This window comes from Ambystoma mexicanum, chromosome 12, assembly GCF_040938575.1.
Source record: "Ambystoma mexicanum isolate Mex_15411 chromosome 12, UKY_AmexF1_1, whole genome shotgun sequence".
Lineage (NCBI taxonomy): Eukaryota > Metazoa > Chordata > Amphibia > Caudata > Ambystomatidae > Ambystoma > Ambystoma mexicanum.
The window spans coordinates 11,496,649-12,568,105 of NC_090936.1; the positions used below are offsets into that span (position 1 = coordinate 11,496,649).

Sequence of the window (1,071,457 nt, forward strand, 5' to 3'; positions counted from 1 at the left end):
CACCAGCCAAGTCTAAATGTTAAAAGAGCGAAACAATGCTCTAGGAGGTACAGATAAAAAGGGATACTAATTAACCCTTTCCAGTACTCCATGGAAGATGGGGTGTACTGGATCTGTGGTAGATTGACTATGTCAAGTTAATGGTAACTTTACCCTTTTCTGGGGGACGGTAGTCGCCTCAGAAATGGAGTCGAGGGAAGTCTCAAAGACAACCCGGTGCCACGGCACTGAAGGTGCTGTGTGACACACAAAAAGAAGAGGGCTACTGAAGTGGTGTACTTCAGAGTCCATAATCACAAAAACAGGTAGAAACACATAGCAAAAACACAGTTAAGTGTGGGGAAAAGCTCTCACTCTTACCAAGTTGAGAAAATAAACTTCAGAAGTCCAGCAAAGCTGCTGGGGGACTCACTAGGTGAGGGAAATTAGCCATAAAATGAGAATTCTCCCTAACAGGAACTCATGGTAGCAACAGTAAAGCCAGACAAAAGTGATCACATTTCAAGGGTATTAATTGAACAATGTTTGCAGGGTGGAAAAACACTTAACCTAAATCTAAGAAGGGAGCAAGCGTCGACCAGCAAAAGAAAAATAAGGCCATCCTTGTGGTTATGTCACAATAAAAGGGCCTATACCTATTGCCAATTCCTTACATCTAATTACACAAAGAGCGTGGGATAAGGGTTCAATAAAGCACCATCATTCAGGATGCGATTGCCAGGGGTCTCCCTTGCCCTTCCCCATGTTTTCAGCATGGGACAAGGTGAGACCTTGGAGCACAGCACACACTCAAGCCTTCTCAGCACGTGCCAACAATTCTGTATCAGTAATCAGGTTCTGTGACGGTTTAGTCTCCACTCAATAAAAATTCTCTTGCCTTCAAGGGCCTGATGCTTTCAACAAACAAACTTTGGGTGACAATTTCACTGCTGCGTCCCCCTCTTGTGGGCACAGACCCCTCATCAAATGTTTTCCACAAAACACTAAACAGTTCCTTTTCTCAATGAAGTTTGGGTGATGACTTATTACTCCTGGATCTCCCTCGGCTAGGCTCAGACCCCAAATGACAAGGGGAACACTTCCCTTCCCATTGTCTTGCAATAGTTCCTGCTTTCACCAATCTTAATGTCTTTTGAAACAATGCAGTGTGACTGTCCCTCAATGTGGTTCACTTCTGTCAAGACACTGTTCATAGGGACTTCAGGCCTCGCCCCTTTCATTTGCATCCCTCTGCCGGGTTCACTCTTGCCAACTTTAAGAAACACAGTTCATTGGGCTTTGCCCTTGGTTGTTGGCTTCCCTCTGCCGGGTTCACTCTTGCTAATCTTCACCATGCGGGATTCCCTTCCCCTTCTTCACAATCATTTGTCGGCCAAAGACTTTTGACAGCACAGAGGATTTTACAAGACCACTTTGACTTCCCTTTGTGTCTTCCCAACGCCTTCTGGTTATGGTAGTCTCTTCCTATGGGTAATCGCCCAGAGTTTTCTGCATGAGAACCCACGTGGTGCCGGACGCCTCTCTTGCAGGCTTTTCCCCCACTTTCTCAATAGTTCCTTTAAGTTTTCCAAAGTTCAATTAGCCATTTGCTACTTTTCGTTCAACACAGTTTGGTTTCTTATCGACTCTCCCGTCGACTCACTGGCTGTGATGAACCGCTTGGCTTTATTCTCCTTCGAGTCAAAGTTGGTACCACTTAGACCAACGACTCTCCCCGGCCTTGTTATCAGCGGAGGAGGGTCTTGTGCACCATTGACATCTGCTGCAACAAACGCTGGCTATTGTTTGCGGTTTTATGTTTCCGCCCGCAGAGGTTTCACAGGCTTTGATAGGAAATGTGAGGTTACTTCTTTTCTTGTCACCCTCTCGTTATTTGCCATCTTTAGGTATCAGGTAATATTATCACCACCAAAAATATCGCTGTACATATGGTCGTTGGGAACGGCCATAGGCGATATTTTTGGTGGGGATAATTTACGGGGTAAATGGATGGGGGAGTTGCGGGGGTGTCGCCGCTCCCTTTTAAAATATATGGGGTTTCCGGGGGTGTCCCCGGCAGGTTCCATGGGGTAATATTGCCGCAAAAATATGGCAACATTTTTGTATGGCGATATTTTTGCGGCAATATTATCACATGGAACCGATCTTAAGCCTCCTTTTGAACTGTAATGCTGAGTTAGCTCTAATGTTGTGCGGTCTGCCGTGCTCGTCTTGTGCTCCACCTTTTATCCCTGTGGGGAAGCGGAAGGGCTGTCAGTTACGTGTGTGTGATTCTGGTCAATTGCCTTATTTTGCCTGACCCTTGAGTGTCAGAGTATTCTATGGGGTAGGATGGGGAAGACGTCCTGTAGGGAATTACAACCCTCTTATCAGGAGGGTTGGTGAACTTAGAAGGGTAGGGTTTGGGAAAGCAACTGGAATGACCGGATTTGTTATGATAAGATGAACTGAGGGGATTGTCGGAATGGTAGTGTTTTGTCTGAGCTGGTTGGGAATGCTGGAAATGATAATCAGAAGGATGGGAAAGAGAATAACTGGGAGTATTCAGTTAAGATAGCGAAATGCAGGGATTCTGAGAGAAATGGTTTCTGGATGTAACTGGGGTTAGGAATCCAGAAGATTTGTCATATTTATACAGCTGAGGTTTGCCGGGAGGAAGGGGGGTAGATGGAATATAGACTATAAAGGCCTTAGGTATCTCGCCATCCTCTCCTCCTTCGGTACAATACCGTGTCTTGCCTGGGTTATTTCCCCAAGCACAACCGCAGGTTCTCCTACCCAGTTGATCTTCCCTTGCTTGTCACCCCCAGGGTTGGGATCTGAGAGCTCCAGCCCTTCCCTGGCCACCTGAAAAGGGAGTCCCGAGGTCTACCTGGGAGAATACCCTCAGGTTTCTCACACCTCTCATCTCAATAATCTTTTCAACATGTCCTTCGAGTCTGCTACCTTTTCCTCTACTTTCAAAAAGGCCATGGTCATCCCCTCCTTAAACAGCAAGCTGCTGATCCAAACCTGCCGAACAACTGGCACTTCGTCCTCTCTGCTCTAAGCTGTTGGAAAGAGTTGTATAACCCGCTTTACTAACTTTCTTGACATGCACAACCCTCAGGATCCCCTGCAAACAGGGTTTTCGCTCTTGTCTGTGAGGAACCAGGAATGAGACGCGGACACAGGGTACTCATATTGATGGTACAAACCTGTATTGAGATAAAAGAGTTGGAAAACGCCCTACTCTGGGATTTATTTCCCTATCTCAACCCAAACTAAGGGTCTGTCGTGCACCAAGATGTCCAAAGCAAAATATCCTGTGTCCAAAATCCTTTGCCTGGTATACTCTCCTACCAGGGCTTTCTCATGTACTATAACTCGTTCACATGTGGGTTCAAGGTTTGGAACCTTTTTCTTATTACTTCACTTTTCCAATTGGTTTCTCTTTTCCCTAGATATTGGCTCCCTAACCCGTTCTCACAATCATCAGTTCTACACCTTTGCCGCATCATCCAAAATCACTGCTGTGGGCTTGCTTCCACTTGCTTGGTTTTCCTATGTGATACTCTGAGCGAAGCGCCCTGGTATTCCAGCTCCCTTCTACGGGCTCACCAGCTTTGTTCGGTTGCTCCATAGCACCTTTGCGACTTTTCTGCTCCTTCTTTCTAGTCATTGTGGGTGGCTGGCGTTTCTCCTGATATACGGTTCCCATGGCATCAGGGGGGCTTCTCCTCTTTCCTCGTTCCCGACGCTTAGGCAGGGCTTCTCTTACAGCAGGAATTCAACAAGTGCTGTCTCCTCGAGACGCTTCTTTCTGTGTGACCGGCTACTTCCTCCATGCTTCCCGACCCAAGTCAGAAGTCGTGACTCCCTTCCTCCATTCTCCAGGTGTAATCCTTTTAATTGTCCCGGCGCGTGTTAGAACCTACAACCAAGCGCATCTCCAGCTTCTCGGCATCAGTGATCTGTTTTGTTCCAGTCATTTTCCTCATCCCAGTCCTCCCATATACATGGGAACAATCAGCAGTTCTTGACATGCCATACTGAAGGAGGTCCTTAGTACGTTTTGTGGATGGTTGGTGAGAACTATCACAGTATCCCATAAAGGCATGGAGGAACATTCCTAAAAGGGAGAAGGATCTGTGTTTTCATCTGATGATGCCCTCTTACCCCCACGCTGGCGCCTCCCCCCATGTGGCCCCTATATAGCAGCCAGGGTCAGGATTAGGTAGCAGCTGCCATCCACTGGCTACATGGGGAGAGGCTACCTCCAGGAAAGGAGTGATGACCTTGTCAGATTCATCCCATGTCACTCAATGGAAACTGCTCTTATGAATTTGCCCAGCTTCATCGCCTCTGCTAAGCACTCCAACCTATCCCCTGTCATAATTTTTCATGACTTGTCTGCTGCCTTTGACACCGTCCATCCCTCTGATCGCCTTAAAAATGTCTTTCTTCTTGGGATTCAAGATCGAGCCCCTGCCTAGAATGAATCCTACCATGCACCTTGTCAATTCTCTGTTTCCTGGAACAGCAACACCTCCCAACTCACTCCTGGGACTGTTTGTCTCCCACAAGGCTCTGTCTTGGGTCCCCTCTGGTTCACACTGTAAACTTCTGCTCACTTATCGCCTGCTTTGTGTTCTCATACCAACTCTTCCCAAATGACATCCCACATTTTGTTCTCCTTTCCTGAACTCTCCACGGATGTTGCTACCAAAATCTCTGACTGTCTATCTGCTATTAAATACTGGATGGCCTCCCACTCTCATATGGTGAACTCCTCCAAAACAGAGGTGCTTTTCTTTCCTGCAAAATCTTCCCTCTTTTCCCCACCTCACTAGCAGGTAGTAGTTTGAGGTCACAGCTCATGCTTAGCTGGATTGATTGCCTAACCTCTGACACTTGTCCTAAAATTGTCCAACATATTGTTTCCGGAATCTGTCCAATATACGACTTTGCAAACCCGGTAAACGTGCCACTCAAACTATCCCCATTATAAGATGCTCACTGCCTCTCGTGTATCTGCTATATTAAATTTGATATATTCCTTTGTCACAAAAAGAGTTTTCTTCCCTGTATGTATGCATGCAAATAAATGAGGTTGCATTCACATGTCAATACTCTCTAAGGAATAGTGAACAAAAAGAGTGGGGAGGTGGGCACTCTGGGGCACTTGGGGAAGAGCAACCAATGGTGTGTTTCTTGTTTTTTGTTCTGACAAAGACTTTTCCTCCAACTGACACTCACCTGTGTATTTTTTCTCCCCGGCTGCGGTCCAATCTAGGGGGAAAGTCTGTTATCCTACAGATGTGATCTGTTTAAGACCTCAAAGACCAGCCAGAGGTGCATACATCTGGGGAGGAAGTCAACGCATTAGGAATGCATAAATCACGAATACCAAAACGAATGGTAAAACAAAATCTTCTAAAAAAGACCAAGAAACAATTAGTGACAGCGCAAAGCTATTAATATGGAAAGACACCTTCCAATTTTGAGGGTCTTGGTCAGCATTCCAGAATGTCAGTGGTTCAGCAGATGCAGCAGGAGGAAAAACAGTGTGGAAGATCCTCAGGTGGTGAAGCCGCATAAGCTATATGGTGGGAATTATATATTGAAAGGACCGCAGAACAGACGATGGCTTAGTGAAATGAGCCACACCGTAGAAATGGCAAAGCTTATGTGAGGAGTCAGGAATGATGCTCGGACACAAGATATTCATGGATTTGGTCAAAGACATTTATTAAAATAAAAGAGGGTGGGGAAATGCCTTTCTGTACCTGCACTAGAGGTGTTCCCTACCGAAAACCAAAACTAAAGGTCTGTTGATGTCAGAATGTCCAAAACAACTGTCCCATGTCCAAAGTACTATTCTGGCCCTCACACTCTAGTAACCTAAACTCTTAGGTGAAGAGGGTAATGTCTTTGGCTTTGAGTGATTTATATATGTTCTGAAAGGAAAATGTGTAACTCCAACACAAAAGGTCCAGAAGGAGAGAGTTCCTTGTTTCAGAGGGTGATTCCCTTCCCCTGGATTCCTCTTCCCTCTGTTGTATATTCAAAGATAACAGTTCCTCAAGTTTCTCTTTATCCACAACACTACCAATATAGAAAACAACGGCACTATTTGTCCTTATCTTGTTAGGATATGTGGTGCACTCCTCACACAGGTTTTCACTCCTCCTCTCATTGGTTTCACACAGCCTTTGCTTAGTCCTAATATATCCTTCTCAGCATCCTCTTCAGCAATGCACTTCACAGACATGGCTCAGTTTGTTCTTGTCTGGTGCATTTCCCTACCATGACTTTATTTTGTGCGCACACTTGTAGTTGCCTGGTATACTCTCCTGCCAGGACTTCCCTCATGTAGGTTCTGCACCCACGTGCAAATGCAATATCTTCTTGGCTCTGCTTTATCTAATTCTGTATCTGCCTGGTACACTATCCTGCGAGGGCTTTTCTTAACTGTGCTTGCATACACTAACATTCCTGAAAGTTTCTTCCTTTTTTTTTTGTTTTCTTTGAAATTTTCACAGGTTCCTTCAGTTTCAAATGCCTTATTTTCTTTCTTTAAAATTATCCACCTTTGGCATATCTGCCAATACGCCCTGGTGTTCCTTCTTCTCTTCAGTAGGGTCTTCATGGCATACTTTGTTCCTCTTGCAGTAAACCGGTGGTGAGAATTCAGCTTTTCTTCCCATCTCGCCACCTTTGTTCTTCAGCTTCTCTGTATTCTGCGGTTGCCCCCGGACTCATCTGCTTTGTTTCAGGCTCTTGCTAGGCAAACAATGCTGCTACACTTCTCTCATGCCCAGCTTTCCTATTCTTCCTACCTGAGCCGGACAGCTCCACGGAAAATCTATTGTAGCCCTGTGGTCTCCCAGTCCTCATCAAGGTAAGCAGCTCCCTCTCTCCAGCAGCTCACTCCATTCTGCTGTTGCTGCTTTTTAAATTCTCCAGCTCCTGGTACGTGCTCCCAACCACTAGCACGCAGTGTGAGTTCTTGGTCTTTTCCACTCTGCATCACTCGACTCATCTTCATCATCCCAGTATTCTTGCAGTTATGGAAATGCAAGTTCACTCAGGATGTTTTACATGGAAGGTCCAGGTGAGGGCGCTCAGAAGTCTAAGTTCAAGTTGGTTCTAAATAACTTGTAGGCAGAGTATGAGGAGATATGAGCATTCGTTTTGCAGGGTAAATCTGATCTTGATGGTTCACATACAGATCTTGTTAGAAGGTCTTCAGAATCTTTTCTAAGGAAATGAGGGTAGGTGGAACAAAATGCCATTAAGGCACTGGGTATGGATGCCATGCCTGGTCTGATGGTGCCCTACTACTTCCCGAGTTTGTCCCCCCCCCCAAGTGATTGTCTCTCATATAGCCGCCGACCCCAGGGTCAGGATCAGGTAGCAGCTGCCATCCCCTGCCTCATGGGGAGAGGTCACCGCTGGGAAAGTAGTGATGACACTATCAGATTCATCACACCTATTTGAAAGCATGCAGTAGAGAGAAGGGAAACCTGGCAGTAGCCTACTGGGGCTTAAGCCCAGATACTGCTGGTACCTGAAAACCCTCAAGAAAAACCTGAAGATGTTTGCATCTCTGAAGAAAGCATTGGCCTTGTGTCATAATTACCTAAGAGTTTGGGGGTGTGGGGGGATCCTGCACAGAGACAATCTTAGGCAAGAGGGGAAAGTAATCTACATGTGTCTGCTAAGGTACAGCATGGAAGAGCCCTGTAGGGAAAGAGTGGGCCACTTCGAGGACTTGCCCAGGTAAGGCACAGATGAGACCCTTGGGTACAACACTTTTCTTGGTAAAGCATACAGAGGCCCTTATTACAAGAGCAGTGACAGAGGAGTTATTGGCCAGTTGGAACTTTCCAATGCTGTAGAGTACCAAAGGTTTTCTCAACATTGTGACCATCTTTCAAGGCCCTGTCAAAAAGTGTGCAGGGGTACCTACAACATCCCTGATACTGAGTGTTTTAATATAATCTTTCTTAGGTGTGACCACACCAGAGCCTTGTGATATAGAACAGGAAATGTGCATCTTATGCAAGACCCTAGGTTCTCTGATCATGGGCCTTTCATAGGATTTGAGTTGACTCTTTACTGTGATTCTTTTCCCTGTGAAATCTCCCTGCATTTGTTGAACAATTACTCTTCTAGTAGGAATGCTCTTTGCCAAACCTGACCCTAGAAATCACAGGCTCCAAATATTGGGTTTTGGAAATTTGAGCCACAAATAACAGGTCTTGAAATAAGAACTAGAAAGAGGAGCAACTATTATCAAGATTGCAGATTTTCTATTCACACATTTCCACACATTTTACCAGTTTAATATTTCTTTTGAGTTTTAACATGTGATATCAATGCATAATAAAACCCTTTACAGAAATACATGAAGAAGAACACAGAAAACATATTGAACACTTGAAATATGAAGGTATGGATTTAGGAATTAGTGGTAGTATAAACAGGATCATGAAATAATCGGTTAATGAGAGAGGTTCTACAATATTGAAATCTGCAATCAAATTGTTGATCTAATGCCTTAGACAAACAAGGGAGACAGACAGGGGAACTGACAACAAACAAACACGAGATTGAGGGAGACATGGGTGGGGAGGGAAGGTGTCATTCACTATGTAAACATATGATAGTAAGATTATTTATGAAATAGAGCATTAAAAACAACACATACACAGGCATTGACCAGGCAATAGCCATTGCAAGGAGGGGGGATCAAGAACTAATGCTCACGTCCCATGCGAAGATGCCCTAATGCAGTCAAAGTAACGGGTAAAAAAAAAAAAAAAAAAACATTTTGCATTACATTTGGGGATGTTTTCCTCACAGGAGGCCACACATGACTCCATTCTATGCACTGGACAAATGTTATTCCACCACCCCTTGACAGAATGATTTTGGGAATCTTTCCAGTTGCAGGTTATATGCTTCAGGGCAAGGGCTATGAACAGGTCACATAATTTGGCAAATGAATGCAAATCAGTGTCAATGACTGCTGGGCTTCCAAGAACTATATTTAAAAAGGATAGTGGAATATCTACAAAACAAAATGTGTTTAAGGAATTTCCAAACCTCTTGCCAAAACCTAAATACATAAGGGCAGTCAAAGAACATATGTTTAGAAGAGGCAGGAGCATACCCGCAGGACCAACATTTATCATCAGTGTCATGATGGCTTGGCACTGCTCCCTCTCCTATTGGATGCAATTGGCTTTTAAGCCAATCAGAGCAACTGGGCGGTGGGAGCTGGCCACCACTACCTAAGGCCCACAACAAAGGCCCTGTCTACCCCTATCCACCACGGTACACCCCCGCTAGTGTGTCTGAGTCCCCCCGGCCCCTGTTGTGTGTCTGAGTCCCTGCTGCCCCCCGCTAGTGTGACTGAGTTCCCTGCTGCCCCCCGCTAGTGTCCGAGTCCCCCCTGCCTCCTGCTAGTGTGTCTGAGCGCCCCCTGCCCCCTGCTAGTGTGTCTGAGTCCCCCTGCCCCCTGCTAGTGTGTTTGAGTTCCCCCCTGCCCCTGCTAGTGTCTGAGTCCCCCCTGCCTCCTGCTAGTGTCTCTGAGTCCCCCCTGACCCCTGCTAGTGTGTCTGGGTCCCCCCTGCTAGTGTCTCTGAGCCCCCCTGCTAGTGTGTCTGAGTCCCCCCTGCTAGTGTCTCTGAGCCCCCTGCCCCCTGCTAGTGTCTCTGAGCCCCCCCGACCCCTGCTAGTGTGTCTGAGTCCCCCCTGCTAGTGTGTCTGAGTCCCCCTGCCCCCGCTAGTGTGTCTGAGTCCTCCTTCCCCCCGCTAGTGTGTCTGAGTCCCCCCTGGCCCCCGTTAGTGTGTCTGAGTCCCGTTGCACCCCGCAAGTTTGTCCGAGTCCCTGCTGCCCCCCGCTAGTGCCTGAGTCCCCCCTGACCCCTGCTAGTGTGTCTGAGTCCCCCTTGCTAGTGTCTCTTAGCCCCCCCTGCCCCCTGCTAGTGTGTCTGAGTCCCCCCTGCCCCCTGCTAGTGTGTCTGAGCGCCCCCTGGCCCCTGATTGTCTCCGAGTTCCCCCTGCTAGTGTCTCTGAGCTCCCCTAACCCCTGCTAGTGTGTCTGAGTCCCCCTGCTAGTGTGTCTGAGTCCCCCTGCCCCCTGCTAGTGTGTCTGAGTCCCCCCTGCCCCCTGCTAGTGTGTCTGAGCGCCCCCTGGCCCCTGCTAGTGTGTCTGAGTCCCCCCTGCTAGTGTGTCTGAGTCCCCCCTGCCCCCTGCTAGTGTGTCTAGGTCTTGCCCCTAGTACCACAGTTCTCCCCACCCCCTTTTTTGACTGAATTCCCCTAGGGCGCCCTCCTCTCCACTCCTCCCTTCTTCATAGCCCCCTCCTCACCACTTGCCCCCCCTCTTTTCTCAATGTCCACCTCCCACCCTCCCTCTTCCCCCCACGAGGTTCCCTCTCCCCCTTACCCCTTGCACCCTTACCCTCTCTCCTCCTCTCCACCCCTCCTTCTCCTCCCTGCCCTTCCTCCTGCAATTTCTCCGGCACTACCCCAATTGCCGTCAGGCATAGTAATTGTAGTCGCCTGCCTTTTTTGCAGCCTTTTCCCCTCCCCTCCTTCCTCTCCCTTCCCCGTCCTGTTGTAAGTTAGGCACTACCCCAATTGCCGTCAGGCATAGTAATTGTAGCGCCTGCCTCCTAGAGCTATCTTGTTCTCCCCTTCCCCTCTCTCACCTTTCCTTTATCGTGTCTTGACCTCTGTTGAAAGCTTGTCTGTCCCCCCTTTTTTGCCTCCTTGTCTTCTCCTCCCACTCCCTCCCCAGCACTACCTTGATCAGTCGCTGACCCTTTAAGATAGTGAATTGTTTTGTACCTCTCCTCTTCCCTTTCCCCTCCCCCAACCTCCCCTGCCCCTCCTCCCCCTCCTCTTGTCACTCTTGCACTGCAACAATTGTTGTCAGGCATAGTAATGTTACTGCTAGTATTGTTCTCCTTTGTTTTCCTCTCCTCTCCTTTATTGTTCCATGCACTTGTACTATCTGTTATGATTTGATAGTTTTTCTCACATTCTGATTTGTATCAAGGACCTGTAAGAATGTAACTGTATTTTCCCATGTTCCCTCCCTCCTTGAAGCGCTTTGAAGCACATTGTGCATAGGCGCTTTACAAATAAACAATCAATCAATCAATTCTTGGATTTGGATAATTTCACAGGAGTAATAAAAGGACGATGAGTGAAGAACAGATGTTGTGTTATGTTGGCCGACAAAGATATGCACCTGATCCTGTAGTACAGAAGGGACCGTGTTTGGTTGCCTTCCTCCCATTTTGAGCGAGTAGGCCAAGTAAGATAATTGGGAGACAAAACCTTGTAAAATTGTGAAGCCTTAAATTCGGAAACCATGGTTAATAGCAAAAGTCTTGAGGCATCAGGTGGGAAGACGGTATTTGAGAAATGATTGAGTGCATCTAGGCATGCATTAACTAAATTATTATAAAAATTAAAGTCCGAAATAGGGATGGAAAAGAGATTACTTATTTGTTGGAATGGGGGAATGGAGGATCCATTGACAATTTGCTGGATGAATCTGATGCCAGATTTTAACCAGGATTTGCGACACACTATTCTGTTGCTAATAGTGATATTTTTGTTGTGCCAGAGCAAACGGGAAAGATTCTTGACAGGGGAAATTGTGTGTGGAAAGAGAAATAATCGGAGAGCAGAGATCGTGGCTTTTACAGGGGCAGAGTGGAATGAAGAAAGATGGCTGCATTCTAGGGGTGCGTAAGGTGATTTTCTAAAACACACCAGGAGGGAATGTCATAGCCACACATTTTGTTTTTAATTATTTTTATTAGTTTTCAAAACATATAAATCCATAAAAACATAACAATATATAACAATTCATATTCCACACATTTTAGACTAAAGTCGGCTGGACGGGATCCTGCACTCTGATCACTGTACCACGCCTCTGTTACCCCATTTATAAACCCATTTTTATTTCACAACTAAAACAAAAATGGTCAACTGAATAACTTTTGAGTGTTCTGTTTCTCCCAAGTTGTGCCACCACGCCGAGTATGTTCACCTGTTGTTGAGGCAATGCAACGCATTATTTGTGCCACAAGCTGACCCGTACAGCTTCTCCATTTCTGTCCTGGGGAATATTGTGCCCATAAACCAGCTCACAAGCACTGTTTTTCAAGATGCTACTCTCTTTCCTAAAACTAAATCTGAAGCCCTGTAGATAGAACCATTGGTTTGGACTGCCTCAGAGGGAATTACACCAACACAGCATGAGTGTAACAAGAGAAAAAAAAAAAACAAGATTTCACATTTGGGCTGGTGAAAGTATTATAAAATCCTTTGAGCCAGTGTTGCCATAAGGTCAAGGTGACTGGTAGAGAATATGCCCACCTAGATGGTGGGTGCCTAGCACTTGGTGCAAAACAATGTTTCAGCCTCCAGTGATAGAATCCTCTGAGTCTCCTTGAAGTAATCTGTGGTCTCTGTTCTCTCACCTTTCTCCTTCTCTCCCATTAATGGTGGCACAAGGTGGGAGGTCCACTTGGCCCCCTTCCACTCCTCCAAGACCATCATTAATGTCTATCTGAATTGCGCCATCTTGTTTCAAGGCCCTCAGCCCAAACTCCTCCTTTTCGATAGGTGTTTCCCATGTCTTATCAACTTCCTTCCTTCTCCTTCAGCCACCTCTCTGGCAGCCTCATCTTCCTCCTCTGCCCACCCTCAGGCCCCTATACTACCTTGCCAGGGTGTACCTCAAGCCTGCACCCCTCCATGTTAGTCTTTCAAATGTGGCAACCTGCTCCACGTTGCTACTCTCAACTCTCATTCTGCTGGCAAACACTCCTCTGACATTTGTCACCTCCTCAAAGAACTCGACCTAGATGTCCTTGCTCTCAACAAAACATGGATTACAGCACTCTCCTACAGCACTCTCCTCCCTGTGGGCTACGAGATCCTCTCAGAACCCAGAACCAACCATCCTGGAGTTGGAGTAGCCCTGATCTTTCCCGAGTGTGTGTCATCGGTAGACCCTCGTGGAAGTTGCATGACAGTTGGAGCTAGAGGCGCCATTGATTGTGCCCGCACATTTCTCAGTAACGTGCTTACAGGTCTAGTCTTCTTGTCTGTCTTCTATTCTTATTCTGGAACTCCACACTCTTCCCGTGCGTTGCATCCCATCTTCTTGTTTTCCGGGTAAGACACTATTTTGTAGAGTACACTCTACATTGATTTTCTTACCCTCGTCCTCATGCCTTCTTGTTGCTCTCACCTTTTGGCTTCTCCGCTTCTTCTCTCACTACGGCTTTAGGCTAATTTGTCCCCCTGCTGCCAGCCTTACTGCTACGCTACGGCAGTCCTGCTCCTTTTTCTCTGCTTTTCGCCTTGCTCGCGTTGCTGGGAACCGTAGCTCTTCCGCATCCCAACATGCAGCGTCACATCTTACCTACAGCGCTCCTGAATCTCATTTGTGTACCTTCCAACTTCGCTATTGCTGTACTCTTCCTTATTTTTATTGCCATTTCATCCAACTTACACTGCTGGGAATCACGGCTCTTCCACATCCCTGCATGCAGTAAATGTGTTCAGTCCATGGTATCTGTTTACTCAGCTCAAGTGCTGAGACACCGCTTTTTGGAACCACAATACATCATCTTGGAATACAGTGCCTCCTTCTATTCAGCTGTAATGGCTCATTGCCCTATGTCCTGATACTAGCAAGGAACAGGCTATCGTCCTCCTCTTCACGTTGGACGCCAGCAGGCTTAAAGGGTTTTTTGCCTTCAGGATTTTTCCCTTTGATATGTTGATCTCGGGTGGGGCCGATAGCCTTGGCTGTGGGCTCAGCAGGCATAGTGGCTTCCTCTCAAGGTCATCCTTACCTCTCCAAGGATTGACAATCTATACGTAAGAAGGGAAGCACCCAATCACTAGACAAATCACCGGCTATGTCAAGTGGGGAGGACTCAGGTCAAGATATTCAGCCTATTGGTGACAGTGGGTCCCAGCCTCTGTCTTCCCTATGCAGGCTTAACTCCTCCTATGAATGACTGGTCTGCAGGCTCTCAATCTCTCCTGGCCTCTCTCTAACTGTGGCCATTATCTACAAGCCACCTGGCAAGGTCGCCCACTACCACTCAGAATGAGTCAACCCCTCTTCTTTTCTCCTTGCCTCTACTTCTCAACTTGACCCCCTCTGAGATCTCAACATCCACCTGGATGTTTCCAATCCCTCATCTGGGCTTTTCTGCAACCTCTGTGACACTCTCGCTCTTTCCATTCTGCCCTCTGGCCCAACAAGTTCTGCCGGACTTACTTTGGATGTTGTCATCACCTCAGACATCTCCCTCAATAAACCCTTTCAGCACTCCTCTCTCCTCTCTTGGACTGACCACTGTTTACTCTCCTCTCATCAGAAACTCTCTATCCCTCAGGCAAAGCCTCCCAGCACTGCCACTTACCTACTCGGGCATTCAGCCCATGAAGCATGTGTCGGTGGGTGCCTTTGCCTCTACTTTCTCTGCTCACTTTTGGCGTTACACATCAGGTGAGCGTGGTGCCATGGGACCCTCCTGGGCCTTACTTTGTTTTTTGTTGAACTTGCTGCTGCAGCGCTTTCAGCGCTATTGTCCTCTCTCCCTCCCTTCCCACCCCGGCATCCATTTCCTTGTCCTTGTTCACTCCCGCCTCCCAGCCCGCCCTCCTTCCATGATTGGTGGTTCTGCTGGTCATCACTGACCCTCCCAGGTCAGCCCTCTGCCCGTGCAGCCCTGTGGCTAAGGGCCACTAGAGAAAGGATGGCTCCTTCAGAGGCAGCTCCATCTTGCGTCTGCAGGTGTCAGCAGGGGAAGCCAGTGGCCAGCCAGCAGCGACTAAGTAAGGTAGGAGTGGCCCAGCTAAGAATAGAGCCTCATTCTAACCTGGAAAACCTGGCCACTTAGTAGACTCTCAGACTTAGGTGTGTCGTTCCTGTTATTAAAATTGCATTGAGAAAATATTTGACATTGAATTGTGAAACCTAGACCTTTTCCCCACTTTACAGGACTCTCAGACTTAGGTGTGTCTTTCCTCCGTTATTAAACTGCATTGTGTAGTAGCACCGTCCTGAAGTTTTGCCTCCTAGCACAGCATTCACCTAGCAAACTTCTCTACCTCCTGTCGTCTTGTCTAATTGTCTACTATTGTCTCATCTCTCTCTGTCACTTCTGCTTGTGTCCTTCCCTAGTTTTTCTCCCCTCCTCCTCCCACATCCTTCCTCTTCTCTCCTCTCCCTACCTACTCTATGGTGCTCTCTGTTTCTACTATCTTTTCTAATTGCTTTTGTAGCGACTATCCTGTTCTCCTCACTAAATCTGGTAGGACGAAGTTTAAAAAGTACATCCTGGTCTCCAACCCAGTCCTCCCTATCGCTGATACCTATACCACTGCTTCCTCCAGGCACACCATTACCAACATCCTCTTTGCCGTTCCCTCGCCAAACCTATGGACTCTTCATATGGTCTCTGTGCTTTCTCTTTTTTCCTCCTCTCCCATTAATGGGGACACCTGGTGGGAGGCCCTTCTGGCCCCCTTCCACTCCTCTAAGGTCATCATTAATGTCTACCTGAATGGTCCTGTGTTGCTCCAGAGCCCTCAGGCCAACCTTCGCCTCTTTGATAGACGCTTCCCACACCTCATTAATATCCTTTCCTCTCCTGCTGTTCCCTCTCTTCCTCCCACAGCTTCCTTGCCTCCTTCTGCTGTATCCTCCTCGGCTACCTTGCCCTCCCCTTCTCCCCCTTCTGCCCCCCCTCCTGCTTCTTCTACACCTCTGCAGGGTATAGCTCTGATATGCACCCCTCCCCGAATGTCTTTCAAAGATGGCAACCTTCTCCATATTGCAACTCTCAACTCTCGCTCTGCTGTCAAACACTCCTCTGACATCTGCTGTCTCCTGGAAGAGCTTGTCCTTGATGTCCTTGGTCTCACGGAGACATTGTTCAAGGCCAGCTCTGTAATGAGCTTTGACACTCTCCTCCCTGATGGCTACAAGATCCTCTCTGCGCCCAGATCCAACCAGTCCAGAGGGGGTGTAGCCCTGTTCTTCCCTAAGTAGATCCCTCCCTCCGTCATTCCTATGCAGGCCTTTTCCTCTTTCGAATGCCTCGTCTGCAGGCTCTCTCTCTCTCTCCTGGCCATTCCCTTACTGTGGCTAGCATCTATCAGCGACCTAGTCAGATCTCCTCCTTCCTCTCTGAGTGGGCGGACCTCTCCTCTTCCCTCCTGGTCTCGACCACTCAACTCCTCCTTCTTGGAGACTTTAACATCCACCTGGATGCTTCCTGTCCTTCCTCTGGACTCTTTTGCGGCCTCTGCGACTCTCTTTTACTCTCAATCCTCCCATCTGGCCCAACTCACTCTGCAGGGCACACTCTTGATCTTCTGATCTCTTCAGAGCTTCCCCTTTCTATCCCTCTCACCACTCCTCTTTTCTGAAGTGATCACTTTCTCCTTTCCTCCCAGCTCCCCCTCTCTACCCCTCAGGCCAACCCACATCCAGCACTGCCACCCACCTTCTCGGTTATCCGACCCATGAAGCGTGTGTCAGTTGAGGCTCTCGCCACTACTTTCTCACCCCCCATCCTCCTTTGGTTGAGTCCCACCCTGACACAGCCCTTTCCATGGTCCACTCTGCTATATCTGATACTTTCGATGTTCTTGACCCTGTCATGAGGATCCGCCTGAAGCCCAAATCTAAGTGCAACTGCTGGTACGACTCAGACCTCATCACCCTCAAACACAAATGCAGGGTGGCTGAGAGCAAATGGCGTGCTTCCGTTACATCCCTTGACAAACTGGCCTGCCGCCTGCTCCAAAGGGAATACTGGCTCTCTGTCCACACCAAGAAGAGAGCTCACATCCAAGCCTGCCTCTCGGCAGCATCTAACAACTCCGCCGAACTCTTTAAAATCTGCAAGGAACTGGCCAATCCATCGGCAGTCTCTACCTAGCCTGTCCTCTCCCAGGCCCTCTGCATTGCTGTGGCTTCTCATTTCATCTCTAAAACTGTCATTCCCTGGCTGGCCTCTCTTGGCCCTCTTTGTGCTTCCACCTGTGAGGCTAAAACATTGGGGTCATCTTCGACTCCACACTCTCCTTCTCTTCCCACATCTCTTACGTCTCTAATAAGTAATACTACCAGCTGCACGTCCTCAGAGGTATTCTTCCTTTCCTCTCCTACCCCCAGAAGCTCACTGTCTCCAGATCTCTGGTTCTCTCTAAGCTGGACTACTGCAACAGCCTCTTTCTAAATCTCCCTGCCTCGACTCTCCACCCTCTGCAACTCATCCAAAACAGGACTGCGAGACTTGTCCTTGGCCTCAAGCTCAGGCATCGTATCTCTCCAGGAATGAAATCTCTGTACTGGCTCCCAGTGGCTGCGAGGATTACGTTCAAAACCCTCTGCATTGTCCACTAGTTGTTCTGGGCCAGGGGCCTCAATAACTACAACTCTCTCTCCCTAAATATCTTCCTCCCCGAGCCCTTCACTCATCCGCCTCCAACTCCCTCAGGGTCAGTCGCTTCTCCAAGCAACAAGTTGGTGGTAGATCTCTTTCTTCGGCTGGCGACTCCCTCTGGAACAGCCTCCCCGCCTCTCTGAAAATTGAGGAGAATCATCTCTGGTTCCGGAAGCACCTCAAGACCTTCCTCTTTGTTCCTGCATTCTCTCCTCTCCCCTGCTGAACTCCTGGTTAAAACTGCCCTGGTTACCTGGCTACTCTCTGTTCTCAGGCCTAGGTCCCCTCCCTGCCAGTTGCACAGCTGCACAGCCCCCCTGGCAACCCGTGCACTTGGGGCTGTTTCTGTGTCCCTACAGCCCCCTACCAGCACTTGACACCTGATGTCAGCACTTACCCCTGCACCTGCCACCAGCTGCTGCACTTCTTATTATTGCTCTTATTGATTGTTTTATTTATTACTGTTATACTATGTACTGCACTTCCCCTCCCTCTTCCCCCTCACACCTTTCCCCTTCCCCTGCACTTGCACGATCTCATTGTCACCGGGCCTAGTAAGATAGTTGTCTCTGTCTTCTCTCCGTTCCCCTCCCTTGCCTCATCGTGCCTTGAAACAATTGTGTATAGGAGAATTATAAAGGCCATATCATATCATACCCCCCTACTCCTGTGGCTGACTCGCACCCTAACACTGCCCTTTCTATTCTGCATCTTTCCATTTCCAACACCCTTGACATCCTTGCCCCTGTCATGGAATCTGGCTGAAGTCTACCTCCTGAAAGGCAAGTGCAGGGTATCTGAGACGAAGTACAAGGCTTCGGGCACCTCCTCTTGCAAACTGGCCTGCCCCCTGCTACAAAGGCAGAACAGGCTCTCTCCTGTCAAAGAATAGAGCACACATTCAAGCCCATGTCTCTGCGACCTCTAACAACATGGCTGAACTTTTTAAAATCTGTAGCGAACTGGCCAATCCTGTTGCAGTCTTTACATCTACTGTTCCCTCCCAGGCTCTCTGTACAGCTCTGGTCTCTCACTTCTCTGCTAAAACTCAGGACATGCTGTGCTCCATCTCCTCTTCCTCTCCCTCTTACCCTCTCTGCCCCCCTTTGGCCATCTCTCCATCTCCTCCTCCTTTCTCCTCTTTCTCTCTGACAACACCTGACACGGTTTCTAGACAAGTCCGCTCTATGAAAGTTTCATCCGAACAGGTGCTCCCCTGCTCATCCAGAACCATCAAAGACCATATTGACACCCTTGCTCCAGCCTTGGCCAATATCTGTAATCAATCTTTCAACACTGGAATTTTCCCCTCTCTGCTCAAGCACTCCCTTGTGCACACCCTCATCAAAAAGCTGTCCATCCTAACTGTCCGGTAACTGTCACCAAATCTCCATCACCCCTTTCCTGGCCAAACTCTTGGAAAAGCTGGCCATCTCCCAGCATACTCTCCACACTGAATCTGTTGGTTGTCCCCATGACCATCAGTCTGGCTTCAGAGCTGCCAGAGGCACAGAAATTGCTCTCCTGAACACCTGTGAAGATCTGCTCTGTAACCTTGATTCCAGCATTCCTTTTGTCCTCATCCTCCTTGATCTTTCCTCTGCTTTCGATAAGGTCATCCACGCTATCCTTATCAATCGACTCTGTGAGAAGCTGGGTATCACGGATCAGGTCTTGGACTGCCTGACCTCCTTCCTCTTCTTCCTCTTAGACCACCTCTTCCAGGTCCAACTTGGTCACTTTCTCTCTGCCACCTCTCTCTCTACCTGTGGCATTCCCCAGGGCTCTATCTTTGAATCCTGGTTTTTCAACCTCTACTTGGCCCCTTTGGCCCACCTGATCTCTACCGTCTCCTCTAACTTTCAGTGTTATGCGGATGGCACGCAGCTTTCCTTCAGCCTCCTCTGCTGTCTTGCACATTCCCGAGTGTGTATCTGCGATTCAGGATTGGTGCACCTCCAACGATCTCTATCTTAATGCCAGTAAGACGGAGATCCTTCTCAATGGGACCCCTGCCCGTGCTTTCCCTCACTCGCTCTGTCCACCCACCTTGAGCCCTCTTCCTTCACCTTCCTGCAAAGCAAACAATCTTACTGTCACCTTCAACTCCACTCTCGCTTTCTCTCCTCACATCTTGGATGTAGCCAAGAAATCCCACTACCAGCTGCACCTCCTCAAAGGGACTCTGTTTTCTCACTTTCCCCCAGAAGCTCACTGTCTCCAGAGCCTTGCTTCTCTCTAGGCTGGACTACTGCAACAGCTTTTTTCTCAATCTGCTTTCCTCTATTCTCTGCCCTCTGCAACTAATCCAGAACAGGACTGCAAGACGTATCCTTGACATCAAGCCCAGGGACAGTATCTCTCCAGCCCTAAAATCCACTGGCTCCCGGTTCCTGCAATGATCAGGTTTAAGACCCTGTGCATTGTCCACAAGGCTTTCTGGCGCCAGGGATCGAACTACATCCAACGCTCTCTTCCAAAATAGCTTCCTTCCCGAGACCTTCATCCAGCTACCTCAAACTCTCTAAGGGTTAGACGGTTCTCCAGGCAGAGAGTGGGGTAGATCTCTCTCCTCTGCAGGTACCTCCCTCTGGAATGGCCTCCTTGCCCCTCTCAAACGTGAGCTGGACCACCTGAGGTTCCGAAAGCAGCTCAAAACCTTTCTCTTCTCCTCTGCTTTTTTCTCTCTCTCGCTCCCGCTCCCCTGCTGTCCTACCCGTCTGCTGTACTGACTGATTGCTAGGCTACCCTCAGAATCTCACTGGGTACCAGGCTCTTTCTAGATCAGTCACCCTTGCATTGCCCCCAGCCATACCATGTACTTGGCGGCTGTAGTTGTAACCCAACAGTCCCTTGTTCTCCTTGCACTACCCAGAGCCGCAGTGCCCTGGATGCACTTAGAGCATCGCTACCCTGTTTTCCCCTCCCCTCTCCCTTGCATATCCCCCTCCACTTCCCCTGGCACTTCTCGTTTTCGCACTTGCACGATCTGAATGACACAAGGCCTAGTAATATTGTTTGCCTTGTCCTCCTTCTGTCCTCCCTTCCTTTTGTACATGCGTGTTATAAATGACATTTTATATCATATCAAACTGGTTGATGAAAAGTGGGAACTTCGTCTTGATCTCCTTAAACTACAGGAACATTCTTTGGGCCAGCCCTTCACCCTGCAAAGTTAAAGTGAACCTCATCCCCAGATGTTGTGTTTGAACATCGTCACAGTGCCCTGTTATATTTCAGCAAAAAAGAAACAAACAAAAAAAGAGTAAAAAAATAAACCAAAACAGAGGTAAATAAATATAAAATAAACAAATAAAAATATCAAAAGCAAAACTTTAGTGGCTGCAGAATCGTTCCTAACAAGATGAAACAAAGTAAGACTTCCCCAAATAAACATAAGTACAAGAACCTGAAAAGAAAACCAATTTTTCCAAATTACGATAACCTACACACGAAGGGTCCCATAGCAACAAAATATCCCCAACTAGGAAAATAAAACTAATGATATCCCTAGACAGATTCCAAGCTAAACAAAACACTCCAGAATAAGTTTTCCAAAATAAAAAACAACAAATCTAACAAAAACGGTGTGTCGTAAACCCCCGCCTCTCCTTCCACAGCCAAATTCCCATAGAAAACATGAAAGTATTGAACTACTGATATGGACAGTCAAAACATTTACCGTTCGACTCGTCTGAATGTCTATATCTGTGCCTTCCGTAGCTCGCCCAAGCAGTCATTTCACATTCAGGCTTCTGCAAATTAACCAGAATGTGCTCAGTTTGCGGATAGAGGTTTTCAGGTCATAATTTGATATGTTTAACTGGGCTTCGTCTACAATATAAATACTCTTTACAACTCTGGCAGAAAATGATGTTATTCATATCACACAGTGATGATTCAAAAGGTGTCATCACTTCTCTCCAAGGCAGTCCTTTTCCATGAGGCGAGGGAGGTGCGGCCCAAACCCAATAGTCCCCCTAGGGGTGGTTTAATGTGGAAGAACCTCATGTGGAGGGACTCCCCTCTAGGGATAAGTTTTATCACCTGGGGAACAGCCCATTGAATGTTGTCACTCCCAGACATTCCCTAGCCCTCCCTTAGGTTCAGGACCACTACCTTGAAAGAAAACCTATGTATTGTTGTAACATAGGCCCTAATGACAAAAGTACTGGGATGAGGAAGAAAACAGGAGAAATGAATATCATTGACTGTGCTAACACTGGGAGGAGGTGGATGCAGAGTCGAGCACAGCCAAGAGAGGAATCAGGTTTAGCAGCTCTCCATTGCAGGAGATATAAATCCTGCTGGAGGAACAGCAGGAGGAAGACACAGAGAACACCAGCCAGCAGCTGTGGGAGTTCTCAATTGGCAGCCGGTACATACCCGAACACACAGAAGTAAGCTGAGCCGTGCAAGGATATACAGTGCTGCAGATTCTGACAAGGAGAGAAGGCCAGGACATAGCCAAGAGCAGTTCGCTCCCAGAGTCAAGAGGACTACAGGACTGCTTTGCTCAACAGCTTCCATACAGTAATGGGAGGCTGGCAGATAGTGACGTGAACGCAAGAGGCAGCGTCCATACTATTGCTCCGCCTCACCAGGCAGGAGATGCATGAGGTGGAGGCACTGAGACACAGAGATGGCCACACAGCACAAGGAGTGGGTGAGGGACCCCAGGAAGAATTGGCCACACATCCCTGGAATAGGCAAGGTAATGGAACAGGCGTGGGGACTGGTAGGGGCTAAAAGACACAGGAGGCAACACCCTGATACTGAGATAACGAGCAAAACTACCCCCGCTCATGTCAGTACATGGCAATAGAGGCAGCCAAGGGCACCTAAAAAGAAGCGGAGAGAAACCGTGTTCGTGGACCCAAACCAAGAGAGCGATGCGGGTCATCTTCTTCATGGCAGTACTTGGCAGGGAAGTGAACCGAGTGGGCCAAACCAAAGCACAGGTCATGACGGTCATTGACTGTGCTAACACTGTTATGAGGTAGCTCAGAGAGGGCTTTAGGATTAGTTGTTAACAGAGATAAAGGCTTTTTACAATCCACATGGGATAAACTGGATACAATGTAAAAAAAGGAACAAATGGCTATCAAATTTGTGAATCCCGGCTACAGAATTGAGCCGAGCCATGAGAAGAAGCAGGTGTAGCAGAACTCCAATGCAGGAGTTTCAAGTCCTTCTGGTGGACCAGTGGGAGGAAGACATGGAGAATGCCATTGGCCAACTGTGGGTTGTTCTTCATTGGGTCTGCCGGTACAGACCCGAGGACACGACCGAGAGAGGGAAGTAAGCTGAGCCATGTGGTGTGAGAAAACTGAGGGCAACCTCACATCTACTCCCCTTGGGGCCTCGTCTCAGATGACCAGGGAAAGGCAGCTACCCTTGGATCCTGACCCTGGGGTGGTCAAGCTAGGGGGATCAACGGAGTGGAGGGTCCTTGGGGATTGGGATGAGTTGTCCTCAGGTGAGACACAATTTCCAGCAGTTCCATTTCATGAGGAACCCTCTATCCCATTGACCAAGAATGTGCCAGGAGATATTACCAATCTATAAATACTAGAAAGAGGGTAAAGAAGAGAATGTTCAAGGGTAGGACAGGCAAGATATGGTATCCCCTTTTCCTTCTGAGAACCAGCCTAACCCCCTCCACCCCCGACCTTTATGGGCTACTGTAAACTAGTTCCCCTCAATCGTCCCCATGCACCCCACTACAATACTGGTATGAGGAAGTCAGTATTTTAACCACTCTAGTCCTGAGACGAAGAAGACGACTAAAGAAGAGCACCATTGCGGAAGTCAGGCATGTCCCACAAATAGGCTGCCTAGAGGTCAGGCAATTGAACATACTGACCCTCACCTGTGGACCTTTAACACTCGTAGGGAGTATAAGAGGTGGGCCTGCACACCGAAAGATGTGGCAAGCAGCTGGAAAGGAAATGGGCTGGAGAGAAGCAGGTAAGAGAACCCAGAGGGAGCCATGTGTGTGTCCGGTGAAGGATAGAAACAGCAAAGCCGAACACAGAGAATGAGGGGGTCTAATGGTCCGGCTGAGCTCTGGTTGACAAAACCACAGTGGTAAGCTGTACTCCACCAGAACCCCACAGCCCCCATGGAGAGTGGCAGAGCGAGGAATACTCTCGGTGGCAGTAGCGAGAGTGGTGAAGCTCATGGATGCAGGAGGATTGAACTGAGATCTGGCAAAGCAGTAGAGAGAGGCCGCGCACAGGCGGTGAATGCAATTAAGAGAACACTCTGTCGAGGGCACCCGCTAATACTGCCACATTTCTGAGAATGCTGAATGAACTGAAACAAGTAATCTGTGAATGCTCAGTGAACTGGAAGTAATTGGACACAGGCCTTAATAATCTTTTGAATACTTTTAAATATTGAATGGATCCTGACAATCACCTTTTGTAAGATTCAGCTGTAGCCGGCTGTATATCAGTAATGTCCAATTCCACCTCCCCTTCCTCCTCACCTGTTTCTTCGGGGGAGATCCCACGTTGATGGGGTCTTCTGTTGATCCTCTTATTTTTCGTGAAGAGGAACGGTCTTCTGCGGTAGGAAGCCACCCTGATTCCCTGAAAAAGAGGGAAGCCGGGTCCTCTCTTCCGCAGAAACCAAACGAAGAGAAAAAAAGCCAAAGCTTAAAAAAAAACTCTTCTCGCGGTGTGTAGCACCAATGTGTGGTTAGGTAAGATGTTCCAGGACCGAGAGAATCAGAGGCGTGGAATTGGTTGGATCAAGCCTCGGATTAAATGTCTGAAGAGAGCAGCTGACAAACGGAACCAGAACTGCAGCGGAGGAAACTCCAGTGAAGAAGGTAAGCCCCAGGAAGATGTCGGTAGCGATCCGAGGAGAGGAAACGCTAACAGCAGCGGAAGAAACTCCAGAGGAAAAGGTAAGCACCTGGAAGATGTCGGTAGCGATCCGAGGAGCAGAGACGCTAGCTGCAGCGGGGGAAACTCCAGAGGAATAGGTAAGCACCTGGAAGAAGCCGGTAGCGATCCGAGGAGCGGAGCCGCTACCGGAGAAAAAACAAAAAAAGGGCAGGAAAAACACAGAGAGGAGAGGGAAAATATCCTAGGAGGGAGAACGGGGCAGCCAGCAGGAAGAGAACGGGAAAGAGAGAGAGGGAGAAACAGAAAAGGAGAAAAAGGAAATAAGGGAAACAGGCGGAAAGAAAGCCGCCTAAAGAGATCACTAGAAGCGGAACGTAGCGAGAAAAGCTTAGCTCCAAAAAGCAGAGAGCGGGGATCCAGGAAGCAGGAAACAAAGTGGAGCACGGCGACAACAGGTAGCGAAGTTGCAACGCACCGAACCGGAAACAGGGGCGGGACTAAATAGAGAAGGAGACAGGACAAAGACTAGAGCGATAACCAGGAAGCAAAAGGTAGAATGGAACATTCTAATGCCGGTGCCAGCACCAGCCCTTCCAAAGCCGCCAATCTCGCCTGCGGATCGGCGGGGGTGTGACACCTTTTTGGAAATACAATTTAAAGCCAAGCAAGTAATGAATACATAAGAATGAGATGTGAAGCCAATATTGAATATCGAACTGGAAGAAAAACATTATGGGAAAACCTACGTCTGATGAAAGATAAATGGGAAAGTGCCCATTTGAAAATAGCATATGAATTAAGAGAGCAATTATGGAAGTGTGTGAAGGGGCATGAAAGAAAGGTGTAAAAAGAAGTAAAAACCCCACACCATGAATTCTATGCATGAATACAGTGTGGCAAAGCCAAGAGGCTAATCAGGAGAAGCCAAGGGAGTGTGAACTTGCATTTAAAGCCAAGAGGCCGAGAAGTGAGTGCAAATACAGAAGAACCTGTGTGGGCTGAAGAGCCTGGGGTTCCTGGTTGCGTGACCTCTGATGGGTGTACCGTGTGGTCTGACAACTGCTCCTAGAACAGGGAGCCCTGAATTGTGAAAGCCAAAGACATTGTGAAACAAACCAAGAAGCAGAACTTTAAGTGAACTGTTCATGCAATCCAGAAGGAGCGTCAAGTTGACCTGGAATTGTTTTGAACTTTCAAAGACTGAAACCAAGTATTAGTTGATACATTGAATTCTTGGGGATGGGAACCCTGAGACTTGATGAACTTTAATGCTGTCTTGAGAACAGAGCCTCAAGACCCTTTTTTTGGAAGTGAATAACTTTGAACTTGGGGAAGGGTACCCCAAGGGTTTGTGGAACTGTCTTGAACTCGGGAAAAGGAACCCTGCGGATTTGTGGAACTGTTTTGAACTTGAGAAAGGTAACGCAGAGACCTTTTTTTGGTTCTTTCTTGAACTTGGGGAAGGGGAGCAGAAAAGGAAGCTATAAGCTGAAAACAGCTCAGAACTTTGAACACCATTTCAGTTATTGTTGACATCCCTACACATTGTTTAGCTTTTTTTGTGAGGGCAAGGATAGGTCTGGGCACAGATAGACTTTCGCTTACCTTAGTTTCACTCATGTAGGGAAATCACACCTTAGCATAGGACAAGTTATGCCTTACTCAATCCTGGTTTTTAAGGCAATATACCATTTTATTTTGAACTTTGAATCTGTTGTCTGTGTCTTGCTCCATGATGCCTTCACAGTCGGAAGACGCTGCACTGCAGATCCTGACCAGGAGAGAAGCCCAAAGAGCAGGCAGAGCCAATCCCAGTCCCAGGAAGCCCCCAGTGATGTACCAAAACCACAGAGAAGATAAGGGGTGGTACGGAAGACCCAGAGGAGATGAGTCAAACGGCAAACATTTTGACTGTCCATATGAGTAGTTCAATACGTTCAGAGTGGGAGTGGACCAACTATTGGGGCTAGCCAGTGTCAGTTGTGCCTCCAGCATCATCTTCCTCGTGTCAGTGGCAGACAGAAAAGCACAGACTAACAGAAAATGGTCTGGGACCCAAAAACAGACCTGTAGAACATAAGAATAAATCTTCCTCTTCACAGTGGGAAAGAGAAAACCACTGACACCAGAGACGGGACGGGCGCCCTGACATGAGCAGGAGACAACCTATTAGAGCACAAACCAATACAAAGTGAACTACAGTGCAGAGGATAACTTCCAACGGATAGAAAGAAAGAGAAACATATTGCCCCACAGAGATTGATATGGGACGTTACTGAAACTGTGAGAAAGTGGAGAAGAACAGACTAGGGTTTTGAATGAATAGACTGTGCCTATTAATACTGTGAGAAGGGAGTAATTCTCCTGGTACAGAACCAAGAGTTGTGATACAGATGCCAGGGGGAGGGAGTTATTCCCCCTGGCCATGATGTGAACCTTTACATGCAATATCACTAGAAGGGATGCATTCTCCTGATACAGAATCAGGAGTCGTGATAAAGATTCCAATGGAAGGGAGTCATTACCCCTTGACTTGTTGTGAAATGTACCAAGCCATACCAGGGAAAGGGGGTCATTCTTCTGATAAACAAACAGGAGTTGTGTTAAAGACTGCAGGGGAATTTAGTCATTCACCCTGGCATTGCTGTGAACGGTACCAGGAGAAGGATGGCATTTTCTTAGTCCTGAGAGCAGCGTTGTCCAGGAGACAACAGGAGAAGGGAGTCACTGTCCTGGAGAAGGAACTTTCGGTACATGTATCTTTTGGTTGTAGTGTGAGGGATATAGGTAGGTTGTGACACAGGAGCAGGAGATACATTTAACAGGTCCTTTTATTATTAGTTTTGAGGCAGGAAATCCCTCTTGGCAGATAGGGATAGTGAGGACCTTTTCTTATTTACACAAATGAAAGTTCATGACCTAAACCTTGCCACCTTTGTGTCAGCTTCCTTCATACATACTTTCAGGAACCCATATGTGAAAAGATGCCTGCTTGACAATGAGGGAAATCATCCACTAAAAGAGGCGGTGAAGGGGCTTGCGGAATGACCACATGCGGTAATTCCATGTATCCCCAATGAGTTCTATGGGAATTGCATCAAGTTATGATTAAGCAAATGGACAGCACATTGTGGCAATGATAATGGTAATTGAGTTTGGCGGCAAGTGCAGTGCACAATCAGCCTTACTGGAGATAAGGGCAACGATGTGCCCACAGAATCACACAATTTTAAAGCCAGTAGCCCCACCAACATTCATACATGTTATCCTCTTAACGTCGAGATTCTGGAAAACACAAACATGGCCTGTTTACAGCTACACTGTTTAAAGCTACACTTCTGAAATAAATATTTTCTTTCATGCATTCTGTGGTTTACATAAATTTGAAGATGACTTTAAGAAAACATCAATTGCAACAGAGATATTTTAAATATTTATTTGTTAGACTGGCAGAACAGCCTTTATACAGCACATTTTGCATAAGTTCTCAAGATACATCCTGTGTACAATCACAAAACCATGACATGGATTTTAGTTTTTACATAAAGTGGAAACCGAGACAAATTTACAAGCATTTCTCTATACAATTCATAGACTTTTTTTGCTTAAAATTATACAACTTTTTAGAACTTTTTTCCCCAGAGGATTTAGAAGGAAAATAACCATAATCATAAAAATAAACAAAAGAAATGTCAACAAACCACCATCAATGCATGCAACATTCAGTGCGGAAACGTTACACTTCTTCAAGGACTGGCTATGATGTTCTATTTTTTCCTGATACACTGGCTTGTTTGGGTGATTGTACAACTTCTGATAGGATTACGGTCCACACACCATTCAGCCATTTTTGGTTGGACACCCGAGCACATCACTGAACAGATACAATTGAACAATGAGCTAGAAGATCCACATTCACATGCTGAACGCTGTATGGATGTATTCGGAATCACGGACACCTTTCTGAGACACAAACAATGGTATCTATGTACACAGTCATAAAAAACAAATAAAGCAATGTCCCTGCAACTTACTTATGAGAAGGAAATGAGTTCCCTACAAATTCTTATGTGATGTTTTTGGATTTATCTAGGTGTAATAAAAATGTAATTTACATAGTATATTGCAATGTAAAGTGAAAGTAGCCAATCTATGGCATGGCTTCAATGCGCCTTCATATCATTTTGATACGTCTTTCATGAGAAGGTCTTTTGATGTTTCCTCCAGTGCTCTCTGTTATTAATCTGTTAGGTGTTGAAGGGAGAGCCATACTGGGGAAAATAAACTCTTCCTCCCAAATCTTGTGTATAAATATGGTACATGAACAGAGTGCAATCAAATTCAACTGGAAGTCATTTTTGCTCATTCTAGTTTCTGAAACGATGAACGTGAATTTCATATGTAATTATTTTCAGGGTCACTATCAGTTCTGAGTGTACTTAAAACTAAATCAAAGATGTTCTGTTTTGTTTAAAATGGCAATATGATCAAGTAAGGACACTCACTCTGCCATAATATGTGCCAGAACACAACTATTCTATCCACGTCATTAAAGATGTATGCCCAACTACTAAAATAAGATATTTCCCAATGCTATATTAATAAATTCCATAGGGTCTGTTCAAACATGTGTCCATGCATAGATTCTGGGGTAAAAGAACAAAATCCAGCCATTCATTCGTTCATTAAGCACTTGTGGCACAGCAAAAATTCACATCATCGTGTGCACTATTACTTTTCCAAGATGGCTTCTTAAATAACATAAAAAAATAGGGGTATCTTTCCTCTACTATTTACATGTTTAAAATGAAGATTGTGTATCAGAATGTCCCAAAACCTTGAAGAAAAAAACACTCTTCTGAATGTGTACTTAGACCTTTGTTTCCCCTACCCTGTTTTATGAGCAAGTTTTCTGGGACAAACATTATGTTTATATGCAAGCACAAACTCAATGTAGAAGGGATACTGGCTCTTTAGCATGCGTTCATATTGATCAGATGATCACACTCACGCACAATGCGGTATGAATGACTATGCAGAATGTTACTGCTGCCTGCATAAAAATAATGTGCACATAATCAATGTTATGTATAAACACACACACAAATGTACGCTAGCTGTGCTTTTTCTTACATTTCAATTTGTTTCCACAGTACAATGCAGAGAAATAATAAAACGTCTTTTAATGTGTGTTGAAATGATAGAACAAAAGAAACAGGACTATACATGCATACAAATACATGTCACTAAATGAAACAGATTGTAACAATTGATATTTAAATCAAATTTAATGATGACAAAATCAGAGACAAAAAGCATACTCTTTTTTTGTCTCTGTTACGTCTAAGAAACATTAAAAAAATAACTGCAGGAATATTTACAAAACTAAAAAAAATACTGAGACAGTCCTTTCTTACAGAAAATACAATGTTTTTGTCACAGGACTGATTTGCTATTTTCCTTTGTGAGAAGTGCATTCACACATCAGTGGTGCATAGAATAATTCCAGTACAACCCACACATTTAGGTAAACATAAAAATAAAAAAAAGAGTCAAGGACATTAATTGTTGGCACATTTTGAAGTTTTGTACAACTCTGAAATGGTCACGTAGATTAGGGGAGATTTCATCCAGCACACTTGTCAGCTGTGCACATAAAATAAAAAGCTTTGACTTGTTGGGGGAAATCATCCACGGAAAGTCTTTTACTACAATTGATGCAAAACACGCCCCCTCTACAAATACGATTGTGTTCATAAAAATGTAGATTTTGCATTGTGCAATATGGTTTTGCATGTGTTTGTACCCTGATCAGAATTGTCTATGTGTACATTGTTGTAAGCTATGTTTCCAAAATTGTAATATGTAAAAATCAAGCAGGTTTTGAAGATAATCAAGCTGCCTCAGCGGCTTAAAATACATCAGTAAAGTTTGTGTAACTATGTAGTGTACAATATAACATATTATTCACTTCCAACACATGACTTCCATGTCAAATTATAACTTTTTCCAGCAAAAAATAACTGTTAGGTGCTTCTGTTGCCTCTGGAAATTCCGATAGCAACCATGCTATTTCCTCACAGTCTTTGAAATAAGTCATTAAAAAAAAGTACATGGAGGTGCTTAGACCTTTTCTAATTTTAAAATTGCACTTTTTTTAAAATGAGAAATACATGTGTACTCAGAGGTAACAACCGAGATGGGGCATAACATACAAGGGAAATTGTAGCAAGTAAGTATTTATAAGTTGTCCTTTTGTTCTTGGCTTTTTTCTTTGCTGTGGAGCTGTAACATCACATTAAGCACACAATCAGACAGCAAAAACGTACATCTTCTCAGAAGGAACAAGACATGTTTAAACACACTAATCTCACTCATTCACCTGAGTTTCTAAGAGGAAATGCAGAACCCTAGTTGAATGCATCAAGACACACATTATACATTTACTTGATAGGCTTTGGTGCCCCTTGCCGTAGAATGACCCAGATAATGTTTAGCCGATTCATATAGTTCTAGAGTTTAACAGAGTGGCAAGCTTTTAACTTGATGTGCCTGATTTGACCGGGCATTTAATAAATATTAAAAGGTTTTTGAGGATTGTGAGACGACTGCTCCATAAATTGGAATTGACAACAGCAATAGTGCCTTTTCGTCTTCATGCCAAACATTTTACGAACTTAGTGTACATGAGACAATGTTATGTTTAATGAGCAGAGGGCCACATCTGGACTGTTTTGGATCATTTGATAACATTTTAAAATGCATGTTTTCTTGTACTTAATGATGCAGCCAACACAGTTATGATTTTTATTTTGATTTTTTTTTACTGAGCACTGTGTGCATAAGCATTACATACAAAAACTATGACTGTGCTTTCTCTACTTCAATCACTGAATGTGTCACATGGCACAGAACTCTGTATGCTGCATGTTGTTGTATCTTGCAATTGACTAATGAAAGCGGTACACCAATGTCTTAGCACATTCGTTTACGGGATCTCACATGTCTCTTCAGTGACAGGTTAGCAAAGTCTTTGAAATATCACCTGGACGTTGCCCCAGAACAGAATGCTATCATCAGGAGCGACGCGCATGCCCGACGGCCCAGTGTTAGACCTTCCAAGTTTTAGAGATACCAAGGAACAGATGGCACTACCCTAATGGCTCCGCTGGCCTTGTCTTACCATTGCACTACTTCTGATGCTTCCAACAGTTCTCCTGCATGTTTCTTGCAAATAGTCTCTTTGCCAGACATCATCTTGAATTGGCGAGCACTTCCGGTGTAACACGTTGTCTCCACGTTTCACTTTGCTGCAGACAATTAGTGAAAGTTGAGTTTCAGACAACCATTTCCTTAAAGGGTTTGTGTTAAGACAAATGGTCTGACAACTTCAAGCACAGTGCACTATGCAATCTCTTCCTGCCTTGTCTTCAAATTCCCCTGAAAATCTCCCTACACGATGGTATAAAAGTGAAGTCTTTGATGGCGGACATTTGCAGCAGGCTTGGATAAGGTTTGTGCCATTAACCAATAACACTTTCAATGTGTTTGCGTGGTGCTGGCCAACAATTTGTGCCAGTTCACTATCCTTTTCCGAAGGTCCACTTTATCAAGACAGATATAAGCTTCTCCAATCAGTGTCTTTTTCATGAACTTCCCACCGTTGGATACAAGCAATATCTACAAGTGAAATAAAATAGTTAGTAGAAATGTCCACTTCTAACAATACAGCTGTTACAAAAAAGATACACTTTCCATACGCAATGTAAGACATGTAAATGGAAAGTAAAACATCTCTTCCTAGAGCATAATATAAATAATTATGAATGTTACCTGATGCCTCATGACATATGTACATTCATTAATTGTATTATATAATGAAAAACAGACTTGGCTAATAGCAGTTATTATTGTACGTGATGCAAGGTTTCTTTAACAATACATTTTGGGCTAGTTAACAAAGTTCCATAGTTTCAATTCTATGCATAATTAGAGAACATTGTGAAATGCTGAAAAAAAGAAACCGTTTGAAATATAAACATGTATGCTCTGTATTTACTGTAGCAAAACTTGTAATGGGGAAGTCTGGTGCAACAATATGTTACTCAAGTGAATGAATGAATATGCTTTTATTTGGCTATTTGATCTAGTAGCAATACCAGGCAAAGTCAATGCACATATAACAAAAACTTTATCCAAGAAATACATTGTAAAAAATAACAAAGTAAAACAAAATAACAACAATTGTAAAAAACAAAAAAAAACATTTAGGTAGAACAGGGAGCAAAAATAAATAAAAGGGACAAAGGTTACAAAAAACGGATCTGAAATGACATGGCTGATTAAATAGTCTTTTCTGATGTACAAAGCCTTCCTAAGAAATGTTTGAAGTGCCTAACACACGTCTGAACCCATTGACTGTAAAAGGCATAAACAATTTGGACAGCATTGTTTCAAGTTATATTTCCTAAAAAGTGGACACAGTAAAGCTCGTTTTAAGGATGTGTGTCCTTGGCAAAAACAAACAGTATATGAAACAGGCTCTTTCGTGTGTTGTGACAAAAGGAGCATATTTTACTTAATTCACAACTACACAATCGCCAAAATGGTTAATGTATTCAATGTGTTGCACCAGATGTATCCAGGGTACGTGTTTGGGTTGGGGTTGAGGTTAGTTCACTGGCCAGTTTCTCAAACACAGCGAATTGTACATTTGTCAACATTGCTGATCATTGTAAAAGCGATTCTTTGCTAAATGTATGGAGAGAAATATTGACAAGACATGAGGTGCATTTTGATATCAGCGAGTCAATAAAGACACAATGAACCAGCCTGGCAACACGTCACGGCTTCTCATCAGACAGATTCTTCTTACAGATGTGTGCATATTTGCTACACACCTGGGCATGCAGGTTTCATGTGTTCTTAACCACTGACTTTCTTTATTGTTGCTATTTTATTGGAGAATTGTCCCCAATTTTAAATGTTCAGCACGAGCTCAGAAAACCAGATTCCATCAAGAGATTTAGTTGCGCTCACTAGAGGGGTCAGCAATGCGCCAGCTACCACTGATTCACAGCACACTTCTATAAAGCTATTGATATCACTCGATACGCCTTTATATACTGGTAGGGTTTTCACTGGCTCATCCCAGGAATGCATTGTACTCGCACTCAGCCTTAAGTATTGGCAAACTTTCCCAAAAGTGAGGCTCGGACTCCTGCAAAGCGCCTAGTGAAATTGAGGCCATGTACCATTAGTTGTTTCTTTCAGCGCTAGTCTACTTTCACAGCCACACATTTCTTTGGAAGTTTGTGAGGAGTTCAGGCGGATTCATGGGGAAAATAATACACAAAGAAGTTACAAGGCTTTAGGAAGGGAGATAAAGCCTAAGGGGAAGGGAAGGGTCAACAAGGCTGGGTGGACTGGGGGTGGTAGAAAGCAGGACTAGAGTCCTGTGCATGTTATCCAAGATGGACAGCGCATTAGACTCTGATGCAAGATATCTTAGTAGGTTAATGCACCTAGTGCAAATATGTAACCTGGAAGTCTGAGGTGTGACTTGGCTAAGAACAACCCAGCCTTTCATCCTCCTGAATTTGAGTAAATTGTAAAGTTGAAGTGGGGAATTGTAAGTTTGCATGTCAGACCAGCAGGTACCGTCATATGGCTCACATGCCTGGGGGTCTCCTTTTCATCAGACATACGTTCACACTTTGTGTATTACTGAGGGATATAGTATCACACTATAGGAGATTCAGAGCAGACATGGACCTCTGAAAAGCCTACAAAGTTGGGGCAAGAGTGAGACAAGCATTCAGTGCGCATTAATGTCATCCACATGAGTGTGCTTCCATGAGGACCATTGAGGTTATTTATTTAATAATAGGGGGAGTTAATGGGCGTAGGTGAGTGATCTCAGAAATGCCGGCAGGGCTGAGGCGGAGTCACGTGTCAAGCATGCATGAAGAGGATTCCGAGGTTGCTTACAGGAATACCCTGTAGGCATGTGGGGTTGCAATGCGATGAGCACGCGCCTGGGGAAACACACGCAGCATATTAATGCCATGAGCTCCATACAGGCTCCAGTCCCAAAACTAATGTATGCAAGGGGGCTGGACAGTGCATCACGTGTGAGGCAGCACAACTCTCTACAATTGTGCAGGCCACCTGTGTGAACAATAGGGTAACCACTTCCCTTCTCAGAGTAACTGAAATAAAAGCACATCGTCTTTCAATTGTTTCTGCACTTCATTTCTTTAGGAAAGATTTGTTTTATTAGCAGTTAACAAAAGGTTACATTGGCTTCTGTGTTAAAGAAACAGCCAAGTGCAAGACGTCAGCACTTCTTGAGCATTCCTGTAAGGAAAGGTTCTAAACCTCTGACCTGTTCTCATAACTCGATCATGCGATGGCAGGGACCCGCCTGACCTTTTCAACCCAATGTTTACAGAAACTTTCCATCAGCAGGACTCATCAGGAGCTTAACCTGAACCTGCCCCCCTCCCCCCGAATCTCAAACATTCGGCTGAACCCGAATGCCCCAAATACATGAAACGTCGGGCGATTCAGAGTGTAGTCACCACGCCTCGCGCCTGCGGGAAGGTGTGGGAATCCCCACTCATTCATTATTTAATAGTAGGTTGCCGCTCTGGCATAGTAGAGGAGACATGCATGTATTATGCATAACAGGATGATCAACTTTGGCCAGTTCACTTACAGAGGTCTTCTTACCCCTGCAAACGCTTTTCTGGAAGCGGGCGAGACGCTTACAGTGCAACTTCAGTTCTTGCGTCTGGTTAGTTACATGCAGTGCCAATTTAGCGGTTGTATATAGCGTGGGCATATTAGGGACAATGCAAAAGGGTATGGCTGCAGGGCTGTCCTGACGTTATTGCTGCTGCCAAAATGCAGCACAAATACCCAGAATCTGGCTGGTAATATGGTCACTCACTAACACATACACAAACACTCAGCCACCTACCTCACTCAATTCACCCACTGACCTAGATACACTCAGCCACCTACCTCACTCAACTCACACACTGACCTAGATACACTCAGCCACCTACCTCACTCAACTCACCCACTGACCTAGATACACTCAGCCACCTACCTCACTCAACTCACCCACTGACCTAGATACACTCAGCCACCTACCTCACTCAACTCACCCACTGACCTAGATACACTCAGCCACCTACCTCACTCAACTCACCCACTGACCTAGATACACGCAGCCACCTACCTCACTCAACTCACTCACTGACCTAGATACACTCAGCCACCTACCTCACCCAACTCACCCACTGACCTAGATACACTCAGCCACCTACCTCACTCAACTCACCCACTGACCTAGATACACTCAGCCACCTACCTCACTCAACTCACACACTGACCTAGATACACTTAGCCACCTACCTCACTCAACTCACCCACTGACCTAGATACACTCAGCCACCTACCTCACTCAACTCACCCACTGACCTAGATACACTCAGCCACCTACCTCACTCAACTCACACACTGACCTAGATACACGCAGCCACCTACCTCACTCAACTCACACACTGACCTAGATACACGCAGCCACCTACCTCACTCAACTCACACACTGACCTAGATACACGCAGCCACCTACCTCACTCAACTCACTCACTGACCTAGATACACTCAGCCACCTATCTCACCCAACTCACCCACTGACCTAGATACACTCAGCCACCTACCTCACTCAACTCACCCACAGACCTAGATACACGCAGCCACCTACCTCACTCAACTCACTCACTGACCTAGATACACTCAGCCACCTACCTCACTCAACTCACCCACTGACCTAGATACACTCAGCCACCTACCTCACTCAATTCACCAACTGACCTAGATACACGCAGCCACCTACCTCACTCAACTCACCCACTGACCTAGATAAACGCAGCCACCTACCTCACTCAACTCACTCACTGACCTAGATACACTCAGCCACCTACCTCACTCAACTCACCCACTGACCTAGATACACGCAGCCACCTACCTCACTCAACTCACTCACTGACCTAGATACACTCAGCCACCTACCTCACTCAACTCACACACTGACCTAGATACACGCAGCCACCTACCTCACTCAACTCACTCACTGACCTAGATACACTCAGCCACCTACCTCACTCAACTCACCCACTGACCTAGATACACACAGCCACCTACCTCACTCAACTCACTCACTGACCTAGATACACTCAGCCACCTACCTCACTCAACTCACACACTGACCTAGATACACGCAGCCACCTACCTCACTCAACTCACCCACTGACCTAGATACACTCAGCCACCTACCTCACTCAACTCGACCACTGACCTAGATACACGCAGCCACCTACTTCACTCAACTCACTCACTGACCTAGATACACGCAGCCACCTACCTCACTCAATTCACCCACTGACCTAGATACACGCAGCCACCTACCTCACTCAACTCACTCACTGACCTAGATACACTCATCCACCTACCTCACTCAACTCACCCACTGACCTAGATACACGCAGCCACCTACCTCACTCAACTCACTCACTGACCTAGATACACTCAGCCACCTACCTCACCCAACTCACCCACTGACCTAGATACACTCAGCCACCTACCTCACTCAACTCACCCACTGACCTAGATACACGCAGCCACCTACCTCACTCAACTCACTCACTGACCTAGATACACTCAGCCACCTACCTCACTCAACTCACACACTGACCTAGATACACGCAGCCACCTACCTCACTCAACTCACTCACTGACCTAGATACACTCAGCCACCTACCTCACCCAACTCACCCACTGACCTAGATACACGCAGCCACCTACCTCACTCAACTCACCCACTGACCTAGATACACGCAGCCACCTACCTCACTCAACTCACTCACTGACCTAGATACACTCAGCCACCTACCTCACTCAACTCACTCACTGACCTAGATACACTCAGCCACCTACCTCACTCAACTCACCCACTGACCTAGATACACTCAGCCACCTACCTCACTCAATTCACTCACTGACCTAGATACACGCAGCCACCTACCTCACTCAACTCACCCACTGACCTAGATAAACGCAGCCACCTACCTCACTCAACTCACTCACTGACCTAGATACACTCAGCCACCTACCTCACTCAACTCACCCACTGACCTAGATACACTCAGCCACCTACCTCACTCAATTCACCAACTGACCTAGATACACACATGCAGCACCTATAAGCGAGCACACACACACATGCATATGCGCACACATCCAAATACACACACCCACCCACATACACATAATGCTACAAGCTTTGCATTCAAAACGCATTTTGTGATAGTGCATGCAGTATTTTTTCATTACATGCCTCTGGCAAATCTAGACGTAGATTTAAATGCAGAGTTTTGTTTTAATTATTATTTTTTATTATGTTTATTGGTTAAATAAACACTTTTACACATGCACACATTCAATGCAGAAATTATTCTTTGGCCAACTCATCAAATTAATATATTCCTTTTTTGCTGCTAAACTAGTATTTATTAAGTGTTGTACTATTTGACATACACATGCTTTCAGTAGACATAAAGGCTAACACTTAACTGGGGCATAACTAGTGAGGCAATATGCCCGTCAGTGGCGGGCCAGCCCTGTAAGTAATAGGCCACCACCCACGTTATGGGCCTGAGCACAGCAATCCTCCCTTAACGAAGGTGGGAGGTCTTTACCTACAGAACTATGCCCGGTATTAGAATACTTGATCACAGGTCAAATAGCCCTTTTCTATGTGACCGCAATGTTTTGATGGTTTTTGTTTGTTGAATTTTGGTCAAAATAAAATAAATATATATGTGGGGTGGGTTAAGGGAATAGGTTAAGGTGGGGGGGGGGAGTGGTGGGGAGGTTGTGGGGGGTCTCCCCACAGAATTTTGAACAAAAGAACGACCCCAAAAAAAATTGGTCAAATAGGAAAAGGTAAATTTGTTTCGGTCAAACAGACCTAAACTGCCAGTGCAGCACTGAGGGTATATCACCATTGGCACCCGTGTAGATTGCTACATGGGTGCTAGTGCTGTCTTTAAAAAAAAACAAAGACACGTACCTTGCTTGCGCATCCCAGTGCCGGCAGTGCTTCTGTTACTGAAGTCCCCTTTTCTTGTCCATGACTGTGTCATCATAAACATGAAAACAGACGTCGCAGATAGCAGCACTGAGAAGCACCGACCGTACAACAAAAGTAAGATTAATTTTTCTTCTTTAAATAACCAAAAACACACACCATTGGCACCCATGTAGGGATCTACATGGGTGCTAAGGTGAAGGGGGAGTGCGGAAGCGAAGTGCCCTACCCCCATGATAATGCTTGGAATGCAGCCTTTCCTTATTGTATACAGCCCGCTTTCTGAGCATTCTCATTGGTTGACATCGCCTCCCAGGGTGCATAGTAACTAATTTACAGGGCATCATAAAATAACAGAAATCACAATGTGTGTGCTGCATGCTTTAACTTACTGCCAGGAATCAACAATGTTTCCCTTTGACAATTTCAACAAATTCAGTATCAAGCATCACTACTGGCTGGAGCATATTCCCCCCAGATTACTTTGCTAGTATGTTTTCCACCTAAATATACAGAACCATCAAGCCTCATTTAAGCATTTAAGGAAGATGGCTTCCAGCAAAGCAATCTGGGAAAAGTGTTGCTCCGATGATGGTTTATTCTGCAGAGGACGCAAACAGACAGCGGCCAACTTTAGTCAAAGACTGAGCCGTGCCCAACTCTCACAGCAAGGGTGACTAAACCTCCCTATGTCCGTGAATTCTTACAGGTAGGCATGGCCTTGTCTTGAGGCTAATCCTAGAGGAATTAAACACAATTTGGTAAACACATACCTGACCTACATGTACATAAGTTGCTTTTAAATAAAAAAAACGTTCAAGGTTCCATTGGGACTGAAAGTTTGACCAAAGCAGAGTTGGACTGGGCCCATCGGCCAATCGGCCCGTGGCCGATACAAAATCACTTGGGAAGGAGGCGAGGGCCGGTTTCTGAAGCAGTCCTGGGCCTGTTTGTTACATTGGTTTTCTAAGGCCTGCTATTTTCATTTTTTTGTTGTTGTAACGCTTGCCTAAGAAACAATTACAATGATAGATGAGCAACGTTATCGTGATCACAAGGGATTTACTGTCCGGAGAGGTACAATTAGTGGAGTCTGAGTAGATAACACCATTAAAAAGACAGGAATTTCCTTTGTGTACGCTCGGCATTAAAGCAATGTTCACCTAGTATCCATGAAACCTTAAAACAATGACATATGCCCCTCCTCTGCTGCCTGGTTGGGAGGTTTGCAGACTCTTCTGTTTTTCCCCTAACGGTGCTTCTGTTAAATAACGCGCCTTCTTCTGCATTGCTCGGCAGAGACACCATGGCGCCAGCCTCCAGGTGAACCTAGACAGACAAGTGTTACTTTTTAACAAAACGCTCCCAGTGCATTGTAATATAGGTCCCGGGCCGTCCGCATTTGCAAGTTGCTTCATTTCCTCGGCCTGGGGGTGGGGGTGGACTGTCACTGGGTGGGCCGATAATGAGCCTGGGTGTGCACTGTGCTCAGACACTGCAAGGCTCAGCTAAAGAGGGACTAATGAGGAAGGGACGACTGTGTACTTTCAGCTTTTCCTCGAAAATGTGCATCACGAAGACTCCTGTGTTTGACTTTCTGCTATTCAAGGTAAGGGGGTTTTGAGAAGCTTCATCCCACACTTCCATAGGGTTTGTTGAGGTGCAGCTGCTTTTGAACCCCTACAATGTGGCACTGGGAGTAAATCTGGGTGACCTCAATCCCCCAAGAAACATGTTCTTAGCATTATGGCTGAGGTCCCCCGATGCCCCACTTGGCATTGTTCCTATGTAAGGCAGGGTGAGGCTTACTTTCAGAAGGAGTAATGGGACCGTGTGTTTTCATATCCCGTAGAGTACTTCTCTCAAACCCAAAAGAACGTGCCTCATAGAACCCTTAGCTCTTGGGAAGTAGGGACAGATCCCGATTCAGCTCAGTATTTTGGCTCGGTATATGCATTGTATGGGAAATGGCAGCACATCCAGAGCAGTTCTCTACGTCACCATTTCCTTGCTTTAAATAGGTTGCCTCAGTCAACAATTCATTTAAAAATAAGCATACCGAGGCAAGGCTCAGACGCAGCCAGTACCACACATACTGTACATACTTTCATGCCAGTAGCAGTCGAAAATGGGCAGACATCTTAAATGATGTGGTGTGGTCCATTACTTGTAACTTCTGGTAGATGCTTTCAGTGCACTCAAAAGTCAGCCCACTCTTCCGAAACGGAACAAGAGCAAAAAAGGTGCAAATCGATGTCGCACTTTGTTCAGCCTGCTGCTTTAGTAAAACGTAAGCGAGCACACAGATCTTGCATCAATTCACATGGAATAAAGATTGTTCGGTCACGGCAAACATTAAAACATGAAACCATTTAAACACATAACAAAAACGTCTTTTGATGTCATGTTTGCTCAGCAACTTAAGCGCCGCAAGTCTCCCATTCACTTGGCATCTCCTTGCTGCACACATAATGTGTATCTTCAGATGGAGAGAAAAGAGAGGGAGATAGAGTAAAAAGAGAAGAAAAGGTCAAAAGAAATGATTATTAAAATGGATATGTCTGCAGAGGACTGGTGGAGGGGTTTTCTGAGGGGGGTGGTAACGTAGAGCGGGCGCTGAAGTGCGTTGGCAAGGATGGGTAGTGAAATGGGAGAGAAGAGCAAGTACATCAATTTCCCCTGTGCCTCTCTCCTTGGCTCTGATGTGGCCATTTACACGAATAAGCCTCATACCTTGACCGCCACACACACCTTCCCCTACCAGGCACGGCAGGCGACTTTCACGGCTAGCACCTACCATCTGGGAGGATAGCCAAAGTACAACACCATCGGCTTGGGAACAGGATGCTGCTGTGTGAAATTCCTTCAATACCCTGACATTGTGGGGTTTGTGGGTTATCAGTTACCATGCACTCTGAAACTGTATGCCCAGTGATATCAGTGCCATGCAACACACCAGAATTAGTATTCCCATGTGCCACATCCATTACACTCAGTCTGACTTTGCCCACGATTATACTCCTGCAGGTCAAGACGCCACCTCTGGATACCATTTAACATGAAGCCACTTTACCACCCTGAGATTTTATCCTGCAACTTCTTCACACATGTTTTTATGTATGCTCATACGTTTACCAGGCATCGGGGTACAGTTCAATCTGAACTGCTGTGCATCACTGTTTTTGCAATGACAGCCTTCCTTTTCTCTTGCTACGTATTAACAATCCCATCCCCTCTCGCAGGACCCAAAGCGCCAAGAGGCTATGCAAATATCAGAACGTGCAAGATATAATACCCAATACCATAGCCTATAAATTCTGATGATACAACCTTGTCAAGGTGGCAGCACTGTGTAACCAAACCTCTTTTCTGCGTAAGGATTATACAGTTTTCACACGTTGTCATGCTTTTCAAACTAATTACTGTGTGCTTGCATACCAGATTAAAATGAGCAATCCTCGTGGAGTGATTAAAGACTGAAAGCCCCATGTTTGGTTTTGGCTATTAGGTAGCTCTTAAGCGTGAACTATAAACCAAATCTATTGCACTAAAGTACTGCTTGGAGTAATACCCAGCTTGTGTGTGTTTGGTTATTTGCCTATCTATTCGCTGCCCATGGCCATGCTAATCGCTATGGTCATTTCCACCCATCACCAGCCCCTCGCCACACAAAATACATCCTACTGGGATCTCTTCAAAATGGTTCTGCCAGACAGCAACATCTAACTTTGACCTGCCAGTGTTATTTCTAAGCAGTCTGCTGAGAGTTAATGGCATAGTTGCAGCTGTAAATGAGCTCATGGTATAAAAACAATGTTTAACCAGGTGTGCCTTCAGCCACTTGGTTTCTATCTGTCCTTGCACTAAAGTCCTGATAGGAACAAGCATGACAAAGCCAACAGTTGTGGCTTGCGTTTAGGTGTTCCTTAGGTATTTGCCACGTACTGGTAATTACACAATTTCCTAGCTGATACCATTTTATATGCCGGTAGAACTATTATGACATTGCCTGGCAAATATCACATGCCAACCCAAAATCCCAAACTGCTGGCTTTCCCAAGGAAGGTTAAATTATTGCATTGCACTGAATGTGTTTGGTAGGGGAATTGTTTGTGGTGTGCGGCTTTGATTGTTTGTAGTAGTTGGAAACATGCTTGAGGGTTGTTCTCAAAATAAATGTGATGTCTTGTTCTGGAAAAATACCCAATTGATGCAGCACTCGTGGCTACATTCACAGATTCCCACATGGGTGATAATCAAGTGTTTGTTTTAATTTTGTTGGATAATTTTCTACAGCATCACATCTTTATTTATTATAATTTGCTGTGGGTGAATTGTTAAAGCACACCCAACCATAATATCTCGGTTAAGATGAAAATCACTGCAGTTGGTGTTAAGGTGAATGACTTCATAGCAAACACATTTAGTTGGTTTATAACAACAGATACACACCTTTAGCTGCTTGGATGTCTCTAGGCATGGCATCCCTGGAGGCAGCAATATTCAGGAATAGAGGACCACGTTTTGAGGGATGGGCAGTACATGTGCCCGGGAGATGTGGTGTGTGGCCCATGGCTCGTCCTGGTGTCTTGTGGCAGGCTGCCACAACCAAGGGGCCAGAGAAGCTGAACTTATCCTGCCCGTCGACTCCGATGCTGCAGACAGTGCTCGGATAGCTCATTGCAGCAGCGCCCCTGGCCTTTCCTCCCTCCTCCCCATCACACACCAGCTTTTTTCCTCCTCCCCATCACTCAGTCCTCTCCTCCTCCCCATCGCTCACACTGGCACCTTATTTCCTCCTCCGCATCACACACCTACACCAGTTCCTTCTTCCCATCACACACCGGCTCCTTCTTTCCTCCTTCCCATCACACACCAGCCCCTTTTTTCCACCTCCCCCAGCTTCTACCAACCAAATGACACCTACAAGCTTTGTGTCCCTCCTCATTTACCATTCTCCCCATCTGTACTTTAATGCAATAGTTTGGGCTTAAAGTGGCACCTAAGAGCCAAAACAAAAAAACAAAAAAATACAGTGAGCAATGTATTCAGCCATTGTCTGCTAAATGGGGGGTAAATGGATTTGGGCAGGGCAGGCTATTGGGTCTTTATTACTGGCCCGAAGGCACAGGGGTACCAACAATTTGAAAGCAGAGCCATTCATGCAGCAGTGTTTGATATGTGCACTAATTGTAGCACTCGCTCCCTTGCAGCATTTGAAGAGCTACTATGACACATCGTGGCAGTGGCACAACACAATCGCAGGGGACAACAACAAGGGACACTCTGGGCGACAACTAACCTTAACTAAGTGCTGCACTACCTTATGTGTGTTTATTATGCTGCTGTGCCTTTGTATACTGAGATAGTGATATTGTATGTGTGTGTAGAGTCAGAAGTAGGGACGTATGTTTGTATGAGTGCTGTGCAACAGCTCACTGAAAGCATGCGCTATGGTCAAAACCTTACCCTAACATCCCCAACCTATCCATAATCTCTCCCTAAACCTCATTCCGGTATCCGTATTTCCCCCTTCGTATCCACCCATCGTCACCCTAACCCAACTTCCCTGCTGGGATTGCGGAGCCCTGTATAAGCATCGACTTGCAACAGGTCCCAAAACCGCAGTGGGGTTGTTTGGTTCATGCCACTCCTGTGCCTCGCAGCTGTGGACCCTGTCACAGAACTGTATGCAAAGTTATTTTATTTCATGAGTTGTGTTTTAATGTAACAGACACATAAACCCTCCATAAGTAGCATTTTCCGTAATGACGTGATTCACGGAGGATGGTTTGAGGGCCACTTTTTTTTGAGGTGTTGGCCAGTTTTTTGAAGCGAGGGGTGGGCCACTTTGTTTTGGGTGTCCAGGCCTATTTCTTGTCCCATTCTGACCTTGGACCAAAAGATTACAGCTGTGTTTCAGTTTGAAAATATGCTTCAGTTTCCAATTTCAGAATAATTTAGTGTGGCAACACTGTGCATACGTAACAGATGGTTTCATGCCTTTTCTCTTTTTTTCCTTTGCAACAAGGAGTTACATTTTTCATATTATAGAGGGGCTGGCACACTCAGGAAAGCCCAGACATGTAACATATTCAATCAAAGCACCAGTCCAGCAATTGCTCACCCACATAACTAGGGTTGCCCGGTCGCGTGCCACTTCCTCAAATGTATTACAATACCAGCTGCGCACCCATTTAGCAGCCAGCCGCACAACAGGCCAAGACACAACTGCGCTGAGTAATTAGGAACACACCATGTACAACCACCCATTTGCCCTCCAAACCATAGGGGAAGTTAGGAGCTGGCCAACGGAAGGCAGGACTGGCCGACGGACCACAACCAAGAATGTTGGACGGTACAATTGAGCGGCAAACAAACACGTACTTCTGAGGCACTGTCAAATTAACCAATGTACCAACAAATTCCCCCCTTTCCTGCTCCTCCACAAAAACCAACCCCACTATACATGAGTAGGGGCTAGCCATACTACACAAACACACATAGAATTAATTTAATTCTCACACTCAACCAACTCTCTGAGACTTGAAATAACCACAGTGGGAACACACCCGTGCACATGATTCATAAACCCAATGACACTAAAAAAGAACAGAACACAATTCAATAAAACACCTAAAAGTCATTCAGCACTCTGGACCCCTTATGGATGCAACTAACCAGTGAGCACGACTGCAACCCCTCTTACCTCATACGACCCACACAACCAACACAAACACTACCACACATCCATGGCACTGAGTCTTATCCTTTACGGCTACAACAAGTGGGGACTCTTGAACCAATGCCCACACGCAAGGCAAAGCACAAAGACGCCAGTTTCTCCTGGTTCTGAACCTATCCTATCATCTTATCCTCACTAACACACCCCGCCCTCTTCTCTTGCAGAACCACATGAGGACCTGGAGACTGCCCTTGGGTGGTAGCGATGCGTGGTATAAATCAACATAACAGAACATAACATTTCTCAATAGGGTCCTGGGCCCATGAGATGCACAGCCTGTCTTTTATGAGAAATTCTCGGAAGCAAAGTATGTTGAAATTCAGCAAATAGTAAACAAGCATCCTAAAGACAAACTTGGGATGATACATGAGAATAAAGACAAAACAAAAGTAACTATCTAGAGGAATTATCTGTCTCAGAAGTGAAAGCCAAGAAAAACTTTCAAAGCCAATTCCATAGAGATGTAGTTAAAATTAGCACCCGATCCAAGCCCACATTCCAAGCAACCTGATGGGTGCTCCCTCACAATGCCAACTTCCCCTCCACCCTCCTCTTCCCTCCATTAAGGGTAGTTAGGTAGTTATTTTATATAAATGAACAAAATACAGCAAGCGTGTCCCGTTCATTCATACACAATACATTGCTATTAGCACCCTGGGTTTCCAGATTAGAAACCCAGGGTGCTAATGGCAATAACACCCAATCTGGTCCACTGGATTGGTTGGTAACTGAGCTGAGGCCTATCATTAAGGCCCTCGCTGTGCTCATGGCTATCACTTGGGCCCCAGGCCATTACCAGCCGACCCGGCCCACCGGACCGGGTGTTATTGCCATAATAAATTCATCGAAAAAAAGAGCTTTAAAAAAAGGCTGGTGTAGGAATTTTTCTTTTTTAAAATGGCAAAACATAAAAAAGAAAGATGTATATGTATTTTATTTACCACCTGATTCATGTGAGAAACTCAGAGGTGTCTCCCAGAATAGTCCCAGAGGGTTGGTAATCCAGGTGCTCAGGATACGTCCATTGCCATTGGATCCAGTTCCTGGGGGTGGACCAGTGAGGGAGGATCACCTGGATGGGGGGCCCTCTAGGAGTGGAAGTGGGACACCGATGGGAGAGATGTGCTATCACCGTTCTTATGACAACTTTTACCCAACCTACCGCATAGGATACACAAACACTTTACCCCCTGCCTTTTCCGACGCAAACACTTTCGCATATTACAAAGGACAACGGAATAACACTCAAGCCATTTACCTCAAATGTCCCAACACCACGATCAGGCAAAGTCAGGCAATTGACCAGAACCACACACACCCGATGTGCCTTTCCCTTCGCCACAAGGATAAAAGGTGGAGCACAAGAGCACAATACGAGGAAGTTAGACCACACAACGTGAGAGTTAACTCAGCACGGCAGTTCAAGAAGAGGAGGAGAAAGACGGCGCATACCGAGAGAGTGACATGGAAAGAAGCGACTTTGCCCTTTCCAATCAAGACCTGTAAAACTTCAGCAGAAGGAATCGTAAGACTGCAAACAATAGCCAGCGTGTGTTGCAGCAGATGTCAATGGTACACGAGACCCTCCTCCGCTGATAACCAAGCCGGGGAGAGACACTTGTCCCCGCGGTACGAACCTTTTCTCCAAAGAGAAAGAAAGCCAATCGGTTCATCACAGCCAGTGAGTTGAGGGAAGAGTCAATAAGAAACCAAACCGTGTTGAACGATAAGTAGCAAATGGCTAATTTGAACTGTGAAAGGCTAAAAGAGCAATTGATGCAAAAGAGGGAAACCAGCAACAGAGAAGTCCGGCACCACGTGGGTGCTCACTCAGGAAACTGTGGCCGATTACCCAATTGTTGAAACTACCATAACTAGAAGCCCTTGGGAAAGGCGAGAAGGGGGTCAAAGTGGTCATACAGGGGTCTTGAAAAATCATCTGTACAGTTGAAAGTCTTTGAACACAGATGCTTGTGAAGATAAGGGAAATTAATTCCACATCATAAGGGTTGAATGAGAAAGGCACGATGACAAATTTGGCAAAAGTGACACAGGGGGTATATTCTAAAGTCCCAAAATACAGTGTGTTGACAAGAGTGATCCCGGTCGAGAGATTTCCACAGTGAACTGTTTCAAAAGACATTAAGATTTGTGAATGATACAAAGAAGATTGTGTTGACAGCCATATTGAACCCGGAAGAGGGAGACTAACAATTGAGGAGGGTCCGAGCCCAGAAGAGGGCAATCCAGGGGTGAAAAAGGCATCACCTAATGTATGTGTGAAAACTGAACACTTTGTCTATTATTTTGATAAATCAGGTCTACGGAGGCAAGAGACTTTTTGTAGAAAAGAGACTTAATCGCTCAAGGCCCTGATTGCTGAAAGCGGAACTGTTACCTCGCGCTGGTGCTGTGCTCCAAAGTCCTACTTTGGCATGTGTTGAAACGTTGGGCAGGTAGACCCTGACTACCGCATCCTGACTTATTATTTGTGAACACTTCCTTCTTTCTTATGAACATTGTCCCACACTTCTTTTGTATTTAGTGTAAGGATTGGCAATAGTTTTTTTTAGTATGGGCCCTTTTATTTGACAAAGTCAACACTAGGACTCCCTTATTATTATTTGATGGTCGTAGCTTGCTCCCATCTTAAATTAATGTTTAGATTAGGCGCTTTTCCAACCTGCCTATACAGTTTAATAAACACCCTGGAATTGTGATCACTTGTGTCTGTCTTTACTGTCGCCACCATGAGTTCCTTTCATTGCGCACATTTTGCTATTTGGTAACCTTGTAATTGACATGCTTTGCTATTAAAGTGAAATCTCCCTGTGTGATCAGCTTTGCCAGGATGAAAGGCAGAGATACCCTACTGGGATTTAACCCTGTGATTTTAACATGACACAGAGCTCTCAGCAGCATAATCTTGATGCAGAGACCTCTTCAACAAAGATTCCCGCTCGAAAAGATCAACATTTGTGAATACTCAAAAGCGACGCTTAAGCAAAATCACTTTCAGTTGCAAATAAAATGAGATGTGATGTCATGTGGTACAGCATATAACCGCACACGATGCAGCATTAAAAAAGTGCTACAGAGTTGTATTTTTAAGCAGGTAATTACAACTATTATTTAACCACTGCATTTTTATCAATTTGTATTGTTATTTTTTTTTTTATATTCTGCTTTATTGACATTTTTGTGAACATAACAAAAACAAGGCTACACAGCTTCATTGCAGATCTCATGAATTACTAAATACATCACAAAGGTAGCAATTTAACAATCCTACAAGATGTGTTGTAACTGGGGACTCCCCACCCCCTTGTTACTCTTTTTTCATTCCAAATATATCACACCCAAAAGCAGGGGTTCAATATTGTGCTGAGGATTTACCTGCAGAGAATGTCCAGCTGGATTCATACTAAACCTAAAGGTTTCATTGAAGGAAGGTTCTCGGTCATGTCTGCAGACCCGCGTCTTTTTCTTGATCACTCGCTTTTGAGTCGCAAGATTGATCACATAAAGCTTCACGTACAGATCTGTGAGAAGAGAAATAGACACATGGTAAAAAAAAGTCCCCTATTAGATAGTTACAACATAAAACAAGTGTTTTTGAAAGGCACTTGGCGTGGCGGCAACAAAGTTGAAATATGGTAATGGGAAGGAGGATCCTCTTCCTTGCCCTTATTCGGGGGAATTTAAAATTGGAAAAATAACATTAATGTAGCAATAACCCTCCCTTGGGGAGTTGGGGGGGGCTGTACAGGGCCGGTGACAGCCCGCCAGCCTGAGCAGAGGCGGGTTGGAATGGTGCAAGAACTTCATTGAGGGCTCAGCGACACCGACTGGTACGCCACCCTAAGTGGGGGGGATTTCTATTTACACCCTGGGGTTCATCCTGTTTGCGAATATATATTTTTTTTTTATTTTACAGGAGTTGGGTTCCACACGTATTGTGCAAGCAACGTTTCCAGTAAAAAAAAAAATATTAAAAGATGGCTGCCATGAGAGTAAAAAGAGTAGGGGCGGAGTCCCTTTTCTATTTCCATTTTGGTGGCCTCGGGTGGTAAGGAGCGCCAAGACTGGAGCACAAAGCTCCGGTCCAGCAGGTAAGTGGGGAAGGTGGGGTGAATGACGTTTCCGGTATTTCTTTGTGGTCGGGGGAGGGTGGGAGACTGTGGAGGCAACAGGGAGTGACTTCCTGTTGACTCCTTGCAATCAAAAGGGCGGCACCCAGGTGGCTGGAGAAACCCAGGAAGTACACTGGTTTTTCTCACCTGTGTTTCCAGCCATTTGATTGGCTGAGCGCTCTTCCCTGGCAGCGAATGTAGGAATTGTTCTCAGTCAAATGGGAACGGTAACAGGAAATCTACAATTGTTCAACAGTTTCACCCCTTATGTGCAAACATGTTGGGGTATTTTGTGTACAAGTCCCCCACCAAATCTGCATTTATTTCGTAAAGTTAGCTGGGCTACGCGTCTTTTTTCCAACATGATGCAGAGAGCACACAGGTATGATGGGATTTGTGATCTACTGTCAGATGGATTCAAAAACATTCAAAGTGATAACCAGTCATCTTTTAGACCATGTCAATACAATATTGGACAGAACAGTGTGATCTTTCTGTAAATTACCCCAGCAACATCTTTATAGCATTAAAAAGATATGCTTCCGTGCTTTTCAAAATAGATTGTGTTGGCATTTTATAATACACCACTATGTCATTTTATGATCAAAGTTAATCTCTTTCCATGTTGTGCAAGGTGCAACACGTGTAGGAAACAATACATTTAGACAAAATTCTAAATTCAGGAAGTGATTTGATTAGAAATAATTTCATTGACATCATTTTGAAAAATATCAAATATCCTATCTATGTTTATGTTGTAAAGCAATACATTGCTATGTTGCACTGACACCTATTTGTGTGTGTTTTTTTGTTGTAAAGGATGTCATGAAGATCCAGTGAATTTGTGCAATTTGCTTTTGGGAAACAGCGTAAGTCACTAACAACCAAGCAATCTTTGTGTTCCTGACTGGCGGGTCAAATTATGCCATTTGAAGCTGCTGGGGTTGTTGAAAAACTTCTGGGAGACTGATGGTGGCTATTGTCAGAGATGTGTATCATTTAGAATGTGCCAGCCCTCCTTAAGAGTCTTGATCACTGATGAGCTGTGGCCTTCAGGAGTCACAAAGGGATGTTCCCCTAAAGGGATTTAGCATCTACCATAGGGGTCTGCAACCTCCAGCTCTCTAGAAGTATTTGACTAAATCTCCCCTAAACCCTAGCCAGCAGAGTCAATGGTAAGGGATCATGGGATTTGCAGTCCAAAACATCTGGAGAGCCACAGGTGTCAGACCCTGTACTAGACAAAGCAGGACACCATTTTGGCCCGGAACAAAGACTGGGGCAAAGCTTCAATGGTATCTCTAGCTAATAATCAAGAAATCCAGGAATTAGTTGAGTTTTGAGGAGAGGAACTAGATTTTACAGATATTATTCAAACAGACACTCTTCAGCATATACGTGAATGTGGAACAAAGGTGAGTTTCCCTGCACCCTGAAAATGCAAGATGAATAATTGCACATTATGATCTTTTTCATTTTTTTCTGGTAAAAGAATCTCACATTCAGTTCAAATTGCTGTTTTGTATTTTGCATTCATTCACTTTTATTTTATTTTTGAGTTTGTAGAACGTAAACTGCAACTAGTAATTTTCCATATTTAGTCAAAATCAAACGATACTTGGTTGCTTGTAATGAGAAGCTGCAGAGCTGGCTACCTGCTGGGTTCTGCTGTGCCTCCATTATCTAGCATCTTCTAAGGGTTCTGCTGTGCCTCCATTATGTAGAATCGTCTAAGGGTTCTGTCGTGCCTCCATTATCTAGAATCTTCTAAGGGTTCTGACGTGCCTCCATTATCTAGAATCTTCTAAGGGTCCTGCCGTACATCCATTATCTAGAATCTTCTAAGGATTCTGCCGTGCTTCCATTATCTAGAATCTTCTAAGGGCCCTGCCGTACATGCATTATCTAGAATCTTCTAAGGGTTCTGCCGTGCCTCCATTATCTAGAATCGTCTAAGGGTTCTGCCGTTCCTCAATTATCTAGAATCTTTTAAGGGCCCTGCCGTACATCCATTATCTAGAATCTTCTAAGGGTTCTGTCGTGCCTCCATTATCTAGAATCTTGTAAGGGTTCTGCCGTGCCTCCATTATCTAGAATATTTTAAGGGCCCTGCCGTACATCCATTATCTAGAATCTTCTAAGGGTTCTACCGTGCCTCCATTATCTAGAATCTTCTAAGGGTTCTACCGTGCCTCCATTATCTAGAATCTTCTAAGGGTTCTGCTGTGCCTCCATTATGTAGAATCGTCTAAGGGTTCTGTCGTGCCTCCATTATCTAGAATCTTCTAAGGGTTCTGACGTGCCTCCATTATCTAGAATCTTCTAAGGGTCCTGCCGTACATCCATTATCTAGAATCTTCTAAGGATTCTGCCGTGCTTCCATTATCTAGAATCTTCTAAGGGCCCTGCCGTACATGCATTATCTAGAATCTTCTAAGGGTTCTGCCGTGCCTCCATTATCTAGAATCGTCTAAGGGTTCTGCCGTTCCTCAATTATCTAGAATCTTTTAAGGGCCCTGCCGTACATCCATTATCTAGAATCTTCTAAGGGTTCTGTCGTGCCTCCATTATCTAGAATCTTGTAAGGGTTCTGCCGTGCCTCCATTATCTAGAATATTTTAAGGGCCCTGCCGTACATCCATTATCTAGAATCTTCTAAGGGTTCTACCGTGCCTCCATTATCTAGAATCTTCTAAGGGTTCTGCCATGCCTCCATTATCTAGAATCTTCTAGGGCCCTGCTGTACCTGGTAAATGATCTGGAGATTTGAATTTGTAGGTGATATTTCTGCATTGAAGGATTTCCACCGTCAGCTGCTCCCCGTCCGTCTTCATTTCCTTTTTCAAGGCAACTTTCATTTCTCCCATCACCTGCGTTTTACCTTAAATGAGGACAAACACAGAGAATTTGAGTTTTAAAAAGATTTCACAGTAAACATCGATTAACAAGGATTCACTATTGTCACAAAAGAGGAAGTATTGTTTCCAGGAGGATATCACAGGGGCAATGTGTTTGTCTTGAAAGCAAGACAAACAGAGCAACACATGTTCAAAGCTCTCATGCTCTCCGGTGTTAAGAGATTAATGAAAGATTAATTCATTCATTTAAAGGACTTCCAACACTTGGCCTACAGTGTGCACCACTTCAAAATCAAAATTAAGTAGTTCCTTAGGGTTCAAGGCTACCGACAGAATAGATCAAAAAGCACGAGGAATATATGTTTCCATTAGTTTTAAATAAAGGTTCCTAACAGTTTCCCCCCCGACCCCAAACTAGAATCTATATTTTGTTTTATCGTCTTGTTGGTGTAAGGCATTATCTGCTTGAGGGCTGTGATGCACAACCCATCAGACAGTATAATCTCTACCTTTTATTTGGGATATTCTTTACTCACAAAGATCAATCCTTCCCAAGAGTGAGTCCTATGATTAATTCCTGAAATTCCTGTTCTGTATCCCTGAGATTCAAGGATGCATTGGACGCTGATGGAAGCTCTATTCTGGCACTGGCTTAGATAAGTTCCCAGCTGCTGTGTTATTTTCCAGATATTGGTAGACGTTGGTCTTTTACAGGTTGTGTATACATCATAACATAGAAGGCTTTTCTTCCTTGTTTACACGCCACAGCCATTTTCGATTCAGAACAGATTTTCTTTTGTTTCCATCATAGGTCAAGATGGGCGGATGTCCTCCTAGTCTGGAATTCCTTCGACTGCTTGGCTGAGACATGCAGAGCCCTAACAGTACTATATGTCAAGTGTGGCAAACATCCATGCTAAGCTGATTGACAGTCTGTATATTTCTTTCCATGACCAAAACATTGGGATTGAATGCGACTGAGGGATTTGGGCCTTAGTCAAACTAAGCATTGAAGGAAGGACTATAGGAGTGTCAGGAGGCTGGTGCATACAGGTGGCCAGCTTCAGCTCGAGTTTCCTGAGACGTTCGATCCAACATCGTCACATGCCACAACCCTTGGGCCTCTGAGTTAATCTTTTTCAGTGTTGATTACCTCCTTATCAAACGTGCATTTCCAATATCGCAAGGGGTGTGGCGGGTCTGAAGAAGGACACAGACACAGTGTTGAAATTTCCACTAATGGATTATTAAGTGATAAGAATAATGCCTGCCTGTCTATTGCTATGAGGGTGCTTCCTGCCCATATAAATAACACAAGGTGCTGGTTAGAATCTTAATAAAAAGAGTCTGCTGTCCAAAAACGAGTTCTACCTGACCGTACTATTATTCTAGCCAACTAAATGTAGTCAGCAGGATGTATCATATCCTTTGATCCAGTCTGCTACGCTCTTGGGATTCCTCTTGCATATATTTTCTTAGCGGGGATCGGGTTTCTTGGCGATTAATGTTCTCCCTCTTCTGAGTTGGCTTACTTGGCATTGCGACTTTATAGGCTCTGATGGCCTTCACTTCGTACTAAAAGGATTCTCTTTCTGATATTCTCCACTCTGCACTTCTTACTTTATGGTATATTTTCCCCTCTTACCAGGGTATGTGTATGTAATGTTTAAGGGGCTCTCTACTAGGTTTAATCATTATTTTCTTTCTTACATTGTTACAATTCCAGTGTATGATCTTCCTATTCCATATCTCATCAATTTCGTTTGGGACACATTTTCCCAAATGGATAACGATTCCCCGGTGGTATCCTGGTTCTCCTGGTCTCCCTGTTATCTCTGGGATGGTAGGGAAATGGTCCTGCGACCAACACTCGCTCGGGCTCTCCCCTTTGCTTCTGGTTTGTCTCTCGAGCTCTCCCGGCGTCCCGCTCTTGGTGGTCTTCTTCTCTGCGGCCAGGTGAGGCTGCGGGTAACCGGACACCTGGCTCTCACTCAGCGTGGTTTATTCGATGTTATTGGACCGGGAACACTGCTCATCCCAAATATGTTATGGTCACATCACCAACAATACTTGGATTTCAGACCCTCTGATCCCCGGTCCATGTGAATTCTGGTTCACCAGCGTTTCACACTCGCGCTCAGGCCACTTCTGAAAGTCATGGCTCTGTGGCTCTCCTTGGCTCCACCTCCCTCATCTGTCACGCTGTTGGGGGGCTTGCCCAGGATATGCTCACTCTCTCCTTCGCCTCTCCTCTGCGTGTCCTCTACGTCCAGTCTACCCATCTCAGTTAAGTGCTAAGTCTTTTTCTTGTGTGTGATGACATACTGTGGGCAAAGCACTGGATTTCATACTGTTCTTTTTTTCCGATAGTCCCCGATATGACATTAAGGGGAATGGCTCAGGGAGTTCCTCTCAGGAACGGGAGTCCTTGTCCCCAAGGTGGGAGTTTCCCCCGTGAAATGCCACTAGACTTGACCCCTAGCAAGCATGTTGTGGAGCAAGGTCACCTCCCTATCCTCACAATGGGGGGTCGGGGGGAAGCTCCCCTTTGGGGAGAAGGGACGATTTGCCTAGATTTGTCACAGGTGAAAACCAGTTGGTTGTTGATACACAAGAGTGATACACATCTGTGCAATTTTCCAGAGCACCTGAAAGCCAAACTGCAGCAAAAGAAACACTTAAGACCTGGCAAAGCACCTTCCATTCCCTCAGATGGCCTACTCTAAGCTAAGATGCGCCAAATGCACAACGTTCACTCCTTATCACTAGCACAATCAGTTTTACAGTCAGATCCCCTACCACAACAGAACTTTGCTCCCTCATCTGTCAAGGAGTACCCCCCTTCTCACCTGAGTTCGATATTTGCTGGATTTCTTGATCGATGCCTTCTTGCGGACGGATCGAGTCTTCAATAAGGCTGCACGAGTCTCTTCCGACTCCAGCGTGCGTTCAAAGTTCCGGGATGCTAAGATCCAGGAATCTGGGAAATTTACAGAGTGCGCTACTAGCACACGCGTCCAGGAATCAAGAAAGGAAGGAAAGGACTGGGAATGGGGTTGGCGGAAAGAAGCAAGGAAAACAATACCGCGAGCTATGGAGCACACGTCTGGTCGCTACATCGCAATAGCATTGAGACGCGCGAGCCTTGGGAGGCGTGGTCTATTAATAGAACACGCTACGTCCAAGGTGTAGAGCGAGGAAGGTGTTTCACAGTGGACGGCCATGTTGAGAGTACAAGGGAGTGTAAGCCCCGTTGAGACAAGGACCAGGAAGTCCAAAAGCGGCGTGTTCTGTAGTTCATGACAGCATGCCTCCTGCGAAGACCCGTGCCTCCGGGTTTGCCCGGGTGTATAAGGTGAAATCTTCTGAGCAGTCGAGGGGCCTTGAGATTAGAAAGTGGTTCCCAGGTTCTTTCACTAGGAGGATATCCTTTCCATTCAACCAGGTATTGAAGCTGACCCCGTTTATACCTGGAGTCACATATTCGGGATACTTCATATTCCAATTGGTTGTTGACCAGCAGAGGAGGAGGTCGGCAGGATTTCCGGGAGGACTGGGTGTAGGGTTTTAATAAATGTGCCAAATACTGGGTGAATTTTCGTCCAGGAGTCTGGTAGTCTGATCCGGTATGAAACTGGATTGATAATTTCCTTGATGGGAAATGGACCATAGTACCGAGGGGCCAACTTGTTTGGCCATAGATGTAGGGGTAGTAATTTCGAGGACAATCAGACTTGATCACCAATTGCATAAGGAGGACCTGGTCTTCTTTTGGAATCCGCATACCTCTTAGTCTGTGTTCTGGCCCTCTCTAAGTTTTCTTTGACCTCCTGGTGTACGTTGATGAGGGATTCTATCCAGGAGTCGACAGTAGGTACTGGTGTAGGATGAGGGAGAACAGAGGGTAGAACCGATGGATGGAAACCTTGGCTACAATAAAAGGGAATGGTCTTAAGTGCTGAATGATCGGAATTGTTGTAGGCGAATTCAGCCACGGGTATCAGGAGCGACCAGTCATCCTGAACCTTGGTGGCAAAACATCGAAGATACTGCTCCAGGGTCTGATTAGCACGTTCTGTGGCCCCGTTGGTTTGGGGATGATAACCAGATGAGAGGTCGCATTGGATTCCCAAAATGCGACAGAGATGTTTCCAGAATTGAGAGACGTATTGAAGTCCTCGATCAGATATGATCTTGGAAGGAAGTCCATGTAAACGGAATATGTGTTCCAGGAAGCTCGGATGAGGATGGTAGCTTACGCAGGGGTGTAAAATGAGCCATATGAGTGAACAAGTCTATGGTAACCATGATGGTTGTGTATCCTCGAGAAGGTGGTAATTCCACAATGAAGTCTGTAGCAATGAATTCCCATGGCCTTGTTGGCAGTGTAGGTTGCAGTAGAAGACACGCCGGTCTCTTGTTATCATGTTTATTTTGACTGCAGATAGTATAAGCTTTGATGTACTGTTGTACGTTGGTCTTCATTCCAGGCCACCAAAACTGTCTTTGTATGAGACGGAGGGTGTTGGTTATGCCATGATGTCCGGAGTGAAGGGTATCATGACAGAGGTTTATTATTCTTTGTTTTAATTTCTGTGCAGGAATGACCAGTGCATTGTCCTTGAATAAATATCCTTCCTTAACTCTTAGGTTCCATGGATTCTTCCTTGAAATATCCTTCCAGAGTTCAGAGGATTGGGTTTGCACTCAAATTTCTTCCAGGAGGTTGAATGACTGAGCTACAGAGATCGTTTGGGGAAACATCTTAGGATAGGCCCTGTCTTCAGTAGTTATATAGTCAGGATGTCAAGATAAGGCGTCAGCAATCAGTTTTTGTGATCCGGAAACATGAGTGAGTTGGAATTGGTACTGGGCAAAGAAGTAGGCCCAACGCGCCTGACTACTGTTCCTGCACTCCAACGACTCTAGAATTTGAAGATTCCAATGGTCCGTGCGGACCTGAACTGGATATCTAGCACCCAGAAGTAGATGTCGCCATTCAGTAAACGCTTGGCGGATGTCTAACAGTTCCTTTTCCAGGACGGAGTAATGTGTCTCACTGGGAGTCAGGGTTCGTGAGAGGTAAGCAATGTGGTGCTCCAGTTTATCCTCAAGTTCCTGCTTCAACACCGCTCCTATGGCGTAGTTAGAGGCATCCGTTTCCACTAGGAATGGCCGATTTATGTCGGGTTGGGCCTAGATGGGGGCTTGCGTGAACTCCGTCTTTAAACGTTGGAATGCCTTATCTTGCGGCGTAGACCAGATAAAGGGGGTGTCTTTCTTCAAGAGGGCAACGATCGCCTGAACGATCTCGGAAAAGGTAGAAATGAACTTCCGGTAGAAGTTGGCAAGCCCCAGGAAGGATTGAACTTGTTTCACGGACGTGGGAGCGGGCCATGCCAATATGGCCTTTACCTTTGAAGGGTCCATACCAGTTCCTTCTGGGCTAAGGATGAATCCTAGGTAGTGAACAGAAGTAACGTGAAACAAGCATTTTTCGGGTTTTGCTAAAAGTTTGTGTTCACGGAGTCATTGTAATACTGCCTTTACATGTTCTTCATGCTTTAGAGGATCCTTGGAAAAGATCAATATGTCGTCCAGATAGACAATGACGAAGAGGAATAACATGTCAGAGAACACCCCATCCATGAAACGCTGAAAGACTGCGGGAGCATTAGCTAGTCCAAAGGGCATGATTAGATATTCATAGTGACCAAAGGGTGTTCTAAAGGCTGTTTTCCATTTGTCTCCTTCCCGGACACGGATCAAATGATAAGCACCCGGAGATCCAACTTCGTGAATGTTACGGCGCCTCTCACAGCTTCCAGGATATCCGAGATCAGGGGCAGTGGGTACCGATCCTTGAGGGTGCATTGATTTAAGCCACGATAGTCAAGGCAAGGTCTGAGTTCCTTGGTGTCCTTCTTGGGAACAAAGAACAATGAAGCACCCGCTGGAGATTTTGAGGGTCTTATGGTGCCGTTTTCAAGGTAGGTATCCAGGTATTCGCGGAGGGCCTTTTTCTCTGGTTCGGAAAGGATGAACATTCTGCCAAAGGGAATCACAGCTGAGGGATCTGTATCTATGGCACATCTTCAGGTCTGTGAGGGGGTAAGGCCTGGACTATGGCAGTTGAAAATACATCAGCATAACCCTGATAGGCCTCTGGGACTTGTATGATATTGGAAACCATGAGTGGTGTTTGCTGCTCTCTTAGTGGTTCTTTAGGGGGTGTCGAGGACAGATCCAGGAATAGACAGTGGGACATACAAAACTCTGAGCCTAGGAATAGTGATCCTACTGTCCAATTGATATACGATTGTGATTCTGTAACCAGGGCGTAGTTAGAGGTATCCGTTTCCACTAGGAATGGCCGATTTATGTCGGGTTGGGCCTAGATGGGGGCTTGCGTGAACTCCGTCTTTAAACGTTGGAATGCCTTATCTTGCGGCGTAGACCAGATAAAGGGGGTGTCTTTCTTCAAGAGGGCAACGATCGCCTGAACGATCTCGGAAAAGGTAGAAATGAACTTCCGGTAGAAGTTGGCGAGCCCCAGGAAGGATTGAACTTGTTTCACGGACGTGGGAGCGGGCCATGCCAATATGGCCTTTACCTTTGAAGGGTCCATACCAGTTCCTTCTGGGCTAAGGATGAATCCTAGGTAGTGAACAGAAGTAACGTGAAACAAGCATTTTTCGGGTTTTGCTAAAAGTTTGTGTTCACGGAGTCGTTGTAATACTGCCTTTACATGTTCTTCATGCTTTAGAGGATCCTTGGAAAAGATCAATATGTCGTCCAGATAGACAATGACGAAGAGGAATAACATGTCAGAGAACACCCTATCCATGAAACGCTGAAAGACTGCGGGAGCATTAGCTAGTCCAAAGGGCATGATTAGATATTCATAGTGACCAAAGGGTGTTCTAAAGGCTGTTTTCCATTTGTCTCCTTCCCGGACACGGATCAAATGATAGGCACCCGGAGATCCAACTTCGTGAATGTTACGGCGACTCTCACAGCTTCCAGGATATCCGAGATCAGGGGCAGTGGGTACCGATCCTTGAGGGTGCATTGATTTAAGCCACGATAGTCAAGGCAAGGTCTGAGTTCCTTGGTGTCCTTCTTGGGAACAAAGAACAATGAAGCACCCGCTGGAGATTTTGAGGGTCTTATGGTGCCGTTTTCAAGGTAGGTATCCAGGTATTCGCGGAGGGCCTTTTTCTCTGGTTCGGAAAGGATGAACATTCTGCCAAAGGGAATCACAGCTGAGGGATCTGTATCTATGGCACATCTTCAGGTCTGTGAGGGGGTAAGGCCTGGACTATGGCAGTTGAAAATACATCAGCATAACCCTGATAGGCCTCTGGGACTTGTATGATATTGGAAACCATGAGTGGTGATTGCTGCTCTCTTAGTGGTTCTTTAGGGGGTGTCGAGGACAGATCCAGGAATAGACAGTGGGACATACAAAACTCTGAGCCTAGGAATAGTGATCCTACTGTCCAATTGATATACGATTGTGCTTCTGTAACCAGGGCATACCCAATACCATGGGGTAATGAGCTGACTTAATGATGTCGAATGTAATCCGCTCTTGGTGATGGTTTATGGAAAGCTGGATCTCTTTTGTCTGCAGGCTTATGGGTCCTGAAGTGAGGGGTCTTCTGTCGATTGCTTCCACCGGCTACATGGTGCTTCGTGTCTCGTAAGGAATATGATGACTAACAACCCAGTCTTGATCAATGAAAATTCCCATAGCTCTGCAGTCTACCAAGGCCAGAATGGGATAGGTCTTATTCTTGGAGGGCGACAGGAAGGCCTGTAGTATCACCAAATTGTTTTGTCCAGGAGAGTTCAAGGATGGAATTGATGTGGAGCAAACATCTCTCTCCCGAAGCTCTGCTCCATCTAGGATCGGGAGCTGGCGTTTCCCGAACGCCGAGGAGGGGCTAGAGGACACTCCCTAACCAAGTGTTTGTCTGAGGCACAACACATGCACAACCCTGTATGAATCCTTCTCATCCTTTCTTGCGGGGATATAGGTCCACGGAAGGCTCCTATCTGCATGGGTTCTGGTTCAGAGACTGAGCCTGGGTTTGTGTCCGTCTTGGTGGTACTCTCAAAGGACAGCTTTGGAGGATTACCACTGGATTTCATCTTCTCTGCCTTCCTTTCCTGGATACGGAAATCTATTTGCAAGGCAATGTTCATTAGTGCCTGAAATGAGTTTGGGCGAGCCACTCTGGCCAACTCATCCTTAAACTCCTCATTCAGTCCTCTCCTGAAAAGGGTAAAACTCGCCTCTGGGGACCAATCAGCTTCCTTGACTAATTGCTTGAATCGGGTAACATAGGTGAGCATATCCTGGGATCCTTGCTGAAAGTCTAACAGGCATTCCTGGGCACTATAGACCTGCTCTGGACGGTCAAACATGTTCTTAAGGGCTTGTATGAAGCCATCCTAGTCATCTAGGAAAGCAGCGCCGGAATTAACGAGGGACGTAGCTCAGGTTAAGGCGTTTCCTGAAAGGTGGGAAATTATGAACCCCACCTCAGCCCTGGGAGTTGAAAAGTAGTAGGGCTTAAAAGTAAAGTGGACCAAACATGAATCCAGAAATCTGCGAAGGGTTTTTGCTGACCCATCGTATTTGTCCACTATGCCGCCCAGCAACACACTTTCTGTTGTGGCAGAATCACGGGATAGGACTAATTGTTTGAGAGCAGCGTTTTCCGCCTTTAGATTCTGCACCTCGGTTGATAGCTCTTGCATGCCATGCATCAGGTCCTGAACGGCCGCTTCCATGTCCATATCGAGTTCGGTCAGGTGGCGTCTCAAACTGTCAAGGAGTTCCCCCCTTCTCACCTTGTCAAACTAGAAATTATATCCTGCCTCCTATTGCTATGAATATATGTATATTGGCCTACGCCAAGCTGCTAACAAGCTGCTTATAAACTACATGTGAATAAACTCGCATTGCAAGGTCCTGACCTTAGAAACCATGTAAACTGTCATTTTGGGTCAAGCCGCCATTTTAGGTTTTCTTGCTCTATAAAGTCACCATGTGAGCTAAAATGGTAGCCTATGTTATTCAGAACAGAACTTGATTGTCATGATGTCTGTACAGCTAATGTATAACTTGCCTGCAGGCCACTTGTTAGGGTCATGAGCTGAGACCTTGTCCTTCTGCTGACCTGTGTGCAATGGATTACCTGTATCACCGAAACTGATCTATAATTGAATGAGAACACCTGCTTAACTATATTGTATAAATTAAGTCCCGCATTGTAATGTTAGGCCTAGAGCATACATTATTACCATTTCTTCTTGTTAATGTATAAACCTAAGATGAACTAGATTTGACCTGGCAAGGGACCCTAGAGCAGTAACTTATTTATGGAATGGTTAACCCAAAGGAGGGCTGAACAGCAGGCTTGAAATGTATAAAAGCCTGACTGTTTCAATGAATATTTGCACTCACTGAGCACACCGAACCACGCCAGAGTTCGCTGTGTTGTACTGAGGGTCGATAGCTATCTGAATTTTGTTCTGTTCTTTTGTAACTGGATTCAGTATAAAATAAAGTACTTTGTATGTTCCTTTGTAACCTGTGTTTGGTGTGTTTCCTTTTTGGTTACCCTGCCTCATATTATTTCCTTGTTTTCACAGTTGGCGCCCGAATAGGGACCCTCAAGATTGATGCCGGATTATTGAAGGTTGACGCACGCTATCGGACCGGGATCGGACGATGTGACATAACGGGCCCGATTGAACGAGACGCGACAGCTCAACAGCGCTGCACGATCCGTTCCCTGGACGATAACCGTGTGGTCTGAGACGGCATCTTGACGAGGGTCAATTTTTTGAGGCGGGCAGATTTGCCGAAATCACCATACACAAGGTAAAATTCGTTAGGTAAGTCCTTTGTAAACCGATTGTTCCTCCTTAGGTTTGGTCAGGTGAGTCGTTACCCGACTCTTAATTCAACCATGACAATTTGAATTTGGCGCATTGTATCTGCAGACACAATTATTGACCAGGTAACACCGAGTATTTGAGAAATGCCTGGGAAATTGTCTAGCTGCTTTAGGGCATTATTCCGCAGTGATAGACAATCTTTGGAATTTAGCCGCCCGGCACCACAGGAGGGGTCGCCGGCATGTACTATGTACTGTAAGCATGGCATTGGAAGTGTAGTATTTAATAAAATTTGGCACAGACAAACCAGACATGCCTCCGAACTTCAGTGGCCAGTCAAGGGTAGTTTTGCGATCCCTCATATTGAATATTAAGAGTCAGTCTTGTTAAAAAAAGAAGGCCAGACCTGCAGCATTTGATGTTTTGCAAACTTGGAAAAGAGTAGCGTTGCAGCAGCTTAAAAGTAGGGAAAAACATGTGCGCCGTCATAAAACAAATGCTGAAAAGGCGTTGTTATATGATCAGGACAAACAGTCTGAGTCGGTTAGGAATATGGACAGGGCTTTCTCACTCGGTATTCAGAAAATCCTTCTAAAGATCTTCATGTTTCTGATGAGTTTATCGACAAATTGTTAAATGAACGAAGGCCTGGTGCCTCTGCACCACCTCCGTATGTTCCTCTTCTTCCTGCTGTACCTCTTCCTGCTGTTATTCCTGCTCTTCCTGCTCAACCTGTTGTTCAGATTCCTCCGGTTGTTGTTCCTCCACCTGCTCCTCTGCCTCTTCCCATTGCACCAGTAATAGTACCTCCATTGAATTTGCCTGCACCCTCACTCCCAAGTAGTTCTGTACCGCTTGTAGTTGATCAGGGTGCTGGGTCGAGGATTGTTACTCGTAATACTGTTCCTACAGAAAAGAAACAGGATTTGTTTGCATGGGCTAAGCATTGTATGGAGAGAGATGATCGAGCTAATGTTCTTGCCACACTTTCTAATATGGATAATTTTCCTGAGAAAAATGTTTTCATTGAAGGTTTAGGGATTCATTTATGTGTAATGTGGGGTAAATTAAATAATGCAGACCTCCCACAAGGGTTGAGGGACCTGAATACTTTAGCGTTTTCAAGAGACACTGTGGAGAAGGTACATGAGCATGTTGAGAGGATATTTGAGTATAGAAAGCAGTTGGAAAGGTTACAGAATGAGGATGACGAAGAAGAAAGTATGTAAGTACAGAAACGATTTCTTCCGTGTCGTAAATCTACATCTGAGGCGCGAATTTGTACAAAAGATGCGATTAGATGGATTTCAGACATATCGATAACTCCAGTTGAGGTATATCACACATACAGTCAACATACGCTAGAAATGCAGAGGAAAGTGATACAGTAATGGTAGAGTACCTGCAGGATGAATGTTTAAAGAGAAAGGTTAGTTGTCCCACAGAGTTATTGAGCATTTATAAGAGAGCTTTTTCACTTGACACTTCTTCAACTGCTTTAGCGCTCGACTTAGCTCTGTTGCTTAGTAAGCGTTCGGAGTTGCCTACATCTCAGTTGCCTATGAGAGAGGTTCCTCCGACATTTGTCACAAAGGTTGAGATTCCTGCTAATGCTGCAGCAGGTACACCTGCTGTGGACATTCCTGCACATTATGTATCACAGTTTGTTCACGTCCCGTTTTCACGACAGGAAATGAATACTATTAGACAAACTATTCCTGACATTAGGAAAAATCCAACAGGGTTCTATAAAGAGATAGAGTACGTTTTGCAGACCTCAGTGTTTACCCTAGGCGACATTGATTTGCTATTCCCTGTACTCCTGCCTGTAGATTTGTGGAAACAAGTTAGAACTATAGACGATGTACCAGGGTTGGGAGATACATGGGCTAACATAGTTAGGCTTGATGGGGAAAGGCCAGCTGGTGAGAGACCACCTCAGGTGATACTAACTTTGCCTGACAGAATCATTGCAAAACTGAAAACTATAATCCCCGAAAAGAGAATTATTTGGGACAAGCTTATGGCCTGTGTCCAAGGAAAATCTGAGGGTGCTACCGAGTTCTTTAATCGGTTCGAACAGGTATTCTCGGATTTCAGTGGACAAGACTTAGGCACAGAGTCTGGGAAAAGATTATTTGTGGACAAATTTGTACGTGGATTGCTGCCTGACATCCAGTCAAAAATGATGTCTTCTGAGAGCGCTTGGCAGGCGAAATCCCAATCAGAAGTACTGCACATGGCTCAGCACTACGAGAACCGTGTCAATAATGAAAAAGATAGAGTCGAGAAGAGAAAAGGTGATTTGAAGACTAATGTATTGTTACAGCAAATTGTTAGAGGCCCCAGAGGGGGTAGTTCGCAGATTAGAGGTCAGTATGTTCCGCAAGGGAATGTGCCCTTGGGTCCTGTGAATCTTAACCAGTGTGCCTATTGTCGCCAGGAGGGTCATTGGCGTGCACAATGCCCCGTCCTTCGACAGAGGTCGAATAACACATTTGGAAATATGGGTAGACGATCCAGAGGTCACCCGGGTGTAGGGGGCCCTGGTAGAGGCCAGTTTTCACAGGATCCCCAACAACCTTTTTCACAGGATAATCAGACTTCGAGTGTGGATACTAGAAGCATATTTGATCATCCTTCTGCTGCATATCTATCTGAAGAGCTTCCTTTTGATGATATTTTGTTTTGTTAGGGTTGCCCGAAGCAGAACACCTATTCCCGTTAATCCGAAAGGTCCCTACGTTGAAATGGTAGTTTCAAATAGGAAACATCAATTTTTGATAGACACTGGAGCACAGAAGTGCTCCATTGAACATTCTCGGGTTCCAAACATTCCACTGTCAGGACAAACCAATGTTTCTGTAGGGTTTTCTGGCACACCAGTTGTTTGTCCGGTTTCTTCACCGGTACCTATTTCTTTGGGTCCCTTTACGGACCACTGTCCATTTCTCTTGACTTCGAATTGTGGAGAGAATTTGCTGGGGTTGAATCTGTTGGAGGAATTAAATGTGGTAATTCATTGTTCTTCTGATGGAGTGCGTTTGACGATTTCACCACAGCAATGTTCTGTTTCGCAATTCTTGACTAGACCTTTGCCGCCAGAATTCAGTAATGTACCAGAGTGTTTGTGGGCAGTTGATGACAATGATGTCGGTGTTTTGCAGATTGAGCCTGTTAAAATAGTTTTGAAACATGGAATTAAGCTGCCCTGTATTCCACAGTATAAGATCTCAGTTGAAGTCGAGCGAGCTTTGAAAAGCATTGTTTCTGATTTTGTGCATCGTGGGGTGATTGAGGAGATTGCAGGAAGTTTGTGCAATAGTCCGATTTTACCCGTGTACAAAAAAGGTGATAATGCAATTCCATTTCGTTTTATAATTGCTTTACGTGCCATTAATAAAGTCGTCGCTCCGCAATTTCCAATTGTGCCTGATGTGACGACAATATTAACCATGATTCCAGCTACGGCTACTCACTTCAGTGTTGTGGACCTAAAGAATGCTTTCTTCAGTATTCCTATACATGAGGATAGTAGATACTTGTACGCCTTCACCTTAGGGGGGCGCTCATTCACATTTACTCTTGCACCTCAAGGTTATACTGAGAGTCCTAGTATTTATAGTAGGGCTTTGAAAGAGCAGCTTGATACCCTTGGATTGCCCCCTACTTGTACGTTGCTTCAATATGTTGATGATTTGCTTTTAGCCGCTGACTCGGAGCGCTCTTGTAAAGAGGGCACTGTGGTGTTGCTCATCCATCTAGCTAAGCATGGTCACAAAGCTTCGCTTAAAAAGTTTCAATATTGTTGCCAGGACGTCGCCTATTTAGGCTATCTCCTGTCAAAGGAGGGAAGAAGATTGACACCTGAAAGAATAAAACACATTTCTGGCATGTCTGTCCCAAATACACAAAAGGAAGTTAGAGCCTTGATAGGTATGGCTTCTTACTGTAGATTATGGATTCCAAACTTCTCACTAGTGATAAAACCAATGTTGGCCTTGACGAAGAAGGGTATTTCTTTGCCATTGCCATGGAATACGGAGCATCAACATTCATTCGAGTTGCTCAAGACTGCATTATGTTCGGCGCCAGTTTTGGGCACACCGAACTATAAGAAGGCCTTTGTGTTGTTTGTGCATGAATGTGATGGATGTGCTTTGGCTGTATTAACGCAGGAACATGGAGGGAAGAATAGGCCATGCGGTTACTACTCTTCCGCCCTTGATCCTGTTGCATGCGCTTTGCCAAGATGTTTGCGCGCTGTCGCTGCTGCTGCTGCGTCTGTAAAACAGAATGAGGGAATGGTCCTAGGCCATGATTTAACCCTGATGGTGCCTCACTCTGTAGATATTCTATTGAACAAAACCCAAACGCAACACCTCACTTCCGCACGACTGACAGGATATGAATTAATCTTGTTTGCTCCCCACATTCAAATTAGGAGGTGCTGCGTTCTTAATCCGGCTGAACTCCTATCTTTCCCGCAAAATACTGTTTGCGGTGACGAAGAGTCACATGACTGCCTGTATACTACTGAACAAGATACAAAAGGCAGAGTTGATTTGAGGGACACTCCTTTGGATAACCCACAAGGGGAGCTGTTTTGTGATGGCTCCTGCTTCAAACTACTGGATGGTACATCCACAGCTGCTTATGCAGTCACTACATTGAGTACGGTTGTGGAGACCAAGAGAATTATGCATAACTCTGCGCAGGCCGCAGAGATTATAGCATTGACTCGAGCTTGTGAGCTTTCCAAAGGGCTAACAGTAAACATATATACTGATAGCCAGTATGCCTTTGGGGTGGCTCACAACTTTGGGAGACTTTGGTCAGAGAGAGGGTTTTTAAGTTCGCATGGCACCAAGATCCAACATGGCTCCCTGATAGTACAATTGCTTTCAGCGCTTGCGCTCCCTAGTCAGTTAGCAATCATTAAGTGTGCAGCACATCGCAAGATTATAGATGATGTAGGGAAAGGGAATGCTTTCGCTGATCAAATAGCTTGACAAACTGCCTCTGATCTCTTCACGGAGATGTATGTTTCAAGGGAGACTGTAGATGCCTATGCAATGGATGAGGGTGTTGGGTCTGTACGGGATATCCAAGCCGATGCCACATTAGAAGAATCCAAGAGGTGGGCTCAGGGCTTGGGGAAACTCGATGATGATAGGTGTTGGGTGGACATGGTTGAAGGGAAATGGTTGCTTCCTAATGCCTATATAGTAATGATGGTTACCATGGCACATGGTCCCACACATGCGTGTGCTCAACAGATCACTAGAATGTTAGAGAAAGTCTGGGTAAATGATAAGATTTCAAAAACTGCTCAGCATTATGTCCAAAATTGCATGATTTGCCTACAACACAATGTGGGAAAGGGGACAGCAACTCCAAGAGGTAGCTTTGGGCCTCCTTCTGTCCCGTTTGAAGTGATTCACTTTGACTTTATTGAAATGGAGCGATGTAACAATCTAAAATATGTCCTTGTGGTCATTTGCGCCTTTAGTAAGTGGGTCGAGGCTTTCCCTGTTAAAGACGCTACAGCCATGACCACTGCAAAGACCATGTTAAAGGAATTCTTCCCACAGTTCGGTTTGCCGAGAGTTATCTGGTCGGATAATGGTCCGCATTTTATCGCTGCTGTAATTCTACAGATATGTACGGCATTGCAAATTGACAAACGATTCCATTCGGCCAGACATGCTCAGGGCGACGGATTAGTGGAAAGACACAATGGTATCATAAAAAACAAGCTTGCTAAGACGTGTGCCGGCACCAAACTAAAATGGCCGGACGCCTTACCGATCGTGTTACTTTCAATGTGGACAACCCCTCAAACTAAGACTGGGCTCTCTCCCTTTGAGGTGGTAATGGGGAGACCTGCTAATATTTGGGGTTTGCCTAAAAGCTGCGCATTGCGCGATGTAGAAAATGTACATCTCTCCGACTATTGTAACCAATTGACTAAAAACCTGTTTTCAATTTATCACCAGGTGCGAGAGGCATTGCCGGTGAGGTACGAGGGCCCCGGTCACAGTTTACGACCAGGGGATTGGATCCTCATTAAATCCTTCAATAGAGCGTCTTGCCTCGCACCACGTTGGAGGGGCCCCTACCAGGTGCTCCTGGTCACTCAGACTGCGGTGCGGGTAGGAGGATGTGGCCACTGGATCCACGGCAGCTACACCAAATGGATCCCACACCCAGTGCCATACAATACAGAAGACGCAGAACCCCTTTCCGACATTGAAACCAACGTACCCGAAACGGCAGACGGTGGAGAGAGAGTATCGGAGGCCGTTCCGGAAGTTGTAAGGCCCGACAAAATGGCCATCTTGCCTCCTTGCTCTCCCACTGCATTGTTTGTGGATCATCCATCTCCTGATCCAACTTCCGTTCACTCGCCACCTCCTGTGGGAAGTGACGACATCCTGTCTGCTGATTCTTTTGCACCGGGAACTGTGAAGTATAATCTCCGCCCAAGGAGATAGGTTTGCAATACGGCTCTTGCTGTACAATTGAAAGAATTTGAGGGCTTGCCTTTTTTTGGCCCAATTGGGTTCTGCTGGCTAAGGGTTGTGGGAAAAGACATTAAGAAGTCGCGTGACCGGAGTCGCCAGCAAACAACCAATTGGTGTTTCTCGATTGAAGACGACAATGCCCGCATCCGCTACCGTTCCTACTGAACTTTTGGACAAAAATGTGACTAGGAGAGACAATGAGCAGATATGTATGGGGGCCCCGAAAACGTTTTGTTGTCTACTGGTGATAATCACGGGACTTTTAGTAACTGTTGGTTGTGGGTTTTGGTATTGGGAGAGAATGTAACCTTTGAATGATTTCCTACCTGTTGAAAATATAACTGTTTTTCCCACTCCTTCTGTGCAACTACATACCTTGTCACCTAGAGATCTTTTGCACAGACGGAATTATCAAAATAACACTCTACTTCTAATTATGAATGCTACGCATGCAATCTTTAACAGAACCAATTGTTGGATCTGCTCGCATTTACCGCAACATGGGGATAAGGGGCTAGGTTGGTATATTCACCCTTTACCTTTGACAACTGCTTGTTATGCTTCACTTAGAGCACTGTTCTTTGGCCAATGGAATGATAGCATCTCGGGGAACTTTGATGGCACTAATTTGAATAGTTTTGAGAAACGTGTTCTGACTCCCCTGGGATGCTCGCTTTTCGCAAATAGGAGTAAGCTCAATATTGCTTCTATTAGGCCTTCTGATAGACTGTCTCGTCCTTTCCAATCTTTGATTTCCTTTAAAATGGCTCCGATAGGCAATAAGGATGCTAGAGAAGAATAAGGTTCAAAAGCAAGGGGGTCAACAAGGGAGTGGGAAATCAAACAACGAGCCAGTCTCTAAGAGCAGAACCAGGATTTGAAACGATGTTGCTCTGCGTATCTTGCTTCCAAGACAAACGTATTGCCCCTGACCTAGTGGATGGTGTATGGACCTAGGTGTTCGGTTCCTTGAAGAGGAACGTGAACAAGCAGCCATTCTTTAAAAGGGAACAGTGAGTAAGGCTCCAGTAGCCTTACTTCCTGTTCCCTTGCAGTCAGCCTCAAAGCCTCCCAATCTAGACCTCTTTATCCCTTTACGGAAATATGAACAGAGGCATGTCACCACCTAAGGCACTCCTTCCAATCAAATCCTGCCTCTTCTGACTGCTGAGTTGTCTCTCATTTAATAAGGAGGACCCCGTCCCTCAGACATTGCAGTCTGGTCTAACCTCAGTTTTCGCACATTCACACAGGCCAAACAGGTAGATCAAGTGACAGACAATGGTGATGGGCATGGCTGGACTAACTCAACTGCGTAATCAGACATTCTGTCTTGGTGCGTCTGGGGTCATAAATATTCTACTTTACCCTTTCATATGCCTTTATCCAGTCCTTCCTGTTTCATCTTCAGCCAATAATTTCTCTCAGATAAAGTCACACATTACATTTTTAGAGAATGAGCAACTTTCTGGACTCTAAGATGGTAGCATCAGACTTTCATCATGACTTTCTTGAACAGGTTGTTCATCCTTTAAATGCACATATGTTTGATAACCCAGTGTGTAGGACTTTCTTCTAGAGATATAATCCATCTTCGCTCATGACGGCCTCTATCCCAGTGAGCTCTGGCAGACACCTGATCCCATTTCAAGGTGACACCCATCACCCTAATACTTCCATTGTTGTCCTTCATGAGCACCCTATGAGAAGACAGAAAGGCAGCCCCTCACCATGAACACTCTAAGTCAGTGATCTTCCTATGAACATCGACAATGCCTACAGCCCAAGCCACATAGTCTGACAAAGTTCAGTGGTTCCAGTTCTTGAGCACTCAACACCCCAATATTGCCCCGTTGAAGATCTAGATAAAATATAATATAATCCAATGGAGCAGTAGCAGCTGGTTCTTACTACAAGGAACTGTGGCAATTGGAGCCTCCTTGAAAGTATGTGTTAGGAAGCGTGGGGGCGTTGGTGGGCCCCACGCTGTCACACACTCATGCGCTCCGCATTCACACAAGGAGACACGCCAGAGACGTGTTGCCATTCAGGTCCCCGGCGCGAACTGCCAGCGGGCCGTATTTATTTTCTCAGGCGCATGCGCGAGCCTCGTTCCCGCTCGCACATGCGCACACTGGCTTATTACTACGCAACATCCCTCCTTTTTCCCCCCAAACAGTAAACATGAACAAACATTAGAACTAACAGTGCTCTATTACAACTTTAACTGTCAATGCGGCACTGATTACGAGGCAGGGTCCATAATAAAGTCTTGGAACCTCTGCGGCGGCTTGTGCCCCGCCCTGCTCGGGTACCTGCGTGCTTCGGCCTGAGGCACATCGTGTGTCCCTTGAGTCTCTGGCGGTTCATCGTGTCTCAGTGGTGATCCTGCGTCCTGCTCTGGGTCTTGGGAGACGGTCTCTTCCGAGCTCGCAGCTCCGATGCGCTTGAAGAATGAAACGTTCCTGGTGACTGTTCCACGTGCATTGGCGGCGGTGACCACAGATCCTTTGACATATGTCACTCCCAGTGGCTGCGCTTCATATGGTAGCGACAACTTTCCTTCCGGTCTCCTGTTTCGCACCAGCACGGTGTCTCCCACGGCAATCTCCTTCTCTGGGAGTCCCCTCCGGGTGTTCTCTCTCTCATTCTGAGTGGCTCTCTCCGCTTGTACCTGTTCGTCATCGATTTCTCCTGGATGTCGACCTTCAATTTCCGGTAGCAACCCTCTTGGCAGAGCGCCTCCGCCGGAGCGACCCCAGTGGACCGATGCAGGGTCGAGCGGTACTCTCGAAGAAAGTCAAATAGGTTGCGTCGGAGATCTTCACCCCCATTCATTGATATGCGGAACACTTTGTTGAGCGTCCGCATAAAACGCTCTACTTCGCCATTTGCTCTTGGCCAGAGGGGGGTGACTTTTCAATGTTTTATCTCTCTTTCCTCACAATAGCACACAAATTGTTGCCCTTGGAACGGGGCACCATTGTCTGATGATATCTCCAGAGGAAACCCATGTGTGGCGAACATCTTCTCTAAAGCCATGATGGTGTGGTCACTGGCATTGGACTCAACTAGCTCCACTTCCGGATAATGTGACCACTGGTCTGTCACCACCAGAAAGTACATTCCATGGCCTGTGGACCCGAAGTCGGCATGTACCGTCCCCATGGCTGATCACTTCTTACCATGGTCTGGATCAGCGGGCCCCTCTCCACCGGACTTGCAGCTTGGCAGGGAACACAGTTTTTTACAAACTCCTCCACTCTGCTTTCCAACTCCGGGAACCAGACTTTCAATCTCAGACGTGCTTTCATCTTGGCCATCCCCTGGTGGCCATTATGGGTGAGATGTAAGACCTTGTCAACCAATGTTCTTGGAATCACAATCTGGTGACCCCTCAACAGGAGGCCGTCCTCAGCTACAGTCAACTCAAGACGCACTTTCCAGAGAGCTTGCAGGTCTTTTTGAGCCCCCATGTTCCTCCGGGAGTTGTCTTGAAGGACCTCACGCAACTCACCACTCGCTATCGCATGTCTGATCTTTATGAATGTCTCATCCATGTTGGATTCCTCCACGATTACCTGGCGGGCCAGGGCGACGGGCAGCGCCGATTCGACTGCCAGGTGTACGGCCTCCAAGCAGTCTGCCACCTCTAAAGAGTCTCTGGGCCTCCCAGCACCCGGGTGACGGGACAGATAGTCCACAGGGTTAAGTGTTCCTGGCCGATACAGTAGTTTGACACCGTACTCCATTAGCGAAAGCATCCATCTTTCTATGCGAGGTGGTGGTTTGGACGAGGTCCCCCATAAAATCGGGATGAGTGGTTTGTGATCCGTCACTACCACTACTGGTTTCCCCAGAACGTAAATCCGGAAGTGCTTGCACCCCCATAGTATGGCCAAGGCTTCTCGCTCAATCTGGGAGTATCGCCTCTTTGTCTCGGTGAGGGCTTTGCTTGCATAGACAATCGGTCTCATGGTCCCTTGATTGTCCGCCTGGATAAGGACCACTCCCAGGCCTACTGGGCTGGCGTCGACCACAATTTCTGACCCACGGTCAGGGTTAAAATATGCCATGGTCTCCTGTCCTGATAGGGCGTTCTTGATGTCGTCGAACGCCCTCTGCTCTTTTATGCTCCAGTTCCACGCAACATCGTTCCTGGTGAGCGCTGTTAAGGGTTCTGATACCAAAGCTAGGTCACGGATGAAGCGACCACAATAATTTACCATCCCCAGGAAGCTTCTAATTTCCGCTGGAGACGTTGGTGGGGCGGCCTCCCGGATGTCTTTCACTTTTTCTGGATCGGGAGAGATACCCCCAGCATGGAAAACAAATCCAAAAAATTCCAATCTGTCCTTCAGGAACTCACACTTTTCTTTGTGTATTGTTAGACAGAAAGGGTGCAGCCTTTCAAGGGTGTTCTCTAGGCGCTTTAAATGTTCAGCCTCCGATCTGGCAAAGACCAGGATGTCGTCCGACATGTTGATCACCCCCTTGAGTCCTGACAGGGCCCACCTGATGGCATTTTGGAAGACCTCTGCCGCGGATGAGACCCCAAAACTGAGCCTTTTGTAGTGCTATAACCCCTCATGAGTCGTAAAGGTCGTAATGTATCTTGACTCGGGGTGTAGCTCTAACTGGTGATATCCAGATCTCAAGTCCAGTTTCGAGAACACTTTCGCTTCCTGTAGTTCCCCAATAATATCATCCAAGGTGGGCGTGATGTGACGTTCCCTCTTAATTGCCACATTGGGTAGCCTCATGTCCACGCAGATACGTACTGCACCTGGCTGTTTAGGCTTTGGGGACACTACAATTGGAGAGACCCACGGGGTCGGGCCTTCCACCCTTTCAATGATGTCTCGGTCAATCAAAGACTGTAACTCTTTCTCCACCTGTGCTCTCAGATGGAACGGGATGCGGCGGTGTTTGAGCGCTTCGGTCTCACCGACCCGTCTATGTGAAGACGTATCGGATCAGCTTTCAGTTTTCCTATGCCTCTAAAGATGGTCTTGAACCGTTGCAGTAGACATTCCAGGTCAGTGCAGTAGACCGCAAGTGAGAAGTGCACGATGCTTAGCGCTTCAGCTGCGGCGCAACTTAGAAGGGAGTGCGGGCTCACGTCTGTGACGAAGAATCTTGCTTTAATTTTGTTCTGTCCATGAGTCACTGGGGCTACAAACACACCTTGGATGGGGAGAGGTGTGTGTCCTCCAAAACCGTATATACGTGCCGTGGATTCTGCCAATCCTGGTGGACCAGGCAGTGCATTGTTGTGTTCAGTCGCTAGCACGCAGACGGATGCTCCAGTGTCTATTAGGACTGGCGTGGGTGTTTCCCCAATGTTTACAGTGCACGTGGGCTGTTGTCTTTTCCCTGGGCCCTTGGCAATGCTGGAAATAAAGAAGATTTCGTCTTCCTCTTCTTCCGCGATGTTTAAATCTTGCATGCCTTGTTCGACGAACGACACTCCCCTTATTCTCCGAGTGTTACCTCTGCCTGCCAACGCTCTCAGGTCCTCTCGATGCTGCAACTGGTGTCGTTGCTTTACACACCCTAGCATAATGTCCCGGTGTGCCACACCGGCCACAGACTCTTGATTTGGCGGGACACTCGCCCACGTGAGGCAGGTCATACCCGCAGTACTGGCATGATGTAGCATTGCTAAGCACTGGAGGGTTTTCTCCACTTCTTGGCACCCATCTTGCCTTTCCTGTTGCAGAGCGTCCGACTGCGAAAGCCTCTTCCTCCTTTTTCACATGCATGGCCACGTCCATTTTCGCCCCCCTGCATTAGCCAGTTTGTATGCTCTCCCCGTGTCCAAGATTTGTTGCAGGGTCAGTCCAGGTTCTCTCAAGACCTGTCGCCGCAGTTTCCCGGAGCTACACCCTTGCAGCAACTGACAAGGCCTCTAAGAGACATCCACGGGGGAAAATTGAAAAGATAACCCAGACCCACGGGACATAAAAGTTCGCCCGGTTACTGTGACAATTGGCAAGCTGAGGGTTGGGCCCCCAAACCTTGGGGCGTGTGCCCTCCTCGATTACACTGGACATATTGCTTCAGCCAACCACATCGGTAGGTAGACCCCTCACACGCTTGGGGTGGACCTCACAGCGACGAGTCTTTCCTACTCCTGATAACCAGGCAACCCACTCATTACGCACAAAGTAACCGATGTAAGGAGCTACAAACCGTGCACCCAGAAAACCACACTGCGACATAGAGCTCCCTCCGCCACCCCTCTGGCGCACTGCAGACTCGTTCCAGCACTATTGGGACCCTGCCTAACGGATCACAGGCCTACTTTAGATCTATGGACTTTACACAGAAATTGGCCACATTTCGGTATAATCAGGTCCCTGAAGCACCGCCCCTGCGCGAACCCTCCACCATGGCCTCCAAAAATCCAGAGGCGGCACTGACCAGGGGTGACATCGCTGACCTCCTTTCGGAAATGAAAGGGATGAGAGAAGACATAGGCAATAAGATCGACAAGATCACAAGCAGAATCGACAAGATGGAGGAAAGAATTGAGGAGGTTGAGCATAACCAGACCTCCTCAGGCATCCTTGAAATGCAGGTCGACCACTGCCTTATGGAAATTGAGGGCAGAGAGGAGGAACTCCGGCTAAAAGTCGATGATTTAGAAAATAGAGAGCGTCGGAACAACATACGTGTCTTTGGTGTTCCTGAGGTGGACGGAGAATCAGAGATGCACCTCAAAAAAACCCTACATGACATTCTGAAACTCCTGTTTGAAGACGATGGAATAGATGCACCCAAAATTGACAGGATCCACAGAGCCGGAGGAAAACCGGGTAGCCCGAGGTCCATCCTGGCCCGGTTCCACAATTATGCAGACAGGGCCCTGATTCTAGATAAAGCCAGGCTTGCATCGCAGATTTCCCTGGAGGGGTCACGCATCACCATTTTCCAGGACCTGTCCTCCCTTACAATAGCTCTGCGAAGGAAATGCCAACCAATTACCAAGTTTCTCAAAGATAAAGGTGCCAGATATCGGTGGGGCTACCCATTCTCACTAGCGTTCGAATGGGATGGCACGAAGATGAAACTCACATCAGAAAGAGACATTTCCTACGCCATCACCGAATTACTAAGCCCCCAAACGGATGGAACTCCCATCCCGACAAAAAAGAATGCTGAAGAAACTTGGCAAACTAAAGGCCCTCGAAGACGGAGAATGCAGGGTTCCAGGAAATTTAGGAGAATGAACGCCTCATCAGACATGGAACATTGACTTCTCCACTATTTTGAACACCCACTATGAAGAGGCAACTCGAACGACAGAAGCGAATTGGGTGACACTTTTACTACGCTGACTCCCAAACTGGACCCAAGTAAGAGGTTGGCGGGCGGTGTCATGCGAACTGAGGTACAGGGTGGGATCGAAGGGGGGGAAATGATTAAGATCTCGAATAGACCTGGGCGAAGAGGGCCATCTTCGAGATTCTGTTAGCCGGTAATGGAGAAGGCCTCTTTTCCCTCAGGCATCGAATGACTCGATTGGGGGGGCTCGAAAGTTTAAGTTATGATGTGTTCTTATTGAGTACGGACCGATTGTTGTGCGGTTCACACTGGTGGTTCGATAACAGTTGGGTGATTCAAACCAACTGCATCGGATGCCGCGGGAGGGAATGTTTAGGGGTGTAAGCCCTGATGGCAGCCACACTTAACATGGATCATCTACGCATAGGCACACTGAACGTTAAAGGCCTAAACTCCCCTACGAAGCGTTCCTTGTTTGCAAGAGAATTTAAGCGCTCCAAGATTGACATCTTATTCATCCAAGAAACACATTACATGAGAGGGCAAGAGAGGGCAATCCCAGGTAGACCTATTGGCTATACCCTATGGAGCTCCGGTATAACAAAAAAGGCAGGAGTGGGGATAGTAATTCGTAAGAACCTACGCATGTCGGTCCAAAGCTCATGGGTGGACACAGAGGGAAGAATGGCAATCATTACAGGACTCATTCAGAACTAGTCTGTCATGCTGGCCATGGTATATGCTCCCAATCAGGGTCAAAAGAGGTTTCTCCACAAAGCAATTGAAAAAGTGTTTAATATGGCAAAGGGGCAAACGATACTTGGAGGAGACTTCAATATGTGGATGGACCCCGCCCTAGACAGACAAAGTGAGGCAAACACACCCAAACCACCACGCCCGGCTGAGGACACAGATATGAAAGTAGCGCTCTCGACATTTGGGCTAACTGACAGTTGGTGTCATCTCCACCCCACAGACAGCGGCTTCACCTTCCGCTCTATTCCCCATGGAACCCTCACACGAATTGATTACGTGTTCCTGTCTGAAAACCTACTACGAGAAACCTCTGCTGCAGAAATATGTCCGATCTCGTGGTCAGATCACGATATGGTATTGACAGAGATACGATCGGCGACACACATCCCCCAGAACACAAAATGGAGGTGCAACGATTCTCTGTGGAAGGACACAGTGTTCAGAGATGAATTTGAAAACGAAATTAAACAATTCTTCGTCTCCAATGACACTGGGGAGATTTCAAAGACTTCAGTATGGGAGGCAGCAAAAGCAACATGGAGACGTATTCTTATTAGAGAGGGGGCCAGCAAAAAGAGAGAGTGAACCTTGATCGAAGAACATATCAGGCAGAAATTGAGCACAGTAGAGAAACTGGCACAATCAAACCCACAAGAAAGAGGGAAATACATCAATGAAGCCAGGGAACTCAGAGAAGAACTAAAAATATTAGAAGTCGGCAAAATTACCCAAACCCTACAATATTTAAAGCAGAAATTTTACGAAAAAGGCGACAAGGCTGATGCTCTTCTAGCAGCAAGATTACGCGCACAGAGAGCTGAGAGGTGGGTAAATGTAATAGAAAGAAGGGACGGCATACTCCTAGACACCATCGAAACCTCACCCCAAGGAATTCAGGAGGCGTTCGCTTTTTCTACGAAGACCTATACACTTGTGACCCGCCATCTCCGCCGGGTGCCATAGAAGATTATCTCAAAGGAGTCAAACTACCATCGCTGTCACGTGCTGAATCGGAGGCGCTCGATGTCCCTGTTAGCGAAGAAGAAGTCGCCGATGCTATCAAGAGACTCAAAGCAGGGAAGTCTCCAGGAGACGATGGATTCACCCCTGGCTTCTATAAATCATTCACTGCGTAAGTTGTCCCCTTCTTAACAACGCTCTTTAACGAAATATTTGAAACAGGCAAAGCCCCCCCCTCCTTTGCGAAAGCACTGCTAACGGTTATTCCAAAAGAAGGCAGAGACCCGAAATTATGTGAATCATATCGTCCCATATCGCTTTTGAATATAGACGCCAAAATATATGCAAGGGTCATAGCAGCCCGAATGGAAGTCCACTTGCCGCGACTGGTGAATCCGGATCAGGTTGGCTTCGTGATCCAAAGACAAGGGGCAGACACCATGAGGAAAATACTCCACCTGATACACGAAGCACGCCGCATGCCAGGAGACCCCACCCTCTTGTCACTGGACGCCGAGAAGGCCTTTGACAGGATGGACTGGGACTTTCTAGAAAAGGTACTCATCGAGGTGGGACTTGGCCCGAAGCTCCGCCTTGCTATAAAAGCTTTGTATTCATCCCCGCAAACATCTGTCTCTGTCAATGGTGGCTATTCTAGATGGTTCCCTCTGGAAAGGGGAACGAGACAGGGTTGCCCATTGTCAGCCATCCTGTTTGTCCTCTCCCTCGAACCTTTGGCGCAATGGCTGAGACAAGACACCGGGGTCCGAGGGATCAGAGTCGGAGACAAGGAATATAAGCTGGGTCTCTATGCCGACGATATATTGCTTCATCTCACCTACCCGCTCGAATCTATCCCGGCAGCTCTAAATATTATTGAAGAATATGGACAGATGGCAGGCTTGAAAATCAACACTGGGAAATCTATCCTGCTCCCGCTTGACAAGAGCAGAGACGATGAAGTTGAAAGATTCGCCCCACTAGGAATGAAAGTGAGCCTGACCACCCTACGATACTTGGGCATCAACGTCACCCGAGATCTCGATACTTTGTACCAAGCTAACTTCCCGCCCATGTCACTAACATTACAAAACGATATGAAAAATTGGTCCAAACTCACAATCTCATGGATGGGACGCCTAAACGCCATTAAAATGATAATTCTCCCGAAGATCCTATACCTGTTTCAGATGCTGCCTATAAAAATGCCTAAAGAATTCTTCACTGAAGTGACGAAGTCCCTGTTGGCTTTTCTTTGGCAAGGTAAAAAACCGAGAGTCCCCAAATCCCTTCTGTATCTCAAGAAAGATGATGCGGGAGTGGGCCTCCCGAACTTAGAATCATACTACAGAGCGGCTCAGCTGCGAATATTGATCCCTCACCTGAGACAACAGACAGATTCACATTGGATAGCTTTGGACAATTTTCACCTTCGTCCGTATACTGTTGGCGAATGGATATGGGTTCCTGGACCACAACTGCGAAATAGTATCAGAAATCACCCGATACTCGGGACCATTTGGTCAATCCTGAAACCAAATAGGGACATGAAAGGGATTACAACCTGGCCCTCTCCCCTGGGACATCTTTGGGTCCCGGGAATATGTGATGACATATCCGAACCACTAAGCTACCAGTCTTGGTACGAAGCCGGCCTAGAGCGGGCAGGCCAATTATGGAGAAATAAGGCTTTCATAATCATACAAGAACTCGAGGAGGTGCTCAATATAGGTCCTCTATCAGTTTTCCAATATTTAAAACTAAAAGGGGTAATGTCTCGAGAAAAAGTGGAAAGACCAGCTGCAGAGGGACCTTACGCCCTTTAAAAAAATTCTGGACACCTGGACGGGCTCCAGAGGTTTGATAAGCGCCATGTATAACGCCCTGATAACAACCAATATAGCCCCCTCAACTAACCTGAGGAACAAATGGGAAACAGACCTATGCAGACCCCTACACGACGAGTTGTGGCTGCGCATGTGCAGGCAGACAGCCAAATCATCAATATCATGTCAATATAAACTTCACGCGCTCAAACTCCTCCACAGGTGGCAGTACGACCCGCTCAGACTTGCTAAAATGTTTCAAGGGGTCAACCCGCAATGCTGGAGGGGCTGTGGCCAAGACGCGAATTATTGGCACATGTGGTGGGGCTGTAGCAAGGTGCAGGCATATTGGGATGAAGTCCTCAGTTGGATAAAAGATCTAGATGATGAGGACAGAGAGAAACATCCCATACTGGTCCTCTTTGGCCTAATTGAAGAAGACGAAATGATCCTAAAGGCCCCTAAGATGATCCTGAGTTTGCTGATGACCGCAAGAGCTTGCCTCACAATGGCATGGAAAAGACCATCCCTCCCCACTAAGACGGAATGGGTGAATGTCGCACGAAACATCTTCAGAATGGAGTGTTTGACCGCCGCCCTACACGGACATAGTACCTCGGTGGAAACCGAATGGGCTGACTTCCGTGCACAATATATTACTTGAAAATTGGTGTGTGTAATGCCTTAGTATGATCTCATAGAATTATCTGATGCCTGTATGAATAACATGTTGTTCTCATTTCCCTCGGACACTCGTGCCTACTGTTGTCATCCGAACTCTGTAAAGAACTTTAATAAGTAACAGATGAAACGTCCCTGTTCGCATCTGGGACGCAAATGAAAGGGGGGGGGGTGATTGATGTTTGCGGTGTTCTCCTTTTGTTGTTACCAGCATATCATATGCCACACGCTTATATGGCTTCTTTTGTATTAAGATTATATGTTCTTTTTCCGCGCACATGCTTGCATTGAAGAGGTGTCACTGTTTTACCTGTAAAAACCAATAAAACTGAAATTTCAAAAAAAAAAAAAGACTAAAGAGAACCATATAAGAAGCACATGTCAGGAAAAGGGAGACATTCTCATGACCTTATTCGGTTTTTGGCTCAACTTATTGGTAGGGTCAGACAGCTTCAGTTTTTGGACGGTGGACTCATTCTCTTGGGACATCACAAGACAACTGACAAGCACCCTAGTTAGTGAAGTAGGTAGGGGGCACCCCATAGCGATAGGGAGAGTCGGGGTTTCACCATATCAAGTAATTCTAAAGATGCCCTCTAAGAGTCGACATCCTTCTGATCCGTCACATTATCTTTGATCTCCGGTGCTGTCATGCCTGCCAGCCCTTCTACTACCGACACCTCTGCTATCTCTCACAGACGCCCAGCGCTACCAACCCACACGGCCTTCAGAACTGCCAGGCCATTTTACACGCGCTGGAGGCTGTTTGGAAGATTACCTGGGAAGCGTCACTATTGAGAGTAAGAAGTACGTCCAAATACGCTTGTTACAGGTTCTTTTATTTACATGCGTATCTGCCTTGTTTATGTTCAGTATACACATGCCTCATATCACGTGATGTGTACCGGCCTGGCGCACGTGTTACGTTAGAATCAGGTGATGCTTCTAAAACACGTAATTTCCAGGCAATCGGCGCTTCTGATCGTTGTTCGTTCCTGCGGCTTCCGTCCTTTCCAGCGTTTTGTTGTTTAATTATCAAGTCTCGGAGCAGCTGTGCCTTCCGCCTTCCCTCGCGGTGCTTTTCAAGCTACAGCTGTTTCCAGAGCCGCTCGTATCAGCCAGCTAACTCCTGTCTCCTCGTTCTAACTTAACAGGAGCCACCAGCTGATTCTCTGCGGCATTGGATTTCCTGCTCGACTACTTTCGGAGCCTTCGCATATCTACAGGCGGCTGCCGAATTTCTCACCATCATTGTCGGAGCCATCACCTGTTCCCTAGGCGGCGTTTGGCTGCCTCTCCAGTGCATTCGGAGCCAGCTTCTTTCTTTGTGCGGCGTCCAATTTCCAGCACTAGTTCTGTCGGAGCCGTCAACTAATTCTCAGGTGGCTTCTTATTCCACTTAAGCTACCCTACCAATTAGGCTTCCCTACCTCTCATTTGGAGACTTCCTCATTAATAATAATTACTATCCTGCTCCTGTTTGCTAGTCCTAGTGTTGTAACTTGGCATTTATCATTTACCCATCAACCCATAACTGACACCTACTTCCTGCTTAAACTGGGCCTTCACATTGTTAAGTCAACTCTTGCAAATCACAATTAAGCATTCCTCACAAAAGGGGCTGTCCTTCCTACATCTGGACTATATCCACATCATTTCCGCCTCCTGAATGAACCAAGAGGAACTGTGAATTGGACTTTGGACGCTATCCTGTATGCACCAACCCGACTCTAGTGCGGCCCTCGTTCCGCCCGGGTTAGATCCCCATACTAACTTCCTTCCTTGCCGTTGTCCCTCTGGATTAATTGCTGACCTTGGAATCCTACTCGTGGCTGTCCTGATCAACAGGTTAGTGTACACTAGATGGGGGGTAATTCTTACTAAGGTATTAGGCTAGGTCCTAATGTGGTGTCTTCTGTATCAACATCCTGGTGATATAGTCCATACACGCCCTTTCCCCTTTCCACTAATAGCTCTCACTAACTGTCGATTTTACTAGTCAGGGGGTGACATTAGTTGGAAGGTTTCAATCAACGACGTCGTTCCCCTTTCTTTCCGGAAAACCTTGGAACGTCTCAAGTGTATCCTTTTCTGGTTCCAGACCCGTTTCCTTTATTGGTGTGTGCACTAGTGTGTTCTGATCCGTCACAGACCTGCATCCTTTTGTTGATATTACACTAGTGTATACTGATTCATAGCAGGTGCTCCTTCAGGAGTTCTTGTCTTCCAATTCAACCCCTCAGTGTGTCTTTCTCCCTCCTGGATATTCCTTTGAGAACCCCTTGTGGATTCATCAGCTTCACCCACTCAAAGTGCTTTTCTCTCCCTTGGGAATTTAGTAACCCCTTGTGGGTTGTTCAGCTCATTTTCATCTGCTCGGTGGGTTTATCTTTCTCTCTTGTGTTCGGTAACCCCTCATGGGATATAAGATTCAGCTTCACCCCCTGTGACGAAATGGTAGATGTTGTCCCTTCTCCCCCAGGGGAAGACCTTTCCCATGGGGCCCAGGGCTGTGCATCCACAGAACAATAGTCCCACTGGGAGTGGAGCACAGGGAGAGGAAGCCACCTATGGGATTATGCTCAACCATTCCCTGAGAATATAGTATACCTCAACTTTGCTACACCCTCTCTCTTTGCCGAAAGTCAAATCCTCCTTTTCTCGTTCCAACTAGTGCCAATATCTTTTATTGTAAAATCAGCCAACGTAATACAATGAACACGACTAAGGCACAAGATGATCAAACATGCCTTCGATACATTTTTAATGCAAGCACTGGGGAGATGACTAGGAGTAGGAAAGATTACTCCAGGAACTGTTGCGAGCAGTCTAGTTTTCTGCCATACCTGATTGGACCAAAGCAATACAAAATAGAGGAGGGAAACCAGGTGAAAGAGATCCACCCTCCTGAGATGAACTGCCAGGTACGCAGAAGAGACTACCGCAGAACACAAAGGGAGAACGCTGTGCAAGGAGATGGGAGAAGGACTGCGCATAGTCCAGGACATCAGTAGTACACGGCTCGCTGCCAGAACACCCCGATGGTCGTCCAAGGATCACCGGAGCTGCTGTACAGAGAAGAGACATCCAGAGAGTGTGTAGGAGCCTGCAAAACCATGACTGATGCGTTGAGTTCCCTGAACACTACAGGAGCCTTGTGCTGGTGTTCCACTGATTGGAAGACATGGATCAAGCAGAAAGGTACGCAGGCGAATCGAGAGGGAATAGAGGCGTGTGAAAGCTCAGAAACAAGTATGAAGAGCATAATGAGAGGGTCTGGGACCCTGAAAGAAAATGAGTCATCAAGAAAGAAACATTTGCTTGGCAGCAGGGTAAACCAAGCTATTGTGATAATGCATTGTGAATCTGGGACCCATACCCATATGAGAGCCAGAGGAGATGAGGGTCTGGAACCCTGAGAGGAAAAGAGACAGACAAGAAGAAAACACATGCTTGGCAGGAAAGTTCACACCCTGCTAGTATAATACATGAGTGTGAGTCTGGGAAGGTGAAGCTCATTCAAGAAAGCAAAGGGTCTGGGACCCAACGAGATAAAAAGAAGAGATTAACAAAGCCCATCAGTTATAATTTCCTGCAGTGTGTTTGGCAGGAGAGTGAACCAGACATAAGTCCTCATGAACAAAGAAGAGGTGTTTACATGAAACCTGGGAACTTTTGTTGTGCATCATTGGGACAGTTTGGAATGTCCAGGGAAATGGAGACAAGTCCCCTGTCTGAGTAAACATTGTTTTGTAACCTTTGAAGGTCTAGAAGTAGCCAGGGTTGAGAAATGCTTCCCCTGGCGTAAAGACGTTTCCTATTGTGTTAATTGGCAAATTCAAGGAAACCCCTGAGGAGACGAGCTCCTAACTTGTGAAGTAGAACAAGAAGGAATCCAGGGGAAAGTAGCTAATCCCGAGTCATTAGTATTGTGGAAAAGTAACATTTGTTTTGTTTATTCACAACCTGAGACCATGGCAACTTTCAGCTGGCAAAGAACTTTCATCATCACTTTAATTGAGAACCTAGAATCTTTGCACATTAGCTTGAAAATAATAGTGTTAGAATCAGAATCGGGGAGTTTGGACAAACCAGTGTCTGGTTATTGATTTGACATGCTGACGTGTTCCTTAGATTTCTTTGAGGCAGGGAAACCCCCCTTAGGTTTAGGGACAGGGAGTTTGTTTTTCCAACCCTTTTACTAGTTAATAAAGGTTTATGACCAAAACTATGCCACCTCCGTGTCCGAGACTTACCTCTGCACCCTTACAGCCTCATCAAGTTTTTTTTAATCTCTCTTTGGTAATTGGCAACCCCGCTTGTATTGTAGCTTTCCTACTCCCCTCTTGCTCTCGAATCTCTGGTACCCCCACTGGGGCTTTTGGTTGCTTTCATTGGCTTTATCCCACCCGTTTTCCCGTTTGGAGCGGTACAGTGCTTGGGCGCCCTCTCCTTGACGTGAACCGTTTGCCTGTGTCACAGCAGTGTTCTTCGAGGAAGGCATTCTGCACTTGTAAGGCTGTGTGTTTGTTGCAGCTCTTTCTCTCATTGGGCGATGTGCTTCAGGCATTTCGGGACACTGTGCTAGTGGCGGGTACGGTCCCCTTCCAACGGAGCCCTCAGGGCTTAGGACTCTTCAGCCCTCCTGCGCTTGGCAGTGTACCACAGGTCTCCTGCACAGCACATATGGGTCGTGGTCTCGCCTCCAGGTTCTACTGGCTCTAGGCTACAGCCAAGGCTCAGGTTTGCAAAGCATTGCTTGGGCAGGCCCTCTGCCAGCTGCAGCTTTGCAGCGGCTCCACCCATTTTGGTAGGGGTCTCGCCCCTTTTTGGTCTCTACCAGCACCAAATGATCAGTTGGTTCAGGCCTTCAGGAGAGGTCAGCAACACAGCCAAACTACAGTGAAAAAGCCACCCTGCATTAACATACCCTTCACCTGCCATATATGGGGAAATCACCTGGGACCCAGTGTCAAGGAAGATATCATCTGGTGCAACGGGGAGTCCTTGTTCCTAAAGAGGGGGGTGCCCACTTGAATGCCCACATGCCCTGAGCCCTAGGCTCACCTACCTAGTCTCAAAGGTGGTGGCTCCGTCTTGGGCAGATGTGACCAATTCCCTGGTCTCATTACAGCCGTCATTCAATATCGCATGAGCGTATCAGTGACTCTGGACATAGATTCACGCACCTTTTAAAAATGCCCAACACTTCCTTCAAATAACCGCAATCTTCGTTTAATGCAAATTTCAGTTTTCTCAAACTACGCCTGTGGCTGCAGCGCCAATATTTATGTCATGTCCCGTTGTTATATGACATAAACATGTTTATGATGAAAACATTCTGGAACAAATGTTAGCTTGTCTTCAAGATCCTGAGCCGCAGCAAGAAGCTAGCTCAAGCTGTGAAGCAATTGCTTGCCCCTCAACCCGCGTGTCAGCAAACCCAACTGTAAAGGTCAAGGAACGCAACGTGACATTCATCGCACGCAGAAGTGGCTGCTTTTCAACTACTGCATTCTGCATTCATCGAAGCGCACCGTTCCCACACGCAACACCGCTATCGCTGCAAGTCAATGAAAGCCACAGCAGGAATTAATCCCGTCTCAGGAACATTGCTTCAAAAGCCACAGGCATAAAAACTGGACAGCGAAAACAAACCTGGTAGCGAAAATGAAGCTGGACGCTTTCAAAGATCTAAGGGAGAAGAGACCGCAGGTGGTCCACGTCATCATAACGAAAGATCACTCTGTGGGCAGTGCAACATAGGTGACATAAAGCCTCATTAGTTAAAGTTTCCTAGGGAGTATACACAAGCAAATTGGTGGAGTAATTAAGGGCAAATGGCCTCACAGAGCCTCGATACTCTCTTAGAATGACATTGAAAGACAGGCGATCAAGTGCAGCTGAACCGTAAATTGCTCGCATTCAGTCTGGACGATCAGCAGGCGAGGAGGAGTGCTCCACCGCCTGGGAGATACACCCTCATGGGATTGGATCCTGCAACGTGGAAAGTATTTACATTGCCCAGGTCGAGGGGGAGCACTGAGTGGAAAGATCAAGTGCAGAAAAAGGAAGGGTTGTCCCAAGCCCTTACCAGGGGCACAGAGAGGCTCAGAGAGAAAGACTGACCAATCAAAAGAGAAGGGTTACAGGAGCCTGAGAAACCTCAGGAGGATGCATCTTCAGAAGGGTCACAAAAACCCACAAGCAGTAAAAGAACCACAAGATGACAGGGGTTACCGATATCCCAGAGAAGTACGTGAAGCTTTAAGACAGAGCATCCTAAGGGAACCAGAGGGCCCAATACGCTGAGTGAAGAACACATATAAGACAGTACAGAGTCTCCCAACATCCAAACCGAGAGTGGACAGAACCAAATAGGAAAGAGGACCACCAAAATACCAGAAGAAATATGCGAGAAATAAGAGGCCCGCGGCAGCCCGAGGGACCTAAACAGTATATTTACAACAAGTTAAAGGGACCTCTTACAACTAAGAGAATCGGGATGGAAGGAGGACACAACCTCATTCCAGAGAGATAAACACTGGAGATAGTGGGCCGGAGGAACCCACCAGAGCCACAGGGAACAATACGCAAAGTAAAGTGCCAATATGCTGTGAGGGGGCTGTATGGATTCGCCCCAGCTCAGATCAGAAGGGATAAAGCTAGATAAGAGAGACAGTGGAACCCAATAAGTCTCAGAACAGATATGAGGGGAACATGGAGAACCCCAATACCTGAACCTAGTGGTGGAGCTGGATCAGGGAAGCATCTCTCCATCTAAAGAAATTTGGTCATTAAGTTTTTTCTGGAATTTAAGACTTTTGTTGTTGTTGGACTTGGGAAACTTGAGGACTTTTGAGAAACTGCCAATAACTGAGAAAACAGGAGAACTGTTAAATTGCAGAATCCAGAGTGAGGAGAGAATCCTGGAACCCCTGGGAAATACTCTAGTTTACAACACCGAGTGCAGGACAGTCCACCACATTTTCGTGTTTGTCTGTCAAAGTGGTAGGACCTGTTTAATGGACAGGTTTGGACAGAGGACTATTTTTCTTTTGACTATTGACAAACACTTTAGTTTAGTTTGATGGGAAGGGAACACCACTTTAGCTACAGGGAAAGTGAGACGTTCTTCTTTTAAGTTGACTAAAGTTAATTTGAAAGTATGTCATCTGGTCTGTGTTCTCCTTCTGGCTTGCGTGGCTGTTCAACAGAAGGACAGAGATTCTTAGAGCACATTTTAAAGCTGTGTTTCTTAAAGAATAAAAATAAGGCCTTACTTTGCCTATTTTTATGGGGGTTTCTCGAATAGACGTAGCAAGGTGCTAGTCAGTCATATGTAAATGTCCAAAAGAATCTGTCCAAAGTGCAACCTAACCCTAACTGACCCTACCACTATTCTAACAACTAAAGGCGGGAGAATGACTACCTCCATCATGGATTTCTGCTGTAAAATATCAACTACTGAGGGTACAAGTAATTTAGATGCAATGAATTACTGGAGTAGTTATATGCGTCATCAGTACTCTCTTTTCTCCCCAGAAGTATACATCCTTTTTTATGATAAACAAATTTTCCAGTCATGGATGTAAAGTGTACATGGTCACAATTACCTAGAGAAGAACGTAGGTGTCACTTATGTAATGACTTGGAGACAACTGAATCACTTAGGCATGTGTTGACTTTGTCTAAATCCATGTTAAAATATTATATTAGGTACTGCCCTCATTTCACTGATGACATTGACAACATATGTGGTGAGATGTTTTGGCTGAATTGCCCGACAGGCTGTAACCCAGGCTTGTCCAACCTTTTTGAATGTGGGACCGAAGCATTAACTTTTTGTCTCCCGGTGGGCCGGCGAGCCAAAAGTCAACGCCATCACCAAAAGCAGTATATTCAAAATTGATGGTGTGTGACCTTTGACACAATAGCATCACAGGAAGTGATAGCCATGCAGTCCCAAAGATAGCTTTTGGCATCAGGGACAGTGATCAAGGGTTAGTTTCTTGTGATTTCTTCCAGTGTGTATGTGTTGATATTTTTCTGAAATAGTGGGGGCGACCTTGCGTAGCGAGGGAGCTATAACGATCTAGGGAGCCCCCCCCCCCCAAAATTTCGTTTTCAAATATAGGGCTGAAATGGTGCATTTTACAGCAGGAAAAGTGACCAAAAAGCCATAAGTTTACAACCAGTTCTAAAGGGGAACATGTACATTCCATGTCACTAACAGCAGACAAGAACATTGTAGAGCACAACACATTTTAATGATCAATGTGTCCACAGTGTAAGACAGCACTGTCACTGATGTAACACATCGTCATGCTGGTTGTGCCCAAAATATGCCTCTGTAGCAACATGTCTATGCTGGCTGTTCCCAATTTAGGCCAGCATTGTCCTGTACAAAGCATGATTGATGCTGCCTGAGCATGTGCAGTGTGCCAATACATATGCCAGCTTATCCCTGTAATACACATTCATTACTTCTGTGGTAATGATTGATGCTGCCTGTGCAGTGTGTCCAATACATATGGCAGCTTATCTCTGTAATACACATTCATTACTTCTGTGCTAATGAAAGAAGCATAATGCCATTCAACAGATAAAATGTGGAAACGCGATCACCCAAAGGTGAACCCAATTGAAGACCACTCCCATCTTAGTCATAGGGCAAAGTAGGAGTTTGTCCAACCCCAGAATTCTTCAATAAAGCTTTTTCATATTGTACCTATGTGTGTACGTGTTATACTTGTGATACCATGCCTCCCCTACACAACACGCCACACCACGTTGTTAGCAATGATTTTGTCATATAAATTAAGTAAAAAGACGCAGCGATGGGAAAAATGTGCCTAGTAATGCAAGCTTTCAATTTTCCATCAAACACCAAACTAAATTAATGGAAAACATTGATGAATGCTGGCCCTTATTCTCGTAGGATGAACGACAAGAAGAGGAAGGAATAGCAGAACAGGGTCAGAAGAGGAGAATCAAAATCCATCTTTCGGCTGAAAAGAATCTTGTATTGAACAATACACCCTGTGTATCTCAGGATGATTTCAGAGAAAGCACCTTTCCACATACTATGCCTGAAGAGGCATCGGCGTGTGCCAAATATCCTGAAGGAGCACAAAGCATTCCACAGCATAGAGAAGTTAAATGTAATGCTGAAAGCTGAAAGCACACACATCGCAGCAGTGAGCGCTCAACCCACTGAGCTATCATATTGGCTATCGTCAAATGAGCAATTATTCGGTAGTGGATACCATTAAACTGGTAACTGAGATTTAACAGCAGACCAGTTAAGTTCATATGCAGGTCTGGTGCAAAGTTGGCCGCATGTAAAACATGCATACATCTACTTTTCAGGGTTCAGAGGTTGGCAACATATGGAAAGCAGTGCACTCACAGGACATCCACACCCATACAAATTATTGTACCAGAGGCAGTAACAGTCCTCCGCCACGGCCCAGAATTCGGGTCCACAGACCCGATACAAAATTGAAAAAATAAATAAACCAGGCCATGGCCTGTTACTGCCTCTGGTGCCCCCTCCACAGTAGCTATTCATAGAATAACAGTCACAATCGCTATATGCACAGGGTATGGACACAAATAGATCCTGGACCTTAGCTTTTATTTTTCCACACATTGAATGAGGATGTCAATATGAATACATATCAATATTATGTACTTCATAAACTGTATGCCAGAAAGATTACTTAGCATGCATTCTACAGATAATGCCAGAGATGTTAACAAAGGGGGCAAACGCGGTCTGTAAGTCTGTGACCTCTGTAAGGAACTCACGGTGGCAACAGTAAAGACAGCCACAACTGATCACAATTCAAGAGTGTTTATTAAACTGCATATGCAGGTTGGAAAAACACCTAATCTAAACCCAAATCTAACATCGGGCCAACCTACGACCATCAAATAATAACAAGGCAGTCCTAGTGGCGTCTTGTCAAATAAAAAAGGACTATACTAAGAAAAAGGTATTGCCAGTCCTTACAACTAAGTACAAAAGCGTGTGGGATAAGATTCACAGGAAAGACATGTTCACAAATAATAAGTCAAGATGCGGTAGTCGGAGTCTCCTTTACCCATGTTTTGAGCACGGAACAAGGCGGGACTCCGGAGAACAGCACACTCTCGAGCTTTCCCAGCATGAGACTACAGTTCCACTGTCAGGAATGCGGACCATCGGCGGTTAAGTCTCTTTTCTACAGAAAGTCTCTTGCCCAGTGGTCGAAGTGTATGCAAAGAAGTAGTGGAACTATGTTCCCTACTTACCTGCCATTGCTACCCACAAACCCCATCACCACACCCCCTCCCACGCACAATACAAACTCCCAAACAAATGCGCCTGCTGGTTAAGGGAACGTTCAGTGCAGTGCAAGTTTCCACTGCTTCCTACACTTTGCTTTTAAAACGAAATCATTCCGAAACGGTTTCTTTTTAAAATAAAAGTATAGGAATAGTGAAGCTTAATAAAAAAAGGTAGAGGAGCACCACTCCCAAAGACTCCTGCTAACTTGAACCACTGTTCTTGACTTTGAGGACCTGTGTTCCAAAACTAAAAATAAAGTTCCTTTCTGCTTGTAAGTTGGGTGATGCCTTTTCACCCCTGGATCCCCCTCTTCCGTGCTCAGATCTCTTTCAATTGTCAACCTCCCTCTGTCGGGTTCACTATGGCTTTTCAAATCAATTCCACTTATAGCATTCACGAATCTCAATGTCCTTTTCTTTTTAAACAGTTCACTGTGGAAAACCCTCTGTTGTGTACACCTTTGTCAACACACTGTTCATTGGGACTTTAGGCTTCACCCCTTTCCATCGGCATCCCTACATCCACACTAGATATTAACCCGGGGTTTTGCAACTTTCATTCATCACAGTTGGGTTTCTAATCGGTTCTTCGCTCGACTCACTGGCTGTGATGAACTGCTTCTTTTCTTATCTCTGGAGTTAAGGAATGTACCACGGTAGCAAGCATCTCTCCCTGGCTTGGTTATCCGCGGAGGAGGGATCTGTGTGCCACTTACATCTGCTGCAACACACGTCGGCTATTGTTTGGGGTCTTACGATTTCTTCCACAGAGGTTTCGCAGGTCCTGGGTCAGAAAGGGAGGTCACTTCTCTCCTTGTCACCCTTTCGCTTGCTGCTACCTTTCTCCTCCTCTTGAACTGCAGTGCTTGGATAGCGCTCTTGTCATGCAGTCTGCCTTGCTCGTACTGTGCTCTTGTGCTCCACCTTTTATCCCTGTGGGGAAGGGAAAGGGCCATTAGGTGTGTGTGATTCTGGTTGATTACCTGACTTTGCCTGACCCTTTTGTTGGGACATGTCAGATAAATGGCTCTGGTTTTTGTCCGTCATCTTTTGTGGTGTGTGAAAGTGTTTGTGTTGGAAAATAGGCGGGGGGGGGCTGTTTGAGTATCTTACATGGTAGGATGAGGAAAAGGTGTTGCAAGAAGGGGGATACCGCATCTCACCTATCTGTGTCCCACTTGCACTCCCTGAGAACCCCCCATCCAGGTGATCCTCTCTCACTGGTCCACCCCCAGGAACTGGATTCAATAGCGATGGCCGTGTCCTGGCTACCTGGATGACATATCCCCGGGGACCAGTCAGGGAGACACCTTCAGGTTTCTCACATCTATAAGAGGTTGGACAAGTACTGGAAAGAATGTATGAATCTTAAACGACAAATCAAAGCAATCCCATTGTTTATTATTTTGTGACTTGTGGCAAGTCAGAATCACGAGGAGGACAAGATGGCAATAGAACTTCTTACAATATAACAAGTCTGCTTTGCATACATGTATTCTGGTCTGACTTCTGTCCCTACTACTTGATACAAAGAAAATAACCTAAATCTTAAAGGAACAATAAAAGCCATTGCCCAAACACAAGAATTGTGGCTGATTTCTGGCCCCACCTTAATATTTCTTTCTCAAATGGGCTCCTTGCCACATTGGAAAATTCCAGTCAGGACACCACATTTCTCTTATAGATCTTCCCTTGCTTCTCAGTCTCTGGTTCGTCTCTTTTCCTTGTGGCTCTCCTTGTGGATGGAATCTTGCTGGACTATCTTATACCTCCCTGAGGTCTCAGGTTTGTCACCCCATCTTGGCGGTCTGTCTCTCACCCCACCTTGGGGTCTGGTTTCTTTCACCCCATCTTGGGGTTTGTCTTTCACCCTGGTTGGTCTCTTACCCCACCTTGGGGTCTGGATTCCATCTCAGGTTGGGGTCTGGCTCACACCCCATCTTGTGGTTAGTCTTTCACCCCGCCTTGAGGTCAGTCTCTTACCTACCCTCCTTGGGGTCTGGTCTCTTTCACTCAACTGTGGGTTATGGCTCTCACCCCGTCTTGGGTATGGTTTTCACCCAGCCTTGGGGGACAGTTTCTTTCACCCCGCCTTGTTGTATGGTTTCTTTCCTCCTTGGGGTTTAGCTCTCTCTCCGCCTTTTGGTCTGGTCTCTTACACACCACATTATGGTCTTTCTCTCTCCTCGCCTTGGAGTCAGGTTTCCGGGGAGCGAGCACGTACCTTCTGTTTTCTGAGTGGTACTCCTCCAGGCGGGCGTGTTTCATGAGTGTGGCGGGGCTCCTCTATGATTTTTTCCTCTACTTCTCTGTGGTTTTAAACATGCAGCCAGAATTGTCTAACAAGTGGGGCCTGAAGCTAATATTGTTGGGGCTAACACAGTGACATTAACATCTGTAAATGACCATGCAGCGGTTCTGAGTGGGTATTTACAGATTCTGAGTGGGCCTTGTCCACTCAGGCCCTATCCTGTCTATGCCTTTCTGGGGTTTAGAGCATTGGCTCCCTCTCTATTGCAGTTCTGTGGGGGATCGCATGTTCTTTCCGACTCGGGTGCCTTCCTCAACTGGAGGAACTCCGGGATGGAGCATTTCCTGTCTGTCTCCCGGCCGCGTTAACGTGTGCTCTGCAGTCTTGTCTGCACCTTGGTTTGGCATGCTGGGCGTGTGCTTTTCTGGTCTTATGCCACACCTCCCATTAGGAGGTTTCCCTGGCCTCAGCTTCATCTGCTGCACGGGCAGCTCTCCACTTCTCCCTCAAAGCTGGTGGGAGCTTTATTTTCCGCACAACAAGGAGGCTGTGTCAGTTCTCTAGTATCTCTCTTTAGGTGTAGTTGGTGTCTTAAAGAGGTCAGAAATCACAATAGCCATTTATGAATACAGTTGTGAGTTATAACAGAATTTAACTGCCATATCTATCTTATTTTATCTCTCTCTCTCTCTCTCTCTCTCTCTCTCTCTCTCGATCTATCTATCTACTAGCATGTGTACCTGTGCTTTGCATGGTAATTCCTACTTCACTCTTAGTTTGAAGTTTATTTAATGAACTAAACCAATGCTTCTTTGCAGACAGTATTGCAATTCTATCCTGTAGGAGCTAGTGTGAACAAGTTGTATTTGTTTACAACTCTGGAGCATGCCACATAAAGCGGACCATGAGGAAAGCATGAAACCTGTGAATTGGGTCCAGCTACTTTGAATTGGAGTGTTGAAATTGCACAGCAACATTATTGGTGTCCCGATCTACAGCCGAGGCAGCAGCAACCACAAAATAAGTGCTGTACGTGTAGGGCTGAAGAGTGTAATCTTGAAGGGCTGTAAGCGTATGTGTACGGCCGAAGCGTGTAAGCTTCACACTGTTGAGATGGCATACATTCACCAACTTCCTCTCTAGGTATTGCCTGTCCTTTAAGGCGGTGTAGGGGCGGTTACACACATTGGGGACCTGCATGCCCTGTCCCCTGGGTGGTCTTATGCTTAGCAGGATCACCTCCCTAGTTCCAAAGGGGGTGCACCCCCACATGGAGACGGGATAAATAACCTATGCTAAAGTTGATTTCCGTAAAGCAGAAGTGTTTCCATAAGAACGTGATTGAGCTAGTTTCGAGCCCCAAACATTACACGATATTTTGATGGATTCTTACAAATACAGTAATGGCATTTGCTACAATATGTCAGAATGTAGAGAAAGAATGAATGTCTTCAATGCACAAGGCCAGACATGTTCTGAGCCACAGCGATGGATGCCGTTCCCCCTGCTTCAACTGGAATTTGATTACACTTGTCATGGCCAATCGGGCCAGTGTAACTGTGGTGCACCTCAAAGGAGTTTCTATCCCTTACAGGGCTGCTGCTGTGGATTTGGGTTTTAGAAACAAACTCCATCAGCCAATCTTTAATAGAAAGGCAGGGCGACAGATTATACCAGTGACCTAAACTCATTTTTCTGACAGTCTATTTTCAAGAGCCCGTACTCTTGGATAAAAATCAATTTCCAGCTTTCCCTATAATTGGTTCCATTGACGTCCTTGCTTGAAAAACCTTCACAAAAAGGAAAGACATCCTTGAGATGATGGCATTGAAAAGAGTGTTGGGAACACGGGCCAGGATAGAGGAGAGCGTGTAGTTTATTGGTGGACCGGAACCCCCGATTACCATCAATAGGAGACTTAGAGTATGAACATTTTCTCTATGAAAAAAAAAGCTCTTCTACAAGAAAAACACTTTTTCAGATAATGCTGTTTTCAGAATAGTGATTCTTTTATGTTCAGACTCTCAGGGAAGGGAGATCTATTTTCTGCAAAGCTTATCCAGGCCCCTGGCCTCAGGGCATAAAGACACAGGGCCTGATTTACACAAATGTTTTACTATGGAGCAGTCCCATTGAAAACAATTTTTGGAAATTGGACCCATAATGTCTTAAACATTGGAGAAAATCGTGTGGTATGCAATTGAAAAAAGAAGGATCTACTTTTCAACATAATTTGATAATAAATGCATTTGAAAGGAAAGGATAATAAATCACGTTGAAAAAAAAAACAATATATAAGAGGACCTGGTGTTCATAAATAATGAGGGGGTATCTTAGGAGGACAGAAGCACTGAGAGAGTGAGAGTGAGAGAGTGTGAGAGAGTGTGTGAGTGTGTGTGTGTGTGTGTATATATATATATATATATATATATATATATATATATATATATATATACATACATACATATGAAAACAATATATAAGAGGACCTGGTGTTCATAAATAATGAGGGGGTATCTTAGGAGGACAGAAGCACTGCTCAGATTCGGCTACAATCCCCATGATATCTCGCTATTGAGTATGCCGGTTAGGAAGAGTGTGAGAGAGTGTGAGAGAGTGTGTGAGAGAGTGAGAGAGTGTGAGAAAGTGTGTGTGAAAGTGTGAGAGTGAGTGAGAGTGAGAGAGTGTGAGTGTGTGTGTGTGTGTGTATGTATATATATATCTTTTTTGCACTTTGGGGGAGCCTTATGTTAATGGCTTTTTAATATGTTTGTGCCGTCCTGCAAGGCACCAATAAAGATGACTTTTTAATTGTGAAATTGGATGTCCGGATTAACCTTTTGGGCTAAATGAAGAGTGCTGCTCAGTTTTACCTGATTCCATCAGTGTGAAGAAAAAAAGATATATATATATATATATATATATATATATATATATATATAAACACTTAAGAGTGTGAGGGATTGACATTGGAACTTTTCTTTGGACATTGTGATACTAGTTATTTCAGTTGAGGCAGTGAAACCCCAGTTAGGGGGAGATGGAGTTTTCTTTTCCTTTTTTCACATGAATAAAAGTTGCTAATCATCACCATGACCCCTCCATGTCAGAGCCGTACTTCTGCGCCCTTACAATAGACATTGAGTGAACCCTTACCTCTGATGATTTTTTTTATGAGTATCGGAGGATAGCTCAGGGGCAATGTGCTCGCCTTGGAAGCAAGACGACACGTAGCATCACAGGTTCGATCCCCGGGTCCGCGCTTAGGAACCTCTGGGTATTAAGTGCGTTATAAATGACCCATCATATCATATCATACAATATCATATCATGTGACTTTGCTCCTTTAAAGTGATCTAGGACTGGGCAATGAATGCAGGGGTCAAGTCCACCGCATAATAAATGTTGGGTGACTTAATCCAGGGTTGCTGTCAGCATCACTGATGGCATCTTCCTCCTCAGCACTGTGTCTTTACCTGTCAGGGACATCAGACTCATGTTCCTTTTAGAGGGCTTCTTATTCTTAATAATCTGTAAGCCCGACACCTAGCTATGCACTGGCCCCCGGCAGCAGTGTTTATCAGGAGGTTGTGGTCAGCCCGGGCCACGTGGGTGCAAGCCCTGTAGTGCCAGCGCATGGCGCTAGTATTTTTATACATGTCTATCCCCATGGTTGCATGACCGTGTATATTTTGGCAACAGGAACATGGGCATGACTCTGAAAATGTCTGCACTGCTCTTTCCTCTGCACCTAATATGCAAAAGGACAGGTCACAAGCAGGGGAAAGAGCCCTGGTGTGGGCACATGTCTTTAGGAGTAACGAGCATGCTCCCAGGGGGTTCACCCCTCTTGCAGTACACTCACCACATTCAAGGTTAGGCAATTGCGGGAAAGTGTTTTGTGTGGAGGATCCACCTGCTGCAATTTGAGCTGATTGCAAAATCCTTAAGTGATACCAGACCTTAGAGCGCAAACTACACCGAGAAAGACTAAGCTAAAGGAACGCCCACTGGCCAAATGTTGAGAGGAAGGGAAGGTTTCCCATTAGCTGTTAGTTTTCATTTTTACAATATAGATTGCAGAGAAACCTCTTACAATATGTTATTAAAGATAAACCACAGTCACCCAAGTCAATAGCATTGATACCACTGGCTTGTGGTGGTTGACGGGTTGAGTCGGGGCACGCGCAGGTGGTTCAGAATATAATGATTTGATTATATTAAAGAACAAGGGAAAATTGCTCAATGAACAGTAATCGCTATTATATAGCAGAAAATCACGCTGATATGATTATCAATTGATTTGAAATCATAGCCTAGTTTTCATTTGACTTTTGGCAACATTTACAACAGCATAACCCTCACATTAACTGGATCCCGCACTTTATGAACTTCCATTTTGATTTTTCAGAAACTAAAATGGGATATTGAAGAGAAGGCTGGCTGGCTTAATTGAGAGGATGGAGGTCCAGGGTAATTGTAATTAATTATTTATAACGCGCTTAATACCCAGAGGTTTCTAAGCGCAGAGCCGGGGACTGAAGCTGTAATGCTATGCACCACATCTTCTCGCTTTCAAGGAGAGGGCATTGCCCCTGAGCTATCACACCCAGGTATTCACATAGAAACAAGGTTCCCGAAGCAGGGCTCGATGGGGCACAATGGGGTACACTACAGTTGTCGGGCTGGGAATGAACTCGGTTAACGAAGAGCATCTTTCAACCCAATCGAACTGGAGCAATTCCTGATGGTTCAGGATTGCAGACCACCAGTCGTTCCCGCTTTTACCCGGGGTCCAGCCTCTAGGGGCCAAATCAAAGTCACTACAGTCAAGAGAATTTTAGGAGTCACCGGAAGCTCTTTCATATCTTGGTTGGTTGTTTCCAATGTCGTCAAGATGTAGGTTGTCCTGTCCACCTGTTGGGTTCGAGGGGCATGGTCTGGTTTCAGGCGATGCCAGCCTCTGTCAGCCTATGGGTCAGGAACACTTGGAGTAAGCTCGGTATTATTGACGACTGATGCTGCCACTGGTGTTGCCGGCACAAGGTGTTTAGATGTCCCTTCCAATGGCCCTCCATTCACCCATGTTTAACCAACTGGTCTGGCAACACTCTTCCTTCTTCCCCTTTCTTCTTCCCATCGCTCTCCTTTTCGGTGACTCCTCCACCCCTCCTTCCACCTCACTCGCTCTTCTTCACAATCACCACCATGTTCCTTCCTCCAAGACCCACCTATGTCCTTGACTGAACCTGTTTTATAGCAGCATGGACCTGCCTTACACTCAGAAATAAGGTTGACATAAGTTGTGAGGGAAAAAGGACGGGAGAGAGACACGGAGGGAGAGAGGGAGACACACAGAGAGCAAAAGAGACTTTCCATTTCTTATCTAAAATAGGCTACATAGCTCTAGATAGAATGTTCTGGCCTGCTGGCACAGATAACCTTTTCATATCTTCCTGAAGCTCATTACAATTATGCAAGTGTATTGGACACAGACATGGCAGCATTACAGATTCTGTAAATACATCAGATTTATACAATTTCAAATTATGATTCAGCTGTTTAACATTTAATGAGTGGCCCGTCCATCTGTTGCAATTTATTTTTAACTAGTAAACTAACACAAACTATTAATAGAAAATGATTTGTGTAAGCGTAAAGGCGCAGAGACGTACAGTGAAGGGTTGCTCCTAAGAGATGGACCAGAACAAGTGCGGAAGCACTCCCCACAGTGTGCCCAAATGTCCAGTAGGTTAAAAAACATTGATGTGGCCAATACACATGCAGGGGTTACATTCTCAAGGCATTGGTTAAATGATTAAGGCATTGTTCTGCTGCTGTCCAGCTTGATAGAGCATTAGAAGTCCTCTGGCCCAGGGGGTCGTTCACAATGTCTATTCTGACGATGATCATGTCCTACGCTTTGTATCGAAGCGGTGACTCTGCAGAGTGAGCTGAAGCACTCAACAAACACCCATGAAGAACCAGGGAGCTTTTTGATCTCCTCTGAACTTCATATGGGAACATTGAAGGCAGGGGTTCCGCATGTCTGAGCTCCTGAGGAGGGGTCTTCATGGTCAGGCATATGCTGGTGGATACCGACCATAGGCCCCTGGTCTGATAGTACATGGGGCTTTCTGGGTCAGGCATATGATCATCTTGGGGGTCAACGTGTGAGCTGTGTGGTAGCCAGGGTGGGTATAGAGACTTCAAGGTCCTGGTGTTATGGGCAGTCATTCACAGCAATAATCTTCAAAAGTGTGTGTGTAAGTGTGTGTGTGTAAGTGTGTGTGTGTAAGTGTGTGTGTGTGTAAGTGTGTGTGTGTAAGTGTGTGTGTGTAAGTGTGTGTGTGTGTAAGTGTGTGTGTGTAAGTGTGTGTGCAGGACACCTCCACTAACCAATGCAGGACACCTCCACTAATCAATGCAGGACACCTCAGTTAACTAATGCAGGACACCTCCATTAACCAGTGCAGGACACCTCCATTAACCAGTGCAGGACACCTCTGTTCACCTATGCAGAGCACCTCTGTTAATCAGTGAAGGACACCTCCGTTAACCAATGCATGACACCTCTGTTCACCAATGCAGGGCACCTCTGTTAACCAATGCAGGACACCTCTGTTAACCAGTGCAGGACACCTCCATTAACCAATGCAGGACACCTCCATTAACCAATGCAGGACACCTCTGTTCACCAATGCAGGGCACCTCCCTTAACCAATGCAGGACACCTCTGTTCACCAATGCAGGACACCTCCGTTATACAGTGCAGGACACCTCTGTTAACCAGTGCAGGACACCTCCGTTAACCAATGCAGGACACCTCTGTTAACCAATTCAGGACACCTATGTTAACCAATGCAGGACACTTCTGTTCACCAATGCAGGACACCTCTGCTCACCAATGCCGGGCACATCTGTTCACCAATGCCGGGCACATCTGTTCACCAGTGCAGGGCACCTCCATTAACCACTGCAGGACACCTCCATTAACCAATGCAGGACACCTCCGTTCACCAATGCAGGGCACCTCTGTTAATCAGTGCAGGACACCTCCATTAATCAGTGCAGGGCACCTCCATTAACCAATGCAGGGCACCTCTGTTAACCAATGCAGGACACCTCTTTTAATCCGTGCAGGACACCTCTGTTAACCAATTCAGGACACCTCTGTTAACCAATGCAGGACACCTCTGCTCACCAATGCAGGACCCCTCTGCTCACCAATGCCGGGCACATCTGTTCACCAATGCCGGGCACATCTGTTCACCAATGCCGGGCACATCTGTTCACCAATGCCGGGCACATCTGTTCACCAGTGCAGGGCACCTCCATTAACCACAGCAGGACACCTCCATTAACAAATGCAGGACACCTCCGTTCACCAATGCAGGGCACCTCCATTAATCAGTGCAGGGCACCTCCATTAATCAGTGCAGGGCACCTCCATTAATCAGTGCAGGGCACCTCTGTTCACCAATGCAGGGCGCATCTATTGTGCTTGCATTTCCAGGCCACTCTACCAGACCTGGGGCCATGAATCAGTGCAGACATCTCCCGCGTACAATAATGGCGCTGCTATTGGAAATGGCGGAGTGGCTGAGCCCTGGACAGGAAGCATACGTCAGGACTGGCTATCGCAGAGCACGCTTAGGATTTAATAGGGCAAAGCAGTGAAGAGTGATGGCGGAAAAAGCTCTAAAGGACAAAGCTATTACTTTAATAACCACTTAAGAGAGATGGCAGGTGCTGTGTTGGTCCTTCCCAGCCTCGCTCCTGAGTCGACATCCAAATACAATCCATGCTTTCTAAAAAAGTAGTCATTTTGTTAATTTGATAAGAAACGTGTACTCTAACCTTTTATGAACAATAAAACATTGATTTCGGATTGAAAATTAACCAAGCTGGCTTGTGTTCTCTGGAAAACTGCAAATCAATATTAAGTCAAAAAAATCTATGGTTTCCCGGTCTCACTTGAAATAACTAGTGTCAGAATGTCCAAAGGAAGAGTCTGAGTATTCAGTGTAAGAAAGCTTTCTATGTCCCTCACATCTAAGTTGAACCTACAATAAATGCTCAGTGTTTCCAGCTCATAGGGAGGGGTACACTTCCCCTGAACAAAAGACAGTTTTGTAATCTTCGGACTTTGAAGAATTGGGGATAGCTCCCTTGCCCTGCCTTGTGCAGGCTTCTGGTAAAGTTCAACAACTGTTGGGGGTAGTTCCCTCCCCTGTTTGGCCCTTCCCAGGCTTCTTTTCTGTCCCTGACCCTGATTGGCACACCTGGTTTCTTTTCACCATGCACAGTTGCACACACAAAAGGAGTTTGGACGTGTTTTCTAACTGAAATGAGTCATCAACCGTTTTTGGAAGACCTGGCTTCCTGCCACCAGGTACTGCAACGAGCAACAAGAGCCTAGATGCACTTGCAAGCTGTGGTGGGTCCTTAGCCCTGGTTGGCAGACCTGGTTTCCTCCCACCAGGTAAAGCGATGAAGAAGAATAGCCTGGATGCAGTCCCCAAGCTGTGGTGGGTCACATACAGACTTGGTTTACTTGCCTGCCAAGTACTGCATGTGTCATCAGTTTCCAGTTCTCTTTATGTGGCTTCCAGTCCCCGAATCACACTTCTGACTTTAGTTTCCCACTTTGGAGTCTCTGTTCACTCTTCTGCCAAGCCTTAGTATGAGCCTATATCCGATTAACCATTTCTCTTATGGTTTCAGGGTCCCAGATCCTCTTTTCCCAGCCTCTAAGCTCATGCCACACCTCCTTAGGCCTCCACTGCCTCTCTGATCACCTGTATACCTTGCTGTGCGGTCTGTGCAGGTTTTGACTCCTCTGGGCCAGTGGTGTTCTGGGCCTCTCTCACTCTGTGGAAGCTCTGCAGTTTGCGTCTTCTTCCAGGCAACATATTTCCTTCCTTGCGCTCTCCCCAGTTTGCAGCACTTGCTCTGCGGCGGCTCCATAATCTTTCTGGTGTTCTCAGCAGTGCGGTTTCATCCCAGAGCACTCCCGGGTTTGAGTGATGGCCGGAATTTCAGCTGACCTTCTGGTCGCATGGTCCTCTTGTCCTGGACCGGCCTCTCCTTCTCTTTCTGTTCTCAGTGACCCGGTCATCTTCTGCCTTCCCTCCTGGTCCGTGCTTGCTCTAGCGGTTCCTCCTGGGAAGGCTTGACACTTTGTCAATATTGTGGCTTCTTCCAACCAGCTGTTGATAACCACTAGTATGCGCAAAGTTGTTCTGGTAATTATTCTGTACTGCTCTGTGCCTCCTCGTCCCAATACTGAGTGAGTTATGATGATGTAACTCATTAGAGATCTTCCTCGTCTCAGTACTCTCTACTTTTGCTGGGCTACAAAAGTACATGGAATAGGAGGGTGGAGGTGGAGGAGATGAAGGAGAGGTGGGCTTATTGTAGGCAGGGGGGTCTAGGGTCAGGTGATTGGCGGGGATACCGCGGTTCCATGTCTTTATAACAACACCCTAAATAACGACATACATTTTAAATGACACCTGAATCTTGAAAACCTTTTATTTTTCATTTGCGGGGGTCCCTCCCGAAGGCCCCCGATTGGACAGCATTTTTACCCTCTCCCAACTAACCCCACCCCTTTGAATCTCTTACCCCACCCCCATGTCTACTTTTACCCCAAAAATCGTTTAAAATGTGTGTTGTTATTAACACTGCATACCGGATACCACGTTCACCCGATATGGTCATCATTGGTCCTAAAGGGAGTTTCCCCTCCCATGAGATCCACCCTATTTGTACCACCCACAGGGGGACTATCGGGTAGTGTCTTCAGCATCCTGGCCTCATGGGAAGGGTTTCCCTCTACGGAGGCAGTGACGACATCCTGGGATTCGTCACTGACACACACTTCCTTTTTATGGTGGATCTGGGCTGAGTTGGTCAATAAGGAATGGCTGTGGAGCATACAGCTCCTTTCTCCTGCTTTGCGATAGGCAATTAAACTTGTCAGCATCTGCTGATGAGGAATGAATTCACAGGCACAACTCCTTTCTCCCACCTCTGAAAAGAGCAAAGCAATGAGCCGTAGATGCTGCAGCGCTTCCCGAAAGAGGATGGGGAATGTCTGAAACATACAGTGCTGATTGGCTAAGAGCAGCAAATAAAATAAACCAATGGCAAAACCGCTGCAGCATTATACAATCACAGACAGCTCACAGTACAGGATTATGTGTGCCACAGACGTGTCTCCTCACTCATAGCAAAAGAAGGGAATTGCTGATGGAGTCCCAGAGACTGAGCCATACACTTAGGAGGGCAGCTACAAACAGAGAACCGCTGCAGCTCCACCAAGAAATCGCTCAAGATTGGGGCTTCCCCACCTCAAAGCCTGTATCCTCAGCCTGTTACCTTCTGTATTCTTGGTACCCACCCAATTCATTGCATTTGCTAAAGAGACATTTTACCAATTTTATTGTAGCATTTCTAGGGAGGGAGGGGATCATTTTAATGGGACTTTACAATTGCTATAGGATGGGGGTACAGAAGGAGGATAAGGAAGAGCCCCTCGTGTACAAATGCTGCAAAATATGTGGAGAGATGACCCATGTGGTAAGTTGCCCCTGATCTCGATCACTTTATGCCGTGCCCCGTCAAGTCTACTCTTAATAGACTATTATTGTATCTTGTCAGACAGCATTGCATTGCTACATAGCAAGGTTTCCACTATTTAAGAGCTGTAAGGGTGCAGAAGCAGGAGACTGAAACAGGAATGTCATGTTTGTTGGCATAAACTTTTATTGAATGAAAGTACATTATCCCTCCCTAAAACTAAGAGGGGTTCCTCCGCCTCAAACAAAACTAAGGAAACTGTCAGAATGTCCAAGGAATAAAACATCCTTCATCCTGCGTCAAATCCCATTTCCCACCCTTACTCTTGTTATCAAACTTACTGATATGACAGTGTTCTTGGTCCTGGAGAATGTCTCACCTCTACTGGATGACGGCCCACAGTTCCTGGACTTTGAGGGATCTGTTCTTGCAGTTTTGGTTCTCTTGCCCAGGACATGGGTCTTTTTATCAAAATGTGCAAAGGAAATGTGCACGTTGGAAAACACAAAGTTCCAAACAAATGCAAAACAAAGTTCCAACTCCTGTCATTCACCACAGCTGAAGAGAATGTCTCCCTTCTCTTGATGCTAAATGGGACTCACAAGTACCAGGGGGAATAAGTCCCTTCGCCTGTCATCTCAAGTGTTCCGCAATGTTATGAGGATGATCTTCCTCTCTCGGTCTTTCACAAGGTTGCCAATGCAACATCAGGGCTAGCTTCTCCTCACTGGGCTACTCAAGTTTCACAATATTAAGAGGAACTATTAACTCTTGGCTTCTCTCCCAGTGTTCTGGCAAAACCCTGGGTTCACTCTCCTGCCAGGTCATTCTCTTCATAACACAACTTCAAGTAAACAGGTATGTGTCCCAGGCCCCAATTTCCCCCCTCTGTGAATCTGGCAGCCCTGGTGTACCTATCTCGCAGGTAGTGGCACGAGGTAGATGCCTCTGGATGCAACTCGGTTTCTCATGTGGGTCCGAGACCATTATTTCCTTTTTCTGGGAATATGGCAGATCTGGTGCAGTAACCTTCCAGGTACTGCCAAAGGAAGATCACTCTGGATGCACATTGATTTCACAGGTGGGTCCCAGACCCATGTTTCCCTTCTCTGGGAATGTGGCAGACCTGGCGCACTAACCTCCCAGGTACCGGCAATCAATTTCACATGTGGGTCCCAGATCCTTACTTTATCTCTCTGCCTTTCAGGAACCCAACAGCTTTTATGGTCTTCCAACCATCCTCTGGGTGCTCACCAGTCTCTTGCAGCTGTCCTTGGGGCCGTTCTCCTGTTCTCTGCGTTTCTCACAGGTTTCAGGGTCTGCGGCAGCTGTACAGCTGTTCCCTATCTTTCTGATAGTTGAAATGGTCGGCAACCGCTTCTTGCACAGCATTGCTTCCCTGTTCTTTGTTCCTTGAGAGATGGTCTGACCATGGTTCCACCAGTAAGGAACTTTCCAGCTTCTTCCTGCTCTCTGTACTTTGCCGGTACGAAAAAGGTTCTGTGTCTCTCTGGTAGACAAACCGGTCCACAGCCCCTTCTCTTCAGGACACAGTTTGCCTGATCCTTGCTCCTCCAGGTAGGGCTTGCCAACACTTTGTGGTTTCCGTCTTCTATTTCAACTATGGTTGGACCAATAGGAAGACAGTAACCACTATACTGTTCCTTGTGGGATCTTCATCCTTCTATGCTTCCTATTCATCACAGTACTTGTTCCAAATTGTCTAGAACCCTCATGTTGCTTCCGCGGTCCACTCTGCATTGCTTTGCGCATCCTCTTCATCCCAGTGCTGATCTTGAGGGCTGCCAGTCAGTCGTAGGTGTTCTTTTTCATCCCAGTCTTGTGGTGGAATTTACAAGTGTACTCCATACTCTTCCTTGTCTCAGTACCTGTTAAGGAGGTATAGGTGTCTACCTTACACAGGTACATGGAAGTGTAGGGGACTATGGGATCCGGTATAAGGAAAGTGGGTGAGGGAGGTTGTGAAGGGGTAGAGGTACATTGCGTTCTCCCCAGAATGTCGGCTCTCATCCCATAAGGGTTTTCCCTCCCCATGTTATCCTCCCTCTGTGCACCACTCCCAAGGGGACTATTCGACTGTGGCCGCACCACCCTGCCCCCTGATATGATATGGCATTTATAACACGCCTATACACAAGAGAAGGGACAATATCCACAAATTCTTCACAGAATACATAGCTACAAAGCCTGATCTTCATATTACTTAGAGAACCAGTGTGGAGTCTGTGCATTTGAACCTGAGAAAATGATGCTTTACAAGACCAAAAGATACAAACAAAGCACACTGCAGAATGCCAAAATTAACACAATCGTGTATAACAACGGAAAACACTCCTTCAGTCCTACCTTCTGGGTCGGTTATGGGGACACCAGGCTGCAGTATCGGATCTTGTCCATTTTGAGTCATCTTCCCTCTACGGGGAAAATAATATTTGTAAAGTCAGACACTTGGACTGAAGAAACAAAGGAAGGCTACGCCCTCAAATAAGAGAGTTCACCCTTGGATAAAAGGGCCCAAACTAGAACCCAAGGGAAGTTCCTAGGCTATATCAAAATACACAAATATGTATTTACATTGTTAAATTGTGAGGGACTAATGACAATATGAGACATTACACATTTTAATCAAGCACACCTAAAGATGAAAAACCACCATCAGCGTAAAAACCTTAACAATAGACTAACAATGTATCTCATGAAAACATGTACAGTAACAAACAATGATACCAACTAAACAATGTGTACACTTTGCACAGCTGTATCAAAAACATTCAGAACTAAACACACACAAACCTAACAATAAATTAAAAAACAATAAAAAAACACAAAGTGAATGAAAGTGAGATATGAGAAATGAACAATAAGAATGTGGTACTGATGCACGTTTTTGTTGGAAATCATCAAAGCAAAAACCTATCACGCTTGACTTTGAAAGTGCTAGAAGGCTAAACGCGCCTCATCCATAGACATGTTTCATTTCATCATGAGCATGAAGCAGGGATGTCCAGGTCCCAGGAGCCAGATCCGCTCCATGTTTTCAGGATAGTGACGCAGAAACATGCAGTCACAGTGAAATTTAAGGACATCTGAGAAGTCCTCGGTGGTCATCTTGAAAACCTGGTGTGGTCAGGGCTCTCGAGGACTGGATACAGAACCCTCTGGATTACAGATTGTTTATGATGTGGCCAAATCAGGTCTTGTTCCCCAAACCTACGGGCACTAAAGAGGTCTTGTAGTCAACATTTGACTGGGGGTTTCATATGTGTGATAATTCCTATATTTTAGCTCCGAGCCATCACCTTCTGCGATACAGACTTATGAGCCTGTCCCTCAAAGTACTTTAAAAAAACACGTTTAGTTTTTAAATGACAGATTATAGAGCTCTTCACAGTTCACATGTGTATCTTGCTGTCAGATGCCAGACACACAGCATAGTGGTGTACAATGCAGAAGGGCAGTCTCCCAACTCTGTTAATTAAAAAACTCATAAAACAAATATGTAAGAAACTATTGATCTGAACTTCAACAGAGAACATATTCTCAAGCTCTAGGTTCCCATTCAATTTGGGTGCCTTAAGCATAGGGGTGCCACTGTAGACGGCGGACACAGAATAACCATCATGTGAGGAGCAATATAATGGCATAAGGGGTCTTGCCAATGGGAGGGTGTCTGCATCAAATTACACAACTGCCAGCAAAATGCAGAGCTATAAAACAGTAAGTCTGACGATCTGATCCCTCCTTCTCACCTCAAGAACTTGCACTGGTTGTGGAGGAGCCTTTCCTTGGTACAGCTCGAGTGGTCTTTCTGCGTGTGTATCACAGGCCCTCGTGAAGATAGGATCTATTCCGAGAGGAAGCCACTATTCTCGTCTGTGGTAATCAGTGAGAGCACGGGACCCACCGGTTCATACATAGACCCTCATGGGGGGAAAGGTAGAGCTGGCAAAAAAACCTCTTCCAGAATGCAGTGCAGGTCTTCTAGATGTCAAGGAACAATAGGTAAAGGCTGAAGCCAAAGCGCGCAGGCGCAGAGAGTCTCCAAAAGGCAAGTAGCAAAAGAAATCCCCCGTTCGAAAATGCCGTGCAGGTGTTCTGGTTGATGAGCGGAGACCGACAGGCAGGAGCTGAAGCCCGGGAAAGCGGGCACAGAGTAAGTCCATACAGAGGCAACTCGGAGACAGAGTAAACAGAAATGCTTCCAAGGGTTAGCACTGAGCAAGAAAATAAATCTACCAGCGAAGCCTGACAGCAGGTGCAGTAGAGAAGGCAGATGAGGCTGTAGTAGAAAGCAGAGCGAGGAAGAGAAACACTATAGAGTATTACGCTGAAGCGAATCATGAGGGTTTCAATGCAGTGAACGGAGGTTCTGGACCAAATGTATACTGCTGTGCGGGTGCCGTGTTATAAAAGGCTAGACCAGCAAGAGCCCTTCGGGAGAAGTGTGGAGGGAAAATCAATGGCTGATATTCCAGGAGCGCCACAACTTCCAGGGGGACTGATTCATGACAGTATGCCCTCTCTTATATCTGGATCTACCGGCCTTGCAAGCTTGTAGCTGAGGAAACCATTGAATCAATAGGGGTGCCTTGATATGTGAGGAAGGCACCTATGAGTTCTCAGATGCTGGATACCCATTCCACTGTTCCAGATATTGTAATGTACCGTGAAAATATCTGGAGTCACAAATCCGAGAAACCTCATACTCCCAGGTAATTCTGGAGGTTAAGTTCTGTAGGGCAGCATCCTTCGAAAATAAGGATCTGGTAATTAGGTACATAGCAAGGATGAATGAAATACCGATGGATCCAGCAAAAAAGGCTTGGGCAACCCTCGTTTCCCTTCTTTGGGAATGTGGCAGGCCCGTGCACTAACCTCCCTGGTACTGCCAATCAATTTCACGTGTGGGTCTCAGACCCTTACTTTTTTATCTCTCTGCCTCTCGGGATCCCCAACAGCCTTTCTGGTCCTCCAACCCTCCTGTGTGTGCTCACTGGTCTCTCACAGCTGTCTGAATCTGAGAAACCTTGTACTTCCAGGTTCTTCTGGAGGTTGAGTTCTGTAGGGCAGATTCCTTAGAGCATAAGGATATGCTTTGTAGGTGAATAGCAAGGATGAATGAAATACCGGATGGATCCGGCCAAAAAGGCTTGGGCTTATGAAGTTTAAAAGCCATAGGATTTCTCTTGGCTAATATATTGAATGGCCCAATGTATCTAGATGATAGCTTGGTGCGTCTAACCCATCGAGGTAAATATTTCATAGACAGCCATACATTGGAACCCTCGTCCCAACATGGAATGTTCCTCCTGTGCTTGTTCGATTGTTCCTTATACCTTTGCTTGCTATTCTACAAATTGTTGTAGGCAGAGATGTCTGTAAATAGGTAATCAATAGAAGGTAGATGGGTGGATGGAAATGCCATGTAAGGTAGAGAACGCAGATGTATACCATAAGAGCCATAGAAGGGACTCACTTTGATAGCAGAGTGAACCGAATTATTATAAGAGAATTCAGCTGTGGGTAGGTCTACCCAGTTTTCTTGTTTGTAGTTGGTAAAACAGCAGGGATACTGCTCCATCGTTTGGTTAAGTCTCTCAGTCTGTCCTTTAGACTATGGGTGGTATCCCAAGGAAAGAGCCTGATCTATTCCCAGAGGTTTACATAAAGTCTTCCAAAACGAAGAAGTGAATTGGGACCTCTATCAGAGAGAATAGATTGCAGCAGTCCAAATAACCTAAATACCTCTGGGAAGAAGACCTTGACCATTTCTAGGGCCGATCAAACTCCAGGCAAAGGAACAAAATATGCCATCTTGCTGAAGGAATCGACAACCACCATGATAGCAGTGCGCCCTTGTGAGGGTGGTAAATCTACCACAGATTCTGTAGAAAGATGACTCTAAGGACGGGTGGGCATTTGGATTTTTTTCAATAAGCCCACTGGTCTAGCACTACTGTATTTTCCCTGGGCACAGTCTGAGCAGGTTCCCAAATACTCTTTAACGTCTTCATGGGCAGTAGGCCATCAGAATGACTGTTTTATGGCGTATAAAGTGGCTGCAAAACCCTTAACACCAGATATTTTGGAATCATGGCACAAGGCCATAACCCTCTCTTGAAATGTATAGGTTGGTACCAAAAGTCGATCTCTGAAAAAGAAAATATTGTTCTGAAAAGTCCTAAATTGACGTAATCTTCCGGATTCCAGAAGAGTATACACGGAAAATGTATTCTTAACCTCCTGCAAAAAAGAAGAGATCATGAAAACACATTTTTCCTCTTGAATAATCTGCTCCGTGGGAAAGTGATGGTCAGAGGCTTCCCCTGGGCATCTGGTGAGACAATCCGCTTCATCATTTTTGCTTCCTGGGATATATGAAATGCTGAAAGCGAACTGGGCAAAGAAGTATGCACAGCGGGCTTGTTGAGCATTATGGCAGCCCATTTGTTGAAGGACCTTGAAATTTCTATAGTCAGTCCAAACAAAAAAATTATGTGATGTCTCTTGTAAAAGATGACGCCATTCAGAGCAAGCTAGTTTCATGTTAAGTAACTCCTTTTCTATTGCAGAGTGGTGGGTATCACTCTGCAAGTGGGTGTTCCATGCCATCGATGCTCTGTTTGAGGAGAAGCTCTGATGGCACCAGCTGAAGCATCAGCCTTTACAATAAAGGGCAAAGTCTGATCGGGCTGTTTGAAGATGGCTGCTGTAAGGAACTCACGGTTGCAACAGTAAAGACAGACACAAGTGATAACAGTTCAACGGTGTTTATTGAACTGTATAATAAAGTTGGAAAAACACCTAAACTAAACCTACATCTAAGATAGGAGCAAGCTACGACCATCAATTAATAATAAGGCAGTCCTAGTGGCATCTTGTCAATTAAAGCGCCTATTCTAAGAAACCTATTGCCAGCCCTTCTGCTAAATACAAAAAAGAGTGTGAGATAATGATCACAAGAAAGAAAGAAGCATACACAAACAATAAATCAGGACACATTTTGAGATTGTGACATAGTAGGATTCCGCAACACAGCTCATGCTCAAGCTTTCCCAGCACGAGCCAACAGTTCTGCTCTCAGCTATCAGGGCCTTCGGTGGATAAGTCTCTTTTCTACAAACATTCTCTTGCCTACATGGGCCTGATATATCAAAAATAATAAATAAAAAGCTACTTTTTACATGTACGTTGGGTGATGCCATTTCACCTCTTGGTCCCCCTCTTCCGGGCTCAAAGCCTCTGCAATATCAGCCTCCCTCCATTGGGTTAACTATGGCTTCTCAAAACAATCTCTTCTGTGACATTCACAAATCTTAATGTCTTTTTAAACAGTTCACTATTAGCATTTCTCTGCCGGGTTTACTCTTGTAAACACACTATTCATTGGGACTTGAGGCTTCGCCCCCTTTACATCAGCATGCCTCTGTCGGGTTCACTCTTGACAACTTTGCTAATCAACCAATACTTTGAACATTTCTTCGATGCAGTATTAATTTTCCTTAGCTTTACAATCATTTGCCAGACAAAGACTTTCGACTGTACAGAGGATTTTACTAAACCCCTGTATGACCACTTTGACCCCTTTCTCACGCCTTTCCCAAGTCCTTCTGGTCATGGTAGTTTTAACAATAGGTTAATCACCCAGAGATTCCCTAGTGAGGACCCACGTGGTGCCCGACACCTCTGTAGCAGGTTTACCCCTCTCACATTAACAGTTCTTTGTAATTTCTTCAATTAGCCGCTCGCTACTTTTGCTAAACACAGTTCGGATTCTTATCGGCTCTCCCCTCAAATCACCGGCTGTGATTAACCGCTTGGCTTTTCTTGTCTCTGAAGTCAAGGCCGGTACCATGGTAGCAAGTGTCTCTCCCCGACTTGGTAATCAGCAGAGGAGGGCCCTGTGTACCGTTGACATCTGCTGCAACACACACTTGCTATTGTTTGCGGTCTTACAATTCCTTCCACGAGGGTTTCACGGGCCTGGGTCAGAAAGGCAAGGTTGATTCTGTCCTTGACACCCCCTTGGTACTCGCCAACTTTCTCCTCCGTTTGAACTGCAATGCTGGGTTATCTCTCTCGTTGTGGAGTCTTCCTTGCTTGTATTGTGCTCTCATGCTCCACCTTTTATCCCTGTGCGCAAGGGAAAGGGCTGTCAGGTCTGTATGATTCTGGTCAATTTCCTGACTTTGCCTGACCCTTGTATTGGAACATGTCAGGAAGACAGCTCTGGTGTTAGTCTGTCATTTTTCATGGTGCAAAAGTGTTCATGTCGGAAAAGGGGAGGGTGCAGTGTTTGAGTGTCCTACGTGGTAGGCTGGGGAAAAGGTGTTATAAGAAGGGGGGACACCGGGTCTCCCTGTCGGTGTCCCACCTCCACTCCCTGAGGACGCCCCCCCATCCAGGTGATCCTCCCACATTGGTCCACCCCCGGGAACTGGATCCAAAAGCGATGGCGGTGTCCTGGCCACCTGGATGACAGATCCCCGGGGACTAGTCAGGGAGACACCTTCAGGTTTCTCACAGTGCCGAGCAGAACATAGATCTGAGCTTCTTGAAGGCACCTTCCACTTCTTCACTCCAAAGAAAAGCTATATCTTTCATCAGTACTTCTGTTATGGGAAGTATGATCCTTGAAAATGTGTTGATGAATTTTCGATCAAAATTAGCCAGTCCAAGAAAGCGTTGGATCTCATTAGCACCGGATGGAGATGGCCATTGGAGGATAGCTGTGAACTAGCGCTTTTCCATCTTGACTCTTTTATCCGATAATACAAAGCCCAAGTATGGAACAGGATACCTAAAAGAGACATTTCTCAGGCTTTACCAGTAGTTGATGACTGGGGAGCCGGTTCAGTAATTCAGTGAGATGTCTTTTGTGTTGACCCTTTGAGGTGGAAAATACAAGGATGTCGTCGAGATAGATGATTGAATGGTACAGTAAATCAGAGAAGAGCCTGTCCATAAAGCACTGGAAAATGGCAGGGGCATTGACTAGACCGAAGGGCATCACCTGTTATTCACCTTGACGATACAGTGTTCTAAACGTGGTCTTCCATACGTCCCCTTGACAAATCCTAAAAAGATGATGAGCGCCTCTCAGATCCAGCTTGGTTAACAGGACGGCTACCTGAACTCCTGTCTGATACTGCACTGGCCACCTGGTTATCCTCTCAATTCGGACCCAGGTTCCTGCCCATCCAGTTGCACCCCTGCACTGCCTCCTGGCAACCCTTGCACTTTGGCCTGCATCTGCAACCCTACAGTACCCTTACCTGCACTTATTAGATACCTGCTGTCTGCACTTTAACCCTCGCACTTGCCACTTGCTGGCCGCACTACTTGTTGTTTTTATTCTCCCATTCTCCCCTCCCCCTGGTACTTTCCCCTACCCTCTCCGCTGCACTTGCGCAATCTCAATGTAACTAGTCCTAGTAAAATCGATGTCTTTTTCCTTCCTCTGTTCCCCTCCCATGCCTTGTCACGCCTTGAAACACTTGTGTATAGGTGCATTGTAAATGTCATATCATATGATAACCGCCTCCAGAATATCCTTGATGAGACCCATGTGGTGCCTAAACTGGATGGTAACCCTGTTAGTGCCCCGATAGTCTATACAAGGCCGTAGTTCTTTGGAATCCTCCTTCGTTATAAAAAACAAAGGTCCTCCTGTGGGAGACTTGGATGGTCTTATAAGGCAGTTCTGCAGGTTGCTATCAAGGTATTCCCTAAGTGCCTTCATCTATGGTAAGGGAAGGGAATACATGCAACCTAAGGGTACCATGGCATCCAGAAGCAAATCGATAGAGAGTCCTCAGGCCGATGAGGTGTTAAGTCCTTCGGTATCTTATCCAGAAAGACGTCAGAAGATTCCAGGTACTTAGTGGTGATGCAATGTATCCGAATAACAGGAGGCTGAAGAGTGGACAAGGACACAAGAAGGACCCCTTCCTCTTTTATGATGGATCCGAAATAATTAAGAACAACAGAACTTGTAGGTGAAATGGAGGGTATTCCTTGTCTAATCTATGGCAGGGTTGTGGAGAAGAAGCCAAGGTATCCCCAAAATGAGGGGAAAATGAGCTGCGTGGATGAGATCAAAACACAATTTCTCTTGGTGATAAAACATGGACAAGGATAGTGGTATAGAGGAATGGCCAATGGGTCCTGAACAGAACTGCTGGCCATCCACTTCCTCGACCACTTGGTCTTACTTTCGCACAAGTCATGGGATGCCTACCTTGTCAGCCCAGACTATATTCATGACATTTCCAGCGACCATGCTGTCCTCCAAGGCCAATACTTCAATGCTACTCTTTTCTGGTTATTACAGATGGACTTGCACAACTAACAATTGTGTATCAGAGGCCTGTAGTGTAGGCATAGAAACAACCCAGCTGGGGGTCCCAACTAGAAGTGGGGTCTATCGTGTCCCTGTGGTCTTTGTGGTACTTCTGGGCAGTTGTAGAGTAAATCAGCTCTGGATCCACAACACAGGCACAATCCAAACTCTTGTCTCCTCTTTCTTCTTTCTGCGGTTAAGGGACCCAGAGGAGCTCCGATCTGCATTGGTTCTACTTTTGCAGCCATTTGAAAAGAAGGAGTGGTTAACCGAGGAGGTTGAGTACCCGGTAAGCTCTTATGCTTCTCGCGTTCTTCCCTCCACTCTGACAGACGAAAGGTGATCTTCAGGACCAAGGAGATTAATTCTGACAAGGTCGCGGGTCGAGTGGTGTGGGCCAGCTCTTGCTTTATTTCCTCGTGTAATCCCCTCCTAAACACCATATACTGAGCTGCTTATGCCCACCCTACCTCAGCGGCCGTCCCTTTGATTGAGTTTATGTAGGACATGATGTCAGAATATCCCTGTCTAATGTCCAGCAAGGATTCAAAGGCTGAATAAACCACTTCAGGTGTCTCAAAGGTTTGCCTTAACAACGTGATGAATGTAGCGTAATCCTGCATCACAAAACTGGCAGAAGTAACCAGCGGGGTGGCCCATGTCAAGGCATTACCAACCTTGTTAGAAACCATAGACACAACTTGTGACTAATCAGAGGCATGTATCGTGGTCCGAAAGGTAAAATAGACCATGCAGGCATCTATGAATTCCTGAGTCTCTTAGAAGACCCATCAAACCTGCTTGAGGCCAATCCCAATAGAGGAAGTTCTGTTGGATGGATATCTCTTGCCATCACTAATTGCCTTAGGACTGACTTCTCAACTTTTAAGGCCTGGACTTCTAAAGAGAGACCCTGGACAGCAGAAACCAGTTCTTGATCTGTTCTGCGGCGGCCATGACTTCTTGGTGTTACAATCTCTCACAATCTTATCCCTCCCCCTCACCTGAAGAACTTGCAGTGGCTGCGGAGGAGCGTATCCTTGGTGCAGCTGCAGTGGTCTTTCTTCGCGTGGATAGCCAGCCCTTGTGAAGATAGGGTCTATTCTGAGATGAAGCCACTATGCTCGCTCGTGGTATTTTTGCAAGAGCACAAGACCCCCTTCAGGCATAGACCAGTAATGGGGGAAGGGGAGAGGCAGCAAAAAAAAACCTGTTTCAGAATGCAGTGTAGGTGTTCTAGATGTCGAGCTAAGAACAACAGGTAAATGCTGAAGCGAAAAAGGAGCGGGCACAGAGACAGTCAGCAAAAGGCAAGTAGCAAAAGAAATACCCTGTTTGGAAAATGCTGTGCAGGTCTTCTGGGTGTTGAGCGGAGACCGAGAGGCAGGAGCTGAAGCCAGGGAGAGCGGGCACAGAGAAATTCAATACAGAGGCAAGTCAGAGACAGAGTAAGCAGTAATGCTTTCAAGGCCAGGCAGCGAGCAAGAGACTAAAGCTACCTAACGGAAGCCTGAAAGCAGGTGCAGAGGGTTTTATAGTGATTGCTTCGAATGCTAAAGCATCGAATGCCTTAGCATCTAAAAAAAAGCAACGAAAAAAAAGCATTGAATTCATTTAAAAAAAAATAATAAAATATTTGAATGGGGGGGTCCCGCCAACCCCCATTTTTTTAACCCTTAATCCCCATTATAATTCAAATAAAACCTTTACCTTTGAAAAAATGCATTCAATGCTTTCTTTGCTGATGCATTTCTTTTCAATGCTTTGGCATTCGATGCAACCACTGGATACCTGCAGAGGGGCAATAGTGTAGGCAGAGCAGGCTGTAGTAGAAAGGAGAGCCAGGTAGAGAAACTCTAGCATCTTAACCTGAAGCGAACGGGCGGGTTGCAACGCAGTGAACTGAGGTTCCAGACTCAATGCCTACTGCTGTGTGGGCGCCATTTAAAAAAAAGTCTAGACCGGAAAAAGACGTTCAGGAGAAACATGGAGGCACAATTAATGGCAGATACTCCAGGAGCGCCACAACGTCCAGGGGGACGGATTCATGACAGTAAGGCAGCAAGAGCGGATGGCCCATTGCAAACGCGGCAGTCAGAGTAATAGGAAATCACGGGAACGGGACCATGTATCATCAATGAGAAGATCCCTCCACTGGTTGATGGTGGAGGACAGAATCAAATTCAAAATGGCCCGTTTAGTCTTTAAATGCCTGAAAGGGCTTGCACCCGATTACCTGGCTGATAAAATTATGATAAACCATCCAAGAAAGAGTCTGCGTTCGGAAGACAAATTCCTGCCCTGTATCCCACGGACTAAATGTGTTTCAAGAGGAGACAGAAGATTTGGAGCTTTCGGGCCTAAAGTATGGAATCAGCTTCCATTAGAGATCAGAATGTGTGAAACCCTAGATCTCTTCAGGAAGAGATTGAAAACGTTCCTATTTAAATAAAAAATGAAAGTCTGACCTAACTAGAACTCCTGCTGCCCCCTTTTTTGGATTCTTGTTTAGTGGTCATCTGCACCCGAATACGGTTTGCTCTGTCTGGTGCACGTAATAAATCAATCAAAATCAACGTATTGCCACTGTTAGGAGTCGGGATCTTGGGCCGTGTGTGTTTGTTTTTTTACCCTATTCTACAGACTACGTTTTTGTCATCTTTTGAAATATAATCAATAAACCAAATTAAATTTAAAAATGCATGTACATATTTCCCCTGTTTGCAGTCAATTAATAAATTCACCATGTCTACCCTAAAACATTTATCGAAATGGGTTACATTTTTACTCGAAATGTCGGTGGTTCAAATCCCACAAACTTGTCAAACCCTGCGATTCACCCAAGGGTAAAATAGTAGGGCACCGAGAGGGCACCCACCCCACACAAGACCCCTATAGCCCCTATAACAAGCTCCAGGAAACAATTAACCCATCTGCTGAACAGAAGCTTGTATGTGGGTATTTAAATACTGATACCCAGTTGGTTCTCTGAAGCATATATGTTTGCACAAACACACATTTTTGTTTGCCAATAGTTGTGAACTGTTTCCAATCCAATTAAAATTGATGGTTTCATATTGATGAGGAAAAGTTGCTTGGGAGTCAAACAGGACACAGCAGAGGTTGTTTCCACGGGGGCTCAAGGAAACAGTATCAATGTCATGATGGAGACATTGTAATTATTATGGTATTGACCGAGCTTTGAGAAGCAACAGAGTGTTTTACAGAGGTATACACCAATACAAATGCAGAACGCAGCACCTTTCAGTGGTAACAACAAAACAGATATACAGCGGGGTGTGGGATACAGAGGAGGCGTACAGCTGTACCGAGGGGAGGAGATTGGTTTAGCAGCTCATGTTTCACAGGTATTGAACTGCCTCAGGGAATACTTCCACCTGCAATAATTATGGAAGTTTTCTTCTTGACTAACATTTCAAAAAAGGTAGCAGGCACTCCTCTCCAGAAAGTACATGGCATGATAACCTGTTCTGAACATGGCATGATAACCTGTTCTGAGATGAGAGTTTGCAGCACATGCTTTTGCTCACTGTACCTTTCACAGATGGGAAATATCCATTTGCCTATCAGTCTTTGGGGGCAACCAGACGTGGACTCCCTGCTCACTGTGCTCAGAGAGGCACAGCTTCACCTCACTGATGAGGCCCAACAAGGCTGAAACACGTGTATGGGGTTGCTGTTGGTACTCTTGTTCGGAGAGGAATTGCCACAGCATTTCGGTGCTGGACTGCCTATGTGGGCGGGACAAAGACTGATATGCAAATGGGTATTTCCCATCTGTGAAAGGTACAGTGAGCAAAAAGTGTGTGCTGCAAACTCTCATCTCACAACAGGTCATCATTCCATGTTCTTTCCGGAGAGGAGCACCTGCTACCTTTTTTGTAATTCTTCACTAACATATTATAAATTAGATTGTAATAGCTGCATATTGAAAAATCATTCTATATTCCAAACGTCAGCATGTGCACATTGCGTGTTCAAACAAGATGAGAAAATATTAACAGGACAAATAAAAAGAACACAGAACCAAAGAATTGTCTATCCCTGATGAATTATAATGATTGTGAAACAGATCAGCCCGAACACAACTTGCCAGCAAATGCACAGGATTTCTTTCTCTTGCTCTCTTTGCTACCAGAACAAATTCTTCAGCCGAGCCTTGCACAACAAGTAAGGTATTTAACGTCAAGTGCAGCACCGCTCTGCAGCTGCAGCAAAACCAATCACTCCATGACATTTGTAACAGTGAACACATCAGTGGGCACTGAGGATTGGACAATGGATTCCTTACATTCTGGGAATAGGAATCTGGTTGCTTTCGCCAGCGGTGCTGCTTCCTTCACTGTCCACACTATATCCACTACCATAACTGCTGGCCGACGAAGTGGTGGAGACAGAGGATTCCGCAGCTTTCGGGGCATTTGCCTTTGATGCTAATCAAGAAAGAGAAGAAACACTATCAAAAACATATGCACTCTTGGTAAAAATACTACGCACACTAAATTGCAGCACTCTTGTTATGGAACAGTCAAGCGAAGAAGCACAGACATTAAATATCCAGGACATGAACATATATTATAAGACAGTAGTGGTGGGGTTTGCAAACAGTGATGTACTAAGACACATAAAGAGAGAGTGATGTGTAGGACTCTCGGAACATGAGATTTGAAGCCACCAGGAATAAACCTCTATAGACCGTTGGAAAGATTACAGAAATTGCACTACTGCCTGTCAATTTTGAACAACCACGTGCACTGGCAGAAAGACCAAAATCTCATCTGTGCAATTGTCTCTTGAAGCAAATTTCATTTTCAGCTGGATCATGCAGCACAAACGTTGCTCCAAAATGTCCTAAGACTGACACAAATTTACAAGACACTGCGGATAAAGTGTGGAGAAATTCACACCATATCCGAGTAAATTACAAATAATGGAATTCCTTTAAAAAAGCCAATTTCTTTTGTACTTAAATTACGGAAGCCAACAATATACCCTCTGTAAGTGTGAAGGCACAGTTTGGAGAGGCCACAAACTCCCGCAACCTCAAGCCTACTTCGAAGTACTGTGACATTTGGCAACACATCTCAACGGGATATAAACTCTGAATCTTGAATTAGAGAGTGGAGAAATAAGTGACTCCTCTTTACTGCACCGGGGAGAGACCACTGCTTAGGATGGCCCAACAAAGTTAGGAACTCAACACCCAGTAAGATGGCTCAGTGGGTTAAACGCTTGTTACTGTGATCTGTGTTTTATTTGCAGGTCACCGGTTTGAATCCCTGCAAGGCCAGCTCAACCTTTCATCCTCCAAGGTTGATAAATGAGTACCAATTTCGATTGGGTAGTAATGTATGTAAAGTGCTTTAGATTAAAGTGCTATATAAAAATGCATTATCATCATTATATGCACTGCAGGAAGTTAAGTTGCTCCATCTGTGCAACTCAAAAGGTTTTTTAAAACAAGCTATTTTTATTGTTTTGGCTGGAAATTTGAACCTTTCAAAAATAAAACAAAAGGAGGAAGAAAATACAATAAAATGTGTCCTATACAATTAAGAAATACAAATAAAATATATCCTAAACAATCATATACAATTCCTTCAAATACATTTCTAACATATGTAGGCTACATAGAGAAATCAAAATCAGTGAAAAGGAGAAAGTAGAAATGGGTGGAGTAATTGCCAGACAATCATTGCTAACATTTTAAAAACATTGTATTCATTCTTATTAATATTCACCTACATAAGTACTCGGTCACATTTTTTAAAACAGCAAATAATTTATCACCGCTAAATTTAGGGAGGCACATTGTCCACTAAAACTCATTATCCACAAATCATCCTGCGATAACAATTTAAAACCAGAGAAATACTTATGAAAGTAGGACCTTCACTGGTCTGCAAGGTTGGGACAATACACCATAATATGTTTTAATGTCTCTAGTTCATTCATATTAAGACAAAATCTACATGATTTCTCCTCTTGCGACCATTGAGATCAAGTCCCAGTACTTCCCTTGCCAACCATTGGTTGAAACAAAAATGTATGAATAAATTACAATAAGAGACAGAAATGTTGAGGTTGGCGAAAGGTAGGATTTGGAGGAAATGAGCAAGAACAGAATACACATTTCATTAGTCATATGTTATCACTTCTAATGTTACAACATCAACTTTAGAATTTGCTTTTTTTCGTTTCTGGTTGTTTCAAAAAATTGTTTCCTTTTTAACTATCAATTATGGGGGAAATGTATCTTCTTCACTCACACTGTTTTATGGGATCAGTACTCTACATGTGCAAGTGGTCTTTCATGATACTCACCAATCTTGCTGTGCCTTAATATTAATAACTTGGTTTTTTTTCCAGAGCATTCCAATTGTCTGGATTAGTTCCCCGTTTCTACACGGAAGTTGATTCATTTGGCTCATATAATGATATTGGTTTATTCTCATCTTTTGAAGGAGTCATGTTGGTTGTGGCTGAGTTCAACTCTCCTATATAGGGTCAGATGTCTTAGTATTTATCATTTACATTACCCATATTTTTAAGTTCTTAGGGCCTGAGCCCCGCCCCCACATAATAAACCCTTAGTGACATTTATTCTCTCAATAGCTGCACCTCAAATAATTTGATATATGGTTTTGGGAGTAAGAATAACTACTTGCAATAGTTCTGCTCACTTAGAGTACTAGGGGTGATGCCATTTATATACAGCATTATCAACACATAGACATACTTAAGGAAATGTTCCAAGTAACTCTACAATACAACACATTTATCTGTGATGCTAATCATTACCAACAGGCGAAAGGAGTTGCCTATTGGCACCAAATATGTGCCAGCCTTGGCGAAATTTATGGGCCTTTTTGTAGACACTGTAGTATACAGAAATCATGATTTTCAAAAATATGTCTCACTGTTGACCAGCTATATCGACAATATCCTACTAATCTGGAAAGGAAGCGCAAATAAATTAGATATGCTTATAACAGATTTGAATTCCAACACTTTTGGCATAACATTTACAGGAACCCACAATGAGAAAGAAATACACATTTTAGATTTGACGATCTAAGTATCAGGCGGAAGATTGTTAACCCGAACATATAGAAAACCAACAGAAGTAAATTCATCTTTATACGCAACCAGTTGCCATCTCCAGTCGGCAATTCAAAACATACCGGTCAGGGAATTCATAAGGACCTGATGAAAATGTGAAGATGAAACCATCTTTGAGCAAGAATGCAAATTTACTGCAGCCAAGATTTCAGCAAAGGGGCTACTGGATAGAAAGTTTCCACAAAACACAGAAGAAGGCAAAGGGAATCATCAGGAGTGAGACGTTGAAACAGAAAGAGAAAAGTTCAGATAAAGAAATAGTCAAAAGTAAGTTCATTACTAAAGTCTTGGGAGGATAGCTCAGCGGCAACGTGCTCGCCATAGAAGCAAGAAGACACGAGCAACACAGGTTCGATCCCTGGGTCAGCGTTTAGAAACCTCTGGGTATTAACCGCATTATAAATAACCTATCATATCATAACAGACTGATTATCAGCACAGAACGAACAGTGACATGGCTGCAACCCCTGAGAACAGGATTTTATATTGTGGAACATGCACGTTGTGCATGCTTGCACATAAGACCACGGATACATTCACAGACTTGAGCGGAAGAAAAGTGCAGATCAAGGATTAAATTAACTTTAAAACAACTATGCACACTGATATGTGTTTGTGCCAGAGTTTATATAGGCAGTACAATCACACATTTGAACACCAGAATAAGGGAACATATGTCTACTGTCGGCAGTCAAGATCCTAAGCTTCCTTTGACTCAACACTGGCAAACAAATCACCAGACGCAGAAAAAACATAACATGAGATTTATTAGTCTAAAAAAAATTCATTAAGAGAGGTGAGAATAAAGAACGTGTTTTAAGACAAATGGAGGGCAGAATGATATGCAGATTTCGGGCAACAGGGCTCAGCCTCAACTCAGACCACGAAATGGGTTCATTCTTGCAAAAAAATAAATTCGAAATTTAATAGTGAACTGATTAAATAAAAATCTGAAAAGCAGGATCTTTTCATAAATAAGTTATATATAATTCCCTGAAAGGAGTGTGCTATTCTAATCATGTGTTTGTGTAATTAAATTGTATTGCATAAAAGTAGCCGAAAGTGGTGTGTTAAGTAGAAATTAGTAAATATATGCCTATATTGTAAAAGGAACAGATGGGAATTTGGTATATTTACAATGTGTGTAACAAATTGATTTTTTCAAGGAACCATATGTAATATGGGACGAGGATGGAAATAATTAGTTCACTGAAATAAATATGCATAGAACAATGAAAACATTGTGGATTCAAAGAAAAAAAATGGACAGTTTGAAAACAGAGTTAATTAAAGATCTGAAAAGCATTAGCGTCGACAAAAAGGTTTGGGAAAGCATTTCCTTAAGTATCTGAACCTATGTTTGCATAACAACAATTGCAAGAGGTGAGGCGGCACGATGGTGAAGAAAGCCGCACAATAAAACAGGATGACAACAAACGCGTTAGTGGAGACATGCTTGGTAACATGCACCAATATTCAAACACTTCCAAAATGGTGACCGTGCCTCGCAACCAGACACGATCGCTAGTAGAAATGACTCCATGAACTAAGGCAAGTAAGGCTGTACATAAATGGTATAATCCCTAGTACTCTAAGTGAGCGGATCAATTACAAAAGGTTATTCTTACTCCCAAGACGATAATTCAAATTATATCATGTGCCGCCATTGAGACAAAAAATATGTCACTCAGAGTTTATTATGTGGGGGCGGGGCTTGGGCCCTAAGAACATAAAAATGAGGGTTATGTAATTGATAAATACCAAGAGATCTGACCCTTTATGGGAGAGTGGAACTCAACCACAACTGACATGACTCCTTCAATAGATAAGAATAAAAACAATATCTGTCACGTCTTTCCCCTTCTCACCTGCCTTTGTTGTTTGCTTGCGACCTTCTGAGACGTCTTCTTTCTCACAGTCCGGGATTTGTATAAACCCGAACGCTGGTCCTCAGATTCCAGCGTGAGGTTCGCTATCCAACTTCCGGGAGCATTCAGAAGTCCAGGGTGAATACCAGGAAGGAATGAAGTTTGCATTCGGAGGCACGGAACGCTGTGACCCAAGTTCGGAAAGAAATCAAGGAAGATCAGAGGTAAGGTAGAGGAATGGGAGGAAGGACGGGGGATTCAAGGAACCACGAACCAGGAATCAAAAGAGAGCCCCGAACGAACTCCGGCAACACACGTCCGACTACAGCAAGCGGTAGCATTGAGAGGCACAGAGCCGCGGGGGCGTGTCTGTTTTGTAGAGCATGCAGCGTGGAGCATAGAGACTGGCCACGAGCATTCCGTTTCAAGCGGCCATGTTGGAAGGATCACTGTATTCAATCCCATATGGGTCAGGGACCAGGAAGTCCAAAAGGGATGCAGACGACGGTTCATGACAGTATGCCTCCTCTGAAACCCAGCTCCTCTGGGTTTGCCCGGATGGATAAAATGGAATCTTCTAACCAGCCTGGGGGCATTCATGTTTGACATGGGTTCCCAGGTGCGCTCACTGGGAGGGTATCCCTTCCATTCGACCAAATATTGTAGTTGACCACGTCGGTACCTAGAGTCACAGATTCTGGAAACCTCGTATACGAGTTGGTCATTTACAATCACTGCGGTAGATTTTGGAGCAGTTCGAGAGGACTGAACATATGGTTTTAACAGTGAGGTGTGGAAGACTGGATGGATCCTTTTCCAGGATTCTGGTAGTCGGAGTCGAAAGGCCACTGGATTGACAATTTCTTGTATGGAAAAGGGTCCATAATACCTGGGAGCCAATTTATTTAGGTGCAGATGTCGAGGAAGGAGCTTTGAGGATAACCAGACTTTATCGCCTACTGAGTAGGAAGGTCCAGGTCTTCTTTTGGAGTCAGCATAATGTTGAACTTCTCTTCAGGCCTTTTCTAAGTGTTCCTTTGCTTCTTTGTGTACAGTAATAAGGGTTTCAATCCAGGAATCTACCGCAGGAACTGGGGTAGGGTGTGGGAGAACGGAGGGTACAACTGAAGGATGAAATCCTTGACTGCAGAAGAAGGCACTGGTTTTGATAGCTGAATGATCCAAATTGTTGTACGTAAATTCGGCCACAGGTATTAAGAGTGACCAGTCATCTTGGACCTTGGTAGTGAAGCAACAAAGGTATTGTTCCAGAGTTTGGTTTACACGTTCAGTGGCTCCATTGGTCTGTGGGTGATAGCCTGAAGACAAGGAATGTTGGATTCCCAGTATACGACATAATTGCTTCCAGAACTGAGATCTGTACCGGGGTCCTCGGTCAGAAATGATCTTGGAGGGTAGCCCATGAAGCCGGAATATGTGTTCTAGGAAGATTCCAGCAAGGTCAGATGAGGATGGCAGTTTGTATAAAGGTGTAAAGTGAGCCATATGAGTAAACAAATCAATAGTAACCATGATAGTTGTGTAGCCACTGGAGGATGGTAGTTCCACAATAAAATCTGTGGCAATTATTTCCCAGGGTCTTTTTAGTATTGCTGGTTGGAGCAGGAGGCCTGCCGGTTTCTTATTATCATGTTTGTTCTGATTGCAGACTGCACATGTATGGATATAGACCCTGATATCATCCTTCATCTTCGGCCACCAAAACTGTCTTTGTATTAGATGGAGGGTGTTGGTAATGCCACGGTGTCCTGAACGAAAGGTATCATGACATAAGCTTGTGATCTTTTGTCTCAGTCCAGGAGTGGGAATGACCAACCGATTGTCCTTGAATTGACCTGTCCTTTGTTTCGAGATTCCATCTATTGTTTCTCTTAAGCTCCTTCCAGGTTTCAGAGGATTGAGTTTGAATTTGAATATTCTCCAGGAGGGTGAGTGCTTGAGCAACAAATATTGTGTGGGGAAACATCTTTGGGAAGGTCCGATCTTCAAGGCTTTCATAATCAGGACGTCTGGATAAGACATCGACTATAATGTTATGTGTACCAGGACATGATGGATTTGAAACTGATATTGAGCAAAAAAGAAGGCCCAACGGGCTTGACAACTGTTTCTAAATTCTAGAGATTGTAGGACTTGAAGATTCTGATGGTCCGTGCAAACTTGTACTGGGTGTTTAGCTCCCAGGAGGAGATGCAGCCAGTCAGTGAAGTCTTGAACGATGGCTAGTAATTCCTTTTCCAAAACGGAGTAATGGGTTTCACCGGGAGTCAAGGTGCGAGAAAGATAGGCAATGGGGTGTTCTAACTTGTCATCCAACTCTTGCTTCAGGACTGCCCCAATGGTGTAGTCAGAAGCATCAGTTTCAACAAAAAAGGGTTGATCAATGTCGGGTTGAGCTAGGATGGGGGCTTGTGTGAACTCTGACTTCAACCGTTGGAACGCAGTATCTTGGGCTGAGGTCCACAGGAAGGGGGTGTCCTTCTTTAACAATGTAACAATAGGATGCACAATCTCTGAAAAGCTTGGTATACATTTCCGATAGAAGTTAGCAAGCCCCAGGAAGGATTGAATTTGTTTCACAGTAGTTGGAACGGGCCAGGATAAGATGGAGTCTACCTTCGAGGAGTCCATTCCAATTCCCTTTGGGCTGAGAACGAATCCGAGGTAGTGAACAGTTGATACATGGAAAAGGCACTTCTCGGGCTTGGCCAGGAGCTTATGTTCACGTAGACGTTGTATGACTGCCTTCACATGCTCTTTGTGTTTTAGATGGTCCTTGGAGTATATCAGTATATCGTCCAGATATACAATGACGAAGATGAACAGCATATCAGAGAACACTTGGTCCATAAAAAGTTGGAATATCGCTGGGGAATTAGCAAGTCCAAAGGGCATAACCAGGTATTCAAAATGGCCAAAGGGGGTTCTAAAGGCTGTTTTCCATTCATCACCTTCCTTTATACGAATTAGATGGTAGGCACCCCTTAGGTCTAGTTTTTTGAAGACCACTGCACCTCTGACTGCTTCCAGGATGTCCGAGATGAGAGGCAATGGGTAGCGGTCCTTGAGGGTGCACTGGTTAAGGCCAAAGTAGTCTAGACATGGTCTGAGCTCCTTGGTGTCTTTCTTGGGAACAAAGAACAATGAAGTACCTGCTGGGGACTTAGATAGTCGTATGGTGCCATTTCCCAGGTTAGTATCCAGGTATTCCCGGAGGGCCCTTTTTTCAGGTTCTGATAATATAAACATCCTGCCGAAAGGAATCACTGCTGAAGGTTCAGTATCAATGGCGCAATCCTCTGATCTGAGAGGAGGGAGAGCTTGAACTATAGCAGTCGAAAATACATCAGAAAAGGCTTGGTAGGCCCTGGGAATCCAGATGATGTTAGAGACGGTGACTGGATTTTGCTGACTCTCTTGCGAGTCTTCAGAAGACTTCAATAAGGAATCTAGGGATAAGCAGTGAGACATACAGTGTTCTGATCCAAGGGATAGGGAGCCTGCTGCCCAATTGATGTAGGGGTTATGCCTTTGTAGCCAGGGCATTCCAAGAACCATCGGATAATGGGCTGATTTTATAATGTCGATTTTGATCCTCTCTGGATGGTGGTTTATAGAGAGTAGAATCTCCATAGTCTGAAGAGTTATGGGTCCTGAAGATAGAGGTCTCCCATCAATAGCCTCTACCGGTTGCATTGTTCCTCAGCTTTCATGTGGAATGTTGTGAGCAGTGACCCAATCATGATCTAGGAATACGCCCATGGCTCTGCAATCCACTAACGCCAGGATGGGGTAGGATTATTTCTTGGAAGGCGATAGAAAGGCCTGTAGAACCACAAGATTATTTTGTCCAGGAGAGTTCAAGGATGGAATTGATGTGGAGCAAACATCTCACTCCCGAAACTGTGCCCCATCTAGGATCGGGAGCTGGCGTTTCCCGAACGCCGTGGAGGAGCAATAGGGCATTCTCTCACGAGGTGTTTATCGGAGGCGCAATACATGCACAGACCAGTGTGAATCCATCGAATCCTCTCTTGTGGGGTAATGGGTCCATGGAAGGCCCCCAGTTGCATGGGTTCTGGCTCCAGGGTTGCAGAAACTGTGGGCTCAGATCTAAGTGGGTGTTCTGTGGTGGCCTTTTGGAAAGCCGATTTAGACTTTTTTTTCCGCTCGTCTTTCTTGGATTCGGAAGTCTATTTGCAAGGAAAGGTCCATGAGAGCCTGGAAGGAGCTTGGGCGAGCTACACTAGCTAACTCATCTTTTATTTCTTCATTCAGACCTCTTCGGAAGAGAGTGAAGCTGGCTTCTTGAGACCAATCTGCTTCCTTCACAAGTTGTTTAAAATGGTTCAAATAAGTGAGCATATCCTGGGATCTTTGTCGAAATTCAAGAAGTCTTTCTTGGGCACTGTACACCTGTTCTGGGTCGATCAAAAATGGCCTTTAGAACATCCACAAACCCATCATAATCATCCAGGAGGGCGTCACCCAAATTGACTAGGGGGTTGCCCAGGTCAAGGAATTTCCAGTGAGGTGTGAGATCATAAAGCCCACCTTTTCTCTAGGAGTGGAGAAGTAGGTGGGCTTGAAGGTGAAGTGTACTAAACATGAATCAAGGAAAGCACGGAGAGTCTTGGAAGAACCATCATACTTATCCACTACTCCTCCCGATAACACGCTTTCTTTAGTTGCAGAGTCATGTGGCAAAACTAGCTGTTTTAATGCAGCATTCTCAGCCTTAAGGTTCTGTCCCTCCGTGGTTAGTTCCTGCATGCCTCGCATGTGGTCTTGAACAGCGGCTTCCATCTCTGTATCTGTATCTGTATCGTTTTTTAGGCGTCTCAATCTGTCACAAGTCTCTCCCCTTCTCACCTGCTTTTGTTGTTTGCTTGTGACCTTCTGTGATGTCTTCTTTCTCACGGTCCGGGATTTGTACAAACCCGAACGCTGGTCCTGGGATTCCAGCGTGAGGTTTGCTATCCAACTTCCGGGAGCGTTCAGAAGTCCAGGGTGGATACCAGGAAGGAATCAAGTTTGCACTCGGAGGCACGGAATGCCGTAACCCGATCGCGGAAGGAAATCCAGGAAGATCAGGGGTAAGGTAGAGGAATGGGAGGAAGGACGGGGGATTCAAGCAACCGGGAACCAGGAATCAAAAGAGAGTCCCAAACGAACTCCGGCAACACATGTCTGACTACAGCAAGCGGTAGCGTTGAGACGTGCAGAGCCGCGGGGGCATCTCTGTTTTGTAGAGCGTGGAGCATAGAGTCTGGCCAGGAGCATTCTGTTTCAAGGGGCCATGTTGGAAGGATCACTGTATTCAATCCCCTAAGGGTTAGGGACCAGGAAGTCCAAAAGGGACGCAGACGACGGTTCATGACAATATCATTATATGATAGGAGATCTGTGCCTAATGTGGGCCAATTTCATTGTAGAAACGGGGAACTAACCCAGACAATTGGAACACCCTGGAATAAAAAAAAAAAACAAGTGATTAATATTAACGCAGAGCAAGATTGCTGAGCATCATGCAAGACCAATACTGCAAGACGGATCCAATAAAACAGTGTGAGGGAAGAAGATACATTTCCACCATAATTGATAGTTAAATAAGAAAACTATATTTTTTTAAAAACCACAAAAGAAAAGAAAAAAAGCTAACATTAAAGTTGATGTTGTAACATGAGAAGTGATAACAAATGAATAATGAAATGTTTATTCTGTTCTCGCTCGTTTCCTCCAAGTACTACCTTTTGCCAACCCCCAAAATTTCTATCTATTATTGAAAATGATGGTTTGTGCATATAACTATAATTGGAAATGACTGTCTTATGATTTAGTCCTGTTTTGAGAAAGGCCCATAGGCCGAAACACGTGTTACCTAAAAGACATTTGAACCATTATTGAAAGGCAATAAGATACATGCCACACAGTTTGTACATACATAATAAAAACACTTCTGAGAAACAAACTATTGAGAATCTGATGTCGCGCTTTGCAGCCTGGCGCAACTGAAGAATACTTCAAATTCACTATTATACAGGAAGGAGTGGGCAATCCTTATTTGTATTCATAAGTGCGACAGGCACCAGTATCAAACTCAGAGTGTCCGAATCGCAAGGTGATAGTCTTTATACCCCAAATCGCAAGGTGATTAAATGTATAAAAGCCAAGTATACAGGGTGCCCCAGATGAGAATCCTGCTTTTTTATAGCAGATAATGCTAATACATTGGCCACCGTTCCTAAGCCTGACACAGAGCCTGATAGACAATTATCAAAGTGCTGATTCAACCTTATCAATTTCATAATTTGTTTTGATATCAGTAGCACACACAGCTTCCCCGGGGAGTCAAAGAGCGATATGGGGCAGTGTATTTTGAACTCTCTCTGTCCCCCTTTATAAATAGGATTGTCCCCTCTAAAATAACTTGATGAAAAATTTAAAAAAGTATTTTCGCCCACAATTCAGGATGTTCTTTTAACATCCAATTAGTCAGGTATTTAGGCCTGAGGCTCTAGAAGAGCTCAAATTCCTAATATCCATCTGGATATCATGCTGGCCAAATCGCAATCCCCTTCTCCGTCTAGTATTGTCAGTGTAGTTGGTTTATCCTTCGAAGCAAATATACCAGTAAAATAAGCCTTCCAAACCTCTTCCTGTATCGGGTTAATCGGAACAGGCGCAGACAGGTCTTTATGCCCACCTTTCAATAAACTCAGATGGTCTAGTGACACGTGTGGCAAACCAGGGGTGGTTTCTACTCTTCACACCATACTATTGAGTAGAGGACAAACGTCACACTGTGCACTCCCTTCCTCCCATGTAGGCTAGCAGGAAAATTAGCAAGGGAGAAACACAAGAGAACAGTACTGGAATGTGCACCTTCTTCCTATGGGGGAGCCACCCCCCTGTAGGACTCTTAAGGTGAGCCTGCTACGCAACAAACCCTCGCCTATGGGGTCAGGGCAAGCAGGTTCCCACTGGGGTGGTCCCCATCTGAGAACATGGTATGCCATGTTGATACTCCCAACTCACCTTCAATTCATTTAAACCTAGTGTGTGTTGGTTACCTAGGGCATCACATATCACCAACACTAACAGGCCTTTTAAGGGGTATGGCGGGAGACTTGACCTGGACACGTAACACTGCTGGAGTATAATGCTAACCAATGTAAGGGGACAGAGAATCCCCAGGTAGAGCCTTCACTACACTTTCCTTGAAATCAGAATGCCAAATGTGTGTTGGTTGAGTGGGCATTGAGTAGTATAATAATGCACAGGACCCTTTAAATGGGAACGGGTTGGTTACCGACCCCACTCTGTTGAACTCCATGACTGTAGAGCAAAACCAATGCTGTCTCCTCTCACATTCTAGTGAGGAACATAAGAAAGAGGAGGTCCATGCATTAGGAGGGAGAGCCAGCATGAGGGCGGAAAGCATAACACAGCGCTGCAGCGCTGCAGCGCAAAGGGGAAGTCTCATCCTGGAGGCAGTGCCGCTCGGACAGCGTATTGTGTGGAGAAAATCTGAAGACTGTGGATTGCTGCCAAGCCCAGGAAGACCGATAGCCTGAGAAGTTCCAAACCGGCGAGCAAACATGAGACCGGGCTGCCGCAGATGCGATGCATTGGTGTTCAGCAGCTCCAGCGCCTAAGTCCTGTCAGCCGCAGACAGGAGGAACTGAAGTGGTTAACCCGAGCATGAAGACCTCTGCACCACGGTTCCATAACAGACGTAGATGCCGCCCTCCCGCGACAAGCACCACCACTCATAAACAGCTACATGGCTGACAGAGAAGAGCGACGAGTCACGAAAATACCCCACGAGGGGGTCAGAGCAATACAAAAGTAAGATGACCTGAGAGGTCAGATAGCCCACACCAGGTTGAGAATCAAGGTAACCCACGCAGGGGTGCTATCAGTTTTAAGCTGAGACATTGTGAAGAGCAAGAAGGCACATGCCGGGCTAAGAGATCCAATAATTCAGGACAGACCTAGGACGGGTGAGCAAGAAACTAATTCTAAACTTAAGCCCAGAGTCTACTGTACGAAACAGGCTTATAGGACCAGTTACTGAGTTACTTAATTGAAGAACAAACTCTTTGAACTATTAAGGGCATTTGTGTAGGAGTCAGGAGTCTCCTATTCCAGAAAGATAGAAAGGATAAGGGATTTATTTTGAACTGTAGCAGCAGGTGAGAGGGAGAGGGGGAGAGAGAGGGACAGAGCGAGAGGGAGAGAGAAAGAGAGAAAGAGAGAGAGGGAGAGACTGCATTTCTGTTTCCTTTAGGGTCAGATTCTGGGGTAGATTAGGTTCAGCCAGAGGACGGAGCTTTGTAAGACATCCTGACGAGCACCAGTTTTTGATTATTTTTTATTTTTTTTTAAGGTTAGGAAAACCCATCGTAATTACAAGTATAGGTGGCTTTTCTTTCCTTTATTTAAAACGTCTGAGTGTGTCCATCTCTGTCTGACTCACCACACACCCCATGGATTAGGTAAGTAGATTGGCTAGGGAGAGCCAGCCAATAGTAGAAGGGGAGGGTCATTCAAGGAAGGAAAGGGCAGGGGTTAATGAATATTACAAGGGCGAGGTCAGAAGGTGGAAGAACGAGGACCAAGAGACCAACAGGAGAGTGTGGGGGCAAATGGACAGTGGGATCACTACCGAGTGGATGTGCGTGAGTGAGAGTAGAGCGTGAAGTGGTGGTAATAGGAGATACTAGTGAATGGTGGTAGTAGTAGAAGGTAGTAGTGTCCGTAAGAGGAGACGTAGTAGAAGCAGCGAGGCAGTAGTAGTGGAATAGAGAAGTGCCCGTGGAAGTGGAGAAGCAGTAGTAGAGGGTAAGAGATGGTAGTGAGGAGAGGAGTGGTAGAGGGTAAGAGATGGTAGTGAGGAGAGCAGTGGTAGAGGGTAAGAGATGGTAGTGAGGAGAGGAGTGGTAGAGGGTTAGAAGGAAGCAGAAGGGAGGAAAGTAAGAGGAGGACGAAGGTTAAAATATAAGGGTTTGGGGTAGGGAGGCAAAGTGAAACATCAGAGGAAAATAAGTGTAGTGGGGAGGAAAACGTAGGAAGAAAGCCAACGCAGAAGGGCAAGTGAGACTGTGCGTACATGGTGAGTGATAACAACGGGGTGAATGCAAGGCAATGGTGCTAACTCCCCCTACAACACTAGGAAAGGGTAAGAGAGGGACAGTTACACCCTAAGGTGTAGGGTGTGTGTGTGTGTGTGTGTATGTAGGTGTGTGTGTGTAGGGTGTGTGTGTGTGTGTGTAGGGTGTACGTGTGTGTGTACAGTGAATGTGTGTGTGTAGAGTGAATGTGTGTGTGTGTAGGGCGTGTGTGTGTAGGGCGTGTGTGAGGGCGTGCGTTTGTGTGTTTCATACTTCATGCCACCCCTGCATAAGTCAGTGCCCTACTTGGCCCACCCCGGTCAAAAGTGTCTGGACCCGTCACTGTCACCACCTTTCCCAAAAGTTAGGTGGCTCTCTGGCCAAAGTCCACTATGAGTTCTGCTGAACAATTAACACAAGCAAACAATGACTTTGTCTTGGGTTCTAGCGACTGCAGAAGTCCCCACTCATATTTGAGGTCTACATGCCATACAAAAATAGACGATCCATTCCCCGAGCAGTCTGATCACCACCATAAGATCAGGCCATCACGAAATACCACCAAAACAGAGGCCTATTAATAATCAACAAATAAGCAAATGTGGAGTAGAATTGGAACAGCAGATGCGTGCTTCTGCCCGGTTGGCCACCATCATCGAGGTTCACATTGCTCCCTGGGCACTAAGGGCAAGGTGACAGCGTATTTGATTACCGCTTGCCATGTGTGCCCGGCGATGTACGGGCACATCGTCATGCGCCCAGCGTTTATCTCCCACCCACATTCAGCAGGTTTCTTCGCAAGATAATAAATAAAGGGCATTACTCAGAGCTAATTGCTTCTCCTCGCATTGCGCCAAGTCGCTGTTTCGGATCTTCGTTAATTGAAATAGCAACGTTGAGCGCAAACCCAGACCCCCGGGAACGGAATCAAAGGGTCCAGTGGAGCGAGCGGGGGCCACGCAGAATGCAAAATGACGGGAGAGCCCTTTAGCATCGCAGGCACATCACGTAACCATGAGAACTATCCCTCAGGACATGCAGCCAAGTTGAAAAGATTTTCATGGAAGGATACACATCACTATCAGAAGGATTCTGGAGGTGTACGTTAAAAGGACCTTTAGATCAGGACACTGCACGGAAGATTTCTTTTGAGGTAGAAACAAAAGGGGTTTATAGAGATTCCATCGAAAAAAAAGCAACAAGAAACCAAAGCATCCAATAAAAAGCATTGACTAGCTCTCCTTTACATGTAAAAGTGCCTTTCCATCTAAACCAGTCCATCCAAAATATACATGGACTGGGTTCAATGGAAATGCACTTTTACATGTAAAAGATAGCATTTCAATGCATTTTTGTAACTTTAAAACGTTACATGGAGCTGTCCAGTGCTGAGATTTCGGCACTGACCAGCTCCTGGTAACATTTTAATGTTTTTTTGTATATTGGGGGCAGTTCCCCCCATGCCCCCCAACCCCCACACCCACCCCCTTAACCCTAACGTAACCCTTACTCTAACACTAGCCCCACCTCGAATCCTAATGTAACCCTTAATCTAACCCTAGCCCCAACCCTAACCCTAGCCCCAACCCTAACCCTAATGTAACCCTTAATCTTAACCCAAGCCCCAACCCTAACCCTAGCCCCAACCCTAACCTTAATGTAATCCTCAATCTAACCCACCCTAGCCCCAACCCTAACCCCCAACCCTATCCCTAACCTAATCTAACCCCTAATCTCACTAATTTCGATGGATACATCGAATAATATACAACGAAATGGCTATTTCATGCAATGGAATTTCGTTGCATATAATTCGTTGGTTTGAGATTAGATGCTTTGGTGTTCGATGGATTGACCAGATACCACAAAAGGAAATTGGCAACAATGTCAAATTGACCCAACCATAGATGCAAGAGAAGATTCCCGTTTTATGGAAATATATATTATGTCTTCAGTCCATTACATAAGAATGAGGCATTAAATGCCAGGGAGACAGGGCTTTAACATGTCTTATTGCCTACACTCTAGTTGCGGGTTTGAGGCGAGGCCGTGGCTGCTGTGTTGAATCCAGGGAATGTGTCCTCTCTCTCCAAGGGAGACACCCCCTTTGGCACTAGTGAGTTGAGCCCGCCAAGTTTAACAGAAGAGAAGAGTAGCCCTCAGAACTGCATAGGAGGAGAGACCTCTTCATGAAAGGCGTTGCAAGGAAAAGACAGTGCATACCGACGTGGTGAATGGAATAATGGTCAATCCAGAGGCATGCTTGGCAACCAAACCAAGACACTGAATGGAGACGCACAGGTCACAAGAACCCCAAGCATTAAAGGCGGCCTCACCAGCAAGCAAGCAGCGTACTGAGTAACAGATGCCGGAATCCCCGCGGAAGAGAGCGGGAAGGGAACGCCAGCTTCGTAAGACATGGAATGCCAGGAAACACCCCAAAGAGAATGGCTATGTCAGCCTACTGTAACTCCAGCCCGGAGGAGTCTGAAAGTACTCGGTCCCTCCAGAGACGTAGGAGGACGCAGAGGCTGAGTCCTCAAGGCAGCTTAGCAGAAAGTAAACCCAAGGCAGGGTAAGAGAGAGAGATCGAAGACATCAAGGTGCTGTAAGAGAAATGAAACCGCAAAGCGAGGTAAAAAAGAGAGTTACCCCGGACCACAAGGAGGGGTGACAGAAAGACCAAAGGCATCTGGAGAGGTAAAACCCAGGAGACAATTGGCTTGAGAGAGTCGCACAAAAATCCTTTGGGGTAAAACCATTGTGGATTTAGGAAACAGGCGGTTCCTAATGGTACAAGAAAACCAGAGACTGAGACAAAGTGACTGACCAAACCAAGGAGCTTGAGACTAATCCTGGACTGCCATGGACCCCAAGGAGGGAAAACTTAATGAGGCACTTGCTCTTCTGTTGCGAACTGCGCTACAGGTCAAGGAACCCCTCTGTTTTGATCTAAGACTGATACACAACCCCAAGGAGGGGAAGCTTGAATCAATGTTTGATATTTCCTTATCCCATGGCACAGCTCAACACAGAAGAACAAACTGGGGTCGAAAACCAGAGAGCATGCTTTCCTTTTGGGCAGGGGCACTTATTCTGCTTTTGTTAAGGTTAAGCGTTTTATGTAGTAATCAGGTTAAAACAGGTTTTCTGGATGGTGGACTTTATTTACTTTAAAGGACTGCTTGTCAGGATGTTTTAGAGACTGTTGTTTTCTTAGAAATAGGGTCAAGAAATTTAGTGACAGCATAGGGTTTGGGTGTTCTAATAAAGAACCGTTTGACTCAAAATGCCACCTGGTCCGTCTCCTGATGCTTTTACCATAGTGCATACCAAGGATAAGGGGGGAGAAAACTTGCCACACCCCTCAACCAAAGGGCTGTAAAAGACATGATATGTCATAAATCACACAAACGAAAGAAAACATTTGTGGAAAATGCTTGGAACATTGGAGTGAGTTTTGTGCGGGTGGAATGTTGGTTAAGAAAGACAGGCAGGCATTTATTCGGAACAGGGAGCGGGAAACACCAGCCTCTGTCACAGGGCTGGAGGCCCTCTGCTGATCCATTGTTTACAATAGGCCAACATTCCAGTCTTCTAATGAACCAATGTAGAACCATACCGAGGATAGTACCTGGCACTACAGGCCCAATGTCTAAGCTAAAGACCCAGCGTAGCAAGGGGGTTTAACGACCTCTAAGGGCCTATTACACCCAGTAACTGCCCAAGATCTTGGTCTTTAAAACTATTTTAAATCCTCCTTTCTAATTTCACAATCTAGCACGTTTGTTGCATTTGACAGTTTACTCCATATTACTCTTGAAACTTATACATCATACTTTCTTGCAGTCAATGTGCAATTTCCCTTGCACTTCTCCTGGTTGTTCCCCTTGAAACATTATGTATGCACTTTCCTTACGAAACGTGTGTCCTCTCTCTCGCTGTACTACTAATGCCCAGAAGCACCGACATCTCCAAACCTGAGCGTTCCTCTAGACTCTTCCCTGCACTAGCCTCTGGTAAGATGCAACTTTTCTGACTGAATTTGGATGGGGTGGTATTTACTCATTGCATTGCTGGCCTCCAGTGACTGATATTGAATATATCTCTGCTCCAGAGCATCATGGATCGCAATTACTCTGGTACCGGCAGATGACAACACAGGAGGAAGACGGACATGAAGGATCGTAGCCAGGTATGCAAACACCGCACCATGGAGAGGTATGTCTGGAAGCTCCGCTCGGCGAGAGGTCATTGGTGTAGGGGCCAAGGCTGCTTCTGTAAATTGCAGTGAGTGAACAGGAGATGAGGGAAGCAGTGGGCCGAAGAAAATGGCGGCACTCTTAGACAATGTGAGAGAGGGACGGCTCAACAAACCATCTGCAGGATTTACTGGGTCATACATCACGCAGACAACCCAATTCAGACATGTGCCAGGGGATTCCAAGGGTTATAATGATGGTTATGAAACATTTAGCTACACGCACACACCTTAAAATGCGAAATGTTAGCGGCTTAGTCTAGATTTACTGTCCGTGTATGCTGTGACAAATCTGTGTATGTCGTCCCTTCTCCCGTAGGGCGAGACCATTCCCATGGGGCCAGGGTGATGTGTCCACAGTACAATAGTCCCCCTGGGAGTGGTACACAAGGGGAGGATCAGATGGGAGAGAAATCCCCTTATATGATTAGGGACAACCCTTTCCAAACAACACACTATAAACCCACCTTACAAACTTCAGTTTACCATACCCAAACAAACAGATTGGTGGAAATATTTAACAGAACACTCACAATTATCCTAAGAATGTTGGTAGATAAGTATGGGGAGGACTGGGACCATATGATCCCCTGGGCCCTATTTGCAGTAAGGAAAACCCCGCAGGCATCCACTGGATTCTCTCCTTTTGAACTACTTTATGGTAGGGAGGTGAGAGATGTCCTGGACATGCTCTGGAAGCCCTGGAAGGAAAGTGAAGAGGCACACATTCCCCTTTCACAAACTGCTACCAGATTGCAAGATGTAGTCTATACTCATATCTCATATGGAAAAATCCCAAATCTAACACAAGTCCACCTATGACAAAAAGGTAAACTTGAGATTGTTTTCCGTAGGACAAAACATATTGGTCCTCTTGCCTACCTCAGAAGAAAACTTGTCTCTAAGTGGCATGGGCCATATGAAATACTGGAATGAACAGGAACCTGTACCTATAATGTAGCACAACCTGACAGGAAACAAAGGATCCATCTATATCACGTAAATATTTTAAAAGAGAGAAAGGAAAACCCGTCTGCCACCAATGCCACAATACTATCCTGTTTGGTACCAGAAGCAATATGGGCTACATTTGCAAAAGTATGGCCCTGCACAAATGCTGCATCAAGTTCTTTCCCTTTTGGGGTGCACATTGGAATTACTGAAGGGACAGACACACATTGAGAGGCTGACATTCTGTCATGTGCATGTGCTCTCCCTGTAAGGGGTAATGGAGTGTACACTAGGGCTCCCTGTTTCCTAATGGCAGTGTAGTCATAGTGCACCCTCACTGATGCAGACTAGGGAAGGCACATACAGCTGAGGCCCACTGCTCGGAGTGCCAGGCACACAGGCTGCTCTTTTGCCATCTTCTGTGGAGCACAGAGGTTGCATTCCTCTCCCAGCAGTGTTCTGACACCGTCTCAAAGGTGCCGGAGACTGAAATAGGAGCGACCACCAAAATCAGGGAACACTCAAAGACTTTTACAGAAGGACACTGCACTATTCTACAGGATCGCCAATACTGCATAGTGTATGCTCACAATACTGCTTGACAACATGCAACTCCTGTATTCTGAAGTAAAAACACACAACATATTTCTTTTTAAATCACCATCTTTTAAAGAACATTATAGTTAATCATTTGCTATGGACAGATGAAACAGATGCATGCTTAGTACTCAATTGCTAAGAGCAGACTATAGTCAGTTATATTCTTTGTATGTTCTCATTAAGGAGTGGTCAACTTTATCCACCACACACATGAGCTGCATTGCATCAGGTGCTTCATAAAACCGCTGTTGCCTCAATCATGAACTAGCAAAGAAACTGATGACATTGCCAATTTCCTTGCGACAGATGCAGGATTCACAGCGTCTTCTTACTCTCTTCCTCAAACACCTTTACTTAAGGGAAAGTGGAGCACAGAAATGATGTGTGCAGAACTTGCTACACTCTGTAACCATAACTACAACACATCATGCATTCGCACAAAATGATGTTGCCAAGGCAACACAGCATGTGTCATTTTCTTCTGCAGTTAGTGAGCATTATTCTTTTTTTATTTTGATTAAAAGACTGTATTATTGTTCTCTTGCATAGATCCCACTGCCACGCTACATGTTATCTGTCAACAAATGTCACACCATTTTCTGGCTCTCTTTTTGATAATAAGTTAATTTTGACAGGGCTTTTAAGAAACCTCTTCATTCAATTTACAGGTCAGAAAAAGAACAGGCAGGTATGAAGCGCTTTGAGACAATTCCTTGTAAGCAATCACTGATGTGAAATGTTTGGAAGAGCCTATTGAGGTGGGTGTGAGAACATATCATATGCCATGTTTCTATCATTCTCTAAAGCTGTCTGTACATTGGGGACTGGGAGAAGTGACATACTTTGCAGCCATTTCATCCTCACATTTAAATCCGGAGGTTGTCTGAATGAGTATATACGGTATATGTTTAAAATCTTTTTAATGCTGGGTAGATTGCTGTGAAGAATAAAATGGGCCCCAATCCCAATGTGTGATGTACTTAGTGATTCAAGCATACAACCATTTTTCTAAGATATATTTTTAAAGTGAAAAGATCTGTGATCATGCATGCTCTTTGATTTTTATGCAACCTGCAATTGTACTATTTGACCTCTTCCACTTTCTCAAAGATTTATTTCAAATGAGTGCAAAAAAAAGAGTTGAACAGACCATCAACCTTGGAATGATAAGCTTCCATGAAAAATAATGTTTTTGCTTATTATAGATTTTGATCATGTGCTTTGCTCAGTAAGGCAAACTTAATGTTCCTATAACTACAATATATACTGAATGTGGTTATTAGAAGCGAAGATTGTACAATTTTAAACAGTGCCAGTTTACAATGCTAGTAAAATTCAATGTTTCCCTTTTAAATAGAGCTTCTTTTGCCAAGAAAACAGAGCATTAACTTTCAATCTGTATTTCTTCCTAAAAATAAAAATTGAATCGATCTTTTTCATCTGTGAGCACAGAGGAAATGTTTAACTTTGAATGCTTGCCACTGATTGGTTGGTAGTGTTCAGAACTTGTACATTTGTCACATTACTTGTAGACAATAATAATTAGGCCAACATAGAGAATAACTCACAATTGTAGACCTTGCTGACTGGTCCACTAAAAGATCAGAACCGCAGCTCCCTGCAGAGACTATCCACGGCGCCTCAACTCCCCATGCAGTCAATTCACACTCAGGCCGAGTGTGCTCTACGTGCAGGGCAATCCCAAAGACAATGTGTGTCTCCAAACACCTCACCAGTTGTCACTTCAGGCAACAGCTCTTTCATGGCACAATAAAAGGCCACAAACACCCTCCTTCAAGATACCTCTTTTTTCACCACCGGAGAGAGAAAAAAAGAGAGAGGGAGATGGATTGACACCGAGAGAGATGGTATGCACAGAGAGAGTTCACTCGATCTGCATATAATCTGTCTGTTATGGCTCATATCTAGATATTTTGATATGCACATTTCGCCATGCCCTCATTATCAATGTAGTGCATGTGTTTTCATCCTTATATTGACATATTCTGCTCTAGCTTCACATGGCTCATTTATTATTCCAACTCTTGTGGACAAGAGTCATGTCAGAGTAAAAGAGTGTGTCAAAGTAATAGCTTTCAAGGCGGGTGGATAAAAAAATGCATCAAAATAAAGGTGAGATACCAAAAGATGAGTGCCTTTGTTTATTCATTTGTAGGTGTCTCTATAAGGGTGGCTAACAAATAGAAGACAAGGTGCCTGTGGGGTGCATTTAAAGGGCCCAAACAGAAGTCCCTTTCACATGAATGAATAGCAAGATTTTAAACACTGAAACTAAAAAAGGGCCTGGCCTACGTGTCATTACCAATGGACAAGCACCATTTTAATTTACAAAAGGAGGAGGAAGCAAAGATCCCAGTCAAATGGAAAACAGGATTTTTACACTTTGAAAACAAAAACGGCTTGCACCTGTGTGTGCAAATAAAAAAGGGCTGAAAAAGTAAAAGGGCTAAAAAAGTAAAAAGTCAGGAAAACAAAACATGATGTATGGGTTCAAAAAGAGCAATGTATATTATGTTTCACCCAAAAAACCCCAATGACATTTGAACAACCACTTTGTCTTCATTATAAAAATAAAAAAAACATCTCCCATCTAATGACCAACCACAATAAACATGTCCTGCTAAAGGTGTTGACATTCAGTGTTCTCCAGACCTGCTGGCTCTGAAAGCATGGACTTCAAGAAAAGTCACCCTTGGCTGCAGCACAACTAATATGTGTGAAAATGCGGGCACTCACTTCAAAGAGCAGGCTTCCAACACAAAGGAGACAGATAAAGGTACAGGCTGACCCAGGGAAAACACATGGCTGGCAGGCAGGCGGCAGGACCATTTGTACCACATGAAGATTCACAATTTATTTAAAGGACTAATATCATTTAGGCCTTTTTCTCAGCCATCATAAGGTGGATCTATTTCATCTATCTACCATGTTTAATGTAATCTCCAGGCAATTATTTTTCATGTGACTCTTGGAACTCTAATGGCCAGTTAAACTAGGTTTCTGGCTGATCTGAACATGTTCCAAATGTAAGAGTTGGTGAGCAGCTGGAAAATGAAATTAGGGATATGCTTAATAATGTACATATTCATAACTGTTGTGCTTTTTATGCAAACGGCAGAAAGGTGTCACATGGCTGTGCTACATGATACCGATTTGGTGGTCGGCTTATCTAATTCCCCATGATTAGCTGAAACAGAAAATATGTTTAGTTTGGCAGTTGCTAGCAAAATTATGAAGTTGTGATACATAACTAGTTTTTGCCAAAAAGTTGAAAGGAGAACAAAGGATGATGACAAATGGGAATTGCCATATGTTGCTCCAGACCCCTAAACCAATTCTGACTTGGAGGCTGGGTTTGGGAGGAGAGAGGAGGGTAACTGTTCAATCCTAGTGGCAGGGATTATTGTAGGGTACTTCCCCACAATTGTAAAATTGGTGGTGTCATCGCTGCTATATAAGGGGGACTGCACTTGGACAGGGGAGACAAAAAGAGGAGAAATACAGGAGGACAGAGGCAAGAGACAGACCACTAGGAAGTCTGCTAAAACGTACCATCTGACAGCTGTAAGGAGACACCAAAGGAGATTGCTGAGAGTGCATCTGAGTGGAGCTGTACAATTTCTTGGGAGGCTTCAAAGCTGACTGGGTCCTATGTTGGAGAGTGGGAGGCCATCTTTGAGAGTGGATTGGCCAGACCCCTGCCCTATCTTTCCAGAGTGTCCTGGGATGCAGCTGGCTTTCCTGAACCTTAAACAGAGCTTGCTATGTAAGTAGAACAGAGCCCTGGAAAACCAAAAGGTGGGGTAGTCGGCTTGCCTTGAATCATTTCCCTTTATAATGGGTCGGGGGGAGAAAACTGTGCAGATCCTTAGCATATATAACCAAAAATATTAATTTAATTCATTCCCCATTTGGCAGAACACTAGGGGGTGAATTTTGTTAAAATTCGAATTGAACAAAGCTCACTTCCCAGTGTGTGCTGTAAACTATATCCTATAAATTAATTGGGTAATCCTTGTTGTCCAGTTGACTCTGACATCTTTAAGGAAGAGAGGTGTCTTTGTTCTTAAATCAGTCCAACCTTTTTATCCATCTTCCCCAACACCAGCCTTTCAGTAAGGGGGGTCTGAAATCTAAAATTCCCCAAAGCATTCCGATTTCTATGTCTGACCAAAGGTGTGGGTGAAATTATAATTGCCATAAGCATTTTGACCAATCTTGAAATCCTACTGCTACCCTTTTAAGCCTGCAAGAAAATCAAAATAAAAACACAAATATTAAATAAGGGCTTTTGTTATTGATTAGTGTCATTATTTTGTGAAGTGACATTTGCAGAACGTTTCAGAATTGTGATTGTGTTCTTTTTAACTTACTTTTGTGATTTATTTATGCTGAGAGAAGTTGATTGTGTTGTGCCACGGATAAAGTGTTGTTTGAAATGTTTGTGCTAATTTCTATTACAAATACATACCAATATATTTCCCGTACACCGGCCTGGTTCTTGGCTCATTGTTAGCTCCTGGGAGAGGGATCCCAGGGGCATGATATGTGTCTGAGATAGGGCTAAAATAAGAATCTGTTAAACACTTAAGTGGGGAGGGAAAGAACTCCCTGTGTAGAGGGTGGCTTCTCAGTAAACGGTTACATGCCAATTACGTTGTTTATAGTTGTCAAAGCGGATGACATAGAATCTATCCACGTCTTTCATAAAGGACTCGTAATATTCACCTGATCGATTTTAATTCCCTAACAGACCGCAGCGTGTACAGTTTTGAATTTTCTCTGCAACGCCAACAGAACTTTTCACCATCAATAAGGTCAAATACAGAGTGTTGAAGTAGAGTAAGCCATAATTTTAAAGTGTAAACACTCCAGCCTCTTAACTCAACAAAAGGTACTTCTGTCATAATGAGAGCTTTGTTCATGTGGTGAGAAGGGGCAGCAATGGGCAAACAACTGCACAATTTCATAACATAATACAACACTATTCAATTTGAAGAACAGAGGTCATGGCAAGAGGTTCCTGACCCTCACCTCCTTCCGGCTTGACGGGTCCATCAGACATCACCTTCCGGAGGGCAAGCTGGCTTTGGTCTTTGCTGTCACTGGCTGGTGGAGGCAGATTGTCAGACTGAGTTCTTTGAATGGGGAAGACACCCGCTATGCTGTGTCTGTCCTGCTTCCTGCCATGATTTGCCTGACCGCCTCTGTGTGCTGCTGTGGCAGTGTAGGCGAAATGGAAACCCACAGTATGTATCCTCAGATGGAACCAGCTTAAATGTTAGGCATGCAAACAGAAGTCTTTCTTCTATTTCAGTGCGCCTACGTCATAACACCAGAGACACTACATGCACAGCACTAGAGGGTATTCAAAACTGGCTGTTTCCTTTCAATGATGCTTTCATTGTTTCCCCCCTCCCTGTCTGGTCTATACATCTCTGCGTGTATGTACGCCAGGTAAATCGAAAGGACAAACGCAACATCGACTCCACAGTTGCTGTACACAGTCATGTTGTTTTGTTGCAAAGCGATGACTAAATTCTCAACCAACCAATTGATATCAAACCAACCTATACTAATTAGGTAGTTCACAATTATCAAATATCAGTTTACATTGTGAATACCCCTTCATGGGGATGAGGCACAGTCAAGCACAGTCAGGGGCACATCAGGACCAAAATGCCATCACAACAGCTACATAATGCCCCCTGGTAAATGACAGAATTGGGTTCATTTCCCTCGGTGGCACTACCCCCTTAGCTATAGCTCCACGTTTCTGTTGGGCAATGGGTCATTACGGCTACATGCATGCCATGTGCATGTGACATGTGTGGCACCGGCATATGTTTGGCTTTACAGGTGATCAACAGGGTTCCTTCTGGGAACTGACGTTACAGGGCTTGGCCACGCCAAGGCATTTCTGGGTTTGCTTTTGCAAGAATTCTCATCGCTGAGGCCAAGTTGCCCCAAGTGGCATGGGTGCGCCCATAGAGGGCTGCCCCAAAGCTTGCACGTCGAGAATACCAGGCTCCACCCCACTGCTGATTCCCAATGAGGCTGAAACACGCCTGGGTTTCTTTCGGTGTCATGCAGAGGGGTTGGGTCCATGCAGTTCAGGTTGGTCTGTTGCTTTGGGGGCAGGAGGAGGGGTCCTCGTACATATTGTTTTTCTCCTTTAGTGACACAGCGGGCAAATAAATGATGGGATAATTGGCTGCCCAGGGCTATTTTTAGGGATTATGATCAAATCAAAGCGTTTCTATGGATCACTCTTCAATTTTGCACCTCCAAAGACTACAAGAGGTTTTGGGGTACAGCTACAAATAAAACACGTGGTGTAATTTAACATCAGAAACTTGGCATATATTAAGTAAGATTTTATAGAGATGATGAAGTATGCCTAGGAAGAAAGGCAAAAGTATCACCATGAGACACGAGTCAGGGTTTGTCCTCACCTACTACCCCACGGCGCCTCCACCTCCCAAACTTGGCGCATGCATGGCGGTGGGCCTGCTGAGTGGAGTTCTAAAATGGACATCTCCAAAGAAACGTGACGTCTGACACCATTATGGTTTGGATTCTTTTGATGGTTGAGAAATTTAGCATCACCGACTAAGCTCCGCACACAACATCGCCTCCACATGCAACACTGATCAGCATCACACACGGGGTTGAATGAAATCAACAGCGGCGGGCGCGCTCGACACTGTTACAGTTAAATGAGGGAGAAACAGCCAGTTTCCTTGCAGTCTGAGTACATGAAACAAGAATCCCAAAGAGGCACCATACACTGTTCCCGCGGAGCATTTACACAAAAAAGGGACGCCACAAAGAGTCAACGCAGTGTAACAGAAAACAAAGTCATTGGGTGGAGGACACAACGGGGACAGCAACGTATGAACATTAAGCCGCCATGCTGAGGAACTTATTTGCTTCTTTTACTTGGTTGAAGGCGGAGCTGTTGCACAGCTGCTTCGGCCGCCGCGATGGCGGCCCCAGCGTCTTCCAGGTGGGTCTGAGTGACGCTGGTTTTGCTTTGGCTACGGGATGGTCCATGAGAACGTAGGTGGCCTTCGGAGGAAGACTTGGAGCTGCCGGGACTACTATGGGATTTCTCAATGGTAGGTACCTGCATGTCTGAAAAGAAAAAAAAATATCATTTTCAGAAGAAATATATCTGCCACCTCTGATTTAAAGAATTTATTAGTACCGGGTGAACATATTTTTTTCATTTAAATGCCAGTTAATATGGAATGGCTTCTTTTCAAACATAATCCACTTCGTGAAACCACAATCTATTGCAGGATCAGACATGACAAAGATAACAGTTCCTGATTATTTGTCACAAAATGTTGACCATAGTTTGAATTTCATAACAATGAAACCTGCGTTTAGCTTTATCCCAAAATGCACAAGTGCAATCCTAGTGATTTGCTAACATCATCTTAACATGTTATGTTCTATGGTGATTTATACTGCGCCCCGCTGCCACCCAGGGGCAGTCTCCAGGTGCTCACGTGGCAATGCAATAAAAGAGGGCGGGGCATGTTAGTGAGGATAGGATGATAGGATAAATTCATACACTTTGTAATCCTTTGATTTGGTACATTTCTATCGAACATAAAACAGACTCAATTGCATCCTAGTGCAGGTGATACAAAAAAATAAATCAATAAGCAAAAATCACTAATCGTCCATGCCCTCTGACCTCCCAATGGAAAGGTTAAGAGAACAAATATGTCTTTAAGGCCTTGCGGCAGAGTATAAGGGGGGGGACGATGCTTCGAATGTTTAAGGCCAATAGATTCCAAACTCTAGGTGCGGAGTTCGAAAAGTACCTTTTGCCCCTATAAACAATGGAATAACTAAAAAGTGTGTCAGAAGATCGAAGGGGACGTCTAGGTACAAAACAAATCGCCTTACTTGACATATATCCTGGCGCAAGATTGTTTATGCATTTAAAAACCATACAGAGGATTTTACATTCTATCCTCTGCTTAGCAGGGAGTCAGTGAAGTGATCTGCAGAAAGGTGACCAATATGGTTTTAGAAGCTTTAGCAGCATTTGCCATCTGGAGCCGATTGATTTGTGTTTTAGGGGTGCTCGTAAGGGTAACATTCTCATAGTCCAATTTAGAATTAACCAACGCTTCCACGCTCCCACCACTATAGCGTGATCTTTCTGAGGGACGAACGAGAGCGTGTCACCGCAGCTGATTTGTCCTTGGCTCCTACTTGCTGCTCGCAAGCAAGATTAGACTGCCATAGGCATCCCATGAAGGTCAAAGAGACTGCAAGAACCCCAGGTGATGTGAGGTAAGGAGAGAAACACCAGACTGTGGAGAGATTGAGAGAACTCCAGGTGAGGTGAGGTAAGGAGAGACACAACAGACTGGAGAGAGATTGAGAGAACCCCAGAGTGAGGTGAGTTAAGGAGAGAAACACCAGACTGTGGAGAGAATGAGAGAACTCCAGGTGAGGTGAGGTAAGGAGAGAAACACCAGACTGTGGAGAGATTGAGATAACTCCAGGTGAGGTGAGGTAAGGAGAGAAACACCAGACTGGAGAGAGATTGATATGACCCCAGGTTAGGTAAGGTAAGGAGAGAAACACCAGACTGTGGAGAGATTGAGAGAACCCCAGAGTGAGGTGAGGTAAGGAGAGAAACACCAGACTGGGCAGAGATTGAGAGAACCCCAGAGGGAGGTGAAGTAAGGAGAGAAACACCAGGCTGGAGAGAGATTGAGAGAACCCCAGAGTGAGGTGAGTTAGGGAGAGAAACACCAGACTGTGGAGAGATTAAGAGAACTCCAGGTGAGGTGAGGTAAGGTAAGGAGAGAAACACCAGACTGTAGAGAGATTGAGATGACCCCAGGTGAGGTGAGGTAAGGAGAGAAACACCAGACTGTGGAGAGATTGAGATAACTCCATGTGAGGTGAGGTAAGGAGAGAAACACCAGACTGTGGAGAGATTGAGATAACTCCAGGTGAGGTGAGGTAAGGAGAGACACAACAGACTGGAGAGAGATTGAGAGAACCCCAGAGTGAGATGAGTTAAGGAGAGAAACACCAGACTGTGGAGAGAATGAGAGAACTCCAGGTGAGGTGAGGTAAGGAGAGAAACACCAGACTGTGGAGAGATTGAGATAACTCCAGGTGAGGTGAGGTAAGGAGAGAAACACCAGACTGGAGAGAGATTGATATGACCCCAGGTTAGGTAAGGTAAGGAGAGAAACACCAGACTGTGGAGAGATTAAGAGAACCCCAGAGTGAGGTGAGGTAAGGAGAGAAACACCAGACTGGGAAGAGATTGAGAGAACCCCAGAGGGAGGTGAAGTAAGGAGAGAAACACCAGGCTGGAGAGAGATTGAGAGAACCCCAGAGTGAGGTGAGTTAGGGAGAGAAACACCAGACTGTGGAGAGATTAAGAGAACTCCAGGTGAGGTGAGGTAAGGTAAGGAGAGAAACACCAGACTGTAGAGAGATTGAGATGACCCCAGGTGAGGTGAGGTAAGGAGAGAAACACCAGACTGTGGAGACATTGAGATAACTCCATGTGAGGTGAGGTAAGGGGAGAAACACCAGACTGTGGAGAGATTGAGATAACTCCAGGTGAGGTGAGGTAAGGAGAGACACAACAGACTGGAGAGAGATTGAGAGAACCCCAGAGTGAGATGAGTTAAGGAGAGAAACACCAGACTGTGGAGAGAATGAGAGAACTCCAGGTGAGGTGAGGTAAGGAGAGAAACACCAGACTGTGGAGAGATTGAGATAACTCCAGGTGAGGTGAGGTAAGGAGAGAAACACCAGACTGGAGAGAGATTGATATGACCCCAGGTTAGGTAAGGTAAGGAGAGAAACACCAGACTGTGGAGAGATTGAGAGAACCCCAGAGTGAGGTGAGGTAAGGAGAGAAACACCAGACTGGGCAGAGATTGAGAGAACCCCAGAGGGAGGTGAAGTAAGGAGAGAAACACCAGGCTGGAGAGAGATTGAGAGAACCCCAGAGTGAGGTGAGTTAGGGAGAGAAACACCAGACTGTGGAGAGATTAAGAGAACTCCAGGTGAGGTGAGGTAAGGTAAGGAGAGAAACACCAGACTGTAGAGAGATTGAGATGACCCCAGGTGAGGTGAGGTAAGGAGAGAAACACCAGACTGTGGAGAGATTGAGAGAACTCCATGTGAGGTGAGGTAAGGAGAGAAACACCAGACTGTGGAGAGATTGAGAGAACTCCAGGTGAGGTGAGGTAAGGAGAGACACAACAGACTGGAGAGAGATTGAGAGAACCCCAGAGTGAGATGAGTTAAGGAGAGAAACACCAGACTGTGGAGAGAATGAGAGAACTCCAGGTGAGGTGAGGTAAGGAGAGAAACACCAGACTGTGGAGAGATTGAGATAACTCCAGGTGAGGTGAGGTAAGGAGAGAAACACCAGACTGGAGAGAGATTGATATGACCCCAGGTTAGGTAAGGTAAGGAGAGAAACACCAGACTGTGGAGAGATTGAGAGAACCCCAGAGTGAGGTGAGGTAAGGAGAGAAACACCAGACTGGGCAGAGATTGAGAGAACCCCAGAGGGAGGTGAAGTAAGGAGAGAAACACCAGGCTGGAGAGAGATTGAGAGAACCCCAGAGTGAGGTGAGTTAGGGAGAGAAACACCAGACTGTGGAGAGATTAAGAGAACTCCAGGTGAGGTGAGGTAAGGTAAGGAGAGAAACACCAGACTGTAGAGAGATTGAGATGACCCCAGGTGAGGTGAGGTAAGGAGAGAAACACCAGACTGTGGAGAGATTGAGAGAACTCCATGTGAGGTGAGGTAAGGAGAGACACAACAGACTGGAGAGAGATTGAGAGAACCCCAGAGTGAGATGAGTTAAGGAGAGAAACACCAGACTGTGGAGAGAATGAGAGAACTCCAGGTGAGGTGAGGTAAGGAGAGAAACACCAGACTGTGGAGAGATTGAGATAACTCCAGGTGAGGTGAGGTAAGGAGAGAAACACCAGACTGGAGAGAGATTGATATGACCCCAGGTTAGGTAAGGTAAGGAGAGAAACACCAGACTGTGGAGAGATTGAGAGAACCCCAGAGTGAGGTGAGGTAAGGAGAGAAACACCAGACTGGGCAGAGATTGAGAGAACCCCAGAGGGAGGTGAAGTAAGGAGAGAAACACCAGGCTGGAGAGAGATTGAGAGAACCCCAGAGTGAGGTGAGTTAGGGAGAGAAACACCAGACTGTGGAGAGATTAAGAGAACTCCAGGTGAGGTGAGGTAAGGTAAGGAGAGACACACCAGACTGTAGAGAGATTGAGATGACCCCAGGTGAGGTGAGTTAAGGAGAGAAACACCAGACTGTGGAGAGATTGAGAGAACCCCAGAGTAAGGTGAGGTAAGGAGAGAAACACCAGGCTGGAGATAGATTGAGAGAACCCAAGGGGAGGGGAGGTAAGGCGAGAAACACCAGACTGGAGAGATATTGAAAGAACCCTAGAGTGAGGTGAGGTATGGAGAGAAACACCAGACTGGAGAGAGATTGAGAGAACCACAGTGTGAGGTGAGGTAAGGAGAGAAACACCAGACTGGAGAGAGATTGAGAGGACCCCATGTGAGGTGAGGTAAGGAGAGAAACACCAAACTGCAGAGAGATTGAGAGGACCCCAGAGTGGAGTGAAATAAGGAGAGAAACACCAGACTGGAGAGAGATTGAGAGAACCCCAGGTGAGGTGAGGTGAGGTGAGGTAAGGAGAGAAACACCAGACTGGAGAGATATTGAGAGGACCCCAGAGTGAGGAGAAATCAAGACGCAAAGTATCCCAGAGGAGAGAAAGTCTGAAAGAAACCAAGAGTGGGGAGAGACACAAAGATATGCTAGCCACATTACTTAGCCACCATTCCATCACGCCACAAACTGTAACAATGGAAGTGTGCACATAGGCAGGGGGCTACAATAAAGAAGAATAGGGCTGGCGGGGTAGAATTGGACTGGCCTATACGGCAAGAGGGCAATGCCCGCACCAAGAATACAAAATGCTAGTGTGGGCCATTTTTTTGGGTCAAAGTTGACCACTTTTTATTCCCAATGTGAGCCAGTTTGAGAAGTGACTTCACCATGCGGCTAATAGTTTTGTCCAGTGTTACTAAAAGAATATTCTTTCAAAAACACAATTTGCATCCCATCTTATCAAAAAACTCCCCCCTGGGTACTACTCAAACAGTTGTCATGTAAGGATTGAATTTCCATTGCAGCTGTTGGCCAGATTTTCATTGGTGCCCTAGACAATGTTATGCCCCAGTCTTACCCTGGTTGGGGTCAGAAGCCAGCAGACATCCCTTACCATTAACTTTCCCCAAAATCTGTCTTTGTTGTTTGATTTGTTGTTTTCGTTTTCTTCTTTTGTTGGACAGGGAGAGTGTTAGCTTAGAGGAGAATTACAGAAGGAAGACAATCATTTATTTCCTAACATCCTAGTAGGCCACCCTTTGGACTTGCTTCTGTTAGAGAATATGGATTGGATTTGTATATTTAGGGAAAGGGTCGTTCTTTTGAATTTCTAGAAATAAAAACCTAGGAACCATGCCTCTTTGTCTGCCTCCTGATTCTGACCTACCACAGTGGTGTGAATCACTATACCTGGAGCAGGGTGTAGATTCGTTTGATTATAGTGCAGAGTGAGTAACATGCATGACCCTTTCATTGTGCTCTTCATATAGGATTGTACCAGGCTGAAGTTTTCTATCTGCAGAGTCCAATTCAGTTTTAGTTCTTTGCATTCTGGAACTTGTGGTAACAGGCATGTTTTGTATTTATACCGCAGCAGTTACTCTTTAGTGGTCCCCCGGTGCTGAGACTTTTCTCAGTTGATGTTATTTGTTGCGCCCGGGCCTATGGGTTTATCTGAGGTGGAAAGATGAGGGGTGGTTTGAGTGGGAGTTGGACAAAGTGGAAGCAGGAAGCACATAGGAGGAGGAGGGTAAGGCAGTGTACCCATGTGGAGATGTGTTTACGGTTGTGTGCACGCTGACTCAACTTCTCTAGTTTGAGCAAGAAGTAGTACAGAAAAGTAAACCTGTGGGGCTGAAATGCTGATAAACATTAATGGTGCATTCTAGATGTGATGCTATTGGTTAGGTGTATTCAAAGGGAGTGTGATTGGTCGCATGATGTTCTTGAGATGTGCTCAAGCAAACCAATGCAGTTTGGAGCCCGGGTACTTGGATGTGCTTGAGCCTTGCCATCCATCCCCTTGGGATAGATTCACAGATTGCTGAGGCAAATGCAGCCTGACAAAGCCAGGTCCATGATTTCATCCTTAGGTCTGCAACGGGATCTGCATCACTGCAAATCTAGCATTCGAGCGCACTGACAGATGCGAGTTGCCTAGAGGCGATAAAGGGTTGGAGATGCAATGCCCCAGAGCCATACCCTGACCAGAGTGATCTCTGAACTAGGGGACTGAGGATACAGAACACAACCTTTTCTATATTGAGCTGGTTTGCTCCCTATTTCCTAAATATAGGTGAAAGAAACTAATATCGCATATAGGAATGCTATCGGCTTTGGAACGCGATTGCCTAGTGGGCCTGACCAGACCCCTTTAGAAGATATGAAGTGAGAGTAAATCCCACAGGACCTCGTATGGGAGAGGTTTCCCAGGTGCAAAGCGTGAAGCTGATTCAGAGAGCAGTGGGCGAGGGTCAAAGAAAACAAGGTGAGCACCTAAGGGCCAGGGATGGCCTCCCATGAGGTGTCACCATAAATCTACTAGTAACACAGAGTGCAGTGAATCTTGGACCACCACGAAGGCAGAGAGAGAGAATTCACAGGAAGCGGAGAAAAGCAGATCTGGCATCAGGGCAGACGTTGACTGAAACTAAGATGTCCCCCAGACTGTCTGAAAGCTCACAACACCACAGACCTGCAGAAAGGGCAAAGGGGAGATTTACCCTAATCACTCTGTGACAAAACTCCATAAAAAATACAACTGAGCCAAGCAAATCCACAAGAAGAAGGTAATGATGAGAAAGTGGCAAGACCTATAAAACACAACCAATGAGAGCTGTGTATACATGTGTGCATATGCACGTGTGTGTGTATTTGTGTTAGACCATATTAAAGAGGATTAGGCTAGAATCCACCTAGCCAAAATCAAGAAGCAGTCACATGGGAACCAACTGCATCAGAGACACCAAAAGGAGAGTCTGAGACTTGACACAACACTCCAGAAATGATAGGTGTTTGAGGTCAGACATCACCTGTGCAAGGACTGAGGCTTGCCCCTAGGAACTTGACCCACTTAGTTACCTGAAGAGAACACTGCTTACCAGTGGGAAGTGCACTGTATTCCTCCCTAATAGAGTGAGACTCAGGAAGAAGTGTGCCAGCCACCATCGTCCTGGCTGGGGTACAAGTAACAGACTGGATGCTATCTGTCTGTGGAGGGATATTGTGTAAAAGAAGTTGCTGAGCACTATAGCTATGTGACCACAACCTGATTAAAGAATTGGCTGGACACTTTATTCCTGTGGTAAATTTGAATAAGGAAGTAGATCGTTGCTATATCACCTTGTTGTATCTTGAGTAAATAAGAGGTTGTGCTCTATATCCCGATAACTGAATCCTGAGTAACGAGGAGGCTGAGTGATATTTCCCTGTGACTGTCAGTTTGATCTACGATGTGGTTGGGCGCAATATCCCGGGGACCACATTGAGTTTAGAGAACTTGGGGGACAGCAGAATTCCCACCTTAGAAACAAACCTGAAATAATATTATGTGCCCAACACCAACACCTGTTCACAAGGATCTATGCAGCCAATTCCGAAGGGAATGTATAAGTAAGGAGAATGTGGGGTAAGGGTGAGGGAGAAAATGTAATCCATTCAGTAGATTATTACGATCAGGTGATTTACACATTAACTACCCAATGATAGTCGACACTTCTGGACATTTTATTGAAATGGGGAAATGATATATTACTTACAGATTGCTATGAAAAACCAACTCATCGTTATGTTCTACTGCCTGCATTCAGTTGTTACCCTAAAAAAACTGTATCAAGACTTCCTTATAGCCAAATGTTAAAGGGTTAAATGAGTAGCTGATGAAAATATTGGGATAGAAATAATTTTGAAAATGTAATAACCAATTTGAAGAACAAGGTCCTAGCCAGCAAGATATTAACACTATTCTCAAGATAAATTTACCAACAAATCTAGACAAGACTTGTTACTAGTCACAGAGAAGAAAGTAAAACTAGAACTAATGTTGATTACATATTCCCATTAAATATCAAAATAGCGAAAGATCTTCACAAAGAATTGGGAATTGCTAAAAAGTGATCCAACTCTATCAACATTTTTTCCTTAACCTCCTGCAGTGACAGATGAAAAGAGTACATTTAAAAAAAAAAATCTAGTTCAACGAGCTGATGGGAGAGAAGTGTCAGATATGAATAAACACACAAAAGAGGCACATTTCAATGCCTGCAGTTTTAACACTGCAGTAATATCATTAAAGGGACATTGATTTGGCACCCACATACAGACAAAAGGGTTGTGATATATGCCATAAAATGTCATTGCAGACTTTACTATATAAATTAAACGAACAGAAAAGTCCTAATATAATGGACAGAACTCAAGTCAAATGTAAGAACTGTGAATCTGAAATCACTAATCACAAGGCATTTAGTAGAATATGAGCATACAATCTTTCAAATGAGATTTGTAACATTGAAAATAGAAAAAGGACATCCAAGAGGTGGCAGTTAGTATAGACTCTAACAATGGGAGTCATTTTGTATTGATACATTACACAAATAGCAAATCCTAAAGGATTAAAAGGGGAATTAAAATTGAATTGCTTTCTGTAAATGTATGAAGATGTTGGAAACAGTCAATTGAATAACAATACTTAAAGTGTCAGGTAAGTCAACCTCAATCTCTGATTCAAACGTCTCACACTCTTCCTCACCTGAGGATTCGGTCGAGGGTGAGTACCACTTCTTCCTTTCTCTCACAGTTGATTTCTTTTTATGCAGGTAGGGCTGACTGCAAAACGACGCCACAATGGTTACCGGAAAAATCTGGAAACAAGAGGACCCGGATCCGCAGCCGCCAGGAAGGGGAAAAAGCAGCGTAGGCAAATTACCCCAATGTACACTTCAGTAATGGGAGCGAGGATATTCCAGGGATGCAGGTAAGTGGTCAATCCTAAAAATAGGACTTCTCCGCTCCGTAGATGTAGAGGAAAGGTGTAGTAAGGAAGTGCATATACAGAGCGCCAAGGTAAATAAAGAGAGATCAAAGGACACGAGCAGGAACAGAAATCCAGGGAGCACAAGCAAGGTGAGAACCGGCGTAGACAAACGCACACGCCGGAAGAAGGAGAGTTGCGGAGGAAAGTGGGAGAGCAGAGGAGAAAAAGAGGAAGAAACTGGGGAGAGGGGCCGAGCGCCACAGAACAGCGTGGCTCAGCGGAGCCAAGGGAAGCTTCAAAAGAGCGATGGCAACAAAGTAGAAAGATACACAGTTGCAATGTGTCTGCCGCTGACTGAGAGCTGCTGAAAAGCCAGAGGCGGCCATGACAGAAAGGAAAACTAGACCGCTGCAAGCGGTGCAGACTAATGTAATGGAGTAATTCTATGGCGGCTGCGTCGCCATCGGTCCCATACTCTCACATAGAAGGGGCGCATGACAAAGAGACAGAAAATATATTTTTGAGTTTCACACTTACCAATTTTGCCATTTCAAAGAGGATTTTGAATAGGAACTAATTTATCTTTAAACATTAAACTTATAATTGTTGAAGACACTACATAACTGGCATTCCTAATTTGTTAAGTCTGCCTTGTGTGTTTGATATTAACGTTTCATCTATCCTAAATGTATCACTCATGTATGCATGAGAATCTTTCTACCCGCCATCTTAGCATGGGGTCAAATATCCCAGACGATTTACCAAAAATAACTTTCCCCGATTTATTTTGGGTACATAACTAAAGAGGATCTAAGTGAGACATGTTCTAATAACATTAAGGGTCTTAGATTACTCATCGTTTCATTTCTTTACTACACTTAATTTCACTTTCAGCTTGTAGCATAGTATTTAGTTTGAATCAACATTTTAAAATGGTAAATTCATAAACATTCAATATTCCTTTCAAAAATATCTGACCAAAGATGGGAAGTTTACAAATATACTTACCATCAATGGTAATGGTGTTAATTGCCAGAATAATGCAAACATGACAAAAGATTGTACAATAGATATCTGCAATTTTCCGTAGGATAGTTGTGTCTGGGAGGTATTTACATTAAGCCTATGCTCACAAATGTATGTTTGCTATTAGTATACAAAGATAAGTGAGGTGAATGTCTTAGAATGTCATAAAAAGTTAAGGGGGTTGATTTTATAAATGTGTAATAGACTCCGAGATTGGGATTGATGCAACTACATCAGTATATGTGTAAGGGGCCCCTAGGGGTCCCTCGTGATATGGAAACAAGGCAATAACCATACACGAAATGATGCGTCAGACACGAGGTTAAAATTCCCAATGCTAGGGTTTATTGCAAGCAAAAATAGTCCCAATTGGCCAATTCTGGTCTCACGCCCCGCGACGTGAGTTTCCTAGACCTCGAGGGACGCAAGAGAGTGAATTACGTACACCAGTTACATATATACAAAATGCATATCATACAATCAGCTATGTCATGTTTAACACCCTCCTTTATTAAGTTTCTTTGAACTCGGGATGTTGATGGACATTTCCGACGGGTATGACAATTATGACACTTTCGATGTCTATTCTAGTAACAATGTGCAATTTAGAAAGTGCGGAGGCATCTTTTAGTTGTTGAACAGAACACGGTGGTTCTGTTCTTGGAAGCAAGCTGCACACGGGGGAAGAGCCACATTCCATGCTTTGCTATCTATGAGGTACTATTCGTGTCCTGGGAGCCGACACGCTCTAAAGGGTTTTGCGAAGGGGGGCCATAGGAAGAGCATAATTCAAGCCTTTAGCTGTTTTATTCTAACATATTCTACCATCGTACGAGACTGGCTGGCAGCTGTGAAGTGATTAAATGCCCTGCAGCTCTCCCTCAAGGCTACAGAGAGGGAGCGTGGGCATTCCTTTCTGGGTTACTCATGAGGAGTTTTCAACGAACTCCTCAGTCCCGCGACCTTGCCCTTTCATATTCAGACAACAATGTTAACAGTTGAGCAGAGTAAGCAGAATCCGCAAGAATTGCAAGCTGCAAAGCAGTTTTAGACAGAAAGCAATGAGCAATGGTTAACAAGCAAAATGGCGATTCTGCTATGTTTAAAATGGCCGCTTGTTGGTCAAGCATAACAGTCTATATTTCTATAATTCGGTGCATAAGACGGTTGGCCTACGGCCATCAAGTTACGTCTGTCATTCAAATGAAGGGTATTCACTTTTCCAGATTGACAAATACCCAGAGGTTTCAAAGTGCAGTCCCAGGGATCAAACCTGTGTTGCTCTGTTTCGTCTTGCTTCCAAGGAGAGTGCATTGCTGCTGAGCTATCCTCCCGTACAAAAATGTAAATGGAGATTTGGATTGACGAATTAGGGGTTAACTACTATTTATGTATTTTTTACTAGATTGGTTTGCTTTATTTGTTTTTCAAACAACATCCTCAAGCGGTCTAAAACATAAAGTAACATCACACGAGTACAAATGTGAGCGCCGTAGCAGTACTTTGAGACAAGCAATATAGTGCAACTAACTTAAAGAACACTTTTTCTCTGCTCTATGTTTATATGTATAAATGTACTGTTTTACATATGAGGACATTGATGCCAACAGCTTTATGATTGAAAATCAATGTTGTGAAAAAAAAAATACCCTTTATCTAACCAAAAGTTAAAAATACCTTTGCGAAAATGATCGGCAAAACAATTTTGAAATAATATTCTTACAGCTGAAAAATGTGGGGTTTTCTCCTGAAGAAGGATCAATGTTATGTTAGGTGATATTTGTATAGTGTCTGCTGCCATTGTATGGCCTTGACGCGCTGTGGTGGATGAACGCCCTTTGGAAGACTGTAGTCTGTGTTGAACTGTAATGAAAGGAGTGTTAACATGCGTGTGTGCATTTATAGACAAATCGAAGTTCGGTAGTGTGGCTAGGTCTCTAACAGCAGCCGATATTGTAAAGGTGAGAGAAGGGTGCTGTGTCAAAGTGTTGAAAGTGATGAGAACAGCTAGATCGAATTTTTCATGGGACTCAGCTGTATTCTATGGGTCATAGCGTGCAGGAGGTCGAGAATGATGTAGGTCTAGAGCAAGGTATTAGTCAAATATCACATATCTGAACTAACCCATTGTTTGGTGGGGCATATTAGGAGGTCTGTGCTTGTTGATGTCTGATGCGTGTGGAGGCACCATGGGGGTATACAGTGGTTGTGTGTGGTGGGAAGGTTTTCAGACCTCTTAGAGACATTGGGGAAGGATTCATGGAAAAACAACGACAGATTCAGGCCTCGCCCCAATCACCTGACAGGCACTTGACATATGCTGTTCCTTGCTCAATGCGCAAACAGTTGTCTTATCTATGGCAGGGATTTCTCAGAATAAAAAGTTTATAATGAGCCTTTGCTTAGGATAATAGGCTGCATGCTAGGTCTGTCACCTCCCCTCAAACGTCAATTTCCTGATCTTTATTATACATGGATACAATGCATCCGAGATGGCGAATTGGAGAGAGAGAAACAGAGAGAAGTTAGTAGCGTTGGGAGAGAACCAGGTTGCATTACCTTGTTAGTACATGTTCATGCCTTATGTCATGCTATGATTTCCTATGATTGGCTTCAAGATGGTCGGTGCCTCTCATCAACTTGCTCACCATTATACTTCATCCTTTATACTATACTTCTTCCAAATGCCCCACTGCAGTTCTGCTTCTCAGTGTCCCACTGCAGTTCTGCTTCTCAGTGTCCCACTGCAGTTCTGCTTCTCGGTGTCCCACTGCAGTTCTGCTTCTCGGTGTCCCACTGCAGTTCCGCTTCTCGGTGTCCCACTGCAGTTCTGCTTCTCGGTGTCACACTGCAGTTCTGCTTCTCGGTCGGTGTCACACTGCAGTTCTGCTTCTCGGTCGGTGCCCGCTGCAGTTCTGCTTCTCATTGTCACACTGCTGTTCTGCTTCTCGGTGTCGCACTGCAGTTCTGCTTCTCGGTGTCACACTGCAGTTCTGCTTCTTCTGCTTCTCGGCGTCACACTCCAGTTCTGCTTCTTCTGCTTCTCGGCGTCACACTCCAGTTCTGCTTCTCGGTGTCACACTCCAGTTCTGCTTCTCGGTGTCCCACTACAGTTCTGCTTCTCGGTGTCCCACTACAGTTCTGCTTCTCGGTGTCCCACTACAGTTCTGCTTCTCGGTGTCCCACTACAGTTCTGCTTCTCGGTGTCCCACTACAGTCTGTTTCTCGGTGTCCACTACAGTTCTGCTTCTCGGTGTCCCACTACAGTTCTGCTTCTCAGTGATGCATTGCTGTTTTGTTTCTCTGTGTCCCACTGCAGTTCTGCTTCTCGTTGTTGCACTGCTGTTCTGATTCCCGGTGTTGCACTGCTGTTCTGATTCCCGGTGTTGCACTGCTGTTCTGCTTCTCAGTGTTGTACTGCTGGTATGCTTCACAGTGTCACACTGTAGTTCTGTCTGCTGGATTTTCTACAATGCACCCTCAGTCATTTTGTGTGTTTCCCCCACTGCAGTTTTGCTCCAAGTTGTCATGCAGAAGGTAGGTTTCAATGGAGGTTTGCTCACACTTTAATTGGGCCGATGTGTTTTTGGGGTCCATGTGTTAAAATCGCGGCAAAAATGGCAGTGGACACAAAATATCACAGCAAAAAGGCTGTGGTTTTGCCACCGCAATCCATGTAAAGGATGCAGAGGACAACCCTGCAACCCCCGCTAACCTTAAATGGTGTAATGGGGTACACCTTTAAGGGGTCGAACCACAGCATTTTTGCCATGATTTTGTGTACATTCGACATTTTTTCCACAATTTTATCACTGCATACCGTGTTTTTGCTCCCAGCTGCCCTACTACAATTTGCCTTCTAGGCGGCTCTACAATGACTTTCTCATGGACAAATATTCTGCCACTCTGCTGCTGGCATGGTGCCCACTGCTCGTTGCACCCCTTTTTCTTCCCCAACATGACTTAGGCACAGCAGGCTGTCTGCCGGAGTGCCTCAGGAATCTTACGGAAACTTTCCTAAACAGAGGTGTACCACTTCCAAGATATTGGCATGACCGCTCCAGATAGTTGCCCAAAATGCCCATCGAGGTTTCCACTGACTTCCCCCCTCACTCACATAGCTCACAGTCTAACTTGTAATACTCAATACCAACTGGGCCACTAAAGCATGCTGTTGAAAAATCCTCCCAACAGACCTCAAGCATCAGAAGGTTACGCCTCTCCAACGCAAATGATGTGGCTCAAGCTAATCCATTGCGTCCTTGAACCATGGGAACACAAGGCACACATCTGGACATAGGTACCCAAAGGGTTCTTAGTACTATCAACTACCTAGAAAGTCATACACAGTACCCATACAGAGGGACAGATGTACACACCATCTTTAGTGCCCACCCCTCACCTCTGTCCTGCTGGAATAGCAGCAAGAAAGCACGGTGTGACACCAGGTCCCAACACCGCATCAAAGATACGAGAGACGTTATGCACTCAGACACCCACACAAATTATACCCTCGCACTGACGTGGGGGAATGATGTCTGCATACACCATTGGACATCGAAGATCTGTAAATGAAATCAGATGAGGGCATAGGGACGTCATGAAAAAAGATACAAAGATGCACTGCAACATATACCCTAAGACTAAAGATGTAACTGAACTAACAAAAGAAACATGTAAATGAATATAGAGAAATCATGTGCACCAAAGAAATAAGGTGTGAAGAGCTGAAGTGAATCTACATGTACATACACAGAAACGCAAGGTCGATGAGACATGTAGAAGCTTGCTGTAGAAGAAAATATAAGGCGATTAAAGCAGCCATGATTAAAAGATGTCGGACTCGTGTTAAGAATGGCCAAACTACCTCAGAGACAGACCAGTGCTGCAGAGCTGAAGGGCGCTGGAAAAACAGCTTTTTCTGAGGAACAAAGAATATCTATTGGCCTGGGATCAAGGATGCAATATCAAGAAATAATTGCAAGGCACAGAAGGAGTCACAAACATAAGCTACATAGGCAGGACATATTTCTCTTAGATTTAGCAAAGAAGAAACCATCTGCAAATGCCAAGTATTGGACAATCAAGGATACAGAAAGCATATTTGAGGTACAGCAAGTCTCCAGAGGCCAAGAGGAGTAATGGCACCCAGCATACTTGAACTAAATAAAGGTCGAAATGGACAAAATCGTGGTCTCCTGCCACGTGATTCAGAACTTGAAAACAAGGCCTATTCATTAAGCTTCAGATGAAGATAGTGGTGTACCTACACTCCCTTAAAAGTCCTGCAGAAGACAACGGTCCACAAGGTCAACTACATAGAAGAAGCCTTGGCTTAGGGACTGACCTATGAGAGATGGTGGGCTAATTGGGCCAGTGGGTAGCAAGTGGTCTGACATTGTTCTCTGCACCTTAGTTTCGTTTTGCTTACGTGCTGCTAGCGAGCTGAAAGTCCAAGGTTGGGAGAGTATGCCAACACATCATGAGGGCCTACGTAGCAGTGTGCTACACAATGTTGCAGAAGCCAATCCGCTGCTGTTAGTCTACTATTAATCTGTATTATACGTATTTAGAGGTAGTTCAAGGCGTGTGTACTAGATAAGCAACATCCAATAATGATACCAACAGTTATATGAACTAAAGGTAGATCTGTTCCCTTAACCCATCCCTCCAGTCAAGAGGTTTTTAAAGTCTTCCACGTAGGATGACATCATAGCTGCCGAACATTGAAGTAAAGTCTTTGTATGATCAAATTATTGTTGAGAGTGAGTGAGCTGCAATCTGTTTGTTCGCCATGTTTCCCTACTTTATTGAACTGATAATAAAGCAGGACTTTGCCATATTCTTTGAGTCTGTCCGTTTTTTTGGGTCTGAGATCATTCTTGGTAATTCCGTCTGGCAGTTGGAAGGCTCAAGGTGCTACTGCACACACAGATACCTCAGAACTGCACAGATCAACAGGACATCAAGACCATCTTAAATGTCCCTAATTCCCCATGAGCCAAACCCAGCACCCTCTCTTAGGACCGTGCAACCAGCAGCAGACCACAGGAGAGCCCCCAACAGCAGAACCATAGATGCTCAGATGTCTTTGATGTGCTGTGCAGAAAGGATTATATTATATAATTATAAAAAGGTGAAGAAAATATAGAGAACTAGTGGCTTAACTAGTGCACTAGTTTGTTAATTCTACATAACCGGTCTGCATATAATGGTAATGAACAAAAGGCTTAAACATGTTTAAAAACGGAATCGTCCATTCTGGTAGCGGTGCCTATTTTAATCGTTTATGAAATGTGACTTTCCAGTCGCATCTCCTCCTTTAAGATTCTGACTATTGATCACTAGATTTCTGTTAGCTGAATCAACAAACACCAGTAAAGCATTGTTGTTATTTGACAAGGTATCGTTCAGGTTAACACTCCGTCCCCCTCCCCCTTCTAGGCCATGCTAGGGGAAAAGCAGCAGCTCTTTCTGGAGAGGGGCCGAGAATGCATTTTGCAATGTTAGGTCTGTATTTCATTTCCACTGTGTCTCTCTGCCACTACAAATGGCGTGCAATTAGAGACAGAATCTCCACCCAACGCACTGCCAGCCCCACACCCTGCCAGGAGATGGGTGCTGTTCCGCACTGACGCGCTTTACCCCGTGCATCTTGCAAGACCTTGCACGCTCCCCTAGTCTCTCTAAATCCGTCGATCTCCAGCCTGCCGAAGGTCATCTCGGGTCCAATGTCGGGGATTGCACAGCGCTCATCCAGGCTCGGGATCAATGCAGTCCCTTTAAATGCATGTGTACACGCCGTCCATTCTGCCTGAGCTGCGCGGGCTGATCTCCCCCACCCCCCCCATCACCCCACCCCCCAGCCCCGGGAAGTCTGGGCACTGAGACTGGAGCACGTGCTCATTGGTTGTTCTCCAAATAAGCTCAGTGATGCTTGATCGTCATTTAAATAACTAACATGGCTGACATTCGCATTCCATTAGCACCATTCACACTTACAAGCACCACTGTGCAGTGAAATAAGACTACTCAACACGTTATTTAATTTTTTCATGAAATGTAAATTATTTGTCATGAACCTTCTAACACCAATGTTTGACAGCTGAGGCGCCGGGCATGGTCGGGCAATGGGACCTGGATTCTCGTACTTGCTGGGCGTCCAGAATGTTCGACTGCAGAGAGAAAACCAACCGCAGGACAACCCAGTGGATTAACACTGCCAGGAACCCAGGGATCGACCCCCTGCACCTCGGTGCAGCTTCCCTGGATGTACGTGATACAGGAACAGCGATGGAAGCAGCACCGGGGAGCCGGGCTGCTGGGCGATGCTATTCTGGCAGAGGAAGGTGTATGGACAACAGCAGCACCACGCAGGCCAGGGACGCTGGGCCGGATTCCAAAGAGATGGTGCCCAAGGAGAGGAACTGGGAGACGGGCAGCGAGTGAAAGGTGAAGGCAGCCAGATGGCACAGGAGAAGGGAAGCAAGAGAAGTAGCCAGGAGAGACTGGGAAGAAGAGGAGGAACAGGGAGGTATCCAGATCAGAGGAGGAGGGATAATGGCAGGAGAACTGGCTGACAAGGTCCAGGAAGGAGCACAGGCAACCGCCACTGCAGAGTGCATTACCACGTGTCTGGCAATCATGAAGGCTTCAAGAAAGACTTAATTCCCCAGGTTCCTCTTAGGCTCTGTGTCAGGGTTTACTCAAGTTTGGGAATGGCCCCATTCCCGAAGCTTGGACTAGCCTGCCAAGTATGGTCTTGTTTTCACAATGTCACAGTGCCAGGGGGAATTGTTCCCTTCCCACGGCTCTTTCTCAGCTTTCACACAGTGCCCGGGAAAGGACTCCCCTCCCCTGGCTCTTCTCAGGTTTCCTGCATTGTTCAGAATTGGGGTTTTGTGTAGCCGCCCTGGTTCACTAGCCTGCCGGGTACTGAGATGAAAGAGGGGGTAGGTGATCTCCTGCTCCTTCGGTGGTGGGTCCCAGACCCCTCTTGATTCTTTACCGGTTGCCACTGATATACCTGGTTGACTATCCTGCCAGGTATTTTCTTGGCTAGCTTTACATAAGGCAGTCTCTGTATTTCTAACCAGGTCCCAGACCCTGATTCGTGGGCCTCCTGTATCCTTCTAGTTTCCCCCAACAACCCTGGTACCTCTAGGTTCATTGCTGGGTCTTCTCTGTCTGCCTGAAGTGCTCCTTCTGCTCCGTTTTGTCTCCCCCGTTCTCTGTTACTTGCGGGTTCCTCTCTGGATGCAGCGGTTCTGCAGTGGTGAAGACTGGGTGGCTGGAGGTTCTCTCCACGTCTGCACGGCTCCGTGAATTCCTACCACTTGGCTTCTCTGCCCGCATGGAGTGCTTGTGCTGCTCCGTTCAGTTTCCTGCATTCTCTCTCGCTTTGTCTCTCTGACGGGTTTCTCGCTGGCTACGGCGGCTCCACAGCAGTGAAGGCAGGGTGACTGGAAGCTCTCATCACGTGTGCACTGTTCAGTGGCTTCCTTCCACCTAGCTTCCGTTCTTTTCAGCCCTCTGTCCGGTCCGCTGATTGCAGACTGAAAAGGTATGCCACTTCAGCTGCTCTCGTGTCCCCGTCTTCAGTCCCCTCTTGTGTGGCACTGCTTCCTCACTCGCTGCTCTTTGAGGGAGGTTTACCCTTTGCTTCAGTCCTTCTCCACTTTTTATGTTACACTGATTTACAGATTGTCTGTATTGACTAAAATGTTCATCTTGGTTCTGCAGGGTATGCTCAATTACTCTGTGCCTCTTCTTTATCTCAGTATTGATGTTCTCAACTGGGTTACTTGAACTCCTAATTGTCCCAGTTTCTACATATGACTCACATAGGTAGTCCCTACTCTTCCTCATCCCAGACCTTTTTAGTGGGGGCAACATCATCTATCCTATACAAGCACAGGGACGTGCAAGGGATTATGGGACCCTATATAGGGTAGGAGGGTGAGGGAGATTGGGATATGTGTTAGGCATACCTCGTTGTTCCTGGACAGTCCCTATGAGATCCACCCGCTGAGTGCAACCCACAGGGGGACTATTGTGTAGCTGCTCGCCTCCCTGGAATCATAGGAAGAGCCTCCCATAGGGAAGAAGGGACGACATCCAAGGATTTGTCACAACATGCAACTGAAATGATGTGAAGAAATCAGAACCGGCATCTGAACATTCAGAAGCCCCTTTCACCCTCTCTGCTCAATTGTGCAAATTTACGGCATTTTTGTATGCCGTACTCACACACAGAATGCACTCTAAATTGCGCAGAAAACAAACATTCTCTTGCAACTGTCTACAAATGACACACAGGATTGCACAATGCATCACACAGACATGTCTATTTTTTTGCATTTGTTTTTTGGTGCTACAGCAGTGGTATGAACCACTTCTGTCCCACTTACATTTCTATCCCTCAAACAGGGTGTAAGGAACTGCCACAGTAAAGGAGCTCCCAGTAACTGTGTGAGTGCTGTGAGCTCATCACTCCTGACACTAAAGGATGCTACGCGGATGACCAGCACATCATTTCTGCTGCAGCTCAGCCCCTGGAACTGTTCTGGTCACATTTGTGGAGAAATTGACTTCCGTTGTTTGCAAAAAATGGGGCATTTCAAATAAGTGTGGCCTCTCTGCAGTTCTTAAGTGCACCAGTTTTTAGTTTCTAGCCCAATAATTTCAAGAAATGCATGAAAATAAACCAGCTATTCTGAACCTTTTGAATTAGCATTTCTATAAATATGTACAATAATGAACTGATAACCGGACAAGCTTGACATATTGAAACACAAGTAGATACATTGATGCAGTTACTATCTCCCCTTCCCTCAGCTTCTCTGTCTGGGCTGAGCATCAGTTTACAGTGCCCCAGACACAGGAACCTTAACTGCAGTTCTCGACGGGACAGACAACGCCTCCATCGCAAGCACTTTTGGGGCCCTGGGCACAGGCATCATTGGGGACTCCCTCCACCAAACCGAAGGAATTTAGTGATCAAGACTAGCTGGCCAACCCCCTCTCCCCCAAACCTCCCCCCACACCTGCCTTCATCGCGATCACAGCCTATAGGTTGATATGCTTGTCTCACAGCTTTAAAAATAAGCATGTTTACTCCATTTAAGTCCCCTCACCCTCTTCATTCTTCCTCTAATCAGACGGATAAACAAGTAGCATTTGAATGCCAACATTAACAGTCTACGAAGAGGTTACCTCTGTTCTAGTATAGCTACAGGACACTTTTTATCAATAGCATCCAGGCAGGTATGCAGTATTAATGCAGGACCATATGTAAAATGTACATGTAACCCAAAATAGACAGAGAACTGACATTAGCTGCCTCACAGAATGCAGGAGTGCTCAAGCATGGATAGAGGCACCAGCTGGTAGGAAGGAGAAAGCTACACATACCATAGCATTGGTAGTAAATGCAGATTAGAAGCTACCAGGAAGGTGTCTGTAGATTGAGACTGTTTATACAACAGACTGAGATTCGAAGTGGGACATGGTTTTCAAATAGTGTTGCAATTATAGAGAAAAGGAACAAGTGCCTGTGGTGTGCAGTATATCAATGCTCACCGTGGAAGCAACACTATAGCCAGTGTCACCATGAGTGAGGCTTTTTTGAAAATCATACCCTGAGAAGGAAATCACTCTGAAGGGCTGATCATTTTGGAAGGTTTAGGGACTGCCAATTTTCAGAGGATAGGCAATACAATATTAAATGATCACACACTGGTCAAGGGGTGAAGCTGGAATCTGTGCCAAATCTGCAATTTCTGCATTTGAACACATTCGTTTTGAGTTCTTACCATAAGATAAAATAATCATATTTTATAAAAACTGACTTGGAACGTACACAAATCACATGACCAAACATGATTATTTTTAAAAACAAACTATTTGTATGAACTCTATAAGTTGTATAAACTATAACACAGAAATAAAAAAGAAGGGTGTTATGCAACCTGGGAATGATTCTAGCTTCATTCTCTCCGTCATCAAGGGAAGTATGTAAGCACCAGCATAGCAATCAATGTGATTACAAGATTTAATCTGGGGTTGTCTTTTGCATTTCAAAGCTATAAATACTTTCAAAACACTGGTTTGTGAAATTGTCATTTATAAACATGCAGAAAAACCTTTGACTTTTACAAAAAAGCAGTTTTTTGTGTCCAATGAGCAGATTTTTAAAAATCTTTGCAGAGGCCTGCAAAATCTGGCACGCTTTCTTCTACCACTTCTTCCACTTAAAGGGCCTATATAAGAAGAAAGATCAAGTAATGGGCTAAACGATGCCAGCAGGATGAGAGGAGGCAAACATCACAGAAGACAGCACAGTAATGTTGGAGATATTAGATGATTTGACCAGGATCACTGTATCGTCTGCTGGCAAAGCAAGGGTACAAGCATGAACACTTTGGTTCCACTGTCTTTAATTTGGATACTTATTCACATCTTGGGCCAACAGTTTATGCTCATCATTGCAGGTGATTGCCTAGGATTTACCACACCCCATCTGTACAAACCAATTTCTAGACCGTTACCATATGGATGAAATGTTAGTTTTTATAGCAACCTTTATCTGATGCAGGTACATTGCTGATGATAGCACCTGTTGTGCTGCAAAACCAAGTACATATGCAGACAGGTTTATAAACCACATACATAGGAAAGGCTCAGCCAGCCTTGCTGGAATGTGATATTCTAATCTTGCAAAGACCGTACACATAGCAAGACAAAGACAGAAACACTAGGATGAATCATCAAGAGAACCATGTCCTTAAACTACAGACATTCCCAACAGACCTAAGGACAACAGATAGAGAGGGAAAGGAAGCATTACACAACGAGTCCCAATCCAGTGGGTGGGAAACAGAATGTTTCATCACTTCACACTGTCCATCAACTACACAGCGGGAAGCACTATGCCCCATCACACAATCTACAACTAAACAACAGCCCCAAGGATGCTCACCCCATAGAAACCAAACAACCAACTGAAAGACAGTCATGACAGGAGGAAACAAATGACCGAATACACAGGCTCACCAAGATGGAAGCACTAGAACGCCACATCAACACCACTCTGACCCTGAACCATTCAAATGCTCAACGGACCAGTCTTACACTAGATAACAAGAGAATAGATATTACCACCCCAGTCCCACACCCGAAGAAAATCAAATCTAAACAATACTCACTATGAAACAGTGGGGTCAGCGCAGCACCAACAAAGGGAATCTGCCCACGAGGAACCAGCATCATCCCAACCCACAGGGATACAACTAACGGAATCAGAAGGACCCGAATCAGGATAAAGACCCACTAACCCAACCCTCAATCTTCTGCATACTCAAACCACACAAAGCCACACAACCAACTCTCTCCCAGCAATCCGCACGCACTTTACTACACCGCATCAACAACACATAATCATCACCCACAGCACTCGAGGTCTCGCCCGATCCGAAACTAGCACCAAAGCCAGCACTCAGTGTATACCGAGCTGAAGCTGCCAACAGCATACCACCTCTCCCACTCTCCTGCTCCGCTCCTCCCAACTAACCCTATCCCATCCTTCCTGTTTACAGATCCGCCAGAGCGCCTGGGGACCAATTCCGTTGGTGACGGTGCACTATAGAAGTACATTTAACATAACATAACATATGAACACATATGTCTGCAAAGAGTGCTTAACACACCAAGCTAACTTCCGAACCATTGTGGCACTCAATTTATCAATATGCATGTCAACTTTGTCTATTGCACATGATCAGCGTAATTTCCATAGGAAGTAAAGAATGCTACAGGAGTTGTGCAGTAGGGAACACACACACTATGTATACCACAGTGAACACAGAATGCATTACATGATGAATTGAACATGGCAGAATGTACTTGTCAAAACAGACAGGCAAGAGGTTTAGAGCCTCAGCAGCACCCCATAAAATATCCTGACATGTGCTAATTAAGTCTGGTGACCAATGGAATCTTATTTTGTTTGATCAGGCTGTCTTGTGTGCCCCCCATGCAAGGTGGGGGTCTGCGGCAAGTGCCAATTTTGCCCTCCAATGAAAACATCTCTGCACATAATGCCTACCTTTCGATGGGTCTGGGAAGATGCCATGGCTTCTGCTCTTGATAACCGAGGGCTTCGGCACTTGCTGACTGCCTTGTCCAGAGTGAGACTTCACATGCTCAACATTTTCACTCTGTTCCTTCAGCGGGTACCATCGCGGAGTGTTGTCTAAATGCAAAGTGCTGGATAAATCAATCAAGACCTAAAATGGAGAACAAAAATGAAAGGGCACTCATTCATCATCAAGTGGTGCACGTGTGACAGTGTTTGCAATAGAAAACATATGTTTCATATTGAAAAATCCACTCTTTCTTCAATGTCTACAGTTTACAAAATGCCTAGTGGTAAATCTCCATTGCATTTCATCAAGAGCTAAAGTTGGTTTTATATTTTGATATCATAGTAATTACACTTGTCCTCATATTCCATGCTCTTATTTACGTCACAGGGATCATGGTTACGCCATTCCTCTTTTTCCAGACTTTCAGCTGCTCATCTATAGGTCACGAGGAGCAGAATCCTAATATTTCTCTAATTCCACAGCTTGAGCTGTCATGTTTGGGTTGTGAGGGTCGCAGTGCTCCCATTTCTCTCATCCCACGTCTTCAGATGGTCCTATTTAGGTCATGAGGATCACAGTCACAATCCTCCCGTTTCTCTCATGCCACGTCTTCAGCTGGTCAGCTGAAGGTGTCTCCCTAGCTAGTCCCGGGGAATCTGTCATCCAGGTGGCCAGGACACAGCCATCACTATTGGATCCAGTTCCTGTGGGTGGACAAGTGAGGGAGGATCACCCGGATGGGGGGGTCCTCAGGGAGTGTGAGTGGGACACTGACGGCTGAGACGTGGTATCCCCCATCTTCTAACACCTTTTCCCCATCCTACCACGTAGGGCATTCAAAACCACTGACCCCCCCTCTCAATACAAACACTTTTGAACTACACACCAGAGAACAGACTAACACCAGAGCCGTTTACCTTCCACGTCCCAATACAAGAGCCAGGTAAAGCCAGGCAACTGACCTTAATCGCACACCCCTGACAGTCCTTTCCTTTCCCCACAGGGATAAAAGGTGGAGCAAGAGAGCACACTACGAGCACGGCAGATAGTGTGACAAAATGGCTAGCCAAGCGTGGCAATTCAAGAGAAGGAGAAAGACGGTCGGAAACGAGAGGGTGGCCTTTTTCTCCCCGATGCATGGAACCTTCACGGATGAGAGCCTAAGACCACAAACAATATCTCAAGTGTCTTTCAGCAGATATAAACAGTACACAGAGAGTGTACTGTGTGTGTCGACGCTGATAAGTGGGAGCAAGGGAAACCTCTGCTACCGTGGTACCAGACTACTCCAGTAAAGCCAAAAGCTAACTGGTTCTGCACAGCCGGTGAGTCGATGGGAGAACTGATAAGAGCCGGGCTGTGTTGACTGAAGAATGCAAAGTGGCAAGTTTGAACCTACTTCAGTGAACTGTGAAAGAACTGTAAAAGTGTTGAGGGGAGACCAGCTGCAGAGGGAACCAGCACCAAGTTTGTGTTGCTCTGAGACACTCTGGTCGATCCCCGTCCGAGCAAAACTAGAGAGACCAGAGGGCCATAGGAGAGCCGCCAGAAGAGGTTAACGTGGCCATACTGAAGGTCTAGTAAAATCCTTGTACAATAGAAAGCCTTTGATCCGCAAACTTGAGCAAGGAAGGGAAATTAATCCTGCATGGTGAAAATAACAGGGAAGTGAATCCCGTGAACATTGAAAGTGAATGTGAAATTGGCAGGAGTGAACCCAGAAGGGGGTGCTAAAGAGAAGGGTGCAAAGTCGAAAGTCCAGAGAAAAGGTGTGTTGATAAAGTCAAGGGATGTCTACTTTGAACTGTTTGAGAAGACATTGAAAAGCCAAGGGAGGTGAACCCTGCTAAGGAGAGGACAGGAGAAGTACACTGTCCCCCCTGGTTGTTTGGAATCCGAGCCCCACCGAGGGAGAAACTAAGGGAACGGTAAGACAGGAGAAGTACACTGTTCTGCTTGTCACAGGAGGGTCAGCGCCCGGAAGAGGGGGACAAAGGGGTGAGCCATTATCACCCTGCTCACGTGAACTCGAGAAAGCCGGTTCACAGCGAACTGTTGAACAGATTTGTGAGAACCATAGCAAAAGACTGTTGAAAGTCATAGGGAACCTGTTGGAGGGAGGCCAACAGTCGAGACGGGTCTGAGCCCGAACAAGTAGATCTAGGGGTGAAAACATCACCGAAAAAAAAAATTTAAGAGAAGGAACTGTTTTCGAAGGCTCAGCCCCAGAAGAGGGGGGCCCAAGTGTGAAATCTTCACCTGACATTAACTGCAAAGAAGAGCTTTGTGTGCGTTTGTTTTGAGAATACATCAGGCCCTCAAAGGTAAGAGACTTTCAAGAGGAACAAGACTAGTCCATCGACGGTCCTGATTGCTACCATTGGAAGTTTTAACTCGTGCTGGGAAGGCTTGAGTGTGTGCTGTTCTCCAAGCACCCATCTTACCCCATATGCAATACATGGGGAAGGGAGTCCTAGGCTACCACAACCTGACATATTATTTATGAACACTGCTTTTTTTTCCCCTGAAAAACTATCCCCAACCCGTGTTTGTATTAGTTGTGAGGTTTGGCAATAGGTTTCTTAGTATAGGCCCTTATTATTTGACATAACGCCACTAGGACTGCCATATTTTTCATTTGATGGTTGACAATTGCTCCCATCTTAGATTTAGGTTTAGATTAGGAGTTTTTCCATCCTGCATAAAATGAAACACCCTTGGATCTGTGATCACTTGTGTCTGTTTTACTTGTTCCCACCACGAGTTCCTCACAGTACTGAGAGTCACAGTCCTCGTGCTTCTCTCATTCCACATCTTATGCCATCATGTTTAGATCATGAGGATCACACAGCTAATGTTTCTCTCATTCGTTGTCTTCAGCTGGTCACGTTTAGGTCATGAGGGGCACAAGCCTCATATTTCTCTCATTCCACATCTTCAGCTTGTCATGTTTAGATCCCGTGAGTCACAATCCTAATATTTCTCTCATTCCATGTCTTATGCTGTCATGTTTAGTTCCTGAGGATTACTGTCCTCATTTTTCTCTCATTCCACATCTTCAGCTGGTCATGAGGGGCCCACGCCTCATATTTCTCTCATTCTGCATCTTCCGCTTGTTATATTTAGGTTCTGTGTTAGTCACATTCCTCCCATTTTTCTTATTCCATGTCTTGAGCTGGTCAGGTTTAGGTCCTGTGGATCACAAAGCTAATATTTATCTCATTCCATTTCTACAGATGGTCATATTTTGGTCCTTAAGGTCATAGTCCTCATATTTATCTCTTTCCACATCTTCAGCTGGTCATGTTTAGTTCCTGAGGGTCACATTCCTCATATTTATCTCTTTCCACATCTTCAGCTGGTCATGTTTAGTTCCTGAGGGTCACATTCCTCATATTTATCTCTTTCCACATCTTCAGCTGGTCATGTTTAGTTCCTGAGGGTCACATTCCTCATATTTAACTCTTTCCACATCTTCAGCTGGTCATGTTTAGTTCCTGAGGGTCACATTCCTCATATTTATCTCTTTCCACATCTTCAGCTGGTCATGTTTAGTTCCTGAGGGTCACATTCCTCATATTTATCTCTTTCCACATCTTCAGCTGGTCATGTTTAGTTCCTGAGGGTCACATTCCTCATAATTATCTCTTTCCACATCTTCAGCTGGTCATGTTTAGTTCCTGAGGGTCACATTCCTCATATTTATCTCTTTCCACATCTTCAGCTGGTCATGTTTAGTTCCTGAGGGTCACATTCCTCATATTTAACTCTTTCCACATCTTCAGCTGGTCATGTTTAGTTCCTGAGGGTCACATTCCTCATATTTATCTCTTTCCACATCTTCAGCTGGTCATGTTTAGTTCCTGAGGGTCACATTCCTCATATTTATCTCTTTCCACATCTTCAGCTGGTCATGTTTAGTTCCTGAGGGTCACATTCCTCATATTTATCTCTTTCCACATCTTCAGCTGGTCATGTTTAGTTCCTGAGGGTCACATTCCTCATATTTATCTCTTTCCACATCTTCAGCTGGTCATGTTTAGTTCCTGAGGGTCACATTCCTCATATTCAGTGGGTTATGTTTAGGTCCTGTGAGTCACATTTATTTTATTCCATGTGTTCAGCTGGTCATGTTTACCTCATGAACTTTTTGAGCCCATCTTATCAAATAAAATGTACGATATAGTATTATTATTTAATTTTTTGTAGGTACAACCTGATATGGTTTTGCAAGTAGGGCATGGTTGGCTAAGCAGAACCCTTTGAGTTCCCAAAATATAAGTCAACACAAAATCAAAAGAAAATGTTCAAAAATGTCCCTAGCTCGACCCCTCCTACGGGACAAATGCAGATATGAGGCTCAAGCTGTTGGAGGGCAACATTAATTGGAATTCAGCCACCATCTGTCAATCAATTCTCCTTTACTCACTCTTTACTTTGGGAGAACTATCAGCCAAAATAATGAAACGTATTTCACTGTGGGCAACTCTACTTGTATACACAAATTCTTTGCAGGCACCTGGGTGTGTCTGTGAACTAACTACATATCTCCCGACACAAGTCCCACAGCAGTCTGGGCTTTGGTTTCCCTGCCAGTAGCACAGTGTAGCACAGATGTTTTGATTGGAATCTACACATTTTAGGACACATCCATTATGCCAATCTGATTGGCTCCTGTACAGTTACTCCACCAATCTCTTGATATTATTTCTGTCCAGCGCCCCTCATGGTAACTGAGGGCTAGTTGCTGTGGGAGAGTGGTAGTTGTTGAACACCAGCAAGCGCCGTAATGAATCTCTGCTGCCAGCCATACAGGTTTCTTTGCAATCTAGGCTGGATTCTGGGAAAGATCAGGGCTGTGGGGTCGATCCTAACAAACAATGTTTTTTCCATGGATAAAGGCGACTATACATTCACCGCAAGGGCATTTTTTTTGCCCGCTTCCTTTTTGTGTGGGTAACGTACCAGCTCTTCCCACTTAGAGCCATTTCATCATAAATAAACAGGTACCAGACAGTACACAGTATGCATTTAAAACTGTATGCACATGTCCGAGCTGGGCATGGTTGGAAGAGGGGAACTGGTTGAGTCACAGAAATGTCATCAATAGATTACATTCAACCATGTCCCTAGTTTGGTGCCTCCAAAATGACCAATGGTGATGTGGGTTTTATTTTGTCCAATAGCATAATTAAGCAACATGTGATATTTCTTTCTCTGTTCAGTTGCCTTTGGTCATCCAATGCTCTTTTAGCCGCTGTTGCTTTTGGGGAAGCAATCATCCAGAAACAAAATTACTTTGTGGTCAGTTGAGTCTGTAGATAGTTAGCTGTGGCTTATGTGTGGTTAGTGGCTAGTAATCTCACCACACTAATAGTGCATTAGTCTGGGCTTTCATTTCTCCGCCAAATGCATTAAGAACGTATAATTCCAGCTAACATCAATTGAATGCAAAAAAGCAGAGTCACATTAGTTCAGTGTGGGAATTCTCAAGCAATCTTCTCTTAATGGTGAAATGAAATTGTATAATACATCCCAAACTAAGATTCCGATAGTATGTTGTCACCAGTACCAAAAACAGATTGCAATGTTAAAATATTCAGCTGGATAAAGCAGCCATTGGCCATCGTGCTGATGTTTAGTTTGCTTTAGTGTTTGCTCTACAGACCGCAGCACCCATTGCAATGCAGCAGTGCATTTTAATTATATGTCTTTGTAGGGTGACAGCACAGTAATTAAGAAAGTAAATAGTTTAACATGCATTGGTTAAGATGAGAAACACAATGTTATACAATTGATTTTATTATTATTACTATTACTATTATTAGTGTGACAAATCCTGAGGTATCATCACTGCTTTAGATGGGGAAGCCTCTTTCCATGAGGCCAGGCTGGTGAGGCTGCTTTGCGATAATCCCGCTGTGGGTGGTACTCAGTGAGAGGATCTCATGGGGAGGGTGGACCCCATTGAGACCAGTGACCACTTTGGGAGAACACAGTATCCCCTTGACCCTCCCACCTTTCCTCAAGACCCCTCCTGTTGCCCATTGCCTGTTACTTCCATGTACTAGGGAAGCACATCCACTCTGGTAACCAGTGGGACGAGGAAGAGGCAACAAAGAATGGTGATCACTTGCCAGATCAAGTACGCATGTTCTAGTCTCCAGACACTCCTACTGGTGAAGCCTTCAGTTGAAGTAGGAGAGGGAATAGAATGATGGTGTCTTCAACTTTGGTTGAGCTTGGACCTAGAACTAGGCGAGGCATGCCCAGAGTGCAGAATGGCAGACAGTGTCCAAAAGGAAGTACACTTGCAGAGGTACACAATGCCAGAGGTAATCCAGAGGAGAAGCAGGACACTCTCCATGTGACTCGCACAGACTTAGGCAGGGGAATATACCAAGGCTCTGGGAGGAAGAGAGACTAAACAACGAGAACATTGTGAACAATGGGGTTCTGGTCCTATGCTGGGGAAGAGTACCCCAAGGGAAGCCCCTCTTAGTAGTAACGCAAGATAGGATTTCCCCCAACTCCCCACGCCCATTTTGGTTAATAAAAGTATATGCAAATAAACATACCACCTATGTGTCCATCTCTTACTACTAGACCCTCACATAGCTGGAGTTCATTACAGACCATTTTGGAAAATCAAAATCCACATTTAAAAAACACTGAAGGGTGGTTCAAAATTACCACCCATGGCTGCTCCCTTTTTTAAGTTGAATGTGCAAATGTCTACACTACCAATTCCTTGATCATGAAGAATGTTGTGAAGAATCCGATGGTGTCATCACTCCTTTCCTGGTGGTTCCCTTCCCCCATGTAGCCAGGGGACGGCAGCCGCTACCTGATCCTGACACTCGGGCTGCTATATGAGGGAGGATCACTTGAGGGGAACAATCTCAGGAGAGTGTCATGGCATCATCGGATGAGACAGGGTATCCCCCTTTTTATTTGGAAGATACCTGTCCATACCCACAGCCTTCATGGTATATTGTCATGCTTCTCCTTGTTCACCTATGAAGAGTACTGAACACCTCTTTATAAAATCTGAAGGCAAACCATCAAAATATAGTCTCCCTTTTAAAACTCAAGAAAACATTTTCTCAGACTCAACCTACAAGTCCTCCAGAATTGACTTACCCTTAAAAATCATTGAAGACATTGGCCTGGACGCTACATACAAATTGGCAGGAATTGACTTCTATTCCCATAAACACCAAAATACTGAGACGAGGAAGAGGAGTCGAGCAATGTGGAGCAATGAAGGCCACAAGCGCAAGCAGTGCTCTAGTTGTTGTGAGCATTAAACTAAGGCAACAGCTGAATGCAGCAAGCTGATGGCGAGAGAAGGCTGTCTCTCTCGAGATCTAAAGAGAGGCCATAAGATGAGAGTGGCCTCTGTGGAGTCAACTGGGTCATGTGTGACAAGGAGGAGAGCTGTCCAAAAACAACAACATGCAGCAAGGATGCCAGATGCCTGCAGAAGACTTCTCGGCCTTTGCAGGTGTTACGGGGAAGCCTCCACCATGCCGAAGCCAGAGAGGCTGATGACAAGCCCAGCGTGAACCGCAAGAGAAGCTAAGAAGCTGAGGCGGTGAACAAGAAGATGCTGTTCAAATGCTGCAGGCTTATCGTGGGAAACACAGAAAAAGCCACAAAGAATTTATGAGTCCTCTTAAGGAAAGAGGGGACATCACAGCAATTGGCATTTATGCCAAATGCAAGCATTTCTTGATATAACACAGGAAAGTGAACAAACTGATAAGAATCGCTTTAAAGGGGAAAACAAAACCACAATAAAAAACCTTCAATCCAGTGTGTAAATGTATACAAAATACAGATAAGAAAAGCCCTCCCAGAATAATATACTGGGCAAATGGAAGAGTAGAAAAAGTGAACTATCAAACTTGGAGGGGCAACAACGCCCACGTCAGAAAATCCCTGGCAGTAGAGAATACCAGGCAAATGTGTATCACGTAAGCATATATGAATGAAAAGCCCTGGCAGGAGAGTATACCAAGCAAAACACTTATTAGCCCATAAAGGAAAACCCTGGCAAGAGATTGTATCAGCTGGATACAATTATGAGCAAGTGTATAAGCAAAAGCCCTGGCAGGAAGGTGTACCAGGCATGATCAAGTTGAACAGTGTATAAGAGAAAGACAAGCCAAAAAGGTACTGATAAAACTACATCAGGAAAAGGTTTTGAAATTACAAGAGAGGCCAGGACAAATCTGTCAGGGGAGTACACCAGGGAGCCTAACAAGACGAAGATTAAAACCAAGATATTATGTTCTAGTTGTGTTATTGAGCAAGATAGACTAAAAGAACAGACATTCCTGAAAATAAACAAGAAAGAAGAGAAATCCTCTGGAACAGGAACTCTATCCTTTTTTTAACTTTTTGTGTTAAAGTTACACATTTGCTTTTTGAACATTTATTGACCACTAAAGGCCAAATACATTACCCCTTTTCAACTTAGAGTTATTTTATTAGAATGTGAGGGCTAGAATCTTATTTTGGACACATGCTGTTTTATTTTGGACATTCTGACCACTGACATATTGTTAGTTTTGGTTTTAGGTAGTGCAATACCTATAGAGCAGGGACAAAGAGGCCTTTACCTAACCCCTTTTATTTTAATGAGTCTTTGACCAAATCTATGAAACCCTGTGTCCAACTCGCATTCCTGGCTCCTCACAATGTACAAGTTTGCACTTGGGAACATCTTAGAGATGGTACTCATGGCTACTCCCCGATAGAAAAGATAATGTGACATGTTGGGTATGCAAAATTTTTGCCATGGGCAGTGTGGTTTATGTTTGGTAAAACACTTGTTGGGGTATTTCATAGTATAGTGGTGGGCCCTAATACCCAAGGCCGCCTTACATAGTTCTTATACTAGGACCATAAACAATAAGTCAAAACCAGGACTCGTAAGCTCTAACACATAATTTAATTTACCTGTAGTATTTTATTTACAATACCACATTATGCCCTTTTAGTGGTTTCTCAGAATACATTTACCAGGCAATCCGAATACTGAAATTCATATGAACAGCCCCTGAGAAGAACCAAATTCACAGTAACCAACTTTGTTATGTGCTTAACCACAAGCGGTAACATGAAGTTGCCACCTGTCGTACATTTCAACTATCACCTTTTATCCAAAGTTGTCTGCGTTACCACAAGAGACCAGAGCACATAATAAGTACTCTCGGATTAATTCACTGTTCTCTTTGGTTCTTTATAGAAAATTAGGATTATGCAAAATATCAACAAAACATGCAATGCACAGCATTGGCACATAATATATTCTGTGACTCTAAAATGAAAATGAAATATTTGCAAATACAATTCATCTGCAGTTGTTTTTCCTAGACAAAATTAGCTCTTACCACAGTGGGCATTAAGCACCTTTTGTGTGTTGTATTTCATAAATGTGGGTATGTATCCACCTCGAAGGACAGCATTCGGTTTGCACAGTTTACGTGGAATGAGCAACACCAGAAAATATCTGTCTACGTTTAAAATTGTGACCATAACTTTCTTGGCTGCAATTGTCTAAAATGCACTTATTCATAGCCCTTGAAAAGCAAACTACAAGCTCTTCAATTTTACTAGAACTTACCCAAAATCAATGCTTGATTATGTTTGCCTCCCGACTGCAAGCGCACTCAGTCTATCTGCATAAAGCCTGCACGGGAAGTTTCCTTATCTGCTTCACTCGCCTTGTCAGCCTTGAAGGAGTCCAAGAAGTCTTCTCCCCAGCCTGCCTGCCTGCCAGTAAATGCTGCACACACCTAGCGTCAGCCAGAGATCAAGAGTGACTTCCGACTGCAACAGTCTTCTGAGACAATGCAACAGTCCAACCAGCCTCCGAGAAACAACCCTTTAAAACCCACTGTTTATCAACTCCCATAATGTATGTCTCGCCTACATAACATATCAAGAAATAGCTCCCCCAAAATTGATTTCATGTGTCAATCAGAAAAACCTCCTGTTTAATCAATGACCTTTCAGAAATTTCCCGAGCAAGTGATTAGTGCAGCTGCTTGGAATGCAGCAACAGAGGAGAAATGTTACATTGCCCTGCTCGGTTTCCTCCTGTTCTGAAAATGAACAATTGCGCCAGTTTAAACAAATCAACTCGCATCTAAATCTTGCCACATATTCACTGCAAAACACATCTAATTCTGCATTTTCTTGCACTTCTAGTTAACCTTGCACAGCCCAAACGCCCTCACATTCAGTTTCACAATCTGCACCACAGTTTATACACAAGTCATGGACTGATCTGCCCTGAATGTTAATAGGGGACAGGTTAGAGGATGTTAGTATAACTTAGTACATGTTAGTCTTATGTTTTTCATTGCACTCAGCCCATAACTGTAGAGTGGTGCAAAATGACAACGTCATGTTGTGCAGTATTACCTTCAAATTCATTGTTTAGGTTGCATGTTTTTTGCGCATTCATAATAGTGACATATACTAGATTCAGCACAGTGTCTCACATCTGAGTCTCGCACCCTCGTTGACAAGAGGGGTCAATTTTCATCTATGTTAAAATCCAGAGCTTTAGTTAAAATTCAAAACCTTGGCTGACATTCGGAATCCTAGTTAAAATTTGGAGCCCTCTCATCCTACATACTGCAGAGAGATTGTAGAGGTGCAGTTAGCTTGTGCATCAGCAATGGGGAAAAACAATTCAACCAATTGGAGGCTACTCGTTGAGATACAAGGTCTTGTTTTTCTGCAAAAAGTGCATTGCGTGTGGTGCATTATTATGTTCAGGGATGCAGCTCAGTACAAAGCTGTAGCTACTTTCCCAGTCACTCGTACATGTATGTAATGCAGGCCACAGTCTATACATTGTGGAAAATTATATTTTCAACGTTATGTCTTCTTTGCACAGGGTCACACACGTGGCATTCCATTAACACATAGTAAAATAGTAGGGCTGTTTGAAAAAAAACACTTGTCTTCCATTGTTTCCTGTTCACTTTAGGCTTTTAGCAGTGCAGCACATGTCAACCGTACTGTGTAATATTGTAAGAAGAGTACAATGAACATTCTCATAAAAGCCAACGCAGATCTCCTAGCAGAAATGCATTTGTTCTTAAAACATAAAACCCTAATCTGAGATCTTCAGTATTCTCTTAGAACTAAAACGTGGAACAATTAGAATTGCTAATTATTTTGCTTATTGAAACAGACGAGTCTCATCAGCACGTTCTGTTCTTTTTGGGCCAACGTTCAGAAAGTTATATAACATTGCGGAGAAACAAAGCAAACATTGGGTACCTCGCCCAGGAAGTCGTTGGAGGAGAATCGATCGTAGTCCCAGACGGTCACCTCCAGGGTTTTCTTCTTGATCTGCAGTTGAAATCAGAACACAAAACATCACACATCGCATCACACGCTCCTCACCACATTAGTATATGAAAACATCCCCCATGGCCCCTTTCCTAACACAATAAGGAGGCTCAAAAGTTCCATTGTAACTGTAACCTCGCACATAGAACCGTGATTTCATAGCAAACTAAAACAGCATATGACTATTATCATTGCGTCCTGGGGGGTGTACCCCATCACGCTTAATACTCACTTCCACTGGAGGTCTGATCATTATAAATCCACAAAATAAAATGATTAATAGAATAGCATATTTTTTAAGCCCTGTGCCTGGTTCCTTCTGCTTTGAGCCCTGGATCAATAGGTGTAATTATTACCCAATTTAATGACATTCAACCTAACATACCCCAGCGGGGATTTGAACCAATGACTCCAGTCTGCAGATCCTTCTCTAAAGTGAACACTCATTTCACTGAGTGACTCACGACCCTGTTTCAGAGACCTGGGGAATTCCATGTACACAGAAGCCTTTCTGTACTAAACAGGACTTTTACTAAGGTTTCTTTTGCTACGGCAGGGACGAGTATTGGAGCATTCCAAGTTCTGGAGTAAAACAAAGAAAACATTAAAAAAAAATGTGTTTGTATTCTAGGCACAAAGGGCATCTATGATGGGGGTAATAGTCAGCAGAAGGGAATGGTAAGGCGTGAATAGGGTCAGACGTAGCCACCCATGTCATGCCTAGGCCAAGAATGGGAGAGCAGCGTGGCAGAGTTGCAAGAAGGGAAGTGTAAGCAAGCCAGAGGCTAACAGCATTTAGGGGAAATGGACAGGGCATTGAGGCATTGTAGCAGCATGGAAGGTGGTGGTGGCGGGTAATAGTTCCCTATGTATTCTTACATGGCTTTGTTTTTTAATATGTTGCCTTTAATTGAAATGAGTGATTTGTGGGTTTCAGCGGTAGGTCTTTTATTCATTTATTTCAGTTGAAAGAAGAAGTTACAAAATGTTTTCAGGAAAGGATCGGCAGAGAAGGATAAACAAGCGATAGCAGAAGAGGAGGGCAGGAATATGTGTTGGAAACTATGTTTTGAGGTTCTTTGTGAAAGTGTTGATGGAGGAGGCTGTGCGCGTGTGGAAAGGTGGGGTGTTCCATGCGCTTGGTGCCCAGTGGGTAAATATGTGTTTTTGTGTGCATATTAGTTTGCAGAGTGGAATGTGTAGAAGGCGTTGGCTGTCTTGGTAGGTATGATACTGTTTATTTATAAAGTGCCTATAAACAGGCAAGTGCTTCAAAGCGCTCAAGGCGGGTGGGAACACGGGGAAAAAACAACAGTCACTCAGAGCCCTTGAAATTCTGAGACGATAATAGTCTGCACAGGCAGAGTAAGTGCATAAAATACATTTAACAGTTAAGACACAACAAATAGGCCTGACAGCGATTCTGCTGTTTTTTGAAGTGCACATTAAGGGGTGAGACAAGGAAGGACAGAGTGATCTTCATGCAGAGCGTAGAGCAAGTGCAGGCAGGACCAGGGAGGGGCAGGGGACCAAGTGCACCCAGTCAGTAGAGACTGGGGAAGTGCGAAGAGAGAAGTTCTCAGGATTTATTGCAAGTGCAGTGAGCGGGTGGTGTGCAGGGCCCTGAGGCAAGTGCAGGCAGGACCAGGGAGGGGCAGGTGACCAAGTGCACCCAGTCAGTAGAGACTGGGGAATTGCAGAGAGAGAAGCTCTCAGGATTTATTTCAAGTGCAGTGAGTGAGTGCTGTGCATGGCCCCGAGGCAAGTGCAGGCAGAACCAGGGAGGGGCAGGTGACCAAGTGCACCCAGTCAGTAGAGACTGGGGAATTGCGGAGAGAGAAGCTCTCAGGATTTATTTCAAGTGCAGTGAGTGAGTGGTGTGCATGGCCCCGAGGCAAGTGCAGGCAGGACCAGGGAGGGGCAGGTGACCAAGTGCATCCAGTCAGTAGAGACTGGGGAGGCCCGGAGAGAGAAGCGCTCAGGATTTATTGCAAGTGCAGTGAGGGGGTGGTGTGTTTATTTGTGCGTCATATACATATTGGTGGAAATGCATATTGTGGTTTTAGGGGTGTGCCCGAGGGATTTAACATATCGGTTGAAGAGGGATGGGGAGGCACCTTGCGGGACCCCATACTTGACAGGGGTGGGGTCTGATCGACAAGGGGGCTTGGAGACGAAGTGTGTTCTGTCTGTAAGACATGAGGTGAACCAGTCTAGATTGGTGCCAAATAGATTCATCCTGCGGGCTCGGATGGCTAGTAGAATGGTGTGGTTGATGTTGTCGAGGCTGCAGAGACGTTGAGGAGTTCCCGTAGTGCTGGGTGTCCTTTGTCTGTGATTCTGTGGAGGCCATAGAGGATGTGAAGAGAAGTGGTCTTAGTGCTGTGACCAGGCCAAAAGCCAGATTGGAAGGGGTTGAGTAGGTTGTTAGTTGTGATGGGCTGTTGTAGTTGGGTAGTTACAAGGCATTTCATGATTCTGGCAAGGTATGGTAGGATAGTAATGGGGCGGTAGTTTTAAGGGAATATGAGGTAGAGAGATGGTATTTTGAGGAAGGGTCAGATTTGTGCCGTTTGAGTGCATAGCAGCATATAAGAAAAGGAGTTGATGTTGAGCCAGCGGGGATCGAGTGATCGAGGGAGATCATGTTTTAGCTGCAGCTAGAGGTGAGCATGCATCATCCAGGAAGTGTGCAGGTTTTGTTTGGCAGTGAGGGTGATGAGGGTGTCAATATCGATGGAGTGGAAGGTGTCCCACATGCCGGAATGTTTGGGAATGGGGGATGTGAGTGGGAGAGCTGAAGGGAGGGGTGTGCATTTTGGAGTTGCGGTAGTTCATGAGGGTGTTGCACACTGCAGTGCATGGGGCTGTGGGAGGTGGTTTACAGAGCGACTTGGCGATGTTGAATAGTTTCTGGGTACGACTGTTGGTGGTTTGGAGTTCTTGGATGTAATGGGTGGCTTTGGCATTGCCTGTGGCTGTTTTATATTTGTGCTGCAGTGTCTGAGGGTCTGCCAAGTCCGCCAGGGGAGAGAGATGTGCCAAGAAAGCTAAACTTCAACTTGGATCAAAATTCACATTTAAAAAAAATAATTACATGTTTGAGTTGTGAGAGGTCAGTTCAATGGATTGTTTCTGGCCCCAATTTATGAAAAGATGCATTTATTGTTAAGCTTCACAAACCTTTTATTAGAATGGTCTCTTTCTACACTGACATGAAGAGCATCTGCTCTTCTCCAGGTAAATGTGTACACACTCTGGGGGGCTTAACATGTAAGAGAAGCGGCAGATGCTTGTCACTTCAGCATGCACATCTGGCTACATTTCTGACTTAATAATAGTATTGTTTATGTATGCCGCACTTAATGCCAAAGTCCTTCAGCTTCAAAGCACATGATCAGGATGTGAACCGCTGGTGCACAGCGCCGTCTTGCTCTCCAGGCACGCACATGCTCTCATTGCTATCCTCCTGGCCCGAGTACACAATTAGACATTAAAGTCCAAACCTTTATTTCGGCAAGTATAGCGTTTGGTTGTAGGTAGGGTTCTGTGGTGTACTTGCCTTAGACGGAGTAAAAGAACCGCTGAGCCATATTAGACTGAGCTCACCAGACCCTTCTATATTTGGAGCCGACGTAACAACTCATCCCAAGATTAGGGGTCTAGCGATTATCGTGCACAACAGAATGGCACTGACACCCAAAGCAGAGGCACTGGTTAAGCCTCTAATTCCACCTGACCATATTAAAGTTCTTTGTACTACTAATGTAACTGAAATGTGGATCCGGTGTGCTAGTAACGAACTAACGCCCACTTACAAAATGGCAACACTGTGTATGCAACGGCTTTAAACAGGATGTGTGAGTCTAAAAAATGCCACCCTCCACCTCGTATGAATTTGACCCAGTATATTTTACATTTGGCATAGTCAAGGTCCCCAGAATAACACATGGTTTAACTATCAATGGTGGGAGAAAAGGATGACCATGAGGGAAGGGGGTAGGGAAGCTTTTCCCCTGGTGGGCATCTCTATCCCCAGGATGGGAGTCCCTCTCTATGAGGTTCTCCCGGATATTACCACACCTAGAGCAACTATTTGTTAGCAGGATCACTTCCCTAGCCTTATAGGAAAGAGCTCCCCTCTGGGGAGAAGTGACGAGACCTGGCGATTCGTCACAGCTGGCTCTGCCAATATATGCCAGCACACCTTTGTAAGAACATAGTCCTGTTGGTTTGCCCATTAAACGTGTCATGCTACAATATGAAAACATGTCCAAACTGCTTCCAATGTGGGCCAGCCTACACGTGTAAGAACACTTATTCTGTTTGCTTCATCATAGTAGCTAGTTAATAAAAAGTCGTGCTACAGTAAGAAATAGGTAGGTCGTTACACCAAAAGACCAGTGTAGCAATGTAATACCACTTATAATGCTTGCGTTATCAAAGATGACCAGTAATACATGTCATGACACAGTAAGCAATGGCTAGACTGGCTGAACCAAATTGTTAGTCTAGCCATGTACTTACAGACAAAGTTGGCTTTGCCCGGAAAATACCAGTAAAACATGCCATGTTAGATAAGGATGTCCCAAAAATGCTCTATAATCTATCTCCCATACACACTCATCTCCTTTCACCCACCAGTCACTCAGCCATACATCTCCACTCACATTCACTCACACTGCAAGCGCCACACAGGCACCCACTCAGCCAGAACATTCACACACACTCACATGCCAATCATATTCAAACCCATTCACCCACCAGACACTCACCTTCTCTCACATCCACGCAAATTACCTTCGCCGCACAGGAATTCGTCCGATCACCCAACACATTCAAACACACACACATTGTCTGAGGTGCATGCATTATCTGGGTCATGGGTTGCCTGAGATCAGGGAAGAGGTACGGTCTATCCATACAGGAAGCCACCTTGAACCCCGAAGTAACAGGGGCAGAAGGGGGCTATCCCTAAGAATCGAGCCACAGAGAGGGAAAACCGAAAAGGAAAACACACTCTCGCCGCACGGTGGTTAGAAGAAGCAGGATAACAGCAGCCGAGGCAGAGATGGAACACTGTAGATGTAGACGCTGCAGTTACAGATCTTCAGTAGTACGGCAGAAAACAATGCAAGCAAAGGCAACACAAGGAAAGACAAGGTAATTGAGCGAAACAGCAAGCGTTTGGTAAACATGCAAGTGTAGACAACACAAATTGCTGAAGGAGGAAAAAGCAAACAGGAGGAAAGGGCAGGAAGGATGCAGGTCCAGAAGTAGAGAGAGCAGAACAAAGGATAGGAAACTAGCATTGCTGCAACAAAGAGACAAGTTGAGACGCACTGGCTTACCAGTCTGGTGGTCTGATATCCAAGCAAGAACCGCTCCGATCGTAACTGCAGGGTGTCATGTTTTCTGTGTTGGAATGTCACAGCTGCCATCTTAGTATAGTCGCCAGTGTACACAAAAGGCACCATCTTGGTTGGGGCGCAAGGCTCCACTGTGTCCAGGCAGGTTTGCTGATCTGCCTCCTGACACATTCACACTCATTCACCCACCAGTCACTGACCCATACCACTTGACACGCACCTCCCACATGCAAAATACACCTACAAAATATGTTTTTTAAGCCATTTTACCTGTTTCCCACTGAAGCTTTGGTCCGCTGTATCACTCGAGGCCTCCCTCTCTTCTGTGCTGTTCAGAGTCTGGAACCAGGAAGCTGGGAAAACTTCCTGGTTCCTGTGTGACGCGGCACGAGGAGAAGGGGTAGGAGCTGAACATGACATGTGACACGTACCAAAGCAACAATATGTGCTCTAATCCATGCCATGGAGACGTGGCATGCTGTGACACCTGTCACATGTGATGTGTGGCTCCGACCCTACTAAGTTGGGGGCAGAGCTCATCCTTCCTGCACTGTGATCCCCAGCCCAGCCTTTGCGCTGATGGGTGAAGACTGGGCCGGGCTCCCAAAGACCTAGTGTGGCGGGGGCTGCTGCTCTGCAGGGGCTGGGGGGCCCCATGCTACGCCAGTGCCCGACTGTATGCTTAACCATGTGCACCATTTAATAAACGATGAGTCCTCATCTCTTTCCATGTCGCTGCGTGCCGATTGTTATTCATCCTCTTCGTTACTGTAGGAGGGTGACTGAGGTGATAACTCCGCCATTTTGATAGGTCCTGTAGGTCACCCTCATCTTCCACCGAGATGAAAAACAATTCTAATTCACACATACTCAAAAACGGAGTTTATCTCCACAGGAAAGCCACTTTCAAAAATGTGCTTAACATTATAAAGAATGAAGGTGAATGAAAATAACACTTTATTCTGGGTTTGTCTGCACGCAGTAGCTGGATGCCGTGCCCAGCAATGCCCCCCACCAGACGCTGGATACACGAAGCGTCAGTACCTTCCGCCTGAAAGTGATGTTACAATATGGACATGACCTGCTGCCTGTATTTCTAAGAGAAGCAGTCATACCTGAGCACTGATCAACATGCAAGCTGGGGGGTCCCTCTAAAAAGTTGATATTTCAGTTCATAATAGTATGTCAAGCTGGAGGGTGGAAGTGCGCGGATCCCCACAGGCCAGGATTCTCCCAAAAGTGATCAGCAGAATTGCCTTAGTTACTGACCCAAAGGTTTGGTCACCCCCAAAATGCTATGCGTCACTTTTGTGGGTGGGAACCAACCACCACAAACCCAACCCCCGATCTGTACACTACCCCATGGCCTTCCTTCGCAACCCCCAGCTCTGCAAGCATTTTTGACACAAGAGACGCGACTATACAAAAAATCTTTTCATGCCCCAATATACCGCAGGATGCCAGTAGGAACAAGGGACATGCCCCTGGGCTCTGTAGGGGTGGCAGGAGCCTGACGTTTTGCTCCCTTAGAGGAACATTCATGGAAGTCCAGAAGGTTTGTGAGACTAAACACCCCCACAGCCGAGGTGCTGGGACCAGTTCTCCAATCCCTGGTGCTTACCATACAAACGCATAATTGCACAGGAGCTATGAATTAGTGAGCAAGCTTCTGCAAGAGGAAGCGATCCAGAAAAATGCACCAATCTTACCATTTTCATTTTGTCTGCGACTTTTGTTTAATTTAACATTGACCTATCAAAGAATTTGATTTTCCAAAATAAATAGTGCATTGAAACTAACCAAAGCAGTGGATGCAAAACTTAACTTCAAGTTATTGAGAACCAGACCCCCTCTCTATCCACACGAACCTGCTCAGTGTTTCTCCAAAGAAGCGCTGCTGATTCAAATGCAAATGCCTGTTTGATGCCGTTCTTAATAGTATTTTTTTAGAACAAATGGCTGTTCTTTCTCGCAAACGCAAGTAACATCTCGCTTTAAAAGAAAAAAAAACGGTTCTGAAGGTAAAGTCCTGAGCCGCAGAAAGAATTCAATGATTCTTTACAGCAGAAGGCTCCTGATGGATGTGTTTTATGGTGTCACTGAAAAGGAGTTTTATCCCTGGCTCTCGGAAAAGCTGAGATGTGAGCAAATGGTTTTGGCAGGCGCTGGACCGTGACGTCCTTCATGGATATTTTATGGATGCCTTTAAACTCCATCTGCTGGCATCAGGTCTAAATGAGTTCCCAGCCCCCAGCACCCAGAAACCCCTCACATTCTCTTCTTTTGCTTATGATTCAAAACGCATTTCACATCAGTGCAAAAAAGCAACTATGGCGAGATAGTGCATAACGAGTAATATGTGACATATTGCACCAATATATCAGCACCGCGTCCGGCTTTTCAATTATCTCCGGATGCAGCACTGTACTTCTTGGCGTTATGTAATGACGTGTGCCTTTTAATGTTCCACTATCCCTTTTTTCGCAAAGGCTATTAAGCTAGATAGAGATCTGAAACCATTTTCTTCCTCAAGGGTGAAAAAGAAATAACATACAGAGTTTCTTCAAAAGATTATTATGGAACTAACCCATAGGATAAAATAAATAAATAAATAAAATAAAAAAATAAAAAACAACAGCCATCATTAAAAAGAGAATCTTACTGCAGTGAAAAGACCGATTGCAAAAGTTAAACTATACAAAATAAAATTGTAGAATTTACAATCTGGAATTTGCCAAAGTGTAAGGATAAAAAGACAACTGTTTACTTAGCATGAGACAAAAAAAGGGAACAGTTTAAAAGAAGCACACCGGGTGTAACTTAAACAAGTGAAAACAAATTGGGAATTAAGATCTGTTAACGTGGAAAAAAGATAGAATACAAGTGGAGGTACAGAGTTCAATGTAGCGCACCGCTGTTTCACAGCGAGCTAGGACGCCGCATTCCTGGACACGGGTGAGGGAGCTCCCTTCATTTTAACATGTCCGTTTACAACATCTTTTTCCCCTTTTTAAAAAAAAAACATATATTTGTAACAGAATGTAACTTAAAATTGAAACATTATGGCTAATTTTAGATTGCCTTCTTTCTCTGTACATTCTTCATTATTATCGATCAGATCACTTTTAATGTAACTAATATTTATATTTTTTCTGCTGAATTTTTAGATTTTTATTTTTGACCATGGACTATGTTTCATGGAATACTTTCACATAGCACTTTAGAAGCTTTGCACCTGGGCTTAGACAACGACTACCATCAACCAGCCACAGGCAGGGTTGGGCGAAATGATTACTAAGACGTCCTTGAGTAACGGGCTCGAACCTGTCTTTGCACAAAGTGCTGCATGATGGAGAAAACGCAAAATACATCACAAAGCAATTCAAGGGTGGTCTCATGCCTCATTCTTATTTTAGAACACTGACTTAACCATGAGTGGCAACTTGGAGAATTGCACTTGACTTCTGGTAAATACTCAAACTAGTCTGCACAGTGAATCCTGTGTCGAGCAGGGGTAGCTGTTATGGAGTGAAAATGTGCCTCTGTGCAGCAACTGTTGCAAAATGACAAGAATTGATTTATAAGTGGAAGCCTGACCTAGTTCAGGTGAGGCTGCAGCCAGGTCTGAAAGTAAACACAACCACATTGCATCACTGTAACACACCGTGGGCAATATGAGAGAAAGAATCAGATAATTAATTTTTAGTTCTACCACGGGTCAAATCCAGGATGATGGCTTTTTTTACACCAACCAATAAGAAAAAAGTAATACAAAGTTCCTGCTGTTTTAACGCCCATGCGTGCCACGTAAGAGGTGGAGATTGCAAATCTCTTTCAGAAATAAAAAGACAACTCAGATGCTATTAAAAATAGCCAGCCATAAAATGCAGCACATTTACCTACATAGAAACCTACACTATTCTACAAGCTAGATTACATGTAGTACACCGAAAGTGTCAAGGAGTGCAGGGTAGGAAGTGTTTTATTTATTGTGTGAAAGACATCATGGTAATGAACAAGAGGACGTTCTGGATGTTAGGAGATTCATCGGGTGAAGGTATATACAGAGCAAGAACAAAGTTATGGCAGAAAAAGTCACGAGTTCACAGGGCTTATACAGTGATTAAGAAAATAAACATCAAGGCTGCGGGTATCTGGGTGGTGTGGGTGTACTGCCAATACACATCCACAGGAATAGTTGAAGAAAAACAAAGATGTTCCCAGTCTCACTGCGCCAAGAAATTATAATTAGTTGTTTGTGCAAAGAAAAGCCTTTATTGTTTGTGTGAATAGAAGCCTGACATGTGTTTCAAGCTGTGTACAGCTTTTCATCAGAGGCTTAGGTTGCATCAATAAGAGCTCCACATTTGGAATAGGTCTATGCCAGATACAGTTCTCAAAATGCCTCGCAGTTGCGGAAAGCTCAATGACCGCTTGTTTCAGTCTACTCGTGTTACCATTGCACAAACAACTAATTATAATTTCTTGGCGCAGTGAGACTGGGAACATCTTTGTTTTTCTTCAAATATACAGAGCAATTTGGCATCTCTGAAAATCTTGGATTTGAAGGAGTGGAGGTGTCATGGTATGGAGTTTGTGGATTATACGGAGGTCATTATTACTCTTGGTGCATTTCAAACATTGAGATATAATTATATTACATTGTGGAGGCAAGAGTTTAGAGTATGTTACTGGAATATCCTTGCAGTTGTCTGTAGAATATATATTTAGAAGGCTAATGGAACAGTTCCCATCTACAAAGATTATTTGTTTTCACAGATCACTCATGGGCAAACGTGGAAAAGATCCAAATGGCATTTTTCTTTCCAATGTTCATAATGCTATGAAACAGTTTTTGTGAAAGAAATAAAAAAATAAGACTATGCAGAAAAGCATGTGTTAATAGTAGGAAAAAAAACACAACATGAAAAAGTTTGTAAAAGAAAAAAAAAGCTCTTTTAAGAGCCACCACTATTTTAAGGAAAAAAGTAGTAAAGTGAAGTTAAAATACCTCTTTTTTTTTAATACAGCGCTGTCCGTGGAGTATTATACTGTCCACAGACTGAATAGTGCAAGAAAATGAAGGATGTTGGGTGTTGTAATGTGTATGGAAGTGTAAACGCCCCGAGTATGGCTGAAACACTTCCCATGCATGTTAAACTTTATGTTTGTTTTTTGTATGACAGCAAAACATATTTGGGACAGAAAACGATTCCTGTGACTCTTTCTTTATCTCTACTGTACACAATCTTGATTATTTTCATTAGCATAGAATATAATGCTAAAATAATGTTGGAACATCTTATAGAGTCCAAATACTTTACAAACAAATGTAAAGATGATGGAGTCTATGAGATTACATTTTTTTAGTTGTATTTTTTAACTGTAAAAGGTGGTTCCCAATGGAACCTGCTATTTTATTTTTTCATATTTTTGTTTTTTATGTGCTTTTCCTGGGGGTAGGGAGAGGCAAGGAGGAAAGGTGTGGGTGGGAGGGAAGGTGCACCAACCGCTGATAGGGAGGGACAGGTGGACAGAGGAAGATGTTGGGCCTCATCTTAAGTCTAAGGTAGGGGCAGTGCTACTCATGCTCCTTGACAGCAGCCTGTAAGGCACTGTGAAGCTGGACCCCCTGCACAGGATTGTTTCACAGTACATACCGAGAACTGTTGTCCTTGAAAGGAAAGGACCGACATCCTCTTGTATGACCTGTGAGGCAATAGGAGGAATCATGTGCCCCACAACAGTAGATTGTGCGGCAGCAGAAACAGATGAGGAAGATGAGCCTACTACCTGAGAAAGGAACAGCCTTTTCAGAGCACCCGGGTGGAATGTGCAGGTGTGGCAGCGCATGGCGGTAGTACCAACAGAGTACTGCCCATTTTGTGTGTGACTGCATGTGGCTTTCATGCAGGCAGCAGCAGACTTTTGAACCCCTCCCATGGTGGTAAAAACAGCCACACCCATAATTCCTTGCAGGTACTTCTGGTAAGTGCATCCTCTACCTCATCTTCATCTTCCTCTTCCCTCCTCCTCTGCTCCAGTGTGCCTGTTCCCCTGACCAGGCGCTCCAGGTGGTGGTGCTGGTGGCGGCTCCTGGGAGGAGGGATGGCCATGGCCATGACATAAGCCATTTTGCAAGTGTTTGCTGCAGCTCTCCAAAAGAAGGTCCTCTCCGGATCTCTGCCAGATTGAGAATTAATAAAAGTAATAACTGTTTCCCTTCAGAAGAACCGTCTGCATAAGTTTCTCCTCTCTGTGGACTCTGGAGTTTAAAATAGGACTTGGAAAGTTGTGAAAAGTTGAGAAATCAACTAACAATGGCAGTAGGTGGTGTGGAAGTGTAAACATTCAATTTCAAACTTCCTAGATTGGCTGAAAATGCAGTTTCAAAATGTCCACGGAGTGCAGACTGTGGTCACGGACATGTCATCATGCCACACAGGTGCAGTGATGTTCATGAGCGTCCGCAATGCCAACAAACATCTGTGAATGTCTGAGATAAAAAACTGTGTAAAAAGTTTATAGAAGTAGTAAGAATGTTTCTAGCAGGTGGGGAATGGTGATGTTTAACTTCTAAACTTCCTAGATTGCCCAAAAATATGGTTTAAGTATATCTACTATACACGGACACCGTTTGCGGACACATCATTATGCTGCATGGGCGTGGTCACATGATAACGTTCACGACCATCCAGAGTGAAGGTGTGACATGCGTGGACCACGGTGCTGCATGCAGTGGAATACGTGAAGGGGGCAATGACATGTGCAGACTAATTAAAAGTGCATCAGATGGAAACGGACATATCCATGCTAGGCAGGACGCCCATGAACGTGATGTCTCAGTGACAGGTGCATGCTGACATGAACAAGTGCGGTGTCCACGGATTAAACATTTATTTTTACAATACATTAATTTAAGAAAGGGATGGGGTATTACAGTTGAAACATACATAGGGGTGTTTGGGGGTGTTAATCATGATCAGGCGAAGCAGGGAGAGAAGTTTCATCAAAATGTCTGTAATTTATACAGGTGATTGCTGGGGAAAAGGGAACATGTACATATAGGGCAGTGAAAAGCAATATTTCTAATTACATGATTTTAATCATATGTTCTTTAAATTGATTACTAAGTTCTCCTATTTGTAAAGACAAGTTGGTGATTTGATTTGGTACATTTGGTAATTGGGGTTCTCTTTGTAGTAGTACAGCTTCTTCATCTTCTACATTATGTAGTATAAAAACTATAAATTAATATGTAAATAAGTAATGTATGAGTTACATTATTTGTTTGTGTTTCTCACATATATTGTTCAACGTTAGTGATTTGGTCATCACTAGTTTCATCTTTGGGGACGTACTGCTCCAGCCCTTCGAGGTTGCATGCCATTTCTCTCAAAATATAGAATGTTCATATTTGTTTATGAATAATGTTTGTTTAACAAATGTTTACAATGGAAACTAAAATAAGGTGTACTTACCATTTTGTGAGAGATTATTTTGCACTGTGAGTGGTAGAGTTGCAGTGAACCGATGATATGAGGTGCACAGTTATGCTTTGTGTTTGGTATACTCTAATATCGTGTGCTGAATCACACATCACATTGTACATTTGTAAAGGTTTAATTGTATATAGATGTTTATTTGGGGTGTACTAAGTATTGGTAATGTTGGTTTATCTATATCAGGGGTCTCCAAACAGTCGATCACGAGCTACCAGTAGCTCGCCAGAGCCTCTGAAGTAGCTCGCGTTCGACTTTCAGAAAGAAAAAAAAAAAGATTCAAGGAAGTGCTCTGACCAATCACAGGCCTGCAAATCTGTAAAGCATATGCAATGCGTCCTGTGATTGGCCAGAGTAAGTTCCTTTGTGCTGTGTGAGAAAGTCCGGGCTTTCTCTTTTAAAAGCACCGTGGCGCAGGTATTTTTTTTTTTTTCTATTTTGGAGCTCTCCTGGCGTTTTGAAGTGTGGACTGGGGTAACAAGGCTGCCTGAAGTGGATTTTGAGGTGAGGTGAGGTCGGGTGGGTCGGGGGAGGTGAATTGAGATGTTTTTATTTTATTTACTTTGTGTCTGTGCACGCCGAACTGCGGCCCCTCCTCTCATGTGTGCACATGTTTGTGCTGTCGGAGGAGGGGTGGGCAGCTTGGCAGAAAGGAGCCCCGGGTGAAACAGAGTATTCAGCTATTTTGATTACTGTCTCCGCTCGCCCTGGGCTCCTTTCCAGTCATGTAAGTTATTTTTAGAAGGCAGGGCTCTGGCGAGCAAGCCCCCCTCGGGACTAACTCACCAGAACCCTGCGTTTCTAAACGCAACTCATATGACTGACACAGAGCCCAGGGCGAAATGGAGACTTTCATCATGCTAGCTGCATGTCTCCGCTCGCCCTGTGCTCCTTTCTAGTCATGTAAGTTATTGTTAGATGGCAGGGCTCTGGCGAGCAAGCCCCCTCGGGACTTCCTCACCAGAGCCCTGCCGTTTCTAATAGTACCTCGCACAACTGGCAGTCAGCCCAGGGCGAGCGGGGACATGCAGCATGATAGCTGCATGCCTCCGTTTCGACCCTGGGCTCATTTTGAGTACAGGGGTGGACTGGCCTATAGGAAACTCTGGAGATTTCCCGGTGGGCCTCTGCACCCTGGTCCTCTTTTGTGTGGCATTTCCTAATTTTCGTATAGGAAAAGCGTTGGGCTTGCTAAAAATGTGTCATGTGGCGCCACTTTGAAAATAATTTCCAGGGCCTATTTTGGTCCCAAGTAAGTATTTCCAGGGCCTCTTTTAGTTCTCAGTCCACCCCTGGCACTCTTTTCAGCTATTTTTCGAAGGCAGGGCCATGAGTGGACTGGCCTATAGGGAACTCTGGAGATTTACCGGTGGGCCTCTGCACCCTGGGCCTCTTTTGTGTGGCATTTCCTAATTTTCGCATAAGAAAAGCATTGTGCTTGCTGAAAATGTGTCATGTGGCGCCACTTTGAAAATAATTTCCAGGGCCTCTTTTGGTCCCAAGTAAGTATTTCCAGGGCCTCTATTAGTTCCCAGTCCACCCCTGGCACTCTTTTCAGCTATTTTTCGAAGGCAGGGCCATGGGTGGACTGGCCTATAGGGAACTCTGGAGATTAAGGGATCAATAGACAAACTCTACAGTAGAAGGTTACCAGGGTAGCTCAGCAGGTTGAGAGACTGTTGCCGAGATGTTAAATATAAAAAAAACTGCTTGTTATCGTATGACTTTTGCAATTCCTATAAAATGTTTGACCAAGGCATGGGTTGGGCTGGTCGCTTGCTTATATTCAGGGGAGAGGGAGGGTAGGGTATTCTGCCCCTGTAGTGAAAATCAAAAGTTGGCACCATGAACCCACAGTTTAATTTCCTAATAACTGCTGTCAGCACAACAGAAGCATTTATGTGATTAAGCAGTTTGTCACGCGTATACCATCTTTATAAATGTAACCTGTGATAAAACCCCAAGGAAGGGGCACAAAAATGACGTGGTATTTGTGTGGTAGTCTGACAAAAAAAGAAACCGTGAATGCAAGTTTAAGCAGCATTTTTGAGTTCAGAAATTATTTTTTTTCCTATGAAAGTGTTAGATGCAGATTTGGAAAACAATAGTGTGGCAACAAGCATTTTTCACCCAACCTGCAAAGAAAGCAAATGCTGCAACATAGGCATCCTTCAAAGTTGCACATTATTTGGCAAAACACAAATGCACTTTTACAGATGGTGCAGTTGTGAAAGGTGCGATGGCTCTCGTGGCTCTCGTGGCTGAGTCAGTTTTAAAAGATTTTAAAAACTGCCCTGACATTATGTCTGACATTTCAGATGTGCAGTTAGGTGCAAACACAATGGCAAGGAGGGTATCTGCACTATCTGCCAATGTGATGGGGCAATTAGAAAAAGATTTGAGCATATGCAGTTTTTTCTCCATTCAGTGTGATGAATCGGTTGATGCAAGTGATACTGCCCAGCTAGCACTGTTTGCTCGAATGGTGTTTGAAGACTTCACCAACAAAGAGGAATTCTTGACCTTGTTGCCTCTGAAATCCACAACCAGCGGTGTTGATATCTACAATGAGGTGAAGAATTATTTTGTCAAAACAAAAATTCCATTGAACAAGTTGGTGGCAATAACAACCGATGGTGCACCAGCAATGACCGGGCGTCATTCTGGCTTTGTTGCGTGCTGTAAAGCAGACCCTGATTTTCCTCCATTACTGCACTACCACTGCATCATCCACCACCAGGCAATTTGTGCCAAAGTGATGGGGTTTGATCACGTAATGGCACCTGTTGTGCGAATTATTAATTCAATTTGTGCAAAGGCCAAACAGCACAGAATGTTCAAAATATTCCTGGAAGAACTATCTGCCGCACATAGTAATCTGTTGCTACACACGGAAATCCGATGGCTTAGCAGGGGGAAAATACTACGTCGCTTTCTTTCACTTTTGCCAGAAATCAAAGATTTCATGAGGTCAAGAAATGAAGAGATCAGCCAATTATGCAGCATTTCTTGGCTACTTGATTTGGCATTTCTGGCAGATGTTACTGAGAGATTAAATACCCTGAACTGTGAACTACAAGGAAAGGGTAAAACCATTGCTGACATGATAAGCTCAGTAAAGACATTTAAGTCAAACCTTTTCACTGAACAAGTGGTGAAAAGGAAAATGCATCATTTCCCTTCTGTAATGCAAATGCTGACAGAGCATACAGCTAGTCCTGAACTCCTGAACATAGACAAATACAGCAGTCTCCTGAGCAGGCTTAAGGAAGAGTTCAGTGACCGGTTCAGGGATTTCGAAAGGATTGAACCGTGTGTGATGTTCATCGCAAACCCCTTCATAGAAGTCAATGTTTGTGAACTTACAGAACAAATGGGTGAGCTGTTTAACCTGAACAGTTGTGCTATGGAAATGGAGATTGTCAGCCTGCAAGGGGACATTCTGTTGAAAAGCAGACAATCTCACACCAATTTCTGGAGCCTTGTTGATCACAAGGAGCACAGTAACATTTGCACAGCAGCATTAAAAGTGACTTCTCTGTTTGGTTCCACCTATTTCTGTGAATCTGCATTTTCAGATATGAACTTCATCAAATCGAAATTTCGAACCCGCCTGACCGATGAGCATCTTAGTGACTCCATCCAAGTTGCTGTATCAAGTTATACCCCCGACTACAGAGCACTGGTGGATGGCATGCAGTGTCAACCTTCACAATGAATGTCTCATTTTCCTTCATTGTGAAAGTCTTTTTATGAGAACTTCTAATAAAAAAGAATGCAATAAAGAGATTTTTGAACTTAACATAAACATGAAGGGATATGTTATTCCCTATATTTATGAAGGGAAAATTACAGCTAAAAAAAAAAAGTTCCAATGTTTATGAACAACCCCGACCGCCGATATCGCCCGCAAGTAGCTCTCGCTGTTGGCCCCCAACTGAAAGTAGCTCACGCCAACATAAAGGTTGGAGACCCCTGATCTATATGTTTTTGTCATTAGACGGGCACAAAATATTGTGTTGTGCATTTGGGTAAGAATTGATGCTACCTGTTGTCAGGCAGGTCAGAGGACATGTCTACTGTTTGCTGACGGTAGAGCTGCTATAGTGGAGGGGAGAGTGATTTTTAGGTGTAACTGTTGTAAATATATACACAGAACTTTAACAAACTTAGGGTGCACTGGTAAAAACCTATGCAATGCAGTTAAAAAGCTTTTTAAAAGGGACATTATGGTTACAAGTAAAATGAAAACCCCCAGAAATTCACCAGTCATGGTGAGTTATGCAAACATAACGTGCACCACCGCCATGCACTGCTATGACTAACACACAAGACATTGAAAATGGCATCACAAATTACAGCATTGATGATATCACTGATGACATCACATCTCCAAAATGGTTATTTTTGTTTGGTGGCAGTATGATTTTAAGCAGAATATGTGATGTGCTCTACTGCATTAAAAGCATGATGCACATACTCTAAAGGTGCTGCATATGTATACCTTAACCTTGTGTTATGTTCTTAATGTACTTTCCTTTGGGTCTGGCCTGAATTCATGGTGCACATACATGGGACAATAAGCATGCCCCCGACAGACAATTCATGTTTTGTACATGATGATGAACTCTAATGTTAGTGACATTTTCTGGTCACGGTATTTGTTTCCTTTCTGAGGGATCAGATATAAGAGTCAGATACAAAGTTGTCATGTTTTCATTATCAGACATCTGTATTACAATGAAAAGGGCCAATAAGGGCCTCTTTGTCCCTATCCTAAAGAGAGCTTCCCTGCCTAGGAAACTAAAACTAAAGATCAGTCTGTTTGAAGTAATTAAACTTCAAACTGTCCTTGTGTCCAACACATACTACTCCGACCCTGGCAATAGAAATGATCTAAGGGTTCAAGGACATGTCTCTGACTTTTGTTTAGCCAAGAGTGTTCATAATTAAAGCAAATAATCCAACATAAACAGTCTTTTCCAAGGAGAAATCCTTAGATCCAGAGGGTTGATTCCTTCCCCTGGATGTTTAGATACGATGGCAAGAGTGGTTCTTTATACCGGATTCATGTCCAAACACTATATCCCATACCATTTAGCTCTTCCTAGTTTTCTTTGCACTGAGTTCACATAAACAATCTTATTCAGATGAGATGCTCAATATAAGGTTCTTTTTAATGTCTTTTGTATCTTGGCAGAGATCAGATGTTTGTTTCCATCAGGAATACTCCTGCGCGCTATTCAGGTCTCCTGGTATACCCCTCTGCCAGGTATTTTAGTACCAACATGAAAAGGTCTTTGTTCAATTTCATAATTTCAATTGACTGGTATATCTATCCACCAAGATCATGTTCATGTGTTATGCTAGAGTCTCTGGTATACTTTTCAACCATGTGTTTTGCAAAGTAAGTATGTTTCTTTCTGCGCGTTTAGTAGCTCTCCTGGTATACTCTCCTGCCAGGATATCCTTTAGTAGGTTCTTCAATTCCCCAGCTAAACTGTCCTGCCTGGTGTCTTCTCATGTTGTATTATACATTTGAGATACTTTGAGTGGATTGCCTGGTATACTCCCATGCCAGGAATCCCTTTCTGGGGTCTTGCAGATCCCCTGGTATACTTTTCAGACAGGTACCTTCCCCCCAATGTTCACTGCCTGACGTGTTTCTTTCGCCAAGACTTATTTTCGGTTTCACTGTCCTTTAGTATCACACAGTTGTATCACTTCACTGTGTTGATAATTCATTGGCTTGAGGTACTATTTGTCCCAACTTTCCCCACATTGACATCTCATACATGTGGAATTGTGCAAGTTCTGTCTTTGTACTTTATTTGGTCGGTATTCAAATATTCTTATATGGTTACATGCCATTCAGTACGCCCAGCTGTCCCCAATGGCTCTGGGCAGACTCACTAGTGTTTTGCAGCATTTCATACGCATGGCTCGTTGCTGCGATGGGACGGCCTCCCTCACACTGCAGTCCTTCCTCCAGCGCTCCCAGCAGCTCCACGCTCACCTGCCGGTTTCTCTCTGTGACTGAGACTGTAGACTGCTGCTTCTCGGCATGACCGTGTCTCTGGTAGCTGTGATGCTGCTCCCGGTACTCCAACGGTCCTCCAACGGTGCCGGCTGCATCTCTCCTGGCCTCACACCACACCGGTGTGTAACACTTGTAGCTGCGAGCAGCTGTCTGGAAGTGTGTGCCTTCTCTGGTCCTTTCCCATGCTGCTTTCTTCTCTGGCTCTGCCTGTATCTCAAGAGCAGATACCATTTTTAAATGTACTACACCCTCATGCTTCATCAAAACAATTAGTCCACATGTTCAACTTCTTTACTCCTCCTTCCTAGTCTTTGTACAAGAGACTTTATGGGAGTTGGAGCCCAAACAATTTCTAGGAATTCTAAAGTGATATTGTTTAGGACCCTTACTTTGAAAAAACATTAAAAACAGAAGATGTTAAGTGTGTGTTATGTGTGTATGAGGTATGAATTGTTTAGTTTAGTTTATTCATTTGCATTGCGCACCAGACCCGAGGGTATAGGGGCGCAGGAGCAACAAGGTTATTCGCAGCTTGGTTACAGGTTGCAATGCATTACAATGATTACAATGGAAGGCAAAGAAAGTTTACAAATGTACAAATAAACATATTTACATAGTATACAGTGGTGCAATGGGCTGGATGGTATTAGTGGTCATTGTTCTTTATCCAATGTATATAGTTGCGTCTAAAATGTGTGTAAGCTTGGGGTGTCCTTAGAGAGGGTGGTAAGGAATTCCAGTGTTGGGCTGCTTTCACCTGGAAGCTGTTGCCACCCATTTTGGAGCGTTTGAACCTGAGAACTGTGAGCAGGTTTGCGTTGGAGGTTCTGGTAGGTCTGTTAGAGGTGAGTTTGCTTATTCTATCGACTAAGAAGCGGGGGGCAGTGTTGTTAAGGCATTTGTGTGTTAGTGAGGCTACTTTGAGCAGGATTTGCCTAGGCAGGGGTTTCTGGGTTTTTTAAGGGGGGATTTGTAGAGTGACAACAAACCATCAAGGACTTAGGAATGATGAGGTCCTCTTCTCTAGAAGAGGAGAAATGCATCTCTCCTGATGGGGTCACCACATTCCCCCGGCAGCCGTCTCGTCCCTTGTGACCCTCCTCTATAGTACCACCCCCCAGAGGCAGGATCAGGTAGAGGCGCCGTCTCTTGGCCACATGGGAGGAGATCCTTGCTGGGGAATCAGTGATGACTCCACAGGATTCATTACAAATTCTTACTAGAGTTCTCCTGTCTGTGCCTCAAATGTGTATGCATTGATGCTCTTCCTATGGATTTATTTTTGTACGAACAGAGGTGTTCGTTCTGGCCAATATTCCCAGATTAAAAATATTCTACTTCAATGGTGCATAATGCAGCCATAGTTTATATGTATGTATTATTATATTGCTGTATTAACTGCATTACTTTAATTGAACGTTTAGGTTGCAATAAGTACATGTTGTGATACATGGAGTAGTTCATGAGATGTCTCATAATCACCCTTCATATGTTGCCAGCAACACCCTAAACAGAACCCTTTGCATAAACTTTCAAGTACAATTGGTGGCATATGTGATATCATCAGTGGTGTCATCAATGATGTCATCTTTGATGTCCTGGGTGTTAGTCTGCGGTGAGGAAGCACTGCTTGGATGAACCAACACTGTTTACTTGAGTCTGTGGTCTTGTTTCTGCCACTGTGATGAGGAAGCTCTTCTCGGATGCACAAACACTCTTTATTTGGGTCAATGGTCTTGTGATTGTTACTGTGATGAGGATACTCTCCTCGATGCAAACTATACTGTAGTACGTGGTCTTAAGACTACCACGGCAATGAGGATCCTCTCCTTGATCCCAGGATAAATTATAGATCTCCTCTGGTATGTCCCGATAACGCCCTTGTCCCTACCGGCCTGCCCGTGTTTTCCTGTTCGTCTGGACGGATTTGGGCACTCTTACGGTTCTTCCTGGTATGGGTGTTGGTCGTTCTTGGGCTCCCTGGTGTCTGGGTTTTAACCTTTGGCTCTGCAGCGGCTCAGTGGTCCTCCCTTGCCCTTCTCCTTGTATCTTCTTGGTGTACCAGCTTCTGTTGGAACCCACTAGGACTCCCACAGCTGTACGCTAGCATCCTCAGTCTTCTAGCTTTGCCAAATTCGACAGCTTCCGCATCTGCTGTTGGTCTGGGCCTGGACTGCCCAGCTTGACTGGCTTGACTTCCTGTTGAGTGTTTCTTTGCTTTTTTTCTTCCTCTTTTTGGGCTCGTCCTATGGAACACTGCACTGATTCTTCTGGTTCAGTGTTATAATCTTTACGCCTCCTCGGGTCCTACTAGCACGGTCAGTAATCTTCATGTCTCCTGTCCGCTTCTTCGTGCTAGTACTTTTCTCTTTAGCTTGATCCCATGTGTTACAACACTACATAGGTTTACTATCAATAACAGGGCTTTAAACAGAGGGGAGGGCTAGGGAATTTTGGGGAGTGACAACGCGCAATGGGTTGTACCCCAGGTGATCATCCTTTTCCCCAGAGGTCCTCCCGCATTAAACCACCCCTAGGGGGACTACTGGGTACTGACCGCACATCCCTAGCCTCATGGTAAAGGGCTCCCCCTTGGAGAGGAGTGAAGATACCTTGTGAATCGTCACAAAGCAGAGGTGGAATTTGAACTGTCTGCACCTCTGACCTAAATTCTGATGATTGTGTGATATAGAAAGCCCAGTGGCAGCAGTGGGTTTTGATACAGACCCCGCCTTCCGCTTTCTCATCCAAAATAAGAGACTGTCCAGTTAATGTTAGAAGCATGGTCATGCACTCATTTGGCAAGGTTCCACTGATTATTAGTTTCATGTTTAAAAAAAATGATATATGATATAATTCATGTATCCAAGTCGAACACCGTGTTTATTAATCTACTGAAATCCTACAAAGCCACAACCTAGATGTTTTTCTTCATACGCTCTGTGGTTATTAATGCATAAAAACAAACCATCGCTAAAAGGTAACAGTGAAAAAGATAGGCCACGCCCTTTTGCAAAGGAAAGGCTGCAGCGTGCATTATAAACATGGGTTTGCTTTAAAAGCAAGTCACTGTGAAAGCATGCTCACGTCTAGTGCTGATTTGGAGCAGCAATCAGTGCACTTAAGACTGATGTAAGGCCCTGTTTGCTGATTGCATGCAGCATCTCCTTCTTGCAAGCACTGTGCAGTGGCTGGTGTTATCTGAAAAGAACATCTGGGAACAGAACACGTGACCCCTTCGAGTTCTATTTATAGGCATTGTATGCATCCCTCTCACTCCTGCTTTTAACACATGTGTTACCCAATGGATCTGACAGGCACGTGGACGGCTGCAAAGAAGGTGGCACCGTGTTGGACAACACCACAGCTAAGGCAGACAAAGAGACATGAGATGTATCCGTGTAATACATTATCCCCCTGTCTACTCAGGTGGTTATACTGATGCTCAAGTTCATGTGTATTCAGATGTGCATGCTGAAACTGAACTGCCTCTAGGCGCTGGAAAGAGCTAGAGGAGGCAATACAATACTATTGCTTCATTATCTCAGGTTTGACAGTAAACAAAGATTCACCCACTGAATTCACCTCCTCCTCCGTTTCCTCACCTGTGGATTCGTCGCAGGATGAATCTTCCGAGGGGATTTGTCTTCTTTCACGCCAAGAGTCGTTAGGCTTTTCTTCGTCGGGTTTAGGATAAGATCCTCTGGAAGCCACACTGCCTAATGACAAGAAGTCGGCAGTAGGGGCTCCCAGGGAGACCACCCCACTTCAGGGAAAAAGCACAGCTGAAAAAACCCTGATGTTGGTCTTCTGTTCCAAGATGGTGTATTTCGGAATGAGGAAACTCCAAATCCCAGAATGCACTGGAAATAGCAGGATGGTGCACAGGAGGATCCAGCAAGGTAATTATGAAGGAACCGGGATTGGGGACGGATACCCAAGAACAAACGGAAGAAAAAATAGGGAGCGGGAAGGAACACAGGTAACAGGAAAAGCGGCACCAAAAGGCCAAATAATAGAAGGAAGCGTCACGGAAGGAGAAGGGGACAGGCCCTGTAGGATAAGCTTCGGAGGGGCAGCAAAGGTAAAACACAACGGAGGAAAGCACAGGCGAAAACACTCGAACAGCGCTTAGACCCAACCGGAAGAGCAGGGTTGCAACGCGCCGAGTGATAGAATTGACGCATATTTAAACACGTCATCGCGCACATCGCGAAGTCGGCCGCAACACTGGAACGTTACGCCGACATCGCGATGATCGCGAGTGGCTCATCTCCTTCTCCAATGCTCCCGCAGTCTCCATGGAGTCCTGATCGTGACACATTATCATGTAATGGTAAGTGCCCGTACATAACTCTATATTTCTTCCTCTTTAGGCTGCAACCCCTGAGGAGGGCGGGCATTACCTGTCAGGCAAAGGCCCTGCACCAGTAAGTCATATTTATTTCACTTTATTTATTTATTGTGCATTTGTAAGGTGCTTATACATCAAGAGATTGTGTTTCAAAGCACCCACAGGAAAAAGGGGTGGGATCAAGGGAGCAAATCAAGACAATGTAATAAAGTAACAATGATGAGAGAAAGGCAGAAGCCGGTCCTACTAGGCCTTGTGAAGATGCGGAGCGTGCAAATGCAGAGCAAAATGAGGGACAGGGGTGGTGGGAGTAAGTGCTAGAGGTTCCACAGAGGGGGAAGTGCCAGAGAGGGCAACTGGTAAGTGCAGGGCAGTGACCACATGGTAGGAGAATCATCACCTGTAAGTGCAATAAGTGCTGGCCTGAGAGACAACACAGGTTAGTGGGTGCCCCAAAGGCAAGTGTGTATGTGGGGGTTGGTGGAGGCTGTAGGCGGTTTCACAGAAGGCTAGGGCCCAGAAGGACACATAAGGGCCCAGCACATCAATTTGCCAGAGAGCAACAGTTCAACATAAAAAAGGGGGGAAAGAAATGTAGGCGCTGTAGGCGGAAAACAACAGATTTGGCATAAGTATGCAGCTGAGGCAAGCTATAAATGAGATGTACAGAGAGAAACAATGTAGAGTGGGAGGAGGGAGCAATTAGCAGTGAGGCTGTGAGATGGACGGGGGCAAGAGTCAATAGGCGACTAGATGGAGAGTTTTGGATCAAGGCCGGTGATCCAGCGTGATTTCCCATGCTGTGTGATGGCCCATTTTTCATGGTCTGGAGTCCAGGGATGCCGGTTGTGTGATCTGTGAGTAGTGTGGGCTGAGAAAAAGGTAGTAGGGGCATCGACAAGGAGACAGGCTTCCTCCAGCTCCAGACAGGGCCAGACACTGGTCTTAGGTGAGGGCTTTGGTCGGGGGGCTGGCTCTCTCGCCTGTTGGCTCACCAGTGGCTGATAAAGTGTTGCAGCTGGCCAATAGTGGGCTTCAGTGTGGAATGATGTTGTAGAGGAACTCAGGTGCCTGGAGCAACGTTGATTGAGGTGTCCATATTTAAAGATGGAGAGGGCCTCTGGAGAAATGGCCCCTACTGTGCACCACAAGGGCAATAATGAGTGCAGCAACAACCAATGTGGGACAGCATGTCAGGTGTTCCGTGTCCCTCAGGAACCAGCACGGGTGCAGAGTGTGTGCAAGTGCAGGGAGGGTAGTTATGAAAATAGGAAGATTGTGTAGTTAGGGGGAATAGTGAGAGTGAGCAGCGGGCCAGAGGCACTATGGAGCAAGGATTCTGTCATCACGAGTAAGTCGAGATGGTGGTCAGTGATGAGGTCATGGACTTCTATGGTGTGTGCTTCCAGGCAGTGTACATTGATGAGCATGCAATTGAGGGAAACATCCTGATTGGTCGGTGTGATTGACTCCAGACTAGCTGGTGGAGGGGTAGTAGAAAGGGGGCAGTAAAGGGGTAAGAGATGAGTAGTCTGTGAGGAGTCTGTGTCTTCTGCACTCAGCCACTACAGGTTAGGCAAGGCCTTGCAATTCTGTGTTGGGCAATTGCATTCTGGAGCACAAGTTAGATAATCTCTGGAGGTCCAGTAGGGGATAGGAGGGGTAAGGTGGGTTTTCAGGTGCTTGCGTGCATCTTAGAGCAAGAGGGGCAGCGTGTTTGGGGGAGGAGGATGGAGAGATGGGATGGGGGCAGGCGGAGTATAATGTTGTCCTGACTAAGAGTGCCATTGACTTTGGGGATGAATAAGGGAGGCTTCAGCAAGTGTCCCAAGTGTGAGGTGGGTATTAGTTTGGGGGTGCTAGGCGGGGAGAGGGCGCAAAGAATTGTGTAGGTGCGTTGAGCAGTGATGAGTAGTGGAAAGCAGGTAGCAGGAACAGGCTAGGCTTAGGTAGCGTGGTGAACGTGCAGGGATTGCATAGGTGAGGATAGGATTGGGGCTGATCAGGAGCGTAGCGGGGCAGAGGAAAGCAATTCGACATTGATCGTTCTGTTGTGTGCAGAACAGCAGCGGCTGGTGGCAGGAAGCGGGTGAGGGATATATGCAGAGCATAGCCGTTCGGAGGCAGAGAAGGCGCACTTGTAGTTAAGGCTTCAGAGCAGGTACTAAGTGGTATGGAGAAAATCGCAGGTGGCAGGACGGGGTGGGTGGTATGTATGTTCATACTTTATACTTGCCATTCAGACTGGGAACTCTCAGGGTTGCCACATTTACCAAAACATGGGTTAACAATAATGCCAGCACCTGTCCTCTCTGTGATTGGTATGAAGAATAATCGGTCTGTTTTGTTTGTTGTTCTGTGACACATAAATTACTCTGAGAAGAGCTTTCCTAAAACCACTGTTTCGTGCTAGGAACATTCACTGTGTTGCGGACGCTATGAAGCTCTGCATTTCTACAGCCAACAGAGGCGTGCGGCACTGGGGGGCAACAATATATCCACAGGGGACGGTTGAAGCTGAATACATTACTTGCAGGACCCTAAACTCATGTTTATTGTATACTATCAAACGCCCCACTTGATTCGTCCCGACGTTGTGTGATGTTTCCTATTATTGTTCTGCTTTTACGAGTGGTTTTAACTGTATTTATAGCCATGATGTTTTTAAGCTTTTTGAGGTTGTTTAGGTATTTATGTATGATGTTTCTTGTACATTGTATTGTTTACCGGTTGAATAATATGGCATAAAGGTCAGGAAGAAATGGAATGGATAAAAACATAATGTGTGTAATGTTTCCAAAATCAGATTCTACTTGTAATTGTGCTTTCTTTTCATTACAGACATATGGTACAGGGGCTGCAGTATGTCTGTGGAGTTTATAAGCATCAGGACCAGACAGAACCCGGTCTGCTGCTTCAAAATGCATGCAGGCAACATTCATTGCATCGTTAATGCCCGGAGAAAGTCAGCCCTGCGCCCACGAACTTCCGGCATTAGCTCATAATCAGTGCAGCTTCAGAAGGCACAAAGACTCCTATCACCATATCACCATTGCCAGACTGAAGTGTTCCCATAGTCACTGTGTCACCATTGCCATACAGAAGTGGCCCCATAGTCACTGTATCACCATTGCCAGGCAGAAGTGGCCCCATAGTCACTGTATCACCATTGCCAGGTAGAAGTGGCCCCAAAGTCACTGCATCACCATTGCCAGGTAGAAGTGGCCCCATAGTCACTGCATCACCATTGCCAGGTAGAAGTGGCCCCATAGTCACTGTATCACCATTGCCAGGTAGAAGTGGCCCCATAGTCACTGTATCACCATTGCCAGGCAGACGTTGCCCCATAGTCACTGTATCACCATTGCCAGGCAGAAGTGGCCCCATAGTCACTGTATCACCATTGCCAGGTAGAAGTGGCCCCATAGTCACTGTATCACCATTGCCAGGTAGAAGTGGCCCCATAGTCACTGTATCACCATTGCCAGGCAGAGGTGGCCCCATAGTCACTGTATCACCATTGCCAGGTAGAAGTGGCCCCATAGTCACTGTATCACCATTGCCAGGCAGAAGTTGCCCCATAGTCACTGTATAACCATTGCCAGGCAGACGTTGCCCCATAGTCACTGTATCACCATTGCCAGGCAGAAGTTGCCCCATAGTCACTGTATAACCATTGCCAGGCAGAAGTGGCCCCATAGCCTGAGCTGTACCAGGTCTTAGGACTACTTTTCAGATGGTCACAGGTGGCAATCGCTGCATCATCGGTGCCAGGGAAACGTGGTCCTGGGGCACACACACAGACGCCTTTACTAAACTAACACAAATAGTTCCCAGACAGTGGAACTGGGGCCTGGTCTGCCCCGGGCCCAAGTCCTACCTTTTTCAAATATTCACGAACAGATATCAGTGCATCACTGTTGCCATAGGAAAAATGGCGGTCTGGCCTGGGCATACTTTTCAAAGGTTCAGAGATAGTATAAACTGCAGCAACAGATCCGGGGACGAGTAGACTCAGGACCTCATATCAAAACCCACAGCAATCTTTGCAAAACTAGCACACTAAGTCCGCAGACAACAACTTCTCTTATCACTGGCTAGGCAGAAGTAATCCCAGATCCTTACAATGTTCACAGACAGCAATAACTGCTACAATACTGACAGAGAAGTCAAACGGAGCTTCACAATGTCCCCAGACAGCAATCACCACATCATTAGTCCAAGCGAAAGGTGCGTCCGAGAGGTTTATGCATTTCATCCCAATGTTCTGTACCCAACAAAATGAATCAAAATGTACACAAACCACTGGCTCATAAGTACAGACCAAAGTAGGCACAGAACCTCCAAAGTTTAGCAAACAAGAACCTTAGCATCATTAAAACACGTTTCATTGTGTCCAGAGGCCACTTCGCCCCACTTTACAAGGTGCTCCCCTGCGCCCCCCCCCCATATATTCAAAGGCAACAGCAGGTGCACAAGTGCCCAGGAAAAGTGGAGCCAGTCTACTTTTCAAATGTACACAAACACCAATGAATACATCATTGGTACCTGGAAGAAGTGGTGCACACAACTCAAACAGATCATTAGCATTGCCAAAATCATCATTACCCTGCGCCCACTTTACCCCATGTATGGGCAATGACAGTCCCTCAACATCTTTGCAAGCAACAACCACAGCATCATTAGTACCCACATCCTCACTGGTGGCCTGAGCCCACGCTACTGTGTCTACCACGGGACCAGAAGATGACCCCAGACCAGAGGAAAAGCCTGCATAATGCATACCTTGCTGCCCAGTATAGATCCATAGCAAGTGGCCCTCATCCTCCCAGACAGTAGAACACTTTGGAAGAGTGTCACGGCAATGCCATTGCCCCAATGCACACTGTGTGATGTCTGCAGCCTAGATACACAGCACGTGTATGCCGCCACAACATAGGCGTGTTCATTAGAGCCATTACAAACATGCTCACCACGGTACATAAACTCACTTCAGTATTACGTTTCTATAACTTTTCTCACTCTTATCCAACATGGCGTCGCTTTCATTTTTTGTATGTTCCTCATGTTCTTTAACTAACCAACCAAGCAGTATGCTTCCCTGATGTTCGTGAACATCGTACTGCTAAAGTAACCCTGATCGGTTTCAGGGGTGCACAACTAGTTTTGCTGGAGGGCCGAATATACCTTAAAAGCTGCCTACAGGGGGCTGGATTGTTCGTGCGGGGCAGCCGGGAGTGGCATGTCATGAATTTACGACCCCACAGACATTTTTAGTGAGCATGTGGGGGAATACACAGGCATTTTGAGGTGCACATCTTGTCGTTATTGCTATTTGTGCTTTCAATTCTGCATCACATTTATTAACCAAAACTGTTTTTCTAGTACCTATTAACATACTTCACAGCTCTGGTGTTAGTACACGTTATTACCATCCCAGAAGAAAAACGGAGTTGTTACTGAGCTTGAATATTTCATGCACAGTGTGAGCACAGACACTCCCTGGCACCCCAGCAGCATGCACATGACACAGAAAGCCAGTTGTCCCACACGTGAACAAGAGAGGTGCAGAGCGCAAGTCTGCGAGGGGAGGGGTGATGACGACGAGGCTCTGTATTTGGGCCTTCCAGCTTTTGCAAATGAAATGGACCCCACATATTGGGGGGTGCCCTCTATGACTTGGCCAAATACATATTTAAGTGTTCCTTTAGTTGTTGACTACTGTCTGCTTTTCTTTGCTCTGTTGTGCAGGGGCAAATGAACATGTTTGGCGATACTCTGCAGCTGTTAACCCCCTCTCCCCATTGCTTATCTAGACCAGATTGTTGCCAGTCTTAAGGTGGAGGTGGTGGTATATTAATGTATACAAATGTACAACCATCCGCCTCCTTCTCAACTCCTATGATGCTAAAATAAATGTGAGAATGGGGGCACTGTGCAGGACAGCCTGAGCTCTTGTCCCCACTCTCAACCCTCCAGTTTCAGCCTCAAGCTTACCTTAGGAGGTGAAGGCTGGTGACAATGGACAGGTGAGGGCAGTCAAGGCTAGTCATGATGGGGGCAAGGCGACACATGGGAGGGACTTCTGTTCCATCAAGTCAGGAGGAGCCCGTTTACCCAATCCCAGTAGTAGTTTTCACATTGCTGGCCCTCTTTAGGCTGAAGACAGACACTATGTAATTTATTAGACATCCACCCTTTAGAGCATACATGGTGTCAATAGAGTGTCAGCAATCAGTGGCATCACGAGAAATCAATATTAGGGTGGCAAACTGGGGGGCACAAATACTACATGGTGGGGTGGCTGATGGAACATCATATAAGGCTCAAAAGGCCAAACTGGTTTAAAAATACCTATACTTTACCAAGATATCTAAAAAAAAACATGGCATTAAGCATGTTCAGAGTAGGTTTAAAAAACGTTTTGCATCAAGTTAATGTCCTAAAAAGTCAACTCATGTTCAACAGTTGCAAAAATGCCTCATGCACTCAACAAGAGGCTACATTCCGTTTCTTCAAGCAGACATCCCTGCCAGCACAGCTTCAAATAATGTGTAGTTAGAGGTGGTAATTGGCAGAAGAGACATCACTTCCAGCTCAGCTTTAACTAAAAGCCTGCCAAAAAGAGTCAGATTAACAGATATCACTCATACCTCAATTTCAAATGAAAATCAAGGACAGTCTGTTTAAAGGAATAGTGTGCTCAAAAATATTATTGTCCCAACAGACGGGCAATAATGAAAAACATGCATTAAACATAATTTTAATGAAAGTTCCTATGTAAACTTTTGAGCAAACAAGGCTCAAAGCTTTTACATGGGAACATCCATTTTGACACTTCAGGCAGCCTCCTCAGCTCATGTTAAGGTCTGCCCTGGCGGCACTAAACAAGCAGCAAAAGCCCCCTAGTGGGAGCTTTTGCTTACTGCAGCCAGAGTAGAGCTGTACATGAGCTTGGGAGGCTTCCTTTACTTTCATTTTATGTTTTCTGGGCTCCCCAAGCCCAGGGAAGCACAGAAAACGTAAAATGAAAGGCAAAAAGCAAAGGCGCAGCAATTATAAATACAACATTGTTGTATTTGTGATTGGTGTGGTTGGAAAACCACGGCAATCACAAATACAACGCTGTAGTTCTGACTGTGAGGGATTTTGCTTTGAGTCTCCTGGGCTCCCCCGACCCATCAATCAGGGGATGGACAAAGCAGCCAATGGGGGGGGGGGCATTTGCCCCTCCATCAATGGATATCCATGGCAGCAATAATGTCTCAGGCTAGAAAGACTTCCCCAATGAAGTGTGGCCTGCTTTGTTTTCCATTGCGTGAAGTGGGGGTCACTTCATTATGAAAGTCATACCTACAGGGGCCGCAAAACAGAATTTCACTGCCCGCATATGGCCCATTGGTCGTATGTTGTGCACCCAGCTCAAAAGGGATCCACAGACACGGAATCAGGAAATGAATCCGTGGACCGAAATGAGAGAGTTCTCATTTTGTTTACCTACTTTTATGAGATATTTAAAGGAACCATCCTACAGATTAATACTAAAGTCTCAAAAGCAGGCTTTTGGGAGCAGGCTGGTGCTATTTGTGCAAGATTGGTAAAAAGCCGTCCGGCGCTTCCAGATGTAAGCGCAACAGATATTTTCTCCAATTCAAGTCAACAGGGATTTACAATGTTTTGGAAACCCCATATAAATGTGTGCCTCCCTTATCAAGACTGTACTAAACATTCCCAAATATATATATTTTTTTAAAAAAATTTTTTAAGGAATTAACTGAATATGGAGGCATATGATATTGTCAAAGTGGTTTCAAATCATGTTATGTTAAAGGTTAAAAAAAAACTTATCCAATCAAACATTAATAATAAAAAACAGAAAATGTAGAGTCACGTGTATACTTTTTTTGGGAGGTTTTGTGCAGATGTGAAATGCTGCCAAAGTTATAAGCCACCCAAAAAGTGCTCTTCCTCTGGGGAGCGCAACTTAACCATAACTACAGGGTCGCTATTGCCGTAATTTATAAAAGCAGCAGAAACAAAATCAATCTCTTGTCTACAAAATACATATCACGTGTTTTGGATAGGGTCCTTAAATAAGTGTTTCAGGTGAGAGCACTTTAAGAGACGAACCTGCTCCATGGAGATGTTCTTATAAATGACTGTTTGGTTCCACTCGGGGTTCAAGCTCTTCTGGACATGCTTGGTCCTGCGCTTGCACTCGGCACTGCATGTAGGAGAAGAAACAAGGCAAGGACATTCCATTAAACCAAAGCCAAGATTTCAGAACAGCTACTCCGGAAATACACTGTGATGCACCTGTGCCGACAGGCTGCCATTCAGGCACCAGCTGAAAGGGTGATGGGGTTCAGCAAATTTAGGAATTAAATCAAGCAACGAAATGTAGAAGCCTGTGTACAATTTGGGACAAAGTTGCATATGTAAATCGCACACATGCCCCATTATCTGAAAAAGATTGGTTAGTAGTTAGCAATATTTTCTTAGTGCCATGAGACTGTGAAAAAGAGAACAGTGTGCTTTATGAAATCCTCCAATGTTACCGAGGATGTGCGCAGAAACCGCCTACCACCTACCGTAGCAGGAGCCATTCCGATGGTCCCTTTATGGGCGCCACCATGTTGGGCTCAATGCGCATGCCCAAAGACTCAGCACTGGTCTCCTGTGCACGCACATGCCACACCGCGTCATTTGTTGCCACAGCAACGATGCCTACTGCTATGAACGCAGCGCGGGACTCGATGCGTTATTTAAGCTCTGTACTAACAAATACAGATGCGTCTTAACATGCGCCGTATGTTGGTAGTCTGCTTTTACCCAGTTTGCCCTCTGTGCTCTTTTTCCCTGCCTGCCTGGCTGCTCTAAATCAAGTCCAACAGATGGGCAGAGGGCTTTGGAGAGCCCCGAGAAACCAAGAGACACAAATATTCAGAGTTGGGAAAGCCACAGGGTTATGGGAGCCAGATGAACTCTAGTGGGCAGAAGCTTTACCGAAGCTATCAGAGGGGCAGAGGGCTTTTGGGAGCCCAGGAAACACGACGAATAACAAGCAGAACAGGAGAGGGAAAGAGCCTGGAGGTTCAGGCCCTCAAACATAAAACAAGAATATTGTCAAGCACCAAGTCAGAATTGGTCGAACTGTATGAAGAAAATGTTTTCTTCCTGGAATGAGTGAACCATATGGAATTAAGATTTGGCATACAAAAGCTGCAGAGAGATTGAGGACTGTACTGTGAGAAATTGACGAATCTTTAAATATCTAAACTTCCTGAGAAAGGAATTTAATTGATTGGGCCAGGAAATAGCCAAGGTCAGAACCTTTTGCTCTGGCTTCCTTTTAAAAGAAATTCAGTCTAAGCATCAGGGCCAGATAGCTAATAGGGTTTGGAATAAGCACCATTTCTTTCGGACTTTGAAAAGCACCCTTACTTTCAGTTTGTTAGGAACTGAACTTCCATCAGGAAGGCTAGACAGGCGATTTAATTATTATTTGAATAAAAACTTGTGAACATGTCACACCTTAGTCCGATTCCTCCTTCTGGTGCACCACTGCACTCAAAATGTGCCCCGCTGGGCTCCCCTCTTGAGATGTGACAAGACCACCTCCTTCCAACTCTCAGAAACTGGGCTTGCCAATATTTCCTTTACACCCTAGACAACCTACGATTGACCTTTTTCTCCCCCTCTTCAACCTCCTGCATTCCTCTCTATCTGCCTCGACCTTCACTCTTTCACCCTCTTCATTCTTCCCTCTCATTCGCACTCATCCTTCACCTTTGTCCCATATTTCATCCTCGACCTGCACCCCTCCTCTCGCCTCTTCCCCTTTCTTACCCTTCTTCCTGACTTCTCAAAACCCTGCTTCCCAGTCTTCACTCTCCTTTCTGCAACTTCTTCACCTCTCTTCTTCACTGCTCTTCTTCAGCAGTATTCTGCCCCCCTCTTTTTGACCCTCCTCTCTCTCATAGACACCACCTACTCCTTCTTTTCTACATTCTTACACTTGTTTCCACCTCTATCTCCCTTAGACTGTCCTCTCTATTCTTTTAAACATACTCTCTCACCCTACACCCTCCATGTATTTAGGTAGGGAGCATGCGGGTTGAAGACAGGCAACTGCTCTCTCCCTACCTGCATGCTCCACTCTACTTGCTTTCATCCAACTCCTCCTCCCTGCCTTTACCCAACTCCTTCTCTCGGCCTTCACCCAAATGCTTCTCTGCTGCGCATCGCTGCATTCCCCTCCTGGGTAGCCCCTGACATATGCAGCCCTGGAGGATTTCCTTGATGACATGCTTGCCTCGGTTGCAATTAGGTGGGCCTTCTGGGGCACGTGGTCATGGCCGGACTGTTCTTGATGGTCCCGGGCAGCCACCTCCACACTTCACATGCTTCAAATGTCTCTGGGGCAGTCCGGTCTGGCCGCCCTCTGGTAGCAAATAGCCCTGTCACTCAGTCTCTGGGCGGCTACCCATGCGCCACCCTGGGCTATTCAAAGGATTAAGGCCCCCCGTGGCAGCTCGAAGCAGCAACCCCACCAAGTGTCTATCTTTCTCTCTCTTCCCTTAACTGTCCTTTTTAACTGCTCTCATTTTTTAAATCCTCCTGAATTCTCTTCACTCCCCTGCCCAGCCCATTCTTGGACAGGGGTGATATTTTCTAGTGCTCCTTTTCTTTTTCTTGTCTCTTGATATTCTATGCAGTCCCATGGTGGGCTGAATGGATTCTCCCAAAAACAAACACAGACATGAATAAAAAGACATCACACATTCTAAATGAATCTTTATTACTCTGGTGCCTGCGTCTTTCTTTCTGGGTGTTCCCTCAGAAGGCCAGTATGTAGCCCCACTAGCCGGGCCCTGTAGGGCAACGGGTTACACAACTCCTCCCCTCTGCCTTCACCCAACTCCTCCCCTCAGCAGAGGTCTAAGTGGGCGGGAGCGGTGCTCCTATACTTTTTATTTTTAAGTTTACTGTTCCTGTACTTCTATTTTAAAAAGAAACCGTTCTGGAGCGGTTTCATTTTCAAATATAATTCTGGGAAGAAGTTGAAGGTTGCACTTCAGTGCACTGCACTGAACATTCCCTTAGAAACCGTTGTGTTTGTTTGGGGGTTTGGATTGTATGTGGGAGGGGTGCAGCAATGGGGTTGGAGGAGAGCACAGGCAGACCAGCAGGGGACAGAGTTCTACTACTTCCTTTTGTACACTTCCACCACTGCCCCTCAGCCTTCACCCAACTCCTCCTCTCTACCCTCACCCAACTACTTCTCTTTGCCTTCACCCTCCCCTCTCCCCGTCTTAACCCAGCCCTCTGCCCTGTCTTTGTTCTCCTCATTTTCCTACTTCCTGCTTAGTGGTCAATGTGTGCAATACAATTTGTGGGACATGTGTGTCTTGAGACTCAACTCTAGTTGCAACTGTTTGAGACAGTCAATAGGGACTTCATATTTGCTTAGGTTTATGGACATGTTTTTTGTAGTCCTACAGGAGTATATGCAAGGTGTGGAGAATAGCGTGCTGTGTGTACACTTAGAGCAGTGAGTATGGACATTCAACTGTGTTGCACTGACTCTTCAGGGTACTGTCTTGGGGTGGTTAATGGCTGTGGTGTACAGTTTGAGGTTATCCCATGCACAATGCAGAATAATCAACAAATCTTGGCTTGTAAATCCACGTCATTTTGCAATCTGGTATTTCTAGTCCGGCATTTGTGAACTGCATGGGAATGCAGGTTGGCGGGTGTGTGCATTATATGAGGGATCAGAAATGAGAGCCCGACACAAGGTTGTCATGTTTTTATCAAAGATATGTTTTCAAAGAAAAGGGGTTGAGAAATGATCCTCTGGCCCGATGCTAAAGGGGAGTTTCCCTGCCCATCAACCAAAAACTAAGGATCCGTCTATATCAGGATGTTAATAACTGAAAAACCATAAATGTGTCCAAAACATCCTATCCTGAGCCTCACACTAAAAACAAATGACAATGTGTACAGAACATATCTTTAACTGGTCAAAAAAGTGTTCACAACTGAAATAGGTATATTTTCAACAAAAATGTTCTCCAAGTTCCAGAGAGTGAATCCCTTCCCCTGGATTCTAAATTATAAAAAGTATAATCACTTTTGTAAACAGTTTCTTGGTGTCTTGTTTGTTCTTCAATGCAACTTTCTGTCAAATTCTCCATCTTCTTCCCCAGTTCCACTGAGCTCTCCCTCCTCAGCTGAGTCTGATGTCTCAGTGTCCAGTTCCTTCTTCAGTTATCTGCTCCGGGTGTTGAAGACTCGTTATTTTGTTGATAAGTGGTATAGCCCGGTAGGAAGCCACTGTTACTGTTCCCTTCAACAGCAACAACGGGGCCCACTTTCCGGGATAGCCGGAATGGGGAAAAACCCTACAAAGGCACAAAATAAATCCAAAGAGATGAATTGCAGAACAGTTGTAGTGATGTTGCAAGTTCGAATGAGACTGTGGCCTCAACCCGGAACTGGTGGAGAGAACAGTGAGATAAATCAGCTCTTTGGGAACGGCTGGAACAAAACAGTAGCTCAGTAGAGAGAGACATCCCTCAGCAAGGGTAGTCGGAGCACTCATGGTAAGCGTAGATCCTTAGAAGAGGAGACAGAGCTATGAAAGGAATACCAGAGAGCAACCAAGTGGTCCAACACAAAGGGAAGATGAGAGAGAGAGAAAAAGAGCCAGATAGAAGGCACAGCAGTGCAGACGGTAAGAAGCAGGAGCCGAGAGGCAAGCTGGAGTACGAGAGAGAGCTGCGTCCGAGAGTGGCGTGGAAAGAAAGGACAGCGTTCTGAGCTGGAACGAAGCAAGAAGCATGCAAAATGTACTAGCCTTGGGATAGCGGTGATAGAAGCACAATACCGCAGTTGCAACATGCTGGACCGCCAGGAGGAAAGTGAATAAGAACCTCCCGGTGGCCGCCATCTTGCAAAACAACTAGACCGCAAGATGAGATGTGGAGTAGCATGGTGGCACAATGAATGGCAAACCAGCTTCCACTGACTCCAAAGGCGCCATGCGCCCGGGCGCATGACACTTTCTCCTGGGTCTGGATAGCAATGTCTTTCTTTAACAACCACCAACTTTCCAAAGTTCAACAAAGAAATGCCAATCTTTCCGTTCACATTTCTTGGGGCTTGCAAATTGCCTGGTTTACTCTCCTGCCAGGTTTCTTTATGCAATGCCAACTGCCTGGTATACTCTCCTGCCAGGACTCTTTCTGCATATATATATATATATACATATATATATATATATATATATATCAACTGCTGACTGCCTTGCTTGTCAGGATTTCACATATGTTTCTCTCACCTGGTGTCTTTGGTTTACCAGGGCTTCTCATATGCATTCTCTGTACCATCAATATTGTAGGTATGGGTGTCATGACCACTGGGTTTCCCCTCACAAGGTCTACTAAAGTGTTTTGGCTAACTGCATATAGATCCTGGGCTCAGGGAAAGTAGGACCCTTGGCTATGTAGTTTTAACACTTCCTCATCCTTCAAACATGGCCCCCAGTGAAATTCCTGGTATTGGGCTGTGCAGCCTAGTTGTTGTCATGCCTTCAGTATTTAAGCCTCTCCCCGTTTACGTTCCGCGCTTCGCGTCTGTTTGTTTGCAAAGGACGCTTACCGCGGATCCTGTCAAGATTCACCTCAGAACCCTGTCCTTTCTTCATGGTTTTTAGTTCCTGGTCCAGTGCTTCCGTTATTCATAACATTCCTTACCTTGCCCCTTGCCATACTTGCCTTTGGTGTTCCGTTACACGTTTGGGCGAATTCTTCTAATTTGAAGTAAGTTAGCGGCAACGCTTTTCTGTGCTCGCGCTTTCCGCCAGTATAGTTTCGTGTATATTTATTGTGGTGGATTGTGTGCGTAGCGCCTTAAACTTACTATCAGTTCTAGTCAGGTGTCGAGTGTCGGGACTCCGGCACTCGAACGTGTGTGAGGAGTCTGTCAATTGTGACATGCAGGCTCTTGCCTTAGGTGCCCTGTCGCTATGTCTTCTCAGTGAAATACCTGTGACACTTCATTGAATACGCAATTGTTAAATAATTTCATTTTAGTCATTGTTATTTTTTGGAAAACGTCATTAGGAAATTCCATGGCATTCTAAATTGAGCCCCCTTTTTCAGTTCTCCTCAGGTTTGATTGTCATGCGTGCACCTCACTTCAGGGTCCCGTTTCAATCTAGTCCGAGGGTTTAGGAGTCATTCCAGTGTGATAGTTGGTTGGTGGTTATTATACAGTGGCTTATTGGTTCCATTTACTGTGCCTTATTGCCTTCACTCCAATCACCCTTCTACAGTAAGACCCTATTTGCCACCCCTTCCATCTTCAGGACTAGCACCCCTGCGCAGAAGCAGGATGGATAGCCCACCATATACCAATCAAAGGTAAGAGTAGTGATATTTGAAGGGGGAGATAGATAAGGAGAGTAGTTAGTGCCAAGTTACCTTGGGAAAGTTACATTTATCTGTGTTCCTGTGTTTACTCATAGTTTCCTAGTCTATTGAAGCTTGAGATTCCAGAAAAAAAACAAAGGGTGAGAACAACGCACTCTGAGAAGAAAGTGATATTATAGGGAGTGGTGTCCCCGCAGAGTCAGGTAAGCGTTACAATGGGTCTCAGTTTGATATACATATTCTTGGTAAGGTTTCTTTAAGTTTGGCACCACATTTACATTTCAGATATTCACAGTTCATTGGGGTTTGCCTTTTTGCCTTTCGGTAGTCAAACAAGGTTTTCGTCGTATTCACAAGGTTACAATGTTCAAAATGCTGATGGCATGGTTGCCAGAATGTCCCGAGGTCCTCAATGGCTTTGGGCAAACTCATTCACTTTCTCCAATGTCTCCTGCTTTGGAAAAACAACTAGACTGCACTTTGTAGTTCAAGTTCGTGGAACACGGTTCAAACACCTGCATCCTCCTTGTCTCAGTACTTGGGGAATTCTGGGAGTTGAAGATCATGGCATTTGAATAGTTATCTCAACTGCTTTTATTTCTTTTAGAAGGAAAAGTGGTATGCTCGAGTAGTGTTGATTGCGTTATGGCTGTGCATTTGGCCATGCCAGTCTGCCATGAGGGTCTGGGGCATTACAGGGTCTTCCTCATGAAAAAGGGTTTTGGGTATAAAGAATCATCCTCATGGGAATGGGGAAAATACAGTGTCTAGTGCAGTGAACCACTGAATCTCCCCGGTAGCTGTCTCCTCCCATGTGATCCTCCCTCATAAAGCCGACCTCAGGGTCAGGATCAGATAGTGGTGGCCGTCCCCGGCCACATCGGGAGAGGTCACCATTGGAGAATCCGTGATGACTCCACGGGATTCATCACAATAGCCAGGAAAAAAAAAAAAAGATGTGATGGCTAGAAGGTTTGGAATGAATCTTACTCCCTGGCATAAATGTGGGCAATCCTCCAGAGCATCATTCATCCTCCTGCTAACCCATTCCAGAAATGGGAAAGACATATGCAGATCTGGCTTGATGCCACCCCAAAAGAGTCAGTGAAGCCTAAACTGCTTGTTGGCATCCCTTCTGCACAAGACTACAAGCAGCCACAAGAATGTTTCAGCCTCATTGTGCATCATCAGTCAAGTGTAGCATCGGCAGGACTTGCAAAGCGTCATTTGTCTTCTCGGCTTCAGGATAAATAGGAGGAACTGGTATTTGAAGGAATGAAATGGAGGGGGCGGGGGCCCATGATTTCCCTGGATTGTTGGCATTGTGTCTGCTGGAGGAATAGAAAGAATGACCTAGTTATGGAAATGTTAAGAGCAGCCAATAATCAAGTGCTCTGGGGGAGGGTGGGATGAACACACAGATAGACAATGGTGGGAGATGAGACATGGGTGAGCGGGGGTGGAGCTGAGCTGCCTATACAAAACTAAATCCTGGCTTACTGATAGGCTCTAAAACCAGGGCGCATCAGTGCCGCTCATTGGCCAATGAATGGGATTATTTCTTATTTTAGTTACGTAATAATATTCATGTATAGTCGCTTAAGCACTTAAACACACCTTATTGTATGGACTTATTGTACTTCCTATTGCACTCTTGTATATGGCCTCAAAGGCAAATTTTGAGAACATCGCACATCTTTCGGGAATTAGCCCTTGGTCAGGTGATGTAGAAAGATCCATGTTTTTAGAGATTTTCCCTAATGGAGAATTGTGGGGGCATTCTAAGCCAACACCAGGATCGAGTTCCAGAGGGCGAGTCCATTACAAGAGAAGGATTGTTTGCATTTCCTCTCTTTGCGGATGAGCTGTGATTCAGGCTGGTTTTCGATCTGCTGCGCGAGGAGCGTGTGCCACCAGATAGGTGGAGCTTAGCCGCCGGTACGCTGGTGTGCTACTCATGACTGCTTTGTAGATGATACATGCCGTCTTGAACAGTGTCAGGGCTTGGAGTGGAAGCCAATGTAGTTTGCATATTCATTGAATCCCCTAAAGTGGCGGTCTGCAACCATTGGCACCCCGATGTTTTGGACTGCAACTCCTGGCCAACATAACCAATGGCAAGGGATCAGGGGCCTCGCAGTCCAGCACATGTGCAGAGCCACAGGGTGTTGACCTCTGTCCTAAACACTTTTGAATATTCGTTTTGGTCTGCTATTGTTCAGCTTATATGGTTTTCTACCTATTGTTTGCAAAAAAAACGTATTTTTTCAAACGTATTGATAGGCCGCTCATTGTCTGCAACTAATAGTATAGACGTGGCTACTTGGCTTGAGGAATACCTGGCATTGCCTCGCCATTTCTTTGCATGTTCCATTGGGGGCATCATGGAGCCTACAGTGATTTGGAACGACATCCATCTCTCCTTCTGCTGGGCTATCGCAGCCTCGGTTCTAGCCATAGTTCTCTCGCGCGACTCTACCATTTTGCCCTTCCTCTGGTCACCAGACTGAATCAACGTTTGTAGTCCCCTGAGTTATTTCATGGGCTCTTCCAGATTCAAAGGTTTTACGCCATGCTCTCTCTTGGATCTCAACTCTTTTCACATTACTTTGCAGTATTTGTAAACACACTCATAATTGTCACTTAGGACTTCAGAAAAACTGGATCATATTATAGGTGTACCTAAATATAATTTTATAATTAAGACGGGGGTTCCATTGGAGACTGGTTATAGTTTCTCAGGCTTCTTATGTTTTCTCAAAGTGCATTACAGTTCTAGTTCTGAACGTTGACCTGGGAGTGCTCACATATACAGGACAGAAACTCCAGGTTGACAGGTACACATACAAAGATCTTCTGGCTACACAGGCTGGAGAACACTAGAACAGGGTGAGCTCACTCTAGATCTTCAACAGATGTGACAAGGGCTATATATGAGGGATATTGAACCTTGTTGCGAGTATAGCGGTGCCTGAATAAATAGCAATAAAGTGGTGGTATAGAGCCAGAAACAGGAGACAGGTGAGAAAACATGGTTCAGCAAGTTTTATTTAGAAAAGAAGACCTCCACTGTCCCAATAGCTATGAGGGTAGGCTCCCCTAACTTAAAAGAAAACAACAAACTGGTTGGTGCTCATCAGGATTCTAGCCTATGCCCCATCCCCACCACCAATAAACTAAGCATACCCTTAGTCTAAGTAAGGCTTGCTCCCCCTCTACTTGGCTTCTACTGGCTTTTCTTCTGATCCCCATCCTATTGTGTCTTTGGTTCTCTCTCTCTTTCTCATGCTCTGGCCAGTTCTTACAGTTCAAAGTTGGGTCCTTAAGGTTTTCCTCTCCTCTTTAAAAGGTTGTTCAGTGCCGCCATGCAAGAGTTCCTATTAGCTGAAAATGTTTATCTCCACATTACGTTCTCCAAACCTGATCCTTGGCTGCAACCATAATATGGAGGATTCCTACTCATTCTGATTTTGTACACAGTCTCTTGTTCACCCCTACTTGGTCTTTTAACCTTCTCATGTGCTTTACGTCTTCTAACCTGGCGTGGACTATTTGACCCTTCAGATCAGGTGGGAATGGTATGACACTCACCTCCTTGTGATATATTCTCGGGGTCAGCCCCTCATGGGCTGTCTTGCATCTCAGGCAGTCCGTTTCTCTGGTCGCACTCACCCTCACATGGAGTATTCGCAGGGCATCCCTTCATGGGCAGTCTGGCCTCTCATGCCATCTGATTCTCAGGCTCAGCCACTGGTGAACTATTTGGGTGTGCCACTGCCCTACACCCACGTCTTCAGATCTGCCACCTACCTGTTCTCCTGCTGTGGTGCTCAATTGGGAAGGCAACATCTCCCTGTGTTGCTGAACAGAAACTCTACAGTTGGGTCTCTGTTTCCAGTTACTTCTACCTGCAACTGACATGATTTTGGCATCAGGACGTTGGGACGCTGGGAGGCTGGTGTGCTGCTCCATCTGTGACTTGCTTCTCTCTTCATTCGGTGTCTCTGCGCTCCAAAGGCTCTCTGACTTCCTGGACTTGGCAGCTCTCCGGGGCTTTGGATTTCCTCTGTTCACTGTGTTCTCTGTGTGTTCTTGCCTCCAGGCTCTATCCGAAGGGAGACATCCCATCCTCTGCACTGCAGCACAGGCATCTGTGTTTCACACTCAGCCTGGCTCTCTTCACTTCTGCAAGTGTAGAGGGGGTCCCGAATAAAGCCTGCACTCCCATCGCCCATTTTGAAGTACCAGGAACATTCTCACCAAAATATGTGACGTATGATGAGCAAATAAACCAGCAGAACGCCACAGTAGGGCTCTGCCCAGTACCCATCAGAAGAGCAACACCTATTGAAGTACCAATAACCAGACAACCATGGACAGTAAGGTATCCATTGAGACAACCCTACCAGCAAATGAAATGAAATGAAGATTACCTAAGTACCGTCCCGGAAGAAACCTAAAAGGCCTAAATGAAAGATGAATGGTGATGTCACGAGGGCCCAGACGGAATCACAGATAGAAGATATGACGACCCAAGGATGCAGTAAAGAGACAAAGTGCCATGAACAAAGATATTGTGAATCTAAAAATGATAGGAAGCTATCAAAACGAAAGAGTTAAGCTATAAACATGATTAAGATATTCAAACAAGTTTACACCTGTACATATTCTTGAAACCACAAGAAAGCTAAGAAAACAGTATGGCTTGGTATGCTAAGTAGAAGAATAGAGCGGCATGCGCCATGATACATAATCTACCTCGAAACGAAGCACAGTATTATAAGTGTGATTCCACTTTGCACTAAATGCAGAATCAACTCAGGTTACTGGAGGCCAAACCAGACAAGATTCATATTCCAGCTAAACGAGAAGAGATGGCTGAATTGAAACTTAGCAAGAGCAACTAGTGCCGGGGGAGCCAAGGTCATACCAATAGAAAAAGTGAACAGTAGCTACACATAATTGAAACTTAAGAACAGAGTTTCCTGTCCTGGGAAGATCGAGATAAGGAGGTGTAGGCAGGTGGCAAGCCGAATAAGAATTAAATGCACACAATTGAGAGAAACTAGGCAAGTTCACGGTGTGGGTAGCACGTGACCATCCAAGCAAGCAGGAGCCCGGGGTCACACCTACGCTTGGCACCCTCCCAGAAAGAGATGCCATAGCTTTTCCAGATAAGAAGATACAGTTTTGAGGCCAAACACAGTGAATTAATTGACACATAGCCACCATAGTAACAATTGATTGAAGGAAGGCCGTGTGAATCTTGGGGCACCCTGCACCTGGCTGACCATTCTGCGTGCTGCTAAGCAAAGTGGAAATATATGGATGGGGTTGGTGCCAACCCAATCACAATGGACCAAATAATCTAGGATCCTATAGTTAGTAGAACTAATGGGACATCCTACTTTTAGTGATGTCCACAGAAGTAATTTTTGAAGGAAGGTCTTAGACGCCCACCTGACAGTGTTTAGCCAATCCCTTCACTCTGTTACCATAAACAGATATAGTACCTATAGTAAAGTTTCCTTTTCCTAACCAATAGAAATGCATATTAGTTTTCAAGTGTTACATGTCAGCGATGACGAGTTTTGAGTATAAATGTTACAACTTGTATGAAGGTCATCGGAGTTGAAGTGAGAAGGACGATCGCATCACTGCTGATTTCCATGACTCCCTGTTTTTTGTACTTGTCATTAAACTGACTCCCTTTGCCAAACCATTGAGTTGTCCTTATTGATTGGTGTTGGAGTAATAAATCTGCACCCCCATCCATCTCAAGGATGCAGCTATCTCATCTTAAAGTACTTCTGAGCAAACCTCGGCTCTATGGGCCGGCCGGGGGTCTCCCCAGTACACATGGGTTCTGGTCCTTTTAAACTCCTTCCTGGAATGAGAGAGGAGACACCATTGGTGCCATTCTTCAAAGATGGGCCTAGAACCAAGCCAACCACCTTTACAGGGCCCTGCACATCATGGTACTGGTCCATTTGATATATCCAACAAATACTTTGAACTCTGAGTTAAGGGGGGGGTGGTGGTTACTTCACTTTGGGATTCCTGATCAACCCCAGTGAGATCCTGCTTGCTCCATCCCCGAGGGTGTTACATCTCCCTAAACTCAAAGGGGTGAAGGATATGAGAAGGGACACATTCTCCGTATTTATCACACACCGCACAACCTCTCCACCATACTATAAGTGTTGGTGGTAAGGTGGAAGATGTACCTCCAGCAAAAAGCTGGACGTCAATCTTGCACCATATTGCCAATACTCATCAGATTTAGCACGACCGGTAAAGCCACACAATATCTGCATGAAGACCCAGAGACTCCGAAAAAGGGGGGACTAATACCAATGTGCTGCCACGTATAATCCTGTGATCAATCCACTGAACTAAGTGGAGGTAGTTGTAAGTGATTCTTGCAGTAAACACGTGGATTTACTGACCTTTCAACGACAAACTCGTAATGAGTCCCATTGGGCTGGTAAGGCCTTAGGATGGAGTTATGTACTTCTTTCTGCAAGGGGCATGGGACATGGGACATAAGGGGGCAAAAATGAGTCTGAAAACAAGCAGTGGCATTACTATTCTGTAAAGATTGTCCACAGCAGGAAGCATAGAACATCCAATGAAAACATATCATGCACAATGCACTAACATTGCACTGCTCCCACAGCTCACATCACTGGATCTGCCCTCATGAAGATGACACGCTCGTATGGATACTGCAAGGTTGTCATAATTTCTCTTCCCTAACTTTCCTGGTGGTTCTTGGTATTCAACATTTTACAAAGCCAATTTCTGGCTCTGAGCTTCTGATAACTGTCTTGGAAGTCCTAGATTATATCCATGAGGTTTGCTGGGAATGGCCAGACAAATGCGTGCAACCATGTCTGGCCTTGACACGTCAAGGCGTTCTGTCATATCGGAATAACAGCAAGACAACACTATGTGTGACACCAGGTATCGTCCCAATACTGCATCGAAGATATGAGAGACGTTATGCACTCAGACAACCGTATCAAATGTACCCTCGCACTTATGTGGTGGAAGGATGTCTGCATACAACACTGGACAGGAGAGGTATTCGAGAAATGAGACTAGAGCACAGTGACATCATGAAGAGAAGATATGAAGAGAACTGAAACGATATGCGAATATTTGATGGATGAAGATGTAACTGAAGTAATAGGAGAAACATGTAAGCGAATATGAAGACAACATATCCATTAAGAAGATACGTGAGACTAAGATCAATAAATGTACATTCACAGAAACACAAGGTAGATAAGACATATAGGAGCTTGCTGCGGAAGAAAACATAACATGATTAAAGCCGCCATGTGGAAAAGATGGACGTCAGACTTGTGTTAAAACCAACCAAACTACCTCAGAGACAGGCCAAGGCTGCAGAGCTGGAAAACAGCTTTGTGTGAGGAACAAATAATATCTATTGGCCTGGGATCAAGGATGTCACTTCGAGAAATAATTGCAAGACACAAGGGGAGTCAAGGAGGATAAGCTCCATACGCAGGACATATTTCTCTTAGATTAAGTAAAGGCGTGAACATTTGCAAGTGCCAAGTATTGAACAATTAAAGACACAAAAAGTTTATGTGAGATGGAACGACCAAGTCTCCAGAGGTCAGGAAGAGTAATATCATCCAGCATAATTGAAATGAATAGCATCAAATAAAAGGTCGAACTGGACAAAATTGTGATCTCCTCACAAGTGATTAAAGACTCGAAAGAAAGGCCTATTCATTAGGCTGTAACAGAAGATAGTGATGCACCTACACTCCCTTAAAAGTCGCAGAGACGAGAACAGTCGGCAAGGTCAACTATAAAGTTGAAGCCTTGTCTCAGTGCTTAACTGATGAGAGATGGTAGGCTATTTGACCAAGTGGGTAGTAGTTCAAACAACGTCCCCACACCTGGGTTTCATTTTGCCCACGTGCTACAATCGAGCTGAAAGTCCATGGTTGGGAGAGAATGCCAACCAATCATGAGGAGCTATGCAGCAGTGTACTATACAATGTTGCAGAAGCCAATCCGTTGCTGTTATTCTGCTATTAATCTGTATTATATGTATTTAAAGGTAGTTCGAGGTGTGGCTACCAGATAAAGGACAGCCAATAATGTTACTAATACCCAAACAATATATAGGTATAGATGTTCCCTTAACCAATCCCTCTGTCCAATAGGTTTTACTATTTGCCACGTAGAATTACATCATAGCTGACGTACATCCAAGTTTAAAGCCTTTGTATAACCGAAAAATCACAGAGAGTGAGTGAGCTGCTATTTGTTTGTTCACCATATCTCCCTACTTTATTTGAGCTGATAATAAAGTAGTACTTTGCCATATTGTTTCAGTCTGTCCAGTTATTTGGGTCTGGGATCGTTTATTGGTTATTCCATCTGGCACTTGGAACGCTCCAGGTTCTACTGCACAACGTTTCCACTAATTTTACTTCCTCAAGGGGACCAAAATCACCATCACTGGAAAATGATGTCTTAGCGTCCCATTTCTACATGAGCATCTTGTCTGCTTGACTGCCTACCATTAAATATGCACCCCTAATTACACAATAGCGTTGTACATTTCCCCATCTTGTTTTTTCTTTGGGTCCCTTTTTCTATTTCTGCTCCTCCCTGCCCCTTCTCTCTTCTTTTTCCTACACAGATGGTGGTTTTGTGGGAGGGGGACGCCATATGCACATTTTTGTAGACACAGTACTAATGCCATAAGACCACTAAGATGCTGATTTGTGAAGAATTAAACCTTTATATAGCATAACTTATTTAATGGCAGACGTTAGAGATTTTTGATGAGCATTTCAAGTAACAAACTGCAGTAAGTCTCAAAAGGCATGAAGAAGTGTTAGTCACAATTTGCGTGAATGTGGGTGGGCATCATATTTTTGCACCCATGTAGGTGGTGACCAACTAAAGGGGGAATGCCTTTGCTCCGTCGAGCACCACCAGCTTGGAACAAAGACACTCAGTAAAGCCCCAGCAGCGAGAGGCTTATTGCTATTAGTACTCAAGCCCGTGAGACCGGGGTACTAATAGCATCTTTTTTTCAGTTGCGAGACGCTCTGGCATTTAGCAACCGAAAAAAAAAGGAAAAAAGATGGCCACCATGGAACGGGATACAAAGACTGTTTTCCCTTTCCATGGCTGCCATTTAAAAGAGTTAAAAAAAAAGTAACAAAAGAAGATGGCTCACATGAATCATGTGGACTCTTCTCCCTTTCCAAGGTGGCGATTGAAAAGAAAGAACAAAAAGTAAAACAAAGAAAATGGCCACCAAGGAAGGGGAGAAGGGATTACAAGTAGTCTGTTCTCCCTTTCCATGCTGATGACTCAGAGAAGGAACACCAAGATATGCAGCTTCGACCAGTGACTTGTCAGGTGGTAAGGACCCAGCGAGGGCCAATCAGAAAGTTTGTAACAATCTGTTTGTCCCTCGCCGGGTACTAATCACAGATGCTGGTGGTTTTTCACGTACCACCATGATTATGCCACCTTAGGGAACTATGATAAAGCTGTATGACATTAGGCTGTGGTGAGGTGACTGGAACATGAGCCATTGTGCATTAATCCAGAATGGGCACCACTTGCAGGAGATCACTAACATCACCCATACTAACAAGTAAGAGGTGGATCTATTGGGCAATGTAGATACTAATACACTAAACTAACAGCATCAGCGATTAGTTCTCGGCAAGGTACAGATAGGAAATGGACTTTAGCTCCATTAGAATGGATTGATCTTAGACTAGGGATGGACTCTGGGCATCTGTTGCTTTGGCGTAGAGTTATATGTCACCAGGGATGGGATCTGGACTGCAGATCCTTTAGAGTAGAGTGATATTAGAAGAGGGATGGACTTTGAAGTAGAGTTATATGTCACCAGGGATGGGATCTGGACTGCAGATCCTTTAGAGTAGAGTGATATTAGAAGAGGGATGGGACTGTGGAGTAGAGTGGCAGTATGCTAGTGATAGGATGTGAACCTCATGTGCTTTAGAGTAGAGCGATATTACAAGAGGGATGGACATTGGAGTAGAGTAATATGTCACACGCGATGCTATCTGGACTGCAGATCCTATAGAGTAGAGTGATATTAGAAGAGAGATGGGACTGTGAGTAGAGTGGCAGTATGTTAGTGATAGGATGTGAACCTTATGGCCTTTAGAGTAGAGTGATATTAGAAGAGGGGTGGACTTTGGAGTAGAGTGATATGTCCCCAGGGATGGGATCTGGACTGCAGATCCTTTAGAGTAGAGTGATATTAGAAGAGGGATGGGACTGTAGAGTAGAGTGGCAGTATGTTAGTGATAGGATGTGAACATCATTCAATTTAGAGTAGAGTGATGTTAGAAGAGGGATGGACTTTGGAGTAGAGTGGCCGTATGCTAGCGATAGGATGAGACCCTCATGTCCTTTAGAATAGAGTGATATTAGAAGAGGGATGGACATTGGAGTAGAGTGACAGTATGCTAGCAATAGGATGTGAACCGCATGTCCTTCAAAGTAGAGCGTTATTAGACTAGAAATGGGATTTGGACTTCAGGCCCTTATTTCTTGCTACCTCAGAGTGACCTTTGGGTTGAACCTCCTCCCCTGTCCTGTGTTCTAAAGAGTTGAGTTACACCCAATACTATAAGCCATCCTGCAGGCCCACATAAACCTTGTCCGAATCATGACCCAGGACAGGAATTCTGGGGCTTACGGGCGAAGGACTTTTTGGTGGGTTAGTATCTACCTGCGGTTTTGGAATACACCTTGGGCATTATCAAAGGCCATGCACTTATACCCCATCCTATGAAATTTTATTTACTTTCCTGCTTCTCTTTGGAACTGTGGAATACATCTACTTGTGGGGGCGGGGGGGGGGGCATTGTCTCTTGCTGTTGTATTCTCTTCGCTCTGCTCATGACGCCATCCGACTCAAGAACTGCAAGGTGTTCGGACAACAATTGCAAACATATAGTTTAATCTGTTTTTGCCATGATATATCCCCAAAGAGTATATTTTGGCTTCTGTCCACGTTGGTACATCACTGGAATATCAGGTGAACACAAACATTTAAAAACACAATCCGAAACAAGCAATGCACATAAACAGGCAGAAGACCCATTAAAGTTCAGGAATAGATAGAAACAGGTGTCGACATGCAAGAGGCAGCGCAGGCTGCCAAGGACAAGGAGAAAAATATAAACATGACAGACTATACCTTGCATTCTGGACAACCATGACTTGGCTGCACGCGCCCAGTGATGGGACAGACGAGTATTAAATAGAGATGGCAAAGCAGAGGAAGCAGCCAGGGAGAAAACAAGAGGAGACAAAGACGGAAGACACAACTTGTCAATAAGAAACTGACATTTTCGCAGCATCAGAGCTTCGAGTAACAGACATATTAACCGTGATATTAGTCAGGCACGGGCAGGGGGACTTTTGCACTGTAGAAATAACATGATCGATGTATGTTGGTAGCTTGTTTTGTTTTAAATTTACAGGAACATACATCAGGTTACTGAAACCCGGCAGTCCCCACTGCAAATAGTGTCCCTCATTTAATAAACCGACCACTCAGGGGTCGGCAACCTGCGGCTCGCCAAATGCTGTGAGGACCGATGAGAGATGCAGTCCAAAGCATCTGGCAACGAAAAGGTTACAGAAACAAGCAAATAATGTCAAATCTACAGAGTGCTGCATTTTTGCATTACAAAAGCACTTTAAAGTACATGGCACTGATATCTTGGTGTTACCTGGATCGTCCAATAGGACTCCATGAAATGGGAACCACTGAGGCACCGGCACCGCTGTCAATGGTTCAGGTAAATCTCTACCTTTAGGGCCTGAAGTACCAGCAGGTCAGGCCTGCCGGCGGTTCACTGCCCCTTCCAGCAGAGTATGCCGGTCTGGAAAATGTGCCAGAGTCGATATTACCAGCCATTTTAGCAGCTTTTTTTCTGGACGGTGTACTCATGAGACCCCATGTCTTCTAGATGATTCGAGATTCAATAACAGATTATTCAAAACATTTCAAGTTTAAGTTAAGTCACAATAAACATTCACACAGCTTTTCATGTGCCACAGAAGGAAGGAGATTATAAATGTTGGTAATAATTTAGAAAATAAACACTTTGACGGTGTTCATTGGACGCTACATCAACCCTAGGCATGTAATTCTGCTATCAACATCCAGGCAATGCAAAACTCCAAACAAATCGACAGTATTTTGCTCTATCACCTGTGCAACGCTTCTCTGCTCCTGAACTACGTTTCTATAATACAAATATCTTATAATATGAATAACTATGAGCCAGTTTACATGAAGGCATTCATTGTTAATTGCCCCATAAATCACCTGTATGGGGCTGCAAACAAACGCTCTAATGAGCTGTGACAAAATGACTACTGTTCTTCAGGAGTACAGCGATGACGTAAACCGCCCACTCAGCCCCACACTACTACTAAACCAGCAGTGATACCAATCACAAAGGTGAAACAGGCCCCCCATATGAATGGTACGCCTCCTTCGCCTCTTTAGGAAATGTGGCATAAGGGAAGGATATGTCTTCACGAGGGGTATGAGCTGAGAACAGTAGCAACGCGTACAATGGTTCCAAAATAAAAGATTGTCCAATCGAGACTCTATTCAAACACACTTTTAAACAAACAATAAATAATGCAAACAACTAACCAGAAAACACTAGAAAACCCCAGTTCTGTTAAACACAATACAGAGAAGGCAGACATTTCTGAAAGGGCACTCTGGGTGGGTGAGCAGGGGTCTTTAGACAACAATGACTATGTTCAATGTTTTTAGAAGAAACTAGAGAAGGCGGGCTTTAAAAGACACTGTGGTGCTAAAAGTGGGACAGGACCTCTTCAGCATTGAGGCCTTAGTCCGATAGTCAACCCCAGTGCTCCCTGGGGATGGAGCTCTCCTATACACAGGCTGCCTTCTGTCCTCCCCTCTTTAGCATTGGATATTGGAATAGACTGCACTCCCAAAAGAGGTCCAAAAGTATCCTCCTCCTCTTGAAGGCACAACAATGAATAAAAGAACAAGGTGGTGCCCCTCTCCTTTTATAAACAAAATGTCACAGTGAATTGGTCCAAAGAAAGCCAGTTAGATGTGAAATCCAGGCGGTAGTAATAAGTGCCCTTTGCCTGAGGTCATCACACCCTGAGTACCTTGTCTGCAGGAAATGAAGGGGCAGGAAGAGAGCCGTAACAGAAACCAAGATAATGGAACCCTTCTCTGAGCCCACCTCTTCTCTCTAGCTAATCCACCTCCCCTGCCTTCTGACTTCAAAGGGATTCTAGGATCAGGACCCTTCTCTGACAGTGGCTTTGTTATATCAGTGATGCCTTCAAAGCAAATGTTCACAGGCCTCGTCCTAGGGGAAGTTCATAATCCCTGTGAAAAGGTGCTACCCTTCCTGCATGATAATCAAAAAAGGCAACATCCTGGATATTTTTGCACATAGCAGTTGTGGGAAACATACATCAGTACTAATGTAGCTGGGTCTTGCTCACAGAGTTGATACAAATGTATTTCATTTGCTGTGGCTGTTTAATTGCGTGTTCTTTTCCAGCACCATGCCACTGCCAGGCTTGACTTACATTTAAAGATGTGTGTGCTGCCAGACTGATTAAAGCATACATTTATTATATTTAGAACAGAGGTGCGGAAGATTAAAAAGCCAACTCTGCATTCAGGAACTTTGAGTTACAGCAATAGTCAGGGATGCAGAGCTGGGGCCGTGCGGTGCCTGTAGGCAGTCTCAGCAAAGCCTCCACTTGCACTATCATTTTGGCATGTAGCATTAATGAAAGAATGGGTTTGATGAGCAGACCCCCACCCCCTTTCAGAAACTGAATTACGTTCATCTTTTAGTATTAAAAAAATGACTAATCTACGCTCACTAGATGGCCTTGTGTCACATGAGGCCTTCCCGTGTTTGTGATTCGTGTTGAGAAATGGTACAATTATAAGAAGGAAATCCACATGGTCTTCAGTTTCCCTGTAAGAGTGATACCATTGTCAAAACAGATCAATACTTCCACCTTCCAGTTCCAGGCACGGCTGGCGGCCTTTCCATGGATTCCAATGGAATCCGCCGGCTTTTCTGCAAGTGCAAAAACATGCGGACTACGTAGAGTGTTCGGCCTTCAGGCAGGGATGTGGATGGATTGGTTAGGCATGGTGGGTTTAAGCCGCCGCTGCGACTCACAAATCAAGGAAAAACCCAATGGAGGTAACAACAAAGGTCAATTCTTTTATGCGTTTATTACTCTCTGCCCACAACTGCCAATGAGGATTGCACAGTCCAAAGTGGACCCAAAAGGCACTGGTTCAGGGATGTTTGGCTTGTAGTCGGGTATGGCATACTCTGCACCAAAATACCAGGGCTAAAAATCATTTAAAAACAGCCACTTCTTGAGAATGTCGGCTTAAGTTGTGAGCCAGTGGTGCAACATGTCTGCTACCAGTAGGACTTCTCTGGCCAGCCAGTGCAGAGAGATACTCTGTTCATACAGCTTATATTAACACAATACAAGCAACGTTCCTCACACTTTTTTGAAGCCACCCTGAAATATAATGTACAAGAAAAAACAAATTCATTAATAGAAGGTTTAAGGAAAAGGTCCTGGCACAAAGCTTGTCATTGTATTTTCGATAAACACAAGGCTGTACCTCCATTGACAAAGGCCAGCAGCCAGACAGCATGGCTTGAGAAGTGGCAGACGTATGCGTACTTGTTCCATGCACTTACCCTCTTCCCGGGAGAAGGTAGACTTTCACGAAGGGGTCTGAGTAGCCGTTATTATCCCTGGGCACAAGGCTTCTTGCTTGAAGTATATGGATGATCAGGTTGCCAAGATGCTGGTCATAGTTGATTTGAAGCTGATGGACATAATTGGATTATTGTTAGACTTACATTTTTTGGTACAACACATCATCTATTTTATTTAAAAATTGTGCAAAGGAGACCTCTGTCATTTTTTGTTTAAAACCATAATTTTCGACAGTATTATAAGATAAATTAAAAGCCATAAATATATTGTTTATTTTGGACACAAAAAGTTCACAAAAAACGCTTTATAGAAAACAATTACATTGACTTACTTGTTTGCAACAAAAATCGTATCTTTATAGATATATATTCTCGCACTAAGCAGACAATCAACATGTCCAAACACGTGTATACAAGTATTTATTTCATCGTGTTAGTTTGTTTGGAGGTCATAAGGTCACATGAAAGCATGTTCAGCCGGGTGCAGACAGGTGTCTCAGCTTAGCACGCTATTGGTAATTGGGCAAACGTTGCTTTTCTGAATAAAAGGTATTCGATACGTGAATTTTTGTACTATGCCAATGTTTTCTCTAGTGTCAATGGGGCACAGATCTGAGGTAAACACTACCCTGGGAAAAGTGTGTTGTAAAAATAGGTTTCATACACTAGGGACATTTTTGTGCTGTGGCTAAAAACATGCAACATTTCACTACGACTCATGCAAAGCCTCTGTAATGAGACCCCATGTCGTGTGCCATGTCACTTTTCCCAGCAGGTGTTGGGGACAAATGACATATTCATTTCTGAATCAAAACTGCATATGGGGCAGGGAATGTTTAATGAGACAGGTGCCCCCAATGGCTACCCCCTATTTTCTTAGCCACCTATTCATTGGTAACAGTGCTGGCAACTCTTCCACTTGAAAAGACACCTTCATTCTTACATTAACCAATGGAATGGCAACACACTGAGCGCGCTCTCCTCACCTGAAGTTCACCAGTGATTGGATGAGAGGGGGCCTTTGTTACTTCAGTTGACTGCAGTACAATAAAAGACACAAAGAAAATTTAGTATTATGACCGTATATTGCAAAATCATCATGCACGTGTCACCGACCATGGGGTTCTCCTTCTGGACCTTCAGCGTCTCTGGTCCTGCCACCATCACAAATCTACCTTCAAGACAGTTGACTAAAGCCACCGTGGGAAGGGGGAGGTGTCCTTTGGTCTACGGCTGCACGTGTGGGTGCCTGGGAATGTGGGAGAGGGAGGGACTTGGCTAGGGCATGGAAGGCATTATATGTGAGATATGCCAAGTCAAACTCTCTCAATTTTCCAACTTAAATCAGAAGACCCAAACTGGGCGAACCCTGTCCATCTGCTAGAGACCTACCTCCACGCTGGACGTCTTGTTAGCTCCACCCCTAGAAATCCTGCTGCGTGCAGGCACCTGACGCGAGGCACTCAGGGAACTTTCTAGAGTAAGTGATCAGGGGATTTTGCCCCAGCAGCTGTCACCTGCCCAATACGGTTATTCACTTAATCTGGAGAAGGTCCAGGAAGCCGCTCTTGCGCCCGCATATGTGAAAGGTCGGGGAGGTGTGAGATCGCCCCAAGCCTGCTCCCTACACATCAACAAGTATACATAGGGGCGTGGCTCTGTATTTTCATACATGCTCAATCAGAAATGTCATGCCTCTCAGAGCCCCTAGAACCAGTCAGTCAGTGTGTGTGTGGGGGGGGGGTATGAGGGGCAGTCTACTCTCCCCACCTGCTTTTCCCTTTTCTTGTTGCACACTGTATACAATATTCTTATTTACTTGGAGAGGATGGGAAAGAAATAAGAGAGAGAGGGGCAGATAGACGGGGTCAGAGACAAAGATGGAGAGATGGCCAGAGGGAGAGGGGGTGAGAACAGGCGAGATGGAGAAACAGGGGTTATGATGGGGGAGGGAGAGATGGCGAGAGAAAAAGAGAAGAGCAGAGATAGAGGAGAGCGAGACAGAGAGGGGCGGAGAAAGGGACGGGTGGCAAGGAAATGAGAGAAGGGAGGGGTGGAGAGGGATGCAGAGAGAGAGAGAGAGAGAGAGAGAAGGGAGAGGGAGAGAGGGAGAGAGAGAGAGAGGGAGAGAGAGAGAGAGAGAGAGAAAGGGGGAGAAGAGAGAGGGGGAGAGAGAGAGAGAGAGAGAGGGAAAGGGAGAGAGGGGGAGAGGGAGAGAGAGAGAGAAAGGGGGGGAGAAAAGAGAGAGAGAGGGGAGAGAGAATGAGTCAATTTCAATAACCAGCTACATTTGAATCAAGACCCCTGATTACGAGTTGTTTTAAGTTTAAATTAAAGGACGTTCCCCCTTTTGCGTAGCTTTGAGAATAGACACGAGTTGAACCACAAGCACATTTTAAGTCTGTGATGGCTCTAATCAATACTCTCACAGCAAGCATGCCATCCTTACTAAAAGCCAGAAAAGTGCAATGGTTTCCGCCATCAGACTAGAGACACGACCACCCCATCTGACTGCAACAGAAGCCCATTTTTATAACTACTAATTACCAGTGCACTTTTTTTGTCCAAGCAGCCAAAATATTGCTTTTACTGAACAGTAATTGTATGCAGGAATTAACACATTAGGAATAATAACAGCCTCTGCTAATCAGTGTTTACCAAGGGCACATCATGAGACCAGAGCTGCAGTGGCAAGGTAATGACTAGTGCACATGCTTAATGCTCTGAGATGGAAAACAATGATCGCTGACTGACCATGCAATGCATGTTTACACGTGTGTCACTGGGGAACATGTCCGAGTCCCCCGTCTACATGCACTGCGCAGTACTTGCAGGCATTGCTCAACATGTTATGACAAAACATCTGAATATATAAACATTAGTGTGCATGGTCCTGACTAGCAGTTCTGCTAATGTGCCTGGTGTCCAGTGCACCACTACTCATTGATGTTACAGTGCTCACAACAGCTGGCAACTAAAGATATACATGGTAGGAACATGGTGTCACTTTGTTAGAGATCAAAAGATGAAACGCTCGCATTTTAGTAGCTCACATGTTTTAATTATATAAAATGTAATATTTTAAGAGGAGAAGGTTTTTGTAAAATGAAACTATGTCATTTTCATTGTATCTTATTTTTCCTAGTTGAAGGCATTTTTCTCACTCCGATTTTCCTCCATTCTGTGAACTGCCTGCAACTTTTAAAACAGGAAGTGATGTCAGAGGTGGAGAGGAAGGGTGGTCTGAAGATTCGATACAGCAGCAAAAATGTAATATACAATGTTGCATTTTCTATTATTTTCAACCAATACATGTACATATGTAGCAATATGTAGCAATCGAATACGATGATTGCTTCCATTATTAGTAGTACCATATGTACGAATACTTATACCAGTAGAAAAACTACCGGCACTACTACAAAAACTACCACTGCTTCTACTACTATTACACATCTACTAGTACTGCAAGTAACACTACTGCACTACCAATACAACAAGCACTACTAATACTGACAGTAAAACAAATATTGCAGAGATTACTGTGACTACTACTTCTACAACTACAACACCAGCCACTACAACTACTACAAAAACTACTGTTACTGCCCTTGCTCCAACTAGTACTACTAATACTACTATTACTGCTACTATTATTACTACTATTACTACAAAACTGCTCATACTTCTATTGCTACTACAAAAGATACTGGCACTGCTTCTACTCACACAACCAGTGTTATTACCAGTGCATACACTACTGTAACTACTATGTCTTCTTATGCAACTAGTATCATTACTGCAGCAAACACTACTGGTACTAGTACTAACACTACTGTGCTGCCAATACAATTACTACTATTACTGACAGTAAAACACCTACTACAATGACTACTGCCACTACTACTTCTACAATTACAACACCTACAACTACAATAACTACACAAGCAACTGGAATGGTGATTGCTGCGCCAACTACTATTACCAATACAACACTGTGTGTACTACCGCTACACAAGCTATTGGTACTACTAATCACACAACTAGTACTAATACTAGTACAAACACTACTGGTACTACTATTATAACTAGTTTCACCACTACTACAAACACTTACTGTGAATGACACTACTGTAATACCAGTAGGAGTACTACTATTACTGCCATTAAAACAAATACAGTGACTACTGCCACACTACTTCTACAACTACAACACCTGCAACTTATTGCCGCCTGCCCTGTGCAATGTATATATCCGCCCACTTTTTGACCTCCTGGATGAGCACGATATTAAATACACTGATTATGCCGATGACATATAGGTGGTCATCGAGTTGACAAGAGATTACAACAGGGATTCTGACACCATTGATATGGTATATGATGTCATCCAAAAATAGATGAATATTAATTTACTTGCTCTAAATGGCAACAAGACCGAGCTAATGTTAGTGGACTCTAGCCAGCCACTGTTCAAACTGTGTCCCAGATGTAGTCACTTTACCTTCTCAGGATCTACAACTAAAGCATGCCCCTGGGTAACAACTATGGGTGCATACATGGATTCTAATCTCAAATATGAAACAGCATATCACTCACATCAAATCTACATGTGGCCTACACCACCAAACTCATCCAGCAGATCAGACCGTATCTTTCTGAAAGTGATGTGGCAACTTTAGCAATGGCACTCATAAACCCCAAAACCGACTACTGCAATAGTCTCTTTTCTGGAACCACAAAGAACAATTTGAAGACTTCAGAGACTGCTCAAAATAATGCTGTGAGAGCAGTGTGTGCTCTTGCTCACAGGACCTGTGTCTCGCAGGCTCCACACACTTCGCACTGTCTTCCGGTGAGACATAGGATATCTCCCCCGCTGCTCTCTCTTACGCATAAATGCCTCCCCTGCCAGACCCCTGTAGATCTGATTACTAATATTCACAGGAATCCTGCTGTACGATCTCATCGCTCCAATGGACACAATAAGCTCCTTCAGCCTCGTCATAAGCTTCCGTCCTATGGAGGCACCAGCTTCGACGTATGTGCTTCCGGCTTCTGGAACTCATTGCCAGCAGAGTTAAGAACTATGCCAGATCTTTGTCTATTTAAAAGAGCTACAAGACCGATTGGTTTGACTCTGATTACTAAACTGGGACTTGCTCTCCTTGCCACTGAGGGCACCGTCTCTGCGAATGGCGATGCCGGACCGATGAACAACACGGAACAACCACGCGCCAATTCCAACAGAAAAACTCACGAGCCTAGTGGAGAAAAGCAAGAGAGCCGGCTTGCCCACAGATCCTCGCCCACCAGATATGTACAAGATCATGTTTCCCCAAAAAACACCTGCAGAATACTTTCGCAACCTCTTCAACCATTCACTAGCGACATCGAAATATGCCACAAGCCTTCAAATCGGTGTACATCAAGCCACTCCTTAAAGACTCATCAGGAAACACGGAAGAGCTAACCAACTGCCGACCAATTGCAAACATTGTGTATCCGGCAAAACACCTAGAAAGCAATGTTTATGAACAAATACTGGAACATGCAGAAAGCAATCTGATACTAGACCAGGCACTAGCCGGCTTCAGACTTATGAGAGGAACGGAAACCACATTGCTATATATATGAGATGATCTAAAAACAAATGTAGACTGCCACGCCATATTGCCACTAATACTACTAGATCTATCAGAAGCCTTCGGCAGAGTCCACCACAAAACACTCATCAAAAGACTTGAAGAAATAGGAATTGGCAACACTGTGTTTCTCTGGTTAGAATCCTCCTAGCAGAAAGAACAGAAACAACGTGCCTATTGCTAAACACATTTAACTCAGCACCAGTTCCATGAGGCTCACCACTGCTCTCCAACATCTACTTGACCCCTCTCACCAACCTCATTAAAAGACCTGGCCTCACTTGCTACAACTACCCAGACCACACACAACTCATCTACAAAATGAACACTAGTGGAGAACAAGACCCAACCCTTATCAACTGCCTCACAGAAATAAACCATTGGATGAGTGCCAACAGCGTTAAACTCAATCCAGACAAAGCAGATATCCTGTTCACGCTAAACAGCCCAACGGCCCGTAGAACAAACCCCACATTCCATGGCCTACCAATATGGGAAATTAACTGTAATCCTTCCAAAGTGGATAACAATTTCTCAATATTAATGTACAATGGCGTAACACTTGAACCACAAGTCAATCCAGTAGTAAAGAAGTACTTCTTCCACTTACACACAACCAATTGGATACTACCTTTCTTCATCTTCACAAACAGAACACTCAGCATCATATCCCTCATATTGTCAACAATAGACTATGCTAACAGCATTTATCTCAAAATGCCAGATTATTCTTACCAGAAAACTACAACAAATAAAGAACATATAGCAAGACTACTCCTCAGACTCACTAAGAGAGAACACATCACAACAGCACAGAGAACCCTCCACTGGCTACCAGTCAAACAAATAATGCTATTCAAAGCACTGCATAACAAATAGAGCAATCCATGGCCAAGCAGCAGAATGCATACAGGGAAAAATGTCCATCTGAAAACACTAAAGTCCAGTAATGACAATAGCCTCATACCTAAACAATACTCAAAGGGAAATTTGGTGGATCAGCATTCTCCTGCATCTCGAGAAAACTTTGGAACACACTCCCGAAGGAAACAGAATAATGCGGAAAATTGCTAAAAACATGGCTCTTTAACTCGGTGAGCTAAACAGGAAACACCATTGATGGGAAGCAGGCAACACAACACAAGTGAAAAACCCATAACCATGGAAAAACAGATGAAGCAAAACCTGGATGCCCAAATTAAATAATGCATTTGAACACAAATCACAATAGGGAAATATGAACCCTATCAGGCTAACATAAACAGTGCACAGAATTGAGAGCCTACTAACATCACAGACTCACCCTACTAAAAATGTTCCAATATCTTGCAAGCTCACTGCCAAACACCAAACAAAACACACACACACCTCTACCACAGCAGAAACCTACAAACATCACAAAACACATACACACAGCAACACCCAACTAAACACAACACACTACAGAAAACTAAACCAATTACACACAAACATCCACACAGACTCCTACAACAAACACCATCTAACCCTTACCAACTAAAAACGAACCCAGTGCACAGTGATCAGTTTTCACGAACTGAAACTATCAACAGCACATCAAAGCTTGTTAGCGCTTTCCCTACTTTTCTGACTAACTAAGCCCTCCCACCTGTCTTTTTCAGATCCACCAGAGCGCCTTGAGACTATGAAAGTGGCATTGGTGTGTGGTATAAACCACATTAAACTTAACAACAAACAGTGCAACAGTTACTGCCACTAATACATCTCCAATTAGAACACCTGTAACTACAACTGCTACACAACTATTGGTGTTGTTATTGCTGCCCATATACCACTACAAAACCACTCATACTACTACTGCTAGTACAAACACTACTGGTATTACTCATGCAACTAGTAGCATTCCTACTACAAACACTACTGGTACTAAAACTACTCGTACAGCTAGTAGCATTCCTAGTGCAAACAATAGAGGTTTAGAGCTTCTTCCAGCTCTTGGCTTATAAAGGGGTTTCCATACCCCAATGTTCAAAACACTTCAGGTTACAAAAAGGAGGGGTTCCCTTCCCCACACTTTCAAGTCTCTCAACTTTCCAAAACAATACAATTCCTTGGACTACTTCCCCACTCTGCTGGCTTGGTCACCTTTCACAAATTTCATGGAGTTCAGTTCCTTAATTTCAGATCCCACAGGTGTTCCTTTATCTTCAGTCGCAAGCTTGTGGGTCAGTTAAGAGGCTTTTCCTTAGGCGCAGTTGTCAGACCACACGGCCCACCCATTACAGGTCACGCAACCGACACACCTTACTTGCTTCTTCTCCATAGGCACCTTGCCCCCGTCCAGCTTCACGGGGTGCTAGACTTATTCCCATTTCACCCCCCCCTGATGCTTTGTTACCACACACGGCAATCCTCCACTGACGGGCCATTATCCTATGTCTAGTAAGGAATGGTTAAACAATGGACAGTGGAGGTGCTGCAAAAGGGTATGAAGTAAGAAGTGCCCAAGTGTAGTAGATGCAATGCCAGTAATGGGCTGAAGGTTGTAGTAAAGGTCACGGATGATGGGATGCTCAGAAGAGAGTAGGTTGGTGTACATACCCCTTGTACAAATGAGAAAGAAGCCCAAAGCACACTTTAGGAGAAGCTGAACATTTTTATTATAAAAAAGATAAAATGATTGAATTCCGCAAATACGAGCATCTTACACGGCACGTTATTACACAGAGAATATCATCTGGACTCACTCATGAAGAGATATGTCTTAAAGGGTTTATGTCATTGTTGGTGTTTTGTTCTTGATAAAAGTGTTGGCATGGTCCTTTCCCGTCTTCACTATATTGAGGCGTGTAGGTGGGTGTGTTATTGCCAGAGTTTATGTGAATGAGTCATGTGGTCTTGCGTGGACCTCACAATGAGTCCCTCACCTAGATTTGAAAGCGCAATGAGAACATTGGGTAAGACTAGGTCACCCTCCAAGGGCATAGTCAAGTCAAAGGTCCTTAAAGTCAGTTCATCCATTTGCTGGATTTTAGCAAGAATCCAGCCCAAAATCACACCAACACTGAAGTCATTGAGTTCAAGTGTTGTGTTTCATATTTCCAACAGTCATTTTAAAAGTCACTGACCATTCTATATTGCCAATAAAGTCTGGCTCACATTAGCAAACTCCAGGGCATTCACCAATACTCTCAGCCCTACTCTTCTCACTGCCACAATCTTACACATGCTGAGCATGACTTTGAAGATTCATAACTGATCTTATTGTTGAAAACCGTAAGTACAATTTCAAGAGATTTACAGAAATATGGGATCCCTCTAATGAAAACAAACATGGCTCAAATAGCCTGTTCTGTGGGACGGTTCTCACTCACAATGGTCTGTAGCCAGGCATTAGCTCACTGCACCCTTCCCAGAGCAGAAATATCAATTTGCATCAGTCTTTCTCCCAACCATCTGGGCAGTCCAGCAGCGAAATGCTAGGCAATTCCCTCTGAACAAGAGTACCAAGACCAACCACAGACACGTGTGTCCGGCCTAGTCGGGCCTCATCAGTGAGGTGGAGCTGAGCCTCCTGAAGGCACAGTGAGCAAGGGGTCCACGTCTGGATACCCTTTGGTGTGTGTCTGGAATACCCTTTGGTGTGTGTCTGGAATACCCTTCTGTGTGTGTGTGGAATACCCTTCGGTATGTGTCTGGAATGCCCTTCAGTGTGTGTCTGGAATGCCCTTCGGTGTGTGTCTGGAATGCCCTTCGGTGTGTGTCTGGAATACCCTTTGGTGTGTGTCTGGAATACCCTTCGGTGTGTGTCTGGAATACCCTTCGGTGTGTGTTTGGAATACCCTTCGGTATGTTTTTGGAAAACCCTTCGGTGTGTGTTTGGAATACCCTTCGGTGTGCGTTTGGAATACCCTTCAGTGTGTGCTTGGAATACCCATCGGTGTGCGTTTTGAATACCCATCGGTGTGCGTTTGGAATACCCATCGGTGTGCATTTGGAATACCCATTGGTGTGTGTCTAGAATACCCATCGGTGTGTGTTTGGAATACTCTTCGGTGTGTGTCTAGAATACCCTTCGGTGTGCGTTTGGAATGCCCATCGGTGTATGTCTAGAATACCCTTCGGTGTGTTTTTGGAATACCCATCGGTGTGCGTTTGGAATACCCCTTGGTGTGTGTTTGGAATACCCTTCGGTGTGTGTCTAGAATACCCTTTGGTGTGTGTTTGGAATACCCTTAGGTGTTTGGAATACCCTTCGGTGTGTGTCTGGAATACCCTTCGGTGTGTGTCTAGAATACCCTTCGGTGTACGTTTGGAATACCCATCGGTGTATGTCTAGATACCCTTCGGTATGTTTTTGGAATACCCATCGGTGTGCGTTTGGAATACCCTTCGGTGTGTGTCTAGAATACCCTTTGGTGTGTGTTTGGAATACCCTTAGGTGTTTGGAATACCCTTCGGTGTGTGTCTGGAATACCCTTCGGTGTGTGTCTAGAATACCCTTTGGTGTGTGTTTGGAATACCCTTAGGTGTTTGGAATACCCTTAGGTGTTTGGAATACCCTTCGGTGTGTGTCTAGAATACCCTTTGGTGTGCGTTTGGAATACCCTGAGGTGTAACACACATTTTAGGAGGGTCAACGGAGTAAATCACATGTGGATGGTGTGATGTATAGCAGGTGGATTTGATGAGCAAAGCCTGTGATTTTGTGCGGAAATGACATCACCGTAAGTTTATGCAAGGCACAGATGAATGTTCCATCTTCCCTGATACATGATCCCTTTCATTTGTGTAACGGAGCCTTTAGGGATAACAGATCAGCATTCTCGAAATACAGCACTGAGCATATTTAAAAATACCACACGTGTCTCTGCAATACCAAAGATTTGAAGATACAAAGGGTGCTCGGATTCCATCTTTGGTTCTCTCCCATCAGCGGGGAAGTATTTCTGGCATCACAAATAGATATAAGGGAGGATTGCGCAAATGTTTACCAAGGCCTGTGCCAAACACAACAATGTGCATTGATTTCTTCTTGAGCACAAGCCACATTCACAGAACAAGTTGCGTTTTCTTCCGGTTGAGGTTACTTAAGAAAACAAGTATTAAAGTATTATCTTTTTAGTCATAAGAATAGACAGGCCCTCATCACAAAACTGTCTGGCAGGAACTCCCATTCCTCTTCCCAGGGGCGTGGACCCCATGGAATAGACAGACTACTTGTGAACCTGATTAATGCTTCAGGCCATCTATTGGGCACCCGTCGTCACTAATCTGGCAGTCAATAATGGGTGTGTGTGACCATTGCCCCTCTGCTTTGCTGGGATTATTGTTTCGGCGAGTTGCCATGTGTATAAGCGCATAATGGGTCCCCTTTCTCTGTGAAGGAATGAATACGTGCAACGTGCATAACTGGAGAGGCCGGGCCCAGGCACGTGATCACTGCACTGAGGAAAGCTCTTGCATATGTATATGGGGAACATATTATTTTATCCACCCAACTGTCGCCTAAAGATCTCATCCTTGAATCGTTGGGTGGGGGTTCCTCTGGGCACCGATGTCTGCCATAGCGCCACAGTGGCAGTGCGGTCAAATGAGCAGGAGCTCCCACTTGGCATTGGAGGTCAGTGTCTTGGTTGAGAACAGTCAGAGTGTAAACCTCCCTCTCTTGGGGTGCGCTTTGGGTGATCCATACATTCCCATTGCTCTTCACGCTCAGCATTGGGCCTTTTGCCTACAGGGGAATAAGCAACATCAAAGCATGTGGGTCCCATTAGAAGGCATGCAGATGACATAGTCATTATTCTCTTAATACTGTGTCCCGGCCGATCCCTAGCATGCTGCATTGAGTTCAGGGGTTCAGGCTCTAACATATAATATCAACAAAATGATCCACATTTGTGGGCATGACACTTGGCAGTTGGCCAGTTCAGTTACATACATGGGGATCCCATGTTTGGTCTGTTCTCTTTATTGGCCAGTTCAGTTACATGCATACGGATCACATGTTTGGTCTGTTCTCTTTATTGGCCAGTTCATTTACATACATGGGATCACATGTTTGGTCTGTTCTCTTTATTGGCCAGTTCAGTTACATACTTGGGGATCACATGTTTGGTCTGTTTTCTTTATTGGCCAGTTCATTTACATACATGGGATCACACGTTTGGTCTGTTCTCTTTATTGGCCAGTTCAGTTACATACTTGGGGATCACATGTTTGGTCTGTTTTCTTTATTGGCCAGTTCAGTTACCTACATGGGATCACATTGTTGGTCTGTTCTCTTTATTGGCCAGTTCAGTTACATACTTGGGGATCACATGTTTGGTCTGTTCTCTTTATTGGCCAGTTCAGTTACATAAATGGGGATCACATGTTTTGTCTGTTCTCTTTATTGGCCAGTTCAGTTACATACATGGGGATCACATGTTTGGTCTGTTCTTTTTATTGGCCAGTTCAGTTACATACTTGGGGATCACATGTTTGGTCTGTTTTCTTTATTGGCCAGTTCAGTTACATACTTGGGGATCACATGTTTGGTCTGTTCTCTTTGTACTTCAGACAAACATGACTTACGAATGTATCCTCAGTCTGCCGCCTGCATGGCGTGATGTCTTACTAGTTCAATTACTACTCATGGGTGTGGGAAACCTTCGTAAAATATCAGGAAATTGCCCCTTTTTTCTGCCCAAGGTTAAGGGCCTATAATGAGGCCCTGCAACGTATTGCTCTACTGATATTTTTGACTACATCTCCCATGATCCAACACCATTGACTCGGTTGGCTTGTACTGTTGGTAGTTTTAGTTTAAAACATTTAGAGAGCCAAAGGTTCCGGCAACAGTTCACACTTGCCGGTTGGCCATACAATCAGCTGATAGAATTCTGCAGCAAGGCCTTTTCAATAACTAGTTGCATTGTTTTGTAGCGAGTATATGTACACTCTGTAATGTGGAAAGAAACGACTGCACCAATGGCGTCTCATAACGATTCCCATTTAACGTATCCAGAGGTTGCAAGTGCACACTAATTCTCCCCTTATCTCAGAAGCCAAGCACCGTGCCGACAGCGCCTGCCCAGAACACCAACAGCATTCCTCACCCCCAAATAGAAGTGCTCATCCTTTACATGAATGTTTCTAGTCACATGTTGACCTCTTTGCACTGGGATCCTTACTGCAAATGCACTCATGGAACGTGCATTAATAGGAAGAGGAAAACATCCCCCATCGAGGTGGGTTCGGTTACCCAATGAATATGTGGAGGCGTATAACACGCGGGGACACTTCGGTATGCCGGTCTCCTGTACCAGCAGACACTCCCGCCCCCTGCATATAAACTTCTTGTGCCTCAGGAATCTTTGTGCAGAATGAGAGGTAGACCTTGCACCCCACAGTTTGCATGCATCAATGGCCTTCATGAATTGCCCCCCCCCCCAACCTGCTTTGTCTAAATATCCATAGGTCGTGGCAACCACCTCTGAAAGGACTTCCCTGCTCCCCCCCCCCCATTATGCAATGTGTGGCCATTACCAAACCCGGGCCAAACCCCGAAATGTTTCAGTTCTGATACCTTGACACTGTGCCGCTTCTTGCTGACTGATGGGGACCCCGGCTGGCCGGGGCTGGGAGCAGCGCTAGAGCCAGCCGATGTGGCCCCCGACGGGCCGTGGGACGGTCCTTTGTCCCCTGTGGAGGAAGGCGCCTGCTGCAGCGACACCTTGTGGAGCTCTGCCGCCAATTGCTTGGGGTCCACGCCTGGAGACTTGCTCTTCTTCTCCACTGCAACAGAAATCAAAAAGATGTACATGTCTACATGTTTCTACAACAATCGAGATGGCAAGAATTCATCAGGCATGCTGCCAAACAACCTCACAATAAGAATGCATCTGTTCCAATTGCAGGGACATTATTTAAGTGGTAAAAATGAACAGAGGCGAAAGATTTAGATACACATTAATATTCAAAAATATGGTCACCTTGGTGTCTGTGAGTCATACACAAATGCAACGGTCATTAAAACAACATACCAGAAATGACAAATCAAACTAACGATAATCCGTGGTTGTGTGTCACAGCAGGAGTACGAAAACAATCGTTTGTACGAAAACTCGGTGAAAAAAGAATGCATTTGAAAACATTGGTGACCAATGTCATACATAGATGCTGAAACTATAAGCCCCCTCCCCGCAAAATCACCTGAAAACTCATCTCACGCTTTCTTGTCAATGATGCAAGACCCCGGACAAAGCCTTTACTTGGGTGCGTTGGATTGACAGAGGACACCCCAAACTGCCTTTGTGGCTGTAAACTTTCATAAGCGGCAGTTTCTTGTTGCCCACTGGCCTGACCCATCAATTGGATCTTGCGTGACGTAGTCTTTTGTCACGCCTGCGTTTGCCCTATCCCCTTTTTAACAGGTGACCCCCAGAACTATCTTATTTACTTCTGCCCCTATGGCCAAATACTCCATCACAATTTCCGACATTTGCGGCCGGCCCCCCGTTTTCTTCTCCCCATCCCTTTTCATTCTGCCATTCTGGTTTCGTCGATGTGTTCTCCATATAACACAGCAGAGTGACAAAGAATGAGCAGTCAATGCGGAAAGAGTGCGGTATAGAAGACAAGTTGCCACACAGAATTACCGAGATCCATTGCCTGGCCGGAATCAAGGGCGATGATATGGTCATTGGATGTGGTGAAAGGCAGGATGCTGGCAAAATACCAACATGTTTGAAAGATCCCAAAAGATTGCCGAGCCCTTCAGTGGAGTTTAAAGCTCTCAGTGGTTGAAGTCTACCTTCGCGCCTAAGAAGCAGTAACTTCTCGTTACTGAAGAGCTGGCAGAACTTCTGAGAAGGAAAAACAAGCTACCTCCTCATGGAGGACCATATTCAGGAGGAAGAGGCCAGATGCTCGATACTGAACTTGGCGCTAGTATCTGAAGCGGACTAAGATCATGGGAACATCCACAAAGAGTTTTGCGCTCCTTTCGCATGGGGCATTGTTTGGAGGCCTGCCGGTGGTTAGTACGGCTGAACGTTCTCCAGGCCTGTCGCTGGATAAGGGCAGGGGACTAAGCTGGAAAATCACCCATTGCTGTGTCCCACATTTATTCCAGAAGGATCAAGGCACATCACCCACACAAGGCGCCCTGTGGGTTATGGACATTCTAAATCGCTGGATGAGGCGTCCCCAGAAAGATGTCTTCAGATTTAGTCTTATTGGCGGCATCTAGACTTTAGAGCCAAGTCTTTCTTCCAGTGATTGAGGGTTCCAGTTACTCGAGGTGCTTATTTTCGTGTTTCTTCTCATCACGTTCAGCTTTGCTCCAACTGCCCCAAGCGAGAACAAACGCCCGATCCCACAAACTTGATTCTCCACTCTGAGCATACTTCCCATGCAACCAGGATCTAAACCAGAGTTGGCGCGACCTTCTGAAGGATTTGTAGAGGGAAGGCTCTCAGATCTTCCTGGTTTCTTCTTTCTGCAACCATGTGCCTTACGTCAACAACTATGAGTGTTCGGGGGCCACCGGACAGCCGGATTCCTAGCGTGCCGGCCCACAGGCAGAGTGACCTTAGGCTTAGGGCTTGCAAACGAACCTGTGTGAAAGGTGCCCACATTTATACACAACTGAATTATTTATGGGGAAAGCAAGCGGTGTAGGTTGCCCGTGGTGGCCCATTAGGTTTGGTTCAGGATACACAATAGTATTCTGTGCAGCGCTTCTCACCGGAGGGCTGCTGTGGCATGGAGGCCGGAAAAGGAGGCTCTTCTCTGTTGATAACTGACCAGAGGAAAAAAGGAAGAGGAGTCGAGACGAGAAGAGTGGTCCCATAAACTGGCCACTTGTATTGGGGACTGGAAAAGCTAGTTTGAAAAGTCAGGAAAGGCTGACTCTGCCTGAGAGGAGATCGCCAAACACGGGATCCACACCCTCAATTTGGACGGAAAGAAATGGGAGAAGGAAGTGGGTTCACTGAGAACCTATAACCTTTTCTACAATCCTAACCTCCCTGCACACACCCCCTATCTTTCTTCATAAGTCCCACAAGGGGTGCGGTATGAGCAGTAAGACCCATCCTATAGGGCACACCTCCCCTTTAGGCAATGATATCATATGACATGATAAGTCCTTTATAACGGGCCTGTACACAAGTGTTCCTAGGCTCTAAATAGTGTGGCCAGCCTGCCCTACCATGTACCTACCTTTTGTTTTAACATTTGAAGACTGTGAACGTATTCAGACAAATTACTGGAAAAGTTTTAAATGTTTGTTGGCCCTCAAACCACCTAAAATTTCGTTAGTTTAGCTAATCCCTGAATTCATTGGCCCAGACTTAATTCCAACATTGGAATGATGGATATATAATGTAGCAATCCAAATTTCAGAAGTTGGCCATGTGGCAGTCTAACTTCACTCGCAAAAAACAAAGCGTGTTGTGGACTACAGGGACCATAATCCCCTAAGGCACAGAGTGAGCTAATGCATCAATTGACCAGGGAATTAAAAGAGCAAACACCTCTTCATTTCTGTTTTAACCAATCTTTAGACCCTAATACCAGAGACAGTTAAAGCCACATCCCTCGTCCCTGCAGAGGGCCCTAGACCCATGCCCTGCAAACTCTGGCATCTTGAAGTCGGACATTCGAGGTATTTTCTCATGCCATGTACCTGGTTTTGCAGGATCCGGGAGTTCCAAATGCTGGGGGTATTCCGAGTCTGACAACATGTTGAGGTCCCTGCAGAAAGCAAAGAATCGCTTGAGATGAAAGCTACTATCAGCCGGCATTAACCGCATTAATCAAGCCGACAGATGAATAAGGGATGGTTAAGACTGCAACGAGGAACCAGAGCACAGCCAATTACAGTGAGGTGAAATATTTAATAAAGTTAAAACGTATATTTCAAATACTTCCAAAAACATATGAAGAGTTTTAGTGAGGTATTGTTTAACTAAAATGTGAAGGGGGTGGGGGTGGGGAATTTTCAAGTTTGTATTTTGGAAAATGGCAAAAAAAAATAATTTAAAATAAATAAATACAAAATAAACATGTTTCATTTAGTCAAAAGTCATGGGAAGGCAACACTTTCTTTAAATGTGATAATGAATTGTTCTTGCCATTTATGTATACATTCACTTAGCTTTCCAAAATAATAATTCTTAACATATGAAGTCATTATTTTTTGGTACAGCCTTAGCTGATATAGACCATGAAGAGGAGGGTGGGGAAGAACTCACAGTCTGACACAGAGCTCAGCTTCTCCGCTCGGCTGAGAGACGATGCTCTGGACCTCCTCATAGGTCTTCCCAGTGAGGGGGAGCCCGTTCCACTCCAACACCTGCATTCCTGGGGGCGACACAAAGCACAGCTTGAAACAATGAAGACAACTAGACCACTCATTGGACAAATACATGTGACTGAAGCTGAGGTGGGTTTCATGAAATGTGCATCACAAGTGTGTGATGTGCACATCGTCACTGATGATGCTATGCAAAACACACCAAGGTCACGGGGGCCTCGGCTGCTGTGCACACGCCCCCCAGAATCTGAAGAAACAATGGCCTTCTGCAGGTCGCGAAAACACTTCTTTTTTTAGGCAAAACATATATTACAATATGCACCTTTGCTGAGGTTTTGGCACCCCTCAGCAGTCAAGGAGGTAAAACCCTCACTGCATCTGTTCATCGTCGTGTGCCACCCCATGTCCTCTTCACATCCATGTAAGGGGTTCATCATGTCTGTCATTCCAAAAACCTGTGGCACATTCCTCCGAGAGACCGGGCAACCCAAAAGCCCACTGGCTACACTCTGAGAGGAGAAGAGTGGAGAGCAGTGCGGCACGCGTGCGTTCCCATCTATGGTGTACTCTCCTGTGTGCATCAGAACCTCACGGAGTCTTAAGGTCAACGTGTACAAACGAGAGACGAGGTCAAACTATGGACATTAAGGTCGACATGTATACACAGATAGACAGAATGAAGATGGGGGTGTGAAGGGGCATGGACATTAAGTAGGGGGGGGGGATTCCTCATTATAAAAGCAAGGCGATCGGAATTAAAGGGAAAAACATGGCTGTACGTGAGTGTTTCAGCATTTGTCTAGAATTGTATGAGAACAAGATGGGAAACGTCAGGCAAGGTTATTCTTTTAACCTGACAATGTTTCAGTATTGAACTAGACCCGTCTACCTCTGTAGCAAGTCCATCTTTTACTGTCTAGTATTTGACACAGATACATTTTGATGCACCTCAAAAGACTCACAATCCATGATAACAGAGTTGCAATCCTTACTTATCTTGGGCCCACACTATGTCTTCCCAAATTGCCAAGAGGACCTGTATTAAACAAACTTTACACGAGTGTAGTACTATCAAGAAATGTATTTGCGTCGGGATATAAATGCAAAACATTGGTAAGTACCGGAGGGCAATGCTTAGCCCGTTGCCAAGTGTCTTGCAGAACTGCACTTGCAAAAGTGCAACGGTTCTCAAATATGGCTGCAGAGAGCTGAATTGATGCATTTCAGGTTCATTCATCAGCTTAGAAAAGGCACACGAGCAGCAGGAAGGACGCCCTTCAGTGCAAAGTTCACATCACAAACAAAGGGTTTATAAGAAGGGAGAGTTAGGAGAAGATTCCAATTCCCTGGAAGCCTTTGAATGTTCCCCAAAGGCTGGAATCAAAATACGGCACTGCCCCTTCCAGAATCCACACTCTGGGGGAGGTCGGCACAACATACTAGGTCAACTAATGAAATGACTTCCACAAGCCCTGAAATTGGCAAAACACTTCCCTGTTTCGACTAACATACAGTCCTCCAAAGTTGTGTCCTCCCCTTTCCTCCCGTTGTCAGGGTAGACAAATTGTCAAACAAGCCTTTCACATGAAAATTCTGAAAAAAGGCACCGAACTATGGTTCGCCACAAAATGGATGCACGTCTTTGCATTGGTGCATAGACTGGGGGGGGGGCTCTCTGCAGCGGTGTTTGCATACTCAGTTTATGACTATTCCCATGCCATGCAGTTGAACGACCCTCTGATAGCGTGGAAGCTGCTCATTAAGGGGTAGACGCCCTCTGCAGAGGGGTGGCACATATATAGACAGCAGTAATGCACCCCCAGTAACAGAAGTAAGGAAAGAACCCACAAGAGGATTAGTAAGTAAGCAGCCGCACAGTATCCGGTCATTGCATCAAATCCAAAGCATCGACAGACCTTACCATTGAAAAAAAATGCATCAAAAAAATAAACATTGAATGCATGTTTTTAAGTGGCAAAGGATTTAGTTTAGTAAAAATTCATGTTTTTAATGTTTTAAAAAAGAGGGTAGGGGAGAACCCCCACATTTAAAAAAAAATGCATTCAATGTTTTTTTGTCCGATACTTGTTTTGTCAATGGTATGGTTGCAGATGGTTTGGCTGTCAATGGACTCACTAGGAACCCAGCAGGACACAACCAAAGCTGGACACCGAGTGCAGTTTCCCAGATTAGGCAGGCAAGGACACGTGTGACCTTGCTGGGAGGATCCAACGGACCTATGTGAAACATTTTGACAGAAGAAAAAACAGTGAATCCCAAAATACATTTTTATTGTTTCTTTCACCACATTTCACAGCATATTTATGCGGGTGGGGGGGGGAGACCCCCTGCAGCACCCCCACATCCCTCCACATTTTTTATTAACTTTACCCCAGCCATCAAACAAACATATGCGGTGAAATGGGTCATCCGACAGTTTGGGTTTTGCAGTGATTGTTTGCCATATGTCGGGGTGATACCGATCCAACCATCTATGAAGCAACGTCTTATACGTAGCTGTGTACACGACGGGGCAGTAGATATACACTCCCATTCCCTGACACCTTACCTCACCACTGCCATGGTAAGGATAGGCTCAGCATCAATTCTTCTGTATCATTAAGGTACCCGGAGCAGTGGCCAATATCTGACCCCTCTTGCATGGCGCGCGGCCTTTCAAAGGGTCGATTCTCAATTACTACAACATTGAATAGAGTTAATCGCGCAAGTTGTGTTAGCTAGTACTGCACATTGGTATGGGGAAACTAGAGACTTCTGCAGAATTACTCATCCCAGGGTTACCAAATCTGTGGGTGCAACTTGTTCTGGTTTAGCCAACACGGTTTCTTCGGGGAACCTAGCACTACCGGCGTGCATGAGACATGTTATGAGAATTGAAACATGTCACCGTCTCCTACATCACTACAGCTTTCCAATAATAGAGGTTCTCTAGTTAGTTCTGAGAGGGTCTCTGATGTTTGGGCCATAACACCTCAATATAGCTATGGCACGTATAGCTGAGCTATACGACACCCGACGTGCAGTTATAGGGTAAAGAAATAATTGTTATCAGTGAACAACTTGTGTCCTCCTCCATCTACTACAAGACAACTGACCACCATTCCACCCACAAAACAAGTTGAATCAATATGGCGGTACGGCAACCCGAGAAGAGCCGGTGTGTCAAAACATGCAGAACACAAGTCAACACACAGATTATTTTAGCAGAATAGAAGACCACACTCACAGCAATCCATCACAAACTTTTAATGCAACTTACAGAAATGACATTGGATCCTGGTCTGGACGCCCTGTGCAGAAATGCACAACAAAAGGAGACTCATGTAAACAGTGCAACATATATATATATATCAAATAAATGCATATAGTTTATAGCCGCAAAACGTCAAGGTACTTTTTTAGACCCCACACGGTTAGCATACGTCTGCAGTACACCTAGCAACAGAGAGCATCTTGGATCTTTGCTACTGTCAATAAGGGCTAGCGGCAAGAGCAGGCAAACGTCTCCCGTTACCCAAGGCAGATTTTCACTGTCCATTCCACTTTATTGAACTCTATGCCCGGTTGACCCGGCATAGCGCGCCCTGTGACCCTTGTGTTAGTGCTGCGCTATACAAGAATGTATTTAGGTAGTTAGTTTCACACCACACATTTGCAGAAGGCCCAGAACGACACTACCGGATCTTTGGCCGGATAAAGACTCGCCATATGTACCCTAGCGTAGCTGCCAATGGAACAACTCATTGATTGCAAGATGTCATGTGTGACCCACAGGAGGCCTCCATGAACCCCGGTGCTACCAAGCTACCAGCCATCCAGACCCCTAAATTTGTAGTCCTCATGATCTAGCAGTGCCAATGTGGACTTGCTTGCAGGAGTGTTGCTAGGTCTGTACAAGACCCGGGGCTACGCTAATGTGGGAACTGTCGGGACTGGGGGCTAGCTAGCCTTTTACTTGTTGCTCCTGAGATTCTATCTTGGGCTACAATCAAAAGACCAGGGCCTATAGCCCCCTTAGCCCCCACTAGTAACTCCTCTGCTTGCTTGTCTTCAGAGTCGATTCTCCATCATCAAGACTCTTCGTGACGAAACCGACTACCATGGCAGCGATGCCATGAACCTGACCATATGAGGTTCAGATGAACCCTGAGACCAGACCATTCCGTACAGCAGGGTTGTCCAACTCCAGGCCCCGAGTGACAGAAGCCAGATGGGTTTTCAGGATATGCCTCATCAATATTCATAAGCAAAAATGTGCATACCTTTAGTATCATTGTGTACAAATGTATATCATGAATATTAATGAGGGGTGTCCTGAAAATATGACATGGACCCGGCCCTCGAGGACCCTGCTTACAACATCCCCTTCTTGCCCACACCTCCTTCCATGTCTTCCCCCATGCCTTTTTTACCTTTTGCTACATAGGGCTTTAAAGGTATCTGTTGATTGTGTGCAACACTATCCAAAAATCACAAAATAATCAAGAAATAGCTCCCCTATGCTATCTCCAACGAATAGCTCCCCCTATGCTATCTCCAAGGAATAGCTCCCCTATGCTATCTCCAAGGAATAGCTCACCTATTCTGTCTCCAAGGAATAGCTCACCTATTCTATCTCCAAGGAATAGCTCCCCCCATGCTATCTCCAAGGAATCGGTCCCTTACGCTATCTCCAAGGAATAGCTCCCCCTATGCTATAACCAAGGAATATGCCCACTATGCCATTTCCAAGAAATAGGTCACCTATTCTATATCCAAGGGATAGGCCCACTATGGTATTTCCAAGGAATAGCTCCCCCTATGCTATGTCCAAGGAATAGCCCTCCTATGCTCTCTCCAAGGAATAGCTCACCTATTCTATCTCCAAGGAATAGCTCACGTATTCTATCTCCAAGGAATAGCTCCCCCCATGCTATCTCCAAGGAATAGCTCCCCCTATGCTATATCTAAGGAATAGGCCCACTATGCCATTTCCAAGGAATAGGTCACCTATGCTATTTCCAAGGAATAGCTCCCCCTATGCTATATCCAAGGAATAGGCCTACTATGCTATATCCAAGGAATAGGCCCACTATGCCATTTCCAAGGAATAGGTCACCTATGCTATATCCAAGGAATAGGCCCACTATGCTATTCCCAAGGAATAGGTCACCTATACTATTTCCAAGGAATAGCTCTCCTATGCAATCTCCAAGGAATAGCTCACCTATTCTATCTCCAAGGAATAGGTCCACTGTGCTATCTTCAAGGAATACACCCCCCATGCTATATCCAAGGAGTAGCTCCCCTATGCTATATCCAAGGAATAGCTCCAATATGTTATCTCCAATGAATAGATGCCCTGAGCTATCGCCAAGGAATTGTTCCACTATGCAATTTCTATCTTGTTGTTGCGGCAAACAACTAGATTTGTGGTACAGCTGTGTCCTCCTAGAAGACCGAGGGCTGTCTAGCTCCACATGAGGAATCTGTAAGGTGGTGGCAGCTATGTGCCACTCCCTTTATTTTGCAGTGCTCTGGTGCTTTCTAGGTTGGTTTGCTCTTTATAAATCTCGCACCCGAGATGCCAGTGTAAAAGAATGCTAGCTCCTGGTAGGTTGTGTTAGTACCCGGATGCTCGCCATCTTGTAATGGAATGAAGGGACCAGCTTTGCTTTGATGGACTGCTTGGAGTTGCACTGGTCGGTTGCATTTGAATCGGTCGCAGCCACCCCACCCCACCACACCACACCCCACCCCCCTGTAACCGCCCCTGATGGATACCCAGACCCTTTTCCAATGCTTCTCAGACACAAATACTCCAAAGGCAAATGTACAGCTGTGTGGGCAAATGTACAGCTGTGTGCCGGGACAGATGTTCAGGCTGCTGTAGACAAACTCGCCTAAATGCGATATATACCTTAATCGTCATAAGAGTTGTCCATTACTATAGGGGTATTTTATGGGCATGACTCCAAGACACAGTCTCAGAAGCGGGCAAAGCCTCGTAAAATGAAGTAGAAACCATGGCCGCGGTGCCCACTCTGAGTAGTACAGACGAGTGAAGGCCATTACTATACGCACGATTGCAAAGGCTCACGGGCATTTGCATTAATTAACAATGCAAACTGCTTCTCATTGGCTGGCCTTTGACGGCTGACATCAGAGAGTCTCCAGCGTGCCAGGTTCCTCCTATCCTCATCCTCCGCTGATTCTGGCGGCGTAGTGCCCTACTGGAGACATCCAAGGCAGTGTGATGGAGTTGCTCATTAATAACTTGACGGTGACTCTGCCTAGTTCTCAGTCCTTCCCTTCGGCGCGCTCGTTCACGTTCTCAATAACAGCTGCTATCACTCTATACATAGAGTTAGTTGCCTGACCTGGACCTCATTTCACAAGCGTCCCGCGCACACACAGAGCTTTATCTGGACAGTGTGTGCATTCAATTCATCGAATCCCCTCCTAATACAATTGTGGCAAATTTTGCAATTTTTGAAACTGGTGACACAAAAGGGGTAAACAGACACTAGGGAGCCAAATAAGTCCACTTAGCCAACCTATGGTGCCGACCCTTGATTCCGAGGTAGCGCCTTGACTAGATAGTGCATGCGTTTCAAGGTGCTGTCCACCAGATCTTCTACGAACGCATCACAATTTGCCCCGATGAAGTCTTCACAGACTCACGAGTAGAGGTCCCAGGCTTCTGCATAGACCTCACACACCTCCCTCACCCTGGAGGGCATGCTCTTGGCAGTGGGAAGATTCCCAAACCAGATCTACGTCTCCACTTCACGTGGTAAAATGGCTCCTGTTGACCAACAAAGCAGGTAGGTCCATCTAATCAAAACCTATTAAACTTCAAAACAATGTGCTCATTACAGTTTCATCTTTGGATAGCAGGCTTTGACAAATCCTAATAACTCAAGCTCCCAATAAACAAGCACATTGACCCCCCTCCCAACGTCTATTGGGATATTAGCACTGCGTTGGGCAACACAATAAAACGTGTGTTATTGATCTCGTTGCAAACATTCTGACACCTAACAGACACGGCATATACCGTGACTTGCAAGCCTTCTGATTGGTTTAGAAGAGGCAATTAATAGCGTCCACGTGTGAAGACAATATGTCAGCATCTTATTACATATATGTAAACCAGTACATGCATGCCAACATACATATATACAGGAGCATCCACTGATTTCTTAAGCTAAGGTCATGCTCAATAACTACCCCAAAGCAAACATTTAAAAAGTCAATAACAAAAAACAAAAGAATCCCTGTTGTGCCTGCAGGCCTTCATCCCAGGCACAGCAACATCCGCCCCTCGTCCCTTCGACAGCAGTACACTGAGTGCTAATAACACCCCTTATCCACAGCGCCTACAATCAAGAGGAATCTGGCCCGAGGCGCTGTATAATTAGAGTATATTTTTAGTCGACATGTGTACAGAGGGAAAAGTACAGACAGCCCAGGGCATCGCAGACGCACCTTTAACGTTGCAGGCAGCTTTGGCTGAAATCCACGTCTTGTCTTGGAAACGTTAGGTACTCTCATATGGTCGCCCTGACAGCCAGCAGTACTACACTCTGCGTGGCTTGCAAGCACAAAGTCGGGTGGATTAAGAGTTGGGAGTAAAAAGCAGGCCCTTACCTCCATCGAGGGTGACAAGAAGGCATGGCAATGGGTGGCAATTACACAGAGCACAGCAAAGCAGCTATTTTCTCTGACAGCTTTCACTGATGGGCGCAGGTTCCCAGGTCAGTGTATTCCCTGTTGCTTACTCACACACCGCACAAGAAGCCAGCTTGGATTTAAGCAATGGCATCACATTAGTACCAGTGAGGAAGCCAGGCGTCTCTCCTGTTATTGGCAGGTTCAGACCACACTATTTAAATTACTGTGTAGTTGGCTTTATCACAATCCATTTTCTTGTGTGTTTGTAGGAACCAACCAGATGGATCTGGCTCCAAATGTCATCCGTGAAAGAGCGCCGATGCAAAAGGCCGCGTGGTAAATGTCGCCCTCTGAAAGGTCGCCGTTTCACTTCCTCCCTTCTACTTCTCCATTTTGGGTTGGTGGGGTCACCCCTGCAACCTTCTTCCATATGTGCGGCTCCACAGCCCCCTTCCACTCTTCTAAGGCACTTCCTTACCTCACCGGCTCCCGCTCCTGGTTCATTCTGGTCTCCATGCTCCTGGAGCACAGAGCGACATACTGTGTGTTGGTCGCCATGCAGTGGCCTTTTGTGCACTAGGGACCACAATCGAAGCTGGGCACCGCCTTGAAAGGACAGTCCGCACCCCAAGGCCCAGTTGGCACCAATGAAGGAACTGTCCCCTAACCAACTGTCTCGGTTTTGTCCATGGTATTGAAAGACAAGCACGTGATGAAGCAAATATGGTAAACACATTGATAGGAGCAGTGCTTAATTTGTGGCGGGGCTTGCCAGGGCTCAGTCCCGGCACTTATTTCTGACCCCATCTTGATTATGAAGTGGTGATTTAGCAACTTTATTATTTTACCTGTCAGTCATAGTAACAAACATCAACAGCACTGTGCACTGGCCAGGGGTCTCATCGTTAATAACAAATCTCATGACCAAGGCTGGCAGGGCAGGACATGAAAAACATGGAGATGCAAGGTGACAATCCTGGGCACTGTAACTGGCCACGTCCACACACTGCTCCGCTCAGCCAGCCTGCGTGACACTGCTGCACATTCTCTAGTGTAAAAGTCACCAGGGTGCATTGCCAACAGGACAGTCGCTGGTCAGTGACAAGACCCATATGGAACAGGAGAGCCAGCCATGAGTGCCAACCTATGCAAGACGATCTTGCCACAGTGTCTGACAGGTAGATCATCAGTTCAGTCATGATTTTGCCTGCATTCCTCCATCAATTTACCATCGGAGGAAAGCACTTTGCTCTTTGTTCCTGTGGTTAGATGGTCAACATGCTCTACTCGACACTGATAGGATTAGAGCAAAATGTTAACGATTATATGTTTTAAAGAAACACTTAAACATTTATTTCATTTCAAGATACAGCTAATATTTTATGTTGATTTCACCCTCAATGAACCACTGGGAGTTTAACCCCAAATATGTAAACACCGTTTGGAGTAGCCGTGTGACACTGTATTGAGCAGCCGTGTGACACTGTATTTAGCAGCCGTGTGACACTGTATTTGGCAGCCGTGTGACACTGTATTTGGCAGCCGTGTGACACTGTATGGAGCAGCCGTGTGACACTGTATTTAGCAGCCGTGTGACACTATTTAGCAGCCGTGTGACACTGTATGAAGCAGCTGTGTGACACTGTATTTAGCAGCCGTGTGACACACTATTTAGTAGCCGTGTGACACTGTATGGAGCAGCTGTGTGACACTGTATTTAGCAGCCGTGTGACACTGTAGGGGGCAGCCGTGTGACACTGTATTTAGCAGCCGTGTGACACTGTATTTAGCAGCCGTGTGACACTGTATTTAGCAGCCGTGTGACACTGTATAGAGCAGCTGTGTGACACTGTATTTAGCAGCCGTGTGACACTGTATTTAGCAGCCGTGTGACACTGTGGGGGGCAGCCGTGTGACACTGTATTTAGCAGCCGTGTGACACTGTATATACGAGCAGTCAGCGGTGCCAACATTGGACAGGGAACTGCCCCTCCCCCATGAATAAAGTATTTGGAAGGGCCACTTATTTTCTTAAAAATTAAGCACTGCATGGGACGATGTACTCGCCCTAGCAGCATATGGCATCCCAGCTTCTATTCGCTTTCACTGATCGGCATCACGTTTCCCAGGTGGGCATTACCAGTTTCGAGATCTTAGAAAAGTAGATTCGCCAGTAGGGCCGGGAGAGGCGCTAAGAGCAAAACTCAAGCTGGCCACATCTTTACCACTTACCTGGAGATTCAGCCTGGAAGGTTTGACAGAGTGGGTTGGGGAGGGCGGGCGGGGGTTGCCATGTCTCAACAAACACTATAACATGTCTCCTGCACTCTCCAAAGGAACTGGCAGTTGGGGTACTGTGGGTGAAGGAGAGAGGTCAAGCAGGAAAATGTGGGGGTCTGGAGGGTAGCTGCACCTCCTTCAACAGTGTCCATTGGTATTCTGCTGGTCACAGCCTTTTGGAACAACCCAGTTTGGAAGATTGCTGTACCCTGATTGACCTTGAACTTCTCTGGACAATTCTCCAGGGAACTGGCAATTGATGGTAGCAGGTACAAAATGGCTCGAATACCGGGACATTGAATAGCTGTGCCCGGCCAATCGCAGTACCAACACCTACAAGCTGTGTGTCCCTCCTCTTATGCCATTTCTCCCTATCCCTGTGTGTACTCTTATCCAGAATTTACAGCTTGTAAGTGGTGATAAAGCGCCACCCAGTAGACCAAACTAAGTAGGACAGCTATCTCAGCTGAAGATCAACAGAGGTCTTCAGAGGCAATCCAAGGTTCAACCAAGAAGGTTTAGGTAGGAGGAATAACTAAGGACCCAAGGTGAGTAGAGAGTCTGATGGATGGACGTGCATTACTTGATGTGGGCAATCCTCAGAATGACTCGGCTCGATGCCCCGGTGGATGGCCTACCGATGTGGTGCTCAATAGAAATGCAAGGGGGGGTGGTGGGGGTCTGAACCCACACATGCAAGAAAAGGAGTCTTCCGAAGTATGAACCCATGTACAAGACTGATTGCCTGAAGTTAAACCCAGAAAGTGCTTTCCTAACTGTGTCCCATGACTACAGCAGCAATTGTGTCTCCTCCAAAGCAGTCTGGTGACTCCTACCAATACAGCACTAGCAAGTGTGTCTCCTCCAAAGCAGTCTGGTGACTCCTACCACTACAGCACTAGTAAGTGTGTCTTCTCCAAAGCAGTCTGGTGACCCCTACCACTACAGCACTAGTAAGTGTGTCTCCTCCAAAGCAGTCTGGTGACTCCTACCACTACAGCGCTAGTAAGTGTGTCTCCTCCAAAGCAGTCTGGTGACCCCTACCACTACAGCGCTGGTAAGTGTGTCTCCTCCAAAGCAGTCTGGTGACCCCTACCACTACAGCGCTGGTAAGTGTGTCTCCTCCAAAGCAGTCTGGTGACTCCTACCACTACAGCGCTAGTAATTGTGTCTCCTACAAAGCAGTCTGGTGACTCCTACCACTACATCGCTAGTACATGTTTCTCCTCCAAAGCAGTCTGGTGACTCCTACCACTACAGCGCTAGTAAATGTGTCTCCTCCAAAGCAGTCTGGTGATCCCGACCACTACAGCGCTAGTAAATGTGTCTCCTCCAAAGCAGTCTGGTGACTCCTACCACTACAGCGCTAGTAATTGCGTCTCCTCCAAAGCAGTCTGGTGACCCCGACCACTACAGCGCTAGTAATTGCGTCTCCTCCAAAGCAGTCTGGTGACTCCTACCACTACAGCGCTAGTAACTGCGTCTCCTCCAAAGCAGTCTGGTGACTCCTACCAGTACAGCACTAGTAAGTGTGTCTCCTCCAAAGCAGTCTGGTGACTCCTACCACTACAGCACTAGTAAATGTATCTCCTCCAAAGCAGTCTGGTGACTCCTACCACTACAGCGCTGGTAATCATGTCTCCTACAAAGCAGTCTGGTGACTCCTACCACTACATCGCTAGTACATGTTTCTCCTCCAAAGCAGTCTGGTGACTCCTACCTCTACAGCGCTAGTAAATGTGTCTCCTCCAAAGCAGTCTGGTGACTCCTACCACTACAGCTGTAGTAAATGTGTCTCCTCCAAAGCAGTCTGCTGACTCCTTCCACTACAGCGCTAGTAATTGTGTCTCCTCCAAAGCAGTCTGGTGACTCCTACCACTACAGCGCTAGTAATTGCGTCTCCTCCAAAGCAGTCTGGTGACCCCGACCACTACAGCGCTAGTAATTGCGTCTCCTCCAAAGCAGTCTGGTGACTCCTACCACTACAGCGCTAGTAACTGCGTCTCCTCCAAAGCAGTCTGGTGACTCCTACCAGTACAGCACTAGTAAGTGTGTCTCCTCCAAAGCAGTCTGGTGACTCCTACCACTACAGCACTAGTAAATGTATCTCCTCCAAAGCAGTCTGGTGACTCCTACCACTACAGCGCTGGTAATCATGTCTCCTACAAAGCAGTCTGGTGACTCCTACCACTACATCGCTAGTACATGTTTCTCCTCCAAAGCAGTCTGGTGACTCCTACCTCTACAGCGCTAGTAAATGTGTCTCCTCCAAAGCAGTCTGGTGACTCCTACCACTACAGCTGTAGTAAATGTGTCTCCTCCAAAGCAGTCTGCTGACTCCTTCCACTACAGCGCTAGTAATTGTGTCTCCTCCAAAGCAGTATGGTGACTCTTACCACTACAGCACTAGTAAGTGTGTGACATGCCCGCGCCATGGGCGCATACATTGGCAATCATTATGGACTAATTGTTATTCATTTATCTACAGAAAACTCCTGGAACAACCTCTATTCACTTTTTGGACCTTATTTCCCATTTGCGAGCCTTTGGTTTTTTTTTATTTTACCCAACTAACTACAAGTACCACAATGCACTTTGCCATAACTATCTATTTCTGGCCATTCCCATTTGTCATCATCGGAACTACAATCCCCAGAAGCCCTAGGGATCAGCTCTGCTTCCACCAGCTCAGGAACAGAGAGGGAGGAGGCAGATTGTATTCAGGTGTGCTGATCCCGGTGCGGCCAATTAGCCTGCCTCTGTACTGGGCAGGGCGTAATAAAAGCTGCTGCCTGCAGGGGCTCAGTCTCTTGCATTAAGAGTCCTTCCAGCACCCTTTTGCTTCGAGCTATGAATTTTTGTATGCTGTTCCTGCTTACCACTGCTTTTTATCCAGTGCCCTGCCGGGCTTTCTGCATTGCAGCCGATCTCGCTCTGCTGCCTTCTACCTTCCGCCCTGGCCCTTCTGGGCTCCCTGCCTCAGCCCTGCTCCTCTGGGCATCCTGCCTTGCAGCCTGCTACACCCTGCTGCCTACAGCCCCAGCCTTTTGGGCTCCCTGTCTCAGCCCTGCTCCTCTGGGCGTCCTGCCTTGCAGCCTGCTACACCCTGCTGCCTACAGCCCTAGCTTTTTGGGCTCCGTGCCTCAGCCCTGCTCCTCTGGGCGTCCTGCCTTGCAGCCTGCTACACCCTGCTGCCTACAGCCCTAGCCTTTTGGGCTCCCTGTCTCACAGACCTACTTCTCTGGGCGTCCTGCCTTGCAGCCTGCTACACCCTGCTGCCTACAGCCCTAGCCTTTTGGGCTCCCTGTCTCACAGCCCTACTTCTCTGGGTGTCCTGCCTTGCAGCCTGCTACACCCTGCTGCCTAAAGCCCTAGCCTTTTGGGCTCCCTGCCTTGCAGTCTGAATCTCTCTGCTGCTTACAGCCCTTGTCCTCTGGAACCCCTGTCTTGCAGCTTGCTACACCCCTCTGCCTTCAGCCCTTGTCTTTTGGGCTCCTTGCCTTGCAGCCTGCTTCACTCCGCTGCCTACAGCCCTTTTCCTCTGGGCTCCCTTCCTTACAGCCCTGCTCCTTTGGGCTTGCTCCTTGCTGACCTGCTCCTCTGATCTCTCTACCTTGCACCCTACAGTCCTCTACAATCCACACAGTTTACCTGCATTTATTACTTTCAGTTATTGCAGCCCCCTGTTCCTGACTGCTGCTCCCTTGCTTTCTTCCTCGTTTTCTACCCTCAGTTCTTTATTCCTGTCCAATTCAGTTATACTGCTTTCCTTTCATTTCCTTCTGCTAGTTTGCTCATCGACTTCCCTTTTCCTGGATTTGTCTGTTATTGTCTTTTATTGTATCGTTTGTAGACCCCTTTCTACAGGGCTTGTCTGTTGGTTTCCGACAGGCAACCCCTGCCCCTTCCCTTGTCTAGTTTCTGTGTTACAGACACCCACAGCTGTTGTTCCCAGCCATGAGCAAACAGCGTGGGCCTCTGTTATAGCAAACTGTGCAGAAGTCTAGAGTTTTTCATAAGGTCCATGGAACACTCTTCCCATTTCTGCATACACCCCAACAGGGAATCCATTCTGTTGTACCTTATTTCCTTGCTACACTTGCCTACTCTCTGTTCTCTTTTACTTTTCAGCTGTGTGTGTACTTATCTTTCCACCTTACTTTGGCACAACCACCCAAACCCTACCTGGGAGCCCTGTGCCACTCTTAACAGAGTGCCATCCGTGACAGTGTGTCTCCTCCAAAGCATTCTGGTGACCCCTACCACTACAGCACTAGTAAATGTTTCTCCTCCAAAGCAGTCTGGTGACTCCTACCACTACAGCACTAGTAAGTGTGTCTCCTCCAAAGCAGTCTTGTGACTCCTACCACTACAGCACTAGTAAGTGGGTCTCCTCCAAAGCAGTCTGGTGACTCCTACCACTACAGCACTAGTAAGTGTGTCTCCTCCAAAGCAGTCTGGTGACCCCTACCACTACAGCACTAGTAAGTGTGTATGCTCCAAAGCAGTCTGGTGACTCCTACCACTACAGCACTAGTAAGTGTGTCTCCTCCAAAGCAGTCTGGTGACTCCTACCACTACAGCACTAGTAAGTGTGTCTCCTCCAAAGCAGTCTGGTGACCCCTACCACTACAGCACTAGAAAGTGTGTCTCCTCTAAAGCAGTCTGGTGACCCCTACCACTACAGCACTAGTAAGTGTGTATGCTCCAAAGCAGTCTGGTGACTCCTACCACTACAGCACTAGTAAGTGTGTCTCCTCCAAAGCAGTCTGGTGACTCCTACCAATACAGCACTAGTAAATGTGTCTCCTCCCAAGCAGTCTGGTGACTCCTACCACTACATCACTAGTACATGTTTCTCCTCCAAAGCAGTCTGGTGACTCCTACCACTGCAGCACTAGTAAGTGTGTCAACTCCAAAGCAGTCTGGTGACCCCTACCACTACAGCACTAGTAAATGTTTCTTCTCCAAGGCAGACTCGATGACTCCTGTCACTACAGCACTACTAAGAGGTCAACTCAGACTTTCATCTTTCTGAGGTCGATAAAATGAGTACCACTATGTGGGATAATAATGTATTCTGTTATTTCAGTGCTCCTATACCTGTGGGTGTGCAGCTCTATATACTCAATAGATGTTATGATTATGGAACAGTGCGTCTATGGGTTACATAAATATCTGTGCTCGCTGTCCGTTGTGTTACGCTGCGCCAATGGAGAATGTTGACAGTGGCTACAGGAAGTCACGAGAATTTGTATTTAAGTTTGTTTTTAGAGCTGCCATTTTACATTATCGTAGCCACCTGACGCGGAGAAGACTAATGGGAAATGAGGTTTAGAGAAATTTAGGTGAGTCTAATAAGGAAAACCCTGACCCATATCAAATCTAATTCTTCTGTGAATCAGCGCTGCTAAAGAGATTCTTTGCTACAGCAATTTCAAATTACATGATCCAGGTAAATAACAGTTGACAGCTTCACTATAAAACTTGCAGTATCGTGCACAACCATAATTGCTTGGGACTGAATTTTCCAACTAAAGTGCAATATATATTCATTTGAGGAATTGAAGTGAAAATTGCCAGATTGCTGTTTTGCATCCGGCGGATGCGAAAAAACTGAATTGTGTTCTATTTGGCACTACATGACCTGTCAGTCACAGAAACAAAAGGCCCATTTGTCCCAATATAGGCAGGCCGTAGACTCCATGCGGACCCACAGACATCTCATATTCACTAGTCAGAGGAGTGTAGGTGGTCATCAAGCAGGTCCAGAGCGAAGAGAAAGCATTTCTAAGTATCCGCCTTTGTCAGGGCTCTGTGAGCTATGGCTCTCCAGACCTGTAGGACTATGACTCCCAGTATCCCTCACCATTGACACGGCTCGCTTAGGCTGATGGGAGTTGAAGTCCAAAACATCTGGAGAGTTAAAGATTGGCATTCCCGGTCTGGCGGTGACACCAGCAGACCACTTAGATCTGACCTTATTTAAGGGAGTGAAAAAGCTGAGATGACACATCACCAGTAGTGGAACTTGTTTTGTCAATGGGTTGCTGGCAAGTCCAGTGACTGGGCTTCAGGGCTTTCTGAAGAGAAGTATTCGCAATCCAGGTACTCTCACATCTGCTCTAGTGACAAAGACTTCTCTGGATTTCAAGCCTTGATCACTAACGCTGCTTAGTCCAGAATCTTTGGCCCGGCTGTGAAACACATCCTCAAGATCCTGCCGGTAAGGAGTGCATACAAAGCAACTCACTCGTTGAAAAGGCGAAAGGGGTCTTGGTCACATTAAGCTCTGAGACTGCCATGGGTACAGCCTTTGTGCGGAGGTTGTCCACCTCGAACAGTCATACTTGATTGCCTGCCACTAGCATTTACCCTCAGGAGAAATATCTTATATTGCCGTCTCCCTAACTATGATAGCTAAGTAGGGTCGCTGATGCTTCCTAACCACTGGCGATGCCCACAGGGAGCCTTCTGGTCAACTGTTTTTTGCCCGTCTCTGCTGTTAGCAAAGTGGTCCAACTCCACACGGAGAAGTCCGCTTGCCCACCAAGGAAGCAGTCCAGCTTGTACTTGCCTCTTATCTGGGCTACTGTGTTCCCATTAAGAGGGATGCTAAATAGAGCAATTCCCCTAAGGACTGGGAAGTGGCAGCCATGCAGGTTTACTTTGGATTCATATGGGCCTTTGTCGCTCTATCTAAAATATGTTCCCAAGTCACCTGGTTTATCAGGACCAAGGTTCCTGTGGAGGCGTGCCCATGCCTTGTCAATTCACATGCTGGTAATGAGCAGAGGCGTAATTAGCTCATCATTGCTTTCACTCAATTTTCTCAACTGGAAGTTGGAGCTCAAGCCATCGCCACCCCTTCTCCTTGCTTGTTTTGGAGGACACCGTCCTGGGCGGAGCGTGGACACCTTCCTGGGCAGAGCATAGACACCATCTTATAGCCGGCAATCGACACACATACTCGTTGAATGCAGCTATTTCCCACAATGTCTGCAAACATATGATAGCTAATATTTAATCACTAATATTTACAAAAGAACTACTAATTGATTTTTTTCCAAGGTTACATGTGAATATCGACTATATGTGTGAGCAACTACATGATCGTGTTCATGAAGCATATCACTTGCACCCCTTCCACCCAGACTTAATAGTAATAAATAATGATAATGTCTTTTTATAGAAAGGTTTGAGGCCACCGTTTTCAGTGTTGGTATAATGCAGGCAGCAGGGAATAAAACTGTTCAGCTCAATGACAACCAAGAGGAAAGACCTGACTCATGTCAGGAACTATGTCACGGTGCCTGCATAATTCCACTATTTCCCATGGGAAGTATGATGGCGGCAAATGATCCGTTACACGCTGTCTTTAGGGAATCCGTGACTGGGCGATACTGCACAACATCCACCCGAAGACCCCCGAGTCCAAAACCCAGATCTGTAAGTCAGTTGTGGTCACAGTGCACACTCACCCTTACTCCGGCAAAGGGAGTCAGATATCTAGGAGTAGATTAACAAACTTCTCTGGCTCGGGTTAACAATGTTGCCATTAAAACACACTTCTAACTGCTGCTTTTTAGCAAATGTTTAACAGTGGCTCTAAAAACCAGGATAAGTCAAAGTAACCAGGTCATTACATATACCTTGTATCAAATGCTGTAACAGTGTATATGGAAGGCTGGCCAAAGCTTAAGCCGCGCAATGGCACCACATCCAGAGCTTTGCAGGAATAACAAGTCTAACTTCTCCATCAACTTCACATTACTCTGCATCATCCACTGCACCATCACAAAAACTTACAATGACTTCAGAAGGACTACTAAGTCCCCTTAAAAGCATTGTGTATTATCCTCTACACCATCACAAAAACTTACAATTACTTCAGAAGGACTACAAAGTCCCCTTCAAAGCATTGTGTATTATCCTCTACACCATCACAAAACCTTACAATGACTTCAGAAGGACTACTAAATCCCCTTAACAGCATTGTGTATTATCCTCTACACCATCACAAAAACTTACAATGACTTCAGAAGGACTACAAAGTCCCCTTCAAAGCATTGAGTATTATCCTCTACACCATCACAAGAACTTACAATGACTTCGGAAGGACTACTAAGTCCCCTTCAAAGCATTGTGTATTATCCTCTACACCATCACAAAAACTTACAATGACTTCAGAAGGACTACTAAGTCCCCTTCAAAGCATTGTGTATTATCCACTACACCATCACACAAACTTACAATGACTTCAGAAGGACTACAAAGTCCCCTTCAAAGCATTGAGTATTATCCTCTACACCATCACAAAAACTTACAATGACTTCAGAAGGACTACTAAGTCCCCTTCAAAGCATTGTGTATTATCCTCTGCACATCACAAAAACTTACAATGGCTTCAGAAGGACTACTAAGTCCCCTCCAAAGCATTGTGTATTATCCTTTGCACATCACACAAACTTATAATGGCTTCAGACGGACTACTAAGTCCCCTTCAAAGCATTGAGTATTATCCTCTGCACATGACACACACTTACAATGACTTCAGAAGGACTACTAGGTCCCCTTCAAAGCATTGTGTATTATCCTCTGCACATCACAAAAACTTACAATGACTTCAGAAGGACTACTAAGTCCCCGCCAAAGCATTGTCTATTATCCTCTGCACATCACACAAACTTACAATGGCTTCAGACGGACTACTACAAAGTCCCCTTCAAAGCATTGTGTATTATCCTCTACACCATCACAAAAACTTACAATAACTTCAGTAGGACTACTAGGTCCCCTTCAAAGCATTGTGTATTTTCCTCTACACCATCACAAAAACTTACAATGACTTCAGAAGGACTACTAGGTCCCCTTCAAAGCATTGTGTATTATCCTCTGCACATCACAAAAACTTACAATGACTTCAGAAGGACTGCAAAGTCCCCTTCAAAGCATTGAGTATCAACCTCTACACCATCACAAAAACTTACAATGGCTTCAGAAGGACTACTAGGTCCCCTTCAAAGCATTGTGTATTATCCTCTACACCATCACAAAAACTTACAATGACTTCGGAAGGACTACTAAGTCCCCTTCAAAGCATTGTGTATTATCCTCTACAACATCACAAAAACTTACAATGACTTCAGAAGGACTACTAGGTCCCCTTCAAAGCATTGTGTATTATCCTCTACACCATCACAAAAACTTACAATGACTTCAGAAGGACTACTAGGTCCCCTTCAAGCATTGTGTATTATCCTCTACATCATCACAAAAACTTACAATGACTTCAGAAGGACTACTAGGTCCCCCTCATAGCACTGTGTATTATCCTCTACACCATCACAAAAACTTACAATGACTTCAGAAGGACTACAAAGTCCCCTTCAAAGCATTGAGTATTATCCTCTGCACATCACAAAAACTTACAATGACTTCAGAAGGACTACTAAGTCCCCTTCAAAGCATTGTGTATTATCCTCTACACCATCACAAAAACTTACAATGACTTCAAAAGGACAACAAAGTCCCCTTCAAAGCATTGTGTATTATCCTCTACACCATCACAAAACCTTACAATGACTTCAGAAGGACTACTAAGTCCCCTTCAAAGCATTGTGTATTATCCTCTACACCATCACAATAACTTACAATGACTTCAGAAGGACTACAAAGTCCCCTTCAAAGCATTGAGTATTATCCTCTACACCATCACAAGAACTTACAATGACTTCGGAAGGACTACTAAGTCCCCTTCAAAGCATTGTGTATTATCCTCTACACCATCACAAAAACTTACAATGACTTCAGAAGGACTACTAAGTCCCCTTCAAAGCATTGTGTATTATCCTCTACACCATCACACAAAATTACAATGACTTCAGAAGGACTACTAAGTCCCCTTCAAAGCATTGTGTATTATCCTCTACACCATCACACAAACTTACAATGACTTCAGAAGGACTACAAAGTCCCCTTCAAAGCATTGAGTATTATCCTCTACACCATCACAAAAACTTACAATGACTTCAGAAGGACTACTACGTCCCCTTCAAAGCATTGTGTATTATCCTCTGCACATCACAAAAACTTACAATGGCTTCTGAAGGACTACTAAGTCCTCTCCAAAGCATTGTGTATTATCCTTTGCACATCACACAAACTTATAATGGCTTCAGACGGACTACTAAGTCCCCTTCAAAGCATTGAGTATTATCCTCTGCACATGACACACACTTACAATGACTTCAGAAGGACTACTAGGTCCCCTTCAAAGCATTGTGTATTATCCTCTGCACATCACAAAAACTTACAATGACTTCAGAAGGACTACTAAGTCCCCGCCAAAGCATTGTCTATTATCCTCTGCACATCACACAAACTTACAATGGCTTCAGACGGACTACTACAAAGTCCCCTTCAAAGCATTGTGTATTATCCTCTACACCATCACAAAAACTTACAATGGCTTCAGAAGGACTACTAGGTCCCCTTCAAAGCATTGTGTATTATCCTCTACACCATCACAAAAACTTACAATGACTTCAGAAGGACTACTAGGTCCCCTTCAAAGCATTGTGTATTATCCTCTACACCATCACAAAAACTTACAATGACTTCAGAAGGACTACTAGGTCCCCTTCAAGCATTGTGTATTATCCTCTACATCATCACAAAAACTTACAATGACTTCAGAAGGACTACTAGGTCCCCTTCAAAGCACTGTGTATTATCCTCTACACCATCACAAAAACTTACAATGACTTCAGAAGGACTACAAAGTCCCCTTCAAAGCATTGAGTATTATCCTCTACACCATCACAAAAACTTACAATGACTTCAGAAGGACTACTAGGTCCCCTTCAAAGCATTGTGTATTATCCTCTACACCATCACAAAACCTTACAATGACTTCAGAAGGACTACTAGGTCCCCGCCAAAGCATTGTCTATTATCCTCTGCACCATCACAAAAACTTACAATGACTTCAGAAGGACTACAAAGTCCCCTTCAAAGCATTGAGTATTATCCTCTACACCATCACACAAACTTACAATGGCTTCAGACGGACTACTAAGTCCCCTTCAAAGCATTGTGTATTATCCTCTACACCATCACAAAAACTTACAATGACTTCAGAAGGACTACAAAATCCCCTTCAAAGCATTGAGTATTATCCTCTACACCATCACAAAAACTTATAATGACTTCAGAAGGACTACTAGGTCCCCTTCAAAGCATTGTGTATTATCCTCTACACCATCACAAAACCTTACAATGACTTCAGAAGGACTACTAGGTCCCCGCCAAAGCATTGTCTATTATCCTCTGCACATCACACAAACTTACAATGGCTTCAGACGGACTACTACAAAGTCCCCTTCAAAGCATTGTGTATTATCCTCTACACCATCACAAAAACTTATAATGACTTCAGAAGGACTACTAGGTCCCCTTCAAAGCATTGTGTATTATCCTCTGCACATCACAAAAACTTACAATGACTTCAGAAGGACTGCAAAGTCCCCTTCAAAGCATTGAGTATCAACCTCTACACCATCACAAAAACTTACAATGGCTTCAGAAGGACTACTAGGTCCCCTTCAAAGCATTGTGTATTATCCTCTACACCATCACAAAAACTTACAATGACTTCAGAAGGACTACTAGGTCCCCTTCAAAGCATTGTGTATTATCCTCTACACCATCACAAAAACTTACAATGACTTCAGAAGGACTACTAGGTCCCCTTCAAGCATTGTGTATTATCCTCTACATCATCACAAAAACTTACATTGACTTCAGAAGGACTACTAGGTCCCCTTCAAAGCACTGTGTATTATCCTCTACACCATCACAAAAACTTACAATGACTTCAGAAGGACTACAAAGTCCCCTTCAAAGCATTGAGTATTATCCTCTACACCATCACAAAAACGTACAATGACATCAGAAGGACTACTAGGTCCCCTTCAAAGCATTGTGTATTATCCTCTGCACATCACAAAAACTTACAATGACTTCAGAAGGACTACAAAGTCCCCTTCAAAGCATTGAGTATTATCCTCTACACCATCACACAAACTTACAATGGCTTCAGACGGACTACTAAGTCCCCTTCAAAGCATTGTGTATTATCCTCTACACCATCACAAAAACTTACAATGACTTCAGAAGGACTACAAAATCCCCTTCAAAGCATTGAGTATTATCCTCTACACCATCACAAAAACTTATAATGACTTCAGAAGGACTACTAGGTCCCCTTCAAAGCATTGTGTATTATCCTCTACACCATCACAAAACCTTACAATGACTTCAGAAGGACTACTAGGTCCCCTTCAAAGCATTGTGTATTATCCTCTACACCATCACAAAACCTTACAATGATTTCAGAAGGACTACAAAGTCCCCTTCAAAGCATTGTGTAGTATCCTCTGCACATCACAAAAACTTACAATGACTTCAGAAGGACTACAAAGTCCCCTTCAAAGCATTGTGTATTATCCTCTGCACATCACAAAAACTTACAATGACTTCAGAAGGACTACAAAGTCCCCTTCAAAGCATTGTGTATTATCCTCTACACCATCACAAAACCTTACAATGACTTCAGAAGGACTACTAGGTCCCCTTCAAAGCATTGTGTATTATCCTCTACACCATCACAAAAACCTTACAATGACTTCAGAAGGACTACTAGGTCCCCTTCAAAGCATTGTGTGTTATCCTCTACACCATCACAAAAACTTACAATGACTTCAGGAGGACTACTAGGTCCCCTTCAAAGCATTGTGTATTATCCTCTACACCATCACAAAAACGTACAATGACTTCAGAAGGACTACAAAGTCCCCTTCGAAGCATTGTACATTATCCTCTACACCATCAGAAAAACTTACAATAACTTCAGAAGGACTACTAGGTCCTCCTCAAAGCATTGTGTATTATCCTCTACACCATCACAAAAACTTACAATGACTTCAGAAGGACTACAAAGTCCCCTTCAAAGCATTGTGTATCAACCTCTACACCATCACAAAAACTTACAATGGCTTCAGAAGGACTACTAGGTCCCCTTCAAAGCATTGTGTATTATCCTCTACACCATCACAAAAACGTACAATTACCTCAGAAGGACTACTAAGTCCCCTTCAAAGCATCGAGTGTTATCCTCTGCACATCACAAAAACTTACAATGGCTTCAGACGGACTACTAAGTCCCCTTCGAAGCACTGTGTGTTATCCTCTGCAACATCTCAACATTCTCAATTGATTTAAGAAGGAATACAAAGTCACTTTCAAAGCATTGTATATCACCCAAATAGTCCTCTTGAAGGGACAACGTATATGTTTTCTTGAACATTAAGGAACTGGAGATTTTCTGGGGAGACACATGACCCTCGTTCTACCCAAAAAGTGCAACAATGTTCTGATTAAAATGGGAAGTCAGAAAAAGACCTGAAAAATTAAGCAATGACTGGCAGCCCTGTTCAAAAAAGCCTCTGAGGCTAATTTGATAAACTCTGGTGGTGCTTAATTCTCAACCACGCTTACTGTAGGCAGAATGTCTACATCAGCCTGGACGTATTCAGTGACTTAGAGCAACCGTGTCATTGTCCATCTAGGTTTTGTCCCCTTGACTCAACCCCATCTTTTCTTCCCTCTAAAGAGCCTCAAAGCAGCACATAATGAACTCCCGAAAATGCCAAAATGAATGTGCTTGTAAGGATTCTGCGTCAATCCAATTCCCACAAGTATGGCATGCTCTGTTTACACCAGAGGCATTTGCCTGCTACCCTTCCAAGAATCCATCACTAGGATGCTGGAAAGTGACACCTATGAAATAGTTTCATAATCCCAATTATTATTAGTAAAATGAAGCACACATTCACAAGCTGAAGGGCGTTCACGCCTGCATTAAATCAGTCGCAAGCAGATGGGCCGCTATAAATTGATAATTATAGTCATGTTTATTCCGTTCATCGCAAGTACAAATTGGCGGACTATCGGAGCGGGAGTTAACTGCATGTTTCCATAGATATCACACATCCCAAAATGGAAAAAACATTAGGAAACCTCTGAAGAGCAGAAACGGACTAACTCCTCCGCAAGTGAAGTAATTGCATGTAAAACTATATTCAGATGCTCAGAAATTCTTACATGTTTGTGATTGAATTGAATTCTGCCCTCCTGATCTGAAGCATTCTTCGAATCACATGGCTAAGCTTCAAATAACTATCAAAAAATGTATACATAATTATGGAGGGATCTGCAAAAGTTGTTTCTCCAAATGTTTGGACTACAACTCCTATCTCCTTGGCCAGCAGGTTCCAGATTGGGAGGGAGCATGGGAGTTGTAGTCAAATCACCTGGGAAGCTGCAGGTGGCAGTCCTATTCTGTAAACGAAGGCTAATAATTGCTTATAGAACACCAGATATTTTCTTGACTTTCCTTCGGGTGCTTTGTGCTGATGTGCAACTCTTATGGTGGAGGGCATTGAGTGGGTTCAGAATACATTTCCAAAACGGTGGACAAATTGCAACATTAAGGACAAAAATGTACACCCGGGATTTGAGTTCTGACCACTAAGAAACTACTTTAGTGCATTTTAGAAACATGACGAAATGCCCTGAAAAAAATCCTAAGTCATTTCATTGTGTTGGTACAATCATCAGTAGGCAGTGTGACGAATCTAAAGTATGTGTCCCTTCTCCCCAAGGGGGAGCCTCAGCCTTTGAGTCTAGGAAGGTGAGCCCACTCCACAAGACCCTCACCAGTGCTATGCACAAGTAGGACCTAACTTAGAGACACTCCACCTTAGGGGATAAGGGCTCCCATTCCTATGAGGAACTCCTTAAGCCACAGCATAGAAGCATGCATGGCACTATATGCTACAAAGATTAATCTAACATCTGCATATTTGGCTGAGGTTAATGCTAGAACCAACCAGCCCGCAAAAGGAAATGAGAATTTTTCTTTAAGAGAAGACGCACACTTAACTGGGTGGAGGAATATGGAGATGCAGAGAGTATATTGGACTGGGCAAGTCCCCTGACGTGAGCAGACCTTGGAGAGGCAGATCTGAGACCAGACGCACAGCCTGCAACATTCGAAGAGCTACAGAACAACAGAGTGAGATGCTGGAGGCCTGGCGTACCCAACAATGGAGGAGCTGTTGTGAAACAGGAAAGCAGGGGGGTCGTGTGTCAGCTGGTGACAAGACGACATCCATATCATGCTGGGCAGGATGCCTGATGAAGCATGCTGAGACCATCAGAGAAGGCAAGTGGGAGTTCAAAAAGTTTCCTAACATTAATCCCCACATTTTGCATAAGGGAAGCTGAGAACAGGAGACCCACCAAAACACAGAACGAGAAGGAAAGTGGGAACGCGAGCAGCTTCCTAATGTCAACCTCCATATACGCCAGAAAGGAAGCCGAGAACAGGAGTGTGATGAAACCCAGGAACCACAAAGCAGAATTTAAGAAGATCACCCTAGTGAATGCCATTGCCCACAACATTTCCCGGCCTCTGCCAAGCTGAGAAAGCCTGAATCAATGGATTACGAGCAGCGTAAAACCTCCACCTAGAAACTGAGAAAGTATCACGAGGAAGGTTGTCACAGATGCATCACTAAGTACAGTACAAAACCAATATGTTTGTAGAAGAGCTATAAGAATTAAATGACGGGATAGAGAGAGACTATTACCGAAGGCAGTGCTAGACAAGCAGCACCAGAAATAGAGACATTGACACAAAGACTGTCAGAAGATCATGGCACACCAGGAGACTCGAGCTAATCTCCTGGACGTGTTTAAGATAATTATCTTAGCAGTAGGGGAAAGTAGAATTAGATTGGGACTGAGGACTCTTCTTTCTTTGATACTTCCTGATGACAGACAAGCACCTTTAGTTCCTTTTGATAGGTGGGAAACTCCTCTAGAAATGGGGAAAGATTGGCCTTTTTCTTATAATTTGAATACAATTGAATGAGAATGTCCTTAAAGAGTCCGACTCACCACTGTAGGCAAAGTCACACCTGGAAATGTGTCGGGCTGATGAAGGCACAAGGGCAGGAGATAGCCGCCACCTGACTAGGAAAGGAATGGCCAAAACAATAGGGCAATGTTTAGGTACTTTTCAGTTCCTTGTGTTTGGCTAGTCATCAGTTGGCTGTTGGGGGTCAGACATAGGATCCTGGTGAGGTGCTGAAGTGTCCTGGGAAGATTAACAGCACGTTAAGGTACACTCTGTCATAAAAAAAATATCTTTAAGTACTAAACAACAACTGCCATACCTTGCTTATGTCAGAGTTTAGATGAGAAGACATGCCAAATGATTACTCCTGTGACCTATAAAGCTTCACCTCTAAATTGCTTGAATTTCTGGCATGCATTTGAGAAAGGTTCGAGAGCATGACCTTGTGCACTGTGTAGGGTAGTATGGTTACACGATTTTGGAAAGGTAGTATGGGTTGCAGCATGTGGACCTGACTACCCATCTTACACTCTGGCCTTTCCTTAATTTGCAATCTGTGGAATGCCTTCGGTGCTGGAATGGGGTGATCTTTGCCAGGGAGAACAGATGTCGGGCAGCATGGTTTTGACTGATCGGTGCATGGCAAGATTCTTGGTAGGAAGCCTTGCAAACATGGTGTCGCAGTAGTCCACTGGTGGGCAACCTGCAGCTCCCTGGATGTTTAGTCCTACAACTCCCACCAGCCCTATCCTGCATTGTCAATAGTGAGCGATCGTGGGGTTTGCAGTCTCAAACATATGGGCAACAATTCGCCCACCACAGCAGGATTCTAATCTGGACAAACTGCTTATTGACAGCCTACTATATGGGGCAGGTTTTGTCAGTCTTATATTAGCACTTCGCTTGTGGGAACGTGATGCCATCAGTAAAATGCAATGTGCTCTTGATGGAAATGGAGGCAAGCATCACACAAGGCAGAGGACTTGTCAGCTACAGAATGGAGTGAGCACAGTGTTAGGATTCAAAGCTAGCCAAGGCTTATGAATGCTTTTGTGAACTGTGTGACATGCACATTTTTATTGTATAGGGCCCCATTCTTTTCACCAATGATGTTCTTTTAAGTTTGCAGAGGTTTGACACTTGCAAATGTTTCCTCGTTTGGCCGCGTCATCGTTGAGCAATTTTCAAAAGAACCAAACCCTGTCACATGGGTGATCTTACAGAGTGTACCCATAGGATGTCTCTGCATTTGGTATGTTGGACCTTCAAGATACCATCACACCAGAAAATGAGCGTGCTATTGGAGAGGTCGAAGCACAGTAGAGGAGAGAGGGTAAGTGGGGCAAATAGGGATAAATAGGTCAAGACGCAAAGTGACAATAGGACATGACCAAAGCATTTCACGCGTCTGATTACATCGGCGCCCGGGAAGCCACTATGACTGTGAGACTGTTCCCTAATTCAAATTCCTGCACCTGATCGATCGTCACATCCAAAAAGAGTCTTTCATCGGTAAGATCCATTTGTGTCATACAATTGCTGCATTTCCGAAGCATGTCCTGGAGCACATAACTGCCAGGATATTATGCAAGTCTATGCAAAAAGGACAATCATACTCGTTCTTGGCACTTAAGGGGTTACGGTCTTGGTTTGTACTACAACCCCTTTTCTGCAGGTTTACATCTAGTTGCGTTGCCAAACATTTCTCAGACTGTTTTCCATTTTAGCAGTTTATTCTTTTTCAAGCACACCCATTAAGGTCACTCCCAATGTAATTCTCCAGTAGTATTTATACAGACCAATGTACCCTTCGTTCAGCTTCTGGATCCTTCGACCCTTAAAAGCTCAGATAGCTGCCGTGACCAATCAACCAGAATCTAATCGCGCAGCCCTAAAGCCAACCTTCTGCTCTTGTTCCTGGATCGGACAGTCTGGGTGAGTTGGTGGAAGTTTGGGTGATTCAGAAATCAGTTGAATGGTTTGCAAAGGTTTAGTCGAGACTTCTAGGTAAGGTGCAGAAATAATGGAGACGAGTGATCATGCCTTTTTTGGTAGATGCTGGTGAAGACCACACTGTTTGCAGAGTGGAGAAGGGATTGGATCTTTTCTTCTGTCCAGGCACACGAAGTATGGTTACAGTTGTCAGGTCTGAACAGCTGATTAATGATGCTTCAACACGAATCCGCAGACATTATCAAATGCAAAATAACCGAATGAGATAGGACTGCATTCTTTTGATCAAATTGGTTCGGTATGTTTGTACATTTTTATTAATATATAAAAGGGGGTGGGGTAAGGGAATAGGTGATGGTAGGGGAAATGTGGTGGGGTGTGGGGGATCTCCCCCCATTTATTATAAAAATAAATGCAATCATTTCACGGTGATCCGCTTAAACATGCCTCGGCTTTGCACAACATAGGTAGGGAAGCCTCACCTGTTTTTGGCCTGCCTTCCTGGGGCCTTAATCTGTTCAGGCCAGCAAGAGGGTCTTGCAAGAACTCAAGTTCATATTTCTAAAGCATGGATAATGCTGTCGATCATTATTGGCCTATTGTTGACGAGACGTTTAGGAGAGAATCTATGTTTCAACAATGACGTCAGTACGGCATTTTTACTTTAACCATTTAATTCACAAACGACTCGTGTTCCACATTTTCAGAAAGTAGCGCTGCGCTCAACATCGTAGTGCATAGACAATCATGATCATTCGCATAGCCAGCAATAATTAAGGACATCTTCCAGGTGTTCCCAATTTGCAGTGCTCATTCTGATTTTGTGAGATGTTGGATATCGATGAGGATTGTGTCATTAATATTTGATCCTTCGTGTTGCAGATGGAGCGACTGGTCACTTAAGTAATTGGTGCAACCATTTTCTGTAAAGAACTCAGTTTCTGAAAACTACTTGTTGTTGTTAAATGAAGCAGGAACCGTGCAGACCAACATTAGCCAAATCATGTTGCTTCTGGAAGCCCTACCCAACAAGCATGTAATATCTCATTGGCCGTTGTTAATCCTGGTTACACAGAAAGACCAATTTAGCTACTTAGAACAACTGTGTCGTATCCATCCATTATATCTCAACTTCGAACATGTTCAATAAAGAACACACATTCTTAAAATGACATTAAGTGTACACATTGAAATGATACGGGATTTTCCCTTTGCTACACTTGTCGTAGACTATTTGGTTGTGACAATTTTACCATCGCCATATTTCATGTAATGGGGTTTTTCTCTGCCAAAACTGCACTAGTCACTGACCCTACTCTCTGCTCCCCTTCATCTTATCTCTGCCTGTTTCTCGCCACTGTCATCTATGTGTGTCTTGTGTCATAGCAATCAAATTGCCACAACCAAACTGTCCACCATAAAGATTTTGGAGGTGAAACGCCGACGACAGATTATATGGTCTTCTCACCATGATCTCATATCTGTTCAAGTGTGAGCCAACTTGACACCAGCCATAAACACAAGGATATAAATACAAGCACAGCTGATAAGGACAAACAATGGATTATCCATTTGTGTGCCAAATAGTTGGTCAAATACATATTGGAAAAAAATGTATGCACATGCATTAATGAAATAAAAGAACATGTTTGTAAAACTTTGTGTAATGCAATATTTTCTTTCTGAAATTCGGGATCAGGTTCGAAGCCCTCCATCATCGGCATGCAAATGCATCTTCTGATTAGGAATTACTTATCGCAACCGCGTGGTGTTTGGTGGGAGGGGATATCAAGTCATGGTGGTGAATAGACGCGTAGCCAAGCAGCGTCCTACGCTTGACATCTGGTGTCCCCACATTAACCATCCTTCACTATCCCCGCCACCGTTCCACTCTATTATACTGTGACCTCAACCGTGCTAGACAGCCGAAGGTTTGATGAATCTCATTCCTTCATGACTGCAGGGCCAAACTGGGAAGTCCAAATATATTGCATTCTATCAGGCGTCCACACTGCTTAGGATCTACTTGGGAGCATCTCAAGCTCAGTACACAACCACTCACTTGCAAAGTATTAGAAAATGCTATGAGTCGGCCATGGAAGCACACGCTATATCAAAGTACACCACTGCCTCCTATCTCATTACTACCCGTGGTGTGGATTAGGAAATTGGAGTCAACACACATTTGCTTTCAAACAAATACTAATGAGATTTCTTCCTGTTTGATCTGGAAAACCAGGACTGGGTACAAAATGCTCTCCCAGGACAAGCCTTGGCACTGTGTGACCATCACCCACTACATTAAACGCTTATTACATCACACTATATATGGTCACCTTACCTTCAACGAGTCTGCCGGTCTGCTCCGCATTTCCCCCAGGAAGGATCTTTGCAATGTAAGCCCCAATTTCTCCATTGCCCGGGATCTCTTTTCCACCAATCACTCTGATTCCTAGACCGTTTCCTGAAAATCAAAGACATGTCATTGCAGTGAGTGGGGACAAAGGCTCGTAGTTGGAAATATATATATCTTGTGTTTCCTGTGTACAATGTTTATGTTTTCCCATTCTGGTGGGTTTTCAGGGATTTTCAAAAAATGTCAAGATCTGTGTTTATCAGTGTTTACCCACGGTTTCCCTTAACAAATTCACGGACAACTGTGTTTTCCAGTGTAGACAAAAATGTCTATGTTATTTTTATGTGCAAATTATACAGAATTCTTTTGAAGAAAAAAAAAACACGCAGATGGAGCTGATGCACACTTTGCTATCTATTTGAATTCTTAGACTTGTAGTCCTGAACTTGTAATGGAAAAGGAAAACCACATCAACAAAATGCAGAGAATCAAAGAAGGGCTTGACGGGCTCCAACCATGTGACATGCAGCAAGGTAAGAGCCCGCATTCATTTGACATTGCACCCCAAGACATACACTAGCCAAGATAGTATACATCATGGTGTTCAAAAGAGCAAGGGAACAGAAACAGGTTTATCGGAGCTGCAGGCAGGACAAAGACCTGAGCAACCATCTTTATTTAAAACATGTGGAGAACTGACCTTATGATCACATAGATTACAATTGAGCACTTGATACAAATATAAACTTTGCATGTTTACTAAGTGGGTGGTTAAATAGAGTATGGAACCATAAAAAGCAATGGATATTAATGTTGATGGGTATAAGGGATTACAAATCATAGAGATAAACCTCCTATTCTTTAACTAAAGTGTAATAGAAGTGACCTTTCCTCGCCCCATTTCATATAAAGTACTTGAAAGGACTACTGTTTGATAAAGGACCTTTGGAATAAAAGCACCATTTGGTCAAGTGCTCGGATCTGTGTGATTTGACTGTGGCAGAATTTTTTGTGGCGGAATTGACTGTAGTCAATTTTGCTGTGAATACAATTTCACAGTGGCCAAACCCCGCAAATATATGCCCCTGCCACTGTCCCAAAACATCCACCCAACCCCACCACTTACCTTTTGCACGTAGGCTGCCTCTCCTGACACTGCAGCATCAGTTCCGTCCCTCTAACGCGGGTGGGATCGGACACTGCATGGTCCCCTTTTCTCTTTTTTTTTCATCCCCCACCTCCAATTCTCAGGAAGCCAGGGACACGCCCGCAATCTCCCAAGGCCATCAATACCAACCATGGAGAGTGGGGGACACCCCCGTAATACCTGCTTCCCATGTTCGTTATTGATTACCCTTTTGATCGAATCAAATCGATCGAATGGTACTGGGCGAATTCGGTAAAATGTACGCTTCGATCAATTACATTTTATCAAATCGGGTAATACCCAAGTAGTCTATTTAAATCTTTTCTGACAAGTCGCAAACTGATTATTTTCAGCTGATGTATATGTGTCAGTGTGGAGGGGGTGGAAGGGAGGTTATCACTTTTATTTAAGTGATCTGGGGAGAAATATTCTACTATTAGCAAGTTGTATTAGGAAACTTGTTATTGGTATTAGAATCACAGGTACGGCAACCAAGTCAACAAGCTTTGTTAAAATGTGGACAGACACCTAGCCTCTCATGTTCATGGCATGAGCAATGTTTATTTATTTATTTATATAGAAGAGGAATAATGCTGTTTTGATCACTAAAGAACCTACAATAGATAAGGAATCTGATTTGACGGGAAGCAGTGTGTATGAGGGACATTCTGACCAGGTTGTTTAGGGGAGTAAATGGAACTGTAAACGGGGACAATACATGGGTGAACATAAATATATTAAGAACAGCCAAGATTGGACATTTTTTACTGCAGGTAGGTGGTACGGCCAGCTGTGCTTGGGATGTGACTATGTGACCATGATGGGTGAAGTGCTAGAGTGTAGGCAGAAGATGTGTGGGACAGAGGCAGGTTAGAGGAGAGGGAAAAATGTTAGCTAGCAGGTAGAGGAGAGGTGCTTAAGAGGTTAACTCGGAGGTGAGGAGGTAGGCTTTTAGTTTGGTTTCGAGCAAATCCATGTGGACTGTTTCTCGGATGTCCAGGAGAAGAGTAGTCCATGCAAGTGGAGCAAGAAGAGAGAAGGAGAGGAAGCTCAGGGAGGTTGAGAGCCACAAGAGTAGTTGAGGAGGCAGAGTGGAGATTGCGAGAAGATATACACAGTATATTCTACAGTGTCACATCCAACTGTTTTGGTTAGGGTTTTAGCACACTTTTCAAAGATTCAAAATACATGCCCTTCTTTAATAATTGAATTAAAAACAGCACAATAACTAACCTTGGAAAATTACCATTGATTAATTCACATACTCTCAGCATGAGCTGCGTGTGGCAACTCTTTTTGGCAATAGTTATACTATCGGGACATAGGATTAAATGGAGTCCCTTTCTATACAAAGAACCACTTCTGTATATATGGCCGCCCCTGTTTTCAAAAGTATCTTGCATTTGACAGCATCAGAATCACTTTGATCTTCAACACTTCAGAATGTAATGGCATCGTGATCAATACATACAACATATAAGTTGATAGATAGTTGTTCTGTGACTGGTCGAGCGTGTGCCCATTCCATAGGTGACAGACTCGTGGGCATGAGCCAACACTTGACCCACTTACTTGATATGGTAGGTTATTTATAACGCGCTTAATACCCAGAGGTTTCTAAGCGCGGACCCGGGGATCAAACCTGTGTTGCTCTGTGTCGTCTTGCTTCCAAGGCGAGCACTTTGCCCCTGAGCTATCCTACCGAGACTTTTCCAAACCTCCATGACTATCCATGACTGTGGTTAAAGGGAGCAGAAGACTAGAAGCCATGGGTGGAATATTGATTAATATAAATCAGGTGGGCTGGTGTGATTGAAAAGGGCTGTGTGCATTAATCACCAATAAAGTTCACAAAAATCCCAAGTGCCTGCGTGAATGGAAATCATTTTGAAAATGGTCTTATTCTGGAAAGGGCAATACCTGAACAATGAGGGGCAGCGGCGAAGCCAAGAGCCTACTTGCAAATTAGCATAAAATGGCAAACCGCTTGCTGAAAACAATGAGTCGCTAGAAACGGTTACGACCTGGTGATTAATGACTGATCGCTGGCACTGCTGCGGTCCCTCCAGGAAAATACATTCCTACATCTTGTGAATATTGCATCTTAATGTGTAAAATTAAAATGGGACAATTTAAGATTTTCAGACGGTAAAAAAAGAAATTATCTTTTTAGACGATGTTTTTACAAGCCACCCACCTTTTCATCATGCTCTGAATGTGGTAAAAGGTTTTGCATTTAAAAGGATTATATATTATATAATATAGTTGCATTGTTATGGGTTCAAATAGTTTGCGGGAATCCAGGGCAAACCTCTCTGTGTTCTTCTCCACCTTGAAGGTGGAGATGGTCACCGTTGAACAATATATGTGTCATTTTGTTTGTTTAGTGAATTAACAAGCCTACCATTACAAAAAATAAAAACTGAATTAAATCCAGACAGCCAAGACAACTCTCAACAAAAGTTATTGAAATGTATCTGTGAAATGACTACATAGCGCATCCCCCGCACCACAATCCTTACCAGAAACACTTGCTGCCTATCTCTTGTAAGCCAACTGGAATCCAACACACCCAACTCTCTTTAAAATGACCACCTCTGATAGACCTTTCTCTGAAGATGTTTCCCATACCACATATTAGCATTTGAGGACCGAGGGAGTCCATCAGCTCTATACGATGGACTCATCTGACTGTCCTCAACCAGAGGGTCTTAAAGAAGTAGGAGGGACCTGGCAGTGCACAAAGAGCCCAACTCCACCGCCAGACTCTTACTCAATTGATTGATAGATTGATTGTTTATTTATTATGCACTTATACACAAGTGTTTCAAAGTGCAACTATGCATGGGAGGGGAAGGCAAACAATCTTACTAGGCATGGTACATTCAGATTATGCAGGTGAACAGAAAGGGAAGTGTGTAGGGGCGGAATAGGGATAAGTGCGCCCATTCCCATCAGAACATGGGTTAAGTACAGAGAGATGCCACTCTCATGGGTCATAACCTAAGTGCAGCAGTGCTGAGGCAAGTGCAAGGCCCGGAGGCAAGTGCATGAGACTGGCGAGGAAAGCTTGGGACCGGTGAGGCTCTGAAGTACACCAGGCAGCCAGTCAGCGAAACTGAGCAGAAGTAGAGGAGAGAGAGCGAGAGAGCAGAAAGAGCAGGAATAGGTGGTTAGCAGGGAAGGGGGAGAGGAGGAGGAGGAGGCAAAGAAGAAAGTCTTGAGGAGTTTCTGGAATTTAAGGAGATCCGTTCAAGGTGGAGAGAGGTAGGGAGGCTGTTCCCAAGGTCGGCACATGCAGGGGATAAAGATCTCCCCCATCCCCCCCCAGTCTCTGCTTGCAGAAGCGGCTCACCCGCAGAGTTCGAGGAAGACGAGTGGAGGGATCGGGAAGACGAATATTTAGGAAGAGAGCATTGCAGATAAAATGGGCCCAGGCCCCAGAAAGCCTTGTGGACAATGCAAAGGGTCCTGAACTTAATCCTTGCAGCCACGGGGAGCCAGTGAAGGGATTTCAGCACCAGAAAGATCCAGTGCCTGGGCTTGAGTCCATGGATAAGCCTCACAGTTCTGTTCTGGGTGAGTTGAGGAGGACAGAGGGTAGGTTGAGAAAGAGGTTGTTGCAGTAGTCAAGCCTAGAGAGGAGCAGGGCTCTGGAGATGGTGAGCCTCTGGGGGAAGGTGAGAAAAGGTAGAATACCTCTGAGAAGGTGCAGTTGGTAATGACACTTTTTAGAGATGTCCGCGATGTGAGTCGAGAAGGAGAGAGTGGAGTCGAAGATGACCCCCAGGTTTTTTGCCTTGTTTGTAGGTGAGAGCGCAGGGCCAAGGGTGGCTGGCTAGTGAGAAAGAAGGAAGGTGGGAGCAGGGGTCCCGATGAGGACAATCTCTGTCTTGCTGACATTGAGGCAGAGGTTGTTTGCATTACACCACAACTGAATTGTAGACAGTCAGCTACGAGTGAGGAAAAGACCAAGGGTAGCCTGAAGGAGAGCTGCGAGTCATCCACGTAACAATGAACGTTGGAGATGAAGGTGGCTATCATACGGGCCAGACGGCCATGTAGCCATTGAAAAAGTAGGTGGACAGGTTAGATCCCTGGGGGACATTGCAAGTAGAGAGGGTGATAGGAGAGATGAAAGACCCCAATTCTACCTAGGATGGGTAGTTGGAGAGAAACGAGGTTAGCCATACTAGGGCCTGATCAGTGATGCCCAGGGTATCATGGAGATGTGCGATCATGGTGTTATGGTTCATCGTTTCGAAGGCAGAGGAGAGGTCGAGTAGAATGAGGACAGAGGGAGAGTTAGAGTCAAGATTTGAGAGCAGATCTTCACAGGTGTTCAGAAGAGGAGTTTCCATGCCTCTGGATGCTCTAAATCCAGACTATCTGCAGAACACAAGCACATTACTCACTCCCTGCCGCCTCACTGCTTGAATACGAATGTTCCTGTCACATTTGTGTGCATAATATTAACCCTGCTTGTGGTTTTGGACAACCTTGTCCCTCTGGGAGAATGTAATGGCCATTTTGATGTGTGTGTGTCTGATATAAATAACTAAATGCAGATATTGATGCCCTACAGCTTCCTCCTCAGGTGCCGAGCACTACTCATAGTATGTGGCATATTCTAGAGATTCTTTCCAGTGCTCCTCAAAAGGTTCAGAAAGCTTTGCAGAGTTGCAGTATCACAGAACTTAAAAATCACTTGCATGTAAAATGATTGTGACTGAGATAAGTTATTATTGCCTAATAATTGGTTAAACCCCTTTACAAAACTAAACATTCAGAAGACATAACATGTGATATAGAACATCAGTGTGGTCACTTTGGCCATGATTCAGTCCCTGAATTAGACTCTCAAATGCCACAATTTAGTATGAAAGTAGTGGGGAAAAGAACTGTGCCTAAAAAGAGGCAACAATTAAATGCATAGAATCATAAAAGCCTCTTGTGCTTACACTCGCCTCTTCCGGCTTACTGAAACTGTCTATGTTGTTTAGAACCGCGGCTTTGGAGTTGCTGTTAGAAGCAACCACTTAAGTTCTTTCTCAGATTATTTCAAATAAAACAGTAAATTAAGGTGGAAAGCCTAAGCAGGTACCTCTCACTCCCTGAAAGCAACTCACAGGCCTCACTATCAACAAGAATTAACACACACGTTTCTGGAACTCTTACATCGCGCAATTATCATCACCATTAATGTACAAAGTATGCAAGACGTAGGTCATTTTAGTGGAGCAGGAGGATTAAACAGTGAGCTGAGCCACCATTTATCTGTGGTAGACTCCTCAACTTGCTTAGAATAAGCAGAGTCAAAATCAATTCAAATTTCAGTGAGACGCCGCTCTTTCCCTAAAAGCAAGAAGCTGATATCCCACAATTTTAATGAGAAAGTCCATATTCGGATGGAGAATGAAGGCCCTCATTATAAGTTTGCCAATATGCCTGCCGGTAATTCTGGCTGGAAACCTACCTACCGTTTAAACTGCCTGGTAGCCTGGTATTACTGGGATATTACATGTGGCGGAATTGGCAGTAAATCCCCATTCCATGGACTCCATTGAGGGGGTTGCCGGTATTACCAGCATCGGTAATACCGGTGCAGTAATATCTGAATTTGTTTTCTGGTGGGGTCCTGATTTACCTCCACTTAGTGGCTGGAGGTAAATCAGTGACCCCAATGGCAAACCTGTGGTTTGATGGTGTGGTAAAACTGCCGGTAATGGATTTACCAGCACTATTACCGCATCGCCAAACCGATAATGACCCCTTAAGTATTTCTTAAGAAATTTGGTCCTAGAAGCAAACTCCTCAGCATAAATGAATGTTTTAATTAATGATGAAATATAGGTCATCAAAGTCTTTAAGCACTGTCTTAAAGCACTGTCAGTTGCAAATTAAAATAGGATACATTGACATGCAATTGACGTCAATCCATATATCAGCAAAAAAAAAGTAGTCTAGCAAGAGGACACTGTTCTAGAGCTTGGCAAGAGCTGCCCCCAAGACCACTTCAACCCTCGTCTGTGTTCAGACAAGAGTGCACAAGCACAAGTCAGGCCACAGAACTATTACACTTAATACCGCCAGAGAGAGCAAGCTTTCTAAAGAGCAGAGCTTTCTCAAGTATTTCATGTGAATGTAGGAAAGGCAAATAAGGAATATTAATGTCAGGTATTTCTATAGATGTTTATTTAAAGGAAGTAAGTGGGTGGGGACTGTGATAAATCAGTGATGCTTCCTCCCAGAAACCTGGTCTGGGAACCCTCTCATGTGGCCAGAAACAGGCAGAAACTTCATGATTTTGACCCTGCGGGAGGATCACATGGGGGGACAGACAAGGAAGACTGGGAAACCCCCCGGTTTAATGTTCATCGTAAAACCACACTTTCGATAACTATTTGCCAAACTGCAGAAGTTAAAAGAGCTAACTTTGCTGAATAGGACTACAAGTCCCATAATCCCAGGACTACTGGTATCAGGAAGAGGGCTGAAGAGGCATGCTGTAGCATTAGTCAGGCAATCAAGCCTAACAGCCCACACCTAAAGGAACCTGGGAGGCATGAAGGGCCCCTCAGGTGCAGGCGATTGGAAGGAGCTGGAACTATGACCGAATGCATGCTGTAGCAGTAGAACCATATGGAAGAAGGCACAAGGCTGGCAAATGAAGAAGAAGTGGGGCAATAGAATGGACGCTGGAACGTGGTGACATCAGATTTCACCTGCTTGTAATGACAGGGTTCTGTTCCCCCAAACTCTGAAGTTCAGAGGTTGTGCAGTGGAAGGCATGCAGGAGAGCTGTCTTTCCCCATCTGAGCCAGATTGCTGTGGTTGCTGCACAGAGAACGTGCTGGAGACCGAGGTGAGGAGCATATGTCAGGCTGTGGGTCTCAGGAGCGAGGGGGGCTCCAGAACATTGTGGCTGGACCAGAGACACCTGCACATAGGAAGGGTAACAGTCCCTAAGAAGCCAGAAACTGTAGAAGCTGTGTCAGAAGTTATCGAAGCAGTGCAACACAAACAGCAAGTGTTAAAGAAGCTGGTGATTGAAGCCTGGCCTTCTAATAGCGAGTAGAAGTTGTTTGTTGAAGCTGTGATACCTAAACAATGAAAATGTTCTCCCAAAGAAAACCTTCCCTTTATGGCAAAGATCCTACAGCAAATCTTGATATCTCAATTTCAACCCCATATTAGATCATCTTAGATTTTGCACCCCGTCAAGAGCAGCTTCAGGACTCAAATGGACTGAAAAGTCTTGCCAGTGTAGCACGCGTGTCTTCAAATACACTGTGGTCGCAATGTAGACATGATATAGACTGACCTACAGCATTCAATGTGATCAAGCCATAAGACTTTGGTCAGTGGCCATTGGCAGGTCAGGTACAGCCTCGAAACGCTGCTTGTCCACGCTCTCTGACACAATGTTGCCCATTTACGTGCCACAGTTAGAGGGTCCCTTTCACATCACGTCCCGTGGGGTGCCACAATGCTTTTCATAGTCACCACTAATCTTAAAGCACTGCCATCATGTATTAATCTTAGGAATTCCACTTTTAGGCTGAAACCTAAACTCCCGGATATAACTGAACGAGAGCGAATGTTCCCATCTCAGTGTTTATTTTACCGGCTTGGAAACCTATCTAGAAGTGATGCAACAGAAACGATCTAGGGTCCGGCGCAGTGAAGCAGACATGCTCCCGATAAGCGCTCGGCTAAGCTCCGAGGCAAACCTCGTTTGGACCCAGAACACTGGGGTTTTCTTTGTGTGGTACTGGTCTTGAGTGAACAGCACTTTGAAGGTTGTGAACTGTGGATCCCCATTTATCATTAAAATGTAAAAATACCATTGACATCAAACACATGCAGGGGCTTGATAATGGTACTTCTGCTGTCCTTAGGCTAGTTTCCATCCTGAGACATGCCAAGGGAGATTAGCACCCTGGCAGGGATCCAGCCAATCAGGTGGCTGGGAACGCAGGCGGACACTGTGCTCAATGTATGGGTTCTGTATTGCTGAAATGTAGAAAACAAAGTTTCAGTAAATTACGTTCATTCGATAGCTCTAGTCCACCATGCTTGTTATATTTCACTGATTTCTAGGGAGATGTTTTTGACACCTGAAGTATTTCAATGATGATTATGGCCCTTGATCTGTTCCTTTCTTGCCATTCTTGCTTGTTATCGTAAATGCAGAACTACAGGTACCAGAATTCCATGAACGCAGACGGACTGGGTGGGTCAGGACGAGGTCAGTCAATGTAGAGGCTCCATTTACTTCTCAGATGCTAAGTTAACCTCACTTCCGGTGCCTGGGGACCCAGAATTCACCATGTTGAGAGACTAGGCCTCCCACAGCACTTTGAGGTTGCAAATATTCTCTGTGTCGAAAGCATCATCTTTCCAGTCAATGTGGCAGGAGGCCGGTGCATTTGGCACTTTCAAAAGGTCAGATGAAGCAGAACGAACTTCCCTTCCTTAGATGGACATGCAGAAGGCTCGCCAACTTTCTGAGTCGTCGATAAGTAAATGAATGGAAGCGTGGTCTTCCTCTGCCTTGGGTCCCAAGCTCTGGAATCACACCCTAAGCTCCTCCCAGTTCTAGATCTCGTGCCATTAGGAATGAGCTTCAATTTGTACTGTTTGTGCATTGCATTTCTAAAGGGTGTAGGCACAGTAGTGGTTGAGAGAGACTGTGCACGCCCTGTCTGCAGTAATACAATCAGAATCTCTTGTACCCGCCGGAAGAACACGGTTATTTGCTATTTTTTAAAGGTCAGAAATGATGGAAACGCACCACTGGTAAGAACAGAACAAGACCTGGAAACAGAAACCTAATTAATCTCCGGCATGATTAGGTTTCCTTTTCAGCTGTGCCGCTATGCCACTTACACACCGCACAGTTAGACGCTTTATCTCCTGACTCATGGGGTTAATGATCCGAAGTTTGCTGATCAACTTAAGCCAAAGATTGCAGTTGATGTTTCCAGCCAATGCTCTAATCCGTGGAAGTCTTCCGTGTGGCCTTCTTGTTTTGGAATCTGTTGCAGCTGGCACCACAAAATCTGGGCTTTCTTCTGGACCAGCAGTCATTTATTTATTTATTTATTTATTTATTTATCACTGATTTATAAAGTGCTGAGTTTGAACACAGTCACTGTTCATTGTCTTGTCAGTTGCGACTACTTGGAGACACCTCGGAGGCTGCATTGTTTGATCTTTCCGCCTTGCTAGGTAACTGGGTTCCAATGGGTTAACACAGCTATCTCCAGGTCTGATTATGCAACCAAGGGCAACAAGCACGCCATGCCAACTATCTGGTCAGACATTTGCAAGAAGTGAAGAACGCTGCAGACCGCCTGTTAACTGGCAGCCACCATGTTCTTCCAACTTACCATGTGATGGACCGGTGTTCCTACCTGAATGGCGTTGCGCCTGGGCACTGCAGCTTTACTCACGGCTTCACTGGAGACTCGCCGACACTCCACGACGAGCGCGACTCCTACGCCACTGCAGGGGCATCGGTGCCCACAATCACGTGACGACTTAACCGCCATGCGATGACGCACGATCGGGAAACACTGGGCTAGTTAAACGCCTCTAGGCTACTGTTCATTGCTTCTCAGCTGTTTTGGTGAGTGGAGTGTTATGGATTTTGGCACTACGCCACTAATTGCTTTTTGGACCACTGGATTGCCCTTGGACTACACTTTTGGATTTGGACACTTGAATTCTTTGGAACTTGGACTTTGGATTTTGGCTTCTGGAACGTTTTTGGATTTCCTCTTTGGTATTGCCCCCCCCCCCCCCGATTCCTTTTCTTGTGTTCCTTGTACTTAACCGTGCCCTTGTGCCCCCTGGGAACAGCATTCTTTCCCTAGCTGTGTCCTCGTTCCGACCGGGCTTAGGTACTTCCTTCCCTTCCTTCCACCCACCCCATCGGCCTAACTTCTCTCCAGAGTGGCACAGGTAGAGCCAGGGATGGCGGGTCTTGTTCCTGGGTCTATTTTGTGCAAGTACCTTCTCCTCTATTGTCAGCTAGATACTGCCTGGTGGTGGCGTCCTTTGCCATAACTTTTGCCCCATTGGTTGGCCAGAGAGTTCAATTCTCATTGCTCTGGCGGACCCACGGGGAGGCAGGCCCCTTAGTTCACCTGGGACATCAGTCACGACAGCAGCCAATCTTGTTGACCGGCAGCTAACCTGGTGACCATGACACACCCGCTCTCTGCAGTGGCTGCCGGGGCAGTGTTTGGCATTGCTCAGAAGGCCATGTAGAATCTGCTGCTCCATTCTTTCTGTCAAGGTCATGTGACCATATCCATGCATGCCGTCTTAGGCTCTCCATCCTAGCACGCTTCCACACTGTCATGGGCAAAGTGAGCTGCATCGGTACTCAGTCCTTCCCCTGATTGCATCATGTTCTCAATAAGAAGCAGACACAGAATTTTAAATCATTTTAGACCTCAAATCTCTCAGGGGTCACCAAAAACTCTTCTGTGGCGGCACTTGGCAGTTTGCTGTTGGACCCTTACCAAACTGATGGTGGACGTCTGTGCAGAATAAGTAACAAAGTGAATGGCACTGGTGACGCTGGTGCGCGTCTGTTCCCACCACCACAGTCCTTAGGATCATCACGATTGCCGTCATCCTCACCTTCACCTACGCTGAAGTACCAGACCCTGGGCAGGCGACAGTGAGAACATAGGCAGGTGTAGAGCAGAACTGAACATGGAGAGCCGTGCAGTACACAGCACTTTGCAAGCCCTTACTAAGTCGTGGCCATGGTGCCTCATGCCATGCAGAGAGCCACATGAGATGAGATGCTCGTGTTACTACCGTTTTATTGTGGTCCTACTTCTGTGCCTATGGCCTGTTCTGTTTTTTATTTTTATTTAATCTGGTCACGCTAATCACAGGCAGTCCTGGTCACGACAGGTAAATTGCAGTGCACCTGGACTCCGATAGTATACACAATGGATGTACTTGAACTCTGTGTGCTGTGTGTGTACGTGTGCGGAGGCCCACATTAGTGGCGGGGCCCTGTCCCAAAGCCCTTTGCCTCGAAGCCCTCCGGGCCTCCGATGTGTAGGAATGAGGCTACTTCTCCCACCGGCTCACTTCAAGTAGGGTCGCACTTCCGGCTCCTACCGCTAAGACCTGCAGATGCTGCTTGACGTCATTTCCGCTCTTTCTCAGCTGATCAGCACGAAGGCTGGGTGCAGCCAGTTCATGTTTGCTGGGACTTGGCATTCATTTCATCGTCTGTACAGTGGAGAAATCCTTCAGCCACCTCAAGGACGAAAGTCAGGAAAACCGCAGTCCAAACTGATGGGATTTCGCTGCCGAAATAATAGCAAGGCTCATGCTCCCAAATGCAGGGGAAAAAACATCAATACGCCATTACACAAATTACAGCGACGTGCAGTGGAGTGTGGCGGTGCTCACGACTCCACTGCACACACGAGCACTTGTAAACACATTTTTCATTACCAAGCTCATTTGATGAGAAAACTGGAGGCCATTTCGTTTTGTTGTCCCTTTATTAGCTGCGGAAAGTCCAAAAGCATTTATTTCAATAGTATAAACAATAGCAAACCATACAAAATTGCTAAAACATGTATTTTATTGGTTTTAGTGCTCCCCCTTTCTCGTTCAGTGTTTTAGGTGGACTTGGTGCTAAACTGGGCGGTGTCCGGACATTTATTTTCGACGAAATGTCTGGCAACCAAGCTGGGCATAGTACAGAAGAAAAGAAAGGATCGGACCGGACGCATTCTCAGAGCGGTGGTGCGGCGGTGCGGCCCGAACCGTCTGCATTGTGGAGATTGCGGAACGACGCAAATCGGTGCGTCGCAAAGAGGATAGGAAAACACCTGGACGCATAGCCAAAGGTCCGCCCCATCGTAAAAGGCGAATACTCCAAATTATTAGCCACCATTTAAATGAAGGATTTGCAATTTTCAAATTATAAGTCTTCAGCTAGAACCCCACTCCCGTTGCTCACGAGAAATACCTGTTCATATTCTAAAATTCCATAATGGTCAACTCCTGAGCTTTACAGCTTTTTGTAATCTTACTGCTGTATATAGAAAACTTCAAGACTGTATTTCTAAGAAAATATGGGCACATTTAACACATATGCAGTTTTTCTGATGTATTATTTCTAAAAACCACAACACATTAAATCATACAAATTGTGTGCAAAAAGGGATTAGTAAACAGTGCTTAGTTTTGAATGATAAAACACCTACGTTTATAGCTTGCTGTGGCAAGTCTTCGTTGGGAGTATATTTTCAACTGTTAATTTTAAATATTTTTGTGTACATGAGGTAAATTAATTGTTGTAATGTTTCCAAAAAATTCCAAACACACTCATTGCATAGTCCAATTTCATATGTAACATCATATCTTACAACTTCCCATGAGATCGGTTATTCCATCATATCTCTATGTTCTTTCCTTAAAAAACATCAATCGGGTACAAAATTGTCAACACTCATGTGTTTCGGCCCTTCCTGGCAAAATCTGTTCATCCACCACGGTTTGGTTGATAGATAAATAGGTCAATCAGATCAATAGCTAATTTTATGAACATCATAAACCAATCATTCAGCCCCTTGGCTACTTCATTGGGTTTCTTCTTCTCTCATGCAGGGAGTACAGCTTAATCTTTGTCTTCTTAATCGCTGCAATTTCTTGCTTGTTTCGTTCGAGTGTTCCCCGGCATTGCTCGCACGTCGGCCAGCCATCTCCTCAAACGAAACAAGCAAGTGGTGATGCAGGAATAGGATGAGGAGGGGAAAAATCAGGTGGACTTCAAACATCTAGAGGTCGCTGAATAAGTATCAGCAGGAAAGAAAGTATCAAAAGATTCAACTGTGACATGCAAGAAGTTAAGCAGCAATTATGGTTAGGACAAAGATTACTCCATACTCCCTGCACGAGAGAAGAAGAAACCCAATGAAGTAGCTAACGGGCTTAATGATTCATTCAAGATGTTTATAAAATTAACTTTTGTCCTGATGAAGCCCTATTTATCTTTCAACAAAACCATGGTGGATGAACAGATTTTACTACGAAGAGTCGAAATGCCCAAGTGTCGACATTGTTTTATCAGATTAATGTTTTTTAAGGAAAGAAAATAAAGATTTGATAGAATAACCGATTTTGAGGGAAGTTGTATGATATGTTACAAATGAAATAGGACTATGCAATAAGGGTTTGAAAACATTTTTGAGACATTGCAACAAACAATGTAACTCATGTCCACAAAATTATGTAAAATGTACATTTGAAAATATACTCCCAACAAAGGCTTGCCACAGCAAGCTATAAACTTAGGTGTTGTATCATTCAAAATCAAGCACTGTTTAGCAACCCCTCCTTTGCACACAATTTGTATGATTGAATGCATTGTGGTTTTTAGAAATAATAAATCAGAAAAACTGTACATGTGTTGAAAATGATTAGATTTGAATATATTTTCTTATAAAAAAAAACAGTCCAGAGTTTTCTGTATACAGCAATAAGATTACAAAAAGCTGTAAAGTTCACGAGTTGACCATTATGGAATGTTATGATATGAACAGGAGGAGACGGTACTGTATGTTTTTTTAATAATTTTTCTGATATTACAAATCCCAGTTTGAACGCCCACCCCCCCCAAAAAAAATAGGATAGACAAGTAATTAAACTCATGAGAAATAAATCGACCATGATTCATGCAAGTGACCATTTCAAAGAAAAAAACGGAATTGAATAACAGAGAGCCACCATCTGTGTACATTTTGCAGAACTACCACCATGACTGTAACACAAATGTGACTCAGACAACACAGTGTGTCACTGTTCTGACAATACAGTGTGTGACATGGACTTTGTGTATTAGAAGTTGAAGACAATGCCTTTTCTCAACTTTAAAAAAACAACAAAAAAACGATTAGCACCCGGGTAAGAATGCCCTGCTGCTAATAGCAATAAACTCCTCAAGGAGGGGGAGAAAACAGGGTCTGATAATTTCCCAGGGCTCACATTAAGGCACTCACAAATTTGGTCCTAGGACATTACATGACCCGTAATGCCCGCATCCGTCAGGTGTACACCTTAATTATTATGCTAGTTCTGGATTGAGTTGTGAAGGCTGTATAGGGGGATCAAAACATCATTGAAAAGAGGCAAAGTTTACAAAGAATATTTAATTCCCCTGGAGAACATGGGAGTAACGATTCAGGCATATTAATGAGCAACCCCAGAAATTGAGTCCGCACTTATGAAAGTCGAGCATTTCCAAATGTGAGAAACCTGAAGGTGTGTCACCCACTAGCCCCGGGTATCTGTCATCCCGGTGGCCAGGGCACAGCCATCGTTACTGGATCCAGTTCCTGGGGGTGGACCAGTACAGGAGGATCACCTGGATGGGGGGTCTTTGGGGAGTGGAAGTGGGACACCGAAGGATGAGATGCTGTATCTGCTTCCTTATGACACCTTTTCCCCAGCCTACCCAGTAGGATACTTAGAAACTCTACCCCCCACCATTTCCAACATGAACACTTTCTCACAGCGTGTTCCAACATGAACACTTTCTCACAGCGTGAACGACAATGAACTAAAACCCGCGCCGTTTACCTGACATGTCCCAAAACAAGAGTCAGACAATTACTGACAAATACACACACCTGACTACCCTTTCCCTAAAAGGCAGAGCACAAGAGCACACTCCGAGCAATGGCAAACGCATGAGGAAGTAGCCATTCTAGGACGGCAGTTCAAATGGTGAAGAAAGGCAACAAGACCTGAAAGGACGTCAAGGAGGGAGTTGCCCTTGCCCTTTTCAACCCAGGCGCGCATAAACTCTGATGAAAGAAACTTAAGACCCGGAATTGCAGCTGCACATGGTGTGACGGATCGCAGCGGTACATGGCACCCTCCCACACTGATAGCCAGGACGGGGAGATGAGGTTGCCATCATGGTACTGTCCTTGGCTCCTGCCGGCAAAGGAATTGCCAATGACAGTAAGAAGAGAATTAGACAAGAGATCTTTTGTGAACACATTTGTACCAGAGATAATGTTGTACGGCAATACAAGGGCGTCCAGTCAAAGGTCTCCGGCTGGTACCCCTCTTTTGAATAAAGAGACTATCGAATATTAGGAAGAAAGAAACCAATGAGTACCAAGAGGCCATAGGGAAGGCCAGTATAGACAGTTTAGGGTGGAGCCAACTCCCTTGTACAATCGAAAGTCCTTAACCCATTGCCGAAGTTTTTGACATTGTGAAACAGGCGTTTGCGCCTGGCTGAAGGAAACACTGTGCGAACTGTGAATGTGTGAAACCTGACTGGGGGCTAAGAGAAGGCCTGACTGAGGGTTTAAGAGAAAGCCTGACTGGAGGCTTAAGTGAAAGCATGACTGGGGGCTGGAAAACCAAGGGAAGCGATTCCTGCATAGTGTTAAAACACCAATGAACATTGTGATGGTAAGTGTGAACCCGACTGAAGGATGTCCACAGTGAGTGGCTGGTCTGAACCCGACTGAGGGAGGCTGTCAATTGCGAGAAGGATCAGAGCCCGGCTGAGTGGAATTCAAGGGTGACAGGTAGCCACCCCACGTAAGGATTACCTGGAGGAACACTTTATTTTGTTGTTTTGCCGTATCAGGTTCTCTGAAGCAGGCGACTGCACGAGAAGAGACTTAAGCACAGAAGGCCCCGATACTGAGAAAAGGAACTGTAATCTTGTGCTGTAGTCGAGAGTCCCACCTTGTCCCGTGCTAAAAACGTGGGGAAGGGAGAGCACGGCCATAACATGCTGACTTATCATTTTGTGAACACTCATTTCTTTTCTGGTGACTATTACCCCACACTATTTTGTAGCATAGCGGTAAGGATTGGCAATAGGTTTATTAGTATAGGCCCTTTTATTTTAACAGACTCCACTAGGACTGCCTTATTATTATTTGCTAGTCATAGCTCCCTCCCATCCTTAGATATAGGTTTAGATTAGACGTTTATCTCACCCACTTTACAGTTTAATAAACACCCGTGAACTGTGATCATTTGTGTCTGTTTTACTTTGATGCCATGCCTTCCTCACACAAGCCATGTCCAAAGACTGACTTTCCGTGCCATACCTCAGGAAAACCCATAACAAGCACATGCAACAGAACATGGGCCAAGACCCACAACTAACCAAACTTATGGACTCCAGTCCACAAGTGGAACATGGTCAAAAAGCATCCCAGAATGCAACATAGCTCAAGGGCACCCGGGATGTCAGAGAGGTTACATGAAAATACAGGCACATGCCAAAAACCTACAAAAGAAACATGTTCTCTATGGACTGGAAGAGGTCTGATGTGACTCACCATAAGAGTCGAGCATCATATGAAACATCCACGCTTGACAAGGTGTCTGACGTGAGAGCATGGCAAGGGCTAATCGCACGCTATCTTTCCAATCTGATAATCAGCAAAGCAGACATTATTCCTAGAAGAACTGGTTTCACAGAACAGCAAGAAGGGCTCATTTAATCAATATAAAATTAAATAAGTGATACATATAGAATCGTGCAATATTCCTTCAACCTTCTGGTCATCCATGATTTACACATCAATTGGATGTGCCATGGTCGGTTATGTTAAGCTCCTGTTAAACCATGGAAGAAGCAGCAGAAATTCAGAATATAATCCAGCTGTATCTTATCAAGGCAAACCCTCGAAGAGTGGAACCCCAGCCAGTCTGCAAAGGGGCAAACCCAGGGCTTCCAATACTTGAACAGGAACTCCTTTCAACCATTAGTAATAGGAAAATATACCATACTCGTATAAAGCTAGAGAAAGCCACTCTTCTTTGTGAGATCGGAACAGGAACCAAAATGTGTTCTGAAGATCATACCGAGAACTGTTCTTGGAATCTTAGCTATTGGAGGGTCAATGCATCAACTCTTAGACATGAAAGACTCTGGCCAGAATCCATCTGTTAGGACGGGATCCCCAGACTCATATCGCGTGTTCCAACCAATGAGGCAGCTATCGCGAATGGCTACAAATGAATCCTATTGACTCACACCATCGAGACCTTGATGTCCCTGAAATCCTGTAAAGGAATTTGCTGACAAAGTACAGTCCATGCTCAGAGCAGACCTGATACATCTACAGGTGCAGCATTGCAGGGGAATGGGAGCACCGTTGTAGAAAGAACCAACAAATCCAGAGATGTAAATCCTGCCATGATGACGAAAAACGCATAGCCCAGATAGGAAATCAGTGTCACCGCTACACACATGATTAAATAACCTATAGCTTTGAACACAGGATTTCCATCAAGGAGATTATAGGCCGTGATATACAAGATATTGGTGCTTAAGCCCACACATACTTAAGGCAGATATGAAATCCTCCCACTAGTCTCCCATTGGCCCAAAGTAATTCAGCAGAAACGAGCCCATATCGATGAAGCAAATTAAACACAGGCAACAGCTACTGCCTAGGCCAAGTGAGTTGGAACATATGTAATATGTTAAGAAGGGATCTACTGTGTTGCAGACATCCTTACCATAACCCACGCATACCATCTGTGTATAACTAACAGCTTTTCATCTACCAGAGGCTATTTACAGAGATGGATGCTGTTTGGAGGCAGGTGGTTATGTCATCAATTGCCACTGCCCCTCCCCTGATCCAATAGCGTGCAAGTGAGTAACATTACTCACCAAGGCAACCATACCCTCCTTATCCCAGGCAGGTACACCAGAAGATGGACATGACCAAAGCTAGGGATGGCAACTATAAGCAAACAGACAACAAAACAATAAATGTGCATGCATTAGACACAAAGCAGTTGTTCACTCAACATGAAGAACACAAACACTAAGTAATATATGCATTCATGCATGAAGAATATGAATATGGCATCCATAAAACATACAGAATACTAACATAAGCAATGAATACGCTCAAGGAACTATATGGGAATAAAGCTCACTCACAGAGAAACGCAAGAGTAACAGGCAGCCATCTTTCCCAAATATTATTTGCAACCCGCTTCTAAGTAAACAAAAGGACTAAAGGCTTCACGAGAACTCAAAATGCGGAAATAACAAAATACAGATCCCTACATAGCCCAGACAGTAGCTAGAAACCCAAGCCAAGGTTGCCATGAAAAAGGGAGAATAGGCACATTGCAGTGGCAGCACAAGATAACAATTGTGATGTCTTTTTACATTTATCAATTTAGAGGTGATGTCAGGAGGAGCCACCAGACAAGTATAATCCAATCAGAACATTAACCCTCTTAGAATGTATGTGTGGTCAATCCCCTTAACCAATCCCCTTAACCGGTAGGTTTGGTTGACTAAGTTTACAGTATATCAGCTGTGATAATGTGTTGTCTTTGATAAGCACTCTGAGAGTATGGAGATTTGTATGCTGTTCCTGCTTTATCCAGATAAAGCTGGGTTTTGCCTTGCACCTTTTCTATTTCCATTCTTGAGTTTGGTTTGATCTGGCTCCAGAACCTCTGTGTAATTTTTGAACTTTCCAGGCCATCTTAACAATGCAACATCCCACTGCCTCTTCCCGGCACCTGCCCTACTTTCAGAAGCACCTGCGCTTAAATGCCTTGGTCGGAAGAAGCTGGATTCCTCTGGATACCCCCCACCCCCAATGGGAAAGGGATTCTCCACAGAATACCATAACAAGCCCTTCTAAAGAGCTAACGATAAAGCGATGGGCATGCCACCACAGCAACAGACCAAGCCACCCCCCACAACCACCAAAGATCCATTTTATTTCAAATACATTTACATATGCTTTTTCATCATGCACTAACTTATTATTTTCCTACAGAACCCAATCACCAAAGAACTTTGGGACATGTCCTTCCCCTCCTGTTTGCAGAATGATTGCCCACCTCATATGACTGACACGCACCTATGCTATCGCAAAACATTCTTCCCGATCTGCATCCCTCCCTCTCTGTATGTGTTTATAGCCACTATTTCCAGCCCACCCATCCTCTTATCTTCCCCCCACTCCTGTTCTTTCCTTCAGCAGACTAAGATCTGGATGCACCTGTTGGCAGCATAATACGCCACTCTATGGACCAGACCATGCATACACCACTCTACGACCAGACCATGCATATGCCACTCTATGGACCAGACCATACATACGCCACTCTATGGACCAGACCATGCATACACCACTCTACGACCAGACCATGCATATGCCACTCTATGGACCAGACCATGCATACACCACTCTATGGACCAGACCATGCATATGCCACTCTATGGACCAGACCATGCATACACCACTCTACGACCAGACCATGCATATGCCACTCTATGGACCAGACCATGCATACACCATTCTATGGACCAGACCATGCATACGCCACTCTATGACTAGACCATGCATATGCCACTCTATGGCCAGATCATGCATACACCACTCTACGACCAGACCATGCATATGCCACTCTATGGACCAGACCATACATACGCCACTCTATGGACCAGACCATGCATACACCACTCTACGACCAGACCATGCATATGCCACTCTATGAACCAGACCATACATACGCCACTCTATGGACCAGACCATGCATACGCCACTCTACGACCAGACCATGAATATGCCACTCTATGGACCAGACCATGCATACACCACTCTATGGACCAGACCATGCATATGCCACTCTATGGACCAGACCATGCATACGCCACTCTACGACCAGACCATGCATATGCCACTCTATGGACCAGACCATACATACGCCACTCTATGGACCAGACCATGCATACACCACTCTACGACCAGACCATGCATATGCCACTCTATGGACCGGACCATGCATACACCACTCTATGGACCAGACCATGCATATGCCACTCTATGGACCAGACCATACATACACCACTCTACGACCAGACCATGCATATGCCACTCTATGGACCAGACCATGCATACACCACTCTATGGACCAGACCATGCATACGCCACTCTATGACTAGACCATGCATATGCCACTCTATGGCCAGATCATGCATACACCACTCTATGGACCAGACCATGCATATGCCACTCTATGGACCAGACCAGGAATACGGCACTCTATGACCAGACCACACATATGCCATTCTATGACCAGACCATGCACATGCCACTGTATGGACCAGACCATGCACATGCCACTGTATGGACCAGACCATGCATATGCCACTCTATGGACCAGACCATGCATACGCCACTCTATGGACCAGACTATGCATACACCACTCTATGGCCAGACCATGCATACGCCACTCTATGGACCAGACCATGCAAATGCCACTCTATGGACCAGACCAGGCACACGGCACTCTATGGACCAGACCACGCATATGCCACTCTATGACCAGACCATGCACATGCCACTGTATGGACCAGACCATGCATACTCCATGGACCAGACCATGCATACACCACTCCATGGACCAGACCATGCATACACCACTCCATGGACCAGACCATGCATATGCCACTCCATGGACCAGACCATGCATATGCCACTCTATGGCCAGACCATGCATACACCACTCTATGGACCAGACCATGCATACACCACTCTATGGACGAGATCATGCATACGACACTCTATGGACCAGACTGTGCATATGCCACTCTATGGACCAGACTATGCATATGACACCCTATGAATAGAACATGCATACGTCACTCTATGGGCCAGACCAGGGATATGCCACTCTATGGGCCAGACCAGGGATGTGCCACTCTATGGGCCAGCCCATGCATACACCACTCTATGGCCCAGAGCATGCATTTGCCACTCTATGACCAGACCATGCATACGCCACTCTATGGACGAGATCATGCATATGCCACTCTCTGACCAGAGCATTACGCCGCTCTATGGCGCAGACTATGCATATGACACCCTATGACTAGAACATGCATACGTCACTCTATGGGCCAGACCAGGGATATGCCACTCTATGGGCCAGACCAGGGATGCGCCACTCTATGGGCCAGCCCATGCATACGCCACTCTATGGCCCAGAGCATGCATTTGCCACTCTATGACCAGACCATGCATACGCCACTCTATGGCCCAGACCATGCATATGCCACTCTATGGACGAGATCATGCATATGCCACTCTCTGACCAGAGCATTATGCCACTCTATGGCGCAGACTATGCATATGACACCCTATGACTAGAACATGCATACGTCACTCTATGGGCCAGACCAGGTATACACCACTCTATGGACCAGACCATGCATACACACTCTTTGGACCAGACCATGCATAAGCCACTCTATGGACCAGACGAGGCATAGACCACTCTATGGACCAGACCATGCATACACCACTCTATGGACCAGACCATGCATACACCACTCTATGGACCAGACCATGCATACACACTCTTTGGACCAGACCATGCATAAGCCACTCTATGGACCAGACGAGGCATACACCACTCTATGGACCAGACCATGCATACACCACTCTATGGACCAGACCATGCATACGACACTATGGACTATACTATGAACTCTCGAACTACTATGAAATAACATCAATAAATCAAGTAAACTTTCGTTTTCTTTGATATACACAATGAAAAACAAAAGCATTTACAGTATAAACATCCACAAGTGAGAAAGGAAAATAGACAGCACTTGGATGGATCATGCAGTAGCCCACTCTCTAGAGGTAAGCGGGTCTCACTTAGCGGTACTTAAATTAAAGGGGAAAGGATATTGCAAATGGAAGAGGTGCAACATGGTAAGAAACAAGAAAAAAGAGGTGGGAACAAAATTGTCTCTTTAACACTCCAGAAAGTCACCCCAAATCTTCCTGCATTTCTCCTCGAACTCATGCCACTGAACTCGCTCTTCATGTTGGAGAAAATGTTTTTCAGTTCCCCAACTTCATTCAGAGAGTCAGAGCAGTGGGTCAGTGGGTCACAGACCCATTCACGCATCACAAAGTAAACCCTGAGAGCAGGAGAAGCACTCCATTTTCCATAGTGGTTCACCCGAGTTATTTTAAGACTTGTACAACCGTCTGAAACCCAGACTAGTTTGTCATCATCCTCAGGTGAAACAGTTTGGAACCCATCCATTCTGAGTCCCCTCTGCTGTGCTGGTCTTAAGCCACCACTCTGAAACCGTTCCATGATTTACTAAAACATTCTTTCTGCCTGTGTTGCACAGATATTAAAGTGTTGCCTGTCTTTCTAGTGTCCCAGTTTAAAGAATTGATCCAGTCACAAGGCCAATAGCGCGGTACCTGAAGAACTGGCCAGTGTTGGGTGCACGTGTTGCCCAGCGGGACAGTTTCATGGGGCCAAGGACGGTTCCGCACTTACGTTTGGCCAATGTGACTGGGACAAAGTTTTATAAGCACGCAGCAATGGCCACACATTTTTTTTAAATTCTTTTAATGGATGCAAGTTCCGAATTCCTTAACAACAAATTCGTGGGGACTAATTTATTTGAGATAAAGACAATGTCAATTGTCCAGATTACTGATAGACCTGGTGTGCAGCTGTGTTGCAGCTGTGTTGCACCGCCGCTGTGATTCCTTGCTTCTGCATTCACATTATTTGACCAGCGCCAACAGAATGACCCTCTGCACCAGGCACTTAGGTCAGTGCCAAATTGCAATGCATTTGGCTCCTTGTGCTCACCCAAGCGATTCACCAATGCCAGGGCGTGAGCCCATGTGCCACTTCTTTGCTTCTCATGCCGTTTCACAGGTGTCTTAGAATCTGGAAGTAGCTGTCACTGTTGAAGAAAACAGTTCATTGACATTGGCTGAAGGAACCTGTGTTCCACTACAGAAATCCCTTTGATATTTCCAACAGGTTTCCCCGAGGAGTTACCAATTTCCGTGGACTTGTATTGTCATATTATCCAGAGGAATATGGGCTGGACCACTTAAAACTGGGTGAACAGCAGAGATATCAATGTATGAGGCTTGTGTCGTCTACATACATCTATGGTACGATGGCACCAGCAGGGGCAGGCTTCCTCTCTCCGCCCCTTACTGTAGTTGCACTGGAAGTGACTCACCGACACCTCGTCGCGCGGCTCTATTTTTAGTTGTACTGAATATACAGTAATTAGTTTCGATCTGTTCCCCAGCGATACGCCTCGCTCAGCTGATTCCACGTCTGCTGAATGTAGGGTTGCAAGACCCGCAGATCTGAAGAGCGGTGTATCTGGGATTCGGTGGCTTGCAGCAGAATGTAACTATTGGCACAATTTCCTACACAGGACTCTAGGAGGATGCCTTTCAGAGGAGCCTGTTGGCCCCACAACTGTGCGGCCAAGTACACAACACAACGGTTCCCAATGATACACCTTCTATAGCAATCTTCATTGCACATTCCTGCTCCTTCTAAGTTCTGCAACAGTGCATGTTATTAGGACCAAAGACAACAGTGCTGAGGAAGGAAGAAGGGTGGAGACAACCTGCCCTGATACAACCTGTGACTGCAGGCAAGAATGCATCCAACTAGCAGATACCAACGCAAGCAGGAAGTCCATCAAGAGAAAGGGTCCTCACTGGGTGTTATAATGGGGGGTGGGAGGAGACCACGAGAGAGAGTTTTGGAAAGGTACGTAGAATTGTAGACAGGTATCTTTTAACAAGAAGTAAATATTCCACCCAGGGGTACCGAGCAGATTCTGACACACGAGAGCAAAGCCAGGGATGAAAAGCACCTGGTTGCTCATAGTAACCCATCTGTGATGTTATGTTGAGCATGGCACCACCTGTACCGTCCGCGTCTCCCTGCGCTTCTCCCATGGGCATGTATCATTGTTAGAAGCTAAGGATCTTTAGAATACAAGGGTCTTCCATTTGAGTGCCCCCAGAGCTTCACAGCTTGTTGGCATGGACATACAACTGGGGCTCAATGTCCAGCACGGGTACTTGTGGAAATCGGCTTATCAAGAGCTAAGGACAGTGAATGTGTCCACACCTTTAGTGACAGGTTTTAGGTTTTTCAGGATAGTTGGTCAACCAATCTTGTGCTTGGCTCCAACAATGCTTGCCGGAGACAGATTGATATGAGTGGAAAGGTGATACCCGGTGAAATATCATGTTGGACGGGAGTGAATAATCCAAAGGGAATAGTGCATGCTGCTGAACAGAGTGAAGAGAATGGTGCATGCTGGAACTGGTAGTGAACATACAGCTGAACAGAGTGTAGAGAATAGTGCATGGTGAAACTGGTAGTGAACACACTGCTTACCAGACTAAAGAGAATAACAAATGCTGGAACTGGTAGTGAACATACTGCTGAACAGAGTGTAGAGAATAGTGCATGGTGGAACTGGTAGTGGACACACTGCTGAACAGAGTGAAGAGAATAGTGCATGCTGGAACTGGTAGTGAACACACTGCTGAACAGAATGAAGACAATAGTGCATGCTGGAAATGGTAGTGAAAACACTGCTGAACAGAATGAAGACAATAGTGCATGCTGGAAATGGTAGTGAACACACTGCTGCACAGATTGAAGAGAATAGTGCATGCTGGAACTGGTAGTGAACACTGCTGAACAGAGTGAAGACAATAGTGCATGCTGGAACTGGTAGTGAACACACTGATGAACAGAGTGAAGACAATAGTGCATGCTGCAAATGGTAGTGAACACACTGCTGAACAGAGTGAAGAGAATAGTGCATGCTGGAACTGGTAGTGAACACTGCTGAACAGAGTGAAGAGAATAGTGCATGCTGGACGAGCACTACTAGTAATTCAGAGATTAGTGTAGGTCAGGGATTGAGGGACAGCACGGACTTCACCCAGACCAGAGGTAATTTTTCATGCTGTTTCCTCTAGTTCTCACAGTGTCGTACTCTTAGTAACAGGCAATTTCAACAAACAAGAGTTTCTTCAATGCACCAATCTCCCCTTTACTCCTTTCTCGAAAATCCCCTTTTGCCCTTCACTTGCGTCTCTTCACTTCACCACTTCTACGCCACTTTCGCAGCCTTTTCTGGTTCCTCATAGGCTTATGCCCTTCCACATCCACCAACTGCCTTCTCTCGATGAAAATCCAGGCTTGTCTCGGGGGTGTGTGCCCCTTGCCTGGGTATTGGTGCTACGCATCATCCTGGTTGGACTGGCATTGGGGATTATCATGTGTCTGCCCTTGCCCTCAGGGACGCACACCTTGATCTATGGAAGTCTCTGGTGCCCTCACCAAACCACTGTGGCGATCCGTTTCAAGCCTCCTGGTGACCACGCTCCAGGCTTTTCATGTGAACTCCTCTACACACACAGAGGGCAAGACTTCCTTCGGGAAGCCAGACTCCTTCCTGAGGCACACACTCAGCTGGACCCTCTTCTCCCCTCCTCCCACCCGGCACGGGCTCTTAGACAGTCCAATGACCTGTCTGTGACGGCGTCATTTCAAGCTTCCCTCTCCCAATTGGTTCTTCAAAGTTTTCAGGACTCTTCCTGTGACTCCTACACTCCTCTGTCCCTACTCCTGGATCATAAGGTCTGCAGAAGAGAAAGCCCACCTTAGGCTTCCTGTATAAGACTAGGCGGACACAGCTTCACATCTGAAGCATTACTCATGTCTTCTTAATCTGAATTGTACAGCAAGGTGACCAGCCACCTATCCTTTTCACTATGATCAGGATTGACAGCTCCACAGGTGAAGCAGGAACACGAGTAGCGTGGTCCATCGGCCACTTCTGGTGGTCGCAGCTGGTAAAGCGATTGATCAAGGGATTGGGCATTGCTAGGTATGGCCTGCCATGAGGCCTGCACTTGCCGGTAGGCCAGAGTGGGCTGCTTCAGCCTGAAGGAGCCTGTACTGAGCGCCCCTGGTCTTTTCTAAATTGCTGAGGGGAACTGGAGGAAACTCCAGTTTGAGGGCCGGGGAGAAGATATTGAGCTGACATTGCTTGGTAACCATACCACCCTCAAGGCATAATGGGTATGTCCCATTAGTGTTACTCACCGGAATGGGGAGTGTGTAAAACAGACCGGTCCTCTTGTGCTGGAGAGTTGCTTGAAGGAGCTCGGGTTGGAGCCTCCACCCGAGCCTCCTCTCTGTGAGGGAACAAACTCTTTAAACTGATATGACCACCTGCTGAACTATACAGACATGGGGACCGATCAATCAAAAGAGCCGGAAGAACACATCGCCACGGACCCAGCTGTAAAGAAAAGACAAGAGATGAATATTCTGTCAGATTCAACCCTGGCTTTCCCCAAGACTATTACCCTTAAATAGAGTACCTGAGTGAGTTCCCCTTAAGCCATAAAAAAGGAGCTGGAGCAACCTATAAAGCAGAAGAGGCTTTAGATACTAGCTAAATGTGAAACCTATACTAGTTAAATGTGAAACTACCCAACATTGGTAATCAAGGAAATATACTTTACCACTGGTGGAAATAAGAGTAGTGTAAAGAATCCTGGGCAACAACGAAAGTATAAAACAAAAAAAGGAAGGTTAGTAGGGTAGCTATCCCCGGACGGAACGAGGGTCGCACTGGTTTGGGGATGGTGCACCACAGCAAAGCGTTTGAAAATGCACTTTAGAAATGAAGAAATGTTATCCAAAGATGAGGTAACAGTTCGATGAAGACAGGATTCCAAAATGAAGAATTGTTCCTACCAGTGTTATTCCCCAGGAGAACGGAAGCACTTTAACGAAGGATTTCAAGAGTCCGTGGCCAAATGAGATATGGTATTCAAACAGAAAGTAACGGTAGCAAAATCACAATCCAGGAGTCCAGGCAGCAGGCAAGGGGTCTGGTACACAGACGGTCAGCAAACAATACCAACGTAGAATCAAGAAGTAGGAGTCTGTGTGCAGGCAAGGTCGGTACACGGAAAAAACAGGAGACTTCCAGGATTAAGGTACAGAAGGAGCACTTCAGAAAACGGCGGTTGTAACTATAAACAGAAGTAGCGTTCTGAAAACCGCTGTGGTTTAAATACAACAAGGAGGCGGAACATATTTGAAAATGAGGCTCCCTTATTAACACCGGGAACTACAATCCTTGACAGGTTTTCTGGGAAATGTAGTTTGTTGCAGCTATTCTCCATGGCAGCTGCCAGCGTGAGAAAAAAGGTGCATGACGGCGCCGTAGCCCCTTATGAAGAGCAACCACTTTCTTGTCCCTCTTTCTGGCCTTACATAGAGCTCCCCAACTGTCCTTGTTAACGCAGGAGACTGAAGAGGCACGGGGCAGACCCCGGGGAGTGTGATGCGGCGAAGGTCGAGGTGTAACAATTAGTGACACAAGCACAGCCCATTGGACGCTTCCCCGTCATCACTGTCCACATTCCCTTATCACTGCGCGGAGCGATATATGATATGATTGGTTATTTATAACGTGCTTAATACCCAGAGGTTTCTAAGCGTGGACCTGGGGATTGAACCTGTGTTGCTCTGTGTCGTCTAGCTTCTAAGGTGAGCACATTGCTGCTGAGCTATCCTCCCAAGACTAAGGGATCAGAGATTCTGGACAGTGAAGTGGACCAGATGAAGTAGTGGAACACCATTCCTGACCATTCCTGCTCACTTCAACCACTGCCTGAGAAGTTACAGGCGCTGCTGCACCTGACTGGCAATTGCCATCACATAGGCGATTCGGTGGGATAAGGGGAGGCAATGAGAGGTATAAGGGGACCTAATGGCAACAGGGACCTTGTGGTGACCCCTTTGAGTTTCCTGTTAAATGGGATATCATATCGTGCCACCTTTATTGTATATATATTGGCCTAAACCCAGTCAATTTAGCTGCCATTTTAGGTCCGTCCGCCATTTTGATTTCTATTCTAAAGTAATTCTGTGTTCTAAAATGGTGGACAGTGTTTCCCGCATGTGTAAACTATCCGTTGGCCGAATGTTTGGGTTGGTTAAGAGACCTTGTCCCATGTCTGACTTGTAGACAGAGGATTGTCTGCGCCAACAAGACCGATCCGCGGACATACATCAACTACAATGTAGTGCCAATACTGAACGTGGACACTAGCTGAACTGCATTGTATAGGACATGTGTTAAGGCTTATTGTTAATCCCGTGAATACACTGTTGCCATTGTGACTTGTTTGTATGTGAATTTAGGATGATCCATGTGCATATAGTTGGACCAACTAGAAGTGAACTCGGCACGAACCCTAGACCGAGTATCATTAACCTGTAGAGGGGCTGGACATTATAATTGGAAATGTAGAAAATGTGCAACTGTTTAGACGTCCAGTTCCTCCCACTTCTCACACCGAAAGGGCTGGTATTCGCTGTGATGTTCTGAGGACCAGATAGCTATCTAATACTTTGTTTCTTTGTAAACTGTAAAGTCTTAGAATAAAGATCTGTGAATCTTTATAAGCCCGTGTTTGGTGAATTTCCGTTTGGGGTACTCAGCCTCGATATTTCTGCTTGCTTTTACACTCCGACAGCACGGCCAACAATGCTTCATAATGTTATCAATCTATTCCACACAGTCACAGTTCAACCCACATTCTAGGCTCTCTTCACCGGACCACAGCACACAGACTCCCACGCATCCATCACAGGACCCGTCTTGGGATATAGCAACCATGGCCATGCAGTGCCCCTGCGCTCACCCCCCTTCATCTCACTTGACGGACCGCCACACTGGGTCACAACCATTCAGTCACAATTAAAATAACCTTATCATCCTGCCCATTAAATGCAGTCCATCTTTTGTCCTCATGGGGGCACTGGTCAGATTCTACTTAAAATCATATTGGCTGCCTGCTACTGCCCCTTCTCCACCGCAAGCCAAAAAGTGCACACGAGTCGACAAAACTATCACAACTTCCATCAATGCAAATATGAAAACAACTCTGAGCTAATTCAATAAGATGAAAGCGTGGCCATGTTACATATGCCCGCAGGAAACTGGCGCTGCAATGCTCTCCCTGCATCTGCTTTCAGCTGCTTGCAAATGTAATGTGTGTCTTGATGGATAGCTCACAAGTTAAGCGCTCGGCTCAGATATGAGGCCAGCACGCACACCACAAGTCTGAGCTTCAAGGCAGGGCTAACTCTACCTTTCATCCTTCTGAGATCGACGTGAATCGGGTTAAATCAACTTCAGTTGTTTTAGTTCTTTAAAGGGAAGGAATCCATTCTGCTCTCTCCACTCTAAATATTATGTTGGTGACAGACATCTCTTTCCTGAGTGCTCTACCCGCCTCTAACCATCCACTATATGCCTTAAACCTTGCCTGGAGCACAGCTCTGCTTGGCTCCCCAAAGCCAGGTTTGTGCTCGATAACTACTCAAAATACAGTTAAAGAAAATGTGTGCTGTACCGCAACTCGCTGCAGTTTGTCAGCGTGGGCCAATATTGTGGGTCAAAAAGCCCCCTTATATCCTGTGTTTAGCTGGCCGTTTGAACACGTTAATACTTATGCAGTTGCCAGGAAAATGTTTGCCAAGGCGCCGCTACAATCGGTAATAATGTGAATCAGGACGCGTGTGTTTGGTGTTGGGGACATTATTGGTTTTCTCAATGGGATCTTGGTGTTTGCAATCGTGAAGGAGTCTCGTTGCACAAACCATTCAGTGTCTTCCCGCCACCTCCAGACAGTCCCCAGAGCACGCAATAGGCCATGGGAGGCTGACGAGACTACTCAGCACGGCTGGTTTCTTTTTAGTTTTGGCAGATGTGTTTCACATCACTGCACCAGCATGCGGTAGAAAGTACTGGCATGAGAGTGCGCATGGGTAGGAGGGGAGTATTCATGCTACGCCAACAGAGCAGAGCTGGGCATGACTGTTCTTAGCTAACTCGTATGGTATGGAAATCAGGCTTGCATAGGGCACCGCTCATCCACAACAAGGCATCAAGGCACTACGTTTTATTCTCTAACACCACCAGACACTGCTCTGCTGTCTGGGCCCAGTGGGGCTGCCACTGCTCTCCCCAGTGCACGTCCTTGGCAATGGTTTTAGCACCCGGAAATAGGACGCATTTCTGCTAAACCTTCGGTCTCGATGGTAACGCTTGGCAACACTCCTTGGGATTTTGACAGATACACGTTGGAATGAAGAGGATACTGTCACGGTATATTACACGGCACAAGCAAGTCAGGGATCTCCTTCCCCTACAATGAATGTGGCGCACAATACAAACGCTTTTATTTCTCCAACATAAATTCTTTCCTAAGGAGGCCTCCAACCCGTCTCGCACCCATCCTCCACAAGCACTGCATGCCACAGTAGACCAGGAACCAGGCCGGTGTGTTATCAAGGAATATTTTATTAATGAAGGATTTAGTGTTAAATTAGAATAACCAATTACAACAGCAACCAAGGTGTGGCAACACAAATCGCAGCGTCCTTTTTGGTCAAGCAGCACAGAGACAACTCAAATATATGTAGGACAAGGATTTACTTTACTTCTTTCACCACTACCAACAATGAACAGTTCAAAACACCAAGAAAATGGATGTAACAAACAGGAAAGTGCATGCGCACACACAATGATTCTCGTCTCCTAGCAACCGTCACCCCCCTACCCCTCGTACGTCCACTAGGCTTATCAGCTTTGGATGGAAGGCAGTGGCAAGGAGTGGGGACACAAGGTTGAAATCGGATTTTGAATCATGCTCACAGAAACAATATGGGGAGCCAGCAATTAATAGGACAATTTGTTTTTGCATCATGAAAAAAATGTTAATTATTAAGCACAACTGATATGGACCAGCACAGAAGACACTTTGTGCCGCTTATACTTAGAAGGCAGGCAGGGCTTTAGAGGATACTAGCCAGCACACCAGAGGAAAGTTGATTTTAGTATATGCAACACATGGACAATGGAAAACAAATGCAAATGGAATTTGTTTTTGCTGAGACTGCAATGACAGTCAAGCACTGTGCAGTTGGGCACTCACAATAGGAACATTGTTTTTTAGTTAAAATTACAGATGCAAAGAAAAGGTAGGCTCTGGGAAAAGGAATAGCTCACAAAAGGAAAAAAGGTTTTAGCATTAGGATGGTAGAGCCAGGGAAGATACAGTTGCAGATGGACTTTGTTCTGTATGCACAATTTAAACACGGGGACACTCACAATTTAACAATTCACAATGCACTGGGAGTAGATGATGGATTCCGAATGTCCGCGATACAAATCCCGTGAAATAAATGGGGAAATGAATGGATTTACTCGTAAAAATATACACTAAGGATCTACAAAGGCAACAGGGGATTCTTCCATGGGAAAATGACTTCAAGGCACAGACAAATAAAGGATTTTTCAATCAGATAATAGCTACAAGGCACAGACAAATACATGATTTTTCAATAGGAAAATTACTTAAATGCACAGACAATTGGATAGGAGGTTTTGAATCAGAGAATCTCTAGGCCAGTGCTGAAAAGGATAGGGCTTATGCAATCTATATCTTGGGGTATCTATACTAACAGGAGAGGGCTAGATGGACATCAGGGAGCACCAGACAACCACTGCTAGGACAGTCAAGGTGTCAGTCAAGGATCCCCTCTGTCCTCCAAGGGGCCCCAAGGCCGCTACTAGACCTCCTGGCTCCTCTGCAAGATTTAAGCCCCACTCTCCAGGGATGGTTTCAGAGTTTGGCAGCTGTACAACTCAGGATTTAGGAGTTAGAGTCCTGATTTGAGGCAGAGTGACTTATTTATAAGGCAAGTGACATTACGGGTGTGTCATAGTTCTTGCAGAATGGATTGAGCACTGTGCAAAAGTTCACTCCAATATGTGGGCTGATAGGTCCAGCACATATAGGGGTATTTTAGGAAACCAGGGGAGGAGACTCCTTCGTCATCTTACTATGACAGGAGGGCTTGGTCTGGCTCGGGACATAGACATCACACTGTTTGGCAAATGCCCTTAATCTTCATATTTTATCACATTTGACAGCATTTTTAACACTATATTTTCCAGTGAATCAAATGACCCTACTTAGAAGTTTGGAGGTTGTTCCATTACAGAGCTACATTTTTCCCTCCATTACTCCTAAACTATATCCGTGAACAATATGGTGCTCGGTGGGCAGAATATAAATCATATTTTGCAGGTTTTCTCCAATGTTCATATCTCACAACCACACCAAGAGTGCCCCATGATGTTTTCCTAAATAACTTGTGTCGTCTAGGCCACACCAAAATCGTTTTTGGTTGACCAGAAGCAGTCAACTTTCACCTTTTCAAAAATCCTTCCCTGATTATTGTGCAACCAATACTGCCAATGTTATACAATAAAAAGCATATCTCCTATTTTGAACAATAGGAGTGAAACCACTCATTAACCCTGGCCCCCACCCTTGGCATGGGTCTGTTTGTGGCTGTGACGTCAAAAGGGGGTCCTGCATTGAAATTACCTCAGTGTTTCAAGAGCTAATTGCCAGCAAAGGCTAGTGTTATTCCAGCCTAAGCCATACAACTGAAGAGCAGACCTGCCTTATCTTGGTTTCCAAGCCAACCAAGAGAAAGATTTCAGTTTCACATTTGAAGACCCAGCTGACAAACAAAACCAAGATTAGGCCTGCCCCCCACATGGGCAGTCCAGCATTTGATTTTTTCAAGGGCCTTAGGTTTAGTCCCAAGTGTCCTAGGGTCATCCAGACGTGGAGTCCCTGCTCACTGTGCTCAGAGAGGCACAGCTCCACCTCACTGATGATGCCCAACAAGGCTGAAACACATGTATGGGGTTGCTTTTGGTACTCTTGTTCAAAGAGGAATTGCCATAGCATTTCGGTGCTGGACTGCCCATGTGGGTGGGACAAAGACTGATATGTAAATGGATATTTCCCATCTGTGAAAGGCACAGTGAGCTAAAATGTGGCTGTGGACTCGAGAGTGGGTACCATCCCATAGAACAGGCCATTTTGCCATGTTCGTTCTCATAGAGGGGCGCCCATGACTAATTGTTTTACACATTTTCATGAGCATGTCTTTAATTTAAAAGGAAAAATGGATTTACACATTTCCTTTAATGTTCCTGCCAGAATGCAATCTGCTTCAGTGCAACTGTAGCTCGCAATGCTGGCATCCCATTTAGGGTTTTGAGGATTGTAACTTCTGAGAATATTACTTCAGCTCTCTAATAATGTGGCCATTCGTGGCTCATGTCTTTCCCTTACGCTGGGAAATTGACATGTGTATGCCTCTACACGTTTTGAGGCCCAAATTTACTCCTTTCTGCTTTGACGGTGCAGGGTCTCACTTCTGCAGTAGCTCAGTCAGACCGTTCCTTCTGGGGAGCCCTCATAACGGACTCTGTTCTTTAATTATGGCATCCAGGGGCTTAAAGTACACCTTGGGGAAAAGGGGGCACATTTTCAGGCGCACTAAATACCGAATGGTTAAAATAAGGGTGGGCGCCATTGGAACATGTCACGCGTCACTTTACCCGTAGCCTAAACAAATTACAGCTGGGAGCATGCGGTTCAGCGCGCCAGTTATGTTTAATTAACATATAATTAATGCAGGTTACAAATCCCATGTTTTTCCAGGTCACATCCTAAGTAACACTTTCTCTAGTGAGTAATTAGGCCAACTGGGGTTTCCAGAAAAGCAAACGAGGACACCCCCAGCCAACCTGCTGGCTTGCCGAAGATCACGCGTGCGCCACCTGGGAGGCGCCGCTGACTCCTGCCGTGTCAGTGCCGCTGCAGAGGCTGCGCTGGGAGTCTGGCCTAATGCATGCGACAGACTTATCAATACACGCAGACATGCATGTGCTAATGTCGCCGCGGCCCTAGCAGAAAGGCCAGCAATGACTTGAGATGGCGTCAATATGTGTTAGCACTGGGGCAGCGCGAGCTGATATTGCAAAACGAGTAAAATGCCTCGCTAACGGCGTCAGCGGTGCGCGGGCCCCCTCGGCCTGGGATATTAAAGTCTGGATGTGACACTTATTAGATTCGTCTCGCCCGTGCACGTGATTTACTGTATATTTAGCAATCCCGATTCATTAATATTACATAGAATGAGTCAGTGAGTAGCGGCGTGTGTTCGCCCAGTGCTAGGCCTGACTTTCTCCTCGGCAAACTCTTGAAAATAAAGCAATCATTTCAGGAGCTTTCAGAGGCAATTATGTAATCGATCGACGTCCATTTACTCTAAAGGGCATTGAATGGTGCTTTACAGAGTGTGCACAAAGGATTGGAAGCATGTGTTGAGTGCCCGGGAAGAGCAGTGCGGGGGAGGAAGGGCTCCACCAGCTCGCTGGACATGGACCCTTTGCTTACTCCTGTTCATAGAGAACACGCGTGATGTATGTGCTTTTTCATGACACACTTTCTTGACTGCCACCTAGTTCTGGGGTCTCCAGCCTTTGGGTCCTCGGCTATTTTACACTACAACTACCAGCAGGACCTGCCAACTTAGTTAATGTTGGGGCATGATGGGAGTCGTAGTCTAAAACATCTGCAGGGCCCCAGGTTGCGGACCCTTGACCTCGGCCATCTAGTGCCTTCTCTGCCTTTCTCACAATATGGGGCAGGACTTCATGTTCGATCAAGTTCGCAGACACACTGTATCACTTCTGGCCCGGAAAAAAATCCTAGAAGCTGAGTTTTTCGAAAGTTGAGGCAAAAAAAGGCCCAACTTTGGTCCTCTCTCTGCCCGTGTGCTCATCTTCTTGAACTAAAGGTTTGTGTTGAATTTGATCAACCTCTTTGCAATGAGTATTGCTTCGTTGTTGGAGAGTTTTTTTGCAGAGCTTCCCTGTAGGACCAAGTCACTATCATAGGTGGTCAGTGAGAAGAATGTTTCATCTTCAGCGAACCCTACTGACCTCAAACAGTGGCAGGGGTTTTGCTAGGCCAGGAAAAGATCCGGGGCTATGCGAATGTTGGGCCTGTTAGGACTCGGGGCTAGCTAGCCTTTTGGTTATCGTCCCTGAGCTTCTATCCAGGGCTACAGCCCCCTCAGCTCCCGCGCCGCCAGCAAGGCCTCTGAACAGTGGCAACCAGATCTGCTTCTTCCAGCAGAAGGTGTGGGAAGGTGATGGTCTCCGAGAGCCCCCGTTCCCGTTCTATCGTTATCATGCGTAGGAAAAACCCTACTGGGATAGGTCCTTTTTTGATTTTGAGGTACATATTTGAATCTACCCACCTCCAGCCCTTTGCTTGATTGGGGGCTGCAAGCTCTGGATCAACTTTCTCCATCGTGCCCACTTATCTGCGATCGCCGCCATGCAGTTTCATCTCCTGACCGGTGGCGCCTGATGTGCTGTGCGACGCACCAAAATTAATTACCATATATAAAAGCCATATATTAGCCGATATTGTCCAATTCAATTAAGCAGTTCCTACAGGATATTAAAGCAGGACATGGTGGCCTGCTGGCGGATCTTCAGCCTGCACTTTCTTACTTCTGAGTTGTCACTTCCGGTTCCGGGATTCAATGATGTTCTCAAAATGGAGGTTACTTTAACTAACAGCTGATAGCAGCATCTTCTCAACTGCATAAAATGGAGAGGGGTCTGGAAGAAAGATTTAGACTAAGCAGGAGCAGAGTTGAATCCTGCAAGAAGTCCAGGAGTCCTTCAAGTCAGAGTTAATTTACCATGTCAATTTGATCACATTGAGGACAGAAATTCAAGTGTACTCCTAAGTCAGAGGCACACAGGGGTGACTTGTGAGCATACATGAGGCCTCGAAATAACAACAGAAACCAGCCCACAACATGTGACAAAGGTATGAAAAAAATCCCTACAGTCTGCACGCGCCAAGTTCCATGTGGCAGATGGTAGTCTAGTTTTATTTAATGTGAAGTTCTGAACTTTTACATGCATATTACATGACATTATTTGTAGCCCTTGATACATAACGGGGAAGTCAGGGACTTCAATTCCTGGAATTCACAGTAAAATCCAGGATTGCCCTGCCATTACCAGAGTGGAATGGAGTTGTGTTGGCAGGTGTGATCTGTCACTCTATGTAAAGTGCAGAAGAGCAAAGGTTTTATCCGGCTCCCCCTTTAGTCTAGCAGACCCTAGAAGCGGGCACAGAGGGCCGCGTTCATCGCCAGTCTTCTGCTCACAGACAGTTCTTACGATATTAGATATGCTCTTTGGGGCTAATGAGCAAGGCTGGCCGCAGCCTTCTTCCTCTTACGAGGTCTCGGCAGGGACTCCCTCCCACCTGCGAAGCATGTCTGGCCGATTATCCATGGCTCGGCTGGGAAGCTGGAGCCTACGTGCCTCCCCCTCATGGCTTCAGAAATACTGCTCAGGCCTCTTACCTAGCACTCGAAGGGAGGACCTGCTCTCCATCACTCTCAGATGACTCTTACAGCTGCTCAGGGGTGTCTGCCACTGTGAGCTTTACTCACAGAAGCAAGCAGCGAACGCCAATAGGTGCGCCATGTTTGAAGGGTGGGCTTTGCCATTCATAGATGGACGTATTTGTGAGAGGGAGGATTTGAGGTTGTGACTATTTTGTATGTGTGGGAGTGATGTTTGCAGAGTTCTTTAAATGGGCACATCAGTGTTACAGTGTGTAACTACCAGAATATGCTCCGTTAGTTTTATAATGTGTCCAGATGCCATGGTTCAGAAATTCCAAGAACCCTCGCAATATTGTCATCACATGAGTGTGATATGACGTCAATACGAAGGTTGCGGCCATGCTCTGCACCAGTGCATGGCGCAGAGGGCCCGCTCAGAATCCCTCCATGCAGCCGCTTCGAGGCCGTGGGACATCATTAATTTGACATGGCGAGTGGATAGGACGGGCCGCATTTCATTTGCTAATTGGACGCGCAGGGATCAATGCTGGGCTGTCATTGCGACCTGGGCGCTCAAAGGGTTTCCCTCACCAGACATCACTCTGATGTCCTAACACACCTGACAAGCGTCTAAAGCCATTCAACAGTGGTGCCTCAGCAGCCAGCCCAGCCCCCTCTAATGCCCCGCCCACCCAACATTTGCACAAACACAGACTGCAATGGCAGATCATGAGGTGGATTTTACTAACTAAATATTACCCCCATCACCACTTCTTTCTCCTTCTCACACTCTTCCTCTCTCTGCAGTTATTTGTCTCTCTGACTGACACTTTCTATGTGTGTGAGAATCACAGAGTTAGTTGTACGTTTGTTAGAGCCTCCCCAGCTGTGGCTGACAGTTGCACGGAAAAAAGGGATATCTTGTGGAGAGGGTGGGGTGTGTAGCAAAAAAACGGACACCAGGATGTCCCGCCTTCCCAGTACAGGCAGTCCAGACCCATGACACTTGAAGAAAAGATGCAAGTTAATGAACCCTGCGTCTCTGTAACATTGTTTTGCTCTCCTTGTCCACTCATTTGATCACTACTCCCAAATGAGACCTTTTTTGCACCATTATGTGTCACTTTCTCTGGCGATTTCACCAGGAAAGCCGATGGACCTTCCTGGTCACACTCTCGAAGAGTTTCTTACTCTAGATTAAGTGGTTTAATACTGTAAATACATCCCACAGGGCAAGGAGACCCCCGGGGGGGAGGGATTCCAGAATTAATGCCTACTCGCTCTTTCCTTGTAGAGGAAACCCCTGGAGGCATGCCAGCATTCCTGCCTACTCACTCTTCCCATGTAGAGGAGACCCCTGGAGGCATGCCAGCATTCCTGCCTACTCACTCTTCCCATGTAGAGGAGACCCCTGGAGGCATGCCAGCATTCCTGCCTACTCACTCTTCTCATGTAGAGGAGACCCCAGGAGGCATGCCAGCATTCCTGCCTACTCACTCTTCTCATGTAGAGGAGACCCCTGCAGGCATGCCAGCATTCCTGCCTACTCACTCTTCCCATGTAGAGGAGACCCCTAGTGGCATGCCAGCATTCCTGCCTACTTACTCTTCCCTTGAAGGAGACCCCGGGAGGCATTCCAGCATTCCTGCCTACTCGCTCTTCCCATGTAGAGGAGATCACGGGAGGCATGCCAGCATTCCTGCCTACTCGCTCTTCCCTTGTAGAGGAGACCCCTGGAGGCGTGCCAGCATTCCTGCCTACTCGCTCTTCCCTTGTAGAGGAAACCCCGGGAGGCATGCCAGCATTCCTGCCTTCTCGCTCTTCCCATGTAGAGGAGACCCCGGGAGGCATGCCAGCATTCCTGCCTACTCGCTCTTCCCTTGTAGAGAGAGGAGACCCCTGGAGGCATGCCAGCAATCCTGCCTACCCGCTCTTCCCATGTAGAGGAGACCCCGGGGGCCATGCCAGCATTCCTGCCTACTCGCTCTTCCCTTGTAGAGGAGACCTCGGGAGACATTCCAGCATTCCTGCCTACTCGCTCTTCCCTTGTAGAGGGGACCCCGGGAGGCATGCCAGCATTCCTGCCTACTCGCTCTTCCCTTGTAGAGAGAGGAGACCCCTGGAGGCATGCCAGCAATCCTGCCTACCCGCTCTTCCCATGTAGAGGAGACCCCGGGGGCCATGCCAGCATTCCTGCCTACTCGCTCTTCCCTTGTAGAGGAGACCTCGGGAGACATTCCAGCATTCCTGCCTACTCGCTCTTCCCTTGTAGAGGGGACCCCGGGAGGCATGCCAGCATTCCTGCCTACTCGCTCTTCCCTTGTAGAGAGAGGAGACCCCTGGAGGCATGCCAGCAATCCTGCCTACCCGCTCTTCCCATGTAGAGGAGACCCCGGGGGCCATGCCAGCATTCCTGCCTACTCGCTCTTCCCTTGTAGAGGAGACCTCGGGAGACATTCCAGCATTCCTGCCTACTCGCTCTTCCCTTGTAGAGGGGACCCCGGGAGGCATGCCAGCATTCCTGCCTACTCGCTCTTCCCATGTAGAGGAGACCCCGGGAGGCATGCCAGCATTCCTGCCTACTCGCTCTTCCCTTGTAGAGAGAGGAGACCCCTGGAGGCATGCCAGCAATCCTGCCTACCCGCTCTTCCCATGTAGAGGAGACCCCGGGGGCCATGCCAGCATTCCTGCCTACTCGCTCTTCCCTTGTAGAGGAGACCTCGGGAGACATTCCAGCATTCCTGCCTACTCGCTCTTCCCTTGTAGAGGGGACCCCGGGAGGCATGCCAGCATTCCTCCCTACTCTCTCTTCCCTTGTAGAGGAGACCTCGGGAGACATTCCAGCATTCCTGCCTACTCGCTCTTCCCTTGTAGAGGGGACCCCGGGAGGCATGCCAGCATTCCTGCCTACTCGCTCTTACCAGGTAGAGGAGAGACCGGGAGGCATGCCAGCATTCCTGCCTACTCGCTCTTCCCTTGTAGAGGAGACCCCTGGAGGCATGCCAGCATTCCTGCCTAATCGCTCTTCCCTTGTAGAGGAGACCCCTGGAGGCATGCCAGCATTCCTGCTTACTCACTCTTCCCTTGTAGAGACGAACAAGGGAGGCATGCCAGCATTCCTGCCTACTCGCTCTTCCCATGTAGAGGAGACCCCGGGAGGCATGCCAGCATTCCTGCCTACTCGCTCTTCCCATGTAGAGGAGACCCCTGGAGGCAAGCCAGCATTCCTGCCTACTCGCTCTTCCCATGTAGAGGAGACCCCTGGAGGCAAGCCAGCATTCCTGCCTTCTCGCTCTTCCCTTGTAGAGGAGACCCCGGGAGGCATGCCAGCATTCCTGCCTACTCGCTCTTCCCTTGTAGAGGAGACCCCGGGAGGCATGCCAGCATTCCTGCCTACTCGCTCTTCCCTTGTAGAGGAGACCCCGGGAGGCATGCCAGCATTCCTGCCTACTCGCTCTTCCCTTGTAGAGGAGACCCCGGGAGGCATGCCAGCATTCCTGCCTATCCTCTCTTCCCTTGTAAAGGAGACCCCAGGAGGGATGCCAGCATTCCTGCCTACTCGCTCTTGCCATGGAGAGGATTCCCGGGAGGCATGCCAGCATTCCTGCCTACTCACTCTTCCCTTGAAGGAGACCCCTGGAGGCATTCCAACATTCCTGCCTACTCGCTCTTCCCTTGTAGAGGAGACCCCTGCAGGCATGCCAGCATTCCTGCCTACTCGCTCTTCCCTTGTAGAGGAGACCCCTGCAGGCATGCCAGCATTCCTGCCTACTCGCTCTTTCCTTGTAGAGGAGACCCCTGGAGGCATGCCAGCATTCCTGCACACTCGCTCTTCCCATGTAGAGGAGACCCCGGGAGGCATGCCAGCATTCCTGCCTACTCGCTCTTCCCATGTAGAGGAGACCCCGGGAGGCATGCCAGCATTCCTGCCTACTCGCTCTTCCCTTGTAGAGGAGACCCCTGCAGGCATGCCAGCATTCCTGCCTACTCGCTCTTCCCTTGTAGAGGAGACCCCTGCAGGCATGCCAGCATTCCTGCCCACTCGCTCTTCCCATGTAGAGGAGACCCCGGGAGGCATGCCAGCATTCCTGCCCATTCGCTCTTCCCATGTAGAGGAGACCCCGGGAGGCATGCCAGCATTCCTGCCTACTCGCTCTTCCCATGTAGAGGAGACCCCGGGAGGCATGCCAGCATTCTGGCCTACTCGCTCTTCCCTTGTAGAGACGACCACGGGAGGCATGCCAGCATTCCTGCCTACTCGCTCTTGCCTTGTAGAGGAGACCCCGGGAGGCATGCCAGCATTACTGCCTACTCGCTCTTCCCTTATAGGGGAGACCCTAGAGGCATTCCAGCATTTCTGCCTACTTGCTCTTCCCTTGTAGAGGGGACCCTGGAAGGCATGCCAGCATTCCTGCCTACTCACTCTTTCCTTGTAGAGGGGACCCTGGAAGGCATGCCAGCATTCCTGCCTACTCGCTCTTCCCATGTAGAGGAGACCCCTGGAGGCAAGCCAGCATTCCTGCCTACTCGCTCTTCCCTTGTAGAGGAGACCCCGGGAGGCATGCCAGCATTCCTGCCTACTCTCTCTTCCCTTGTAAAGGAGACCCCAGGAGGGATGCCAGCATTCCTGCCTACTCACTCTTCCCTTGAAGGAGACCCCGGGAGGCATGCCAGCATTCCTGCCTACTCGCTCTTCCCATGTAGAGGAGACCCCGGGAGGCATTCCAGCATTCCTGCTTACTCGCTCTTCCCTTGTAGAGACGACCACGGGAGGCATGCCAGCATTCCTGCCTACTCGCTCTTGCCTTGTAGAGGAGACCCCGGGAGGCATGCCAGCATTACTGCCTACTCGCTCTTCCCTTATAGGGGAGACCCTAGAGGCATTCCAGCATTTCTGCCTACTTGCTCTTCCCTTGTAGAGGGGACCCTGGAAGGCATGCCAGCATTCCTGCCTACTCACTCTTTCCTTGTAGAGGGGACCCTGGAAGGCATGCCAGCATTCCTGCCTACTCGCTCTTCCCATGTAGAGGAGACCCCTGGAGGAAAGCCAGCATTCCTGCCTACTCGCTCTTCCCTTGTAGAGGAGACCCCGGGAGGCATGCCAGCATTCCTGCCTACTCTCTCTTCCCTTGTAAAGGAGACCCCAGGAGGGATGCCAGCATTCCTGCCTACTCACTCTTCCCTTGAAGGAGACCCCGGGAGGCATTCCAACATTCCTGCCTACTCGCTCTTCCCTTGTAGAGGAGACCCCTGCAGGCATGCCAGCATTCCTGCCTACTCACTCTTCCCTTGTAGAGGAGACCCCTGCAGGTATGCCAGCATTCCTGCCTACTCGCTCTTCCCATGTAGAAGAGACCCCGGGAGGCATGCCAGCATTCCTGCCTACTTGCTCTTCCCTTGTAGAGGACACCCCTGGAGGCATGCCAGCATTCCTGCCTACTCGCTCTTCCCATGTAGAGGAGACCCCGGGAGGCATGCCAGCATTCATGCCTACTCGCTCTTCCGATGTAGAGACCCCGGGAGGCATGCCAGCATTCCTGCCTACTCGCTCTTCCCTTGTAGAGGAGACTCCTGCAGGCATGCCAGCATTCCTGCCTACTCGCTCTTCCCTTGTAGAGGAGACCCCTGCAGGCATGCCAGCATTCCTGCCCACTCGCTCTTCCCTTGTAGAGGAGACCCCTGGAGGCATGCCAGCATTCCTGCACACTCGCTCTTCCCATGTAGAGGAGACCCCGGGAGGCATGCCAGCATTCCTGCCTACTCGCTCTTCCCATGTAGAGGAGACCCCGAGAGGCATGCTAGCATTCCTGCACACTCGCTCTTCCCATGTAGAGGAGACCCCGGGAGGCATGCCAGCATTCCTGCCTACTCGCTCTTCCCATGTAGAGGAGACCCCGAGAGGCATGCCAGCATTCATACCTTCTCGCTCTTCCGATGTAGAGGAGACCCATGGAGGCATGCCAGCAGTCCTGCCTACTCGCTCTTCCCATGTAGAGGAGACCCCGGGAGGCATGCCAGCATTCCGGCCTACTCGCTCTTCCCATGTAGAGGAGACCCCGGGAGGCATGCCAGCATTCCTGCCTACTCGCTCTTCCCTGTTAAAGGGGACCCCGGGAGACATGCCAGCATTCCTATCTACTCGCTCTTCCCTTGTAGAGACTACCACGGGAGGCATGCCATCATTCCTGCCTACTCGCTCTTCCCTTGTAGAGGGGACCCTGGGAGGCATTCTAGATTTCTGCCTACTCGCTCTTCCCTTGTAGAGGGGACCCCGGGAGGCATTCTAGATTTCTGCCTACTTGCTAATCCCATGCAGAGGAGACCCCGGGAGGCATGCCAGCATTCCTACCTACTCGCTCTTCCCTTGTAGAGACTACCACGGGAGGCATGCCAGCATTCCTGCCTACTCGCTCTTCCCTTGTAGAGGGGACCCCGGGAGGCATTCTAGATTTCTGCCTACTCGCTCTTCCCTTGTAGAGGGGACCCCGGGAGGCATTCTAGATTCCTGCCTACTTGCTCTTCCCATGTAGAGGAGACCCCAGGAGGCATGCCAGCATTCCTGTCTACTCGCTCTTCCCTTGTAGAGGGGACCCCGGGAGGCATTCTAGATTTCTGCCTACTTGCTAATCCCATGCAGAGGAGACCCCGGGAGGCATGCCAGCATTCCTACCTACTCGCTCTTCCCTTGTAGAGACTACCACGGGAGGCATGCCAGCATTCCTGCCTACTCGCTCTTCCCTTGTAGAGGGGACCCCGGGAGGCATTCTAGATTTCTGCCTACTCGCTCTTCCCTTGTAGAGCGGACCCCGGGAGGCATTCTAGATTTCTGCCTACTCGCTCTTCCCTTGTAGAGGGGACCCCGGGAGGCATTCTAGATTCCTGCCTACTTGCTCTTCCCATGTAGAGGAGACCCCAGGAGGCATGCCAGCATTCCTGTCTACTCGCTCTTCCCTTGTAGAGGGGACCCCGGGAGGCATTCTAGATTTCTGCCTACTCGCTCTTCCCTTGTAGAGGGGACCCCGGGAGACATTCTAGATTCCTGCCTACTTGCTCTTCCCATGTAGAGGAACATGGGAACGTTCACTGCTCACACTCTACGGGAGGTTTCACAACACATGCAGAGAGTTAATTTGGGATGCGAGTCCCTGACCATAACTGAGCAGGAGGTCTTGGAGGGGCTTGGCCAGGCCCAGAAAAGAACCGACACAACATCATGTTTGGAGAGAGGGGGGTTTAGCTGGAGCCATCCACACTTAACTGATCTTTTGTCGTGTCCTCCTCTTTCTCTCCACAAAACAATAGAACAAGATGACTTCTAATACCTACCTCACAAACCACACCAATGGAATGTACACACTCAGCAGGCTCTGCTACCACGCCTCAGGAATCCTTTCACCTGTATTGCTCAGGTGAGTTAAGGACTAATGTCAATTCCGTAACACTAACACTTAACCCCAATTTTCATCTATGTATTAATTCTGAGCTTATGTGCTGTGAAGTGAACCAAATGTTCCAGACATGGCACGAGCATGCCAACCAATTGCAACGGGCCATATAGCGAAGGGCCTTCTCGTTTGAAGAGCAATGATAAACTGTGTTCTTAATAGTGTTAAAGATGACATGTTTTAAGAGGTAGGCATAAGTTGTCCATCTGATAGTGGCCAGCCAATCACATTCCTACTCCCTACAGAAAGTATATTTACATGTTTGCCTTAGCCAGTTCCAACCCTTGATATCTTTTCTATTATTTGTCACATAGTATGATGTCACTTCTGATGTATCTTTTGCATAGAAGGATGTTTTTCTGAGAAAATCGTTGAGAGCCCGAGCAAACGTCCGTTGAGGTCTGTTGTAGCCTCCCTGTTTTACATAATTGTTAATCAAACCGTTTCTTTGTCATCTTCCTGAGTTGGTTTGATTATTTGGACTCAGGGTTCTTCTGCAACCCCATCCATTGCATGCATGTTACTAAAGGGCCATACTCTCAAAAGGTATGGACTACACAACGGGTGCATATTTCTAGCTGTGTGGTACAGGTTGCCATCTTTTGAGGGTGAGAAAGCCCACCATTTTTTGATTTGTATTTATAAACTGATGTGGGTAATTCTGTTTCTGAGAAAGGAAGTCTGCTAATTACACCCTTGTGACGAATCAAGGGAATGTGTCCCTTCTCCCCAAGTGGGGGAGCTACCCTCTTTGAGACTAGGGAGGTGTGATGAATTGAATTTAGTCTGGCAGGAGTACAAAGATGAAAAGAGGCTTAAGAGTGCAATTAGCCCTCAAACAACCACAAACCAAGATGCAAAAGGTAAAATATTAACAGTTAAGAGATACGCCACGTTCGCTTTTTATAGTAACATGGGCCAAGGGAGAGGTGTGACTGTGGTTCAGTAGTGACCCAGTTGTGTGTGGAGGTGAGGAGAGAAGGAGGAGATCAAGTGTGCCAAGGGGGCAATGCAGATGTTACAGAGCCACAGCAATAGGATAGAGCCCTGAGGGACGCCGCAGGTGGAGAGTGCGATAGGGGAGAGAAAATGACCCAGTTATACCTGGGATAGTCAATTAGATGGGAAGATCAACCAATCCAGTGCCAGGTCTGTGATGCCAAGGGTATTTTAGCATTTCACTACAACGAACCACGCTGTTGTGTGCTGCCTGAGGCTGTTCAACTGCAGCAGTCATGGTGTCCTAGATGGGATGCAGCGTCAAACAAGAGTTGAACGGAGCTCATTGCAGTTCGAAGATGATGTGGGGAGACGAGCGGACCGTGAAGGCACCAGAGTCTGTTTGATGGTCAGTTCAGAGATGATGATGATGACTGGTGTGCGAAATCTGAGGGCGTTCTCACATTTGACCCACTGAAGACCCCCTTACCCCTTCGTAACCAACAGAAGGGTTGACTGCCAGATTCTGACCCAAAAGAGAGGCTGCTAAGGAGTATTACTGGGATGGAGGGTCTATGAAGAATGGAAGTGGGATGCCCAAAGATGAGATCCCCTCGACTGACATAGGATACAATCATGCATGTCCTACCCTACCACAAGATCTTCTGTCGAAAACTCACACTCGGAGGAAAGCAAGAGAATGTAAAAACATCTTTTCTAACTATAACCCAGACTTATCCTCTGGTCCCTCTAATATCATAAACTATTGTGAGAACCAATCTTTTCCTTGCCTGTTACTCTCATTTACTGAGGGTACCAAAGTGAGAGAACCAATACCAATGTCCTATTTTAAGAACACCTCTAGACCAGAGACATGGTATCCCTCCTTCCTTGACAGTGACCTACCCCCCATCCCCTTCAGTCTTCTTAGTATGTATTGAGACACACAATCTTCTCCTCCCCTACCCCCCAAATATCACTCAAGTACTGTGACGAAGAAGAGGAAATAAAAAAGAGTACAGATTTTCGATGAGAACCACCACTTTGGTACTAGGACAAAGAAGATGTAGAGGCACATCAACATCTTCATAGGCCATGTCCCACTAACAAGGCCAGGCAGGGTCAGGCATTTGAAATCAACCATGCTCACCTGCAGCCTATCAAGTCTTCAGGAGAGTAGAAAAGGAACACTAGCAATCAGCAACGAGAGCAAGTTAGGAGGAGAGCCGAGGAGCCTTGGCTGCCCAGGACCAGCTGGAAGAAAAAGGCATGCTGAGATACCGATGGACTCTGTAAGGAAGCACCTGGGAGAAGCGTGGCCACAGACCCCTGTTTCCAGCAAAGAAGAGAAGTCCAAAGAAAGGAGCCGAAAGGCGTGCTGATCCCTTGTTACACTGGGAAACTTATATGATTGTTCTTCTGGGCCAGGACAGAAACCCAGGAGAATCTGAGGTGCAGGTGGGGAGACTCTGACCTCAGTTAACAAAGACGTTAACCCAAGAACGAAAAAAACACCACCGGTGAGTGAAGCGCAGTGCGAGTCTGGTGTATTTAAGTAAGCGAGCAAGATACAACGTTTAAGACCGAAGACGCGTCTGGTGGAATTGTCAAATGGAATCACAAGGATACATAGTGGTAGATTGGTCGCGTGTACGATTACACGTTCTCGAATGACTGTGTCTAAAGAAAAGAAGTGTCTGCAAAGAGGGGAGCTATGCGCGGACACGAAAAGTGAGTGAAAAAGAGATCCTAAAAAGGGGGAGCTGTGCGAGAAATAAGACCTGGGAAATGGGAGCACAATTCACAAAACTGACAGCAAAAGTGTTGACAACAGGCAAAGTGTGTTGGAAAAACATTGGGGTGGCCACCAGGCAGTAGATTGATCCAGGCTGGCCCAGGGGTCAAGTTCTAAAAAATAAAGTGGAGGGACTCATCAACAAACACAATGGGATGCAATGTCACCAGAAATGAGCATATCAAGGTGAAATATGCACATTTCATTAAATTGGCTTTGCATAACCATCCAAATTGAACAGGACGAATGTCATGTGCCTTTCATTAAATCAACACACACACAAAACCAAGAGAGAATATTTTCTTCTAATAGTGTTTTTGAAAACTATAAAAAGGTGTGCATGTTTATACTCCAAGAACAAATACAAATGTTTTGCCTGGGACTTGCAGCACCAAAATGGGACATTTCACCTTTAGTTGTTTCTTAATTTTCATCAAGTTATATAGTGCAGTGGTGAAGTCTCCGGCCCACAAATCTGCTGACTGCAGTTTGATCCCGGAGGTCAGCTTTGATTCATAAATTCAACGAGGACATTTAATGTTTCTCATTTTAGCTAGGGGGACTGAGTACAGCCTCTGAATAAAGACGGTGGACTCCGTCCCCCCGCGTGTACCCTCGACTTGAGCGCTGGGCTGGCCAGAGAGACTCAGATTAAGCAAAGAGTGTTGGAAAAGGATTAGGGTGGCCACCAGGTGGGAGATTGATCCAGGCTGGCCACAGAGACCCCAGAATAAGCAAAGAGTGTTGGAAAAGCATTGGGGTGGCCACCAGGTGGGAGATTGATCCAGGTTGGCCGCAGAGACCCCAGTATATGGTAAAGAGAACTCTATTAAGGATAAGGCAACTGGTTGCGTGACCTGTAATGGGTAGACCGTTCTGTCTGACAACTGCGTCATGACCAGGCAAGGCCAATTGAAAGCAAGGAGCTGCATGATAGTGTGAACTACAGGGCTTCTGGGTTCACAGACACGAGACCCAGAGAAGCTTAAAGAACTTATTAGAAAAAGGTACAGTGAACTTTGTGCTAAGTGAACTTTGTGCTAAGTGAACTTTGTGCTAAGTTAACTTTGTGCTAAGTGAACTTTTCTTTGGCAAGTGAAACCTGAGAGTCTTGTGGATCTTTATAATCCCGAGTGCCTTAAACTTGGGGAAGGGAGCTGCAGTAAAGGCTTCATTGTCACATTAATGTTACTTTGAACACTATTTAATTGGCCAAATACGATTCATCCTATTATTCTGTAGAAATGAGGACAAGCATTGGTTTTGAAACAGACAGTATATTGTTTTGGACTGACAGACTAAGACTTGCTTAGTTTTTATTCCATTAGGGAAAATTGCCATCGAATAGTTAGGGCAAGTCAGACATTACACCATCCTGACCATTGAGAATAAAGGTTTTCAAACTGTGTATCACTTGTCTGTGTCATCTCTTAATCCCATGGATATATTGGTCTCCCAGAAGGGTTCAATAAATCGCTCGAGGTGATGCAGATTGCAAGGGTCACCATGGGCGATTCGATAGTCGAGTAGATGGCAAAGACACTAGAAACTGCGTGTGCAAGTTCGGAACAAGCGATGCAATGCAGCGCCTGATGATCGGGGCTTGAAGGTCTACCAGGGTCAGTTTAGCTGGTGATAATGATCAACAGCAAAGCTGCAAGATGCAGTTCGGCTGTTCGTCGGCGGCATATGCAGCAAAGTAGCTTGTAGTGCAAGCTGAGGCAAAGATGTGCTCAGCTATCAGTTGAAGTTCGAACAAGCAGTTTGAGTTCCAAAAGCTTGGCGAGGGCCAAAGGCAGTCCTGGAAGGTCCTGCTGTTTCAAAATGAGGAGACCCCAGCAAGGGAGGTTTTGTACACACCTTCAGGGGTTCTTCACCAAATTGGAGGTCCTGGTAGCAGTGTGGCAGGCAGAGAAGCAGGTCTAATTCAAGAAGCAGCTTCACCACCAATCTGTCCTGGGGGATGGGTAGGAAACAGACCTCACCTCGGCCTTGGATGCACCGTCTTAATCTCACTGATGTAGGGCTCTGAAAGTCAACTTTCCCAACAGAGGTTCAATGAAATCAACTTCCAGTATTGGAGTCCAAAGGTGGGAGACTGTAGGGGTTATGTGGGGGTTACAGACTCTGATCTTTAATTGGGGCACAATTTTATCAAAAACTCACACTCTTGAAAAAGAGGTATGCTTGTATGTGACACTATGGTGCGAGTCAGTGCTGTGAATTCATATAATCAAAGAAAAGGGGGGTTGGATTCAGCATTGCATAGTTGCATATACCATAGCACAATGCACCATGCCATGGTATATCATGGTCTGAGTTGAAATTAAATGTAGGAATAACAATTACTTGCTAATAACACCTTAAACCTACGAATGTCTAACTCATTATCAATAGTAGAGGCAACTCCATCCATAGCTCATTTGTGCAGATCACTGGTGCAAGCTGGGCTTCTTCATGGGACTCTAAGCACAGGCTCACCAAAGTTGCATGGAAAATAAATGAATGAAAAACTTCTTTTATGATGGAGACGTGAGCGAGGAATTTGTGAAGTCATTCTGTTTGAAACAGGTCCTTGTTTAAAGCTTCCAAGGCAGCAAGCTAAAGGAAAAGTTGTTGCAATTAGGTCCTCCACTCGCTGAGCTAAATTCTGTGTAAAAGGTGAAAGGAAAGGGCCACATAGTAGCACTTTGGAAGCTTGCAGAAGGTTTGACTATCCAGAGGAGGTGGCTGATTGATGGGAGACATCACTACAAGAGGCAGGGATATAGGAGAGTTGGGAGAGTTTACAAAGGTGTGATGAGAGAAGGGCTGGTAGGCTGGGTTGGTTCCTGCCGAAAGGAAGAGAAGGAAGATTGCAGAGTAGAAAGCATTTTCCATGTGCGAACGCAAACCAGGCTGACCATGGCTGGGAGGCCTTCCGTAGCATTGAAGGAGGGGGCCAGAGGGGGGATCCGAGTCCAGCAGCCCAGGGCACATAGAGCCTGTCTTTTGCTGGCTTTGCAAACCCTTCAGGCATTCATAGGTGAGCATTCCATTAACAAGTGCAGATGGTGTGTGTGTGCCATTGAACCAGTGTGATCATGTTCTGCATACGGGCAGTCTGTTACAACTCTAATTGGAAAGTATGCCAAAGGCTCATAAGAGAACACTATCTTTGTCTGTCAAGAACTACGTTGATCGTTAAAAGGTTATAGTGTGCGTCAGAACAGCCCTTTTTTCACTGCATTTTCCTTTGCAAAATTAGCTTTTGCTCTCAAAACCTAAGAGCAACAGGTATCTCAAGGTGCAGATATAAAAAGAAAAGAAAGTGTGTGTTCTGCAAAGGTGAGAGGAGGAGAGGGCTGCAGTATTTTCACTGGGCGGAAGCAGGGAAATATCACCTGGGTTGAGAGAGCAGAAAGTGTTCTAAAATTGCAACTAGCTCAAATGCGTTGCATTTTCGGACAGCTTATGAAACCAGCATGCGTCAATAAACGAGTGTACGTGTCTCTGCTTTCAGCTCGCCTACAATGTTCAATGTACAATGATGGCAAGTTGCATTTTCCTGTGTGCATTTTTTTTCTGATAAGCAGACATTTATAAAGTATTTTTTGATATAACGAAGGCTGTGTATGGCTATTTTATGCGTGACACATTATTGCTGTAAGCACAATCATGCTTTTCCCCATGTTATCAATGTATCATTTCTCAGGTAACCTGGTAAGTTTATTCTGAGTAATTACACCGAGCCACCAATTCAATACATACAAATAGGGTAGAGAAAGTGCGCTCCTAGTGAAATCCCAAGTCTTGATTTAGCTCCAACAAGTGATCACGAAGTGGGTCTAGCCTCACAAAAATACCCTAGTACCCAAAATGCCCTACCCTTCTTTTGAAATCAAAAGCCCATAGATGATTGGACTAAAGCTAGCCTGCTTTGGGTGGAAAATCCCTGCACTTGAAAGAAGTGGATTTTGCCCTTTTGACATCACATCCGAAGTGCTTTGCTCAAGAAGAAGTGGAGCGGGCAGGAAGGAGAGAGGGAGGCAGAGAGAAACAAGATGGTGGAAGGCTTCCCCACTGTACAGAGCTCCTCAGTCTGCAGTAACCCACAAGTCTTCCCTTCACACTAGGATCAAAGGCTCTTAGAAATGCAGCACATTGGCGTGAGGCTGCTCCATTTGAATGGGTTTGCTCAACTGAAGCCTGATCCGAGGACAGCTTCATGCATAATGGCTGTTTCTGACAGAGGGCATTACCTACCCTCACAAAGAAATCAAACAAGAAGCCTGGTCGTACAGCTTCCTGTCTTGCCATTTGGAAGAGCCCACCTGTCTGTCCAGAATACCCATCACCTTCCAGAGCTGAGCTGACCCTCACGAGCAGACATGCGTGATATGAAATTGTATGTGGCTGCAATGATCATGAGTAGTGCCATGCACCATGCCTTGACTCAGGCATAGCTTATACTTACAGTTTACCCTGCAACAATTATGGTGGCAGGGTAAACTTATGATCATCACAGTTTTGGTACACAGTGCATATCCTGACTGCAGCCCCTACGATACGGAGACTTGGTGTCATTGCAGCTGTCAGATGGGAATCTGTGACCTCTGAAACTACTCTGTGCCACTGGTAGGGCAGAGACTGATGCAGCAGGGCAGAAATACACACTATACTTTGGGCAGGAAGCTTATGAAAGGGAACTCTGATCAGCAAATGACCCTTTCATAGATTTCGTTATCTACATCATTGTATTTAATCTATATATATATATATATATATATATATATATATATATATATAAAAGTACAAATGTGTTGGTTTGATTGTGGCTTGGAGAAGTGTTGCTCCCTATACAATTCTACACCATTGCAACTATCTTCCCCAAATGTTGCATAGTTACCTGTTAGGACCCTCCGGACATTACTGGCTACTTGACATGTGGACACCCCACCCCTTCCTCTGGATATCAGCACAAGTCAAAATGTGTGCGTGTGGGTTTGTGGCTTGGCGAAGCATTGTTCATTTTATGATTCCACAATGTTTCACCAATCTGCACCAAATGTTGCATATGTAGCTGTTAGGGGCCTCCAGACACTTCTGGCTACATGACATTTGAACAACCCACCCTTTCCCATTGATTTCAGCACCTTCACACATGAGACCATTGCTTGAAATCGGCGAAACATTAATGTGGTCATTGAAGGATTGTTCCTCAACCCTAGAATGCACGGTTCCTGGGACATTAGCACTGCAATGCACCACAGTAAAGTGCACCACACGAGAGTGAGGCAAAAGGTGGGGGAGAGAGCCTAGAAGGTCCCAGTATGCAGCAGTACACCAACTCTCACCCCCCTTCCCCCCAAACATCTGCTCCAGGGTATACCAGCCAGCCACACACACCCATTATCAGTGCAGCTTACTTCAGAGCGCAAAACACAGCAAGCAACAAGCGAATCAGAACAGAAACCTACAGGATAATTGATTTTCAACAATAACAATTGATGAGCATGTTGTCATGTCTGTCCACAGAACCCGTTTGGAGAATGGGTACATTTTGTTAGCCGATCAATACAAATGAAAATCGCCATGGCTTTCACACAATTGCCAGATGGCAATTCCTCACAAGAGGTGAGCCCGCCAAGCAATACCGTCCCCTAGGTGACAGGGCAAGCGGCACCCCACTGATGGTGACCGCCCCATTATGGATTCCATCCCACCTCCCAGTACACTTCTAAATCTGCACTGCCTTTTTGTTACACGAGGATTGAACAGGATAAGAGAATAATATAAAGGGCCCCTTTAAGGTTTGATGCCTTGGTAATGGACCTGCATTTGTTACCACTTTCTTGTGAGCACCAGGACCAATGGCATGTTCCCTCTCCTCCCAGGGAGGATCCCAAATACACCTGGAGCTAGAAATGCCAGCCTAGTAGGAGGAGGGTTTGCAAAGTCCACAGTATGCAGCTGTTGGGTGTTAAGGAAAGAGCCTGTGGCCGCCAAACTGGGAGGAAGCAAAGCCACACCAGGAGCAGCAGGGAGATGTCCAATCGAAGCAATTTCTAGAGCATGGCCACCCCAAAGAGGAGAAAATTCAGAGAGAAACAAGACCGCGCAGACCGAAGCCAGGTCTAAGAAGCGGAACAGCACCGGCCAGAGACACTGAAGCCCTGGACAGTCCATGCTGGTGGAAGAGAGGTACACAACCCCAAAACAAAAGCTGGCAGAAGGTGGTGAGCAAGAGCAAAGCCTGCACTGGGTTAAGAGTCTGTATATGCCACAAAGGGGTTAAGAAACTGAAAGACGCAAGGCTGAGCAAGCCACAAGCCCACACAGAGACCCAACATCCCCTGAAGGTTTGAAGAAGCCGAGAGAAGAAAGGTGGAGAAAGCCACAAGCCCACGCAGAGACCCCACATCCCCTGAAGGTTTGAAGAAGCCGAGAGAAGAAAGGTGGAGAAAGCCACGAGCCCACACAGAGACCCCACATCCCCTGTAGGTTTGAAGAAGCCGAGAGAAGAAAGGTGGAGAAAGCCACGAGCCCACACTGGGCTGAGGACCAGAGTATCCCAGAAGTGGGTGAGAGAAACAAGCAACCAAGCAGGGATGTACTGGCCTGTAGTCCACACTGGGCAGAGTGTAGGAGAGCGTAGGTGTACCCCTGAATGGCGTATGTGAAGCAACTACCACAGTAGGGCCGAACAGGCCCATATAGCCCACCTGGGGCTTAAAACGTAGTTACCCCATGATGGGGCGAGCAAAAAGATAAAGCAGGCAGGGATGGCCAAGCCCGCGGGCTACATGGGGATAAGAAGGGGAGCAATTCAGAAAGAGTAAAGAGTGAACTTGGCTGCTTTTGGACCTACGCAGGTCCCGACGCGATTTCCTAGGAGGCAGCATTAAGCAAAGACTGTTTGTAGTATCTGACAGGGACCTTGCTGAAACCAAAACGAGAAGCTGAGCGAGATTTCTTTTTGTTGAACTTTGATACATAATGAAGAACTGGAAGAAACCAGGGCAACTTTTTTAGGGGGGTTCAGAAAAGAAGCCACCACCAAATTACCAAAAAGGAGAAGTTACCCTTTTTAAGCTCAAGCTTTGATTATTTTCATAGTGGTAGGATGTACATTAGGTCAGAAAAGATTTGGACAGTGTGTTTATTTGTGAGACGCCCTGATGAGCACCCGTTTTGTTATTTCCTAGATTAGGGACCCCTTCATAGAACAAGGGTTAGAGTAGGATTTCTTTAATTTCTTTAATAAAGTCAACTGTTGAACCATGTCCTCCTCTTATGTCTGACTGACCACACCCTTCTTTTACAAAGTTACGTGCCAAACGCATAGTGCGTACATTTGCCCTTGCTGCATCAGTCTCCCGACAAGGGCAGCACCTGCTCTTCAGTGGCAGCGCAGATTGGAAGGTCAATTTTGCATTCTTGACAGTTGCTGTGACCAAAGTCAATGCAGGCAGAAGCTGCTATTTATCTTCTGCACCTCTGATCCAATCTATAATAATTGCTGCCTTATTGGTCTGGTGGCAGGGTAATCTCTAAGAATAAGCTATTCCTGGATATGGCATGGTGACTGATAAGAGCAAACCATTATTAAAGCCATTTCCATTAGATATCATACAAGCAGGACCCCTGTGAGCCTAGGTCAGCAATCTCAAGTTGATGTACACCCATGGCTGACCCAGCTCCCAGTGAGAAAATAACCCGGATGCTGCCTTCCTTTGATTCCCTGGGAGAAAGGGTAAACACCTCCCGTGCATGGCTTCGGAACTCTCTTAATGAGACCTCATGGGTACCCTGCTTTAAAGGAACATTCACATAACATAGGCTATCCTCAAACTAGGTTGCCGCACACCAAAAGGCCTTTGAAGTTGCTGGCATGGGAAGGGGGCAGAGTTAAAGTAGCAGAGAGGGTAAAGTGCAGCTGAGAAAGGAATCCAAGATCTTGATTTTGTGTGGGACTTTATTACCTTCCTGTTGACACTATTTCATGCGAACAATGCACTCTGGGTATGATGCAAGAAGGCAAGGGTCACTTGTTATACGAACAAGGATTCGACCCCTCGCAGCAGGCTTGCTCTTGCCCCATCAACAGTGTCAATTTGCTTTTATAAGGAAGGGGCCTCCCATCTGCTTCACGGATTCCTTTTGGACTCTCAAGAAGAATTAATTTGGCCTCTATTGGGAGTGCACTCCATTCCAAAGAGCACCGACAGTGAGGTGAAGGCATCCAAGGAAGAGGAGGGGTCTGTGAATGAACCATCTCCAGGGTTGAATGGGGATTACTGCGGTTGGCATCAAGGTCTGCCTTCTGGCAGCTCCACTGAAACCAGGCTCCTCACTGGAGGTGAAGAATACCCAGGAGCTTACAGGCAAGCTCCCTGAGTGGGAGCACAGAATAAAAGCACCTACCCTGTCCTGGAACTCCTAGATGGTGACAGCCAGCAACCAGAAACTCGAAGAGCAGCTGAAATCCTGATCACACAGCTTCAAACCACCTTCAACGCTCTTGGAGCTGGTGACAGGAGCCACAATGCTGCTTTTGGCACACACACTTTGCATCTCGGGAGGATAGCTCATGGGCAATGCTCTGGCCTTGGAAGCAAGACGACGCGGAGCACCACAGGTTCAATCTACGGGTCCACGCTTAGAAACCTCCGGGTATTAAGCACGTTATAAATAACCTACCATAATCATCTTGGAACTGCTTGCCCGCATGTTTAAACTGGCTCAACGTTGCCTCGCTCCAGCGGTACTGTTCACGGCCTCTGCTCAAACACTGGCTTACTACTACGAAGACTTCATTTCGACATCTTCAAGCATGTCACGGAACCAACAGGACCTAATCTCGACCGGCCTTCGAGCCACACAGATCCCAGTCTCGAAACCAACTTGACGCCTAGATGAACCTTTGTTGGCTATTGGTGAACGCTGGAATCAGGGCTATGCAGTTTCACCTCGGCGTAATTACGACCGTGATCCTAAGGACTTTTGCAGTCTTGTGCATAGCTACACCACCTCATGCATGTTGAGAGAAGGGAGGGCATCCATGGATATCGTGTGAGGGCTGTCATCGCTAGCTGCTGCTACCCCAAGCTTTCCATTTGTCACCCCTGTCTCTATTCCCCATGAGGAGCAAGCAAGACACTGCTCTTAGCCTGTATGTATTTTATGGACCTGAGAGGGGGCATTTCAGAGGCCCCAGGTGCAGCGGGATTGGTTATGCAGGCCTGGCCCCTCCACAATTCTGCTGTTCCAGAGCAATGGGCAAAAAGAAATGATTGGTGCAAATTGGTGGATGGTGTAAAATGACATCATGTCTGTGCTTTGTGGAACATTTGTTGTCTCCAATCACGTGCAGCATTTGTTTGGTTAAAGCATTACTGGAACGACCCAATTTAAACTTAAGGAAGTGTAGGAACAATGAGGCCTACCAAATGATACTAAGAGTGCATGTGTTGATCAGTTTTGAAAATGTCACAAAGTTCTTTCGTCTCCAATTCAGTTTTGAACATCCCACAAGTATTTGGGAGCTGCTTGTTCAGACCGGCTTTTTTTGTTTGGTTGCATTGTCGTACTTGTAGTCCTTGATTTATATTGGGGAAAAGCAAAACTACAAATCCCAGAAATCTTAGGAAAAAAAATGACTGAGGATCTCCCAAATAACATGGGGCATGTTGGCATGTATGGGGTTATATGGAAGCAGAGCTGCGCCTTGCCCATGCCTGCCGGTCACTGCAAGGGGAGTGTCACACAGTGCTAACATAGTGTGGCAGGGTCTGGATGTGTAAGACTGTACCTTATTGCATTATATGAAGCACTGACAGACACTATATGGCAGCACTGTGGGATTTGAGGCTGCAGTTAGCATGTGATGCCAGCAAATAGGCATGCGAGGGTGTGGCCCACTGTCATGAACCGTCGCCTGCGTCCATTCTGGACTTTGTGGTCCCTGACCCATAGAGGACTGAATGCAGTAATCCTCCCAACATGGCCGCCTGATACGGAACGCAGCCTGCCAGTCTTTGCGCTCCACGCTTTGCACACTACTAAACAGACACGCCCCTGCGGCGCTCTGCGTCTCAACACTACTGCTCGCTGTAGTTGGACGTGTGTTGCCAGAGTTTTCTCAGTTTTCTCAGTTTTCTTTTTCCTCACTCCTGTTTTCCAGTTCCTTGAATCCCCCTCCTTCCTTCCTTCCCTCCCTCTAACTTACCTCTGAACTTCCTGGATTTTCACCTGTGCTCGAGTCACGGCCTTCCATGCCTCCGAGCCCAGACACTATTCCTTCCTGGTTCCGTCCTAGACTTCTGAACGTATCCTGGATTTGAAACATCTTTCTCACGCTGGAATCCGAAGACCATCACACAGGTTTATATAAATCCCGGACCGTGTGAAAGAAGTCACCAAAGAAGGTCACAAACAAACAAGAAAAAAAGGTGAGAAGGGGAGAGACTTGTGACACCCACATATGGAGACTATAGCTCTGTTCTTACCCACAGAACTGTAAGTGCACCACAACAAAGCAATATCCAGTGACTATACTTCATACAACATCCACCATTGTTTACAGAGCGGAACGCGTTGGAGCATGGCACCCGCTGAAACCCGCCTTCCAGGCTTCCGTCCAACAGCATTTCCAGTCCAGTGGAAACAGTCCAAAGCGCGCTACCAACCCGGACAGTTAATAAAAACGTACGCATATTAATTTTTGGCTACTAGATCATATGGACGCTCCAAACAAGCCCACTCCTGTACAATGGATCTAAGCCCCCTTAATATTGCACTGTCTGACCGAGCTGAGTAACATTACATTCAAGCATCAAGTATCAAACAACCATCTCACATGCTCTATATGTTATGTTGTATCCAGGTAGACTACTGCGCTTAGCTTATCCTGCTATTTCATGCTTTTTTAATATACTGCGCCTAGCACACGTATTCGCATTGCTGTATTCATGATAACATACTGCCTTAGTCCATTCTGCCCATCTGATCTGCCTACAATAACTTCTTACCTCTCAACCAACGATAGACCGATCGCTCTAGTGCGCATAGACATGTTGCTCCATTGACAGTATTTAAGCAATATGACCCTAGAGGGGGGGCATTACCAATGCAGGTAATGCCCCGGAGCCCATAGTTAACAAAGCTTAACATAGGCCCTGGGGCATTACCTGAGTTGGTAATACCCCCGCTGCGAGGGTCATATTGCTTTCAGTAGCCCCGCCCGCAAGATTTGCGTGACCGGGGCACAAAAAGCATTTTTTTCTGTCTTGAAACGTTTCGGAACAGAAAAAAAAAAAAGACAAAGAAAATGGCAGCCGGGAAAGGGAAAACAGAGTCCGTTTTCCCTTTCCATGGTGGCCATCGGGAGCATACGTGCTGGAAACAAGTGTTCCCAGTGTGTCCCGTCCCGTAAAAAAGGAGAAGAAGGTAAGTGGGGTTAGGAGGGAGGAAGGGAGGTCGAGAGAGAGGACAAACAAAAAAAGAAAAGAAAAAAAAAACATACATGTGTCCCCGGCGGGGGACGATGACGATGGAAGCCTCCAGCTGCATGGAGACTGCCACGTCCCCCGCCGGGGACGAAGGAGGCAGAAGGTAAGTGGGGTAGGGAGGAGGGAGGAAAGGGGGAAAGCCTTACCTGAGTCTCTGGCGGAGGGCAAAGGCAGCCTCTCATCTCATTGGCTGAGGGGCTGCCACGTCCCCCGCCGGGTACAATGCCCGTGGAATCCCGGCCGAGGGATTCCCAGCTGGGTAATTGCTCAGCGAGGGCCAATCAGAATGGTGGTTTCATTCTGACAGTGCCCTCGGCAGGTACTAAATTACATTATAGACTACCCTATTTTGTAACTGCCTTTTGGCAACCCCAATCTACTCGTCAGTAGCAGCATTACTGTATGTAGTTTATCACGACACACTTTGCCCCTGACAATCGCTTCTCGGCGCATTCCGCCATTTTTTTTGTGCTAGCGGTAACATATTTTCTTGTTGCTCATGTATAATGTATTACCAATTACCACAGATGTCTGTAACTGTAACCTCGCTGCGATAGCCCAAGTGATGGGCGTGTAACACATGTAATAAATATAATATAATAGAATAATAATATAGCAAGCAGGCCAGGCATGAGCTGGCATGAGATGGCACTCCAGGAGCATTTGAGAGGCCACTTTGCCATCAATATCATGCCATAGACATGGAAGGATGACCTTTGTACATGTGAGACTGCATGGGATGGCAGTACCCACGTAGCCTTATCAAGGCGTTGCCACAGATGTCTGCCAATTCTGCTTATTTAACTCTTTGCAGCATAGCATGGCATTGCTAGTAAAATAAGCTTGGTAACTATTGCTATTTGCGGTTTCCCAGCTTGTTTCTGATTGTATTAAGCTCAACCTTATTTTTGAAACTTCGGTGTCCCTTTGTGGACGCCATCAGGATCACATGTCCCGTGATGTCACTTTCGGTGACGTCATTCACTGATCTAACTTCTGCTACCCACGCACAAGTTGTCTTTGAGGCTTTACAGCCACTACTCTAATTCCATCCAAAATGGCGGCAGGGTCACGTTTCTGCCACTTGGCCCCAGCTTTACACGCAGAGTCACTGAGCCTACGTGGGTTCACAAGTGGAGAAAACCGCTCTTATAGGAATTTCAAGCGCCTTGATGCAGACGTCGTGGGAGATTTCACGGGTATTGCTCCGTATTTTGAGGCACCAGAAGAGCGCTTTTCAGAGGCTTGCTTGCAAACACTCACCTGTCAGTGAAAAGAACAGAGTCAACAACATTAGAAACGGGGGCCTTAATATGAACATAATGCCTTGGTTGCCACGGAGTGCTTTTTGCTCTCTGCTGTGATAATGGCCCTGAAAGCTGTACGCAGGGGGGCTCCTTCCTGGCAAATAGACCACCCGCTGTGAATGGGAATCACCACTTGTTCTATCAGGCGTTCAGCACATCAGCACAGGCAAAAGCAGGGGCCAGACACATGCTTTAACACTATTTTCCCACTCTGCATATTCATCTGTTCTAAATCGCCAAGGAGCATTTTTATTACAGTAAGAACTTTCAGTCCACCCAATTCTCCACCTGTCTTTCAGGGCAGTAACAAACAGGCACATGACAGGAATTATGGTAACATTTTGAAATGCACTCTGGCATTTGTCAAAAACATGTTTATCAGGAAGAACTCCTAGAACCTTCTACAGCTCCGATTTTAAATAGTCAATAATGGGTTTTATCTCCGACTCGATGCTATTGGCAGGTTGGATTGTCAAAAGACTCGTCATCTGACTTTCTTGTCATGCATCTTCGCCATAACTGACCAGTTTTAGCCTCACCTTCCGCACATAATAATTTGCATTTATATAGCGCTACAAACCCTCAGGCATCTGAGCGCTATACACGGTGTGTGGTGCTCATTTATCGACCTTGGAAGGATGAAAGGCTTAGTTTGGCACTGCCGGGATTCGAACCTGCGTCCAAAGCGAGCGCTCTACTCTCTGTGCTATCTGAGCAGCCCTGTATTCCTCATGTGCAAGCTTCACATGCACAGGCGCGGTAGACATAAGGTGAGTGCAACTTGAAGCACCCAAGCACTGCCATTTCTTTTCCAGTTAATGCCTCATACGTCTGCTATAGTCACCGCAAACATGCTACAGCCTAACAGGTCTGGGAGCTGCCATCTTATACCAAGTACTGCCATTTTATGCCAAGTGCACCCAGCAGTGACTTGGTATTCCGAGCTTGTGCCATGTCATGGGATTTAGTTGCAACATGTAGGAAACACACTCAAGTCCATGTGCTGCTATCGCGTCAAGTGCAGCCTCAAATCCACAGGTCAGGCCAACATTTAACAAGTAGCTGCTCCGATGCACTCAGGGCATCTGGGAGCTATTTAGCCTCTGCGTGTGGCCTAGAAGAGCCTGGTTAGCTCGACGCCAACAGCGCCCAGGAGCTGCTTTAAGCTCCCAGGCCAACTAAGCAGAACAAGCACACCTATGTGAATGTAACTCTGTGCATTTGGAAACATCTATAAATACGCATTATGACACATCTATGTCACATTTAAAGCATAAAGGATCATAAGTAATAGATAACAAGAGGCTTCCATTTTATGTGGAAATTCAATCTGGAGAAGACCATGCACTAGCTTCTCGTTCCCCAGATGTAGCGCCTGGTCAGTGCCGGATACCGAGGGGCTGCTTTTAGCTCCCCTTTTCCCAATTGATCCCAGTTCTGGGTGTGCTCATCTCAGGCAAGGCACTGGGATCATATTTCTAGGTGCCTTTCTAAAACCCTGCCACATGCTGCCCCTGTCCCGAATGCTTCTTTTCATTTTAACCAAAACAGCTCCCCCAGAGAGACATCCCCAAGCTGGCCCACTCGGCAGACTCCCCCAGAGAGACATCCCCATACTGGCCCACTCGGCAGACAATACCAGACTGCTGTGGAGCTGAGACCGGAAAGTAAACGGCTCCCCCAGAGAGAGATCCCCAAGCTGGCCCACTCGGCAGACTCCCCCAGAGAGACATCCCCAAGCTGGCCCACTCGGCAAACTCCCTCAGAGACACATCCCCATACTGGTCCACTCGGCAGACAATACCAGACTGCTGTGGAGCTGAGACCGGAAAGTGAACAGCTCCCCCAGAGAGACATCCCCAACCTGCCCCACTCGACAGACTCCCCCAGAGAGACATCCCCAAGCTGGTCCACTCGGCAGACTCCCCCAGAGAGACATCCCCAAGCTGGCCCACTCGGCAGACTCCCCCAGAGAGACATCCCCAAGCTGGCCCACTCGACAGACAATACCAGACTGCTGTGGAGCTAAGACCAGAAAGTGAACAGCTCCCCCAGAGAGACATCCCCAAGCTGGCCCACTCGGCAGACTCCCCCAGAGAGACATCCCCAAGCTGGTCCACTCGGCAGACTCCCCCAGAGAGACATCCCCAAGCTGGTCCACTCGGCAGACTCCCCCAGAGAGACATCCCCAAGCTGGCCCACTCGGCAGACTCCCCCAGAGAGACATCCCCAAGCTGGCCCACTCGACAGACAATACCAGACTGCTGTGGAGCTAAGACCAGAAAGTGAACAGCTCCCCCAGAGAGACATCCCCAAGCTGGCCCACTCGGCAGACTCCCCCAGAGAGACATCCCGATGCTGGCCCACTCGACAGACAATACCAGACTGCTGTGGAGCTGAGACCAGAAAGTAAACGGCTCCCCCAGAGAGAGATTCCCAAGCTGGCCCACTCGGCAGACTCCCCCAGAGAGACATCCCCAAGCTGGTCCACTCGGCAGACAATACCAGACTGCTGTGGAGGTGAGGTTGGAAAGCAGTGGCGGCTGGTGAGTTTGAAAGGTGGTGGGGCGTAAATTTCCCAGGGCGAATTTAGTAGCGAGCGCGTGCAGCGCGCGAGCCCAACCCCCCAAGGGAGTTGCGGGGGGGGGGGTTCTCCCCGTAGACATTTTTGGATAAATGGCCTACAAAATGTGCAATTTACTGTCCAAAAAACCCACCGAAATATGAAAAAAGCATATTAATGGTGGTACACTATTCTTACGTGTGCAAGTGTGATGGTGTATTTTACAGCAGCTTGTATTGAGAGTAGCTGGTACTATGGTGTATGCATAAAGAAATATCAGGAGAGCTTTGGTATTTGACTCAACACCATGATTAATTCAAAGGGACTCGATGTTGGGGTACAGAAGTCTCAAAACAACCTTGAATGTCATTGTGTCCTACCTCCTTATACCCGTTGATTCATTGACATTTGTTTAGGGGGAATAGCTCAGCAGCAACGTGCTCGCCATTGAAGCAGAATGACACAGAGCACCACAGGTTCGATTCCCAGGTCTGCGCTTAATACCTCTTGGTATTAAGCGCATTATAAATAACCTATCATATCATTTACATCTGTTAGACACGGGAATCATTCAGTGTAGCAGGGCCACTGGCCAGGTGTGGGATTTGTGAGGCCTTGGGCAACACTAGATGTGCAGAGTCACCGACATCCCCAAAAGTGAAAATACAGCAAAGGACATCACAGGGGGTGAGGACAGCCGTTGACACTCGTCTAGTGCATGCATCATAGTCGCATTACAGGCAATAGGCATAAGTAAGCCAAAGGCCAAGGAGCTTTGCTATATGCAAATGAATGGACATCATTATCATATATGTTATATGGTGAGTCTGGCTTTTTTGAGAAGCATACACTGTAGATCACTTACTTTTACAGAAGTGAAGTTTCAAGAACATGATTTGCCTAAGGGTACACACTTTAGTTAAGACCCGCAGGGCCGCAGCTGAGATTTGAGCCTAGTCTGGAATTCAGGCACTTGGCCCTATATCTTCTCAGCCCCGGTCTAACTGGTAAAAATGCATAACACAGCAACCTCACAAATATATAAATCCATATAGCAACATCTAGAGAACCTGCAGAATGTGACGAAGATGTGAAGTCCCTAGAGGGCAAAGGGACATCATGTGGGTGCGCGCAACAGTGCATAAATGGGGCAAGGGAGGTAATGGCCTTGAAAGAAGACACAGATTTCAGGAGCCACTGCTGACCCAGAGGTTTGTAAGCGCTGGTCCGTGTCATCTTGCTTCCAAGCCGAGCGTGTTGCTGCTGAGCTATCCTCCCGAGACGCAACTTCTAGACTTCCTCTTTCCTCCACATACAATTCTACTTGCCTCCACGTGCCTCAGTTTCCCTTTTTCATGGCTTTGAGTTTCTGTCAGATTCGACCTTCCCTGTCCTTAACATACACTCCTGGTTTACTCTACATCCTGTTCCCACTTTTCTGCGCTCATGGACCCCACTTTACTGGCCATAACACGCCAACTTTCCGCCATATGCTGTGCCCACCAGACGCCCCTAATGAGTGACAGGGCGGTAACCCACCATCACTTATGGAGCAGGCAAGCCAGCCCAGTTATAAATCCGTGAACACACCCTGAGCTGCCGCAGGCACCTGAGACAGTGTTCCTGGGCTGCCTTCATCTGTATGACATGTGGTTCCCCTGTGAAAGTCGAGTACCCTAGCATGCATGCCCAATGTGCCAGGCCAGGTTGAGGTTATTTTGCTTCGCCAGCCTTTCATGGCCCGTTGGAGATGCAGGCTGGGGTGCTACAGGGCACTCCCGTGCCTTCCCACACGTGTTGAGCCTGAGGCTGCAACATGGTGGCCATCTGTGCATGTAGAACAGCCAGTTAGTTCTTCCTGGTTCTTGCTCGCATGCTGCACCTGAGCCAGAGGGCCACCATGGCAGGTAGTGCGAGGCGGGGGTGGCACCCTGCCCCAACACATCAGTTAGTATGTTGGAGTGATACTATCACTCCAACATTCATGTAAACTTAGGGTGCACTCGCTGCATGAACTTTCCTCAAACATGGTGCCAGCCTGCTGTTTGCAATCCTGGCAGAGCAGACTTGTTAATCCAGCAAATATCAATACATGGAGCACTGTTCATTTTGATATCACCTATTACAGTATTTAGACGTGAGAGATATCAAAATGACGTGTTCTAATAGAACCGGTTTAACACAGGTTTGTGTCACTCAAACCTCACCCATCCATATTGCTCATAACAGTAGAATGCTGTAGCTTAATTTCTTAATTTTGATTTGATCAAATCATACAAAATGCAGATAAAAGTACAATTTTGGTTCTATGTGATGATGTTACTGCATTTTGTAAGGCTGAACACAAAAAATACAAATTTAGTTCAGCCGACTTTGTCTGGCTTTTAAAATGACGCAATATAGAATGTTGAACTCCCCCCCCCCCCCACGCTCCCTCCCTAAACCCACCCTTTCATGTTCTGCCGACCGGCCATCCCAGCCCCATGCATTCCCCCTCATCCTCCATCATTCACACCGGCAGAGAAGCAAACACACTTTAACCCATCCCCTCCCTTCACACACACACTACACATACACAACCGCCCCCCCCAAAAAAACTCCCCTTCCCTCAATTTCCCTTTGTGGGTATTCATATCAGTTTACAGTTCTGTGCTAGTGCCTCCCCACTGGCCAGTCTCTGTTCCAATGTAAATGTTGCATTGATCGCACAAGGGTAATAACTGCGGTCAACAGGGCCCAGCGTACCCCAATCTTCGGAGCAAGGCCCCCCTCTAATGAACACATTCCCCCTCAGTGTCTAGAGTCTTATGAACTCAATTTCTAAACGGATATATCCACGTTTGAGGCATTGACGGCCTCAGCAAATCTTAAAACAGCCTTTAGTAAAGCGTGTGGGATTCCTTAGAAATCCCAGAAAGACCTTACAGCCACTTCTGCTTCTCACCAGCTTAACTTGGACAAGAATAACATTGCAAGCCAGACACCCAGGGCTTCTAATGCAATTCGTTATTCATAAAAACAGCACTTCTGACGATTTAACCCATACTTTCCAAGGCATCCTGGCAGGCTTTCCATGGTTGGAGACAATGACGTCATGCAAACAGATGCTCAACCCTCAGCAGTCACTCCTGCACTACCCTGCGGGCCTCTTGCACTGCTGAATGGCCTGGTGTTATAGTGGGGCCAGCTGGCCTTCTAGTCACTCGTGGGTAGGGTCACAGGCGATGACCCATGAGAAGGGTAGGGGACATTAACTGGGGTTATTGTCTGGTCGGAGAGCCTATTAGCACATGCCAATGCAGCCATTGTCACAGAACCCTCCATCATATGCGTGCCCATCCCCCTCAGATCCCCTCCCAACAGTGCCCCCCTTCCTTTCTCACTTCGAATTCTGACCATCATTCCTTGGGAGGAAGGTTGAAAGGGTCAGAGGATGTGTAATGAGGTAGTCAGGGGCACTTCTAGAAATAAAATATACTATTTTTCTTCCATGAAAATACAGGAGTAGGAAGATACTACTGGCAAACCTTTAACAGCACACCCCGGAGGTACCACCTTCTACAGCACTCAGGACCTTCACCCCTTCTCACCTGCCATTGCCCATGCCACAGAGGGGTGCACCAAGCAGTGTGGAAGGAAGGGGTGGGAGGCAGTGAGGAATGGGCAAGTGGTAAGGGTGTGTGAGTAGAGAAGGAATGGGCGAGAGGTAAGGGGGTGTGAGCAGGGAGGGGATGGGTAAGAGGCACGGGGGTGTGAGCAGAAGTAAACGAGTAAGACAAACGCGGGTGTGTGCAGAGAGGGAATGGGTAGCAGGTAAGAGGGCCTCTCCCTGCCCCTGGTGACTTGTGCCGTTTTATATTTTCGGCATTTTTTTTCCTCGAAAAATGCCGAAAATGTAAAACGGCACAATTAGCATGCGGGAGTGGTCGTGGCTGCAGTATGGGCAGGAGCAGCGCACGCCTGCCTGCCCTGGGCCTTGCGTACCGTCCGGCGTGGCCCAAGGCAAGGCCCTTGGGCCACGGCACGGACCGGGGCTAGACAAAGTAGGTCCAGGCCAGGCGGCCCCCGCCTTGGTGGTAGTGGGCAGCCCGCTACCACCAAGGCTCGCCCGAGTCGCCCCAAGTTGAGGCAGTCAGCGAGTCGTCGTTCAGTGTTGACTGGGCCTGGGCCGCGTGGTGGACCACATAGTTTGGGCCCGGGGAGGGGGGTGTAAGTCAAGTGTAACACTCCTGAGTCTCCGGGCCCAAACAATGCAGATTTTAAACAAATACAATGCACAATGGGGGGTTACTTACCGCGCTGGTGCAGCAGCAGCACTGTTGTTGTTGACTGGTCGACCCGTCGGGCTGAAAGAAACAGACCTGTGAAGGCGGCACAGGCGCACGCACACAACCTGCACCGCCAGTCATAGATCCAGTAATGTCATTGGCTGTTTGCCAGCCAATGACATTACTGTATCCATGGCAGGGGGGGAAACAAGTGCGCTGTTTGCGCACATTTTACACTGGCGGGGCCACCCCTAAAGCGCCCCGCCAGGCTTCTAATTTAAGGGGCTATGTAGAGTACATGGACCTACGAGCTCCACGCACTCTATCTACTATACAAAAATATATACTAAATTGGGACGCGCCCCGCTGCCGGGCAGGCCTATACACTATTGTTTCCTTGCCACACCGCCCCCACGCTGTTGGCAAAGGAAATGCAGCATCTAAGCTAAAAGAGATTCAATCAGAGAACTTCTCTCTGATTGAATCTCTTTTAGCTTTCTCTTTTTTTCTGGGGGGGTGGCGCCCGGCCGCCCTATCATAGCAGCCGCCACTGTGAAAGTAAACAGCTCCCCCAGAGAGACATCCCTAAGCTGGCCCACTCGGCAGACAATACCAGACTGCTGTGGAGCTGAGGGTGGAAAGTAAACAGCTCCTCCAGAGAGACATCCCCAAGCTGGCCCACTCGGCAGACAATACCAGACTGATGTGGAGCTGAGGGTGGAAAGTAAACAGCTCCCCCAGAGAGACATCCCCAAGCTGGCCCACTCGGCAGACAATACCAGACTGCTGTGGAGCTGAGGATGGAAAGTAAACAACTCCCCCAGAGAGACATCCCCAGGCTGGCCCACTCGGCAGACAATACCAGACTGCTGTGGAGCTGAGGGTGGAAAGTAAACAGCTCCCCCAGAGAGACATCCCCAAGCTGGCCCACTCGGCAGACAATACCAGACTGCTGTGGAGGTGAGGGTGGAAAGTAAACAGCTCCCCCAGAGAGACATCCCTAAGCTGGCCCACTCATACCAGACCTCTGTGGAGGTGAGGGTGGAAAGTAAACAGCTCCCCCAGAGAGACATCCCCAAGCTGGCCCACTCGGCAGACAATACCAGACTGCTGTGGAGCTGAGGGTGGAAAGTAAACAGCTCCCACAGAGAGACATCCCCAAGCTGGCCCACTCGGCGGACAACACTAGACTGCTGTGGATGTGAGGGTGGAAAGTAAACAGCTCCCCCAGAGAGACATCCCCAAGATGGCCCACTCGGCAGACAATATCCGACTGCTGTGGAGGGACACATCCCCAAGCTGGCCCACTCGGCAGACAATACCCGACTGCTGTGGAGGGAGACATCCCCAAGCTGGCCCACTCGGCAGACAATACCAGACTGCTGTGGAGCTGAGGGTGGAAAGTAAACAGGTCTCTGAGAGAGTCATGCTTGCTCTCTGTTCCCATGATGCACTGCAACCTCCGATCCAGTGTTGGCAGGGTCTGTATCAGGCAAGGCACCCGTGTTGCCAGGGGTAGCAGCTTTTCTCCCTCATTACCCCCAAGACACTTGTGTGTAAGACAGCCAAAGTTGGCCCTTTAACAACACTTAAATAAAAAATGATTCTAGTGCCAAGTACGAGTCTGCTTGTCTTTTTTGCATACACTTACATTATGGCCTGGCACTTAAGGGGTTAAACAATAAGGCATTATGAATCGTCTTTTTCTGCCATCACTGTCGATGCATCTTTGCAAACACATCCTACCAGAATGTCATACAGCCCCCTTAACAGACCCACTTGCAGCCTCGAAGCGTTTCAAATAAAGACTCATATGGCCAGTTCATGCCATGTAATGCCGGTTACAGCCTCACATGGCACAAGTATTCATCATGTGCAAGGAGGAGCATCACGTGGTCGTAGACAGATGGCAAGTGCAGCTTATACAGCCTCATATACATGCTACAGCCTGACGTGTCTAGGTGCCGTCATCATAAACCAGCTGCAGCCTGAAAAGTCTCAGTGCTGCCCTCTTATAACAGCCAATGTCCTGTTATCCTGATAGAGCCGTCATTTGCAAAGGACATCCTCATGTGCAGGTGCTGCCATCATATGCCAAGTGCAGCGGGCAATGACTCAGGCCTTCCAGCTTGTGCCAGCTTATGCCATATCATGTGCTTCAGGTATGAGATGTCAGAAACAGACTCATAAATCCATGTGCTGCTATCGCGTAATGCACAGCCTCACATCCACAGGTCTGGCAAACATATGGCAAATAGCTCTCCAGGTGCCTGATGTGCTGATCTCAAGGCAGGCACTGGATAATCCTAGGTGCTCCTATGACACTCTAGAACATGCTGCCCTGCCCCAAATGCTTTTTACCAAAGCAGCTCTTCTGGAGACAGACATCCCCTTCCCTTGCCCCACACCTGGCCAATCCACATAAGAGGCAGCTGTGAGGTAAAGGGTGGGAAAAGGTCTTGAAATCACAGATAGTAAAAATGCCTCAGAGAGTCATGTTTGCTCCCTGTTCTGAGAAACCTGCAGGTGTTTCACACGCTAGTCCCCGGGTATCTCTCATCCAGGTGGCCAGTACATGGCCATCCCTTTTGGATCAAATTCCTGGGTTTTCACCAGTGTGGGAGAATCACTTGGATGAGTGCTCTTTGGGGAGTGGGAGTGGGACACTGGCTGGTGAGACACGATATCCCCTTCACTGTAAGACGTTTACCCCATCCTACCAGGTAGGATATTTAGGAACTGTACCCCCCCTTTTTACAACACAAACACTTTCACACAGACAGCCGCTATGAGAGAAAACAGACTAACACCCGAGCAGTATACCTGACGTGTCCCAATACAATGGTCAGGCAAGGACAGGCAATTACGGACCGTCACACACACCTGACTTCCATTAAGCTTCCCCACATGGATAAAAGGCAGAGCAAGAGAGCACACTCGAAGCACGGCAAAGCACACAAGGAACCAGCAGTTTCGAGGCGGTTGCTGAACGAGAGAGGAAAGACAGCAAAATTGAAGAGGATCTCAAGGAGGGAAGTTCCCTTGACCTTTTCAACAAGGGACAGTTACTTTCCAGAAACCTCGAGGATAGAAAGCGTAAAACCAGGAAACCAGGCTGAAGAATCCTGCATTGTCTGTAAGAGATACCCGGGGCCCTCCCACGTCAATAATCAAGGTGGGGAGAATCACCAGCCACTGTGGTACCATCCTTGGCTCCAAGCACAAAGCAGCGTCTGTGAAATCAACACAGCCGGTGAGTTGGGGAGACCAATGCAAGAATGGTCTGTGTTGAAGCCAAGGTTGCAAGCAGCAACATTGTAGGGTGAGCGCTGGAACAACCATTTTTAAAACACATCTGATAAGCGAGGCAAGTAAAGTTGAATTGCTGATGAGTGATTCAACTTTTAAAAGCAATATATAATACCTTTGACATAGTGGTCCGGCACTGTGTGGGTGCTCAATCAAAGGTCTCTGTAAGGTATCCAGCTGAGGAGTGGCAAAAGTTAACTGTGAGAAAAAGATTATATCAAGAAGAGAACAAGTCAGTCTGAATCAAGTGGCCCTGTGATGGGTCAAGCAAAGTTGAAAGTCTTCAATTTTGAAGTATAGAAGTTTGGAAATGTAGATAAATTTGGTCCGAGCCTAGCAGAGGGAGACCAATTGAAGGTTTTGTGTTGAGGTGGGTCTGAGCCCGGTGTAGAGGGACCTGGGGTGAACGGTAAATCACCCGAGAAGTTGTATATGTGAATTACTAAGAAAAAGGGAACTTTAATGTTTGTCATGTTGCATCAGGCCCTCTGAAATAAGAGAATGAATGGCAAAGAGACGTTGGCACCAAAGGCCATGATGTTAATGTTTGAACTGCATCCTCATGCTGGAGAAGCCAGAGACTGTGCTAAGCTCGAGTGTGCCACCTTGTCCCGTACTGAAAACGTGGGGAAGGGAAGGGGAAGGGAAGCCAACGGCTTGTATATCCTGACATGTCATTTCTTGAACACTTTTCTTTTGCATAACATAGTTTGCCACACTATTTGTATTTAGAGGTAAGGATTGGCAATAGGTTTATTACTATAGGCCCTTTTATTTTGAAAGACTCGACTAGGACTGCATTTCTATTATTTGATGGTCGTAGCTTGCTCCCATCTTTAGATTTAGGATTAGATAGGCGTTTTTGAAATCCGATTGAAGTTCAATGAACACCCTTGAACTGTGACCACTTGTGTACGTCTTACTGTCTGATACCATGCCTTCCTTACACTGTTCTTGTGATCCCCAGTGGTGGCCACGGAACCAAAAGAGGCCCTGCAAATGCTTTTCAAAGTGGCCCCATATTGCACAGTGTAAGCAAGTCCAACCTCTTTGTCATAAGAACATTTGGAAATAAAATAGACAATCACACAAAGGATGCCCATGATGCAGACCCCTGTAGGCCAGTCTGCCCTCAGAGTTCCTTCTAGACCAGTCTACCCCTGCCCAGGGTGAAGAGGCCCATTGGGAATGCTCCAGAGCTCACTGTAGGCCAGTCTACCCTTACCCAGCGTGGAGAGGCCTACCAGGAAATCTTAATATTTCCATGTAGTCCAGTGAATCCATTACCAGGGTGCAGAGGACCACCAGGAAAATATCCAGAGTTCCTTGTAGGCCAGTCTGCCCCTGCCCAGGGTGTAGAGGCCCACTGGTAAATCACCAGAGTTCCCTCAAAACCAGTGTACCCTTGCCCAGGGTGCAGACGCTCACTAGCCTGGGCATAGCCGTACCGGGAATTCTCCAGAGTTCCCTGAAGGCGAGTCTACCCTGGCCCATGGTGCATAGTTCCCAGGATGCCATGCAAAGGCCCATCAGGAAATCTCCAGACTTCCCTTTAGGCCAGTCCACTCCTTCCCAGGGTGCAGAGGCCCACCAGGAAATCTCCAGAATTTCCTGTAGGCCAGTCCACCCTTGGCTGCAACATCGGATTTAGGGTTTGCAAGGTCAGTATTAGGGGCAGTAAAATTGTTGTTCAGGGTAGTAGCAGCTTTTGCTTACTACCCCTGGCACACCCATGTGAGATATGCTTGTAAACATGAAGTTGGCCTTTAAGAACACTTAAATACAAATAAAACACTTCTATTACACAAAAAAGCATTTTGGTTATTAATGGAATTAAGAGATGTGAATTTCAGAAGAAAATATTTTGAAATCACCTTAAATATCAGTAGTATTATAATTACTGTTATTAGGGTATTTATTTAGTGCAGACCTAGTTTCGGGAAGCAACTGAGCGCTTAACTAGTTATGGGGGTATACACAGCGAGGGAAATAGATCGCAAGGGACACATACAAGAGTGAGGAGAGATACAAATTGGGAGGGTAAACCGTAAATGTGTAACTCGGGAAATGAATGGGACTTCAGCACTAAACCTCAGCTTACATTTTCTGCAGCTCAGACATTGATAAGTATTGTATTAATCTATATAACATTATAAAACTCTTTCGCCAAAGTTAAATAAACAGAAAATAAATCACGTGATAACAAAAGCCAACAAGATGACACAGATAATCATTTTGAGGAGGTGATACAATATCTGTTTTTTAAAGGAAGCAAGTATGAAGAACATGAAGGTGAGGTAGTTTAGGAGAAAGGGGAGAAAAGGGGCAGGCATATGAATATATGAATACGTAGAGTGAGGTGGCGAACAGTCAAAAGAAAAAGCGAAGAGGAGCGAAGCAAATGACTGGAAGAATATGCAGAGATAAGAGAAGAGAGATACAGAGGTTCAAGACCATGAAGACATGTAAAGGCACGACATGAAACAACAAAGCTGGAGCCAGGCTGGGAAAGAAAGCCCCTGAAGAGCCATGGGGGGAAAGGGGAGGAAGCAGTCCAAGAAGGCACTGCAAAGGTGAAGAGAGTCTGAAGAAGGGCCAGAGCATGGCTAGAAAGCCCCAAGAGAAGTGTGAAATAGCAACATGTGTAAGTAGTAGAGTGTGATCTGAAAAGGTGTCGGAAGGGCCTTTAACGACAAGATACCACACAGACAACGGAAAGGGCAGAACGTCAAGAGGCAAGAAGAGAAAACACGCACTGTACCTAAAATGGAATTATTTTCTTCAAAACTTTTTTTCTCTATGAACCCCATCCTATCTTCACAAATAATTAACAACATACGGTCCACACTAACACCAGACAAGCTAGCCGAAATCCACCACACACTCCACACAGCAAACTACATGCACAGAAAAACAAGCCTTTACCCAGTTGGCACCCGGAGCCTGGAGTACCTTACCACTTTGCATCTACACCAAACAATCGGTCCTCTAACTTTTATCATCTCCCATCCATCCTAATCTTCCTATCCTGTCCTGAATATGTTTTCACCTGCTCCCTTTTGAGCTTTGTAAGATGCTCTGAGACTCTGGGGTGTGTGAGAAACCTGAGGGTTTTACCACATCTATTCCCCCTGGATCCTCTAGGCAGGTGGCCTGGGAAAGGCCATCGCTTTTGGATCCTGGCCCTGGGGAGGACAAGTGAAGGCGGATCACCAGGACAGAAGGCCCTTGGGGACTTTGAGATGGGATGCCTATGGGTAAGGCACAGTATTGCACATACCTCTTGCCGAATGAAACCCCTATTCCAGAAGTAGTTATAGGATTTGGTTCATCAAGTTCCATTATGCCTGCGGAGTGCAGGAGACATTTTTATCCCAGATATGTGAGGCACAAAGGAGAAAATACATAAGATGAGATATCTTGGGGCAAAGTATGGTATCCCCCTTATCCTTGTAATCATCAGGCTAACCCTCCCCTGACCATTGTGGGTAATTATAAGACCTTTCCTCCGTATTCCACTCTTGGGATACATAACAGTCTTGAGAAGAGGAAGAAACACCCAAGGACTATGAACAGGAGACATTTTACACCAACTAATACTGAGACGAGGAAGAGCAGTAGCTGAGAGTAAAAGACAACAGGTACTCGCACCACTTTGGTACTGGGACGAAGAAGATGAGCGGTCAGGCACATCCTGGTAATGAGAGTCAGGCAGCCTTTAATGAAGAACACCTGCAGTCCATCACGGGACCACAGGTGTATAAGAGGTGGAACACTGCCGCAGGAAAGGGAAGACGGGCAAGAGAAAGACACAGCAGAAGCAGCCGTGTGGAAACGAAGGAAGCCAAGATGCTGGAACGCTGACAAAGATGCTGGGAGTCCTGCTGGAGTGACAGCTCGGGACGGAAAGCCCACGGAAGGAAAGGTAGGCAGCAGGCACTGCCGAAGAGTGAGGGCCCTGTAGGAAAAGAGGGCTCCACATTTCAACAAAAATGTAAACTGATCCCATTTGTCAGCAAGAGTGTGAGACTCAGGTGTGAGACATTGGACTGAATCTAGCGTATGTCAGTATTGTAAATGTGCAAAACACATATAAGCTAAACAGGGGGGGTGCCAATGCATAGCATGATGTTATTTTGCACCACACCACTGTCATGGACTGAGTGCAACGATGCATAAAGACTAAACATTATTAACCATTAACCCCTAACTATTAACATATCCCTGTACTATTATTCAAGGCAGATCAGTCCATGAATTCTGGGCACAAACCTTTTGCTGCAGATTGACAAAATGAATGTGAAGACATTGGGCTGTGCAATGTTTACTGGAAGTGCAAAAAAATAAACATGAAGAATTACATTTGTTTTGTGGTGAATACAATTTGGGCCTCATTATGAGTCAGGTGTTAAGGGCCGACCCTTAACGCCTGATTACAAGGTCCCTTAGCGCCATGGTGATTTTAACGCCTGCTTTTTGCAGGCGTTAAAATCCATGGCGCTAAGGGACCATGGTGCTAATTACGCCACCGTAATTTACGGTGGCGTAATTAGCGCCTTCCCCACTCCCATTATGCCCTGTGGGGCAAAAATGGGAATGGGGAAGGGTAAAATGGGAAATGGGGATTTACCGCCCCACTCACCTTGGAATGGGGCGGTAAATCGGCCAACCACCATGGCGTAAACATAGTTTACGCCATGGTGGTAAGGGTACGACCCAGGCGGTAACTTACCACCTGGGTCGTAATGAGGCCCTTTGTCTCAAAGTAGACACACTGCTCATTTATAGCAGGATGCAGTGCAGGAGAAAGGTAACACTTTGCTTTTGGTGCTGTATTCTAACGGTGCAGGATGGACACGTGCAACAAGAACCTTCGAGAGGTTTGGCTGATTATTAAAGGGAGGTGGTTTTGATGGGCACATGACATCACCTTAAGGGCAGTATTTTCTTACATGAAATGTAGGCAAACATAAATTTCATGGGCAGGTTACAAAAAAAGTTTAAAAAGGGCTATCGATGAGCAGGAGGGGACTCTCTGTCACTCTCTCCGTCAGCCTCTCTGGTTGTGGGTCGGGCTGCAATTTCAGATGGGGGAAAAACAGATGGGAAATATTTCCATGCGGATTTTGTCCAGGCAGCCTGTTTTGAGAGACATTTCTTAACAGATGAGCTGAGGCAGAGTGGCACTGCGGTACAAGGCATAAACTAAATAAGCATAAAAGTCCAGATTGGGGGGGGTGCGATCTGGTTGCTTGTGGGTGCACTTTACAGACAATCACAGGCTAAAGATGCTTGTATTTTTTACAAATGTAGGTAGTTATATATGTGTTTCCTGCCCTGTCCAAAACGCAGATTTCACATAAAAATCAAAAGCCAAATGTTCTGCTAAGGTAAATGCCATTGTTTCCTTATGTTTTTTCTCTGCCCAAGCAGCAAGCTGTAAATATAACTGAAGGCAGTGAGCTGACAGAGTAATTGCTCTCTTTCAAGGTCTGTAATAACCACATTTTGAACTGCAACACTAGAAGTGTAATTGAAGCTTATCGTGAGGAAGAGCTAATTTATCGCGGGGGAAGCAACTGCAAATGAGATGTATTTGGGGGATATTTCATTTTCATTTTTTGAATCATAGAACATGTCATGCGAAAACATTGTGCATTGCAGGTCTTGTTTTTCATATTTTGCATTACCCTAATCCTTTATAATAATAATAAAAAAAGAACGGTAAATAAGCCTCTGACTGCTTATTATGTATTATGGTTTCTTGTGATAACCCACACACATCTGTATAGCGGGTGTTAGTTGCATTTTACTGTGGGTGGTAACCTCATATTACCGCTTGTGGTAAACCACAGAACAAAACTGGTCACTGTGAATTGGGTCCTTCTCAAGGGCTGTTTATATGAATGACAGTATTCAGTTTACATGGTAAATGTGTTCTGAGATACCGCCAAAAGGGCATAATGTGGTATTGTAAATAAAATGCCACAGGAACATGAAATTATGAGTTAGAGCGTATCAGGTCCGGTCATGGCTTACCATTTTTGACCCCAGCATAACAAATATATAAGGCAATTCTGTATTTAAGGCTCACCACCGTACAATGAAATACCCCAACATGCTCATCAAAAGATATCACAAAATACCTCTGACAGCCCCACTGCACATGAGCACCCAAGCAGACTATTGGAATCGCCTGGCAATCAAGCTTTCCCGCAAAGGGTGAGAAGCCATTATGAGGCGCTGCAAAGTCTTTGTAAGTGTCTGACACATAAAAACACTGGTTGCTCCGAAAAACTGTACATTTGGTTGCGGTCTACGTAATGAAACAAAGATGTCTTTATTAAATATCAGAATGAATGAAAACAACAAAGTTACAACAATTAAATGCTGAACTGAAAGAAATTAGCATCGTTGCTTATAACAAATACCAAATTGAATGAAAGAAACCAAGTTGCTTATAGCGCAAATTGAATGGAATGAAAGGAACAAAGTTGGTTACATTGAATACCAAAATGAACGAAAGAAGCACACTTGTGTTTAAGCAACAACGTTAAATCCATTGAATACCGAACTGAATGAAAGTGAAAGGAAAGAATAACCGTATTGCACTGTAGCACAATGAACTGCAAGCCAATTAAAGATCTTGGGTGCAAAGTTGAAGGCAAGATTGAGAAACCATTGATATGTGCAAATGAACGAACTACATTTGAGAAAAGACTTGTTTGATTGAATATTGAAACACTCTAAGAAACCTGGAAGTTCTGGTTGCGTGATCTGTAATGGGTGGACCAGAGAACTACTATTCATTGAATCAAGAACTGGTGAAAGTGAATGATAGGTTCGTGGTTGCGTGAATTCTAATGGGTGGGCTGATGGTCTAAAACTGCACCAAGACCAGAGAACCCCTTATATGCTAACAATGAAGGTAGCTGTCGTGGAATAAAGAAACCCACCATTGATACACACAAGACTTGGGGAAGGGAACGCGAGTTGTAAAGAATTTTGAAATAGGATACCAGCGCTCTAGGATACTTATTTTTGGGTCATCTTGGTATGTTGATCTTGGGGAAGGGAGCCCCGAGACATGGTTTCCTGAAACTGCATTGAACTTGGGGAAGGGCGTTATGGTCTTTACAAAAGTGTGGAACATTATTGCTGCAAGTCCAAAAGAAGTTACCTTGAACATTGTAAAGAAAGTATTAACATTGGGATAAGAGAAGCTGAAGAGTAAGCCTGAGCAGGAAATAGCTTAGAACGTTACTTTTGGAACACTGTTTAGTTTATGGTTGACATCCCCACACATTGGTTTGTATTAGTTGTGAGGGTAGCATAGGTTTTGTGCACAGACAGACTTTTCAGTTGAACATATTGACACAGACATTCCTTAGTTTCTTTATGTAGGGGAAATCCAACCTTAGCACCGGGCAAGTTGGCCCTCACTCCATCCTGACATTTGCATTAATAAAAGCTTTTCGTTATATTGATTCTGTTCTCCGTTTCTCCTTCCATGATGCTAACCTCACAGTTGGGCCATCGCTGGACAACATTCAAACAAAATAAGGGATTGGTTAGATGAATGAAGCATAACCTTAGTAACCTTAGCCCCTTTCTGGGGTCTGGGACCCACCTATCTGCAATGATGCCTACTCAAATACTGTCCCTCCCTCCGCTCATCTACCTCCACCCTTCTGCGAGTGAGACGGTTCTCCAAGCAGAGATTTGGACGGAGAACTTTATCCTCAGCAGGGGCCTCCCTCTGGAATAGCCTCTCTGCAGCCCTCTGTCTTAGCCTGATCTCCTTAAGTCATTCCTTTTCTCCTCTTCCTTCTCTCTCCCTCTTCTCTGCTAACCTCTCTCTCTGCTCTATCCCTCTTCCCCTCCTTTTCCACACAGCCTGCTGACTGGCCGACTGGTGTACCTCAGAGTCTCATAGGTCCCCAGCACCCTTGCCTGTCCTCTCGCACTTGCCTCCGGGCCTGCACTTGCCTCATTGCTACTGCACTTGATCAATAACCCATGAGAATGGTCATTCTCTCTGCACTTACTCAGCACTTACCAACTTACTTGGATTCCCCCCTGCCCTCTCCTGTACCGTCCGTGCACTTGCATGATCTGAACATACCATGCCTCGAAGATCGTCTATCTTCCCTATCGCTCCTCCTTGCAGGGTAGCGCAACAATGCACTTGGAAAAACTGCAGAATCGTTGTCAGACCTATTTGCTGTTATCTGCACTCTTAACTGTACTATATGCACTTCCTCTGCCTGTGCAGACTTGTATCGTTCAGAAATTCAAGGGCTCTGAAGGACTGTTTTTTTCCCCTTGCTCCTTTCCTCCTTGAGCGCTTTGAAACACTGCCTTGTGTATAGGCGCTTTACAAATAAACATTACCATACCCTAAGCACCAGAACGCGTATAGTCCAAAATTCAGAATAATTGTATTTTTTGTATATTGCTGCAAATAGCATGAGGGTACCAAACACAAAGAATCTCTCTCTCCACAATTACAGAAGCAGTGCTTGGCTATTTGCTGCTTTAGGAAATGTCCCAGGTAGTCGCCTCCTTCCTGATTTACTGGGCCATGTGCTGCCAGTAGTTGGCTATTGTATAGCTAAATTGGCACTGTATCATATCTGGTCACAAGCCACAACCTTGTCGCACTTTTCCCTATGACTGGCCTCGATTTAAAGTCACACTGACCACAGCAGTATGAGCAGAAGGAAAAAAAACACAGCGCAGCAGTGATGTTCGCATTGTACAGCTATTGTTCCTCACAAAACAATAACATAACCTGTGCTATTTTTAAGCAATTGACAAATCACTTAATTTAGAGTTTTCAAATGAATCAAATCACAATCTATTTTGCGAGCAACATTGCTACACTGTTGCACTGTTCAAGGCATTCTGGCCTCAAAGATTGAGCACCGTGCCCTATAGCATTCTTAGGAATGTGCAAATGTGCAAACCCGCTCCTTACCTGACACCGTGTGGTCTTTGGCGTCTCTCAGCAGCTTGAGTCGAGCATGCGGAAAGAGGTAGTTGATTGGTTTGCCGTTGGTCTGAAAAAGAATAATTAAATAAGCATCACAGGAGGCAGGCCATTGACTCTGCTACACATGAAACAGACCTTAATATGAAACCTGGATTTTTTATGTGGTCACGTCCAACAAGTGTAACTTCTGAATGGGCCCACTGTAAGAAGCTCACTGCTTCCTGTCACATCCAGTGTCTTCTCTATTGTACGTTCTTTTATGATCACAAGAGCATAGTTAAAAAATGCATGGTTTATCATGTCCATTTTATTGAATTACTGATATATTGCCACATTTATTGAGTGCTGATCGGAAATGGTGGCCAAATTTAAGAGCCGAGGAGCAGGCAAGCCATCCTTGTAACATTGCGTGTATTTACCGCTCTGCAAATGCCGCATGGTCCTTTGCCACACCACATGCCGGCACCGGTTTCCACAGTGCAATGAGCATGTCCTGGGTGGAACATTTGACATGTGTGAGGGATGTAGAGCACATGCCCTGATGTTTGATTGTGAGCCATGGGCACAAAACATGTGTTCTAATAATCTACCATAGGAGGAACATGCAACATGCATGACAGACAAAGGTAGTGTGTCACTGATATTGGACAGGTGGTGGGAACACTTTTGCTGTGTCCCAGCTCTGAGGCAGCACGGTCCAGCTCCAGGCTTTGAGGCCCAGAATCCTGACATGTTTTCAAGATAACCCTTATTAATGTTCATGAGAAAGGAATTGCATACATTTAGAAGCATTGCATGCAAATTGATCTCATGAATATTAATGAGGGATATCCTGACAGCCCATCAGGATTCCGGCTCGCGAGACCTGGAGTTGGACACCGCTGCCTTAAGGCGTGTGCAGCATCTGCAGAGAGTGTGGAGAAGAATACACTTGATTGGGGATCCAAGATGTGACAGTATAAATAGAAACATAGCTTAATGTGCTGGGAACATTTGGTTTGCTTCCGGGACACTGTGCGGGCGGGTGGGTGTTGTTTACACGGGCGTGGGTCTAGTTGCCAGAGGTGGGTCGCTCACATAGAGGTGTTCTCATAGATACAGCTCATGTGTTTGGGACATGGAGTGCTTGTCACAGGGCCACAAAGAATGTCATTGGCAAGACACTGCATGAGTCAGTGACATGCATCTTCTCCTTTGGGTGAAGGCACAGCAGGACTCGTTTAGTTCCTACTTTTACCAGCCATCACTTTTCAATGATGCAGAACACTGATGTTCCCAAGTGTGGCGTCCAAGCTAGACCCTATAAATACCGCCCCACAGCGAATGATGTTTGGGCTTCTTTGTGGTCTCGAGCAGAAAGGGTGCAACCTACTACTTCCGGGTAGACTGTCCTTTTCAGGGTGAAACCAAGCCGGACTTGCAAGTGGTTTCTCCTCTTTTGTAAAAGGCACAGCAGGTTGTAAAATTATGATTTGTGAGGCTGTCCATATCAATTGCCATTGGCAAATATTAATTAAATGCGTTACCATCCATCACTCTTCAGTGTTGCATGAGTCACCGATAGTTGGCATGAGCCAGGAAAAGATAAGTGCTGTGGCCATGCGGAGACAGTCAACAATGTGGCTTGTGTGTCAATAAAAGGAGACCTCATTATTGCTCGCGGACTACGTGTGAAAGACATTGCCCTGTTCTACAGGACTGCACTAAATAGATACGACATGTTCCTGAGATAGAAGCATGTTTTGGCCAAAATGGGTGTGTTGATAACAAGAGCACGTTCCTTAAGCAATGCTTGCTTCTCAGAGAGACTGCTTCCCTCCACTCATAGAAGACCATTGCTGCCAATATGAGGAATGTGTCCTTTCTTTTCCTTTGGGGAGTTCCCTCAGCGAAACGCTCCCTAGGGGTTCAGGAAAGCAGGACCTCACTGGGAGTGACTGCCCTGTAGGGGATAAGGACTTCCAGTCCTATTCGGATCACCCTATATAGGATACTGGGTCTGCCTATATGGTAATAGAAACGACTAATGTTTCAGTTGATGCACATTGAAAACACACACACATTACTTCATTCAAGTTAATGTTGTAATCTTCACACTCTCAGCAGCAGGTGGAGAACAGTACACCCCTTTTAAGTACACCAGCAAGAATAACGAGACGAGGAACCTTGAATGCAGAGAGAAGAATCCCGCACAGAGGGGAGCCTCTGGCGTGAGAATGTCCAGGAGGGGCCGAGCCATGCTGCACGGCAGAGCTAGCGGTGGCATGGAAGGATCCAAGAGACAAGAGAAAGAGACTTCTGCCAAGACAGAGATGGAAGGATGACCATCTTACCGGGTGGCATGACCACTCTGCAGCCGTGGTGGCCCTGGGGCCTGCAAATAGATTCCGAGACCAGTGGGCAACGGAAGAAGGAATCCCCCACTCTCAGGGCAAGGAACACTGAGCGTGCCATGACGGGCAGAAGAGAAGAAGCAACCAGTTATGAAAAGAAGCTGGGAGGCCGGCATTGGAAAGGGCAATACTACCGAGACGCAGAAGGAAGAAGTCCGTCTTACCTGGTGGCATGACCACGCTATACCTATTGTGAGTCCTGGGCCAGTGAATGCACACAGAGACCAGTAGCCAATGGAGGAACACAGCCTTGGCTCTCAGGGTGAGGACTGCTGAGGGGGCCGCGGCAGGCAGGATACAGGAAGCTAACTCTTACACGAAAGCGACTCTGAAGAGAAGGGCCAAACAACCACTTCCCTGCTGAGATGTCACACAGCTGGAGCACACCTGACAACAATAAAGGTACCAAGGGTGCATAGGGCGGAGGGAGGCGAGCAGAGCAATGTGAGAAGAGAGAAAATGCCAAGAAGGTTTACGAGAGAACTAGAACTCTGAATGTTGAAGATTGGCCGAGGCCAAAGATACACTCATACAAGTTTAACAAGTGAGAGAGCTAAAGGAGGGGTCAAGAAAGCCGTAAACAATTAAGTGGTATTTTGCAACCTGCAAAAAGAGGGGAACTCGGAGGGATCAATCAGTCTGTCCAAGATATAAAACTAGTGGAAAGAAAGTGAGCAAAATGGGGAAGACATACCCAGGGAGTCATCCCTCCCCTTTAAAAAATGGAGACATTTGAGTTATACAATGACCTCCAAGACATACTAGTGGACAGAAAGCTACCAAGTTGGCAGAGCACGAAAGAGGTCATCCCTCCACTTAAAGGAACTTGAGACATTTGATTTGTATAATGATGTACAACTTTGTTTTGAAAATGATGTAAACCTCTCTTTGGTGAACTATGAAGAACGCTGTTTTTAACTGTGACCATTACCCTGAGAGAGATCCAAGTTGCAATGGCCAGATGAAGCCTGAATTTAGAGGCTATTCTTCTCGCTTATTGTTATGTTGCAATTTTTCCTGGAGTGATGGGGCCAGAAAGTGAATAGGCTTTTGGACTGAGGGCTCATTCTTGTTTTGACGTACGACAAGCACCTTTAGTTTCCTTCATAGGAAGGCAAATCCCTCTTAGCCATAGGGACAGGCAGGTATTTTTCCATTTTAATTTCAGTAAAGGCTCTTGACTAAAGTCCTCGAGTCTGACTCCATCTTCTAGTTCGCCGCAGCATGTACAGGGACAGGCGGTGAGGGCTGGTGGCATGGAGCAGGCGTCTCAGGGAGTGAGAATGTGGTTTTGTCAGGGCATAGGCCGTGTATCTCACAGGTCATGGGTTGGGGACAGATATTGTGGGTCAGAGTCTTGGGGAAGGAAATGGGGACATAGTGCGTGTGTCTGCTACATCAGGTCTGCGCTCCCGGAATTGAGGTACATTACTAGCAGTAGGGCCCGTTTCAGACACATGGACATTTGCCAGAGAAATGTGGCACGTGTCAGAGACACTGGGCAAGGGCATAGATGTGACAAACAGGAGTTACTCAAAAGCAATCATTGCTAAATGCTCTATAAAGGGGCATCGTTTCGCATGACAAGCAGATAATCACTGATTGTGCCAGTGGTCTACCATGAGCGAGATGGCATAGACAGGGTTAGTTATCTGAGAAAGTCGGTTCATTGGTAGGGAGTGCAACAGGGAGCTGTGGTATGGAAGCAATAGAAAAGTGGCACATGGCCCCCTGGAGCTCGGAAAATAAGTTTGAAGCAAACAGCTCATGTAGATACAAACATATAATGAGGCATGCACGCATGCATGCATTTGGAACAATGCACATCTAAACCAGCACTTTGCGTGCTTCATACCGCCAACCATTAATTCTAATGGCCTTTGGGAAGCCATCTAATTTGAGCATGTGCTTCTAATTCACAAGGGTTTGGGAGGTGCATACGAGTCATTTGCACGTTTTTATGCTTTTTTGTGAATCGGGTGTGTCGCATTTTTGCATAAATTACATACAGATCTTTGGTGGGTTGAAATGTTTCCATCTTTTGTGACTTGGCTCTATATGTTCCAAACCTGCGACCCCCATGCAAAATGCTGAATTGCTGGCCTCACTTTCATGCAAAAATCTGCATTGCTATATTGCAGGCCTCAGTCTCATGCAAAATGCTGTATTGCTATATTGCAGGCCTCAGTCTCATGCAAAATGCTGCATTGCAAGCCTCAGTCTCATGCAAAAATCTGCATTGCTATATTGCAGGCCTCAGTCTTATGCCAAATGCTGCATTGCTATATTGCATGCCTCAGTCTCATGCAAAATGCTGCATTGCTGTATTGCAGGCCTCACTTTCATGCAAAAATCTGCATTGCTATATTGCAGGCCTCAGTCTCATGCAAAATGCTGGATTGCTATGTTGCAGGCCTCACTCTCGTGCAAAATGCTGGATTGCTATGTTGCAGGCCTCACTCTCGTGACAAAATGCTGGATTGCTATGTTGCAGGCCTCACTCTCGTGCAAAATGCTGGATTGCTCTGTTGCAGGCCTCACTCTCGTGCAAAATGCTGGATTGCTCTGTTGCAGGCCTCACTCTCATGCAAAATGCTGGATTGCTATGTTGCAGGCCTCACTCTCATGCAAAATGCTGGATTGCTATGTTGCAGGCCTCAGTCTCATGCACAAGCACAATGTGGCATTGCTTTATCTCAAGCATCACTTTCCTGGCTTCATACTAATAGGATATAATTGAAAGCTGGCTTCTACTGGATGAATTCAGAGTTTCCCCTGTTATCCCTTCTCCTGTTTCTTATTCAGTCAGAAGTGATTAATGATTCACAAGGTAGCTCTCCCCACATGAACACTGACACTTCAAGTCACACTTTCTGAGCAGAAATGTAGCAGCTAGGCTAGGTGAGAGAGAATAATGTGGCAAATCTTTTTATAAGCACTCCGCGTGACTCAGACTTTCACAAGGAGAGCAACAGAACCAGAATCCGCTTGTCAAGTACTCGTTTTTGGTTGATGCTGAGAGGGAGCTCTTCCATAACAGAAAAGCAATGCCAGAGCAGCAAAGCTATATATACTATTGGCTGAAACAGGGTTACTGATTGTACTATGAGTTAGCCAGAAGGATCCTCAAGAGGGAAATCCACTCCCTGTTTTCCGATTACCCACACAAATTACATTTGCACACAGTGACTCTAAATGGGTGCGCTTTACAAAATCAGTGGTTACCTTGAAAACCCAGTGTGGTTGGGGGATCTTACACTAAATCAATGATGGCAGACTTGCTCACAAACAGTACAGCCGAAAAATGCTACACGGAGCCAATTGGAGCTGCTTTTCAATTAATTGCCATGATCTACCCACGACAAACAGGATTTCAGAACCTTCAGCTAATCAGATGTTTTTCCAAGCAGAGAGTGGGGGTGGGGGCAGATCTCTTTCTTCGGCAGGAGCCTCCCTCTGTAATGGCCCCTCTGCGCGTCTCACACTTGAGCTGGACCTTCTTAAGTTCCACCACCTATTCCCCCTGCCCCCCACCCTGCACTTCTTGTTTCTGCATTTGCACAATCTGCATGTCACAAGGCCTAGTAGGTCCGTGATTGTCGTTTCTACCCCCACTGCTCTCCACCCCTTTCTCACCTTGTGGCACCTGGAAGCACTTTTTGCTGAATAGTGCGCCGTATAAATATTCAATGAATAAAATAAAATACATGGTAGGTTGTTCATGTACTTGAGGTGTTTCTGCAAATAGTTTTTCTAAACAAATGGCAAATCAAAGATTATTAATAGGTTGGTAATAAATATCCTCTGGAGGGGTCCCCTGGCGCGCTGGCGGGTCTGTAATGAAGGAGCGGTGGGTTAGGTTAGGCGTGCTAGTAGGACCAAGTTTGGAAAAGAGCAAGGGCGTTGCAAAGTACTTTTGCCAGCTTCAGTTCGGTTAACACCGTGCGCTAAGCATTTTGGTGTGTTATTCGGTTCTGAGTCCATCGAGTGCTGTTGTTTGGGGGTCTGTGTTGTGCGGTTGTTGCGGTGTGTGGGGAAGTGCGTGCGGGTTGCTGCGGCTTTAAGAGGTGTGGCTGTGTTTGCTTAGAGTGTGAGAGATGTGTGAGGAATGGAGAGAATGGTAGTAGTTTTTTGGGTTGGTTAGTATCCTTGTTAGGAAAGATGCATCTTCCTGTTGCGTCTCCTTCGTGATTTCGAGAAGGTTGTTTCATTTTGCGGATTAAGTTTCAGCCTGATAAGGCTGTCTCATCTCTTTGTCATTATGCTAAGTTAGCTACTTTTGTGTTTCTGTCTTTGTATTAGGTTAGCCATTTTATCCCAGTTTGTCTTTGCTGTAGCCAAGGTTTGGACTGATTTACTTGTGAGCAACACCCGTGCCCTCTGTCCTTCTTGAGTGGGCGAGGTTGTTCAGTGGTTTATCTAAACACAGCAGTCCTAAATAGTTAACTGACAACAAACCAATATGAGCCGTGAAAGGCAAACACCTATGGATAGAAAAGGTGGCAGGTGCAACAAAGTCACACTGCAAAGAGTGCATCAAGTCCCTGGTCTGCCTGATAGTAGGACTTACATTACCGGCCCTGAACTATTCCCATACCGCTTGAGACAAAGTAGAAACAGGATATTCTGCACTACTTCTCCCAAGATGCATCTAGTTCAGAGATCCAAAACCAGGAGCAGATTCTGGAGTGTGTTTCAGGGTTGGGGTATAGATACAATTTGGGGAAACACACGCACATCCAGAGAAACCTCTTAGTCAACAGATGCTGATCCTTGAAGGGAAAAACCTATTTTATACACCAGCAGCAGTGAGTAGGATTGTTCTCCCCTCCACTGCAGCTGCATTTAAAGAGAGAAATACCTCTTTCCCCTCCCTAATAAAAACGATGAGTTCATAGGTGGGAATTTACGAGTTGTTTGCCTGTACATTGCAGTGGCGCTTTTTACATCAGAAACCCATAAAACAAAGTTTTGTGCAGGGGGAGAGTCGAGAGGCGAGGCAAAAGCAGAGCAGGAGACACACACCAGCCCCATCACTTGGAAGCCCACTAAAAGAAAAATCCAAGATGGTGGAAAGACGTTTAAAGACTTCCTTTGTCTGGCTTGGAACAGGAATTTCATGATCTAATCAATTCAAATGTTTGCCGCAGCCAATGGGAGACCAGGTAAACGCTTTATAACGGAGGCTTAGAAGCACAGTGTGTCTGTTTCAGCTGGGAGCTGAGGAGAGGAGTTCACTGAGAAAACCAGAGAACACAAGAGCAGGGGAGAGGTTTGAGCACAGAAGAAGGATGTGATCCAGTTAGGGGGGCAATCCCAAAAGTGGGGCCTGCTCCAGTGTGGGGGTGAAAGAGCACTCACTGAACCCAACAGTGAGGTATGTTCCAGGGAGGGGTGAAGCACGCCTATGTACACCCAAAGTGGAGGCTCTTCCAGTGATAGGGAGAGGAGTCCCCTGAACCCAGGAAGTGGACACTGATCTCCAGTGAAGTCCTGTGAAGCCCAGAAGAGGGTTCTGCTCGAGTGAGGGGTCTGGCATGCCAGAAATAGGACTCAGACTCTGCAACATCATGTTTATGGACTTTTAGTATCTTGTTTTACAGTTAGACTGTCCTTAGACAGCGTCAATGAAAAAAAACTCAAGATAATGAAAATGATCTCTAAGTGATCACTTATCTATTCTAAAACTCAAATGTTCAAGGAAAGGGTGTGTATTTTTGCCAGGATGAATCAAAACATATAGCTCCCCAAGCCCAAATCCTATCCTAGACTACTAATCTCATGTAAATAAAGCCCCTATCCTATACTAGCCTACTACTCTCAAATAAAGCCCCTAGCCCGATCCTATACTAGCCTACTACTCTCAAATAAAGCCCCTAGCCCGATCCTATATTAGCCTACTACACTCAAATAAAGCCCCTAGCCCAATCCTATACTAGCCTACTACTCTCAAATAAAGCCCCTAGCCCGATCCTATACTAGCCTACTACTCTCAAATAAAGCCCCTAGCCCGATCCTATACTAGCCTACTACTCTCAAATAAAGCCCCTATCCCCGATCCTATACTAGCCTACTACTCTCAAAGCCCCTAGCCCGATCCTATACTAGCCTACTACTCTCAAATAAAGCCCCTAGCCCGATCCTATACTAGCCTACTACTCTCAAATAAAGCCCCTAGCCCGATCCTATACTAGCCTACTACTCTCAAATAAAGCCCCTAGCTCAAATCCCACACTAGCATACTACTCTCCTATAGTAGCCTATTAATCTCATATATTTAAAAAAAGGTAGCAGGCACTCCTCTCCTATTAATCTCATATAAAGTTCCTACTCAAAATCCTATACTAGCTTACTACTCTCATATAAAGTCCCTACCCCAAATCCCGTACCAGGCTTTTACTCTCATATAAAGTTCCTACTCCAAATCCTATACTAACCTACCACTCTCATATATAGTCCTTAGCCCAAATCCTATACTATCATGCTACTCTCCTATAAAGGCCTGTACCCCAAATCCTATACTAGGCTACTACTCTCATATCAAGACCCAAGCCCAAATCCTATACTAGCCAATTACTCTCAAATAACACTTGCCTACGACTCTCATAAAATCCCCAGCCCAAATCCTATCCTTGCTTACTACTATCCTATAACGTCCCTAGCACAAATCCTATACTAGCCTACTACTCTCATATAAAGTCCCTAGCCCAAATCCTATACTAGCCTACATATCTCATATAACATCCCCTAGCACAAATCCTATGCTAGCCTACTACTCTGATATAAAGCCCCTAGCCAAAATCCTATACTAACCTACTACTCTCATATAATGTCCCTAGCCCAAATCCTATACTAGCTTACTACTCTCATATAAAGTCCCCAACCCAAATCCTATACTGGCCTATGACTCTCAAATAACACTTGCCTACTACTCTCACATACCCTAGCCCAAATCCTATACTAGCTTACTACTCTCATATAAAGTCCATACCCCAAATCCTATACCAAGCTATTACTCTCATATAAAGGTCCTACTCCAAATCCTATACTAGCCTTCTACTCTCCTATAAAGTCCCTACCCCAAATCCTATACTAGGCTACTACTCTTATATAAAGTCTGTAGCCCAAATCCTAAACTAGCCGATTACTCTCAAATACCACTTGCCTATGACTCTCATATAAAATCCCTAGCCCAAATCCTATACTAGGCTACTACTCTCATAAAGACTCAAGCCCAAATCCTATCCTAGCTTACTACTCTCATATAAAGTCCCTAGCCCAAATCCTATACTGGCTTATTACTTCCAAATAACACTTACCTACTACACTCACAAAGTCCCTAGCCCAAATCCTATACTAGACTACTACTCTCAAATAAAGCCCCTAGCCCGATCCTATACTAGCCTACTACTCTCAAATAAAGCCCCTAGCTCAAATCCCACACTAGCATACTACTCTCCTATAGTAGCCTATTAATCTCATATATTTAAAAAAAGGTAGCAGGCACTCCTCTCCTATTAATCTCATATAAAGTTCCTACTCAAAATCCTATACTAGCTTACTACTCTCATATAAAGTCCCTACCCCAAATCCCGTACCAGGCTTTTACTCTCATATAAAGTTCCTACTCCAAATCCTATACTAACCTACCACTCTCATATATAGTCCTTAGCCCAAATCCTATACTATCATGCTACTCTCCTATAAAGGCCTGTACCCCAAATCCTATACTAGGCTACTACTCTCATATCAAGACCCAAGCCCAAATCCTATACTAGCCAATTACTCTCAAATAACACTTGCCTACGACTCTCATAAAATCCCCAGCCCAAATCCTATCCTTGCTTACTACTATCCTATAACGTCCCTAGCACAAATCCTATACTAGCCTTACTCTCATATAAAGTCCCTAGCCCAAATCCTATACTAGCCTACATATCTCATATAACATCCCCTAGCACAAATCCTATGCTAGCCTACTACTCTGATATAAAGCCCCTAGCCAAAATCCTATACTAACCTACTACTCTCATATAATGTCCCTAGCCCAAATCCTATACTAGCTTACTACTCTCATATAAAGTCCCCAACCCAAATCCTATACTGGCCTATGACTCTCAAATAACACTTGCCTACTACTCTCACATACCCTAGCCCAAATCCTATACTAGCTTACTACTCTCATATAAAGTCCATACCCCAAATCCTATACCAAGCTATTACTCTCATATAAAGGTCCTACTCCAAATCCTATACTATCCTTCTACTCTCCTATAAAGTCCCTACCCCAAATCCTATACTAGGCTACTACTCTTATATAAAGTCTGTAGCCCAAATCCTAAACTAGCCGATTACTCTCAAATACCACTTGCCTATGATTCTCATATAAAATCCCTAGCCCAAATCCTATACTAGGCTACTACTCTCATAAAGACTCAAGCCCAAATCCTATCCTAGCTTACTACTCTCATATAAAGTCCCTAGCCCAAATCCTATACTGGCTTATTACTTCCAAATAACACTTACCTAGTACACTCACAAAGTCCCTAGCCCAAATCCTATACTAGCCTACTACTCTAACATACCCTTTCCCAATTCCTATACTAGACTACCGCTCTCAGATAAAGTCCCTAGCTGAAATGCTGTACTAGTCCACGACTCTCATATAAAGTCCCTTCCCCAAATCCTACACCAGGTTATTACTCTCATATAACGTCCCTACCTCAAATCCTACACTAGCCTACTACTCTGATATAAAGTCCCAAGCCCAAATCCTTTACTAGCCTAGTACTCTCAAATAACACTTGTCTACTATTCTCATATAAAGTCCCAATCTCAAATCCTATACTAGCCTATTACTCTCAATTAACATGCGTCTACCATAGCCAAAATCCAATACTAGCCCACTACTCTCATATACAGCCCCTAGCCCAAATCCTGTACTAGCCTAAAACTCTCATATAAAGTCCACAGCCCAAATCCTATACTAGCCTACCACTCTCATAGAAAGTCCCCTAGCCCGAATCCTACACTAGCCTGCTACCATCGTATAAAGTCCCCTAGTCCAAATCCTATACTATCCTACTACTCTCATATAGAGTCACCTAGCCCAAATCCTATACTAGCTAACCACTGCCATATAAAGTCATCAAGCCCAATTCCTATACCAGTCAACCACTCCCATATAAATTCCCTAGCCCAAATCCTGTACTAGCCTACCACTCATGTTATATCCCCAGTCCAAATCCTATAGTAGCCTACTACGCACATATACAGTCCCTAGTCCGAATCCTATACTAAACTACTACTCTCATATATGGTCCCAAGCCGAAATCCTATACTAGCATACTAGCCTCATTTAAAATCCCCCAGCCCAAATCTGATACTAGCCTACTACAATCAATAAAGCCCCCTAGCCCACATCCTATACTAGCCTACTACTCTCATATAAAGTCTCTATCCCAAATCCTATACTAGCCTACTACTCTCATATAAAGTCCCTATACCAAACACATACTAGCTTGCTACTCTCAGATAAAGTCCCTAGCCCAAATCCTATACTAGCCTATTACTCTCAAATAACGCTCGCCTACTACTCTCATATAAAGTCCCTAGAACCAAATCAATCTTATAATAGCTTACTACTCTCATATAAAGCCCCTAGCCCAAACCTATACTAACCTACTACTCTCAAATAATGTCCCTAGCCCAAATCCAATACCAGCCAACTACTCTCATATAACATTTGGCTACTACTCCAATATAAAGTCCCTAGCCCAAATCCTATCCTAGCTTACTACTCTCATATAAAGTCCCCAGCCCAAATCCTATACTGGCCTATGACTCTCAAATAACATGTGCCTACTACTCTCACATACCCTAGCCCAAATCCTATACTAGCTTACTACTCTCATATAAAGTCCCTACCCCAAATCCTATACTAGGCTACTACTTTCATATAAAGACCAGAGCCCAATTCCTAAACTAGCCCACTACTCTCATATGAAGTCCCTAGCCCAAATCCTAAACTAGCCGATTACTCTCAAATAACACTTGCCTATGACTCTCATATAAAATCCCTAGCCCAAATCCTATCCTAGCTTACTACTTTCCTATAAAGTCTCTAGCCCAAATCCTACACTAGGCTACTACTCTCATATAAACACCCAAGCCCAAATCCTATCCTAGCTTACTACTCTCATATAAAGTCCCCAACCCAAATCCTATACTAGGCTACTACTTTCATATAAAGACCAGAGCCCAATTCCTAAACTAGCCCACTACTCTCATATGAAGTCCCTAGCCCAAATCCTAAACTAGCCGATTACTCTCAAATAACACTTGCCTATGACTCTCATATAAAATCCCTAGCCCAAATCCTATCCTAGCTTACTACTTTCCTATAAAGTCTCTAGCCCAAATCCTACACTAGGCTACTACTCTCATATAAACACCCAAGCCCAAATCCTATCCTAGCTTACTACTCTCATATAAAGTCCCTAGCCCAAATCCTATCCTAGCTTACTACTTTCCTATAAAGTCTCTAGCCCAAATCCTACACTAGGCTACTACTCTCATATAAACACCCAAGCCCAAATCCTATCCTAGCTTACTACTCTCATATAAAATCCCTAGCCCAAATCCTATCCTAGCTTACTACTTTCCTATAAAGTCTCTAGCCCAAATCCTACACTAGGCTACTACTCTCATATAAACACCCAAGCCCAAATCCTATCCTAGCTTACTACTCTCATATAAAATCCCTAGCCCAAATCCTATCCTAGCTTACTACTTTCCTATAAAGTCTCTAGCCCAAATCCTACACTAGGCTACTACTCTCATATAAACACCCAAGCCCAAATCCTATCCTAGCTTACTACTTTCCTATAAAGTCTCTAGCCCAAATCCTACACTAGGCTACTACTCTCATATAAACACCCAAGCCCAAATCCTATCCTAGCTTACTACTCTCATATAAAGTCCCTAGCCCAAATCCTATACTAGCCTATTACTCTAACATACCCTTTCCCTAATCCTATACTAGCTTACTGCTCTCAGATACAGTCCCTAGCCGAAATGCTGTACCAGCCCACGACTCTCATATAAAGTCGCTACCCCAAATCCTGTACCAGGCTATTACTCTCATATGAAGTCCCTAGCCAAAATCATACACTAGCCAAGTACTCTCAAATAACACTTGTCTACTATCCTCATATTAAAGTCCCTAGCCCATCTCATATACCAGACGAATACTCTCATATAACGTCCATAGCCCAAATCCTATACTAGCCCACTACTCTCATATACAGCCACTAACCCAAATCCTATACTAGCCCACTTCTCTCATAAAATCCCTAGCCCAAATCCTATACTAGCCTACTACTCTCATATATAAACCCTAGCCCAAATCCTATACTAGCCTACTACTCTCATATAAAGACCCTAGCGCATATCCTATACTAGCCTCCTAGAATCATATAAGGTGCCTGGCCCAGATCATATACAAGCCTACTACATTTATAGAAACAAACACACATAAGAAAGGTGAACACATAAAACAGATGCTTGACGGCTACTGTTGTTCCAGGATTCCTCCCCTGGATACAAAGTTCTTCATGTACCACTGCAATGGTTCAACGTTCCAAAAAAGTGTTCAAACTGAAGTCTTACTTGGGATATGTCAGTCCCATCTCTCCCGACATGTCTGGGTGTCTTTTGCACTTTCTGTCCACTCTGCGGTGTTTTATTGCATACAGTGTTTCATACTCTCTTTCTCTTGACACAGTTTATGTTCTCATGTTTCCCACTTGCATCCCAGCTCAAGGGTATCCTCACACTCCACCACTCTTCTGTGGCCCCTTGACGCTCATTCTCCTCTCTCTGGGGATCCTCCCTCTCTTGAGGTATACATTTAATCTCAGCAAGGGGATGAGTCTCTTACATAACCTCTTTGAACTGGGCTCACCCCTTCTTGCCTCTTCACTTGGAACAAGGGAATACGTCTCTTACACAACTCCTTCACACTGGGTCTACCCCTTCTTGCTTCTACCCGTCCAAGAGTAGTCAGGCTGCCCTCTACTCTCATATAATGTCCCTAGCCCAAATCCTATACTAGCTTACTACTTGCATATATAAACCCTAGCCCAAATCCTATACAAGCCAACTATGTTCATGTAACGTCCCTAGCCCAAATCCTATCCTATCCACCCTCTCTCATATAAAGTCCCTAGCCCAAAACCTATACTAGCCTACTACTCTCATATAAAGACCCTTGCCCATATCCTATACTAGCCTACTAGTATCATATAAGGTCCCTAGCACAGATCATATACTAGCCTTATACATTTATACAAATTAAAACACATACGAAGGATGAACACATAAAACAGGTTCTTGAAGGCTTCTGTTGTTCCAGGATTCCTCCCCTGTATAGTAATGTCTTCAGGTACCACTGCAATGGTTCAATGTTCCAAAACACTCGCTGTTGCACTACTATAGGTTGCGGGGGATCCTGAGAGATAAATGGCCTGACTTCCCGCAAGCACCAGAACCACTTCCTGTGCAGTATCATTTGCTCAACTCCGACTCAGCTGTGAAATGGTGTCCACTACTTATCAATTGATTAGAGCTGGGAGGGGGTGGGAAATCATCCTCAAAGTCAAATGGGAGGTGGCACTGGGAATGGTACTGAGTGAAGCTCAATGGAAACTTGTTTGTATGCAAACTCGCCACATATCCATAAATTGTCGGTATAGGATGATACACTATAAGTTTGTATACCAGTCCTGTTATTCCCCACTTCCACTGCAAGGGGTAAATACCCAGATAGATCATCTGCTTGTAAGAGGTGTGGGGCAGAGCGTGCCGACTTCTATCATGTGGCCTGGCTGTGCCCCAGGATCCGGGCTTTTTGGGACTCCATAGAGGAGGCAATGACCAGTATGCTACCAAATGTGAGGAATGGTGGTCCTGAGCTATAGCTTCTGGCTTTGGTGGAGAATGGCACTCTTACTGAGAAAAAACTTAGAGGGATGGCCACGGTGATAGCCAGGTCCCTCGTGGCAAGGGTTTGGGCCAGGCCGGTTGCCCCTACGTTTTCACGTTGGTTGGACAGTATGCGCCTGTCCGAACAGAGAGAGGCTAGGTATGCAGCAACACTCCCTGCTTCCAGTTGTCCGGTTGACTATTGGGCCACCCTTAGGTTCTACCTGCTTGGAAAGGATCGGACTTGCAGGACATGGAGTTGCCCATGAGCTGATGCCCCTTGTTAGATCTGTGCTCGCAGATGCAGCTGAGAGGTACTCTGCTTGTGTTTAGGTATCCCTATGCGGTGCTGGACTTACCTTACCTGAACTGTATTGTTGGTGTTGTCAAATGTATCCATGAGGGGGAGAGTGGAGGGGTATGTTGGGTTGTATGCTAATGTGATGTTTGGTGTTACAAAACAATAAAGAAATTTTAAAACAAAAAAAGAAAAACGGTTCCAAAACATTGTTCAAAATAAAGTCTTACTTGGGATTTGTCAGCCCCACACTCTCCTGCCACGTCTCTGTGCCGTTTGCACTTTCCTCCCCACTCAGAGTGTTTTACTGCACACTGTGTTTCATACTCTCTTCCTCTTGACTCAAGGTATGATCTCATGTTGCTCTCTTGTATCCCTGCTCAAGGGTATCCTCACACCTATCCCCTCTATTGGGGTCTCTTAACTCTTGTTCTGCTCTCTTGGGCTATCCTCACTTCCCCTTTTCTGGGTTCTCTTGACTCTCATTCCCCTCTCTCTGAGGATACTCCCTCTCATGCCCTCTCTTGGGGTAAATCTTCACTCTCAGAAAGGGGATGAGTATCTTCTATGACTTATTCAAACTGGGCTCACCCCTTCATGCTTCTACCCTTCCAGGAGTAGTCACGCTGCCTACAGGCCCTCCCTTCCACTGGAGAACATTTGGTTGCCTATACCCTTCCGTAGGATAGCATGGCCTGCCTTTCTTCCAGTCCCTCTGGGCTTCTGGATCAGAGGGATACATGCCTCTTCACTCCCTCTGGGTTCTGCTGGGCTCACTCTAGTTTCCCTCTTTGGCACAGCAGGGTAGCTACCAGGCAGAGGACAGCTGTCCTTCCCCTGTGTCAGGCCACGTCTCCACTTCAGCAGAGCAGGGCAGTTGCTAGGCACTAGGCATCCTTCCTTCCTCTACTCTAGACTTCTTCTTCACTGCTTTTCATTAACAAGCAAGACACAGAACACGTCCCCAGCTGAGAAGACCTGACTGGCTTTTCTTTTATTCAATCCGTTCTCCTCCTCCTAGCTGACAACTGATTGGCTGAATGGTCAGGTTCACCATAGGTAGAAGGAATGCTTACATCATAGCCTCCCAGGGTAGGATATCCTCCACTGGTCGATTTGAATAACAGTTGGATCAATTAAGAGTGTGAATGAACTCACCAATATACAAGCCCTGCTCCAGTTTATCTGGTTTGCTCCTCCTGGGTAGATGGTTGGTAGGTATGGCTCTCTGGGTTCCTCTTGCTTTGTGAAATAAGGTTTTGTTTTATTTCCCCATGCTTTTGTGGTGTTGTAGATGCAATATCATTAATTTAGATTCTGTTTACCCATGGTCCTTAATGGGAAATTGAAACCGGGTCTTGTACATGGTAGGTACCAGTTCTACCACTGTGCTATTTCAGCCATGCTGCTTTTCAGTTGTGATGGAAGCTGAAGCCTTTTCCTTGCAGCTGATGAGTGATATTTGTGTGAGTCGAGGGAAAACCTTGATTCACCAAAGGGGGCAGGGTCTCCTGAACCCCCAGAAGAGGTGTGTGTTCCAGTGAGGGGGGGGGGGGCATTCTCCCATAACCTCAAAAGAAGGGACGGCACCAGTACGGGGAAGAGGAGTTACCTGAACCCCAGAAGAAGGATGTGGTTTGAGTGAGGGAGTGAATTAGCCCCATGAAGTCAAAGGTGGGGTCTGGTCTCCAGTGAGGCAGCGAGTAGTCCTCTGAACATCAGAAGAGGGGTGTATTCCACTGAGGGGGGAGAACCCCACCCTGAAGTCCAAAAGAGGGGTCAACTCCAGTTAGCAAGGCAATTTTCCTGGAACCCCAGATGGGCTGCCCCCCCCAAAAGGAGTGTGTGTTCCAGTGAGAGAGCTAAAAGCCCCCCGAATGCCAACTGTGAGTCTGCTCTCCATTGAGGGGGAGAGGAGTCCCCTGAACCTCATAAGAGCGGTGAGCTCCCATGAGGGGGTATGGGTTCCTTGAACCCCAGAAGAGGGATGTGCACAGTAAGGGGGAGAATAGCCCTCCTGAATCCCAAACATGTGGTCTATTCCAGTGAGAGGGTGAGGATCCCCCTCAACCACAGAACAGTTGTGTTCTTGTGTTAGATGGAGATGAGCCCCTTTAAACCAACATTGGAGTGTGCTCAAGTGTGGTGGAAAACAGCTCCCCTGAACCTCAAAAGAGGGGTATACCCCTCTGAGGAAGAGCTTAGTAGAGCGTTGGGCTCTGTGAGAAGAGGAGAACCCCTTGATACCGAAATGAAACTGCACATTAAAGGGGGAAGGGGTGAGATGTAGAGAGAGAGAGAGACAGACAAGGGCACAGTGAGCAGGGCACTATATCTCCGAGTACAAGAAAGAGAGAAGGGAGTCCCCAGTAAACAATAAAACTTTTGGCACACATAGCCAAGAGTGGAAGCTCTAAATCCTGTGAGAGAAAAGGAGGCCTTGCCTTGTAGTTCACAGAAGTGATAAAGACTAAATGATATGGCAACCTAAACAGAATGTCCTGTCCAAAACATTCTGAATGCCTTTTGTTTGCTGTCCTTCATTTATAATCACAAGTTAATTCTCCAAGAAACTTTATCACAGCCATCCCAAACCAATGTCCATGCACAATTCATATGCTTTACTTTAGTTTAATAAAACTATTTAAGCTTTTTCTAGTGTCAGCTGTTGTGTGCTCCCTCAGACATGTGACACATGATGGAGTTCATGTCCAAGGCTGCTTAAAGATTCCAGGATGATGGAGATTGTTGAAGGACAAGAGAATGTGCTCAGACTGCACAAATTACTGAAGGCATTTTTCACTTCTGAATGTCTGAGGGTAGTTTCTGGTGTGTAGGCCTTCACATGGGCAAACACCTTGATGGGCTTTATAAAAAATGTATCTACACCATTTATAGTTCAGAGTGTACTCCAAGCAGCTGATGGGTGGACAATGTATGCCTCTGTTGTCCCCACATGGTATTCTGGATATGCTGGAGTACAACTAAGAGCAAGCCGCTAAATGACTGAGCCCCTACTGGAGTGGTCCAAGATAGTGGCTGACGCAAGCTTGAGAGTAGACCACGGTACTCAGCAAGCTAGAGCATGTCCAAGACAGTGGCTGATGCAAGCTTGAGAGTGGACCACGGTACTCAGCAAGATAGACCATGTTAGCAGAGAGCAAGACACCGAACTGGGAAACCCTTATTGGATTCTCTCATCAGCAAAAGTGTTAAACTGTATTCGTATAATACCGCCTTGTTATGAATATTGGCCTAAGCCCATTCGCGTTACACAGAAAACCGAGTCTGAAATGTTGCGATTTTTGATCAACTTCACCACCATTTTAAGAATCATCCGCCATTTTGATTTCAACTCTGTTTTAAAATGGTGGACTGTGTTTTCAACATGCAGCTGAGCTGAACAACCTTTGAGCTTTGTCAGCATTTAGGCTGACCGAGAGCAGACTGTTTGTTCTATGCAAAGAACCTTGTGACTCGTATGAACAGCAATCCAAGTGTTCTCTGCGCTTACAAGACTCATCCTCATCTAAACAATGAGACAATGTAGAGCAAACTCAAACCGTGTGCTTTGGTTGTAATATATTGTGTTCTTTCTTGAAACTAGGTTTAATGTGGATAACAAAACCAATGTCACCATTGTAACTTCATGGACATGCAAACTCGTTAAATCCATTGTACAATATTTTAATATTCGTCATGTGAACTGGAAACAAACCATAGCATGTAACTTATTAGTTTGGGCTGGACAATGATTGGAAATTCTATAAAAGAGCCTGTGTTAAGATGTCCACCACTCTCACCCCTCACTGTGTCTGCTGGTACACACTGTGAGGTGTTGGAAGCCAGATAGCTATCAGTTTGCTTTGAATCTGTACAGAATATAAGATACTTGTATCTTTCCAACCCATGATTGCCGTATTTCATTTTGTGGCACTAAGCCTCGATATTTCTTTGGTCTTTCAAAAGAGTGCAGAGTCATTAGCATCGGAAAATGGAAAATCTACAGCTTGAAGCAATTAGTGCTTCATGGCATTGTAAGGCCCTTTTCTCAGGGCTTTGTTTCCTCGGTGCAGGATAAGACACAACCTGAGTGATGTGTGGTACTGGATGAAAAGAACATATGTCTGAAATGTCGTTCAACACCTGTCTTCACAATTAACAGGATAGGGCTGTGGAGGCAGAGGGCACCTATTGGGCCAAGGTGTCCAACTAAAAACTCAAGAGTAATAACTAAACACAAAGCGTGTATAATTGGTCCAAGGCCTTACATGAGGGAAATCCAACCTTTTCTAGATCCACTGTTCTAATGCAAGAGTCTGGCATATACTGCCTACCTCGCTTGAGACTGAAACATACAGCCTCTGGCCTATAAAGCATAGAACACTTGTTGGCTTCAAGGTCCTTGGGATGCCCAGCTTACTTCTTGGTAACCCCCTAAACTGCAAGTTTTTTCCTGACTTGCTTTGTATAAAGCATTGGTAGAGATTGTATCACCTTATAGCTGCAGGGCACCCCCTGCTGGGATGATTGTACCTTTGACACGCTCCTTCTAGAAGGCATTTCTTCCCCTCTTACTTTAGATTAGGTATGTCGGTCACCCCATGAGTTATTAACACTACCTTATGTCACATCAAGTATTTTTCTCCCTTACTCACAGTTTTCGTCATGCTAATATGTTAGCCCACATCCCATGGGTCTCCCTCCTGAGGCAAGGTTTCCTTTATTTCATCTTCCTCTGGATGTGGTCCTCTCACCTATGTCTGAGATCAGGGTTGCAGCTTTGTCTGTTCCTCAGATCTGTTATCTGCCAGTTTCTAGGATACAGCCATCAGCAGGCGTACAGCGTCCTATGTTCCTCAGATCTGTTATCTGCCAGTGTGGATTCCAGCTTCCTCCGTTCGTTGATCTGTTATCTGCCAGTGTCTGGGATGTAGCCATCAGCAAACACCCAGCTTCCTCTGTTCCTCAGTTCTGTTATATGCCAGTGTTTTGGGATATAGCCATCAGAAAGCTTCCATCTTTCACTGTACCTTTGGTGAGGTTTATTTCTTTGTCTGAGAAAAAGCCATCTGCAGGCTTACAGTTTCCTCGATTCCTCAGATCTGTTATATGCCAGTGTCTGGGATTTAGCCATCAGCAGGCTTCCAGTTTCCTCTGTTCCTCAGATCTGTTATCTGCCGGTGTTGAGGATATAGCCATCAGCAGGCTTGCAGCTTCCTCCATTCCTTGGATATTGTGTCTTCCAGGGTCTAGGATACAGCCATCAGCAGGCTTCCAGCTTCCTCTATTCCTCAGATCTGGTATCTGCCAGTCTGCAGGAAATAGCCATCAGCAGGCTTCTAGCTTCCTCTGTTCCTTGGATCTGTTATCTGCCAGTGTCAAGGATATATTTATAACTGGAGGGACAGCCCTAAAGTCGGACAGGATATAGTGGGCTCAGAGGTCAAAGTATGTGTACATTGGGTGGTCCTGTCCTCCTAAATTCAATGCTGCAAACAATTTTAAGCAGTAAATGATTTAACCTTCCCAGGTGCCCCATGCATTGGTAGAAAATCCATATCATGAGGTGAAGAAACAACCATCAGCTATGTTTGGTTTCATGGTAGCCCTTTTATTACTTTTGTGGCTATTCTTATGAGTTTTGCTTGAAAAGCATTGGGTTAAAAGAGAAAAGAGAAAACACATAAAAACATTATGATTTTAACATGACATAACTGGGTCAAGGACTGGTCAAAAAGCGGTGTATATAAACGAAAGAAGAAGTTAACAGTACTAAGATTCCATTTTTTCACAGGTCTGTATATACAATGCACAGTGACTTCTTATGTTTATAAGGGATGAACTAGAGGTATCCAGACTATTGCTTCATAATGATCACATCCTCATAGTGTCAATGCTGTAAGGTATTGTATTCAATTACTGTTTTTACATACAATTATAAAGACCAACAAAATTAACAAAACAGCAGGTCCTTTCAAAGTAGGGCACTGGTATTTAGCCTTAGAAGGGCTAATGTAGACAGTAGTTGTATCTGTCTGTATTGAAATGGTTGGAAATGATGGCCAGTAAAGGCTGATCCAAGACCAAGAGAGACTGGTCCGATCCAAGACCAAGAGAGACTGGTGTCAAGGATATAGCCATCAGCATGCTTTCAGTTTCCTCTATTACTCAGATCTGTTATATGCCAGTGTCTGAGATTTGGCCATCAGCAGGCTTCCAGTTTCCTCTGTTCCTCAGATCTGTTATCTGCCGGTGTTGGGGATATAGCCATCAGCAGGCTTGCAGCTTCCTCTGTTCCTTGGATATGTTGTTTTCCAGTGTCTAGGATATAGCCACCAGCAGGCTTCCAGTTTCCTCTATTCCCCAGATCTGTTACATGCCAGTGTCGAGGATATAGCCATCAGCAGGCTTGCAGCTTCCTCCATTCCTTGGATATGTTGTCTTCCAGTGTCTAGGATATTGCTGTCAGCAGGCTTCCAGCTTCCTCTGTTCCTCAGATCTGTTATCTGCCAGTGTCCAGGAAATAGCCATCAGAAGGCTTCCAGCTTCCTCTGTTCCTAGGATCTCTTATCTGCCAGTGTCTAGAATATAGTCATCAGCAGGCTTGCAGCTTCCTCTGCTCCTCGGATCTGTTATCTGCTGGTATCAACAGCAGGCTTCCAGCTTCCTCTATTCCCCAGATCTGTTACATGCCAGTGTCGAGGATATAGCCATCAGCAGGATTCCAGCTTCCTCCGTTCCTTGGATCTGTTATCTGCCAGTGTCTAGGATACAGCCATCAACAGGCTTCGAGCTTCCTCTGTTCCTCAGATCGGTTATCTGCCAGTAGGATATAGCCATCAGCAGGATTCCTCTGTCTACGATATAGACATCTGCAGGATTCAAGCTTCCTCCGTTCCTTGGATCTGTTATCTGCCAGTGTCTGGGATATAGCCATCAAAAAGTGTCATTCTTTCCCTGCACCTTTGGTTAGGTCTATTTCTTTGTCTGAGATATAGCCATCATCAGGCTTCCAGCTTTGTCTGTTCATCGGATCTGTTATCTGCCAGTGTCTAGCATATAGTCATCAGCAGGATTCCTCTGTCTAGGATATAGCCATCTGCAGTATTCAAGCTTGCCCCATTCCTTGGATATGTTATCTGCCAGTGTCTCGGGTATAGCCAAGAACAAGCTTCCACATTTCCCTGTACCTTTGGGGTGGTCTTTGTGAAGAGTCCTGCAGATCCCTCACTCAAACCCTGCCTAACGTCTCCTCCGAGGTGGCATGGGGAAGGCAGATACTTCCTGAGCCCAACCCTGGCGGTGGTGTACTGAGGGAAGATCACCTGGTTGCACACAGGGCCCAGGGTGGTGAGGAGATTCTATGGGGTGAGACACAGTATCTTTCCACTGCCTGGGAGATTCTCACCACTATGCCAGAAGAGGTTATGGCTTATTGCCATTTTAATATCTCTCAGCCTCCTGTTAAATCTAGGAGGTAAGACCTAAGGTTGTAATACCCAAACCTATTATACTAAAAGAAAGAATCCTTTTGGTCCCTAAAAGCAAATGTCTTCCTCAATCCCAAGGATACACTACAAGGACTAGCGAAAGAGTTGTCTTCTCTGCACCAGCTTCCTCTAATAAAGTTAAAACCTGTAGCCCCGCTGTTAAAAGGAGTAAGGGAACTAAATCTACCCTTACAAATACACCACAAGAAGTAGAACAACCTAACTTTGAGAAAGTAAACTACATGTCCCAGAATTCCATGGGGACTGAGACAAAAGATTGCAGAGGAGCATGTAGCTGTAGAAGTCAGGCAATAAGGCCGAACAGCCTTTGAAAGGGTCAGGCAATTGACATGTATGGCTTGCACCTGAAACCAATTGCCCCACCCAAGAGGTATAAAAGGCTGAAGCAGGAGAGGGGAGGAGCTGGAGCTGGCAGCAGCAGCAGCAGCAGAAGCAGAAGTGATCACTTAACTGACGCCGGGACGTGGACACAGCAGATTTCACCTGCATGTACTGAGAGGGTCCTGTGGCTCACACACCCTGCCTTGCTGTGGCTGCACTGAGCGAGATGTGCTGAGAGTGAAGGTCTTCCCAGGTGAGCCTACTGGCTGTAATAGCAAAGTCCTGCTGAAGCCTGAGGCCCGTAGCAAGAAGCAAGCCGAGAGACAGAGCACTGAAGAGATGCCCAGTTGGTGTGGCCAGAACTGAGACACCCGTGCTGCACGAGTGTGTGTCCCAAGTGTGTCCAAAGCCGTAGTAGAAGAAGTCGGGAAGGTAAAGCAGCCCAAAATCACAGAGTTCCTTGAGCCAGTGAGTGAAGCTCAGAATTCAGTTTCACTCTGAAAACCTTGCCAGTAACTGTTACCTGATCTAAATTGACTCACATAGGAGTAGAAGCGAGTCTAAACTGTTCATCGTTGTGAAGAGTCTTGCTAACAATGGAAATGTATCATGCACACTTCTAGTAAGAGTGCTTCCATAGGAAGAAAAGCAGATAATTTTGCATTGTTGAACTTTTAATGTTGACACAGTGGTCTTGTGTCTCTAATTAAAGGGGGAATGCTTGCTAAATCATTCCAAAAACCCTAACGTTCACTCTCACACTTGTTTCAAATGCTTACGGCATCGAAGGAAGGTTGTTTGTGGCCAATTGTGAATCACAACAGAAGTTAGACAGCATCTCTGTGTCAATACAGTTATTTATGGTTATATATCTACCTTAAAGAGTGGTTGAGTATGCCTAAATCTGTTTCTCCTTTGAAGACTGAACTTTGTAACATTAAAGGCATGGTCTAGTAAAAATTTTTATTGTACATACGGGTCGGCCATTTTTTTTTAAGCCTAAGTGGCTCGATTTTAGAAAACTTTCCTATGGACCTTACCCGAGTTTTCGTCCATTAAACGCACGCGAAAACAAGCACCAGGGAGCCGCCATTTTCTGATAATCCTATCTTTTCCCCGATCGCCCTGGCTGACCTGCTTTTGCGGCACTAAATCAATTCCCCCGCCCCTGAGCCTGACATTATCAAAACATTCATATTCCCCGCCTCTCCCCGTGACGTTACTGTGCTGCGTAGGCAAACGCGCCCAGTCGTCTTCTGCGCGACTCCACACAGAACCCGGAAACCAACACAGATCAACTCACAACACAGCGCGCCACAATTCGGAATATGAAACTGTACTTTAAAATGAAACAGCAACACGATACATTTGGTAAAGTACATTTATTTGACATTAAATGTTTAGAGAATATTCAGCAATTGACATATGAACTCCGGAAGCCATTTCTTTTCTTTTATCTGTATCCGCAATAACTGTTCCGTTTCATCTTGAGTCACGCGCTGTTCCTTTATGGTACACAGGGTTTTCATTTTCGTAAAAAGAATCACTTTGGAAGCACGGTGAACCGCAAGGCTGTTCCATCAACTAGGCACTAGTCCAGCCTAAAGGTTGATATGTTGCTTCTAGCCACTAGTACAGCGTAAGGGCATGTGGGCCCTTGGCGATCGTCCCATAATATGGTGATCCTGCTCCAGTTGTTGACACGAAGCTGCAGTGTCTGCTGAAGAATCCATCCGCCGGTGTCTCAAACAGATGGCAGTGGCAGTAAGGGATCAAATACCTGTTATGAAAACAAAAAAATGATAATTAGTCTCGCTAGCCGAACTTCATTAATATTACTCATTTTATTTATTACGGCCGATCAGAAACTATTTGCTTGCAAGGATAGTTCAATGGAGTATGTTCGTCTCTAAAATCAATGCGAAAAGTAACGAGATAAATCGAGGCCAACACACAATGATAAACGACAGTCTACATGCGTGAGGCTGATATGATATATGATATGGCATTTGTAACGCGCCTATACTCAAGTGTTTCTAGGCGTGACGAGGCAGGTGGGGAACAAGGGCAGACAGACAACGATCCTACTAGGCCAGGTGTCTTTCTGATCGCGCATGGGGAAGGGCTGTACATGGTTAGTTGAATACAAATTAAATAATAGGGCCAGCTGGTGGCAAGTGCAAGGTAAATGCCGGGAGAAGGGGCTGAAGGATACAGAGACAGTCCCGTAGTGCAGGGAAAAGTGGCTGGGCCAAGGACCGAGATCGGTGAGACCAGTGGACCTGCATGCCCATGTGCCCACTACGAACAGTTTTACTTGCTTTTCCTAGCTCTTCATTCATTCATTTATTCATGCATCCATTCATTAAATCTTCATTCCGGTATAAAAGCGTGTAAAAATGTACTTACATTATATTTGAAATTTCCATTGTGTCTCTTCGTAATGCAGTCTGTAAAACGGACCGTGCTCTTGACAATGATTTTTCGTATACTGACCTAAAACTGAAACTCGGTCTAGTTTCTGAATTTTCTGCCTTATTGTCTCTTACGTTATTGCACACTCCCTTCAAATGTAGTTCTTTCGGCATGGTCCCTGTCTCAAGGCCAAAAAACAATAGACCCTTATACTTCCAGTGTGACTTGTGGGCCTCATCTGGGTGCTGTCCTTCGCATTCTTTATTTGCAACATCACGTAGTATAGGCATCTGTGAGAACTTGAAGTTTAGAATACGTCTATGTAGTGCGCCTCAATGTGCAAATGCGAACTGGCTTCTCTCCCAAATGCCACGGCCCACTTGGCTGGCGCGTTCTAAGTGCCCCAATTTTGTCCCCGTTGTCTGCGAGCTTTGCAGCCCAAATTGAGACATTTAATTTTTGGCGGAAGGTCAGGGAAAGTATAAAGTACCACAGGAGTTGAGTGAGATTTATTGTTTGTTTGTTTTATTATTTGCAATACGCAAGCCTCCACTCCGTTAACAGTGCGCAGCATTTCCATTTACATGAGATTGGACATGAGAAAAATATATACATACACATATGTGAGGTGAATAGAGAGAATTCAAAGATGACACCCAGCTTGTTCGCCACCCATGATGGTGAAGGTAGGGGTTAGGTTTACAGGTACACTGTACAATAACATTTATTTACAAAAAGACAATCGTATTGAAATTATTTAAACCGGGATTTGTACTTCACAATCAGCTGTGCTTCGGGTGGGCATGGCACAGTCGCAATATTCGGTGGCAATGGATCACTGCTCTGCACAGAAACGTCCAAAATTCCATATCTGTGCTTCTCTAACACAGCAACAATAAGGCCTTTCACAAAGTCGAACTGCATTTCATCATAGACTGGTTTGATCACCCATTGCTTACTTCGTTTTGAAAAACACCTTAGTGTAGCGAGGCATCGTTACTTTACCCCTAGTCCTAGATTGTTCACGTCCGACATTGCTGTTATGGGCCAAGACCGCTAGTAGAGTGCGATGTTTCATGCCCCGAAAGCTAAAATGCAAGCGCTTTGGCCTGTACTTTAGGCACATATTGTGGAACACCTCCAAATCTCCTGTGTGACAGAATTCTGTCAGTCCTCTCAAATCTCTTGATAGAGTTTTGTCGAAAACAATCTTCTCAATGGCTTTGTGTGTCGGTGAAGATGGAATCAACCACTTCTTCTTCCGTGCCTCCTCTGGGGACAAAGGGCCATGTTCACATTGGTGGAAATGTTCATTTGCTGTCCAGCGGTGAACGTTGGTACAGTGGTGCATCAGTGACCGCCATTTTTCAAGTAGTATTTCCACTGACCCCTCAAGTTTTTTAGCTCCACCAAAGATGGTTGGTGATAGAATGTGACCACTGCAAAATACTTTCAAAACCTTTTTTTTCCCTGCAGCCGAGATTTTCTTATTGATTGATTTAGCAAGATGCCATACGTCAAATTGATGTTTAATATGTGGGAACTGCTCTCTCATTGTCTTGGCAATTGAAACGTGTCTATCCGTGGCTATGAGGTCGATGTGCATTCCCCTCGATTGTAGATATTCCACTGATTTTATAAAACCTAGTTTCTCCATGGCCACTAAGGATGTACATTGTGTTACCTGCACGACCACCGAACTCACAATTGTCTTACTATCCATGTCCTGAAAGTGGTAGGTGCAGTACTTGGCAGAAAATCCAGGGCTGTCGCACTGTCCATCGCCGGCTAGCCTGAATCGTTTGCCTTCGAATGTACTTGCTAGAGACAATTGTTCAATTTTCCAAGCATCACTAATGGCCGGAAACAGATAATCACGTTGGTATGTGTAGTACAGCCCTTTAGAAATGAAATGGAGTCCCACAAACTGAAAGAAAGCCTCTAACTTTCTAAAACTGGAGCCACTAAAAAGTGATGCAGCTGCACACAGTAGATTGCCTGCTGGCAGTTTCCCCAGCATCGGTTGTGCAGACCATGAGAACCTATGATTTAATCTACAGGCGGCATTTATTTTGACGTTACTGCCTTTTATTTGACGAGTCACATTAATCAATGGCTTCCCACCAACTTTCCCTCTAATGGAATGCACACATTTCAGCATACTTATAATTTCCATCAAACAACTGTCGAATACAATGTATTTGCTCTCTTTCATTAGACTGTCATCCTGCGTCAACGTTGTTTCGGCCTTTGACGTTGTGGAGATTTCAACACATTGGAAAGTAATATCGCTGATATCAAGTTCTGATGCGTCTATGGATGCTGCGGCTGGTTCATTCTCTGTCATTTCAACATCTATTACTTCAACATTGATGGGAGAACACAACAATGTCGACAGGTTTTTTGGTGGCAAATTTTTGGCGGGTGTAGATTGTGTAAATTGATCTGCAACTACTTCAGAGCTATCTTCAATACATTCAATAACATCTTCTTGTGGTTGTGCGGTCGCACTGTAGCTATGGTCCAATGCAACTTTGCTGTAGTCTCCAAACACAATTAATTCATGTTCTGGCCATTGGACATGAGCATCTCGAGCCTGAACACGCCTCGCCTCAATTAATAGTTCCTCCATAGTGTACACGGTCTGGCAAGCCACATCTCTCATTCGCTTCACTGTCTGTGTGTGTATAGTTCTGACACCCACAGGTAACTGGAAGAGAGATTGGAAAAGGGATGTTCAGTTTAAACACAAGATGGAGTGTAGTAGAATTGACTGGAAAAAAACATAAAATAGTCCCCAGCACAAACATTTTTTTAAAGTTATGAACTGTTTGTAACTAACCTTTTTTTGTTTTTTTTTCTGTGCAACTTTTTTGACTCGACCTTCAACATCTGCACGCTGTAGCTCCGATTCGTTTCCGCATGTCCTCCCTTCCTCTTGCGCTGCAACGACTATATTTTCTGTATCCGCATAGACAGCACGGATTGAGGCTCCATCGTCTCCCTGAAACACAGTACTTTCATTACTATGTATCAAAATATTGTTAGCATAAAACACACGTGAGGACGAACACACAGGTACATCTCAATAGCCAAATACGATTTAAACATTGTGTGCAACAATCAAACGACAAGTATTCGACCAGTGATGATCTATTTCGATGGAACTGTCAGTATCCATACCTCTGGCTCTGCATGGACTGCCATGAATGGTTGTATTGGAGAGGAGGCATCCGCATCTCCCTGAAACACAGTACTTGCATTAGTATGCTTTTCAATATTTGAAACACAACACACACTTGGGGTCGACGGCACAGGTACATATAAAGAGATAACCGCGAAAGATGCATTGTCCAAAAGAATCAAGGAAAATCCAAATATGATCACATTTCATCGACTTATTTCAACGATTCCTTTACATCTGCATCATCTAAATGAGGTGTTGTGATTGTGGTGGAAGCTCCGTCGTCTCCCTGAAACACAGTACTTGCTTTAATAGGGAAGAAAGTATAGCAAATGGAATCCATCAAGTGCAGGGGTTGACGCTCCGTCAACTGCCTGAAACATAGTACTTGCATTAGTGAGGATTACAATTGTGAAAACATAACACACACCTGGGGTCGACAGCACAGGTACATATCAACGGCTAACCACGAATGAAACATTGTGTAGAACAATCAAACGACAAGAATTCCAGCTCTGATGATGACGCTCGATGGAGCTGTCAGTATCCATACCTCCTGATGTTGAAAAACATCTAGAAATGTTGTAGATGTGGCGGACGCTTCAGCATCTCCCTGAAAGACAGTACTTGCATTAGTATGGATAACACTAATTATAACTGAAAACAAACACCAGTGGACGATAACTAAGGTGTATAACAATTGGAAAGCAGTAACCAAACATTTGGTAAAATAATTACACGATAGAATAAAACTATTACTTGACATGCATAAAACAAGTATGTAGCGGATTAGCCTAGTAAGATTACCTGATACGCGCTAGAAGTGGTTGATAACTGCGACCACGTCAAGGATGTAGAATGTTCTTGCTTCAGATTCAAGGGATAGTCAAGAAGTTGTAAAGGTCAATTAATGATTGATAATGAAATGCCAATATTAAAAATAGCCATGTAAGCCGACAGAATACTTGAAAAATGCTCAATACAGCACAGTTCCCTGTCCCCATATATATATATATATACATTGCGTTTGTGGGTTATGAAATCGAAAAAGAATATATTGATAAATGTCATTATTCAAAAAACTATACACTCATATCAATATCGAAATTATTACACGGGATAGAACGCCTACAATATCAATTAATCCATTCGGCTACACACTACCGCAAGGCCGAAAGCTAAATCCGGACACTTGACTCACCGGTGGCGGAATGTGGACGAATAGAGTGGGAATAGCGTTTTCGCGCAATTTCAGTGTCGTTCGCCGTTTATTCTTCTTTGTTACCCAAGAAGTTGTGTACATGTCCAAGGAAAAGTGCCGGCTGCAGATGCGGTATCGATCAACCCTCTTGTCCTCTAAGACTTGTTGGACTCTACTTTCCAGCTCATCCAGTGGATATCCGCAATGTCTGACCCATTCTCTTATTCGATCAACAGTTTTCGGGAATACATGCATTGTAGTTCCTTCAGATTTCGCATGGGCAACCGTTAATCGAACAGGCAGGCATTGTTGATAAATCTGAAAAGTAAATATCGACATTATTATACAATCTTCAAGAGTAAAGATTTGATACAAAAGTAAATGAATCATACAATGATCAATGCAAGGTTTGTTTTGGTCGCATGAACTATACCAGTTCATTATGTGCTGCTTAGTATTTGCATAAGTTGCAGAAATGTATAATTGATGTGACTGAAATCTGAACATGTGACTCGTCCCTTGGATGTTCTGTCTTGCATGAGAAGGAAACATGCTTACATTGTAGACTGGACCCCCGAAGGATGCAATTCAATGACAACAGACCCAGATGAAAATAAATAGATCTATTGATAGCATTGCAATGGAAACTCAAGTCAATACCAATGAGACCAATGAACATAGCACTATTGTGTACTCTACTCGAAAATAGATAGAAATTTAAAAATCTGCGAAATATGACCAGGATACATGGCCTTACCTTGACCAACAAACAGTTGGATTCAGCAAGCAGAGCAGTATGTTGCGGTAGAATAGGTGGATGGCCACAGGTAGCGCACTGATGGGTATGCTCGAAGCGGTCACAGAAGTTCACGGATAGCACGACGACGAGCAGATTAGCATAGATCTCAGTGGTTCCCAGGTAGCACGTTCAGGAGTTGACTTGCAAAGCACAAAGATGTTCTCATGAGACATATCGAGTGGTTTTTAAAGTATTAGAAACTGGGGTGTGTTTGTGAATGAATGACGTATGTATGTCGTGGTATTAGGGGGGCGGCCTGCTTGAAGGGGAGGCCTGCCTGGAGACACGGGGTCTGAGGAGGCCATGTGACCGATGGCCCCTGGGCGTGGGACACCTTTTGAAGTGTACATGTAGTTTGGCACCTTGGCCTTTCGCGCCCGTGACAGCCCCGCATACCAGCGCGCATCCACCGGCACGAACCGCCTTTGATAAAGGGGGGTGGGATGGATGGCCCTGGGGCGTGCAGATAAGGCACAGGAAGACTGCTGAATGGAGACACACTTATGTGGATTGCAGGGGGGCGGCCTTCTTCAAGGGGAGGCCTGGCTGGAGACACGGGGTCTGAGGAGACCATGTGAACAATGGCCCCTTGGCGTGGGACACCTTTTGAAGTGTACATGTAGTTTGGCACCTTGGCCTTTCGCGCCCCTGAAAGCCCCCCATGCCAGCGCGCATCCACCGGCGCGAACCGCCTTTATATCAATATACAGTATATCGCCTTTATATCAATGATAGTATATCGTTGCTTATCAATAACAAATGCCACATACCGGAGATTCTTGTGAGCACAGACCCAAACTTCAACCGGTGTATTATAGTGGTCAAGCCTGTATAATCCAATGGTAAATGTTAGTATAGATATATGTGTGACTTTTATAGAGACATAACCTACTGAAAGACTTTGAACAAGTGTGTTTTAGTGCATGCATTATCGAGAATATGTTATGTTAGCTTAGATAGATAGTGACCACCCTGCTTCACAGCAACCAGACCTTCACCCATTCGGAGCACAGATGTCTGACTTCCATCCTTGAATGGAGACACACTTGATTCATTTAAAAAATCGAGACAACCGTTGTTAAAATATATGTGGTATTTTATTTTGTATCTTATTTTCATGACACAAAAATACAAGACTTTAAAGATTATACAGGTCAGGTTGCAGCACAGCGAGAGAAAATCCCCTGTACTGACCGCTGTCACTCGGGAACGTTTCTCTAATGGCACGAACGGCACAGGCGGGTATCACTCTTCGAACGCGGTGTCCAAGCCTCCTGTGAAGCCACCATGTAAAGGAACGATAGGCACCAGCCTGTACCACCTGTGAAAAGGAATGAAACAAACTGTTTTTAAATGACCAAGATAAGTTTAATAAACGTTTGTTGTCAATGACAATTCTTGTAACTAATGGCATTTTACACGGACAAATGCTATCTAGACAATGCACATTATTCAATAACTTACATGCGTTACAATGATATGTAGATGTAATTTTGGATATAGTAGAAGACCATGAAATAGGAGTGGCATGACAAGCAGAGTATACTTACTCGTTACTCGGATTACGAGGACGAACAGTTGCTCGAAGTTCGTGCATAAGCACCATCATTATTCTCAACACGGCCCGTTTGAGGCAGGCTGCCCTGAAGTCTGGCAGCTCGGTGATGCATTGCGGTCGTGGCTCGCCTTTCGAAATGTAGGCCAGGCATCCCGAGTTTTCTCTGCAGCAGCAGTTCTCGTCCTCAGTTGGCATTAGCTTGCACCGATTGCATGTGCACCAGGTGGAGACGCCGTCCATTCGACTAGGCCCAGGATCTTCATCTGTTGATTCGTCCTGCCAACTGCCGTCCGAATCCCCATTGTTTTCGCGTGCTTCCCTTTCCAGTAGTTCCTCCTCGGTATACTCAGGCTCGTACATGTAGGGCATTATTGTAGCCATTGTGTGTTAAACAAACTAAAATAATTTATAGCGGTGGTACTGGTATCTGTTCACACGGGCTACAATCAACGAAGGTAGCTGACCAGAGCACTGAAACGAGTCACAGAATACTCAAAGTAACACAGAGAGAGCAATGGAATCGAAAATCGGCTGCTGTGTGTTGTGAAACGGTCTGTTTATACTTATTGAGGAGAGAGGCGTTCTGCCATTTCCATGGCGACACGTCATTAGCTGAAGCGCAGCGAATATTGACACGAGACGTGCTTTGGCGTTGGGAAATGGGCGGTACGAGTCTGCTGATGACAGGCTCAGGGGCGGGGGAATTGATTTAGTGCCGCAAAAGCAGGTCAGCCAGGGCGATCGGGGAAAAGATAGGATTATCAGAAAATGTCGGCTCCCTGGTGCTTGTTTTCGCGTGCGTTTAATGGACGAAAACTCGGGTAAGGTCCATAGGAAAGTTTTCTAAAATCGAGCCACTTAGCCTTAAAAAAACATGGCCGACCGGTAGGGACAATAACATTTTTTACTAGACCATGCCTTTAAGAGCAAGTATTCTTGAAACCTAGAAGTTGATGAACTGACAAGAAGAACAAGCTTTACCCAAGCCAATAGGCTAACCTTTTCTATAGTGAAGCAAGCCCTGTTTAAATCTATTCACCTGATTTATGCAGTTGTCCAAGGTCCAGTGTCCTCTGATGCAAGTGTGACATTGATTTCCGAAGCTGGAAGGGTGGAAATACAGCTTCAGGGTGGCTACTTGAACCACGAAGGTGTGAGTAAAGCTGGGGAAGGGAGCTGGGTGCTTAAGAAGATTGAGCCAAGATTCTGTAATGCCGAGACTGCTGGAGTGGAGATATCGTCAGTCTGGAAGCAGAGGCAGGTTATACTTGTGGCAGTAAGACAGACAGACTGCCCTTTTCTTAAAGAAAAGGAAAGAAGGGTACCTTGCCGTCCTATAGAGGTCATTGAGTCTTGTATTTAAATTGCCTAACAATCCTGAAGTACAAAGTTGAAGCAGAAATACCTGAACTGTGGTTGTGTAAAATGCAGTCAGTGGATGTTTCCTTGAGGTTGGTTGAAGTAGTGGCATACTGTGGAGCATAGGAATCTGTTCCCATGGTAACAGTATAGAAGGGTGGTTGTCAAGAGGAAATCAACAACCCAAGAAGAAGCATCCTGACAATTATATCAGATACACTGCAGAAGGCTTAACTACTTGTGAAGTTGTAGAAGGGGAAGTTGTTAATCTATTCTTTGAACTGTGGCAAAACCATCTTGCAAAGGCAATATCCAGAATTACCATTGGTACTACTCTATTGGCTGGAATTGGAAGAGTATCCTTTCAACTGAAAGCTGAAGAATTGTTACTAGTGGATTGCTGTTTAATTTTTGGTTTTACTTGGAACTTACAAGTACTGGTTCAAGACTTTATTTTTCCTTTTGAACATTTGGGGATTTTACTTTGAGCAATCCGCAGGAAGGGATTTACCTAGGAAAGGTGAAGGTCATCACTAATATTTGTTATTTTTTCTTCACTCTTCTATGTTCTTTATGGTTTACCTTCAATGTTTTGCTGTTAAGTGTGAGGGCCAGTTTGTTTATGTTAGCGTTTAGACTAGGTAGGGAATTCCCTGATTGAGCAGGATTAGCAAGGATTTATTTGAAACATTTTCTTTAATAAAATGTATGATTGTGAGAAAAACACAAGCAGTTGTCCGTCTCGCATTAGTGAACCCTCACATCTCTTTCTGTGTATGAGGTCTAGCGATCAGCAGGCTTCCAGGTTTCCTTGTCCCTTGGATCTGTTCTCTGCCTGTGTGTGAGATGTAGCCTTCAGTATACTGCGTGTCATCTTACTAGTGCTCGAGCACTCAACTACTGGCTACCTCTGGCTTTCTCCAGCATCCAGGTAGGCAGTCCAATCTGACACACTGCTGCCAGCAAAGTGGGTACTTCTATAATATTCCTGAGTAGCCTGGTGAACTCAAAATGTGTCAGACTGATGTATTTATAGACCCTCCCCCGCATGCATCTACTGATTGGCTATGCAATATTTCCATTCAAGCTTTATCAAGTGTATTGGCTGTGGAGCAGATTTAAAGTCCCACCCCTCACCTTGAAGTTTGGTTGGCTTTTCTGTTTCCAGGCTCCTATAGATTGACATGTTTGAGAGCAAGTAATCTGTGTGGGCATCAGGGGCTCTGGGGGGGGTGGCGGGGGTTACTGGAATCTCTATTGACTTGGGTGCTCCGACAAGTTAATTTCCCATATAGGTACTATGATCAAATCCTCTTTCCTGAACTAGATGCAGGTTGTGTAGCACCCACCTCTGTTCCTAGGACACATGAGGTTTGGGCCATAAGGTGGAGTTGTTTCTCTGCCGCTCTGCTGTCTTGGAGTCCTGGGATTCTCGACAGGGGGGCTGGTCGGTGGAGTGAGCGAAAGTCGCGATACCAGCTGGCAGTATCTATGCATTACTCTTTCACAAACTCCATGAAGGCTGAGATTCACCCAAGATGGTAACAGGAAACCTGTTGTCTTGGGGCATGTAGATAGGCTCTTAGGAATCCCAGTATACCACCAGAACACTTTACCATCAAAACTAGATCATGCCGTGTGAATTCACTGCATACACCCTCTCGCCTTCCCTTCTGGAAACCATTGCTGCTCTACATTGAAGGGGTGGTGGGTTGTTGGCCTATGCAGTTGATCTTCCACTTCTTTCCATTTTTAGGAAAACCCTTTACTTGGGAAACAGTTGGCTGGAGCAAAGGCATTTTATTGGCTGGGTCGACTGTTTTTAACCCAAGTTTGGCCCGAGTTTATGGATAGGGAATCTGTCATTTAGTGAATGAAAGTTCAGGGTCATTTTTTTTCAATTTCTTTTTAAAATGTATTTTTGCATTTGTTACAGCACACACAACCCTCAGGTATCTAGGCACTGGTTACATTAGGGTACAAAGTTGCATGCTACATTAGGTAAAAAAAAAAAAGAGAAAAAGGGTGTGGGTTGGGGAGATGCAATAGTGGGATGGATTGGTCTTAGGAGGAACACAGTTAGTTGAACAGCCACGTCTAAGTTTCTGCGGAAGGAAGGTGCAGTAGGCCTGTTCCTTTCCGAGTGCTGGTGGAAGATTATTCCAGAGTTTGGCAGCTATGACCGGAAAGCTCTTTTCCCATTCTGGAAGATCTGCTCTTACCTCAGTAGACCAATCCGGTAACTCTGCGTTGAATGTGTTACTTTGGTTTAAAGTGGACCTCGGTGCCCTGGGGCCTGCCCTGTTTATATTATTGGCTAGAATTGGGGATTGGTAGTCTTGGGCCGAGCCTTATGACATATTATAGTCAAATCATTTCTCTGTCAACCTCTTTGTCTATACTAGGAGTCTGGCCATGGTCACAGGCACAACTCTATAAGGAACAGGAGAGGGTTGTCCGTGATGCGAGACCAACAGAACACTTAAGATAACCAACAATGCATCACAGCTGGTAGGTTGAAGTTTGTACCAAAGGATAAAGGTTTTAGGGCTTTCAACTAAAAATAAATGGTGAACAACTGTACTATCATTCTGCCACAGTAATTAATTCCTTCAGAGTTCACTGTTAAAGTTGAGGATTTAACATCAGTATGATGCTGGAGGTAAATCCTCAACTTCAACGTTAAACTTGGAATTTGGTAGTGAGACAACAATGATAATGATTACCAAGTTTCAGGTGGTTACAGAATTACCACCACTGTTTTCCACAATGTCAAACCTGTAATGGGGTATAAAGTCTCAAGGATATTACTACATATGAATGAATACCGGAGACTGATCTGTAAGGGTGGCATCGGGTTTTGAACCTGTATTGCTTTGAGTTGTCTTGCTTCCAAGACAAATGCACCTCTCGGCCCAAGTGTGCTTCTTAGGTAAAGAATAGTTTCAGGAATGTAGCGACCAGCTTTTGCTCCTTTGCTTCAGACTGAATTTTTCTGGCACAGGCATTCTCACCCTCTGGCTACAGGTCGCCTTGCGAGGCTTCTTGACAAGACATGAGCACATGCCTACCAGCAAGTACTTGGTAGGAGTTTCCCTTACCAGCATGGAATTTGCCCCATTACCAGGCTATTACCTGTTAGCTTACCATATTTACTTTATACAGCTGGGTCTGCCCAGGTGTAGCATCAATGATTGTCGTCAAAGCCTTTGAGCTTATCTTCATGCCTCGTAGTGTCCACCGCAACAGAGTTCTTGGGTAATCCAGTCTACTGTTGTTCTGTATGTTTCTTTGGCTCTTCTTCATCTCAGTCCTAATCTGGTGTTATAGATGCAATAGTAGAGACTTCACAATAACATACAGTAGTAGTTTCATGATGGGAGGGAGTAGCAATGAACTGTGCCATCGTTTCTGGAAACAAGGGTTTAGGGAGGTCTTTCATGGGACGGGAGCCCTTATCATCATGAGGTGATTCTGTCCCTATGAGGTCCTCCCATGTTTTACCACCCCCTAGCAGCTTCACCTCCCTAGCCTCATAGGGAAGGGTTCCCTTCAGGGGAAAAGTGACACAATTCTGTGAATGGTTATAGAGGGTAACTCTGATAAAGTTCAATTTTTGTCCTGAATAAGTGGATGGTAGGGTCTGTGAGACAGGCATGGTGTCACAAATCAGACACGGATACAATGATTCACATCTCAACACCGCTATTTAAGTTCTGAATGGGGGTTGGAGACTCCCTAGCAAGCCCTATCTCTATAATGGGAGTAGTCTCGACCATCAAACTGAAATAAACGAGTCAATGTCAATTAGTCAAAATAAAATAAAAGGTCTATGTCACAAACCTATGGTTGCCCTCACGCTTTTGCAATAACTAAGTGTAGGGCAATGTATCAAAACAAAAAGAATGCATTAAAAGATAGTCAAAATGGCAATGGAGCCAAACTACAACTCCCTTCCCCAAGTCGATTCAATGGGGTTTTCACAAGTTCCTTTTGGCTGACCAGTTCACACAGTGCAGAAGAGTTCATACAAGACTTTCAGACTTCCCTTGTCTGATTCAGCTCAATTCAACACATCACAGTTCTTTCAGGCTTCCCTCACCTGATTTACCACAGTTTCCTCAGTCTTCCCTTGCCTGATTCAGTTTCAACATAACATAACACTGTTCTGGTACAACATGGTTTCAGGGTGAATCTTTCACTATTGTCCGCTCAGGCTTCCCTCACCCGAGTGTGGACCTTGACTTTAGACAAATTCACAACAGTTTCCACAAAAGGCCTCTCAGGCTTCCCTCACCGAATCTGGGCCTCAACTTCTTTCATTTCATTTTTCCAACTTTAGGATTCCCTTCCCCAACCTTCTTGGTTGTCATTTCACTTTCATGTTGAAGACTTTTGAAACTGCATGGATTTACTCAGGCCCATACATGACCACTTCAACACAATGCATCTTGGTTATCGCAGTTTCCATTCATCACAGTCACTCGTGCCCTCTTAGCACCTAGATTTCATACAGGCTTTCTTATGCATCTTGATTTAGTTAAATGTTCCCTTTATTCATAATCAAGCCCTTTCGGGATCATGACTTATTCCTTGTCAACCTCCCTGTCCGACTTGCTCTTCACAATCAGTTTCCGAAAACTTCTTTGGGCAGGCAGAGTCTTTTATAGTTCACAAAGACATTCGATAATGGGTCTTTTCCTTTTTTGCAGGACCACTCTGTGAATTTGTACCTCTGAACAATGGTATCTTTCCATCGTGCATCTGCCATCATACACATAAATTTGCTTGCAACATTGTTCGCACTCATGTCTTCACAAACCGGGCTATCCTTTCATTCAAGAGCTCACCGGCTGTGAGTGTTTACAATGCCTTTAACTGTTATAACGTGCGAGGTCAGCGTATCTCCCTTTTACCCCTCAGACCTTCCTGGATACTCTCGTCGCTCCAGGGAAACAAGAAACCTTCAACCACATCAATGAAAGGATTCCTCCAGTTTCTTGCCTTCCATCTTGGTACCTATTTGGCTTCTTGGAGATGCAATTCCCCCTCTCTTGCTCTCACTCGCAGTCAGTCCGCATCCTGGCTTTCCGATCTCTTCAGCCTGCTTTCCAGCCGTCTTTGCTCAGCTCTTCCTTCTTGTACCCTATCTCATTGGCTGTGTGCTTCTGGGCTCCACCTTTTATACTCTATTTGATTGTCAATGTGATTCAGGTGTGTGTGGCGGTGACAGAGTGCCTGACCCTGCCTGGCCTCATTAGTGGGACAGAGCCATTGTAGATCACTAGCAGTAATCTTCCGAGTCTCAGTCCTCCTCTTCCTTGTCTCAGTAGTTGGGTTGAAAAGGATAGGAGGGAATTATGGGTGTTGTAGTATCCCATAAAGGTAGAGGGAATGTGGGGTAAAAAAGCTGTCAGGAAATGCTAGATACCTTGTCTCACTTTGAGGCGCCCCCCCCCCCACTCCCAGAGGACCCCCTGACAAGGCGACCCTCCCTTGCTTGCACAACCCCAAGGTCGGGATCCAGTAGCGATGGCCCTTACCTGGCCACCTCAATAAGGGATCCACAGGGAATGAGTCGTGAAACACCCTCGAGTTTTTCACAAGTCCCAAAACATACACTGCATGGTAGGATAAAAGTCCAGACTCCTGCCCCTTTAAGAGAATTGAGACACAGCATTCCCATGGGGGTATCAGTGCTGGTACACTCAGCTCCCTTTGCACAGGTGCTCAAGCTGCTCCCGTACGTATGTAAACCAAGAGGAGGGGTTGAACTACACCACATGTCCCAAAGTCAGTCAAGAACACAAGGGAGTTAAGAGCTCCAATATGGCTGACATGGTTCTCAAATTGGCGGTGTAGATACATCCAGGAACATAGAACTATGATTCCCAGGTTCCCCATGTGAAACCACCACACTTGATCCCCATTTCACCAGAGAGCGGATGGAAGAAGGGGCCGTTTGTGGGTGATAGCGGTAGGAGGAAATGTTCTTTCAGTGCTGGCTGCAGAGAGGAAATGGAGAAGCTGGGAAAGGAGCTTTAGGCAGGAGGCTGGAGCAGATTCCCTGGAGCCTGGCAAGAGCACGGAGCAGGAGACTGCAAAAGAGACACAGAAAGATGGGGTAAGGAGGTGACAGGAGGTTGCGAGGAGTGCTTGCAAGGCTGGGCAAAGGCAGACCAAAAAGGCAAAGAGTTAAGAGACTAAGTGAGCTGGGAGGAGGAGAACCCAGGAGTCTAAAGAACGGAAGGTCCAGAAAGTAGCATAGTTGGTGCAGAAGCGGGAAACGGTTGTGGTTACGAGGACAAGGGAGAGTAATGAGTGAAATGGGCAACCAGAATTGTATTACTAGACGTGCCCAAAAGGTTGAATAAGTCAGTAGAGTTGGAAAATACCTCAAGTATCTTAAGTCTTGTGAGAGAGTGGCCCCAAAGGGCTGAAAAAGCTGAGAGAGGTGGACGATATTTGGGTTATCATAAGTAGTGTGAGAAGTCCAAATCCCTGAAGTAGAGGAGAATAAATAGCTATTTCAAGAAACTATTGATGATGGATGGGTAAGGAAAGTATGTGATATAGAGGAAAGTAGAGTATATGGGGCAGCGGAAGTATTGAAGGAGAAGAGAAACATCAGGAAGGCAGAAAAGGAAGTGGCAAAGAATTGAAGACAAGTGGGAATATTGGGTAAACTCCAGGAAATGAAGGAGGAGAAACTGGGATGGTGAGCGGAGAACTATAAAAGTACTAGGGAAAAGAGTATGAGAGGAAAGTGGAGAGCAGAGAATTGTTAAGATAAGAGGTGGTCGACCTGAAAATAAAAGGGTGGACACAAGACGACAAATAACAGAGGGCAAGCGTTTGTAGTGGCAAGACTTGTGCCAAGGAGTTGTGGGAAAGCGAGAGATTGGAGCGGGTGGCTGGAGGAGCTGAACCCAGACAGTGGGGAAGGAATTGAGGGACGTAAATTGAACTAAAGTTCCATCTGTGGCAAGAGTGCATTTTCATAAGAGACACATTTCAGAAATGAATGTCCTTCTGAATATTTAAAGAACATTCCCCTAGGGAGACAAAAACATAATATACCTACCGCAGTAGATCATTAAACATCCCTGGCAATAGTACATTTCCACACAACACAGTACGGTGATGCACGTGCAGGAAAGTAACAGATGCCAGCATTTCCAGTTTATAGAATATATTTGCAATTCAAGTAAAGAGAATCTATGACAGCCATTTTAGAAGTGGATAGCAGTATCTGCTTTTGGGCACCGTTGTGAGCATCTGCTGGGCTCAATTTCCAATGTGATGGCCTATGGGAAGACCGTCCCCCAAACAAAACTGGTGAAAATGGAAGAAATCTTCAGCAGTATCTTCTTACGGAGTTATATGGGAATAGTCCAAATGATTTATCCAACTTTGTGCAAGACAGTCATATTTAAAATGCGAATCACACCAGAAACAGATGGCAGAAGAGTTTGGCAAAGTTTCAATAGGCAAATAACTGACTGATGTTCCTTTTATGTATTTGGTCTATGTTATTTGTGAAACAAGCATGGTATCAAGAGAGACACAGACTCAAGTGTTATAGTTTCTAAATCTTGTTTTACTACAATGCTGGGGTTGGTGTAGTACATAACTGGCCCTAACTCTAAAGGGATGATTCCCTCAACTGATGTTTCTAAGATCCGTCGATGTCTGAAAGTCCAAAATCAAAATCCGTCTGTTTCAAAACCTATGCTTGCCCTCACTCTTTGATAAAATTTGTTAGGAAGTCTCTTTAAAGGAAAAATAGTGATTAAAAAAGAAATATATACAAAGGCTGGTTTCAGGTGGTCTTCTCACCTGTTGTGGTTCGGTTAGTATGATCAATGTTTAGCACAATCAAAAAGAAGTTGTTCATTAGCGCTTCTCCACAAAGTTGTTGCAGTCTCTTCAACAATTCCCAATGTCTTTAATTCCTAGGGATTCCCTACGCCAAGCTTCAATCCTTCCAAGTTTTAAAAAATAACACAAATATAACAGTTTCTTTCAGGCATCTTGGGGTTCCCTTCCCCAAGCAAGTGCCTCCTTGTTTCACCAAATAAAGTTCACCTGTGTTAGGCATCTTAGGGTTCCCTTCCCGAAGTTCAGGCCCCTTCAGTTTTAAGCAAATAGTTCAACTTGTCAAATATGTATTCACCTTGGTTAGGCCTCTTGGGGCTCCCTTCCAAAACACAATTCCAGTTTCAAACACAACATTTCAACTTGTCAAGATGTGTCTTTCTCTAATTTACAGTTTCTTTCACACACATCCTTCTCATGGGGTAATATCAGAGACTTTTGAAAACACTAGGTTCTTGGCTCACCTTAAGCGTGACCACACTGATCTTTGGCCCTTCTCTGTATTTCCTGTACTTGCATCTCTTGTATCCTTTCCTCTTTCAGGTGCTTCCTGCAACCCTTGGCTATCGTCCACACTTGCACATTCTTTGTCTTGCTTTCTCTCGGCTTGCCGTGCCCCCGGCCCCTTCCCTTTGGGTTCACTTTTTCTTCACTTTGCCTCTTGCACATTCCTTTCTTTGTTTTCATGCACCCTTGGACCTGTCATTTTCCTTTCCGTGCATCTTGCACACTTGTCTGTTCACTGGTGCTCACTTGACCTACACTTCACTTTCGTGCCACTCGCACCCTTCTCATTTATCTTCAAGCCTTTTTCTTCCTTTCTGCTCTCCAAGCACCTCCCTCTTGCTTTTGTTTAATTTTCCACTTTCCGTTTCGTGGCGCTGGCAAATTCTGTCTTTTCTCCCTTCCCGCTCCATCTATCTGCACTGTCCTGAGTTTCTCTCACCTTTCCCTGTAAAACCCACTTTGTAGCGTTGCGCTAGCGAGCGGTCCTCTCAGGGCATATGAGATCAAGGTCAGGGTCTCACCACCTGCCTCTAGACCCCCTTGGGACCGGCACATGTCCCAAGGGAACAAGCACTCCTCCACGCGCCATCAGCAAGACACAGGCTGCCTCATTCCGGCTCCTTGGAGACACGGCTCCCTAGCCACGCTACAGCCCCTCTCAGGCATCAGGTGCCAGTGTCACAGCACGCCACTCTCCTTTGGATCCTCCAAGCTCCTCTCCCTTCAACTTCCTGCTCCATGGAATCTTGGCTTCCTTCAAGATTCACAGCTCGCTCTCCTGATTGTGCAAAACCACACCTTTCATACTTCACATAAGAGTCAAGTGGAGTCAGGTGTGAGTATTCAGTGTGAAATGCCTGACCCTATTAATGGGACAACCTAATGGTAGTAGGTGGCAATTGTCCTTTTGTTTCTCAAGGTGTTGCATGCAGGTAATCCTCACTACTCTTGCTTGCCTCCTCTTCTTCCCAGTATTTGTCGGAAATGGGAGGGAGAGATGGAATGGGATTGTAAATATCCCCTGAAAGCTGAGGAAGATTTCAGATGGAAAATGGGGAGAGGGGGAACAGCACGTCTCTCCATCAGGTATTCTATGCCCAATCCCCCATGACCCTCCACTCAGGTGATACTCCCTCGCTTGTCCACCCCCCGGGTCTGGGTCCAAAAGCGATGGCCCTCCCCTGGCCACCGGAATGGAAGATCCTGGGTGAGTAGGTGGGAGAATAGCACCATGTTTCTCAGATATTGCAGACATTCGTTACCAGAAACTGACTGTATCCGTAATGTTACTGTTATGCACCTAAATATTCAAGATCATGGTCTAAGTTTTGGAATCATGTAAACAATAATCAGAAAAAAATAAGTAAGGCACAATCACCCATGTATAAAATGAACACAAGAAGTAGGCTGCAATGATTCACGGGATCTCGTCACTTCTCTCCAGACGGGAGCCCTTCCCTGTGAGGCTATGGAGGTGAGCCCGCCACTCAACATTCCCCATAGAAGTGGAGCCAAGCAGGACCTCACAAGGAGAGACTCCCCCTCCTGGGGTTAAGCTCCCTAAACCCCTCGATGAAACCCCCATAATACCTGAACTTCCTGAAAACCATCCCACGCAAGTCGCTGTTATTTTAACATCACAGAAAACCAACAACAGGAAGACAAACATACTGAGAAGAACAAGAGTATGAAAAACAAGAAAGGTACTCAATGATTGGAAGCCAACCATACTGAGACGAACACGATTGAGTGAATAATAACACACACTCAAAGGAGAGAAACAAAGGACTACAGGTCTATGCTGTGGTGGACTCAACACTTCCTCATAAAAAGAGTGGCAGGACCACCATGCAATGTTGCTGGAGCCAAGGAAGTTTTATCCTGGGAAGAGAGAGAAGCCAATAGAGTTCGGGAGTTTCTCGGTTGAGAGGATGCAAGCAAACAAGAAGAGAAAGAAGCACACAGCAGGCAGAAGGCCGAAAAGTGTCCCTGTGAAGCAGCTTGAGGCGTTGGCGTGATCCAAACTGGGTGGAATGGCTGGTCCTTGAACTACGCAAAGAACACAGGAGAATGGGCTCACAGAGCCAGGCAGAAAAGGAACAACGAAGCAAAACAGGCTGCGTTCTGTGAAGCAGAGCGAGCCCTGTTAGGCAAGAATTGATGTAATAACCCTGTGGGAGAATACACAACACTTGTCCTCTCGGTATTAGGTAACCCACCTTTTGGTATAGGCCTCTACTACACAAGCTGGCAGTGTGACTGAGCAGCCAGGACTATCTCAAGAGGGGTAAATGTGAGCTTTCGAGCTATAGCAATGAAATCCACAAATACAAGTAGCCAAGTCACACTTGCACTCAAGGTTTTAGTTATAAATATTTATTTAACATCAATTTTTAAATAAGCAGTCTTTAAAAAGGGCAATATATGTAACAATCAAATGAACTTTAATATACTTTTCCAGAATCAGCACAAAACTAGTAGATAGTCTTTTTTAAGATGCTTTTTACGCTCTTCCTACATCCACAGGTGACTTCACTAACAAGGACAGTAATGGCATTTATATATCACACTAGTTCACTTTGTAGATTCTGAGGTTTGCAGAAAGGAAAGGTTAGAGGAAGGAAAAAGGTTAAACAGGTTCTCAGGGCATGTGAGTATACATACATCTTCCAATGAAGTCAGGACAAAACCTTTTCCAGCAATAATAGTTAAAAAACAAGATATCAACTCTGAGGGACAGAACATTTCAAAGTCAAATGGACTAGAAGGGTCTGCAAGCAGCCAAGACAAGTCAATTGGAGCACAGTCTATGGAGATGAGACACTTCTTAGATAACACAGTTTTGCACAAAGTTAGAGAGTTTCTGAAAAGAACATCACGTGTAGGGTCACAAGCTGTTACACTTGTGGAAAGTAGAGTTGAAATCAACTCCAACAAAAATAGCCCGTGCAAGTCTCAACTGAGAAGAGCAAAGCTAAAGACACTGAGGTATGTACCCCAAGTCCGAACAGTACCTCTGGTTAGAAGAAGAGTGGTCCAACTGGCTTCTGTCTGGTTGCAGCAATGCAGATCCTGGGTTCCTGAGCCTCAGTCATGTGCACAAGAGGAAGGACGTCTGGAGGACTCATGCAGCAGCAATTTGGAGGTCAGCGGCAGCTAGCGGCTCTTTTCGGATCAGCGGCACTTCGCAGATTCAGCGCACGCTAAACAGCACCACCGTGGATCTTGGATACCAGTTGGGCTTCCTTCACTCCTTGGGTCCTGCACTCTGGTGAGGGGACTCGAGCTCTGGTGGTCCTGCTTCTGGAGGGTCCTTGGGAGACTCCTGGGGCTTCTGGCCGGATTTCAGATGTTGCACTCGACTATGGATTTCTCGAGCACTGGCACTCAGTTCCTGCAGCAGAAAAGTAGTACAGCCAGTCGAGGAAGATGGTCCAGTAGAGTTTGATTCGGTGTTAATTGGTCCCATTAACCCAAGGGAAGAAATCGTCCCTTTCGGAGCTTCTCTTTCTATCAGAAAAAGGTGTTGCAGCACAGCACCTTGGCTTCACTGGGCAGTTCAAAGGTCCAGGAGGAGGCAGCAAGCTTTGTTTACGGTTTCTTCGTCGGTGTTCTTCCCAGTGATTGACTCTGCCTCTAGTCCCAAAACCCTTGCCTTTTAAGCAGGTTTCTCCCATTCATGCACACCCTAGGCTGTCACTTAAACAGCAGGTAGGTTGTCCTGAAAGGACAGCCAGCCAGTCAGTCAGGGCTGGGTGCATTCATGCATTCCTAAAGACAAAGAACAGGGGAGATTCGGGAACCTCCCACACTTCCTGCCCTTCCAGACACACTGGAGCCAGAGGCAGGATTCAGTACTGAAGCCCGCCAAAGACAAAACAAACAAAGGGCTCAAACCTGGCTTGGCGCACAGAGCAAAACGTAATAAAGACCTCACAAACAGAAAATGGTGAAAAAAGAAGACCGGGGCTATTTTGACAAAATGTTCCCCCATGGGTGGTATGCTGCAGCTGAGGATTCAGCCTGCGGTAGAAAAGCACAATGGTAGGAACATAAAACCACTGCCTGCAGCCATTTAAAGTAGTGAGGGCAGCAAACATGTTTAAATGAGATATTAGGATAAGGGGTACTAGGTAACCCCTCAGCACTCCACATACGATGGTGTGTGCTGGACCTACAAAGAGAAAAGGTAAGTAAAGTCAATTTCACTTTAATATTCTTGGGAACAGTAGCTCTCTCAGGAAAAGCTTTTCAAACGTTATGAGAAATCTAAAGGATGTCTCTGTGACACTGCACCGAAGGTGCTCTGTGTCACCATACAACAAGTAGATGCCTATGGAGTTTTTCAGATTCCGAAAACAGAGGAGCCATTTAATCCAAATCAGATCAAAACACATGAGAGAGTAAGAAAAAGGTCTCACTCACTCCAGGGTTAAAATTCCTAAAGTCCAGCAAAGAGCTGGGGGTCTCTAAGGTTAAAGGGAATTAGCACAGAAATGAGAATTCTCCCTATCAAGCCTGACCCCACAGGAAGAACCGATTATGCCAACCGAACTAAGAAGAGGTAACAAGAATGAAGGGAGACCCAGAAGGGTAGAAGGGCTGGAGAAACATATGAAAGCTCGTAAAAAGTACACCGGCTCTCATCATACTCGTCTCAGCGGCTGTGATAACCTTAGAACAATTGAAGAGTACTAAGGAAGTCTTCATCCTCGTCCCAGTGATTGGGAGTACCGTAAAACAAGTAAAGAATACAAAATTGACTCCTCACACTCGTCCCAGTGGGTGTGTATACTCTAAAGAAAGTGGAGACTGCAGAGCTAAGAAGTATACTAGCCTCATCAAATGTGAAGGGCACAAGGAGTATAAAAGCCATTCTCCAGGACCTCTTTTCTTTGATGTTTTGTTAAATAGTGATAGGGTCAGCATATATGGTTGATTTCGACTATATTCCTGACGACGAGTACCCTAGTTAGTTTATGTTTGGTAGGGCACACCCTTTTTGTTATGGATAGACAGGCCTTTTCTTTATTATTTTTTAAATAAAACATTGTGAGAATGCAAACATTATGTCTGCCTCCTTCTTCTGACCTATGTGATGAATTCGATGGTGTCATCGCTCCTTTCCCAGCTGTGACCTCTCCCAATCTGGTATGGGAACGGCAGCTGCTACTTGATCCTGACCCTGGTGGGGGCTATATGAGGGAGTATCGTATGGGAGAGGCGACCCTCAAGTGAGTGACATCATCAGACGAGGCATGGTATTGCACCTTTCCTTTTGAGTATACCCCATCCATTCTCCATTCCTTAATGGCATGATGTCACACCTGGGAGGGATCAGAAATGAGAGATGGACACAAAGTTGTAATATTCTCATTGTCAGACATTTTTATTAAACAGAAATGGGTTGGTTTAACACCTCTTTAACCCTATCCTAAGAAGAGTTCCCCTGCCTAGAAAACTAAAAATCGGTCTGTATCAAGTCGTTAAAAACCTATAAACTGTCCTTGTGTCCAAAACATTCTAACCAGACCCTCACACTAGAAATAAACAAACAAGAGGGGAAGGAAATGCCTCTGACTTATGTTTAGTAAAAAGTGTTCACAATATAAATATAAATCCAACAGCAAGTGATCTCCAAGGAGAATCCCTTGGATCCAGAGGATGGGTCCCTTCCCCTGGAGGTTTAGTTAAGATGGCAAAAGTCTTTCTTTTGAAAAACAGTTTCCTGCTATCACAAACATGTCTCTTTACCAACAGTTCCTTTGGTTCTTTATACCAGGTTCAGAACGTTCTTGTGCAAACAATCCATTCTTCAACATCCAACACTTCCTTGGTTTCTTTGTACTGGATTCACAAAGTTCTTGTTCATATAATAAGTTCAACAGTAAGCTTTCTGTAACTACTCTTGTACTTCGGCGGATCGCCCGGTGTACTCCTTTACCAGGAATCCTCCTGTGAGATATTCAGACCTCCTGGTATATTCCGCTGACAGGTATCTCGTCACAGTGTTAAATGTCTTTGTACAATTCCAAGTGCCTGGTGCATCTGCCTACCTGGACTTCTTTTGTGTGCTTCTCAGATTCCCTGGTATAATCCCCTGCCAGGTATTTTACAACATGTTTAAACTTTACTCTGCAACTTTGGTGGATCTACAGGTATACTTCTCTGCCAGGGATCCTCGTATGGGTTCTTCAGATCGCCTGCTGTACTTCCCTAACAGGTATCTTCCCAACATTTTACAATGTGTATACAGTTTTGAAATGCTTGAGATATTTGGTTGTCAGGACTTCTTTTATGGGCTTCTTAGATCCCCTGGTATACTCCCCTGCCAGGAATCCTTCTCCGGGGTCCTGTAAATCCCCTGGTATACTTTCCTGATAGGTAACTTTCCCCAAATGTAAACTGCCTGGTGTATTCCTTTTACCTGGAACTTCTTATTGGTTTCAGTATCCTTTTCAATATCCCACAGCCGCATCAAATTTGTTGTGTTTCAACATGTTTTAGATGATACTTGCTCCAGCTTTCTCCCACATTGATATCTCATACATAGGTATTTGTTCAACTGTTGTTAATGCACTTTATGTTGTCGGTATTGTGAAAAACCTAAGGGTCTTTCCCAATCTACCCCTGGGCGATTTCCTATGCAGGTGACCAGAGGTGGACCATTGCTTTTTGTTCCCAACCCCAGGGGTGGACAAGCGAGGGAGGATCACCTGGGTAGAGTGTCCTCAGGGATTTTGGAGGAAATACTCAGGACATAGTGCCCCCACTTCTTGATAATGACCTTTCCAAACCCCCTTAGCTTTTATAGGGTACACTGAAGCACACACTCCTTCTTTCCCTAAACACTACTAAAATACTGAGACGAAAAAGAGGAATTCAAGAGGAGTACAGATTCCCCATGAGGAACACCACTCTGGTACTGGGACAAGAAAGATGAAGATCAAAGCACACCAACTTCCCCAATGGACATGTCACACTAACAGGGTCAGGCAATTGACTTCAACTATGCCAACCTGTTACATATTTAGATTAATATAAAAGGAAAACAGATGCTTGGCAAAGAGAGCAGGATGGAGAATGAGTTGGAACGCGAGATGGAGAGCGAGCATGAGGGTGGAACACAGCAGAACCAGGAATCAGGCCAAGGAGAATGGCATGCTGCCCAGTCCGTGCTCGTTCACCTGGGTAAAAGAATAAGAGCCCATGAGGGTCTGCGGGGCAAAGGGGAGACCCTGACCACAGACGCAAGGACCGTTAAGGACGGAAAGCTGAAGGAGGCTGTTAACTCCTTTGCCGGTAAAGAAAAAACAGTATAGATTATATCAGAGTGACTGCAAAAGCACTTGTTATTGAAAGTCTCCAGTAGCCAGTTTAACAAATGAGCAATGCGAAAAAGAAACCGATAAGAGGACAATGGTAAAAGCATTTTGGAAGGAAACAGTATCACAGTGTGGTCACGTATAAGAATACACGCATCCAAAAGTCCCTGTGAGAGTAAAGGAAAGCGCTGCAAGGGAGCTGTGTGCAGCTGAAAACTGAGCTAAATCCACACAGATTCTCGTTGGTGGATGGGGGGCGGGAAGATAATTGAACTAAAAGTGACACTCCTTTCTTCACGGCACACCAGTAAGTGTGACTTGCATTCGCAAGCTGCTGCATGTCGGTGCCTGCTTTCTTTCTCTCTCGACTTTCTCCGACACAGTTTTCTCCCTTTCTCCTACTGCGTTGAGTGCGGATGGTACTCTTAAATGTCCTGTGCACTTGTGGTTTAACCCAACAAAGAGTCTGCACATTAGATCTTGGGTTTCTCTCAATCTGCGTCAAATCCTTCCTCCTCTTCTTCGTCTCAGTACTTGAGGACTTATGGGAGGTGGAGTTCACAGATGTTATTGGAGTTCTAAAATGTTGTTGATCAAAAACCTTATATAGAGAAACACTAGAAACAGGAGATGTTTTAGGTGTGTTGTGAATGTTTGACGTATGAATGGTATTTTGTCTAAAGTGACAAAGGAAGGGTTTCTGGGTTTACAATAAGGTTGATTTATGGGATCATAGCAAGCCATCAAGAACTTGGATATTATAAGGTCTTCTTCAGACAGAAGGGAAGAAAAACCCATCATGTCTGATTGAGTCACCATCTCCCCATGACAGCTATCTCCTCCCATGTGATCCTCCCTCATCCATCCACCCCTAGGGTCAGGATCAGATAACGACTTCCATCCCCTGGCCACATGGAAGGAGGTCACTGACGGGGAACCAGTGATGACTCCACCAGATTCATCACATACCTCGTGTGAAAAACCAGAGGGTGTTTCACAATCTAGTCCCTAGGGATCCCGTACTCAGGCTGCCAGGGAAAGGCCATTGCTTTTGGATCCCGACCCTGGGTGTGGACAAGCAAGGGAGAATCACCTGGGTAGGGGGTCCTTGGGGAGCAGGGGAGAGGAACCCGATCGTGGGACATAGCATCCTCCTTTTCCCACAGCCCAACTAGCCCCTATCCCTACCTACTTTATGGGAAACTACATATCCCATAATTCCTCCTCACTTCACACTGACAACAGTACTGAGTAAAGGAATATGAGGAATGAAGCCAGGAAGATTACCTTCCATGACTTGTAATGGATCTGTCCATTTAATAAGATCAGGCAGAGTCAGGCACGTAATCCCAACTACACACACCTGCCACTTGTTAGCACTCCCTGCCAGAATAAAAGGTTGAGTACACAGGCACACTCTGAGGAAAGCAAGGTGTGAGGGGGAGAAGCTCTTCCAGGGCTAATGCAAACCAAGCAATCGAAGTTGGAAGGCCAAGGGACTGATCAACATTTGCAGTCAACGAGAGGGAGCCAGGCGAGAATTCCATACTTTCGGAAAGCCGTTAGCATTCCAAGACTGAAACCGAGTGAGTCAGAAGGCCTGCTCTCAACCTGGGTGAATTATGAAGTCAGGGACGAGCAGGGGAGGCATTGTAACAGACTTTACTGCTACATAAAAGGTGTTGAAGAAAGAAACCTAATTAACCTGACCAGTGACTTATCGAAGGCAACAAAGCCCCAGTTTTGTTAAAGGCAAGTGAAACTGTAGCAAGAGTTGAAGGCTGCACGTGTGCCGATAAACACGTAATGGAAAACACAATTGCTGAACTGTGATGAGAGTATACAAAGTAACAGAGTGGTCCTGCAAGGCAGAATCACACATTCACAAGTCTACGTAAAGTGTCTGTAGTTGTGATAAAGCAGGAAGGGAAGGCAAGAAAGTAATCAATCGCGATCCTGAATGAAAGTTGATTGAAAGGAAAATGGAAGTATATAAACTTCAATGTGACAAGAGGGCAAAGTATGAACTTTAAATATGCCAAGAGGGTAAAGTATGAACTTTAAATATGCCAAGAGGGCAAAGTATGAACTTTATACACACCGAGATGGCAAAGGAAAGAAAGGATAATTCCATGGAATTACAAGTACCAATAATCATTGGTACTGAGAGTTGATGAAGATCATTAAATTGGTTAAAGAGAGGTCAAAGTGGTCATGCAGAGGTCTATGTAAATCTGTGCAGTTTCAAAAGTCTTCGACAGTGAAAGTAAATTAAGGTAAAAGTTGTATGGAACTGTCTGGGGGTAGGGAACCCCCATGAAGAGAAGAGACAGGCTCGAGTGTGGTAAAGTACAAGTTATGAGTTGAACTGTGCATGTTTGGCAAGCGGATGAACCCTAAAGACGTTTTTGAACTGTCAAAAGCTTGAATCCCAAGCCTGAACTGTTGAACTGTGCAAGCAAGCCAAAGTGTGCAAGAGTCATAGAACTGTGCCACCCACCTATCCTGAGAAGAAACTCTTGAGACCATGCAATTTTGAATGGGGAAGAGAGTTGTTACCGTAGCCATTCTGACATTTCTTTTCAGACACTATTTTTCCTTTATACATTCCCTTTACACATGAGCCATTTACGAAGGAAGGCACAGTTAGGTTTTTGTTAGTACAGGACTTTTGACTAGACTGACTTGGACTTGATATTGGTTTAATGGTGGATACTAAACCCATTCTAGAGTTAGGACTTCTCCCAACCTTATTAAAATACAAAATAACAGTTTTGAAACTCACATCTATTGTGTCTGTGTCTGCTGGTGATACCATGCTTTCCTTACACTCGCCTCACACAGCTAGGAAGGTTACTGAAAACACTTTTTCATACTCTGTTCACAAGTCATCAAAACCTGATTTGCCTTTCAAAACTACTGAAAAAAATTTTCCACACTTTTCATACAAAACATCACGAACTGACTTCCTGTTTCCTAAATACAAAAATACTGAGATACGGAAGATGAGACAAGTAAGGAAGATCAGTGCAGGCAAAGAGCACAAGCTGTGCTCCACTTGTTGCAGGAAAAGCGAAGCTGATTGGAGATTTAAACCAGTGGACCAGCTAACAGAGAGTTGCTGACTGGAGAATTCTAGTCCTCTCTGTGTCAACCGAGGGACTACAGGGCTGGTGCGGGGCCCGTGGAGCCAACCGGCTCACCGAAAGAACAGAGGAGAGCTGACTGCAGTGAACTGTATACTGTGAGGATGCCAGAAGCAGAAGAGAAGCTTCAAAGTATTTGCATATACCAAAAGGTAGCCTCCACACCCCCTGAGCCTGGAGAGACACCAAACGGAAGAGTGCAGGCTGCGAAAGGCACAGAAGCTATGAAGCAGAGGTGGCGAGAGGAGATGGAATGCTAAAGAGATGCAGCATTCCTGTGGGCAAAACTATTCATACCATCAAGAACCGGTGAGCCCACCCAGAGATGCAGTGACACTGGCACATATTGGCAACCCTCCTGAAAAAAAAATAACATTTAACGAAGTATATGAGAAAGATCAAGAAAGTTGATATCACTTAAAGTGACAGAAGAAAGGAAAGTTAAACATCTGTGAAGTTTGCAAATGTATGCCATATACCTATAAGGAAAGCCCTGACAGGATAGTATACAAGGCAAAGTCAAGACAGAACTGAACGTTTTCGCAGTGCAGATATGAGGAAAGCCCTGGCAGGAGAGTATACCAGGCAGATTTAAGTCACAATCGAAAAGCCCTGGCACAATAGTATGCTAGGAAGATTCAAATCACAAGGACATACATATGAGTAAAGCACTGGCAGGAGAGTATACCAGGCAGGTGCACGTTGCAAGTGTATTTATATAGGAAAGCCCTAGCAGGGGAGTATACTAGGCAGATGCAAGCTACAAAAGGACTCATAAAACAGACCTGGTAAGGAAGTGTACCAGGCAAGATGAAGTTTAACAGTGTGTAAAATAGATCACCAAGGAAGTCCTGGTAGGGAGACCGCAGGACTTACTAAAGGCTGAGTTAAAACATATCAAAGAGGAGAGAAAACCTGGCAGGAGAGAGCACCAGGCATCCTACCAAGATACAGACTAACAGCCATGTTGTTTTGTATACTAATTGTGTTGTAGATCAAGAGAAATCTAAGGAATTGATATTCTTGTAAGTATAAAACCGTGTGAAGAGAAATCCACGGTAAGGAGACTACCTTCTAGTACAAGGAAATCTATCCATTTCAAACTTTTGTGTTGGAGTTTCCTTTTTGAACATTTGAACACTAAAGGCTCAGAACATTTTTCCTTTTCACCTTAGAGTTGATTTTCTTTAATGTGAGGGCTAGAATAGTTATTTGGATAGAGAATGGTTTGCTTAGGACCTCTTGACCCTTAATGTTCTTTTGGGTAGTGTAAGGAAGGCGTGTATCAAACAGTGAAGACAGACACAAGTGATCACAGTTCAAGGGTGTTTATTGAACTTCAAATGGGTTGGTTGAACCTCTATCTGAATCTAAGGATGGTGGCAAGCTATGACCATCAAATAATAATAACGCAGTCCTAGTCAAGTCTCTGTCAAATAAAAGGGCCTATACTAATAAACCTATTGCCAATCTTACTTCTAATTACAAAATGGTGTGGGCCACTGATGTATGCAAAAAGATAAGTGTTCAAGAAATAATATATCAGGATAGTTGAGCAGTTGGCTTCCCTTCCCCACCTTTTCAGCGCAGGGCAAGGCAGAACGTTTGAGCTTCACACACACTTGACTGCTCGGCCACAAGGATACACTTCAAAGCACAGACATCAAGGCCTTCTGCTAAAGCCTCTTTTCCAATAACAGTCTCTTACTGCAGAGGTTCTGTCGAAACAAGCAAAGTCTAAAAGATCTATTCCTATCAGGATTTTTACATGCACAAGTTCTTGCTTTCAATGTTCATTGTGGGTCTCCCTCTTCATGCTGAGACCTCCTTTTATCACAATGTTCACACTTGGTCTCCCTCGTTCCGGCTTGGACCATGTATCTCCCTCGTTCAGGCTCAGATCCTCTTGCTATCTCAAGGTTTACATTCAGTCTCCCTCATTCAGGCTCAGACTCTCCTGATATCTCAATGTTTACATTCCGTCTCCCTCATTCGGGCTTGGACCATGTACCTCCCGCGTTCGGGCTCAGATCCTCTTTTTACCAAAATCAAAGACTTTCTAATGTGCGATGGGTTTTGCTTAAAACGTCGCAGGATCACTTTGATTCACTTCACATGATTGTTTTCTTCAATCTTCTACTTTCATTTCTCTTGGCGGGATACCTTACAGAGACCTTCGATTGAACACATTCACAGTGCGGGACCACTCTGTCAATGGTATCGTATCTTGCCTTCTTAAGTTCAAACATTCATCAACAGTTTAGCTTTACTCGCGTCTTTCATCACACGTGTTCAACAATGATTGTTCCAGTGCTCGTTATACAATGTTGCTGCTCGCAAACTTGACTTCAACACAGACCAGTCTTGAATCGGTCTCCTCAACTCAACAGCTGTGTTGATCTCTCAGGCACTTCTTTGTTCCTGGAGCCAAGAATGATATCACGGCGGCACCTACTGCTCCTCCACGCCTTGGTTCGTTACACGGGAGGGCCCTCGGTATCTCAGCCACACAAGGCAGGATTCTTCTGTCTGGTTTCCTGGCCTATGCTTTCTGCCTTAAAGGTTTCTTGAAAGTAACAGCGTTAGGCCGAAAAGGTTAAAGGTATTTCCCTTCTTACGATCCCTTCTGGGTTTGCCGTTTTACTCCACTCGTTCAGCTGCAGACTCAAAACTGCTGTTCCTGCGTGTGCTTTTCCTCGCTCAGAGTGTGCTCTCATGCTCCACCTTTTATCCATGTGGGGAAGTTTAATGCAAGTCAGGTGTGAATGATTGTCAGTAATTGCCTGACTTCGCTGGACAAAGTAGAGGGACATGTGAGGTACACTGCTCGGGTGTGAGTCTGTTTTCTCCTAGAGCGGGCTGTCATTGTGAAAGTGCTGGAGAAGGGAAGGGGGGCAAGGTTCCCACATATCCTACCGGGTAGGCTTGGGTAGAGGTATTATAGGGAATGGGGGATACTGTGTCTCGCCTTCCGGTGTCTCGCTCCCACTCCCCAAAAACCCCTCACCCAGGTGATGCTCCCGCACTGTCCACCCCCAGGAACTGGATACAAAAGTGATGGCCATGTCCTGGCCACCTGGATGACATATCCCCAGGCACTAGTGGGTCAGACATCTTTTTGGTAACGAGGGAGACCATGCATAAGTACTGCCTTCAGTCATTTGAAAAGCTACCAGACGTGATGTATATGTACATATGTTACTTACATCAGAGGACCAATGGAAACAACGACCCATTAATGGAAGTTTCTCTTTCCTGTCAGTGGGGAATTGTACAATTCTTGGAGCTAGAGAAGTATCAATTATTGATTACATGTTCTTAACATCAGAAGAATGGTTTTGTGTTTCTGATAGGACTGTGAACCTGGGCCTGGATAATGGTGATGCACATATCTCAATTACTTTGGTACGCCCATGTGAAATGGGCCCAGTTGCAAAAACTAAAGACATGACACCAAACATTTTCCATGAAAAGACTCAAAGCCTGAAAGGTAAACGACGTGGAAATTGTACTGTTTCTTCATTGAAGCAGTTTGTGGTTCATGTTTCTGGGATGAATCTGATGATGTCATCACTGCTTTCCCGGAGGCAGCCTCTTCCTGTGTGGCCAGGGGACAGCAGTCGCAACCAGATCCTGACTCTGGGTACGGTTAAATGTGGGAGGACCTCAAGGGGGGAGGCAACCCTCATGAGGGGAGACAAGCATCCTCAGAAGAGACTGGGTATCCCCCTTTTCCATTTAGGGATATCCCCTCCATTTCTCATCCCTTAATGGCATATTGTGGTAACCCCCTTCAACAAGATGCAAGACTTGCTGCTGGCATCCCACAATATCCTCTTAGTAGAATTACAAGACTGTGAATCCCAGGTATATGAGTCCTATAAAAAGAACTGGGATCAGGAAGAGAGTTATGAAGATCACTAGAGCACGGAACCCCACAACACGCTCTAGTTGGTGGAAGGATGCATGCAATGCAGGTAGGTTTAAATCCCTGACAGCTGATGCAAACCAGAAGGAGATACCTGGCAGTGGCAGGTAGTTCCCGTTAGGACCAGAGACAACTCAGAGGAGACTGGGCTGCAGAGTAAACCAGGCGGGCTGTGAAACAAGCACAGGGCTTCAAGAGCTGGACGCGCTCTAGGAAACGTTGTTCTCCAAGAACTGAAGAATCTGAGGTCTTTCAAAGAGACGTCACGAATAGCGTGTGGCTGTCAGAGGATGCCAGAGACCAAACGGGACGGCAAGCAGAAGTGAGATGCTTCCTCAAATTGCCAGCAAGCAGCAACAGGACACTCTGAGGGATGGCAAAGCGATTTTTCCAAACCAGCAAGCCCAGTGGGAAGCGGTGGGACACCAGATCGCTTCACAGCAAATGCCACGAATACTGGGGAAAAGCTGACACAGGCTGTCTGAGTGGGCAGGGAGCCTTGTGACCAGAAAAAGACTGACACAGTATTAAATAGAGGGCCACTGACCCATTTGATGAAGAATCTTTGAAGACTGCAGTGGTCTATTGTTGTGTGTGTCTGGGACCCATATCCCAATTGAAAAATACTTGTGTTATATGAAAGCCCTGGCAGGAGAGTATACCAGGCAAAGGCAAATGTATAGAGAGAATCCTATGGAAAAGTCCCATGCCCTTGGGTTTGTGAAATGAGTGAACTGTCTAAGAAAGCCCCAACAGGAGGATATACTAGGCAAGCGAAGTATGACGTGAATTGGCCATACCCCTGGGTGGAAGTTGTCCTCTTGGGCTATAAAAAACGTGGTTATTGTTCTTGTTTTTGAAATGTTTAATATGGTGGAGATAATCCTGGGGCCTGTGAACATTATCTATCCGGAACCTTTTCGTTGGAGTTTTACTTTTATTTTGACCATTTGTGCACTTTTAAGGCAAAAAGACAATGGGCCTCATCACGACTTTGGTGGTAACCCTTAAATCCGGCAGTCGCGCTATTACCGCCGGATTTAAGGGTCCGCCAAATAAGGACTTCGGTGGATTTCGCCCAGCTCTTGGCTGGGGGGAAATCCGCCAAAAATTCACGCTATTACCGCCGGCGGGAAATCCGCCGGCGGTAAGAGTGTGAATTTTCCCCATTGAGCCCAATGGGGAATGTGGCATTCCCGAATGGGCTCAATGGGGAATGGGGAATTACATTACCGCCAAACACGTGATCCGGCGCTATTAGCGCTGGGGAGTTCGGCGGTAGGGCTAAAACTGCTGGCGGTAATACCGCCGGTGTTACTGCCAAAGTCGTGATCAGGCCCAATATCCTTAACACCTTATAGTTACTTTTAGAATGTGAGGGCCAGGATAGGATTTTGGACACATGACATTTTGTTTTGGACATCTTTACTCAGGACAGACCCTTTGTTTTGGTTAAAATAGGGAAAAACCTCCTAGAGCAGGTATAGTGAGACATTTTCGAACCCCTTTAATTTTGATTGACATTTTACAGCAATCGCTATAAGTCCTTCATGTCCACTCTGATTCCTGGCTCATCACACTTTTTAATAACTCTGTTCCTAGCCATGTGACATAAGAAATTCCTTGAAATATATGTACATATTGGGGGTTTTATAATATAGACCTATCTGGAAAGCAATAAAGTGCTGAACAACAGGAAAATACAGTTGTAAGATGCAGTTATATGCATATACAAAAGAGAAGCCCAGAATGTTCCAGTGCAAGGGATGTAAGATTGTGTGGACCCCTCTAGTGAGAACGAACATTGTTCAAATAACCTGTTCTCTGTAATGTATTGTGACGATACGCTAGGTCTCGTAACTTCTCCCCAGGGGGAGCCCTATCCTAGGAGGCTAGGGAGGTGAGGCTGCTACCGTATAGTCCCCCTAGGGATGGTTATATGCGGGAGGACCTCATAGTGAGGGACTCCCCACCTGGGGATAAGGACATCCACCTGGGGAAAATCCTCCACAAAAAAACCCTGTCCCGCCACCCCCCTACAGTCATGGTCACCCTTTCCTCCCACCATTGATAATGAAACCATGTGTTATTGTAAACCCATGACTTTGATATATGTAAAACATACTGGGACAAAGAAGAACATGAGAATGATGCAGGATAACCATATGCAGAGCCAGACAAATATTGTAACGAGGAGGCCAAATGGAGGCATGAGGAGTGCCAAAGAGACTTTAAAATATGATGTTGATGTTACGCCCGGGCAGAGTCAACAGTATAATGTATAAAGCAAGCACTGACTAAGGATATCTCGCGGCAGCAGGGAGCAGTACATGACCATCGGGGAGTGGGGGAGGAAAGCCAGATGGCGAGACATGGTATCACTCCTTTCCAAATACCTCTGTCCCATCATATTTTATAGGGTATTCCAACTTTCCAGATCCTCCCTGTCTTATAAGCTAAAAGGTGACCTGGGCTGGAGTGAGAGAAAGCAGAGAGGTCCAGCAGATAAACTAGTGACTTTTCGTGGAAGGACAAATGGGCCCTGGTCCACGAAACTGCATACTTGTGTTTGAAGCCAGAGTGTGTTGCAAGGTCCAAGTGTGCCACCTTACCCCGTGTTACAAAACGTGGGGAAGGGAGTTTGCTTGGTCATACTGACATTTCTTTTGAACACTGATTTTCCTTTTTGCATTACACATTCCCTTTACACATTTATTGTATTAGAAAGAGGGCAGGCATTAGGCTTATAACTATAGGACATTTTATTTTGACTAAGGACTGACTAGGACTGTATTTTATTTTTCCCTGATGGTCGAGAATACTCCCGTTTTAGTTATAGAGCAAGATAGGAGTTTTCCAACCCCTTTCAAACCATCAATAAAGGTTTTGAAATGTGCAGCTAGTGTCATTGTCTACATGTGATACCATGCCTCCTTCACATGGGATATTCAAGGAGTTACTTCTACTATGAGACTGAAGCAAGAAACCAGGAGAAGGGAGTCATTCTACTGGTGAGGAAACACACACTTCACTTTAGTTAAAAAACATATGTTTATAGTGTTAGGGTTAGATTAGTTGGTATATGACAGAGGACGGAGAACATTTAATTTTGATGGACAGTTTGACAGGTCTCCAAAGTTTTCCTAGGTTGAGGCAGGGCAAGCCCCTTAGAATTAGAGAGAGATAGGTTTTCTGGAGTTACACAATAAAAGTGCATAGCCCAACAAATGACCCCTCCTTATGAATGGGGGATAGCTCAGGGGCAATGTGTTTGTCTTGGAAGCAAGACAATGCAGCACAACATAGGTTTTAATCCCGATGCTGCGCTTAGAAACCAATCTCTGGTATTAAGCACATTATAAAATTCAGTCTCCTTCTTCAACTCCCTCACAGTATGCTGTGAGAAAACTGAAGGTGTCTCACCCGCTAGTCCCCTGGGATCTATCATCGAGGTAGCCATGACAAGGCCATCGCTTTTAGATCCAGTTCCTTGGGATGGACCAGTGTGGGAAGACCACCTGTGTGAGGGGTCCTCGGGTAGTGGAAATGGGACACCGGGTGGAGGGACGCGCTATACCCCCCTTTTCCAACACAAGCACTTTCTCACGGACAGCTCACTATGAGAGAATATGGACAAAAACAAGAGCTGTATACCTCACATGTCCCAATACAATGGTCATACAAAGTCAGGCAATCACTGACCATTACACACATCTGAATTCCATAAAACTTCCCCACATGGATAAAAGACAGAGTGCAAAAGCACACTCTGAGCAAGGCAAAGCACACAAGGAAGCAGCGGTTCCAAGGTAGCCGTTTAATACAAGGCGAAAAATGGCAAAACCAAAGAGGATTGCAAGGAGGCAAGTAATCTTGACCTTTTCAACGAAAGACTGTTAGACCGGGAATCGAGCCTGATGAACGCTGCATTGTGTGTTGGACTCTCCCACGTCGACAGTCAAGGAGGGGAGAATCTTTTGCCACTGTGGTACGGTCCTTGGTTCCGACAACAAAGCAGCACCAGTGAAGTGGGCACAGCCGGTGAGCTGGGAGACTGATACCAGACCGGTATGTGTTGAAGCCAAGGTTGCAAGCGGCAACATTGTATAATTGTATAATGAAAACTGAAGAGAAAAGTGTATGAAGCGTATGTGGCAAGCAATGCAAATAAAATTAATCAGCGGATGAGTGATTTAAATTTTAAACCAAGATACGATACCGTAGACAGAGTGGTCTGACACCACGTGGGTGCTCATTTGAAAGTCTCTGTTAGGTATCCAGCTGAAAGGTGGCACATGTGAAGAGTGATAGAGAATTGTGATTCGGAGTGGTGCTGCAACAGGTCAAGCGAAACCCCATGCTCATTTGAAGGTCTTCGAAAGTTGATACAATCACGTAGGAAGTTGGTCCAAGCCCGGCGGAGGGAGATCAGCTAAAAGCTTTTGGCTAAAGTAAGTTTGTGTAAAATTATGAACTTTGTGTGAAAAGTAATCTGAGCCAGACCGAGGAGGATTTGAGATCTGAGCCCGACCGAGGGGGATCCGAGATCTGAGCATGACTGAAGGGGGATCCGGGGTGAATTGTGAGTCACCCGAGAAAGAATACCCTACGAGGAATTAGATGCATAAATAATGCACAAACATTGTAATGAAAGGATCTGAGCCCGGCTGAGGGGGATCCGTGGTGAACAGCAAATTGCCTTAGAACTTGAGTATTTGTAATAATCTGAAAGAGGAAAATAACTAATTGTTTGTTTGTCACATCAGGCCCTCTGAATGAAGAGACTTTGAAAGGTAAAGAGACTTGGGCACACAAGGTCCTTATGCTGACTGAACTGTATCCTCGTGCTAGCGACGCCAGACACTGTGCTAAACTCGAGTGTACCACCTTGTCCCATGCTGAAAACGCAGGGAAGGGAGACCAACAGCATGAAGAACTTGACATATCATTTTGTGAACACTTCTTTCATGTTTGTATTACTATAGGCCCTTTTATTTTGACAAGGCACTACGAGGACTGTGTTATTATTTGATGGTTGTAGCTTGCTCCAATCTGTGTATTTAGGATTAGAAAGGCATTTTCTATACCCTTTTTGAAGTTCAATAAACACCCTTGAACTGTGGTCACTTGTGTCTCTGTCTTACTGTTGATACCCTGCCTTCCTTACAATGCAAAGGACTATGAGTGGTGAGACAACAGGCCGCTGTAGGGGGAAGCTCCCGATTTGCACCAATTTAAGGCTTTTGGCATAAGCTAGAAGGAACAGGAACAAATCTGGGATTCTCAGGGCCTCACATGGTCTGCTCCTGTGCAAATCTTTCTGAGTCGTGTTCCATAGATTTTTAAATGAGAACAGTACAGGATCACAATACTGAAGGACCCATTAACCAACACACAGCACGCATTTCATAGGTAATAACAGATGAGCCATGAAAAATAAGCAGTTTTCTTTTATTAATAAAAATCTGTGTCTCTCTTTGTAGAACGTTTGACTTAACCAAATTGACCAACAAAAGAACAACTTTGCTTCATTCAGGAATGCATGTGTCAGCTTTCTGCATACAATATTCTACTGAATGCTTATACAGCAAAATAATAAACTCAACATATTTAGGAGAATAAAAACATCCCACTCAGCACCACACATTTCGGTGTTATGTTTTAATGGTAGGTACATTTGCTGATTCCTGGAACTCTGGGAACCTCATCTGAGCCTCCAGCATTGGGTGGGCGCAGAACACAATAGTTCTTTTTATCAAAGCGTGTGTAAGAAATAGCAAGCTAAGTATCTAAGACTAGCCATTTGCTGAGTGATGGTGGAATAACACACTCTCTCAGCTCTGATATTGCCTTGCTGCTGAACACTTGTGGACCATATAGCCTTTGGTTCTCCAGATATGTTGGACTTTAACTCTCATGATGCCTCACCGCTGACTTTGCAGGTTAGGCCTGATAGTAGCTGTAGTTTAGAACATCTGGAGAGCCAATGGTTGCAGACCCATGCCGCACAGCATTTCTAAGCAGGCGTGCCCAGCAGATCCGATGATGGTCAAAGATGGAGCCAGCAAAGCAGAGGGCCTAGCGTTCAAGTAAATGGAAAGCTCTAGCTGCATGACTATGGTGAGCAACATGGCCCTTCCCTCTCATGAGGTCTAAGCTCTAGTCCAGGAGAAGAGAAGTAACTATTGGAAAGAAAATTCCCAGCACCTCAGTCACCAAAGCAATAGCAGGGTACCCTATGAGAGTACAGATTCCCGCCTGTGTCTCGTGGGTGACCATTTATTGCCCCTTCCCTGTGGTATAAATGGTTTATTCCTCTTCGGAGAGACCTCAGGGTTGGGGAGTAGAAATTCTGCATACATGATATGATGTGTTTTGAATAACTACAAAGTGACTTCCCTGTGAGCTGTGACTTCATTGAGAGAAAGACTCGGGAGGATAGTTCAGGGGCAACGTGCTCGCCTTGGAAGCAGGACGACGCAGAGCAACACAGGTTCGATCCCCGGGTCCACGCCTGAAACCTCTGGGTACTAAGCGTGTCATAAATAACCAATTACAATTTACAGTGTAGAGTAGGAGCCAAGTACCCCCACTCCACCTGCCCCACCTACATTACCTGAGAAGTATGAACCAAAGGATGTGACGTATACTACACCAATCAGAAAGCGGGAAGAAAAGCAACAACTCTGTGCAGTGCCCATTAGAATACCTATATCTAAGAGAATATGGGAAGTGAAGTACCCATTGAGGAAACCATACCTACACCCAAGACAATATGATGCCCATTTGAATACGATTCCTGATGAAACAAAGAAACTGAATGACCAGGATGAATGGTGACGTCATACGAAGCTGAATCGACTACATATAGAAGATAACCAGACCAGAGAGGCAGACAATGTTTATGAAGAATAAAGAAGTACCAAGGATGAGTGACATATTGATCAAGATAAAGAGAGATATGCCATAAGCATGATGAAGATACTTAGTTTAAACGTGTACAGATGCAATGAAACGCAAGCAGCAAAGCAATCATGAAGCTAGCCAAATGCTTATAGTAAATGGACAGCGGCAACGCCAACATATACAAATATACCTCATAGATACATATGGATTGAATAAAGAATGATGGTTCCACTATGTATATAGCAGTCTTGAGCAACGAGGAAGGCCTCAAGTCAGTGTTGCAGTTACAAAAGCAAATTAATTAAACAGAATATATTTCAGCTAAGGAGTTAGATGAGCCAAGAGAGCCAAGGTCTTATCAGAATTGGCTCACATTGGATACAATTAATGTGAAAGAACAGAAGCTCCTGTTCAAGAAGGTCACGTGAAAATAAAAGACGTCAGAGGACTATTCGAGAATAAAATCAAAAACACGAAAATGCTCAAATCGGTTGTGTCCAGTCACGTGATGGAAGAAAGTTGGACGGATGAGGAGATCACACCTACGCACGGAAGCCAGACAGTACCCATACTCCTCAAAAAATCCCAGAGAATAGTACAGACTCAAGGTCAACTTCAAACACTAATTGACACTGAACCATTGAGGTGATGATGGAGTGTACTTTTAATTGGTGGGGAGCGGATATCAAGACAAGCTCACCCGCACCTGGTTGTTCAGTTTGCCTGCTGCTCTCGTAGGTGGAAAGTTATTGACGGGGGTTAGTAGCCAAACAATTATAGAGGACCACGTATTTGGGGGTCCTATAGTTTTGTAGCCAATGGAACGTTGTACATTTAGTGACGTTCACAGTGGCCATTTTGAAGGGAGGGCTTAGTTGCCCCACCTGTTGTTGACTATCCAATTATTTCGCTCTGTTACTCTATACAGATATTACACCTATACTTAGTTCACTTAGAGCCAATCCCGCATCCCGATAGGTTTTAGAAGTTTGCCACGTAGGATAACGTTGGTAATGATGCAAGTCAACATGTCAGTGATGACCAATTTAGGCTTTAAGATCCCAGCCTTTTTATGAAATGATTGAGAGTTGAGTATCGAGCGATTGCTGATGTTCGTTGTACTTCCTGTTTTACTTACTTACATTAAAACAGACAAATATTTTGCCAAGCTATTTGTGTCGTCTGAATTATTGATGTTTGATTAAAATCTGCATCCATTTCCAGGGCATTGCTACTCATCTTAAAGGGCTGGAAGTCTCCAGTTCACTAATTACAAAGAGCTGAAGATTCCTCCGTAGGGGTAAGACAACTTAAGGGCATGATCTGCTGTTCTCCCCAACAATCCTCACCTGAGCTCTGGAATAACAGATGTATTAACAATAGTGTACATTATTTTCAATTGCCTCTTGTGACCGAGCACCACACAAGTGCCATTCTTCATGCTTATGATATATATAATTTATAACACACCTGTACACAAGTGTTTCTAGGCGCGCTAAGACAAGGGAGGGAAGACAGAGGGAGGACAAGACAAACCATCTTACTAGATCTTGTGTCATTCAGATTGTGCACGTGCAACAATGCAAAGTGCAGGGGGAAGTGGAAGGAGAGGGGAAAGTGCCAAGGAGAGGGAAGGGGGAAGTGCAATAAGGACAGCAATGCTCTGAGTAAGTGCAGCCAGGGCAGCGTGGCTGTGGGTAAGTGCAAGGCGGCAGGGGCCTGTAGAGGTTACAGTTACAGACCCTAAGTGCACGGTAGGCCCGGAGGCCACGCAGGGGAGACTGATCATGGAGGAGCCTGGTACCCAGTGAGGTAGCCATTCAATCCGTTTGCACCGCAGACAGGTAGGTCAGCAGGGGAAGGTGAGGTGAAAGAAGTGGAGAAAAGGAAGATCTTGAGCTGCTTCCGGAACTTCAAGTGGTCTGGCTCAAGGTTGAGAGGGGCAGGGAGGCCATTCCAGAGGGAGGCACTTGCATAGGAAAGAGATCTACCACCCTCTCTATGCCCGGAGAAGCGTCTTCCCTCCGAGATTTGGACATAGCTCAGTGAAGGGCTCGAAAAGGAAGGCATTTTGAAAGAGAGAGTTGGATGGAGTGCAGGCCTCAGCCCCAGAAAGCCTTGTGGACAATGCAGAGGGTCTTGAACTTGATAAGTGCAGCATCCGGAAGCCTGTGGAGAGATTTCAGAGCTGGAGAGGTATTATCCTTGGGTTCAGGGCAAGTCTTGCAGTCCTATTCTAGATGAGTTGCAGATTGCAATGAGTATAGGAAAGCAGATTGAGAAAGAGGCTGTTGCAGTAGTCCATCTTAGAGAGAACCTGGGCTCTAGAGACAGTGAGCTTCTGGGGGAAAGTGAGAAAAGGAAGAATACCTCTGAGGAGGTGCAGCTGGTAGTGGGCCTTCTTGGCAAGCTCTGTGTTCTGCGGAGAGAGGGAAAGGGTAGAGTCAAAGATGACAATTAGGTTTTTTGCCTCACAGGAAGGTGAAGTGCGAAGTACCAGGGTGGGCAGCCAGCGTGAGAGGGAAAGTGGGGGCAGGTGTCCGAATGAGAAGGCTCTCTGTCTTAGTGGCATTAAGGCAGAGGTCATTGGAGGTGCACCAATCCTGGCAGTGAGGAATGAGCGAGAGAGGACAGGAGGCTGAGGGGAGCCTGAAGGAGAGCTGAGTGTCATCTGCATAACACTGAAAGTTAGAGGACAAGGTAGAGATTGGGTGGGCCAAAGGGGCCAAGTAGACATTGAAGAGGCAGGGTGAGAGGTTACAACCCTGGAAACACCACAAGTGGAGAGAGAGGTGGTGTAGAGAAAGGAACCAAGTTGGACCTGGGATGGTCGGTCCAGGAGGAAGAAGCTCAACCACTCCAAGGCCTGAGCTGTGATGTCCAGGTTCTCACTGAGTCACTTGAGCAGGATGGCATGGTTGACCATGTCAAAAGCAGAGGAAAGGTCAAGGAGGACGAGGACAGAAAGAAGCCTGGAGTTAAAATTAGAGAGACAATCTTCACAGGTGTTCAGGAGAGGAGTTGCCATGCCACTGGCTGCTCTGAAGCCAGACTGATGGTCATGGAGACAACCAACAGATTCAGTGTGAAGCATAGCTTTTCTAGGAGTTTGGCCAGGAATGCAGTGATGGAGTTTGGGCGATAGTTTGCCCGACAGGTTGATCGTCAGAAAGCATTTTAAGGTGGGGGGCCCACAAGGGAGTGCTTGAGGAGATAGGCGAAAGAGCCATTGCAGAAATTGGCCAAGGCTGGAGAGAGGGTGTCAATGTGGTCCTTGATGGATCTGGGGGAGCAGGGTAGCACCTGTTTGGACAACACTTACATAGATCGGACTTGTCTAGAAACTTTGTCAGGTGTTGTCAGAAAGAAAGATGAGAAAGGAGGAGGAGAGGGGCCGTGAGAGGAAGAGGAGAACAAGGACAGGGTGTCCTGAGTTTTAGTGGTGAATTGAGAAGCCAGAGCCATACAGAAGGTCTGGGAGGGAACAGGATGGGTGGATCCTGCAGAAGGATTGGCCAACTCCTTGCAGATTTTAAAGAGTTCAGCCGTGTTGTTAGAGGCCGGACATATGCAGGCTTGGATGTGGGCTCTCTTCTTGGACAACACAGAGTCTGAATTGCCTCTGGATCAGGCAGTAGGCCAGTTTATCAGAGGATGCAACAAAGCCCTCAGCCACCCTGCACTTGGGTTTCAGGGCAGCCAAGTTGGAGTCATACAAAGAGTTGCACTTGGAGGTGGGCTTCATATGGTTTCTCATGGCAGGGCCAAGTATGTCCACAGTGTTGAAGATAGAAAGAAGCAGGTTGGAGAGAGCTGTGTCAGAGAGTCAGTCGAAGGAGTAGTAGGAGCAGAGAAAGTAAAGGAAAAGGTATCCACTTACACATGCTTCATGGGCTGAATGACTGAGAAGGTGGGTGGCAGTGCTGGGGTGAGCTTTGTCTGAAGGACAGAGAGTTTCAAGTGATGGGAAAGCAGAGAATGGTCAGTCCACGAGAGTGGAGTGGTGAGAGGGTTAGAGAGGGGGATGTCTGAGGAGATGAGAATATCCAAGGTGTGTCTGGCAGAGTGTGTCGGACCAGAGTGTAGAATGGAGAGAGAGAGTGTTGCAGAGGTTGCAGAAGAGCCGAGAGGAGTGATTAGATGCATCCAGGTGGATGTTGAGGTCTCAGAGGAGAAGTTGAGAGGTAGACGCAAGGAGAGAAGGAGAGAGGTCAGCCCACACTTAGAAGAAGAGGGCAACCTGGCTAGATGGCCTGTAGATGGTGGCCACAGTCAGAGAGAGGGCAGGCGTGATAGAGTCTGCAGACCATGAATTCATAATAATAATAATAATAATAATAATAATAATAATAATAATAATAATAAGAGGAGTAGGTCTGCGTAGGAATGACAGAAGCAGGGACCCAATCAGGAAATATCAGAGCTACTCCACCTCTGGGTCAGGTGGTTCTTGGCTCGGAGAGGATCTTGTAGACATCAGGGAGGAGAGTGTCAAAACATGTGACAGAGCTGGCCATGAACCATGTCTCAGTGAGAGTGAGGAAATCAAGGTCAAGTTCTTTGAGGAGGCGGCAGATGTCAGAGGAGTGTTTGACATCAGAGCGAGAGTCGAGGGTAGCAATGTGGAGCATGTTGACACATTTGAAAGACTTCCGTAGTGGGGTACAGCCATGAGGTACACCAAGCGAAAGTGGAGGAGGGGCCCGAGTGTGGGCAGAGGTGATAGCCGAATGTGGCATGGTGTCCAGAGAGGAGGAGGAAGGTGCCAGAGAGACGGCTGAAGAAGGAGATGGCGGAGGATCTAGAGAGGTGCTAGTAGGAATAGTGGGAGAATGAAGGAATTTGATAAGACACCAGAGATACCTATCAAAAAGGAGGAGATTGGGCTGAGGGCCCTGGACCAAGACGGTGCTATTTAGGTAGACATTAATGATAGTCTTGGAGGAGTGGAAGGAGACCAAGAGGACCTCCCACAACCACCATTAATGGAAGAGGAGGAGAGAGAGCCGAGACCACATGAGGGGTGCATAGGTCTGGCGGCGGAACAACAAAGAGGATGTCGGTGAGAGTCTGCCTGGAGGAAGCACTGATGTAGGTGTCAGCAATAGGGAGGCCTGTGTTGAAGACCAGGATGTCCCTCTTGAACTTCTTTCTTCCAAACTTAGTGAGAGGGATAGGAAAGGCGATAGAATAGCAGTTAGAGAAGATGGGAGAAACAGAAAGCACCATAGAGGGTGCGAGGAGAGGAGGGAGAGAAGGAGAGACACACAGCCCAGCACTGCACAACACTAGATGCACCAAGTGCGGTGTGGAGGTCACACAGTAGAGAACACACAGATGGAGCAGACAGGTGACACACAACAGTACAAGAGTATCTCGGGAGGATAGCTCAGGGGCAATGAGCTCACCTTGGAAGCAAAACAGGTTCAATCCCCAGATCCATGCTTAGAAACCTCTGGGTATAAATAACTAATTACAAAGGTACCCCCAGCGGGGTGGAGACCTAGAGAGTGGGAGAGAGCCTAATGGGTACCCCTCAACGGGGTGGGACCTAGAGAGTGGGAGAGAGCCTAATGGGACACAGTAAACAGTAGCCACATTTGAGGGAACCTGGAGAAGGGACCCAAAACACAAAGCACAGCTTGCCGCTAGAGGGGAGAGCCTAACAATGCACAGAGACAGAGTACGTTACATCAGACGGTTAGGTAAAAGTACAGGTAGTTTAGTAGGGAGCAATAGTGGCTGCTCCCCTGTCCCGAACCTTTCTTACCTTTCAGAAACTGGTGGTCGACGGATACGCAGCATGCTCGCTCTCTGCACCACAACCCTTAGTCGCTAAAAACACCTGCATCACAAAACATTGCGCCCTTAGCCTATGCAGGTTTTGTCCACGGGGGTCCATTCCTCACTACTTAAAGGGCATAGCACAACCTGCTAGGTCCGATCGGCCAGCGTCTCCTGCGGTCCGTTCCTCGCTTCTTACAGGATACGCTGTGTGGGCATAGTGCAACGTGCTACATTCCATCGCCCAGCGTCTTCTGCAGTGTTGCATCGCACAACACTGCGCACTTAGCCTAGGCAGGCTTTTCAAACAATCTTAAACAATCAACTGAATTTGTTAGCTGAGTGGTTATCTGTCTGTGACAAGTTGTGCTCTAGTTTGTCAAATCATTGTTGTTCATCTTAGTAATTATTACATACTTGTATTTCTTCGACCACAATTGTTTCATTATTTAAGGTGGACACTGAGACCGATCAGCCACAACACCTTCCCCTTCAGATTCTAACTCCTTTGAACTCATCTGGCCACAATTTATTTGAAAGTCCAAATCAACAATTTCATCCATTTGTTCTGGAGATGAAACTACAGTCCTGATAACCAAAGTCACTTCATCTTCTTCGAGCCGACAAGTTTGTGAGTACATTTTTCTGAACGATTTTTATGTGAGGCAATTACTACACATAAGATGTAGAAGAACAGGATGGGTTTTGATAAGGAAAGGAAATGCAAAATCTGCCCTGCCAGGAGGGTTCTTTACCGTCATTGAGGATTATGACACCAAATAGACACTAAAGCTTCTAAATCTACCTCGCAGGTACAACTCAAGTAGTACAATGATTAGTTCTTTCATTGAGGTGATTCCCACAATTTACCCTCAAAACCAGCATCTCCAGGCTTCTCAAAAGTGGGGATAAGAGACAACTCAATGAAACTGATTGAACTCGGCAAGCATCCAGATGGCTCAACTTCAGAAACGTCTACATTATTTCCACAACCCCACTGGATGTTATCAATTCATGACTCTATATATGTGTTTCTTTTGAACAATTGGTATGTTGCATCACGTTACACATTTTGTTGCGATCTCTTCCCTATTCACATGCAATTCTCATGTCGTTGATCTGTGAAATGTGACATTTTTGAATTAGGCACTGGAAGGTTTATTTTGTTAATTATTCCACATATACTATATTTTAATAAATGTATCTCTCTCTTACTTGTTCTGGTTGATGATGACTTGACCGAGTTTGTGCTAGTTTTTCTGATATCTTTCTGTCGAGGCCATGTCCATTTTCCAGACGGGCTTCCCTGGGCTTGTCAAACCAATCAGTTTCTTCACGTCGCAGGTGATAGGCTTTGAAAACCAATGACATGTCAAATGTCCTGACCCAAAAGAGGGTGGCAATGATACGGGTAGCAGCTGGCACACAGTAATCATGCAAAGAATTGACAGACTGGCCATGCAAATCAAGCAAGATAAAAGACGGACACATGCACAGGCATTAATTTAATAGCGCATGAAGCAGGAAGGGAAATGACATTTCATCATGCTCGTTATTTTCAAAGTGTATAGTGTATGAATGAAAGACGTGCCATTTCTATCCTAGCTACATATTTTTGATTCTTCAAGTGTCTTCCATGGTCCAGACACAGACATGTCAAATGTATATTTTGAAAGGTCAATTTAATCTCATATTACCAGAAATATCTACACTTTTTAGTAGGAGTAAATGCAATATTACTGAGAGGGGACTTTTTAACTGAAACATGCTGGTTATTGAAGCCTATAACAATAGACCTTCTTCAGGACACTGCACAGTGAAAAAACAGAGTAGTAAACCAACCAATGTTGAATACCATTTTTGTGACAAAGGAATGGGTTATGACACTTCTCGCCATTAAGTATCACATAGTACAACAGCTTATGATCTGTCTTTTGCCTTTAATTGAGATATGATCCTTTACAAGGAAATTGTGACCTGGCACTAAAAGGGTAGGGTCGGAATGGAGACGAGCATTTGGAAAGCTCTGCAACATAATGTTTGCTAAATGAATTCATGTCTGCACATCTTTGGTATAGCTTTATCCCAAAGTATTTCAACACTTTCAGAGAAACTCTGATGTGGTCACAATCATTTTGTACAGCCACCATTCCTGACCACTATTAACAAAATGGCACCAAATACACTAACAACATTGGTACCAAATTAACTCAGTTCACTGCGTTTAAGAAAAAAAGTTGCTGATCAACAATACGCAGTTGTGATGAAAGTTGATTTGACAGCATCTAAACAAATTCAAATTCTTATCATAAATGTTTACAATCATATAGTGGCAGGCACAAAAATAATGAAAGGCTCATCCATTCTCCCCATTTCCTGATTACTCCCTAAAAAATGCTGAGCAATATCCTTTTCTTTCTGTCTACTACTCCCCTCTTTTGCCTATCCCAGATTTGGTTTAATGTCACTGTTTTCGATTTGCCCCCTTCTGCTTGTGGGAATTCATTGGTATTTTCATGGCTGTGTATGCCCCAATGAAATGCCTAACCCTTTGTTAAATTGCAGTTATCCATATGTAAAATATGAGATATACATTTTCCAATCAAAAGAAACATGTGTCTGATGTTTCTACAGTCAAACGAATATTATAGATTTAATTAACTACATAGATCCACAAATATGCTGAAATCCAAAATCTGAGATTTCAGTGCCTTTTTTTCTGAAAAAGGATAAGAAAGGTATTGGTCATGTTTTCTTTATTAGTACTTCTGTTTTTTTTTTACTGTATAGTGGCTGGATCAAGCTATTGGTTTATGGAGTCAACTGACTGGGCATAGAGCTATGTTATGGATGAAATCATGAATGTACTTGTATTGAACAGGTATGTTTTGTCTATATATCATTTTGTCCATGTTTTATTGGCACAAAAGTCCCAGTTATTTTTTTTTTTTCTTTCATGTGTTACACGCCCAGACCCGGGGCTATCACGGCATGGTTACAGACAGCTTTAGAAAGAAATTGATCATACAATTGTACAGTTATGCATGAAATTATTACAGTAAGCAGAATAGTATGCAGTTCACTCAAAACATTATTTACAGTTGGATCAGGTGTGTTTTGTTCTAATATTGGTTAAATAACCATGTTTTTTGCAGTTTTTTTAAAGCCGGCGAGGGAGGTCTCTTTTTTTATAATGATAGGGAGGGAGTTCCAGTGATTGGGTGCTAAGACCTGGAAGCTGCTACCGCCGCTCTGGTGTTTTTATATTGAGGGGTCATTAAGAGTAAATTGTCATTAGATCTTAGAGTTCTGGTGGATTCTTTTTTCTGCAGGGCATTGTTGAGGTAGATCGGGGCTTTTTTAGCAAGACATTTGTGTGTGATGCAGAGAGTTTTAAAGATAATTCTGGCTTTGATAGGTAGCCAGTCAGCTTCCTTCCTTATCATGATAATATGCTCAAATTTGTTTATCCCTAGTGCTGCTCTTAAGGCCCTGTTTTGAATCAATTGCAGTCTGTTGATGTTGGTGTTGGTGTTTGAGATCCCTAACAATAAGACATTGCAGTAATCTAACTTGGACAGTAGCAAGGCCCTGGCCAGGGTGAGACAATTTGTCGGAGTCAGAAAGTGAGTCAGTGTATCAGTTTAGTCTACTGTAGCTTTTAGGAAGCAGAGAATCAGCTTGCATTGCAAAGACAAAACACGGCACAAACTGAAATATGAATCTGGTGAATACGTTTGAAATTAATAGGAATGACTGAAATCATCTCAAACCTGCTTGAAAAATGGCAAATTAAAAGCAAATGCAGGTTGACAGATTAGCTTGTGCAATGTAAAATGTTGTTATACGTAGTGGGAATATTTGTGCTTGCTATTTTTGTGGATTTATTCTCACAAATTCAAAAATATTGAAAACCCTCTTGATCTGCCTCAAACCATAGTTTATTGAATGAATTATTCTTTATAAGTTTTGCTATTCACATAAGTACTATTTGAAAAGGCACATTGTTACGATATTTAAGCTTGTTTGACTATATTGTTAGGTAGGAGGAATTCATTTTTATTTGTTTAATCAAATAATATCCACTTCAAACGTGTGGAATACAAGAACAAGTGGGGAGTGGCAATAAACTTTCAGTCAACTCTGTTTTCTTAATTTAAATTTAGCTTAAAATAATTTGAAACTTCTACTGTGATTCATGTATTATGCATCATACAACACAATCACATATTTTATGGAAACTATATTCATATAAAAAGGTAACATTTTCCCAAGATTTTGAGAAATTGAATTACTTTGATTAGTAGATCATTCAACAATAGAATTTTCAATACTAAATACATAACTGTGCACATCTTTATTCCATAAATATAGGAAATAGTGAGAGCATGTGGATGTATATTTCTGTGGGACATGGATACTGAAGTACATAGTCAACACATCAAGCAGAAGATATGGGCGGACCAAGATTCAAGTAGATGCAATACCTTAGGAAGCAACACTGATTTTTGGCAAAACATTGCACGTATTCCTTTTGAAACTATATTGGTGCATGGTTTCATTTCACCTTTCATTTACTAGAGGAATTTTATTTGGAGTGCAATGCCTAATGCTATATATTTAACCCAAATGTATTCAGTACTTTGTAACATTTGTTTTCTTATTGAACATTTGCTTTTTTTGTTGACTGAATAGAAATGTATGCCCAAACCATTAAGAGCAGCGTACATATACCAGCTAAGCATAATGACATGCAATTGATTCCTAAATTCAGAGAACAATGCTCTCAGCATGTGCTTCAGACAAACCAATTACACCCCTAGAGGTACCATTTGAATGGTTATACAGTGTCACATATGAAGATGCACACACGTTTTTAAAATGTTCACTACTTTTTAGAGAAAAGCCTAACATTCTGCACCAGACGTATTAAACATGGTACTAGAATAATGTTAAGAAGTGTTTAAACATTTCAAAGAGGCTCTCTGCATACCGGAGCAGCTTGAAGATGTAGAACTCATCTCAACCACATGCTAAACAGCCTTTCATCCTTCTAAGTTTGGTAAACTGTGCATCATTAAATCGAGTAATTGTAATACTTGCTTTTTAATTCACTTTGAAACATCATCATCTGAGGTAGTTAGTGTGACATATAGGATATTACTAATAATAATCTTCTTCAGTAGAACGACTGAGTAGCAGAAACTATGAACACAGTTTGATATTCAGTAATGCCTCACTGGATTACCTTTTCAGAAATGCAGAGGATACATTTTTCCGGATGTTAAGTGTGCTAAATTGTTTTAGTTTTTTGTTAGAGTTAAGTGTGTTTAGTAAAGAAGCTCCTTCCTGTGCTTTTTAATGAGCTAAATTGTGTATCTACCAGGAAACTGAACAAGTAAAAAATAGTTTGGTTACCTACAAGTTAAAATTTGTATTTTTTTTTGTTATCAACACTTTGTTTTAAGTGAATACACCTTTGAAAATCAAATGATATTACATTGATATTATTGAGAACGATTTTACTTTACAATTTTTGTATCCACAAAATACGTCTGTCAAATAAGCATGATTTTCTACTGCATGCTACGTCCCAGAGGAACAGTAGAGCAAGCAGAGTGGAATACAATACATGAAACTGCATCAGTATAACGTGCCACCTTTCAATCAGTGCCAATGTTCCAGAAATGGAACATGTACTGCACAAGTATTAATTTACCATTTTACCAATTTTTATGATAAGGAGTGGATACTTATTTTTCATGACACCAAGCTTTGGAAATGGAAACAAAACTGTGACTTGTTTTCATCAATGCACTAATATTAGGCATCAAAATTGCTTAGGGTTAAATCTTATGAAATACATATAAGAATTTAAAGAACTATTGAAAACATAATGCATATGTAGCTAATTTGTTATTTTTCCGGCTTTCTACTTAGCTTAATTTAAATATGGTTTTACAAAAAGTACCTTTTAAAATCTAAAACTAAAAAAAAGTAGCAACATAAATGTGCGAAACACAGTCTTACACACACACACGCTCAATGAGGGGAATTACAATTTAATGATGTTCACACACAGAAACATTTTGTATCATTCAGTTAAATTGTAATTAAAATGCATTTGTTTTGTCCTTTTAAGCAATGCTTTATGAGTGACACATAAAATGTGATCACCCACAAGGTCACAAGTTCTGTGAACGTTTGTAAAAATCAATTGCGGATTCTATAAATACAAACCTAATCAGTTCAGTTATCTTTGTAATATGTTATGTTTGTTTTATTTTGGAAGCATGTAAATGCTGGAACTTTAATTTACATGATTGTTCAAGAAGTTTGGAGCAGTCAAACATAAGTTAGAATATATGTCTATGACAAAAAGAAACAAGCCCCAATTCTGGTTTGTGTGCAGATTTTCAGTAGTAAATCAATGTTACCAGGAACCTTGTGCCCAGATGTGAATGCAAATTACCTTGATATTGTTTTTAAATGTACACTTTTAGGGGATATAGATGTTTCTTCATCATATTTGCAATTTAAAAGTGAACAATCTCATGGACAATTCAAGAAAGTCTAGCAAATACTTAATAAAGAACAAAACTTTCATGCAGTACATTAACACACACAGACTCTATACAAAACTTGCAACAGAAAACATTACTCCTACCATCATTAAAGGAATTGTCTGGCGAATTTTCCAAAATAAACAGAAAAACATTCATTGATCAACAAGCAATTTGATAACAAGGTGTTTTCTTTTATAATCAACAGTGGATTTTACTTACTTTAAAAATAAAAACATACCTATTCACACATGTTTGTGTGAGCAACATTTAGTGTTACCATAACAGACACATTCAGTGACTGTAAAAATGTACTTTGTGAGTGCACGATACGGTTACATTTGAACATCATTGTGTTTTCTGGGATGCATCAGTTGATCTTACAATGCATCAGTTGATGACTAAATGGTGATTCAAAATAAAATATGATCAAACATATGGAAATGGATCAGAATTAGCAACTGTATGGGGATTTTGAAGTTTATCCTACTTTTTTAATAATTTAAAAAGCAGCTAATAGTACATATGCGTGACATACTATTGAGAAGAATTATGTTAATAAATGCACATTTTTCATACATATACCTATATCTAGAAATGCATAAATATGCACCTAACTATGCAGTTACTTTCCCATGAAAGTGTTGCACTTTTATATTTGAAGGTAGTTGTTGATATCTAGCAGAGTAAAGAAGCATGAAAATGAAAAGAACTCAGTACTGTATATCATTACTAAGATGACATTATACAATGCTCAGGAAGAGAGTTAATGACCTATTTGATGTGAATATATGTAGACATTTCTCACTACTCGATAGTTTATTGTTTATTTTTTATTTTTATTTTGTTTGGCTGAATAAACAACCTTTCAAAACACAATGTACATAAAAGGATATAAGAAAAAATAATGTTTACAATTTACACAATTTTCTTACTTAAGTAAGCTTCTTCACTGACAATATTGGCAGTGTGGGGAATTAATCAAAAATGCATGTGATGGGAGATTTCTAAAATTCCACATATCTACATCATGTTGTTGTTGCTTGCAGTAACCTGTAAAGCAGAATCAGACACAGGCGGACAGTTCAAGAAACTGTTTTTCAGATAGTGTGTAAAGAAAGACTGGATATTTAGACTCGGGGAATAATATCAGTCGAGGACTGGGTGAGTTAGGGAAGTCATCTGAAATCATACAGACAACCTTTTGTGACACACTGGAGAAAAACATGAGAAAAGACAGGAGAATGGTTACTCCTGGGAAGAGAAGTTGTGCTTATTTTGATTGTTATTTAAATATTGACAACCACATGTAAAATCATTTGCTTAGACTGTAATTAGAATTTCCATGTGCTCCGTACTATCAAGGTATTTAGCTTTGGTTATAACAGATGAAACTCAGTACACTGTTTTCTAAGGTAACAGATTTCTATATATTTTTCTGCTGCATACAACTACCTTTTCAAAAACTAAATTAGCAAAAGGTGGATGGTAGGGTAGATCATGACATTTATGGCACAAGATTTTGAACTGCTTTGACAAATGTGGAAGACACATGCTGTCTGCATCAATGAAGAAAAGGAATAATCAAAGTTTGTAATTTAAGTATACATGTATTAAAAAGTTGCATCTTTAGATATTTAAAAAACAATGTTATGATGACTCTTCATGTTGGTACATTTCCCTAAACCATTAGAGGAAATACCATTAAAGCTTTCAAGCAGATTAATCTGAAAGTTCATTAAAAAAAGCAACACATTTATTGTCTTCCTCAAAAGAGTCCCGATATATAAAGAGATCACACATAGTGAATTAGTTGGAAATATTTGTTAATGGATGTGTGCACCACACAAACTGCACCAAGAATGGAATGACATGGCTGAAGGCCTGAGAGGAGGAGTTAAATGTTGGACATAGGGAAGCAGGAGTCTGAATTGGAGGGAGAATTAGGAGAGGGTAGCAAATTGGTTTAAAAGGGGGTAATAAACAGATCCACACTAGGAAGAGGTGCCATTGAATTCACCAAGAAAGAAGAAGGGGATTTTGTGCAATAATATCCAGTAATCCATTAAGTACTTTTACAGAATTGACCAATGCACCTGTTGCTGTTGTACTTCCATAGTTTCCTGAGTGCAAGCTAGTCGGAGTTCATCGAAACCAGATCCACAGGAACATAAACCTAAGGGTTACATAAACCTATAGGATTAATAATGGGATTGGGTCAGGGAGGACGCATCTCTTTTCGGATACTATAGAAATCATTCCCTTTACTGTTGTGTGCCAACCCCGGCGATTCATTGTGTATATAGTCAAGCCAATCCAATGAAACCATCCTGTTTTTTTTTAGCAGTCCCTTACATTCCTGTAGGCATTCATCTACTAAACTGGTAAATTGCAATAATGGTTTTGAACTTAATGTCCTGTCTCTCAAATGTACTTTTGATGTATCTGTGTCTCCATCTCAAGTCTGGCAATATTACATTCCCCAGTGCAAGAGCGGACTCAGTTAGGAGGCCAAACTTCTCTGACCCCATATCCCACCAAACGTCTGGCCAGTCATGGAACGGCATGCTGTATTTAAGTTCCTGCTGTTCTGGCTTCCCAGGTGCCAGTGTGTTCAAATTCAAAGGTCTAGAGACTTTGCACGAGGTGTAGGCACATTGCTTCTCGTTACAGGAAAGGTCTTGTTGGGTGCAAGGTACTGGCTTAACTGAGGACACCTCACCTTGGAATCAGGAAAACACTTCATGTAATTGGCCCCTGCCCAGAAATAGAATATTAGTGAAGATGGTCAGAGGATCCTCCCCATAAAATCCTTCTGGCCCATTATCCACTAGCTCGAGAAAAAAACTGGCCCTCAAATTCACCCCACTGGATGTCCACAGGGTCAGGCAGGGGACTTCTCCACCGACCCTCCAACAAGTCCTCTGTGACTACTACTATTAATATGATAGCAGTCCTTGCTAGCCTGGTACAAGCCGTGAAAGAGACTGCTTAAACTCAGGAAAGCCGGGCAGAGGGACGGCACTCAAAAACTCCTACATTGGGGGACATGGCATATAAGCATGTAGCCCCCCCCCAACTGGAGAAGATATAAACACAATCCTAAACTCATCTACATGTGTCCTCCAATCTAGGCTCCAGTTCCTGCATCAGTGGTCTTTTTCAAGGATCAAACAAATTAGACATATATTATCATACCTTTTACTTAACCTATCACAATAGGTACAACAAGATAGTCGCTTAAGGAGGTAGGAAGAGAATGACAACAACCAGACAAAGTATGTTTATACCTCGGTAAAAGTGGGCACTTAATCTGCAGTTTCACAAAGTGGGACACAGCGGCAAAGAGTCAGGGACATGAAATGACCCACATGTGAAGGATGCCTCTTTCGGCCAGGCAGCACGACAACCATGCAGAAACAGGATGTAGGGGGAGAAGTCTGCGACGTACCGACATGGAGAGCCAACAAAGAAACACTGTGTGCTAAACCTAAAGAGCACATTGAGAAGCGACCAAAAATAAAAATACTGCACGCTGGAACCTGATATAAAGATTCTGAACATGAAAGACACGGTATAAATGAATGAGTAGAATGGGGAGTCATATCATACTAAGTGATGCAAACCCTATATATTTTTTTTGTTCCTGTTTTATAACGTTTACCGTTATCAAACAAAACAGTTGACTTGTATTGCCTTAAACTGATTGATCTTTCATCCGATGCTAGTACATAGATTTTTGTTATAATTTCAAGCGATCAAGACCAAAGAAACATTTTGCAAGACACTGGGATTCAAGAAATAAAACTAGATGGATAGATTGAAATACAGCATTACAGAAAAGCCGAAAATTGTTAAGGCAGGCCATGTTTACGAATGGTCATCGAGAGCCAAATTGTATTCAGGAAATTTCTCTGATATGGAACGGGGAACAGGAAGAACAGTGCCAAACAGAAGAACATATTTAAGGAAGTGCAAAGTGCGGGAGAGGAGAGGTGACCACTTTTTGGAGGAAATGGACTGTTGTCGTGGTGCATGAGTTGTTTGTGTTGAAGAAAGATTGGCCCAACGTAGCGCCTGGTGGAGCAACTGTGACCAACATATTGAAACCGTACTGTCCCATTTTAATATTGAGGCCGTCCCGTTCCTACCTTTGGAATTACTCCCACAAGGGATCTTCTCTCCTGATTCACCACAATAAACTGTGAATTAACCTTTTTTTCTTTCAATGTACATAACAGCATTTTATATGTTTGCGAGAGCGTAGCTGCTCCCTATGCATAACTAATAATTATTATTCGTAAACTAGTCTCATCATTTATTCATGGGCACTAAACAAACCATTATCTTTTAAAATAATGGGAAAGTGGCCAGAGGGTCAAATGGGATGACACATTAACATGTTGTGTGACAATTCACAGCATACCTATAGGTGCCATATTAAAATTCACGCTATAATTCAGCAAACCAGCAATGGTTTACGGATGAATATCTGCTCTGCCGAAACATATAGGCGGGTGAGGTACTGATTGGCACGGTTGATGTGTGTCTTCTCCACTTGTGAGAAAAGAGCCTCCCTTCAAATAGCACCAACATTTGAATTGAATCTGTATTTCACAGAGAATGAGGTCACGGTCATGAGTTACAGACTGTAGGTCACAGATTTGCCAAACGTCCATCAATTAGAGTTGTTGAAATTGCTGCTGTTTGTTAAATTAGAGTAGGAAAACGTAAAATAAACATGTATGAAAAGAAACACATGCATAGTGCGTATATACATACATATATGTATAGCTATATTCATATGCATGCACACATTTTCATATGAATACACACACATCTATCTATGTACATACATAGCACATACATGGAGGGGTGAACTGCATTGTAATCATGACCGTTATTTTCATTTGCCATTTAACCCTGAGCTCATAATTCTATGAGATTGTTATCACACTAAGAAATAAAACACGTTTGGAGAACAAAAACATCAACACAACATTACTCATTACACTTACGCTTTGGGAACTTAAAATAGGAGTACATATATGCGTAAAGCATCCGCCTTGTGTATTTATGTGAATGGGGGACACACTTTTTTGTTGTAGTTTTGCACATAAAGGGGTTCAACAACAGTGCTATTTCGCAGTCATGCAGATTTCTTTTTCAAAGCATTTATTTAGGTACACACGAAAGAGCACATGCAACATGGTTCTATATTAGATACACACATTAGCAAAGGACATCAAATTAAAACACTAGCAAAATGAAAATTTGAACCTGAGCTATCAAAATTATAAAATGCCACTCTTTCAAAAGGAGCTTTTTGTTTTTTTAAATTATCTTTGAAGTAATATTTGAAAAAAAATATGCTACAATATTTTTCCAATGTGAAAAGTATTAATTTGGTAACAATATGAATTTAAGACGGTCACATTTGTGCATATTTAATTGTATGAACAGAAAACAATTTCATTTGGGGTGATGAAACATGTAAAACATGGTTTATATGTATTTCCTAAACTTGCAGAAAGGACAAGGGTTTAGGGAAATATATAACAGTTAAATATATTGCTATATGGTACATACATAGATAGTTTAAATTATTACTCAGTGAATACCTTCTAAGAAATTACACCTTTTTCAAAATATCAATTGTTTTATAAAAATATGCAATAGAATGATAATGAAATTGTTAACATAAAACAATCTATATTTGTTGATAGACTAAACTTTAAAACGACTGGACAGTGAAATGCAGATTGAATGTATGAATGTTCAAGCGGTGTCGTAGTATGTGGGTATGAACGCAGTCACTTGACTTGACAGAGCATACCCATCATCAGGGGTCTGCAACTTGCGACTCGGCAGATGTTTTGGACTACCACGCCCATGATGCCTCACTGTTGACTATGCTGGCTGGGATGAACGGGAGTTGTAGTCCAAACCATGTACCGAGCCAAAGGTTGCTATGAGTTGGGGGTGAGAAGGCAACATTACTTGCTTTATTGCAGGGTTTCTATCTAACTTCTGACAGATTCATTTCTGGAGGAACAAGAGTAGTATAGTACTCAAATAAATTACTTCTCACCAGTGCACTGAAGCAAAAAATAAACATACAATAGCAGTTAAAAGGGGAGAGAAGCATAGACATCAACTACACCAATAACACACATTTGAAAAAAAAGAGAGGCCAAAATAGCACAAAATAAATAATAAATCACGACAATAGGCAAATCCGGAATATGAAACAGATGCTGTGCATGCCCTTGAACTGCAATATCATCTAAACTCAGTTTAAAATGAAGTGAAAAGTAAAACACTCAAGATGCAAATAGGAAAAGAAAGGAAACAGTCTTTACAGAAAAAAAAAAGAATCAGACGCATGCGTAGAAAAAAGGGTTTGCAGTGTGATAGTGGCACAAGAGTCTAACACCGAGTTTACCTTCACTGTCCGACATGGCGTGCTGGAAGTCATCCATGATGTACGCTAGATCACGCTCATAGCCGCGTGTCCGGGATTCCTCCCGCATGTGCTGCTGGACCTCCGGAAGTGAATGGCTGGATCCAAACTGGTCCCTGGTATCCGCCGATATTGGCGGCAATGGCCCGGCCGCTGCGCGGGCCATTCCCATGGGCTGGCCGACCGGACTTAAAGGGCTTTCCTCCTCAGAGTTCTGCGCCACGATTGGAATCCTTCCTCGACTTTGGCTAATCGGTAGACTTGATGGTTTAGTCCTACCCGAAGGTGCTACATGGCTAAAAGATATATCCAAGGATTCTGCTTCTTGGGCCTTCAGCCTTAAAGAGGAGCTTGAGAGATCTCTCTTAATCGACAAATCAAGTCCATAGACGGATGAAGGCCTCGATGACGGCCTCGATCGGCTTCCACTGCTGTATGATTTGTCAGCGTCGTCCTGCAACGTAGACCTCATTGTCGGACTAAGGCTTGTCCCAAGGCATGCTCCGAGGGAGGTGGTCATTGTGGGACCTAAATACTTCTGCTGGTCTGTGATGTTCTTCCTGAGGCCAAAGGTGATGTCATCCTGTAGGAGTCTTGCCCGCGAGGAGATACCAGGGATTGAAGAAGTGCTAGAAGACAGGTAGCTTGAATATTCCGATTCAAGGTCACGGCTTTCCTGGATGGGAGAGAACTTGGACAGCTTGGGGTCCATCAAGGGCTTTTTGTGCTTTGTTTGCTTCTGATAAATGATGGCAGGAGGGAGCTGTTTTGCTGCTTGTTTCTCCAGTGTAAGTCTGCTTATGCTGTATTTCTCAGACTTGGGGAAATGCCGGGAAAGGCTGTCGGAATGATAATACTGTGAGAGCCCAGCGAGCGGATCCAGATTTTCCGTTCCCCTGCGGAATTCCTGTTTGATCTGGTGTTTCAGGAGCTTCAGTTCAAAGGGGTCCTCCATGGAGTCTTCCTCAGCTTTTCCATAGGAGTGCAGCCTGGATGAGGTCTGCAAGGGAGCAAGGAAGTCTGACACTTCTGGAGTCCTGTGCGACTCTGCCGTCCTAAGCAGGTGATCCGCTTTGGCAAGGTCTTTATCATGAAGGCCAAAAACAGAGGTCAGTCCAGAGGACCCCTTCGTGAGTTCCCCAATGTCATCGATTAGTACATAGTTTCGAGAAGCATGATGTTCCAAATCGGAATAGAAGGAATCTGCAGAAATGCTGGACATCGGACTGCTGGCCATGCTGCTCCTTTCGTCCAACCCCATCCTGAGGTCTAAGGTACTATATTTGCTACCCATCCCGGAGTACGAACTGTCATTGGATACTGGCGCAATTATAAGAGGCTGATTCCTGATCACCTCGTAGTTTGAGGTTATTTTTGGTTCCAGATCTAAAGCATTTTGCCTCGGCTTCTGCTGCATCATCATGAGCTGGGACGAATGTTGATATGAAGAAGGCTGGATCGCGGGAGGCGGAACTTGCGACGTGTAGGAAATGGTCGACACTGTTTGGAAGGTGGGCTGAGTCTGGTAGTGGGAAACATGCGGATGATACAAAGGTTGTTGATAAAGGGATTGCTGCGTGTACTGTGTCGGTGGTTGAGTCGGAAGCGGCGAAGACGTATATTGGTACTGGGTGTAGGGAGAGGTGGGTGGCACAAACTGAGCTTCTGGTTGTGTTTGCGGTGGCAAGAATTGACTGAAGTCAGTTTGCGGGGCTGTTCGTGGTCTTTCTAGGCCATGCTGACTGTCCAGTCTTGTTGGACGGACATTATGAACTTCACTGTCGGACATATAGTCGCGTTCTTCTGCAACCCCTTGTAGGTACGCCCTCTCCCGCTTTTCTCTCTCCTTAAGTAATGCCTCCTTCCGTCTATTTATCCCCATTTCCAAGTATCTCAATTTAGCATCAATCTCCTTTTCTTCCTCATCTAACTCTGCTTGTTTTTTTCTGAGCTTGGAGGACTCTCTTTCCACCAGATCCAGTTCTCGGTCGATATCTTGGAGAATCTTTGCTCTTGCCATAGTGTTGGTTCTGCCGATTCTTCTGCGGGAAAGTGAGCCTACGGTACTGTAGCCGGACTGTGTGCCGGCAGTAGCATCTTCAGGGGGAGGGTTGGGGAGAGTCCTTTTAACCTTCTTCTGAGATCCACCTGGTGCAGTCTTGGTCTAGTGCAAAGAAAAACATCAAAGATTACATCACACACTGTTCCAGATGGTCACAAAGTTAGACAGTAAAAAACACAGTACCGTTAATTGTGTGTATTCATGCTGTAGTACAGATTATAAAATAGAAATCCATGAGGACAATGTACAGGCTGCCCATCCATATAAACTGATTCCCATCCTTTTCATTCGCTAGAGTTCAGATATGGTGTTGAGCATAAAGGTGCGTCTCAGCTCCAAAGAGCCCTCTACTAAGTTCTTTCAAGTCTAAATATGCCTAGAGTTTGCTCAAAGGTTCCTCATCAACTGGCAGGCAGCAATGCTTTGACTTTTCCTAGAAAGTGAATGGCTTGTTAGCAAAGATTGAGTGGAGACGATGCACAGTTAGGGGTTGAGATAGAAAAATTCTACCTTCTTCTCGAATTTTAGGAGGTGCAGAGTCACACAGCCTTTGACATGGATCAGCACTTTCTTGATGGAGGATAAGAACGTGCTTTCTCAGCAGATTTGGGTATCATCAAATAATTGCTCTACCGTAATGACTATGCCATCCAAACATTACATCAGTGAGTTCATATTTTAAAAACAAAAGGAAAAAAAAACATTGGGAACAGTCGTCACTGCCTGAGTAGTGGAGCAGGCTTGGAGGAGTACCTATGGACTTGGGGATGGGCTGAGAACCAGTCCAGCATCCCCCCCATCCCCCTCTCCAAGCCCTTATATTTGCATAGCATGTACAATAGTGAGTCATGCATTATGCAACTGGCAAATGTTTGGGGGAAATTTCAGCCATCGTCTTGCATGTGCCACAAAGTCTCCACAGCTTGGGGGTGGCCCTGTCCAGCGTCAGGGGTCGAAGCCAGGCAGACTGAGATGGTTGTCATTGGGGGGGTGCCTTTCAAGGTTGGAAGGCAGACAGGCTTCTACCCAATACTGAAGCAGCCTTTACGCAGTTACTGCCCCGATCATCCCTTTGTTACTCAGTAGCGTAGTCCCTACCTTAGTGCCATCATGTTTTACATCCATTGTGTTCATATGGTGCATGCCTTGTAGACTACCCCCTCCTGTCCTACCTCATGAATGGGAGTATTTCCACCCTACCATACTCCACTTTCACTTGCTTTACCACTGACTGTCTACCTCACCAAATATGTACTCAAATAATTGTCAGGGGTTGCAGGCACTACTTTACACCCGAATCCATACCACCACCTGCTGTTATCGCCATTTGTAAATGGTTATGCAATATACTCCTGGATTTTCCCCCCCGCTCTTTCCACACAGCTCCCAGAGGAGTAACATCTTTAGAATAAAGATTAGCTGCTGTTCTGAGAATGAATCCTTTTGTTAAGATTCTGTGCCGGGCTCACAGCTGCAACCAACTGCTTTTGAATAGACAAAGGCGATAGCAACTACACCAGGGTTGGCCATCTCGGGGCCTCGAGTGGCGGAATTCTGACGGGTTTTCAGGACATCGCTCATCAATTTTAAAGAGGAAACATTTGAATACATTTAGAATCATTGCATGCAAATTTACCTCATGAATATTAATGAGGGGTATCCTGAAAACCTGGCATGGATCCGGCTCTCGAGGCCTGGAGCTGGACATCCCTGAACTACACAGTGCAAGAACAGACTGGCATGCGCTTCTGTCGGACTCTTCATGCCTCCTCTGTTGATAAGGTGCACATAGGCGAGCCCACTGTGGATCCCAACCAAGCGATCCACAGTGGATCCCAACCAAGCGATCCACAGTGGATCCCAACCAAGCGATCCACTGTGGATCCCAACCAAGCAATCCACAGTGGATCCCAACCAAGCGATCCACAGTGGATTCCAACCAAGCGATCCACTGTGGATTCCAACCAAGCGATCCACAGTGGATCCCAACCAAGCGGATAATACATGCCGTGAATGACCCTTCCAACTCGGCCAGTTCTTGCTTGCATGTGTGAGTGCAGTCCGTTTACTGTAACGCACGGCTCGTCTATGCATCTGTAGTATCGCACTCCTGTAGGCACAGCTCGTCCGACACTCACAGCACTCCAGGCCTTACCAATGGCACACACGTTCTCAACAAATGCCCCCTAACACGAGGGATCTGCTCCAATCTGGGGGTGGTGATTTTATACTGAGGTGATGTCCCCCTAGGTGACGACACTGTAGGTAACGGCCCGCCGCCCAAGTTAAGGGCCAGAGCGCAGAGTGCTAATGCAAAATCGCACCCAGAATTACGACACAGAATAGGGGGTTTGAACATTGGCTCTCTATAAAACTGCCCCCTGAACATACCAAGTATGTCAAGTACTGAGCAGTGTTGAAGAGAAGCAGGTACTTCACCCAGTTTAAAAAGTAAATACAAGCACTGATGGGTGAAGGGAGGCCCGCAGTAACATCAATTGAATCTCCCTGGAGCAAGCACACTTCTATTGACTTCTACCACATCTGGAAACATTTTGGAGTCATTGTTAAGGGTTCAGAGTTATAGGTTGAAATAAAGTGTTATACCCCACAAACAGAAATGATCGTAAAGTCGTGTACCGGAACATGTGTTCAGTAGTTTGATGTTGTGATTTGCACATACTAGCCAGAGCAACGTAAACAGTGGCAACCCCAAACGTTACAATGGCAGCTCTGTTTGCAGAACAGTGCAGTGACACCTCTTGGTCTAGTGACAGAGTGTCTAATGATTGTTCATTTGATGACAAATGCACAGGGTGTGCTGCAGGGGTGGGGGTGATGGAGGGATTCCCTGTGCAGAACCAGTATTGCAAATAAGAACCCCTTGAGATGTTTTCAGGTGAATCAACCACGCCACTTCTCCATCCCTGTCTGTTGACTTCTGACCTCCTGTAGGGCATCGACTCACATGTGAAACGTCTGGTCTTTGACCTTCAATCATGGAACTTGGGGGCCCCTCTTCCATCCAAAGTGGGACGAGTGCATGCATGTGGGCATAAAATGTATGTTTTAGATTTATATAAACCTTCTAAAGATAGTCACATGTTAATACATAAATGGACACGGCAGGTTGGCCAACAGGATCTAGTGGGTTTAAAGTGTTAAACTTGCCATGTTTGACATAGTCGGTCACGTGAAGCTCTCCTGCTCAGCCTTGGAAGATTGGTGTTCCATCTGTCTGATGATCAGCGCATTCTCTTGACAGGTGTGTGTACTGTGGGGGTCTGGGTGCGTATCACATCATTCTCTTTGCAGCTAGTGCACAGGGTGTGGGCTTCAGGCTGGGCGCTGCCCTTAGGGAGATTAGGAGAGGCTGAACATGCATTTACTCATGTTCTCTTCTGAAACATTAAAGACACAGGTCCTCGATAACACATTAACTCAAGAGATTCTCAAATAAAACGACTGCGATCAATATGGCAGATGTCAATTTCAAGACTTGGGTGGGTTTCAGACCCTCCACACGAATTGAATGAGCCAACCCTTAGGTCTGATGCACTTAGACTGTATTGCAACGCAGGCCCAGTGCTTTACTGTATTCCCAGAGTGCAATCTTGCATGCCAAGAACAGCACCCAGTGTTCCACTGTAAAGCTTCCAGCGGCGGCATGCCTCGTGCGTGTATAATGAACACTCTTCCCTCTCAGGCTGGGGGGGGGGCATGCAACTGAGGATTGTCTTTTAGTCAAAGCAACCCCTGAAGCAGGCATGTGCACAGGGCGGCTGCTTCTTCACAGGGATTGGTCTCAAGGAACAGCAATGCAGCACTCCGCACGGTTCACCATCTCTGCAAGCGCTTGATTAGTTGAGAATGGTGGAGAATCACATGTTATCCACATGTCAAATGTGTAAATAACTTAATCCCAACTGGATTTAATTCAATCGCATTAGCCACGGGGCTTTTTGAAACAAATGGCTAAAGAGACACTATTTAACAACACAGCTTTGCAACCATGTAGTTCTAAAGTGCAGTAGCAACTACTAATAACAGTTAATTTACCTTAGGAGGTGGAATTGCAAATAAAAAAGCAAAACTATCTGGGAAGGCCTGGTTAGCTCTACGGCGCCGGGGCTGGGGAGGAGGTCAGTCGCCACTTCTGGTTTCACATCAGCCACAGGAGGCTAGCTCAGCACACAGACCTGAACAACTGGAGGAGCAGAGCATAATCCTCTTTGCATGTGCTATCTGTGCAAATATCATAAGTAGACAGAAGGATCCTTTAACCCAAAAGGGCTCTGGCACCGAAAGGGCTCATTTCTATCCCAGGCGGCCATCTTCTCAGCTTGATCTCAGGTGTGGCGGCCATTTTGAGAACATGCTTGTATTTGGAAAACCATTTTCCTTGGCAAATCCTGGCTCGAGCTCGATCTGTCATCTCAGTCCTGGCCACTTCAATCATGACTCTAGCAGACACAGTGCTCCGGTGTTCTCTCGGTCTCCCAACGTGGGCTCCAGTCCATTCTTCTTTCAGCAATTAGGTTTCTTCAGATCAACAGGCTTTTCAATTCATCAAGCTCTGAAAATACACATCTTTTAATAAAATACCATACACTCGTTAGACCCTTACACCAGCATTAACGTGTGCCATAACGAAGGGCAAATTGTTGAAGGTGCTAAAACTCTTGCTAGATAAAATATTGGTGCTTTGAGTGCCTTTTCCCGAAAAGCTTTTATGTATTTTAAAGTGTTCTCGCTACTGCTTTTGCTCATCTCCCACTAACACAACTCATGGTCCAGGAAAGACTTTCTCCAGTTCCGGTTGGTTCTCCTTGTGCTGCGGAAGAACATCCATAAGGGGAAGTGTCCTCGTTTTTTAGTACCACACAGAGATCACTTCCCGTTGCATCATACGTTGCCATAGATCATGTGTGGTGGTTCCTAGTCGGTCCCTCTATTCCTTCCCTACCATGGCTACCAAATAGGGCATAGCTTCTGTGGAGGGTCCCCCTCTTCTGAGATGGTCCATGTACTCAACAACCCACGAGACCATCTTCCTTTACAGCCATTAGACATGTCACATATTTCAACAGGTGGGTCAACTAGGGTGTAGATTGTTTAGTTTCAGGTATCAGTGAACAGTAATTAATTCATCGGGTTGTGCTTACGACTCTTCTCAAGCCCCGTATATGTCTTCAAATGTTCTCCCTTCCAGTCTCTTAAAGAAAGCACGCCAATTTTTTGTAAGGGTTTTAAATTCACAGATGTATGTGCGCATTTTCGTGGGTCTAGTACTTAGGTGGCTGGCTAGGCTCTACTAAGCAGCCCAAAAAGGTCAAGCATGTGAGTGGGCGCTGTTGGTAGTTTGCGATAGGGTGCTATTGTTGAAGAGTTAATGTGTGGCCAGATATACCGAATTATTTTAGTTGGCAGTCGCTGTATGCTACTGGCAGAGGTATTGAGGTATGTCAGGTGTTTCGGTGTGGACGGCTATGTGTGCTGCTAGACCGGAAGGGCATAGCTGTAGCTGCATTCTATAGTGCATGGATGTTTGGTCGTGCCTGTGGCCTGTGTCCACAGACGTGGTGTAAGGTATACGTACCGTAGGGTTCGGTGTTGTTCGGCTGCAGCGATCTTTGTCCAGTGTGGAGGGCATGGTCTCATTATTCATGGTCTCTCTGGGGCGAGAGTCTGAGTGGTGAGGGAGAGTGAGTTTATTGTGGTGTGCCACAGCAAAAGCTGCTGGCTTGCCTGGTTTGTCAGGTAAGAATGTTGTTGTTCATGGGGTGCTAGTTTGTCAGGGTGAGCCGATGCAAATGTTGCCGTTCGTGTTGTAGTTGGAGAAGGATTAAGGTTTATTGTGGTATGCCTCAGTGAATGCTGCTGGCTTCCATGCAGTATTTATCGTGTAGGTGTGTTGTGCAAGGGGCAACAGTTTGTAAAGGTGAGCCGCTGCGAATGCTGCTGGCATCAGCGCTGTGATTGATGTATAGGAATGTGTTATTTGAGATAGGGGGATGTGTTCAGGATGAAGTTGGGAAGAGCCAGGTATTAAGGGCCTTTCTGAAATTCAGGTGATTTTACATGTTGCAAATGTGTAGGGGTATGGAATCCAGATAATTGGTGCTTGCACTGAGAACAAGGACCCACCCAGTCTGGAGGAGTTGTGAGGTGAGACCACTAGGCGGTATGCTGTGCGAGATCTGAGATTCCTTACGGGGCTGGTAGGGCCGGATTTTGTCTTGAAGGAATTCTAGGTTGGTGTTGTGAATGGCGCGGTGGGTGATGCAGCATGGCTTTAACGGTATTGCGTCGACCAATTGGGAGCGAATGGAGTACTTTTAGTGTAGGGCTGATGTGTTCTCTGGGGGGTAGGTTAATGAACAGCCATGCTGCTGTGTTTTGTACTCTTTGGAGTTCCCTTAGTTGCAACACTGATCACCTAGGTAGTGGCAGTTTGCGTAGTCTAGGCAGGATAGGATGATGGAGTTTATGGTTGAAAAACAGTGGGGGTAGTTTTTTACCACATTTGAAGTTTCCAGGGCTTGTCCTAGGGATTGCAGCCATGGAATTGATTAGGGAAGGAGGGCTGTTTTCCTGCAAACTAGGATTTCAGTTTTCCCAGTGTTGAGGATGAGATGGTTGGTCGTCATCCAGTGGTCAATATCTGAAAGGCATGACGACAGGTCCGGATTGCCGTAGCCTTGAGAATTTGGAATTTTAAGGATGATCTTGGTGTGCTCTGCTTAGTTTCTCAGACACCCGTGGGACACCTTTCCTTACTGGTCGTGAGGTGGATGTGAACTGGTGGAGCTGCGTGATTTGAGACGCAAGCTAAATTAACCACCACCTCGAAAAGGAGAATTCTGGATAATAAAGTCCCAAATGTGAGTATCAAAACTGCAACAGAAAGGATCGTGGCTATTAATCTGCCCTCAAGATACGCAAAGCACAAGCCAATCATGCTCTATTGTCTGCTTTTTTCTGCATTACTTAACACTTACGCGTAATCCTCTGAAATAAGGACAATCCATTTAACAGTATACATCTTGTTATTCGGCAACACCTTTTTCGGAATAGTGATGGATAACAAAGTTCTTACCGAACCAAAATCTATTATTTTTTTATCAAACTTTTGGTTCTCCCAAGCAGGGCAGTAAACATCAGTGCTGACCAGAGCGACTTTCTTCGATATCCACTTGTCATTGGACGGCAGAAGAAAGAGGGTACATTTTAAGTCAAGCATCCAACTGAAAATGGACAAGTGCCATCATTTTCTTTTTTGAACAGAAATTGTAATTCCGCTGTACGCCTGAATTTCTAAAGATGATGTTGACGTCTAGTCAACTATACATATTTGCTTAAAATGGCCTTAAGGTTTAAATGTGAAAAGTGCCTGCGTGGAAGGAACTAACATGCTGAATCGCTTAGAGCTCAACTTGCAGTAACATGTTCAATATTAATGTCACGATTCGCTCCCTTCGCTCCCGTTCCCGCCACTTGGGGGCAAGTTTTGGGGTTTATTCCCTACTGGACATTTCCTCCGAACCTAATGCTACAGTGCTGTGATGAATTGGGAGCGCTAAAACCTTATTTTTCAAGTTACTTCCGTTCCGGATCCATTCCAGGTTTTTGGCAGCCAGCATGCTACTTTGATCAAATGACTATGCTTCCCAGAATGCCTGGCTCACTGCTTCACCTTCTCACTTGCAGGACACGGTTGGGTGGAGGATAGGCAACACCTGTGGCTGCAGGTGCAGCAGGCAGCACACCTGAGGGGTGTGCTCGTTAAGCAGCTTTAAAAGCCTCAGTTTACTTCAGTCCAGCGCTGGTCATCGTTGCAGTGTTTCCTGTTGTGACTAGTCCCTTGTTCCTTGTTCTTAGCTTATGTACCTAGTTCCTACTTCCTGTTTTCTTGTTCCTCCGCCCTGGATTTCGGATTCATGCGCTAAATTGATTTCTGCTCCCTTGATTCCCTTTTTGTCTTCCTCTGTTTGCAGGCAGCATTTCTCAGTGCTTTCCCCTTTTAGATGCAGCCCAGTTTGTCTGTGTTCTATATTTCTTTGACTTTGTCCTTTGCTGCTGTAAACCCGTATGCCTTAGCCTTCCTCTTAGATTAGCTTCCTGTCTTTTCCTTGGAGGGGTAGGGGGAAGTTTGCCTTGGTTATTTCGTTTTTCCCTGCTCCTGATCCTTACTTTCTATTGGGATCCGTTCCATGTTTTCCATTGCACTTCTGCATTTATTTCCCATTTGATTATTAGGTGTGGTGTGCTGTTGTAGCTAGCTCCTGTGTGAATGCTTATGTTTTCCTCACTAATTTGTAATCACTATTCCAACTTAGGTATTTAGTTTTCCTCCCATTGCTGTTATAGCCTTTCTGGGTCCCAGTTTCATCAACAGGATTCATGGGCTAGCTGACATTCAAGAGGTTTATCTCGTCCTCGTGAGTACAGTTCTTTAGTTCCCTTATTTAATACCATCAAGAGTGTTAGTTCACAGATCCTGTCATTGCTTGCCCTCCACGTGGGTTTAGCGCTGTCAGTACCTGTAACAGCAATTGGGGGTAAAGCGCTTGCCGACTTTCCTCGCGGTCAGGTGCTTACCCCACATCCCTTTTCATATATTGGTTTTGATGTCACACTCTATTTGCACTCCTGGGTTCTAGCATACATGAGTCGTCGTTCCTGTGTGCACGTAGTTTAATTCGAAGCTATTCACTGTGTGATTTAGTGCACATTTCCCTTGCCATATTCGCTGCCTTTGTACTCGCCTGACTAATCCTGACAATTAATTTCAGTCCATGGCTCTATACAGTGGAACAGATTGGGGCGTGCAGGGCTCCACGCGGATGGTAGACTTCATTTGGCATCGCAGAGACCCTGGATTGATGGAGGAATTATGTAATTCGCCTCGTGCTGCATCTTACACCGTGGTGCATGCGGGGCCATGCTCTAAAAGCAGTGTCTGGAAGCCATTTTGTGGACCCGATTCACAGGGTAGGTTTATCCTCTGCAGCGCCTGCTCGCGTCCCACCATCCAGGCTGACGGCATTCATGTTTTTCTCAGAATAAACCGTCCTTCATTCGACATGCCACTCCAATTAACCAGTATAATGCCTGGTGCATACAAATACTTTACATGAAATGCAAATAATACACGTAAAATGCAAAAGAAAAGAACATTGTTGCATTTGTGATAGGCAAATATACAGCTGTAACCCAAGTGTGATGAAGTCACCTTATAAAGTCCTCTGTTGAGGGTCGCTGGGGAGCGTTGATGGCATTGGCTACATGTCTGATTCACCAGACTCTTTTCTTGGCCCTCATGCCTGCAAGTGGACAGGGTTCAGGGTCCGCACCTGTTCCCCCAGGTACCAGCGGCCGATCCCCACCCGAGCCCCCTGTGGTTCCATAGGCCCACAGTGAAAATGTGTAGGGGTCTCCCATGTGGAAGAGTATTAAGAGTGAGGACCGAGTCTCGTTCCCAACCACCTAAGCCCCCGCAACACCCCTGCAGTGGACTACTCTAACGTAAGGACTTTCCCAATGAACAGGACGGAAGAAACTGGCCAGTGGCGATGTAGTAATGAAAACTGGGCCACTCATCTTTTTAATGGGTCAGTCTCTCTGCCAGCACCAGCGGGAACCCATTACTGATACTACCAATAAGGCTGTAACAATCAGGTTAAACCAACCAGGGGGCGTGGGAGGGTAAGTGAACTGTAGAAAAAACACCTGAAGAGGAACGTTTGCCAATGGGGAGTAACCACTCACAGTCAGGGTGGCTCGGGGCAGGGAAACCAGAAACACTGAGTAATCACCTCAACCGGAAGGGGTATAGAAGCTATGGGTGCTTTCCGTCCATGGGCACAGGCCAGACAGCAATATGATATGATAGGTAATTTATAACGCGCTTAATACCCAGAGGTTTCTAAGGGCGGACCCGGGGATCGAACCTGTGCTGCTCCATGCCGTCTTGTTTCCAAGGCGAGCAAGTTGCCCCTGAGCTATCCTCCCGAGACTCAGTGGGAGGAAGGATGGCGTGACTCACATTGAATATTTATCTCTGACAGGTAGAGAGCAACCTCAGAAACCAAGCCCAGAGGTTCATGGAGGCCATATCCCAGACCATGGGAAGGACCCCTCCTTTCCAAAGACTATAACCAAGGTCTACAGAAAGAAAGAGCTGCTAGTGGTTTCAAGAGGGAGACCTGTGGCTTATCATTGACACTATCACATCCTAACACCCCCCCTAACCAGGGAATAATACTTGCTGCTATGAGGGAGTCTCCGGCCCTAGAAAGTGACCGACGGCTAGAGACTGTCAATATCTCAGACTGAGCGATCCCTTAGGGGAGAAGGGGGTGCTGGAAGAAAACAATCAAACAGGGCACCAGATCCACAAATCTAAGGTTGAGCAAAGTGTGCTTCTGGATGCCACTTCCTAGAGACAGCTGTGAAAGGGCCAATATCCTGTGCTTCTCTATACTGGGGAAGGTGGGAGCACGAGGGAGAGGACAGGAGAGGCCTTTCCCCCAGTGATTGACAACCCAGGCCGCTCCATGTGACAGTGTCCTGGACACGAACATGGACACAGGTCTTCCCAGGCTGTAGTCTCCAGTACACGGCAAGCCCTCACAGAAGAAGTGAGCGGGGCTTAACCCGCTTCTTGTGACTTTGCATCTTAGCCGGGGTGTGTGGGTAATAAGACAGAGCCAGACTGGCCAGGAAAAGAAAACCAATCCAGGACAGGAGAAGTGAAAACAAGCCTGGACAGGAAGCAGGAAGTGTGGGGGTTTTGCGTGAGGTCAGAGGTGGACATCGACTGACCAAGTGACGAGCAGAAGAAGGAAGAAGCAGCAGATTGTAGAGGCATTTTGTACTGGCGAGGGAGTGGAATTGGTACTGCATGTGTACAGAGAACTTAGTGTAAGGAGTGATTGTGAAGTGGATGAGTACTGGATGAAAGGAGGGTGTTTGAGTAGGGTGTGGGAGGGGGTACTAGTGTGGAGGAGGGCACAGTAGCCTGGAGAAGGTATTCAAAGTGTAAGGAGGTAAGAGTAGTGTGGAGGAGTATATAGTAGCTTAGAGAAGGAGATACAACACCTAGGAGTGGGGAGAACATCTAAGGGATGGAAGACTGACCAGCGCTAGGCAGGGTGGAGGAGAGACCTAGGAGTGGTGAGAACATCTAAGGGATGGAAGACTGACCAGCTCTAGGCAGGGTGGAGGAGAGACCTAGGAGTGGTGAGAACATCTAAGGGATGGAAGACTGACCAGCGCTAGGCAGGGTGGAGGAGAGACCTAGGAGTGGTGAGAACATCTAAGGGATGGAAGACTGACCAGCGCTAGGCAGGGTGGAGGCGAGACCTAGGAGTGGTGAGAACATATAAGGGATGGAAGACTGACCAGCGCTAGGCAGGGTGGAGGAGAGACCTAGGAGTGGTGAGAACATCTAAGGGATGGAAGACTGACCAGCGCTAGGCAGGGTGGAGGCGAGACCTAGGAGTGGTGAGAACATCTAAGGGATGGAAGACTGACCAGCGCTAGGCAGGGTGGAGGCGAGACCTAGGAGTGGTGAGAACATATAAGGGATGGAAGACTGACCAGCGCTAGGTAGGGTGGAGGAGAGACCTAGGAGTGGTGAGAACATCTAAGGGATGGAAGACTGACCAGCGCTAGGCAGGGTGGAGGCGAGACCTAGGAGTGGTGAGAACATCTAAGGGATGGAAGACTGACCAGCGCTAGGCAGGGTGGAGGCGAGACCTAGGAGTGGTGAGAACATATAAGGGATGGAAGACTGACCAGCGCTAGGCAGGGTGGAGGAGAGACCTAGGAGTGGTGAGAACATCTAAGGGATGGAAGACTGACCAGCGCTAGGCAGGGTGGAGGCGAGACTTAGGAGTGGTGAGAACATCTAAGGGATGGAAGACTGACCAGCGCTAGGCAGGGTGGAGGCGAGACCTAGGAGTGGTGAGAACATATAAGGAATGGAAGACTGACCAGCGCTAGGCAGGGTGGAGGAGAGACCTAGGAGTGGTGAGAACATCTAAGGGATGGAAGACTGACCAGCGCTAGGCAGGGTGGAGGAGAGACCTAGGAGTGGTGAGAACATCTAAGGGATGGAAGACTGACCAGCGCTAGGCAGGGTGGAGGCGAGACCTAGGAGTGGTGAGAACATCTAAGGGATGGAAGACTGACCAGCACTAGGCAGGGTGGAGGCGAGACCTAGGAGTGGTGAGAACATCTAAGGGATGGAAGACTGACCAGCGCTAGGCAGGGTGGAGGCGAGACCTAGGAGTGGTGAGAACATCTAAGGAATGGAAGACTGACCAGCGCTAGGTAGGGTGGAGGAGAGACCTAGGAGTGGTGAGAACATCTAAGGGATGGAAGACTGACCAGCGCTAGGCAGGGTGGAGGCGAGACCTAGGAGTGGTGAGAACATCTAAGGGATGGAAGACTGACCAGCGCTAGGCAGGGTGGAGGCGAGACCTAGGAGTGGTGAGAACATATAAGGGACGGAAGACTGACCAGCGCTAGGCAGGGTGGAGGAGAGACCTAGGAGTGGTGAGAACATCTAAGGGACGGAAGACTGACCAGCGCTAGGCAGGGTGGAGGCGAGACCTAGGAGTGGTGAGAACATCTAAGGGACGGAAGACTGACCAGCGCTAGGCAGGGTGGAGGCGAGACCTAGGAGTGGTGAGAACATATAAGGAATGGAAGACTGACCAGCGCTAGGCAGGGTGGAGGAGAGACCTAGGAGTGGTGAGAACATATAAGGAATGGAAGACTGACCAGCGCTAGGCAGGGTGGAGGAGAGACCTAGGAGTGGTGAGAACATCTAAGGGATGGAAGACTGACCAGCGCTAGGCAGGGTGGAGGCGAGACCTAGGAGTGGTGAGAACATCTAAGGGATGGAAGACTGACCAGCGCTAGGCAGGGTGGAGGAGAGACCTAGGAGTGGTGAGAACATATAAGGAATGGAAGACTCACCAGCGCTAGGCAGGGTGGAGGAGAGACCTAGGAGTGGTGAGAACATATAAGGAATGGAAGACTGGCCAGCGCTAGGCAGGGTGGAGGAGAGACCTAGGAGTGGTGAGAACATCTAAGGGATGGAAGACTGACCAGCGTTAGGCAGGGTGGAGGAGAGACCTAGGAGTGGTGAGAACATCTAAGGGATGGAAGACTGACCAGCTCTAAGCAGGGTGGAGGAGAGACCTAGGAGTGGTGAGAACATCTAAGGGATGGAAGACTGACCAGCGCTAGGCAGGGTGGAGGAGAGACCTAGGAGTGGTGAGAACATCTAAGGGATGGAAGACTGACCAGCGCTAGGCAGGGTGGAGGAGAGACCTAGGAGTGGTGAGAACATCTAAGGGATGGAAGACTGACCAGCGCTAGGCAGGGTGGAGGAGAGACCTAGGAGTGGTGAGAACATCTAAGGGATGGAAGAGTGACCAGCTCTAGGCAGGCTGGAGGAGAGACCTAGGAGTGGTGAGAACATCTAAGGGATGGAAGACTGACCAGCGCTAGGCAGGGTGGAGGAGAGACCTAGGAGTGGTGAGAACATCTAAGGGATGGAAGACTGACCAGAGCTAGGCAGGGTGGAGGCGAGACCTAGGAGTGGTGAGAACATCTAAGGGATGGAAGACTGACCAGCGCTAGGCAGGGTGGAGGAGAGACCTAGGAGTGGTGAGAACATCTAAGGGATGGAAGACTGACCAGCTCTAGGCAGGGTGGAGGAGAGACCTAGGAGTGGTGAGAACATCTAAGGGATGGAAGACTGACCAGCGCTAGGCAGGGTGGAGGAGAGACCTAGGAGTGGTGAGAACATCTAAGGGATGGAAGACTGACCAGCGCTAGGCAGGGTGGAGGAGAGACCTAGGAGTGGTGAGAACATCTAAGGGATGGAAGACTGACCAGCTCTAGGCAGGGTGGAGGAGAGACCTAGGAGTGGTGAGAACATCTAAGGGATGGAAGACTGACCAGCTCTAGGCAGGGTGGAGGAGAGACCTAGGAGTGGTGAGAACATCTAAGGGATGGAAGACGAACCAGCGCTAGGCAGATTGGAGGAGAGACCTAGGAGTGGTGAGAACATCTAAGGGATGGAAGACTGACCAGCGCTAGGCAGGGTGGAGGAGAGACCTAGGAGTGGTGAGAACATCTAAGGGATGGAAGACTGACCAGCTCTAGGCAGGGTGGAGGAGAGACCTAGGAGTGGTGAGAACATCTAAGGGGTGGAAGACTGACCAGCTCTAGGCAGGCTGGAGGAATAAGAGCAGGAAAGCTAAGAGCGAGCATGTCAGAAGGGCTCTAAATTAAATGTACTATCAAAGTTCCGCATTGGAAACGTTTGGATCGTATAGGGGGAGTTAGGAAGTCGCAGAGGGAGTCTGGGGAGATATGGCACTCAGCATTTAGGTTATTTACCTCCAGCTGAACCTGAAGTAGAAACTAGGAGTCAATCTTCTGAAGCTACTAACCTGGGATTAAAGACTTCTGGGTTAGGATGGAGGTTCAACATTAGACAAGACGAAGAGAGGGGTGGCCGTAAGCCCCCAGAAATCCTCAACAAAAACCCTGCAACCGCCACTCTGGTAGGGTGATTCTTCAGAGCTGCCCCTGGGGAAGATTAGTATTCACAACTATGCAATAGGCTTGTATAACCACCTAGACATTAGCCTTTCCTGTCATTTCTCTGATAGTAGCTCGTAGCTAATTCCCCTCAGACATACGGCATCACGCCACCTCCACACTGGCAAAGTCAGTAAAGGTTTGCTTGCACAGTACATTTCCTACCGGTGTCTTTCGTTTGGACCTTTGGTAAACATGCCAACAACAATAGCGATATGTCTATATATGTATCTCCTCCTCTCGATGATATGTATATTTTCTGTACAGGATTTCACTGTATTGTTTCTCTTTCTAGGATTTATTTTGCCAGACTCATGGATCTTGATACTGAGTCTGGACAAGGCTCAGGGTTTGCCTCGATTGATGGTAAGACACGCTAACATATACATGTGAATCTGTCTCAACCCGTCAGCCCCTGTATAGCTAACCTAGGCTGGGATTCATACCAAGATTTTAAATGCCAGATCGGCCTATGTGGCTCAAATCAATTTTAATCAGAAGCACTTGTGGCTTCAAATTAATTTCAAATGGATACAAAGTGAAATGTGACCTAATGTCAGGTTATCAAATGAAATCAACTAAGTGTCAATAAAGGAGATGTGCGCTAAGCACTGTGTGGGGCGCAGAACTAGAACTCTTGCACAGTGGTGGCATGGTGTCTGGCAGAGGCATTTATATGGAAAAAGAAAAGAAAACCCTATCTTACAATAACTCTAAGAGGGGTTTGCCTGACTCAACAAAAACTAAGGAATCTGTCAGAATGTCGAAGAGTTAAGAGAGTCCACCGTCTTGTGTCAAAACCGAATTCCAACCCTTACACTTACAACTAAACTAAAAGGGTTTGCTGTCCTCTTGGTCCAGAAGAATGACTCCCTTCTTCTGGACAGGCACAGCTCCATCTATCAGAGGAACCGGTTGGTTCCTGAAGGTATGGATCGTTCCCCAGGTTGCAATCCTTTTATCAGGCTTGTCAGAGTCTTTTAAGGCTTCCCTCCCTTCCTCCTCACCTGAGGTATCCGTAGGGTAGTCTTGTGCCACCGACCTTCTTCCTGGGCGTCGTCGAGCTGGATCCTTGCCGTCTTTCTTGCCTTCCTTTCTTTGACGTAAGTAGGGGCGAGCTTCCAGGGATGACACGCTGTCGGGTGATTGGGGAACCGAACAGCGGGAACTCCCGGAAGCCGGCTCCTGAGCAGGGAAAAAGCCTCAACGGCGGAAAAAACCCTGCGATGAGAGTCCAGAACAGGAAGATGCCCGAGGTGGTGTCTTGGGTTGTTGAGGATGATCGGAGTAACCAACTGTACTAGTATGTCAAGATGGTGAGAGTGACGGATGAACAATGGTGGAGAAATCCCAGGTAAGCAGAATCACCTCCGGAGAAGGCGAGGATGAGGAGAATACACCAGGAGAGAAAGCAGGGTTATCCAGAGGAATGAAGAGGAGCACCCAGGACCAAAGAATGGTCAAGCCAAGGCGCCAATGAGGGAGAGACCAAAGGAGCCAAGCTGAGAGGAGGGATCACAGAGAGACCGGTCAGGGAGCAAGCGGGAAATAACAAAAGAAAGTCCAGTGGAGGGGGGTCTTAGCCAGAATGAGGGGGTAAACAGCGTAACCTTCGAGCCGGCAGAAGCAGAGAAGGTGCAACGCGAAGAAACGCTGCTCGAGCCCGACACTAAATAACATCGGCGGCCATCTTGGAAAAACACTAGAGCGGTGCTTCCCAACGGCCGTCGAACGTAACGGCACCTGTCAATGGCGTCTCCACAAATCCCAGAAGCGCCGCCCGACTGGGATCATGACACCTTTTCCCAAAGCTTAAAGAGAAGTTCTAAAGTAGCAAAGGTTCTCTGGTTCAGAAAGAAACACAAGTTCCAGTTCTGGTATCAAGCAAATGTCTTCCTTCTCTTGGCTTTTCACAATGTTCACAGGCAGAGCAGGGGGAACGACTCCCTTCCACTGATCCTCCCAGCTCCGTATCCTGCCTGGATTCACAGCCAACCTGGTGGACTACCCGGCCAGGTACTGTGACTATGATGATCAAGGATGAGGCTTTTCTTCATATGGGTGCGAGTCCCAGACACGCCTTTCTCCTTCGGGTCTACTGATAGACTCAGTTTATTTTCCTGCCAAGAATTATGTGGCCTCATGCATATAATAGTCTCTTCACTCTGATGTTGGCGTCCCAGAACCTATATTTCAGGCTTTTGCTGCCCCTTTAAACTTGACACCAGCTTTCTCTGCTCCCAACACCTTTCTTGCAACCCGCGTACCTTATCTCATGGTCCGTGAGGGTTTCAGCTCGTTATGGGGCTCACTTGGACGTTCTTTGATCTGTGGTGGCTCTGCCATAATGATCTTCCTCGTGGTAGCGCACCCTGCACTTTGTGCTCTTTCCAGGCTTCTGGAATGCGTGGAGCCTCTGTACACCAGCTTGCCATCTCGCCAAGGGCCGGCTCCGGTCCTCTCGGTTCCCTTTTCAGCATCCCGGTCCTCTTCTGCCTCACACTCTTTTTTCCACTTGCTCTTGTGGTTTTTCCAGGGAGGACTTGACCAAAAACAAATGTGTTCTTCCCTTTTTATTGTAGGCTGGAATTAGGTTGGTTTGTCTAGTCGGTCACACGGGGTATTCCACCTTGCGCCATGTCTCGCCCTTTTCTCAGTGGTGATGCTCTCACTCTACACTGGGTTGTCAGTGTTCTTCATCCCAGTTTATGAGTCTGCCTTCCCTAAGTCGACCAGACTCTTCCTCGTCTCAGTATTCTAGATGGAGTGGTACCATCTACCCTAGAGAAATATATGGAAGTGTGTGGGGTAGTTGAAGTCTGCATAGGGTAAATGGATGAGATAGTGGTACTGTGTGGTGGACATATCGCATTCTCTCACAATAGTCGTCACAGGTCGCATAGAAGCACCCCCTCCCCATGAGATCCTCCCTCTGAGCTCTGCCCGCAGAAGGACCGTCGGGTAGGGCCTCACCCCTGTGGCCGCATGAGAAGGGGTCTCCCCATGGAAGCAGTGATGACATCCTGGAATTCGTCACAGCTGGTATAAAAGTACTAACTGGCCATAAGATCGTCACAGCTGAAAATGTGAGTGATTACGTGGGCATTTGATGCCAGTACCTGGCAAATGCCTATCTTATATCTTAAGCCATCCACTGCCTATGTCGTTCCTGGTTTTTTAAAGGACCTTGGAGTAAGATTCAGATGTACATCAAGCAGCTAAAGGCAAGCTTGCTTAAGACATTTTTATTACACCAGTAGACTATTACAGCTGTAATTAAGCCATTAACTCCCAGCAGACTGCTTAGAAAAGCACTGGAAGGCCAAAGCTCGATTTTACTACTTGCTAGAAGGAGCTCAAAGAGAAGCCAGCGGAGTGTGCTTTGGGAAGGGAGGGGCAAGGAGTGGGCGGCAATGGCCACAGGGATAAGCATGGCCATGGGAAGTCAATGGGTGGGCAAAGGACCAATCAAAATCCACAAGCACTGTGTCATCTCGCTGCTGCCTGTACTCCAATGCAATAGTTGTGGCTCACAAGTGGCGCTTAAACGCCACCTAATAGCCAAAACTAAACAGCAGTGTTATATGGCGCTGGATATGGAGGCGGAAACCAGAGCTTGGTCTGTAGAAAGAGTTCATTTTGAAGCACAAATTACAGATATGCTGGAAAAGGCTCTGTTCAGTAGCGCAAAAATGGAAGACCAAGCACTGGGCAAGTGGTGCATTCAACAACCCAGAGCATACACTGTGCAGTGTCGCTGTGAACACAAACACTGCCACTTTAAATCTCACTCGCGCATATATCGCTTTAGGGACTGAAAGGAAACTAGGCCATATAAAAAAAAAAATGAAAAAAAAAATCAAAGCACGAAAGCACTAAATCAGCAACAGCAGCTGTGCGAGCGGATCCCAAATTAAGCAGCAAAGCAGAGCATTACTACACGCCAATAATGTTACTGGCACATGATGCTGTGTTTACAAAAGAAAATGGGATCAAAAGGAGAAATTAAACATCTTTGAATGAGTATTTTCTCTCTAAAAAAATAGCACAGGTATATGTTGATATGTAGTGCTGGTACCTGTCAGGGAGCGTTATCAGTAAGGCTGGTTTCCTCAAGCGCCATCAAGGGATTAATATTACATTCGTTTCAAGTTGAATAGAACATATGGAGGGCACCTTGCTCCCAATCTCCGGTACAGACAGACACATAAAGGCGATGCCCTGAAAAAGCACTTGTGTGCGAAACACATTGCTGCTTGCAAGAATAAACTTTTACTTCGTATGTGAGGCGCCTCCTTCTCAAACATACATATGACATGATAGGTTATTTATAACACGCTTAATACCCGGAGGTTTCCAAGCGCGGACCCAGGAATCGAACCTCTCTGTCGCTCCATGTCGTCTTGCTTCCAAGGCGAGCGCGTTGCCCCTGAGCTATCCTACCGAGACATTGCTCAAGTAGGTTCACTAAACTGCACTTCATCAAAGTGGCGATCACAAAAGACTAGCAAATTAAACGTTGGGTTGTCACGCTGCTAAAATTGTGTTAACCAGTTCTGCTAAAACGTCATTGGTTTCCGAGAAGTTCTGGCTTCATGGAGTGTCTTTTTAAGTTGTATACTTTTCAAAAGTACTTCAAACATGCTCCTTAAATCGATAAACTGTTCAAAATGAAGGGCTGTTGTCTGAAAAAATACAGGGGTAAGCAGCAAAAGGGAAATACCTTTCATTTTGGCAACAGTGCCAATTTTATTGTGGAGAATTGGTTTCTGTATCAGATTGATTTGGAAAATGTTTAATGTGAACTAAATATTACAAAGGTTTATTTCACGTTAGGCAAATTTTACCTAATGCACTGATGACATAGTTACAACCCACTGAGCTTTGGAACTTTAACACCTGTCAATTGCAGGCCATGCAGATCTGTGCAGAAGTCAAGTTGGCCTGGAATTGCAACTTGGAATCTGCAAGTTACTCATAGAACTTTATACCAGCCATATTAACATTGTTATCTTACTCGGTGAAGGCGATTGGTTCATGTGACCTGCAGTTTAGAAATATATGTCTACAGTAAGCAAGTTAACCCACTGTGCTGCCTTAGGGCACTGGAATCTGTCACCTCGCTGCATGGATGGATGCACGGACGCGCACACACACACACACACACACACACACACACACACAGACACACACACACACGCGCCTACACAAATGGTGCAATAATTATGGATTTTGATAAGCAAATACAGTGCAGTGGAAGTGTTGGCAATTGAAGGCAAAGCAATCTGCTTTAGGTCACCATATGTTAGACATGCCAAGGTCACATGGCATCTCTTGATGGCCGTGGGACATGTTGCTCACCAACACATTTCCACTACACAATACTAGTCTCTGTGGGTGGCAATGGGACACGTGCCTGTACACATTTCTCACATATGAAATGTGAGATATTTTCTAAATGAGGGTGTAATGCAGCATCCATTCTCTATTCTGTGTTAATGATGCTTTGTGAGAAGATCCGTCCCAAGAGGACCTCACACCAGCCCGACATACCTGGTCCGTGCCGTCGGAGAAATGATGGCCACCTCACAACTGCAAGCCAATGTACAGGTAACACTCACCATCCTGTGCTGAAGAATGACCAATATCTACAGGAACATGTCCATCCACCAAGTCACCGGCATTCCCATCAGCACCCCGGTTCATCGTTCATTGCCACCGAATGCCTAGCCATCAAGTGAGGTGGCCACACAAGGTGTGCCGCGTATCTTCTCAACACACAGCCATTCCCATCAGCACCCCAGTGCATCCTTCACTGTCACCGAATGCCCAGCCATCTGCGAGGTGGCCACACAAGGTGTGCCGCGTATCTTCTCAACACACAGCCATTCCCATCAGCACCCCAGTGCATCCTTCACTGTCACCGAATGCCCAGCCATCAGCGAGGTGGCCACACAAGGTGTGCCGCGTATCTTCTCAACACACAGCCATTCCCATCAGCACCCCAGTGCATCCTTCACTGTCACCGAATGCCCAGCCATCAGCGAGGTGGCCACACAAGGTGTGCCGCGTATCTTCTCAACACACAGCCATTCCCATCAGCACCCCAGTGCATCCTTCACTGTCACCGAATGCCCAGCCATCAGCGAGGTGGCCACACAAGGTGTGCCGCGTATCTTCTCAACACACAGCCATTCCCATCAGCACCACAGTGCATCCTTCACTGTCACCGAATGCCCAGCCATCAGCGAGGTGGCCACACAAGGTGTGCCGCGTATCTTCTCAACACACAGCCATTCCCATCAGCACCCCAGTGCATCCTTCACTGTCACCGAATGCCCAGCCATCAGCGAGGTGGCCACACAAGGTGTGCCGCGTATCTTCTCAACACACAGCCATTCCCATCAGCACCCCAGTGCATCCTTCACTGTCACCGAATGCCCAGCCATCTGCGAGGTGGCCACACAAGGTGTGCCGCGTATCTTCTCAACACACAGCCATTCCCATCAGCACCCCAGTGCATCCTTCACTGTCACCGAATGCCCAGCCATCAGCGAGGTGGCCACACAAGGTGTGCCGCGTATCTTCTCAACACACAGCCATTCCCATCAGCACCCCAGTGCATCCTTCACTGTCACCGAATGCCCAGCCATCAGCGAGGTGGCCACACAAGGTGTGCCGCGTATCTTCTCAACACACAGCCATTCCCATCAGCACCCCAGTGCATCCTTCACTGTCACCGAATGCCCAGCCATCTGCGAGGTGGCCACACAAGGTGTGCCGCGTATCTTCTCAACACACAGCCATTCCCATCAGCACCCCAGTGCATCCTTCACTGTCACCGAATGCCCAGCCATCAGCGAGGTGGCCACACAAGGTGTGCCGCGTATCTTCTCAACACATCAGCGAGGTGGCCACACAATGCCCAGCCATCAGCGAGGTGTCCACACAAGGTGTGCCGCGTATCTTCTCAACACACAGCCATTCCCATCAGCACCACAGTGCATCCTTCACTGTCATCGAATGCCTAGCCATCAAGTGAGGTGGCCACACAAGGCGTGGCGCGTATCTCCTCAACACACAACACACAGCCATTTCAATCATTGACTTTGTACAGAATGGCAGCCCAACCGTCTCCGCCGTCCTCCCTTTGTCTGGCAGTGTTAACACCCACCTTCCATTGCTCATAATCCATTTTTATGTTGCTCTCACTTGTCCTTTTCCACCATAGCCCTGTATCCCCTTCCCATTTTGTGCCACTTCCCTTCTCTTCCTCTGTGGACCGACTGTCTTCCATATTCTTTCGATTCTTCTTAAACTCCCTCCCTAATCCTCTGTTCCATTTCTTCGCTTGTTTCCATCAACGCTTCTGTCTCCTGCCTTGTCTGGCTTCCCTCATTCATTGGGCTTCGCCATCATGGCGTCCTTGCTTCCCGTCTGTCTGGAGCTGTGCACATCTACCTCTGTCCCTCTGAACCTATATCTCTCTGTGTCCAGTGCCTTATGCATCGACCTCTGCCCACCCCCTACGTCTCCCAAGCTCTATGCCCACCTCTCTTTCTGCCAATGTCCCCCGCGCATGCCCTTCCGGTTTCCACGCCCATCTTTGTCTCTTTGCAAACCATGGCATGCCCACCTTGGTTCAGGGCTCTGTCTGCACCCATACCTGATGGCAAGTTTATATATCCGGTCACTCTCTGTCTAAACACACGTTTGTCTCACCGTGTTCAAGTCCCACGTTCAGCTCATCTCTTCCCCATGTCCACATGCCACAGTTTGTTCCTCTTCCTCTCTCTTATCAGGAGATAAGACCCATGGACTTGCCCCCACTCTCTGCATCCCCGTTCCTCCTCCTTTAAACTCTATCCGCTTCCTATAATGTTCTACCAATACTGCTCAGCCTTCGGCAGGCCACCCTATATAGGAGCTCTCCGCTGCTTGTGGTTGCTGTCTTGTACAGTATTACACATTAAGCTATGAACTTACCTTCTTTCCGAGCAACTCTCTATTCTGCCCTTGGTTACCATGGTGCAATTACTCTCCCAGGCTGCTTCTCAGGCCTGAGCTGTATCACCCACTTCAACTAACACTTACCTTTCCCCAGACCTCCACTCCTGACAGACAAGCACTTACCTCTCACGCCCGCGACTCCCGCCTTCCCCTACTTGGCCACACCCGTCAGCCCCTGTGCGTATCGTGTGCGCAGGGGCGGAGGCCCTTTAGACTACGCGAGAGGAGAGCTAAGGAAAACTGAACAATTCCAACACACCCACGCATGTGAGAATGTATATTTTTAAATTGGATGCTTTAATGAGGGCATATTCCCGGGAGGATAGCTCAGCGGCAACATGCTCGCCTTGGAAGCAAGACAACACAGAGCAACAATGGTTTGATCCCCGGGTCCGCGCTTAGAAACCTCTGGGTATTAAGCGTGTAATAAATAACCTATCATATCATACGTTTACACTCCTTACAGTCACTGAGCCGCTCAGAAATAGGCGCTTTGGGTGGTCCATTTCAAAGCTGGATCCCACATTCGCACCTATAAGAAGTATTTGGGGTCAGTCCTAAGTCAAAGACTCAGACTGCGGCAGTCCACAACACTCAAAGGGATCGCAAGCCCCCAGATATGATTGTAGACCAGAGTGTGAGTCCGAGGTGCAGTCAAATCCATTGGGGAGCAGCGAATGCAGGCAGCCAAAGTGCAGAAGCAAAAAGGCACGGGCAACAGGTGTTGACTTAAGAAACAAGATGCCCTGGAATACAGAAGGAGATGGCAGGTGTCCCAGCCAATCCCATCAGGACTACTACAATGCAAGACGTGGCTGGATTGGCAGACTGATTCGGTAAAAGGAAGAGCTTGACCATTGTTAGGAAGAGTCATCGCCCTTTGGGGCAGGAAGCTCTGTCCTGGAACCTGCATGTCCCCAGCTGAAGAGACGGCCAGGCAAGCACTTGCCAGAGGAAGCGCCGTGACAGAAGCTTAGTCTAGGAGGTCCAGAGGGGCACCAGCCCTAGGAAGTCCAGAGGGCACCAGAGTACTGAGAAGTCAAGGAGAGCAATTGCTGAAGACGTGTGCCATGAACACATACTGCAGAACACACAAGAGACAGAGAGATCCGTCTCAGTATCTTCATTGCTCACACTGGGGAGGGTGGATAAACGTCCATGACATTAGTGAATTGTTAGGCAGAAGTATATGCAGTGCCCTTTGGGAACACCACACACAATTAAGAGTACAAGTGACAGTACAAAGTCACCTTTGGTACAAGCCCATACTACACAGTAAAGTGGTAGCAGTGGCTGAGCAGCCAGACGACTTATCTCAAGAGTAAGTGAGCAGAATCAGATAGTTACACAAAGGACAGCAATTACCATGATTCAAACAAACACTGACTCAAGGTTTTCAAGTAAAAGAATATGCATTCATTTTACTATTCAGTTGTATAACATTTCACTATTCTAAGCAGTTTTAAAATCACACTCTTAATACACCACACAACCCCCAATATGTTCCAGACATGTTAAGCTCACAAAATGAAGTGGGAGCAAAATGGCACTCCAGCAATTTAAAAGGGAGGGAAAGACAAAGTTAATCGAAATTGAACCACACCAACAGGTAAGTACTCAGGGCAGTTGAGCAAGAGGAACTACAATGATAGAATCAGGTAAAAAAAAAAGGCTTAGGGCCAAAGTCAATAGGACAAAAGTCTTTTGCTCACGATCACACAGTTCAGGGTAGTTTGCGGTAAAGTACGTGCCACGGATTCCGGACGAGGTTGGTTGGCAGAAAAGTCAGCTCAAAGTGAAGAGAAGGACAAGCCCTCCGATTGGAGAAAGATTTCAAACACTTTCACTGCGGTTGAACAGAACGAACAACCAGATTTGCACAGTACCTTAAAACGGAGAAGAAGCTGTAGCTGAGGCGGACGTTCCTGGTGGTTCCTGCAGGCTCATGGTTCCTGAAGCGACTGTCAGACTGACAAGAAGTAGGAAGACTGGAGGGTCCTGCACTACCCACGGAAGAAACCAGCAGCAGAGCGAAACAACAAATAAAAGGTGCGCTCCTAATAACCTTCCTGGTTATCCGACCCACTGTAGCTCTGTACAGCAAATTCAACCAGAAGAAGGGTCCTGGCATGCAGTTTGGGCAAAATGATTGGTCCCACCAGCTCAAGGGAAGCAGTTTCCTGGAGGATCTTCTCTGTCATCGGATTCTGAAGATTCAGACCTGCAGCACGGCTTCACCGGGCGGTTCAGTCGTGGTAGGGGTCCTCTTCCATCAGCTCATTGGTTCTTTCACTCCAGTGGCGACTCTACCTTTCCAGTCCCAGAGACCTGTTTTTCTCAATCACACAGCAGGGTGGCTGTCCTGGCAAGGACAGTCACCCGGGCAATCAAACAGGAGTGCGACTTGGGTTACCAAGGGAACCCATGGCAGGGGTCCTAAGACCCCTCCCTCACATCCTGCCTACCTAGACTTTCAGGTGCCTTAAGGCGGGCTTCTGTGCAGAAGCCCGCGAAAAGACGGCAGACAAAGGGACCAAACCTGCTTTGGCGTGCAGAGTAAAACATGAGAAAGACATTTACAAAAAGAAATGGCGAATAAACCCAGCCGGAACTGTAATAAAATATATATGGTCAAGGGGGTTTATGTTTGAGGCTAATATAATAGCCTAAAACAATACCATGGTTATTTAAGATAATCACGGTTTAAAAAATAGGGTAGTTACCACTGCCACCAGCCAAGTCTTGATGTAAAGGGAGTGAAACAATGCTCCAAGAGACACAGAAAAAAAGGAATAAGAATTAACCCTTTCCAATACTCCATGTAAGATGGGGTGCACTGGATCTGTGGTTAAAGAGACTACAATAAAGTTAATGGCAACTTTATCTTTTTGGGGGGACAGTAGCGAGCCCCAGAAAATGGAGTCAGGGGGAAGTCTCAAAGACAACCCTGTGTCACTGCACTGAATGTGCTGTGTAACACACATGCAAAATATGATGCCATGGAGTAGGTGAGGCTCCATTACCCAAGATCATACACAATGTAGAAATACACACAGCAAAACACATGTAAGAGTGGGAAACAGGCTCACACTCTTACCAGGTGAAACAAATAAACCGTAGAAATCCAGCAAAGCTGCTGAGGGACTCATTAGGTAGTGGAAATCAGCCATTTATGGACATTCTCCCTGACATGGATCATAAACAAATGAGGTGGACTCCATTGCGGAGTCCTTCAAACATTGCATAGAGGCTATTATTCAAACCAATAGTACATGATATATTGTCTTTACTTCCTAGACTTCTTTGGGCTCTTGCTGTCATAGTTGCCAGTTTCCCCTTTGGCATTCATCTCACTCCAGGAAGGACTTGCTAGAATGCAGGGTAAGCTGTTTACTCCTGCAGGATCTGCAAGGCATCTGGCCTGAAAGAAACGCGAGGCCAGAGCCAGCGCTTGATCCTTTGGAAATGCAAGACCACACAATGCTCCAGCTTCTCCTCCTAAATCCCTAGGTTCTCCGTAGAGAATCGGGATGTGCCCATCCACAGGCTAAAAACATAACTCCTCAGCTTTGGTGGGCTTTGGGTATCACCAAGGTCTTAGCTGAAAGCCCAGCAGGCTAAGTGCCCGGGTCCGCACTTGCAGGGTCTTAAACGGAGCTCGACTACTCACTGGCCTCCTTCCCGCACCATTGCTTACCATCTGATCCGCCTCTTCTCCTTAGCAAACACAACAATCTCTGAAGCACCATCCTAACTGCCTCACTACTGGCTTCCGAATACATTTAGTAAAGTATCTCAAAGCTTATGATTGGCTACCCACTGTCTCCCTTTACAAACAGTCCCACCCCTTTCTCAGGTGTTGCTTCCTCCCCACTTTTCTTCCTGATGTGTTGTGGATCTTTAGCTATTCCAGGATCACTAATGCATTGAGTGCCATGGCATCCATAGCCTGAGGGCGTAAGGTGGCCAGACACCATCTTGAAGTCAGGCAAAGTGAATATAGCAGAGCAGGACTGGTCCATAGAGTGGTTAGCTGTCCTGGCTCTGAAGAACGCTTAACATACTCACTTCTCATAAACTTCTGCTCCTTTCTGCATTCCTGTTCATGTTTGCTCCTGCCAGGCTAAAAAAACACTCAGCGACATAAATAAATTCAAGCCGGCTTATTTCCCCGAATTCTGTATGCTTTCCACCCCAATTTATTTTAGCAACCGATGACTAATAATAATTTCAGGAAATATTCGTATTCATCAATGGTGTATGCGGTTCCCCAATCCCCCAGAGGATAGTGTAACAAGGCCCCGTGTTTCATGGGGATAAATGGGGATTAGGGAGCGCGGAGCAGTAGGGGTGGGGCGACAGCTCTGCGATGCAATCCCTGGAGGTGCTGCACAGTGCACTCCCTCTGGAGGGGGCCCTAGGAAAAAATGGGTGGAGAACAAAACTCAATTTCAGAGCATTCAGAGACTTCAGGCCTGGAGTCCACCAATCCTGCTGGTGGACTTGAGGGTCAAACGAAAGAGAATAATCGATCTCGATGGGAACGTTAGACTACAGCCGTACATCAACCCAACTCTGGAAGCAGAGAGAAGAGTCGATCCTAGTGGTGGCCATTCCTGAGCCACAAACCCCTGTTAACGTGTGCCCTGAAGTTTGAGTTTGAGACTATAGGCCAAGTCATTGGGAATCCAGCACCGAACCAGGGGATAGCCTGCTTGGGAATGGCTGATTCCACGTTGGAGGTGCCCCTACTCCTAGAGTCTTGATTGGAGAAAGAGGCCAAACCTACGAACAGCTAGAGGTAAATGGGAGGAAGTGGGCCTGCATCGGATTAACCAATCCTATATGATGTGTGGCGGGTCGGAAGAAGGAGTCGGACACATTAAGAACACGCTCCCTTTCTTTAATAAAAGTATAAGGGGAAATACTGATACCTCCCTATCACTCAAGAGATCACCCTGCCTTTCCAAATTAACTAAAGGTACTCGTCTGTCATCAGGAAGTCCAGAGGTTACTGTCCTCAGTCCCAAACCTTAATCTACCTGACCCTACCACTAACTTGAATAACTCAAAATGGGCCAAAGGAATGTCTCTCTTTTCTTGGCTGTCTCTTCTTCCTGCCTTCGTTCCAGCAGCTTTCTCTTTGTCTGCATGGTATGACCTTGTAATATTGATGCTCAGATGTCTCTGTTTAGAATTTAGACTTCTTTCGTTATCTTTTCTGATAGTCTCTTGACACTTCCTTCAGGAGCTCCTGTAGCTCTTCCCGTAATTGTGGGCCTTGTACTCTCTTTAGTGCCAGCTTTACGACAATTTTCCTTGGAATACGTTCTCACCCTCATGTCTTGAGTTGTACATCTCTTATATTCTTGAGACTTACTCTTCCGGAGCTTTTGTATGATTTTATGCCAATTTTCATTCCCCCTCTCATGGGTTATTGGTACTTGACTATCTCTTTGCTGATTTTGTTCTCTGAGCAATCTCTTTCACAACACTTGTTCCACTTATTTGCAGTGGGCGCTCTCCTCTCTTTAAGCCTCTGTACCTGGGGGTTTCTTCCTTCCTCCCAGGATATTCACTTCCACTCCGTTTCCTAAATAGCATTATTCATCAGGCGCTGTATAGATTGCCTATATCTACAATTCTGCTCATTTAATGTCCAACTTTCACACTTGCGACTCTGAGAAGATTCTCTTCTCCCAATACGTTACCCCAGTGGCCTCCCACCTTTCACGTTCTCCCCGGTACCTTTTATGAGTCGGGGGAACCTCGCAGGGCTCGGCGCGCACTTGGGTATTCGACTTCTCATTTGCTCTTCTCTGTGCCTGGCTCTGCTGGGGTCGCGTTCTTGGCTCCTCTGTAGTGGTATGCCGCCTACAGATGCAGCAGCAAGGAATTTGTAGTACTCCCTTCTCGGGTGGACCACTTACCCACCACAATGCAACTGTGGTCACGCCACCACCTTGCACAAATGTTAGGTACCTGTTCGGGCAATGGTTCTTCCATTGCAGCACTTGTCAGCTCTCCGGCATTTTACTGTGGCATTCCTTGCCTGCCCAAAAGTTGTGGGCTCCATGTCTTCACTCTGCTCTGCCTCTCCATGGCATAATCCTATCAAGGGGCTTCCCCTGCATACCATGCTCTTTCTCCTCAAAAGAGTTACTCGTCCCACTTATATACATGTCTCTTTTAAAAGAGACCTCTCCTTTTCCTTACTATGGCTGGTTTGTTCCCACATTGCCTGAAGTAAAATAATCTTGGCAGTTCATCAGAACAGGAGTCCTTGTCCCATTAAGGGGGAGTCACTCCTATCGAGATTCCTCCCACTTGCATGGACCTTTAGGGAGTGTCTTGCAGAGTGGGCTCACCTCCCTAGCCTCAAAGGGGGTGGCTCCCCCTTGGGGAGAAGGAACGAATAACCGGAAAATCGTCACATACAATACTTGCAAAGAAACTGGTCAAGCAATCAGAATCTGGCCAGAAAAATGTTTCCAATTTACCAAAGTGTATAAGCAGGGAAGAGGACTCTCCACGTGTGGGAGTTGAGCTGGGCGATAGGAAGGCAGTCCCTGAAGTTTTATCGGAGAGTACAGAAACATAGGAGGATGGAGAGAATTACTAATGTTCCCTATACAGGAAGTTAGGAAGAAACAGCAGAGTCTCCCTACCAAAATGGCCAAATTAAGATCATGTAGAGGGAAGGGGATCCACAGCTAGAGGGAGTTTAAGAGGCAGAGAGAGAAAGAGGCAACTCTCTGGCAGCTATAGTTCAGGCAATGTAGGGACAGCAAGGCCACAAGATAATTAAAGAAGGCTCCCTAAACAAGGAAATAGAGAGAGTTAAGGCCCAGATTGAGGGCATTTCAGTTTTACTTGGAATGACCCATGTGGGTGGAGGTGATACCGAACATGTGATAGACTAATGACCACACTAGAGGCAAGGCAGGGCCATGCCTAGTATCCTTCTAAAGGCAGTCACCTCAATCATCAGGATATATAGTCCCCATCATCATCACCTACATGGGCATGAAGCAGGGATACTCTCTGGTTTGCCACCTACCATGCCACCACATCAGGACATCTTGGAAAGAGGGGTGTTCCACACCCTGTGACCAGGCTGCACTGATTGGGTGCCTGTTGTGAGAAACAAGAAGGTGTCTCACCTGCTAATTCCCGGGGATCTGTCATCCAGGTGGACAGGACACAGCCATTGCTTTTAGATCCAGTTCCTGGGGGTCGACCAGTGCAGGAAGATCACTGGGGTGAGGGGTCTATGGGGAGTGTTAGTTGGACACCGGATGGCAAAATGCGGTATCCCTCTCCCTGCAACACTTTTACCCCATCCTACCAGGTAGGATAAGTGGGACCGTTACCCCACCTTTCCCTTTCCCAACACTTTCACACAGATAGCCTGCTCTGGGAGAAAACAGACTCACACCCGAGCAGAGTACCTGACATGTCCCGCTAATATAGTCAGTAAAAGTCAGGCAGTTACTGGCAATCACTCACACCTGACTTGCATTAGACTTCCCCACAGGGATAAAAAGACGGAGCATGAAAGCACACACTGAGCGAGGCAGACCCCACAAAGCTACAGCAGTTTCAAGTCAGCAGCTGAATGAGGAGAGAAAGACGGCAAACCAAGAAGGGTTAGTAAGAAAGGAATTACCCTTGACCTTTTCGGACAGATGCCGTTACTTTCAAGAAACCTTCAAGGCAGAAAGCGTAAGGTGAGGAATCCAGACTAAAGAATCCTGCATTGTGTTTCAGAGATACTGAAGGCCCTCCCGTATAGCTGACCAAGGCGGGGAGGAACAGCAGCAGCCGCTGTGGTATCGACTTTGGCTCCAGAAACAAAGAAGTACCAGAAAGAGCAGCACAACCGGTGAGTTGGGGAGACCGATGCAAGAGCAGTCTGTATTAAACTCAAGGTTGCAAGCAGAACATTGTATAACAAGTGTTGGAACGAACATTATTAAATGTGTGATGAAAGGCGCAAGTAAAGCTAAACTGCTGATGAATGTTTGGACTTGAGAAGGAAAGATAGAATTCCGTTGACAAAGTGGTCCGGCAACGTGGATGTGCTCAATCTAAAGTCTCTGTAAGGTATCCCGCCAGGAAGATTGATGAGGATATTTGTGTGAAGTTAATCAAAGTGGCTCTGCCATGGTTTAAGCAAAACCCATTGCACGTTTGAAAGACATTGATTTTGATATCAGGAGGATCCGAGCCCGAACAAAGGAGATCCACATCACAAGGATCCGGGTCCAAATGAGGAAGATCCATATCAAGGGGATCTGAGCCCTAATGAGGGAGATCCATGGTCGGAGCCCAAACGAGGGAGATCAAGTGTGAATATTGTCAGCCTGAAGAGGGAGACCCATGATGAACACTGAAAGCAAGAACTTGCGCATGTTAAAATCCTGATAGGAATGGAACCTTGACACTTTGTTATGACAGACCCTTTGCAGTAAGAGACTGTTATTGGAAGGAGGCTTTAGCAGGAGGCCCCAATGTCTGTGCTTTGAACTGTATCCTCATGGCCAAGAAGCCATAGTGTGTGAAAAGCTAGAACTTGCCACCTTGCCCCGTGCTGAAAACATAGGGAAGGGAAGCCAACTGCTCAACAGTCCTGACATATTATTTCTTGAGCAGTTTTCATTTTGCATACACTATTGTCCCACACCACTTTGTATTTAGAAGTAAGGATTGGCAATAGGTTTATTAGTATAGGCCCTTTTAGTTGACAGAGACTTGACTAGGAGTGCGTTATTATTATTTGATGGCCGTAGCTTGCTCCTATCCTTAGCTTTAGGGTTAGCTAGGCATTCAACCAGCCCATGTGAAGTTCAATAAACACCCTGGAACTGTGATCACTTGTGTCTGTCTTCACTATTGGATAACATGCCTTCCTTACACTACATACATGCAAACAAAAGCAATATGTAGCATAAATCTCAATAGCCTAACAAAACCTTGCCCTTCACTGACGCTTGAGAACCTTCTTTTGTTTGATAGATTAGGAACTGGTGTCAGATCGCCGGTATCTTAACATTAGATTTAGTTCATGCCTGGATGTTGACCCTCTGTTCCTTCAGAGTAGAATGCCATCACAGGATTTGCTTTTATCCCAGGACCTAGCAATGTTTTACTTAGGCCTTTTACTTCTTGAGTTAGCCATGTACCGTAGGACATCCTCCAACCCATCCTTGCAGCAAAAACGGAATAAAAGGTGTGATTAACAATTTTGGTGTGAGAACATGTTGTGAAGAGCACCCATGAAAATATCTATACACAGTTTTACAGCCCAGTCCATGGCTTTCTCATGTCAGTGTCCCTGTGCGGCATGGACCCATCAGTGTCTCACTTGAGGTTGTACCAATAGTTTGCAGTTGCGACAGCTGTTATGGAGGTGCCAGCAGCACAAGTCAGGAGTGATGGTGAAGAGGTTCAGAGGGCTTTGCTGATGGGCACAGTGTGAGGTTGTCATGATTATTAGCCTTCAGCCATATTGCTTCTAATCCTTAAATGTGTTCCGGCACACAGCTATGTGCTCATGTGCTGATATCTCCTATAGTAATTTCTAGAAAGAGTGCATTTTTCAGTGCCCTGTGGAGTGCACAATGTCATGATGTCCTTTGCATCTTGTTCTTTTCTGCATTGCAGGTTTTATTTGTTTGTCCTGGGATTGGAGGACCTTATAAGCCCTAGCGTTAGCACCCTTTTATCGCTATGTTTTTGTTTGCATACCTTTGTCTTCACCAGTGTGGCGTCCGGAAAGTTCCACTCTCAATGCGATTGTGCCGTGGTTGCTCAGTCCACCAGCTCTCCACATTGGTGTTGTGCTGTAGAACAGCAATGCGCACAATTTCTTCCATAGGGGAATGTGTGATGGTGCTAGATGTCATTTTGAGCATCACATCTCGGAATTAAAACTGTTGCCTAAAAAAGTGTTTAAATGTCTAGTTCTTCCAACTGCGGATACTCACAAGTGGCATGAGTTGCCTTATGTGGGCCCCAAGTTGTGCAGGATACTCATAGAAATTTAAATCATGTTGATGGTGTGAGGCAGGCAAGTTATCACAAGATACAAAACAGACAGCAGAATTCAAGTTTCAAAGAACTTTATAAAATGTCAGGATGGTGTAAGGCATAACTTGCCCTATACCTAAGGTAGGGATTTCACCTGCCTAAATAAAACTAAGGGAAGTCTGTGTCTAAGTCCAAATCAAAACGTCTGTCTGTATAAAAAACCTATGCTTGCCCTCACATCTAGAAATAAACAGGGACTCGGGTTTCTTCCTAACTAAAACTGTGTTCAAAAGTAAAGTCACAGCTGCTCTCAGCTTAAGTCCTTCTTGTGCTTTCCATCTCAGACGCAATGCAGTTCCAATAGCTGACTATCTCATCAATGCTCAACCAGACCTTGAGGTTCCCTTCCCCAAGTTCAATATAATAAAGTTCACACAAAAAGAAAATCTTGATATCCCCTTCCCCAAGTGGCACTTCTTGGTTCCTTCAACTCTCAGGGTTCTCGTCCCCAAGATTTCAATATAGTTTCCTAGTGGCTCACTCACAATGTCCTCTGCTGGTCATCATTTAGGGCTCCCTGGTCCAAGCGCAGTTATTAGACCACAGAGGCCACCCATCACAGGTCACGTAACCAGAAGCCCTGTTGTGAGTCTGCTTAGCTTGATTCAGAATGCCTGTGATCTTCACAGTAGAGAGCTCTTTGGTCGAAGCGCAGTTGTCAGACCGAATGGTTCACCCATTACAGGTTGTGCAACCATAAATCTCCCCCTTTGATTTGGTCATCAGCTCACAGGCTCTTCTGCTTTGGGCTTCCCACACTTGGCTTTCCCTTTAGCTAGCGCAACTCTTCTCTGCATCAGTGTTTTGCTTTATCACAAATTCATAAATCGTCCTCACATTTGTATTTCAAATACTTAAGTGTTTGTTCAATTTGCCCTTGCTTTCATTCCATTCACAATGTTGCTGATGCACAGTTTCGCATTAACTATGTAGTTTTAACTTCCAAATGTTTGTTTGGTATTCAATATCACTTGCTCTTAATCAAATAGCAGTTTCTATTCAGTTCGGTATTCAATACGGTTCGCTTTCACTTGTGCTTATGGAGCCTTACCGCCTGCGGTCCCATGGGAGAGCTCCAGTCTTGCAGTGTCCTCTGACAATCACCAGCTCTTCGTGTCGCCCCAGCAGCGGCTCCTGCTGCTCCTGTTCGTCTCATCCGAATACAGGAAGCAGACCTCATATCTGCTGCTTTCTCGCTGGGCACATCCTCGCACCCGCCGGCTTCCCAGTTCCTCGCAGAGATCGTGGACCGTGTTATCTTTGCTGTAAGCTTCTTTCTCCAGCTCAGCTACTTGGCAGCTCCGTCTGCTGCCTTCCACTCTGAAGGCAACAGTCCTGCGAACACCACGCAACCTGTTCTCCCCAGTTACTGCAGGTCCTCTGGGATCATTGCCGGTCGCCAGACTTACTAGTCTCGCTCCAACCCAGTGAATCTCCTTCTCCCTGCACATGGTTGCTGCTCCCTCTTTTATACACCTGAGCCCTATTAAGGGGCTTCGGGTGTGTTGTTGACTTGATTTGTCTGGCTATAATGAGCCCAATTAGTGGGACATGCCTGACCTTAACTACTACATGTTCTTACTGCTATCTTCTTCGTCTCAGTACTGGAGTGTTGTTTCGAGTAGGACGGATGTATTGCTCCTAGCTGCCTCTTCCTCTTCGCAGTAATTGGTGGGCTTTTACAAGGAAAGATAGGGCATGTATCAGCATAGCCCATGAAGGCTGAGGGAAGGAGGGGTGAGTCTATTTTAGGGAAGAGGGATGTCATGTCTGACCAGCCAGCACTCTCTCCCCAATCCCCAAGGACCCTCCATCCAGGTTATTTTACCTCACTTGTGCACCTCTAAGGTTGAGACACAAAAGTGATGGCCCCTACCTGGCAACCTGTGCAAAGGATCCCTGGGGAGTAGTTGTGAGAGTACTTTCTGGTTTCTCACAATGGGTAGAGTCAAAACCTAGACATAACAATTTCCATCTTGTCTATTTGATCAATACTTTAAAATAATGTCTTGTCCTATATTAGGTCTTATACTGATTATAGTAAACTATTAATCTAATCTCTCAAGAACAGTATCTGCTGCTTTCCAATCAGTTTTAGGCAAATAAATATGCTGGCCTCTGCTCTTTGAGTCCTTAGTAGGATATATTTTAACAATATCGAACTGAACTTTGTTAGCTGCCCTCAAACACATGAAACATTTGTGGGCATTTTTTAACGTGGGCCATGTCTCCATTATAATTAATGGCTGTGATACTTAGTCAATCATTTAATGAAGATAATCAAAAGCTATTTATACAACATCAGTGATGAAGCTAGCACTCCCATTCAAGGTGCAGCACCTTGCCGCCTTTTATTTTGTGATCAGCCTTTATACTTTGTTATGTTACATATGGTGGGTTTAGTCTCCATAGATACCACTTTATCATGTTTGGCTTCCAAAAGCTTTCCAGTTCCCCCGAAAACTGGAACTCTACTTCCCTCTTAAAATCTTGGGTAGAACAGTGCAACATTGAATTCCTTCCTCTTTGACGAACAGCTAAATCTTACTGCAAGAGTTCAAATACATACATCTTAAAGAAAATGCTATTTGCATGTATGTGACAGAATATGTCCATGGGGTGAGTGCAATATTTAAAAAAAAAAAATGATCAAGGAAAATCGAAAAAGATTTGACGTTTTAGAAGATTTCAGTAAAACCTGAAACTAGAAAATTCCTTCAGTTTCCTGAACCTAGAAAATTCCTTCAGTTTCCTGAACCTAGAAAATTCCTTCAGTTCCCAGAACCTAGAAAGTTCCTTCAGTTCCCAGAACCATACTTCCTGCTTTCTGGAATGTATCAAAGCATCTCAGCCACTTTTCTTCATCTTACAGAAACTAGAAACACCCACCACCCCCTGGCAAACTTTCTCAAAGACAACACATGGTGCCAACAAATGCAAGAATCTCTCATGAATAAAATCGCAACCCTCCAGGACAAAATCCACAAAAAACAAGAGCTTATCTGCACCAAAGCACAGGCATCTAACAATTCCACCAATACGCCCTCCCCGTCCCTTCCACTCCTTTCCACCAAAAATGTAATCACAAGATCATCTCAAGCCTCAAACTCTCCCTCTTTCAAGGTGACTCATGTTTAGTGCCAAGATGTCCTTGGGTGAATGTGTGCTCTATACATTTGTTTAACATAAAATGCTGTGCTCCCCCACCCCCTAATCACAGCCATCGTCAACTCCTCCTTTGCATCCAGTCTCATCCCCACTAACCTCAAAGAAGCCTGGATATCCACTTTCCTCAAAAAAAGCATCACTGGACCCCAGCATCCTGACCAACTACCACCCCATCACCACAGTCCTGTTCCTTTTCAAAATCTTAGATAGGGCCGCTTACCTTTAATTTCAACGACATTTGGAAAACCAAAACATCCTCAGCTCATGCCAATCTGGCTTCCGACCTGGCCCACGGCACAAAATTGGCCCTATTGGAACTGGATGACATCCGCGACTTTGGCAACCTCGCCCCCCTACTGCTTTTTAAACCTTTTGTCGCCTTCAATCTCATCAATCATGAGACCCTCAACAACCACCTTATACTGCGGCAAACTTATCAAGGAATGCTACAAAATGGGTCACTACATTCCTCACAGACAGAACGGCTTGCGTCTTTGCTGGCAATGCCACTGTACACCCCACCCCTGTACCCTGTGCTGTCCCACAAGAATCCTGCACTTCCCCTACTCTCTACAATATCTCTACCAAACTGCTCTTCAACCACCTGGATTCCCTCGGCTTATCTTACACCAATTATGCTGATGACAACCAAATCCTCCTTCCCCTCTCTGGTGACCATGCTCTTGACACCATTACCATCAACAAAATGTATGACACCATCCAAACCTGGATGGCATCCCACCAACTCTGCCTTAAAGATGACAAGAATGAAATCTTCATAGTTGGTCTGCAATCACCTCTCGCAAAGCTAGACCCGGCCATCAACGCTTTTACCATTGACATCTGCACTATTCCTGTATCCACTTCCATCAGAACATTGAAGTGTCTACCTGGACTCCACCTCACAATAGCCCATCAGGTCAAAGTAATTGCCTCGTCAGCAGCCCACACCACTACACTCATATACACCAGCGCGATACAAATAAAATATCATACCATAGCATATCATATCATATCACCAGCAAGCCATTCTTATCCAGACAAAACCTCCTTACCATAGCCAAAGCAATCATCAGCTCCCGTTTGGATTGCTGCAACTCCCACTTCACCATCACTTCCACATGTAAACTCTGCCACCCCCAAACTATTCAAAATAATGCTATCCAAGCTGCCCTATATGTCTCAGCCTCCAGAAGAAACGCTCAATGGCTACCCATACGTAAATGCATCGACTTCAAAATCCTCTCAAACTCGGTGCCCCCCTACCTATCACAAAGATTCTACAAGTCTACCTCTAGTAGGCTCATACGCACCAACTACCACCATCAGTTGGCCATGTCAAGCTTCGAACACAGTAGAGCATGAGGCTCCAGCTTCCTGGTTACAACTTCCCATCTTTGGAACACTATGCCGCTGTATTTGAGTGCCGAACCATCATACTGGCCTTTCAGGAAATACCTAAAAACATGGCTTGTCAACTGACTCTCCTCCTCCCCCTCCTATCCTTCAGTATTGATGGTGTTAACACTGTTACTGTGCTGAGGGAGATTACTCCCAAGATGTTCTTCACCCTCTATAACTTCTCTGTAATTACTGTGATGAGGGAGATTACTACTGAGATACTCTTCAGTTTTTCAAAAAACCCTACTGGGTCTCCTCCTTTCTCATGCGGCCACGTCACTGGTTCTTCCCAGGGTATTGGTCTTGTGTCTTCTTACTGAGAGCTGTCAGCGTCTCTGTCTTTGCTTCCTGCTGTACCACGTTGGCTCTGCTGCAAACTAGGCATTTCAGTGTCGGCCTAGTTGTAGGACTGTACGGTGTCCCTCCCCGAGGCCATACCACATTAGCCTGGTTCTAGCTTCTGACTAGGTCGGTTCTTTGCTCCATGACATGGAGTTCTTCTGAGCCTTTCACAACTTCCACACGGCCAAGAACCAATTTCTTCTGCTCGCTTCCTCGTTCCCAGGTTTGAACTTCCCAGGGTTGACAGGCTTCACACCAGGTTCTCCTTTCAGTAAGTCCATTCTTGCTTTTATGGTCTGTAGCTGGGTCCTCCCCAGAGGAGTGCCAGAGTCTCTCTCTTTTGTGCTTCCATGGGGCCACCTTTCTCAGTATTGTTGCAGATACTTAGAAAAGGAGTAGTTCACATCACTCCTTCAATCTTCCTCTTCTCAGTACATTTGAGAGATGTCTCATGATCACATTGTGTGTTCCTCCTTGTGTTGGTATTATCATGTTTTATATCAGGAAAAGAGGGAGCATTGACATAGACAGTAGTCTTCTCAGGTCGGTTCTTGGAAGACCTTGAGGAATGCATTTCCTGAAATGTAAGGGAGTTAGGGAGTTTAATCATCAAACGGGAGCTCTCGTCTCAATGAGGGGAGTCTCTCCCTGTGAGGTCCCACATTCTGCCATCCCTAGGGGGAATGTTGCATAATGGCTCACCACCCTAGCCTCACAGGGACACGTTCCCCCTCTGGGTTGAAGTCACGAGATCCCATGAATCATCACACTGAGCATATTATCAATCCGTGAGTTTCAAATTCAAACATTATATTAAGTACTTCAATTGTAGGTAAACATTGGTAATACTAACACCCATTTACCAGAGTGCACTGACACCCAATCCCCAGTATGCAGCGCTCTGCAAAGCACTCAATCACTCTCTAGTAGAATCGATCTGGAAACAGAGTTGTTATTTTTGTATGTCCCTAAATGTTAGCAAACTGATATTCTACTTACATGGTCCCAGAAAAGGGAACACATTTGTTTTTTTGTCTCCATTTTCTTTTTGTACCATTGAGATCAAAGTTCACAGTTCACATCCCTTTCAAAACCAGAATAGCTGAAAACATATCATGTTTGATAGTCGGTGCTTATTTTTCTTTGAAACGGCTCCTATCTTAAATGAGTCACTTCATCTATATCAGAGGAACAATGGGCCTCATTCCGAGTACGGCGCTAACCAATGGCGCTATTAACGCCTTGGTTGACGCCGTACCCGGACCGGCAGCGCCTTGGTGGATGGCGGAATTACCGCCCCATTCCAAGGTTGACGGGGCGGTAATTCCCCAATCCCCATTTACCCTTCCCCATTCCCATTCTTGCCCCATAGGGCATAATGGGAGTGGGGAAGGTGTTGATTACGCCACCGTAAATTACGGTGGCGTAATTAACATCAAGGTCCCTTAGCGCCATGGTTTTTAACACCTGCTAAAAGCAGGTGTTAAAACCTCCATGGCGCAAAGGGAACTCGGAGTATGGCGGTAAGGGATTACCGCCACCGCTCTCGTTAGCGGTGGCCGCTATCCCTTACCGCCATACTCGGAATGAGGCCCAATGACTGTTTTAGTCCTACAATGCAAGTGTGACACACTTCACATCCCTGCCCTCCCTTTCACCAAAATTCTTGACTTAACAATGCCATCACAACTGACTCAGTATCACTGTAGCCCAATCCTGACTTCACGTGAAATCATTTCCAATCCACAATCTTCGAAACAGCAGCTCTGTACAATGTGAACACACCGCTCCATTAAGAAACAGCAAACATGCCTTTAGTACATTGTGTTGAAATGTTGACCAACTTTGAAACTTTAAGACAGCAAAGCCGTCTCTATTTGCCTCACTACAGATTTGCAGACATGTTCTTTTTGGCATAAATTACAGCTTCACAAATCCCTGCCTGATCCTCACGGAACTTCCACTTCGACTCTATTTGCTTGGAAATGTTGTAGTACAGGGCAAGGTTTTTCGCTCATTATTACCTACCTTATAGTTTGAGTCCTACAACCTTGTCATGCATGTCATCATTCTAAAGAAGAGGTTTGCAACCAGCAGCACTCAAGCTGTTTTGCACTATAGCTCCCTTGATCCCTCAATATTGACTATGCTGGCTGTAACCAATGGGAGTTGTAGTCTGAAACATCTGCAGAGTCAAAGGCTGCAGACTCCCCATCCTTAACGCTAATGTTAATTCTCAAATTCTCAGATATGGTCTAGACTTCAAAGTGATTTCAATACTCACAACACTATACGCAGACTGTCACAGTCAATTCCTAACCAGATGTAAGAACTTTGAATTGTGGAAATAACATTTGAACAAATCATTTCATATGATTATTTTGTGAGTGTCAGAGTGGAACACAACACTGATTAGGAGTTCAGTATGCGAATAAGTCAGACACCATTGCTTCTTCAATGTAATATATTTACATCAACATTAAAAATACATTTTTTCTTTTTAATATACTCCGATTCCTCAAAGCCTAATGCAAACGTATTATAAGATAGTTTAAACATTACTTTGAATTGTCTAATCATGTTATGCAATATCTATCAAGGGGTCTTGTTCTAAATAACTGATAAGTTGGAAACCTTATTTCCAACAGGCAAAATTATTTGAAAGAACCCAAATCCAAATTCTACTGCTGTGAACAATCAGAGCAATGTGTCCCTTCGCGGAGGTGAACCGGCTCCACAATACACTGCTTAGGGTTCAAGGCAAGTGTGAGCTCACTGGGAGAGATTACACCCTAGGGGAGAAGGACTTCTGTTCCCATGAGGATTTCCCTAAAGCTGTGCACACTGTGGCCTACATGAGATGCTCTAAAATACCAGAGACATTTCAATACCAAGACTGAGATGAAGAAACACCTAATAGATGCCATTATCTTATGGAAAGAGAACATGTCCCTTTAAATCAAAATAGCTAACCCACTGGGTGAGTATGTTGATTACTGTGCACTCAAAGAGCCACAGAGAGAGCAAATGCATAGACAGGCCTGGGAAGGCCTCAATTTGCATAACACCTGGAGAAGGAAGAAGCTAGGAAACGTGCAAGTTTCAAACCCGTTCGATACCGAAGAACAGGATTCCAGAGCTACGGCGAACCCAGAGCGCGAGAAACGGACTGGGCATGAGCCCGTGAGAAGGTTGTGGTGATACCACGAATGAGAATCCATGGTGGACCGCTGGTCCACAAACCATCGCCGATACCACTGCCAATATAGAGCCACAGGGTGTCTCTAACGGAGAACCTGCACACCGTGAGGAAATCATAGACTGTGAAGAGGGAAACGCCAACAGAGATAAGGCAGCAGCGGTCCATGACTAGAGAGAAGGTCCCTGAGGAAGACGGCTCCCAGAGATGATGCTGTTCAAAAGCGAAGGTAACAGGGAGAACGGGAAGCACAGGAGGTGCAGAGGGAATCATTATACCGCAAAAGTCATGAGACAAAGTTAACCTTGAAACGTAATGAACTCTTAATGTTATGATACAAAAGAAAGAATTATTGAAAATCTGAAAGAAGAACAGTGGATAACAACACTCTGGGAAAAGTGGAACTCAACTCGATATTCTGTACAAGCAGATAATAATACCAGAGAGAACATTAGGAGCCAGAGTTTACAGAAACTAGACAATTGAGCCATAATCAAAGTCATGTAGAAGAAAAGCAGCTGAACTATAATTGCCTAGGAGGGAAAGCCTGCCAGCGTGATAGTACATTCCAAGTTTACGCTGAGATGAATAACCCCGAATGTAGATCTTATGAAAGATCTCCAAAAGGGATTCCCAAAGATGAGGAAAAACTCAATCACCCATTTTAAGAGCTACACAGACTGATCCAAGAAGTCACGCAAGACTATTTGAGGATTATGTATTAAACAAAAATCCTACAGACGGGTACCAGAAGTACCCTTTGCATCAGAGTGCTATTCTTCTGACCCAAGTTCGTTTTTATAATCGTAGGGTCAGTTAGGGCCGTTTTGGACAGCTAGCTTATTTCTTCGGGCTTTCACGACTGACAGACGAGCACTTTAGTAACATAGGCAGTGACAACCTATAGAACTAAGGAACATTAGGCCTTATAGTGTTACTTTAATAAAATAAATGGTGTTCCATGTCCTCATCGAGTCTGTGGTATTCTTCTGACTCACCACACTGCCCATGTATATGTTCTCCTTTCTCTAGACAACCTGGAGGTGTGCAAGGTCATTACCCATTCATCTTCTGACTCACCACACTGCCCATGTATATGTTCTCCTTTCTCTAGACAACCTGGAGGTGTGCAAGGTCATTACCCATTCATCTTCTGACTCACCACACTGCCCATGTATATGTTCTCCTTTCTCTAGACAACCTGGAGGTGTGCAAGGTCATTACCCATTCATCTTCTGACTCACCACACTGCCCATGTATATGTTCTCCTTTCTCTAGACAACCTGGAGGTGTGCAAGGTCATTACCCATTCATCTTCTGACTCACCACACTGCCCATGTATATGTTCTCCTTTCTCTAGACAACCTGGAGGTGTGCAAGGTCATTACCCATTCATCTTCTGACTCACCACACTGCCCATATATATGTTCTCCTTTCTCTAGACAACCTGGAGGTGTGCAAGGTCATTACCCATTACCGAAGCGCCACATTCTGCTCTATATTAACAAAGAATATATTTTCCTAAGAAAAACACCACATCTAAAATGGAATCGGAATGACCGGGGAAACTAAGGACATGGGCAAGATACACTAATGTAAGGGAAACAAGTATTTGGTAAAACAGCTTAAGTTTGGGCCAGTATATTTTATTTATACAAATGTATAAAGAAAATATGGAATGTAGAATAAGCCTGGGTAGTAAGAGTACTTTTAGGGATAGCATTTCAAAATGCTATGTTCAATAAGGCCTTCAATCAGTGATCTCTGGAGTACCCAAGAGCTGGGTTTGCTTGACACCATCCCCTCCAGACGATTATGCAAAGGAACAGCGGCACTACCACAGGATCAGTACTAAGCCAAGTCTGCCGTCCAGGCCACCGTGCAGTTCACCTCCTTGCATTCCCACAATGCCCCAGCAATGTTTCTGGTGTGGCTCTATAATGTTTTCGTATTGTTCAATATTTTTTTTACGTATTGCAGGATTTTAAAAAATCTAATTTAATACTATTAATGTATTAGGGTTGCATGCGCTGCAATGTCAGGTTTTGAGAAGACATCGCCATTATAGCATGTGTGGAGTTGTCTGTCTGAAAGATCATTAGGAGGTGAACAGACATGTGATATTTTCACTGCACATGTGAATGTTGTAAAGGTTACATGAAAAAACAAACCCTCTAAGAACTTCAACTGCACGTCAATGGGTAGGAACCAGGAAGTATAAAAACACATGAGGTTGCAAAGGAACAAGTAACGGTAAGAGGAAGGAGAGAAGGTCCCAAGAAAGGTGCTTACATTAAGGGGGGAAGGGGAGATCTGTTTGTCGAGTTAAAGTTAGGACATGTGAACTGTAGAATGCTCATCAACCTCTTTAGCTACATATGGCTGTGATGACATTTGCAAAATATCATAGACACAAGAGCTGGAAAGCGAATAGGCTGTGAACTACCCAATATTCTCCCGTAGTTCTCAGGAGGATAGCTCAGGGGCAACGTGCTCACCTTGGAAGCAAGACGACGCAGAGCAACACAGGTTCGATACCCGGGTACACGCTTACAAACTGTGTTATAAATAACCAATTGCACATTATATGAACATAGGAAAGTGTAACAAGGTGAGAGGTAATATTAATGTGAACAAATATTTAAAATTGTAGGGCATTGCAGGTGTTGTGTTATGAGAGGTGTTTTTCATATGTTTGCTTCAAACTGTTTAAAGTTCGATATAGTTGAGTGACACTGTTCTGTAGGACATTTATTCAATTTGAAACAGGACTGCAAGAAAACTACAATACAGATAAATGGCATTCACATTTCCAACAGCTGTCAGGAATTGAGTAGGACTCAAGGCTGAGAGTGAGTGATATAATGAAAGCAGCTCTTACCATGTAACCATCTGAATACTGGAAGCGGCTCTGGGCCTCCTCTTCGGCAGTCGGACTCAGTGGTTTTGGATCAGACATGGAACGCTGCATCACCTTGGCTGCCTTTGGACTGGGCGGGGGAAGTTGTATGATGTCATCCTGCAACAGCTTCTGAGGGCTGACATCGTCAACAAGGGTCTTCTCATATGGAACAAAGGCAGATTCCAAAACGGTGCTCGGTGAGACGGGTGAAATGGGCGAATAGAGCACTTTGGGAGATTTTGGCGGGGAAGGAACAACCTGCAAGGAGGAGTTGGCTCGGAGGTGAGACGGATAACCTATTTCTAAAGGGGTTGGACGTCTTTTGTCTTTCTGTGGTGACGTATCTGTCAAGAATGGAGGACTTTGCATTTCAGACTCTGTTCCTGTTTGACAGGCTAAACTCTTTCCACTGAAGGACTGTTCAGGAGCCGAGATGTGTTTTATGATCTCAACTTTCGAATCTAACTGTGCGCTAATTGAAGGTGCTCGTAGAACACCAAAGGGTTCTGTTTGCACGGACATCTCAGTCACTGTCTGCACAGCCATGTTGGATACTTTAGAGAACGGTTTCACCTTCTCTCCATCTGTGTTCCCATTACCGTATTTGCTGGAACGGGAGCGTCTTCTGGATCGTGTCTGAATATCCCAGTCATCCTGATCTTCGTCGTCAGTTTGAACACTTGAATCCACACTCTTCTTGGTCCTTTTTCTCCTTCCCGTGTAGCCTCTTTCTGTTGCGTCTTCGTCATCAGTTTGCACCCCACTGTCTACGATCATCTTATAAGATCTGGGCTCATCCTTCATATTTTGGTCATGTTCAACATATTGATCACGGAGGCGGGGCATGGAACTCCTCTTCTTGAGTTGCCTCTCCTCCCTCACATCCATATCTTTGAGGGACATTTCTGAAACTGAACTCATCATTCCAGGACGGGCAATATATTGGGCTGTTCCATCTGCCTGCATGGCATACCAACCTTGTGTTGGAGGTATTTCAGTAGTTAGAGCAATGGAGGCTGTTGTGGTTGTGCGGTCACCTGCCCAAAACTGGTTACTTTCCACTGTAGAGAATTGTCCTTCCGGCACGGTTTGCTCCGCAGATGTTTGTGGCGAGAGAATCCCAGAAGGATCATAGTTGTACTGATAGACCTGATGCAGTTTTTGTTCTTCCAGTTGTTGGTGCAGTTGTTGTTGGAGTTGCTGGATTTGTTCCAGATGCAGTTGCTGCTGAGCCATCGTCTCCTGCCTCATCATGAACTGGGCTTGCCGCTCTTCCTCCTGCTGCAATAGCAGATGTTGCTTCATTGACTGCAACTCTTCCAGTTTCCTCTGCACCATAAATGTTTCTTGTTCCCTGAACCGTTGAATTTCATGGCGCTCCCACTCCAGCTCCTCGGCAAAACGTTGCTGCTGAAGTTTCTCAAGCTCAAGGAGTTCACGCTGAAAGTGAAGCTCCTGCTGCTTTCCGTCCTCAGAAGCAGCCATAAGAGCCACTCCATCTGCAACGACTTCCGGGAATGTTTCCGAATCGGTCATCAAAGAAGAAGCAATGTCATCTTGCTGCGAAGAAATGGCTTCCATGGTAAGATCTTGCAGCCCTGCTTCGTTGTCACCACTCATGCCCTCATTGCCACTTGCAGCTGTTGTTAAGAAGCTATAGGCCCTAGGCTGAGGCTGGTTCTGGTGAAGAGGCGGCACAGGGGCTATTTCAGGTGCATTCAGACACGCCAAGTCACAGACTGTTGTGCTGAATATAGAGCCCGGTTGTGTGGTGATGGCAAAGGTTGATGGGATTGGAGTTGCAACCGATGAATACACAACACCGTTCGATGACCTTAAAACATTTCCCAAACCAAAGGGCGATCCTAGAGTCATTCGTGCCTGGGAATATTGTGGTGCACCGATCCCGATGCCAGAAATCACGTGCCGCGTCTCTGGGTAGGGACTGTTGGTCTTGCTTGAGTAGTTCATAAGCTCACCTGAAATTACAGGGCACAATTATTGTCCAGTTTCCAAAAATAATGTTGCTTTGTAGCCTGTGAAAGCCATCCCATCTTCATGGATTTTAATGGACACAACTGCATGCAAATCTTCAGGGTAATGATTTACTGAGATAAGAAGCAAAATCATTGTTGGGACATGCAGGCACATACATGAACCTGTGTGCAAAACACATATGTAAAATGGAAAAACGAAAATACACTTGTACTTCAAAAAAAAAACTTAGCTTTGCTACAATGTCCAAAGTAAATCATAACAACAGAAGGATAACAACAAAAATCATCCAGAAATGAGATGGCCGACACCACAAATATATTTGAAAGAAAGGTTTGCTGCCATGTCATACTGACCTGTTGTTACTCTCCCCGATGTTAAGTCTACAGCTGCATCTGTCAGGCCAGTTTGATAATCAAAGTGATTCCTGCTTTTGTACAGGAATAGACCAGCATCAGCCAAATTGGTGTCTGACATAGAGGGTTTCATGCCCCCCATTCCTTTATAGCCATAGGGCCCGGGTCGGTTGTACTGATAGTGGTCATCTCTATATCCAAAACGGTCCTCCGGCAGTGTGGTGGCGGGCTGCTGGGACATGCAGCTGCCTCCAAATGGCAACTTATAAACCACATCGCAGCAAACCGCTCTTCGGCCCGCGGTCAAGTCAACAGGTTTTTCATCGTCTACGACTATTTCCGTAACAACTCCGGACAACGTTTCATTTACAGCTACCATTGTTCTGCTCGTTTTTGTCGTGCTAAGGTCAACTGCCCCACTTTCTGTGGATGCGGAGATATCGGTCCATCCATTGGTGACACAGACATGAGATGCCGTGACAGGTTTGATAGTAGTCCTGGGCGCTGCTTGGACTGGAGTAACCAACGATAGGTTAATTGGCACTTCTACTCCACTGATGGCTGTTGCCGGACTGCTTGTTATTTTGTAAGCAGGCTCAAATTGCTTTGATGTTGTCAGCTTCAACGGCTCATCCATTGAAACACCCAGATCTGTAACAGTGCCTGAACTCAAGGAGTAACTAACGGTAGTCGTAGAAGGCATTGTTGCAACAGTTTCAGTTGCCAGTGCTTCAGAAGGAATCGTCATTGATGCGCTACTGAGATTGACAATGGCCGTCTGAACTGCACTAATTTGTCGGCCGGGAACAGGGGTGACAGTAGGTGGCCACCGACCATCTGATAGATCTACAGAAAGATCCATCCCTGATTCCGTCTCCTCAATGTCCACATTGGCCAAGGTGCGTAGGTCAATGACATCACCAGACAAATGAATCTTTCCATTCTCCTTGAATTTTCCTTTTCGTAAGGATGCTTCTGGAGGCATAATGATAGCAACATTATTAAAATCAAAAGCACGTTTTGCTACAGCCACTGTAGATTTAGTGACACCTGCTGTTGCCATGTCCATCAGTGCATATGGTAAAGTTTCCGATGGTGCAGAGTAGGTCACTATGGATGCTGCCATGTAGGCATTGGGGGCTCGCGTCCTTTGCTCTATCCTGTCTGGAGTTCTGAAAGCACTAGGGTATGGAGTCGTAGTACTTGATGCTGGCATAGTTGGTGGGTCCTGTTCAGCGGAGCTTGATTGAAGAGGCCAGCAGCTGGTCGTAAGTGGGGACCCGTTTTCAGTGGGAGTCCCGGGTTCAGACGGCAATGTAATTACCACAAAGGTCTCCAGTGATCTGCTTAACTTGGGTGACGATCTTGAATGGGGAGACATAGGGGATGTGGGAGATGTTAACTTGCAGTCAGTGATTGGGGCCAAAGTGAAGGTCATTTGTGTGGTCAGAGGCAAAGGTGCTACTTTGGGAAGCATCTCTTTTGGTCTTTGTGCTGGTAGCGGAGGCTGTGGCACTACTGGTTTTGGGGCAATTGGAGGCTTTCCCCCATCCTGCGTCCTGTGGGAGTACACAAGCCCTGTCGAAATTGAAGATGGCTTGGGCGGTACTGGTGGCGGTGGGCTATGTGTCTTCCAATCTGACATCGCTTCGCTCTTTGCATAACCGGTGACTGAAGCCACAGGAGTCACCGATGCTGGCTTCTTTTTTTGATAACTTACTGGTTTAGGTAAAGCAGGCAGTGGGGGAGGGGGTGGAGGAGGAGGGGGAGGGGGAGGGGGAGGGGGAGGAGGCGGCGGTGCTGGTATCTGTTGGGAAGAGTAATCCATGGGTGAGCTTCTAAAGAAGGAGAACACTTTAGAGGTAACAGAGGCTGCTGGAGAGGGCACAGAGGGTGATTTGGAACTCTTTGTGGGTCCAGTTGTAAGATCAGTGGCTGTCACCAAGGGTTTAGTAGCAACTGGGCCTTTAATGGGAACATACGTTGTATGTGTAGAATATGGAGAGGCCTTTTCAGAAACCAAGTCAACAGATCTTATTTCACAAGCTGATGAAGTAGTCGAAACCTCAGCCATACTCTTCACCACATTTGAGGTGACCATTGCTGTTGATGATGGAGGACCAGCAGTTGTCTCAAAAATATGTTTCTGCTCCTTTACTGTGCTGGACCCTCGGGAAGGGGCAGCATCTGGCACTGAGATTGCCACATGATCCATGCTCGTTCTCCCTTTGGTACCAAGGGCCATGTCTATTGGCACAACAGTGTTTGAAGATGGTGTTGCAGCCCTTTGCATGCTTGAGTGCAGCGCATCTGAACTCACATCACTCTCTCGAGAAGCAAAGGATTTGTTGAATTGGTCAAACGCATGGCTCTCTTTCAACTCTACGTTACAAGGGGTGGACACTTCTGCCTTGGTCATGTTGTCCACCGTAGTGTCCTGAGGGAGGGTTGAAGTATTATCCGCAGAATAACCAGTCTGAATGTCCGAAGACACCTGTGACCGAAGCATGGGCACAGAGCCTTCTGCACTTTCACTTGATTCAGAATATTCGATCATTGTTGGACCTTGCATTTCTCTAGCATAATCACTCACAAATTCTTCATCCGCATCTTCATCTCCACTGAAGTGCTGCGTTATCTTTACATCAGGGATTGACAGTGAGCTAGTGAATGGCAATACCGCCGTCGGAGCGTGGCTTGATGCTAAGGCTTTATCGCTACTCACATGTACGCCTGTGGTAGTACGTGGTGGTAGGTCTGGCGGTGGCATGAATTGATTTGATGAGCATGTCGGACTAGAGCCTGGGGTCAGCTGCATTTGTTGCCGCTTCATAAGCTCTTCATAGGCTGCGTCTGCATCCAATAAAGGCCTGTCCTCCACAGTAGACACAACAACATTGTCTAGCAGCACAATCTCGTGACTTTCTGGTATAATGTAGGAACTACAGACAATATCTTCTTGAGGTGCAAATGAGTGCAAAGATTCTAAGCTGTAATAATCACTGTTTACATCAGCAATATTCTGCTCATGGACATCCATTTGTTTCTGATCTTCTCTGTACTGAATATACCCAGTACTTCCATCGCGCCTCGGCAGAATGTTAGACTCAACGGTGGCATCTACAATTCCATCATAAGTGTCCTCCATCAAAGATTCGTAAATGTAATCTTCTATTAGCATTCCCCCATACAGGGGCTCTTTTTCAAAGGGCTCATCTCTTTCCTTTTCACCCTGAAGTGCAGTTTTGTGGATCATTTCTTCGTAGGCCTCATCTGCACTTTTTAATGCCTTTAGAACACTTTCTTTGTTCACTGCATCAACAGCATGCTCATCGGTTGGGGAGTATAAAGAGACAGCTACTGGTAATCTGTAACTCTTTTGCACTTCTAATATCTTTTCTGGGCATATTTCAAACCCTTCAGGTTCTGACTCAATGCTTGGAGAATATTCGGAACAGGATGATCTGTGCAGCTCCTCCATTTCGGCAGCTTGGCGCAATTCCTCTGTTGGCGACGCGTCTTCAATGGGAGAAAGATTACTAGGTGGTGTCTTTGGTCGTTCTCTTCTTCTCTGTGCTCGAAGCTCATCTTTGTCCTTCTTTGATTTCTTGCTAGAACTTTTTCTTTGTTGCTGTTCTATTTCACGTTGCTTTTCTTGTTCTTTCAATAACTCTTCTTCCTCCCTTAACTCCTCTTCTTCTGAAGAGTCTTCAATAGTGGGGAGAACAGGACCATGCGACCGATGCCTTGCTTTGCGTTGCTGCTTGCTTTCACTGGACATTTTGATGTGACTAGGGCTGCTGTCACTGTCTTCATCTAGAGAGGACACAGATGTTGGTGATGTGCCTGGGGTGAAACTTGAGGCATGGAGACTAGATGATCCTTCCCCTCGTGAGCGGTCTTCGGGAGAATCTGTGAGACTCTCCATTTCCAGCTCTGGTTCATCCTCATAGTATAAAACACTTATCTGCTTCTCAGATTCCTCTGTGTAAGTATTTGTGATTGTGCTGTTTAGTTCAATGGTTTTGAAACGACGAAGACCTCCCCCTCCAGTCACTGAAAGTTCTTCAGTTTCTTGACTTTTGGCTTCTCTGTATATTTGCTCTGGGCTTTTATCGTACGTTTCTTCATCATCATCATGCCACGAATGCCGTCTACCACCATCATCATCATAGCTTGTGCTACTTTTCTTGGTTAACCTTTTGTACTTCCCTGTTGTTGCTTTAGACTTGACATCCTTCTTCTGGTTTTCACTGGAAGTTTTTTCTTTGAGTTGAGACGTGAGGAATTCCTCATCTTCAGAACCCGAAGCTTCTTCATCAGCACTCATTTCTATAATCTGCTTACGGATGAAATCTTCATCGTCACCTGATCCTTGACTATCATCTCGTTTGTACTCATCGCTGCTTGATGAGCCAACACTAGTCCTCCTTTTCCTTTGTGGCACAGGCGAATTTTCACTTTCACTACTATCATCCAGAGAGTCATGGTGTTGCCGCCTTGCTAATTCATCCTCTACTAATTCCATTTTTTGCTTAAAACTCTTTCTAGAGGATATACCTCCCTGACCATCTTCGTCAAGACTTTCTTCATCTTCTTCTTGAATATCCTCAAGGTCTTCTTCATCGGAGCTACATGATTCAGGAGTAATGGGTAATGTCTTTGTTCTATGTCTATCCAGGGCTTGATCTGCATAAATTCCATAGAGATCATTGTTTTTCCCTGACTTTTCATCCACAATAGCATTCACCTGAGCTTCCAAAATTGAAAGAACAGTACTTTCTAATTTGGCTAGGTCAGAAGGGCTTGAAGGGCTGCTCTCTTGTGAAAAGGAGTCCTTTTTTGAGGGTTCGTTGAGTAAATCTTTATCATCGTTTGGGATAAGACTTGGAATCTCTCCAAGTGAACCTGATATTCCGTCAGAGGAGTAGCCTGTGTCGCTCAGACCTTGTGGACTTTTCTGCTGCTGGGAGCTTGAGGTGTCCGATTTGTCATCATCTTTCTCCTAGAAAACAAAAATAAAACCCAAGCTTACACAGATGTTTAACAAGGCAGCTTTTTCAATGAAGACAGACACAGTAATATTTGTATAAATAAAAACAGTTAACAGAAAGAAAAGCCAACAGATTATGTGCCATGATGGAAAGACTGATTCTGCATCCATTGACCAAATGTACCATCTATGCTTTCACAAAAATTAATACGTAAAGCTTAATTGGTGAATTTAAGAGTGCAACCTTCCATTTCACATTTGAACCTTTTCCTTTAACCACAGATTTTTTAAAACTTTTTATGGACCTCATTATTAACCACGGTTAGGTCTGGTTCAGGTGTGCAGGCCTGTGTGACCTTGGTTCAAATGTTAACCTCTATCACCATCCTGCTCTTATGGAAGTGAACATTGTCATTTCATTGTTTCAGTCCAAAACTCTTCATAGGCACACCATTATTGCTCAATCCCAGTGTCTACGTTCCTCCTCTCCTTTGCTTGACAACTGCCCTCCAGATAGCCGCACTAGATAGTCAACAGGTCTAAACCATCTGGCTGATCAATTCCAAGCTAGACAACTACCAGCACCTTGACGTTCAATCTCACTAAACACCAAAAATGCAAGACAAGCCCTGCACAATTTAAACATAACACTAACGTTGTCTTCTAAGAGGCTGCAGAGGGTGTTAATATTGCTCTGGCCAATAGATGACTTGTAGATAAATCTCATTACAAGAAATTGACAACGGTCCAACTAATAGAAGACTTGAAATGCCAAACTGAATATTGGCAAGATGAAGCCTTGCCCAATGCAGCTCAAAGTAAACACTCGAGATTCACCTATCTAAGGCTACTCTATTGCCAAAGATCCATTGGATTGGTCACCAATTAACTCCATGCAGGCCAACTATTAGTCTATGCATTCACCAAATGAAAGAATTGCTGAATGTATTGAGATTCCAATACCATCGTTTGTTAACCTTCTATCACAGATTATGATGGAACCTAGTAGTCTTATTAATCAGTTACATCATCTTTTTGGTGCTAAAAATATAGTTTGATGACCTTTGAAATGTCTGATTTTGGAGCACTTCTCATTCACCATTTGTTTATTTGATAACACATTATATTCTCAAAGCCAAGGTACAGGTATGGGGGACAATTTTGCCCCTGTTGCCTAATTGATTTATGGGACCTTTTGAGTAGCACAGTGTCTCTAATGTTCCAGTTTCCCTCAAATGTAATCCTAAATAAAATACAGATGGACATGTATCAAGTCATTTTGTGCATGTTAGATGGCACTGAATAAATATGGTCTATACAAACAGTTACCAATATAATTTGCAATTTACCAGCATTTTGTTTGGCCTGGACATCTATATTGTTCATAAAATTACTCATACCAAAATATTCCACACAAAAATAAAACTGACAGGAATTTGGTTCTTCATTCAACCAGAGCACATCCGCAAAGACTTAATTATATCAACCCCTTCAGAGAATTGTTGAGCTCTCAGAAGAATTACTGCAAAGATCAAGCCAAAAAAATAGATAATTTTTAACTTGTGAATCTAATGAGAATTCAAGATGCTATGCAAAAAGCATCCTTGACATATTGAAGCAATAATGATGCACATCAGAACCAGGCCCAATAAGAATTTGCTACTGGGCAGATTTCTGACCAGCATGACAAGACCACATATATAAATCACTTTAGAAAATATTGCACACTCTGAAATAACCTGTGCTCAAGTTTTCTGAAATGTGCAGCTATTGAGATCGCATGTTTATCTACTATGCCGGGGGATTTTTTATAAATGTGGTAATTGCAAAGTGTGCCCACTTGGCAAGCATAAAATCAAAATAATTTCAGTGCGACAATTCAGGACTGCAAAGCATTTGATATTTCACCAACTACTATGATTTCTTTTCTCTCAGGTAAACTGCCTGCCTCTGTAATAAAGTTGTTATGGTTTTATTAATCAACCCACAGACAATATGGATTGAACACCTTCTGGCACTCAAAAATCGTAATCTACAATATTGATTTGCTGCACATTAGTAGGACAAGCATGTTGGATAGAACTACAACCATTTTAGAGTTGTGAAAATGCCACCCTAAAGTGGGTCTAGACTTCGGCATTACATCAAAAAGAAGACGGATTCATACAACACTTTAGAGTGACAGAACTTAGATTAAATCAATACTCTGAAATGCGTGTTGTACTACAAAATAAAAATGAAGACAGTCTTCTTGTTTACAACATTCATAATGTCTACTAGCTTGATTGATCTATCACTTCCCTGCCTTTATACAGTCCAGTCTTGGGTACAGCTTGTATCAAGCATCCTCTTCATCAATCTGTTTCACACATTAGCTTATGATTATTCCAAGTGGGATATGATAAAACACCAAAGTCCAATGTTCTTGATGCACGGCGAGGTGTGTGTAATGTCCTTGCATGTATTGCCACATGTCACATGCCACCTTAATTTGTATCACTAAAATAATTCTGTAAATCAGAGAGCAATACCATTTTAATTTTGTTCATGCATTTCCAGAACACGCCCAAAAGGATCTTCACCTGTCATGGAGAACTGAAGGTAGAAATCACAGACTTTATAAATTGAAAAATGATATTTGTAGTGTATGGGGTGTTATGTGTGTGTAAAAAGGTGTACATAGGTAGCACTATTCGGGAGCTCAGAGTCAAGATCCGAGAACACCTAGCAAACTTGAATAGCCAAGTTCCAAAACTGCCATTGGCGCTTCATTGGCAAAGGTATCATCAAAAGGATAACAGTAATGACATCCGCTTCGTGGGACTACAGAGGAGGAGACCGCCAACTAAACCTGCGTCAGTTGGAAGCTCGGACCATTTGCAAACTTAGATTTCTAAAACTTGGACTTAATAAGGAGCACAAGCTTAATGTGTTCCTTTAACATGACTTACGCCCCATCCTATTATAACGAATGATCACATTTTCGGTGTATTTATCAATTGGTATCTATTAGGTCGATGTAACGAAAATGTATTGTCTTTGGAGTCAAATAAGAAGTTGTTCCCCTTAAGCAAGAATTCCATAGGATTAGAATATTGGGTCATACAAGGGGTCCGATGTGGAAAGGTGGTCCTGAATGTGATATGTCTAATACGCCTGAGAAACAATATATGTGTATATGGCAAAATGGGATCAAACCCGGTGAATCATATAATCTTATAGCCACTCCTAAACCCAACGGAGGGAGTACAATGGAGCCTCCGAGAATTATAAACCAAGTCATTTCAGTACGATCTATTCAGATACAAAACTTGTGTGAGATAAACTAATAGGAGGGAGTACAACAGAACGTTTGATAATAAAAAGGCATCAGAGAGTTACAAACCAAATTGTATTAACACCTATTAACTCATTTCTAACAGGAATTAAAATAAAAATGCCAGAAACTGTGAGATTAGCTCACTATAATGAAGATCACCAAAGCACAATATCAATACATCGAGTACGGAATACGTATTTATAACAAGACATGGGGAATAAAGCACCAAATGTATATTTATTCAGTGTCGTTATTTGTAACAAAATAAAATGCGAATGAATAAGGTGCGGTTGACATCTAATTAGATATAAAACTTACGTGCAACAAAGCGCCAATTATAAGTGGCGGGGGACACTGGTAACAATACAAGTTAAGCATCATGTGACTGGTCACATGATATTCTACCAAACGTGTAAAAAGAGCGTATTTACAACTGACAGGCCTTTGCCGGAGCAGTTTTCAGAGATCTCACAACTATGCGGAGGACCTTGTCTGTTTTCTAATCACAAATGGAATCATTGGTAAGCGCTGACACCCATAAACGTTTTTGTGAATGGTTGGAATAGAAATAGTGCAAAACTTTAACACAATAACATTGAGTAACTAGACTATCCTTGAACATGTTGCAGGAGTGAATTGGACAAATACTATCAGGCATACCACACAAGGTTCGGAATTTGGCAGTCAAGCATTGAATGCGCAGATGAATGTTCCAATCGTTATAGAAGCTAATCTCACAAATACTGGAATCATGGATTGGCCTAAAAATAGGTATGCAGTCTGTGGGATGTAATTTTCAGCCAAACATGTATAACAGTCAAACTGTAGATAGAACAACAGTATCACTTTATTTGGGACAGGGAAAAGAGCAGTTCGAGCAAGGTAACACCGAGCTGTAAAACCACACAAAATTGGAGAGATGACCAGTCCAAATTAGGGAACAACTAACACAGGAGGGACAGGTAAACATTCAGCCTACTCAATATGTACTAACCATATGTCTACATAACATAACAGTATTGAACATGGGTTATATTAGACACAATTGAAATCAAGGACTCTCACTTGACGACAAGAATACCTAAAATCTTTAGATTCTAACAAGACAGGATAGGAGGTGCATGGAGGCTCCATTATGTACATCTGGCTGGTGGCATGGTTTCCTCTATTGTTTTTTAATTCGTTTGTTATTACCTATGCAGATTAGACAATGGTCATGATGGTAAATAGTCTAAAGATTACAATTAGGAACTTGTCCAATGACAGTGTGGGATACAGAGACTACAGTGTTTGGGGTAGTTAAACAGCTAACAGACAATCATGATTAATGATCTCAGAAATTGAATTCATACAGTGGCCCTCATTACGACCCTGGCGGAAAGTGACTGACCGGACCGCCACAGCGTAAATAGCGTTTCCGCCATTGCACGATGGAGCAAAGTGCGGCTCATTCCGACCCATCGGGCACGAGCACCACGCCATGGCGGAAGTGCAAAGTCCGCGATGGTGGAAATGACCCCAAAACGGCCCACACCGCCGCCGTACGGCGCCCTAGGTGCAATACCGCCACCCATCTCAGCGGACACCGCAGTGAGCGCCAACCGGAAAGTACGGTGACCATAAATATACGGAAACGGAAGTAAAAGCATGGTCCCGGAACGGGAAACATCACGCCGTACACCTATAAAACCACTAAATCCACACAACCATTAAAAATACTACCCTGAGACACATCCCAACCCGTCATCCACCCTAGTGAAACCAAGAAAAATGGGAAAAGTAGCGAAGAAAGCGTGCGACCGCAAGCGGCAGGTCCACTTCTCCCGTGAGGAACTCACCATACTCACAGAGACCCTCCAGGAGAATGCAGCCGCCGTCTTCTCCACGCAAATGACCAGGACGGCACTTGCGAACAAGAAGGCCATATGGGCCCTGGTGGCACAGCGGGTAAGTGCGGTGGGGACCGCACCCCGCAACCCACAGCAATGCAGAAAGCGATGGGACGACCTGCGGATACGCGTCCGTAGCATACTGTCTGCCAACCGCAACATTGCCACAGCCACCGGGGGAGGATCGGAATCACCCATCAAGTTGACCCCCTGGGAAGAAATCTGTGCCTCCACCATAGGAATGGAGAGCATAGAGGGAGTCGGAGGGATGGAGAAAGGAGTGCAGACATCCGAAGAATCAGGTAGGTGGCCCAAATAAAACAATGCCAAAACCACAATGTCCAATCATGTGAAGTACCACGTGCCCACATAGTGCAACAGTAACACATGTCCAGGAGAACGTCCACATACATAGGCCTGATAGCACACATCAAAACTCACATCAAATACATAAATAATTAAAAATCCTAAAAACACCCTCTACACGTGCAGCAGGCACACCCTAACTGCAGGCTGCCAAACAACTGCACCCTCACACCACACACAAATGAAACCACCTCCAAGGCCCCGACCCAAATCACCCTCAGGTACCACCCCAATGCATGTGATACATCGCCATTCCAATTCCCACAGACCCATCAATAACGCTCGCCCTCCTTTACTCCACCACAGGGTCCGATCCAAACGACGAGCTCCAGGACACCCCTACCAGCACACCTGCAAAGAGGGCCAAGACCAACGGCCAAAGACCCTCCACCCCAGCTGCACGCATCAAGACACGGCAGCAGCACAAATCAAGTGGCAGCACAGAGGAGGGAACTCCAACAGGCACCCCAGCAGCCAGCATGCCCACACCACCACCACCACAGGTCCCCCCAATGGATGCCACAGTAGGCACTGCTTCTGGTGGCAGCAGCACCATAGGTGACACTGCATTAATGGCAGCATGCTCCGACACAGAAAACAGGGATGTCGAAGTCAGATCCATCCATGACCTGTCCCAATCCCCCTGTCTGTTCCATCCCGTACACCATGAGGATACCACGCAGGGGCACCCACAAGACGACGACTGGCCATCCCCCACAAGCCCTGTGGCAGGGCAACATGAGGCGAACAGCCACTCTGTGACACCACCGCAAATGGCCATGGCCCAGCAGAGGCAACAGTCCCTCGACCAGTTAATCGTGCAACAGCAGCAACTGGCCACGCTCCTCAAGGACCATGCCGATGAATGTGGGGGCACTAAGGCAGACATAGAAACATCAACTGAGACACTTAGGGCAGAAATGGAGAGAACTACAGAGACACTAAGGGCACAAATGGAGAGTAGCACCGAGTGCCTGAGCGTCCAAATGGAGAGTAGCACCGAGTGCCTGAGAGTCCAAATGGAGAGAAGCACCGAGAGCCTGAGGGGGGAACTGCATGCGACGTCCAAAGACGTATGTGCCGAACTTGCCGCAGTGCGCCGTGTGCTCACTGAGCTCTCACAAACCCTTAGGGACATGCATGGACGTGAGCAGGCAGAGACATCATCCGTTGCAAGTTCCGTCCAGGGCAGCCCCCAACGTAGATCTGGGAGGAACCTGCGCTCCACAGGCAGGGGTGCCCCTGATACCCGCAGAGGGGGCTTGCAATAGCGACTGCCCACTGGCAATGAGCATCTCTGGACACTGGTGTTCGGGGGGGAGGTAGGAGGGTGGAGGGGGTGTGTTGGGCTCACTTGGGTGGCGGGTCGATAGGGTGTTTAACATGATATCACATATGCCATAAACAATGCACGATCAACCAATGAGATGTGTGGACATTGATCTTTGTGTACGAGGCCATTATAGGCGTACAGTCCATATTGTGCATGTACCATACACACACAGTGCCACGAGTCCCGTGTCCATGTATCAGCCACCAGGCGTGAGTGCTAGAAGCATGCATCTATGAGATGCTGACGAATGTCACGGCCCTCCTGTGCCTCGCAGACTCCTTGAGGTGCTGCCACATCCCCACCCTCATCATGACCATCTTCAGGTGCTTGCAGTTCTGCGTCAGGGGGCATGGGCACATTTCTACATACGCACATGTTGTGTAGCATGACACATGCCATCACCATCTTCGCAACCTTCACATGGCGGTACAGGAGTGCCCCGCCAGACCTTCTGAGGCACCGGAAACGAGTCTTCAGTAGGCCGAATGCCTGTTCTATGACTACACGGGTACGTGAGTGGGCATGGTTGTAGTCCTCCTCATGCTGGTCCCGTGGGTTCCGGACTGGTGTGAGGAGCCATCTCTTCAGTGGATATCCGGCATCACCTGTATGTGGACGATAAACGAATCATGTGGAATGCCATTGCTACGTACGCACCCCCCCCCTTCCTGCCAGGTCATTGCCGCATCACATACCCCACATCATCATGCATGAAATGAGACTCACGGAGTAGCCAGGATCTGTTCCCTGCATGTCGCTCCATGTAGCGTGGTATTGTAGAGTTCCTCAAGATCATGGAATCATGGGTTGATCCAGGGAATCGGGCACAACAATGTGTAATGATCCTGTTGGAGTCACACACCATTTGTACATTCAGAGAATGAAATTGTTTCCGGTTGCGGTACTGGGCCTCCATGGCATGTGGGACGACCAATTCCACATGGGTGCAGTCGATGGCACCAATGCAACCCGGTATGCCGGCAAGTGCATGGAATCCCACTTTTGTGTTCGTAATTTCCTGCTCCGAGCGTGGTAGAGAGATGTAGTCGTCTGCGTGCTTCAGGAGGGCATCGAGCACTTGCAATAGTGTCCGTGAGAACAGTGGCTGTGAAATTCCATGCAACTGTCCGACTGTGTGCTGGTAGGTGCCTGTGGCCAGGAAGTGGAGTACAGACACCACCTTCAGTAGGGGTGGGATGGCGGTTGGGCTATCTATCATGCTGACAAGGTCAGCCTGTGTCATGTCCACAATGGCGGTTATGGTGTCCCGGTCCAAACGGTAGAGGGTGTGGATCTGCTCATCAGTGAGGTTGAACGGATGTGCTCGGAGGCGTGGGATTGCGGGCTGCCTGCGTGGTGGTAGTGGCTGTGCTGGCGGCCCTTGCTGGCCCTGCCTTGCCCTCCTCCTCCTCCTGTGTCTCCTCCGTGCGGCCGGTTGTAGTTGGTGTTCGTCTTCTTCTTGAAGTTGGAGTACCTGCAGTGCTATCAGGTCCCCCAGGGCCAACATAGCTAGTCCTGCCGGTAGCATTTCGGAGTGGTTGTGGGAGGAGACTGGGCGTGCAATTTATGTGTTTTCAGGCTGTATGGCCTCCACCTGTGGTGATTCATTCCACCTGTGCAAGCTGCTCTCCCCTTTGGGCGAGCACGTCCCGCACACAACGCTGCAATTCGACGAATGGCATCTTGCTATTACAATCATGTATTTGTACCTGATGGCAGTGTAACATTGGTTGATATGTTCATTCGGCTATGGTCCCATTGTTTCACATACTATCTTTGCAGTCGCAAACAGACTTGTGAAGGGTCAGTGGAACGTAGTACTCGAGTAACGGTGGACCCTCATGCATCACTGCACCGAGGTTCAACGACGGGCGGGGCGTCCCATTTGTGAGTGAAGGCAGTTGCCATTTTCACACACAGCCGCACTAGATGGATTAATTTGTGATTTCAAGCGGCCACAGATGCCTTTTCGACGTGATGTTGCAAATGAGGAATTCGAAGGGCGGCGCTTTCGGTTTTCAGCTAGCGGTGAGGAGATGCCCACAGGTCTGACTGCAAATATAACGTTCTATTGTTCAATGTCCTTGGGACAGGGGCCATGGCGAGGATGCAATGATTGATATGAATAGTTTGGGATGCGCAATGGCGAAGTGGACGATGAGGCCGGACGTTCCCAAATACATGTTACTTCACAACACTGGAATTACGGGCTGGGGCACAGTGGATTTTGCAGGCTGCATAACGCACAGACTCAATGGAAATTTCACATGTTATGTGAGTATGGAAACAGGCGTTCTCATTACGGGATGAGGGAATGATGAATGGATGCATGGACAGATGAATTGATACAGAGTTTGCCATGTACAGGGCTTCTTGGAATCTGTCCGCCTCCCCTGCGCTATGTGATGCAGGGCTGCCATAGTGGGACCATCGTCTATCTGGCCTTGTTGAGCCCTCCCTGTCTCGACGCGCCTTCAGACACTTGTGTCTATGCACGTTACCAATCCCATCTGATGGATTCTGTTTTGACAGACGCATGCACAGGTACACTCGTTTGTGATGGTGTTTTCACCTCGATATAGATAGTTATGATTCGCAAGTGGTTTTTGGGTGGTGATGATCCTTTGGAGTGGGCTAGCATGCATATGGCTGTGGATTTGGTGTGATCATTGAAGTGAGTAATTCAAATGTAGTTCTGATGGCCATACTGTTCTTTTTCATTTCATTTGGTTGACAGGTATCTCCTCCCCTTTTGCCACTGCCATCTGTATGCCACTCCTGCAGATGGATTTTACTCCCGACACCTGCTGCATCGTGTTAATCAGTGGAGCAGCATTACGATCTTATGGGACGATCGCCAATGGGCCACATGCCCTTACGCAGTACTAGTGGCTAGGAGCAACATTTCGGCCTTTCAGCTGGACTAGTGCCTCCCTATTGGGACGGCCCTGCGGTTCTAGGCGCTTCCATGTTGCCTTTTCGTACGAGAATGTAGCCCCTGTGTACCATGAAGGAACAGGGCGTCACACAAGAAGTAGCTGGTCATTTATTGCGGATGCAGCCCACAATGGTGAAATGTGTTTTGGAGTTCATGGCTTAATGGCTGTATGGGCTTGGTGAATTTGTTGTGCATTAAATTTCTATTCTGATATGGACCGTGTAGCGTTCTTCTTTGCAAGTGATGTGGCATATTCCTATTTGGGGAGCGATGTATTGTGAGGAGATCTGCATTGGGTTCCAGCTTCGGAGTATAGTTGCGTGGTACTGTGCTGGGCGCGTTTGCCTACGAAGCCCAGTGAGGTCAGGGATGAGGGCTGCCAATATGATTGTTTTAATGGTGTCCTGCTCATGGGCGGGGGATTTGCTTTTGTGTAACAGATGCCGGTCAGCCAGGTGGATTGGTGGAATGATGTGATTTTCGGAATATTGCTGGTCACAGGTGCCTGTGTTTGCGTGCGTTTCTTGGTGGGAGACTGAGGTCATGTCCATTGGGATGGCTTCTGTATTCGTGCCATCTGTGCCCTGCAGCTCCCATTGGCCCCTCTTGAGATTCATTTGTTCGTTGGCAGGCATGGATGACTAGTACATTTCACTGGTTGCATTGTGTGACTTCATTGCACCTACGGGGAGTTGTACAATGTGGCCAGGGAGCGGTGTACAGGCACTCAGTGGGGCCTTTTACGGTTGATTCGCGATGCCGTACTTCTCACCATGGCGGAATGGTACTTTCCGCCGTGCTTGATGGCGTTAGGTGCATGTCCGCTAGGGTCAGAATTCGCGTACCGTTGCGCCATGGTGGTAATTACGGTTTGGCATGGCACGCGCGCGCGTACTTGGTGCAGTTAGCGTTGGCGTTCACTACGGTGTCGCTAATGGCATCGTACTTTGCGGTGACGTGTCATAGTCGCACCGAGCGCTATTCGATGGCGGTATTGCATTTCCGCCATCGTTTTTCGGTTTCCGCCAGGGTCGTAATGAGGCCCAGTGACTTTAAAAATTCTAATACGTGTTTCTGCTCTGTCTTTTCTTCCCCTCTTTTCCCTCACAGTGATCTTATGTGGAACACCCACATCTGGATAACATGATTCATGTCGATAACGTGATTTATCTTAAGAGGATACATTTGATTTAAGGACTATATGGACAGTTAACAAATCAGACACAAGAATTGTATAAGTAGAGTGTGCCCTGACGAGGACCCAGTGGGTGGAAACACATGTTGGCAATTTGTATATTGGGAATCTGTATAGCAGGCAAACTGTACATAGCCAATATGAAGTGTAACAATGTCGATTATGGTTCAACTTTGAAACTGCTGTGAAGAGCTTAATTGATGATACTGGTATCAATGCCATAAATCATTTACTGCTCTCAGGCATATTCATTTTCAGTGACATATATTTTCTTTGAATATCTCAAACAGAGGAATGTTTAGCGCGGAGGAGCTAAATAACTGGATTATATGTTTTACAGGTAGCTACTAAAAAAAACATGCAACTTAAAAGTCAACTATAAATGTTGGAATTGTATTTCATAGCTTACAAAAAAATGTTAAGTGGTGGCCGGATGTTGTATCAACTCATATTTAGAAATTAAATTCTATTTGCATAGATACGTTTTGGGAATTTGCTGATCCCCCGCTAGGTTCTTGTTACCCTATTTATTGTGTGAAATTACTATTAAAGAATAGGTCTGTCCAACATGTAAACATGGGGCAATTATCAGTCATACCTGTACACTGCATTTAAACATGTTTGTAATACTCATTGTCTTCACCACACATCAAAGAACAATTTCAACTTTGCAACATGTAGATTTTATAAATCCTCTTGATTGAGTTCTCACAAGAAACAATGACAATTATTTCACTATATCCTCACCGAATAAAACTCCTACTCATAGTGTGACTGCTTACTCCAAAAAAAGCCTACTCTGTTTACACTTGAAGTACATTGACCAACAAGATTCATAACAGACAAACACATTTCCTCAAACTGTGAGTGCTCCCAATTGGCTTGCTAAGCCAAGTAGTGAAGATTGCAGAAGTGGCAGAGTGGACGGTCACAAGCAGAGATCACATGTTTGCAGCACGGCTTAGCGCCCGGCCCATGCTTCTCAGAGGTAGGTCTGTGTTCAATACATACCATAATAATCATAATCATAACAACACTAATGATAACAAATGTTGCCCAAGGACCACATGTTGAGGCTCTATGTCTGCTGCCATTTTAGATCAGTCTTCCCACCACACCAAGATTAGAGTTCCTACCATGAGCGTTCAGTAAGAAACCCTAAGACTGAGCAGGTAAAGGCCAGCGTGATCTGCATCCCATGGGGAACATAAAGTAATATTAGATGACATACCTAGTTTATAATTTAAAAGAAGCACTGCTATTTTATATGAGGCTGGTAACACTAGGGTGACCATGGGGTATTTTTAAAACAACCTTTTGGTTTAGGGTAATGAAACAAGTGGAACTTACAAAACATGTCTGCAAGTTTGTGCTTTACTGGCTACCAATGGAAGTCAAACATGGAGTGTGCGGTAGTATGTTCCGATCTACATGTTTACATTGTGTCAGAACATATGACTACATACTTCCTTGTCCTCTTCAGGTGGACATGATTTCGAGCTAAATTAGAATATCCAGCAAACGTTGGAGAACCTTTTGATCAACAAACCATGCTTGAGTAGGCTTTTCAGGACCAAGCCCCCAAAACAGGCTGAGGATGGGCTGGAGAGTACAAGAATGGGGTGCCTGGGAATAATGCAGAAGCAATAGTGGGTATGGGAAGGCCCGCCAGAGGTCTTTGTAGCAAAGCACTCAATCATGACTCAGGTGTAGCCATGCACTACTCATGGCACCAAATATGCACACAAACATAACTTGCACACAACAACATTTTACCTCAATTTCAGCAGTTAAAAAGTAAAGAAGCAATACTTATGTTTGTTTACTTATCATGTGAAAAATGTAAAAAATGAAGACACGATTTCCAAGCAGATGCGCCATTTTGGTAGAATTTATGAACACAGCCTGGCATGGATATTTGTTGTGGTGCAGTCATGGTTGCTTTAGAAACCATAACAGGTATTTTGTTGTTGTTCTCAACATTTTGCTCAGGGCACTTACATTAATGCTATCTGTGACAGGGTCAGAGACATGACCCTGTCAGGAAGAGCTGGAGAGGGAGGCCTACCACAGTGTTTACCAGAGCCAGTCCTGCCCTGGGCGCCTGGTGGGGGAGTACTCAGGGCTCAAACCCCTGTTTCTTTAACCTGTGCCTGCATTTTATTAAATGAGTACCACTGTTAATCTCCCCATGCCTGTAGGGTACACGCTGGGCAGTTTCTTTGGGTCTCCCAAAGGAATTCAAATACCACCATGGTTGGTGATAGGAGAGACAGGACGCAGAGCAAACTGCTCGGCAGCTGATAAAGTCGCTATGCAACTGACAGCAGAAAAAATGAATGACTCCAGTCTCAGCAAGGACATGCAGAGCTCCACTCTGCTTAGATGCGGGTTAGATGCACTTACTCACCAAGCCTATAGGCTTCCCTGTAAGGGGGCTGTACGGCGGTTTCCTTTCCAAACCTGCCGGAAAGCCCTCCCATGATCAGGCTCATTGCATTTGATTCATGGTCCAGACATTGTCTGGAACTGTCTGAACCATGTGCAAGAAAAGGGCGGGGCTGAAGGCCTGTTCGGTAGGTTTCCTCAGCTGTAACTCCTCCCCTGGAGAAACGAAAGATAGCACTTGGCCCGACTAAAGACGTGTGGGAGAGCGCTGATGGAAGGGGAAGGATGAAAAGGGTCACAGGAAACAGAGGGTATGGGTAATTCAGGTGAGGTCAAGGGAGGAGAAGGAGGACCAAGAGACCGAGCGGAGGAAGGTACATGCAGAGGAGCGTGAAGGGGAAATGCTGAAGGAGTGTGCAAGTATTGTTGGTATTGGTAGTGGTGGGAGAAAGTGGTACTTAAGTTTGAGTATGTGTGCATGTTGTGTGAGTGATAATATTAGGAGCAGAGTAGGGATTGCACAGCAAGGTAACTGAGGGAGTGAAAGGAGAGTGACTCTGGTAGATGATGTGGGTGGACTCCAGTGGAGTGTGGAGAGAGGAGAGTGTAGTGGTTGTATTCTGGAGAGGGTAGTGGGGGGAAGAGAGAGTAGCAGCAGTGTGGATATCAGAGTAGTAGTGAAGTGGAGGAGGGAGAGGGAATAGTCGAGAGTAAGACTGGACGTCTGAAGGTAGGTGGTAGAGAGAGGAACATTGGGGGATAGACAAAGGGGCGTGCGGGGGAGAGAGGAATGACGGGTGGAGTAGTAGGGAGGGGAGTAGGAGGAGGAAATGGAGGGACATAGGGAGAATACAAGAGCATGTAAGGAAGGGACCAAGTGGGACCTGAGTGTTTGAAAGGCACCAATCTCTGCATTGCAATGTATTAGGGAACTTGGAATGTACCGTGTGGGGGATAGAGAGAAAAGGCAATTGTCTGTAAGCCACCGCAGCCGGGTAGACAGTAACTTAGACAATGGGGTATACTGATGACTCGAGAGCATGCTGAGGATGAGGGATGCCTGGGCTAGTGGGGGGAGGGCCTGCACCAGATGACGGACGGCCCTTGATGAGCCCCTCCTCAAATCTTCAAATTAAAACCCTTGAACTGTTTGTGAGAGTTGGTGTATTCTTGAAGCAACAGATGACAAAGCACAAATATTTATTCATCCATTCAGTGGTGATGGCTAAACTGGACATTTTATAGGCAGAGTTCTGTTAGTGCGCAGCTCATATGTTTGACACAACTTGACAAATCGCCGCCACACTATACAATATAGACCTGAAAACATTCATGAAGATTAGTCAAGGCAGGCCCCATTACAGAAGGGGTCTACAACACAAGTTTCCCTTTAATCGTCCACAGACAAAATGGCGCTTTCCCCCTCAGCTCAAACTACTGTATAGATTTAAGCCTAACTTTCATGATGACCGTGTGTCTGCTCTGTCCAGCTTTCAGCAATACCTACCATTTATCCTGGACAATCCATATATCCACAAGGGCCATCTCATTGGATGCGTCAGTCAATGCTTGTGTGCCCTCTTGCTTGTGGACCAAGTGCACCCAGGCACGGCCTGCAGACCCATTACAGGGCAAACAGACAGGCTCATAAGGAGCTATTGTGCTTGGCTGCAATAGGGGACACATTTTTGAGGGGGTTGTGTTCTGGCAGGCACATTTGTTTGTGGGTGTAGCTTGACAATCTCATGTTGCTTTTTAAAATGCACATTCATTGTTCTCTGATGGCCGTTCATAAGGTAGGGAGAGCAAGAGGAACAAAAAAAGAGGATTCTAAAATGCCCATATAATGAGATGGTGGCCTTTTGGCTGTATTGGTCTATGGGACAATGGCAGGCTACTGACCACCACTAAGTCCACAGACGTCATTCATGTTTCAGCCTTGAGACATTGTGAGATAGCACCTTTAAGCATTTCATGTGCTGGATGGAATTACCAATCATCTCAGACCCCAATAACCGGACAGACTCAAAGAATATGGCAAAGTACTAAATCTGGCGAATACCAGGCAGTAATCCACACACTCACACCCAATTGTGATTATACAAAGGTTTTATACCTCGATATGCGTCATCTATGATGTCATCCTACGTGGCAAAATGTAAAACCTATTGAAGGCATGGGTTGGTTAAGAGAGCATATGTACCTATATTATGTATAAGTGTTAATAACTTCATTGGCTGCCCCTTGTCTGGTGGGCCACGCCTTGAACCCCCTCTAAATACGGATAATACTGATTATAGCGGGAAAAATGGCAGCAGGTTGGTCTTTGCAACACTGTATAGCATGTTGCTCCATAGACCCTCCGATTGGTTGACATGCTTTCCCAACCTTGGACTTTCAGCTCGTTAGCAGCACGTAAGCGAAACAAAACTCGGGTGCCAAAAGTCACGTCAGACTACTCCCAACTTTCCCAATTAGTCCATCGTCTCTCATCGGTCAGGCCCCAAGACAAGGCTTCTCCTTTGTAGTTGACCGCGAAGCCTGTGCTCTTTTCTGGGACATTCAAATGAGTGTAGGCACACCATTATGTTTGATTGGGCTTAATGATTAGCTCCTGTTTTCGACTTCTGAATCACGTGTGAGGAGACCACACATTTGTCTATCTCAACCTTCTATTTACTGATTGAGCTGCGTGGCATTACCCTTCTTGGCCTCTACAGGCTTGCTCAATCCATCTTGCAAAGGTTTTATGCATCTTTAATTGTCTAATACCTGGCTTTTGCAGATGTTTTCTTCTTTGCTTAATGTAAGAGAAACATATCTTATGTACATGGATTATCCTTTTAACTCCCCTTGTGCCTTGCAATTATTCCTTGAAGTTGAATCCTTGATCGCAGGTCAAATAGACTCCTCTTTACACCTCACACAAAGCTGTTTTTCCAGCATCCTCTGAGTCTGCAGCCCTGGTCTGTCTCTGGGGTAGCTTGATTGGTTTTAATAGACGTCTGCAGCAAGTTTGTATATGTCTAATCTACCTTGTATTTCTGCATATATACACTTACATATTGTTGCCCCTAAGTGCCGCTTTGGTATCTAAGTGTATAGAAGGATCCAAGTACCCCCACCTCAATCGACCTGCCCCTTTTACCTGTATGCTGGAAACCAGAGTATGAGATGTGTAGAGAACAGCTGAATCAACAAATAACAGAATAGTCCAGTAGCAATAAAAGGGCCAGTACCTAAGAGAATTTGAGAGCCAAGGTACCCATTGAGAAAACCTTATCTACATATAAAAAAATATAATGGCTATCTGAGAGATTCCTGAAGAAGCAGAGCCAATAAACAGCAAGGGTGAATGGTAATAGTACTAGCCATTGCCAAGTATATGTTATATGGAGCTGAAGATGAAGTACATAAAGGGATGCAGTGACCAGAGAGTGTGGATATTCTATAAGGCTTCAAGAAAGCAATAAGGATAAGTGACATCTTGGGCTCAAGGTGAAGAAACTTATGCTACAGAAACAGATGAAGATATTAAATCCTTTTCCACGCGTACAGATACAGAAGAAACGCAAGCAGCAAAGTAATCGTGAAGCTAGCACTACACTTATAGTAAAATAGATTGCGGCAAGCACCAACGTATACATACATAGGAATGAGAAAATTATGGATGTTTCCACTAAACGCATTAAAGCAGGTTGGACATTAGCAAAAAGGCCTCAATTCAGTGTGTCACCGTTCATCATGAATGACACATTTTGCTTATAAAAGTACAGTTTTTCTTAAATGCTTTGAGTTTGAAGATCGAGCGATTGCGTGGATGTTCGTTATGCTCCTTGTATTAGATAATTGACATGAAAACAGTCTTCCTTTTGCCAACTTCCCGAGTCGCCTCTATTATTGATGTACGAGTAAGATCCGCATCCCCATCCATCTCAAGGGCAATTGCTGCTCATCAAAGGAGCTGGACTATCCAGTTCATGAGGATATAGATAAATACACAGATATTATTTTCTATGTGTCCTCTGCAGGCTTGGTTCTCCAAGAATATCACCCTGACGCTGGAATTGTCTTGAAGTGATTGTTTACCTGTGCCTGACAGGCACCATTCACAAGTGAATCAGACTGGATTCAATCCCCACGTCTCCTCCCATAAATCATGATGTAGAACACATCGTTTGCTGCGTGTCATTCACTAATTGATCCCGTGTGCCGTGATGCAGGAACCCACGTCGGTGGAATCTCTAGTGGTAACTACACTGAGATTCATATGAGTGCCTTGTTGGTTGTTGGCATCTCTAAAACTAGTATGGCCCTATTGCGGAATTGATGTGAGAGTTAGGGGTCCCCCAGGCTGGGTGAAAGCAACCCATCACTTAAAAGAAATTGTATTCCCTATACTAGGATGGCCACGTTGAGCATTAATTGCCTGAATGATAACACTGTGGCACAGAGTGCGTTTTAGAATAATAATGTGTTCCTTTGTCTTTTTCAAGCTTCCAACATACACCATTGTAATACCGAGATTGTCATGAAGTCCTGACGATGGCTGGTGTATGTGGCGTAGAAAGATCACCCAGCAGAGACTAGCGTAGATGTGCTTGACACTTCCGTTGGACAATGAAGGCTGGCCAGCTTTGTAAAGATTTCAAAGTGTAGTGCATTCATGTTGATTATAGTACTTTGCACTTTAGGCCGATTCCTTCAACCTGTTTTTCTTAATACAAATTGTTTTTTTATCAATTTGCACAGTATTAATGAAATAGGGTGCACAGCGAATGATTGTTGGTTGGTTTGAGTGATTGGTGCTGAGGTTGCATGTGTGTATGCTCACTTTGTAGTGATTGTGGAGCCATTTTTGATTTATTTGTGAATACTTTTGTACATCTACTGTGTCTTCCGATGTCTGAATACAATTAAAAAATAAATGATTTTGAGTTAACAATTGGGACTTGTTATTATGTGTAGGAGATTGTAATGTTAGATTATTCGTCAAATGCTATGAGAGGTTGTATATACTTCTGTTTGTGTTCTATATACACTTGTTAGTCAGCAAGTAACTATCTTCTTTGCATATATGATTTCTTCATATTTGAATACATTTGTCTCTTGGTACTTCAGTTACATCTTTATTCTCCAAGTATTTGCAAATCTATTCAGTATGTCTGAGTATCTTTCCTCCATGATGTCACTTTGCCTTCGTCAGATTCTACTTATAGCTTTATGATATCTAATGGTGTTTGCTGACATCCTTCCACCACGTCAGTGCAAGGGTACTTTCGATACTGTTGTCTGAGTGCATATCACCTCTCATACACTCAATGCTGTGTTGGGATGTTACCTGGTGTCCCACATAGGGCTCTTCTCCTGCTGTTCCAGTATGAAGAAGGTGAGGGAGAAGGAGCTAGGGCTGGCATATCTATCTGCACCTCTACAACACGATGAACAGAAGAGGGTAGGAGAGTTGGGCAGTTAGGGGACAGTGAAACCAGATGGAAGCCCGCAGACCTCGAGAAAGGTCAGTATGGCACCACTGGGCCTGATAGAGGCCAGCCACACATCCCATTCAGAGGATTTTGGAGGTCACTGGTATAGCTGTAGACCAAGACACTGACCATTGCAGGGGTCAAAATGGCCACAGAGAATGGCTACAGCCAATCCCCTGTGCATTGGGGTCAGTGATCGTGGCTGCAGGCCATGCCTGGTAAGCACTTAAGGGGCCTGTATAAATTACTTTGGGGAGGTTGGGGTATGGCAAATAACATTCCCACTGGTTATGGGCATAGGACATGCCCAGTGGGTAAAGGTAGTTCAGGCTTTCTAGAATAGGGTCAGAGATCTGCCCCGGTAGCTCTTGGGCAAGGGCACATGCCATGTACAGTGAGCCAATTAACTTGCTCTGCGGTCCCTAGATAAAGGATGAAATCACTACCCTTTCAAAGTAACCACTGGGCATGCACACACATTTTATTCTTTCCACCCAAAAATGCTCATGTCTTGAAAACTGTAATACTGGATTTTGAAGCAGTGTTCGGTCATGGGATATGCCACATTTTTCGTTTCATTGTTCCAACAAGTTCTGATATTCGGTACTTAAGAAATCCGATTGTGCTCCCAATGCCATCCACAAATGCACCCTAGACTATAGGTAGCAAATGTTGTACAATCGGGATTGCATTGGATTTCAAGTTACGTGGTTGCAACATATTTTCAGGAATGTGTATTGCTTCGAGCTTGTGCACTGCACATCTATAGAAACATACGAAGGATATATTAAGCCAAGTCAAGAGTCTATTGTGTGTCATGTCGTGTAGTAGATATGGGGAATTTTTTTAATCCTCTAACTTGTTCAATTTTCAATATGAATGTGGGAAAGGAACTGCTGAATTTCACAATGCAATCACTGCAATGTCTATGCACACTGTACGCTCGTTTCATTATATATACTCTTGCTCCTAATGGTGTCACTGTTTTTAGTTATTGTTTCAAAGGAGTTTGACATCACTTTAATTGCAAAAATAAATTAATACCTTATTCCACTGTTTCTAAAGTATGGAGATCAGTACACACTCTGCTAATTTGTTACATTCTCCTTGTGGAAAACTAAGAATTTTCTGGGATGAAAACATAGCCTGCATAATAGAGAATTTGCAGCAGTTTCATTGTCCAATTATACAGTTAAACCAACTATGTAATCAACAATCTACTCTAATCAAATGCTATTTTGATATTTTCATTTTCACTAAATTGACTGATTAATTCTGGTAACATTTCTGACATGTTATTCCATTCCATCAAAATATCGTCTATGAAACACCACCAAAGACCTATATGTTATAATTCTTCTTGTCAGGGATTAAGTGCAGACACACTTCTCATTCCCCAAAACACATTTACGTATGCAGTGCATATTTGATGCCCCTTGTGATTTCCCGCGGTTGACAACAGATATTATTAAAGAGGAAATAAGTGTTCTTTGGGGTAACTACGGCATTTCCGTTAGCGCACTTTAAGGAAACACCTTACATCAGCCAAACCCAACTCATGATACATACATGCCTACATGCATGCTTATTAAGAGTCACCAGTGTTAACCCATTACTACATGTATGCACAAATAGGAAGTGGGAGAATGTTTGCATAAAAAAAATATTTCCTTTTTAGTCTATACATACAACAACTGGAACAGAGAGTTGTTCTTCAATGTTTTCACAACCAGAGTCCTATCTTAATTTTTGGGAAGTCAGTCCCATATAAGGAAACAATGTGAACACATTCACACATACCTGTACATCTGTAGCTGGGAATACACATCATGTTCATTTCCAGGCCAACATGGACGCCTGAGAAACCCAATGCACAGTGAAGATTAGTCCACAAAATCTGTGCGATTTTACGTTTTCTTTGTTAGGATTGAATGGGGAGTAATTGGAATATTTTTGTTTTAAACTGAAACACTAATGAACTGTCTTTTGTTCATATCACAAAGGTCAGTTTGAAATGTTTAATGCAAAATTCTGGTTACTCATAATCCACCTTCATCCAATTCCTTCTGCTCCTCAATATACCGACAGCAAATTCCCTCTTTACCAACAGATTTTAATTCTATCCCTGGCTAACTCTCTAACCCACAATGAAAGGCTATTTTCATAGTACCCCTTTCAGTGACATTGTAAAGCGGAATAAGGTGGTGGTGAGGAGAAATATTAGCTATAAAAAAAAAGAAAAGTGCATGAAACTTTTAGGCAAATTCTCAGCACATGCTTTAAGTGGATACTCCATATATAAAAGAGGAACGCACTAAAAAGGTAGCACAACCTCCCTGCATACTCTGTGATGTTAAAGAACGGATCTACAACCTTTGGCTCTCCACACGTTTTGGAATTCACCTCCCATGAGCCATTTCCAGCATAGTCAATGTTTAAGGATCATAGGAATTGTAGTCCAAAACATCTGCAGAGCCACAGGTTGCAGGCCACTGGTTTAAAGGAAGTCAACCTTTAGTACTATGCCTCTATAGAACACCCACACCCATCTCAGCACTTAAGAAATGGCTCTGCTGCGGCAGCATTTCTTGCGCCACCTCATACTGCCATCGCAAGAACAGCACCATCCCTTTTCCTGTTCTATGCCTAGAGGATTACTTCTTGCCCACATGTTGGAGCCTCCTCCCTTATGAACATCTCAAAGATACTCTCTATAATGTCTGTGCAGCTCATGTAGTCATCTGGGTGCTCGCTCACGGCCACCCATTCCAATGCCACCAGGATGTTGCTGGGTGCCTCCATGAGTCGCACTTTCACTTTCAGCAGTGACTGACGATGCTATCTCAAACTTCACATGAAGCATCACCAGAGTGGTCATGATTGCACTTTTTCCATAGGTGAAACAAGAGAGCTCGTAGGCAGGGGCGTTGATGGTAATTCTTGAGAAGTCTGGCTTCCCATATACATACACTATTCTGTTGAAGACAAAACCCCAGTTCTAGTGGGACCACCATGTTCACATCTCTACCTAAAACAGCCAAAAAGGACTGTTCATTAAATGTGTGGTTTTATAATGAGTACAATACATGTTTTTTAAAGAACTAAAATCAGCAGTAAACAAGGCACTGTAATAATATATGTTACCATTGGTCGAACACTACAAATGTATGTTTTGTTGCAGTAACGATCCACAGGACAACTGATGATGTTTAACAATTCAGCCAATCGGGGAGTATTTGTACCACAGCAACCATTGTCTCAGTGCATTAAAGCATTGAAACAATCATACTTTGCACCAGGGGAAGTTGTAGCTCCTGTGAAAACAATGAATTGCGAGATTACCAGTGCAATGTTTCTGTAATATGACTTCACCAGTATTCATGAAAGAATAACTCCTCGAAGACGTAGTATAATAACGTTCTAAATTACTTTAAATCATCAGATTATTGAACTTAATATTCAGACATATAATCACCATGAACAATCAAGCAAAGGCAGTGTTTACAATATTTCATGAATGTGTCGTGCAGGATTCTTCCTCACTGTTCAACACTTGTGACCATTATTAACTTGCACTAGAAGGCTTGTGCAAGAGGACACACTTCCATGGCTGCATTATTCTTTAATTAAGTGTCTCTACCTCGCTCCCACCTCGTATTTCATCCATATTTCTTCTAGCAAGGACACATTTGCCAGGTGAATAATCAGAATTTCATAATTATACCAACTGCCGATGCCCATTTTATTTTTTTCTAATGGCTAGACTATGAAATCTTACATCATTCTGCACAAACATGTAATGGATGGATTCACATATTTACAGTTAAAACAATGTACGTGCAAAACATTATTCTAACAAAACTATTTGGATCAGAGCTGGATTTAAATATAACAAAATATGACTTGGATAAATTAGAAGACAAAATATGAAAACCATTATGCAATTTTCCTAATTTGACCCTAAAATATTACCATTTTGGATAAAGCTCATTTAATGAAAACACTTTGATGATTCCACTCTATACTATGTTGAAAAGTGTTAACAACCCTTTTTGATTTAGATCCAATGCAAACTTTGAGATGTTTTTTAGATAATGGTGCTTCATACCCCTGATAGTTTAAATCAATCATCCTTTTTTGCAATCAAAAAGAGATTGATTAGTGAAGATGGGACAAACAATTTTACATATCTAGTAGTGACAGGAATGTTTGCCCACTTAGCCGCAATGTAGAGCTATTTAAAGCACTTTCATTGTTGGTCTATAACACAAACATATGTGTATTTCAGATTAAACTTATTACTTACAAATAAAACAAATTGGTACAGGATCCAAAATAAGAAGAAAAAGAATATGTATTTTGTTTAATAAAATATAGGAGTTTGTACAGAAACCTCGAAACACATATGTATACAATGAAATGCACTTTATAAGATTAGAATTTTACATTTTGGAACGCGTGTAAGGTAGAGATTTTAAACACTGAAACATTTAGTATTAGAATGTTATTAGGAAGACAGAATTCAAATAGTATTTTGTTGATATCAATTTGCAAAAAATGTTTACAACAAGTATTGAATGTTGTATAATATTTCTAGACAATTTTAAGTTTTACTAGATGTGTTCCAAAGTCTTGCCCTCAACTTTGTGTACAATCCTGTCTTAGTATGTGATGTGCTCATCTTCCCTTCCTCTTGCAGCTGAGTTGTGACATCATTTCTCCCAATGAAGCACTCAGTTTCCCAGCATGTGAACCTTCACACTTTACAGGAATACATATTTTTGCACTCAGTAGTATTTGGATAAGAAAACCCTCTACTCCTCACCCACTCAGTCCTGGGTTTGGTCACCTCTTTGATGCCTCAAGTTCCTCCTTCTTCCTTAATCTTGAGAAGGACCATGTTTACCATCTGTGCAGTGCAGACATTTTTTTTTTTAAATAATGTATGCATCTAAACCTTGCTGCCCAATATTTTGTTTCATAGACGTTGATCATTTATTCTGGACTGTGAAGCACTTTAACTCTTCAGTTTGCATTAAATATAATCCTTGATAATATCACTTGCACACTCTTTGCTCGCTTCTATCATTGCTTCTTTCTAATTGAAGGATCACTCAGTAGTGGCAAGAATATCGTGAATCCTTCATGACTTTTCATGCACACAGAATCACCTTGTTACACAGACTTTATTAACACATGTGACTACCTTGTGTTCATGAAGTAAGGCAAGTGTCCGAAAAATCTAAGAGGAAGTACTGAACAAGATCAATTTGAATTTGGAAGTCCTTAGGATTGTCTTTATGTACAGACACATTCAGCCACTGCAAAATGTTCATTTCTGCTGGCATATGTTCCTCTATGTGTTCTGCCACAATTCTCAATATGCTCTGCCTCTTGTGTAGAAGTGAGCCCAACTCAAACTAACTGAATTTTTCGTGCCTCGAGACCTCCAAACCTTTAAAAAGTTCCCAAAGGTCCGCCCTGTGGAGCTTGAAACCACCCTCTATGGAAATAATAGATGGTCATGCACACAGGTTCCCGTGACATGTACCACTGCGTTATGTTCCTCGCAGGCCCCGCGCAACACTGAGACATGTTAACTTTTTTCCAGCGTAATAGCAATAGCAATAGAACTAGAAATAAGTGTAAAATATTGTTGGTGTCCTAGGGGTGCTGAGGGTTGGAATAAGACCATGGGGGCACTGTGAGGTTAATGAGGTCTGTGTTGCACCCCAAAAAGTGACTTATGAAATATCATTGATCTGTGAAATTTGGGTGAGTGACCTGTAAAATTCCATGTGACACATTTGGGGGAATTGTCCCACCACTTTGTCTGTGCCTAATGGAACCAACCATCAACATTTATCATTGTGGGGTGAAATCCAAGGGATGAATACGTGTAAGACTCTTGAGAGTTGAGCAACATCTTTTATTAAGTGAAATGACACAAAACACAGCACTTGGGCTCTTCAGTCACAGAGATGGAGGGGACAAGGCTGCTTACAATCCTCACGCTGCTGGGAACACACAAAAAGCTAAGAATATCCAATATGTTTAGCTACCTTGCAACGGACACCATAAGCAATAGGATAGCCAGCCCCCCTCCTTGCCACCACCTTACAGGAGTCCCAGGTCTAACATAGGTACCTTGGCACTAAGTTTTCATTGGGGTACTAGTTCATTTCCTCTCTAATCTCGCATTGTTATATGGATTCCAGAGTATGCTACAGGATGTTAGCCCTTTAGGAGCTGTGTGTTTATACTTTCATAGGGAATCATTCATCGCCTGCCTAGCCCCACATGTTAATCTTCAAACAGTGTGCTTGGAATGATGTAAGAGGGTCCCCCCAGAAAAAGTGGATTCTGTAAAATGAAGGATTCTCCTTTCACTCTTTTCCAGTTATAATCAGGTGAAATAAGTTTGCCAGTGGGTCAACCCTACCGGTAACTACCCACCACCCAAGTTAAGGGTCAGAGCAAAGCAAGGGCCCTTTAACATGGGAAAGAGTGCTGTTGCGTTAAGCCAACACTGGCGGTTACATTGCCACTAGCAATGGTGTAGCTCATACTCAGGTGAAACAGTTGATTTTAATAATAAAAAACAGGCAGAAAATAAATGTTACCTTGCGGTTGGTGCCGTGCGGTATTTCAGAAGTCAGTTTTTCTTGTTGGTGACTAGGAAATAAGACACTGAAAATACACTGCGGTCTTGGCCACAGGTAAAGATGATTTTTTTTTATTTTATTGACACACACCCTTACCACTTGCGTGTCAAGTACACGGGTGCTATAGGTTGAGGGAGGAGCGAGGAAGGGAGCACAGGCCAGCAGAAATGTTGCTGCTTGGAAAGCAGACTTATACCAATGAATGCAGACTGCTTTCAAGCTTCCTGGTTCGCTAGCACCCCCACCCAGGATGCTAATCAAACGTAGCCTTGAACGCACTCCATCAACTCGGACATGTTCTCTTTGTTCACTAACCAGCCAGTTATGGGTCAAGCCTGTGAAAGACTGCCATCTGGCTGGTTGTAGAAGCCCTGGACTTTGATTATTACATCTGAAATGATGTGGGTAATCCATCTCAGAAAGGGTGGCCTGCTAACCAGAGTCCCTTTCATCAAACCCCATGCCAAAAGCATAAGCTACACCATAGCCCTGCAGCTAATTGATCTTCAGCTCCTGCGATTATGTGGCACAAAGCTGGTTCACAGGTCACTGATGCCCTATTTGATGGCAGATGTGACAGTAAGTTGCATTTATATCGAAACCTCTATCCCAAATCCTTCATACTCTTGATTAACACCCACATGGTGCCAAGATAATCTATAAATGTAAGTAATACCTATTATCATGGAAGCCATGTCTGATTTGCAGCATCCCACATCCCAGCGTCATCCCTGTTATCTGACAGCTAAGAGAGGTTTTGTGGATTACAAGCACCTCCTGTCTGCATTCCAGTGAATGACACAAGGGCAGGATGCAGGCCTCTATTGACTCTCTGGGAGGGAAGGTCACACATATGCCTTACCAGGCCTGGGACCTCCCAGGGGAGAAGTCCAAAGAGCCACATCCATAAGAAACGCCTACCACAAACTAGGAGGCAGCACACCACAAAGCCTTTGTAGCTGCAGGTTGGAAAGGGTTAGAGTTAGGATGTCAGGGAAGCAGGAGTGGGTTTGAGGAAGGATTGATCCACCTTATTTTTCTGTGCGCTTTTATCTCTTTCCTGTCCTCTCCACATCCCATCGAAGCAGGCACTCTGGGCATGTGATCAGAAGGCAAGGGGCACTGGTCACAACTCCTTAAAGCAGGCTTGTTTTCCTCCAATCATGTGTCATTTTGCCTATAGAAGAGTGTGTCTCCTACCCCTTCTTTGATTCACTTTTGGACCTTCAAGAGATTAAAGAAGAATTAATTAGGACTTCTTTTGGGAGATTTTATTTTTCCGAAGCCCTCAGGCATTGAGGTGAAGGAGTGTTACAAGGGTGAGGCAAAGTCAATCTCCCTAACATTGGAATCACATACTTTAAAGTGACCGTGACCCACTGCTCCATCCTTTGGGGCCCTAGAGACTGGTAAAGTCCCTTTTGCAGCTTTATTTGCCATTGTGAGGAATATGCAAGCATCCTCACTTCTTTCCCCAATATATCCTCCTCTCGGGTGGCCAGGCAAAGGCCATCTCTATCGGATCCTGACCCTAGGGGTGGATATGCGAAGGAGGATCACCTGGGTGAAGGAGACTTGGTGAGTGGGGATAAGGCACACTTAGGTGAGACACAGTATCTCCCATTTCCCTATTACCATGAGTACACTATCCCCCAAGCCTTAATGGGCTATTGTCAATCCCTTCCCTATTTTTCCCCTGAATCATTCCCCAATAGACACCAGTATGGTACTGGGACGAGGAAGAGACAAACTGGAGAAACACACTGTCTCTTTATTAAAACATACATATACAAACACCAGGCATATACTGGGATGAGGAGGAAGCCAGTACAATCAATTAAGGACTCCTGAGTCAGCAATGAACGGTCTAGTCCTTTTTGGACCAATCAAACTGGCGGGAGGTTTAAAAGCAGGATGAACTGCGAAAATATTATCTGCTGTGGAAGCAGGTCTATGGACTGCTGTGTGAGAGCAGACCTCTCCTGGATGGTGGGGTAGCAGATGGAGTGCTGGAGACACTCTGGAAGATGCAGAGTGTATGCAGTAGGAAGCAAGTCTGAAGGGAGCAGGAAGCTGCTGTCGGAATGCAGAAAGAGGACCTGCGTGACCAGGTGAAGCTGCAGGGTGAGGCCCGAGCTGTGAGAGACGCATCGGTGGGGTGAGCAAAGCCACAGACAGCTGCTGGGAGAAGGAGCGAGGCGCCACACGAGAGGCAGAGAGAGAGCTTGTGGCGGCAGCCAGTGTGAGAAATATGAAGGCGTCTCACCCGCTAGTCCCTGAGGATCTGTCATCCAGGTGGTCAGGACACTGTCATCGCTATTGTATCCAGTTCCTGGGGGAGGACCAGTGCGATAGGATCACCTGGATGGGGGTTCTTCGGGAATGGAAGTGGGACACTGAAGGATGAGACGCGGTAGCCCCTTCCTTATAACACTGCTTCCTCATCCTACCATGTAGTATTACCTAGAAACTCAAAATCCCCCCCTCCCTTTTTCCGACACAAACACTTTCTCACAGACAGATCATTGAGAGCAAAACTGACTAACCCCAGAGCCATATACCTGCTATGTCCCAACACAAGGGTCAGGTAGAGTCAGGCAATTACTGATAATTACAAACATCTGATTTCCATCACACTTCCCCACACAAATAAAAGGCAGTGTACGAAAGCACACTCTGAACAAGGCAAAAAGCACAATGAAGCAGCAATTCCGAGATGGCAGTTTAAACCGAGTAGAAAGGCGGAGAGACCAGAGAGGACGACATCAGGGAATTATCCTTGCTCCTTTCAACAAAGGACCACAACTTTCAAGATATCCTCTTCTCTGTCTCCTCACCAGACCTATGGACTCCTCATCTCATCGCATCTAATCTCTACTCTCTCCCCTGTCACATCCTCTGCCATTAGTGGTGGCACTAAGAGGGAAGTTCCCTTGGTGGGCTTCTTCTCTGCATGCTGCATCGTTAATGTCGATCACACTGGCACTATTCTGTTTCAAGGTCCACAGGCCAACCTCCTTCTCTTTGACCGGATCCTACCATCCCTCATTAACTTTATTTCTTCTCCTGCCTCTCCCCCTTCTTTCCCTTCTGTTCCTCGCCCTCTGGCTGAAGTATCACGCCGCTGTAATCCACATCAGAAAACGTTCAAAGGCAAAGTCCGCCTCCACCTGGCAACTCTTAACAGCCACGTTTGATTTTGAATTAATTGTGCAATGGTTGTTCCTGTTTTATGTTGAATCATTGTTTTGTAACGGTGACAGATTGGGCATATTAAAATCATTGTACGGCCCTGACAAAGGTTAAAATAACCAAAATGCATTGGCTAACGTACACAATATCAGAGCCAGTATCTTAAAGCCCATCCACATTGAATATGAGAATGAATATTGAGGAGTGATGAGAACATTAATAGATGCGCAATAAATATATTTTTGAGAAAATGACAGACTATGTCTAAATTGAATTTTTACGTAAATATAGTATTTACAGCACAGAATTTTTGGAAAGTCCCTACCATAAGGGAAAATTGAGAGCACCAGTCTTAATAGAGTCATTCCACATTTTTCTTTGTTCATATATTTTGGTCCTTATGCCATAGGACTTTCATCAGACTGGTTGCCCCAGGCTAAAACTTGATCAATGAATACAAAGCGAATTACGATTGATTAAAACTACAGCAACAGGACATGGTGCCCACCTTCAACTTCTTTGTGTTTGCATTTTTTCTCGGCATAACTCAAGGTGGAGGCACACATTGAACATTCTAACAAAACATGTAATTTGCAGACATTGAAGCAATAACCACAAAGAAAGCTGAGACTTTAGGCTTGTCAACGGAAGAGGCCACTATTATACTGGGTTTAATAAAAGATGCTGGATTCAACACAACCAGCACCAACAAAGAAGACCCAACATGCCAAATAAAACAATTGGAATACCTAATCCGTAAGGAAATTAACCGAAAACTGCATGCAATCACACTGGCAGATACTATAGAAACTAAAGAATTCTGAGGGGTTTGCGGATTCAATTGAGACCCATGTTGTGTAAAGAAAACAAAGAGTTTGTGAAGAAATGGGAAGCAATACTTAAGTGTTCTTTAGACCTGATCTTATCAACAATACAAGAACTGGCAAGCAACCTCCAGGATCTAAGTAAGGCAATTGAGGAGATTGAAAGCCAACTAGTAGCTACGTTAAATAGAGAAGAGGTGGATGCCATCCTCGAAGATATCAACAGCAACTTGTCAGAATATAAAACAGAGCTTGAAAATAAGAAAATCAGAAAATTTAAACGAGACACTTATGATTATCTAAAAGACGAGGTGTATAATTGGATGGACAAGTACAGACCACTGTTAAGGAAACCGAAGCCAAATAACAGAAGTGAAACATTCAGTTCAGAGACAGACAGAGAGAGAGAAGGTACAAACCAAGAAGAAGAAACAAGCACAAGTGCTACAGGAGCTACAGGTACAACAGAACCAGCAAGAGAGGATAGAATTCCTTTTTTAGACAGAGGAAGAAGAGAACTAGAAGGGGGAAGAGGAAAACAAAAAGCAAAACCGAACACAAGACTACAACAAAAGTAAACTTATCATACATTTATCCTCCAGGGTTCTCACTTCTACAGAGATACAAACCCTAGAGAAGGGACTAAGCTTTGTTCCCATACACAACAGTACCCTTTTTGACTCTAACATTGAATTGTATAAGCTGATTCGCAAAATGAAACTAAAGGTGTTCTTTAGTGAGCTGGAACAAGAAAACACATCTGAAGGAGATCCTCTAGACCTAAAAGAATTAAAGGGAAAGAGTAATTTCATTCCTCCAATTAGTGTACCATCGGTGGATATATTCCAAAAACAATCACCAGAGACTTGGAGAAAATAAAGTTTGGTTATTCAAAGAACAATAATATGAAACCTCATGAATTCAAATTGATTAGAGATCTTTATGGAGACAAATCATTAACAATAAGAGCTGCAGATATAGGAGGCAGTATAGTCCTCCTTAACAGTCAAGATTACGACCACAAATGTGTACCGCAACTGAATGATGTAAACACATATGCTCCATTGGACACAGATCCCACAGAAGAGATAAGAAAGAATCTGGAGATACTATTGTCTAAAGCAGAAGAATTGGAATGGATCTCACACAACACAAGGAAGTTCCTCACGAATCCACATCCCCGTATACCTCATTTTTACACACTACAAAAGTGCACAAGGATCCACAAAAACCACCAGGGAGGCCCATTGTGGCAGGTACCAACAGCATTCTAGAACCACTGGGAAAATATATTGACTATTTCCTACAACCCCTAATTAAAAAAACTAGCACATATATTAAGGACTCAACCCATTTTTTGCAACAATTGAGAACAATTCCATTCAATCCTAATCATATCTGTTTCACCGTAGATGTCAAGAGCCTCTACACCTCCATTCCTCATAACTTGGGCAGAGAGGCAGTAGATGGTTATTATTACAAGAAGGTGAGATACAGGCACAGAAGGAATTTATAATGGCACTCTTGGAATTTATCAGCGACAATTCTTACTTCCAAACAAGAGCACATATTTTTTGCAAGTTGCAGGCACATGTATGGGGGCCACCATGGCACCTTCTTATGCCAATGCATTTATGTACAAATTCGACTGAAACATGTCCTTCAAAATCCACAATGGCAAAAGAATCTGTTAATATGGATCAGATACATAGATGACATCTTCGGCATTTGGACAAGCACAGATTCTGAACTTTTTGCTTTCTTTGACTATCTCAATAATATAGACCCCCGGATCCAGTTTACTCACGAACATTCAAATAAAACCATACATTCTTTAGATGTGGAGATAAAGGTCACCGACTGTGAATACCCCACCACAATCGATCGTAAGAGCACCGATCGCAACAATTTATTACAAAGGTTAAGCTTCCATCAACCAAGTCTCATCAAGAATCTCCCTTACAGCCAGATGTTAAGGGTAAAGAGAACAGTCAGTGACCCTACAGAGTACCAAGAATCATTGAAAGAGATGGGGAACACGTTTCTGGAGAGAGGGTATTCTAGGGATGAAATAGACACAGCTGCTGTTCGCACTAGCACACAAAGTAGAGAAGAATTATTGAAACCCAAAACCAAGACAGAACCAGAGACGCCATTGGTCTTTGTATCAAAATATTCAAGGCATAGTAGTCGAATCAAATCGATAATTAAGAAAAATTGGAACACCATCACCTGTGACCAAAGAATAGAACTTCTTTTCAAAGAACTCCCCACCTTTTCATATCAAAGGAGCCAGAAACTTAAAAACAAATTGGTTCACACCAAACCCATACGGAAACAAACGTTAACAGATCGGATTGGCACTTTTCCATGTCTCAACTGCAGTAATTGCAATTATATAATCAAAGGAACAAGCATAAACCATCCACATTCTGGAACGAAGATCAAGGTGAAAGACTATGCCATGTGTGACACACAAAATATTGCTTATGCCATAAAATGCCCTTGTGGGCAATAATATGTTGGTGAGAAACAACGGACTGCAAAAATTCGATGGAATGAACATCGTTCATGCATAAGGAATAACAAAGCGACTTCAGCGGTGGCCAGACATTGGAAAGAAAAACACCACAATTTGGCACAGATCAGATTCATAATTTTGGAAGTGGTCCAGAAATACAACAAGTATGAAAATCTCCAAAAAAGACTCGACCAACGAGAAACATTTTGGATAGATCGTCTCAGCTCTCTGAGACCCAGGTGATTGAATGAAGAAATAAACTATATGTGCTTCTTATGAGTGAAACTACCTTTTGAAAATTGGAATTTAGAATTTTGATGTTGAATTTTTTCTTTTCTTTTTATTTTTTTTCTATTATTTTAGAATGTTTTTGGGATCCCTTAAGGTCGCTGCTACCTTGGGTGAGGGCCCTTACGCACGTAAAATCTACCCCAGTTGATTTATATATGCGACAACATAATGCACTCATTTATCTATACCACAGTTAAATGAGTATGTGCATGATAGTAACTACAGCACAGGTACCATGTTCCTTTTAAATAACAAGTTTCATTGCTCACCTATGAGAGATTCGAGTGCAACATGCACCCGTGTTTTCTAGTAGTGTACCTCTTTAAATACCTCGCACTCGCTTTCTACCCAGCATTGACTTTGGCTACAAATCACATAAATAATAGGCTTCATTGCCAACACAGGCGAGACAAACCTATACCATCCTCCATATACTTTGATTCATTTTACAGGTATTAGGCTTTCCCTTAACGTACAGAGCGTTTGTTCTTGCATAACCCTACACTACTTTAACAAGCATATAGTAGTCATGGTGACAGTCCCGCCTCCTGTGCTAGCACAGGGGCGGGACACAAGGCGAACGTGCATCCACGCAACGCCTTGGAATCACCATGGCAACCAATAAATACCGCTCTTGTCATTCGCACTCGCACTCCTGCGGCAGCGTCTGACATTGAAGGAGCGTTTCTGCTGAGTAACGGTAAACGGATTCTTCGCGCTCGAGATCAGAACATATTTAAAGATTGACTGCATTCTGATACCTTTCTCACATAACCTTAACAGGATTGATTACTCAGACTGGATTGGTCTATAACGAACATTAGTGTCCTATGGATTATAAGGTACACTTGATTGATTACCCATATTTTTAAACGCTACACTTAAGACAGCCAAAATAGTCCTATTGCATATCTTTGATTATGTTTCTTGTTTCTTTTTCTTTCAACTCTGACAACCACTAGTATATCGTTGGAACACTTAAACGCATCTTGGAATTGGTATGTGTGTCTATATACATTTGATTTTGAATTGATTGTGCAATGGTTGTTCCTGCATTATGTTGAATCATTGTTTTGTAACGGCGACAGATTGTGCATATTAAAATCATTTTACGGCTCTGACGAAGGTTAAAATAACCGAAATGCATTGGCTAACGTACACAATATTAGATCCAGTATCTTAAATCCCATCCACATTGAATATGAGAATGAATATTCAGGAGTGATGAGAACATTGATAAATGCGCAATAAATATTATATTTTTGAGAAAACAACGGACTATGTCTAAATTAAATTTTTACGTAAATACAGTATTTACAGCACAGAATTGGAAAGTCCCTTCCATAAGGGCAAACTGAGAGCACCAGTCTTAATAGAGTCATTACATTCTATTTTTCTTTGTTCATTTATTTTGGTCCTTATGCCATAGGACTTTCATCAGACTGGTTGCCCCAGGCTAAAACTTGATCAATGAATACAAAGCGAATTACGATTGATTAAAACTACAGCAACAGGACGTGGTGCCCACCTTCAACTTCGTTGAATTGGGCTAAGTGACCCACACCTGAGGACACTTGACAATCCTCGTGAGTGTAAGAGGACAGGCAGTTCAAGAAGTCGAGATGCAGAAACCTGCTGCCTGGAAGCAGGAGCTGTGGCGAACTGCGAGAAGGGAACTGGCATGCAACCTGGAGGCTGCTACATGAGGCAAAGCAGAGAGAGGGAGCAGCCAGCAAGATGGTAGGCCAGAACATAAGTGGCTGTGAGGGGACCGAAAGTGATGCAACTGCTTCACAGGATTAGGCCGTTCACCTGCCCACAGAGTGCTGCTCCACCACAAAGAGAAGGCTGGCAAGTGTGCGTGAAGCCATGTAACAGGTGGGAGAGACAGCTGGAACTACCAGGTGAGCAAGCAGCAGGACCTGCATTAAGAGGAGGGTCACATGCCTATAAAGGAACGCTGAAATACTGGTGAGCCTTCCAGACACTTGTGGGGAAAGCGGATGGTTTACAAAGGGCAGAGCTCTATGCTATGAGTCTAATATATGAAGGGGACATGCAGAAAGGCTGTTGATATGTCTTGAGAGACACAAAATGGAATGAAGCATAAGTGAAAGAGAGAACCTTGAGTTACATAACAGAGAATACATGGATTACTGAACAGCAAAGTGAGCGAGTAACGTGTGCGATTTCCAAATACATCCTTTTGAATACTGAACAAACTGAAATCATTAGTGAATACTGTACAAAATTAAAGCAACAGGAAAGTATGACTGAATAGGCATTTCTGAAAGCCGCACAAGATAAAGCAAACTACGAGAAGGTTCTGAAAGGAACAAAAGCAACCTGGTGCAGGTGGCAAATACCACCATGCAAGCTGAATGAAAGACAAGTGCTGTCAAAGCAAGTATAATCCTAAGAAGGGTGCGAGAAGAGACACAAGTACCAGCAGCATAAGCACGTGAAAGGTGAGCGTGCTTCTGCTACAAAAAGTATTTTTCATTGTGGACAATTGTTGAAAAAGTTGATGAGAAGGGATATCGGTTGGACTATGTGGTCCGTCAAATGCACCTAAACCGAGGTCCTTATATGGAAAGCAAATGAAAGAAGGAATCAAGTGTGTAAACCTTGCATTGGTGAATCAGCAAAACCACCCTTTGGCAAGAGGGTCGAGGAGGATCCCAATCCCTTGAAAATTGTTTTGTTTGAAAATTCTGTCTTGAACTTGGGAAAGGGAACGTCGAGAGGTTTTGTGGAACTGCCCTGAACTTGGAGAAGGGAACCCCAAATAGTTTGTCAAACTGTTTTGGACCTGGAAAGGGGAGCTGAAAGTAAACCAGGAGAAGGAAGAAGTTCAGAACTTTATTTGGAACACTATTTCTTGTATTTCTGACATCCCTACACATTGTTTAGCTTTAGTTGTGAGGGCAAGCGTAGGTTTTCTAACACAGACAGACTTTTAAGTTGAACTATTTAACGCAGACTGTCCTTAGTTTCTTTAGGTGGGGGAATCTCACCTTAGCATAGGGCAAGGTAGGCCTTCATCCTTCCTGGCATTTAAGTTAAATAAAGTGAGTTCTGTTAGAGTTTGAATCTGTTGTCGGTGTCTTGCTTCATGATGCCCTCCTAAATCCCTCCTAAATCCCTCACAGAAAAGCAAAACATGGGTAATTGATTCTTCGCTGGCCCCGTAGATCAGGCGTATATAGTGATCCTCGCCAATTCTGCATAAAGGATGCCACTTTTAGAGTATTGAGGTGGAACTATATATATATAGGGACAAGGCATATCGCAAATAGTGCAAACCTGTACTAAGAGTGGTACATTCCTCTTCTAACCTGCAGCGGGAGAGGGCACCACCCGCACATTTCATCTGTGGCTTCGAGTCATCCATTTATTTCATTATATAGTATTGCATCAATACACCACCAGGTTTCTGCTGTAGTATGCAGTGTGAGAGAGATAATTAGGTAGTGCTAGCTCTCCGAAGTTATCTTTATCTAAGCCCCTCCCTGCCCTTCGCTGCTCTGCTAATGATGGAATTTGATACCCTTATTTAATCCAATTTAGCCAAGTCTAGACAAATAGGTATTACCAATCATTTAATAATTCCAAATTGTGTGTTGACACTGGAGAAAATAGCACAATTTGATATCTAATTGTGTTAAATAGAGCCTGTGGCTGTCTAATGGCACCAACTGGACAAAATAAAAGGCAGGGTTTCTGCCAGTATTCAGAGGAAGGAAGGGCTAGGATCCTGTCATCCCAACCAGGCCAAACAGTGATTGGGCTGGTATGGAAGCAACACTGATACCGGTTTTGGATATGTTCCATAGTGTGAGAAACCAAGGGGTATTCTCCCAAGTAGACCCTCCATTCAGGTGGCCAGAGGAGGGCCTTTGCTTTCGGTTCCCAACCCTGGGGGTGGACGAGTGTGGGAGGATAACCTAGGTAGTGGAGTACGGAGTTGTGATCATGGAAATACCCCAGGAGAGATGTGGGATTCCAATGGAATAATAGGTGGAGAAATCCCAGAAGTCATTGTAGGTTATGCAGGCCCCATTATCCCTAACCCAGGAAAGAGACGAAATCAGAATCCTAATTCCAAAGTTTCTTTGTCTTTGCCCCATTCAGCTCATAGGAAGGATTATACCGACCCTTACTCACATATCCGGGCAGATAACATAGGGAATACTTTAATACAAAAGGGGTTCACCTTTTGTCTACCATATTAGGGTCAAGGAGTCTTCCCTTATTCATTACCCATCACCTTGTATAGCCTGTCAATGTCAAATCCAATCTAACCCCATCTCCCATCCGTATTCCAACAAATATTGAGACAAGGAAGAGGCAAATAAGATCAGTCCCATAGGAATACAATGGGGAAGAAAAGGGCAACCTACCATAGAAAGAATCCAAACTGTCCCACTAATAAATTCAGGCAGGGTCAGGCATTCACTAGTAACTATTGACACCTGACTCCACTTGACCGGTCTTTTTGCTATAAAAGGTGTCGTCTCTCACAAAATGATGAGCGAGTAGGAGAGCAAGCAAAGAGCCAGTAGGGAGGAAAGCCGAGACTCCAATGCTGCCCAGGACCAGAGGCCAGAGACCGGGATGCTGAGATGCTGAGGAGCTGCAGTTCGCAAGTGCAGAAGCCTGGCGAGGGAGCCGTGTCTCCAGGCAGCCCTGGAGAATCTGCCGATGGGAGCCGTGGGGCGCGCTGGTCTCCTGTAGCAACTGCAGATGTAAGTGCTCATTCCCCTGGGCTGGCGAGACTGCCCAGGAGTGTCCGAGGGGGCAGGCGGTGAAACCCTGACCTCAGAACGAAGAACCGTTGAGAAGTCGAAGTGTGGAAGTCAGACCGGTGAGTCTGAAAGCAATGCCGAGCCGGGCTGTGAAGAGCGCGATACACAGTGGCATGTTAAAAGCGTAAGAAAGAGGACCGCCTTTGTTACAATATTTGAGTGAAGTTAAAGGGAAAACTTCAAAGATATGAAAGTAACAGTGTTAGCGTGACACTGGAGGGACACGCCTGCAATGTAATAAGTGAACTAAAAGCGAACATCGAAGTGATAAGTGAAAAAGGGGCAAGAAGCCCACAGAAAAGGTGCAAGAGGCACACAAGTGTAAAGAGGGGCAAGAAGCCCAGGGAAAAGGTGCAAGAGGCACAAACGTGTAAAAAAGGGGCAAGAAGCCCAGGGAAAAGATGCAAGAGGCACACAAGTGAAAAAAGGGGCCAGAGGCCCATGGAAAAGGTGCAAGAGTCATGATAGTGTAAAAAGGGACAAGAAGCCCAAGGAAAATGTAGAAGGGGCACAGCCATGTAAAGAGGGGCAAGAAGCCCAGGGAAAAGGTGCAAGAGACGCGAACATCTAAAAAGGGGCCAGAAGCCCATGGAAAGGGTGCAAGAGGCAAAAACGCATGACGAAGTGGAAAAGGGTCCAGAAGCCAGTGGGGACACGTGCAAGAGGCACGGCCATGAGGAGGATAAAAAGGACAGCGCAAGTGTGCACAAGAAAAGGAAAGAGAGTCATGAAAGGGGTGTGGGAAGCACCAGAAGATAAAAAGTGTAAGAAGCAAGAAATCAAGAGAGGGGCAGAAGTGGTTGCACTGTAGAAAGGCAAAGAGCCTGGCGATTTAGAAAGCCTCGAATTCTACCCAATGACAAAGTGATGTTAAAAAGGGGCTACATGGAAAGTAAGAGCAGGTCCCGACCAGCTGAATTGATGTTTGGACCTAGAGGGGCCTAAGCTTGAGGAAAGGTACCCTGTGAAACCAACAAGGAACTGTTAAGTCATGTTTCGTTTTGAAAGATTTGCAGAGGCCTGAGTTTGGGGAAGGGATCCCTCAGAGGCTGATTAAGGAATCATCCTTGTGGCACTGACCAAATTGAACATGGTGAGAAGACCACCCAGAACCAACACTGGTTTTGCCAGTGTTTTGTTGAACCACCATTTTCCTTTTGAAAAGACTCCCTATCACATTTTGGTACAGCGTGAGGGCAAGCATAGGTTAGACACAGAATTTTATTTTGGACTTTTAGACAAAGACAGTCATTAGATTTGATGACGATTATAAAAAAAGCCAAACGTTCATTTAAAAAGATTCTTGTGGCTAGCTATAAACATAAACAAGGAGCAATGGTGAGGTTAATACAGGAATATATTTTAATGTCAAAAGGAAAGAAAAAAGTTAGTTTTGGAGAAATTATGGGGTACTCTTAAAGTGGCAACAAGCAATGATGATCAGCAAGCCTTCTGGATTATTGTAGCCAAAGTCAATGAAAGTGATAAACAGAGTATTACTTCTACAGTAATCTCATCTGAAGACTGGCAGAATCAATTAAAAAGTTTATATACTAAAACAAATATGCCTACGGAATAATGATTGATAACATAGCAATGTATATTAGTTTTAATTGTATGTGTGAATTCATTTTTTACAGAGGAAGTAGTGAGATTGGCATTAAATAAACAAAAATTAAGAAAAGTCCTTTGGCCGATATAATTCCACAGATTTCTCTCCGTATTAACCATGATTTGGATCCCCTTTTCGTACCCTCTATTTTAACTCAGTCAATAATATAAGAATTATTCTGGATGGATGGCGGACAGTGGAAATTGACAAATTTAATACTTTAAAATTTAAATATTTAAATGTAATATTTCACTTGGAAGGGGGCTTGAGAGAAGAGGTGGTCCATCACACACTACTTCCTCTGGAATGTACTAATAGAAAATGAATGCAATAAAAAAAAATATGGTTTAATAGTTAATATTTATACATTTTAAAACTGTGTTTAACAGAGTGGATAGGGAAACATTAGGGAGAGCGCTGGAACTTTTAAAAGTACCTACCCCGGTGAATGCTGCAATAAAGGTCCTTTATAGTAACAAACTGGCTACGGTGAGATTTGGCAAGGGCGGAATTGCACTGATATATTCAAGATAGTAATGGGAGTGAAAAGGGGATATGTTTAATTACCTTGAATGTTTTCTTTATATATTAATTTGTTATCTGAATTAATTATTACTCTGGAATGTGATGCCCCAAAATTACATTCAAGGAAACTCTGGATTCTTTTATATCCTGACGATCTAGTGTTAATCTGACAATCACCCCAGGGAATGCACAAACAGTTACAATGTTTTTTGACAATTGAGCTTAGGAAGTTAATTTAACAAAAACAGTAGCAATAGTATGTCACACAAAACATAGTAAAACACTGTAATTCTTATGTAAATTCACAACTGTCATATAGGTTAATCTCTTTGACTACCCAGGTGTGAGATCGCTGTGATTAATCTGATGGAGTCATCTCTGTTTTTCCGGCAGTGACCTCCACCCATGTGGCCAGGGGATGGCAGCCACTACCTGATCCTGACCCTGGGGGCGGCTCTATGGGGAGGATCACATGGGAGGAGATAGCCAGCGGGGAGATGTCATGGCTTCATTGGATGAACCACGTTATCCCCCACTTTCCCATGAGGAAAAGCCATGTTGCCCCATACCATGATGGCCTATCACCATGTTAATGTTCCAGCAGGTTAAACTGAATTTCCATATAAAACCCTTGGAAAACACCCTCCTCACATTTTGCAGCTAAAACCGTTAAAGGACTTCAAATCCCATAATCCCCTAAGTACTGAGACGGGAAGGATGAAGGAATTGACACAAAGCTGCAAGTGTATTGAGCATGCTAGTTGTTGGAGAAAGATACCTATGTGCGGGACCTTTAAAAATCTGAATCAAACAGTAAGAGGCAGCTCGGGAGAAGACGCAGTTGCTTCATGGAAACGGCAGACAGAGGCTGGAGATACGAGCAGGCATGCGGGAGAGAGAAACCCGACTCGGTGTGCGGAAGTTGTAAGCAGAAGCTGGCATGGCAGAGCGAGGGAGCTCACCAGCAGGTAGGGAGATAAATGCGTTATGTGCGAGGGGGGCTGTGGAGACGCCAGGAACCGTGAGAGGGACCCTGGCCACCCATCAACCAATAGAAGCAGCATTGTCCTTACCAGAGAAGCCTGTGAGTAGGAGCGAAGTCGCAAGGAAGCCTGGAGACACATCAGAGCCGCCCGGAATGCGAAGCCAGCAGTCAGTGCACACTGCGCAAGGGTGAGCAACCCTAAAATGCTACAGGAAACCGGTGAGCCTGCCAAAGCAGAGTGGGGAACTTGGAGCATTGTGGCAACTACACCAAAAAGGAATAGAACATTGCAAAGTTACAGAAAATGAATTGAAAGGAAGATCATGTTTTAATCAAGAAGACAACCGATTCTGAGCATGATGAAATAAATGTTTGTCAAGTAGATATACCCAAATAACCAGAAACGTATATCCTACTTGATGATAAAAAGAGGAACCATAAGACAAGAGAAGTCCGGACAGCATATACAAGGCAGGTGTGAAATACAAGAGAAGTCCTGGCAGGGGAGTATACCAGACAATTGTGAAGGGGATAGATGCCCTGGCAGGGGAGTACACCAGGAAATCGACAGTGCATCAAGAATCCTGGCAGGGGAGTACACCAGGAAAAGTTCAGTCATACAAAGAATGTCAAGCAGACACAGTGGGCCTCATTACACGGTAGGCGGTAGGGACATACCGTTACCGGTAAGGGATTACCGATATCGGTAAATCCCCTCCCCAATCACGACCCGGACATACCGCTATTAGCGGCACCGCAAAGTACGGTGGCACTATTAGCGGCAAGTCCGTGAGCGCGCGGCCCCTCAGACCGGAAATAGCGGCATAGCGCTAATATCACGGCATCGCGAGCCATGCGTACATGGCAATACCGGCATGTACTAGACCCAAAGAACCCTTACCGGCAAGGCGCTAATACCGGCATCGCGAACCACACGTTAAAAGAGCACAGCAGAGTTCCAACCTGCCACAGGTGGACAAAATCAGCACAGGTGGAGGCAATGGAGACTGGCAGCACAAAAGAGCACACCACACCCCTCCCCACACCCATTCCCACACCAAGATGGATGCAATACTAGCAGCATTACATGGGCTAGAGGACATGATTGCTGTGCAGCAGCTACAACAACAGGCAGCACAGAGGAGACGCAGGAGGAGGAGGAGGAGGGCAAGACAGGCGCAGCAAGCACCACCAGTGCACCTAGTGATACCACAGAGGCAGCCACCAATTCCCAGGATCAGAGCCAGTCCAGTCAACCTAACCCCTGAGCAGATACACACCCTGTACCGTCTGGACTGGGATACCATCACCACCATAGTAGACATGATATACAACGACATTGTGAGTCTCATTGACATCCGTACTGCCATCCCCCCTCTACTGAAGGTAGTAACAGTGCTCCACTTCTTGGCCACAGGCACCTACCAGCATACGGTAGGTCAGATGCATGGCATATCACAACCAGTATTCTCACGCACACTGAACCAGGTGCTCGATGCCCTCCTGCAGCACACAAGTCAACACATATACATGCCACGGACTGCCCAGGAGATCTCCAACACCAAAGTAGGCTTCCATACACTGGCAGGCATCCCAAGTTGCATTGGGGCCATCGACTGTACCCATGTAGAACTGGTGGTCCCACATGCCAATGAGGTAGTGTACCGTAACAGAAAGCAATACCACTCCATCAACGTCCAAATGGTATGTGACTCCAATAAGATCATCACACATTGCTGTGCCCGATATCCCGGTTCAACCCATGATGCAATGGTCCTGCGGAACTCGACAATACCACGATACATGGAGCGACATGCTGGACAACGTTCGTGGCTACTTGGTGAGTAGCAGGCTGACCACATGTCAGTGTGATGTGGATTGTGAGTGGGGGGGGGAGATGCATACCCCAACTGGGCGTGAATGGGGGGGGGGAGATGCATACTCCAACTGGGCGTGAATGGGGGGGGGGAGATGCATACTCCAACTGTGCGTGAACTTGTGTCATGAGAAGAATGGACATACATATTTGCATCACTGTACAGTGAGGCAGCCCACAATGGACCAGAGACAAAACCACATGCCGGAAGTGAGTGCCACGGCAAACATATCAATCCATTACGCCAAACAGGCCATTCCAAACAACATGCACACCGCACAACACACCATTCCCCCATTACACAAATCAGCAACATGCATATCAAAATCACAACTGAAATGTACGCTAAACTACATCAGAAATGGTCCGCGCACATGAGTGCATACAAATGGATCCCCTGTAGCCATTGTGGTGAGGCACACCCGTACCCCACCACAGAATTGCCATCAAACAGCATGGGGACATCAACTAAGGAATGGCAGTGTACTAGCAGTGTGGCACTAACGTTGCCAGGGCCAGGAAACACAAATCACTTAAACTCTGGCGGGACATGGCAATCCCTGCTGTATGCATGCATGGTGCATGTCCACTTGCAAGGACCACCTCACCTTCCCACATTGCAGTTACCCTGATTGCCATGCGTGCTTGGATCAGTGGATGTCGTTGAATATGCAATGTTTGTTTGTGTGACATGTGCACGCTCCACATTATGTAGACACTTACACATACCCATTGTTGCACCCATGCAGGTGATGCAGGTTATCCCCTGAAGAGGTGGCTCCTTACCCCTGTGCGGAACCCACAGAACAGGCACGAAGAGGACTACAATCATGCACACACCCGTACCCGCGTGGTGATCGAGCAGACATTCGGCCTATTGAAGGAACGCTTCCGGTGCCTCAGCAGGTCGGGCGGGGCACTCCTGTACGGGCATGAGAAGGTGGCCAAGATCACCATGGCATGTGTCATGCTTCACAATATGTGTATCAGACGGAATGTGCCAATGCCCCCTGACATAGAACTGCGACCACCGTCTGAGGATGATGACGGGGATGAGGATGGAGGAGAGGGGGCTGCAGGTCATGCAGGTGGCGATGCCCATGAGGGACGTGCTGTGCGGCAGCACATGATAGACCATTGTTTCTGATGCACATGGATTAGGAGGGTGCAATTGGTGTTCAGCTCAGGGCACGGGGTGTATGGAGGACATAATCACAGTGCACCCTTCAACAATAATACACACATACACAATTATCAATGTCCAGTCATGTGATTATCCATGCCATTACGTCTGTATTGAGCATTATGACATTCAAACGTGCATGTACCCTCCACCCAAAACACCCTCACCCCCCTCCCCCCACAACTCCCCCAAACACCCTCACCCCCCTCCCCCCACAACTCCCCCAAACACCCTCACCCCCCTCCCCCCACAACTCCCCCAAACACCCTCACCCCCCTCCCCCCACAACTCCCCCAAACACCCTCACCCCCCTTCCCCCACAACTCCACCGAACATGGTGTGCACATCAGTGCTGCATTAGTTCCCAAGTGTCAACAGGGACAGGCTGGCCCTACTTCCCTCCTCCACTACCACCATTGGGGGGTTGTGAGTCTGACCGCCGCAAGGACCGGCTGGACCTGCGCAGGATGGTTGTCTGGTCGGAGCTAGTAGACGAGGGCGTGGCTGGTTGATCTGCTCCCTGTGAGTGACGCATGCTCTCCATCGCCTCAGCAATGCGCGTTAGGACCTGCCTCACAGCGGCCATCTCCTCACATAGGCGCGTCGTGTTGCTGTCCATGGCAGCTTTCATGTCCCTTGACAACCCCCGGATCTCCTCCCTGGTCGAGGCAGCCTCGCTCACTTGCCGGGCAACCAGGGCATTGAGCTCCTCCTGGCGCTGGCGTATCAGGCTCATGGTGTCGTCTGCGGCCCTGCCCCTGTTACTCCTCGGCGCAGCTTGCTGCATGTGGCCGACATCAGGTGAGCTCGCCACGGGACTGAATGACCCATCCATTGCATCTCCGGCATGCACCTCATGGATGTTGCCATTGGATGTGTTGCATGGGCTGTGGAGTGGGGACAGCTGGGGGCTGGGTGTACGCTGCCCTTCCGGTGTCGGACATGGGTCGTCCACATCACTCATAGGTGCCGTGGCTGCTGCTTCCCCAACGGAGCTATTGGCTGCGGACGGCGTGCCTTCTGGCACTGGCTCCTGAGTGGTGGGGGTGGGTGGTGGGGGTGCTGCCACAGTGTCGGATGGCATTTCGACCCTTGGTGTGGTCGTTGCGTGGGTGGCTTTTGTGCGCTGGGCCACTCCAGATATCCCAGTGCCCCTCGATGTACTGGGCCTGGTGCCTGCATCCTTTCCCTTGGCCTGCTTTTTGGGTGGTGGGGCCTGCGTTGCAGCGTCCAGCTCCTCACTGTCAGATTGTGACCCTGTGGGGGAGCAAGACAGGGATAACATCAGTGATGGGTCAACGTGCATCATGCATATGTTGTTGTTGCTGCAGTTCTTTGCATTTGGACATCTACTTTGGGCCTGCAGGTTGTTGGCCAGATGGGTGGGTCATCCGGACATGTGTCAGGGTGACACGTGTGTGAGGTGCTGCATGCATGTGGTTGTGTGGGGATGTGCAGGGCATATATGCAGGGTTGTGTACATGTGTGTGTGATGACCCCATCCATTAGCTGATTCCCAATTCACATTTAGGGGAGGGACTCATGCTTGGCATTGCTGTGTCTTGCGTGGTCACTCACCTCCGTCTGACGTTGTTGCCACACCACACTCCATTCGGCCCACTCCCTCGATGGATTCTATGCCAATGGTGCTGGCACATGTCTCCTCCCACTCCTGCATCTTCATCGGGGATCCACCTCCGCCTCCTGTGCCCATGGCCAGATTCCTGTTGGCCGATAAAATGCTGCGTACACGGAGGCGCAGATCATCCCACCGCTTGCGCACGTCCTTTACGGTGCGGGGGGTGGAGCCCACCGCACTGACTTTCTGCGCCACCTCAGCCCAGATTTCCTTTTTTCTCAGGAGTGCCGGGCGCCGCATGTCGCTAGCGAACACTACCTCTGCATTTGCAGCCAGGGTGTCTGCCAGCATTTTCAATTCCTCATTTGAGAAGCGTTCTTTGCGCTGGCGCGCATCGGCTTTCTTTAGGGCCTTGGGCATTGTTTGTTCTTCTGGGATGTGGTTTTGCCAGTCGTGGTGTTGCTGCAGGTCCTGAGTGCAGGGGATGGCAATGGATTGTGTTTTTAAAGATGGCCGCCGGGCTCTTTCCCGTTCCGGTGCGATGACGCTATTTCCGGTTCCGGTGTTTTACGGTGACCGCTAATAGCAGTGACCGCTAATAGCAGTGACCGCTAACAGCGGTGGCCGCTAATAGCGTGCAGCATGAGGGCGGAGGTGCTATCAGCACTTTGGTCGGAGCCGGTAAGGTGCTTTTCCGCCATGGCGGTGGGGTCATTTACCGTCATGGCCCTATGCGCGTGTCCGCTGACTCGTGATGTGACGCTATTAGCGGTCTCCTACGATGGCGGACACGCTAATGGCGCCATGACGGTAAATCACATTTTTTAGCGCCTACCGTGTAATGAGGCCCAGTGTTTGTTAAACAAGGAAGGAACTTATAAGACTGATTAGTGTTCATCTAACAGGACTGTTGTGGGCCAAGAAAGACACAAACAAACTGTTCGACTGAGAGACATTTTGTAATAGCAGTATTATTTTGTATAGAAGAATCCAAGGGAAGAGAATCCCCCTCTGGAGTTAAGGTTTTTTCAATTCCTGAAGAACATTTATATTGGAGTATTCTACCTTTGTTTAAGAACACTTGTTGCAGATACTAGGTTACAAACATTTCCCTTATCACTTTTTTTTTTGTTTTAAATTGAGGGTCAGGCAAGATTGTTTGGACACAAGGACAGCTTTTGATTTACGACATCATGACAAAGATAAATCCTTTGTTTTGGTTGTTAGGTGGGATATCTCCTCTTTAGAATATGGTCATAGAAGCATTTTCCCAATCTAGGTAGGAAATATCCTCTTTAGAATATGCTCATAGAAGCATTTTCCCAATCCATTTACATTGAATAAAAGTTCATAACCAAAAAATGGCAACGTTGTGTCCGGCTTTCATTCCTGACCCCTCACACTGTACACCAACGTGGGAGAAATGTGACCATGGAAATGATGACCGTGTATAAATGCCAGGTGCACCCAGCTGTGCTTTATGGCACTGAGGAATGGGGACATATGAACCTATCAAAAGTCTAATTACGTGAAAACAGATGTTTGAAATCCCTCCTGTGTTTACCAACCGAGGAGTGCTCCCACAATCACTTTATATTGCGAGGTGGGCCTGTTACCAATCGAATATAAAATATGCATGAGAATATTACTTTTCTGGTATCGCCTAAATACGGAAGCAGAATTGACACGGTATATCAACACATTGCGTGAATTAAGAAAACAAAAGGAAGGGTGAAATTGGGAATGACTCCAGTTTATCCAATACCCATGGGAGGGGTTGGGTTTATCCCACCTATAGCCATCCACAAATCCCAATTTTAGCGAACCTTATACCTTGATTAAGAAGACATATGAGGAGTGTGCTTTCGGACATTTAATTTCTAATGCATTCCCATGGGCCGGTTGTCTGTCGAATATCTAGGATTGAAAATTGCCTGGCCCAGCCAATCATACCTTGAGTGCATCAGCTGCACAAGAACCTTGTATACACAATTTTGAATTAATCTTTTAATGTTAGCAGGAGCCGACGTAAAGTGGGACAAGTTAAAAACGGACATATTGTATTACTGTATTACTTGCAAAGAAACCTTGAGCCACTTCTTGTTTGTGCAGGATATGGACACACATTATTATCTTTGCTCTTAGTAGCTAAAGACCTACACAGTCTAAAGCAGTGATTGTGTTTTTTAAAGTATGAGGTAGGTTTAAGTGTGCATGGACACCATGTACTTATGCGATTGTCTTCATGAATCATTTTGAAATGCAGCATGTACTAAAGAATCAAAAATTAGAACATCAAAAATCTGTGGAAGTGATTCACTTATGATATTTTTATGAAATGGGGTGAAAAACTATTTATATGAATGGACCTTTTAATAGAATAAGGTTTATGCTTGAAATGTGCACAACAATATATTTGTCAGACGTTGAGCTTAAACAGTAAAGAGAAGAGGTCATCTCCTAATCAAGGATATACACACACTAAACTGATTTAAATAATACCCAGTCCTGGAGGCAAAGGGCTTTTATCTGCCATTGAGTATATGTTTGGTAACCAATGTCAGCTGCTGCATTTAAGACGACTTGTAAAATACCCAATCCAGGTCAGATCGGAAACTGCAACATCTAGGTCATTAATTTCAAGGCTTAGGGCTTCTCACAATCTGTAATAGACTCTGCACAAGTGAAAGCATCTACTAATTCTTGAAAGCATTTCCTATAAGTATCAGTAAAATCAGCTCATGAGTGTGATTACTATTTCAGAGTAGATTGCTAAATTAAAACAGATTGAGAGACACTTGTGCATTTTCCAATTTGCCCCTCTGTTGAAAAAACATTCAGTACTTTCAGTGAAGGAAGCAGCGCATATTTCCCTGATGACATTGTCTTCACTTTAACTATAGAAACACATGTTTCAATATAAATCACCTTGGAACAGGTAGTAAATATACCCATGTGGTTCCATGCGCCTTGTATAAGCTGTGTAATCCTCTGGAGGTGCACACAAGACACCAGAAAGCCAAATGTTTGTAGTGCTGAACCTTAGAACCAAGAACATTTAATATGCAATAGCACGGTGTGTTTTGGACAAAGAAATAAACATTACACAATGAAGGTTTGTCATTTTTTAAACTGAGAACGTTTTGAAGAGAAGGGGAATTTGAGATAATGTTTCCTTAAGTCTGAACAATTCTGGAACAACTGATTGTCAGGATTACACCCATTGGCTCTAACGGACTTGTCTGAAAGTTTTATGCTTCATTTAGCATGCACTTACCTTTATTACTGGAGAGTAAGACAGAAGCCAGCAAACAGCTACTTTGTGTTTTTTAACTATAGCCACATGCCAATAAAAATATGTATTTTAATAGACTCTTGCATAATGCTATTTTGGACCCAATATACTAACTTTTGCAATGGTTTTCTTTCTTGGTTTGACAGTGTATCTTTTGCAATATCTGCAGATTTGTTGGCATTAACTAGTTTAAGAGAATGTGGGGTTGGGAGATATGCACTACCTTTTGTTTCATGGAACTTTGTAGCAAGATGAACAAAGTGCACATTTTAGGCAGAAGATGGACACACCGGCATATGGTTTATAGTAATGTCCCATGTGTCCTGACTGCTGAGAGACATGAAGGAATCCTAGAATATGGAAGATAAGGGATCTGCTCTGTCTATTGAGGATTATTTCATACTGGACTGCAAATAATGCCTTATATAATGAGGAGATCCTGATAGATAGCTGAAGAGGTCGGTGTGCCAGGAATTGCTGATAACACAGATACAGTTTTACTTCGGGCACTGATGGTATAATGGCATCCTGAGTGATATACATTTTGTTTGAAGATGAACTCAGTTCAAATTGTATAAGGAGCTCATAAACGGAAGATATGCCAGTGTCTGAAAATGAGTGATATTTGTATTTTGAAATTGCTGTTGAACTTTACATGTGTCAAGAAGATGCACATTATAGAGTTTGATTGGAAACTACACTCGTCAATCACAAACAGCATTTGAAAACTAAACTAAAGGACCTGGCAAATAGACTTAAGGTATTGTTGCCCGATTTCAGAATAAGGTTTCTCAAGAGATTTCTTAGATTATGAAAATTCGACCCCCAACTTGTATGAAGTGGAATCTTGTTCCTAACCATTTGTCAGGGACATTAACGATGTGCACCAGGAGATGATACCAGTGAATGAATTAAAATATAAGACATGCATTTGAAAAAGAGTCAAAGTGGAGATTCTGACACGAGTCTACAGGAAGTATATGACCCAAAATTTAGTTTTTTCAAAATCATTACTGCACTTATATTCGCAACAATTTTACATCAGTGAAGTCCAGGCATAGGGTCTATTACATAAAATGGAGACTGCACACATAGAAAGTCAAGATAAAAAATATGCAGTGTTAACACTATCATTTTAATCTTAATGGCAATGCAAATATACTGAAATAACGATGTCCATGGACAAATAAAATCATCACTTTTTAGTTGTATGTGTGGACAAGGGGAAATAGAGCAGCTTAAAAACGCTTAATTCTCTGCTACATGGACACATTACGTACCTTTGTCTGAAATATAAAATTACACTGAAGGCAACTGTCGCATAATAAGAGACACTGCAGTGCACTCCATTAGTATTTGTAATTGGTTATTACTTAATACCCAGAGATTTCTCAGCATGGACCCGGAGATCGAACCTGTGTTGCACTGTGTCGTCTTACTTCCAAGGCAAGTGCGTTGCCTCTGAGCTATCCTCCCGAGACAACAGGTACATCTGAAATATGCATTTCGATGATATGTGGATAGAGGTTATGACAGGTCACTTTACAGACTGAGCGACTTTGGTGAAGAGACATGTGTTAACAAACGCTATAAGGCAGGCTTTGAAGCAATTCATGTTATCATAACTTTCCTACTGCACACACTTCAACATATTTAGCACTACCTTGACATCATTCCAGGTTGGAAACTGATGTACTGAAGACTTTGCAAGCAGAACCTCAAAATATGTTTGCATGTGCACTGAGTCAGGAGCATAGGACCAAACAACATAGTACTTTCCATGTTTGAACATGGTGGCCAAATTTAGAATCAGAGTGTTACACATCTAATGTGTAATGATACAATTGAGATGGTTATTTGTCTACAAAATTAATTGTTCTGTTTGATCATTATTTTACAGATTTTGTTGTTTTTACAATTGAGTACTCATGCTTCAAGATGCATTTTAGCAGCACAATCCATACCTTCTAAAAAGAGAATGTGATATTTTCCCATTATATAGAAAAACACATATGTGTACCTTTAGAGAAAACATGCTTACAAAAAGCATACTTTTTCAAGACTTCCCAACTCCGAAAAAAAGGAGGGATTACTGGCTGAACTGTTTATATTATTGAAAGTTTAATGTTGGTTCATATTTCCAAATCCAATGTTATGTTATTTCTTAAAAGAACCGGGAATCCCCCAATGTCTTCCTAATGATGCTATTTTGAGAGGTGTATTATAATTTGGCAGTTTAAGGTTTGCAAACAAACATTTATGGAAAAAAAAATCAATGTAAAAAGTTTATTTTGATGAATCAAGATCACTCTGGTATTTTCAATATTTTAATTAATTTTGAGGGCAGTGCATTTCATCTTGTAATCAAAGTTTTTGAGGCAAAGTCAAAGAAATTGTGCTCAATGTGCAGATAGTTTCGGTGGTTATTTGATGAAAGTAGAATTCAAATGATTGAAGTGTGCACTAGATGTTCTACAATTCGCAGCTAATAAAATAATCTTCCTGCTGCTTAATCGTTTGTCAATAGTTCCAGTTATTTAGTGGCTATTAATCTTTTGCATTGAAAAGTGTCTATTATTAAAACATTCTTCAGGGTGTATTGGCTTTGGATTAATATTATGGGAGTAGATGGTTGACATAGGCGAAAGAAAAACACTAACCATTTTGGGTTACAGCCATTGTACGACACTCACTTGCTGAGTCCCAGCATAAACACATTTGTTGAAATTGCATATTTGTTTTTGCAAAAAGATAACGTATTTGATGCTGCTACTGAGAAATCAATTTAAAGACTTTTTTTATTCTTTCATATGATGGTGAATGGTAAATATCCTGGACTCCTATATCTCGGTCCCTAGGTTCCTTCAGTTGCTTCAAGCTTTCAATAGACATTGGAGGACAAAGACACCATTGTTGTGCATTGTTTTGATCACATGCACATGTGCATGATCAATGCACCTCATAACAAATGCTTAATACCACTTTAAAATTATTGAGTTTTAATCAATGCAGGGTGACCTGTTTTTATCTCATGAAAGTAAATTATCAGACGGTCTGCCAAAGCTTGGAATGTTATCTTCCGGAAGCCCTCTGGATAAGGTCTAAAAAGAATCTTTCCAAGTAGGCTGACGTATTGTTTATGCGTAATTAAGTTGCTGGATATATTATATCATTTTTAATGTGATGACATGGTGCAAGTAATTTGATTTGTTGTTATGATTATACTACATGTGTTATGGGTATTTGATGAATTGATGGATTTCATTAAAAAAAAATCCCAATTTGTGTGAGGATTTTATGGATTGAAAAAACAGAACATTAATGCATTGATATAACAGAGAGAGGGTCAATCTCAGCACGTTCATAGGTGTGATTTTTGATAGAAAAGGAATATCTACTGGCACTATAGGTTAGATTTGAGGAACTCCAGAGTTTCCTGTGAGAGTAGGGGTTGTCAAATGTTCATGTAGAACTGCACTTTTTGGGAACATCATTAGCTTCATAGATGTGTATTGCAGATGCCAATCATGGATTCAGGTGTCATTGTGAATTGTATTTGTTTGCACATCTGTTTCACTTTTAATTGACTGAAAACTCACTGTTCATTTTCTACTTCTGCCTGTGCAGCTGGGGATTGGTTAGTTATACAAGAAAAATAAATGTTATGGTAAAGATTTATATGCAAAATGCTCTTTTCTTAAGAATGATTTGATTTGCCATAAATAACTCATTTTGAGTATCGTTGAATATATGTATATTGCAATAGCTACTTTGGTATTGTGATCCTAAAATGTAGTCCACTGCACATATTGCATTTATGACGCTCATGTGAGGATTCCGATCCATATAAGCATTGGTTGTATGGAATACGTCCCACTTCATTGAGGATGAACATATATTCCTAGTATGTTTTTCTCTGCTTATAACATTTTAGTTGCATTACAGCACATAGACCAAGCCTGGGATTGGCCACCTGTGACTTCAACACTGGACACAATTCAGAATCATGACAGATAATTATATAACACAAAATAAACATTTGGCAGAGTGAAAGATTAGTTTGGGGATGTTTAGAACTTTTAATAGTGTCTATATACAAGATACCAGCAGCCCATTGAATGAAATAACCATACGAAAAGTGTGTCTACTCTGTGCTAGCTACATTGTACTATATTTGAGTGTGCACATATGAAATCTGAGCACTCGACTTACTATGATTTTGTAACTTTTTTGTTGTTAGCCAAAATTAAATAGGTATTCAATATCAACCAGTGGAAACAGTCAATATTGACACAGTAGTTCTCTTAAAATAAAATATATTTTGTTTTATACACTTATTTGGTGATACCAATTTTTCGACGTTAGAAATGTGCTGTATGTTACGATTGACTGAAGGCCACAAACATTTAAAAGGACAAACCACATACAAAATCAAATACACCTTCTAAATATTCTATGGCAGACTTACTGTTTTTTCTTTCATGGTTTCTGTGGGCTGAGTTCCTGTTAGTTCTTTTGCTTCAGAAGGAAAGTCTTTGCTGCCATCAGTTCCATCCTCATTTTTTAGTGGATCTTTTGAAATCCTGCTGATCAAGTCCTCCTTTTTAGTGCTCAGCTCATGAGGTTCTTGTGCCCCAGAGGACTTCTCTTTGCTCAGCACAGCACCCATATCCCCAGTCTTATTAACATCATGCTTCTCTTCTGGTTGGGCTGCAGGTTTGTCACTCAGGGAGAGGGCAATGATGCTATCCTCTGCAGGTTTGACAAGCGCTTGCTTTCTCCCCAAACTCTCCAGCTGGTGCTCATCAATGGACATGGTCTTTTTTAGTTTCCCCGGTGGTCGCGGTGAACTGTCCTTCCTGTCTCCAGCTCCGTTAGTGTTTTGTCCCAATTGAGTGGGCACACTGGGACATTTTTGAATTTGTTTCTTCTCCGGTGTGACAGTCTGACTGTGAGGACCCACTGGTTGCTTTGCTGGTGAAAACGATGAGAGGGGCATTTGTGGTGGCATTTTGTTAAAATCCCCAAGTTGCCCACTCATAGCTCTGTGTGTCTGGCAGTTTAAGCACAGCCATTCATTGATCTGCAACAACATGTCAAACATAGTATTAGATAGTAAACATCATTACAAAGGTAGATTCTTATCTCAATAATTTCAACTCACAATAACTTAATTAGCTGTGCCTTGGATATAAAGAATCTATTACATGTACATGCAAACGACAGAGGTGTAGAGAATTTAAGAACGTAATACTTCTGAAAGTCAGTTAAGATGATCATTTATAGACAACAAAGCCATATACAGAATACTCTGACTGCACGCAATCGGTTAAAACATGACATATGCAAGTGTGAAATGTGCTCTATTTACATGCTAACATAGTTTTGTAAACAAAATCTTTTCCCAGCCTTGCAAACACAAGGGACCAGATTGCCCATGCTGATCAGCACCAATGAGGGTGACTATAACTATATATAAAATAGTACTGCCCTGTAAGAAGAGGACACTTTACTCACATGTAGCAAACACCCCTTCTTTTCAGCTAATTTGCATACCCATAATTCATTGCTATGTGGTTCTGAACTGGAGGGGGAACTTCCAGTGATTTCCATTAGTCAGCAATGTGGCATGTGTGCTTGTTAGTTAAAAGTGCCACGTTAGACACATTTGAGGCCTAAGGTTTTTTTGTCCCCTACATTTTCTAAACCTTGCATAACTTTGATAGTGTATGGAAAACAAAATAGTGCAAGAATCACAGTCTAAATTACTCTTATGCCTAGCCAGGATAGCCATGTAATGGGGCCCCAGGCCTTCTGGGTCCTGGGGCCCCAATACCTTCAACTATCTCTTCCTAAATATCTTCCTTCTCGAGCCCTTCGCTCATCCGCCTCCAACTCCCCTAGGTCAGTCGCTTCTCCAAGCAATGAGGTGGCGGTAGATCTCTTTCTCCAGCTGGGGCCTCCCTCTGGAACAGCCTCCCTCCCTCTCTGAACCATCTACGGTTCTGGAAGCACCCCAAGACCTTCATCTTTGCTTCTGCTTTCTCTCCTGACTGAAACTGCATTGGTCACCTGGCTACCCTCTGATCTCGAGCCCAGGTTCTCTCCCCCACCAGCTGCACACATGCACTGCCTCACAGGCAACCACTGCGCTTGGGGCTGTTATGTATCCCTACAGCTCCCACCAGTTCTCGACACTTGTCTGCACTTACCCTTGCACTTGCCACTAGCTGGCCACACTTTTACCTATTGTTTTATTTATTCTTCACTGTTGATCCTATGTATTGCACTGCCCCTTCTCCCTTCCCCCGCACTTATCCTCTTCCCTGCACTTGCGCAATCTCAATGTCACCTGGCATAGTAAGATCGTTGTCTTCGTCTTCCCTCTGATCCCCCTCCCTTGCCTCGTCGCGCCTTGAAACACTTCTGTATAGGCGCGTTATGAATGCCATATCATGTCATATATCATATGTAGGTAAACACATCAGGTGAGCCACGATTCGGATTGCAAAGTCCCTGGAAGGTCTGCCCTATGAATAGTAAATATATGACCAAGTGAAACACTTGCGTATAGGCGCGTTACAAATGCCATATCATATATATCAAGTAGAAACTCCTATCTCTTAGTCTCTACCGTCTTAGACAGGTGTCCAGCAGCATCCAATTAACCCCTGTGATGAATTGATGGATTCAGTCTCTTTCCCCAAGAGGTGATCGCCTTTCTGAGAGGCTGGGGAGGTGAGCATGCTACACAACAATCCCCCAAGAAGGTGGCAGTCAGCAGGACCTCACATGGAGAGACTCCACTCTTGGGGATAACAACACTCTTTCCCATGAGGAACACCCTTCACATTATCCAACAGAGTCCAACACTGCACTATGGACTCACAAATATCCAGACTCCTCTTACATGTACTATTGTAATGTTATACCAGAAGAAGAACTAAGTACTGTGATGAACATGAACATAGGAGGAATAAGGAGTGCTTTCCTATTAAGCACTGTGACAAGGGAGCTGGCAAGAGGTATGATGAACACGTCACCAACACCAAAGAATGACATTCATGAGAAGCTGGAGAAGCCCCAACGGTGCATCATAAAAAGAAGTGGGCTCAGAGAAGAAGGAAGTGAAGGCAGGGAGTTTCGAACTGGCTGGGTGGAGAACGCTGGGAAACCAAGGGAGATGCTGTTTCATCTGTTTGAAAACAGCTACAGAGAATAAGTGACTGCGGTTGGCTGCCTGACCAACTGAGAGGACACAGTAGGTAAAAGTCCCTGGAGGGACGTCCAAGAGGCGCCGAAGGAAAGTCCTACTCTCAGCATGCCAGAGAGCTGCACGCCAGGAACAGATCTGAGGTGGTCTGTACATGGATAAGGACGGCAATCAAAAAGCCAAAGAGAGAAGGTGGTGGCATAGAAGGGAAAACGGGAGAATACATTTTTTTCGCCGACACACAGGAAAGCTTGTCGGAAACAGCAAGGAAGCAAAATCAGAAAACCATCCTTACTGAATATGGGAAAGAATAAAAACGGTGATCCAGATCCCTGACACTGTAGGTAAAGGGGAGAGCGTGAGGCCGAGGCATAGAGAATCACTCAGGGTCCCTGCATACTGCTCCCAGTGAGTGACAAATATATCAGAAGAGTAAAAATCACTCTTAAACCTTGCATACTCGTCCCAGTGAGGGGCAAAGAAATATGAAGAGTGAAGTTCACTGAGGGAAACTGCATACTCGTCCCAGAAAGAGTACCAAGAGAGTGGGAGTCATTCAGGAGCTCATCATATTTGTTCTAGAGAAGATCAAGAGTACTGAATAAGCAAGGGTCAAACTGAGGCTTTATCAACATTTCTCAGTGTGAAGAGAAATAGAATGAAAAGTTCAGAGAACATGTTTACAAGGACCTGGGAAGGTCCTTGAAGGAACTGAACGGGCTTTTTAGAGGACTAGCCAGACACTATTTCAAGATACCTTAATAAAATGAACTGTCAAAAGCATCCTAGGAGTAGGGAGTCATTCTCCAGGTCTTTTGTTGTTTTGTCTTGATGATAGGGACAGAGTAGCTTAGCTTTTTGGATTGAGGACAGGCAACTTTCTTTGGAGTTTACGAGTTATGACTACCACTCTAGTTTAGTTACGTTAGGTACGAAAAACCCACAGCATAAGGAAAGGTAGGCATTTTCTTATCATTTAAATAAAATCATTGTGAAAATGGCACCCAAATGTCTGTCTCCATCTGGCTTACCACAACCAGCACTCAGATATTTGTGTGACATTCTCCCAATATTCATTGGACCCGTTTTGTTGCGCCCATTTTAGGGGTTTTGACAATAATGTATTCCTGTTGTAAAATAGAGCTGCTCCCCTGTTGCATGCTCTGCAGTTCTCTGGCATCAAGCAATTGTCATTTGTGGATTTGTTTTTTGCGCGACACAGTTTGCTGCAGGGGTAAGATTTGTGTTCTGGTCATACCTTGTGAGCTATAGAATAGATACTTTGTAATACTCATTCTTGAAGAATCCACAAAATTCATTATATAGCAATCTGAAAACACTCCCCAACTTTCCTTTTTTGAAAATAAGGATAATAATGTTTCCTTTTCATGACAGGGGAATATTGGGAGACACTACTTTGTAAAGTGCTTCAAGGAAAGAGGCCCGCTTGGTTGGATTTTGTTTAAGTATGTGGACTGAGCTTTAGCTGGAATTTGTGCCCGAAATGAAGTACTTGCTTCAACCAGTCACTGGCAGTAGCATGTTTCAGAGTTTCCTATACTAGTGACACATCTGACACCCTCGTCACTGATTCCCTGGAAGGAAGCTTCTCTTATGTGGCCAATGAAAGGCAGAAGCTACCTGACTCTGACCCCAGGGATGGCTATCTGTGGGAGGACCACATGGGAAAGGACAAGCTCCAGGGAGACACGCAAGGACTGAGTCAAGATAACCCTTCAGTGACAATCATATGCAATTGCAATATTCCTACATGGCTTATTGTAATACAGCGACTGACTTCTCAGTTTTTTCTAGCCGAGAACCTCATTTAACTCATCCCCTTTTCAGTACTGAGACGAGGAAGGAGGATAGAGTAATAAGGATGACTGGACATGGCAAGCCTACGCCACGTTCTAGTTATTGGAAACTGCATAGAAAGACTGGGACATTTAAAAAGGACTCAGGTGAACCAAATTGGGGAGAATGAGAGAGACAGATACTGGAGTGTCATAGGACAGATGCTGACACTGTGGAGGACGCCAAAGGCGAGCAGACTGCACAGCACAGTGCAGAGTCCAATGGCCACTGTGTGCAGAGGAGCAAGATCAGGAGAAGTTGACAGTTTGTCTGTTTCAGGCAGCCAGAGCTGATGAACACAGAGAAATGCAAAGGAGGACGCAAACAACTCACAAGGCACACCGCCAGTCAACGGACGGTGGCACGGGTGCTGGTGAAACACAAGGAATGCTTAAGATGCCAGACACAGCTGATAAGCCAAGGGAAAATGAGTGGGCTATTGGGGCACTTCTGGACGAAAGCTGTGCACCACAAACAACGCAAAAGAGCCCAAGTAAAGACAGTGAAATCATTACAAACATTATTGAGAGAAAGAGCTTCACTAAAGGCAGTGGAACTATTGCAGACACAAACAACGTTGAGAACAAGAACATAAATAAAGGCAGTGGAGTTAAAGAGAAAGGGTTGCTGACCCAATATTGGAGAAGCGTTGCGCTTTGGATAAAAGAGAAACTGAACAGAGTGGCGAAGCACTGGCAGGTTAGTGAACCAGGGAAACAGTGAGTCTTGGGACTCTCTCCCAGGTATGAAAGTGACGATACCCGGGCAGGCGAGTAAACCAGCAGTAGGAAGATAAAGGATCAAAAAGAAGGTTCATACCCCTTTTTCAGGAACAACAACCAATACCCTGGCAGGAGAGTCTACAAGGGAAATGAAGGAGGATTGAGAAAACTTTGGGGTAAAAGCATATATATAGTGGCTGTGTAGTTATGGTTAAGTTGCTGTTTGCATAGAAAGAGAAAGAGCACTTTTTGGGCAGCCTATAACTCCGCTCCCCCTGGACGAACCCTTAACAAACTTTACAAAAGAAGTATATATGGCTCTCTGAATTCGTCTGCAAAGTTTGGTGATGTTTGGTGCGGGGGGCAAAACTTATCGGGGGGTTCCAAAACGTCTTTTTTTTCTCATAGACTGAATGGGGGAAAAACTTTGTGCACGCCTACAGCCCAAACAGCTGGATGGATTTTCACCAAATTTGTGGCAGGGGCAGGGGCTTGGTCCCGAAAGCGTGCCTTTGTAAATTAGGTGACAATCTGTCCAGTAGTTTCCTTTAAAACGACCCAAACATATATTTAAAAAAATAGTGATAACTATGTCCGCTCCACGGTCACACTTCCCTGTTTGCTCCGCGGACAAGATACCGATTGGCCAGGGGGGTGGCATCATGACCGCGGGCACGCAACGTCTTCACCGATTGGCTGCAGCGAGCCATGATGTGCGTCAGAATGTGTGGATGCGCCTGACATCTGGGATACGAAGACCGCGCGGTCCCCACCAGAGGCGAAATGCTGTTTCAGAAACTGTTTTGGTCTCCTACAGTGCTTGGGGAGGTTCACAGACTAAGAGATGGGTTAAATACTGTACTTGTTTGGGTGGCAGGTGTTAATGAAGTAGTCTCCATACGAAATGCTGTTTCAGAAACTATTTTGATCTCCTACAGTGCTTGGGAAGGTTCAGAGAGTAAGAGATGGGTGAAATACTGTACTTATTTGGGGGGTATGTGTTAATGATGTATTCTCTATGCCTGCCTTGTTTGGGATGTTTGTACGTACAGAAAATGAGGGGTTTAATAAGGGTAGTATTTCAGTCCATGCTGTGAACAGGCACCTTGAAACTGTTCTAAGGACACGCGCGGTGTTAGCGAACATTGAAATTGAGTACATGTCCTTATTAGATCATTTTTTCCTATGGGTGTGCTATTGATTAGTACGCCGCCATGAGTGTGACATGCTGCAGTGGTTGTGGCCCGGGCCTAGTGTCTTGGATGCATGGCCGAAGGCTGAAGGCCATACTTTCAAGACTGTAGGCCCTGGTCACAACCACCGCAGTATTTCACAGCAATGGATACACCTGTAGTATTGATTATCGATTAGATGGTTGAGCGGAGTGTGTACAGTGTTGGGTGCATGGCCAAAGTCCATGCACCCAAGACCAAAGTTATAAGCACTGGAGGTATAAGGCACTGCACACGCACACATTGTAATATCTATGGACATACAGCTAGGAGTCTAGCCTCTGGCCAGAACAAGTGAAGCATACCACAACTATCGATACAACCGTACTACCTCACATCACTCAAGTTGTTGTGGGCAGGTGTCACGTCTCGGCTAAATTGGAAACTGCCTTGGCAATTGTCTGAGCGCTATCCGGCATGGAAAACCCTTTGAAACTACAACTCCCACAGCTCTTGCTATCATAGCCACGTGACATACACGCATGACGTTGCTGTGTTTTCATTCGTTTGTGAACTGCATTTAACTCCTGTCTATCCAGAGATCGGGTGCTCCTAAACTGTTGTTAGCTACGAGCTTCTGTTCCCGGACTCCTGTTTGAATCCTTGACTACCCGGCGCTCGAATCAAGTTGTTGTCTCTGCCTTGTCCTTGTCTGCCTCCCGACGCCTGCCTCCCTCGATTGTTCCCCTTATTATATGAACCGGGCTTGCTCATTATTGACCTCCCATTTCTGAATCCTAACGTTTTGGTGACCTGATAACCCCGAACATTTCCGTAAGGGAAATAGCGTGAGGTGAATGCCCGCTTCCCTGATCATTTCATTTCTTTTCCTTGTCCACTCCTGTTACTTTGAACACTTTTGGGACGCTCTGCTGTTTACACTTTGGATTGCTTTGGATTGCTTTGAACCTTTTTGGGACGCTCTGCTGTTTAAACTCCGGATTGCTTTGAACACTTTTTGGGACGCTCTGCTGCATTAACTCCGGATTGCTTTGAACACTTTTTGGGATGCTCTGCTGCTTTCACCGTGGTGTTCCTAGGATACTGGAACACCTTCCCTTCACCAGACATCCTCCTTGTTTCTGCATTTCGATACTAGTAGGTTACTGGTATATTGTTCCTACGGAGCAGGTAAGAGTGGGTGTTTGTGGGCGATGTTGGCTGTTTGTTCTCCGGCACTACTGGGCTGCATTTCCTGAACAACTGTTTTGTTCTTTGTCCCTCTAGCCCTGACGATTCTGCTCCGGCCTTTTCACTCAAGCCCCCGGCCTGCCAGGTGTATTGATCCCTGTAGGCTGAGCTCTTGGGAGGGAAGTCTTTGGCACATCACCATAAATATTTCAGATTCCTTGAGTGAAAGGAACTTCCCCAGAAGAGTGGGGAGGTATTATCTGCAACAACCAGAAAACAATCTCTGAGTTGTGACAGCAGGATGTAGACTCTAGGGTACATGCCGTACGCAATACTCCTAAAACTCTAGGCCCTGGCCAGAACCACCATGTCATATTACAGCAATGCATACACCAGTACTATAGCTTAGCAGTCTGATGGTTCTGGGGAGGGTGTACAGTCTCGGGTGAATGGCCGAAGGCCATGCACTCAGGAACGACCTTATAAGCAGTGGAGTTATAAGCCAATGAACACCCATACATTTAAATATCTATGGGCATATATCCAAATCTCTAGGTCCTGCCCACAACCACTGCAGCATATTAGACAGGCACTTTAGTGGCTGTGTTGGTATGGTGAAGTTGCCGTTTCCATAAGAAGAGCACTTTTTTGGGTGCCTTATAACTGTGCTCCCCTTAGACAAATCTTCACCAAAGTTTCCAAAAAAAATATATCGGACACTCTGAATTTCTTTGGCAAGTTTGGTGATGTTTGGTCCAGGGGGAGGAAAGTTATAAGGGTGGGGGAGTTCTCAAAACGTCTCTTTTCCACTTTGTCATGTCATCGTTGATGTTCTGGGTGTTAGTCTTAGCAATGCACGTAGGTGGCGGGAGTTATGGTTGCTTAGCTTACCATAATTAGCGAGTGTCAAGTATTTTTGGTTTTACTGTGAACCATAACGTCCCTTTAACAAAGTTTTCTTTACTGAATATACATATATATATAGCAGTTAACAAAAACAAAGGGGCTACACATGTGATATCAGCAGTGATGTCATCAATGACATGTGTGATACCGTCTTTTATGTTCTGGGTGTTAGTGCTAGCAGTGCACAGTGGTGTGGGCAGGTATGGGTGCTTAGCCTACCATAACTGGCGAATTTCAGGGGGTTTTCGGTTTTACTTTGAACCATAATGGCACGTTTGTAAAGTGTTTTTAGTGAATTGCACAGGTTTTTAGTAGTGCAACTTAACCATAATGTCCACTTAAAGTTTTTTTTTGGAGTGAATATATATATATAAGTGTGTAACAGAAAAGGCAAGACTCCTACCCCTTTAAGGATTCAAGAGAACTGTGTTTTGACTCAAGAGAATTTTTTACTTTTGAGAAGACAAACTCGAAGAGTTTTCCCCCTTGAGCAAATTGGAACTGTGACAAAATCATATTGAAACATACCGTCAGAAAAGAGAATATCAAATGTGAATCAGGAGGAAAGAGGAAAACACAACCCCCCCCCATCCCCGCCCCACTTTTTTGTGACTAGTAAGAGATCCATCAGCGTTGGACAAACTGAAGGAGTGAAAAGGGGAAGCGTCATTCTCCTTAAAGATTGTGACTTTATTTTGAAGAGTAATGGAAAATCTGAAATCTAGGCGTAGGGAAACCCACTTTCCTAGTGGAACTTTATTTCTTTTCTTTTCTGCACCTTTGAACTTTCATGTTTGAAACTTCAAGAGAAAGCTATTAGTCTGCCGCTCAGAGAAATCCCCATGTTCACCTTGTATTTAGATTAAAGTGTAAGGGTCAGTTTGGGATTTTGCACAGAGAATTGAAGAAACTTGTTAAACATCCTGACACGGATGTTCCTTAGTTTTGTTGAGGCAGGAAACCCCTCAGAGTTAAGGATAGGTAGGACTTCCCCACAACCCCTCTTATTATTTGCCAATAAATGTTTATAACCAAAACCTAACATGTCACTGGGCCCGAGTCTTAACCTTGTCCCCTTACAATATATATATATATATATTCATATTCCAAACCTTTTCAGAAATTTTGCCCGTCACAACTGATGTTATCTCACCTAAACCTTTTAAAATACAATGATCCATACATGTCTGGAACCCTCCTTCGGGGCTGTGAAAAGACCTGTCCAATTAGATTTGCTGTAATTGACTGTATCCATGTTCATCAAGTTTTTATAATCATTTTTTGACAATATTATAATGTTAAATATACACGTATTTTGGATTTGGAATGCTTTTGTGATTAACCTATACAGGAATTAACAAACTGGATATACCTTCTGGCTGGGCAATTACACCTTGCTACCAACGTGGACTAAGGAGAATTTATACTCTTGCTTGATTTAGTGATCAGCTCTTGCCAGACTTTTCCCATAAAGGTTTCAAGAAGTACTACTGAATCTATACTGGGCTCTTCCGATAGCTTCATCCTAGAATTCTCTAGATTGCAGTCTAGTTGCCAGTGGGGGCCCAAGTGGGGGCCACAGTGACCATGTCACTTGGTTTTTCCTCAAGACTGGTGCAAGCTAGGAGGGCACTAGTTCTAGCGCTTTTGTTGAATACATAATTCAGGTAACAGATGTATGTCTTGTTCACTACTACAAGTATTAGTTTGCACCTATACACATTTTATGTCAGGATAAACCAAAGGTCGAGGGTTCAGTAAATATAGCAGTTCACAAATAGCCTTAAATAGAATATCTCCAGGAACCCTCCCTTCAAACCACACGTGAAAACAGAAGGCCGTTTGCAAGACGTTCACCCCCCATTTCATACAATTGGGGTTTGTAATGTTTTTTTCTTGTGGTCAGAAGAGTTGGCCCAGTGCAATATTTTGAGAATCTAAATCAGGGGTGTCATAAGAAATGAGGAGAGTAATCATGAACCAAAGGAAAGAGAATGACCCCTCCCCTCAGCAGGGGGCCCTCGTTGGCAACCGGCAAGGTGGCACAATGTTGGGTTTAAAGGGGGTTCACGTTCCAGTCGACCTCATCCTGCTCAGTGATATACCGCACGCTCTGCAAGTGCCCCTGAAAGGGTTACTGCACCTGTCTTCTCTTGGTGGCCTCTCCTTGTATTTGTATTGTTTTGCATTTTTGTTTATTTATATAGTGCAACAGGCCCTAGGGCAACTGGGCGCATACCTTAAGGAGGCAAGGTTATGATTACATACATGGAAAAATGACAGACTCTACCAGCTTACAGTAACATACGGGTAGGACTACGGTATGACAACAATATATACAATATAAAGCAAAAAAGCATGTTACACGCAGGAGCGGTGTAGAAACAGTTCATACGGGTAGGACTACGGTATGACAACAATATATACAATATAAAGCAAAAAAGCATGTTACACGCAGGAGCGGTGTAGAAACAGTTCATCTAGCAATTAATAGTAAAAAGGAAATAGGAGGATCACACAAAAGTATAGGCACAAGAAGATAAGTTAACAACGTTAGTCCTTGGTTCCGAGTCTCAGGTTTAAGGGATTCCCAAACAATTACCCTCTGGTCTTCTTGTGGCCTCGTCCCTAAGTCCTCACTCTAGGGTCTAAGGGCTTCCAAAGCCTCCTTTTCTGGTCTACTTTGGTCTCTTCCTCTTGGCCTCAGTCCTAGATGTCAGTGCCTCCAGCTCACTGCTCTAGTTTTCTCTCATTGTCCTCCCCTTTTCTCTTCAACTCCTCTACTGAGGCGTCTGGGTGGGTTAGGTTCAGGGTGGGCTGGGGAGCGGTTTGTGCCAGAATATTTTTGTCTTACCGGGGAATTCCCTTTGTACTTTACTTAACCCTTTCAGTGGGCCTTGAAGAGGATATAGCATAACAAAACCCTTGATATTCCATGAAAAAACTGTAGTTAAGCAGCTTTAAGATCATCGTATGTAACACAACAAAACCCATGAAAGTCAAGATGTGTAGGAAGTGATGATCATCTTAGATGTATGCATCATGAAACAATTGTTTTCTAGTTTAACTTTCTATTGCGGTACTTCCTATTTCTGTTACTGAAATGAGACATTTCTACTTCACTTAACCCTTTCTCTGCCCTTAGGATTCTCACCCCACCTCAATACCTCATTTCTACCCAGTGTCTTTGCTTGGGTGCGCCACTTGCCCATTACTGCTTCACCCTCCACTTTGCCATATTTTCCTTTCTCCTCCACAGAATACCTTGGCCGGGGGCAACATATACCAATTTTTGAGCAAGGGCACTTTCAGACCACTACTATTGTGCTGGTGCTGTATAACAGCTTCATAACAAATACATGTCCTAATTCCCCTACGAAATAAAAGTCCCAGGAAAATATTGGGATAGCTTTGGTGTCCTGTGGCCCTCATTTGGAGGGTCCATCCTCCACCTTAAAGCCAGTTTGAACAAACAGATGAGCATGTCAGCAGACCCTGGTTACTATGTAGGGAGGTGGGGCGTTGTATGTATGTTGCATTATGCAATGTTGTGTGCATCAATTATTCTCCCACAGTCTGTCCTATCTTTCAGTGCAGTAAAAATCTTGTTATTCTGCATTGTCGAGACGTCAAAGATGCCAGATAAAAATATATTCTGAACAACTGAATGTTGGTTATCTGGGTGGCAGAGAGTCAGCTAAAATAGCAACAAGGCCAGATAACAAAGCTGCCAGGCTGTTATGCTCTATTTAACCACATGATATCATCCAGACATTTATCCTTGGCATGGAAAGTTTTTAAATCTGCATTTTATTTTAACCAGAAGGGTTCTACTACTGGCAATGTGAGTGATGAAATGACTACTGCCCTGGAGGAGGACAAGCATGAGTAGTAGCTAAACCGCCCACTGAGCACTCGCACTACTACAAGCAAAAAGTGCTTGTGATCATCAACCTGTAACAAGCATAGACAAGAGATAGACCTCCTTTGCCTTTTGTGGTAACGTGGGCCGAGGGAAGGCAACACTCTCAAGAAGGGGGGGGGGGTGAATGTGAGACAATGGCAACCCAAACAACAATAGTGCAACAGACCAAAATAAAGGAATGCCCAATAAAGATTCTATAAGAATATATGTTCATTAATTACACTCAACAACATGCAATAACCGCTGTACTAGAAAACACTAACAGAATCTCACCACTGTACACGTTGACAGAGAAATGCAGAATGCAATGATGCCACGCTCTGGATACTTGGCTAGGAGGAAACAGACATCAATCACTTCAATGCTATCAAAAGGGATGAAGCTTGGTGTGGTTCGATTAAGCTTGCGAAGGATGCAGATCAATGGAGCAACAGGGTTGGCTTGAGGATCAAATTTTGAGTGAATGACAAACATGCTGGTAGTTCCAGGTGCTGCTCAAGACAAGGTGGTTTGAAGGTTTCACCACAAGCAAGCTTTTTGTTCGAACCGGGGCAATTGAGGCACTCAGCTGGTGTGGTGTGGGTTCCGTTGCTAGCACTGGGAGTCCCAATCAAGGAGCTTGCTACATGATGAGTCCTTGGCCTCATTCTCCCAAAGTGGGGGAGGCGGACTCATGCCTGCACGAGTCCTTCACCTCCAGTGAAGTCCTGAGTATCGGTTTAGCTGCTGAAGACGCAGGTCTTGCTCCAACAGCAGTTCACCCCAGTGTGCTCTGGGAATTTAAAAGGATCAGATCTGGCCTCAACCACTGATCTCTCATTTACTTCAGTGGTGGAGGACTTTGGAAAGATCTTCTCTCCAAAAAGAGTTCCAAGTAAATATTTCTTGAAGCTCTGATGAATGCCCAGAGGTTGTCACTTCTCCCCTAGGGAAAGCCCCTTCCCATGAGGCCAGTGAGATAAGACTGCTACCCGACAGTTACCCGAGGGGGGTGGTACTCAGCGGGTGGATCTCATAGGGAGGGAAGCCCCCAATGAGATTAGTGCCGACCTGGGGTAAACATGGCATCCCCAGAGCCCACCTACTCCTCACACAACTTCCTACCCCTTGCCACCAACACTTCCCATAGTGTTCCTATATGTTTTTGCCATACCACCAATATAGGACATACTGGGACGAGGAAGAATGTGGACTTCTCAAGGGACATGTATGCCTTAAGTACTAAGACTAGGGAGAGACCAATTTACTCACTGGAAGACCTCAATATCAGCACTGGGATGAAGAAGAAGTGCAGAAGCATAAAGAGCACTCCCAGAAACTTGAATGAATGATCTAGTGTGAAAATCAAAAAAGGGAGGGCGTTTACACCCACACTAGAAATCAATTCCTCAGGGAAATGCCAGATAACAGAATGTACCAGTTAAAAAGTGCCAGATAGTGTTTAGACTGTATTTTGAATGGCACGTGACTGTTTTTATATATGTGCATAACAACTATTGATGGGTTCATATAGACCAAACTGTACGTGTTTAATTCAAGAGCAGGCTGATCTTGCAGAATCAGACTCTCTGCCTTTTTTTTTTTAGAGTGACACATTCCTGCCATAAGATCATTCACGGTACACTTATCCAAGACCGCATGACACCATCTTTATAGCCACCTTACGGCACAGCGGGGCCATAATTCAGAATTTACCTCCTGAACATGTGGATAACATTGCAGGTAATTATCATTTTTCTCCAAGTGCCTGATGGCAATGTGGTCATGTGACACCCTGTTGCCATGGCAGTATCCTCCCCTGTCCTCCAGTGCCGCTTCAAGATAAGCTGACCGTAACAATCTGCATTTGATGTTCACGCATGAAAAATGAACATAGACACCAAGGTTAATTACTATTTGACCGGACTTTCTTTTTTCATTTTTGAACCATTATTGATGTGTGTAACTAATCATATGATCACATTTTTAAAAATCACAGCGACCACATCTGATTTGCAAAGGTTAGAGCACATTATGTTATGTGATGGTTGGATATCGCCAACCTGCCTTTTTCATGGCTTCAGGTTTTCAGACCGTGTGACAAACAACTGTATGAATATGCAGGCTAGAAAGTGGAATGTGGGATATAGTACTCTTCTCACTATGCAGAGTAGCAGGCCCCCTGTGTAGTGAGAAGAATACTATATCCTGTAGAGTAGCAGGCCCCCTGTGTAGTGAGCAGAGTACTATATCCTGTACAGTAGCAGGTCCCCCTGTGTAGTGAGAAGAGCACTATATCCCTTAGAGTAGCAGGTCCCCTGTGTAGCGAGAAGAGTACTATATCCCTTAGAGTAGCAGGCCCCCTGTGTAGTGAGAAGAGTACTATATCCCTTAAAGTAGCAGGTCCCCTGTGTAGTGAGAAAAGTACTATATCCTGTACAGTAGCAGGCCCCCTGTGTAGTGAGAAGATTACTATATCCTGTAGAGTAGCAGGCCCCCTGTGTAGTGAGAAGAGTACTATATCCTGTACAGTAGCAGGTCCCCCTGTGTAGTGAGAAGAGTACTATATCCTGTACAGTAGCAGGTCCCCCTGTGTAGTGAGAAGAGTACTATATCCTGTAGAGTAGCAGGCCCCCTGTGTAGTGAGAAGAGTACTATATCCCTTAAAGTAGCAGGTCCCCTGTGTAGTGAGAAAAGTACTATATCCTGTACAGTAGCAGGCCCCCTGTGTAGTGAGAATATTACTATATCCTGTAGAGTAGCAGGCCCCCTGTGTAGTGAGAAGAGTACTATATCCTGTACAGTAGCAGGTCCCCCTGTGTAGTGAGAAGAGTACTATATCCTGTACAGTAGCAGGTCCCCCTGTGTAGTGAGAAGAGTACTATATCCTGTAGAGTAGCAGGCCCCCTGTGTAGTGAGAAGAGTACTATATCCTGTAGAGTAGCAGGCCCCCTGTGTAGTGGGAAGAGTACTATATCCTGTAGAGTAGCAGGCCCCCTGTGTAGTGAGAAGAGTACTATATCCTGTACAGTAGCAGGTCCCCCTGTGTAGTGAGAAGAGTACTATATCCTGTAGAGTAGCAGGCCCCCTGTGTAGTGGGAAGAGTACTATATCCTGTAGAGTAGCAGGCCCCCTGTGTAGTGAGAAGAGTACTATATCCTGTACAGTAGCAGGTCCCCCTGTGTAGTGAGAAGAGTACTATATCCTTTACAGTAGCAGGCCCCCCTGTGTAGTGAGAAGAGTACTATATCCCTTAGAGTAGCAGGCCCCCCTGTGTAGTGAGAAGAGTATTGTATCCCTTAGAGTAGCAGGCCCCCTGTTAGTGGGAAGAGTACTATATCCTGTAGAGTAGCAGGCCCCCTGTGTAGTGAGAAGAGTACTATATCCCTTAAAGTAGCAGGTCCCCTGTGTAGTGAGAAAAGTACTATATCCTGTACAGTAGCAGGCCCCCTGTGTAGTGAGAAGATTACTATATCCTGTAGAGTAGCAGGCCCCCTGTGTAGTGAGAAGAGTACTATATCCTGTACAGTAGCAGGTCCCCCTGTGTAGTGAGAAGAGTACTATATCCTGTACAGTAGCAGGTCCCCCTGTGTAGTGAGAAGAGTACTATATCCTGTAGAGTAGCAGGCCCCCTGTGTAGTGAGAAGAGTACTATATCCTGTAGAGTAGCAGACCCCCTGTGTAGTGAGAAGAGTACTATATCCTGTACAGTAGCAGGTCCCCCTGTGTAGTGAGAAGAGTACTATATCCTGTAGAGTAGCAGGCCCCCTGTGTAGTGGGAAGAGTACTATATCCTGTAGAGTAGCAGGCCCCCTGTGTAGTGAGAAGAGTACTATATCCTGTACAGTAGCAGGTCCCCCTGTGTAGTGAGAAGAGTACTATATCCTGTAGAGTAGCAGGCCCCCTGTGTAGTGGGAAGAGTACTATATCCTGTAGAGTAGCAGGCCCCCTGTGTAGTGAGAAGAGTACTATATCCTGTACAGTAGCAGGTCCCCCTGTGTAGTGAGAAGAGTACTATATCCTTTACAGTAGCAGGCCCCCCTGTGTAGTGAGAAGAGTACTATATCCCTTAGAGTAGCAGGCCCCCCTGTGTAGTGAGAAGAGTATTGTATCCCTTCGAGTAGCAGGCCCCCTGTTAGTGGGAAGAGTACTATATCCTGTAGAGTAGCAGGCCCCCTGTGTAGTGAGAAGAGTACTATATCCCTTAAAGTAGCAGGTCCCCTGTGTAGTGAGAAAAGTACTATATCCTGTACAGTAGCAGGCCCCCTGTGTAGTGAGAAGATTACTATATCCTGTAGAGTAGCAGGCCCCCTGTGTAGTGAGAAGAGTACTATATCCTGTACAGTAGCAGGCCCCCCTGTGTAGTGAGAAGAGTACTATATCCTGTACAGTAGCAGGTCCCCCTGTGTAGTGAGAAGAGTACTATATCCTGTAGAGTAGCAGGCCCCCTGTGTAGTGAGAAGAGTACTATATCCTGTAGAGTAGCAGGCCCCCTGTGTAGTGAGAAGAGTACTATATCCTGTAGAGTAGCAGGCCCCCTGTGTAGTGAGAAGAGTACTATATCCTGTACAGTAGCAGGTCCCCCTGTGTAGTGGGAAGAGTACTATATCCTGTAGAGTAGCAGGCCCCCTGTGTAGTGAGAAGAGTACTATATCCTGTACAGTAGCAGGCCCCCCTGTGTAGTGAGAAGAGTACTATATCCCTTAGAGTAGCAGGCCCCCCTGTGTAGTGAGAAGAGTATTGTATCCCTTAGAGTAGCAGGCCCCCTGTTAGTGGGAAGAGTACTATATCCTGTAGAGTAGCAGGCCCCCTGTGTAGTGGGAAGAGTACTATATCCTGTAGAGTAGCAGGCCCCCGGGTAGTGGGAAGAGTACTATATCCCTTAGAGTAGCAGGTCCCCCTGTGTAGTGGGAAGAGTACTACATCCCTTATAGCAAGTCCCCCTGTGTAGTGAGGAGAGTACTATATCCCTTAGAGTAACAGGTCCCCCTGTGTAGTGGGAAGAGTACTATATCCCTTAGAGTAACAGGTTCCCCCTGTGTAGTGGGAAGAGTACTACATCCTTATAGCAAGTCCCCCTGTGTAGTGAGAAGAGTACTATATATCTTATAGCAAGTCCCACTATGTAACAATAATTGGCTTGTCATTGGCCTCTGTACCTGTAAGCATTTCCCAGAAAGCCACACTGTCTCAACTTTCAAGAGCCATTGCAAGGCGCTCCCCTTCAGACTTTTGAAACTCTTTGTTCTTGCTTTTCATCATTCTTTTAAAATGTGCTCTACAGGACCTGGGACCGCAGGAGTGTTTTATTCACAGGAGGGCCAGAAGGAAGGCCATCACTGAAAGATTGCTTAGCCGGAATGCAATCCAAATCACCCAAGGTGTCTTGGTAATACCACGTTATTTTTACTGCTGCTCTAGAGGGGGCAGCAAAGGGGGGCGGGGGGCGAGATGCAAGTGATCCCATTTCCAAATTCCTTACGGATCTCATGGTCCCAGGTCCCCACCGCACATATTTTTGCAAAGCGCTTGAGGACTGCTTCGTAAAGTCCAAGTTTAATGTCTCACTCCAATATCTTCCATTTAACAGATCTACGTGAATGGCCCGTGGCTGTGAATCAGAAGTGGCCATTTCTCCTTGAGTTGGTAATGCAAATATAATCGACATAGGCCAGCGATCACTTTCATGTCTCTAAAACCGCAGATGCCGGGACATTTCTCCAATCCCTAGCTAAGATGAACTTCTTGCTCCAAAGAGCGTATTCCCTGCAGGTTGGCCAATAGGAAACCGCCTGTTGGAAGCTCTGAGTTGCAAGAAACCTCCAATGCAAGACATTGAGCCCTGTTCAGTCGGCGGCGGCAACTAGAGCAGGGATTCCCCAAGAGTCATCCCGATCCCCCATTGCCCTTCGAGATCCATCAGCGGTTCCATTTGGTTATTAAAGTCCCCTGCAACAACGACGTGGGTATTTGTGCACTCTAAATTTCCCCATGGAACAACACGCTCAGAGATTGTATTGACAATGGCCAGTGAATGTGTCCTGCTGTGCAGTGTCCATCGGGAGATGAGACCACAAGTCATGTCAGACCCAAGGAGCCCGCTTCCCATTATCTGCCAATAAAGGGTGGAATCAATCTTCCCAAACAAACACAACTGCAAAAAATCCTAGTATAATTCCCTTAAAAAATACATAGGGTCTGTTTCACTGAAGCGTTTTATAATGGCGCAATCCCATAGGAAAACGTTCTGTGAATCAGGCCCCTAGTTTTCCAGCAGCAGAATTCCTTTATTGCAAAATGATTTAAAATGCCACTTTGATAAATTGAATAAGTTACCATTATGACAACTTGCCAGAAAACATGATCAACGACCGATAAACACTCTATTAATCAACACCAGACCATATTAAACTTTCAGCAACAAAAATAGGCCTCATTAATCTATTGAATATAGTGTTAGTAGAAGGGGGATGGGAAGGGGAATTCACTTAAGAGGAAGGGACAGGTAGCTTTAGGGTTACAGGGTAAAAAGTAAAGGACAGGATTACAAATGGGAATAGGGGTCCAGGCAGGACTCAATGAGAGGTGTGGGTCTTCAGTAAAACCCTAAAACACCTGCATTTCCTGTGTTGTCAAGTGTAAATCCCCAAAAGCACAGCAGGGATTCAGACATTATCATTGCAATTTGGGAAGGGTTTGAAGAAAGAACATAACACATGCCTCATGTCCCTGTGGGTGCCAAGCATTAGCCTCAGAGGTAAACATGTGTGAACTTCCCCAAAAGCTTCCTGCACAAGTTCATTGGACCCAGGGACGCTTCTGGGAATGAAAACCAGTCCCCGGACTCTCCCAAAAACAACCCTATGCCTCTGCATGCCCCGCCACGGCTTCCCATGGCCCCCCAGAGCAGCCCAAGAACATTATAACGATTGTTTTGTATTTGCAACACATGACCACAGGAAATAGAAACAGAAATGAAACACCCTAATAACATGCCTGTGCCCACTAGGGCACAGAGGGGGCAGGGCATGTGAATAGGCAGAGGGTAGTAGCCTCACCGCCATCACCGGGCCACATTCATTATCCGGGAGGACCTCACATTCTCTGGTTTAATCTCAGGAAATGTTCATTAAGTTCACAGGATACCAACCACCCTAAATGTATGTGGTTTGAGTTTTGCTAGAACTAGTGTGCCACGCAACTCTGATGCTGCGGGGGGGGGAGGGTGGGGGGGTGTCTCCCTGTCGATGCAGATTAATATTTATTATAGCATTAATAACCGGCTCTGTGGGAGTCACGGGCCGGTTAGTTATAGCCCAGAGTAAAGCAAAGGCTTTAACACCACGAGCCAGCGGCACTATAGGCCCGGGAAGTCCGCAGGGGGACTCGTTACTGCTCTTAGTAGCCTTGATTCTGAAACCGGGGTGCTGATAGAAATTAGTTTGTTTGAATGAATGGGTCACGCACTCGCTGTGACCCCTTAATTGAAACAAACACTCATCTAAGATGCACAACATCAAAAGAGATCTGGGAACCCCTCTACTGAGAACAAACACAGTCACATAACCTGTTCTCTGGGAAGGTGCCCACTCAGGAGGGTCTACAACCACGTTTTAGCTCACTGTACCTTTCACAGAGGTGAAATATCCATTTGCATATCAGTCTGGTCCCATCCAGTTGGACAGTACAGCACTGAAATGCCCTGCAATTCTCCTCGGAACAAGGGTACCAACAGCAACTCCAGACACGAGCTTCAGCCTAGTCGGGCCTCATCAGTGAGGTGGAGCTGAGACTCTCTAAGGACAGTGAGCAAGGGGTCCACGTCTGGATTACGCTGGGTAACTTGGGGTGAATCCCCAAGTTCCTAAAAATTAAAGAAAGGGTCTGGGAGCCCCTCTACCAAGAACGAACACAGCCAATAACCTGTTCCATGGGAAGGTGCTTCCAGGCCTCTTGTACTCATCTAAGATGGCCGTCATGTAAATGGAAGGTGAGGTTCCATGCAGCAATCTCAATTAATTTCCAGGGCAGCACGGTATGCAGGAGTGGATCGATGGCCGCATCTGCCTCAATGAAAACGGGCACTTGGAAACGGTGGGGTCATGGGGCACGTGGAGGCAGACGGCAGCGGGGAAATGGCGAGCGCGTGGAAGCAGCTTGCTCAGAACGTGGGCTTGGTTCTTGAGATTTAGCTTGTGATCGGAGCAACTTGATTGGCTGCAGCACCAGCCCTTGGTGGAAATGTGGAATAGTGTATTTCCCCTTTAGACTCAAGGAAGCCACATTCCTGTATCACATAGAAGTAAAAAAAAAAAAGACTTTGCTTGTAGACGCACACACTCAATCAACTGAAAAAATAAGTCGGGAGGCAATGGTCCAGTTGGAAGTACATTAGGATTCCCTGAAAGCATAGCACGTATGTATGGTAATCATCCTTGGGTGCTGCGAGGCCTAAAATGGATTAACCAAACACTGAAAGAAAAAGCTCTCATTATGTCATTTAATATAACATGTGTTTTTCCTTAGTTGATTAACCATAACTGATCGGAAGAAGTTAACCTCTGTGACGAACCAAAAAGTGTGTCCCTTCCCCCCTAGGGGGTTCTGCAGCCCCCCTCCTCCCTTTGGGACTTGGGGAGTGAGAGCACTAAGCCAAACAACTCCCAGGGGATCACATTGGGAGTGATCCCTCCGCCCTTCATGGGAAAAGGAACCCCCAGTTGACAAGTCTATAACATCTGCCTTAACTCCAGAAACTTAATTCTTTATTGGGAATATGGGGTCTACTCACAATACAACTGCACAGGGCCCTTTACACATGCTTGGTTTGCTTGCTGACCATCCTGTGCTGACCAACACACTGGCACGGTGTCTCTCGTGACAGAAAGCGAGACAGAGATGTAAAAGGGACGAGAACCTGACCTGTGGAGGAGCCATATGGAGCAGACCAGCTATGGGATGTGAGCCAGCACAAGGATCGCCACGCTCAGCAGCAGCAGCAGACATGCAGTGGAGAGCCAGAACATTCTGGAGTCAGGATCTCATCGCATACATGTGTGCAGAGGGCCCCCTTAACACTGATGAGCCCAGGATGGCCGATAGCCTGAGGAGGCACTGAGTGCTCAGATGTCGAGAGACTGAACCGGCACCCGGACGAAGCGGCAAAACCAGGGAAGCGACGGCCCGAGAAGCATGGTCCCCCTGCTGCAGGAGTTGCATTGATGCCGATGAAGAGCACTGCAGACAGGAAGGTAAGCGGCCATGCCGCAGAGAGGGAGGAGGGCAGCCGAGCTCTGAAGCACGCCATATAGTCCAATGACCCATATACTCAGCGCCTCAATGCCCTTGGGCTGCTAGTGCGCTTTATAAATGCAACTAAGTGAACCCATAAAGGGCTACCAGACCATTGAGCGAGAGAAACACTCCAAGGTGGTGAACTGGAAAATAATAACCCACAAAGGGGCACCAGAAACCAGAGAGTAAACGGAAACCAAAGCAGAGTGAACCTGAATTGAAGTATCAGAGGAACAGACTTCCTACCTTGAAGAAGGTTATGCTGGCAGTGCACAGAAGTCCCCTTCTGTGGGGAAAACCAAAGAGCGCTTTTGAGGACTGCATGGACAGGCACAGACCTGCAAACCTGGAGAGAAACCCAGCGATATTTGAACTTTGTTTTTGAACTATGCGATAAGGACAAATCTTGAAAATCCAAGAAGAGCGAATTCGATTGAGGCATTTGGGGTGAAGGGGTGGGCACCAACCATCACACGCCAAGAAAGGGGAATAATATCACTTCTGTAGGTTACACCTTGTGTCTCCTTTGATAGTGGAAGGGGCAGCCTGCAGGGCAGCACAGGCGTGGATGGTGGACAAAGTTGATTTTTGCAAGACGTCCTGATGAGCACCCCGGAAACCTCAACTGAGACATAGCGCTAGGTAAGATGTTTTTCTTTATTTTAATAAAACTGAGAACCTGGGAAAAATGTACAGTTGTCCGCCTTTTGTGTCTGACCTACCACACATCAAACACAACAACGTTAAGGAATGAAATCTATTTGCAATTACAATATCATCCGTTTCAGTACTTTCTGTTGTAGGGTAAATGTTACCACGTCACTGCCTTATCTGGAACAATGTGTACACCACCATTCCACACGTAGGCAATTACCAAATCTCTCCGGGGAGGAGCCGGGGCGGGGGTGTAACCGATCCATACCCGTTTGGGGAGGGGGCATGTAATCTACGGTGCAGAAACCTTACTTCCGGGTCAGGTTTGCAATGGGCCAATGAACGATGCTGCTTCGGTTGTGGGCGGGGCCATTGCCTCTGTGTGGCTAGAGTGTGTAATTGATCACAACACACTAACGACTTTAGAAAACAGAACGTGAATCTGCATTTTCCTTCCCCAGAGAAAATGCTTTTTAAGAACAGGGAATTTGCTACCGACTTTAAAATGCAGCAGTTTAGTGTGCGGAAGGCACAGGTGCAGGGCACTGGCCACCAGTGCACATACTGTAGACCACAGCAAGCGCTGTAGCATCACTGGGCAAATCAGCTCTAGGAACTGGCCTAATAGCAGATTACAACGAAATGCTTATAATTAAGTGAAGAAAGACTAGGGTAGCCAGAGTTCACACTTCTTTCCAATAGACTATTGGGATTGCAATCTACTCTCCCACTGACATGGAGCAAAAAGGCAGCAGAGAACGGCGGAGCTTAGAAATCTAAGTGCATTCAAAATGTGTAGGCAAGAGAAACATGGCCCCTTAATACCGGGTCATTAACATAGACACCGAGGACCACAGGGACTCTGATTTCAAGTCTAAACCCCTAAAGACTGCCCCAAGACCCAATCCTCAGTTCCAGTAAGAGCAGAACGCAGACTAGAAGTCACATTTGCCTTATCCCAATAACTGCAGTGTCATCCGGACAGGTGTGTTCTGTACGGCTGAACACACGGAGGCGAATCAAGAAATGATTGTAGTTATCAAATATGAAGAACCAAGGGAGCACATAAAACTAACTGGACCCAATGTAGACATCCCAAGAGTAGAGACATATGATACATGTTGGCCACTGAAGCTGCTGTCCTTGGTCTGCAACAAGACGGAACAACGCGGTCACCGGTATTGCTCACATGTTATCTAGGTTTGGCGGGGATACCATTCTGTGCCAAACGCCTGGTCAATGGTGAAGAATGAAAATCACCAAAAGGAGTCACCATCATGGCCACACTTCTTGGCGTTTTAATGGTTAAAAGCCCTCATTGCCAGCAGCATTTGGTGAGATGTAAGTTGTGAGAAGTTGATTGCCAACATGGACTACGAGGAGGGGCGTTGCTAGGGGGGGGCTAAGGGGGCTATAGCCCCTGATCTTTTGGTTGTAGCCCCGGATAGAATCTCAGGAGCTACAGCCAAAAGACTAGCTAGCCCCCAGTCCCAACAGTTCCGACATCAGCGTAGCCCCGGGTCTTTTCCAGACCTAGCAACTCCCCTGCGGAGGACCATTCGACAAGCCACAGAAAATCTCTCCAACCCTCACTAAAAACAGCCTAAGGAAAGGGAAAGTGTATGGGGGAGCTATAGAAATCTAAAACAAGTACACATGCAATGTATTTACAAATTAACTCCGAGCAGACACACTACCACAGGAAAGTGCTATACTTGAAACTCTGGGACATGTTTCATAGTGAACAAGGCTTTAAGAAGTGCATTGAGGTTCTGCCTGCACAATGCACAGGCCAGTGCTCACTTTGGAAGGGATACGTGGGACGTGTACACACTGAGACACACAGTTCTCCCTGTATCCGCTCTGAAATATACCTGTAAAGAATGCAGATTGGATCTCGGGTTAAGACACTTGAAATAGGATATTTGCAAATAAACACCTTTGAAATAAATTATATACAAAGAAATGCACTTTTTTAAATGTTAAATTTAAATAAGTTGAGCGCAAACCCACTGTCACACTTCGCTTCTCCCTCTTCAGGTGAACACAAGCACATTCACAACACAATTTCAGAGCTGTGCAACTAAAAGGACCATTCACCGGAGATGGAACTTTATAACAAATCAAACTGAAAGAGTAGGAGCTCTTTCCAAAAACCTAATTAACTATTATACATCACATTACTGCTAGCGCTCAGCCAATCATCTGTTTGCATTATACACTTCAGAGAGATACAAGACACATGGCCACAGATGTTATTTCACTCGCGTTAATAATTATCGGGAATATTTGTCAAATGTGAGAGGCCCTCTGCTGATCCCCCCCGGAAGTGGCCCGCAAAGTTTCTCAAGTCTCGGATTCACAGGTTCGGGGGCCTGCACAATTTCATAGGTCACTCTTGGGGGGTATGAACTAGCACACCTTACCCCTACATTCCCCCCCTCAACCGCCCATGGCCTCTCTCGTGTACTCCAAAACCTCAAGAATGGTTCAAACCATTTCTTTCAGTGCTGGAAATAGAAAAGTTGAATAAGCCTGCGATGCAAAGGCCTGCCCCGGCCATGTAGGGCAGCCGATATGTCATAGGGGAGCACCCCACATCACTTTCAAAACAGACACATCATCATTCAAACATGCCCTTATATTCAATAATCTTATTCACGTATGACTGAACGCCAGGCAGTAGGAATATCTGATCCAGGACTATGGGTCCTTTGATGGCGTTTCGGTGTCATTCATGATATCCTTGTCCCTTTTCTTACTTAGCCACATCCCCTCCCTCCGGGCAAAAATCACTTCCCGCATACTGCTGGCACCCACTGTGAGAGTTTCTCTTTTCACTTTAAACTATAATCTCGCCGCCTGGCATCGTCACTAGATACTACGAATGAGCGTGAACTAGCTACGAAGATCAATGAAGGCCACCAAATTAGTTTGACTGGCCGGTAATTCTAGGCCTACTTTGACTTTTCTCACATTGCGGGAAAATCATAACTATGGGAAATATGTATCAGATTAAATACAACCCAAAATCTGTGAGACATTGGCAAACATCATTATTGTATATTATGTATTTTTAGAGTGACGGTGTGATCCGAGGTTGGGAGCAACGAAGCGTTGTACAGGTCAAAGATAAGAACATTGGTAGCAAGAATTTAACAAGTCATCAAGTACAGGTTAGTAATCAGTTGTGATTTGGTGAGGATAAATTACCCCATCCAATGCCTTTCAACTACATCTGAAAAGATAAGGAACATTTGACCTGAAGAAGGAAAGGGTTCAGTCAAGTTTTGCAATGCCGAAACATGCCTATTCGACACGTTCAATGCTTGGGGAAGGATAATGTAGACTCGTGAATGGGGCTGCTATTATCAACCCCCTCCCCCAAAATGTCATGTGCTAGTGTAGAGATGGAGGGTGTCACAGGGGCCCCTAGTCCAGTTTTGCAGCTGGTCCTATTCATTTTATGCCACTGATTATCGACCACCCAAAGGCTTTTGTGATCCTCAGAGAAATGTAGCTTTCCTGGCCAAGTGCATAGCAAATAGCTCCTTCACATAAAAGGTGCCCAGTGAAAGACTGACTTAACAGCAGGACAACCACACTAGCAGTACATCATTGCAGACGTGGGATGAGAATGCAATAGCCAACTCAGGAACAGGACGCAAGACATCAATTTACTGCTTCATTTCAAATTTGCATTTAGATCTTTAAATCCCTCTCAATTCCACTGAAAAGAAACATTGGTATACAAGAGTCACTGTGTGATCAACACATATCTTCTACCTTGTCAAGTTGAAAATACACAAAGCAACGTCTCGCACCTCCGTTTTTTCAATATGGCGTCGTCCTCTGTGCAATGCGCCTTGAAGGACTTTCACACTTCCCGTCACTTTGCAAAATTTAACTAACCAAAGAACACATTTTTATTTTACTAATTAGCAATGGGGATACAGGGTGCAGAGATCTATGTAAATGTTTACATGTTAGCATTTTTCCAGCGGAGACCATTGCATACGGTTTCATTAGATACAGTATGTGTGATTTAGAATGTACTTGGGATGATGAGAACAGTTATCCATGGGTCATCATCTGCCTATACAAACTTCTAGATAAAAAAAACAAAAAAAAAAAAACAATATATTGGTAAGCTCTTTTCTCCCTAGGTGCATATCTAAATGTGTAGCTTTAATAGCCTAGGAACTTTGAGATATTTCAGACAATGAAATGTGCTATGTGGGCCATTTGGGGTGAGGCGTCATATCACCCATTAGAAATGTAAAACCTACACCACAATATATTGGTTTACAAGAAACTCATACATGCAGTAAGCATGCATGTAATAGAGTTGGCAAGGTCAATAGCCTCCTCGTAGGGTGGGAATATCTCCTTTGTGAGGCTACTGCCTTGCTGATGGGGCAGCCCTGCCTACATCCTCCAAATGGAGGCACCGGAAGGCAGAAGCTGGCCATATCATCAAGGCCCATCCAGTAAGGCTTCTGTCTGTGCCTGCCCAATTCAGAGAGGGCTGGGAGGGTTTCCAGCCCTCTCCTCCCCGCACACACACTATGAAGCAGCCCTCAGATGTATCCGACTCTTGCATGACCCATAGCCCCTGCACCTCCACACTCTCTTCAGAACATCAAGTGAGTGATGGCTGCACTTTCCACTGCCTCCTCCTCTAACAAACTCTGAACCAGAAACAAACTGTGCCTATTTCATTCTGCCTCCTTTGTCTTACCTATTCAACCTCTTCTGCATTGCATTCTGTGACCTGTATTTGATTTTCTAATTTGGGTGTGCACGCTTTTAACATCTTGCACCCACTGCTGCATTGCATTCTGTTACCTGTATTTAATTTCCGAATTTGGGTTTGTGTGCTTTAACATCTTGCACCCCACTGCTGCACTGCTTTCTGTGTCCCTCTTGTAACTACTAGGCCACCTGGTGAGTTTGTGCTAGGACTGAGCAGTGCAACTACTCCTCTATCCTTATCTATCCTCTGCCACCATGATGGCACTCATCATCTCTATCTTCTCTAACTGCTCCACTACCACCTACTCTCCCTCTCTTATGAAAAAGACAAAAAACACAAACAAGACATCCTGATCGCCAACCCTGTCCTACCCAACACTGAAAACTATATCAGTGCAACTTTCAGAAAGTTCTTCACCAACACCCTCTTCTCTGTCCCCTCCTGAGATCTATAGACTCCTCATCTCCACTCTTTCTCCTTTCACATCCACTCACATTAATGGTGACACCAATGGGAAGTCCTCATGGCAGGCTTCTCATCATCAAGGTGTATCATTAATGTCTACCCCACTGGCACTATCTTGGTTCATAGTCCTCAGCCAAACCTCCTCCTCTTTGACTGGCACCTGCTGGCCCTCATCAACTTCCTTCCCCATCTGTTTCTCCATTGCCCACTCTCTGTCCCTCCCCCTCCGAATGGTCTATCATGCCCCTGTGCCGCTCCTCAGAAAACCCTCAAAGGCGGAGACTTCCGTCATCTAGCCACACGTTTGTTCAGCAAACAAACCCTCCGCCGACATCTGCCTCCTTCTTGAAGACTTGCACCTCGACTTCCTTGCTCTTAATGAGACATGGTTCAATGTGAGCTCAGTTACTGCTTTTGACTCCCTTCTCCCCGATGGCTACAAGATCATCTCCAAGTCCTGCCCTAACTGTGCTGGCGGTGGGGTTGCCTTGGATTTCCCTGAGTGGGTCCCTTCCTCCCTCATACTCGCACTGCCTTACTCTTCCTTTGAGAGCCTGGTCTGCAAATTGGTCAGCTCTCCCTCATCCTTCGGACCATTGCCACTATCCACAGGTCCCCTGGCTCCACCACCTTGTTCCTCTCTGAATGGGTTGACTTCTCTCCACCTATAAAATCCTCCTCATGGGCGATTTCAACATACATCTGGACTCTGCACTTCGCTATACTTCTCCATTCTGCATTCTGGTCCAGTCCAATAGGCTGGATGCCACCATCCACTCTGATCCCTCTCTTTCCTCACCACTGGTCACCACTCCCTCCTGGTCAGACCATTCTCTGATCTTCTCTTACCTGGGTCCCCTCTGCCCTTTGACTGCACTTCCTCAAGCCTTGCCAACCTTGTTCACGAGCATCCGCTCGATGAAACAAGTGTCATTTGCTGCCTTCCCATTCCACCTCCCTCCTTGATTCCCTCGTCCTCAGACCCCCCTTTGCCCCCTTGCCTCCCAGGTCCTCCCACCCACACTCCTCCTATCTCCTACTCCTCCTCCCCTGTCACACCTGATGAGGTCACTAGAGTTGTCTGTCCATGAAGGTCTCCTCCAAACCGGTTTCCCCCTGCTCTTCCAGAGCCATTTAGGACAACATTGGCTCTCTTGCCCCTGCACTTGCCGAATTCTGCAACCACTCCTTTGCCACTGAATCCTTCCCCTCCACCCCCAAGCACTCCCTTGTGCAACCCCACCTGCCCTGCCAACTACCGCTTTATCTCTTTCACCCCCTTCCTTGGGAAACTCTAGGAGAAATCGGCCTTCCCCCAACTCACTTCTCATACTGAACTTGTTGGCGGTCTCCAAAACCATGAATCTGGATTCTGAGCAGCCAGAGGCACAGAAACTGCGGAAACTGCTCTTCCAAACACTCATGAAGAACTGCTCACATCTATGGAGACTAACTATGCAGCTGTCCTCATTCTACTCGATCTCTCCTCTGCCTTTAACATGGTTAACCATTCCATCCTCATAAACCGGCTCCATGAAAGCCTGGGCATCTTGGAGTGGGCACTGGACTGGCTGAACTCCACCCCAAGTTATTCTGGGCACCTTATGCTCCCCTACCTCTTACTCCGCCTGTGGTGTGCCCCAGGTCTCTAACCTCTCCCTGTGGCATTTCAAGGCGTACCTTGCCCCACTGGCACTCCTCATTTCCACATTCTCTCCTTACTTCTGCTGCTACACAGATGACAAAGAACTTTTCTTCAAAATCCCTGCTGACCCTCTCAATTCTTCCATCATCCCGGACTGCCTATCTGCCATCAGGTCCTGGTGCACCTCCAACGATCTCTGCCTCAATGCCAGCAAGGCTGGCATCCTTCCTATCGGGACCCCTGCTCCGCTTTCTTCCCCTCTCCCGGGGCTCTCTCCCTTCACCTTCATCTGCAGCCAGAAACCTTGGAGTCATCTGTGAATCCTCTCCTTCCTCGCTCACATTCAGGACATTGCCAAGAAGACCCACTTTTAACTCTTCCTTCTCAAAGGAATTCTCTGTTTTCTCACTTTTCCCCAGAAGTTTAATGTTACTCGAGCCATGGTTCTTTCTAGGCTAGACTACTGCAATAGCCTTCTCTTGAATTTACCCTCTTCTTCTCTACAATCTCTTCAGCTAATCCAGAATAGGGCAGCAAGACTTAGCCTTGGCCTCAAGCCCAGGGACCGCATCTCTCCTGCCCTAAACACTATTACTGGCACCCGGTTGCTGCACGGATTAAATTCAAATCCCTCTGCTTCATCCACAAGGTTTACTGGGGCCGGGGCCCTCGCTATCTGCAACTTGCTCTTGGTAAATACTCTATATCTAGACTCTGCCCCCCTCAGGCGCCAACTCTCTGTGTGTAAAGCATTTTGCTAAACAGAGGGCTGGATGCCGGTCTCTTTCCTCGGCTGGCTCCCTCCTATGGAACTGTCTTCCCCTTCCTCTCCGTCTTGAGCCAGACCTCCTGAAATTCCTGAAGCTCCTCAAGACTTTCCTTTTCACCTTCTCCTTCCCTTCTTCACTCCTCTGCTAATCTCACAGTCCCTGTGATGGGGGCCCTGGCCTCCCACATCCGATCGCCTCAGGTTCTGCCTACACAGAGCACTTGCCTCGGCACCCACTGGCCTACGCCACTATAGGCCTGCACATTATACTGGACACTTATATAGGCTGCTCACCGATGAGCACGGACACTCCAGCACTTACCCCCACTCCCTCTCCCCCCCCTTCTTTCTCTGCACTTGCACGATCTGAATGCTCACAACGCCTAGCAGGCTAGTCTTTATCCTCCAGTGTATTTATTGTTTTCATCCCCATGTACCCTCCCTGTTGCCCTGTGGGTGCTTTGTAGCACAATTTACTTGTTGTATAAGCGCCTAACAAATGCACAATAAATAAATAAATATAACAGGTGAATCAAAGGGGTGCATTTGAAAAATGTTTATGAACCTTAGAAACACTGCCTCGTCCTTGGAGAATCACAGTGAGCAAATCCTTGAGACTCGCGGTCATCCTTTGAGAGGTCAGACTCATGGCAAAAATGAATGCAAATTTAGAGCTTACAAGAAGAACGCAAAACAAAAACCGTCCGTCTCACATATACCCTTTAGAACACGCATGCATCTTAGCGAGGAGAGATTTCTAGGTTTCTTCACTAAGTACAGAGAAAAGGAGAATGGAATGATGCCGCCATGACAGCTGGGGCCGCAGGCTCCAACGCAGTGTTCGGAGGGCTAGCCTGTGCCTTTTATCCTGGACAGAGCCTTCCATTGGCTTGCTCTTACATCTGGAGTCTGAAATTGCAGCTCTCACACTTTTTTGGCCTGCAAAACCCATGGACCCTCGCCATTAAGAATGCTGGTGAAGGCTGATTGCAATAGGTTATTTATAATGCGCTTAATACGACAGGTTTCTAAGCGTGCAGCCGGGGATCGAACCTGTGTTGCTCACCGTCGTCTTGCTTCCAAGGCGAGCGCGTTGCCCCTGAGCTATCCTCCCGGCCCACAGGTATAAACGCCTTGAGAGAGGGGATTTGCGTAGGCTTGCCTTGGATCACACCGCTGTCTAAACTTGCCACACAAATAGAAAACAATAAAGGTGCCATCTTTGAAACAGACGATATGCGGTATCTTGTGGACGGGCAGAATACACACAAAGCCTGGTACGCTTGAAATATGATATTTTATTTATAGCGCGCCTCTGCACAAGTTTTTCAAGGCTTTGCCTACTGAGCACAACATTCTGCTTAATGCTTCGCCTTTATCCATTTACCTTCTTGGTTGACCATGTGCATGTGACCGTCAGGCCATTTTGGATGCCTGTTTACTAGACATGCCAGGGCTAATAATTTGGCAGAGAAAGTCTGTGCCAGCAGGCAGTATTAGGCTCACCTTGGATGGTTCATGTTGGGTCTCATGTCACTGCCGAGGGTGGGAGGGTTAGTGATGTAATCACAGAATCCTTCCGGAAACAGCACGTCTTTACTATTCCCATGTGGAAATTGTCGACCTTTAAACTCACCATATGACCACATTGGCCACTTCCACAACTCCACCTGAGCTTGGGCAGCCCACACCTGTTTCTTCAGCGGTTTGCAGTGTCACTGCACTTCATCTCAGGCAGCTCTTCAAGTCTGCATGCTAAATTGTCTGCTTTGGAGCGCGCCAGCCATTATCCCTGCGCTCACTCCCGCTTTCAGGGGTACTCGATTGATTCCCAGGCTGGCGCTGGGTCTACGCAGAAGGAATATTAAGCGCCTGTTGTTTCTAAGGGCCGCATCTATCAAGATAGGAGAGATTAAGGCTTTAGGAGAATAATCGGCCACAGCGCATAGACGAGTCCTCCGTCTCCTTCAAGATGCTCTTAGATTCACACTAGGATCTTGCAAACCGATATTCCTACAAAAAGGTCCCAACGCAAAGCAAAAGCTCCCACTGGAAAGGAGGCGTGCACACATCTGGCGCCGGCGCGCGACATAAGCTCAACATACTACTGCAGCAGACTTGCACGTTAGGTCTGGAGTGGCAACTCTTGCAGCACAACTATTATTTTATTCTCCGATTAATCGTGTTTAGTAAAAACTACAGAAGGCACACAAAGCAATGAACATAGGCAGTTAAGACCAACAAATCGAAACAGGACCTTCTCCTCCCCGATGCAATGCCATCAAACAGTCAATGACTGATCTCAATGAGCTAGCACATGCATGCTGTTGCATTAAGGATACTCCAATACCAAGGAAGGCACCCTGCGGTCCAACAGATGTTTCAGCCTGAACTCCCATGATCCCTCGCCAGTAACAATGCTTGCAATAGCTGATGGGATTTGCAGACCAAATCATATGGAGGGAGGTAGGTTGACCTCCTCTGATCTAATGGCTTTGTCTAATCTTCAGTCGAAATATTTGAATCAAAACTGATGGAGTATTAAAGGGGTGAACGATGGGTGATGGAAAATCGTTTATTAACCTACGCACCCCATTCAATGACACAGAATTACGTCTGGATCCATTAATATGTGAATCGTACATTACCCGTCACGTACTTCATGTATATAGTTCTCAAAAGGTGTGCCTTTCAGCATCCGCCGGTTCTACTGCGATGCCAGCTTCCATTGAACGTCAGTGGTATCACCAGTTGGAGTGGTGCGGCTATGTCTGCGTGCGTGTGTGTGGCGGTTTGAGAAGGCACCAGAGAACACATCCATCATACACTGCCGAAGCTTCACTGGTTGCTCCTCCCTATCAGGAACATATTCAAAACTACATCAATACCAACAAATTAGTCTAGAACGGAACACTAACATCCCTGGTGGCTAAACTCCTTCAGTAGCAAAACCATCAGAATGTGGGAGTCTAAACTAGTCTGTAAAGTGAGGACCCACAAGCAGTCATCCTCCTACCCGACAATGTGGAGCTCAATCCCGGGAAAGGCACACAATTCCCACACCATCATTCAGACCACAAAATACTACAAATGTGGCTCTTTCAACAATACCTGCTGGACGAAGATATAATTACGTCTCTCTTTTCACTACCAGTACTGTGCTACCCTATAACATGCTAAGCCTGATCTTGGCATCCGCGTGTTGCAAAGTTCTCCTCTGCTCTCGAAATAGGTTACTGCCATAAGCAATAAATACAAATTAATAAATACTGCATGGTGATGGACTCACTTGGAGGTTTGTCTGAGCCCTCATTTTTTATATATTCAAGAAGCCTGAAGAAACAAGAGGCTTATCCAGGAGTCTTCTTCCTGAAACTGACCTGGGTAGCAGCATGAAATGACATATTTAGCAACCTGGCTGTTCCTGTGAAAAGTATCAAGTTCATTGGAGGATTACTTCAAGGGCTGCACCGCCCACCTCCTCATGCTGGGGCCACCCTGCATATTCCAGGGTAATGCGGACCACCATCTAAACAGCAGCAACCGGAAGTGTATCCATCTCAAACTGTGCTTCTCGTCCTCTGTGTCCTTTATCGAACTCACCAAGCAAATGTGAGGTGTGCAGTCAAGGGGTTAGGGAAACAGGAAGACATTGGCTCTATCACCACTGGCAGTTAAAAATAGGTGGATGGCAGCACAATTCAACATCTACCATAAATCATGGAAGACCCATGAACATGGACCTTTGTGGAATCATAAAAATACAATATTAAGGCTTTTACACCAAGCAAAGGAAAATACACCGACACGGGCTAGAAAAAGATTCCCAGAATCTTTATTACAAAACTGAACAGTTACCAAACAAAGTACACAAATAGCTATTTGGCCGTCAATACATCACAGAGACCACCAGCAGGGTTCAATGTGAGCAGTGAACAGGAATTGCTGGCTGGACATCGGCGTATTTATACATTTTCTTTATAACGATGTCCTGCCTCTTTCAGGTTAATTATGAACTGGGCTAGGGTAGCGCCAGGTTCGTTTCCTAATTTACATATCTCGTGCATGCAGTTTACTTTTCAACATATTTACTAACACACACTCTTATTCTCTAGTTTAACGTTACACTCTTTACACATTGCTTTAATACAGATCAAACAAATGTTTCACATGTCGTATTTGGATAGCGTTATTGTTCTTGTACACTTGTAGGTTAACATCGCCGATTCAAGTAATCCCCTGATCCCGAGGTCAACGAAGGACAAGGTCTACATGACCCTAACATGTAGCATGAAGGCAGGTTGGACATTAACTCTCCTACAGAGGTTGAAGAGGTTAAGGCAAGAACAAGAGCACATGAGACAGCCATTTTAGACTACAGGGTGACTTTATACAAAAAACTAAAATGGCAGCTTTAACCTTAAAATGGAGGCTTGATTTACTTGAGGTCACGACCTTGTAATACGAATTTCCTCGCAAAGCGACTGGGCATAGGCCAACATATACGATGAGGACGAAACAATATTATATCAGTTCTAACACCTTACTACATGCAATCATTGCAGTGCCCTGTATGCCCTGTGAAGAACATATGATATCAATTTAAAGTGAGCATTTAAAAAAAAGAAAAACATCTTTCCTCATAATTGTGCACACATTCCCTCATCATTGTGCACACATTCCCTTATCACTGTCCATACATTCCCTCATCATTGTGCACGCATTCCCTCACTGTGCATACATTCCCTCATCCTCATCACTGTGCACACATTCCCTCATCACTGTGCACACATTCCCTCATCACTGTGCACACATTCCCTCATCATCGTGCACACATTCCCTCATCACTGTGCACACATTCCCTCATCACTGTGCACACATTCCCTCATCACTGTGCACACATTCCCTCCCTCATCACTGTGCACACATTCCCTCATCCTCATCACTGTGCACACATTTCCTCCCTCATCACTGTGCACACATTCCCTCATCACTGTGCATACATTCCCTCATCACTGTGCACACATTCCCTCCCTCATCACTGTGCACACATTCCCTCCCTCATCACTGTGCACACATTCCCTCCCTCATCACTGTGCACACATTCCCTCATCACTGTGCACACATTCCCTCATCACTGTGCATACATCCCCCATCACTGTGCATACATCCCCCATCACTGTGCATACATTCCCTCATCACTGTGCACACATTCCCTCATCACTGTGCACACATTCCCTCATCACTGTGCACACATTCCCTCATCACTGTGCATACATTCCCTCATCATTGTGCATACATGCCCTCATCACTGTGCATACATTCCCTCATCACTGTGCACACATTCCCTCATCATTGTGCACACATTCCCTCCCTCATCACCGTGCATGCATTCCCTCATCATTGTGCACACATTCCCTCATCAATGTGCACACATTCCCTCCCTCATCACTGTGCACACATTCCCTTCCTCATCACTGTGCACACATTCCCTCATCATTGTGCACACATTCCCTCCCTCATCACCGTGCATGCATTCCCTCATCATTGTGCACACATTCCCTCATCAATGTGCACACATTCCCTCCCTCATCACCGTGCATGCATTCCCTCATCACTGTGCATACATTCCCTCATAACTGCACACACATTCCCTCATCACTGTGCACACATTCCCTCCTCGCTGTGCATACATTCCCTCCCTCATCACTGTGCATACATTCCCTCATCATTGTGCACACATTCCCTCATCAATGTGCACACATTCCCTCCCTCATCACTGTGCACACATTCCCTTCCTCATCACTGTGCACACATTCCCTCCCTCATCACTGTGCATACATTCCCTCCCTCATCACTGTGCATACTTTCCCTCATCACTGTGCATACATTTCCTCATCACTGTGCACACAAGCCCTCATCATTGTGAATACAAGCCCTCATCACTGTGCATACATTCCCTCCCTCATCACTGTGCACACATTCCCTGCCTCATCACTGTGCACACATTCCCTCCCTCATCACTGTGCATGCATTCCCTCATCACTGTGCATGCATTCCCTCATCACTGTGCATACATTCCCTCATCACTGTGCATACATTCCCTCATCACTGTGCATACATTCCCTCATCACTGTGCATACATTCCCTCCCTCATCACTGTGCATGCATTCCCTCATCACTGTGCACACATTCCCCCATCACTGCGCACACATTCCCTCATCACTGTGCATACATTCCCCCATCACTGCACACACATTCCCTCATCACTGCGCATACATTCCCTCATCATTGCGCACACATTCCCTCCCTCATCACTCTGCATACATTCCCTCATCACTGTGCATACATTCCCTCATCACTGTGTATACATTCCCTCATCACTGTGCACACATTCCCTCATCATTGTGCATACATTCCCTCATCACTGTACATACATTCCCTCATCATTGTGCATACATTCCCTCATCATTGTGCACACATTCCCTCCCTCATCACTGCGCACACATTCCCTCAATTTGCATACATTCCCTCATCATTGTGCACACATTCCCTCCCTCATCACTGTGCATACATTCCCTCATCATTGTGCATACATTCCCTCATCACTGTGCATGCTTTCCCTCATCATGGTGCACACATTCCCTCATCATGGTGCACGCATTCCCTCATCACTGTGCATACATTCCCTCATCACTGTGCACACATTCCCTCATCACTGTGCATACATTCCGTCATCACTGTGTATACATTCCCTCATCATTGTGCACACATTCCCTCATCTGCTGCTGTCTGGAAGTCATCATCCTATTTCCAGTGAACAGCAACACGTAGGGACATACGTGAATGTTGCGTGGCCTTGTAAATCTGTGCGGTTCCCCCACCAGCATCACGAAGGGCCGGAAACTGGTCCAAGAGGGGTATTCTAGGGGCTTCATCTGACACTTACTCTCCCACCACACCATCAGTGCACCTCCTAGGCTGCCTTACATTACACATGTAACATTGGGCATGTCTTATGCGTCTCCTCTCCAGTCATTTAAGCTCGGTAGTGTCATAGAACGATGGGGAAATCTCTGTCCCCTTGGTTACACATCTCACTTCCTACCAGCCAGAAATCAGAGCCAAGTCAGATAATTCCCAACCCACATCACAATGTCCCCACTTTAATGGACTTTCATCCTCTAACAAAGTGTGCCCCACTCGCAACCTCACCACGTGAACATGCCCAGTAAGGGGAGGCAATGTCTATTGCTAATCAAAACACAACAGACGCTGCAGCACAACCCGGGTTCCAGTGGTGTGTAGTTTAATGTCCTCTCATCCATGTTCCATGGACACATATGTTACAGTTATGCAACAACATATTACCTTTGTTAATCTGGGACCACCTGCCCTCCCTGTTCATAGGTTCTCGGCACAACAGGGGGAGGGGAGGTTGTGTGGGTGGTAGTATGCACTCCTAGAGGCTTGCAGGTCCAGCTTTCAGAATTAGGGGCTAGTACAGAAGATGAGCAGGGCAACATATCAGTGAGGGGTTTTTGAGTCATCTCCCTGAGTAATCTAGAAGGTGGTAGAGAGAGGTAGTGGTAGTAGGGAAGTGGGAAGTGGGAACAGTATTCGAGGTAGTAGCCGGAAAAGTGACAGTGAGTGAGCGAATGGGAGTAGCTATTGGTACAGAATTGAAGAGGAGTTAGTATTATAAGAATAGTAGGAGGATGTTTAGTGGAGTGAGAGGAAGGAGGGAGAAGAGGTAGAGGTGTAGTGGGAAAAATGAGTTGTAATGAGAACAGGAGTAAGAAAGGGAGTAAGATCGAAGGGTGGAGGTGGAAAGGCGGAGTGAGAGATTGGAAGGACAGTGACGTGGAGGGAGGAGAACAGTTGGGAGAGATTTGTATAACAAAGGGCCAGGAGTGAAAGGTTGTGGAAGGAGTGTAAGTGACGCTTGGTGAAAGAAGGCACTATTCCCTATTTCCCAGCAAGTAACCTACGATAGAAGAGGGAGAGTTAGAAGTTCCCTAGGGAGTAAGCTAGCCAGTGACTTAGGGAGAACTCCATGAGTGGTAGTAAGAAGAGAGGCAGATGGTGGTTACTGATCAGTAAAAGACTAACAGCCCAATAGGGACGTCTGGGGCTGGGAGGTGAATTCCAGGCCCGTGGAAGTCGAGAGCGGACAGGGATGGCCCCAGTGCCAATCCTCCCCAATCCAATAAATCCTCGAGATATAATAAGGAGAGATGTGCCATTCTGTCCATTCATTTTAAAAATCACCCTTGAACTTGCACTCAGGAGTCAGTATGGGTATTTGTGGTGGACTGCCCCGTCACATTAAACAATAGGGGGGATTGCCAAGCACCCACTTATTATCTCAAGTTCTAGAGTTATGTAAAGGTACTGTATGCCATATTGACCCGTATAAGAGCCTTCATGTGCAGGCCTCCAGTGAGGAAGCCTGCTCGTCACTCTCTGGCTTTTGGATATCAGGGGCATGCCAGATGCTTCAATAGCCATGCCATCATGGGGGAGACATCTCCGCACACCATAATCCCAGCAATAAAATCAACACATCGTAATTTCAACATGCCACGAAATAATCAAACCAACCATTAAACACGTTCATCCAAATCTGCTGTAAACTGGATATAGAATCCTAAATTAGCCAAGCCCTAGAACAGCTGCATGAGGCTGGACGGTGTTTTTGGCCAATTGTTCTCCTCCTGGTATTATGCGCTGTAGCTCCCTACCGCATGTTATTCCTGCAGAATGTGGGGATATTTGTGGCCCAAAGACCACCATGAGAAGAGACTGAAGGCTCCCCCACACTCCTGGCCGTTTTATTTCTGGAGTGTGACCAGATTTTAACTGTTTGCAGATCTTTCAAAGGAAGGACAGTAGCAGCGAATGGTGTGACCTGTTTGCAGAGGGCAATTCCATAAACAAGGGAGCGAGGCGGTGGGGATGTTTATGGGTCATACTCGCATCAACTGCTGCAAAATGGGGGAAACGTGCATTTCACGCGCTGCAAGCCCTTGGATAGGGGGCAGCATGAGCCTCTATACACAGACCCTGGATGCCAGTCCAGCAATGGGCCTCTGGCCAATTGTCAGCTCATTGCCACTGTAATTGCCCCAGCCAGAGTAATCCATTCAGAATACATCAAGGCGTTTTGCCTTAAGCCACAATGTACCTAATAGACTCTAAGGGAACACGACTAAGACTCGGACACAGTCCCATGTTAAGTGTTGTTTATAGACTTTTTTAATCGTAAAATAATAAGAGGGTTGGAGAAAATCCCTATCTATCCCTCCCAGGAGGGGTTTCCCTGCAACAACAAAACTACAGACCGTCTGTATCAGGATTCTAGACCAAAAAAATCGCCCTATGTCCTGTCTACAAAAACCCTAAACTGACCCATAGAGGCAAAACTCAATATTATGTGCAACTCAGGGAATTCTGTTAGTTCTACACTTTTAGCTTCCTTTCAAAGTTTCAATACAAAGTTCTAAGATGCAGTAAAGAACGGGAATAAAGTTCCAGCAGGAAAGGGGTCTTCTCTTCAACTAGATTTCTTCTGGTGGTTTGTATTTTACTTTCTCATAGTCCAAGTTTGTGCAAGGGGAAGACTGCTGCACTTGAGTCTCCTTTAAGCAGACTGTTCTTTTGAAGGTTGCCTTCTCTCACTCTCTGGATCTCAGTTATCTTTAAAGGGGTGTGGTTCTTTGCTTGTCCATTGATTGTCACTGTTCCAAAATTTCAAGGAGGGGTTTTGACCAATAACCTTCTTAATCCTTTTTCCATCCCTGGTGTACTCTCCTGCCAGGGTATTCACAATTGTGTTACTTAACCTTAACAGATGTAAGGTTCTTCCCTTTTTATGTTGGTTATCACTATTTCACAATTTTAGGACTGGCATTTTTACACCCAACTTTTTTCACTTCTCTTCTTACCGCTGGCTTACTCTCTTGTCAGGTTATCACACTTGGTTGTGGGCGGCAGACTAGCACACTGCCTGGTAGACTTTCCTGCCAGGGCTTTTATGTCCTCTGATGGGTGTGAGACCCAAAGCTTTCCCTTTCTCCATTCACTGTCTCTTGCATCCAGGAAATAATGCTTTTCAAGTACTGGGTGATCGACCCTTTCTTAACAATGTTTGTATTTGCATGAACTATTCCAGTTCCTTTAATTAGGCTCCCTAGCACAGCATTTGTCCTGAAGCGCCCCGAAGCCCCATTCGCTCTCACCGGGCTTACCGGTCTACTCCAGTGGCTCAGCGTTCCTCACGTTTCAACGCCTTCTTTGGTCTCGGACCCACTGACTGGGACTGCGTCCCATTAGCGACTTGGTTCCCGCTTCGCCTGCCTCTGCATTTTGCGGCTCCAGTTGTTTGTGGCAATAATGCAACAAACATCTCTCGGCTGGGTTTCTCTGCATGCTGTTCTCGTCAGCCTCTGTGCTGCCTCCTGCAGTCTGCCCGCCTCCGGTGTCCGAGCCAGCATCAGAACAAGTTTGATTCAGCAGCAGGCTCCATCTCTCTTTCTCATTGTGTTCAGCTGTGTCAGTTTTATTTGTCCTGGCATATGTTAGCATTTTCCAAAGACTAGAATGTGGCATTGATTTACCGCTTCTAGCCATCCTCATTACTCCATTCCTTTTCCTTGTCTCAGTACTATGCAGAGGGCGTGGGAGGTAAACAATGTTTTTGGCCATGAAGACCCAGACATTCTCTATCTACAGCACCATAAGCCATACAAGAATGTTGCAAAGGCTCATGGGTGCCATTAAGAATGGCAGCTGAAGGATTTTTTAGATTCACTATTCTTCTGTCTCCCTGGAGTTTTTCCTCCCCTATGGGGTCGTTCTGCAGATAGCCACCCCCAGGGTCAGAGTCACGTGGCTTCTGCCTTTCCCTGGCCACGTAGGAGAAGCTGCCCTCCAGGGAATCCACGCTGATGTTGCTGGAATCGTCCAAAACTTCAAATGGTATAAAAGAGAGGTTGAAGGAGAGGTGTAAAATGATGCCAGAAAGAGGGGGATACCCAGAGAGCAAGGTGACGAGCATTACACTATGACGACTTCTTTGAAATTTTGAACCCCTGCAACATCACTCAACCAGGAAACATTATGGTGCACAGATTAGACATCACCACTATTCATGTAGCTGTCCTCTTTGCATTGCATTCTGGGACGCATTCTCTAAAGTGATAACGAAATAAAATAACATGCGATAATATGACACCAATGTACGTGTTCAGATGCTCCCTACATGTACATTTTCCTGCTGAGCTTTCAAACCTTCACATTCATTGGCTCAGTGTCGGATGCACCTAAAATGCACTTGGCTGACTCCAAGAAAATGCTTCACATCCTTTGCGGAGTGTTGCGGGTGATGCAACTACTTCACATTGTAAGCTACCAGCCACACATGGGACCAGGTGAATGTTCATTGAAAGCTCACAACACCCGAGCCCAGATTACAGAAACTTGGCACCGGTGCAGGTGCACAGTGGCACAGTATTAGCACTATTTTGTTATTTTTTTTTCATTTGTATTATCGGCTGTTCTTTACCCAACCTTACACAATAAAATGAAGAAAGCAAATTACATAACTATTCCTAAAAATCATCATATACATTTCACATAAACAATCAATCAATGCAATTCCTTATTAAAAACGAACATATACAAGTAACAAGAAGAAAATACATACACAAATACTTCAATCAAATACACATACTAAAAGAGAAAGCCATTACATTTCTCAGACCCAAGGGAAGGGGGGAACTTTCCCTGCTATTCACCTGGGGACGTCATGGGGTACTTCAGATTAGCACTAGTTCTCCTAGTGCCAAATCTATTGAGGCCATATTAAAAATAAACGTTTGCACCATGGCAAGAGCAATTTCACATAGTATGAGCACTAGAACAAAAATGGCCCTGGTGCAAAACACATGAACCTTCAATGCATTTTTGGACCAGGGCAAACTTTGCCCTGGTGCAAAAGTGCATTGTTTCTACACAATCTTTGCCCCAGTGCCTATACCACGCAAGATTCCACTTGTAGTGGTGCAGATCTATTTATTTATTTATTTTTTAATATGGCCAGAATGTTTTTTGAAGTAGGACAAAGTTTGTCATAGTGCTAATACACATGCATGCAGTACAGATCAATAAGTCTTGGGTATAGTTTTATTTTTAAATAATAGATGTAGGACAACATATATATTCCTTTAAGATCTATTATTGCGCCTGTTTGGTCGTTTGCATCTGTTTGTAAAAATACCAGTGGCCTTTTATCTCAAAGCAATGCTCTGCAGTGTCTCGCTCTGTCAGCAAAACAAAGCAGTGATTCAACACCCCCGTGCCCCCTCCCTCAAGCAATCCATGAACTCCTCTCTAATTGCAAAGATGCTGATGAGAAACATGTCATCCGGTTGGTCTGATACAAGAAGTGCCACCGACATCCTTCTCCGATAATAAGAATTATCCATAACACGGAACATTACTAAAGAATTGGCACATGCGGCGCACGATTCTGAACAATGCGTGCGTGCAACGTAACTCTATTAATAAAATGCAATGGACATCCCAGGAGGCCTGCTACAAATGGTTTCTGCTGAATCCAGGTGGCTTATGGTTATTGGAACATTGCAGTATACATATGTGGCCATCGGAGACAGCAAGTAAAATTCTCCTGGTTAATTAACATGCCAACTGTGATGACGAACACTGGATATGCTGTGCCACCGTCATGTTCCCCATCTGGGCCTGGCCACATTTCATGTCCACAAGCTCTCACACCAAAAGCAAGGTTATGTTTGTCGCAGAGGTTCAAGTTATTGTCACATACCCTATACTAGACCAAATAGCCATTGTGGCGGACGAAGAGCCATGTCCGCCAACTATACTCACCGCTAAACTTGGATAACATTTCAGAGGAGCAGCCGAATGCCTCTACAGGAAGTCCTGCCGCACATGCTACCCGTATGCTGGAAACCAGAAGTCGTGACATGCACAACACCAGTGACTGTGACTATTCCGGGAAGAGTCTTCGAGACAAGGTATCCATTAAGAAAACCCTATCTAATGTATCCTCAGAGAACTGACAATCTCCTGGAAGAGATCCCTTAAGGAATCTGAAAATGAGAGAAAGGGAAGCTGGTGACATCACAAGAAATGAGCGTGACGCACTGAGAAGAGGCTGAAGAAGAGACTGCATAGACCTTATAGAATCTGATGACGAAATAAAATATCGAGAAGACTTTCATATGTGGATTGAAGATTCCACATGTGAAGAGCATTGCTGAAAATGCAAGCCATGTTACAACTGTACAGATGCAGAAACGCAAGTAGACCAAGTAATCATAAGGCCGGCTATACGTAGTGAAATAAACTGCATATAGGATCTGGAGGTTCAATGTCACAATTTTAGTAAGCTCAACCCATGGAGAAAGAAGGATGGATAGCTGTGCATGTGTCACAGCAAAGAAATAAACTGAAGCTCAAAGATAGACCAAGAAAGACTGTTTGGCCTGGTGTCAAAGGTTGAAGCAGCCAAACTGGTTGTCAGTCCATGAAGAACAGTGCATGTGAGAACGCCGAGGCATCCCTTGTTCAGTTGCAAAGGGAGAACACCACGAGTGCCAAGTTTCTTTATTCAAGACAATTAAATGCTATAACAGGGCCGTTTCACGGTCTCCTATCACGCGAGCTGAGGATGAAAATAGCAGTGGATAAGCAGACCTGAGCTACGATAAGGATGTGCCTACACTCCCTTATATTCCCAGAGAAGCTACTACAAGGCCAAGTTCAAAAGCAAATTGCATGGCAGAAGGCACAAGTGTTGAAAGATGTGGGCTAATTGGGTGGGGAGACAGGGTCAAGTCCACCCACCAGCACCTGGGGTACCAGCTTACGTGCTGCTAGTGAATAGAATGTTCCAGAAGGGTACAAGCGTGCCAAACGATTGTAGAAGGCCACATAACGTAGGGCCTTATAGTTGAAGAACCAGTAGTAGTCTGTGTGCTTAATAATTTTTGAAGATGACTTGCACTAGGAGTGGGCCTAAGTTATCCACCTGGCTGTAGAGACCCAATCACAACCCGTCCCTATTTAGAAAGTATACTTAGATATTCCCCTTGAGCCAATCACAAACCCACACAGGTTTTCTTAGTTTGCCACGTAGTATGACGTCACGTGTGACGAGTTTTTGCTATAGAAGAATGCTTTTTTATGAAATACGTTCAGAATATAGCTGTGCAATGTCCGTTGTAACTCCCTGTTTTAGACAATTGAAAAGAAAACAGTCGAGAGAGACATTTTGCCAACTTCTCGAGTCTGTCTTGTTATTTGGTGTAAGAGTTATTCTGTATCCCCTCCATCGTACAATGCGTTATCTCAATTAAAAGACCATATGCGTTCAACATGTCGCCATATAGTACCTTGTATTAAGGCTGTGGTTCCACAGCTACTCTACAAAGTCTTCATCAATAGGCTACTGCACGCTCTTACTGTTATGCTATTGGTTTAGGCCTCTGCCCCAAGAGCCCACACTGACCTGGGTCAATGCAAATAATATCCCACTACTGACAAGAATCCTGAGCATTCAAGAATTTCATTCAAGCAAAACAACAGAGGGGATGAAAATATTTGGCAGCCAGTCAAGGCAACCCAAGTTAAAAGCCGGTCAGATAGCACAGCGAGTTGAGCGCTAGTTCTGACATCGGTGCACACACTGCTTATGCAGGTTCTAATTCGGTAGGACCAACTCAGCCTTTCATCCTTCCGAGGTTGATAAATTGAGTACCATGAGGTGGGATAATAATACCAACTGTTATTGCAGCGGGTTTGTATTTCTATATATAAACGAATTATTATTATAAAGGGCTTTATTCTTATAATGTAAAAAATCAATGTAAACAAGTTATCTAAGATTATGATTGTTATCCACTGACAAATATTCAGTCACCACTTCACCATTATTTTAATATTCATATTATCCAAGAAGTGCCAAAAAACCCTGGTACATGGGCGAGGAAGAAACTGAAGAAGGGATATGAGACAGTAAGGCGATCGCTGCCGGAACAGGTATATATAGTCCGAGGTGTTGATACCGCGTAAGTTAAGCGGCAGGGGAAGGAGCTAGAATGCGAGCGGGGTTCTGGCGTGTCGGGCGAGCTGGTAAAGTGCCGGCACTTTGGTCAGGTAGTGGAACCTTTACTCTTGATTATTTTGTGGGGCAGTCACGCAATATTGAAATACATGTGTTGCATTAATGAAGGGACCCAAAGGTCCAAGTGATTCAATCCATAAACAAATTGACTATCGTACTTCTGGACCCGTTCAATTTATTCCACGTTTTGGCGGTGGAACACAGCGTTCTTGCCCATTACGGTAAGTTGACCACTCTTCTTCTCCCCCGTTATCGCCCGGCTCCCCTGCATTAGTCCTTTGCAATCTGCTTCCCTCGCGTCCCACCTTCCCATCACTTGTAAAGCGCTCCGAAAGCTAGGCCGGCACTCAATAAATACCATAATATTACTAATAATTATTATTATTCCCTGAAATGCAACTTAATCACTACGAGAAACAGGCCAATAATGTGTCTGTCTACAAACAGAGCAACATGAAAGAAGCTGTTCGCAATAAACACATTTCTGATTACCAGTGGTGAAAACATCTCTGTTCTTTTCCTTTACATTTCTATGCTGTGAAAGCGTAATGGTAATGTTTATTTATAAAGCACCTATACACAGGCAAGTGTTTGAAAGTGCTGGAGGAGGGCGGGAGCAGGGGGAAAACCAACAGTCGCTCAGAGCCCTTGAAATTCAGAGTCGATAATAATCTGCACAGGCAGAGTGAGTGCATAAAATACACATTGAGAGAGATATAGGTGAGAGAGTCAGGAGGTTACGGGGGCTCTGGTTAGCCTGGGTGCAAAGACTACTGCCCTCAGTGTGATACTGCCCCAGTGGTATGCACAGGATCCCCCTCATGTTCCACCCCATTCAGAACCTCGCCTGCAACATCCACCACAAGACCCTAAGCCTAGGAACCCCAAGGAAAAGCAGTTCTCCTCTTTCACCGAATCGAGGGTACTTACGGGGTCCAGGGAACAAACAGACGAGACGGAGTAGGAAATAGTTTGTGTGGTCCAAGAAGTGACCCCCACGGTGATCAAAAGTTATGAAGGCAGAACATGAGGAGAGTTTGTGGAAGGCCAGGCACAACTTAGGTGGGAGACAGAGACCGACCAGGGCGAGTCAGGCAGCTGCCATGACTGGCCCGCCTGACTCCAAGGTGGCAGCTTCCATTTCTCTTGACGCGCTCTCCAGAGCAGGTGCAGCTGAAGCACGGTCACGCAGCACGCCACCAACCAGGAAGTGTAAACAATATTCACACACAGGTGTACCCATGAAAGCCCTTAATTGCTGCACCCTGAGTCAGCAGGCCTATAACCGGGGAGGGTAACAGAGCTGTGCTGAGGGAATTATCGGGGGCTGGGTAGTGTGGTGCCAGAGAGAGGGGGAGTAGAGGGAATAGGTGCATGGAGACAAGTAGAAGGACAGGACAGCGTGGAAAAGGGTTGGAAAACTAGAAGGAAGTGGAGATAATGCGAGGGTACGGGAGAGGGCGATGGGGAGGGTAAAGGAGTGGGGAGAAAGAGGGAGAGGGATGGAAAGCGAGAGAGCAGCTGAAGAAAGAGTAAGGAATGCCAGAAGGAGAGTCAGGAGGAAGGTGGTATTTTGGAAAGCGAGGAAGAATGAGGGAGAAAAGGCAGGTGGGGTAACCACATATGGAAGAGGAGATGGGGACGGGGGCTGGCAACTGACAGGACACACCATGCAGCTCTGCACTTTGCAACCTGCAGCATTACCATGTGGTTAGGTAATGGTGAAGGATTCACTTCTACTGCCATCCCATAATATGCATGCTCTTCCTGCAATGATGCTGTGACGTGTTTACCAGGCTCTGCCACGCTGTCACTCTCTCGTCTGACTTTATCATCTTCACGTGGATACAGTCCAACATCCAGGAATTAAGGCTTTGGACAGCATATGGCTTGATATAAGCTGTTGTGATATCAGAGTATGGTGAACTGCTCACCAGGACAGCCCACAGAGCTACGAAGCTGCACCAATAACATGATATGATATGGCATTTATAAACACACCTATACACAAGTGTTTAAAGCGCGACGAGGCAAGGGAGGGGGAACAGAGGGAAGACAGACAATTTTACTAGGCGAGGTGACATTGAGATCGCGCAAGTGCAGGGGAGGGGGAAAGGGAAAGTGCGGGGGTGGGGTAGGGGGCAGTGCAGTATTTAGGATCAACAGACACAAATAAATCAAATAAATAAGATAAATAAAAACAGTAGGTAAAAGTGCAGCCAGCTGGTGGCAAGTGCAGGGGCAAGTGCCGACACCAACTGTCAAGAGCCGTTAGGAACAGTAGGGATACAGAAACAGCCACCAGGTGCAGGAGTTGTCCAGGAGTCTGTGCAGGAGTGCAGCTGACGGGGGAGGCAAACCTGGGCCCGAGAATCAGAGGGTAGCCGGGAGACCAGTGCAGTTTCGGTTAGGAAGGAATTCAGCAGGGGCGAGGAGGAGAAAAAGCAAAAGCAAAGAGGAAGGTCGTGAGGTGCTTCCGGAACCAGAGATAGTTGTCCTTAAGTTTCAGGGAGGCTGTCCCAGAGGGAGGCCCGAGCCGAGGAAAGAGATCTACCACCAACTCGTTACTTGGAGAAGCGACTGACCCAATTTAGGGCTCAATAAATGACACGCAACAGCAATATTTGCAAATCATCAGTCAGTTGTATAGCTGCAACATTAACAAGGTGCTGACGATACTTGCAAACAGCATCAACAAAACACGATCTGCACTTTTCCTCATTGCAGTCATTAATTACATGTCAGTGTTGTTAATCGGTTTAGAACAAAACATTGCAATATGTTCCGTAGAAAGATTTCATATCTCAACACAAACTCTCTATCCTTGCCACATTTTACAAATGACCATAGATGCAAAGTAATAACTTACATTGCCCAAAGTATTATGAATACTTTAGTAGCCTAACAATGTTTTCTGTAAACTCTACCTAAATTGAGGATGGCAATGCTGGGTGGGGCTGCTTACTTATAACTTAACTGTTCAGTAAGTTAAAACGAGTGCATCACCTGCCCAATGCACACATGCAAAGCTGGTTTGAAACTATAACTAGCCCAATCTCTGCCAGCAGATAGTAAATACAGGTGGGTCATCATTTTGCAAGATTGCATTTCCTTCCAGTGTAAACCTAGAACATTGATGTGAACTTTCATACGAAGGGGGATGAAATGTCAGATAAGACTAGGAAAATGATCAGAAAAAGCTGTTGTTCCTGAAAATCCCCCCCCCCCTTTTCTTTGCATTGCTTTATTTCTCTGTATGTCATTAGACAAGTCATAGAAGCTCATGGTACTCTGCTGTTAACAGCCCAGTTCCCAGGAAGTAAGGCCATTTTTCATTTCATAAGTGTATATGGTTTACAAAACAAAACCTTTTAGCAAAAGGTGAAAGCTATAGCAAATCTCAAGTGTTACGAAAAGTGTTAAAATTAGTAAGTAAAAGTAATTACAAAAATTGTAAAAAAAAACATTCATATCTACATTCTCGAGTAAAGGGACTTCGTAATAACGTGTCTCTATTTTGGTGTCAAGGATGTACTCAAAAACATCGTGAAACTGATGCTCATGGCAAAACCATACATGATAAGCAGCGTTAGAAAGAAGAATCGAGCTACCTGAATGTCCAAGTGGGGTCTGTTAGAATGTGCCTGTTATCATGTACACATTTAGCCTAACCTGCCACACATGCAACATTAAGTTTGGGGCACTGCGTCAACAAGTGGTGCTCAGATTCCAGCTCAAGATGGCATATTTCACGGGCCCTGTGCTCAAGCAGTAGGCTTTTCCATGATCCATTGATCACCAGCGACGGAAGTATGTTTAGTCGTAACGGTACAGGAAATCTTCCTAACTGTTGATCTTTGAATTTCACAACATATTTAAAAGGGACCAAACAAGGGAATCCTTGCCTAAAATAATCACTAATTATTTCTCAACAGTTAAATATTCAAATTTGTTAATACAATCCCATAATAAGGCATTTTCACTGTTTTTTTTCCCTAGCATTTCCATAGTCATTGGTTCTTCAAAAGCCCAATTTAGATATTTTTAAATCTTTTCACAAGAATCCACAAACTCAAATAGAGTGCTATAAGTTTTATGATCTCTTCTGATCAATTTAGCAACAAGGCATAAAATTATCATTACCATAGTCTGTCAAAATGTTCATATACAAGTTGCTTCTTTTGAACTTCCAAAGCGTAAACAACAAAGTTAAACCAAGTTCACAACTAATTGCTTCCATTGGTACAGAGCACTGTTACCCAAGCACTGATCGCCAGAGCTTCCCCTCCACTTTTAACAAGATCATTTGGCTCTTAGAGTAACTTTTAAGACCATTCAAAATTCCAGGATTAATGCTAGCTTTGTCAAGTTTGAGCAGCCCTTCAATTGAGAACCCTCCCTTTGTCTGGATAAAACTTTTAATACCCTACATTTCCTCACAGCCTTAGAGACAATGGGCCTCATTATGAGTGTGTTGGCTCCGGTTACAACAGTGCCGGTAAACTACCGGCACTGTTGTTACCGGAACGGTACACTCTCAGTTCTGCAGTTCTGCAGGCAGGTGTCCTCCCGCCTGCCAGGTCTGACCTGGCGAGTGGAACGGCACCTGACCGCAGACTTTGACAGACTTTCCTATGGGAATCAAGTGGGAATGGGGAATAATATTTTCTGGCGGGGCTGTAATGCCTCAGTTATTCCCTAAAGCCAGGCGGCAGAAAAAAATCACAACTCCGGCGGCAGCCTGGCGTTTTCACCAGCACGGCTACCGCCGGAGTTGTAATGAGGCCCATTGTAATTTTCTAGAAGATGTTGACCGAGTATTTTCCATACACATTTCTTATTCCTGGTGATACCAATGATCAGAATCTTGTTTCAATATGAAATAGCTGTAATATGACATTGGAGCTTATATAATGTGATTATTGGAACATGATAAGATGTGTTACAACGAAGTGGACAGTTATTGAGAATTGCTAATAAGTGGAACATGATTTGGAAGCATTCCAAATGCAAAAATAATTCTCAATTACTCATCACATGATACCAGCAGGTTCCAGAAAAGATGGTCGCTAGTCCCCTCTCTATGGCCACGCCCAATATGATGGCCTGATCAGTATTTAAAGGCCTAGCCCGTATCTAGCTCCTTCTCCAATAGCCCTTCATCTTCACTCCTGACGCCAAGAGCTCACGGCCATCATTTTTTTTAAAGATCCAGCACAGACGCCAACCAATACCCTGGCATTTCTCCGATCATTCCTCAGAATCTGCGCCAGGGTTGGCTGGTTCTCAACAGTGGGAGGCAAGCCTCTCTGGGCTGCTCACTGCTGCTAAAGTTGACTTTCTAGAAGGTGGAGACGCCGTTCTCATTATTTGAAGTATCAAGACTCTCGCCTATTGCAACTGTAAAGTAGCGCATCAACAGCAACGTTACTCAGCGGGCATGCATCAGTCCTTGTTATCAATGTGTTCCTGCATATTTTAATATCTTTTTTTTTTTATCAAAGTCAGTCTATCTTACAGGACTTTAGTTTCACACTCTGACCTTCACTACACAAACAAGCCTCCATTAAAAGAGGGTGTAGAGAGGGGGTGCAGAGAGGGTGGGCATGTTATGGACTGCCTGCGGTCCGTCCCTCGGTCTGTCCCTCGTAACGCCCACTTTCTGGCATGTTCTTCCCCATTTTGTGTGCAAGTTCACTTTTTTACGCACAAATGAATCCATGAATCGAGCCCAAAATGTTCAAAACCTGGGTGACAAACTGGAATCGGAGCTCACCTACTTCCTCTCTGATTGAAACAAACGTCGGAGCATCTAGACACAGGAAGACGGCCGAAGCTGAACCGGAGTGTCCATTATGGTACCATCGGGCTTCTGGCGCAAGCCAGGGATGGTCCTCCTCCAAACACACATCCGAAAAATGAAAAGAAAGAATACAAAGAGAGGCTGCTGGGAGGCACTCTACCTCCCGGATGAAGAACACCCACTCTGAAAATCCCTCCACTGGTTCCCAGTGTGACTTAGGATATTAAAAGCTATGCACACTGCACAAGGATTACTGGCACGCACGCATATCACACTTGTCTAGAAACTCAGCTCCCCACTCTGTACCCACACCAGATGTCTCTGGCTCACAAACACGAAGGCTGGAGGCAGAGCCCTCAGTGTGCACAGCACCTGCTCTTGACCGGTCGCTGGGAGCCCTATACAACAATGCACGTTTCCTAAAGAGCTGCAACTGCCTTGCTTTACACAAGATTGTACATATCAACACTCCCCTTTATTTTACTACAATAAAAAACTGGTGCACCTCATAAATGCTGCCTTGAAACACCATGTACTGTGTAGCTGCCTTAGCAATGTCCGACACATGAATAAATACATGAAAGAGACACAGGACATCCTGATGGTGACACCTGTCAACCACTCTACGACACCCAGAACAAGACTTAACATCACAGCCAGTCAACTTGCATGTCATCCTAACCGGCACTTCGAGCAGGGGTCTGCAATCCGAGCAGGGGTCTGCAATCTTTGGCTCTCCAGATGCCTTGACATGACCTTCCCATTGATAGCTCATTGCAAGCCAACTGACCTCACGCTCAACCCACTGCAAGCCAACACACCTCACGCTCAACCCACTGCAAGCCAACTGACCTCACGCTCAACCCACTGCAAGCCAACACACCTCACGCTCAACCCACTGCAAGCCAACTGACCTCACGCTCAACCCACTGCAAGCCAACACACCTCACACTCAACCAATTGCATGCCTATACACCTCACCCTCAACCCACTGCAAGCCAACACACCTTACGCTCAACCCACTGCAAGCCAACACACCTCACGCTCAACCCACTGCAACCCAACACACCTCACGCTCAGCCCACTGCAAGCCAACACACCTCACACTCAACCCACTGCAGGCAACACACCTCACGCTCAACCCACTGCAGGAAACACACCTCACGCTCAACCCACTGCAGGCAACACACCGCACGCTCAACCCACTGCAGGCAACACACCTCACACTCAACCCATGGCAAGCCAACACACCTCACACTCAACCCATTCCATGCGTACACACCTCACCCTCAACCCACTGCAGGCAACACACCTCACGCTCAACCCACTGCAGGAAACACACCTCACGCTCAACCCACTGCAGGCAACACACCTCACACTCAACCCACTGCAGGCCAACACACCTCACGCTCAACCCACTGCAAGCCAACTCACCTCACGCTCAACCCACTGCAAGCCAACACACCTCACGCTCAACCCACTGCAAGCCAACTCACCTCACGCTCAACCCACTGAAAGCCAACTCACCTCACACTCAACCCACTGCAGGCAACACACCTCACACTCAACCCATTGCAAGCCATAAACACCTCACACTCAACCCATTGCATGCCTACACACCTCACACTCAACCCATTGCATGCCTACACACCTCACCCTCAACCCACTGCAACCCAACACACCTCACGCTCAACCCACTGCAAGCCAACACACTTCACGCTCAACCCACTGCAGGCAACACACCTCACGCTCAACCCACTGCAGGCAACACACCTCACACTCAACCCACTGCAGGCAACACACCTCACACTCAACCCACTGCAGGCAACACACCTCACACTCAACCCATTGCATGCCTACACACCTCACCCTCAACCCACTGCAAGCCAACACAGCTTACGCTCAACCCACTGCAAGCCAACACACCTCACGCTCAACCAACTGTGAGCCAACACACCTCACGCTCAACCCACTGCAAGCCAACTCATCCCACGCTCAATGCACTGCAAGCCAACACACCTCACGCTCAACCCACTGCAAGCCAACACACCTCGTGCTCAACCCACTGCAAGCCAACTCATCCCACGCTCAATGCACTGCAAGCCAACTGACCTCACGCTCAACCCACTGCAGGCAACACACCTCACACTCAACCCATTGCAGGCAACACACCTCACACTCAACCAATTGCATGCCTATACACCTCACCCTCAACCCACTGCAAGCCAACACACCTTACGCTCAACCCACTGCAAGCCAACACACCTCACGCTCAACCCACTGCAACCCAACACACCTCACGCTCAGCCCACTGCAAGCCAACACACCTCACACTCAACCCACTGCAGGCAACACACCTCACGCTCAACCCACTGCAGGCAACACACCGCACGCTCAACCCACTGCAGGCAACACACCGCACGCTCAACCCACTGCAGGCAACACACCTCACACTCAACCCACGGCAAGCCAACACACCTCACACTCAACCCATTCCATGCGTACACACCTCACCCTCAACCCACTGCAAGCCAACACACCTCACACTCAACCCACTGCAGGCAACACACCTCACACTCAACCAATTGCATGCCTATACACCTCACCCTCAACCCACTGCAAGCCAACACACCTTACGCTCAACCCACTGCAAGCCAACACACCTCACGCTCAACCCACTGCAACCCAACACACCTCACGCTCAGCCCACTGCAAGCCAACACACCTCACACTCAACCCACTGCAGGCAACACACCTCACGCTCAACCCACTGCAGGCAACACACCGCACGCTCAACCCATTGCAGGCAACACACCGCACGCTCAACCCACTGCAGGCAACACACCTCACACTCAACCCACGGCAAGCCAACACACCTCACACTCAACCCATTCCATGCGTACACACCTCACCCTCAACCCACTGCAAGCCAACACACCTCACACTCAACCCACTGCAAGCCAACACACCTCCCGCTCAAGCCACTGCAAGCCAACACACCTCAGGCTCAACCCACTGCAAGCCAACACACCTCACGCTCAACCCACTGCAAGCCAACACACCTTACGCTCAACCCACTGCAAGCCAACACACCTTACGCTCAACCCACTGCAAGCCAACACACCTTACGCTCAACCCACTGCAACCCAACACACCTCACGCTCAGCCCACTGCAAGCCAACACACCTCACACTCAACCCACTGCAGGCAACACACCTCACGCTCAACCCACTGCAGGCAACACACCGCACGCTCAACCCACTGCAGGCAACACACCGCACGCTCAACCCACTGCAGGCAACACACCTCACACTCAACCCACTGCAAGCCAACACACCTCACACTCAACCCATTCCATGCGTACACACCTCACCCTCAACCCACTGCAAGCCAACACACCTCACACTCAACCCACTGCAAGTCAACACACCTCCCGCTCAAGCCACTGCAAGCCAACACACCTCAGGCTCAACCCACTGCAAGCCAACACACCTCAGGCTCAACCCACTGCAAGCCAACACACCTCACGCTCAACCCACTGCAAGCCAACACACCTTACGCTCAACCCACTGCAAGCCAACACACCTCACACTCAACCCACTGCAGGCAACACACCTCACGCTCAACCCACTGCAGGCAACACACCGCACGCTCAACCCACTGCAGGCAACACACCGCACGCTCAACCCACTGCAGGCAACACACCGCACGCTCAACCCACTGCAGGCAACACACCTCACACTCAACCCACTGCAAGCCAACACACCTCACACTCAACCCATTCCATGCGTACACACCTCACCCTCAACCCACTGCAAGCCAACACACCTCACACTCAACCCACTGCAAGTCAACACACCTCCCGCTCAAGCCACTGCAAGCCAACACACCTCAGGCTCAACCCACTGCAAGCCAACACACCTCAGGCTCAACCCACTGCAAGCCAACACACCTCACGCTCAACCCACTGCAAGCCAACACACCTTACGCTCAACCCACTGCAAGCCAACACACCTCATGCTCAACCCACTGCAAGCCAACACACCTTACGCTCAACCCACTGACAGCCAACACATCTTACGCTCAACCCACTGACAGCCAACTCACCCCACCCTCAACCCACTGCAAGCCAACACACCTCACGCTCAACCCACTGCAAGCCAACACACCTCACGCTCAACCCACTTCAAGCCAACACAACTCACACTCAACCCACTGCAAGAAAACTCACCCAACGCTCAACCCAACACACCTCACGCTCAGCCCACTGCAAGCCAACACACCCCACTCCCAACATATGGCAGCCATCTCATTGCAAGCCAACTCATCTCTCTGCCACCAGATGCCAACTCAATGACATTTCTTATTTTACCCATTGCACCTCATGGCAACACATCAAATTGTGTGGTTGATTTTTATGTTTTCCATTTAAGTTATTTGCTTCCATTCTTTACTGCAAAATGGAGGCAACCCCCTTACACCTACTCGACTCTCCCTCCTCTTGATTTCTCGTTTCACTTTTATTCATCGTGGATCCCTCTCATGTTACCCTGTCTTGTGATGCCCTTCTCTTCTGACTGTTTATCATTTTTTTTCTTTTTTTAAATGTGCTTTTAACCCCCCTGTTGCCTTCAAATGATGCCTTTTCCACTGAAACCAAAGGGTGCATTTTCAGATTGGTGGGACTTGCAAAGAGTGGACCTTTCTTCATGATGGACCTCTCTGAAATGGCTTTCATTGAGTGGGTTCAGGTGAAATAGGAACATTTTACTGCCAGAAGCCTAAGCCAATGTTGCCCATGGCGAGGGATCATGGGAGTTGTAGTCCAAAACATCTGGAGAGCCATCATTTTCAGAGTGATGTCCTGGAGGGACAACACATCATGGTTCATAACGCCCATGCTGCAAGAGTGCCCTCTAGGGGCCATCAGGTGATATGCAGTTACTCCATAATAGATGAACATTCAGAGGCAGTCATTTCACTTTGTAGAGGTAAGCGGTTGCAGGTAAATAGGACAGAGAGAGGATCAGTTTATTGTGTAAACTCCTTGGACTAGCAAAGCTTTGTCTTACACATTGTGACTCACTCGATTACTCCATTTTGGCAGGCAGGGTGCCATCTTGTTGCGGGCTATTGCATGGTTTTTCCTTTGAAGGTTTATGTATAGCCCTCGTATCTTCTTGTCCGATCACTTAACGTTTTCATTTTTGCAAAGTACATTATCATAAAACAAGCATATGCAACAGCAGTGACAGATAAAGTATAAAATATTCAGGCTCTTATCTAATATTAATGCCTTTTACCAGTACATGAATTGCCTCAAAACATGAATGTGCAAACGCAGGCCAGCGGCGTGTTTCTCTCATCCTCAGACAGATGAGCAAAGCGACTGTGATGCACGACTTGCGACACCCCCATGTGTTCTCAATTCTAGAACTCGGAGCCACAGCCAATGAGGCTTCCATTGCGAAATACAAGACCATGAAAGGCAGGCGTTAAGCACATCTCCACTGATATTTTATTTTCAGATGCTTATTTTATATATAGAAAGAGGATCCACGTCAACGCGCTACACCCCACTCACAGCGCAGCGACCTGGAATTGATGAGAAGGGAATTCATTGCATAACACAGACCCCTCATATGGAGCAAACACACACTAATAACCGGAAACGGCATATAGAGCCGGCTTTCTTCCTCCTAGAAACGGATGTCATAAGTCCATGCCCTAGGACTTCTGTACAGAAGACCACAGAAGTCACCAAACTGCTAAAATCCTGGGTATTTTCCAGGACGAGACCAACTGCATACCTACTCGCCTGAACTTCCATTAGAAGGCGCCCCTTAAAAGATCAAAAAAGTACATGGGAACCACATGCCAGCAGCAGATACAGATAATCAGATAATTGACTCACCTGGGCCACACCTATCAGAACAAGAAGAAAATCAAAGGAACACCCCCGCAAACAGTGAATGGTCCGTCCCAACCACTCATCTGGTTGTCACAGCGCCCATTGCTTTTGCCTTCTCACAATTCCCATACACTTCCATTTGTATGTTCCCCTCTTCTTCACCAACCAATTCTAAAAATCTCAATGTCAGCCATAGAATGCACACAGGCATACAGAAGGATGGTCCTTTTAGCCAGTACCCTTGGAGTGTGGAAGGGAGGACTGGGAGTAAGTGCTGTGGTACATGGGAAAGAGGGCATGGCGAGACACTCCCTCTCATAGAGGAAATACCTCTAAACTTACTTGGTGGTGAAGAACTAGTAGACATTGTCCTTGGAATCAGGACTCCATGTTTTGGAACGAGCAGCTTGCAGGAAGGCGTGTAGCGGCGTCTGGTCAACTAATGTACCGGCGGCTGTCGTGTGCTTGCGCCCTCAACCTGAATGAATGGGTCTCTACCACTGGCCATTCTCAGCACCTGCCATGTTGGGTACAGACGTCAGACTCGTTGCGGCCTTGTGAACGGGGGCACCCACGCGTCTTTGGCGTCTGTTTGACAAGGGGTCAGGATATCCCCCCCCATACCCGAGTACACTGTCTGAATCCCATATGTACTATAGTAAATTGGTAGCTGTTTAGGCAAGAGGGGATAGATTCTGCTGTGGCCTCTGAAAGTGATTTAATTCCAGTGATTAGTAATGGTCAACATGGCCTCGTGTGTCCAGTGGCCGGATACCTTGTCCTGGATAATGTGTCAGATTGACAGATTGACAAGACCCACACGCTGCTGAACGGAGTTCACTTGTGGTATTTCACGATACAGGATACCCATGGTCCGCTGTTAGGTTAACGTGAGCGACATTTGAAAAATAACCATATTCAGTGATTCACCCAAAAGTCTACTGTGTGAGATCTGAAGCCTAGGGTGAGGAAGGATAGCTCGGGGGCAACGCATTTGTCTTGAAAGCAAGACAACACGGCGCAACTCTCGAATCCCCATCCTGCACTTAGAAATCACAATTATAATTATAAATCCACTGACTCGCTAGTGCTCAAGCAAGGTGGCACGTCTTTGGTTCCACCGCCCCGTACAGAGCTGTGCTGATCCAGTTTAGGGAAACCGTGAATGGGTTATTTTTATGGCCAAGACAACGCCGAATCAGGCATCGAGCAAAGAGTACAGATTGGCCATCAGAGTTAATGACCCTTTGCAACATAGTTCCCCAAAAGCCGCCCTTGTAGTAATGATAATAATTTAATAAATTGAGGGTTAGAGTCATGACTCAGGAAGATTAGTCTTATATCGCTTTCTGCCCGGAGTCCGTGTGCTAAAAAGAGTAAACTAGGCCGGTAAGATAGCTCAGCGGGTTAAGCACTCAATGCTTTGATTGGTGTGTGATCTGCAGGTCGCAGGTACCAATCCCGGCAAGGCCAACTAAGCCTATGCTCTTTCCGAGGTCGATGAAAGAGTACCCTTTTCGGATGGGCGATGTTGTATGTACATATGTTCTATGTAAAGCACTCTGGCAAAAGCACTATATAAACAACTCATCATTAACTCTTCCAATGGGATAGGGCAGAGTGTAGCCCGCGTCTATGCATTCATTCTTTATGGCTTAAAATATTTATCCTGGCACATGCTCTTTGCATTCCACATCTGCTGCTGCATTGGTAAGCCTTAAGCTCGGCTGTGCTATCAAATGGGGAGCCTTTTAGAGTCTTTGGCTCCCCATGTTTTAGCAGTAGCTGGTTAACTTGTTGTGCAGACGCTTGGCGATAGCCCACAGAAGCCTGCATTTCACATTTCTATGACTTGTTCCACCTCTACAAGGCCAGTGACTTTCTAGCACAGGAGTACATTTAGAGCAGGGGATTGGAACCTGCGGCTCGCCAGATGTATTGGACTAGGGCTCGCCCGTGATCCCTCACCCTTGACTCTGCTGGATAGATCTGATGGGAGGTGTAGTCTGAAACATCTGGAGAGGCAAAGATTGCAAACCCCCGCTTTACTAGCTGCTCTACGTAAGGGCCATCGACTCTTTCTGCTCTTTGAACAGTGGTGCTATTGTTGAGTTGGAATTATGACGGATAAAGCTTCCGACATGACTATGCCATATCAATTTCTATGCAAATAGGACGAGCATACTCATCCTCCGCACTTGAAGGGTTAACGTGTGTAACACACACAATATCACAGCCATGAACTACACAAGACAATCTTTCTTCTCCAAAAACCTAAGGTAGTCCGAGAATAGCAGGCATCAGGAAGGAGCACCCTGAAATGTGCATTTAGTACACCAAGCTTGTCTGCTCACTATGGTTGGCGTGATTTTGGGAGGCGCCCAGAAATCCCTCCGGATAAGTGTGGCGTGTTCAGAACCGCCTGGTCCTTTCATTTGCGTGAGCGAGGCTGCCGACTGTGGCAGTTTAGGCAGTTAGGTGGCAGTGCTTGAGGAGGCAGAACATATGCCCGCCGGTGTTACCCAGATGGCCGCCTGTTTGAGGAAAGAAGAGACATTCCAGGACACGACGCGTCCTTGCGTGCACCGTGCAGGGCATTAACGAGGGATTAGGCGTATCACTGTGCATTAACAGTTTTAAACAGGCCTTGAGAGACAGATCTAAGTATTTATGTTTCCCCTGTCATGAGCAATAGAATGAAATATGGCAATTCATAAAAGCACAACACATCTGTGGACCATAGAAATGTAAATGTGTGAATGCAGGTAGCGAGGCATCATTAGCCCGTGAGTGCTAAGGAGGGGTGTGCTCCTCCTGAATTCCCATCAGGAACCCGTCTAGGCTCCGCCCAATCCCGCACTCCAACACTTTTCCACAAGTGGGATCTGAAAAGGCCATTTATCCAGACTTGAGGAGGGGTCTAGTTCTATGCCACTAATTCATGCCACACACGGACTCTTATGGCAGACAATCAGTTACAAAAAGGCATTTCTAGGTTTTACATTAGGTTCCAGAATAATTACAAGGAAGGGGGGCAAGAGGGACCAAGCCTGCACCTGCCACTAGAGACTGGATGCGCCCTGGACTTACAAGGTCCTGGCAAGGATGGCACATCTGATCCCGTCACAGGTGTAGCGCCTTGTGCCCTCCGCTGCCGACACAAAGACCTGGTGTGTGGGGCCCGTCAGAATTCAGAGGCACCAGAGAGTCAAAGATCCTTAGGAAGGCTCATGCGTAGAGCCATACAGATGTTTGGGAACTGAAAAACTGAGCCCTGTGGTGCCCGCTGAAAAGGAGTCCACAGTGTGTGTGTGATAGGAAGCAAAATAACACAACCGCCACCCTGACCTTTGGCTAGAGCATTGGTGGACGTTGGAGAGACTTGAATGAAGGTGCAGCGACCAGGAACACCACTAGGGAGGAGTGTGCATGCAGGGGTCTGCAACCCTTGACCCTCCAGATGGAATGGACTAGAACTCCCAGCAGCCCTAGGCAGCAGGGTCAAGTGGGTGCAGTATCCCACCCGTAGAAGAGCAAGAGCTACATGCACACACTGGCTTCCCCAACCCTCTTACCTCATAGGGAAATGGCACTCGCAACTGTATGAGAGTCAGCTCTCATTCTAATGCGCATGCCCCTTCATTGTGAAAAAGACAGTCTTGAAAGAGAGAGACTGGGGTGCCGTTTTCACTGCCGAGTTCTATTCGGGGCGAGGGGAGTAGCATTTAGTACTGAGCACTGTGGAACATCAAGGCATGGAAATTCTCTGTGTTGCCAGAATGTTTCTCTTCATTAAATGAGGACGAGGCGAGGTAGTTTAGGGTTTCCTACTGTGCAACCCCTCTCTTGCCAACACGACATGGACCGCAAGGGCTAGATCTTCCAGGTAACAGGGCAGGAAGATCCTATTGGCTAATGGTTGAGCCTGGTACCCCGTGTTTTCCCACACCTCCTTAAAAAAGGTTCAGAAGACAACACCCGAATCAAATGAGGGTGAGAAATGTGTAGAAGACCTTATCAAAGACCAAGTCAACGTCTCCTGGAGCCCTGTTTCACATAGTCATAAAGGAATAACTAACCACTATGTGGTGATTCTGTGACTGCTCACGGAGGGCCACCTTAACTGTTTCACCAAGAAGCTACTTGCTCTCAAGAATCGCTGACTAGTGCGAAGGAACCTGTGAAGAGTGTCGTTCTGGGACTCCGCGGTGGGGCTGCACCAGCGTCCATCAGGATGAGCGTCGCTTAGAGCCGAAACATAGAGCGACTTATCCATCTACTCTAATATAGGGCTGGTATCCACAGGTGAGTGCACAACGGATGTGCTATGCTCAGGACCTTATGAGGAGACATAGAGTGGTATTTCTCAGGCTAATGGGGTTCATGAACAGACACCCACACACTGGGAAAACAGCCTTTTTGAAGAATCGCGTAGGAAAAATTTCAACTGGTTGACCGTAAACAATGATTAAACCAGAAAGCAGGAGTGTCTGACTCAAGCTAGGGAAAACAGAAGGAAATGGAAACAGGAAAAGGCAGATGTGGGCTGGGGAGATGCACACCTTGGAGGAAAGGTGAGAAGGCATAGAGAGAAAGGGATCCCTGCAAACAAGACACACAGGAGACCCAGGATCCCCGATTGAGCTTTTGGAGAAAGATGCTTACTCTGACATGAGATGCCCTGCAAGCGGTACTGTGCTCTAGCACCTTGAAGCGTCTCTTGTGCTAGATGGGAATATCAATAATGATCTCGGACCCAAATAACCGGACAGATTCACAGAATATGACAAAGTACTACTTCATCATCGGCTCAAAAATAAAGTAAGCTAATCTAGCGAATAACTGCCAGTAATTCACACACTCACACCCAAATGTGATTTTCCAAAGGTTTTATACCTTGATATGCGTTATCTATGACATCATCCTGCATGGAAAACTAAAACCCATTGGTTGCAGGAACATATGTACCTATATAGCATATACATGTTAATAATTTCATTGGCTGCCCCTTGTCTGGTGGGCACACCTAGAACCACCTCTAAATACGTATAATACTGATTATAGCAGAAAAATGGCAGCGGGTTGGTCTTTGCAACATTGTATAGCATGTTGCTACATAAACCCTCTGATTGGTTGGCATACTTTTGCAATCTTTGACTTTCAGCTCGTTAGCAGCACATACAACAAAATGAAACTCAGGTGCCGCAAGCAATGTCAGACTACTCCCCACTTTCCCAATCATCTCTCATCAGTCAGGCCCCAAGGCAAGGCTGACCACGAGGCTTGCTCTCTGTTCTGGAACATTCAAGGGAGTGCAGGTACACTATTTTCTTCATTTTTGCTTAATGAATAGCCCTTGTTTTGAACTTCTGAATCACGTGTGAGACCACCACAGATTTGTCCATCTCAACCTTTTATTGACTGTTTTTTGATTCAATTGAGTTGGGTGTCATTACTCTTCTTGGCCCCTAGAGACTTGCTCACTCCCTCTTACATGGGTTTTCTGCATCTTTAATTGTCCAATACTTCGCTCTTGCAGATGTTTTCTCCTTCACTTAATATAAGAGAAGTATCCTTATGTACATGGCTTATTCTTTTGACTCCCCTTGTGCCTTGACGCAGTATCCTTGATCCCAGGCCAAATAGACTCCTATTTATTCCTCACACAAAGCTGTTTTTCCAGCGTCTCCTGACTCTGCAGCCCTGGCCAATCTCGAGGTAACTTGATTGGTTTCAATGAGAGTCCGAAGACCATCTTTCCATCATGGTCGCTCTTGCCATCTTATGTTTTCCTCTGTAGCAAGCTTCTAAATGTCTCATCTACCTTGCGTTTCTGCGTATATACATTTATTAGTCAGCATGTTTCTTTATCTTCTTTGCATATACAATTTCTTCATATTCGATTACATGTTTCTCTTGTTACTTCAGTGAAATCCTTATTCTTTGAGTATTTGCATATCATTTCAGTGTCTCTCAGTATTTTTCCTCCATCACGCCACTCTGCTCTTGTCTGATTTCACTCATAGCTCTATGATGTCCAATGGTGTGTGCAGACATCCTTCCACCCTCTCAGTGCGAGGGTACATTTTATGCGGTGGTCTGAGTGAATATCATCTCTCATACATTCGATGCAGCATTGGGATGATACCTGGTGTCCTACATAGGGCTCTTCTCCTACTGGTCCGGTATGACGGAGGTGGGGGGCAGAAGCTAGGGATGACATGTCCATCTGGTCCTCTACAGTATTCACCCCTGACCTGAAACACTTGAGGAGAGGTGATAACCCTGAAACAGGTAGAGATAGCGACCACTGTGAGGAGGCATGAATGACAGAGACTCAGACACACAAAAGCCATAGTTTTGGTCAAAGACTTATTTTTTTTAAAAGGGGTGGGGAAATGTGCTCTCTGTCCCTACTCCAAGATGTGTTTCCCTACCTAAAACCAAAACTCATTGTTTGTCGATGTCAGAATGTGTAAAGCAAAACTGCTCCATGTCAAAAGTACTATTCTGACCCTCACATTCTAACAAACTAAATCCTAAAATAAAAATGATAATGTCTTTGCCGTTAAGTGGTTCACACATGTTCAAAAAGGAACATTCGAAAGCTTCAACACAAACGTTTAACAGGATAGAGTTCCGTATTCCAGAGGGTGGTTCCCCTCCCTGGTATTTCTCCTCGCTTGGTTCCTTACTCAACATTGTCAGTTCCTTGGGTTTTCTCTTGAGTAATAACACAGTGTACAATACAACATGGCTCTTTGTCTTGTTAAGAAACCTGGTTTACTCTGCTGCCAGGTTTTCACTCCTCCTCTTTTGATCAGCACATCCTTTTGCCAATCCTGATTTGCTTTACTCAGGACCTCTCCGATTAATGTATTCCCTATACAATGTTCAACTTTTTCTTTCCTGGTGTACTTTCCTACAAGGGCTTCATTTTATGCACACACTTGCAACGGCATGTATACTCTCCTGCCAGGGCTTTCTCCTATATGCTTTTTACACTTTTAATTTGCCTGGTATGCTTCCCTGCCATGAGGTACTCAACGCTGACACTTGAGGAGAATCGCTGACCCTGGAATAGGGTACATGGCAAGAGACATTTACCCCCAATGTTCAACACTTGAGTAGAAGCACAGAGATGAATAAACAGATTTTAAAGAGAGGCATGACACTTACACATGATGGCACCAACTACTTGCACAGAGGTGCCAAGACCCAGGAAGGGCATATAAAATGAGCCAATGGCACCTGAAACATGGTGCAAGACCCTGAAAACGTGCTTGGAGAGGTGCCCTGCCCTGATCCAAGGCAGTTGAGAAGAGCGCCGGAGACCCTGAATGAGTGCTTTGGGGAAGGTGTGGAAACCCCAAATAACTGATGTCAGAGATCTGGCAAATACCAACGTGTGCTGAAGAAGAAGGTGCAGAAAGACAGGTGTTCACTGCTGAACATGCCGTAGCACTCAAGAGGGACTTGGAGCTCTGCCTATCACCAGCTGATCCACAGAGCCCTGAGCCCAGAGCTTGGATCTGATGATGCTCTGTTATCAGGCATCCCAAGGCCTTGCACTCACAATTTTGATGGAGACGCATTGGAGGTAGTTGGTGATGAAGAAGCTAGAATTACGAAACTCTGAAGTTCAGAAATGTGGGATCTTGACAGTGTTTGCAAACAAGTATAAGGCCATGAAAAGAAAGTCATGTTGATTATTCAAATCAGGAGAATATGGCATGAAACCCTTGTGTTGGGAATTATGGAGTGCTCAAATTCTTTCAAAACAAGTTCCAGACCTGGAAAATAAAGATCTGCATGAAACACGGTACGAGAAACCATCGGCAAGTGGAGAGAACAAGATCCCTGGCGTCGGTAATGCTGGAATGGAGAAGCACTATGGCTATTATGAAGAATCTGAAGAAAATGAACTGGGTGAAACTCTATTCTGATATAGAGCCCAGTGGAAGAGAAGAAGATATGCCTGGAAAAAACATCTAGAGACATTCCAGCTGACCAACTTGGGAGAAGACACTCTGAAATATGCCATAAATTCAAGTTGAGTGCATTGGGTCTCCAGTCATGAAAAAAAGACAATCTTAGGCCATTTATCCAACTAAAGAGTGAACGTCTAATTCCAATGAGTTTCTTAAAAAAAGAATATATATATATATATATTGTGGTGAGATGGAGTAAGGAGGCTGACAACTTGGTTTCATTTTTGGTTACATACTTCAATTAACTAAGGTGAAAAATAAACATCTTTCCCTACTTCTACAGGGGGCGGGGTGGTCTCTCTCTCAAACCTACATTAACGTAGGTGCTCGTCAGGATGTAAATCAACCAAAATCTTGTAAACCATTCTCTTTCCCAAACCGCCTACTCTATCCCTCCAACTACGAAAGTAAAGCATACAAGTGTGCAATAACTTTTCTCTTTGGACACTAGTAGAATGACTCCCGTCTCCAGGTGGTGTTTTCCAGTCTCTGGCTGCTTCTGCAGTAGCACCTTGAAATAGGGTCTGCTTTGCCTATTGTCGTCAAATATTCAATGAGGGTCCTTTCAATACACCAGGACAATGGCTCCCTTCTCCTGGTGAAGTATTCCTGTCTCTGATTATTTTAATACTAGCTTCTTGAAGTAAGGTTTGTTTCAACAATTGTTCCAAGGCAAGGAGAATGGCTCCCTAATCCTGGTCTGCTTATAAAAGTTCCATTAATTGGTTATTGCTGGTTCTTTTCATAAGCCTTACAACGTTTCTTTAGTTCTTTCCATTAACTTTTGAATAGCAATGTCCATTCTTTAAACCCACTCTTATCCCACTCTTTGCGGGTATCTCTGTTGTGATGAGGGAGGTTACTCCCCACGATTCCTTGACTCTTGTTTTTCTGGGTATCACTGCTGTGACAAGGGAGATCATTCCTGAGGCTCTCTTGAATCTTTGTTCTCAGCTGTCACTACTGTGAAGAGGGAGATAACTCCTGGAAGGGTGCAGAAGAAGGAGGCAGACAAAAGGTGGCATGTCTGCACCTAAGGACATTTATTTCAAAGAAAAAAGAGGAATGTGAACCTACCTTTCCCTGTCCCAAAGGGGTGGGGGGGGGGGGGGTTCCCTGCCTCAACTGACATGACTCCCTTCTCCTGACGTCCGGTTCCAGGTATCCTGGGGAAATGACTCCTTTACCGAGGCCCTTTTGGAGCCTGTCCAGGCTACCAGGAGAATGACTTCCTTCTCCTGCTATCTTGCTCGGAGTTCAACAGAACCAGCCAAATTACTCCATTCCCCTGGTCTCCCCTTCACTGGGCTTCACATCTACAGTATCTCATCATAGTTTCACCTCTTCTTTGAGTTGCTCCACTTGGTTTACTTGCTTGCCAAATACTGTCACAAGGACGAGTACTTGTAGCTCTAGTTTTTGGTCTCAGACCCTGCCTTCTCTTTCACCTCTTCTTTGAGTTGGTTCACTTGAATCACTTGCTAAGTACTGCCACAAGATGACTTGTGATGCAATTCTGATGTGGGTCCCAGACACTTCCTGGTAATCAGTGGCCGTCCCTTCTCCACCGACTCTCACAGCTTTCCCTCTCAGGTCCCAGCCTCCTCTCTGGTAGTCAATGCTTTTTGTTTCCTCACCGACTCTGGGCTTTCACTTTCAGGTCCCAGACCCTTCTCAGGTGTTTAGTGGTTTTGGTTATTCTACTGGTCGTGTAGGCATTCCTCAGATGCAATACCCTCTCATTGTCTGTCTCATGTTCATACCAGGCCTCCCAAGCTTGCCTGTACCTGTTATCGGGATCGGGTAGCACTCTGGTTCATCCTGTGATCGGGTGTGTTGATGGGAGCTCTGCAATCCTTATGCCTTGTTTTGGCGACTTCTCGGGTCAGCTCTCAGCTTCTCTGCTTCATGCACTTCACGCGGCTAACCGACTGTGTGGTCCTCCTGGCAACGGTTGCTTCACTGCTCAACTCATCAGGCCTGGAGGACAGGTCATTCCCAGCTAGAGCTCCTTAGTACTCCCACATCCGCTCGCCTGTGTCCACTGCTCTGTCTGGTTCTTCCCTGCACATGGTTCGAAGTTCCCGGGACCATTGCGGGCTGAAGACCAGTGGTCTGTCTTCGGTTTTCTTTTTATGGCATTTGCTCCGCCCTGGTGAAATATCAACACGTGTCACTGTAGCAATCATGTTACTCTTCATTCCTCCGGTGGGCCACCTCGTCTCAGTACTGTTATGTGGTATACAGTGTGAGAAACATTGAGGTACTCTCACATTTACTCCCCAGGAATCTTCTGTTCAGGTGGCGAGGGAAGGGCCATTGCTTTTGGATTCCGACCCCGGGCGTTGACTAGTGCGGAAGGATCAACTGGGCGGAGGGTCCTTGGGGATTAGGGAGTGGGTAACTGAAGGTGAGACACAGTATCCCCCATTTCTTGACAGTGAACCACTTTACCCTCCCTCAGCCGTTGTAGGATATTGCTGCCCAAATAATACTTTCCCCCTGAAGTCAGACCAAGTACCAAGAAGAAACTAACCCCAAGAGTAATGAAGATTACCTATAAGAGACACGACTATAATACTGGGACAAAGAAGAAGGAGAATTAAGGCTATAGATCTGAAGGTCAGGCATGTCCTGTTAATTGGACTAATTGTGGTCAGACAATTAAACCTGGGACTTCACACCTACAGCTTGTTGGAGACTGACACGTGTGTAACAGGTGGAGTCCACAAACAGCAAAGAAAGCGAGAAGCCTGTAGAGTGAGGTAGGAGCAGGAAGGCCTGCACAGCCCATGAGAAACCAGAGGGGAACGGAACGCCAACACGCTGGAGAAAGACACAGTATAAAAGAGTGTCACTGCGTGGCGAGGGAGTCGTGTCTCCAGGGAGCACGGGAGAACGAGAGAAGGGACCCATGGAAACGGGCTGTCCCTATGCTGTGGCTGATAGGTGCTTGTTCCCTGACTTTAAACAAAAGTATAACTGTGTCTAAGGGGCAGGCAGTGAGATCCTAACCGTACAAACTAAGAAACTGGGAAAGAACCATTAGGCGACCGTTGAGTGCCAATAAATTAGAGAAACCCGGTACGCGTTTGAAAAATACTGAAGAAACACTATCTGAGTGGTCGCGCGCAGGAAGCGCATTCTCAAATGCCTCCAATGAAAACTGAATTATGAAATAGACAAACGCAAGGCCAACAATGTGCTAATGAATAACAATGTTTCAGAGTGGGAACGTTTAAGAAAGTATATGTGTTCAAAAGACTCCGAACAGGTAAAAGACAATTCTAAAGCAACAAGAGCTATTGAAATTATGAAAAAATAGTTTTCTGAAAATAAGCAGCCTGGAGAGCAGTGAAGTGTGAGCAAAATGATGAATTGAAAGTTTAAGCTGCATTTGAATCGTCCAAGTGTGAATAACGCAGCAATCTTAAGTTACAGGGATAAAGTGCTTTGGTAAGGGCAACTGTCTGCGCAACCTGTAGTGGGTGGACCGTGCAGTGTGCCAACTGCACCTAAAACAGGGACCCGCAACAAAATGAAAAGGAATTCTACAAACGAGAAACCAGAAAGAGTGGAATATTGGTTTTGAATCAGTGCAACAAGCTTGGGGGAAATAACCCTACACTCCTACTGAACTGTAAACTTGGGGAAGGAAGGCCTAGGCTTCTTGGGAACATTGGGCCTCATTACGACCCTGGCGCTAATGGGTTAACGGCGCCGTAAAAGGCTGTGGTGCCGTTAACCCATTAGCGCCTGATTATGAGGTCCCTTTGCGGGACCCGACCTTAACAGCTGGTCTACACCAGCCGTTAAAGTAGGGACCCGCAAAGGGACCTTGGTGCTAAGTACGGTACCGCAATTTGCGGTACCGTACTTAGCGCCTTCCCCATACCCATTGAGCCTTATGGGGCAAAAATGGGAATGGGGAAGGGCCATGGAGGAAGGGGGAATTACCGCCCCGCCAACCTTGTAATGGGGTGGTAATTCCCTCTTTCTCCATGGCGGAGTCGGTAAGTTACCGGCATGGACCATGGTGCTATTAGCACCATGGTTTTCCGCCTGGGTCGTAATGAGGCCCATTATCTTTCAGAACGTTGTTTGTTGTGAACCAGCACCTGCGGCTTGGGGGAAGAGCCCTGAGCCTTTTTTGGAACATTGTGTTCTGAACTCATGCTTAAAGCCTGGGGAAGGGAATCCCAAGCTGTTTAGGAACTTTGTTCTGGTAAACCAGTACCTGCAGCTTGGGAGAAGTGTCCTGGGCTACTTTTGAACATTGTGCTGTGAATTAGTAGTTGAAACTTGGGGAAGGGGAGCCTGAGTTTCTGGAGAGCATTGTCTTTGGAACAGTATCCTGAACTGGGGAAGGGTGCAAGAGATTGATCCAGACTTTAATTTGGATTTTGCAGGCACTTTGGAGTTAGAATATCCCTGCATTATATTTAGGTATTAGACGTGAGGGAAAGCATATGTTTTGACACAGACCGAGTTTTTTTTTGGACTTCTGGACATAGATGTTTCTTAGTTTCTTTAGGTAGGGCAACCCCCCCCCCCATAGCTATAGGGTAAGTTAACTGTTACACCCATCCTGACATTTAAAGGTTTTCAAAACCGTTACATCTCTTGTCTGTGTTAGCTCGTGATTCCATGCCAGTCTCACAACAGCTAGTACTGCAATAATACATTGAATTGTCAAGAGGAGAGGTATGAGAAGGAGGTAGGGTTATGTGAAGGGTTGTTGTGATGACAGGTACCCTTGTGTTAATCCTTCTCCTCGCGGGGGGAGTTCCTCCCCATGAGATCCTCCCTTATTATACCACCCCCCAGGCGGGCTCTCGGGTAGTGGCCTCACTCCCGGGTCTCCTCGTAAGGAGCTCCCCCTCTAGGAGAAATGCCGACACCTATTGAATCATCACACGCCCGAGTACTTTTTGACACTTGGCTCTCTGGTTATCACTACTGTGACGAGGGACTGTTATCTCCTTTTCTTATATATTTGTGATTACTGGGACAAGTGTGAGCATCCTTGATGCTATGTCCGGGCCCCCCTTCCGGATCTCCCAGTATGCCCGTTACCTTTTTCTGGAGGCCGAGCGTCACCGGCTTTTCTGACGGGGTCCAGGTAGCTTCTATCATCCACATGGCTTCTGCAGATCGGTCTGCTTCTTCCTAGTGATGGGCCTTGTCCCTTTTTTTATTTATTTATTTAATATTTATATTGTGCCGGTAGCTCGCGAGCCTCGGGGCGCAGAAACAAGGACACGAGAACGGACGGAACAGATAGTGATTAGACAGAGCAGACGGGACAGTCACATAGAATTAAGCTAACTGAGGCATATGCCGTGATGGCCGTTTATTTGAAGATATGGGTTTTTACCTGTTTGCGAAAACGCGAGTAGTTGGTTTCCAGTCTAAGGTGGTCTGGTAGGTTGTTCCAAAGGTTGGCTGCAAGGGTTGGAAAGGCTCTACCTAAGCCACTTTTGAGTTTGTGAGGTGACGTAGCAATTTTAACAAGTTGGGATGATCTCAGTGTTCTATTAGGAACGTATGGTTTGATCCTAGTTTTTAAGTAGATTGGTGCCTTTCCGTAGATGCATCTGTGAACGATGGTTAAGGTTTTGAAATGCACCCTATCTTCGATTTTCAGCCAATGAAGCTCTCTTCTGGAGTTGCTGATATGTTCTGTTTTAGTTTTGAGCTTGACAATTCTTACCGCGTTGTTCTGTACAATTTGGTAGCTTTGTAGGCATTGCTTGGAGGCACCCAGGACTAGAGTGTTGCCATAGTCAAGGCGCGATAAGATGGTGGCTCTTGCTATGGTCGCACAATTTTCCTCGGATATGAAAGGTCTGATGGCTTTTATTAGACGGAGGTGGTAGGCACAGTTTTTTTTGATGAACTGTACTTGGGCGTCCGCACCCAACGATGCTTCTAGCAGCATACCTAGGGTTTTAACCTTGCTTAGGACCGGAATGGGGGTATCTTTAATGTGGAAGGATGTGTAGGATGAGGGTAGCTTAGCACGAGCAGAGGATGAGCCGAAAATCATGAGTTCCGTTTTTTTTCCGTTTAGGCACATCCAATTGGAGTCCATCCCTTGAGGTGTTGACAATATCGGTCCAGTTTGTGGACCAGCTGGTCCACTCTCCTTGGGTCGCACCACTGCCTGGAGTTCCTCTCCTTCTGTTGGGGTCAGCGGTTTGTCTCCCTTTTGCTTCCGTGGTCAGGCTGGGCCACTCTCCGTCTCGACCATAGTTCTCCCATTCCTTCCATCTGGCTTCATGGTTGCTTTGCGTTCAAATCTCCTGGGCTTCCTGAACCTTAAAGGTTAGTCCTTTCTCTCTTATTTTCATCCAGCTGGTGCCTCCCCAGCGTGAATGCATTGTCTTGTTTTTGTTTTTGTGGATTTCTCTCCATTCTTCTTTACCTCTTCTTCGTATCAGAATGGTTGGCTTCCAACCAACAAACACTCTTTATGGACGTTCCATTCTTCCTCGTCTCAGTACTTTTAAGGAGTGCATGTGTGAGTGGTGCAGCATGGCAGTAATAAACAGAGACTGGAGGGTCTGATACCATAGAAGGGTGAGAGGGTGTCGGAATTTTCTTTAGGAGGTATTCCTAAAGGAAAAGAGTCCATATCCGCCAGGGGGGAATCTCTCCCTATGATGTCCTCCAGCTTATTACCATCCTGAGGGAGACTAGTGGGTAGCACCCTCGCCTCCCCAGCCTAGTGCTCCCCTCTGGGGAGAAGTGACGACAACCTGTGAATTGTTATCATATGTACAAATATATATACATTATATATTTTACTGACAAAACATATATTGTAAAACATTACAAATCAAACAAATAATTGAATCAGTCACGAAAAGGCACCTACCTGCAAGGTTGCAGACTGCATTCACGAATGGAGTGCATTGGAATCTGCCTGCTTTCAGCAGTTGCTAAACAGAACTGCAATCCAGAGGCATCCAGGTGTTCTGCGCCTGCGTGGAAATTGCACGCAGGTTTAAAATAAAGTGTACAGATAAGGTGAAGGAAAGGATACCCAGCAGGGATGGAACCTCTGCTTCCAGGCCCTTCTACGACTTGTGAGCACCCAAGAAATGTCTCGACTGCTGACTGACACCTTGAAGGTGTGATGCTGTGTGTTTTATGGTTAAAAGTAGAGTGAAAGCAGCAGTGACAGAGGCATCCCCCAAGATGGGCGCCTAGTGGAGACAGATTGTCATCACATGAGTCTGCACCCATCACTCTGAGGACGCATGGTCCACACGGTGGGGGGTTAGGTCTAGAGGGATGCAGGGGGAACACGGATAACCTCGGCTGCGAGTTCTCGGGTTCTGACAGGTCTTATAAGGGACCAGAAGATCAGGCTGTGGGGTCTAGCACAGTTGTACTTGTTTCCTATGTCGCTAAATATTAGTGTGTGGGCATACAGTAACACAATCAACGGGCTAATCTACAGTGACCAGGATGTCAAATCAAACATTACCTTGCTGCTCACAGAGGGCATTGGGGGCAACCTTTGAGAGATATAACAATGCATAATCTCTGCAAAGAAATGGTTTTAAAAAAGGAAATTACTAAATTCTATTAACAATGCAAACTGGCTATTTTCAAATTGTACAATATTCATATTGTAGTTAAGTATCAAAACATATAACCATTTACAATATGTTCTGATAGGTTAACATTTCAATAAGGGCATTGTGATGTACTCCTTTTGAGCTCTTTAGAAATAGGATAAACCGCACAAATGAGGGTTCCCAGCTGCTTTGCAAAAACATCTAAGAGGATGTTGGGAATATAAGAATGACCATAGATCTTTATGGCTGACATATATGCCTGTGACAAAGTGTTTGTATGTTTGAGTCATCAATGGTATAATGCACACTGGGTTTGGGGCTTATTTTATTTTTTTTTCAACATCCATCCTAAAATTAAAGCGCTTGGAACCATGCACCACATAAACTCATTCGGCCTGACAGAAAGCGCTCCATGAAACACTAAAAATAAGATCAGACTCAAACTAGAAGCAATGATAACATGGCTGCCACATGTATCCCTCCCTTGGCAGCCAAAGGCCAAATCAAACATGCTTAGATGAAGTGGTGCAGCGAGGGGGATATGGTACCCCAGAGTTCTAAGCTAATTATATAAGTAGGATTTAATAACCTGTTCTTGCTAAATAATAACACATGTGTTGCCATATATGTTACAGTGCCTCATCCCTGTCCTTCCTACAGACGAGCACATATCCCAGGAGGGCCACAGAAAAGCCCTTTTAATGCACATGCCATAATCACTGGATCCACGAGAAACAGCAGATGGGCAAATCCAGCCTCTGGTTCCAACCCAAGGACATCCTGATGTGAAATGGGCCTTCACTTGTCAGTGTCCAGCCACATCCAGGCATCTGCAGGATGAGATAAGCTAATTTCTGCCAGGCACTCAGAGGAGACACAAAGCCAATACTTCTGATGGGGGCTGTGGAAAGTAAGCAGAAGAAAGGAAAGCACGCCCCCCCCGTCCCCCCAGGTCACCGTGGACTGCCTTTCTCCAGGCGCCGCCGCTTGAAAGCAAATGGGTCAAATGCGTTGCCATGGACATGGTGTGGACGCAATGTTAACATGGCTCTCAGGGTGGATGTTCGAAGACATTGCAGTGTTTCTAAGCTCCCACCCTCCTCCTGTCTCTCCACCCGTATGACTCTTGCAATGTGTCCAAGAGCATCATTTGGCATGAAGCATGATCCCCAAAAATTGTGATTTATTACTAGACGATACATTGAGTACTCTAAATGGGATGATTATTAATTACATTATAACAGCACTTAGGCGCTGAGGCAAGCTGGCTTATAGTACAACATACAAACCTGATCAGATCAAAATTGCAACCTTTTCTCATTAGAGCCATGTGGCTGTGTGTCAAATCAAATTCTGGGGCACCAGTGGTCCTGGGGTGAGTATCGGTTTCTAAACCATCAGTCAGCGCCACACCTCTAGTGCACCAGAAGGGATCTGAACAGATTGGAAACACAAGCAAATTATAAACCTCCTTTTCCAGGTTTGGTAACGTGGACAGAACGGCAGGCTTATATCCACAAGGTTGTGGATCGTTGGTTAGTTGCAACACAGCGAAAATACAATTATTTCCCAATGATATAAGGGACTGTCCAGTCAAGGTTGTGTACAACCTTATATACTGTATTATTATCACAACAGACATTTATAGCACACTACAAATTGTATTGTATATCTTCTTATATAGCGCCGGCAGCCCGCAGGCATCAGGACGCTTTAAGGGACAAACACAAAACAATAACACCACCTGTAACTGGCTAAGAAACTGAGACTGTAGTTGGGAAGCACCAGAGTTACCCGAACAAGTGAGTCTTCAGGAGTTTTCTAAACTTTACAAGATTACCTTCCAGCCTCGTAATCATCGGGAGAGAATTCCACTGCTGAGCTGCCAGCACTACAAAAGATCTACACATACCTGTCTTGAGCTTATATTTGGGTACTAATAGTAAGCTCTTTCCCTCGGAACGTAACAGTCTCTGCGGGGTATATAATACCAAACTGTTCTTGAGGTAGCTGGGGGCTTTTCCGTAGAGACATATATGAACGTGTCATGGCTTTGAACTTTATTCTCTCTTCCACCCTGAGCCAGTGTAGCGATCTTCTGGCCGAGGTAGCATGCTCCCTTCTCCTAAGATGCTTTACAAGCCTCACAGCATCATTTTGTATGACTTGGCATCTGGCTACATCTTTAACAGAAGCCCCAATGAGCAGGGCATTGCCATAGTCCAGCCTGGATAACACGATGGCCCTAGCAATAGTGGACATATTGCTTTAATTTAGGAAAGGGCTGATGGCCTTCATAAGTCGCAAGTAATAAGCTGTATTTGTGTGCAGATAATGAGCCTGTGCTTCTGAATTGATGGATGAATTAACCATCATGCCCAAGGTTTTAACCTAGTTGGAGACTTGGATGATGGCATCATTAATCTGGAATGTCTCGTACTCATTCCCCAACTTGGCTAGTGAGCGACTGGACCCGAACAACATAAGTTTGGTTTTAGTGTCATTGAGACAACCAGTTTAGCTGCATCCATTCATTGGTTTTGCTGTATATTTTTACAATCTTTTCACTATCCCCACTATAAGAGCCCACTAGTTCTAGAATGAGCTGTGTATCGTCTGCATAGTTGGTAAAGAACACACCGGTTTCCACCAGAATGTTACACAGACTTCACATATAGATGTTAAATAACATTGGTGAGAGACTTGCCCCCTGAGGGACTCCACATAGGATTGAGATTGGATCTGAGAAGTTTTTACCCCAGTGTACTTTGGCTTGGCGGTCTGTAAGGAAGGACACCAGCCAATCCAAAGTGGCATCAGAGCAGCCCACATTGTCTCTCAAAGCTTTCACCAAAGGTTGATGATCAAGCAGGTCAAAGGCCACACTGAGATCCAGCAGCATCAGAATCCCTATTTTACCCTTGTCCATCAATCCCAACATGTGATTTTGGAGGTCTAACATTGCCGTCTCAGTGCTATGTGAGGCCCTGAAACCAGACTGCTGTTGATGTAAGGAAGTATGTTTTTCCACATGGGCCTGCAGCTGCGATGTGGCTATTCTGTCCATAATTTAAGTATGAAGTTTGAATCGTTGATGGGGAAGAGGTTATCTGGGTCCTTGGGATTCAAACCCACTTTTTTTTTACTAATGGTGTAATGGCGACATTCTTTATCTCCTTTGGTACTGTTCCCTCCTTAAAAGAGGCGTTAACTATTCTCAACAGAATGGGAGCGAAGTGTTCCAGTCTACCTTGGATGGTGCGAACGGAGGAGTGAGATTTTTGGGTTTCTCTATACTTTTCAAAATTTCAAAAAGTTTACTAGTAGTGTTGGCTGCTGCTTCTATTTCTACGTTGAAGAATTTCACCTTGGCAATCCTTATCGTGTCTTTGTACTTCTTATTAGCTAATTTTCATTTCTCTCTATTTTCGGTTGACTTGTCTTGTTGCCACTTCCTTTCAAGGGCCCTTTTTTCCATTTTAATTGTATCTAGCTCGGTGTTATACCATTTCTGGTTATTGCTGTCTTTCCTGGTGAGCTTGGTTTTAAGTGGTGCCACCTTATCAATTAGCTCTTGAATTTCTGTTGTCTATTTATTTAGCAGCGTCTCACAGCTATCCTGCGTCTGAAAGGATTGTAATATTTTATCAAGACACGGCTGGAGCTGGTCTATTTTCAAATTTCTAAAATTTCTACTAGCAACGTTGATGCAGGGTTGTGTTCTTTAAGAGGCATCTGCAACTCTATGTTAAGGAAGACTAAGTGATGATCACTCCAGGTACAAGGTTCCACAGAACAGCTCTGAGTCAGAAGATAATGGGATAGGATCCAGTCAAATTGGTTCCCCTGCGGTGTTGTGGGCTCATCAACAAAATACAGCCCACCGTGTAAAGGAACACAGAGGACAACAGACAGTTTCAGGAAGGAACGGGATGCACTCTGGATACTGACAGTAGGGTAGTCAGTAAAGTAATCATTCTTAACTGTTCAAGATTATTTGGTTTCAACACCAAGCAAGCGGTCGTAAATGTCACTAGGGGCCTTAAGAGAAGGACCAGGGGGACAGAACCACAATGTACCGTGTGCTTGAGATGATCTTGATGCTCGACAGCATAGAGTCAGTTTTAGGACGCTTTGCAGCTCCTGCAACAGAGCTCAAGATGGGAGACAGCTGCAGGTATCAGGCGGCAGGCAGTTCAGCAAGGAAGGCTGGACGGATGGCTGCAGGCTGACCTACACGGTGGCTCTGGGTCAAGAATCATCGTCTCTGTGCTGGTTGGTGGATTTGGAACGCTGGTCGAGGCGTCTCGGACAGCTTTAGTGACTGTAGCGTGACAACATTCAGTGGTGCAGCTGGTCGCGGTTTGAGAGCTCGACTGCCTCGATAATGTCCTTAAAAGATGGATACTGGTTGATGCTTGTCATGGCACTCCTATTTTCTTCACTGGGCTTGTGTCATTCTTTAAGGTGGACGGGCCAAAGCTGAGGGGAGTGTTTGCAGGCAACAGGCTTGTACTTTGTTCAAAGACTCTCTGGCACTTCCCAACTAGGAAGCTTGCTGGCAGAACCTAGCAGGGCATGCTTTGTGTTGGCTGGGTACGAGTTCTGGAGCTGCTGGATGGGTCCTCTGAGGTCGATATCTCCCTCTATTCTTTGGGAGATGTTTAAGGGAGGGATCTTGCTTCCCTCTTGGAAATCCTGGCCTTCCTTCATTTGCAGAACCTGTAAGGCAGATTGTACCGTCAGCGGCGGTCTAAAGGAGTTCTTCTTGTCACTCTTTGCAAAGTCTTCAGATGATCTGCCAAAAGAGGTGCTCAACCCTCTTTTAAAGTCAAATGGGCCCCAGTGATTGGTGCAGGCTAAGCCTACCTTAATGACCCAATTTTGGGTCCCCACCAACAATCTTCTGTAATGCGTGAGGTCAGGACCAGAGTGCTTTGCAACAGGAAAGGAAAAGGGGTAAAAACATGTAATACTAAGTCCTACCCATCTTCCTGTCTGTTGTGGATCAAAGGTCCTCTCTTGTTAATCAGCTCTCTGAGGTCCCTGAACAAAGCGCAGTTCTCCCTTGAAGTTATGGCGAGAACAGACTTTCTATCTCCATCAATCCACATGCTTCTGCCCTCTGAAAGGGGGTCCCCCTGCAGAGGTTGCTTACTGTAAACAGTTGTTCCGGACATGACATTCACTGACCTTCATACTAAGGGGTGGGAGCTAACTTCAAGTTCACACAGATGCATATCAAAAGGATGTGGGGTTTCCTGCCCCCTTTGTTACTCCTTCGACCAGGCCTCCAGCAGGCCCGCTTCAATGAACTCTCCTAAGTATGTGCTTCCACCAGCATGCAGACAAAGGATAGGGTGGATCTATGGAGCCTTTGATATTTAATTAGGCTGGCCATGGCAGGAGGAAGGTGTTGCCCTCCTCCTCTTGCTGCTTTCATGTATTCATGGCTGTCATTTTCCAACTGAACATGAAAGGAGGACTGTACCTGTAGGCTGTGTCCACCCAGAGTACACGTGACTATGTGCTTATTGTGCAGCAAGCATAGGAAAATGTGTGCAGATTAGCCCCACACACACATTTTCCAAAGTTGATATCCCATCATTCAATTCCTTAAAAAATATCAAAACAGCCCAGGAGAGTGCACACCCGCTGTGCGGATGGTCGTAGTCCTCACAGGCTGGCAGTAAACTCCTGCTTTATGGCAACCAAAAGGTCCAGGGCTTCAATTGCAAAGTTTCCTGAGAACACACATCTGGCTCTTGCAGAGGTCTTTGCCTAACCTACGAAACAGTAGCAGACTAATCATCATGGACATTGCGCAGGCGTGGTTGTCTGGACCAGCCCGAGGTGTAGCGTGCCCTGTGCATTGTTAAGGAGCTTGGGTGGGCCGCCACAGCATGGCTTGCAGGTTGTGCTACGTCATTGGGCACCACTGGGTCTGACAAAGGGGTAGTGTGCAGTGCGCGCCTTGAAGTCTGCCAGTGACTCCCCGGGTGAGAAGCAATTTGTGGGTGTTTTCAATTTTATATAACTGCGTGGTGCTATGAATATATGTGTGCAGCAATGATATTACATTAAATGGTGTTTTTTTTTTTAAGTTCTCTGGCACCCATTATTACACTTAGATAATAAAAGCTATGGGGGTTCTTGGGTGTATTCAAAGAACCTTTCCCAGGTATTATACTCCAGTAAAGATAACATTATCAGGTGCACTCCCCTGTGTGCACGCAGACCAGTCTAATAGGTTTCTTCTATTGTAGTGTTAGCTGACTCATATATACATTTATAACCAGGGAATTTTGTTCATACTAAATACTACAGAGTTCGTGGCTGAGTTCAGTCTGCTTCCCTGCTTGAGAGTATCGTTTATTGTGGAGGAGCGCAACGACGTAGAGAATCTGCACCTTTAACTTGAAGCCCAGCCTTCATAAGAGAACTTCCCGCGCGGAGCGGAGTTCGTGGCTGAGTTCAGTCTGCTTCCCTGCTTGAGAGTATTGTGTATTGTGGAGGAGCTGCAGCGACGTAGAGAATCTGCACCTTTAACTTGAAGCCCAGCCTTCATAAGGGAACTTCCCTCGCGGAGCGCGGTGGGGAGTTAGTGACCGAGTTCAGTCTGCTTCAGTCCGCGGCTGGAGCAGCGTACCTACTCTCCATTTTCTCCCCCTTTCCAAAATGAAGCTTTCTGTATCGGGGGGCATGCATTCCTTGCAGGGCCCTCAAACACGCCATGAACTTTTACAACAACGGCGTAGACTGGAAATGCAAAATGACCTGACGCTGGAGGTAAGCACTCCTTTGTTTAACACCGATATTGACATTGACATTTAGAAGGGAAAACCAGGCCCTGTTAGAATTGATCGTCAGGTACCCTCATTAGCCTCCTTAGTATCTTTGCTTGTTAACCAGTACGATCAAAGTCGCACTCACACTGTCCCAGGACACCGTTTGAGAAGCGTGATAAGCGATCCGACTTACAGCAGTGCGCCTGCATTCACACCATCCCCTCAAACTCCTCAAGGTCCTCCTCCCTCCTCAGCCTATGTCGATGCGCAGGAGAAAGCTTTTGACTTCGATATTACTGACATCACAGATCGCAATCTGTTAGAGCTGCGCTTGCCGTCTGATGTGGAACCATCAATCAGAGCACCTTGTAATCCCTGCGTAAACCCTGTCCTACTGGGCCTCACTTCTGAGAAACGAGTTCGAAAGGTTGGGTGAAACAAGTAAAAATGCAACGATTGTAACAACTAGTGGAAACAATGCAGTGAAAGTGTCTTCAACACATACTCTTGCCTCATTTTCTAAAAACATGGTTGTATTCGATATTGCTGCACGAGAAGCACGACTCACAGATCGGCTAAAAGCGGATTTTTTGTGCATGTGTAGAGGAGGTCCCAGATATGGCCTGCACCCCTGCCCCCATTGCGAGTTGCCAGTAAGGTACTCGCCGTGGTACGTGACGTATGAGGAGCAAATGAACCAACAGAGAGCCGCACTGGGACTCTGCCCCTTGTACGTAAGGAGATCAATACCGGTTGAAGCAGCCATAACGCGACAACCCTGGGCAGCACGATACCCTATCAGACAGCCATACCAGCCACTGATACGAAATGAGGAATACCTGCACACGGTCCACGAGGAGACCCCTAAAGCCTTAATGGAAGGCCAATGAAAATAAACCAAGGGCCCTAGCAGCCCTGAGAACAAGTAGATTTGGCTACTGAAAGCACGAATGCCAGTACTAGTAACCGCAAGGATAATGATAATGGATGCAGGGGAGAGACACTGTTAAAACGTAAGAGAATGGTGCCATAAGACAAGATGTAAGCAACCGCTCTGTTGAATGTGTGTAAATAAGCTTGAAATGCAAGAGGCTAAGAAATCGATACTGCTTGCAATGCCTAGTAGAAGAGTAGAGCGGCAAGCGCCAACCATATGTCTACCTCAATACTGCACAATGTACACGTGCGACTCCATTTTGTGAAAGCAGAAATGTACCCAGGCGGCCAAAGGCCTGACAGGCCGAGTTTAGAAACCCAGCAAAGACCAGAGAAGGAGTGGAATCGAAACTCAACAAAGAGAGGCTTATGCCGGGGAGATCGAGGTCAACCAGAGAAGGGGAGGTGAGCATGAACTCACGAGACTCCAACTACAGAGAATACCAGCCCGCCCGTGAAGGTCAAGATAAGAGAGGCCCATGCAGGTGGCCAATTGCACACAGAATTAAATGCACAAAAGGTTGGAAACTGAAGCAGATTCACGGTGGACCAGCACGTGACCAGACAGGCGCAAAGATGTACCACCGCCTGATGTCATCCAGAACCAGAGGGTGCCATAACTTTTCCTGATAAGAGACTACAGATCTGAGGCCATATCCAGCCAACTAATTGACACATAGCCCTAAAACACTGATTGATGGAAGGGAGGAAGGGTGAATCTTGGGACACCAGGCACCTGGGTGTCTACTCTGCATGCTGCTAATTAAAATGGAGATTTATGTTTAGGGGTGTAACTTGCCCAATCACAAGGGACCATGTAATCTAGGGTCCTATTGACACTGTAACCAATGAGACGTCGTACTTGTAGTGACGTCAATCACGTGTGGTGTAGAGGGAAGGGCGTAGATGCCCACCCGATAAGAGTTATCCAATCCACTTGCGTTATTTCTATATACAGATATAGCACCTATACTTAAGTCACCTTTCCCAACCAATCGTATTGCATGATGATTTTTTGTAGAATTAGACGTCAATGATGACGGATTTTGCCCATAAAAGAGGCTGTTGTACTGAAGTTTGAGGAAGTCGGGGTGAGGCAGGTGTTCATGATGCTGCTGATTTGCATCTGCTGATGTATGTATCATTACATGGACTTGCCTTTGCCAATTTACTGAGTCCCGATTATTGAAGCTTGCTGGAGTATGTGTATCCTGCACTCTGTCCTCACATGGTGCAGCTATCATGCATTACTAGTTTTCGAGGGTGAGTACTGGCCAATGGGCCCATCAGTAATTTCCTCTCCTCGTCAACACATGCACGAACGCTTAGAAGCCAGTTCTACCCAGAAATATGCCAATACCCCACGGACCAAAGAGAGAACTGCTCGACAACATTGTCCACCATTGAGAGAACTTCTGATCCAAGGTCCGGCTTGAGAATCAATGCAGGGTCAAATCTCAGCAAATACAAACCCGAGACTACAGTATCTAAATCACACGTGACTCCTGAAGTTGAATCTCAATGAGGTTCTCAACACCCGAAACAAATAGAACTCCACCAGTCTGGTCGAAAACGCAGTCTCCGTCAAGCCAAATGGAAAAAGAGGCAAACACGAAGGAAATCTTGTCATCAGCTGCAAGTGTGCAGATTCATAACAACATACTTGCCGCAACTTCAATAGCCTTATTACCCTTAGTGAAGCTTCACGAGTCAATAAATGACTCGATCCAAGACCAAAGCTCCCTGTTAGTGACAGGCTGCTGTCCTTAGAAACATTTTCAGAAAACCTCACGCACCGATTGGACTACGGAACTCAAACATCCAGACAGTGGCAATCTTGAGTACACGAGCTAACAAAGCGTGACGCCTGCGAAAAGTCTGACAATTGATGCAGTGATTGAATGCACCAAGTGGCTTAGACACAATGGGCCTCATTACACGGAAGGCGGTAATCCAGGGTGCTATTAGCACCCTGGACCATGCCGGTAAATTACCGGCACCGCCTTGGCGGAAAGGGGATTTACCGCCCCATTCCAAGGTTGGAGGGGCGGTAAATCCCCCTTCCGCCATTGCCCTTCCCCATTCCCATTTCTGCCCCATAGGGCTCTATGGGAATGGGGAAGGCGCTAATTACGGCACCGCAATTTTGCGGTGCCGTAATTAGCTCCGAGGTCCCTTAGCGGGTTGGTACTTAACGCCTGCAAGAAGCAGGCGTTAATTCCTCCAACCCGCAAAGGGACCTCGTAGTACGGCGGTAAGGGTTAACGGTCACCGTTGCCATTAACGGTGACCGTTAACCCTTACCGCCGTCCGTGTAATGAGGCCCAATGTATCTACATGCCCATCGTGCAATGATTATATATGCAGTTGCCAAAGAGAGGTGGAGAAAACGAACCTACCACCAAGTGATACACCCTCAGTGGCCAAGAAGATGGTAGAAAAACCTTGCCAGACGCCAATGTCTAAAACTTCAAAGAAACCTATTACGCCCAACAAAAGAAACAAGTTCCGTTGAACCAGCGCGTCACAAAAGAACACGTAATTGCGACAGAGGGCTCTTATGTTGAGAACGCTGTAGCTGCCATCCACATAATTAGGTTGAAGCCAAGCAACGAAATTCAGAAAACCATAAGTCCAGCTGAAAATGAAAACACCAAACCTGGCACGTTGAATCAAGAGATCCAGATAACATTAAATAAAGCCTCATTTGAAATGTTCTCTGGAGATGCTCTATCGATATCAAAACCAGCTGAATCAAACTCTTCCGCAAAAGTCACACACAATGAGCCATCCCGAAAAACGAATAGAAAACCAGTGGCAAAAAGAGCCCGTACAAGTAACGCGAAAAAATTCATCAGGAATTTAACAAATCCTCTGAGGACTGGGCTATTTGACCGCAATGATAAAATAGGAAAAACAACCTTCAGGTTGTCTCAACCACAAACAGTGTCGTCTGTGTCCCAAGTGACCCAAAATTCCAGCAAAAGACAGACTTGAATCAGAATATCTAGATGCTGTTAGCGCTGATGTATCGATCGACCTATGCGAATACTCAACCTACTCCATAGATGAAGAAGTAGAAATTGTGGTGGAAACTGATACATCGAATGGCGAAAAACGAGGTTTACAAGGAATACAGCCGGAAGGTCCGACACCACAACAAATATCATCCAAGGAACGAGTTAAAGAAGTAGAACCCAACAAATCTGAGAGCCCAACGTCGATCTCCTCATCAAGGAGAGTAAACATGGAGCAAAACTAGTCCTGTCATCAAGAAACGACGTTAAACATAAGAACTCCCAGATACCCTCCAAATTAAATTCAAGACAAACAACAGGACAAATGCAAAAAGAAAGATACATAGCAAAAAGGTCGGAGACTAGACAAATTTCAAACACCAACAATGGATCTTGGAAAATACAACTGGAGTACATCCTGGAAGAAAAAAAGTGAGGGAAATTTAAATAGAAACAACATAATGAAGCTTCTTCACAGCATCCCAGCTCTACGGACTATAAGATCAGATGACATCGCGATTGTAGAATACAAAACTGAATGTCATTCGGATTAGGTGATCCTGCATATGAGATCCAAGTTTGTTGCAGAAACCATAATCAAAGCCAAGGAAGACCTGATATTCTTCGGCTTTGATGTTGAACAATACGAAGATCAAACTGAAATACTAACAGATAAACAGCAATTGCAGACCACTCACACCTCACATGAACAGAGACGACAAGAACTATGGAATTGTTTCAACAATCTCCCAGGATCCACCGAAAATTCGTACCAAAAGCGACCAAATTCTCAACATGCCCGTCATAACGGAGATTATCAATGTCAACATTAGCATAAAAAAAGAAGGATCCAATGTTGCTCACTTGTTGAAGTCCTGGTATACTCGCGGATTTACCCACTTGTTTCAAGACGAGTCTCCGATAAATAATGATCACTTCATAGTCTGTCTCCAAGAGACATGGCTGCGAGCACTTCCAATACGCGATGACTATGCCATTTACCAAAATGTGGCAAGAAAGAACTTATTCGGGCACCCATACTCAGGCTTAATTACCATGGTCAGACACAATAACAATTGGGAAGTGTTGAGCTCTTCTAATCCGAACTTATTCACACGAGTTACTATCTTGGAAGAAAGCAACTTGAATATACCAAAGCCAAAACATTTAATAATAATAAACTTGTATTGGAAGCCTGCAATGATTTCCCAAAATGAGTTCATTTCAACAGTAACTAATCAAATTGACAACGCATTACTGATCGTTGAAGATCCACTTATCATAATAATGCCGGCGACCTAAACTTCTCATGGTTTAAGGACACAAATTAACTGGTCACTACAAGAGATTATCATCAGTCAGCAAATCGGATAAACCATGGACAACGATGGTCTCAGATAAGATGGCCTTGCGACATTGCAAAATGCTGAATGGCCGCACCAGAGAAGATATCCCGGCCGCAAAAACATGGCACTGAGGCTCCTTCACTAAGATACTCGATTACACTTTGACTTCAAGAAATCTGTTAGACAAAATCATCAAACTAACAACAGTAAAAACAACCAAAAGTGACCACGATCCATTACTGTTATCCTGGTGGGGGCCAAATGGAAACAATCTTGCAAGATGCAACCATACATTGGCCATTAACAATGAAAATAACAGACTCTGAATAAATGCAAACCAAATCACAAACTTGACATCTAAAATGGTCAGCAGAAAATAAAACAGCTCCGGAGTGAATTATGAATCCTTATTACATCAATTTAAAACCAGAACCACTGGCAATAAAACAGAGATTTTACTTGTGAGCTCCGAATCTTAAAAAAATCCAAAATTAAGAATCGTAGAAAATTGGCAAGGAAGCGTAGTCATAGTTAGCGAAACTAGATCAAATCCTTCAACATGATTAGGGACCAAGATCAAGCCAAAAAAATGTTGCGACTGATTTTGCTGAAGGACAGTAGAAATATATGGGAAATAATAAATACAGGGCATCTAAAGCAAACATTTTCCATGTCAAATGGAGGATCGGCAGCAAATTGGATCAATCATTTCTCGACTGTCTTTGCATCAAAAGCACCAACTGAACTGCCACCTTACCATCAGACCACTTCAATCTGGTCCGTGTCAGAATCACAAGACTCCATAGAGAAGGCCAATCAAAAATTAAAAAATTCAAGAGCTCCAGGCCCTGATGGCATCTCCAATATGTTACTGAAACAAAATAAATTGCAATGGGCCTACTTCATTAAGTCACTGTTTGATAAGATTGCGAAGACGAAAACACTTCCAGACTCGTGGCGAAAAGCGGTGATAGTACCAATATTCAAAAAGGGCGATCGAGATGATCCCGCAAACTATCGTCCAATCGCCCTACTTGATACCATGGGGAAAGTGTTTGCAACTGTTTTGCAAGACAAATTGGCAAAATGGGCCGAAGATGGAGCAGTGAGAGACACCCGGCAAACCGGTTTCACTAAAGGAGTAGGAGTCGAGTTAGTCTGACGCTATTTAACATAGCCAAACTAGAAGCTCTAAAAAACAACAAACAACTATTTCTTGCATTCATCGACCTAAAACAGGCCTTTGATTGTATTAATAGGCAGACTTCATGGACTAAACTGAAGACATGGGGATGTCCTGAAAACATACTTCAGCCGATAATAGCCTTATACTCAAACACCTCGATAAGAGTAAAGCTAAACAACCAAGGAGATCTAACTGATGAAATACAAACCAAAAGGGGAGTCAAACAGGGATGCCCACTTGCGGCTCTCCTGTTTAAACTCTTCATCTCTGATCTACCAAAGGCCTTAATGCAACCCAGGACCTTCCCTCCAAAAATCAATGGAGAGCAAATCAGCTGGATGGACTACGCTGATGATATCGTGCTTTTAGACCAAACGCAAATAGGTTTACAAAGACTACTGACAGCGCTACAATGTTATCTTTCGGAAAACAACTTGGAAATAAATGTACGCAAATCAAAGATAATATCCGTTGGTCAAAAAGGACAACTACGAACTAAGAGGTTTACCTGGAAGGTGAATAATGAATCCTTGCAACAAACGGACAGAATACGCTACTTAGAAGTCATCTTTAACATCTCAATACGGGAATGGAGCTGGAAGCAAGACCTGCTGTCTAGAATGCAGATGTTTGCCCTACAAGGAGCTAAACTCTATGCTATGTTTGGGAAATGTACACTGTCTCCTGTATTGATATTCTACCTGCAAAAAAGTGGGCCCTGCAATAACATTTGGCAGCGAAGCAGGTTGGAACATCAACACACAATTCTGGGACCAACTTGAAGCAAGATTTTGGCGAAAAGTGTTAAAGCTACCACAAAACATATCAATAATCACCATCCGCCATCAGCTAAGCAATGAATCGCTATATGACCTTGTTCTATGGAAATCCATAATGATCTTGCACAAAATGCGACTTGAGTCCCCAGCGAAACCATATGAAATTCTAAAAGCGAAACCAATATACATCTTGCACAATCTCCTTAGAATCTGGGGAGAAAAGATACTAGAGATACTAAAGGAGGCAGCGATACCGTTTGAACAAGTGTTACACATGCCACAAATTGCAAATAAACGGTTTCGTAGATGGAACTACATTGTTAATGAAGAAAAACGTATAAAATTGAAGACAGGATGTGATTTCGGCCTATCACTGCACGAAATCGGTGTCCTTCCAAAATACCTGTGTAAATTTCCCTCTCGTTACCATCGCAATCAGTTCATCAGACTGCGACGGAACCTCTAGAAAACCAAAGAGATATTGACTCTGAAGTGTGAGTTACAGTAACACAACAGACAATCCATGCCACTTCTGCAATCACGCGGTAGAGTCTGTAAAACATCTGGTGATTTGCTGTTCTGCAATTGCTGCCCAACGCACGTTACACATTGGTCAAAAGGCGCCCAAGACAGCCAACATGGAGGAGTGGTGGAGTTATCATATCTCTGGTGTAAACCAGTAACTGACATGCAGTGTCAAACTTTATGGACAAAATCATGTTAGAAGGAACCAAATGACAATTTTATTAGTGGTCAAAGCAAAATTATGAAGAAAAGGAAAACAAAAAATGAGTAACCAGTGTAAGCTGTGTAAACTGTGTGATAAAAAGTTTGTTTTCTTTTTCAAAACGAAGTCACAATACAAAAATAAAAAAAATTCTGATCAATAATGTAATTTTCAGCCCTTGCTCGTGCAGCATTTTGCTCCTGGCTAAACCGCAGCACACGCCTCCCCAGGTCAGTGTTTTGTTTTGGCTTGTTTAACACAGCAACGCCACAGATAATACTTACTTTTGTGTCCATTGCTCTATAGATGTTTCATACACTAGCTGTAGCCTGCGTTACAGATTTCGGTTACCCTGTTAGAAATACTACATTATGTATGTTTTACATATAGACCCATTGTCGAATCTGGAAAATGGCATTCCCCAAATGTGTAATCGTGTAAAAATCATGCCTCCCTCTGTGCCTCGGCTGTTATATCTGGCTGAAATGAGAGTGCCTGGAAACACGGGTGCTAGATGCATCTAAAAAATCTGAAGGTCGTTTGCCATCACTTCCTGTGATGTCACTTTGTGGCGGGGTCAAATTACATCCCTTTCTGTGATGTCATCTGAGAGATCAAGGGTTGTGTGATTTCACTTCCGCTACACCTGGCATTTTGGTGAAATGACCTCCCTGCTTGACATCCAATCAGAAGACGTTTAGCAGATTCAAATGCACCTTCCTGCTTCGCTGTGGCCAGTTTGCTCGGCTTTTCTGAGCGGTGTCTGCAATGGCTAACATTATTTGACCAGTACTTGCAGGTGTCTTTTGGCATGCCACCAGTCGCCTTTCGCAATGACACCGAGAAATGATATTCAATATCACTATTAAAAAGCCTTCGTGCACATCCTGCCACCATCGTCATTACCTGCGGATGTTTGATTGCAAAGTTCAAATCATTGCGTCTGCTTCATGCAGAGCACTCGAGTGCCGGCTGCAGACGAGCAATCAAACGCATGACCTGCCTGGGCCACTCAGCAGAGGGCGATGCCAGCCCGGATCTTTCATATGTGCTTTTCTATTCTTCACCCCCAGTAACCAGGTGCACGGAGCTCAGTCATGCATCCTTCCACAGATAACACTGCATTTCCCTTTCCAGCATCAGCGCTGAGCAAGCAACATGGACAGCTTTTTCCCTTTCTGACCACATCTGTCCACCTCTGGCCCCATGTTATGCTCCGCAGACACTCGTAACCCCGCGTGCCTCTGGCCAGCTTTGACATCTGTCACCCCATTGTGCTTCTTCTATGAGGCCAGCATCCACAAAGCTTCCATGCACATTAGATTAGGGTATTTCTAAATACGGCTCCAACGTAGGACAAAAAGGGTTTGGGATCAGCATGGGGGGTCTTTCTACAGCTCAGTGTATTATTGGTGCAGAGCCAAAGATGCATCAGGCTATGATGAAATAAATGACTGCCCTCAACGTAGCCCAACAGCAGAAGGGGACTTTCTGCCAGCCAGCCCACCAGGGCCCTATGGACACTGGGGGAACTCACTCCGCATCCCAACAGCAGAGGAGGACTGAGGGGACCATGACAGCCAGCCCACCAGGGCCCTATGGAGACTGGGGGGGAACTCACTCCGCATCCCAACAGCAGAGGAGGACTGAGGGGGCCATGACAGCCAGCCCACCAGGGCCCTATGGACACTGGGGGAACTCACTCTACATCACAACAGCAGAGGAGGACTGAGGGGGCCATGACAGCCAGCACACCAGGGCCCTATGGAGACTGGGGGGGAACTCACTCCGCATCCCAACAGCAGAGGAGGACTGAGGGGGTCATGACAGCTAGCCTACCAGGGCCCTATGGAGACTAGGGGGAACTCACCACATATCCCAACAGCAGAGGAGGACTGAGGGGGCCATTACAGATAGCCTACCAGGGCCCTATGGAGACTGGGGGGAACTCACCACGTATCCCAACACCAGAGGAGGACTGAGGGGACCATGACAGCCAGCCTACCAGGGCCCTATGGAGACTGGGGGGAACTCACTCCGCATCCCAACAGCAGAGAAGGACTGAGGGGGTCATGACAGCCAGCCCACCAGGGCCCTATGGAAACTGGGGGGAACTCACCACATATCCCAACAGCAGAGGAGGACTGAGGGGACCATGACAGCCAGCCTACCAGGGCCCTATGGAGACTGGGGGGAACTCACTCCGCATCCCAACAGCAGAGGAGGACTGAGGGGGCCATTACAGATAGCCTACCAGGGCCCTATGGAGACTGGGGGGGAACTCACTCCGCATCCCAACAGCAGAGGAGGACTGAGGGGGTCATGACAGCCAGCCAACCAGGGCCCTATGGAGACTGGGGGGAACTCACTCCGCATCCCAACAGCAGAGGAGGACTGAGGGGACCATGACAGCCAGCCTACCAGGGCCCTATGGAGACTGGGGGGAACTCACTCCGCATCCCAAAAGCAGAGGACGACTGAGGGGGTCATGACAGCCAGCCCACCAGGGCCCTTGCGACAGTGTGGGGGTGAGGGGTAACTCGCTGCAGAAGATCAAGGTGGGGATTACTAGAGTTCTCCACTCAGGTGTCATGAAGGGAGCAGACAGAACACACAGCGGGATGGTAGGGTAGCCAACCCTCCACGAATGAGTGTCCCTCAGACCCAAAGTACCAGAAAGGCTAATACAACATTTTGCAGGAAATGAAAAGTTGGATTTCGAGAATTACTCCCTGAAGAACACAAAGCTATTACTACGGGGTGAGTGAACTCCATGTCAAGCATGGATTTAGCCATTTGATCGTGGTCGCCCCTTTCATTTCTTTTACCGACGCACAACATCTGCTTTAGCGCCCCAGTGCTTTTGGGCTTCACAGTCTCAGGTTGTAGCGCTGAGGCACTTGTGGCGCGCTCTACAAATGCTACGGTGTTGTCCCCGGGTTCTTATTTTACTTGCAAGCTACAGCACCCTGGCCAGTCTTTAGCTTCACCATTTAAGGGAAGTAGTGCCCAGCTCACTTCCTTCCTGATGCCGCAGATCAGCAAGTAATTCTCCCCGCCTTGCTTTAGGGCACATGACAGGCTCATACATGCTAACCCTTAAAGAACGTTGCTTCTGGGGGGAGGTTTGACCCTTTACAGACTTATAGCACCACGTGAGTTTTGGCCCTTTCTTAGAGTGTTTTTAGGATGCGATATTTTCACCCACTGGCCACGGGTCACCTGGGTGGAAGGAGGTCTCCTCTGATTGTCTTCCAGTGTCTAAAGTCCAGCCCTTAATAGTTTCTCAGATGTCTCCTTTGTGTCTTGCTCCTCAATGTCTAAGTATAGCCGTCAGGAGGCTGTTGGCCTTTTCTCTAAGGCTCTGCTACTCACACACTGGCTACTACTTTCTTACCCTTGTCTCCAGTTCAGTAAGCCAGACTTCATCTGCCCCTTTTGAAATCACATGTTAAACCAGACAAATAAGGCCCCGTGATTGGTGCTTCTGTAGCGCCCCATCCTTTTGTGAATGGCAATCCTCCTTTCCCTGTAAGCTTCCTTAGGTGTACCACCTCCCCATTAGGTCCCTAAACTGCGTATGCCCATTTCATATGTTTTGTAATGATGATTTTATCTGCCTGGTAACGACTGAGAGTTTGAAGCCCTCATCCGCCATTTTGAAGTCAGGCAGAAGTGCCAGTTCAGCTGTATTGTTCAGCTTTGCAGCAGAGCCAGTAAACGCCTGGTTTCACATCTGCAAGCAGGCTCTATGGTGTACACAAGGCCCCTGTGGGCCATGAGGATCAGGAAAGAGGATGCTCACTGCTTTAGGGTCTGTCTCCTGGCTGCAATGGATACGTGTATTTGCGAGCTCTGCCGGTGTGTTACTCTTGACACCTTGTTGACTTGTGATGCAGGGATCATGTAGACTCCAGCCAGGAAGGACGGTCCGTGCTGTGAGGCAAAGTCAATGTGCCAGAGACTGGCAGACATTATAACCACGTCATCTGTCTGGGTACAAGTTAGAGAGAAGGATGGGAAGGAAGGATGTGGCGAAGGCCCTCAGACCAATACTCACACTGAAATGAGGGTGTGAACCTCCCCACCAATCAGTGTGAGAGAGGAGGACCATACAGGTGTACAAGCATTGGCCGACCAGGCCAAGAGGGGCCACAGGCCTCTGACTGAGAAGCATTTGCATTGCATCAATGACAGGCAACACATTTCAAATTTAAATCATCATCTCTCGTTAAATGCCCTGTTATCAAAAGAAAAGACCTCTTGGGTCAGGTAAGGCCTCATAGTAGCACCCTTGGCGGGTGCGTCAGCCAATCAGCCAATCAGGTCGCGCCGAACCAGGGTTGAATCACACAAGCCAAGCCTAGTTTTGGAACAACCTTGATTCTGTCGCACCCAGAGCTAACTTACCTCCCGCACCCAGCTGCTTCCTTAGTCTCCCCATCTCTAACCCCACCAGCCCCACACTTAGCTAAAGCTCTCTTGTTTGCGGAACCATTCCTCACCTCGCCGCCTGCCCAGGATTGCCATTGAAATAAAAGAGGGACTCTGCACAGAGCCTCGGCTTCAATTTACGGCCATTTTAGGTGAGGATTCAATTGTTAGAAACCCTTGGTTGCATACTCTCCACCATCCCTTGTTCCTAATAAATACATGGCTCTTTACACCCCTGTGTGTTGCTCATATTGTGCTAATAGCAATACCCTAATCTGGTATTGACGGCGCAGCTGCTTGGCGTTATAACTTGGCCACCGACCGGGCTGTTGCCACCCAGTTCAGCACCACCGCAGCACACCCTGAATGAGTGTTTATTTGTTCATCCCAGGTAAGCTTGGCTAATAAACCGAAACGTATAACGACAACTGTTAACTTGTCCAAGTTAATTCTTTAAGACGATTCACAAAGGGAAACTGCCATGAAATCGACAAAAATCGTTGTTTGCTAAACCTAAGATACACGGGAGCAATGTATTCTAGCCAAAACACATTATTTCTCTTAATTCTCAAAAAATTCATCTCGGTATGCTATGTTCTTTCAATAAACGCAGCGCCACAAACAGAAGGCCAAGGTGTAGGATATTTATAAGAGATTCCCTACAAAAGGAAGTTTCCCAGCGTTCTTCCCCATGGATCATCTGAGGTATGTTTTTCAAACTCACTTAAGGCAATTAACTCAAAACATATTTTTGCTACTAAGTAGCCAAACTTAGCTTGTTCAAACATGTCTCAAGAGGTTCAAAGAAAGAAATTGTAAAGGCAAGAAATACCATTACCTTTTCATCTACCAATAACATCAGCAGAGCCATTAAAGTTGTACAAAAATAAACAATTACCCGGAGAGGCCATGATATAAGAGTGTCAGAAATGGCAGCCAATAGGAACTGACAGACTCAAATATTCAAATATGCCTTTGCTAATAATAACAATAAACTTGACATTTGGATGCAGTGTATTTTTATTTAAAGGGTTTTAATAAAACGGGACTGTACTTATATGCTTGCATGGATGGATGGATGGTTTATGTTTCGAGCTTACAGTATTAATCGTTTTTTCTCAGCCCCCTTTTGCACTCTATACTACAAACGTATCGCTCGCCCATGCAAGCCTTAAGCACAACGGAAAGGCATAAATATCGCCACCATCGAGTTAGCAATTAATGCAATAATACATTTTTACAAACCAAATGAAATGCAGGAGCTTACTAAGTCATTGCATTAGAACAGGTCTCATGTGGAACAGCATTGTTTTGATATGAGAACACACCCCATGTGTGTTGTCATTGGAGGTCTGCGTGTTTTGTGGTCAGCTCTTCTTCTGTTTGGAGGGGAAAGTCTCCCATAGTCCTTTTACTGTGCTCTCTGCCTGGTATACGAGTATCAGGATGGTTTCAATAAAGGTGAACACATACAAACATTTGATTTTCGTTATGATGCCCCATGCTATTCAGTAATAAAATACTGGTAATATGCCAATGTGGACGGATACAAGCTTAGTATTTAGATGGATCCAAAATGAGAGGGATCACCCATCACACTTCCACCCTTCATATCCACCCAACTTTTGTGTACACTTTGGTCCGCCCCCTAGATTAATTTGACCATAATTGAACAATTGACCTTCTCCGGCCTCACCTCACTGTAGGTGTTAGTCTGCGGCTTTCTCGCGATAACAAATTCCAATGTCTTTCTAGCAAGACTTAATTTCAGGCCCCTCAGCCTTTGCGTATTGCAACATGTGGCCCTCTAACATCAGATGGCGACCTTAGGGAGAAACATAGGTGACAGCCACGGAGCGATTTCCAGTTTTCACTCCCTGATTTCAATATCAAACATACTTTTCTGATCACTTGGTCAAATTTTAATATTGGTACAGATCTTCAATCATTTTCATAAATGTGCTGTCCTAACAAATTCCCATTGGACAAAACGCATTTTGTGGGTTCATGAATTATTTTAGCCCTATGCTATTAGGAATCTGACTTCTTGTGTAATTATGCGATGCCAGGGTCACGGGTTCTGACTTTTATCTGAAATTTAATATTGCTTGAACTAACTTATATTGGTCCATCACATGCTGAGAAGTAATCAAGGAGTATGACGAGTCGTTTACTCATCAGCCCGCACCGTCTTCATTTCTCATTCTCGCTGAGTACAATCAGCCAGTTATGAGGTGAATCAGATAAGTGCTGAGGGCCTGAGGATATAGAGTTGATCATTATATTTTATGATCAACTGTGTCAAAACCAGCAAAGAGAGCATGGACAAAAAAAGATAATGGTATGCCCTGGGGAGTAAGAAGTGATGTGCAAGAGTGATTCGGTTGGATTGAATGGACCAAAAGCGGGCATGTAGGCAGTGTCAGAGGATTTTAGAAGAACCGTAACAGTGACTTGGTTTCAGAGCAGTTCTCTCACAATTAAGGGCTGGGAGAAGAGAGACGGTGTGACACGAGGCAAGCAGATCATGGTCTGATGCAGGCTGTGAGAGGAAGGGGATGGCAAACCCTAAAGGTTTATAGCGCAAAAGGGTGTGGATGAGGAGAAGGGGGCTGAAGACTAAAACATCATGAAAGTAAAGTGTGTCAGTCACCCCAAGTTTCTTAGAGAAGCAGGCTCTCTCATTAGAGCACAGGGTATCCTGCCGACTACTTTTTCCGTCTATGGGAACCTACGGTGCCACATAGAACCACTCGTTCTCCTTTGCGATTGGTACTTTCTGGGTTCATACCTCTCTCCCGAAACCCTGTAGTAGCAGAAAACACTGATTTTGATCAGTTAAGCATTCAATTGCCCCAGAGGTACACGTCATGGTCCGGGTATGAATACTGCATATGAGGTGTGGCACTACCGAAGAGACTAAAAGGTGTACGTGCCATAAGGAATCACAACAAGATAAACTATATTTTATATTGGAAAGGGGCTTCTATGTCTGGGCAGAGCCAACATTGCCCCAGAGGCCAAGGAAGGTAAGCATCCGACACTTCACAGGTAAAAACCAAGAGAATAATAAAAAAAAGAATGTGTATAGAAGCTCAAGGCACACAATGACATATAGACCACCCCCATGTATATAGGTGTCTGTTGGCTTCCATTAGGACTGGGACATATGAGACAAGGAACATCCATTTACTCCTGGCCCCAGGAGAAATTATTCTTAATTGATAACTTGGCAAATTAAATCTCTCTGAGCCATTTCCCAGCATTTACCACAGTTCATGTGCATCCATGATGGCCAGCTTCCTCATTCTATGGTAATGTGATATCAGAATCTGTCTAATGCTGCCTAACCGGTGTCCAATATTCAGCAGACAGGGACTTGAATACATTTTCCGTTCAATGTTAAAAGGGTTATTGCACAAAGACGTTGCCAGGAGAAGTACCTCTAGGGTACTCGTGGAGAAAGAGTACTTGATCCACTAAGAAGTTGGTAGTAGTAACTCTAACATACTCCAGACCTAATCTTCTCCTACCAGGAGAAAATCAGTCTGACTTTCGATAACGTATCCACAAGTCGTCCCCTATACGTTCACTATAGTACAGTATATCAATACGCAAATTGGCAACGTTTTACAGATTTTGCTATAGGGTTCTCAATTAAATTCTTGTGATGAGACGTGTTATTACAATGTTTCGAGAATGGAACCACATCCAGGTTGTCCACTCTGTCTTCAATTGCATTTGAGTGATGGAAAGGTCCAACAGACAATTGCCATTTACCCCCTAGTTATCAAACAATTTGCCCGAGCTTACTTTTCGACTGAATCATAATTAAAAACTAGGTTTTGAAGCAATATGGAAATTCTGCACCAGTTAACCATTTCTGTTTAACTACACTTCACATTTTATTTAAAAAAAATACCAGTTTCAAATATATCTGAACTTTGGCAAAGAGTGTTTCCTTTAACCTTTTGCACAAGCCTACAACTGCGATAGGAGTAACACGATATTTTAGAGGAAAATGGGCTCCTGTGACTTATGTAACACACATTTAAAGAGCAACGTCAAACATTTACAATAAAAGATTAAATGTCACTCAGGAAAACCAGCAGAAATATAGACAGCCCTGTCATAAGCTACATTGTGAAAATACTATTCAGATGCAATAAAGCAACGGCAAACATATTTGGAAAGACTTCATCTTGGGGGAAAATGTGACATGTAATACAGAAAAGAATTGTAGAATACAATAGAATGGAACATTGCTAGCAACAAAATGAGGCTTTCGCTGGGCAATTCATTTTACAGATAGAAATAGAAGTGTTCCATGAAATGTGTTCACTATTAACGTGGCAGAAATCTGGAAGAAACACTTGCAACTATAATGCAAATAAGCTGAGGGCAATTTTCCAATCCTGGAGGGCTTACTAAAAAAGGATGGTTTTAACCTCTTTTATCAACTCGGGAATGCTCAAGTTTTCTGATAGGCAGATCGTTTTGAGGGATCAAACCTTAGGTGCCTGCAGCTCCTATCCACACAGTGGTTCAGAAGCAAATGGATAAATGGCAGCATGCACTTTTCCTGCTTGAGGGGCTGGAGAGGCGGGGAGAAGAGTGTATTGGATTCCTATGGAATCCACCAGGCAGATGAGGATTCCATAGGCATCTACCGTCAACTAAGCCTGCCATGGAGGCAAGTCTGGGACTAATGGGATCCACCTGCATTTTTGGTACTCTGGAGGGCAAACAACAACAATTTTACAGGGGGACAGGGCAACAGTGCATGTAAGTGCACACTTTGGGGCCCCCCTCTTTGCAAAGAGTATTGTTCAGAAATGGCCTCCAGTATGTTAAAGTGAGCTACTGTAGAACCCAAACTGGGCAAAAGAAGGGCTACGGAAAGTGTCAACTGTAAGGAATAATGCGGCTACACAAATGGCGGGAAAAGAGATAGATATTTTTAAATTATTTTGAGGTTAATTGACCATTTCTTCGGGCCTTACTATGTGTATAATAAGAATTGGTATAGTCAAGAGTTGTGGCTTTATCAGTAGTATCTGGTTGCAGCCCCCCTCCCGGGAGGTCCCTGGTAGAAAGACTCAGAAGGTGGTCAAGGTGACTGTGTGAGCCCAGCCACAGGACCATCACTCCAGACTCCCACCCGCTCCCACTCCCCACCTTATCCCACACGTGTGCTGCTTCCCTGGCTGCACTCTATCTTGCATGTCACATCCTTTATACGTGGCCATATCCTGGGCTTGCATGTTTGCTGCACACAGCTCTCCTAGATGCCAGAACTATGCCACCTGACAAGGGTGTATTGATATGCCACCTTGGGGCAAAAGCCAATGCTTCCATAAAGCCCCCAACCCCCAAGAGCACCGACCAAAAATGAATCCCTGGAATGACCCCGACGGACTGCACCCTGAAAGACAAAGGTACCTGCGTTTAACCACAACACATGGATCTCAGCAGTCAATTTACACCTTTTAGGCAACCATGAAATCACGTTTGAATTCAAAGGACAACATGTTAAGGAAACCAGGATTTAAGAATAAAATGAAAGAGGACTGTCAGAGCAAGGTAGTCAGTTGCAAGTGAGACGAATGCAGGCGAAGCCGCGGTGTCTATATACGGGGCTCAATCTAAAATCATTGTATGGATCAGTGGCGACCCTTATCCAAGACCCATCCAGATTAGGGCTCCATCGGTGGCTCCGCCACAGAGGGAAGCATTGTCCTCATCTTTATTCTGATCAGGGCACACACATCCTTTGCAGAGCTACTGCCGTTTACAGATTTGGGGACAGCACTTCACCTCAAGGATTTTGGACGAAGCCATTACCAGTCCCCTGTTGTCACATTTTGTAAATGAATAAGAGAATTTTTGGAAACTCTGATGCAGCACAAATAATTTGCGAGCTTGGTTCCAATAGGGTGACTGCTAATTTCTCTGATTAAAGATTTCGCTTTTAGGATGCTCGAAGAGTGAATTTCTGAGCTGGGATTCAGTCTGTCCTAGTTCTGCATATCTATATGCAGTCTGTGTTTGAAGTGGGACAGGGGGAGAAAGCGAATGAGAATTCACTGTTATCTAGGATATTTGTGTCACTCCGAATGTAACACCTTACACGTGGAATGATCAGACGACACAGTCACTCAGGGCACACAACCCTCTATGCATCCACAACTTATGATAATCACCTGGTTATGTGAATAATTCTGTACCAGGCCCACTTTGCAAAATTCCTCATGACTAGGCCTATAGCACACTGCTGCATTCTGATACTAACATGGAAGAAGGGGTGCAAGCCATCACACCGACCAGAAGAAATCATCTCCATGCTGCCCTACATGTAGAGAAAAGTAGACCCCCACCCCCAAACCTACGTTGGGGCAGGGGCCCTTAATCCCAAGATATTTGTGAATGTTAGCATATCCCACACTTAGAGCTGAGAACACTAGCCTGCGCCGTATCTAGACAGGACTGTGAATGTTAGCGAGTGCCACACCTAGATGGAATTATGAAGATTGGCAAGCACTACACTTAACTAATAACCAATATAAACTCTAACTCTCTGCATACCTAAAGAATTCACACAACCATCTCTCGCACAACGAGCTGCACGCACTTCACCACACTGCAACAACACATAAGCCGCACCAACAGCACACGCGGACTGACACCGATCCAATACTTGCACCAAAGCTCAGCACCCTTTGTCTACCGAGTTGAAGCTGCCAACAGTACACCACTCCTCTCGCTATCCTACACCCTCTTCACCTTAGTAACCCATCCCACCTTCTCATTTGCAGATCCTCCAGAGCGCCTGGGGACCAATTCCGTTGGTGACAGTGCGCTATATAAGTACCGTTAACATAACATAACATTTGCAAAGCGTTCTGTTAGGAATGTTAAGAAGAAATGCCATGCACAAAAAATCACAAGATTAAAAATGCACAATTTGACTGCAGCTTATCAAAAGATGCAGTGTTATTTTGCTTTTCTAGCCCTTAGGAGATGGTCTGTGATCCGGTCCCCGAGATCGTCTTCAATAAAGGTAATACACGTGTAATCGATTTAATTTGATAAGACTGCAGAGGTCAAAGATCACTAATAGTAAACATTTTTAAACAATCGCCTGTATTGTTTTTTTTCTGCTGAGAAAGAGCTCATTGTAACCTTTGTACTGCAGTTCAATAAAACTTCAGTTACAATCCTACATTTCAGCCACCCCACCCCATGCACACCCCACTCCACATCTCATTCAATCATGGCCGCACCATTACAGAACACCACAAACAAGACTTGCAAACGCTGACTTTAAATAAAGGCAAACAATGAATATGTCCTGGACGTACACAAAAGATGTCATCAGCGAGAGTCCCATTGCGCCAGTAGCTTCCCTCCGCCACACACTCCGCAACTCTCATGCATCAACACTGTGACGAAATACAGAGGCTCTGGCCGACCACACCACATCATGACAGTAGAATGTTCATCGTCTACTGATGCAAAATGCTGGGGTAGATGAATTTTCTCTCAATGGGAAGGAGAGGTTCACTTTGCGTTCACCAAATCAATGTTACAATGGCACACAAGCGGATGTAATATTGTTACACCCTTGCCATTTTGCATGTATCTAGAATAGTTAATTGAGGTTTGTTAAGGGTTACTTTTAGTGTTACTTTGTGTATAGTATGATATATTTAGATGCACATAGCAACATTCTATGGGATCACATTGTACAATTTAGCGCAATGAGAATTAAAGCAGAGCTTCATACAAAGTGGGAAAAGGCTCTTGAATGGGAAACCCATTATGAGGGCATGCAGTAGTATTGAACACACACATAAATATGAACAGGCACACATGGGACATATATGGGGAGATTGGAGGCCACAGATTTCAGCTGTGTAGTCCTGGGTTTGAGAAATAGATTCCTAGCTTGTTCGGAAGACTGACTGTCCAAGGGGGAAAGTATCTATTGGCAGAGGGACAGCTGCTACAACATGGGGCCTGCTATCTGGATCTGAAACAGAATGAAGAGCGATGGGCCCAGGGTTTGAGATTGGACATTGTTTTTCGAGTGGCCAAAGAAGCATCTGCCACCTGGCAGGGTCAATCTGGGGTTTATTTTTTTAATTTATTGAATATTTATAAGGCGCGTATACAGCAATGCCGTGTTTCAAAGCGCCACAAGGGAAGGGAACATGGGAGCAATAAGCAATGAAAAATGACAGTGAATAAATAGAAGATCGGCAGTCCTACGAGGCTTTGTGACATTCATAGGGTGCAAGTGCAGTGAAAAGAAAATCTGGGGGTGGGGTGCAGGTAAGTGCTACTAGGGAAATGCCAAAGGTACCTGTTGCGGAGGCAGCAGGTAAGTGCAATGGCAGAGACGTTCTAGGCGAAGAGGGAGGTCTACCGCCAAACAGGTAAGTGCAAGGTGGAGGCAACCTCACAGCAGGCAGGTATTGGCCCTGAGTGGGCAGTGTAGGGCGGATGTTGGTGGGGATTAGGCAGAAGGCAGACCCCTATTGGACTCTTGAGGGATCAGGCTGCCAATCTCAGTGACTGAGCGGATGTCTAGCACGGGAGGGGGAAAAGGAAGGAGGAGGAGAAGAGAAAGGTCTTACGTTTTTCAGAACTTGAGGTGGTCTGTTCAAGTCAGAGAGAAAGAGGGAGGCAGTTCGAGAAGAGGGAGCCAGCTGAGGAGAGAGATCTGCCAGCAGCTCTCTGCTTGCAAACACATTTGATCAGCAGAGAGTTGGAGGAAGAAGATCGAAGAGATCTGGAAGGAGAGTATTTAGTAGGAAAGAGTTGCAGGTAGCGTGGTCCCAGGCAGCTTTGTGATAATGCAAATGGTCTAAAATGTGATCCTTTCAGCCACGGGGAGCCAGTGGAGAGATTCTAGAGGTGAAGAGATACAGTCCCAGGGCTTGAGGTCAAGGATAAGTCTTGCAGCCCTATTCTGGATTAGTTGAAGAGGGCGGGGTGAAGAAAGGGACAGGTTGATGAAGAGGCTGTTGCAGTAATCTAGCCAGGATAGGACCAGAGCTCCAACGACATTGAGCTTCTGGGGGAAGGTGAGGAAAGGGAGAATGCCTCCAAGGAAGTGAAGTTGAAAGTGGGACTTCTTGGCAAGGTCCAGGATGTGAGGAGTAAAGGAGAGAGAGTAGTCGAAGATGACCCCAAGGTTTCTGGCTTCAGTGGAAGGAGAGGGAGGTGAGACCATAAAGAATGGCCAGAGTCCATGAGGGAAACAGGGAACAAGTGTCCCGATATGAAGGATCTCGGTCTTACTGGCATTAAGACAGAGATCATTGGAGGCACACCAAGACAAAATAGCAGGCAGGTAGTGACCCAGCCAAGTATGATAGAGGAGGAAGAGGGGAGCTTTAAAAAGTGGTTTGTGTCATCTGCGTAACACTGGAAATAAGGAGAGAAGGCAGATATCAGGTGAGTAAGAGGTGCAGCCAAGGCAGGAGGATGGAGCCCTGGGGAACACCACATGTAGAGAGAGTGCTGGATGAGGAGAAGGAGCCCAGGAGCACTTGGGACGGGTGGTCCATGAGAAAAGAGGTCAACAAGTCCAGTGCCCGGTCTGAGATACCAATACTATCTTGGAGCCACTTTATGAGGATAGAATGGTTGACCGTATAGAAATCCAAAGAGAGGTCAATGAGGATGAGAACAGCAGGAGAGTTAGAGTCTAGAGGTGCCAGCAGTTCTTCACGTGTGTTCAGGAGAGCAGTTTCCGAGCCTCTAGATGCTCAGACCCCAGATTGATGGTCATGAATACAACCGACAAGCTCAGTGTGTTGGGTCAATTGGAGGAAGTGCAAATTCTACAGGAGTTTCCGAAGGACGGGTGTAGTAGAGATAGGGCAGTAGTTGGCCAGACACGAGGGGTTGGCAGAAGGCTTTTTAAGGAAGAGGTACATAAGGGAGTGTTTGAGAGAGGAAGGGAAAGAGCCAGATACTAAGGAGTGGTTCCAGAGGTCAGCAAGAATGGTAGCAAGGGAGGAAATGGTGTCTTTAATTGTTTTGGAAGAACAAGGAGACACCTTTGAGACCTTGATAGAGCTGATTACTCTAGTGATCTCATCCGTTGTGATAGGTGAAAAGGAGGAGGGGTGGGGTAGAGGCCAGGGTGGTGGGATTAGAGGAAGGGGAAGAAGAGCGAGAGGTCAGAATGACCTGAGTTTTAGAGGTGAAATGGGTGGTCAGTGCAGTACAGAGGGCCTGCGAAGGAAGAGGTGGGGTGGAGAATGCATATGGATTGGCTAGTCCCTTGTAGATTTTGAAGACTTCAGATGTGTTGTTAGAGTCACAGGCCTGGAAGTTGGCCCCCTTCTTGGAGTGGATAGAGAGACAGTATTGCCTTTGGAGTAGACGACAGGCCCGTTTGTCAGAGGAGGAGACTGAGGTCTGCCACTCTGTTCAGCAGCTCTGCACTTGCGTTTTAGAGCATCGTGGTCAGAATAGTACCAACTGTTACGCTTGGAGGCAGGTTTCAGGCAGATCCTAATGACACGGGCAACAATTTCAAGAGTATTAGTGATAGCATGATGAAGGTTTTCAAGGACAGAATCAGTGGGAGAGTCAAGAGGAGAGGAGGCAGGAGGGTTAAAGGTGGAAGCAAACACAGCAGTGGACACTCGTTTCATCCGTCAGGTGACCACGAAGGAAGTTGGCAGTGGTGGCAGAGGCTCAGTCACAGGGGCAAGAGGTCCCAGATGGGAAGAGAGGAGAGAGTGGCTGGATCAGGAGAGGGGGGTAGTGAGAGGGTTGGAGAGTAGGAGATCAGCAGGGATGAAGGCATCATCAGTGTGTTCGGCAGAGTGGGTCGGGCCAGAGGGGAGAATAGTGAAGGGGGAGAGAGAGAGAGAAGCAGAGATTATGGACGAGTGAAGAGTCAAGAACAGTGGAGTCAAGGTGGATGTTGAAGTCTCCAAGGAGGAGGAGTTTAGAGGTAGAGGTCAGAAGAGAGTAGGCGAAGTCTAGCCATTCCAAGAGGAAGACAGACACAGGGACAGTGTGCTTGTAGATAGTGGCAAGGGTGAGAGAGAGAGTCAGAGAGAAGCCAAGCTTGCAGACCAGGCTTTCAAAGGAGGAGTTGGGTTGTGTGGGTATGAGAGAGGTAGGAACCCACTCAAGGAAGATCAGGGCTACTCCACCCCCAGGTTGGATGGGCCGGGGCTTGGAGAGGATCTTGTAGTCGTCAGGGAGAAGGGAGTCACAAGCAGTGACTGAGCTGGCATTGAACCACGTCTCAGTAAGAGCGAGGAAGTCGAGGTGCAAGTCTTTGAGAAAGAGGCTGATGTCTGAAGAATGCTCGACAGCAGAGCTAGTGTTCAGAGTGGCACAGTATGGCTGGTCAAGTGTTGAAGGTCGAATGTTTTCCGCAAAGGGGTACAGAGAGGTAGTACACCTGTCGAAGGTGGTCATGAAGGTGCAGAGAGAGAGGAGGAAGGAGTAGCAGAAGAGGGTAGGAAGTTGATGAGGTCCAGCAGGCGCTGGTCAAAAAGAAACAGATTGGGGTGGGGATCCTGGGCCATGCCATTGCAATTGTGATAGACATTAATGATGCACCTACAGGATGAGAAGTGTGCCAAGAGTACTTCCCATCTAGTGCCACCATTAATGGGTGAAGAGGAAAAAGGGGGAGGGGAGAGATTAGATGGGAGGTCCATAGATCCGTAGAGGGGACAGAGAAGAGGATATCAGTGATAGTCTATCTGGAAGTACTACAGACGTAGGCGTCAGCAATAGGTAAGCCAGGATTAGATGCCAATAAATCTTTTTAAACTTCTTTCTTCCAGAATTCTTGAGGAAGGAAAGATGATAGAATAACAGAGTGGATGTGTGAAATGGAGAGCACCATGGAGGTGGAAGAGAGAGAGACAGATGGAGAGGCAACATAGTGCACAAAGTCACCCGGCAGCCTAGCAGCCGAGAGAGACAGGTACAGAAAGGTGTTAGGCCGTTGGTAGGCTGTCCCACAGGACACAGCTAGGTGCTACTCTTATGCAAGTTACTCAAAGATGCAAAACACACCCACATTTGAAAATCAAGCAGGCACTGAAATGCAACAGATGCGAAGATGTAAAACGCACCCAAATTCGGAAGAAAAAAAAAAAACAAGCAGGCACTGAAAAATTGATTGATTTCAAGGCAGAGCATACACCAGGTAATCAAGGCAATGCAAGGCTAGGAGCATTAAGATAGAAGAGCAACGCATTTCAGAGGCAGCTTTTCGGAAATGGCAAATGAATGCAGGAACGGATAAAAGTGGACACGGCTGTGTGATCCAGTGGGAGTTAGCGTGGCCCAAGCAGTCACTAAAGCAGAGCAAAGGAAGTCAATTGGGCCCCAAGGTGAGTGGCACGAGATGTAGTTCTGCTAAGGGCATGTAGCACGGAGGTGAGGCAATACACCAGTAAAGTCAGGGGTGTGGGCAAGGAACATGAGAGCAGGCCTGGTAGCCGCTTAGGGGTGGTGATGAAAGCAGGTAGGCAGAGCATCAAAGGAAGGATACTGTTGTGGGGTGTGATGCTTACCCCTGGTGTACACGATGGTGTGCGGCAGAACGGGATAAGGTTAATTGTCCTCCGGGGCCCGGACAGGGGAAAAACAGGGCGTGAATCTGCCCTTAGATGTTGCCCTTTGGTGGGAGCCGACAATCACCTGCTGGCTCCCAACCAATTGGGCTTTTGATGAACCCGCCACCAATCCTGCAGCTAGATGGAGGCAGGTTGAGGACTCAGCTACACGCAGCAGCCTCAGCGGCTATGATGGAAGATCCAGGTATGGAAAGAAAGAAATGGATCCTGCAGTGGTGACGTCTGTCTTCCAGCGATACACTTGCCTGCAGGTCCAATGAGGGAATGAGGTTAGTGGCTAAAACTGTAGAAGGGTGACTGGAAGCGAAGATGACTATAGGCCTATGAGAAGGTCAAATGGATTAGTAAGAAAAAAAAAGAGTGTAATGGGACCGGAGGCAAAATGGATTGAAATGGTGTTCACATAATGAAAAGGCACGAGAGGACGCCAATAATAAGTAGCCAGGGTGTAAGAGTAATTGCAGAAATGAAGAATTAGTGCCCGATCAAAGGAGCCTTTTGTTATATCTTTGTAAACTCAAAGTGTACTGTACATACATAAAGCATGTGTTTAGGTGACCAAGTGAAATTGTACTAAAGCCGTATTGTATGCCCATGTTCGGGTTCTGTGTCCTGCAGGAAGGAAGCCAAGAAGATGGTTGTGCTTGTAATTGCAATGCCATGAAGTTGTATGCAGAAGGGTATGGTACCGCAGTGAAGGTAGCCAATGAGATTGTGGGGACTAGATTGCATTGCATAGGGCTAAACCATTTGTATTTTGGGTGATGACTTTGTAAGGGAACAGGGTGGAAATGTGATAGTGTGTTAACTGTTCTGGAAATGTATATATACTGTATCTGTTCTGTGTTTCTGGGAGACTCAGGTTAGTTCATTCACCAAGGAGTTGTCTAGTCTCTCTCCAACGGCTGTTGTGAAATAAACTTGCATTAAAGACAACATGCATTCCCTTCTTGAGAGGTGGGCTATTTTACAATGCAGAGATCCGAGGTCAGCCCTGACAAAAATAATCACAAACTGGTTCCCACTATGCACACAGAAGCATGCATTCAAGCACCAGTATGCATGGCAGAACCACATTGCACCTTGAGTACCCACCAGTGTAATAAAAGAACCTTCACTCTGCTGTGTCTATGTTGTCATCAAGTTGTGTATTGAGTCCCTACATTTAATGCTTGAGCCGGACCACACCAATGTTCAATAAATACAGGTATTATATTATGTGTTTAGTGTGTACACAATAGACAGATAACACTAACTCACTGTCCTGTTCATATGTAAAAATGCCTTAAAAATCACATGATGTAGGCTGCAGAAGAAGGGGTTTTTATCTACAAAGACAGGGACACATTTTAAAAATGGTGCCCAGAAAGCTGAGACAAAGGGTTTTTAAGACAATGAAAGGCATCTACTGCCCCCTTTCTCACAGGATGGCCATGCTCTTGACAAGTGGATTCAGATCACAGAGAGTTCAGAACGGGCAGCTTCGCAAGACCAGATCCCCCACATCCCCTCTCGCGCGGATCACGTGTCCATCTGATTGCTCTAGCCTTTGAAGTCGACTGACCAGTCTACTCAACGAGAATTGTGATGCGTGCAACCCCTGTCCAATTTTCTTTTGATGACTATTGAATGTGAAAAATGGAGGACAGCGCAAAGAAAGTCATTTCTTTGAATTTTGATAGACTTCATTTTAAAGTTTTTTAGAGGCTGATAAAATGACAATGCTCCCCTTTATTAAAAGAAAACGCATTATATGTATGTATGAAAATCTAGTGTCGCAGGTTGTAACAGTGGTGTAGATAGCAGGCTAATCTCAGGACAGCTGGTTCCCAATCGGCAAATGCATACAGTTGATGAAACTCTAAAGGATTAGCATTGAGTAGCCCAGGATACTCATAAGGTCAAGAAGTTGGCTCCCTTCACATTCTAGTGAAGCGTTGAGCTTGGAAGGGGATTCCATAGCTCTAGGAGTAGGTCTGTGGAGCACTCCGCTGGCTTGAACTGCAATTCTCCAGATGAGGCAGGGGGTTAAGACCTCCAATTTGATTGATCAACGCAGGCAAGGAGAGTCAATGATCTTGTTCAAAAACCTTACAGTTCGATGTAAAAAAATATTTGTTTTGGGCAATATTTGGTAATGGCACACATTTTAAGGAATACTTTTTGTGAAACTTCTCTGAAAGGGCAGAAAAGTGGTTAACAACTTCCTGCACTGCCTTCAAATGGTAAAGTTTGTTGTCTGAAAGATTATGTTCCCAAGGTCTCTTAGGACTCTCCTCTCCCCACAAACCAATTCATGGCTCCTACTTCTCAGATTGCTGACCTATTTGCTCCAGTGTTCGAAGAATGCCTGCGGCCTCTTTAATATCCGGGAGATCCACCTTGTGGAATACTATGGAGAATTACAGGTCCACAATTACACAAGGGCTCCATCACTTCTGCTGGAGGTACTTTCCAAAAAACATTTCAAATGTTACAGTTCCTATGGGTCGACACAGGATAGTCAACCATTTTGTTTCCGAGAACCATTGATTGACGCGGTCAGCGTGGCTGCTGCATGGATATATGTGTCATTGTGAGCAGCCAATACGTGCCTGCAGAGGCCTAACTGAGGGTGCGGGGGGGGGTGTGAGGAGGCTATAGCCCCAGGTCTTTTGGTTGTAGCCATGGATAGAAGCTAAGGGGCTACAACCTAAGGGCTAGCTAGCCCTGAAAGTCCTGACATTAGTGTAGCCCTGGAACTTTTCTGGACCTAGCAACCAACACCCCAGCTCACCTGTTTATTTTAACAACCAACTGGCGCAATCACCCAATTTATTAGGATTAGCGTAACCCCCTAGCAACCTCCTGTAAAGTGCATTTTGAGACAAGATGTCAGTTCAAATTGGGCCCTTCCAAAAGCTTCTGATGCTTTCCTTAACATAACTCTTACTCTAGTATAGATAAGGAATCCAGAAACTCCAATATGTATTAGTGACGCTCAAAAGTCAGAATAACTAACCAATAACGGGTGTTCATGATAGGTGGCCCAGACTTGCCCATGTGCGCTTCAGTAAGACCCAACTGAGACTGTCATGCGCACAAACTACAGCAAAAGAAAAGAGGTGATGGAGTGGAAGGTTGACCAGACTAGTGCCAGTGGTTTTGATTAATTCAAAACCTTCCACCCATCAACTATTTGGATTATCTGCACAAACTAAATATGCCATCATATGGAAGTTCCTTGAATTGTATAAAAACACAAGGATCCAAGTCATAACCTCTGGAAATTAAATGTATTTATGGTTGAATGACTCTTACAGATTGAGTCCTTTCTCGCTCTTCCAACTCTAGCTGAAGTCATTAAACCATTGGTCTGTTTCCTATTTAGTCTCAAGAGTCCATGCGTAATTGTATTAATTTTACCAAAGGACTAAGCTGGAGGTTGATATATTATGCATTCCCAGGACTTGACCCCAGCTGGTTTCTTTTAGTTTTGTGAAGGGAAGAACAGATTGTGTCAATTAAACCTGATCAGCAGGAACGCGGCATGAAGAGCGGCAAGGGAGGTGTGAGGCATCCAAATTCAGTATTAATGAGGCAACCTTTTCGGTGGTGATGACACTTTGCTGTGAGTGTAAAGCTTCACAATTCATTTTAATTCCCTTTCTGCATGAATGCAAATTAATTATCTGAGGCATCACTCCTGTGCTTGTGTAAGTCCCTAACAAGTTCAGGGAAGGGTGATTAGCTAAAGTTGCAGCAGTATGACCCAGCTGCATGTAAACAATAGGAGAAACCAACAGTGCCTGCCTTTCTACAGCACCCTGCTCACATGGTCTCCTTGCTCCCAGGAAGAAGGGGCAAAGGTAGCCTGCATGGCAGAAGGTGCATTGGCTCAAGAGAAGAGTGCACCATCCCTGTACTCTCCCACCCTCTGGTGCCAGCGACTCTGTGCCTTTTGCAAGACACATATATGATGCATGCTCAGTTTTAACCTTGGAACATATTGTCCCACATATATACAGGCCTGCACAGTGTGCAAAAAAAACGGATTAGAAAGCAGACTCCAAAAGTGCAGCTCCGATAAGGCTTGTGCAAGAGAATTGAGAATCTGGTGGGGTGGTTTCATGTGCAATTGAGGAATTGTCATCTGGCAAGGATGCAGAAAACCTGTTTTTTAAAATGGTTTTTATTAGATAATAAAACGATGTGGGTAATTCCATCCCTGAAAGGGAAATCTCTTTGCTCCTCTACCTCCAACTCAGTCGTTTTTCTAAGATCTGTCTTCGGCTGGGGCCTCCCACTGGAACAGCCTCCCTGTCACTCTAAAACTTGAGGCCATCTCCGGTTCCGAAAGCACCTCAAGACCTTCCTCTTTTCTTCAGCCTTCGCTCCCACTCTCCCCTGCTGATCTGTTCTCTCTTGGCACTGTGCACCTGGCCACGTGCCACCTGGCCACCCTCTGTCTTTTGGGCCCAGGTACCTGCTCATCCTGCCACCCTCCCGCACTGCCTCCGGGCCACCCCTTGCACTGGGGTCTGTATCTGTACCCATACAGCCCCCCCTTTTTCTTCCTGCACTATCAGACCTACCCTGTCCGCTGCCTTAAACCTAGCACTTGCAAATTGTTGGCTGCATTACCACTGTTTGTTGCCTTTATTATTTATTTATTGTTATGTATCTGTTTCTCCTCTGCTTCGCACTTTCCACCTCTCCCCCCTTCCATGCACTTTTCCCCTCCCCCCACTCCCCACTCTCCCATGCACTTGCGCGTTCTCAATGTCACTGGGCCTAGTAAGATCGCTGTTTTGTTCTCCCCTGTTCCCCTCCCTTTCAATTAATCAATTAATCTGCTAGTCCAACTCCCTTTCATAAGCTCAATGCCAAAAGCACAGTGTACACCTGTGCCCTGCTCAATCTATGCCCTTATCTGCAGCGCCTGCTCACAGGTGCCCTCTTGATTGACAGCTGCAGTAACAGTCTCCGTACCAAAACCCATATTTATGAGTCAACTGTCCTGGTGGGAAAATAATTTGTAAATATAAGCCATACCTGAGTTATGATATGGTAGATGGTAGCCTCATAAATAGGACAACCACTGCATTGTTGATATCACACATGCGTCAGCCCTGTGAGCACACCGCAGCTGTGGGAGGAATATATGAATTGCTCCCAGCCAATCATCCTCTGGACTTCAAACTTTCAAGAACATGTGGTTTGGACCTGTTGGGAAAGGAGTTCTTTCTAAAGGCTTCCAGTTGTGAGGTGAATGCAAGTGCTCTGGGGCAGAGGCAAACTATGACCGTAACCATCGCCAGGGACCACTGGGGGTGAATTGCTACTGGAACAAGACCTGCATCTCTGCCAACCACATCGCTGCCCAGGACGTCACCATGCTGAAGGACCCCTGAAGGTGTGTGCCAACATCCCGTGTTTGGGTGCCTGAGAAAAGGAGTCCTCTTCCCCTGGAAACACTGGAGCAGGACTCTCTGCTCCCGACAGTCAAGACAGCCAGGATTCTTGACATTTTGTTGTTGTATAAAGTTTGTTCAGAAAACAACGTTCTATGAAACTTGCAGTCACATAACAGCAAATGAAAACACAGAAAGGGCCATGATAAGAATGATACAACATGAAACAATTTTACCAATGAATTGAAAAATGGGCATCATCTAACATTCCAAAGAAAATTACAAAGCTTCTAAGATCTTAGCGTTCCATAATCGAAAACGTTCTAAAGTTAATTGAATAAGCAAATAAGACTTGCATTACAATAAATATAGCATTTACACAGGCATCAAACATTGTTATACAACCTTAAAACACCTCACATATTAATCTTCTTTCAACAAAGTGTCTCCTATTTTCAGCGATGGTTTAAGAAATGCCAATAGTATCCTATCTGCAAGTGGTGTCTCAGCTTCTAATAGAACGGTGAGGGCAGGTTTACATTGTCTAAAATTCAAATTTCTAAGGAGTGGGATTAAGAAGTGCTGACAGGGATTTACGTAAACCGAGCAAAAGAAGAATAGAAGCAACACATCATCTTTACCAGCCTTGCAGACCCCAGAGTTTTGGTTAAGTGGCGTACTCGCTGCCCATTTCACCGTACTCCCACGCAGCCAAATGTTGTTGAACCTTGCTCTAGTTATAAGGACACGGTTGACATGAGGAATAACCCAGCAACTGGCCCTCACAAATAATAATCTACCCCCTATTGGCGGGTTTTGTGAGTTCTAATCGTTCTCTTTCCGTATTGTGTCTTAGACGAAAGTCCAAAAATATCATTACCTGACAGCCCTTTTGCCAGTGCTGAGGTCTTACGAAAATAGGAGTTGAAATTCCCTACTTTAAAGGATTGCATAATACAAGCAATACAAGGGATGGTTAAAGCATTTTTCTCACTACTCATGAGGTATGACAAAAGCTTTTTGGTCAACAGGACTTCGGCATTTGTCCAAACCCTTAACTAAAGTCTAACCAGTTCGCATCTTAGATCAACAAAGGGGATCTAACTCCTTATGTATTGCATAATTTGATGTTGAGGGAGGTAAATCCAAATTGTGTTTCGTGCATGCATTTTCCAATGTAATTGAAGGAAAGACATTGTCATTGCCCCATATAAAGCAACTGATTTAAGTTTAGTCTTATATACATGCAGACTAATTGGTCAGTTGTGTCTTATCAAGTTACGTAAACCTCTTTATACCCCAAATAGCCTGTGTCATCCTAGAAACCTGCTTTTATATAAGTGCAGAGGGGAAGAATACCACAAAGTAATCATAAGCATCAACAGATTGTCGCTGTTTACAGTAAGGGTGTTGAAGAAGGAATCTGACGCAAAGGTGGCATGGTTGTGGTTATATACTTATTGTGTAGTGAAAAGGGTCCTTACTATCCCTAACGTCTAAGAGGGGTTGCCTTGCCTCAAAACTAATACTAAAAGGGTCTGTCAGAATATCTGTCAGAGTACATTCCAGCTTCCTGTGTCCCAGCCTTCTTCTGCCCCTCACACTACAACTAAAAAGGTAACTAACGAAGTTCCTTCTTTAGGAGAGTGGCTCTTTTCTCCTGCTTCTTGGATGCCATTTACATTTTTTGTTTTCATTCAAAATAAAAATAGCAGGTGGAATGACTCCCTTCCCTGGGGTGGCAGGTTTCAGGCAGTGTTTACACCATGTTCTCTTCAGGAGGACTTTAGATATTTTAAAAGATATATTGTTTTGGATCTTTGTTTAAATCATAGACATCAGAGACAGGAGATGTTAAGTGAGTATTATGTGTATGTGAGGTAGGAATAGTATTCTGCTCAGATTGTTTTGCAGGAGGTTTTGGATCTTACAATGAGAGGGATTTGTAAAATGACAAGCCATCAGGAATTTTGGAATGAAAGGGTCTTCTTCATTTGGCAGGGTAGAATACCACGTCTCTCGTACTGGGGTCACCACATCTCTCCGACAGCCATCTCCTCTCATGTGATCCTCCCTCATAATACCACCCCCAGATTTAGTACCAGTTAGTGGCTGCCATCCCATGGCCACATGGTAGGAGATGTTGGGGTGAGTATGAGGGATGACTAGACAGGATTCATCACATTTGGCACAGTCAAAACACAAAGCCAGGGGGCATGACTCCCTTCCCCTGGCATGTCTATCACAACTTCTGCGTTGGTACCAGGAGAATAACTCCCTTCTCCTGGTAAAGCTCAATAAAGTTCCTTCTTACCGCTTCTGGCTCAATTGTCACGTTGCATCCGTGACTTCTTTTCAACAATGTCCCAAATATTGTTAGGATCCCAGGGCCTTTTCTGGCTTCTAGTGGTTTCCTCTTGACCGATGTGATGAGTAAAAGTTCCTCTAGAGTTTTGCTCATTAACTTTTGGGTCTCAGACCCTTATAACTACTGCACCTATCTCTGCCACTAAAATGAGAAAGACTTCTTCTATGCTTTGGTTTACTTCTATTGGGGTCTAATATGGTAGGCAGGGTCCCAGACCCTTCCCTGGTGGCCAGTGGGCTCCTCTTCCCCACTGATATGGTGGTAAGGGTCCCAGACCCTTCCCTGGTGGCCAGTGGATTCCTCTTCCCCACTGTGATGATGGAGAGGGTCCCATACCCTTCCTTGGTGGGCAGTGGGCTCCTTATTCCCACTGTTACGAGTAGGAGGAGGTTGGATATACTCTCGATGTTTCAGGTTTTTGCCATCGGGTATGGTTCGTCTGTGTGCCTCTTGTCTGCGTCCTCCCATACCAGCCTCTACCTGCTAATGGGCTTTGGTACATCACCAAGGCTTCCTGGAATGGCAGTCAGTCTTTCCTAGTCTAACTCTGCAGCTCCGCGCCATCTACTGCTGCTTGTCCGCCCAACTCTTCTGCTTGGCGTCGTGCAGGGGTCTGCTCCAGCGGAACCCTGGGAGGACTCAAGCGTCCTCTGATCCTCTTCTTCTCAGGTCTGCAACCAGATTTTTGGTTTACCATACTGAACACTCTCTGTGTCTGTTACTCCTCCCAGCAGGCACTGCAGCTGACCTCCACGCTGGGGTTGACTATTTGACTAAGTCTGTTGTCAGTTTTTTTTAATAATGTAGTCTGTTCTTGAGGTGTGGGCTGTCAAAGTCCCTTGTTACTTTTGACAGGTTGATCTCTATGGCTCCTCTGGCTCTCCTCGTCTGAGTACCTGTACTGGGAGCAGTCCTTGTTTTTTTTATGTTTTTCCTCGTCTTGGTGTTTGAGGACTTCTCTTTCTTTTGCATCACAATTGTATATGGTTCTGCTTTCAAAATGAAGGTTGGGGATGGAAGGATGGGCTGGAGAATATGGAGATAGCCCCAAGGAGGGAGTCCCACCTCACGACATCCTCCCGCTGTGTACCACCAACAGGCAGGCAGAGTATCGGGTGGCGGCCTCACCTCCCTAGCCTCATGAGAAGGGGCTCCCCCTTGAGGAGAAGTGACAACACCATCTAGTTAAAGTATTGGGATTTTAGGTCTTTTGGATTTGCCTCCAAGGTTGCAAATTAAGACTACTAATTCACCAGCAGGCTGAGGTCCATTCATATATTCTGAATAGGCATCCTAAAGATTTTGTAACAAACGAGAAGACCGAGCCAACAAGACTGTCTCATTAGCACATGGTAGAACTGTTAAATGTTTCGTACCAAGCGACGGACAGTTATTTTGGGTGGGGGCGCTGACCCCCCATGGGCAAACAGCAGGCTGCAGAGTGCGGCACACAGCCAAGCAGTAGTGCACAGGCACTGATTCCGCAGTCAGACTCAGCATCGCATGCGCAGTGGTTCCAAATAAATAACTAATACTGACCAGAGTGGCCCTGGATAGAGCATGTTGCTTTGGTCACGGGGTGGGAATACGTGGCGTGTAAGGGTGCGTCCCATGCTACAAAAGTATTCTTTGTAGTGTGCACAGAGCTTTACAGCATTGTGTAGATCATGTACACATTTTCCATTAAGAGGCAGGCGCCAGAAGAGCACCCCCCCCCCAGTATGTTCTTGTGCGCAAACAGCGATGTTGGACACTTTACTTTTTAACCTTGACTGTCAGTCAAGAGGCAGCACCAAACTTCATTGGCTGGTCACTGCCAATTAGTTTGATATGGTACAGGGTGGGTGGACCAGGCCTCTGAGCAGTGTGTGTGAAATACAAAGCCGCGGGAGCCAGTGCGAGGTCAGGCAGTGCTTGTTGTCAATGGGAGCCTAGTTAAGTAAATCTTGTGAGCTACAGCGCCCAAGGGCAGTGGCAGCATAAACAGGAAAAGAGTAGCAGTCAAAGCAGTGAGTGACATTTTTAAAGTTACCGAACATCAAAATTTGTATTTGTAAACTGTGCTTAGAATAGAAGGCCCTTCCGGTCCTGCGATCTCTGAAGTGGGAAAGTGTTTTTGCCTAGTGCTTATCTTATCCGCACCCTTCACCCCCTGACAGTCCATGTGTGTTTGTGAATCTCCTCCGTTATGTTAATGTTAAAGTTCATTTATACCATGCACTATCACCACTGGAGTGGGCCGATGGCGCTCTCGTGCATCTGAAAGGCAAGAGTGTGGGAATGGTTACTAGGGCATAGCGGGAAGAGGTGGAGCGAGAGCCGTGATGAGCTGTTCAACACTTCAGTTTGGTTTGCAGCGCTCGCTGAGCTTGGGCGAGTTTTATGGCTTGGTGGACTCATGTGCTGTTGTCCGGTACTATGTGTAGCTTGTTTTGTTGTTGTAGTGTAGTGAAGTGCGTGCAGATTTCAGTAGGTTGAGTTTGTTTAGTCTGTAAGAGGTAGAACTTGACATTTTAAGGTTGGGTTAGTGGGCTTTTTTCTTACCGCGTTGCTTATTTCTGTACTCAGCTTCTCTGCCAGTGATGTGTACGGAGTGTTTTGTAGTGGTTCATTCGCCGGTGTCTGTGCACGGTGGTGGCTTTCCTCTATAGCTTTCTAGCAGTTTGTGGGCATAAGGTGGTGAATGCCTTCCCCTACCGAGGAGGAGTTGGGTATGGTTGAAGGGTTTGCTCTAAGGTTGCAAAAGGGTGTGCCTACCATTGCACCCAAGCTCCTTGGTCGGGATCCCAACTCTCCGAAAACCGGCCTTCTAGGGCCTATAGCGGTACCAGTTATTGGTTAATGCTCCCCTATCGGCAGCTATGGTGCCTGTCCCTGGGCTGATGTCTAAAGTGGGCGTATCGTTGGGAGTGGGTCTTTCCTCGGGTACCCTCCCTGGCTTCTTCCTTCCATGTATGCTTGTTGTGGTGTGTTCTGTTTCCAGTGGAGTCTTTGTTTTTCCTTAGTCGTTCCCGTTTGAATCGGAAGTGAATAGCCAGGTTTTAAGCAATTATCAGAATTTTAGGTGATCCTTCGTATTGCGTATCCCTCTCGATAGGGTGTTCAGGTTTTTGCTGCCAGGTGGGAGAATGACAATCCCCCAAGTTTTTTGTATTGTGTATGCTGAGCTCCGAGTCCGACCTCATGAGGATAACGGGGCTTGTCTGTGCTTTAAACTTCCAAGGAGTTCTGAAAAGAGCCGATTAGATTGCCTGATTGCAGGCGAATAGTCTGACTTGGGAAAGAAGCATTTTTCCAGAAGACCTGTTTTGTTAAGTGCAAACTCTTTGCCTGCTGGTTCTTCTATACTGCAGTAGTGTTCATTATTGAAACAGCAAAAAACAACCTTCATATGGCTTTCAGTGACGGCATAAAATCAACTTGCCCACTTTTAGTCCCATGTGTAGTCTGTAAGCATGATTACATTCTGGTGGAACGTAACACAAACCTGCATCGAAGAGGGTCCACTGTCGACCTGTTATTGCTGTCATTGGTACTGAGTAATCACGTTATGATATATTTTCAAGATTGTGGGTGCCATCCAGCCACTAGTTGCAGCAGTCTCGTAAGCAATTAAATGTTTGTTTAGTATTGCAAAGGGTTTGTGGGATCCGCAGATAAACACTAAAACAACTGAGCAACACCATGCTTGATTTTATTATATTAGAAAAACGGCCTACAAAAATATGTGGTCCGGTGAGTGCGCCTCTGATGGGTGAGGGGTGCTCACAGTGGACATGTTGTCTTAGACAACCATGGCACTTTTATTACCAATATTGGCAAAGCCATCATGACTAGTGTTGTTAGATGGGGGGTGCACATTGTTGCAGCCAGTATAGAAATGATTTCTTATAGGGGCATATCATTTTTACTGCCAGTATGAGCAAAACCAACCCAATGAGTCTTCTCCAGTGGGCATGCAGACCTAGATATGTGCCGTCAGCATAGACATGTTTCCTTACCACAGCATGGCACAGTTTACTGGCATTATATGCAAAGCCATCAGGGGTATGTTCTTAAGTGGGGATACCGGCATATATTGGCACCGCCAGCAAGGCCATGTTTGGGAGCAGCTGGCATGAACACTTGAATATTGTGGGAAAAGACCTCTTGAAAACGTGTTGGGAAATGTTCCTGTGCACTGTTGATGAACTGGCATCTTTGGGATTTTGTCATGTGTTATCCTACAAAACAGATTGTAATCCGTGTGGCTTTTTATTCAATTTTTCACAGAAAGTGTGCTTTTGAAAAAGAAAAAAAAACATTAAGTGTTATTTGTATCTTTTTCATGGGGGAACATCCAATACCCCCTGCCCCCCTCCCAAATCTGCCTTTATTGGTTGGGACTCCATCACTACACTAAGTTGCCTATACACTTTCATATGAAATGTTTACGCCCCTCCAATCAAACATTCACCAGCCGCCACTGATCATACCAAAATGGGGGACAAGAGCATTGTAGGATTTTAAACAATCGGCAAGTTACAGATAGAAGAGCAGGGGCACCAACGCACAACCTCGGTGAATCCCTAATTCAACTGGGAGCCAGGGAGTGCGATGCCCCGTGCCCCAGAGCGTATACACACCACGTTGTCTCTATGGAGGGAGGAAAAGATGTGGGGACGATCTATTGGGCAATTCATGTCACTGAGGCACTGCCATAACTTGGTTAATTTTGCCAAATGCGGTGCCAGGAGTGGATCTATCAATGCTAAAGAGATGGTCTTGTTATGCAGAGGGATTGGCTATAATACGGTACAAGCTGAAGGCCAGCTCGTTCATGCCCACTCTCTTTCAGAACCACCCCAGCTGAATGGCGATGCGGATGTGTTCCTCATTAACCCAGCCCTGAAATCGAGCCAGGACTGCCATAATGAAAATCTTAAACTGGGAGTCCAGGAGGGAGATGGGCCGATGTGCTGCTGGGAAGCCTTAGCTCCACCTTTTAAAAACTGCCACTATAATAGCTTTCCCCCAAGAAGCTGGATTCCTGCCATTTTGTTGCTGAACCACCGTGAGCCATGATTCAAGCATGTTCGACACAGTGCCAACAAACCGGACCTTCCAGAGCTACACCTTTGGAACTCCCCAAAGTTCGATCTGCAGTTCCTCCCATTTGAACCAGTTCCCTGCTGCACTGTCCAAGCAGAAGATTTGTGTTACCTTGGCTCGAACCGGGAAGCATTAGTGCACTTGCATTGCTCCAACCACCCCAGATCTGCACCCCGATGCAGTCAATTATCGAACCGGCCCTGGTGCCCTCTGCAAACCACATCCTTAGAACCATGCATCAACCAGCTTGCCTCCGGATTCCATCATCAATCCGTCTGCCATCGAACCTTGACCTTTTAACCGAAACTGGTGACCTCCACGATCCGCATCACTTGAGTAACTCTTCTTCAGTTCGACCTCACTTTGACGTCTGCTTGCTGCTGGACCACCGCAAGTGCTGCATCTTTGAAACAAATGTAACCACCAAGAAGCATGGTTCACAGTTGTGGCACTGCCAAGACACTTTGAAGGTACTGTTGCCTTTTCTCCCCTATCTTTCTGGAGTGTTGCATCTTAGTGTCTTGCACATTCTGTGTTTTTTCTACAGAAGTAGGTTTTTCTATTGTTTTCTATTCAGTTATTATTGAATACACAGTTTACTTAAAGTATATATATATTTGGATTTAACTTTGAACATTCCCTTTATTTTGGACTGCTATACTTCGCTGTTTCGGTCGCTACTGGATCACATTCCACCCCTCTTGAGATTATAGCCTTCCCTCAGCCCACGTTACCACAAAAGGCACTGTTTCTCCTCTACGGTTGAGTTGGCTCTTGGTTTGTAGAAGTGTGAGGGCTGAGTGGATGCTTTAGCCTCTACTCATCCATGTACTCCTGCAGCCAGAAGTCAATTTGTCATAGAAATGTCATAAAACAACTCACTTGAGTGACTCAGATCCACAACAAAATCAGAATGCAGGCTGGATTAGATGATTCCGTCGTCTGCGGTATTAGTGAATTCTCATTGGGACTCCCAATCCAAGATGGAGCCTTCATTATTTTAATTTTCAGAAAAGCTGTTCACACTCATCCCAAAAACACCTGCAACTCTGCAGGTTTTCAGGTTTGTCCTCGTTTTCCGGAGCGTGGCGCTAGCTATGCTGTGCAAGTATTGCAGTAGGCACAAGCTACTCTGCGCTCCAAACAACAGCCGACAGCTTAATTCCACCTACTGATGCCATGATAACTGATTTTTAAATAGAACAAATAAGCTTATTATCTCACATAATGGACGCCTTCAAAAGCAGTTTTAAATTCTTGGAAATTTTTGAATTATAGATGACAGCTTCTCTGCGGCGCATATTTAGTTCAGTCGCACTGGCTGCCCCTTGTCATAGGACTGGATGACTACATCGCAACCCAGGAGCACCTCGACCTCAAAACATCAAACTGAGTTAAGAAGAGGACTTGAGCTCCCTCACTTGATGAGTCAATTCATCTTCACAGCCAGCTGTATGCCAGCTGTATGCCAGCCGAGCCACTTGAACCTTCATTTCTTTTCAGACCAACCTCTTTTCTTTTTCTTGGCCACTCTTAAATAACGTGTCATTGAAGTGCACAGGGGAAGATCTCCTGAACCACTTCACAATGGGGCATAATGTGCAAGTCCGGTAGAATTATTGGACTGGTTATTAGAGGCCCTTCTGGAAGGTACGTTTGTCACGATAGCAGATGGGGGACACTACAAGGACATCTGTTAGCCAAAATGTGATGAAGAGGAAAATCCCTGAAAAGATATATTTTAAATGATTTTGTGCGTGAATGTGGCAGAGAGCAATCCTGCCTTCAGAAGCAAGCACAAAAGCACGGTCTAACATACATGCATGCATGTCAGGAAACAGCATGCTGCTCAGCATTCTATGCCTAGTACCTATCCTCTTCATTCCCTTGCAAGATGCGTTACAAATACAGGTACAGCGCCATTCCTCCTGCGTTGGAAATTACCTTGGAAAAGTTGGAAGCCGCTGCATACACAACGTCGTTTGCTCGCGTCTTTGGTTGCTAAGGGGAAGGCCGGCGCTCGCACCCACGTGAGACGGTGGACGCTGCACACACCGATTCTCCGGAAGTAAATGCTGCCTTTGCCCTGAAACTAGTGCTTCTGATTGAAGTTGTTTCCCGTTTGCTAATTGATCCCGTTGCTCTTGAATCCACGGTACTGACCTGTTTCTGCTTTCGGATCCCACCTCTGTCTCCTCCTTTTGTCCTGGTTTGACTCTGTTATACCATCGTGCTATGCTCACGTACCTTCCTTCCTGACGTCTTGTACTTCACCTGCCCACTCAACGCCGACCCTTCCACGTTTTCTGGATTCCCTTGCTTACTGTCTTCTTACCTCTGCAGGCCGCACGTTGACAACTACTTTTGCTTACCAGATTCCTCCCGGCTTGTTCACGTACTAGAGACGCTGTCCCGTTCATTGTGCACCTTCTCGTTCACTGAGGCGTCCTTGGGCCTTCGGGTTTATGTCCCACTAACACTCCTACCGTCTGTGCGCTTTTCATTTTTGTTGCCTGGATATTTGACCCTCCGACTCTCCGGAAACCCTGTTATCTACAATCCATGGTAAGGTTCTTTCTATACTGTAATACTCCGAACACATAGGCTCCCACAGGAATGTACTCTTTTCTCTTGTTGTTCTCAGTAATCCTATTCTACCTGGAACACATTTTGGGGACATCGCTTTTCCGATCACTACAGTGCCGCTAGCTCCATTCAGGGAACTCAATCCTCACTTGGAGGTTGGCTAGTGTCTCTCTCTCTCTCTCTCTCTCTCTCTCTCTCTCTCTCTCTCTCTATTGATGCTGAATCACAGATTCATGACACGAATTGCTGTTCTTTCTATTCACAGCTGGCGTTGTTTGTAGTGTGTTTACCCCACTCTTCTGATTAATTGATACCTCTGGATGTCAGTCTTGAACAACAGAGAGATACATTAATAGGAAGAACTTCTCGTGGAGCAGAGATCTGGTCATCACGGTCTGGGATCCAGCATCCGCGATCCCCTTGGACCTGGGTGGAGTCATCGGAAGCTCCTAGGTGGCGAGTCCCAACAATGCAAACATGAAGGCGCAATAACAGGCGGCTGAACTACTAAACATTCTTGCACTGGAGAAGTAGACAACATTCACAGGTTCCATCAGGCAGGTCAAAGTTACAAGAGAGCAAGCAGATAGTGTTGCCCTTTATTAAATGGTGTAAAGGGGCACATAAGAATGGTTTATAGCTTACAGATTGAGACTACACATGCAACGCTCCTGCTTACTTGGGAGTGCCTGAAAGTTAAGGTATCGTGTACCTAAACTTCACTAAAGTTAGGACACGGGAACTTCCGCCTCAGGTTGCTCTTGGCCGAATGACCTATTCCAAAGTTTGCAGCACATTCTTGCTGCAGCGGATGCATGGGTTTCTGATGGACTAGACGAGTTTCCCAGCTTGACTCCCGGGTCCTGGTGTGGTGTGTTCTGGCCCCCATACCCGGGAGACGGCTTAAGCTAATGAAGTTCTCAGATGCAGGGCAGATCATGGAGGACTCTATGTGCCGCTGAACCTTGGGATTTATGTGCTGTGTTGCCAGACTTCTTGCTGCAAGCAAATCACAGCATATAGTAGACCTGCATGAGATGTTAGGGGTCTGGGGTGTCGTGTCTGTACTATGATCACTGCTTAAAGATGCTGGGTTCATGCATCTTTTCCAGGAAAAAGAGAACGTATTGACATCTTGACGTCAATACCACAATCAGCACCTCAACTTCGAAGCAGCAACATAAACAATACATAGGAAACTCCAAGAAATGAAATGACAATACTCCCCATGAAATAATCCTATCCATTGACATTACTGATGCATTGAAAGAGGTCCAAGCTTTGGATCGTTCAAACGGATAACAGAAATGCACGTTTCTGGGTAAAGCCTTCACCCAATAAATTAAAAAGGAATATTGGGAATATAATTAAATACACTTGGGGCCTCATTACAAGTAAGTGGTAAATCTACTGACTTACCGCCAAAATGATTTACCATTACCGCCACTGGGTCCTGTGTTATTACGAGTGGTCGTATGGCGGTGTACATTGTTGGGAGTCCATAGGATTCAATTGGGACTTCTGGTGGGTTTATTGTAACAAGTCATAGTTCCCAGTAAATCTAGTTAAGTGGAGGATTCACATCCTTCATTTTACCTCTAAACTCAGAATTCAGTGGTGCCAATGCCATCACTGCTAAAAGAAAATGTAAAAAAGTATGGTTAATAGAAAGCCCATCACTTTCTACTGCAACACTGAACTCGTAATATGGCTCTTAGTGTTGGACAGACACAAAGAAAATGTAATCTCATGTATGTCAAGGCAACAGAGGCTGCAGGGATTACACCAACGCAAGAACCAGAAGACAGGTCTTCTCTGTCTATGATCCAAGAATCTGGAACCTCATCCCATCAACATCAGACTTGCCTCATTGCTTCTACAGTTTAGGAAAGAGCTTGAGAATCCCCTCGTCAAAGAATGGCTCCTCCACAACACCTCAGTGCACACACCCTGCACTCCCCACTCTAGGTGAGATTCACTGATCTGTTCCCCACTGTTTCCACCCCCACTGGTTGCCAGTCCCTTGATGCCAATTGCCCACTCACCCCCCTTAGCTCATAGCTCCCTTCCATCTGCTTCCCTCACGGTGTTCTTCCCCCATGTGTGTAAAGCGCACGTCGCTTTCTGAATGTAGGGCCGCACTCAATAAATACCCTCATAATAATGATATCATAATAATAATAACTGTAAAACAAGGGAACGCACAAACATAGCTAGTGATACCATGTGTGTTGCGGGAGCTCCATTTACCCAATAAAGCTAACATTAGTTTTGGACCGGGAGGTGGGGGGGTGCACGGAATGGTCTGAAATAGGGTTAGGTGTTCACCAGTGGTGTGTTCTGGCCCCCATACCTTTTATGCTATACATTAATAGGTTATTACAGGCCCTACTGAATACTGGTGTGGACTATCTGAAATTGGGGGGCAGGTCATTCCCGGTTTTGGGTTACGTCGATGATACAGTGTTGATGGCTAGAACCCAAAGGGTCTTCAGGCCTTGGTCGACGCATATGCCTCCTTCATGATTAGCCTGTGCTTCAAGATGAATACGGTCAAATCAGCAGCGATGGGCATTAGTGGAGGTAGGAAACTCATTAAAATGCGTCATATACTCTGTAATGGGGAAGTCAGCCCTAGGATGGCAGAATATGATTACCCGGGAGTCAGGTTTTCAGAGTTTTTATTGGGCAGCGCTCAAGTAAAAAAAACATTCCTTAAAAATGTGTCAGTATTTGGAGGGCCTATCATGTTTTCCAGTGAAATATAGGGGACAGCCCTTCCGATCGGCCCTCAAGGTTTACTCCATGCAAGTGAAGGCTGCCACCCTTTATGGAGCTGACCTATGGGGATTTTGCAAAATGGGTGATTTGCAGGTCAAGGAAAATCAATTCCTTAAAAAGCTTCTGGGTTTACCTGGCTCCTCGTCCTGCGCCTCATTTCACAGAGAGCTGGGGATGGCTTACTGCGAGAATGGTTAGATGGTCTCCCCGAGGGTGCTATGGCTGAGAATTTGGGGAAATGTAAATGCTACGCTTTGTCATTTCATAATAAGTGCCACGCTGAATGGGGAGCAGTGGGCCAAATTCCCATGGCTATGGTCAGTAAAGGTGCTTTTGGGTCAGTGCAATGTGTTGGTTGTCCCCCTCCCTCAGCACTGTTACCGCGGCAGCAAGTAAGATCCTCCAAGGAAGCTGTGACTTGGGAAACCGACGCTAAACGTATGATTGTAGCACGGGTGTCACAATCCGACAGCTGTCATACGCTCATAAGTGGGACGACAGGTTTACAGCTGTATCTTGTCTGGGCGAGAGAAAACCATCAAAGCTGGCTTATTACTGGGACACACTTTGATTGTTTACGGCTGAGGGCCGATACTGCGAAATGGGTGGGTTTCCCAGACGATCTGAGTTGCTCGGTGTGTGGTGTCGCAATTGAAAATTTAAGCCACTTCTTATTGTTTTGCCCGGGTTATGCGGCTATAACAAAACAGACTATTTTGCAAGTATTAAAATGTACAAATCTGCGCCAGTATAGGCCGGCCATGATCTTTTTACTTCCGGCAGGAGCCGAACCGATAGCGTGGCCACCCTGTCCTACCTGAAGGCTGCTATGTATCCATGAAAGGGGTTTTTATGAGGTTAAATTGCTGCAGTTTTAGCCTTTTGCAATTGTGTACCTTTTATTGCTATTTTGTCTTAGTATTTTTAAAATGCTTAGTGAATGAATTATTTCTAATGTATTAAGTTTATCTTTGTTATGTTCTGCACGTGTGTGATGGATATTTGTATTCTAATAAACATATTAGCACAACTATGATGAAGCTACTTTCACACATTAACACCAAAGAGGAATTAACTAGAGGCAACCAAGCCCAAACAATGTTTCAGCATGCAGAGATGACCAAAGGCGACTCTGCGGTGCTGTGTCATACATGGCCCCCTCACATTGCTCTTACTACTGTCTTAGCAGGTAATTTTTCATTCCATTAATGCCACAGGTAGTGGAGACAGAAAACTCTATATTACTTGCAAAGAACACATACGTTCTCTTTCTGGCTGTAAAAAGGTATCTAACCCTCTCCTGAGTAAATGGGTGCCTTCTTCAAAATGCATGATTTGTATTGCAGAGATGTCCGTCTCAGTCGGCTCCTTGAAGACCTCTGCCATCTCTGCATTTCACACGTGTCTGGGTCTGATTGCAGAGGTACTTGATCAGGCAAGGGTTAATGTTCATTCTGTAAGGCACTAACTACAGAGACTCAAGGCACTCGATTCTCTAGAAACACAAGAAGTGCTCCTGGACATTTACTGGATGAAACAGACGCAGTCAAACACCAAGTCCATTAGACTGGCACCAGCAACACCAAGTCCATTAGACTGGCACCAGCAACACCAAGTGCATTGGACTGGCACCAGCAACACCAAGTCCATTAGACTGCCACCAGCAACACCAAGTCCATTGGACTGGCACCAGCAACACCAAGTCCATTAGACTGACACCAGCAACACCAAGTCCATTGGACTGGCACCAGCAACACCAAGTCCATTAGACTGGCACCAGCAACACCAAGTCCATTACACTGGCACCAGCATGCCTATATTTTCAGATTTTCTTTGCAGTGCGTTATGTTTTCTGTGAAATAACCCAGCTGGGAAAAGTTGCCACCTATACAAATGCTTCCGTACGTGCCATGAAGAAAGTCAACTTCCAACTCTTGGTCTAGAACCAAGACGACCATTGACGGCCAACAATTCCATCTCCTATTGGATGACACGGAACACATCAGATGGTGAAACAGAGAGAATGCTTTGTGAAATGACAAAAGAATTTCCAGACTCCGTTCTGCAGTTGATGAGATGTTTGCGTATGAAGAAGAGAAGCAGTTCACTGTCCAAATGTATAGCAAATCACCGACCTTATGTGACCTTATGTGTGATTGTGGAGGACACGATGAACCATGTGATCATGACAATCACACTATATTGAACTAGTGAAGATGATTCCACTTAACATGAGGCTGATCAGAATCAGGGACCTACCAAATGTCACTAAATAATCATGTTATTTCAAGGTTATTAATTTCAACATTTCAATCTGAGTATTTAATACTATTTTGCAATTTACAATAAAATAATTTTTCAATTCGGTTTCATTTCCTGCGAAACGTGATTAAAAGTGCAAAAGAGGTTTGATCATACAAATATGGACATTTTGACATACCACTGCCTTTAAATATAAATGTTGCTTGGTCCACTTTTTTTTTTTATGTCGGACAATATCTTTAAAACGAAGCCTGTCCATAAATAACTGACCGAATAAAGATTTTATGAACTTAGTTGGTGGCAATTTTGATTACATCAATTCTACAGGGCACGCACGACAAGAGAGTGTCACCATGGAACGTATTCATCCATTGGTCCTTTGTGGTGACACTCTACGACGCGCTTACATATGCGTCCCTACTATGGGCAGTCAATGCACTCATCAGTCATGGAATAGCTTATTAAATGTATTTCCTAGTTTGTATAGCACTGATACCCAGACATGTTAAATACTTACGAAAAAACGACTGATGATAATATCTGGACCTACCAGACAAATGCTGATGGAAACTAAATGATAATGTCTCGAAATAGCATAAAAGCTACCATTGGGGATTGATATATAGAGAATTCGTAGGTGATGCCATGTCGTTCCTACTGCAGCAGAAGACTGTGTTTGCCTTTTATCCAATAGCCCTCTGATGCCCCAGGTCCTTTGAGGGCTTTTAACGAGTAGGGGGTGGGGGAGGGTTCTTCGAACATCATGAGCCAAAATGGTCTGATTCGGAAGGCAAGCCCCCTCCCCCAGTACAAAATGTGTTTGTTCCTACTTTTGTACACCAGAAATGCACTTTTCTTGTAATCAGTTCCATGACTCCGTTCTCTTGAGTCCTTCTCCCCCTCTATGAACCAAATCCGCCCTTCTATTCTATCCATACATACTTGTCAACATGACCCATTCCAATATTGCTTATTCAGTGCTAGTTTTTTCTTTGCATTCTGGGACTTGCAGTCCGAGTTTTATCATGGGAAAATTGGAACTACAAGTCCCAGAATGCAAAGAAAAAACAGGACTGGATAAGCACCTACACATAGGAATGCGTCATGTTGGCAAGTATGCCCATAACCCTAGTATTCCCCCTTTACTCCCTTCATAACTTTCCCTGCAGCTTCCTCACCACCCTATGTTTATTGCATGAGTTTTTGTTAATGTAAATTAACGGAAGTGTCATGAACACGTGACCTGAACATTGTTTCATGAAATAGACCGCATTCCCTGCACTTTCTAGCCCTGATCGTCCTTGCTTTTAAACAAGCATACAAACGGCGGCTTCTCTCGGAGGAAACAGCTTTGCAACTTAACCACTGAGTCCGCTTCATCCTGCTTGTCAAGAATGACTAGAATACAGCTAATTGATGACACCCCCAAAATGCAACTCACCATATTAAAGGTCAGGTAACCCACTAACCATATAACCCCAAACTCTGCATACTTATCTCACTCAAAAACTCACACAACCATCTCTCGCACCACAAGCCGCACGCACTTCACAACACTGCAACAACACATAAGCCGCACCAACAGCACACGCGGACTGACTCCGATCCAATACCCGCACCAAAGCTCAGCACCCGGTGTCTACCGAGTTCAAGCTGCCAAAAGTACACCACTCCTCTCACTATCCTACTCCCTCTTCACCTTACTAACCCTTCCCACCTTCTCATTTACAGATCCTCCAGAGCGCCTGGGGACCAACTCTGTTGGTGACAGTGCGCGGTACAAATACCTTTAACATTTAACATGACCTGCTGTGAAACCCCTCACTCGGACCACTGCGCCATTTTCTTATTGTGTTTTTTTTCAACTCCCAATCGGAAAATGGCTGACACTCGAGAGAACCCGACATGAAATAAACATGTTGTTTGCTGAAAGTTCGAATGTGTGATGAACTCGTTTGCATACACTCCTGATTGCGGATTTGACGTATGCGCGGGTCCTCATTAACAATCAAAGCCTTCATCAGGCCCCAATCCACTTAGGACTGCAAGAAAGGAAGTCAGCAGCGCAGCAGCCCTGAGCATTTAGTATGCGCCTGGCATCCTAACACACATTTCACAGCTAGAAAGTTAATTAATAAAAATGTGCTTTTCCCTTGGAATGGACGTTTGTCTAAATGATGTATGTTATTACGGCATACCAACCAACCAAGCAACCAAGCAAGCAACCAACCAACCAACCAAGCAACCAACCAACCAAGCAACCAAGCAAGCAACCAACCAACCAACCAAGCAACCAACCAACCAACCAACCAAGCAAGCAAGCAAGCAAGCAACCAACCAACCAACCAAGCAACCCATTGCAAGATCGTTACATGGGAGAACTGATGAATAATGTTAACAGACGTGAAAAACACCATTCGATCTCGTTGGTAAACACGAAATGAGTCATATCTTTAAAAAGCCTGCAACATGTATGTGTCGCCCTCGACAGTGCACGTATACAGCGACTTAGGACCACTCACTGTGTCCTGTAAAAGTACTGGGACCCCCTACAGTTATATAATTTATCATCAAGTACTTCTGTTCCAGAAGAGTTCTGAGAAGATGATATATATGAAAGGTGCAAACTTAGTACTTAATGTGGTTTTCACGTCCCTGCAAACCAAACAGCACTATTTGGAGGACAGGAAGCCATTTTAATGAATGGCAAGAGCTACCGGCCCAGGTTCACGAGAGCATGAAGCACGCAACTGGATTCCATGTTGTCATGCTTCCCACATTCATGTAGATAAGGCTCTGTTTTGGTTTTGGCTCATATGTTTCGCTATAGCATGACCTACTTGGGCAAAACTATTTGCAGGCTTATGGGTCCTGGACTCCACGACTGCAAGCCAAATGTAGAGGAAAACAACGCCTGCTTGCATTTCTCAGTCTGGACAGAAATGTTCATGCTCAGCATGAGCACTTGCAGAATGTAGTTGCATTGCTTTCCCTGGAACAGGAGTGGAAATGTACACATATGTCTGCTGTATAAAAGCTGTCAATGTGCAGCTGTCGCTCAGGTGAGCGGAGGGGGCCAATACATATGGGAGATTCAGGAGCACACCAAACACCCACACCGGTCTGGATAGGCTGGCTGTTCCCATCTCCACCGCTCCATTCAAGCATCCGAAGTGAATCGAGGTATGTGCACACAGGGAAGGTTTGCAATGCATTCTTAGACACTACCCTTCTGTTGTCTCCCTACAAACCTTCCATGAATTGGCTCCACAGTGTTCACTGAAGTCCTAACATGTAGAAGAGCAGGCAGGGACTTTGCAAAGGCACGTTGGTTTGGTCTGTCTTTTAAAGCATAGGTTGCCCATTAACATGTGAATCGCGTGCTTCCTGTGAAATATGGGGAATGCGAATGCATAGCTGGTTCTCCATCGGCCATGTTCATGAGCAATCGTGCTCTTTGGTGCTTTCTGGGTTACATGTTGGAGGTATTCCTTCATACTAGTGTCAAGAGTGCAAGAGGAGTATGGGCAGGTTGGAGGTTCTGGATTAGATGGGGTTTGGTTGGAAAGGCCCTGAGAAGGCTAAGGGACTAAGGGCTTCATTAGGTTCTGGGTAAGGTTTCCTATGAAACCAGTTACCAGTCAAAGATGGCCTCCCGATTGCAGATTTGGAAATTACAAAGACAAAGGACTAGCCATGCCAAGGGAGTTTTACTGAACAATAAATAACTGGGACATTGTTTAGAGGGTTGTTTGACAAAGTACTTCAGTGGCTCTTTCCTGTTCTTCTGTTCCAACTCCTGCACATTACTCCAACCAGTGTTTTCTGAATTTGTCCTGGCTCTCTGACCCTTCTCTCTGTTCCTCCTGTTGGGTCAGACCTTGGCCTCGTTTTGTTCTTGACCCTCACATTCACTCCCCTCACTCTGCCCATATCTGCCTTCCCATCTGGCACTAATCTTGGCTAATGAAGCTGAACCACCTTGTGTGGTTGCCCTCTTCCTCATGGCACTACCTCAGGCTTCCAACACTGCTCCGCTCTTCTGTCCCGTGGTGACCTAGTTCCACCCCAATGCTGTGCCTGACAAGCCTTTTCAACTCTTTCTTCACGTTATTATTTGGAAGTCAGCCAGCTCACCCGTTATGGGGCAATATTTACTTCTCTGTATTGACCCCACTATGAAATGTGACGAATCACAGATTCAGTCACTTCTCCCCAGGGGGAGCCTTTCCCAGTGAGGCTAAGGAGGCAAGCCCACTACAGAATACCCTCCCTTAGAGTAGAGGCAAGCGGGACCTCACTGGAAGAGACTCCCCCCTGCCACCTTGGGGACAAGGACTCCTAAACCTCTTACCTATAATCCATTGGTAACAACATCTGCTAGAAGAAAATGTGGAGATCAAGTGGACAATGTTATTATGACATAAAACCTGTGAGTAAACCTGAAAAAGAATACTACTGTGGTACTGAGACAAAGAAAACCACCGGAGTAATACAGACCACAAGTAGAACAAAGAAGGACGACTATCACGCTACGCCGGGGAAGTCCCATGCCCGCGTCATTAAGCTGGGAGGAGGTGTCCTGAAAGTGAGCGAAGCCCGGGAGCTTCAAATCAGATGGGCGAGTGAAGCAGGCTTCCGAGCTTGGAAGGGAGCCGGCATTCTAGTCCCCCCCTGTCGCAACCCGAAGTAAGAGAAGTCGAAGGACTGGAAGGTCCAAAGAACAATGGATGAAGAAGTGATGGCATGACCGAGAGTCGGTGGACTTGGGAGTACATGAATTATGCCGAGAGCAAATTATGCCGAGACCACTTATCAGAGAGCAGCAGGGAGCGTGCATAAAAAAGAAGAAACAGAGAACAGAGAAGCCAATGACAAAAACAGAAGAAGGCCGCGCCCTAACTACAGCCCCGGCGACACAATCCCTGAGGCAAAAACGTAATGGTGAGAGCGGGGGGACCCGGGAGCGAAAACGGAAATAACGAATGGAACAATCATACTCATCCCAGTGAGGAACGAGTTTTGAAGGTTACGGAGAAGAGTAAAAATCATTACTGGAATAAGCACACACATCCCAGAATGGACCGAGTAGGGAAGAAGATTAAGAATTAGTACTAGAATTCACCTACTCGTCCCAAAACCCAATCAGTGGGAAAAGGTAATAATCATTACTGCAACATGTATAATCATCCCAGCAAGGCCCGAGAAGATTAAGAACCACCACTGGAGTTCTCACTCCTTCCAGTAAAGGAAAAGAGTGGGAATTATAACTCAAACACTCATAGTCGTCCTAGTCAATACAGAAGAGATGGGAAGAGTAAGAATCGGTACTGGAGCTCTCATATTCATCCCTGTAAAGACCAAATAGTGAAAAATGCGAGAATCATTCCTGGGACACTCACGCTCATCCCAGTACCAGCCAAATATTGAAGAAGAGTGCAAATCATTAGTGGAACCCTCCTGTTAGTCCCAGAAAGACTCATATGGGAAAAGGGCTTCAGAAAAGCAAGGGTTATAATTGGAATATTCATAATTGTAAAACACAAGACCAACATAATTTATTTAAACAGTCTGATTAGTCCCAGTCAAGAAAAAGACTGGACATTAAACATGAAGGAAGTCACAAGGGTGATTAATAAAGGGAAAGCAAAATTGCCCCAAAGGGAAAGAGGAATAAAATCAAACAAGATCACATGAGAGAAGAATAAAGAGGAGAGGGAGAGCCAGTGTGTAAAGGAGACTAGTGAACACTTGAAGGACCCAATCTTGGAACTACGTAACTTAATAAAAGTAGTCACTAAGAAGACCCTATGACTACCATAGTAAACAGAACTTGATGAGAAACCAGCCCACAGGAGAAGGGACTCATCCTCCTATGCCTTAGTTCTTTTGATAGTGGCAGGAACAGGTTAGATTAGTTTGGACTGAGGACAGATCTTCCTTTTGGACTCATCAATGACTGACAAGCACCCTAGTTAGTTTTGGGTAGGTAGGGAAACCACATAGATTAGGGAAAGTTAGGAGTTTCCTTCACTTTACTTTGGTAAATAATACCATACAAATGAAAAGTCCTAGTCTGTGTCCTGCTCCTTACCCGCAACACAACCCTGTGGCCCCCTCTCCAGAGGGCACGCCGGTCAATCCTGCAGCTGCTGCGCCCTCCACTTCCAGGCTTTTACTTGCTCATCCATTATCACCACAAGGGGCAGAGAGAGGCAGGTCAGTTTCCATGGGGCAGCAGGCCCATTGGCATAGCAGGGGCCTCACAGCCCCCGCTGTGCAGGGTGCCCCGTCACCTCATGTCCTGGGGGCCACCCTCAGCCTGACTTTAGAAGAATTGATTTAATTCCAAAGTCAGAGCCCTCTGGCTCCCCTCACTGTGCAGGTAAGGAACCAGGCAGCTCTGCCAGTTCCGCTCGGTATTAGCATAATTGACCTAAACAAATGTGACCTAAAACATTTGATCACATTTGTTGGACCTTTTTTGGGGTCAAATTTAATTAAATATATATACATGGGGATGGCTAAGGGTGTTGATTAGGTTAAGGGGAAGTGGGGGATTTCGGTGGGTCTGTATTTTAGACTGAAAAAAAGTTCAAATACATTCAATCAAAGGTGATTGGGTCAAATAGACCCAGACCTTGGTCTCTGCGAGGAGGCCTGAAGCGGAGAGGAGCATCGAGTCCAAAGATCCGCGCAACACAGCTAATGAAATACACTTTATATTCATGTGTTGTGCATGTGCTCTTCTGATGAATGTGTGAATGCAATGAATACATGCGAGGGTATGTCTGTGCAACTGCATGTATAAGTGAGTTCAGGGTGAATGGTGAGGTGTGCGCGTGTGTAACAGAGAGAGAGAGAGGATGGGACGGTTAAGAAAACTGTGTGTGTGTGTGAGAGGGGGGTTAGATGGCTGAACGAGTGCGTGCGTGCGTGCAAGGGAGGGTGTATGAATGTATACAGGTTGGGAGCATGCAAGGGTGTGTCTGTGTAATCGTGTGTATGAGTGAGTTCCAGGTGAATAGTGAGGGGTACATAGAGGGAACGCAGAGACAGAGAGAAGCCGAGAGAGAGCGAGACAGAGCGAAAGGGGCTACAGACGGACAGAGTGAGAGCTTCAGTGAGAGATGAGGAAAGAGGGAGAAGGCACGAGATAGAGAGAAATAAAAAGAGGGCAAGCAAGAAGGAAAGAGAAACAGAGCAATAGAGAGCAACAAAGAACGAGAGAAGGACAGCCAGAGGGAAGGCAAGACAAACACTGATAGCATGAAGTAGAGACATGGAAGTGCAGTTGAGGCCAAGAGAAACGGAGACACCAACACCAGGAGGGAGAACGAGAGTGCGATAGAGCAGAGTCTGTGTGAGCCAGAAGAGAATGGAGACAGAGAGGGGGGCGGACATCTACAGTGACACCGGAACCACCATCCAATGCTATGCCAACCAGACACACACACACACACACACACACCTGTGAACACTTCTGCGCTCACACGCACTGCCACACAAGACGACTTCTATGCGCGCTGCTGCTATACCATGGCAGTATAAGCAGTACATGATTCAATTCCTTGCTGCACTTTTCTCAACATCGGAAGAAAAGAAATGATTTGAGCCATCCTGAATTTGAGCAGGTTATAGGCAGTATAAGCAAAGAAGAACACAGCACAGAGCGATGCGAGCCGTCAGTCCTGCAGGGGCACTCAGACCACCTGCATACAGAGGACCATCGTGTACCCCAATGACGCAGGGAGACCCTTCAGTTACGCTAACGTGCGTTTATAATGACCTCACGTCTGTTGACAAGGCTCGCGAGGAAAGCGACCACACACACAGAGCAAAGAGCGAAGAGCGAAAGACAAAGCGAGACAGAGCGACAAAGAGACGGGGAGAGAAAATGAGAGAGACGGAGAGAAGCATAGTGAGATCGGGAGTAGGAGGAATCAGGGTGGGACGACAGCAAAGGGCCATTTCACCAAAATGCCAGGGTCAGCGGAAGTGACATCACATGACCCTTGACCTCTGATGCCATCACAGGAAGTGATGTCATTTGACCCCACCCCAAAGTGATATTACAGGAAGCGATGGTACACGACCTTCCATCCCTTGACAAAACAGGACGTGGAATCACATAGCATTGTTCTTAAGTGCACTACGAAAGATATGGTTTCGATATCACTATAATATGATATGCATTTCATACAAGAATGGATCACTATAGGTATCGTTAATATCAGTGTCTATAGGCCCATATTACCAAATTACTGTGACTACAAGCAGACGCCCAAGGCCAAACGATAATGATGTGTTATTATATAGCACTTACGCTTAAGTGCTTTCTATAGAACAAAAAATCCATACAATATCACCCGACCTGTGTTGGTACTCATTTGTTGACTTCAGAAGGATGAAAGGCTGAGTTGTGGTTTTTAAGAACAGACTAAATCAGTGACTCGACCCCAGAAGTGTGCCTGAAATAAACCTTTAATGAGTCTAGCAATCATTGTATAGAATTCCAGAAAGCCAAACAGATGTGTTATTCCTAGTCTTTCTTATTCATGGTCACTGCTGAAAGTGCTAAACTTGTGGAACCCCTGTTTTTGTTTTTAAGAGGTGCCAGAACAAGAACGCCAGCCACTCCAGAAGCAAAGAGCCACATGGCGCTCTCTACAGTCCAGAAGGTTGCATTAAAAAAAAAAAAAGTTTATTTTATTTATTTTTTAGGGGTAGCAAGGGAGACCTCAGGGGTCGCAGCTGTGACCCCTGGAAACCACTAAATGACATCCCTGAATATGCTGTGCAGAGGAGCTCTGCGAGAATTAAGCTGACATACTTTTGTGTATTAATGTCCTAGGGTCCTGCCATGCAGTTCCCCTTTTGTGTTAATCCAACTAGAGGAAAAATAAGACTTCTCTAATTAAAAATCTTTTTGTCTTGCAAGTGCATGTGTCGTGTGAATGAGAGTGCAATGTGAGTGTTCTGCCTGCGCGCGTTTGTTAATGATTGAGTGAGAGAAGTTGAATGGGTGAGTGAGTGGGTATGAATATGTGCATGAAAGGTTGGGGCCGAGGGGGCATTGGAGCATTGACGTGTTCTTACAGTGAGTGACATGGTAGGTTTTACTGGCATTTGTGGGTAACACCATCTTGATGAATGTATTATGTGGAGGAGGGCTGGTGTATTTCAACGTAGCAGGCAACATGGGCATTTTGTTACTATGGCATGGCATTTTAAATGCATTAAGGGCAAGGCCTAGCTGACATGATGTGTATTATTACATTGGGGAGGGGCGGGGGGTTTGGGGCATATATTTTCTGATAGCCAGGAAATGTTTCCTTACTGCAGCATTTTTTACTGGCATTGATGGCTAAGTGAACATAATGATTGCTCTAACATGGTGGGGAATGGGGAGGAGTGTTTTGGCAGGCGTTTGAACTTATGTTTTCCCACTGAGGCATGGCTTTTTGCAATCGTGTAAGGCAAAGTCAATATGAAGAGTGTTTTTACATGACAGGGTGGGAAGCATTTGTGCAGCCAGCAATAACATTTTTGTTTCCTATGTCATGACATTTTTATTGGCATTAAGGGCAAAGCCAACAGGAGTATGTTGTTACATGATTACTGGCATACATTGGCAGAGCCAGCATGAACATGTTTTTCTGTATCATGTCTGCGCTACTAATCGTCACACACTGTGGCGGCTGGTATTCTTGGATGCCAGGTGCCAGTCACCACGCACTTTGCTCCTATACTAGGTAAAACATTTACGGTTTGACTTGAATCTTCCTCCTAAAGCGGATATCGATGTGCCCTTGCAGTAGCATGAGCGTCATGGGCACTGCCTATGCTCACTGGTTAAAGTTGGCCTGCAGTGTGGCATGGCCCGTGCGTTTTTGTGGAGCTTGGCGGGTGGGGGGGGGGCGTGAGGAGGGTGGTCCTCTGCATGCCTCACAGGGGGGTGCTCGCATTCTTAGTTGTGCCACTGGTCGTGCCCTTTAGTCCTCTTCCAGGTCAGTTCAGTATGGGTCATTACTGCTCCGTGCTGTATAGGGAACCTGTGGAGAACCCGCCAGGCAGCTCCCCTTGCTTTGTCATGGCGCCCTCCCCTGGGCAGTGCAATTCCCGGGAACTGCCATCCGAGCCCGGGCAAACCTAACAAGCAATTAGGACATTGTGATTAAACCTAGGGTGCAAATCCCCCATTGTGGGATTCTACCCTCTGCAGACAGTTTGCCTGCTAATTCTCTCTCAACATTAGCTGCAGGCATGCTTGGCTAGTGAGGAGGCTTCCGGTATGTGCGTGCTCACCAGGATCCAGGGAAAGCACTCTTGGAACAGACACCTCTAGGTTTGAGTCTTGAGGAAGGCGTATCTGACAATTCTAGTTCCCGGGCAGACACATAGTTCTTGGTGATTTAAGCATTGGCTGCTTCTCTTGGAGGACAAGTACATACATTCAATTGGCAGATGTGGTGTCCAATGTTTTCCTCAACCAGGTCATTCCTGGTGCTTGCTATGAAACATCGAAGAAACGTTCAACTAAGTTACACTTCAATTGGAATGTGAATAGAACATCACAAAACTGGTCTCTCTTCTCTCTAGAATATTCTTTTATTTGGAAGTTTCTACCCCCCACACCCCATGTATGTGATTCAAGGTAGAGGGGACATTTGTCCTCACAAATGAAAGCCAACTACCCCCTCCCATGTGTAGACAGGGTAGACATAGATGATCCCAGAGAGCCAGAGCAAACATTATTTGGCCAAAGGCACAGTCTGGTCAGTAGCCTCCTTCCTGGGGATTATGCGACCCCCTCAGTGTTTCCAAGATGGTTTCTGTATAGAAGTGGCCCACATGGCCCACAGATGCCCTGCCACTCTGATGCCACCTCATTCTGCCATAGCCCTGAGTCACACAGCGCTGCGTACCGTGGGATTGTCAGTGAGCTAGGCAGCGTGCAGCCTTAGCTGTCATGTTTGCAACACCTCCTGCATGTATCTGCCATTTATAGATGTCCTCTCATCCAGGAGGTGGTGCTAATTTGCAAGCATTTTACACCGCATGTTTTAGCGCCATTTGAGCGCGATGCCCGGCGTCTTCTGCCTGCTGCTTTTGCAGGGCCTTGATGTGGCTTTTCCTGCACAGGTGCTGTGTGTTGTTGCCCTACTGCTAAACACCTTACACATACCTTAACCAATGTGTACATGCTAATTACACAATGTTCTCACCTTGTTGGCTAGCCCTATTTTGCAGTGGAATTAGAAAGCAATGAATACATCAGCACATGATATGATATGATATATGATAGGTTATTTATAACGCACTCAATACCCAGAGGTTTCTAAGTGCGGACCCAGGGATCGAACCCGTGTTGCTCTGTGTCGTCTTGCTTCCAAGGCGAGCAAGTTGCCCCTGAACTATCCACCCGAGACATGGTACTTGCTAGTTTATAAACGTGTTCCTCTTACTAGAATAAAGTATCTACTCCAGTGGAATTGAGTGAAAGTTTCCTGTGCACCTGAAACAACAACCATATGTTGTGTTAAAGTGCACGCATTTGAATTTATATATTGAGGGTAAAAATGTGCTTAGATCAAAAACTTTACAAAAGCAAATTGCAGGCACTGGGGCAGTCTTAAATCAGGGGCTATACAACAGAAAGGTCAACAGTGATTGGATGGCAGCTGGGGAGCTGAGAGCATGATGGAACACACTAGTGTCGGTAAAAACACTTTCCAGGCAGTAGAAAGAGGACTAGTAGCATACAAGGTGGCTGCACAGGGTGGGGTGGGTGGTCATGCATGTGGTTAAAGTGACAGATTAATAATGAGACATTTGACTCGCCCCCTTGGCCCAATGTTAAATGTAGGCGAAATTGGGTGTGTTTTTGGGAACACAGCATAGCTTTAAACCAAGATGTGTATCTAGGTGCAGCAATTTCAAAACGGCCAAGTCCATTTATTTAGTGTATGTTTTGGCAATGAAACAAGTAAAGTGCTCGAGAACCCTAAACACACCAGGTATTCAGGATAACCAATGACTATTTCAATAGCTGTCATTCGTAATAACCGCGCTGAGGGTGGAAATCCTCAAAGGATGGAGTGGATTTAGCTCGAGGAATCGACGTAAAGACCTCTGTCTTCAAATGTATTGTTTCAAACTGAGTTTGCAATGAGCATCTCTTTCCACGACGCTTTCAAGAAAATCTTAAAAGATGATGGCTTTACTTATAATTTTAGGAAGGGATACAGATAACGCTGGGCTGCATTTAATGGCGCCTATTATATTAAGTCTTACCCGATGTTGCCTCTAAATATTCTAAGAGCGGAAATGGTTTTCTTTCGTGCGCACACTACTCTCCATGAGCACTAACAAGGTAAGCCGATTTGCGAGCATGCATAGTCAACGAGCTATTATCTCCAAAGAGAGTTTGGAGGGGAATATCCCCCTCGTAACTATTGCGATTCTTTACAAATCCGTTTAGAAGGTGCATGTTACAGCATGATTGCCAAAGGTACAGGTTAAAAATACAAACTTTTTATATGTGATTATAAAGACAGCTCATCAATAATTCCAAGTCTGCCACAGGAGCTGGCAAATGCACGCCTGTGCATAGTAACATATGTGCATGCACTCAAAAAGCATCCTGTGCTCAGAATCAACAATAGGTTTTGCTCAGGATATTCATTTGTTATGATATATTTATTTATATCGCGCTCATACACATGTGTTTCAGAGCTCGAAACTGACACTGCTCAGGGGCAACGCAGAAGGTGTTTCATACCTTTGGACAAAAAAACTCATGGGTATTACAAAAAACAAATATCGTTCATCTTATCAGATGAGGCTGGCAAAATATTCAGACACAATACAGTTTTTTGCAGATGGAATAAAGGCAACTAAAATGAATGTGTCAGAAAGCATGCCAATTGCCACCTTAATAAAGTAGTTCAAGAGCCAGGAGAACATGACTCTCTTAATTTGAGTACGGATGATATTTACATCTGGATAACTGCACCACAACATATGCTAATTATGTCCTGTGGCTCTGCTTACTCTTCACATTGCATTGTCCTGTGAACTGATCTCTCTCAACCCTTACTCAAAACCAGCCTTACAGGTACCAAGTTTTACTCTCTAAAAAGAGGAAAATGTGAGCAACGAAAAGGGAAAACAACCAACATCCTACCCCCTGCTTCTACCCACAAAGCTCCACTGATCTTTTTGAATCAGTGGCCAGCAGAGCAGTGGCATAGCGAGGAACACACACATTGCTGCTCGATCTCAAGAAGAACTTTAAGGGGAAAGAACATATTTTAATAAGCACAATGTATCCCTATTGGCAAAGCTAATTGCCGTTTTACTCCCTGGAAAATAATTTGATTTCAAGTAGGGAGTAAAACCATATGAGAGGCTTGCTTGAAGTGCTGACATAGAAGGTGAAGGGGGAGGGCACATAATACAGCCTATAGTGTTGCCTACCTTCCTCACCAGAGCCTAGACACAATTCAGGAGCCTTAATGAATTGTTATGGAGCCTCCTTGAAGGAAATCACACATATTTGCATTTTAAGTTAACAGCAGCGATACTTATAGGTACAACAGATTGGGTGCCTTCCCCTGTAACTAGGCAACCCTCTTCTGCAATTTCCTGTTATCACTTAAACACGTTGCATGGGGATGCTAGAGGCAATAAACGCAGAACATAATTATAAATATAATCAAAAGTTACTCAGCAGCTGAGCATAGAAAGAAACAGAAGGTGCAGTTTCCAAAACTGTTGCTAGTGTTTCCAGTCATTAGCAAACAAACACCACATTTTCTTCACTGTACTGCTGAAATGTCTGACTTGGTTTTTGAAATTTGCCGATTTGCTCTTCACCGCCAAGGGGGTTGGTTCTCCTGTGCCTTTCCCCAGGACTCTTCCCGGCTTGTTTGCTAGCCTCCAATACTAGTAGACTGGGCTCTGTAAAGAGTGAGGGATTGTTGCAAGAAAACACTTTCTGGGATTTCCGTATACTTAAAATCTCATCATGTATTTTAGAAGGGCAAGTGAAGAAAATGTCATGAATGTGCCAGTACAGAATTATTGTGTTGTGCATGCAAGATTGTTTGCAACATACCCAACCTAATATTGTTAGGCAGAGTTATACAAGTGCTCAGTGAACACGTTTTGTATAGCAGAGAGTTAACATATAAAGGGTTATGGACTGCGCCACTTGAACTCTGAAAACTTGGAAAGGATAGAGATTGTGTGAAACGCATTCTAGCTGTTTCAGTATCTGCTGCTCTAATGCTATGTACCAGTTATGCCAGGCATAGCCCATTCCCGTTAATCCGTGCAGGTCAGTAAATGATATCACAATGTTGCTCTCCACTTATCAGGTAATGTTAGCCATGCTAAAGTAGGAGGTGCTGATCACGACCATTCCCAAATCAAAATCCATAGAGCGCAAATTGATATTTTAGTTTTATTATGTGTTAACTTGCAAGTGTACCACTTCAAAGCACGTGTGTAACATATGTACAAAGAGTAGAAGCATTGGACGAGGTTACACACCAATCAGCTGCCTTACTTATAGACAGTATCCGAAATCGGGGTTACATAGTGTGGTCGCTTTGATAAGGTGCCATGAGTAATAGAAATGATCATACTTGAATGTTATTGATAGTACCACAAACATAAAGCAAACAGATGCATGTGGTAAACTTCTGCAGAGTCAAGGTTGTCTGGGAATATCTAAAAGTGGTCTGGGGTGGAAGTTGGAGTCAGAAGTATAGGAGTCATGGTGGGGACGGAAGGTTATTTGGTAAACCTTTGCAGGCATACCTTAGGTGGATGCATGGAGCCAAATTCTCATAGTCATTCTTAACATGTAGAGGGTGTATTCTGTTTTTAGGGTTTTTAGATTTTTAAGGACACGCAGGTCATAATACTGTAATGTAAAAGACTGGAGCAGAATGTAAGGACTATAATTATAATTATTAATTGTTCTTCTATAACAAGCTTAATGTTTAGGACCAGTTTCTACGCATGAGCCCAGGTTTCAAACATGTGTTGCTGAGCGTTGTCTTACTTCCAAGACAAACATGTTGACCCTGAGCAATCCTCCCCACTTGCAGTATGATTAGTTGGTATAATGTAGCATTGTTAAGAGGGAAAGCAAATGTCAGGTAACTGCTGTGGCTTCTGCCTAATTAATTCTTGAGAAGGTTGATATTGTGTATGTTCACTGCTAAAATTCTTCTGAGCGGAACCTGGAAGGAATCGGGGCAAGCGCACATACACACACAGCTTAGAGGGAAACATTGCTCCTAACCCCGGCATAAAGAAGCCATGAGCAAAAAACACAAGACATAATATTGCATTTAAAGTCACTGTGGGGATGGGCGCAAATGAAGTTATTTCAAACAATCAGTTAATCAATTCATGTTTATTTCAGAAGTATTCTTCCATAAAAACAAAACCAGTAGGTAATTTTAACAGCAGAGAGGCAAGACTACTTTTAGTTGTACAACGTCAGTGTGAAAGTTTGGCATATGTATTTTAACATGTTAAACTCTGGCATATATGGGCAGAAAAATGCCACAATGAGTTGCGCTTACATGATGAGGTCAGACATTTTCTGCATAGCGAGATGCAACTGAATAATAGAGTAAGTTAAAGTGAAGCTCTTCTGGCAGGAAGATATACCTAAACAAAGCTACCATAGTCAAAATATATATAATATATATATATCCGTTTCATTAACTCTAGGTACAAAGATGTTTTTACCTCCTGTGGGATTGTATCAAGGATTTACAGAAATGTGGAAATCAGAAATGGGATTTGGTGGAAGGATTTATTTGGTGTTTGATAATATTTAGTGTTCGATATTAATCCATGCCAAGTATTAATGGGATCCAGATAAATGTATTAAAATAAAGTAAGCCATACTGTTGTAGAAAATGGTCTGTGGAAGTATTCCCCTCTTGGAGAGTTCTATATGCCATGTCATTATGTTGTTCAAAGGAATCTTGACCGCTTTTCCACGGATCATCGGAATAATGGCCTTTATCAGCTTCAACCCTGACCAGCAGCTTCTTCTGACTGGGGGATTTCCAGGTGTCTGGCTCCATAGGTCAGGAATTGAGTTCTCTCCTTCAATGTGACACATCTCCACTAAGAGCTGGCATCTGTTAAAGTCATCATGAGCAAAAAAAGATTGAGAGGGAACCCCTGCTGTAGGTTCCCAAAGGAAGTACGTTGGATGTATTCCAATTGATGCGGCACCCAACATGTTACAGCCGTTGACAAGACCTCTGTGTTTGAGCTTGAACCATGCAGCCAGGTGGAACCAGTAACAGAACGATGAAGCCAATGAGAAATTATGCATCCATTAGATTGAGGAAAGCCAAGATATCCACACTGGAAATCTCAGGAATGGGTTTTTGGCAAAGTCTCAACTCAACTTTGAAATTGAATGTAAAGATGAAAGGATGGACTCTCCTCAAATCCACAACCAGTAAGAAGCATCCTTTGGTCGTGAGTATCCCGTATATGATGGAACGTTATCCTTTTGGCATCCATGAGCTTCCAGTAAAGTATGTTTCAATAGAAGGGCCGTGATCTGTAGCTTGGGAGGATTATTTTGCTCCAGATTACATGCCCAAGGAGTGTGAAGAATTCCAGGCTCGGCCGAAACAAATGAAAGATCCATCTTGTACGCAAGATGGACAATTCCTAAGACTTGTTGGTCTGATATGGACATTTACCAGATGTCAGAAAAATATCTAAGATGGTTCTGGACTTGCTGACCTGAGGCTTTCGGTATTGGCAGGACGTCTGAACTTGTCTAAGAAAATTGTAGATTCTTAGGAGAGTCAACAAATATTTGGCACCTTGGAAAGATGATTGACCCAGCATTTTTCTGGGAGGCACCCATCCTCAAGTAACAATCGTGTATGTATTGTGACGAATCTGGGTAATTTGTCCACTCTCCCTAAGGGGGAGGCGCCCCCTTTGGGACTAAGGAGGTGATCCCGCTAAATGTAATATCCTCAATGGTCCAGGACAAGAGTGATGCCACTGGAGGTTACTGCCCCGCTCTCCCTTAGTGTGCATGATATCCCCAGGTAGGGATATGTGGTACCCTACCTTGTGCCAAGAACATAGTATTCTTGTTGCTAATATGAGACTTGTTGTGTGTAATGAGTTTCCACTTCATATATCAACCGCTGGTGTGGTTTCTGACCTTACTTAGGCACCATCCTGTAGCTGCCCATATAACCAGATATAAACATGCTGGGGAGAGGAATATTCCATCGACAATGGCGGAGTCAAAAAGAGACGCCAGTGGACCCACACAGGAGAGAATGTCTCCTGGGAGGGGTGGCCTGTGGAGGCAAACATCTACCCAGCATAGTGCAATGACCTGTGGGGAAGGATGCAGGAGGCTGGAGAGCTAAGTGTCAACAGCCCTAGAAAGCAAGCCAAGGGAGTAGCTGAGACAGGACTTTAAAATCACAGAAATGTTATGGGTATCAGATGCCCGGGACTGGAAAATAGCAATCACACAAAGTCCAAGGAGGGAAGAAAAGGCATTGATTTTCAGCAAGCTCACCAACTGAGATGGGAGAAGGTGAAAGAGTCATTGTTTTATTATAGTGGTAGGGGCACAGATTCGGATAGAACAGGTTGTCTTAGTGATGGAAGGAGGTTATGTTGTAGGACCTTTAGATGAGCATATATAACACCTTGTCCATCTCTAGATTCTGACTTACCACCGGATCTTCTGGTCATCCGATACTGGCCAGGACAGAAGATTTGACCCCAATCTAAAACCAGGTCTTTAATCAAACCCACCTAGTGATTCAAATTTTCAAGCATTAGAACAAAGTCTCTTCCTTTATGGCACTGCACAGGTTCTGAACGTATGGCCTAGTGGGACACCATGTCAGATTTGACCATAAAAGAGAATGTTGTAAGGCATTGAAGGTTCTTCTTCCTTTAAGGGGTACAACTTATAAACAAAGTGACGTGTAGATTCCTCCACTTTCTCAACATGTGATTCCTGACTGAAGACAATGAGGGGGGACTCAGTACGCAGAAGGTTGATGGACTTGTCTAATACAGGGTTCCTGTGGTGGGTCAGTTAATCAGAAGCCAGGAACCCAGAGATATGTGATTAACCAGAGATACTTTCACTGTGGGTATGTGGTTCACCACAGATTCCTTCCCCACGAGTATGTGGTTCACCACAGATTCCTTCCCCGCGAGTATGTGGTTCACCACAGATTCCTTCCCCGCGAGTATGTGGTTCACCACAGATTCCTTCCCCGCGAGTATGTGATTCACCACAGATTCCTTCCCCGCGAGTATGTGATTCACCACAGATTCCTTCCCCGCGAGTATGTGATTCACTACAGATTCCTTCCCCGCGAGTATGTGATTCACCACAGATTCCTTCCCCGCGAGTATGTGATTCACCACAGATTTCTTTCCTTTGGGCACTTCAGAATCATCCTCTCCTGGAATTAAAAGGGACTCTCTTTGCTCATGTTTTTCTTACCAGGGCACCAGGTTTTCGTTGGAGTTTCCTTGACAATGGCTCTCATACTCCCCGCAGTCACGTGCTTAGTGACTGCTTGATTGTGTGTGTCCTTGCTTTTTTGGACAAGATAATGAGGAAGCAGCATCTATGGTTAAAGCCTGCCTGGTAATGCTTTTTTCTGGGTGAGAGGAAGCCATGATTGTGAACGACACCAAACACACTGCCGGTATCAACAAAAAGGTAACAGACATGTTTTCATAGCAAAAAGGAGCCACAAGTGCATGCGTGTGCGGTGAATGTACACGGAAGGTTCAGAACTCCATGCTCGTTCCCCGACTTACCTACTGTGACAGTGGCCCTCATTACGACCCTGGCGGAAAGGGGAAAACGATGGCGGAAATGCAATACCGCCATCGAATAGCGCTCGGTGCGACTATGACCCGTCACCGCAAAGTACGAAGCCATTAGCGACACCGTAGTGAACGCCAACGCTAACTGCACTAAGCACGCGCGCGCGCGCCATGCCAAACCGCAAACACCACCATGGTGCAACGGTACGCCAATTCCGACCCTAGCGGACATGTACCTAACGCCATCAGGCATGGCGGAATGGACCATTCCGCCATGGCGAGAAGTACGGCATCGCGAATCAACCGTAAACGGCCCCACTGAGTGCCTGTACACCGCTCCCTGCCCACAAAGTACAACTCCCTGTAGGTGCAATGAAGTCACAATGCAACCATTGAAATGTACAAAGCACCCATGCATGCCAACGAACAAAAGCAACACAAGAGGGGCCAATGGGAGCTGCAGGGCACAGATGGCACGAATACAGAAGCCATCCCAATGGACATGACCACAGTCCCCCACCAAGAAACGCACGCAAACACAGGCACCTGTGCCCAGCAACATTCCGAAAATCACATCATTCCACCAGTCCACCTGGCTGACCGCCATCTGTTACACAAAACCCAATCCCCCGCCCCTGAGCATGACAACATCCAAACTGTCATATAGGCAGCCCCCATCCCTGACCTCACGGGCTCAGTAGGCAAACGCGCCCAGCACAGTACCACGCAACTAAACCCCGAAGCAGGAACCCAATGCAGATCTCCTCACAATACATCGCCCCACAAATAGGCACATGCCACATCACTTGCAAAGAAAAACGCTACACGGGCCAAATCAGAATAGAAATTTTATGCACAACAAAATCACCAAGCCCATACAGCCATCAGGCCATGAACTCCAAAACACATTTCACCATTGTGGGCTGCATCCGCAAGAAATGACCAGCCACTACTTGTGTGACGCCCTGTCCCATCATGGTACACAGAGCCACAATCACGTACGAAAAGGCAACATGGAAGCGCACACAACCGCAGGGCCGTCCCAATGGGGAGGCACTAGTCCAGCTGAAAGGCCGAAATGTTGCTCCGAGCCACCAGTACTGCGTAAGGGCATGTGGGCCACTGGCGATCGTCCCATAAGATCGTAATGCTGCTCCACCGATTAACACGAAGCAGCAGGTGTCGGGAGTAAAATCCATCTGCAGGAGTGGCATACAGATGGCAGTGGCAAAAGGGGAGGAGATACCTGTCAACCAAAAGAAAAGAACAAGAACAGAATGGCCATCAGAACTACATTCGAACAACTCACTTCAATGAGCACACGAAATCCACAGCCATATGCATGCTAGCCCACTCCAAAGGATCATCACCACCCCAAAGCCACTTGCGACTCATAACCATCTATACCTAGGTGTAAACACCATCACGAACGAGTGTACCTGTGCATGCGTCTGCCAAAACAGAATCCATCAGATGGGAATGTTAACGTGCATGGACACAAGTGTCTGAGGGCGCGTCGAGACAGGGAGGGCTCAACAAGGCCAGATAGACGATGGTCCCACTATGGCAGCCCTGCATCACATAGCGTAGGGGAGGCGGATAGATCCCAAGAAGCCCTGTACATGGCAAACTCTGCATCAAATCACCTGCCCATGCATCCATTCATCATTCCCTCATCCCGGGATCAAAACGCCTGAATAATTACTCACATGACATTAGAAACGTCCATTGAGTCTGTGCGTAATGCAGCCTGCTAAATCCACAGTGCCCCAGCCCGTAAATCCAGTGTTGTGAAGTAACATGTATTTGGGAATGGCCGGCCTCATCGCCCACGTAGCTATTGCGCATCCCAAACTATTCATATCAATCATTGCTCCCTCGCCATGGGCCCTGTCTCAAGGACATAGAACAATAGAACGTTATATTTGCAGTCAGACCTGTGGGCATCTCCTCGCCGCTAGCTGGAAACCGAAAGCGCCGCCCTTCGAATTCCTCATTTGCAACATCACGTCGAAAAGGCATCTGTGGCCGTTTGAAATCACTAATTATTCCATCGAGTGCGGCTGTGGGTGAAAATGGCAACTGCCTTCACCCACAAATGGGACGCCCCGCCCGTCGTTGCAACTCGGTACAGTGATGCATGAGGGCCCACCGTTACTCGAGTACTACGTTCCACTGACCCTTCACAAGTCCGTTCGCGACTGCACAGATAGTATGGGAAACAATGGGACCACAGCAGAATGAACATATCAACCAATCTTACACGCCCATCGGGTACAAATACATGATTGCAATAGCAAGATAGCATTACCCGATTTGCAGCGTTGTGCGCGGGACGTGCTCGGCCAAAGGGGAGAGCAGTTTGCACAGGTGGAATCAATCACCACAGGTGGAGGCCATACAGCCTGGAAACACATAAATTGCACAGCCAGTCTCCTCCCACAACCACAGCGAAATGCTACCGGCAGGACTCGCGATGTTGGCCCTGGGGGACCTGATAGCACTGCAAGTGCTCCGACTCCAAGAAGAAGACGAACAACAACTACAACCAGCCGCACGGAGGAGACGCAGGAGGAGGAGGAGGCCAAGGCAGGGCCAGCAAGGCCCAGCAGCACAGCCACTACCACCACGCAGGCAGCCCGCAATCCCACGCCTCCGAGCACATCCGTTCAACCTCACTGATGAGCAGATCCACACCCTCTACCGTCTGGACCGGGACACCATAACCGCCATTGTGGACATGACACAGGCTGACCTAGTCAGCATGATAGATAGCCCAACCGCCATCCCACCCCTACTGAAGGTGGTGTCTGTACTCCACTTCCTGGCCACAGGCACCTACCAGCACACAGTCGGACAGTTGCATGGCATTTCTCAGCCACTGTTCTCACGGACACTATTCCAAGTGCTCGATGCCCTCCTGCAGCACGCAGACGACTACATCTCTCTACCACGCTCGGAGCAGGAAATAACCAACACAAAAGTGGGATTCCATGCACTTGCCGGCATACCGGGCTGCATTGGTGCCATCGACTGCACCCATGTTGAATTGGTCGTGCCACATGCCATGGAGGCCCAGTACCGCAACCGAAAACAATTTCATTCCCTGAATGTACAAATGGTGTGTGACTCCAACAGGATCTTTACGCATTGTTGTGCCCGATTCCCTGGATCAACCCATGATTCCATGGTCTTGAGGAACTCTACCATACCACGCTACATGGAGCGACACGCAGGGAACAGATCCTGGCTACTCGGTGAGTCTCATTGCATGCATGATGATGTGGGGTATGTGATTTGGCAATGTACTGGCAGGAAGGGGGGGGGGTGTGCGTACGTATCAATGGCATTCCACATCCTACGTTTCTCGTCCACATACAGGTGATGCTGGATATCCACTGAAGAGATGGCTCCTCACACCAGTCCGGAACCCACGGGACCAGCATGAGGAGGACTACAACCATGCCCACTCACGTACCCGTGTAGTCATTGAGCAGGCATTCGGCCTACTGAAGGGCCGTTTCCGCTGCCTCAGCAGGTCTGGCGGGGCACTCCTGTACCGCCATGAGAAGGTTGCAAAGATGGTGATGGCATGTGTCATGCTCCACAACATGTGCGTACGTAGAAATGTGCCCATGCCCCCTGACGCAGAACTGCAAGCACCGGATGATGGTCATGATGAGGGTGGGGATGTGGCAGCACCTCAAGGAGTCTGCGAGGCACCGGAGGCCCGTGACATTCGTCAGCATCTCATTGATGTATGCTTCTAGCACTCATGCCTGGTGGCTGATACATGGACACGGGACACGTGGCACTGTGTGTGTCTGGAACATGCACAAAATGGACTGTACGCCTATGATGGCCTAGTACACAAAGATCAATGTCCACACATCTCATTGGTTGATCGTGCACTGTTTATGGCATATGTGATATCATGTTGTACACCCTATCGACCCGCCACCCAAGTGAGCCCAACACACCCCCTCCACCCTCCTACCTCCCCCCCGAACACCAGTGTTCAAAGATGCTCATTGTCAGTGGGCTGTCGCTATTGCATGCCCCCTCTGCGGGTATCAGGGGCACCCCTGCCTGTGGAGCGCCGGGTCCTCCCAGATCTACGTTGGGGGCTGCCCTGGACGGAACTTGCAACGGATGATGTGTCTGCCTGCTCACGTCCATGCATGTCCCTAAGGGTTTGCGAGAGCTCAGTGAGCACACGGCGCACTGCGGCAAGTTCGGCACATACGTCTTTGGACGTCGCATGCAGTTCCCCCCTCAGGCTCTCGGTGCTTCTCTCAATTTGTGACCTTAGCGTCTCTGTGCCTCTCTCCATTTCTGCCCTAAGTGTCTCAGTTGATGTTTCTATGTCTGCCTTGGTGCCCCCACATTCATCGGCATGGTCCTTGAGGAGTGTGGCCAGTTGCTGCTGTTGTTCGATCAACTGGTCGAGGGACTGTTGCCTCTGCTGGGCCATGGCCATTTGCGGGGGTGTCGCAGAGGGGCTGTTGACCTCATGTTGCCTTCCCACAGGGCTTGGGGGGGATGGCCAGTCGTCGTCTTGTGGGTGCCCCTGCGTGGTATCCTCATGTTGTACGGGATGGGACAGACAGGGGGATTGGGACAGGTCATGGATGGATCTGACTTCGGCATCCCCGTTTTCTGTGTCGGAGCATGCTGCCATCAATGGGGTGTCACCTATGGTGCTGCTGCCACCAGAGGCAGTGCCTTCTGTGGCATCCATTGGGGGGACCTGTGGTGGTGGTGTTGTGGGCATGCTGGCTGCTGGGGTGCCTGTTGATGTTCCCTCCTCTGTGCTGCCACCTGATTTGTGCTGCTGCCGTGTCTTGATGCGTGCAGCTGAGGTGGAGGGTCTCTGGCCGTTGGTCTTGGCCCTCTTTGCAGGTGTGCTGGTAGGGGTGTCCTGTTGCTCGTCGTTTGGATCGGACCCTGTGGTGGAGTAAAGGAGAGCGAGGGTTATTGATGGGTCTGTGGGAATTGGAATGGCATTGTATCACATGCTTTGGGGTGGTACCTGAGGGTGTTTTGGGTCGGGGCCTTGGAGGTGCTTTGATTTGTGTGTGGAGTGAGGGTGCAGTTGTTTGGCAGCCTGCAGTTAGGGTGTGCCTGCTGCACGTGTAGTGCGTGTTTTAGGGGTTTTTAATTATTTATGTATTTATTGTGGTTTTTAACGTGCACTATCAGGCCGATGTGTGTGGACGTTCTCCTGGACATGTGTTTCTGTTGCACTATGTGGACGCATGGTACTTCACATGGATGGACTGTGTGGATTGTTTTATCTGGCCCACCTACCTGAATCTTCGGATGTCTGCACTCCTTTCTCCATCCCTCCGACTCCCTCTATGCTCTCCATTCCGATGGTGGAGGCACATATTTCTTCCCAGGGGGTCAACTTGATGGGTGATTCAGGACCTCCCCCGGTGGCTGTGGCAATGTTGCGGTTGGCAGAGAGTATGCTGCGGACGCGTATCCGCAGGTCGTCCCATCGCTTGCGGCATTGCTGTGGGGTGCGGGGTGCGGTCCCCACCGCACTTACCCGCTGTGCCACCAGAGCCCATATGGCCTTCTTGTTTGCAGGTGCCGTCCTGGTCATTTGCGTGGAGAAGACCACGGCAGCATTCTCCTGGAGGGTCTCTGTTAGCACGGTGAGTTCCTCACGGGAGAAGTGGACCTGCCGCTTGCGGTCGCACGCTTTCTTCGCTACTTTTCCCATTTTTCTTGGTTTCGCTAGGGTGGTTGACGGGGTGGGGTGTGTCTCAGGGTAGTGTTTTTAGTGGTTGTGTGGTTTTAGTGTATTTATAGGTGTACGCCGGGATGTTTCCCGTTCCGGGCCCGTGTTTTCACTTCCGTTTCCGTATATTTCCGGCCACCGTACTTTCCGGTAGGCGCACACTGCGGTGACCGCTAAGAGGGGTGGCGGTATTGCACCTGGGGCGCCGTACGGCGGCGGTGTGGGCCGTTTTGGGGTCATTTCCGCCATCGCGGACTTTGCACTTCCGCCATGCCGTGGTGCTCGTGCCCGATGGGTCGGAATGGGCCGCACTTTGCTCCTTCGTGCAATGGCGGAAACGCTATTTACGCTGTGGCGGTCCGGTCAGTCGCTTTCCGCAAGGGTCGTAATGAGGGCCAGTGTCAGTAATCTGACCCTGTCAAGAGGGGATAGAAACCCCTCAGCCTGCGGCGGGAGGCCTACCAGAGTGGGAGCCAGAGCCAGTGCTCTCTAGAGGGGGTCTGTGGCAGTACAGAGTTCCCCAATTCCTCCCCCTGCCCGAGTTCCTGTCTATATATGGACAATATCCATTTGCATTACCCCAGGCTTTTCTCTTTGTTCTAGACCCAAAGTCACTGCTGCAGCTGGAGGAAGAACCGGTAGAGAAAGTACAGTCCATTCGTGTCCCACGCCTTCTGCTTTCCAGTCTTGGACTGAAAAGCGAGAGAGCAGAAGACACAGTAGAGAGTTAACCGGTAAGATAGCTCAGTGGGTGGAGCGCTCGCTGCTGCGATCTGAGCGTGATCTGCAGGTCGCAGGTTCGAATCCCGGCAAGGCCAACTCAGCCTTTCATCCTTCCGAGGTCAATAAATGAGTACCCATTTCGGTTGGGTGATATTGTATGTAAATATGTGCTCTGTAAAGCGCTTTGGATTAAGGCACTATATAAATAACACATCATCATCATTATCATCATCATTAACGCAGTCACTGCAGGCACCCTAGACCATGAGGGACTAAACCCAGAATATAACCATCAACAAAGACTGTATCTTCTTTGGGGAAGACATGACAACGCCCTCTAACATGAACTTGAACAATGTGTAACCTGGCCAATACTGCTACCTCCGAGTAGCCACTAGTGGAGGAAAGGGATGGAGCTGAACCCGCGATGTGTACCTTTTTCTGTATGTGACACCTCCAGGGCAGGAAAGACAGCCAACCAGAGGATGGGAAGAGGAATAGATAAGGAGACCAAGAGGAGGGAGGAGGAAGGACAGTGGACAAGAGCGTAGAGGGAAATGATAGAGAAGTTGAGGTATTGGTTGCAGAATGTAAGGGGTACTGTGTTGTGCATGAAAAACTAGTGAACGTGATTACTAGAGGGATGCCCCTGGGCCTGGTGCGCTATACAAATAATAACAAATATATATATATATGCATCTGAAGTGGATGTGAGAGGGAAAGGATTGTGAGTGTGTGGTGCAGTTGTGGTAGTAGTGTGGAAAAGAAGTAGAAGAGTGGAGGGTGTAGTAGAAGGACTAAGAGACATCAGAGTGACAGGATAACGATGCAGAGAGTACAGGGATAACAGTGGGTAGAGTTGGGAGGAGAGTAGAGATGAGAAGGGAATATAGAGCGAGGGAATGAAAGATGGCGGAAGCTGCCGCTGTTTGTTGCCGGCACCCAGTTTGAATGGATGGGTGTTCTGGCAATAATTGCAACGTGATTGTCTACCTCCAGGACTTCTGACCCAACCCTGAACAAGCCAGCAGGCGATGCCGGCCTATGTCGAAGGCACGGGTCTAAGGCACTTGTTCCTTCCTGTCTGCGCCCGAAAAGGTGCCTGCTGCTGACCTGACTCATCTCCTTAGGATGGCCTTTTGCATCCTGTCTTCATTAGCCTCTACCTCAGTAGCCATCCTTACCACCTGCTGGCCAACGGTGCCATATGCCTCCCTGTCCATTATTTAGATCAGCTGCCATTGCTGCCCATGGCCCACATTATCTTGCATCTACCACACAACATTCCCCCCACCCACCCCCTTCTCCTCCCATTGCCTCTGAAACTCATTCCTCCCCCGCCAATGGCTTCTGCCTAGCACTGCCTCTGTCAATACTCCTTCCTACCATTCTGCTGCTGATTGACGCTACTTGCAAGCAACTCAACGTGTACCGTTCTCTGCTGCATCCTAGTACTGCACTCTATCTGCATATACCAGTCCTAATCTTAGGCGCTGCCACTCCTGCTTGCCTGAATAACTCAGGTAGTGCCGGCACCATGAGGTCTTACCCATTTCTTGTCACTCTTGTATCTGCTTGCCTGATGTAGCCCTCGTACCATGAGGCGCGGCTTTTCTAAACATTGCATTTACTAACTTTTTGTCACCTATGTATCTGCCTGCCTGATGTAGCCCCCCCCGTACCCCAGCCTTTGCAGACTGTGCATTTGCTAACATTGTTTCACCTATGTATCTGTTAGCATCATGTAGCCCCCCATACCATAGGTGAGGTTTCCCAATTGGGAACCCATCCCAATGTTGCATTTTACATATCAGTACCTGTATATGTGGTGTAGCCCCTCTTACCTTGGGGCGCGGCGCTGGCAAGCATGCTTCCTTTAACTTGTCAATTGCACTTAATGTTACCAGCGCCATGATGCCTCGGGGTCTTAGGCACTGCTAAAATAAATAGCATTAGTGTGTTCTGGTCTGACCGGCACTTCCCCCCCCAGCTCCCCACTCACGTGCACTTCCATGATCCGAATGTTCACAAGACCTAGTAGGACCATTTTTGTTTTTCTTCCCCCCACCCTTTGTCTTGTTGCGCCTTGAAACACCATTTGATGTATAGGCGCTTTATAAATACCCAACAAATACACAAATAACATCAGGGTGTGAGAGGAAGGAGATCTAGTTGGTCCTAGTGTCTGAAAGGCACATGCCCACATCAGTTGGTAGCTACTACCACATAGGGAGAGAAGGGGTTGCTTAGAAAAGTCCCCGAGGGAGTCTAGCTAGATAGGGAAAGTGCATGTAGACTATCCCAATCAGCTAGACTAGAGATTAGACAGCCGTCAATATTCTCTGGAGACTGAACCAGGGGGGGTTAGGGAGGGGAGGGAGAGTGAGAGAGGGAGAAGGCAAGATAGTAGGGGAAAGAGAGAGAGAGAGAGAGAGAAGGCAAGATACTAGGGGAAAGAGAGAGAGAGAGAGAGAGAGAAGGCAAGATACTAGGGGAAAGAGAGAGAGAGAGAGAAGGCAAGATACTAGGGGAAAGAGAGAGAGAGAGAGAGAGAGAGAGAGAGAGAGAGAGACATTGATTCTAGGACCATATATGGGAGATGGCCGGGATAATGCAGAGGGAGAACCCATGTGATGCTGTACCTGCAGAGCTACAGTTTCAAGCATCAAAGGTAAAAAGTAAGTCAAGCCTTACTGAATAGTACAATCCCCCCCTCCTACCCCCTGCTACTTTGGACTTCAACCCATGTCGTTTCCTGCACTCTATCACCATGCAGTGTCACGGGACATGTATCCGTTTCATTGTGGCAGCCGACAACAGTCTCAGGGAATAGCCCTTCCCAGAAGGCAGTGGGTGTATTTGCATTCGTCTAGCTGTGCTACAGAAACCTGAACTGTAGGCGCTGGAGACAGGGGTGGACTGGGGACCAAAAGTGGCCCCCGGAAATAAAGTTCAAAGTGACCCCATATGACACATTTTCAGCAAGACCAATGCTTTTGCTATGAGAACATTTGGAAATAAACACACATGAGGCCCAAGGTATAGAGGCCCACTGGGAAATCTCCAGAGTTCCAGATAGGCCAGTGCACCCATGCTCCGGGTGCAGAGGCCCACCAGGAAATCACCAAAGTTCGCTGTAGGCCAGTCCACCCCTGCTCATTGTGCAGAGGCCCACTGGGAAATCTCCAGCGTTGCCTATAGGCCAGTCCACCCCTGCTCAGGGTGCAGAGGTCCACCGGGAAATCTCCAGCGTTCCCTATAGGCCAGTCCACCCCTGCTCAGGGTGCAGAGGTCCACCGGGAAATCTCCAGCGTTCCCTATAGGCCAGTCCACCCCTGCTCAGGGTGCAGAGGTCCACCGTGAAATCTTCAGCATTCCCTATAGGCCAGTCCACCCCTGGCTGGAGAAGATGAACATCTTAAAGGTTCTGCTCCGATTTCCATCAGGGAGTTCTGGACCCTTAAAGACGGAACCCTGCTAAGAAAATCTCCAAGTCCCTGGGTTTGAAAGCAACTCGGGGGGTGACCGTTACAGGGGGGTTAATATAGCATCCCCGGGCATGGATGGCAGAGTTTACAAACATATATTAATGTTCTTAACAATGCCTTCACTAAAGGTAAAGTAAGGACTAGTAGGAGGACGGGGGGTGGAGGGGGACATTACTGCTGCCAATGTTTGGCTGCATCAAAGGGGCACCAGAGGGGCCCCTTCCACTCTTCCACTTTATAAGAACAACAGAACAGCTTTTCTCAACTGGAAAAACACAGGATTATTTGGATAATGTCTGAACGGTCTAACAGAAAAAGATGCAGGACTTTGATGAAAGTGAAGCGCCCAGATCCGGGGCTGGGATGAATCAGGATTGAGATTACGCTGGTTATCGAGTCACGCAACACTACCATCACTAAAACCCTTAATCCCCACCACAAAAGCCGCAGAAGCCCGACAGGCAGTAATAGGGCTCCAACCAGCATCCTCTGGAAATCCCCTGAACATAAATCTATATATAGTCTGCCACCCTCAACAGAGTAGCAAGGACGCGTAAGAAACTAAAAACCTCTTTCAAATAAATTAATTCCGGCAAGATTCAATGTTAAGGCTTACCTCACTTAGATTTGCTGACTTGTGCTGTGTGAAAAAGCACAGCATATAATGTACAAAATCAAAATTGCTCTAGAGTAGAACGGGGACTCGTATCCCCCGTCTCTCAAACCGGTTTACTAGGCCACCCAAATGAGGCCCTTGGAACAGAGAAATGCATGGTTATTTTGAAGCATTTGTGAGGGATGTTGCCTTTGGCTGATGTGATGAAGGAGAAACAGATGAGAAATATATGCTGTTTAACGCTGTTATGCCATGTTAAACAAACTCACTTGCTTAGAGTCCAAAGAAGGAGGCCGGGAGAAGGCTTGGGGGTCAGCGGAAGCCACCCATTCCGTGCAGAAACCTCAAGAGGTGAGTTTCCAGGATTCGGTGGCCATCTTAGGAGTTAGCACATATTGCAGTCAGCGGACATTTCTCTCATTAAGAGAGATACCGCAAAGGCCCTGTCAGAAAGGGTCAGAGACTTTCAAGACCAGGTTGAGACCCATAGCAGCCAAAGGGAGAAATGCATTCCATACATGTGTTCAGATTCACTGTGATACCCAGGGCTATAAAGTGGGTTAGGGGGTTCCTTCACAGAATGGGAGTCCTTGTCCCCAAAAGTGGAGTCTCTTCCTGTGAGGTTCTGCTTACTGACACCCCTAGGTGGAATATTGCGTAGTGGTCTGACCTCTGTAGCCTCACAAGGAAGGTCTCCCTTCTGGGGAGAAGTGATGAGATCCTGCGATTCGTCACACTGAATATTCCCAATTAATGATACTAAGTGCCAATACAAGTGTGAGAATATTAGAAGTATAATATGCTACGTCTGCACACTCGCTAATAAAGATAACCTTTAGGGAAAACAAAACAGGCATCACCTTGCACACATTCCTTCCAAGGAGATGCCAGGGTGCTCCATAACACTCCAGTGTATCAGGGAACAGAGCAGCTTTCTACCCAAAATATTGAGGAAATGTACGTTTGTGACTTTAACAAAATGTATTATGGAGATAGCGGCTACAATGACTTGAAAAAATGGTTAAAACAAATGTGGCATTTTGCATTTGTTAACTGGGCGCATTTTATGTCAACCCAACAGTTATGCCACCGAGAAAGGAGTGACATGGGACAGTTACCGAGAACCAATGAGGTAGGAAGATTGATTGGATACAGTGATGATATGGGGGTAATAAGACTGGAATGGAATGAGAGGTAGGCAACACTGGAAATAAGAGGTTATGCCAGATCAAAAAATGGCAGGATGCCTCTTTCCTCAATAAGTATAAACAGACCACTTCTCATCAGACAACAACAGAGTTGCTTTTTGAAACATTTCAGGTTTTTTTTTGTGTATCCTGTGACTCATTTTTGCTGTGTTCAGCTATCTTCGCTGCTCGTTCAAACAGATAATAGCACTAGCATTACTATCTGTTTTAATTTTGTCATATAATGGCAACAATACAGCCCCACGAGTACGAGTCAGAGTATTCCCAGGTGGAATTAGTTGAAAGAGAAAGATGCGGAAATGAGGGGGCATCGGACGACAGTTGGGAGGACGAATCACCGGATCATGAGCCAGAGCCTAGTCGCATGGAAGACGTTTCCACCTGGTGTACCTGCAATTGGTGCAAGGTCATGCCAACCGAGGAGGAGAACTGCTGCTGCCGAGAAAACTCTGGATGCTTGTCCTACATATCGGAAGGCGAGGCACGGCCGCAATGCGTTACCGAGCTGCATGACTTCAGGGCAGCCTGCCTCACACGGTCCGTGTTGAGGATAATGATGGCGCTTATGCACGAACTTTGCGCAACTGTTCATCATTCGCAATCCAAGTAACGAGTAAGTGTAGTCTAGATATGATGTCACTTAGGCCACTAACATTTCATGTTTGTCTCCTATATTGTAGTAACTTTGATCCATCACTGCCGAATGAATGTAGTCTGGCAATTCAATACATCTCTCGTGATTTGGGGAAATCATAGTGGTCATCTAATGTGTCTTTCATGCATAACCAAGAAACAATATTTCTCTGTGTCCCAAATGTAATGGAATGCATAGTTCAATTTTGTAATGTGTCTACACTTTAAAGCCCAAGTGGATTGATCCGTGAAGTAACATTTGTACTGGCACCGATGCCATAGGACACACGATTGCATTTTAGACTAAGGTTGAATACACGTATCTTGTTCATTTAAATACAGTTTGTATGTTTCTCTTCCACAGGTGGTGCCGGCTGGGGGCCTATCGTGCATTTATATTGTGGCTTCATGGGAGACTTGGACACTGCGTTCGACAAGTAATACCCGCCTGTGTCGTTGGTGCCATTAGAGACACATTCCCCAGTGACAGCGGTCAGTACAGGGGATTTTCCCACACTCTGCTGCAACCCGAAGTATATAATGTGTAGTACATTTGTGCCATCAACATCAGCAACAAAATAAAATACTATTCAATTTTTATGAATGGTTGTTTCAATTTTTCAGTGAATCAAGGACACACTCGTCCTGGCAGGGCTGGCTGGGTGGGAACAGCCAAGGTGCCAAACACCATGTACACTTCAAAGGTTTCTTCCGCACAGGGGCGATTGTACACATGGCCTCCCCAGACCCAGTGTCTCCAGGCTCCCCCAATTCATACCACCCCAGAAACATGCCACTCATTCATATAAACACCCACTTTTCTAATTCTTTATAAACTCCTTGATATTTATCCTGACAACATTTCTGAGCACTGGAAGTCAACTCGTGATCATGCTACCTGTTCTCCAGCAACTAACTACCCTGGTTGCTGAATCCAACTGTTTGATGGTCAAGTTAAGAGCAGGTCACCTAATCTTCTTTTTCTGATCTCAAAATTTGTATCTATTTCGAATGAATGTACCCAGTAGAGTCATGTTCATTCATCTCAATGACTTTACCATTGTCTACTTTTTAAAGTGTTCAGATCTGGAAATAAAGCAAATTTCATCAGTGTCAGTTGTGATTGAATTGCATCTTTCTCTGACCATGTCTATACACTTTGATATCATTCTATCAATCTCATGCATTCAGTAGAATGTTTAATAATTATGTGTACTTTTTTATACAGATTTTTAAAGAATGTCTGCTTGTATGGTTTCCGGTTGCTGTTCTATGAGCCATGACAAAAGTAAGGGCACAATCATGCATATATTCCCAAGGACTATAGATCTAATAAGAGAATGGGTTCGATATTGTGGATTTCCGGTGGACCAGCTTGAAAGTAGAGCCCAGGATGTCTTAGGAGACTTTCGGTCAATTGATTCTACATCTGCAGCCTGCACTTTAGCATGGATATGTACGACCAATCACAGTACACAAAAAAGTATTGACTCAGAACGTCTCGTAAATTGCTTCCAAATGCAATTCCAACTCTATCCATTCACACACTGGACTAGGTGAGTACCGTATGATGAATTAGCTGTAGACCTTGGAGAAATGAATAGGTAACTACATGAACGGATTGGTGCTTTTGGTGTAAATGTTTATTACTAAACTTTGCATATTCACGACACCATTACTTTATAACTATACCACATTTTGCTAGACATCTGTCCCTGGATTTAGGAGCATCATAGAAACACATTTTGACCATAGAAAACTATGCCATAGTGCCCTTCCAAATAAGCAGAATCTTTTCTTAATCAGTTGCTTCACATGTCAATTATTTTAGGAGAGCATACTGACGGAAGCACAGACCCTCGCTAGAGACATCACCACCGACACGTCCACTATACCAATGGTGAGACATACAGACCTGCAGAAGTTCATATTATCAAGAGTTGGATCTTCCCACATATGTAATGCGATCTACTTTTCTCTTTTACCACTTCGTGACAATGGACTGAAAATGAAGGAGCAAGATTCTGTATCCATTTCTTTTTCCGGAGTCAACAACAACTTCGAGCGCCTATCAGGTAGTTTTATTTTGCTTTTCAATTCCGAGAATGGATTATTCTTGGAATTTTAAATAATATGAAGGTGTTTATGTATCCTGTCATTTGTTTACATTAGGTTTCATTTATGGGTTTCTCTTTATATGTACAATTGTCTGCATTCTATTGTCTCTGTTCAATTTCGCTGTTTTCATCCATACTAAAACAAGTACCGTGTTACAGGGCGATGCTGGTACTTCGACTACAATTACATCACCCTTTGGAGCAGGTCCAGAGTATGAGATATGCGTACTGACAGTTCCCTTGAATGAAAGAAAGTAAATCCTACATCTGATACTATTAGACAGTGACATTCATATAAACGTGCAGTGTTTCAAACTTTTATCATTTCAGTTCTAACGTTACAATTTCCACCCTAATGCAGAATACACTGCAAATGCTTGAGTGGAACAATTACAATCCGTATGTTTTGCATGCTGATCTCTGATCGAGTACACTTGCCATCAATCAGGTGAAATTCTAAATGTCTATTTCGACTAAATGACGTACACTGTTTTTAAGGGTATGTATGTAAGCGATGCGTGCGATGAAAGATTTTGATTTCAAATACGTTTGACTTGTTTTTTTAATGAATATTCTATTCTATGTATACAAAGTCAGGAATTAGAAGAGGAGGCACATGGATCAGAGGTGGTGCACCTGCTTGCTGGTGCGGTCGCTACAGTGAAGAACACAGTTTCACAGAAAATCAAGAAAACAAGGATAACTAAAACAATTTCATTTACTAAACGTGTTTTGGGCTCGTGTTGTCTTCATAACATGTTTTTTTTTAAAGTGCTATATACTGTATGTTGAATTTGCATTGAACATGTTTTTACAACCCATCTCCTAGAGGCCCAGAAGGAAAAGTTAAAGACAGACAACAAATGAAACCAAAGATGCTGCTTGCCAAACAGATTTCACCATGGAACAACTTCTATTTGAGGCACAGTGTAGTCCAGTCAATAAGCGGACTCGAGATGTTTATGCCCAATGGCCAGAAAATTAATTGAATGTGACCGCCAAAGAAAGCAAAGTGAGAACTCGACAAGATGAAGATGAAACTGAATATAAGGAAGATGCTTTTGAATTTCTCACTGACCACTTCACACAATCAACACCAGCAAAAAAAGGTCCATCCAATAAACAAATTGACATTGATGGTTTTTCCAATTCGTGTGGAAACAACACAAGCTGAAATAACAGACGCTGAAGCCTCAACACAATTGACCGAGGAACTTGCCAAAGATCTCCACTATAGTGTGTCCAGTTTGGCCGATATGTCCACCACAGTTCAGTCACAAACCACATTCATGCAGGACGATAGTCTAATAAAGAAGCACACATACATTGTATTCGACAGCTGCCTGGTAGAGAGTATACTGATGCTGAAATGTGTCCATTCAGTGAGGGGGAAAATATGCGGGACTCATTGGTGAATGTGACTCGTGTATCACAAGGCACCAACCTGATAATCCAAGCCACCTGTGTCCAGCTCCATGATACATTTTCATGGTCCGCTCAACCGATGTTGGGCAAAGTGCCAGCAGGAAATATACTGTATGCAGCAGCTTTACTTTTCAGTGGCTCTACTTTTAGTAAGTTGTCCAGTTTCTGTCAATGTGTTGGACTTCAGTTCCTTTCTGAAACGCTGAACTACCAATATCAAAGACAATTTTTATTCCCAGTTATTAGTCAAGCCTGGAAAATTGAACATATGTCTATTGATAGGACATTCTCTGGCAAACGGTTCAGGCTAGCTGGTGATGGACAGTGTGACAGCCCCAGATTATCAGCAAAGTATTGCACATACCACTTTCAGGACATGGAAACTAAAAAAAAGTGAGTTCAGAGGTCATGCAGGTGTTCCAAAATAAATCCTCAGTGGCCATGGAGAAACTTGGTTTCATAAAAACCCTCGAACATCTTCAATCGAGGGGAATGCAAATAGACCTCATAGCCACTGCCAGACATGTTTCAATAGTCAAGGCCATGCAAGAGCAGTTTCCAAACATTCTCAAACAATTTGATGTATGGAACATTACCAAATCAATCAATAAAAAAATCACAGCTGCTGGTAAAAAAAAAAAGGGTGATGAGAATATTTTACAGTGATCCCAGTCTTTCAGCAACCATGTATGGTGGAGCTCCAAACCCTGTGATGGGTCTGTGGAAATTCTACTAGAAAAGTTGCGCTCATTGATGCACCACTGTTCCAAAGTTCACTCATGGACAGAGAACCAACATTTTCACCAATGTGCACATGGACCTTTATCGGAGGAACAGGAATGCAAGAAGAAGTGGTTGGTTCCATCTTCACCTCCATACAAAGCTCTTAAGAGGGACTCACAGAGTTCTGTCACACCGGAGATTTGGCGGTGTTCCACAATATGTGCCTAAAATACAGGCCCAAGAGGTTGCATTTTGGCATAGACGGGATGCTCGCTAGAACATTACTAGCCGTATTAGTGCATAACGAGAATCTAGGAAGACAACAATCGAGAACTGCAGGAAACTTTGGAATGCTTTGTTACACAAAGGCCTTTTCAAAACGAAGCAAAAAATGGGTGGCCAAGCCAATATACCAGGAAATGGAATTCGATTTTATGAAAGATCTCACTTTGACTGTCTTGGACATGCATAGTCATGGAATCAATCCTGATTTTGTTCCTACGACGCATGCATTGCAAGCGAGCACTGTCCAACAAACGCGGAACTCGTTGGACAGTTGATTTCCAGGTATAAATGATTAGCAACGGTGTGTATGTCCCACAATGTATGTACAATCTTCGTGACCAATGGAAATCTATTTAACTTTCATTTCAAAGCTATTAAAAGTATCAAGAAGTATAAAGCATCCAAATTGTCTTTTCAAATGTATGCTCTTTATCATTTATTTTTTTTGCAAGAAGAACCTGTTGGAGGATGCCATATAGTGCAACTCTGTGCTTTCCCCCTTCCCACTTTTGGCCAGCTCTGGTGGGTCCTTCAATGATCAGGGCACAGGAGGGTCAGATAGATATCAACCTGAAAGCAACTACGGGGTCTGCAGTTGCCTTAGCATGCACGTGTCCAAATAGAATCCATACGCGACCCACTAGGGAATGAGACTGAAGCTAAATAACACACTAGGCATTGTAAGGGAGGAAGGGTCCTTTTGACTCTCCTACATTTGAATGAAATTAATCCTATGCTCATTCAATTCCTGGAGCCGCCCCAATGTCTGGGCTACTGCCGATGGAGCTGGGAAGCCATTGCATGACACTTAGCGACTTAATTTTGTACGTCCACAGACTCAATTTTTGTGTAGTTCACAACTCAATTTTTTTACTAGTCTGCATGAAGATTGCTAATAAGCTTTTCCTCCCCTATTTCAGTGCCACACAGACAGCATAACCACACCTCATCCTTCCCTCCTGCCTGCGGCGCAGCTGTCCTGTTGTCACGGGAGCCTGGGCAAGAATTGTTGCAAACACTGTATTATTCTTCTTCCTCTGAGATCACTGCCCTGTGTGTGACCGGGCTGGGGCCTGGCTCACAAAACTCATCTGTCTCCACTAAACATGTCCCTGCTCCTTCGACCCCCACCTTTAGGAATTATTGCCCGTATAATCTTTGCTCCATTGTATCCCTTTCATGTAGCAGTTGGTGGGACACTTCCCCATGGGCCCCCCTCGATTTCCCCCATATAACTAATCAGGTGTGATCATATATTCTCCATGGGGCAACACTTATCAATCTATTGGTTTGAACTGTGAGGCAGCAGGCGAATGAATCTTAGAACAACCCTTTCAGATAAGGCACCTGGACCACCGTGCCCCTGTCCACAGTAAGGCCTAGGTCAGGAAAGTGCACCAAAACAATCCATGAAAGGGGGCTTTAGTGTAAAATAGGTGCATTCTGACCAATATTTTTATGTGGGCATGTGTTTGTAGTGGTTCTTTTCGGATGCCAAATCATAAGGGGAGAACAAGAGATGCGCTGAGCTGACAGAAATGGTGGGGGCTGGTTGTGCATGTCGCTGGGCGAGGGAAAGTGAACATTTCACAAGAATGGTGCAGGGGGCGGGATATACCACCTCTCCTCCAAAATTTAGAGTGCACACGAAGTTCAGTGGAGATGGAAGGGCTCTTGGATTTATGACTTGTCAATGTCTTGTGAATGCCACGTTGGACAGCCAGGCTAATCGCTACCATGGAGTGAAGGTCACTCACTGCGTTTGATGTTGCTTCTGGGCTGCTCACACAGAGGCATCTTGTACAACATGATTTTGATTTGTGGCTTTCCTTCACCAAAAGGAAACTTAGCATGCGCTCTCCTAAGAAGGAACAATTGTGGCGGGAGGTGCGTAATACCCTAAAAAATGATGAGGTTCACCATTTTAAAACTGGACAAAGGAACATGTAATTTCATTTCATGAAACCTGTTGATCTGAGCGGACATTCTGCATTATGCCAAGAGAATGAAAATACCTAATATTATGTACGTTTTACTGAAGTTGGGCACATTGGTTGGGGAAAATAATGACGACATGCAAACACAACCTGTAGGTATTTGTCTTTGTACCGGGCACATGGGCAGTCGAGCACCGAAATGCATGGAGTCCACGTATGGGTTCCCCCAGGTTCCACCAATGCAAAGTTTGCTGCTAATATTCCGCTATAATATTGTCTATGTGTTGTTCGGAGTCTACCATCAGCTTCCACATCCGCATCCCATTGCGAGCTAAACATACTCCACAGCACTAACCTCTCGAGCACATCGTAGACTTCAACTTTCCACAATGGTTTCTCTGCGTTTCCATTGTATCTGGTTTGTGTTCATTATTAGGTTTCACCCGGTGCAGAAATAAAGGGTAAATTAATACATTTGAATAAGGAACGGCTACTGAAATATATTTCTGTTATGTTTTCTACAAAGGTACATCCTGCCTTTCTGCGAATGTCATCGTTTCCAGATACCAAGTGATGGCTTCTTCAACAGGCACTGACAGATAAACCTAAATGGCTCGATCACAATTACTCTTTTTTGGAACGATCAGCCAGGACCGATATGCCCTTTGGCAGTACCTGCTATAAAGAGCAACCTGACATCGTTTACGGTGATCTAGCAAGAAGTTGATGCCAAAGCCTTGCGATTCATGATGCGTCCAATGCGCGTCTTCTACCGAAAGGAACACCGTGTGCCTCATGATAAACATTTGACTTTAGAAAAAAACGAAATTAAAAATTTGGTTGAAAATGGAAATTGACGGATGTTCTCAGTGTTTATTGTGAAAAAAAAGCACATTATAAATTGCACAGTATTGGTGTTTCCTTTAAAAATAGTGTTTTCTACTCCGATTTGGGACACGCCGTGCTGTAAAAGGAGTTGTGTGTTGATATTCCGGGTTCTGCGTCAACTAACGTCAAAACATAAGTGATGACTGGGTGCGTTTGGCTACGCTATACACTAATCGCTATACACTAATGTCATGAAAATAGACAGAGAATATTGCTAGGAATAGTGATGTCAGCTTCAGGGGCGGGGGATATGATTTAGTGCTGCGAGGGCAGTTCACCTTAGGGCGATGCAGCAAAGGATAAGATTAGCACAAGATGGCCCTGCTGGCTGATTTTGCATGTGTAAAAGTGAGGAACACTAAGGTCCTGTGCATAGGAAATGTTTTTATAATCGATCAACATATGCTTAAAAACACATGCCCGAAAGCTCGGGACAATAATATTTTTGAGCACACTATTCCTTTAAGTCTGGGGTTTATTCTGTGAGCATGTTTTATCATTCTTCAACTACGCAGTAGCTTTAAAGACATTAACATTATCCAATTTAAAAGGGATTAAGAACATCAATAATATACAATGAGGACAACTCTGCTAACAGAATCCGTGGCCCCACTTCTAAAAATGAAATGAATAGCAATTGTAGCATGTTATAATGATTGACAGCCTTGTGTAAGCTCCCCAGTATCTGGTCTGGTTGAGGCACAAAGAAAACGTGTTTTTTCCAACTTCAGATCATGTTGCTGCAGTGAAGATGGCAGAATGACAGCCCATATTGTATGCTTGCAGTGGCTGGAAGGAAGGGTGGAATGCTAGATGGTGACAGATAGATAGGATGTCTATGTTCCCTGCATTTAGGGAGGGTGCAGTCAATGGAACATTCAAACACACTCACCCCTGGTTTAGAAGATCTGCCGCAAACACCTTGGAGAGATCTATACTCCTCCCAATGGGTCTTCAAGACGCTATTCCAGGTACCCATCCATATGCACACAACCAGCGTGTTACTACCGCTACTGTGGATGCATACTCACAGACAGGAAACAGCATCAAACTTCTCATTTCTTTCTTGAACCCCTTAACAGGGTTCTCCGGATTATAGGGCAACAATGTCCTCTAAACACCCCCCTATCTGTGAACAATACAGACAGGATGGCAGTGAGACTAAAAGAGCAGAGTACACACTGGTAAGGCGCCAAGCTGTAAAGGAGAAAGAAGAAATTAAGTAGTTGGAATTTATAAACAATAATATGGCCAAGATAGAGTTCTGAACTGACCTGATAGTTAAGCGCTATCTCCTTTATCCTATGCAGGGGCGTTGCTAGGGGGCTTAGGGGGCTATAGCCCCTGGTCTTTTGGTTGTAGCCCCGGATAGAATCTCAGGAGCTACAACCAAAAGGCTAGCTAGCCCCCAGTCACGACAGTTCCGACATCAGCATAGCCCTGGGTCTTTTCCAGACCTAGCAACACCCCTGATCCTATGTGAAGTAAGACTGCTCTAGCTTGGGTGTTACTGAGGACAGAGGATGGAGCTTAACAACAAGAGTTAACAACAGGTTTACATAAAGGATCAAATAAAAAAAAGGGAAGACACTAAAGACCTACCCGAACGGAATGAGTCTTCGGATCTCCAGATTCCGGCAGAGGATCTTTCCTGTGAAAAGTCCCAAAGTCAAGTTCACAGGAGCACACAAATAAAGGAAGCAACATCTGAGTGCATCTAAAGCCAAACGGAATCCAAAATCCAATCCAAAGTAGTCGTCTGAGGTCGAAAGGCTCTGGTCTGTTTTTGCAGGAATGTGGATATTTCTTCTTTTGGTGTTGAATAGCAGTGAACACCAAATTGGCGCAGAACAGTTAGAAGAGGCACCGTGGAGTGGTGAGGCGACAATGCTGCGGGGCAGCGAGAAGCAGACATGTCAGTAAACTGCAGGACGGTAAAGAGTTAATGCCGCGGGCAGCGAGGAGTTCATAAAACCAATGCCGTGGCGGCGAGGAGCAGGGAGGCTGTATGCCATGGGGCGGCAAAGAGTTATATTTCATTTGAAGCCACGAGGCGGTGAGGAGCGGAATGCAATTGAAGCTGCGAGGCGGCAAGAAGTTGAAGGCTGTATGCCACAGGGTGGCGAACGGTTATATTCAATTGAAGCCGCGAGGCAGCGAGGAGTTGAAGCCACAGGGTGATGGGTATACAAATGCTGTGGAACGGCTGGAAAACCTTATCAAGGTATCAGCAGTTGGAGCGTTGCTGGAGCTGTACTACGTAGAACAGCTAAGGGGTATCGGTGTAACGTCAATCAGAAGCACTGATACCCGGAAGCGGTCTGAATATACGCAGCAGGAAGTCCATCAGAGTAGTGTAGGCTCCTCACGTCGTGTATCCATGGCAACAGTGGAATCTACCCCACGCAAGGGAGCAAACGCTAAAGAAGCATTAGAGCGTTCCCTCAAGCGCCACGGGAACCACCACCTGTGCCACAAAGATGAGGGATGACCAAGCCTTTGCCAACCAGGCTGGGCTTGGCACAGCGTGTTGTGACTAAGTGTAGGAATCGGTACCTCTTCCTTTAAAGAAAGAGTTGCAGCATATAGAGTGCAAATACAGGTGAGGAAGTACATGTGTTTCCTTGGCACTACTGCTGGGGGACAAGTGAAGGCGTCAAACCAGTGCAGCACATGCGAGTCCAGTGCACACAAAGTTGTTCCTAATAAACCAAGAGCATGAAAGAGCTCCCTCTAGTGACATGGCGATTATAATGTTTCAACTTCCCCACAACATATACACCACAAAGCTACGCTTGCTTAGCAAACATGTTCCTGGCTTTTAATTAACATGCTGGAAAAACACTCCGATTTATGCAGGTCATGTCACCGGGGGCTGGAGAGGGGTACACATAGCTCATACATGGCTAAAGCAGTTGTAGAATCCAAGATGGCGATAGGCATTGATATAAGCAGCAGCCAGCCTCTTTGCAGCCCACATGACCCATTCATAAAAGAGGCCTCCATACACTACACAGGTGCAACCAATCATACTAGAACACACCCACGCAAAGGAACAAATACTAATTTAAACAAAGCCATCCCAGCCAGCAGTTTTCATTGCTTTAGAGAGATGGCAGGAGAACAGCAACACAACTTGCAAGAGCCCAGTCATGGAGAATTTGAAGGCAGAGAGCTTGTGGGTGGAGTCCAGGACAGAAAGGAGAATGGTGTGTGGTAAGGCAGGAGAAGCATGGAGTTTGGAAGACGATGTAGAGAGAGAGATTCTGTTTTGTTTGAGACAAAGGAAGATATTTCTGAGGAGGGAGATTTGGTTTGTTAGAAGGAGGGTGATTATTTTGTGGTAAGAAAGAAAGGAGATACTATTTCGTGAGGAGAAAGGAAGTGTGATGACTCCTGTGGAGGTGTGATGACTCCTGTTGAGGCATCACTGATCCCCAGCCTAAAGTCCCCTCCCAGGTGGCCAGGGGAATGCAGCCGCTACCTAATCCTGACCCTGAGGGTGGTGTTCAGAGGGTGGATTACATGGAAGGAGATGGCTTTCAGGGGAGAGTGGTGACTCCAAGAGTAGAGAAGTGGCATACTTCTTTTTATTGTAAGGAAGATCCCTTCATTCCAGAGTTTTTGATGGCCTGTTGTCATTATTCAGAACCATCTAATTATAAAACTTTGAAAACCACTTTGTGTAAACAAAACCCTATTTGGTCTTCAGGTGTACATGGTAAACCTGTAACGCGTCCAACATCTGATGTGTAGGTTAATCATATTTTAAATGCAACTGTTCACCAATGTAACGTAGAATCAGTTGAAACTCCCCTGGACTCCAAGTCCCAGAAAGCCTCAAGTACTGGGAAGAGGAGAAAGGAGTCCATGTCAAGGAAATATGACATCAAGTGTAACATGCTGTCTAGTTCAAGTACCTAATCAGGTGCATGGAACATTTAAACCTGAATATCACCTGCAGCTGACAGAATGGAGAAGGAGAGAGGAGACAGGCTGCAGAGTGCACTGAGTAGGAAGCGAGCCCGGAGGCAGAGGCAACCTCACGGAGAAGAGTGGTTGGGAGAGCAGGGAATGTCAGCTGGTAGCAGGCTGGTTGCGTTCGAGACCAGAGAAGAGGGACTCCAGTGACGTTACAGTGAATGGTGCGCAGCAGGGCCAGGGAGACACGGTCCTGCAGAGCGGCGTTGGTTCTGTCAGCGAAGGACACAGGAGCAAATGCAGGAACCAAACAAGACTCTGCCAAGAAGGGGAAGCTTGCCCTGGGAAAACTCGCAGCAGCACTGGTGACTCAACCTAAATGAGTAGGGTGCCCCAGAACGTGTGAACACATTAAAGAGTATTTGGGAAACATTTTTGAATACCAACCAAATCGAATTGTAAAGAGAAGACACATATGGTACAATTCTCCTGATATGAAATGCCAATTGATGGATACCTGGAACAAGCATTGCCAAGAGCCAAGAGGTGTTGAAAGAAAGGTTGACAGACAGAGCTTGAACAAGCCCTCATATATGAGATATCAGTATGGGGGGGATTTGGCACAAGTAATAACTGAAGTCAACAAAGTTACGCTACTGAAGAAGTACAATTGTGTGATACCCAAGAGGAATGTGAATGTTGCAGAGAGACCTGATAAGGAAAGATATACCTGGCAGTAGAGTAGACCTGGGGATCTGTGTAAGCCAAAAATGCATTATTCCTGGCAAGAGAGTATACCAGGACACCCACCTTGAACTTGTGTGTTTAAGAGAAGCTATGTGACATTAAGTTGTTGTTTCAATTGAACATTTTGTCAACCAGAGAATTTGAAAAGATGTGCCTTTTGCCATACTTTAATCACTATTGGAGAAAAGGCATTTATTTAGCCATCCTGAAAAGTAGGAAAGACGTTCCTTTGCCATATTCCAACAGGGTTGTGGAAAAGACGTTCTATTTTGCCATCCTGAAAGACTAGGAGAGACTTCATCTTTGTAACATTCCAACCAGGGTTGTGGAAGAGACATTTGTTTTGCCTTTAAGAGACTAGTCTTGAAACAGAACATTTTGAACCATTTTTCCTGAAATAATTCAGGGGAAGGGAACCAATCTCTGAACACAAGGCTTGTTTTGGTTGAAGTTATATGTTAACATTTTTGCATATTTTTATTGAATTGAAATTTGAAGCATTTACCTTGCACCTTTTGATTGTGTATGCTGGTGTGAGGGTCAGATTGAGTTTGGACACACGGTCAGCCTTTTGTAGTCTTAGTTTCATAGGAAGGGACATTCGATTTAGGATAGGGAAAGTTGGGCCTTGATCCAAAATTCTTTCGGTTAATACAATGGCTAATGTTGAGAAAATTACCACTTTGTGTCCGACTCTCATTTCTGACCCCTCACAGAGGGATATGCCAGCTCTTTGTTTCCTCTATCCGACAATACCTCCCTGTTTCTTCTCAAAAGGGATTTATTGCACAAGAAACATTGAAATATTGTAGCAGAGATCAAGTACGGAAATACCATATTGGAGAAGATAGATAAACCACATTGAAGAGGGAGGGCAACATTCATTTTAAGAGAAAGGAGGTAGACATGACTTTGAAGTTAAAAGTGGAGTGCAATATTTGGACAGACATTAATCTGAAGGAGAACGAGGAGGGTTAAGTCAAGGACAGATAGGATTGTTGTGGATTTGGTAACTTGGACTCAGGAGAGAGTTGTGTAAAGAAGAACATGTGCACTGAGAAAAGAGAGAGTTGTTGACAGGAGGCTACACAGGTGAGAGAACCAGATACTTCAATACGCGAGAAGGCCAGGCCACAGACCCACTTAGAGAGACTAGGGGAGTTCTAGATGGCGATGTTCATCCATGTAGACTGCAGAGTGAATAGATAGGTGGAAGAGCACAACAGTGCCCCTACACAGCGAAGGGAGGTTATGATAGGTGTAGATAGGATGCAGAAACTGACCAAAGGGAAGGTTGGTGAAGAACAGAGTATGGTCATGCTTGTCTGTCAAACCCCACCAGGGCTACCCAACCACCCTGGAAGTACCATTCATGAATATAGCCTGGCATGAACGCCTTGCCACTCCACAAGAAGAGAGTCACAAGTAAACCCCGTAGGGGGCAGTAGTCAGATGTTGTCCTAAAACACCCAGCTGCCCAGGAGCCATGGTCCCATGACTGCAGAAGACCTGTTGCTCAGGAAAATATCAGAGAATGAGACAACCCTATTTTGACCAAAGTTATAAAGAACACCAACAACCTATTTGAAAGGAGACAACTTGTTTTTGCATATGCATGTTTTGTGGCGACCTGGAAAGACATTTGACACTTCGATTTGCAGCAAATGCCTGCATTGATTAGTATGGGACGCCGAGCAACCTGCAGGAAAATCACTTTGGATTAAGAGGGGAAGTCCCTGTATACTCTGACCACATGTTGGGACTCATTTGCCCTTCCCTTACATTAGACCTGGATATTTGGCGCCGTCATTCTGACACTTATATTCCTGACTGCTGCAGCCACTGCGACATTTCACATTGTTCTAACGCACAGTGACTGCCCTGTAAAAGATCAATCTGTAGATAGGCAGACAGACATACATATAGATGGACAGAATGGATTTGGATTTAGTGAAAGTAGGACAGAGGGAAAGACAGGTAATCAGGATGCAATGATGGTTATGTTCCAGTGGAAAGTACATCGGATAACTAGAGCAATAAGAAGGACTAACAGACAGGTGATTGGATACACTAGAAGGATGGGGATGACGATTCACTAGATTGTGTCACTTCTCCCCAAGGGAGAGCCCTTTCCCATGAGGCCAGGGAGGTGAGGCTGCTACCCGATAGTCCCCCTGGGGTTGGTATAATGTAGGAGGACCTCACGGGGAGGGACTCCCCTCTGGGATAAGGACAAGCAGCTAGGGTAGAACCCTTATGTTAACATCACACCCCCACATACTCTAACTTCTGCTAACCTCTTTGCAGACAGTAGACCTATGTAGTTTTATAAGCCAGAGTGCATCAAAGTTCAAGTACTGAGATGAAGAACAACAACAGGAACCTAGGCCAAGTACTGGGATGAGTTGGCCCTGCAGAGCAACGAAGATGAAACCTGTGAAAGAGACAAAGGACTTCTATAATAGGCCAACATATTGCTTGCAACATTGTATAAATATTGACATTGGACTAAACAGTTATCAGCAGCCACGGAAGACTGCAGGTGTGCTGCTCATAGAACGTGAGAGATTCAAACTTACTGACGGCTGATCAGAAGGGAGAGAGTTCCAAGGATGCTAGCAGACTGCCATGTCTGATCATCAGACCGGTGCCCAGAAGTATTGAGAGGAGGAAGGAAAGTAGAAGGCAGCTAGGAATACTGCTGCATGGTTGCAGGGGAAGCAAGATGCCGGAGAAGCCAAACCAAATGCCCACCTTCCCAGGAAGCCCTGGGGACTTGCCAAAAACCCCAACAAAGTCAAGGGTTGCATGGGAGGCTCAGAGAGGACACGGGGCAGCTAACCAAGAGGGGCACATGCAAGAGTCCATAGGCCCTTTTGCAGTCATAATTCTTGGATGACATGGCAAAGGCAGAAAGCCTATAAACCTCCTCATCATCATCATCATCATCACAGTGGTGAAATAAAGCTTGTTGAACACCAGCGATGGGTCAAAGACCCCAAGTACAATACAAAGAACTTGGGAGGGAGAGTCCCTCATGACAGGGGCAGATATAAGCCCACTGAAATTCAAACCAGGGTCTGTGACCCAAAGCAAGACAGTAATACAAGTCATCTTCCTCGTGGCAGTCCTTGGCAGGGAAGTGAACCAAGTGGGCCAGAAGAAAGAAGAGGGGAAACCAGGGCCCCTTGCCCTACTAACACAAAGAACTGGGTGTTGTAGGTGGATGCCTAATGAGAAGACAACCAGGGGAAGGGAGTCATGACCCTTGGTTGTAAGGTACTGATAACAAGATACAGGAAAAAGAGTAATTCTCCTGGTAATCCGGACCAGAAGTGAGGTCTACAAAGCCCTGACGAAGGTAGTCATACCCCCAGGCTAGCTGAAGTTGGACATCTGGAGAATAGAGAGATTTTCCTGGCACACCTACAAAGTATTGTTTGGAACCTTGCCATGAAGGGGCGGGAGGTTTTCCCCCTAACAACCTGTGAGATAAGATTTGGGAACTGTTTTAGCAAACTAAGAACTATAACCCAGTAGAAGGGAATCATTCTCCTGTGGTGGAACAGTACTGCCTTATTCTTTACTTTCTAGTTTAAGGGACAGAAGTAATGTTTACTTGATACAGGACGGTGGGCATGTTTTGAGTTGACAGACAGCCTGACAGTCGCCCTATCTCTTTAGTTGAGAAAGGACACCTCGCCTAGGAATAAGGATAGATAGGTTTTCTTTCTGTTTTTGAAACAATAAACGTCTTTAGCTTAAACATGCCACCCGAGGACCGAAATGAAGACTAGAAAAGAAGCTTTCAAGTGTAGAAAGGTAAATGGACATAAAGACTGGAAATATAGAAATGATGCTAGAAGAAATGAAATAAGGGAGGATACACAAGAGATAGGTATGATTAATTGAAGGAAATATAGGATTGATATATAGACAGGTATGATGCGCTTTAGATGGGAAAAATGGAAGGACAGATGGGGTGGATCCAATGACCAAAAGGATAGGTAAGAAGAATGGATACGGAAATGAGGAGGAGATGGTGATTAAATTGCCTTGAGGGAGGGCACATTATAGATCCTCTCTCCTTCGTTTCTATCATCTTACTTTCCTCCTTCCTCTTAGTTCTTAATTTCTTAGTCCTGTCTCCTTCCTTTTCAGCTACAATATCATCTCTTTCTTATTTCCACTCATCTCATAATATCTCTACCATCCTCACTATAAATCAAAGCAATTACTTTATACTTGGCAATTTTTTAAATACTAAATCCTTCAGTTAGAATTTTAAGAGGATTGTTTTGTTTAGTTTAAAATTAAATCCTGGCTTGCCAAACCTTTAGCTATTTTGAAGCAGTAATCTTTTCACAGCCGAGAATGATCAGTGGTAATTCCACATAGCCATTTATACTATGTATATATTTTTGACCCTATGCATGTCAGACCAATGAAACCTAAAATAGATTAGATTATTAGCAGCAATTACAAAGGATCTTTGTGTTTGTTGCCGAGCAGCTGGTCACTTTAATTCTCTCAGCTCAATTTCATATGCTTGAAGTTCAATGTGTATTTTACTCATGTCTGCCTCTATAGTGAGTTCACATATGACTTTTGAAATGTCTTTTCGTAACTCGTCTAATCTGAGATTCCCAGGGCATTGCCACAAGAATATGTTTATTTCTCTGCAATAGAATGTATCCCTGTGGATATCAACATAAATGCCAGTAGTGACTGATCTAATGGCTGCATTAAACACACATTTCTTGTTTCCAAATAAATGTATTAATTCAGATGGAACTCGATTAATGGTACATTCCAATGTCATGTTCTGGATGCAGAGCACTTCTACATAATCCTGATACACAGCCTCTGTACTTCAAGCTAACGGTAACTATGTCCTTGAGACCACAACTCGTTCAATGGCTTAGCACAAATACACAGTGTCTGGCATGCAATGGAGACAGCGGCACATAAACTTTAGCCTAAACGTTCACACCAACGTTTCCTTAATATACATCATTCAGCAGTAAATACATTAGCATTCAAGTTTGGGAAAGCATGTATAGGCAACATCACAGAGATGTAGGTGATTTGGTCAATCTAAATCTTAGGGTACCTCTTTTGCGTCTTAAGAATCTGCTCTCTCCCATCTACCAGGAAGATTTTAAGAATGGTATAACTTTAAAAGTCCTCAAACGTCTGATTCCTAAATGAAAGCAAGTCGCATACACCAACTAAAAGTTTCTAGCGGTACAACAGAGAATCCAACATCCCATAAAGAAATGCAGAATCGTTTGCCACAGATTTGATAATCGAGGATAACAGGTTTATTCAGATGACATTGCCCATATCACAGCGTTTTACCAGCCAACCTTCTCAATGGATCATTACAGTGTCTACCATACGTCAAACTTTTCAGAGATAAAAATATATCAGAACTAGTACTTTTTATACTTAAATATTTTTTGCAATGCTGCTTGTGTATTCTTTAGTTAGCAAAATCAAAGATCAGTTCACAGAAGACGAGGAAGCGGACTAAAGAAGCTGATAGACTGACTATATAATGTTCTTTGATACGAGGACTACCTGGGAAGATTGACTATAAGGCTACATACTGAAATGTACCTGCAATCGGCATATAAATCACTTAAAACAAATCGCTACTCTGGCATGTTATGCCAATAAAGCAATTATTAAAACCAGTTTTCTTACTTGTAATATTGTTCTGGATTTTACGATTCCTTACAGTTCTAGATAACGCATTATTCTATAGAAGTACACAGCCACAGTGAGCACTGTTACGCCAACAGGGCTGATGATCAATGACAACAAATTCAACAAAAGCTATCGATATAAGAACGCAAAGTAGTTCACAACACTATCAATGTCAGAACGACCACAGTCAGCATTACCACAGGGAATTCTACACAATCTTAAAGCTCAATATAACACATCATGGGTGACTGCTCCGAGGGAACTAGAGTAAGACTCGGACAAAGTGGCATTTTTGGTGTATATCAAAGACTTTTTTTATCAAAAGAAAAAGAGGGGTTGAGGAAATCCTACCTATCCCTAACTCTTAGAGTGGTTTTCCCTGCATCAACAAAACTAAGTAACGCCTGTGTCAGGATGTCAAAAAGAGGTTCTCCGTCCTGTGTTCATAATCCTAAACTGATCCTCACACGCTAACTTCAACATAACGTTTAATCCGAAATGTCTCTTGGCTGAACACATACACAGCCCCCTGCGTCCCATACATACATGCCAGATATTTATGATCCTGCATGGCCCATTTGTCTATAACCCCCAGATTCGTATCCTCAAAACCACTGATGACAACTCCTTGCAACTGAAGGCCTAACATTAAACTCTATGCATATGATATTGTACCTTGCAAATGATTTAATCAGGCAAGCCGTCTCGAAGAATACTATAAAGCTTAAGGCAAGTTCAAATATTTTCGAGAAAAAGAGACTGTCAAGTTTTGGCTAGTGAAGGATATAATAGAGTATTTTTATACTTGTATACAATTGCCCCGCAAGGTTTTTCTGGCAACTGAAGGGAAACATGATTCGACTTCTCGGACCATCAGGTCAAAAGCTTTCAATTTTATCTCCATTCCCAGGTTTTACACTCTTTCCCAGGTTGCCGTATTCCACTGTTTCTTAAATGCTGGTTCATTTCTGGGTCTGGCCTCTGGTTTTCTAGACTGCAATTTATAAATGATCTTTTGTCAATCCCAAGTTCTCTTGTTCTCACTCACTTGTATGTAGGACTTCAGAATACATTGGTCGAATGTTTTTCTTTGACCCATAGCTTCAGCCTCTCCATTTGGGAAAATATGAAGGTTTTCCTGCCTAAAAACAGGCATCTCAATACTCATTGTAGTGCTCTTTTATATGCAAACCTAGCGTCTCAAGGTGATGATCAGAAAACAGAAAGGAGTGACATGTTGGAGACGCTACTGGTGCTGCTCAAGAGCCACCCAGGACTAATTCTAATTCAGAACCACAGTCTCTAGTACATTGGCTCAGAAACACCTGCCACCCCTTCCCAACTACAAGTATCACCACAACAACCTGCGCAACTTCCAATAATTAAACAAAAACCCCAAAAACAGTGTACCCCGACCGACAACTCCAGTGGCTCACAGCACAGTACACGCTGGCATACGAAAGTGTGCAGACGTCCTTCTGCAGTAACAACAGAAGCACAAGAGAACCCCTCTCACCAAGAAAGACTGCAGAGGAAAATTCACTAGCCAGCCCAACATGTGCCGCGTCCTGGCTAAGGTCTGTCTTCAACACCTGAACAGTGTCTCCGACCATGGAATTCACTTTACTGGGCACTTAGCTGTCGAGTTATTACAGTGTCTTACCAACCCTCTAATCTGTAGGGGGGGCTGGTGAATACAGTTCTGCTGGTCTGTTTTAGACTTGCTATTCACTGGAAATGAAGGGTTTCCCTTTTAACCCTTACCCCATGAGCTGGTTTCCAGCTTCCCTTCACCCCCTAAAGTGTCACGCAATGAATGTTCCCCCAATGAATACATATGGCAGTAGAGTACTATTTCAATTCTTCAAAGTATCTTATTATTCTTGGATATGACCGATATGGCACAGATACAAACAATACAGTAATTTGATATAAGAATAACATCCATAAATGGCACAATTGCTTAAAGCAGCTGCATTTGCATTTTAGTTAGTTTTTTTGTCTCAATATAAGGAACCGGTTTCATTCCATGTTGCGCATAATTTAGAAATGGCATTTCTAGTCATCGCAACAGCCTGTTTGTTGTGAACATGTTTGAAACAGTCTGCATTTCATCATGTAAACAATCACCAGTGATCTGCTCGGTAATGGATACTAAAGGATTTCCAGCCCTTGTCAATTTCAAATTCACCATTAGCACGCTGTGCGACGCACTAGTCACATGACACATTTGATATGGATGCAGAAATTACATTCACAATATGTGATACATGTAAGGAACCTGCCATTCTTACCTCAGTTAGGTGTGGTGTTGGGTTAAATCCACAAAGATTGCACACTACGTTCTTGCATTCAGTGCACGTGTTAAAGTTGGGAGGGTCCTTTGAGCCGGTGTTTAATTTGGTTTTACAAAGGGGACACATTTCAGGCAGGATGGTCTTTTCCATTGTAAGAGATCCAGGTTCCTTCACCTCAGGCTTTCTGATTTCACCAGTCACAAGCTTTTGTTCGTGGCCCTGTTCTTTAATTGGCACGGGCGAAGCTTCAGTTTTGGGTATTCCTGGCTTATCAGCAATGAAAGGTTTTGCCTCCTTTTTTGTAGGTATTACCTTTGTAGGTTGTTGTGCCACATGATCCTCTTTTGGTGGTGGTGGCGGTGGTTGAGAAGGTTGATGTGCCGATGGTTGCGAGAGTGCAGGTGCTGGTGTTTGAGAAGGTGGAGGTGCCGAAGGTGGAGGTGCCAACGGTTGTGAGGGTTTTGGTGCCAACGGTTGTGAGGGTTTTGGTGCCGGTGGTTGTGATGGTTTTGAAGCCAGTTGTTGTGAGGGTGTAGGTGCATGTGGTTGTGAGGGTTTTGGTGCCGGTGGTTGTGTATGGGGCTGTGATGGTTTTGCAGCCAGTTGTTGTGAGGGTGTAGGTGCATGTGGTTGCGAGGGTTTTGGTGCTGGTGGTTGCGTATGGGGTTGTGATGGTTTTGCAGCCAGTTGTTGTGAGGGTGTAGGTGCATGTGGTTGCGAGGGTTTTGGTGCTGGTGGTTGCGTATGGGGTTGTGATGTTTTTGCAGCCAGTTGTTGTGAGGGTGGATGTGCATGTGGTTGTGAGGGTTTTGCTGCTAGTGGTTGACTGGGTGAAGGTGCTGTTTTTTGCGAGGATGGAGGTCCCTGTAGTTGTGAGGGTTTTGGTGCTGGTTGGTGCGTGGGTGTGGATGCCGGTGGTTGTGGGGATAGAGGAGGTTGCTTTGCAGGTGTTGCTAGGACACCCGATGGTTGAGAACCTGGTTGGCCAGCTGTAGAGATAAAAGTGGATGCCTGGCTGAATATTGAAGCTCCAAACCCAAAGAGTTTCCCTGTGACTGTTTCTTGAGGAGTTGTAGGCTGATGCTTCGGGGTCTCAGTCATACTTCCTAAATTAAGGCTGAATCTCCTTGGTTGCTCTTGAGGCTTTGGAGGTTCTTGAGGCAACAGGGAAGTCTTTGCAGGACTTTCCTTCGGAAGTGCAGTGGTCTGTGGTCCCTTTGGCAGTGGATTGGCATCAGGTTTGGGATTTACTTTGCTTGGGGTCTTCATAGGATCCTCTTTAGCTTGTGTTGGCAGACTGGTTGGAGTTTTAGTACCGAGCCCAGACTCTGATCTAGGCATTTGCTTAGATCCGGTCTGCTGTTGCGAAGCTTGTGGCTGATGCTTGGGGTCCAACTGGGCATCGCTATCTTTAACAACAGGGATATTCGCTGGCGGTTTGGCAAGTTCAGACGTCTGCAGACCTGTGATTTTAGGAGAGGTTGCGGTTTGGATTTTAGGGTGTAAAGAGACTGGCTTTACCTCGGATGCTTGAGAGGTTGAAACAGCCTCAACATTGGGTTTTGAGAAGAATGATTGAAGCAGCCTATCTGCCATCAACGATGGCTGCGATTGTTCCACTTTTGGAGTGGGCTCCGCCTTCAAAGATGGAGTACGAACTGAGGGATCAACAGTCGGCTGCTTCGATTTTGCAGGAGAAGCATTTGCCGGCTCAGAGGGTTTATTTGGGTCTGTTTTTTGAGAAATATCTTTCTTTTGCGGCGACGGTTGAGGCTGAGATGGTGGTTTGGAGGCTGATGGCGTAACCGGAATTGTCTTCTGTGGGGTTTGTGCAGGTTGTTTTGTGGAAGCAGGTGCCATATCTATGCCTAACGCACGTTGCATCTGGCAGTTTAAACACAGCCATTCCTTGACCTGTAAACAAAAAAAATATTTGAACTGCAATATTGGTTTTTCAAAGCATGATACAAGATCAAATACATTGAGTGAACACATAATGAACCTTTAACCAATATAATTGATATTTGTGCTAAACGCTGTTGATGACTGATAAATGGAGTATAACGTCAGATTCCGTTTGACCACACTTTGTAATCCTGAGCAAATCAGCGGATTCATCTTTTTTCCCCATTCCCTTTCAGCGCAGCAAGAGAAATAACAAATAAATAAATAAATAACAGGAAAACTCGTTATGCAAAAATTTACATTTACCAGTAGATAAAGATAGAATCTTAAATCAATGAAACGATCTGAGGCTGAAGCTTAGAGGCCTGCAGTGATATGTCGATCAGAAGAGGAGATATCCATTGGGCACAGTAGAAACAAGAAGGGACCGAGCAGAACGGCTAGATCTAGGAAGAAGATACTGTTTTTTTTCATTGAATGCCAACATCATATGTGGTAGATTAGACTTAAAAGACGGGCAACTGGACAGGGTTCAAAGTATGTTCCTTTGTTAAAGTAAAGAAAAATCCCTGACCTAGCTGCCGTACCGCAACAATCAAGGCTCCCTGCACTAAAACAATAAGAAAAGAGTGCTCGTCAGAATGTCTTTCAAAATAATGAACCTTGTCCTCTATCCAAACCTATTCTAGCCCGCTAACTGCCCCTAGCAGTAATAAATGAAAACAAAACTTAGCCTGGAGAAGGGCCCCCAGTTCCCCTTCTTGCTCTGTACTGGTTGCTGCTTGACCCCTCCCAAAGTCTCTCCCTCTCTATCTCTATCTCTCTCTCTCTCTCTCTTTCTCTCTCTCCGTCCTTCACCTGATCGTACCCATGTCTCTGGGTTTTCCGTCGAGTTTCAGGCCATGGCCTACTCATACTGTTTAAAATCAAAGTTCTATATTCTTCTGCAGGAAAAGGGGCCCCTGCCCACTTCAAACAAAAACTGGTACAAACTGAGATAGGCATAGTACCAAGAGAGACACAGAGTCAGATATTATAGTCTCAAACCCTGTATTCACTACAATGGTGGGTTTGGTTTAATACCTAACTGGCCCGAACTATAAAGGAATTTGTCCCTCAATTGATGTTTCTAAGGGCCGTCTATGTCTGAAATTCCAAAAACAAAATCCAACTGTGTCTAACCCTATGCTTGCCCTCACTCTCTGATAACATGTGGGATGAAGTCTTCTCAAAGCAACATAGTGGCTCAAATGAAAAGAAATGTAAACCACAGCTGGTTTCTGATGGTCTTCCCAATGGATGTATTTCTGCCAATTCAAATAGTTCAACTCCAAAAAATGGTAGCCCTTGGAACCTTCAACATAGGCTCTTGCACAAAATCAATAAGGTTAAAATTGTCTCCAAGTCTCTTGGGGGCCCCCTCCCCAACCTTCAATCCTTTCAGTTCTAAACACAAAGACACAGTTCTTGTTAGGCCTCTCGGGGTTCCCTTCCCCAAGCTTAGGCCTCACTTAACACAGTTCAACACTGTCTCTTGTAGGTCTCTCAGAGTTCCCTTCCCCGAGCTCAGGCCCCTTTCACTTTGAAACACAGGTTCAGCTGGTCAGGATGTACCTTTTCCTTGTATACTGTTTCTCTCACATGCTGTCCTTTCATGGGGTAGAATCAGAGGCTTTCGAAAACGCCAGGCTCTTTGCTCCTACTATTCTGATCCTTTGTCCCCCTCTTTTTTTTGGACACTTGCTTTCCTTTGTACATTTTATTGTCAGGTGCTTCCTGCACCCTTTTCCTCTACCTGGGCTCCTTTCACTTTGTTGTGCACACCTGCACCTTTCTTGACGTTACTTTCTCAGTGTTGTGCCTCTTGCACACTCCCCTCCTTCTGCCGGACACACTTGCACCTTTCCTTTTCCTATTGGGCCTCTTCCACACTTCTTTCACTCTTCATGCAAACGTGCACTACTTGTTTGCTTCTTTATGGGTCATTTGCACTCTTTTCTTTTACTCTGGACTTCGTTTTTACTTCTGCGTCGTGAGCGCGCCTTTTCCTTCCTTCTGTAGCACTAGTGAGCCTTCACCTTCTTTCTTCTTTCCTCTTTCCTTGTTCCTTCTTTCTTTCTGTCTCTTTAAACAGTCTTCTTCACTTTCCACTTTGAGCCACTTTACAAATCTTGATTTTTCTCACTTACCCGCTCAAGCCACCTGCACGCCCCAGAGTTTCTCTCTCTCTTATGCAAAACTCACCGGGTAGTGTAGCACTGATGAGTGGTCTCTCCTGGATGCTTTGGTTCAAGGTCAGGTCTCACCACCTGCCCCTCAGACACACTTGGGACTGGCGCACGTCCCAAGGGAACTAGCATTTACACAGACATTGCCAGCAGGATACAGGCTGCCTCGCTCCAGTTCTCTGGAGAGACAGCTCCCTAGCCATGCTGCAGCCCCTCACAAACACTGAGCCAGCATCCCGGCATGCCGCTCTCCACAGGATCCTTCTTTCTGCAGCTCCCAGCTACTTGGCTTCTCTCGTCCTGTATGCACCCCCAGCTCGCTCATTTCCCTGTGGAGAACCACACCTTTTATAGTTCCTAGTGGAAACAAGTGGAGTCAGGTGTGAATTATTGTTGTAGAGTGCCTGACTCTATTAGTGGGACAATTCACTGGTAGTGTGTAATAGTAGGCCTCGCTCTGTCTTCCCATGTTAACCAAAGGGGATATCTTCATTGCTACTGATCACCTTTTCCTCGTCCCATGACTTGTTGGAAATGGGGAGGGCAAGATGGGGTATGATTCAAAATACCCCATTAGGGCTCAGGGAGAGTGGTTTGGTGTGGCACAGGGAAAGGGAGGATACCATGTCTAGCCCTTGGGTATTCTCCCCCCCCCAATCCCTTGTAACCCTCCACTCAGGTGATCCTCCCTCGCTTGTCCACCCACAGGGTCGGGATCCACAAGCAATGGCCCTCCCCTAGCCATCTGAATATAGGATTCTGGGGTTCCACATAACAGAATACCCATAGGGTTCTCACAAATGAAATAGCTCTTTCCTTAAGCTGGAATTTGGCTTTGCAGGTCCCTTGGCTCAAGTTAACCTCCTCAAAGTTTTTTTCTCTTTGTCTTGTCTTGTGTAAACTCTCATGTCTTATTATTCTCAGCAGCAGCCCCTCTAATTCAGGTTATGTTTCTTGGTACTCTCATGACCCCACTGGGGTCTCAGGCTTTTTACTTCAGGTTTCTCGCATCCATGTACCCTTTTGGTACTTTCCAGAGCTTGACCAGCCTCTTCCCTCTCCTCTGAGGAAACTGCAGATCTCTGTCTCCTCTGTGTTTTTCGTCCGGAAAGGTGGCAGCTCAGATTATGCTGCTTCAGTGCATCTCGGGTTGTCTGTTTGCTCCTGTTCCTCTTCCGGTCGGATGAGGTGTTCTGACCACACCAAGGCGCCTCATTGGCGGTGTTCGGTCTCCTGCTGGCAGAGAGTTCAGACTTAGAAATCTCAGCCCTCCTGGGATTGGCAGTGTTCCACTGGCTCCCAGCCCACCATGTACAGGACATGGCCCTGGTTCCAGGATCTCTGGGCTCCATGCTACAATAAAGGCACAGGTTGTGCAGAGCGTTACTCAGGCTGGCCCTGTCCCAGCCACATTTGAGCGTTGCAGTATCTTCAACTCCTTGGGTACGATTTTCAGTCTTTTTTTGGTCTCTCTGGGTGGCGAGGGATACAACAAGATTGGTCAAAGGGGTCAGGCCTCCAGGAGAGGTCAGCAGCACAACAGAGCACACCTTAATCACCCTTTTCCTCAACATTGTTATCGGTCCCCATCAAAGCAACAACCATTAGGAACACAAATGGGAAGGGAGGTGTGTGAGAAACCTGAGGGTATTCTCACTCCCAAACCCTTTGGATCGTCCAATCACTGAGACCATCACGGTTGGATCCCAACCCTGTGGTCATAAAAGCAAGGGAGGATCATCCAGGTGGAGAGTCCTTGGGGAATAGGAGTCAGGATCCTTTGAGTTCCCCATCATTTCTCCCCACTACTGGGATGAATTAGAGGCAACTAGGAACAATGAAGACCACACTACTGTACCACTCTGGTACTGGAGTGAGGAAGCAACCTGCTAGGAACTGTAAAGGTCAAGCATTTCCTGTTAGTTGTGTTCAGGCAGGACTGATTGGACAGTCACATCTGTAGCCTGTCAAGGGGAAGTAGGTGTCAAAAGGAGAGCAGCCCAGCAATATGAGAGACAACGGGGAAGCCTATGAGTGGAGAAGTATCAGGAACAGTAGCAGGCAGGCTGGTGCAAGTGTGGCGTGGGAGCTGGGGCTCTGTGCAGCAAACTGAATGTTAAGCAGGGAGCCGTGTGGCGAGTCTGTCACTTTTATGTTAATTCAAGATGTTCATTCTCCTGTGCTGAGAAGTGGACACAGGGGTTGTCTGAGGGGCAGGTGTGAGACCCCTGACATGAGGAGCGGAAGGCCGCACAATCCAGCCTGCTGTGAAGCCTCTGAACGTGATCTGTGAGTTTCTATCCATTGAGAAACCCGGTGCACGAGTGTTAAACTGCATCATTCAGGGAATACCTTGTATCAGAGTTGTCGCGTGTGGGAGAAAACACATTTTCAAAAACCTGGTTAAAACTGTATTTTCCTGAACTCAAGAGACATAACTGTACATTTTTTGTTGGAGCTGCTTTTTTACTTGGGGAAGGGAGCTGAAAGTGAGATGCAAGCTGGAAGAAGCTCAGGACTTGATGCTGAATGCTGTTCCTTTGGTTGCTGACATCCTTACACATTGTATAGATTAGTTGTGAGGGCCAGATCGGTTTTGGACACAGATTCTTCAGTTTAACTCTCTTTCCTTTGTTTTGTTTTTTTTAGGTAGGGAAATTCCATCTTCGCATAGTGCAAGTTAGGTCTTTTTCCATCCTGACAAAGTGTTTTATGTAAATATTGAATCTGTTGTCTGCGTCTTGTTTCATGGAGTCTTCACAGGTGTTAACGATTGGTTCCCTTGGGCGTCCTTGTCCCATAAGAGGCATCACCTCCAGTGAGATCCTGCTTGTCCAATCCATTAGGTAGGGTTTTACGTAGCGGGCTCACCTCCCGACTCCCAAAGTGGGAGTCTTCCTTATTTCTATTTAGTTCCAACCTGACACCTTGTAACTGCTCCTTGGCCCTTTTTGTAGGCAACAAAACAATCCTTCTGTAGCAGATATAGCTGTAATTAATTAATATATCTGCAGAATTCACAGCATCTTCTAGGGTAATGGGCCAGGCACACAGCGTTCTCTATTTGCAGCTAAAGGATTCCTTGAGATGTAAGCAAGTTTTGAAACTGCCCAACTCAACTCACAGGTCTATATTAGACACTCCTCATCAAACACATGCATGACACCACACCTCATTTCTTTTGGAAGGTGCTTGTCCATTTCTGTGACTCAATTTCCTGTTATAAATCTGGTCCTCAAAGTCATAGAATGTGACGGAAAATGCAAGCATGTATTGGAAGCGATGGGTCAAGTTGGCATGAATGCAAATCAAGCTGTCTTTTACGCCTACAATAATATCTGAGATGTTTATCAGTGTCTCCCAGTGAATCCCAAGCTCTTGAACATATCAATCTTGCGTCACAGCATCTGCCACTAAGTCGCAGTCTCTGGGGGCATTTTGCAAAAAGTATGTCTCGCATGGGGGGCAGTCAACGTTAGCACGCGCATGCTTTTGGGTTCCCTCCATGCCCACTTACGTTCTGTGCCCCCTCAAGGCAACTTTCATCATTCATGGGAATGCATTGGTTTTTGCTGGCATGAAGCCAGAAGGTACTCGACGGCAAAGGATGCATTCAGGGCAGAAAGGCATATCCAGTTAAATAGTCCTACTTCAATTCCAATTCTCTTAAACATCCCCCAGAGTGAACATGGAAGGTGTAAGCTGCATGTGTCTTGGTTTGCCCCTTACTTTCTTCCATTTGGACATTTAGTAAATGACCCCGTTGACTGATATCCCCTGCTTTCTGATTACCTACTTAGCTTGGTTAAATCCCCTTGCCTCTTTGAGTGCAAACGCACCCTCTGTCTATCTCCCATTCTAGATGCCATCAGTTCTTTAATTCAGATTTCCTACAATCCCTCTCTTTCAGAATGCCTCCCATCCCTCCAATTCAAAATGCCTCCCGTCCCTCCAATTCAGAATGCCCCTGTCCTTCCAATTCAGAATGCCTCCAGTCCCTCCAACTCAGAATGCCTCCCGTCCCTCCAATTCAGAATGCCCCTGTCCCTCCAATTCAGAATGCCCCTGTCCTTCCAATTCAGAATGCCTCCCGTCCCTCCAATTCAGAATGCTGTGTGCGCCTTTCATTGATAATGCCTCCTGTTTCTCTAATTTAAATGTCTCCCATCCCTATCATTCGGAATTCTTCCTGTCCATCTCACTGATAATGCCGCCTGTTTCTCTAATTTAAATGTGTCCCATCCCTATCATTCAACATGCCTCCTGTCCCTCTCTCTGATAGTGCCTCCGGTATCTCTAATTTAAATGTCTCCCATCCCTATCATTCAGCATGCCTCCTGTCCCTCTCTCTGATAGTGCCTCCGGAATCTCCAATTTAAATGTCTCCCATCCCTATCATTCGGAATTCTTCCTGTCCCTCTCACTGATAATGCCTCCTGTTTCTCTAATTTAAACGTCTCCCATCCCTATCATTCGGAATTCTTCCCTATCATTCGGAATTCTTCCTGTCCCTCTCACTGATAATGCCTCCTGTTTCTCTTATTTAAATGTCACCCATCCCTATCATTCAGCATGGCTCCTGTCCCTCTCATTTAAATTTCTCCTATCATTCAGAATTCTTCCTGTCCCTCTCACTGATAATGCCTCCGGTTTCTCCAATTTAAATGTCTCCCATTCCTATCATTAAGCATGCCGCCTGTCCCGCTCACTGATAAAGCCTCCTGTTTCTCTAATTTAAATGTCTCCCATCCCTATCATTCGGAATTCTTCCTGTCCATCTCACTGATAATGCCGCCTGTTTCTCTAATTTTAATGTCACCCATCCCTATCATTCAGCATGCCTCCTGTCCCTCTCACTGATGGTGCCTCTGGTTTCTCTAATTGAAATGTCTCCCATCCCTATCATTCAGAGTTCTTCCTGTCCCTCTCACTGATAATGCCTCAGGTTTCTCCAATTTAAAGGTCTATCATTCAGAATTCTTCCTGTCCCTCTCACTGATAATGCCTCCGGTTTCTCCAATTTAAAGGTCTCCTATCATTCAGAATTCTTCCTGCCCCTCTCACTGATAATGCCTCGGGTTTCTCTAATTTAAATGTCTCCCAACCCTATCATTAAGCATGCCTCCTGTCCCACTAACTGATAAAGCCTCCTGTTTCTCTAATGTAATTGTCTCCCATCCCTATCATTCAGAATTCTTCCTGTCCCTCTCACTGATAATGCCTCCTGTTTCTCTAATTTAAATGTCTCCCATCCCTATCATTCGGAATTCTTCCTGTCCCTCTCACTGATAATGCCCCCTGTTTCTCTAATTTAAATGTCTCCCATCCCTATCATTCGGAATTCTTCCTGTCCCTCTCACTGATAATGCCTCCTGTTTCTCATATTTAAATGTCACCCATCCCTATCATTCAGCATGCCTCCTGTCCCTCATTTAAATTTCTCCTATTATTCAGAATTCTTCCTGTCCCTCTCACTGATAATGCCTCCTGTTTCTCTAATTTAAATGTCTCCCATCCCTATCATTCGGAATTCTTCCTGTCCATCTCACTGATAATGCCTCCTGTTTCTCTAATTTAAATGTCTCCCATCCCTATCATTCAGCATGCCTCCTGTCCCTCTCTCTAATAGTGCCTCCTGTTTCTCTAATTTAAATGTCTCCCATCCCTATAATTCAGCATACCTCCTGTCCCTTTCTCTGATAATGCCTCCGGTATCTCTAATTTAAATGTCTCCCATCCCTATCATTCGGAATTCTTCCTGTCCCTCTCACTGATAATGCCTCCTGTTTCTCTAATTTAAACGTCTCCCATCCCTATCATTCGGAATTCTTCCCTATCATTCGGAATTCTTCCTGTCCCTCTCACTGATAATGCCTCCGGTTTCTCCAATTTAAATGTCTCCCATTCCTATCATTAAGCATGCCTCCTGTCCCGCTTACTGATAAAGCCTCCTGTTTCTCTAATTTAAATGTCTCCCATCCCTATCATTCGGTATTCTTCCTGTCCATCTCACTGATAATGCCTCCTGTTTCTCTAATTTTAATGTCACCCATTCCTATCATTCAGCATGCCTCCTGTCCCTCTCACTGATGGTGCCTCCGGTTTCTCTAATTGAAATGTCTCCCATCCCTATCATTCAGAATTCGTCCTGTCCCTCTCACTGATAATGCCTCCGGTTTCTCCAATTTAAATGTCTCCTATCATTCAGAATTCGTCCTGTCCCTCTCACTGATAATGCCTCCGGTTTCTCCAATTTAAATGTCTCCTATCATTCAGAATTCTTCCTGTCCCTCTCACTGATAATGCCTCCGGTTTCTCCAATTTAAAGGTCTCCTATCATTCAGAATTCTTCCTGCCCCTCTCACTGATAATGCCTCGGGTTTCTCTAATTTAAATGTCGCCCAACCTTATCATTAAGCATGCCTCCTGTCCCGCTCACTGATCATGCCTCCTGTTTCTCTAATTTAAATGTCTCCCATCCTCGTCAGCCAGAATGCCTCCTTTCCCTTTCACTGATAATGCCTCCTATCTCTCTAATTTAAATGTCTTCCAATCCTATCATTCGGAATTCTTCCTGTCCCTCTCACTGATAATATCTCCTGTTTCTCTAACTTAAATGTCCTCCATTGCTATCATTCAGCATGCCTCCTGTCCCTCTCACTAATAATGCCTTGTATCTCACTAATTGAAAACTTTCCATCCCTTTAATTCAGAATCTCTCATTTCCCTGTCACTGATAAATCCTCCTATGTCTCTAATTTAAAAGTCACCCATCCCCATCATTCGGAATGCCTCCTGCCCCGCTCACTGATAATGCCACCTGCCTCTCGAATTGAAATGCATCCCATTGATCCCCATCATTTGGAATGCCTCCTGTCCCTCTCTCTGATAATAAATAATGTTTCGCTAATTTAAATGCCTCCCATCCCCATCATTCAGAATGCCTCCTGTTACTCGAATTTCGATTGTCGTTGCCCTTCTCATTACAATTGACTAGTGTCTGTGCAAGTCTGACACTGTCCTTTGCCCTGTCAAAGTTTGTTTAAGACAGAGGGGAACAGCCACTGATTCAGATTATTGTAGTATCACTCATACATTTAATTCTTTGATTTTAGAAGTAAAAAAAACATACAAGTGTAACATTTTGGAAGTAAACTTCCAAAAAAAAGCTAGAAATCCACTATTTAATAAAAATATATTTTAAAAAAGAACAGGTACAATTCTAAAACATTCCGTTTTCTAAGTTTGACAAATCTGCACAATTCTTCCCTTTTCCTGAACAGGGAGCCATTGTCATTGCAGCGAGGAGGTGAGCCCACCCAGCAAGACCCTCTCTAGGGGTCTGGGCACTCACTGGGACCAACTCCCTCTGAAGGGATGAGAACTCCCAAGGTAGGAGGAGGACCCCTGTGAAACCTTTACTATCCACTATTTAGCGGCCAGAAAGGTAAGAAATGTGTTAACACCTTTTTGTTTGACTGGCACCACTGCTGAACGCTCCTCAGATTCTACGTCTTATAATCAGAAGCATATTACTTCCCATAACAGAGACCACTATAAAAACACCAACGTTTCATGTCGAGGAGGAGGTTCCATGACACAGAGCTGACCGGCAGGGGTGGAGACATGCAGAGTGGCCGCTGCAGCTGGAGCGTGGAGTAGACACTGCCTGGAGGCAGAACCACACAGAGGACGCGGTGGGCCTAGAATCCGTGAAACACAGCATAATCCTGGAACGCCAGGAGCCAAAGGTCTTAAACCCCTGTACCAAGAAACAGAGAGAGAAAGACTAGCATTGCAGAGGCACAGTGAACTCTGCCACAACCAGAAGCAACTGAATGGCAGGTGGAGAAGAACGCTGTCAACACAGGCATTACTGACCCCCCCGACCGCCCTGGTGGAAACACCATGAGAAAGCAGGTAAGAGGTTGCCCAGGAAGAAAGGGAACGGGCTGTTGATTGCTGTGAGGGGGGGGGGAATACAAACACTCAATCCTTTTCTTACTAAAACAGACTTCTGAATCCCAATAGGGGAAAGGGACGCAATCTCAGCTAGAAAGCTACGAGATAAATCCAGCGGCTGGAGAGCCCCCACATAGCCTACAAAAGGGGGCTCAAGAAATGATAATCAGGGGAACAAGAATATTGAACTGAAAAGTGTAACGTCCAAGCTCCCCCAGAGTGGGAAATTGTGAGGGTGTGAGGTGGGCTTCAAGATCAGACATTGCTGGGGGGTGATAAGTTGAATACCCCACTGAATATGAGCAATGAAAGCTTTGGTGAATTGAATGAACACGTACTTAGTGACTTTTGTACATTTTTATATGACGAACAGAGCGAGATCTGGATTTTCTTTGTGGGAACTGCTGTGGTGACCCAGGCCAGGAACCGTGACCCAGGCCAGGAACCATGTCCAGGGAGGAATCTTTGTTTGAAGATTGTCTGGGTCAGAGGTTATCAGCCAGGGGATGTTTACAAACCCCCAGGGTGAAACCATGTTTCTTTCATTTTGATTTTCAATAGGGTGGGGGCCAGATAGTTGCGTAGGTTGGGATCGAGGACTGTTTTTTGGTTAGTCCAACTGGCACCTTAGTTTTAGTTTCATAGGAAGGCAAACCTCTAAGCGGTATGGAAAAAAGGCATTTAAAAAAAAAATTTAAATAAAGGAAAGTTGAATCATGTCCTCTGGTCCGAGTCTTACTTCTGGTTCTGCACATAGTCTGCGAACAAAATGGAAGACATTGTATCAACTGGATATGCAAAATTACCAGTCTGGTGACAGGCAGCCAGGTTGAGGGTCAAGGAAAAATAAAAATACCATCAGCCTGTTTAATAATCCTGAGATACCACAACTGGAAGTCGTGCTTTAAACTTGGTATGATCTTTCAAATATTTGACTGTGAACTTTTTTATGGCCTGAAAAAGACCAAATATTGCTTAAAAGAGCCTGTGTGTGCTGCAGGGTTTTTTTGTTCTGCTTTTTGTCTGTGGGGCAGGGACTCTCACTGAAGAGCTCCCAAGCATGACAGAGAACCTGCTATGATGCGCACTTCCCATCAAATGCGGTGGAGTTGAGAGATGTTAAAACAGGGTTGTCCAACTCCAGTTCTCGAGGGCCGGAATCCTGACAGCTTTTCTGGATATCCCACATCAATATGCATGAGGGAAAATCTGCATACAGTTACCATAATTGTATCTCATGAATAATTTCGAGGGGTATCCTGAAAATCTGACATGTTTCCGGCGCTCGCGGCCTGGCGTTGAACAACCCTGTCAGTTAAAACAACCATACTATTTTGGCAATATGTATCTATTCCCCAACTATCTTAATGTAATTCACATCAATTCCTTTTTTCTTCCAGTCTCAAAGCATTTTTGTGACTTTCAAACCAATAGGATCTGAAAGACACTACTTCAGCCTTCAAATTTAAACGACAGAGTCGTCATGGCCGCAAAAACAGCCTGCAGCCAAAAAAACTATTTACACAAAGAAGCAGCTAAAGGGGCAACTGACTAATTAAGAAAACTGGTTACATCGAGGTAGCACATAAACACTTTTGCAATCCAGGATGCTATAAACAAAATACCGAACACAGAAAAGCAACCCTTTTTAAGAGCTTATTGTATATGAAAATCTACAGAACCAAGTATGACTTTTCATTTATAAGATCAAATAGTCGTGGTACAAACCCATGGACAGAAAACACAGGAATGCATTTAGAAAATGTGTACTAAAATTGAGAGACACTAGGAACACCAACTAAAACTTAAAGGCATGGTCTAGTAAAATGTTTTATTGTCCCTACGGGTCGGCCATGTTTTTTTAAGCCTAAGTGGCTCGATTTTAGAAAACTTTCCTATGGACATTACCTGAGTTTTCGTCCATTAAACGCACGTGAAAACAAGCACCAGGGAGCCGCCATTTTCTGATAATCCTATCTTTTCCCCGATCGCCCTGGCTGACCTGCTTTTGCGGCACTAAATCAATTCCCCCGCCCCTGAGCCTGTCATCAGCAGACTCGAACCGCCCATTTCCCAACGCCAAAGCACGTCTCGTGTCAACATTCGCTGCGCTTCAGCTAATGACGTGTCGCCATGGAAATGGCAGGACGCCTCTTTCCTCAATAAGTATAAACAGACCGTTTCACAGCACACAGCAGCAGATTTTCGATTCCATTCCTCTCTCTGTGTTACTTTGAGTATTCTGTGACTCGTTTCAGTGCTCTGGTCAGCTACCTTCGCCGCTTGTAGCCCATGTGAACAGATACCAGTACCACCGCTACGAATTATTTTAGTTTGTTTAACACACAATGGCTACAATAATGCCCTACATGTACGAGCCCGAGTATACCGAGGAGGAACTACTGGAAAGGGAAGCACGCGAAAACGATGGGGATTCGGACGGCAGTTGGCAGGACGAATCAACAGATGAAGAGCCTGGGCCTAGTCGAATGGACGGCGTCCCCAACTGGTGCACATGCAATCGGTGCGAGCTAATGCCAACTGAGGACGAGAACTGCTGCTGCCGAGAAAACTCGGGATGTCGGAAGGCGAGCCACGACCGCAATGCATCACCGAGCTGCCAGACTTCAGGGCAGCCTGCCTCACACGGGCCGTGTTGAGAATAATGATGGTGCTTATGCACGAACTCTGTGCAACTGTTTGTCCTCGTAATCCGAGTAACGAGTAAGTATACTCTGCTTGTCATGCCACTCCTATTTCATGTTCTTCTACTATATCCAAAATTACATCTACATATCATTGTAACGCATGTAAGTCGTTCAATAGTGTGCATTGTCTAGATAGCATTTTTCTATGTAAAATGCCATTCGTTACAAGAATTGTCATTGACAACAAACGTTTATTAAACTTATCTTGGTCATTTAAAAACAGTTTGTTTCATTCCTTTTCACAGGTGGTACAGGCTGGTGGCCTATCGTTCCTTTACATGGTGGCTTCACGGGAGGCTTGGACACCGCGTTCGAAGAGTGATACCCGCCTGTGCCGTTCGTGCCATTAGAGAAACGTTCCCGAGTGACAGCGGTCAGTACAGGGGATTTTCTCTCGCTGTGCTGCAACCTGAACTGTATAATCTTTAAAGTCTTGTATTTTTGTGTCATGAAAATAAGATACAAAATACAACACCACATATATTTTAACAACGGTTGTCTCGATTTTTTAAATGAATCAAGTGCGTCTCCATTCAAGGATGGACGTCAGACATCTGTGCTCCGAATGGGTGAAGGTCTGGTCGCTGTGAAGCAGGGTGGTCACTATCTATCTAAGCTAACATAACATATTCTCGATAATGCATGCACTAAATAACACTTGTTCAAAGTCTTTCAGTAGGTTATGTCTCTATAAAAGTCACACATATATCTATACTAACAATTACCATTGGATTATACAGGCCTTAGGGTCTTGACCACTGTAATACACCGGTTGAAGTGTGGGTCTGTGCTCACAAGAATCTCTGGTATGTGGCATTTGTTATTGATAAGCACGATATACTATCATTGATATAAAGGCGATATACTATATATTGATATAAAGGCGGTTCGCGCCAGTGGATGAGCGCTGGCATGGGGGGCTGTCAGGGGCGCGAAAGGCCAAGGTGCCAAACTACATGTACACTTCAAAAGGTGTCCCACGCCAAGGGGCCATCGGTCACATGGCCTCCTCAGACCCTGTGTCTCCAGCCAGGCCTCCCCTTGAAGCAGGCCGCCCCCCTAATACCACGACATACATACGTCATTCATTCACAAACACACCCCAGTTTCTAATACTTTATAAACCACTTGATATGTCTCATGAGAACATCTTTGTGCTTTGCAAGTCAACTGAACGTGTTACCTGGCAACCACTGAGATCTATGCTAATCTGCTCGTCGTCGTGCTATCCGTGAACTTCTGTGACCACTTCGAGCATACCCATCAGTGCGCTACCTGTGGCCATCCACCGATTCTCCTGCAACATACTGCTCTGCTTGCTGAATCCAACTGTTTGTTGGTCAAGGTAAGGCCATGTATCCTAGTCATATTTCGCAGATTTTTAAATTTCTATCTATTTACGAGTTGAGTACACAATAGTGCTAGGTTCATTGGTCTCATTGCTATTGACTTGAGTTTCCATTGCTATGCTATCAATAGATCTATTTATTTTCATCTGTGTCTATTGTCATCGAATTGCACCCTTCGGGGGTCCAGTCTATAATGTAAGCATGTTTCCTTCTCGTGCAATACAGAACATCCAAGGGATGAGTCACATGTTCAGTTTTTAGTCACATCATTTATACATTTCTGCAACTTATGCAAATACTAAGCCGCACATAATGAACTGGTATAGTTCCTGCGACCAAAACAAACCTTGCATTGATCATTGTATGATTCATTTACTTTTGTATCAAATCTTTATTCTTGAAGATTGTATAATAATGTCGATATTTACTTTTCAGATTTATCAACAATGCCTGCCTGTTCGATTAGCGGTTGCCCTTCGAAGACCCATGCTAAATCTGAAGACACTACAATGCATGTATTCCCGAAAACTGTTGATCGAATAAGAGAATGGGTCAGACATTGCGGATATCCACTGGATGAGCTGGAAAGTAGAGTCCAACAAGTCTTACAGGACAAGAGGGGTGATCGATACCGCATCTGCAGCCGGTACTTTTCCTTGGACATGTACACAACTTCTTGGGTAACAAAGAAGAATAAACGGCGAACGACACAGAAATTGCGCGAAAACGCTATTCCCACTCTATTCGTCCACATTCCGCCACCGGTGAGTCAAGTGTCCGAATTTAGCTTTAGGCCTTGCCGTAGTGTGTAGGTAGCCGAATGGATTAATTGATATTGTAGGTGTTCTATCCCTTGTAATAATTTCGATATTGATATGAGTGTATAGTTTTTTGAATAATGACATTTATCGATATATTCTTTTTCGATTTCATAACCCACAAACACAATGTATATATATATGGGGACAGGGAACTGTGCTGTATTGAGCATTTTTCAAGTATTCTATCGCCTTACATGGCTATTTCTAATATTGGCATTTCATTATCAATCATTTATTGACCTTTACAACTTCTTGACTATCCCTTGAATCTGAAGCAAGAACATTCTACATCCTTGACGTGGTCGCAGTTATCAACCACTTCTAGCGCGTACCAGGTAATCTTACTAGGCTAATCCGCTACATACTTGTTTTATGCATGTCAAGTAATAGTTTTATTCTATCGTGTAATTATTTTACTGAATGTTTGGTTAACCTTAGTTATCGTCCACTGGTGTTTGTTTTCAGTTATAATTAGTGTTATCCATACTAATGCAAGTACTGTCTTTCAGGGAGATGCTGAAGCGTCCGCCACATCTACAATATTTCTAGATGTTCTTCAACAGCAGGAGGTATGGATACTGACAGCTCCATTGAGCGTCATCATCAGAGCTGGAATTCTTGTCGTTTGATTGTTCTACACAATGTTTCATTCGTGGTTAGCCGTTGATATGTACCTGTGCTGTCGACCCCAGGTGTGTGTTATGTTTTCACAATTGTAATCCTCACTAATGCAAGTTCTATGTTTCAGGCAGTTGATGGAGCGTCAACCCCTGCACTTGATGCAGAGCCTGACATTCAAGCATACGAATCGGCGCAATAGCTTTCGGAAGTGGGCACTACATTTGCAACATCCATAGATATTCTTCAGCAGCACGAGGTATGGATAATGACAGCTCCATCATGCGTGATCATATAACGTGATTCCATTTGCTATACTTTCTTCCCTATGAAACGCAAGTGCTGTGTTTCAGGGAGACGACGAAGCTTCCACTACAATCACAACATTTAATTTAGATGACGCAGATGTAAATAAATCGTTGAAATAAGTCGATGAAATGTGATCATATTTGGATTTTCCTTGATTCTTTTGGACAATGCATCATTTGTGGTTCTCTCTTTATATGTACCTGTGCGTTCGACCCCAAGTGTGTGTTATGTTTCCAATATTGAAAACCATACTAATCCAAGTGCTATGTTTCAGGGAGACGACGAAGCTTCCACTACAATCACAACATCTCATTTAGATGATGCAGATGTAAAGGAATCGTTGGAATAAGTCGATGAAATGTGATCATATTTGGATTTTCCTTGATTCTTTTGGACATTGCATCATTTGTGGTTATCTCTTTATATGTACCTGTGCCGTCGACCCCAAGTGTGTGTTGTGTTTCCAATATTGAAAAGCATACTAATGCAAGTACTGTGTTTCAGGGAGATGCGGATGCCTCCTTTCCAATACAACCATTCATGGCAGTCCATGCAGAGCCAGAGGTATGGATACTGACAGTTCCATCGAAATAGATCATCACTGGTCGAATACTTGTCGTTTGATTGTTGCACACAATGTTTAAATCGTGTTTGGCTATTGAGATGTACCTGTGTGTTCGTCCTCACGTGTGTTTTATGCTAACAATATTTTGATACATAGTAATGAAAGTACTATGTTTCAGGGAGACGATGGAGCCTCTTTCCGTGCTGTCTATGCGGATACAGAAAATATAGTCGTTGCAGCGCAAGAGGAAGGGAGGACATGCGGAAACGAATCGGAGCTACAGCGTGCAGATGTTGAAGGTCGAGTCAAAAAAGTTGCAAAGAAAAAAAAACAAAAAAAGGTTAGTTACAAACAGTTCATAACTTTAAAAAAATGTTTGTGCTGGGGACTATTTTATGTTTTTTTCCAGTCAATTCTACTACACTCCATCTTATGTTTAAACTGAACATCCCTTTTCCAATCTCTCCTCCAGTTACCCGTGGGTGTCAGAACGTCAGAACTATACACACACAGACAGTGAAGCGAATGAGAGATGTGGCTTGCCAGACCGTGTACACTATGGAGGAACTATTAATTGAGGCGAGGCGTGTTCAGGCACGAGATGCTCATGTCCAATGGCCAGAACATGAATTAACTGTGTTTGGAGACTACAGCAAAGTTACATTGGAACATTGCTACAGTGCGACCGCACCACCACAAGAAGATGTTATTGAATGTATTGAAGATAGCTCTGAAGTAGTTGCAGATCAATTTACACAATCTACACCCACCAAAAATTTGCCACCAAAAAACCTGTCGACATTGTTGTGTTCTCCCATCAATGTTGAAGTAATAGATGTTGAAATGACAGAGAATGAACTAGTCGCAGCATCCATAGACGCATCAGAACTTGATATCAGCGATATTACTTTCCAATGTGTTGAAATCTCCACAACGTCAAAGGCCGAAACAACGTTGACGCAGGATGACAGTCTAATGAAAGAGAGCAAAAGCATTGTATTCGATAGTTGTTTGATGGAAATTATAAGTATGCTGAAATGTGTGCATTCCATTAGAGGGAAAGTATGTGGGAAGCCATTAATTAATGTGACTCGTCAAATAAAAGGCAGTAACGTCAAAATAAATGCCGCCTGTAGATTAAATCATAGGTTCTCATGGTCTGCACAACTGATGCTGGGGAAACTGCCAGCAGGCAATCTACTGTGTGCAGCTGCATCACTTTTTAGTGGCTCCAGTTTTAGAAAGTTAGAGGCTTTCTTTCAGTTTGTGGGACTCCATTTCATTCCTAAAGCGCTGTACTACATATACCAACGTGATTATCTGTTTCCGGCCATTAGTGATAATTGGAAAATTGAACAATTGTCTCTAGCAAGTACATTCGAAGGCAAACGATTCAGGCTAGCCGGCGATGGACAGTGCGACAGCCCTGGATTTTCTGCCAAGTACTGCACCTACCACTTTCAGGACATGGATAGTAAGAAAATTGTGAGTTCGGTGGTCGTGCAGGTAACACAATGTACATCCTCAGTGGCCATGGAGAAACTAGGATTTATAAAATAAGTGGAATATCTACAATCGAGGGGAATGCACATCGACCTCATAGCCACGGAGAGACACGTTTCAATTGCCAAGACAATGAGAGAGCAGTTCCCACATATTAAACATCAATTTGACGTATGGCATCTTGCTAAATCAATCAATGAAAAAATCTTGGCTGCAGGGAAAAAAAAAAGGTTTTGAAAGTATTTTGCAGTGGTCACATTCTATCACCAACCATCTTCGGTGGAGCTCAAAAACTTGTGAGGGGTCAGTGGAAATACTACTTGAAAAATGGCGGTCACTGATGCACCACTGTACCAACGTTCACCGCTGGACAGAAAACCTACATTTCCACCAATGTGAACATAGCCCTTTGTCCCCAGAGGAGGCACGGAAGAAGTGGTTGATTCCATCTTCACCGACACACAAAGCCATTGAGAAGATTGTTTTCGACAAAACTATCAAGAGATTTGAGAGGACTGACAGAATTCTGTCACACAGGAGATTTGGAGGTGTTCCACAATATGTGCCTAAAGTACAGGCCAAAGCGCTTGCATTTTAGCTTTCGGGGCATGAAACATCGCACTCTACTAGCGGTCTTGGCCCATAACAGCAATGTCGGACGTGAACAATCTAGGACTAGGGGTAAAGTAAGGATGCCTCGCTACACTAAGGTGTTTTCAAAACAAAGTAAGCAATGGGTTATCAAACCAGTCTATGATGAAATGCAGTTCGACTTTGTGAAAGGCCTTATTGTTGCTGTGTTAGAGAAGGACAGATATGGAATTATGGACGTTTCTGTGCAGAGCAGTGATCCATTGCCACCGAACATTGCGACTGTGCCATGCCCACCCGAAGCACAGCTGATTGTGAAGTACAAATCCTGGTTTAAATAATTGCAATATGATTGTCTTTTTGTAAATAAATGTTATTGTACAGTGTACCTGTAAACCTAACCCCTACCTTCACCATCATGGGTGGCGAACAAGCTGGGTGTCATCTTTGAATTCTCTCTATTCACCTCACATATGTGTATGTATATATTTTTCTCATGTCTCATCTCATGTAAATGTAAATGCTGTGCACTGTTAACTGAGGGGAGGCTTGCGTATTGCAAATAATAAAACAAAAAAACAAACAATAAATCTCACTTTTAACTCAACTCCTGTTGTACTTTATACTTTCCCCGACCTTCCGCCAAAAATTAAATGTCTCAATTTGAGCTGCAAAGCTCGCAGACAACGGGGACAAAATTGGGGCACTTAGAACGCGCCAGCCAAGTGGGCCGTGGCATTTGGGAGAGAAGCCAGTTCGCATTTGCACATTGAGGCGCACTACATAGACGTATTCTAAACTTCAAGTTCTCACAGATGCCTATACTACGTGATGTTGCAAATAAAGAATGCGAAGGACAGCGCCCAGATGAGGCCCACAAGTCACACTGGAAGTATAAGGGTCTATTGTTTTTTGACCTTGAGTCAGGGACCATGCCGAAAGAACTACATTTGAAGGGAGTGCGCAATAACGTAAGAGACGATAAGGCAGAAAATTCAGAAACTAGACCGAGTTTCATTTTAGGTCAGTATACGAAAAATCGTTGTCAAGAGTACGGTCCGTTTTACAGACTGCATTACGAAGAGACACAATGGAAATTTCAAATATAATGTAAGTAAATCTTTACACGCTTTTATACCGGAATGAAGATTTAATGAATGGATGCATGAATAAATGAATGAATGAAGAGCTAGGAAAAGCAAGTAAAACTGTTCGTAGTGGGCACATGGGCATGCAGGTCCACTGGTCTCACCGATCTCGGTCCTTGGCCCAGCCACTTTTCCCTGCACTGCCTACCTGCACTACGGGACTGTCTCTATATCCTTCAGCCCCTTCTCCCGGCATTTACCTTGCACTTGCCACCAGCTGGCCCTATTATTTAATTTGTATTCAACTAACCATGTACAGCCCTTCCCCATGTGCGATCAGAAAGGTACCTGGCCTAGTAGGATCATTGTCTGTCTGCCCTTGTTCCCCACCTGCCTCGTCACGCCTAGAAACACTTGAGTATAGGCGCGTTACAAATGCCATATCATATATCATATCGTTCCTCACGCATTTAGACTAACTGTCGTTTATCATTGTGTGTTGGCCTCGATTTATCTCGTTACTTTTCGCATTGATTTTAGAGACGAACATACTCCATTGAACTATCCTTGCAAGCAAATAGTTTCTGATCGGCCGTAATAAATAAAATGAGTAATATTAATGAAGTTCGGCTAGCGAGAATAATTATCATTTTTTTGTTTTCAGAACAGGTATTTGATCCCATTCTGCCATTGCCATCGGTTTGAGACACCGGCGGATGGATTCTTCAGCAGACACCTGCAGCTTCGTATCAACAACTGGAGCACGATCACCATATTATGGGACGATCGCCAAGGGCCCACATGCCCTTATGCTGTACTAGTGGCTAGAAGCAACTGTGCCTAGTTGATGGAACAGACTTGCGGTTCACTGTGCTTCCAAAGTGATTCTTTTTACGAAATTGAACACCCCGTGTACCATAAAGGAACAGCGCGTGACTCAAGATGAAACGGAACAGTTATTGCGGATACAGATAAAAGAAAATAAATGGCTTCCGGAGTTCATATGGCAATTGCTGAATATTCTCTAAACATTTAATGTCAAATAAATGTACTTTACCAAATGTACCGTGTTGCTGTTTCATTTTAAAGTACAGTTTCATATTCCGAATTGTGGCGCGCTGTGTTGTGAGTTGATCTGTGTTGGTTTCCGGGTTCTGTGTGGAGTCGCGCAGAAGACGACTGGGCGCGTTTGCCTACGCAGCACAGTAACGTCACGGGGAGAGGTGGGGAATATGAATGTTTTGATAATGTCAGGCTCAGGGGCGGGGGAATTGATTTAGTGCCGCAAAAGCAGGTCAGCCAGGGCGATCGGGGAAAAGAGAGGATTATCAGAAAATGGCGGCTCCCTGGTGCTTGTTTTCGCGTGCGTTTAATGGACGAAAACTCGGGTAAGGTCCATAGGAAAGTTTTCTAAAATCGAGCCACTTAGGCTTAAAAAAAACATGGCCGACCCGCAGGGACAATAAATATTTTTACTAGACCATGCCTTTAATCCAATACAGTGGAGAGAAGGAACATCAGTTGCCTTGGGCCTGAGGTTTGGCCTTCTTTAGCCAAGTTTTTCATGGGCCAATTTGCCATTGGAGATGTAGCATGCAGAACTCGGGGGACCTCAAGTGCAACAGAATGGAATGGCGGAAATATCCGGCATCCTAGTCATTTCCGATGCCTGGAACAAGAATATAAGACTTTTGCAGACATTGCATAATGCAAACGCATAAAAACACAAAGTAGAAGGCCACAATGTATGCACTTTCCACTAGCCATCTGTGACTAATAAAACACTAGTGGTGTGTAATAAGTGGTGTGCCATGTACATGTGGAGGAATGGCAGTCATGCCTTGTAGTTGCAACTTGAAATAATGACCATGACACATAGCTAAGACAAAGAACGGATTACATTCCTGGATCTCGAGCCTTACCCTAGACAAAAAAACATATACCACCATTAAGCAAAAAAAAACACAGAGGTTAACTCCATCCTACAAGCCACCAATGAAATGAATAAAACGACAGCAGTCTTTCCTTCAAGATGTTATAGCTTTTGCTCTGCTTGCATTGAGGTCAGAAATGACGGGGCGGGCTCTAGTGAATGGGTTATGTTATGTTAAGCTGATTTACTAGAAGCTTTTATTATTAAGGAGTATCGCGGATGAAGCCGGATTCCCAGAGTTGTGGCAGACTTCTTTTGTGGCTCTATTTTAAAAGAGGGGTGTAGGGACCGATGCCAAGAATTACCGACCGATCACCCTGATCGCTGTGGATAGTAAGGTCTTTGCGTCCCGCTTGTTGCAGCCCTTGGAGGACTGGGCGTGCTCTATTGGAAGGTTAAATAGGTTGCAAACAGGTTTTCGATGGGGTCATTCGACACATTTAAATGGCCCTGTTTAAAGACCATCCAAGTGCATATGTGGGCTGATAAGACCCAGTGTAAATACGTTGCCTCGATCGACCACTCCGCAGCATTTTACAGAGTTGTCAGTGTTAGTCTCTGGTTGGACAATTGGGGGTTGCAGAGAGGTCTGTTAAGCTTGGTCATTGCTTTACACGAAGGGTATGGAATTAGGGTGAGACTGAACAAAGAAGGGGCCCTATCCAGAAACATTCTGATAAAATCCGGTTTGTGGCAGGATTGCGTTTTGCCCCCTGCCTTATCGGACATTGGAGAATATGCCGGCTACTAGATACTGTGCATTGCTTATGCTGAGGACTTCTTGCTATTCGACAAATCCGCGTATAGGCTCTTGTTGGCCTTTCGAAATATGCTAAAGACAAAGCCTCTTGATCAATCCTCGCCAAACAAGAATTCTCACGTTGTTGAGGGGCAAAAAGCTGTTCTCACAAGCGGCTTATGAAAACACCACGATAACATGTAACACAGTCATTACATATTTGGGCTTCCGTATTTCGGCACAACCATCACTACTGAACATTCGTTCTATCCTGGCCAGAAGGGTGCATCTTTGTCCAACCAGCTGTTGAAAGTCGATAGAAAGTTTGGTCGCTTCTCAATAAAACCTGTGATTAACTTTATGAATGGAAAGTCATCCCACAATTGATCTATAGGTTGGAACTTTGGCCCAAAGTCGCCTATCGCTGGTTGGACACAATTGAGGTTGCAATGTGGAGACGCGTGCCGATTGTACCCAATACCGTTGCACTAGCAGAAATCCACTTTGAATCGGGGATATTATCTCTTTGGGTACGAGTTCAGTGGCATCAATTGTCCTTGTTCTGCAACATAAGTTGCCCAATCAGCAAGTCTCTGTATGCTGACATGAACATCTGCATGGAATTGAAACAAGCATCTGGGGACTCACCGGGGTATATTGGTAACTTGAAGGAATATTCCAAAACTGTGTTGACGGAACTCATTTTGGTTATAAAGGTTCTGATCACTAATTCCCCCAAAAATGTAAAAATGCACCTTCTAATGGGGAGTGGACCAATACAAAAGATTATTTTCATGGATATCCATCCTTGATGCATGTTATTCATGAGTACAAAAAGAGAGGCACTGTTGCTGAATATTTGCACTTCCCGAACCCTTTTTATAGATCGATCTTAATGCGTTTATGATGGAACTTGCTGCTGACGAAAGAGGTGCTGTTAAGGAGAGGAAACATGTGCAGTGTGGGTGCATGTTGTAGACTCTCTGGGGACAAACAAAGTATGGAAACTACATGGCATATATTACACACTTCATCCTCTTCCCTCAGAAAATCTAGCCAAGAAAGACTTTGCCTCCCAAACAAACATTAAGTCATCTACCTGCACAGGGGCACCTTTTTCAACCCACCCCCCCTCCCCTTCAAACACATGTTCAACCTCTGGAATGCCTAATCGTCTCTAATAGGACGCCCTTCTTGACCAACCAATTTGACTCTCTCCTCTACATTGTGGCGAGTTCACAGCAGAAGCTGGACTCATCCCCACGACACAGCCGCTGTAGCAGTGGTTGAGACAGAGTCTGCTACCTTCTGACTCTCCCCTCAGGTGGCAGGGTGGGTCGGTCATGTGATCAAGGGCACCCCAACCTCACATCACCTCTCTTCTTCATCCCCGTCATTTATACAAACAGGTGATCAATGTTACTCAAAAAGTGCATCTCCTTAATCTGGAATGGCTTGGCAGGTGAAGAACGATGGTCTGGAGGGTCGCCCAGAGCAATGCCAGAGGTTAAGATTCATTCTAAACCTTCCAGCCATCACCTCTTTTGTTTTGCTGTTGTCACCCCGAGTGGGACGGGTATGCCCAGATGTGGGTCCCGTGCCTGCTGGGCCTAGAGACCCGAGCTACTTCTCACTGATGACTCCCAACAAGGCTGAAACATGTCCAGGGATGCTTGTGGTCTCATGCAGAAGGGATGCGACCTAGCAGTTCGGGCTGGACTACGCCTTTGGGGTGTGGTCAAGCCTGATTTGCATATGGTCTTTCCCCTTCTGTAATGGCTTGCCAGGCGAAGAACGATCGTCTGCAGGGTTGCCCAGAGCAATGCCAGAGATTAAGATTCATTCTAAACCTTCACCCCATCACCTCTTTTGTTTTGCTCCTTAAAATCACTACATCATACTATTAACCTGTTCATAACCAACCATCATCATCTTTATTTCAGTTAATCAACCATAAAAGTACATGTGAATTAAATATGAATATGAAATAGGAGGAAACATTCATTAATAAGGAATACAGTGACTTCAATACAGCTGTCCTAACACAATGAATATATCAATAAAATACAGCACATTACATGAGGCCAAACACATGAACTTAATATGATTGAGTCAATAGTTCTCACAATTAATAAAACTAGAAGAGGAAAGTCAACAGCTTGCAGCCTCACTTTCATGACCACAATAATCTCAAATAATACCTAACAATTAGGTTCCAGACTTGGCTCTGAGCATCCATGCTCTGTGAATATAATGTGCAGTTGATCCAACAACATGGATATCCAGACACTGACCCAAAAATCTGACAGCACTAACTGCTTGCCAAATCCCAGTGGTTCTCCATAGTGGGGTCAGGCACATATTTCTCAAAGCAGCAGACCCGCTGCAGAATAACAGAACATGCATGACTGTCTCAATGCCCTCCTTGCAGAGTGGACAGACACTTGTGTTGCCGGTTGACCACTTTTGCGTAACTGAAGCCACCGGAAGCATTCCCAATCGGAAACTCAGATACAAAGCCTATTCGAAAGCTGGGAATAGCAGATTCAAATACAATATGTGTCCCGCTGTGTGCCTCGATTCCAGATAGCCGGGACCCCGTTTACGACCGCAGCATCCACCAGCAAGATTTCATTGCCACTCTGATCCTTTCTTTTATTATCACACTCGTGGAGGGCCTTAGGATTTAGCCATAACTCCAGCAGATTGAAAGCCTGAAGAGGCGACTTGACATGAGAAGCCCACTTAATGTTTACCACCCGCCATAGCTAAGGCCGTAGCTAAGAGGTGGAGTGCTGCATTCCGGTATCTCTCGAGACCTCCCTGCCTCCATAATCGTGCCCAGAATAGGGCTGGCCAAGCACGTATCAGGAAAGCGCCCGGGACACATCCCAGCTCCAAGAAACCCAAAGCTGATGGGGCATTAGCAGGTACTATAACAATGTCTACAGAAATGTTTGTTCAATGGTACCTAACTTCGAGAAGTTATAGTACCCCCACAATTCTGAGCCATACAGTGCAGCAGGGAGGGCCTGTTTGTGGAATAGGTCCAGCGCAGAAGAAATGGCACCTCTGCCATGTTTGGCGTGAATGGCAAGATTGCTCCACCAACCTGCTCTAAAGTGGTTGACGATTTTATATCCTGGGCTGCCCGGCCACCCTGTTCCTCAAATCTCAGCCCTAAATAATCATTAAATTCCACCTGTTCAAGCACCGAGCCATCAACTTCCACCTTTAGTGGCCTACGTTTTACATATTTGGGTCGGAAGACCATAACTGTTCAATATTCAATGTAAGATCTAACTCATTACATTTCTTCGGAAAGACAGACAGTGTTTTTTTCAGCGCTTGTGGGGATGTCACTATGAGAACCGCATCGTCTGTGTAAAACCCGGCTGGGTATTTATCAGCATCAATTTCGCAACACTGTTGGCCCTCTTTCAGTAATATGCCAATCACTTCTTGTATATAGAGATTGAAAAGGAAGGGAGCCAATGTACAGCCTTGTCTGGCCACTCTTTCAATGGTGAAAGGACGAGTCAGTTTGCTGCCAACCCCAAAGCGTACACGAGCTGTATTTGAAGAATAAAGCTGATGGATTATATTAATCGAAACACTTAGGGTTTGCGTTTATGCAATATCTGCCATAGACTGGCTCTACAGACTGAGTCAAATGCAGTTTTTAAGTCAAGAAAAGCGACATACAGGCAGATCATCTTTAGAACAGTATATGGTTGTTCCTCTGTTTTCGCTGAAGCCCGTCTGAATGTCGTGAATTATGCTGCCCTTGTCTGCCCAGTCCTGCAAATGTTTCAGCATTACCTTACCGAAAAGTTGGGCAATGTCATCCAGAGGGTGATTGGGCAGTCATTTCCGGGGTTGTCTTTGACACCCTTTTTATAGAAGGGTATCAACACTGGCCTTCTCCATGAGTCTGGAACCTCCCGTCTAGACAAGATGGCATTCAACAGCCCAGCAAGTCCCTCATCTTTTACTAAGTCCATCGGATAAGGTCTGAGCCTGCAGCTTGCCCACTGCTTAAGGGTGTGAAGGCTGTAGCTACCGCTTCCATGGTCACTGTCAGAGTGTCAAACTCCAGGGAAATCCCAGCAAAAGCGGAGGGGGCAGCATGATCTGATACAAATTGGCAAAGTGTGCCGCCACCCATCCTTGTTAATATGACAGAGTAGTGACTGGTCGTCCTTCAAATTGCTAGTCGTCACCAATTTCCAAAACTGTGTAAAGCCCAATTTGCATGGCTGAGTAGAGAGCAACCCATTTAGTCAACTCCCTTTTGTTTTTGTGCACCAGGTTTTCACGATATTCACGTAGCATAGGTCTATCTAATCCCAAACTCGATTTTATGCAGGAAAGGATGTCGGCCTTTGCTTTGCGACATTCGCCGTTGTACCAACAATGGTTGTTTTGCTTTGTTGTTGTTTTCCTTGGGACTGAAATATGGGGAATGAGCTTATTAGATAAACACTCACATTCAGCCACGGTCTCTTGGTAATTAATTCTTCCACTGCAAATAGCTTCTAGGTTCTCTAGTATAGAATTGTAAAGCACTGGCTTAAGGTCGGGCCTTTTTATTACTGACTCAGCCCATCTGATGGATTTCAAGGCATGGCCGCAAATCGTCACGGGATGAGAATGTACATTATTACTAAGGGAGCCCAATTTTGCCTCAGATGCCCTTATTTTCGCTGTTAATGGAAGATGGTCGCTCTCCGGTCTCTCGATCACTTTGAAATTAGTGATCTTTGACAAATCCAAACCTGTGATAAAGATATAGTCAATGAGCGAGTTCCCATCAGGCCCCCTGAAGGTAAATTTAGCCGGTCGGTCTTTACTAAACCACCCATTACAAGCCCTCAAGTTTAGGTTGGCAAGCAAGCAGCAAGAAGCCAAAGCTAGTTTGTGGAATCTTTTCTGGCTAGCGGCTACCAAATGCGGAATATCCCAGTCATAATCCTGGTCATCCCACAGGTTCACCAACTCTTTTACTGGTTCGAATCGGAGATTGCAATCTCCAGCAGCAAGAATGCTACTCCTAGAGAGCACGGTAAAGGTCTATTGTCAATGGGCATCTCAAGAGAGTTCAATGTAGATAGACCGATGGGTGAAGAGGTGCATTGTAGATGTTAGAAAGGTGCAATGGGACTTTGGATTCTTTCTTGTTTGTTTGTTGGTTTAGACTTGCAGGACATAACAGGACTTTCATGTCTACACAATCCGAGGATCAAGATCCAACCCTCCATCCCAAGATAATGTCAGTCCACACCAGCAGGCCGCCGCCAGGGCAACCCTCACAGCCCTTAGTTTCTGGGATGGAAAATGTCTGCTATCCCTGGATATGTAGCGGGTCTACTGACCAGGTTTTCTGTAACATTATAATGTGGAAGTTCCTCACAAACTTACACCAATTGGGATTATCCAGCTGCCGTTTGAGTCCGGCTATGCTCCACGATAGCAGATTAATTTCACTGTGAGGCCCCTCTGTTTGTCCACCTCTGCTTCGCAGTCAATCTACTTCCTCCAAATATACACAAACAGGGCCATATTCCTTATTAGTGATAATGGGAGGCGTAAGAAACCTGAAGGTGTCTCACTTACCAGTCTCTTGGGATCTGTCATCCCAGGACATGCTATCACCATTTTGGCATATAAACAAAAATAACTTTCTGAATAGAGTACATTTACATGCAGTTGATATGTACCATTGGGTAAGAATTCATTTTCAAATCATTACATTGTAGGCCCACAGTTGGGATATTCTCCCTTGCCACAAAAACGACATGTGCACTGCAGCACCAGTTATTGGTGCCAAAGAAATTATTTTTGCTGACGTATTCTTATGCTATGCAGCTACCATAGAGCCTGGAATAGTAAGTAAGAGAGTGAAGTGGTGTTTTGTTTTTCATGTTATTTTCAGCACATGTTTTAAATTAAAAAAAACATTGTTGTATAGCATTTATTGGTCAGAAAAACAGGTATTTTAAGGTCTCAATATATGCACGGGTGTATACCATCATACCTGTGATACAATCATTTTTGTATGATAGGAAACAAATTCGGCATCAAAAAATTAAAAAGCACTTTCCTGTTTATCTGTCAAACTGCCATTCAACATGCGCATTAATCATCAATTTGTATTGAAGTTGCTAATGTATTTTTCATAGATCAGTGATGTTATAAGTACATCACACAATTGGGTTAACTCATTAAATTGAAGTTGTTTCGGAAGTAATCGTCCTGTCCTGAAGATGGCCTTCATATCCATGTTAAAAAAGACACTAGAGATAGTGTCCAATTTAAGCTATGGCCGAAACATGTCGACTATCGGAAACGGATTACTAATAATAGCAATCTGATACATTAATGTTATAAAGTAATGTCCAATTGATGACTTACACCCCTGTTTAAACCAATGTTTCATTGTTGTTTTAGGTTGTCTAAGTGTTTGTAACCAGCGTATGTTGCACCCACGTTTTATCTAAATAGTGGATTTTTACATCCTGTACTTTTTTACCAATTATTAAAATAATCTGTTTAGTCATTCAGTCTTATATCTTCTGTTTCTTGGTGTGGCAGTTTAACTCCTGTGACAGAGGTACACTCTATACATGTTGAAGTATTGTCATAATGTGCTTTAAGCACTAATTATGTTTTGAAACCACTTCTCTTTTTGACCTCCAGACTCCTATTAGAGAGGGTTAATCAATTCGTTGTTCTCTGGTTCAGTTACATTGCTATTGGATCCAGTTCTTGGGGGTGGAACAGTGTGGGAGGATCACCTGGATGAGGGGTCTTTGGGGAGTGGAAGTAGGACACCGAAGGTTGAGACGCGGTAGCCCTTTCCTTGTAACACCTTTTCCCCTTCCTACCCAGAGGGATATTTGGAAGCTCTACCCCTCCCATCTTTTCCGATGAACACTTTCTTACACCGTAACAGACAACCGACTAACACCAGAGCCGTTTACCTCACATGTCCCAACACACGGGTCGGGCAGAGTCAGGCAATTGACAATAACTACGCACACCTGATGGCCATTTATCTTCCCCACATGGATGAAAGGCAGAGCACGAGAGCGCACTACGAGCAAGGCCGAACACACGAGGACACAGCTATACCAGACAGGCAGTGCAAACAGAGGATAAAGACGGCGAGACCTGGAAGGACAACGAAGTGGGAACCGCCCTGCCATTTTCAACTCAGAACCACAAAGCCTCCAAAAGGGAAATCATAAGACTCAGAGTTACAGCTGGCATGTGGAGTAACATATGTCAACGGTGCACAGGGGCCTCCCGCACTGATAACACAAGCGGGAAAGCACGCTGGCTACCGTGGTAATGTCCTTGACTCCAGGAGCCAGACAATCCAACGGACTCAGCACAATCTGTGAGTCACAGGAAGCTGACAGCAAACCAACATACGGTGAGCCCAAGGTTGCAAGTGGCAACATTAGATGAATGCAAGAGCTTGGGAACGAAGGCATTTTATGTGTTGGAACATTTGTGAAAGCAGAGAGAAGGCCAGCTGCAGAGTGGTCAGGCGCTGCAGGAGTGCTCATTCAAAGAACTCTCGCTGGCCCATTGTGTGTTGAAACTGCAAGGACCAGAGCGCCCTAGGACAGGGTGGCATGAGATGTCAGAGTGGTCCTGCAAGGGTTACATCAAATCCTTTGTACAATAAAAAGTCTCTAACCCATTGCCGAGAGAAAGCTAGGAGAAGGGAACCCCACTTTCTGATGATATTGTGAACATTGTGAAGTAAGGCAAGTGTGAACCCGACAAAGGGATGCCGAGAGAAAGCTTGCGGAAGGGTACCCACGCTTTCTGATGAAAATGAGCAGAACATGAACTGTGTTAGAAATACATGAACTGTGTTAAAGAAAGGCTGTAGTGAACCCGATGGAGGGAGGCCAAGGGGAGTTCCTGAGTGTGAATCCTGCATTGAGATAAAGTAGAGTGAATTGTATTTGTGACAAACGTGAACCCGTCTGAAGGACGCCTACGAGTTGGGGTGAAGAGTAATACACTGTGAACATTGTGTTGACAAGAGTGAACCCGGTTGAGGGTTGTCCACAGTGGTGTTTGTTTAAAAAGTCATTAAGGCTCCTGAATGTTAGGAGCAGTATTTGAAAGGCTGTAGTGAACCCGATGGAGGGAGGCCCATTTTGCAAGGAGGGTCCAAGCCCAGCGGAGGGAGATCCTAGGGGGGAAGAGCAATCGCCCAGGTGCAAGATCACTGAAGGAACTTTTGTTTGTTATTTTGAACCAGCAGGTCTTCTATGGCAAGAGAATTTGTAAAAAATAAGACTTGGCCACTGAAGATTCTAGTGTGGTTGAACTGGAATTGTGAACCTCGTGCTGGAGAGGTCCAGGAGTGTGCTGTGCTCAGGAGTCCAGTCTTGTCCTGTGTTTAAAATGTGGGGACGGGAGACCCAGCCATGCCATCCTGACTTATCATCTTGAGAGCACTTCTTTCTTTTCTGGTGAACATTACCCCACATGTTTTGTAACTTAGCCGTAAGGATTGGCAATACTTTTTTCAGTATAGGCTCTTTTGATTTTGACAAAAGCCCACTATGACTGACTCATTATTATTTGATGGTTGTACCTTGCTCCCATCTTAGATTTAGCTTTAGATTAGGTGTATTTCTCACCCATTGATACACTTTAATAAACACCCTTGAACTGTGATCACTTGTATCTGTCTTTACTGTTGCCACCATGAGTTCCTTACAGAGGGGAAATTCCCTGCGGGGCACTCCCTGTAAGCCCTGGGGTAGAAAAGACTGGTTCAGTTGGTTAACGTAGGGCTCCTGCATGCGATTTGCCCTAAAAATGATCTCAACTCTAACAAAAGAGAGCTTGAGGGAGAAACCAACAAGCATATCCTCAAACTTTAAGGGGTTAACCCTTGATACCTCAAAACAGAAAGCTTGCCGTTTTGGCTGATTCCCCAAGGTTGAGAGACTCTTCTACTACTGCCCTCTTCAATTTGGGCGTCCACAAGTAATTCACGAGAAGGATTCTTTTTTTTTTAAATACCTATTTGAATGTTTACTGTACACAGCTTTTAAGAACACCACCTGGTGTAGGTGTAGTTCTACAACAATTTAATCTGTCAGAACAAGGATTACCATAATCAATGTGATGCAAACACAAGCTCGACCTCATATACAAGTACACATGTTAGTTCTGTTCCTTATCAATTTAAAGTGACTTCTGCTGTGCAGGTGTACACACTTGGACATACCTCAATACACACATTCCACTCCAACTCACGCTTCAAACATCCAGTTTTTGTACGCTTTCAATACATCAACAAACAAACATATAGAGTGCCTGACATGTTTCTTTCCAACAGTTTATCATGTGTTCAATTCTTGGAAATTCTTCAGGGGCTAAATTCAGAGGTTATTATAGCATGCATCACTTTTTCGCGTAAAGTCAAACAACTGCGTATTCATCAATTTCTTGTCTCGGTTGCAATTGTGTCCTTAGTCCAAGGGCTCCGATAGCCCTCTGGTCAGTGTAACAGAAGAAGAGTCTCCCCCGTTTAGTATTGTGGGTAATTTCTGCCTCATGCCGTCCAGTCCTTCCCAAAGCTGTGGAATCCTGCTGTGAAACTGAAGAGGATTATACCATATCTTAGCAGCTAACCGGATGTCTCTGGGCTGGGTGATATTGTCTCAATGGACAACCGTTTTCATGCCCGCACGAAGATGCCTGCTCAACGGGGTGTTCTTGGCTTTTACAATGCAGGCACGCTGTCTACTTTCTTTTCTTTCCTTTCCAGATTTAGATGGCTCTAGCGGTTACTCATCCAGACTCCTCATCCAGGTAATCTGTTGCTAACCGTGCTGGCTCGTCCCCTTTCAACTTTTATAATTGTGATACAACTTGTATGGTGATTACTCTGAAAGTACTGTGTTCTATAGTTTCGCGGGTACAGGGGTGTAGCCTCTCTAATTCAGGCGTCGTACCGAGATGCTGGCGTTTGGTACTGCATCACGTAGTCTTGGCATCACCATGGGTTCGTTCAGCACTTCCTCCCGACGACCCCGGCAGACCTTAACAAGGTATTCGTGTTTTCGGTGGAGTATATGCCCTGCGCTCGATGCCACAAACACCTACTGCAAAGTTCAACAATAAAAAGACAACCTGTATATAATCCAGAGCCGTGCCCGGAATTGAAACCCTAACGCAGTACTGGATATCATTCTTAATGTCTGAAAGACATCCTTTAACATGGCAAAACCAATAAATGCTTTTGTTAATCAGCCATTCTTGATCTTCAATTGAGTGGGGGGCAAGCTTAGAAACATTAGTCATCACTATGGAAGGACTACTGACTCGCCCACCTATGCCACTCTGGTGCATCTGTCTAACGGGGTCATGTGCTCCACCAAATAGTGGAGAGGTATTAGGGTCGGAAGAGGTGCCTGGCCGTCAGAGAGGAATGCCCTCCAATGCCCTCCAACTGCAGTTCACCTCTCCCACAACTACTGATACAAAACGTGCATCCGGGCTGGCTGGCTTTTATAGAGGTCATACCCCCGAGGACCAGACTTGCTCCAGAGAAATGTAATTGATTTTTTAAAATCAATAGAAAAGTTGTGTCTTTTTTAAACTGACCGACAATGACAATGTGTATGTTCATATTAGAGAGGATATTACTCTTGTCTAGAGTAGTTGTTCAGATTTGCCTTTGTAAATATGGGTGAATGTAATTTGTCATTTGCATAGCGTCTCTATCACATTGGAATGGCCTCAAAGCGCTATAGGTGAATGCCCTTGGTTGACTGTAGTCAGGTATTGGGTACATTGATCAGAGGAGTTTAGAATGTGTGCATGCATTGTAGCCAAAGCAAAGTTGGGTAGGAGTGTCCAGGTTCCTACGAGCTACCCATATCATGCAGGCAAGTGGTTGGGTACTTTGAAGTTGACAAGAGAGTATGTGAGAGTAGTAGACTCTGTCTGTGTCAGCTAGACAGAATGTGTGTCATGGGGGATAGCAGCATTCTAATGGCAAGGGGTTGAGCAGTGCACTAGGCAAGGAGTAGAGTAGCACAATAGGCAAAGGGTGGAGCAGTGCACTAGGCAAGGGGTGGATCAGTGCACTAGGCAAGGAGTTGAGCAGCACAATAGGCAAAGGGTGGAGCAGCGCACTAGGCAAGGAGTGAAGTAGTGTACTAGGCAAGGAGTAGAGCAGTAAAATAGGCAAAGGGTGGAGCAGTGCACTAGGCAAGGAGTGAAGTAGTGTACTAGGCAAGGAGTAGAGCAGTAAAATAGGCAAAGGGTGGAGCAGTGCACTAGGCAAGGGGTGAAGCAGTGCACTAGGCAAGGAGTAGAGCAGCACAATAGGCAAAGGGTGGAGCAGTGCACTAGGCAAGGGGTGGATCAGTGCACTAGGCAAGGAGTAGAGCAGCACAATAGGCAAAGGGTGGAGCAGCGCACTAGGCAAGGAGTGAAGTAGTGTACTAGGCAAGGAGTAGAGCAGTAAAATAGGCAAAGGGTGGAACAGTGCACTAGGCAACGAGTGGAGCACTGCACTAGGCAAGGGGTGAAGCAGGGCACTAGGCAGGGAGTAGAACAGTAAAATAGGCGAAGGGTGGAGCAGTGAACTAGGCAAGGGGTGAAGCAGTGCACTAGGCAAGGAGTAGAGTAGTGCACTAGGCAATGGGTGAAGCAGTGCACTAGGCAAGGAGTGAAGCAGTGCACTAGGCAAGGGGTGAAGCAGTGGACTAAGCAAGGGGTAGAGTACTGCACCGGGCAAGGGGTGGAGCAGTGCACCGGGCAAGGGGTGGAGCAGTGCACTGGGCAAGGGGTGGAGCAGTGCACTAGGCAAGGGGTGAAGCAGTGCACTAGGCAAGGAGTAGAGTACTGCACTAGGCAAGGGGTGAAGCAGTGCACTAGGCAAGGGGTAGGGTACTGCACTAGGCAAGGAGTAGAGTAGTGCACTAGGCAAGGGGTGAAGCAGTGCACTAGGCAAGGGGTGAAGCAGTGCACTAGGCAAGGGGTGAAGCAGTGCACTAGGCAAGGGGTGGAGCAGTGCACTAGGCAAGGGGTGGAGCAGTGCACTAGGCAAGGGGTGGAGCAGTGCACTAGGCAAGGGTTGAAGCAGTGCACTAGGCAAGGTGTGGAGCAGTGCACTAGGCAAGGGGTGGAGCAGTGCACTAGGCAAGGGGTGGAGCAGTGCACTAGGCAAGGGGTGGAGCAGTGCACTAGGCAAGGGGTGGAGCAGTGCACTAGGCAAGGGGTGGAGCAGTGCACTAGGCAAGGGGTGGAGCAGTGCACTAGGCATGGGGTGGAGCAGTGCACTAGGCAAGGGGTGGAGCAGTGCACTAGGCAAGGAGTAGAGTACTGCACTAGGCAAGGGGTGGAGCAGTGCACTAGGCAAGGAGTAGAGTACTGCACTAGGCAAGGGGTGGAGCAGTGCACTAGGCAAGGGGTGGATCAGTGCACTAGGCAAGGGGTGAAGCAGTGCACTAAGCAAGGGGTAGAGCAGTGCACTAGGCAAGGAGTAGAGTACTGCACTAGGCAAGGGGTGAAGCAGTGCACTAGGCAAGGGGTGAAGCAGTGCACTAGGCAAGGAGTGGAGCAGCGCACTAGGCAAGTGGTGGATCAGTGCACTAGGCAAGGGGTGAAGCAGTGCACTAGAGTACTGCACTAGGCAAGGGGTGAAGCAGTGCACTAAGCAAGGAGTAGAGCAGCACAATAGTGTCACACCGCGGAGACCGTGGAAGCTATGGGCAAGATGGAGGCGTTATTAGGTCCCAATGGTCTGTCGGTGAACGGTCTAGTCTTTTTTCGCCGCTGCATTTAAAGAAGCCACGCCCCCCCCTGCGAGTTGCGTTGCAACTCGCTATGCTGACTTCCGATTTCGTGCCTACGATAGCTCCTGACCTACCGAGCTCCTCTTTTGCTTTCTTGTTTGCTCTCCGCGGCCCTTCGCCTTCTCGCCAGGCGAAGGCCGTTCTCTCTTGCCTTCACATATTCCTTCGGTCTTACCATCCCTCTCTTTCACCCCTATTTCTTTCGTGTACTCTTGCATTCACTCAACCTCGCATTCGCGCACTCTCATAGTCACTTGCTCTCTCATTCATACTCTCTCGCATTCACTCTACCTCACATTCGCGCACTCTCATAGTCACTTGCTCTCTCATTCATATTCTCTCGCGTTCACTCTCTCTCACCCTCACGGACTCTGTGCTACTCTCCTTTACTCTCGTGCATTCTCTCTCCATACCAACTTACCTCCGTCAGCAGTCTTCGGAGCCTCTGTTTGTTCCTTCGGAGTCTGATAAGTCTTCCTTCGTGGCTCCTCATCCCATCGCCTCTTCCAAGGCGCCCTCATCCCTGCCAAGGAATCACAGTCCTGTTGCTGTTTTACTTTGGAGTTATCAACTGGACATTAGTCTCAAGACTCTTAAGGCATCTGGATCCGCTATTCCTCCAATCTATCCTCACCAGCAGCCTCACAGGGTTTTTTCTGCCTTACTGGCTTTTTCCCTGTTTTGGGAGGGGCGGACTCCCCAGGGTTCACCTGACGGTTTATTCTAATAACGGTCAAGGTGGCCTCCGGAGGAGACCGTCCCTATCTCTTCGAACGCAAGAAGGGTAAAGGACTCCTTAAGAAGGACACTGAAGAGGAGAAAACCCCGAAAGACCGGAGGAGAAGACAGAAAGCCACCAGTCACAGTGAAGACCAAGGTGAGGAGACTCCAGGGGAAGGAACTTTGGGAAGTAGTTCTGACAGTTTGCAACGCCCGACAAGTACGATGGCCTCCTTGGAACAATACCAGGAGATGGTAACAGCGATTCAGGGTCTCCAGGCGGAGGTTCAGAGCCTTCGAACAGAGAACATCAACTTACGGCAGCAGGTGGCAACTCGAGAGGATTTCCGAGGCGACCTGCCTCCCCTGACGTTTTCCTTCGGGAAGTATGATGGCAGTCCACAACTCCTGAAAGAATTTTTGGATGCCTGTATGATTTACTTTACCTTTCGACCTAAGGCCTATGAACTCGATAGGGCCAAGGTTGGGTTTTTGGTCTCCAACCTAGTGGGTAATGCTTTAGCGTGGGCTACTCCATTGATAGCGCAAGCAAATCCTGCGGTTAATGATTACACACAGTTCCTTCTATTGATGCGGAACAGATTTGAACGACCAGAGGTCCAATATTCTTCATATGAAGCCCTTCTGGATCTCCGTCAGGGGAATCAAGGGGTACAGACATACGCCTCCGCATTTCTGAAGTTGGCGACGGAGGCAGGGTGGCCAGATTCAGCCCAGCAGACCCTCTTCCGACGAGGATTACATGATGAACTTAAAGACGAACTAGCCCGGATGGCACGTCCTGCTTCCTTCCCAGAGTTGGTCACGCTGTCCCTGCAATTGGAGTTTAGATTGCAAGAGCGAAGATTAGAAAGGAGGAAGTTCAGACCACATCAGACCTTCGGAGTACCCGCCTCAAACCCTTCTAATCGATCGCAGCCAGAGGAACCTATGCAAATAGGATCAACTAGGGGCCCGTTGACTCCCGAGGAACGAAAAAGACGCAGAGAACAGGGTCTCTGCATGTACTGCGGATCCTCTAAGCATCTGCTTCGGAGTTGTCCCGAAGTTCCCCCGAGACGGTCGGGAAACGCGTCTCCCCGGTCTTAAGCAGGGAAAGGCACCGGGTGGAATCGATTAATCCCTGCAATTCCAGGCAACAGGATAAGTCGAAGGAGGACCATAGACTCATGGTTTTTACAGTCCATCTGACTTTCGGATCTCTTGCTTCATTAGAAACCTTGGCTATGCTGGATTGCGGTGCTGCTGGACATTTTATAGACATTCAGTGGGTTCAAGAACAAGCTATTCCCCTAATTCAGAAAGTCTGTCCTTTACCGGTAGAGGGTGTAGACGGAGCTCCTCTCTCTTCTGGACCTATCATTCAAGAGACTTGTCCAGCCACTATGTCTTTGTTCCAACACCAGGAACAAATTACCTTTGATGTCATCAGAGCTGCCCATTTTCCCGTCATCCTGGGCATACCCTGGTTGCGTAAGCATAATCCCAGGATAGACTGGGCTACTAATACTGTAAGTTTTCAGTCTTCATATTGTTACACTTCGTGTCTTCCCCAGACATCTCCTTTCAGGGGAAAGGGAGCTGCTATTCCAACCTCCTCGGCTGTGGTTCAAACAATCCCTCCTTGTTACCAGCAGTATGCCGAGTTATTTGAGGACAAACTACCCCGTACTTTACCTCCTCATCGAGCTGAGGATTGTGCTATCAATTTGAAACCTGAAGCATCGGTACCGTTTGGACGCATGTATCCGATGTCCCTACCAGAAAGAAGGGCATTGAAAGAGTATCTGGATGCAAATCTACAGAATGGCCTGATCCAGGAATCTCACTCCCCAGCAGGGGCTTCAATGTTCTTCATCCCAAAGAAAGGCTCTACTGAACTCAGGCCATGCATAGATTACCGGGGATTGAACAGCTTGACTATTCGGGACAGATACCCTATGCCTCTCATAAAAGAGGTACTCGAAGCAGTAGAAGGTGCTTCTATATTCACCAAACTAGACCTTCGGGGAGCCTACCATCTGCTAAGAATAAGGAAAGGGGATGAGTGGAAGACGGCCTTTAGAACCCCTCTGGGACACTTCGAATACAGAGTCATGCCCTTTGGTCTGGTGAACGCCCCGGCAGTGTTCCAGCGCTTTGTTGACAAGATTTTTTCGGACTTGCTGTATGCCTCAGTGGTGGTCTATTTAGACGATATTTTGGTCTTTTCCTCCTCCCTCTCGGAACACCGAAGACATGTCTCCCTGGTCCTCCAAAGATTAAGGGACAATCAGCTTCTGGTCAAGCCAGAAAAGTGCATATTTGAGGCTGTCTCAGTGTCATACTTAGGTTTTATCGTCTCAAAGGAAGGGGTACAGATGGATCCGGAGAAGGTAAGGGCAGTCCTTAGGTGGTCTGTTCCGAAGAGTCCTAAGGACATACAGAGGTTTTTGGGTCTTTCCAACTTCTACAGAAGATTCATCCCAAACTTCTCTGACATAGTCTTACCCATCACTCGTCTTCTAAAAAAGGGCCAGAGGTTTGAATGGGATAATGATGCCGACCAAGCCTTCTTGGTACTCAAGAAAGCCTTTACTACTGCCCCCATTCTGGTGCAACCCAACCAATCACTCCCCTTTGTGGTAGAAACAGATGCCTCTGGAGGGGCTATTGGAGCTGCTCTTCTACAAGCCGGCAAAGATGGAGTGGAACATCCGGTGGCTTATTACTCCAGAACACTTACACCTAGTGAAAGGAATTACTCGGTTTTGGAACGAGAGTTACTGGCGATCCGACAGGCCTGTATCGAATGGAGACATTTGTTGCAGGGAGCGGCCCATCCCTTTCTGGTTCGCACTGACCACCGGAATCTGAAGATATTGCAGCAAATGGAGTGTCGCAATTCCAGACACGCTCGATGGGCCTATTTCTTCTCCCAATATGACTTTGAAATCACATATCTTCCTGGAAAGGAGAACGCCTTAGCGGACGCTCTCTCTCGGAGCCTGGAGTACCAAGAGGAAGAGAAACAGGGCCAGGATGGGATACTTGCTGGCAAGAGAATCCTGGGGTTGGTCAGCTCTTTCCTACAAGAAGTAGAGCTTGCCACTAACCATATCGAGGTGTCTTCAGAGTACCAACCGCTTCTGGTGAAGAAGGGTGGATTGTACTTTCATCAAGGCGCTCTATATCTACCGTCTAAGGAGTCGCAAACACAAGCCCTATATTGGTGTCACGACCTTCCGTCTGCGGGTCACAAGGGGCAGAGGGCAACCCTATGCCTGGCGTCTAGATATTTCTGGTGGCCGACAATGACAAAAGACACTAAGACATACGTGATGAGTTGTCCAGTATGTGCTGCCAACAAGAACACCACTCACAGACCTTTGGGTCTGCTCCAACAAGAGCCTCTACCATCCCAGCCGTGGATACATGTATCTACCGATTTTATTGTAGATCTTCCCCCTTCGGGGGGTTATACAGCAATTATGGTGACGATTGACTCCCTGAGCAAGATGGCACACTTCTCTCCCTTACATGGCTTGCCTTCCGCTCCTGTGACTGCCGAGGTGTTCCTGAGAGACGTAGTGAGACTACATGGCTTGCCTCGGACCATAGTGTCGGATAGGGGTACCCAATTTACCTCCCGTTTTTGGTCAGCGTTATGCAACTCTCTGGGGATTCAGAGGGCACTGTCGTCTGGTTACCATCCCCAGAGTAACGGCCAGACCGAGCGCCTCAATGCCACCATCGAACAATATCTACGTTGTTTCTGCAGTCAGGAGCAGGATAAGTGGCAGTCCTATCTAGCACTGGCAGAGTTTACATATAACAATACCCAACATTCTGCTACAGGCATCAGTCCCTTCTTTTTTACTTATGGGTATCATCCGAGACATATACCTCTTTTCGGAATTCCTACTACTACTGTGCCCTCAGTGGATCAACATCTTTATGATCTCCGTATCATCCAAAAGGAAGCTGTACATAAGTTGGAGGCAAGCCGGAGACGTTACAAGAAGTATGCGGATAAGAAGCGATCCCCTAACCCTAACTGGGTTGTAGGAACCAAGGTGTGGTTATCAACCAAACATCTCCCACGGTGGGTTCACCCAGGTAAATTCTCGGCCCGCTTCATAGGTCCATTCACCATTCTATCCCAAGTAAATCCTGTGGCCTTTCGGTTACAATTACCACCCACGATGAAGAAGATTCATCCTGTTTTCCATACGTCTCTCTTAAAGGCTTATATTCCCGATCCTGCGAGCCATCAGAGACCCACTTCTTTAAGGATCGAGGACCCGGACCCTGACGAGTATGAGGTGGAGAGGCTGCTGGATTCCCGTTACAGACATGGCACCGTACAATACCTGGTCCATTGGAAAGGATACCCCGCCGCAGAACGATCTTGGGAGCCCAGACACAACATCCATGCCCCACGCCTTCTCAGATCGTTCCATCGCCTTCACCCAGGGAAGCCTGGGGGAGAAGGGATAAGGAGAGGGCATACTGTCACACCGCGGAGACCGTGGAAGCTATGGGCAAGATGGAGGCGTTATTAGGTCCCAATGGTCTGTCGGTGAACGGTCTAGTCTTTTTTCGCCGCTGCATTTAAAGAAGCCACGCCCCCCCCTGCGAGTTGCGTTGCAACTCGCTATGCTGACTTCCGATTTCGTGCCTACGATAGCTCCTGACCTACCGAGCTCCTCTTTTGCTTTCTTGTTTGCTCTCCGCGGCCCTTCGCCTTCTCGCCAGGCGAAGGCCGTTCTCTCTTGCCTTCACATATTCCTTCGGTCTTACCATCCCTCTCTTTCACCCCTATTTCTTTCGTGTACTCTTGCATTCACTCAACCTCGCATTCGCGCACTCTCATAGTCACTTGCTCTCTCATTCATACTCTCTCGCATTCACTCTACCTCACATTCGCGCACTCTCATAGTCACTTGCTCTCTCATTCATATTCTCTCGCGTTCACTTTCTCTCACCCTCACGGACTCTGTGCTACTCTCCTTTACTCTCGTGCATTCTCTCTCCATACCAACTTACCTCCGTCAGCAGTCTTCGGAGCCTCTGTTTGTTCCTTCGGAGTCTGATAAGTCTTCCTTCGTGGCTCCTCATCCCATCGCCTCTTCCAAGGCGCCCTCATCCCTGCCAAGGAATCACAGTCCTGTTGCTGTTTTACTTTGGAGTTATCAACTGGACATTAGTCTCAAGACTCTTAAGGCATCTGGATCCGCTATTCCTCCAATCTATCCTCGCCAGCAGCCTCACAGGGTTTTTTCTGCCTTACTGGCTTTTTCCCTGTTTTGGGAGGGGCGGACTCCCCAGGGTTCACCTGACGGTTTATTCTAATAACGGTCAAGGTGGCCTCCGGAGGAGACCGTCCCTATCTCTTCGAACGCAAGAAGGGTAAAGGACTCCTTAAGAAGGACACTGAAGAGGAGAAAACCCCGAAAGACCGGAGGAGAAGACAGAAAGCCACCAGTCACAGTGAAGACCAAGGTGAGGAGACTCCAGGGGAAGGAACTTTGGGAAGTAGTTCTGACAAATAGTCTTTGTGTGGAGCAGTGCACTAGGCAAGTGGTGGATCAGTGCACTAGGAAAGGGGTGAAGCAGTGCACTAGGCAAGGAGTAGAGTACTACACTAGGCAAGGGGTGAAGCAGTGCACTAGGCAAGGGGTGGAGCAGTCCACTAAGCAAGGGGTAGAGCAGTGCACTAGGCAAGGGGTGAAGCAGTGCACTAGGCAAGGGGTGAAGCAGCACTCAACCAAATTAAGGTGCTGCCTAATTGTTCCGCCCGTTGCACGAAACAAAAGTCATGTTTTGTGAGTCTCACTTGTAGCCATTTTGTCGGGGTCTACGGAGGGGTGCACAACTGGTTCCACAAAGGCACCTGTACGAGTGAAGGCCGCTCCGTCCCACCCATTCATCTAAATTCCTGTTATTTCACACTCTGATAAGAGCAACTCCTGCAGGCAACGGATTGGGAGGTGTATCCGAATGCTGGACGCCTTGGGCTGTCCCCATAAGAGGCGGGACACACACATTGAGGGAGACCCCTTCAACGGGGGACCAAAGGGACACACCACGTTGCATTGGGTTCCCCAGACAGGCCGCTTTCTATTCTGGTCCGCTTCTCAAAGTCGGAAAAAGAGGATTAGAAACCCCCAAGAGACGTGACGCAGGACCTTGCTGTGGAGACCAAGATATCCCCGAGGAAGCCGCGTGTCTGAGCCAACTGCGAAACATTGCCAGGAATCTAGGAAAGGCAGCAGAGCGAGGGAATGTGTGTGTTATGTCTGGCTAGCTGTTGTAATGATGTGTGCTAGGTGTGTACATTGTCGACTCCAGTGTGGCGCGAGAGCACATATCCATGCAATGCCTTCGTTCTCGCCGGTTTGAATGGACGACGTTATGGATGCAGCCTGTTGGGTTAACCGCTCAGTTTTTTTCTTCTTTTTCAAAATAAGCAAACGCAGCACTACAGGCTACCTGTCTAGTCATCTTCCCTGGTAAAGCGGCTCAGCTGTTTGGCTTCTAAATGAGCCCTGCACATTAATCACGGCGCGCATTGTAATGAAACGAGGGTATTTCTCCCTAACCCACCCCTCCCTGGAGGGGAGCAGAGCACAGGCGTGGAAACAGTTGTCAAGTAAAAAAGGGAAAGGAGTGGTGCACAAGGATTTGCCTTTTCAGAGCGGTAACTAGCCAAGTGCATGGTAACCCAGCTCACCTCGCCACTGGCAGCAAACACACGCCTGTGCTGTCCTGTGCATCACAGACTGCTGGGAGTTCCCGGGTGCTGCTGTTAATTGCTCACACGACAGGGCTTAACCAAACAACACATACATATGGTGGTTGCATTGGGGGGGACAGAGGCTGTGGCCACCCGCCCCCCTCACAATTCAGACGGTTTTTTGGAGCTGACGACGGAAAAAGCAGCTCAAAATGGAGGAGGCAGCAGGGTAACCCCTGCGGGGTCATGCCGCCAGGACCTGGGACCCTCCCCTGGGGGTCAAAAGGCGAGGGGCGGAACGGCGCCAAAGAGGCGAGGGGCGGAACGGCGCCAAAGGCCTGATGGCCCAAAAGCCCGCGAAGGGCTGAACAAAGGAAATGGGGCGGGGCCATCAGGATTTAAGCAGGCGGGACCGGGGTGCCAGGCATCTCGCTCCTGCACTGGGACCCGGTTGCCGCCTCGCAGGTGGAAGAAATTTCGTTTGAGTGCCCTTCGTTCGTGTTGCTGTCTGGGTCGCGTTCCAGAGTCGGAAGAAGTGTTCCAGCCAGAGAAGAAGGGCTCCGGCTCTCGTGGGTTCCAGCCAAGCAGCAGCATGCTGCAGCCAGGAGGCCGGGTGCGGCGGGTAAGGAGCAGGGTAATGCTGGAGGTTGAAAGCGGGACCGTGCACAGGGGTGCCGGTCTCGGCTGAGAGCAAGATGCGTGCGGTGGCGACAGACACACAGGATTGCAATATGGGGGGTCGTGGCAATGCAGGGCATGAGGGAAGCGCATTGCATGGGACAAGTTGTTGTGAAGCAAGCAACGGGAAAGTGCGGTCGTGTCTCTGTTTTCCCTGGGTGGTTCACACGCTGCGGGTGTGTGGTTTGGCAGGCGGGAGGTAGGGACGTGGTTTGCATTTTTGACCACGTTGTTGGCGTGGATGTCCATCGATGGACAAATTCGAAGTTGTCGGATGGCCGACTGGGGCACCGGGTGTGCGTTGGGCAGTTTAAAACAGGCAAATTTTATTAAAAGATTAATGCGGGCACGGGGCCGCGCATGAAATATACATGAAGTAGCTTGCCTGCGTTTTCCACGCTTTTGGTCCGTCGGGCGCAGACCCAGGAAGTGTAATACGAGGGTGCTGGGGTCGCATCCAAGCTTGGTGCAGTAATTAGGAAAATATATTGGTGCCGTAATTGCTTAATGTCCTAGGGGTACGGGTTTAAGGAAGTCTTTGGCCGTGTATTTGTGAGAAAGGGGCATGGGGCATGAAGGTGGACCTGCGCCACACACGAGGTGTTTCAAGGTCGGCAGGCGACGATGGAGGGAACATGCATCTTGGGGGATTATGTGAAGGAGAACCAAGAGGCCGGTCCACGTGGGGCCAGGCAGTTTCAGAAGTCGGTTAGGAGGAAACACGGATGGGGATGATTGTGTGGATTTGAAGCAAAAAATGTCAGTGACCCCAAGTGTTGATTTTAACAGAACGTACGGCTCGGGTCAGGAGAGAAAATGTGTCGCGCTCATTTGGTGCATTTATAATGCGGGTTGGTACAATTAGGGAATTATTTCTATAAATTCATCTTGGGGTAGCGGACGGTTGTTGTGGTGTTGTGAAAGGACGCCGCTATGATGTACACACCATGTTCCCTTTGTGATTAGGGCACTTTACTATTTCATTCCCAGTGCGGTCGTGGGGCTAAACTGTCGTCTATATGGCGCTAGGCTGTGCCTTAGGTATGCAGGGGAAAAGAAGTTCCTCGAGGTTGCGCACAGCGGGGTGGAGGCCCCTTTCTTTTTGTTTAACTAACACACGGTATCTAGGGCACTGATGTGCTTAAGAAATGTCGTAGGGATAAGGGAAGTGTGCACGCTAAAAATGATTATTATGACTGATGCCGTTTGGAGATAAAACAGACGGGTGGATTGGCACTCCTGGATAGGAAGGTCAAATACATGTCACCATTCAGCAACTGCGAGTTTAATAGAGGAACAGTCTTATTGCACGGTAGCGCGTAGAGGTATGTGCAAACGTAAGGGGGAAAGGGTAACCAAGGTGCCCCGAGCGGTTACACTTAAATAGGGACACAGGTGTGTTAAAGCCAGCTGGGGGAAGCGGACGGTTGTTGGGTTGCCACGTTTTATTCAAGATGTCAGCTTCACCTGGCGGGGCAGTTAAGGTGCTGTAACCTGCGTGGTGGGCCAGGCAATGTCTTTCGCCACGTTTGGGGTGGAGGCGCATAGCAGGTTCCCTACGAGGGGGTTAGTGTGGCCATGGGGGAGTTATGACCGTAAAAACCGAGGGTTCAGTATGTTGCACGTGGCGGTTAATGGTTCTTGGGATGGGGTTAATCATGGCCGTTCAAGGGAGTCCCGCTTGAGCAGGGCGGTTGCGCAGAAATATGGGGGGAAATATGGGACCCAGCAATCAGTAATTATGGGTAAAGTTGCTCGGGATTGGCTGATGAATGATGGCTGGGCTGGCGAGGCTCGGGGTGATAAGCTGGCTGCATTACAAATGCGATACGGGGTCACGCTCTTTCGCAGGAGGCCAGCACCTAAGTAGAGCTGCATGACAGGAGCGAGCACTCACTTTGCATCTGGGCAGAACCCGGGGACACAGGTTCGAATCCCGGCAGGTCCAAACCCAACATTTCAATAATAATAAGCAGCGCACAGATACCGGAGGGTTCATAGCGCTATATAAAGGCAGAATTAGTGTCATCTCGTCTGGAGAGCAGGACGACTCGAAGCAGATCAGGTTCGAGCACTGGGTCCACCCGGAGAAACCTCTGGCCATTAAGCATGTGATATGATATGATATTTAACAGACAGGCGGGTCCACGCCAGGGACTTCATGTGGGCTCCAGGGTCGCTATTGTAATGTGTTCACAATGGTTTTGTACTTAAGATGTCCCAGCCGTGGAGCAGACCCCCTCCTTCACCAGAGGAGCAGGAGCTCCCCCGGACCCTGCAGGAGCAGTGGTCTCCCTTTCCTGGATCCATCCTGAATTGCCCTCGAATTCGGGTAAGAATCATTATTCCGTGCGAGATTCGTTTTTTCTTGCTGCTAATTGCACCAGTGATCCGCCGACCTGCAAGAATATCTACACAGCCTGCATGTTTTAAACTTGATGCCAACAGCTGCTGTGTTTGCCCCTGCCACCATTAGCCACCACGAGGTTTTTACACTTCCAAGATGGCCGCCCGCCATGTCTCAAGGAACCCCAGTGCCTAACTGAGCACATCCGACTGTCCTCGCATCCGATTGGCCATTGAGCCACCTTAAGCAGCCTATCGCCAGCCGGTAGGCGAAGCCGGCCCACTCCCAGCAAGGCCCAGGATAATAAGGCCAATACCTGTCTTCACCTGTCCCAGCCTTCCTCGCCGTTCGCCTGGACCCCCTGCCGGATTCCAGACCAACCTCAACGGTAAACGCCACTTCGCTTTTAAATTGAACTGCCTAGACTCTGGAAAAGGCTTTGTTACCACAAGCTACTTATTGCAACTCTCGTGCACTCAGGCCTTATTACATGCTGTATCTGTGCCCAAAGTTGCTGCCATTTCCAGTACATAGGTGCTCAGTCGTATTTAGACTATTGTGTCGCTAGTCATCCCTGTAACATATAACTGCACTGTGCCTCACTGCTGCTCGGCTACCCTATGCAATTCTAGTTGCCATTTTTAACCGCATTGTGACCATCTGCTCTGTTCTGCTGATCTGCTCACCAATTGCCTCTAGATCTGTTGACCTGCAGCCCAATGTGTCCCCGCTCAACATACTTTTATAGCCACTAAACTCAATGTTGTGCTTAATCTGCTCTAAGTGCTATTCTGAAGTTAGGGGTTATTCTGATTCTAGGTGTTATCTTGAACTAAGTGTTACTCTGAACCTAGGTGCTATTCCCATTCCAGGCGCTATTCTGAATACATGCTACTCTGATCCAAGATGTTAATTGGTACACTGGCGCAATTCTAAACCTAATGCTGTGCTAATTGACAAACGCTTACTGTGACCACTTTGCTTACCTGTACCTGAGTCAGATGCCAATCTGCAACCTTGCACTACATGTATTAGGTAGTATTCGGCTACTCCAAGCAGGCCGCACTGTCCACTGCTAGATTTCGGCCCTAGACAGGACACACACTGCACCTTACCCCCCTCACACAATGTTCCTCCCAGGCCTTTACTCTATACTACTGAGAACCATTCTCCACATCACCAATTCCGCATGCCTGCCCAGCTCACCCCTTAACTTGACCAGCCTAGGCACCGCATCACCCACCCTCACAGAGCCCAGCACCACAATCATGCTTACCCTACTCGCTCCCCCATGCCTTTCGGACAGGCTGACCAGATTACGATCCAGACTTCCCAAAATACACGAGCCTAGAGCCAGGGACTCCACACAATCCATACTCACACACCGAACATCCATTAGCTCCTGCGCTAACCTTACGCTAAAAAAACCTGAACCTAAACCCGTCAACTCCACTACAACCAACAATAGAGCGCTCAGCACAGCTACCTCCCCCACCCCTGCCAAAGCCAAAACCCTACCTATAAAAGGTGCCCTCATCAACGCACGCTCCATGATTGCCCATGCCACGGACATCGCTGATCTCATTTTAGCTGAAGATCTAGACTTCCTAGCCATAACAGAGTCCTGGCTTCATGCAGCCGCAGGACCAGCCCTTTCGCTAGCCATCCCCACTGACTACACCATCATCCGAGCAGACAGAACTGAAGCTAAAGGCGGTGGTTTGGCCATCATTGCCAAGACCCACCTTAACATCAGACTCAACTCCGCCACACACCACCCATCACGTGAATCACTTACAGCCAAACTACCCATCGCTAACTCCCAAACAATATCCATTCACTTACTATACAGACCGCCCGGACCCCCGGGATCTTTCGAGGAAGACCTCAATGCCATCCTTACCGATAACCTAAAAAACTCCTCACAAGGCCTTCTCTTAGGAGACTTCAATTTAGGCTACAAAGACCCCAAAGACAATCAAGCCACTCTCATCAGTAACACCCTGTCTGAACTAGGCTTCACACAAAAAGTAACCAGCCCCACCCATAACAAAGGGAGAACCCTTGATTGGATAGCAGACTATAACTGTGCCGTATCGATCACTAACAACACTCCCCAATCCTGGACCGACCACCACCTCCTCTCCTTCTCACTTGAGGCCTCAAGCCCTACAACCAACATGGCACTAGCCCCAGCCATCCACACGAGAAGCAAAAAAAATATTACAGTAGAAAAACTGATCCCACTCATTCTTCCTACACTAAGCCAACTCCAAGACTCTAATCCCTATGACCTCGTAGAAGGCTATAACAACACCATGCGCATAGCCTTAGACGCCATTGCACCATTGAAACTCAGAAAATCCAAACCAAAAAAGCACCTCAACCAATGGTTCTCCAGCCATCTTAAAACCCTTAGATTGGAAAAGAGTAAACTGGAACAAGTCTGGAGACAATCTCCGACTGACCACAACAAACTATTGCTTAACAAAATAACGGCCAACTATAAAAAAGAAATCATAGCGGCCAAACAAGAATCCTATAACCTGAGAATCTCCCAATCCAACTCCAGCTCCAGAGAATTATTTACTATCCTGAAAGAATTGGAAACCCCGGTAACAATCCCAGATACTTGCGTTAAAAACAAACAATGGTGCACCAGTGTCCAAAATGCACTAAATAACAAAGTCACTGGCCTTCAAACAAAAATTAAAAATAGGAAAGACTCCCTCACCAATCTTACCAACCCCATCAACGCCCACTCGAGCCCTCCACCCTCACACCACACACCTAACTCTGCTCGCTTCAGCTTTTCCAAAGTCTCTTCCCTCGAAGTAGAAAAAATAATTCTTGGCCTTAAACCCTCCAACTGCAAAGGTGACCTCTGCCCCCCACAAATCATTAAAGACGCGGCACGAGACCTCTCGCCATTCATCACCAGACTCATCAATGCCTCGTTTTCCTCAGGAACAGTCCCCAGTAACCTTAAAGAGTCCTGGGTCCTCCCTCTCCTCAAAAAACCCTCCCTTGACCCGTCCATCCCAACCAACTACAGACCGATTACCACCGTCCCATTCCTGCTCAAGATACTAGACAAGACAGCATACCAACAAATTCAAAAGTATCTTGAAACAAACCACCTTCTAGGAATAAGACAATCCGGCTTCAGACCCCAACATGCAACTGAAACTGCCCTGATAGATCTGAAAGCCCAAATAGACGACCTTAGAGATAACGGGAAAACTGCATTACTACTCCTGCTAGACCTCTCTGCGGCGTTTGACCTAGTTGACCATAAAATCCTATGTAATCATTTAGACTCAGCTGCCCACTTTTCAAAAGAAGCCATCAGTTGGATTGAGTCATTCCTCAACAACAGATCCATGCGAGTCTTCTCCTCCTCTGCCGCCGCCGAACCCATCCCCATTACATGTGGAGTCCCACAGGGCTCGTGCGTCTCCCCCACTCTGTACAACGTGTTCACAAAGCCCCTGTTTGATGATCTAGATGGCCTGGGTATCACCTACACTAACTACGCCGATGATACACAGATCCTCATCCCGTTGACGGGAGATTACAACCAGGATTTGGCCTTGGTGAACAGGGTGTATCTCATCATCCAGGCATGGATGGCTTCGCACAGTCTATGCCTGAATGATGACAAAACTGAACTCATCATCCTTGGTTCTACGTCCAACCTAACCAAACTCGACCACAATTATGCCAACTTCATCATAGATGGGAACCTAATCAAGGTTTTGAAAGAAGTAAAAACCCTAGGAATATACCTCGACTCCTCCCTAACCTTCCACAAACAGGTTAGCTCGATGGCATCCTCTACGGCCTACACATGTAAGCTCATAAGAGCAGCCAAACCCTTCCTCTCCACCCACAGCTGCACTACACTAGCCAGAGCATTGGTATTATCCAAACTGGACTATTGTAACGCCCTCTACATAGGAGCCACCAAACAAATCACCAACAAAATTCAGACGCTACAAAACAACACCCTTAGGGCAGCACTCAATATTCCCAGGAGGGAACACATTTCCAATATCAGGAAATCCCATAACTGGCTCAGCACAACAGACAAAATCCTGCTTAAAGTAGCATCGCTCACCCACAAATGCCTGAATAATGCTGCCCCACGCTATCTGGCAGACAGAATATGCAAACACAGCCCCATCAGACCCACCAGAACCTCCAATGCTAATCTGCTCACCGTCCCCAGGTTTAAACGCACTAAAATGGGTGGCAACAGCTTCCAGGTGAAAGCACCCCAACACTGGAACTCCCTACCACCATCGCTCAGAACTCCCCAACCTTACTCACTTTTTAGACGCAACTACATCCATTGGTTAAAGAACACGAACCACTAACACCTCTAACACCACACGGCTGCTCTCCGCGTTGCATGCTTTAAGAGAATCTGTAAATTTGTAATACTAAACTTGTATATATTTGTAATTCTTTAAATACATCTACTGCATTCTCTCCTGCCAAACTGTACACATGTTCCTTCATCGTCACACTGTAATTATGTAATGTAAAGTATAATTATGTAATGTAAAGTATAAGCATCCTGTAACCAAGCTTTGAATCACCTTGCTGCTCATGCGCCCTCATACCCTCGGGTCTGGTGCGCAATACAAATGAATAAACTAAGAAGCGCGCCGATTAACATAACCCGATCGGGTATGGCTTGGGCAGCCTTTACAACGGATTAGGGGACACGGGCTACAGTTTAGGAAGGTACCAGGTGTGCTTAATTGTCTTAGGTCGGAGCCAGGAATTTCAAAGGAGGGCCCAGTGGCAAGGTGCAAGCACGGACAGCTTTGCGTGTGATCCCAGCAGACTTATGGGGGGTAGGGCGGGGGTGTAGGACCGGTGGTACATGCATGTCTTATGTCAGATACATAGTCCCCAGAACAGACAGGAGCGGCTGTGGGATTACATGGTACGGCAGCCAGGTCGCTTGAGGCTAGGGGTCTGGGGGTTGAATTAAAAATGCTCAATGGAAACACGGAGTGGGAGTGTTCTTGGGTCAAAAAATGTTATCGCCAAAACATTGAGGATATTATGGAATAAAGGCCTCAGTGGACAAGGAAGGCGCGAGGTGTTCAGCGGGTATAATACGCACATTCTCACTACTTATACAGTTGTGCAACAGGGGAAGCACGCAGATGCCCACGAGGGCCAAGTTGATTGGGTGTGCAAGTACCTGGGTTGACGATTGAGCGGGCGCAGGTGCCGCTTGAAATGGAACAACATAGCGCCAAGGGTTGAGGACAAAAGGTTGGAGGATGAGGAGTTTCGATTGATAGTAGCAGCGAAAATTACTTAACGGGCCATGCTGTGCACACAGTGGCTCGCTATTTGGAGCAATATAACGCCATGGGGATAGGGCAGTAGGTTGGATACGATTAATAAAAGGGGTTAAGCCGGGTGCAAGGGAACAGGGGTTGAGATTAGGTCAGCAGGCTGTGGGGGTTGTATAGCCTTAATGATATCAACCCGCTACTAAAGTAAAACAAGGGCTTTTGGTCTGGCGCTGGGGTCAGCAAGATTTTGGAAGGTACGATTGGGGGCATTTAGCAGGCGTTACAGGCTACAGGGAGAAACAGGAGAGGTCCCACTCGCTAAAACAAGGGTTAAGCAAGGCGCTGGGGACAGGGTTGTCAGTGGTATCGGGGTTTTTTGAACAGGTCAGCAAGGCCAAGCCAACCTTCATCCTTCCGGGACGGGGATCAAGTAACAGGGGGATTGATGCTGGAGAGAGGTAACGGGTCTGCTAACTTTTGGGTCCACGACTGGGGAGCCCTGTCGTGCTAGAGGGACGGAAGAAGGAAAAGTGGCCTAGGTAAAAAGGAGAATGGCTCAGCCCCTTCCGGTCATGATGAGAGCTCAGCGAAGTTCTGCAAGGGCAAGCAATCCGCAGAGGATTTCATGGGGATGATGGACAGCTAATGGGTAACAAAAGGTACAGTTCAACTTCACTCGGCAGGAACGGCGCTCTCCTAACATGGTAAATCCCGCAGGGGCAGGCAAAGCGAGGATAAATTGGGTGGGGAGCTCTGGCCCTCGGCCCAGGAACACCTGCAGATTTGAAGGGTTGGGGGAGTGGTGAGACTCAAAGAGTGGTTTACGAAGGTGGTTCCAAAGTGAGATCATTCCAAAGCGAGAATGAAGGGTTGCGGGGACAAAAGTGGTTACACAGCATGCACGCCCTGGTGAAAAGGGAGCAAGATGGAAAGGTGACAGGGACAAAAGTGTCCCGTAGCAGGCCCACCCTGGTTAAGGTGGAACAGGATGGAAAGGTGGCAGGGGCAGAGGTGGTCCGTAGCAGGCCCACCCTGGTTAAGGTGGAGCAAAATGGAAAGGTGGTAGGGGCAGAAGTGTCCCAGAGCAGGCCCGCCCTGGTTAAGGCGGAGCAAGGTGGCAAGGGCAGAAGTGCCCCAGAGCTGGCCCACCCTGGTTAAGGTGGAGCAAGATGGAAAGGTGGTAGGGGCAGAAGTGTCCCAGAGCAGGCCCGCCCTGGTTAAGGCGGAGCAAGGTGGCAAGGGCAGAAGTGCCCCTGAGCTGGCCCACCCGGGTCAAGGTGGAGCAAGATGGAAAGGTGGCAGGGGCAGAGGTGTTCCGTAGCAGGCCCACCCTGGTTAAGGTAGAGCAAGATGGAAAGGTGGTAGGGGCAGAAGTGTCCCAGAGCAGGCCCGCCCTGGTTAAGGCGGAGCGAGGTGGAAAGGTGGCAGGGGCAGAAGTGTCCCAGGGCTGGCCCACCCTGGTTAAGGTGGAGCAAGATGGAAAGGTGGTAGGCGCAGAAGTGTCCCGGAGCAGGCCCGCCCTGGTCAAGGCGGAGCAAGGTGGAAAGGTGGCAGGGGCAGAAGTGTCCCAGAGCTGGCCCACCCTGGTTAAGGTGGAACAAGATGGAAAGGTGGCAGGGGCAGAGGTGTTCCGTAGCAGGCCCACCCTGGTTAAGGTAGAGCAAGATGGAAAGGTGGTAGGGGCAGAAGTGTCCCAGAGCAGGCCCGCCCTGGTTAAGGCGGAGCAAGGTGGAAAGGTGGCAGGGGCAGAAGTGTCCCAGGGCTGGCCCACCCTGGTTAAGGTGGAGCAAGATGGAAAGGTGGTAGGCGCAGAAGTGTCCCGGAGCAGGCCCGCCCTGGTCAAGGCGGAGCAAGGTGGAAAGGTGGCAGGGGCAGAAGTGTCCCAGAGCTGGCCCACCCTGGTTAAGGTGGAACAAGATGGAAAGGTGGTAGGGGCAGAAGTGGCCCCGAGCTGGCATGGCCGGAAGACATCAAAAAATGGGGGAGATGGTCTTCAGGATGGTACAAACGATATATCAGGCCCGCAAGAATATAAGTTAACCATGCCGTTCCCTCCTTTTTGTCATTTCCCAGCAGCACAAGGAAGGAGGAAACGTACCGTGTAGGTAGTGGGGCACTCATGCACCTCAAAGGCTAATGCGAGCTGGACTCAGAAGCAGGAGGCGCTGACGGCCGGCGAATTCAAGAGTGAGTGGCACGGGGTGCCAGGGATGAAGTGGGCTCAGCTAGAGGGGCAACTATGGAAATTGCGGAGTAGGCGGCAGAAGCCAGAGGTGTTGGTAATACACTTGGGAGGGAACGACCTGACCAGCCTGGGGAGGGGTGTCCGGCTGAGGGACATTACGAGCTCATTGCAAGAAATAGCAGCGCAGTTGGGCGAAACAGAAATTGGTTGGTCGAAAGGTATTCCCCGGGCGCAATGGAGGGGGGCAGAGAGCCATGCAGCAGTGGAGAAGTCAAGGAGGAAGCTGAACAGGGCCGTTGCAAAATTCTGCAGGGGCAGGGGTTTCCATCAGACCAGGCATGGCTTGATTGATGGGAAAACACCCGAGTGCTTCCTAACGGACGGATGAAAACTTGTCCACGAAGGAAACGGGGCTCTTTTCTGGGCCATCTCTACCAAATTACTGGAATGGGGGAAGGAGACAGGAAGAAGTTGAGCCACAGTGGGCGAGAACCCACTCAGTGGCGTGGCAGTGTTTGGGCAACCAAGCACAAATGATAGACTCCGGACGAGCCAGAAGGAAACGGAATGGGTCTTCGCTCTTCCGGACCAGCGCCTCTTGGGGGCCTAAACGGCGGGGGCGTCTGGTAGGGACAAATAAGGCTCAGCTTCCCCCAAAAACAAACGGCGCTCTCCCCATCCACGGACACCTGCACGGGCAGGATTGGAACAGGTACAATGGGTCGGGGGAGTTGGGGGCCTACTATACCAAGTATAGGGGGAAGCAAAGGAAATCCGGCAAGCAAGCGCCACACGGACAGAATGAAGTTCACAAATGTGTACAAATAATTCTGTTGTCATGGAAATAAAACTGCGGCCAAGTTTGCCATTTGAAATTCTGTGTTATGCCAATTTGTGGGGATAAGGAGTAATGCATTGGGGTGCATGCGCAAAGAATAATTGGCAGTAAAGGCAAATGGACGGCTGCAGGGGTTATGGAGCTGACGACGGAAAAAGCAGCTCAAAATGGAGGAGGCAGCAGGGTAACCCCTGCGGGGTCATGCCGCCAGGACCTGGGACCCTCCCCTGGGGGTCAAAAGGCGAGGGGCGGAACGGCGCCAAAGAGGCGAGGGGCGGAACGGCGCCAAAGGCCTGATGGCCCAAAAGCCCGCGAAGGGCTGAACAAAGGAAATGGGGCGGGGCCATCAGGATTTAAGCAGGCGGGACCGGGGTGCCAGGCATCTCGCTCCTGCACTGGGACCCGGTTGCCGCCTCGCAGGTGGAAGAAATTTCGTTTTCCACCCACCCACCCACGAAATACAAGCAAGAAGCAGGAGACCGGGGGCGTTACTGTCGCAGGACACCCAGGCCAGGATATGACAAGTTGGCGGTGTTTGGGCAACCAAGCACAAATGATAGACTCCGGACGAGCCAGAAGGAAACGGAATGGGTCTTCGCTCTTCCGGACCAGCGCCTCTTGGGGGCCTAAACGGCGGGGGCGTCTGGTAGGGACAAATAAGGCTCAGCTTCCCCCAAAAACAAACGGCGCTCTCCCCATCCACGGACACCTGCACGGGCAGGATTGGAACAGGTACAATGGGTCGGGGGAGTTGGGGGCCTACTATACCAAGTATAGGGGGAAGCAAAGGAAATCCGGCAAGCAAGCGCCACACGGACAGAATGAAGTTCACAAATGTGTACAAATAATTCTGTTGTCATGGAAATAAAACTGCGGCCAAGTTTGCCATTTGAAATTCTGTGTCATGCCAATTTGTGGGGATAAGGAGTAATGCATTGGGGTGCATGCGCAAAGAATAATTGGCAGTAAAGGCAAATGGACGGCTGCAGGGGTTATGGAAGGATGCACTCAAGGCATGGACGCTCTGGAGTTTTGGGCGGTTTCTGGGCCTTTTTACACCCCTTCTCAGAAACAATCGCTACTGATTCCAGCGGAGAGCATGGCGGCTGTCATTACCGCGTATCCCTATGGATTCCGTCTGTCCTTTGCATGTGTGACGAAGCAGACGAAATCCCTAGGCAATCCACCCGCAGGGCTGCAAATGTAATAACGTGTTATAGTTTACTGGCGGAGACCATGATTAGGACTCCTGAAAAGTGCGCTGATATTGGTTTGCACACTGAATTATCAATTTGAAGGCTTTAGCCTGTTCTCTTAAGAGGTGATTCCAGAAGAAGAGGCTTGCGGTATCCCGGCACCTTACGTGCCCTTATCACTGCGCTCTTATCGGGGAGCAGGGTCGATTTGTGCAAGCCTTTATTTCTATGGACTAAGTTCCTGGAATGGGAGGTTCCTCGAGGATTCCCCAGCGCCTCCACAATGCAGCCTGATTGATTACCTACTGGGTTCCATGAATCATTGGCTCACTTTCGAATCATTCAGAGTCCTAGAGCCTGTGGAAAGTGACCATGGCCTGGCCGTAAGACGAAGTGTTTATCTATAAGGTGCTCCTGCTGGTATTGTCAGAGTATTCCGACTCCGACATACTTCTTGCACACATAGATTTGCATGATATTTTGGAGTAAAGGCTGCACCCAACTGTCGCTAGACTCCTTAGTAATAACCCGTGCATAAGCCATTAAGAGCGGTGTGGCCAGGAATCAGAGAAGGGAAAACTCCTCTAGTGCAGCACTCAAGTCCAAGGAGGGAAGAGAAGCTGGGAGAAGGGTCACTCCAAGGCGTGGAGACGAGTCCCTATTGGCAACAGAGAAATCTCCACATAATGAGGCTATTTGGAGTGTCCTTGAGGCGGCAGCAGAGACACACAATACTAACGAGTTCTGGCGCATAGTCAAATCCAATATCAAGTTGAAATTGGAAGCTGCATCGCTCCCGAAGCGAGGTTTAATCACTTCCAGGTCCTTTACTCTCAGGATAGCAGCCTATCAGAGGCTGGAAAGACAGAAGGCCTTTTTGCTGTGGAGGTGGCACCTATTTCAGTACCTGAAAGAGTCCCGATTACTCCCATTACTGATCTAGAAGTGAACCAGGCAACACTTGAACACCACAATGGTAAAGCCCCAGGTCCCAATGTCCTCCCCGCTCACCTTCAAGAGTAACTTTGAGGTATGGATCCCTTTTCTGACCACTTTTCTAAATGTGTATATAGCACAAATGTCCCCCCGCAAAGTTGGACGGAGGCGACAATTATTCAAAAACATAAGAAAGGTGACAAGGAGCGACTGTCTAATGACAGAGCCATTTTGTTGATAGATTCTATGGCAAATGTATGCCCGAGAATCATATTCCATCGCCTTGAAGAATGGGCGATGATTTGAACATTCTTTCACATGCCCAGGCGGGTCCCAACTCTCGGCGGGTGTTCAGACTGGAATTGATGTTACACAAATATGTGCAGTTGGAATCCCAGTCTTAATGACTGGCCTTTGTAGACCTCCAGGCAGCGTTTGACACCGTCCCGAGAAATCTTGTATGGGAAAATTAGGATGAGCTTGGTGTTCCTGCTATCAGGTCCATTTATCATAAGAACAGTGCACCGATTGGATGGGGCCTGGGTGGAGAATCCACAGACCCAGGCATGCTGGTGTGGTGGCCCCTTTATTGTTCTTGCTTTACATAAATAATATAGATCTGTCACCCAGGTGACGAGGATATGGCCATCGCTATTGGATCCAGTTCCTGGGGGTGGACCAGTGAGGCAGAATCACCTGGATGGGGGGGTCCTTGGGGAGTGGGAATGGGACACCGATGGGTGAGACGCGGTATCCTCCTACTTTCAACACCTTTTGCCCATCCTACCGCATAAGATATTCCAAAACATTGCTCCCCCCCCTTTTTCCGACACAAACACTTTCACGCAACATGAACGACAACAGACTAATAGCAGAGCCGTTTACCTGACATGTCCCAATACAAGGGTCAGGAAAAGTCAGGCAATTTACCAGAATCACACACCTGACAGCCCTTTCCCTTCTCCACAGGGATAAAAGGTGAAGCACACAAGGGCACAGAATGAGCAAGTCAGACCGCACAACATGAGAGCTAGCTCAGTATTGCAGGACAAGACGAGGCGAAAGATGGTGCATACCGAGAGAGTGACAACAAGACAAGCGACCTTGCCCTTTCCGAAAAAGGCCTGTGAATCCTCTGCAGAAGGAATCTTAAGACCGCAAAGAATAGCCAGTGTGTGTTGCAGCAGAGGTCAACGGTACACAAGACCCTACTCTGCTGATAGCCAAGCCTGGGAGAGACGCTGGTCTCTGTGGTACCAACATGGACTTCAAAAAGACAAGCGGTTCATCACAGCCGGTGAGTCGAGGGGAAAGTCGATAAGAAACCAAACTGAGTTGAACGAAAAGTAGCCAACGGCAACATTGAACTGTGAATGGCTGATAGAGCTATTGATGCAAGAAGGGGGAAAACCAGCACCAGAGGAGTCCAACACCACATAGGTTGCTCACTCAGGGTCCTCTGGGCGATTACCCAATATTTGAAACTACCATTACTAGAAGGCCTTGGGAAAAGGCGAAAAGAGGTCAAAGTGGTCATACAGGGGTCTTATAAAATATTCTGGACAGTCAAATGTCTTTGACCGACAGATCATTATGAAGCTTACGGAAATGAATCCTGCTTGGTGAAATTAGCACATGAACGGTGTGGTGCAAAAGTTGGCAAGAGTGAACCTGGGGGAGGGATGCAAGAGGCAAAGCCTGAAGTCCCATGAACAGTGTGTTGACAGGAGTGAACTGACCGAGGGATGTCCACAGTGAACTGTTTGAAAGTACATTAAGATTTGTGAATGCAAGGAGTATATTATAAGACCAGAGGAAGTGGATTGTCCCCTTGGCAAGCGGATCCGAGCCCGGCAGAGGGAGATCCCAAAAGAATGGCATGAGCCCGATTGAGGGAAGTCTAGGGGTCTGAGCCCTACTGATGGATATCCAGGGATTGGAAAGTCATCACCCAAAGTCCATTTGGAAAGAAACTTTTTGTTTGTATGTTTTGTTGAATACATCAGGCCCTCAAAGGCAAGAGAGTTTTTATTGAAAAGATACTTAGCCATCGAAGAACCTGATTGTTGGTACGGAACTGTCGGCTCGTGCTGGGAAAGCTGGAGTCTGTGCTGTGCTCAGGAGATCCACCTTGTCCCATGCTCAAAACCTGGGCAAGGGAGACACTTCTTTCTTTATTGAAAACCCTATCCCACTCTCTTTCTGTAATTAGTTCTAAGGATTTGGCAATAGGTTTTATTTAGTATAGGCCTTTTACTTTGATTAGACACACAAGGACTGCCTTATTTTTCATTTGATGGTGGAAGCTTGCTCCCATCTTAGATTTAAGTTTAGGTTAAGCATTTTTCCACCCTGCATTTACAGTTTAATAACACCCTTGAACTGTGATCACTTGTGTCTGTCTTTACTGTTGCCACCATGAGTTCCTTACATATGGTATCAGGAATGGGATGTGACTCAATTGAAACTAATTGGGGAACCCTACAATTTCAAAAACTTAGAGAGCCGCTAACCCTTCCAACGCCACCATGAGTTCCTTACAGTAGGCACAAGTGGAGTCTGCTATTTTTTGCAGATGATGCAGTTTTGTTGTCTAAAATATCTGTCGGTCACCAACATAAGCTTCAGGCATTTGAGACCATATTTAATAGTAAAGGTTTTACTATAAACATAGCTAAAACCAAAACTATGATATGTGCTCCTGCTGGACGTTTTTGCAGCTCTGCTGCACAGGTTTATTTGAGCAATCAACATCTTGAAACCATGGATACATTTGATATTTGGGGATAACCGGGTCAAATAATGTAAAATGAGTAAAACAAGTTGAGAAGAGCACAGAGATAAGCACACCGCACCGTGGGTTTTGTATCCAGCCTTGAAAGAACGGAACTGTGATCCCCTTAAATATTCATAGTGCCCAGGCGATCCTGGCTATTACCTATGGGGTATGTACCCTGAACTTCCATCCAGGGGTATGAGAACACATGTTTTAAAAAGTTTATGGGGCCTACCACCAAATGCTACTTCTGTGCCTATCACACTGGAGGATGGCCTGATGGAAATAAAATATGAGATGTTTATATCTCTATTATACTGGCGAAACAGTGGCAAGTCAGAAGCGCCTGTACTTTAAAAGGAAAGCCATAGTGAGGTATTGCATAGGAGCAGGGAAGTCACTGCCATACTCTTAACTTCATCAAATTCCGCCTGGACATCCTCCCACCTGCCAAGTTTAGAGAGATTGGGGAAAGGAAACTTCATCGCTATGACCTTTTCTGTGCTACCATAACTGAAGATGACCTGCACTTTATTTCTATGTGAGCACTATACTATCTAAAGAGACGCAAATGGCTTAAACCAATGTGGCTCCAGCCAGACACCGGAACCTTGAGTATGGCTCTCCCCATCATGAAATCATGATCTCAGTGTTTGTGGCGGATTCCTCCTTTTAAAGCACAGCTTTACAAAAAAAGAGGGCTGTTTTTAGACAAGCGCAGGATGTGTGTAGGAACACTATGCTCCTCTCATTTTATTTTGCATAAAATGTCACGCGTAACTGGGGGTTTATGTATTGTACATGGATGTATGAGCGTTCATGCAGTGTACTGGTCTCCCGATTGGGATTGTTATCAATGGTATTTTTAGTTCATTTATTTACATGTATTTTAGTGATTCTATGTTTTGTATGACTTGTATTCTTTTATGGCGGTTTCCCACCAGAATAAAGAGTAAAGAAAGCGAATGGCGGCATAATCATTAGCATCCCCATGTACCTGTCAGGACAGTCAGGGGGTAAGGCACGCTGCACAGAAAGAGTAATCACTGGCATTTGAACATCTGCATTGCTGGAGGGCTCAAAGGGAGCCAGCCAAGAACTGCCATGACAGCCTGAATCCCCACCCCTTGCGCCCCCAGTGAAAAGGAGAGGCTGTGTACCTTCATCCCACCGCAGAGAGCACCAGCAGTGCTGTGCTGCCGCACAGGCGGACAGAGGAAAAGCTCCATCTGATTTCAGTTTTATCAGTGCTGCTGTGACAAAATGACTTCTGCCCCACAGGAGTACAAGGGTTGATAGTGGATAAACCACCTACTGAGCCCTCACACTTCTAGAAAATAAAAGTGATCCCAATCCTTAAGGAAAAAGAGGCACACCTTCACCTTTTTTTGGTAATGTGGGCTGAGGGAAGGCTATGCTCAAGAGGGGTGTGAATGTGAAACATTAGCTACCCAAACAGCAAACTAGAACAGTCCAAAATAACAGAATGTCCAATCAAGGTTCAATAAAAAAAATAAAAAATATATAAATATATCAAAACTGCACTAACCAGTCTCTAGAGCCCAAAGTTGGACAAGGGGAGTAATTAGGAGACAAAACTACCTTCAAGTTGTTGTTGTTGGTTCGACAGCAATGAGCCAAGCTTCTTGATTTGCCAAAAGCAGCACAGTAAGGTTCTGGTGGATTGATTGTGTCAAACAATGCTTCAAACATGGCTTGGAGAAATTTGACTGCAAAACAGTAATCCTGGCTGATCAGGCTCTCCAGTCGCAAGAAGTCCCTATCCAGGGGCTCAGCGACAAGATGGCTCCTTGGTCTCTTACTCCCAAAAAGGGGGAGGCTGCCAAATACCTGCAGAAGTCCTTCACCTCCAGTGAGGTCCATGGTACTGGTGTAGCTGTCAGAGAGGCAGGCCTTGCTAAGGCAGAAGGTCGCCCTCAAGGTGCCCTCTATGTGGTTAGGTAGAAGAGCTTGCCTCTGCCTTGGAGCCTCTGTCTTCACCTCACAAGTGGAGGACTTTGAGAAGGACCGTTCTCCTAGCAGGGTCCAAAGGAATGTTTCCTGAAGTGCTGTAGTCCAGAGATGAATCAACAAAGTGGGAGACCCCCTCTTTTATAAAAAAGAAATGGCCCACAGGTGATTGGACAAAAGCAAACCTACTTTAATGGGCCCAGTACTGGTTCTGAAGAAAAGTGGTATTTTCCTCCATGCATTATATCCAAAGTGCTTTATAGTAAAGGAAGTGTTGGAGGCAGGAAGGAGAGGTACAGGGAGAAACAAGATAATACTCTACCCGACTACACTATCTCCACCCCCCCTCTGTGAAACACAACATCAACAACTCGTTAGCATGCAACACTCTGGTGTGAGGCTAGTCTCTTTGTGTAGAGTGTAACCTTTAATTTCAGTTTCCCAGGCCACCCCCTGCTGGGAGTCTGACTTGCTTGAGAAAGTTGTTACTCAACCTCACAAAGGTTCAAAGGAGAAGCAGTCTTTCATTTGCTTGCCCTGCATGTTGGCAGGTACAGGCTTTTTTATTAGAACATGCACAATCCTTCCACAGCTGGATTCAGCTCAAAGTGTGGCCACATGTATGACATACATCAGATGTGGCTCCTTAAAAGTATGTGAATTAGTATCCACCATACACTAAACTCAATTGTGACTTCATGTGTACCAGAATAATAATTCCACATGACTATGTGGATTTGGAAAAGAGTTGCAAACTTTAAATGCGGCCTCTGCACTGGAGTGACTTGGCTGCAACAGCAGCTGTCCAAAGGATACCTTTGACCTCTGAACCTGTTTTGTGCCACTGGAGAGCAGTGCCGCAAATCAGGAGACTGATGCAGCAGGCACAGATGTACAATATGCTTTTGGCATAGAGTTTATGAAATGAGAATCTGATTAGCAGATTACCTTTTCTGGGATGTCATTACCTGCATCTTTGTAATAATAAAAACAAAGTCATGGCTTCTAGACCGTTGCCAAATGGTACATCCTCACAGCATAACGAAACTACTTGTCCCAATCGTATTAACTAGGCTGATGTTATCCAGGGATTCAAAGGATTGATGCCACAAAGAGTTGTGCAGGTGAACATGCTGGTTTAGGAACAACTGGAGTCTCTGCCGAACTGAGCAGCCCAATCAACAACAGGTGGTCTCATTAAAGTCTGGCGGTAACCGTGCCGGTGATACCGGCGGGTTGCCGCCGGACCTGTAAATATTTATTGGTGCATGACTTCCCGGTAACACCGGGGGATTACAACCCCGGTGGGCCGGAAAGTCAGGCGCTGGTAAATTGTAAGTCCCCATACCCATAGAGTCCCATGGGACTCTATGGAAGTGGGGACCACGGAAGCACCGGCGCCCTTGTTAAAGGTACCAGTGCTTCTGTGACAGTATACCTACTGTGGCTGCTGCGTCTGGCAGGGTCAGACCTTTCAGGCATGGCGGTTGCAGCACGCAGACCTATAGAATGCCGGTCCGGAAACAAGAGTGCTGGAAGCTTATGGGCACCGTTGTTTCCCAAGAAGGTGGGGCATGTTTTGCTGGGAACCGTGTCACTGGCATCCTGCCACTGATTGAGGTGGAAGCATTCGCTTTTGGGTATTGTTAGTAATGAAAATGATCCCAAAGTCACTGGTCATGAATGACTTAGACACAGGAACGCAGAACTCAACTTGACTTTTGTTTTTCTGGGCTTATGTGAGAATTGTAGGTAAGACATGTTGGCTGACCCACACGAAGCTAAACATGGTCATGTATGTGTGCTGTACCAGGCAGCAAAATTTGGTTTAATTGCATCATGCTTCAGACGTCTCATTGTGTGCCATGACATTTATTTGTTAAAAAAAAAAAGAAAGAAAAGAAGAAAACAAATGTTTAAAAGACTTATTGATAGGAAATTGTATTTCATTCTTAAAAGAAATTGGCAGGGCTTAGCAAATTCTTGCATTCTGTTTTTTATTTTAGCCGACTGTGCCGCTACAGAGCGTCACCAGTCATAAAGACATCAGGGTTAGTTCTGGCACCGATGTGAACAGTCCCAGACTAAGAGTCCTCACCTTCCTAGAAGCACATGCCATCCCAGGCGTGATTTGGACTAGTTTGTCCTCATCCACGATGGGCATCCTGACTTAGTCACAGCTACGAGCCTCCGTGGGCCAACCCTCAAAACCATAACGCGGGTCCTTTGCGTCATTAGAATCGTCGGAGCATGGGGGTGGGGGAGGAAAGAAAATCTAACCTGGCACATAGCCCTATGATGAAAAAAGGCGATGAAGGTTTGAATGCATTTATAACGAGATGTCAAAAAAGGACTTCAGAGCAGCATGAACCAAAGGGCGCGGAGGCGGGGCACACACCACCTCCAAGCCATGCTACAGTGAAAGAGGAGAGATGCTGTAGAGGTAGGGATACTGTATATGAGGGGCAGTAAGTAAAAGAAAAGTTTGGTGACACAAACTGAGATTAAGCAAAGCAATGTCAAATTTTGGGAGTGAAAGAAGGAGGTGTCTGTTCTTACGGAAGAGATGTTGTGGCGTTACAACATCTGGAGTTATTTATTTATATATGTATTGCGCATTTGTAATGCGCCTGTACACAATGTGTTATAAGGTGCCTCAGGAGAGGGAGGGGGTGGTACAAAGGGGTCAGAATATAATACAAGTACATTCACGTTTCTGCTAGCTCTCCAAACATTCGGAGAGTGCAAGTGTTGTGAAATAAATGAGGGGTGGGTAGGGAAAGGGTTGTGGAATAGGGGCAAAAACAGAGGAACCGTTCCTACTACGATATAAGGCAATTTGGAAACAGAGGGACTTGTATGGAGGACGTCTCGCGGCCAACGTGTTTATTGCTTTGATGAAGACGTTCATTGATTAACCACAGAGCGGCCAACCTTTGGCCATCTGAATGATGGCGACAAAATGTGATCACTCAATTGATGTAAATATAGAAGGACACCGGATAGCAGTATAGTACTGATAGCTCTATAAATCCTAGACTGATAAAGGAAGTCCGGCTGATAAAGGGGATTTGTGTGGGTCATTACCACCACAATTTCAAACCTGCTTCCGCAGGAGGTCATTGATTCCATGCGAGTCAATGAGCAACGCGCTTAACGAGATTCCCCGAAGAGGGATCAAGGAAGCCGGAGACTTTTCTATTTCACTGCAACCTATATACACGTTGCTTCTACGAAGGGTACGGAGGCAGACCTAGTGGACCACGCAAACACATATTACATCCATGTCACATTTCTCCTTTAAAATAAAAAATAAAATTCAAATGCTTGAATTAAATAATGAACATACATTCAATGGGCAATAACTGTACCATTTCATGATAAACATTGGTGTTCAAATCTTCCTACTAAAACAATATGCAGAAGCTTTTTGGGGGCTTTAAACTAGGACACTTGCCGAAGAAAAATATTTGCAGAACGCGGTGACCACATCAACACTCATGGGATGTGTTGTGTTGTGTTACCGGGAGTTATACTGCACCCTGCTGCCAGAATCTGTAGCTAAAGATATTTTGATTGGCAGAAAAACAGAGAGGCTAATCTTCCCCCTCCATTGCCCCCCACACTATGGAACAAATTACAAGACGACAACTCAAAAGAGCCCACATTCAACACCTTCAAAAAACTATCCAAAGACAGGTAGACTGCCAAACTTCAATCACAAACCTAACCCACCACGTGTTCAACCCTTCACCCCCTAGATTCCACTCCCTCCTTCATCCAGGCACCCCTTTTTCACCTATATAAGCACTTAGAAACTTGAGACGAATCGAGGGAATTCATCCCTTCTTCCCATGGAGAGCCCTCCCCTGTGATGCTAGGGAGGTGAACCCGCTCTGCGACAGCCTCCCTAGTGGTCGAGGCCAAGTGGTACTTCATCAGGAGAGACTACCCAATTACTGGGCAAGGACTCCCGTTGCCATGAGTAACTCCCTAAGGCTGTGCACACCATTCCCTGCATGAGATGCTCTAAAATACCAGAGACATTTAAATACCAAGACTGGGACGAAGAAACACCCAATAGATGCCATTATCTTATGGAAAGAGAACATGTCCCTTTAAATACAAATATCCAATCCACTGCAACGAGTCCGTTGATTAGCGTACAATCTAGGAGCCACAGAGAGAGTAAAAAGAGAGAAACGCATACACAGGCCTAGGAAGGCTGCACGCTGCTTAACACCCGGAGAAGGCGGAAGCCGGGAAGCCTGTGAGTTTCAAACTCGCTCGATGCCGAAGAGTGGGGTGTCAAAGCTATGGTGAACCCGAACCATGAGAAGTCGACAGGGCAGGAACCCGGGGAAAGGCGGTGGAGAGACCACAAATGAGGATCTGTGGTGGAGAGCTGGTTCACAAATCATCACCGATACCACCGCCTGCATAGAGTCACAGGGTGTCCGGACATGCAACGGAGCATCTGGAGACCACAAGGAAATGAGCGACCATGAGGAAGGTAAAGGAGAAAGAAGGTCCCCAAAGATGTTCTCCTTCAAAAGCAAAGGTAACAGGGAGAAAGGGAAGCAAAGGAGACCGCAAGGGAATCATGACACCCCACAAGCAACGTGTCCCTGTAGAAGCCATGAGAAAAAGTTAACCTTGAAACAAATGAACTCAAAATGTTGTGACACAAGAGAAAGAGTTATTGAAAATCTGAATACTGAGAGTAAATAACAGTGGATAGCAAAATCCTAGGAAACAAGGCAAAAGGCAAAGTTAAGTTTGAAACCTGAGAAGTCGAAATGTTGTGATACAGGAAAACGAATTGCTGAAAATCTGAATAATGAGAGACAAGAACATTGGATAACAATACCCCTGGAAGAGGGGGAAGTAACTTGATATTCTGTACAAGAACAGCATACCACCAAAGAGAGAGAGAACATTATGAGCCAAAGTTTTGAGGAACTAGACATGTAAAGTCAAGTAGACAAAAACAAGCTGAACTATAATTGCCTAAGAGGGAAAGCCTGCCAGAGCAATAGCACCTTCCAAGGATACGTTGAAACCAACTATTAGGAAAATAGATCTTAAAAATGATCCACAAAAGGGATTACCAAAGAGGAGAGACAACTCAATAGATCATTTGAAGTATTACAGAGATTGATCCAAAAAGTCACGAGAGACTATTTGAGCATTATGTATTAAAATGAATCCTACAGACTGGTTCTAGAGGTACCCTCAAGAGAAGGGAGTCATTCTCCTGACCTCAGTTACTTTTCATAGTGGTCGGGTCAGTTAGGGTAGTTTTGGACAGAAGACTTATTTCTTATGACACTCATGACCGACTGGTGGGCACCTTAGTTAGTAACAAGGGCAGAGATCACCCATAGAGATAGGGAAAGTTCGGCCTTATAGTGTTATTTTAATAATATATCATATACCATGCCCTAGAGAGTCTGTTTCCTTCTTCTGACTCACCACACAACCCTCCTTGCACCTTGGTTAACACTTTCCCTGCCACCCATTCTTTCCTTCTTTCCATCATCTTTTTAACATAATAGCACTGACGAGAAAAGCAGTTTCAGGTCACATAGCGCTTTCACCTCTTCGGTAAACTGCACCTCCTACGAGTTTCGCACTTGCTCACCAGCGGGAAGCAGAACCCAGAGCTGCAGCGTTGAAGCAAACAAGAGGACAGGAAGACAAACACCAAGAACAGGTGATGATAACACTACGGTTGAGCTCCCATGGTGAACCAGTGGGTCATGCGAACTTCGCCGATACCATTGTCTATGGGCAGCAGCAAGGTGCTTGGTATCACATTTGTAAGGAACTCATGGTGGCAACAGTACAGACAGACACAAGTGATCACAGTTCAAGGGTGTTTATTAAACTGTATGCCTGGGTGAGAAAAACGCCTAACCTAAACCTAAAATCTAAGATGGCAGCAAGCTAGAACCAACAAATAATAATAACGCAGTCCTAGTGGCGCCTTGTCAAATAAATAGGGCCTATGCTATAAAAAAAAAAAAAAACTATTGCCCATCCTTACAACTAAGTTACAAAATAGTGTGGAATAGTGTTCTCAAGAAAAGAAAAGTGTTCAGCAAATAATGTCGGGATGGTAGGGCTGAGTCTTCCTTCCCCATGTTTTTAGCACGGGATAAGGCAGGACCTTTGAGCACAGCACACTCCTGGGCCTCGCCAACACAAGGTGTTCCTTTCAACAATGCCAGGACCTTCTGGTGCCAAGTCTCTTTCCTGCAAAGTCTCTTGCCTTAGAAGGCCTACTGAACCATAAACAATAAACAAAACAGAAGTTCCTTTGGTAATCTTTCATGTTGGGTGATTGCTTTTCGCCCCTTGAATCCGCCGCATCCGGGCTCTGATCCTTCTTGCAACGTTAGCCTCCCTCAATCGGGTTCACTACAGCCTTTCACTCAGAATCGTATCATTCAAAAAGTCTCAATGTCTTTTAAAATAACTATTCATTGTGGACATCCCTCAGCCGGGTTCACAATTATTGCCACAATGCTCATGGGTATATCATTGTTTACCCTCAATTCATCAGCATCCCTTTGTCGGGTTCAAATTTGCAAGTTTCACAGTTTAATCAGTTTTCCCCAATGTCAAAGAGTGTATGAGGGGTTTTGCTGTACCTGCGTAGGACCACTGACACTTCACACCAGCCTCTCCTACGGCCTTTTGCAACATAGTTTCAACAAAATAACATAACCCAAAAATGCATCAGTCAGAGTCCTTCGAATGTCTACCCCCGCAACACCAGACTACTCTGCTTCTAAACCTTTTACTAGAGTTTATTTAAAGTTCAATTACATTCATTCTTTGTTCAACAAGTTTGGCGCCTGCAACTTTGGGCCCAGCAGAGTTCGGTTTACTGTCTGTCTTCTCCGACTCTCTGGCTGTGCTGAACTGCTGCAGTTTCTTGTCACTGGAGTCAAGGACGGCACAACAGCGGCAATCGCTTCTGCCCATCCTTGTGTGCTATTGACACCTGTCACACCACATGCCAGTTGGACTTCCCGGTCTGATGATTTCCCTTTCGGAGGCTTCACAGGTGTTGAAAAGGGCAAGCACAATTCCCTCCTTGTCATCCCTCCAGTTCTCTCTGCCTTTCTCCCCTCCAGTTCTCTCTGCCTTTCTCCTACGTTTGAACTGCCGGTCCAGAATAGCTGCTTCCGCGTGCATTTGGCCTTGCTGAAAGTGTGCTCTCATGCTCCACCTTTTATCCTAGTGGTGAAGGGAAAGGGCCATCAGGTGTGTGCAGTTATTGTCAATTGCCTGACTCTGCTTGATCCTTGTGTTGGGACAAGTTAGGTAAACGGCTCTGGTGTTAGTCCATTGTCTTTTACAGTGTAAGAAAGTGTTTGTGTCGAAAAAAGGGGGGGTGGAGTTTCTAATGATCCTACGGGGTAGGATGCAAAAAAAGTATTATAAGGAAGGGGGTACCCCATCTAACCCATTTGTGTCCCACTTCACTCACCGAAGACACCCCATCGAGGTGACAGATCTCCGGGGACTAATGGGTGAGACACCTTCAGGTTTCTCACACATTCATGTGCCAGAGAGTCGAGAAAGCAGAGAGAGAGGAAAGACTACGAGAAAGGAGATGCAGACGATGGCAAGGAAGCAGTGACCAAAGCCAAACAGGAAGGATTTCAAGGATCCTGGCTCCATAAGGCTTAGTCCACCAGAAAAAAGGGAAACTGGGAGTAGGGGAGTCACGGGTGGCCTCGAAGGGAAGCTCATTGTATGACACAGCCTCCTAGTCTCAGTACTAACATTGAAATAAAGTTAAGCTTTCAACACTGTGAGATATAGTTTGTCCCAATATGTCCGAACAACTGACTATCTTCACAAACCATCCTACAGATCCTACAAACATTTGCTGTTGGCTATTTAGTGATATAAATTACTTTTCTGGCCTATTGTATCAGTATAAGTCTTTCATTCTGCTGAATTTAAATACTTTGTAATGGTTACAGAACACCAATGCCCACATCTTTCGTATTAAATACTTCTAAGGTGGGTAATACAAAAGCCTGCTCTTTACAGGGCAAACAATGCCACATGTTTCATTAGTAAGTCTTTAGTTAAAAATAAGTGATTATGACTGCAAGACATGCCACTGTTGTCAAAAGCAAGAAGCAGTCAAATGAGTTCAAACCAGGTCATACCACTATCACTAATAGGTTACTTAGACTGTGGTGAAATTTTCAGCACGTAAAACACATAACACCCCTGAGGTACACATGACGTGTCAGTTACCGTGGCTCTACTTACAGGGGAAGGTGGAACCTGACCAGCTTCTGATGAAACCTAAGACTAGCACGGAGCCGGTCCGCATTTTGCTTTCATCCTTCTTGCATAGTTCTGTATGTGCCTTTGAAGGAGAATATTCTAAAAAGGACTGGCTAAACTAAAGTCCAACAACCCGGAGACCATGAAAGCGGACACCACGGAATTCTAATGCAAAGAGTGCAACGCTTGCCTATGCACTAGAGGCTCGGTTGGCAATTTATGAACCAATGGTAGGACAGCACATTTTCAATTATCTATAAAACCAGATACATTTCGAACAGATTATGTCTTGGTTATGCAACAATGTTATGCTAAATTTCTGCTTTTTTAAAAGTGAAATGGTTCCGTGACAGGAGAACTTTAGCTTTGGATCCTGTAGTCTGTTCGACAAGTGTCCATTGAAAGCACTGACGCTGTCCTGAGCTCTATACCAGGGGAGTGATCCGTGCATATACGTTCACATCTAAATCAGGCCTACTGCCCACATCGAACTCAAGTTCCAGGTTCATGTCAAGTGCAAAGCAAGCCTTGCCACTCATGCGTTCCACTGCCAACTCTGCAAACAAAACACACAACCTGCACATACCCTTCCTTTTCATGTTGTGATTGTCTCATTTATTTTTCTTTAGCCCATCTGTGGCCATTGTGAACCCCACACTTGCGGGCAATTGGATCAAAGATACCAAACCTGCTATTTCGATCTACATGCCACCCATGTAATATGGCATATTCATGGCCCTGAATATAAACTCCCCCTTCACCAACCTGTGTTGCCCCCATATTAATTATACAGCACTCTGTTGCTAGCTAACAAGGTTCTTAATATATACATCCAAATAAACACCAAAGAGCGGGAAGCAGTCCTTTCCGGAGGGAAAAGCCATGATTTAAGGGTGTTTCTGAATTGGACAATGCCAGGAATAAGACGTAGGGACATGAGCCTTTCATTCCACAGGACAGCCGACTAGGCAGCGAAAGAGCAGCCTTCCACAGACAGACAAAAGGAGAGCATTTCAAACAGATAAGCAGTCATGGAAAGCAATGAGTGACAGGGTTTAAAAAAAGGTACAGGCAGAGAATTAAAAGTTGTATATTAAATTATGACATTTGTTTAAATAAAAACTCAGCATCTCCTTGTGTGGCTGCAGTGAGGGAATCTACAGAGGGGGTGAAATGCTGATCCCATATTGGGCGCCGCTGATCATCCCTGAAGGGGCTGAGAACCAGGACCCCTGCAAGGGGTGAGAACATTGCATCCCATACACGGCCAATGGGGCCAAATAGCCCACACAGGGCTAAAAGAACCACGACCCCTGGAGGAAGTGACAACATTGCTGCCAAACAAGCCCATGGTCAACAAGGCCGACCGGCTCATGGCGGGATGAGAGATTAAAGAGACCTGGAAGGGAATGAGATTTTGCAGCACGCACACTGCCACCAAGGCCTGGAATCCCACCAGGGGCTGAGAGACCATGTACACATGGCGGGGGTGAGAACATTGCATCACGGATACAGCCAGCAAGGCCGAGTAGCCCAGAACAGGCTGACAGAGCAAAGAAATGCCCAGAACCCTGGGGGGAGGGGTGAACAAGAGAAACCGCAGACGTTCAGGTCCCGTTGGGATAAAACAGTGCTTGACCTACAGGAACACACTTTGCAACTAGAGAGAGAACTCTGGAATTAACCAGAACGTTGATGATGGGGTCAGGGGTCCTGTTCTACAGACAGTCAAGGACACTGAGAAGCTTGTTTTTAACTGTATCTGCAGGCTGAGGCCTGACCTGTAAAAAGCCTGACAATGCACATGGATGACGGTCATGCAAAAGGCCCAAGCCAAGAGGGAAGTAGAACACTTCTATAGGCTAGTTTATGTAGGACAGGCACTAGGGCAGAACATGCTTGGGACAGAGGATGGACGTTATTTTACAGGACATGCGGACAAGCATCATTTTGATATTTTCTAGAATACGAAATCTCCACAATTAGAAATAAGGATAGGACAGCCATTTCTTTACTTCAATACATCTAAAGCACTTAAACACGTCTTTGTGTCCATCTCCTATGTCTGATCTACCACAGGTGCTGGTAGATTATTAAGCTCCAGTAGCAGGGAGCCTTGAAAGTTGGCAGAGACAGTCAGCAGCTTAGCCCTCAAAGGGAGGAGGTGGGGGGGGGGGGTCTAAGGATTGCAGCTGGTGGATTCATCATCCGGCAGGGTCTCCAAGGTGAAGCCCCTGGTGGATTAATCATCCGACAGGGTATCCAAGGTGAGGCCCCTGGTGGATTCATCATCCGGCAGGGTATCCAAGGTGAAGCTCCTGGTGGATTCATCATCCAATAGTGTATCCAAGGTGAGGCCCCTGGTGGATTCATCATCCGGCAGGGTATCCAAGGTGAAGCCCCTGGTGGATTCATCATCCAAGAGGGTATCCAGGGTGAAGCCCCTGGTGGATTCATCATCCAACAGGGTATCGAAGATGAAGCCCCTGCTTGATTCATCATCTGACAGGGTGGATTCATCATATGACAGGGTATCGAAGATGAAGCCCCTACTGGATTCATCATCTGACAGGGTGGATTCATCATATGACAGGGTATCGAAGATGAAACACTTGGTGTATTCATCATCCGGCAGGGTATCCAAGGTGAAGCCCCTGGTGGATTCATCATCTGAGAGGGTATTGAAGGTGAAGCCCCTGGTGGATTTATCATCCAACAGGGTATCCAAGGTGAGGCCCCTGGTGGATTCATCATCCAACAGGGTATCGAAGATGAAGCCCCTGGTGGATTCATCATACAAGAGGGTATCAAAGGTGAAGCCCCTGGCGGATTCATCATCCAACAGCGTATACAAGGTTTGGCACCATCAACATAAAATCGCTTTTGTCTTCTTTTATTTTCGTGACAATTAAATCTTAAAAATGAGGTAGCAGGCAAGTCAAGATTACTTCCAACCAGCAATGGCAGCAACCTAGCGCACAGACTGGGGCCTAAGCGCTATCCGGACTCTTAACTATGATGTAACTCGCTACCAAACACACCTGAGGCAGTGGGCCTGGGCATAAGAGCCCATGCAATGGCGGTCACATGACGGAGGTAGAGCGCCGCTTTCTCCTCAGCACAGGCGGTGGAAGGCCTGATGCCGAACATAACAAGAGCATTGAGAATTGAGGACTATATGTGGGTGTGAGAAGATACACAATGCAGCCCAACTCCAGTCACAACTACACACAGAAGAATGACTGAGGGACACATCTTAGGAAGGAGCTCGGAGATGCGGCTGAGGCTGCAAACGTCCAAGGCTCCGTAAGAACATCAAAGGAGAACACTGGGTTTTGTGCTGCAATAAATACCTCACCTTCATCCTCGTAAGAGGTAATGAGAGAAAAGCATGCAAGAGAGGGAGCGGAGCATGCCAGAGAGGGAGCGGAGCATGCCAGAGAGGGAGCGGAGCATGCCAGAGAGGGAGCGGAGCATGCCAGAGAGGGAGTGGGGAGGGAGCATGCAAGAGAGGGAGTGGAGCATGCAAGAGAGGGAGTGGAGCATGCCAGAAAGGGAGTGGGGAGGGAGCATGCAAGAGAGGGAGCGGAGCATGCCAGAGAGGGAGCGGAGCATGCCAGAGAGGGAGCGGAGCATGCCAGAGAGGGAGCGGAGCATGCCAGAGAGGGAGCGGAGCATGCCAGAGAGGGAGTGGGGAGGGAGCATGCCAGAGAGGGAGTGGGGAGGGAGCATGCAAGAGAGGGAGTGGAGCATGCAAGAGAGGGAGTGGAGCATGCCAGAGAGGGAGTGGAGCATGCCAGAGAGGGAGTGGAGCATGCCAGAAAGGGAGTGGGGAGGGAGCATGCAAGAGAGGGAGCGGAGCATGCGAGAGAGGGAGCGGAGCATGGGAGAGAGGGAGTGGAGCATGCCAGAGAGGGAGTGGAGCATGCCAGAGAGGGAGTGGAGCATGCAAGCGAGGGAGTGGAGCATGCAAGAGAGGGAGCGGAGCATGCAAGAGAGGGAGCGGAGCATGCAAGAGAGGGAGCGGAGCATGCCAGAGAGGGAGCGGAGCATGCCAGAGAGGGAGTGGAGCATGCCAGAGAGGGAGTGGGGAGGGAGCATGCAAGAGAGGGAGTGGAGCATGCCAGAGAGGGAGTGGAGCATGCCAGAGAGGGAGTGGAGCATGCCAGAGAGGGAGTGGAGCATGCCAGAAAGGGAGTGGGGAGGGAGCATGCAAGAGAGGGAGCGGAGCATGCAAGAGAGGGAGCGGAGCATGGGAGAGAGGGAGTGGAGCATGCCAGAGAGGGAGTGGAGCATGCCAGAGAGGGAGTGGAGCATGCAAGCGAGGGAGTGGAGCATGCAAGAGAGGGAGTGGAGCATGCCAGAGAGGGAGTGGAGCATGCCAGAGAGGGAGTGGAGCATAGAGCGGGAGTGGAGCATGCCAGAGCGGGAGTGGAGCATGCCAGAGCGGGAGTGGAGCATGCAAGAGAGGGAGGGAGTGGATCATGCAAGAGAGGGAGGGAGTGGATCATGCAAGAGAGGGAGGGAGTGGATCATGCAAGAGAGGGAGGGAGTGGATCATGCAAGAGAGGGAGGGAGTGGATCATGCAAGAGAGGGAGGGGGTGGATCATGCCAGATAGGGAGGGAGTGGATCATGCCAGAGAGGGAGTGGAGCATGCCGGGAGTGGAGCATGCAAGAGAGGGAGTGAGTGGATCATGCAAGAGAGGGAGTGGAGCATGCAAGAGAGGGGGTGGAGCATGCAAGAGAGGGAGGGAGTGGAGCATGCAAGAGAGGGAGTGGATCATGCAAGAGAGGGAGTGGATCATGCAAGAGAGGGAGGGAGTGGATCATGCAAGAGAGGGAGGGAGTGGATCATGCAAGAGAGGGAGGGAGTGGATCATGCAAGAGAGGGAGGGAGTGGATAATGCAAGAGAGGGAGGGAGTGGATCATGCAAGAGAGGGATGGAGTGGATCATGCAAGAGAGGGAGGGAGTGGATCATGCAAGAGAGGGAGGGAGTGGATCATGCCAGATAGGGAGGGAGTGGATCATGCCAGAGAGGGAGTGGAGCATGCCGGGAGTGGAGCATGCAAGAGAGGGAGTGAGTGGATCATGCAAGAGAGGGAGTGGAGCATGCAAGAGAGGGAGTGGAGCATGCCAGAGAGGGAGTGGAGAATGCAAGAGAGGGAGTGGAGAATGCAAGAGAGGGAGTGGAGCATGCCGGAGAGGGAGTGGAGCATGCCGGAGAGGGAGTGGAGCATGCAAGAGAGGGAGTGGATCATGCAAAAGACGGGAGGGAGTGGATCATGCAAGAGAGGGATGGAGTACAGCATGCAAGAGAGGGAGTGAGTGGAGCATGCAAGAGAGGGAGTGGAGCATGCAAGAGAGGGAGTGGAGCATGCAAGAGAGGGAGTGGAGCATGCAAGAGAGGGAGTGGAGCATGCCAGAGCGGGAGTGGAGCATGCCAGAGCGGGAGTGGAGCATGCCAGAGAGGGAGTGGAGCGTAAAAGTATTTTGGCACCTCTCACTGGTACTGCTTGGTCTGACATCGGATAACTAGACCGGCCTCCAGCCATTCTAGAATGAGTGCCTGGTTTCCCTTTTTAAACTGATTCTTTCCTTTTAACAGACCAGTCCATTTGAAGGCCTCAGTGTATCCATTGAGTGCAGTGTATTTCCTATTTTGTTGTCTCACCGCTACTTGTTCAGGGTTCTACGTTTACATTGTAGATGGTGCTACCAAAATATACCACCATAACAGAGGGTATTTCAAAGAGTATTTCATAACATTTATATTGCATTTAATATAATGACAGAGGTGGTGTTACCAAGATACTCCTGTTGCCTCAAATAGTCTCTCCACATGAATCAGACAGCTTTGGAAGGAGTTAGGGGTGATCTTTGAGAGTACACATACACTCTGCAGCAGCATTGCACTGTTCTCCTAGTTCTTTCTAAACAGTGGTGCTGTGCTGTACAAATACACAAAGCACACAGTGCCTTTATACAGTTTACTGTAAAATAATGAGTGCAGTTTGTGTGGAATGTGACTGTGTACTCGTACCAAGAATCGATGCTCTCGTCTTCCAAATCGAGTCTAATCTTCACATGATTGGCTGCCAATCTTTAAGAACCACTACTTTCAAACATGTGCATCTGTTATGTCTGTTCTGGCATGAAGCCTCCTCAAACTAGCTCATCTCGTTTACTGCAGAGTCTCGTTCTCATCAGTCATTCAGTTAAGCCGCCCCACACAATGTCCTGCCCTATTCCACTAAAGAAAATAGGGGGCTAGGTGCCTTCTTTTTTGTTAAAGAGGGGCTTGACTCAAAAAGGCGTTAATTACAGGGAGAAGAGAGAGTCATGAGCTACCCCTATTTCACCGTGTTAACTACGGTAGGTTTCCAAAAGGCAGGAAGCTAGTTTGTAATTGCTAGCAGTCGAAAGTCACGAAAAATATATATATATAAGAATGGAAAGACATTTTTGGTTTATTCAGACATACCTATAGAGTATAGAATTCATAGTAAAGAAAAAGAAAAAAAGAAAAACAGTTTAAAATGAAAGATCACATGCGAGCCTGGTTTGGCTTCTAACAAAAGCACACGAAAAAGTAATAAGTACAAAAGTGTTGTTACATCACAGTTTGGTAGGTGAGGATTAGTAACATATATTGTGGATTTCAAATACTACAGTCAGATTGGTAGTATATCATAGTGGTCGACACATTGTTATAGGTGTTTCTGGTTCGGGGGGTATTCAACCTTCACTGAGTAGATAATGTTCAGAGATGAAGGGTCCGAACTTCCATCAGGACATTGTTGGGAACGCCTATTGGGAGGGAGGGAGAGGAGAGTTGTCAAGAGGAAAAAGTGTGACCACACAGAGGAATCCGTATGAAAAGAGTGCTGCACTATAGGAAACCTACCTATGTTCTGTCAACGGTTGAACAGAATTCAGGGAGACAAACAAATTGATCTGGTGTCCGTGGTGGTAATCTACAATAGGAAAAAGGGGGCAATGAATGCGCCTGGATGGTATGAAGGATCATACATAATGGATTGAATAACGAGAGTTTTGCATACCTTAATTGATGGTATGCGGACCAATTTAGAATTGTTTTGTTACACGGGTGCAATTTCCGTTTACTTGGAGGCTTTTTCAGGTTAGAAACATAGCCTATGCCACTGTGTAGGAAGGAAAAGGATATTGTTTAGTGTCTAAAAAGGTGTTTTTACCTGGTGCTTAAAAACGATTTGGAGAAAAGTGCCCTTATTGCTAAAAAAGGAGAACCACGGATGGTTGAGCTAAGTAACGACCGCAGGCAAAGTGTCTATGATAATTATTATGGCAGTGAAATACCGGGTGCCTGAGTGGGCTCGACAGTGTGGTATAATGTTAAATTGTGATTTCAATGGCCATTATCAATATAGAACCGTCATGACCATTTATCGAGTATAGAACGCAATTTAATGGTGCAAAACTCGAAAATATCCAGTAGAGCGTGAGGTAAGTTCACGTCTGTACTGTCTATTGTTGATTGTACGTTTTTGTGGTAGTAGTTTGGGCTAGGGCCTGCCATCCGATTAGGTATGTGCTCGCGGTGCAGCAGTGGTTTGGGCTGAAGTGTGCCAAACAAAAGGGTAGTTTTTTGGTTTAAGCGAAATAATTGCGGTGCAGTTCTGTATTAGCGATAGACAGTCTAGTATTTAACTCTATCAAAGTGGTTGCAGGGTCATGGCAAGCTCGATTTCTTACCTGAAAAAGGAGCGTGAGGCGGATGAATGAACGTCTGCCTTGCGAGTCCGGAAACCAAATGATTACTTTGGGAGAAGCGCGTAGTGTAAATACAAATTATGGCCGGTATGGCGCATGCGTAATGGCAACATTACTAGGGATGCTATGTTTGAAAAGGGGGCGCGCATACGTCGTAAGGTGGTTTGCACACATGTGCGATGGGGCTGGGATAAGGACGATAATAGGTGTTAGTGTAGAAAGCAAATGACAGCCGTGGTGGAAAAACATGGTTAACTTCATGTATTAATGTTGGTGTGACTGAATAACATGGACAATCTTTTGGAGCAAAAAGCATAGATAGTTATTTCGACAGATTATTCTGGTTAAACATACATTCGAGAGAGTGGTATTTATTTTTATTTTATTTTATTTTATTTATTTATATTGCGCCGGTAGCTCATAAGCTTCGGGGCGCAGAGACAGGGACACAAGAGACAAGTGACGGATAACTGACATGAAGCACAAGACAGATATGTAGTATATGAAACTGGGCCAGAAAAAAATTTATATGCTTTACTTAAAGATGTAAGTTTTCAATTGTTTACGAAAACGTTGGTAGTTGGCTTCCATCCTTATCTGGCCCGGAAGGTTGTTCCAGAGGCCTGCTACTGTGACAGGGAAGGATTTGCCCGCTCCGTTTTTGAGTCTGAATGGAGCTTTCTTAATCAGACCTTGTTCGGCTGATCTTAGCTCTCTGGAAGGCTTATATGGGATGATTTTACTTCTCAAGTAAGCTGGAGCTTTGCCATATATACATCTGTGTGTAAGCGTGAGCGACTTAAATTGGACTCTTTCTTCAATTTTCAACCAATGTAGTTCTTTCCTAGCTTTGCTAATGTGTTGGTTCCTAGGAATTTGTCTGATGATTCTTACTGCATTATTTTGCAGGACTTGGTAGCTGTGGTAACAGTTTTTGTTAGAACCTAAAATTAACGCGTTGCCATAGTCGAGGCGAGATAGAATTGTGGCTCTTGCGATCGTGGCACTGTTTTCCTCCGATAGATAGGGTCTAATGGCTTTCAATAAGCGGAGGTGATAGGAGCATGTTTTTTTCACATAGAGGGATTGAGCCTCGGATCCTAGGGATGCTTTTAACATCATCCCCAACGTTTTAACCTTGTTAAGGACTTGTATTGGAGTGTTTTTGATGGTAAAGGTGGTATATGCAGGGTGGAGCTTGGATCTGACCAAGTTGGAACCGAAGACCATAAGCTCGGTTTTATTGCCATTTAGACACATCCAATTTTGGTCCATCCATTTTTCCACTGCATTGTACACTGAGTCAAGTTTTTTATTGTCCTTTTGATGGTCTCCACTTAGTTCAATTACCAGTTGAGTGTCATCTGCATAATTGGTAAAGAACGTGTCGATGTTATCGAGGACTATACATAGGAATCTAAGGTATATGTTGAACAGGAGTGGGGACATGCTAGCGCCCTGGGGGACTCCGCATGTAATTTCTTTTTCTATTGAAAATAGATTTCCCCAATGTACTCTAGATGTTCTATTTTGTAAGAAGGACATGATCCAACTTATTGCTTCGTCTGAGCAGTTTGCTGTTTCTTTTAGAGCTGACTTAAGTAAGTTATGGTCTAGTAAGTCAAAAGCCGCGCTCAGATCTAAAAGTATCAGCAGTCCAGCTTTTCCCTGATCAATAATGTTAAGCATCTTAGTTTGTAGGTCTAGCATGGCTGTTTCTGTGCTATGTGCTGGTCGAAATCCTGACTGTTGATGGTGGAGGAGGTTAAAGCTTTCTACATGTTCCTGAAGTTGTGTGGTGGCAATTTTGTCCATAATTTTAAGTATGAAATTGCAGTTAGTTATGGGTCTTAAGTTGTTTGGGTCCCTTTGATCTAGATTAGGTTTTTTTACAAGGGGTGTAACTGTTACCCTTTTTATGCTTTTAGGTACATTTTGATCACGAAATGATGTGTTTATTACTTTGGTTAGAACTTGAGCAAAGTGCTCAGTTTGTTCTTTGACAAAAAACATGAAATCCATTGATCTAAACGGAAAGAACTGGAATTTCGAGTCCTTCACCAACTGTAAAAGCAAATGGACAGTATATGCAATTCAATGCCACTGCAATTTGTTATATATCGGCAAATGTAAGAGAGAAGTTAGACAACGCATATGTGAACATCGCTCATGCATCAAAAATGCTGTTCCAGACAAACCAATGGTGGCACACTTCCAAGAGATACACCACACCCACAATGACATTTTCTGGTTTGTTCTAGAAATAGCCAGAAACCCTTTCAGAGGTGGCGATAGAGACCTCTCCTTCGAAAGCTAGAGCAGAAATGGATTTTTGCCTCGATTCTGTCAAACAGGGCCTTAATATAGCCATTGAATGGAATCTATTCTTCAAATAAATCTCTATTTTTAGCCCTACATGTCATATGTTTCTTACTACATGCCTTGTGAAGTATTTGAACAACAGGCCACGTGCCTCCTGCCACCCCTCTCCTCACCAGACTGAACACCCTCATTACAAATAATGAGTCATAAAAGAACGTGTTTTTTGTCCTTTCAAACAATATTTCCTATTGTAATGCCTTAATCGTGTATCTTGAACAAAGATGCCTCTTGCCTTCCTTCTGCATGATGAGACCAAAGCTTGATTATTTAACATATACCACTCTCTCGAATGTATGTTTAACCAGAATAATCTGTCGAAATAACTATCTATGCTTTTTGCTCCAAAAGATTGTCCATGTTATTCAGTCACACCAACATTAATACATGAAGTTAACCATGTTTTTCCACGACGGCTGTCATTTGCTTTCTACACTAACACCTATTAGTGTCCCTATTCCAGCACCATTGCACATGCGTGCAAACCACCTTACGATGCATGCGTGCCCCCTTTTCAAACATAGCATCCCTAGTAATGTCGCCATTACGCATGCGTCATAACGGCCATAATTTATATTTACACTACGCGCCTCTCCCAAAGTAATCATTTGGTTTCCGGACTCGCAAGGCAGACGTTCATTCATCCGCCTCACGCTCCTTTTTCAGGTAAGAAATCGAGCTTGCCATGACCCTGCAACCACTTTGTTAGAGTTAAATACTAGACTGTCTATCGCTGATACAGAACCGCACCGCAATTATTTCGCTTAAGCCAAAAAACTACCCTTCTGTTTGGCACACTTTTGCCCAAACCACCGCCCCACCACGAGCACATACCTAATCAGATGGCAGGCTCTAGCCCAAACTACTACCACAAAAACGTACAACCAACAACAGACAGTACAGACGTGAACTTACCTCACGCTCTACTGGATATTTTCGAGTTTTGCACCATTAAATTGCGTTCTATACTCGATAAACGGTCATGACGGTTCTATATCGATAATGGCTATTGAAATCACAATTTAACATTATACCACACTGTCGAGCCCGCTCAGGCACCTGGTATTTCACTGCCATAATAATTATCATAGACACTTTGCCTGCGGTCGTTACTTAGCTCAACCATCCGTGGTTCTCCTTTTTTAGCAATAAGGGCACTTTTCTCCAAATCGTTTTTAAGCACCAGGTAAAAACACCTTTTTAGCCACTAAACAATATCCTTTTCCTTCCTACACAGTGGCATAGGCTATGTTTCTAACCTGAAAAAGCCTCCAAGTAAACGGAAATTGGACCCGTGTAACAAAACAATTCTAAATTGGACCGCATACCCTCAATTAAGGTATGCAAAACTCTCGTTATTCGATCCATTATGTATGATCCTTCATACCATCCAGGCGCATTCATTGCCCCCTTTTTCCTATTGTAGATTACCACCACGGACACCAGATCAATTTACTTGTCTCCCTGAATTCAGTTCAACCGTTGACAGAACATAGGTAGGTTTCCTATAGTGCAGCACTCTTTTCATACGGATTCCTCTGTGTGGTCACACTTTTTCCTCTTGACAACTCTCCTCTCCCTCCCTCCCTCCCAATAGGCGTTCCCAACAATGTCCTGATGGAAGTTCGGACCCTTCATCTCTGAACATTATCTACTCAGTGAAGGTTGAATACCCCCCGAACCAGAAACACCTATAACAATGCGTCGACCACTATGATATACTACCAATCTGACTGTAGTATTTGAAATCCACAATATATGTTACTAATCCTCACCTACCAAACTGTGATGTAACAACAGTTTTGTACTTATTACTTTTTCGTGTGCTTTTGTTAGAAGCCAAACCAGGCTCGCATGTGATCTTTCATTTTAAACTGTTTTTCTTTTTTTCTTTTTCTTTACTATGAATTCTATACTCTATAGGTATGTCTGAATAAACCAAAAATGTCTTTCCATTCTTATATATATATATTTTTTGTGACTTTCGACAGCTAGCAATTACAAACTAGCTTCCTGCCTTTTGGAAACCTACCGTAGTTAACACGGTGAAATAGGGGTAGCTTATGACTCTCTTTTCTCCCTGCTGCGGTATTCCACTCCCACGCCAAGAGTCAATAGTGAAGTTCGCTATCAGTATCTGCCGGCCTCCTTTCTTCCTCTATCGAGGCTGCTATTGGCCATGGTGAGATATGTTGGGGGGCGTGGCCAGCACGCATGCTGTAAGGACATGCTCCCGCGCAGCTCCATTCCTAGATCCTTGCAAATCGAGCTAATATCGCTATAACTGGTCTGCAAACTAAAAAACCGAATAACATCGAAGGGGAACCAATTACCGACACTCGACCCTCTTCCTGGAACCGGGGCAGGGAAGGCTGAAAACGCAAAGCTGGACGCTGAGCCCCTGGGACCCACAAGATGGCAGCTCCCACCACGGAATAAGAACGAAGCTACGGAGGCCTAAATTACCTTGCAGAGCGCGCCAACAAAGGACTCTCTCCCACACCGAAGCCGACGGGGCGGGCCACTCGTTCCCCAGCTGCGGAGAAACCACTTTGACTGAAATGCGATACCAGTGCCGAAGGCACTCCGGGGAGGCGTCACTGCGGGAGGAACGAGGGCCGGAGAGACGCACTCGTGGTGCAGTCGAGCGGAGCTGATGGGAAGATCGTAGAAACACCGGGCGCAGTGTGCCAGCATATAACACAGTAAGTGAGGCGGAAAAGAACCGGGGACCCCCCCCACCACCCAGATTTGGGGCATGGGTGCGGGTGCACGACGGACCCCACCCCACACGGCCAACCAATAAGCGGGGGCAGCCAACTCGACCTACGGACCCTCAGCCCAAAGACACGAAAACCATAACGCAAACCAAGAGCCGCAGGGAAGGCCTGCATAGCTTGCGGAACCGGACCCGGCATAAGAGACTCTGGGACCGATGTCTCCCCCCAAAAATAAACCGAAATTGGTTACGATGGATTCCTTCACGACAGTCAGACCCCAAAGACAATCACAACAAGACCGGGAGACCTCGGAAGAGCCGCCTCAACAAGAAGAGGACCTCAAACACACGCAATTCCTGCAGGCAATAGCGGCCCTCCACACATCAGTCGAAGGGAAGATAGAGGAGGTGAAATCGGACATACAGCTCATGCGTCAGGACGCCCGAAACCTAACTGAAAGTGTCACGGCGATAGAAACTACCCTGCAAGACGACGTGGAGAGTACCCAAGATCTAAAGATAAAAGTCCAAGACTTGGAACAAAAAGTGGCAAGGCTGGAGGGGCGCTCCGAAGATGCCGAGGGTCGAGCCCACCGAAATAACATTCGTATACTGGGGGTTCCAGAGGACTTGGAAGGCCCAGACCCGACAGAATTTATCGAAACATTGCTACAACAGGAAATTGGTCCAGGAAACCTCACCCAGGGGTTCTCCGTTGAAAGAGCCCACAGATCTCTCCAGAAACACCCCCCACCCAGCTCACACCCGTGCCCAATCATTGCCAAAATTTTAAACTTTTGCGACTGGGAAACTATATTGCGGTACTCCAGAGAAGGTGGAGAGATCAAGAGGGAAGACTCGACAATAGTCATGTACCCAGATTATACCCCCACAGTGCAACAAGCAAGGAACTCCTTCATCCCAATTAAAGCACAATTACGAAAGCTCAACCTAAAATACATGTTGCTCTACCCGTCGCGCCTCAAAATTCTGTACAAAGGAAGAGCAATATTTCTGGAGACCCCAGCCGCAGCAAACATGTGGCTCGAACATAATAACCTGGCTGATGGCAAGGAGGAACCACCACGGTCAGACTTGGGCTGACTACGCACCCGCCATGGCCAGAAGAGCAAAGCGATTCCCCCACACAAATACAGACAGCAGACAATTATACTACAATTAAGTCCTACTGTGATGTAAGCTAGATCGGATAGGAGCTCGGAGGACCATGCAAAATAAAAGAAAGGAGACCCACCCCACCAGAATCTGTGCAGGCAATCCGCCTACACACTACCTGATCCGGAAGGCCAGGAGTGGCCTGGAAGTTGAAAGCAACTGCTAGGGGCAGTTTGTGTTGTTTTTTGTTTGTTTTCCCCATTCACACAATGGGAGTTACTCAAGTTAAAAAGTCTCCAACAGGTGTAACAGGTGGTGCCGGGGAGGACGGGCACAGAGGGAAGAAGCCAAAAAGGGGTGAGCGAATGGAAGAGGTTGACGGCTGCTGGACTGAAGCAGCGGAAATCCTATTAACCCACCATGGCAACTAAAATAAAAATAATGACTTGGAACGTGAGGGGCTTGGGAACTTACCTACGCCGGAACAGAATCAAGTCCTACTTGAACAGAAAGGGAGTGCAAATAGCACTATTGCAGGAAACACATTGCACGGCGGACTCTCTGGCCAAATTAGGAGAGCATTGGGGAGGACAAGGAATTGGAACCACCTACTCGAAATATGCCAGAGGAGTATACACCTGGATTCACCCCCAACTCCCAATCCATTTTATTAAGTCAGAGATAGATCCGGAAGGCAGGTTTGCGATACTGTGGGGCCGACTAGAACAGGAAGAGGTATGTATAGTGAACTCCTATCTTCCCAACACTAATATTCCGGCACATCTGAACTCAATGTATCCCAAAATCGCCCCATACAGGCACAGCTCTTTTTTTGGGCAGGGGACTTCAACTGTGTACGAGATCCCAACCTTGATAGGTCCCAGGCCCACCCGAAAGGTCCCTCAGCAGCCACGGTAGCCCTATCCCTATTAATAGGCCGACTAGGTCTTGCTGACACATGGAGGGAGCAGCACGCCAACACCCGAGGATACTCGTACTTCTCCTCCCCACATGACCTTCATACACCTATCACAATTAGATAGTGCACAACACCTAGGGAGAACCATCACAGACCACTCGCCACTTCTAGTAGAATGGAACCACGCTGGCCCTAGACCCCCAATCCCTATGTGGAGAATGCCGATTGACGCCCTGGGTGATCTGGCATTCAGGGAGGAGCTGCACGACTTTATAGACAACTTTATAGAGGTAAATACCGGAAGTGTCGACCCCATGAGCACGATGTGGGATGCCCTAAAAGTAGTGATAAGGGGGGGAAACTATAACAAAAGCGGGAGGTATTAGAAAACAGCTGCAAGGCGAACTAGACCAGTGGGAGCAAGAGATTGAGCAATTTGAGGCCACCCCGGTGAACACTCACCAGAGAGAGGACACCCTCAAAGCACTTAGAGTTAAATGCACATCAGCATGGGACAGACTAGCTAAATTTGACTACACCATCAAGACTAACAGAGCACACACAGAAGCCGACAGGCCGAGTAGAATGCTGGCCTGGCTGTGCAAGAAAGAACACCACAGGCGCACAATCACCAAGATACAGGATGCAGAGGGCAATGAATTCCAAACACAACAAGGCAAAAATGACGCCTTCAAGCATTTTTATGAACACCTATACTCCCATAAGGACCAAGTTCCCCGAGACCAAATCACAGATACATTGGAGGAAATAGGACTCCCCAGACTAACCCCTGAACAGACTGAGGCCCTAGATGCAGACATCACGACCGAAGATATAACAGAGGCGATTAAATCGCTGGCCAACTGCAAGACCCCTGGGACGGATGGGCTACCGCTTAGTTTTATAAAGCGTACGAGACCTCCCTAACACCTTTATTACATGAGGTTTTTCAAGAAGCATATGAGAGAGGGATATTGCCCGACAGCATGAGAGAGACCCTTTTGATCCCGATCATTAAACCTAACAAACCTGTCGACGAATGCGGCTCTTACCGCCCAATAGCCATGCTCAATTATGATGTGAAAATACTGACAACGATATTAGCAAAGAGGTTGGCTAGAATCATAGGGAAGATCGTGCACATGGATCAGTGCGGCTTCATACCAAGCCGGAACACGACCATGAACTTATGCAGATTACAACAGGTTATAAACCAAACTGAGGCTAGCACGGAGGCATGAGCACTGCTATCCCTTGATGCCATTAAGGCGTTCGATTCTATATATTGGGAATGGCTCGTAGTGGTTCTGGAAGGTTTCGGCTTTGGCCCGGGGTTCATTAGGTGGATCAAGATACTTTACACAAAACCCAGGGCTAGGGTAAAAAACGGAAAGTATGTATCTGAGGTCTGGGACATATGCAGGGGCACTAGGCAGGGATGTCCACTATCCCCCATGCTTTATGTGCTAGGACTGGAACTTATTGCCATCTATTTTCGGAAACAATTCTTTGATGCTGGGATATGCCTGGGGGGAGTGGACCACATCATCTCACTTTATGCAGATGACGTGCTTCTATATGTTACGGACCCACACAATAACGTGCCCACAATGCTAGACATCTTAGACAACTTTGCGAAGGTCTCAGGCATACAATTTAGCAGGGCGAAGTCCTGCATCTTCCCTCTAGCTGGCCTCAAGAGCAAGAATATTGTAGAACTTCCTCCTGTGGGGATACAGTGGGAGGTCATCTCGTTTAAATACCTGGGAATACACATAATGCACACCCCCGCACTCATGCACGAACACAACATGAAATCAGCAATCCCCGTTTTAAAAAAATCCATGAGCTTCTGGGCAAAACTTCCCCTCTCTATGATGGGCAGAGCCTCAATAATTAAAATGATTGTCCTCCCTAGATTCCTGTACAGGTTCCAAAATGTACATTACTACATCAATGCTACCTTTTTTCGGCTGCTAGAAGTGATACTCCGTGATTTCCTATGGGGGAAGGAAGACGCAAGATAGCACTCACCACCTTGGTCCTACCACATAGCCAGGGGGGAATTCAACTCCCAAACTTCGAGAAATATTATTTGGCAGCGCAACTCAGTTTTGTGACCAAGTGGCTAGCAGACGACACCACATCTGAGACGCCCCTGCTACAACCCTTCGTCTCCCCGATCCATCTGAAGGAACTTATTTGGGCCCCCAGCCACCTGATGCGAAATGCCCCCTTCTTGGCTGCCCTAGGGCGAAAAGTATGCAGCAGAGGCACTCGCCCACGCAAAGCATCACTACTCCCCAGACATACCAATGATCTCCAACCTATGCAGATCTGACATGGACCTGCAACACCTCAGACGCTGGAAAGAAAAAGGGATATATACATCGGGAGACCTATACGACGATGGCACCTTTAAGGAATTTGAAACACTACAGGAGGAAGCTGGAATCCACACGGGCCAGTTTCTGTGGTATCAAAGGATACGGACTACAGCACGAAACAAGTGGACAACATGGCCGGAGGAACCGGAATCAAACCCTCTGATCACACTATTGTACAGCTTGGGAGAGGGATGGAGACCAGTGTCCTAGATCTATGGCCACTTGAGTGACACCCCCAACCCACGAAGTGCCGATCTGAAAAGAAGATGGGAAACGGACATGGGCCGGGAAATGGCTGATGGAGAATGGGAGAGGGCTCTAGCGTACCCTAAAGCAGTCTCCAGAAACCACAGATTTAGACAAATTCTACTGAACCTGTTGTACCGAACATATTTAACCCCATCCAGGCTGGCGAAATTCAATAAATCACCACACTCTTTCTGCACCTGGTGCAGAGAGAATAATGCAGACTTGATTCACATGTTCTGGTTGTGCACCAGAACACAGTCCCTGTGGGCCACCGTACAGCTGACAAGCGAAAAAGCAGGGTTGACTAGGTACAAGTGAACCCCAGACGAATGCCTTCTGGGAACGTACCCCAGGCCGGCCAAACTTAAACACCTGGCCAAATTAATGGACATCATGTGCATACTGGCATAAAGGACAATTGCAATGTCCTGGAAAAAACATGCAGGACCCCAACAAAAGGTATGGCACAGAGAATCGGAATGTTGGGTACAAGCTGAAACAAAGGCATGGGAAGACAGTGTTGCCAGGTCCACGGACGCCTCGAGCATGACCCTAACGGCCTGGAAAGAACTCACAGGATCCTTGTTTCACCCCTCGGATGACAAGCCCCCATGAACAAGAACAAACCTATGGAAAACGGATTCACAACCAACATCACAGGACCCCGAGAGCAACTAGCCACAACTTCACTGGGTCCTTACAAGCTCAAGTCCCCTCTCCCCCCTCCCTCCGGCTTGCCCAACCCCCCCTGAACCGACAGACTGCCCTGCCACGATGGAAGTAGCACTTGGAGACAGTTAAAGTTGAATTGTTAAATGTTAATGTTTTATTACAAAATGCTTATTATCCTCTATGGACATATTTTATGTCATGCAAATGTAAAAATGATAAATGCCAATAAATACATTTTAAAATAAATGGTGAGATATGTTCTTGCTCTATAATGACATCCTCCTTTCTTCCTCTATCGAGGCTGCTATTGACCACGGTGAGATATGATCTTGCTCTATGAAGCCAGACTCCTTTCTTCCACTATCGAGGCTGCTATTGACCACGGTGAGATATGATCTTGCTCTATGAAGCCAGACTCCTTTCTTCCTCTATCGAGGCTGCTATTGACCACGGTGAGATATGATCTTGCTCTATAAAGCCAGACTCCTTTCTTCCTCTAGCGAGGCTGATATGGACCACGGTGAGATATGTTCTTGCTCTATAATGACAGCCTCCTTTCTTCCTCTATCGAGGCTGCTATTGACCACGGTGAGATATGTTCTTGCTATATAATGACGGCCTCCTTTCTTCCTCTATCGAGGCTGATATGGACCACAGTGAGATATGTTCTTGCTCTATGAAGCCAGACTCCTTTCTTCCTCTAGCGAGGCTGCTATTGACCACGGTGAGATATGATCTTGCTCTATAAAGCCGGCCTCCTTTCTTCCTCTATCGAGGCTGCTATTGACCACAGTGAGATAAGTTCTTGCTCTATAATGACAGCCTCCTTTCTTCCTCTATCGAGGCTGCTATTGACCACCGTGAGATATGGACTATGGACCATAATCGCCTGCCTGGCAAATGCTTGTGTTATCTGCACTCGGGTCAAACTCTACATATGCTGCTGTCCCTTTTGCCCACTCTTCATGTTTAGTTGATTCTGATATCGCTGCATGCTTCACTTCCACCGCAGAAGGATCTGATTTTCCCCCAGTTGTTATTTCTTCATCCCAAAGCCAAAGCTGGCACTAGGTCCTCTCCAGTCACACAGTTCCTGTGAAACCCATTGCTTCTCAGACACACCCAGCGACCTTCAAGCTGATCTGCTTGGCTATTTAATGGCCAAACACCATCACTACATGCTGGCAGCCTTGCTGGCCAGCCTTCTGATTTGAAGCTAGGGCATCTCTTTAGTAAACAAACCAGTTCCCAGTGCTTGGCTTTCCTTAGTCCCTGCCTCAGGGTTTCAGCCTGTTCCACATCGCCTGCTCCTCCGATCGGTGATGTGGACCGGCATTCATCCCCCCCCCCCCCGACTATTACTTGACATCTTTCAGCCACGTGTGTTTAGTCTTCTTTTGAATTGTTGTTTTATATATGCATCTTTACCTGTACCCCTTCCATCTAAGTTACCTCCCCCCACTTTTTGAGGTCTACTGGCCTTAATTTCTGGCTCATAAATTGAAGATTTGATCTTCCACATCTTGCTAGTTGCAAGGCAGCAAGAGAACCGCTTTCTTGACCTTGCTGGAGCTGTGCATTCTCAGCCTCTCTGTTAATTGATCGTAAGGCCCCGTTAGGCCGGAATTGGACAGATCATGTTGGGTTCCCGTCCATCTTCCTGTGCTGAGCAATGGAAATCAATACGACTTGAGCTGCAAAGTTGTGTCTGTACCTTACGTACATGCACTGAAGGGGTGCTTTTCCCCTTAGGAATCTAACTCCTTATTAACAGTAACTGGGGATAACCCCTCGACTTCAATTGCAAGCTTAAGGAAATTCTGAATTCTTTTGCCCCCACCTCCCATAAACCCAAGTGTAAACGTTTTAATCCCTGGTGTTTACATCGAATTAAACATGAATAAAAGAATGATTTCTAAACTTGAAAAGTCTTATTGCAAACTATTCAAGAATACCTAATTTTTAAACAATTATTTGTAAAAGGACTACAGAATGCGACGCTTGACCACTCTGCAGCCACGCCTACTTCCTATTTTAACAAGATCGTGTCCGTTTAAAATAAATATTGAAACACTGTGCGAAACCCGCAGTGACAACAGTTATCAGCTTTCACCAATAACATGTTGTAATATAAATCAGTACCTAGCAAGGGGGTGGGGGGGGGGAGTTGTCAACCTCCGAGCCAATGAGAAGGCTTAAAACGGGGGCATTACCACATAGTAATCCCACTGTCTGAGCCTCCTCATAGCATTAGGCTGCCATCTTCTTCCGCAGGGTACTCAGGAAATTACTGCTCTGCGTCGCTATGTGCCCTCCCCCTTACCCCTCTTTTTTACATATCCCCCCTCCCATCCCCGCCTCACTTAACTTCCGCTGCATGATTCCAGGCTGACAAAGGGAACCGCAGTAGCCCGGTCCGTCCCCGCAGTCTTGCAAATAACGGTCATGGAAAGGGACTATGTAGTCCCTTCTCCAGATCCATGGTGGCCATCTACCTGGCCCGGGGCATTACTTGGCACAGTAATGAAGTAATATCCCCTTGGCTTGGAACTTCTTTCCGAATGTTGAGATACTGTCTCTCCTCAATTCACGGAAACCCTCCTCATACGCTGCGATCTTGCCAGCTAAATTTATCATAATATTCTCAGAGCTTGAATTGTGTTGATGTCTGATGGGACTTAAAGAAACCTTTGGTAGGAGGGTAGTTTTGACCTATATCAAGGTTACCCGTTTTGGGGAAGCTTATTGAGGGTTGGGCGGCTCTACTGTCATGGGCCCATCTTGAAATTGATCGACTTTTGAGGCCGTAACCATTGAATTTAATTCCAGTCATAGTTCTGCTGAGCAACCATGGTGGCTCCATGTAGCAACTAAAATGTTGAGAAAATCAAAAAGTAATGACTGAGCGGTGGAGTTTGTCTATTGCTTAAGCTCTCTGCCGCTTTTGACACCATGGAGATGACGTCTTCCTCTTGACATGGGTAACCTGTATTGTGTTGGGGTGGTGTCTTGGAATTGTTAGGCTTATTCGCGATGGGCGGATCCTAGTCTCTAAGGAAGGGACTCTTCAGATCATTCCCAATGCAGCTAGAGAGTGGGGCACCTTAGGATGCCATCCTCTCTGCGCAATAAATAGCTATTATCTGCCGGGAAGATAGCTCTGGGGCAATGCGCTGGTCTTCGAAGCACGACAACTCTGAGTGTATGGGTGCACATCGCGTTCCAGCGCTTAGAGGCTGGAATCAGTATGAAGCGTCTTGTAAGAACCTCATTACACTTTCTCTTGTAGAACTTCTCAGATGTAGCAATGGACTAGTCCATAATCCTCACTCTGCATCCAGAATTCCAAATGGGCAGTAACGGTGGGATTTACAATAATGTTATCATGGAGCAATATTGCGGCGTGTGACGCTCCCTCAGTGTGCTTCATTGTGTCTGGTGGCCACGTCAAGGACCTATAAACTGATGGCTTTAACTACTACAGGTTGTAGCGGGGCATACTGCTGTAAATGTCCCTCCTGCACGTGGTTCTCTTTGAAGTGATGAGATGCAGTCATTACTCGGTTTCCGATTGTTTCCAAAGTGCTTGTCAATTTCCTCACCTCCTTTTCTTTGTCTGAGTTCTGCGCACCTTGTGATCTGCGCACATTCTTTCGAAATTATCATTTGTAGTAAAAAAAAAGATGTTTAAAAAAAACAGATTGCTGATGTTACAATATCATGCTGATAAAACAAAGGAGCTGGCCTCTTTAGAAAATGGCCTTCAAGAGAGATCCCCGAGAAAGTTGCCCTGCAGTTAAGTGAGGTAACACGTGCACACACAATGCGCCGCCGGCAGTCAAACCTTTGTGCGTGACACACTGAATTATTCATCGTGCACAATATGGCAAAGGTGCTATTGAGAAGAGAAAAAAATGGGGCAATAAAAAACAACGTGGCAATGATGCGATTGCAATGACACACTGTGTTGACCAGCACTTCGTTCCGGCACCAGAGAATTAAAAAAAGTGCAAGCCCCTTTCACGTATGTAAGTGATGCTTTAATATATTAGCGTAACAGGATCACTGTCACCCGAGCTTGGGATGTACACTTAATCTGAGTTACACCAGGGGGCCCCCTGATTAATATTAATATGCCTCTCACTCTACTGCCACCCCGGGACGGCGAGGGAGGGCGCAAGGCGGCTGGAGGTGTTTGGGACTGACCCACGTAGGAGTTTCAAGGTCCTGTTCTCTTTGCTTGTAACACTGCTAAGGGGCACAGGGGGGGCTCTTTCAACAACAGAGATGCATGTGTTAACATAAGCTCAGGGGTGTGCAACCTGCTGTTCCCCAGATGTGTGGGGCGATGGCGCTCTGTAAAGCCTCAACATTGACCCTAGAGGCAGGGCTGATGGGAGTTGCAGTCCTAGAAACTCGCAGGTGGCAGACAGAGGCGTTGCCGGGGGCGGGGTGGCGGGGCTAAGGGGGCTATAGCCCGGGGTCTTTTGGTTGTAGCTCCAGATAGAAGCTCAGGGGCTACAACTAAAAGGCGAGCCCTCAGTCCCGACAGTCCCAAAAGTAACGCAGCCCCAGATCTTTTCCAGACCTAGCAACACCCTCAGAGTCACCTGCTTTTGACCAGTGGCCCCCCGAAAGGAGACCTTGGGCACAATTGTTGAGTTGTGCAGAAAATGTAGGGGAACAGAGGGGCGGAAGCTAATGCTTGAACCAAAGCTTCTTACACACGAGTCATTCAAGGGACTGAACTCCATTCCAGAGCTACAGACGCAGGACGAATGCACGCTCATCTGCCCACTGTCTCCAAGCTCACCCTCAACCGCTCCCTTTGGGGGTGCACAAAGTCTTTAATGGTACAAACACAATTATAAGCACAACGTGGAATGACAGCCAAAGGATGTCCAGGTGAGTAAGAAACAGCCCTACAGCATTTCAATCCATGACCACATTAGTTTCCAGAAAGGGAGGGAGACCCCATTGTGAGGGTTGCGTACTTGATAGTGTGAGATCCTCAAGCATTATTACCCTCCAGGGAGCATTATCTCATGTTGCTTTTCAGTGATACATTGTGTCCACATTTATAAACAAGGACGGCTCTGGGTAATTGCGCTAGCCTGGTAAATAGTATTCCCTTGACAGGACTAAGTGATTAAACTCCAATTATTATTCAACATAATTCAATATGGATCAACACAAATGCCTTAGTGTGCTCAAACAAATCGATTTAATTCAGTGAGTAACAAAAAGTCGAGGATTCCAGCCTACACGTGTTTCAACAAAACTGTATTTGTCAAGGCGACGTTGCACTTGGATAAGGGCCTGGCGGTTGTGATTAGTTAGTCTTATGGAGAGTAGTGGTAATTTCACAAATTGGTCGAGTCACAGAATAGGGAGGCCAGGCGATCAGATAACCTGTGCCCAGCCTCCCACCAGAAACTCGACCTGTTCAACCATGCCGAAAGGCCCTATGCTTTGTCTCGACCAATTTGTGAAATGACCACTACCAGCAATAAGACTTCCTTGTCTCACCTACCAGGCCCTTATCCAAGACCAACTTTGCCTTGACGAAGACAGTTTTGTCGAAACACGTGTAGGCTGGAAGGCTCGACTTTTTTTAACCCACTGAATTGAAACGATATTTGTTTGAGCACACTAAGGCAAGTATGTTGATCCATATTGACTTATGTTGAATAATAATTGGAGTTTAATCACTTAGCCCTGTCAAGGGAATAATATTTACCAGGCTAGCACAATTGCCCAGAGTCGTCCTTGTTTATACTTATGCAATTTTTGAGGTTTGGAGTAGAGCCTCTTTCTCTGGGGGTGCAGCAAGCCTTTACTTATTCTAGGACACTTTGCGCACCAAGAGTCGGCTCTACCCATACTATTTAACTCATTGTGTCCATATGCTTGGTGTTTTCTAATGTAGGCCGCTCATTCGCGATGGAATGTAATCTGTAGCTTTTCCATAGTCCACGTCTTCAGCCATACACTACATAATATATATACCACTTAAACCATGGGAGATGGAGGGCTCCGAGCTTCCATGTACGTCTGAAGGCCCAAACCTAGTACTGCCACTAAATGGTCAGTCGGCCACTGTTAAAAGGTAAGCGAGTACGTATTAGAGTTTGATAACACCTCAATGCACGATCTCATTGGATAACCATAACTTTAGGGTTACCCATTGTGTAACCTGCGCCATTGTCTTCCTCGGTCTGAGAGGCGTCCTCCTCTTGCTTGAGTAGAGAAGAGTGAGGTTGAGGCAGCCTTACTCTCTGCTTCACCATTCGCTCCTGGTGTGAGCCAATGAAAAGCCAGCTCAGGGACAAGAATCCATACTAATGTATGAGATCGGTGGACAGGTCAATTGCAATGTTCTGAAAATCAGATATTTGATGGAACGCAAAGAGTGGATTTTAGCTCTGGAACCTTTGAATGCAAAACAGAATTGACATCTATTAATGGTCGACACATAATGGTGCACAAACAATTGCATTGAAGGGGGAAAAATGCCTGTAGTACACTAAATGTTCAGATTCGAGTGAGGACAGTACATATGGATTAACAAGAGATGGTAAGTAGGATGCTGACACTTACCTCTGTGATGTGTGGATTGGGGTTGAACCCACACATACTGCATACTGTAATTTGACACTGAGTGCATGTGTTGAAGTTGGCCTTTTCAGGGGTGTGGAGCAGAAGTTCAGTGGTTGTGCAAAGAGGGCACATCGTCTTCTGTGGGGCTGGTCCTGCAACTTTAGATTGGGGCATGGGTTCATGAGATGGCTTTCCAGGGCCTGGCCGCTGGTCTGGCAAATGGGTAGGTTTTTGGGCTGGTGGGGGTTGCATGGGCGTCTTTGATGGTGCGGCAGATTCAGCTTGTCTAGCAGGTCCTTGTTGTGCAGCCGGCCCCCTTGAAGGTCCACTTTGCTGGGGAGGCTTTTTTGCAATCGATGGTTGCCGAGTTGATGGAACAGCAGTCTCCACCTGTTGTGCTGTTTTAAGTGGTGCAGCTTGTTGAAGTGATGGTTGTGGGGCTACAGTTTGCTGAGATGTCTGTTGTTTTGCCAGTCCCGGTGGCTGAGCAGCCGGTTTTGCTGATCCTGGTGGTTGAGATGCTTGATTCCCAGAAGGCAAAGTCTTGGGGGATCCTGTTGGGTGAGATGGCTGTTTTGTAGGTGCTGCCTGCTGTGGCGATGGTTTAACAGGTCCATGTTGTTGTAAAGGTTGCTGCGAAGGTCCTGCCATGTGTGTGGCTTGTTTTGTAGTTACGGCCTGCTGTGAAGGTTGCATACTAGGGGCCGGTTGTGGAGTAGCTGCTGCCGGTGGTCCTGTATGTTGAAGTGTTGATGGCTTTGTGGGCCCTGGTAATGGTTTTGTGGTGTCTTGCACCTGTGCTGGCGGCTTTGTAGGATTCTGTTGCATGGTCTGCGTTGGGCCGGACACTCGATTAGCGGAAGCGGCCTGCTGAGCCATTGGCCTTCCACGTTGCTGCTGTTGTGCAGGTGACCCCGCTGTCGGCACAGTCTGTGGTTTTGGGTGTACAGCATGACCTTGGGGCTGGGGCATCAGTTTGGGGGATTTTGTCCCCTCTTGCTGCACCTGCTCCCTTTGGAGAACCTGCTGTTTCTTGTTGGCTTCATCTTGGGCTGCATCCAAGTCTGACTTTGCATCAAAAAGACTGAACTTATTAACGACTGAAGTCATAGCGCTTAAAGGGTTGCCCTCCACCAGGAAGCTGGGCACCATGCTCGGCTTCTGCTCGTCCTTAAAGTCAGTCCTGGACTTGGGGTCTCTCAGGTTCATGGTTGAAAGGCTCCTCCCAGGCAGCTGCTGCTCTGGTTTAAATGTGTCGGTCGTTCTGCTTTTACTTAAGGTGGATGGTCCCGGGTCGGGAGGCTTTCCTGGTATTCTTGAGAATCGATTTGCATCAATCTCCGGGTTCCTGCAAAGAAAGAACATGTGACTTTACTACACAGAATATTCATAGGCTGAATGAAAATAGCACATACATCCTGCACTTTTAATAATCCCACCAGGTGTTTTGGACTACAACTCCCACAATGCTTCAGCAGAGACTAAGCTGGGTAGTCATGGTGATCGTGGAAATCCAAAACATATGGAGAGCCCAATTAGAAGTAACAGGCATTTGAAAAAGACTTGAATGCATGAGCAGCAATGCAAATGCCTTCAGATGCATCCACAAAGGCGGATAGATGCAGGTCAAACATGGGGGCAAGGGGAGGTCCGAGTGGTGGATACTGCGCCTGGTCCAATACTGTGGTCACCTAGTGGGGGTGGGGGGGGGGGGCAAAGGAATGTAAATTATCTCAGGTTACAGTTTGTTTAGGGTGTGTCTCCAAATTATGTGCTATTTTGTTGATGAATCAAAAATCAACACATGCATTTAAAGTCCACAACACAGAAGCAATCAATCATTAAACATATCATGTGATCTAAGTACATCTGTTGGCCTGTTTACCGCCACCGACATGCTGTTATATGATAGGAGCAGGAAGTGTATTGAGTCTGCAATATGGTGGGTGAGCAGTTCAGCTAGAATCCTCATAGCAAAATGATAGTTGCATTGTTGACAGGAGGGGGATAACAATGTTAGATTTTGAAAGAAAAATATTGAAAATAGTTATAAGTTCAAGTTGCCGCACACAGAATTGGATCCTGTTAGCCAAATACTAAAATGTACCTTAATTTTTGGTATTGACAACAATGGGCGGATAAGAAAATCTACAAGAGGTACCAGAGATTCTATTTATTTATTAAGTGAATCTAGAATAAATCTGAAGAAATTGATCGCTGAAGCCAGGTTTCTATAGCCAAGTCATTACAAATATTGTTCTAATTGTCATTGTTATTACCCATTTCCAGTTCTACTCCTTCACTATTCCAAGGAAGATAGTCATTTCATTAACACCATCTATGCCAAATTTCCTCTCCCATGTTTCGTTTTTCACTCCTACTGAAACATCGATTTGGGAAACCTTTCAACTTCCATCCACAAAGGATTCATCATCCAGGTTTACTTCTCCAATGAGATGCCCTCATCGCATTCAGACCATCTTCTACCAGCAACATTCTGTAAAATTCCAACTTCTTTGCCTCTTTTGTATCAGAGTTGCTTGGTCAATTTGTCCTCAACCAAAGGACATTTTTTTGTCATATCCCAAGACTGAATTTATCGCCACACTTCATGACGTAAACTATAATTATTGCCCAATTACAAGTCCTGCATTTAATTAAAATTCGACAAGGTAGCTATAGCCCAATTATTGATCCATATTGATAATCACCAGCTCAGACATCCTTACCAAACCGCACTCTGTATATTCAAGAGACAGAAATCTGCAACTCTACAGAATTTTGAGGATAGTTTCTTATAAAGGACATCAATGATGCTGCCATTTCTCGGCATGTCGAGACCTTTTGACACGGTCAATCATGAGGCTCTGTTACACTTTGTCTGGTATTCCAGACATGATTGGATGGGCTATGACTGAATTGTCTTAATTTAGTGTACGTCCTACCTTACATTTTGCCAGCAGGATGATCAGGTTAACACCATTAAGTCATCTAATGTGCTTGTCATTTTTGCTGTCCAATTTTGAGCCAGAATTTGTTCACTTTGTATGCCGAACCTTTGGGTGATATTCCATATGAGATGGCTCTAGATTGACATGCAGTAAAGACATATTACGGTTGAATAGTGTGCAAGTGATATAAAACCTTTTATAATCCCCAAGTAATTTTTGCTAAATCAAAAGTTCTGCTTGTTTTTACGTATGGCTACGTTTGTGTTCTGCGCTCCCATAATTTTTGATTAGGTTAGTGCAAACCACAAATAATATTATAACAAGGAGGATCGTGAGCTGGATGAAATACATACATTTATATTAGAAAAAGAGGATAATGACATGAATGAGAAACAATAAAATATTATAACAAGGAGGATCGTGAGCTGGATGAAATACATACATTTATATTAGAAAAAGAGGACACTGACATGAATGAGAAACAATAAAATATAACAAGGAGGATCGTGAGCTGGATGAAATAAATTCATTTATATTAGAAAAAGAGGATAATGACATGAATGAGAAACAATAAAATATTATAATAAGCAGATCCTAACCTGGATAAGATGCATAAATAAATATTAGAAAAGAGGATACCGACATGAATGAGAAACAATTCAAGATTATAATACACGGATTCTGACCTGGATGAGATACATACATGAATATTAGAAAAAGAGGACACTGACATGAATGCGAAACAATAAAATATTATAACAAGGAGGATCGTGAGCTGGATGAAATACATACATTTATATTAGAAAAAGAGGACACTGACATGAATGAGAAACAATAAAATATTATAATAAGCAGATCCTAACCTGGATAAGATACATAAATAAATATTAGAAAAGAGGATACTGACATGAATGAGAAACAATTCAAGATTATAATACACGGATTCTGACCTGGATGAGATACATTCATGAATATTAGAAAAAGAGGACACTGACATGAATGAGAAACAATAAAATATTATAATAAGCAGATTCTAACCAGGATAAGATACATAAATATTAGAAAAGAGGATACCGACATGAATGAGAAACAATATAAGATTATAATAAGCAGATCTTGAGCTGGATGAGATTCCAGAAGTAAAAATATAAGATGATCCTAACATGGATGAAAAACTATAAAAGAACATTAGAGTATCCTTACCTGGATAAGCTATCCTATATTAAAATTTAAAACAAAGATGTCTCCTACCATTCAGTCCCAATGCTTTAACTGAGAAGTATCAGTTTTCATGTCTTCTTTTAAGTATTGCACAGAACACAACATCCATGAAATAGATGGAGATATCAGACTTCTAGTAACACTGTTGTCACATCATTCGATGTGTGCAAGAGGGATTTTCCAACGTAAATAGTGTCAAAGCGTTGTTGACAAGTCCACTTATGAGATCATAGTCCATAATTATGTTATAGAACTACTGTACCAAAATAAACACGGGGCAGCTGCCACTGTATGTATTGCTTAACGTGTAGATGGTCATGAGTGAATAGGAACATGTGAGTTACAAGTATTGCTATTTTTCTATCCCTGAGAAACCTTTTAATATGTAGGAATATAAAAAGATCAAAGCAAGATGTGCCAGCATACATCTCAAATAACATACAAAAAGAGGTCAGGGTGCCCCTCAAGAAAGAACACAGCATGATAACCTGTTCTGTGGGAATGTACCCACTCAGAGTCATTATGGAGAGTAAGAAAGGTTAAAGGTATGCATTAATACTACTTGCTCCCGCCATCATTCACAGAAGAAGTTACTAGCAGTCACTGAATCACAAATTAAAATAACTTTGGTCAATTTACTATTAATAACATGTCCTGTAAATAATCTTTTATCAACTACAAAATGGTTGAAAATCTCTGTTTTGTTTTCAAGAGCTAAGTGTCTGCGTGTGAGCCCCAGCCATGTGATCAGAAATATGTGGTAGAGAAGAGTATGCATAATTAAAAATGGGCCACCTAAGGTTTACGACCAGGGACTGCAAACTTTGGTGCTCCAGTCTTTTTGGACAGAGCTCCCATCAGCCCTGGTTTACCACAGTCAAGGGGCAGTTATCATGAGTGTTCTAGTCCGAAACATAAAGGGCCAATCAGGAGCAAAGCTCTGTTTGACGTAGGCGACACTCAACGGGAATCATGTACGCGGGTCCATCTCAATACATGCTGAGTGGATAGTAATTTCAGCAGGAGGAATACATGTGCCAACCTTAGGCAAGATTGAGGGGGCACATTAAGAGTATGGCATAATCAGTAAAAGCAAGAGGGTATTTACTGACTATGCTCAGTAGCATCTGTGTACTTCAATTATGCGGTATGCTGTGAATACCCCACGAGTATGGGAGGAAATACTGTAAGAAACTCGGAGACATCCACCCTCCCAATTATACTGCCACCCAAAAAGTGGAGGTTATTTTATGGCCCGTACATGACAACATGTGTTGACCCATATGTGAAGGGATGCATTAAAGGAATAGTGCACTCAAAAATGTCATGTCCCGAGCGTTTGGGCATGTGGTTTTAAGCAAAGTGTGATCGATCGTAAAAGCATTTCCTCTGTACCTTACCCTTAGTTTTCCTCACTTTTACACATGCAAAATAAACGAGTCGGGCGCGGTCAGGGCCAATTTGGGAGCATCTCGGATGCTGCGCGTTCCCACTCCCCTTTGTTTGTGGAGATGGACAAGGTGCCAAAGGGTCACTAATGACTCAAAGGGGGAGCATGAATGTGGGGCCTGTGCTGTTATGGCTGCCTTTCCATCCCTCAAAGCAGCAATGAAATGTGTATATATATTATGCACTTTACTGAGAGCTACTGAATTGCACTATGCAACTCATTGCTATATAGTATGTATTGCCTTGACAACTGTTCCTTCAAATCTTCTTTTTAACAACAATCATTTATTGTCAGTTGATTGTCGAAATGTGCATTATATGTTATCTATCGCCTTATTGTTATTCAACTAACGTGGACTACAGTAATTGTATGAGACTATTTTGTTCTCCTTCCTGGCAACAGCATTTCTGTTCCCATGATTTTACTGTTTCATACTTAGATTGAAGTGGTGTCATGTCACATCCCATGTTATGTGGTCAGAGTTGTTGTAACACGTGACACGTTCTGTGCACCACATATAGTGTTTGATAGAGTGCTAGAACAGCTGTGTCTGCGCATTTTGTACCCATTTCCGACACCTTCGCCAGAAGTGACTTTGTACTTCTGTTACTTTGGGACAAAGTTTGCTTGTTTACAGAGCTTTTATATATTCCGACACTTCAAGATGTCCGACAATTGTCTGGGCAGAGGCACATGCACCATAGTGTATACGAGAACCTCTCTTGTGTGACCATAGAGCTGTGATATTATACAAAAGTCCTAGGTTTATGTTGTTTCCCTTTAATGTGATCAAAACGCATGGTTGCTTGTTTCTCTCTGTTCACGGCACTTAGAATAAATGATTTCTTGCTGTGGATCCCGTGCTGTCTTTTTCTATGCGGAGCGGTGGAATGTCCACCACTGTGCTGCTCCGAGGAGTGCAGTCCACCAGTCTACCAAGGTATGAAGTGTTATGCACATATTTAAGCTAATAGGGGTTTTTATGCAATACGGCGCGCTGTATTACAGAAATGCTCAATCACCTTTTTGGCATGACGTAGAAGTAGAAATGTCATTATAATTGCGGCCCCCTCAGATTATTATGTGGCATTCTTGATAAGAATATCCCAAACCCCATAACGATCCTATTAAAAGCACCCCAAGAACATAAGCAAACCCCATCAACATTGGCCTTGCGACTCAAACATGAAAATACTAGAATAAGGCTCAGACCCATCTCTAAACCTTAGACCCCTACACCCCCCACTACGAGCAAGGTAGCAACTCTTCAGCAAAACAGCAGTGGTCCTCAGATGCCGGCCCCTGCCCATAACATGAAGGTGCGCCAATGTACCGAAAGGTTTGCTGCTTAAAATGGTACATTGCAAGTAGATGTCTGCACGCGGCAGAGTCTTTCCATCATGTCTATTGATTTGCACAGTAAGCATCTGCTTTCAGCTGAAGAGTGTCCGGAAAATGATTAGGGCTGTAAAAGTGAATATTGAAAATGCATTATTGAAGAAGGCAGCGGGAGATAATTACACGTTTCTGGACAGAAATCCAAACTCACAGACATCCCTGCTATTATCTTTAAACAAAAAGCACATCATTGTGTGGCTTTAGTGATGAAAACAATAATTACATTCTATCATATATAAATGTGCTGGTCTATAAAAAAAGTGTTGAATGCTTTAATAACACCCAATACAATCTGTGAAAAGAACAATTGCTTGCTTTTACTCAAAAGGTTTCCACAAGGCTCACATTACCAAGAAAACGAGATTAATATTTACACAAACAAAATAGCACAACTTAATTAACTTCCCTGCCAACAGCTACTGGCCATGAAGGAGCTGCAGCATTAATTTGAATTTACATGTCACTAAAAACCAAGATACTCTGCAAATTCATTTGGTTTTTGAGGGTCTGTTAGAAAATCCTTATGGAAGCACAAGGCAAGGCTTACAGAGAAGCTTCTACCGGTCTAACCAATGGGTCAGGGTCAGTGGTGAGGGGCTAGCCTGGGGAGGGAGGCCTGTCAGGGTGGAATCCAGGGCCAGCCCTAGAGGGGGCGTGGCAGTTTGGTGGGCCCCCATTCTTGTCCCCAACCCATGTGACAGGTTGTTTATGTGCAGTACCAAATTGCTTCAGTTCATACCTTGGGATACAGTTACTGGTCAGGTTATCTCTTGTCCATTTTTATAAACAGTCGACCCAGGAGAAAAGCACCAGAGACAACAAGCACCCCTCGAGAATAAGTTGGAACACTCCAGGAGAGAGAGATGAGCGAGTAGGAAGCTGGCAGAGCCGCTAAGCCAGAAAAGATCTTACACAAACCGTGTACAAGTAGCACGCCAAGAGGACAAGCACCCAAAGCACCAGCAAGAGGAGCCACAGCCCCAAGCAGCTGCTGTCAATGCCACACACTGCAAGACGCCATCAACTCTCCCAATCTGGAAACCAGTGTGGTTTCCCTGGGACACCAGAGACACAAAATCTGAACCCCACCAAAAAAGAACTGAACTTATCTTTGGGGGAGGGGGCATACACCCCCTAAACAGAACTGAAGCACTGTACAGACATTGTTGATTTTTGGCAGACCTGTGCAGAGAAAGGATGGGACATCTAAAGGGCGGCGAAGACAGGGCCAGGTTGGCCAGGGACAAGAGATCAACCAGAAGATAGGGAGGCATTTAAGAGAGAGCACAGTAACCGGACACTGTGGGTTCTTCAGGTGAAGTCAGAGGAGGAGGTGGCCGAGCAAGTGATTGCAGGAGGGAGGATGCTGGAGTGGGGTGTGGAGGAAAGGGACTTACATTGGTGTGGTGGAGGGAGTAGTAATAGTATGGGGGAGTAGTAGTAGTGTTGGGAGGAAGTAGTAGTAGTGCTGTGGGGGAGTAATAGTGTCTGGGGGGGAGTAGTCAGTGTGGTGTAGGGATTAACACTTTCTGGGCAGGGAGTAGTAGTAATAGTAGTGTGGGGGAGGGAGTTGTAGTAGTGTGGTGGAGGGATTAATAGCATCTGGGGAGGGAAAAGTTGTAGTAATGTAGAGGAGGGAGTAGTAGTAGTTTGGTTGAGGGAGTAATAGTGCCTGGGGAGGGAGTAGTTGTAGTGTAGGGGAGAGATTGATACTATCTGGTTAGGGAGTAGTTGTAGTAGTGTGGATGAGGGAGTAGTACTAGTGTGGTGGAGGAAGTAGCACTAGTGCAGAGGAGGGAGTATTGGTTGGAGGAGAAACAGGAACACGGTGGGTGGAGTAACATGAAAGGGTAACGGCAAGGCCTAGAATGAGTGACACATCGGAGGGACAGTAGAAGGGCAGCTGGTTGAGTGGGAAGAAGAGTCTTCCAGGAGAGCAGAGGAGAAGGAGAAAGTTGAAAGTGAGCTTGAAAGAAAACCGAATCATAGAGTGTCTGCAAGGCACAAATTTCATTCCCCTGTAGACCACCAATGAGTGGTGAGAATGGGAGAGGGTGGAAGTCCCTGAGGGAGGTTAGTGCGATAGGGCCAGGATTATTAGGGTCAACGTCTCATCTCATTTAGTGAAAGCAAACCAAACAATATATACTAACACGGGGCAAAGGACATTTGGGCTACGGAGGTGCTCGTAGACGAGAGAAGAGGGAGGGCCCTAGCACCCACTTAAATCGCCTTTGCGATTTGAAGTGATTTCTGCATCATCTGTGACACTATCACCAGTATTGCTGAGCAGATGAGGTGCAGTGTTGGCCTGGCAGTTAGGTGGAGCAATGGTCAATTTGATGAACCACTCCTTCCGGACCCAAAACAAAACCTGTTCTCACTATCATTCTGGACTATTGGCTCAGCACCTGCTCAGGCTTCCAAGTGTCCTTACATGTTAAGAACACATAGACGTATGCAACAGTGTGCAATGGATTTAAGATGCATCAACAAAGAATGCAGGTTACGATTGAGGCTGAATTGGGGGGCGCAGGGGGTATTAAAAAGTAAAGACAGACTTGTTTTCCAAAAACAGTAGTCACATGTAAATTGGTAAGGAATACAACATACAAGGGAGGGCTGAAATAAAATAGCCTGCGGGTTCCTGTACCTTCTCTTTCATCCTGGCTGAATATGGAGAAGCGGGGGATATAGTTCATTTCTAGCTACATCTTGGTGGGGTTTAAGCCAGGGTTTAGTGGTGAATCAGGGCAAATGCATCACAGAGATAAGTTACAATGAGCGATTGATAAGGCTCCAAAAGAGCCCAAACTCTTCATGAGCTCCAAAATCAAAGAATCCCAGAAAACCTTCAAACCAGTCCTGGATCAGGGTCTACGCTCTTACTCAAATCACCCCTATATCCTAAATCAGCTTCACCACCAGCAATAGCAGGCCTTTTCCTAAGCAGCCATGTCCCGCCAACTTCTCACTGATAATGTCACCTTCTGGGTTACCTAGAGGTTTCCGTCATCAATTGCTCGACCAGAGCGTCTTCAATAAGGTGGACATTTTGTCAAGCATAGGTACATGGTTTTTGCTGAATGGATATCTACAGGTAGGCTATCATAAGGATTCAAGAACGACGAGGAAGGGAGAGCTGGCACCCAGTGCAGGTGCTATGCAAGAGGAAAAACCATAGTTGGTAATGGCCCCAATGGCTCAAACTTACTCTCTTTGCATCCATGATGGCGGAATTGCCAATTCAATATATTTCTCTTTCCTGGAAAAGTGCTTGCTCTAGATAACCCACTGATAAATTAGGAAATGGTCATGAAACCAACTAAACACATTGAGGATTGTGGACAGTGTTTGATGAACTGAGACGGTGCAATAAGAGACTTCAAATCACAGCTGTTCAGAGGCATCAGTGAATAGGGACAGCATCACTGTATCAAGTACTAAAATAAAGTTGCCTATACCAACTGCCCCAGGCAGCGGTCCCAATGAAAAAGAGTCAAACCTGTGCAACTTTTGAAAAACAGATGAAATTCAAAAAACAAAAAAAAAAAACAAGCACCAGTTAGATGTGTGCCCGAGATTGGCCAGAGGGAACCCAGCTTTGGTTCACCCATTGTGTTGCAAAAGACACTAAGTTTAGGGCACAAAAGAGGAGACCCTAAATGGAGTTAAAGACTGACCTCAGTCCACATTGTCCCATGAAGTCCTAAGAGCTTATTACTACATTTCAACACGAAGAAGTCTGAAAATGGCACTCTAAGAAAATATATGAATTAAAACTAAACGAGCCCAGTCATGTGTGCATTAATATGGCGATGTGCAGAGCTGTGCTCCAGCCGGGCTGAGGTCCGCCCTGCATTCTCTTTAGGGATCTGGCCAATTATCACTTTTGATATCTGAAGAGTGATTTGATAATAAATAGTTAACAGCCTTGTTGTGTCCTATTTCCATGGACACGTTATTCACAGTTACTGTTTTGTGTCCGTTCTTTTTGTTTGTGTAGAGGTTGTGGCGTAGCCACGGGAAGAGGAAGAGGCGGGGCTACCGCCTCCGACGCCAGTTCTGGCGCCGACAATAAAGATAAGAGCATCGCATTACCCCGGCTCCCGCGTCTCATTGTGTGCCTCGATTTATTTAAATACTTCGGATTGCCCGAGGTTCCGAACGTCTTCGGAACCTAACATTGGCGACGAGGACGACTCACTCACGCCCACCTGCAGGCAGCTCCAGCGTCGCGTGTGGGCCGCGGAGCACCGCCGCTGCCTCCGGATCTGCTGCACATTGTCGGCCCGCCCACGCCCACCCGCAGGCAGCTCCAGAGTCGTGCGTGGGCCGCGGAGCAACGCCGCTGCCTCCGGCGGCTCTGCAGCTCATCGTCGACCCGCCCACGCCCACCCGCAGGCAGTTTCCAGAGTCGCGTGTGGGCCGCAAAGTAACGCCGCTGCCCCAGGCTCGGCCGCTTTTCATTTTGCTTGCGTGCCGTAGTGGCGGTGGAAGGAAGATCCTGCCAACTCACACACACACACCAGGAGGGAAGCTCTGCAGCCCTACAACTAAGGGCCACCTGCTATTCATGACGCCCCCATGCAGCCCAAGTCACCGCTAGCCCCTACGTTCAGCGGGCGAGGCCGTGCTGGTGAAGGAAGCGGTGAGGGACCCTCAGCACACGCCACCCCAGTGAGTAGAGTGCCACAGCAGCGCAGCCCAGCCATATCCACCAGCATGTCAGCAGACAATATTGACAGTGGCTTACAGAGCCTCCAAGCCAGCTCCACCCCGAGAGCAGCCAGTACTGGAGAGGACAATTCCTCTGAATCTCTGCAGCTACAAGCAGTCCCTCACTTTGACATGACGGACACCAACAGCCTGGCACCCAGATGGGCTCGCTGGCTGAAAGAACTCCACATCTACATCGATGCCTCGGGCGTGCGAGAAGAACGCCGTTTGAGAGGCATCCTGCTTCACTCTTTGGGTCCCGTGGTGAGGGACATCGTGTTCGAAATGCCCGAGGACAACACTAACTCTTTTCAAGGCATAATTGACTCATTAAATGCATACTTCGCACCCTTACGGAACGTCGACTACGAGAGACACGTGTTCCACACAACGACGCAAGACAAAGATGAAAGCATGGACAATTTTATTATGAGGCTAAGGAAAAGAGCCAAGTACTGCGACTTTGACAAATATTCCACTGAAGAGGCACTAAAATCACAAGCCATCGCAGGGTGCGGTTCCCCTGACTTTCGTAGAAAATTGCTACAAAAGAGCAGGACGCTAGAAGAGATCCTTCAAATTGCAAGAGCAGACGCTGCACTAACCCTACAAACGGAGTCTCTAGGCAATATTTCCATCACGCAAAATGCCAAATCAGCCTCTCTCTGCCCCATCCGCACGCCTGTTGGCCCGTCAGAACAAAAGAAGTGCTATCGATGTGGTTTCCGTTTTCCTCATGTAGGTCCATGCCCTGCGATTGGACATCAGTGTGATAAATGCGGGGGGGACAACCATTTCCAGTCCGTCTGCAAGAACATCAAATTCCTCCAAAACTCAGGAAGCACCAGGGAAGCCGGACGACAAGAAGGTGGACGCTCTAGGCGGGAAAGCCCGCGCAGAAACTCACATCGAGGCTCCACGCATGGAAGGAGGCGCTCTCACAGCTCAACCAAAGAACAAGCGCCCTCATCGAGGAGGCGAGAAGAAAGGAGAGAGAGAGAAACGTCTACCCACCGAGAGAGCAGACGTCACTCCCCGCACCGCAGACCAAGACATAGGATCAGATATGTGGATGATTCGCCTCAGGACAGACTGACAATCAGGTCATCTTCATCCAGTGGAGAAAGAAAACGAGCATACGTACATGCCATTGGAAATGCCACAGCGACTGAATACAGTCCGACCCTGCTACTCCAACTGAATGGCCAAAATCTAGAATTTCTGATAGACACAGGCGCCACTGTGAATGTCATCAATGACATAATATATAAATCGTTGGAAATCAAGAAAGACTTAAAGAAAGCCGACACGCTAATATACCCCTACGGGTCCAACAGACCGCTAGACTGTATCGGGATGTTCAACGCACACTGTAACTACAAGGAGCAGAGCCAGAAAGTAAAAATATATGTAATCAAAGGCGAAGTTCCGGGAGGAAGCATCTTAAGCTTCCGCACAGCGATACAAATGGGCCTCATCAGCATCATGTATCAGATCATGTCTGCATACACCTCCAGCGCCAAAGACATGATACAAAAGATATTTCCGTCACTCTTCAAAGGACTAGGGTGTTTAAAGGACAAGCAAATCAAACTGCACATTAATCAGCAGGTAAAACCCATTGCTCAACACTATCGGGGCATTCCCCTCAACATACAACGGCAAGTTGAAGATGAGATCCACTCACTACTCCAACAAGGCATAATCGAACCAGCGTCAGGCCCGACTCCATGGGTTTCACCAATAGTACCGGTACCCAAGAAAGATGGCACCTCCAAGATACGCATCTGCGTAGACATGCGTGCTCCAAATGTGGCCATTGAAAGAGAGCGACACTTGGCTCCACGTATGATCAACATGATACACCTTCTACATGGGGCCACCGTCTTCTCGAAGCTCGACCTGAACAAGGGTTACCACCAACTTGAACTTCACCCGTCTTCTCGATATATAACCACTTTCTCAACCCATCTAGGACTCTTCAGATACAAGAGACTAAGCTTCGGTGTGTCATCTGCAGCCGAGATTTTTCAGAATGAGATACATCAAATAATTAAACACATCCCGCACTGTTTGAATTACAGTGATGACATTCTTATCTTCGGCACTTCCCAAGAAAGCCACGATGACACGCTACGAAGGGTCTGCATGGCGCTAGAAAACGCCAATCTCACGCTCAACCCGGAAAAGTGTGAGATCAACAAGACCACACTCAAGTTCTTTGGACATATATTTTCAAACAAGGGCATGCGTCCAGATCCTGAAAAGGTGCAAGCCCTGGTGGATGCCCCCACTCCCACTTCATCATCGGGCATACGATCATTTCTGGGCATGGCAAGTTATTGCACGAGGTACATTCAAGACTTTGCGTCAGTGAGCACCCCGCTAAGAGTCCTCACTGGGAAGGACTAGGAATTTGAATGGACAACAGAATGCGAAAAAGCATTCCAGGAAATCAAACGACGCATATCATCAGCGTCATGCATGGCTTATTACGACCCTGATTATGACACGGAACTTACCGTGGACGCCAGTCCCGTAGGCCTGGGTGCCATTCTAGCTCAATCCAGACCGGGAGCGTCACCCAATGCACCCAAGCGCATAGTAGCCTATGCCAGTCGGAGTCTATCAAAGGCAGAATGAGCGTACTCGCAACCCGAAAAGGAAAGTCTCGCAGTCGTATGGGCGTGTGAGCACTACCATCTCTTCTTATATGGCCGACCATTCACTGTCGTGACCGATCACCAAGCACTAACCACGATATATGGCAAACCCACTGCCAAAATGCCACCCCGAATTGCCAGATGGGGTCTACGCTTACAAGAATATTCTTTCAAGATTATACATCGCCCAGGGAAAGAGAACAACCCCGCCGATTTTCTCTCCAGATACCCGCTACCGGCTCAAGTGGAACGACAATCCACAAAAGCAAACCAATACCTTAACTTCCTAGTTAACAATGCACTCCCTAAGCACGTCTCCATTGCTCAACTCGTGGAAGCCACATCCACAGACAAGATGATGCCCATCATAAAAGAGTGTCTGCGAACGGGCCGGTGGCATGTCAAAGAACTGACAGAAGCAGAAAAGGCTCAACTTTGTGTTTTCAAACTGATACGCCACACGTTATCCGTGTCTCCAGAAGGTTTGCTTCTCAAAGAGAAGCAAATTGTAATCCCCTCCAGCCTGCAGAAGCAAATACTGGACATAGCTCACGCTGGCCACCGCGGAATAGTGTCCACCAAGAGACAACTGAGAACAAAGGTCTGGTTCCCCAAACTGGATGAACAAGTAGAACAGATCCTAGGTAACTGCCTCACCTGCCAAGCGGTGGGTCCCCGAACATTCCCGGTACCCCTACAACCATCAGAGATGCCTCCGCAAGTGTGGGACCGAGTGGCTGTAGACATGTTTGGACCCCTGGCAAACGGGAAATACGTGCTGGTAATTGTGGACGAAATGTCACGGTTCCCGGAGGTGCATCTCATTCACTCAACAAGTGCCCAAGCGGTTATACCTGCCCTAGACAAGACCTTTGCTGATTATGGTATACCATCGATAGTAAAGTCAGACAATGGCCCACCATTCAGTGGACATGACTTCGCAATGTTCGCGGAACACCTTGGCTTCCAGCATAGAACAATCACACCGCTATGGCCACAAGCGAACGGAATGGCTGAGAAGTTCATGAGCTCTCTCAAGAGAACCCTCCAAATATGTTCTATTACAAATCGGTCATTCATGCAGGCCATCTGCACCCTCCTACGTGAGTACCGGAACACTCCACACAGCACCACAGGGGTGTGTCCGTCCACGTTAATGTTCGGGCGCATCATACGAACGCAACTGCCCCACAATCCCCATGCCCGTCCGTCGCCAACAGCTGTCGGTGACGCCATCAAAAGAGACAAGCGGAGCAAAGAACTAACAAAAGCCTACACTGATCAAAAGAGACAGGCCAAGCCTTGTCACATTCAAGTGGGCGACGTGGTGTTGGTAAGGCAAGAACAAAACACCAAGGACACCCCGGCGTTCAGACCTGAACCGTTAGAAGTGACTCACGTCAATGGCTCCATGTTAACAGCAGCCAGCCCCACAGGGACCATTACGAGAAACTCGTCATTTTTCAAGAACTTTGAGGGACACTCCGAACCGATCACTGATCGCTCGAGGTCTGACCAGGAATCCTCAGATGTGGAGTCAGAGTATCAGATGGAAGTGCGAGATGCGGACGACAGCGACACACCCGTGCGCTGGGAGAAAACACCACGGAGAAGTCCGTCCAAAAGGACTATTCGTCGACCCCCTCGGTGGATAGAAGAGATGTAATAACGTGAGCCCCTCGTTTAAGTGGGGGGGAGATGTTGTGTCCTATTTCCATGGACACGTTATTCACAGTTACTGTTTTGTGTCCGTTCTTTTTGTTTGTGTAGAGGTTGTGGCGTAGCCACGGGAAGAGGAAGAGGCGGGGCTACCGCCTCCGACGCCAGTTCTGGCGCCGACAATAAAGATAAGAGCATCGCATTACCCCGGCTCCCGCGTCTCATTGTGTGCCTCGATTTATTTAAATACTTCGGATTGCCCGAGGTTCCGAACGTCTTCGGAACCTAACAAGCCTGAGAACGTTGAACTTGGGGGTCTCGCGAGAAGCCTTGGATCCATATGCTGCCTTTACAGCAGCATTCCCAGCGGATCCCGGCTTTCAAAAGGAGTTGCGCAGATCACACCAAAAGTAATCCAGGAGGAGGGACCAGATCCAGGTGCATCAGAGCGTGATTTACAGTGTAAAGCAAACAGTGCAGGGCAGCGGGGTGGTGCAGTCAATGTGCATGACGTCAGAGACACGATGATTACTGGCAATTTGCTTCTGCTCATAATATTCATGCGGAAAATAAAAAAAATCTGTGACAAGTGCTTGGACCAATTAGTCACACTGTCCTATTGTGTGCTGCAAGTTTAAAGTGACTTGCAGACAAGGTGCCAGAATGTTGAAGACATGCCGGGAATTAGTTCAACTGCATTCTGGGATGGACGAATTATGGAAATGTGGATATAAATACCAGGTTGCATTTGAGCCTTCTGGACAGTGAGAAAGGTCAGTGTACTTTTCTAGAACATAATTTGTGCATACACACAATCTGCCATGAGGTGGCTTCAGAGAGCTTGCCTCCGAGATATGCCAGGAAAAGACAAGAACATCTCAAACACAATAAAGAAAAGGACAAAGGAACATGACTGATATAGGCGACTGCAAGAAGAGGCTTTGCTTTAAATGGTCTTAATAAATCACACCATGTATCTGCCAGTGTGCTAGTAAAGCGACCTACACAACCCTGGAGGACGACGGCTTAGCTGTCAAGCCGATACCAAGATCATGGGTTGTAGAGGCAAGTTCTAATCTCAATCGTTATTCATTCCATCCTCTCTATGCTGTTCCTATGGTTGCACTACTCCACAAACGTAGCACAAAAGTAGTGCTCAGTGTGATGGGTGGGAAGAAAGGTAAACATCTCCATTTCACAAAGAAATAACTGTGGCTGGATCCCTCTTACAAGGGTTCATTTTCATAAAGCTTAAATTCAAAGTTCTGTAACACACCAGCCATGGGAAAACTACAAGAAGCTAAATTCTGAGCTTGCCTTAAAATCTGCCTGGCACTTATCGCCCAAGCTACCCTTGCACAAAACACTCCTGACCTCACCTCCCCAACTCTGCTGTTCACCCGGTGGGGTCACTGGTATCCTTGAAACACAATGCAATCTTCACTTGTAGGATTCAGCCTTCTCCACGTGGCTTTCGGAGTCTGTCGGTGGCAACGACCTCCAGTAAGGAAGCCTTGGGGTGTTCAGCCCACTGCTCTCATCCCTTCGTCTGTTGCTCTGCTCCAGTAGGTTTGCCTTCATTCTAGAAGTTCTGCTCGTTGTCATTTTCTGCCTCATTCAGACTGAGTCTTTAGCTGTTGCCTTTTATTCATGTGAGGACGGCTAACTGGTATCAGGTGTGCGCTCTTAGAGTAAAGTGCCTGACACCGTTCCACCCCGCAGGTCTGGATCCAAAGGCGATGGCCGTGCCCTGGACACCCGAGAGAGATCCCCGTGGACTAGCGGGTGAGACAACCTCTGGTTTCTCACAATATAAAGAGTATTGCAAGGTCCAGAGACTTAGCTGAAGGCAAAACTGTAATAACCCGCTATGCATAAGAAGAAAGGTCAGTCTCTTTAAAGGGGAGACACAAATATTGGAGACAGGTAGGGTAGGAGAGGAGAGCACACAGAGCCATGGTGCAGAGTGAGCTGAGAGAGAAGAGCGTAAGCAGGGGAAGACCCCTGATGGTGTTACGCCTGGAGGAAGCAAAACCAGAGAGAGAGACAGAGTGTGTGACTTTCAAAAGAGTCCTGAGCATCATAGTGAAGCGCAAACCGTCTTGTGTTCCCAAGAAATGTAAATGGAAGAAAAACAAAACAATACACTGGTGTTGGAGTGACAATAACAAATCCGCTGTGGGTAGACCACCCATTTAACAACGCCAAAACCACCGAGTTTGGGAGTCTGAGAGGCGCTGTGCGACCCAAAGTCATATGCAGTCTCCATGAGAAAGCAGATGGAGTGCGGGCTTCTTATGAGTATTGACTACTGTGCCCCGGCCTGGCAGATGCGTCTACGTCTCTATGGAGACGGAACACAGGATGTCGGCCCATTCCAAGATGGCACCCACATCCCGTATAATGCCACACAATGACATCAGAGCATCAAGTTGGCACAGTGCACTCAGGAGCTTCTACAAAAAGAAAGATGACACAGTAAGTGCCACAATCCTGTTCTTATCCTATTGTTATGGCGCTCATTTCGCTCTCCTGCTACCGATTGGTCCTTGCCTGTGCTTACCCTAGTTTTTCGTGTTTTCCTGTCTCTGCCTTTGTGCTTGTGCTTGTGTTCTGCTGCGTTCAGTACTGGCAGAGTGCTTCCATGAATGCCATCCATCTGGACCCCATTTATACATCCCTACTGATGAGGTTCCAGTACTGCTTCCTGTGACCAGAATGCCTCATCTTAGAGGTCTTTTCCCTTACTGCGGTTTGTCCTATGCAATTGAGACTTACCCCCTCAGGGTAGCCCCCTGGCTGTTCTGTGTTACAATAATGCAGCGGATTGGCTACCTGGGGTGACGGGCCTTACCTATTTGACTCAAAACTACACAAGTCTTCTAAGGTAAGGAATGACGCTAACAGAGATACAGACAAGGAGGCGAAGAATGAGAGACCATGACCAAGATGAGAACCCGAGTGAAAGCCGAGCCCAAAAGCATGCACCTCCAACACAGAGGTAGCATGAAGAACAGGGATACTGGGAGGCTGCCGGGCTTCATTATTGAATATCAGAAACATGTTCCAATACCAAAATCAGAGCCATTAAAGTGGAACTTTATTAATGTAATCAGGAAGATAACAAATAAGGCCCAAGGAGAAGTTATTGAGGAGTGGGCACAAAGAGAAACTTGTCCTAGTGAAATATAAAAGACATTACAAATAGAAACCTTGACATGAAATTGGGACAGAGTGGTACTAAGAGTTACGAACAAGCCTGAGAAGGAAAGTGTTCGGAAGGGGATACGTCCCCAGGTAAAGGAGGAAGTAAAGACATCAAGGAGAAGTCTACATTCTCCCGCATTAAAAGAATATTTACACCAACATCAAAGAGTAATAAGGAATGATACCAAGTCTTGTGGATCACTTACCCCAAGAAAGGAAACCAAGCTTAAGGATATTGTAAAGGAACTCCAAGATCTGGTCAAAAGGTGGAAAGAGACTATTTGACAGTACCTCTAACAAGAGAATAATCGATTGAATAGAGACATTGACATAACAGAATACTAGAACAGGGAGAGAATCTCCCAATATAAATTAAGTTAGTTAACATAGTGGTAGGGTCAGGTAAGAGTTGTTATGGACGTAGGACACTTTTCAGTTCAGCTTTCCTGATGACTGACCAGCCCCTTTAGTTGTTTGTATAGGCAGTAAAACCCCTCTAGTCACAGGGCAAGTTAGGCATTTTTATTATTATTTGAATATACTTAATTCACAATGGCCTCCAAGTATCCACCTTTTCTTCCGCCCGGCCACAATTCCTACACCCAGAAATGACAATATATGGATATATGCATAATTTATATAAACAATAGGCCTGATTAACGGCCAAACTCAGATACTGTTACAGCTCTTAAACAAGATCAATCTGCCTGTTTCCGAGTGGCAGAATGGCAGTGCTCATCCTAGTCTACATGAGGAATTACTGCAGTTGGCATTTTGTTCTGCAAGTGGAGGGGAGTGCATTCTGGTTTGATATCTCTCAACCTTACAGCCCAGTAACAATCTACTTCAAGCAGGTGCAAGTGTCGTGCAATCATCCTTCAGGCGGTCCACTTCCTGCAGCACAAAGCACTGCAGTTTGATGCAATAAGGCAAAGACTGGTTACTTTAAAAGAGATTGCTCACCCTAAATCAGGATTTTACATAATGTGGACCCTGCTGGGAGAGCAGTCCTAAGCAAAGCCCTATGCCAGAGGAGACGGCAGATGCTCCAGGCAGAGGCAAGCTCTGCTCTGTAAGGGAGGCATGGTATCACAAGCGTGACACTGACACAGGAGCTACAAGTTGCAAAACCTTTATTACATTCTTGGGGTTTGGAAAAACTCCTACTTTGCCCTATAGTTATGATAGGATTAGTCACTACCATCTAATAATAAAGAAAACACAGTCCTAGTCAGTCTTTGTCAAATCAAAATGGCCTATACTAACAAGACCTAAAGCCTGCCCTATCTCTTATACAAAAAGTCTGCAAAGGGGAACATGTAAGCAAAGGAAAATCAGTGTTATAACAAAGGATTAAGGTGGCTGAGTCAGCTCTCCTCCACACGTTGGACAGCACGGAGTAAGGTGGCCCCTGTAAACAGGACGATGCCCTCTGTCACAGCTTATTAAAAAAAAAAAGCAGTTCATAACGTGGGTCTGGGCCCACTTGGCCTTCCACGTTAAATTCACTTATTCAATGTTTCCAAAAGTTCTTTCACAGCTCAACAAAAGTTCACATAGCTCTCCCTCTGTTGGGCTCAGACCTCTCAAGGCATCAACAGTTCACGTAGGTCACCCTCTGTCAAGCTCAGACCTTTAAAAAAAAGTACCCGATTCCACATAGATCTCCCTTAGCCGAGCTTGGACCCCGCAATCACAGCACTTGCTGAGGGTCCCTTCCCCAGGCTTCATTCACATTCGTCAGGGGTTCCCTTCCCCTAACTTATTTTATTTTCCCGTTCTCCCTCAAGCAGGCTTGGACCTCTCACTGCTGTCAAAGATTTTCAATTGTGTAAGGCTTTTTCCATAGACCTCTGCAGGACCACTTCGACATTCACTTCAGCTCTCCCTTATATTATTTGCCCCATTCTCTCTTCATAGTTCATTAACACAATCAGCAAAGTTCAAAGAGATCTTTCTCTTAAAGCAATCACCTTTTAACTTTCACTTTCGACAGGATCAACCTTGACCATTGCGTATTTCAGAGTTTGTTCACTTGCCGCTTGATAAGAAGACATCAAACATTTTGCAGAGACTTTTGAGTGGGCTACTTCCTTTTGTGGGACCACTCAGCTACTGTATCATTGGCTTCACAGTTATCAGTAACGTTTACTACTGGCTTGCTTTCTTTCGTGTCTCATCATCATGCGTGCAACTTTCAATTGTGAGATACACTGTTGCGACTTCAATCTTTACTTGACACAAACCAGCGTTTCATGACTTTCGCTAGTTCACCGAATGTGTGCATTCTGTTCTTGTCTCTGATTCACGGGTCAAGGTTGATACCACAGGCTTGGCGTCGCCTCCCCAACTCTGTAGTTCACCATTGAGAGTGGCTGGCATCCTTGACACACAATGCAGGCTTCTTCTCGTCTAGGATTTGGCTTTCCCCACGTATGCTTCACGGTTTCCCAGAGGCAACAACTTCCTGCAGGGATCTTCAAGGTTTCCCTACCCTTTGCTCTGGTCCACCGATCAGTCGTCCTGCTCGAGTGGGTTTGGCTTTGCCCCGGAAGATCTGCTCCTTCTCGTGTCTCACCTTGCTCTGAGTGTGTCTCAATGTTCCGCCTTTTATTTGTGGGGGGAGCTAATAGGTATCAGATGTATGTGATTAAGGACAAATGCCTTACTCTGCCTGACCTTATTAATTATACGTGTCCAATGAGATATTCAAGTGTTAGCCATTTTACTCTCAGTCCTCCTCTTTCTTGGCCAAGTGTTTCTGTAGAAAAAGGGGGGGTTTGGAACGTTGGAGAATCCTATAAAACATGATGGGATCTGGACATGGGAAAGGGGTGCATACCGTGTCTCACCACCGGTTGCCTCACCGCCACTTCCCGAAAATACCACACCCAGGTGATCCTCCCGCACTGGTCTACCCCAAGGGTCTGGATCTAAAGGTGTTGGCTGTGCCCTGACCACCTGAGAGAGAACCTTGGGAACTAGCAAAGTGAGAAACCCTTTAGTTTCTCAGAGCTCCCTAGCTACTCCCTGGAAACAGTGGGGGTGAACCCATGCTGGAGAAATAGCTGCCTCTCTGCCAAATGCACCGATACCCAAGACCTCACTGCAGGTGAAGGACTCATGCAGGTCCTAGCCATATTGCCCTGGATTGGGAGAATGAGAACGTATCTTGTCCCTGTGCCCCTGGAATGGACTCACAGCAACTGCAGAAGCAAAGCAGCTGGTTTCCTGCAGTCTGCTGCCCCCAGCCATGTGTGAGCATGTCTGAACCAACGGAACCTGAGGTTTTTCCTTTGACACTTATTCAAACCACTGTTGCAGCTCTTTCAACCAGTTTATTGCCACATTACACCAGCTGAGCATGACATTGCCTTGGTTCAAACAAGAATCTAGCCCCTGCAAAGGACTTTAAAACACTGAGTCTCCAGTAAGCACCTCGAACCACCAGCATCTTTGCCTTTCATCTGAAATTGAACATTGAACCGACCCTGGTAGCCCCATAGACACACTTCTTAGAACACTGCATTAAACAACGATCCTCCCTTGGAACCAGACACGATGCCTGCTGCCCACCTGGATCACCGCGACTCTCTGCATCTGGACCCGATATGAACCCCATACACAATGATAGTTCAATGCCGTTGATCTACCAGCAACTGCATAAGGTACTGTTGGAGGCGTCCTAGTCCATTTCTTGAGGCCCTAGAGACTGTTTAAGCCCCGTTTTGTTGTTGTTGTTTTTTTTATAAATCATCAACCACATCCTTTTGAACATTGCAGTGATGTATTACCTTTCTCCTCCCTTCTAAGTACCCAGAGTGCTTGCATCATAACATTCTGAATTGCTTTGTCTTGCTTTACAGAGGGTAGGATTTTGTTAGGGTTTTGTACCTGTTGTACCTGAAGTGTACCTGTTTTACCTTCACGATTCGGATCACTCTTGCTTTGTAGAAGTGCGAGTGCTCAGTAGGTGGTTTAGCCGCTACTCTCCCTTGTATTCCTGCGACTACTTTAGTCACATAAAATGTAGCAATGAGAACATCCTATTAAACTGGCTTCACAGATCAAATCAAAAATGTAAAACTCCTTTGGTCAAATTTGTAGGCATAGTTAATAATTTACTTCTCTATCCTCCGATTTAACTACCCATTGTTTTAGGGCTCCGCTGTTAGGTGACATCTATGGAATCCAATAAAAAGTGGAGTATCGAACATTCATGCTCACAGCGTCATCAGGTCACTCTTGTACCTTAAAAAGGGAGAATTGAAGAAAATGCAAGCGCACACATAGAACATTCTGTGAACTATTGTTGGATAGCAGGGAAGAGCTACAAACTGTTTTTTGCATTAACAACCGTCACTCTTATCAAGGCACTAGAACTGTCTTTGCCTGTCTCACACAAAGACCAGACGTACCGCAGAGTGCAACTTCCTCTATACATTGTGAATGAAGACAGGGAAGTCACAGCGCCAGTGATGAGTGCAGCCCTGTGCTCTAAGAATTCAGGCAAATCTCCATCTTTCCAGTATTTACAATAACTCAACTCCCTTGTGCACCCTCTCCTCAAAATGCCTTCTGCCAACCCTTCCTGTCCGGCTAAATACTGCCCTATCTACATTACCGCCTTCCTGGGTAAACTCTTGGAGAAGCTGGTCATCTCCCAGCTTATCCACCACACTGAATCTGTTGGCTGTCTCCATGACCACCAGTCTGACTTCAGAGCAGCCAGAGGCATGGAAATTGCACTCCTGAACACCCGTGAAGACTTGCTCTCCATCAGTTCTCATCCTTCTTGACCTCTCCATTGCTTTTGATACGGTCAATCATGCCACCTTTATACATCAGGTCTGTGATACCCTTGGCATCACGGACCTGGCTCTCGACTGGCTGACGACCTTCCTCACTGACTGACCTTCCCAGATTCAACAGGGCCCTTCTCTCTCCTCCATCTCATGCTCCACCTGTGGTGTCCCTCAAGGCTCTCTCCTCTCTCCTTGTATTTACAACATCTAGCTTGCCCCTCTAGCCCATTTGATTGCTGCCTTCTCTCATAACTTCCAGTATTATGCGGAAAACACGCAGCTCTCCATGAAGCTTCCCTCCTCTGCCTCCTCCTCTTCCTTTCTCATCCCTGATTGCCTGTCTGCTATTCAGGCATGGTGCTCTGCTAACAATTTCTGCCTTAATGCTAGTAAGACGGAGATCCTTCTCATTGGTACCCCAGCTCCCTCCTTCCCTCCTGCACTCTGGCTGCCCTCCACGGGCCCCCTCACCTCACCCTTCAGTGAGGCTAAAAACCTCGGTGTCATCTTCAATTCCTCTTTCTCCTTCTCTCCTCACGCCACAGACCTTGCCAAGAAGGCCCACTTTTAACTGCACCTCCTCAGGTGCATTCTCCCTTTCGTAACCTTCCCCCAGAAAATCAATGTCTCCAGAGATCTGGTCCTCTTCAGGCTAGACTACTGCAACAACCTTCCTCATCATGCCCAACTCCTCGCTTCACCCCGTTTAACTAATCCAGAATAGTACTGCAAGGCTTATCCTTGGCCTCAAGCCCAGGGACCGCATATCTCCACCCATACAATCTCTTTACTAGCTCCCGGTTGCTGCGAGGAACAAGTTCAAGACCCTCTGCATCATCCTCAAGTCTTTCTGAAGTCTGAGACCCCGCTATATCCAACTCTCTGTCCCTAAATACCTCCCGGCTATAGACCTTCAGTATTCTAGCTCCAACTCTCTGTAGATCCGATGTTTTCCAAGCAGTGAATATAGTGTAGATCTCTCTCCTCCACAGGTACCTCCCTTTGGAATGGCCTCCCTGCCCCTCTCCAACTTGAGCCAGATCTCCTTAAGTTACAGAAACTTCTCAAGACACTCTTTTTCTCTTCCTCCTTCCCTCTCCCCTGCTAATGTCTCCCTCTGCCTCTTAATTGGCTGCGTGGTTCCTTGAGATTCCTACAAGGCAACAGGCCCTCCTCAAACAGTCTACCCGTGCACTGGTTTTCTCCTGACCACCCCCAACCAACCTACACTTGCCCTTCCGGGCTCCCTCCCCTCCGCAGTAGTAGTCTGGATGTGCCTGCACCCCTTGTGCCCTTCCAGCCCTGTTCCTCACACTTAGCACATGGACTTTCTCCCCCTGCACTCTCAACTTTCCCCTGGTTCTGTCCACCTGGCCTCCCCTGGCACTTGCTTAACACCCAACACTTCCCTCCTCCCTCTTCCCCACACTTCGTGTTAATGCACTTGCACAATGTGAATGTCACAAAGCCTAGTAGGACCATTTTAGTTTTTGTCACCCCCCCCCCCCTTGTCTTAGTGTTATTTTAAATGCACAGTGTACAGGCACTATATAAATACCCAATACATGAATTAATATATACAACTGAATGTTTATCAACACTCAAAACATTTTGATAAACAGCGTAGTATTGTCCCACATTTATGGTTGGGCAATACGTGTATACCTCTTTTCATGTTTAGTCCTAGTTTGGGCAACTCAATGCCACAAACTGGGGTGGGCAAAGTAGTATGGGGGCAGGCTAGCCTTGAGAATTCCTCAAATGCACAGACTTAAAAAGAAAGGAGTTCTATTTCAGATGGATTTATTTCCTGTGGACCTCAATTTGAAAAAAACAAATCTATGATTCAAGTCCAACCAAGTGATTCACTTGCTGATCTGCTTTTCATTTTCTGTTAAAGAAAGTTACAATCCTTGCTAACCATCTCCCACACTGTTCTTGACTGTGACATTTGGCCACGATGCTCGTTTCCTGGCCTGAAACAGCTGTTTCATTGACACATATCACTCTTCTATCGGCATTAAATTCTCACTGCGATGGAGCATTTGGTGCTGCTTGAGGCGCTATGTATTGCTTCTCCACTTGTTGTCTTCTAGTCATTCAACAGCATTCAAAGTGCTGCATATGCATGCACTGCTCACGGGTACATCAGCACTCAGGAACATTTCACAGCGAGAGCATTGTTGGACTACACGTTCGAGCACTCACCCAGGGAAGAAAGTGGCCAGGAGTGCTGGGTTCAAGCCTAATCACAAATGCTCCACTTTTCTTTTTTTTAACTTACAGTCACTTGACAATGTCCCTTAGACCACACTAACTCTCCTGACATTGCAGCCTCTGCCATGTACTCTCTGCTTAGTAAAAGTAGCCTGTGCTATTATTTTCACACCAAGTGCATCATGGGAATTGTAGCCCTGGTTCACTGCAATTGATTATATTAATTTTTCCCGCAAGAGCGAATTATCCTCCATCTCTAGTCTGAGTGCAAAGAGATGGGGGCCCAGCCTTGTTTTACTGTAAGGAAGGCATACTATTGCTAGTGACTTGTTATCAATTTTTTTTTTGTTTTAGTTGGTATATTTGTTGAACATCTTGGAAGTGAAAAGGCAGAAAAAATGAAGTGGACTGGTGTAATGCAAAATGAAAGATTATGGCAAAGAAGTACATGGATTTTCGGCCAGTGAAATTAAATACTTCCTTGTACATAAAATCACTGGGTCTCATTCAAGAAGGCCACCCGTCCACCACCTCCGTCAACCCAAAATTAAATGTTCCAAAGCAGGAAGCGCAAGCTTTCCATTCATCACAGCTAAACAGTGGAACAGTTGTTTCGGGAGGATAGCTCAGTGGTAATGTACTCGCCTTGGAAGCAAAACGACACGGAGCAACACAGGGTTCGATCCCCGGGTCCGCACTTAGAAACCTCTGGGTATTAAGTGCGTTATAAATAACCTATTATATATATCATATAATATCTTGCCGCCTACACTTAGAGCAGAAGCCTCTTAAGAGGCATTCCTAAAAGCCTATTTGTTTACCTAGATCCTACCAGGCTCACCTGACCAACTGCAAGTGTACTGTTCCACCTCTAAGTAATTCTGTACCTATCATCATTGTATGTCATGCCTCAAAAACTGTACGTAACTGGATTATAACAGTGCCGCGATGCCTCAGGTCTGTTTGTGTGGTTTATAAGTGAAATAAATAAAAGGCACTCCTGGTACAGGTGGTGAACGTGCCTTTTGTGAAGACAGGGATTGACACAGTCATTACTTTCACCCTCTCCAATCTCTTATATTCGTGGTAGTTGGGCATGCGCCCGATATTTAGAGACACATCCTGTAGGTCTATAACCTCACCTATCTTGTCTGGCACATGGAATCGTATAGTAAATGAAGTTCCTCAGAGCAGTTGTGTTTTACCAAGGAATCTGCTACTTTCAGCCAACACGAAGGCGTCATGGCATCAGAGGATCAATAAAGGTACCTTTGACAGAGAAGACCAGTGACCCAGGAGACCAAGAGGACAGACTTAAAGCATGTCTTTGTGAAACCTTTTTCCTTAAAGCAGAAGCCCAGAACATAATCAGGTTGTTCACTTTCATTTTTCGACACCAGCCAAGAGGTTCTACATGCCTGGTGAGGGCTTATTGGGAAGGCCGCTTCGGAGCTCCAGCAGTCTACGCCTGGTCCTTAGGCAGAGGATATCTGAGGAAATGAGAAAGTATAAGACTAAATCGGCAAGACAGTCTGAACCCGGGAAACATCAGTCTGGGTCTGACGCAGGTCACAATGTCTGGATATCACCTCTGTGAAAGCTAGAGTTATTGAGAGAAGATTGATAGATGCAGTTATAAGGTTTAGACTATTTGATCATAAGGAATGCACTGCATTCATTCTTTTTTTTAATGTATTTTTATTTTATATTTGCAATAACCAACATGCCATAACAATGTTGCATTTGCATCAATTCAACATTATCATATATATCCTACCCCCAAACTTCCCAACTCCCCTACCACCCGGTTTATGCATTCAATAGCATTTGATATTGAGTCCATAGTCTCGCCGTTTGTTTAACATGTATCATCTAGTACGGCAACATCTTCCGTGTCTGGGCTAAACAAGGTCACCGTCAAGGCAATACACTGCTGTATGTCTGTACTCATATCCACTTTATGTTCCCTTAGTGCGTTCTCCCACAAACCAGTTTTAGCCGCAGCCCATTTCTTCAAGTCCTCCCACCATCTGACAACTCTCGGTCCCTTAGCATCTTTCCACCTCATGGCTACACATTGTTTGGCCAGTATATATATTAAATCTTTAAGTTTGTTAAATGGTCTGTTCTTCGAGCTCCTTCGGTACCTACCCAGTATGCATGCCTCAGGAGCTTGTATATCCAAACGTATGCTGCCTTGGGTGGCTTTATGGGCCACCTCCTCCAAAAACCCCTGTATCACCAGGCATCCCCAGAACATGTGTGTCATCCCTGCCCCTGCTTCCCTGCATTCGGGACATTCTAGTGTACTTGCGCCCTTGAATTTTGAAATTGCCGCGGGCGTGAGGTATGCTCAGTTTGTGATATAGTTTTACCAATTGCAATCTAGCGTTTCTGGAGTCCTTTTTTATAATATAGATATTAGTTATCATCAAATCCGTTGCCCAATTCAGCTTCTAATCTCCCCTTACACTTAAGCTCGTCCCTCGAGTTTCTCCCAATTAATACTTTGTAAATTCTTAAGATGTCATGTCCACCCCCTGTGGCACTGAGCAGGCTCTCTATGTCCTAATTCCCCATCTCAACATCAATGATACAAGACCATCTCCTTGTAACTACTCCTAGCACTGCACCATGCAACAGAAATTGCCCTGTGATTATACCTGAAATCTCTTGTAGTTAAGAAAACGTCAGTAGCCCTTTCTCGTTGTGTAGGTCCCCCAGTGTGGCAATACTGCAGGGTTCCGACTTGGTCCGCACCATTATAGTGCCCCATGCCTTACCCACCATAGTTGCCGCTATAGCGATCTGTGGCTTAATCGGATCTTCCAATCCCATAATCTTACTGGTTCTCTTCCAAATTTGGATACCCAACCTCAGCCGATATGGATGACCCTTAAATTATTTCCCGGGAGTCCAAAGCAGGTCCTTGAGGTACATGTTTTTGATGGCCAGTTGAAGGAGTGTCGTTTCTATCATGACCTCATCAGCCATCCACTGTACCACATGCTGCAATTGACATGCTAAGAAGTATCACTTGAAGTTCGGTATTTTCAATCCCCCTTGCTCGTAGGGCCTCTGTAGCACCTTCAGCACCACCCTGGGTCTCCCCCTGCCATAGGAACCGCCTGCACAGTTTCTCGGGGTCTCAGAAGAAATGCATTGGGATGTTGAATCGGATGTTGCTGAAACAATGCATAAGTCTAGGTAGTGCTACCATTGTTATGAGTGCAGCTCTCCCTGCCATTGACAATGGCAACCTGCCCCAAAACTCCATCGATTTCTCCAAACCCTCTCTAGCTCGTCTCGTGTTTAGGGCGTGTTCCATTTTGGGATGGTGGTGTATATTCACCCCCATGTATCTGAAGGAATCGGTGCACCACGGCAAGGGCAGAGCCGGCAAGTTCTTCTTCTCAACAGCCACCATCGTTGCCAGAAGGAAGAGGCATGACTTCTTTTTATTTATTTGGATCCCTGTTAATGCACTAAACCTGTCGAGCACCTCCAGCACATACGGCTGGATGGTCTCTTGGTCCCTCAAATACAATAGCATGTCGTTGTCATACATAGACACAATGGGCCTCATCACGAGTCTGGCGGTAACCCTTAAATGCGGTGGTAGCCCTATTACCACAGCATTTAAGGGTCCACCAGTTCATGGCCTTGGTGGATTTCCCCCCAGCTCTGAGCTGGGGGGAAATCTGCAGCAAATTTGCTGATTTTCGGCGCTATTACCGCCAGCGGGAAATCCGCTGGCGGGAATAGAGCGAATTTTCCCCATTGGTCCCAATGGGGAATGAGGAATTCCCGAATGGGCACCAACCGTTCCGCCAAACCCACGATCTGGCGCTAACAGCACCGGGGGGGTTTGGCGGTAGGGCTAATAGCGCGGCGGTAATAGTGCCGGTGTTACCGCCCAACTCGTGATGAGGCCCAATGTGTGGTATGCCATTTATTTCAATTCCTGCATCGCTATATTCCTGTCTTAAATATGCAGCTATAGGTTCTGCAACAAAAATGTATAGCATTGGAGAAAGGGGGCAACCCTGTCTCGTGCCCTTATAGAATTGCCACTTATCCGAGTACATATTCCCAGTTCGGACCCTGGCCATCAGTACTGTATATATTAGCTTGACCCGCTTCATGTAGGTTGGCCCTATCCGCATTTTTACCATGGTGGCGTACAGCCAGTTCCATCAGACTGAATCGAAAGCCTTAGCTGCACCTAATGATGCCACAGCGCGCACTGCGCCACTATGTCCCCAGTGCTATAGATGACATGATGCAGTCTGCGCAGGTTTTCCGAGATATTTCTGCCTGGCACATATCCCGTCTGATTACGATGTATCAACAGGGGAATCACCTTCCTGAGTCTGTTTGCAGGAGCACTGTTAGGATCTTGCTGTCTTGGTTTAACACAGACAGTGGTCTATACGATTCGCAGTCTGTGCTCTCTTTATTGGGTTTCAAGAGTCAGATTATCACTGCTTCCCTCATGGTGTCCGGGAGGATCACAAGCTCATAAACCTCATTAAACACCTTGACAAGGGGCAGCGCCGGGGCGTCCTCATAGGCCTTGTAGAACTCACCTGTTAGTCCGTCGGAACCTGGGGCTTTACCGGAGGGCAGCATTCTAATGGTAGCCAGGACTTTCTCTGGGATGATGGCCCCCTCTACTATTTCAGACTGGTGTACCTCAAGTCTAGGTAATACTATTGTGTCTAGGACATCCTGTATGTCGCTTTCGGCTGCCGCCGGGAAATCAGCATATAATGCCCGACAGGACTCGGAGAAGACTGCATTTATGCCCACCTGCGTGTTTACCACTATATGATCTGAGGAGAGGATAGAACATATTGGGGTCCTGGGAACTTCCCGTTTGTACAGCCAGGCAAGCATCCTACAAGGTTTATCACCCTGCACATGGCTCCTCTCCAAGTGTCATGCATAGTTGAGCTTCCCCAGCCTATCACATTGTGCTAAGCATGCCTGTTGTAACTCTATCTCGTTTTTTATATCTGCCAGGTCCGCCCTTGCCTCCTTCACCAATACTCGCAATTTTTCCTCAATACTCATGAGGGTATTCACTATGGACTTTTGGGCCCGTCCCAGGGCTGCCATCTTTTCCCCCCTTGTGACTAGTTTATACGCCTCCCACACCGTACCAACTTTCTCCATGCTTCCTTTGTTTGTTGTTATAAAATCTAATGTACTTTTCCTTATTTGTTCGCAAAATGCTACATCCAGCAGCACTTCACTTCTTATTCTCCATGTGAGTATCGGTGGTCTCGCGGCAGACACAGTCTAAGTAACAATGAGGGGGCGTGGTCCAACAGGACCTTGGCTAGATATCTTGTGTCAGAGAACATCAGCTCGTGTTCCACTCCCGCAAACATACAATCTATTCTCGTATTATCTTTGTGTGGGGCAGAGTAATAAGAATATTCCCTGCTTCCCGCATGTTGTTCCCTCCACAAGTCCTTTAGCTGGAAATGCTGCAGCAGTGAAGATAACACTTTGGAGAGTGGGGACAGTCTTTTGTGTTTAGCATCAGATCGATCATTAGTAGGGTCGATTGTTCAGTTAAAATCTCCCCCCATACCAATAGCCCATCCCTGTAAGGGCCTAGTCTTGTATATAGTGATCGGAAAAAAATGTGTCATCGTGGTTCGGCTCGTATGTATTAACTATGCAAACCTCGTGGTTCTCTAGCATACAATGTATTAGGGCCATCCTACCCTCATCATCAGTTTTGATAGTAAAGACTTTAAAGGGGATGGCCGGGTCTATCCAAATCAAGACCCCTCATGCATAGGTGGCATACGTGGAGCCCACAAGTACGCCTCCCCACACTTTTTGCCAGGTTCTGTTGTTTCTGTGCACCTAGTTGAGTTTCTTGCAGTAGTGCTACTCCCACTCTATTCCCCTTGATGTACATACTTATTCTGCAGCGTTTAACATAACTGTTTAACCTTCTGATATGCCATGTCATGATTTTGACTGTTCCAGCTATCACGTCTTGAAACCCAAATTATCATGTTGGCAACAGATCTGGTACGGTCATTACAAATCCATGTGCATAGTGTAACCCAGGGTGCATCAGGGCTCCCTCCCTTCTCCCTCCCACCTCCCCATTTAACAAACAGCCCCCATTCCCTACCCATCTGCGAACCAAACACACACAACTTGTCCAGCAGAGCAACCCCTGCTAGGACTTCCCCGTTTCTGCTCCATTTGACCCTGTTCCCTGACTAGTCTCCTGGTACCCGCAGGTGGGCAAAATATAGTGCCCGAAGCTACTTCTCGAGGGGTGGGTGGACCGCTTTAGCGTACCACTACCAGGAATCTGTGACTTCCTGTTATTGCTCCTGTTGTTCTCTATCGGACCACATCACTACCATGCTATTAATAAAACATTCTCGTTAAGCAGCCCAGTTACATCACTACATCGCATTATCATATTTACAGTGTCCGGTTTTTAGTTGCAGTGCATTTGGTGGTCTCTGCATTCTTCAGGTCCTCTGCTCCTCTGAGTCCGGTATCTGTGCAGTGTCTATCAATTTTTGGGCTTCCGCTGCCGACTCAAAGAGGGCTTTGCTGAAATCACCTTCAGTTTCGCCGGGTATATCCTCATATACTTTAGACCAGCTTTATTTAGCCTGGCCTTCATGGAGCTTAATTGTGCCCTCCTCTTTTGGACTTGGAAAGTATAGTCAGGGTACACAGCAATCTTTGCAGTCCCTTTGTATCGTTCCTCCGGATATAGAGAAGGCCAGGATTATTTATCAGTCTTTATAGTTCAACACCTTGGCTATCATTGGTCTGGGTGGAGCCCCTGGCGGGGTCCTCTTGACGAGGGAACGATGAGCTCTTTCAATCGTAAACCCCTGCGTGAGGTCCTGTGCCCCGATTTCCTTTATCAGCAGGTTTTCCACATAGTTGGTGGGGTCCGCTTGTTCGATTCCCTCTGGCAGGCCTACAATTCGTATTTTGTTCATGCGTGCCCGACCTTCTGCTTCCTCACTTCTGTCTTCTAATAACTTCACTTTCTGTATGAGGATGTCCAAATCTTTCATCTTCTGCACTCTAACCTTGGTGTTTTCCTGGACTTGTTCCTCAAGTTTGTCAGTGCTTTCGCTATGGCTCGAACATCTTGACGTAACAATGCCAGGTCGATAGTTATAGCATCTATCTTTTTCTCCAGCGCTGCCTAAAGCACCACGATGGCCTGCAGTATCTGCTGATTTCCCGTTTCCGCCTTTCTCCCGGAAGACAAAGTCTGGTGTCTGGTCTTTCCCTTTATCTCCATTGCCTGTGTCCAGTTGGTGTGCCAGACCTGAAGCAGAGGTCTCCAATGTGGTCTGCTTTTTCTTGGCCTTGCCACCTTTGGAAGACATCTTGCTCGCTGGTACCACGGGGCGGCCGAGTGGCAGTAGTTTTAAAGAAGGATTTGCTGCCTCTGTGGCATGTGATGCGGGATCTTCCCATGTCCTGGTGGGCAAGGAACAGCACACCTTCACATGCATGTAGAGGAGTGTTGTGGCTGATGTTCCTGGACCTCTTCTGTTTGTCCTTGGTCCCTTGATGCCTCTGGTATATGCACCCAACTGCCAACCCGTGGGGATGTCTGTGTCGCGGTGGAGCAAGTGCTTACATGCACAGTCCAGAGTATAACCACTTTCAACTAGGCGGCAGTACTATATAGAGGCTGTTGTGGAGGCTAGGGGCTGTTGACCGGGTGGCTTGCTGCACTGCTATCACTAGCAACTCCTGCCAGGCCATGCTAGTGTGTAGGGGTGGGTTTTTCAGCCCTCGGCTGGGCAATTCCCAATTGGGTAGAGTGTAAGGTGCACCGCTTCAGCCGCTGGTATTCTCGGGACTCGGTGGTGTTGTCAGTGTGGCACAGGAGTATTGGGCACCGCCCTCCGCACACATGCTTGTTGCCGTGGTCAGAGCTCCCTTTGGTGCCCCCAGTAGGGGGTGATTGTACGTGGGATTAACACGCTCCCTAAAGGGGGAGGCCATTCAGCTTTGGGCACCTTGATGGCCACGTTGTGCTGTGACTGTCGCAGCTGCCCTTCGGGGGGCTGTGAGCGATGGGGGCGGGGGCCAGCATACTATTCAAATAAGAGACTCTGTGTCATTCAGGCCCCCCCCCTCTCCTGAACTGCTTACCATAGAAACTGAGTTCTGCCAGATCCTTCTCCATCCTCATCCCAGCAACACACCACCTGCTTCTCTAAGGTCGCTCAGTGGCGGGCAATCCGTCAGTCGCTCTGTGCTTCCGCTGTGGCTGTCTCGCTCCTGCCAGGAACCAATGCCTTCCAGGCCCTCACACTCACATACAGTAGTTTGGTGCCCATGCCTGTTGAGGTAACCCCAGTTAGTGGACTCACAGTTCTGCGTAGTTGGTGGCCTCAATGGCCCGCATCCATGTGCACCAGGCTCCCTTTGTCCGCAGTGTTGCACAATCAGTTTGGCCCTCCGCTCACCGACATGCAAGTTCAGACGTTGCTTCTGACGCAGGGGAATTCCGAAGCAGACCTGAAGTGCAAGGTGCCACGGTCCTCTCAAGGCTGGCCCAGCTGTGCTTCCCGTCTAGGGTGCACTGCGTCCTCTCAAAAACTAGCACTGTCCTCTAAGCCTCGGCCGCAGGTTCTCCATGGTAGTTCGCCCTGAAGTCGGTCTTCCAGAGCAACACCGTTTCGTACGGAGGTTTGCTATCTCTTCCCGCTGCTGTACACTGTTTTTGGAGTTTTTCAGTTCTTTGCAGGCAACTGTTTGTAGCATATCAATGTACCGATCTTCAGGAGCTTACAAAGAGCATGTCCTCCTTACATGGCCTCTAGCTACACCCCGCATTGCAGTCATTCTTATGGGGTATTTCAAGACAACTGGTTTGACTCCCTGTCCCTGTATCTCCTTACTCGAATCCACAAATGAAGCAGATAATTTGCTGGCAGCTACAACATCAGGGAGTGAACCCATTCCTTCTGCGAGGACCAACATCTCTGGAGGTAAAGAACATTACTGACAAGGTCAAACCAACCCAGGTGTTAGATATAGCCAGGGACAGGACAGCCATTATAATCAGCAAAACAAAAGAGTTGAGGGCTGGAAGGTTTTGAATTAATATTAACCTCTGGCATTGCTCTGGGCAATCCTTCAGACCATCGTTCTTCGCCTGTCAAGCTATTACAAAAGGGGAAAGACTGTATGCAAATCAGGTTTGGTCCCAACTCCAAATGGGTAGGCCAGCCTGAACTGCTAGGTGACATCCCGTCTGCATGAGAGCACAAGCATTCCCAGAAATGTTTCGACCTCATTAGGTCTCAACAGTGAGGAGTAGCCTGGGTCTCTAGGCCCAGCAGGCACATGACCCACGTCTTGCCATACCCGTCCCACTCGTGATTACAAAGAAAAACAAAAAAGGTGATGGCTGGATGGTCCCTTCTCATGCCTCTTGCACACTTTTTGTGTCTCTTCAACAATTCTTATGCCTCTTTTTAATCTTTGGTGCTCGCTTGCACCCTCCTTTTTTTAACGGGTAACTCGCACCATCTCGGTTTATCGTTATTCTTTCATTCCGCTCTCTTAGAGCTTTTGCTTTACCAGATTTCCGCTTTGTTCTTCTTTACAAACGTTTACATTGTTTTTGCTTCCTTCCACTTTTCAAACTTTCACTTGATTTCCACTTCTTGCCACTTTTCTACCTGTGCCTTTCTCCCGCTCTGCTGCATTCAAACACATGCTCCCTAGTTTCTCTCTCACTAACTTCCACAAAACTCACTGGGAAGCATCGTGTTTACAGGCGGTCCATTCAGGATACACAGGGTTGAGGTCAGAGTCTCACCACCTGCCTTTCGGGCACCCTTGGGACCAGCACACGTCCCAAGAGAATGAGCATTCTGCTAAACGTCACAAGTAGGACCCAGGCTGCCTCACTCCAGCTCCTTGGAGGCACAGCTACCCTTGCCACACTGCAGCCTCTTCGAAACACCGGGCTAGCATCTCTGCATGCCGTTTTCTTCCAGGCTGCTCTCTGCTCCTTAACTTCTCGGCTCCGGACAGCATCGTCAGTTCACACTCCTGCTTGAAAAAACCCGCACCTTACAACTGTCAAGTAGAGTCAAGTGAGAATTGTCATTCTGCAAGGCAGGTGGAGCCTGTGGAGCCGCTGGCGGCGCAGATACTAGCACATCATACGCTCCACTTATCCGTCATGTACTCCTTTAGCACCGTTCTAGTGTTGCGCGCAGACGCGACTCGGAAGATTAAAGCCTTTCGCTTCCGGATCGCGGACGTGTTGCAACGCTTCCGGTTTTCTTGTTTCCGAGAGTGCTCTAAGCTCTGTGCTTTTCGCAGCTTTCACGCTTGTGTATTTTCTCTGTCGGTCCCCGATCCCTATCGGGTTCCATACTACTCTCTTTCTAGCCTGTTTCCTTTTGCGCTGAGCTCTTTTCCCCCTGTTATTTCCATTCCTCTTATTCCCCTTTTACTCTCCCTCCAGTCTTCTAGCCCACCCCCGTCCCATCTTACCTTCACTCTGAGTTCCTTACCTTTTCTCCATTCTGTCTTCCAGTACTGGTCCCCTCCTTTGTTTCCTCTCATCTTCCTGCTGGATTCCCTGTGTACCAGATCCTGGCCTGTTAATTCGGATTGTCTACTCTACCGCTTGGACACCTTCTACAGTTGCTTTCAGTGTACCAGACCCTGGCCTGCTTTTGGACTGCCGACTACTGTTTCCTCAAGTGATCATCCTTCTCCTTTGGACTGCCTTCCTCCAGAGCTCCTTCAGAATTTCTCCGCCGACCATATCTTCTGCTTGGCCCCGTCTCAAGACTACATCTCAGGGGTCGCTCAGGGGTTTTTTGTGCCTTAGGGCTTTTTCCCCTTATTGGCGTTCCCGGAGGGGAGCCCCGGGCACCCTTTTTTGGGTAGCACGGTGGCTTCCTTCCGTGGCCGTCCTTATCTACACAAAAAAAAGGAGCAACCTAGAAGAAGAGGAGAGAAGGGTACGGAAAGGAAAGAAGAAGGTGAGGAGCTAGGGGAGGGTGGAGAATCAGAAACAACGTTCTCTGACGAGGATATCTCAGGTCCCATTGACAGTTTGCAACGCCAAAAGAGTGAGATCACGATGGCTACCCCGCAGCAAGTACAAGAACTTGTAGCAGCTGTCCAGAGTCTAAATGTGGAGATGCAGAATCTAAAGGCCGCTAATGCCGCCCTACAGCAAAGAATGGCTGAGAGAGAACGTCCCTCGAGAGACTTACCACCGCTTCCCCTTGTTTCTGGCAAGTTTGATGGCTCACCAAAAAGAGTCAAAGAGTTTTTGGATGCCTGTAATTTACACTTCTCATTTCGCCCCCAAACCTTTGCCTCGGACCACGCCAAGGTGGGGTTTTTGATCACTCATATGACAGGTAATGCCCTTGCAAGGGCCACCCCACTTGTTAACCAACCTGATCCAGTTCTGCAGGACTATGATGTGTTTAAAGCTTTGATGCAGCGGACCTTTCTGCATACAGAAAGCACTTTCTTGGCATCAGAAGATATTCTTGATATCCGTCAAGGAAATTCAGATCTCTTGACGTACATTACTGCCTTTAAACAGGTGCCAGCCGAAGCCGGTTGGCAGGAGCAGGCTCAGTATGCCATTTTCCGACGAGGTCTGAGAGAAGATTTAAAGGACGAGCTAGCCAGTATAGAAAGACCCGTATCCTTTGCTGAACTCCTGACGGCTACCCTCCAAATTGACTTCCGCATGACAGAACGACGCATGGAAAAGAAAAGAACCTAGATAAATGTACCCCCTCTTTCCGAGACTCACCCGACTACGTCCGTACCCTTCCAACGAACCACCAAGGAAGACCCAATGCAAATTGGAACGGCTCGAGCCCCGCTCATACCAGAGGAATGCAAACGGCGCAGGGATGGCGTCCTGTGCATGTATTGCGGGGCATCTACACATATGTTACGAGACTGCCCGGATGTTCCACCCAGGAGGTCGGGAAACGCTCGCCCTCGGTAAGTGTTGGGACTCACTACCGAGGGGCTGGTCCAAGTCCTTATGCTCCTCTATCTGTCTCCTCGTCGGAAGCCTCAGAGGACTCCCGTTTGATGGTTCTCACGGTGACTCTTAAATTAGAGTCAACTGAAGTGACTACCTTGGCTCTATTGGATTGTGGGGCAGCCGGCAATTTCATTGATACCCAATGGGCAGAACAAAAGGGTGTTAAAAGAATTGCCAAACAAGAAGACCAGAAAGTAGAAGGGGTAGACGGTGAACCTTTAAGCTCTGGCTTGATCACCCACACCACAGAAGAACTTACCTTGTCAATTCAACAACACTCAGAAAGGATCGTTTTTGATATCATCAGAGCTGCGCACTTCCCCATCATCCTGGGAATATGCTGGCTACGCAAACACAACCCCTATATCGACTGGTCAAGAAACTTACTGAATTTTCAGTCCACCTATTGCAAATCTGAGTGTTTACCCGAACCAAAATTTGAAACAGTCAAGACTACTAACTGCTGTGAGACCAAGACCGTCCATTGCTTGCCCCATTACCTAAAGGAGTTTACGGAGGTAGTTACAGAGAAGAAACCCATTGAGCTACCTCCACATCGTCCTGAGGATTGTTGCATCGAATTAACTCCGGGAGCTCTGGTACCATTCTGCAGAATGTTTCCGTTGTCATTAGAGGAGAAGAAATATCTCAGATAATACTTGGACAGCAACATGGCCAATGGCCTCATAAGACCTTCCAAGTCTCCCGCAGGGGCCTCCATGTTCTTTATCTCCACGAAAGAATCCAAGGAATTGAGGCCATGCATTGACTACAGAGGCCTAAATAAGGTCACTTTGAAGGATCGATATCCTATGCCTTTGATAACAGAAATCCTACAAGCTGTCCACGGAGCCAAGATTTTTACCAAACTTGATTTGAGAAATGCCTACCACCTTCTCCACATACAGAAAGGGGACGAATGGAAGACTGCCTTCCGGACTCCGTTCGGACTCTTTGAATATCAAGTGATGCCGTTCGGTTTGGTAAATTCACCTTCAGTTTTTCAACGCTTTATGGACAGACTGTTTTCGGATTTGTTATGTCAAACCACTCTAGTATATCTCGACGATATCCTAGTATACGCCAACAGTCTTGAAGAACATGAAGGCCATGTCAAGGAGGTTTTCCGAAGACTTTGAGATAACCATTTATCGGTCAAACTTGCTAAATGTGTGTTTTCAGCTTCGTCTATCCCCTATCTGGGATTTATCCTGTCTAACCAGGGTATTTCAATGGATCCCAACAAGGTGTCTTCCATACTAGAATGGCCTTCACCCTCTTCGGTAAAAGAAATCCAAAGGTTTTTGGGTTTGGCTAACTTTTATCAGAGGTTCATTGCTAATTTTTCTCAGAAGATCCTACCCATTACTTCACTTCTCTAGAAGTCCTCAAATCCATTCAAATGGTCCGCAGAGGCCAAAGACAGCTTTAAAGATCTTAAGAATGCATTTTGTACTGCACCCATCTTGCTGCAGCCTGATCAAGATCTGCCCTTCGTCCTTGAAACCAACGCCTCATCTGCAGCCATAGGAGCTGTCCTACTCCAAGAAATTGAGGGAGTCGAGCATCCAGTCGCTTACTACTCGAAGACTCTTAACGACAGTCAAAGAAACTACTCTGTAATCGAACGTGAATTACTAGCCATGAAATCAGCCTGTGTGGAATGGCGTCATCAACTTCAGAGAGGCAGACATCCATTTATAATCCGGACTGACCATAAGAACCTGCAGGTCCTGAAACAATTTGAGTGTTATAACACCCAACAGGCCCGTTGGGCTCCTTTCTTCGCCCAATTTGATTTTCACATCACTTACATTCCTGGGAGATTGAATGTGCTGGCAGATTCTCTTTCACGTCATTGTGATTATTCACCAGATTCAGACTCACCTCCTGAACGCATGTTCCCTCAACCTAAGTATCGGAATGGTTTCCACATTTCTCAGACAGGTAAAGGAAGAGTCGGGTGGGCGTTTTGAGGTTGAGAGACATCCTAAAGATCTGACGTATGAAATAAGAGATGGTCTCTACTTGGTAAAGGGCAGACTCTAGTTACCCACGTCCGCCTTTTGCAAGAAGGCCTTGAACTGGTGTCATGACTCTAAACTTGCAGGCCATCTAGGCGGAACAGGCACTCTTGAGTATCTCCAACGACACGTCTACTGGCCGAGAATGAAGGAGGATGTGGATTGTTATGTCCAGTCTTGTATCGTCTGTCTTCGAAGCAAGTCTTCCTGCCAACGACCGATCGGATTACTTGAACCTTGTGCAGTACCTGAAAGCCCTTGGAGCTCTATTTCAACTGATTTCATAGTGGATCGGCCCATTTCTCAGGGATGCACGTGCATTATGGTGGTAGTAGATTCATATTCCAAGATGGCTCACTTTTCCCCTTTGTCCGGAGTCCCTACAGCTGCCAGAATGGCTGAAGTGTTCCTCCAAGATATCTTCAGATTGCACGGAATGCCCTCTAAGATCATCTCTGACAGGGGTAGTCAATACACCTCCCGTTTTTGGAAAGCCCTCTGTGAGCGACTGGGAATTGAAAGAGCTCTCACTTCGGGTTTTCACCCGTAGTCCAATGTACAAACTGGGCGGCTAAATGGAACTCTTGAACAATACCTGAGGTGCTTTTCCAACTCCCAGCAGGACAATTGGTGCTCGTTATTGGCTTTGGCTGAATTCTCCTACAATAACTCTTACATTCTGCTCTAGGGTTCAGTCCTTTTTTCTGTACCTATGGCTACCATCCTCGGTCTATTCTTCCTATCTCCTGTCTCCTGTCTCGCTACCAACGTGCCATCTGTAGATTCCTCTCTCACTCTCCTTAGAGAAATACATAAGAAGGCAGGGGAAAGCCTTAGGGCAGTGCAGGACCGGTACAGGTCTCAAGCCAATAAACACTGTCAACCTGCCCCTGGCTGGGGAGTGGGATCACAAGTTATGCTATCCACGAGATACCTCCCACGCTGGGCCCATCCATCCAAGCATTCTCCTAAATTCTTAGGGCCTTTCAAGATTATTCAAAAGATCAACCCTGATGCCTTTCGTCTCTAACTTCCAGCCAGCCTTAACCGGGTTCATCCGGTCTTCCATTCATCACAACTAAAAGACTTTCATGTCGACACCTGGACTCGTCAAACTGAGAGAGTCACTATGCCTTTGGCTTCCACTCAGGAAGAATATGAGGTAGCTCAGATTTGCGACTCCAGGTACTGCAGAGGTAAATTGGAATATTTGGTACAATGGAAGGCTTCCCATCCTCGGAGAACTCCTGGGAACCCATCTCCCATATTTCAGCCCCTTCCTTGCTGCGCAAGTTCCATTTATTTCATCCAGGAAAACCAGTGGGAGGTGCCATAAGGAGGGGGCATACTGTCATGCCGCGAGGCAGGTGGAGCCTGTGGAGCCGCTGGCGGCGCAGATACTAGCACATCATACGCTCCGCTTACCCGTCACGTACTCCTTTAGCACCGTTCTAGTGTTGCGCGCAGACGCGACTCGGAAGCTTAAAGCCTTTCCCTTCCGGATCGCAGACGCGTTGCAACGCTTCTGGTTTCCTTGTTTCCGAGAGTGCTCTACGCTCTGTGCTTTTTGCAGCTTTCACGCTCGTGTATTTTCTCCGTCGGTCCCCGATCCCTATCGGGTTCCATACTCCTCTCCTTCTAGCCTGTTTCCTTTTGCGCTGAGCTCTTTTCCCCCTGTTATTTCTGTTCCTCTTATTTCCCCTTTTACTCTCCCTCCAGTCTTCTAGCCCACCCCCCATCCCATCTTACCATCACTCTGTGTTCCTTACCTTTTCTCCATTCTGTCTTCCAGTACTAGTCCCCTCCTTTGTTTCCTCTCATCTTCCTGCTGGATTCCCTGTGTACCAGATCCTGGCCTGTTAATTCGGATTGTCTACTCTACCGCTTGGACACCTTCTACAGTTGCTTTCAGTGTACCAGACCCTGGCCTGCTTTTGGACTGCCGACTACTGTTTCCTCAAGTGATCATCCTTCTCCTTTGGACTGCCTTCCTCCAGAGCTCCTTCAGAATTTCTCCGCCGACCATCTCTTCTGCTTGGCCCCGCCTCAAGACTACATCTCAGGGGTCGCTCAGGGTTTTTTTGTGCCTTAGGGCTTTTTCCCCTTAATGGCGTTCCCGGAGAGGGGCCCCGGGCACCCTTTTTTGGGTAGCACGGTGGCTTCCTTTCGTGGCCGTCCTTATCTACACAAAAAAAAGGAACGACCTAGAAGAAGAGGAGAGAAGGGTACGGAAAGGAAAGAAAAAGGTGAGGAGCTAGGGGAGGGTGGAGAATCAGAAACAACGTTCTCTGACGAGGATATCTCTGGTCCTTTTGACAAGAATAGTCATTAGTGAACGCTTGACTCTGCCTGATTCTGTTAGTAGGATAACTTAAGCTCTTTCTAAGGAAGGTTTCCCTTAGATTCCCCATGTTGTTTCCATGGGTAATCTTTACTGCTCTTCGTTGACTCCTCATTTCAGTGTTAGTTTGGAAATGGGTAGTGGGGAGATTGAAACTACCCCATGAACGCTCAGGGAGAGTGGATCGGGGTATTATTGGAAATGGACAAATACCACGTTGTGCCTTTGGGTATCTTCCTCCCAATCCCTCGTGACCCTCCACTCAGGTGATTCTCCCCAGTTTGTCTACCCCCAGATTGTGTGCATCAAAAGTATATGCCTGAGCATAGGCTAATCCTTTTGGAAAAGCAAACCAGAAAATCGACATATCCCATAATTTCCCTTTCAAACTAAAACCACACCTAGAATGGATGCAGGAAGTGGAATTATGGACCCAGAATGGGAAATACCATACAGAGCATCCAACCAGGTCACCAAAGCCAGGAGTAAGGCTGGGAAATTTGTCTCTAGTCAAGACCGCCCAAACTACGTTAACAAACCAACAGGAAAGCGTCCACATTTCCCATAATCCCCCTTTCTGAAGAAAGGAAAACCAACACCAGACCAATGAAATATGCCGACAAAGTTAAGAGTTGGAATCAGGGAGATAATGGAGAAGACCAGGGTAACCCATAGGAGTGGTTTCCACCCCCAAGTGGGGGTATCTGCAGGGAACACACTCACCTCTGCCATTTGATATCAAAGGTGGCAGTGGGAAGCCCGTTCCTCACCTGTATAGTTAATGAACGCACAGCCAGAGCCTTACTTCCTTCCCACACGTCCAGGCACACCTAGGAGAAGAGAATGCATGCCCCCCTAAAAATTGCCAGCACAAGGGAGACAGAATCACCTGCAACCACAACCTCCATTAAAAGCAAAGAAAATTATACCAGCACTGCATCAAAGGAGAAACCTTTTTTCAAAACCCAACCCCAAGACCATTTTACTTCCTCTATTTGAGAGTGGGGAATTAAAGGAATCTTAAAAGGCAAAGGAAAGACATCAATCATTCCCAACAGGAGTATTTTTAGTCAAGTAGCAATCGTGACAAATTCAGGGAATGGGCCAACTCTCCCCAAGAGGGAGCCACCCCCTTTGGGACTATCTCTAGAAAATAGCTCAGCAGCAACCTGCTCGCCTTGGAAGCAAGATAATGCGGAGCATCACAGGTTCGATCCCTGGGTCTGTGCTGAGAAACCTCTGGGTATTAAGGGTGTTATAAATAACCAATGATTATTATTATTTAATGAGGTGAGCCTGTTGAGCTTAAGGGTACAGGGCAAGTGGTATCCCACTGGAGGTGACCCCTCTCCCCCTTAGAGGACAGGCAATCCCTAAACCGCAATAAGGCTTATCCTCCCTTGTATCAGGAACCTAATAGTTTTGCTGGTTATATGGGAGTTAAACTGTATAGTACCTGGTATATTCCGTATTTGAGGAGCTATGAATGAGACACAGACACAGAGTGTTATGGTTTTGGTCAAAGACTAATTCTAATAAAAGGGTTTGGGAAATGACTATGTCCCTGCTATAAGGGGTGTTTCCCTACCTAAAACCAAAACTAAGCGTCTGTCAATGGTCGGAATGTCCAAAGCAAAATGTCCTGTGTCCAAAGTACTATCCTGCTCTCACATTCTAAAAATCAACTTCAAGGTGAAAAGGGAAAATGTCTTTGGCCTTCAGTAGTATATACATTTTCAAAAAGGAAAGTGCGTAACTCCAACACAAAAGTTCCAGAGGAACCCATTTCCCTGTTCCAGGGGGTGCTTCCTTTCCCCATGATTTCTCTTCACACTGCTTAGCAAATGCAAGAGTATCCATTCCTTGAGTTTCTCTTCATCAACAACAAGTCAATCTCTACCCCTGATGGCCCTGTCATGGATGACAATTGGGTACCAACAAAAAAAAAAACAAAATCATTTCAAAAGGGGGGATTCAGAGCACTAGGTCTAATAAAAGTAAAGACGGGTTGAACTTTGAGTATTATTAGATCCCACTGTTGTATATTACAATGTGAGAGAGGAAGGGCGTCCAATAATACTTGAGTGTTAAAAACAGATCTTATTGACCAGTCGGGACGCAAGGTTGGGAGAACACCTCTTTTAGGGTGGATACGTGGCCATAGTGACGTGCTTCAATGATTCTACTTTTTCCCTTCTGGTGGTAAAACAATTATCAGCATGGGTTTCAATGTTTTTCAGTTGAAACAAATCCCACTCTGACACCATATGTAAGAAAGGTTTGGTATCAAAGACAGACAGACACAAGTGATCACAGTTCAAGGGTGTTTACTGTAAACACCTAGTCTAAACCGAAATCAAAGATGGGAGAAAGCTACCACCATCAAAAAATTATAATACAGTCCTAGTCGAGTCTATTGAAATAAAAAGTGCCTATACTAAGAAACCTATTGCCAATCTTTACTGCTATGCTACAAAAGAGTGTGGGATAATGTGCACAAGAAAAGAAATAAGTGTTCAAAATTATAAGTAGGAATGTTATGGCTGGGGTCTCCCTTCCCCACTTTTTCAGTATGGGGCAAGGTGGGACTCTGAGCACAGCACACTCCTGGACCTCACTGGCACAAGCTCACAGTTCATTTTCTCTATATCAGGGCCTTCTGCATTCAAGTCTCTTCTCATGCAAAGTCTCTTGCTTTAGCAGGCCTGATATGTCAAAACAGTTTCTTCTTATAACCTTCACGTCAGGTGATAACTCTTCACTCTAGGATTCCCCTTAGGCAGGCTCCGATAATCGTCTTTGTGGTTAGCCTCCCTCAGCTGGGCTCAGACCAACCATTCACTGTGGACATCCCTTAGTCAGGATCATACTTGTCGTTACAATGTTTTTACTTGGCTTCTTCACACTTTTCTCTTGACAGCCCTCTGTCAGGTTCACCATCGCCTTTCTCTCAAGTTACTTATTTGTAATATTCAAAAAGTCTCAGTGTCTTTTTAACAACCACCTTTTAGTTAGATCCCCCCTCATCTGGGCTCAGACCTTCCAGTTTGCATGGTGTTCACCTCTGCCAGACACAAACACCTGTCTCACAATTCCCTCAATCATCAAAAATGTTTCAACCTGTCAAGAACTTTTGATTGTACAAGCGGTTTTGCTTGGCTCGTTTATGACCACCTTGATACCTCATGTTGGCCTTCCCTATGGCGTCTTGGTACTTGGAGTTTCACTACAGTCTCTTTGTTCAGGAGGGGGGTACCAGCCAGATAACCTTTGAATGAGCGCCCATGAGGCACCAGACCACTCTATCTCTGGTATCAAGTTGGTATCAAGTTGGTACACAAAAGAAAACACTATCTTAATCTTCTTAATGTTGCTACAGCAACATTGAGTCTAACAAAGTCCGGTCCACTATCGGGTTCTTCTGACTCACCGGCTGTGATGATGTTTCATTTGCTGCTGGAGTCAGGGACGGTACCACGATGGCAACTGCATCCTCCCGCCCTGGTTATCAGTGTGGGAGGGTTCCATGTACCGCTGACATTCATTACACCATTCGCCAGCTGCGATTCCAAGTATTATATTTCTATTATCGGAGGCTTTGTGGGCCTGGGTTGAAAAGGGCAAGGGCGACTCCCTCCTTGACGTCCTTTCAGGTCTCTCCACCTTTCTCCTTTGAACTGCTGTCCTGGACTAGCTGCTTCCTCAATGTATTCGGCCTTGCTCTCCGTGTGCTCTTGTACTCCGCCTTGTATCCCAGTGGGGTAAGGGAAAGGGCAGGCAGGTGTGGGTAGTTGTCGGCAATTACCTGACTCTACTTGACACTTGTGTTGGGACATGTCAGGTTTCCGTTATCGCTCACGGCGTAAGAAAGTGTTTGTGTTGGAAAAGAGGGGGGGTAGAATTTCTGAGTATCCCACCGGACAGGATGGGGAAAAGATGTCATAAGGAAGGGGGTACCGCGTCTCTCCTTCAGTGTCCCACTTCCACTCCCTGAAGACCGCTCATCCAGGTGATCCTCCCACACTGGTCCACACCCAAGGAACTAGATCCAATAGTGATGGCGGTGTCCTGGCCATCTGGATGACAGATCCCAGGGACTAGTAAGTGAGACACCTTCAGGTTTCTCACAGTGCAACAAGACAAGGGAGGGAAGACAGAGGGAGGACAAAACAATCAATCTACTAGGCCTTGTGTCATTCAGATCGTGCAAATGAGAACTGCAAAAGTGCAGGGTGGAAGAGGGGAAGTGCCAAGGGGAGCGGAGGGGGAAGTGCAATCAGGGCAGCAATGTTCTCCATAAGTGCGGCTAGTGCAGCATGGCTCTGGATAAATGGAGGGAGGCAGGGGACTATAGGGTTGCAGATACAGCTAATTGCGTGGTCGGTCCATAGGCAGTGCAGGGTCTACTGGGCATGGGAGCCTGGTACCAGTGAGACTTCGAGGGTAGCCAGGCAACCAGTCAGTGCAGCAGACACATCGTTAAGCAGGGGAGAGAGAGAAAGCAGAAGAGAAAAGCAAGGTCTTGAGATGCTTCCGGATCTTCAGGTGGTCTGGCACACATTTGAGAGGGGCGGGGAGGCCATTCCAGAGAGGGGCACCTGCAGAGGAGAGAGCTCTCCCCCCACTCTCTGCCTGGAAAAGTGTGTGACTGGATGTGGCTGAGCAAAGAGCTCAAGAAGGAAGGTGTTTACAAAGAGAGAGTTGGGATGTAGTGTGGGGCCCGGCTCCAGAAAACCCTGTGGACGATGCAGAGGGTCTTAAACTTGATCCTTGCAGCCACCGGGAGCCAGTGGAGAGATTTCAGGGCTGGAGAGATATGATCCCTGGGCTTGAGGCCAAGGACAGTTCTTGCAGTCCTGTTCTGGATTAGTTGCAGAAAGCAGAGGAAGGCAGAATGAGAAAGAGTCTGTTGCAGTAGTCCAGCGCAGAAAGAACCAGGCCTCTAGAGACAGTGAGCCTCTGGGGGAAAGAGAGAAAAGGAAGAGTACCTCTGATGAGGTGCGGCTGGTAGTGGACCTTCTTGGCAAGCTCTGTGATGTGACGAGAGAAGTACAGAGTGTAGTTGAAGATGACACCAAGGTTTTTAGCCTCACAAGAAGGCGAAGGAAGAGGGCCCAAGTAGTGTGGTCAGAGTGAGAGATGGAAAACAGGAGCAGGGGTCCCAATGAGAAGGGTATCAGTCTTACTGGCATTAAGGCACAGATTGTTGGAGGAACACCACTCCTGAATCATGGATAGACCGTCAGAAATGAGCAAGAGAGGAGAGGAAGCTGAGGGGAGCCTGAAGGAGCGCCGAGTGTCATCTGCATTACACTGAAAGTTAGAGAAGGTAGAGATAAGGTGGGCCAAAGGGGCCAATTAGACATTGAAGAGCCAGGGTGAGAAGTTAGAGCCCAGGGGAACACCACACGTGAATAGTGAGGTGGTGGATAGAAAGGACCTGAATTGGACCTGGGAGGGTCGGTCCAGGAGGAAGGAAGTCAACCAATCCAGTGCCTGATCGGTGTTGCCCAGGTTCTTGCTAAGTGGATTGATCAGGATGCCATGATTGGTTGTGTCAAAAGCAGAGGAAAGATCAAGGAGGATGAGGACAGAGCGAAGCCCAGAATCAAGATTAATGAGCAGATCTTCACGGGTGTTCAGACAAGCAGTTTCCGTGCCTTTGGCTGCTCTGAAGCCAGACGCAGGGTCATAGAGACAACCAACAGATTCAGTGTGGAGAGTGTGCTGGGAGATGGCCAGCTTTTCCAGGAGTTTGCCCAGGAAAGGAGTGATAGAAATCGGGCGTTCATTTTACAGACAGGAAGGATCGGCAGAAGGCTTTTTCAAGAGGGGGTGCACAAGAGAGTGCTTGTGGGGAGAGGGGGTAGTTCCAGTGGCAAAAAAGTGATAACAGAAATCAGCCACGGCTGGAGTGAGGGTGACAATGTGGTCCTTGATGGCTCTGTATGAGCAAGGGAGCACCTGCTTGGACAACACTTTCATAGATCGGACTTGTCTAGAAACATCACCAGGAGTGGTCAGAGAGAAAGAGGAGGAGAGGCCGAGGTGGCCATAGGGGGGGCACGAGAAGATGAGTGAGAGGAAGAGGACGGAGAGGGCGGGGTGTCCTGAGTTTTAGTAGTGAAGTGAGAAGCCAGAGCTGTGCAAAGGGCCTGTGGGGGAACAGGAGAGATGAAGACTGCAGAAGGATTGGCCAGCTCCTTGCAGATTTTAAAGAGTTTGGCTGTGGTGTTAGAGGCCGCAGAGATGTGGGCTTGGATGTAGGCTCTCTTCTTGGGCAGGGCAGAGAGTCTGTATTGCCTTTGGCGCAGGCAGCCGGCCAGTTTGTCAGAGGTTGCGCCTGATGCCCTCCACTTCTTCTCTGTCACCCTACACTTGCATTTCAGGGCGGCGAGATCGGAGTCATACCAAGAGTTGCACTTGGAGGTAGGCTTCAGGCGGATTCTCTTGACGGGAGCAAGGACATCCAGAGTGTTGAAAGGTGCAGGTTATAGAGGGCTGTGTCAGAATGTGAGTCAGCCACAGGAGTAGGGCGAGCAGAGAAAGTTGAGGCAATGCCTCCACATATTTCCCATATCTGTGCCACAGGTCAGATGAGTCTACTACAATGAACGTCGAGCTAGAAAAAGACAATGCTTTACTATTGCAGGTTAAGCATAATACTGGTTTATTTAGTAAAATACTTCCCCAGCCAGACTGGAAAAGGTTGAATACAACACCTGGCACTTGGTTCATTCTCGTTAGACGTATCAGGGAAGAACATTTTAGTCCAGACCGAAGCAAGGCACCTAGTAGTTATGAAGCTAGTGGTAGTTAAGTTATGCAAGCCAGGAAAAGAAAATATGGGTCAGTTATCTACGTGGACAAGGTTTCAAGTGACATGAACGGTCTCACCAGTGCACACTCTGTGAGCACTGAATGGTGCACAACAGTCTCTTAGATTAGGGCTCAGGGAAAAAAGAAGTGTCTCCTTGCTATTAAGTGTCATAGCACCAGACCAAAAGCTTTATTTACTCTCTAAATCATATAGGTGGAGTACGAGTGTCGGTGTATATTTGACTGCCTGGAGACAATTAAAAGAGAACACCGACCCATGCATCCTTTTCCCGGGTACAAGGCCAGATTACTTTGTTTCTTTAGTACTGGCTAAAAGAGTAGAGTTGGCTGGATAAAGCAGACACTGATGAGTGTGTAATCTGTTACGGAATCGGTGCAGCAGTCATTTAAAATGCACAACTGTGTTTAAGATGTGGCTATAGAGAGTTTGCAGGATGTCATTTCAAACTGATTCAACATAATTGGAAGCTACACAGATCTCACGATCCCTGGCCCCAAGCAACTGAGGGATCTCCCAGGTTACATCAATGAGAGGCAAATAATCATGTTTTCTCAAATGAATTAGCAGTCCTTGCTGCAGGGAGATAGATGTAGTTGTCTAAATGTTAAGGAGAACTTAAAGGCTCAGGCATCTGTGACCAATCCAGGGAATACGTCCCCTCTTCCCAAGAGGGAGCTACCCCCTGTGGCACCAAGTATGTGGCCCTGCTAAGATTAGCACCCTCTAGCAGACAGGGCACTCCACTGTGGGTGACCCCTCCCACCACCACCCCCTTTGCTGACAAGCAATCCCTAAACAGGATATGTATCAACATCCCTTACCACTGGAAACTGATGCTTGTGTTCTTTGCATGGCAGTTAACTTTTATAATGACTTCCCACTTCACACACCAAGGGTTTAAGAGCCCTTGCAGACACCACCTCATTGCATGGAAGGTAAGAGACCAATCAGCAGTGGGCAAGGAGTAGAGAGTAGCTCACGGAGCTACAAGAGAAAGCGACGCCGGAAAGGGACCTCCTCCTTGGAGGTGCAGCCCATGAGAGATGAGCACCTGCCTGGTGAGCTGGACTAAAGCCTGGTCTGGCCTGTGGAATGGCCAGCTGAATGGCCAGCTCCCCTGCGGAGTGGGGAAACCCCAAGCAACAACCAAACTGCGCCCAGACTAGCTGATGGCAAAGCCCCTCAAAAACGCTGCATGAAAGGAGCACCAGCTCAGATAGACGTGGAACTACTTGAAGAAGTTGGAACTGAGAAACCGCATAGACCGGCCTGAATGCCTACCCAGAGGAGCATAGCACGCAGCTGGAAGATACACGGTCACTCCTGGAAGTCGGGGGGAGTTCAGAAAGGCCAACCCAGGCCCAAGGTTAAATGAAAGCAGATGGACCCCAAAACAGTGGTATGGACAGACAGACCCCATGGCGGAATGAAAGCAAACAGGCCCCATTGTGGGGTACTGGCAACCAGACCCTTAAGGCACGGTAACAGCCATGAGAACCCCCAAGGCCGGGTGAAAGCAACCAGACACCAAGGCTGGGTGAAAGCCAACAGACCCCAAGACATGGTACGAGCCACCAATCTCCAAAGCGGGGTTGAAGCAACGTCACCCAAGAGTGAGGCGACTGAAATCAGACCCAAGGTGGTGAGAGAGGGACCCGACCCCAATGTGGGTGAGAGAAACCAGACACCAAGGTGGGCCAAGGGAGAATGAACCCCAAGGCAAGGTGTGAAACCAGGAGACAGTCAAGTGGAGAACCCAGCCCACGCTTCCCTGGAGAACCAAAATCAGACCCCAAGACAAGGGGGGATCCCACCCTAACGTGGGGTGTAAAAGAAGCCAGGGCACAAGGTGGACTGAGAGAAAATTAACTCCAATTTGGGGTGTGTAACCCGAGACCCCAGGGAGGGGGAATAGACTTGGAGGCAGTGGAGGAGAGAACCCAACGCAAGCTTACCTGGAGAGTAACCCAAGAGAAGGCCTGGTCGGGGCCTGTCAAATGGGAGGTTGCCAAGGGCCGAGGACGATGTGAGAATAAGTCAAAGTCCTTGGCCATCCAAAGAGAAAATGACTGACCAAGACTGCAAAATAATGCCAGGAAGTGGCGTTGGAAGAGATATTTCCTGGTACTGTGCATTGGGCGAGAAGCCCTTTTCAGGTACAGCGACATTATGTGCAGTCAGAAACCAGCTATTATTCTATTATTTGGAAAGAAGACCTTTATGGTACCTTTGTGTTAAGTCAGCTTCTTTTTAGTTTATATGGTAGGGGCCAGAATCAGTTTGGGATAGGGTTTCAAGCCGGCGGACTGGATTATTTTGTAAAACATACCTATGGGAACCCTTTAAGAGTCTAGAGATAATATTGTGGGAGCAAATAAGTTACTTTGTTAGCCAAATGGCCATCTTCTCCGCCTCCTGATTCTGACTTACCAAACAACATATGCATCTCTTAGGGCTGTGGCAAACCAACAGTATTCGCCCCTTGTTCTGGGGGGTGGGGGGGATCCACCCACTTTGAGGCTAGGGAAGGGAGCCCTCTCTGCAAGACCCTCCACAGGGGTCTGGGAATGTGGGTGGTCAATGGGAGTGACTCCCATTCCCACAAGTACCTCCCTAAACAAGCATAACTGTCTGTCTATACCGTATTAGCTTTAAATACCAATAACATGGTTTCCCTTCTATTGGCTTCAGGCAATGCTGGACAGAGTACAACATCTGAGGAAACATGTCACGTTACTTGGAAGATAAAACAACCTGTAAAAGCGGCAAGCAAATCATGGATGCGAAGAGACAAGCAGGTGCAGGGGAAGCCCTCTGTTGTACGCAAACATACGAGAGACGGATCAGGGTTGAGCTGCGCAGCCAGCGGCAACCTGAGCGAATGAGCACACTGTAACATACAGCAGAGCAATTACTGAGTGGACAGGGTCCAGGAGAATGTCCTGAAGGGTCAGGAACCAGGCTAACAATGCCAAGACCTGTACCAGCTGGAGGAGCAAAAGGGTGCCGACCAACGTGAATTAGCGGAACAAGCAGGAAGCACCGGGGAGGGAAGCGAGAAACCAGTGGTGAAAAGTAGACAAAGCAGCTATTTCCCATCTCATAATGGGGAGGCCACGTAGACCCCATGACAGTTACTGAAGAGATAGCAACATTGCGGCTAAAAGCCTCAGAGAACAGGAAGGCCCGTATTGGAAGAAGACAAGAGAGTTGCATAACATGACTTATGAGGATCACTGGCATTCCTGGCCGAAAGACTGATCAAGAGTTAAACCCAAACAGATGTGACAAAAATCAAAGAGATTTGAACCAGAGTAAAGACCCCAGGAGATGGGTTATCAAACACAGGAGAAATGTATAAGATACCAAGAAAAAGAGAAAACAAACCTCAGAAGTAAAATGGTTTAAGTTGCTTAGAAGGAAGGGGAAAGACTATAAGCATAAGGAGTGCATGGGAGAGACCAGAGGGTCTCACAAGTCCCTGCAGACCAAAGGTTTATGCACAAAGACTAAGCATAAGGAGTGCATGGGAGAGTCTAGAGGGTCTCACATAAAGACTATTAGCATAGGGAGTGCATGGGAGAGTCTAGAGGGTCTCACACAAAGACTATAAGCATAAGGAGTGCATGGGAGAGTCTAGAGGGTCTCACAAGTCCCTGCAGACCGAAGGTTTAAGCACAAATAATATAAGGAGTGCATGGGAGAGTCTAGAGGGTCTCACAAGTCCCTGCAAACCGAAGGTTTAAGCACAAAGACTATAAGCATAAGGAGTGCATGGGAGAGTCTAGAGGGTCTCACACAAATAATATAAGCATAAGGAGTGCATGAGAGAGACCAGAGGGTCTCACAAGTCCCTGCAGACCAAAGGTTTATGAACAAAGACTAAGCATAAGGAGTGCATGTGAGAGTCTAGAGGGTCTCACAAGTCCCTGCAGACCAAAGGTTTATGAACAAAGACTAAGCATAAGGAGTGCATGTGAGAGTCTAGAGGGTCTCACACAAATAATATAAGCATAAGGAGTGCATGAGAGAGACCAGAGGGTCTCACAAGTCCCTGCAGACCAAAGGTTTATGCACAAAGACTAAGCATAAGGAGTGCATGGGAGAGTCTAGAGGGTCTCACACAAATAATATAAGCATAAGGAGTGCATGAGAGAGACCAGAGTGTCTCACAAGTCCCTGCAGACCAAAGGTTTATGCACAAAGACTAAGCATAAGGAGTGCATGGGAGAGTCTAGAGGGTCTCACACAAATAATATAAGCATAAGGAGTGCATGAGAGAGACCAGAGGGTCTCACAAGTCCCTGCAGACCAAAGGTTTATGCACAAAGACTAAGCATAAGGAGTGCATGGGAGAGTCTAGAGCATGGGTGCACAACATACGGCCCGCGGGCCAGTTGCGGCCCGCCATGCCGTTTTGTCCAGCCCACGAGGCACAAAGACTTTCCTAATGGAGGGCAGCCGATGCTGCTTGCGGGCCGCACTCCATTAGGAAAGTCTTTGTTGTCTTTCGGGCCGGACAAAACACTGGCCCTCATTGGTTCAGTGCACATGAACCACGCAGCTCCTACGAGCCACGTAGTGCGTGTGTGCTGCACCAATGGAGTGCCAGCACTACGGCTGGCGTGGCCAGTAAGGCTTGATGCCAGAAGGCATTTCAGCCATGCTTGCCACGCCAGCTGTAGTGCCAGAAGCCTCGCCAGCGTTCCAGCACGTATGGGTAAGTACATGGGGGGGGCTGTATGTTTGTGTGTGTTTGTGTGTGTGTGTCTCGGGTCCGACCTGACTGTGTTTTTTGTTTTTGTATGTATGTTGAGATGCGGAGGTGGGGGGGGGGGTGTCGGGTGTGTATGGGTGTGTTTGTATTTGTATGTCTGCAGTGTATGTTGAGATGCGGAGGTGGGGGGGGGTCGGATCTGCTTGAATGTGTTTGTGTGCAAGTGCAGTGTGTGTTGAGATGCGGAAGGAGTGTGTGTGTGTGTCGGGTCTGCCTGAATGTGTTTGTGTGCAAGTTCAGTGTATGTTGAGATGCGGGGGTGGGGTGTGTGTCGGGTCTGCCTGAATGTGTTTGTGTGCAAGTGGATTGTATGTTGAGATGCGGGGGTGGGGGGGATCGGGTCTGCCTGAATGTGTTTGTGTGCAAGTTCAGTGTATGTTGAGATGCGGGGTGGGGTGTGTGTCGGGTCTGCTTGAATGTGTTTGTGTGCAAGTGCAGTGTGTGTTGAGATGCGGAGGGGCAGTGGGGGTCGGGTCTGCCTGAATGTGTTTGTGTGCAAGTGCAGTGTGTGTTGAGATGCGGGGGTGGGGTGTGTGTCGGGTCCGCCTGAATGTGTTTGTGTGCAAGTGAAGTGTATGTTGAGATGTGGGCGTGGGGGGTCCGGGTCTGTATGCGTGCATGCTTGTGAGTTTGTTTGGTGAGTTGGGGGGTAGGGGGTTCAGGTCTGTATGGATGCATGGTGTATGCTTGTGTGTTGAGTTGGGGGTGGGGGTTTCGGGTCTGTATGGGTGCATGGTGTATGCTTGGAAGTTTGTGTGCTGAGTTGGGGGTGGGGGGTTCGGATCTGTATGGGTGCATGGTGTATTCTTGTTAGTTTGTATGCAGGGGTGGGGGGGTTGGGGTCTGTGTGAGTATGTATGCATGGTGCATGCTTGGTGGCATGGGGCATAGTGTTTGCTTGAGGGGTGGGTGTCTTGGGGCATAGTGTTTGCATGAGGGGTGGGTGTCATGGGGCATAGTGTTTGCTTGGGGGGGTGTCTTGGGGCATAGTGTTTGCATGAGGGGTAGGGGCCATGGGGCATAGTGTTTGGCTGGGGAGTGGGGGCCATGGGGCATAGTGTTTGCTTGAGGGGTGGGGGCCTTGGGGCATAGTGTTTGCATGAGCAGTGGGAGCCATGGGGCATAGTGTTTGGCTGGGGAGTGGGGGCCATGGGGCATAGTGTTTGCTTGAGGGGTGGGGGCCTTGGGGCATAGTGTTTGCATGAGCGGTGGGAGCCATGGGGCATAGTGTTTGCTTGAGGGGTGGGGGCCATGGGGCATAGTGTTTGCATGAGCGGTGGGAGCCATGGGGCATAGTGTTTGCTTGAGGGGTGGGGGCCTTGGGGCATAGTGTTTGCATGAGCGGTGGGAGCCATGGGGCATAGTGTTTGCTTGAGGGGTGGGAGCCATGGGGCATAGTGTTTGCTTGAGGGGTGGGGGCCTTGGGGCATAGTGTTTGCATGAGCGGTGGGAGCCATGGGGCATAGTGTTTGCTTGAGGGGTGGGAGCCATGGGGCATAGTGTTTGCTTGAGGGGTGGGAGCCATGGGGCATAGTGTTTGCTTGAGGGGTGGGGGCCTTGGGGCATAGTGTTTGCATGAGCGGTGGGAGCCATGGGGCATAGTGTTTGCTTGAGGGGTGGGGGCCTTGGGGCATAGTGTTTGCTTGAGGGGTGGGAGCCATGGGGCATAGTGTTTGCTTGAGGGGTGGGGGCCTTGGGGCATAGTGTTTGCTTGAGGGGTGGGAGCCATGTGGCATAGTGTTTGCTTGAGGGGTGGGAGCCATGGGGCATAGTGTTTGATTGAGGGGTGGGGGCCTTGGGGCATAGTGTTTGCATGAGCGGTGGGAGCCATGGGGCATAGTGTTTGCTTGAGGGGTGGGGGCCTTGGGGCATAGTGTTTGCTTGAGGGGTGGGGGCCATGGGGCATAGTGTTTGCTTGAGGGGTGGGAGCCATGGGGCATAGTGTTTGCTTGAGGGGTGGGAGCCATGGGGCATAGTGTTTGCTTGAGGGGTGGGGGCCTTGGGGCATAGTGTTTGCTTGAGGGGTGGGAGCCATGGGGCATAGTGTTTGCTTGAGGGGTGGGAGCCATGGGGCATAGTGTTTGCTTGAGGGGTGGGGGCCATGGGCCATAGTGTTTGCTTGAGGGGTGGGGGCCTTGGGGCATAGTGTTTGCTTGAGGGGTGGGAGACATGGGGCATAGTGTTTGCTTGAGGGGTGGGAGCCATGGGGCATAGTGTTTGCTTGAGGGGTGGGAGCCATGGGGCATAGTGTTTGCTTGAGGGGTGGGAGCCATGGGGCATAGTGTTTGCTTGAGGGGTGGGGGCTATGGGCCATAGTGTTTGCTTGAGGGGTGGGAGCCATGGGGCATAGTGTTTGCTTGAGGGGTGGGAGCCATGGGGCATAGTGTTTGCTTGAGGGGTGGGAGCCATGGGGCATAGTGTTTGCTTGAAGGGTGGGGGCCATGGGGCATAGTGTTTGCTTGAGGGGTGGGGGCCTTGGGGCATAGTGTTTGCTTGAGGGGTGGGGGCCTTGGGGCATAGTGTTTGCTTGAGGGGTGGGGGCCTTGGGGCATAGTGTTTGCATGAGGGGTGGGGGCCTTGGTGCATAGTGTTTGCTTGAGGGGTGGGGGCCTTGGGGCATAGTGTTTGCTTGAGGGGTGGGAGCCATGGGGCATAGTGTTTGCTTGAGGGGTGGGAGCCATGGGGCATAGTGTTTGCTTGAGGGGTGGGGGCTATGGGCCATAGTGTTTGCTTGAGGGGTGGGGGCCTTGGGGCATAGTGTTTAATAAAAAATAGGGGTTGAAAAAGCCTCCTGCCACGCCACGCCTTCCGCCCCACCCACATTTACTTTTTGGCCCACTATAGCCACCATGTAGGGTACTTTCGGCCCTCTGTCAAAATCAGTTGTGCACCCCTGGTCTAGAGGGTCTCAAGTCCCTGCCGACCGAAGGTTTAAGCACAAAGACTATAAGCATAAGGAGTGCATGAGAGAGACCAGAGGGTCTCACAAGCCCCTGCAGACAGAAGGTTTAAGCACAAATAATATAAGGAGTGCATGGGAGAGTCTAGAGGGTCTCAAGTCCCAGGAGACTAAAGGTTTAAGCACAAAGACTATCGGCATAAGGAGTGCACGAGAAAGGCTACAGGTCTCGCGCATAAAATTACTTCTGAGAAATCTCATACACTGGACTACGGTCACCTGAGGGCATTCATCCTCACAAGCGCATGGAGGCCATACTAATGAGATAAAGGGGCTATATAAATGAGAAACAACTATTATTGGAAGAGCAGCCACTAGTGTCATGAGTTTGGTGGATGCCTCTTCTCCTTATAACCTACGGCTCTTCAAAATATCTAATCATTGAGTTGGTCCTACTTGACCTTTAATGATAATGTTGCAATCTTTGCTTCCCATCAAGCGTGCAGTGTATTCTGTTGCTCACTACTGGACAGCTCCACACTGCACAATGTACTTTCCCACACCTCACAACACGAAGCGATCCACTTCCTTGCGAGTCAAATATGCAAACTGCTTTCCCATATCCCAAAATCTGCCGCCGACCCGATCCATCTGAATAACTTTAGAAACAGTGTCTCACAACAGCCCCATTCACAGGAGTCTGCAGCCTTTGGCTCTCTAGATATTTTGGACTACGACTCCCATGACCCTTGTGCACTGACTATGCTCGCCAGGGCTGGTGGAAGTTGTAGTTTACCAGATTTGGAGGGCCACTCATGGAGATTCCTGTGCCATCAGAATGTCCATATGTCCACTGCAGTACACAGAGGACCACTCGTGCACTGTGTTCTTCCCCCTATGATTGTAAAGCACCTCATTGCTCCCCGCAGCCAAGTCTGCAGTCAATAAATGTCCTATTAATACAAGAGCACTTGACACGCCCGCTCTTGTCACACATGTGTGTGTGATTCACCTGGAGTAATCCCATTGCATTAGCAAGCTCACCACAGCCCCCACCCCCCCTTGCTATCCTGCACACACACAAGGGCACCATTGCACATTGCCCTGGTACCGCAACTCTGCTTGAGCTGGTCGCCACGAATGAATGCACGTGGGTAAAGAACCTGCTCACATGTGCCTTTTTGGCAAATGATTAGAATACACAAACTATTTCATCCGAAATGAGAGTTCAGATGTTGACACACAGGTAAAGTTCTACTCTAACAATTAAGCTACACGTCAAAAATAAATAGGTTTTCTTTTGTGCTTTTAGCAAAATAGCTTTTCGCACCTACAGAGTACATATAACACTCTTAGAAAAAAATATATATGTACCCATTATATAATCACATTTAAAACAGAGGCACTATTACTACATCTTTAGTCTATAATAAAAACAATTAGCGACATTTTCAGTTAGATTTGCGACCGTATTAACCCAATTATACAATAGGATTTTGGACAGTTAACCAGATGTGTTATGCTGCTGCTGGAAAGACTCTGCCGTGTATATTGCTGCCCACAATTGATCCGATTCCAATGCATTGCATATTCAGTCTTGTTGTTTAAAGGCTCGTTGCAACTGTGGGCATGTCTATTTGTGCCAACCCTTTACAGAAAACACTTCATAGCAGGAGGTGCAAGCACACTTCTGTGTGTAGGCCTTTTCAGACAGTAAAAACGCAGACTCATTTGGCAACAACATTCTAACAAAAGGCATATAGTGATAGATGGGCAGTCAAACAAAGGGCTAGAGAAATGACTCATAGATGGACAGATGGACGACAGAAAGCGAGGGATAGGCAAAGAGAGACAGACAGAGCGCTAGTCAGCAGAAAGCTGTAACTCGGAACGTGGATGGTACCTTTCTGTGTACCGCCCTGCAATGGGATTCCCAGTGGAATGGGTGATCTGCCAACCCGAGAGTCCTCGAACAAAGAAGAGGGAGGGTGGCTAGCTGCAAACAAATGGGTTCGAGCTGAAAGGGTTTTGTCAAATGCCATGTCTGCCCTGAAAGCGAATGCTTCACCAGAGCGGGGCAGCCTGCACGCAGAGCACCTTTCCACGAGGCAGCAGCCTGCTGTGGATGTCGTCTCAGACACTTTACACACACGGAGAGCAGGGAGGGATGCCTGGGAACACACAGTGGCTTAACTTCAGCGCCCTGGGCTGAGGAGCTGCAGCAGAGCCTTACACATGGGGTGAAACACGTCAGCACCCTGGACAGAGGAGCTGCAGCAGAGCCTTGGCCCTGGGGAGGCAGTTCCTCACTCTGGACAGAGGAGCTGCAGCAGAGCCTTGGCCCTGGGGAGGCACTTCCTCACTCTGGACAGAGGAGCTGCAGCAGAGCCTTGGCCCTGGGGAGGCACTTCCTCACTCTGGACAGAGGAGCTGCAGCAGAGCCGTACACATGGGGTGAAACACGTCAGCACCCTGGACAGAGGAGCTGCAGCAGAGCCTTACACATGGGGTGAAACACGTCAGCGCCCTGGACAGAGGAGCTGCAGCAGAGCCTTGGCCCTGGGGAGGCACTTCCTCACTCTGGACAGAGGAGCTGCCGCAGAGCCTTGGCCCTGGGGAGGCACTTCCTCACTCAGTACAGAGGAGCTGCCGCAGAGCCTTGGCCCTGGGGAGGCACTTCCTCACCCTGGACAGAGGAGCTGCCGCAGAGCCTTACACCTGGTGGGGGCAATTCAGCACCCTGGACAGAGGAGCTGCAGCAGAGCCTTGGCCCTGGGGAGGCACTTCCTCACTCTGGACAGAGGAGCTGCAGCAGAGCCTTGGCCCTGGGGAGGCACTTCCTCACTCTGGACAGAGGAGCTGCAGCAGAGCCTTGGCCCTGGGAGGCACTTCCTCACCCAGTACAGAGGAGCTGCAGCAGAGCCTTACACCTGGTGGGGGCAATTCAGCACCCTGGACAGAGGAGCTGCAGCAGAGCCTTACACATGGGGTGAAACACGTCAGCGCCCTGGACAGAGGAGCTGCAGCAGAGCCGTACACATGGGGTGAAACACGTCAGCACCCTGGACAGAGGAGCTGCAGCAGAGCCTTGGCCCTGGGGAGGCACTTCCTCACTCTGGACAGAGGAGCTGCCGCAGAGCCTTGGCCCTGGGGAGGCACTTCCTCACCCAGTACAGAGGAGCTGCCGCAGAGCCTTGGCCCTGGGGAGGCACTTCCTCACCCTGGACAGAGGAGCTGCAGCAGAGCCTTACACCTGGTGGGGGCAATTCAGCACCCTGGACAGAGGAGCTGCAGCAGAGCCTTGGCCCTGGGGAGGCACTTCCTCACTCTGGACAGAGGAGCTGCAGCAGAGCCTTGGCCCTGGGGAGGCACTTCCTCACTCTGGACAGAGGAGCTGCAGCAGAGCCTTGGCCCTGGGAGGCACTTCCTCACCCAGTACAGAGGAGCTGCAGCAGAGCCTTACACCTGGTGGGGGCAATTCAGCACCCTGGACAGAGGAGCTGCAGCAGAGCCTTGGCCCTGGGGAGGCACTTCCTCATCCTGGACAGAGGAGCTGCAGCAGAGCCTTACACCTGGTGGAGGCAGTGAGGAACCACTGGTTCAATGCTGCACACTGCACATACTTCAGCACCGTGGACAGGGGAACCGCGAGCACAGTCACACATCCTGTCAAGGCAGTGTGGAGGCCCCCGCGTCTCCCTACACAGAGCGGCAGCACGAAGCACACCCTTCAGCACCCTGGACAGAAGCGAATATCAGCCCTGGGAAAGTGGAACCCAAGCCCAGCGATGCATTAATGATACATGGCGTGCAAGGGGATAAGGTGCCCATGACATCACGAGGCTGGCTGTAAACTAACAGGAGACAGGTGGGAACCCGCTATGTGCACACAGGGCACGGCGGTGTGGAGGCACGGACGCAGGGCATGGGGGGAGGAGGGACGCCAGGAAGCTGAACATGGCGGGGCGCACGCTCAACAAAAACAGGGGGGGTGCCCGCTCTGCCAAGAATGCACCGATAATGTGTAAGTCAGTGTGCACGCACGCACGCACGCATGCACACCACTGACACCGATGGCTGTGAGCAGCGCACAGGTGCAAAGACTGTGTGGGAAAACGCCACATTGACAAGCTGCAAGGCTGAGTGAGCGGCAGGCATAGTGTATGCGCGTGTGTGCGCGCACAGACCAGACTGGCTGTACACAGACCTGCTAAGTAAACATCCATGTCCTCGGCTGCAGCGACGATAAAATTAAACCCTCCCCTCCCCTCCCATTACTAGAGAGTACAAAACAGCGGATCGCAGTTGTCGGTATCAGGACACCCCCTCGCACGCACAGAAGCGTGACGGGCTCCCCCTGTTCTGTGTGTTTGTAATTAATATGTGATGAGGCTGAGCCCAAGGCCGCTCCCCCAAAGAGGGCACTGGGCGGGCAGGTTGGGTCGCCTTAAAGAGGCAGATGCCTTGGGTCCTTCCTGGGCAGCCCGGGCTGACACCTGTCACGGAGGAGAAGGGGGCGGAGGGCGGACAGAGCACGCAGGCACAGCCACAGCTACCCATCACCATACACATACACAGCTACTCAAAGTCAGGAATACACGTCCAGGCACACAGCGCTGGCAAAGAATGTGACACATGCCGAGGCGCACACATAACCCCACACCAGAGGAGCGCGCCGCCAGGCACATCATGCACAGTTAGCCATCATTAAGCACAGACACGGCAGAGGCACGTCCATTCCACAAGCACGAGCATGCACGCAGGGGCACGGGCACACATGCAGGCATACACACACGGGCACCCACTCAGGAGCGCTCTGCCTGCCTGGCCGAAGGGTGAGAGGCCTGCATAGGTGGTGCACAGTGTGGGGGGCGGTGGGTGGCAGCTGCTCGCCTCCCCCGCGGGCAGCCGTGCAGCAAGTGACACGCCCCTCTCCCCCCCGCCCCCCCCCCCCACCGTCCCACTCACCTGCCCTCGGGCTGGGGCAGATCCTGCGCCCGGGACATGACGGCGGCGATCTGCCTGCGCTCCTGCTCGCTGAGCTGGCTGAGGTCGGCCGGGGAGAGCCCGGCCGGCAGCCCCTCGCCGCCCTCCAGGCTGGCCTCGTTACCCATGGCGGCGGGTGAGGTGCGGGCGCCGCCGCCGCCGCCGCCTCGGATCCGGGGATGCGCTCCTCCGGCTCGGCCCCCCTCTGTCACTAGTGCACATGCGCAGGCCGGAGCAGGTGATCAGCCTCGTCCTTCATCCCGTGCAAGCCTTAAAGGGCCAGGGGGCGGCAGCCGAGGGTGGGCCCGGGCTCCCTGGGCATCCCCGGGAGGAGCCACCGCCGCCCTAGGGTGCAGGCAAGCAGTGCTCAATGCACCACCCAGCGCACTGCACCCACACTCACTCCGTACCATCGGCACGGAGCTACGGTGCAGAGGCGCGCATGCGCGGCAGCCTCTATCTACTGTGCAATGTGGAGTGGCAGCCAAGCCACAGGCAGCACCCTAGAAAGTTATCCCTGCCCCCCTGCAGGTGACCTGCCGTGCACTCCCTGCACACCCAGTGCCAAAGCAAGCACACCACTACCCATGCCAGCAAAGCAAAACTGTGCCTAAGCTCTCTCTACAGACCCACAGACCCTCCACACACCAATACACAGAGAAAAATATGAGTGCACGACCCTGGAGGTAGTGGGAGAGGGGGCACAATCACAACAAGAAGCACAGACCACACCCAGACAGAAGCAAATCCCCAGTAGAACACCCACTGCCCCCACCAAAACAAATACATAAAATAAACAGACCAGCCACCCAGCTGTTTTCTCTTCCTGTCACTAGAACGAGTTGTTTAATACGTGTGACTTCAGCGACATCCAAACTAAGTGTTTTTTATACTTTATCCTTTTCAGCACCCGATCATGAAGTGGCAGGGGCAGACTGATTTCAAACATAGACCCAGGAAAACCATGTCTACAATAGACTGTGGAGTGTACACCCGAGCACACACCCGAGCGCAAATAGACTGTGCAGTGTACACCCGAGCGCAAATAGACTGTGGAGTGTACACCCGAGCGCAAATAGACTGTGCAGTGTACACCCGAGCGCAAATAGACTGTGGAGTGTACACCCGAGCGCAAATAGACACTGCAGTGTACACCCGAGAGCAAATAGACTGTGGAGTGTATACCTGAGCGCAAATAGACTGTGGAGTGTACACCCGAGCGCAAATAGACTGTGGAGTGTATACCCGGGCACAAATAGACGGTGGAGTGTACACCCAAGCACACACCCGAGCGCAAATAGACTGTGCAGTGTACACCCGAGCGCAAATAGACTGTGGAGTGTATACCTGAGCGCAAATAGACTGTGCAGTGTACACCCGAGCGCAAATAGACTGTGCAGTGTACACCCGAGCGCAAATAGACTGTGGAGTGTACACCCGAGCACACACCCGAGCGCAAAGAGACTGTGCAGTGTACACCCGAGCGCAAATAGACTGTGGAGTGTACACCCGAGCGCAAATAGACTGTGGAGTGTATACCCGAGCGCAAATAGACTGTGGAGTGTATACCCGAGCGCAAATAGACTGTGGAGTGTACACCCGAGCGCAAATAGACTGTGGAGTGTACACCCGAGCGCAAATAGACTGTGGAGTGTACAGCCGAGCACACACCCGAGCGCAAATAGACTGTGCAGTGTACACCTGAGCGCAAATAGACTGTGGAGTGTATACCCGAGCGCAAATAGACTGTGGAGTGTACACCCGAGCACAAATAGACTGTGCAGTGTACACCCGAGCGCAAATAGACTGTGGAGTGTATACCCGAGCGCAAATAGACTGTGGAGTGTACCCCCGAGCACAAATAGACTGTGGAGTGTACACCCGAGCACAAATAGACTGGAGTGTACACCCGAGCACACACCCGAGCGCAAATAGACTGTGGAGTGTACACCCGAGCACAAATAGACTGTGCAGTGTACACCCGAGCGCAAATAGACTGTGCAGTGTACACCCGAGCGCAAATAGACTGTGGAGTGTATACCCAAGCGCAAATAGACTGTGGAGTGTACACCCGAGCACAAATAGACTGTGGAGTGTACACCCGAGCACACACCCGAGCGCAAATAGACTGTGGAGTGTACACCCGAGCGCAAAATGACTGTGCAGTGTACACCCGAGCGCAAATAGACTGTGCAGTGTACACCCGAGCGCAAATAGACTGTGGAGTGTACACCCGAGCGCAAATAGACTGTGGAGTGTACACCCGAGCGCAAATAGACTGTGCAGTGTACACCCGAGCGCAAATAGACTGTGGAGTGTATACCCGAGCGCAAATAGACTGTGGAGCGTACACCCGAGCGCAAATAGACTGTGGAGTGTACACCCAAGCACAAATAGACTGTGGAGTGTACACCCAAGCACACACCCGAGTGCAAATAGACTGTGGAGTGTACACCCGAGCACAAATAGACTGTGGAGTATACACCCGAGCACACACCCGAGCGCAAATAGACTGTGGAGTGTACACCCGAGCACAAATAGACTGTGCAGTGTACACCCGAGTGCAAATAGACTGTGCAGTGTACACCCGAGCGCAAATAGACTGTGGAGTGTATACCCGAGCACAAATAGACTGTGGAGTGTACACCCGAGCACACACCCGAGCGTAAATAGACTGGAGTGTACACCTGAGCGCAAATAGACTGTGCAGTGTACACCCGAGCGTAAATAGACTGTGGAGTGCATACCCGAGCGCAAATAGACTGTGGAGTGTACACCCGAGCACAAATAGACTGTGGAGTGTATACCCGAGCGCAAATAGACTGTGGAGTGTACACCCGAGCGCAAATAGACTGTGGAGTGTACACCCGAGCGCAAATAGACTGTGGAGTGTACACCCGAGCGCAAATAGACTGTGGAGTGTATACCCGAGCGCAAATAGAGTGTACACCCGAGCGCAAATAGACTGTGGAGTGTATACCCGAGCGCAAATATTCGTGGGAACTTCGAACCACCCTAATTTCAGGTGGTTCAAAAATGTCCAGCTGTTACGAAGTTCGTTGGTCGTGTAGAGTATGAACAACCCCTCTGTCCCCAAGAAACACCCTGACAACACCAGAAATACTGTCAGCGTGATTATTAAGGCCACAGGTGGAAGTCCCCAAACCAGGACGCGGGACAGCCGGAAGAACCCCTTGAGCGCTGTAAGGCAAGGTACAGTGGTTATGTAAGTAGGAAAGCAAGACACAATATTCTCGTATGTAAATATCAAAACACTGGAATACCTGTGAGGACTTGAAAGAGGCGTGAACCTTCAGCCTGTAGCTGGACGAGGCTGTAAGGTATAGCAGGTAACCACCTATTGTAAGACCGAGGTCCTAGTGAAAACACGTGATCCGTAGAGAAATCCAGGCAGTCCGAGGTCAGAAAACGGATGTTAAATGTTCCGGAGCCAAGGAGGGTTTAAGCAAGGACAATCCGTGTAACAAGCGTAGGTCGGCAACAGGCAATCCAAAGTTCCAGAGTCAGTGAAGGGTTAAGCAAGAACAATCCGTGGAGAAAGCGTAAGTTGGCAATAGGCAATCCAAAGTTCCAGAGTCAGAGAAGGGCTAAGCAGAGACAATCCGTGGAGCAAGTGTAGGTCGGCAATAGAACAGGTCCGTAGAGCGAAGAGAGAGCGTCACGTGATCCTAGATGAAACAGCTGTGAAGCAACGCCTTCGGTTTCCGAACTCTTTTTATCCCTGGAAGGGACGCACGTGACGGTATCACGTGGAAGGGAACCGAAAGTGTTGTAGCGTTGCTAGGCAACTAAGTCACATGATCCGTGACGTGCCGGGCAGCACTGGTCTCCGCGAAGGAAGCGAGTTCCTGGATTGAAGGAGTCTCCACTTGGTTTGCCACCGCCGAGAAGGGCGATAAACGCCAGCTCCGCCAAACATGCCACGCCGTGCCCTGTTGTGTGAAACGTAAGTGGGTAATGCTGTGCATGAATCTATGCGTGTGTGCTGGGGGGCGCTGGTGGAAGCGGAGGGGCGTGTCTTTGGCTTAGTGGTAGAAGCGGAGGGGCGTGTCTTTGGCTTAGTAGGAAGCGGTGTGACAGAATCCCCCCTCAAAGGCCCACGACCACGTGGGCTAGCAGGGTTGTCCCTATGAAACCGCGACACCAGAAGCGGAGCCCGAACATCCCGGGAGGGAACCCAGGAACGATCCTCGGGACCATAGCCCAGTCAGTCCACCAGATATTGAAGGCGACCCCGGTAGTATCGGGAATCAAGGATAGCACTAACCTCAAAAACGTCCTGGGAAGACACAGAGACCGGGGCAGGCGGGACAAGGACACGTGTGGGAGCAAGGTACGGTTTGAGGAGAGAGGTATGGAACACTGGGTGGATCCGCCAGGAAAGGGGAACAGAGTTTGAGAGCCACGGGATTCAAGACCTTGGTAATCCGATAAGGGCCCACAAAACGGGGCAACAGTTTGCGGCAACCAGGGATCCGCAAATGTCTGGTCGACAGCCACACCCGGTCGCCCACCTGATACTCCGGAGCTTTCGCCCGCTTGCGGTCAGCCTTGGTCTTCCTCATCGCTTGGGCTTCACGGAGATGGACCAGTGTCTGGGCATGCACACCCGCTAGATTGCGCACACAGGCATTAGCAGCAGGAGTGGCAGAGGGGAAATCAGGGAGCGGCAGGGTGCGCGGATGTTGCCCATACAGAGCATAAAAGGGGGAGAAACCAGTAGTCGAATGACGGGAGTTGTTATACGCAAATTCAGCGAGATACAACAGTTTGGACCAGGAGTCTTGGAACTGCAGGGACAGGCACCGTAAGTACTGCTCTAGAGCCTGATTCACCCTCTCGGTCTGCCCGTCGCTTTCAGGGTGATAGGCCGAAGAGAAGCGGGCATCTATACCCAGGAGTTTGGTGAGAGCGCGCCAGAAACAGGACGTGAACTGCGATCCACGATCTGAGATGATGACCTGCGGCAAACCAAAGAGACAGAAGATAGCTCTAAAGAACAAGCGAGCCAAGGTTGGGGCAGACGGTATACCTGTGCAGGGAATAAAGCGGGCCATTTTTGTATATGAATCGACGATAACCCATATGGTATCGTAACCTTGTCTGCGGGGCAGGTCGGTGATGAGATCCATAGAGATGGTGTGCCAAGGTCGGGGAGGTACCGGTAACGGTAAGAGTAGCCCTAAAGGCCGTCCCCTGCGTGACTTGCATTGGACACATATGGAGCACGTGTTAACAAAATGTTCAATGTCTTTCCTCATGGAGGGCCACCAGCACCAACGTTGTAATAAGTCTAAAGTGCGTTGTTGCCCTGGATGGCCGTTTATTGCCGCATCATGTGACCAGGCTAGTGCCTGGTTGCGTACATCGCATGTAGGGAGCAATAATTTGCCCTGGATGAATGGTAATCCCTCGTGAAGGGCAACGTCCCATTCGGTGAGTGCATGGGGATTTTGGGAAACCCATTGTCTAATGTCGGTAAGCATGGTGGGAGATGGCGTACACATACAGATAACATGGCCTTTTCCTAGTAGTGTGTCAGGGAACTGAGACAATGACTCCCCGCCAGGAGAACGGGATAAAGCATCAGCCTTACCATGGATACGACCTGGTCTGTGTTTGACTACAAAATCAAAGGCGGCAAAAAACAAATGCCAACGCACCTGCCTGCTGTTTGCACATTTCAGGGAGGCTAAGTCTTGTAAGTTTTTGTGGTCTGTATATACCACCGTCTGGTGCTTTGCCCCCATTAGATGATGACGCCACGCTTGTAGAGCGTCCTTGATGGCCAATAACTCTTTCTCGGTTACAGTACAGTGTGATTCGGCTGCCGAGAATTTACGCGAGTGATAGGCCACCGGATGCAAACAACCCGTGGTTGGGCAAGGCTGGGACAGTACCGCACCTAGGGCAAACGAGGAGGCGTCTGCCTCCAGAATGTAGGGGAGGTCGGGATCGGGATGTTGCAACACAGGGGCAGAAACGAACCTGGCCTTGAGTGCATCGAAGGCCTTCTGATGTGTAGGGGTCCAAGAGAACGGGACAAGAGGACTGGTCAAAGCGGTCAGAGGAGAAACGATAGAAGAGAAGCCGGCGATAAATCACCGGTAAAAATTAGCGAAGCCGAGAAAGGACTGGAGTTGTTTAATGTTAACGGGAGTTGGCCATTTAGTGACAGCACGAACCTTCGACAGGTTCATGGACAAGCCTCCAGGGGAGATGTGAAAACCCAGAAACTCTACTTCCCTTGAATGGAATAAACATTTTTCAGGTTTGGCGAACAAGGCGTTTGCCTTGAGGCGAGAGAGTACCTATCTAACATGACCGACATGTTCCTCCAGGGAGGATGAGAAGATCAAAATATCATCCAAATACACCACCACGAACGTATCCAGGATGTCCGAGAATACGTCGTTGATGAATCGTTGGAACGTCGCGGGAGCATTACAAAGCCCAAAGGGCATCACTGTGTATTCGAATAAACCCTGTCGGGAGCAGAACGCCGTCTTCCACTCATCCCCAAGCCGGATACGAATCAGGTTGTACGCTCCTCTTAAGTCCAGCTTGGTGAATATAGAAGCCTTAGTCAACCTGTCCAGCAGCGTGGAAATGAGCGGAAGCGGGTACCTGTTTTTTATGGTGATGGAATTTAACCGTCTGTAGTCCACACATGGACGTAGATCGCCCTCCTTCTTTGGCACAAAGAAGATCGGACTGGCAGCTGGAGAACAAGAAAGCCTGATGTATGTAGTCCTTAAGGGCTTGCTCCTCTGACTGTGACAACGAATAAACCCTACCCCTGGGAATGGGAGCCTCCGGAACCAGGTCAATCGGAGAATCATATGGTCTATGTGGGGGTAGACCCTCAGCAGTGGCTTTGTCAAAAACCGTATGGAAATCGTGGTAGGCAGCGGGTATGTTAGCTGTAACTGCCCCCACGGTGTGTGAAAGCACAGGGTTTGGAACAATGTTTTCGATATGGGTGGCAGCCATGGCACCAAGGATCGTGGCAGGAGTGGACAGCGGATCAGCTTCGAGGAGACAAAACTGTTGACACACCTCGGATTCGAACGTGACTTGACCGTTACCCCAATTGATCAATGGGTTGTGCTGCCGTAACCAGGGTATCCCCAATATGATGCCGAACTGTGGTGTATTGATAAGATCAAACGACATGGTTTCTCTATGGATGTTTTGTATCACCACTTCCATTGGCGCAGTCTGGAACCTGATTGGGCCGGAGGACAGGGAAGTGCCGTCCACGGCGTGTACCGGTTCCGGGTGTTCTTTCCTGACCAGGGGCAGATTGAGACGATGGGCCAAGGGAATATCGATGTAACAACCAGTGGCCCCAGAATCAACTACAATATGAACTATGTGTGTGATCTCCCTAGTGGGCTTCAGTAGAGCGTGTATTACCACTGGTCGGATAGGCCCGAAGGTGGGTTCAGAGGGAGTTATAGACAGGCTCGCCGGTACCCCCTGTATCATGGGCGAGCCTTCTGAAAACCCGAAGTTTTGTTCCTGGGGCGTCGGGGGCATTCCCTTACAAAGTGTCCGTTTAACCCGCAATAAAAACAGGCATTATCGTTTCTCCGACGTTCTCGTTCGGATGGGGTTATCGGACTACGGATACCGCCTACTTGCATGGGTTCAGCAGGGGTGGTAGAAACGGAATGTCCAGATTGACTAGTGAACGTTGTTTCGGCCCTTCTCTCGGATCTCCTTGCATCAATTTGTAAAGCAAGATCCACCATATCCAAAAACACAGAGGGAAGGGCAGGAACCACTGAGAGTGCGTCCTTCATGGTGTTGCATAGGCCGCGATAGAATACAATTGCTTTCTTCTCCTCTGGCCAGGATGTTTCAGCAGCGAGTTGGTTGTACCTAGTAATGTATTCTATCAATGTTCGTTTACCTTGTGTTAGATCCAGGAGCTCGAGATCCCTTGATTGGGCCTTATAACGCGTATCAAAGACTTTGGCCATTTCTGATACAAGAAGATCAAAATCATACAGAGCGGGATGATCGTTCTCCAGCATTGGGTTCGCCCAAGTGGCCGCCACCCCAGACAAATGGGACAGAAGAAACGCGGCCTTTGTAACAGAATCGGGAAATGCCAAGGGCCTGCACAAAAAATGTAATTTGCATTGATTAACGAAAGTACGATACTTCCGTGGGTCCCCCTGATAGCGTTCTGGTGCAGCAAGAGGGACAGGTGTAGGAAACCATACAGGAGTGGGTGCAGGGGTCATGGCAGGTGTTGGTTGGACTGGGGGAACTGGGTCCCCGAAGTCGGCATCCGTGGGTAATGGGAAACGTGTGCTTTGTAAGGCGTCCAAACGGTGATGTATGGCTGTCGTGGCAGTAACCATATCGGTCCTAAGGGCCGCCACTGTCTGCAACAAAGCGGTCACCGGATCCCCGGCGGAGGGATTCATACTCCGGACGACCAAAAGGCTTCACAGTCTGTTACGAAGTTCGTTGGTCGTGTAGAGTATGAACAACCCCTCTGTCCCCAAGAAACACCCTGACAACACCAGAAATACTGTCAGCGTGATTATTAAGGCCACAGGTGGAAGTCCCCAAACCAGGACGCGGGACAGCCGGAAGAACCCCTTGAGCGCTGTAAGGCAAGGTACAGTGGTTATGTAAGTAGGAAAGCAAGACACAATATTCTCGTATGTAAATATCAAAACACTGGAATACCTGTGAGGACTTGAAAGAGGCGTGAACCTTCAGCCTGTAGCTGGACGAGGCTGTAAGGTATAGCAGGTAACCACCTATTGTAGGACCGAGGTCCTAGTGAAAACACGTGATCCGTAGAGAAATCCAGGCAGTCCGAGGTCAGAAAACGGATGTTAAATGTTCCGGAGCCAAGGAGGGTTTAAGCAAGGATAATCCGTGTAACAAGCGTAGGTCGGCAACATGCAATCCAAAGTTCCAGAGTCAGTGAAGGGTTAAGCAAGAACAATCCGTGGAGAAAGCGTAAGTTGGCAATAGGCAATCCAAAGTTCCAGAGTCAGAGAAGGGCTAAGCAGAGACAATCCGTGGAGCAAGCGTAGGTCGGCAATAGAACAGGTCCGTAGAGCGAAGAGAGAGCGTCACGTGATCCTAGATGAAACAGCTGTGAAGCAACGCCTTCGGTTTCCGAACTCTTTTTATCCCTGGAAGGGACGCACGTGACGGTATCACGTGGAAGGGAACCGAAAGTGTTGTAGCGTTGCTAGGCAACTAAGAGTCACATGATCCGTGACGTGCCGGGCAGCACTGGTCTCCGCGAAGGAAGCGAGTTCCTGGATTGAAGGAGTCTCCACTTGGTTTGCCACCGCCGTGAAGGGCGATAAACGCCAGCTCCGCCAAACATGCCACGCCGTGCCCTGTTGTGTGAAACGTAAGTGGGTAATGCTGTGGATGAATCTATGCGTGTGTGCTGGGGGGCGCTGGTGGAAGCGGAGGGGCGTGTCTTTGGCTTAGTGGTAGAAGCGGAGGGGCGTGTCTTTGGCTTAGTAGGAAGCGGTGTGACACCAGCCAAGTTCCAACTTATGGAAAGTTTGAACCAAGTGTTAGAGCTTGACCTCCGCTTCCATTTGACAACACCTCATTAAAAAATATAAACATAATAAATACAAAATTAAGAAAACAATACAAATACTAAAATAAATATGACCATACAAAAAAATATAAAAATATAACAATATAATTAGAATACAAAATGTTATAAAATATATATACCTCTGTATAAAAATAGAAATAAATAATACCCTTTAAAATGTTATTTTGGGAACTTTTATACTTTCTCTTATCTGTTGAAGATTTTATAAAACAAAACAGAATGGTTTAGGTAGACTGGAAGTTCGGGGGAATTAGATGTTGGAGTAACTTTAATAGGGTGGGCCAATTCAAGACTTTCAAACCCATGGGCTGAAATAGCCTTTAATCCAAGTGTGCTACGTCACTACCCACAGTGTAATGCTTGAGCCGATTCAAACCGCTCTATTGATATAAAGCATTGCTAGTCAGCTCAACCCCATAGAAAAACCAGTGGTTGGTGTCGTGTCACGAGACACTTTCATTCACTGTAAAGTAATTTGAACATTTCACAGGCTGGTTTAGAAAACCTTCGGCCAGGCCTATTTCAGTACTGCATATTAGATTGTTTTCTTTCATATGCAACCTAAACAGCAACCTATAAATGTATTTATTTATTCTTATTTCTAAAGCGCCCAGCAGCCCTTAGGCATCAGGGTGCTGTTACAGAGATTCATTGCCGGTTACAGAGTGAGCAAAGCTTGATGGTTACATAGAATTAACTTTTACAATTCAGCTTAGAGTTTCAATGGACGTGGGCAGCTTAGTTGACTTGCGTGTTGTGTGAGGTTAAGTGAATAGCATTGTTTTGAGGGATTTGTGAAAGGATTTCAGAGAGGGTTCTGCTCTGCTCTGGGTGTGTTGGGTAAGGCATTCCAGAGTTTGGGTGCTATGTGGGGGAAGCCAATGTCTCCGGCGTTAACTCTTTTTATGGAGGGTACGCAGAGTTGGTTGGCATGGTGGCTCCTTTTAGGGTGGGACGAGATATCCTTAGAAATGGTTTCTGATAGGTAAGACTGATGCATTTATGCATAAGGGTGAGGATTTTGAAGTTGATCCTCTCCTTAACTGGGAGTTAAATGACTTTTTTTATTCAAAAGGTCATTTCATCGTGGGTTGCAGACGCATCATTTCAATGTGTGTTGAAGTTGTATCGGCCATGACAGGAACATGTACATATTCCAATGTTTAACTCCTGGACACCAATTCATGATGATATATTCACCGACCCTCAATGTAAGATGTATTTATGTTCTTAAAAGGATGAGCACAACCCCAGTTAATGGTTCCAAAATATTACAATCCCACCCAACACCTTGGACTAAGAAACAGAATGCTTTGCAATCATATTTGCATTTCATAAACAATCGTATAATGGGTCTATTATCATCGAGACTCCGGAAGCAGGATGAGCGGATCCGTGCTACTGTTTGAAGCACAGGCTCCGAGCGCAATGACGTCTGCCTGTTTGTTTACTCTTCCCTAGAGCCAACGAGCAACATCTGATGCCAATGACGTCACTATTCAAAACTCTGCAACCTACTAAGCATCTCGTTAAATCAAAGTTTATATTAATGACTCTAATGAATGATACGTACGTTTCATGTTTTTGCTGAATTTAACATGACCTGTTGCAGTTCAGGCAACCACTGGATTGTTTTACCTGAAAAGGTTTCAATGGATCATACATCCAAATGCAGAAAAATGAGCTAAATGGTTTGTCTTTCGCTCAAATCACTGTTCCTTTTGATACATTTCACGAGTTGCATACTCTATGTTGAATTTCTACAGGAAACCATGTGTAGCCTGGAATAAAAACCTTAGCCTGTTTTCTTTACAGTAAGAAACCACCCCACTGCAACATATTAGGGACATGCATTTAGTTACATTTCTCACAAAGTATTACTGTTTGAAAGCTAAGATTTCATCTGTGCCCTCGAGTGCACACATTGATAACAGATTCCCATTGATCCCGGGAAATTAAACCGTTAATATTTTAGCAATATAAACTGAGTTGGAGGATGGGGGAGGGGGGCATTACCGGGCCATGTAATGCCCTTCTCCAGTTAAAAACCCAAGCGAAACAAGGGCTTTAAAATTAGCCCTGGGCATTTTCTGCCCGATTTTAACCGCCACCCGCTCGGGTTATGCTATTATTAGTGCCGTAGCACGATGTACCAGGGTACTAATAGTGTTGTTTTTTGTTTTGTTAAAGTTGAGAAACATGTTCACAATTTGTGAACTTAAAGAAAAAGACAAAAAAAAAAAAAAAGATGGCCACCTTGGATCAGGGAGAAGAGAAATACAAATAGTCCCTTCCCCCGTTCAATGGGCGGCATTGCAGGGTCAGTGATGCGCCGTGATGTCACCCACTGCAACCAGGTACTCCTTCCCTGACAATGAATGAGGCGTACAATAAAGCGCTTTTTATTTTTAATAAACCACAGATTCTTTTTTTTAATTTTTTTATTTCAATCATTCATCAGCAGTTCAACCTCACCTGCACCTCTTAACACACGAGTTTTAACAATGTTCATTCCAGCGCTCGCCATACAATGTTGCTGCCTACAACCATGGCTTCTAAACAGACCAGTCTTGTATCGGGGTCCCCGACTCACCGGCTGTGTTGATTTCACAGACGCTGCTTTGTTCTTGGAGCCAAGGTCGGATCCACGGTAGCTGGTGATTCTCCCTGCCTGGATTACTGACGTGGGAGTGCCCCGGGTATGTTCGACACACAATGCAGGATTTGTCAGCCTGTTTTCCTGGTCTTACGCTTTCTATTCTCGAGGTCCCTGGAAAGCGACGGTTCACTGTCAAAAAGGTAAAGGGAACTTCCCTCCTTACGATCACCTTCGGTTTTTTCACCTTTCCCCTCTTGCTCAGCTGAAGTCTCGAAACTGCTGTTTCCTTTTGTGTCTTGCCTCTCTCAGAGTCTGCTCTCGTGCTCCACCTTCTATCCATTTGGGGAAGCCTAATGGAAGTCAGGTGTGTGTGATGGTCTTTAATTTCCTGACCTCGCCTGTCCATTGTATTGGGACACGTGAGGTATACTACTCGGTGTAAAGTCTGTTTTCCCTCATCCCGGGCTGTCCGTGATAAAGTGTTTGTGTTGTAAAAGGGGGTGGAGGGTAAAGTTCCTAAATATCCTACCTTGTAGGATCGAGTAAAGGTATTACAGGGAAGGGGATACTGCATCTCGCCATCTGGTGTCCCACTCCCTGAAGACCCCTCACCCAGGGATCCTCCCGCACTGGTCCACCCCCAGGAACTGGATCCAAAAGCGATGGCCGTGTCCTGGACACCTGGATGACAGATCCTTGGGGACTAGTGGGTAAGACACCTTCTGGTTTCTCATACTGACCCACCACCATGCCTACTTGCAGGGGACAAGAACTAAAATCCCACAAACCAAATTTGGACATTTGCTCTCCTGGGAAGGGTATTATCCCAAAAGATATTTTTTTCTTAAGAATAAAAATAAAAAAAGATTGATTTAGAAAGACTGTTCTGTTTCCGCACAGAATGGTCTTTCTAAATCGATTTGTCATTTCCCTGCCGCACAAGAGTGCGCACGGGGGCTGACAGGCACTAGAGTTTCAGGTAAGTGAATGTGGGGCTATGTGTGTGCATGTGTGTATTAAGTGTGTTTTTGAGCTCGGAAGGAGGTGGTTGGTTGGGGAAAAGGGTGGCTTGGGGGGTTAAACCCCTGATTGAGAAAATAAATATTGGGAGTGTGTGGGGGTGGGGAAGGGATCACCTGAGGGGGGTATATGTCATATTTCAGTATTTCAAAGCCAACACAAAACACTTTTTTGTGTTTTGTCTTTAAAATGCGGAAATATGATGGATTCCAAGATGGCCGCCGGGGTGAAGAGACGGGAATGAGTCGCTCTCCGCACCGGCCGCCGACCGTGTCAAATGAGAAAGTATATCGTGCCTCCTATTGCAATGAGTATATTTATATTGGCCTACGCCAAGCTGCTTGTAAGTCACTTGCGAAGAAATCCTTGTTGCAAGGTCCTAACCTTAAAATCAATGTAAGCCGCCATTTAAGGTCAATCCGCCATTTTAGGTTCGCTTTGTAAAGTCACCCGGTGAGTTAAAATGGTGGACAATGTCATTCCGAAATACAACATGGCCGTCTTGACCTCTGCATGTACCTAATATGTAACTTGCCTGCAGGCCACTTGTTGAGGTTGTGAACTGAGACCTTGTCCTTTGTTGACCTGTTTGTAATGGATTACTCGTGCAATGAAACTAATCCGCAAGCATATGTTAAGAACAATGTATTCAAATACTAGACGTAGAACACTTGTTTAACTACATTGTATTAAGTTTGAGAAGACCTGCATGGGAAATCCCAGAAGACACAGTTGCCGTGTAGGCTTGTTGATATATGTATTAAAAGCAAACCAGTTACATGTGGATATGCAAACTCGGCATGAACCCTAGATCAGTGATGTATTAGAGGAATATTAACCCAAAGTAGGGTTGGACATCGTGTTCGCAAATAGTATAAAAGAGTAATGAATTCTAATGTACAGCGTTTCTCACTGAACACACTGAACCACGCTGGAGTTTGTTGTGTTGCACTGAGGGCCGATAGCTATCTGATTTTGTTCTGTTCTTTGTAACTGAATTCAGTATAAATTAAAGTACTTTGTATGTTCCTTTGTAACCCGTGTTCGGTGTATTTCCTTTTGGGGTACTCAGCCTCGATATTTTGATTCTGTTTTCACAACCGAAGCACAAGTAATGCAGCGCAAATAGAAGCCGGGAAGTTGGAGCAACCTGGCCCCCCCCGCAACCCCCGGCGAGGCCAAGCTGTGAGTTTGGACCCACGGTCGGGGCCACGGAGCGACGCCGGAGCACGAGACTGCCCCTCCCCAATCGGGCTTGGAAGCTGCTGCGGCCGCCAGCCGGCGGAGATAGAGGAAACGGGAGAGTGGTGGCCCATGGCCCACAACGAGGGCGGATCGAGAGGTGGGATACTGGGGTTGGCGCACCCCCCCTGTGAAAGAGGCAGACGGGCCCTGCTCTGTGAATCGGCGTGCAGTGGAAACCGCGAGGCGCCCCCTCCCCTACCCCGGAGACAGCAGGTGAGGGGCCGTAAGAGGAAACTCCAGTGGGACGCAGGTGGCCAGGTGAGGCATCAGCAGCCCCCAGGGGGCCTCCCCAGCCCATACCTCACATTAACAGAGACGGGAGGGAAGTAAACGCCAGGCAGAAGCGCCAGCAATATTGGTCGCATTTTGTGCAAGCAGCCCTATGTAGGGCAGGAGAAGGACAACACAACAACCCCCATGGAGGTGAGCGGGTGGGTCCCCCCAACCCCTATTTTATGCACAACCACGGCCAGCGGAGCAAAGGGACACAGGCCCCCCTCACATTGAAAGGCAGAGGAGGAGCGGTGATGGGGTGGGAGCTGCCCACCGGCAGAGAGGAGGAAAGTTAAAGGACAGAAGGGGACACGGAAGGAGGGCTCCATCGGCCACCATACTACAGAAAACGAGTGGACTCCCCCAGGCAAGGCACATACTCCTCGCACCCAGCAGGACCAGCTGGAAAAGAGAGGTGGGCAGGCACCGCGCTACCCCAGCAGAGCGCTCCACAGAGGTATTGGGGAAGGTGAGAAGGAGCCCAAGACGTGACACCGCCTCTGGGAATAGAGGAAGGGGGAAGTAATTGAGAAAAGGGGACCTGGAGCGGACACACAGTAAGCAGGAGGTGGGTCACGGTGGAGTGTAATCATCGACCCGAACATCTTGTCCGAGGACTTGATATAGGCAACCCCTCCTTCGCTCGTCAAAGAGAGGACAGCAGTAGTGGTGCCAAAGGAAAGCATTCATAAGGTAGGATACCCCCGGAGTGCCCTGGGACATCCTCAGAAGACCAAGCCATCATGTCAAAGGCCAAGAGGAAAGGAAGCACAGCACAACAGACCCCACAGAACACAAAGCAGGACGCCGATATCCTACAGATGTGGTCCGCAAACACGGCAATACAAACTAGAGAGAAGGGTCAGGAGGACCTGCAAGGTGAAAGTACCGGCCATATGCCACATCAACAGCTACCATCAAGAAATGACATGCAAACGTGGTTCATGGAACTACAAGAAAAGTTAATGTCAACGGTACAAGAACAATTCGCAACAATGAAGGCTGACATGAAACAGGTGGTCCAAATCCTGAAGGTCGAGGTATCAAAGCTTGAGGAAAGAACGGACATACTAGAAAGATCGGTCCAAGGCATGGAAGATGAGGCACAACAGATCAGCGAAGCACAGGAACGCCTTGTGAGTCTGACACATAATATAGAAATCCAATGCGAAGACTCGGAGAACCTCTCCCGAAGGTCCAATATTCGCATTAAAAACATGGCGGAGACCGTGTTAGACAAGGATCTCAAGATGGCGGTGAAAGAGGTCTTCAGGGATGACCTGAAAGCACAGGATACGGAAGAAATTGGGGTGGATAAGGTGCAAAGGGTGGGCCTGAAGAGATCAGGAGCACCAGGGGAAAGACCGCGGGACGTCCTGGTAGACCCATCATCATGCCCGCAAAAAGAACAAATCCTAAGGAGGGCAAGAGAGATGGACCATATAAGGATGAACGGACAAGACATCCAATTGCATCAAGATTTAGCCCTGGTGACACTACAAAAGAGGAGAGCGATGGCCCCTCTGGTAAAAGCATTAGTGGCGAGACAAATCCGCTACAAGTGGACCTTCCCCTTTGGGCTGCTGTTCACATGGGAGGGTAAACAGAGAAGAGTGACCAAGTGGGAAGAAGGCCTCAGCATAATGGAACTCAAGGCAGAAGAGGATGAGGAAGTGGATCCAAAAACAAGGGGTGAACAATCGGAAAGGCCGACAGGATGGGAAACGGTCAAGCAAAGGAAGAAAAACAGGGAAGGAGAGCCGCAGGATGTTGCCATAACTGGAAATGTGAGGACATGGCCGGCGGCATAGAGACTCCGTGGGCACCCAGCAAAGACAATCATTCGGGGGTCCGGGAGGAAGGAATTCAGAAGCAGAGCGAGACATTGGAGAAGGAGGCCCGGGGAGAAATCTTGGAACCCGGTAAGAACAATCCAAAATGTGGGGTTTAGGATTCCCCGCAAAGTAGCCCCCGAGTTTAATGAGGGCAGGGAGCGATAGGTGTAACGCCCTAGCATCCTTAGGAACCTGCGCCCTGCTCGGGGGAAATTCATTTGGTTCATTGTTGTTGGTTGATGGGGATCTTTCAGGGGAGAGGGAGGGGGAGGAGCTTGGAAGAAGGCTAATGCAGTAAGGAGGGGGAACCTAGGGCAATAGACCTGGACATGCTCGATACCATGGGGAAGATACGCAGCCTGACATATAATCTCAGGGGACTGAACCACCCCACCAAGAGGGTAACATTCGAGAAGCTGCTTAAGAGGGAAAAAGCAGACGTATTGTTACTTCAAGAAACACACATCAGAGCCCAGGACAAGCAGAAGACACGCATAATGGGCTACATGATATGGGCGCAGGCAACACAACTGAAAAAAGAGCAGGAGTGCTAATAGCAGTAAAGGAGGGGGGCGATGGCCGACTAATAGACAAGAACACAGATAAAGAGGGGAGATTCACATTTGCCAATGCAGTAATAGAGGGACACCAACTCAAACATTGGCTAAGGTCGTCAGAAATTACAAGGGCAGCCACGAGAAACCTCACACCATTTGAAACATAAATTACCTCAAACTCAGGGGCGAAGAAATGGGTCTCGACACTATACTCCTTGATAAACTCCCATGAAGAAGAAATAAAATTGACATATATGATTAAATGGGGGAATACCCTTGGGGAGGAACCAACAACACAACAGTGGAGGGACTTGTGGTCACAGATTCCCAAAATTACCCGTTCCGCACAGACAAAGGAAATGTGGATCAAAATAATGACCCATTGGCACTATACCCCTGAAAGGCTGCACACAATGTTCCCCCAAACATGAAATCGTTGCTGGAGAGGGTGCAATGAAGTGGGAACAAGGAGACACAAGTGGTGAGACTGTAAGGGAATCAAACCATTCTGGGAGGAGGTAAAGGTGGAGATGGGTAAAATGTTTCCGGAGGTGGAGCTGTGGAATCAGAAAAAATACAATATTACGGCTGTTACACCGAGCAAAGGAAAATACCCAGAATCTTTATTACAAAAACTGAACAGTATTCTACAAAGTACACAAATAGCTATTTGGCTATCAATACATCACAGAGACCATCAGCAGGGTTCAATGTAAGTAGTGACAGAATTTCCTAGCTGGACATCGACGCATTTATACAATTTGTAAAATGATGTCCAGCCCTTTTACAGGTTAATCATTCACTGGGCTAGGGTCGTGCCAGGTTCACTTTCCTAATTTACATATCTCGTGCATACGGTTTACTTTTCAATACATTTACTAACACACTCCATTATTCTTTAATTTAACATTTACACTCTTTACATATTGCTTTAATACAGACCAAACAATGTTTCGCATATTATATTCGGATAGCATTACTGTTCTTGTATACTTGTAGTTTAACATTGCTAATTCAAGTAATCGCCTGCTCCCGAGGTCAACAAAGGACAAGGTCTACATGACCCTAACACGTAGCCTGAGGGAAGGTTGTACATTAACTCCCCTACAGAGGTTGGAGAGGTTAAGGCAAGAACAAGGACACACGAGATGGCCATTTTAGATTATAGGGTGACTTTGTATAAAACCCCAAAATGGCGGTTTCTAACCTAAAATGGAGGCTTGATTCAAGATGGCGGCTTACATCAATTTCTAAGGTCAAGACCTTGCCGCAGAGAGTTATTCGCGTACAATTTTTAAGCAACTTGGCGTAGGCCAATATACAAACAAATCGTTTGTAATAAGAGGCATAATTTAATATCTGGTTTGACAGAGCAACTGGAGGAAAGGGTATGGTTATGTGGAATGAAAGACAAAACAGACAAGAACTATAAAAAGTCACAATGGAGAAGCTTTATAGGCCTGCTCATAGCGGCATGGACCACAATTGCCCGATACTGGAAAAAAGAAAGACACTCCTATGACGTACACATGGCTCCAGAAGGTATGGGCTCAAATGGAAATGGAAAAAGTGACCCACACAATCCAAGGCATAGGAGACGCATTTGCAAAGGAATGGGGAACGGTCCAGGACTACTTACAGTCAGACTATATGGAACAGTGGTGTCCCCATAAAATCAAAATAACTGATATATTCAGCAGATAGTAGGATCCCCCACGTACTAACGATAATGCCCCAGGGGGAGAAGGGAGTTATTGGGGGGTCGGGGGTGGGGGGTTGTTTTATACTGTTGAATGTACTGTTTGCATTTGGAAAAAGAATAAACACAATATAAAAAATAAAAAAAATACGGAAATATGACATAGAAGCCCCGGGATGCCATGGAAGTTCTGCTATGCATTTGTGTGAGAAAGTAGGCTGGCCTTAACCTCCTACCTATCACATTTCCTGCTTCTGCCATGTATGGGGTGAGAAAGACAGGACTGGATTGGCTAGTGTTAGGGGTCAGTAATGTGAGGTGTACAACTGTGTGTGATTTTCTCAACGTCTGACATTTTATTAATACCAAAACTGCAATGAAAAACATAAATAAACTTACTCTAACCGAGAGTTCCCTGCATAGTCAAGGGTTTAAGGGAAATACTCCTATCATACACAAAACTGGCCCTCACACTAAACAACAAAACACACAAAGCAAGTAATAAACAACATAAAAAAGTGACTACTAAACTACCACTGACTTGAATAACCTTCACCTGTCCTGGGTAGACCCGTTCCCCAGGATTATCCAAAATGTTTCTCTCCAGGTTGTCATTATTAAAACCAGCTCTTGAACCAGTTCTTGAAATGTTCCAAAGAAATAAATATTTGCCTCAATGAAAATACACGTGTAACAGTTCTAAATCCGTCTGTTGAGAAGTTTCCCTTTTAATTCCAAAAAATAAAAACAGCACATATGGTAATCCTGGATGTCCTCTTTCCAGGATAAAACAGATATAGTTCAAAAGACACAAGGTTATGCTCTTGCTTCAACCACGGTCCAACTATTTCTAACTTAGACAGCATCTTTAATGTACTTTGTCAGGATGCTTCTTCTTAGGGTATTGCTCTCCTCTCTGCAGCCCCCTTTTCTGCTACTGTCACTGTGAAAGCCAACTCCTTTGCTCCACGATGATCTACTGCTTCAACAGCCTACAGGGCCGTGTCATGTGTGGCTTCCAGCCCGGGGAATTGCGAGACGGGGAGCCACTTATAGTATGGATGGTGTTCGACCCCAAGCATGCAGAGTGGTTTGAACCGGGTCAACGGGAGAGTCCGGCTCGTATTGCCGGTGCAGTATTAGTGACATTACATTGATGCTCGCAGCCGCCAGAATTTCCAACTTAACTTGGGGGAGAGGAGGGGGCCCAGGGTACCAATACGAGGCGAATTGTGCCTGTGCCGCGATACAGTACCGCATCATATCAGGGGTGGTGAACCCTCCTCTATCGTACGGGGGCGTCATGTCGGACCATTTTTTGCGCACCGTGCCAGAATGCCATAAGAACTGTGCGCACATCTTGTGCAGTCTTGTAAAGTATTTCTTTCCCGGCCAAATGGGCACATTACAGAATATGTACAGTAGATTGGGGAGTGGTATCATCTTGATAAGTGAGAGTCTCCCGGCCAGTGATAATGGCAGGGGGCGCCATTTTGGCTTCAGCTTGCTGTGCCGCGGCTAGGTAGTTCTCTGCTAGCAGTGTTTCTTTGGTCAGGGATACCTGGACCCCCAAGTACTTTATACTCTCAGGCGACCATCGAAGCTGGTACTCAGTGGCGGGTTGTGGAGTGGACCTGGTGAGGGGAAAGAGCTCAGATTTAGTGTGATTTATGGTGAATCCAGAGTGTGTGCCTATGCGGGTGATGTCGCATAGTATTGGATCAAGGTGAGTAGCAGGGTCTCTAATGAACAATAATACGTCATCTGCATAGAGTGAAATGATTTCAGGAGCATCTTTCAGCCGTATCCCTTTGTGTGAGTGGCTGCCCTGACGTGATCCGCCATTGGTTCTATCGCTAAGGCGAAAAGGATCGGGGAAAATGGGCAGCCCTGTCGGGTGCCTCTGAAGATGGGATCAGGCCAGATGTCTGGGAGTTAACTCGAACTTTGGCTACTGGAGTGGTGTATAGTAATTTAATATATCCAATCATGTTAGGTCCAATGCCCGTAGTTTCAAGTACCAACCACATGTACATCCAGGACACCATATCGAACAACTTATGGGCATCAAGTGTGACCACAACTGCATTAGCGCCTTGATCAATCCGCGACATGACATGGAGTAGCCTTCTGATATTGTGGGACGTGCATCTCCCAGGTATAAAGCCTGATTGATCATCATGGACCATATATGTCATGATTGGGAGGAAGCGGTTGGCAATTACTTTAGTGAAAATTTTGGTGTCTAGATTCATCAGCGAGAGGGGTCTGTATGACCCACACTCATCGCTGGGTTTGCCGGGTTTGAGTAATACAGTAATAACGGCCTCGCGCAATGTTGGGGGAGGGCCTTTAGCCGGAGTGACTCGTCCCATACTTCAAGTAGTTTAGGGGCTAGTATAGCAACATGCTCTTGATAAAATTCTGGCGTAAGCCGTCGGAACCCGGCGCCTTGCCCTTAGGGAGACTGGCTATGGCCTCGACAATTTCGTCTAGTAGGATTGGGGAGTCCAGTTGGTCTCTGATTGTGGGGGATACACAGGTCGTGGGAATTGTCTCTAGGAGGTCTCTCATATGGGATTCACTGTTCGGGGGGTTGGGAGCATAGTTCCGTGTAGAAGTCTGTGAAGACGTCTAATGTCTGCTGATCAGACCATTGTACTGCACCCTGACTATCCTTGACACAAGTGATCTGAGTTTGGTCCAACTCTCCCCTTGTCAAAGCGGCCAGTGTTTTGCCGGGTCTATTGCCCCCCCCCCATATTTCCGGCCGGATTGAGGAAGGCTAAAATATTGGACTTCCCTTGTGGCATGTTCATTAAATAATTGGAGTTCTTCACTAATCTGAGAGAGGACAGCTGGGTCAACTGTCGTCGGGTGCGCCGCTCCAGTTCGTGTAGTCTGGCTTCGGAGCGGTCGAGGGCCGCTCTTATAGTTTTGAGGACTCCCGCCTCCCTGGAAATGGCCATTCCGCTGATAAAGGACTTGAAGGCATCCCATCGGACTCCCATGGTGGTGGATTGGGGTGTATTGTGTTCAAAGTAGGACTGGATGTCAGCAAGGATGTCTGCCTTGAATACGATATCCTGCAGGGCGGCCGACTTAAATCGCCATGTGTTGATGGTAGGTGCAGGGGCTCCCAGGTCCAGAGATAGCAAGATTGGGGCATGGTCCGACAGGGTGCGAGCAAGTATTTGTGTGTCCACCACTCTACCCAGCATTCGCTCGACAGTAGGAACACGTCTATTCTGGAAGAACTATCGTGAACTGAGGAGTAGTAAGTATGTTCTCATGTTTGTGGGTGCAATGTCCTCAATACATCTCGGATATCGAGCGTTCTGCTATGAACTAGCTGGCTACGTGATGCACCAGACAGCAGTCTATAAGCTGTACCAGTTCTGTCCAACGCAGTGTCTAATGTGAAATTCATATCCCCTCCCCAGATAATCTGTACCCCCACATAGCCCAGAAGTATGGATGCCACCAGATCTATAAAGTCGGGCGAGTCTACATTAGGCCCATAAGTGTTCACCAGGAGATACACCCTATTAGCTATTGTGCAGTGCAATATGATATATCTACCCTCCGGGTCAATGTAGCTCTTGTGTAGTACAAATTTGAGTGACTTGTGAATCATTGTCAGGACCCCCCTGGCCCGCGTGGAGTATGAAGTGGAATATCTGTTGGGGCCCCAGGATGGTGCCATACACTTCGTAAGAGGGCCCATAGAGTGTTTTTCCTGCAAGAATAATATTTTGCATCCATGTCTTTTAGCGTAGGGCATGATTCTACGGGTCTTAGTATAATTACTCAAGCCCCGAATGTTCCAGGACATTACTGTAGTAGGCATTCTAGGGCACATCCCAGCACTGTCGCCGTAAAATATGTTCGCTGCGGGATTCGCCACTGCGCGTGCGCCCCGTTGTTGTGTGGTCTGCCAGTCTGCCTCCTCCATTTCCAATAACATTTCTCAACCCAGGCCCGCCCCCCACCCGCACCATCCCTTCCTTGTAGATAGTGTATCCGACCTCCCCCCTCCCTACAGAACCAAAATTCCTCTTGAAACAGGGGTCAGCGATGGAATCCCAACGTGGGTCCAGGTCGCTAGTGGCCCAACCTGGGCCAATACCCAACAATAATTTAACAAGAATGAACATTGCAAAACAGTGGGGTGCGCTGTTGCCGTGTGGTGGACTTTGGGCAAACGCGGATAACATAAAATATCAATCGTTACATGAAACAATAGAGCACATAGTAATCACATTATCCCACACCAGCAGGTTTGGTCAGAAAGCAAGACGCCCACATCATGGATGGTAAACACCCAGGGGTATGGGAACAATTGGGTAATCACAAGATCAGATGTGGGCGAATGAGAGCAGACAAACAGGGACTGGTGAGAGACCACCGATGGCCTCAAGTGGGGCACTTGCCAGGTGTGGTTGTTTCGAGTGACAAAAGAGTATGCATAGTTGAGTCAGTGAAATGTTGTTACCATCAGCACATTGGAGAATAAGCAATAATGACTAGACTACATGATTTCTGGGAAACTGGGGCTCAGTCAACGCCCACGGGGTCTTCATTCACATTTTGGAGTGGTATCTGAGACCATGAATTTCACAGCTTCCTCCGGGACGGTGAAAAAGTACAGTTTTTCCCTGAAGGTGATCTTGAGCCGGGCCGGGAAAAGGATTGCATAGGGGATATTGTGTTCTCGTAGCAATTTCTTAACTCCTAAGAACTGACGTCTCTCCTGTTGTACCCCAACAGAGAAGTCGGGGAATATACGGATGGTATGCGAGTCAAGGCGGAGGTCCCCTTTCTCGAGGGACAGGCGGAAGATAAGGTCCCTATCCCTGTAATTGAGGATTCTGGTGATGATAGGCCTGCGGAAGTCTCCCGGCTTGTGGTGCGGTGATAGGGCCTGGTGAGCTCGCTCAGCCTTGAAGTATGGGGACAGAACGGGATCGCCCAGTAGGTCTTTAAGTAGGGTCTCTACAGCTAGTTCCATGCACCCCTTGAGGGTGTTTTCAATGACCCTGACAATGCAAAGGTTGTTCCTGTGCAAGCGGGATTCGAGATCACCACACTTCGCCTTCACAGTTTTCATATCCCGGGTTAGAAGGGCCACTGTGTCTTGCAACAAGGGTATTCCGTCCTCATTTGCCCCAATTGGATTTTCAGGTTCAGTGATTCTGGTCCCTGCCTGGTCAACCCGTGACTTGAGAGATGCAACATTGGCGTTGATATCGTCCAGTTTTTCGTGGAAAGAAGCAACATTCTTGGCCATAGATTCCATCATTAGGGTAAGTTCGGGGGTCAGTGCATTGGAGGGAGGCTCAGGTTCAGGGTCCTCCTGGGTGGATGTTGTTGGTTCGGAGTCCGCTGGCGGGGTGGCTTTCGCAAATTTGTCCATGGCACCAACCTTATTGGCCCCTCTGGACTAGACATTGCAAGTGTGGTTGGGGGAGCCCAAGGGGCTCGGACACGACGCAGTGTAGAGTGTAGGCGTGTGGCACCAGGTTTAGTGCACAATGAAGAAACCAGGAGTAGGCGGTAGCCCAGCAGTTGCGTTCAGTGTCATTTGATGGTGGAGTTGCAATGTGGATTCAAAGGGGTCAGTTGCACTGGGGATGCAATGGGGTCAGTTCACCATGTGGCCCTCAGCGTTGAGGATGTCAGATCAATAAAGGGTTGCATTGTGTAGTGGCCAGAACGATGGTGGGCGCAACAGTAGATGTGAGGCGCCTGTCGGATCAGCACTGTACCTTTGGAGAAATGATGCCGTTGTGGGCCCCTTGGTGGGCGAATTATGGCGTAAGCGACATCCACAGCCCCACCGCCACTGTCAAACCCCAGTAGTCGGGGGATCTTGGGGTGGGATAGAGCCGGGCAACAGGCAGAAGGGCAGTGTGGTGCCCACTGGGTGAATGGGCAGTGGCCAAGGTGGCATGTGTTATCAGGCAGTCTGAGGACGGGTGAAAAATCTTGGAGGGGGGCCACCGCCCTGCAGACAGAATCAGGTGTGATATGTGCCGATGGTCACAGTTCAGGCCAAGCAGGGGGGCGCCTGTGGCGGGAAGGCACCCACTTAGGTGTTGTATGTGGTAGAAATCAGCCTCACTCCCCCCAACTCCTCACCTGTCCCCCGCGAGCAGGGGCCTAAGCCCGCAGGGTATGTCGTTAGGTTCCGTAGGCATACGTGACCAGCACCCACAGCCCCAGTGCAGCTCTGGCCCGCAGCGTTCGGCAGGATTGTCACAAAGAGTCACAGGCTGCGCCAGAGGCGGTACAGCCGGGCCGCAGCGCCGCAGCTTGGGAGGGGGGGTGGGCTTAGGTGTCAGGCAGATGGAGCCCAAGCCCCCGGTGCAGCGCGGCCAGATGGTGGAGGCGCTGTGGCACTCGGGGGAGGGGGAAGACATGTCCACCGCCGCTCACAGGGACCAGGCAACCGGCTATCAAAGGCAGACAGGCACAATCCGAGCCCAGCGATGTGGAGGGGTGCAGGGTCCTGCTAGAACGGTCCACAGCCAGGCCCCAGGCTGCACCAGGGACGGCCCACCTGAGTGGGCCACAAACTTAGATGAGTAGCAGCGAGTCTCCCACAGCGCGATTCCAGCCGGGACTCGGACAGGGTATGCAGCGTGGGGTAGGCAGTAGCCTAGTTGAATTTCAGGCGATAGATGCAGGGTAATCCGCTGATGTGGCGGAATTTGGGTCCAGCTCTGCAGCTAGGCAGCCATTTTCGGGCTGTTCAACAGCGCCGCCCCCAGCTTTTCTTATACTTAAGCACATTTATGGGTATTACATGTATGCGTTAAACATTTCCTTTGTTGTTGGAATTTCTTATAGCAACAAACAACTTTTACTTGCTCTATCATATACGCAAGTTATTTGAGCTGGTTACAGTTACTGGCAAGGGGTTTTCAGTGATTCATAGTAATGGGCTTCACTCACCGGCTCCAGAAACACTGCAGTTGCGGGCAGCTTCCACTTCCTGACTCTTCTTCCTGCTACTACTACTTCAGGCACTCTTGAGACACACATCCCTCTGCAGCATGGGTGTCTCTTGCCTGCCCTCAACCACAGGACGTCTCCTTCACTCCCGTGTCTTGGCTTGCTTTTGCACACATGCCTTGGGTTGCAGCACAAGTTCACCTCTGCAGTCAATGCGATTAGGCGGTCTCGGGCAAACCTTTAACTTTGCCACATGTCTCTCAGTGCAGCCACAGCCAATTAGGGTTTGTGTACACAGGACCAACTCAGAACCTGCAGGTGAAATGTGGTCTTCTCTTGTCCCGGCAACCCTTAAGTGGTCACACTTCATCGTGAACTGCCACCCTCGTGCTCTTCTCCTTCTGCTACTACTGCCAGCCTTCCAGCTCCTTCTCCCTGCTGCAGCCTTTTTTCCCCCTCAGGTGGTGCAATTGATTTCTGGTGCAGGCCCATGTGATTAATTGCCTGACCCTGGCAAACCCTCTTAGGGTTAATTGCCTGTCCTTTCCTTCCACATGCACCTTCAGCCCTCTTCGTCATCAGAGTCCCTGTGGGATTCTGGGACATGTAGTTTATTTTAAGAACACCAGGTTTTCCCACTTCTTTCATCTTACTAAAGGTAGATATAATTCCATTCATATTTTTCGAAGAGGGATTGTGAGTTTTAGTTTTATTTGAGGCAGATGGTATAGAAAATGTTACACTTAATTTCTTTTGGTGTACCCTCAGCATTGACGACAATGTTTATTTTCAGGGATACATAAGACGTGTTCTATTGCTATGATAAGTAGAGACAATACAACCTTGGAGCTCACCGTCTTAGTCATACTAGGAGGTTACGATATATTAAAGTGGCAATAAATCACACCCTCCTCTGACAGTGGCAAGAGTATCCATCTTCGAGGAAAAATACTGCGTCTCATTCCACGGGATCTCCTCATCACCCTGGGCCTTGTTTCCTCCCAGGTGATCCTCCTGCAGTACAACACCCTAAAGGTCAGGATCAGAAATCATCAGCCCTCTCCTGGCCACCTGGCAGGATACTTTATGCAGGGCTTTGGTGAGGATCCGCAGGATTCCCCCACACTAGGCACAGGGTCCCAATCCAAGTAGGGGAAGAAGGATGCAAGGAAGCAGCATGACGTTTGAAGTGCAGGCAGCTTACCAGAGAGAGGCCAGAGTTGGAGATGGATGATGACAAGGTCACAGAAGGAGTGTGGAAGGAACATCAGACTTTGGAGGTGATTTGTGAAGAAGATGATGTGTTGGCTAGAGAGTGAAGGTGGAATGGAGGTGTGAGTGTGCATGCTTGTGTAGCGAGTGTATGGGAACTTTAGTGTAAGGACTGGTTGTGAAGTAGATGTTACTGAGTGAAAGGAGGGTGTTTGAGTAGTGTGGGGGGTAGTAGAAGGAGGATTACAGGTGGGAGTAGCAGTAGGAGGGGCAACATTAGTGTGGACAAAAGACTGGTAGTGAAAACAATAAGGGTACAGATAATTGGTTGTAGGAGTTAAGTGGAGAGGAAAATCAGTAAGAGTAGGGAAAGGTAATATTGAGTATGTTAGATGGGGCCTAAGTTATCCAGCACATTTGCAATATCCAAACTCCCATGAGAACACTGACCTTTGGATAGTTTTGGGAGGGTTAGGATGTCCCAGAGGGAGTCTACTCAGATAAGGCATTCAGCCTTTAGATCATAACCAATAGCTAAGGATAGACATAAAGAGTAGCAGTCAACAGTCTGTATATTCTGACCCAGGCCAGGAACTCCTGGGTTAGGGTGGGGGGTTTGTGATAAAGCTGAGGGCGTACTCATGCTTACTCCCATTATATCATCATCTTCTCAGGTGGCTGTGGAAAGGCCATCGCTCTTGGCCCCTGTCCCTGGGGTGGAGAAGCAAGGGAGTATCACCTAGATGGTGGGTCCTTGGGGGAGTGGGTAAAGAATGTCCACAGTCGAGACATGGTATGCCCATTTTTCTTGTAATAACCAACCTTACCCTTCCTGTGCCTTTATAGACTATTTGCCAATCCCATTCTATTATTCTGTCTCAGTCACACCAGAATAGTACTGGTATGGGGAAGGTGTGACTAGGAGCAGTACATACTAACATGTCATTTCACCCCACTGATACTCAGATGAAGAAGAGACCTGAAGGCTGTAATCAGGGTCAGGTATGTCCAGAGAACACAACTATGGTCAGGTAAATATGCTGCAGGTGCATAAAAGGTGGAGCCAACAATCAGAGAGAGAGAGACGAGCACAAGAGAAGCAGGGTCATGTGTATTGGGGTTTGTGACGAGAGACATCTTGTCAAGAGGGAGGCTCCTGAGGAGGGTCCTTTCTGGAGATCAGGATACCAGCAAATATCCAGGAAAGACTGCAATGCTGAGGCCTGGGCAAGTAACGATAGGGTCACAGCTTTACAAGCCTCTATGGTCGGGTGCCCACAGCCGGAGATGTGGTACATGGAAGAGACTCGAGTGCTGAAAGCTATCGGCAGTGTCCACGATTGGTGAGCAGAGCTGTTGGCAACCCACAGAGAGGTTGCCACAGTGCAAGTGCGGCACACAGCATTATGGAGATGTAGATGCAGAGCAGAGAGCAAGGAAAGAAGATGCCCAGAGGCGGCGCCAGTGTCCGGTGAGTGACCACAAGGGAACACTCGTAGCAGGGTGCTCCTAAGGTTATTGTGAAACAAATGCAATTACCGGATTAATGAAAATGGATATGCAAAAGAAAGTGAACCAATAGTGAGGGTCTAAATGAGCAAGTTGAACTATGAGAGAAAACCTCATGAATTAAACATTATTGAATATCAAACTAAAGGAAAGATTTGAGAAGCTTATGAATGGAAAGCAAGTGTGAAGCACATGTAATAAATAGTGAAAGGCAGTGAACAGCTCCTATGAACTAGTGACAAAGCATGTGATGAACATTACTGATGAGTGTGAACGTAATGTGGTGAAGGAAACTAGACACCACAGAGTGAAAAGAAAACATTGTGGCAAAGCCAAGAGACTGGCAAGGAGAAACCAAAGTGAAAGTGAACCACAACACATGGCAGTGACAGAGAAACCTCTGTGTGCATGAACGCCAAGGGATATCCGTTGCATGACCTGTAATGGATGGACTGTGTGATCTGACATCTGCGCCTAGACCGAGGATACACTGTTTGTGAAAGCCAAGGAACCATACAGATATGCATGAAAGAGATTGTGAAGTGTAAGCAAAAGAGAGTAACCTTTGTGAACTCTTCAGGAATCAGGAGTTTAAAGTTGACCTGGAACTGGTTTTGACTATAAAGAGACTAAACCGAAGTGTGAGCTGGCAAGATGATGTCTTGGGGAAAGTGAGAGAAACCAGAGGGTGTCTCACCCGTTAGTCCCCGGGGATCAATCTCTCAGATGGCCAGGACATGGCAATTGCTTTTGGATCCAGTAACTGGGGGTGGACCAGTGTGGGAGGATCACCTGGGTGAGGTGTCTTCGGGGAGTGGAGGTGAGTTAGTCATTTGTGAGACATGGTATTACCCCATCTTTTGTTCATATACCCCATCCTATTTTTAGGATTTACCGAAAGTCCCACCTCCACAAACACTGGGCCGGGGAAGAGGGTGACTAAGAGGAACCAGACTAACTCTCTTACATCGTACTGGACATGTCCGTTAATCAGGTCAGGCAAAGTCAGGCGCTTTACCCTAAGTGCATACACCTGATACCAAGAATAAAGGCAACACAAAAACACACTCTGAGCAAGCCGGAACACGAGACGAAGCAGAACTTCAGTGATGAATGCACACCTACTGGAGCAGCGGCCGAAAACCCCAAGGCTTCTCTACTGGAGGTTGTTGCCTCCAACAGACCTTGAAAGACACACAGAGAATGCCAGATCCCAGGCCAGATCCCAGAGGTGAAGATTGCATTGTGTTTCAAGATTGCCAGTGACCCTTCTGTGTGAACAGCAGAGCCTGGGAGTGAGGCCAAGCCTGTGGTACTAACCTAGACTTGGAAATTTAAAAAAAAACACAAAAACAAGAAAGAAGCCCAGACAGTAGCTGAGTTGGCAAGTGACCTGAGAGACTGGTGTGTGTCAAAGTGAATGAAGAAGCAACATCATATCACAAGTGAAGGCTGCACACATGCACACATGTGGATGAGGCGTGAAGAAAGGCAGTCCCGTGAGTTAATGTTAAAGTGAAGTATAGCTGCAAGATCAGAGAAGCCAAGTAACAGAGTGATCCACTAAAAGAAAGTAGCCCATTCAAATAGCTCTGTGAAAGGTGTATTGTTTGAAGACAACGTGTGAAAAAACAGCAACAGTGAAAGTAAATAGTGAACATTGAGTCGAAGAGGTCCTGCGGTGGTCTGTGAAAGAAAGCATGGTATCAAACAGTAAGGCAGACACACGTGATCACAGTTCAAGGGTGTTTATTGAACTTCAACTGAGTTTGAAAAACGTCCATCTAAACCTAAATTTAAAGATGTGAGCAAGCTATGACCATCAAATAATAATAATAATAATAATACAGTCCTAGTGTTGTCTTGCCAAAATAAAAGGGCCTATACCAATACACCCATTGCCAATACTTACTTCTAAATATACATAGTGTGGGAAACTATGTTATGCAAAACAAAAGTGTTCAAGAAATGTTATGTCAGGATATTCAAGCTGTTGGCCGCCCTTCCCCACGTTTTCAGCATGGGACAACACGCCACACTTGAGATTAGCACAGCCTCTGGCTTCTCTACCATGAGGGTGCAGTTCAAAACGGCAACATCATGGCCTTCAGTGCCAAAGTCTCTTTGTCATTCGAAGTCTCTTTTTCAGAGGACCTGATGCAATACGACAAACAACAAATTTCTTAATCCTTAGGGTTTCACGCATGCACATTTTCTGGTGATTTTCTGTTCACCGCGGGTCCCCCTCCACCGGGCTCACATCTCACTTTAACACAACATTTTCAATTGATCTCCCTCTGCTGCGTTCAGACCAACTTTATCAACTTTGCCACAAATGTTCTTTACTGTGTCAATATTGAAGATATTCACTTGTGCACAGGGTTTTGCTTGACCCGCAGGACCACTTTGTTTCACAATTCTCTACAACTCATTCACTTTTCAGCTGGATATCTTACAGAGACCTTTGATTGACAACCCACGTGGTGCCAGTGTATCTTGTTTGCAAAGTTCAATCACTAATCAGCAGTTCAACTTTACTTGCGTCTTGTATCACACGTATTTAAACAATGTTCATTCCAGCACTCACCATACAATGTTGCCACTTGCAACCTTGGCTTCAATACACATTGGTGTTGTATCGGTGTTCCCAACTCACCGGCTGTGTGATTTCACTAACGCTTCTTTGTTCTTGGAGACCAGGACAGTACCACAGTGGGGATTTCTCCTTGCCTCAATTCTTGACGCAGAAGGGCTCTGGGTATCTCTGACACTCAATACAAGTTTCTTCAGTCTGTTTTCCTGGTCTTACGCTTTCCAATCTCGAGGGCTCATGAAAGCAATGGTTCCTTGTTGAAAAGGTCATGAGAATTTACCTCCTTTCAATCCCCTTCTGTTGTACCATCTTTCTTCTCTTGTTAAATTGCCATCTTGGAACTGTTGTTTCCTCATGTGCTTGGCCTTGCTCAGAGTGTGCTCTCATGCTCTGCTTTTATACATGTAGAGTAGCTTAATGGAAGTCAGGTGTGTGTGATGGTCAGTAATTCCCTGACCATTGTAACACCTCAGGTATACGTCTTGGTTGTTAGTCCGTTTTCACTCATAGTGGGCTGCCTGTGAGAAAGTGTGTGTTGTAAAGGTGGGGGATGTTGGAATTCCTAAATATCCTACTTGGAAGGATGAGGTAAAGGTGTTATAAGGAAGAGATATCATGTCTCGCCATTCAGTGTCCCACTTCCGGAATACCCCTCACCCAGGTGGTCCTCCTGCACTGGTCCAACCCCAGGAACTGGTTCCAAAAGCCATAGCGGTGTCCTGGCCACCTGTATGATAGATCGCTGGTGACTAGTGGGTGAGGCACCTTCTGGTTTCTCACATCTGTAACAAAACCCATGCACATTCGAAAGACTTTGATATCCGAAAGTTGTCTGAGCCTGACTGAGGGAAACCTGAAGCGTGTTAAGCTTGGTGAAGGGAGCCCCCCCTTGCAACTTTGCATGAACTGTATTGTGAGAGGTCTGAACCCAGCAAAGGGGGACTTACAATGACTGTGTGATGAAACGTCTGTGCCCGGTAGAGGGGAACCTTTGTGAAAGTTTTGGTTGAAACATTATTTTGGAAGTCAAGAAAAAAACTTTAAAATGTGGAAGGCCAGGCGTGCCCACGATCCACGGTTTTGAGCTGTGTACTGTGTTGGAAGCTGAGCCAGAGTGTGTCATACTGCCTAAAAGGATCGCCTTACCCATGAGTCCTAACGTGGGGAGGAGGGCTGGTTCAGCCACATTATCATTTGAACACAGACCTTTCCTTTTGCATACATTTTCTCCTTTTTACACTTTTTGTACAAGTGATAGGGCAGGCATTAGGATTTTGTTAGCATAGACCATTTTGATTTGACAGACTCCAATAGGACTGTTTTATTTATCGTTTGATGGTCGAGGCAACTCCCATCTTAGTTATAATGCAGCATAGGAGTTTCTCCAAACCCAACATTTTCAATAAAGGATTTACAAATTGTATCCATTGTGTCAGTGTCAATACTTGTGATACCATGCCATCCCTACAAAGGGAAGCCTAAGGCCTTGCAAACTTTGCTGTTGCCTTGGGGAAGGAACATCGAAGCCGTTTTGGAATGGTTTTATCTTCTTGGGGAAGGGAACCCCAAGACTTTGTGGAATGGTTTTGAACTTGGGGAAGGGAAGTTGGAATGTAAGCCAAGCACTGGGAAAAGCTTAGAATGTTATTTTGGAACACTGCTTAGTTTGTTGTTGAATCCCTACACAATATTTAACTTCAGTTGTGAGGGCAAGTGTAGGTTTTGTTTATTGACTTTATTGACTCTTACTGCCCTTTGTTTCTTTAGGAGGGAAAGCCCACCTTAGCTTAGGTTAAGTTAGGCCTTCACCCATCCTGACATTTAAGTTAATAACATTATTTTATTTGAAGTTTGAATATATTGTCTGTGTCTTGCTTAATGATGTCTTCACAAGTTCTTTACAAGACGACAGAGAGAGAGCGATAGACCCTCCCAAAATGTTCAATAAAAACCCTTTAACTGCCTCTGAATTTTGAGTCTTTGTGGTCAGAAGTGGGTCTGTAAACGCTCATACAGAAGGCGGCCTACAATAAAAGAACACAAACAAGATTTCTGAAATTGGAGATTTGTGGGTAACCACCAGCAGCGACCCGTATGACAGAGAGGTCTGGAGAATAGCAGTGAAGTTGGAGTTTCTAAGCCTGGATCCAGTACCTGAAGAAGCAGAGGACTCCTCAAAAGACAGAGCCAGATGATAACCCAGTTCAAGTCACTATGTCCACAGAACATCCTGCCCTTGTGAAAAGGCCCACCAGAAGCGTACTAGACCAGGTCTGAGAATCCTGAGAAAAAAACATGCCAGAGAAGAAATCCCCAAGCAAGTTGAAGCACGCAAATGTATTGTTCAGGGGGGAGTGACTACAGTCAGGGGAGGAACCCTACTAGATCATATGAGGAAGAGGAAGTATCAATCTACCCCCAGTCCTAGAGGGTCAACCAACCCCACAAGACTAACAGGATAAAGATGAAAGATCAAATACAGACCATGGTAGAAGGCCAAGAAGAGTTAACAGCATCAGGAAACGTTTTAAGTCATGCAATGGGTGGCCAGGGAAAGTCAAGAATAGCCTCCCATCCCTAGTCACCATATTACAAATATTGGGAACGGGTGAAGACCCCACCTTCAATTTTACCAGCTTTGCTAGAGTAGCTGAAATGACTGGTTGGCAATGGGATAATTGGGCGATCCACGTTTCCCTACTGCTAACTGGACAAGCGCAATAAGTCTTCAAAGCCCTCAACCCAGATGGGTGTACCCCTTATGAACTAAATAGTGGTATTCCAGAATGGTTCAGAAAGGACTGAGAATACTATCACATTTATCTGCCACGCATATGTTTACAGCAAGGTGAAACACCCCAATAACTCTCCTATAGAGAGAGAGAGATTTAGTGAATAAATGGCTGTCAGGCAAACCCTATGAAGAGGTAAAGCAGATAATGGTACTAGAAAATGGCGTAGAATCCTTAGCCCCATATTTGCAGGAAGTCATAGGGCCACTTCATAAACCCACATCGGAAGAAGATGTACGAACCTGCAATACATACCAAAGAACCATGTACTCATGAGAGTCAAGTGGAGGACAAAAGAAAACAGGTTGTGTAAGACCGGCAGTGGGCCATAATGGAAGAGAGTGCAGCCATCTGGAGGCCGGGTTCCAATGTCCTGCTCACCTCCAAAAATAAACAGAGAACTGAACCCTTATGGGCCCTTTAAATCAGTAACACGTCATGCAAGGATGCAGAATAACTCTTACACCAAATAATAAGACCGACTCAGGAAGTTGGCAAAAAGTCTCCCCTGACTATTTTTCTTTCAATTGTCTAAACCAGGGAGTTACAATGGACATCAACAGACGTCGCACAGCATTATCTCAACGCATTTAATAAAAAAACAGTTCTTTATAGCAAAAACGCGTCATACGTAATGCCATACTATGTGACAAACTAAGAAAACCTACATGGAATTGTGATAGGACTAAGGGGAACATCTAAGTATACTTTCTTTAAGGGATCGGGTTGTGATTGGGTCTCTACCGTCCGGTGGACAACTTATGCCCACCCCTTGTGCAAGTGATCTTCATCAGTTACTAGATACACGGTACACCGTTTGGCTATCAAAATATAAGGCCCTTCGTTATATGGCCCTCTACTGTTGGCTGACACGTTCGTGCCCTTCTGGACATTCGGCTCTATAGCAGCACGTAAGCTGGTAGCCCAGGTGCCAGTGGGTGGACTTGACCGTGTCTCCACACCCAATTACGCCAACATCTCTCATCGCTCATGCCTTCTGCCATTCAGATTGTCTTTGAACTTGGCCTTGCAAAGTATCCTTGCTCTTGGGAATAAAAGGGAGTATAGGCGCATGCTATCTCAAGTCAGAGCAGCATGCCCACCTTCTATTTCCATCCTTAGCTCACATGACAGTAGACCATATTTCGGCCTGTTTTGTAGCATTTAATTAACAAACTTGGCACTCAGAATATTATTTCTTTGTACTTTAACACAAGACAATTCAGCGTCTCATGGTTTCTGTACTTTCAGATAGATAAGCAGTTATCGGCCATTTCATGATGTGACATGAGGCAGGACAGTTCTTCAGCTGCTTTTCTTACTGTGACACAGCTTCCTGATCCTTCTTTCTTCACGGGTATGAGCTTACTAAATATGCAACACCGATTCACAGATTCTATATAATGACCGGCCCCTCCTGCAGAATATTCACTATGTATAGCCGCCTTCATGATTACTTTATCTACTTGCATTGCTGCATCTGTACAATTATAAAATGGCTTGCATTTTCTTCAGTGCTCTTCACACATGCAATCTTCATTCTGCATATGAAACTTTACTTGAGTCCTTACTTCGTCATCAGATTCTATAAGGTCTATGCATCATCTTCTTCGACCCCTCTTCTCAGTGCGTCACGCTAATTTCTTGTGATGTAACCAACCTCTTTTCCTCTCATCTTCATATTCCTTTGAGGATCTCCTATGGGCATACATCACATAAGGTCTTCTCAATGGATACCTTTTCTCAGAGACTCTTCCTGGAAGTGCCACAATTACTGGCATTGTGCATGTTGCAATTTCCCGTTTCCAACATATAGGAAGAATGGAGGTGGGACTTCCTGCAGAGGCTTTCAGTTGCTCCTCTACAGAACACTCCCCAACCACACTGACTGGCAGCAACTTGAACCTGCTTCTCATGCCTGTGGGAAACCAGCTCACTTGGCACAAATCTATCCCAAAAAACCAAAGGAAGAAACAATTGAAATAGGACTGCTACAAAGTGGAAGCAATCCAGAACCAGATCCCGATGAGAATAGCCAGTGGTCCAAAGAAGATCCAGACCCAAATACTGCCTGGATTTATTTCTGGAAGAAGAGGAGAACCCCACACCGGGTGTCTGGGTAGTGTGCACCACAGGGGGAAAAAATAGTGCATCTTCCCATCGGAGTTCAGGGTATTCCATCCTGGGCTCTTCTGGAATCAGGCATTAATAGAATGGGACAAGGAGAGCTACAACTGGTCCATTTAACACAGATCATATGAGTGCATTGATATGTAGATCTCTAACCCCAAGCAAACGTTACACTTCAAGTATTACACCAACAGGTAACCATGCCCATGATTTTTATGCTATGTTTACGTGAAGAGGTTTTACTTGATATCGATTTCCCACTCTTTACCCAACGTCTTAGGGAGGGTCAAGGTTCAACTAAACATCTTCCCAGCGGGGGGAGGGGAATCAGTTAGTTAGCAAAAAAGGGGCATAAGCTGGAGGACAGGGTGTAGGTGTAGCACAAGGACACGTCTTTGGCCTTGTCAAAGGGGGTTGGGAGCCCCTCTCAAAGGCACCAGTAGATGAATGGAGAAATCCAGAATCAGCTCTGACTCTTGGGGAAAAGTCCTTTGGGGGGGACCCAATTTCTCCCCCGCCCCTCCCTTGAGCCTGCTTGTCTCTATGCAGACCACTGACACCTCAATCCATGCATCTATTACCAGATCCTCACCAGTGCTTTTTGATTCTTTTTTTAGAAATCCCACATCAGGCCAGCATCTGTAAATACCCTGAGGTGAGAGCTTATCCAGCACCTCGCAAACATCCACAGAAATAGGACACACTACCACCATTGACAAAATGCCAGCTACCACATTGAGGGAGACGCCCAGCAAGAGACAGAAAAGCAGCAGAAACCCTCTAGTATAATACAATCAACTTGGACACTGCACAATCAGCTGGGACCGACCGGCAAGTTTGTGCTTGAAATTCTACCCAAAACAGGGACATTCAAGGGGGATTCCAACCATCCCCACCACTGAATTTTCTTGCAGGGCCAAGAACTAAAGCTCCACCAATTGAAGTTGGACATTTGCCCTTCCCCGCCACCATGGAAGTTCTGCTGTGCATCTGCACAGAGCAAGTATGTGAGGCTTAGCCCCCATGGGAAACCCTATGGGAAGGGAAAGATAGGTCAGGATTGGCTAAGGACATGCGCCCAATCCAAGCAGTGGGTGTAGGATAAAGGAAAGCAGCAGGCAGTATGGGTTACCAGGGTGAGGTCACAGTTATCGGTGGAGGACAACAAGAGACCAGCAGGAGAGAGGAAGGAGTGGCAGGCCGTGGGGGCAGATTGCAGAGCAAGTGAGGTTTTGGCTAGAGAGTGGAAGTGAAGCAAATGGTACTGAGTGAAATGAGAGTGTTTGAGCAGTGTGGAGGGAGTAGTACTAATAAGAAGGGTGAGTAGTAGTAAGACGGAGTAGTGGTAGTGTGGAACAAGGAGAAACAACATCAAAGGGTGATGGCAATATCTAGCAGGAGTGAGAATTTTGTGGGAACAGTTAATTGGATGAAGGAGTTAGGGGAGTGAAAAAGTAGTATCTGTAGCGAGAGGTTAGAATCACCGGGCCTCATTACGAGTCCGGCGGTAACTTCCCGGTGCTACTGGCAGGTTGCCACTAGACTCATAACACTTTACCGGCTCTTCACTTCTCAGTGCCACTGGGACATTACAAGTCTCAGCGGATCAGGAAGTCAGGCGCCGGAAATAATTGTACCTCATTCCCAGGGAGCCCCATAGGACTCCACGGGAGTGAGGAGACGAAGCAAAGACACCATTGCTAACTGTGCCGGTACTTCTGCGTAAAATCTGCGGGCGGGTGCAACAGCCCCCACCTGCAGAGTTGTATTGTGACAGTCGGGAAAGAGTGCCGGTACAGTGCGACCGGCACTCTTATTTCCAGGCCACCACAATTGTAATGATGCCCACTCTCTTAATCGGGGTCTGGATCAGAGGCATATTTGTGAGGCACTATAACAACTCCCATTAGAATATTAACAATCGGACCGCATAGAGAGATTTAAGAGGTCTGGGATGGACCGTACAGAAATACTAACCTTGGGCCTGAGTTGTCTGGGTTAGGGTGAAGGTTCTATACAAGATGAGAGAAGGAAGGGTGGATGGCCATAGGCTCCACAAAACTTCCATACAAACATGTGTGCTATGTGTGGTGGACAACTTTGTGAAGACTTTTCAAAAGATACTATTTTATTAATTTAAAAAGGTTGGAGAAACGCCTCACTGTCCCTAACAGGATGATGATTTTACTGCCTTAAATAAACTAAAGGAAACACTAACAAAGGAATCTGTCCCTCACACTTACACATACAGTAACTCAATAAAGTAATGCATGGTAATTCAAAGGCAACACAATTATTAACAGTTACATCCACAATAGAACAACAGTCTGTCCTTATAATCTGGGAGAATTCCCGTTCCCCAGATTCCAGCCAGGCTCTGCTCAACAGTTCCAAAAAGAAAACACGAAAATCCTGATTTGTAACAAAGTTCCAACACAGCTCTTTTTAACTTTAACTTAACAACAGAAAGTTCCAACATTCCGGTGACTGAACAAAAAATGCTCTATCTTTTCCTCTTGTAATAGTTCAATTTAAATTTGTCTTCTTCAAATGAACAATGAATAGTTCCTTAATTCGTTAGTAGCAACATAAATTGGTCTTGTCAGGATGCCTTGCCACATCTTATTTCTGAAGATATGTAACACTTCTGCAGTTGTTTTATACAGTTCTTTCTTCAGCAATTAACGTCTGGTAGTATATCTTGTCAACACCACTTGACAGCACTTCATCAACTTCGACCTGGTTTACTCCCATGCCAGACCTACTACTTCAATCACACCTGGTTTACTCCCATGACGGGCCTATTTCTTCAAAGGTTTACTGCTCGGGTATACTGCCCTGCCCGAACACTAATTCACCAACAACAAGTGTCTCCGTTGATAAGATCAACTTCCAACAGCTTTGCAGTGTTCATTACTTTACAACATCAGACCTTAAGCATTTCTTCAGGCAAAGCCACATTCCCATTGCTGTTCTTTAGTACGTTTTTGCACTTTCCAAGACCTCTGCAATTATGCTCCTCTCCTTCTAAACAGCCTTCTTGCCACTCTAGTTTCCCCAGTGAGGTTTCCAGACAAGTACGATCTATGAAAGTCTTGTCGAAACAGGTTCACCCCTGTTCCTCCAAAACTGTCAAGGACCACATCGACTCCCTGGCTCCTGCCCTGGCTGATTTCTGCAATCACAGATTCTATATAATGGCGGCACCGCCTGCAGTCTATTCACTATGTATTATTTCCATCCTTAGCTCACATGACAGTAGACTGTATTTTGGCCTGTTTTGTAGCATTTAATTAACAAACTTGGCACTCAGACTATTAATTCTTTGTACTTTAACATGTGACGATTCAGCGTCTCATGGTTTCTGTTCTTTCAGATAGATAACCAGAAGCACGGAAACTGTTCTCCTTAACATCCGTGAAGACCTGCTCTCCAACCTTGACTCCAACACCCTATGCGTCCTCATCTTGCTTAATCTCTCTTCTGCCTTTGACACGGTCAAACATGCCATCCTGCTCAACCGTCTCCGTGATAACCTGGGTATCACTGGTCAAGCTCTGGTGTGGCGGACTTCTTTCCTCTCCGACCGACCCTCCCAGGTCCAACTAGGGTCCTTCCTCTCAGATATTTTTTTCTCTATCTGTGGTGTCCCCCAGGGATCTAACCTCTCCCCCTGGCTGTTCAACCAATACCTGGCACTCCTTGCCCACCGCATCGCCGCACTCAGACACAATTTTTGGTGCTATGCAGATGATACCCAGCTCATATTCAGGATACCCTCGCCCTCCTCCTCTCCTTCCCTCATCTCTGACCTGTCTTACTGCTATCCAGGAGTGGTGTGCAGCCAATAATCTCTGCCTTAATGCCAGTAAGACTGAGATTATACTCATCGGCACACCCACTCCCTCCTTCCCTGCAGCTCTCTGGCCCTCTTCCTGCTCCCACCCGCAAGGCTAAAAACCTCAGGGTCATCTCCGACTCCACACTCTCCTTCTCTCTTCACATCTCTGACGTCTCTAAGAAGTCATGCTACCAGCTGCACCTCCTCAGAGGTATTCTTCCTTTCCTCTCCTTCCCCCAGAAGCTCACCGTCTCCAGTGTCCAGGTTCTCTCTAGGCTGGACTATTGTAACAACTTCTATCTAAATCTGCCTGCCTCTACTCTCCGCCCTCTGCAACTTATCCAGAACAGGACTGCAAGACTTGTCCTTGGCCTCATGCCCATGGATTGCATCTCTCCAGGACTGAAATCTCTGCAATGTCTCCCAGTGGCTGAGAGGATTAAGTTCAAAACCCTCTGCATCGTCCACAAGGCCTTCTGGGGGCTGGAGCGCAATACCTTCAACTCTCACTTCCCAAATATCTTCCTTCTCGAGCTCTTCACTCATCCCCCTCCAATTCCCCCAGGTTCAGTCGCTTCTCCAAGCAACGTGTTGGTGGTAGATCTCTCTCTTCGGCAGGGGCCTCCCTCTGGAACAGCCTTCCTGCATCCCGGAAACTGGAGGAGAACCATCTCCAGTTCCGGAAGCACCTCAAAATCTTCCTCTTTGCTTCTGCTTTCTCTCTCTGTCGCCCCTGCTGAATTCCTGGCTGAAACTGCACTGGTTACTGGGCGACCCTTTCTGATCTCAGGCCAGGCCCTGCCAGTTGCACACCTGCAATGCCTCCCTGGCAACCCCTGCACCTGGGGACTGTTTTTCTGTATCTCTACAGTCCCCCTACCAGCACTCACGTCTGCACATACCACCATCTGGCTGTTTTTATTTACCTTATTTATTCTACTATCCCATGTACTGCACTTTCCCCTCTCACCTCTCACTTCCCCCCACACTTTTCCCTTTCCCCCCTCCCATGCACTTGCTCGATCTAAATGACACCTGGGCTAGTAGGATCATTGTTTGTCTTCCCTTTGTTCCTCCTCCCTTGCCTCATAGCGTCTTGAAACACGTGTATAGGCACGTAATAAATGCCATATCATATCATATCATATATATATCACTGCACAAGTAATCAAATACTGACAAGGATATGGTTTAATTCTGCTTCTTCCGTGGCTTTGGAAAATTGGGGTTTATACCAGCTCTTGCTATATGTTTCTTAAAATATGGGCAATAAACTTAACAACCCTTAGACCTTCCATTAGTCCACGCATGCCTTTGGCAATATCTGTGGGTTCAAGATTGCCACAATCTCACTTTAATTTGGCTTGGGCAACGGTTGTCTGCATTAGGTTTCAAAAGTATGTCCCCAACTTGTTGCTGGGTTCTCAATAAACTCTCATTTTTAAAGATACAGACATTTGGCTTTGAAAAATATAGTTTTCTCTGGTTTCTAATAGTTTGGTATTCAAAATTGCCTTTGTTTTCACTTTCACTCACACACATGTGTTTTCTATTCTGGAAATGCATGTATCGAGCTTGTGAACTCTCCGGGTAAGGCGTGCGCATCTGATTCCCTCGCTGCTCACAGGTACTCTGCTGCAGTGGTTCCTTGCGACCCGGCAATCTTCTGATTTTGGTTTGCCGCCTCCTGTGCCACTTGTAGAAGAGATTCTCTGTTACCCACCGGCCACCGGAGAAAGCCTCATGGGTAACAAAGCATGCCACACATTTGCTTCCTGCTGCGCAGCCTCTGCAAAACAGGTCTCCAGAGGGTAAGCTTCCCTCTTTCATGCTTACCGCTGTGCGGCCTCTGCAATTAAGACAACTGAAGGCAAAGAGCCTCTCAGGGCTTTCTGCTCAACATTGGTCCCAGCGTCTTCTCCCTCCTCCAGGTTCTGCTCTGGCTGCTCACACTGCTTACTCTGCTCACTAATGGCCTGCCCATAAAGGGCCTTTTAAGCCTCCCAGTCGTCTTCGGGTGTGTGTAATTCCTATTAACAAGTTGACCACTCCTGCAGTTGTGTTCCTCTTTAGCCCTCTTCTTCATCCCAGTACTTCGAGAATTACAGGACTTTCAGTCCCTAATGACCAAGTTATTTATTTCTGACTTGAGTTTCGGTCTGAAACTCATTTCTGTTCACCATAATATTCTTCAAAGGAATATAATAAGTATCAATCAGAAGACTGAATGGCATAGAGGGATAAAGTACTTCAGAGTTTGAATCATTATTCCCAGACTTTCTTTCACTGTACCTTTGGGAGTTAGGGGAGCTATTAGCTTTATAAGTGTTCAGGGGCTTTAAAAGGGGTTTTTATTTCTCTCAATGTCTAAGGATGTTTGATCGTTTTTACACACATTAAGATTTTGAATTTGTCCAACATAAAGATTGATATGATGACAAGCCATTACATCCTGTGGCATTGAGCATATGTCTTCCGTAAAGGAAGAAATATACTGTGTCTCATCCCACAGAGTCCTGTTATTCCCCTAGGGGCTTTCTCCTCCCAGGTCATCCTCCCACAGAACACCCCATTGCCCCCCCACACCCCCCCGCCACACCAAGGTTAGGATCAGGAAGTGTCTGCCTTTTGCGGACCACCTGGGAGTAGAACCACCGTTCCTGGTCAGGCCCGTTGAGATTACCCCAGTACATATTTGGAACAGTCACCTACCTGCCAGGTATGGAACTATAGAGTTTAGAGGAAGAGGGTCCACAGAATTACTGTTCTTCAGAGGTATTGACTATTGACAATCTGGGCCCACGGTATCAGATAGTCAGTAGTCAGGAAAACCAATGTTCACACAACGGAGTAGGAAGTACAAATGAGAGAGATTGTTTACTACATTGCAATGCAATACAATAACTGCAAGCGTTTCCCTTACTAAAATTAAAAACGCTTCCTGTGTGTACAAATGTGTGCCTTAACACCTTATTTGCTCTTAGGCAAAAGAAACAGTCCTGGGAAAATGCATTCCCTTACTTCGGGCAGCACAATCCTACCCGTCTATTAGTGGTGTCCATTGTACCTGCCATGTCTCTCATGATAAGGTGACAGTATTACTCTTACATTGTCCCAGCTTGGAGGCACGCTTAAAGGAATAGTGTGCTCAAAATTAGTATAGTTAGAGTGTTTGGGCATGTTGTTTCAAGCAAACTGTGTTCGATCGTAAAAACATTTCCTATGCATCTTACCTTAGTTTACTGGAACATTTACACATGCAAAATGAACGAGCGGGCACGGCCATCTTGTCCCAATCTTATCCATTGCTGCATCGACCTAAGTTCAAGTGCCCTCGCGGCACTAAATCATATCATCCACCCCTGAAGCTGACATCACTATTCCTAGCGATATTCACCACCTATTTTCATGACGTTAGTGGGCAGCGTAGCCAAACGCGCCCAGTCATCAACTACGTATTTACATCAGTTGGCACAGAACCCAGAATATCAACACACACATCCTCTCACATTACAGTGCATCCCAAATCTGTATAGAAAGCACTATTTCTAAAGGAAACATCAATACTCTGCAATTTATCATGTGCTTTTATTTCACAAAGAATGCTCTGAAAACAACCATGATTCGCTGATTTAGATTAACAATACATGTTTGTATGTCCCTTGGTTAGACCATCAACACTTTAAAGATGCACACAGTGTTCCTTTTGGGAGAAGATGCGCATTCGACACGCCTTGATTTGCAAGGCTTCGGTATCAGCTTCTTGCTAGACCGTAAACGATGACAGGTTGCTCCTTGTCGCCGGCACCATCAAAGGGCATATTGGTCCGGGTCGATCGTCTGATATCAGTGTAATGGTAATCCATCCATTTAGGCGTATCTTCCACTGCTGGCTGAAGAAGCCATCTGTTGGTATCTGGAAACTATGGCATTCGCAGAACAGCAAAATGTAGCTGTGTGGAAAACATAATAAAAATATATTTGAGTAGCTGTTTTTTATTCAAATTTATCCATTTACCCTGTAATTCTGCACCGGATGAAACCTAATACGAACATAAACCACAAACAATGGAAACAAGCTGAAAATATTGTGTTCAGTAGGGAATTGCCATAGCATTCCCATGCTAGACAGCCCATGTGGGCGGAACAAATGCTAATACGCAAATGGATATATGCCAACTGTGAAAGGTACAGTGAGCAAAAAGCAATGGCTGCGGACTCTCAAAGTGGGAAAAAATGACAGAACAGCTTATCATGCCATGTTCATTCTAGAGACGGGCGCCTGCTACCTTTTGTTTAAAATGTAACAAAACTAGCTTGGAAAATGTTCTGCACCTGGCACAACCAATAATACAACATTGTTAGCAGACCCTGATATGCCACGGGACGAAGTGGTTTAGATATCGCAAGCCTGCACACAGGTTGTGTTTGCGGGTGTCACATTATAAATTTAACCTACGGAATAAATTGTTGTGTACAGTTTTTTCATCATATGGCAGATTCACACGTCGTCCAATTTCTCCATACGCATACATCTGAAATGCCGTTTAGAATCGCAAAATAAATGTTGAATATTTAAACTTACATTATATTGTGTTTTCCATTCTCTTGGCGTAACGCAGTGTCTGCTACGAACAACTGTTTGCATGGATTGAAAGTAAATCGTACAATCTCCAGTTTCAAAATAGTGAATGTTATCATGTCTGCCAGTATTCCACAACTTCTGTCCTTCAATCCATAGCGGTTCATCCCTTTCCTCCAAGGTCGATGTTTTCAGCGTGTGTGCCTGGTAACTTTCGTTTTGGTAAACTCCCGACAAGCAAAATCACACTAAATGACCTACACTCCATGGGAGCGATGAGCCCAGCCGACCGACGTGGCATTTGAAATATGCAAGAAAAATTAAATTGTTTTCTGGCATCCACCAATGACAGAGACAGCGATCTTACTAGTGTTGGGAAGTAGACAATCCTTACCCCTCCCTCTTTCATCACTCTTGAAACATAACATATGTAATAACCAAGGGGGAAGGCGTAGCCAACCCCTGCAACATTCTGTTGCAGCACACCCCATCACAAATAACACACACACACTATAGTTTCTTGCCCAGCATTTGAAAACCATTTTGAAATATCCTGAATGACATCTTCCTACTAGGCCCGAAAATCCATCTCTGTGTACAATGTCTCTCTCCCACCCCCAGCACCTCGCTCAGCCAGCCCACACCATCGCGACCTCTGCGCCAACTGTTCTCACAAAGGAATGTGCTCTGCGGAGAACGTGAGATACTTTCAGGTGATAAGCCCAAGTGCCCATTCATCTCCACTAAACTTCACGTGCACTCACAGCCTCTGCCTCTCCAGGCCATAGCACACCAGCTCAGACCCCGCAGTTCCTTTCATGCTGATATCCATCTGAACCCTCTCATGCCCCAATCAGTCAAGGACCCACATCACAGCCCTAATCCATTGTAGTAATATATTCTCCCAAAAAGCAACACACGGCTACCTATATCCCAAATACCCAAGCAGGGCAGATGGCAGATCAAACCTTTCGGGTGTGCACCTGGGAACAGAGATTGTAGTATCAAATATATTCCAAAGGTTAGAGGTTGGAATGCCAATATATTTGCTCATGTCACTGAAGTACCCCTATTCATGCAAGATTGTATGTGTGCCATTATTTATGCATTATCAGTTTCTGTTGTTCAGTTTAGTTAGATAGATGCATTGCTCCATGCCCTGTATTTCACACCGTGTACATGAGCCCAGCTGACCCACATGTGCAAATGAGCGGTGGAGAGACCTTGAGATCGCACAAGTCCAGTGGAGCGGGGAAGGGGAAAAGTGCAGGCGAAAGTGGGAGGGGTCTGTTAGGGCAAGAGGGCCCCCGGCCGCGTGCCATCAATTATGGGAGAAGAAGAGAAAGGAGAGAGCCCAGGTACCATATGTAGATTTCAATGTTCTGGCGAGGGAATGACAAAAAGGGTGTCGGTTGGTGTTTGCCTGGAGGAAGCGCTGGTATAGGTATCAGCAATAGGGAGGTAATGATTGGAGAACTGGATGTCTTTTTTAAACTTCTTCCTTCTAGATTTAGTGAAGAGAGCAGAGAAGTATTTAGAAACGATAGTAGCGACAGAGCAACATACAGTTGGTGGGTTTTGGAGAGAAGAGAAAGGGCGGTGGAGGGGGCACAGGTAACACATGGGATGGACACAGGGAGGGGCTCACGAAAAGCAAAACCAAGATTTACACTCTATGGCATCCTAGAAGAGGCTCTTCTTTGCAAAAAGTTGAAAAAGAGGATGCATTTGAAAAGTCAATTTGGATGCTACGTCCAGCTCTCGAGAACCCCACAAAAATCCCACACATCACAAGACCAAAATACTATGCGATTGTGTAAGGAGGTGTCCACTTGCCAAGTTGTTTGCCAAACTAATACACAGCTAAAGCAAACCACTCTGTTAGTTATCGGTTTGACACAGGTCGGGCGACTGATCATTGTTATGAAAATCTTACCCACCTTCAACGCCAGGGCTATGCACTGCATGTGTAGATGTGTTTTTTTGGGTTGAGCTGAGTGATTTACACATGCCAAGCCCTCAGTGTACCTTTGCCTGATGGTAAATATCCATTTGCCTACCTATAATTCAAACACCCAAATGGGCAGTGCAGAACTGGTGTGCTGTGGCAATTCTATTGTGAAATATATTTACAATAGAAACCACAGACATGAGTCTTATTGATCGGGACCAGTAGTATAAATTGACGGAAGGCAAAATATATAAATTAATGACTGATAAAACAAATTAAATCTGCATAATTAAATACTTCTTAAAACGTTTTATAGCATTGAAATTTGAGTTTAATAGCATGTGATTGTTGATGCACAATGCACAAACATTGGGGAACACATCCCAAACGTTATAGTGAGCACATTAATAACAGAGCTGCAAATCATTTATACTGGGAAGTCATCTGTTCAACAAGTTCACTTTAGGTGACCAGGGCTCCTTTGCATTGTTTTGTGGCATTGTATGTGCCCTAGGAACAAACTCAGCATCGATTCCATGAGCATGCATGGCCATCACAGGCACAGTGACATCTTTCACAAAATCAAATTCCATTTGCTAGTGTATTGGCTTGGCTAACCATTTTTTGCTTTGTTTGGCAAAGGCCAAGGTGTAACAGAGCATACCAAAGTTTCTGGCAGTTCTCGATTGTTCTCTCCCAAAGTTCTCATTGTGCACTAATACAGCTAGTAATGTTCAGGCTTGCATACCGTCTACGCCAAAATGCAACCTTTTTGGCCTATACTTTAGGCACATATTGTGGAACACCTCCAAATCTCCGGTATGACAGAATTCTGTGAGTCCCTTTAGATCTCTTGAAATAGTTTTATCATACACAATCTTCTCAAGAGCTTTGTATGGAGGTGAACATTGCACCAACCACTTCTTTGGGCATTCATGCCCCTTGGATAAAGCTCCATGTGCATATTTGTGAACATTTTGGTTTTCTGTTCATGAGTGAATGTTGGAACAGTGGTGCATCAATGAGTGCCATTTTTCAAGTTGCATTTCGCAGACCCTTCTCAAATTTTGGACCTCCACCAAAAATGGTTGCTGAAAGACGGACCACTGTAAAATATTTTCAGAAACCTTTTTTTTTTTACCAACAGCTGTAATTATTTTATTGACCAATTTGGCAACGTGCCATACATAAAATTGATGACAAATATTTGGAAACTGCTCTCGCATGGTCTTGGGTATTGAAATATGTCTGTCAGTGGCTACAAGGTCTATTTGCATTATCCTCGATTGTAGATGTTGGAGGGATTTGATGAAAGTAAGTTTCTCCATGGCCACAGAGGATGTACATTGGGTTTCCTGCACGATCTCCGAACTCACCATTTGTTTAGTTTCCATGTCTTAAAAAGTGGTATATGCAGTACTTTGCTGAAAATCTGGAGCTGTCACACTGTTCATCACCAGCTAGCCTGAACTGTTGGCCAGAGAATGTGCTTTCAATTGACATCTTTTCAATTTTCCAGGCTTGACTAATAGTGGGGAATAAGAATTCCTCTTGATATTTATGGTACGGGGTTTTAGCGAGGAACTGAAGTCTCATAAATTGACAGAAACTGGACATGTTACTGAAAGTCGAGCCACTGAAAAGTAAAGCTGCTGAACACAGTAGATTTCCAGCTGGCACTTTGTCCAGCATTGGTTGAGCAGACCATGAAAATGTATTATGGAGGTGGACACAGGTGGCTTGGATTTTCAGGTTAGTGCCTTGTAATACATGAGACACACTTACCAATGGCTACCTGCATATTTTTCCACTCAATGTATGGACACATTTCAGCATCAGTATAATATCTACCAGGCAGCTGTCAAATACAATGTCTTTGTGCTCCTTTATTAGCCAATCGTCCTGCATGAATGTGCTTTGTGACTCAAGTGTGGTGGACAAATTGCCAACACTTCTAAATCTGTAGTAGAGATCTTTTGCAAGTTCCTCTGTCAATTGTGTTGATGCCTCAGTCTCTGTTAGTTCAGCTTGTGTTGTTTGCACACAAATTGGAGAAACATCAACATCAAATGTTTTTTGGGTGGAACTCTTTTTGCGGGTGTAGATTGTGTGAAGTGGTCTGCGAGGAATTCCAATGCACCTTCTTTATATTCAGTTTCATCTTGTTGAATTTTTGCATTGTAGCAATGGTCCAAGAACACTTTGCTGGCTTTCACCGGTCACATTCAATTCAGTTTCAGGTCATTGGGCATAAGCATCACAAGTCTGCTTATTGACAAGACCATGCTGCGCCTCAAATAGTAGTTTGTCCATGGTGACATCTATTTGTCAAGCGACATCTTTGGTTTCATTTGTTGTCTCTGTCTTTGTAGTTCTTTTCCTTCTGGGCCTCTGGGAGATGTGTTGTAAAACATTTTCAAAGTATAGCACACATACAGCAGATAACTCTTTCAATACAAAAACATGTCATGAAGAAAACACCAGCCTAAACCACTTCTAGGAAAACTAAATTGTTGTTTCTTAACATTGTTTTCTTTATTTTCTGTGAAATTGAAGTCTTTTACATAACAGGGCCAGCAAGCTGAAAAAAAAGTTTTTGTATGGTTTAAATCAAGCACATTTCATTTACACGCAAACAAACATACATATTTAAATATCTACAAACAGAACCAATTTGAATGAAGGGAAAAAAAATAATACATAAACATGTATTACAAATGCTATATGATGTCCGATTGTATCCAATAGTAGTTTATGTTCAGCTCTGATCCATGTGCCTCCTCTTCTAATTCCACACATTGTGTACATTCCTTGAATTGAATATTCATTAAAAAAACTCAAGTCAATAGTATTGGAAATGAAAATCTTTCATCGCACAAAGCCATTACACACATACCCTAGCAAACAGTGTACGTCATTTAGTCAAAATATACATTTCAAATTTCATCTGATAGCCATCCGAGATGGCAAGTGTACTTGATCAGAGATCACTGTGCAAAATATGCTGATTTTTAAGTTGCCCTCATACATTTTGGAATGTATTCTTCATTAGGGAGGCAGACAATGGTACATATAAAGAGAAACCCATAAATGGCACCTAGTGTAAACAACCGACAGGGTACACAAATGTTTTCATGTTATTTCAAATTCCCAGCATAACACATTCTTGCAAAGGAAAAGTGAAATAGAATTAGCAGATGGGCGCTTGAGGTTGTTGTTGACTCTGGAAAAGAAATGGATGCAGAATCCTGCTCCTTCATTTTCAGTGCATTGTCAAAGAGGTACAAGGAGAAAATTAGATCTGCATTAGATATGTGGAAAGATCCGACTGTCGAGCATATCAACCTCTGAATGTCTGTAGGGCTCACCATTGGTATACTGGACGGGTCTGTGATTTCGTCACTTGCGAGGGTCTTTGCTTCCATCAGCATGCTCTCCTAAAAAAATTGACATGTCAAGCAACCGATTATGAAAAGATTATGCTTCTTTTGAAGCGCACTATATCATTGTTTTCTATGGTCATAAATACTTATATGCAAATGTAATACAATTTTGTAAATATGCAAACTTTAATAAGACACATTTACACTGAAAGCACCAATCTGTTCATGAAGTTACCATTTCAGTACACCACCGCTTACAGCTAATTCATCATCCGGGACTCACCTGAGGCAGTGTGTTCATCGATTCAGTAGGAATTGCATTAGGAAGCAATTTACAAAACAATCTGGGTTGACCCTTTTTTGTGAAATTTGATTGGTCGTACATATCGTCAGTAATGTGCAGGCTGCAGATGCCAAATCGGTTGGTCCTCAATTCCTTCAAGACAGTCTGTGCTCTACTTTCGATCTCGCCTACCGCAAAATCACAATATCAAACCCATCTTCTGATTAAATCAATATCCTTTGGGAATGTATGCAGCACTGTGCCCTGACTTGAGATGGCTCCTAGAACAGCAACCAACAACCATACAAGCAGGCATTCTTGAAAAATCTATAAGATCTGTATACAAAAAGTGTAAATAATTACACAGAAATTGTACTGTACGCATGTCATTGATGGAATTATATCACAACTTTCTATGAAATGTTTGCTTTGGTCAAACAAGCTAAACCTGTGTAACATGGTCGAACATACACTGGGATAACTTTTATAGAGAATCAATTGATATAATGCAAATTGTAACATGTTACTCATGCGTTGGATGTACTTTCATGCATCAAAAGGAAACATGCTTATAGACATGGTCCAAGAAAGATGACATTCTAGTACAATGGTCAATGATGAAATGTGCTATAGATGGAGATCAAAACACTTGGGACATTAGACAATGGTAAAGTAATTGAGATGAATTAACATTACTACAACCAATAGGTGACCAGCCCTTACTTTGACTAACAAGCATGCTGATTCAGCAAGCTGAGGAGCTAGCAGCAGGAGAACAGGTAGCACGACAAAGAGTTGCCTTCCAGTGTTTAGCGATGTTTTCCGGAGAAATATCAAGGGGTTTATAAAGTATAAGAAAAGTGGGTTAATATGTGACATGTTTCTGGCGGGGTCTTCAAGGGGGGAGCCTGGAGACACTGGGTCTGGGGAGGCCATGCGAGCAATGGCCCCTGTGCAGAAGATACCTTTAAAGTGCACATGGTATTTGGCACCTTGGCCGTTCTACCTGGCCTGCTCCCTTGGGAGTGCACGGCCACAGGTGTGAACTTCCATTGATACTGGAGGGGGGATGTATGGGCATGAGGCGTGCAGAAAAGGCCTGCAACACTGCTGTAGGTAGACACACTTAAGTGGATTGCAGGGGCAGGGTCTGCGAGAAAGGGGAGCCTGAAAACACAGGGTTTGGGGAGGCAATGCAAACAGTGGCCCCTGTGCAGAAGATACCTTTAAAGTGCACATGATATTTGGCACCTTGGCGGTTTATAATGGATGGGGATGGATTGTTGCAGAGGAGGTGAGCGTAAAAGGGCACCAACCATTCTTTCATTTCCCTCATAGACAATTGAGTGTATCCTTGATTCACTGAAAAATTGGAACTATTCATAAAAGGTCATTTGTATTTTATTTTGTTGCTGATGCTGATGGCACAAATATACTACAAATTGTATACTTCGGGTTGCAGCACAGTGTGGGAAAATCCCCTGTACTGTCCGCTGTCACTGGTGAATTTGGCGTGAATGGGTGCAACGACACAGGCAAGTATTACTCGTCGAACGTGGATTCCAAACCTCTCATAAAGTCACCATGTAAATTAACGGTAGGCCACCAGCCTGTACCACCTGTTAAAGAAAAACATACACGTTGTATTTAAATGAACCTGATAAGTGTACAACCATTACTTGAAAATGAACCCTGTATCCTATGGCATAGTTGCCCATACAAATGTTACTTCATGGATCAATCAACTTGGGCTTTGAAGTGTGGACACATTACAAAATTGAACAACCATGCAACCCATAAAGTTTGGGGCACAGAGATATATTGTTTCTAGGTTGAACATGAAAGACACGTAAGATGAACACTCTGGTTTCCCAAAAGCGTGATAAATGTATTCAATATGCACACTAGATTCAATTGTCAGTGATGGATCAAAGTTATGACAATATAGAAGACAAACATGAAATGTTACTCGTCTCGGTGGTCAAAATGACATCACACCTAGAGCACACTTACTCGTTACTCAGATTATGAGGGCAAACAGTTGCGCAAGGTTCATGCATAAGCACCATCATTATCCTCAAAACGGACCGTGTGAGGCAGGCTGCCCTGAAGTCTGGTAGCTCGGTAACTCATAGCAGCCGTGGATCGCCTTCCAATATGTAGGACAAGGATCCAGAGTTATCTCGGCAGCAGCAGTTCTCCATTCTTGGCATGACGTTGCACCAATTGCAGGTTCACCAGGTGGAAACGTTTTCCATGAGACTAGGCTCTGGCACAGGATCCAGTGCTTCGTCTTCCCAACTGTCGACCGATACCCCATCGTTTCCACATCTTTCTTGATCATGTAATTCTGCCTCAGAATATTCCGGCTCGTACTGGTAGGGTTCATATTGTTGCCATTATAAAACAAAATTTAAATCAATAGTAATGCAAGTATAAGTGTCTGTTTGCAGGGGCTCCGTGCAACAAATATAGCTTAACAGAGCAGAAACAAGTCACTGGCTACAAAAAAAAAAAAAGAGTGAAACGATTGAAAAAGCAACCTTGATGATGTCTGATAAGAAGCGGTCTGTTTATATTTATTGAGGAAAGAGGCGTCCAACCATATCCATGGAGGCACGTCAGTAGCTGGTACACAGAGAAGGTTGACACGAGACGTGCATTCACGTTGTGAAATGAGCCATATGAGTCTAATGATGTCAGCTTCAGAGGCAGGTGATATGATTTAGTGCCGCCAGGGCACTTGAACTTAGGGTGATGGGGCAACGGATAAGATTGGTACAAGATGGCCGCGCCCGCTCATTCATTTTGCATGTGTAAATGTGCAGAAAACTAAAGTAAGGTGCATAGAAAATGTTTTTACAATCAATCACAGTTTCCTTGAAACAACATGCCTGAACGCTCAGGACTATAACATTTTTGAGTGCACTATTTCTTTAAAGGGCTGGCTGCCTGCGGCTTCGTCAGATATAGACCACTCTCTGCAGTTCCATCTTCTCCACTTTGTGTTTTCATGCCACACTGCCCACCCTAAAACACTTAACAATACCAGTGCCCACCTCCCAACAGTCGGAACTCACTTCATGGTGCCATTTATATCATATGCCAGGTATTTCCACCAAATACTCCACCATTCTAGGCAGTCCCACCAGATGCATACTCGACATGGCACGTATGTTCCTGGAAAGCCATGTTCTAAATAACCTTGACATGGCAAGTACTTATGTCATGCCATGCACTGGTCAGAATGTCATCATATGACGGCTAATGCCATCACACGATAGACTTTGACATTACAAGACCGGCTATGTGAGGTAAAGTGGAGGATTTATCTTCAGCAAACTCCAAAGGTCTGCAGATGTACAGCTTGCTATTACCGCTAGTGGTACATCTTCCAAAAATCCCAATGGGGATGTATGTACTCCAAAAATGGGGTTGTAGGCCCCCACACCACTACACATAATCCCATGGTAAAATCACAGGACTGAGTGGCAGTAACAGTAAACGGGTGTGACAGAGTAAGGCCCATAGTGTATTCTTTGGCCAAATCACCTTAACTTCACGCACAAGAGTTCTCTCATTTGATAACAATGTTTTTTTTTTCCCCTGGCTGCGAGACGCATTGCGTTTCACAACCAAAAAAAAAAGTTACAAAATGGCAGCCGCAGATAGAAAACGTAGTCTGTTTTCTCTTTCCTGGCGCCTATAGTGAACAAAGAAAATGGCTGCCATGGAAAGGGAGAAGGGACTACATGTCATCCCTTCTCCCTTCCATGCCAGCCATAGAAGTACATTGAAAAAAAGTAAACAAAAATGGCTGCGAAGACCCTGCTCCCTTTCCATGGCAGCCAGTCGCAGGAAGAACTCCGGGCCGTGCAGAGCTCCAAGTCTTATAGGGCAGTCAAGGCCAAGGCGAGGGCCAATGAGCTTGCGTTTTACAAGCTCATTGACCCTTACTGGGTACTAATGACAATAAGAAAGATGCATTGTCATACACATTTGAAAACTACTACTATCCACACCAGTAGGCTTTGCTCCACTATGTGATGGCAAAAGTGACACCTGTAAACCAAACCTAAAATGGAGCATTTCAATACAAATACATTCTTAACAAAGGCTTGAGATAACTAAAAAAGTTAATATCAGTCCAATCTCAGAAACCTATGTGTTCAATTGTTTTGATATTGAACAATTTACAGTAAAATACATGATAAGAAAGGGGCGTGAAAATAGACAACGTAAGAGAGAGGATAGCACATAAAATGTATGGATAGGAAAACTGCAATGACAAAGGTAAACAATTAAACATCAAGAAACGGCAAAAGAAAGTGTGCTGCAAAATAAAGAAAATAAAACCTCTGTGACTAACGTCTGCGGCCCAGTAATCCTCGGCAAATCGCTTGCAGGTGCTTTAAAACAAAGCATGGACAATTCAGTTTATATTAGAGCATAATAATTAATTTAATAGAATAGTTTCTAGAAGAAGTGTGCAGAAAAATAGTTCAAACGTGCATTGGAGTTAGTCAACATGTGAGCATTTAAACATGTTCCCAAAAGTGAGCCACTCAGGGCAACATTTACAATTTTGGAGATTAGGTGATTTCTGCATTGGAGAAAAGACAGTCACTGTATGTATTTTATCAAGGGAAGAGGAAAGGTGCGAGCAACCTCCTTACAATAGACTATTTGCGATATCCCAGTTGACGCCGGTCAATATTGGATTCAGCAATGTCCCCCGAGGTGGATATTTTGGAGAATTCGTTTTGTTGGCGTTGACCTCGTGCAATCGATCACAGCAAAGCAAAATGCAAGTCCATCCTGGTAAACGACCCCCTGCTCTCACGGCCTCCAGAGGACGAATATCTAATCAAGCTAAGAACTATTAGAAATATTCAGCTGCTGCAGAGCGCTCCTGATGGGGTCCCCGATTGCCCCCCCTGAGAACGTTCTACTGTCAACGACAGGGGGTGGACACGGGGCACGTGGCCCGCTGAAGATCTTCTCTGTCCCCCACACACTTTCACTGTGACATGGGGGCGCTCTGCTATTATCATCCATTCCTGGTGCTGTCGCTGGATAGAGCTGGACACCACAGGCCAGGCTGAATACAATTTCCAGATTTTGTATTTGCTCCAAATCAGTGGTTGAAAGGCAATACTCTGTGTCCGAGAAGCAAAATAGGTTTCATTGGAAGACATATTTTCAGTATTCAATAGACTTGCCTTGTTGCAACTAGAAACACTTGTGTACAGGCGCGTTATAAGTGACGTATCATATCGGCATCAATAAGCTGGGAAGATGGCTACAGTGAAGTGAAATTGATCATTTTAGCATTGTGTGGTGGTCGCAATCATGAGAGGTACACACGGCATGTAGGCCTACGCTGCCTCAAAGCCCAGGATTCTAGGGCCTGCTCTGCAAAGAAAAGACGTAAAAAGAGGTGACTTCAGAAGTCAGCATGACTTTGGTCCAGAATCCTATTCTATACTATTCTATCGTATTCTATCCCGATTTGTTGTGCTACCGCTACAAAGGAATAAGATAAAACAAAGATGGGGTGCTACTCAAATAAATGGATGGCGGCTGGTCACTTATCCAACCCCACCCTAATGTCTTTACCAATGGCTCCCGGCCTATATACACACAATCCAAACAGTGCTCTACTGGGTGTCTTCTTTTCAGCCTCTTTCTTACTGAAATCTGGTTTATCAAAAGGACTTCCTGCCTTCTAGTCCAGGATTTGTTTACTCTCTTCCCACCCGGTTCTTTTCCAGACTGGTGTTGTGTTTCTCTTCCATTCCATGGTTTTTCTTAGTCTCTCATTACCCACTCTGGGGCTTGGTATTTTCACTGTTTTCCCAATCAGGGACTTCTTGCTCATATCCCCACTCTGGGCTTGTCTCAATCTTCTGCTATGCACTCCCCAACTTGGGGTCTCTCGATATTCTCCCTTCCTTGGGGCTTCTCGGTTTTCACTCCATACTGTGGTTTCTTTGGGCTCACCTTGCCTTTTGGTGTGTGCAGTTCCTCCCCCCACTCTGGAGCTGTCCTATGATGTCCCCACATTGGGGTCTCTGTGGCCTCTACACGCCCTCCGTATTCTCCTTGCTTTGGCTTTGCCGCCCTCCTCCGGTTCCCCAGAGCCACATCGTACCTTTGTCTTCTCAGCAGTCTGCCCCGGGAGGGTCGATAAGTCTGTGGAGTCACTTACACGACAAGTCGAGTGCGTTCTGTGTCGGGCACAGCTTGGTCTCACTTCCTGCTCGCTTCCACCAGGACTCTGGTGGCAACTCCCCTGCACATGTTGTACTTCTCCAGTCCACGGAGCTGGGCCCTTCCAGCTGCTCATAGCAAGGAGGGTGCTGCGATCTCTCTGCGGTGCAGGCCGCCACACCTGACGTACTCTCACGCAGCCTTGAAGGAGGATGATCTTGCCCTTCTTGAGCCCTGGGGGCTTCTCTCTAGTTTACGCTTCTAATTGGCTCTTTATCTGCTGCTGCTCCAGGGGGCTAGGCCACCCACTGTTATACTCTTTCAGGTGAAGACTGTGCATACATGGGGTCAGAAACCAAACCAGCCATTTTAACAGGGCATTTTAGGTTATATGATTCAACTGGCGCATAGCCAACACAGGATTTAGAGTTGAGGGAGAAGGAAGAATCACTTCTATCACTTTCTGGGGATTTCCTATCCCTTAAGGGGGCGCGGGCAGCTTCAGTGGGATCCTGTGGGCCCTGTCCCCTAGCTGGTGTTCGGTGTATCTGTATCACTGACCTGGTACCAAATGGGATGGCTTTCACTTAGAGAGAGGGGACACATTCCTTGGATTCGTCACAAGAGGCAATGTTCTCTGCAGAACTTGTATGAATGTCCAGATTGGGATTACCTTACCATACAAGTCAAACAGGCTACTGAATTATTCTTTAAGGTTTTCTTCATAATTATGATCGCAGCAGCTGTAGAGGTGGAGACGGGTGCTACTCTTGCCTTGGCTGGAAAAGAAAAGGATTGGGGAGATGGGGATGTGGTAGGGCTAGTAAAGGGCTAATTGTCCTTTTGTTGAACATTTTCACAACATAGTCATTGGTCCAGCTGTTTGTTTGGATGGAAGGTAGTTCTCAAAGTTTCCAAACAATCACAAACATATTTTTCCATACAAATTACTTGCTAAAAGAAAAATGATAAACTGTTTCCAGAAAGTAACATTAATATACCACACCCTGCTTCTTTTTCAATAATATGCCTGTGAGCAGTCAGGCACTGTCCTATTCTTAACAATTTGAAGCAAGAGTGAATGGGCATGGGACAGGGAGGGGTGACCATTTTGCCCAATGTATGTAAGAGTTGGAGAGGAGACGTTGCATGCCCCTGCAAGAAATCCGCACCCCCTGCCTCCTATATGTTGGATGTCAGACTGCACCATGTTTGACAGCAGCAGTTGTGCCAATTCTGCAGCGAGTGTTTGAGAAAAGTTATCCCCTGAGAAACCCTATCGAATGTATCCCCAAAAACATGACAATCTGAGGGAGAAACTCCCTGAAGGAATATGAAAAAGAGTGAAAGAGAGCCAGTGGTGTCACAAGAGACGAGTGTGATGCTCTAAGGATACTGGCTGAAGAGAATGCATGGACCTTACAGAAACTGATGACAAAGTTATGAATCAAGTAAACTTTCATATGCAAAAAGAAGATTGCATATGTGTGAAGCACTGCAGAAAATGCAAGCCATTCAGTAAGTGTACACATGCTGAAATGCAAGTTGTTTAAGCAATCTTAGATGCTGGCTATATGTAGTGAACAGACCGCAGCAAAGCAGCCACTGGATAGAAACTGGACATCAGTGTCATGAGTTTAGTAACCCAGGGCCCATGGATAGAAAACGCGAGAACTGTGTTGTAGCAAGAATAAGCTGAGATCATGCAAACGAATGGCGAGGCCGTCTGGCCTGGTGTCAACACTGAAGCAGCCAAAGGGAGCTATCTATTCTTGTAGGCAGTGATCGAGTGAAGCAGAATCATGCCTTCTTAAAGTGCAAGGAAAGAACACCAAGTTATATTCATTTAAGACATTTAAATGCTGCAAAATGGACCAAATCGTGGTCTCCTGTCACGTGAGCCAAGGATGGAAATAGAGATAAGTGTGGAGTCCTAGAACAGAGATAGTTCATGCTCACACTCCCATGAATTCCCACAGAGAAGGATACTTTGGAAGGCCAAGTTCATAGACAATCTGCATGGCAGAAGGCATGGGTGAGGAGAGACTTTGGGCTAATTGAGTGGGGAGGTAAAGTCAAGTCCAACTCTTGGCACCTGTGTATGAGCTTATGTGCTGCTAAGTGAACCGAATGGTCCAGACATGGCACAAGAATGTCAACCAATTACAGAGGGCCGTATAACTAAGGGCCATATAGTTTAAAGACCAATGATATACCGTTTACTGAATAGTGTTGAAGATGACATGTTCTAGAGGTAGGCATAAGTTGTGTACCTGACAGTAGATAACCAATCACGATCCCAGCCCTTATAGAAAGTATACTTAGATGTTCCCCTTGAACCTATTGCAACCCTCTATCAAGAAATCCCCTATACAGGAATCCCCTATCCTGGAATCCCATATCCAGCAAATCCCTATCCAGCAACCCTCTATCCAGGAGCCCCCAATCCAGTAATCCTCCAACCAGGAATCCCCTATCCAGGAAACTCCTATCCAGGAACCCCCTCTCCAGCAATCCCCTATCCAGCAATTCCCTATCCAGCAATCATCTATCCAGGAATCCCATATACAGCAAATCCCTATCCCGCAAACCTCTATCCAGCAATCCCCTATCCAGAAATTCCCCTATCCAGAAATTCCCCTATCCAGCAAACCCCTATCCAGGAATCTAAACAATTATTGTTTCGCTATCACTTCTCCACTGAACAATGGATGCATTATGTCATCAAGGAATCCAGGCACGAAGGTTCTTGTGCTAGGTGCACCTCAACAAATCCAGCCGGGAAATCAAGCAAACTTTAATGTGGTTACCCGTGCTTATACAAGGTAGACACCTGCCATCTCCTAGACATGTCAATTTACAGAAATCCCTCTTATGTTATTTCTGCTACAAAGTGATGTCAAGCATAAGCCCAGATCACACTTGCACACCACAGCTCTGGACTTTACGTACACCTGATGTAAGATCCAGGTCCTGATGCAAGGGCGTCTAGGAGACGAGAGCAGCCTATGTGCAGAAGCGGATAGGCACAGGTGGCGAGAGCCATAGATCGCAAACACCCTAGCCTTACACTAGTTCTAGGCTAGCAATCCTGCCACCCTCCAGATGTTTTGACCCACAACCAGAATGGTCCTTTAACACTGAAAATGCTGCTAGGGCTGATGGGATGTGTAGGCTACTAATGATAGTTTGTTGAGCCCTGTTCTAGTTTAACAAACTGTGTTTTGCGAGATGAAACTTTTCTGCTTTGCAACACGTGGACTGGAATGCTCTTTTAGCTGTAGTTGGAGTAATGAAACAAATGTGTGGTTCCCTAAAAATGCCTAAACGTGTGTCATGGTTTGGCATGCTCAGTTACATGCGACTGTGCTAGGAGTAGGCGTATCATTCCCCAGCACACACTGAAGTCCCAATTAAGTGGATTACACCTCGTCAGTGACATTAATAAAGCCAGGTGATTAAACAAAACACGACCATGTTTGTGTAAAGACTTCTCAAATGTGTTAACACTCAGTCGAATATCTTACGCTTGTATTTGGAATGTATTGTCTGTTTTATATTTATGTCTACGTGACTGAAATCAACAAAACAGTCTTGAACTATATACAGCACTTGAAAGATATAGATTTATAAATAGTAATACAGCTCAGAATAGCAACATTAGCAGCAAAATCCAACAAAGCCTAAAGTCTACACTGAGCCTAGATCGGTTTTATCCACTATATTGGGTGGTGGAGGGGTTGGAATGGAAGAACACTATGTGGGTTGTGGCAGAGAGGAAGGAAAGTACATCAGAGGAGGGAAAAGGAAGAGGTTTACTGCGGCGGTGGTCAATAGGCAAAATCTGTAACAATCTAAGAATGCATAGTACAGTGCAGGAGCCGTCAACGAGCAGCATGACTACGACTCCCATGATCCCTCACCATTGACTATGATTAACAAGAATGTAGTGCAAAACATCTGAAGAGCCAAAGATTGCAAAACGCTGGTATAGTGACTCAGAATTCAAGAGCACATAGTTTGATTAGATGTGATTGTTCCAGCCCTGTGTCTCCTGCTTGTTCGACAAGCCTGTTGCCCGATTTGCCAGCCAGTCTACTCATGTCAACCGACCACATGTCCACTTCCAGTCTCGTCTTCTCCTTCCACGCCATTAGTAGCTGTCTCACTCGTGATCACACATGGGTGCACTAGTGTCTTAAACAGCATGCAAGGAATGCAATTTCACACTTGCAACGAGAAAGACACACATAGTCAAGGAGTGCTAGTGCAAAGATTTCTTTAAGGGGAACTCGATGATTAATCGCAGCTGGAATTAAATTGACCTATGAGAAGACCTTTTAAACTGACTGACTTTTTAATCCACCATTCCATTATCGAAGGGTAAAGGAAAAGGCACTTTATCAAATGCTCTCATGTCTGAGAGCTCCTGTACTCTGGTAATGAGAGTTTGCTTGCTGAATATATAGTTCGACAAAGGTTTTTTCATGCCAACTTCAAAAAGTAATGTTATCATCTAAAAACTGTGGCGAACAGAATCTACACTCTGACAACGAACAGCTGAAAATATAGTGGCACAATGGTAGACTATGATTCTCTTTGACAAACGTGTCGCTGCTATCACTATGAAATCAATTACAGGTCTTTTTCCAAAGACATCCGTATCAGATGACAGAAGAGCAATGTCCCCAGTCCTGGGATCTGCTGCTTGCGCAGTACATCACCCCAAAAGCTGAAGCCGGCCGGTGCACTGCCACGGAGGAAATGCACGGTGCATTGAACTGAAACCACATCGTCTCTGCAAACAGGGAAACGCTCGAAACTTAAAAGCAGTCGAGAGTCTGAAGAGCAGCCCTGTGTCGTAGCTCAACGCATTGAGTGACTTTTGCAGAGATCGCATTTGCACGATCTGCACGTCAAGTATTAGAAACCCAGCAGGGCCAAGCCACACTTTATCATTTAGCGTTGAATGAAAATGAGTTTTCACAGCATTTAAGCCTGGGCAAATCTCCCCCAAACCCTTTAGATCTTTCACCCGATTCTGGTGAGCCCGCGGAAGCCCATCAAAGATTTGCAACATCGGATGTGGTCAGGAAGCCTATATGTGGATTTGGGTTTTCACACGTGGGTTCCGGTCAGTTCTTAGGTAGAAAACGAACGTGGGCAGCTATGAAAAGAACCAGCAACTTCTGGGTTGAGTTTGGCTGCAGGAATGGCAGGCAGGGCTGATCCACACCGGAAGTTGGAGAAAGAGAAACATTTTTGAAGGCTTAGACAGTATTTCTTTTTTCCTTGGGGACTGTGGGCTTGATTCACAGAAGTATTTTATAAAATCGCAATCTCATAGGGAAACACTCTGTAAATTGGTGTCCGTGTGCTTTTAGCTACGAAAACTTTATTTTTGTTTTCTTAATTGATTTCCTTTTATATCTCTTTTTAATAGGCATAACTCCATTAAGAGTACACTATATAACATACATTTTCTTCAAAGTACAAAGACACAATTAAAAACAGGGTAATACATACCAAAGAGTTAATACAGACATTTCATTCATGAGACTATTTGCTCATAAATAGAACTAAAATAATACCCTTTATAGGAGGGAGAACTCTTGAATCCCCTCATTAAGCTTGGTATGCAATATAGGAAGCCAACACAAGAATTAAAAAAGGTAGCTTGCGACAGCTACCCTTAATGGGGAGAGAACCCTTGCCAGGTCTGGCCTTAACAGAAAAGCATATCACACAATCAATAATTCCCGGAATCCTAAATAAGGGACCCCCCAACAGATAAATGCAGACCTTTAAATCAGGCCAAAATTCCCTCCTGGCTTCATAGCTCATCAACCATGCCGGCTGAATACGTTTTGCTGCTCTGCCAGCCGTACTCATATCATCTGCCCTTTTGCAGAGTTCCGTGCCCTCTATGGCTCCCATATTACTTACTCTAAGACATAGCCTCGGGTAAACAAACCTCAATAAACTGAACTACTGAGCCATGGACACAAAAAACGGAAATGTATAATTTTTGGGCCAGTCCCTGTGGCAGTTAATTTGGGGAGCCATTTCTTTCGTTTTTTAGGTAATTATTTTCTTTTCTGTTGTGTTTAAAATTTTAAATCTTTGTTACACAAGTTGGCCATTTTTTTTCATTTTCATCCTATTTTTAAAGCAGTTAATTGGGTAATACATTATTTTATTTTTTAAATGTTTATTAGGGAATCCGTTGATATGTTTTTTGAGAAACCTTACTTTTTTATTTCTGTTAAAGTAAAAAAAAAAAAAACATGTTTATTTTGTTTAGCAAAAGCTTTTTTGTTGGTGAAGAATAGCAGGAAAGCAGCCTAGGAAATCGGTTGTGGTGCTGTCTGGCAGGACCTGGATCCATTGGTCATGGCTGTCTTATCCTTATTATCCTTGGAATCAGAAGCGAGGCATGCAGAGTTTTTGAATGTCCCCGGGGTGAGGCGAGGCACTCAGACAATATGCCTCCTTCAGCAGAAGTTGTAGCTCCAGAAGTTGTTGGGGGACATGATGATGAATGGGGTTCTTCTGGAGGTGATGGCAGTGTTGTTGGGAATGGTAGTGACACTGACACAGGGACAGGGGATGGACTGGAGCTGGTGGCAAAGCCAGAACCACAGGGGTCAGGAGAGAGGAAGTAACACAGGGGTAAGGACAGTGGAAGTAGCTCCGGGGTCAGGAGCAAGGAAGTAGGACAGGGGTCAGGAGGGGTTAGGAGGGGAGGCACTAGCAGAAGGGCAGGAGTAGGAGATCAAGCCCCATAGGTTTCAGGAAGAGTCAACGTGCCAAATTAGTGTTCATGGAAGGCCCAGGAGTTCTTCTGAAAATACAGGAAGACAGTTCCCCTTTTCCCAAAACATTCCTGGGCATAGCATTACTTGAAGGGGCCAGATGTGATTTTAGCATCAGAGGCTGAATCCCTCGAGTGCATCTTGCATCTGTAGTTGAATACTGTTACAAGGGTAATTTATTGGGTACCACTGCCCCCAAACCACTTGTGATGCTGGCACTGGAATGTATATGATAACCTCAAAGAATGACAATGATCAGAAACCTCTGAGAGAAACCTCAGGGTTTACTCACAGGAAGACCTTGAGTCTCCCTTATTCAGGTGGCCAGGGAAGGGCTGGCGCTTTCAGATCTCAACCCCTCTGGTGGACGAGCGAGGGAGGATCATCTGGGTAGGGGAGCCCGGGGTTATGCTTGGGGGAGTAGCCCAGGTGAGGTGCAGTATTATACTGGGGAAGAAGGAGAGGAGGGTGAGATCCCCAAGGCCTTTGTCGGCTGTACCACATCTACCCCCCTTCATCCCATTACATCTCTCCTACCCAAAACTGCCGACCCCTCCGTATATAACAAATCCCCTAGGATCGAACACCCTGTTGCATTCAGAAACCATCTCTCTCAGAATGCCTGCTTTCCTGTTCCCTGTCCGAATACTCCCAATCATTCTTCTCCACGTCCCTCTGGGTGTTCTGTCCAGAACACCCACTCTTCTTGGACTAAATACTACCATTCCTACAATCCCTCCTGTTCCTTTCACAATAACAATCCTGGTCATTCCTATCAATCTTCCCCTTCTAAGGTCATCTACCCCTGATACGGTGGTTTTACTTCTCCATAACACCTCTTCCCCATCCTACCCTGTATGATACACTGACACGCCAAAACCCCCCTTTTCCACCCTAAACACTTGTTCACACCATAGAGAACCACAGACATATCCCAATGAAAGGGTCGGGAAATTGACCTGAATCACACACACCCGATGGCCCTTTCCTTTCCCCACAGGGATAAAATGTGGAGCGTGAAAGCACACAACGAGCAAGGCAGACTGCACTACATGAGATTTAACTCAGCCAGCAAAGACAGAGAGGATGATCAGGAGAGAAGCAACCTTGCCCTTTCTGACCAAGGCCCATGAAACCTCCAAAGAGGGAAATATAAATCCACGAACAATAGCCAGCGTGTGTTGCAGCAGATGTGTATGGTACTTGAGTCCCTCCTCCGCTGATAAGCAAGCAGGGGAGAGACGCGGGTCTATATGGTACCAACCTTGACTGAACGGCAAAGAAAGCCAAGCACTTCATCACAGCCCGTGAGTCGAGGGAAGATCGATAAGAAACCAAACTGTTTTGAACAAAAAATAGCCAACGACTAATTTGAACTTTTGAGAAGCTAAAAGATACAAGTGACAAGAAAGGAGGCAAACCAGCAAAAGAGGAGTCTGGCACCATGTGGGGGCTCAGGCAGGAAACACTGGTCAATCCTGTGTTTGTTGAAACTGCAAATACCAGAAGGCCTTGGGAAGGCCGTAAGGGAACGGTTAAAGTGGTCATACACGGGTCTTGCAAAATCCTCTGTACATTCGAAAGACTTTGACCGACAGGTAATTACGAGAGTTATAATTGATGTAGTTGGCAAGAGTGAACCCGGCAGTGGGATGCTGACCAAGAGAGACAAAGTCGAAAGTCCCAAGACACAGATGTTGATAAAGGTGAACCCGGCAGGAGGCTGAGATTCGAGAGGGATCTCCGCTCAGAAGAGGGGGGCCCGGGGGTGAAGAACGAATACCTCAAGTACAAGTCAAAGAATAAGGACACAGATTGAGATCTTCCATTTGACTGATTGAACTTTATTCAAACGATAAGAGAACATGCTAAGATTTCCCTAGTCTAAGGGTTTTCCCTCCCTAACACAAACTAACTGGGGTGCTTGTCAGTCATCAGTGAGTCAAAAAGGAAGATCTGTCCACTTTCCAAAACTATTCCGACCTGTCTCTGCCACGACAAAAAAAGCACTAAGGCACAGGAGGATGATGCATTTCTGCTGAATTCTCAGACAGTTCATTTCAACAAAGTATTCACAAATAATACTCAGTGACTGCTTTTACCAAATCATTTAGTTCAGATATTGGACTTTTTAATTGTTCACTGGTGCCGTTGGCACACTGGCTCTTGCTATCTTGTTTATTCTTTACTTTTGTGGCATTGACTGGTTTTCCCTTGGAACCACTCTGCTCTTTTCCTCTTAATCCAGTTTGAGAGTTTCTCTTTATACTGTGTCCAGTTTTCTTTTCTACTAGATCTAACGTGATTCCAAACAACTGTTGGAGTTTTCCAGCAGCGTATCTTCATACATGGAGGTAGGCAAATCTGACTGCCCAAACTAGTTTACTCAAATCTCTTCAAGTTCGTCGGATCGCGAAAACAGCAACAATTTGCATAATTAGGGATTCGGACAAATAATTCGGCACAAGATTTACAGCAATAAACTCCATTTAAAACACTAGGAACAGCAAGGCTGGAAGATGACGTGCTTTAAAAAATATCTCTGATCCACCCACAAACTTAAGCCCATTGTTATCAACAAGTATGATGACTCAATCAGAAATGGTGGTGCTGTGTACTTTAACTGAGGATTATTTTATGGTAACTGTAAGACGCGCAAAAAGCTCTGAAAAGTCGTATATGTTTGTTGCCAATTTAGATGTGAATTTTTAAACCAATTACAAACTTGTCTTGAAAATCTCCAACAATCCCAGACTGCTATTCTCCATTTGGTGGAAAATCGATGTGTTTTGGTTGACACACTTTGCAACTAATGATGCAATATGGGTGTCTAGAAACAAAACAGTTTCAATGTTATATCGACAAAAAAAGGACTGCTCTCTCTCTCAAGTAAAAAAATAAATGTTCAACCTCTTGGACATATATCTTTTTCTAACAAAGATTTTCAAATTTTGTTTGATTTTCTCTAACTCACAACAAGCTTTTTATTTGATCAGGGCAGGTTGATCAAATTTTTCTTCACCTAATAAACTCTTGCATTTCATGAACAAATTCTATATTCAACCAAACTTGCATGAAGGCAATGGAGGAGCATCGCGACTAGGACCAGAGACTGGATATTTCATGAAGGACATGGAGTTCAGAATTATGAATGCATTTCTTTGCTGCCTCTCAAGAGTATGAAAATCACCACGATTGTTTAAATTATGAATTTTAGAACAATCTAATGCAGCTTTTCACAAGCATTTTCATCCGAAGCCATGATCTCTGAAAAACAAGTGGTTTGCAGGCCAGAAGTTCCACTGTCTGTGCAAACTACTATTCTCCATTGGCAATTGAATGTCAACAGTGAAACTGGAAACTAAGGATTGCAAAATCAGAAAGGTTAAAGAGAGTTATATTGTATTGTACTCGGATTTGCATAAACCAAAATGTGACAACCCCTCTTTTCAGAAGGAACACGTCTAATCAGACTGTTCTGTGTGTATTTCCTATTCCGGAGGGTCTAGAACCATGGTTTATCTGAATAAGTGTTACCAGTTGGTACATATATTTGCATACCAGTCTGTTCCTCCCCACAGGAATGGTCCATCACCAAAATGTCTGGTAATTCACCTTACAACTAAATTACAGACAGCAAGCCCAGACACATGTCTTGCAGGGTGTCACCAGAGAGGTGAAGTTGTGTCTCTAGGGCACAGAGAGCAGGGACCCTCTATCTGGATTTCCCTCATAAGTTTGGATGAAACCGCAAGTCTTTAAACATTAGCCAAAAATGTGGAATTTTTAAAACTTCTTAAATGTTCAAAAGTGCAGTTAAGTGCATCAAGAGAACAGAACTTTATTTATATTATTTAAAAAAAAAATACTCTGCACACATTATCATCATGCGGCATCTGAGACTTGAACATAACATATAGCAACACCACAGTACTTACCTTCACTGTAAGTCTAAAACATCTGGGTAAGCGGCCACTACATATGAACACATTGAAATTCAGTCAGTGGCTATTTAAATGGTTTGGGCAATAGCTATATCTACCAGTGCAATGTAAACAACAAATGACAATTTGTCAACAAACTATGTGCTTAATGGACATGCTTGAAACAAGTACAATTCAATGAAGCATGTACATATACATTAAGTAGGACACTTTAATCCAAGGCAAACAATTCACCAGTGAATGCATTTTACCTGATAAAGATTTCTCAATTAATAACCTTAATTCAACTTTCCAGAAATAGCTGTGGATGGCATGGGAGGTTGTGGGAGGGGGTCGTCCTCAGCTGAGACAGCAGGATGTCAGTTGGTAGACATGCTAGTGACAACTTGACCAAGCTGTAGCCAGGCCCATGCCAGCCTGATAGTGGAACATAAAGGGAAAACAGGGAAACGTACAGCTGAAGCCGATACTGGTGCACCCCGACTTCCTATTTATAAAACATTCAAATCTATTATATGGATGATCAGAGGTATGAAAGAATTCCAACAAAAGAAAAGACTGAAATGGAAATTCGAAGCACAAATAGGATCCCCTTGATACAAACGTGGGTGCATGTTTGAGGTGATTGACACCCATTGAAGAAAAAGCAGAAGAAATAGAAAAGGTGCATCTCTTTGGGAAAGCAAAGAAAATGCAGTACCACGTCAAGACAATTTGGCTTAAAGCATGATGATCTTCAAAATTGATCTTGAAGACTTAGTTTGTGGTTCATAGGAAATTTTGAGGGTTTGGAAAGTGAACAAAAGAAAGTGGATTGTGTCACAGAATTGGCCAAAAAAGGGTGTAGTTGCTGATCTTTGGGATCTCACTCTTTCTATAGAAAGCGTATCAATTTTTTGCAAATCGTAGGACTTCTGAATAAAGTAAATGTATGCATGTTGCAATACCACAAACTAGAGGAAGAATTATTCCTCTTTGGGATTATTCAATCAACTATTCCCAGATTTATTTATGTGGTCTGAAAAGATTAATTCCAGGGTACGACTGTGCAGAGTTGAAAACAATGATTTTTGGAAGGGCAACTACTAAATATATTCAAAAGTAGAGAAGGCTCATGATTTTATGTTACACTCTTTGCACACAAAGTAAAGACTTTAATTTACTCTTAGAAATTAAAGGGCAATAAAAGGAAAATAAATAAAACAAGGCAGGGGTGAGATAATGGTAGCGGGAAATTGGCAGGTACTGTATGGGTTAACGGGCATAATGACTGTTGGATTTGTCTTTTCTTTTGTATGTTTCGAGGGTCAGACCAGTGAAACATCAGGCCTCTTTACAGTGGTCTGTTTTGGCATTTAAGGAATATGCTCATCCAGGTGGATAAAGAGTTTAAAAGCACTGGGTTGGGGTTTTGGTTGGGGAAAGGATTTGTTCCAGGAGGGAGCTTGCGGGTAATAAAATACGATTATTTCAGAGTCCAGAATTTTGTTTTATACAATAGGGTGAGAGGTTCTTGCACCAATGGCAGAGATTGTGCCACACGATTCTTTCGAGTTAGCTGATTTTCGGAGCAAAATATGGGGTTATGGAAGAGGGCTGGAGGGAGAGAATTGGCCAATTAGTTAGTAGTGCTAAAATGGGGAATTTAATGGCAGAATTGTAAACGGCAAAGACCTGGTCATTGCTGGAAACTTGGGGAAGAGAGAGGGATTAAGAAATAACCTAACCACAACTAAAAAAGAAGGCAGAGGATCAGGTTTGAAAGGGGAAAGTGGAGGAAATTTGGTTCTATGTTAGAACACTATGTTTTTTCTGGCCGTTAAATAGATAACAATTTCCAAGCCCGGCTCACCACACATCACCTAAGCTACCCTGCACTCACCCTTTTTATGTATGTAACCCCAACTCCCCCATCCACCTCTTTGTGGTAAAAAAAGAAGTTAAGAAAATTAGTTTTTTTTCTCATGACCAACATTGTCGGTGCCTAATATAGGGAGGTGGGAGTGACACGGAAGTGGATGAGTGGGTGTTCCAATGAAGAGCAGACAATGGAGACAATAGAGGAGGTGATGGTGGGTGATAAGATGAGATACTGGGTGTTGCCCTACACGTGATTGGGTTGGTTGTGTGGGGTAGAGAGGGAGTGGTCTGAGAAGTTAGAATTCACTTCAGAGCAGTGCCCAGTTAATATTTTGGGAAGGATGAAGTCCCCATGAGGGTGGTAGGGTTCAGGCAAGGAGAAGGCCCAGGTCAGGAAATAAGCATTTGAGTAGGAGAGGATTTCGGTGTACGAGAATAGAAAAAAGGGTAGGGGCAAGGTATTGAATGGCTGCATATTTGAATAAGGGAGAGAATAAGTCATAAGGTGATGGGAAAGATGGGCTGCCTTTACTGATCATGACTTCAACCATGACAACTCTTTGGCCAGTCAGGGAAAGTAAGAGAAAGTGGAGGACCTCGAGTCTGGCCATGTTATAATGGTTGACCCATGTTCTGTGATGACCATGTCAGCTCATTGAGAGTCAAAATGGTAGGCGAGTATGAAAATACTGTGCAAGGAATCTGGACATTTCTTCCCAGAGGGGAGCCACTCCCTCCGAGGCTATGGAGGTAAGCCTACTATGTAAGACCCTCCCTAAGTGACTGGGCAAGTCGGACCTCACTGGGAGTGACTCCCCTCTTGGCGACAAAGACTCCCATTCCAAAATGGAACTACCCAGTTCAAATCATCTCATCTGCATATATGAATATGGAAAAGACTTGTTTGTCTCCTGCAGCACAGCATTTCACAAAGAGCCTTCTTTACCTCGCTTGGCTGCAGGCAATTCTGAACACAACCTAAATTCCATGGTAAACAAAGAAGGAAACTGTTGAAATAGTTTCTGTGACGTGTATAAGAAGGGGGCGGATTGTAAAGGAAAGGGAGACTCCTACGGTGGCCGTGGGGCTGATGCACAGAAGCAAGCCTCTGCAACATTGGCGTCCTGGTGGGGCAGAGCTATGCGGTGCTTTGAAGCTAGCGGAAGCAAGGAGGGCAAGTGAAACACTAACCAAATGCCTATGGGCTGGCGTTCTATCTGACCTAAAAGCCCAGGTCGAAACGAGAACAGAGACAGAAAGATACCCGTGTTGTCTGGTGGAGCCACCAAGCAGGATCTGTGGTGGCCAGGCAGGCTTGTAACAGATACCAAGATCAGACCATATGAGGAAGCTCAAATCCCCAAGTTCTGTGCACGTCACACCATAGCTACAGAGATACAAAGCCACGGGGAAAGCTGATGAGCTTTCGGGAGCCGGAGAAACTTGAAGAAGACATATTGCTACAAGGTGCGAAGATTGCGTATAGTAGCTGGGGAACACATCTCAGTTATGAGAGCCTGAGAAAGCAAAGTGTCCAAAATGGCCTATGAAAGGGGGAGTGAGAGCAATGCAAAGGTTGGGAGCAATCACTGGTAAAGCTATTTAGGTTACGGAGGCCTTATAAACGGGAGAGTAAAATAAACCTCTATGAAAGGGGGAGTGAGAAAAGTATTAACACTGTGAATAACGGCTGGAAAAAGCTATTCAGGTTACAGGGAAAGAAGGCAATATGAATAATTTAATTAAGGCTAAGAAAAACGGAAAGATTGTAAAACTTTGAACAAGGGCAAACTAATACCCTATCCAAAATAAAATGCGTGAAAGAAAAGCAGCAACCTGAAGACTACAGGACTTTGGTGAGTGCCATCGACTCGAAGGAGGAAAGGACAAACATTTGCTTCTTTTGTTTGTGTTCTCAAGAGATACTGGAGGAATGGAATTGTTTGCATCAGGAAACAGTTTTCTTTATTTAAAAGGGGAGTCTGCAAAAATGTAATTTGTTATCGAAGCTGGGAAGAAAATGCTGCTAGGAAAAGGAACTTTGGAAGACTGAAAACTAGTCAAGTATAAGCTGGGCAGGCAGAAGCCTTGCTGGGGCTAGTGTGCAAAGCCCCCCCCCCCCTTTCCTTGCTAGTTAGCAGGATAGAATTAAGACTAAAGAGTCTTAATTTGGACTTTGCCATCCACCCTTAGTTTTGTTAGGAAGAAATAGAGTAAGTTAGGCGTTTGTTTTCTTACATTTTTTATTAGTGCTTATGGTTAAAAGAAAAAAAAGAACCCCTTGCACAGTAAAATACAACACACATTTAAAATAACTTTAAATACACCAGAATTTGAATATAATAAAAAAAGATGCAAATAAAATCATTTCAGGGAAGTCACCATAAAAGAAATATAAATCGCACCAATTTGAAACATACAAATAACATTGAGTGAATAGCAGCCACAATTCAACACAAATATCGTAAGAACACACCAGTTAAGAACATGCAGATGAAAGGTTTAACTAAATACTGATTCCAATTCATCAAGCATAAATACTATAGTACCCTGATAGAATGTTCTTTCCTCTACATGTCCAATGTCAGTACATGCAATGCTTGCCCCACATGCGATAAGCAGCAGCCACAATCCCCAATGGATCAGCACAAAAAATGGTGCTCCAGAATGGGTCCGTCTTGATACGTTCTTCGTTAATTAAAAACTTGGAGTAGCCCTTTAAATACAAGTGATTACATTTGGGACATTGCGTCAAAATATGCTGTGAGGTTTCCAATGTCTGGTGGCACTATCTGCATAGTCTTCATTCCGCTGCAATTCCCCTCCACGCCCCTAAATATTCATGCGTAGGTAGGATGTTTAAATGGATTTAAGCTATGAGCCTCCTGAACAGGAAGGGACAGAATGTCTTCAAGTAACAACAAGTAGTGCATTTATTAAAACCCTGCTGACAGTACTCTGAGGAACGTTTTCCCCCCAAATTGATACAACTGTCCAAATTCCTTTTCTTTAATTAAAACCCTAGAAAAATGACTCACAATCTTTTGAGTCCTCCTTCTGGTTTTCCACAACTGCTAGAAAGCCTATAGGTGTTTGGAGGTCCCAGAATGAGGGTAGTGGGAAGGCAGGATAAAAGGATAGAAAGCTTTCATTTGAGTGAGTGGGGAGGATGTTTTCTGTAAGTGTTGTGATAAGCCCTGCAGAATCCTCACTGAATCCCTGCCTAAAGTATCCTCCCAGGTGGCCAGTGGTCGACATCCGCAACCTTATCCTAATCCTGTTGGTGGAATTAGCCGGGTGAATCACATGGGAGGAGAAGGCCACTGAGGGAATAGGGTGACTCCGTTAGGAGAGATGCAGTATTCATCTTCTTCGGAGGGTGAGGTTTCCATGTTACCAGAATACCTAATAGCGTGTTGTCAGAGTAAGACTTCCCTTCCCAGAATTACCCAAATTTTTAGTAGTGAAAACCCTAATGGTCAACATGGGAATTATATGTGTAAGGATCAGAGCCTTAATACCATTGCTTCTGAGAATTATTCATCCCCCCTTGGGTTTGCACTATGAAGGTAAGTACCAACCCTTAATTCCTCTAAGCCCCTCCCCTAAATGTGTATTCTATAAACAGACTGAATTAAAAAAGGTTACACTTCAAGAGTTTGATATAAAAAGGAACCAGAACATTATGGACTTTAAGAATCTAAATGCTTTAAGTACTAAGAAGAAGGACTCCGAGGTACAGAACTGCAGTGTGCAGTCTAGTGATTCCAATGACCCACACCTGAGCAGGACTTTTCAATATTTAAATAACCTTCAGGTGCAGGCCATTAGAAGGATAAGAGGAAGAAGTAGCCAGCAGCAGAGGGAGCAAGAGAGATAGAGAAATGAAGACACCAGAGCCGCTGCTGTGTTGTAGCAGATTACGGTCCAGAGAAAGTTATAGGAGTCGGAAACCTGAAGTGCAGACATCGCTCAGTGGGAAGTGGTGCAGTGACAGGCTGTCCCATATGAGAGAAGAACAATCCTTATCAGGTGGCTCAAAAAAAAAAACAGTGGTACCTTTCTGAGAGGAGGCAGTCATGGTTGAACCTAAGAAAAAACGAGGACACCCACTGACATTGCGGAGGAGCTGTGGAGCCCAACGTGACAGAGGCCGTTAGGCTGTGTGAGAAATCTGACAATGGGTCTCATTATATGCATGGCCGTCCGGGAAGTAAGGTACCGGTAAGCATGCCAGTACTGTAATTCCCAGACCTCCATATTATGAGCTGTGCTTGCGGGCACATGTTAGCCCGCCAGGTCTGGCGGGCAGAGCAGCACCCGCGAACGCAGCATGTCGGATGCACCGGCACCGTCATTGACTGTGCCGGTGCATCCAACGTCCCCATTCCCATTTGACCCCTATGGGGCTCAAACGGGAATGGGGACTGACAGGCACTGGCATCCAGCAATGCAGTTATTACAGGGTCTGGCAATGTCGGAATTACCCGGTAATTCCTCATTGACAAGTGCCAGTAAAAATACAACTCCGGCACCATGCTTATAGTAAGGCCCAGTGTCTCCCTGGCTAGTTCCCCTGGGATCTGTCATGTAGGTGGCCAGGACACAGCCATCGCTATTGGATCCAGTTCCTGGGGGTGGACCAGTGAGGGAGGATCACCTGGATAGGGGGTCCTTGAGGAGTGGCACACTGTCAGCTGAGACACGGTTTCCTCCTACTTTCAACACCTTTTCCCCATCCTACCACATAGGATATTCCAAAACACTGCCCCTCCCCCCTTTTCCACACAAACACTTTCGTGCAACACGAAAGACAATGGACTGACATCAGAGCTGTCTACATGACATGTCCCAATACCAGGGTCAGGCATAGTCAGGCAATAGACCAGAATCACACACACCTGACAGCCCTTTTCCTTCCCCACAGGGATAAAAGCTGGAGCACAAGAACACAATACGAGCAAAGCAGACCGCAGGACGTAAGAGCTAAATCAGCATGTCAGTTTAAGAGGAGGAAAAGGATGGTGCAGACTGAGAGGGAGACAAGGAGAGAAGCAACCTTGCCCTTTTCGACCAAAGCCTGTGGAGCCTCCGCAGAGAGAATGATAAGTCTGTGAACAATAGCCAACATGTGTTGCAGCAGATGTCAACGGTTCACAAGTCCCTCCTCCACTGATTAGCAAGCCGGGGAGAGGCACCTGTCTCTGTGGTACCAACCTTAACTCCAAGGATGAAGAAAGACAAGCCGTTCATCAGAGCTGGTGAGACAAGGGGAGTGTAGATAAGAAACCAAACTGTGTAAACGAAAGGTAGCCACAGGCTAAATTGAACTTTGAAAAACAAGCAATACTAGTAATGAAGGAGGAGGAAAATCAGCAACAGAGGAGTACGGCATCATGTGGGCGTTCACACAGGAAACACTGGGCAATTGCCCAACAGTGAAGACTACCATATCCAGAAGGCCTTGGGAAGAGGTGAAAAAAGGTCAAAGTGGTCATACAGAGTCTGCTAAAATGCTCTGTACCGCCAAAAGTCTTTCGTCAAAATATGATTGTGAAAGCAAAGGGAAGTGAATCCCACCTGGTGACAAGTAGTACATGAATTGTGTTTTGTAAAGATGAGCAAGAGTGAACCTGGCAGGGGGATGCTAATGAGAAGGGGCAAAGTCTAAAGTCCTGTGATGAATTGTATGTAACAGTCGGCGAGAGTGAACCTGGCAGAGGGAAGCCGACAACCAAAGGTCGGCAAGAGTTAACCCAGCAGATGGAAACTGACAACGAGAGGCAAAGCCTTAAAACCTGTTTAAAAAAACATTATGATTTGTGAAAGCAACAAACATTGCAAGACAAGGGGAAGGGAAGTGTCCCCCTTGGCATTTAGGATCCGAGCCCAGCCAAGGGAGATCCAGGGGTGGAAAGCAATCACCCACAGTTCATTAAGAAGGGAACTGTTTTGTGAATTTGTTGAATCCAATTTCGGAGGGGTCTGCACCCAGAAGAGGGGGACACATAGGTCAAGCAATCACCCAAAGTATTCGGAGGACAAAACTTTTGTGTTTGTTTGTTGAGAACCTCAGGCCTCGTAGGTGAGAGACTTTTATTGATAAGCGACTTAACCATCGAAGAACCTTATAGCTCATACGGAACTGCTCGTGCTGGGAAGCCTCAAGTGTGTGCTGTGCTTCAAAGTCCCACCTTGGCCCGTGCTAAAAATGTGGGCAAGGGAGACCTCAAGGCAACCTCATCCTGACTTATTATTTGAACACTTATTTTATTTGAATGACCTTATCCCACGCTCTTTCTATAAGAAATTGTAAGGAATTGGCAATAGTTTTTTTTTTTAGTTTAGGCTTTTTACTTTGACAGGACACCACTAGGACTGCCTTATTTTTCATTTGAGGATCAACGCTTGCCACCATCTTCGATTTAGGATCGTTTCTTTTTCCACCCTGCACTTACTGTTTAATAAACACCCTTGAACTGTGATCACTTGTGTCCGCCTTTACTGTTGTCAACATGAGTTCCTTACAGCTGTCACAGGTGTGGGAGCCTCCGTGTGCGAGAACGAGCAGCTAGAGCTGCGGCAAGCAGGTCAGAAGAGAAGCGACCGTCAGCGTCCCTGCAGAGGCAGTGAAGTTGCAGGCATGTGCAAGACTGCCGTCCGGCGGGTGAGCAGGGCTCGCAGAGAATGGCCTGCCAACCTCAAAAGCAGAAGGAAGCAGCATGAGCCATGGGGGAGTAGCTGCCAATGGCCGGTGAGTGTCCGGGAAAGCCATCAAAGTAGGGGTGCTGCTAGCAGGCTGTGCATAAGTACGTAAGTATCAAATTGAATGAACACTTGAAACTATACTGAATTATGCATTTTAAAAAACTGAACTGAATATAAACATGAAACATGGCCGAAATATGCATTTTGAATACCAAAACTCAAAGCAAAACCGAATTATGCAGATTGAATACCAAAATGAATGAAATCTTGCTATTAAGCATTTTGAAAACTCAATTGAATGCAACTTTATGGGAAAAGGAAATAGAAGATGACAGTCAACGGGAATGTGACCATGGAAAAGCATATACGTAAAAGAGCACTAGTGTGAAAGAGTGCCATAGAGCAGTGGGGCATGAGTAAGACCACCTGAAGGTGAACTTCATGAGCTTATGCAGTGCGGCAAGGCCAAATACTGGCAAGAGGTGTGTGACACGTTGTGGCAAAGCCAAGAGGCTAACTAGGAAAAGCCAGAAGAGTGCAAACCTGCACTTAACGCCAAGAGGTCGAACACACGGGCAGGCACAGAAGAACCTGTGTGGGTTGAAGAGTAGGGATCCTGGTCGTGTGACCTATTATGGGTGGACAGGGTGGTCTTATAACTGTGCCTACTAGTGAGACCTAAATTATATAAAACAAAGACATTGTGAAACAAGCCAAGGAGAAGCACTGTAAGCAAACTGGTGATGCAATCTAGAACGACGGTCAGGTTGACCTGGAGTTGTGTTGAAACTTTTGAAAAGACTAAAACAAATACAAGTGGCTGAATTAAAGCCTTGGGGAAGGGATACCCGAGACTTGAGGTACTGCACATTTTGTCTTGAGAACAAAGCCTGAAGACCCGATTCATTTGCACTGTGTTGCACTGAACTCGGCAAAGGAAACCCCAAGCTTTTTGTTTGAACTGGGTTGCATCGAACCTGGCAAAGGGAACCCCAAGAATTGTGTGGAACTATATTGCCTTGAACTTGGGAAAGTTAATCTTTAGACTTTTATGGAACTTTCTTGAACTTGGTGAAGGGGACCTGAAAAGGAAGCCAAGAGGTGGAAGAGACTCAGAATGTTGTGTTAATCATCATTTCTTTTATTATTGACATCCCTAAACATTGTTTAGCTTTACACAGATCAGCTTTTAAGTTGAACTCTTTGGCTCAGACTTTCCTTAGTTACGTTCAAGTAGGGAAATCCCACCTTAGCATAGGGCAAGTCAGGACGTCTACCATTCTGACATTTGAGTTAATACATTATTTCAGTTTGAACTTTGATTCTGTTGTCTGTATCTTGCTTTATGGTGCCTTCACAGGTCTCATTCAATGCTTCCTCAAACTTTGTTGAGTCACATTGGTTTCTCAAACCAATGGAGGTCAATAGTGTGGTGGGGCCCAAGAGGATGCTGAAAAGTGGTAGGGACACCAGGGGAGGAAGTTGAAGGGGTCCTGAAGCGGGTACGAGCCAGTGGACAATCCTGCAGAAGTGGTTGACACGGTCAATATTTAGTTGGCAAGCTCCCTGTTCTACAACTAGCAAAACACTTTGTCGACATCCAATGACCACAACACACCTCTTGCTATCAGTTTCAGATAATTAGATGCATACTTCTATTAATTGCAGCAAATCTTCAAAGTCTATAAAGTATTAAGTGGGCATCACATTAACTTATACATGTGCTGTTCTCTGGCACTATCATATGTTTTCCATGGCTACACTTTCATTCTGCTGTGGGACGTTCTACTTACTGAGCTATTCTATGTGACTTAATTTGCAGACATTATCAAACTAGAGGTCTGGTTCCAGAGTTGATCATACTTGTGTGTATGCAGCTTTTCCTTTGGAATTTCTGATCCTCTTGTTTCCTGGTCTATGAAATACAAACCTCTTAACTTTAATGTAAGATGTGTGTTACTGGTTGAACTAGAACTCCACTGGTGCAGGAAGGAAGAACCAGAAGACAGGCTCCCTCTTTCTACACCACAAGACTATGGAACCTCGTCCCTGTCAATACGAGACTACTCCTGTTGCTTCTTCATTTCAGGAAGACACTCAAGATCCTTGTCTTCATGGCATGGCTCCTCCCTAGCACCACTCGCCCTCCACTCCCCATCTAACCTGAGACTGGGTGATCTGATATCGCATTTCCTCCCCTGGTTGCTTGTATATCCCTTTGCTGCCAACTTGTCTGCCCTCCCACTCACCTGTTATCTCTGTGCTACCTTGTATCGCTTCTACCTTCACTGTGTAGTTCCTCCAACGACTTGTAAAGTGCTCCGATGCTTCCCAAAGTGTGTCCACACTTAATATTAATAATATTAATAATAATAATAATAATAATAATAGTGTTGTGAGGAATGGTATTGCCATCTGGCAAAGGTGTAGAAGCCCTGACATTTTTATTTCTATTGGTTAATACAATTATGCAGGTAATTTCATTTCAGGAAAGGAAATCTGCGGATCTACTTTCATAAATTACATGCAAAAATCATAGTGCACACATATGCGTTGCTGAATCAGTACCTTAATATGCAGTGCCTGCTCTCCAGTGGCACACGGTAGGTTCAGTGGTCACAGGAGCCCTGCAATGACAACCACGTTTTTGGATTGCAGGGTGCTGCGAAGATACGCACCTCTGTTCCAAAAACTACATATCTATGTGATTCCTATCTTGGTGGCATGCTAAAATGTAAATATAAGCCATACCTGAATTTGGGGTCTGGTGGCTAGCATCTCTTGTAATTATCCAAGCCAAATCCATTTTAATATCCACGTGTCAGCCCTGTGAACCGAGTTCAGCTGTGGAAGGATTATGTGTATATCCCTCTCTTCCCCGCATGTGTGTCCTTGCTGCTGCCAGCAAGACTGTAGCCTTGGGGGTTGCCTCGGTTTGTTCCTTTGTGAGGGCAGGCAACACCCTCTCCAGAGAGAGACAGACACTCTACAGATAGCTGTCCGGGGAGCATGAATCAAAGGGCACACCATTTCACAAAAGGAGTAGCCTCACACTGGGGCACTGCATACCAAAAGCGCCTTTCATTTTATTAAAAAGGGGGCGGGATTAGTGGAGCTAGAGGGAGCACCGGACACCTGGAGGACGGTTCCACCATCTAGCTCCTCTCTGTCTCCACCTTTCCTTCCTGTCCCCTCCACTTCATCTAGTATAAATTACTTTGGGTGTGATGTCAGAAGAAAAAGCCCACTTGTTCCAAGGACAGGGGTTGGACTCTTAACGCAGGCTTTCTTTCCATCAATCATCTGTAGATTTCTGCTTTTTTAAAAATGTTTTCATTTATTGTGCAATCTGTTTACAAATAAAACTTTGCACAGAAAAGGAATTAAAGCCAACCCGACATCAACATTTCTTTTTAAATACACAGTCCACAAAACCTTAAAACGATCCAGTTTTTTCTGTTTTTAAATCCATTCATCATAATGCAATATAGCTGAATTTAATAAGCACCAAAACTTTAAAAAACACTTAGATGTGCTTCATGTAACATCTAAGAGGAGCGCTCATTCATTTTTCCCCAATACATAAGACCAAACTTAATAATGAAGCTTTCATATCACTCCTTCCTTAGGGCAGATAATCTGACACCAAATAATATCTGTCAATGATTCCTCTTCCCGATAACCTCACATTCTCATAATCGGCCCTTCTCCATAATGTATGATTATCATGGGTTGGGAGTAGGCTTAATCTAAACCTTAGTGTGGCATATCCAACATTCTTAGAGGGAAACTCATCAAATATGGAGTGCATACACCCAAACCTGTAGGGACACTCAACAGATCAGGCATTCGATTATACTTATCCAATTCACTCCACACCAATCGAAGCACCATAATGGGGTTTTAGAAGTCACTGGATTCAGTAGAACCACATGTTTATGCTTTTAAAAGAAGGGTTCATTCATTCCACCTTTTAGTCCCCTCTGGACTTTAAACATTGAAGAACATTTGTTGGCCTCTGTTGGAAGGGCAGTCCTTTCCAAAGGCATCTAACTGTGTTGTTGGGCCACCTCTGTTTCACCCTAAGTAACCAATGGCAATACAGACGTGAACCCTTTGCTCACTGTGCCTTAGAGAGGCTCAGCTTCACCTCACTCATAAGGCGCGACAAGGCTGAAACACAAGTCTCGGGTTGCTGTTGTTACTCTTGTTCAAAGGAGGTTTGCCTGGCTTTTCTGTGCTGTACTACCCTTGTGGGTGGGACAAAGACTGATATGCAAATGGTTATTTCTCCTGTCGGAGGGGTGCAGTTATCTAACACATGGCTGTAGACCCTCATGAGTGGAAGAAATTCCATAGAACAGGGTAGTTGGCCCATGTTTGTTCTCAGTAGAGGGGCTCCCACACTCTTGTTCAGTCCTGGTGGACCAAGACCGGAATCTCTCACAACCAAACTGCTGCCTAGGACCTCACCATGCTGAAGGACCCCTGAAGGTGACTTCCAGCCTCCCCCTGTTTGGGAGCCGGGGAATATGACTCATCCTGTCCATAAAATTCCAGAGTGGGACTCACAGCTGCTGAGAACCAAGACAGTCTGGATTCCTTCAATTGCACTGTTGAAACCACTGGAAGCAGCGATTTGATTGCCTTCAACCCAGTTCAAACCAGCAGGACAATCCAGAGCCGCTTTTGGCACTTACCATTTTTCAAACTGCACTTCACCATTCAGACCAGTTATAGGCTGTACTGCACCAGCTGAAGCGCGTTGTTGTACTGGCTCAAACAAAGAAACATTGCTGCACTTGCATCGCTCGAACCGCTGTTCGAACCACTATGACCCACATCGCTTGAGTAACTCTTCTAACCGCAGCATCCTTCTGTTTATTCCCAACTCGACATGTGCTTGCCACTGGACTACAGAGACTGCTGCTTTTCCAGCGGAATCAAACCACCGAACAGCATGATTCTGATGATGATGATGATGTTGATGTCGAACTGCCAAGACACTACTAAGGTATTATTGACTAAATGGGTACAATGTCTTTTTTTATAGAACCTTGATTGGCCATTCCTTTACTTTGGACTGTCACATTTTGCTGTTTGGGTTGCCACTGACCCACATTCACACCAGCCTTCCCTCGGCCCACGCTACCACACAAGGCGAAGGAGGCATATCTCTTGAATGTGCCTGTTTTACCTGTATGATTGTGTTGGCTCTTGGTTTCCAGAAGCATGAAGGTAGAGTAGGCATTCGAGCCTCTGCTCACCCTTGTACTCCTGCAGGACAGAAGTCAATTCATCACAGGTGTTGACAGCTGGGTGCCATTTTGCTCTGCTGTGTCCAGTGAGTGTGACCACTGTATGTTCCCCTTTGGACGTGCAGCTATTAAGATAGCCGATTTCATTCCGGAATCAAAATGTTAGCATTACAGAGCAAGGCACAGCGGCGCAGTGCAGCGCACAGAGCAAGCAGGCTTCCAATGCTGTAGCCAGATCCATTAGCCTTGAGAGGCGTGATGCATGTGAGCCCGCGCTGCGGGCTACATCGCCCCTCCCTCGCCTGCCTGCATGCATCGTACATATTGCTTTCTCTGAACGCATTTCAACGGAATTGCCTGTCCCCTAAGAATGGCCAGATTGGGTTAGAACGAATATGGTTTAGTCAAATTGCACAATTATTACTGTCATAAAGGCACGGCTTTGCCTGACACTAACCTTTCGCATTGGCATGATATTGGATGGGTGGTTACAGGCTACATGACAATGTTTTCTCCAGCATACACTGTGAATTCAATGCACGTAGGTGATAAAAGTAATTCCGGTGTATTAGCACAGCAAACAAGCACTGGCAAAGCCAATGGGTATGGCTGTTATGTTTAATGTTGTTTGAGTTTCATATGCCAGGCAGGGACCATTCCTCGAGCGGGGACAGTATATAGTGACACGGTGCTGCGTCATATGCCATATAATGTCTTATGGGGCCTGGTAGGTCTATCTAGGTAACCCAAGAAGCAAAGCTTGCCCCGGACATGTGGCCAGCTGGAGTTTTGCAAAGGTGAACATGGACTGGGCGCTTCTTCCTACCGAGGTCAAGAAATTAAATATGACACCCAATTATTACAGTGCTTCGAAGCGGGGATAATTTGCTGATAAGCACTAAAATATCAAGAGGCAGCAGTAGCTCCACAAGCCCATACACAGGGCCTTGGTACGACTGACGCCAAGGCCATTTATCATTTCTGTCAATGGTAACAGTTTTGCCACTCCAAACTGGCGGTAAATTCTCCAGAAATTGAGCTGCTCTTGTCCAATTTTTGTTGAGCCCCACCATGTTCCTTTGGGGATTCGAGAAATGATCACAAGCGATAAATTCAATAGCAATACCGGCTCCAAGTTTTGGGAGAAATGCCTCTGGCTATTGTGACCGGATCACCCTCATCCCATGTCAGCTACATTGGCTTCTTCTCCTGACCAGGATAATGTTCTAGACTGCGAGTATCATCTACAAAGCAGTCACGAGTAGCACCACAGCCTACGTGGCAGCTAAGCTCCACATATGTGGTGCCACACTCTCCCCCTGCAGCAAATCTACCAACTGGCCTGAATCACAACTTGCCCACAAAGACAGGACCCAAAAACAATCCTTATCTTGTCATGTACGCACCCTCTGGAAGTCCATACCTATATCATCTCGGAATGACCCACAAATCTCCAAACCTTTCAAAATGTGGCTTTTTTCAACAATACCTGATAAACAGGTAGGATCGAGGAGGCTGGGAAACCAAGGAAGGCACTGCCAGACCATGGTGGTGGAAACCCATAAGGGACCCTTGCGGAGTTAGAGAGGAAGAGCCCTGTGATGAATCAACTTCCGGGGCACCAGTGGTCCAGGGTTGAATACCGGTTTCTAAACCATCAATCAGCCCCACACCTCTAGTCACCAGAAGGGATCTGAACAGATGGGAAACACAAGCAAATTATAAACCTTCTTGTCCAATTTTGGTAATGTGGACAGAACGGCAGGCTTATCACTAGAAGGTTGTGGATCCTTGGTTAATTGCAACACAGTGAAAAATACAATTATTACCCAAGGATAAAAGGGACTGTCCAGTAAAGGTTGCATATGAATATCCACTTAATTATTATTACAACAGAGAGTTCTTGCACACTACGAAATACAACCCTTCCTGTAAAGGAACACAGAGGCATGAAAGGTTCACAACGCAAAGGGATGCACCCTGGATACTTAAAGAAGGGTAGTTGGTAAAGCAATCCGTCTTAACTGTTCAAGGTTATTTGGTTTCAGCACCAAGGGAGCAATGGGTCGTAAATGTCACTAGTGGCCTTCGGAGAAGGACCAGGGGGACAGAACAGCAATGTACCGGGTGCTTGAGATGATCTTGATGCTCGACAGTCTCGAGTCGATTCCAGGACACTTTGCAGTTCCTGCGACAGAGTTCAAGACGGGAGACAGCTGCGGGTATCAGGCGGTAGACAGTTCCACAAGCGAGGCTGGACGGACCGGTCAAGAATCGTTGTCTCTATGCTGGTCGGCAAATCTGGAATGCTGGTCGAGGCGTCTCAGACGGCTACAGTGACTGCAGCATGACAACAGTCAGTGGTGCAGCCTTTCGCGGTTTGAGGACTCGCCTGCCTCAAACATGTCCTTAAAAGATGGATGCTGGTTGATGTTTGTTGTGACACTTCCCCTAGTTTCTTCGCAGGGCTCATGTTGTCCTTTAAGGTGGATGGCCCAAAGTTGAGGAGGGTGTTTGCAGGCAACGGCCTTATCCTTTGTTCAGAGACTCTCTGGCACTTCCCACCTAGGAAGCCTGCTGGCAGAACCTAGCAGGCATGCTGTGAGCTGGCTGGGTACCTTCTCTGGAGCTGCTGGATGAGTCCTCTGAGTCCAGTATCTCCCTCTGTTCCTTAGGAGATGTTTAGGGGAGGGATCTTGCTTCCCTCTTGGAAATCCTGGCCTGCCTTCACTGGCAGAAGGTGTAAGGCAGACTGTACCTTCAGCCAGGGTCCACATGAGTCTTTTTTCTTACTCCTGTGAAAGTCATCGGAAGATCTTCTAAGTGAGGGGCTCAGCCCTCATTTAAAGCCAAATGGGCCCCAGTGTTTGGTGGAGGCTAAGCCTACCTTAATGAACCAATCCTGGGTCCCCACCAAAAATCTTCTGTTATGCGTGAGGTCAGGACCAGAGTGCTTTGCAACAGGAAATGTAAGAGGTGACAATGTGTACTCCTAAGTCCCACCCATCTTCCTGTCTGTTGTAGATAAAAGTACCTCTCTGGTTAACAGAGCCATCTGTGGCTCTTAATAAAAGTGCAGGTCTCCCTTGAAGTTTGTGGTGAAAACAGTCTCCCTCAAGTCACATTCTTCGTCCCTCTGAAAGGGGTCGGCTCTGCAGGGGTTGCTTACACTAAATAGTGGATTCAGACATGCCATTCACTGCCCTTAATAGAGAGGGGTGGGAACTATCTTCAAGTTGACACATTGCATATCCAAGGGGTGTTAGTCCTGCCTTCCTCGTGTCCACTCTGCAAGCAAGCCCGTTGAAGGCCTGTTCCAAATAACTCCTATTACCATCCCCTGCCACTAGCAGTTTAGACAATAGGAAAGCAGATCCATGGAACCTTTGATATTTTAAGTAGGCTGCCCATAGCCGGAGGAAGGTGTTGCTTTCCCCTTCTTGAGATGCTTTGATGAACCTGTGGCTGTCACATTACAGCTGACCATTACAGGGGAGGATGGGGCCTGTAGGCTGTGTCCTCTTGGAGTATTGGAGTACACTTGACAACGTGTTTGGTGTGCAGTGAGCAGTGAAAAGATTTGCGGAATGTCCCCACACATTTTCGGAGGCTGATCTCCCTTCATTCATTTTCATTTCAAAAATCAAAAAAGCCAAGGCGAGCGCACACTCCCTGTGTGGATGGTCAAATTCCTCACGAGCTTTGCATTGGCGTGCCAGGCAGGCAATGTGATGAATCCAGTGAGATCATCACTAAGAACTGTGGAATGGGCCTCCTCTTATTTGGCCAGGGAAAGGCAGCCGCTACATGATCCTGACCCTTGGGGTAGGATTTTTTGAGAGGATCACATGGAGGGGACTCGTATACGGGAAGGCAGGTGACCCCTTTACCTCCTGATTCCCCTATTCTTCTTAAAGCATTGATGCTGTACTGTAAACGAACTGATGATGTTGCTGTAAAAACCACTATGGACTTCAGAACCCATAATGCCTGTGGCACTGGGAGAAGGAAGAGAGACTCAGAGTTGATGAAGATTAAAGGTACCATTAAACCTAATGAGTGGTCTAGTTGTTGTACTGTGAAACATCTGAGCGGGACATTTAAACCCTGAAATGAGTTACAACTGAAGGAAGTAGCCGTTGATGGAGTAGGAGAGTCAGCAGCAGGTCTGAAGGCAGGACTCGCTGTGGGAGCAAAAGAAACACCAGCCGAGGCCAATGCAGGAGGTGGCATATGGCACTGCAGATACAGCACGGCTGGAAGCAACATTGGGGAAAGCTACACCAATTAGGAGACTAGCTCCCAACATACTGTGAACTGCTACGGTAAGGAAGCAGAAGTGTAGACCCCATGGAGCTGTCAAAGCTCCTCCGAATGATTGTGCTCACCATCACAGTCATACCGGAGCTGGCAGCAGCGGGCAAACCCTAAAAGATTTGCTGCAGTGCCAGCAAACAAAAAGGAGATGCAAGACAAGACCTGTGAGTTGTCCTGAGAGGCTAGGTGACCCTAGGGTGCTCCAAATAAGACAATTAGCTGAAACTAATCATTTTGAATACCGAACAAGTGAAGCAAGACAAAGACAGCAAGGGTACAACTCTACTTATATAGGACGCCAATAGGGAGATACCTATAACCCGCATTGCCAGCATCCAAGAGGTCAAATAAGACTAATAAAAGGCAGCAGAGGTACAACACTAGCTATATGGGACACCAATTGGGAGATATCTATAACCTGCATTCCCAGAAGCTAAGCGGCCGCAAAAGAGAAAAAGGCAGCACGGTGCAACTCTTCCTATTTCAATTTTATTTAATATACCAGGAGCAGAAAGCTTTGTATATACAACATTTAGCACAGAATTTAAACACAGGTTTTAAAACATCACAGACACACACATCAAGTAATAAAAGCATAATCTAAATTGATTTGATAAAACACTGATAGCCTTATTGTCATGATTACACCAATCTTATACTTCATATGAATAAAAACTGCTAATTTTAAAAACAACTTCATCAACTTACAATTTAAAAAAATTAACTTGTATGCAGATGAAAATACTGAGACCTAGCTCAGCAGGTAACAGTATTAAAAATGTCCATAGATTTCCAGTAAAATTTAACAAGGTAAAATATCAAATTATTATCACACCCATTTAAAAACATGGGCCATATCTCGCAAAGTGCCTTCATCTATATTCTATTGTTGTGAGCTTTCAGGTAACTAGTTCTTAGGTTATGGAGACTTTCATACATCATTGACAGATGCTCAGTTTTTCAGCATCACCTGTTCCACATATCCTACAGCATCACTCACTCCGCAGCATGCTTACGCATGCCCCTTTGTACATTAGAGCTAGACTTGCATTGAATTTTAGCCACAAGTATAGGCGCTATTAGGTAACGCAGTTAGATAAGTTGGGACTACTATACAGGGCACTATACAATCACAAAAAGATCTACTATTACTCCTAAGGGTATACGTTCACCAAGTGTTGCTCTTTGCTGAACCTGGACAATTTCAATTTTAGGCAGGTTCGATCACATATACCGTCCCGTTATTCATGATTCCACAGAACCCTTCTTGCTATTTTGTACAGAGTTTTATTAGCTCGCCCAAATGTCCCAATTGCATCACAGTTATCAATTTCACAGAAGGCTCTAGCAAAGTTCCCCATCACCGTGCTCATCTCCAACTTTAGCATTTTATCACACAACACAACTGATTTCACAGTGACATCAGCTAATATTCCCGTCATCCCAAATTCCAGATAAATGTACACTATGGCTAGTGACGGTGGCATACACCGAAGCGTGCGCAGAAAACTGCTTCAAACTTCTCTCGAACCACTCCATAATGGTTCCCCAGATTTCAATCCCATTGAATGACCGGGCCTGTGCTACCCCTAATCCCACACACTGCAGTGTCCCCCAGGGCTCCTGTACCTCACCTACACTGTACAGCATGTTTACCCTACCACTCTTCAATGACCTAGACGATCACGACAAAGCATATACCAACTGTGCCGATGATACCCAAGTTCTCTTCCCCACTCTCAGGCTCCTATGAACAGGACGCAGCCACACTCAACAAAACGTATGCCCTTATCCGGATGTGTATGGCAGCCAATGGTCTGTGCCTCAACGGGCATAAAACAGAATTCCTCCTGGTAGGCCACTAAGAAAATCTCAAAGAACTAGACAGTCAATACAGTTCCTTCAGCATTGAGCACACCGTAATCACCGCCTCAACAAAGGCCAAAACCATTGGAGTCTTCCTGGACTCCACCCTTTCTATGACACAGCAGGTCAACGCGATCTCTTCATCAGCTGCACTCACCACCAAGATCATAGATGCAGTCAAACCGTACCTCTCCTCCAAAAACTGTCTAAACATATCCAGAGCTACCATTGGAGCCTAGCTGTAATACTGCAATGCCTTGCTTATAGGTACCCCATCCAAAAGCCTTTGCAAACCGCATGTTACCCAAAATAAAGCCCTTAGAGTGGCATTAAGCATTCCAAAAAGGGAGCACATTTCCCAAGCTAGAAGGGACGCCCACTGGCTACCAGTTAAAGAGAGGATACTCTTTAAAACCCTTTCCATCCCACACATGTGCCTTTCTCTCTCTGCTACTCCCTACCCATCAGAAAGAATTCACTGCGCCATTTTGAACAGACCCAAGTCGGCGCATCACTCCGATTAGCTCTTAATCCCCACCTTTAAAAGAGCCAAAGCCGGAGGCACAAGTTTCCCTTTCTTTGCATCGAAAAATTGGAACACACTACCACCTTCACGTAGGAAGGAAACCTCACTCACAGCATTCCACAGAGTGGTCAAAACCAAGCTCTTTAACTAAACATACGAACCAGCAGCTTCCCATGTACCCCTGGAAACTGTCCGGTCTTTACCCATATTGCTGTAACGGTACCTACTGTATTATCATGTATTATTATCTGTAGTATTGCCTGATTGTTCCCATCGATGTACCATGTGTTTACGAAAAGCCCTCTGTAACAACGCCACAATGCCTCAGGGCCGTTTAGGCACTTTATACATTCAAATACATAAATAAAAAATAGTATACAATGTATCAAAATGTTGTCTGATATAAAAGGAGAATAGTGTCAATAGACATGTCACTTTGTTTTCCTATAAATTGACGAATAGAGCCAACAACCTTGTTGCATTTAATTTTCGTCACCTGCCAATGCATATCGCATTTCTAGTTATTTTGCAGGTGAAGAACCAAATACTTATAGGATCCAACTCTCTCCATTTTCACACCATTATGGTGACAAACAGTGTTGCCTCCTTTATAGACACGTGGAGCAAATAGCATCATCTTACATTTATCGATATTAATAGATAAACCAATTTCTTCTGCATTGTCGCCTAAAGCATCAATCAAGCTTTGTAAACCTTTGGGGGTGTGGTCTAATAGCACCAAATCGTTGACATATGCTGACCAGATAGTCGTGTTCCATCCCATTTTAACTGACCAAATCCGTGAACCTTAAAAGCCAATCCTAAACCAGAAAGATAAAGATTAAAAAGGGTAGCAGCAACAATACAGCCCTGCTACACTCCACATCGTGTGGGAATCGAAGCAGATAGGGTCCCTTCAGCATCCAGCGTAATCTTCACAGTAGTGTTCGAAGCCAACAACATCAACATTTTAAGGAGTCCTGGTGGAATGTTCCAATTTTGCAGTTTTTTCCACAATCTGTTTCGAAGCACAGAGTCAAATGCTGCTGAAAAATCTATGAAAGCGGCATGCACCGGTGTGTCTCTGGGCTTCCACGCATACTCGATTGATCTTACTAAAATGATCAAGTTGTATGCAGTGTTGGATTTTTTAATGACCCACATCTGATTGGGGGGTAATATATTCTTTGCTGCTATCCAATCATTTAATTTGCTAGGATTTTAGAAGGGATATCCAACATAGCATGCATTCTATTGTTGGATGCCACATTCTATGATCCTTTCTTGTGGACAGGCAATATGTGACTTTCATGCCAGGTGGGTGGCATACAACCCGTTTTACCATTGGAGAATAATAAATGCAAACTATGTGCCCAGAGGCCAGTTTTTAGAAGACCATTACAAATGCCGTTGGGTCTGGCAGCTCGCAGGGAATTAAGCTGTTCTATGATAACAGTAAGGTCTAAAATAGTGAGTTATTTGGGACACCAATTGTGGACCACCTGTAACCCACATTGCTAGCAGCCAAGAGGCCAAATAAGAATAATACAAAGGCAGCAGGGGCACAACTTTCTTTATATGCGACAGCAAGTTGAAGAAACCTGTATCCTGCTTTGGAAACAGAAAAAAGGCTACAGAAGATTATTAAAGAAGCAACACAGTTGCAACTCTCCTTTCAAGGAATACCACCTTGCGGAAATCTGTAACCCACATTGTAAAGAGTCAAGAGACTATAAAGACAAAGCAGTTGTTCAAACTTGCTCACATAGGATACCAGTGTGGAGAATCTTGGAACAAACATTGCACTAATCACAATTGTAGCTATAGGAGTTTTTATCCTGGCAGGAGAGTAAACCAGAAAGGGACCAATAGTAGTTAGTCCTGACAGGCGAGCACACCAGCAGAAGAAGACCATTTGAAACACTGTGGTGAAAAGGTGTGTTGGAAAGAACTTGTTAACTTTATTACCTTTTGTTGCATTACCAAAAGTAGTTGCTGCGCTATACTGACAAACGTGTTTCCTTTGCAGAATAAGTATGATGTGCTATTAATTACTTGGCATTTTGAAGAGAACAATTGCCTTGGTTTATTCGTTTTTTTTTTGAAGGAGACACATTCACTTTACTAACCAGAAGACTGTGGAGAACAACAGTTGTTCTGATTTGTGAAGAAGCATCTGTGAAAGAGACATTTACTTTACTAAATGGAAGGGCGCAGTGAACGGAAAATACTATTTATGCTACATTGAACAGAACTGTATTGTTTCAGAACTTTACTAGGGGTATTACTGTATTGATCAAGGAGAAGAGAGTCCAATCCTGTTCACAAGGCGACATTTCCAAAACTTTGAGTTTGAATTGGTATATTGTTTTGTTGTGTGTATTAGAGTGAGGGTCAGAGACTTTTTGGACACTAGGTCATTTTTCTTTAGTCTTAGTTTGCTAGGCAAGGACATCCCTGTTAGGTTAGGGAAGGATAGGCATTTACCTTGCTCCTTTTTATTTAATAAAATGGCAAATTTTGAGAAAATGATACCTTGTCTAGGTCTCGCATTTAAGAACCCTCACAGCAAGATGCCACTAACAGACACAAGGAGGTCTGTTCACGGGTAGAGTACCCAACCAACAGCCGAAAGGAGGAAGGAAAATGGAACAGAAGGTGAAATCCTCCATCGCTGAAACCGCCCAAGGAGACCCAAGCATATCGAAAGAGGCACAAGGGAGAAACCAGAGAATCATCCTGATCAACCAGGGAGAAGAGAAAGAAAATGCCTACCTGGTGACGTGGAACCCTTTCAATACAGTTACAGGCAACAGCTGGAGACCCAGGGAGTGAGCCGTAAAGAGTGAAGATCACTCGTGGAACCTGCATCCTCGTCCCAGTGATTGGCAAACGTGTATGAAGAGTGAAGATCACTCGAGGGGGACCCTGCATCCACATCCCTGTTATTGGCAAAAGTATTGAAAGAGTGAAGATCACTCGAGGAGCCTGCATCCTCGTCCCAGTGATTGTCTAAAGTGTATGAAGAGTGAAGATCACTCGAGGGGACCCTGCATCCACATCCCTGTTATTGGCAAAAGTATTGAAAGAGTGAAGATCACTCGAGGAGCCTGCATCCTCGTCCCAGTGATTGTCTGAAGTGTATGAAGAGTGAAGATCATCCGGGCGGCTGACAAACTTGTCCCAGTGAGTGGTCAAAGTATAAGAACTACTTAGAAATAAATGATACATACTACTGTGATTGGCAAGACTGAGAGGAATAAGAATGAAAGTGAGACTTTGTTTACACATTATGAGAAGACGAAACATATTTGGAGAAACGGGGACAAATAACCTGATGTTTGGGAAGGCCCATTGAAAGAACTGAAAGAACTGTTACAAGGACTAGCAAGAGACATTTTCAATATATCCTATTGAAGAGACTTGTGCCGAGAAGCATCCTCCAGGAGAAGGGGGTCATTCTCCTGGTCTTTTGTTAAGTATTGATAGCAGTAGGATCGGCTTAGGCCTGTTCTGTCAGAGGACGGACTATTAGGTTTTTATTTCACATCTGACGATGAGCAGCCTAGTTTTGTAAGGTAGGGCATCCCATATATTAGGGTCAGTGAGGCATTTTTTATTATCATTTAAATAAAAACAAGTTGAACATGGCACATGTTAGTCCATCTCCTCCTTCATACCTACCACACTACCCACACACTGTAAATCCCTTTGATACTTTTGAACTAGGTCCCTAATTCGGATTTATATTACCAGGGTATGTATTTATTGGTTATTTGTAATGCACACTGTACAGTAAGAATTGTGTTTCTAGGCACATCAAGGAGGGTGTGGGGATTAGGGATTAGGAAGAAAGGTATAAAACAAAAACAAGCATTTTTAAAAGTTCTTGAAACATTCAGAACATTGTAGCCAGACCGACAGCACAGCGAGTAAAGTGCTTTCTTTAACATCTGTGCAGAGCCTGCTGATGCAGGTTTGAATCCCGGCAGGGACAAACTCAGCCTTTCATCCTTCCGAGGTCGATAAATGACCACCACACACCATGGGTAATAACAAGCAGCGCTCATATACCTGAGGGTTCGTAGCGCTATATAAATGCTCAATTATTATTAAGGAACTTGTGGTGGCAGCAGTAAAGACAGACACAAGTGATTACAGTTCAAGGGTGATTATTAAACTGTATAAGCAGGTTGAAAAAAAGCCTAATCTAAACCTAAATCTAAAATGGGAGCAAGCATGGACCATCAAATAATAATAAGGCAGTCCTAGTGGTGTCTTGTCAAATAAAAGGTCCTATACTAAGAAAAACCTATTGCCAATCCTTACGCTAAATACAAACAAAGAGTGTGGGATAAGGTTCACAGGAAAGAAAGAAGTGTTCACAAATAATAAGTCAGGATACGGTAGTCTGGGTCTCCCTTTCCAACATTTTCAGCACAGGGCAAGGTAGGACTCCTGAGCACAACACACTCTCAAGCTTTCCCAGCACAATCTAACAGTTCCGCCCTCAACTATCAAACCCTTCGGGGGTTAAGTCTCTTTTCTTACAAAAAGTCTCTTGCCTCCCAGGATCTGATGTGTTCCAAAATAATAAACAAAAGTTCCTTTCTGCTTGTCTTGTCTTTTCACCCCTGGATCCCCATCTTCCGGGGGCGATCAGGCCCTTCAGTATTCAAGCCTCTCATTTCCGAGGGTCTGATAAGCTCCAAAAGATTAAACAAAAGGGTCAACAAAATGTCTAAACTTTTTCTCTACTGGTGTTTGGGTGATAATTCACCCCTGGATCCCCTTCCTCCGGGATCAGACCATTCTCATTTGTTAATCTCCCTCCACCAGGTTCACTACGGCTTTCAACACAATTTCATCTGTGATATCCATTTCACCAATCTTAATGTCTTTTTGTGCAGTTCACTGTGGACATCCCTCAGCCGGGTTCACTCCTATCAGCACACTGTTAATCAGGACTTTTGGATTCGCCCCTTCTTCATCCACACCCCTCAATCGGGTACACTCTTGCCAAGTTTTCTAATTCACAAAATGCGGGATTCATTTCCCTTAACTTCACCTTCACTTGTTGGCCAAAGACTTTCGACCATACGCGGGATTTTGCTCGACCCCCGTATGACCACTTCGATCCAAGCCTCTTGTACCATTCTCAAGTCATTCTTGTAGCAGTAGTTTCAACCATAGGGTATTCACCCAGAGTTTCTCAAGCAAGCACCTCCATGGTGCCCGTCTCCCCTGTAGTTGGCTTTCCCCTCTCGTATGGAAATAGCAGTTCTTTGTACTTTCTTTAATTAGCCAGTTTTGCTACTTTTGTTCAAATACAGTTCGGTTTCTTATTGGTTCTCCCCTCGACTCACCGGCTGTGATGAAGCACTTGGCTTTGCTTTTCTCTGGAGTCAAGTTCGGTACCACAATGTCAGGCGTCTCCCCTCTACTTGGATATCAGCAGAGGATGGCCTTGTGTACCATTGACATCTGCTGCAACACACGCTGGCTATTGTTCGTGGTCTTACGTTTCCTTCTGTGGAGGTTTTACGTGTCTGGTTTGGAAAGGACAAGGTCGCTTCTCCCCTTGTAACCCTCTTTGTTCGTCCGTCTTTCTCCTCTTCTTGAACTGCTGTGATGAGTTAGCTCTCTCTTCGTGCAATCTGCCTTGCTCGTATTGTGCTCTCGTGCTCCACCCATCAGGTGAGTGTGATTCTGGTGAATTACCTCACTTTGCCTGACCCTGGCGTTGGGACATGGGGCAGGGGCTAAGTGGGAGAGATCGAAGGGTAGGTGCAAAGGGGCTTAGTGGGAGAGACCTAAGGGTAGAAGCAAAGGGGCTAAGTGGGAGAGATCTAAAGGAAGGAGCAAAGCTGCTAAGTGGGAGAGATCTATGCATAGAAGCAAAGGGGTTAAGTGGCAGATATCTAAGGGTAGAAGCAAGGGACTAAGCGGGAGAGATCTAAGGTAGGAGCAAAGGGGCTAAGTGGGAGAGATCTATGGGTAGGAGCAAAGGGGCTACATGGGAGAGATCTAAGGGTTGAAGCAAAGGGGCTACGTGGGAGAGATCTAAAGGTAGGAGCAAAGGTGCTAAGTGGGAGAGATCTAAGGATAGAAGCAAAGGGGCTACCTGGGAGAGATATAAGGGTAGAAGCAAAGGGGCTATGTGGGAGAGATCTAAGGGTAGAAGCAAGGGGAAAAGTGGGAGAGATCTAAGGGTAGAAGCAAAGGGGCTAAGTGGGAGAGATCTAAGAGTAGGAGCAAAGGGGCTAAGTGGGAGAGATCTAAGGGTAGGAGCAAAGGGGCTAAGTGGGAGAGATCTAAGGGTAGGAGCAGAGGGGCTAAGTGGGAGAGATCCAAGGGGAGAAGCAAAGGGGCTATAAGTTAGTGGGAGACAAGAGGTGGGCAACAACTCATAGGGGCAGAAAGAGGAGAGGCATGGCATCTAGGTTAAAGAGAGGTAGAAGTAGTGGTGATGCGAAGAGTGAAGGCAGAGGAAACAGGTGGGTGTCGCAAGAGGGCGAGTGAAGAGTAGGCAGGACCGGATGAGGGCTAGTCTAGAGGTGCAAGGGGCACAGGACCCAATCCAGGGACATAGGCACCAGCAGAAACAGTGAGCGAGGTGAAGGGGAGTAAAAGAGGGGGAAGGGAGTTGCAAGACAAAGGAGAGAGGCAAAGGGCTGGAGAGGTGAGAGACATGGGAAGGAGCACGGACCACGACCCAGGGAGAAGAGCAACCAGCAGAACATCAGAGAGAAAGGTGAGGGGAGTAAAAGAGGGGAGGAGGTGGTGGCAAGACAAAGGAGAGAGGCAAAGGGGGGAAAGAGGTGTGGAAAGGAGCCACAGACCACAACCCAGGTAGAAGAGAAACCGGCATAACACCGAAGAAAAGGGTGAGGGGAGTAAAAGGAGGGGGGGTCAGCAAGACAAAGTAGAGAGGCTAATGGTGGGAGAGTGGAGAGAGGCGGGAAGGAGCTACAGACCCCAACCCATGGGGAAGAGCAAACTGGCAGAACACCGGAGAGATAGGTGAGGGCAGTAAAGAGGGGGTGAGGATAAGGGGGAGGAACACAGAATAAGGAGAGGGGCCTCCTTACCTATGACACGAGTAAGGAACTCAGACAGTTAGCAACAGGAACATCAAGCGGGAGAGAAGAATTAAGGCAGAGATGGATGTATTGGATGACCATGTGGCATAGCAGGGTGGCACCCGGACAGGCCCAGACAGGCATTGGGCCTTAAAGGGGGGGCCTTGAGGGGGACAATGGCAAAGACAGCTGGCTTGCAGGGATTGGTGGAATTTCACTGGCCCAACCACCAATGAGCATCCTGGAAATGCTGCCATAGATACAACTGGTGAGGTAGAACGTTGCGGGCCTCATCTGCCCGAAGGGTAGGGTATTATGGAGCAATTCATTGTGGTAGTGTGTTTGGTCACATTTTGAGAGTGTTAACGTGGATTTCTCTGGAAAATCCATGTGCTGACTGACCAAGATTACATGATCTAATTCAAGCAATTCTGAAGAGGTTTCATAGTATCATCTCTTCTAGATCATTTCCTTCAAATGTGTAATTAACAATTGATATGGACTACTAGAAGTTGCTGGGATGCATAAAGTAGGCAGACGCAATATCATTTTCAATGAATGGAAAGCTTGTGCGTTTTATATTCAATGTTGACTGCCAGCACATGGGGAATTGAAACTCCCCTTGTAAATGAGTAGTTTTAACATGACACACTCTCCCATTTGGTCTGATAGTAAGTTGCACTGTCTCTACCCATCAGCAATATGCAACACACTGCGAAGTGTAGTGCATGGCTGAATTGCATGCCAAATGTGTAAATGCATTGTGCAATTGCAGTTTTACAAGGAGAGGAAATAAGTCAACACCCGTTGGCATTTGGATTCAGTACCCACAATAGCTGTGCCATCAAAGACCTGCTGCGAGGGTGTCAAGAAAGCCACCAGCTTCATCACAGCAGTGAACTGGTCTTTCCCAGTCACACAATACACTGTGTAATTATGGTAGGATCAGAAACCCCACAGCCAAGCCACACTGCAAGATTACGGGTATTTACTTCCCCCGTTCCCTGGGTGTAATTATCTGACTTATTTAGATTCAGTCAGGATGAAATGCCATCCCTGGACCTTTTATAAACTCTTAGGCACTCTGCTTTAAAATACAATTTACAAAAGCGTCATTATGAAGATTATTTAACATTGAAATATGCAGGTTAATTGCATGTGTGAACTAATTGGCTAATTGGGGAAACTACATGCAACAGAATAAGTCATTGACATATTTTCCCTTCATGCAACATAACAATGTCAACATCTAAACTAGTGCACATCTGCTAATGGAAAGTAAGAGTGACTCTGATAGCTAAGCGGGCTCAGTGCAGTTCAACGACACCCCCCACTTGAAAGGCAATCTGTGGTAGAGGTGCTGCTAGGTGGGGGCTAAGAGGGCTGTAGCCCCGGGACAGTTTGTTTTAGCCCCGGATAAAATCTGAGGGGCTACAACCAAAAAGCTAGCTAGCCCTGAGTCCCGACAGTCTCAACATTAGTGTAGCCCTGGATCTTTTCCATACCTAGCAACAACCCTGCCTCAGGCAGAATTAAGCCTGCAATTTGCAGAGCTATCTTTCAAACTTTTTGAGACGAGGAAACCAATAAAGCCTGTACAGCACGTGCACCTCATCACAAAAAAATAAAATTGCTTGCTGCTGCCACCACTTTGAACTGCTGATCATATTTGTGTTTAAAGGACATACAGCTGTTTAGGAGCTTCAAAAGGTAAACTTAATTTACATAATAAGTAGTCATACTTAAATCCGAGCTCGGAGAGAAAGCAAGGAACAATCTAGAACAGGTGGGGTTATTCTGATGCCGTCTTCGAAAAGAAACATGAAGAGTTGCCAGGTCTAAAGAAGAAAATGACCCCAACAACCCTTGAAAACAAGTTCAAAACTAGCTGACTTCTGTGATGAATCCCACAGTGTCCTCACAAAGACGCTACCTAATATCTCCTCCCAGGTGGCCAGGGGAAGGCATCTGCCACCTGACCCTAACCCGGGGGGGGGGGGGGGGAGTATTAGCCTGCAGGATCACCTGGGAGGAGCAGGGCCCCAAGGGAAAAGGAGGGCTCCATTGGCTGAGACACAGTATTTGTCTTCCTTTGAGGAATAGACTTCAGTGATGGCAGAATATGTAATGGCGTGTTGTCCGAGTGACAGTTCCTGTTCCAAAGGTAGTCACCCTAGGGGTTTTGAAAACTGTCCTAATCAATCTTTTATCAGGCGTAAGGCTCCCCTTCATAAAATTGCCAACATATATAGTGGTAATAACTCTAGATAAATGTGGACACAAGAACATTAACATCTTAAATTCTGATCAAGTTATCCCTCCTTGTGGAGTTTTAATTAATAATGGAAGTGAAGTAAGTAAAATTAAAAACAATGTTCAGAAAGAAAAATGTAATTTGAACATTGGGAACTTCTAGTCCCACAATGCCCAGAGTTCGTAGATGAGGAAGAGGGATTTGGAGGCACTAGACTGCAAGGTGCAGTCTACTGGATCTAATGACCCTCACCTGACTGGGTCTGATGAGTATAAAGGCCCACCCCCCCAGGTGCAGGCCATTAGTTAGAGCAGGAAGAGTAGTAGAAGGTGGAACGCTGGTCATGACTCCATGTTGCAGTGGTATCTAGAGAAGAAGGGGAACAGAGACGCCAGAGCCACCACTGTTTGCAGAGTGGATGCCAGTTCCATGAGGGTCTCCGCTGGCCATTAGTAAGAATGTTGAACACTGAACTAATGTAAAGAAGCTAAAGTGGCAAAATAAGGATAATGCTGTGTATCAAACTGATACAAAGAAGCTAAAGTGGAGGAGTAAGAACTTTGGGAGCTGTGCGGAATCTGAGGGTGTCGTTACTTCTTTCCCCTATATATCCTCCTCCCAGGTGGCCAGTGTAAGGAAGGCAGGTATCAAACAGTAAGACAGACAAGTGATCACAGTTCAAGGGTGTTTATTAAACTTCAATTGGGTTTGAAATACGCCTATCTAAACATACATCTAAAGATGGGAGCAAGCTACAACCATCAAAAAATAATCATGCAGTCCTAGTGGTGTCTTGTCAAAATAAAAGGGCCTATACTAATAAACCTATTGCCAATCCTTACTTTTGAATGCAAATAATGTGGGAAACAATGTTATGCAAAAGGAAAATGTTCGAGAAAAGATATATCGGGATATTGAATCCGTTGACTACCCTTCCCCACATTTTCAGCACGGGACAGGGAAGCACACTCGGGCTTAGCACAGTCTCTGGCCTCCCTACCATGAGGGTGCAGTTCAAAACTTCCACATCATGGCCTTCTGTGCCAAAGTCTTTTTGCCATTCGAAGACTCTTTTTCAGAGGACCTAATCCAACAAACAACAAAGTTGTGTCTTGTTAAGATTTCACATGTACCATTTCTCGGGTGATTTTCTGTTCACCCCGGTTCTCCCTTCACCGGGCTCAGACCCACTTTAACACAAAAGCTTCTCGTGTTGAATTACGCTTCACCCCCGTTCCCGTTCCGCCAGACTCAGACCAACTCTAACTCAAGGCTTTTCAATTGATCTCCCTCTGCTGGGATCGGACCAACTTTATCTACTTTGTCACAAACCTTATTTACTGTATCAACTTCAAAGACTTTCAACTGTGCACAGGATTTAGCTTGACCCGTCGCAGGACCACTGATTCCCAATTCTCTAGATTTTTTTGTTTAACTTTTCAGCTGGATACTTTACAGAGACCTTCAATTGAGCACACATACCGTGCTGAACCACTCTGTCAAAGTTATTGTCTCTTGGTTTCAAAGATCAATCACTCATCAGCAGTTCAACTTTACTTGCATCTTTTATTGTATGTCTTTCAAACAATGTTTGTGCCCGCACTCGCCATTCAATATTGCTGCTTGTAACCTTGGCTTCAACACAGACTGGTCTTACATTGGTCTCTCCAACTCACTAGCTGTGCCGATTTCACTGATGCTGCTTTGTTCTTGGATCCAAGGACAGTACCACGGTGGCTGGCAATTCGGCCCGCCTTGATTATTGACGCGAGAGGGCTCCAGGTATCTCTGACACACAATGCAGGATTCTTCATCCTGTTTTCCTCGCGCTTTCCAATCTCGAGGGCTCATGAAAGCAATGGTTCCTTGTCAAAAAGGTCAAGGGAACTTCCTTCGAGGCAAATGCCTTCTGTTTTGCCGTCTTTCTTCTCTCGATAAACTGCAATCTTGGAATTGCTGTTGCCTCGTGTTTTTTGCCTTGCTCAGAGTGTGCTCTTGTGCTGCACCTTTTATCCATGTGGGGAAGTGTAATGGAAGTCAGGTGTGTGTGATGGTTAGTAATTGCCCTTTCCTTGCCGGACCATTGCATTGGGACACATCAGGTATACGGCTTGGGTGTTAGTCCATTTTCTCTCATAGCGGGCTGTCCGTGAGTAAGTGTTTGTGTTGTAAATGCAGATAGTGGGGTAGAGGTCATAAATGTCCTACTTGGTTGGATGGGGTAAAGGTGTTATAGGGAAGAGTATACTGCGTCTCACCATCCGGTGTCCCACTCCTACAAGACCTCTGACGCAGGCGATCCTCCCACATGGGTCCACCCCCAGGAACTGGATCCAAAAGCGATGGCTGTGTCCTGGCCACCTGGATGACAGATCCCCGGGGACTAGGGGGCGAGGCATCTTTTGGTTTCTAACACCAAGGAAAGTCCATCGCTATCGGATCATGACCCTGGTGGATCATCTGGGTGAAAGAGACTTGGGGATGATGTACCCTTAGGTGATAAATGGGATCTCCATGTCCCTTTCCCCATGATTTCAATGCCCGCCAAGCGGTTCCATGTGATATAAACAAATGAAAAAATAACAAATCAAATTTTAATGAAGAGAAAATAACGAAATCCCAATTCCCTTTTTCCCGTTGCTTAAACCCACCTCAACCCCATCCCAACAAGATTTAACCCGTTACCCCACGTATTTTATTTTAAGAAACTGCTATTTGTTTGTTATCTCTGTTTCATTAAAATTGTCATTTTTAAAAAAAAAATGCTGTTATATTCACTGTATACCCCCCACCCCAAAGCCTTTATAGGCGGTTCATCAATCCTTACCGTCAGAGGATGCTGGCGCATGCGTAGCTCGACTACGCATGCACCAGCAGCCTCGGACAGTGCGAAGGGTGACAAGACGAGTGCTTCCCGTACTCAGAAAAAAACAACCACAGCCGGCACGCAGAAGCAGACACTATTATACCACCTAGTAGCCTATCCACGGCTATTCCAGCACAGATCAATCAGTAAGCAAGCGGTAACACTGTACTCAAGGCAGCTCTAATAAGAAGATTCCCCAGACACCTAAAGCCACCACCAGAAATATCAACCCTTGTGGCCCCCGACCTGAAGTCACCAGCTGACCCAGAGAGCGCCTTTTCAATTTCACCAGTCCGGAAGAAAGCATGGCAGATAGCACACACATGCAATATCTCTAACGTTCCCACAGACATCTCCCATGATGGAAACACCAATTGTGTCGACTTACATTAGTGTACTGAAGAAATAACACGCACTAAAGTCACTTGGACTAACCGCACAAAACTGATGTTTGATCAACCCTAAAGTGTTTATACAAGTTGAAGACATCAAATTATTGTTATACCTTGTTCAGCCCGTTTTTATTTTATTTTTGGCCATATAATGAATGCATTTTTGTTTTTACCAGTCTGAAATCAGTACCTGAATAACAGATGAATCAGTACGTCTGTATTTCTGGGTTTCACCACTGAGACCTCCCAGTGTCAAAGGGAAGGGTAGCCTGTGTCTCACAGCCTTAGAGGATGCAGAAGACAAGGGACCATAGAATATTTGGTTGAGATGGTCTTGAGCTTGCTGATATGAGGGACCAAAGGATGGAAGGTCCAAAGAAGAACTACAGGTTATTAAGGGCTGGCACGAGCCTGAGACATCAGAGTTAAGCGGGAACAGGATTAAACACCCTCATGCAGCTGAACAGAAGCCAACCTATTCCTGAAAAGAAATCATTAGTAAACAGTTAAGAATGATGAAAGGGGGAATTCATTGTTATCTTTCATTGAGGCTACTCGTGGAACCCTGGAATACAAGAATGGGAGCGCTTCTAACACCAGCTAGGCTGCAACCACCTCACTTTTCATTTCCGGACAAGTGCATTTCTCGGCAGTGCACCAGTGGCAGGACCTTATTATGGTTGTGCATCGAGTGCGAGCTAACATGCCTTTCAGCCTCCTCAAAAGACTGTTTCCTAGAGCAGACAACAGGGGACACGGTCGTGGATGAAATAATGCCTCACTAATGCTGAGCTGTGACTGTGGCTTTAAAATGAGATGGTATTGCCTTGTTCACTTAGTCACACTAGTACGTGCAATGTAGAATTCAAGTGTTATCAATTGAGGTCTTCAAGTTGTGCTGTGACAACTTGTGGAACACCTACAATTAGTGCAGTACAGTTCTTTCACTGTTTAACATGGATGAAGTGCGAACCGAGTTTCTGCACTTCAACAATCCTTTCTGTGTCAGGATAGCAATTGCTGATTTGCTGATGCAAAGTGCCACCAACAGTTAAAGTACATGGGCAAAGCAGAGGGCCTGCATGTTTTGCCATTGCATAAAACGGTAAGCTTGGAAGACATATTGTCCAGGGGTAGCTGTTGGGGATTTAGCAAGGACCCCACACTGTTCAACTTGTTCCACCACCTAACAACTCACTCTCATGTCCTGCTGGCATCACATCCTTTCATGCACGGAGGGGCATGGGGAGGAACTGAATAGATTGCATTGAGATCAAAACTCAATCAGCTGCCAGGGGGGGTGGGAGTGGCACGGTGTGCAGCCTCAGGCAGGTAGTCAAAACTCTGTCTACTGATCCATAAATCCATGGTGAAATGAACTGTCTCGCCCACAGGCATATCTAGTGTTTGCCCCCTCTGTGACAAGAGCCTTGTCAGACTACACCGTTACAGGCTTTCATGAAAATAACCCCAACTGGAAATTCTGGAGCAGTGATGGACTGTAGTCAAATTGATTGAACCCGAGTTTTGGAAAAAATGATATTGCTGGCGGCCTACAGACAACATGTTGGGTACGTTAGCATTGAACATGCACACTGAGTCATAAGGCCTGTGATATGTGTGTCCCTGCTCAGGTAGCGCTACCAAACTGACCTGGCACATAGCAGGAGGATTGTTGGAACTGTGGCTGGGCTTCCAAAACATGGTAAAAGCCATGCTTACTCAAGTGACAATATAATGTGGGTAGCATGGTGATTGGGTGTTGGTCAGAGTACTGCAGTTGAGGTTGTGTGAGTTCTTGCCAATGCTGCAACGAATGCCACCTCAAGCAAGACTGCAAAGATGTGGTACTCAGGTTGGTACCAGTCCCCCCAAACAGCACACAATTTTCTTCCCGGTGGCGTTACACCTCCCCTTCGTCTGCCAGAGTGACACCACCGCCTCCAGCTTTAGTGTGCACTTTACCCTGCACATAAATGCGATGTTGCGATGTAAGAGCTGCTGAATGCAAAACAGATCTGCTCAATTCACCACAATTCACCACACACACTGTTATGGCATCGGAGTGATAATCTGCAGCGGCTGCGGCTGTTGTTAAAGGCACTCTCGCCACATGCCTCCCCTTGGCAAGACAAGGTGGCAGCAACATGAAGATGGCCTGTGCGTTGCACACCTCTCAACAATCACTGAATGTCTGCTTGGTTGTATCTGTAAAGGTACGTTTGGTCCATGTGCCCAGTCTATTTTCCTGCAGTGAGCAGCTAAAGAGACCCCAGGCTTGAAGATAACGTTCCTCAGATTTGTGACCACCCCATCCCAGCGCAGCAGCATTCTAGACGTACGTCATTCATTCTGGACACCTATTCCATCAGCCACACCCCGGGAAATAAGACTGCGCATTAGGATCTCCCATCTGCACGAGTCCCTGGAATACCGGGTACACTCCGGCATGACCAGCCTTATCCAAGCTGCTCCAAATGCCAGCTGCAGGTATTAGGAATGACTATGCCAGCCAATGGTGACCACATCTCACTCCATTGATGAGAATCAAGGGTGGCCTGGTGAAGCATATTCAAGCTCCTTCCTCTACTGCACCTAGAACCTAGTAAGAACTTTGCTTTTCAACATTTCCTTAAGTATGTTCTACTCTTGTTTCTCATAAACTGACCTGTCTTCTCGTCCTGTACCAAATGAGCACACTAAACCCTCGATTTCGTCGCCCCATCATTGCTACTGGTTGTGTATTCTCCCTTGCCTCCATCCTACTAGCACTCTCCCTGTTCCACTGTCCCTGTGCTTTTCTCCCTTCCATCTGGCTCCTGCTGTGACCCCTTTTCACTGGCACTCAATTCTGTCTCCCTGCATGGCTCTCTTGCTCAGCTTCAGTGAACCCCCACATTGTGGAAGCGCCCCTGCAACGTTTTCCTCTCCCTTTTCCGTATTGCATGCACAGAAGTACAACTTCTTCAACAGTATCGGCCCTCAATGTGTCGTCTCTCGTTTCTTTGCCTTGTTTTCGCTAGAGATCTGTTGTTATTCCATAATTTGACATATGATGATCTGATGAGATATTCCCTGAGGTGTTCCGTTTGTCTGGGGGGCGTTATTTTCACATTGTGGGTCTGTCCATCTTTGGCAGCATGGTCTTTATACAATTTCTTGTTTTAAATACGTGATGAGCGGTGAATTGCCTTCAATTGTACCTACTTTTAGCAGCTTTGCGAGCTCTTTCTCTTGAGTGACTTCTGGAGAAAGCCAAAGAATGCCTCCGTCTCCACAAAACATGGGTGCGGGTGTCTGTTGATTGGGCAGTTCCTCGTCAATGAGGATGGCAAAACCCATACCGCGCGGTTTCGTGAGACCCTGGAAAGAGCGCGGAAGGTCATTGCATTGCATAATCTTGCCCTTATTGCCAATTGCAAGTTTTCCTCTGATGGATTGATTGACTCTTTCTACATGGCCATTGTCTTGGGGATGGTAGAGGACTTCACTAACGTGGGTGATAATATTAATACATTCTTGGATTTTTTATTTTATATTCCCCTTAATTTGCACAAATATTGTTTTGAAACCAGGTCTGACAGCATGACAGTGGGTAGTGGGAAAGATGACAGAGAGAGAGTGGAGTAGATTGTGGGGGGCAGACAGAGGAAAAGAGTAAGACGGGACAATGGGAGCCTATTGTTTTTTGTTACTACTAGATGAGTGAAAGTGAGGTGCTCTGGATATCCAATCACAATGTATTATAATGACATTTATTTATGTCCCCTGAAGTCAACATTATGGTACCAGTGGTAAAAAAGGTATTATTTGCCACGACACCTTACGGTCATGCAATAAATACCCCCTATTATGTGGTAAAATAACCCAGAGAAAGAACTCAAATTCTCAAAAGGTGGAGATAACATTGCAAAACAAACCCAACGTTGTACAGCATATTATGGTCACGAAATATTAAGATGCACGAGGGCATTCCTCCAACTTCATTAAACAAAAAAAGCAAAAAAAAATAGGGGATCCCCAAAAGGGGCAAACAATAGTCACCTTCCATGCCAATGTTCTCTTTGCCACGCAGTGCAGAGCACCGTTGGTAGTAAGCCTTCTGTGCATTAATCCAAGTCTTACAGAAACAGCTTTATGTGCTATTGTATAGAAGTCTTTCCCTACCGCCAGCAGTCTCATAAGAAGTGGAAAACTAACACAGATACACGCGGTAAAAACGGTTACCGGTCAAAATATGCCACGGTGATGACGGCCAAAGGGTTGGTTCACTCGCTCCCAGTCATTATAAATGGACACATGATATGCTACTGCCAACTCTTCCTTTTATTTTGTTCCCCAATGTTACCTTCATTTTTACATCTGCTGATGCTTGTGTAGGACTTGGCAAAGGTTTCACCTGGTTCTATGTGCACATGGATGACCTTCAGACATATGTCTGATAAACCACTTAACTGCTAAGGGCATGTATGTTTGTGCTGAATTTTCACAAGCACTCATTGTAGGCTCCCCCCACTTCTGAAGTTAAGTGTTAAATAGTAATGCAGGTTTTAGCAAACGGCGTGCCACACTTCCTATATATACATACATGATATGAGTGATGACCTCAAAGCTGTTCATGAATGGTAGAGTAGAATTTTAACATATATCTTCAGTGTTTAAATGTTACTCAGTCCTATGTGGACACCAGGAAGGAGTTGCTTGTATTCTGAAGTGAGGGAGGGGCACACAGGGGCCTGCAGTACTTGTCTAGTGGATGTAGTGGGATGACGTTTACTGACCAAGACTAAATGACTAGTGTGACTAGCAGCGGTTCATATAATGAAGCGGCGCTGTAGAGGTTGCTACAGTAACCTCCCTATATAACTACTACTCCTATGTGCGGCGATGTCACGTAACACACGTCAATGCTGAAAGCCCCGTGCACCCTGTGCAATACTAGAATACCAAAAGAAACGCAGTGGGCTAAACACAGAGTGAGCCAAAATTAACATAATCAGAGCCAGTGTCAACACACAATAGGGGAAAGAGCATCCACTGTAATTAGCATGACTCACAGCAGCTTTTTACGAGCACACTACAGATGCCACAATACAATAAAGGCATGGCAGAAGGCCCAGAACTAGAAACAGGTCATGCTGCCGTGCAGTCTCATCATTCATGCTGTCTTCCACGCCTACAACCAAATCCCCACCTCACAGCAAGAACCTTCAGCTGAAAACATAGTGTGATTATAATTTTAAACCCGATTAAAGACACACTAATTGACATCATCAATACCATCACAGTAAAAAAAAAAAAAAAAACTAGCACACAGTTGATATAATTGAATCCAAAAAAGGTAGCGGGCGCCCCTCTCTCGAAATAACACGGCATGATAAACGGTTCAGTGGTTTTTACCCACTTTGAGAGTCCACAGCCATCACTTTTTGCTCTCCGTACATTTCACAATGGAGGAATATCCATTTTGATATCAGCCTTTGTCCCGCCCACAAGGGCAGTCTAGCACCTTAATGCCAGGCAAACCTCCTTTGAACAAGAGCACCAACAGCAACCCCAGAATGCCGAAAAGCTGATTTATGCTTACTGTGGAAGGCCCGATGCGCACCAAAGAGAGCCAGTGAGTCCACTGAGGGGAAGTTGGGATACCAGAGCACCTGGGTAACCCTCCCAAAGGTAAAGAAGAATACATCAAGGTTTGCTGGGATTGTCCCAGAGTGCAGATGTACTGGTTGGAGGTCCTGGGGTGGATTAAAGAGGCAGGGCGGGGGAACTGGGGCTTGATCCTGTGTTGATACGTTTTGGTCTGGAGAAAAGGGAGGAGAGGTGGTGCACCCTTCCCCCACTGGCACATTTCCTTCTTCTGGCGGCCTGAGCAAACCGAGCTAGACACTGGAAAAGGCCACCCCTCCCTGGACTGAAAGAGTGGGTCAGTAGAGCAAAGGGCGTGTATCTGATGGGAAATGTCACCGCAGCACTACATGGAGGGGGGGGTGGTAGAAATGGAGTGGCAACAATTCTGCAACACCTTCGGGGGTGGTTGGCTGGAGCACAGGATCTGGAACATGGGGCTCAGCTCGGCCCGCTTTAGTAAGGGCTGATGGATGGATTAATTGAGGATTGTTGAAATGGGTATCGTGCCCTTGAAACCACCCAGGAATAGATATATTTGCCGGTGACATTTGAACTGGATTGAATCCTTCAAAGTGGGGGTAGGGCGGTAGAAAAGGGGGTGGAAGTTGCAGTTGAAAGTTATAATGTTATGTTTGTTTTTACGAGGGACGTTCCCTCAGACAGTGTGAAGTTATTAGATTTCTGACTGTGCTCGTAAAACCAATAACATTCAATTTATAAAAAAAAAAAAGAAAACAAGCATTGGCAAAGCCAACATTTTTAGCTTGTACATACGTTTTAAGGTTTTGCCAGGCACTGCTATATTCCATGCAGGAAATGGCCAGCACTTCATAAATGTAGTGTAATAAGGCATACTGGTTTATGTTTAAATAAAGCTATGTAGCACAACCTTGCAAATGTGCTACTTTGCACTAGTATCTTGAGGAGATGATAGAGGGTGTTCATGTATCTTATGAGGCTTGTACTAGTAGCTATGGGTGAACTGCACCAACATGCAGGCGAATGTTAAACTGTCACTACGGACATTGGGGTGTTATGTTTTGTTACTGGGGCTAGCTATAGCACAGCTTTTGACATTTACATGGCATCTTCGTTGGAAAATTCAGGGCACCATTTTGTTTAATTTAGAGAGGAGACAAGTCTCCCTTGGATCGAGGGCTGGAGTGAGAGCCTGTGGTGTTGAGCACTACGACGAGGACTCCTGCTGGGATGCACTTGCTTTTTTATAATGCAGCGTTAGTTTTGCGCTGCATTTGTCATCTGCACATATGCACATCAAAGGCAAACCCCACACTGCCCAAAACCGGCTTCTCAATATTTACTTGACTCAAGAAAAAACAAACTAAATAAAATAATTGTTTGCGTGATGACGTTTTGTTTGACTGCTGTTGAAATGCAGATTCAATCTCATCAGGAGTAACAGGACGGTACAGCCTCAGGATTAAGAAAGATTGGAAACGGGGGCTACTGTGCAGGCTTCTTTGGGGTGAGTTTAAATCTTTCAGGTAGAAGAAAGTCTGTGGAGATGTGAAGTTGCTCCTTTTCAGGCACAAGGTGTTCAGCTACCCTTGTTTTTGAAGTTTACAACACTGTGCATTCCAGCACTTATTCTCCTATGAAAAGAAACTAACACTGCAAGTAGATTACTACTCCCTAACATAATATAAAGTTGCCAATCAGGTCAATTATTTCCTTCCCTTGTGTACACACCTATGTCCTAAAAGAGACATGTTTGATGTTGCTGTGTGGTTGTGTCCATCTATGTCACGTATGCAGGTATTGTGCAGTCCTTATGCTAATTTGACACCCCACTTATTAGTTTTGGTTATAATGTGGGTCGAACACACCGCCTAGAAGGCAAAATGATGCATTGGAATATGAGAGGAGGGAGATGGGATGTGAGGAGGGACACACAGCTTATTTACTCACCCATTGATTTGCCATAGCCATGCTAATCCCTATAGCTATTTCGAGTGCTTTAGCCCAAGCCAATCAGGTATAAAACAGTTCAAACGTTTAAAGGTGGACATGGGGGTACTGGTATCGTTATCACTCGCCACCTTTACTCCAGACTTGGCAGGTGATTGGAGGGTTGCCTGAAGTATGTTTTGCCCCCATTGGTTCCGGTTCCCAGGGTCCAGGAGTTGCGGGTGCAAGAGATGTCCCGGTTGTATTCATTAGCTGGTGTAACTTGTTTCTGTGAACAATGCAGCTCACACCAATGCAGGCCCTCCTCTAGGCACTCGACCAGATGCAGGAACACTGGTTACAGTGACAATCTCAGGTGCGCGGCGAAAGCAGGGGACACAGATGTTGCGGTCAAAGCAAGCCTCCTATCTCAGAACTGTGGATGTTGGGACACCAGCATGAAGCAGTTGGGCTACTCGTTAGACAAGCTGCAGACTCCTTGAGTTTTCAGTCAAAATGTGGAACGCCAGCACTTCTACCGCAGTAGTCCAAACTGGAGCTGGTCATTCACTGGATGGTCCAGGGACAATTCCGAAAGGCTACTTGCAGGGATGCCAGAACACACTGGGATCAGTGCTTCACACTGGTCCAGAGGGTTGAATCACTGATGAGGGTCTTCAGAGATCAGTAGCCAGGCAGGGCAGCATCAGGACTGCAGCAAGAGTTGGTCGTCAGGCCTCTTCAGGATGCTTCCACAGATCGATCTTCTTCTGCTTGGCTACTCAGGGTACTTTGCTCCTCCCCAGAATTGCTGGAATGGCTGGAGAGCTCCTCGTCTTATTCTAAAGTCAGGTGAGTGATCAGACTCAGCACTCCAAAGGCAAGATTTGTCCCACACATGCACAACAGCTGTGGTCCACTCAGGTACCACTGTGGGCCTGACTCATGCTTGCATAGTCCGATACACTGGCACTAGTTGTAGGTTTGGACCAGACAGTCCTAACCCACTTCCTGGGAGCCACCACACGTGGTATGCACTAGCCCACACAAAGTGCATGACAATAAAGGGATTTTCCTGACCTGGCAGGGCTGGAAGAAGGCCAAAGCACAAGATGGCAAAGGGACACATTGGCCAAGGAAAAAACAACAAACCTTGTGACATGGCCATGTAGGTACACTAGCCACTGTTAGAAGCCAAACACAATAAACGGGGTCAGAACAGTGAAAATAGGAACAAGTAACCTCTGCCACCAGTTTGTCCTTAGACACATCTTAGGGAACCAAAGAAAACCCTTTGGGTGTAGTCTAGGGTCATTCAAAAGAGTCCCCTTTGCACTGCATTGGAAGATGCATTGTGCCATTAAAACAAGTTACAGACACTAGCAACAAAGTCTAAAGACTAAGGGAAATATCGTTTCTCAGTACTGACAGCCGGGCGGAGGACTAGTCCGTTTCCCTATAACCATCAGCAAAAAGACCAGGGGAGTGAAAGTTTCTCTTCACTTTAAAAAGTCAGAAACAGTGTAAAAAAATACAAAGTTTCGGGGTCCACAGAATATAGAGGGGAAGTTGCTCAAAGAGAAACGTGTCCTAACACGCGTTCTCCCTGAAGTTCACAGTCATTAACTAATGCAATAACACATATATCTCGCCTTGTGCATTGAGTGTACTGCTGCTGTTTTACACAAATATGCACCTGCATATAGATGTACATTTTAAAACAGGCTGTCAGCTGGAGATGCAACAGATTTATGTTAAACTGCTTAACATATTAGTTGCCCACACATTATGGGCTGCATATTTGTTGATATAGTTCTGACGTACGGGTTCATATATTTCTATATAACTGCTTAAGGACGTCTACTGCCGAAAAGGGTCCAATGACGTCAAGTGGAATTCAGGACTGCTCCGCATATTGTGGTAGAAATAAAGTACTCAGCGGCGTGAACAGATATAGAAAGCAACCTCAGAGTTCCCTGAGCTTATAAGGAAAGTCCTCTGAGAATTGCAATTGCCTTATCACATATAATGGTGGGGGGAAGGCATAGTCAAATATATAATCTAGTGCATAGGCAATTTAAGGTATTTTGGGTTTCATTACAGGCTTGGTGGTAGGGGTAAAACGACACGATTTTAAAAAAAACAAGTTGTTTACAGGTTGGAATCATCTGGGCTATTTAAAACAAGGGGTATATAGAATATATTGCATGGGATAAATACTGAACATTTACACCATGCAGTATATGCACGCATACATGTACTCTACTTTATGCCCCCATACATTTCAATATCGACTGGAAAAATAAACAAATATGGTCCTATTATAGCCCCCGTATTAGAGCCGTTGGCCTCATAAAGCTCATGGTGTATGCCTAGTGTGGCAATGCCTTCAAACCCATGGCCGAGCAAGCATGGTGTGGACGTTGCAACCAAGTAACATGAGTTCTAATCCCGGCTTCACCACTTGCCTAAATGTATGTGATCCTGGGCAATCGCTTTATCTTAGAGAGGGCATTCAGTTCATTTTTGTTGGTAAAACATGCATTTTGGAAACAAGGTGAGCCCTAATACTAAACACCATAATAAATCAAACAAATAATTCACTAAGACAGTTCAAGTCCTAGTTACGAGACCACATGAAGCCTTAGCGGTGTTCAACCAGAATGTTTTATTTTTTCCCTATTGTTTTGATGGCATTCTGCACTTCAATTAATTATTTGTTATTGTTATCTGATTCGGATGAATGTCTATGGCTCTGTCTGTCATTCTAAGGCTGTTGTTAAAAGGTGCATAAATGTCTGCAGCCCTGAGAACAATGGGCTTCTGGTGGCTCACAGTTGTAGCTACTCCCCTTTTAAAGTGGGGAGGCGGAATTATTTTCCAGAGTCATGTGACCGAACATGAAAGCATGAATCCATGAACCCAACAAGATGGTTTTCATTCGTGAAGTGCTTTTAAAGAAATCAAATGAATTGGTCAGTTTTGAGAAATTGAATAAAAAGCCTTAAGATTGCAGATATGTGGTACATGTGTGAAACGCCCCAATCTAGAACACAAGTAGTCCTCAGTCCAAACCGAATAGCTTTCTGGCCCTACCAATGTGGAAAAACCAACATCAAAATATGAGCCAAAATAATAGCCTCTCAACTTAGGCTATGTCCGGCCAATTGCCCTTTGGATCCCTCTCTAGAGATGGTTTTCAGTTCATACACAATATACTTCTAAAAATTAAGCTTGACGTTTACGTCTCTAGATACTTGAAATGTCTCAAGGTCCATACGCACCACTTTCTCTATTGCTTCTAATTCTTGAACACGCCCATAGAATCCTCCATTGTCCCTTCTCTTCATGACTGTAGCAATGTCACTTATTTCTTGGGCACACTCCAGGCCCCGCTGGCTTTCAGGTTTCCGTAGCCTCTCTGGATGTATATGTGCTTCTTGCCAAGATTCAATAATCTGTTTTCTATGGCATCGGCTCCCTCCTTGATCAGGTTTTTTTCACTCTGTTGGTTTACGGTCGCGTCGCCTCCATCCTGGGAAACACTAGTACAGTCTCTGCCTTCGGGTGCACTCCACCTGGATGGCGTCCTAGCGGGGATGTTGCTGTTCATCCTTCTCCACAGTCTCCCCAGCACATAAGCATCAGCTTCTCTTCTGCTGTGTGGAGGAGTTGTTCCTCTGTTCTATACTCGCCTTGATGAGTTACTCGGGTCCCAGACCTACCACAGCTGCAGCGCAGCCACACCACCAGGTAAAATGATCCATCTGTCCCCCTCTCTTACTTCTCTATCATCTTTCTCGGCACCGGCCTTCTGGCATTCTGCCATTTCTCCACACCCCTCCAGGACGTCTGTACGCCGGACGCTCACATGTTCATAGGATTCTTCTTCCTCCATTCAAGGTTCTTTGTCCCTTTATACTCGGCGACATTCTTTGAAATAGGTGTGTTGCTTTTCGTCAATTCCTGAGTTAAAAAAATGCCAGTATTACCTTAAGCCAATGATATAAAAGCAATGTCAGTATTTCTTGGCTGCTAAACAGATATATTCCCATATATGCCTAGAGAGTATTCTTGATAGGGAATTACTTGTAGCAATGGGAGTCCTTCTCCCGTAAAGGAGAGTCACTCCCAGTGAGGTCCCGCTTTCCCTGACTCAAAGGGAGGACCTTGCTTAGCCTGCTCACCTCCCTAGCTTCCTTCAAATCGGGGTGGCTGCCCCCCCTAAGGAAGAAGGGACACATTGTCCAGATTCATCAAAGTTTGCTGGTGACATGTGCAATCGCTATATTCACTCATAAGGCTTAAAACTATTTTAAATACATGTTTTTCTTTGCTTGTACCCATTTACTGGCAATTCTCTCTCTAAACCCCCACTTTGTTGCAGAACCCACACACTTACTAATCCCTTTAACAAGATCTGATGGTAAGGACATACCACACACATGTAAAAAAACAGCGTCCATCTTTAGATGGTGAAATCGTCTGTTGTTGCCATGTCACTGGCTAGTGTTATGTAATGTAATACGGCATTTGTATAGCGCCTAATGCCAGTGGTATGGCCTCAAAATGCTGTACGTGCATGCCCTCAGGGGACCGAGGTGTGAGAGATTGGTCATAGTGCTTTAGAAAGAGTGTGCATTTTAGAAGTACAAAGGTACGTAGGGGTGGCTAAGTCCCTGCTAGAAACTGTGACGAATTGAGGGAGTCAGTCACCTCCCCCAAGAGGGGAGCCCTTCCTGTGAGGCTAGGGAGGTGAACTCACTACGTAACATGACGGTAAGCAGAACCTTGCAGGGAGAGACTATTTTTTGTGATAAGGAACTCCCGTTGTATTGTCCTCAACCACCCAATACAGTTCAATCAAGTGACAGACACCACGACTCCTCATAGTTATGCTACTGTCATTTAATTACTGAATACAGACATCAGTATGGTACTGTTAAGAGTAAGAAAGCAGGAGTAATGAAGAATGACTGTCTGTCAACCACTCAGACGAAGAAACCATACAGAGTTATAAAGAACACAAGTCCGACACAAAGGAAGGACAATAGTGACAGGCTGGGTAAGCCCCAGTGTTGTGTGATAAAAGTGTGGGGATCAAAAGAACCAGGATGAGAAATCCGAGAGATTCAAACCGGCTGGCTGAGGGAAGCCGGTGATTCATGGAGAACGCTGGTTTGAACGTCAGCAAACCAAATGAGAGAAGCAGTGCCTGAGGAGCACTGCGGAGGTAGCAACCGACAGAATGTGTGTCCAGAGTCTAATAGTCCCAGGAGGGACTTTCAACCAGGGCAGACAGAGAGCCCCCAACTTCAATGTGCCATGGATACAGCATGCCGACTACAGATCACAACACGTATACCAGACTAAAGCATATCCAGGAGGAAAACAAATATAAGAGGTGGTGGCCAACATGAAGAGAGAAAGAAGAACTAATGCAGCTGATACTGTCGAACGGGAAATCATATTATACCCTCTAGATGGTATGTATATATATTGGCCTAGGCCAAGTCGCTCTGCGAGGAAATCTGCGCTGCTAGGTCCTGACCTTACATCAGCCTTAGCCGCCATTTTAGGTTCATCCGCCATTTTAGATTCTCACTCTCAAGTCATCCTGTGTTCTAAAATGGTGGACAGTGTCGTTTTGAATATAACATGGCTGTCTTGGACTCTGTGTACAAGTTAATGTGTAAACTGCCTGCAGGCCAAATGTTAGGGTCATGTACTGAGACCTTGTCCTTCATTGACCTGTGTATAGAGGATTACCTGTACCAACGAAACTAATCCATGATTATATATTGTGCACAATACTGTTTGAGCATCTAATGTGAACGCTTGTTTTACTATATTGTCCAAGATGTGTACGAAGGCTCAATATGAAATCCAAAGATACACTGTTGCTATTGTAACTTGTTGGCAAATGCATTAAGGATAACTCCTAAATGTATGGATGCATAAATTAGAAGTGAACTCGGCACGGACCCTAGATCCAAGACTCATTATCCTACAAGTGGGTTGGACATCATGTTTTGGATTGTATAAAAGGTGCGACTATTCTGATGTACAGTCCCACTTACTGAACACACCGAACAGGGCTGGTATTCACTGTGTTGTACTGAGGGCCTGATAGCTATCTGTTGCTTTGTCCTTTGAAACTGTTCAGTCATAGAATAAAGATCTGTGTATCTTTTGAACCCGTGTTTGGTGTATTTCCTTTTGGGGTACTCAGCCTCGATATCTTCTTTTTGCTTTCACAATACCACATTCAGAACCGGAGCATGTTTCCAGAGAATTCGCAAGTAAGAGCAAAAGCTGTCAGTGAAACCGAAGCAAGAAACAACGCTGAATCGGTGATTCAGGCCCACTACATTTCAGGTAAAGGGGAGAGTGGGAGAGCCGGGAAAATGGGCTTCAGTCATTTCTACCAATGTTGTGAAACCGAACATAAAGAGTGGAGTAATCATACTCGTCCCAGTGAGTGGGAACATTATTTGAAGAGTGAGAATCGCAGTGAGAGTAATTATACTTGCCCCAGTGAGTGGCAAACTTGTAAGAAGAGTGGGAATTACAGAGTTGACATGTAGGGGCGCCCAGCTAGAGGGAGTTGGCATAGTGTAGGTGAGAGAGGACGATGGTCGTGATTGCGGTAACTCTGTGAGAATAGGAGAGGAAAGGGAAGATGGGTTGGAGAATGCGTGGGCATAGATAGCAACATTTTGACACAGAGTTGATGTGCTGTGATTGTGCCTGAACTGCCTCCATGGTTCATCCAAGTTTCTTTACTGTGTTGGAGGTAGCGGGGGGGGGGAGGGCAAAGGAAGGTGATGGGACTGGGGGAAGTAGTGAACTACTGTGCCCACTTTCCATTCGGTAATGTATTTAGTTATTCATGGGTGCTGTGGCGTTGCATTGTATTAATGCTTGCATTGCATATATCTCAGAGTAAAAGAAAATGCGCGCGTGCTTGGAGTACAGTGGTTTATTGTTCATGGCGCACCCATGGACATATTCCAATATTCCAATATTAAGATAGCCAGGACTGGCGTTCTGCTCCATTTTCCATGGCATCATTTAGGCTACCGATGCCACCAGCATGAAAAGATTATCTACGAAAGTATCATCTTGGTGACAAAAAAACATTGATATCACAATGACAATTACAACGACTGTACATTCAGGTCATTTACAGGACCGGTAAGAAATGATGGTATTAAAGAAATAACGTACATTTGTAGACTACAACAAGGGCAGTCCTTAAAAATAGGACTGCGTTTCTATTGCTGGAATGTAGGGTTACAGAAAGCAGGATTGCACAAGAAGGATGTCTATCACGAACCGTCTTTCATTGGTGACTTCATCCACTGCCCTTATTCATGTTTTGTTTCAGGTGTTAGGCTACGATCAAAGCATCACCAGCATTGCTTACTGTGCCAACCATCCGCAAACTACAGGAACTATCCCACTCAGAAAACATGCACACCCCACAATGACAGTCAAAATTATAGGTTTTGGAAGGGGAAAGAGGATCCAGTCAGCAGCAAACACTAGATCACTCCTGATCTCCAGCCGCTAGCCTCAAAGCTTCGGAAGGACCACTAAGATAGCATAAATTGAACAATGGCCGTCGGAAATCCAACCGGAGCACCACGAAACAGCAAGGAGCCTGGATCCTCATGCAACTGGTATATCAAATTCAGACTTCATGCCATTATAAGGGAACAGTGCAACGACTAAGGCATCAAAATCAAGAAATCCCAGAGGCTCTTGCAATCAGCAGCGGGGAAGGGAAAGAGCGTGCACAGGTGTCTGCATGGTCTTCTCCTGGCAGGTAGATACAACCTAACACATAAAAGTCAAACATAGTTCACTCGTGAACCACACAACGGCAACCAATGACTAGCAACTAATCACGAGCACACACCTCTGTTGAAAGAACACCAATACTGCGTCCAGCCACAAGATGGATGATGTGTAATGCAAGACGCCATCTAAAAAGTCTGGAAAACTGGGACCCTCTAACCCCAGCTTAAAGGCCTCCATGTCTACAGCCCTTCCTACAATCCTGGACTATCCAGGCATCCAATCCGCTCTAGAATGAAAGCCCTCCAAAAACCACACCAATCCTGTATAACCTCCAACAACTTTCACGTATTTAAATTGTCAATCTCCAATTTAGTGGACGGACGCAAATCAAAACTCTAATCCTCTATTCTACACGAAACTGTCTAAAGGAATTTAAATCTTGATCAAGAGCTTACATTCATGCTTGGACCCATGTTTTCCCAGACAGTTTATCACAAATCGTATCCCTGGAATCCGATTTGATGGAAGAACGCCCGGGCTCATCATGGGGTAGCCCACCTTGGTTATCTGGGATTTTAATGCCTGAGTGATGGGAGGGAGAGATGATGAGGATAGACACTCCCCTAAAACTCAGAGAAGTACCCAACTATGGGGGAGGCACCTTGGGCTGGTGTTGAGACTGTATTTTGATAAGAGAAATTGAAATGGCTGTATTGCCTGAAATTCCAGGGCAAAGTTCACTTTCCAGGGAATCGAACAGAGACGCAATGCACAGAACTGCTTTGTTCCTCCCGCCTCACCAGACATCTGCAAAGACTTTACGTTGACAATTCTCTCTTGGTCTTCTCAATTTGAGTTCAGGGGACCCAGGTCACCTGGGATCATTTGTAATGGTTCTGTGGTTGGGGCGCATTTCTTAAATCAGACTGCGGATACGGTTTCCACGTCTTTATATGGACTCTTTGACCACCTGAGGAAACTGTGATGACGTCCTGTTAGAAATTCCTCGCTTGGAATCTGGGGTGCTTCTGCAAAAGAGAGATTGTGGCCCTCAATATGGTGGCCTACTTGGAAGGTGGTAAAGGGGCTGAGGGGGTCCATATCTGCGTGTTTATACCAGCTCTCAGACCACTGCATTGGTTGACCACCTGCACAGCTTCCGTAAATAAAGCGTGACCCAACAGGCAGCCTCTTACACATGGAATCCTGGGCTTCCCAATGTCTGAGACATGGTCATCTTTGAAGGCCTTGCAGCATTGCCCCCTTGAGGAGGGGGAAAGAACACCCACATGACCAGTAACAAGACGCTAGAGTGAGGGAAACGAGCACCAACACGGATTGCTTTCAAATGACAAAGGTTCAACCTCAGCTTTGCAGAGTCAAATCTATCAATGTCCCCCCACACCCTTTCAGACTGCATCTCGTTCGGTTGGTCATCTGGCCTGCTATGAAATTCAGTTCCAAATTACCCATCTGTACCCCCCGCCCCCTGTGCACTGCCCATGTTCTACCCCTTCTCGCTCTGGACACCCCAACCATTGTGCAATGTCATCACCCTGTCCATGAAAGCAAAACCATTTTATGGAACTCTTGAAGACCCAGTAGGAACCCCACATTCTAGCATCTAAAGGGGCTTCCTTAAACCCACCTGACCCCAACCCCCCCCCCCGCCCCTAACCCCCCTGGTCCTGCCCTAGAACCACACCTCCTTCCTTTCTGAGATGGGAAATTGGCCTGGGTGGCATCTTGTAAATACCTGGTCCATGCCTACACGTATATATGATAGTTATGGATGTTTCCTTGTTACCAAAGGTCTCGCCGTTTCTATGAGCCACTGGACTAGCGCTCGCATCTACCCATCGCCTTGCCTACACACCCATCTTCCCAGGGATCGCCCCGGCTAGATGTGCTGTAGGACGTTTCAGGGAGAAGTCATTGCCAAAAGAGAACACATCTCTGAAGCCAGAAAACGAGCACACTGGCTCCCAATAAAAGAAAGGATCATCTTCAAAACGCCGACACTGACTCACAAGTGCTTTCACCTTACTGCCCCTGACTACCTCTCCCAAAGGATACACCCCGTCTCTTCTACGAGGCCAACCAGATCACCATATACTAACATGCTTTCTGTGCCATTAGTAAAAAAAGCCAGAGCTGGCGGTTCCAGCTTCCCATATCTCGCACCCACTCACTGGAGCGCCCTACCTCCTATAATCCGAGGTGAGGCCTCCCTTTGCACCTTCCGCAAATCCATAAAAACCATCTTATTCACATAAGATTCCTCGCACCAGTTGAATACATCTCCTATGTTCCAGTGCATAAACTGTTTTTAATGACCAACTGTACCAACCAAAACAGCAGCTCTATGCCTGTTGAATACATAATGTACTGATGAATGCCTCTTTGCCTGTAACTAAGCTCTTGCAAGTAACAGCGCCTCAATGCCCATGGGTTACTTGCGCGCTATATACATTTAAATAAATAAATAAATAAATAAAAGAAGTGTCTGCTAACATGTAAACACAAGAACATATACTATGCACACAGATGCGGTCTGGAAATCAACGTCCTACCCCTAAAGTCATGACGATTTCGTCTGCCTATAGGGTTATTTATCTCTACAATTATGGACGTGCCCCTGCGATTGCGTTTCAATGAGGTCTCTGCACTCTGATTTGCTTGCTCGGGTCTGTGAAGCTATTTGCCAGGTGCAGAACCGCAGACTTTAGTATGCACGTTATCTTTATACACAGCTGACACTTGGGCTGCAGGTCAGATAAGGGCACCGGTGAGGTGCCTGCAGTGGCATGCACAGGTGTGAAAGGCAGGCAACAGTGTTGCATTTCACCTTACCTTTTGCACCAGTGCACCCCCCTGCTGGCACATATCCATTCGCGATTGCAAGACTGCGATTTAAGTTTCAGACCATCACATCTCCTGCCACCACCAGCAACACAAGCAAAGCATCTCTGGCACTTTGCGTATCACGAGCTCACTCGACAAGTGGCCTGCTCACTAGTCTGCATCTAGGGATATAGTGCCCTGCTCACTAGTCTGCATCTAGGGATATAGGGCCCTGCTCACTAGTCTGCATCTAGGGATATAGGGCCCTGCTCACTAGTCTGCATCTAGGGATATAGGGCCCTGCTCACTCTTCCAGGGATACAGGCCCCTGTTCCCTAGTCTACATCTAGAGCCGTGCTCTCTAGTCTGCATCTAGTGAATTAGTGCCCTGCCCACTCTCCCAGGAATACAGGCCCCTGCTCACTAGACTGCATCTAGGGATATAGTGCCCTGTCCACTCTCCCAGGAATACAGGCCCCTGTCCACTAGTCTGCATCTAGGGATATAGTGTCCTGCCCTCTCTCCCAGGGTACAGGCCCCTGCCCACTAGTCTACATCTGGGGATATAGTGCCCTCCTCACTCTTCCAGGGATACAAGCCCCTGCTCCCTAGTCTGCATCTAGAGCCCTGCTCACTAGTCTGCATCTAGGGAATTAGTGCCCTGCCCTCTCTCCCAGGGATACAGACCCCTGCTCACTAGACTGCATCTAGAGATAATAGTTCCATGCTCAATCTCCCAGGGATATGCTGCCCTGCCCACTAGTCTGCATCTAGGGATATAGTGCCCTGTCCACTCTCCCAGGAATACAGGCCCCTGTCACTAGTCTGCATCTAAGGATATAGTGTCCTGCCCTCTCTCCCAGGGTACAGGCCCCCTGCTCACTAGTCTGCATCTAGGGATATAGTGTCCTGCCCCTTCTTCAAGGGATACAGGCCCCTTGCTCCTAGTCTGCATCTAGGGATATAGTGCCCTGCCCTCTCTCCCAGGGTACAGGCCCCCTGCTCACTTGTCTGCATCTAGGGGTATAGTGCCCTGCTCACTAGTCTGCATCCAGGGATGTAGTGCCCTGCCCACTAGTCTGCATCTAGGGATGTAGTGTCCTGCCCTCTCTCCCAGGGTACAGACCCCCTGCCCACTAGTCTGCATCTAGGGATATAGTGTCCTGCCCCTTCTTCAAGGGATACAAGCCCCCTGCTCACTAGTCTGCATCTAGGGATAAAGTGTCCTGCCCCTTCTTCAAGGGATACAGGCCCCTTGCTCACTAGTCTGCATCTAGGGATATAGTGTCCTGCCCCTTCAAGGGATACAAGCCCCCTGCTCACTAGTCTGCATCTAGGGATATAGTGCCCTGCCCTCTATCTCAGGGTACAGCCCCCCTGCTCACTAGTCTGCATCTAGGGATATAGTGTCCTGCCTCTTCTTCAAGGGATACAGGCCCCTTGCTCACTAGTCTGCATCTAGGGATATAGTGTCCTGCCCCTTCTTCAAGGGATACAGGCCCCTTGCTCACTAGTCTGCATCCAGGGATATAGTGTCCTGCCCCTTCTTCAAGGGATACAAGCCCCCTGCTCACTAGTCTGCATCTAGGGATATAGTGCCCTGCCCTCTCTCCCAGGGTACAGGCCCCCTGCTCACTAGTCAGCATCTAGGGATATAGTGCCCTGCCCTCTCTCCCAGGGTACAGGCCCCCTGCTCACTAGTCTGCATCTAGGGATATAGTGCCCTGTCCACTCTCCCAGGAATACAGGCCCCTGTCCCCTAGTCTGCATCTATGGATATAGTGTCCTGCCCTCTCTCCCAGGGTACAGGCCCCCTGCTCACTAGTCTGCATCTAGGGATATAGTGCCCTGTCCACTCTCCCAGGAATACAGGCCCCTGTCCCCTAATCTGCATCTAGGGATATGGTGTCCTGCCCCTTCAAGAGATACAGGCCCCTTGCTCACTAGTCTGCATCTAGGGATATAGTGTCCTGCCCTCTCTCCCAGGGTACAGGCCCCCTGCTCACTAGTCTGCATCTAGGGATATAGTGCACTGCACACTAGTCTGAATCCAGGGATATAGTGCCCTGCCCACTAGTCTGCATCTAGGGATGTAGTGCCCTGCCCTCCCTCCCAGGGATACAGGCCCCTGCTCACTAGTCTGCATCCAGTGATGTAGTGCCCTGCCCACTAGTCTGCATCTAGGGATGTATTGCCCTGCCCTGCCTCCCAGTGATACAGGCCCCCTGCTCACTAGTCTGCATCTAGGGATATAGTGCCCTGCCTTCTCTTCCAGTGATACAGGCCCCTGCTCACTAGTCTGCATCTAGGGATATAGTGCCCTGCCTTCTCTCCCAGTGATACAGGCCCCTGCTCACTAGTCTGCATCTAGGTATATAGAGTGTCCTCACTCTTTCAGGGATACAGGCCCCTGATCACTAGTCTGCACACAGGGATATAGTGCCCTGCCCTCTCTCCCAGGGTACAGGCCCCCTGCTCACTAGTGTGCAACTAAGTATATAGTGCCCTGCTCTCTCTCCCAGGGATACAGGGCCCTGATCACAAGTCGGCATCTAGGGATATAGTGCCCTGCCCACTAGTCTGCAGCTAGGGATATAGTGCCCTCCTCACTCTTCCAGGGATACAGGCCCCTGATCACTAGTCTGCATCTAGGGATATAGTGCCCTCCTCACTCTTCCAGGTATACAGGCCCCTGATCACTAGTCGTCATCTAGGGATCTAGTGCCCTGCCAACTAGTCTGCATCTAGGGATATAGTGCCCTGCCCTCTCTCCCAGGGTACAGGCCCCCTGCTCACTAGTCTGCAACTAGGTATATAGTGCCCTGCCCTCTCTCCCAGGGTACAGGCCCCTGCTCACTAGTCTGTTCACCATCACATCCCCTGCCACCACCAGCTACACAAGCAAAGCATCTCTGGCACTTTACATATCGCAAGCTCACTCGACAAGAGCCCCATTGATTTTCTCTTGGCTCAGACTGTGCTGAAAACAGCCGATATTTGGAAAGAAGGTTGAAAGGCTTCCAGGATTTCCAAGAGAAGCTGAAATCAATAGTATGGGATTAATTCAACTCCCTTAAGCCACATCCAGCCATGATGTCCTTAGACTCAAGTTCTGTCTGTCTTGCAGACGGGCAGGCAGAGTAGAGCAGACTCATTCAGCTGTGGTGATCTGTTTGCGGCCTAATATGGTGGCACAGTGCCCGCATAGCCGACCACTGTCCGCTTCATTTAATATAGCAGCAACTTCCATTCTAGGGCATACCATATCACATGTGTCTGGATTTTAGAAAATCATACAAAATTTTAAAAAACACATACATCATACAAATGGGACAACGTCACAGTGTTAACAGCACATCCAGTCCCCTGACAGGACCAGCACTGAAAAGTTCCCAGATTCCCTGAGAGGGAAACTGCTCAAGAACTACCAAGTCACCAAGAGCGGTTATTTTATCAGGCTTAAAGATCAAAAAGCAGGAATGGATTCTGGAGTGTCATTCAGAGACATGGGGATAAATTAGCACATCCAGCGACACCCCTAAAGTGACAGGTGCCGATACCTGAAGGGAAAAACACAACTTATTACAGGTGCCCCTCCCCTCCCCCCACCCCCCCAGCAGCAACAAGCAAGAAGCAGACCGGTTTTCTCCCTCCCCTGCAGTTCCAGCATTTAAAGAGAGAAATACTTTCTTCCCCCTCTCAAGAGGAAAAACGATGTCTGTACAGGTGAGTACTTAGTAGAGTTTTACCTGTCGATTGTGATTGTCCTTTATACATCAGAAGCCCAGAAAATGAACTTCTGTTCAGGGGGACAGCTGGGGGACAAGGCTGGAGGGGAAACAGCAGACACACCTCATCTACTGGACTTGGAAGAGAACAAAGGAATCCAAGATGGTGGCAAGCTTCATGAAGACTTCCTTCCCCTGGCTTGGAATGAGGTGGTTATTATCCAATGAATTTAAGCGTTTGCCTCAGCCAATGGGGGTGCAGTGAGAGCTTTCTATTAGAAGCTAAGAAACAAAGTGGCCTGAATTCTAAAGCATTTTTTAATGGTATTGTCAAATTGTAGAAAGCTTTTAGTGTCGATTGGGCTGGGATCTGATGGAATTAGATTGCTGCTAGTTGAGAGAGCACTAAACTGGTCTTGGGAGGATAGCTCAGGGGCAAGGCGCTCATCTTGGAATCAAGACGATGCAGGGCAACACAGGTTCAATCCCTGGGTATAAATAACCAATTACAATGACCCCTTCTTTCCAGAAGCAGGAGATGCTCCAACAAGGAGAAAAAAAGAGCCCACTGAACCCCGAAAGTAGGGTCTGCTCCAGTAAGGAGAGTCCCAAAACCCCAGAAGAGAGGTGTGCTGCAGTGAGGGTGAAAAGAGCCAGCTGAACCTCATAAGTGGGGATTGCTCTAGTGAGATGTAATGTGCACCCCCCTGAGCCCCAGAAGACTAGTGTGCTCCATCGAGGTGCAGAAGAGCCACCCTGAACCTAAAAGGGAGTTTTGCTCCTGTGCTGGCAGAGGAGGCCACCTAAAACCGCAAAACTGGGGTGTGTACTTGTGCGGATGAAAAGAGCTACCTGAACCTCAAAATCGAGTTTGTTTTAGGGAGAGGATTCCCCAGAACTCCAAAAGTGTGGTTTGCTCCCATGAGGGAGAGACGAGCCACCTGAACGCCAAAAGTGGAGTTTCTCCCAGTGAGAGGGACAGCAGCCCCCTGCCCCTGAACTCCAAAGGTTGGGTTTGTATTGTGAGGGTGAAAAGAGCCCCTTGAACTTCAAAAGTGGGTATTGTTCCTGTGAGAGGAGCCAACCAGAAGCCCAAAGGTGGGTGTTGCTCTAGTGAGGGGGAAGAGCCCATTTAAACCCCAGAAAACTAGTGTGCTCCATTGATGGGAAAAAAGCCCCATGATCCCCAGAAGTGCAGTGTTCTCCCATGATATGAAAACATGACAATCATGACATGATGTTTTATTTGTATCACGCTCATACACAAGTGTTTCAGAGCGTGACGAGGCAAGGGAGGGCAACAAGGGAGAACAAAACAACAATCTTACTAGGTCCAGCGACATTCAGAATACACAGGTGTAGGGGCGAGGGAAGGGGTGAAGTACAAGGGAGAGGGAGGAGTGGAAGTGTTGAGCAAGGGATAAGACAACAATTGGTAGTGCAGCCAGCAAGATGGCAAGTGCAAGGGTAAAGTGCAGGTAAGGGGACTGTAGGGTTACAGATACAGACCAAAATGCAAGGGTTGCCAGGAGGCAATGGGGCTGTAGGGATGGGTGGGCAGGGACGTGAGCCAGAAGATCAGAGGGTAACCAGGTGCCCAGTGCCGGAGCAGACATATCAGCAGGGGAGAGGAAGAGCAAAGGCAGAAGCAAAGAGGAAGGTCTTGGTGTGCTTCCGGAACCAGAGATGGTTCTCCTCTAGTTTCAGAGAGGCAGGGAAGCTGTTGCAGAGAGAGGCCCCAGCTGAGGAAAGAGGTCTACTCCCAACTTGTTGCTTGGAAAAGCAACTGACCCTGAGGGAGTTGGAGGTGGAGGAGTGCAGAGCTAGAGTAGGAAGATATTTACGGAGGGAGAGTTAAAGGTATTTTTGACCCGGACCTCAGAAAGACTTGTGGACAATGCGAAGGGTCTTGAATTTAATCCTTGCAGCCACTGGGAGCCAATTGAGAGATTTCAAGGCTGGAGAGATACAATCCCAGGGCTTGAGGCCAAGGACAAATCTTGCAGTCCTGTTCAGGATGAGTTGTAGAGGACGGAGAGTAGAAGCAGGCAGATTTAGAAAGAGGCTGTTGCAATAGTCCAACCTAGAGACAACTATAGCTCTAGAGACAGTGAGCTTCTGGGAGAAGGAGAAGAAAGGAAGAATACCTCTGAGGAGGTGCAGTTGATAGTTTGATTTCTTAGAGATGTCAGAGATGTGAGAAGAAAAGCAGTATGTGGATTCGAAGATGGCCCAGAGGTTCTAAACCTCACAGGTGGGAGCGGGAAGAGGGCCAATTGAGGCCAGCCAGAGAGTTACAGGAAAGGAGGGTGCAGGTATGGGGATGAGGAGAATCTCTGTCTTACTGGCATTAAGGCAGAGATCATTGGCGGCACACCACTCCTGGATAGCAGTCAGAGATGAGAGAAGAAGAAGAGTTGGCAGAGGGAAGCCTGAAAACGAGTGTCATCCGCATAGCACTGAAAGTTGGAGCAGAGAGCGGCAATGCGATGGGGAAGGGGTGCCAGGTATTGGTTAAAAAGCCAGGGAGAGAGGTTAGACCCCTGGGGAACACCACAGGTGAAGAGTGAGATAGAGGAAAGGAAGGAACCAAGGTTATCACATAAATGGTTGGGCAGGATGGCATGGTTTACCTTGTCAAAGCAGAAGACGGATCGAGTAGGAGGAGGACAGAAGGGATGTTAGATTCAAGGTTGGAGAGCAGGACTTCACGGATGTTCAGGAGAGCAGTTTCCATGCTTCTGGCAGGTCTGAAGCCGGATTGATGGTCATGGAGACAATCAACAGAATCGGTGTGAAGATTAAGCTGGGAGATGGCCAGCCTTTCAAGGAGTTAGCCCAGGAAAGGAGTGATGGAGATCGGGCGATAGTTAGCCGGGCATGAGGGGTCTGCTGTGGGTTTCTTGAGAAGAGGGTGCACAAGAGAGTGCTTCAGAGGGGAGGGGAAGGCTCCAGAGGCAAAGGAGTGGTTGCAGAAGTCGGCCAGGGCAGGAGCGGGGGTGTCAATGTGGTCCTTGATGGTTTTGGAGGAACAGGGAAGAACCTGATTTGATGAAAGATTGATAGATTGGACTTATCTGGAAATCTCGTCAGGGGAGGATAGAGGAAAGGAAGAGAAAGAGGGAGGGGCGGTGGCTGAAGGAGGGTCAGAGGTGGTGGATAGAGAAGGCAGAAGAGGAGGAGAGGACAAGAGAGTTGGCAGGATGTCCTGAGTTTTTTAGATGAAATGAGAGGCAAGGGCCATGCAAAGGGCCTAGGAGGCAACAGGAGAGGTAGAAACTGCATCAGGTTGGCCAGCTCCTTGCAGATTTTAAAGAGTTGGGCGGAGTTGTTAGATGCTGCAGAGACACCAGCTTGGATGTGAGCTCTCTTCTTAGTGCGGACATGGAGCCTGTATTGGCTTTGGAGCAGGCGGCAAGCCAATTTGTCAGAGGATGTACAAGAAGCCAGCTTTTCCTCTCAGCCACCTTACACTCACATTTAAGGGTAATAATAATAATAATTTAGCATTTATATAGCGCTACAAACCCTCAGGCATCTGAACGCTGCTTATTACCCACTGTGTGTGGTGCTCATTTATCGACCTTGGAAGGATGAAAGGCTGAGTTTGACCCTGCCGGGATTCAAAAGTTAGCAGGCTCTGCACAGATGTCAAAGCGAGCACTCTACTTGCTGTGCTATTGGACCAGCTAGATCAGAGTCGTAACAAGAGCTGCACTTGGATTTGGGCTTCAAGCGGATCCTCATGACAGGGGCAAGAACATAGAGAGTATCAAATATAGCAGAGTGGAGCACAGAAAGGGCTGTGCCAGGATGTGAGTCAACCAGAGGAGGAGGTGGAGAGCAAATGGTGGTGAAAGCCTCAACTGGTAGGGGGCAGTTTTGGAGTTGGCTTGGCCTGAGTGGTAGAGAGAGAGATGGGAGGAAAGGAGGGAGTGATCACTCCAGTAAGAGAGGGGAGGAGAGGGGGAAGTGAGAGGAGATCAAAACATCCAGTGTGTGCTCTGCAGAGTGAGTCAGGCCAGAGGGGAGAATAGAAAGAGAGAGAGAAAGAGAATCGCATAGGTCGCAAAAGAGTCCAGAGGAGGAACAGGGTACATCCAGGTGAATGAGAGTGGGCCCCCTGAACTCCAAAAGTAGAGTTTGCTCCAGTGAAATGGACAGGAGTCACCATAACCCAAAAACTGTGGTTTGTATAGTGAGGTGGAGAAGAGCCCCCAAATGTGGTGTCTGCTCCAGTGAGGTAAAAAAAAAAATAGCCCCCCCAATGCTACAAAAAATGATTCTGCTCCAGTGAGGAGGAAAAAAAGTCCCCTGAAAGCCCAAACGGGGTGTGCACTGAAAATGGGGAAAATAGCCACCTGAACCCTGAAGGTGTGCTACAAAGTGGGGGAGAGGAACCCCCCCAGAATCCGAGAAAAAGGGGGATCTCCAGTGAGGCGAAGAACTCCCTGGATCTCAGCAAAGTTTGTGCCCATGTGAGGAAGAGTTGAGTCCCTGAGACCCAGAGGGGGGATGGGCTCAAGTGAGGGGAAGGAGCGCCCCTTGAAACCTAAAGTAAGATGTTCCTGACTCGAGAGAGGGATGGATGATGAGCAGCAAGAAAGAGTGATTTTGACCCCCCAGAAGAAGGGATACGTAGGAGAAGAGGAGTGTCCTTCTGTGAAGAGAGAGCGCGGGCAGGGCCCTATATCCCTGGGAGAGTGAGCAGGGCACTATATCCCTGGATGCAGACCAGTGAGCATGGCACTATTATCTCTAGATTCAGACTAGTGAGCAGGGCACTATTATCTCTAGATTCAGTCTAGTGAGCAGGGCCCTGGATGCAGACTAGTGAGCAGAGCACTATATCCCTAGATGCAGACTAGTGAGCAGGGCACTATATCCCTAGATTCAGACTAGTGTGCATGGCCTGTATCCCTGGAAGAGTGGACAGGGCACTATATCCCTAGATGCAGACTAGTGAGCAGGGCACTATACCCCTAGATGCAGACTAGTGAGGAGGGGCCTGTATCCCTGGGAGCGTGGGCAGGGCACTATATCCCTAGATGCAGACTAGTGATCAGGGCACTATATCCCTGGAGGCAGACTAGTGTGCAGGGGCCTGTATATGTGGAAGAGTGGACAGGGCACTATATCCCTAGATGCAGACTAGTGAGAAGGGGCCTGTATCCCTGGGAGAGAGAACAGAGCACTATATCCCTAGATGCAGACTAGTGAGCAGGGCCCTAGTTGCAAGCTAGTGAGCAGGGACCTGTATCCCTGGGAGAGTGGGCAGGGCACTACATCCCTAGATAAAGACTAGTGAGAAAAGGCTTGTATCCATGGGAGAAGGGGCACGGTACCATATTCATAGATGCAGACTAGTGATCAGAGGCCTGTATACATGGTAGAAGGGGCAGGGCACTAAATCCCTAGATGCCGACTAGTGATCAGGGACCTGTATCCCTGGGAGAGTGGGCAGGGCACTAAATCCCTAGATGCAGACTAGTGAGCAGGGTCCTATATCCCTGGGAGAGTGGGCAGGGCACTATATCCCTAGATGCAGACTAGTGAGCAGGACACTATATCCCTAGATGCAGACCAGTGAGCAGGGCACTATATCCCTAGATGCAGACCAGTGAGCAGGGCACTATATCTCTGGATGCAGACCAGTGAGCAGGGCACTATATCCCTGGATGCAGACCAGTGAGCAGGCTACTATATCCCTGGATGCAGACTAGTGAGCAGGGCCCTCTATCCCTGGGAGAGTGGGCAGAGCACTATATCCCTAGATGTAGACTAGTGAGCAGGACACTATATCCCTAGATGCAGACCAGTGAGCAGGGCACTATATCCCTAGATGCAGACCAGTGAGCAGTGCACTATACCCCTAGATGCAGACCAGTGGGTAGGGGCCTGTATACCTGGTAGAGCTGGCAGGACATGATATCCCTAGATGCAGACTAGTGAGTAGGGCAGTATATCACTGGGAAAGTTAGCAGGACACTTTATCTCTGTGTGCGGTTAAACGCCTATCTTAACCTAAATCGAAGGATGGGAGCAAGCTACGACCATCAAATAATAATAACGCATTCCTAGTGGTGTCTTGTCAACATAAAAGGGCATATATTAATAAACCTATTGCCAATCCTTACTTCAAAATACAGAAGGGTGTGGGACAATGCTGTGTGCAAAACTTAAGTGTTCAAGAAAGAATATGTCAGGCCAGTCGAGCAGTGGTCTTCCCTGCCCCACATTTTCAGCATGGGGTAAAGGCATCAAGTTCAAGCTTTGCACACATTCTGGTTTCTCGCCCATGAAGATACCATTCAAAGCACAGACATCAAATCCTCTTTTCCTATAACAGTCTCGTACTACAGAGGGCCTGTCATTACAAACAAAGTCTCAAAGTTCCATTCCTATTATGATTTTCGCTTTCAATGATCATCATCGGTCTCCCTCTTCAGGCTGAGACACCCTTTTCGTCACAATGTTCACACTTTGTCTCTCTTGTTCAGCTCAGACCATGGATCTCCCTCGTCCGTGCTCAGATCCTCTTTCTACTGAAAGTTTTGAATGTGTGATGGGTTTTGCTTAAACCATCACAGGACCACTACGATTCACTTCACACAATTGTTTTCCTCAATCTTCTATTTTCATTTCTCTTGGTGGGATACCTTAGAGACCTTCGATTGAGCACATTCACAGTGCTGGACCACTTGTCAACGGTATCGTATCTTGCCTTTTCAAGTTCAAACATTCATCAGCAATTTAGCTTTACTCCCATCTTTCATCACACACATTTAACAATGTTTGTTCAAGCACCCGTTAAACAATGTTGCTGTTAGCAACCTTGACTTCAACACAGACGGGTCATGCATCTGTTTCCCCATCTCACCCACTTTGCTGACTTCTTTTGCGCTTCTTTGTTCCTGGAGCCAAGGACAATAGCAACCACAGTGTCAGCTGCTACCCCCGCCTTGATCAGTTAAACGGCAGGGCCCTCAATATCTTCAGCAAACAATGCAGGATTGTTTAGCCTGGTTTCCTGGCCTTACACTTTCTGCCTTTAAGGTTTCTTGAAAGTAACAGCATCTTGCCAAAAAGGTCAAGGGTATTTCCCTTCTTACAAGCCCTTCTGGTTTTGCCGACTTTCTCGCCTTGTGCAGCTGCTGACTCGAAACTACTGTTCCTTTGTGTACTTTGACTTGCTCATAGTGTGCTCTCGTGCTCCGCCTTTTATCCGTGTGTAGAGGTTTAATGGAAGTCAGGTGTGAGTGATTGTCAGCAATTGCCTGACGTCACCAGACCACAGTAGCAAGACATGTCAGGTACACTGCTTGGGTGTGAGTGTTTTTTCCTAGAGTGGGCTGTACGTGTGAAAGTGCTGGAGAAGGGATGCAGTAGAGGTTTTGCAGGGGGAGGGGTACCGCATCTCGCCATTTGGTGTCCCACTCCCACTCGGCCCCTCACCCAGATGATCCTCCCGCACTGGTCCATCCCAAGGAACTGGATCCAAAAGTGAGGGCCATGTCCTGGCCACCTGGATAACAGATCCTGGTGACTAGCGAGTGAAACATCTTCTGGTTACTCACAGTGCTGATTAATGAGGTGGGCACTACATCCCTGGATAGTGAGGATGGGGCTATATGCCTGTGTGCAGCTTAGTGCGCAGGGCACTTTATCCATGGGATATTGAGCAGGACACTATATCTCTGGATGCAGACTAGTGAGCAGGGCAATATATCCTTGGGAGAGTGAGAAGGGCACTATATTGCTGGGTGCATATTAATGGGCAGGGCACTATATCCTTGGATGCAGATTAGTGAGCAGGGAACCATATCACAGTGTACAGATTAGTGAGCAGGTCATTATATCCCTCGGTGCAGAGTAGTGAGGATGGTAATATATTCTTACATGAGGAAGGGTGAGCCAGGCACTATATCTCTGGGTGTGGAAGTGTAAACAGGGCACTATATCCCTAGATGTAGACTAGTGAGGACAGCACTATTTCCCTAGGTTTTGAAGGGTCCGCAGGACACCATATTCACGACTAGATGAACTGAGAGGGAGAGCCCTTTGGCCTCCGGAAGAGGGTTATGAGGAATTTGATGATTCGCAGAGTGGGTGTGCGATTGGGCTTTTTTTGAATTTTCGAATTAAATGGAATACTAGACCAACCTCCCTAAAAAGTGCAGGTCTAATGCACACATATTTTTCTATGCTCACACCCTGACAAAAGCATAGACCTGTGCACTCTGAGCTGGACACCACCTCCAGGCACAATCTGCCCCCGTCATATTTAGTTGCAAAATGACAGCTAAGGAGTGCACAAGGTCATCCGAGGAATGGCGAGGACCAACCTTCGCCCTGCCATGGTCAGCCTGAACAGCTGACAAAGGCTCAGTGGAAACACAACGCCCTGCTCTTTTGTTAGGTTCTGCACCTGGTGGCAGCGATTATCATACCAAGAGGGGACATTTCAAACAGGCCCACACCGGGCCTGCCTGCAGAGGATAACAAAGGAGACAGGAAACCCAACAACCTTTGATATGCACTGTGTTAACCTGAGGCCAGCTCCCGCCTCTCAGTATCGATGGCAGTGAACTGTCATGTCTGGGTCCGTTGTTTACAGTAGGCCACCCTGCTAGGGGGACCCTATTTATGAGGTATGAGAAATTGGTTTGCAGTATCCAGAGAGTCTGGTCTCTCAGCAGCTTCAAGGTAGACCTGCCGCTTTAACAGGAACCACAAAGGGAGGACCATTAACCAGAGACTTTTTGAACACAAAAGACAAGATGATGAGTGGGACTTGGTAGCAAAAGGGAGTGAGCCCAGAGCTCTTTCGGTTGAGAAAAGGGTTCTACCATATTTGTTCTGGGGCAGGCACACCTTGTTCCTTTGTTTACCTCATTACTTTTCCTGTTGCAAAGCACTCTGGTTATGACCTCATGCACACAGAGGATTGTTGACAGGGACCCCAGTATTGGTTCACAAAGGTAGACTTAGCCTACACCAATCACTTTGGCCCACTTGACTTTAAAAGAGGGCTGAGGCCCTCTTTTGGAATATAATGTGCAGACTTCACAAGAAGTAAGAAAGAAGAACTCAACCTTGGACCCTGGCTGATGGTACATTCTGCTTACATCCTCTGCCAATGAAGGAAGGCCAGGACATTCAAATAGGGAAGCACAATCCCTCCCCTAAACTTCTCCCAGGGAACAGAGGGAGATCCAGAACTCAGACGCTCCAGAACCGGTACCCAGCCAGTACACAGCATGCCTTACTAGGCTCTGCAGCAAGCTGCCTGGAGAGGGCGTGCCAGAATGTCTCTGAACCTCCAACCAAGGACAAGGCATCCGCCTCCAACACACTCCACAGCTGTGGGCCTTCTGCCTTAAAGGACAACACAAGCCCATTGAAGAAGCTGGAAGAAATGTCTTGACAAGCATCTTCTGATGTCTGCCTTTAAGGACATTTTCTGAGCCAGTCAAGTTCCTCGATCCACAACTGACTGCAATGATGACCATTGTCAAGCCGCAGTCACTTAAAGACATCTGATACGTCTCAACCAGTGCTTCAGATCCACCAAACAACACTGACACAACGATTCCTGACCCTGAGCCACCGTGTAGGTCAGCCAAACTTTCTTGCCACCTGATACCCGCAGCTGACTCCAGTCTCAAACTCGGTCACAGAAACCTGCGAAGCGCAACAAAGCCATCTTGACCCTGTCGAGCACCAAGCACATCAACAGCAAGAGGTGCATTGTGGTTAAGTCACCTTTTCCTTCCCAGAAGGCCCCTAGAGACATTTTAAGATGCGTTGCTCTCGTTGTGCTGTAGACAAGAAACCTTAACAAACTGTTGCAGTTATTAACCATACTGACTACCCTCCTGTCAGTATCCAGAGTGCATCCCTTTTCCTTCTCTGAACTGTGTGCCCTCTGCATCCTTTTACAGGATGGGTTGTATTTCCTAGAGTTGTTAAATTATCTGTTTTAATAATAAAGTAGATATTTGTATTCAACCTTAACTGGGCTCTCCTTTTATGATTGGGTAATAATTGTATTTTTACTGTCATCATCATTAACTTTATTTGGCCGCAAGGCCATCAAAGTACAAAATAACACATGAATACCTACCAAATACATGATTACAATAAAAGAAAAATAGCCCCAGTAATTAAGGCCCCAAGACCAGCCCTGAGATCAGCGGCCCCCCGAGATCAGTGGCCCCTGAGATCAGCAGCCCCCGAGATCAGCTCCCCCTGGCTCAGGTAGGTTCAAATCTGTTAATGAACTGTGCAAGATCTCCCACTCCACAGATGGAATCCCAACCCCTTTTCACCAGAGGAGTTTCATTGTAGCCAGAGAACAAAGAGTGTTGTGGTGCAATTCCATGGAAAGCAACAATGGTGTGGTGGGGACATGGACTGATTTCAATCGAGGTGTGTGGTGACAGGCAGCGTTTCTTGGCAAGGCCCAATATACCATCAGCCACTCTTTGGTCCCTCAAGTTAAATCGTACGCAGTTAAATGCTGACCCATCCATATAGAGTAAACTTGTGCAATTAATAATGTCACAACAAATTAATGATGAGCATCTGCATGCCACACGAAAACAGTGGGTGCATATATTGGTCTGCGATTCCCTGGATTCTGGGCAGTCAGACGATACTTTAAGTACCCGATCCATGAACAGCTGAGCCCCACACCCTAGACCCTTTCATGTTAATGTATTCCACTCCCAGCCCTTATTGAAGTCTGGCGCCCCTTGATTGGTGCTTTTGATGGTTATATTTTCTTTGAAATTGCCCATCGCTCCTATCCCTCCTCTGGCCCGCTACCCACACACATCCCTCTTGACCCTATGGGCCACCCACCCACATATTCCTGCTCTGGCGGTTGGGTGATTTTTGGTTGTTGTAATGGGGTCTCGGCGGGATTGCGTGGGGTGACTAATGCCAGCCCCTTTTCAGGCTGGACATTAGTATGGCCAGTGTGCTCGCTAGTAGAGTCAGGCGAGTTCCAAGCAAGTACCTTATTACAGTGAGTTTTTGGTTGGGGGTCCCCTAAATTGGCCTCTGTTGTGGGGACATACTCTCCATTAATTTTCCTTCACTCTGTTCATTCGGGACTAGCAAAAGTAACTTCTTTATGTCTATCAGTTCAGCTAAAATAAGGTTGCATTCCCTGCCCATTGGCCCCTCGACAGCAGGGTCACAGGTGAGAACGAGGGAGGGGCGGGGGGGTGAACCAAGTAGGGGCGGAATGAAGGTGGGGTTTGTGCTCGACAGAGCCGTTGTCAGCACCCACAGGCCAAGTGTGTTACATTTAGGATCTCTTGATAGGATGGGGGGAGGCTATTCTCAAAGGGAGCGCACCCCCCACCCTGTAATGGCCTAGAACTTGCGGAACTGCTTGTGGGTGCAGGTAATATATTTAAGGGCAGATAAGTACCCAACTTTGGGGGGGGCTCCTAGGTGAGTAGAAAGTGCCAGAAGTATAGACGCGAGAAAGTCAGTAGGCCATCCTTGTGTATGGGGAAACTGAAGGTAAGTCAGTTATACCACACAGGTGTGTATTTATCGGAATTGAAACAAATTTATGCCCCCTATCGCAGCAATTGTATATGTATTGGCCTATGCCAAGTTGTCTAAAACATCATATGCGAACAAACTCCGCGGCAAGGTCTTGACCTTAGAGAAAGTAATGTAAGTCGCCATCTTGGATTAAGCCGCGATTTTAGGTTCTCTTTTAATGTGGAAGTCACCTTGAACATCAAAATGGAGGCCGAATGACATTCTGAGTAAGATTCTGGCCGTTTTGACCTCCGTACACACGAATAATTAATATGCCTGCAGGCCACTTGTCGGGGTTGTGAACTGAGACCTTGTCCTATTGTTGACCTATGTGTAAATGTACAACTATATCAGCAAAACTAATCAAAATGCATATATTATAGGATTGACCTGGCTAGGAACCCATAGGCCCGATCCCTAGAATGGTTAACCCGCGAGGGGGTTGGCCAAGGGCTGGATAAAGAATATAAAAGGCCAAGTATTCCAATGTACGGTCTCTCTTACTAATGCATCGAACCTTCGTTGAAGTTCGTTACGTTACTCTGAGAGCCGAATAGCTATCCGTTTGTCAATTGACTTTGGTAACTGTTGTAGCTTTTAAATAAAGCACTTGTATGTTCTTTGTAACCTGTGTTGGTGTGTTTCTTTTGGGCTTCCCGGCCTCATATTATTTTTTATGTTTTCACAGTTGGCGCCCGAATAGGGACCCTCAAGATTGATGCCGGATCATTGAAGGTTGACGCAGACTATCGAACTGGGATCGGACGGTGTGATACTGCGGGCCCGACCAAACGAGACGCGATACCTCGGCAGCGCTGCACGATCCGATCCTTGGACGATAGTCGTGTGGTCTGACACGGCATCTTGACGAGGGTCCATTTTTGAGGCGGGCAGATTTGTCGAAACCACCAAACACAAGGTAACATTTGTTAGGTAAGTTCTTTGGTAAACCGTACGGTCCTCCTTAGGTTTGGTTAGGTGCAGTCGTGACCCGGCTCTTAATTTAACCCTGACAATTTGAATTTGGCGTATTGTATCTGTAGACACAATTATTGACCAGGTAACACCAATTTTTTGTGAAATACCTGGGAAATTGTCTGGCTGCTTTAGGGCTCTGTTCCGCAGCGATCGACAATCTTTGGTATTTAGCCGCCCGGCACCACAGGAGGGGTCGCCGGCATGTACTATGTACTGTAAGTATGGCATTGGAAGTATAGTATTTAATGATATTTGCACAGACAAACTAGACATGCCTCCGAATTTCAGTGGCCAATCAATGGTAGTTTTGAGATCCCCCGTATTGAATACCTAGAATCGGTCTTGCTAAAAAAGAAGGCCAGACCTGCAGCATTTGATGTTTTTCAGAATTGGAAAAAAGAAGCATTGCAGCAGCTTAAAAGTAGGGATAAACATGCACGCCGTCATAAAACAAATGCTGAAAAGGAAAAACATTTGGAGTCAGTCAAAAATATGGATAGGGCTTTCTCACTAGGTATCCAGAAAATGTATCCCTCTAAAGATTTCCATGTTTCTGAAGAATTTATTGAAAAATTGTTAAACGAACGCAGGCCTGGTGCCTCTGCGCCACCTCCGCATGATTCTCTCCCGGGTGTTCTGCCCATTCCTGCTGTTGTTCCTGCTGTTATTCCTGTTCCCCCTGTACAACCTATTGTTCCTATTCCTCTAGTTGTTGTTCCTCCACCTATCGCACCACCCCTTCCTCCTGCGCCGATAGTTGCACCCTTATTGAATTTGCCTGCACCTCCGCTCCCGAGTGGTTCTTTATTGACTGAAGTTGATCAGGGTGCGGGGTCAAAGATTGTCACTCGTAATACTGTTTCTGCAGACAAGAAACGAGAATTATTTGCATGGGCTAAGCACTGTATGGAGAAAGGTGATCAAGTTAACGTTTTTTCCACATTATCAAATTTGAACAGTTTTCCCGAGAAAAATGTTTTTATCGAAGGTTTGGGGACTCATTTATGTGTGATGTGGGGTAGATTACAAAATTTGGATCCCCCACAAGGGGTGAGGGATCTAAATGCTTTAGCACTTTCGAGGGACACAGAGGAGAAAGTACATTGTCATGTTGAAAGATTGTTTGAGTATAGGAGGGACTTTGAGAAATCATGAGATGAGGATGATGAAGATGTCAGTATGTATGTGCAGAAATGGTTCCTTCCGTGTCGTAGATCGGCACCTGAGGAAGTACGAATTTGTACCAAAGATGCGATTCGATGGATCTCGGATTCATCGATACCGCCAGATGAAGTATATGACACGTATAGTCAGTATACAGTAGAAATGCAAAGGAAGGTGATTCAGGTAATGGTACAGTACCTGCAGGAAGAATGTGTAAGGAAGAAGGTTAGTTGTCCTATAGAGTTATTGGGAATTTGTAAAAGGGCTTTTTCGCCCGACACTTCTTCGACTGCCTTAGCGCTCGACTTGGCTCTGTTGCTTAGTAAGCAGTCGGAGTTACCTATATCTCAGTTGCCTATGAGAGAGGTTCCTCCGACATTTGTCGCAAAGGTTGAGATTCCCGCTAACGCTGGGACTGGTGCACCCGCTGTGGATATCCCTGCGCATTATTTGTCGCAATTTGTTCACGTCCCGTTTTCACTACAGGAAGTGAACACTATTAGACAATCAATTCCCAATATCAGGAAAAACCCGACAGGGTTTTACAAAGAGATAGAGTCAGTTTTGCAGTCCTCTGTGTTCACCTTAAGTGATATTGACTTGCTATTCCCTGTATTCCTACCCGTAGATTTATGGAAGCAGGTTCGCACAATAGACTTTGTGCCAGGGTTGGGAGATGCGTGGGCTAACATGACTAGGTTTGATGGGGAAAGACCAGCTGGTGAGAAACCACCTCAGGTAATACTTACTTTGCCTGATAGAATTGTCGCAAAATTAAAAACTATAATAATTCCAGAGAAAATAATTATTTGGGACAAGCTTATGGCCTGTGTTCAAGGAAAAACTGAAGGCGCCACCGAATTCTTTAATAGATTCGAACAGGTATTCTCTGACTTCAGTGGACAGGACTTGGGCACAGAGTCTGGGAAAAGGTTGTTTGTGGACAAGTTTGTACATGGATTGTTGCCCGACATCCAGTCACAGATTATGTCCTCAGAGCGCTTGGCAGGCGAAATCTCAATCTGAAGTTTTGCACATGGCTCAGTATTATGAGAACCGTGTTAATAATGAAAAGGAGAAAATAGAGAAGAGGAAAGGAGATCTGAACACTAAAGTATTGTTACATCAAATTGTTAGAAATCCCAGAGGAGGTACGACACAGACCAGAGGTCAGTATGTCCCAAAAGGAAACGCTCCTTTGGGTTCTGTGAATATTAATCAATGTGCCTATTGCCGCCAGGAAGGTCATTGGCGAGCACAGTGCCCCGTCCTTCGACAAAGGTCAAACAATGCGTTTGGGAGTATGGGTAGACGACCTAGAGGTCGCCCTGGAGCAGGGGGCCCTGGTAGAGGTCAGTTTTCACAAGATCCTCAGCAACCTTTTTCACAGGAAAATCAGACTTCGAGTGTGGACGCAAGAAACATATTTGATCACCCTTCTGCTGCCTACCTTTCTGAAGAGCTTCCTTCCAACGACATTTTATTTCGTTATGACTGCCCGAAGCAGGGTTTGGAACCTTCACCTATTCCCGTTAATCAGAAAGGTCCCTACGTTGAATTGTTAGTGGGGAATAGGAAACACCAGTTTTTGATAGACAGTGGAGCACAGAAGTGCTCCATTGATCATTCCCGGGTTCCAAACATTCCACTGTCAGGGCAAACAAATGTTTCTGTAGGGTTTTCTGGTATACCAATTGTTTGTCCGGTTTCTTCGCCGGTGTCTGTTTCTTTGGGTCCCTTTACGGACCATTGTCCCTTCCTTCCGACTTCGAACTGTGGAGAGAATTTGCTGGGGTTAAATCTGTTGAAGAAATTGAATGCAGTAATTCATTGTTCCTCTGATGGAGTACGACTGACGGTTTCACCACAGCAACTTCCCAATTCTCAGTTTCTGATTCGACCATTGCCTCCTGAGTTTAGCGTTGTTCCGGAATGTTTATGGGCAGTTGACGACAATGATGTCGGGGTACTACAGATTGAGCCCGTTAAAATAGTTTTGAAACGTGGAGTTAAATTACCATGCATTCCGCAGTATAAAATATCAGTTGAGGGCGAGCGTGCTTTGAAGTGCATTGTCTCTGATTTTGTGCATCAAGGGGTGATTGAAGAGATTGCAGGTAGTTTATGTAACAGCCCTATGTTGCCTGTATACAAGAAAGGTGACAATGCAATCCCATACCGGTTCATAATTGATCTTCGTGCTATTAACAAAGTTGTCGCCCCACAATTTCCAATTGTGCCTGATGTGACAACGATACGAACAATGATCCCTGCTACGGCTACGCACTTTAGTGTTGTGGATTTAAAGAATGCTTTCTTTAGCATTCCTATACACAAGGAGAGTAGATATTTGTTCGCGTTCACCTTGGGAGGACGTTCATTTACATTTACTCGGACACCTCAAGGGTATACTGAAAGTCCAAGCATTTATAGTAGAGCTTTGAAAGAGCAGCTCGACACCCTTGAATTGCCACCTACTTGTACACTGCTTCAGTATGTCGATGATTTGCTTGTGGCTGCAGATTCTGAAAGTGCTTGTAAAGAAGGCACTGTACTGTTGCTTATTCATCTGGCTAAAAACGGTCATAAAGCTTCGCTCAAAATATTTCAATATTGTTGTCAGGATGTCGCCTATTTAGGCTACCTCCTGTCAAAGCAGGGGAGAAGATTGACACCTGAAAGAATAAAACACATTTCTGGCATGTCTGTTCCAAATACACAGAAGGAAGTCAGAGCCTTAATAGGCATGGCTTCTTACTGTAGGTTGTGGATCCCGAACTTTTCACTAGTGATAAAACCGATGTTGGCTTTGACGAAGAAGGGCATTTCTTTGCCGCTGCCATGGGAATCGGAACATCAACGATCATTTGAGCTTCTCAAAACCGCGTTATGCTCTGCACCGGTTCTGGGTACTCCAAATTATGACAAGGCCTTTGTGTTGTTTGTGCATGAATGTGATGGATGTGCTTTGGCTGTGTTAACACAGGAACACAGAGGGAAGAATAGGCCGTGCGGCTACTACTCCTCCGCCCTTGAACCTGTTGCAAGCGCTTTGCCAAGATGTTTGCGAGCTGTCGCTGCTGCTGCCGCGTCTGTAAAACAGAGTGAGGGAATGGTCCTAGGCCATGATTTAATTTTGATGGTACCTCACTCTGTAGATGTCCTATTGAATAAAACCCAAACGCAACACCTCACCTCTGCACGGCTGAAAAGGTATGAATTAACTCTGTTTGCCCCTCACATTCAAATTTAGAGGTGTTGTGTTCTTAATCCGGCTGAACTTCTACCTTTCCCGCAAAATACTGTTTGCGGTGACGAAGAATTACATGACTGCATGTATACCACTGAACAGGAAACGAAGGGCAGGATAGATCTTATAGATACTCCTTTGGACAATGCAGAAGGGGAGCTGTTTTGTGATGGCTCCTGCTTCAAACTTCCAGATGGTACATCTACAGCTGCTTACGCAGTTACTACGTTGAGTACGGTTGTTGAAGCTAAGAGAATTTCGCATAACTCCGCGCAGGCTGCAGAGATTATAGCGTTGACCCGAGCTTGTGAACTCTCCGAAGGGCGTATAGTAAACATATATACTGATAGCCAGTACGCCTTTGGGGTGGCTCACAACTTTGGGAGGCTCTGGTCGGAAAGAGGGTTCCTAACCTCAGATGGGACCAAGATCCAGCATTGTCCCCTGATAGTGCAATTGCTCTCGGCACTCTCACACCCTAGGCAGTTAGCGATCATGAAATGTGCAGCACATCGTAAGGTCATAGATGATGTGGGAAAAGGGAACTCTTTTGCTGACCAGATAGCCAGGCAAACGGCCACAGACCTTAGCGCAGACATGTATGCTCTAAGGGAAACAAAAGATGCCTATGTAATGGATGAGGGTATTGGGTCTGTGCGAGATATTCAAACTGATGCCACAATAGAAACTGATGCCAGCGAGTAGAGCGCCCGCTTTGACACCCGTGCAGAGCCTGTTAACGCAGGTTCGAATCCCGGCGGGGCCAAACTCAGCCTTTCATCCTTCCGAGGTCGATAAATGAGCACCACACACCGTGGGTAATAATAAGCAGCGCTCAGATACCTGAGGGTTTGTAGCGCTATATAAAAGCCTAATTATTATTATTATTATTATTATTATTATTATTATTATTATTATTATTATTATAAGAGTCTAAAAGGTGGGCCGAAGGAATGGGGAAATTGGATGATGATGGGTGTTGGGTGGATACATCTGAAGGCAAATGGTTGCTCCCTGATTCATATGTGCTGGCAATGGTTACGATGGCACACGGTCCTACGCATGTGTGTGCTCAGCAGATCATGAAAATGTTAGAACAAGTCTGGGTGAATGATAACATTTTGAAGACTGCACAGCGACATGTTCAGAATTGTATGATTTGCTTACAGCACAATGTGGGGAAGGGGACAGTAACTCCAAGGGGAAGCTTTGGGCCCCCTTCTGTTCCCTTCGAGGTCATCCACTTTGATTTTATTGAGATGGAATGGTGTAACAATCTAAAATATGTTCTTGTGATTATTTGTGCTTTTAGTAAATGGGTCGAGGTTTTCCCCGTTAAAGATGCTACTGCCATGACCACTGCAAAGACTATGGTAAAAGAATTCTTTCCACGATTTGGGTTTACAAGGGTAATTTGGTCGGACAATGGTCCCCATTTTGTTGCAGCAGTAATTTTGCAGATATGCACAGCGTTACACATTGAAAAACGATTTCACTCAGCTAGACATCCTCAAAGTGCTGTGTTGGTAGAGAGACATAACGGTATCCTAAAGAATAAGCTTGCAAAAACATGTGCCAACACCAAATCGAAATGGCCAGATGCCTTACCTATTGTATTATTAGCCATGCGTACCACACCTCAAACTAAGACTGGGCTTTCTCCATTTGAGGTAGTGATGGGGAGACCTGCTAACATTTGGGGTCGTCCGAAGCCTAAAGCCCTGAGGGAGGTAGAAAATGTATTGCTTGTAGACTACTGCAACCAGTTGACTAAAAACCTGTATTTAATTTATCATCAGGTCCAATCAGCTTTACCTGTACGGTTTACCGGCCCAGGACACGATATTCAGCCTGGGAGTTGGATCCTAGTGAAGGCCTACGAAAGGTCTTCCTGTCTCGCTCCTCGCTGGAGGGGACCCTACCAGGTGCTGTTGGTCACTCAGACAGCAGTGCGGGTGGCTGGAAAAAAACATTGGATCCACGTGACGCATGTCAAGAAACTTCCTCACCCGACGCCACACGTTACAGAAGAAGCAGACCCCTCGCTGATGCCACGAGCTCTGATCCTGGAGTAGCAAAGAGCGCTGTGAGTGCGTCGGAGAATTCCTCTGAGCCCGTGGAGCTTGGGGAACAGTCCATTTTGTCTCCGCACTCTTTGAAAAAGTCATCTCCGTATAACACTGTTTCAAGTTCTGCGACTTCCGTCGCCTCCGATATGTCGCTTCCCTCAGGAAGTGACGACGCCTTGTTTCCGGATCAAACAGTTTTGGGTACCACCAGGTACGACCTTCGACGAAGAAAATAGAACTACGGCACGGGTCTTTCCGTGCATTTGTAACGAAGAAGTGATTGAAAGTTTTCTCTTGTAAAATAAAGTTCCTTTCGAACAAAAGGAAAAAAAGGGATTCTGCTGGCTAGGGTTGGGAAGGACTAAGAAGTCGCGCGACCGTAGTGTCGCCAGCAACGAACATTGGGGTCGTCGATTGAGAAACTAAGATGCCTGCCACCTCCACCGCTGCACCCCGCACTTGACTTGTAAATAAGGGGGTGACCAACTCAGACAACGAACAATGTGCCTGGGCCCCGAAAACGTATTGCTGTGTTGTGTTAATAATAATTGGAATTTGTGTAATTACTGCTGTGGGACTTTGGTACTTCGAAGAAATGTACCCTCTAAAACCTCTACTGCCAACTGAGATTGTACCTACTGCTTTGACTCCCTCTGTACACCTTCACACTCTGTCACCTAGAGACTCCCAGCATAGACGAAAGTATCATAACAACACTTTAATGATAGTAATGAATGCAACGCATGCCATTTTTAATAAGAGTAATTGCTGGATTTGCACCCATTTACCGCAACATGGGAACAAGGGGCTAGGATGGTATATTCACCCTTTACCTTTAACGACTGCTTGCTATGCCTCTCTTAGAGCACTATTCTTTGGCCGTTGGAATGATAGCATCTCAGGGAACTTTGATGGAACTAATTTAAATGATTTTGAGAAACGTGAATTGACTTCCCTGGGATGCTCGTTTTTGCAAATAGAAGTAAACCTAATGTTGCTTCTATTAGGCCATCTGATAAACTATCTCTTCCTTTTCAAACTCTAATTTCCTTTAAAATGGCTCCGATAGGCAATAAGGATGCCGTGTCTCCTTCCTACTCTATTAATCATAGCCCTGATTCAGTCCCCTTTTGTGTACAAAGAAATGGCACTCGGCCAATGGGAGATTTTGAAGGTTGTATAAACATTGTAAATTTGACTGGGGAGAACAGGCCTCTGTATGTAGGGGGGCCTGTTTATTTTGTTTGTGGTAGTTCAGCATTTCCCTGGTTGCCCAAGGATTGGCAGGGAACCTGTTATTTAGGAATCCTGTTACCTGGGGTATTTGTAGCTAGTACATTGGAGGTTTCTAAGGCTCGCCCACGGCGGGCCGAGAACGGAGATACCCCTGGGCAAGTATTGGGAGATATAGCAAAATCAGTTGTGCCATTTTGGGGACAGATAGCAAATTCTGAAAATGTTAGGGGACTAGCAAGGGTACTGGAGAGAACCATCAACCGGACCACGGATATACTCTACAATATGACATTAGAACAGAAAGCAATAAGATTGGTAGCACTCCAAAATTGAATGGCATTAGATGTCATTCTGGCAGAACGTGGTGGAGTATCCAAATTAGTGGGGTCCGCTTGTTGTGTTTTCGGTCCAGATTCCTCGCCGACAATTTTCAAAGCAATACAGAACTTGCACATCCTTAGTTCTGAAGTGCATGTTCCTGTGGGAGTTTGGAATATTAGCGCCTGGTTCTGGGATTCTCTACGATCCTGGGGTTGGAAGGTGCTTTCTGTTATCTTGGTTATTTTGGGAATCCTGCTATTCCTTTGTTGACGTTTCCAATGTCTACCTAGTATATGTGCAATGCTAGGGGGATGCTGTGCTCAGGCAGTGAGCACAGTAGGGCACAAAATGTATGCCCCAGACACAGCATCTAAAGAGTTTGTGTTACAAGAGGTTCTGATGAACGACCTAATGGCTATAGACATTACAGATAATGATTCAGGATGTATGGACAACAATGCATGGAGTTATTTGCAAAAGTATTAGAAGTGATATTAGCACTTGGCATAGGCCAAAAGGAGGGTTTATCAGAATTGAAACAATATTATGCCTCCTATCACAGCAATTGTATATGTATTGGCCTACGCCAAGTTGTCTAAAACATCATATGAGAACAAACTCAGCGGCAAGGTCTTGACCTTAGAGAAAGTAATGTAAGTCGCCATCTTGGATTAAGCCACCATTTTAAGTTCTCTTGTAATGTGGAAGTCACCTTGAACATCAAAATGGAGGCCGAATGACATTCTGAGTAAGATTCTGGCCGTTGTGACCTCCGGACACATGAATAATTAATATGCCTGCAGGCCACTTGTCGGGGTCGCGAACTGAGACCTTGTCCTACTGTTGACCTATGTGTAAATGTACAACTATATCAGCGAAACTAAACAAAATGCATATATTATAGGATTGACCTGGCAAGGAACCCATAGGCCCGATCCCTAAAATGGTTAACGCGCGAGGGGGTTGGCCAAGGGCTGGATAAAGAATATAAAAGCCCAAGTATTCCAATGTAAGGTCTCTCTCACTAACGCATTGAACTCTCGTTGAAGTTCGTTACGTTACTCTGAGAGCCGAATAGCTATCCGTTTGTCAATTGACTTTGGTAACTGTTGTAGCTTTTAAAGAAAGCACTTGTATGTTCTTTGTAACCTGTGTTGGTGTGTTTCTTTTGGGCTTCCTGGTCTCATATTATTTTTATGTTTTCACATATTCGGCACCCCCATAGAAGACCCCAGAGGGGGTGCAGCAAAGCAAGAAGACCCCCAATGTTAGTAACTTATAAGTGTGGTATAGCCTTGCTTCCAATTAATCTTGACACTGGACCGGGGCACCCCTGAGGGTGAGCAGCTTGAATACTCAACGACCCCAGAACCCAGGGCTAGGTATCCCCAAAAATCGGATCCAGGCAGGCTGAACTACCCAGTAAGTACAGTGCTTCTTTTCCAGGTGCAGTTTACGGCATGCCCAGGTACTTGAACCCTGACCCAGCAATGACCCCTACGACCCATACCCCATGACAAAAAAGAACAAAGGACATTCCCAAGACAAAGCCACTCAAGCCAGCAGTGAAAGTAATGTCAGATTTGTGGAAGGTGAAGGAACCAGTGAAGTGTCAGGAGCTGCTTCATGGTTTATGTGTTGTTCATTTGCGCAGAGACTAATTATGCAGGGTTTGGAGACAAAGCTTTATACCAAAGTCGTTTGTGCAGTACTCCAGAAGCTTGCCCTCCGGAATTATTAATTTTCCACTTTTAGGGGATGTCGCCGTGGGGTTAAGAAGGTTGAAAACATTAAGGGTAGTCTGGTCATCCTTTCCAGAGTTTAAATCTTCTGAGGCACCGAGTAGCTCCTCGGATATTGCTCCATGGATAATGGCGCTAGTAGAAATGTTGGCTGTACAATCGTTTGCTGCTCCATTCCCCGGGCTGCGGGAAGTCTTGCTGGGGCTGTTGGCTACTATATTGCACTGAGCGGTCTTCCCCCCAAAGCATCCACTTGTGTCAAGTGTGCAGGAAGCACGAGAAAGAAACAGACAAGTGCAAGGGTGCACATAAAGGGAACAGTAATTATGTGAGGTGCGGAAGAAGCACACTAAGAAAGCAAAGAGAACGTGTAAGTGTGTACAGGGAAGACACAAAAGAGAACAAGAAGGGCTACTTAAAGCACCTGAAGGTGAAAGGTTTGAAAGGAAGAGCAAGGAATAAAGAGAGGGGTTACAGATCAGAGTGGTCACGCCAAGGAGGAGCAAAGAACCAGGCAACTTTGTATTTGTTTAATTGTACCCCACAAGTGAAGTGTGTGTGAAAGAACGGTCTATAAAAAGAAAGGTACATCTTGACAAGCTGAACATGGGTTTGAAACCAAAAGGGGGCCTACGCTTGGGGAAGGGAACCCTGAGAGGTTTAACAAAGTGGATTAACTATTATTTCATGTTAATGAAGGAAAAATGTACATCCTGACAAAACTGAATTTTGTGTTGGAGACTGAAAGAGGGCGGAGCCTGGAGAAGGGAACCCTCAAAGGCGCAGCAAAGTTGGAAACGTATTCTTTAGCAGTATTGATGAGATGAAAGTGTAGGGAAGGGGAACCCTGAGAAGTTTCAGAAGGAACTGTTATATTTCTTTCGTGGTGTTTAAAACTTGGAAAAGTTGAAGCTTGGAAAAGGGACGACCCCAAGGAACCAAAGACACAAAGTATATGAGAATATTGCAAGGGCCCATGGAGAATGTCTTATGAGCAGCCCTTTTTATTTGAACTCATTTTTGTGACATTGACCAAACTACACCTGATGAGAAGACCACCTGAAGCCAATCTTGGTTTCCTATCATCTGTTGTACCACTGTTTTTCCTTTTTAAAGACTTCCTATCACATTTTATAAAGAGTTAGAGCAAGCATAGGCTTAGACACAGAGAGACTTCTATTTTGGGCTATCAGACATTGACGGCCTTTAGAAACATCAGTTAAGGGAACCATCCCTTTTGAGTTGGGGTCAGTCAGGCATTACACCAACCCAGGAACCTTAGTAAATAAAGGTTTTGACATGAACATCCTTGAGTCTGTGTCTCTCTTGATACCATGCCTGTCTCACAGCAGACATCAGGGGACTCTGTAGTAATGGTAAGAGGGGAGCAGTCCCCTCCAAGAGGGTCATTTTTCATACTGTTAAGTCAAAGTGGGTGAAGTGTAAACAAACAAGAGAGGAGGTAGCACTTAACAGTGCAGCAGTCCGTTGTCATTCATTGTGACCCTCTCAGTGTTGCACTCTTCTCCTTATCGAAACAGAAGTGCTTGTCCTGGTTTTGAGCAGTGTGTGGTGTAACTGGTGTTAGCTGGAACCCCCTGCGGGCACCTATCACCCCAGTGAGAGCTGAACCCTCCTGTGCCCCTAACCCGCAGGCTTCACCCTGTGGGCTGATGCAGGTCCACTTGAGGCTGGGGTGGCATGGTCATGAGGAGCGCAAAACAAGCAGGAGACTAGAGTCAGCTGATGGAACACCTGTGGGAGCTCAACACTGCCATGCCCTTAACCCGTGGCCTTCACGATGCAGGCTAATGCAGATCCACAGGAGGGCGAGGAGGCTGGGGGCGTGGCCATCTGGAGCATGAAACAAGCCAGAGTCTAAAGTCAGCTGATCGTACCCCTGTGGGAGCTCAACAGTCTCTCACCCTTAATCCACAGGCAATTAACCAATAATCCACAACCTTTAGAAGAGATAAGCCTGCGTTCCGTCCACGTCACCAAAATTGGAAAAGGTGGTTTAGAATTTCAATTGTATGCTTGTTAATCCAATCTGTTCGGATGCATTCTGGTGTATTATAGGCGTAGGCTAATTGATGGTTTAGAAACCGATATTCACCCATAGACCACAAGTACACCAGAATATGATTCGTCACAACGGCACTTGGCATCATAGAAACCCAGTGAAGAGGATGACGCTTTGGGACACTTGACAAAAGGAGGAAGCCCTAAATCCTGAGAAGGGGTGGGAGCTATTGGTCCCCAAAAGAAAATGGTACAGACTGAATTCTATGGTGTCCTGAACAGGAGACCTTCCTGTCTGGAAATTACTGAATACCTTTTGGTTTACAGGCCTTCGTTTATAATCTTGGAAGCAGATACTAAGACTTCAAAGGATCCTTTTTCAAGCAAAAATCGTATGTTTTATTTCTGTTTAATAAAGCTCTTCAAGCATATTCTGGTGTCAATAATGTTGTGCTCCCTCGGACATGTGAAACCAGTCACCATCACAAGAGATCATGACATGCAAAAAAACACATTTGTTAAAGTAAATTTATAAATTATATTTACCGCTATCATGAATTTGGAAACAATGTTACAATGTGTTCTATTGTTCACCCCAGTGGTAAGTTCATATAACTTAGCCCATGGATTTTCGTAACCTTTCAACTTGACCTATTATAGTTATTATATGTCCGGGTTCAATCGGTTGTGCACGAATTTCTATTTTTCATCAATACTTTTATCCCGTACTCGGGCAATGTGGGGAGTAGAGCTAGTGCCACAATGTTACCCTCAAGTACCCCAAGTCACAGGAGGAAAGGTGTTCACAGCAGAGTCATTGCTAGGGGGGGCTGAGGGGGCTATAGCCCCTGGTCTTTTGGTTGTAGCCGTGGTTAGAAGCTCAGGGGCTACAACAAAAGGCTAGCTAGCCCTGAGTCCTGACAGTCCTGGCATTAGCGTAGCCCCAGATCTTTTCCAGACCTAGCAACACCCCTGGTTCACAGGTTCCAGCACCATCTCCCCGGCTCCCCTGGGCCCGCTTCCTCACACACTCTCCAACAGAGCCTTGATGTGTTTACTTCCAAAGACACTACACTTTCTCTCCCTGCTTGTCACTCAGTGTGGGCGTTTTCCTATTTTTAAAACCACCTCCTCACTGCTTCCCTTCAAGTTGCCATTATTTCACAGCCTTTTCTGTTTTCTGTGAAAGCCAACAACGGTGCATCTGGATTCTTGGTGGCTGTGTGATATAGTCTGAAAGGTAAAAACCATCCTTACGGCAATCTTCAATCCCCGACAGGACCTACCCACGTGCCTGACCTCTGGGTTGCTTACTATGGCCCTGCCAACCCCTCAATTCCTAACCCGGTAGAAGGCACACACACATCTTAAAGGAAACTCTTAGGACTCCCCTATACCTGGGCTTTGGTACCCGAAGCCGTGCCAACCACAAAGCGCATTGAGGCCATACAAATGGAGAAGTGGCGCTATATAAATAAAGATTAAAATTCAATGCACAATGGGATGTTCGTAGTGAGATAACTCAATGGGATAAAGCAACAGTTGCAAAGAAAGGTTTGAACTGCAAGTCACGTGGTTGCATGCAGACTTCACAGAATCAATCGCCCTTGTTATGTCGAATACCAGTTCAGTGGAAAAACATTGGGTTTAGTTATGAAAGCTTGATGATTAACTTAGAGAACGATAAAAAAAAAATCTTTGTTACAGGCAACATTGCCATTACTTGCCATTATAACCATGTGACCCAGTGCAGTGCTAGATTTTGACCACCCATGGGGTGTATGCAATGATATAGTCCCCTGCTTCCATATGGACGGCACATTGTCTGCCTCATGCCGCCTGCACAGAAGGCCGCCATTTTCCAGGGCACATGCAAGTTATAGGACATTGCGTGCTTCTGAAAACCAGCAGTAGGTTGATCACCACTGCCATTGCATTACCCACTCACCACAGCTCTGGTGGTAACCCTGCATCATTCTCTGCGTTATTATATACACACCCTCGCGTTGGCCATTAATGGTGGGCAGGCCCCTGGGGTGGTGTCTGTAAAGCTTAAATAGAACAGGCACAGCACCTACAAGACTCCTATTGGTTTATCTCTGGGCTGTACCAACCCATTTAGCCAGGAAATGTGTTCAGAGGGGCACCACCGCCATTGCCATTTACCCACTCCTCCACTGCTTGCTGCCTCTGTTCACTGGCGCAGCCCGTCACTGTTTCCAATGTCCATTTCCCCTAAAGTGAGGACAGCTCTACATCAATGTGTCTGCTTCCTGGTTCAAGTGGCTACTCTCTCAATGCCCCACCACCTGCACCTGTCCCACCACCTTCTGGCCTGACCACCCAAACCTCTGTCCATTATCAGCCCCAGGTCGGTGCGGTCCATAGAGCCCGATTCAAGGGTCCCAATAGTTATAAGCCCTCTCCCCCTCGGTTTTACTGGCTTGTAATGTCCCTGGGCCTTCGGCTTTCAGGCCAATGCAAGCCGGTATAGCGAGTGGGGGAGGGGAATACATCCCAATTGGAAAGATGGAATGTTGCCAGTTCCATAGTTGACAATGCAGTGGCAGAGGGCTTAAAGCAACTGCATAAGGCGCGAGACCCCACTTTCAAAGTCATTTTTCTTTATCACAGGGCCCACGACTGTACGAACGCTTCTGCACACACTCACATGCCACAGCTATTTATTTATTTATTTATTTATGTATTCATTTATAAAGTGTACTAAACCCGGAGGCATCAAGGCACAGTTACAACTAGAAGTCACATTTCCTACTGCACCTCCTCAGACGTTTTCTGACTTTCTTCGCCTTCCCCGAGAAGCTCATTGTCTCCCAAATTCTGGTTCCCTCTAGGCTGGACTACTGCAGCAGCCTCTTTCTAAATGCCTCTACTCTCTGCCCTTTACAACTAATCCAGAACAGGACTGCAAGACTTGTCCTTGGCCTCAAGACCATATGCAAATCATCACTAGGCCTTCCGGCAGAAATAATTCACCACCCACAAATGTAAAACATCCTTTTATTCAGATGTAGTCCTTCATCGATATCAACACCCGATTGGAGTATCACATGAAAAGCCCCTTTTCAAAGTGTCCTGACAAGGGGTGTATGTGCCCCTTCCATCATGTCATCACTCGTGCTTTTCCTCCTCTTCCCCCAGGTGCTCACTCTCTCCCAAGCTCTGGTTCGCTCTACGATGGACTATTGTAACAGCCTCTTTCTAAATCTACCTGCCTCCACTCTCTGCCCTCTGCAATTAATCCACAACAAGAATGTGAGACTTGTCCTTGGCCTCAAGCCCTGGGATCGTATCTCTCCAGCTCTGAAATCTCTTCATTGCTCAGAGTGGATGCAAGGATTAAATTCAAAACCCCCTGCATTGTCCACAAGGCTTCCTGGGCTATGGTTCCACAATACCTTCAGCTATACCTCTGCAAATACCTCCCCTCTCAAGCTCTTCGCTCCTCTACCTCTAACTCTCTCAGGGTCAGTTGTTTTTCAAAGAAACAAGCTGGCAGTAAATCTCTGTCTACGGCTGGGGCCTCCCTCTGGAACAGCCTCCCTGCCACTCTAAAACATGAGGAGAACCATCTGCGGTTCCGGAAGCACCTCAAGACCTTCCTCTTTTCTTCTGCCTTCGCTCCCCCTCTCCCCTGCTGATCTGTTCTCTCTTGGCGCCGTGCACCTGGCTACCCTCGGTCCTCCGGGCCCAGGTACCTGCTCACCACGCCACCCTCTCGCACTACCTCCTGGCCACCCCTTGCACTGGGGACTGTATCTGTACCCATACAGCCCCCCTTTTTCTTCCTGCACTTATCAGACCTACCCTGTCTTCTGCCTTAAACCCAGTACTTGCCAATTGCTGGCTGCACTACCACTGTTTGTTGCCTTTATTATTTATTTATTATTATTTATCTGTTTCTCCTCTGCTTCGCACTTTCCACTTCTCCCCCCTTCCATGCACTTTTTCCCCTCCCCCTCCTCCTCTCCCCTGCACTTGCACGTTCTCAATGTCACTGGGCCTAGTAAGACCGTTGTTTTGTCCTCCCCTGTTCCCCTCCCTTGCCTTGTCGCGCTCTGAAACACTTGTGCACGAGCATGATAGAAATAAAATATCAATATCATCCTAGATTCCAGTCTGGGTATGCCCTGTTCTCCAATAGGGCGGCCAGGGTGGGCTCACCCCCAGTGGGATACTGCTTGCTCTGTCCCCTAGGGGGTATTCATCTTAGCCGGCTCACCTCCCTAGTCCCAAAGCAGGTGGTTTCACCTTACTGAGAGAGGTTGAATTCCTTGGATAGAAGATAAAGGACACATGGCTAAAATTCAACTTTCATTACCACAACACAGCAGGTTTTAAAACGAAATATTTGCACCTTTCAACTAACTAACTCTACGCAGAGCCGGTTCCATATTGAGTTCTACCCTAAGCTAGTTTGAAACTAATCCTAAATACCCTGGGGTCTTAACTACACCAATTTCCTCCACTAACTATCCAGAGGCCGAGCACCAGAGTATTGTTGCTGCCCACCTCCGACGCCACCTGCTCGGGGTTCTAACTAGTTCACCTTTATAATTTTCTATCTGTGCTGAGAAAAATACAAGGGGATTGCCCATTCAAACAGCAGACTATGCCCCGCCCCTGATCATCTGCTGCTGGCTCCGATTGGCCAGGCCCTTGATCATGGACACATCTATTGGTTTTGGCTCCAAAGCATCTGCTGCCACTCTTGGCAGCTGCTCATCATCAGACTTTTAAAGAATCATAAAAAGAGTCTTCCTGCTTGTGGGCTTGAAAAGCCCAACAAAATCGTGACCAGACACTTTAAAATACTCAAGCCCAATGGCAATAACTAACCTGGCTGCCTTTACATGGATGTGAGCTTGAACCCGGGAGAACAGATCCTCAGCAAAGTCCTGTTTGAGTTTTAGATGAAGTGTCCTGCCCCCGATTTCCCTTTTGCATATCCTGGCCCAATACCCTGACAGGTCGACTTTTTTAACAATCAAAAGGCCGGCTGTTTGCTTGTCAAACCACGGCACCATGATGGCCACGGTGTGCTTTGCAAGTCACTTCAAGAGCGAGTGCCACATGTTGGAGGGAGAGGGAGGTAGTTACCCTGCCCCTGCTTGTACTCCCCGTTATATAGTGATTATCTGAGCAGTCAGTGGGTATCACTCTGTAATTGGAAGCCAAGATGGTTTTAACATGGAATTTCACAACCTATGCCACACATGTTTAACATATGAGCCAGCAAAGTGCCAATATGGTCTTGTCGCCAAAAAGCGCAAACAATCATTTTGCGATACAAATTGAGACGTCCAACACCACTGTAGAGGAGACGTTGAACGCATTTTCCCTAGCTCCCGTTCTCTCAAACCATCATACTGGAACAGCAGGAGAATGGCCCTATGTGAGACTCCAAGTGTTATGCCTATACCACATTGAGTGTATGAGAGACGATATGCACTTCGACAACTGTATCGAATGTACCCTTGCACTGAACGTGTGGAAGGATGTCATATGGAAGGATGTTAGCAGACATCATGGAGCAATGAGTGGAATCTGACGTGTGTAGAGTGATGTCATAAAGAAGATATACAAAGCCATACGGAAATGATAAGAAAATACTGAAGATAAACGATGAAACTGAAGCAATAAGAGAAACATGCACAAAACAATAAAGTAATCATGAATTGAAAAGAAGACAAAGTAACTTGCGGACCATGAAGTGTAAAGGCGCAGTAACGTGAGCCAGAAAAGATACATAGAAGCTTGCTATAGAGGAATATATAACGTGGCTGGGGTGGCCATAGTTGGAATATGGACGCCGGCTCGTGTAAATATTCAATTCGACCACCCCAGAAACAGATCAGGGTAGCAGAGTCCGGAGATGCTGCAATAACAGATTTGTGTGCAAAGCAAGAGGATTCTATGTTGGCTTGGGATCAAGGATGCTATTTTTAAGCAACAGCTGCAAAGCACAAATGGAGGCAGATGGAAAAGCCATGGACGAGACATATTTATCTTAGAATAAAGAAGAAGAAAACATCTGCAAGAGTCAAGTATTGGGCAATTAAAAGTGTATAAAGTCTATACAGGGTACAGTGAGCAAGTCTCTAGAGGCCAAGAGGAGCAACGTCACCCAGTATAATTAAATCAAATAGCAGTAAATAAGAGGCTGAGATGGGTACTTTTGTAGTCTCTTCACATGTGACTTAGAAGTCGAAAACAAGGGGTATACATTAAGCCTTGGATCAAGATCGTGATGTGCTTTCACTCCCTTGAATGTCCTAGAACAGAGAACAGTCTACAAGCTCAACGACAGACAGGAAACTGTCTCATGGCCGGACTGATGAGAGCATGGGCTAATTTGGAGAGTAGGGGAGTAATCTGACATGATTCAAGCACCCGGGTTTTGGTTTCCTTATGTACTGCTAGCCGGGTCGAATGTCCAAGGTTGGATGAGAATGCCAACCAATCCGTGGCTCTATGGAGCAACCTGCTATACAATGTTGCATAGACCTATCTGCTGCCATTTTGTTTGTTATAATCAGTATCATACGTATTTAGAGGTAGTTTGAGGGTCTTACAGATATAAGAGACAGCCAATGAGGTACTAACCCATATACATTCTATAGGTAGACATGTTCCCCTAACCAATCTCTCGCGCTAATACGTTTTATGATTTGCCTCGTAGAATATGCTATAGATGACGCATGTTGGGGTACAAGACCTATGTGTAATCAAGTTTGTCTGAGTCTGCAAGCATCCGTCTGATGCTTGCCAGTTGACCCTGCTTTATTAAATTGAGAATAAAGTAGTAACTTTGCCATATTCCTTGAGTCTGTCTGGTTATTTGGTCTGAGATCTGTATTGGTAATTCCATCTAGTACAAGAGACGCTTCAAGTTTCTATGGCACACCAAAATGAACGCCACAAGCATATATACATATGCAAGTGTGTTACCAATAACAACAAGAATTAAACAAAACTAAAAAAAATTATAGAACAAGCAACAGCTCGAGAAAAAGCTTGGCAGCAGTTACACAGAGAGCTGTTAGCACTGCATGAGTGAAATCAGAATGTGCTGTGACTTATTGACTTAAACAGTGCCTTCTGGACTCTGGCTTAGGCGACTGGGAGGAAAGGAAAACGCACACCTACATTTAAAGCATTGTTTTCTAAGGTTCCAAGGATTTCAATGAGTGTCTTACTGGGCTACAATTAGCAACGTCTGTATTTTACCCAGACTGTTATTTATTTGATGATTGACATGGGGGAAAGGGCGCTGGGAAGCAGGCTGTGGAATACTGAGCACGGTAGTACCTTGCCAGTTCACGGCAGTGATTAGAAAGGGCTTCAGCCCGAGCAAGGCGCTGATCACAGGGCTCTGTAATGGCTTCCTGCCTGCTCTGCTGCTTGACGTGCAGTCAACAGGAGGTTGCTAGGAAGCTGCGCTTACTCTCCTCTGTGCATTTCATTTCATTGGTGTTATCAGTGTACCGAGCAGTACTGTATCCACATAATGTGAGCGCCAAGGAGAGGGGAAAGCGGGTGGGGGTCGGGGAGAGGGGGGTGATGCTACAGGTAGGGGAAAGGACCAATATTGAAGAATGGCCATCCACCTCCAGGGCTGAAGAGCATTCTCATCAGCAGAATTAACAATTTGGCAAACACAGTTTATCAAAGAATCGAAGTAAGCAAGCAGATAGGCTAGGGGCCATTTTTATGGGCCGTTATTTGCTTGGAGAAGGCATTAACAGCTAAGAAATGCGTGTTTGCGGTCACTGCATGCAATGTTGATAGTTTCTAAGCCTGGCTGTAAGTCAATACAGAAAAGTGGTGTGCCCCAGGTTTCAATGCCTGTTCATACACCCGAAACAATAGTTAATGCCGCCTGTCATGTACAAGACCCGCGCAAGCCATTAACATGATTTTTTGTGGATAACTCATGATTTTTACATGGGCAAAAATCGGGTGCAATCAGTAGGGATTCTAGGGATTCTGGGGAAATCTAGGGATTCGGGTTTCTGGGGATTGTAGGAATTCTATGGATTCATGGATTCTCGGGATTCTCTGCATCAACGAAAATGTAATTTAGGGTGTTGTAGGGGGGTAGGAATGGACTTTACGCTCCACATCCGAACGTGGCATGGATCATCATTTTCTGGTGGAGACCATAATTCAGCCATGAAATAGGACCCATAAAAACATTTTCCAGTGCATCTGACCCTCTAAGTTTCTGCAAGACCCCTGAAAAGGTGAGAACTTACGAAAAAAACAATTCCGATTCCTTACCCACTACTGCGTCGTCAACCCTAACGGACATTCGGGATTCCATACCGTCCCTTTAATGGATGTCAGCTTGACACCAATTCCCTAGGAATCCCCTTGGAAGGAGTTGGTCCCTGAACATTCATGCATTATGCCCTATAATTTCCATAGAGCAAGTTAATGAAGTAATATTTGTGATGAGTTCTCAGAGCCAGAAAGCATCTGAAATCCCTCTGCACCCTCTCCCAGTATAATAATACTCTCCCAGTATGAATTCAAGGAGGTCACGGATTGCCAAAATAATAGTGTTTTCTCACATAGCGTGTCATACCAGAATTATTCCACTTCTAACCACTGTAAAAACAGCTGGAATTAGAACCCCATTTGCATGCACACTTCACTGACACCCACGTGCACTTCTTTGCCTGCTCAGCCAACATCTTTGACATCCAGACACTTTCCTATGAAACGGTCTCAAAAGCAGGATTTCCACAGGATGAATTCCCTAGATTGGCCTCTGCCTCCTCCCTCAAACATCCCGCTACCCCCAAACAATGCCTGCGAAGCCTGAGTGGATTGGTCAAATCAGGGCCATCGTAAAGTATTACGGGGCTGGGCCACAGACTTGTTTGCCCTCACCCCCCTAATCCAAAGAAATGAAGGGATCCAGAATTGATGGTTGTGCCCCTCTCCCCAATGCGACCACAATCTGTAGCTTGATATGCAGCTGATATGCAGCCTTGCAGCAATCAGAATATGTGTGGGTACTCTCTTCCAGTCTCCTTACCCTCTACAGACTTGCTGGAGCGAGAATAACGAACACGTGTAATTTCAAGGGCAATATTAGCAGTCCAAAATGAGGGTATATGTGTGAGAAACCAAAGGGTGTCTCACCTGCTAGTCCCCGGGGATCTCTCTCTCTAAGGTGGTCAGGACACGCCCATCGCCTTTGGATCCAGACCATGGGGGTGGACCAGTGTGGGTATATCACCTGGGTGAGGGGTCTTCGGAAGGGTGGGGGTGAGGCAGCCAATGGTGATACACGGTATTCCCCCCCTGTCGGGTTTATCTAACCCATCCTATATTTAAGGATACTCCAAGGTGCTAACCCCGCCCCCTTTTTACACAAACACTGGGACGAGAAAGAGGGTTACTGAGATTAACAACATTAACTTTCACCCATCGTACTGGACATGTCCCGCTAATCGACTCAGTCCAAGTCAGTCACTAGACTTTAAGTGCATACATCTGATACAATTAGCTCGACTCACATGAATAAAAGGCAGAACCAAGAGACACACTCTGAGCAAGGTGGAGCACAAGTATCAACAGGCATTCTGGGATGAAGGCATGTCTACTGGAGCAGAGCGACGGACCAAGGGACGAGAGTAGCTGGTCGAAAACCCCAAGAGTTCCCTACTGGAGGTCATTGACTCCGACAGGCTGCGAAAGACACGTGGAGAAGGTCAGATACCACATCAGAAGGTTGCATTGTCTTCCAATGACACCAACAACCCTCCCGGGTGAACGGCAGAGTTGGGGAGGCAAGGCCAAGCCTGTGGTACTAACCTTGACTTGTGAATTGGAAATCATAAAAACACTAAAGAAACACACACAGCTGGTGAGTTGGCAAGCGATCTGAGAGACCGATGTGTGTAAAAGCTTAAAGTGACTACATTATATCACAAGTGAAGGCTGCATGTATGTGAATGAGATGTGAAGAAATGCAGACCTGTGAATGAACTTTGAAGTAAGGATAGCTGTGAGATCAGCGATACTAAGCAATTTAGTGGTCTAGCAAAAGTAAGAAGCTCACTCAAAAGTCTCTGTGAAAGGTAAATTGTTTGAAGCAATAAAGCGAATGAGCAGAAAAAGTTAAGTAAGCAAGGTTAACTCCTAAAGAAGGGGAGAGAGTTAAAACGTGAACTTTGAGTAGAAGTGGTCCTGCAGTGGTCTGTAAAGAAAGCCACACACCTTTGAAAGTCTTTGACATCCGAAAGTGGTCTGAGCCTGACAGAGGGGGGCCTATGTGAACTTTCTTGTGAGAGGTCTGTGCGTGAAAGAGCGGGACCTAAGTGAACCTTTTGTTGAAACTTTATTTGGAAGTCAGGAAAAGAGACTTTATAGTGAAAGGCCAGGCAGGCCTCGATCCACAGTTTTGAACTGGTCAAATTTGTCATAAACTGAGCCACAGTGTGTCATCCTGCCTAGAGGAATAGCCTTACTCTCTGAGGTCCAAAGTGGGACGGAGAGCTGGATAAACCATGTTTATTCTTTTGAACACTGATTTTTCTTTTGCATACATTTCTCCTTTTTAAACTCTTTGTACAAGAGATAGGACAGGCATTAGGTTTTGTTAGCATAGGCCATTTTGATTTGACTGATGCCACTAGTACTGTTTTGTTTATCATTTGATGGTTGAGCCTACTCCCATTTTAGTTATAGGACAAAGTAGGAGTTTCGCCAGCCCCAACAACTTCAGTAAAGGTTTTACAAATTGTACCTATTGTGTCAGTGTCATACTTATAAGATCATGCCTCCTCTACAATGATTGGTTAAGCCATTTCAAAAAGATCCTGGCAGGATGTCTTTTTGGATGTAGGATCCGGTAATGTGTTGAATGGCCATAAGGATTAGCTTGGCCACAAGCAGTCAATGGCTAGTATGAGAAACCAGAAGGTGTCTCATCTGCTAGTCCCCGCAGATCTCTCTCTCAGGTGGCCAGGGCATGGCCATTGCTTTTGGATCCAGACTCTGGGGGTGGACTAGTGTAGGAGGATCACCTGGTTGAGGGGTCTTCGGTGAGTGGACGTGAGACACCGGAAGGTGAGACGTGGTATCCCTCTCTTCCCTATAACAACTTTACCCCATCCTACCAAAAGATTATGTGGGAATCTTACCTCCTCTTTCCATTCTCCAGCACATTCACACGGACAGCCCACTCTGCAGAAAACAGACTCACATCCGAGCAGTGTATCTGACATGTCCCGCTACTGTGGTCAGGTGATGTCAGGCAATTACTGACAATCACATCTGACTTCCATTAGAGGTCCCCACATGGATAAAAGACAGAGCATGAGAGCACACTCTGAGCAAGGCAAAGCACATGCAGCAAGAGCAGTCTCAAGTCGGCAGAGGAATGAGGGGAGAAATGCGGCAAGCCCAGAAGTTTTCGTAAGCAGGGAAATATCCTCGACCTTTTCGGCCAGACGCTGTTACTTTCAAGAAACCTTCAAGGCAGAAAGTGTAAGGCTAGGAAACCAGACTGAAGAATCCTGCATTGTGTGTCAAAGATACAAAGGGCCCTCCCGTGTAACTAACCAAGGAAGGGAGGAGCATCAGCAGCAGCCGCTGTGGTATCGTCCTTGGCTCCAAGAACAAAGAAGCACCAGAGAGATCAACACAGCTGGTGAGTTGGGGAGACCGATGCAAGACCGGTCTGTGTTGAAGTCAAGGTTTCAAGCAGCAACATTGTATAATGAGCACTGGAACTAACCTTGTTGAACACGTGTGATGAAAGACGCAAATAAAGCTAAATTGCTGATGAATGTTTAAACTTAAGAAGGCAAGATGCGATACCATTGACAGAGTGGTCCGGCACTGTGAATGTGTTCAATCGAAGGTCTCTGTAAGGTATCCCACCAAAAGAAATGAAAATAGAAGATTGATGAAACAATTGTGTGAAATGAATCAAAGTGGTCCTGTGATGGTTTAAGCAACACCCATCGTACATTTGAAAGATTTCTATTTTGGTAAAAAGAGGATCCAAGCCCAATCAAGGGAGGTCTGTGGTCCGAGTCTGAATGAGGGAGACCAAATGTAAACATTAAGATATCAAGGGGATACAAGCCCAAATAAGGGAGATCTGTGGTCCGAGTCTGAATGAGGGAGACAAAGTGTGAACATTATGATGAAAGGAGGTCTCAGCCTGAAGAGGGAGACCCACGATGAACATTAAAAGTGTGAACCAGTGCATGTAAAAATCCTGATAGAAATTGAACTTTGAGACTTTGTTTGTTTCAACAGACACTCTGCATTAATACACTGTTATTGGAAAAGAGGCTTTGGCTGAAGGCTCTGATGTCTGTGCTTTGAACTATCAACGTGTGGCCGAGAACACAGTGTGTGTGAAGCTCGAATATGCTGCCTTGCCCAGTGCTGAAAATGTGTGCAAGGGAAGCCAACTGCTCAACCATCCCGACATATTGTTTCTTGAACACTTTTCCTTTTGTATACACCATTGCCCCACACGTTTTTTATTTAGAAATAAGGATTGGTAATAGGTTCATTAGTATAGGCCCTTTTATTTGACAGAGACTTGACTAGGACTGCATTATTTTTATTTGATGTTTGTAGCTTGCTCCAAACCTTTGATTTAGGTTTAGATAGGTGTTCAACTAACCCATTTGAAGTTCAATAAACACCCTTTAACTGTGATCACTTGTGTCTGTCCTCACTGTTTAATACCATGCCTTCCTTACCGTGGGTAAATAATCAAAACGAACAGGCTGTGCCCCTCCCCTCGCTCATGTCCCTTCTTGTTGCTCGTCAATGTAATATGTTCTACTTCTAGGTGGTGCTTTTGCACCCCCTAATAGCCAGAACTATAAATAGCAGCCACATGGTGAGTGTAGATTTGCAGGAGACAGATCAGTAGCCATATGAAAAATATACAAATACCCCAGCATGCATAGAGGAGTAATTATCAGAATGTAAAAGTGCTCATGCATGCGGCCATATTGGAAGTAATAGGAAAGGTACACATACCATTGCACAGAAGAGAGAGAGTGTATATAAATCAGAAGCAACCAGAAAGGTGCATGTATGCCAACATCGACTGAGGTTAGAAGAGAGCTATGGTTTGCAAACTGTATTGATATTGTCAGCGAAGAAAGAAATGACTTTGTGGTGCGCAATATATCGAGGGCACTATTATTATACATGAAACAACAATATAGCCAGTAAAACCACGAGTGAGAGTGTTTTGAAGAGCACATCCTGATAACTTAACCACTCTTAGGGGATGACAAAATGACATGTTTAGAGACTTGCAGTCTTGACAGTTTAGGCACCACAATGACTTGCCCAGGATCACACATGTTGGTTATCATGTAAAAGTGGGATTTGAGCCCATCTGCCATTTCTGTACTTGGCACAATGTTTCCCTGTTCTTATCATAGAACAAGGGGCACATATGTGTGACTGTTTAGCTTTTAATTAGCTAAGATAACTCAGACAGCTTGGTATCGGCTCTCCCTCCTGTGGAAAGTCAAGCCCTTCCTCCCTCCAGACAGCTTTAGATCCACTGTTCAAGCATTGGTCCTATCCCACCTGAATTGGGGCAATGCACACCTCAAAGGCCTCCCCTCATCCTCCCTTGTGCCCCTGAGAAGTGCCCTACATGCAGCCACATGTGTCATCAAGGGTCTATGTAGGTATGACCACATAGCCCCGGCCCTCATCAACCTTCACTGGCTCCCAATGCAGGCACTAATCAACTTAAAGTCTTGCTGCATCATCTATGAGGCAACCACCCTCCCATCTTCCAGCTCCCTTGCAGAGAAACTCTGCATCTCCGGCAGACAGCACACCACCACAAGCCAGGACACTCGCAGTCTTGAAATCCAGTGCTGCAAAAAGGAAAGGACCAGAAAACAAGCCTTCTCTGCCTATGCCCCAAGACAATGGAACCTCCTCCCTGTCGGCATTTGACTTACCCCCACGCTCCTTCAATTCAGAAAAGATTTCAAGACCCACCTCGTCAAGGAGTCTCTCCTCCTCAACACCTAGGCCATCACGTTGTCCCTCGAGCCTCAAGACTTGCTGGACACTGCCCACCCTCTCCTCCCCAACAACCGGTACAGCTGTATCCATCCTCTGTGCCACTCTGTATCCTACCCCCACTGTACATCTGTTCTGTTACTTCTGTAAAGTGCTATGTTGCTTTGCAAAGCTTAGTCCGTGCTCAATAAATACCATATTAATATTAATAATAATAATGATACTGAACTAAAATAATACGCAGTTTTATAGAATGGACTTGGAACGCATAACCCAACGTGATATTTAAAAAATACAACTTTATAGAAGCAGGTTAGGTAAAAGGAGAATGGTTCTGGCTTCACGTTATCATCATGACAAGTACAAAAGTACCAGAATTTAAATTGGTGTGCGCTTAAAAGATGTAATTGGTTTTTATTTTTCTATTGTATTTTAAAGCTTCAAGTACATCCAACGCTGATTTGTTGACTTATTTTTGATGGGCAGAAATATCTTTGAAATTATCATTATTTTAAAAAAAAGCTTTTCGTTGTGCAACTCTCTATAACGGACCCTTCATTAAAATGGCGTACATAAAAAGAAAGACTAGACAAATGTGAGGGGTCAGAAATGAGGGGCATAAACAAAGGTGTCATGTTTTCAACACTAGACATCTTTTTTTCAAATAAAAGGGTTTGAATGAGGCCTTTCTGTCCCTAGCCTAAGGAGCGTTTCCCTACCTAGAAAACTAAAAACGAAAGATCAGTCTGTGTGTCTCATTCCATGTATGGGGAATTATTTAAATTCTGTCTTTTCACTTTACTTGCTTGGTATTCGAAATAGTTGCAAAATTGCTCCCAGGCCTGTCAGTACAGCATGGGGTCCCTAATGATTTCAAGTGGACTCACCGGTGTACTGAAGTGCTCCCGGCTCATGGCACGCCGTTGCCATGACTTTCTCACTTTGGGATAGTCTCCCTTGGACAGCAGCCCTCCTTTCCACTCCTTGGGCAGCTCCGTACTCACCCGCCTGTGTGAGGCAAGGATTGATGCAGTAACCTTGTGGGAGACCACACAACACTGGTCCTCTTGCTATTAGGTAACCCACCTATTGATATAGGTCTGTCCTACACACGTTGGTAGAGTGACCGAGCAGCCAGGCATATTCACCAATATAAGTATCCCAACAACACTTATACTCAAGGTTTTCTAGTAAAGTAATTATTTATTTAACAGTCAGTTTTAAATAAGCCTTCTTTAAAAAGGGCACTATGCAACAATAAAAATACACTTTACACTACTTTCTCAGAATCAAGGCAAAGCAAGTAGATACTCTTTAGAAATGCTTCATACACACTTCCTACACCCTGAGGTGACTTCACTAACTAGGACAGTAATGGCATTTACATATCATGTTTGCACTTTATAAATTATGAGTTTGGTAGAAATAAAAGGTTAAAGGAAGGAAAAAGGTTAAACAGGTTCTCAGAGCATGTGAGCACTTTTAAATGAAGTCTAGATAAAATCCTTTCATAACAATACTAGTTGAAAAACAATATATTACCTATGAAGGACAGTAAGAATCAACGTCAATGGACCAGAAGAGTCTACAGGGAGCCATGACAGTGAAAGTCAATTGGTGCAAAGTCTATGGAGTTGAGGCACTTCTTAGAAACAGTCTTGCACAAAGTTAGAGAGTTTGTTGAAGAAAAATGTCTGTAAGGTCACAAGCTGTTACACTGGTGAAGGGTAGAGCTACAATTAACTCTAGGAAAAAGCAGCTACTGCAAGTCTCAACTGAGAAGAGCAAGCTACAGCCACTGAGGTAAGTACCCCAAAGTCAGAGCGGTAGCTTTGGTCAGAAGAAGAGGATGCAGCTGGCTTCTGTCTGGTTGCAGTGATGCAGATCCTGTGTTGCTGGGCCTCAGTTATGGGGACAAGAGGGAGGACTCCTGCACAACGATTCAAAGGTTGGCAGCAGCTACCGATGTTCTTTGGATCAGCAGCACTTTGCAGTTTCTACCACTGTGGATCTTGGACACCGGTTGGGCTTCCTTCACTCCATGAGTCTAGTACTGTGGTGAGGTGACTCGAGCTTGGGTCGTCCTGCTTCGGAGTGTCCTCAGGAGACTCCTGGAGCTTTTGGCCAGCTTATAGACGTTGCACTTGACTACGGCTTCCTCCACCCCGGGCACTTGACTCCAGCAGCAGCAAAGACGTACAGCCAGTTGGGGAAGGTCTTCCAACAAAGTTTGTCTCAGGGTTAGTTGGTCCCATTAACCCAAGGGAGGAAGTTGTCTCTTCCGGAGCTTCTCTTGTTGATCAGAAAAAGGAATTTCAGGACACCAGCAGGGCTTCACTGGGCAGTTCAACGGTCCAGAAGGATGCAGCAAGCTTTGATCACGGTTTCTTCATCGGATTGTTCTTCCCAGTGGTCAACTGTCTTCAGTCCAATAACACTCCACATAAAATGGTGTGTGCTCGACCTACAAAGAGAAAAGGTAAGTAAAGTCAATTTTACTTTGCTATTCTTGGGAACTGTAGTTCACCCAAGAGAAGGTATTTAAACCTTATGAACAATCTATAGTATTTCTCTGACACTGCACTGAAGGTGCTGTGCATCACTATCCAAAATGTAGATGCCTATAGAGTTTGCCAGACTCCAAAAACAAAGGAAATACATAATCCAAATTAGATCAAAATACATGTGGGAGTGAGAAAAAGGTCACACTCTCTACAGGGATAAAAATTAAACAGTCCTAAAGTCCAGCAGACAAGCTGGGGGTCTCTAAGGTGGAAGGCAATTAGCACGGAAATGAGAATTCTCCATAACAGCCTGCATGACCAATGTCCTTCTGCAGCACTGTTCTCCCGGACGCTCGTCCTTCGCTGCCGCTATTCGGACGGCATTCTCTTGGGTCTGCATGTGTATGTTTCTCTTGATCCTCATTAACTCCTCATTGGGCTTCCTCGTCTCAGTCCCCACGATCAATATATTTCCTGCTTAAGGGCGAAAACATAAGCAGAGGTGCGCTACAGTGAACTGTCAAACTTGGGCAAATTCCGGATGCACTTTTTTAATTTGCGCTTTCAGAAATACGCGGTTCCCCTTATACTGAAAGGTGACTTGTGCATTTGAATGTAGTGCAAAGTTGATCTGCCCAGGCCCCCTTCAATGCTTCTGTGACGGGAGCCGGCTCATGACACTAATGAATGACTGGTTCCCAGCACCCACGTGGGTGATTGGAGCGTATGTCAGTGTGAGAGGCCCTTAAAGGGCCGGCCATTGTGAATGGGGGTGATAAATAGAAACACACCTCTATCTATGTAAGAAGGAGCGGCACCAGGTGGGAGGGCAGCGGATTCACACCGCTGCTCCCTCACTTCAAACAAAAGGCATCAAGGGTTAAAAAAATACACCTGTTGTGCACTCAGCTTTGCCGTGCGCTAAGTCCAAACAGGCGCAAGAGTAGACCCAGGGACGTCATTTGGGGGTCGCAAGTGCGACCTCTGGGGTCTCCCTTGCGACCTCTGGGGTCTCCCTTGCGACCTCTAAAAAAAAAAAAAAAAAAAGTATTTTTTTTTTTTGCAATGCAAGCTCCTGGGCTGTGGCCAGCACCATGTGGCTCTTTAATTCTGGAGTGGCTAGCTTTCTTGTTCAGGTCCCTTAAAAAAAGAAGAAAAATAAGAACATGAGGGCCACAGGTCTAACACTTTCAGCACTGAACCCAAATAAGAAAGAATAGGAATGACAAAAAATGTGTCTTTCTGGAATTCTATACAATAATTGCTAGACTCATTAAAGGTTTATTTCATGCACACTTCAGGGGGTGAGTCACTGATTTAGTCTGTTCTCAAATGCGTCAAGTCATCCTTTCATCCTTCTGAGGGCAATAAATGGGTACCAACACAGGTTGGGTGATATTGGGTGTATATTTCTTATATGTAAAGCGCTTAAGCTTAAGTGCTGTATAATAACACATCGTTATCATTTGGTCATGGACGTCTGCTTGCAATCACAGTAATTTTGTAATATGGGCCTATACACACTGTTCTTAACGATACATATGGCGATCCATTCAGGTATGAAATGTACATCACATTATTGTGATATCGTAACAATATTTTTCGTAGTGTACAATGCTATGTGATGCCACTTCCTGTTTTGTCAACGGGTGAAAGGTTGTGTTGCATCGCTTCCCGCGATATCGCTTTGGGGCGGGGGCAAATGACATCACTTCCTGTGATGTCATCAGGGGGTCAAGGGTCGTGTGATGTCACTTCCGCTACCCCTGGCATTTTGGTGAAATGACGTCCCTGAGTAGACCTTTCCTTTTTGCACATTTGAAAGCGCATCACATGTGTCTATGTGGCTCACATTCAAGGGCCCTTTGTGGATTTGGGTGAACGTTTCTTTTGCACAAGTGGCGAAATGGGTTAGAGCTTTTTACTACTTGAGCGAAAAAGAGTTTGGATAATCTGGGCCACTGTTTGTGCCAGAGTGTAGCAGAAAGCCTTGCAGGGTTAACGGAGCAGAAGAGAATGCACTAGCGAGCACACTTCCGGCAGCAGGGTTAGAGTTTGTGATGCAGGGTTTAATACAGCACGGCTGGGGGACCTGGAGCATCTCCTTTGCCGCTGCGCAAATAACCCATGACTAGGCTAAGGGGCTCCATGTCCTCACTGAGGCAGCCGACATTGAAGGAGAAAGTCGGCATTTCACCCGTACATCTTGTCAGCAGGGGACGGTACGTCAGGAACGAGTACCAAGCGAGTCAGTCACGACAGGTCTATTCTGCATGAATGACTCATACTGGTGGAACTCAGTTAGGGTTGCTGGCTGCAGGATTAATAAAATGGTAGCCATTGGACCTCTGTACCCTCCACACATCCTTCACTTGAAAGGGTAGTGATTAAGCAGCGTGCAAGGGATCCTGGGAAATGCAGTCTTTGGAGTAAATATACATACTGACGTCCATGATACAGAAATGCATTCTGATATATGTTATGTTATTTATAACGCGCTTAATACCCAGAGGTTTCCAAGCGCGGACCCGGGGATCGAAGCTGTGTTGCTCCATGTCATCTTGCTTCCAAGGCGAGCACGTTGCCACTGAGCTATCCTCCCGAAACAAGAATTCTTAAATGCAATCATGACGCTGCCAGGAAACTACGGCATATGCCATAAGATCTGTAAGCGGTATCCAAGAGGGGAAGGTGTCAAGGTATGCTACTTAGGAGTGCCAACAAGACCAGAGGGAGTAACCATGTCCATTCCCAAATCTCCAGCCACAGAATTCCACCTACCAACCGAGTTGGGAACTCACAGTAGACTGAGGTAATTCCTCCTCAATGTATCCTCGTGTCAGAAAGCCTTCACATCACTTTAAGCTAACCATCATTCCAAAGTACTGTCTAGGGACTAGGACACTCCTTAAGTCCTTCTGTCTGGCGAGGTAGGCTTTAAGGGGCAATAGGCTCCTTTATTTCTGATAGTAATATGCTTTCATGGGAACAGAGCCGTTGCTAGGGGGGAGGGGTGGCTGAGGAGGCTATCGTCCCGGGTCCTTTGGTTGTAGCCCCGGATAGAAGCTCAGGGGCTACAACCAAAAGGCTAGCTAGCCCCCGGGCCGGACCGTCCCGACATTAGCTTAGCCCCTGATCTTTTCCAGACCTAGCAACACCCTTGCCTGGGACATCTTTCTCCTTAAACCTATGGCAGATTCTTAAATAAACAAGCCCCGTCATCGTACGACAACTCCACTTCCTGCCACGCAAGGCCGGCATCTCATGAATGTAGATGATCTGCCCGCTGTTAACCCTAGCAGCTCAGAGTCAGGTGAAGGACAAGCTGGCATGATTTTCAAAAGCTTTGTTCACTCTTCTGACTCAACAAAAAGATGACTCTTTCCCTAGGGCACTGCTACTAAGCCCAATATATAGAGATGACGGACCAAGGGGTGCTCGTCAATCTGACATAAATGAAGCCCTCTGCCCAGAAACCCCATTCTAGCTACTTCCTCTACCTACTGCTCAAAAGATAATAGAAAGCAACCAAGACATACTTTTGGACCTTGCCAAAGGGTAAGGGATGGCTGCTGGCTTCTGACCCCACCCTTGTGTCTCTTTACCATAGGCCCTTGCTTGTGTCTGGCTGGAGTGTCATCATGGGATTACAGCTGGGGGTCTCTGATTCTCCTGGAAACGTGTGCCTCTCTCAGTCCCTCTCCCTTCGCAGAGACGTTTGTATTTCTCTCTTCCTGCAGTCTTGTGTTCTTTCAGTTCCTTTTTCTGCCTTTCAGGGGCTCACTTTTGCTCATTTCCCACTCTGGGCTTCTCCCAGTTTCTTTCCAGACTCTGGGCTTTACTGTTCTTTTTCCACCTCAGGGTTTCTCAGTCTTCTCTGCCCACTTTGGGGCTTCTCTGTTCCTTCCCAACATAGTAAGGATTTGTTTGGTTTCTGGCCCCACTCTGGGGCTTCTCTGTTTCTCCGACACACTGGGGGGTCTTCCTCTGGCCTTGCTGCCTGACTTCCGTTCCTTGGAATCCACCACATGCATTTTTCTGACAAGATGTGCTTCCTGGGGGGACTATGTAGGGCCACTGCCTCTTGTCTCACAACTGAGTCGCTTACACAACTCCTCAACTGGACTGCGTGGCAGTGGGTGTCTCCTGCTGGTTCTGGCTGCCTCAGTGTGGGGGCTTGTGGGCAGTTACATCTCTAAACTCTGCCGTGTCCAAAGAGTTGCGCCATTCTTGCACGGGTTGCCACACCCCACTGCTCTGGTTTCTCACCTGCCAGGCCGCATAGCATTCTTTGATTATTTGCCAGGTATTGTTACTTCTGCCCAAGGAGGAGCCCTTTCCCCAAGGCTTGTGAGGTGCGGCCACTACCCAATAGCCCCCTAGGGGTGCTTTAATATTGGAGCACCGCATAGGGAGGGACGCCCTCCTGGGAACAAGGAAGATCACCTAGTGTGCAGCCAGTTGCACATCACACCCCAAACCTCCCATTCCAAGCACTTCCTCGAGAGTAGACCAGTGTATTATTGTAGCACATGGGAAATAACAAAAACAGAAATTACCAGGACAAAGAAGATCACAGGCGACATTAAGATTACAGACTATGCTAGAATTGGTACGAGCTGGCCCGAGCAGGCATGGATTTCATGGAGTCAAAATAAACAAAGGACTTCGACAATCCACCAAGACGGTACTGGCAACAATGTATAAGAGAGAATGGACTAAATAACTTGTCAAGCCCAACAGGAGAAGCAGCAGAGTTTCGACCCTGAACAGGAGGCCTGAGGAAGAGAAGAAAGTAGGATGCCAGCGAGCAGCTGAGAGTGTCCTCCTGGGCTCTCGCTGGAATACATTCTGATGAATCCTACAGACTCCTCATTAAACCCCCGCCTAATTTCTCCTCTAAGGTGGCCAGGGAAAGGCGGACACTTTCTCACCCTGACCTTGTGGGTGGTGTGCTGCAGAAGGATGACCTGGGAGAAGAAGGGGCCCCAGGGAATGAGACCCCTCTGGAGTGAGATGCAGTATTTATCTTCCAAAGTGGAGGACATTTCTTCAATACCAAAATATGTAATGTGTGTTGTAATTATCTTTTCATTCCACCAGAGACACACACAGGAGTGAAGACGATCAACTCCTAGGCCTTGGGAGAAATAAAAAAACATCCTAGAAACGTGTAAAGGTAATAACCTCTCTAAAACCCAAAGGTATAGTGAATGGAAAGCTGTGAATAACAACAGTCTAAAAGAACTGCCTTCATCTTTTCAATCATGCCTAGTAACTAAACTGTATGATATTCTTTTTAAGAATAGTGTAGAGTACAGACTTGGCTTAAAAGTAAAAATCAAACTTGTAAAACTGACTGACTCTAGGGACTGCAAATCCCATAATTCCCAAAGTACTGAGATGAACAAGAGGGCTAAAAAGGTTCAATGTTGCAGGAGAGATCAGATCAATAATTGAAATGACCCTCAGCTGAGGGAGACAGAGGCTTAAAAGGCCCCCTCAGGTGAAGGCCAGAGAATCAGAGTACCCGTGAAAGCAAGCAGCAGAAGCAGCGTGGTACTTGCTTGCAGCCCAAACAGAAGCTGGGAGAGAGAGAAGATGCCGGGTCCACTGTGCAGCAGAAACTGGCTGCCAGTCCTGATAGGGTCTGTGACTCCTAAATCCTGAAGTGCAGAGGCTGTGCGGCAGGAAGCAAAGGGAATGGAAGCTTTCATTCCCAGGAGGCCTTTGCAGGCGGCTGGCGTGCACCCGAGGGCCTCAAGGCTGTCTCTGGTGGCTGGCGTGCCCCAGAGGGTCTCAGGAGCAACAAGGGCCCTGTACTGTTTTACTTTCAAAATGAGAAGTCCCATTTCTGTGCACACCGTTTTGAATACATTTTTGGGTTTGAGCAATAACCCGTATTTACCCTATACAGTTCTTTCTATGGACCCCAGTCTGTAGATATTTAATTGAGGAGGTATTTAATAAATATACCACGTATTTGTATTGGTCCTAACATGCTCACAATAAGGTCCTTCTCAGTTGACCATATAGTAACACACGCACGAGTGGCAGTAAGACAGTGAGAATTTAATTGTTCATCTTTGGTCTCACTGAACTGAAACCACAGTGCAATACTTAGGTGGTAAGTACTAGCCATAATAGAAGAAATTCAGGTATTTCCTTTTGTGATGCTGGAAATGCATTGGAGGGACAGGGCCTCCTTGTCCTGTAGTCCTTTTTTTCATTTGTGTTCTGTATTGTTTTCTGCCCAGGAGTCCATGTGGGACTCCTGACAGTGCAGCTCTTCCTGTTTTTGGTTTGGTGTACAGACTCCTGGGATACCCTTATGGCACCCATTGGTGGGGGTCCAACCCGGTGCCCCTAGTGTATGTTTTTGGGCACCTGTGTGTGGCCCACAGAGCAAGGTATGGGCTGGTGGCAGCTCCATGCTGAATTTGACAGGTGCTCCGAGTATCCTCCATTTTGGGATTCCCAGGCCCTGCCATTGGAATCAGTTGATTCCTGATAGGAAACAAGATGGCCCCTGTGGCCTCTTGCTTTCTATTGCCTGTTACCTTGTTTTCCCAAAGTCCTGGGAAGCCCTGACTCTGTCCCTTCCCCCTGACTGGCTGTTGGATGGAAGTTCCACATATGGTGTTGATGTGAAGTCCAGGCCAGACTGGCTGGAGCCTTCCCAGTGACTGTATGTTGTGGGTACACCGTGTGGGTGGGACCTGGGTGAATGGCGTGTGTGACCATTATGCACTTCTTGTTGTGGGTGTCTAGTTTCTGGTGTTTGACACAATGAATGAGACAGCCCTGCCCAAAACTGGTCTGAATGCAGTGTGCAGTGTTGAATGGTTGGATACTTGTCCCAATACACATTCCTTGTTGTGAGTGTCTGAGAGGGAGGAGAATGGCCTCAATGCACTGTATGCCTGATTGGCTGACTGACTGCTGAATGCCCTTGTGAGTGATTGGTTGCTTGAGTGTGACCCAGCAGAATGAATGGGAGATCAACTAGTATATCTGGCGGCCTCACACTGCTAGAATTTGTTCAGAAGCTGGAGTTGAAACTAACATTGAAACTGAAGCTGAATCTCGAAGCCGAGCCTGAAGAAGAAGGTTGACTGCAGTCTCCCGTCACCGAAATCCAAAAGCTACCGAGCCGTCGAGACTGATCCAAGAGAGGACCTGGTTAGGTGCCCTCTTCCCGTGCTCCGAGTGACCATCGAGCACTGCTAACCTTCACCGAATCTCCCTGGAAGTCAGACCCTCGACAGGCTACGAAATGGAGACAGGGACCGCCGAGGAGAACAAAGATAAGCACCGGACATTCCGTCCACCGTCATCGACCAGGGTTCGCAGGTTTGCATAACTGCTGGAGGCCCATTGAAGCCGAGTTGCCCGGAAGAGGGGGCCGCTTGACTCTGTGCCATCGACGACCAGAGCAACACACTCCTTTGCCTAAGAGTTTTGATTCACAGACGCTCTCGTCCACACCGCCACCCACATTATCCCACCGGAGAAGGCCAGGCCTTCGACGCGCCGAGGAGCATCCGCCATGGATTTCCCGCCACCCAAAGACTGTAGAGATGCCAGACGACTTGACGCCCTTGCTGGGCCACAGTTCTTCACAAACTCTTTGCGGTCCTGAACTATTGACATCGAGGTGCCCCGCACGCCTCTTCCTTGTAGGACATCTTATAATCTTCGTCGACGAGCACTGCTGGGACCGAAGCTGCCGCTTCGATGCCAAGTTCACTTTCTTCAAGGGATCGTGACGATCCGTGGCTCCTGCTTTAAAGGGAGCCGCTCAAGAAGGATCCGTCGACGACTCATCATCAAAATCTGCTATTCCAGGTACATTGGTGTGGTAGAAACATTATAGAAGGAAATAAGACTTATAGAACAATATATGGACCGGGCTTGTGATATATCTTTATTGTGCAAAACTGTATCTAGGTTATGGGGCCAGTATTCAGCCAATTGTTCTAACCAACTGCTTTCCTCCTATGTCTATTGCTGGTTACCTTTATTAAGTGATTTGTGTGACATTTGACCAGAGTACAGTTGATTCACTTTAATGAAATCTGATAATAATTGTGGAACCACTTAGAACTGTATATATTTGCCATTGTAGATTTACTGAGCAGAAAGTGAGTTATTGTTATTGTGTATATAACCTTGAACCTTAATTATATAAAGACTGTGTTTTCAGTAATACAGTGTGTGGACATTCCTTGTGGGTGGTTGGGGTCTACACTGTACTTAAGAACCAGCCTGCATCACCTCCTGAGAAGCTAGGCCTTGATTGCTCGTCCATTGCTACCGTAATAGAGAATCTTGGCTGCATTCCTTTGTGCCTCTCCTCTACCATATAGAGAGCAGAGGTACAGACCACCCCCACATCCCCTCCAGTCTTTACACCTTCACAAAGTCACTTTCACTCATCGGAGTAAAAAAACAAATATATTTTCAAACTGCTCCTGGAATTGATTTCGTAACACAAAAGTAAGATATATTACATGGTCACAGTAGTGGCCATGTAGTTATGGTTAAGTTGCTTTTTCCATAGGAAGAACACTTTTTGGGCGGCTTATAACTTCGCTCCCCCTGGACGAATCCTCACCAAATTTTGCAAAAAAAGTATATGGCCCACTCTGATTTTTTTTGCAAAGTTTGGTGAGGTTTGGTCGAGGGGGGGGCAAAGTTATAGGGGGCGTTCCAAAACCTTTTTTCCCATAGACATAATGGGAAAAAACTTTGCTCACGCATACAGCCCAAACTGCTGGACGGATTTACTCCAAATTTGTGGCAGGAGTGGCGGCTTAGTTCCAAATGCGTGCTTTTTTATTATTTGGTGTAAATCCGTCCAGTAGTTTTTTTTTAAATGACAAAAATGTAAGTGAAAAAAATTAGTGATATCTGTGTCCGCTTTGCGGACACACTTCCCTGTTCGCTCTGTGGACAGGACAGGGATTGGGCAAGCGGCTTGTGTGATGTCCGCGGACATGTGATGCCCTCTCCCATTGGCTGCGGTGAAGCGTGCAGTGTGTCGTATTCAAAAGACGCCCGCCATCTTTGTTTATCCCATCGAGAGGCTTTGTTAACAGGAGTGGGATCTGCTGCCTGCACAGTAAGAGTCTCTCTCCTGTTCCACCCACACCCCGCTCATGCCCCGTGTCTCTCTCCTGTTCCCCCCACCCCTAATGCCTTTTGTCTCTTTCCTGTTTCCCCACACCCCCCGCTCATGCCCCGTGTCTCCCTCCTGTTGCCCCCACACCCTGCGCTCATGCCCCTTGTCTCTCTCCTGTTCCCCCCAACCCCCCGCTCATGCCCCGTGTCTCCCTCCTGTTCCCCCCCACCCGCCGGCTCATGCCCCGTGTCTCTCTCCTGTTGCCTCCCACCCCCCCTCATGCCCCGTGTCTCTCTCCTGTTCCCCCCACCCCCCCTCATGCCCCGTGTCTCTCTCCTGTTCCCCCCTCCCCCTAATGCCCTGTGTCTCTCTCCTGTTCCCCCCCACCCCCCCTCATGCCCCGTGTCTCTCTCCTGTTCCCCCCTCCCCCTAATGCCCTGTGTCTCTCTCCTGTTTCCCCACACCCCCGCTCATGCCCCGTGACTCCCTCCTGTTGCCCTCACACCCCGCGCTCATGCCCCTTGTCTCTCTCCTGTTCCCCCCACCCCTGCTCATGCCCCGTGTCTCCCTCCTTTTCCCCCCCACCCCCTGCTCATGCCCCGTGTCTCCCTCCTGTTCCCCCCCACCCGCCGGCTCATGCCCCGTGTCTCTCTCCCGTTGCCTCCCACCCCCCACTCATGCCCCGTGTCTCCCTCCTGTTGCCCCCCACCCCCGCTCATGCCCCGTGTCTTTCTCCTGTTCCCCCATCCCCCGCTCATGCCCCGTGTCTCCCTCCTGTTCCCCCCGCCCCCCGCTCATGCCCCGTGTCTCCCTCCTGTACCCCCCACCTCCCGCTCATGCTCCTTGTTTCTCTCCTGTTGCCCCCCACCCCCCGCTCATGCCCCGTGTCTCTCTCCTGTTGCCCCCCACCCCCCGCTCATGCCCCGTGTCTCTCTCCTGTTCCCCCCACCCCCCGCTCATGCCCCGTGTCTCTCTCCTGTTCCCCTCCACCCCCTGGGGTCATGCCCCGTGTCGCCCTCCTGTTCCCCCCACCCCCGCTCATCCCCCGTGTCTCTCTCCTTGTCCCCCCACCCCCCGCTCATGCCCAGTGTCTTTCTCCTGTTCCCCCATCCCCCGCTTATGCCCCGTGTCTCCCTCCTGTACCCCCCACCCCCCGCTCATGCCCCGTGCCTCTCTCCTGTTGCCCCCCACCCCCTGCTCATGCCCCGTGTCTCTCTCCTGTTCCCCCCACCCCCCGCTCATGCCCAGTGACTTTCTCCTGTTCCCCCATCCCCCGCTTATGCCCCGTGTCTCCCTCCTGTTCCCCCCACCCCCCCGCTCATGCCCCGTGTCTCCCTCCTGTACCCCCCACCCCCCGCTCATGCCCTGTGTCTCTCTCCTGTTCCCCCCACCCCCTGGTCATGCCCCGTGTCTTTCTCCTGTTCCCCTCCACCCCCTGGGGTCATGCCCCGCGTCGCCCTCCTGTTCCCCCCACCCCCCGCTCATGCCCCGTGTCTCTCTCCTTGTCCTCCCACCCCCCGCTCATGCCCAGTGACTTTCTCCTGTTCCCCCATCCCCCGCTTATGCCCCGTGTCTCCCTCCTGTTCCCCCCACCCCCCTGCTCATGCCCCGTGTCTCCCTCCTGTACCCCCCACCCCCCGCTCATGCCCTGTGTCTCTCTCCTGTTCCCCCCACCCCCCCGCTCATGCCCCGTGTCTCCCTCCTGTACCCCCCACCCCCCGCTCATGCCCTGTGTCTCTCTCCTGTTCCCCCCACCCCCCGCTCATGCCCCGTGTCTCTCTCCTGTTGCCCCCCTCCCCCTGCTCATGCCCCGTGTCTCTCTCCTGTTCCCCCCACCCCCCGGTCATGCCCCGTGTCTTTCTCCTGTTCCCCTCCACCCCCTGGGGTCATGCCCCATGTCGCCCTCCTGTTTCCCCCACCCCCCGCTCATGCCCCGTGTCTCTCTCCTTGTCCCCCCCACCCGCCGCTGATGCCCTGTTGTGTTCTCTTTATAAACCCGCCTTCCCTTTCCATGGTGTCCATCTTGGTAAAAGATTTTCCTTCCTACACCGGGACGCCGCAGGCGTACTGATTTGGGAAGAAAAATCTTTTTTTTACCACCCTGGGTTCCCACTTTGATAACCTAGGATGCTAGTGGTCTTCATCCATTGAAAAGGATGTTATGGTTACATTGCACTAATAAACAACTATGATATTCAATGAAAAAACTTTGTTAAAGGGACGTTATGGTAAAGTTGCCCTAATAAAAACCTATGAAATTCAGTAAAAAACTTTGTTAAAGGGACATTATGGTTAAGTTGCGCTACTAAAAACCTATGACATTCAGTGAAAAAACATTGTTAAAGGGAAGTTATGGTTCCAAGTAAAACCGAAAAACCCTTGAAATTCGCCAGTTATGGTAATCTGAGCAACCATAACTCATGCCACCACCGTGCACTGCTAAGATTAACACCCAGGACATCAAAGATGACATCACAAATGTCATTGATGACATCACTGATGACATCACATGTCTGTCTCCCTCTTTTTTCCTTTACTGACATATCTAGGCCACATGGTTTTCTTCAGTAACAGTCATGAACTAAAAATTGTAAACGTACTATATTTGTAGACTTATCTTTCAAGTATGTTCTTACAGTAATTCCCTTAGGGTCCAGTCCTATCATATGAAACATATACATAGGGGAAGACACAAGCTTGAAAGACAGCAATCCTTTTTGTGCATGAAGATAATCAATAGACTTATGAGCACTTTCTGATAGTTCGTTTTTTTTTTTTTTATGGCTGTACTTTCCCTGTATATGGTCATATTTGTATACATTGTACTCACACTACTTTCCTTAGGGTCCAGTCACATCAAGTGATACCTATACATAGGGTAAATAGCAGCTTTGAAACAGAGCAATCATTTATTGCATAAAGATAATCAGTTAAGTTATGAATTGTTTCTGCTACTACTTCTGCTTTTTTGCCTACTTCACTTTCCCTGTATATACCTATATTTGTATGTGTTAGTGTCTTTATGTTTTGTCTGTAATAATGCAATTATATAATATGTGGGTTTTATTAGCTACGTATTACATATTTCACAGTACACAAAACTCTAATAAGAAAACAGTTATCATTTCATTATTCAATATATCAACATTATGAATATTATACCTTCATCATGTATGCTGCACACAATGCTATGTTTCTGCATGAGTAGCTTACAATACTGTAAATAACTTAATAGAATGCTATTTATATCAATGCATTGTTTAATGCACTAATTAGCTCTTGATATTTATTCCAATAATCTTTGACACTTTTTTCTCAACATTATAATAAGAATACCTTGTACAGACATTTAATGAAAAGTAAATGCACATGTGATGTCATCAGTGATGTCATCAATGACATTTGTGATGTCATCTTTGATATCCTGGGTGTTAGTCTTAGCAGTGCACGGTGGTGGCGCGAGTTATGGTTGCTTAGCTTACCATAACTGCCGAATTTCAAGGGTTTTTCGGTTTTACTTGGAACCATAACGTCCCTTTAACAAAGTTTTTTTTACTGAATATATATATATGTATTATTTAAATCCAATGCAACAAAAACAATGTCCTTATTGCATATACAGATGTTCATATTCACATTCTGACCCAAAAGTCCCTGCAGACAATCACCCAGTTTCTCTCCGTCCCCATTATTCAAAAATCCTCACAAGGGTGGTCTTTGACCGGATCACTAAGTACCTTGAGGATGATGGCCCCGAAGATCGACCTCAATGTGACTTCCATAGTGAATCCACTCGTGCATGTCTCCAACTTTCTCAGTAATGCTCACCACTTCCAACACTCTTTCGTTTGGACCTTTCTGACACTTTTGACAATGTCGACCACTCCTCTCTCTTCCTCACCCTCCAAGTATTGGGGTTTCGCAAATTTGCTCTTCCCTGGATCACCTCCCAACTGAGAGGTCGATAATTTAAAATCACTTGGAACTTGCACACCTCTGACCCCACCCCCTCCCTGCCAGCATCCCCAAGAATCAGTCCTTGAACCTCTGCTTTTCACGATCTATACCGCTCTTCCCTAGGACGAAGTATCTCATTTCTCTTTTACGTCTTGCTGAAAGGACTAAAATTTTGTTCTCCTCCTCGCCTTCACCTCCGCCATCTTGGAATGAATAACCAACTGTCTCACTAGAATCCGTGAATGGATGGCTCTCCACTGCCTCATGTTGAACTGTTCAAAAATGGAAGTCATCTTTCTACCAGCTTTGAACTCCATCCCTTCCCTCTCTCCTCTTGTATCCCCATCTCACCCGACAACCTTTCTCATTCATTCTAGAATCGTAGTGTTAGGGTCCAACTTGATAGCAACCTCTGAAGGCCACAGTCCATCACTGCCTCCCCTCCACTGCGAACATTAACCTTCTCAACATTCTGACAATGTACCCATTTCATACTAACCACTCTACGAAAACTCCAATCTGTACCCTCACACTCAGCAAACTCGACTGCTGTTTGAGTCTGCTCCTTGGCCTTCCTCTCTGCTCTTTCCTACGTGGAGAAAAAATCCTCAACTTTGCCACCTGCACACTACAATCTACCCAGACCCTCCCCCAAGTGTGCCTACTGCCAACATGCTGATTGTCTCTCGTTACATAACTGTTCTCTTTTCAAGTTCTTTCTTCTAGTCTACAAAGTTATCAATGGCCTTGCTCCTCAGTATCTGTGACTATTTCTGGCTACTCACCCTCACTGTCCCACGCACCCATTCATCCTCTTGCTTCCTCTATTTCCCCTTACTCGCCCCACTCCGCTGGAACCCGCTGCCCATCACAATCGAAGCCAGTCCAACTGTGCACCTCTTCAATGCTCAGCCTAGACTGTACTTACTTGCAAAGAGGTAGGTCCCCCGCCCTGTCCCCCATCCTCCCCACCGGACCCCACCACTGCATGTACATCTGATCACTATTTTCCAGCTTGAAGCACTTGCCGCCCTAGGTTAAGGTTACCAGAGCAAGTCATGGTTTTGTCCCTGATCTAATGCCCTGCACTGTTCACACCCTCAAAGCATCTTGCCAGGTGTCCTCATACGTGTGCTACTGCCCAGGGAGCCTTCCTGGGACGAGCTCTGCCATCCCTGCAGGGGTCCAGCCAAGTCATTTCCCTTTGGAAGGGACATCCCTGGTCTTCAAATAAATACAACGTCACAACAGGGTCTTCAAAGACTACAATTATTTAATTATTGTCATGCTGTTATATCAATTTAAAACTGTTGTATTATAGCCTGAGTGTCATGACTCACAGAACGCGCCCCTTCTGGACTTCCTGGTCCTTGTCACGGCGGGGCTTGCATTAATTGTTTCTCCCAACATGGCCGTATCACGTGACACGCCTCGCACCAGCCTTCACGGCGGACGTAGTACGTTCCATAAATATGCCACGGCCCCGCGCGTCTCAATGCTATTGCGAAGTAGCGACCAGACGTGTGCTCCGTAGCGCCCGGTATTGTTTCCCTTGCTTCTTCCACTCTAACCCAATTCTAGTCCCTTCCTTCCTTTCTTGATTCCTGGACTTGTGTGCTAGTTGCGCACCCTGTTATTTCCTGGACCTCTGCATCCAGGTACTTGAACGCACGCTGGAGTCGGAAGAGACTCGTGCAGCCTTATTCAAGACTCGAGCAGTACGCAAGAAGGCATCGATAAAGAAATCCAGCAAAGATCGAACTCAGGTGAGAAGGGGGGAACTCCTTGACACTGAGTGTACATGTTGTGTGATACAGGCCTAGTGACACAAATGCAGCAGAGAAAAGAAACATGGGTATACAGATATTAACGTGATTTTTATTGCTTTTGCAAAGTGTGTTTTATCAGTTTTTTTCAGTTTTAAAAGAAAAAGGACAATGTAATACTACTTGACTTATTCTACAGCGACTTATGCCTCCTTCATATGATTTCGAAGCACTGAAATATTGGAGATTATTATCTCCTGATACAAGGGTACTCAATATATCAACCTCCGAAGGTGGAGCTGAAGCCTTTTTGAACTCACTGAGATATATTGCTGTCTGGTGTGTTAATCCACTGCAGTGGTCAGTCCTTGTAGCGATTCTAGCCTTGGCATGATGTTCAGCCCACAATGCACTGCGTTCATTCACCCTTTTCACCGATTCGCCAACAACCTTCATATGTTGAGCAGTGCCCAAGTCTTTGCTGACCAAGCCTTATGCCAATGCGTACTCTGCTAGAGGTAACAGCAGTGCTTTAAGTGGGCCGGGGCCTGCCCGGGCCCAGTCCCGGCAGTCTCCAAAATGTGGGGCTGAGCCAGGGCCCCACACAACATTGGCGGGATGCATTATCCTGACGCGGCTGCAGCCGTGACGGGAGATACACCCACCATTTTAATGTCAGGTAAGTTGACTGAAGTGCCAGCCAGGCACAAAGTTGTTGTGACTGGCTGGCACTTCCGTCAATCACTGTAAATTCCTATAGTGACCCCTCAGGTCACCAAAGGAAATTACAGTCCCTTTGTTTCCCCAGGTCGCCTAGGCGCCTTTCACCCACAGCGAACCTGGAGATTCCTGTGTTTCTCTCTTTATAAAAGATGGGTCGAAAAGTAAACTATTCAAGTCATCTTTTATAAAGCTTTGCCAACGGACAAAGACGCCTCAGGCTTTGTCCGTCGTCAAAGCTTTATAAAAGATGGATTGAATTGTGCACTTTTCCAGCCATCTTTTATAAACGGAGAAATGTTTAAAAAAGATGTTTTGAAAAGTACACAAACCATAAAGTACACACAGAAATATATAAATGTTCTATATCTGGGTGCTTACCTACTGTGGTTTGTGTACTTTTCAAGCCATCTTGAAGTACACAAACCATAGTAAGGCACTAAAAAAAATATATAAATGTAAGCATTTTTAGATTTATGTGCGTATCTTACTATGGATTGTGTACGTTTCAAACCATCTTTTATAAACATAGAAATATGTTATATATTTCTGTGTTTATAAAAGGTGGCTTGCATACTACACAAACCATAGTAAGGTACGCACACACATATGTACATGCTTACATGCATTTATATATTTATTTGCGTGCCTTACTAGGATCTGTGTACTTTGTTGGGCCACGCCCATCCCACAAGCCACGCCCCCAAACGAGCCCCCCCCCCTCACCCCCACCTAAAGCCCTGGATAACATTACCCATCCATGTCGCTGGAATGCCTCTTTGGTGGTTTTGGGAGACTTGCAGCACCCCTCGATGAAGCCAGTACATCACTAAAGGATTCGTGTTATAAAGGGAGGTTTACCCAGCCTGACAAACACTCCTTAAAGACTCTCCCTCTTTGCATTCTATTGTGGCGACATATTTCTCTCTGGAATCTTAACCGCAGGACTGGTCACCTCTGCTTGCCAAAAGGCTGTACAGTGCTGCGAGGCTGCCTGTTCCTCACAATGCCTGTCCCTGGTGATTTATAGCACCTGTCCCCGGTTGACTATTTCTCTGCGCTGTTACTGATGTAATAGCTCAAACGTGCAAACACCGCCATCTAGCGTGCACAAGGCGATCTGCTGCAAGGGTTTATTGGCGATTTACAGGCGGAAGTTCTGTGAGGATGAATTCTGAAATACTCGAAAAACTCGAATTGCGATCACCTATTGAATTCCTTACACCGACAGAGAGAGAACGAGAAACAGAGAGAGAGAGAGACGCTCTGATGTACTTGTGGAAACTGGCACCCTCTGGAGGACCTCAGGCGGATTAAAGACATTTCAATATTTTGTTCTCCAAAATTAGCTTTTTGGAATTATATTTTTTTTCAAAAACGCCCCTTTCCATTTATACAAGAGTTTTGTCTTAATATACCTACCTTGGCCTCCCACTCCTCAAGTTTCATTAACCCTTACCCCCTTTTCCCCTTGGATTATAATATGCAATACAGGAGTGGTGTGCAGCTAATGATCTCTGCCTTAATGCCAGTAAGATGGAGATTCTCCTCATCGCCACACTTGCACCTTCCTATCCTGTCACTCTCTGCCGGCCCCTCTGGGCCCTCTTCCTGCTCCCGCCTGTCAGGCTGAGAACTCGGGGGCATCTTGGACTCCACCCTCTCATTCTCTCCTCACATCTTTGACATCTCTAAGAAGTCAAACTTTCAGCTGCACCTCAGAGGTATTCTTCCTTCCCCCAGAAGCTCACTGTCTCCAGAGCTCTGGTTCTCTCTCTACTGCAACAGCCTCGTTCTTAATCTACCTGCCTCTACTCTCCATCCTCTACAACTCATCCAGAACAGGACTGTGAGACTTGTCCTTGGCCTCAAGCCCAGGCACAGGGATGTCATTTAGGGGTCACCAGGGGTCGTACTTGTGACCCCTCAGTCTACCTTGCTATCCCTGTGGTCTCCCTTGCTACCCCTAACAAAAAATAAAGATTTCTGTTGTTTTTTTGTACAAATTGGAGCTCCTGGACTGTAACCAAGGCCATGTGCCCCTGTTTCTAGAGTGGCTGGCTTCTTTGTTCTGCCTACTTAAAAAAACACTGGCGGTTCCACAAGTGTAACACTTTGAGAAGTGACCCTAAAAAAGAAAGAATAGGAATGACAAATAATTTGTCTTTCTGGAATTCTATACAATAATTGCTGGACTCATTAATGGTTTATTTCAGGCACACTTCAGGGGGTGAGTCACTGATTTAGTTTGTTCTTAAACACCTCAAATTCACAATGCAGACAGAAGCCTCCAAAAAGCATTTAGAGTAGAATAAGCATCCATTTTGGACTATGTATTTTTCTTTTCACAAGTTGCAGTTATAGCATTTTTTTTTCTGCTGATACATATGGTGATCCATTCTTGTATGAAATGTATATCATGTTACAGTGATACTGTAACCTTATTTTTCATAGTGTGCTTAGAAACAATGTTATGTGATGTCACTTCCTGTTTTGTCAAGGGGTAAACGGTCATGTTCCATCACTTCCCGTGATGTCACTTAGGGGTGGTGTCCTCAGAGGTCAAGGGTCATGCGATGTCAGATCTGCTACCCCTGGCATTTGCCCAGTGGTCATTCTCTCCAGCCCTGAAATCTCTCCATTGGCTCCCAGTGGCTGCAAGGATAAATTTAAAGACCCTCTGCATTGTCAACAAGGCCTTCTGGAGCCTGGGACTGCAATAACTCCAAGTCTCTCTTCAGAAAGATCTTCCAACTCGAGATCTTTGCTCCGCTGCCTCCAACTCCATGAGGGTCAGTCACTTCTCCAAGCAACGAGTTGGGGCAAATCTCTTTCTTCGGCTGGTGCCTCCCTCTGGAAACAGCCTCCCTGCCTCTCTGAAACTTGAGCAGAACCATCTCTGGTTCTGGGAGCACTTCAAGACCTTGATCTTTGTTTCTGCCTTCGCTCTTCCTCTCCCCTGCTGATCTCTTATCTGATACTGCACTGGTCACCTGGCTACCCTCTGAATTCGGGCCCATGTCCCTGCCCGCCCTGTTGCACTCCCGTAGTGTCTCCTAGCATCCCCTACACTTGTGGTTTGTTTCTGCAACCCTACAGTCCCCTTACCTGCACTTACTGACACCTATTGTCTGCACTTTTAACACCCGCACTTGCCACCTGTTGGCTGCACTACTTGTTTGTGATACCGTGTCTGGAACTTGCCCACCCCCAACCCTCTTGCACTTGCATGACCTCAATGTCACTAGGCCTAGTAAGATTGATGTTTGTGTCCTCCTCCTGTTTTCCCTCCTTTGCCTTGTTGCGCCTTGAAATACTTGTGTATAGGCGCATTATAAATGCCATATAAGAACATTTTCAGATAATGTATATGTACATGCTAAAAATAAATGATATGTCAAATCAATTAAATAGCTCTTTTGAAACTACCTCAAATAGATGACTGGTTACTTTTCTTACGCATCAGAATATATGCAATAGCTCTCAATCGTCACCTTAGTTGGTGCGCCCGCAGCAAGCTATTGCAAAACACTCCTTTTGGACTCTTCACTTTTCCCTCTGTACTGTGATAAATCCATGGACCAGGGTGGTGCATCCACAGCCCACAGCCCACCGAGGGAGGATCACATGGAGAGGAGAAGCCCCTATGGGACATGGGAAGTTCATCCAGAGAAATTGCGGCATCCCCACAACTCACCTGACTTTAGCCCACCTTCCTACAACCCGAACATGTCCATGTGTTATTGTCACTGTACCATCCTGGGGACTATTGAGATGAAGAAGAATAGGAACTATTTAAGTGGAGAACTTTATTTACTCACAAGGGAACCACAAGATCATTACTGTGTAGAGGAAGAAGAGCAGAGACATGAAAACCACCTCTGTGAACCACATTGGACAGTCAAGTTGTTCCTGAAATCCGATTGGACAATTCATGCACATGACCAGAATAAAAAGAGAAGAGGGAAACAGGAAGTAGAACACAATCCTGGAAGCACGACAGCCCAGGAACAAAGCAGCAGGTTGAGCACTCCCTCGAGGAACTGAGACTCTAAGACCAGGAGCAAAGACAGTGACAGGGACGCCAAACATGGGGCAGGCCAGCAGGAGATGGAGCCGGTCAGCTGCACAGAAGAAGACAAATCTCCTGGCATCCTGTCGCGACGGTCGAGGAGCAGAAGGGGAAATACGACTGTGAGAAGAAGAGTTCATTTGCAGGGCCACTGTGAACCGCAGAATGGTGCAGAACAGAGAAAAAGAAGCAGATGTCGTCGTAGAGGAAGGCCAACAGACCAGGGGTGTACAGAACCTCCTGATGCCAAACCACCTTTCCTGATGAACCACAGCAGGCTGTGCAACTCCTGACAGTCACCGAAAGGTACAAGTGGCACTGGGTAAAGCACACAGCCCCTGTAGGTCCCTGGAAGTGGAAGAGGAAGCAGAGAATGGCTCTGTGACCCGAAGCTATACCGGGAGGTCCCAGGAAACTGCTTGAGAAGCAGAGAAGGGTTTGTGACCCAAAACAGTATAGGGAAGCCCCAGGAAATCAAAGGAAGTGGAGACCCAGTGTCTGGGACCAACACAGAGCCAATAAGGCTCGAGAAGAGATAATATATGGGGCGGAAAACCCCACAAAAGGAAGAGAGTCTTCCCTGGAGGAACCATGGGAACCAGGAGAGTGTGCACGGAAAGATAGAAGACCAGACACTAAGGGTGCGAGACAGCTGGTCTTGCTTAGTCCAAGCTGGAGAGACTATCCAGGAACTTGGCGGAAGTACACCCCAAGAGAGGAGGAGTCAAGGACTTCATCATCCCCTGCGGTTAGTGGACCGGAAAGATACCACATTCTGCAGAACAGCAGATCTGAGAGACGGGTATGGGGAAGCAGCACAGAACCTGCTGAGGAGTCCTGGGGGCCAGAAAAGCTTGTGTACATGTTACCTGAAGCCAGGGAAGCGAAGGGGGCAGTCCAAGGGACAAGGAGAGGGGTGATGGCAAGAGGAAGAGAACTGTGAGAGACAAACATATAGCAGACTTTGGTATGTTTGTGAACCAAGCCCATTCAGAAGTGGAAAGAAGGTTCTGGGACTCCTACCTGTTGTGAGGGGAAGACATCAGGGTTATTGAAACAACAGTATTTGGAAAAGAGTACCACAAACCTGCTAATGAAGAAAAGGGTTTGGGACACCAACACCTTGTGAACATGTGTGAAGAGAGCAGGGAACTAGGATTGTCTCCCTTGGCAATTTGGACCTGGAAAGGTTATGGGAGGGAACTGAAGAGAGACAAATAAATGTGTCCATCCTTGCGTCGGCCCTCCCCCAGTTTCAACGGTACAGGCACAGCCAGAGTACCGCGCTCATAGCATTTACCCCCTCACCAACATTGTATCACTGATTCAAGAAATGTTATTCACTGAGACAACCATACAGGCCCCACCCAGATGATGTCACCAAAGCAATAAATCTGCAGGCGATGGAAACACTGGATGAGGTTAATCATGAAAGAGACAAACAGACTCTCACCGACATGACTAGCTAGCCGCTGCTCTCTACGTGTAGTAATGTTTACTCCACCTACAGCCTATTCAGGACCAACCTGTAACCCGGTCCACTTTAGCCACTGTAACTTTTTTCTTTTTTGCATATTCTCTGTACATACTTTTCTTGGTATATTCTACTCTTGTATGTAAACATTCAGAGCCTGGACTAATGTACGTTCTGTCTGTTGTACTATGATGCTCGTGTAACGATATGTAACTCTGCTGTACACATGATTATGCGCCCAGTTACCTGAGGGTTCGGATGCGCTTTATAAATAAACAAACTAAACTAAACTAAACTAAACTAAACGTCACAGCTGAGGCCAACACACAAACGTGCATCAGACACGAAGCACATATGCATCCAAACACAAAGCTAGATGAACACTAGGTGAAATTGTACTTGGATACAAAGAACATGCTTGCATCCATTAGGTTAGAACACACATACTCTACTTGCGATGCAGAAACGCAAGTCGCATGAGAATACATATAAAAGCTTGTGTAATACAGAACACAATAAGAATGAGTGGCCATGTAAACCAAGATGGAGGACACAATCACGTTAGGTGAATGGGAAATGTTCAGAAGCCCTAAGACAGCAGAGGAAGCCCATCTTTCTGAGCCAGCAAAAAGAGCTAAAGCCTGAACCGTGCAGATCGCAATGTGCACAGGTTGCCAAGGTTAGTGGGGAAGGACAGGTTTGAACCAGCGTCGCAAAAGTACAGACAATAAGCAGATCCCAGATGGCAAACATAACTATTTGAAGAAGCAAAGAAACAAATGTTGCAGGAACAACCAACACCAAGAAGAAAGTAGCTTGAAGAAGTCTCTAGAAGACAAAGAGGTAATAACACCTACAGTAAAAAGGGCTGAAATCCTCAAATATGTGAGCAGAATATTTTGAAATGCAGTCCACACACACGTGACCTGCAGCTGGCAGAGAATGCCTATTCATTAGACCCAGACATGGGCAGAGACCTCTGTTCCCATCCATCTCACTTGGACGAGTAAAGTTGAAAGGTAACTGTCCTGGCTGGAGGGAATCAGGGAATGGTAACTTTAGTAGGGAATGGTAACTTTAGTAGGAAACGCAGCACTTTGGGGTCATTCTCATCACCTTTAATTATTGCTCATGTACTGATAACAGTCCAAAGTGCCAAGGCTGAGAAAGCTGTCCTTGTCCATACACTATCCACCCCTAACACTCACATTAACAGTGCTGTGCCCGCCAATCATTGAATACCCCGATGACCTGTTCCCCATGTATCTTTTTGTAGGTGCTCCCGGTGGAATTACCTAATAGCACGGGAACAAATAGGTTACTAACCACATTTAGGATATGCAGTCAACCATACTACTCATCCAATCCCATCCGACCTAAGTTTATGCAATGTCCATTTGTTTGTGATATCACATGTGATTAAAGCTCAACTGCGAGCCTGTACCAAGACTAGAGAGAACTGTAATGACTCGATGTTCATTACTGTCCCCGTTTTATTTCTGACTGTAATAAACTGTACTTCGGCCATGTTACTGGCAGTGGCAGCTGGTGAACTTTTAAAGTGGTGGCATAAATCTATTTTCGAGCGAACCACTACTGAGTACTTAGTTCAATGGCTCAAGAAGCAAATCCTGGACTCTTTCTTTCTCCTGAGCCAAATATAGAATTGGCTGAGTCCTCAAGCACTGCCAGTTTCGCAAGTCACAGCCAGGCACTCGGACACACACCAGCAGCATCTGTGGCTATGCAGCCCGAGCACCTTAACGGCCTGCAAACACATTTCTCGTATTAGTGGCAGAGCCTTTCAAATGCATGATGGAATATTTCCAACTCAAAGAACATCCAAAGCACCAGTGACCTTGTACATTTGAGATAGTTAAAAGCGAGCAGCGCAAAGTACCCATTTAAATATTTATACACATGTTGCCTACTAGTTTGGCATGCAAAAAAATAAAGTTACTTTATGTCACTAATCAAATGTTTTCAATATTATGAATAACAACGAGCTGGAGGTCTGTGACAACGAATCTCCATATCTTTCTGAGATAATTACACAACTTCTCTTATTGTGTGCCTCAAATCAGTGAACCCACAGTGGGGTTGGGGGTTATGCAGCTTTTTCAGGTTGGCATTCTGCGACTTCTAGTTTGCCATTAGGACTTGAACAGGAAAGACACAATGGTATTCTGTTGGCTTCACATGTTGCTATTAGGATTTACATGTTGACATGGGGCTTTACTGTGCAATTAATTATTTTATTTTTTAAAGTAAACTCTGTAAGATTTTACTACTGAAGGCATGAAAATAAAAACTATTTGTACAGAGTAAAGCTTGGAAGGTATGAGGTCTAATTTGCAGAGTGGATTAAAACCCCTGCTTCACTGTTCAGACAATGTTTGTGATCCTGGTCGCTCCACCCTCCCGACACTGCTTCTATCACACTGTATGGCCATCCCACTCCCTCCATTTTGGATGTAGCCAGAGTACCACTAGTTCCTTTTTTCATCTTCCACCAGAGTTTTGTGTGCAGCATGCAAGCGTGTTGTAGTCAGTGGCACTGACTACAACACGCTTGCAGCCATACTGCACAAAAGCACCTGCAGCGTGTGACACCATACCCACGAGGGGAAAGAGGAGGGCATGGCAAGCCGAGGAAATGGGTACTGGTGGCGGTGTAAGTAAAGCCTGGGTATCACACCCTGTGTTTTCTTCCAACGCCTGCAGCATTCGTTTTCTGTGTCATCGTCTGTCTACTGTTCAAAATACAGAAGCAGACGATCACACAAGGACCTGGCCCCTTTCACACAGCCCCGAGTGGCCAACGCCAGATCCCGAGTTCTGCAGTGCACAGTCTGCACTGCAGAAGGCTCAGGAGGGGCATTTAAAAAAAATAAAAAAAACAACAAAAAAAACGTACCATTATCAAGACGGCTGCCAGCCTGTCTTGAACCTACTTCCTCTGATCCAGGCAGCAGAGATCTCCTCATGCGACTCTCTCTCGAGGTCGTAATCAGTGTGTGACTGTGGAGCCCCACGTACATGTAGGAACTTGAGAGGAACTGGAACCAACACCCCAGACTCTGTTTGGTTTTGTTTCTCTCAGGTTGAGACATGTGGGTGGTGCCCCACAGTGACAGCACTGTGTCATGCCCTGATTCCTGCCCAGCCTCTGAGAATTGACCCTTGTCCTTAGTGGAGGGTCAATGCTCAGAGGCTTGGACCAGCTCCCCACCCCCTGCCGGTCTCTTGCACAGACTGGGGTCTGCAAAGTCTGACCCCACCCTAGTCTGTTTGAGAGACAGGAGACAGGGCTGGGTGTGGTGTTTCTTTCTTAACGGCCGCTTTTACTGCCGGCCTGGCACTGCCTGTACTGCACACGTGCAGCGGGGGTGGCTCATAACAGGGCTCCCCACTGAAAGTTCACTGCAGCCCCCAGCATGTCCATGAGTAAGGGATTTTGCAGTTACTCGTGGACTATGTGGGGGAGCATCCTATTATTGGTGGGGCGCTGCCCCTCCCACCCCCATGGGTCATCTCTGCCTGCCTGCTGGACCTTTTTCGTTTTTTGGGGTGTGGGATACCCCCTGCATGTCCACTGCACACCCGAAAGAGGGTGTCTTCCCCAATCTCGACAGAACCATCTCCCTAACACAGTGAAGTGGAAAAGACCAGGGGAAGAGGATTGTCGCCCTCTGCATTTTGAGATATGGAAGGGTTAGGGGGGAGAGAGTCACCCCCCCTAACATCAAGACAGGTGAATGGTATACACTGGAACTGATGCAAAGCCAACTACAGTTGGAAGCCAAGTGAAAACCATTTGGAACTTTGTTTTGAGGACTGAAGAATAACTTTGAGTTGCAGACTTTGAAGATACATTCCCCTTCTGCTCTAGTTTAAGTTCTTATGGTAAGGGCGGGCAATAGGTTTTTGACACAACGGTGGAGTTCCTGACAGACCCATTTGTTTATTATTTGAGGTAGGGAAACCCCTGTCAGCTTTAGGGAAAGATGTGTGCTTTCCCACCCCCATTTTATTTTTTTTTAAAGTCTTTATCACGAAGCTTACCACCCGTTTCGGTCTCCTCACGGATTTACAGTATTTCAGATTCTCGCCACCTTCTCCAGCCTCTTACCTCCTTCCTGTATATTTCTCTCCACAAACTCTGGCCTGGACACCCTGGCCGGAAGCACAGTACACCAACATCTGAGCAAGTCAGGGGCGACAACAGAGGTGGTGGCTTGTACAAATACCTAGTAACATAACTTTACATAACAAAGCATGGCACATGTATGAAACATTGCAAGGTGCCAAACAGGATTATGGCTTTTATTTTGCATTACACACCAAAGGCGATGCAACTATGTCCTAAACTTAACAAAATGCCATGTACTGTCTTTCTAAATTAACTTTTCATTAGCAGAGGAGGCGAAAACACCTAGAATGAGCAACACATAATTAAAACATTTTGTGTTAAAGGTTCTTTTGTCCGTCAGCCTACTGTTCATCCACAGACGTAAAAAGTGTTATTTTCCATTAGAGCATTGTGCCAAGCTGGTGTAAAGCATTAGAAGGGGGGGGGGCAACCTGCAACTCTCCAGGTGTTTCTGCCTACAGCTCCCATCAACCTAACGCAGTACAACCATTAGTGAAGGGCCATGGGCACACCTGGAGAGCTGCAGTTGCGTAGTTTAGCTGCACAATAGACAGTCCAAAAAGCAAATATGCATGTCCTTCTTACACACTTACCTTCCTGCCGTGCCGGCTGGTATTGCGTTGATGAGAAGTAGCTTTAAAAACCCAAACAGAGTAACCATTTACAAGAAGCAGATTCATAACTGAAATGGATTTAAAGTAGCATGGCTTAATGCAGCTGCAGAAGCATATACAGTACCCTGAACCCCATGTCTACATTCCAAACGTATAGCTCTCATGCACTCCCCGAACAGAACAAACACACTTCATGCATCGGTTTAAAGAAATATTCTAGGGCAGGGGCTGTAACCTTTGGCTCTCCAGATGTATTGGACTACAGCCCCCAATAGTCCTTTCCAGCACAGTCAATAGTGATGGATCATGGGAGCTGTAGTGTAAAACATCTAAAGAGCCATAGGTTTCAGGTCCCTGTGCCTTGGGATCCATGCGAACTGTTAACTCATTTCCACAATTATTCACGGTAAGGAAGCATATTAATAAAAAAAAAATAAAAAAAGATGTATTCTTCCCTATGCTACTGGCAGCACAGTTGATTTAATGTTATACTTTCATACTGTGTGTCATGTATTCTATTCAATTTCTCCGATATCATATCGACGGGTATTAACGCAATTTAGAGCACTTGTATTAGTTGGTTGATCTGGAAGATTTTTTAGCTTAAAGCTGATCCCAAATTGTGTCTCAGCTACTTCTAGCACATTGGTCATTTGGGTCTGTTTTCCTCTTGTATTCTAATGTTTGAATCACTTGGGTTGTTGAATTTTAGCCTTTAAAAAAGTTTTTAAAGAATTTTCGAACACATCTGGGCAGAGCGTCGCAGCACATATGATACACAAGGGTAATCGGCATGCATAAGGGGGAGGGGGCGTCAGCCGAAGATGGAGGTGTACGAGGGTGTTGAGCTAGCCCATGACAAGAACAACGTTCAGAAGACTTTGCATGTGTAAGCAAATGTAAACAGGGTCGGGACACATGTCAAATATTGACTCTCCCAGATGCAGTGGTTGTACATTGCAAGACACTGAAGGTGCAATTTCAGGTTCTCTCGAAGCCAATAAGAACGGATTCTGATTG

At 45.8% G+C, this 1,071,457-nt stretch overlaps 1 protein-coding gene across 7 annotated transcripts; it reads right to left on the reverse strand.

The window, feature by feature from the left end:
• Positions 1 to 27,775: 27,775 nt before the first annotated feature.
• Positions 27,776 to 881,965, reverse strand: PCLO (piccolo presynaptic cytomatrix protein). Of its 7 annotated transcripts, none has more exons than XM_069627814.1 (27): positions 881,509 to 881,965; positions 819,296 to 820,643; positions 723,303 to 725,219; positions 547,089 to 547,703; positions 489,358 to 494,362; positions 486,986 to 488,985; positions 441,185 to 443,366; positions 434,844 to 434,861; positions 429,392 to 429,528; positions 358,662 to 358,743; positions 279,164 to 279,286; positions 248,866 to 248,974; positions 248,298 to 248,365; positions 245,193 to 245,401; positions 232,985 to 233,035; positions 231,978 to 232,108; positions 228,419 to 228,445; positions 210,863 to 210,956; positions 179,396 to 179,467; positions 168,049 to 168,229; positions 144,667 to 144,861; positions 142,759 to 142,833; positions 118,056 to 118,197; positions 105,748 to 105,815; positions 52,141 to 52,275; positions 48,658 to 48,803; positions 27,776 to 32,035 (listed from the first exon to the last, which is right to left on the reverse strand). In XM_069627814.1, the coding sequence occupies exons 1-27, from the start codon at positions 881,652 to 881,654 to the stop codon at positions 31,895 to 31,897; spliced, it is 15,417 nt and encodes a 5,138-aa protein (XP_069483915.1). In that variant the 5' UTR covers positions 881,655 to 881,965; the 3' UTR covers positions 27,776 to 31,894. The 7 variants fall into 7 exon arrangements, with proteins under 7 accessions (XP_069483915.1, XP_069483912.1, XP_069483911.1 ...); XM_069627811.1 differs by having other exon boundaries at positions 142,759 to 142,938; XM_069627810.1 differs by having other exon boundaries at positions 142,759 to 142,941.
• Between the last annotated feature and the right edge of the window lie 189,492 nt (positions 881,966 to 1,071,457).

Excerpts from the sequence above, each read along its gene's own strand:
- PCLO (XM_069627810.1), bottom strand. The coding sequence starts at position 881,654 with ATGGGTAACGAGGCCAGCCTGGAGGGCGGCGAGGGGCTGCCGGCCGGG. Across the intron at positions 820,644-881,508 it reads CTGCCCCAGCCCGAGGGCAG|GAACCCGGAGATTGATGCAA; the intron begins GTGAGTGGGACG and ends CTTTCTTTGCAG. Across the intron at positions 248,975-279,163 it reads GACCGGCAGACTCGTTGAAG|GAATGCAGGTGTTGGAGTGG; the intron begins GTAAGGTGACCA and ends TGTCGCCCCCAG.